The sequence below is a fragment of the Podarcis vaucheri genome (genome assembly GCF_965113315.1).
Source record: "Podarcis vaucheri genome assembly, chromosome: 9".
NCBI lineage: Eukaryota > Metazoa > Chordata > Lepidosauria > Squamata > Lacertidae > Podarcis > Podarcis vaucheri.
In genome coordinates, this window is record NC_138767.1 from 47,179,119 (window position 1) to 48,309,310 (window position 1,130,192).

At 42.3% G+C, this 1,130,192-nt stretch overlaps 6 protein-coding genes, 4 long non-coding RNA genes and 1 pseudogene across 37 annotated transcripts; 6 read left to right on the forward strand and 5 right to left on the reverse strand.

The window, feature by feature from the left end:
* The first annotated feature begins 157,118 nt into the window (after nucleotides 1–157,118).
* On the forward strand, nucleotides 157,119–632,635 carry GALNTL6 (polypeptide N-acetylgalactosaminyltransferase like 6). 4 transcript variants are annotated; one of them, XM_082237231.1, is made up of 13 exons: nucleotides 157,119–157,487; nucleotides 158,714–159,046; nucleotides 356,143–356,251; nucleotides 368,056–368,194; nucleotides 379,428–379,594; nucleotides 540,663–540,848; nucleotides 542,389–542,572; nucleotides 582,132–582,249; nucleotides 597,316–597,423; nucleotides 602,543–602,764; nucleotides 613,324–613,440; nucleotides 621,426–621,575; nucleotides 631,712–632,635. In XM_082237231.1, the coding sequence occupies exons 2-13, from the start codon at nucleotides 158,909–158,911 to the stop codon at nucleotides 631,880–631,882; spliced, it is 1,809 nt and encodes a 602-aa protein (XP_082093357.1). In that variant the 5' UTR covers nucleotides 157,119–157,487; nucleotides 158,714–158,908; the 3' UTR covers nucleotides 631,883–632,635. The 4 variants fall into 4 exon arrangements, with proteins under 4 accessions (XP_082093357.1, XP_082093359.1, XP_082093360.1 ...); XM_082237233.1 differs by lacking the exon at nucleotides 157,119–157,487 and adding an exon at nucleotides 157,682–157,839; XM_082237234.1 differs by lacking the exon at nucleotides 157,119–157,487 and adding an exon at nucleotides 157,682–157,819.
* LOC309540444 lies at nucleotides 574,940–676,867 on the reverse strand. Of its 9 annotated transcripts, none has more exons than XR_014223280.1 (6): nucleotides 676,714–676,867; nucleotides 671,463–671,501; nucleotides 630,019–630,116; nucleotides 628,324–628,440; nucleotides 627,257–627,426; nucleotides 591,896–592,396 (listed from the first exon to the last, which is right to left on the reverse strand). It is a non-coding gene; the product is annotated as an uncharacterized lncRNA (long non-coding RNA). The 9 variants fall into 9 exon arrangements; XR_014223281.1 differs by having other exon boundaries at nucleotides 591,899–592,396; nucleotides 628,324–628,437; XR_014223285.1 differs by lacking the exons at nucleotides 591,896–592,396; nucleotides 630,019–630,116 and adding exons at nucleotides 615,768–617,293; nucleotides 619,443–619,545 and having other exon boundaries at nucleotides 628,324–628,437.
* An 883-nt stretch (nucleotides 676,868–677,750) lies between these two features.
* On the forward strand, nucleotides 677,751–724,339 carry GALNT7 (polypeptide N-acetylgalactosaminyltransferase 7). Of its 5 annotated transcripts, none has more exons than XR_014223237.1 (13): nucleotides 677,751–677,884; nucleotides 699,571–700,031; nucleotides 706,907–707,073; nucleotides 708,793–708,923; nucleotides 709,170–709,249; nucleotides 711,247–711,429; nucleotides 713,643–713,760; nucleotides 715,501–715,623; nucleotides 716,220–716,438; nucleotides 717,563–717,661; nucleotides 719,862–719,990; nucleotides 721,564–722,552; nucleotides 722,590–724,339. XR_014223237.1 is itself a non-coding variant. In XM_082237227.1 (13 exons), the coding sequence occupies exons 1-13, from the start codon at nucleotides 677,759–677,761 to the stop codon at nucleotides 721,699–721,701; spliced, it is 2,157 nt and encodes a 718-aa protein (XP_082093353.1). In that variant the 5' UTR covers nucleotides 677,751–677,758; the 3' UTR covers nucleotides 721,702–724,339. The 5 variants fall into 5 exon arrangements, 4 of the variants coding, with proteins under 4 accessions (XP_082093353.1, XP_082093351.1, XP_082093350.1 ...); XM_082237227.1 differs by adding an exon at nucleotides 710,911–711,093 and having other exon boundaries at nucleotides 721,564–724,339; XM_082237225.1 differs by lacking the exon at nucleotides 711,247–711,429 and adding an exon at nucleotides 710,911–711,093 and having other exon boundaries at nucleotides 721,564–724,339.
* A 3,155-nt stretch (nucleotides 724,340–727,494) lies between these two features.
* Nucleotides 727,495–729,330, forward strand: LOC309540461. The gene is made up of 2 exons (XR_014223313.1): nucleotides 727,495–728,159; nucleotides 728,407–729,330. It is a non-coding gene; the product is annotated as an uncharacterized lncRNA (long non-coding RNA).
* Nucleotides 728,689–732,808, reverse strand: HMGB2 (high mobility group box 2). 3 transcript variants are annotated; one of them, XM_082237296.1, is made up of 5 exons: nucleotides 732,677–732,808; nucleotides 732,042–732,225; nucleotides 730,597–730,739; nucleotides 730,290–730,464; nucleotides 728,689–729,795 (listed from the first exon to the last, which is right to left on the reverse strand). In XM_082237296.1, the coding sequence occupies exons 2-5, from the start codon at nucleotides 732,189–732,191 to the stop codon at nucleotides 729,628–729,630; spliced, it is 636 nt and encodes a 211-aa protein (XP_082093422.1). In that variant the 5' UTR covers nucleotides 732,192–732,225; nucleotides 732,677–732,808; the 3' UTR covers nucleotides 728,689–729,627. The 3 variants fall into 3 exon arrangements, with proteins under 3 accessions (XP_082093422.1, XP_082093423.1, XP_082093424.1); XM_082237297.1 differs by having other exon boundaries at nucleotides 732,652–732,802; XM_082237298.1 differs by having other exon boundaries at nucleotides 732,754–732,771.
* A 10,772-nt stretch (nucleotides 732,809–743,580) lies between these two features.
* On the forward strand, nucleotides 743,581–750,115 carry SAP30 (Sin3A associated protein 30). Its single transcript, XM_082237301.1, has 4 exons — nucleotides 743,581–744,084; nucleotides 746,268–746,390; nucleotides 748,033–748,131; nucleotides 749,820–750,115. Exons 1-4 carry the CDS (start codon nucleotides 743,746–743,748, stop codon nucleotides 749,940–749,942), a joined length of 684 nt encoding a protein of 227 aa, XP_082093427.1. The 5' UTR covers nucleotides 743,581–743,745; the 3' UTR covers nucleotides 749,943–750,115.
* Nucleotides 750,116–755,976: 5,861 nt separating this feature from the next.
* On the reverse strand, nucleotides 755,977–849,596 carry SCRG1 (stimulator of chondrogenesis 1). 7 transcript variants are annotated; one of them, XM_082237312.1, is made up of 8 exons: nucleotides 849,473–849,596; nucleotides 847,718–847,807; nucleotides 840,778–840,885; nucleotides 812,138–812,207; nucleotides 808,495–808,650; nucleotides 763,651–763,863; nucleotides 760,036–760,306; nucleotides 755,977–756,560 (listed from the first exon to the last, which is right to left on the reverse strand). In XM_082237312.1, exons 7-8 carry the CDS (start codon nucleotides 760,269–760,271, stop codon nucleotides 756,506–756,508), a joined length of 291 nt encoding a protein of 96 aa, XP_082093438.1. In that variant the 5' UTR covers nucleotides 760,272–760,306; nucleotides 763,651–763,863; nucleotides 808,495–808,650; nucleotides 812,138–812,207; nucleotides 840,778–840,885; nucleotides 847,718–847,807; nucleotides 849,473–849,596; the 3' UTR covers nucleotides 755,977–756,505. The 7 variants fall into 7 exon arrangements, 5 of the variants coding, with proteins under 5 accessions (XP_082093438.1, XP_082093440.1, XP_082093439.1 ...); XM_082237314.1 differs by lacking the exon at nucleotides 847,718–847,807; XM_082237313.1 differs by lacking the exon at nucleotides 812,138–812,207.
* A 3,480-nt stretch (nucleotides 849,597–853,076) lies between these two features.
* HAND2 (heart and neural crest derivatives expressed 2) lies at nucleotides 853,077–858,917 on the reverse strand. 2 transcript variants are annotated; one of them, XR_014223623.1, is made up of 3 exons: nucleotides 857,670–858,917; nucleotides 853,558–853,911; nucleotides 853,077–853,458 (listed from the first exon to the last, which is right to left on the reverse strand). XR_014223623.1 is itself a non-coding variant. In XM_082238458.1 (2 exons), exons 1-2 carry the CDS (start codon nucleotides 858,249–858,251, stop codon nucleotides 853,813–853,815), a joined length of 681 nt encoding a protein of 226 aa, XP_082094584.1. In that variant the 5' UTR covers nucleotides 858,252–858,917; the 3' UTR covers nucleotides 853,077–853,812. The 2 variants fall into 2 exon arrangements, 1 of the variants encoding a protein (XP_082094584.1); XM_082238458.1 differs by having other exon boundaries at nucleotides 853,077–853,911.
* Nucleotides 858,918–859,073: 156 nt separating this feature from the next.
* LOC309541040 lies at nucleotides 859,074–866,306 on the forward strand. 2 transcript variants are annotated; one of them, XR_014223624.1, is made up of 4 exons: nucleotides 859,074–859,191; nucleotides 859,992–860,054; nucleotides 863,384–863,538; nucleotides 865,311–866,306. It is a non-coding gene; the product is annotated as an uncharacterized lncRNA (long non-coding RNA). The 2 variants fall into 2 exon arrangements; XR_014223625.1 differs by having other exon boundaries at nucleotides 859,076–859,191; nucleotides 859,989–860,054.
* A 94,370-nt stretch (nucleotides 866,307–960,676) lies between these two features.
* On the reverse strand, nucleotides 960,677–983,666 carry LOC309540454. 2 transcript variants are annotated; one of them, XR_014223305.1, is made up of 4 exons: nucleotides 983,623–983,648; nucleotides 968,045–968,076; nucleotides 966,418–966,553; nucleotides 960,677–960,825 (listed from the first exon to the last, which is right to left on the reverse strand). It is a non-coding gene; the product is annotated as an uncharacterized lncRNA (long non-coding RNA). The 2 variants fall into 2 exon arrangements; XR_014223304.1 differs by lacking the exon at nucleotides 968,045–968,076 and having other exon boundaries at nucleotides 983,623–983,666.
* A 101,574-nt stretch (nucleotides 983,667–1,085,240) lies between these two features.
* LOC309540430 (small ribosomal subunit protein uS12 pseudogene) lies at nucleotides 1,085,241–1,085,765 on the forward strand (annotated as a pseudogene). Its single transcript has one exon. The product of its transcript is annotated as a small ribosomal subunit protein uS12 pseudogene (transcript).
* The last annotated feature ends 44,427 nt before the right edge of the window (nucleotides 1,085,766–1,130,192 follow it).

Consider the following 1,130,192-nt stretch of genomic DNA (forward strand, 5'->3'; position numbering starts at 1 on the left):
TGAAAATTCACACAAAGGAACCAGAACAAGGTCTTGTACCACATGAATTGATTAAGTCAGCAGCAAGCTGCTATTTGTTTAAATTAATAATGAAGGCCAGGGGAAAATGCCTGGTAGTTATATTCTTGGCCTATTTAAAGCAGAAATCTGAGCCTTTGACCTGGTATAATCATTTCCCCCCCTCACACAATCCTTATGTTGCAAGCCACGGAGCTTAACATTTAGCTCATAAATGGATATAATAAAACTTGACTCAGTTCCAACTTTCCTTAAGAAATTTGATGAGTTTATTGATTAATGGGAATTATGATTCTGCTTTTAAAAACTTGGTGTGTATGACCATCACATATGAAGTTTGATGAAAAGTTCCTTTTGCATACAATTGACTTTTCCCCAATCTGTGCAAACTTCAAACTCTTTGATATATTTGACTCATGAGATTATGAGTGAGCACATGCAAAAATGACCTAGACCAGAAATAGGATAATTCATCTATCCCTAATTTCCCCATGAGGCAACAGAAGTTCATTTCAGTAAGAGACTTCCTCCATGATAGTGTAGGGATTTGAATCACCTTTCCTATATCCAAATTTGAAACGCAGAACTGTAGTCACACTGGAAAACTATGGTTAAATGTGTGACAATTCCTCAGGTAGCTATGACTACATTCCAATACACACGTAACAAGGAGAAAATCATATTGAACTCATTGGAGCTTACATAGTGCATAGGATTTCATAGAAAATCAGTCAGAGGAAAATAAAGACAAAAATTCTTGCTTAAAAAAATAAATTAGAACTGAGTCCTGTAGCTTATACTCTTTCTTGTTTAATGTTCCCATGTTACTGTGCTAAGAACCTTAGTTTTAAGCAATATTATATCTGGCAGGCAGGATCTTGATTAAGATGAACTTCAATTAAGAAAAATGAGGGCTGCTGTGTCATCACTTTCACATGATGAGGCTTGCATCCTTGGAATAGTGCTGGAAGTAATGAGGATTTTCAATTTTCTTAGTGAAAGCACAAATTAGATTTGTGCAGGATTGCCTTCCCACCTGGGTTGAAAGTGTATGCACCTATTAGGGAGCACTGAGGCTGCAATTTCATTACAAAGCTCTCTTCTCTGTATAATGGCGTTCTACTACCTTCCAAACAGGTGAGTCAACAGAGTCTATTTCTGAGCAAGCAAGCAAACAAACAAACAAACAAAAACTTATTTACATAAGGTTAACTTTTAAAATATTTACTTTTAAAGTGTCAAAATGAAGACGGGACAACAAATACGTAAGGATGAACTTAATTGCTGCTGATGCAAATAGCTTTCATATCTCTTCATCCCCTACATATGAAATTAGTTGAAAATTGAAGGGGTGCCGTGGGTATTTATAGCATGACTTTCCTCCCAGAGTGACAAAAACATCTTTAAAACATTGCTACTAGTCTCAACGGGACGCAGGTGGCGCTGTGGGTTAAACTACAGAGCCTAGGATTTGCCGACCAGAAGATTGGCGGTTCGAATCCCCGCGACGGGGTGAGCTCCTGTTGCTCTGTCCCAGCTCCTGCCAACCTAGCAGTTCAAAAGCACATCAAAGTGCAAGTAGATCAATAGGTACCGCACGGCGGGAAGGTAAACAGCGTTTCCGTGCGCTGCTCTGGTTCGCCAGAAGCGGCTTAGTCATGCTGGCCACATGACCCGGAAGCTGTACGCCGGCTTCCTCAGCCAATAAAGCAAGATGAGCGCCGCAACCCCAGAGTCGGCCACGACTGGACCTAATGGTCAGGGGTCCCTTTACCTTTACCTTTACCTTTACTAGTCCTAACACCAGTAATCTTATGTCATTCACTACTCCTTGTGGTCAAAGGCCTCAGAAAATGTTGCTTTTGTACATACATTGATGTGGAAATGTGGCAAACTGGACTGAAAACGGGGGGCGGGAAAGCGGGGAATGAGAAACTAAAATGGACAGATTCAGCCATCCCTTAATCGTATTATTGCTTACCTGGGAGTAAGTCCACTGGAACTCAGTTTGGCTAACTTCTGAGTCATCACCACTCACAGGCCTAGAGGCCAGGAAGCTCAGTCAGTAGAGCATGAGACTCTTATTCTCAGGGTTGTGGGTTTGAGACCTGCATTGGGCAAAATGCTTCCTGCATTGCATGATCCTTTCCAACTCTGCAATTCTACGATTTTGCCTCAGGCAAGCCATCTCATCCTTTGCAAACTGGCCCCAAACCTGCATATATTCACCATAGCAGTCACCCTGTTAATCTCATTACAAAATTAATTCTAATTGGCAACTCACAGAATAGTTGATGAGGAGTCTATTTAAGATATAATAAAAAAGATACACTTAATATCCCCCACCATTATTTATAGGAATGAGCTGTTTACTGATGGGTTGTTTCTGTTTTTAACATGACTGCCAACTGCCCTCAAAAATATCTGTGAAATTTGTACTGATGGTGCATTATTCATTGTTTACAATTTATCATTCATGAGCCTTATTTTAAAACTTTCAATCATCTAGTCAGGGTAGAAACAAATAAATCCCATGAGATTGTGGAATTCATTGAAAGCTTTAAAAACCTGAATCCATTTACCAGTTAGAAGCTGGTGTGTCAGTGGTTCATGAAGGGGGGGGGGGAGCACATATTCTTTCAATTATGTACTAATGCCTTCCCAAACAGTACATGTGGCTGCAAGATAAACTGACAAGTATATTCAGATTGGTGTGCCTGCCAACCTGATTATTAACATCCCAGCAGGTCTCCATAAGGAACAATATTCTATTAGTATGGAATTGGGGGCAGGATGCTAACTGACCACCACCTTCTTAATTACAAGGGGTTAACTGTATACGTTTGGCCCTAATCCAGCTCTAGTGGACATGAAAAACATGTCTGAAATGTACAAATAAATGCATATCAGATTGTGCATGCCACTGAAAGCAATGGAGAGCAAAAAGGCAGCATACTGCATTGAAATGCACTTTCTAACATGCATTCCTATGCACATCCAATATATTTTTGAAATTTTTAATACAAAAAATATATGAGTGCAGATGCCTGCTTATCTGCACCAATATCCTTTGCTGGATCAGGATTGGCAATGCCAATTTTAACAGTGTTGTGAGTAAAAATTCCCAATTTTCTCTAGTCTGTGTTTCCTTTGGTTCTAAACCGGCTGTGTCTAGTACACATGATTTCACCCGGCCATCACCACTACCAAGTGATTACTGAGGAGCCCAGTCTATCAAAACAGCTAATGGGTCTGGTTGTAAGAATATGTGTTCTTGTGTAGAATATAGGCGTTTAAGGCCCTTCTTCTGATTCACAATAGCACATTTGGATGTTTGATTAGGAGTGGAAACAGTAAAAAGATTGTGTCATACATCAACGAAAATAATGTTGATGAACTTGGTCAGTTATAACAAAATGGTACCTCATTTAGGAAACTTATAGCCACTAAGAATAAGCTGGAGATCATGAATACAGTCAACATTGATTTCACCTTTGGGGTTGAGGACTGTTGCTATGTACAGGGCATGGGCTTGTTCATGGCCCATAGGAATTTCAGATATAAACAGATAAAGAAGCACACCCACTGAGAGCTGTTGGAGCACAGGTATACGTGAAATCCTGTTAGCTTAATAATGTGTTAGACATGCTCTACAGGATGGATTGAGTCATCTTATCAAAATATTGTTACAGCCTAGTTTGAAGCAAGACCCATTAGTCATTTAAGAGAAAGCACAGTGAATGTCATCTTCCGTACTCTGGTAGCTTTCAAAGCTATCATGAAAGCTATCATAATAACAAGGTTAGGGCAAAATCATCTCCAGGCCATTGTCATTGGGAAATTCCAACACTTTAACAAGCATGATACAAGTCAGCACAAAAAGAGGAGCATTTGAGAGAATTTGATTTCAGTGTTATTAAGAATGTTATAGGAACACAATAAGCCAATAGTAGTGCTAGGACAGGTTATACCAGGTGACCCAACAAGCTGTTGGTTTTTTTTAAAGTTTCTGTGTTTTTTTTAAGTTACCAAGTAGGCTGTTGGGATGTGCAAGGTGTGTGGGTTTGGTAGGTCATAAGCTATACAGGTTTGTGCTTGGCTTCCTGCTTGTTTAAATAGATCTCCCCTCCCTACCCCACCCAAAAAAGAGGGGGCCATATACAGTCTTTTCAAAGGGACATGGAGAGGCATGACTTCCTTACTCATTTGAATATTCTGGGAAAACTAAGCTGTGAAGCAGTGACATACAGATAATACGTACATTATGTCTATGTGCTTACAAAGATACTTGAATACATGAGGCCCATCTGCTACAGCTTCTCAGTGTTTTCCACTTGTGCACATGCAAATCTGTTTTTAAAAATCTGTGTGCCTCACTTTAGTCTTTTTAATGTGCTGGGAATCTTTGCCTTTTCAGAGGTGGCATAATGTTGAATGGAATGGCTCCTTCCAGTACAGAATTTTGTCCATTCACCTTCCCAGCTCATTACCAAGTTCCTGTTCAGCTACATCTTCACTGTACATGGCAGATTCATTTGATGGCCTCAGTAAGGGATGATAGAAGGCAAGTGCCATATGGGTCTGGCTCACTACTGTCTCTCACGGAAGCAATTGACTAAAGTCAGTTCCAGAGTACATCAGTCACCATCACTTTGCAGCTGTGCCACAGGGCCATAACCTTGTTGAAAACAGTGAAAGGAGAAAAGACAGTGATAAGGGAAGCGCCTTAAATAAATGGGCTCCTTTACAATGTTACACACTCATTCAAGAGCAGAATAGCTTTGTTCTGACATTTCAAAGCAGGCAACAAGTTAGTTACAATTCTTCATACATGGGAAGGCTGTATGTGCACCTATAGATTTAGCCTAAAATGTACCACCACCTGAAGTGCTGATAACTTTTCTTTGTGATACTTCTGAGATACATTATGCGGTAGCAAAGACAATGGTGAATTCTGTTCTAGGGCTGATTAATAAAAAGGTTTTGCATAGTATTATAACACTATTATAGTGTCGCCACATTTGGAATGCTGGGTTCAGTAGCAGCCAGCTGGGTGGTCTGCCCACTACCCACCTGACACGGGTTGAACTGCACCATACCGAGAAAGTGTTGGGTTGAGGCAGGGTGGCAGAGAAGATGGTGCTATATGGACAGACCAGCAAGAACATCAGATTGGCTCACTTGGTGTAGCCACATGATCCCAATCTCCGCTCCACCCCAGAACTGTCGAGGTAAACTACAGAAACACCTGTGCCAGGAGGGCCATTCCTCCCTACCACACTGGCAAGAAAGCTCTGGTTGCCCCATGGGGAAAAGGTTATTGCAGAGCTGAAAAATGAGAAAGCCTCTCCTCTTCCAAGAGGGGAGGTGTTGTGGGCGGGATGCCATTTCTGTGTCTCCCAGGGGGCGTTATGCCCCCTGCCCCACTCCCCTGGCTGGCACACCACGCCCACAGGTAAGCGCCCAACCGGGCGGCTTTGAGGGGGCGTGGCTTGCAGTTTAAGTTACTGCTGCGCCAGCCATTCTGCCTCATTTTCTGCCTTCTCATCGCAAGTCACCCACCCTCCACTCCCTTAGAGCTTAGGGCTTAGTTTTCTCTTGACCTTGCTATGGACCTTAGGTTGGTTGCCCAGGTTGTCCAGGGGGCCTGGTAGGAATTTTTCCATCTGGCATTAGGCCTTTTGGTTTTTTTGCCTACCTCTTAGCAATCGTCACAACTTTCTCGGTATTGGCGGGTAGGTTAGGCATTGGAATGTGTTGTTGGTGTGTGGAAGGGCTAAGTGTGGCCATCGCCTACGCCTTCAAATTTGGGTATTCTGTTAAAGGAATCCGGTGGTCGTGGATCCTGTCCGATGCCTGTGTGGCGGGGGCCATGGCACGACCCCGGTGACATCAGGGGAGAGCTTATAGTTGTATTAGCATCAACAGGCTCCACCTTCTGGTGAATAAACCCCCCTTTGGGCTCACCCCTCTCTGAGTGGGTGGAGTCAATCTGTCATGGTCCGATGCCTAAGCCAATACCTTCTCACTTGCTGTAATCAATAAAGTTGTGGCCTTTCCTTGCCCATTAACCTTATACTCTGTGTCCATGTGTCTTCATTCCACAAGCAGGGATCGGGTCCTCGAACCACAACCAAAGTTCTCTATATATTGCTCAATTGCAAATAGAACCTCTAAGGTATTTATTTAACAAGCATTAAAATTGTTAATAAACATAGATGCCTCTTTTCTTTCTTTCTAAATCAAAATATAATTGAAATTAATTGTTAACATGAAGACAGATTAAAACACATGTGACCTCCTACATTATGAGATAGGCTTGCCTAAACAAAAATGTTTTAAACGGGCAACAAAAATTGTTCAGCAAATGTGCTTGCTTGATGTCAACGTGCAAGGAGTTCTGAAGTGTGGGTGCTGCTATGCTAAAAGATGGATTTTTACAAGTGTGGAATGAATATTTCATGGCAAAATTGAAACAGTCAAGTGGGATGCCTCAAGGAAACACGTCCCAATCTGCTAAGGACTTTGTTTCTGGGTTGACTTCAAGGTTTTAGTATTTGTGTCTAAATAGTAAAGCCTTGAACTCAACCCAGTAACGAATGGCAATGAGTGTGGTGTTGGACTACAATTCCCATCAGTCCCAGTCAGGGTTCACAGGTATTTCTATCCAATATCTAGATGACACTACATTTCATTTGGGGCTTAGAAATTTAAAAAAGCACACAAAGTGAAGACATGATTAGATAAATAACACCCAGTTGTTGAAGTATGAACAATGGGTGTGGACTCCTGCCTTCCTACCTAAGTTGTGGGTTTCCTAAAAGTATATGGCTGTTGGAAACAGAATACTGGACTAGAGGGAACTTTGGCCTGATAGACTGGGGCTCTTCATATACGCTTGTATAACACCTGCCTCTTTTTGGTCATGTTTTAACTTCAGGTTTTGAAAATTTGCATTCATGCAAATATTGTATGTCTGAGTTTGAGAAGATACTGCAGTCAGTATGTTTGTCCTCATTTCTCAATATATCTCAGCCTTTTACTTTGATACTATAGTCTTTTGATAGTCAGCCAGATGCCATACAGTCAAATTTCAACATGCACTGAGAGATTGGAACTTAGGGAGCAGGTGAAGAAACCTCTTCACTGGGCAATAAAAGCCTGCACAAAAATGATGGGAATGTATCAACAGTGGCATTAATCAGCCCTCGGGGTCAGTTTATGCTGCTACAGTTATTATTGCAGATGGTGCTCTCAGCGCACTGGGTGGAACATGTTTGAAGCCAGATGTTAGGAACAGCATTTATGAGTATATATGTTTTTTGTGTGTTTTCAACTATAAAATTCCAAAAAAATGCCATTGAATCTGACAAACAGCTAAGAGTTGTGTGGCCCTTTAAAGATTTGCAAACTTATTTACCATAATGTCTGTGATGCATGAAGTATAATCCTAAATTGGCAGGCATATGTACACTTAAGGTATATCCATCCACCAGTACCAATTTAGGATTAGATATCATGCATCTGACAAAGTAAAATATGATCCACAAATCATTACCCCATAAAAAAAAATGATTAGCATTTCAAAAGCCATGGGAGTCTGTTATTTTTTGCTGCAGCTGACTAACATGTCTTCCATTCTGGAAATTGATGTAATGGGAGTTTCGTTGCAAAATGCATTCCAAGAATTAGGTAATTACACAGGTTCCAGAAGTTCTGCTCATCCAACGTCCACACAACATTTGAAGTTCTGAAATACCCAAGCCTTGTTTCCAACATGGAGCCAGCACGTTAGGGATTCTCCTATTTCTGTTTCTTTCTTTCTGAACTTTGTACAGAAAGCTGTGTGCCACCCATTCTTTATTAGTAATACAAATGTGTACGTTCATAAAATGCCATAGTATTAAGAAGACACTACATACGGTGGATTGATTTTTTTTTTTAAGCATCTGACGGCCAATTAGACTTATTTATTTATGGCACTTGTATGCCACCCATAACATAAAGTTATCTTTGTGACTTGCAAAGCAATTTTGATATAAAATAAAACACAGATCCATTAAAAACCAACCAACACCTCCAAAACTGAACAGATATTTAAGAATCAAAAGACTACACTGTTATTTAAAAGGCCTGCATGAACAAAACGGTCTTCACCTCGTTTAGAAAAGACTACAAGAATGGTACCAGGTGAGACTCATTGGGAAACCTCTTCCGTAACTGGGATGCTACTGACCAAAAGGCAGCCTTCCTGGTCCAGGGTCGTCTTATGGTTCAGGTAGGCATATATGAATGAATTTATTTCACATAGCAGGTTTTTTTAAAAGCAAATGCAGGAAGGACTGAATATCAGGATCAAGATCATGTCATATGGGGGAAGGGATTTAACGCTTTCTTCCCATTTCACAGTCCTGATAAAAAATGCTTCCTGCTCAGTCCTACTCAGTCTAGACAAGACTATTCATTATATTTAACATATGGTAAAATGAGGAATTTAAAAATTAGTTAAAGAAGAAATGGAAGGTGCACAAAGGAATTCTTAGAATAGCTTCAGACTTAACCCTGTTACTTAAGCCAGCCAAATCAATCTGTTTTCTGAGAGAAAGATCTCTGAATGCACCCCCCCTTTTTTTACTAAATTTAGACTGGCAGCCAACATTTATGTGAGTTACTGAGTCTGACATCTAATTAACACAGTCTTTACAGGTTTAATGAGCAGAGATAAATTTCTATCCTTTCTTTGGCACATTTTAATTAGTTGTAATTATGAGTGGAGTGACCTGAAAAGATTGTTGTCCCATGGATTCACAATAAATTTGTATAATTTTTATATGTGGGGACAGAGTGAGCTTTTATGGATGGAAAAACTAAAGGTTATTTCAACCATTACACCAGCCATATAATGCCCTTCTGTAAAGCTTGGGTAACCCAAACACTGAACATTAATATTTTATTGCACTGCAGTTGATGCTTCGTAAATTATATTTATTGTTTTCGATCTGAAGAATAAGTAAGCATGGTGATCGTCGTTGGTCAGCATCAGAGTTGCCCAGATCATGTCTGTGGTCATTTGTCTTTAACATGGTTTTTAACTTTCAGAGCAGGGAGGGGGAATGCTGTGTGCGCGTTTTCTTTATTTATTGAAATGCCAAGTAACTCCTAAAATGAAATTGACGAAAATAAGATGAAATGCAGCATCCAAACAGACAAAAATGTATAACCCCTGAGCTAAAAAAAGGGGGGGGTCTTCACAAATAAACTGTAACGTTGCAGTTATTGCATTTAGGTGAAATTCTATACAAATTTACTTGGGAGCAAACTCCATTAAATGGCTAGGGGGCTACAATTCTGAGCACACTTAATAGGGTGTGGATAGCTAACACCTGTCCCAGATGTATGAGACACCCCTAAAGAGCCTACTGATTTGGCAATGGCAGCAAAGAAAAAAAGAAAAGGCACAACACTGGGGTGGGAAGAGAGAGGTTTAAACTGATATGCCCAGCCATCAACCTGATGGTGATGCAAATTGACTCCTCCCCAGTCATCAGATTAGTGGGGATGGGGTGATCCGCATCTCTGCTCCACAGATCTATGTAGATCATCTGATGAGGCAACTGCGTACCTCTGTGTGTGCCTCGTGTGTGTGTGTGTACATGCACATGTGCCACAGTGTGAGATGGTCACATCTGCTTTTGGTCATATCCATATCATAGGGATGCAGGTGGCACTGTGATATAAGCCACTGAGCCTCCTGGGCTTGCCAGTTGGAAGGTCAGTGATTCGAATCCTCGTGACAGGGTGAGCTCATGTTGCTCTGTCCCAGCTCTTGCCAACCTAGCAGTTCAAAAGCACGCCAGTGCAAGTATATAAATAGGTACCGCTGCGGCGGGAAGGTAAACAGCATTTCCGTGCGCTCTGGCTTTCATCACAGTGTCCCGTTGTGCCAGAAGCGGTTTAGTCATGCTGCCCACATGACCTGGAAAGCAGTCTGTGGACAAACGCCAACTCCCTCAGCCTGAAAGTGTGAAGAGCATCGCAGCCCCATAGTCACCTTTGACTGGACTTAACCATCCAGGAGTCCTTTATCTTTTTTACCATATCCATAAGTATCCAGAAAACTGACCAAGGGTGAATGTGGCTTTCAGGCCCAAAAAGGTTAGCCACCCTTTCACTAGAGTTAAATATGGTGGCACTTACTTTTCAGTGTACATATATAATATTGCACTTTTGGAAGGGGAATGCTGTACAAAGAGAGAGCTACACATACCTGGAATTAACTACTCAATATTTCCTTAATTAACTTTTGCACTTTTCTTAAATTACCACCTCCATTCCTTGTAGTATCAGTTACTTTTTAGTGCATGGTGACATTCCACCAGGGTATTATTTGAAATTAGTAATACTGTAATAATAATACACATAGCAAAGTGATGCCATGTGGGTGTGCTTAATCATGACGAGACAAGAAGACGTTGCTAGGTGGGTGGTTTGGGGAGATGCATAAACATTGATTTGAAAACATCCTCCACTGATAAAAATGCCTAAGGTAAATAAAACAGTAATAGTATAGAAAAAAGAAAGAAAATATGAAGGTCTCAATATATGTCTTTTAAAGCCACACTGGCCTTTTAAACACTTGACCTGAGTCACAGTTGTGCTTAATTAAGCAGTACAAAAACTTTTTTGTTTGTTTGCATTTGGCAGCAAAATGCTCCCACCACTACGACGGTGAATAGATTTAGTCAATTTTACTTCTTCCCAATTAGCACTTCCTTGTACACCACTCAGAGTGATAAATGGAACTTGACTATACAGTACTTGCAAAACGCGGTGCCTATTTAACAGAAAACAGAACAGTCACCGTAAAAATTAAACCGCAGTAGTTCAACTTTGCAGTGGAGAAAGGAAGTCCTAATTTAAGAACAGCGCAAAAGGGAAAGAAAGGTCTTTTTAAAAAGGAAACTATGGACTTGATCCATAGTGTACATTCTATGAATGGAAAGCCTCCTTTTGTTCAAGAAAAGGACTGAAATCCAGGGACAGAGAAGAATGTTGCTTGGTCCCTGTTTGCAAGCAAATTAACCAAATTCACACCTCCTGTGATAGGAATATAATTATTGTTTGGATTTTGCACTTCTATGACTTTTGTGATACAGTTCAAAAGCGCATTCCAAAATGCATTTAAATTGTGTATTTTAGAATTAAATGTGTTTAGAAATGGGTATCTTGAGATAAAGTACATATTTAATAGATAAACAGATCAATGAGACTACTGGGCATGTATGAAATTGACATGGACCTATTTGTCCATCCCTATTGAGGAATCAGCAAAGATGGTCTTCCCCACTTTCTCCAGTGAAAATCCCATAAGTGGAATTCCACTCACAGGAATCCAACTCAGTACTGCTATTTTCTAACCATGTATCACTCTACTAACTTGTGGAGGAAGAGGATCTGCATACAATTCAAATGTTATATATTACTAAATATCAGTGGAATTAACAACAACAACGTGGCACTGTATGCTCACTTCCTAACAGAAATGTCCCCATTGAGAGTTCCAGCCTGCCTTTGTCCAAGATAAAATAAGCTCCTTGGGACTCAAGGAAGCCAATTCAATCTCTCCACCACTCATTTTTCAGTTTTTCTTTCCTGACTGATACCTAACATTTCCAGGCTCCTAGTGTCCCACATTGGCTTTTTTTGCAGGGGTGGTGGTATGTTTTGTGTTGAGTTTTTAATTGCATTTCTTCACATTTTGGGCTTCCCTTGGGCATGCTGTTACCTCACTCTTGTGTCTCTGTAGGTGCCTTTTTCTTCCATTTCTGTTGACATGAGAGCCCTGAGTTGGAGGGGTTTTTTCTTACCAGGGGAGAATGGAGAAAAGGGATGTTGGTGTTAGTGGCAGCTCCACTGTTGCTGCATGACCATAAAATATATGTGATTGACTGTCTGCAACTGTGTTTAAAAGCAGCTCTTAGAAAAAGAAAGAAACTCTGCTGGTTTTGTAATATATGAGACGACTTGGAAAAGCTCCTGTGAAATCCACTTTCTCTCACTTAATGCTGATTTAGGTGTTACTTCATTAGCAGGAATAATAGATATGAGACTTTCTCTCCACCAAATCAGTTTTTCTTGTTAAAGGAAAAGGACTAACAAACTTAACTGCATTAAGAAAATACAATTTGCACAACTTTAAGTAGCCTGCATTTTTTTATTTTAATTTTGCATTTTCTTCTTTTTATTATGAGATAATGTACAGCTGGAGAAAAAACCAATGTAGCACTTTGGAATTAAAGGGTAAAAAGTAGAAAACACTATTTAAACCAAGGAAAACGAACCTGTGACCCTCCAAATGGACTCCAGCTCCCCCTAGCCCTAGCCAGCATGACCAGTGATGGGGGCAGGGGTGATGGGAGCTGGAGTCTAACCATATCTGTAGAGACCCAGGCTTCCCACCCCTGATTTAAACCAAGAGCAAACAATTTATGCAGCACATATTGGTATTACAAAAAGGAGCACTGGTATTGCATTTCATAATAGACAGAGCAAATAATAGACAGAGGCAGGGACTGGGAGAAGCGAGACCACAACTTTTTTATCCCTTGGTAATGGTTATAATCAATGTTGGCAGGATATAGGCAGAGACATATATAGGGGTTGGCAAAACTGGCCCCATGGGGGCCCCATGCCCAGGGTGGGATGCTAATATCACCTATCAGACTATGGAGTGTATGGTTTGTATGTGTATGGTGATGTGTCTCCACTATTGTGGTGAGATCAAGCACAGGAGAAACTTCCTATCCTTACACCATGGCACAAATGTGTGTAGTAAAGCGATTTTTTGGGAGGGGGTTGAGGGGTGCCAATAAAGCTCCTTGCCAATGGTGCAATGGACCTTTGGTATGCCTCTGGGTATAGGGCATGGATCACATGATCAAGTAGCTTGTCTGCTAGCTATTACTGGTAACTTGCCAGATGGAGAAACCATTAGGGAGTTAACAGGCATCAAGAGCCCACTCCAGCACAGGCCCTTTAGGTAGGCTCCACCTTCCAACATGGATGGGTAAGAAGTGTCCAGGCCTTTATGGTTATATAGGAGGAGCTCCATAACAGCCATGGCTTCCCCCAGAGAATCTTAGGGACTCTAGTGTCCTTGTACTCTTATCATGCTTCTTGTTTGGCTGGATGGGGGATAGAAAGGGTTGGTGTGTGTGTGTGTGTGTTTAAATCAGTCTACTGTACAAATATATAATTTATATTCATTTCTCCACCCATGTGTGCCTCGGGCTGAAAATGGATCCCTATTCTTGTTATAGCATGATAGCGCAACTACTCAAGTATGGCATGAGGTGTCCAGGAAACTTGGTCATACTGTATGAAGATAAAGTGCCCCACTACTAAAGTTCTGGGATCAATCTATTCCATCTATGTTTTCCACCTAGTAAGCTAATTTCCTCCCTTCTAACACCTTATCTCCTCCCACTCACACTGTACTATAAAATATCTAATACAATTTGTTTCTGGGATAACCAAGCCCAGTGCAATGTCTGTATATATCACATGCACCATGTGGTAAAGGGTAAAATCAATGTTCTCGTTTTGTTTGGATGTCCGTTGCTCAAACTTCCAAGCATAATATTACACTAATATGAATACGGTAATATTATTTCTGGCTCCTTCCAAAAAATATTAGAGTTATGAGAGCTAGAAGCTTTAAAACTGACAACTCCCCCTCCCCCCAAAAAGCCCCCTGACAACTAAAATGGTCAGGATTCTAATTCAAATTCATGGGGTTCAATAAGTTGCCTTGGAGAGAGGAACACATCCTGCCCATGTTGTATAATGATGACAGATATTCCTATGATGTGCTAGCATTCATAATGATACACTTGTGGTGAAGGAGTTCTTATTGCATTGGACAGGTAACCTTCCCTCAGCAAACTGATACAAATGATCTACTAAAGATGTTGATTTTTTTCTGAAAGAAAACTTACTGGGGGGGGGAGTAAATTCTTGATTGCTTTTTAGATTTGTGGTTTCATTTTTTTAAAGGGAGGGAGAAATGAAATGATTGGGTGAAAATATGTACATAGTTCAAATAAGTTAGCACTGATGTTATCTTTTAAAGCTTTTATCTTTTCATTCCTGCAGTTATATTTAATGATGTTGTTTTTTTGAGCCAGTTTCATAACTGTCCTGTTGCAAACCAATATATTCACTGTGATATCATGAAGCCTGTGCAACGTTTCACAGTATCTCACAGACCTCATCAGTTGTCCAAGTGAGCTGTGTGCTGCTATCTGCTAAGGGGTCAGGAAGAAAGAGAAAGGAAATGTCACCCTTTTAATGCCTGTCAGGATTGGTTGTGATCATTTAATTCTAGGTCAAAATGGGCCCTTGTTGTGATAGCTTCAGCCTTCTGAAATATGCCGTGGATTTTCTTCTTATCATTTTCATTACATCTAAGGTTAGAAAAATCACTGGACAGAAGAGTAACTATAGTAATAATAATATAGTACCCAGCTCTCTCAGTATGCAGTATGAGATTACATACCCACCAACTGTCCCATTTTAAGCGGGCAGGCCCAAGGTCTTAATGTTGTAGTTTAATAACATGGCCCCAGTTTTGTTCTATACCTTGTGTCTGACACAATTATAAATGTCTTATATAAACTGGGTGCTGCCTTGGTTTCAGCTGTGGGTTTAGGGATTATTTATTTTCAAACTTGATTCCGCTCCTTGCAAGATGATGGAAAACGATTGTTATCGATCTGTTTATGAAATCTGGATGTCACCAGCAATTAACTTTGGTTTGAAAAGTAAGACTTCTTCTTTTCTAGCAATCTAAATGCCTAGGATGTGGAGCTGGGTGGGTGCGGAATTAAATAACTATCTCCTCTCTGAAAACCATTTATATGAGTAAACAAAGCAAACTCCCTTCACTTTCTTGCCAACCAGCCTCTGGCCAGGAATGTGTTCTACCATAGTCACAGCAAGGTGCTTGGCTATTTTTTAAAAAATGTGTAGTGTTATGTGTGTTTTGCATAAATTCACTGGCACCATACCTACCTAACACTGCAGCAAACGGGTGTAGTAGAAACACATCAGAAGATCCATTGCATTTTGTGCAGGCATAGTTAGCCTGGCACAATTGGTTCTTCATGTCACCATTATATGGGGGCTGTCAGAGAAGCAGGCCTTCCCAGCTTCCCTAAGCTTCTAGGCTGGCAATGGGTAATATCATTGCAAAACCTTGCTTAGAGATATTATAGCTGTGGCACATCCAAAGGATCCCAGCATTAATTACACTGTTTAGCTTCTGGCTTATCCATTGGCACATAGCCCAGACCACGAGACCCCTGGTGCAAGGTGTGAATAATTTAGCAATCACACCTCATGCTGCCTGACTTGGGGCAGACTAAGGATATAAACCCTAAAATTTGACCTAAGGGAAGAGCTTTGACACAGACCTGAAGGCTGGCATAGGTGTTGCGTAACCTATCGGTCAGCTAGGAGCCTCAACTCCACTGCTGTATCTCTGAAGCTCCCAGCAGCTGAACGGAGGTGTTCTCATTTGCTTGCTGGATATGCCGTTATTCTTTTGAATAATTTGCCTGCTGTTTAATACATCTTAGACTTCCTCACCACCTGTGTTTCGTATTTGCTTCTGAGTCTCTGAAGAAGAACTCCCCGGCCTTTGGCAAGACAACAGGCTACTCATACTGTGGGAATAATCTGAAAGTCCTGCCCTGTAGTGAAATTCAACATGATTAACTCTGTACCCTTTCATGCATGTAAAAAAAACCCCCGTCCCTTGCATGGCTATCATCAGGCTCAAACTTGTGCAGAAATCAGCAAATAGGAAGGTACACAACTACAGTTGGCAGTGATTTCTACAGTAGTGACAACAATTTTAATGACCTCTGCAGTCATGGAAACCACTGGCAGTCAGAGCCATGCACCACCCAGGTCACGCAATTAAGGCTGGCTGAGGGATGGACAAATATCCCAGTATCTTATTTTTTGAGCCATTTATGCTGTTTGCCCAATTTCTGCAACAGTTTCTTTTGTGTTTTTAAAAAGGTTCATATGAAATTTCTACATATTTTTGTGTTTCTCACAATATATACATCTTTTTCCCAAGCAATTTCCCTTAATATACTGCATTTTTGTACATCATTTTCAAAAGATAGCTGGGTTTTAGATCATGCATAGTACAAACTAAGTAGGTTCTTATTAAAATGTATGCTGAATGAATTTCCCCTCTAGCCTTAGCTTGATCCAAAATGACAATGGTCATTGCACAGTTGTTTCTCTCAAAGCAAAATGACTTGTTTTGATTTGCCAAAGATTGGCAAAGTGGCAAAATAACTGATGATTTATTGCAAACACCCCTCCCCAAGATGCTGCGTAATACAGCCTGTATTTGAAACCAAAGCCCAAGGTTTAACCCTATGCATTATTCTTTTTGTGAGAAGAAGAAGAAGAGAAGAGTTTGGATTTGATATCCCGCCTTTCACTCCCCTTCAGGAGTCTCAAAGCGGCTAACATTCTCCTTTCCCTTCCTCCCCCACAACAAACACTCTGTGAGGTGAGTGGGGCTGAGAGACTTCACAGAAGTGTGACTGGCCCAAGGTCACCCAGCAGCTGCATGTGGAGGAGCGGAGACACGAACCCGGTTTCCGCTCTTAACCACTACACCACAGGTAGAGGGTGCAAATAAGAAATTAACAGTGAATCCTACTTTCTAATCTGAACTAATCTCCATTCAATTTGGTAGCACTTACTTCCCAGTAAATGAGTTCAAAGACTCAGTGCAACAAATTTAGAGTATTTCACACACACAAAAATCATAAATGTCATTGTCAGTTTTACAATTTTCTGATCAAATCATTGTTTTTTCCCATGACACAGAGTCCCTTCCATCAGCTTCGTCTGGTGGCACAACTACATCCCTATCTGCACAGGGGTAGCCTAACTAATGTTTTCTGTGCTCTGGTAACTTCTAGGATCTATCACTGCTTTGCTTTATATGTAGGGCTGCCTCTGAAGATGGTTTGAAAACTTCAGCTGGTGCAGAATTTGGCAGCCAGATTCATAGCTGTCAACTTTTTCTTTTTCTTGTGAGGAATCCTATTCGGAATAAGGGAATGTCCCCTTTAAAAAGGGAAAAGTTGACAGCTATGGCCAGATTGCTTCCGGGGCACAATGGTTTGAGCATATTACAGCCACGCTTTGGTTTTGGAAGTCGAACGGACTTCCTGAGCTGATTTTGTTCAACTTCCAAGGTATGACTATACACCAATCGTGACCCAACTGCACTGACTACCTTTAGTTTCCAGGCCCAATTCAAAGTGCTGGTTTGGACCTAAAAGCCTAAAATGGCTCAGAACTGCAATACCTCAAGGACCGCTTCTCTCCATATGAACCTATCCAGACCCTGCAATCGTCACCTGAGCTCCTTTTTCATGTGCCTTTCCTACAAGAGGCTTGGAGGGTGGCAACATGGGAAAGGGGCCTTTTCTTTAGTGGCTTTTGTAGAATGCTCTCCCCAGGGGGTTTTGGCTGGCACCTTCATTATATTCCTATAGGCACCAGACAAAGATGTTCCTTTTCAACTGTGCCTTTGGCTGATTAACATCCTATGTCCTTTTAAATGTGTTTGTGGAAGGGGTCACTATTGGTTTGTGAGGGTTTTCTCTTCTTGTTTTAATATGTATTGTCAGGGTTACTTCCAGATCCTAGCTCACAGAGGATCACGCTAGCCAGCGATCGTTAAATAAAAGTCTTTATTGAGTTACAGTCTCCATTCTCGAGCTGCTGCGTGCAACCCTACGTCTTATGCTTAGATCGGCGAAGCTCCGTCTGAGTCTCCGCCCCTTGCGCACCAACTTAATATCCTAGCCCTGCTCCACCTTTTCCGCCTGACAGTTCTCCTCTGGGTCCCTCTGCCCCCCTGGGTCTCTTCCTTCCGGGATTCTTCTGACGCTGACCCCCCTGACTCTCCTGTCTCCTTGCGCCGGGCTTTAGGACCTGGCTCCCTTTCCGGGCTGCCTACTGCGCCACCTTCCTGTGCATTTGAACTTGGCGCGCGCGCCCAACCTTCCACTTTCCGTCTAACCGTCACTTCTCTCCCCGATGAAGGTGTGGCCACTCCTGACTCGTGCCCTCCCTCCTGTTGCGAGCTGCCAGCGCTTGATCCCTGGCGCTCTTCCTCTTTCCTACTCTCTGGCGGTGACGCTGGTCCCGATCTCCAACTGCTCCCCTCTGAGTCCCCTCTGGCTCTATCTTCCTGGGGTGTCCCCCTAGTCTCCCCCCTTGCCCTGGCCACTGGTGCTCCTTTTTGTGAATCTTCTGATTCACTGGAAAGACTCGGAGATCTCGGGTCGTCGTCATCACTCATCCTTTCTTCTGCCTCCTCCCCCTCGCTCTCTGTTTCCTCCCTTGCCCTCGCCTCTGCTCCTGAACCCCTGACATCCACCCCCCCTCGAAGCCCCCTCTTCCCCCCTCCCCTCCTTCCGGTGCGGGAGCTGGGGGCTGCCGTGTCAAGGGGACGAATGTCGGGTACAGTTCGCTTCCCGTGGCGGTTCTCCATCTGAAGTCTTCCGGTTCTTCCTCCCTGCTCTCGTCGACGACGGTCACCTCTGCTTCCATCTCTGTGCCGCCGTGCTCGAGACCCTGGTCGTCCCCGAAAACGTCCATGTCCGTCTCTCCCTCGCTTCCTTCTGTAGGCGTTGCTCGTCCTGGACCCTCCAGCCACTTTCTGCGCCACTGCTCCTCTGGTCGATCATCCCACCAATACGAGGGTTCTGAAGCAGATCCCGAGGGTGACCCCTCCGGGGAACGGGCGTCTCGTGTCGGTTCCTCATCCGAGTCGAACCCTCGGAACGTGCTGGCTGAAAGCGTGGGCGTGAAAAGCCAGTCGTCGAAAAAGTCCGCTGGCATTGGCCTACGGGGGAAGAGGGCATGAAACTCTTCCTTGAGCAGAGGTTCATCTAAAGCGTAGCCCGGCACCCAGCTGTTGGCACTGGCCGGGGTGCCCTCCTTAGCGAGAAGGTATTCTACCCCCTCTTCCCCCCATCTGGAGTCCAAAATCTCTGTGACGTCGTTGAGGCGCACCTCCTGTGCCACTCCCCGTTGCCTGGTTCCCTCTCGGAGCGGACTCGGCGCCGTTCCGGGTTCCTGAAACCTGTGCGGTGCCTTGTAGGGAGTGAGCACCGATCTGTGGAACACCGGATGCATTCTGGAACCCTCCGGAAGCGCCAGCCTGAAAGCCACCGGGTTGACCTGCTCTTCGACTTGGTAGGGCCCCAGTTGCTTATGCCCTAGTTTCTTCTTGGCCAACGACCTGGCCGGCACTGCGTGGGCTGCTAACCAGACCCAGTCCCCCACATGGATCTCTTCGCCAACCCTTCTGTGTTTGTCTGCCTGCACCTTGTATGCGTGTTTGGCCAGCTCCAGGTGCCGCCGCAGCTGATCGTGGACCTCCTGCAACTCCGACGCGAACGCATCTGCTGTCTGCGGCTCCCCCTCCACCAGTCTTTCCAGTCCCGGGAAGGTTCTGGGGTGCCTCCCGTTGTTGGCGAAGAACGGCGTGACCCCCGTGGACACGTGCTTCGTGTTGTTGTAGGCGAACTCGGCGAGAGGCAGGTAATCCACCCACGTCGCAGGCTGTTGATTCGCATAGCATCTCAGGTACTGCTGCATGATGGCATTGACCCGCTCCGCTTGCCCGTTGGTCTGCGGGTGTCTCGCCGACGCCAGGTTGATCTTGACGTTTAGGAAGCCCATCAGCTTCTGCCAGAAATTCGAGATGAACTGCCTCCCGCGGTCGGACAGAATAGACCGTGGCAGACCGTGAACCTTGAACACGTGGTCTATGAACAGTTTGGCGGTTTGTTCCGCCGTGGCCACCTTCGCACACGGGATGAAATGTGCCATCTTGGAGAACAAGTCCACCACCACCAGCACGGCCGTCTTGCCTCTCGAGCTGGGCAGATCCGTGATGAAGTCCAGGGCGACTCTCTCCCATGGTTCGACCAGAGTTTGCAGCGGTTCCAACAGTCCGGCCGGCGGTCTGTGCACTGGTTTGGCCCTCTGGCAGGTGTCGCACCTCGCCACGTAGTCCGCAACCTCCCCTCTCATTCCGGGCCACCAGAAATCCCTGGTGACTAATTCCATCGTCTTCTCCTTGCCAAAGTGCCCTGCAGTGGGCGCGTCGTGCAGCTGATGCAGTACCTTGGCGCGAAGTTCGTCTCCCGGCACGTAGATGGCCCCTTTGCGGATGAGCAATCCATCTCTCAGCTGGAACCCGTCGGTCGCAGCCGTGCCCCTTTGCATCTCTGCCATCTTTGCTTGCACGAAGGAGTCATTCTGCAACGCTCGTCGCACTGCCTCCAGGTCCACTGTCGCCGCAGCGCACGCCCACACTGTTGGTGCGAAGATGTGCATGGCGGCCGCTGGCGTGGCGTCCTCCAGATACTGTGGCTTACGGGAGAGCGCGTCCGCCATGATGTTGGTGTCCCCCGGGACATACTCTATTCGGAAGTCGAAGTTCGCAAAGAACTCAGCCCAACGTATCTGCCTCTGGTTCAGGAACTGTGCCGTGCGCCAGTGCTCCAGATTCTTGTGGTCCATGCAGACCTGCACCGTGTGCTTGGCTCCAATCAGGAAGTGCCGCCATGCTTTGAACGCTGCATGAATAGCCAGCAACTCCCTGTCCCAGATGGTGTAGTTCTGTTCGGACTTGCTGAGCTTCCTGGAGTAAAACGCTCCGGGCCTCCAAACCCCCTGCGGGTCCTTCTGCAGCAGGACTGCTCCGACTGCCCTGTCCGAGGCGTCTGTTTCAACTCTCATCGGCCTGCTGGGGTCGACATGAAGCAGCTGTTCCTCCGACGCGAAAAGACGCTTGAGTGCCTGAAAGGACTGCTCCGCCTGCGCTGTCCAGATGAATTTCTTTTTCTTGGAACTGAGCGTGTCCGTGATGGCCGCTGTCTGCATAGCGAAGCCTTTGATGAACTTGCGATAGAAGTTCGCGAAGCCAACAAACCGTTGGACCTCCTTCCGGTTGCGTGGGCTTTTCCAATCCAACACCGCTCGAACCTTGGCGCTGTCCATGGCGAGCCCCTTGTCAGACAACTTGTAGCCCAGGAAATCCACCTCCGTCACGTCGAACTGGCACTTCTCCAGCTTGGCGTAAAGCCTATGTTGCTGTAGCCTGCTCAGCACTTCCCTGACGTGTCTGTCATGCTCCTGCTGCGATTCCGAAAAGATCAGGATGTCATCCAAGAAACAGACGCACGTTTTGTAGAGGAGCCCCGCCAACACGTGATGCATGAAAGCTTGAAAAACGTGGGAGCCATTTTGCAATCCAAAAGGCATAACCCTATATTCGTAGGTGCCCAGGGGCGTGAACATGGCTGTCTTCCACTCATCTCCTTCCCGCATGCGAATGAGGTTGTACGCCCCTCGCAGGTCCAACTTGGTGAACACGCTGCCTTTGCGTACTTTTGCGAGGAGGTCGTCGATTCGGGGCATGGGGAAGTCCGATGGCTTGGTCACACTGTTCAAAATGCGGTAGTCCACTACGAGTCTTTTTTGGGGCGTGTCTCGCTTCTTCACAAAGAATACAGGACTGCCCCCCGCTGCCTGGGACTCTCGGATGAAACCGCGCTCCAAATTATGATCTATGAACTCTTTGAGTTCCTGCAGTTCGTCTTCAGACATGGAATACAGCTTCCCTTTGGGCAGCGCCGCCCCCGGCAGCAGGTCAATTTTGCAGTCATATGGTCTGTGGGGGGGTAGCTTGTCTGCCTCCTTCTCGCAGAAAACCTCCAAAAATTCTGCGTACTTGTGGGGAATCGCTTGCAGCGTGCCTAGCAGCAGCTGTGACTCCTCTTGCTCCCCTTCCTGCTGGGGCATGATGCAGTGTTCAGCACAAAAGGAAGAGCCGAAGGTCAGCTGCCTCTGGTACCAAGCCAGCGTCGGGCTGTGCTTGTCCAGCCAACTCATGCCCAATACAATAGGCGTGTCCGACAGTTGAGTGACGTTGAAGCTGATGATTTCCCTGTGATTTCCAAGCCGCAGCACCATAGGTGGCGTCTGCTTCACCACTTGCCCCCCTAACAGCTCCCTGCCATCCACCGTGACAACCTGCAGGGGCAGCGTGGCAGGCAGCAACTGTATAGCGTGCCGGTCGACAAAGTCCTGCCCTATGAAGTCTGCATTGCTTCCCGAGTCGACGGTGATTGGCACGTCCATGGTGATTCCATTGGGTAGCTGGAGCGATGCGGTGAGCCTCACTACTGGCTTGGGCGGGAGGGGGTCCATGGGCGGTAAAATCTCTGGGGACTGCTTCACTGACACGTCTGGCTGGGCCCCAGTGCCTCTTCCTCCAGCCAGACATCGTCGTTTCCCTGCTGTGGTTCTCCGTGCTGCGTTGCTGCAGTCACCATTGCTGAGGCTGCAGTGTGCTTGTGGAGCCTCCGGGGACACTCTTTCGCCATATGCCCTGGATCCTCGCAGATATAACACTTCCTGTTCCCTCTAGGAGGCTTCGCTTTCACTGCTGCCGGTGCTAGGGCTCTGGCTGCTGACTGAGCCCTTGCACTCCCAACCTCCATCGGTTCCACCCCTCCCCCTGTTGGAGGCGTGGATTGCGCACGCGCTGCTTCTCTGGGAAGGAAGGAGGAGCCCCTGGCTGGTTCGCGCCCGCTGTGCCCTTCGTCCCTGCTCCACGGACGTTCTTCCAGCCGCACCCCCACCGCCAGCGCCCTCTGAACGATCTCCTGCGTGGTCCGGGGTCTCTCCCCCCTCGCAATCTCATCTTTAACCGAGTTGTGCAAGCCCTCCCAAAAAAGGTCTCTGACAGGAGCCGAATCTCTGTCCCATTCCAAGGCACTGACCAAAGCGAAAAAGCGGGCATGATACTGCCTTACGCTGGCCCTCCCTTGCCTTAGTCCATGCACCTCCTTTCGGGCAAGATCCACGTCAATGCTTGATAAAAAACAGCCATCCATCGCTTTAATAAAGGCGTCCGCATTTTGGAGCGCAGGATCCTTATCTCTCCACAAATTGCGCAGCCATGCTTTTGCGTCTCCATGCAAATGGGACATGATGAACCCCACTTTCTCTTGTTCATCTCTAAAGTCTTTGTGCAGTAGTTGCAGTGCACACATTACGTCTGCTCTAAAGTTGGGGTACTGTTGCAAATTCCCATCGAAGTGAGAGACCAGACCGCCTGTGCGTCTCCCCAACCCAATCCCCTCTGATTTGGGTGTCTGTTGCCCTTGCTTCGTAAGCACGTCCAACCTGACCTGGAGATCCCTGTAGGCGGCAGCTGCTTCCTCCTCTCTCTTCCTGGACGCCAGCGCCTCGGCATTCAGTCGTGAAACTGCTTCTCTGAGTTCCGTTATTTGCTGTTCGGCCGTCATATTGTCTGCCGTTCGTGAGCTCTCTTGTAGGCACCCGCTTTCTCTCCTCTCCGCGAGGCCGTGGATGCCCACAATTTGAAGAGACGGAGCTTACTGTCAGGGTTACTTCCAGATCCTAGCTCACAGAGGATCACGCTAGCCAGCGATCGTTAAATAAAAGTCTTTATTGAGTTACAGTCTCCATTCTCGAGCTGCTGCGTGCAACCCTACGTCTTATGCTTAGATCGGCGAAGCTCCGTCTGAGTCTCCGCCCCTTGCGCACCAACTTAATATCCTAGCCCTGCTCCACCTTTTCCGCCTGACAGTTCTCCTCTGGGTCCCTCTGCCCCCCTGGGTCTCTTCCTTCCGGGATTCTTCTGACGCTGACCCCCCTGACTCTCCTGTCTCCTTGCGCCGGGCTTTAGGACCTGGCTCCCTTTCCGGGCTGCCTACTGCGCCACCTTCCTGTGCATTTGAACTTGGCGCGCGCGCCCAACCTTCCACTTTCCGTCTAACCGTCACTTCTCTCCCCGATGAAGGTGTGGCCACTCCTGACTCGTGCCCTCCCTCCTGTTGCGAGCTGCCAGCGCTTGATCCCTGGCGCTCTTCCTCTTTCCTACTCTCTGGCGGTGACGCTGGTCCCGATCTCCAACTGCTCCCCTCTGAGTCCCCTCTGGCTCTATCTTCCTGGGGTGTCCCCCTAGTCTCCCCCCTTGCCCTGGCCACTGGTGCTCCTTTTTGTGAATCTTCTGATTCACTGGAAAGACTCGGAGATCTCGGGTCGTCGTCATCACTCATCCTTTCTTCTGCCTCCTCCCCCTCGCTCTCTGTTTCCTCCCTTGCCCTCGCCTCTGCTCCTGAACCCCTGACATGTATTTTGTGTTTTTATCTTGTATTTTTATGTTGTGAACTGCCCGAGATCTATGGATGAAGGGCAGTATACAAATTTAATAAAAATAAATAAAATAAAACTAGGTTATTACCTGGTTCAAGAACAAGTACATCAGTTAAAATGGCTCCTGACTACTGTTGCTGTCTGAAATAGGAGAGGGCATAAAAGAATTATAAGCAAATAGTTATTATTTTAGTCCACAGAAAGACAGAGATTGGGGAAAGGCACTAAAATATGCAGAGATTTTCGCAGCTCTTTATTTAGTGTATATTTAGCTTTTTATAAGATAATTTTTTCAGCTCAAATTAATTTCATTACTTCCCATTTTCATGAAAAGTTGTTGTTAAACTGCACTTCTTTCTTCAATTGCTCTTCACCAAGACAATGGAAAGCAAACTTATCAAGTCTGCAATGTTCTGTAATATTAGAATATACATGTAATTGAGATTGTCATTTCATATTCCATTCCATTATATTTTCAAGTGTGCAATTAATTTTTTTTTATTATGTGCTTCGATAACATATTTTCCCCCGATTCTGCCTATTACACTACTCATTTCACTCAGAACATAAATGTGTGTGTATGCGGGGGACGGGGAGGAATCTATTCCCTTCCCACAAGTTTGTGCAATGAAAGTACAAAAAGAGTTTTATTAAGGAGATCTACCCATCCATATTTTTGCCAAAACTTAAAGGGTTAGATCCATTTAGACAAGGGACTGAGAACGAATAGAGACTTCCACTGGAGTAGGAGGGCTTTCGATCCGCTCAGCTGACTAAAAGCAAAACTCTTTGTTCCTCCTTCCTCCAAGTGAGTTTCTCATGAGCAGGGCTATTTTTCAGCCAGAACTTGCAGGAACTCAGTTCTGGCACCTCTCAGATGAGCACCATCACCATTTTAAGGGAACAATGGAGGTTTCTCTAGAAAAATAGCAATGCTCATGAAAGAAGCTCTACACTGAGGATCTAACCCAGTGTTTCCCAACCAGGGGCCATATGGCCCCCTGGGAGGCCCCAGGATATTCAAGTGGGCCCCAGGTGAAATTTGTGTGAATGGAGGGGGGCAATGGGTAGGGCTGGGCAAGCCGGAGCTGCTTGTTGTTTCCACCAATGCTGGACCCGGCAGCAACCTGGACCTGATTCTGCAGAGTGCAATCCATCCCAGCACCTAGTGGATCAGGGCCTATGGATGTTGCCAAAGGGGCGTAGGACCTGTTGACAGCAGCAGCCTGGCTCTTCAAGGTGTGGGGTGAAATCCACCCCAGCGCCTAGCTGAGCAGGGTCGTCTGGTGCTGCTGACTTGCATCTAGTAAATAACTAAGTGTCTACACAGAAGAAAGCCGCACTGAGTTCAGTGGGTCTTACTCCCGGGTAAGGGGGGCTATAGTGTTTTATCTAGGCAGCCAGGGCTCCTCCATATGACAAGATCTTTTTGTACCAGGTCAGTGAGGACCAGTTGCTTTTTAAAATGGTCCCATATATACAGAACTCCCTGTTCACCTTCTGGACTGTATCTGTAGGTTTCCTCCTCTGGAGTGAAATAAGTGTTGTTTACTTTTTATAATACGTGGAAGATGGATCTCCCTGGGGAGGTTCTGGACTCTCCTTCCTTGGAGGTTTCTAAGCAGAGGTTGGATGGCCGTCTGTCATGAATGCTTTAGCTGAGTTTCCTCCATTGCAGGGGGTAGCACTAGAATGATGACCCTCGGGGTCCCTTCCAGCTCTGTGCTTCTATGTTTTTTCTGCTTCAACAATATTTCATTAAGCTCCTATCATTTTATACAATGGTATTTTGTATACCATTGTATACCAAGCTGAAGCTGAAGCTCCAATACTTTGGCAACCTCATGAGAAGAGAAGACTCCCTGGAAAAGACCCTGATGTTGGGAAAGATGGAGGCACAAGGAGAAGGGGACAACAGAGGACAAGATGGTTGGACAGTGTTCTCGAAGCTACCAGCATGAGTTTGACCAGACTGCGGGAGGCAGTGGAAGACAGAAGTGTCTGGCGTGTTCTGGTCCATGGGGGTCGCGAGGAGTCGGACACGACTAAACAACTAAACAAATTTTGTATACATTATATTTTTTTAAAAAATAGAACATGTTCTATTTACAAACAAAATATTTAAATAGCTATCTTTCTACCAGTACGATGGGGAGGGGGGCATGGGTGTAGCCAGGATTTTTGTTAGGGGGCAAGCTTTTGTTAGTGGGGCAGAACCTCAAATATGTATTGATTTGTATTGATTTTTACTTATGGGCAGCAGCTGCCTCCCCACCCCACCTTGACTATGCCCATGGGGGGGGGGGGAGAAGCACAGGAAGGAAACAAGGTTGGAAGGGGACTATGGTTGGTAAAAGGTTGGGAAACACTGATCTAACCCACCCCTTTTCTGGACTCAAGTTCTTTCTTTTAATGAGAGAGAGAAACAGTCATGGGGGGATCTTTGTACTTAGGTCTCACTCAAACCGGTACAAGCAGTTAGTCATAAACAACTTAAGTTCACTTTACTTTAATGAGAACTAAATGTAACTACCATATGTACTCAAATCTAATGCTCACCTTTTTTGGCCAAACTAGCTTGCCAAAATTAAGGTGCACATTAGATTTGATGGCACATTTGCATTCGCCAGCAAATACTTTTTTTTGTTTCAAGGTTCTGAAAATTGAGGTGTGCATTAGATTCGATGGCACATTAGACTCGATTAAATACGGCAATGTGGTCTGCATCCAACCAAGCTGGGCAATCAATTGCCAAACTGAACCATCAGTTGTCAGTTATTTGACAATATTTGACTGTAGTCAAATGTTCCATGAAGTTTAGAATTCTTGGTGCAGAGATGATAGTCTAACATTTTAACTGATTTATGTTGTCATCTGATAGCAAAGGTCCAATAGGCATCTGACTCCTCAGCCCAATGTGGATCTTGAGAAAACATGTAAGCACACTTTTTCCCATGGGCAAACAATGCCTGTCCTGCACTTTGATTGCACCCTGATTTTGAAACTAATTTTTTGTTCCTATGCATATTGCATTTCTTTGATTTGATTTTTAAGAGAACCCGTATCTACCTGGGATTGTCTCCAGGTTTCTGAGAGAAGAGGAAATAATTGTCCAGTCTCTTAAATATGTTACATATATGTATTATTGTAACATTGTTTCACAGGGTTTCATAATTTGTTTCAGTTCTGCATAAATCAAAGCTTTGGATACTTAATTATTTGAAACCAGTTGAAACATCTGGCTGATCAAATGAACCCTTGTGGTGCCACTAAATTGTTCTTGTGGCATCTTACATTCATTCATAAACTTTGTTGCACTAGCCAAAGGCCAAGGCATCGTTCACAGGGGGAACAAAAGGGAAAACAGCAATAACCATAAAAACATTTTTTAAAAAAACATTTAGCACTACTGGTGCAATAAACCACGGTCAAGTCTCCTAGAGATTATTTGTTGCATAAACTGAAACACCAGGGAAATCTCGGGTAAAATATGCCAGTTTAAATGTCTGAAGCCCCTTTGCAGTTGACCACTGCTTCATCTAGCTCTTTTCTCCTGATCTTCTTAGCTGCCAGTGCATATAATGCTACTTTATAAGTTAGTAACTTACATAATAACTTGCATGTTGAATACATATTCTCTGCTTAGATGTGAAATCTTGTCATTTATGTGACAATTGCATTATTATCTCTCCTTTCTCATAGAAGTATTTCTCTTATAGGAGATTTCCAGGAAATCAAGCACAGAGATGAAGGTGAGAGGAGATCCCTCCCTGACAACTATCAACTTTCTCTAGAATCATTTGGTGTGTTCAGTCTTGTGCCAGAAACTACTTAAAAGATAGAGCTCTATTGTGTATCTCGTTGTTTCTGACATTTTATTCTTGTTCAGAAGAAAATTACTTTTATATCTTTATTTCTGCAAGCCCTTAGGAACATAAAAAGTAGTTCTTTTGATATAACTTTATTGCTAACTATGTTGTTGTTTCATTATCTTTTAATATTCATTATCTTTAATATTCTTTTTAAAAAAATATTGTGGTGTAGTGATTATCTTGGACCCACAAGTGAAGGAAAGGTGGAGCACAGAAAATATATATTTTTTTTAAATCATCATCTACCTTTCAGTAAATAAAGAATGTCCAGATACATATGTGGAATAAAAGTAACACTGATTTGTTTTAATTTCCATTAATAAATGTGTCAGCTGCAAGAGAAATAATCCTTGTTTGATTCATATAAAAGGAATCAGATAATCACAGGAAACATATACCCTTGAGAGACCAAAATTAACAAATAATTATAATGGAATTAGAGTCCAGAGAGGCCTCTTGAAGTGTGGGGAAAGGACTGCTTAATTCATTTGCCATTTGAGTGACAGATGCCAGCATGGCAGCATTCTATGAATCGTCATAAATTCAGAGAATTACAGATGTACCACCAAAGGTTATGACTGAATAATTGATGGCCCTAATGATACTGGGGAGTGATTAAGAGTTGCTCCTTTGGAATAATTTGAATAGAGATGATTAAATGCCACCTATTGCTTGGCATTTGCCGGCATTCAGAAGGACTTAAAAGAGCAAAGCTGCTTGGCAAAGGCACAGCTTCTGCTTAATAAGCACATATGAAATTACAAACAGTTGTTGTCATCACTGCTCATGTACCATCTTGTATTAGCCTAATATGTTCCTAATACTGAATTGTACCATATGGCAATCCTTCAGACATATTTTAATTATGCCACTCACCCAACCATAGAATCCCAACTAAAATTCTCTCTCTCTCGTCAAGTTGCAATAATTGTGGCCCGACCTGTTTACCATAACCCACTGTGGCGATCACACAGGGCCCCCGGACGTTTGATGGTCTCTTGACCCCGTGCCACCACTGTAATTGCTTTATTTGCTGCCATCAACCTGTTTCTCCTCACGGGTAATCAGAGAGTCCAGACAGTTGTTAACATTAACAAATAATCAAGTTTATTTTATAGGCATGAACAAGCTTATGGTTACAGTTAATTTTTTTTTGGCAATTTCTTAATCTTAGGTCCTTAACTGTCCTATTCGTTCCTAACAACTTCAAACTGATTATCCCGACTAACTATCTGACTCCACCTAATAATTCCTCTCACTCTCTTACCACACAACTCGACCAACCCACAAACTTATATCCTCCCTCTTCCTTCACCAACTCCCAACTCTCAACTGAATTTCACACCACTCCCCCTCTAACCCTAACTCCTCCTATCAGCTTCCACTGGCCAACCACATCACACTCATTTTAACCTTTTCCTTATGACCCACCTAGGAGGCAAACGCCACACCCACTCTCCCCAGGGGTGCAGTTCTCAGAGAGACTGCATGTCTCCTTCCACCTGGCAGGTCGAGAGAGGAGAATTGTGCCCCAGTCTTTGAGTGATGCAAGCTTGCATCACATTGCGTAATCATTTGGCAGTATATCTGGAGAAAGCTGCACCTTTCCCTATTTGATGTCTCCTGCTCTTCTTGGGAGAGGGGGGTCCCTTTGTATGTATTTTTTTTAAAAAAGACAAAAAATATATAAAATTGGAAAAAATAATAATCTGTACTAATGTCCAGGTTTTCTCGGACCTCTCCATGCCACCTTTTGATTTCAACATATGATTTTGCTAGCAAAATAAATATTAATTCTACCCCACCAGAAAAAAAAACACGAAAGCAATTTTGTTGGTTTGTTAGCTCGTTTATCTGCAGCAGAAATACTTGTCTTCCAAGCTGTTCAAAGATATCTCTAAACAGCAGCTATTTCATTACAACCATATGTAGCTCCATAAGCTCAGCTTGCTCTACTTTGCTACCTACTAAAAGTAGCTTTCTTGTTGCAGAACAGATGGCCCATAAAACACACATCAGATATGTTTACATTTAATTCTCATGGCTGAATCTTACATTACTGGGCAAGGGGTGTAGGTGGAGAGGGAGAAGAGGGATCAAGATATTTTGAAATAGCTTGAAAAGCTGATAGGAAGCCAATAGGTATTGTAAACAAGACTTTTTAAAATAAATATATGATGATGCCAGTTAAATATACATAGGGAGTGTGTTTCATGATTTGGTCGCCACCGCAGAAAAGGCCTTTTCTGTAGCAACCACCAACCTAAAATCTGAATAGAGAGATCAAGATTTCAGCTTACAGACTTGTTTGTATGGAAATTCACAACAGAAAGGGCTGCCTTTCTGGTGGCAGCCCTGAATTATTTGTAACATATAGTTTTAACTAGTCAAATGCCACTGCCTCTTCAATGCAAGTCCTTACTCATTTAATGCATCTTAAGTGAATGCATTCATGAAGTGAGCTAGGGCTAAATTATATTCATGTTGGATGAGGCTCTAGGAGTTTTCTCCATGAAGCAATTCAAAAGGGGAACAAATAATTAATATTTTCATACATTCTTAATGTTCCCCTCACATATTATCTGCTGTACGTCCTCATTATCAATGGACCAGTACATTGTAAAATATAACATTTAGTTGTGAGGGCTTTCTTCCTCTTAGAAACCAGTGATATATAGGACCATTTGTTTTTACTGGCTCCTCAAGTCATTGGCTAGCCTTACATATATTATTGTCACTTTAATCTCTGTTGCTCATCAATTACGTCAGGCATAATGATAAAGTCCATTGTGGGATAGATTTCCTTGATTGAAATCTCAGCCTTTCCATTCTACGTGCTCCTTTTGTATATAATCATCTAAAACAGAATCTTAATTATAGAGTTACCACAGTTCAAATATGGTAGTGTTATTGTTATCCAAAGTAATGGGTAGCTTAATTGCAATGAATATGAAAAAAGATCATACATATTAATGAAACATTTAACACTGTTTTCTCGCACAGTGGGGTTTCATTGACATAAGAATATTAAATTTGAAACAGTGTATCTGAAAAATGCAAAGGTTCTGCTACAAACCATAAATGCTTGTAATTTAAAAGAAAGACACATTAGAAATCATTAATTTATGCTGTTGAACAGTAGGATACATTTACCTGAAAAGGGAATAGGTATCATCCCTTGGAATGTAACAGCCTCTCTCTTCCTCATTGACACAACAAACTATTTGGGGAAGAAGCAAAAGAATATTAAAAGTTTCAGCGACTTGCTAGTTTATTATTCAGTAATAATCTTTTTATGAAAACACAAAGTTTAACAATTATTTGACACCCTGGGGATGGAGAAGGAGATTTCTTTTTTTCATTTAATAATGCACATGAATGTGAACAGGTTTTGGAATAACAGCTACAGATTTGTTTTCAGTCCAGTTCACTGATCCAGTTATTGAGCTTATTATTCAACAGTTAGTCATGAATACTCCATGATATCATAACATCTCTGACAATCATGCTGGTAGATAGGATGGGTAGATGTGATTGTAACAGATGACTTAAAGGGAGAATTATTATTATTATGTACATATATGATCTATTAAATTGTTTCCAGTAACTGTCTCTAACAGCAGAGGCAGAGCTTAACCATCATGGCTAGTAGCCATTAGCCTCATCTTCCATTAATCCAAGCTGGCGGCCATTCACTGCCATCATTGTCTTTACCATCGCACAAAACTGCAGAAAGCATGTATTGTTTGCCTTACCTTGTTTTTGACAATAATTTCATTTCTAAGACAAAGGGAAGAATGCAGGCTGACAAAATATTTTCTTTTTATGCCAGTTGCCACTCAGCTGGCATCTTTCAAACTTCCTATCCTAATCTTGATGAAACTCAATAGAAACAAGTGTCCTTTGACTGACTGACTGACTGACTGATTATCTGAATTAGAATAAAGAGGAAATACAGTTTTACTGAACAATGTAAAATTGTTTATAGATAGATGGAGGATCAAATTATGCATATTTAAATATTCGGAATAAGTGTGGTCCATGTACGAGTATATTTATATTGCCACAACAATAAGACAGTGCACATGATTTTACTTAGAAAGATTATTATGCATTATAAAAAGTTCAATTACATGGAGGAAGGTTGTATACTAGTAATAATCAATGAATTGGATTCCAGGACATTTGGCTCTTTACTAGTCTGTCCATTCATACTTAACCAAAAAAGAAAGAAAAAACTAACTGTATTATATTTCATTATTATTTTTTAATGTTTAAAATCAGTAAATAAACTAATTCAAATTTTCAAAGAGATTGTATAGGGAAACCAGTGAATATGCCCAATCAGAGAAATTGTGGATAGTTTTCTAGGGAACTCGCTTTCAACAAGAAGGTGGTAGACAGAGCAGTGTGAAACCTTACCCCTAACACATGGCGTAACACCTCTCTATCATGGTAGTTAATGACATGCTTATTAAGACAGCAGCACCAGCAAATATGTAAATCAGACCCCATGTTAGTTTACAATAAAGGGATTTCTGCACTGGAAGCTCAGTTTTCGGATGCTAAGCAGCAGCATTTTTAATATAAGGTCAAATGGCTTCCATTACAGCCACATATAATCTGGCAGCAACAAAGCAGCTTTTATTCTACTCTGTCTTCGAAAACAGAATCAGCTCTGCAGCTTTGTTGAAGAAGCATTGGATAATGTAATATTACAACAGAATGGAACAAGAGCTGAACAATGAGTTCTATAGAAACGGCTGCACACAAAAATTGGGGAGACAAGCAAACCAACAGGGAGACGTAAAGATTGGCAAACACTGTATGGCGATGGTTTCGTTGTTTCTCAAATAACGGAGAAGTTTGGATTAATTCTGTAGGTGATAATAGTTTTGGGTGTTTATGAGCAAGCCAATCCACAATTCTAACCAGTAGCAAGAATAATAATTTCAGACAGATTGCTCTCAAATTTTGAATGGGACCTGGAGGCAACTAGTTAGGGAAATGCAGAAGCCTGCTTCTTTTCAGAGAGTGCTATTCTACAGTCACACAACCATATACCACCTCAGGCCTATACACTTCCCTGGAAATACTGATTCTAAAAGAGTGAAGGACTACTTGCACACAGATCCTGGTGAAGCAATGTAGAACATAAAATATATAAATATTGAATGTATTTCAAAATCTGAAATACATTGTTCACTGTTGCAAGTCTTAAGATTAACAATGTTTTCTAGGAGAACTGCTTCAGCACTGAGCTACCAGGCATAAAAAGAATGTTGACCTCCATGACCAACACTACATACCTGAATAATAATAAAAATGAAACTATTGAGAGTTCCTTCAATCTCTAATAGACAGAAAATCCAATATTCTGTACGACAAGAATGATGATGCCTATACTCTCCACTGGGAGTCAATGGAAATTTGAAAATTGGTATAATATTCATATACAGTACCTTTGACATTGAGAGAGAAGAGGAGCAGCTAAATTTTTGACCATCTGGGAATAAGGCAGTGAAGTGAAGCAGGTCACCTTGAATTAAATCTGATATATTAGACTCTGAGCTCCTGTGGCTGAGCAGAACGACATGTAAGCCATACCTTTTACTGGCAGTCCCAGGGTTCTCTTAATGAATGGGATGCTCTAGTAAAATAGTGTTTTATTTTCACTGATATCAAATATTCAGGAAGATAATAATCTATTCAGTGATTGAACAAAGTTAAATCTGCTTAGTCTCTCATGAACGTTTTCACATTACAAACAATGTCTCCCTTTCCTGTGATTTTTAAGCATGCTTTGTGAAAATATTCACTCATTAATTCATATATCCCTCACTCTCATTTGCCCTCAGTGACATCATTGCAGAGCCAAATATGACAGAAAATGCAATATTGTTACATGATCCCATTTGCTTCATGGTCTGTGGCTAGTTGGAATCATTCAAGCTGTTGTTCCAGGTTCACGGAAGGAATAGTCACCTGGGAAAAATATGATATTAAAGAAGAAGCCAGAGAAAACAATGGTTTTATTAGCATTCTTAATTCTTTTATTAAGAAAATAGTGCCAAAAATAATTACAAAAGATGCCAAAGAAACTAGAAGAGAACTGTAACAACTTAAACAAATAATACACAACATTATGAATATCTAAAAATGCCACTAGCGTGAAACAAAACAAAAAATCACCCCCCAAAAAGAACTTACAGTTACTATCCAACGGTATATATAATGGGACTGTCACACACTATCAAATGCCTGGGAACAGAAGGAGGGCTTAACCTGGCAGCATAATTTTCTGATGATATGCACTAAATCAAAATTGCTATTTTCAACTTGGCATGGGTGACTATTCAGTACAGTGTTACATGATAAGGGTAAGAGGAATCTATCCTCCCCATGTTATTTGTTTGTGAGAAAGAGTTGAACTTCATAAAAGACTAGAGATTGGTGAGCTCCCCAAAGCTCTCCTCAGATTGGTTCAGATTCTTTTGTGAGTGTATGTGTGCGGACCAGGAAACCTTAGTGGGAAATCCCAAGCCAATCCTAGGCTTCTGAAGAATGACACCCACCCTGCTAGTCTAGTGCTCCTAAATGCATTTTCCCTTTTCCACTCCTTAAATTAGAGCGGGGGGCAAGGAGGGGAGATTTTTCAGCTTGAAGTCTGCATTCTTTCCTGCATAACCTTTGGAGGAACACATGCTGGTGGTAGTTTGGGCCAGAGGCAAAAATGGGTGGAGCAATTAATATATATTATACTTACGTGAGTAGGCTAGTTTGTACACAGATACAAGCTCTCCTTTCTCTCCTCCAGCCAGACAAGCAAACGTCAATACCTGAGTTCAAGGACATATCCCAACCAGGCAAAACAACAACAAGTCCAAACCTTCAGGTCACACAAAGAGACAGAGAGGCCTTGGAAGGTTCGAGGTTCCTGAAACTTGCCTTAAATGGTGGAAGGGTGGTAGCTATGTGAGATTGTAGGATTATATCTCCCTTTATCTCCTCCACCACAGCATCTTGCTCAGCTGGTGCAATAAGGCAACAGAAAAGAGAAAGAAGAGAAATCTGCCACATGGTTTTACTGTGCCACTATTCATCTTTGAAACGAACTGTATTGAGGCCCTGAAGGTCTGTTTTGAGAGCCTGCTCCAGGGGGCTCTGCAAGCATTTCTGTTGCAGAACATGAAAACAAAGAGAGGATATCATGGGATGAGACTGCAGCTCAGTGCTAGGGCACATGCATTGTTTGCAAAAGGTCCTGGGTCCATTCCTTAGCATCTTAAGGGAGGGCTGAGAAAGACTCTTGTCTGGAGCTCCAGAGTGCTTCTGCCAGATAGTGTAATCAATTCTGTGTTAAATGGACCATTGGTCTGAATTGCTATAAGGCAGCTTCTCAGGAGCCCGTCATGTAACTTTGAGCAATGCCTACTGTGTTACTTTCTTTGGCAAGCCAATCTACAACACAGTCAAAAATATCACATAGTGCGGTCATCTTCAGATGGGAAATGGTATGACTGAAGTTCCATGACACTAACATACAAGCAACCCTGCACATAGTGTGGTGCTTAATTTATGTTTTACCTGCAGAAATTAATTGACCATTACTAAGTTAAAGCCATTGAGAGCAATAGGTCTTCTTTGAGTTGAACTTGAGTTGAATATTACCCACAAAAAATTACCCACATTACAATATTCTCCCTCATTGGCTAGCTTTCTATAAAGTAATAATATTATTAAGATGGGTGAGCATTCAGTCATGCAGATTGCACCGGAATATTAATCTCTATCTCTCAGTCTTCTTGCTCTACTAATAATTTTATTATTGAAAACTTGAATATTAAGACAGCAGTCTACACAAGTTGAAAAAAGGAGATTCCGACTAAACATTGAGAAAAAAACTTTCTGACAGTAAGAGCAGTGGAGCAGGCTCCCATGACCGGTGGTGGACTCTACTTTCTTAAAGGTTTTTTAGGCAGAGGTTGGATGGTCATCTGTCATGGGTGCTTTAGCTGAGATTCCTGCATTGCAGGGGGTTGGACTAGATGACCCTTGGGTTCCTTCCAACTCTATACTGACTTATTTGAGAGTAGGTTCCATTGAACTCAATGGGGTTACCTATGAGTAGACATGCACAGGATTACACCACATGTCTCTCATCAAATTTTAGGGAAATAGATAGATTTCAGTAGAGCAACTTACATTCTTAAATAGTTTGTTAAAATCACTGAATAGTTTCCGGTGTCATCTGCATATTCTTATTGCTCAGTGACTCACTATCAAAGCACAGTCTGCTTTCATTTTAGAAAAACAGTTGCTTTTGATCTCACCTCTGAAAACAGAATTGATTCTCTTATTGACAAATTAATGATGTCTTGAAACTTTATTCTTACTGAACTTTATAAAAAAATTCATCCAAGAAACAACATAAAGCCCAGGATTTCAAAACCTACTTTAAGGCATGCCCAAGGGTTTGGTGCAATTTCTAACACACACACACACACACACACACACACACACCTTGGCCTTCACATCATACCATAAACTTTTAGAAATTCCATTTAATTTCAAAGAAAGGTTGCTATGTATAATTAGAAATGTGTGGGGAAAGACTCCTCCTTGCTTTGAAATCTACCTGGGTTTTGTGAGCATGCCCTGTGAATACACTCCTGACAAATACCTCCCCCAGCAACAAAACAAAACCTAAGGAAGATTGCAAGTACTTATAAGGAATGCTCAGATGAATACTGCCAGAGTAGGCCAAATTATAGACATAGGAATTTGTATTTTACCAAGGCAGATGATTGGTCTACATAGCTCAGGGCAGCCAACATGGTTCCAACTAGGTATTGATGGACTCCCATCAGCCCCAGCCAATACAGTATGGTCAAAGGTTAGGGATGATGGAAGTTATACAGTCCAACAACATCTGTAGGGCAGCGCATTAGCTATCTTTGATCTAGCTCATTATTGCCTATTGAATGGCAGTGACTCTTCAGAGTTTGAGGCAGAAGTCTTCCCAGGTATATCTGAAGATTGTGACTGAACCTGGAATCTTCTGTAAAGCATGAGTTCCGCTACTGAACTACATACAGGTCTTGCATGCTAGGATGCTCACAAGCAGTCTGGCCATTCACTTGAAAATTGCACATACTTTGAAATTTGCACTTCTCTGAATTTTGCAATGCACTTCTATGAATTTTGCAAGAAATGTGTTCAAAAATAAATTTCCTTCAGGCTACCCGCAACTCTGTTTTCACCTGAGCTCTCAAAACACAGCATTCCCATTTGGGTGAGGATTAAAAGTGATCTAGCTGAATAGATGAAGATTCACCCTTTAGAGATTCTGGCTAAGTTCATGAAGTTTAGACATGGAACAGATAGGGATGTCATACTATCATGCATGGACCCTTTCTACTCCCTCCCCCCATTCTTAGGTGGCCATCCAAAACATAGAAACCCTAGATCTCAAAAGTCTGCAGAGAATATGCACTGCAAATTGTTCCTTTCCACAGAGCATTCTGCAGGGAGGAGGGATCTTGGAGGGCTCAGAAAGCAACAAGACATGAAATCTGTCCAATCTGCAGCACAAAGCAATGGGAACTTTAGAGGATGTCATTCACCGTGGTTAAATTGCATCTAAAATTGGACCTTTTTGTCAATCTGTCTAAAACTTGTCAGGTCAGATGCTTTTTGGTTAGCAGTAGAACGCCTGTAAATTGCATGTCATTTGGATGGAAACTGTCAAGGTTATAAAGCAGGAGAATACAGAAAGGGTCTCCATTGAAAGCAATGGGAAGCATATGGGATCTTATCCCTTGGGAATTACGCAGATAAGACAGACCCTTTGTTTTTCTGCTTGAAACAGCGCCCATTACTTTCATGCCATTTTGATGCAAAATCCAGAATTTTATGGGCAGCAGAAGGCCTGGGGTGTGTGTGTCCTCCACTGTAATCAGTAGGACTCAGAGGAAATAAGAAACTTGAAAAAGAAAGTCAACAAAAAAAAAGAAAGAAACTATGAGCCTATAATGAAAATGAAATTCATGGGTGGGTCTGCTAGAAATAATAAAACATAAAATACCTATTTTCTTTAAAGGAAAAAAATATATTTGTGGTGGGCAGGGAGGGTGCTTTCTATTTACATCTATTGATGCTTAAGGAAGTATTTAGATGGAGACCCCTTGAACAGAAGGAATGAAGTGCACATATGTGACTGCACAAGAAATAAAGGTTGTGCACATGTCTGAGTGTTCTCTAGTTTCCAGTTCCCTTGTTCTTTTTCACAGCGCACCTTTCTGTCACCCTGACCATCTTTTTTCTCCCCTAGCTTAAGATAGTTTTCATTTCCATGTCATCCTCCTGTTCTTCCTGCAAACCCATTCTCTGTCTATCTTCTGCCAACATTATTTCCCCCCCTGTTATTATTTGATTCTTACAGTAGGCCATTCCCATATCTCCTGCATATAGCCTGTTTCCACATGATCATCCCCACATGTGTACAAGAGACACCCGGAATGTGCTCATTTTCTCTCCCCCCCCCTTTTTTATTTGTCCTGTGATTTTTTTATACTGCAAATGTTCCAGGCCCCTCGAGATGACAATAATGTGGTATCACTGGGGAAGCATCTCAGAATGGTGGAATGCTCCATAGACGGTCCAGGATAAATCCACCACTAATCCACTATTATTGCATCATAGAGTCCCCAAAACACAACAGTCTGAAGGTGCCCTGCAGCAAAGAAATGGAAGTCTTTCTCATGGGAGAAGACGAGTTTTCAGAAATTGGAGGATAGATTTTGGCACAACACTGTTGCACTTTTATAATTGCCATTAGGTTTCTTCTGCGGTCATTGGACAGTTGCTTGTATCACTGATGTAACTTGAGTACAAAAACTAAAAAGCAATATTGACTTGCATTGATAGATGAGCAACCAGCATTTCATCTGAGCCTTTAATGTTTAGTCAATAGTCTCCCATCAGCTGCACTTTTATCTTGTTTATTAATCTCCCTTTCTTTCACTTTCCTCTTATGCAAAGTGTGCCATATTTACTTCTAATGCTTTATTATCGGCCACAGGGTCAAAAGTGAGATAAACAAGCACTCCTAAGCAGTTTTCGGCATGAATGATTTTTCCCTCTTACCTTCATCTTACAATAAGCTATGGATCCCCAAGAGAGCTTTCAATAAATAGTGTATTTAGATGCAGTACAGCTGGAAGCCACAGTTCTCAGTGCAGAATGTCAGATTATTTGCTTGTGGGTGTTTGCCCCTCCAACAATAACCACAACTGGTGACAAATAAAACATAGTATAATTAGTACATTGTTAGACTTTCATGAACAAAGGTCCGTATAGTTAAAGCTATGGTTTTCCCAGTAGTGATGTATGGAAGTAAGAGCTGGACCATAAAGAAGGCTGATCGCCGAAGAATTGATGCTTTTGAATTATGGTGCTGGAGGAGGCTCTTGAGAGTCCCATGGACTGCAAGAAGATCAAACCTATCACTTCTTAAGGAAATCAGCTCTGAGTGCTCGCTGGAAGGACAGATCCTGAAGCTTAGGCTCCAATACTTTGGCCACATCTTGAGAAGAGAAGACTCCCTGGAAAAGACCCTGATGTTGGGAAAGATGGAGGGCACACGAGGAACAGGGGACGACAGAAGACGAGATGGATGGATAGTGTTCTCGGAGCTACCAGCATGAGATTGACCAAACTGCGGGAGGCAGTGGAAGACAAGTGCCTGGCGTGCTCTGGTCCATGGGGTCATGAAGCGTCCATGGGGTCACAATACTTTCATCATTTCCCATTGATTTACAAAGAATTTACCCACTTTGTATAAATCAAATCAAAACTATCTACTATTGCATTTCTATTCCACCTTTCTTCCAAGGAACTCAAGGCAGCCTATGTATTGGCCTCCCTCTACCCCTTATCCTCAGAACAATACTGTGAGGTAGGTTAGGGCTGAGAGTTGGTGACTACCAAAGGTTAGTTAATCTCCGGCACCCCTCCAGCAGAGCGCCATCGCCGCCCCTCCCCCAGCCCAAAATGCACAGGGTCGGGCTGCATGCCTCCTGCCCTCCCTCCCGAGCAAAAGCTCCACCCAATTTCCTACGGAGCTGATTAATAGGAGCAGCACGCTCTCCCCTATTCGCTCATGAGGAGGCGGCGCCACTTTATTTGCATATTCATGAGCTTATTTATTATTCATGAGCTTTCCCGCCCCCCCAATATTTTTTATAAGTCCGTGTCCCTGCCTAAAACTCACTAATTACACTATCCTTTGAAAAATCGCAATATTTTGGGGGGTTTCTTCAGATTCCTGGGAAGTGCCAGGCACTTCCCACTAGTGAAGAATATAGTGTGAAATAATCCCTTTGAAGGGTGTAAATTTCTTATGTAACTTGGTTGAGGTTCCTGCATTGCAGGGATTTGAACTAGATGACCCTGGGGGGGGGGAGGTGGCGTTCCAACTCATTCTGTGATCCTGGTTATGACTTAAGATGCTTTTTGTATCATTGTAATTAAGCTGACAAACGAATAAAATTATTATCAGGTTGGTTGGTTTTTTTAATTTCCCTGCTTAATTTATACAAATTTTGTCAAACTAAGACCTTGACTAAATGGGAAAGAGATTTCTCTGTTCAGGGATAGCTTCTTGTGCCCCTTGAGGACATTCGTGGCAACAGCAGGACTGGGGAAGAAGTGAAGCAGGTGAGATTTTTGCTCTCTGCACCAGCATCCTTGCTTAGTAACATCGAACCATAGTTTGGCATAGCCCTGCATGCAAACCAGGTCATAGTATCTTACTGTGGTGCATTTGTCTCCCAGCTCTTTTAAGGATCCCTCTGAAGTAATATTGGGCACTATTCAGCCAAAATGAAGCATAGTAGTTGATTTCAGTTGCAAAGTTGTTTTGATTAAAACCTCTCCCACTGAATTGGGTGAAATTAACTTTGAATGCCCCTTCATGGATCACTGCCTTGCCGTGGCGAAGGGGCTTGAAGAACTCAGAGAAGCTATGAACTACGCCGAGCAGGGCACCCAAGATGAACAGGTCATAGTGGAGAGTTTTGACTAAACGTGATCCACCTGGAGGAGGAACCGGCAAGCCACTCCAGTATCCCTGCCAAGAAAACTCCATGGACAAAGACAACAGGCATATAAAAGTTATGACGCTGGAAGATGAGCCCCTCAGGTCGGAAGGTGTCCAACATGCTACTGGGGAAGAGCGGAGGACAAGTACAAGTAGATCCAGAGCTGATGAAGCGGCTGGGCCAAAGCCGAAAGGACGCTCAGTTGTGGATATGCATGGAAGCGAAAGGAAAGTCCAATGCTGTAAAGAAAAATATTGCATAGGAACCTGGAATGTAAGAACCATGAACCTGGGTAAGTTGGATGTGGTCAAAAATGAGATGGCAAGAATAAATATTGACATCCTGGGCATCAGTGAGCTAAAATGGATGGGAATGGGCAAATTCAGTTCGGATGACTATCATATCTACTACTGTGGGCAAGAAACCCGTAAGAGAAATGGAGTGGCCCTCATAGTCAACAAAAGAGTGGCGAAAGCTGTACTGGGATGCAGTCTCAAAAATGATAGAATGATCTCGATATGAATCCAAGGCAGACCTTTTAACATCACAGTAATCCAAGTTTATGCACCAACTACTGGTGCTGAAGAAACTGAAATTGACCAATTCTATGAAGACTTACAAGACCTTATAGAAGTGACACCAAAGAAGGATGTTCTGCTCATTATAGGGGATTGGAATGCTAAAGTAGGGAATCAAGAGATAAAAGGAACAACTGGCAAGTTTGGCCTTGGAGATCAAAACGAAGCAGGGCAAAGGCTAATAGAGTTCTGTCAAGAGAACAAGCTGGTCATCACAAACACGCTTTTCCAACAACACAAGAGACGACTCTACACATGGACATCCCCAGATGGGCAACATCGAAATCAGATTGATTATATTCTCTGCAGCCAAAGATGGAGAAGCTCTATACAGTCAGCAAAAACAAGACCTGGAGCTGACTGTGGCTCAGATCATCAGCTCCTTATAGCAAAATTCAAGCTTAAACTGAAGAAAGTAGGAAAAACCACTGGACAGGTAAGATACAATCTAAACCAAATCCCTTATGAATACACAGTGGAAGTGAGGAATAGGTTTAAGGATTTAGATTTGCTGGACAGAGTGCCTGAAGAACTATGGGTGGAGGCTCGCAACATTATACAGGAGGCAGCAACTAAAACCATCCCAATGAAAAAGAAATGCAAGAAAGCAAAGTGGCTGTCCAACGAGGCCTTACAAATAGCGGGGGAGAGAAGGCAAGCAAAATGCGAGGGAGATAGTGAAAGATACAGGAAATTGAATGCAGATTTCCAAAGAATAGCAAGGAGAGACAAGAAGGCCTTCTTAAACGAGCAATGCAAAGAAATAGAGGAAAGCAACAGAATGGGAAGAACCAGAGATCTGTTCAAGAAAATCGGAAATATGAAAGGAACATTTCGTACAAAGATTACCATAATAAAGGACAAAAGTGGTAAAGATCTAACTGAAACAGAAGACATAAAGAAGAGGTGGCAAGAACACACAGAGGAATTATACCAGAAAGATATGGATGTCTCGTACACCCCAGGTAGTGTGGTTGCTGACCTTGAGCCAGACATCCTGGAGAGTGAAGTCAAATGGGCCTTAGAAAGCACTGCAAATAACAAGGCCAGTGGAAGTGATGGTATTCCAGCTGAACTGTTTAAAATTTTAAAAAGATGATGCTGTTAAGGTGCTACACTCAATATGCCAGCAAGTTTGGAAAACTCAGCAGTGGCCAGAGGATTGGAGAAGATCAGTCTACATCCCAATCCCAAAGAAAGGCAGTGCCAAAGAATGCTCCAACTACCGCACAATTTCACTCATTTCACATGCTAGCAAGGTTATGCTTAAAATTCTACAAGGCAGGCTTAAGCAGTATGTGGACCGAGAACTCCCAGAAGTGCAAGCTGGATTTAGAAGAGGCAGAGGAACCAGAGACCAAATTGCAAACATGCGCTGGATTATGGAGAAAGCTAGAGAGTTCCAGAAAGACATCTACTTCTGCTTCATTGACTATGCAAAAGCCTTTGACTGTGTTGACCACAGCAAACTATGGCAAGTTCTTAAAGAAATGGGAGTGCCTGATCACCTCATCTGCCTCCTGCGAAATCTCTATGTGGGACAAGAAGCTACAGTTAGAACTGGATATGGAACAACTGATTGGTTCCAAATTGGGAAAGGAGTACGGCAAGGCTGTATATTGTCTCCCTGCTTATTTAACTTATATGCAGAATTCATCATGCGAAAGGCTGGGCTGGATGAATCCCAATCCGGAATTAAGATTGCCGGAAGAAACATCAACAACCTCAGATATGCAGATGACACAACCTTGATGGCAGAAAGTGAAGAGGAATTAAAGAACCTTTTAATGAGGGTGAAAGAGGAGAGCGCAAAATATGGTCTGAAGCTCAACATCAAAAAAACGAAGATCATGGCCACTGGGCCCATCACCTCCTGGCAAATAGATGGGGAAGAAATGGAGGCAGTGAGAGATTTTACTTTCTTGGGCTCCATGATCAGTGCAGATGGTGACAGCAGTCACGAAATTAAAAGACGCCTGCTCCTTGGGAGAAAGGCGATGGCAAACCTAGACAACATCTTAAAAAGCAGAGACATCACCTTGCCAACAAAGGTCCGTATAGTAAAAGCCATGGTTTTCCCAGTAGTGATGTATGGAAGTGAGAGCTGGACCATAAAGAAGGCTGATCGCCGAAGAATTGATGCTTTTGAATTATGGTGCTGGAGGAGACTCTTGAGAGTCCCATGGACTGCAAGAAGATCAAACCTCTCCATTCTGAAGGAAATCAGCCCTGAGCTCTCACTGGAAGGACAGATCGTGAAGCTGAGGCTCCAATACTTTGGCCACCTCATGAGAAGAGAAGACTCCCTGGAAAAGACCCTGATGTTGGGAAAGATGGAGGGCACAAGGAGAAGGGGACGACAGAGAATGAGATGGTTGGATGGTGTTCTTGAAGCTACTAGCATGAGTTTGATCAAACTGCGGGAGGCAGTGGAGGACAGAAGTGCCTGGCGTGCTCTGGTCCATGGGGTCACGAAGAGTCGGACACGACTAAACAACAACAACAACAAAGGTTAGCAGCCAGTGATCTTCATGGTCATGGAAGGATTTGAATCCTAATCTCCCAGGTCCTAGACTGCCGCTCAAACTAGTACACTGCACTGCACTAGTGCCGGCTGTCTTCTGAAAAGAATTCCATTGAATGGTCTGCGGGCCAAATTAGATGTCAAGTGGGAATTCCAAATTATAATTCCACATAGCCTGGGGAGGGGGAGGTGCCTAGGACTCGGTTTCCCAATGCGCACACACATTCCACATGCAGAAAGAAGCCATGTGGACTGGCAGCTCAATCTTACCTCAACACAGGCAATGAGATAGCCTCCGCCAAGCCTGTCAGTATCTACCAAACCTGACAGCAACAGGATAGCTTAGGTCTTGATGAGAACACTATGTGCTACACACAGCTTTGTCCTCCAACACCACACTACTGCTCCCTCTCTCCTGGGATCATTTGTCCTCTGCTCCTAGCCCATCTGCCTATTGGTAGGGCTGGCCCTGCCCACCCATTTGGATGGGATCTGTGGAGCAATTGTGGAGCATCTAACTCTTTGCGTCTGCACTGACCCATTGACTTAAATCAAACCAATCTTCTTCATAAGTATGTTGGAGGCGGGGAAGAGGGTAGTGCCCTAAACTTTGTGTTTGGGATGCTAAGCTTATTCTTGTAATGCCAAACTATGGCTGAGTCAGCCCACCATCTCTAACGGCTCTCATTTTGTAGAATCAATGTAGCTACTACACCACATTGATTCTGAAGGGTCCATCCCATTGATTTTGTGGGATCAATGGAGCTATTCTACTATTGGAGTAGGTCATTTTACAAAATGTTTCTCTATATATTCCATACTAATGTGATTGTTATTTAATCCATGATGCGTGCTCCAAAATTTTTCACTGCATAATTTATATTTCTTCTAATTTTAATATCAATTTAATATCAAACTAAATATAAAGGCTGGGAAGCTGTACGTGACAGGCTTGTTAACACGCTATGCTTCTTTCCCATAAACGAGTGTGCTCCTTTAATAGTACCGCAAAACACAGAGAGGGATCTTCTAATTATTTACCTGCCTATTTTAAGAGAGAGCAAACAACGCTCCACTGGGCATGTCAACTTCCCATGGATTTCAAGTGATTTAAAATACTCTCTTATGTAAATTGGAACATACTGTACTATAATTCAAATGCACCTCTTCTGTAAGGTTACCCAAAAAGCTGTTAATAAAAAAAGTAATTTCACCACCACCTGGGGGTAAATCCAGAATAGTGGTCATTCATATTAAATTTATATCAACTTTATGAGATTTTTGTCATCATGACACTTTTATGGAGCTGTTAAATTTTTGCTGCCTGGGGGATATAATGTACTTGACGTGACCCCAACAAACGAAGTCACGACCAAATGAGTTATACTTATTGAATGACATTCAGAATAAAGCAAGAGCCGATGTTGTTGGCTTTGGGTAATTTACATGGGTGCAGTTCAGAAAGGTATCAGTAACTGCACTGAATAGGCTTTCATTTTTTTAAAAAAACCCACCTGCACTTAACTAACCTGTTGCCTTTTTTCATCTGTGATATTGCTCGTGGGGGAAGAGTCACATTCAACACATCTTGCAGTGACCCAAATATGCTATATTAGATGCAGTTATGAATTAGAGAGCATGATCATATTTGCCTCTTAATTTTTACAATGAGTGCCAGTGCAGATAATTCACATTTGTAACATAGTCGCCCAGCACCATGTTACAAGTCACCTTTGAGTCCATCATTTCTTCAAATCCCTTGATACAAAACTGGGCAAGATGAAAATATGCCCCTGGAAACACTGCTGATTTGAAAACTATCCCATCTCATCCCTTGCAATTTCCATGTTGCTCCTGCAGTCCTACTTACTGCTTCAAGTCAAAGGTCTTTGCAAACTGTACACTGCAAATAGTTTGATACCTATCTAAGCATAACCTTTTGAGGGTTACACCAAGGAGGCCTCCACCTTTTGTGGTTGTTTTCATCTTTATAGGTACTGTGTAGGATGGAGAGATGGCTGTGGGTGCTCTCTGGTGAGAGAAGGAAGCTGCGGAGTTGGGGAGTGTGCAGGTTTTCCCCACCTTTGGGTGTGAGTTTAAGTTGGGGAAATAAAAGCGGAAGTGAGACTGCTATTGTCTCTGCTTTATTTTGGATCTGCTAGTAGTTATTATGGTCCCTACATACTAGCTGCTCATGTTAGAGAGGATACTTTTTTCAGATGTCTTGTGCTGCTCTACAAATTATGAAATTCTTGGGTTTTTTAATTTGCATTTTTTAAAAAGCTATTGTAAATCACTACTAGAATTATTTAAAATATGAAAGTGGTATATAAATTGCTTGAACTAAGTAATGAATGGCATTTTCCTTTTGGCTGAAAGTCTCTTAGTTCCATAAAAATCATAAAATGCAGATTGAAAAATGGCCTCACTACTTCTGGTTATCAACAGTCAGTACTGTAAAAAAAAGTTAGCAGCTACCCCTGCTTTTCTTAATTTTGCATTCACATCTTCCTTTCCCTTTTTTAAAAGTTGCAATAGCAAAGGGCTGCAAAGAGGCAGCCAAACACAGGTGAAAACGAAACTGCAGGCTCTTGCTTCAGAAACCAACAACCTGTTTTGTTACCCTGCAAATGAAGTTAGTTGGAGTTTGATTTATATGTAAAAAGGGGTTCATGCAAAACCTAGCATTGCTGACACCCAAAAGCGCCTGATGTGGACAAAGTATGTGCCCTAGAAGTTCAGTTTCAAATTTTCTCCAGCAGATATTTTGTGCAGCAGAAAGAGTTCCCTGAAGCTATCAAGTTTGAAAAACACTTGATTAACCATTTTTCCATAATAGCATTTTTGTTCCCTTTGGCTGAAAGTCTCTTTTAGCCCTATGTAATGTTTTGTTTTGGGTTTTGTTTTGAGTTTTGTTTGCATGCACATTTGAACACATCTGAAGTTCAAATCCCTGTAACTGTTCAGTGAACTCACCGCATTTCTGATGCCTGTTTTTTTTTAATAAAAAAGTATGCATGTTTGTTCAAGCGAGGCTTTTTAATTAATCATTTTAAACAGAGAAATACAGCTTTCATTTTAGCATTGGTTAATGTCTAAAGAGGAGAAAACTGGCACCATTTATGTGGAAAATATAACCCATACCAACTAATATAATTATTAATTAATCTGAAGCCTGTTTCTGTTTCAGATGGCAAATTAGAGGGTTATCATGTTCTCTTATGGCACTTAAATCTAAGAAGAGAGATTATGGGATGCAGAAGATGGGCTCCCAATGAAACATCTCCTTTCATTATTTCCCCTTTCTTCTCAGCCTACGATCACATCACCATTCATCAGCAAACTACTTGGACAAGATGAAAATTTTGAGACGAGTAGATAAACTTTTTCATTACATCTTTTATTACAGAGGTGGAAAAATGTTTTTCTCCCAAAATTAAAACTGTCAAAATATTCCAAAACAGTAAAACAAATTATTGAAGAGAGCCTGCTGTGAAAATTACATAAACCAAAGTATTTAGCTCGTTCATTCAGCTGGGTAAAAGTAGAAATGCTGGAGTTTGCTTTTGGATTCTAAGCATGCCTCTGTATCTGCTTCATTCATTTTGTGGAGGTTAAAATATGCATAATTATGAATATTCCATATTCTGCCATTCATTTCCTTTGAGAAAGTCTACACCTCATGTATCAACTCAAAGTTAGTGTCCAAATTATTTGATAGTTTGTCAAACATGTCTGCCTTCTATATATTAGAATTTTGTTTGTCTGTAAAGTTCACTGCATTTCTGGTTTCCAAAATGATATGCAATACAGATGCTACAAGGGATAAATCTTTTCCTCTTCAAGTCTTTCCCATTCCTCTCAGTCATTCCTGCAGTCATTCCCACAGTCAGCATCTACTAGCCGCTCTATGTTGCACACCAATGGAACCATTGGTGCACCAGGACTGTCAGGTAGCAGCCCGTCACTCCTATTTACCACTTCCGTCTTGAGAGAAGGCTATTTCCCTTGAAACTTTTCCTTCAGATTCATATCCTGCAGCCATTCATCCTGCTTTGGTGACCTAAGCTGGCCACGTGACAAAGAGGACAGACCATGCTGCATCTTCAGTAGTTTAATAGGGACTGTCATGGGCTGGCCTCTGCCCTCAGATGGGTCTCCAAGTCTTGGTGATTCTTCTGAAAGTAAGCCTTCCTGAGATCAACGTCTCATACTTCAACCCAGGTGCTTAAAGCGGATAGTCAAAAAGAGCAACCGACTTCTCTAACACCCCATTTGGTTCTGCAGTCCTCTTCCTACCCCAAAGGCAAGACTGCTGGGAAACAGGAAAAGTCTGGCTCACATTTGCAGCCTCTAGAATGGGGCTGAGGAATCTGTGGCCTTCCGGACTCCAACTCCCAGGAGCCCCAGTCAGCATAGCTGAGGAAAATTATAGGCCAACATCTGGATGGATCCAGATTCTTCTCCATGCTCTCCAAAAAAACAAAAACAAAACAGTTAAAAATAGCCACACATGAGAAAATATTTTATCTCAAAAAAAAAAGGGAAAAGGAAAAACCACACCAGGAAAAGAAATAAAAAAGGCTGTTTTCACACTTTCTCAACAGGCAGGCCTTTGTGTAATGAGCATGCACTGCTTTGAAAATTATTTCCCTAAGTATGTCTGTGCTTTTCTGTTAGCCTAACACCAGTAAAAGATTAAACACTGTGACTTCAAGACAATAACTAGGTAGGTTGGGCGAACCCTTTATAAAAACCCAAGTAGGCCTCCTTCTTCAAATTCCACTTCAGTTGCGGGAAAGAAGAAATTTCAGTAGGTGCATCTTATCTGATGTGATGAAGAAGAGCTGTCTCTGGCTTCTCTCTGAAGAGCCAGGGGCTGCAGTGGTTCCATGAGTACCTAAGGGTATTGTTGCCACAAGCCTTAACTACTGCAATATGCTTGACAGAATAGGAGGGCACAGGAAGGTGTCTCATACCGAAATGAACCATTGGTTCAAACTAGCTCAGTATTGTCTATGCTGACTGGCCATAGCTCTCCAGGGTTTCAGACAGAGGTTCTTTTCCAGTCCTGACTGGAAATGCCAGGGATTAAACATAGGGCCTTCTACATGCAAAACAGATGCTCTGCTACTGACCTATGGCTCTTCACCTAAAAGAAGTTCTGTGGAAGCAAGAACAGGCAGTGGTGTTGATCGATCATGTACAGGAGAGGCAGGCCAAGATTGAGGGAAAACAAGGTCTTCTTAGGCCTAGGAAGACCCTCATTATTTAGGAAGGAAGGGGATATTCCAGCTCCCAGAGATGCAGTGTGGCTGGCAGTTGTGTGAAGCGAAGATTATAAAACACAATAATGAAAAACAAGCTTTGCATCATCTATGTTAACGTCTTGGTTTAATATCAGCTGCCAACAAAATAATGAACGAACTATTGTGGTAGATTTTGCAGTTGCTAAGCAAGGGAATGTCTTAATCACTTTTATATGGAGCAATACAAGTTAGCACAGGAAACATGAGGATGGGACTTTATCCTTTGAATATTACCAAATCAATAAAATAGCTAATAAAGATTAATGGAAAAGAAAAAGACCATCTTCTGCTTTACTGTATAAACATCCCACAGAGCATACAGATCAAGCCTAGGAGAACTTTAAAACTTCATCTTCTGATTTAGATTTGATGCCATCAAATAAACAGTTTGGGTAATTTGGGCCGCAAACCAAGCATTGCAAGCAGCACAGTAGTTGCTTGACTTGCAGTTCTCCAATGCAATATACTAGACTGAGCTCATAATTTTTATCAAGTTTTCCCCCCCTCTTGCAAGTTTAATACTCTGAATTTATACACAGGTGCCTTGACTTCAGAGTCAGTGGCAGGTCCTTTATCTTTCTGTGGTGGGGGAGAGGGGTGTACTATGTAGCTACTAATATTATGCAAAATTTCAGAGGGTGAAGATTCCTGTGTACAAGCCATGGGACAGAGAGAACTGGGTAACAAAGTGCAGGTGCCACTGAAGTATACAGGCATGGGCATCTTTGCAAGGATGGGGAAAATCTGTCCATTTCAGTTTCTCACTTTCTCACAATTCTCTACATTTTTGCATCAGTCTGTGATTATTATTTTTAAATTCCTCATCAGCATTTTAGTGCAAATTTCTCCTACTATACACAAGTTTGTATGTAGCTTTGTTTAATGTGATTTTTGCAAAGCAGTTGCCTCTAGTAGAATGCATTTGGAATGTTGTTTTCATGAATCCGCTCTTTCTTATGCACACTTTACCCTAGTATATGCATCTTTGTACACATTACTTGGCTGCAGTGCATTGCAAACTTTGGAAAAGTGTAAATTTCAAAGGATGTGTGTATTTCAGTCTACGTATTGTTTCAGAAGTGCAAATTAAGGTGGTTCACCTTTAAACATGACCATCATTTCATACTGATTATTGCAGAATAGTGTACAGCCATACCATGATGACTGTTCTATTATTTATTTATTCAATTTATATCCTACCCTTCCTCACAAGATAGAAGTTCAGTATGGGGATTCTCCTCTGAAATCTCTGTTGAATAAAGATGGATATGGGTTTATAAAAGAGGCCCTTTCTTAAAGGGTTATATCCAGAACAAGCAGCTAAGGCAGAGGCACTAAGTGAGAATGTGCAGAATGAAAAGGTAGCACACACTTGCTCTCACAGTATGGACCAGGGCGAGAGTGAGAAAGGAAGAATCACACTAAGACAGAAGAAAGGGTTAAAATGGCCACAATATTATTGGTTACAGTGGCAATGCCAAAGCCTTGGCCAGGACCTAAATTTATAGCCCAGGATTGGACCAGAGCGCAGATCAATCAGCTGACTGGTCTGGCACTCATGACAGGTGACAGCAATATATTTCTTAGCTCTCCCCTAGAAGGTAGACATCCATAGCTTACAGAAAATTCAATTGCTCTCATTGCAGATCTTGTTAAATAATAAAGTTATTTTCCTTTCCTTTCCTTTTCTAATATTTTTTTCCAGGGTGAGGGGCCAAAGGTATTTACTACTTCCACTTAATGATGTATTTTAATTTTACATACAGATAGTATACATTTTTCCTAATTATAATTATGGTAATTTCAGGATTGGGGGAGAAATATTTTTTTTGTCCTTATTTGGAAACATTGAAAACAAATGTAGACATTTCTGTGTTTCTCCAGAGTGGCTAATGCAGTATATAAATAACATAAATTTTATATTAGTTTATCACTATTTAATGTATTCTATAAAGTATTAATATATTTGAAATGCAAATGTAATATATTTCTATGTTGTCTTTTTACAAGCCTCGGATGGGGTTTTCTTCTTCATGTTACTGTTCCAGACATCAGAGTAATAAAATTGCTGTGCCCTTATCTGATAAGCCCAGAATGGAAACTTAGAAACAAATAGCTCAAAGCAAAATAAAAAGGATTTGCAGAATTAGTGTCTTGGGAAATGGGTAGGGAAGTTTATTTTCCTTGCTAAATTTATAATGTATGTTTGATTTTAAACCATAATTAATGAACATATTCTCATCATACTCCTAAACTTGATTTTCCTGATCAGCACCCCAGTAACTGTTAAAACAAAGCTTGGCTTTAAAATACATGCAGGAATTGTGTCTTTTACTGTGCAAATTGTCCTGTTCAGTGTCTTGCTCATGAGTTCTACACAGGCAAAAGTGTCAAGCCCAGAACTTTTATGAATTGCTTTTCTGCCCTTCAAACATTAACCTGGAGGTTTTGAGCTCCTTTCAGATTTTCTGCTGCAAAAAGCTATTTGTCATGTTTCAATAAATACTTAAGGAACAGCAGATGCCATCTCTGACACTAAACAATGAATGTTTCCTTCTGAAAGCAAGTAGGTTCTATCTGTTATTTTTATACTTTGTGGTAAAGTCACAGATTTTGGTGTTGCAACTGGCATTAAATAAATTGGAATTTAGGGATTTATCCCACAGTATTAGTTTAATTGGCCGGCTCCCTCAGCCAATAAAGTGAGATGAGCGCCGCAACCCCAGAGTCACCCACGACTGGACCTAATGGTCAGGGGTCCCTTTACCTTTATTAGTGTAAGGACACAGGTGGCACTGTGGTCTAAACCACTGAGCCTCTTGGGCTTGCCGATCAGAAGGTCGGCAGTTTGATTCCACTATGGGGTGAGCTCCCATTGCTCTGTCCCAGCTCCTACCAACCTAGCAGTTTGAAAGCACACCAGTGCAAATAGATAAATAGGTACCACTGTGGCAGGAAGGTAAACAGCATTTCCGTGCGCTCTGACTTCCGTCACGTTGTTCTGTTGTGGCAGAAGTGGTTTAGTCATGCTGGCCACATGGCTCAGAAAGCTGTCTGGACAAACGCTGGCTCCCTTGGCCTGAAAGCAAAATGAGTGCCACACCCCATAGTCGCCTTTGACTGGACTTAACCATCCAGGGGTCCTTTACCTTTATCTTACCTTTATTAGTGTAAATGATAATTTGACTTTAATCAAATGGGAAAGACATGGGCAAAATAAGACTACGATCAGGGCATTTTCAAGAGAGGATTATAGCAGGGGTGGGGAACCTCAGGCCCAGGGGGCAAATGTGAACCTCCAAACCTCTATATCTGGCTTTCCACTCTCCTCATGGCATACCCCATCCACAGCCACCACCCCTTTTCAAAGGCCATGGCCCTCACCCACTCTCCTTTCTAACTTCCTTAGTATGTGTACATGAGTGGAATGTATCCCTGAACTGTGAAAAGGCTGCTTGCTTAACTTGGTGGAAGACTGAGAGAGGCGTGTGAGTGTGTGTAGAAAGAAGCCTACTATACAAAGTATATACTCATTCCTTTGTCCTCTGGCTTTTTCCTCTGGCTCCAGTCACCCATGGCATGTTGTCCCCAGGAGGGACCTCAGAAGAGCAATCCAAGTGTCATGAACTAGTTGGACGCAAAGGAATGGTGGAAAGAACCAGCTGGGCAACCACCAAGAGAAGAAGGCTCAGAGACCAAGGAGTGGTGGTGGGACAACGATGAATGGCCAGAGGGAGAAAAGGGAGAAGATTGGGAAGAGGGGGTGTCAGAAGCTAAAGGGGTAATGGGGCTTAGTGAGCTGGGAGAGTCTGAGACAGAGAGAAGTCCAAAATCAGAGGCAGAAGCTGAAGCAGGAGGGTGGGAGGAGGAAAGCCAAGAGGCAGAAATTAGTCAGGCAGGGGAAGAGCCATGGGTGCTTCCGCCCTCAGCTCCCAGAACCAGAAGAGGCATGAAGCAGGGAGAGAAAAGACAGGCATACAGGTGCAGTCTCCGATTGCTTGGAAACAACCCTGGAAAGGAAGAAACATAGAAGATGTGTGGAGGCAGGGACCTTTATTTTTGGCAACTGATCCATATGGCAAGAACTACCAGGGATGAGTTCCTGTGCTCATAAGGCCTGTGCCGACCCTGTTCTTGCTAATAAAGAGTTAGCTCCAATGAGCCACTGCTCCACGGCTTCCCTTCCTTTCTCCATCATCACCTGTGTCTCTGGAAGACTCCCTTGGAAGGTCGTGAACTGTTCTTAATTGGCGGTTGGATGGCCACCTGTCACGGATATTTTAGTTGAGATTCTTGCATTGCAGGGGGTTGGACTAGATGACGCTCAAGATGCTTTCTGACCCTACAATTCTATGATTCTGTGATATGCAGTGGAGCAAAGTAGCAAAGTGAAAAGGCAACAGAGAGGATTCCATCCATGCTATAAGGTGCCAAAGTAGGTGTCTTTGGGTCCACTTTGGAGTCTTGCATTGGGCCAAATGAGAGAGAGAGAGAGAGAGAGAGAGAGAGAGAGAGATCCTTTTGTTTGGTCTTATATCTAAGTCAACATGATTGTTCAATACTTTTCTTTGAATTCTTTCCAGTTTGTCCAGATCATCTTAAAATGTATTGACCACTGCAACACTCAGGCTGGAGCCACATCATTACTGTGAAGTAGCAGTAGTAAGTCATATGAAAGTATTATTACTTTCTTGCTATCCCTTTTGCTACATTGACTATTTTATAACCATTCAAGCCAGGATATAAAAACTGAGAGGCACTTGTCCCATGGTCTTAAGCTTTCCAAATCGTGGGAGAAATTGCAGCGTTTTGGCCAGCTTTTAATATTTCTTTTTGATTTCTTAGATGAAAGAAGATAGGGTGGTAGAGCAATTTCATCAGGTGTTCATCGCTTTCAGGCACTCATTATAGGTTGTTTAAGAAATTGTGCTATTAGTGATTACATGGAAACCCAGGGTCAGAAATCTTCTATCATATAGAGCTTAGCAGCCTTCACATGGATTACTGTAACTGAGTAAAGACTCAGAGTTCTTACATGGAAATCAGATTGGTATCCATACACATTTATATGAGGCTGAAATTAGTCATACCATTTTATAGTAATTTCTACCTGGTGTTTAATTCCTGTTGAGAATATAAGCCCAAGTATACATTAGAAAAATGTTATTTTGCCTTTGAGCAGAAGTGGAGGCAATTTTAATCAGAACACCTAGAACTGTGACAGAACTCCCATTTCACGTCCCCTTTATAATTATTGCTAGCAATTACACATATTTAATTCTGGGTTAATTATTGACCCTTTTCTTTCAAAATCAGCTTTTCCTGGTGGCTGTTTCTGGGAACAAGGCCCCATACTGGCTAATTTGCCATTAACCTCATATAATCTGTTATTTATTATTAAGGTTAAATATCCCACCCTTCAATCAAATTATCAACATGGTTTATAATATAATATTTTAAAACACAATAAAATAGCATGAACAGAAACGTTAGCTAAAAGCAGAAAATAAGAGCATCACTATATAATACAAGGCAGAATAAAACAGACCACCAAAAGTTAAAAAGCATAATAAATAAAATAAAACTTCGCACCAGAAAGACATCAAATATATCTCTGAAGAGGACCACCACTGAAAATGGCTTCTGCTGAAGGTTTTAGAAGATTATTTTGGGTTGAAACCAACACTGCACACTTCCCCTTCCTCAACTCCAGAAGGTCCCCAAACACTCTAAAGCAGGTTTTGAAGGTGTATGGGAGTCTGTAGGAGACAGAAGAGGAGGAGAAAGTTCCATTACACCAGAAATCTGTTGTGTGAGCAGAATGGCAACACTGAACAGAACCCTAGATAACTGACTGTACACAAACACAACAAAACTTCATTTACTACTGCTGAATATTATCTGCTTACTAAAACAATCCTGCAGCCAAATTTTCCCACTACAATCTCAACATTCAGTGAAATTTAGACAAGGCCATTTGGGCCCAAGTGTAGTAAAATCCCAGCTACTGTTTGGCTTAAATCATTTTGTTTTCTCTCAGCCTTACTTATCTAATTTGGAATGGTCTGCTGCCTGCTTCACACCTATTGGTAGGATTATAATAATTGTGCAATAAATTAAAGTTAATTGCCTTGTTACATCCACCTTGAATACCTTGTTTGGTAGAAAGATGAGGGGGGGTATTTTTTAAAAATGAAAATTAATAAAATACTGAATATATGGAGATGAATATACAATATGGTGGGGAACCTTTTATTTAAACACAAATATCTTTGGCAATCAGGGCAAAGTGGTAGAACCAGCTACCGGTAAGTAATTTATGCTAATATTACAGATAACTGGAAGCTTTTGCCAGACTCTGGAGCTCATGGGACGGGTCTAAATGATATCTTCTAACAAAAAAATGTCCCAAAGTTTGGCCTCCATACCAGATGATTGGAAAGCAGCCAACACAACACCAAGGAGATCCAGGAAATTACAGACAGATAGCTTAGCATCTGTTCTGGGTAAATTGGTTGGAAGTACTATTAACAATAAAATTACCAAGCATAGAGAAGAGCAAGTTTTCCTGAAGAGGTATCAGCAAGCTATTGCCTCCAGGACCCTGACCAAAGACAATATTCCTAACTGCAATTTCCTGGGAGGAAGCCCAATGTAATTCAGTGGAGCTTACTTCTGATTAAACCTGAATAGAATTGCCACCTTAGTGGGAGAGTAAGTAGAAATTGAAGTTGCCTATGAAGATCCCCAAAACCACCCCCAAATGAAGACACAATAGACACAGATTTTAGTTTAAGGTTTTCGGCATTAAATTTTGCCACAACTTTATTGATTACAGCATGTGAGTGGTTGCTTAGGCATCGGTTCCAGACTACCTGAACCTGCACACTGGCAGGAACAGGACTGACACTGGGCACCACCATAAGTCAGTAAGGGAAAGCATCCTGGGGGATTGAGAACTCCTTCTATCTCACAGCTCACCCCATATGCTCTCAGGGGCTCTGGCGTGGCCCTAGCCCCTTGACAGGGTTCAGACAAAAGCAAGGCAAGCTCCCTGGATTCCTTTAACAGAATTCTCTAGCAGCAGCAATGGAGGGGCAGGCAGAGCCAACCACGTCCCCTCCCCAAAACACTGAACCAAATCCCTAACTGCCAACCTTATAAAGTTGTGACAATTTGCTACATGGTACGCAAAAACCAAGTGGCACCAGCCAATCAGCCAAATGGCAAAATTCCTACCGGGCCCCTGCTCCAAAACAGACGACCCCTAGACAGGCATTGCAAGGCCATAAGAGCAACCTTAAATTTAGGGAGAGGAGGGCGAGTGCTCTGCTGCACGTCACAAGAAAGTGAAACTCTCCAGCGACGTGCAGCAGCTTAAGTAGCCCTCAGCAGCCAACCCAATTGACCAAATTTTTGCCCCAGAAACAGAGGGGCAACCAATGGGGTGTTGTGGCCATCCAAATGGTCCCACCCCACAACAGGGAGGCAGTTTCTGGTGATCTCACCACAACACGTGCCCTCCATGATGGAGGACCCGACTAACCCAAGAATATGTATGTGGACCAGTGCTTTTAAAATGTGTCCATCAACGATCTGGAGTTACGGGTGAGCACAACATAGCCAAGGCTGCTGGTGACACTACTTTTTTCAATGTGGTAAGAATAAAGAGATTTTTTTTAAGAGCTCCGAAAGGATTTCTACCAGATTTGATGAATTGGCGGAAAGAAAAGGAAAGAAAAAGAAAAAGGCAAATGCAGGTCAGTTAGGTAAATATAAATTGTGGCATGCAGGGACAAAAAAAAATCCTAAAACATCACATATGATGGGTGGTTTGAGATGGCGATGACTAGCCAGGAAGGAGATTTTATGGATTGTGCTGGCAAGCTCAATGGAAAAAAAGTAGCAGCTGCAAAAAAGGCAAATCCCATGCTAGGAAAAGAAAGAAGCACAGCTGTTGGAAAAGCCCTAGTTTTGTCGTAGAAACAGATTAATGCATCCACAGATATCATGCTCTAAGCTGCATGGAAAATATACTTAGATGAATGGATTGAAAAGGTCATTACTGGAAGGAAAATAATATTAGTATTGGTGATGTGAGATTAAACTAAAGAGGAAAAATCATGTACAATCGCTAGTTCTTGCTTCTGACAGTAAACACGAGCCTGCAGGCTTATAGGATTGTAAAAGGCAACGTGGAGCAGCTGCCTTGATTTGAATAGCCTGAAGAACACAGGAGAGCAATCAAAACACACCCCAGCAAAGAGCAATCATTTCAGTACTTTAGGTGACTTGGAATCCAATAACAAGTTAGACCCTGAAGACTGTGAGACGGGATGCTGCGACATGGAATGGTTAACTGCTTTAGAGGAAAGGCATTTAGAAAAGAAAAGGACTGAAAATGTACACAGCAGCCAAAGACAGCTGCAGGAGGTAGTTTCTACAAGAAATGCTGCAGAAATTCAGGCTCAGTGTTGCCAGTTATTTTCTGTTGCAGAGGTTTTAGCAGCAGCCCGACATTGTGATGCCAAGAGAAAAGGACCCCCGTACATCTATTATTTTTGTAGACGTTGTGTGCTGTTTTGGCCAACACAGTTTGAAATTGTGGATCTACTGAAGCTCCCTTTCAGAGGAAGCTTCCTTTAAAATAGGGCACATTTTCGGCTGAATTATGCCACTAAAATGATGAGCTCTTTGCCAGGTTAACATGAAATGTGATCCCAGGTATAATTTGGATGGCAGAAAAGAAAGCGGGTGAAGCTCACCTGGTAGAGTGGGGCCACCGCAATAACTTCCCAGCACCAAAGTTGCTTACCAGGAAGGGGTGGAGGAAGGTTGCAGTGAGGTTAGGGCTGCATGGATCAGGCATAGGCAAACTGGACCCTCCAGATGTTTTGGGACTACAACTCCCATCATCCCTGACTACTGGTCCTGTTAGCTAGGGATGATGGGAGCTGTAGTCCCAAAACATCTGGAGGGCCGAGTTTGCCTATGCCTGGTGGTTCCTGGGTTGTTTTTTTTACCCCTGTCTTCTATTAAAGATTCAAGAGCCCAGTCCTCTTGTCATCATCCGATATCATTTGGATGAAAAAGAGTGTTGAGGGGCTCACCAGGTGGTCTCCGAAAGTAAGAGACCACCTGGAGTTGTAAATACCCTTGGGGTTGGAGCAATACTAATAGTCAATTCCTGCATTCTATATAGAAAAAAGATAGGCATAATTATTCATGATACGCATAGCCTACATGGCTGGAGAAACGATGCGTTTCATGCTAGACCATTGCAGGCATCATTTCTCATGCTTTTCTGTTAGCATTAGAACAGCAGTCTTCCTGCTAATTTTAGACGAAGTGTCAGCAAAAAACAAAATGAAAAATTCAAACTATTTTCCCCCAAGAAAACAGGCAAAACACCTCTAGCTCTTCCCAAAAGTACAAGCTACTGCTTCATTAATTCCAACATGCATATGCTATGAGCAAATGCCTTGAGCACTACATTGGCTTCCAATGGCAAGTAATGCAAATATATTAGTTATTATACATCATTATATTTTCATAAGTCAGCCCAACTACCCTGGTGTTTTGAAGCGTGCTAAAGCTGTTACAATTCCATTCTGGAAACTTCAGGTGCTCATCAGTTTTGCGCTTGACAAACAGTTAGCTTTCCTGTCCATATAAGGAACAGATTCCTGTGAGTTGTTTTTTTGTGGGCAAATAAATCAGTCATATTAAAGCTGAGCTGCAATTTCTCAAACTCCACCCCTTCAAAGGTGAGAATTTTGTAGAATTTGTTCCAAATATTCTCCACCATTTTTGTGATGTCTTTCATCCCCCTCCACACACACACACACACACACTCCAATTCACCATGCATGAAAAAAATAGTGATCAGGCTGCCAACACAATTGCTGCTGTCATTTGCAACAACAGGATAAGGAAAAAGTTATATTGGGGGCTGGGAAGAAAAGAGCTGTGCAACTGGCACTGCTAATGTTGACCCCCACACCTGAGGAAGTGTTGAAAAAAAATTCTTATTTCTGAAGAAATTATGAATCAGCCTCACCACCCTCCAACAATATGCTTCCTTGTTTTTCCAATGCAACGCCACTGAGAAGTCAGAATGGATCTCATCACTTTTTTCAATGATCACTGGAACTGCTGAAAGTATGGCAGAGTATTTTTCGCTACTGACAAGAATATTGACATAAATAACACTCCTTTTAGCTATGGTGGTAGACATAATGGCTGCAGCCCTAACCTCATTTACCATTGAATTCTGTAGGACTTACTTCTCAATAGACATGGTTGGCATTGCACTAGATGTTATGGGTTGTTGTAATAATGACAAGAAGATAAAACCTGAGCAGAAGCATTATGGTTATATTTTCCAGTACAGCTTGGCAAATTCTAGTGAGAAATTAGTGGTCACTAGCTTTACCTTTTCCCTTTACTATTTTGCTTCTATCATCTATCTATCTATCTATCATCTATCTATCTATCATCTATCACTTAATAGCAATTACAGATAGGTAGCCGTGTTGGTCTGCCATAGTCAAAATAAAAAAAATCCTTCCAGTAGCACCTTAAAGACCAACTAAGTTAGTTCTTGGTATGAGCTTTCATGTGCATGCACACTTCTTCAGATACACTGAAACAGAAGTTGCCAGATCCTTCTATATAGTGAGAAGGTGGGGAGGGGTATTACTCAGAAGGGTGGTGGGAATGGGAGATTGGCAGATAGCTGAGATGAGCCTGTTGACGACTCTTAACGACTGCAATAGGTCTTACAGGAAAAGGCAAGGGGTGAGAAGGTGAAAAATGGCTTAGTCATGTATAATGAGATAAGAATCCAATGTCTTTGTTCAGACCAGGTCTCTCCATGGTTTTAAGTTTGGTAATGAGTTGCAATTCAGCAGCTTCTCTTTCCAGTCTATTTCTGAAATTCCTTTGTAGTAAAACAGCTACTTTGAGATCTTGTATAGAATGTCCTGGGAGATTGAAGGGTTCTCCTACTGGTTTCTCTGTTTTGTGATTCTTGATGTCAGATTTATGTCCGTTTATTCTTTGGCGTAAGGTTTGGCCTGTTTGTCCAATATAGAGAGCTGAAGGACACTGTTGGCATTTGATGGCATACACAATGTTAGACGATGAGCAATTAAATAGTCCCGAGATGGTATGTGTGATGTTGTTGGGGCCAGTAATGGTGTTGTCCGTGTGTATGTAGCAGCAAAGTTGGCATCTGGGTTTAATAGCAATGTATAAAACCTGAGCAGAAGCATTATGGTTATATTTTCCAGTACAGCTTGGCAAATTCTGGTGAGAAATCAGTGGTCACTAGCTTTACCTTTTCCCTTTACTATTTTGCTACTGGCTATCTATCTATCTATCTATCTATCTATCTATCTATCTATCTATGACCTTAATAGCAATTACAGATAGGTAGCCGTGTTGGTCTGCCATAGTCAAAATAAAAAAAAAATTCCTTCCAGTAGCACCTTAAAGACCAACTAAGTTAGTTCTTGGTATGAGCTTTCATGTGCATGCACACTTCTTCAGATACACTGAAACAGAAGTTGCCAGATCCTTCTATATAGTGTGAAGGTGGGGGTAGCAATGTTTGAAAAACCAATGAACAAAATGGAAACAGAGGCCTTCTCCACCTGACAGCTAGCGCCCTTCCATAAAATCAATATGAAGTCCTATTTATTTAACTTATTTTCTTAGAAAATATGTAGGCTCTGAAAACCATTATTGCCCAAAGTTTATTAGACCGTGATTTATTGATTCTTAAGAGGTTACTTTAGACCTGAACAATGCTGATAACAAAATAGCACCAAGGTCAGCACAATACAGTAGAGGCAAATAAATCTTGATATTCACTTATATAATCTGATGCAGCACATGAACTGGGAACTGTATATAAATGCTATTTTTTTAAAAAAAAAAATCTCTCCCCCCCCCGCCTGCCCCAACCTCTTCACATTTTGTCTCTTATTGTGTTGCTTAAATCGGTAGCTATTCCATTTTTAAAGCCACTGGAAATAACCAATGCAAAGTAATTTCTAATCACTTGATGATTTCAAATGCCTTTCGTGGTTGGATATTAGTATTTGCTGTAAAGAAAAGTTCTCATATATCCTAACCAGGTACACTCAATGAATAGATATATGAGAACTTTACTCCTCCTCCTCTTTTCCTTTCTCTTCTCACCACAACCAGCGTATTGTAGTGGTTAGACTGTCAGACTGTCAGACTAGGACCTGGGTGACCAGCATCAAAATCCCACCTGGCTATGATGCTCACTGGGTGACCATGGACCAGTCACTGCCTCCCAGTCTAACTGCTTCACAGGGTTGTTGAGCAGCAAGGAAAGAACCATGCACACCTTGAGCTCCTTGGAGAAATACATGAAATATACAGGGAGTTCATCAATCAAACATCACCAACTTGTTTCCGACTCTACTTGACTTCCTCCTCACATTGTATGCTGCTCTTTTCATTCACTCCATATAACACAGGGTGACATTCTTCAGCTAAGTTTAACTCAGAATAAACCACTGACATTAATGGACCTAGCTTAGTCATGTTCATTTATTTGAGTGGGTTGAATACCACTCATACCTTAGTTGAATACAAGCCATAATATTTCCTCTCCCCCCCCCCTTCAACTCAGCTGGCTCCTCATTATTTACTGAAATTTATACTTCTTTCTTTACCACACAAGGCAGGTGTTAGTCAATATACAAAAAGTGAAGATTTGTCTTTGAACGGCTTAATCCATTTTTCCAAATAAAATTAAAACAAACGTTAGGGAAGGGGATTCAGCTGCCTAGCCCCTTCCTGCAGCATTGTTCGGGTTGCAGGAGTTTGCTCTTATTGCTTTCTCTATTTGCAGCCCACTAGTAAAGAGCTGCGCTTAGAAGAGACTTAACAGTCCGCTACATGTACCAAAAGGGGGGGCAATTTCAGCACCCCACTTCCTTATCACACTCCCTTTCAGAATGTACTATGAAAGCTCAGGAGGGCTGAAGCCACCGGACCCCACTTAAATATAGTTTGCAACAGCATGCAAAATATCCCACTTCATGGGGTGACAAATGCTTTGTGTGGCTAGGTTGCTTAAAGCTGAGAGCTGGTGGGAAAGCAACATTGAAATGGCTCCTGCGTGCCCTATAATCATCAGTGTGTTCGTTGGACCAGAAACCCTGTACCAAACACCAGCTTACAATTGCAACTGTTCTGGATCTATTCATTCCCTAAACAGGAAAGGCATTTTCTTACATTGCAAAGCCCTTCTAAATGATCCACTCGGACGTAGCTATTGCTCCAGTGGAAAATATTCACCGACAGAGCAATTGTGTGAATGTCTACTCAGAAGTAACTTACATTGAATTCAATGGGACTTATTCCCCGTAAGTGTGTACGTGATTGCAGCGTGAATCAGGTTAAACTAATTTGCTGAATTTGGCTTGGCTTGGCTTGAATTTTTAAATTTTTAAAATTTATTTTAGGAAATTTAATACATTGATGTTGATGCTTAGACTGTATCAGACACTTTATATCAGACTTTAACTGGTAGCCTATAATTCTCATCACTCTGAGTTTTAAATCTATTTTTATCAACCTGAAGATCTCATCTGTCAATATTTGATTAGAGGTCCTTGCTGCCTGGAACAGCTTTTCTCAGTTTGATAGATAATCTCCAAGCTCCAAGATCATCGATTGAAGCTTCATCCCAGAAAAAAAAGGGGGGGGAGATCATTTTTGATTAGACTTCAACCCATGACTTCTCCTGCCTTGAGCCTCAGTGGAAAGACTGTATCTTCCCCCCTTATCACTGCAAAGACAGACTACCCCTGTATTGATTTAGACAGAGCAGTTCAAATGCATTCCACCTTGACTATTTTTTCATACCATTTCATCTAAGGTTAAAGAAAACTATCCTGAGCGTTTCCTTTTTCATCCTCAGCTTTATTTTATATACAATTGGGGGTAGATGCCACATAAATCAGGGTGAAAACACTGCACCAAAAATTCCTTAATAGGAAATCAAAGAAAAACACTCTCATCTGAACCCTGTCGGTCCTCATCATAGGCATAGAAACATGTGTGTAGGTGTGCAGAGCTGCTCCTAAAGGGGAACTTTCTAATTTATTTTAATGGAGGAAAACATTTTTGATGTTCCATTTGCAATTTCCCACTTCTCTGTTTACCAAAGTTGAGTGGCACCTGCCACTGGGAAGCAGCAAACTTCCTTTTCCTCCTGGCACATCCTCTTCACTTATGCCAGTCTCCTCAGCATATTCTTGTCTTTTTTTCTAGCCCTTTGAAGATGGAACTGGCACTACTCAGTGGGAGAAAGAGGAGGTTCTGTTCCCAGTTCTTATTTCTTCTTCTGGCCTTCAGAAACACTGACCATGTTCAGACTAGGGATGCTTGAGAAATTTAGTGGAACAACCTTCAAACTCGATCCATACTTCCCGGATTGGTGCGTGGATAACAATATATTCTTCTATGGAATCCACACTCCAAAGAGGAGGTCCAAGGGCTGCCTTTAAAACATTTTTGAAACACAGAATAGCCACTAGGGGCTACAACTGCCATCGGAAGCAATGGGGTATGATGATATGCGCTCAAGGACGTTGTGCAGGAAATATGTGGCTTCTCCAGAGGGAAGGGGAAGTTTGCTACTTAGATTCTCCCAATGGCAATTCCAACAACACAGGCAAATGAGGAAGTGGGAGACTCAAAATGTGACATTGCAAAAGTCTATTTAAATAATAATAAAAGTGCCAAGGCAGATCACCTCTTAGAGTTAGACATGTATGATTTTATATATATATATATATAGAGAGAGAGAGAGTAGTTTTTTAAAGTTGCACATTAATGTGCAAATGGGATAGAATGGATTTGAAAATAAGGAAGCAAAATAGGCACAAATTTAGATGAATCTATTAATTCCTAGTTCATACAAAAGGCTATCGCTCCAATGAATGAATATTCATTGGAAGAGAGCCCATACACTCCCTACACACCTCCCCCCTCCTTTCTTTCTTATATCTAAATGCAAAAATTTCAGGGTTTATTAATTCACAGTGTGCTGTTACATACAAATCTGGAAACTCTAGTTCAGTCTCTGACTTCAAGTGGAAAGGCAAACTGCAATTTGATCCTGGTTTGCAAGCCAAAATTACTGGGCTTTTTTGGGCTTGGACATAACAGAAAATAGTGGTTTAACCTATTGTGTTAAGGTATGTTAGAGAAAAGAAAGGAGCAGAGTGAATGTGCTTCTTGATCTGATAAACCACAGATTATCATTACCTCTGGGGCATAATGTTTTCCCAACTGAGCAGCAGTTTGGTGCTAGCAAGACTAGGAAAGGCTCTGGTGTGACCATTGAGTGTTTGGTAGATATGCATCTTAGCATACCCAGAATACAAAAGGCTTTCATGCTAGCAGCTTAATCTCCCCCTTGGTCATAATGTAGCAGCTCACTGTGTAGCCACATGAGAATCGTAAGAAAAAGTAAGATTGTACATATCACTGATTGTTCTTAGGCAAATGCCTCCTGTTACTTTCAGTTAATCCCCCCCCCCCAAAAAAAATAATAATAATTGGGGAATGAGTTTCTTTTAAATAATCAAGGTGAGAGTAATCAGCACAATTATCCATTCACAAGACAAAACAAAGCAAAAGTGAGAATGTTTGTGTTACACAGAACGATATAGTCTGGCTGCAGCAGGTCTGATCCATGGAATGATTTAAGTCAATAGGCACAGATAACATCCCCAATTCATAATCAATTAACTGATTAATCCAGTGCCTCTTTGGACTGTTTTAAGTCCACTCCTAGTAGTAAAAGGATCATCAATATTCTGTTAAGGCATTTAGATTATTCATAACTATTCCTTTCCTTAAGAAACAAAGAAACATTAATGCTGCTGAAACATTATTCCTATATGCAGAGGTTATGGTCCAGACAGCCTAAGGCTGGCTTCTTCAACCTCGGCCCGCCAGATGTTTTGAGACTACAATTCCCATCATCCCTGACCACTGGTCCTGCTAGCTAGGCATCATGGGATTTGTAGGCTAAAAACATCTGGAAGGCCGAGGTTGAGGAAGCCTGGCCTAAGGGCTCCCACTTCCTATGAAAAAGGGAGGACTCCATGTCTTTCTTTGCTCCTAATCAATTGAAAATGAAATCTTGCTATAAACTGTTTGGTGTTTTGTTTTTGTTTTGTTTTGTTTTTTCAAAAGCTGCAGGCAATTTATAGTTTATAGACTCTACAAGGCACATATTGACAATTTTTACTAAGGAGTTGAAGGTCTATTTTTTTATCTTAACTTGATTCATAACATTTGCAACTGACAGTTCTGCCAAAGAGTTCTATGCAACAGTGTCTATATGTGTTGTATTTCACTCTGTGAGGTTGGCTAAACTATGTGACTTGCCTAAGGCAGCCCACTGAGTTTTATAGATAAAGAATTTGAATGAGGTTCTTAAACAAACAAACAAACAAACAACTTTCGTATGGAATGCCCTGGTAAGAGCAGGACTAGAGAAATTAGTTTCAACAAAATACAGTGGATGCAAGAGAACTAGTTTTAATCCTGTGTATCTTGCTGTTGATTCAATGCCTTGAGAAGCCAATAAAAGTAGCCTATTCACCACACTCCATGAGTAGGTCTGGCTCTTCGTGCCAAAATAGCAAGGAAAAGCAGCAGCAATCAAATATGAGTGAAGAGTTTGTAAGGTTAAACAAATATTCCAGATATATGGAAGATAGAGGGCCTGAGAACACAATAAGACACTTCTGATTACATTTTATGAAAAGCAATCTGAGGTAAAAGTTAAGCAATAAATCAGTTTGAGGAGAGACTTTAAAAGTACGCCATACTATTGCAAATCAATTCAAATACAATCAATTAATTACCTACAGGAAATAAAATATTTTAAACAGCAATGTGAACCTTTTGCATATTTAACCTTTAAACACCCATAATTATTTCACTGAGGGAGAATGGGGATTTTGTATTTAGAATGATTAACATACCAGTGTCTTGAAAAATGACTGTTCGGCTGGTCATTAAACATCCATTTTGTGGCATCAGTAGCAAGCCATACCTTAAGGCATATTTCTGTTTTCTCTGCTTAATTGACTGTACATAATGCTGTATTAATAATCCATTTTAACGTTACTTTACATGAATTAGACTTTTAACATTTAAAATAGGTCGCAATACAACTATGGAAGAAAATGTTTGATATTATTACGAGAGGGCACAAGACATCAAAAAAATGTACCATGGAAGAGAAATTATGCACACACTTAGCTCTAGTGGGACTAAGAGATCACTACTCCATACGAGTATTGCATTTTTTTGCTTCAAAGAGTCCAAGATCCACACTGTGACGTCTTCCTAACCCAGTAAGAACAAAAATCACCGTTGTTTCACTTGACTTATATCAGCAACTCAGTATTGCTAATAGTTTCATTATAAAGCGACTTGTTTGTTTGTTTCTCCTACGGCCCTCTGTGACCATCAATCAGTTCTTTAAATGAGTTCACCTAAGACGGCTGGAGCAATTATTCCAGGCAAAGGCCTCAGCAGTGACTGATCACCACCTAGGTTCATATGGACCCCATCTGGCAAATGACAAGCCCTTATTTTATTTATTTGTAACTTAGATTAGTTCAGTCAAGGTCTCTCTGTATGGCTCTGGATCAGAATATATGCCCCTCAAGCAAACATGTGCTCTTTCTGACATTTTTATTGCACAGAGTTCAAGAAGACAACTGGCACCATTTAGCAGCTGGCGTTCTGCCAACCAGCCCCTGAGAAGCCATCAGCATTCCCCACATCTTCCCGTCCTGACAACCGCAAATAGTAAGAAGAATAAAAAGAGTATTTCGCTTTGTTCGCCGGTTTTCCTTTACTGAGACCCCCTCCAGTGACTTTAGATTTTGAATGAGGAAGAGAGACCTATGTGGAGCTGGGTGATAATACTACTAAATACTACCCTCAAAAGTGGTGGCATTAAGATGCTGCACTAGGAATGACCTTGGGACACTCATGTAGGAATGAGGTAGTCCAGGAACTAACTTTGCAATTTCTTTTAAATGCCTCACAAACATTAATAAGCATTTTAGTGTGCATTTATCCTAATAATCACAAATTTGTAGGCAATTTCCCCTAATAATAATGTGTTTTGTATGTTATACTAACTAACAGATGCACTTTTATGCACACTTCTGCCCAATATATGCTGTTTTTAAAACAACTGCTGGCTGAGCATGAGGGAAGTTCTGGAGCATAACACATGAAGGCTGCGCTAAGCGATAAAAGCCTGGATTCTGATTTTGATTTTTTTTTACTACTACTACAACAACAACCACAACAAATTCCGTGTATGGCTTCATTTTCCATTACTACTCACAGCTAGGAATACTTGCAGAGTTCATTCTTTGTAATTTTCTTTGTAATTTTCTATGTGAACTGGCCAAACATGCATCTACCAGCCTTGGCTTCTATGACAGAAGAAAGCTAGGGTATAAATGGAAGGCAATAGAAAATAATGTGCAAATAAAAAAGTTATTCTTCAGACTTTGTCCTACTGAACTTTGCAGTGCAGTTTTTGATTCAAAATGCGTGTAAGAATGTATTTTTTTGGGGGGGTGTAAATTAGCATACTTTAAAAGAAAATACAGTTAGAAATTAGGTTTGAAAATATGTTCAAAATATGTATTTAAGTGCGCATTTTAAATAAAAAAAATACAGATTAATGCATAAATATTTTAGACTAGATTTATGAAATCATAGACCAATCATAGCACATAGCACATGTTTTCTATCAGACATGGTTTTTGCTGTATATTGAAGCAGTGAATTAGCAATATATGCCATTACATATGATAATCTATGTATGGATTGTACATTGTTTTTCACCAGAGAGGTAGGCACTTTGTAACATGGAAAGTAGCCCTTAGATGTACACAGATTATTAAGCCTAATAGGGTTTTTCCAAGGGACGCGGGTGGTGCCGTGGTCTAAACCACTGAGCCTCTTGGGCTTGCCAATCAGAAGGTCAGTGATTTGAATCCCTGTGACAGGGTGAGCTCCCATTGCTCTGTCCCAGCTCCTGCTAACCTAGCAGCTCAAAAGCATACTAGTGTAAGTAGATAAATAGGTAACACTGCAGCGGGAAGGTAAACGGCGTTTCTGTGCACTGCTCTGGTTTCGGTGTTCTGTTGCACCAGAAGCGGCTTAGTCATGCTGGCCACATGACCCAGAAAAACTGTCTGCGGACAAATGCCTGCTCCCTCGGCCTGTAAAGCTAGATGAGTGCGCAACCCCAGAGTCGTCCACAACTGGACCTAACAGTCAGGGGTCCTTTACCTTTACCTTTAGGGTTTCTCCAAATACTGTAATAAAAATGACATTTAAACACACACACACTTCTGGACTGAATAATTACTGTTACAAACTAAAAGACCATCGATCAGTACATGAGTCCAGTTGTATTTGTCCATCAGATGCAAGTACTTTGTTCAATTTGTCCATGACATTAACTCCTATACCTTTGTGTACTGCTGAAAAGGCATAAGCGGATTCCTGCTTTTCCATTTCTGAACACTTTCTAAACATGCTACCAACAGGGGCAGAGGAAGGAGGTGTGGTGGGTGTGGGTCACCCCAGGTGTCACCACTGAAGGGGGTGACAAAATGCCAGGCAGCACTCACCGCAGGGCCTGCAGCGTGCCCAAGCCATGTGTCTCTCCGCCGCTGCCTACCAACAAAGCAAAACAGTCAAATCTTTACAATACAATTCACTAATGAGACCACCTAAAATTCCAAGTAAGGTTAACTTAGGGTTTGGGTTTAGTTTGTTAGGTTGTTTTTTTCCAGATTTGAGAAGCAATGCCCTTTGACCAAGAAAAGACTTGAATAAATTGTTTGTAAAGAAGGCTCAATTTTAGCTGTCACTAACAGTCCAGGTATCATTTTTAAAAGGGTGTATGGAAGGCTATCCTGTCTCTAGCTTCTGACTTTATAAATGGCAAACTGCCTTTTCATGTCTGGATGCTTGATTTATAAAGATTTACAGCACTGTATTAAATGCTAACTAGGATGTTCAGCTTGTTCATTTGTCATCCAGTCAATTTCTGGTACACGTGTTAATGTGTCCTCTACTTCAATATGTAGATATATACCAAAATGCTCCTAGTAAAAAAATCTTTTTCAGTAAATCTGCTGTTCAGCATCTTGATGATGAATTATTTTGATCTTTATTGGGAAAGTCAGAGTAGCGTATAGATTCAGCGCCAAAAAATCAACACCCTCTTCTACAGGTTTAACCAGCGATTCAGTGACAGTGATGCTGTTTATGATTCTATATAACTTTCATATATACATTTTTTATGAATTATCATCATTTTCACCCCTCCGAGAAAACAATATATGTAGCATGGTCTATATACACAAAAAATATAAACATTAAGAACAATTTATATAGTTATTTATTTATTTATTTATTCATTCATTTATTTGCTATATTTGTATAAGCTGCCCAATAATATACGTTTTCTGGGATGGTTCAAAAAATAAAATGCAATGCAAGAGGAAATAAAGACAGTCTGAGCCACAGTGAGATACAGCCATTTTAACACCACAGATATACAGTTAATTACGCATTGAGTATTCAGAGTTCAGATTCGAAGATCACTTCACTTGAGCAGGCAGAAACATCTAAAGGAAAAGTTTGGAATGGAACAGAATGCCAAGGAATGCAGTGCAAACTTAATGATCAAGGAGCAAAGCTTGTGGAGCATTAGCAGTCAGAATCTGCCTTTGGTGAAACCAGGGAATAGATGCCACTCAGTCATGTGAACTGAATATCTATGATCAAATCTGCCCTTCAAAAAATAAGAACCTAAGGGGAGTTTTGAATGACTTCTTCAGCTGATTTTTTCCTCTCTTTTTTGCTGTACAAAACTTGCCCTTGTCAGATAGGGCAAATGAACACAAATTAAAGCGATGGATGATATTTCGTAGCTGGTATAGAAAGTGAGCAAGGTTACACCAATGGAATGAGAATGGAATAAAAAAGGATTTTTTTATTGTACCCTCTGCTCCACCATGTTGAAAAGCAAACACAGCTACATTTGTATATCTGTGGTCATCTGAAATTTATTTATTTATGCATGCATGCATGCCTACATACATACATACATACATACATACATTAAATATATCATATATATTATATGGAATCAGACAACTCATTGGTCGAACCTAGTCATCTTTTCTCTGACAGCACGTTTCTCTGCTCTTGTGCAGAGATCTTTCCCAGCTGTGCTGTGCTGGAGCTTATTAAACTGGTCTTATTTTGCATACTGCACTGATATCTAATTCATGGATGATAGTTGATAAACAAACAAATAAATAAGTAAATGTAGACCAAGCTAAGGGGAAATCAAGAAAGTTCTGTATGAAAAGTATGAGCTCTGGGTTGTATCCAGTGCCAGATTTATGTATAAGCTAAACAAGCTATAGCTTGGGGCCTGCTCTCTTGCCCCCCCCCCAAAAAAAAACTAAAGAAAAAAGAAACCCTGGATGTACATTTCCAAAACATAACATAAAAACCAAATAAAATAAAACCTACATACAGCAACAGTATTTTGTGTTGTGTAGGCTCTTATCAGTTAAGTAATGGGCCCCGCCTGCTAGCCTACTCCCTAAAAAAACCACTGGTTTGCTCATTTCTATATCAATTACTTTGATAAAATACATATTTTGTTATGTGCAAATGGCTTTAGATACCTATTAGTTCCATAAATTACCATATAGCATATATTCAACACAAAAAAGTGAATATAAAAAGTGAAAATTTGTTGTTGACAAAGGACAGCTGGGTATATAAAGGGCCCCATTACCTTCAAACCTAAATCTGGCGCTGGATGTATCCAATGAACTTCAACTTGTGCTGTAGAACTTCCCTGTCCTCCTCTCCCTCCATATATCCCCAGATCTGTTCTGTTGACCTCCCAACTTTCTGGAGCAGATTTTTTTGGGGGAGGAGCAGTTCTGCTGTGCAAATGGAAGTCCTTGTGTGCATAGAACACCTTTGTTGGGTCATGCAACCCTCTGTCGCTGATCATAAGCCCTTCCCTGGTCTACATACAAGAGACTATCGGATGTGTTGTCATCAGTGCATCTGGAGATGTTTATTCCACTGCTCCACATTTGCTCATTTCCCGGACTCATGTTGATGAAGGACAATGACTGGCTCTGACTGCTACAAAAATGGCTACATGCAAATCTGGAGCTATAGCAGAAAGATATATGGCTACATACTGTATCTCCTGCCCTGCTGTTCCAATGGGGGTTTTGTCCATTTTTAAAAAAATCTGGAATTTAAAGAATAGGTTTAATATTTAATGTATTTTGCTTATAAATTTTGAACGGATTCCAGATGGTGCCCTTTGCACTCATGGAAGGGCTTTTAATCTTCTTTTGAGCCAACTGAGGCCTCTGCTAATTTAACGTGAATAAGTGATTTGATTTTTGCTGTTGTTGTTGCAACCTCCATCATCCCTCAAAAATCATGTCCAGAAAGCTGGATGTTTTCCAGAATAGTGGGTGGTGGTCTGGGGACCTGCAGGGAGAAGGACAATATCCCCACCCCTTCCATTAGTAGAGATGCCCAACTGTATCAAAAGCCCTTCCCAAAGGAACATAAGAAGAATCTGCCAGGTTCTGCTCTCACAGCGACCAACTAGATGAGCCAAAGCGAGACCCACAAGCAAGACCCAAGCTTATGATCACTCTCCTCCCTGCAGTTTCCTGCAACTGATATTTAGCATTACTCCCTGTAACCAAATAGGTAGAGCCATAGCTGTCAACTTTTCCCTTTTCTTGCGAGGAATCCTATTCGGAATAAGGGAATTTCCCTTTAAAAAAGGGAACAGTTGACAGCTATGGGTAGATCATAGCCATCATGGCTGGTAGCCATCATTAGTGTCATCTTCCATGAATTGCACCCTTTGAAAGATAGCAATATGCATTTTTAAAGTGATAGTGAATGCATGGTTAAATAAGGAAATTTGGTAGCAGCAGTGGGCAAAACAGCCTTGTCTTGATCTGTATCATCACCATAAACTGCTGGCCCAGAGGCTTGCACTAATTTAAAGGCTTCTTGCTTTACAATTACAAGATTTCTGGATAAGCATAGAAACTTAAAAAAGAATATTACCATTAAGAAGCTTAATCTCCAAAGTTATTTAAAGACTAAACCTCAAACTCTCAAAATCCACTCAAGTCTGAGGAAATTAGTGAATATTGCTAACAGCTGGATTTGTTCTTAAAGAGCTAGATAGAAACAATCAAGGAGGACATTAAAAAAACATACTTAGGAATACTTAGGAAGACTAGTTAAAGATGAGCTGTGATTTGAAAAAAAAAAGAATGAAGTGAGATTCTGCCTGCAGTCTGCACTGGGAATGACATGTAGCTCATTAATTAAAAATATGTCTGACTTATGGTATCTAATAATTTGCTGTGTTTCCTTGAATTCTTTTGCCAATTGAAATGTGAGCACACTTCTCCCAACTCTAATTATCCGCTGCAATCTAACTGTAAAGGCGGCACATGTTGTGCACTTTTATCTTACAGCCAAGAAATGCCTCCAAGGAATGTGCCATTAGATGCCAATCAAGAAACAGAGCACTGAAAAAAGCTTTCCATCCAAACACAATCCACTCTCACAGATGATGCATTGTTTGCATTAGGCAACTGCACATGACTGAGTGCACCACCACCTAGAAGGTCATAAAACTGTAGAATGACTCTACCATAATAGCGCATGTGTACAACCTATGATACATGCATTAAAGGTAAATCCAGTCGTGGCTGACTCTGGGGTTGCGGCACTCAACTGCGGCACTCAACTTTATTGGCCGAGGGAGCTGGCATACAGCTTCCAGGTCAGGTGGCCAGCATGACTAAGCCGCTTCTGGCGAACCAGAGCAGTGCACAGAAACACTGTTTACCTTCCTGCCACAGCAGTACCTATTTATCTACTTGCACTTTGACGTGCTTTTGAACTGCTAGGTTGGCAGGAGCAGGGACCGAGCAATGGGAGCTCACCCCGTCATAGGGATTCGAACCACCGACCTTCTGATTGGCAAGTCCTAGGCTCTGTGGTTTAACCCACAGAGCCACCCGTGTCCCTTCGATGCATTCATTAGGAAAGGTTAAATCATGCAGATCTATTCAATGGGGTAGAAATCAATATGTGGAAGGAGACTTGAGATCATAGCAGCAGGCTCATCTTCTGATGTCAATGCATAGATTTGTCTGGTGCGCCCAGAGCTTACATGTGCACAAACTGTACTCATGTGGGCTCTGTGTTTTTCAGAGTCACCAATCACACACAGAGAGCTGCCATGCATCAGGTTGTATATGCATAGTCTGTGCACACAGATCTGATCAATACTTGCTCCCTCGATATTTTCTCAACACAGTAATTCTCCCCATTTAGAACTTCCTAATAGGGCTTCTTTTCTTAATGATCTATTCTGAGATTCAAGAGGGCCAAACTATATATATAAAACAGATCTATTGTATCTGTTGTAACAGGGAGGTGAGGGTCATTTTAACAACAAAATGGGTGTATGGGTGTCGAGTGCAGAATCCTTTCCATCCTCAGTTTACCTCCCTACAGGCTGCCTACCAGGTGCTTTTCTCATTGACTGATGTTCTGTGCTGGAAGCATGCTTGATGGAGACAAAAGCATTGGGTGAAAGGGGCTACTGGGACATAAGAAGTAGTCATGGAGAAAGGTCTTAATTCCTTACCCATGTGGCCCATCTGCTGTTGAAACAGACCACCACCACCCACTTCCTACATGACTGGTTAGGTCCATATTTGAACATATGGGTTTAAATACCACTGTTACCATCATTGGTCCCCCAAGTGCTCTCCAATGCCCACATGGCTCCTGCAGCCAATTGTAAGCTGTGGAAGCCCTGTTGACGTTTGGCTTTCAAAAGAACGTTCGAAAACTGGAACACTCACTTCTGGTTTTCGATTGTTCAGTAGCTGGAACATTCGACTCCCAAGGCATTCGGGAGCCAAGGTATGACTGTACAAGGAAACATAAATGGGCGACAACTAGATTTGTCCCTTGGCCCAGTCAAGATGAAGGGAAATAAGGGCCACAATTTAGCTTGGGCCTTCCCTTGCAGCAGTTTGTACTTCAATAAGGAAGCCCTCCTCACCTTTTGACATTTGTAGGCCTATGACCATTAAACTAGTTTGGATCCCTTTCAGCAGTGCCTGTGGCAGGAGCTAATATCTTCTCCTGCAGGTTCAATATAATGCTAACCAAGTTCTGACCAGAATATTTCTTTGATTATTAACTCAGATGCTGATATTCACAGGAAGTTAACAAATCAGCAGCAAGAACAGCAAGAAGCTACAAACCTTAATGAGGGATGTGTTTCTTTCTATTCATTACTTTATTTACAGCTTGGCTGTTTATTTAATCAATTTGTCTGGAGGAACCAGAAGAAAATTGCTCTATACTGAAATTACATGGCATTTCACAACACAGTGGAGAAAGTGTGGGTGGAGTTTTAATTTCTTTTGTCAACAGGGAAAAAATAATGATCTTCCTAGTTAGTGTTATTAAATAAAATATTGGTTAAACAGAAGATTTATAAACAGAGCTTCCATTTACCTGTATGACTTTCAGACTGCTTATCTCCCACACTGACGATGATACTTTTCCCTGTGAAGAGGGTGTGATTAGCTTAGTCACCAGACAATAAATTGATCACAATGGAGAATTACCACCAGCAGCATTATTTTACTGGCCTTTGGCATTAATTGTAACTTCCAAAGTCAAGACTCTTCTAAGTATCTCCCTGGAATGCTCCCACTTTTAGTGACATTAAGCCAACTGCTTGGTCCTTTTTCATGGAACCAGTCCTTGCAGAGTGTCATCTGAGTGGTCAAGGAAGCAAATGATCGGCCCTCTCCCATGTCACTGGTTTGCTTGTATAATCAGGGCCATCTTTACCCAGGGGTGCAAGGGGTAAGGGGCACCCGGGCGCCAAATTCTCGGGGGCACCAGGCACCCACTGCTGAAGCCGCATAAGCTCTTAACTATCTGCCTATTATGAAATAATAAATAATTTTGATAAAGCTAGAAAAACAAAATACATATATACCTAGGTATTACCGAAATGTATACCTACTGTTTCACTAAAGGATTTTTGACTTTGTGCGCTCATTTACCAAAGACACGCTGCGCCAGCAGTGGTGCTTGTCATTCACAACGGTGCCGTGCACTCAAAATTAACTCTTACATCAAAATATTATGTTACGTATTGTATTGAGCTGCTATGTGGCAGCGGAGTCAGCAACACCTTTGACACAACTGATGTTTCTCTTAAGTAAGTGCCTAAACAATACTTATAAACATAAGTGTTGTATACTTAAGTGTAAGTGTAATGTACATAAATAAGCAAATAAAAAGTTTGTTTCTTTTTCCTCCCTTCTTTCGTAATCAAGATATAAGGCGTAAGCATGGTGTCTGACATAAGCATAATAAAAGTTAATTTGGGGGCTAAACTACATTTGAGGCACTGGGCGGATCTTTGCATCCCAGCAGCGCATATGCTAAAGACAGCGCTGTGTATAATATCCCAGTGGCATGACAGCTGTTTCAGGAAACGTGGTTCCTACACAACTAGGATAATGTCTGAAAAGCCCCAGTAATTTGCCATGATGATTATAATAAACTTCCTGTGTTTTCAGGAGGTGTTTATTTCTGGGCAAGCTTGAGGCCTGGCGCTTACTGATTTTGAAAATAACAGCTGTTATACAGGCAACATATATTATAAATGTTCTGCAATCTACAAACAATGTACATCTAGCCTATTGGATTACTATGTTTCTGGAGACTTAAACTTTGTGGCCCAGGAAAACTATTTTTGCCTTTCACTTTAACAAAGTGATGTCTGTAGCAGGAAATCGTTTGCTCACCATACATGCCATACATTTATTCCTTTTGCTCTTTTGCATGCACGTGAATAGTTCCTTGGGGGTATGAAAGAGAGGAAAAGAGAGCTCTGTTAAACGGATGGGGGATATTCTCAACATCTTTCAGGGGATCATGGACCGGACCATTCCCTTATAATTTATATAGCATTTTATGTATGTGCTCAATGCACATTTGCTCAAATTCTACAGTGTTACTTTATTCACATAAAAGAAGTGGGGGGGGGATACCTACCAACTCTCTTCTCCATCTCTGACCTCCTGTGTCAACTTTCAACACCACTTCCAAGGGTATCCCAATCCAGGAGCAGATTTTCAGGGGGCACACAGTGACGCAGAGGAAAAATGAAGGTGGGGCAAGCTTTGCTCATGGAAATAAATTTAAGATTCTTCTAATTCTCTCTGTAATTGTGATGCGCTGTTTTAAGCTGCTTTTAATGCTGTATTGCAAGCTGCTGTTACCCCCCTTGGGGCCATCAGGTGGAGAGGTAGCCTAATAAATCTATCCATCATCACCATCATCCTTAACTATATCATGTGTTATTTCTACTTCTCATGGATGGAGGACTGAAACTGAGAAGTAGAAGAAGAAGAGTTTGGATTTGATATCCCGCTTTATCACTACCCTAAGGAGTCTCAAAGCGCCTAACATTCTCCTTTCCCTTCCTCCCCCACAACAAACACTCTGTGAGGTGAGTGGGGCTGAGAGACTCCAAAGAAGTGTGACTAGCTCAAGGTAACCCAGCAGCTGCATGTGGAGGAGCAGAGACGCGAACCCGGTTCCCCAGATTACGAGTCTACTGCTCTTAACCACTGCACCACACAGTGGCAGGCCGCAGAGGTGATGGAGGCAGTGGGGTAGTGAGTAAGGTAAGACTTTCCGGTAAATTCAAGCTAAACTACAGCTTGAATTGTGGGCTTCTGGCTACATCAGCCATTCTCGTGTCCGCTGTGCAATACCACATTGTCCCAAGTGCAGGTTCACCTTCTTTCAAGCCAAAAGAGGAAAGCAAATTCTTCATCACAAAGTAGGCCAGCCTGCCCATGAGGCACAGTGAGGAAGTCACCTCAGGTAGCAGGTCTAGCCTTCGATGAATGTGCCGCTTGCCACATTCTGCACTTGTTGGCTCCCGCTGCTTTTGCCGCCTACCCCTCTCCAGCCTCCTTTTATCCCCCTGCTGCCTTCAGTGTGCTGGTGTCAGGCACTGGCAGAATGTTGATGTGTGTGCATTGGGAGAGGAGGGCAGTGATTGTGAGGAATTGTACTGGCTAGGAGACAAGAGTTGGAGGCAAGAGAAACTTCAGGGCTAGAGGGTGGAGCATGGGATGGGTCAGAAGAGGAGAAGGAAGACGCAGGTCCGGCGTGTGAAGGGCTGGATGCTTTCCCACCCTTTCCTGCACCACTGTCTCTCAGAACCAGGAGGAGATTGAAGAGGGAAGAGTAAAGACAGCTTCTATGCAGGCGCACAGCTGTTGGGAGAAGGTACATAAATTGGTGGCAGGGGAATGGCCCTCTATTGCTGCAACAGCTGCACAGAGTGCAGGCATGGTAATAGCTGCCTAGATACTAGACTGGTGTGCAGGGGTACATATTTGGAGCAGTAGAAACGACTGTGCCAGCTTTGGCCACGAATTAACTATCTGCCGTGTGCATTCCTTTGGCTAAGGAGCACCCTTAACAGTTGATTTCCCCAAGTTGCCCCATGCTACTTCAGATGGTGGCTGTGGAGAAGGAAGTGGTTGCAGCAGGGGCAGTGGCTGTGGAGGAACAGGAGGCAGTGGCAGGCTGCAGAGGTGATGGAGGTAGTGAGGAAGCACACAAGGAGGTGGCATTTTCTGTTTTGCCTCAGGCAGCACTATTAGGTTTGTCAAAACCAAGCATCTAGTCTTAGAGTTTCTAACGCTTGGTGCTACAAGGAAATCTCTGTTCACATTTACCCTTTCCCCCCATGCTTATTTATAATCTGTTTAAAAAGCAATAACATTTCAGGGTGAATCATGCCTTAGTGGACAACAGGCAGTGTTATCTATTAACATGTCAATCAACATGGCTGCACTCCTCTAAAATTATAGGTTTGCTCTGAATAAGATAGTGATTCATAGTCCTGAACTGCACCAGAGCACAATCCTTATCCTAAGTCAGTGAAGGAGGAAAATGTTTGGTAATAAGAGGGGCTGTGAGCCTATTCAGATCTAATAGTCTTTGTCATGTATACAGCCAAATACCCTTCTTTCAACATAGAAACAGAATTGTAAGATCACAAAATGAAAAGGCTGCAGAGGGGGAGAGGCTGCTGAGCTACAGAATTTCTCAGCCAGTATCCAATTGTTGCACGAAACACAAAAGAAGCCATATTGGTATGTTTAGTGTTAGCTTCTTCTAGCAATTATCTTTCAAACACCTTCTCTGTCTATTACATTGAAAAGAAAATCTGAACAAAGCTAAAGAAAGGAAATTGTGTAGGTAACTATTGCAGCTAGATTGAATTAATCTACAAAGTTTCTGTTGTTTGCTTAACTTTTCCAAATATATCTAATTTAAAATTGTCTGTTCCTTCTTCAGAAACCCTCTGGGTGTCTGCTGTTTCTTATTTTATTTATAAAAGTAGCTATGTAGCACAGTCTGTATCTAAATATAATAAAAACAGCTTCCAGGTGCCGTAGGGACCGGGTGGCGCTGTGGGTTAAACCACAGAGCCTAGGACTTGCCGATCAGAAGGTCGGTGGTTCGAATCCCCGCGATGGGGTGAGCTCCCATTGTTCGGTCCCTGCTCCTGCCAACCTAGCAGTTCGAAAGCACATCAAAGTGCAAGTAGAAAAATAGGTACCGCTCCGGCGGAAAGGTAAATGGCATTTCCATGCGCTGCTCTGATTCGCCAGAAGTGTCTTAGTCATGCTGGACACATGACCTGGAAGCTGTACGCCGACTCCCTCGGCCAATAAAGCGAGATGAGCACCGCAATCCCAGAGTCGTTCATGACTGGACCTAATGGTCAGGGGTCCCTTTACTTTACCAAACCCTGATAAGCTCTGGTCAGCAGGGTCAATAATGATGATGGGAATTGAAATCTGTTGGACTTTACACTGAAAGAGCTGGGGCAGTTACTGCTGCCCAGTGGATGGGAACATTTTGTGTATGCATATGGCTCCCTCATACTAAATATAACTGGATAGTTAGATGGTGCAGTAAGAGAGGAGAATCAAAGATATGGCTTGTATCCAAAGTTTCTTGTTCCATTAGTTCAAGGATTTACCCTTGTGTAATGCAGCTTTCCCCACTTGCCTTTCTCTGCACCCTGTCAAATTTGTTCTGGGGTTCTCTCAACTCTCCAGAGTACAACTGGGGAGGGTGTGTGGCAAATGCAGGTGGATGTGCAGAGAGCAAGTTCTGCTACACACCATAAATCCTTACGCTAATGGAATGAGGGCACCGGATATTGCCTGAGAAGACATACTCCTTTTTGTACTAAGAATGTGAATTTATACTACAGGTGCAAAGCTCATAGGCACCGACTCCATGGGGCCTGAGGGGGCCCGAGCCCCCTCAAAAATTCGTTTGGGGGGGCTCTGCCCCCCCAATAATTTAAGAAAATTATTAGTTATAGAGTGGTGTGAATCATGATAGTGTTCTCGGGCGCCCCTCCAGCAGAGCGCCGCCGCCTAGCGCACGAGAGTCGGCTCCTCCTCGGAGCCTGCAGCTCCGGCTGCTGCCCCCGGCTCGTCTGTGCAGCGGAATCAAGGGTGGCGGGGAAGTCAGCCCTCTGCCCAGGCCTGGCCCCCTCGTGCCCTGCCGGGAATCGGATTACAGGGCCGGCCTCCCTCCCCGGGATTTATTTGGGGCCCTCGGCACCTCAGAGATTTAGCTGGAGAGCAGCCGGGGGCGGGAGCAAGCAGCTGCTTAATCCAGGCCGGAGGGGAGTGGGGCCGAGCTGGAGGCAGAGGAGGGAGGAGGCTTCCCGCAGAGCCCCGCCGAAGCATGTCTACTCGGGAGTAAGTGGCGCGGAGGATGGGGAGATGCCCAGGCAGGGAGACAGAGCTAAGCCGGCAGCCGCCGCCGCGCCCACAGCCAAGCGTGTTTCGTCTCGCCGCGTTTTCCCGCCCCAGAAAAGGTTTTGCTTCTGCTGCTGCTGCTGTTTGGCCACGTTGGTGCCCAAGAGAAAAAGCCCTCGCTTGCTGCTCTGTTGTATCTCAAACCCCCACCCACCCCCGCTGGCTTGTGGTGTAGGCTAGCCTGAAATTAATTCTGGGAACTGTAGTTTACCCCTCTCGAGGGCTACAATTCCCAGAATCCTAACAAACTGCGGTTCCCAGGATTCTTTTTAGGGTGGTGGGAGGCAGCCCCTGTGAGTTTCATGGGTGGGGGGGTGCTTGTGCAGCCCCTGTGAGTTTCATGGGTGGGGGGTGGCGGCTTGAACCTGGACCCCGCCTCCTCCCCACCTGCTCCCTCGCCAGCCAGCCAGCCGCGCGCCCTAGCCGGAGAGCCCCGGCCGTCTCCGTCGCGCAATCGGCTGGATCTCCCTTTAGCAGGCCGTGCTCACAACTCGGCCCAGGGACCCCCCAGCAGCGGATCTCCGGCCCAGCTGAAGAATCCGGCAACAAGCCCCCTCCTCCCCAATCGCTCCGGCTCCGCCGAAATACGCTCCAAAACCCCCCTGAGCGAGGGTCTCTCCCCAACACCGCCACCTCGAACTGCGTTCTCCCGGCTACCCGAGCGAACCAGCGGCAGGACCCCGGTATGGGCCCCCCCAATATTTTTTATAAGTCGGCGCCCCTGGCAAAGCTGTACCTTAACTGGAGCCCACGTGAGCCATTTTCTCTTATCATTACCTCCTAGGTCAGAAACCTATGGCTCTCCAGATGTTATTGAACTCTCAGTTCCATCAGCCCCAGCCTGCATGACCAATAATCAGGGATGGAAGCTGTAGCCCAACATCTGGAAGAACACAGGTTTCCTATCCCTGATTTCCACAATGGTTACAAATGATCAATATCTCATTTGACCCATGTTAGGATGGTAGAGCTGCACGCCAAACCATCTGAGACAGCACTAAGAGGTCATGAGTAACTCCCATCAATGACATGTGAGACAGTGTTAGAAACATATTCACATAAAATAACAATGAAAAGGATGGTACACCTCAAAAGGTACTATAACGTAGTTATTCTCTCAATTTGTAATGAAACAATTGTAATACAATTTTTAAAAAGAAGAGGAAAAAGCTGAAGACTCCTATTTTCCATATTGTAAAATTACTTCATTTAAGCTGGTGGTTAATAAATCTATACAGCACTGTTGTAAATCATATATTCTAATTTGCTCCTATAAGCACATTTCTGAGAGCTGTTATTATTTACAGTAACTTTGAATTATAGCTTTGGGTTTCTTTTTTCCTCACATTCACAATCTAGACTCTACAAAGCATTCATATTGCAGGGCTCTTTTAGTAGTGAAGAAGCTTCTGGCATGAATTCAATGTTCAAAATGCATAAATCTTACTAAATGTATTACATATTCCGAATTAGATAAAAACACAGAAAAATGCAATTATCTACATTGATTGTCCATTTGCTTACAGTTTTAAACGTCTATTACATAATTTATCGCTGCAGGAAACAGCACCCTGATGTCTATCCCATCATTTTGGGAGCGAGCAGGGGGAATTCTTCCACATTTTGCCTTTGAGCTAACTAAATGTTGGCTCAGGTTTTTGCATCAAACTCAGGGCTAAGCATAATGTATGAAGAGCAGAGGGTGTGGGGCTCATTTCCTTGGCAGAACAAACTACAGGACAGTGTCCCTTCAAGCCTGACCTAGTTGGAAGGTCTTACCTCAAATGTAATTATATGGCTAATGTCTGTGTATAACTGTGAGCATAAGAGTCTGAATGTGGTACTTAAATGGTCTGTTTTTAAAGTTAATTGTGGAAAATAAAAGAGAATCATTTTATTATTATTATTTTTCACTCCTGGCTGCTTGCTCATAAGTCTCCCATGCTGTTAGAAGGGACAAGAAGCAGCAGAAATTAAAACTTGAAAAAGTACAAGTGCCAGGTCCAGATCCTGAGAAGGTTCTTGCCACAGCTCAGACCACATGGTTCCTACAAGCCACTTTTGAGTTCCTATACCAATAATTTAGGAACTTTCACCACTTTAACTAAGCCAGGTTTTACAGCCTATGCAACTTTTTCTGAATGCTGCATGGGAAAGAACATGAATCTGAACTTTGGAGAGCTTGTAAGTAAACCAGTTTTAAATTACCACACGTTGTCTTTTCCATGTTGGGGAAGAGGGAAACTTTGGAAGGAACTCACAAGGGCATATTTTAAAGGCCTAACAGCCTATATTTTCACACTTTGTTTCATATTTTGTGTTTTTAAATCACTGCTGGAGTTCTCTTGCCCCAAACCTGGATCTTGGCATCCAGGAACCCTCTATTTATACATTCCCTACATGGCAACAACTCTTTGGAGTTCCACCACCCTCAGAGGTTCAAGAAGTGGAAGCCAAAAATAGGGCATTCTCTGTGGTAGCCTCTAAGTTGTGGGATTTCCTCCCCACAGGGGTGCCCAAAGGTACCACTCTTAAGTAGGTTCCACAATTGTTTGCTCTTTACCCTGGCCTCTGACATCTGAGACAGATATATTTTAGGACCCACCCTATTCTTTTAACTGGAATTAGTTTTAAACTGTTTTAATACTGTATTTTTAAATTGCTACAACCTTGGGCCTTCTGGCGCAGGGCAGGTAGGAAATCAAATAAACAACAATATTAAATAATAATGATATCCACTATTAGTTATACGCAGAGAGTTCTGGATTAGGCTTAAGCTAAACCATAAGTCAGTGTGGGATAATACCTTTGTATTAAATACTTCACTTCTATAAGCTCTAATAATGGAGAAAGATATGATTACGAGTGACACATATGAATCATTTGTTGGACTTTTCAAACAGGGGGGAAAAATAGTCACAAAAGTGAAGGGAACCTTAATGGGCTTTCTGCTGACAAGAAAATATATATATAATGGGCCGGAACAAGGTTTAATGCTAGAGAAGATGATTGGAGTCAGGTGTTGCTAAGAAATGCTTTATTATTTTATGCATGCATTATGACAACCACCAGAGCAGAGATAACAAATGTTCAACGTTAAACTGGAACCATTTAAGACTTATTTGCACACACTGCCAGGGGAATCCTAACTCTACTCTCTGCTGGAGGTATATTACACACAGGTGGTATGTGTGTGGTTTTTTTAAGAATAATAGAAAGAGAAAAGAACAGCAGGAACATTCAATTAAAATTCAAGGAGGGGGGTGCCCTCCTTCATCAGCTGAAGGATCCTTAATTGTTATGGGACTCCCTGGAAAGAGGGGGAGGACTGTATCCTATTAAGCTTTTATCAATCACTCGGGGGAAATATTTGTTGTGTCATTTCTTCAGAACGGACCAAGTAGCTACAAACAAAAAATCCAATTACAATGAAGTGAAAAATGAAGCTGGGTGGGCTTTTTGTTTTGTATCTCCTGGCGCCAATGCAACCCACAAGGAAAACTGCTAGGAAGTAGTGAAAAGTTATTTGTGGGCTGCAAAGGGACTCTCGCCCATCCTTGCTCAAGTGGGGCAACAAATGAAGAATTTTATAGGGCACAGATCCTTCTCCCTGCCCCCTCCCCAGAAGTGTATAATATAATAAGGATGAAATAAAATTATATTCTAGGGATAGACCTATTTTTGGTTTTAATGGCAGAAATAATAATACATTCCACAGAGTTCCCATCTAGATAGTTGTTTCTGTTTTGTTTTGTTTTGTTTTACAATCATGCATTCTATAAATTTAAGTAATCAATCAATAGAACTAGGTCTCAGACTGTGCTGCATATATATTGGTAATGGACTGGATGAGAGCCAATAAACTGAAGCTCAACCCAGAAAAGACTTGGACAGTCTTAGTGAATGGTTCCCTAGCTTGGATGAATGGGAGCTTGCCTGTTCTTGATGGAGTTACTCTTCCTCTGAAGGAGTGGGTATGCAGCTTGGGGTTCCTCGGGATCCATTGTTGTTGCTTGAGGCCCAGGTGGCCTTGATGGCGTAGAGTGCCATCACCTTCAGCTTCACCCCTATTTGGACAGGGATAGCCTAAGTTCTGTCATCTGTGCTCTGGTAACCTTTAGGTTAGTTTACTGCAACACATTACATATGGCGCCTCCTCTGAAGACAGTTTGGAAACTTCAGCTGGTGCAGCATTCAGCAGCCAGGTTGTTCACCAGGGCAAGACAGTTTGAGCATATTAAACCAATCCTGGGCTGACTGCACTGAGTGCCAATTAGTTTCCTGGCCCAATTCAAAGTGCTGGCTTTGACCTATAAAGCCTTAAACGGCTTAGGACTGCAATACCTCAAGCAATTCCTCTCCCCACATGAACTGACTCAGACCCTGCAATCATCATCTGAGGCCGTTCTTTGTGTGTCTCCTCCATGAGAGTTCTGGAGGGCGGCAACATGGGAATGGGCCTTTTCTGCAGTGGCTCTCCATTTGTGGAATGCTCTCCCCAGAGAAGCTTGCTTGTCACCTTTGTTACATATATTTAAGTGCCAGGTGAAAACATTCCTCTTCTCCCAAGTCTTTGACTAATTATACAATCTATGGCCTTTTAAATTGTGGAGAGAAGGGTACTGTTTTTGTTTGTTACTGCAGCACATGTTTTTGTGTTTTATATTGTAAACCACCATCTGATTCTTGGATGAAGGACAGTATGGAAATATAGGAAATAATAAATGATAGATAGATAGATGATAGATGATAGATAGATGATGGATAGATAGATGATGGAGAGATAGATGATAGATATAGATAGATGTACACACATACACCATAGCTGTCAACGTTTCCCTTTTTTTTTAAGGGAAATTCCCTTATACTGAATAGGATTCATCGCAAGAAAAGGGAAAAGTTGACAGCTATGACATACACTGACAACAATCCCACTGGACAGAAATAGTCTAGCCACAGTTATCCATGGCTTCATAGATTCTAGATTGGATTATTGCAGGGTGTTTTACATGGAATCACCATTAAAGACAGTTCAGAAACTACAGCTAAACTCCTTCTAACCCAGAACTATTGATACTGGTTGGAAGTGATTATTCAAAGGATTCAGACTGAAGTCTTCCTAAGTTGTACCTAGTGATACTCATTGGTACGAAGTGCCATCACTTTTTTTGGGCAGCCATTTTGTGCTAGCACCTGTTGCACTTTTATCAAGATAGAAGAACCAGCACATAACTTTTTACCCTCCAAATAAGTGCTTGGCTAAATCTCTTTCTTTAAATACAATTTCATTTTTGGAGATTTCAGCAGAAGTGTAGTCTTTCTTACCCTTTTATCTGGAATAGAAAACTGGTAATTAAAGAACAAAAACTGAAATTTGCAACATTTTAGATTACAGATATCAGAGTTGACAGCATTAGTGAAATATGCTGTCTGACTCCAACCTACACCTAATCATAAAGTAATTCATTAAATGAATGTAAACAAAGCAAGTCCTTTATAACTCAAAGTAATCAATGCACTAAATAGAGCATTGCATTTAATGAGCATACACCCGCAGGAATGCTTAAGTTCAGAACCAATTTAGGAAGCTTCCGAAGGAAAATTAAACTAAATTGGGGTCATTCTACAAAGAAGGATGTAAACACTAAATAAGAGATATTTCTGAGTGTGCTCAATCAAACAGGTAAAAATGAAAGCTAACTGAACCCCAGGGATGACAATGTAGCATTCAGAGTTACAGGTTAACTCATAGCCAGTTTAGCTCAATGTGTGAAGCAACTGGGCCAAATCACTTGACTTATGTGGAAATGAAATAAAAGAATAGCATCCAACAAAATGTTGCTGTAATTTTGTGCAACCAGTACATAAGGTTTGGGTGTGTGATGATGTCATGAAGTCAAGTCAGAGTGTGGGCAGTACCTTTACACCTCACTCTGAATGGACAATTGATTTCTGTTTCACAAACACACCTCATCACAGAAACAGTACATATTTCAGGGGATGAAATTATCCACAAACACCCCTAGTTATGCTTGAGCCTTAGGAGCACCTTATGCTAAAGATGCAGACATCTGAACCAACATTGTTACACATTCAAAATGATGAAGAATACATACTGTATGCATTTCCCCCTTCAAATTTAGTAGTATAAACACTGTTCTCAGAAAGGAGCATCAGCACTAGTTTTACCTAAATAAACATGGCTCTTCAATAAGATAATAAGCAATAGTTTGACCTGAAAAATGAAGGATTACATTCAACTGAATTAGCAAGAGGAGCTTGTGCAAAGCATAGTTGATGTTGACAAGTGAACCATGGAGTCTGTCTTTTATTGAGTTTTGTTCAGTTCAATAATGTATGAAAATGACAGCAGGAAATGTATTATACTTATACATATGGATGGAATAGTCATGCATGAACATCCTGGACATGAAAAACTACTTAATCATTGACTCAGACAATGCTATCTTACATTGTTCTCAAAATAGTTTTAAACACCAACAGTCAATGTGACCGTCGCACTGGGATCCAGTTCCAGAGGTATCCTTTAAAAGCATCATGAATATGCATTCCAGTACCTCCTGCCACTGGACTAATTATCAATGATTGTCAAAGCTCATGTAGCGTGACCACAGCGCTTGGTAATCAATTCAGAAACCTATTATGCATAACAACTTGTGGCAGGGTGGGAGGGAGAGCAAAGAACTATATTGCTCAATGTTTATTGTTACAAGAAAATGTAATTTCATTTAGTCATAATGGGTGCCATTGGGTAGCAATTATATTTTTGCAAATTATAATCATAGCAAATGTATTTATAAAAACCAGACCTTTATGTGATTCTTTTTTTAAAAAAATGGGTACGTTGGATTTCACTTTTACGTGCTCTGTTATATCACCCTTTTAAATAAATGGCTTCAGATGACCAGTGTACCTGAACGTATGCGTCCCTGAACAATACGTTTGGATCTTTAATGAAAAGCCACAGTGCCCCAGAGCAAAAACCGAGCTGTCTCTAATGGGGAAATTACCAAGATAACAAAGCAAACTTTAGAGCAATTGGATATGACTTGGGAAGAAGGGCAGAGTGAAAATTGTAACAAAGACATGTGGTTTCGTACAGAAATTGATAGTTTAATGACAAGAGTCAAGAGTCAGTTTGGATTCTTTAGTTGGTTAAAGAATGAGGTAAAAAAATGGGGTAAGATAGAACAGCATATGTGATGCTGTCATGAACCCAACACTGGGACCACACAGGGCATGGAGAAAGATTCAGAAGAAGGGAAGCTTCATGGTGCCATCCCAAAGTAGGACCTTTCTGAATGTTCCTTTGACTCCTCCAAGCAGGAAGATGTAGAATTCCCTTCATCTTCAGGCTCAGAGGACAAGCTGTCAGTCAACTCCTTAGCTTCACAGAAGCTTAAGAATACCAAGTCAAGTCTCTTTTGAGTACAGCCAGCAATTTCCAGAGGGCAGATCCTATGACAGAAAATGTATTGTCTGCTTTTTAAGGCCTTAGATTTCTCCAGCTCCCTGCTGTCTATGGAAGTTCTTGCAAACTGTTAAGACTTTTTGAATGACTGTAATACCAATGCAGACTGCTGAAAGAAGTGCAAACGACAACCTGTTCCCTTGACCTCTGTTCATCTTGGCTTCCTATAACTAGCTAGGAATGGCTGGGTGGGTTCAGGGAGTGAGCAATGACTTAGTGGACGATGGGAGGTAGCACCCACCTTGAAGGAACTTTTTTGAAAGGGCCTCCCTGGACTCAGAAGTGTTAACTATCCCCCAGTGGAAAATATCTTCTTTAGGGGCAAGGTGCTTAAGAGGATGGTGGCTCAGTCTCAAGCAAGTCTGGAGGAAACTGGTGATCTGGATCCAGGCCCAGTCATGGCACTGAAACCACATCAATTGCCATGGTACTGCTGCATCCAACACTGTCACTGGTGGCATCAGGTGGCATCAGTGGTTTGGAGTGCCAATTTCCAGCTCCACTGAGTTCACCAGCTGTAGCCCCATTTGTACAAATTCACTCTATATGCAGCTGCCCTTGAAGAACATTTGGAAACTTAAACTGCTCCAAAATCCAACAGCCAGATTACTGGCTGGGGTTCTGTTTAGAACTCTCATAACTACAGTATTTTTTAATGTGCTGCATTTCCAGGCCCAATTTAAGACACGCACACGAGTATTTAAAGCAACATAGGCCCCTGTGTAGGTCTCTGAAATACTACATCCTTTCCTACAAACCTCCTTGGCTTCTAAGATCAGCAGAGGGTAGTTCCATTGTCCTCAGAAGTAGGAAGTAGGAATGTGGCAGCCTGGGAAAAGGCATTGTTTGTGGAGGTCTTTAAGCTCTGGAATTCCCTACACAGAGAGGTGTGTCACCTTGCAACTTCATTGTTTAGTTTTTATCATATGCTTTTTTTTGTAACTACTCTGGGACAAGAAGAAGTAGAAGACGCTCCACCAAGACCACATTTTCTAAGGTTTTTTCTTCTTTCCCTAATTAAACATTAGCTCCACCTTCAAACTAATGCAGTACTGGATATAAAAGGGGGCAGATGACCGCTAGGTAAATAATAATAATAATAATAATAATAATAATAATAATAATAATAATAACAACAACAACAACAACACCCTGCCCATCTGGCTGGGTTTCCCCAGCCACTCTAGGCGGCTTCCAACAGAATATTAAAAATACGATAAAACATCAACCAGTAAAAACTTCCCTAAATAGAGCTGCCTTCAGATGTCTTCCAAAAGTCAGATAGTTGTTTATTTTCTTGGCATCTGATGGGAGGGTGTTCCACAAGGCAGGTGCCACTACCGCGAAGGACCTGCCTGGTTGGCTCATGGCAGGTCAGCCTGACTGAGGGCCCCCGGACTGGAGCCAAAGGGAACAGGCCTGTTCACAGTTTGTCCAAGGCCCAGGGCAGGAATCTTGTTAGAATAAACTTATAAACTTATAATCTTCTTAATCTTCTTCTTCTTTCCCTCTGTTTGGCAGATCCCATAGTTTCTGCCAAATGACTCCTGCCAGTGCTTTGCCTTAGTAACTGAGCAGGCTGCCTATGCCAGTTCTGATGTTTCCTTGTCTGGTTCACATTAATTTCTTGGGTTCTACAGCTGGGATTTTAACAAACACTCAGAAGAATGGCAATTGTGGGGAACGGTAGAAGGAAAATAGTATCCATTTATTATATGTTGGTTGATTAAAACTCACTGTCTTCTCTCTGAAACCTTGAAGGAAGAGCACTTTGGGTATAGCTGTCACAATATCTGCCAAGCTACAGTGATATTACATGCTATAGGGGATAGTCATTTTTAAATTTCCACAACAAATTATACAACTGTGTGAGATGAATTCCCTCCTCTCTCCATCCCTGGATGCTGCCAAATCATCCTTGCCAGTGACAATTTACCCAGTCTGCTCCTTTGAAGAACAAACTTTTGGCTTTGAAAGGATCCAAATAGTCCTTTCCCTAAATCCTACAAGTTATGTTAGATATATGGTTTTGAGAGAGTGGAGCACAGAGTAAATAAAATCCAAATCTATTGACACCTGACTTATAAACATTTCCTCATTTGCCTGGGAGAAACTCTACTCCCAACAACAGCAGACTGGTGGGTGAGATTCAAGAAAGGAGAGGGGGATAATTGCAATGTCCCCCAGCCTCTCTGCCTGACTCTTGGGACTCTCCACAGGCCAAAGACCCTCCAAAGTCTCACCCTCACCAGCCCTGCTTTACACCCTCCCCCAAGTGATTTTGCCAAACTAGAATTTGTCCTTGAATGCTGATAATGTTTTTTGCTTACTGAATGGAGGATAGAGATGGATGTGTGAGTGCAATGAAAGTCCATCATCTAAATTTGGGAAATTTACACCTAACAATGTGATTGGTGGGCTGTGTAGGGACAAAATCTACAGTAAGTTGCTGGTGTCCTGGTCTACTGGAGGCCTCCACTAATGGAAGAGGCAAGGCGACAGTTCCCCGTTCCCCCGCAGCTCTCTCAAATCTGAAAACCCCTTCCCTCCTGTTCTCTTATAAGAGGCCTCCACTAGATCAAAGAATCTCCCACAAATTAAAGAGCTCCCTCCATTCTATTAATGATTCATGACTAAACAAAAAATCTACAAAAAGCAACAAATGATATGTAAAAGTAAAAACTAGGAAGATTTAGGGAATCCAGATTGCCTGAGTTAAATATATCAAAAACAAATCTCATTAATTCCATCTGTATTTCATATCTATAGATCGTACTGAGATACAAGATATTCAAGGAAGAGAAACATAAGTTGGGTAGAATGGACTTCTCAACCTACTTTAGACATGAATGAATCTAGGAAACCAAAATTATTTGTCAGAATGCTGTAAAAATAAACAGAGACAAAAACTTTTACTAGCTTTGGGCTGCAATCCTAAACACACTAAGTAGGGAGTAAACCCTACAGAAAACAGAGGACATCCATATTTGCACCAAATCCACAGGATTGTACTGCAGAAAATATTCATTTACATTTATCATTTGTTTAGGTTTTGGGGGTTCTTTTCCTTGTAATTTTTTAATGCAAAGAGGATAAGTTATTAACATTTGAAAATAATCCTCTGCAATCTCTATCATAATATATCCATATTGACATTTTAACAGCTTCCTCCTGTGATAAATCCTTATGACCATCTGCCGAGGATCATTGTCAGCTATAAAACACAGCAATATACATTTTCAAATGACTATATTAATCTTCCTATGATAGACTGGCCCAATATCTCAGCTCTTATATCTTCCCATGAAATTGTTCTTTATCTAACCTCAGCTCTCTTCTGACTAATACATCAAGAAATAAATAAAAACAACACTGGCAGCCATTTCCTGCAAACATGGGCATCCAAAGAGGTTCATGATTGGCTTCCAGATGCCATTTAACTACAGTGATTTAATTCACTGGGCCTGTCAGGCAGGTGATCCCCCACACCCACCCATCGCTGACTGCAAAGAAACTTCTAATGTGGATAATTCATAAATACAACCCTATAAATATATTCTGAAGCCTTATATCACAATCCTAATTAGCTTCATGTGCTCTTGATAGCTGTGCAGCTTCTTTGTTCTGTATGTTGTCCTCTCTCTGTCCTTTCTCTGTTCCCTTCTGTTTATGGGCTGTGGTCAGACATATGGCGCCGCTGGATCACATCAGTGCATGGAAATGTTGCGGGGAGCCATTGCATTATCATTTAATCATTTTTAATTGGCTACTGTTCCATCCCAAGGACCTCAGAGCAACATAAGTTCATCCTATTTCATTCTGACTTAAAAACTCATGAGGTCACCATACCTCATCATGACCCATTAGGTAACTGTGAGGTTAAAATTGAATAACAGCATACAACAGACCTTAAAGCATGGATAGGGAGTCCATGGTCCTCCAGATGTTGTTAGTGTTGGATTATACCACCACCCCCCATCATCCCTGACCATTGGCTGTGCCAACTGGGAATGAGAGGAGCTTGATAGACTCATCAATAGCTGGGGGTCCAGAGATGTCCCATCCCTGTCTTGAAGCAAAGGTTGGGTACAAAGGCAATAGATGGTGATTCATGGCCATCCCTGTGCTTACCCTGACTAAATTGTTCCAAGCATGTGCATGCAAACGACTTGTGTGTGTTACTGTATGTGTATACATACACTGCAAGAGCTTGTTACTGCCTTCACCGCTGCTGTCTCTTTCCCACCAAACTTACCCAGTGCATTAGAGGCAGCAAAGGCAGTGACACCTGCTCCTCAGCAAAGAATCTTTTCCTGCGGCATCCCCAGTGACAACATAATGCCGTTCACATAGCTATCCACTGGGAGCTCTGAGTCTTGTGTCCCAGGCTCCATCCTTGGTAAGAAAGGACACATCACGGAGGAGCTCAAGCACCAACCATTGCCTTTACCATGCTACCTCCCCACTTCTCAGGCCTCAGGCGAGCCTGGTGGACCCTTGAGAAGGCAGGGAAAGGTAGGCATTGGCAACAAGAGCTCAGTCAATGTTTGATGTGTGGATCAAGCAAGCCCCACTCACTTTGAGAAGAGCCCCTATTTGATGTGCCATGATGTCCCTAATGAATACATCTATGTTACGCTCAGGCATTTTTTCAGCCGGAACTCAGTTCTGGCACCTCTCAGGTGGGCTCCATTGCCATTATAAAGGAACAAGGGAGCCATTTGTGGTGAGTTCTGTCACCTCTTTTTCTAGAAAAATAGTACTGATTAGGCTTGTGTGCCACCCTTCCTCCAAGGAACTCAAGGAGATATACAGTGGTACCTTGGTTTACGAACTTAATCCATTCCGGAAGTCCATTCTTAAACCAAAGCGTTCTTAAACTAAGGTGTGCTTTCCCATAGCAGCGGGCGACTCAATTTACAAATGGAACACGCGAAACATGTTCTGCTTCCAAGGCGAAGTTCACAAACCAAAACACCTACTTCCAGGTTTGCAGCATTCTTAATCCAAGTTGTTTATAAACTTAGCTGTTCTTAAACCACAGTAGATGGTTCCTGACTCCCTAATTAATCTGCTCCAAAACCTTGGGTAAATTCGGCTGAGAGACAGGTCACACAGTGAGCTTCATGTCCAACTGGGCATTTGAACTCTGGTCTGTCAGGGCCACTTCTCTTACCACTACACCACACTGGCTCTACACCACAGATTAATGCCTCCATGCAGAATAACCCTAGCAGAACTTGCATAGGATAGTGGATATGAGGAGGCAAAAGCATGCTTCAAAAATATTTACCACTCCAAGGCAGATGAGGCAAACAGAATGGCTCAGAAGAACATTTTCTCTAGGGGAGCATTTGGGGAAAGAGTGTTCCCCCTCCTTTCTCTCTCTCTGCACATATCTTTTGCCAGATGCTGATAAACAAGATGCAGAAAGCACAGACATAGCTCCTGGGATCTCTGTGAAAATGTAGCTTTCATTTCAGTATAAGCTGTAAATATTTCATGAAGGACATATAAGTTAATAGAACTACTCCAGATTGAGACCTATGCAACTTAGATCCGCATCTGGCCTATTACTCTTATTATCAGCGGTGGTAGCAAATGTGCGCGTTGGTGTGTGCGTATCTGAGGGCAAGAACTATGCCTGAATGGGAGTACAACTGTTCAGAATGTTGTAAGCCCAAGGCTTGAAATAAAGACAGAGTAAAACAACAGCGAAGCAGTCCTCTGAGCCATATAAACTGGCAAATGGAAAGAAAGAGCAACATTTTCGTCTTCTTTTTTCCTGACAGCACATGAATTATACACCGTACCGCCAAGTCACACCTCTGGTGACGTGTTTCCCATGGACAGTTTTTAGCAGTGTCTCGGCTACACTCCAGTTTTGCTTACAGCTCTAGTTTTTTCCCTCTTCTTACTTCCAGTTTCTAGCACAATCAGCACTTTGTATGTATTCAAGCTCCACCCTTATGAAATGTTTCTTTAGTTTTCAAATCATTTTCAAGCAGGCTTTTGTTAACCACTGTAGACAGCGACGTTTCAACAACCTGTCGTTCGCACTTACATTTCGGAAATCTAATTACCTGAGTAAAATCAAGGTTAATGTTCACGGGACTGCCTTCCGTATGCCATTTAGTGACAGTGATTGTTTAATTCACTGGGTCTGTCAGACAAAGGATTGATTAGTTGCTCAGTCAGTTTTTCTGGACTATGGGAAAGAAACGTCCATTTTCAGCACATTAAGGATGCAATTTTCTTAGGGATAGGGAAGAAATTCAATTCAGCTCACATTTAAAGGTGAACTTAAGCAATTCCTGTTTAAAGGTGAACCTAAGTAATTCCTATTTTCCAAAGTCATCATTTCAAATCTGTGCTTCTCTGAAGTTTGTAGTGCAGTTCTCCAGCTAAGTAATGCATACAAAAATGCAAATACTAGGGTCAAATATGCAAAAATAAAAGCAGCTGTGACTGAAAATTATATACAAAAGTGCATTATATTAGGGGAATTTGCTTTGCAAAAATGTGTATTAGGCAATGTTGTCTACAAAAATGTGTATGTTAGGATAAATTTGCACTAGAAAGCTGAAGAATTATAAGGACTTTTTAAAAAATCATACGTTGATGTGAAAATGTGGAAAACTGGACTGAAGACTGGAATAATGAGAAACTAAAATTGCTAGATTCAGGCATCCCTAAATCCTATAATTGCTTACCCGGAGTAAGTCCACTGGTGCTCGGTTTGCCTAATTTCTGAGTGGTCACCACTCACAGGCCTGTTAACATAAGAACTAGTTGTTAGTGTAAAAACGGTATGACACAGAAATTATTCTTGAACTCATATATGTCACACCACATGATGATGATGATGATGTATTACATTTATTAGTCACTTTTGTTTTTTACAAACAGCAACCCAAAACGACATAAAAACATTAAAACTGAATATAAAAACCAAAATGAAATAAAAGCTTAAAAATGTATCCATGGCATATACAAAAAGGTATGTGTAATACCAATCCACTTCGAAAAGGAAAGGATCCGAGTCTACACAGTACCCTCCAAATGAAGCCCTCCAAAATCTAGATAAAAAGAAAAGAGCAGATGAAGATGGTGCCAGGTGTGCCCCCCTGATGACAGCAGTCTGCAAGTGGGGAGCCACCACTGTAAAGGACAATTCTCACATTGCCACCATATTTACCTCCATCTGAAGGGGTGCATAGTAAAAGGCCTCAGTTGACAAATTCAGGATCTGGGTTGGCTCATGGCGGGGGGGGGGATGTTCAAGAGGCTGTGGTCCATCGTGTTTCACCACCAGAGGTGAAATGAGATGGTACCACCTGCCTAGCTTGCTGTCCTCACCAAAGCCTTGCTCACTGGTGGTATGTGGCTGCAACTTCCAGGTTCCAGTTCAATCTCATGAGAGCCTGGGGAGATCTCATGGAAGCCTCAGTGAGATCTTGCTGGAACTTGGAAGCCATCAGAGCCGCTGATGGGACACAGGTAGGGGCATCTATGGATACGTCCCTTGAATTTTGGCCACCTGAGGTACCTGCCTCAGACTAGCTGAATGCATACAATACACACATGCATTCATATTTACATACACACATGAAGTCTACATGGAGAGGCCATACTTAGACTTCACACTTGCTATCAGCTCAGCTGTGTGTGAAATATCCTCCAAGAGATTGCAAAAAAGCCCTGCCTAGCATTACAAGTCCAAAAATTTAGAGAGGCAGGTTTCTTAGCCTGCTATGCTTTAGAAATCAAACCTTGTGGGGACCCTAAATAAAACATGGATTTGTCTAATAAATGAGTGATGTGGAAGTCACCACAAATGTGTGATAGGTGTTGCTTGCAACCTTTATTTATTTACAAGCATATTTAAAGATTGCCCCTTTTTTTTGCATAGCCCGTTCAAGGTGTCTTAGATATCACAAAGGACACAATTGCAAGAAGAAGAAAAACCTACATAATTTAAATGGCAGCAGAAGAAAATGTAACAAGATAGGCCATTGAAGAATAAAGCAGTAGTTATAGATCCAGTGGTTTAAAGACGTTATACATTGTAAAATTGCTCTCTAATTTAAGCTTATATATTGAATTCTCTAAAGTACTATTGCTTACAGGGTTTTTTTATTTTTGACATGATGTAGGAAAGAAGAGAATCTGTTATTTTTTTAAAAAAGAAAAGGAATTGGAAAACACTTGCAAATGAGAATATCATGTCTTTCTGGCTTGTGGCACAATCTGTCCCTGATAAATTCTAATCTTCTTGATATTCAACTATGGAGGATTGTAGCTAATGGCACTTCCATAACCATTGGGCACAACAACCCCACAGAGCAGGGAGAGGAAACATCTCAGATGTGATGGGATAAAAGTAGTTCCATTTTAGTCTGTCAACAGCCTCTTCTCAAAGGAACAAAAAGAGTTTCCCATCCAGGAGAAAACCACCACCAGTCACAGAATGAGAAAGTGAAATATCGATCTTTTAAAATATCCCTACCTGTGTGGTCCTGAAGCCACATCATAGCGATTCTGATAAGGGGAGAGAGGGATGTCTTAAAAGTCATGAGGTCGAGCATTTTTCTCCATATACGAGACATTATTGAAATATGAGGTGTACAATTTGCAAGGGAATAACAATTTTAACGGTATTACATGTTTAACACCCCAGCTGAATATAATGTAACTTTAGTACCTCATTTCTCCTGAGGCATCAACACCATTCATCATTGCTATTGCCATGTGGCATATCTGAACTATCATGATAGGGATTTTATGGGGAAATGAAAGTATTCAATACAATCTCTCTTCCCTAATGCTCTAAGGTCAGTGACAATGTTGCTAGCAGCGGTGAGCATGCATTTTTAACACACACTTGAGAAACATCTATTTGGCATATTTTATCATTTTTTCTGGGTTAAAGCCTAGCCAAGCAGTTCTTTATTGGTGCTGACCTGGTATGGGGGCATTCTCAGTAATAGTTTTCCTGACGGGTGCAAAAGTTTTTCGAGCACATCGTTGATTGATGATACCATAAGACCAGTTGAGTGGCTTTGTTTCGCAAGGGTGTCGATGTGTCTCCAGGAATATTGACATATTCTCCACCTCCTTCCAACAAGGAGAAGGACAATCCCAATTCAGCCTACGTTGCTTCCAAAGTGCCTATCGCTGGATGGGTTGAGAGATGAGCGAACTCTCGAGATGTGATGCTCTCTAGCAGTTACAATTCTGCCCTGCTCTCCAGGGAACATATGCATGTGTACATGCATAATACACATGAAGCAAAGGGAGGCTATCAGGGTATTTGAAAGAACTCATGACTACATGATAGTCAAGTATTGGATTCGTGTTCAGGTCTCCAGAGTTCAACACACATTTGATGTTTCTCCTGATCTCTTTAGTTCTCACCTTGCCAGTTCGCTTTTTAAACTCACATCATTATGCCCCCCCTTTTTAGCTCAGCGATAAATAAGATGAAATACGCTGATACTTATCAAAGCTTATAAATGATCCAGGATAAATAAGTTAAGGTAAGGTTACACAGTTGGTCCTAATACAGTATTAGTGCTCAGCCCTGAAAAGAGATACTTAGGAGTGTTCAGATCACTTCATATACATTATTTCAATCATTACAGCCCTGTAAGTTAGGTGAATATTATTATCTCCATATTGCACTATGGAACTGGAGGCTGAGAATGCAAGACTGTGGAGAGGTTTGACCCAAGGACTTCCTGGCTCACACTCTAAGGCCCCTTTCAGATATTCAATGGGTTGGAAGTAAAGCAGCAATGCTTGGGAAGGAGTTCTACAAGTAAAGTGCTTGGAAGATTACCCCAGACATTGAGAGAGTTCATACAAGAAGAGGCGCTCTCTTAAACATTTTGTATCAAGCATCTTTACATCTGTGAAGATGGATGGTTCTGTGGGATTTGGGAATGCTCAGAAGTCAGCAGGGTCATGAAGAGCCTAAAAAGACTACTCTTTATGGAGAGTGTTGTATTGCTTAATGCATTATAGTTACATGCAAACTAAATTGCGTGTGTAGGTCCCCAGGCCACCCCTCAAATAACTTCACACATAACACGTAATTTTAGTTTTGGTTTTTGGGCACTATTTTGGCCACAACTTTATTAAAATACAAAATCAGTGAGTGGTTGTTTAGACATTGGTTATGACTATCTGTCCCCCCGCCTGGGACAGAACTGACATCCCGAGGTCCGATCGGTAGCCAGTAGAAGAGAAAGTCAAACCTGGGGGTCATTTGAGCTAAGAGTCGGACCCACGCCGCTCACCCCAGCAGCTCCCCGAAAGCTTGCCTGCCCGGTCCTATAACAAGGATTCCCATAACAGGGATTGGGCGGCCCTGGTCCCATAACAGGGATTGGACGAAATCATGGCAAGCCCCAGGATTCCTTTAACGGAATTCCCTTCAGCGCAATAGGAGGGGCAGGCCCAGCCTGACCCCTCCACCACCAGCATATTATAACCAATGCCTAACCACAGCCTTACAAGTTGTGACGAATTGCTGAGTAGTAGGCAAAAACCAAATGGCACAGCCAATCACCAAATGGCAAAATTCCTACCAGGCCCCTGCTCCAAAGCAGACGACCCCATGACAGGCAAAGCAAGGTCAACCGGAAAGAGGGCAGGCGGGCGGGTGATCCGATGCACTCTGCAAAGAGAAAGAGAAACCAGAGTGCACCAATATTTAAAGACTATGGTCCCACCCACCCAATTTGCAACATACAATTAGCCCCAGCAACCCGGTTAACCAATCATGATGCCAGGCAACAACTATTAACCTGCCTGGCAACAAGAGGCCTTGCCTGGTGGCCCACACCGCAACACGTGCTCTCATTTATTGGAGAACACGCTTTCTCAGAATCATAGACTTGAAGAGGCTGCACACTAATGAAAATAAAACAACAGTAAGCAGTGGACTCTTTTAATTCTGCTGGTTAACATCTTGGCACAAAGACAATTAAATAAGCCCGGCAACAATTATCAGCAGCCTTTGTGCCTAGTACTATACATGCTCCAGCTACATGAAATTAAATCAAACAAATATGACAGGACATTAACTTTTATCTGACCTCATCCTGTGGCATACCCTACCATTTGTTATCAATGATGTTGCAGGCAATGTCTCATGGTAGGGTTGCATACAGCTTTTGTATCAGCAAGTGTATCTGTCGGGATAAATTAAACGGACCCAAATAATCATCAGCATGCATATGCAGGAAAATATTTATTGTCCCTTGAGATTCAGTTCTTTCAATAAGGTGGGCATAGGGATGTAGTACAAACGTAGGACCATCACCACTGTATGTATACACACAGACTGCCCTCCTTGCTAATTGTTATTCTCATATTCCAGAAATATGCCTTGGTCTTTATCAAGCTACTTAGTTAGCTTTCACTAAATCCCTTAGGCTGAAACCCTCTACATATTTACATGTGAGTAAGCTCCAGTGGCACCATGGGACTTGATTGCTGTGGAGATATGTAACAGTAATGTAGTGGCAAATTCAGAAGAGTCTCCACGAGACTCAAAACCGCGTCCATTCACAGCCACGCAACTTCTAAGATTATACAATAACTTTATAATTATATAATACTAGCAATGATCAATGCAGATCTCCATGTGTTGCCTTTCAGCTAGATATACTATTTCTGTGCATGGGCAAATGATCTTTCAGAGTAACTTAAGCCATCTTGGCTATGAGTCCTGGAATAGCTGCTCCCTGTCTTGCTTGCCACATGCCCTGGGAGAGCAGGGCCTTGACTGACTCCAGCTACAAAAGCTGAGGCTGCTGAACACAATCTTGGGGTATTGCTTGTTGGTGTAATTTTTGATGTGTTTGTGACTAGTGTTTATAATTAGTTATGTCTGTAATTATGTAAATCGTTTTCATGTTGTAAGCCACCTTGAGCATGGTTTTAGCTATAGAAGGTGGCATTCAAATAAAATGATGATGTTTTCCAAATTCCTTTGTATTTAACAGTGCCTTCTCTTGAAACTCAAACACTTGGTGTTTTCAGTATGTATTCCTAAATTCTTTGTTCTGGTGCATACAGAACAACTCCTTCTTGGTATTATTCCACATACCTTCTCCAGAGTGACCCTAGGAGCCCATTCGCAGTGACCGACTCACCTCATTTCACTCTAATTGGCTCCAATGAGCAGAAAGAGTGACAAGACTTCTCAATGGATAAAAAGCTCCCCTTTTGTTCTTTCAGAGTGGCTCTAGTACACTGGGACCCTGCTGCTGAAATAGTAACAGATCTTCAATCTCTCCACCCCTCACCGACTCCAGACCACTACACCTCTAGATATGCATCGGGCTGTTAGTAGTGCATTCAAAAGACTGGCTGAATCTACAGATAGAATTCGGCATAGTTATCCTCAATGGTGATTTACATAATAGGATTTCCCATTATAAAATCTGTTGCTTCTAGCTTAAGAGGCACTCAGGCTGACCGAATGGAAAAGGAACATGAGGATAGCAGTGGCAGCAGTCAGTGGGAGCAATGGGTAGCTTCATGCATGGGAAAAGGTATATTGACATGGACATTAATAACACACAAATGAAGCATACGAGGCATCGGTCAAGGGTCAATGTGATAATGTTCATGCAACAGATCCTCTAAGTAGACATATATGCATACAACATTCTACGCTGGAAGAGACCTCTTTGAAATAACTTGACTCCAGAAAAGTGTGTGAAGACTGTCAACATGAAAATGAGATGGACAAGTTTGCCCCATAATAATAATAGATAGTAAACTTTGGTTTTTTCATCTCTCCTCCTTTTGAATTTCCTTCATTTTTGTGTGCACATTTTCAAAGTTTAACTTGAAAAAAATATATTAAAGGACAGGACAATCAAAGACAGAAAAGTAAATGACAAATGGGATGTAATGCAGTATAGGTTCACACAAGGTAGAGCTGCAAGATTAATCAGATAACTTTGAAGATAACACGTTTTTCAGCCAAAAGAATTGAAGGTGGCCTAATGTATTGGGATTTCAGCAAAGCAGATGCATATGCGTCATATGGGGAAAGAGTCAATAAAAAAAAATCACGGCATTCATGAAATTTAGGAAAAAGACAGGATTATGTTGAAAGGAAACCTTCATGTTAAAGACAAGAATGTCATGAGACCTATGTTGTTTGATGTTCTTTTAGTGATCTGAGATATTAAAGTAGAGAGTCAGGAAATGTAGGAAAGGAGGAAGGACTGTTAAATATTATTAAGGAATTCAATTTCAAGCAGAATGTAAAGATAAATAACAAGATATTTTAAAAGTTATGAAAGATAAATAATTGGTCTTAAAGTCGAGAACTCAGCTTGGTGAGCGCAAAGGAACTCTAACACTAAAGCATCACAAACACAAACACAGTGGTAAAGTATTAAGGTAAGAGGTGAGGGAAGCACCTGCGTGAGTTCAGCTGCAGGGTAGGGAGGCTAAGTTCAGCAAAGTCCCTTGTCCACTACAGCAAGCTTACAAACCAAGTCTGTAACTTTCAAAATGAAAATGTGAATGTTTTTGAAATACAAAACCTTTAGAGACAAAGCTAGCATGTTTACAGTGCGCACACACATTGGTACTTATTAATAGGAAAAGTGACATATAAACATTTAAATAAATAAGTAAAAACAGCCCCCCTGAATGCTTCAGACTCTCCTCATAGGATTCATTTTAGTTTCCACTTTCTGTGCCTTTCACAGCTCCTTTCCCCTTCATATCATTTCCCAAGATGCAGTGACCAGATCAGTACACATTCTCAGTGCAACCGCATTATAGATTTATATAGCGTCATAAATTATACTGGACCATTTTAAATTTTAACTCCTTTTTCTAGTTATCCCTAAATGGAATTTGCCCTTTCCATTATTGCTGCTCACCACATTGATGTGGTCATTCAGCTATTCACCATGAATCAAAGACTTTTCCTTCGTTTCTAACTATCTGTTCTGCAGGCCAAGGACCCCCACAGGACATATTCTTAGTTCTCTCTTATTTAACCATGATCAGTAACCATAGGACAACCATCAGTAACCATAGGACCTTGCCAGTATGGGCTCCTCTGAGAGGAAGGGTGGGACATAAATTGAATAAATAATCGATAGTAGTGTACAGCTTGTAGTTAAGGAGAAGAGGCCTTAATCCAGATTTTGGGTTCAGACAACAGGCTAACCCCAATCCTTGGCTTAGCTGCTGAACTAACTAAGGACTAGGGAGGTGCAAGGATGATGAAGAAGAAGAGTTTGGATTTGATATCCCGCTTGAAGAGGAGTGAAAGGCGGGATATCAAATCCAAACTACTACTACTACTACTACTACTACTATTCTTCTTCTTCTTCTTCTTCTTCTTCTTCTTCTTCTTTATCACTACCCGAAGGAGTCTCAAAGCAGCTAACATTCTCCTTTCCCTTCCTCCCCCACAACAAACACTCTGTGAGCTGAGTGGGGCTGAGAGACTTCAGAGAAGTGTGACTGGCCCAAGGTCACCCAGCAGCTGCATGTGGAGGAGCAGAGACGCGAACCCGGTTCACCAGATTACGAGTCCACCACTCTTAACCACTACACCACACTGGCTGGTGCAAGGATGGTGCAAGGTTTTCTCCAGAAGCCAGCACACTCACATAATTCTGGTAAGCCACAGCTTGCCTTACTGTGATGTGCATACAAGGTCAAAGAATGGACTTTCTTTTTGTTGTACCTATGCAAAGGAGTTGTGGCTCAGTTTTCATCATTTCTGCAATCCTGCTGAGATTTGGGCGATTCTGAAATGCTCCGCTCCTTTCTTTCATAAGCACAACCCATCGTTCACTTCCAGCTGGCTACACTCTGGCTGTCCCTTGTTGAGTCGTTGAGTCTGAATAATATTATCCCAAACAATTAAACACGGAAAGGCTTAATTGTAGCAGAAACCCATACAAGTTTACAGTAATGGAGAGGTAACACCAGCAATCCTATGGGACCTTTTAAACTGTTCTGAAAACCAAAATAATTGCCTGCACTTCAAAGAGGAAAAAAGGACTGAACATAAATGGTTAGCTTAATAGAAAGCAATACTGCACATTTAAAAATGCAACTAAAGAAAAATTCAAGTATATCCCTAAAGCAGTCATTTATTTATTTACGGGATTTAATGCGACCAATCAAAACATTCAAGGCTGTAACCCTAAACACATTTTCTAAGGAGTAAGCCCCACTGACCATACTGGGAGTTACTTCTGTGCCAAGATGTATAGGATTGCACCCTAAGCTAGAGTACAGAAAGCTATCTAATACATTAGCATTACCAGAGATAAGAATAAAATGTCACAATAAAATCAGCATACAACAGATATAAACATAAAGACCACAGACTCAATAATAATCACAGACTAAAATACATATTGTTCAAAAAACATATTTTTACTTTCATACTGTAGTAAGATATGGCAGTGCAATCCTAGAAGTAAGCTGTGGAAGGTCACCTCCAGACATTTAGGAAAATAAGGAATCCAGTGCATACAAAAATTTTAGGTTTGTGAAATTAAGGCGACTTGAAGTTTTCTGTCACCCTACGGCAGGTATGGGGAAACTCTGGCCCTCCAGATGTTACTGAACTGCAACTCCCATCTTCTCTGAATATTGGCCTTGTTTGCTTGGGCTGATGGGAGTTGTAGTTCAGCCACATCTGGAGAGCCAAAATGCTCCACACCTGCCCTAGAGCAACAAATGCACTTTTTTAAAAAAAATGACTTTTTGCAGCTAGGATATTGACAGGGAAATACTCTGAAAAGTGTGGGCTGAACAAACAGTTAATGGAAACATCTATAAACATTCCACAAGAAAATCAGGATGAATGCATATTGTTGTATGACCGCCTCACTAAAAAATTAGAATAAATGCTCAAGAAAGATCGGCCATAATCTAACCTCTGCATAAGCTTTGTGGAAGCAAATCAGGATGAATGTTCAATAAATAGGTTGCCTGGAGCAGTCGGAAGTACATGGTTGGTTTAAAGGCTGGTTTCTCCTTTGAGATGCACTCTTCACATTTCTGAAGCTTGTAAATCTAATACACCTATCAATCAAGACTCTCCTTATATTCTCCATGCACCATTTCTTTTGAACAACCAGGCTAATGATAGTTGAGACCAATATAGCCTGTGCAGTCTTTATAGTTAGGTTTGTGGTGCACTGTTGTGAGGAAAGGCGAGATATATTCAGTTTCTGTTGGGAATCACACTCACTAGGGAACAGAGATGAGTTGCAGTTGCGTGTCGAGGTCCCCAAGCCACCCCTCAAATAACTCACAACACACACATAAATTTTGTTTAAGGTTTTTGGCATAATTTTGGCCACAACTTTATTGAAATACATAAATGTGAGTGGTTGTTTACGCATTGGTTAAGACTATCTGTCCCCCCGCCTGGGGACAGAACTGACTTCCGGGCACCACTGAAAGCCAATAAGGGAAAACAATATTGGGGAGAAATGGAGCTGAGGCACAGACCCTCACCTCTCCCCGCATGCTCCCCAGGGCTTGCCGGCCCTAGCCCCTTTCCAGGGATTCGGACAAAAAGATGGCAATCCCCTGGATTCCTTTAACAGAATTCCCTTTCCGCAGCAACCTTGGAGGGGCAGGCCCAGCCAATCCTAACCCCTCCTCCAATCAAATGATAACCAATGCCTAACCACAACCTTAGAAGTTGTGACGATTTGCTACGCAGTAGGCAAAAACCAAATGGCCCAGCCAATCAGCCAGATGGACAAAATTCCTACCAGGTCCCTGCCCCAATGGCAGACGACCCTATGACAGGCATAGCAAGGTCAACGCAAAACCCCTAAAATTAGGGCGGGTGGGCAGGTGATCTGTTGCACTCAGCAAAAGAGAAAGCTCCAAGCTGCGTTCACAGGATTTAAAACATCTGATCCCTCCCACCAAATTGCAACATAGGATTTACCCCAGCAACCCAGCCATCCAATCGTTGCCACAGGCTTCCTTAGTAATCCTGCCTGGCAACAGAGGGGTGGCCTGGTGGACCCCACCGCAACACATGCTCTTCATGAGGGAGAACGCGCTTTCCAGTTCATAGCCTCAGGTGGACATTACTAAAGAACTGTCTGTTCTTCGGTGAACCCTTTACACCAGGGTTTCCTAAACTTGAGTCTCCAGCTGTTGTTGGACTACAACTCCCATCATCCTTAGCTAGCAGGACCAGTGGTCAGGGATGGTGGGAATTGAAGCCCCAGAACAGCTGGAGACCCAAGTTTGGGAAACCCTGCTTTACACCCCTTAAGAACTAACTGGTGCTTGTTTCTAGCCTTATCATTGCAGCAGATTAAAAACATGGTAGCAGTGAGAACCAGGGCCTTTATGACAGTGGTTCCTACAATGTAAATAAAAACAAAAATCAGTGTGCTTCCTGGGATTAAGAGGGAGGCACGACAGAAATAGAGATGCTCAAATTTAATAATGGTTCCATGCTTTGTATTGCATTCTGAATTCCAAGAAAGCAGTTAATAATTTAGATAGAAGTATGTACAGTAATAAGTGCATATATAAAAGTATGCTTCAGAACTGACCTGCACATGTTTTCATTGAGTTGTCCACTTATCCTGAACTTCCTCCCCTTACCTGCTGCAGTGAAAGACGATGTGCTAATTGCATAATCAACACCTCTCACTCCTAATCAGGTCTTCCCTTTATGCCTTTTCCACACTTCGCACCCAAAGAAGGGGCATAGATATGTCTGGAATAGATCAATTTACAGCACACCGGAGATGTTTACAAGCATATTGACAGTATGAAACAAAAGCGTATATTCAAAAGACCTCAACAAGAGAAAGAGACATTATTACCAGCTATTGAGGGAGGAAGATTTCAGTATTCATCCCCTTTTCCCAACTCAAGAAAAGAAGAAGTTGATAAACAAACAGCAATTGGAAGTGCATAATTATTGTCAAGCAGAGCAAATTAACAAGCAGAATTGATCAAAACAGACAATTATGTGTATTTAAATAAAAATAAAAGGCATCATTTCTCCCCTCCCCCAGGAGTACATTTCTGTTTTGGAGTTTGCAGCTTACTGTATTTTGTGTCTCAAATTAATGCATACATCTCATAATCAATCTAGTAGCTAAGGAGTTGAAATACAGTGTATTGAGGAGCAGAGTGTGGGCGAGAGCTGATCAGCTGTTCCTATGGAAATAGAACTGTCCAATTTTCAGTTCTTTCTGCAGCGTCTCATTTGTTATTTCACATATTACGCCCCTCTTCCTTGAAAGCTGCTAAATCAAGAAAGAAGCAAGAGGGACGTGCACATCACAGAGATATATAACAGCTACGTGGCACCAAAATAGATATTTCACCCAGAGAATGTTTCCACATACTCCAACAGTCTGTCACAAGTGTAATACATTATCGATCAGGCGTGGACTGGCCCGTATCACAATGTGAGATGAAACGAAAAGTGTCGTAGTCCCACACCAAGACTTGCTGACTGGGGTTGCATGGTGGCGGCAGCTTCAGCAACATCTTATGAGAGTTCCATGAGATCTTGCCAGGAGCCACCACCATATCTCTTTGCTTCTCTGGCAGTGGTGGCAGGGGTGGGTGGGGCATCTGCAGAGGTTCAGTCCCATGGGATTCCATCACCCGATGCAGCTGCCTCAGTCCACCTCATGGGCCGGCCAGCCCTGTTACCAATATAGGCAGACATTCATCAAGGAGGTCTCGATGGCTTTCCCAGATCCACACAAGGGTAAGTCTCTTTGTTGGAAGTCTTGAAGCTTACCAAATGGTTACACACACGCAGGTAATAGGAGATGTTCAGCCAATCAGGCTGTGACATGGCACAGCTTTTTATACGTGAGCATGCTTTTGCATTTCTTGTTTTATGGTTCCTACAATTAATAATGGCATAAAATGTTGCCCTTTCTATGAATACAGAAACCTCCCTTTATAAAAGTCATTCCTTTAAAATGGATTGGGATTTATTCTAGGGAGTTTTTACATGTATGTCTTGGTGGTGATTTCATACCATAAGACTGCATTAGAGTAACGCTGATAGAAGTTGAACATGAGTGATTTTTGCACAATTGAGCTGAGAAATTAACCAAGGAAAAGCAAGCACTTGTTTCACAGCAAAGCAGCAGCCAATTAACAGCACAACCCTATGAAAGTCTACTTGGAAGTAAGCCCCATTGACTTACTCCTAGGTAAATGTGTAAGAAAGAATACCTTCCTCACTTCTACTTGTGACTGGCATTCTCTTGCGTGATTCTCCTCTTTCTAAATGGTGCACAGTTAAGACAAATTTACAATAAAGCACACCCACAAAACAGAACAAAACCTAACTATGTATTCAAATAAATGGTGTGTGCTAATTATATCATATGGCAATTAATTAAAGAGTCCTGAATATTTCTAATTTCAGAGTCATTTGTTTCACCGAGTCTTCAGACGATGCCGAGCTGCTCCTGGCATCTAGTGCTCAGGCAATTTATTCAGGCTTTCAATATAGTCTGAAAATGTCGAAGTTAATGAAAGTTCTTGAATAAGTTCCAAACAGCCAGCATATATAAACAGCAGAATAGCAAAAACAACCCTGCATACATTTGCATCTTTGAGTCACAGCATTCATGCATAAAAATAGACCAGAAGCAAATGGACAATACAGATTCCAAATAATCTGAATAACGTATTTAGGATTTGAACAGGCTGTCAGGCATAACACAGCAATGCTTTGCAGATGAATTTACTTGATGATGATATCTTCATCATGGTCATCATTTTTTTACCTAGGTGGCCATTGTTATCCCTTTATATATTCTGAATCTTTCTTTATTCTCTGATTGAGTCATAATGTTCAATCAGAGCCAGGGAAAATTTAATCTGTGGAAGATGTGGCTGATAATACAAATTAATACAAGTCATGCTAATGATCCGAGGAACATTTTGCCTTAACAGTAATATATTCAAAAGACGAAACTGAAACAATGGAAAGAGACACCCTTCACCTCTCTCACTTACACCAAGTATCTCTCACACCCACCCACACCCCATTTATTTATACTGGAAATAATCCACAGACTTGCAAGGCTGCTAGCCAAATTCATAGCAAGCAAGTGGCTAACATGGGGATTTTCTTCACCCAAAGGTGATGACTGCTGCTATTAAAATCCTTAAAACTTGCAAAACACGTTTCATTTAAAACAATAATTTAGTTCAAGGTGTTTATGTTTACTGTTCTGTTGCACTTGACTTTTATAGAGCCTGCATAAACTCATCCACCCAAAAATCTGTCCCTTAAGGAAGGTATTTATTGTTACATTTCCATGGGGCCAGGTTTGTGGGGGCTCAGGACAAAGTGTCCTTAGGTGCCCCTGCATTGGTCTGTCAGTGCGTCTTGATAAGTTTACCAGGATTTAATAGCAGTTCTGTAAGCACCACTGGCTGGGTCTAGCCATGCAGTCACTTTTCTGCAATGTCCCATAGTGACCCTAGTGCTATTTGCTGTGTTGGGCCAGAAAACAAATTTGGGGTACTGGGCTAAGCATGGGTGAATCTGTCATTTTCAGTTTATCTCTCCAGTTTTTATAGTTCTGAGATCAGTTCTCCGCATTTTTGTGTCAATTTGCAATTTTTAAAAAATCCTCCTTTAAAATTGTTAATTTGTTAGTATTTTCATGTGCATTACTCCTAAAATGAACTTTCTGCAAAGCAATTTCACCTACTATAACACATGTTATTTTTACTAATAGTCTGTGCATTTTTTGTACAATTTACTTGGCTAGAGGACTGCATTGCAAAATCCAGAGAAGAATAAATGCCATAGAATGGCTGCATTTTGGTTCACAAATGGTTTTAGAAAGTGCTGATTCAGTAGATTTGTCCTGAACACAAACTACAGTAAACTGCTTAATTTCCTAATCCCTAGACAGGGCAGGTATCCTCAGATGGGGCCCTGACAGTTTCCCATGTAGCTGCCCGAAATAGCTCTTGACCCCAGCGCAGATGCTGGTGCAATGAACAGTGGTGTTGTCAAGGCAAGATGTCAGGGCAATCAACAGACTGAGTAGCAGACCCCCATCCACAGCAGGGCTTATGGTACTTACCACGTTTGGAATTAAGGGAATTAAAGCACAGTAAAGGTAAAGGTAAATGGACCCATGACCATTAGGTCCACTTGTGACCAGCTCTGGGGTTGCAGTGCTCATCTTGCTTTATTGGCTGAGGGAGCCGGCGCACAGCTTCCGGGTCATGTGGCCAGCGTGACTAAGCCACTTCTGGCGAACCAGAGCAGTGCACAGAAACGCCGTTTACCTTCCCGCCAGAGCGGTACCTATTTATCTACTTGCACTTTGACGTGCTTTCAAACTGCTAGGTTGGCGGGAGCAGGGACCGAGCAACGGGAGCTCATCCCATTGCGGGAATTCGAACCGCCGACCTTCTGATCGGCAAGTTCTAGGCTCTGTGGTTTAACCCACAGCGCCACCCGCATCCCTCTGCTAAAGCACAGTACAGAGCCTCAAATTACCAAACTGTACCACTGCAAATGACCACAGCAGTTTGAATTGTGCATTATACTGCCTGGGTGCACACCATCAGTATACATGGGAAACAGGCGATGTGGCATTCAAACATGCCCAGTGCCACATGTAATGACCTTGCATGCTTATGTACAATCAATTTGCTAGGTGTGCATAAGAGAAGAATGACAGCACTTGTCCACTCAGAAATAGACCCTATCAAATTAAGTAGAACTTACCTCCTTGGGAAATGTATATAGGACTGCAGCCTTAATGGTTATGTTGACTACAATAATATAGTATCTGAATTTGGTTTGACTTAGATGAGAAGAATGGCAGTATATGCAAAGGGGTGAGTATGTATTTTCTTGTGATCCTAATTCTAGGAACTAGCCAGAGGCAGTTCTGCACCCAAAGCATGACATTACAATATTATGCAGTTTGACACTTTACCTCATGTTAAAAATATATTTTGGTCTCCTTTTCCCCATTGCTCAAAATCCCACTAATGTTATTTTAATAGTAAAATATGCCACAATGAAACATGCTGTTTTGTCTTCTGCTTTTCTTTCTCATTTCTTTTATTATTCAAAATCCCTTCAGAATAGTTTGTATGTGGAAGGAAGCCTCACATAACAACAAAAATAACTTAAGCCCCTTTATCCTTTTTAAATGTATAGTTGCCATAACAACTTGAATCTTCTCTCTAATCTTGTAATTTCATTATAAAATGCTAGGTGCCATTAAAAAAAAATAGCACTACATTCACACACAAATATGTTTCCCAGCAATGGATTTGAGAGACTGTACGGAAAAGCAGATCATGTGTAATTTTTCATTAAGGCAGGCCTAGCATCAGCAGGAATCACAAACTGTCAAGGACACGTTCCAGTAAGGCAAAAAACACTCAAGAAGGATGCAAAATAGAGCCAATAGGGGATGTGGCTGGGGACTGCATGTGGATGGGACGGTGTCCCAAAAGCTGGCTAGAGCAGCTACATTTGGGCTCCAGGGCTGAGGCTCCCATCCCTGCATTAGAGCACCATTGGGAAATCTGATATGCAGACCTCGGCTGTACAGGACAGATGGATATATGGCTGTTTCTTAAGCTCTGATTCTGCTCCAATACACTACTACTAGGGTATTTTTAAAATTGAAAAAAGACACATTAAAAGTCATTCTTAGCACTAATATGTCAATTGTCAGAATGTGCAGTAGCAGGAGTAGCACTGAGGCATCAGATCAAGGCCTGCATTTTAAAATGAGCTTAAAAAATATATTTGCAAATGTTTGTATGTTTCATGCCAGAGATAAAGCAGCTGGCTGAGTACTTTGGCAGATGTTTATCTCCTTGGACAGTCCCCCCCCCAATTTATAACAGGAGACACGTTTCTTAAAGTTGTAAAAGGAAATTACAGGCTGGGAGCAAAAGGTCATATTGACCATACAAATTACAGAATACAATCAAGCTGCAAAAACACTAATTAAGAGTTGGTAAATAGTGAAATTTATTGTTTAACAGAAAATAATCCCATGTGCCTCCCATTAGACTTGAGCCACATCTTCCTAAGGTTAAAGGGCAAGAGCTAATAGAAACAGCAGCTGGCTTGAAAGGGGGGTGTAAATTTAAGGGGTTGCTTTTGGAAACTGTTTTTACTAAGTTCCTTTTCTTCTAAAAATCTATCTATGTTATGTATGAAATATATTGGCTTAAATGTAATTATGCAAAGGATTTAGAAAGTAAGAGATGTTAGATTCTTATGTTAGATTCTTATTTCAGTGATGGTGTGTGAGAAGGTGAACCCAAGATCTCTGTTTAAGATAAAAATTAAAACCATTAGCCATCTGTTTTGGAGTGAATAGGGCAATAGGGCAAAGATGATCTGATAATTAAGGTGCCTGGTCGAGGCAAATGTAAGATATATGGCTACATGTCTGCCATTTATGGATAGAAGGAAATATAGCTCTTTGTCTCCCATAAAAGGTAATAGGAAATGGGTGTATCTTTTATGATTGGCTCTAGCAAACAGCCAATAGGAATTTCAACCAGGCTGATTGGACAGAGGCAGCCAAAGGAGGAGTAAGGGGGCTGGGCTGAGGAAATAGAAGTGCTGGCCATCAGGGCTGGAAGGAGCAGAGCTTTGGTAACCATATACCACTGTGTCTCTCATTTATTTGTCTGACAAATAAATTATTATTTTAATTTCTCTATTGCTGCGTTGAATATTTCATTCCAGCTAAGCGTTAACCACAAGCAGGGTGCTACAGCACCATAGATATAAAATGTATTGGAATGCTTTTATATAACCATATTCAAAGAACAGAATGCTGCAGATGGGTTCAAAACCGGCATTGTGTTAATTCATTTGCAGCTTGCATCTTTCTTGCCTTTCCATGCTTTTTCAAGAATAATTGTGTGATTTTGATCTACTTTCTTCCCCATTCTGAAATATGTGATATGGAGATAAAGGATTACTTTATCTCTTTTTAATCAAAATCTGCACTAGTAGCTGTCAAGGTCATCATTACCAATTATCCACATACTACTTTCTTTCTGCACCCCTCCCCTTGTAAAACAAATATTGAAAACGTCCAACTAATTATTTCCTTGGAAGTATTACAGAGGTTCTGCTGACAAGCACATTTGAAAAGACGTGCATTTATAGTAATGAAAGCCCAGCTTGTCGGCAGTTCAATTAATTTCCTTTAACCAATTAAAAGTCCTGGGAGAGCTGCTGAAGTAATCATTAAGAGAAGGGATTCTGAGCTGGGGAATACCTGGATCAAATCCCACTTCAGGCACGAATTCACTAGGCAAGCTTAGGGAAGCTCAACAATAACCTCTGTCAACCTGCAATTTTTCTGCTGCCGCGTGAGTAACCACACCTTCAGGGCTATATTGCTTAAATTAAGGAAACTTTGCAGGAGAAAAGTTTAATCTCCTTGCAAATCAAAGCCCTGATCTGAATGGAGCCAGGCAGCTCCAGTTCCACAACAGTGGCCCTCCCAAAACTTTGGTTCTCAAGAAAGAGCAAGAAGTCAGAGGTCAGCCTTTTAAAATTTTGACTAGAGTTGACTCTGCCCATAGGCTCATAGGGCAGGTCAGAGAGAGTTAAGGTGGCAAATACCACCCAAACACCCCCCAAAATCACTTTGCCCCAGGACTTATTCCCTATTTGTATCCAAGGTGGAGGATGGGGAAGCTGCAATCTTCATTTCCTCTTTCCCTCCTCCCATATTCAATTCTTCAGATTGTTGGAACAGTTCTAGATAACCTGTCACTCAACAGAGGGAAGGATAATGGCTCAGTGGCAGAGCAGTAGGTATGCAAAAGTTCCCACATTGATCTGCAATAAATAGGGATGGTTTGAATCTGAAACCCTGGAGAGTCAGTGCTAGTCAGCGTAGGCAATACATGGACCAATGCTCTGTCTCAGCATCCTCCTGGAGAAAGGGCTGTATTTAGTGGTAGACCTCATGCTTTGCAGACAGAAGGTCTATGTTCAATGCCCAGCATCTCCCATGTAGGGCTGCAAAAGATTCCTGATGGAAACCTTGACAGGATAGGCATTTCTGAGTTAGAGAGACCATAAGTCTGACTCAGAATACGACATATTTATTGAGAAGGGAGTTTCAAAGATGGCATGTGGCTAAGTCATTTCACTACGTAAATTTCTTTGATGCATGGGAGATATGATTATTACAAAGAATTACTCACTGGAAACAACATATCATACATAGGATAGCAATATGTTTGCGGACTTGGAGCAAATTGGTAACAGAAAACAAGAAGCTGATTATGTTTGAAGCCCCAAAATGGGATCCTCTTCAAGGAGGGTCCTGCTTGCACACTGGACCTTGGGACCCACTAACATCCAGGGGCTGGGTGTAGCCCGGGTCTCTCTGGGATGGCCCTGGGATTGCGCCAGTCCCAACAGCCAATCGGGCAGGCTGGCGCGAGCGTGGGGGGTATAAAAACGGCAGCACGACAAGTCAGAGGCACTTCCTTCGTGCTGCCGAACTCCTGCCCACCCTCCCTCTTTTGGTGTCTGTGCTTTGGCCTTGCTTGGGACTTTGGTTGGTCACCTGACTTGTGGCAGGGGCCTGGTAGGAATTTTTTCCACTTGGCAGATTGGCACAGGCCATTTGGTATTCCGTTAAAGGAATCTGGGGGTCCTAGATCTTGTCCGAAGTCTGCTTGAGGGGCTAGGGCCATGCCAGGACCATGGGAACACCGGGGTGAGCTTTAGTCGATTTGCATCGATGGAGCTCCCTCATTTGGTTTCCCACTCTAGACTCCCTGCTGAGAGGGCAGGAGTCAGTTATAGTTTGTCAATGCCTAAGCCAATACCGCTCACATTGTGTAATTAATAAAGTTGTGGCCTAAATTATTTGCCCATCAACCTTAAACTAAAATATGTATCTGTGTGAATTTATTTAGGGGGGCGGGTCCTGGGGTCTTTGAAGCACAAGCGATAGTTACGGACAATAAGAACTTCTCTGTTGCTGTATTCCATTGTTATATACATAGTATATTCCATAGCCATACAGTTTTTGCATCTACTGATGTGACTGTAAACAATGGTGACAACGAATAGCAGTTTGAGGTACTTCTCAAATGTAAACATTGCATGGGATCATACCTTTCTTCTCTGGTAATTAACTTGCAAAATGCCTATCTCTCCATGTGAATATACTGTAGTAAAGGTTGAAGTGTCAGTTAAATCCTGTCACTTTTTGTTTATGTTGCAAACTTTCTAACACCAATTAAAGAACCATCTGGGTCTCATTTTTTTCACTTCACCATGCCGATCATACCACTTTACCTTATGGTGATCATGAATAACTCAATTATTAACATGTTTGCATGATTAACTATGGACTGTGTGCATTTAAGTGCAAAGAAAGCATTTGGTGGGGGCTGTAAGGATGTTTGAGATAATTATAAAATTATAAAAAAAAAAATTCCCCAAATCATTCCAATGTCATATGGAAAATTTGGAAACTAAAATAAACAACACCTGAAAACTTTATTGAAGGACAGTGTCTCCATCACAGAATCCATAGTTTCAAGACTACTAATATATATTCTATATAGACAGCTGTAATATATTCTGTTGCTACCAGCTCTGCATAAGTGATTATCAAAAGCAGAGTTTGGTGCTGCTGTCAGGAGCAAAATAGTAGAGAGAAAGAAGATACATGGCCTTCACCTTCCTGTCACATCTACCCTCAATATCTGCTGCTTTCCCACTTTTGGGGAGCGAGCGGTGGGGGGGGGGACTGCTTTATTGGTATATCGAGGGAGAGAAATTTGATTAACTTCGCATTTAAAAGTGAACCACTCTAATTCACACTTTTCAAAACATATATATTGCTGAGCATTTTAGGATGTTTTTACTCTTGCTTTTAAACATAACATACAAATAACAAAAAAAATGCATCAGGGGATAGGTCTTTGCAAAAAATAAATAAATGTATATTTGGCAAAATTGCTCACAAAAAACTACATATTCTGGGAAATTTGCACCAAAATGTTGTTGAGAACTTTAAAAAAGAAAAGCAAGCTGAAGTGGAAATGTGGAGAAGTGAGCTCAAGGTATGAAAAATGAGAGATGGAGAGAACCAAAACCTGACAAATTTATCCATCCCTATTTAACAGCTATGAGTCATTCCCTTATTTCAATGGCCAAGGTGGGAGATTCTAACAAGGCTTGACCCCCTGTTTTTAATCATTAAATGCATAATGTAAGAATTTGTTCTGTGACTCATGTGACTCATTATTACCAGCGTTATCACCCAAATGAACAATTGATCTTTCTGTGTAACTGTGTGATTAATCACCAAAATAACAGGCGATACATTGCTGGCTCTTAATATCTTTCCCCTCTAATGTTGTCTCCTACACACACACACACACACATACATACATTTGAGACTCATGCAGTGTGACCTTCCTCTCACTAAAGGACAAATTATTGGTAAGTGAATAGATCATATTTAACACCAATGATTTGTTACAAATAAAGTACTGTAATAAGCAATAAGATATAGCATCCATCAGTTTTAAGAACATTGCTGCAATCTAATCAGAACCATTGCCCCTCTTGCTGCCACACTTCTGCTGAAAGTGAGAATAATTACCAAAAACTGACCAAACTAGGAGGGAGGGACACCCACAATGGTGCATAACATCAGCACATCTATTTTCTCATGGAGGCAAATATTTTGAAGGATACTTGGGTGTCATTGCTCAAAACTGTAATCCTAAACACACTTACAAGGGAATACACTGCTTGATCTCACTGGATTGTAATTAAAAAGAAGAAGTTATAATTCATTTGAATAATGAAACATTAATTTAAGAATTAAAATAAAATTTTATATCCATTCTGGCATTGTCTGACGGCTAAAGCTCTTTATGGATGTTCAAAGAACATGTGAAGGATGCCCCACATCTGATGTCCACCATGCATGCTGGCCCTGCTAGCTCCACATTCGATCTTCCATGTTGAATGGGAAGGTCTGAAGGGGGATTCTTCAGAGTGTTTCTGCTGCGGACTGCAGGGAAGAGTCTAAGCACATTCCACCAATGTGCAAAGAATACCCCTTCAGACAGTCTCTCATGAAGGTCTAAGAATGCCATTGGTGGGTATGGGGAAATTGAGGGGGCAGGGCTAGCAAGCCCTGCCTCCCTTGTCCCGCTTTCACAACCCCCGCCCCCAAAATAAGTCTTAAAAGAATAAAATAGACCAGGCATGTCCAACTCCTAAGAGATTGCAATCTAATCTCACATTTAAAAAATGACAGTGATCTACCCACTGGATTCACCAGAGTTGTTGAGCTTTTTTGGGGGGGGGCCTCAATCAGGATCCCATGATCGACCGGTAGATTGCGATCGACTGGTTGGACATGCCTGAAACAGACATTCGTAAGCCACTTCCACTTGCACCTTTTTTCAACTTCCACATATTGCCAAATGGAGGCATTAATGGGCACTAACTACTTTAAACGTAGTTTGACAGCAACCTGTGATTTCTACCCAATAAAATAGTTTTAGTCCTATAGCCCTGTACATGTCTATTCAGAAGGAAGTCCCACTGAGTATAATTAGGCTTCCACAAGTAAGTAGCTATCATAGTGGCTCGCTGCTGTTGGATTGCAGCCTAAGGCTGAAATCCTAAGCAACATTTTGCCACTTTGCTTTTGCTTACAACATTTACATCCTGCCTTTCAAGGAGCTGAAGTGATCGTACGTGGCTCTTCTCATGTATCTCTGTTTTAACTCCACAACAACCCTGTGGGGAAGGTTAGGCTGGCAGATAGTGATTGGCCCAAGGTCACCTAGTGAGCTCTGTGGCCGAGATGGAATTTGGCCTCCCCATGTCACCACATCCTGCCTCTACATACAGTTTGCTGTGATTCCAGTACTGCAGTAACATAGCTCAGCAGCTCAAGACACAGCAGTTCTCAATATCCATTCAAATAAGTGTGTCTCATAGTAAACCTCTAACTGCATCCAGGATTTGCAGACGAAGGTATGAAATCTTCTGGAACTCACGGCACACAGTTCATGAAGGTTTCCCAAAACACTGTCGCCATATACACAGAGGCTGCTTTTCTAATCTTTTAAATACAGTAAAGATAAAAGAGTGTGAATATAATTTTAAAAAAATAAATCATCAGGGCTTGTATTTTCTCTGGCAAAAGAGGACCACTGGGAGTCCCTTCAAGTATAACTGCGGCTTGTGTGGGATGTATCATGGAAAAACTGTAAATCAACCCAAGTTGGTATTTCACTCACATGCTGTATAAACTGCTTTATCCTAAGACTGCGGCACAAACCCCATTTGATTTGATTACTAATATTAGTCCACCCTTCATCCAAGGGTCCTAGAATGTGTGTGTTCCCAAAGTTGACAATATACACAAAAATGACCTGCATCCACACCATCAATAAATGGTTTAGCAGTAAAATTCACAGTAAATCAGCAACAAAATCAGAAAGCAGTAGCAGCAGCAATGAAGCATAAGCACCCTCAATACCCACTGCACCTTTCACTTTTACAAAGAGATGTATCATCACCTGCTGATGAAAACAGAACCAGGTTGCATCATGAAACACCTGAGAGAGGATGTCATTTCACAGGTATGAAGCCACCACATCGAAAATCCTTGTTAGGGGAGGGAGCCACCAAAGGGCTTCTTTTAATACAACATGCAAGATGGCATGGAAGGGTGTTTCTTTCAAATAATAAAATCCTTCTAATGAATAAATATTCTAATGGTACAATGGAGCCTAGTGGCTGTTCTCCCAGGATAAAATTAGGTTGGGGACAGGTTGATCTTCCTTGCTGAATTCATGCTTGGTTAGAAGTGCTGAACCTTACCCAGCAGTCTTCTGGCCAGAGGCAAAGATGTCTCAAGGCAGTAGAAGCAGAATTCTTACATGCACTCAGAAAGTTAGAACTACTACTAATAACTATTAAACAGTACCTAACGTTTTTAACACTGGTATGTTTTTAGAAGTTTCTGAGCAATGGTATGTAGAAACCGCAGGTGTAGTCTACGGTTATATGTACTACTAAGGTCACATTTAAATCTAACAATGCAAGTCTAACCATGTCTACTTAGAAGTACATCCAAGTAAAATCAGTGATGCTTGTTTGCAAGTAAATGGTCTTAAGTCTGCAGCCTAAGTCTCCAAACATTTCACCTTTGGTTTTCATGCTGTTGCTAAACTTAAACCAGCAAGGGAATTCCAGGTATCCTCAAATGAAACAAGTTATCTGAAAGGCCCACAGATCTCTCACAACTACATAAATTTTGCAAACAGGATCAAATCCTTGTACCCAGCAACAATGAAAAGGGGATATTTGCAGGCTCCAGTCCAGGCTGCAGTAAATAATCTACATGCAATCTAGGGCAGTGTTCACATCAGTGCATATTATTGATCAAGCTATATCATTATGCTCAGTTGTGTCATTATGCTGAGCATTGTTAACATTTATTTTCATTTAATAATGCAGAAGTTTACGCAGAATAGAGCATACCTTGTTAAACAGCAAAGATGGATAAAGCATGAGAGAGATAATACATTCAATTTATAGGGAAGATGCCTGGCTCTGCAATCCTAAATCTCACTAAGCTGAGATAATTGCCTGTATCACCAGGGAGTTCTAGAATACATTGTGTGATATGGTCCAAATCATTTAAAGTCTTTGAACCACAGGCACATCTGCTCACCTGAGCTTTCTTTTGGATGGTTTTGTTTATTTACAGCACAATGTTTGACTTTTCTTCCCGCATCTTAGATCAAAAGGAACAGAAAAGAAGGAAGTGATTATGATATCCAGGGAATAGGAGATGGGAGCAGGCAAGGGAGTCTAAAGAGAAACTGGAGCATTAACGATTGGCACTTAAAAAGTAATGGAGCCTGTAATGTCTCACATGACAATAAGCTCTGGCTAAAGCACCAGATTCATAGTAATATGTAGCTGTTTGTGACCAGGAGATGGTAATAAATTATAAAATTATTACTGAGGATAATATACAAAGCCGCACACTTCTTATTTAATCACAGCATATTTCAAAGCAGGCTGGATTCAAAGGGTAGCAAGGTGAGACATTTGCCCCAAACCAACCAATACTGGAAAACAGTGTCACCATTTATTCTTGGCAAAGTGTCACCAATCTTGTACAAATGGTGTCACAAGTTAGTCTCACTTTTCATGGAGTATCCAAAAGGCTTGTGTATAGCATGCAAAAATTGACAGTTTGCACACTCAATCCTCGCCCTGCCCATTTTCTGTTTGATCTGGCTCTAATGCTAAGGAACACAACAAAATTATGAACTGGAAAGTGTATATGTTGAATATAGTTGTGGAGTATTTAATTTGACATAACCCCACCCTAAATCATAGTAGTAGTAATAATAATAATAATAATTTATTTTTATACCCCGCGCATCCAACTGGGTTTCCCCAGCCACTCTGGGTGGCTACCAACAGATTAAAAACAGAATAAAACATCCAACATTAAAAACTTCTGTAAACAGGGCTGCCTTCAGATGTCTTCTAAAATAGCACTTTAAATTATCATCAAAAGCAGGCGTAGGCAAACATCTGGGGACTACAACTCCCATCATCCCTAGCTAACAGGACCAGTGGTCAGGGATGATGGGAATTGTAGTCTCAAAACATCTGGAGGGCCGAGTTTGCCTATGCCTGATCTACAGCCAAAGAAGGAAGCTGCCTCAACTTCCACAGTATTTGTATTAAAGGGGGGCCCCTAAAATTAATGAAAATTGTTGTTGTTGTTTAGTTGAAGAGTCGTGTCCGACTCTTCGTGACCCCATGGACCAGAGCACACCAGGCACTCCTGTCTTCCACTGCATCCTAATGAAAATTACTTAATGAAAATTATTTCTGATGAATTAGTTAAAAGTTTCTGATGCTTAGATAGTTCTAAACTGAAAATGCTATGTTGTTGCTTGTAAAGGTATGATAGATTTGGAAAGGCCCTACCTCAAAATGAATTTTCAGCACACACCTTAGGCATTGTTTCTTCACAAAAGGAAGAAGGAATGGCTCTCCTGGTCACCATTATAATCTTTCCATTATTTGATTTGTCCGCGTGGAGCACATTGGATAGTACTCTTTGTTTGTCAGTCCCCACCAATCAATGGGGGTGGGGAGTGAATCTTGAATCTGCCAAGATTTAATTGACTATTTATAGTGGACCTCTAGAAGATTTAAGCTGCAACCTTGAAGACACTTGGAATCCTTTAAAGATCTGGACTGCATTGCTAAACACATTTGCCAATGAATAAGCCCCGTTAAACACTGTGGAACTTACTTTTGAGTAGAATCGTTCTGTAAAAGAACTCTGTTGCAGTTTGGTGGTCTTGTACAAAACACGTTTTGTTATTATCTGAAGAACATTTGATATTTAATCTTCTATATACCCTGCAATATTTACTCCTACATGGTGTCAAAGTTGATTTACCTTGATGCTTAGGAAAATGCTTGAATATGACTTGCTAAAATTGACCTTTTGCTACACAATGTGACATTTAGACTTCAATATTATGATAAAACAGCCTGCTGTTTCAAAGGTATTACTCACCCTGACCTTTCTTGCACTAGAATGTTGTCCCCAACTTGGGTAAACAGCAGTGGGCACCAGACCTTACCTATTTCATGGACCACGAGCAAGAGAATTTCCCAGTGTAACTACATTTATAAAGAACAGGCAGGTATCAGGTACTATTAGTTCACAGAGTTATTGGAGGCTATAGTATTCTAGAGAGTGAATTCTCCACCTGAATATTTTTGAGTTCTTAATTATTTCATCTTGATTGTCGAATGGCCTGTCAAATGCACTTTGCTGCCTGAGTCAGAACAGGAAATAGTGCCCCCTATGTTAATTCTGCCTGATGATAAGGTCCAGGAATGGCAAATGTTTAAGGGCAGGGGTTCATCATGACAGTTCCCAAAAACATGTTTCCAGGGGAGAGACCAAAAATGGAGGCAGTTGTGTCAATTCCCCACATCCCACACACATCTAACAATAGTAGTTGATAGTATAATATCCAATTTATTAGGCTCATATATAGTTTCCTGAGTATAAGCTTCATTGAACATAGTGTTGCTTACTTCTGGCTGCTTGGATTCAGCTTTCAAAATACATTGAGCTTGATCTTTAGCTATGTGGAATGAAACCTTTAGCACTTAATTTGGAAACACTAACAAATCTTGCAAAGCAGTTTTATCATTTAAGCCACAAGGATAAAGTAGGAACTCCGGCAAACAAAATATAAGAACCATCCAGCCTCAGCTTTATTATTTTACCCATTCTCTTACTTTCTCTATACTAATTTGTCACAAACTTGAGAGCCTCATTATCACCCCGCATCACTTGAGAGCCTCATTATCATCTCACTCCTTGCCAGAGCAAGGAAAGTTCATCAGTTCCCCTGCACTCTATCAGATGGTTCTTTTGCTCCTGTTCTGGACAAAGACCAGGACCTGCAGCCTCCTGTGTCCCCTCCCCCCCCCTGCTACACAACGGGTGATAGAGCCAACCTACATAGCCCTCAGAATCTATTTCTTCACTTTTATTCTAAGAACAAACAAACAAAAAACCCTTCAAAGCAGTCTAATTGCCAGACTTCATGGAGTTTGCCACAACTCTAATTTCCCTTCCTGTCATTCTCATCAGTTTCTTTTCTGCAGGCATTTGAATAAGTGCACCTGAACAACCACTTACCTGAATTTATGGAACACTGCACAAAAGGGAATCATGGCTGACTTATCTGGCGGTATGTGGTGTTTTCATCAATGATCACTTGTGGCCACTGGTAAGGTGGTGCAGCTGTGTGAGCCGATAAGGCCAAATGGAAAGAAATGAAAACCACTGCAGATTGCATCTGTGCCAGTTCCAGAATTCCTGTTAGAAATTGGACGTGTCGAACTGGAAGAATTCTGGATTAAGCACTGGCTGGTCAAGCAAACACACAGAACCAGGGAATTGCCCAAACTCGGCAGTATTCCTCATCTATCAGAGTAAAAAAAGGAAGGGCGCAACCCCATTCAAAAAATAAATAAATTAGGGGATACTGTGCCTTTCTAAATCAGGAGTGAGGGACTATTCCCAGCTTGCATTTCCTTGAAGGTGTGGGGTCAGAGGCAAGACAGGGCTGGGCCAAAGAATGTGCAGTATTGGCTACAACCCAGTCACACAAAAGTCATCATATCCGACACCCATACCCATCTTTCTATCCTTCAACCAAGGAAACCAGGGACATTATCAGAGTTAAGGGCATATTCCAGTCAGGTGAAAGCATTTGAAGGGGGGGCAGCTGCTCTGAGAGCCTGTTGCCTAGGAAGAGTCCCAGGGGGGCAGACAGAGATGCCTGGTATGTAGAATTCTGTCCCTGGGCCCCATTCTAGAGGATTGTTTTAATTTTAATTTTTCTGCTGCAGGGAAACAGGTTTCTACTGCCCCTGAGTATTTTAATTTCAATTTTCACACTGCAGGAAAACAGATTGGGAACCAGTGTAGGTCAGCAGAAATTACGTTTGTTGTGCCAGTTTGTTCTGGCTTTAGTGCGAAAGTTGGATACAAAACAATAAAGTTTGCCAACTCAAATGACTTCTGTCTGGAGATGACTGCTTAGCTCACTGCTTTCCTCGTACCCCCACTCCACCCCCCCACCCAACCCCTCCCAATCGGAGAAGATAGCTTAATTGCTCTATAAACTTTTAAGGACTTAAAACGAAGAAAAATCTGCAATAAAATTAAATGAGATTTCAAAAGAAAAACGCTAAACACTTGTGTCAGTTGATTACTCCATTTTTGTTTTTGTTGGAGTGGAAAATGGGGTCAAGATCATTAAAACTGTGCTGGCCAAAATAAAAGTGGAGGCAGCAATTTGCCAAGTTTTACAGATGTACGAATGCAGCAGAAACTAAATAAGGAAATCAGAATTTGGTACTGTATTGGCTCAAGGAGACCTCTGAGACTTTCCAGTGTGGTGGGATGATGTCAGAGGTCAGTATTATTGGACAACAACCCATGCAGAAGAGCTGGCTTCCAGAGTCCCCTGGCCCTGCTGTGCCTACTTCCTTGCTGTTGGTCTTAACCAAATAGCAATGCAACCCAGTCTTCTTACTTGATAAAACGTAGTCCAAGAGCTATTCTCTGAGGAAGTGATCCATATGAGCAAGCTGCTCCTGCAACACCACACGCTGGTAGCTTCTTCTCCTGCCAAGAGATGACTCATTTCAACAAAGACTCCTCCATGTCCTTCCAGCATCAGTGGCACATACACCTCTGAAAGAAAAACAGATTCCTTCAAATACAACATTTAATGCACATTAAACTCACATCTTTAGCATTCCTCTCAAACAGCTACAGTTCCCAGAGTTGTTTAGCAGTCAATCCCTCTTCATAGGGAACTCTGGGAATCATAGCTCTGAGAGGAAGAGTGGTTTCCTAACAACTCTCAGTACCCTTAACAAACTATAGCCCCCAGAATTTTTTGGATGAAGCCATGACTGTTTGGCGTGGTATCCTACAACATTTAAAGGCCACAGGTTCCCAACCCCTGGCCTGGAGCTAATAATATTAAGTAGTCAGGCTATGATAGGGTTGAGACACTTACAGTACAATCTTAAACATTTCTACTGAGAAGTAAGTTCCATGGACTTTCCCACCCAGCTTAATGGATATAGCACTGCAGCCTTAAAGGTGAAAGAAAATAATTCTTCATTATGTTGGGTGACAGTAGGACAATAAGCAGTTTTTCTACTGCAGTACAGGCTCAATATTAAGAAATTGTCTCTCACAGTCTAGGAGCAGTTCAGTTCCAAATTCTTCATATTTTATGTTTACTTAAAGAAGCCATAGTGATTTGGAAGTGAGTTGAAATATATGAAGAAGTGTTCTGTGCAGGGGGAAAGCTATCATTTCATTTTCATTTTTATATTTTAATTTCTGAAATGCTGAACTCATTTATTTTCACTGGTGATAGTCCAAGATGGGCTTTTAAAGAAAAACACAGGGGGGAATTTTGCTGATTACCCTAACACTTTAGTGCATTTTCATTCTCAGTTTCACATTCTCTGCACAGGCTGAGGAGGTGCAATTTTTTACAGCAAAAGAGCTAATTGTAAGTGGTACTTAAATAAAATGCTGCCACTGGAGAAAAACCTTTAAAAGTTTCAGCATTGTGCAGATTAAGATAATACCCATCTGCAGAGTCATCTACATGTGCAGTTTTGTTAAGCGCTGCCATTATGGGGTTCAGTTGCTGGTTTTATTTTAAAGATTCCCACCCATTTGGGGTTAATTTTTATTGTATTACATGCTGAATCACTAGTCTACATATTGTCTCATCAGATGCCAGGGACAGTTCCTACATTCTGATATATCAAGGCCCCTATTTAGGAGGATACCTTTTTAAAAAATTGTACTGAAAATGGCTAGAGTCCATTCTCTTGCTTCCTCCTCCAGAAGTTATGCTTTCCATATCCCTGACTATCTTCATTTCATCATCTGGACATATTCCAATTTGTCTGTCACCTTCTTAAAGAACTAGACACCGTACTCCAGTTGAGTTCAGACTACTTTTCCGTAAACTGGAAACTACTGCTCAGAATAAAACGGAACGACTGCTTCACATGACTTGGAGACAATGTTCCTATTATTGTAGCTTAAAATTGCATTAGCCTTTCTTGCAGCTGCACCACAGGGATGACTCAAGGCTGTTCATCTTGTGACTGACTGCAGCTCTGGGGCTCTTTTCATATGTATTGCTACCAAGCCAAGCATTTCCCTATCCTACAACTGTATGTTCTATTTTTTGTTCCCCTCCCCCCCATGCAGAAATTTGCATTTTTAGTTTCCAATTTTTTGCTTTCCAATTTCATTTTAATCATATCAGACCAGTTTTCCATTCTATCATGACAGTGTTAGCTATTCCTCCCAGCTGTGTGTAGTCGGACACTTAAAAATAACTAAAAAAATAAATAACTAAAACTACAGAGTCCTGGACTAGGCCCCATTGGGTTAGATGGAGCTTTCCCCAGATAAGTGTTTATAGGATTATACTCTTATCATTATTCTTGGGGCACATGGACTGTTCCCCAAATTTCAGTAGTACCGAGTCAATTTTAACAGTCAAGGCCACATTTTTTTGACCTACCACAATTCCTTCATCCGCTATTCTCTCTTACCCGTGTAAGGTGCAAGCTAAATGGTATTGACTTATCCATAACCACTCATTATCCACTGCCTTTTCAAACTGAAGCCTTTACATTAAGCACAAGCCCTTTAAAGTCACAAATAAAGTGAAAGTGATCTAAATTAGAATAAATGCAGTCAAAATGGAGCTACCTTGAACTGCATGTTCTCGAGGGTGATTAATTCAACAGCCCACTATATTTCAACTAAGGAGTTGCTCAATTGGTTGACTGCCCATTGAATTAATCAACATTAAACCACTACTAGAGAGTCTGAAAGTGGCCCTCTGCATTCCTTTAACGTAATATATACACAGATTTCTCAACAATATATCTATACCAGCCCTAACGTAAACTCTTGGGGTGCTAATGATCAGGAGTTAATCAGAGTTCCGATCTATTCTTCATTTCAAGGGAACAATCACTAGCCTAAAATGACTTTTTGATTGTGATTAAATGCCTTCTGATGAAGAACGTAGTCAGAATTCAAGTGAACCTGACCTTTAACCAACTGTTAAGTACAGACGTATCTATGACCCAGTTTCCAGATTCTGTCATCTGGCCATGATCTAGTGTGACCAAGAGATGCAACCCAGGAATTATTTTTGGAAAGCTGAACTGGAGGCTATTTAGAAACTGGATCCCAGTCACTTTCTCCCCCTTAGACTTTCTAGCTGGACAGAGCTATAAGAATACAGCTTCATATTTACTGAAATGAATGAACATGAGTAAATTAGGTCCATTACTTTCAGTAGGTCTACTCTGAGTAAAACTTTGCAACTCAATTGATATAAATTAAGCAGAAATGCAATGCATTTTACTACGTCAAGAAGTGTTGTTGTCCTCACGCCTTGCTCTTTTAAGTTTTCCAAAGGCATTTGGCTGTCTACTACTAGAGAGTCCTGGACTTAGCAGGAAAGACCACAAACTGAGTACAAAGCAGAGGATAGGTCTGTATCCAAAATATCAGTCCAAATATTCAACCTGCACATTTGCTACTGCAACAAACACATTTGCTATTGGGGTCTATAGCCTAAAGATCCTTATGAGGAATGGATTTTGCCAAACATATAAGACTAATTGGACTTTCTACTCAAACAGCTCTTCAAATACCAGATTGGCCTGTGTGAACAAGGGCCCCTTACAAGCACCATTGGAGGAGGGGACCAGCAAGAACCTGGGATCCAGGCCTGTCTTAAGGCCAGATTGGCTGTCATGTAAATCCTACATGCAAGCAGGCAAAACATGGATTGGTTTGCCCCTGCACTGCTATCCCCACCGTCCTCCATGAGCTGGAGGTTGAAGACCCTGCAAAACTCTAGTATTTATGGCAAATGCATTCTCTAAATAAGGATCTTCAATCCAAAAATATCCCAATGAGACCTGAGCATGCTTAGTTACCCCAAAACAATGTGGTGAGAAGTAAGGAAAACATTTAATGGGCTGTCTTGAAAAAAATGGTATGGCTGTAAGATACCCAGAACCACAGCTTAATTCCCTCAATTCCCAGTGCATTAGTGATGGAAGTACATCACACTGACTTCATCTGTTACCAGAAGGTGCTTTTCTTGCTCTTCCAGTTTGAGCTGGCCAGGAGACAGCTGGGAAGGACACTTTTTTCTGCAACCTCTCCAACTGGGTTTCTTGTGTCCAGGGCCACACCACTGCACATTCGCCTTTAGTGGAATCATAGACAAGCATACTGCCACACCCATGGCCCAAGGTAAGGCCCAGCTACCACTTCTTGATCAGTCTCAACAATGGTGGTTGGGACCCATTGAGTACAACACAACACACCACACCACATTGTGTGTCCACCCTGCCAGTGACTGCTTAGTTCCATCACTCACCAACTTAACCTTCCGGATTTTTGCTTTTATTCCATTTCCCTTTCTTTTCTTTTTTTGGTTCGTTATTTGGCTCACATGTCACATTGCTCCAGGTGCACTTTGTCTTAATGCCAGGATGTCTGATTGCAGCAGGGACTATACCTGAAGGAGCATCTCCACCCCCGTTGTTCAGCCTGGACACTGAGGTCCAGCTCCGAGCGCATTCTGGCGGTTCCCTCAATGTGATAAGTGAAGCTACAGGGAACCAGGCAGAGGGCCTTCTCAGTAGTGGTGCCCGCCCTGTGGAACGCCCTCCCATCAGATGTCAAGGAAATGAACAACTATCTGACTTTTAGAAGACATCTGAAGGCAGCCTTGTTTAGGGAAGTTTTTAATGTTTTATTGCTTTATTATTAATAATAATAATAACAATAATAATAATAATATTCTGTTGGGAGCCATCCAGAGTGGCAGGGGAAACCCAGCCAAATGGGCGGGGTAATAATAATAATAATCATAATTGGTGATGCACTGCTGCAGTCCCTCACCCAATTTAAAGGATGGGGAGGGCTTCCTGGCTTACACCACCCCATTCCGGGAGAAAACACAACTACTGATTGGCTCTGAATTTGCTGAGACATGATGCACACAGCTGGGTAAGGAGGCATCAGAGGTCCCTCCCGCCATTAATATGCAGGGTGTACAACCCCTCCCCACCAAACACACACTTAAGAAAGGGAATGAGTACTTAAGAGAAAGCTGATATTTTTGTCCTACAGCTTTGGCAAAGTGAAACCCATTATAAAAGTTTGTGTGTGTGTTGTCTTCCAGATATCAGTAGTGACCTTCAACAAAATATTTAGGAAAATATGCAGAAGTAGATATCCTGTGGGCTGCATAATGGAGTGAAAAGTAAGGATGCCGCTACAGGAGTTCATCAATATTCAACAAAGTAAGAAGATAAAGCAACTGTGAGCAAATGCTCTATCAGGACAATGTTCAGAATTCTGTCAGATGAAGAACAGAGAGCACAAAGATGCAATTATTTTCTTGAAAGGCTGCAGTCACTATTGCATGGTCATATTTGACTGCAGTATATTTTTAAGCATATCATTTCTAATTCAGGTATTCATAAGAATATTTTCTTTCTTTTTTTCCTTCATCAATTGTATACTACTATAAAATAACCCCAGCATAATGTGCTACTAGGAAAAAAACCAGGAACGGGGGGGGGGGGGGAGGATTGCAAATTCCTGCAGGAACAGGAAACCCAATGCAACTTCTATCAACACCAGCCCACATGGCCAGTGGCCAGGGATGATGGGAGTTATGGTCCAACATCTGACTGCCTGAGGCCTTGAATCCCACCCCATTCACTCGGATAGCACCCCTCTAGATTATCTCAGTGAATGGGCTAGGATACAAGGGCTCAGGCAGTCAGATGTTGGGCCACAACTCCTGTCATCCCCATTGGCCCTGTGGGCTGGTGTTGATAGAGTTCAATGGTTGGTTGTCCCCTGTGTTGCAGAGCCCCAAGTGGTTGTATCCACACATAAGGCACTTTGTGTAGCCGGTCCTATGCTATGGAACACTACGGATGGACGTGTTTGTAAATAAATAAACAATTGGGGGAGCGAGATCAAAATCTGATGCCCTCCTAGCTCTCTTGCTGACTTTCCAAAGCCAGGTAAGTGAGGTGCTAGGCTTTGGGAAGGAGGTGTGAGGCTGTGACAGGGTCCTAAAACTCTTCCACCTCCTTCCTAAAGTTGGGAAAGCACTATCTAGGCTTTAGGAAGGAGGAAGGAGGACTCTGGGACCCTGTCAGAGCCCTCATGCCTCCTTCTCAAAGCCAGGCTTTGGGAAGGCAATGCAAGGGTTGCGGGTAAGGGTGTCACATGTTACTGATGGCCACAATAAAGGCATTGAGGTCCACATCCAGCCGTCAGGCCATGTGTTGAACTGCCCTACACTAAATAAACAAAAACATGTCAACATAAAACTGATATAATGTCAACATAGAACTGATATAAACTTTATATCAAGTAGTATAAAGTCCATATCAAAAGACAGGACTTCTGATAAAAGGGTTGGGACTTTTGGCAAGGAGAGAGGGCATTTGTCTCTTTTAGTTAGAAAAATAAAGGGACTACTATTTGGCAATCGCGTTCAAAGAGACTCTCTCCTAGGTAAGTAGGAGAATGCAGATTGTATTACTGCTTAGAGAGGGATTGAATAATGTCTTGGGGGGGGGGAACCAGTAGCTAAATCTGAATAGGTTGCACAGTGATGATTCCTTCCAGGAGATGTAGCTGCTTGCTTTGTTTTGTAATGATAGTCAGTTTATTTCATTTTTTGCTTGCATATTTCACAAGATTGTAGACATAGCATGCCTAGTCTGTGAAGTTGAAAGACTTCATTGTGAAAGATTAATGTGGTTATCAACACATTTGAAGGTGGGAAGATTGCAGAAACTTCATTAAAAGGAAACACCACAGTGTCCTATCAGCTGAGGATCCAGCATGAGCACAAGTCACACCAAGGAATGATGTTCAGAAGAGAAAGACTTCTCAAGATCAGCCCATGTTAGTGCTTGAACATCACTGTAGTTGTTCTATAATCTACATCAAAGAAAGGAGATTTCTCTGCTCCTGCTATTTTAATGCTACTGCATAATGAGACACAATCAAGAGCATAAAACTACATGGCGAGGATCCAAACATACTAATAAAGTACGCTGTTTTGAAGGCTCAATGAGCTTCACCGAATGCATAATTCTCATGTCTGTTGCATTCATGCCCTTAGGCACTGTCTTTTTCTGGCGATTGCATCTTGTTAGCAAAAAGCAGACCCCCAGCAGCAAGAAAAAGCTCAGGCACTGCTGCCTAACTGCCCATGAATTGCAGTTTCCTTAGAATTCTGCCTAACAAGATACATGATTACTAATTTGATTTGTAGAAGAGTAAAACTCTGGCAAATTAAAAGCAGCAAACACTCCCAGCTGATTTACGGCAAAGCAGAACAAATTAATTGTTTGTTTTAATGTATGATGTTCAGTTCATCTAACATAGAATATTGCCACAAGCATCTTTCACATTAGTCTCTCAAAGCGTGCCTTGTTATAAGTTCTGGAGGCGTAGTGGGGTAAGCTTGCATAATTTTTATTACTGAAGACCAAGGTTCAAGTAGTAACTGCTATAGAACCTGCTGATACTGTATAAGAAATCCAGACACTTTGAAATCCATAGATAGAATCTCATTCATCAGATGGCTTTGATCAGTTTACCCCACTTCAGCTTCAAACACACGTTTACACCCAGATTTCTATTTAAATTTGGGTTTTGGAATGCACAGCGTTTGAAACCCTGGAGCATCTGAGTATCATTTAATTTTAAATGTGGCCTGAGATCCTTCCAAATCATTACTGGAGTTCTCTAACCACCTGGCACTGTTTCAGAATTTATAATAGGCACTCTCACCCTGACCAGAAATTTATAATTGTGGAAACCTTTCACAGACACTCACTGCAACCAGGGCCATGTCCATGACCCTCATTCCCAACTTCTACCTGTTCATGTGAAGGTCTGAGCAGAGTCGGTGACTTCCACCCACCCAAATGTTCAGCAGGCAGGAGGTCAGTGCTGACAGAATGATGCTTGTGTACCTCTGTCAGTGGTATGAGGCCAGCTTAGGTGGCAGAGCTAAGTGGAGGTGCATCTCTGCACAATTCAACCAGCAGCACCACAGCAGTGCAAGAGGGGTTTGGATTGCTCTCCCAGTTGGTAACTGGGCAAATGGAGCTTGGCTTCCTTGATATGGGAAAGCACTCTCTGAACCTAAAGCTGGAAGTACAGTAGTACCTCGGTTTTCGAACGTAATCTGTTCCAGAAGACTGTTTGAGCTCCAAAGCGTTCAAAAATGGAAGCCTCAGTACAGAAGCCTCAAAATGGAAAACTCAATATGGAAGCTACGTTTCATGTTCAACTTCATGTTCGAAAACCAAAGCATTTACTTCCGGGTTTACGGCATTCAAAAACCGAAATGTTCATCAATGGAGACGTTCGAAAACCGAGGTACCGCTGTACTCTAAAAGAGAACTTTGGGACAAACTATGGGACAATTTTAGGGGCCAAGATTATTCACTCCATTTTGTCTTACTTTGCTACCTGTATTGCATGGTGTATGCAGTAGCACCAGTAGCATCCCTCTAAGTGTCTGTCAGCAAGTGGCTGCCATTTTTTCCCCTCTCAGAAGTTCCCCTGCAAAGCTCTGTGTCAATGCAGAGAGGTGGCTTTGGATTGGTGGGGGAAATGGCAGCTACTAGTGACAGCCACATTGCTGCTGCTCTCCCTGAGGTAAATTCTGTCTCTCACTTCAGTGGCGTAGCGTGGGTTGTCAGCACCCGGGGCAAGGCAAGTAATTTGCGCCCCCTAACCTGTGGATTTTAGCAGGAGGCAGAGAGCTGTGAGTGCGAGCACCCCCCCCCCAGACGTTGCGCTCAGTGCAGCCGGGCCCCCCTGCACCCCCACGCTATGCCACTGTCTCACTTTCATTTACAAGCCATGAAAAAAGGCACCCAAAGTCTGCTCCCCATATTGACTGTCTGAGTATGAGGCAGCCATTTTGGTTCAGACCTTGACTTCTGTCAGAATATTTGTATCTGAGGAATACAAAGTCCAGCCTTTTTGCAGCAGTCTAAACAATGCCTTCCAGGTCTTTGGGTGGTTTCAACTGGGTCTGTGGCATTTGTTCATTCAATGGCTTTTTGACAGGCAGTGGAGAATAAGTGGCTTAAACAGCCTTTTATTGCCTAACCATATTTTATCTTAGGCAGCCTTTTATCCTACAACTTGCTAACAACAATTAAGTTTCCTGTATGTAAGCACATAGTTTCCACTAACAGAGGTTTAAGTCTAGGAGGAATCATTTTTATGAAATGCTGAATATATATGGTTACTTAGGAAATGTTGTTGACTGGACTAGGATTTAGCCACTTTTTTAGCCTTGGCTAGCAGCTAAAATAACCAAACAATAAAATATAAGCCATCTTCTTAACCAAACACTAAATAATTATATTGCTACCCATCTTAGTTGTGTTTAAGGGAACAATGCTAAATAATTAACAATGTTATTGCAGTGGTTTTCCTGCTGACACAATTTGGATGCATTTTAAATCCCCACTATCAATAATATAAGCGACACCGCACAAAGAATATGAAAAAGTGCACCAAGTAGGTAAAAGGGGCCTAGAGAAAATTAGAAAATTTGAGGTTTTCTGGTTTGAATGTAAAACTGGGATTTAGATTTCGGTTTTTCCAACTGCCCTGCAATGAGGCCTCACACAAGTAACTTCTCTCTTAGGAAACTGGTGAGGAGTTCCTTACTGAGTTGGAGAATTGTGTTCATTTCACATTCTTAAGAGAAACAGCCTAATTTGCATTTTTTAAGACTAATACATGGATTTTGATGCAATTACCTTTTGGATTTTGCAGTCAATTCCATTTTTTTTTTTGCAATACAAGTTTCAGGGTTTTTGTTTTGTTTTGTTTAACTATGCCAGACTGTATTACAACGTGCATATTTTAGAATATTAGTGTGCACTCACCCCTAGAATCACCCCTTGGTGAAGGAACATATTCAGTGACAGAGCAGCTGCTTTGTACCCAGAAGATTCCATTGCAATCCCTGGCATCCCTTCCTGAAACTTTGGATGGACACAGTCAATCTGTGAAGACAATACTGAGCCAGATGGAGCAATGATCTGTGCCAGTGTAAGGCAAGTTTTTTGGGTTCCTATAGCTACTCTGCAACAGAGCAGACGTTCCTATCCCTGTCATATAGGATAGCAAATGAGATGGTAAGCTGTTGTGGATGAAATGGGTTGGCCATGGGCTCCATCTTGAAGCTTCATTTCACGTCATTGCAACTGGTATTGTTAATCTTAGTATCACTGAGATCCAGCACCGAGGGCCTTCTGGCGGTTCCCTCATTGCGAGAAGCGAGGTTACAGGGAACCAGACAGAGAGTGTAGTGGTGCCCACCCTGTGGAACGCCCTCCCTTCAGATGTGAAGGAAATAAGCAGCTATCTTCTCTTTAAAAGACACCTGAAGGCAGCCCTATTTAGGGAAGTTTTAAATATTTAATGCTGTGTTGTTTTTAACACTTGATTGGAAGCTGCCTAGAGTGGCTGGGGAAACTCAGCCAGATGGGTGGGGTATAAATAATAAATTATTATTATTACTACTACTATAACATACCAGTAGTTGTCCATGAAGGCTACAACATGCTGGGTTTTGATACGGGAAGAGCAGGCTCAGCTCCTTGCTCAGCCATGAAGCTCACGGACTTAACCTGGCCTATCTTTCAGGAGGTTCTTCTTGGGAATGTTACTTCAATGGCTCCACAGAGGAAGAATAATGGGCTCTCCATTGCTAGAGACCTTTAAGCAGAGGTTGGATAGCCATTTGTCAGGGATAATGTGCTTGCATTATATTTTACCTACTGCACTGAGAAGGGGGTTAGACTAGATGATGACAAAGATCCCTTCCAACTCCCAAGTTCTATGATAATTTACCTGCCACTGTTTCCATCTAAAATTTGATTTAACTTTTAGAAATGGAAGCAACTTGCTGGATTATCAAAGGCTGCTTCGAGTTCTTTTTTCTTTAAAAAACCCAAAGCAAGACAAATCAAACAACCACCCTTATTTTTTTTTACTTTCAGTCTAAAAATTGAGAGAATTGAAAGCTTCTCATTTCAAGAGCAAATGTATTAAAGAAATATAAGCTGGCTTTGTAAAGTGGTGCACTCTGTCCTTTATACAATTTTACTTGCTGCTACACATCAGCAGACATTTTTTAATCCTAGAATTCATGCAAAAACCTAATGTAAATGGCTCTCTGCCAGCGCAAGAGGAAAGTTCTTAAGGTGCAATATTAATGGAAATGACTTCTGTTAGGAAGCGGTCTAAAGTTTCCTCTAAAGCCACAGGTCTTTGCCAGCTTTTTACTTGAGGTGCTCCCCTGAGTTCATTAATGAAGTAGGAAACAGAAATGTAGATTGCAGGGTAACCCTGCATACATTTACTAGAGAGTAAGCCCTACTGATTACAGTGGAATTTTCTGTGAGTAAAAATGCATACAGTTGCACTGTTAAGAGCTAAAGTAGTCCTGTAAATATAAAAGTAAAATGGAAAACTGTCTCCCTCAGATAACCTAAGTGAATTAGGGACCTTTCTTTTCTCATTTCAAATTAACATATGAAATGAAAGGACCATCATTTTTTCCATTTAGCACAAGAAATATTCTGGGTTGTAGCTTTAGTTATATATTAGACCATTTAATATTAGAAAAAATATACAATAAAAAGCATGAAATTACTAAAGGAATCATAAAAGCATTAAGAAGAAAACACAACCTGACGAAAATAAAAATCTATGTGCATCATTCAAGAACTGGAGTTCTTACATACAGTATTGGTGCTGCCTGTTTCATTGGGATTTAGTGCAGAAACGAAGGGGTTATTGAGATTGAGATGCAATAGAATTTGTATCCTTAGCACGTTATATTGTCCTTACTCCAATTTGTTTAATAGGAAATGAGACAGGAATGTTTGTTCCAGGTTGGTAACTGGTCTTTTGCTTATACGTAAGTGACCTTCTAGGGACGTGGGTGTCGCTGTGGGTTAAAACACAGAGCCTAGGGCTTGCCAATCAGAAGTTTGGCAGTTCGAATCCCCGCGCTCCCGTTGCTCAGTCCCAGCTCCTGCCAACCTAGCAGTTTGAAAGCACATCAAAGTGCAAGTAGATAAATAGGTACCGTTCCGGTGGGAAGGTAAACAGCATTTCCATGCGCTGCTCTGGTTTTGCCAGAAGCGGCTTAGTCACCTGGAAGGTGTCTGCGGACAAATGCCGGCTCCCTCGGCCTATAGAGCGAGATGAGCGCCACAACCCCAGAGTCGTCCGTGACTGGACCTAACTGTCAGGGGTCCCTTTAACTTTTAAATGACCTTCTATTATGCTTGTAGGGCATTATAACTTCACTTGATATTCAGGTGATGCATATTTTAAGATTAGATTAGAAAAAATTGAGAAGAGTTAAAATCATGACTGAGGAAGGGGTTTTAACTCAGGTCTGGTGGATCAATGCACTTCAAGTACAGATGAGAAAATAATTAGGTGTGACCATATCAACTGACATTTTAACCAATTATGTAATGTACATCCATTCCATCAAACTGTGTACTTCAGAGGGTGAATCCAGTTACTTCTGCACGTGCAGATTTCAAAATGGAGGTAGTGCTTTTATGTATTTTGTAGTTGGATACCTGCTACCCGATAATAGTGTAGGGATGAGGGAGAAATTTGATTGAGGTCGCATTTTAACACAAACCTACCTAATTTGTATTTTCTGAAATAATATGCAAACCAAAACTCAAAGGCCCTTCAAGATTCACTCCCCTCCAAATTTTGTGACGCAGTTCTTCTACCAAAAATCTTTATTAAAATACATCTGTTGGGGAAAGTGTGCATAAAAATGCATTTTGTATGCATTAAAACAAAATACATTAAAATATTTCAGAGTTCAGTCAACATGCAACCACTTCCACACATTTTAGCACATGTCTTCACACTGTCTTCACACAGTGGAGGTGTGTTTTCCAGAAATTGAAGTTATATTTAGGAGGACAGCAAACTTACCAAGTATGCTGTGCTAATTTTATGTACTGTATAAATTTCTCCAAAGGTTTTATCACTAGCCAAAAGAAGCTGAAGCAGAATCTTTGACCACTGGGCGGATTGGATCAAGAAACCACATTTAACCTGCAATCCTATGCAGTTACCTATGATTAAGCTTCATGGACATAGCGTGACTGACTTTTGAGCAAATATACATGGGAATGCACTGTTAGCATGAATTACATGTTATAGTCGAACAAATTCAAAGCTCTAAAATTTACTAAGTTTAGCATGCAGAAAGAGCCGTTCAGATAAATATGTGTGTTTTTAGGGATAGTCAACCTTGATATTGGGTTTGACTAGTATTGGATCCATTCCAGTTGACCAATTTGGCTTGTATTGCATTTTGTTGCTAATTCATTTTATGAACAATGCATTGCGAGAGGAGAGAGAGAACATTTTCCATAGAGTGGGTGGAATTGGCTCCACAACAACATGTGACCCCCACATCTGCATCTTACTCTAATTATATAGAAGCAGAATGTCAAAACACATACTTACAGCTGTGTAACATAGTGAAGAGCAGGTAAGTAAACATGAGCATCAAATGCAAATTGTCAAATCCATTCAGTTCAATGGGTTCCCCCATCTCACTTAGAAAAAGCTGTGCACATCTAATGCGGTATCTGTGGTGCACACCAAATGGAAAACTGCATCTTGCTACAAACACATTATTTGTTTTACATCAGACAAGTTCTCAACATGAGGTCTCAGAAATTACTATGCTAGATTGTAGAAAGATAAGAAAGGAAATATACACAGACAGACAGAATGGAGCATGACTAATGATGTTGAAATATCACTGAAACCCTCAGTATGATGGAACTGAAGTAGTTATGTTGACCTATGGGAAAATAATCTGGAAATTATTCCTAAATAGGCAATACTAAGAGATTATGGAGGGGGGGCAGAGTTTAAAGCCCTCATTTAGAACAGCATGGAAATTTAGATTTTCTTCTTTTGAATATCTGCTTAAATGATTTTCTTCTTGTCACGGGAGGCAATGTTAGAGAAATGTACTGATTCTCAGCAGAATTAAAAAATTTCCATTTACAACCATAGTACAGAACCTTTTTCCTGATAGCCAAGTTCCTTCCTGGGTAGTTTTTCAGGGACTGCATATCAGCAATAGGTTGACCAGAGGCAAAAAAGTAGGTAGTTCCAGAGGTAAAAGTGGCCAGAACAACTGATTGACTATTACCTTTATATAGGGCTGCCATACATTACTGGGATTTCAAAGGCAGAACTGACGTAAGAAGGAATTTCTGAAGGATGGTGGTTTGTCCTGGATCTTAGGCAAGTCAATCGAAAAATCATGTTCTTTGGGCGCTTTTGTAAAAAAAAAAAAAAAAAAGACAGAAAGCTGAACAACTTTTGGGTTTTCTTAAAAATAAAAAAGACCCCAATTTTGGGGTTTTCCTAAAAATGCTCAACAGCTTTCAGGATCTCCTGGTTTTTATTTTTTGAAATATGACAACACTACATTTGTACAACAGGTTTAGTCATTGACTGTTGATGAACGGGAGATCAAAGAAGTCTGAGTTTATAGTCTCCATAACCTTTAGTTTCGAGTCAAACATTATTTGGTAAACTAATTTTTTGTCATTTTTTTGTTATGTCATATGGAAGGTACAAGTCTCTCTAGGTTAGATACCCCTAAGGCTTCTGTGAGTCTTCATGGAATAGATTATCTGCAGCCATGAAGGGATCACTCAGAAGTGTAACAGTTCATCTTTTTGAGGAGGAATTTATTCTGAGTTGGCATCCCAGACAACTATGTTGCCCACTCCGGAGCAGTTTGATTCCTTGACCATAGAAAGTCCAGTTGAATGGGATATCTAGTCATCTGTGAAGTGGATGGCTAATAAATGCCTGTCTTTTCTTTCTATCCATGGGTTCCCTGATCAGATCCTCTTCTCCTTCCAGTGACACAGCAGCTCTGAGGGTATCCTGAGTGAAATTCTGAGTTGTCCTCTGCTCAGAAACAGCTGCCATTCCTCTGTCTAGGCAAGGAAGAGACATCATCACAGTTCAAAGCCACATTCCAGACAGACAAAAGCACTCAAAGAAGGCATGGAGTAAGAATAGTGAAGAGGGGTCAGGGGTCAGGCCTGGGGAGGGGTCAGGTGTGGCCTGAAGAGATTCCCAAGGGCTGGGAAGAGAAGCCTGAAAGGTCATAGTTTACCACCCTCATGAGTGGTTCCTCATCCATATTTCGATGGAAGTGAGCCATATTTATTTATTACATTTTTATCCCATCTTTTCTCCAGGAAGCATTTTTTCCCTTCACATTTTATCCTCACCACAATCTTGTCAGGCTGAGAGACAATGATTGGCCCAAGGTCAATTTTAGGATGTGTGAAAAAATTCTGAGAAATTTTGCTTGTCTTCTCAAATTTCTTCCCTCGTTTCCTCAGACAGTGACCTAAGAAAGAACCCCCAAATTCAGATTTTGCTTTAGAAGGTATTTCCTTTGCTATTCAAGAGAAGCTACGTGTGAGCAATTCCCACTGAAAATAGTTTCAGTTATAGAAATGGGTTGAATATCACCAACCAAAAAGCAAGAAAATTTGGCTCATCTCCAAACTGTCTGAACATACCAAATTCAGTCATGACTGACAGAAGAAGAGAAGTTTTACTGGGAAAAGAAAACTCCTGTGAAACTTTTCTGTCCTAAAAGAAAATGAAATCTTTATTCGCTGGTGTAGGTTAAGGGAGAAAAGGAACTGCAAGAAACCAGGAACTATTGCTTGAAGGACTTTCTAAAAAACCTCCAGGGAAAACTTTAGCAAAGTCTTGAAAGGAAGCAAAGGCTCAAACTCTCCCCACAACATGTACTCCCCAAACACATGATATTTAAGAGGACAGCAAAGAGACCACAGATTCATAAAATATTAAATAAAATATCTCCTTTTGAGACAGAACAGGGGGAAAATTGAGATGCATAGAAAGTATAAGGAAGGCATAAAAGAAAACTGAAGTTCAGGGACTCTGAGAACATTGAATAAATAAAACCCTCTCAGGGAACTGAACCCAAAAAAGCAGGTTGAAGTTGAGCCATTGCATATACCTCAGAATGAGAACCAAGAATCAAAATGGTTCCAGAAGTCTTGAAAGGCCAAACTAGACACAATGAAAAGAAGTGAAGTATTCCTAAGCCTTGATTTCTTCGCACAATACTAATAACAGGGCTAAATGAGTCAATTGCAGAGAACAGGCAGGTGGTGGAAAGACCTTAACCCTTCTCCCTCTCATCAGGTTTCCCCAGTGAATGAAGCATCTGGAAATTAATTTTTATTCCCAAGGAGGATCCAAAATCAGATATGAACTTACCTGTGGGATGGGGAACCTGTAGTCCTTGAAATGACCACTGGTCACCTGTGCTGGGTCAGATTGGAATTGGAATTCACCAACATCTGAACTGGTGTTGGCTAGATTGAAGAAAATCAGCCTGGGGACATTTGTAACTATGAAACTGTGAACACAGTAAAATTAGGGTCACTTCCACTTATGTTTCCCTGTAAATGCCACACACATGCATGTGCCATTTTCATTATCTTTGCAAATGGGAACCATACCTTTGTTAGCATCATGCCTTGGAAAATGGCTACAGCTCACTGGGAGACATTATAACTTGCATGTAGAAGGTACTAGGCTCAATCTGTGGTATCTGCTGGGAGAGAACATGGGGTGTTATCCAGCCACCCATTGGAGTTGACCCACTGAAAGTAATGCACCTAACTTAGTCATGTCCATGAATTTCAATGGATCTGCTGTGAGTAAAACATGGTTGAATACCATTCCTTGTTTGATATTCTGGAGAACTGCTGTCAATCAATACTGATGTAGATCGATCAATGGCCTAATTATAAGGCAGCTTCCTATGTCTATCTTGCCCCAAATCCACCACTAACATTATGAGAGAATCGATGCACAAATATTAAGATTGTTTTGCTGACAGACTCTGAGCCAAGACTCTCTAGATAGTGGCTTAACCAACCATTTAATGTCTTGGTGGGTTTCTCCCCTCGCTTTGTTGATTTACTATGTTGATTTCTCAATAGAGTTCACTGCTGAAGTCTCAATTTTATGGACTGATCATATAGTTTAGGAGCTTCACAGTTACTGGAAGTGCGTTAGGCTCCAATCCTATACACCTAGCCTTCCTTATGTTTTGAACAACAGTTCATATCATCTTCTACCATTGACCATGCTAGCTGGGGCTGATGGGATTTGGAATACAAAATGTCTGGAGGGCACCGGGTTGAGGGAGGCTGCTATGCACATTAATCTGGGTGTAGCCTGCCCTGAACTCATGAATCCTAGGATTCTAACAGTGTGCACTGTTAGAAAAACAGGCTACACACATAAAAGCAGTCATTTAAGGCCAACCAAGTTTTCTCCATTGGGTTGTTCTCATGGGAATAAAAATATATTCCAAAAGTTGACCTTCTTCCCCTCTATTCACTATATTTGCAACCCTGATTGACTGTTAAGCGTTTCAGCATATTTTTCTAGCACACTGATATTGTCACATAGGCTAAATAAAGAGGTTGCAGCAGGTGAACTAAGCTAATTGAGAATGAGGTTAATATCTTTTTAGAAAGCATTGCCTTTGCTCTGACATACCTTTTTGGTTCTCGGTGACATCTGACTGGCTATGTGGAAAATAATCACTCTTACTAGGAAGAAGGCAATTTGAAGGGAGAGAAATGATTTTGAAGTTGCAGTCAATTAGGGTCTCACAATGGGCTGCTGCTATCACAAACTAAAGGGCACTCTCGTTTTCTGCCTTGGCTGATGGCACCAGGTGCCCAAACATGCACCTGCACCTTCTTTCTACAACACTCCTTATATCATTCTATTCCATTTGGAGCAGTTTTATTTTATTTTATTTTAAGCTGAGCTTTGACCCTAGGAAGACATAGGCATTGCGAATTAGTAGTTTCAATGCCCAGGAGACTGGCTAGTTGCATTCCCTCTGCAAGAACAGGTTCTGAGTTTGGGGGTGCTCCTGGACCCACCTTTGTTGCTGGAGGTTCAGGTAGTCTCAGTAATTTTTACTGGCTATGGCTGGTGCACCAGCTATCTCATTACTTGGACAGAGATAGTCTGGCTATGGTGGTAACCACACTACTTGATTATTGCAATGTGCTCTACCTGGGGCTACCCTTGGGCCTATCTGAGGCCTCTAGTTAGTGAAGAACACTGCAGTCAACAGGGGCAGACAAATAATTTCTATACAGTGGTACCTCGGGTTACATACGCTTCAGGCTACATACGCTTCAGGTTACAGACTCCGCTAACCCAGAAATAGTACCTTGGGTTAAGAACTTTGCTTCAGGATGAGAACAGAAATCGTGCTCCGGCAGCATGGCAGCAGCAGGAGGCCCCATTAGCTAAAGTGGTGCTTCAGGTTAAGAACAGTTTCAGGTTAAGTACGGACCTCTGGAACGAATTAAGTACTTAATCCGAAGTACCACTGTACTCAATAGCTTGCACTGCCTGCCCATATGCTACCAGGCCAGGTTCATGGTTCTTGTATTATTCTACAAGGCTGTTAAGAACTTGGATCCAGGATAGCTCAGGGACCACCTGCTTCCTTATATCCCTGTCAAATCACTGATGATTTTGGAGGAATCACTGTTCGTGCTCCTTCTCATTGGCTCAGATGCCTAGCTCATATCTACCAAAAGCCATGCATTCAATTATGTGGCTCCAATTTTATGACCTCTTCAAGTTGAGGCGAGACACAGGCCCCCATCCTTTTCAACTTATGGGACATAAGGAAAGCTTTACAAAAAATAAATAAATCAGCAGGCTTTTTAATTGATTTCTGATGTTATGGTTTTAACTCATTTTTTTTAGTCTGGTTGTGTCTCCTGTACACCACTTAGGAGACAACTGTAATTAAGTGGTATACAGATTGTCAAATGAATCAGTAAACACCTGCAATTGTTTTAGTTGTTTTTATAATTGTATATTCTATTGTTGTACTCTGCCCTGGCTGTCACGGTCCAGTCTACGGGTGATCGAAGCCCTGGCTAAGCACGTCGGGACCAGGGGCAAGATGGCAGGGTGGGAGCAGGAACGAGAGTCCAGAAGCCAGGAGGTCCGAGGGTCAGAAAGCAAGGAGTCGAGAAGTCAAGGGTCCAAGGGTTGAGAAGCAAGGAGTCACAAAGTCGAGGGTCCGAGGATCAAGAAGCAGGGAGTCAGGAAGCTGAGGTCCGAGGATCAGGAAGCAAGAAGCCAAATGCAGCAAGGGAGGAAGCGTGTTGCTGTGGCAAAGAGCTGACGGGAAATGCTGACCTTATATCCCTTCCTGGCTCTTGCCACCAGGTGCAGTGAGTTACCAAGTGGCCTCACCTGTGCGGCTGCGCCTTGCTTCTCCAGAACAAACTTAGGAAGGCCCCAGTCCTGCAAACACCTACTGGTCACAGGGCCTGGCTCCTGCACGCACTCCTGACACTGGCACCCAATGGTGAAGGTAGGAAAAGAAGAAGAGTTTGGATTTGATATCCCACTTTATCACTACCCAAAGGAGTCTCGAAGCGGCTAACATTCTCCTTTCCCTTCCTCTCCCACAACAAACACTCTGTGAGGTGAGTGGGGCTGAGAGACTTCAAAGAAGTGTGACTGGCCCAAGGTCACCCAGCAGTTGCATGTGGAGGAGCAGAGACGCGAACCCGGTTCCCCAGATTACGAATCTACCGCTCTTAACCACTACACCACACTGGCGCACGCGCTCTCTCTCTCTCTCCATATATATATATATATATATATTCCTTGCAAATATATAAAGTACCCTGGGCATTTTCACTGTAGGAAGAATTTTTTTGGGTTTTTTTAAAAAATCACTTTGGTTCATTAAAATAAATGGAGTTTTAAAATGCTTTAGTAATTACATACAATGGCTTCCAGTTGGTTGTCATTCTAATTTCTGCTTAAGCTATTATTTTATTTACCCTGATTATCACATTCCCTGGCTGTAATTTCATAAACCTTCTTTAAACAACAATGGAGTTCCTTTCAATTGCATGTTTTCACAGGAACACAAAGCTCAATAATAATGTGTTATTGTCATCAGTCAACAGAAGTCCATCAGCAGGGACAGCAATTGTAAAAGCCTGAATGAACTAAAACTGTTTTGCATCTCTCTTAATAAAAGATCCACACAATTTTTTTGAATTTCTAAGACATCATTCAAGAATAAGGATAGCAACAGCTCAGAGGAAAATGTGAAATACTCTTCCAGTGTTCTTCCCCCAGACTCAGGTGGGAATAATATAGCCAGGTGAAAAAGAGGATAGAATGCCTACACATTTAATAGTTTATGTATTTGTTTGTGCACTAAATTTATATCCTGTCCTTCATTCCAAAGGAGCCATGGGTGACAAGTGATCAAACAAAGAAACAAACAAACATAAATATTTAGAACAATTCTAATACAGATGCAAACTGGTTATGTAAAAGAAGGAATAGTTTTTCAAGAGAGAATGCAAAGGGGTATAACATGCTTGACAAACTATACCTCATGAGATTCAGTCTTCTACATGACCATGGAAGGTGCAGGAATCTTGCCACCACTCCCAACCTGGGAACTTTGTGCACATTACTGGGCTGGAGAACTGCATTGCAAAATTTGGAGAAGTGCAAATTTTGTAAAATGGCTGTATTTTGGTTGATGCATTGCTTCAGCAAGTGAGAGGTAGGTAAGTTTGCCTTTAAATGCAAAGTGAATTGACCATTTCCCCTCCTTTCCTAGCTGAATGTGAATCATAAGCAGGGGCGTAGGGTACCTGGCTGGAGAGGGGCAACTCTGCCTCTCCAATGTTTTGCCAGGCTTGACCCATGACCCAGGAGAGGAGCAGTGGCAGGGCAGCACACGCACAGCCCAGCTGAGGAAAGATGCGGCAACGGTGCTGTCACTCTCCGCTCCACAAAGCCCTGGTCATGCCCCCTCCCCAAAATGTGCCTGGGGTTGTGGCCTCCTCAGCCTCCCCCCCCCCCCACTACACCACTTGGCTAAAATGGAAAAGATTGACTTTGAGCCAAATCATTCAAATAGTACTTGATCAAGGATGCAAGATAGTAGGACCCATTGCATTTCGAAGACCCCTTAGTATCTCTAGTTAAAGAATCTCCAGGGAGAGCTAGACATCCTCTTGGACAATGAACAGGACCAAACTATTCTTTGTTGAGATGACAGGGTGGTAGTGGACCACTGAGAAGAAAGGAAAGAAAGAGCCACTCAACTCACCCCAGGCCCATTGGTTTTCCTTTGCTAATTTTCTCCAAGCCAGATTTCCTTCAGCTAGGATTACTGGATAAAACCAAATAATTAAAAACAGCCTAAAAGAACAGTGGCAAGAGAAAATCAGCAGGCAGGAAAATGGATTGTGTAATGTCTAGTTCCACTCTCAGGCTAGCAGTGTCGGGAAAGACCTCAATCTGAGATTTTAAGACAGCTGATGTCAGTGAGAGCACACTTGTACTGAGCTAGATGGAGAGAAGCCTATCTCAGTCAACAGAAGCATCAGAGTGTGTGTGTTTATATATATATATATATATATGCAGGTTTTGGTGTCTTCGGGTGTCTTCCCGTGTAAGAGTCGGGGTGTCTGTGCGACGTTTCGACGAGGTCTCACTCGTCATCTTCAGGCTGGTGCTTTCGGCTTCTTGTTACTGGAACAGAGCAGAGTCTGGTGTTTGAGTTCCTATAAATACTGTTGAGGGGTGTGGTGTATAGCCTCCAACGTTCTGGGCAGAGAGGAAGTTCCTAGATTAGTGTGCCTTTTCTTCTTTTGTTCCTTAATTACTTGAGGGATATCTTGGGTGATTTCATGAGTGATATTCTGAATATCACTGGGTGGGTCATTAAGTGTAGATTAGTTGCTAAAGCTTTCGTGTCTTGACCTCTTGAGCTTGTGAAGAGTTTTTCTGAGAAGATGGCTGTGCTGCATTTAGTTGTGCTCTGGCTTGGCTTCGTGTATAGGGGCGAGCTATGGTTTTGTGCCTTGTGCCAGCCAGATCTGTGTAGGGATTGCAGGGGGGTGCAGCATCCGGAGGTGCCACTATAGTTTGGCTACTGGATGGAGTCTGTAATATGTCTGTGGAGAGGGTCTGGGTTTGGGTCTGGTGTGGTTGATTGGTGACGGCGTTCTGTGTGCCTCTGGTTCTGGTGTCGGTTTTTGTGGGGAGGGCTAATTTCCAGATGTCTGGCAGGCGGGACGTGTCGTCACGCTTGTTCATGTTGTGAGGGTGTTTCTCTATCTCGATGGCTTCCATGATTATTCTCTTGTGGTGATGTTCCATGTTAAAGAGCAATTTGGAATCTGCAAAATTAATTTCATGTCCTGTTTCTTTCATGTGTTGGAAAAGAGAGGAAGTTTTTTCTTCTTTTTTGACGGCATTCTTGTGTTCTGCGATACGTGCATTTATTCGTCTGTTTGTTTGTCCAATTAGCCCTCCCAAGAAGCTGGCATAAAGCAAGCTAGTACCATATTTTTTGCTCAATAAGACTCACTTTTCCCCTCCTAAAAAGTAAGGGGAAATGTGTGTGCGTCTTATGGAGCAAATGCAGGCTGCATAGCTATCCCAGAAGCCAGAACAGCAAGAGGGATTGCTGCTTTCACTGCACAGCGATCCCTCTTGCTGTTCCGGCTTTTGAGATTCAGATTTTTTTTTTCTTGCTTTCCTCCTCCAAAAACTAGGTGTGTCTTGTGGTCTGGTGCATCTTATAGAGCGAAAAATACTAAGTTAAATCAGCATAAAATTACACCAGATCTGAACACCATTTAGCAGTGGGACTCCTGCTTCTGTGTCTAAGTCTGGAAGAGGGAAAACAAGTCTTCAAAATAATGTTTTATGCTGGATTTCCAGGTCACATGACTGAGCTGTATAGGCTTAGTATCCAGCTGTCCTACCCCAGGCCCCCACAGCGCCCCTCCAGCCTCAACCATGCCAAGAGGAGCAAGTTATGCCAGCATATATTTGCCTGAGCCAGGGTTGGGGACTAGCCACCGAGGACACCTGTGCCTGCAGTGACACAGCTGGATCTAGGAGCACCCCTAGACTACACACCTGCTCCTTCAGGAAGTGTGCAACCCCATCCAGGGCAGGCAACTGACCAACTTCCTGGACCCAGGAGCAACTCACTAACAGCATGTCTGCTTTGCCAGGATTCAAATTCAGTTTGTTAACCCTCATCCAGCCCACTTCTGCACCCAGGTACTGGCCCAAGACCTGCCCAGGCACTCTCCATTCAGACGTTGCAGTTGCAGTATATAGATAAAATTTGTATTGATATATAACTTTAACTGGGATACATGTGAAAATCTCACATTTATATATTTGCCAATTTATAAACTGCTTCAGAACCAAAAGTTACTAAAGTGATGTACAATAAAACAAAAAAAAGGTAAAATGCAAAACATTAGAAACTCAGTAAACTGAAAGGAATTAATCCATTTCTACAACTGTATAATTGTCAGATACTGATCCCCAACGCAGAGCATATGTTTGGTTGTTTTCATTTTAAATTGTTTGATGTAAAAAAAAACAAAAAACAGCAAGGGCATTTATAAAATTAAACCAATACAATAAAATATATGAGCAAAGTTCAGTGGAGGCAGTACTATGGATAAGTTTTTACCAACCAGTGGAACACCTTTATTGTGGCTTCTCAAATCTCTGAGGGGAGGTTGTTCCACAATGTGGGGGCCACCACAGAAAAGCTCTTCCTGTAGGTTGTCATGGGATGTGTTTTGAGGGACGCAATACAGCTAGAAGAGCCTCCAGTTATGACAGCAGTGAATGGGCTGGCCTATGTGAAAGAAGAAATTTTCAGATAGGTTAGTTCCAAGATATCTGGAGCTTTGTAACTCAACAACAAAACCTTAAAGCTGGCTCTGAAGCAAATAGGCAGCCAGTGCAATCCCTTTAGCACAGGTGCAACAAGTGCTTGCTCCACTAAGCATCCTAGCTGCTTCGTTTTGCACAAGCTGCAGCTTCCAGACCGACATAGAACATCATGCAATACAGAAGGATGCAGCTTTGATGTGTGAGCCAAGCCCTCCCTGGCCTGCTTGCTTCAATGAAGGCATCAGTTCCAGATGGAAATAACTGGTCATTGGGAATCTTGATTTGACAGGTGCTCTGTTATGCGTGAGGAGAAACATGGCATGCCAGCTTTCTATCAGGGAATTTTTTTTTTGAAAATAACTATCCCTTTCTTTTTTTAATGAAATACATGGGTCACCATGAAAATGATTTGGCAATCAATATTGCCTCTTTGCTAGCTTTACAGAGGTAAACTTTTTAATTAAAAAAATAGCTAGCTTTATTTTCAAGAGCCTTTTTTAAAAAAAGTCTTGCATATTTGTATTATTTCCTTTACGTATTCATTTAAAAATAAAACAACAACTTTAAGGAATGCAAGACATGGTCAATATTAATCTAAAAGTGCGTGAATTCCCCCCACCACATGAACTTTCCTATTTAGATACTCTCTTTATATCTTTTTAAAAGCTGATCAATTATAATTAATTATTGTAGTATTATTTCAGCTGCAAAAAGAAAATAAGGCGGGGTGTGTGTGTGTTACTTTTAGGCATCTTTACATAACAGATCCAGTAATTTATCTGTATATTTCCTAACAGAATAACTGCATATTATCAGAATATTGTTTGGTGGGTTTGGTTGGGGGTTTATTTGAGAAACAATCGTAAAGAGATACCTTTGGCTCCACCATGGAGCTGGCTTGTGTAACTGCAGCTGAAATTCTCATCAAATAGCATTAATGTTATTTACAGCAACTGATGTGTTTTGAACTAAAAATGTTCCTTCCGCCCCACCCACCTCAAAAAACCTATTTGTATCACAGAGAAAACTGTGATACACAGCCATTCAGTATTTTTAAAGCACACAAAAGTTATATGCACAAACAAACTGGAAACTGTGCTTCTATAATCAAAGGGCTACAAATGTCATTTGAAAATGAATATGGTTTTGATGTCTTAATTTGAAGACCCTAATCGAATGAAGAACAAACAAACATACATACCTACATACATACAGGTACTTGAGAATTTAAGTGAAGTTGTGGTCTGAAGAGCAGACTTCTTACTTCTGTTTGTCCAAAGGACACCTCTAATTTTTAGATAGCACCCCCTGCCCCCATTTGAGCATATTGTGGACTTATCACGATGGAGAGATTGATTATACTTTCCAGAATGTAACTTAATTCATCCAAATAATTTTTACCAGCATCTTTTCAGAAAGCAGCTTTCAGCATCTATAATCATTTGTCACAAGCATTTATCCTCAGTGTGTTTCACACTTGGCATCTCTTGGCATCTGTTTTCCAACAAGACAGACGAAGCTTCAGATGAGACATCTTCAACACTATCCCCAAACACATGCCGCCCTCACATGTCATCATAATTTATTATTTAGTGGCAAAATGCCTATCATCATTACAGGTTTGTGTGGAGGGAGGGCTTGTATATTGCAAAGGCCTCTGGAGGTACAGCGGATATTCATGCCCTTCAAGAATCCTTGGGCTATCTGCAGGATTACGGGCAGAAAAGACCACCTAGTTTTACAAGTGGAGTGGAAACTTTGCACCAAGCACCTAAGTGTGTCCCGCGAGTGAACGGCTACCACTTACCTGCTTATATTTCAGGCAAAGTAAAGGGATGTGCTTAAGGTCACAACTAAATGTGTGGGACTAAATGTGTTCTCATGCTTCAGTAATGGGAGGGGTATAAATAATAATCATAATAATAATGGTCATCATCATAATAACAATCATTATCATTATCATTATACCTGCAACTATTGAGAATCCAGCCTGCTTCTATCGCACTCTGCATTCTGTTTTCTGGTCACCCAGGAGCAGGCGGTAAAGACAGGGATCTCTCTTGGTCATAAAGGTAAAGTTAAAGAGACCCCTGACCATTAGGTCCAGTCGTGGCCGACTCTGGGGTTGCGGTGCTCATCTCGCTTTATTGGCCAAGGGAGCCGGCGTACAGCTTCCGGGTCATGTGGCCAGCATGACTAAGCCGCTTCTGGCGAACCAGAGCAGCACACGGAAACACCATTTACCTTCCTGCCAGAGAGGTACCTATTTATCTACTTGCACTTTGACATGCTTTTGAACTGCTAGGTTGGCAGGAGCAGGGACCGAGCAACAGGAGCTCACCCCATCACAGGGATTCGAACCGCCGACCTTCTGATCAGCAAGTCCTAGGCTCTGTGGTTTAAACCCACAGCGCCACCCACGTCCCTCTCTTGGCCATACTTGGAGGTTAAACCTGGGACCTTCTGCTTGAAAAGTATGTGCTCTACCACTGACTTATGGCTCCTTCGTATGAACTCTTGCCTGCAAGAAATTGTTTATTAGTTAAAAATGTCCAACATTCAACCACAGAAGTAATATTTTAAAGGGGGGGGAGGAATCCACTCTTTCCCTAAAAGCCAGCATTTATTTTTATTTTTTTGCCTTTTCTACTGCTGTTCCTGACAGCTAGGTCCAGCTTTGTTCACCTCTGAAGGAGCAACTATTTCAAGCATCTTGTTTTCCATTTATTCACCGGAATGCCTTCCACGTATATTCATCTAATTGGTTCCACAACCTACACAGCAACCCAAGATCTCTGCAAACATACATAGTAACAAACACAAGCACCCACAGTACTGCAATCTGGACGCAAAGCTCACAGTTCCTCGACTTCTTTGCAGTAAGTAACACAACACCTAACATCTACCAGGTGCTATTATTGTACAATAATTAAAAGTAATAACAAGGCCCTGCCTGTGGGCTTTTAATACAATTAAGGACATGAAGCATCGCAGGGAAGGTAGAGGTTAAGTATCTGAACACTGGGTACGACGGAGAAATTCAGAAAGAAAAAGAGAAAAGGCTGAAAGGGAGAACATCTCATTCCAGCAGGTAACTAGGCATCAGTCTGTCCAGCCATTAGTGTCTGTAAAGCTTTTAGCGAGGTCAAACTGTTCGTTGGTTTTTTCATTCTTCCATCATTTATCCTTTGACCTCCCCCCCCCCCACTCCACAAAGGCAACACTTTTGAATTTTAGTGAAATTGTTACAGGGAGGAGAGGTTATTCCTGAACAGTGATAAATCTGAAAATGGTACAGTATTACCATCTGCTGCCCTTCAGATGATTTCCTTCATTTATGCTTACAGGGTGTTTCTTCACAATAGCGAAGCCACAGACAGGGAAATGGAATAATACACACTGATTTCTTTTAAAAGTAAGAGAGTGAGCAGCCAACTGAAGCCCTGCAGACATCCTCCCTGGCTTCTAACGTTTACAAGAAAACCCGGCCAAGGACATCATGGGGGTTTTCAGGAAGGGAAGGCAGCCGGGAAGACTGCAGAATGCAGATCACCCGATGACAGATTATTTGTCAAATGTAAGAAAAGACACTTTCCAAACAACTCAAAAGTAGGGCACAGCAACAAAACAACAACAAAACCCTGCACCCCACCCATGGAAATTTTCACCAAAATTTTCCCTCCTCTTAGAAAATAAATTCTTTTCTCATTAATTGACAAAGAATGGTTGAAAAGGCACAGAACAAGCATAGAACTAGATTTCTTTTTTTAAGGTAGAAGATTTCTCCTGATAGATGAAACACCCTTGTATTGTGGAACAAGCATGATTGCCGTTGTGTATTCAGCAAGAGTGACAACTTCTGTGTGGAACCAGTCGTAAGGAGTTGTGTGATGAGAGGAATCGTATCTGGATGGCAGGAAAGCTTGTTTTCTATGGCAACTGTGTTCACAATCCACACTGCCTTCTGCACAACTACTTTGCTGTTAGATTCCACACCTTATACGTCACACCACTCTTTTCACCACCTCTACAGATGGTGCAAAAAGAAATAACGGCACTTGGATGTAAACCAAGAATAAAGCATCATAGCAAGATCAGATAAATAATGAACAATTGCAGGTTACCTTAAAAAATTTTTAATCACACAAACATACACACACAGCGAGAGAGAGAGAGAACTAGCTGTGAAATCTTACCAGAGAATATTAAGTAGAACACATATATTGTGAGTGCGCAGAAATGAGTCTCAGTATAGATCATGAGATCTGCTATGATAGCAAAGCATGCCACTCTCCAACACTTGAATACATCAAGAAGACACAGAAGAGCTTCTGAAACTGGCAGTCAAATAACGAAAAGTACCAAATAGGCGTGATACTACCATAAACATCTGGTTTGAATTCTTAAGGCTCCCAATTTCCCTCCCTTGACCTCCATTTCTGGCTAGCCTTACCTTTCTTTTCCTGTTCTCTACTTCCTCTGTTTCTCCATTTGTCTTGCTACCCTTCTCTTTTTCTGCATTAGGAAGGAGGAACCTGTGGCCAGTTTTCAGGGGAAACATTCTAGTAGGGGCAGGATGATGATTCCCCTTCACTCTCCTCTGCTTCAACACACCCATTCCTACAGATGCAAAGGAGAAGAGGGCATCAAGGCTTCATTACAGGTGACTGCTGAGTTATACACACTGCACTTACCCGTTAAAAGGATTCACAAAGCACTTCACAACAAATGTTTCCAAACTGATGTACAATGCAAATATGAAAGGAACAACATGTGTAGCAACAATTAAGTATGCATACATGACAGCCTTGACAACACACAACTGCAAGATTCCATATACTATGCAATATAAAATGGCAGAGTCACTGTTTGATAGGAAGCTGATTCCACAGAGTTGGGAGCTGTAACACTAAAAGCCCAGCTTCTAGTTGATGTCAGGCATACAGTACTTCTGGGACATATGGGACTCTTAACAACACTCCAACAGAGAAATGCAATTACTGGGCAGGGACACATGGGGCAAGGCAGTCCCTCACATAACCTTGGTTGTCAAACATGCTTAGTAAATAGACAAAAAACCTGGTTACATTCATGCATAGGGAACCTTTCACCTTTTTCCTTCTAGCCAAGGGATTTCTTGTGCATGTTAAGTAAACCACAGCTTCTTTGTAGCTTCATCATATGCTGTATGGTAGATCAGGGGTGCAGAACCTCAGACTATTTCTCCTGGATTGGAAGAAGCTTGTGAAGCTGAGGCACCTGTGTGTTCTAAGCTGCCATGCTCCATGGTCAGGAATGAGGGCTGCTAACTGCACATGAGGATGCATGAGCCAAGGCACTGACTAGAAGATTCCACCCAAGTAATATTCCAATTAGTTAATAGCCACCAATCCTGGTTGCTATGCTTTCTAGTATAAAGCTAGCCTTATTCCCAGTTTTCAGACACATCCTCCTACAACCACATGGTGTGTGATATCTCTGTAACATCTTGAGTTTACCTCTTCTGTGTTCAATGTTTTGTTTGTGGGTGGTTGGGCATTAGAGCTTGGATAGGTTAGCTTTGCTGATTTATTCTAGTTTATAACTCCCAATTGTATTATTCAATTGCAATTTTTATATGGTGTTGCTTAGTTGTATTTGGGTTCTCTTTGTTATTTTTTACTTGTTCAATACATCTTTTTCCTTTATCATTCAGTCTATGTCTTCCTGGGTAAAACCTTGATACTGAATCCAGTTCTTGCTTCCTGGTTACTGGCCCTGTACAATTTTGTTAGCTACCAGCTCAGGAAACATGATCCCCCCCCCAGCTCTTTTTTCTCTGGGCTCTTAGTGGTGTTTGGTAAGGTCTGGAGGTCTCCTCACCCAGGCTGGTTAGACAGAGGGAGCAGCAGCAGAGTCCCATGCAGGAGGTGTTGGACCCTGTGTATTTGGCAACTGCTGAGTCACCAAGGATGGGATCCTGGGTCTGGGGAGCAAGTTCTTGACAGCCTTGAATCATACCTTCGTTGAGCGCCTTCCCTGTGGTAAAGGGTAAATGACACACAGGGCAAATGATCTGTGAGCCCAGGAAGATACTGAGGAATGTTCTATGAATTAGGTGCTGGATAAAAAGAGAGTAAGTTGCAAATTACAGGTTGATGGGAGTTACAGTCCAGTATTTGGAGGGCATAGGTTAGCCCCCCTCGATTAAGAGGCATCTGCTACAAAGTGTTGGACTAGCACAACCTTCCCCAACCTTGTTTTCTGCAGATGACTGGAACAGCCCCAGCCAGTATATTCAGTAGTCAGGGATGATAGGAATACACTCCAAGTCAACCAGATTGGGGAATAGGACTACACTGTCCCTTTGTCCAATTCATCAAGGTAATTCCTTTTCTATTAACACTGTCACAGAATAGCTTTTATTTTGCTACTTTAGTATTATTTCAGTTGATTCTCTTTTGAAAATCATGAATAGTTTAGTAATTGCCCAAAGCCTAACTTGTATATTTGCACGTTGTCTAGACAACCACTTTGAACAGTAGCCATCCATCACTCGTTGTTCAACCCAGTAATGATTAAAACTCTTGTAGAGTAGACTGTCATTATACCTCATACACCTCCTTTATAGAATTGCAGAGTTGGAAGGGACCACAAGAGTCATCTAGTCCAACTCCCTGCAGTGCAGGAATCTTTTACCCAATGTGGGGCTCGAACCCAAAGCCCTGAGATTAAGAGTCTCATGCTCTACCGACTGAGCTATCCCAGGTCATAGTAGGGAGAATTGACTTGTTGAATGTCATTTATACCTTTTTTTAAAATTAGTATTTTCCATAACTTTTATAAAGCCATTAATAAAGCAATTATCATTGATATCAGACAGCTGAACCACAAGTATGGTGACATAACATTCCACTACGTAGCTGCAATGTCCCCAACAGTTTATTCTGTATTTATTCCATAATGACATAACAAACACACTAGGATTGGTGACGGATGTTTCCCTTCACATGAAAGGCACGAGAGGCCCATGTTGATCAAAATGACTCACACTGACTAAACCTGAATGCTCTGTACTGATTAACAGGATCAAAAGCTTCCTGCATGTTGTCTCAGGACCTTAGCATATGCTTGCTGCTTTCTCTCCTAGCTGGAAAGCTGTTGACACCAGATTTTTGCCACAGAGGAGAAATGTGTCTGTATTGAAATGAAGTCCATCTGGGTCCAGTCACACAGTATAAAAGTGTGTAATTAATACACACATACAAACTTGCTATTCCGTCCATTGACATCCAAGAATGAAGACACCATTTTGGTTTTAGGCTGCACACACACACTACATTTAGAGCACACACACCACACCTCCAAAAAAAGAATTCCAGAAAGTTTAGTCTACTCTTCACAGAGCTGCAATTCGAAACACCCTTTGGATTGGGTGTGTGTATGTGTGCACACACACTCTTTAAATGTATGGTGTTTACACAGCCTACATCTTTTCCAGTAGAGAAAACTTCTGTTACTTTCAGCGTAAGGAAGCAGGTAGCATGGGAAACTGCTTGTGTGAAGTCAGATAATAAGTCCATTGTCTAGAGAAGCTCTCCATGGGCAGGAGTCTTCCCCAGCTCTAGCTAGAGATGTTGGTGACTGAATTGAGGAACTTCTGCATTCAAAGCATGTGCTCTACAACTCAGCCTTCCCCTTCACTGCAGCATATTTGGCGACATGTGTAAATCAGAGGATCTACAGCCAGTGTCATGATCAGTACCCCCCTCCCCGACCCGGCTTCTTTCAGATGTCCTTTAGGCAGGAATTTGCTAAATTCATTCTGCACAGTTCAAGTAACATAATTGATTTTGTTCTATCATTGTTCCATTATCTTTTTAAATGGGGATAGTGTTGCGGAGGATTGACAACAGAGATATTTTCATTTGCAGGATGGAGAATGCTTGCTCTACATTCTTATACATGTTGCTTTATACAAGGAAAGAGAAAAGGAAACAAAACAGCAGAAATAGCCACATGGTATGCTGATTCAACATGGCATATGCCACCATCACAGAAGACATAAGGCTCCCATAAAGACACCTTAATAGCAGCTAAAAAGGACACATGGGGCTTCTGCATTAAGTTATTCTACTATGGCAGGAATGTATTTTACATTCCTCAGCTAATCTGAAAAAGATTTCATATACTGTACCTGTTTAGGGTTTTTTTGTGTGTTTGTTCCATCAGTCCCTGTAATCTCTCATGTTTCTGACCAGCTTTAAGGTACATTTCAATATAATCCTGAATGAATGAGGTTTTTGTCCAGGGAACTTGGTAGTAGGAATCAGAAAGTACAGTAGAGATCTAATTACTACCAACTGTAATCATTGCCAAACACAACATATGTAATTAAGGAAAACACATGGAAAACTCACCAGCACTAACAAAACTCAAAAGCACACAAGCATTCTTCATTGAGGAAAAGATTTGTTAAGTGGGATGGTGATCCCAGAGGTGCAGGGTAGTTCCAGGTGCAACAAAGATCCATGTTGATTTCACTCTTGAGGTGTTACACATGAGTAGTCATTGTTATGTCCATTTCATCTCTGAAGAGCTTCCTTCCAATTCCTCTATGTCTGGGGGTCATGAACATGCTGTTAAGATAATGCACAGTGGACCTTATTTCTCATAGTTGTTGTGAGGGTAAGTTGTGAAAGGGATAAATAACGAGTCTCTATTCCATCATAACCACTGGATAGATGAAAGCACAGAGGCTCACATTGGTTGTGTTTACATGCCACAGGAAATGGTTTACTTTGAATGAGTAGTGTTTATTTTTGGATTGCAATTGTGTTATCAGTTGTGGTTTGTTTGGAAGAAACAAGTTCACATGTTATGGTAAGCCAAAGCTTGTGGCTGTTGTATTTGGCTACAGGGCAGAAGGAGTGGAATGAGAGGGCATTATGGTTTACTACAACATGCAAATGTGATGGGAGTCAGATCTTGCAAATATTACTAGTGGTGAAGAGAATGAGATCTTGCAAATATGACTACCAAGACAAGAATTGCTCCCCACAGGCAAACCATCTGCAGCAGCTTCCCCATGGTGACTACAATCTGTTCCCAGATCCATAGTGGCTTTTGAAGTCCAACCTTGCAGTCCAGGAATCCAACCACCATACCCAAATTTTCCCAACATACATGTCTAACCTCTTAGAATATTCCATAACCTCCCCGAACAACCTGATTCATTACTGGTCTGCTTTTCTACAGATCTGATTTTTGAATGGCATAGCAACTGTATTTTGTCCATGTTCCATTTTTTGCCATTAGAAGGGCACTGTGCAAAGACCCAAATGCAACTGGAGTTGGAGCAGTGCCAAACACACTAGTGGCTGCATTTCTTCTGTTGCCCCCATCCGCTTTGACCTCAACTCTTTAGTAAAGCCAATAATTATACTGCCATACAATCTCCAGCTCAGGAGCTGCCTCTTGGACTGTGCCAGTGGCGGTTTACATGATGGAATTCTTCCCATTTGGGAACATACATAGGGGCAGAAACTGTTCTATATTTGGAGCTCATCCTTTCTCCCAGGGGCTCTGGGTGCCACCCACCCATCACTCCTGCCCATTTCATTGCCCCCAACAATCCTGCAAGGTAGAGCAGGCTGAGAGACCACACCAAGGTCACAGAAAGGTGGACTGGAACCCAGATCTCCGTGCTCCTGGCCCAGCAGCGAAACCCATACACCACACTGGCTTTTAAAGATATTGCCTTTCTTGGCTTCTTCTAGCCTTTGTTTCTCGCGTGGACAGTTGTAGCGCGTCAACCCCTCGCCTTAAGTGGTACAGTCCAGGCACAGGCTTAAGTCGCTTACCACCCTCACCTGAAACTAGGCCTTCGCCCAAGTGATTCTGAGCGGGGGCCGGCGGAAGCCTCTTTCTTCGTGAAAAGAAACGGATCATCGGCCGGGTCCTCGCTGGCCTCTTAGCCCAACTTTTATTTGGGGCACTCTTCAGCTGCGCACGGTCCCCTCAGACCCGGGTCGCGTCGCCTCCGTCGGCTTATCCTCAGCGCCAACTTGCCCGGGGCCATGACGCACCACCAGGCCCCCCTCGGGCGGAGAGCTCCCCGTTCACCTGGCGGAGGCGGCTGCGAGAGAGAGCGCGCGGAGGAGCGCGGCCGCCGGGGAGACTCCGCGCAGGAAGCCGCCCTGCCTCTCCGCCGGCAACGGGCTCCGCCACCGTCGCCTCTTCCTCCGCCGCCTCTGTCGCGCCCCCGCCCCCTTTCTGCGCGCCTCGTCGGAGAAGCCAGCTTGCTGCTGCTGCCGCCGCTGCCGCCAGCGCTCAACTGATCATGAAGGAACCAGAGGAGGCGAAGAAGGAGGAGGAGGAGGAGGAGACCAGCAGCACCGGAGGAAAGCGCTGCTCCTGCTCAGCCGCGGCTGCTCCTGCTCTGGGGTGGGCAGCTCTGGACAGGGGGGTCAGGTGAGAGGCGGCTGCTGCGGGGCGCGCCGGCTCTCCAGGGAGGGAGGCTCCGAAGGGCGGGCGGGCCACCCTCGCCACCCGCGAGCCCAAGCCCCAATTCCGGGAATTAGGATCTCCCGCACGTGTGAGCCGCCCGCTGTCGGATGGGAGGCAAGGGGAAGAGGCGGCTGGGCCAATAGGGGAGGGGGTCTTTCTTGCCCACCTTCCGCCCACTTTTCCACATCGCCTTGGATCCCGATGTGGGGGGCTGCCGCATCAGCCGGGCGCGTTGTGGTCTCCTCGTCTCCCAGCTTCAAGACGATGCTCTAAAAATGTTCCGCTGCTGAAGAATGGTAACCTGATGAGTGCAATGGTGTGATTTGTTTTTATTTTGCCCTGGATGCTTCTCTTGCTTCTCTCTCTCTCTCTCTCTCTCTCTCTCTCCCCCTCCCTCTCTCTCTCTCTCTCTCTCTCACACACACACACACACACTCCTCACTCAGCAATAGTCTGCACACCCCATTAGCCCTGCCTAGGAATGGATGGGGAGGGATAGTCTCCGAGCCAGACCGTCTGAGGGGGTGTGTGTGTGTGTTTGCGTGTTTGCGCGCGCTCTGTCTGTGTGTGTGTGTGTGAAGTCATGCCAACTGGAGTCTGCCGAAGCGCTTTCCCTTCTGCCAGCGAGGTTGCTGGGGAGGGAAGAAGAAAAGAGGGGCTGGTCTTTCCGGAGGAGGGATGGTGTGTGTGAGAGAGCAAGGGAGTTGGAAGATGTCTTTTCCAACTGCGAGTCCCCGTTGCGCGAGGTCCCAGGTAAGGCTGAACCTTGTGACCCATTTCATTGGTGGGAAAGGCGCGCACACCGCGAACCGAGTTCCGGGAGCCCCTTGCCACTCGGGGAGAAATCTCTGCTCTGGCAGGAAAGAAGATCTTGCCAAGTGCTCCTCCCCCGCCTCGTCTCCTTAAATTCTGCCACTGGCGATGGAAGAATGGGTCACCCCCGAGTTGGGTGACTCAACTGCCCTCCCTACTTCCCCACCCCATTTGCTCTCTGTAACTTCTGGGCTTCGGCAGCGGCAGCTCTGCAGCCAATCGTATCGACTCTATTGGTTGCGGGGGGGGGGGGTAAGGGGAAGGTACAGATCCATAGGCTTTTAGGATCTTTTCGGGGCGATGGGGCAGGGCTGTGGCTGACAGGCTGTGTCAGAGAATAGCAGGAGTAACTCCTTGTCTTTTCCTTGGATCCTTAGATTACAGACTCCCCCCGTGAAGGGGTGACCAAGCTGGAGGCAGAGTTGAAGTTTCTGCTCACAGTTTGGGGGTGAATCGGTGAGACTGAGGAGCGCAAGAGGGAAGTCAAAGGGAGCTCTGGACCACGGAAGGAAAAAGCAGAGAGAAGGATACCCATCACCTTATTTCTTCTCTGGCATCCGTTGCCACTGGCCATGAAGAGGAAACAGAAAAGATTTCTGCAAATGACGTTGTTGTTCGTGGTGACTCTGATTTTCCTGCCCAACATCGGACTCTGGTCTCTGTACAGGGAAAGACACCTGGTGAAATCCACCATGCTGGGAGAGCAGCAGGTAAGCAGAAAGCAAAAGATCCGGAGCAGCCCGGAGCATAGAGAGTTTTCTTTTGTGTGTGTGTGTCTGTTAAGTGGAGAGTTAAAGCATCTGTTTAGTCGCCATAAAAAGCTGAATGGCTCTTAATTGTGATGCATCCTTTTAACTTGAGGCTCTTCCTCCGTGAATGCTGAACACAATCTAAAGACCCAATGAGGAAGAGGAGGATTTGGTACTAAGGTTTTCTGGAAGAAGGACAACTGTATTGTGAAGGGAGAAAGTTGGGAGAGGCTAATTTGTTGGATTTCCAAGAACAGTAATTGACTCTAGCCTGGGTGTGAGAGATGAAATTGAAGCCCACATCCCCTTCCCCAGCAGTGATCATAGCCCATGATCTGTAGTGAGACTAAATTTGAACCACAAAGTTTGGGCATGGGTGTGCCTAGGTGTGTGCATAAGAAGTTTTCTCCTGATCAGAATTTTGCTATCAATTGTAAGGTCTAGAATGCAGTTGTGCCTAAGCAGTGTAATGTGGAATGAAAAAAATGCCATGATATGGTTTTAGAAATAGGTATACATGCCTCAGTATGGTCACATGATGATCATCAGCACTAATTTCATTTTTCATTGAACAAAATGTCTTATGGTTCTTATCTTTCAAACAATCCAATGAATAGATTAAGCTGAGAGATTAGCCTTCTGGGGACTTGCAAAAGGCCATCTAGTAAAGTTCACAGTTTGTCTTGCAGGCAAACTTAGCATCCTATTTGATCAGTGCAGTGCTCTTCCTGCTAGAACCTGTTTCTCTCCCCACCCCACCCCCCAGTTTCCTACTGTTCCACTAACACTTCAAAGTGTCCAGGTTCCTTCTTTCACCAAATGTTGTTCTAGTAGTCAGACTCTATAGACAAAAGTATGCACACATACTCTCTGTTCGTGGACTGTTCTATCTGCTTGATGTCATAATGTGCTCCTAAGTATCTCTAGTTTATAGTGTTCGTCATCTGAGATTAACAGCAATTAATCTAACCTATATTTTTTGTCATAATTTTCAACTCATTAAGTTTATGTATGGCTCATAAACCAAAATAAGACTTGCATTAAATTAAGTGCCTTTGAGAGAGTTGCTTTAATGCAAAACTTTAAATCATTGCTGCTGATAAATTAGGAATGGCAATATTTCACTTGCAAATATTGCTGTGGGCCTAACTGCAAATTGTTCCATATAGATTTCAAACATTTCACACATGCATAAGGGTGAGAGATGCATGAAATAAAATAGAAATAGAAATATATGCTGTAGCTTGTTTATCACTTATAATGCACTGGGCAACAGCCATATATATTAACTGTTACTTTAATGTCCTTAATTTCAAGGGCCATCAATCAAAGTGTATTATATCTTTTCAACAGAGTGAATGTTTATAAATTAGTTTGATCAATGGAAGACACACTAATGCACATTCAATTGTTGATTGATAGCCTGCTGTTGACATTTGCTGTACACAGTTTCTATATGTTAGGCTATGAAGTGCTCTGAATCAAGGCAAAGCTTTACACTTATAAAGCATCACTCTTTTTTAGAAGACTGCTCCTTCATAAAATGATTGTAAGGTTTAACAGACTTTCACAGCACAATCCTCATGCTTACTTGGAAGCAACTCTCAGTCTGTTCAGTAGGGCTTACTCCCTGGTAAGTATGCCTAGTATTGCTGCTACAGAGCATACTATTCTTCTAAGCCTCAGTGTGCTTAACCATATTAAACTATAAATGACTTTTTAAAAAAAGTATAAGTAACTGTTTTTTAGCAGTTTGGTTGAAGGGATTTTGAGGTGAGAAATGCACATCTGAATGGCTGATGCCCACTTTTGTGTTCTAGTTAACTGTCAGCCCAATCTTAGCCCTGTTTACGCAGAAGTAAGTCCTGCTATGGTCAATGGAGCTTACCCCTTGCTAAGTGTGCACAAAATTGCGGCTTAACACATTACCTTGAGTGGAAGGAAGAGTTATGCCACAACCCTAAGTGTGTTTGATCAGAAGTTGAGCCTCATCAAGCTCAATGGGGCATACTAAAGAGTACATATGGAAAAGTGGGCTCAGAATTGGAACAGCAGATGAAGAGCAAAACAACAACAAGCAATAAAAACTTCCCTCTTAAAAATCAATGCATGGACAATGAGGAGATGAGCTCTGGAGTTCTAGGAGATCACTTGCTGGAACATGTAGGGTGAAATTAGCACTAATAAGGTCTTTAGAAATCACCCTGCTTGAGTAACTCTGTTCTTGGCTGTGCTGGAGAAGCAGTATTACCTCCCCATTAGTAAAACAAGACTTTTAACAAAATGTTTTGAGCGGGCCTTCACATCACACAAAATAGTATCTATACAGGCCTGTGATTCAGGTTTCGAATAAGTGTGCAAATAAATGTATTTATTGTAATAAGAGGGAACAGAATATCAAGTTGATGCTTGGTAGTGTGCATTTTGTGTGCAAGAGATGTGCTTTCCTGTGTTAATTATTAGTTCTACATCTCCTGCTTTTCAGCCAGATGTGCAAGAAATAGGGTGCAAGAAATTTGGGTTCTAAGACTACATATTTACATGGCATCATTTATAGTTCAATCTCAGGAATATGTGCTTCAAGAAGTGGTGCCAACATTTCTTGAATAGTTTCTCCACCTCCCATTATACTGGTATTGTACTAAGAAGCTGTCTGGCTTTCACATTTAAATTCATTTGATCAAGTTCTAATCTGAATGGACCTGAGTCTGAGTGCAGCAAAACAGACCTTTTTTTCCAGCTTTTGATATTCCAAATTTTTATATTTCAGATGGGTCTCTCACTAAAAGAAAAAGTATACCACATTTCAGTTATTTTTATTACCGTGATTGCTATTTAAGATCAATAATATCCCTGGATTGGTTGGATTGGGAGTCACTTGTTTGGAGGGCCAAAACAAGTGTCTGTTATACATTGGCACTGCTTGCTCTAGGATTAACCTCCCCACACTATTTAATTCTATTACAGACAATGTAGTTCTGTAGAGCCATCAGTCATTCTGCATATTACACCCTAGTGTGGCTTCTTGACACATTGACTGAAAACTTTATAAATATTTCCCTTTGTGAATGCTTTTTAATACACAGAGGTCTTCAAATTGTTTTTGTTTAAAGTTTGTAATGTACACATACCATAGTTTGTTAGGTCTGCAATCCTATATCCACTTACTTGGGAGTGAGATCTGTTGAATCCACTGGAATTTACTTCTGAGTAGAGGTGCATCTGAGACGCGGGTGGCGCTGTGGGTAAAACCTCAGCGCCTAGGACTTGCCGATCCTATGGTCGGCGGTTCGAATCCCCGCGGCGGGGTGCGCTCCCATCGTTTGGTCCCAGCGCCTGCCAACCTAGCAGTTTGAAAGCACCCTCGGGTGCAAGTAGATAAATAGGGACCGCTTACCAGCGGGAAGGTAAACGACGTTCCGTTTGCTGCGCTGGCTCACCAGATGCAGCTTGTCACACTGGCCACGTGACCCGGAAGTGTCTGCGGACAGCGCTGGCTCCTGGCCTATAGAGTGAGATGAGTGCACAACCCTAGAGTCTGGCAAGACTGGCCCGTACGGGCAGGGGTACCTTTACCTTTACCTTAGAGGTGCATCTGTGCAGATAAAACAGTGAAACTTGAAAGGTTCATGGTCTAGACTGTATGGACTCGCATAGCATTCCCACCTGAAAGGAACTGGCATTGTGTACTATCAGTGATTTTTTTTTTATTTAGGTTCGTTTGTAATTGGTATATACTGTATTCCTTCCGCTGCATGAAATATACATGGGAAATGATAGGTGGCTGATTGAGCCATTGACTGGCAAAAATAGCAGTAGCTGGTGTCAAAATGCATCACAATCACTGGCAGATCTGTTCCTTAAATAATCAGAGACAGGAAACCAGCCTCTGAGGATCCATGAGACAACAAAGGTGTGCAAGGATAGTTGAAGGAGAGTAGTGAAACTAGAGAGAAATGTTGGACAGATCCCCATGTCTGAACGATGCCCAGAAGGCATCTGAAGAGCTAAGGCAAATAGAAGTGACAAGATATGACATCCTAGGGCTAACTGACAAATTAAAGGCTAACCAGTGTCCAGGTGGGAATAGTATCCACCCAAGAATTCTTAAAGAGCTCAAATGTGAAATCATTGATCGACAACACTGGCATCCTAAGCAGAGGACTGGAAAATAGCCAACATAGCTCTGGGTTGTTTTTATCAAGGGTCTAAGGAGAGCCAAGAAATTAGAGGCCTATTAACCTAACTTCTGTCTTGGGGGCATAGCTCAATGCTTTGAGTTCAATCCCTGACATCTCCAGGTTGGGTTGTGAGTACTACATTGTCTGGAATACTAGAGAACCGCTGCTAGTAAATGTGGTGGTTGGACCCATGGCCTCGCTTGATCTCCAGGAGGGGTGGAGCTGCTGTGCTAGTTTCCCTGTAGGCAGGTCACTGTTACTTACTAGGAAGGTGAGCATGAGGTGGCAGGGAAGCCTGCATAGTGAAAAGATGCAGAGCAGCTGTACCTGCTGAGTCACCTCTGGCAGCTTCCGATATTCTTATGCTTTGCTCTGGAAGAATGAGCATGGCTCCTGCATAATGCCTACAATGACTCACCAGCCTTTTGGTGACCTTTGAGAGCATAGACAAGCATGAATCTAGGAGTGAATTGGTAGGCTTTGATGGTGTAAAAGTTTCTGACAGACTCTCATCTCAAAAGGCTCCTGAATAAACTTAGTGGGCCTTGGGATAAAATCAACAGCTGGTCAAGCCTGCAATCCTATACTAGCATATGGGGAATTCTGACCCATTGAACATGACAGGGCTTACTTCTGAGTAGACATGCATAGGATTACATTGTCAATTAAGTATGCATCAGTAGCTAGTTAAATAACAGGAAGTAGATGTAGCAGTGAATAGATGGGTTTTCAGTAAAGGGAGATAATTAGTCCCCTAGAACTTGTATTTGAACCAGCACTGTGCAGGTTACTCAGAAATGATGTGGAGTCAGGAGAGATCAACAAGGTAGACACATTTGTGGGTGACATAAAAATATTAAGGATGCTGAAAATCCAACCCAAACTGGGAAGGGCCCTGAAACGATATCTCAAAACTGGGTGATTAGTCAATAAAATTGTATTAATTAATTAATTTGTATACTACCCTTCACCCAAAGATCCGAAGGCGGTTCACAACAGTGACATACAAAATGAGAATACCTAATAAAACAAAAATGAAACCAAACCAATACCCCATCCCCCTTTCTTGGTAAATGTGGTTCACTGTAGGTAAGTGTTAAGTGCTGCACACTGGGCAATAAAAACCCATTGACTTTCATGTGTACACATGGAGTCTAAGTTGGCAGTGATTCACCACGACAGAAACCTTAGCAATTGTAGTGGATAATAAACATGTCATTTCTTAGAACATTGGCTATGATATAGGCAAATTCCATACTGGGAATTAAAGATAACATTGCCAGTAGCGCAGTGCTACTGTGGTCTTTGAGAAAGGCACTTTTCACCATGCCACATGTGTCTATGCTCCACTTTGCGACCACATAGAGCAAGTCTTTCAACACCACTGCTCTCATTTTGTGAAATTCCCTCTGTCTGGGCATCCATCAAGCATCTGCAGTGCTGTGCTTTAGACCAGGAATGGGATGCCTTTTTCAGCCTGAGGACTGCCTTTCCTTCAGAGCAATTGTCCAGAGCCTATGTGCCAGTGATGGGCATGGCCAGAGGCAAAGGTGGGTGGAGTTGTGGTTGCAAAATTTACCTTTGCAAAGTAGGAAAGTTTCTACATGCACTCAACCTCCCCCCGACTTCCTGGTGTTCTCTATCCAGGCAAGCAAGATGCATTATAAGAGTTCACGGCCATATTCTATCCAGACAAAGACACACAAGCAGGGTGTGAAGTTGAGTAGGGTGGTCTGAGGTTGCGAGACCTAGAGAGCCGCATTAAATCCTTGGGCTTGAGGTTTCCCACCCTCGCTTAAACCTTCCCTATTTATGAAGGCTTTCCATGTAGTGCTACTTGGTTGTGTGGTCTCTGCTACTGAAGATGCTTTAATGCTTTATTTCATTTTGTATATGCTCTCAAGTCTTAAAATGTACACCATTCAAGTATTTCATGTGTTTAGTAAGGAAATTCCTACTAAACAATGTGCAGTCTTGACAACCCTTTCTCAGAAAAGGTTATCATGGAGCTGAGAAAATGTGAATAAACAAACAAAACAGAGGTTGGTTGTGAGAACTTCGTAGTTCTAAAAAAACAGATGACAGGTAACAGGGGAGAATAAATATTTTCTAGTGGAGAGAAATTATTTTTCTTTATACCCCCTGATGCTAGTGCTTTATTTTGATTTGGGGAACTTAAGTATTTCTTATATTCAGATCTTTAAGTGGTTTACAACAAAGGTTAAAGCATCTTAAATAAAAGACAAACATACAAAACACAGTTAACAAGTAAACAGAGCATCCTTTTTAGCATCAAAATAAACACTGCACATAAAACCCCGCTACAAAAATACAAGTGGCTGGCTGCTGAAATTGATTTACAGTTTTGATTCAGACAAAAAACCCCCCCCCCACCACCACTTCCCCCAATTATGGAATTTGCTGGCACAGCATGTGATTATGGCCACTGGCTTAAATGATTTTTAAAAGGTTATTAGACAAATCAATGGAGGGCAGGCCTATTAATTGCTCTTAACCATGTTAAGTCAATGGAAACTTGACCAGAGGCAACATGCCCCTGAATGCCAATTGAGGGGGACCAAATAGCAGGGGAGCGTAGTGACCTTTATGCCCAGAATATGTTGTTGTTGTTTTTGGAATTATATGGCTGGCCACCATAGGAAACAGGATCAGGTGAACCTTCAGTATGATCCAGCAGTGTTCTTTTTTATGTAGAAGGGAAGAGCCGGCTTGGTGTCCTCAGGATGCTGCTGGCTACAACTCCCATCAGTCTTTGCCAGCATTGCCAATATAGTAAAGGGTGACATGCTCAGGTGGACATGATACATTGAGTTATATCGGGTAGACCAGCCCACTCATGAGGCAAGGTGAGGCGATGACATCAGGTGGCAGGTTCCACAGGGCAGCAGATCTGGCCTCTGTGGAATGCATCGCCTGCTGCCGCTGCTGCCTTGGTTGCATCTGCCTCCTCCACAGCAGCCTGTCCCCAGCGCCGCCTCTGCAGCAGCCCCTTGGCAAATAGGGTGCCCTGCTGGATTCATCCCACCCTTGTCCCTCTTGTAGAACTGCAACCACCCCTTCTTCCCTAGTGGGGTAGAGGACACCATTTTGGGTTCACCTCAGCTGCTGAAATGTCTTGGTCTGGCCCTGGGTGTAATAACTGTCTGATATACGATATGAAACTGTGCTGTCCATGTTGCTTAGAACATAGGATTAGATCAAGTGATGGGAAATGGGCAGCTGTTCCTTTGCTGTAGCATAAAGCTTTGTTCACACCCCATTCCTCAAAATGGGGAACCACTAGCAGCGGGGGCGGAGTGGTGTTACTGGTGGCACTGTGGCGGCAGGAGGAAGGCGAACAAAATGTTGTGTGTTTGCTGATGGCTCCCTGAAGCCTGGCATCAGCCCTGGTTCCTGAGATTGCAGCCAGAAGATTTCCCAACGTTAGAAACATGCTGGAGTTTGCCAGTGGCATAAGCTGTCCTTTGAGGATAATAGCATTACACTAAGCAAATGTCTAGTATTTTCAAACTCGCCTGTATCTTCTATGTCTCTGTTGGTAAACAGTAGCAGGGTTGCATTGAGTCATATTCAAAGCAGACTCATTGGAAATCAACAGGACTTTAGTTCCCGGGACGCGGGTGGTGCTGTGGGTAAAACCTCAGTGCCTAGGACTTGCTGATTGTATGGTCGGCAGTTCGAATCCCCACGGTGGGGTAAGCTCCCATCGTTCAGTCCCAGCTCCTGCCCACCTAGCAGTTCGAAAGCACTCTTAAGTGCAAGTAGATAAATAGGTACCGCTTTCTAGTGGGAAGGTAAACGACGTCTCCGTGTGAAGCTCTGGCTCGCCAGAGCAGCTTCGTCACGCTGGCCTCGTGACCCGCAAGTGTCTTCGGACAGCGCCGGCTCCCGGCCTCTAGAGTGAGATGAGCGCACAACCCTAGAGTCGGTCACGACTGGCCCGTATGGGCAGGGGTACCTTTACCTTTACCTATCTTAATTCCCATTGATGCCAGTGTGGTTTTTTTATAAATAAGTCTGGGTTAGACCCATATTCTTTTTATTTTATGGAATGTGCTATGAATCACATTGATATGTAGGCCATATTAATTACTTTTAAAACATCATTAAAATACGTTGATCTGAAGTGCAGTAGATGACATAACCATAACAGCTCAATTTTTCATTTCATGTCATTGTGTTTTTCCAGTTCTTCTCATTCTCTCTTGTTCAGGTGATGGCATACATTATCAGTGTACTTACATTTCATATTTTGTTTCAGCATGAAATTTAAAACAAGATTCAAGAGCAAAGTAGTCCCTGATTAAGGATTTTCATGTGGCATACAATAAGATTGGTTTTAAAAAACAGCAAGAACAAGAACAACCAGAGGCTCATTAAAAATGTTGTTTGGAAGTGAAGTGAGAACCCCAAGTAATAAATATAAAGCTTCAGATTCAGAATGAACTCGCCTCCTATTCTCTATAAATCAGTCACTCTTGTTATACCATGAAAACCCAAGAAACTTAACAGAGGATGGTTTACTGTCATTTTTTTTACAGCCTTGTAAATTCCAATTGGTGCATTTGAGTTCTGTTTACAATTTTTATGGTTTATTTTAGTCTTTTTCTGACTCTTTCTTCTCTGTCATATTGTTTCTTACTGAAACACTCATATAAAAGCATGTAAATGCCTTAGCACATCTTTGCCTGGCAAATTCCCAAGACAGGGACTTGGGATGTTAAGTGATTTTTCATAACAGCATCCCTCTTTTTCTCTTGTTTTAGCACTCTTTCTTTCTCATTCTATTTCTTTTGCCTAATCTGGCAGTCACTCTTAATAATGGATAGGTAACCTTGACAGTATTCTTCCAGTGCATCTCTAATGAGTTTTTCTATATTTATTCCATCCAGCTCTTTAGCAGCATACAAAAGATATTCCTCATGACATAACAGAATGTAATTTCACCTCCGGTGCCTTTCGTGTGCTAACTATCCCAGAGGCAGGTGGGTGGTGAAATGTTCTTGTGATTGAATTCTTTGACGAGAAATTGGATGAAGAGGCAGAAGTATATTAACGATATTCCTCTCAATGCCTATTTTCTATGAGCTTATTTTCTTACCCTTGGTTACTCAATTTGTGTGTGTGTGAAATTATTCACTATTGCTATTGGCTGATACCCAGCATTAGTCATATTCATATCAATTGGTCTCTGAGTTGGATATCACTCATTGTTTCCTGTGTTCTTATCCTAACCTCTATTTGGTCATTTGGGGCAGTTCCATTTTTCTTCCTTTTTTTAGCATCAAGCCAAGCAGAGTGCTAAATGCAACCTCAGCAACCATGTTAGGTATAAGAAACCACTACCACCTTAATCAGAATTGCCACCAGGACTATACTATGCAGGAAGAATAGATGCTACCATTTCCTTCCCCTATCATTCCCAGTGAAAATCTCACCCCATGGTACCAGTGGGTGGGGTGGGGGATTTTCTTTGGGACTGTGGTGGGAGATGAAAAAATTAATTTGAGAGCCAGTGTGGTGTAGTGGTTAAGAGCGGTAGTCTCGTAATCTGGGGAACCGGGTTTGTGTCTCTGCTCCTCCACATGCAGCTGCTGGGTGACCTTGGGCTAGTCACACTTCTTTGAAGTCTCTCAGCCCCACTCACCTCACAGAGTGTTTGTTGTGGGGGAGGAAGGGAAAGGAGAATGTTAGCCGCTTTGAGACTCCTTAAAGGGAGTGAAAGGCGGGATATCAAATCCAAAACTCTCTCTCTCTCTAATATCTCCTCATCCACTCTTTGAGCTGTTGTCCTGAGGAAAATTGGGAAGACCCTTCCCAAACCTGCTGGAGAGAGAGAAAAGGATAATTGCTAATGATGTTTTTAGCATCCTCTCTAGTTTGACCCTCACTTTTCTTCCTGGGATCAAATCACTGTTGACAGAGTCATTATCTTTCCAGATGCCCCTAGTCTTTGTCTCATTATTCCAAGAATTATGGAAAAGAACATCCGTAATTCTTACATCTTTAAGCATCTAGCTCTCACCACAGAGAAACCAATTTTCTCTTCAAGCTAAGTACTAGGGAGACGTAAGGGGTCGTATTCTACTAAATTTTACTTGGGGCAGACTCACTGAAATTAATGTTCATGACTGGTTAATTTCACTGGGTCTGCTCTGGGTAACACTTAGTTGAATACCACCCGGGGGAAATAGCTTTTAGGTACAGCTGTCAATCAAAGGGCCTATCGAAAACTCCAGCTCAACATGGATGAGAATTTTCATTTAAAAGTATTCAGGTGCTCCAGATATGTTGTCATAAAAGTGGCAGGATTGGAAAACTGGCCTTCCAGTGTTGGGCTGAAAAGATTCCAAGTGAGAGACGAATGTGTGCCACGATGGAGCCGATATTTATTCATAGCTTTCATTTCCAATAAATCTTTGATGCAGCAGGAGGATGATTCTAATGCTGAATATTGGCTATGGACTAAAGATGAGTGAGCACTTCTTCTTTTTTGGAGTAATTTGGAAAGGATCTGAGAGCCCCTACTTCTCTTTAAACTGTCGTTCCATACCATTTTAAAAGCAAGAGGCACCAGGGACAAAAAGGGAGACTTGGAGCAGAAAGACCATCCCTGACAGATGACCCACAGACCATCTTTGCCTCCCCTTCCCATAGCTGGCAGCGGAACAGGCTGCTTTGGCTGCTGGGAATTACATGCAGCAACAGCCCATGTAATCTCCGTCAGTAAAACCAGCTAAGTTCAGCCTTGCAGACTCCTGCAGGGAACCACTGAGGTTGGATTACATGCTTGCCAAGGAGAACTCTCTCTCCTGGTTGAAAGCATTTGTTAGTGGCAAAGACGAGTAGGTCTTCCACAGCTTAGATTTGAATTTGGGGGCTTGTAAAGCTCGCTCCTTCTTTGAGTTGGCTTTAACAAGCCCCTGGAGGTTATTTTCCAGGCTTGACTTGGGGGAGGGGTGAATGCTGGCATCCCTGCCAAAGGCATTTTATCACATTTTTTCATGGAATGTTTCCAGGACTATTAATAGAAATAAATGACCTTCTTTTATATTGTTGTGTCTCAAGTTGGGTGCAGGGAGAGAAAGAGAAGCCCTATTTAGATGCTCTAAGTCTAAGGCATGAGTAAGCAAACTAAGGCCTGGGGCCCGGCTCCGGCCCAATTGCCTTCTAAATCCAGCCCACGGACGGTCTGGGAATCAGCGTGTTTTTACATGAGTAGAATGTGTTCTTTTATTTAAAATGCATCCCTGGGTTATTTGTGGGGCATAGGACCTCATTCATTTCCTCTCCCCCCCTTCAAAATATAGTCCGGCCCCACACAAGGTCTGAGGGACAATGGACCGGCCCGCTGCTGAAAATGTTTGCTGACCCCTGCTCTAAGAGAGCTGTTGCTTGAGCAGTGAATATAAGCAGCATATAAGCTCATAGTGGAAGCTTAAAAATGTGCTGGAGACTCCACCCCTTCTCGGCTCTCAACCAGGGGGTACTGTAGATGCTTGCAGCTAGCTAGGCAGTTTACTGTTGTCTCTGAAGCTCCTGAAGCTTGCCACCTCCTCTGCTCCTTCAGCCCAACGGGTGAGAGTATGTGAGGGAAGAAGTCCCAAGTTGTGATGTCTAGATCAAATGGTTCCTCTGGATCTTTGGAAATATAGATGGCTGGGAGAAGAGTCCTGCTTTGCCATCTTCCTTTGAAGAGATCTCAGATTCTATGTCTGGGCTCCACTGAACCCTGATAGACTTCCCTTTTGACATGCTGATTTTATTTGTTAGACATGTTCTCTTTTGTTTTTGGGCAGTGGAAAACGCCACTATGTGAATGGAAGCCTGTATTCTGAAGTGATGAGAGTCCAGGCACAGGTTCACTCACTTCAAGTGCTGTTTATAAGAACTAGGTCTGCCATGTGGAACCCAAATGTGTGCAGGCTTTGTTGAGACATCAGAAATCTCCCATACAGTGCAGAAAGTTAAACAAAATATGCACTTGTGTGACTGTACCACAGAGTAGCCTGAACAAGCAACTTTTGAGGCATTAGAGCCTTTATTATTAAGCCTCAAGAGCACAAATTATTGTTTTTATTCATTAACAAGGTATTTCTGTTGTGCTCAGTTTGCTGGAGGGAGCCCTCCTGTGGCTAATTTAATACTTACTAATTTGCAGGGATAGTATCAAACAGAGCATATTTGGGAAGCTAAAAATGACGCTGGTGCTTCAGCCCTGTTTGCATTCCCTTCTATTTACAGCATCAGCACGTTAATGTTTAAAATGGGTTTTATATTTCCTCAGTGTAAGCATGAAACATAGTGTATAGTCAGCGTTTGAAACTCCCATTGTTCTAGGGGTGTTTTGCGACAAAGCATTTCATTAGCGCGAGCAGTTTCTGAGGTCTGGGCACAGTCAGATTAAAACTGCAGAGTAGAAGGAAAGGAAGACCTTATTCTGCTTCCCCACTTCCAGCCACTCTCTGAAGACTGGAGAAGAGACCATCTTAAGAATACTAGGTGGGCGAGCAGGGGAGGCGTAACTTTGTTTTTTCGCAGTCTTCAGATGAGGACTAGACAATGTAAAAAATGAATATAAGATTTTAGCTGCAGTTCATTCATTTTCAGCTTTGTATTCTTGTTATAAAAAAGTGCACCTAGACATTCCATTGTTGCACCCATAACCTAGGTTTAAGGTTCCATTTAGCTCCTAGTTTTCATATCTCAGTTGTGGCTACAATGTTCCTTTCTCAGTCCTGCTGCTGTTATGCTACCCAGGGGTAAGCCAAGTAAACAAAAAACCAATCTTGGTTGTGGCTTGTCTGGAATGAAACAAACCGTGAGCCCAGGTTCTGATGTAACCCTGAACCAGTCGTTTAGCTCTGGATAACAGGGCAGCAGCATGACTGAGAATGGAGTGCTATAGCTGTAATCTGAGAACCTGCACTTTTGCTTGTTTGTGCTAAGCCACGGTTTAGTTTGAGTTACGTGCCAACTGGGTAAGTATGTGTAAGCCTTTTCCCTATAAGAGAAATGATTTTATAAATCCTCCAGTGTAATTTAGGGAAATGGATGGACTGTGCAGCATCTCATTTTAATCAAGTTTCCTCTCATTATGGATGAGCTCAGGGAATCTTAACTGAAAATCGCATGAACTTACTTTTGTGCAAATTGCCCACCTTTTAATTAAAATGATTTCTTGAAGTGGGATTTTATCTTTACGGAAATGTGACCACTGAAACACCATCTAGGTCCCGCCGCAACCTGACAAGAGTATTTCATGTCATTTGGGCTACTTGTGTGCCTCACAGAGCCCTTCAGTCCATACATAAAATATTCCTGGACTCTCAGTTGAATCTCACTTAAACCCTGGGGATGGTGAAGCATCCTCTACTTCACCTGAAGGTAGCAACCTTAGGAAGCAGAAAGCGGGCTGTGTGGCACAGCTCCAGCATGTCATCGCTGGAGCAGGTAGCAGCTACTCTGACTAATGATAGGGCTGGTCCTTTGTACCACACAGACTGCTGTGTGTGCAACCCCTTGCCTCCTTCATTTACATCATTTTGCTGTGCCTCCTTCTGCCAGCTGATTCATTGGTAGATTCATCACAGTTATAGCCCACATTTTCTTCAAAATGCTGAAGGCTGTATATATGAGGCTATCCCATTTTATACTGGCCTGGAAAGTGGTCTGAAGGTTATATGTTAACAGTTCTGCTAAGAAATCTGAGAAGGTCTGGCTCTTCAAGTTGCCCAGAGTTTTGAGAAATTATCAAAGAGTCATTTGTAAGCTCCTCCAAGCTTTTCAGAAGAAGGGTGTATATAAAAGTATTAAGTCCTATCCAGAATTGAAATATAGACAGCTTGCATCATGCACGGGTGTTTGGTTCTAAGGTTTACGTGTATAAGCAAAAATTGCATGCAGTCAAAATTGCCTTCAGAGCTGCCACCTAGTGCATGCCTAGTCCTCTTCCAAGGGAGAAAAAGATAGCCGTCCTACAACTAGCCAGCTTGACTTCTCTGTAGTAGCAAGGGAAGGGAAGGATCAGAGGTGGGAGGAAGCTGGAAGCCCCAAGCAGACCTGGCGCCAAAAGAGCTTTTAAGCTCTGAGTCTTTCTGGCTCTGAAAGTGGTGGGGATTGTTTTGTGAGTTCTTGCAAGAGCATCCCTACCATTCCCAGAGCCATCACAGCCAAAGGCTCCCTGTTCACAGAACACACAGAATGAGACATGTAGGTTTGTGAACTGTCAGAAGAGAGGACAAATAGAGGCATGCAGAGAGAGACGAAATTGAGCACGTGTGGTTGAAATAGTGTATGTTAAACAATGTGTAAAATGCAGGTTTACCGTAAATAGATCTACACCGAGTATGACCTAGTTGGATAGTACCCATAATAAATAATCCTCATATTGATAGGTTAACGTGATAGTGCCTTTTCTATTGAGCTTTGTGGCAGAGTTGAGATTTGAATCCAAGTTGTGCAGTCCAACCACAATGCACCACATTGGTGGAGATCTGCCAACATTACTGGAGGGTTACATATTTTAGCATCTTCTATGCTACTAAGGACAAAGGTCCGTATAGTTAAAGCTATGGTTTTCCCAGTAGTGATGTATGGGAGTGAGAGCTGGACATAAAGAAGGCTGATTGCTGAAGAATTGATGCTTTTGAATTATGGTGCTGGAGGAGATTCTTGAGAGTCCCATGGGCTGCAAGAAGATCAAACCTCTCCATTCTTAAGGAAATCAGCCCTGAGTGGAAGGACAGATCCTGAAGCTGAAGCTCCAATACTTTGGTCACCTCATGAGAAGAGAAGACTCCCTGGAAAAGACCCTGATGTTGGGAAAGATGGAGGGCACAAGGAGAAGGGGACGACAGAGGACGAGATAGTTGGACAGTGTTCTCAAAGCTACCAGCATGAGTTTGACCAAACTGTGGGAGGCAGTGGAAGACAGGAGTGCCTGGCATGCTCTGGGGTCACGAAGAGTCAGACACGACTAAACGACTAAAGAACTACATGCTACTAAGGCAGAGATGGAGAACATATCTTCTAGATGTTGTTGGACTTCAACTCTTGTTAACCCAAGATAGCAAGTCAGGGATGGTAAGAGCTGCAGTGCAACAACAACTGGAGGGCCACAGTTCCCAATCCTCCTCCTAAGGTAATGCTAGACAAAGTCTTGGTGTAGTTTAAGGGCACCAATAGTTACAACATCTGCATTAAAGTGGTGTTATATGCTCTGAGAATACATCTCTCTTTGACTTGTAGATGTTTATGCTGGCCATTACCACCAACATACAAATATTATTCCTGGCACTGTTTACAGGAGAGAAATTTTAAATATTTAAAAAGATAGTTTGTCTTAACAAATACTACTACAACATTTTGAAAGGAGGTAACATAGAAAAAAGAAGCTGACTGGCCTGTCTGCATATCACATGCTTCTACTCCAAGTTAATCCAACATAGCTAAGACTTACTGGGTTCATATTTGCAATTATCTAATAAGAGTATAATTCCCATTTCACCCATAATCCTGCATTAATAGTTGGGCAAAAAAATAACTCCATCACACATGAGCCACTTTGTGGGTGCAATTAGATGATTAAAAGAGCATTATGAAGTAACTACCATATTTTTCGCTCTATAAGACGCACCAGACCATAAGACACACCTAGTTTTTGGAGGAGGAAAACAAGAAAAAACATATTCTGAATCTCAGAAGCCAGAACAACAAGAGGGATCACTGCGCAGCGAAAGCAGTGATACCTCTTGCTGTTCTGGCTTTTGGGATAGTTGCGCAGCCTGCATTCGCTCCATAAGACGCACACACATTTCCCCTCACTTTTTAGGAGGGAAAAAGTGAGTCTTATAGAGCAAAAAATATGGTAATCTGCATTACATAATCTTTAATATCAACCATTTTTTGCTATCATTACATGTATAAAATTTCAAATTTCAAAAATGCTCTTAAATATTATTTCTGCACTTACTCATTTGGCAATAATTTTTTGTGAAAAAGCCATGCGATTTGTTGGGAAACCATTCCACCTTTCTATTGCTAGCATAACACAAATCATTTCTGAAAATGAATTCATCTCATTTTACTAATTGTTTATTGAGTATTCATTTGACAGCATTAATTTGATAGTATTGGATTTTTTTTTTAAGCTTCAAACTTTTTGATTGCCTTTTACTAGGAATGTGGGTTGCTCATTATCATGAAGTGTGCATGAACAACACACATTAATTCCACAATGGAAAAAGTGTATTGCTATTTTCCAGTCTCTGATGAATGTCTACAATTTAAGTTCCCTTTGATACATACACAAAATGAATGACAAGCTTGAATGGATGTTAGTTTGCAGAATGCTTGCAAACACACTAAAGTGACAATCAAACCATTCATGAAATTTTAATATTCTAGCAAAATATAAAACTAGAACTCAGAGAACCATTAAACAAAGTAAAGGATGTTTTATATAAAAATAATAACGGCAAAGCACACAGGAGAATGAAAAGAGTGGCTCAAAGTCATCTGATGCACCTGAAAACTGACATGGAAACCATCATAACAACGTATGATCAAAGTTTCATTAACTTGTACAGCATACCAAATAGCAGTCTGCATAATGGGAAGATTTCGTTGCTGCTCTAAAGTCAGGCCAACATCATTTCCCAACCGTTTGTGATGTACAGTGGTACCTCGGGTTACATATGCTTCAGGTTACAGACTCCGCTAACCCAGAAATATTACCTCAGGTTAAGAACTTTGCTTCAGGATGAGAACAGAAATCGTGCTCTGGCGGCGCGGCAGCAGCAGGAGGCCCCATTAGCTAAAGTGGTGCTTCAGGTTAAGAACAGTTTCAGGTTAAGAACAGACCTCCGGAACAAATTAAGTACTTAACCTGAGGTACCACTGTATAGGGGAATAATTTATTTGAACACTTTATGGTGTTGCAGCCTACACTTCAACTTTGGGTCCCCAGATGTTAGTCTACAACTCCCATCATCCCTGGCCAGTGGCTAAATTGATGGGATTATGGGAGATGTAATCCAACATAATCTGGCGACCTAGGAAGGAAGAACACTGGCCTACTTGGATCAAGGAAACCTAGCTTTACTTTTTCAGATGAAGACCTGCCTACATTCTTTGATCCAAAAGGGCACTTCTGCTCACGGAAGAGACTTGCATTAGCACAGCAGAATGTCTGCATTTCCTTCCATTTAGGCAAAGTTGATTCTCATGCTGCATCACAAACTGTGCTGAAATCCTCCGTTTCAAAAGCTGTTCAACGTGCTGCATGGGGAGCTGCTGTTTTGGTAGTACTTTGGAACCTGGCTTAGTTTGGCGAAAATAACGCATTGCCAGAAATATGACAGGCAGCACTGTTCACAAAGAGTGGCTTTGGCTGTCTGTCTGGCTGTTGTCCCTCTGGCATCTTGCCCCAATGCTTTTTAACATCTACTTTGAAGCCGTTAGGAGAAGTCGTTAGGCAATTCAGAGCAAATTGTCTCCAGCATGCTGATGACAGTCAGCTCTACTTCTTTGCAATACAGTCATACCTCGGGTTACAGCTGCTTCAGGTTACGCATTTTCAGGTTACGAACGCGCCAAAACTCAGAAGTACCAGAATGGATTACTTCCAGGTTTCGGTGCTCGCACATGTGCAGAAGCGCTAAATCGTGCTTTGCGCATATGCAGAAGCGCCAAATTGCAACCTGTGTGTGCACAGGCGCTGCGGGTTGCGGACGCACGTTCACAACCTGAGCGTCCACTGTATCTAAATTGGGTGAGGCTGTGGAACTCCTAGACCAGTATCTGGAGCTGGTGTTGGGCTGGGTGAGGGCTAATAAATGGAAGCTGAAACCTGGCGAGACAGAAGTGAGTGGTTCCCAACTTTGAGAAATTGGCAGGTTCCCTTTTCTTGACATGATTGCACTTGCCCTGAAGGAGCAGCTTGGAAGTATTCTTAGGGACAGATGTCCTCAGTGACTAAGAGCGTTCCCCCCCCCCTCTTCTTTAGTTGGTATGCTGGTCACAGCCATTTATGGATAGGGATAATTTGGTCACAGTGGTGTTGGCATTGGTAACCTCTGGACTGGACTATGGCACTTCACTCTATGAGGGGCTACCTTTGAGGTTGGTTCAGGCCAAAAGAGTTCTGTATTACTGTGGTGCTGAAAGCTTTGTACTAGTATTATTGTACAATGCCCTAAATGGCCTAGGGCAGGCATAGGGAAACTTGGCCCTCCAGATGTTTTGGGACTACAACTCCCATCATCCCTAGCTAACAGGACCAGTGGTCAGGGATGATGGGAGTTGTAGTCCCAAAACATCTGGAGGGCCGAGTTTGCCTATGCCTGCCCTAGGGCCAGTATACCTGAAGGACTCACTTGCCAATTTACACTGGTGAGATCACTGTGCTCAGCTGGAGAAGCTCTCCTGACTCTCCCACAGTTATCTCATGTTCACTTAGTTTCCACACATAATGGCACCAGTAATTTGGAACACTGTTCCTATTGAAAGCAGACAGGTACCTACAATACTGATATTTCATTGCAAAACATTTGTTTTGCCAATGTTTTGTAAGAGAATTAATATGATTCAGTATTGATCATTTCTGTATTTTATGATGTTCTAGTTTTATGATGTTTTCATGATTTTATTGTACATTGCCTTGATATTTTTTATGAGTTGTCAGTTTATGAATATTAGAATGAATGAATGAGTGATAAATATTGTTAGAAAATGCAGGTATCTTTTCACCCAAGAAACATCTTCATTTTGCCAGTTTCTAAAAATAAAAATAAAAAGTGTATTTGAGAATATTAGATGTCAAACAAATAAACAACTCCACAACTTTCCAAAGACATCTGAATGCAACACTGTATTGGGAAGTTTTAATGTTTGATGTTTTGCTGTGTTTTTATTATTTTGGAAGCCACCCATAGTGGCTAGGACAGATGGACAGAACAATTATTATTATTATTATTATTATTATTATTATTATTATTATTATTATTATTATTATTTATTATCATCATTACTACTACTACTATTACTATTATTATTGCAGGTTTTCACATGCTTTGACTACTGTTTTTAGGATGAAGTAGCAAAATAGATTTATTAGAAGTCGCTTATGCACACATAACTGAAAAACGGAAGCTATTGCTTTATTTAAATATATTATAACCTGATTGTGACAACACTGAAAACTGTTTTTTGAAAATGGTTATATGAATGTTTTTATATCACCCCATGGATTTATTTATTTTTTGCCCAATTCTGTCAACATGGCTTTGGCTTTCTGGGCAGTTCTCTAAATTATGGTTCTTTTTTCTTCTTCCCCAAGATGGTTGAGCTATTGAATAACCTTAAGAAGCTTCGCTGGTCATATAATTTTTGTATCATCATTCTGTTACATTTTTCCTATCATGAAATCTGTGCAAAATGTAGATTCTGTTTACTGTATTTGCTTATCATGTTCAATGTTCAATGATGAACACAAAAAACCCTGCCCTTATTATTAGAACCAAGACCCTTTGATTTCAAATGAAGTTGTGTGTGCATACAACTGCATCTGTTGCAGCCAATCACACATTCCATTCATCAGTCCAGGATGTGGACATCCTTATTTCCTTATTTAAATAGAAGCTTCTTTTGTGCTGAGCATTCCACTGCAGAACTTTCCATCGCAATGAGCAGAGAATAGCTTAGACTTACCGTATACAGAAATGTTCTTGAGAGTTTGCATGACAATCAGCTTCTAGAATAGGTGCACTAACTCTTCCATTAGATTCACATCCTTTGGGGGAAAATGTTTACTCCAGTGACTTTTCCCATGATTTTACCATTCTCTTGTGAAAGGCAAGATGGTCCTTTAAGTGCTTGAACTAATTCATTTGGGGGACTAGGAATATGACAGAGCAGCTGAAGCAGCAAAGAAAGAAAAACAGAACTCTCAAGAATACAAGGCATATAACTTGCATTTTTCTTGATTTCGTTTTTGGTTTTTAGAAGGTGTCTCTACTATTACATATAATTTGCGCTCACTTTGACTTTTCGTAGTGGCGCCTTTGTATGACTTTAAGCCACCATTCGTTTTCTAATGTAATTTCTTAGTAAAGTTTTCATGAAATAGCATGAATTAGATTAGATTAGAAATTAATTGAAACTGCTTAGAAAGAACCCTGAAATGGGTCAAATAGTGCCATAAAATAATATTTTATATTGTATTTAACTGTTATTATTATATTTTTATAATATTTAACTGTTATTTTTAAGGTATATTGCTTGCACTAAATCATTTTGGTGGGACTTGTGTATTATTTGCTGTTGCAGACCTTGTAAAAAGATGTAAAAAGCATGAAACAAACTTCATTCCATGCTGTGCTGATCCCAAGTGCTGTGCAGAACTGCTTCCTAGAAGTACTCATTCATCTACCCACCTGGTTTTATTATTTCACTTTTGGGAGAACTTCCCTAAGTATTGTGTAGCTTTCAAATGCTGCAGAGAATACAAAAGGTATGAATGTTAAGCCTGGATAATACTATTTTGTAGCAGGAGGTAGAAACATTGGCTTGCACTGGAAAGCCAGAGTTCAAACCAGCAAGTGAGACTCATCCCATTTCTTGAAAAGTGTATTTCTTCCTATGGAACCAATTCAGTTAGCTGAACAAGCTTTTCTGAGCATCTTCTGATTGAAAGGTCAAAGCCTACAGGGGCACAGATGCTCTTCTGGCCAGTTAGGCAAGACCACATCTTGTCTTTCTGCTTCTCTAGTCCCTAGGCTTTTGATATCTCAGAGCTTTGGGCAAAATCCTAAAATAGAACTAACAGAATCCACTTTTTTTCCTCATAGCTAGTAGGGTACATCTGTGAGGTGTGTGTGTGTTCCAATGCCCCCTGCTCCTTTTTAAGGCCTGTGGTTTTCGTAGCCTGAGGAAAATCTCAGGTTCTTTGTATATTTATAATATGATCCTGGCTATACCATGCATATTGCAGTCAAAACCAGCCTGGAGGCAAAACAGGTTTTGGATTTTGATTCTCTTCTTACATACAGGGCTATTCAAATGTCGAAAGGAGCCAAATGCCACAATGAACATGTGTGTGCACTCAAAGTAACAGGGCAGCTGTTTATAAGGGTCAGGAAAACACCAGGAACAGCAGAGCTATTGTTTATTGTGCTCCACCAGACACACAAGCCTCTTCCAAATGTTTGCATAAATTAATGTGTGCAGAGGTAGGGAGTGAGATCCTAGTAGTAGGCTCCTACCCTACCTATGGGCATTCATTAAAACTACTCACCCTAACCTGGTGCCCTTCGGATGTTTTGGACTACAATTATAGTCATTCCTGACTGTTGGTCATGCTAGCTGTGGCTGATGGGAGTTGTAGTCCAAAACACCCAGAAGGCACTAGGTTGGGTAAGGTATCCAAACATCTCACAAGAGCTATTGCATGTTTTGTTGTATGCATGGAGGGCTCTCTCTGCATGATCAGGCATTCTGCAAAGGTTCACATGTACATCTATATGTACAGTGGCTCTTTATCATTGTTAGGAATGTCTGTAGGTAGGTAGCAGTCTGGTTCCATGATGTGGTCTGTTTCTTTGCCCTGCACATTCATTTAAGTCTAAGGATGTCTGAAAAGGGCTACAGCCTTTGCGTACCAAACAAGCTTCTAGTTGCTGAAGCAGGACCATTATGACTTCTGCAAGGGTAAGTCCTATCTCTCTAGTCTTTTAGATTGCTTTAGGCATGTCAACAAGCATTTAGACAGAGATGATCCATTTGACATTGTGGCAGCGTGCCTCGGCATACCAGTTTCTGGGAATCGCAAGTGAGAAGATAGATGTTGTACTGGAGTCCTGCTTTTGGGCATTTTTTTGAGTGACCAGTATGAGAACAGGATGCTATACTACATGGGCCTTTGTCCTGATCCAATAGGATTCTTCAAACATTCATTGATTTCTGCATTTAGGACAAATGCAGCCCCTGTAGGTATTGCACCTTAGTTTCATGATTTCTCTTGAGTTCAATTGCAGACAAATTTAATTAATAATAATAATAATAATTTATTATTTGTACCCCACCCATCTGGCTGGGCTTCCCCAGCCACTCTGGGCAGCTTCCAAATATATATATATATATTTATAATTAAAGCTTTACTGGCCCACACAAACATGAGCAAACGTGCTGCTGTATCAGCCGGTAGAGCTGATGAAGATAGTTTTCCTCTCTCTCTCCAACAAGGATATGAGAGATTCCCATTCAAGGCTATTAATTGAGTTCATATACTTCAGAAATGAGGACGGAGAAGAAAGAGAAGAAAACATAGCCTTGACTGAGATGCAAGCCATTAAATGATGCAATCTGCTTCCATTAAAGTCAACAAGTTTGCCACAAACCCAAATGAGGTATACATTGGCCACCAAATGAGCGTATTATTCAATTTCATCTGCATGTTAAGAATTGTTTCAGCTTTCCTGTTTTCTAGCTTTATAACTAACGTAAGTGGTCATTGGAGGTCAGTGGCAGTATATGTCTTTCCCCAACAAACGCCAAACAAGCTTTGGCCTCCAGCCAAAGGGTCAGTTATAACTTTATAGCCTCCTACAAGGGTCTACTATAACTTTATGTGACTTCGCACATTTCTAAGGTTATGAGGAAACACACTATGGGTACCTCTCTAACTTAACCATCTCCACGTTTTCAGCTTTGCCCGTCACCAGCTTTTATCTGCTTGTGATAGGTCTTCTGACACTTGATATCTCCCTAGCTGTCTGCACTTGCTTCTTACAAGCTCTTGCATGCACCAGTGTGTGTGGATGATTGTATCCATCTGTTACATTTTTACCTCCCTCTTCCATCATTGCTTCCCCCAAAGTCTGTCTTTGTTTCTCCTTCAGTCTAGATTGCAAACTTTTTGGGCAGTGACCTGCCTTCTGTCTAACCTGAGGAGTGCTATGTATGATTCTGATCATCACCACCATTGTCATCATCATGGTCACTATAACTTGACCAGCTAGGATCTACAAAGATGCAGACTTTACTGATGTGTCTTATTGCCTTGCAACACTGTTCTCTATATCATGAAATAAGAGAGATGTGTCCCTACAATTCTGAACACTTAATAAAGAAGTTAGGTCAGTTTCTTCTCTATTCGTGTTCCATCAGCATCTGAAGATGTTTCATCTCAAACAAGCTTTCAGATTCTGTTGTTGCTTGATTTATTTAAATGTGTTTATTGTTATAGTTTTCTGGGTGTTTAAAAACATTGTTTTTAATGCTGTTGACTCAGGTGGGGTTTGGTTAGTTGTGTTTTTATGATGGACTTGTTTTTTGTTTTTATTGTGTTGTTAGTCACTTTAAAGTAACTCCTTCAGGAGTGGAAAAGAAGAGTATACAGTTTTAATGTAAACATATAAGAGCCATGTTTGCTGCCATCTCTGAATCAGGACGGATTTTAGCATTTTGTTGTAGTGATGTGCATGGAAGCTACTGGCTTTCAAGGCAACCTGAATGCAAGTCTATAGACCACAGAGAGCAACAACTGGCAATACTTTGGAAGCCAGCAGGAAATTTAGGAGTCATCCTGGGAACCCAGCCAGCTGAGCAGAGATGAATAAACAACAAAGGAAGGGAGAAGCTCAAGGACCACCAGGGGAATGACTTACTGCAGTCTTTGGTTTACAAGCCCCCATACCTGTGCCTGCCACCCCCTTCGGGTACTCAGTTATTACAATAATGTGTGCATAGAAGCACCTGGATAAATAAATTTATCAATCGGAAACGGAACACAAACAAAGGAGTCAAATGGGAACAGTCAAGGCCAGGAAAAGAGGATGACATTTTAGCTGAGACACTGGCGGGGTTTTAAGTCATTCTGTATAGGCTTGACTGTCAAATGCTTCAAAGTTTCACTATATCTGCAGTACTGGCTTTTTTATACATACAGGGTGTAAAGGGGGGGCAACCACACCTGCACATGCAGATATGATAATTGACTATTATTTCTGCGGGATGAATAGTTCTATAGCATTTTGTCTTCACTCCAAAATTTTGTTTGGCATCGAAGCTGGGTTGCTTCCCCCCCCTATGTTTCTGCAAACCAAATCTCTCCATCGAGGCCTGTGCAGCTGAACTGGGGTAGGGATGCAAGGAACAATCTCTTTCCCTAAATACAGGTTACTTACTGGAATACCTGCTCATTAGCATTCTATCAAATGTGCTTGCCAGAGATATGCCAGGTGCTTACCAGAATACTACTTAGAAGCTGCTGACAGCATCTCACGAAAGATAAAAAGCTGACATTTTGTCAGAAGGTAGCATGGCGTGCGGTTGCCAATGTAGAAATAGTCCATTGAAACAGTGACAAAGCTGCCCCACTTTTTTGAGGGGGCAGGAATTGATTTTAATTGCATATTACTAAAGTGTTCACTTTGGGCATTAGAGCCAACGGATGTGCTTAAGCTATGGGGATATAAGTCTTGTTAGCCGGAGCACTATGTTTCTCTTTGCCCGCCTTCCTGCAATGTCTACCAGTACATCTAAAAAGAATGGGAGACATGCTTCTTTAGGGCAAGGGTTCCCAAACTGTGGGCCACAGACCACCAGTGGCCCATGAGCTTCATTCACATGTTTCACAGCAGCTGGCACCCCTCTCTGGGCTTATGCTCCGAGCTGGACTGTTGGAGCAATGGGTGGCCATGCCTCCACCCCAAATGAAAGTGCCGTAATCTGGCCACACCATCAGACACCGAAGTTGTTGAGTTGTCACTGTGCCTGCCTCTTCAAGCCCCTCCTGGTCTTGGGGGACAGCAGGGGAGCAGACAGAGGGGATTCTGCCACACCCACCATTCAGGAGCCATCTCCTCCTGCTCCTGGCACATTCTGTCCTTCCTCCAGCACCAGCTCCTTGCCCATCTCTGACTGCTTAGATCTCTCCCCACTTTCTAGTTCTGACTCCTGCCTCATGGGAGGTACAAAATCCCATAAATTGCCCCTCACTCCCCCTGGGCCCCTTCTTCGAAATTCTTAATCTCATCAACCTATTTTCTTAGTGTGGTTTGGTGTCTTTATTTACTCATCCCTACCTCTGTATTTAAGGGACGCGGGTGGCACTGTGGTCTAAACCACAGAGCCTAGGGCTTGCTGATTAGAAGGTCGGTGGTTCAAATCCCTGCAATGGGGTGAGCTCCTGCCAACTTACAGTTCGAAAACACATCAAAGTGCAAGCAGATAAATAGGTACCGCTCCAGCGGGAAGGTAAACGCCATTTTTGTACACAGCTCTGGTTCACCAGAAGCAGCTTAGTCATGCTGGCCACATGACCCGGAAGCTGTACGCCGGTTCCCTCAGCCAGTATAGCGAGATGAGCACTGCAACCCCAGAGTCGTTTGCGATGGCACTTAATTGTCAGGGGTCCCTTTACCTTTACCTCTGTATTTACTGAGGGAGCAATCCTAAACATTAACGTGGAAACTGCTTCCTCTAAACAGAGTGCTCCAAAAGAAAGACAATCAAACTAAGGCTTTTCTCATAAACTCCACACTAAGTTTATATCCTGAAATTAGAATACAAAACCTACATTGGCTACAGCGGCGTAGCGTGAGTTGTCAGCACCCGGGGCAACGCAAGTAATTTGCGCCCCCTAACCCGGGGCAAGGCAAGTAATTTGCGCCCCCCCAACCCCTAACCTGTGAGTTGCCGCTGGCGCTGCCGCCCAAACGACGCTGCTTGCCCGGAGGAGGAGGGGGGCAGAGAGGCGAGGAAAATGCAACTGCCCAGCAGCTGCAGCAGCACCGGCGGAGGCGGGGCTGTGAGGAGGGGCTGCCTGGCGCGTCCTCCGCGGCGAGCGCTGAGAGCCGCTGCCTGCCGGGCGCCTTCAGCCCGGATGCGCGCACAGCTCGTCGGTTCCGCGAGACATGCGGCTCCGCTACAGCCTGCGCCCGAGGCTCTTCGGCGACTCTGGAGGCAGCGAGCGCCCCCCCCCCCAGATGTTGCGCCCGGTGCGGCCGGCACCCCTGGCACCCCCCACGCTACGCCACTGATTGGCTATAATATACATTCAGTTTAAAATGGATTCAATCTCTCAATAGTATATTTTTTAACATAACAACATTTTAATCCCAGCTCCCTTGTAGCAATGTGCAGAGGGTTCACAAGCAGCCACCCATCTGGCCACAGATCAGACCCAAGTAGTGGCTGCATCATGCACTGGCCTTGCCTTGAAGTATAATAATATTCATAAGGGCTACATTCAATACAGAAGTCAGCATCCCTTTCGGAAATTCTTCAGAGAGTTACATACAAGGCTGTGTGTTTAAGATATAGGTAAGTTTAGGTTTGAGATTTGGGTGGCTTTAAGAGCTTGCTCTTCAGGAACTGACTTTAAGTGGCACAATTTCACCCTTTCCCCCAAATAAACTCTCTCTGCCAGCAAGCCTAGTGAGAAATTGTTCTTGCACTTTGGTAGCAAAGCGAAGCATTTTCAATTTTAAGATAATTTCCTTCCCACCCCACATAAAAATGCATCTTCGGCTGGCAGAAAATTAGCATTTTTCACATGCATCTGTATGTGAAGGGAAAGACACTAATTTCCTTCGACTTTCTAAAACCAAAGAGACTGTCCATAGACTGTATTAGTACTTAGAGGGTACACTATGCACCACAGTCAATGTGATTTCCTCCTCTCAGTGGTTTCCGTGGAAATATGATCACAACTGGTATTAGCTCTCAGAATCCATCCCTATCAAGTCAACTTTCAACAGCTTCAGAATGGGTCTGCAGTTCACTGGCTGTCTTTTCATAAGGAAGCATGGTAGCCCTGTGAGCCCTCGCTATTCTTCACTCACATTATGGCACATCTTTCTCTTGCCTGATTCAGGTTCTCAGTTTAGGACTAAAAATAAGCAGATGGATTTGTTATTTTCTCCATGTCCCAAAATATATTGGGGATGAGTAAGAAATTTGATTGGTTTGCTCTTTGCAATGGACCAGCCAGATCCAACTTGTGGGTTGGAATGTAGCTCTTATTTTGATTGATTGAATGAAGGAAATAATATCTGTGCATGCTCATAAGTACTTACTATCATTCCAAAGTGTTCCATTACTGAAACTTCATACATTGTGCTGCAGGGCCCTGGCTCAAATTAAGCCTGTTTGTGAAGAGAGAAGGTGAGATGGCCATGCCATAGAAGCCTGAACATCCTCAGCTGAACACACTTGCAGATCTGAATCACAGAAATGTGATGAATAGCTGCCCTTTTGTTAACTAAGCAGAGGCCACTCGGAGCCCATTGGAATCAGCAGATTCAAAACATTGCATTGATAAAGTTGTCCTTTGAACAACTGCTTGTCGCTATGGAGCTCATAGAAAGCAGAGGGCTCTCTCTGACGGCAGTTCAGTAACTGCAGTTGCAAAGTGCAAGAGAAGGGTAAGTGTGTAGCTATAAAGCAGTGCTCAGTCCCAGACCCCCTCTTTCCACAGACCCATTTCCCCCACTGCTCAGTGGTTTCTGCCAATCAGCTAAGTAGCAGGGGGCAGAATGTGGGGAGGGGAGGTAGAAACCTCACCTGAGGTTGATGTAGGAGCTGTTGGACAGTGGAATAGACTACATTGGAAGGTTGGGTAGCAATCTGATAGGGATTCTTTAGTTGTGATTCTTGTACTGCAGAGGGCTGGAGGAGATTACCCTTGTGGTCCCTTCCAGCTATACAGTTCTATGATCCCCCCCATTTATCCCTGTGTTGCTCAGCTGATTAGCAGGAAACAGCTGATCAGCAGAGAAGAGAGAGAATGACTAGAGTCCCACTACCTGTGAAGGGTCCCCAATGGTCAGGGATGATGAGGATGTTTGTCCAGCAACATCTTGGCACACAAAGATGGTGAAGGCTGTTTGAAACACCACACTATGCTATATCAGTTTGGAGTGTTCCAGGTTAAGAAAAGCAATGGCCCCGTTGTGTCAGAATAGATCCCCAGTACGTTCAAACTGGTATGTTGCCAGCAGCTGTTTTCAGTCCACCCATTCAGATGTCTGTTTCAATGACTGTAAAATAAACTTGAGGGTGCAGGGGTGGAGAGATTCTTCTACATTTGCTTGATCCCTGCTGTAAACACAGCTTCTCTTTCCAGCTGTAGATACCATCAAATCCTGTGTGCCTCAAAGGCCCTGTGTCACAGTTTATTTACTGTAATGCATCAGTTTGTGCCAGACCAATGTCTGGTTGCTTTTATGAAGAATGCTTCATAATGGGCTGATACGGACTTCTGCTAATTGGGACAATTGCCTTTCATATTACGTTTACTGATGTTATATGTGTGATGCAACAAAGGGGATTATTAAAACAAATGTAACTTTCCCCACAATTAGAAATCTCAAAGACTGGCCACCAATTGCCACTTTGGAGCATTTAGTATGTGGAACTGTGATGACTGCTTCAATAAAACACAGGCGATCAACCTACTTGATATTCCCATGTGCAAACTGACTCCGAGGAGGTGATTTGCAAGCAACTGAGCACAGCTTTTATTTTTGTATTCTAGCGTACATACGGATTAATGAAAAATAAGTGAATTTTGAAATCCAAAATTAGCCTTTCCAAGTTCTACTGATTGCATAAGGCTCCCTATGTTTTCACAGCTTCTATCACTCTGCTGTTCCTAATGAATGTGATAATTCAAAGAGGTCATATTTAATTTGGGGCATAAATGAATTCAGAAATTTTGAAGGTTTAGCATCTGAATGGAAAGATGAATCTCAAATGGAAAAATGATATCATATTTAAAACCTTTTTTCATAAAGAATTATGGACATAGCCTGTAAAGCAGATTCAAATATTGCTTTTGTTGTTTTGCAACATGGACCTATGTAACATCTGTGGGGTGTGTTTTTTCATTCTGGGATTTATTTATTTTTCATTCGGGGGAACTGACTTAATATTCTTGTATGCCAGAATGCAGTCAGTGCATACCATATGGGGCTTACTCCATAAATATCAGATACAAAGTATTTCACATTTGCCAGAGAGATGGAAATGGGCTATTATCCATTAGCTTATGCCATACAAAATGAATCTGCACGAATGCATCTGTCTGTATGAAAGATAAATTTAAAAATCAAAAGACTGATTTGTTTGGAGGACTGATACTTACTGTTTGTGCATGTTCAGATTTGGTAAGTGACCTTACAACAGGGCCATATGAGCAGCTGCATCAGTTGAAGATAGCAATGAGATCTGAGCCTGGACACAACTGATGGGGATCTTCCCAAAGCAGAATCCAGAGCACTGCTTCTTTTCTCTGCAATGGGTTCTTTTTGCCCCCCTGCAAAGTTGACATGTCTGTAGAAACAGGATTCAAAGTGGTACTTTAAGGTTAAGTTTGCACATCCATGCTCATTCTTTATGAAGCACCAAAAGATGGATTGTATATGGGAAATGAGGCATCGCAGATGGAACAAGAACTTTTCATAGCCTAGCAAAGAACTTTCCCAACTTTTCATACTGGTGACACACTTTTTATACATGCATCATTTTGTAACACTGTCAGTCAGTTTTACTGGCAAACTGGAGGTAAAACTAACCCATTTCCAAACCCAGGAGGATCATGGGGAGTGTCCGCGTGACACAGCTGCACACTGCAGCCAACACGCTAGCGTGTTGCGACACACAGTTTGGAAAGCTCTGGCCTAGCATGTGGTTTGCATGCAGAAGCTCCTAAATTCAATTCCTTACATCTCAGTTGGTGTTTTTTTTTTTAAAGGGTCAGGTAGCAGGTGATGTGAAAGACAACCCCTGCCTGAGATCCTGGAAAGCTGCCACCAATCAGTCTAGACAATAGATGGACAAATAATCTAATTGGTATAAGCTGATCCAATTCACATTGCAGGAAAAAATACTACTTTGGAATGGAGTCAGTTAATTAGTATATGTGACTGAGTAAATAAATGATGACAAATCAAGTGTTTCATTTGTACAACACCTAGAGGATTTATTTTATGAGGAGTCTTGTGAAAAAGTTCATATTTTGTGCACTGGTCCTAAGCTAATTATTTGGGAAGAAGATATAGTGAAATCAGTTCCAGCAAGTAAATGTGCTGAGTGTCAGAATGCCAGTGAGGAAGCTGCAGGTTGCATGCAACAAAACTTACTGTCTTATCACACTTTAGAAAACTTGTAATAATATGGTTATAAAGACTATGTCTAGCATTTTCTAGTTTTCAAAACATTTTTGCCTGCTTCTTCTAGTTGTAATTCAACCATGTGTGATAGGTTAGTAGTATTATTATATTATTGTGTATCAGGTCACCCAGTGTGTTCATAGCAGAAGTGAAATTCAGTCTTGAGACTGTCTGTTTCATCCTTGCTAGCCACTCTGCTACTGATTTTCAGAAATATTCAGTTGTGAAGTAAGTTGCCCTTTGGGAAAGCTTCTCTACTAAGTGCCTAACAACCTGAAGCATGAAGGGTTCTAGTCCATATATCGTCCATCCAAACAAGTGCATGCAGGGTGCTTTATTTCAGCTGACAACAAATATTTTTATTTCTGGCTTCCAACATGAGTATGCTTCTATCCCTTATTGTTCAACACTTTGGCAGGATCAGTCAGGAGAGCATCATTCTCAAGGAAAGCTGTGACTGATTGCTTTACAAATAAATGATACTCTGAATCAAGAGAGAAGGAGGTTCATTAAAACTCTTTCTGAAGAACTCCCATCACTCTTTTCCCTTTGGATTTGACGCTGCCTGAGAGACAGTTACATATTATGTTTATTTTTAGAGTCTATTGTTCTCTTCAAGCTGAGTCTGTAGATGAAAAAAGTAGAAATACTTGGAGATGGAACTTAATTTAAGAGAGTGAGATACTCTGCATTTCTTTCTTCTCTTTTATTCTTATGGGAATTATCTTCTCAAGTAGCACCTTTCTTAAAAAATAAAAAACAACAGCACCATATCTGGCTTTGAGACAATGGGGGGAAACTTAGGAAGAATTAGTGGCTGCTTCAAGAGACCTAGATAAACCTCTGCAGCTTTTTATTAAGTGTTTAATGACATTTATGAGCCAGTACTAGAGTGTCACTTGCTCTGGTTTTTAATCATAAGCTTTGAAGTACTTAAAAGGAAAAGCACTTTAATTTAATTTCAGGGGTGTGGGGTGTTTAATCAGATTGACCTACTCTGCTGCTCCATTTCCTGCACAAAGTTCTGAGAAATCGGACTACTTCTGTTGGAACACGCTTGAAAAAGACCAACATGTGCCTTTTCAAAGGTAAAATATGTAAAGGACCAAGTCTATTAATTGGCATCTTTGATCCTTATTAATAAAAGTTAACAGAGAAAATGATGCTGCACACTGTTTTTCCTCTGTAATCAGAGGCAAGCTATAAATGCTCCTTCTGTGGTCACAGATGAAGGCGATGTGTTTGTGTGGCTTGCTTCCACAGAGAATGTGAGGAGGGAGTGCGGGGAGAGAAGAGAAATTGCCAGCTGTTTAAGGCATAGCAGTACATTGGGAACATCTAAGCAGATGTTAGCTGGAGAGTGTAAAACTGAAGAGCACTGCACTGAGATGCTCCAATTAGATTCAGAAAGTGACATCTGCTATTTCTGTTTGGCTGAATTGTCATCTTCTGTATGGCAGCTTTCAGGACTTTGCATTGCCATGATGTGCTTTCTCCTTATTCACGTCCTGTTGGATTATTGGGGTCTTGTTTTTCTTTTGCATTGTGTGACAAAACATAAGTGCTAGTAAGGAAGGCTGAATCCAAGGAGCGTTGCCATTTTCAACATTCCTCTAAATAATAATTGTGTGGAAACCCAACCAATACAACAGCATGACTTAGAAGATGCTGTTATTTCAGGTATAATTGGCTGTGATGGGTGGAGCAAATATATCAACTGCTTACTTGCATTTCAGTCAGGATTCTGCTGTTCAGAAAGCACATGGAGCATTTGTCCCAGTTACTAGATCTTCTGGAGACTCTTTAGAATGCAGACACCTTGTTTTCCTGGAAATTTCACTGCTCCCAGGTACCACCCAGTAGCTTCTCTGGAAATTACAACTCTAAAGTCTTAACTGCCACCTGACTGTGATGCTGCATCCATGATAATGGGAGAAAAGGCGAAGAAGAGGTCCAATTAGATATTCTAGTTGCAGAATATCTCATTATATCTTAGGGCCTTATATTTAAAGACCAGAGTTTTGATTTGTTTCCAGATAAAGTCTTTCTTTGGAGTAAAACAATATGAAAGTTTATGCCTCTTGGTTCCAACATGGTCTTGCTTTCTGGTCCCTCATTGAATTATTGTATCTAGCCTAGACAAAGTCATTTCATAAAGGAGACATTAATTTAATGTCAATTATTGTAAATACAAAGTTTTTGAAAATAAAAAGTTGGAAATTGTTGACCTGTATAAATGTCTTCATTGTTTGCAGTCCCAAAACATTTGCAAGTGCTGCTCTGTTATACACAATAGCACAGCTGGAACCTCAAACAATACACTGATTCTGGTGATAGGTTATCTGTAAAAGAAGTCCTTTTTTTACTTTTTGCCAATACATATATCATCTTTTCTGGAATGTGCAGGAGGAAAGGAAGTGATTCTCGGTATAAAATGATAGTTTCAAATCCATGTCACAATTCAGGTTCACCCTGAAGAGCCATTAAAGCACCTGAACATCTGCCAGCAGTACTTCAGGGTAGTGTGTGTAGCTGTTCTGCACATACAGCATGTGCTCTGTGTGCTCCAGATGTTTCAGACTACAACTCCCATGGGAGTTGTAGTCTGAAATACCTAGGTGCTGTTAGGGTGGTGAAAGGTGAACAATATGGTATGATGAACAAAGTTTTTCTTCCCTTTGGTTCAAATAAGGTGAAGCACTTGTTAATTTATTTCTCAACTCATGTACCTGTACACGTTTAGTACAGTCCCTATTTTGTATTCCAGATATGTTCAATCTTTTCTTGTTATCTTCTGTTGATAATTTATTAACTCAACAAAAGCTCCCTCTCTCTTCAAGCATCCCTACCTGATCGCAAGATTTTTGAGTTCTTATTTCTCCAACTCTGTTCTTTAGATGCAAGAGTATCTATAATGGCTTAAGCCACAGGAATAGTACTAGCAAGTGATCGTATACATATAGTTTTTTCTTAGTGACTTGGCGTGAAGCTCTTCATGAACATGTGTATTTAGGGTTTCTGACATTATCCAAAGGAAATGGAATGCTGTGGTTTGTGAGTGAGGGAGGACAGGGAAGAGATTGTAGCGAAAAGGCACAGAAAATAACTTCAAGTCTGAAATGACAGTGAAGCAACAGGTGTGGTCAAATTTTGTAAGAGAGGGCCATCTAGAAATAAGTGAAGTGACTAGAAAGCAAAATGTGCCTATTGGCATGGGACAGTCTTCCAAGTGAGTGAATGGAAAATGAGTGCATTGATGTGTTGTCACAATTTAAATAAAAAGTAAGATGGCACCGATTACGAAGTCATAAATTTTCTACCCCAGGCATCGAGCTTTTTGCCCTTTAGATATTGTGGAATACAACTTCCAGGGATGATGGATTTTGTAGTCCATAGCATCTGGAAAACACTATGTTAGCTACTCCATTCTCTTGAAGTGTGATATCCTTCCATATGAATGGCTCTATGGAAGCTGATGTTACAAAACTAGAACTTACCTCATTGTGAATATTTTTATGAAATCTGGGAAGAGCAAGGGATGCCAAGAAACCCCAATTTCCCTATGTTTTCAATGGCATGCCAAGTCATTCTGGTGGCCAGCTTCTTGCCAAATAAATCACTGGGTGACTGTTTTTCATGCTAACTGCTATATTGAACTGGCTTTCTGAATGAACTATTTTGTTGAATTCATCTGGAGCAGTGGGTGAGTTTGTACTGAACAAGCATTAAGGCAAACCTCTGTTGACTGTTGATTCTGCCATTAGTTTGGCAACACTCCAAACACTTGTCAAACTGACTTTTGAAAGTGTGCTCTGTGGAAACCTTAGCAGTTGCCACTGCCTAGGCTCATTGTGTCAACTCTCAGTTTTCTGTTGCTGAAATTTATTTTGTCAGATTTCTTTAGTCTAATCCATTAAGAAAACGTGCTTGTCAAAGCTTCTCAACATAGCTTGAGACAGAGAGAGAATAAAATGAGTAATTACTAAGTTTCTATAAGAAGAGCAGACATTCTCCATCTTGTCGCCTGCATTCTGTTAGCTAAGTAGTATATATCCAAAATAGGCCAAATTAGGCCCTCATGAAATCTTTGTAATCCCACAGAATAGGGTTGTATTGTTGTAACTCTCGAGAGGAAGATTTGACATACTATAAATACAAAATGGCTTAACTGCAGGGAGCAATTGAGTAAAAACCTTAGCAAAATAGGAAATGATGCAGCCATAAATGGATTATGATGTGAAACGACCACTGGGTTGCTATGTCATGACACCCAATAAATGCAATGGAATCAAAGGATCATCTGCATACAGTGATTTTGAGGCTACTTACTTTAGACCCTCAAGTTTTTGATAAAGCCACTACTAAGAACTGGGGGAATCTTCAGAATGGTTGTGTGAATCAAGCTGACTTCCAAAGCAAACAGAAATGCAACCATTAGTCCTGCATCAGATTCCCAAAGAGGAAAATAAATTTTAAGTGATTCTGCCTCTCTGCCTTGGCTTCTCTATGCCTAAATTCAACATGCATCTCCTGTTTCTCTGTCCCTAGTAGCTACAACATCTTGACCTGAACCAACATACCACAGAGACAAACTTCAGTTGTAATCTAGGATGAAGTGGGGAAGAAACCCTCAGAAACCATTTGCAGAATTTCAGGATGCTCCTTACATCTTCCCTATGGCTCCCAGAAGAGCACACAAAGGTAATGGAGCATCACTCAGTTTGTCTTAGCTGGCACTGAGGAACCTGTGCTCCTCCAGTTGATGTTGGACATCTGCCCGAACTAGTATGGTCCAATGGTCAGGGTTGCTGGGTACTGGAGTCCTGCAGCATCCAAGTAGTCATAGGTCCCCCACCTAATGGCCTAAGACATTGGTAGATGCTCCTTACTTTGTTGGGAGCTGCTAACCCTGCCAGAAGGTAGAGAGTGTACCTGCATTGCTGAGGCAAAGCAGAGAAGGTTTTCTTCCCTCATCTCCCATGCCCACTGGGCAAAACTAATTATGTGGAGAGGCCGTGGTTCCATGGTAGCACACGTTTTTTTCATGCCAAGTGCCTAGGTCCAAATTCTTATCATACTCAGGATTAGGGAGCAGTAAAGTGAAAGGCCTGCCTGAGACCCCTGAGAGCTGCTTCCAGGCAGATGAGACAAGTCTATGGACAAATAGTCCAACCTGGTATTAGGCAACTTCCTATGTTCTGGGATTCATGTGTGTTCCCAGCCCACCTCTCTCCCCCAGCAGCAGCTCTCCAACTTGATAGAAGGGAAAGTCCAACTTCACAACTTGTGAAAAGGGCTATGGAGTTGGAGCTGATGTTTCAATACACCCCTAGTGACATCCCAAAGGCTGGAGAGAGATTTCTCCCCATAAAGCAACAGTATAGGCTTTCGTTAGACCTATCGCCTATCAAGTGCTGTGCTAAGGAGGCAAAGCCATGTTTACAGGCCCATTCACAATAATCAAGACAGTTGAATTTGTAACCTTTTTATCAGTTGTGAATGTGGAGAGTGATAGAATATTGGACAGTTCGGTTGTTATTTGCCCCCAAATGGAGAACAAAGTACCAGAGAAGGAGAAATGGAATATGAAGATGTTGGAATATGCAGAGTTAGCAGGTCCGACCAGCAGAATAAGAGCTCAAGATGATAGAATTTATAATGAAGATTGGGAAATATTTGTGGATTATTTTAAAAGTCAGTGTAAACAGGTAAATATGTTAGCAGGATTAGAGTAGATTCGGCAGTGAAAGGTAAATTGAGGTAAAAAGAAGGGGGTGGGAAGGTATAGAATATTAAGAATATGTGGAGTAGATGGGAAACTGAACAAACCATGGAAGGGACGTTGAGACTATTAAATTGTTTGGATGGTTATTGTATATATGTGAAATATGTAACAGAAAAGCAAATAAAATTTTATATATATAAAAAGAGAATGACAGAATAATGAGGCCTTGAAGATTTTCTGGAGATTCCCCCCACCCCTACTATAATTTGGGAGTTTCAGAAAAACCTAATGGTTGATTCCCTGCCAAGCCATAATACTAATTGCACATAAGGAACACTTTCTAAAGCCATACTGCAGTTCTGTATACAACACAAATGCTTGAAGTTTCCAAAATAACGTGGTATATTGGAGCATAAAAATATCTGGTTGTTAGAGGCACAGTAAAAAGCTGAGCTGTGATGTTAAATCACTGGTTGCAACTACTTATAGTACAAGATTAAAATAGGATTTCCGCTTTTTCACAGACATTTCAGCACTATAAGAGCAAACTCCCTCCCTCCCTAAAGGCCTACATCTAACATGCATCTATATTGAAGGAAACATCTATGGAAGAGAAATAAGCTGCACTTTTCACTGCCAGGAGGGAGTCTGACAATGAAAATTGATGGCAGTATTCCTTAGATATTAAAGTTTCTTGTGCTATCCTACAAGTATATTACATTAGGTAGAGGAGAATGATAAAATGGAATGACTGCAGATGGTACCCACTGAGAAGCAGTCAATACTATTGGAAAGGTATACAACCATTTCATTCAGGATATATGTATATCCACTGCTACTGTTTCCTGTTTTAACAGCTGTAACTTTGGAGTTTGGAACATTGCAAGAATGCAGTTTCCCACATGCATAAGATCACACTTCCATATATTTAATATTTTCTTAAACTTAATTTAATTCTTCCCTTCTAAGTCCACGAGCATTAAGTGACTATCCAAGTAAACATTAAAAAGCATCTGTTAAACATCACTTCAGGTGGAGTACACAATACAATTATGCTTGATTTCACATTCTGAATGATAAGCCTTTATTTGTTTCAATATTCAAGTGAAAAACATAATTAAATAAATGATTTAAATAGCATTTTTTTAAAAAAACAAAGCTCTGCACCAGTCTATGGTTTTTACAATCTTAAAAAAACAAATGTGCAGCTTCTTGACTCATCTCACAATGAATATCTCACTGAGCAACCAGTGCCACCTGTTGAGAAGGGCAGCTGACGCTTTCCTAAAAAGTACTTCAGTATACCAAAGTTCTACGTGGTTCTTGAGGTCTCACCTTAAATCACATCTTCTCTACCAATATTTGAAGATGGCTATCATATCTCCTCTCAGTCTCCTCTTTTCAAAGCTAAGCATACCCAGTTCCTTCAACCATTCCTCGTAAGGCTTGGTTTCCAGATCTTTGATCATCTTGGCTGCCCTCCTCAGCTTGTTAACATCCTTCTTAAATTGTGGTGCCCAGAACCGGACATAGTATTCCAGATGTGGTCTGAACAAGGCAGAATAGAGTTAGTTTGGGCCCAGATCACCAATCTGGTCATTTTGAATTCTGATTTTGTCTTCTGTAGCATTAGCTCCCTCTCCGAGGTTGGTGTCATCTGCAAATTGATGAGCGTCCCCCCACATCCTTTGTCTGAATCATTATAAGGACAATGAACAACAACAGGCCCAGAACAGAACCCTGCGGCACCCCACTTGTAACTTTTTTCCAGGATGACAAGGAACCATTAATGAATGCTCTTTGGGATTGGTCAGACACCAGTTACAAATCCACTTAACAGTTACCAGAAAACCACATTTTACCAGCTTCCCTGCAAGAATATCACGAGGAACTTTGTCAAAAGCCTTACTGAAGTCAAGATACACTATGTTCACAGCACCTCCCTGATCCACGAAGCTTATAACACCATCAAAAAAGAAATAAGATTTATCCAGCATTGAGAAACCCATGCTGGGTTTTAGTAATCACAGCATCCTGTTTTAAGTGCTCACAGACCAACTGTTGAATTATCTGTTCTAGGGCCTTTCCTGGTATCGATGTCAAACTCGCTGGTCGGTAGTTACCATATTGACTTAGGCAGTATCTTATGGCAGATGGTGTAATCTTGGTGTAAATAAATACAAAAGAAGTGTTCAGGGCTTCAGCCATTGCTGATGAAATAATGAAAGGTACATGGTGTTTGTGGGGTTTTTTTAAAGGAGTACTGACTGGCATGATTCCTATCTTTGTATAATTATTTTTCAGTACTTAACAGTACCTTAGAGAACAGGCTTCAACAACTGTCATTAAAATTTATACGTGCTGAAATATAATCAATTCAGCGGATGTTCTGACTGGAAAGTTAATTGTGGTATCCTGTCTTGTTGGTTGTTTTATTAATTTCACCTAACAGGCAGCAAGCATAACTTCGTTTGTGGAGTATCGGGTGAACAAGTGGAATATTCTGCAGCAAACTGCGCTTGCTTTTACACTAAAGGTCAATTCTCAAAATACCTGTTCTGTACATACAATCGGTCCATGACAGCTGGAGTCCATGTGATGGGCTGGCCTGGTGGGTTTATAGGTATGTTTCCCCTGTTCATGTATAAAGAGGAGGTAGGAGATGTCTGTTTGTATACACAAAAAGAATGAACCTTTCCTTTCCTTGCACTACACTCCATTGTTTCAAGCCTGGCTCAGATAGAGCCTGGGGACAGCTTCAAGCAATGGACCTCAGCAAGATAAAGGGAACACTCCTTTCCATGCAGAAAATACCTCCCACCTACACACTTTATATGTGAATGGGGCAGACAGGTACATAGGCACACATGGCTTGCCCTAATCTGGTCCAGTTTGGCCCTGAGTATTTGTACAAATGGAATGTACAAGCCAAGTCTTGATAGGGATGGGAGAATCCATCAGTTTCCGTTTCTTTCCATTTCTCATTTTTTCCCATCTTAAGCTTAGTACGCCACATCTCTACCACAGTTTCTAAGTCATTTTTAAAGATCTTAGGGGGGAAACGGTGAGCAATTTTGTGTGCATTTCTCCTATTATATGCAGCTGAGTTTCAGTTAATGTATTTTGAGGGGAAGTGCAAATTAGGTTCATATCAAAATGTGAGCCAAGCATAATTTCTACTGTATCCCTGAATACCTATAATCTTGGAAACACCTGGCTATGTTAAAGACAACAACACGTCCATAAAACCTACATTTCTACACACCCTTCGGCACAGATTCAAAGCACATTAAGGTGTCGCAATGAATCTTTGCCACAGGATGCACATCAAATCCCTTTTACTTCTGTACACAGAGGGAAACGCACAGGGATGGGAGTACCCTGTTGCTTTTGGTAAATAACATGAGAAGGGTTGAGTTTTCGTAATGGCACTTGCTGCATGCTGTTGGTGGACAGAGAAGAGCGGGATTAGAAAATGCAGACACGATCACAGTGTACTTTCACAGCATGCTCACTCCTTTCTCTTCCGCTGAAGGAGATTTTTCTTAAAACCTCTTGTCAGGGAACTGCCATCAGAGGAAAGGGAGGTGGAAGGGCTCACAGAGGCTGGCCGGGAGTCAGCAGCGAAAGCAGGGACCAGCAGGGGGAGAGAGGGGTCTCTGGAGGAGGGTCTCATGAATGCGGAGAGAGACGCAGCAGCAAAAGCAGGAACTAGCAGGGAAGAGGGAGGGATCAGGGACACGTCCAGCGAGAACAGCGGGGAGGTGTCAGAAGCTCCTATAGGGAGACCCATGCTTCGCAGGAAGCTGCCACGTCGTGAGTCCAGAAGACGTGTTTCCGTTAAGGAGCTTCTTTGCTGGAAGCGCTTCCGCAGACAGCCACTGTCGGAATCTACGAGTGACTAGGGCAGACATGTTTGAGGAGCTCTGTCACACACAGAGGTTTGTGGAGTGGCACAAACTCTGAGGGAGCACGATTTTACGCACAAGCAGCTAATCATCCCATCACAGCATTCCGACAGTCTCTGTACGCTGCCTGTGCAGGAGAAGGCATCATGAGCGACCCAGCCGGAACCGAAGGAGCAGGGGTTGGAGCTGGTCCAAGCTTGGAAGAAAGATACCGAGCGTTGGAAATCCAACTTGCGCTGCAGACGGCGAGGCTTGAGGAGAGAAGGGCTCAGGATGCAGACAAGAAGGGGAGAGCCACCCAGTTCACCAGAAAGGTACCAGGATTGGTGCAGAAGTTTGGGGGGGATCCCAAGGACTACCATGCCTTTAGGACAGAGATGCAATATGCCCTTAATGTGCAGTTTGATGAGTTCCCTGATGAGGAATCGCGAGTTGCTTTCGTGATTGGGCATCTTGAGAGGGGGGCGAGGGACTGGGTTAGACCCCTGATGGCAACGCACAATGACATCCTAAAGGACACTATGAAGTTCTTTCGTGCAATGGATATCATGTTTTCCAGTGATATTGAGGAGGGAGTGGTGCGCAGACAGCTAATGGCTTGCAAGCAGGGAAGCCGATCTGTCCGTGAGTACTGGACTGAGTTTACCATGCTGGTTCACAGATTGGGGTGGGACTTATCGGCGGCACCCATTCAGATGCTATTTGAAGAAGGTCTTTCTTCGGCTGTGAAAGACGAACTGTCCAGGAGCCCCAGGGCGGTGTCTATGGATCAGCTGACCAAATCTGCGCTGACCATAGGAGCGCGCCAGGAGGCAAGAGCTTTGGAGAGGCGGGAAGGTAAAGGGGAACGTTGGAAGGAGTTCCGCATTCCAGACATTCCTGAGCCAGCTTTCCCGCCGGCAGAGCCGATGGAAATCGGAACAGCGCGCGCGCGCGCGCAGTTTCAAAGCCCAGTGAGGGGGCTAAGAAGGAGGGAAAGGGCGCACGGAAATGCTATCTCTGCCAACAGCCAGGCCACTTTGCCAGAGTCTGCCCCCAGAGGAAGGAATGGCAAGGGATGGTGGGAGCTGTTGAGGGAAGAGAGCAGGGAGAAACGGAGCAGGTAAAAGCCAACGCCTGGTTGCCACAGTTGGGGCACAGCAGCCAGGCCAAAGAGCAGTGAAAGTGCCCGTGCCAGAAGCTCCTCAACCTGCTCTAGTGATTGAAGTGTCGCTAGAGCTGCAAAATGGACACCCCCTAAAAATAAAGGCGCTGTTGGACTCAGGCAGCTCCTGCAATTTTATGAGCAAGGAGTTTGCTGCTGAACACCAGATACAGACGATCCCTTTAAGCAACCCCCTGCAGGTGACCACGATCGATGGCAGGGAGTTGTTGGGAGGAGGGGTCAGCTTGCAGACCGTCCCAATGATAATGAGGGTGGCAAGGCACACAGAACTGATAGCGTTTAATGTGGCCACCTTGGGAGGCGCTCCCATTATTTTGGGAATGAGCTGGCTAGCGCTACATGATCCGCTGGTGGGCTGGCATCAGAGAGTGGTTTCCTTTGGTTCAGCACATTGCTTAGAACACTGCAAAGGGGAAAAGGGTTCAGCAGGGGCCCAAGCCACCCTAGCAGGGACTGAAGTAATGGAGAAGGTGAAGGTACCACCACAATATGCAGATCTCAGCGACGTGTTCAGCGAGAAGGAAGCCGACCAACTACCCCCGCATAGGCCCTTTGACTGTCAGATCAATTTACTCCCTGGAGCACAGCTTCCTGTAGGCAAGTTGTATGCCATGTCAGACAGAGAAATGCAGGAGCTGCGAGAGTTCATTGACAAGAACCTGAAGAGAGGCTTCATCAGAGAGTCCAAAGCAGCGGGGGGTAGCCCAGTGTTTTTTGTGGATAAAAAGAACACGGACAAGCCGAGACTTGTGTGTGATTTCAGGGGGTTAAATGCAGTGACAGAACCAGTGGCTTTCCCTATGCCCAGGATTGATGACATTTTGACCAGGGTGCGGAAGGGAAAGATTTTTACAAAGCTGGATCTAAGGGGGGCGTACAACCTGATACGTATAAGGAAAGGGGATGAATGGAAAACCACCATGTTCACCCCTTTGGGGGCATTTGAATATCTCGTTATGCCATTTGGATTACAGGCAGGCTCCGCATGCTTTCAATCGTTTATGAACCACGTACTGGGGCCTTTGCTCTACAAGAATTGCGTGGCCTTCCTAGATGATGTGTTGGTGTATTCGGAGAATGAGGAGCAGCATGTGAGAGACGTCAGAGAAGTGTTGAGCAGGCTGCAAGCCAACAGGCTGTGGGTGAAACTGGAGAAGTGTCAGTTTCATACCAAGGAGGTGGAATTCCTGGGGTACCGCCTGTCAGACAAGGGATTGGCCATGGATCCCGGCAAGGTCCAGGCAGTGCTGGAATGGAAAACACCCAAAACCAAGAAGGATGTGCAGAGGTTCCTAGGGTTTGGAAACTTTTATCGTAAGTTCATCCGAAACTTTGCACACCTGACGGCGCCCATTACGGACTGTCTCAGCAGTAAGAAGAAATTTGTTTGGACTGCGGAGGCGGAGCGAGCGTTTGAGGAACTGAAAAGGGCCTTCGCCTCTGAAGGACAACTTCTGCATGTGGATTTACAAAAAAAGCTGAGGGTCGAAACAGACGCATCGGACAGAGCCATAGGGGCGGTGCTTCTTCTTCTGCAGCCAGGGAAGGAGGAGTCAGAGTGGAGACCATGTGCCTTCTTTTCGCGAAAGCTGAACAAATCCGAGAGGAACTACACGGTGTACGACCGGGAACTTCTTGCTATTCATGAGGCTTTCCGGAGATGGAGGCACCTGCTAATTGGTGCACAACATAAGGTGCAAGTGTGCACGGACCATAAGAACCTAGAGTATTGGAGAACTGCGCGAGTGCTCAACCAACGGCAGTTGAGATGGGCCCAGGAGTTTTCCAAATTTAACTTTGAGATTTGTTACGTGCCAGGCCCAGAGAACGTTAGGGCGGACGCTCTCTCACGCAAACCTGAATATTTGGAGGGGGAGGGAGCACCCGAAGAAACCCATGTCATTCCAGAGGACCGCTGGGTGTGTGGGGCGGCATTGGTGGGGCAAAGGGAACTGGTAGAGGGAACGGTGCATGATGAATACGCCCAGGACAAACTCAGGGGTCTCAGGAGGGAGGGAGACAAACCCGGGGGTTTTGAGGAGAGAAACGGGGCGTTGTATTACAAGGGAGCGTTATATATACCTGAAGGTGAATTGAGGGAGAAGGTACTCAAGCAACTGCACGATAGCCCCACAGCAGGGCATTTTGGGCAACACAAAACCATGTGGCTGGTTACCAGGGAATTTTGGTGGCCCAAGGTCAGGGAAGATGTGCGGGAGTATGTGAGAGGGTGTGACCAATGCCAACGAGCCAAGGGGGAGAGGCGGGCACCGGCAGGGTTATTAGAACCACTACCCACACCTGAAAGACCATGGGAAACAGTGGCAATAGATTTCATGACTGATCTGCCAAGGTCCAGAGGGAAAACAGCCATCATGGTTGTGGTAGACCTGTTAACCAAAATGGCCCACTTTATAGCCTGCTCACATGCGGTCACGGCAGAAGAAACCGCTAAATTGTTTGTAGAAAATGTGTTTAGGTTGCATGGCGCCCCCTTGAGGGTGGTTTCAGACCGAGGGAAACAATTTACTTCCAGGTTCTGGAGGAAGCTCATGAGCTTACTGCATGTAGAGGTTAATTTCTCAACTGCCCGGCATCCTGAAACCAACGGGCAGGCGGAAAGAGCTAATGGCGTCCTCCAGCAATATTTGAGGTGTTATGTGAATGACAGAGAGAATGATTGGGTGGAGAAGCTGGCGTTGGCAGAATTTGCCTACAACAATGCAGAGAACGTGTCCACGGGGATGAGCCCCTTTTTGGCTAATTACGGGTGCCATCCCCGAGCCTTCCCAGGGGGGGAAGGGGAGAACTGGAGCGTTCCAGCTGCAGAACAGTTCGTAGAAGAAATGGAAGCGATCCATCGCCAGCTCCAACTTAACTTAAACAGGGCTAAGGAGGAATATAAGAGGCAGGCAGACAAAAACAGAAGAGAAGGGGAAAGCATTAGGGTGGGGGACCAGGTGTGGCTGTCAACCCAAGAGTTACCATTCAAAGGGGGTTGTAAGAAGTTAAGACCCAAAAGGCTGGGCCCATTTGAAGTCACGCAGCAGGTCAACCCAGTGGCTTTCAGACTCCGGTTACCGAACCACATGAAGCTGCACCCAGTTTTCCACAGGTCGTTGCTGTCACCGTATAAAGGGGACAGAGAAGGGCGGGTCAATAGGGGACCAGCAATGGAGGAGAAGGAACACAGCTACCATGTAGCGGAGATTCTCGATTCCAGGTGGAAGGGAGATCAAGTAGAGTATTTGGTAATGTGGGAAGGGGAGCCGGAGTCGGAAAACACCTGGGTTATGGCAGAGGATGTAGATGACGAGGTTTTAATAGAAACTTTTCATCAGAGGTTCCCACGTAAACCTCAGCCAGTGGCGAGGTTCCGGAGGGAATACTTTGCCACCACCGACGAAGAAGAAGAGTTGGAGGGGTTCCCTGATTCCGAGGAGGAGGAGGATTCAGCGAGCCGGAACGAAGACCGATGGAGGGAAATGTTCGAGACGTCGGAAGATGAACAGGATTCTTTTCGGGGTTTTATCTCCTCACCGCCCAGAGGAGAGAGAATGGGCGGGGGGGAAGGGGGCCCTGGAGGGGAGGTGGATGTCAGGGAACTGCCATCAGAGGAAAGGGAGGTGGAAGGGCTCACAGAGGCTGGCCGGGAGTCAGCAGCGAAAGCAGGGACCAGCAGGGGGAGAGAGGGGTCTCTGGAGGAGGGTCTCATGAATGCGGAGAGAGACGCAGCAGCAAAAGCAGGAACTAGCAGGGAAGAGGGAGGGATCAGGGACACGTCCAGCGAGAACAGCGGGGAGGTGTCAGAAGCTCCTATAGGGAGACCCATGCTTCGCAGGAAGCTGCCACGTCGTGAGTCCAGAAGACGCGTTTCCGTTAAGGAGCTTCTTTGCTGGAAGCGCTTCCGCAGACAGCCACTGTCGGAATCTACGAGTGACTAGGGCAGACATGTTTGAGGAGCTCTGTCACACACAGAGGTTTGTGGAGTGGCACAAACTCTGAGGGAGCACGATTTTACGCACAAGCAGCTAATCATCCCATCACACCTCTGTTAATAGAATCGTAGAACTGTAGAGTTGGAAAGAGACCCCAAGAACCGTCCAGTCCAGTCCTCTGCAATGCAAGCCATGAGGTTAGCAGGCCAGAAGGTTTCTAACCCCTGCATTTTTGAGAGACACATGAACATCACCAACCCACATTGACCCAATAATATGTAGCTGAAATGATGAAATTGTGTTCGAAGTGACATCATTTAGTCAGTGCCTCAACACTAAAAACTATATCCTGGAATGGTTTTCCTGATGCGAATAAAATTTGGCCTCAGTAGTAGTGCTTCCTTGCTGGACAGCTCCCCCATCTTGCTTCTAAGCCTGTGATCATATTGGCAAGGCTTGGAAGACAGACATATCTAGGCCAAATTGATTATAGCGTAGTGGGCACTTTTACCGGTATCTTCAGGGCCAAAATCCCAAAGGGTGATTGTACAGTGGAGTAGCCATTGTATTCCAGGCATCAATCAGCTACTTCAAAGTTATCTGCACTGGGCTGAATAGAAAAGCAAAAGATAATCTGGGTGGAATTCGGAAATAATCAAGAAATGCCCCTTCAGTGCAATTCAGGATAGTTCAAAATGAACACAAATAATAAAAGAAGTACCTTTTCCCATGAAGTACCTCCCCCCCACCACCACCACCACAATCTTGCAGCTCTCCCTGAAATATTATTAACTCTAGGGGAATATTATTTATATTGCAGAATGCTTTTGCATAAAATTTGCACACCGATTTGCACACAGTTATCTTAGGGAAGTCCACTCAGCTGAATGTAAACAGTGCAAGAGCAAGAAAGTTTTAGTCAGCTTCCATTTGTTTTTGCTGGGATTGCCCTCAGGATTTTCCATGTGACCAGTATGTCATCTCTGTCATTGTCTTTCCTCTTAGCTTTCCTCCCTTGGTTATCACAGTGGGACTGAAGTTGTGGAAAGAGAGCATGTGTCTGAAGCAATTTCTTCCCAGATATCTCTGTTTTTTCTCATGTCACATCTGCCCTATAAATTACAACTTCCCTTTCCATTTCATTTTGAGCTCCAAGTTTCTCCTTCCTTCCTCCTTCTTTCCTTCCTTCCTTCCTTCCTTCCTTCCTTGGCGTGTATTCATGTTATTGTTGCACACCGTTATCCATTTTAATCCACTCTGCATTTTGCTGATCCAACTGTTGTCCTGCTCTTGTTTAAGACAGACAATAAAGTTCTTGCCTAGCTTCTTTGCCGGTGTGCTCTTTAAGCCTTCTATGGAACTGCAGACCTCAATTTACCAGCTCCCACTGGGCTGCCTGGGTTTGATAAATCCCATTTTAGCTACTTTGATTCATTGTTTCTGTCTGAGCCTTATCACCCTTTCCCTACAAGCAAATATGAGTCAGCAAGACTGTTCTTTGTTCTACCTATGCCTGTTCCTCTGTCTCTGTTTTCAGTTTTAATACAAAAGAAAATCACTTCTCCTCATGGTTGCTCCAGAGCTTTTTTGAGGTTTTGGAACTCATGTTAATTCGTTTATTCTGTTCTTGCACAACACTGCTGCAAATCATCACTTGATTTCCCCTTCTTTTTCAGGGGTGTGAGCAAAATAAAAATGAGCTACATCAAATATAAGCTTACAAATGTTAAAAGCAGAAGAAAGCTAACATACCCTTTTATGTGTTCTGCTTATTCCTTCATTCTTCTAAATATGTGTTCTGCCTGTTCCTCTCAAACAATTCCTTCACTCTGTAAACAAGCTTTTTTGTTGCCATAGGTGATGAACAGTTTGTCTTGGGGGCATATTACTGTTCTGATGGCATCTTGGCCGATGAGGGAAGTAATAATGGAATGGAAGGAATTGCCTGGCTCTCCTACAACACCCTGGCGAAGGGGGTCACAGGGTCATATCCAGTCAACAAAAGGTTTCTGCATAGCCTTCAGGGGCTGCTGCTTGGAAATCCAGAAATGAAAAGATGTAGAAGGAGTGGCATATGTGCTAACAGGATATGTGGGTGCAAAGAAGAGCCAGATGCAGAGTTATGGATTTAAAATCAGCCACAACCTTTATTGAAATACGCTGCAACTTGCAGAATCCAATAAAACTTTTAAAGACATGCAAATATTGCAATAGCAAAATGTGACTGGTGGTGGCAAAGAGCCCTGCGCTCTTTGGGCCAGGGGCCATCTCAGTTCTGAGCTGATGACATATTTCTTTGAAGTTTGGAGATCAGATTTTGTACAAATAAATGAATAGAAACCCGTATTTTATGGCCAGATGTGCACAGCAATTCATTTTTTTTTGGGGGGGGGGCAATGCATTAAAAGGCACAGAAAAATGTGGGGGTGGGATGATGTATATGAAATGTATAAAAATATTGAACATTTACATGTATGTTTATGCTGGGTTGTTTTTTTTAAAAAAAGGTTTGTGTGGGAGAATGACAGAACAGATCTGTGACTAAGAGAATACAGAAGTAACACCGGACAAAAATAGGCTGATCTGTCCGTTCCTGCACCGGATGTGCAGTGAGCCCATATCCCAGAATGGTCTTCACTTGGTTCTGTGCCATGCAGGTGCAGCCTCAAAGTCACCTTATGGTGAGATACAGGTTTTGTGAGCCTGTAATCCTTTGAATTAAGCCTCATCCAAGTGATAATGTGCTGTTAGCTTACACAATGACGTATCATTGCAAATGACACTTTTGGAGGTGTGTGTCATACATACAGATGTAATTGATCCTCCCTTCGACACAAAGGTTTTAAAAAGAAATCATTCTTTCTCAGGAGCTTTTCTGGCACTGAATGAAAAAGGAAGGAAACGGGGGGGGGGGACCCTGAATGTGAACAGCTGTATGTAATGTGACCTTCCTTGATTACATGCATGGCATCTCATTCTAAGATGCTTGTTCTCGCTGCCTAAGGATGTGTGTGTGTGTGTGTGTGTGTGTGTGTGTGTGTATTTTATGTAGAATTATATTGTTGTTTGAATCTCTTGTCATGAGGAAAGATTCGTAGTTTGCCTCTTTCAAAGAGTCATTTTTCACATAGACAGAGATATCCAAATGCTTTTACAGTCAATACTATAAATCACGTTGCTTTCAGCTGAGATAGGATTACACCCTCTGCATCACAGACGCTGCTGAATTCCAATTTGTTAAAAATGTCTGGCTGGATTCTGGGTGTCTGGCAAAAAGTAACATATTTGCAAACAACTTCACCCTCCAAAAACCATGCCTGTTTTTATATTGATCATTTTTGGGAGTAGAGGACTCCAAATGGAAAACATGTTCACACCCACACACATGCAGATCTGTGCTTCCTGACAGTTGTCCCTACCTAGCAGAAGTTTCTCCCAAAAGAAAGACAATCTCTCTCTCCAGTATCATTTGGTGGTAGCATTCCTACCCCCAATTCCCAAAGAGCCATTGTAGATGCAACATTATGGGAATTATGGTGCCTGTTTTTTTTCTTACATAAATAACAGCCTGAGTGGAAAAAGCCTGAGTAGATGTGAAGCCATTGGGAGTGGTCCCCTGCCCCATCAAAAATCCCCTCTCCAAATCTTCAGTTTGCATTTCAATGGAAGTCTTCTAAAGAACTAGTGTGGTGTAGTGGCTAGGGTGCTGAACTTGGACCTGTGAGAACCGGGTTCAAATCGCCATCCAGTTATGAATCTCCCTGGGTGACCTTGGTACAGTCACTGATTCACAACCTAACCTACCTCCAAGGTAAAGGTAAAGGGACCCCTGACCATTAGGTCCAGTCGCGACCGACTCATCTCGCTTTATTGGCTGAGGGAGCCGGAGTACAGCTTCCGGGTCATGTGGCCAGCATGACTAAGCCGCTTCTGGCGAACCAGAGCAGCGCACGGAAATGCTGTTTACCTTCCCACTGGAGCAGTAACTATTTATCTACTTGCACTTTGATATGCTTTTGAACTGCTAGGTTGGCAGGAGCAGGGACTGAGCAATGGGAGCTCACCCCGTCGCAGGGATTCGAACCACCAACCTTCTGATCAGCAAGCCCTAGGCTCTATGGTTTAATCCACAGCACCACCCACGTCCCTACCTCCAAGGTAGGGAGGATAAAATTGGGGGGGGGACTATTTATGCCATCTTGAGCACTTTGGATGATATGAATGCAAGAAAGAATAAAGAAATATAGTAATAATAATAATAATAATAATAATAATAATAATAATAATAATAATAGGCATCAATGGATGCCAATGAGATCAAATGGATTTAAGGCAATTCCTTTGCTTTGCATTTCTTTCATTTGGCCTCATAGCCAAATACCTTTATTATCTCATTGCCAAATCTACTTGCTGCATGAAAATATTACACCAGTGCAGCAGCCCAATCATCTTGTGAAAAGACATGGAAGATGTATGTTTTGTGGGGAGGTTCTGACCTAGAAAGCTGCCTTATATCAGGTCAGAGTATTTATGATTCTATAATCCTATAGCCTAAGGTCGTCATCTCTGACTAGCACTGGCTTTCCATAGTTGAAGGTAAAGATGGTTTTCCCCACCACTTCTCCCTGTTCCTCCCTGTTGCTAGAAACTGAATGTGTGATGGTCTGCTTTTTTTGTTCAGGGGATGTTTCTCTCTCCTAAATAAGCCCAAATTCACTACTGTTGAATGTTTTGGGACTATTGCCCACACAGAGAATGATGAAGGAAGAGGAGTAGGACAAATCTGTCCAAGAAGAGCAGCAGGAGACAGCTGTCCCCAGTCGTCGCAGAAACCTTCATACTCCCATGACAAGAGAGCCTTAAATTAGATCAGTAAACAGTGGTACTTTCAGAACTGTCCTGAGATCAGAGCCCCACACTGTAATCTGACATGAAAGTTAACAGTAGCAACTTGCATTCGAAAGAAAAGGTTGATGCCAGCAGGTGCAATTTGATGATGACCTTTACTTATTACTTTAGTCAGTGCACAAATATCAGAAGAGAATGACTCAAACTAGACTGGCCAGGGTTATTCGCACACAGGTAGCATCCTGTTTGGACTGCAGTAATGCATTCTTTGTGGGGCACTTGGATAGGATAGGTTGATTGCTTCCCTCCCCAGCCATGGTCCACTATAAAACTGGCCCTCCTGCATATTAAAATTTCCTTCCTCTCCATGTGTGACACAGTCTTAATGAAGTTCAGGTAAAGAAAAAAATGAGACATAGCTACCCACTGTACATTATACACTTTGTGTAGTTTGACCCTGAATCCAAGTATAAAATATCCAGCATTCAAAGATATCCTGTTAAAATCTGCTTTACGTTGTTTATATCCTACATAGAGGAACGTAGATGGAGCGGGGGCCAAAAATTTCTTAATCTCCTAGCATGTTTGTTTACATTCTACAATGCCCTAAAAAGAGAACAACAACAACAACAAAACCCATCATACTGTCTTGGGTACTTAAAGTTGAAACACCCGTGATTTCAATAAGAAGCCATAAAAATATTAGTTTAAAGCATATCTGAAAAGACAGAACACCTGGCAGACTTGCACATTATCTGAGAATGAGCACTCAGACCCTATATTTCAATTTCAGTAGTATTCCTCTGAACAATCCTATTCATCTTTGCTGTGTCCTTATGGCAAGCTTATTCCATAATGATTTCTGAGGAAGATAAGGAAAGTTTCTCTCAATGCAATATTAAATATGTACTTGTAGAAATATCTGCCGAGAACCTTGAAGTTTAAAAACTGATTTTTTATTGAAGGTGTTCATTGTAATGTTAATGGGGTTGCTCCTATACTGGCTAAACGGAATGTTACAATCAGAAAACTCCGGAGCCTAACCTTGAGCTGAAGAGACAGGTAACTGAGATTGAGAAGAATATTCAACCACCATGAGCTATCAAATGGTAGAAATGGCACACGGGTTGACTGATTCCATCTTGGACAGAATTCCCCTTCTATTAAGAGCTGTATAACATAGGCAAGAGATTCTGATTACTTTTCTAAGGGATGGTGGGGTGAGGTGGGGTGATGAATCATTGTCACCCTCATCATATGCCTCTTAAAAATCTCAATCCCAGTTTGATGATGTTGCTGTTGTTCAGCCTTTTTTCCTTGGTGCAAAAATATTCTGATGTAGTATTAAGGCTGCCATGAGGAATTGTTAATGCATAATTTATAGTCGCAATTAAAAAGCATTTTTAACCAAGTGTCACAACACGGTGACAAGTAAATTAGACTGTGATTTACAGTAACAGTGCCTTGCAACTTGATTTAGTGTCACTCTGGAGAAACTGACAAACAGCCCCCATAGAGCAAGACAGTGGCTTCAGTAAAGAATGAATTCATTTCCCAAGCGCTAGCAGGTTTGAAAGATAGTTTGCGTGTGCCGGTGGAGTAATGATTAATAATTTGGTTTTATAAAATGCCAAGTGAAAGAATAGCTGCACTTTTTTTAATCACCCAGGAATATTCAGGTGAAGCGCAGCAGTGATGGATAACTCTTAGTGTTGTAGAAAGGAGGGCTGCTTTGAGTTTGCAAAACGAGAAGAAAAGAAGTGCATGTCTGACTTACTATCTGACTTATGTCCAAAAGCTATGATTAAGAGGCTGAAAAGGTCAAAGTATGGAAACAGAGATGGCATTAGAAGAAAGGTTGTTCAAACTGATTTGTCAAGAATATGGGAAATTTTACCCAGAGATGGTGGCAAGGTGGCTTCATAGTGACACCAATAGTATACCGACCAGAAGGAATAAGAGCTTGTTCTGTGTCAGTTTTACAAGACATTGCCTTTTTGTTGCCCTTTCTCTAGGGCCATAATGGTATTAGAGAACATTGTTAAAATGTCTTAAAGCATCCCTTTTGAAAGGTTCTGTGTTGCTGGTCCCTTTACTTTCTCCCCAATACAAAAAGATCCTCAGACATAGATAGCAGTGACGAAGGTCAGAATCATTATGTTTCTGGTTACATTGCACTCTGATCATATTACATTTATTTATACAGACATAGACCCACTATAAAATACAACTGGAGTAACAGAACCCAAACAGCATGGACTGTTCATATGGCATGCAATACATTGCACTTTATATCCATCCAAAACTCACTCTGGGGGTCATCCAAAAAGCCGACTCTTCTTGCTAGACCTTTCCTTTCATACAAAATTCTAATGTGACACTCATTGGTCTACCAGCTACATGCTTTTCACTCATTTGTTGATTCAAAGAAGATGAAAGAGTTAGGATGGGTAATGGAGTCACAATTCTGCTATAGTCTGTATTACTACCAATATTAGGGAGTAATTGAGCGTTTCTACAGAACACGGCAGGCCAGGGAATTTCCAGTCCTCTTTCTATCCCAAATGAAATTCCCTCCTTAATTTCTCTTCTGATGTGTGCATGCATGTACAAAATGCTAATTAAAATACAGTGGAACCTCAGTTCCCGAACACCTCCACTGTCATATGTTTCGGTTCTCGAATGCGGAAAACCCGGAAGTAAATGCTTTCGTTTTCTAACATTTTTCAGAACCTGAATGTGTGGCATGGCTTCCGCTGAGTGCAAGAAGTTCTTGCAACGAACGGGAAGCCATCCCTCAGTTTTCTAATGTTTTGGAAGCCAAACTGGCTTCCAGAACAGATTTTGTTCAAGAAGCCGAGGTACCACTGTATATGCTTTCTTGTACATAGAAGTAAATGTAAGAGTTTCTTGGAATGTAAACATTACACTTTTTGTCATCCTATTTCACTATTTTTTTGCATTCTCGTAAGCCCCTCTGCACATATAAAGAATGCCTTCTTTTAGAATGACACACAAATATTTGCGTGTGCGCCTTTCAGTGGCTTTCTGAATTCATAGTCTCTCATTCACAAATAAGTCCTTTTGTCCAATGCTAGTCCTGAAGACAAGGACTTCTACCTCTTATTCATCTTCTCCTTCTCCCTCATCACTATGAAGAATTAGAAAAGACTCCCAAATCCACTGCACTTTGGTTCTTCTCAGTGGTCATGCTTTTCCTGGCTCGTTATTGCTTCTTCATGTTTAACTTTAGAACGTGAAAGCAGCACTTAGATACTATGAGTATAATAGTGTTTGGAGACTGCTGTCTGTTATAATATTGCCCCAGGCAGTCAATGGTTTACACCACTGAATTATGACATGATTTCATCATCCTTGAATGTGCCTGAGCTTTACCAACTGTAGGAAGACATGTGGCTGTTAGGTAGACATTCCCAGTTTCAGCAAGAAACCCTGTCTAGTATTCAGAATATGCAGGTGTAGCCTATGCTGTATGTGTTATGTTTTCCGTATTATGTTGTGTAATCCAAGCCACTCTGTATCGGCAACTTGCCATGTCAGTAGTCAAGGTTTCATTTTGGTCAATGTATCCTGTCTTAAATACTTGCTGGGCCAGAGTCTTCCAATTTATCAAAATGAAGCTATGCATAAAAACGTTGAATGAGAACCTCTGAAATTGTGCCTAATTACTTTTCTCTTTGACATCCAGATTCATTTTATTTGCCATACAACATTGATTTGGTTGGCAGCAGGAATATGGTCGATCAAAAAAGAATGCCATAGATTAACAGTAATTGGATACCACCTGGTTATCATTAAATACCAGTGTGTCTGCTTAAGAGTATTAATCCAGTGTTTTAATTCAGAGGCAGGCATGTTGCTTACTCTCATTTTAAATATTGCTTTTATCATTGGAGTCAAGTCCTGTCTCATTAAAAAATCTCTTGTCACCATTCTTGGAAATAAACAAAACAGATTTTGTTTTGAAAATGTTGACCACACACACACAGCAGGAAAGTGCCTCCTAGCAAATGAACACAAGGTTCATTTATAGTTAAAGAGGGAGAAATAAATCAGCAGAATCTACAGCTATCTTGACTTACTGTACATTTGTTGCAGGGAGCCATGCATTTACAATGTTGCATTTCACTGAGTGGAGGAGTCATTTCAGTAGGGCTTGGCTTGGGCAAATCTGTCTGCTTTTGGTTTGTGTCAGTTTCACCTGTGTAAACCTATAAATATGTTCTGTCTCATATCCGTATCAATCTGCACGCACACACTAACTGCACAAAAATACAGAGTGTTTTTATTGTATTTTTAACAAAGCATGCATTTTTGTATGATTCATGCCTAAAATATTTGTTTTTGTATGCATGTTAACCCAAACCTAGAATCCCCTACTAGGCTGCAATCCTATTTTCACTTACCTGGGATAAGGCCCCCTAAACTGAGTTGACCTTACATGTGCTTAGAACTGTGATGTAAAGTTGGATCCATGAGTTCTTACAGTATGCTAGTTTGCATTTGCTTTTTCAAAAATCACATTTTGTTTCTCACAACCCAGCAGTACAATTTTTCAAGGTTATTTTGAATTTTAATCTTCTCCTGTATATTTTTAGGTATGAAATATTCATATTACCCTAATTTGTTTTGAACATTTACCTTATTGCAAATGTGAAAATGTTGCTGCATGACAGTTTTGGTTTTTATTTAATTGTTTAATGAGAAAAAAGCTTTCAGCAAGTCTTGAAATTCTGTTGGAAGTGCCTTGTTTCCACTTTCCATTAATCTCTACATCTAGTGATGTGAGGAATGAATGAAGTCTGGCTCAGAATTTGGATGTGGATGCTGAAACTTCCAATGAAGAATTCTGGCTAGGATAGTGTCAGGGAACTGCCATCGGAGCCAAGAGTGGAGGTAAGGCTCTCCGACGATGCGGGAGAAGGGACCAGCAGAGGGAGAGAAAACACTTCCCTTGGGGAAGGAAATCAGCGTGACACCTGGGAGGAAGGGGAGCAGGGAAGGACTTCGGAGAGAGGGCTCCAGGACTCTTCCACAGAGACCAGCGGGGAGAGTCCAGGACCTCCGCTGGCCATGCCCACTCTGCGCAGAAGACTTCGGCGCAGGGAGTCTAGGCGGAGACTTGGTGTCAAGGAGTTTTTATGTTGGAAGAAGTTCAGGAAACGCCCACTGACGGATTCTGCCAGTGACTGACACAGCCACGGAGTAAAGACTGTCCAGCCAGGGAAAGGTTTAGCCAGGGAATGTTGCCTAGAGCATCCGCACCCTCTACGCACAAGCAACCCCCAATTCCCTTTACAGATAGTATTCTCCAAGCATAAGTATTGTTGGCTGAATAGCTGAAGTTTGCCTGTTCCATGGGAAAGTTCCCACTGATGCTTCATGATACTAAGACTGTTTTTTTTGCTAACTGCAAGTGCTTTGTTTTGTTTATAAAAGTTTAAACTTATAAAAGTTTATATAAGAACCAGTCCATCTGACTGCTCAGATGGGATGAAGTCCATCCTGTCCTGTTTCTGGTTGTTTTTAAATGGAAACTCCTTTTAAAATCTGCCTGGGGAAAAACACACCTTTTGAAAATATATACTTAAGAGGTGGTCGAAGGGTTATGCACTGCTTTTATTTGCCTGCCCTATTCCCCCCCTCCCACTTTCAAACTTCTAAAATAGGGTATCCAGCTGCCTACAACCTGAGGACCAAGCATAGGAGTCTCCTTCCCACCACATGCTTTGAATGCTCATAGAGCAAGTCCCACTGGGAACCCTCAATGACGTTCTGTCATCCCAGGGCAGGGGCAGGGGCGGAGGAAGGGGGTGCAGTGGGTGCGGGTCAGCTCGGGTGTCACCACTGAGGGGGGTGACAAAATACTGAGTGGCACTCACTGTGGGGCCTGCAGCGTGCCCGAGTCCCACGTCTCTCTTGGGAGAGACACAGTGGCTTGGGCGCGCGCACGCTCCGCACTGCCCAAACGGTCCACCCACTGCCTCCCCCCAGCTGTAGTATGGCTGAGTGGGAGGAGGCAGGCAGACTCTGGAGGCCCTGCGGTGCACCCTGCCCCTATGGGTGGTTTGCACTGCCCTGGCCCCCCTGGACAGTTTGCCCTGCCCCTGGGCATGTCGCCCCAGTTGCCTGAGCGGCTTCCTCTGCCACTGCCCAGAGTGAGTTGTATAGAAAAAGGTCAGAAATGAACAAATATAATTCCATTATTCCAAGACCATTAGAAGCTGAGCACAATCCTTCTCCAGTTTCTCTGTCTCTGTGACTGGGCACAAGCCATCACATTTCCCAGTTTCTCCCCCCCCCCCTCTTTCACATTTTCTCAAATTTAGCAGGCCAGGTTCTGGGCAAGCAGAAGGTTATTCAAAACGATTCCATGTTGATTATGCTACAGTAACCCATCCTGGGACCTTTCAAAGAAGGTCAGGTAATAATCATAGCAGAAGTCTGGAAAATGTAGGATTGTTTTTAAAATTTCTTCTGACCCCCTTGACTAGGAGGAGTAACAAGCTATATCTGACTTGAGTTAAAATGAGGAGTCAATACTTCTGGCGTTTATTCGGAGCCTACTTTGATGCCCCTTGGAAGTGTCTAACTCCCAGATTTTGGGAATCTGAACATAGAGAGAAAACCTCATTTCAGAATGTTAGAAACATAGGTAGGCTTTTAAGGTGCATTCTGATGTGGGGAATATTGTGTTAGTTTTCTTGATTGATAGGTCTTTCCCATTTTCTCATGTTCCTTTCACTCTGCAGTACCCTTTGAAATGTGGCTTTTTTACTGATACATTGGCATGTTGCGCTAAATGTCATTGTGACACAACAACAAACAACATTAAGCAATGTTCCAACTCCCCCACACTTTCTGCACATGTGTGTGTCTGTTCTCCCATGATTCCCCCTGTGAAAATAACAGAAAAGAGTTGTATGTCTGTTGCACCAAATTTTGTCACTTTACTTCCACAATTTTCAGGTTTAAAGGGGGCTGAATGTGGATTCCCCCCCCCCTGAAATGAGATAACATGGAAATGAGCACTAAATATACAATCTATTCTATTAGTTTCCCAGAAACTGTGTGAAAGATCAGTTATAGTCTGGAAAGTAACTATCAGGGTAACACTGTGGAAATGATATAAACTGCCGTGTGAATACAGCCTTAGTTTTATATGGTCGGAAAGTGGGAAAGAAATGGCCCTGGCAGATAATAAGAGTGTTAACACTGGAGATTCCTTCCAAATTCTGGAGAGTTCTTGGAGAAAGGCTGAGATAGTTTCATAGAATCTTCCAAAAAGCTGAAGTTCCATTCCATTTCAAACTGGGATGGATGTGGTTTGCCCATCTCTATGTTTATAAACTGGTGTAGTTTTGATTTTAGCCACTAATATTTAGAGATATTTTTGATGGGTGGTTACATACTGGAATATTGTTTTTCATTGCATATAGTCCTTCATAAACAGTCCCTCATAAACAGTACACAAAATATGTATTCCTATGGTTTGACAAACATGTCCAGTTCTTTGTTGAATCTTTCCAAAAATCTGGTCTCTTCCAATATGATTTCCGCAATCCACTGCACTGTGTATGGAAATGTAATTTTCTTTTTATCAGTTCTTCATTTCCCTTCCCCTCCCCCTGTTGTGGTCTGCCTTCTCAACGCCATTCATTATTTGATATAGTTTTGATCACATTCTCATCTCTTTTCTAAAATAAACAACTCCAATCTTTTCAATCTCTCCTTAGGAACAAATCTGTACTGCTTTTGACTTGCAGACTTTGCAATCTTAGGGAAATGAAAGGGTCTTTAAAAAAATACTCCCATCACATTCATAAAAGGACTTTAGCTTTGATTGCTCTATAATTGCTTATTTACAGATTTTTCTCACACCAAGGAAGCAGAGAATCAACTCCCCATTTCTGTAAAGCACAGGCACAAAATCACAAAACAAATAAAAGAAGGAAGGTGTCAGCCTGGAGTAGGCAGGAACGTCTGCATTCCACACATAGTGGGCCACAAATTAAACCAAGATAGAGAAGGTGGTCTCAGTGGTTTTATTACTAATATCATTTTCTAAGTACTAGTATGCTAATAACAAATATTCAGCCTGACCATCATCTTTCTGCACCAGCTATTTTACACATAAAAACAAGTAGAAGCGAAAAGGAAACAAAATGCAAATGTTGATAAAAATATGCAAGACATTGATCGTGTATGGCTTTGGTGCTGCTCCTTCATAAGAACTAACCTGATGGTGTTTCAAGGGTACATCTAAGCAGGCAAGTCCAATTTCATTTTCCATTAGGCCTCCCTTGAATACAATTGTGCTTGTCCAGTCTACCCACCCCAATAATTTGATGCTGTAAGACAGAAGAAGAGTGTACCTTGCAACAACACCGTGAAATAATTAGATTCAGTCTCTGCAATAATAAAAATTACATAGCAGACCATATTAGAAAGATTTCTATGGTGAAATTCATCAGAGAAAATGCTTTTATTATGAGGGATGATAAAGTAGGAAGGTAATGAACTACGAGTGTAGGCTGCATTCAGATGGCACTTTATTCCATCTTCCCGGCATTTCCTTACCTGTTGATTTTCATGTTTTATGTGATGTTTCACATGATATAAAATCACTTCTGGATATCTAGTGGAATCTGGCACACATTTATTACTAATTTCTGTGTTAATTGTTTCCAGAAAAAATACACTGCAACTCTGTTAGCTCAGAAAATGGGAGGAGTTTGGTGGTGTAATTTTATGTGATGAAATGTGGGGCAGTATCCCAGCCTCACGTTCTTTCCCACTATTTAAAATTTAGCATGCAATGGTGGTGTATCGATCAAAAACTTACAGTTCCATAACACAGCAGGTACTGCAGTGTAAAACGAATGTTAGAAATGGGAACAGTAGCACTGGCTTTATAAACAATAAAACTAATGCAGCCCAAGTTTGACATGTTCTTATGGTGCATTAGGGATTATTACATTAGTTTTCCTGATTATAATGTTAGCACTTCTATCCTGGATTCTAAGTTCCTTTTACTCGTGTCATCATGTCCTGTTAAAAAATTTAACAGTGGGAAAGAACTTGATGCTGGAATGCCACTTGAAATTTCATCATGCGAAATTGCAACGCAATACTTCTGCAATTTTCTAGGTTAATGGGGTTGCGAATGCATTGTTTCCTGGAAGCAAATAAACACAGAAATGAGTGCTAAACAGCTGCTAGATACTTCTACTTTTCCAGAAATGGCTTCTACATTGTGTGAAAGATCACATGAAATGTGGCAATTATTATGTAAGGAAACATAAAAACAGAATAAAGTGTTGTCTGAATGCAGTCTTAGACTGACAATCCTGTTTCTTTTTTAGAAAGCTTGACTCCATTTGGGAGTCAACCTAAGGCTTCTGTATATTGCTTATGTATCATAACGACAAGAAGAAACTTTCCCTTTTCTTCACCTTTCTGTCTAGATAGTTGTTATCTATCAGTTCTGAGTATGCTACAAATGTTATGCTATTGTACACAGTGGAGTTTCAAGTGACCACTATAGCCCTAGCCAGGAATTTATGGGAATTGAATGCATGAAGAGCCCTAAGAGTACACATGGACTAACCCCACCCTTAATGATCACATACCTGCCAGCCTGCTCCTAACCAGCACATGGTCAGCTAAGCCTGAAGACACCTATTTTTTTGCACGTAGAGTTTCCAACATAGCTATGAGCATGGTGATTTGCTGTGCATGCATGCATAGAAGAGGTTCCTCTTCAGTCAAACACTAAACATGCATTGGCCGAGGATTCAGGATTTAGGGAGTGGAGCTAGCCCCCCACACCCTCAGGACCCTTCACACCTTTGGAACCAAAAGGATTTGCTTTGGAACTGGGAATTGCCAAAGGGCACAAGGTGAGGAGGTTAATACAAGTTCCTGTTTGGCCCTGGGTTTCCTTTGGAGACAATGGCTGTGGAACGGCTTTAGACCTCCACATCCAGACCAGTAAAAGCAAGATCTCATTACTTCTGTAATGAGAGAGAACATTTGGCATGGTGAATATTCACTCAAAGCTGAAGCACTTAAGGAGGCACAGGGGGTGGTAGTGCAGCGCAGTTCGGCTTTCAGGGGATGCCCATACCAATAACGCACTAGGGATGGGAGTTTCAACTTTTTAATGCACCGTATTCAATTAACACAAAGCATCACTTGTGTTCTTACATAGTCTTATGTCTCTGCTGCTACTAGTGATGCGGTTGCATGAGGCATTTGTTTTCCTGCAGAACAAAATAAAAGCTGTCCACAGCGGATAACTGGCATGGCTTCAGGTAGGCACAGCAGGTTTTGATTACAATGAAGAAAAGGTCAATTTCAGCCTGCCCTATAAACCGGTGGCAAACAGTTTCATTTAAGAGGAACTCAGACTTTCCGCCACTGGTAATTTTATCATGACTCTTATGCTAGAGGTTTTATACAGCCTTGATTTGAGAGACTTACTGTAATAATAATAATAAAATGTGAATCTCTGAATTTTTAGTGGATGAGAAAGTATGTTTGCAATGTGCTCAAAGACTCCCTACATATGTATGTAAATAAGTAAATATTTGAAAAATAAATAAAACTGTTTCAGCATTTCATAACATGATATACAAATCTTGGTCATTAGATACAGCATATTCTTGGGGGCCAGTGTGAATCTTTACTGAAATTTTCCTGAGTTTCAGAGAGTCTGCATGGTGTATGGTAAGGATAGCTGACCAGAACTCTGATGGGCACACAGTTGTGGTGTTCTCATTGTAAAATGGAAGGACCAGGCTGGGGTTTTGATTAAGAGGATTTAGAGCCATCAAAACATGAAGAAACTATATGTTCATAACTGAATTATTATTATTTCTTTAGAAGAGAATGTTCGTGAGAAAGAGAGGGAGAGGGATAGACCCACTGAAATAAATGCATATGGCAACTTAAGTTCATTTAGTACATCTGAGGATGACTTACTGAGCAATCCTAACTGTGGCATGGCAACAGCAGAGCATGATGGTGTGGTGTAACTTTTGCTGCATCTGCAGCCTGCATCCCCACTCATAGCTGCTGGGGCAGAAGGAGGAAGCTGGTGGAGCAATCAGACCTAGTTCAAGCATGATATTTTCAAATGATGGGGAAATTCAGGATCAAGGGGATCTAGGTGGTTCAGCCTCTCCTTATCCCCTAAAATCCCCATTTGGGGGCTCCACATGGGCTTCTGCTGGTAGGAATTCCATTGGTGGATGGAACACAGAGCAGAGACTAGTAAAGCTGCTTTGAACTGAGTGAAGAAAGATCTCCACCCTATCCACACAAACCTAGGATCAGGGGTTTAGATTGCAGCATTATTTTATTATTTTATTTATCATCCAGCGATCACAGGGTGGTTCACAACACACAAGTACAAAATGAGAACACAAAATATATAAAAATAAAATGAAAACAAACCAATGACCAATGATTTTCTTAAAGAAAAAAAGGTGTTGGTGCTGTGTACCCTTGAGTACCCTCAGAAAAAAGCACTGCCAATAACCAAATACCAAAGACCTGGTATTTTATTTTATTTTATTAAAACTTCTTAAATTGTATTTATTAACCTTTATTTTTTAAAAAATGATATTTATTGAAAAAAGAATTTTTTAAAAAATTACAAGGGAAAAAGACAGAAAAAGAAAAAGTAAAAGTAAAACCATCATTTTCAAATTCTCCACTTTCATTACCTTCTTTCCATGACCTCCTCCTCCTCCCATCTCTTGTATCTTAATTAATAATTATCACAGCAAATCCTTTCCATAATTCATAATATTCTGTCATTACATTACCTTACTCTATTTTCATCTTATTTTATAAAGAACCTTAAAATTTAAGACTTAAATCTTATTTTTACCAACTTCTCATAACCACTACCTTTTTACCTAATTCTTTAAACATTTTTTCCAAGAGCCAGGTAATTTCATTTCAACATTTTTCCAACGCTCATCAATTTTTTAAAACATTCCTAATGATAGAAAAAAGAAATAAAAACAATCCAATCTTCTTCCAGCGTCCCCTCCCCCCGGTCCCGGGATTGTCAGTCCTTTTTATCCCATTAGTCTGGCACATTAACCTGGTGATCTTATATCCAAGGCCTTCAAATCTCTTCCATGTCCCTTCCGCAGCTCTTCTTCATATTTTCCTTTCACTCGTGGGAACTCCAGCTTGGTAGTGTTTTTGACCCTTTTCAACAAATCAGCCCCTTTCCCATAGTCCGGACTAGACTCCATGTGGTATTTTTTCAAATTCCCTCCAAAACTGGAAGCCCCAACAACTCCAATTGTTGTTCCTCTGACGGCCCATTACCAGACTCGGAAAGTCCAAACATCCCTGCATAGGGGCGTCAGTCCAACCCCCCATTTCCAAATCAATCCAAACTTTGTCTTTCCAAATCTGGTTTTTTCCAAGTTCATTTGTCAAATCCAAAAGCTCATTTTCCTGCTGGGCCAAAAGTCCCTCCATCTCTGGCGCCCAAGATTCTGCAACATCCTCTTCTCTCATCTGCTCTGTCAGGACACACTCCTGTTTAAGTTCCTGGGTGGGCTCCAAATTGTTTCCCATTACCTGTTCAAATGTTCTGGCCGCATTAGTCATCAAATCCGTCTTCTGACTTAACTGATCTAATAGGGCATTTATTTTACAGAAAGCACCCAACAGTGCTTCTGAAAACATTGTCCTGCAAGGTCACAAGTGCTTTCCCACGGTTGTAATCTGTGGCAGCTGTAAGCTCCCTAGAACTTGTTACAGTTTCACAGTCCCCCTCTAGAGGGAAAACTTCTGGTTGTTCTTTCTTTTAAGGACAATAGCAACACAGTTTCTTTTTAGATATTTTGTCAATATTTGTTCCTTTAAAATGCAAAAGGAAACAGTGGAATCACAATGTTACTCTTCTTTTAACTATCTGTCAAAAACATTTGTCTCTGGTCAATGAGCTTCAAAATGTCAATTCTGACACCCCGCTCCAGGGTCAGGACGGTGGAAAGTTACTTTACTTTAAACTCACTTCTGCAGGTTTAAACAGTCCAAAAAAGATCCCCCTTCTTCTCCTGCTACTGAAGGGGGGTTCAACGATTTTAAATGGTGAAAACCGATCCTTTAAAAGTGATTTTCTAAGCTCTAGTGTACGTTATCTTTGCTTTCTTCTGACTACAAGGAAATGGAAGGCTGACTTCCTGTTTAGACCTTCCCGTTTCAGTACCAAATTAAGGTGAATTTTTAAGTCCAATTCCTTTCTAATCGCCAGTTCTTATTTGAAGTCCAATTGTTCAATGTTTAAGTACTCACGGGTGATTATTTTAGATGCCAAATTGTCCCAGGAAAAAGGCAGCGCTCTCTGGCAACGGCTATGCGGCTTCGCTCCACGGAAAAAGCAGTTGACTCACAGCACCGCACCACTTCCCCCTCTTCACTTCGGAGCCCATTAGTGGGTTCCTTTGTGGGTTGGGGGGGGCGCTAAGGGTGCCCGCCGAGTCCCACGGTCACAGGCTTCATCCGCCTGTGATTTATAAAAGGGTCCCCGCTTCGCCGCAGCGGAAAGGACCCGTTTCACGCTGAGCTGGTCCCTCCTGTTCAGAGGGAGTCCGCCATTGCCGATGGCGCCACCCCGGAAGTCCTGTATTTATTAACCTTTAGATTTGATCTGTCTAAACTTTAGACAGATAACAACCACTGGCTTCCCATGGCAGCTTACAACACATACAAAAGCATATTGAAAATTCAAACAATGCACAGATAAAAATGGCAGCACTATAAAAACAAAACACTTCTAATCCAATCCAAGCCAGCCCCATAAAAACAGCACACCTTTAAGAGCAGTCTTGGGTTTTCAGAACCCACTTAAACATTCACATGGTAGGTGAAGTGGAGCATGGGGCAGAGCCAACCCATCCACTCTTTCATAATTGTTATGTTGATCATTTGTATCAAGATCTGAATTACAAGCTGGGGTTATATTGGAGTGCCGATTCAACTTAGGGCAGTTGCTTGTCCTCAGCTGCATAAAGATAGCAGCTTTCATTTTTCAGTCAATAACAGTCTAATAAAATCTGAAGTAATTATAAACAAACATTGATCCTATCCATCAAATGTTAAATGAAACAAAGCTAGAAACATGCCAAGACAATTTATTGGAAAAGCTACTTGACAGAATGGCCCTAAATGGATGAAAGTGGAGCTGGCAGTCATATGCTCCTGAGCATTGCTTGTAGTTCTGCCATTGATCACTCGCTTGGCACTGGAATCCAATTTTGAAATCAGCTTAACTCTGCCATTAAGGCTTTAGGGGGATGCATGGCCTGTTTTCCTGGTTGCGCCCCTGTTTCTGCCTCGGAGATGTAACCAAGACCAAGCTGTCAAAATGTAGACAACTTAATACACAGGGGGATATGTGTATATTAAATTTCAAATTGTGCCTGTCAGTGAAATTTGCTTGACAGCATGGAACCAAAGGGGAAGTATAGCAGGGAGGATGGGAAGAGCAGGACCAAGCTGACATCTTCATAGAGAGCATGATATTTATAAATTAAGACCCGTGGCACTCTTAAATCCTAATCTGGCTCTAATATTAATAAGATACATGATGGATTAGAGGGAAATGGCAAAGTACTTCTTTCAGTAGATTTATTAAATACTATGAGAGAGAATGGAAGCCAAGCCTGATGCTGTCAGGTTTTAAAAATAAATAAATAAATGAGAAAGTCAGCCAAACATTCGGATTTTCTGGGCTTAATTTAAGGAGATAACATTGCTTTGTTCATCTGCCTTTGTGTTTCTCTTGATTCTTTAACCTGGCCTCACCTTGCTTTTTTGCTGGGGAGGGGCAGAGGCAGTTCCTCTTCATTGCTGTGCATGGCAGAACACAAAATCATTGGACAGTTGGGACATATGTCATATGCCAAGTTTATCCATTCCATGGATTGTACTGGATTATTCGGGGAATGTTTAATGCCTCTTTTTCTCTGAGGCTAAAAATAACCAATTCCCCAAGTTGTGTCTTTCTTTTTTAAGGTTTGGATATTTCACAATCTTGTAATTATCCTCCCTCTCTCTTTTCTTTGTACACTGTCCACAGATTACTATTATTATTTAAAGTGAAGGGAGATATTTAAATGTTTTGAATACATGAATAAAAATACTATGTTATGTGCATTTGTACAGTAATTAGACTGTGTAAAGGTTATAGGATATACCATGGCCCTTCCCTATATATTTCATTCAGCAGGTTAACATTTTACACACACCTCAAAAAGCTATCTATTCAGAAATATGAAAAATAATTTGAAAAGCTTTCTTTGGCTATGTTCGAAGCAAGCGGAAGAACAAGCAAGTAGTAAGTCCTCTGTGTGGAGAAGATGGAGAAATGCTATTCGGTCAACATCAACTCTGCCTCTGTAAAGTAAAGTAAGTAGTGCCTAACTTGGTCATAGCAGAATAATTGGTACAAGGTAGGAGCTGCAACCCAAGAGGTGGTAAGGTAGCACCTAGCTATTTTAAATAAATTCAGGTCTCTAGGGCCTGATGAGCTGCAGATGTAAAGGGGAGGTAGAACTATGTGTCACCAGTATATTGCATATCTTAAGTAGGGACCAAAGGCATGAGCAAATTTCCAAAATATACAGCTGATTTTTGATTGGCTACATCTTGCACTGTTTTGTAGCAGCCTCCCCTCACCCCGTATTTATTTATCTACTTATATAATTCCATGTAACACATAAAGGAGTTATACTACCACAACTCAGATTTTTTGCCCTACTTTTGGCGGGGAGGGAAGAGATTCAAGTGGAGGTATTAGACTGAGAGAAAACGATATACACACAAGGCAGCTGATCAGTACACTGGAGTTTGCCCAAGTAGTGGCAAATATAAATCTGCGCCAGGCAGCATGAAAAGAGAGCCCCACCAGTTAAAGATGCATTGTCCCCAAAGCAAAGAGCTCCCAAAGTTTGCCGTTAGCATTATTTGGAATATGTCTTTTATTAGAGAAGAAGCCACAAAAAAAGGTCTGGGAACTTGATGTGAAGAAGGTGGGAGGCAAGTTGATAAAGGGGAGCCAAGATTTCAAGCATGTGAAGACATGAAAAGGGGTTTGTGAACAAAAAGCTACGAGAGCACAAGGAGGAGAAAAAAAAATCTTAATAGATCCACAAGGGACTTTGGTAAAGACATAATGAAACCTGCAAAGGCTTTGAGGTTTTGGAAGACCTGGTGGCTAACACAGACCAAAACTATAAAAGAACCGCTGCGGGATGTAATAAAGTTGTGCATTTAGAGTACAGCAGAGAAGGTAAAGTATCAGGAAGACAAATGCATCCTATCTTGTATTCACTGAGGAGGAGAAAGGACCCCATGAAAGGAAGTGATGCACACAGTGACAAAGAATCGAGGGTGGCTGCTGCGTGGGTATTTTTATTATTATTATTTTTAAATCCTTGGGTTTCCAGATTATAGGAGCCTTTGAAATCTGGGGAAAGCCTGACACTGTCAGTATAATGGGGAAAGTTGTATTAACCCAGTGAGAAGAAACAAACTGAAGAATTGACTCTGCAGTACTGGGGGGAAATAAAATAAAATAATGGCACAGCCTTTTGGAGAGCTGTGCACTCTTATATTACTGTAACAGTCATGCCTCCCCCTCCCAAAGAATCATGGGAACTGTAGTTCGTTCAGCGTGTGAACCTTGCAGACCTACAATTCCCACACGCTGAACAAACTATGTTTTCCAGGGTTTCCCATGACTGTTGAAGTGGTATAATAGTGCTTTAAATGTACAGTGCAGACATAGCAAAGTGTTGGAGAACAGAGTTGTATGCGCTGCACTGCCTGCCCCATGCCCCAAATTAGCCTGCTGTCCTTGGCCACGGTTGAGGACTCTGTGCCAGTGTCAAAGTAAGATACAATTGCCAGTCTAGTCAGATTCTGAACATGGAATTGTGTGGGGGAGTTACGGAAGGCCATATTGTCTTTTGCCTCAATAGCAAACTGTTATTGAAGCCGGCCTTGCAGACAAAGTACAATATATATGGATTTTCGAATAGCTTATTCCCACAGATGTGTTGTTTTAAAATGGCACATGAATTATGGCTAATTTGATTATGGTATCAATCATTCTGGAAATCCATTCCAAGGTGCTGAAATACAGACTGATTGAATTTATTTCTTCATTCTGTAGTTATGCCACTATTAAAAGCTGAAGTGTCAACAGCATCACTATCTACACTATCTACAAGAAGTGGAAGCCCCTTCTTATAAAAGCCACACAGTCCTTCTTGTAGTACTAATGGACATTACAAACACAGGAAGTTCCCTTATTCCCAGTCAGACCTTTGGTCCATCTAGCTAAGTATAGTCCACACTAAGTGCCAACTGCTCCCCAGGGTCTCAGACAGAATTCTCTTCCAGCCTACCTGGATATTTTGGGGACTGAACCTTCTGCATGCAAAGCAGCTGTTCTACCACTGAGCTATGGTGCTTCTCCAAGACCACCTCTGCATTTCCACTGTGGGTCAGCCATGACTCTTATGAAACATATAAGGGTGCTAACCTATCTGAAAATCAGGGCTAGTAACTGATTAAAGAAATTTGACTCAACCATATAGATTTTACAGTGCGGTCCTATACACATCTACTGAGAAATAAGCCCTACTGAATCCAATGGGACTTGCTTCCAGGTGAGTGTGTGTGGGATGTCAGCTGTAGCCATTTAATCATTTCAGTGACTACATGTGCATGAGCTAAAACAATAGTACTGAAACAAACAAACAAGGTTCCAGAGGTCTTCAGATTGATGTAGGTGGGAGCTCCCCACATTCCTCTCGGTTCTGGAAAGGGGTTAGTTTAACCTCCGGTTTGCTAGTAAAACTAAATTACAGTGTCACAAAATGATGCATGTCGTTAAAGTGTGTCAACAACATGAAAAGTTTGGAAAGCTCTGATGTAGGCCTATTCTCCAGTGTAGTTATTCATTTATGAAGTTTCATTTTTTAAAGAAAAAGGAGGAAAATGCTGGGAATTGTATAAGAAATTTTTGTCTTGGAGAACACTGGGTTTGCCTACTTTGAATCAATTTTGCCTTAGTTTTTCTGTTTGAATTACACAAAATCTAATGATTGTCAATCTGATATCTAATGAAAGAAGAGAAGCTTAAAATTACAAAGGATAAATTATATTCAATACATTGGGTAAAAATATTAACACTTTACCCTGAAGGGCCATTGCTAATAAATGGCTTTGGGCACAATGAGTAATTTTTATTTTAATGTCTACTATTTTATAGGTATTCAGAGAGAATGAGCTGAAAGATAATAGCACCATGATTTTAATAACATTAGAGATATAACCTTCAGGTTTGGAGGGAGGGAGAAAACCCTGAAAATTTTAATCTGTATCCCAATGGAGTTTTGCATGCAGCATTTTCATTCCAATGCAGTATCATTACCAAAAATCTCTGGCAGTAATAAAAATTCATTCCACATTTTGCCTTATCTAATTTTGTTAATTAAATACCACATGTTATATTCAAAAAGGTATGCGTTCTCTGCATTGAAAGACTAATGATGCGTCACATTGCATATCTTGTAATCATCAGCCATTTTTGCCTGACCAAATTGTAATGGAGACTTGCAGTCCGTCTTGAATAATTTAAAGGCAAGATTAAAAATAATATGAGCTGTAACGTGCAACAGTTCAAATGCTGTTTGAAAGATAGGAGGATGAAACCCCATGTCTGCCGTTAGAAAGGTTTTTTAATGTACCCCTGAATATATGAGGATGAAAATGCTCAAAGTTTTTTTTTTAAATTAAGAATTGCTATCTTAATGCATCCCTTCTGACACTAGACACAATTTACTAAACCCAACACAAGCCCCTGAATTCCAGTGACGTTTATGTGAAGCCGTGCTAATGGATAATATCAAGAGTCCATAGAAGTCCTCTATTTGAGAGGTCCTAATCTATGTATTAAGCCAAAGCCATATGCAAGACTGGACTAGTCATTTTAGGTTGTATATGTCAAGACAGAACTAGCTCCAGATTCTGCACAAACACACCTCCCACCTTTCATAACCCATTTCCCTGGGCTGAAGGGCTAGTTCACAGTGATCTTAAGCGGATCATGGAAACTTAACTTCATCTGAATTGTACAGATTGTCCTTTTGATCCTTTTTGATACACCCTCTGTGTTATAAGCTGATGTTGGTGAAATGGCCCATTTTGTCAACACTACTTTCAGAGATAAGCATAAGGAACTCTATCATGATTCTTTGGGATGGGTAGTTTCATGTGTGCGCACTTCGCTGTAATTCTGCTTAGTTCATGTTTCCAAACTTAAAATAGCATATTAAGCTCCAAAAATATACAAGGCAAAGTACATCTCCAAAATCGATATTGTATGGGTTAAAAAATATCATCACCATATAAATACTATTCTAGATAAAACCGCAGTAATTTGCAGCCTGAACAACCCCAAGCTATGAATTTCATCAGCTGATTGCCAATTATTGCTAAAATGATTCTTTATTGCTAATTATTCCTTATGATTCTAATTTTCTCAAATTGATGTGCTCTCACAATAAATTTCACAGGAGTTTTAAAGATTGCTTGGAGCAGATGTTACCCTTCAGGATACAGTCTCTGTTTCTTCTAAATTTTTATTCCTTTTCTTTCAGGTTTGTTTATGGCCTATGTTTATTCGCTTTAAAAAAGGATGTTGTTGTTGTTGTTTAGTCGTTTAGTCGTGTCCGACTCTTCGTGACCCCATGGACCAGAGCACGCCAGGCACTTCTGTCCTCCACTGCCTCCCGCAGTTTGATCAAACTCATGCTAGTAGCTTCAAGAACACCATCCAACCATCTCATTCTCTGTCGTCCCCTTCTCCTTGTGCCCTCCATCTTTCCCAACATCAGGGTCTTTTCCAGGGAGTCCTCTCTTCTCACGAGGTGGCCAAAGTATTGGAGCCTCAGCTTCACGATCTGTCCTTCCAGTGAGCACTCAGGGCTGATTTCCTTCAGAATGGAGAGGTTTGATCTTCTTGCAGTCCATGGGACTCTCAAGAGTCTCCTCCAGCACCATAATTCAAAAGCATCAATTCTTCGGCGATCAGCCTTCTTTATGGTCCAGCTCTCACTTCCATACATCACTACTGGGAAAACCATGGCTTTTACTATACGGACCTTTGTTGGCAAGGTGATGTCTCTGCTTTTTAAGATGTTGTCTAGGTTTGCCATCGCCTTTCTCCCAAGGAGCAGGCGTCTTTTAATTTCGTGACTGCTGTCACCATCTGCACTGATCATGGAGCCCAAGAAAGTAAAATCTCTCACTGCCTCCATTTCTTCCCCATCTATTTGCCAGGAGGTGATGGGCCCAGTGGCCATGATCTTCGTTTTTTTGATGTTGAGCTTCAGACCATATTTTGCGCTCTCCTCTTTCACCCTCATTAAAAGGTTCTTTAATTCCTCTTCACTTTCTGCCATCAAGGTTGTGTCATCTGCATATCTGAGGTTGTTGATATTTCTTCCGGCAATCTTAATTCCGGCTTGGGATTCATCCAGCCCAGCCTTTTGCATGATGAATTCTGCATATAAGTTAAATAAGCAGGGAGACAATATACAGCCTTGCCGTACTCCTTTCCCAATTTGGAACCAATCAGTTGTTCCATATCCAGTTCTAACTGTAGCTTCTTGTCCCACATAGAGATTTCGCAGGAGACAGATGAGGTGATCAGGCACTCCCATTTCTTTAAGAACTTGCCATAGTTTGCTGTGGTCAACACAGTCAAAGGCTTTTGCATAGTCAATGAAGCAGAAGTAGATGTCTTTCTGGAACTCTCTGGCTTTCTCCATAATCCAGCGCATGTTTGCAATTTGGTCTCTGGTTCCTCTGCCTCTTCTAAATCCAGCTTGCACTTCTGGGAGTTCTCGGTCCACATACTGCTTGAGCCTTCCTTGTAGAATTTTAAGCATAACCTTGCTAGCATGTGAAATGAGTGAAATTGTGCGGTAGTTGGAGCATTCTTTGGCACTGCCTTTCTTTGGGATTGGAATGTAGACTGATCTTCTCCAATCCTCTGGCCACTGCTGAGTTTTCCAAACTTGCTGGCATATTGAGTGTAGCACCTTAACAGCATCATCTTTTAAAATTTTAAACAGTTCAGCTGGAATACCATCACTTCCACTGGCCTTGTTATTTGCAGTGCTTTCTAAGGCCCATTTGACTTCACTCTCCAGGATGTCTGGCTCAAGGTCAGCAACCACACTACCTGGGGTGTATGAGACATCCATATCTTTCTGGTATAATTCCTCTGTGTATTCTTGCCACCTCTTCTTGATGTCTTCTGCTTCAGTTAGATCTTTACCACTTTTGTCCTTTATTATGGTAATCTTTGTACGAAATGTTCCTTTCATATTTCCGATTTTCTTGAACAGATCTCTGGTTCTTCCCATTCTGTTGCTTTCCTCTATTTCTTTGCATTGCTCGTTTAAGAAGGCCTTCTTGTCTCTCCTTGCTATTCTTTGGAAATCTGCATTCAATTTCCTGTATCTTTCACTATCTCCCTCGCATTTTGCTTGCCTTCTCTCCCCCGCTATTTGTAAGGCCTCGTTGGACAGCCACTTTGCTTTCTTGCATTTCTTTTTCATTGGGATGGTTTTAGTTGCTGCCTCCTGTATAATGTTGCGAGCCTCCACCCATAGTTCTTCAGGCACTCTGTCCAGCAAATCTAAATCCTTAAACCTGTTCCTCACTTCCACTGTGTATTCATAAGGGATTTGGTTTAGATTGTATCTTACCTGTCCAGTGGTTTTTCCTACTTTCTTCAGTTTAAGCTTGAATTTTGCTATAAGGAGCTGATGATCTGAGCCACAGTCAGCTCCAGGTCTTGTTTTTGCTGACTGTATAGAGCTTCTCCATCTTTGGCTGCAGAGAATATAATCAATCTGATTTCGATGTTGCCCATCTGGGGATGTCCATGTGTAGAGTCGTCTCTTGTGTTGTTGGAAAAGCGTGTTTGTGATGACCAGCTTGTTTATGGCCTATGTTTATTCGCTTTAAAAAAGGATGGTGAACTCAATTATTTTTTCTACTGGGGATTTTCCAAATATCCACATTTGCTAAGAAACTGGTGATGAAACAATGTCTCATTCATTGATCCCTGCATTTGTTATTTCTCACTTTAATCTCTGTTTGAATTTTAGGTGGGTTATATATTTACATTCACTTTTTTCTTGCCTTCCACCAAACTTTGATATAGGACAATATCCTTTCCTACCCACTAGTATAGTCAATAGCTCTTTTCTGCTGATACTAAATCTCTGCTCCTGTTTCACTTCCTCTACTGTCCTATCTTTCGATAGATACTCGATCGACTACATAGATCTTTTTTGTTTGTCATGTGGGATGCACTGTTTTATGGTTTCAATATCAGTCCCATATTTTCTCCCATCGCAAGCAGCTGGAAAGCAGTTGGTTTATTTAAAATATTTTGGGCCACCTTTCAATGATTCTCAAGGTAGCCTGCAACATTAATTAAAACAACACACCATGCAAAGGGAATCAAGTAATAAAAGATACCATGAAATGTAAGCAACAGCACATGGTCTGATTTGGATGCCATGTTGCTTTCAGTACAAATATGGGATTTTTCCAGAAATTCATCTAGTTGCTAAATCTTATGCAAATGTCAGTAATTGTTGTCTGAGGATGCTGACAGATTACACCATTCCATGTAACCTGCAACCTGTATGTTTGGTCCTTCCCCGTTTACACTTATAAAAGTTTTCTGGGAAGAATGATTGACTGGGGCCAGGAAAACATTAATGATTAACTAAAATATACCATGATTCCAGTCAATCTATTCTGGGCTCCAAAACAGCCTTGAGCAACTTCCCCAGCATTCACATTATTACATCCAGTAAAACTCCAGAACTGTACTGAGAATTGGGCTAAATACTGGTACGTTGAGATTTTGGTGAAGAGCTGTTTGAAATAGCGAATAAAAATTCAGCACATCATTTAGCATCATCTCTTTGTAGGATTCATGTAGAATAATCTGTGTACAGGGTACCTGGGGTACACATCTGCAATGTGCTTGCAGCAGGATTCTGGATTAGATACACTAGTTGGACTTCAAGTGAAGAAGAAATATGCATGCAGGGACCATAATAATTGCTTGTCTCTTCTGAACATATCCAAGTGGAAAATCTAATCAACATATATGGTTTAGATGGAACAGACAAACAAAGGATATAAAGAAGCTGCCTGTGTCCTTAAAGAGAGGCAAATACTTATTGTCTGATCACTGACTTCAGCGTGCCAAAATCAGATTAAGGTTGCAATTCTGTACAAACCTACCTGGTGTAAATTCAACTGAACTCAATGGAGCTTAATTCTGAGTAGATATGAATAGGATTCTCGTGTCAATCTGTATTTGGGTGTTTTTTTAACAAAAACAAAACACAAGTAATCTTGTCTCTGAATGATAACAAGGAATGTGCATCGTTGGACTTTTAGGGTAAAACAACATTCTGCAGCTCTCTGTTAGTTGACAATCATATGGGGATGTAGTAAAGTGTGAATAGGAGTGTATGAGTTGATGAAACTACTTTGTCACATTCCCAGCTCAGCTCACTGATTCATGTGACTTCAGGCAAGTCTGTGTTCTTCAGTTTGTCCTTTTCTGTAATGAGCACTGTAAGACATGTGAAGAAATTTGAATAATTATAAATCAAGTGCTGTGGGAATCTCAGATGAAAGGCATTTTAGAAAAGCAAGATATTCCTACTTGTCTCCATACTGCAGAAATGAAATGGCACTCTTCAGCTTTTGAGTCCCTACTCTCTCATTACATCATAGCTGAATTGTACTCTTGGGTTTCGTTGCTTACTTGGGAAGTTAACTTCTCTGGCGCAGCAGTAGGGCCTATGCAGCTCATATCGATCCAGGTATTAGAAGACCTCCAAGTGAATATCATTCCTCTGATAGGATAACATACCTACTTCAAAAATTTAACTACTTCATAATTGAAGTTAACTCTAGAAAACACATTCTTCGGGAAATGATGAAATATTGCAGAATATTGTGCTTGGAAATGGGGAAATGACTTTTTTAAAAAAAAACACAATCCTATACACAGCGTAAATTTTGTTTCTGATCACTTCTGCATCAGTTTAACATTGAGGGTGAACTTAATATCTATTAAAACAAGGAAGCTGCATCAGTTTATTGATACATCTACCAGAGCTGGCAACTCTGCCAATAGGTCTGGAGTTAACTCAATACAGAATGCATCTGTCAAAGATACTGCTTTTACAATTGTTGCTAAACATTTACCAAGCAAGGAAAGTTCTTGCATCTAGTCTCCTGTGACATTTTTGGTAAATATCTTTCAAAACAGGCTGCACGAAATGATATGGAAGCGATGCCCTAAACAGATGGAACAGATTTAATAGGGAAGCTTGGGATAGCTTGTCAATCTGCATATCACTTTCATAAGTTCTTTTATGTGTGTTTTTAAAGCTTGCAAGTTTGACTGTGAGAGCCCACGCAGGAAATATATTCATTTTTGAGTTGTCATGCCAATGAATTCCCTTACGTGTTTTCAGGATTTCTCCTTCTTCTCCTTCATATCTAGGAACCTTTTGAAATGAGTTGTCTGTTCTTTCCCTTTTATATATCATATGGGGGGGGGACCTTCAAATACCTCCTTGCTGAAAAGAATATTAACACCTCTCCTAAAGCAGTTGCAGAAAGACAGCCCATCATCGGCTGATGGCCCATTTGATAAAAGTGTGACATTGCTTGGCTTAATTTTAATAATCAGATGTTAATTGCTGGAAAAGGGAAATCATGTAGAGTCAAATAAACACAGGGTTTGATTGGGACTAGATATATAGTACAGCAGTCCAAAGGCTACAATACAGTACATGCTTACTAGGCAATAAGCCCCACTAAATACAATGGTGTTACTACCACACAGTGATGTATAGGGGAGGGGTAGTATCTCTGGTGGGGGATATGTGTTCCTTCTGGGGTGGTTTGTCCACATTTGGCCTCCATCCTGCGCTCAACTCTTACCTTTGGCTCCAAGAAGCTGTCAGTGTGCGACAGCAACCACCCCCGAGACCAACTTGAAATGGCCAGCTAAACCAGTTGAGTGTAGCTGATGGGTCTCAAATCTTCAGGGTGCTAGGGACTTCCACAGCATGCGAAGACAGTCTCTGGCAGATTGAGTATGTCTAACATTCAGGAAGGTGCTGTAAAGGGAAGTGAGAGGCAACTGGGGCTCATCAACCTGGGAAGGTAGCCCATCTAGGAGAAGTAAAACTCTGATCCTAAACCTCAGCTGCCTTGTGGGACATCTTTGGGAGAAGAAAAGGGTAAGGAGTAAACCCTACTCCCTATACAAATCTGGAGTGGAGTCCCTAAGGCAGTTGGGTGGCGGCTTGAACACATCCTTCAAGCAACTCCTGCAGCTAAGCTTGTGCCAAACGTATTGCTCTGCTTTCCTTTGGACCATATCAGTGAGGCTGAGGTGTGTGTGTGTGTGTGTGTGTGTATGTGTGTGTGTGTGTGTGTGTGTGTGTGTGTGTCTTATTGTCTGGAAATCCCAGGACTTCCATACACACTGCCCAGGCTTGCGTTTCAGGGAAGTCACTTCAGTGCTGCTAATGCAGCAGTTTGACTTTACCCCCAAGGGGCACTCCTGTGTCTCTCGAGACAGACAGATGCCAACATCTTCCAGTAAGTAAACATGTATGGGGTTACGCAGTTAATCTATTAAGGTCCGGATAATTTCTCTCAAGGCTACTAAAAGTAAACCCTGACCAAACTATGGTTGAAATCAGAATGTCAGTCTGCAATCACAGCTACTCCTACAACACATCGTCTGTGATTCATGTAGGAATTAAGGAAATATTTATTCAGTGGTGAACTTACCTAATTTCACTTTCTGAAACAAGAGGTGAACTGAAATACAGCCGTACTTTGAAATGTGTACTTCTCTGACATTTTGCAGCCAAGTAATGTTTGCAAATATGCATTTATTAGTATAACCTGTGCATATAAATACATTAGTTTAAAAACATACAAAAATGAATTAGATATGGGGGAAATTGTTTGAAAAATGTGTATATTGGGGGGACTGCCAACAAAAATGTGTATCTTAGTCAAACAACTGCATATAAAAATGTTTATTAGATATTCATAGTAAATTGCCAAATAATTTTAAGGCGTATTTTTTAAAAAAATGCAACTTGCTATGGAAATGCTGGGGTGGCATTTTAAGATGTGGAAAAATGAGAAATGTAAAGAACTGAAATCAACAGATTTGTCCATCTATAGATTCATGTTTGGGATTGAGCTTGTCCCTCCCCACCCCCCATAAGAAAGACTATATGACTCCAATTTTATGCACTAAAGTGGTACCTCTAGTTACGAACTTAATTCATTCCGGAGGTCCGTTCTTAACCTGAAACTGTTCCTAACTAGAGGCGTGCTTTTGCTAATGGGGCCTCTTGCTGCCACTGCGTCGCCGGCATACGATTTCCGTTCTCATCCTGGGGCAAAGTTCTCAACTCGAGGTAACTCTTCCAGGTTAGCATAGTTTGTAACCTGAGGCATTTGTAACTCAAGGTACTACTGCATTATCAGGGAGTAAACCACACTAACAATGGATGTATGAGGAATATATATGGTATACTATTCCCTACAGTGAAATGACTTTCTTACATTCAGAAAAAAACTCAGTAGCTATCACATTCCTGATAGGTAATGGAACCAAGACCCCAAATGCTGATTCTTAGGATTCTTTTGTCCTCCACTTAAGCCGAGCATAGCTTGTGGACATTGGCTTCAGTCTGTGCTAAAACTATTCATGGGTAGGGATTTGCTGTTCACTGCTTGGAATGGCAGCACACTATGCTTGCAGGAAGATTCTTGCCTGTTCAGAATCTTTCTATAGCCCACATAAGACTGCTTCCATATGAGCCCCACTATTTTTGACTCCCAATAGGATCACCACCATTATTGGTATATTCCTTGTTTATCTTGCTTTTTCTTTTGGCTATCTACATGCATGCCACCTCAACATGCTTTCAGTTTTTTCTCTGTGCTAAAAATAATTGACCATGTCCTCTCGTTCCAGAACAGAGTTCAATAGGGCAGCCAGACATGACTAACAGTGAAAGTAGCTGTTTTATCCACTCCCAATTACGTCCTCCCCCTTCAAATGACTATGACATACTGTGCCCACTTATCATTCAGTGCACAGAAGAAAAATAATTGAGCCTAAAATCCCCTTTTTAGTGAATGCAGTTGAAATATTTAATGTGATAGAAGTGTTAAGAAAAATCAATCATATATCATTATTTTGCCTTATGTATGTGCTTCTAAATTGTGCAACATAATAATTTACAGTTTCAGTGTATCAGTAACCAGCATCATCATTACAGAAAAATGGATAATTGTGCAGGAGAATATTTTCCCTGAAGACTGAATAAGATTAGCATAAGATCTATTGTTAGACGCTGCATTGTGCACACACGTTAAATTAGTTCTTAAATTATTCTTTGCAATAATTAATACTCTTCAAAGAAAATAGGCAAAAATATGTCTTTGGTAGTCACCTTGTCATGTTCGACATGGCTGCAGTGAAGGCGTCATGGGATATAGTCATGACTCATTATGGAGAAAGGGAGGTTAACATCAAACCTAAATGGGGTGAAAATTGCAGCTGTAGTATACTCATAAAGGGTGTACAAGTTAAAGAAAGTTAAGTGCATGCCATTCCTTTTAAAGCCAATGGTTCTCCCCACCCCCACCCTTGGGTTTTCAAGCATATACATTCATACCTCCGGTTACCTCTCTGGTTATGTAAACTTCGGGATGTGTGCACCGCAAATCCGGAAGTATTTTACCAGGATTCGCCCCGCACGCATGTGCAGAAGCGGTCTGCCCATGCACAGAAGTGGTCCTCAGGTTGCGGAAACCTTGGGACCCAACCGGACCTCCGGAATGGATCCCATCCGCACCCGGAGGTACCACTGTATCTGGTTCCCTGTGCCAGTGGGAAATTAAGCTTAGAGGAGGCATACTACAGGGCACATCTTCTCTGATGCAGATCCCCCCTTGAAATTGTCAGAAGCCAGTGTGCCTCAGCTTATAGAGTTGCTAGGGGGATAGAAATTCAGCTTGGAGAATCCCTGCCTAATTGCTAGATTTTCTGTGCCTAATGGCTAGATTTTAGACCCCAGGCTAAAAGGAATCAAGTGGCTGACTGCTAGTTTGACTGCTAGGCTTGGCGGCCTAGGACCCTCATACCTGCGGGAACGCCTCTCCTGGTATGCCCCATGGAGGACCTTAAGGTCCATAAATAACAACATTTTGGAGGTTCCAAGCCTCAAGAAGGTTAGATTGGTTTTAACTAGGTCCAGGGCCTTTTCAGCACTGGCCCCGACGTGGTGGAACGCTCTGTCACAAGAGACTAGGGCCCTGCAGGATTTGACATCTTTCCGCAGGGCCTGCAGGACGGAGCTGTTCTGCCTGGGCTTTGGCTTAGACTCACTCTGACCCCTTATATGGGATTTTGTATATAAATTTTCTCTTGGCTTTTTTGCTGGCCCATGTAGCACTAGAATGAATAGTTGGCTCGGGTGAATATCTGATGTTTCCTCCTTTTATGGTCTTGATTTATGGGCTGCTACTAAAATGAGGCTGCATTTTAATCTGTGTTTTAAGCTGTATTTGAATTGTTTGTTTGTTGTTGTATGTTTCTATCATGTTTTATTGTAATTCATAGTTGGTGTTAGCTGCCCTGAGCCCGGCCCTAGCCAGGGAGGGCAGGGTATAAATAAAAATGTATTTATTATTATTATTATTATTATTATTATTATTATTATTATTATTATTAGATGAGAGTTCATGAATGGAAACTGGTCTTGGCAGTCCACATCGCTTGGCAACAGGGACGTTCAACTCCTGGTGGGTCTGGAGGTTGTGTTCTCCCAAGCAGATCTTCCAGTGTATTTCAGGGTGCCTGCCATCTGTAGGGACACACTTCATCCCTGTCCCTTTCTCCCCATTTTGCCATCAAGAGTGTCAGCACATGACACACACACCCCATTTGAAAATATCAGTAGGGTGGCAGATACAAATAGCACTCCATTCGAGTTGAATGAGCCTACTGCAAGGGCAGCTTCTCGCAATGGACAAAATCTGCCTTAGATAAGAAAAGTTGGTTTTCATAATGGGACAATCATATTAGGGTATTATAACCCTTGTAAACTGCTTTGTTGCTGTTTTTAATGAAAATGAGGTCTATACATATTGTTCGGAATGGTTCTGTAATTTTTCATATTGGAGGGCTTTAAAAGAGGCTTGGACAAATTAACAGAGAAGGCTATCAGTGGCTACTAGCCAAGATCACTATGTTCTGCCCCTACAGCATGTTTCTGAATATCAGTGGCTGGAAACCACAGGAGGGCAGAGTGCTATTGTGCTCACATCCTGCATGTGGGTTTCCCCACAGGCATCTGAGCAGTAACTGTGAAAACAGAATGCTAGACTAGTGCTTTTTATTTCCTTTTGAGAGTATGTAGCACTGATGGTCTGGTAACATGTTATTTTCCAAAGGCCAAGTTTCTTTGCTCTGGCAATTTCATTGTTAGGTGGATTTATGGCTGGTTGACTGGCCGAAGCCAAAGAGTGCTCATTAATGGTTCCTTGTTTTCTCCTTCTCTGGAGGCTAAGACCCAAAGCAATGGATTCAAGGTACAAGAAAGGAGATTCTGATTAAACATCAGGAAGAACCTTCTGGCAGTAAAGTCTGTTCAACAGTGGAACAGACTCCCTTGAGAAATGGACTCTCATTCATTTTAATGCAGAGGTTGGGTCTTGAATGATCTAGCTGAGATTCCTCCATTGTTGTCGTTTAGTCGTGTCCGACTCTTCATGACCCCATGGACCAGGACCAGAGCACACCAGGCACCCCTGCCTTGGACCAGAGCACGCCAGGCTCTCCTGCCTTGCAATTCCTGCCTTGCAGGGGGTTTAACCAGATGACTCAAGGTTCCTTCAGCCCCCATATAAAATATTTGAGGGGGCCACCCCCCAAAATAGTTGGTGAGCATTGCCATTCAAATGGTGTGTGTGCCTAGTGATATTCTCGAGAATATTTTCGATTAATGAGAACAGAGAATTTTCATTTAAAATAGGAAAATATTCATTTTAATGCATTGAAAATGATATAATTAGTTAATATACATGTTTATTCATGGGTAAACTTGTTCAGATGGCAACCAAAAACTGTACAGATACTCTTATTCAGAGGGGCAATGCAGTGAATTCACATTGATTTTTTTTGCACCAAACTTGAAATTGAAAATTCAGCATGAATGACTCACGTTAATCACTAAGCCTGCCACTAACCATATATTTACCATCAACCTCAAATTCTAAATATGTTGTGTATGTATGAAATGTAGCTTTTAAAGTAAATGAATATTTTTTAAAAAAAGAGGTCCGCTACATGCAGCTGTCATTGGTGGCATATTTAAAGTGTCCATAGCCACTCTGCTAAGCTTTGAACCAAAGCATGTTCCCTTCCACCAAACCACTGCATCCACTTTTCAACCAACTTCAATACATATGACTTGCTTAAAAAATCTTCCTTAGCACGATATGCTGCCAGCTCTGCCAAAATATCTTGAATAGCAAAATGAATACCTTTTAAAAAAATGTTTTCTGTAGCTCATATTTCAGAACTGCCAATGGTGAATGACACAATGCCCAGTAATGTAACTGGATTAAAAAAAAACATTATTCATTACTTACACTGACAATATCGCAGTTTGGCTTTTTATTTACTAGATTTTTTTAAAATGTGGGTTGTAAAACTGATTCTTACATTTACAGTTTGTGGAGAATATTCTCTGGAGAATTTTTAGCAGATAATTTTCTCTAGAATATTCTCATTCTCGAGAATATTCTCACCTCACCTCACTATGTGTGCCTCATTATGTGATTGATTATATGGGACAGTGTTTATCTGCCCCCAATATTTTATTCAAGTTGGCCTTCCTGCTTCTCACTGTGCCTGTGTCCCTATCTATATTTGAGGTGGAGCACTGCTGCTGTTTTTTCTAGAGATGGCCATAGCCAGTTCTAAGCATATTATTATTATTATTATTATTATTATTATTATTATTATTATTATTATAGCTTCTGTTATTGTTCATTCTGGAAAGCAGAGGGTTAAAGAACCCATTTGCCCTTGTCTTGCCTTAAGGGCAAGTGAGTTAATGGACAAAGGCAATGTTGCTGCCCCTGCAGATGTCACTCCATGGAAAATTAGTTGCTGATCAGGGAAATACACCCAGGGCATGATTTATTTATTTTTAAAGTTTGGAATGTAGATTTATTTGGCTTTCTTCTGAATCCTTTTAATACTCCTTTTTTTGTTGTTGCAAGTCCTCACTATAAGGCACTATACTTCACGGCAGGAAAGAAGCCCTCCAGGAAGCAGATTTCAGAAAATAATGTTTTAATGATTTCTTATTGATTAAGCAATCAATACGTAGCTCTCTTCTCTCGCGACATGCAGTATTCTTGAAGTTTTATGATTTCATTGACTTTCCACCTACAATTTTTATTTTCAGAAGGCACAGGGTCATCTTCTCAAAAGCTTGTTTAATGCCACATACTTAGAATTCTACAAAGGATACTTCTAAAGCTCTCTGTTCAGAATGCCTCTGGAAAAATGGTTGTGAATTCTTGAAAATTAGGATCAGGCACTAAAGGATGCAGAGTGTTATGTACACCTAAGGGAGCCTTGAGCTTAGATTTTCAAAGAGCATCCCCTGTACTGCTAGAGTTGCCAGGTGGATGAGTCTGCCTTGTCTGTCTCAATTTCACACACGCTCATTCATATTATAAGTTCCTTCTGCCCCATTTCTGCATTAATCTGTCACCAACCTTTTTAAAATAACAACTCTCAGCACCTTTAACAAATTAAATCCCCCAAAATTCTTGGGGCATGTAATTGTGGAGATATAGTTTATTGAGGTTTCTGGTTACTTGTACCCCTAGGTATCTGAATGTGGTGCAGCAGAGCTTTATCTTTCTGATGTTGGTGAATTCCTTTTAGATATGAGGGGGTTGTTGAAGCCCATAGCCTCAGATTTGCAAAGTTTACTTGTCAGCACGGCACCATTATGAATGTGTTGAGTTCTTTAGTTAGGGTGCTTGCTGTGTTTATGGGGTCTGGTTTCATGACCATCAGGTCGTCTGCGAAGAGCCTTAGTTTGTAGGTTTTACCTTGTATTTCCACGCCCTTTATATCTGGGGCTTCCATAACACATACACATTGAGGTGGGTTTTTTTGTATGTGTATCTGGTCTCAGTCCTATAGCTGCAGATGATTCAGAGATGTCCACAGAGCAAAACAGAAAATGGCAGACCCCTGTCTCTGCCTCCTGTACCCCATCTTCCACCGCCACCACTGTCTCTACCGCCTGAGGCAACTGGAGTTGGCTCAGGGAAGCCCCTGCATGCTGAAAGTTATTGTGGGGTGGGAAGGCCAGAGAGGAGCAAGCAGTGGTGGGGAAGGGCAGATGAGGATGAAGTCATAGTGGCATGTTCCTTGGGGGCCCAGATCTGCTGTGTCTCCCAGCTGTTCCCAGCCTGTCACCTCAGATGACTGCCTCACTGAGCCTCATGGGCTTGCCTTTAAGGAAACCCAAAACCGTCTGTACCAGATAAGACTGTTGAGTAACTTTTGCACAGCTTTCCCCCCTCCATCGCTGAGAAAATAATGTTGTGTATAAAACCACTAACCTGATTTACATATTTATACAGTTCGTGCTTATGAGCCTAAACATTATGCATGTAATAGCTTTATGCATTTGGAGCAAACTAGGAAGAAATCTTTCAGACTTCTAAAGGAACAAACACTGTCATTTTGGGATGCTTGTTTGCTTCCTAAAGAGTCTGTAAGTCGAACGATAAAAATAATGCAAATCTATGGAGAAAGTCTAACAGCTAATGACCCCTCGCTGCATTACCGAAAACTACTTTGACCCATATCTGCCAGTCTATCAATTTTGCAAGGAACATTTATGTTTTGTCCTGGGAATTAGATGCTGCTCCAGGAAATGTCTCTTCTAGTTTTCATCAGCTGAAGTAAAGCGGACTGCATGCAACTGATTGCGGTTTCTTTTCTTTTTGAAGGAAAAGCCCTTTCTTCATCTTTTTGTAAAAATTGTCATCTGTAAGCCTGCATCCATAAGGAGAAGCTGACAAACCACATCTGGAGCCTTCAGTTTTGTAAAAACGCCTGCTCAAAGACAAGCACTAGGAAACACGGAACCAGTGCTAATGTGGGAGGGGAAAGGAAGTGGCATGGATCATTTAAATGGAATTAAATCCATTGATAAGGTGGAATGATGCTAAGTCCACCAGAAAGGAGATAGAATAGTATTCCACTCCACCCCACCCCACTTCAAGAACTCTGTGGATCTCAAAGTAATTATCTTTTCCTATAGTCTGGAAATAATTTGATGGAAATAATTTGATGGAGTTGCATGTCAGATGCAAATGACCATCCCTTGGCAAAACATTAATCTTCCTTTCTCTTAATGACTCCCCATCTCTTTGATGTGATAAACCCTGAAAGTCTAATCTCTTTCCCCTCCACCCTCTTATAAGGAACTACAGTTGAAGAAACTTGTTAGCATCTTCAGTGAAATCAGGCTTCGTAGGAAGTACTATTGATGGCTGTGGGAGTCTTGTTCACATTGTCTGATCCTAAATTAGCATCCTAAACACATTCAGTCCCTACAAAGCTGATTAAGCCAGCACCCCAGAAGTCAAGTCCCTCCTTCTCTAGGGGTTATTTGACAAAAGGTTTGATGCCTGTGGAAAAGATGGCAGATTCCTACCTGTTCTTGTGAAATCACAGCCCAGCCCATTAGTGAGATATGAATATGTTAATTCTACTGCAGGAACTTTCTAAGTTTTAGAACAATGTCAGTATAGTACCACTCATGTAGATCTAGCAGAAATGTTAGAAGTATCTTTCACCTTTTGCTTGTTAGAAAGTTGCATTTCCCATGTCTCTATGTTTCAAAACCAGTGCAGTACTACAGATTTTTATCCATTCTCTCTCTCTCTCTCTCTCTCTCTCACACACACACACACACACCCCTATTTGGTAACATTTCTGTTTGGATAAGAGTAGCTGTAGGAATGGTTTGGGCAACCCCTGTGCCAGAGAGATTTAAGGGGTCAGAGACCTTGTCCAAGGATATACCTCCTTATTCACCTGTTCATTGTTTTCTTCTAACTGGGAGCAGATTGACATGATATAAAAGAGCTAGAGGCATATTGAAATACATTTTGTTGTGTTTGGGGGGAGGTTGTAGCTCAGTTGTATAGCATCTACTTTCCACATAGAAGCTCCTGGGTCCTAAATATCCAAGGAAAGGTTGGGAGAGATCCCAGTCTGAAATTCTAGAAAGCTACTGAGAGTCAGTATGGACGATGCTGAGCTAGATGTGCATATGGTCTGACTCAGTATAAGGCTGTACCTCATTTTCATCCTCATGTGACTAGTGGGGATACAGGGGAGAACATGAGAAGAATTTGCTGGATTAAGCCAGTAGTTCATCTATTACAGAATCCTGTTCTTATGGTGGCCAACCAGATGCCAACAGGAAGCCTACAAGTAAGTGGAGATACAACATGGGAACATGGCTCTGGGCACCAGGATAATTGATGTATCTTCTTTCTGGCAAATGAATGAGGTCATGATGAGGCTTTGTGACATATTTACACATAAGTCAGAGAATGAGGGTGGGAGCAGAGACTGGATACTTCTTTCTCTTTTGGTGGGGTTCTACTTCATGCTAACATTAACACCTCTTTGCAAGATGATTTGCATTGCTAATTAAAGTCTAAAGTTTGCTTTTCAGTTGGCTGAAGATAATTTCTTAAAGCTCAATGCAGTAAGCACCACTAAATTCCATGGTGCTTACTCCCAGGAAATTATGCATAGGATTGCAGCCATACTAATCCTAATAAGGTGGATATAATGTTACATATTGCTTCTCTTTTGTGTGTGTGTAATAATGAATCTACTTCTGATTAGCTGCTTGTGTTCAATGTTCAGCACCACACCACTGCTGGTGAGGGGTTTCTGTGATATTCTTCAACTAGCTTGACACGTTTAAATGAAGAAAGTGATCTGCACTTCCTCTGCCCTCATTTGAGGTGTAAGGTCTTAAAAAGAACCTGACAGGGTGAGATGCATAATTACAAGATGTGAGAACACCTCTCATGTCCTCCACTTGCAAGTTTCTTTTTGTACATCACACTGGAGGTACAGTAAAAGGAAGCACCACTGATTTGTGCTTCTTGTTCCCCACTCCATTGTAAAGTATTAAGTTACCTTTTTTTCGGCTCCTTGTCATATTTTAATCATACTCGTCTTTGGAAATTTGCAGAGAACATAATATGAAGAGTGTTCTCTGTTTGCTCCATTCATGGTTGTGTCTCTGTTTCCAGGTCATTTTTGTTATACTCTATGACACAATTGTTGACAATATCAGGTTTGGCTTCAGGTGTTGGTGAACTCTTGGACAAGACACCGTCTGTGGCAGGTGTGAGGAACCTTTGGTCCTCTAGATGTTTAGGAATTACAACTCCCATCAGCCTCAGAAAGCTCCCCCAGTGAGTCTATCTTCTTGCTGTCATTGTGAGCAGCTGCTGCTGCTCCACTTCACATTTGATCATCATTGCTCCTATCTGTTTGCTTTCCAGACAGAGAGCCAATGAGCAAATAGGCAGTGGCATCTCCTCCTCTTCCTTATAACCACCGCTGTTTATTGGGCCAGAGTGAGAGGCAGACAAGCAAGCAAGCTGCTTGCAGTGGTGAAGAAGAATGGGTCCAGGAGCTCTTATCAGTGGGCATCCTTCTGGGATGTGGGCCTTTGGCAGATGTCTCACTGTGCCAGTTCTTGGTGCCAGTCCTGGACAATACAAAACATTCCCTCAAAATATAGGTCTAAATTTAGCAATTACCTATTCCAACAGTTCTCGAGCACTTTGACTTGGATGTTATGGTTGGTCCAGATGTCTTCAAGGGGAGAAAAGAAGAGCTCTGAACCAAACGTAATTGAAATCTGAGGCCAGTGGCATCAAAAACAAAACATCATCTGTGTGACAGAAGTGCATCCTTACATTATTGGTGTTATATACTAATGTAAGTTGACTTTCTGCTGCCCAAGCTATGAATATCATTGCAGAATGAAAAAGTGAGGTCTTTGTTTATTCTGAAGGGCATACAAGGATATCCAGGTTAAAAATAAGATTAAAAGTTCTTTGAAAAATAAAATAAAATAAATCAAAGTGACTAGGATGGAGATTTTGGTTTTCCCTGTGAACTAGGAGGAGTCACAAACAAAAAGAGCACTGCTCTGAGTTAGCCTGTGGTACTTGTCGCAAGGAATAAAAAGGCTTTTGGAGAGGTTTGATCAGCTCTGACACTGTGGGAGCCTTCAATTTTAAGCTGTAATGAGGAGCATATATAGTAATTTGTTAGTGCCAGTGGCTTTGCTGCTGAAAATAAATTTGTAATGTGAGTTCAAAAACATTTTGTAGTGTGTTTAACAGTGGTTAAGCTCTGAAATAAGCTTGGAGTGTGAACCTTGTTGTTCCTAAGATGCCATCAAGGACAAAATTAATGGTCGTATGTATTCTTGGTGAGCTTTGCAAAATGCTAGCCTTATGTTTGAGAATAAAATTGTGACTCCAGTCTAGTCAGGTTCTATATAAAGGACTCTTTCCTTCAACAGACTCCTTCTTTGAGTTGTATCTAACACTGTCAAAGTGAATGTATGCTCCCGCAATATAGAAGTTGTATGTATTTTTCATATGCATGACAGTGACCCATCAGACCATGCCTAAAAACTGGAAGGGATTTGGAGCATGTATGGTAGAAGAGTGGAATGAGAGATTGCAGCCTATTGCTCTTATGGAGAAATCTGAAGGTCCAGATGAGGTAAAAAAACACACCAAACAAACACTTTTAGTGAAGACTGGTTTTGCATCATTGCTTGTATTAACAACACTGATTTACTGCATTCAGAACCAAATACGCACAGAGTATTAATGCAAGATCTTATCCCCTGAAAATGAATGGCATTAGAATAGTATTCCATAATTTTGTTTGTTGTGCAGTTCTTGGGGAGGGTGAGAAATTCATTTGTTGTTTTGTAGTTATGTGTTCCAAAAATAAAAAATAAACATATATAAAGGAAGTCATGTATCTCTCAAAAGGGCTTCTTAGACCTTTCTGGATGCCTGGCATCCCTTCACTGACATCTCTCTAGACACCTGACACATCTGGACTGTGTGATTGAAATATTCAGAGCATAAGCAAATCCTTTACCCTGACTCTGGACGCTGAACAGTATTTGTGATTTGAGATTTAACAGGTTTAATTGACTAGCCCTGCCTGGGTTTTGCATGTGACATGGAACAAATGCAGGAATAGTAAGTTGTGCATCTTCTTTCCAGCATCTTGGGGAGAAACTATAATTCATACTTAATATGTAGCCTGTAGTGATGTCTCTTTCTTTCGTTAATTACTTTTATTATTTACAGATCTGAGGTGAGGCGGGAATTGTTTTGGGGATTGAAATAGCCATTTCCTTCACATGTACTATGATTCTGATGACAATCCTCTCCTTATAACTATAATTAATGAACAACAACAAAGCAGGCGAGATGGCTGCACATTAAGTGTAACATGTAGTTTGGCCCTTAGAGGAAAAGCTTACAGTCTCATGACTCAAATGTGGAACCTTTCCCTTCTAGTGAGCCACTAAGAGTCAGAACTCACTTGTCACCACCTCCATCTCATGCACAAAGTTTTAAGGCGCTTGCTTAGCGCACACACACACACACACACACACACACACACACACCACCTGGAATCTCACACCTCCTCAGATATGCAGGACAACACGGCAGCTCCTAACTGGCATGAATAAAAAGGTTAACCTAAGTGTGTATTTTCATATTGATTGATTTATTTTTTTGTATCTTTGTAGAAACTGGAAATCAAGATCTATTTCTTTACTAGAATATATTCAGCTACAAGATGTGTGCTCTTTGATCTGATATTGTTGGGGTCCTCACCAGTGCTGATCCATATCTATTGATTTTGTTTTCATATCTATGGAGGCTTTCTAAAAGGGGGGGAGGGAACCCACAAATCAATTGCTTGCAGAGCTTTTTCAAAGTTAGTAAAAACTTTGTTTAGAACGTAGCAAAAAGGACAAAATAAAATAGGCTGAAGTTGAGAGGTACCATCTTTTTTTCTTTTCTGGTTTAGATTCCCATCCCAAAAGCTTTGGATAGATAACAGTACTTCCAAACAGTGTGTGTGTGTGTGTGTGTGTGTGTGCGCACACAAACACAGTTCTTCTGTCAGTGCAGCTTTCTGCAATATTTCTTTCATCACTGCATTTTCTGCTGGGCAAGATTATAATAAATGCCTTGTTGGATCATATCAAAGCTGTACCTCCTGAAGCAGTGCCCAATCAGATGCCTAGAGGAACACAGGATGCTGCCTTTTACCAAGTCAGACTACCGGTCCACCAACTTAGTATTCATTATGCTGACAGGAAGAAGCTCTCCAGAATTTTAGACAGAGGTCTCTCCTGGAGATGCTGGGGATTACACCTGGGTCTTTCTACCTGTAAAGCAGATGCTCTGCCATGGAGCAGCAGTCCACCCCACACCCCCTGCTCCCCACTGCCACCACCCAGCCCCTGTGAAACTTCAAATCAGAGCATTACAATGGTGGCTGCTGAATGTTGATTTTCAAGGCACCTCATAACTTGAGGTATTCAGTCTTCTGAATATGGACTCTCCATATATTTACCCAGGCTTCAATCCTAGGCACACTCACCTGGGAATAAATCTCATTGTACATAAGAACATAAAAAGAGCCTGTGGAATAAGGCCAGTTCTCACAGTGGCCAACCAAATGCCTGTGTGAAGCCTGAAAGCAGGACTTGAGCACAACAGCACTCTCCACTTTTGCAGTTTCCAGCAACTGGTATTCAAAAGCATACTGCCTCTGCAATGGAGGAAGAGCATAGTCATCATGACTAGTAGCCACTGATGGCCTCGTCCTCCATGAACTTATGTATAAGAACTTCATTGGACTTCTGAGTGCACAAAAATTGTTGACATTTTTATTGTTGGTTTTTTAATTTAAAAAATAAATAAATCTGAATCAGTGGTCATCTCTGCAATTCTATCATTATGTGTTGCATGAAGAAATACTTTATTTGCTGTGTCCCATACCTCTTGCCGGAGGCGGGTGGCACTGTGGGTTAAACCACAGAGCCTAGGACTTGCTGATCAGAAAGTCGGCGGTTCGAATCCCCGCGATGCAGTGAGCTCCCGTTGCTCAGTCCCTGCTCCTGCCAACCTAGCAGTTCGAAAGCATGTCAAAGTGCAAGAAGATAAATAGGTACCGCTCTGGCGGGAAGGTAAACGGTGTTTACGTGCGCTGCTCCGGTTCACCAGAAGTGGCTTAGTCACGCTGGCCACATGACCTGGAAGGTGTACGCCGGCTCCCTCGGCCAATAAAGGGAGATGAGCGCCGCAACCCCAGAGTCGTCCACGACTGGACCTAATGGTCAGGGGTAGCTTTACCCTTACCTTTATACCTCTTGCCAATCAGTTTGGCTGAATTATCCCTGCAACATTTCATTATGTGATTGTTCTATACCAGGCTCTCTTGAGCTAAAAATATTTTGACACATAAATTAAGTGCCATTTAAAAGGTTACATGGTAATAATATTTGTTGTTCCTTTCTGTGCTCCATGTGCTCTCACAGAACATTCACACATTTCCCCTCCTGGTGCATGAAGCAACTATAAATCAGTCTCATTATTGGTAGGTCCTGTCATCCAGACCTCACTCAGCGACTACCTTAAGCAAAGGGTTGTCAGGCTATCCAAAGTGATCTACAGCCTCCAGATTTATACCACTGATGAAAATGTGGTAAAAATGATCCTCTCCACAGTCAGGTTAATCAGCAGCACCATTGCTGTGGCTGAAATCAATCACGGTTTCAGATTACTGACAATTCAGGTGGCCTCACCCATTTCCCTGGGCTTGATGTGGTCTTCAAACTGGAAACAATAATGGATTGGAGTCATTAGTATTTTACAGAAATACTCTTATCCAGAATAACATTAAGGATGTAAAGTACCAGAAAACCTAGGGGTCTTACCCAAGTGTTAATAGATTCCTTATTTCTACCTTTGAACATCCTTGTTTCTTTTATAGTTCCACTTTCTTTTACAGAAACATAACGATAAGACATAATATTTTAGCAAAATATCAGACTCTGATTGAAAACTAGTATTACTTGGAAGCAATTTCCACTGAAGGCAGTGGGACTTACTTTCAGGTGAAAGGCTAGGCTACAGAGCTCAACAGTTTGAGCAAGGAGTTTTGCCTAGAGAGCCTTTTCCAGATGTAGAGGAGCATTCCTTCACATGTGGAACAATACAACTCAGCCTTCTTCAACCTGGCCCCATCCAGATGTTGTTGGCTACACCTTTCCATCCTTGGTATTGGTCATACTGGCTGAAGCTGATGAGAGCTAGAGCCCAACAACAGCAGGTTGGGGAGGGTGCTAGGGTTGGGGAAGGCTGGTGATTACTATTATTATTTGCTCTTCATAGTGTGGGCTGTTGACCCAAAGCTGACACAGTATCGCTAAGCAAACTCCAGTTCTTAGGATTATGTGAGGGAGGCTATGATGGTTAAACTGGCATAGCACCAGTATAGGTTTGTGGTGGCAGATAAGTCATTAGATTTTAGAAACAAGTGTCAGAGAACTCCATGTTAAAGAACAAGTTGGTCTGAGTGTATGCTTGTGAGGAAATGTGTGTAGCTCTGTACTGCTGAGTTTAATAATAAACACACAAAAAAGAACATCAGGTAGTAAATAGAAAAGAGCAGTTCACTGGTTAGCTCTCTCAATCTATACTGTATATAAGAACATAGGAACATAAGAAGAGATTGTTGGATCAGGACAATGCATTACCCAGTCTGGCATTTTGTGCTCAGAGTGACCAACCATATATTTATAGGAAATCTGCAAACAGGACCTGAGCACAACAGCACCCCGTCCCCACCTGTGATTTCCAGCAACTGTTGAAAGCAGAAGTGGGAGTTGCACTGTGTCTTCTGGCTCTTCCTCCTCCCAGCCATTGGCATTGCGTTGTGCCTGCTGGCTTTGTCCTCCAATGTCTCTGTATTCAGCATAATACTGTAAAGGAGATGGGCTTCTCTCCTGATAGGGAACATCGCAAAGTCTGGGTCCACTAGCATTGTTCACACCTTCCTTTCAGTGAACTGTACACTTGTATGATCATCTACACGCAATGTTCAGTTAATGTAATGTCTGTGTGCCTGGGTTGTGCTGAGCTGTAGTTGAGCTGTGTAGATCCACAAGTGTACACTTTTTCATACAAGGGTTAGAGACAGCTTGCACCTGTGTTTTGTGTAACGTGTGAACAAGTCTACAGAAGTGCACACATCACTGGATGGAGCCAGGGTGGGTGAGGTGGGTGTAGTCTCACTCTCCTTGCTATGCTAGATACATGACGTAAGTTGAGGGCTAATGAATGAATGACACTTTGTCTTCTAAGAACAACCCATACCTCACTTCAGCCTTCTATAGCCTATTTAGATAGAAGCGGTCTCGCTTGGAGAGGCTGGTCTGACACAACAGGGTGAGGGAGTCAAAAGAACAGGGATAAACACAACCGTGGAACCTGCTCAAAAGAACCTGCTACATGAAAAGCATGAGGAAAAGAGGATTAGTGTGTGATAGGGTTTGCTTGCGTTTTCTGCCAGCCGAACTGGTACAAGATAAAACTGAATAGAAACCATTTGCTGGCTGAACAACAAGTGAAAGGGAATAAGGAGATCTAAAGGCACACAACAACTACCTTTGCCAAGTATGGTGTTTTTGTCAGTACATAATGGAGGTATGAGAAGGAAGAATTATCTCCCCAAACAATCCAGTAAGTCACTTGAAATATAAGGCATATTTACAGTAATAACCAGGGCAGCATGAAAGAAGTGTAAGGGAACATATGCTTCAGCCATAATCTGCTTCAGGGCAGCTGAAAAGCCTCTAAGTATGAGTAGTAATCCATCGGTGGTAGTTCAGCAGTGCTCTAAATATATGACAACAGCCGTCTCGCCATTCCTGTTTAGATTTCTTCTTGCGTTATCAAGCTTTGCTAGAGTTTTCTTGGGCAATCCCTTTTCTGTAAGATGCATTTCAGTTTGATAAATGGCATCCAGCTCATCTGAAACTGTAAACCCTGAAGAATAAATAAGTTCGACCCAACTTCATTCACTAGCATCCTGCAGAATTATATCCCCTATTCACCACTGTTAGAACATGCCAATACAATCACTTTGTTGACATTGTGGCATTCAATTAAATATTTGTTGACTGTAGTTCATAACTCTACATATGCAGCTGTCTAAAAGATGAAGAACAGATTTCCATGGGGATGCTGGTGTTGGAACTATTTCCACCTGTCCATCACATGCATTAGGACCTATGTCCACCTGGGTTAGGACCATCCCACTCTGAGTTTCCATACTCCCCTTTGTGTCCAGTGTCCCTTACAACCTTGTGTAACTCCCTGATGTAGGAGTTGTCTTTGACAGGGAGGGCTCCAACAGAAGCCTCCACTGAAACCATACAGTCACAATCAGACCTGTTGCTACTGGGTTTGTAGCTGATGAGCTTGGCAAAGGGAGAGGGTGGCAGGACAGGATTTAGGGACTGCTGGAAGGTTGAGGAACTTGCTGGGGGATTTGGGGTATACAGTCCAGACCCTCTTGCATTGTCAAAGACATCGGGAGCATTATAGGGTCCAAAACTGGGGGAGGGACCGAGAGGTTGCAGGGTTGCAGCCAGTGATCTAGTGAGCAGATTGCAGCTTGAGCAAGTGGTGTTTATTTTATGTTCCAAGCCCTTAAGCACACACACCTTCAAAAAGAAAATCATCTCCTGAGAAATGGAAGCTGTGTTTCATGAGGCTGCAGTCACAAGAGGTATTAGGGTAGCCAGACCGGTTCAGCTGCGCTGGGTGCTACACTGCAGGGGGCGCCACAACAATGCTGTAGAACAGAATATAGATGTGACGGGGGGGGGCATTTTTATTATTTATTATTTTTGCATTCCACAGAACAGCACTGAAATTTGAGAGCCCAAAGTCCACCACTGCTGCAGTGGGAGGGAGGAATAGCTCAAAATCTGCTGAAGTGATTTTGCATCAGTGGAGGTCCTGAATGGAGCAAAGTTCCTCCACCATTTTGAGGGTAAAAATGTCCGATCCCCTGGTATAAGCTGAATAGAAAGGTGTATAACTGGAAGGGATGAAGCAGTGCAGAAGAGAGAGCTTAAAAAAGAAAGAGGAAAAACCAAATCATAGAAAGCAAGCAGTACCCTTAAGCTAAATAGCTTAAAGCTGAATGTGAAGCAAAATCAAATACACTTGTCAGTAATTGAATTAATTGCCAGCAGATGTCCTGTGTCATATAGTCTGGCAGCTTTCAAAAATTGTTGTAAGTGTTGTGACTTGTGGGGCTTTTTTGTATAAAACCTTTGATTTGTGAAATTTAAATGATATATCTAATCTAGTAATAGATTTGTTTCCTGACATGGGTTTTGCATGTAATTTAGTGTGAATATCTTTATTTCTATGACAGAGAAGACAGAGTGCATTGCGACACATGGTGTCAGGCTTTTGTATTGTGGGCTTTTATAGACAGCAGCCTACTTCGTCTGATTCCTCTATCTATCACTTAACATTGATGGGGTCATGGCTCTCCCTCTGCTTGTTGTGATGGATTAACATGGATACGCTTATTGAACTACTCTGTAGGATCAATTTGGTACCCATTGTACTAAGGAATCTCAGGCTTATCAAAAAAGCAACATGTCCAGAGCCCATGTTTTTGTGAGCAGGAATGAAGAGATAAACCCACTCAGCTACATTCAGCTCCTGATCCATAGAGAAGCAAGATTAGTGATGGATAGAGTGGTCTTAATCTGGTTCATGTCCTTGCACATTAGTAGAGCAATAAGTTTCATCACCATCTCTTTATTTGCTGTTTACGCACCATTTAAACTTTTATGACAGTTTGTATTACAATTGACAATAGCATTAATAAAAATACACCAGTAAGTATTTTCTTCCAAATGATCATGTGGCTTGTTAAGGCAAAATAAAAAAATAAAAAACCCACCCCTTAAACCCAGGTACAGTGGTACCTCCAGTTACGAACTTAATTCATTCTGGAGGTCCGTTCTTAAGCCGAAACCATTCATAACATGAGGCACACTTTCGCTAATGGCGCCACCCGCTGCTGCCGCGCTGCCGGCGCACAACTTCCACTCGCATCCTGGGGCAAAGTTCGCAACCAGGAGCATCTACTTCCAGGTTAGTGGAGCTCATAACCCGAAGCGTTTGCAAGGCGGACGGTACTTAACATGAGGTTCCACTGTATAGTAATATCCTTACTGTTAGCATTAGCTGCTACTGCAGGAGTAGCAGGATAGTAGCAACAACATACCGTAACTGCATGGCTGATTGCATCATACAAACACACTGTTTTGTTTGGAAGCATTTTGTGAAATTTGTTTGCCTATAACCATCTTTCATTTTAAACCAGGGCCGATCTCTAAAGCTTTTGCTAATACCTGATCCACAACACTGCCAGCAGGCAGGATGCTATCATGTTGTGACATTTCATCCAGTACTCTCCCTTGACCTCTGCCAGCTGCTGAACATGAGCAGCATGATACAAGATGCACTGAATCTCACTTGATTAGTGATTTGAAAGCCTGGTCCTTTCTTCAGAATGTTCGTCCGGCTGCCAGAAAGCTGTGTTGCCAGTCTGCAAGTTGGAGGCCACGGCTCATTGAGAGAGGCAGTTTATTTGCTTAGTGAAGGGGAAACTTCACTCTTGTTGGGAGTGACTCAGGTTGTTTGCAGGGTTCCAAAGCAGATTGCAGCTGGATTTTGTTTGGACTCTGTTTCCTGACACTGATATGCTTGTCAATCCTGCCCCAGTGCAAATGGAGATGCTGCTTCTGACTACCTGGCGATTGAATCAGATCAAAGAGGCATATTGTGCTTGCTTTACATTGCAAGGCAGAAGCAAATTTGGCTTGTTGTCTGCCCACACCAAAATGCACATGCATGTCCTGTATTTTGAGGATTCTGCTAGAAATCTGTTGTTCTGTGGCAAGGATAAGGTGGGCAGAAAATCAGAGTAGAGCACAAACCTTTGCAGAGGATCACACACAGATACAGGGAAGCTAAGAAGGTATCCTTCTGAATGGTACCAGATGACTGCATTTTTAGATTTCTCAACAATACCCCAGAGCAATGTCACAATCTATGTTCTGCAGGCACTGTAAAATTTCTTTTAAATTGCAGCTTACATACCTGGCAGGGTGGGGTGCAGTTCTGAATAGTTGCTAGGGGGTTGTGGCAGGAAGCTCAGGTCCAAGCAGTTTCTCAGGGATGCCAGGCGCTACTGCTGTCCCTGGTCATGTGTGAAGGCTTGAGTAAGTGAAAATGGGCACACTAGGTAAAAGAGCATCAGTGATGGACTGTGGGTCTCAGTAATGGATTGTGGGAAATTCTGATTAGAACTGCATTATGATTGAAACAAGGGGGTGATTTGAGAGGGGCATTAAAAAAATCTGAGATTATTTTTGAAAGCAGGGTAGTAAAATCAGATTGTGCTACAACAACAGCATAATAAGTAATGAAATATAAAAGTATTGTGGGTTTAAAAAACAACAACATGGCATGGAGCCTGATAAACTTTTAATGATAGAACCATTTTGCTGTGACATGTATTAATAAGATTAAACCTCTGCAAAATATTGGAAATTAAGCAAAGGGGAAAGTCATTCTATAATTACTTTATAATGAGGCATTACTGTAATTTCCTAAATATAAAGACATCAGTGTTTTTGTATCAATGCTCCATTGGTTCTGGAGCATCTATACTTGCCAGAACAAAAGTCCTCAGCTCTGCGTATGCTATCTAGTTTTTGTGTTTTCTTACATTTATTTGCTTCATTTTCCGATTGCCACTGGTGTCCATAAACTTGATTTCAGGACGTTGTGCCAAAAGCTCTCTCAACCAAGGGGTTGTTGAATCGGTGCCATCCACAGCTATTAGTGATGGCTAGCCCGCCAGCACAGCTAAAGCAGTACATTCATCTCCCTACACCTCATTTGTGTCTCTTATTAATGCTGACATCTGTTCAAGTCTTAATTACCACATTACCAAAACGAGTCCCTTGTCAAATCTAACCAAATATAAGATAGCTCAACAACAAAGGTGCCAAAGGCTCTATAAAGTAATACAGCGATAGCTGATTAATAGAATAAGTGGGTGGGGGGAAGAATGCTGCCTGCTGTCAGAACCTGTGACGACCCAAGCTGTGCATACAATGAAGTTTTCTGGTGACAACTTTATAGCAGCATAGGAAGCTGCTGTATACTGAGTCAGCTCCTTGGTTCATCTAACTCAGGGGTTGCCAAATTGTGTTCCACGGACTACCGATGGCCTGTGAGCTTCATTCAAGTGGTGTATAGTGAGTTTGGGAAGAACACCCGAAATTTGAATTCAGTGGAATTCTGTGGCATTGAAATTGTAATACAGTAAAATACAATATACAAGAAGCAATAAAATTACAATTGACAGCAATTCTTTAGTAGTTCATTGAATGACCTTATTGCAAGGTTTACAGACAAGTGTGTCTTGTTGTTGGGGCTTTATAAAAGAGAAATTTAGAACTGCCTAGTGGTATGTGATTATGATTTGTGTGCAAGGCATGTGCTGCTGCAATGCACCTGTGCATTCACAGATGTCACATTCCATGACATTTAGAAGCCTTCATAGAGAGAACTGGGAATTTGATAACACTAATGCAGACGAATGTTACAGCCCAGCTTCACACCAGAGGCATCATGATCTCCAACAGGTGATGTTACTGTCAGGCACCAATGATTCATGTTGCTTTTCCCCAATAAGGTTTCTGTTAAGAATGTGATACTGGATATTTTTGGCAGCTTCACATGACTTGTCAGGAGAGGGTTCTCCGTGATCTAGAATTATTTCTGTCAAGTTATTCTGTGGAGAGTAGCCTTGGAATCTGTGTCGAAAGGGAGGGTCTAGGAATACTAAATTTACTTTTCAGACTTGTCAAGTGTTCCTTTTCTTGGGCTCCTAGGTGTGCCTGGTTATCTCTTGTTAGCAAAGACACCTGAGTTGCCTTTTACATTTACAAGCTAGAGGCTTTTCTCACCACAGGACATTCCCTGCTAAGAAGACTACATACTCTTATTATGTGGCCCTCCACTGAGACAGACTGGCCAGATTACCCTTTGCTGAACCAAACTTCCCCTTTGGGGACTCTTATATTATCACTCCTGCTGTGTTTTCCTGCCGCCTTTTGAAATTTATTCTGTCTCCCGTAAGTTCCTTGCAACTGTCAGTTGTCTTTTTAACTGTTCTCCAATCGTTTTTTGTTGCAATCTCTCCGGGTGGCGCTGTGGGCTAAAGCCTCAGCGCCTAGGGCTTGCCGATCGAAAGGTCGGCGGTTCGAATCCCCGCGGCGGGGTGCGCTCCCGCTGCTCGGTCCCAGCGCCTGCCCACCTAGCAGTTCGAAAGCACCCCCGGGTGCAAGTAGATAAATAGGTACCGCTTACCAGCGGGAAGATAAACGGCGTTCCGTGTGCGGCTCTGACTCGCCAGAGCAGCGTTGTCACGCTGGCCACGTGACCCGGAAGTGTCTTCGGACAGCGCTGGCCCCCGGCCAATAGATGTGAGATGGGCGCACAAACCCCAGAGTCTGTCAAGACTGGCCCGTTCGGGCAGGGGTACCTTTACCTTTACCTCCCAAATACACACACACACACTTTCTATCTTCTTCTCTGCCTGCTATGTCCTTATTTCTCTTCCATTCCTACCTCCACACATATAGGTACCACTTTTCTCACTTTGCATCTCCATCTCTGCTCTCTGTGTTGTTCGCTCAGCTTTTGCTTGCTATCTCTCCCTCCACTTCCCACTATTAGCTCTCCTTCTGGGTGTACCCTGGGACTCACTCCAACAGATGCACCCACACTGCTTTTATCTTTCTCTGGCTCAAGAACACCTGCGGCTTCATTGTCCTCCCCCCATCATTCAATTTCCTTGCAACTTCTGGGCTGATTGCCAGTGCTGGCGTATGGCAACATGTCTGCTGCTGCTCCTCCTTACAATTATGTTAACCAACATAATAATAATTTATAATAACAATTTTATTATTATTTATTCCCCGCCCATCTAACTGGGTTTCCCCAATCACTCTTGGCTACTTAACAGCTCATATAAAAACATAGTAAAACATCAAGCATAAGCAACTTTTGCATGACTTGTATTTTTGAACTGCCCATTTTAAGTCTGGCTGCCCATGATTGTTAGAGAAATACCCAGAACAGAAAAGTTATGAAAGTGTGCATTTGTGTGGTGATGTAATATGAAAACCAAGATAAAGTTTTGGGGATCTTTGATCATCTACACCTTAAAAAGGTAGGAGTCTCTTTCCTTTTTAAAACTATACTCCCACCAAGATGTAGATGCATAAGAGCACATGGTCTCCTGACATCAGTTAAGGGGTCATATGTTCAAACATTGTCCCATGTCTAAAAGGAATGTCCCATACATCAATAATAATTGATAGTATTTTAGCTAAACCTTCTCCGTGAGACTTTTAATATGAAGTTGTTGGAGTATTTTTTAACAGGGGAGCATTCAAGCATGCATTCTTCTAACATCAGATGGAAGTACATATTATTATTATTATTATTATTATTATTATTATTATTATTATTATTATTACTTTCTTCCACCCTGCTTCCTAGTGTTTGAAAGACAATAGTTAACAGCTGTGTCTGGGTTGTGGGCTTTTTGAAACAACAAACACCAAGATCATTATCATTGGGACGGCAGTATGTGTGAATGAAGGCTGCTCCCTCTCCAGCCCTGATGCTGATGGAGATCACCATCCCCACCCCAATATGGCAATCAGCGTTGGGGGGGGGGATGCATTGGCACCAAAAAGCTCATTGCGTGGTGCCTAGTAGTGTCTAGGTTGGTCCTGAGTTTTCCTGGAGAGAAAATTGCAGCATTGCTACAGAGCAACAAGAAAGAATGTATGTCTAAGTGCACAGTTTACTGTATTACCTTAGGTAGTATATTCTGCTCTCAACCAGAAATATGAGTTACACTAGTGGTTGCCAATCATATTTTGGCCCATGGACACATATTGTATGCACCACACACACACCACAACTATGTGCTGCAACCAGGCATGTGCACACATACTGCAGCCATGTATACATGCCAACAGAAAGCTTATTTGAAGTGGAATTGTGTTGCGGTGGCCATTTTTCATGAGGGAGTCACAGCTAAGAAAGGGAGAGTTAACTCTTTGCAATCAGACTTCAAAACAGCTTTCTGCTTCATGGAAGGCTTGTTTAAAGCCTGATTTCAGCTATGGGAAGCAGTGAGGTGAATAGGACCCCGTGGGCACCAAGGAAGGCCAGTGTGGGTGCAGGTGCACCCTTAGGTGCTGCTTGGGCAGTTCATGAGTTGCAGCGTTTTTCTTCCTATCTCTTTATGTCTTTATTTGATTCATGAATCCCAAAAAGACAAAAAAACAAAACCCAAGATAGTGTTTGTATTGGAGGTTAGTCAGCATGCTCTTTTCTGAGTGCATGGTCAATGAGGAGATGCACTTTTCATGGTGTATGCATATCTCCCTGAAATACATAATTGATCTGTGTAGTCTCTCTATCCACATATGATAGGCTTGAAGTGGAGCAAAAAAAAGAGCAGAGTCATATAAAATTTAAGCTGCACATGTTGTTTTCTTCTGATATTCTACCAAGCATAAACAGACCACATGTGTTCATTTGTCTGGACTGTAAGTATGACAGGTTTAAATTACATTTAAATGAGGGGTAATGTGCTAAGCGCTAGATATTACTCACTAACACTCCTGCTTGACTTGCTTCTGCAGCAGATGAAAAAGTATCTGACCCAAAGTTCATGCATAAGGGGGGGGGGCCAGTTTAGTATAAAAGGATGTTGCAGCCTGCTTTGCTGTCATTTAATCTTTATTTTGTTTGGGTAAATTTGCATCCCTTTTTGTCCCATTTTACCTGGGACAGATGGGAGGCCATGGTGGGGGGAAAGGAGATTATCCATTTGTACAGATTACTGTCTTCTACCATTCCTTCAGGTCCCGGAGTGCTGCTGTGCCAGAAACAGGCATCAGTAGCCCTGGGAAATGTAGTTTTCCCACGTCTATTGATGCCCTTAGGATGTTCTGTGGAAACTACCTCTATCTCATCTGAAATGTCAGAAGATGGTCTGTTAATGCAAACTGATTGCATCCTATGAAGGTAGTGCTCTGAAAACACAGAGGCACTTAAAAAACCCTATTATTTCCTCTCCCTCCCCCCACCCCCGGTCTTGTATAAGGCTTCAAGCCCCACAAAAACGTTAAGAAGAAAGAAGCTTTTTAGTAGAGCTGCATCATTATTTCCTCACAAATAGCTACTTTCTCACCTCCATAGGACATCATGACAAGTCTGCTATTAAAGCCAGGCTGTGCTATCCACCTTGTTTCTTATGAAATGGTAATATAAATCGGCAGCGCTACAGATAGCTGAAGGCTTGTGCGCTTAACACAGAAGCAATTCTTGGCCATGATTTATGATGAGTTATTGCCAAGCACTTTGGCCAGTGGGTTACTAGCTTTGAATTTGCACTTCTTCCACTCTTTTTCATGTTTCAGCACTTTGTCAAAAGTTTGGAGGCTGTTCAGGTTTTTTTGGTTTTGGTTTTATTTCTTTTCTTTTTACAATGTGCAGATGACACTCAGCAATTTTAGATGCTTTAAAAGAGATATAAGAAAATGTAGCACTCTCTCTCCTTCCTCAAATGCCAGTGTCAGCATGTACTTTGGTGTTGAATGCTTGCTTTACCGCATATCAGACTATTTGGGCTTTCTAGTGTGCCAATTGCATACTGACAATGCATAAGGCAGGGGATGGGGGAAAGGTAGGTCAGGACTCTATCGGCAGATCTGTGACATCAACAAAATTACCCCCACCCCCAATTATCCTGCTGAAATGAAGGAAGCAGGTCTGGCATGTAATCTGCGAGTAAAAACTCAGTGCAGTTCTGCTTCCCAAAATCAAATTAGTGGACTCTCTTAAATTAGTGAATTCTTTAATTTTAAGTGTTTATCTTTTGCACCTGGCTCCAATTGGATCTCAAATTCTAGGGGGAAAGGGAATAGATCCCACAAGACCCACAGCATACCGAATGCTATTAACTTTGCTGCCTTATTATTTGAAGCCCTTTTTTAGCTTTAGCATGGCTTGACAAGATGGAGTTTCTTTGGTTTAGGTGGTTCCCAAGTCTGGGATGTGGTACAACAACCTGCTCTGGAAGGGTAGCGCTCCAGTAGATATCCCAGCTTCCAAGCACAGTGTGCCACTGGTGCTTACAAGAGGGAAAGGGCATGGGGCAAGGCCCAGGGAGCTTGGTACTGTGCAGTGCAGTGCAATGGAGCAGTTTTGCCATTATGTGCCTGTATAAAGCTGAGCTCCCTATGCCTCACCTGTGTCCTTCTGCCTCTGGTCGGTACCAGCAACATGCTGTATTTGGAAGCCAGGACAACTGTACCACCCTGCCTCTGCCACCCCACCAGCTACTACTGTGACACTTCCCTTGGAGGAGCAGGTTTGTAGTTGGTTTCTAGAACCACCATTGTCACTTGAACCCGGAGTGACTTTAACTGCTAGAGATGCCTACACCTGGCTTTGGTTTGGTTGCTTTTTCTGCCCTTGAAGCTGAGCCAGAGGTTGCAACTAGTGCAGAATGCAGCAGCCAAGGTGTTGATGGGAACAATGGGCCAGTTGCCTGTAACCACAATACTCTAACAACTGTACTGATTTCCCCAAATATCCTAGTCACAAAAGGTATATTTCTCTTGTCTGGATAAGAATATATATATATATATATATATATATATATATATGCAGGTTTTGGTGTCTTCGGGTGTCTTCCCGTGTAAGAGTCGGGGTGTCTGTGCGACGTTTCGACGAGGTCTCACTCGTCATCTTCAGGCTGGTGCTTTCGGCTTCTTGTTACTGGAACAGAGCAGAGTCTGGTGTTTGAGTTCCTATAAATACTGTTGAGGGGTGTGGTGTATAGCCTCCAACGTTCTGGGCAGAGAGGAAGTTCCTAGATTAGTGTGCCTTTTCTTCTTTTGTTCCTTAATTACTTGAGGGATATCTTGAGTGATTTCATGAGTGATATTCTGAATACCACTGGGTGGGTCGTTAAGTGTAGATTAGTTGCTAAAGCTTTCGTGTCTTGACCTCTTGAGCTTGTGAAGAGTTTTTCTGAGAAGATGGCTGTGCTGCATTTAGTTGTGCTCTGGCTTGGCTTCGTGTATAGGGGCGAGCTGTGGTTTTGTGCCTTGTGCCAGCCAGATCTGTGTAGGGATTGCAGGGGGGTGCAGCATCCGGAGGTGCCACTATAGTTTGGCTACTGGATGGAGTCTGTAATATGTCTGTGGAGAGGGTCTGGGTTTGGGTCTGGTGTGGTTGATTGGTGACGGCGTTCTGTGTGCCTCTGGTTCTGGTGTCGGTTTTTGTGGGGAGGGCTAATTTCCAGATGTCTGGCAGGCGGGACGTGTCGTCACGCTTGTTCATGTTGTGAGGGTGTTTCTCTATCTCGATGGCTTCCATGATTATTCTCTTGTGGTGATGTTCCATGTTAAAGAGCAATTTGGAATCTGCAAAATTAATTTCGTGTCCTGTTTCTTTCATGTGTTGGAAAAGAGAGGAAGTTTTTTCTTCTTTTTTGACGGCATTCTTGTGTTCTGCGATACGTGCATTTATTCGTCTGTTTGTTTGTCCAATGTACGTGGCTGGGCAGACTTTGCAGGGTATTTCATAGACCCCTTGGTTTTCCAGCTGGATTTTGTCTTTTGGGTTTCTGAGGATATTGGCTATTTTTTGGTTGGTGCAGAAGGCTGTTTTGATATTGTGTTTATGGAGGATTTTGCTGATTTTGTCTGTAGTGCCCTTGATATAAGGAAGGAGGGCCATGCCATTGTTTTCTTCTGTGTCTTGGTTTTTGGGGGGTGTTTCTTTTTGGATTAGCTTCGTAACCCTGTTTTTCTGGTATCCATTGGCGATTAACACATTTGAGAGATTCTGTAACTCAGTTGTCAAGTGGTCTTTGTCAGCCAGGCGTTTGGTTCTGGAGATGAGAGTCTTGGCTACGGAGTTTATTTGTGCAGGGTGGTGGTGTGATTGTGCATGTAAGTAGCGGTTGGTGTGTGTTTTTTTCCGGTAGATAGTGTGTCCTAGGGAGCCATCAGGTTTTTTGTAGATTAGGACGTCAAGAAAGGGGAGTTGGTTGTTGTCTTCTATTTCCATAGTGAATTGTATTGTATAATTGTATATATGAGGGACCAGGGGGAGAGGTAGGGAAAGGGTTATATTGCCAGTAGCAACCTCCCAATCTTATTTCAGCCTCATTACTGTAAAAGGTCTAATGTCAGCAGAATGGTCAATTCAGCTAAGAGCTTTAATGAAAATCAGGTTACATATGCTTTCTACCTGCAGAACACAAATTAGTAAGTAGATTGATCCCTACAAACCAGCAAAATAGTTTACAAATAGTAAAATATTAATTCACTGATATGGGTGATTTTTGTAAATAACCAGTGGAGATACACACACACACACACACACACACACACACACACACCTGTTAAGCAGTATAAGAGCAGTAATTGGACACATTGTGCCAGATTAGTAATAATTCTTTTCTAAATGTCATCTCAGTTTCATCTCCAATAAAACCACTGTGTTGAAGAAACCATTTACTTAATTTCAAATAAGCAAAATGAATTATTCGTCAGGCAGGCTTAGCTGATCTGAGTGGATTACAGTAATATCTGACTCCTGTCAAATGTGTTTTATCTGTTGGGTTCTCACCCAATTAAATAAATTGTGCTTGATTGATTGTATGAGTTTTAGCCATACTATGACAAAGGAAAGTCTGGTTCAAATGCCTGTCTTGTCATAAAGCTCACTGGGTAAACTTACACCAGTTTTGCTCTCCCTCTTTCTTTTAGCTTAACTTAATTTACAGGGTTGTCCTGAGGGAAGATGATGGGGGGAAGTGTTCTCTGCTTTTCCAGGATTCTAAAATGTTTGAGGAGTCCTTGAATACAGAAGGCTCCCTCCATGAACTGGGAAGCCATGGGAATGACATGGAGGGCAGAGCTAGAATGCTTAAACCCACATTCCACTCTGCAAGTGCTTTCTTCACACTTAAAGGTAACACCTGAAGAGGTTCCTGTGCCTCGTGATAAATCAGCGATAAAACGACAACACTTTTCTTTAGGGTTTTTCCAGTTTGTCAGTTTATTCTATTTTAATAATAATTATATCAGAAGAACGACCCTGCCTTTGTGTCAGCTCTGCCTGAAGCAGAAGGAAGCCTAAGTCCCATGATGCTTTTACCTCCCACCATACCCCTGGGAGTTGTCCAATAAAGCAAAGCCCCGTGAGGTCGCTTAAATCAATAGTCCAGCTCAGGTTATGAATTCCAATATCTCTTATGAATTCAGCTGAATGAGAACACTCCATTAAATGAGCTGCGTTCTCACAAAGTATCCAGCATACCTGTTTTGATTAATGAAGACATTTGTGAAAAATGTGATGTGTTTGTGGATAAATTTGAAGAGAAAGAAATGATAAATGTGACAGATAAATTGCTTGTGATGAATAATTTGCCCGTCTGAAATAATAAATAGGAAACAGGCTCATAAAAGTGAGGTTATAATGGGTTCAACACTGTCATGACTAAGAGCATGGATCTTATATCAAACCAAATTCATTTTATAAAAGGGAATCCTTTGGGGTGTAATTATCCTGCTGTACACGTTCTTTTAATGAATGGAGATGCAAAATAAAAAATAAAACAGGTGTGGCCCTCCAGACTTTCCTATCAGTCCAGACAGAATGGCCATCTGGCAGGGGAGACGGGATTTGCAGTCCAGCAACATCTAGACTAGAGAACCACAGGTTAATCATCCTTGCTGTAGAAGATGGCAATATGCTTCTGTGTCATCTTTTGCAATTGCAAGAATCCTTTGGAAAACTATATCTCCCATAGGCACCTGTGCCCTATCACATAGAGCATGTTGCCATGTGTGACCCGGCAATGGGACGAGAAGCAAAGAAAAACCTATTCTCCACTCTCTTCCTCACCTGCCCTTGTTGCTTCTCCCACATCCAATGGAAGGGGAAGGGGAGTAAGTTGGGAGGGACAGCATAGATGAACAGGAGGTGATAGGCTGGTGAGGGTCACCATCTTTTCAACTTCTCAGATTGCATTGATATTTGGAGGGTTCCTCCACCTCCTAGGGAAACAGATCCAAAGTGAATTTAAGGAGAGCCTTGGAGGGTCTCCACCCAACACGGATTATTGCAAGTAAAAGTATTTTTGAGAAGCTCCTTGTATTCTTCCCCATAGTATGTTATATGGGAGTATTATGAATCAACCACAGAGCAGTGTCAGCAATGCCACTTAAGGGAGCAGAAGAATTGTCCCTAACAGAACCTTTGTAGAAAGGCTTAGCTGAAACTGAGGGTTTCAGAGAATACCAATGAAAGAAAGCAGAAATTGCTGCAGTTTGTGTGTTTGACTGTGCTCAGGAATGGAAATCAGACAAGCGAATAGAATTGGTATTCATTCACAACAAATAATGCAGCATTTGGTGGAAAACGAACTGCTGAAGAATGGAAACAGCGTTGATTATGCCAAACACAATTCAGAATGGAAATCGCTGCCCTCTTACATCCCTTGTTGAAACTGACTTTTTTGTTTGTTTCTTTTCACTGAGCTGAGCATTCAGGATTGTGGGCCCTATGGTGCAGAACTCCTAGTTGAGATCAGGTGGCAGCAGCTCCCCCAATTGAATTTCTGACACCAAGTGAAAACGTTTGTATTCCAGCAGATATTTAATTGAAGTATGATTTTATAGTTTTAACCATTTTTTACCTGTTATGTTTCTTGCACACTGGTTAGAGACAACTGTATTTAAGCGGCATATAAATTGTTTAAATAAATTAGATAAATGAAAATGAGCCTTGCCCTAAGCCCTGACCTGATTCAGACTTAATGAATCATGGCTTATTAAGTTGAGATATGCACAAGATGTCTGCCAACTTGCACTTAGCCTTTACTTGTAATTTCTTGGCATGCTGCGATTGAAGATTTATTCAGTTCTATAACCCAGGTTTCCCATTAAATTTGAACCAGATTACTGCAGTTACTGGGTCTAGGGTGGGGAGGGAGGCAGGATCTGAAACTACATGAAGCAACTACTTAGAAGTGAGGACCGATGGGGTTGTGCCCAGTCATGTCTCAGTTTAAACCAAAATCTGAAGAATCAGACTTGCCTTTGGGATGTGGGAGGAGCTCAGGGGCTGCACTGCTTTCATGTGGGTGGGTGTTGTGCAACTCTCTCTGAACTGTGAATAGTGTCCAGGACTCCTATGAAAAGAAAAGAAAAGACATACAGTGGTACCTTGGGTTAAGAACTTAATTCGTTCCGGAGGTCCGTTCTTAACCTGAAACCATTCTTAACCTGAGATACCACTTTAGCTAATGGGGCCTCCCGCTGCCGACGTGCCGACGGCACATGATTTCTGTTCTCATCCTGAGGTAAAGTTCTTAACCCAAGGTACTACTTCCGGGTTGGCGGAGTCTGTAACTTGAAGTGTTTGTAACCCGAAGCATTTGTAACCCGAGGTACCACTGTACTTTTGATTTCTGTGTGATATGTTTACCTGTTTGACAAGAGGTTTTTCATCTCCAAACATGCAAATTTGGACACCAAGAAACTAAAGCATATACAAATTCAGCTCAGCTCTGTTTTTTGTTTTTGTTTCTTTGGCAAACTGACAGTTTTGCATTCGGCACCATTTATTTGTTTTCTCCACAGAAAGATGTCAAAATATGTAAATATTATGAGGCATAAGGCAAAAAATAAAATAAAATTGCATGCTTCCAAGTTTAACACTCTCCAAGTAATGTGGATAGCTAAGGGTTTTTAAAACACACACACACATACACACAACAAATCAATCACAAATATATTCTTTAGAGGTCTTCATTTTCCTCAAGTAAACAAGCTTGTTCCTGAGTGCTGATATTTACCTGCATTCACTGTTATACTGATTATTTTCAGTCAAACTATTTTTCATTTTTCCTAATTATTTAATAATTATTTAAGGCTGGAAGACTAGTTGTTGTAATAATCATGCTGTCAGTACAGTGCAAGAGAAACCGGAATAGCAGGAAGATACATGCTTTATTTCCTTTTGATAAATAACTGCGGCATTCCCGGTGGTTAAAAATGTCAGTGGAATAACTAAATCTACTAGGGAGCAAATGGCAGCTTCGACATGATTATTCTGAATCGGTGACTAATCAAGAATTATAAGAAAATATTTATCTCCTTTAAACAAGGCAGTGTAGTTGCAACTTTAGCTTTTCTGGTTAGAGCTGTTTAGATAAGATGCTACTAGCTCTAAAAGCAATTCTCATTACAATTCATATAAAGATGGCTATCTAATAGAAGGCTATGAAATGGCTGCCAATTAAGTTTCTGCTGCTTCAATTTTATATGAGGATCTAGGAATAATCCCTGTGTGCTAACTTCAACTATGCTTTGTTAAACAAAACAGATTTCAGACAGTAGCTATTCTTTTCCTTTATTTTCAGTCCATGACAGAGCACACTTCTGGATTAATTATAATTAAAAACTCTAGGCAGGAGCTACCATATTTTGATGAAAGACCTTCAGCTAGAGTGGGAAAGGGTCATTGTTGCAAAGTTCCAAACAATCACTGACCTCAAATACTTTGTGTATCTCAAGGATTGGGACCCTGCATTCATCCAGATGTTGTTGGACCTCAACTCCTATTAGCCCCAGGCAGCAGGGCCAGGAACAGCAAGAGCTGTAGTCCAATAATGTCTGAAGGACCTCAGGTTCACCATCCCTGATCTATCTTGTACTTCTAGTTCATGCTCAGGGTGCACTGAATAATAAAACAATTAATTTCAGTTGGTGCATATCAATGTACACACATTTCTGTCTGTACCAAAGTCTAGTTCATTGGAATGACATTGTTCCAATATCATACTAATTCAGACCACTGGTGTTGGGTCACAAACTCTGTAGTTGCGACACTAGATATTGTGCAGAAGAGCTCTAGCCTACCTTCTCCTTGATACAGACTGAAAGCACGACCCTATCAAATCTATTCAGATTTTGGTCCCATTCTTAGCTGTCAACTTACAGATTTGAAAATAAGGGACCAGCAGCCTTGAAAATAAGGGATCAGCAGCCAAAATAAGGGATTTTCTGGGCACAGGTATGTTCAACTTCTGAGCCCTTCCAAGCCAAAGGCAGAAAGCCCAGCCAGCAACCAAACGAAGCCTCAAGCCTCAAGGAAAACCACCGTCATCTCTCCTCTGGGAAGCGCTGAGCAAAGGCGAGTCCCCAGGCAACACAGCGAATTGATCGGCACAAGGCATGCAAGCTCTAACCCCCCCCCCCCGTCGTTCTTAGACTTCTTATTGGGTGAGCAACGCAGCCAAGCAACACAGTTGGAGCCTCCCTCTTCTCTGGCCGGCAGGGAGGGAGGGACGGGAGCTGCTTCCTTTGAAACCCGGGAAATTTAAGGGACATCATCAATAAGGGACAGTAGCGGGACATGGCGCTGGGATAAGGGACTGTCCCACCAAATAAGGGACGCTTGACAGCTATGGTCCCATTCAGTTCAGCTCACTTTACAATATTGACCCCCAAACTTGCCTTCAGTGAGCATGTTGCTATTAGACCTCTGGGAAGAACAGTGTGGGAAACCTGGAGTGACTTAAAAGGGTGAAACGTAAAAGGGTGTAAATTTATTATTGTTATGGCTTTGAGCTACCATACACAATCAGTAGTTAAACAGTATAATATGAATGAGAGCATGCCAAGTAGCAAAGGAACACGAGCACTGTTTCAGTCTTGGAGGCTGAAATGGAAAGGGAATGGCAGGATTTTGTTTTTCACTCTGTGTGTGTGTGCGCGCGTGCGCACACGCGCGTGTGTGCATGCATGCATGTATGTATGTGTGCATGTATGCATGAGAGAGAGAGAGAATTTTAAATAAGATTCTTTTTCATAATAAAGAATCATTGAACAGATTAAATCCTTGAGATGGAGGCAAGAGGGTCTTTCTTCTGCATTTGAATGTAATGGAATCTCAAGTTAACTACAGTGGTACCTCAGGTTAAGTACTTAATTCGTTCCGGAGGTCCGTTCTTAACCTGAAACTGTTCTTAACCTGAAGCACCACTTTAGCTAACGGGGCCTCTTCCTGCTGCCGCGCCGCCGGAGCACGATTTCTGTTCTCATCCTGAAGCAAAGTTCTTAACCCGAGGTACTATTTCTGGGTTAGCAGAGTCTGTAACCTGAAGCGTATGTAACCTGAGGTACCACTGTAATACAGTAGGATTCCCTAAACAGCAAAACTTATCTGTTTAAGCAAAGTAAAACAAATAAATTTGTCATTATTCCTTTGATAGCTGTTGGTAGGTAGCCTGAGAATACTGTTGATAGTTATCATCCTGCTTTTCTTTTACCTCCATACTGAGTTGTGACACATGATCAAATACAGGTTGTGGCACTTCCTAGATTTGTTTACCAACAGCTGGCAGCAGCATCCCTTAGTTCTGCACCACTGACTCCTCCAGACATAAGATTTCCATTTCTTCTCTGAAGGACCTTTGGGAACATTATTTCTAAAGTGGTAGGGTTTTAAAAAATAAATAAATAATTAAAAACTATACAGGTTTTCACTTTGATGCCTGAATGATCTGTCAGTTACCCATACCTTTGCAAAAGGGTACAACTTTTGGGCACTATTCTGCTTTTTTAATTACATAAACTGGAAATAAGGTCCAGGTGTTTTTTTAAAGACAAATGCCATATGTTGACTATAGAATTTAGTATGGAAGTAGAAGACATGGAAAAACATGGAAGTAGAAGACAGTTTCTTTTTTTATATTCCTTTTTAATTATTTTTAAATATAGCTTTTTTGGTTATATTATAAACTTTTTATAAATATGAAATGAAAGTGTATATGAGAACAGTGAAGGCCTGTTCTTTAATGCTCTAAGTCCTTTTAGTTCCCCACAAGCATCTAATATTTTACTGTTGTCCACACATATCCAAGTCTATGTTCAAAACTATAAAAGCTTTTAAAAAAAATATTGCTGCTTTTTTAAAAAAATAGAAACCTGGAAAAATTGGAAAGCTGGAGTTAGCAACATAAACCTGGTTTTGTACTGGCACACTGTGATAATCAAATCACATTAAATGTCTTTCTGTCAGCAATTTTTTATTTCCAGTCCACCCCGCCCCCCAACTCCCATGGAAATATATACTTGGTGCAAGGGTAAAGCCAGCGTACCCTTAGTGCCTTGATTATTATGAAGGCTGGAAAACCCTAAGCCAATCCACAATAACTGGCATCCAAGGGTAAACAGAGATTTGCTCAAAATAGCAGTGTCAATGTGCACAACCCCAAAGAATTCCCACCAACAAATTTGTGTTGACAAATTTCTTTCTCTTGTTTAAATCCTGCCATCCTTCTGGTTCAGAGCTTTATTTTGCCTTATGTCTGCTCATATATCTTGTCCCTAACTACAGCTAGCTATTAAGATGGATGGTCTCTATGAGCAGGCAGTGTTTGCGAGGTGTAGCTTTTTGTTTTGCTTGCTTCATAAGTGTGTAGAAAGTAGGTAGTGGTTTCCACACTGTCTCTCTCTCTCTCTTACACACACACTCTTTAGAAACAGGAAAGATTGATCACCTCCAGGGATGACAACACCGTTTCGTTTTAGATTAACCCCAGGGTAAAAGTACATCAAAGTGATATAGACTCTGGAACATGAACATGTATTAGTCAACGAAGGCTCTTTTCTGTAGGGATTTTGTTAACCTTTCAGATCCCTGATTTAATAAGGTGGCGCTGTGGGTTAAACCAAGAGCCTAGGGCTTGCCGATCAGAAAGTCGGCAGTTCGAATCCCCGCAATGGGGTGAGCTCCCATTGCTCAGTCCCTGCTCCTGCCAACCTAGCAGTTTGAAAGCACAAAGTGCAAGTAGATAAATAGGTACTGCTGTGGCAGGAAGGTAAAAGGTGTTTTCGTGTGCTGCTCTGGTTCTCCAGAAGCGGTTTAGTCATGCTGGCCACATGTATACCAGCTCCCTAGACCAGTAAAGCGAGATGAGCGCCACAACCCCAGAGTCGTCTGTGACTGGACCTAATGGTCAGGGGTCTCTTTACCGTTACCTATTTTCCCTAGGAAGAAATGCTATCTTTGGCTATCTTTTCAGGATGTACAGAGACAAATGTTTGAAAAATAGGAGCCAGGAATGCCTTGGCAGCCTCAGACGGTTCTTTGTAAGAATGTTTGGACATTGCAAATTACCGTATTTTTCACCCCATAGGGCGCACCAGCCCATAGGGCACACCTAGGTTTTTTTTGGGGGGGAATAAAGGGGAAAAAATTATTTCGCCACCAGGCCCGAGCTTCCCCCGACCCCAGCCCCCAGAACAGGCTGCTCTCCACAAGCCGTGGGAGCCTGGCAGGAACTCCCCCGGGCTTGCAAGGCTTGCGGATAGCTTCCTGAAGCCTGGAGAGCGAGAGGGGTCGGTGCGCACAGACCCCCCTCGCTCTCCAGGCTTCAGCGAAAGCCTGCATTCACCCCATAGGACGCACACACATTTCCCCTTCATTTTTGGAGGGGGAAAAGTGCGTCCTATAGGGCGAAAAATACGGTATCAACCCCAATTACACCAGATGATCCTGAGCTGCCTTCTGCCCACTACTGAAATACAGGGTGAGCTTTCTAAAGATGAGAAGGTAAGATATTGGGGCCAGACCTGAAGCTTAATTAATACACAAGGACTGTGGCTTGATTTTGGACTGTTGCATTTGTTTAATCTTGTGCGTACTGTACTTTCATTTGCAGCGGAGTCTTTGACTCTGTTGTCTGCTACTTATATGTGTACTTGCCGTCTGGCTGAATTAATTCTGTGAAGTGTTTTGGCATTTCGTTTTTTACAAACGACACCGTCAGCTGAGCAGCTACTATACTTCCTTAGACTGCCTACTCTTGAACACATTTGTAGTGTATGGCTTATTTATAATATTGTTACTGAAATGTGATTGTCCCTGGGGGGTGGGAGGGAGAATACATGAAGAAACACTCATGTTGCTGATTTTTCTTTCATGCTAAACTGCAGAGGATACAGTTTGTCAGTGATTTGAATGGTGTGCTAGAGATGGTTACTTTAGGAAAGCTAAGAATAAAGCATTTGCCATCAAAGGTGATCCAGCTTTTATTTAAGCTGTTTGAAAAGCAATTGTAGAAAATAAGGCATTCTTTCGAACAGCTCCCAATTCTTCACAGTTTGATTTTTATTAGCATCTCAGTTTCCAGACTACTTCCAACTGCAGTTATATGCATTTTACTAGCCTTTGAGGCTTACATTTGATTTGGGAATTCATTTGAAAACTGCATCTTGCCTTATATCTAGGGGGAATGTGCCTTTCAGTTGCTTCTACTTTTAAAAAAAATCGATGTATTTCTTGGTAAATCTAAAGCATGCTGCTGACTCTTTTGAAGCATAGTGTCTATAAGGCAACAAATATGACACCTCCTATAAGCCTAGGCAATGTGCTATGGCTCTTCAGCATGAAACCAACTTCCAGAAAGGAATTACGACCTTGAAAATTCCCAGGGCTCATGTGCCATTGATACACAAGAGATGATTGCTTCTTTCCTAGACAATAGACCATTCCTTCTGACGCGAGTTGTAAGACTGTGCCTCCAGCTACTGCTGGCTTTTCAAAGTGAATTATTAAAAGATACAGATATCTGAAAAGCCTTTCATACCAATCATTTTATTATGCTAGAAGGGTGGGAGTCCCTTCATCCAGACTTGTGTTCATATGGCTGCTTTTCAAAAACTGCATTTGTAGATGGTTCGTAACACTGCACTTTCCAGAGTGCATTTCAAATATATATAGTGTTCTGCCAAAATCAACGGGTTGCTAAATATTGGTAGCATGCTTCACAGAAACTTTTTGCAGTCAATTCAGCAAAATTTATGCAAGGTTATAAAGCTCTACGCAAGGTCTGTTTTATGTTCTTGTATCTGATCATTTGTAGGCGCACTAAGGTATTACCCAGTCTGAAGAAGAATATCTATTAGATAAGGAAACAAATATTTAGTAGCCTGTTTATCTTAATTAAATCCTTCCTGCTTAAATCGTTTATTGATGTGTACCTAATGCACATTCTGCTACTAACCTATAATGAAAACATTAAGAGAATTTGGCCTCAAATGAACTGGCTGAAGAATTTGGTACTTTAAAGTGCTAGCCTTCTCAGGGATCCATTATCTATAAAAAGAAAAGCACCCAGTGTTTTCTGGTTATTCTAGCTAACTGGTGCTAATGTGGTAAATGTGAAGGTTCATGATGCCTCTTAGCCAATCAACTTTAATTATGTAACCTCCCAAAGCTGTGTTAGCTATAGTGGTTGGTGAGGTGGCACTGATCACCTGTCTTCCCATCACTGCCCAAGAAAGGGAGATTGGCAAGTGGCTGGTAATTACTTAGATTTTCTGAATCCATGGAGAGTCTTACTACTGCCTCCAAGCAGGCAGGAACCACTCCCTTTCACAAGGAGGCATTAATCAGATGATTGGCGCAGCCAGCTGTCCCCTTCCTACTAGTTTTTATCAGCCAAGAAGGGCAAGGGTCCAGAGTGCAGGTGATTACCCTGACCAATCCAACCACCTTGTCCCTGTACTATTACATCTACAGCTAAAAGGTATTATGGCAGGGAGCACCAGTCTCTATAAATTATTGAAAAGGGATATAGTTGAACATTGTATACAATTAAAAACATCCTTTATAGCTTTACATTTGAGCAATACAGGAAATGTTTTAATTAACTGAAAATCTCCTATAGCCATCTGGTCTAGTATAAAAATACCAGAAAGGCTAATATACTGAATAAATGCTCATATTTATATATCCTATAATTAGTGCTGATGTAAACACAATACTTAGCATTTACTTCAGAAGCAGGCAGCAGATTCTATCTGATGTTCATTTGAGATTGTTCAGAACAGGCCTGTGCATTTTGACAGAAGCATCAGAAACGGCACCATGGAAGATAAAGATCAAAACAAAGGGAACTGAGAATATATTAGATCAAGACAGCTGATGTGAGAAGAGCTGCAGCTCAGTGGTAGAGCATCAGTGTCACATGCAGAGGGTCCAAAGTTCAACCCTCGGCTTCTGAAGATAGGTTCTGGAAGAGACCCCTGTCTGAAACCATGGAGATCAGTGTAGACGATTCTGAGCTACATAGACCAGTGGCACAAGTTAGCTTTCTAAGTTGCTAATAAAAGTATAGGGTTCTGTATCCAACATTGCACAAGCAGAAATAAGCTCTTGCAATTCATCTCCCCTCTTCCTGCCTTCAGCCCCTTGCGACCACCGAGGAGCTTCACCAGAGTGTTGGTGGGCCTTACTTACATTGTGGCTGAATCCTACAGGGCTGCAGAACTACACAAATTGCACACCTACACCAAATGGAGCCATGCAGAATTCTACTACACTTCCCACTGGAGCCGTGTTAGACACAGCCTGCAGTGTTGAGTAAGTTCCCCCCAAAACCCTCTGTGGAGGCATCCAGGGAGCTGCAGAAATGAGGTATGGGAAGGTTGCAGGAGCTGCCTTTCTCTCTAGCAACGTGGGATGCAGCCCAAGGGAGATAAATAAATGGCATTAGATGTTTTCCATAACTAAAATCACTGATATGTAATAAGTGTAAAAAATAAATAGTGCCATGGGAAAAATAAGCCACAGGAATAACAGAAATAAATAAAGCCGAAGGAATAACAGACAAGTCTGTTCCAATCAGTAGGGATTGTCTGATGATAGAAGTTGACTCAAATGAGGAAAAACTAATTATGGCCTCAGAGACACTTTGTGGCTTGCTGCTGTTCCTTAAGAATTTATATTCTCATTGTAAAATAGAAAAAGAAGAACTTACGTATATTCTTTGCAGCAAGGTGCACATACACAAATAGGTATGCTTTGAAATTTCATGTGTAAAGGGATAGATAGGAATTTCATTTTCTGAGACCAGTTTGCACCTGACCTTGCAAAAGTTTAAGTTAATGTTTCTCAAACTTGGTTCTCCAGCTCTTGTTGGACTACAACTCCCCTCCCCCCTCCCCAGTGATCCTGCTAGTTAGGGATGATGGGAGTTGTAGTTCAACAACAGCTAGAGGCTCAAGTTTGAGAAACGATGGTTTAAGCTAACCCGGTGCTTTCCAGATGTTTTGGATGGCAACTCCCATGAACCTTGAGCTACCATGGTTTTAATCCAAAAGATCTGGAAGACACCATGTTGGTAAAAACTGGTTTGAAGCTATGAAGAGTAATTATTCATACAGGATTGGGTGGGGACAGAAATTCACCTTAAGGAACATGTGAGGCAGTTATTCTCACAGTTTAATATATCTTATTTGAGGTGAAAATTAAATTTGTAATATGTAACCTCCTCCCCTCAGGTTCAAGTGCATCCATTACCCATGTGACTGATATAGGTAATGAATAATAAGCATCTTTATAACTCAAGGATGGGGAACTTCAGGCCCAATGACTCAAAGCTGCTCTGTCTTGTCCCTTGGGACTCTTCCAAGACCACACACCCTCCTCAGTCACACCTTGTCTCCCCAGGGGACACCCATCACCACTTCTGCTCCACATCCTCCTTGACTGTTTCTACCTGGCTGGAATACGTCCTTGCAATCTCCTAATGCCCCTTGCTTACCTGGATGGAGTGTAGAGAGGGGGATGAAAGTTTGTGTAGAAACAAGCTTACCATACAAAAGTAAAATTTACATAACTTCAAGAGGTATATTCCATAGCTGAATATCCTAAAATTTACCAGATCATTGCAGACAGATGCTTGTTAACGGGCCAACTGTTTAAACTGTGTCTTGGAAATATGCTTTCACCTTGTATGAAAAGGTGCAGTCAAAGGATAAAATCTATCCATTTCATTTCTCACATTCATACTCCGTCTGGTTGCATGTAGTCCTAAACGTGACGCTACAATCAACAAACCTTTATCTGTGACTCCTGGGTAATAAATTCATTTATTCTCAGAGTTATTTAGCGTTCTTTGAATGCAATTTCCACTGCCAGCTACTAATCCATGCTCCTTCCTTTTTCAGGCACAGTCCTGTCTCCCTTTCAACGCAAACGAAAACTGTCATACAAGTATAAAAGAGTGGGGTTACATCTGTTTCTTTGTAGCTGTAGTGTAGAATTGTCACATTCCTGACCTTTGAATGGGCAATCCCATGCACTCAAAAATAGCTTTTTGATTTTCGCTTCCAGTCAATACAGTATGATGTATTGCTCACTAAAAATGTTAACATTGCCAGTTCGATTACAAGGCCCTTTCATCATGCACTCTGCCAAAATTGGAAATGTTGACATTGATTTGGGCATTCAAAATCCAAATTTTAAAAGTTCACCAGATTCTGAATGCTGGCAATATCTTGTTTCAGAGCTATTATTTAGAAATACTATAAAATGACAAAAATCAATGGTCTCACATCTGTACCATTTTGTAAATCTAATATCAAATAAAAGTTAACTTGAAATCATTCAACAACAACAACAACAACAACAACAATTTATTATTTCTACCCCGCGCATCTGGCTGGTTTTCCCCAGCCACTCTGGGCGGCTTCCAACAAAAATTAAAATACATTAAAACATCAGTCATCAAAAACTTCCCTAAACAGGGCTGCCTTCAGATATCTTCTAAATGTCAGTTAGTTGTTTATTTCCTTGACATCTGATGGGAGGGCATTCCACAGGGCGGGCGCCACTACCGAGAAGGCCCTCTGCCTGGTTTCCTGTAACTTCACTTCTCACAGTGAGGGAACCTCCAGAAGGCCCTTGGCGCTGGACCTCAGTGTCTGGGCTGAACGATGGGGGTGGAGATGCTCCTTCAGGTATACTGAAGCATTGTCAGTATTTTTGTAAATTTTAAGTCAAGTAAGTAAGTAAGTAATCCTGAAAAATGTATTGGTATAGTTTCTTTTGGCAAAACACATCTATTTTATTGTCCCAACATGAATTTCTTTGGGAAACTTATGTTTGGAGGTATTCAAGCTGATTATAAGTATGTGCGTGCACAGACAAGTAGAGGTCCAGTAACCAAGGAATTATCTCTGCAGCCACAGAAACCTTCACAGCTGTCCCCCACCATTGGCATGTCAACAGCAGGCAGGGTAAATAAGAAGCATTTGTAGAGGGGAAGGTTGGGGGCAGTTCAGGGGAGGCTCTTCCATGCCCCTGACACCTCCCAGAATGGGCGTAAAGAATGGGATCAAATGGGTGTGTCCCCCCACAATTGTTTTTGATTTGGCAGTTCATTCTCCTTTGGTGCTTTCTTCTCTTGCACCCCACCTGCTTTTGAATTTGTCTGCTCAATGACCAGTCCGTTGTTGGTTTGTATATTGAGAATTATCTGAGTTGAAGAGCAGAAAGATGCTTGAAGCAACTGACTGCCATTTGGAGGCCTGACTGCCACTTTATGGGGGACATCTTGGCTTTAGAAAGTTCCTTATAGCAGATGATTTGATTGCATTGCAAAAAAAGAAAAAAGTGCACTCAGTTTTGGAACTCACCCACATCTATCATTATTAAAAGAAATTCCACACACTGACTATAACACTAGCCTTTGAGATCCTCATATCGGGAAGGCAAATGTAGACCAACGGTAATGCTTTCAAAGCAAAGTAATGCAGCTGATTGAAAATACAGTAGGGCACTCTGAGCAGATGAAGGTGTGAATTTGTCCATATATCATCTTAATGGAAACATTTGCTACAAGGCGACATGGAGCAGTCCTTTCATATTTCATGAGTTCTATTTTCCTGGCTTCAAAATGCTAAATGTGCCACAGAACAGTACTTGAATATTCATGGGTTCCTTAGACATCTAGTTGACAGTTGTCAACTAGAGAAATAGCTTCATCAGCATGGAACCTGACCTGTGATTTCCAGCACTCAGTCGTCCATGTATAGAAGCATGATTTCGTCCTGACAATCCCTTTCTCACACTCCTTCTTCCCCCTTTGGCCTCCATTAAATTATTTTAACACCCCTATCAGCCATACATGACTGCTAGTGCTGGTGTGTGGTGTGTGTGTCATACACTATGACACATTAATGTTTGAAAAGTAAGTGTTGCTTCTTCTAATACAGGGGCTACCCTTCTTCTCCTCCCCCAATCTTTCCCCCATTTATCTAAATAGTAAATCTGTAAGTAGTTACCTTGTACGCACCTAAACACATCTGAGCCTGATTTAAGCTTATGCCTTAGTATGGCCAACAACTGAAGAGGCTGGTTCTGATCTTTTCCATTTTGGGGAACAAAACGTACATAATTTTTCTGGACAGATAAAGGGTATATGGAAATGAAAACCTCACATTCTAAAAGTGAATTCATTCTCTTAAGTGCTGATCCCTATGTAGCCAAAATGGCATAGCTTATTTTTAAAACATTAAGGTATTGCACTGTAAGGGACATACACGTACAGTCAAACCTCAGCTCTTGAATGGCTCTTTTTCCGAACGTTTTGGCTCCCGAACACCAAAAACCTGGAAGTAAATGCTGCAGTTTTTGAATGTTTTTGGGAAGTCGAATGTCCGACGTGGCTTCCACTTGCGTGCAGGAAGCTCTTGCAAACAATCAGAAGCTGTGCCTCGGTTGTCGAATGTTTCAGAAGCAAAACAGGCTTCTGGAAAGGATTATGTTCGACAACCGAGGTTTGACTGTATAGCATTAGAAGTCAAGTAAGGCTTTTCTGGGGCCACATTTCCTCCAGAGGAAGGAAGGAGCTCTTCTGTGAACAGCATCTAGGACTGACTACTGCATTTTGCTGCCTTTGAAAACAACAGCTAGGTTGGTGGGGACATACAAGGCTGGTAAAAACATATTTGTCTGGCCAGAGTGGTGCATGCTCTAGTTATCTCCCTCTTGGACTACTGCAATGCGCTCTACGTGGGGCTACCTTTGAAGGTGACTCGGAAACTACAGCTAATCCAGAATGCGGCAGCTAGACTGGTGACTGGGGACGGCCGCCGAGACCACATAACACCGGTCTTGAAAGACCTACATTGGCTCCCAGTACGTTTCCGAGCACAATTCAAAGTGCTGGTGTTGACCTTTAAAGCCCTAAACAGCTTCGGCCCAGTATACCTGAAGGAGCGTCTCCACCCCCATCGTTCTGCCCGGACACTGAGGTCCAGCGCCGAGGGCCTTCTGGCGGTTCCCTCATTGCAAGAAGCAAAGCTACAGGGAACCAGGCAGAGGGCCTTTTCGGTGGTGGCGCCCACCCTGTGGAATGCCCTCCCATCGGATGTCAAGGTGATGGACAACTACCTGACATTCAGAAGACATCTTAAGGCGGCCCTATTCAGGGAAGCTTTTAATGTATGATATTTTAGTGTTTTTTGGTTTCTGTGGAAGCCGCCCAGAGTGGCTGGGGAAACCCAGCCAGATGGGCGGAGTACAAATAATAAATTATTATTATTATTATTATTATTATTATTATTATTATTATTATTATATTTTGCTGATACTGAAAGAACCATGCTGCCTTCTGATGCATTCCTAGATGCAACTCAATGTATGGGTGCTTACCTTCAGAGCTGTACATAGCTTAGTCCCTGAAAGAAGACCTGTTCCTATACCAATGTGTCTGTGTATTGAGGTCATCTTCAGAAGCTTTCATCCAGGTGCCCCAAGGTGGGGTGACTGGAAGCAAAGAAGGAGCATTCTCAGTGATGAGACTCTATATGTGAACTTTTCTGACAAGAAACACTTAAGTGATATGAACATTGTTGTCCCTTTGGCATCAGGCAAAAGCTTTTTTATTATTATTCTCCAAGCTTTTTTAACATACTATAATTTGCTGTACTTTATTTCAGATTTTGTTTCTTGGTTTTGTAAACCAATCTCAAAGCTTTGCTGAAGGGCAGAATAAATATTAGATTACTATATATAATAATACATTATTATGCTAAAGATGAATAAATGCTGATAGAAAAGAAGCTTTAGGCCTTGATATGATAAGCACATTTGATGCCTAAAAATAGCCCTAGTCATCCTAAATTAACCTGTAATCTGGGTTTGGAAAAACATTTAAAAATATATATAAAGGAGCATAAGCCTTTCTTATACAGTCTTTTCACATACCATATCTGTGAAAGCTATGATATAGTACTGTTTTCCCATCATTTGCCCAAGGCTGAAATAAGTTCTCATCTATCTGTGCACAGGTGTTTTAACATGCTGCCAGTATAACACTAGAACTAACCTTCCTTCATAAGTCACTATTTTTTTTTTCATTCTTTGATTAAACGTCTGATAAGTTCACCTCTCCACAGATGAACTTCCAGGGACACTTCGAGTAGGCTGTCAGGCTGTTACTTAGCAATGAGTCATTCTGGCCTTGGACTCCTTCATTCTCACCCTGTCTTCATTGCACTCTGTCTCTTTTTCCCATTCCCATCTCTTATGGTATCATCCCCCTTGGCCTCACCTTGTCACTCCCCCGATCTTCCCATCTTAATTTGTTCAGCCTGACTCACTTTTAAAAATAATGTCTGCATTTGACACTGCTTCTGCTGTAACCCCCCTGAGTCAGCTTTCCCGAATTTCTGCAAAGATTCCAATGAAGCAGTGGAGGCTGGGCTATTTGGGAGAAGTAGCAGTAGCAGCTGGCAGTGGGAGGCAGGTCTTTTTTATGCTGTCCATCACTGTTGGTTACTGAGAGGCGGAAGAGAAAGGGGAAAGCTGTGGGTGACTAACTCAGTACAGTGCAGGCATCATGGAGAGAGCATTGGATTGGCTCTGACACTGTGCCCACGCTGAGCTCTCTGCCGCTAGGGCCCTCCCTCTTGGTACCGCAGCTGATAGCAACATGCAGCATTGGAAGGCCAGATCAACAAAACTGCCCTACCCTGCCACCCACAACTGGTGACTGGGTGTCAAGGACTGGCTAGACGAGGAGGAAGAGTGGGAGGCTACAGCTAGGGAGTCCCTCCGAGAAGCATCAGAGTGGGAAGGTTCCAAGAAAGGAGAATGATGGTAGCATACAAAAGACATGTCAGAGGAAGAAGTGGGGGTAGTCAGGTTGGGGGCTAAGCAAGCAAAAGTTTAAGTGAGAGTGAGGCAGCTGAGGAGGAGGTGAAGGCTGTTACAGTGGTACCTTGGTTTTTGAACATAATCCGTTCCAGAAGACTGTTCGAGTTCTAAGACCTTTCGAGTTCTGAAACTTTCAAAAACCGAAAACTCAATAGCTGATAGCTAGGCCTCAGGATCTTGCACTCAGTGGCAGCCACGTGACATGTTCGACTTCCAAGGCATGTTTGAAAACCGAAGCATTTACTTCCGGGTTCACAGCGTTCAAAAACTGAAATGTTTGTTAACGGAGACATTCAGAAACCGAGTTCCACTGTATGTGGAACTTTTTAAAAGAAATAAATGAATGAACTGATTATAAGAGAGAGGCTAAGCGATGAGAAAAGGGAATCATACAGTAAGATAACTTAAATGACTTTTTTGTTTTATGAAAAATAAGATGGATTCTCCCTCCTCAAAGGCAGTAAGATTTCATATTGGTAATCAATAAGTCATTAATCATAGGAGCAGTTATACGAGCTGCTTAGCATTGTATGTTATAAGTAATCAAGCTGAGCTTCTTCTTTGCCAATGGCAATTTCTGACCTTTTTTATGTAGTCTTATTACTGCAGAGATTGTTAATGTCACATGGATGCAAGAATACAGATTGGGAGAGGAGGTAATTTCATTGTGTATTGTAGATGTCCATATAGTCCGTGGAGACAGCAGGCAAGCAAACGTTAAAACCATTTAAAAGGTTAAAATCCCTGAGGTTAGGAAGCAAAGGGCAAGGCACACAAATTATTTGGGTATGAATCTGAAGCAGTTGCTTTTTAGCATAAATGTTGAGTTTCATAAAAGAGCTATGACATATAATCAGGAGTTGCCGTGGTTAGTTTGAAAACATAATTTGAAGAAGGCAGCTTTCGAATGCACCAAGACAGACTAGGATCTAGCTCTAAACATTCTTCCCATGAAGTGGCCTAAAAAAGACAGAGATGAGAATCAAGCTTGCTAATAAGTTGTATGAAAGAATTATTGTGGTCCTTTTTTGCCTTTGATTCAAAAGACGACAAGAAGCCACACACAAAGACATTTCCTGTGATTCTTACCAGTTTCATTTTGAAAAAAAGGGGGAAGATTCAAAATGTGCTTTAAGTATGATTTTGTCACACTATAGTCCAGATCATAAAATCAATTCCTTTGAAGGGATGACAACAAGAAAGCCTGCCAGACCTGGCACCAGTGCCTAGTATCAGGCCCCAGGTCCTGGCCCTCCATTCCTGCCCCCCCCCCGCCTGTCCTGGTACTTCAAGCGATGCCAGATGCTGGATCTAGCCAATCTTTTCTGCCACAGTTACCCTTGCATAGTGTCACTTGGGAGCTTTATGGGAAATTAAAAGAGCAATGTGACGGGGGAGGAGATAGTGACTGAGACAGTGTGGCCCACTGCCAGCTGGCTGGAACTCAGCCCAAGTGGACTAGATGAGGACAGGGGTTGGAAATCAGGATGAGCAGGAGTGTCCACTTTCCCTTTGTAAGCAGCAGAGGACAAGGAGGGAGGGAGGGAGGAGAAGGACAGGACAAAAAGACTTTTCAGGGGAGTACATTTAGGAGAAACAGCACCAGAGGAAAAGGGAAACGCTGGTAATGGTTGGTTGATCTGCAAGAGAGAGGAATGGGCATGCCCTCTACCCTCCTCTAGGATGAGCTGGGGCAAGGTCCCCAGTCACATGGAGAGAGCCATATTACAAGTAAAATGTGTGCAGGCTATGTACACAGTTACATGTTTTGGTTGGACATATGGAGGTTGGAGGGCGAGACGTGCTGCTGTCTCCTGCTCTCTGTTCAGCATACCTGTTTGTAAGTCAGTGGTGTAGTAAGTTATTGTGTGTGGTATATCCAAATTGCCAAGGACTGCCTAGAGCAGTGATGGCCAAACTTGGCCCACCAGCTGTTTTGGGACTACAACTCCCACCATCTCTAGCTAACAGGACCAGTGGTCAGGGATGATAGGAACTGTAGTCCCAAAACAGCTGGAGGGCCAAGTCTGGCCATCACTGGCCTAGAGCAATACAGGCGGAGGCGGAAGGAACTTGTGTGCCACAAATAGAAATTGTTTCATCCTGCCGCCTCCCAAATTTGAAAAACTGTAATCTGTATACAGCTACATACTGGTGAACAACATACTTTTTATCCCTGTCTACCTACCTATGTTGATTATTTAATTTATTTTTCTGTTTCTTCTTAAGGTGAATATGTTGCTTTAATTCATTTGTAATTTCCACTTGTAAATATAATGTGTGTGCTTTGGGCGGGGGGGGGGAGAGACAACTTAGAATCAAAATGCTCTTTAGTCTACCTTTATGCATTGCTATACAGATGTTCTGCAGAGGCCTAGTAGTTGTGTTGCTCCAGCAGAATGGAATCTGCAGCGATGTTCATCCCCATCCCCATCATTAAGTTTATGAGTCACCGCATGCTAAAGCAACTTATTATTATTATTTGTATACTGCCCTATACCCGCAGGTCTCAGTGTGGTTACAATGTAATTAATTCACACATACAATATAAACAATATTATGTACTTAATAAAAATTGTATACTTCCTAACTGTAAAAACAAAACACTGCTAAGTAATTTTCAACAATGTAAACGAAACATTAAAATGGTTGATTAAAAACCAGTTAAAACAGGCATTAAAATATTCAAAATATGACTGTGAACCTAGTTTCCCAAGGTTTGTCAGTACTGTCTCCTCCTAAACTGTCTAGAGCAGGAATAAGGACCCTCAGGCCCAGAGATCAAATGCAGCCCTGCAGGCCTCTCTCTCTGACCCTAATGACTCTCCCCTGGCCACACCCTCCCCAGCCCTGCTTTGCATCCTCCTTGACCATTTTTACCTGTGTCCTTGAAGTCTGGCAATGCCATTTGCTCACCTGGATGGAGGACAGAGAGGAGGGTGTGTGTGGAAATTAGACTACTGTACAAAGGTAGAGTTTGCAGTCATTGCTTCTCTCACTTTTGCCTCTGTCCCCATGCAAAACTGGCCTGCGGCACCCAGAGATTTGTGCAGAAAAGTATGTTTCCCTGCCCTGACCTAGGGCTTCTCACGCGACCTGGGCAGTGAAGAAAGGTGTGGTGCTGAGACAGCTCCCTATATAACAAGTGACTTTGCTAGCCTGTTTTCATGAGGAATTTCAGCCTTCTCTGAGTCAGAGAATACAATACTTAGCAAAGCTTCTGTCACGCCTTGAATTAAGTCTTTTAATCAAGGGCTGCTTCTCAATTCTGCAGCTAGAGCAACTAAGAAGGAATCAAGTGTTTCCCATATATCATTATACCGAGTTTGACATCTAAAAGAAGTCCCTATCAGTGCCGCCACTTTAATTGACTGACCCAGCAGTTGCCACTCTTCACTTGCCACGTTCCCTGCAGCTCTCTATTGATGCTCTGCAAAAGCTTCATTGAGACGGCTGCACTCGAATTTAATTTTTTCCCCATTCAAATTTCTTCTCAGCTACTTTAAATAGACAACTCTGTGATGCTGCCTTGGCACAGGAATGTTCCACAGAAGTATATTAACAATTGCAGTAGCCTGGAGCATTCATTAAACCTGCAATACAGTATACATTTATTATCAGAATAGCAGAATGTGCACCATTGGCCAAACAACAAATGTGTCAAAATGATGCATTAGTTGAATTTTGCTTTGGTGGGGTTTTTTTTTTGTTTTTTTGTTTATTTGTATCTTTGTTTCAGTTTTGACTTTGCTGTCCTTTATTTGAGAGCATGTGGTATCTAGAAAAAAAATTGTATAAGCTATGGAGCAAATGATTTCTGGAGCAATCTATAGATCTGATAAGAGAAGATCTTCTGAAAATGTCTCATGTATTGATTTCTAAGGGGGGAAACAACAATTGCATTATCAGCAGAAAGATCTGGTAAAGTGCTGACACTGGAGAAAGTCTGAAGTGCAGGAACCTATACAAGTGACTTTTTAAACCTCTTCAGTCCAGTGCTCTGAAGGCGATGGGAGAGGAAAAAAAGGTGGTTGGAGAAGAGCAGGCAGTGACAGTGGCTGACAAGTGCAAGAGGAGGCAAACAGCATTTTCCTCAGGGTCCCGGATCTGCCGCCCCTCCCAGTTGTACCCAGCCTGCTGCCTGAGGCAACTGCCTCGCCAAGGCTAATGAGTGGGCCAGCCCTGCTCCTGCCCCCAGAACCATTTCTTAAAAGAGAGAGAGAGAGACAAAGTCTGAGGGCAGCTGAGGGTAGGGTGACAACTGATTCCGATCAAGGAAGCAGAATGTAATAAATGTATTGTGAAGAAAATTAATGCAGTTTCCAAGCACAAGTCTGCTTCAATCTCATCTCTGCTATGAATCTTTTAAGAATGCTTGCAGACGTCTCCCAAGTGACTAAAATAAAGAACTGAAAAGAAATCCCGAGAGTGCTAGTGTGGCTTAACTAAGCACCTTTTGACACACTGGGGCAAACTTCTTTTTAAATCCTAGCGATGAGCGACGCCCCTCATCCCTGCCTCTGGTTTCCTTGGGCTGAGTCAAATGTACCTGTAAGCTCCCTTTCCGATTACATAGTCACCCACAAGCCACTCCCCAGCCTTCAGCTTCAAGGTAAGCACTGAAACAAACTATATTTTCCAGCACTCCTAGTGCATGGCTTATTGTGATAGAAGTACTAGTGCTAGTCAAAGAGAAACATACCTTCTCCCTACTGACAACCGTCAATGTTCAATTCAAAACTCAGCACTGATTACCAATTGCTGGGGTCCCCGAGTTGCAGAATATACCCAAAATTTCTGGTTCCAAGTATGGTCCTGAACAAAACTTGAACCAGCTTGAACAAAATATTGGATGGGAGGCACCCTACGCCCGCACTTCTTTCCCCACCCATGCCCCCACATTTATGTGGAGTGCACCTTCCTCCTCCATGTTCAACTGGGCATAGGCCTCCCTTACCCCTCTTCCGCTCACCTGGTCACCTCTCCTACCAGCCTGCCTACCTGTCTGCTTATCCCCAGCTGCCCCAGTTGAGACACACTTAGAAATGGTGCCAAAATCTGGAAGGTAAGTGTCAGGGAACTGCCATCAGTGCCGGAGGGAGAGAGCAAGCGCCAGAGGGATCCCAGAGAGCGTCCTGGGATCGGGAGAGGCAGCCCATCTTCTGGGGAAGGGAATCAGCTTAGCTCCAGTGGAGAAGGGGGGCAGATGGGGGAATCAGAGAGGCGGTCACATGACTCCTTCCCGGGGACCAGCGGGGAGAGGAAGGGTCCTCCGCTGCCTACGCCCTCCTTGCGCAGAAGGCTTCCGCGCAGGGAGAGTAGGAGGAGACTGGGCGTCAAAGAACTTCTTTGCTGGAAGAAGTTCAAGAAATGCCCACTGACGGATTCTGCCAGCAATTGAGACAGCCACGGGTGAGTGGCTGTCCGGACAGGAAAGGTTCACTCAGGCAACCCCGCCAGGTGTTGGCACAGGCTTACGCACGAGCAACCCCTAGAACCATTACAGTAAGCTAGGAAAAAGAGAGTGATGCGCAGCTGGTGGAGAGGTGTCTGCCCAAGGGAGGAAGGGAGAGAAGGGTCAGCTTGCAGAAGATAATGGGCGTGGCCCCCTAAATATTTTATTGAGGGGGGTGGCAAAGAGACCAGGGAGCCATAGAGTTGGTGCCTATGGTCCTGAGAGTAGGTTGGCTTCTCAGTAAATGAATTGTGAGAACGGTGCCTTCTGTAAAGCCTGTATCAGAGGATGATAGTGATTCTTTTAAGACTTCATTTTTCTGAGTTTGCTGACTATCAAGCTAACAATGTAAAAAACAAAACAGGAAGCGACATGGATACTCTTTGTATCACTTTTGCCCAGATAATCATTTTCATCTTCAAATTCATCAAACCTGTTCCTTCATAAAGAGAAAATTATATAGCAACTATAGCCTGCCAGTGTATGGAGTATTGCAAATGCCCGACCTGAAGCCTGGGAAGCAAGAAAGGGAGTTCTAATTCTTACAACAGGCTTTTCAGTCTTTCAGGTGCACCAGAGTTCTTCCACGGCACACAGAACAAATTACTAGTTTGGAGATGAGCACTGTGGTTCGTTTCTTGCAGTTCTGTTGCTTGGAGAATAACAAGGAGTTTTGTTGCTCTTAACCTTTTTCTATGCTTGTGTGAACACACCAAAATCATTTATATGAGATCACTATCCTAATTAACACTTGTATATAGCCCCAATTATTTCAGGGGTCTATGCTTTGTAGAATTGCAAGCTATTTGGATTATAGCAATTGAGAAATGCTTTTGTTTGCTTGCTTTTAAACCAGAACCTGAGAGCTTCAGAACTTCAAACGCCTTACATGTTGCTAATGGCGCTGTCATAATAGGGGGATGATTCTGTCGCACTGTTATTTAACTTCTGAAACCAAAATATTTTGTTGACAAAATCTGTTCAGAGGCATCTGTGAAGAACAGATGCATGATAAGGAGAAAATAAATCAAATGAACCTGCTGATTGCTTCTTCAAAATGAAAAATATAAGTGAAAAATATTGTTCTAATAATATTTATTCCAACAATCTCCAGCCCAAGCATTGGGCAAAGGGAGGCAGCTGCTCCAGGCAGCAGGTGCTGAGGGACAGAGAGTGGACAGGGCTGTTTGAGCCACATAGCCTGCCTTGTTTCTCCTAAACTAGTCTGCTGCCACCTGTAGGTGGAGAACTCTATCCCATCACCAGAATTGAAATAGTCTGGCTGTTTTTGTACATGTTACGGAAGAAATACCCTCTTCTTCTTTGCCTTGTGCAGCTAAATGTATTGGGCTGGCCTTAGACTAGCTCTGCCTTTTCTTCTTGAGAAGTTGAGAAATGGTAGGATAGGGTTATTGTACAGGGCCCAGAACTGCCAGAATTTGTGAAGGAGAAGACCCAACCACTGCAGTCTTCAAGGTGAAATGTGGAAAAACATTCAAAGGAGAGGACAGCAGTGCAAGGCCAGTCAGGAGGGGGTAGGTTTCAATACAACCAAGTAGGCGAAAGTTAGTGGAAGATCATGGGGTGGGGGAGATCACAGCAGATGACTGCTTTCTAAGAGAAGAGATGACAGTTCCAGAAAAGGTAAAAGAAGGGAATGGTAGTTAATGAGGATGAGATTGGGAGACAGAGAGCCAGTGGGTCCATGATATTGAAACATGGTTAACAAGTTCCATAGTTAACTTAGATGCTTCCTGGGATGATTTTACTGGCACATCCAATTATTTATGTCGCCTGCTGGTGTATTGATTTGGTTTCAGTCAAATGCATCTTATCATTTATCTAAAGTCATGGTTTAGTGCTCGTAAATTGGCTACTGACAATAAACTTCCCTTCTCTCTCCATTTGATAATTCTTTGGGCAGTTTTCATTTTGCTCTTCATTTCCTCCAACGTTGTATATTATCCCAGCGGGGGTGCCAACTTGTATAAAATATTGGAGTGGCCCAGGCAAGCCTCACCCGACATATTTGATCATGTGACATGACACACACACGGCATTTGAGTGGCAATGTTCATGAACTCTGGGGAGGCACGACCCCCTCAAACATTTCTTGGAGGGGAGCTAATGGGACCTTGGCCCCTAGTAGTTGGCTCCTGTGTCCCAGGGTGTAAAATCTCTTGCCCAAGCCTAGTTAGAGGTCATATGTGCATAGAAGCCAAGCTAACTGCATATTGCTAGCTAAATGGCAAATCATGGGTGCAAAAGGGTGCTATTCCTCTGTGTACCTCTATAGAGTTTGGCCTCCATCTGTTGTTTGGGAGAAGGAGCAGGGACTGACTTAGTCTTCCGTACCAAATAGCCGACCAGCACAATAGCAAGCATTTTATTTGACTGCAATACACACACACACACACACACACACACACACACACACACTGAACTGGAGTCTCTGTGTATGTTTCTTCAGCTGAGACTACTAACAGGCCAGAAACATTAACTTACCCATTAAACAAGCGCCCCAAAACACAGGCTTAGGGGCATGTCCACTCACTATGTTCAGCATGCTTTGAATATATTAATCCAGTATACATGAAAAACTGAATTGTGGGAGGAAATGAAACTTGGATGAAGCTTCGATTTCTGATTTTGAAAATGAAATTTGTCCTTGAGATTTGACATTCAGATTCTTATTTCAAGATCTTATTTTGAAAGACAGATACTCATTGGTTTAATGAATAAAACTGGCACAGGAAAGAAAATGTCCTCACTTAATGTCAGGTGGCAGCTGTCAGATGCCAACAAATGTTGATTCTTGTTGTATTGTCAGCTGTCACTGTCAAATACTGAAGTTTTCTTATATCAATTATTTCCAAATGCTGACTCCTCACTGCATGGGCCAGTTCACACTATTCAGTTTTTCTGTGTAATCACATCTGAAGTCAGTGTAAATCATGCAGGCCATACACATGGCAAGCTGGCAGATATCTCTCTTCCTTGACCAGAAGTGCAATCATGAAAATGACTACCAGGTCACTGTGTAGGCAGTCGCGTTCACACTGACTTTTCACCATGCAGTTGTATGTCATCACATAGAGAAACTCAGTAGCATTTGTAAAACCGACTAGAGTCGCACATAAAAAAACTTAATATGATTGAGAGAACAATGTATGCATATAGAAAAAAAGCAGTGTGTATCTTCTTATCTTCATTTGATTAAAATTTCATTCTACACAAAAATGCCCTGATGCAGAATCAATATGCTTGACACAATTTGGGATTTAGTCTTTGCTAATATGTTATTCCATGGTCATTTGTGAGCTTCCCTGTTTCCCTACCTCGTAATGATCAACATGTAAAGGGTAGCCGCTTTTATGTTTACAGATTGTACAGTCCACAAATGCATATTGCTTGATGGTAAAATTTCCTTACCAGCACTCGATGGAAGGAGAATTCAGCTTGTGATGTAGAACCCCCTACCGCCCACCTAGAATCCTGAAATACCCACTACTAGTAGGTGGTAGGGACCAGGATGACAAGCCCTGGTCTATAGGATGTGGTGCATATACTTTATAACCCATTTCTTAAAGTGTTGCATGTAGTGCATTTATTACCTGATGATACGTCAGTTAACGGCACAGCTATTGTATTGTAGGAAAGCCTTTTTAAAAAATGCAGCCAACTTTGCTTGACATTCAAATATAAATGAATGTAAAGCTTTGCTTGTTTTAATGAGTTTGTGGGTTTTGGTTTTGCGTTTTATCATGTAAGATTTTTTAAATACACATCGCACTGAAAGTGTGCTATTAGCACATCAGTATTATAGAAGCAGTGGAGGACAGAAGTGCCTGGCGTGCTCTGGTCCATGGGGTCACGAAGAGTCGGACACGACTAAACGACTAAACAACAACATTATAGAAGTTGGCACATGAAATGGTAGCAAAAGTGCAACGTCTCAAGCCTCCTGATGTGTGAGATGCAGAAGGGTTTTGTTTTGTTTTGTTGCTAATTATGCAGATTCCTTGAATGGTGATGGGTGGGAAATCCAAATTTAATTGGCTTTAACTATCTCTAATGCTTTCAGTAAAAACTAGTCACATCTAAACAAACAAAAAGTGATACATCCTGATGCTAACTGACCCTGAAAAGATACAGGATAAAACCAGGATCGAAAGAAGTACACAAATAATTGCACACACCCAAAACAGTTCTGGGCTTTTATTTCTTAAACAACAGCTTCTCATAAATGATTTTGAAATGGATAGTGGCAGAGTTTGTGATACAACATGAAGATCTGCTGTTCAAGTGTGTGGTGGGGAGATGTGGATTTCTCTTTTGCTTTCTTTTTACCAAACTTAAATATGTTACTAAGGGAAGGAAATATTCTGTTTTGTTTTCCGTTATAGCCTGTTTGCATCAAAGGTAAAATCATTAATCTCTTTCTTGGCCTTCTTGACCGAATGAATTGTCCCAGAAGATTTAATGAGGCAATAATTTGTTAACCTTGGTAACTGGGTATTTTCATTAGCATATATATAATTGCGAGAGAGAGAGAAAGGAAAACAAGTTTAGGTTAACGTATATTTCCTAAAATAGATTTAGCACAGAACAAGTAATCTTTAAATGCAATATATGGAATGCACTTAAATTCATGGATTTGGATGAATGAATGGCCACTTCCTTTTAAGAATATATACCATTGTATGTTTCCTTAATGCCATTTAAATTTATCATAGTGATACTTCACTCCTATACTTACATATCTGAACCCAGTCTTAATGAGAATTACTTCTTACTTCTGAATAGAGATGTATAGGATTGTTCAGTGGTACTTGTGCCTGAGTAGACATGCATAGAATTGTGCTGGGGGAAAATCAAACCTGTAAAGCAGCAAAAGAGAGTTAAACTTTCCAAAGCATAGCCCCAAACACTCCTTATCTCATATTATAAAATGTTCTAGATAAAAATAAATTACTGACCAAAAATGGAATCAGATGTACCTTTTAGGAGGTTAAAAGCTATACTAGCTACCTGTCAAATTCATTCAGAAACATTGCAGAAAATATTCTTTACTTAGTCTATGTGTAGCAGGTTTTCTGTACGTTTAAGTCAGATATGCCCATGGCTATTTGTGCTGCGCATTGGAGGTGTGGAGATGCATATGCCACATACTGGTCACTCTTGCATGTTACTAATCACATGCAACATGTTCACCTGGTACCACTATAGCTTGATCAGAGCCATTGTAAGTTTAAGCAGCTATACCTGATCAGCGGCTACACCTGATAAATTTGTTTCTGATCTGCAGCTATTCAAGCTGCTGATGGGATATTGAAATCTGAATACAATATGTCCTACACAACCAAAATACAGTGATACCTCTGGTTACAATTTTAATTCTTTCCGGAGGTCCGTTCTTAACCTGAAACCATTCTTAACCTGAGGTACCACTTTAGCTAATGGGGCTTCTTGCTGCTGCCGTGCCGCTGGCACACGATTTCTGTTCTCATCCTGAGGTAAAGTTCTTAACCCTACTTCCAGGTTAGAGGAGTCTGTAACCCGAAGTGTTTGTAACCCGAGGTACAACTGTAGTATGTCAGGGTAACCCTTCTAGGCTAGCCATCTCCCAAGCTGCAGAGAATTTTTTTATTATTTTTTTTACAGAAGGAAGCATTTAAGCATTTCAGACCTAGAGACTGAAACAACCACAGGAACATTAGATCTAACTTAAATGGAAATGCAAAGAACTAGCAGCTGTATGCTGACCCTTACTCAGGAATTCCAAGAAACAAAAAGAAGTGCAGTTTTGAAAATCAGTGGGTAAAATCACTGATGCAAAACTGCATCCACTTGTATTATATTGTATTATTTATTTACTTACTGCATTTATAGCCCACCTCTTCTCCAAGAATCTCAAGGTGGTATACATGGTGTACATTTAATCCCCACAACAACCCTGTGAGGTCGTATGGGAGGAAATGACGCCAAGCATAAGAGATCAAAGGACCCAGTCGTGCAATATTTGGATACAATAACTTAAGAGGTATCCAAATGCAGAGTGAACAGAGAAACAACTTTCCAAAATACATTGCAGATATGAAACATGCAAAGTTGTGCTAGATTGTGCCGCCTTTTTAAAGAAAAAATAATGTTGGTTCCTTGTGTCAAATTATTTTAGTTCAGTAATATGATTTTTTAGTATTTCTGACAGGGCTGCTCTTGTCAGCTTTGACAATTAATAATGTAATAGAGCTGTCTAGCGTGTCTCATGCAGTACTCTAACAATCTGTTACGGCGATATAATATTTAGACTAGGTTTTTGAAGAGAGAATTCTAAGGTGAATTTAGGCCTTTTTGAGATGCTTTTGAAAGCTGCCAAGAATGCATTTGCTTATTTATTTAAATTGCATTTATTCTGTGCCGATTCACCACATTCTCTAGGCGACACAAAACACTAGGCAAAACTATTGGATTTAGACTCCATGTAGAAAATGGTACAGTGGTACCTCGGGTTACAGATGCTTCAGGTTACAGATGCTTCAGGTTACAGACTCCGCTAACCCAGAAATAGTACCTCGGGTTAAGAACTTTACTTCAGGATGAGAACAGAAATCACATGGTGGCAGCGCGATGGCAGCGGGAGGCCCCATTAGCTAAAGTGGTACCTGAGGTTAAGAACGGACCTCCGGAACGAATTAAGTTCTTAACCTGAGGTACCACTGTATTGCCATTTGTTAAGACAAATTGAGGATGGACAAAATTTCTCTGTGATATGGTGTTACACCCATAAATGTTTCAGTTCCAGGCAGATTATGGGCCAGTAGTGCCACTATATAGGCAGTGTGGGAGCCACCTCAGCACTGATCCTACAGCAGTAACATGACAACCTCCAGAGAACATAGGAGCTCCTTCCACATTAGTCCCCCTTCCTCCTGTTCAGTTCACCATGCTTGCCCACTTCACGTGAGTAATGCTCAAGGAGGGTTCATCTGTGGCCCAGGTCTTCTCACGTTACCAGATCATGGTGGATACGATCAGGGTTCCCATGGCAGCCACACCACCAGGATAACCTGCTCCCTGGACCTGTATATGGTGTTTTGAATACTAGAAGCCAGCTGTTAGTTCTGCAATGTGTTTGTCCCCTCCAGCTGTGGGTCCAAGGATTATTGCTGAGTAGTGGCTGTCGGGAGACGCAGTGCATTGCACCCTTCATCGCAGTCTGATCGTAGGAATTATCCCAAAACTACAGAAGAGCTTTAGGATGACAGCATTCAATAAGCAGTTGTCTGGACAGTGACTAAGCCTGTGCCTTTCACAAGAATGTGTCAAGAAAGTGCTAGACTGCAAGTTAAAAAAAAAATGTACTAAGATGCTGTCACCCATTAATGTTACAATAATGGCTATTGTTCTGTTTTCATAGTGTTTCAGAAAGTGAGAATTAGGTAGATTCACCTTTAAAGGTGACCCAAAGGGTTAGAGCAGGCATAGGCAAACTCGGCCCTCCAGATGTTTTGGGACTACAACTCCCATCATCCCTGACCACTGGTCCTGTTAGCTAGGGATCATGAGAGCTGTAATCCCGAAACATCTGGAGGGCCGAGTTTGCCTATGTCTGGGTTAGAGTGCGTGCTGATAATGCCAGGGTTCAATCCCCATAAGGGACAGCTGCATATTCCTGCACTGCAGGGGGTTGGACTAGATGATCCTCAGGGTCTCTTCCAACTCTACAGTTCTATGATTCTTTGAAAAAGGATTTCTCTCCCATCCCTAGGAAGGAGTTAAATCTCAGATTAAGGGCCAGGAGAGCTGTTGTTTCAGGGACACCAGACCTAGCTATATCAAGGGGAGGAATTGTAGGGGGAAAGGCTGTTCCGGGCTCCACATTTGAATTTTCAGTTTAGGAAGTCACTGGTCTTTTTCGTTGCAGAGATTTAAGGGGAAATGTACATTCTTCAGTAAAAAGCGAATGTGCTTCAGATTAAATGTAAAGGTACCCCTGACCGATAGGTCCAGTCACGGACAACTCTGGGGTTGTGCACTCATCTCGCTTTATAGGCCGAGGGAGCCGGTGTTTCTCTGCAGACATGGCCAGCATGACTAAGCCGCTTCTGGTGAACCAGAACAGTGCACGGAAATGCTGTTTACCTTCCTGCCAGAGCAGTACCTATTTATCTACTTGCACTTAATGTGCTTTCAAACTGCTAGGAGCTAGGACCAAGCAATGGGATCTCACCCTGTTGCAGGGATTCGAACCGCCGACCTTCCAATTGGCAAGCCCTAGGCTCTGTGGTTTAGACCACAGTGCCACCCTTGTCCCTTGTCCTTCAGATTGGTGGGTACTAATTTTGTTGTTTTTACTGAAATATTATTCTGTTTGTACCTGAACATTTAGATCACTTTGTATCTGGAATTTTTGCTCCTTCATATTGATTTTTGGGACTGTTGCCGGAAGCTGACATTTGACTCTCCCATGTACCTGCGCAGACACTGAGATTCCTCTTCCACCTGAAACGAGGCACCTGACAGGGCCCAGACATGGGGCCTTTTCAGTCCCTCGCACCTTGGGAGGTTCACTCAGCACTATCTTTCTTTTTCCTCTCCTGGCATTGAGAAGGAAACAAACTTATATTTGTCCAGGCCCTTTTAGTTGTTTTTATTTCTGTGCTAAAATTTTACATGCTCTGTAGCGATTTGTTTTATTGTTGATATTTATTGTGAGTGATTGTTTTATCTTTGCCAGCCACGCTGAGAGCTTTGGCTGAAGAGGGGCCAATAAATAATTTAAATAAATACATAAATGGCAGAATGTGGATGTCCCTTCCCAGTCCGCTCTGAGCTCCCTCTCTCAACATTTCTGGCTAAGGACCTGCCTTGACAGGTTCTCCTTCAACCTGTTTCCAGGCATGCGTTGGGATTTCAGCAGTCAGTAGAGAAGAGAAATAAGAACCTCTGTTGGCCTCAAGCTACAGCAAGTGTATAAGGGAATATGACATACCACCTTCTAGATTTCTATTTTACTTCTCAGGAAGGAAACTTTCATTCTGAACTGTTGCTGTAGAAAATGCACAGGTTTTGTTTGTTTTCAAACCAACCACATATTTTAAGCACTTTTATAATGCTTAAACGGGACGTGGTTGGCGCTGTGGGTTAAACCACAGAGCCTAGGACTTGCTGATCAGAAGGTCGGTGGTTCGAATCCCCGCGACGAGGTGAGCTCCTATTGCTCGATCCCTGCTCCTGCCCACCTAGCAGTTCGAAAGCACATCAAAGTGCAAGTAGATAAATAGGTATCGCTGCAGCGGGAAGGTAAACGGTGTTTCCGTGCGCTGCTCTGGTTCGCCATGCTTAGTCATGCTGGCACATGACCTGGAAGCTGTACGCCAGCTCCCTTGGCCAATAAAGCGAGATGAGCGCCGCAACCCCAGAGTTGTCCACGACTGGACCTAATGGTCAGGGTCCCTTTATCTTTACCTTTATAATGCTTAAAACAGTCACGACTTCCCCCAAAGTATCCTAGGAACTGTAGTTTGCTAGGAACTGGTGATGAGAGTTGTTAAAAGACCCTTCACAGAGCTACAATTCTCCGCAGCCGTAACAAACTATAGTTCCCAGAATTCTTTGAGTGAAGCTATGACCATTAAAATGATACAAGAGTACTTTAAATGTATGGAGTGGATGTGACTGGAGCCTCATTATTTGCTTAAAATTTCACTCCATTATAGTGTGTGCACCAAGGTATCATTTTAATGCATGAAAGGCATAAAAGCAATCACACATTCCAGGTAACTCTCTTGCTGAAAGAAAAGGGGAGGACATATCAAAACATTTGCACAAACATATTGTCAATTGCTGTAATGTCTTCACGTAGGAGCTGCTATTCGAGAGCTAAATTGGCATGAACACAGACGGTTCTAAATAATTAAAAATGTCTCAGAATAATTTCTTAATTCTTGCTATGAATAGGTTTTGAAGTGCATTTATTCAAGTGCCTTCAAGTGAGGCATTGTTTTTAAGCTTTAAATCAATATTTACATCCTCTTTCTAAGATACCCTACTGTGAAGAGAAAGACGCAGGCAAACCAGCAGGTGACTAGCTGCTGCAGGTGGTCTCTGCAGGCTTGCGTGGAAGAGATTGTTTTCATGATGGGAGCTCCCAGCCATCACCGTGTCCTCCTTCCAGCCTGCCCATCTTTGCATTCAGACAAGCAGCAATGATGGACATGGCAATATTTGGCAGCACCCGACGTGAGAACTGTCTCACCCCTGCAAGCCTGCAGGGAACACCTGAGACAGACAAGAGACACCCACTGGTCTGCCTGTGTCTTCAGAGGACAGTTGCCATTCAGAATGTAAACTCTTCCCCCAGTGAAAATAATTTGAGCATCAATGCAGAAAGGGTCTAGAATACTTAGGGTAACTTAGGGCTAGAGTCACTTAACGTACAATGGTACCTCGGGTTACATATGCTTCAGGTTACATATGATTCAGGTTACAGACTCCGCTAACCCAGAAATAGTGCTTCAGGTTAAGAACTTTGCTTCAGGATGAGAACAGAAATTGTGCTCTGGCAGTGCAGCAGCAGTGGGAGGCCCCATTAGCTAAAGTGGTGCTTCAGGTTAAGAACAGTTTCAGGTTAAGAACGGACCTCCGGAACGAATTAAGTACTTAACCCAAGGTACCACTGTATTTGAAACGCAAATGGTATGTTCCCAAGAGCTGTACGTGCATGTTTAAAGTGTTCTGTTGCCTTCAAGAACTGCAAAAGCCACTGCTATGCAGGATATTTCCAAAGCATCTTGTTAACAAAAACCATTTTAATTATAGCAATAATACTCCAGATTTAGAACTTGAGAATTAAAGCCAACCCCCCCCAAAACCCCACAGTTTTTCCTATTGCGTTCATGTGAGCAGTGTTTTCATTTCAGTGAAAGTTTGACTTTCAGAAACTCTAAGCTGAAGGATTAAAATTCTTCCTCTACAACTTGAATAATGCACATTTTATAATGGGTACTGGAGGGGAGCTCTAACAGTAGCGCTAGTTACTTGTGCTTGGGTTTTTTTTTTAAATTAGTCTTGATGGCTGAGGGTAACAATATGTTTGAACAGAGAACATGCTATATAGATAAAACTATTTTAGGATATGATTTCCTAATATAAATGTAAATTGGGCTCCACCAAGGCAATACTTTGAAGTTAATGGCAAATCAGAAAAAAATGCTGAGTTTGGAGGATACCTCCAGAGACAGTAGCCGAATGCCTCTGAATACTACCAGTCACTGGGGAGCAACAGCAGGAGAAGGCTCTTCCCCTCATGTCCTGTTTGGGGGCTCCCCATAGGCATGTGGTTAGTCACTATGAGGGAGAGGAAGCTGGATTAGACAGGCCCCTGGTCTGATCCAGCTAGACACTTGTGTCCTTATGATGCAAAAATTCAGTATGTGTACAAACTGTGGATATGTGGGAGAATAGGGTTGCCAACAGACCAGAAAAAAGTCTGAGTTCACGTTTTTTGCTATCTTTTTTTTTTAAAAAAAGCAAATCCTTTCTGCTAGTTGCTAAAATATATTGCGTGAAAACCAGAAGTGTCTGCTGATTGCCAGCTTAAAACACACCCACCCTAAAACGGGATTCTTTTTCCAGTAACGATCAGCACCTGCATCTTCATGTATGGTGCATCCTTGAACTGTATAACCCATGTACACAAATTAAGGTACTAGGATGTTAAAGTCAGGTATGGCACCTCTCTCTCTCTCTCTCTCTCTCTCTCACACACACACACACACACACACACACACTCCTTCAAGTGTAGGCTCAGTTCACAATCTTTTCCAGCATCAGCCAGAAGCATCAGCATCAGTCAGAGACAGACTCTGCTACTGGCCTTGCCTTCTGATCAAATAACAATACAGCAGTCTCCTGATCCTGCCCAGGTACCAGATTTTAAAAATCAAATGTTGGCATCTTTTGAGTACTTGGGGAAAGTAAGCTTTTAGGTAAGTGTCCCTATAGCTGGGTGGCATATCCCAGAGCCCCTAGGGATGCCCTTTGAGAAGAGCAAAGAGCAAAATCTGGAAAGTTCTTTGGGAAAGGACTCTATGGAGGCAGCATTGGGTCGTCGTCGTCGTCCGTCCCCCCCCCCTGCAGTGTTTGGGCAGAGTGTAGTCTCTTCTGAAGTGACTCTTTAATTTTCTTTGGGGAGAGGAGACATACATTCACTGGTCCATGGGAGTCACAGCTTCCTGCAGAAGGTGACAACAAACAAAGAGCAGGGAAGAGGTTTCACCTGTTAGATGTCTTCCTTGTCAGAACATTGCATCACACAATTGTTTCTAAGAGGGTGTTGTGGGAGACTTCATTTTGTCTGTAGAGTGTGGCCGCTTTGTGCCTCTTGTGGAGATCCTTGTATGTTTGATAAGAAACTTGTTAACTGCATTTTTCCTCTTGAAAATCAATGTGCACATTTATTGAATCAATAAAATGAAAATAGTGTGTAGTGCAAGCCAATACATGTCTACTCAGAGGTAAGCACACATGAAGTCACTGGGACTTACTCTCAAGTAGGTAAGTATAGGATTTCAACCTAAATAATTTATAAAATGAGTTTTAACCCATTTGTATTAATAAAGCAATTTCAATAAAGTTTGCATTATTTTCCATCTTTGAACTCCCAGTTCAATGGCTAGTTAAATACAGAATTATTATAAGATGGTTTCCTACAGCCAATGTTGTACTCTAAATACCATAATAATCCTTTCATAAATGGATACATAGAATTTTATTTATTTATTCAATTAATTCATTATTGTATACATACTGTACTCAATTTCTTAAAAACAACAACCATGAGATTGTATAAGGTTCATAAATGTGAAGAATGTTTTTGTGAGATGACTATACTTCCTGATAGTTTGTAAATATTGTATGGGACTTTTCAGTTTGTTTCCAAAGCTAAACACTTAAGAAAAAATATGAGAAAGCTGTACGAAATTTACATTAGCAAATGGAGATGCTCTGTCTCTGCCAGAGGCTAAGTGTCAAAAAGAGCCAAAATCAAAACTTTCCATTTTGGAGAAAATGCTAAGTTAGGTTTTCACCTGCTCCAGACCCACTTCTGCATTTTGATGTAGCATCTTCCAATTTTTCCATGTGAGTTAACTTATCAAAACAGCTTGCCACATGAAAATGGTAGATTAACTTCATCATACAAGGATGTAACCATGCACTTAATAACATGTGAATTGTTACTAAAGTTAAGAATTTCATCCTGTGCATTTCTACTCAGAAGTAAGGCTCAGTGAATTTAATCAGACTGGCTCCCAGGTAAATGTGCATTTCAACAGTATAGCCTATTTTATTTTTAGTCACCCCAGTGTAAGCTGACAGATATTTCACCTCAGAAAACTACAGAGGCAATAAAAAACAAAACCCTTCTCCTATACACAAGCTCGCATACAAAAGGATAATTCCCCTAAGATTAGTGCTGGGCTCTGGGGTGAATCAGTCAGTCAGAACAGCCCCACCATAGCAGTTTAACTAGGTAGGTGTGAAAGAATAAATTACTTGCTTCCAAATACTGCTAAGTAATTCTTGAATCAATATGATGCAATGATCATTGATTTCCTTTCTGTCTTAAAATACCCTTCTAGCCTGGCTAGAATGCCTATCCTTAGCACAACACTGTCTCCAGCATAATGAGGACTGAATTTATGTTAAGGCTGATTTTAAAAAAAATTAAAAATACAAGCTTTGGTCCAGTCACACTCTTTTTAGCTTTACTGGAATGCAACATAAACAACAAACTACTGTGTTGTAAGCCTGTGTTGTAGGCTCAGCAACATAGTGCATAGGTTCAAAGCTTTCAAGAATATGTTGTGTAAGGTTGCACATCCTATTCTTTACTTTAGAAATAAAACATGTATGCCATCTACTGGTCCACAGTACTTATCATCTATCTATCTATCTATCATCTATCTATCTATCTATCTATCTATCTTCGATAACTTTTTCCCAGTCTTGTCCATCAAACTATGAGATGCTTTTGACTTCTGTTAATACATCATTTAACCCTCTCCCCAGCTCTTTAAAATAGTTTGTTTTAAAGTAAAATGTCAGCGGTAGTCACAAGTTCAGTGTTTTGGATCCATGGCACACTTTCATAAAAGTCTTAATACTGAAGGCACACTGTGGGTTCTAAACCCTAGAACACTTTTAACAGGGCTATTTAATTCAAGTCTCTGGTGATTACACAAATCATTAATGTCACTTTTCATGGTGTGTAGATTGAGCAGCATGCTTTCATAGCAGCGCGGACCTATAATTTGCAGCTGTCTGCAAATCTATATTTTCGTTTCCCTTATATATTTCATAGGTGTGTTGTTGCTGAAAGAAGGATTATGCTGTTGAATTGTTATGACAGAACTAGCAGCGCATGGGAAAGAAAAAGAGAGAACAGCTTCTATTCCTTCCTCAATGCACTCCTCCCTGCACCCTCCAAAAGGTTTTCCTGGGGATCATTTTGAAAATACTAAGGTTTTCCTCTCCCACCCACCATAGCTGTCAACTTACAGATTTGAAAATAAGGGACCAGCAGCCAAAGTAAGGGACCTGCAGCCTCACCTGTTCCAGGCACTCCAGTCTTCCTGTCCTCGTGCAGTCTGGTCAAACTCATGCTGGTAGCTTCAAGAACACTGTCCAACCAACTTTGTAACCAGAGGTTCAACTGAATGGAATCTGAATCACATGCACCACAAGGCCTATGCAGCCTCAACTTAAGATGGCTCCCTGGCCTGGCTTTGCACTGCAAAGTTTGCAGCAGCACGTGCAACAAAATGGCGTCCAGCATTAAAAAAACCCCTCAGCTTGCATTAACTAGCCGCACACAAGGCATGCAAGCTCCACCCCCCAGTCGTTCTTAGACTTCTTATTGGGTGAGCAACACAGCCAAGCAACACAGTTGGAGCCTCCCTCCTCCCTGGCCGGCAGGGAGGGAGGGAGAGGAGCTGCTTCCTTTGAAATTTAAGGGACATCATTTAAGGGACATTTAAGGGACATCCATCAATAAGGGACAGCAGCGGGACATGGCACTGGAATAAGGGACTGTCCCTTCAAATAAGGGACACTTGACAGCTATGCCACCCACCCCTCCCCATCATGGTTGTCACTCAGCCCTTTCAGAGATTACATAGAAGTTAGCATGACGATTCACTACTTGTTGATGGAATATCACATTCTGATATGGGCAACACTGTTTTCATTAGAGGCACCAAATAGGGACAATGTTAATAGAAATGATAGCATAAAAGGGAGAATTATTATAGATATCATCATTATGTGTCTGCTTATGATTGCTTTTGTTCCTGTTACTACCAGCATTCACACTTCATGCATGCAGAAAAGTCGGGAGGCAAGCCAAGAGGTATGGGAAAAAGCTTCAAATCATAGTTCCCAGTATCTGATTTCTATAAGCAACCACAGCTTAAATACAGTACCACCGTATATCCCTAGCTACTCAGGCAATGCTAATGTGAACCTATATTCCAGCTTATTTGAAAAATAAATTAGATATTTTGAAATGGACTTTAAGTGTAGTAATAGCAAATGAACCCCTGTTCATTTCCGAAGTGTAGTTGTATGTCAGACACTAATTTGGTTTAGTCTCCAGCTGCTCAACCATATCTGTCACTTTCCAAATTGCTATAATGAAGGCTATTTGTGTGTTCTTTGTTAGTGCTCAGTTTATTGTTGGGAGTTGGGGAGCCCCTAATGAAATTTGCAAATTTCACCGTCTGGCAGTCCTCAATCTTGGCCTGATCAGAGCTCCTCTACAGCTTTCTGAAAAATAAAAGGTAAGGTTTCCACAAAAAGTATAAGGAAGCTGATTACCCCCTGCCACTGTTTAGTTTAAGCACTATTCTTTGCGATTCCAGCCTTTCATACAGTTTCCCTTAAAGCCCCATATAGGAAGTTGACTGACTGATACTGTGATTAGAATTTTAAGGTCTTAGATATATAATAAATGTTCATAAATGTACCAAGAAAACATGTACATAAATATATAAACCACATGTCTGAAGCAGCACAGGAGGACAGTCCTGAAACCATTTTGACTCCTAAGCTGACCAAATGTTTCTCTGCAAGGAGGGAGGAGGTGAAAAAACCTTCATTGTTACAGGAATTTAGTAATCACCATTTCAAAGGGTGACAGACTACCAGGAAAGGCAATCAGATAAGGCATTATCAGATAACCTGGCAGACAGGAAAAACAACAACATTCAAATTTCTGTTGTAGACCACCATTTCTGTGATGTAGGTATGATGTTTGTGGGGGGTGGTCTTGAGCTCCAGGACAGGGAATTTAAAATGTCTATATAAGGGCAGGCATACCTTTGTTCTGGGTCCTCCTCTATTCCTGCATGTGAGGTGAGCACCATAGCTGTCAAGTGTCCCTTATTTGAAGGGACAGTCCCTTATTCCAGCGCTCTCCCGGTAGGAGAGGTGACACAGGGCTGTAGAGGTTCCTGCCATAGCCGCGCGTCACCTCTCCAGCCGGGAGAGGGTCACAGGGCTATGGCGTCTTCGCTCCATAGGACGCACACACATTTCCCCTTCATTTTTGAAGGGGGAAAAGTGTGTCCTATAGAGCGAAAAATACGGTATATTGCGCGATCACAGCTTTATGCACTTGGTGTTTGGCCGGGTAATATTGGGCAAATTAAATGCACACAAGGTTGGGAGTTTTAAAATCCTTTTTGCACTGGGAAAACTTTGTGCAAAAAGAGCTTTTAAGTCTTGCTTACTGGTCTGTGGGAAACTCTTGCAGGCTCTGGATACCTTCACGATAATTTGCTCATGACTTGCCTCTGGAAGGTAACATTGCTTGCAAGGAGGCCATTTCAGGGGGTTGTTTTAACTACATGTGATTTTGGCTTTATACACCCCCACCCCGAATGCGCAAGACGTGATCTTACTGTAATTGGATTTCAACAGCTGGACTGGTAACAGAAATGCTCTGCCTTCTTTATTATGCTGACTGCTGTGTCGGAGTAATCATGCCCAACATAATGACTTACAGTTCCCATATTTTACACCCAATCATACAACCAGTTATTGAGGATAATCTTACTCTCAGGAATGCAATTGACAGGACACGTATGCTTGTATGTAGACTATGCCCTGATTTTAAATGACTACATCTTCATTTGATTTGGAACTAGAAACTAGACCTTGCAATGTACCTAAATGTGAAATGTGCCCCTTAATTAATAGCAATAGTATAATATTGTATAAACGTTAGCTAGGTTTGAAGAAAAAATGTAGAGTTGAGCAAAAGAGGGAACAGCGCTTTCATCAATATTCTACGTCTCTGAATTGCACTCTCTCAGGGGACTTAAATGAGGGAGGGGTAAACATATTTGCAGCATAGCAGGAAATTGGGGTGTGATCCTCCTTCTCCTCACCCCACCATTTCAAAATAAGGCCATGCTGCATAATACAGAAAGCACTGCCCTCAAACTGAATTAGCTTTGTGAGGTTGCCATGGAACCACATTTGCCTGGCTAGGTGATGGTACAATGTCCTCATGCTTATGACATGGGATCACTATTCCTAGGAGAAATATATATCTTCAGCTGTCTGAAGGGTTGTCACATAGAAGATGAAGCAAGCTTATTTTCTGCTGCTCCAGAGGGTAGGACCAAAACTAGTGGATTCAAATTACAAGAAAGGAGATTCCAACTAAACATGAGGAAGAATTTTCTGACAGTAAGATCTGCTCAATTACCTTGGAAGGTGGTGGACTCTTCTTCATTGGAGGTTTTTAAACAGAGGTTGGATGAACATCAGGGATTCTTTAGCTGAGATTCCTCCATTGTAGGGTTAGATCCCTCCCAGCCATACAACTCTACGATTCTATGCAGCTGGACTGTGGTAGGGTTGCACCAAAGCAGCTGCTGATTGGAGCAGCGGACAGACATGGGTATCCTGTGTGTGTGTGTGTGTGTGTGTGTGTGGACAACAATGAGTAGGGGTGTGGGTTTGTGAAGACTTCTTTTTTGAAACAATGCCCATGTGCAAACATTCGATGCAGCAATAATAAAAAGCAGTCCCTGGAGAGATTAAATGTGCACACTTAAAAAGTAAATAAATGTTTCCCGATAAGAAAACTGATTAGTTCCACCACTTTCCCTATAAACTGGCACCATCTAGTAAATATGTGCAATGAAACTGGAGAGGAATTATATGTTGTGATTCTGTTATCCTGCACACATGGATAACTGTGTGCAACACTACTGTGCCTTTGTTCTTTTGTTGCCAAAGAGCAACCTTTCTAGCAGATGGCCATACTCAATAGACCTTAGATTGCCAGTTATAAATGAAGCTCTCCATAACCTGTGGCAACAAAGTACTGTACTGACTACTGTGTGTAGTAGTTCATGAAGGTAGTTTGTCTGGCGATTTATAACATTCTGGAATTTTGTTTACATAGATTTTTAGCAAGAGAGTAATGCCTTCTCTGCAAATCAGTAAGTATTTACCTTTCTAATGCAGCTGCTTTCAAGTCACACCTATTCTTCATACTTTTTAAAAACTGCCATTAGTTAGTATCTCCTCCCCTCCCTCTAGCCTAAAGCACATGATTTATACAACAGCCCTTTGTCATTATAAATACTGGCAGATAGAAAGCTTTCCCAAATGTCCACTTCTTTAACTATTCATAATAGATGCTTTTTATACTGCCTGTTAACCATCTTCCCAAGGTTGCAGTACATAAAAATAATAAAAGCAATTAAAATGTGTATTCACAAAGCAATAAAATAAGCTAAACACCACAACATTTAAACGTAACATAAGACAGTTGCCAAGATTAAAACAGCATTTTTAAAAAAAACTCTGGGTTTTTAAAGGCCTTTGCCTGGTACTGAAATGACAAGGCAAACCTATTGGGGCACAGTTTTGCAACCAGGAGGCCTCGCAAGAGAAGGAACTCTCCCTGGTAGGGCCCAGTGGTGCTTGGTGCCCACTGGGACGGGAAGGGCAGAAGGCATGAAGATCAACAATAGGTGGAGCCAGTGCCAATGACAGGTGGAGCCAAGTAATTTTAGTTTTGTCCTCATCCTCTTCCCTGCTAAGATCTACAAGGGCAACACTAAGGAGAAGCCTGGCAGGGAGTGCCAGTCCCTGAATATCTTGTAGATAAGAAGGCATGCCAGGGGTTGAGTGGAGGAGTTGGTTGATGCCACACTGAGGTTGGCAGGGTTTTTGCCAATGGACCAACCTCCACTGGGATAGACAGAGCAGCATAATTCCATACCAGATGTCTTTTCTTCCTCCTCTACTCTTTGGTAGCCATCTATCTCACCTCTGATGGTGGTAACGCATGGAGCAGACTGTCCATTTCAGTTCTTCACATATGTCCATTTTCTGCCTATAGGAATCAATTATAGTGACTCATAAGTATATTGTGGCTATCTGAACACAGCACCTCAATCTCTGGGCAATGAGATTCCAGGGATTCCTGGCACTTACCCGGGGTTCTGTTTTCTTGGGATGGTCAGTGGAGACTGTGGAGACCATGGTATATTATTTTATGTACAACCTGAGCATAAGATGGAGGGGCTGACAGCATTAAGGAAGATCTTCTTTCTCCATTGTCATAACCTTGGATTCAATACAAAGCAAGCATGTCTGTCTCTCCAGCTTCCAGCCAGCTTGTTCCTTGGCTCGCGCGCTCTCTCTCTCTCTCTCTCTCTCTCACACACACACACACACACACACACACACTATTGTTCTAACACCTACAAGTTAGGTGCAGGGAAGGCCCAACCATTTGGCTGGAGGGCAGCATCATTTAGCTGGAGATTTGCAGCCTAGGTTATTCTTTTGGGATGCTGATGAGGACTCTTACGTGGACAGCTCAAGGTCATTGTCTTACAAAGAAACTCATCCGACTAGTTCAACAACCTGCCCTGTCAGAGTCTTACCCTCACTGGGTACTGGACCCCGAGAATTGGAAGGGACTCAGGGCATCATCCTGACTGCCCCCCCCAAAAAAACCCCCACAACAGGGGTATATAAATAGTTCCTTTCCACACTAATCTGAAGCTTTGGACATCACTAAAATCAGTGTCGTCCAATACTCGGACAAGATATACTATTTGCTGCCTTTAGTAATCAGGTGACAAACTTTTTCCTCTTGTCTTTAGTTTTTTTCTTTCATGCAGTGGACTCTATGAAGTGTGCAGTTTTTAATTATGCCACAGCAGGGGACATGAGTGATAATGGAATAGGTTTAAAAATGTAAATTGTCAGGAGGGTGGAATGGTGATGAGGCAAGCATCAGAGAAAATGAGGAAATGGACAAACTTTTTTAAGCAATAACATTAAAATGTATTAATTGGTCAGGTATGCACATGGATTTTTTTCGCCTTGAAATTGGGCTCATGCTGTTGCAAAAAAGTTTTTGATCTTTTCTTCTCCAAATTGACTTTTAATTGTTGTAATTTATTGACCCAGAATATTCTTTATAATTAGAACAGTTGGAGATGCCTGGATCTAGTTTAGCATTACAAATTTTCCAGTGTTTTATAGGCTCCAAAGCAGTTTTAATATATGTGCTTCTTTTCTCCTTTTCTGTAATTACTATCACTTCTCCTGACACTTTAAATGCTCTTCTTTCAACCAAGTAAACTAAAATGCACCATCCTCATAATCCTTTTATTATAATTTATTAAATTTATATACTGTCATTCATCTGAATATCTCAGAGTGGTTCACAATATCCCACTCTCCCACATCAATCCCAGGACCTTGCAAGTTCCTATATGATAAAAGTCAATGACTGCCCTATTATTTTACATCTAAGGGCCAAATTTCGCATTATCGTGGTGATCAATGATTTGGATGCCTATTTGGAAATCATGGAAGCAGTGCTCTGAAAGTTAGTTTCTCTCATACACTATCCTCATGTGATCCTCTATCCTAAGCAGATATTCAGTTTGCTGTCTCTGACTTTTCCTCTCACAGCGCTAATAGCAGTTTTGGGGAACTTTTCCGCTGAGGAACAGGCATTGGGGTAAAAGGTTAAACCCCCTCTCCTAGGTCATTGCTTTGCTGATCTTCAAAATAGTAAGAAAAGGTTTCTAATTATTAAAAAGGAAAGAGAGAGGTTCTAATTGTGCTTTGTCACATCTAGTTTGGCCCTAATAAGCTCATATCCACTTTGTCTAGCTGACTCTGGATGTATAGAAACTGTTCTTACTGTGGCTTCAGACCATGATGTGCAGTGGAAGATTCTGATGCAGGGCTTGTTGGAATTTCTTCACTGTTGCACATGGAAAGAACTATTTGCTAACCTTGCTTTCACCTAGACAAACACTGCAGCTGAACAACAAAAATGAACAGTCTCTGTCCAGTCAGCAACCCACCCACCGCCACCATCCTTCCTTAAGGAAGGCTGAGTTGAAAGAATGATTTGCATCGTAAAGCAGGGATGCGGAACTCAAACATTGAGCTGGATAAGGACAAAAATGATTCCACGTAATATGGAAAAAAAATCCATTTGAACATTTTTATGTTTGATTAATGTTGTATTAAGGGCATACATAAAACGACAGAAATGCAGTTGTAAATGGACTCATCTTTCTAGGTCAATGCATGATCAACAAACTAATGTGACAATTAATGAATGAATTATGCCCAAGACCAAATGCACTTTAACCCTGTGGGCCTTTTTTGGTTGTCAGAAGATTTATAACATACAACATGTCACAGAAAATTTAGCTGTGTTGCTCGTCTATCTAGCGCAGTGAGCTAATCTGTGATAAAAAGAATGCAAAATACGGATTCCTTACAAAGCTGTAAACCTTGATATAATAAAGATAAATACTCATGACTCATAACCATGAAATATATATGCATGAGTGGTAATCTTGATAGTGCATGAGCTAGTATTAAAAATTTATATCCTTAATACATTTTAACATTCTTATCTGGGATTAAAGTCACATTTTATTTTTTCCTACTATTTAAGAGTACTTGGTATCACTTTTTGTCCTCACCCAACTCAGCATTTGAGTTCAGTTTTGGAGGCTGGGGTCAGTAGAGTGATACCTCGGGTTAAGTACTTAATTCGTTCTGGAGGTCTGTACTTAACCTGAAACTGTTCTTAACCTAAAGCACCACTTTACTGCTGCCGCTGCGTCACCAGAGCACAATTTCTGTTCTCATCCTGAAGCAAAGTTCTTAACCTGAAGCACTATTTCTGGGTTAGCGGAGTCTGTAACCTGAAGCATATGTAACCTGAAGCGTATGTAACCTGAGTATGTAATACTGTATATCCTATTTGTGTGTTTCTTGCTGATAAAGTAGGGATGCGGAAGATGTTGCTCTCCAGATGTTGATCATAATCTGCAGCCAGCATGGCCACTGCTCAGGTATGATGGGAGCTTGAAGGCCACAGCTTCCCCATCCCTGTTATGAAGCTATCTAGGGAACTTTCTAGCTGAGTAGCGACTGTCAGCACTACACCAGCTTTCTAATCTTATATGTAAACTGTGTCTATAGACCTGTGTCCAGAGAATATTTTCATACTACGGGGCTGTCAACGTGCCATGCTGAGAAGGAAAAAAATGCTAACAAATATTCATGCTCCCTCCTCTATCAAATTGACTGTGGCTTTATTATTTGCGTCCACTGCACTATGTTAGATTGTAATATCAATATCATATAGACATTGCTTTTGTTTAGTATCTGACTCTCAGGTAAAAATCTATCATTTAAATTATGATTACACTCAGTCGATGTTACTGCCTTTAATTATTTCCCTCCATGTATCGCATACAAAAAAAGTAGTCTCACTTGTCATTGCTGAAGCAAATAATATTCCTCATATGTTCCAGTATGTACGTGTTTTAGCAAGTAGCACACAAAGTAGTATTCCTTTCTACGGCGGCAGGTTAATGCTTATAGCATTTGTTCTCAGGTACATTAATTTAATTGAGCACATTATGGCCTTTGCTGTATGATGTTTTCCCTTGTAAATGATTCATGTCGAGTCCAGACCTGGATGAACAATGAAGTTTCATCAGAAACAGATTGAAAAAATGCTCTAGGCCATTCCTAGCTAACTCAGGTACTCCAAGAGAAATCTGACAATCACAGGAAATTGACCTCCATCTGTTGGCCAAATTCCATTCACCTCAGGCTTTAGATCTCTAGAGGAAATGTTTTACAAATAACAAGAACAGATGGGCCCTTACATATAATACTCTGGAGTACGTTGGCTTATTCACTGGCCTATAAATTGCAAAAGTCCTCATTCTGAATACTGACACCCCTTGGCAATTATTTCTTGCATGCATTTTAAAGATGTATTGAACGCATCCTTCTAGAGTGGAGGAATATTAAAAAATTCGAATTCCAGGGACCCCTTAGCTTATTGAAATTTGGAACTGAGGGGCCAGACACAATACTCACATATACACAATTCCAAGAACCAAACTAAACAAGATGAAAAATATGTAGATTCATTTATGTTTCTGTTCTTTTAGACTCTTATGACAGCAACAACAATAGCAACAACAACTACAAGAAGTTCCCCATTCCAAAATGCATTTTTGAAATAGGGGGTTGACATTTAGCTCTTTTTCCCCTGTACCATTTTCCAAAAGAAAATGCCCCTCCAAGCTGCTATTTTCTTCGGAAGGAGCACCATATGGGCATCAAAATTGCACAGCATGAAGTAATAGGATACACAAAAGCTGACTTCTTTTTGGAATAAAAATTGGCCAGACCTGAATCTGGCATTGCTGTTTTACCACACAGCCACAGGGGAAGACATGCATGTTCCCTGACAGCCATGCCACTGAATTGGCCCCAGGTGGTCCACACCACATTGTGCCTACAAATCATCTCTCCCCAAGAGTTTCAGATGAGCAGCCAATATCACTTGAAAACAAAATTTCAAGTTAAAACTGTGATGTTTTGTTCAAACATTCCAGGATCAAACCATGGTTTATAATCCTGGATTATTAAACAAAAAACAAACAAAAAACCTAATTTATAAAGATTAACTAACCAAAGTTCAATTATGGGGAACTCTAGCTGGTTAAAGAGAAGGTGCAGATGTGCCCATCCTATTTACTTCTTCTCTACATTGAATCAAGAAATGGTTCTGCTCCTCCAGTGGCAGAAGTGCAGAGGGGGGCATCTTCTTTACCTGGAACAATAGAACTCTCATTATTATTCTATTTAACTGATTTCAATATCTTGAGAACTGGATCTTAATGCTCAGTTTAGATAAATCATTGGTTGACAATCGATCTTCTGTTTTTACCCATTGATAAAAAGATATTTGATAGAACATTTTTGTGTTTTCATTTTACAATTAATCAGGTTTCCTCAGCAGGAATCCATTTTGTTCCTTTTGCTCCTTTGCACCAGCTGCAAAAGCTTACTAATAAATCTAGCCCCATTATCTTTCAGCTTAATGGTACCATCCCATAAGTGGATGTCTTGATGTGCTACATCTACATTATAGTTAGTTGCTGCGGGATTGAATGAAACTACAGTCATTTGAAAGGCTGGACTGAATTTCAGTAGAGCACTGGCAGTAATAATCTTCCATAAAAGAGATATTAACAATAGATGAAGGCTTCCATCATGTCATAAAATATATTTATGATCATTATAGATCATAATATCAACTATACAGTGAATGTATGGTTCCCCTCCAAGCACCCCCAAGTTCAGAAGTGCTGACAAGAGACCACCAGGGTCTTCTCAGTTATAGCAACCCACCTTTGGAATACTGTTCCTGGATAAATTCAGTTAGCACTAGCTGTGGCTTTGGGTGTGAGCAGCGAAGGCCTCTTCTAGAAAAGCCTTGTTTCCACTTGCATGGTAGGGCTTCTCTTCCAAAGGGTTCCATGTCAACAGCATTTCCCACACTGATCTTGTGATTCTATGCACCTTTGGTCATATGATCAATATAGAAAGTGCTGTGAGGAATGCTTTTAAAGCCATGGAAAAAAACCCAACATTTAGCCGCCTCTGGTTTTTTGTTGCCCCCCCCCCCCAGCTTTATTAATTTTATTCTGTATTACATCACAGTGCAAATATACCAAAGCCATCACCACATCATCCCCACCCCACCTATATTTATCATTTAAATCCTCAATCAATCGTAATATTCTTTTGTCCCTCCCCCCACTTCCCTCTGCCCCCACTCAATTTCCTCTACATTCTGAGATTACATTTATCTTTGCATTCTACAGACTTCTCAATTCATCTATGTATTCTTATTGCCCTTCCTTACTAACTTACATTCCCTCAAATACTTTACATTTTAATCTAGGCATATTAGCATATCTTTTTTTGAGCAATACTTTTCCATATATTCATCAAAACATTTCCACTCCTTTTTTAGTTTTTGATTTGATTGATTTCTTATAATAGCTGTTAGTTTGGCCAAAGTTAAGTATTCATTGAATTTACAAATCCATTCCTCCTTTGAAGGTAGTTTGTTATTTCCATTTAGCAGCAATTACTACTCTAGCTGCTGTACTTGCATATAAGAAGATCCCCCCCCCCGGTGGTATCTCTTCCCCTATCAATCCAAGGATATATTTCTGGTTTTTAAATTATTGATATTTTCAGCATCTTCTTTCATTCTTCATGTATTACTGTGCAGAATTTCTTAATTTCCTCACACCATGAATTGCAGTAAGCCACTCCTTCTGCAGCTGATTTCACAGAAGTAATCCCTCTCAGAGTTCAATCCAAAGCTATCATAAAAGCTTGATTCTGACCCAGAAGGGAGAGGAGTTTCACTTTTGTTTTTTGAACAGCAGAATCAAATCAAGCAGGCAGTTCTAGTGATAATTTATAAAAACTTCGCAAAAATAAGAAGTCTACAATTTGGTGCTGGTGGTAGTTTCAATTTGTATGTAACATTCAGCGGATGGTCAAAAATTAGGGCAAGTTGCCTACCAGAGGCACACAGGAAAGGACAATGAAAAAAGAAAAAAGAAAAAGCAATTAATAGATGTAGATAAGATAAATACAACCTTTATCCTCTTATATTAACTGAATGTTCACTGTTAATTAGCTTCCAACTATGTGCATCTCACCTTTCACCATATCTTGAGGATTCTGTGAATGACAAAGAGTGGCAGGTTAAGCTGTGAAATCACTGTCATTGGGACAAGCTAAACATTTTAATGTGGGACAATACAACATTGCAGTCATTTTAGATGCAGATACCAGCATCATTATTGCATCCTTCTGCAGTGCAGGTTGCACAGCTTGTTTGCACAGGCAATGTAGCGCCAGCTTGCTGCCATGAACATACGAAACCCAGAATGCCGCATTCATTTTTTGACATGGCAAAGTAGCAAGTGGATTCTGAAATTGTTGCCAAGAGAGCACTACTTACGAATATACCTGACTGAATGAATAGTAAGTATGTATTAAGAGGCTAGTTGTGCCCTTCAGTATCATAAAACTTCTGCAGATCTCATATCTTGCATGTTGGAGAGTAAAGAAAATAAAAATGCTCACCACATTAAAATGATAGATGCACCACTCTGAAGTTCATGTAGATGTTGCAATTTTCAGCTGTTTTAGTCATGTATTTATGTCTTCCAGAGAATAACTGTTATTGGGAGGACTGATAAATAGAATGAATTACTTAACAATGAAAAATAAATAATATATCTATTATAAGTAGGTACAGTAACACTGGTTTGGGGAACTCAGACAACAGTTAAGGTTTCTTTTGAGGCACCAAACCAGGCGCCTGATTGGAGACTGAGCTATTGAAGACCTAGCCTACACATTCAGAAAAATGCCCCTGACCTGGAATTTGTACTGTACTGAAAACAACAGTAGCAAAACTCTCCCCCAAAGAAATAAAAGTTGACACATGATCTCCAGAAGGCTATGCAAGGGTCCTTCAACACATGAGTCCTCTTCAGGCATTGCACTTAGGTTAAAGAAAGCATGATTATGACTGATAGCTCAGTCAGTAAAGTATGAGGCTCTTAATCTCAGAGTTGTGGGTTCGAGCCCCATGCTGGGCAAAAGATTCCTGTATTACAGGGGGGTTTAGGCTAGATGATCCTCATGCTGCCTTCTAACTCTAAAATTCTATGATTTTATGTATAATTGAGAATTCTATGACTCTATGTGAGGGATGGCAGTGGGGATGAGACCACTAGCTTTCCTTGCCCTCAGTCACCTTGTAGAAGTCAAAGATCAGACACAAGGAGCTTCCTGCAACTGCAGAAGTTCCCAACTCTTTTAGAACCCTGATTTTCCAGGAGCCCCTTCCCCGAGTACTAAAGTACCCCCGACATTAGACCTTTGACTTTTGTGAGTTGGAAATCTGTGGGGAGGATTATTTGGACAGAGCTAGTGTGCTCCTCCCCATTGGCCCTCACATGTTTACTAGCGTAATTGTAACACCTGGAAAAGGCTAGGGGGTTCTGAAACTGGTGTTCCCTACCTGCACTCACATGTTTCCATCTATCCTTTCATTTAATCAGTGCTGAAACTGGAGGAGGGCAAGAGGAGGCTTCTCCCTTACTATGTGTGATAGTCCCCTACTGTTTTAGAAGGTTATAGAGAGGACACAAATTTGCTAGAATTTGGATAAATCATAGGATGGGCCTTTGTGATTTCTCTAAAGCCTAGGGTGGAAGCAAGCAGCAGGCCAGCCAACACAGTTGGAGTCTGCATGCATGTGAGTGCATCCCTCATGATTCGCTCAACACATGTAGTAGCTAGATTTGGGTATTACTATTGCAGCATGAAACAACAAGGCAGAAGCAGCATCTGTGGCAAAGCTATACATAGGGACAAGGGCTCAACTACAAGGGCTCAACTGCAAGATGTCCGTGTGAATGCAAGGAAAGAGAGAAGTTGCAGTAGAATATTGCACCTGAAAACTTTTCCTCATTTGATTCTTCCTCCTAAATACACACGCCAAGTGGCAAACAGATTTAAGAAGTGGTTTAGAATGGCCATGTATATAAACCTGATCCCTAATACATTTTGAAAAAGTAGTGCTCGTGACATTCCCCACTGCCCTGAAATGGCACATACATTTTCATTATATTACGTCTCTTTATTTCACATTTGAACCGCTTGTGGGAAGGTGCTTTTGATCTATCATCTACTACTTTAATCACAGTTGTATTGCCGCCTTACCCTTTTCTGTGCTTCGGCTTTATGGCAATTCTGTGGCTGCGCGTTTTATTAGCTTCTCTCATGCACTCTCTCCCTCCAGCATGTGCTAACTCACATCAGCCTGATGCTTTATTTTAATATCTTTTAAACCTGAGCCCTCATTAATGTTTAATATCTCCTAATGAAAAAAACCCTATGCTTTCTGAGTTATGACAGTTTAATCTTCATGTTCCCCAGAACCAATACATTTTAAAAAGTTCAGCTTGATGAATTTAGGGGGAAAGAGGCTAATAATATTAAACTTCAGCACTTTTAAGTGGTTCCCGAGTAAAAAGACAGCATTTGGAAAACATCTATTATGCAGCAGATCTCCAGAAAGCAGTTTTTCTCTGTGGCAGATACTGGCAATACAAGGCTTTCTTGACACCTTGCATTTCATGGGATGCAAAGTTCAATAGTATTCACAGATGCAGATCAGAATCACAGGCATTCACTGTAGCATAAGAATATGGATGGACATCAGATAACAGTTTCACCATTAATGCCTCTTGAAACTAACCTAGCAAACACTTAAAAACAAACAAAGACCAGGTAGCATGAGCATATAATTGTTAAGAAATCTAGGGGTCTGTAGTTTGGGGGAGACAGAAGGCAGTGGTGGGAGAGGGCTTGCAAATGCTCACCTTTGTTGCATGTGCCCTGGATCATGAACTGGGTCAGAAGTTCTCAGTACTATGAATATTTAAGAAATCAGTCCTCAACAGAATCCCACTTAGATGCCTCTGAGAGCCTTTTGAAGAGTCCTTTTATGCTAGTGCAGCAATTAACAAGTGTGTTTAATTAATATGTATGGGGAAGAGGTGCTGTATCTCTTCCTCCACCTGCACATCATCACAGACTGCTTGAACAGAGTCCCCATGTAAAATGGCAAATGCAACTAAGTGTGAAGTGATGTGTATTGCGGCAAAAAAATAAAAACAAATCTTAACCTGACGTATACGCTCATGGGGTCTGAACTGGTGATGACTGACCTTGAGGTTGTAGTTGATGAAGATGTGGACCCACTGTGTGGCAGCTGTTGAAAAGGTAAATTCCATGCTAGGGGTCACTAGGAAAGGATTGGAAAGAAAACTGCTGACAACATGATGCTGTTGTATATGTCTGGGGTGCACAATAGGGGCAAGTGTTCTGCTTAGGTCCTGCTTGTGGTCTTTCCAGGGATATCTGGTTGGCCACTCTGAGAACAGAATGCTGGACTAGATGAACCATTGGTCTGATTGAGCACTGCTCTTATATTCTTTAAGCTGCATATGCAGAGGGATTTATCCACATGATTGCGAACCCTGACTAATCTCATCTTCTACAAACATTTAATTCAACGTGAATGGCTAATCGGGACTTAGTAGCTTACAAATGAAGAGGCCACACATTAACACCCAGTTTGCCACTCTGAGTAAGAAGACCAGGTGCATTTTATTTTGCATCTTTTTCTGGAGGCAAAAAGGGGAATTATATTGTGAATTTTGCAAAGTTATCAGTTTTAGCTAAAAACCTTATTATTACTGCACTGTTTGGGGGCAATCACTGTTCCTATTGCACCGATCATAACTGAAAGCAATCTAAACTCTTCAATTAGGTGTTTGTAATAGCCCACAGCAAACTATGGCAAGTTCTTAAAGAAATGAGAGTGCCTGATCACCTCATCTGTCTCCTGAGAAATCTCTATGTGGGACAAGAAGCTACAGTTAGAACTGGATATGGAACAACTGATTGGTTCAACATTGGGAAGGGAGTACGACAAGGCTGCATATTGTCTCCCTGCTTATTTAACTTATATACGGAATTCATCATGCGAAAGGCTGGGCTGGATGAATCCCTAGCCAGAATTAAGATTGCCGGAAGAAATATCAATAACCTCAGATATGCAGATGACACAACCTTGATGGCAGAAAGTGAGGAGGAATTAAAGAACCTTTTATTGAGGGTGAAAGAGGAGAGCGCAAAATATGGTCTGAAGCTCAACATCAAAAACCCTAAGATCATGGCCACTGGGCCCATCACCTCCTGGCAAATAGAAGGGGAAGAAATGGAGGCAGTGAGAGATTTTACTTTCTTGGGCTCCATGATCACTGCAGATGGTGACAGCAGCCACGAAATTAAAAGACGCCTGCTCCTTGGGAGAAAGGCGATGGCAAACCTAGACAGCGTCTTAAAAAGCAGAGACATCACCTTACCAACAAAGGTCCGTATAGTAAAAGCCATGGTTTTCCCAGTAGTGATGTATGGAAGTGAGAGCTGGACCATAAAGAAGGCTGATCGCCGAAGAATTGATGCTTTTGAATTATGGTGCTGGAAGAGACTCTTGAGAGTCCCATGGACTGCAAGAAGATCAAACCTCTCCATTCTGAAGGAAATCAGCCCTGAGTGCTCACTGGAAGGACAGATCCTGAAGCTGAGGCTCCAATACTTTGGCCACCTCATGAGAAGAGAAGACTCCCTGGAAAAGACCCTGATGTTGTGAAAGATGAAGGGCACAAGGAGAAGGGGACGACAGAGGACGAGATGGTTGGACAGTGTTGTCGAAGCTACCAGCATGAGTTTGACTAAACTGCGGGAGACAGTGGAAACAGAAGTGCCTGGCGTGCTCTGGTCCATGGGGTCAAGAAGAGTCGGACACGACTAAACGACTAAACAACAACAAAATAGATGGGAGAAAAGACAACTGGGTGCTGGAGGTCACAAGCTTTAAAACTTTATTAGTTACAGCATGGGTGGGGAACCCAAGCACCACGTTTCCTCCTGGGCAGCCTTATGTGGTCCATAAGCCAGATGCAAGTAGGACAGAGACAAAGTGAGTAGAACAATGAATGTGGTTCTTTCCTTTGTACAGTAATTGACCTTCAGAGGTTTCTACACTCACTTTCATACAACCGCTCCATTCTTCATGCAGACAACAAAAGACAGTTAAATGACACATTCCAGCCAGGCAGAAACAGTTGAGGATGCAGAGAAATGTTGGAGGGTGTGTGCAGCCTAGAGAGAGACCCAATGGCTGGATCATGGAAGGCCACATTTGGCTCCCCAATCCTGAGATTCCCCACTCCAAATTGCTGTAACTTAGACTTTTCCTTGAGATCTACATTTCAGCTCCCAGGGAAAGCTAATGAGATGAAATATAAATGAAAACACAAGAGTATCAATCAGAACTATTTCCATCCCCATTTTGTGTGCCATTTAATCTGTCTTATATAATTATATTTAATTTAGTCCTCTGTTTAGTAAGGTATGTTATTATTAGTTTTATCAGTTTGAAAATACCAGTATACACTTCAATGGAAATTGAAAGGGAGTTATGATGTTGGGGGGGAATATCTAATCATTTTATCTTAGCATCGTTTCCAAAATTACTTTTCTATCAGATAGGAGGGCTGACAGGTCTGGCACAAAACCAGTTAATAAGATCACTGGCTGAGATCCAGAGATAAGTTAGTACAGTTTTGAACTGCCTGCAGACTGATGCCTGTATCTTCCAGCATCTTCAAACAGGTGATCTAGGCAGTCAAGCTTGAAGTCAGGAACTACTTTCAAAGCACAGGGTTCTGATCCAGGCATTGGAACGGTGTCTGTAGCCCTAGTTAGGGCTTGCAGTTCTTGATCCAGCGGGGGATACATGAATGGCACATAGATACTCCTGTCCTTGAACTGGCCAGTGGTCAAATCCTGACTACTGCTATGTAAAGAAGCTGTAGGACTGACAACTTGCCTTTAAATTGCTGTTTCGCCCAAACATGGGAGCATTTTGGGGGTGTTGTCATTTATTTTTAAAAGCACTTTTAAAAAAACTGTTGTGGAGAAAACAACAGGCAGTCAAAAACATCCCTCATCTTGCTAGAGGGCTTTTGGAAAGACACTAGCCAACCTGACTAATCAAAACCCATTTCAACTCCCTCCCTGAATAGTCAGACTCTCCTCCACCAGACAAAAAAACCCACCTGCAAATAGGGTGGTGGGTAGCCTGAACAAGTCCCAAAAGAAAGCTCCACCAGGATTTTAATAAATATTGAGCTGGGTCAGATTATTAATAAGGGGTATCATACTCAAAAGCTCCTTAATGCAGAAAGCAGAGATGGGGGAATTTGGTGTTTTGCATAGAATGTCAAATGCCCCCTTTTTATTGCTGAGAGCTGAACTTTACAGCTATTTCCAAGAAGATGCATGGTTAAATCCATGTATGTCTGCTCAACAATAAGTCCCATTGAGTTCAATAGGCCAGCTCTCAGGTAGGTACATAGGACTGTAGCCAAAATGTCCTGGCTTTTGAGGGATTGTTCCATGAAACCATTTTCTAGCCTGAGTTGGAATGAGGCAGAACAACAGTGTAAATCTGACAATTATTTTATGTTCTTCATTCAACAGCCAATGGTCTTTAAATGAAAGTCTGTTAAACAAGGGAGATTACAGCCTGCTGAAGATGTTCAGACTGAATTTAGACACTGGAAATGACGCATAAATTTTAAGTATTAGGTAGCGTTGGATTTTGCAGTTTAAGAAGTAACCATTTGATTTTAAGAAGAGCCATCATTGAATACTTTTATTTTCTGAAGAAGAGCCATTAGCTTTAATTTTTTACCTATAAAATTGTTTTGTTACCTTCATTTCAATATAGTGTGAAATTCAGTGTTAATATACATAATAAATTGGTGACTGGTAGTACATTCCAGTGTCTAGGGCATGTTTTCATAGAATGAAGAGATGTTTACGGCAGCCCAAACAAGATGCTAGAAGCAAGCCCATGCTTTCCACTGAGGTTTAGACTATGAACAGGAACCAGGGTTCTTCATCAGAGTTCAAGAGCAAGAGTTCCATGACCACTGTCAGGTTGCCTTACTACTGACTTGTTGCAACTGCCACCCTTTTAGCTGCATGAGCCTGCTAGTTAAAGGGCCAGTGTCCTTGATACAGCTGTTGGGTTCTTCTCAATGGTGGAGCAGTGGAGACTTGGTCAAGTGATGCTATAGCAGGGTTTTCTTGATCCTCATGGGAGTAAGAGTCCATGTATGCTATTTTGGGATCTTAGCATGATCGGCCCTTGTCCATACTACTGCATTTTTTTAAGCTGGGCCCCATCATTTCCCCATATCAATGGATTTGTTGGTTGGGAAATTAAGTTGAATATATATACTGGCATTAATCTGCTCGATCCAAGAGTGATGGTATAAGAGAGGTATAATTTTGCTGATAACTTCTATCACTCTTAGACAACTGGCACAGTAATACCAATGTGAATTGGTCCCTCTCAACCAAGAAGTTTGGTTGGAGTGGAGAAAGTGGTTACTTCAGTACCTGCTTTTGAGTTTGAGATCAGTTGTGCTAAGTAACTAAATCTCAGAGCAAGTTAGTCAAGAAACAATATTCTAGCTCTCAGTACGTGTCTTATATATCTAAGCACATTCATACATATACATGTACGCATGCATATAAATATATGTGTCTCCATAAACACATTAGTTTTGATGGCTGTTATTCAGTTAATAGCGTAATAGCTATTTCTGCAATTTCTCATTTGAAAAATAGAGTAACTCCTCTGGAACAACTGCAGTTTCAAAGATAATATAAAACATTGCCTGAAGTTATTTGTGGATTCCCGCCCCCGTCCCCGTCCCCGTACTATATATCAAAGGGTACCAAAGCTAAGCATTTTTCTTGAAACAATTTGACACAGTAACAAAGCTTTCTTCAAGATGTTGATCCCCCTCGGTGCGTTGCTACCAAGTGTAGCCAAAATATACAGCACTGCTCTTCAGTCGCATGCAGGTTGCCTTTAATCCAAGCATAATGAGTGCAAAGGTATGTTGCTGCCAGCAATTCCATCTCATCGTACCTAGGCAGCATTGCTTAATGATTGATATGAGTGACTAGAGTCTATTATACAAATGCACCCACCAGAAACTTGAACACAAGATTCCTAAGACAACAGCCTCCTGTGCCAGACTAGAAAGTTTTTTTAAAAAACAACGCTAAAATATTTATATATTTTGTGCATTCTCTATTGTTTTGCAATATATATATATAGAGAGAGAGAGAGTGCGCAAAATACAGGAAACATTTGATGAATATACCCTCCTAAATCTGCTCCAGAGGGTTGGGGAAATCCCTTTAACAGATTTAGGGGATGCATAAGGGAAGGGAGAATATATCATTGCATAAGCATAAATCCTTGCACTGATGGAATGAGTTGGTTGAAAACTAAAAGCTCAAAACATCTTAAACCTTGGCAGTGATGATGCAGTGTGGCACCAGGCATTGTGGGATCTTAAAATAGGAAACCTGGGTACTGAATGCCATGGCTAATGGCATGCAGTAAGTTCATAGCTGAACTGCGATGCGAACCTAGAGACTTGGAGTCCATGGCTTTGTGTTTAACCACTGAATTATACCTGCTCTATAAATGTTAAAGTCTTTAAAAATAGGGGGAATGCACTTGTGTCATTATATTCATATGGCTGGAACAGGAAACTGTAGGTCTGTCACATCTGAACCTTATAATTTTAAATGTTGGCTCTCTGAATTTGTTACCAAGCTTGGCCTCTGCAAACTCACCTATCCACCCATTTCCTAGAATCATAGAATTGTAGAGTTGGAAGGGTCTCCGAGGGTCATCTAGTCCAACCCCCAGCAATGTGTCCTTGGCGTTGTCAGCACCATACTCTAACCAACTGCGCTAACTGTGCTCCTTTGTGTTAGTGTCTTAAACATAGTAGTGGTACAGAGGCAACAGGTTTAGATAATCAGAAAAAGGAAAGAATGCAAACAATATGAATCAAAGGAAAATTAGCGGATTGATAAATGAAATAGTTGTGGAACATGTATAGAGAGTGAAGGAAGGGAAAAGATACAGTGTATTTAAATTTAGGCTTTTTTTCTTTAAATGTGGGTCAACTTTTCTAAAGAGTGTGTAATTGTATTGCTTCACAATACATAACAGGTTAATTTGTAACAAGGATCCAGTGATATTTACTACTCTGTTGTTTCAAAAGGTGGAAAGTAGTTTTCATCTTCCTTGAAATGTGTTTAGTGGTGTTGACATGGTAGTAATTACAACACATCTTCCATGGCAAACACTCAAGTCCAGGCTGGAAAACAGTATAAACTGCAATAGCTGCTGATTTGTAAACTTGTGGTGAAATAATAATAATAATAATAATAATAATAATAATTATTATTATTATTATTATTATTATTATTATTATTATTATTGCTATCCCGCTCTCCCCAGCCAAAGCCAGGCTCAGAGTGGCTAACATCATATAAATAAGACAATATGCATAATACAATATACAATATGCAAATAAAATAACATTCAACATTCATTAAAACAATATAGAATAATATTAAATATCAGCATTTCAAAATTAAACGGAAAACCACTCAACAGTTACAATAAGTAATTTCTAAACTCCAATCAATAAGACAACAGCAAACCACAGTGCACAACATAATACAATACAAAATGAGAAGCAGAGACTGGAGGGTGGAGCAAGGCAGGTGAAAGGGAAAGCTTTTGCAGTTTATACTGTTTTCCAGCCTGGACTTGAGTGTTTGCCATGAAAGATTGGCAGTCAGGAAAGTGACTGCAAAATGCACTGGAAGTGTGGAACAACACTTGCTTTGACACAATCAGGTAAAGGTAAAGGGACCCCTGACCATTAGGTCCAGTCTTGACTGACTCTGGGGTTGCGACGCTCATCTCGCTTTATTGGCCGAGGGAGCCGGCGTACAGCTTCCGGGTCATGTGGCCAGCGTGACTAAGCTGCTTCTGGCGAACCGGAGCAGTGCACGGAAACGCCGTTTGCCTTCCTGCCGGAGCGGTACCTATTTATCTACTTGCACTTTGACCTGCTTTCGAACTGCTAGGTTGGCAGGAGCAGGGACCGAGCAATGGGAGCTCACCCCGTTGCGGGGATTCGAACCTCCAACCTTCTGATCAGCAAGTCCTAGGCTCTGTGGTTTAAACCACAGCGCCACCCGCGTCCCATTTGACACAATAAACATTGGTAATTAAAGAGCCAGCGTTGTCTAATCCCCCTGCAAATGAGCAAGGATAAATGCTCCATAAACAGGTCATCTGGACATGCCCTGACTCATATCCTCCAGTACCAGGGGGCTTTTTGGGCTACTGAATAGAAAGAGGGGGTGGGTGAGTGGGGGTGTCTTGCTCTGAAGTGAGTTTCAGCCACATTTGTTGGTTCTCACAGCAACATGAAGATCCTGTTTTGTAATTTGCTGGCATCTGTCTGCCTCAAGGAGTGTGCTCCAGGGGGTGACCTCCCCAGAGTGCAAGCCTGGCCAGTGTGCATGGAGCCCCTGGGCTGCCCAGACATCAGCCTTGCTGATGTGGTCCAAAGGAAAGTAGAGCAATATGTTTGGCACCAGCTTGGCTCCAGGAGTTGCTGGAGTTGCTTTATCAAGAAGGTGAATAAATTAGCAATGACCTTGCTAAGAAAAAAAACATGCTTCCTGATAATGATCTTTGCTGTCCCACAAATGCACTTTTCTAGGCTTGCCCACAGAGTGGAAGTCTGCTTTTTTGCATCTCTTTAGCATTGCATCTTAGCAAGAAGTACTCAGCTAGACTGATCTTTTGACTGTACATAAACTCTTCCACTTCTGTCAAGTTTATCATTTCAGGTTGCATTATTGTTTTTCTCGTTTTTAAGTGTAACAACAAGAGCATGGTTGCGTTGACAGGGTGCAATTGAAGTGCTGTCCATGATACAAAAATTAACCATGGGAGCCACAGGTTGGCAGAGCTTCAAAAATTAAATAACATTGAGTCATTTAGTTGTCACTGTATAAATCAAATACTGCCCTTTTTTAATGTGCTGAGTTAATTATTTCTACTAATGTAAATGCCAGGTCAAGGAACAGTAAGCTAAACACTAATAAATCAGAATAAATAAATGGTACAGAAAATTTCAGAGGAAGCAAACAAATGCTTCATAGCTTCTGCTTACCAAAAGTTATTTGCCAAGTATGTGGATACCTGCAACTCAGAAAACTGGCTGTGAGTACTTTGTCTTATAGTCAATACAGCCCATGACTCCTTTTGGAAGTTTCTTAAGCTACCACAGTGATTGTCTACACGTTTACCACCAAGGAACAATTTCCACATTGCAAAAGCCCTTGCAATGCATTGCAAAGTGTCTGGAGCATGTTTCAGGGAGCACACTCAATTCAGGTGGAGCATTTGGTCTGCTGGGTTTCACTTGAAATGGGTGCCCCTTAGAATATACTGAACCCTCTTCTGGGACTCCACAATACAGAGTAAAGTTATAATGATGGGCAAACTGTCTTTCAGGGGAAAGTGGCTTCTAAGGAACCCCTGGGTCTCCCACTAAGCTTGTGTGTGTGTGTGTGTGTGTGTGTGTGTGTGTGTGTGTGAAAATTTGAAGAGATTGTACTGAATAGCAATGTTTAAAAACCTGAACAGGAAATCATTTTCCCTTGCTAGGTCTCAGGGAGGGGAGAATATATATATTCCTACATACAGAGTAAGGAAAGGGTCTATTAATTTGGGGCTGAAACAGATTGTTCTTTAAGAAACCTTAAAACTTTCATTTTTATGAAACGGTTGTATAATTGTTTAACAGATAGTACTGATGTGCTGAAAGTTTATTGCCTTCCTAACCCATGATGATTTTTGGTAGCAGTGCAAGGGGAATAGTATGGAAAAATTACAACTTGGAAACTGGAAAGTAAATGCAAGAGTGAGTGATCCCATTAGCTAAAAATGTTGTTGGGTCCTCAGCTTGCTTCTTGAAATGTCTGAATGTCTGTGGGCTCTGGCAATGGGATTCCAGTGTAACTTTACTTAGAGAAGATCATTGCAACATGAATGAAGGTGCAAGCATACTCAGTATTTCTTTTCATAAAATGATAACATGATTGGTGAGTGAATATGAACACGCTGTTTGCAGTTTGAGTCTCTTTTTGCATTCAAGAATAGATTCACAAGAAAACTTACATAAATGTCTTTATGCTTTTTAAAAATTGAATTTCCATGATGCATTAGCCTCTTTAGCTGAAGATGTGCCTTCAAATATATATCTTCATGGAGTGAAATTAAAACGAATTAATTACTCAATGAAACACAGCTGTTACTAAACTTCATCACTCAATGTCATAGGCAAAGGGGCCATGTTCTGTTACTCTGAGGAATCTAATAAAAATCTGTGAGTGAGTCTCTTTGATAATCATGCGCCTTTTTGGCTCATCATATTTCTCTGTAATTGAACCAGATGTTAAATCTTCTCCAGAGGAGATGGATCTTCTGAATCTATGTAGTACTTTATTAGACTGGCATCCCATAGGGTTTGCGGGTTAATGTAAAAATCAAATGGTGAGACAGACGTTGCATGTAATGCTGCTGTGTTGGTAATCCCTGCTGGCCCGAACCACTTAAAAACGTGCCGGCTGCAGATGTCTACCAGGTGTAACAAGTGGCTGGAGGATATGCTATTCCGGGATTTTTGAGAACCACTTAAAAATAAGATATTTGCATGCACAGCAATGTTTCATTCTTACAAGAACTATAATAACCAGGAACTCTGCCTTCCCAGCCAGTGCTTACATGGTAAACGATCTGTAATATGAGACACTTGAGCCTCAACTACAGACTGTGTCGGCTTACAAATTTATGCACATTTCATCTAAATTCTATACATAATCCACATGTTCACGACCATAGCTGACATCCCAGCTAAGCTGGGTCACTTCATCAGTATCATCAGATGATCTCTTTGTCTCTTTGTTGTTGTTTCTAAGGAAAGAGGTGAAAGATGGGGGGAAATGAAAGAGGAAGATAAGAAAGAAGCATTGCTTCAACCCCGATCTGGCCCAAGATGTTGACAGGAGCAAGTATCCATAGCTTCTCCCTGTCTATGTGGCACACCACCCCCATATCCTATCTCCCTACCTGTATGCACTGAGCTAAATATACCAACCATTGACTGTGCTCGTTTTTGAGTTCCTTCAATGTATGAGGGATATAAACTGAATGAATTAATGAGATTGTCTGATACTGATACTCCCCTCTTTCGGAAATGTAAGCAGTGGCACTGGGCATAAGAAATAAACAGAAGTATGATATGTTCTGTTTATTTGTCGTCCCCCCCAATTTTCTTTTCATATATATCTAAACAAAGAGAAATGTTTTAATTTTAGTCACATGCAAAATAAACGTGAAATAAATATAATCAGGGATGTGGACACATGGTATTCACAGAACTGTTTGACCCCTCTGCCCTTTGGAAGTGAAGGACATGAGGCAGGAGTTGATAATGCAGGTGAGCTGTGCACAAGTGAGCTGCAAGCAAGCTGCCGGCCAGCTCTGTAGAGGCTCCTTTTATTGACACAATATGCAAACCCAGGCAGATACATTTTGGGCTGTGACCTTTACATCTTCCAGTCCCGGGATCGTGGGGTGGTACAAAGTTATTTTGGCACCTGTTTCCACCACATCATTTTCCCCTTGCACAGTGTATGACGAAAGAGACAAAGGTCTCAGAGACAAAGGTCACAGACAGAACACCGCAGACTACTGAGATCGCAAAAGGTTAGACAGAGGGCAAGATGTTCAGGCAGCTGTGGCTATGTCTGTGAGGGGGATTGTGCCCTCACCCCAAGGTCACGTGTGCAGGCAGCTGAGGCTGCCTGCGGGCGGGGAGTGTGCTCCGCACCCAGTGATCATCCCTACACCTTTAAATGCATTATAGATTTTGTGTGGATTTGCATTTCCTTACACATTTTGTATAATTTAAAGAGAATTTGACATTTTCAGGAGGGTCTAGAGATACACGTTTGTAGCACAGAGGTCAAAACTATGCACGAGTAGCATTGCCTATCGCTCATAGGTGTTTGAACAGAGGCAAATGGTACCTGCACCTTTCCGCACTTTACTAGAGAATGGCAGCTAGAAACTGTAAAAAGCAAAGTGAAGGTTTTGTCTGCACTGCCTTTGCACTTCTATAGTCATGTGGGATACATAAGAACTTAACAAAAAAGAGGGAAACTGTGTCATAGATGGGGTTCTTTATTAGAATTTTAATACAACTTAACTTGCTCTGTTGCTTCCTATTTGTCACAAGCATCTAGCAATCTGAACTATACTGCCTTGAAACTTTGGCAGACCTAGTCTTCATGAGTTTACTCTTAAGAAAAAGAGCCATCTAAATTTCAGCTGATATGTTTAGGTGGACATGTGGAGCAGTCCTCCATATAATTGTACTTTTAAAGTTACAGATGGACATGTCGGATGTTCTATCTCCTTGGATGTAGAAATACATCAAATATTAATACAGTGGTTGCCAACCTTTGTGATGGTACACCTGGAATTTTGAGCTAGCTTAAGCCAGGAATTTTGAATTACTGCTACCAGCCAAGCACATGCAGAGTTGCATACTTAATGCTGACAAGTCTATCTGTCTATCTGCCTATCTTTACTGTCTTTGTGGAACAGAAAAGAAATGCAAGGAAAATGCACAGAAAATACACTTTTGTCTGCCCTAAACATACCGACTTAAATGTGTTGGCTGTTTCCCAGTTCAACTTTTTGGGGAAAGAAACCAGCCCGTTCACACAGCAAATGACTTGATCACTGTGTATCATGTTATCAGTCACATATGTGTTTGTGAGTAGGGTTTGTTTACACATCATACTAAATGTGCTTAGTGGGGAGGATTTCTGATCCCTGCAAGCAGTGTCCCTCTATGCTATGCTATGGTTGTCTCCCATGCTAGCTGTTTAGGCATCAATATTAAGATTCTTTTGTTTTCTCAAGCATGTAGAAATGATTGGTGTAGGTTGCTGCTGGAATTTTCTTCTTCTGACACTTTGATCTTTTGATCCTTCTTTTATACATGCTGTTGCTTTTAAGGTTTTCTTGTATTGATGTGTGCCTTGACCAAATGGAAACGCGTTGTGTTGACTTGAAAGTAATATAGTATTGAACTTCATTGTACATTGGGTTAAAAGGAAATTTGCAGCTGATGAGTAGCTGCCAAGGCCTGTTGGGTGTGCTGTTAGAAATCTTACATGATATATGAGAGGCCTCCAAAGGGGAAAGAAAACTGACCTCAGTTCACAATAGAGTGAGACAAAATACAAAAGAAAGCAGTTCTAAAATGGAGATTGTGAGATTCCATAGCACAGAAACTGCTATTTCCTAAGCTTTGCTGGTGCACAGTGGCCAAGATGAAAGATCTGTGTTCATATCTGTATTTATTTCCATGTTTATTTTCCCCTGTAAGGCCTTTTAACTTTTATTTTGTGACATTTTGCCCTTTCTGGGGTGTGTCAGATGAATAAAGGGCCTTTGGATCTACCCTGATCCACCACAACATGTCCCTTTGCCCTTCTACCATAATCAGATCACTGCCGACTGTACATTTATGCTGGTGGACATTTCCACCAAGGTAGCAGGGGCTCTTTCAGGGGCATAAATGCTGTTCTAACAGTGGAGATCCCCTCTGTCAGTTGGAGCGCCACCTTTATAAGATACTAAAAACAGCCTTTTAGATATAGTATTTCTTACGTAAAAGGGACGCAGGTGGTGCTGAGGTCTAAACCACTGAGCCTCTTGGTCTTGGTCTTGGCAATCAGAAGGTCAGTGGTTCGAATCCACATGATGGTGGTGCGCTCCTGTTGCTCTGTCCCAGCTTCTGCCAACCTAGCAGTTCGAAAGCACACCAGTGCAAGTAGATAAATAGGTACCATTGTGGCAGGAAGGTAGAGGGAGTTTCCATACGCTCTGGCACTCATCCAGTTGCATCAGAAGCAGTTTAATCATGCTGGCCACATGACCCAGAAAGCTGTCTGTGGACAAATGCCCGGCTCCCTTGGCCTGAAGCGAGATTAGTGCCGCACCCCATAGTCACCTTTGACTGGACTTAACCATCCAGGGGTCCTTTACCTTTTCTTATGTAAACTAGAGCTGCACAAATGGTAACCTTCAAACCCAGTGCATCCCACCAGCCCACATATAACCTCCTGTTTTTGTAGTCTGCCTTTGATTGCAGTACAAGGGTGCCAAGCACTGGTAAGCCACAATACATGGCTGATGGACAATATCTGTCATGGCTGTTATAAATTGTTCAAACCTGGATGTCAGGGAACTGACATCAGAGGAAAGGGAGGTGGTAGGGCTCCCAGAGACTGGGAGAGAGTCAGCAGCTAAAGCAGGGACAAGGAGGGGGAGCGAGGGGTCTCTGGAGGAGGATCTCAGTAATGCTGAGAGAGACGCAGCAGCCCAGGCAGGAAACAGCAGGGGAGAGAAAGGGGTGAGAGACACTTCCAGCGAAAATAGCGGGGAGGTGTCAGAAGCAACTGCAGGGAGACCCATGCTTCGCCGGAAGCTGCCACGTCGTGAGTCCAGGAGACACGTTTCCGTTAAGGAACTTCTTTGCTGGAAGCGCTTCCGCAGGCAGCCACTGTCAGACTCTACTAGTGACTAGAGCAGACATGTCTGAGGAGCTCTGTCACACACAGAGGTTTGTGGGGCCGCACAAACTCTGAAGGGGCACAATTTTAAGCACAAGCAGCTAATCATCCCCTGACAGCAGTCTGACAGTCTCTGTACGCTGCCTGTGCAGGAGAAAGCATCATGAGCAACCCAGCCGGAACCGGAGAGGCAGGGGTTGGAGCTGGTCCAAGCTTGGAAGAAAGGTATCAAGCTCTGGAGGTCCAACTTGCGCTGCAGACGGCGAGGCTCGAGGAGAGAAGGGCTCAGGATGCTGACAAAAAGGGGAGAACCACTCAGTTCCCCAGAAAGGTACCAGGATTGGTGCAGAAGTTTGGGGGGGACCCCAAGGATTACCATGCCTTTAGGACTGAGATGCAATATGCCCTGAATGTGCAGTTTGATGAGTTCCCTGATGAGGAATCGCGAGTTGCTTTCGTAATTGGGCATCTTGAGAAGGGGGCGCGGGACTGGGTTCGACCCCTGATGGCAACGCACAACGATATCCTAAAGGACACTATGAAATTCTTTCGTGCAATGGATATCATGTTTTCCAGCGATATTGAGGAAGGGGTGGTGCGCAGACAGCTAATGGCTTGCAAGCAGGGAAGCAGATCTGTCCGTGAGTACTGGACTGAATTTACCATGCTGATTCACAGATTGGGGTGGGATTTATCGGCAGCACCCATTCAGATGCTATTTGAAGAAGGTCTTTCTTCAGCTGTGAAAGACGAGCTGGCCAGGAGCCCCAGGGCGGTGTCTATGGATCAGCTGACCAAATCTGCGCTGACCATTGGAGCGCGCCAGGAGGCAAGAGCCTTGGAGAGGCGGGAAGGGAGAGGGGAACGTTGGAAGGAGTTACGCATTCCAGACATTCCTGAGCCAGCTTTCCCGCCGGCAGAGCCGATGGAAATCGGAACAGCCCGCGCGCGCGCAGTTTCAAAGCCCAGTGAGGGGGCAAAGAAGGAGGGAAAGGGAGCCCGGAAATGCTATCTCTGCCAACAGCCAGGCCACTTTGCCAGAGTCTGCCCCCAGAGGAAGGAATGGCAAGGGATGGTGGGAGCAGTTGAGGGGGAAGAGCAGGGAGAAACGGAGCAGGTAAAAGCCAACGCCTGGTTGCCAACGTCAGGGCACTGCAGCCAGGCCAAAGAGCAGTGAAAGTGCCCGTGCCAGAAGCTCCTCGACCTGCTCTAGTGATTGAAGTGTCGCTAGAGCTGCAAAATGGACACCCCCTAAAAATAAAGGCGCTGTTGGACTCAGGCAGCTCCTGCAATTTTATGAGCAAGGAGTTTGCTGCTGAACATCAGATACAGACTATCCCTTTAAGCAACCCCCTGCAGGTGACCACGATCGATGGCAGGGAACTGTTGGGAGGAGGAGTTAGCTTGCAGACCGTCCCAATGATAATGAGGGTGGCAAGGCACACAGAACTGATAGCGTTTAATGTGGCCACCTTGGGAGGCGCTCCCATTATTTTGGGAATGAGCTGGCTAGCCTTACATGATCCGCTGGTGGGCTGGCATCAAAGAGTGGTTTCCTTCGGTTCAGCACATTGCTTAGAACACTGCAGGGGGGAAAAGGGGTCAGCAGGGGCCCAAGCCACCCTAGCAGGGACTGAAGTAATGGGGAAGGGGAAGGTGCCACCACAGTATGCTGATCTCAGCGACGTGTTCAGCGAGAAGGAAGCTGACCAACTACCCCCGCATAGGCCCTTTGATTGCCAGATCAATTTACTCCCTGGAGCACAGCTTCCTGTAGGCAAGTTGTATGCCATGTCAGACAGGGAAATGCAGGAGTTGCGAGCGTTCATTGACAAGAACCTGAAGAGAGGCTTCATCAGAGAGTCCAAGGCAGCGGGGGGTAGCCCAGTGTTTTTTGTGGATAAAAAAAACACGGACAAGCCGAGGCTGGTATGTGACTTTCGGCGCCTAAATGCAGTGACAGAGCCGGCGGCTTTTCCTATGCCCAGGATTGATGATATTTTGACCAGGGTGCGAAAAGGAAAGATTTTTACAAAGCTGGACCTAAGGGGGGCGTACAACCTGATACGTATAAGGAAAGGGGATGAATGGAAGACCACCATGTTCACCCCTTTGGGGGCATTTGAATACCTCGTTATGCCTTTTGGATTACAAACAGGCTCCGCGTGTTTTCAAGCCTTCATGAACCACGTACTGGGGCCTTTGCTCTACAAGAATTGCGTGGCCTTCTTAGATGACGTGTTGGTGTATTCGGAGAATGAGGAGCAACATGTGAGAGACGTCAGAGAAGTGTTGAGCAGGCTGCAAGCCAACAGACTGTGGGTGAAACTGGAGAAGTGTCAGTTTCATACCAAGGAGGTGGAATTCCTGGGGTACCGCTTGTCAGACAAGGGGTTGGCCATGGACCCCGGCAAGGTTCAAGCGGTGCTGGAATGGAAAACACCCAAGACCAAGAAGGATGTGCAGAGGTTCCTAGGGTTTGGAAACTTTTATCGTAAGTTCATCCGAAACTTCGCCCACCTGACGGCGCCCATCACGGACTGTCTCAGCAGTAAAAAGAAGTTTGTTTGGACGGGGGAGGCGGAGCGAGCGTTTGAGGAACTGAAAAGGGCCTTCGCCTCTGATGAACAACTTCTACATGTGGATTTACAAAAAAAGCTGAGGGTCGAAACAGACGCTTCTGACAGAGCCATAGGGGCGGTGCTTCTTCTGCAGCCGGGGAAGGAGGGGTCAGAGTGGCGACCGTGTGCCTTCTTTTCGCGAAAGCTGAACAAATCTGAGAGGAACTACACGGTGTACGACCGGGAACTTCTTGCGATTCATGAGGCCTTCCGGAGATGGAGGCACCTGCTAATTGGTGCACAACAGAAGGTGCAAGTGTGCACGGACCATAAGAATCTAGAGTATTGGAGAACTGCGCGAGTGCTCAACCAACGGCAGTTGAGATGGGCCCAGGAGTTCTCCAAATTTAACTTTGAGATTTGTTACGTACCAGGCCCGGAGAACGTTAGGGCGGACGCTCTCTCACGCAAACCTGAATATTTGGAGGGAGAGGGTGCACCCGAAGAGACCCATGTCATTCCCGAGGACCGCTGGGTGTGTGGGGCGGCATTGGTGGGGCAAAGGGAACTGGTAGAGGGAACGGTGCAGGATGAATACGCCCAGGACAAACTCAGGGGTCTCAGGAGGGAGGGAGACAAACCCGGGGGTTTTGAGGAGAGAGATGGGGCGTTGTACTACAAGGGAGCGTTATACATACCTGAAGGGGAATTGAGGGAAAAGGTACTCAAGCAACTGCACGATAGCCCCACAGCAGGGCATTTTGGGCAACACAAAACCATGTGGCTGGTTACCAGGGAATTCTGGTGGCCCAAGGTCAGGGAAGATGTGCGGGAATATGTGAGAGGGTGTGACCGATGCCAACGAGCCAAGGGGGAGAGGCGGGCACCGGCAGGTTTATTAGAACCACTACCCACGCCGGAAAGGCCATGGGAGGCAGTGGCAATAGATTTCATGACTGATCTGCCCAGGTCCAAAGGGAAAACAGCCATCATGGTTGTGGTAGACCTGTTAACCAAGATGGCCCACTTTATAGCCTGCTCACATGCGGTCACAGCGGAAGAAACCGCTAAATTGTTTGTGGAAAATGTGTTTAGGCTGCATGGCGCCCCCTTGAGGGTGGTTTCTGACCGAGGGAAACAATTTACTTCCAGGTTCTGGAGGAAGCTCATGAGCTTATTGCATGTAGAGGTGAATTTCTCTACTGCCCGTCATCCAGAAACCAACGGGCAGGCGGAAAGAGCTAATGGTGTCCTCCAGCAATATTTGAGGTGTTATGTGAATGACAGAGAGAATGATTGGGTGGAGAAGCTGGCGTTGGCAGAATTTGCCTACAACAATGCAGAGAACGTGTCCACGGGGATGAGCCCTTTTTTGTCTTATCACGGGTGTCATCCCCGAGCCTTCCCAGGGGGGGAAGGGGAGAACTGGAGCGTTCCAGCCGCAGAACAGTTCGTTGAAGAAATGGAAGCGATCCATCGCCAGCTCCAACTTAATTTAAACAGGGCGAAGGAGGAATATAAGAGGCAGGCAGACAAAACCAGAAGGGAAGGGGAAAGCATTAGGGTGGGGGACCAGGTGTGGCTGTCCACCCAAGGGTTACCATTTAAAGGAGGTTGTAAGAAGTTAAGACCCAAAAGACTGGGCCCATTTGAAGTCACGCAACAGGTCAACCCAGTGGCTTTCAGACTCCGGTTACCGAACCACATGAAGTTGCACCCAGTGTTCCACAGGTCGTTGCTGTCACCGTATATAGGGGACAGAGAGGGGAGGGTCAATAGGGGACCAGCTATGGAGGAAAAAGAACACAGCTACCATGTAGCGGAGATTCTCGATTCCAGGTGGAAGGGAGAGCAAGTAGAGTATTTGGTAATGTGGGAAGGGGAGCCGGAGTCGGAAAACACCTGGGTCAGGGCAGAGGATGTAGATGACGAGGTTTTGATTGAAACTTTTCATCAGAGATTCCCTCGTAAACCCCAGCCAGTGGCGAGGTTCCGGAGGGAATATTTCGCCACCACCGACGAAGAAGAAGAGTTGGAGGGGTTCTCTGATTCCGAGGTGGAGGAGGATTCAGCGAGTCGGAACGAAGACCGATGGAGGGAAATGTTCGAGACGTCTGAAGATGAAGAGGATTCTTTTCGGGGTTTCAGCTCCTCACCGCCCAGAGGAGAGAGTAGGGGCGGGGGAGAAGGGGGCCCTGGAGGGGAGGTGGATGTCAGGGAACTGACATCAGAGGAAAGGGAGGTGGTAGGGCTCCCAGAGACTGGGAGAGAGTCAGCAGCTAAAGCAGGGACAAGGAGGGGGAGCGAGGGGTCTCTGGAGGAGGATCTCAGTAATGCTGAGAGAGACGCAGCAGCCCAGGCAGGAAACAGCAGGGGAGAGAAAGGGGTGAGAGACACTTCCAGCGAAAATAGCGGGGAGGTGTCAGAAGCAACTGCAGGGAGACCCATGCTTCGCCGGAAGCTGCCACGTCGTGAGTCCAGGAGACACGTTTCCGTTAAGGAACTTCTTTGCTGGAAGCGCTTCCGCAGGCAGCCACTGTCAGACTCTACTAGTGACTAGAGCAGACATGTCTGAGGAGCTCTGTCACACACAGAGGTTTGTGGGGCCGCACAAACTCTGAAGGGGCACAATTTTAAGCACAAGCAGCTAATCATCCCCTGACACTGGATTAAATGTGGAACTATTGCCATTGCTTATTCAGTTGCAAATGCTTAACCTGATATAATAGATCCTGCAATAATTCTGCAGTTACTAACAGAAGCAAAAATATAATAATACTGCTGGCAGTACTGAACATGTATTTTCCAGTTATTGAAAAATATTTGTCTTTATTGCAGCATGAAAATATAATCCACAAATAAAAGCATCATTAGATTTCACAAAATATATGTTGGCAAATAACTGAGCTGAATTAAACATAATTCATTTGGCATTCACAAGCTATATTCTACCCTCAGTTTGGGCACATTTATTATTTCTTAAAGTGTTACTTTGATGCATTTTCTGAAATTAATATTTGGTTAAGAAAGGTCATAAGCACAATATTTGTTCAAATGCAGTTCATAAACTCAGACACAAGCATCCTCATGCACATTTTTATTGTTTTTCCCCTTTTATGTTTGGCCAAAGTACTTCAAAGAACACAATTGTGAAGACTTGAATAAAATTACTTTTTCTAAGGCAATCCACTGAGAAAAGCAATTGGAAAGTGCTGTAATATAATACTACCCATTTTATTTCTAGAGTTGCTGTTGAATGCTGGCTTAAAACAGACTTCACAATCCAGCTAGGTCGGCTTTCTGAAGGGGTCTACTCACTTACCAAATCTGCCATGGGGATACAGTTGATTCCTACACACAAGCTTTGCTAGGCAACAGCTACATTCAGCTATAAGGAGCAAAGCAGGTTGAATGAACAAACTGTTGCCTATGTTAATTAATCTTACATTAATTACACTACATTAGATTACTGCAGCATGTTATACCTGGGCCTGCCTCTGAAGACAGTTCAGAAAATTCATCTGGTGCAGAATTCCGCAGACAGATTGCTCACTGGGGCAGGACAATTGGAGCCTATAATATCAGTTCTGGCCCAACTGCACTGGCTGCCAATTAGTTTCCAGGCCCAATTTAAAGTGCTGAATTTCATCTATAAAGCCTTAAATGGCTCAAGACCTCAAGGACTGCCTCTCCCCATATGAACTGACCTTCTTCATGTGCCTTGTCTGCAAGAGATCCAGAAGGTGAAAACATGAGAATGGGCCGTTACTGCTGTGGTTCCCCATTTGTGGAATGCTCTTTCCAAAGAGGCTCACCCGGTGCCTTCATTACATGTCTTTAGGTGCCAGGCAAAAACGTTTCTCTATAACCAGGCCTTTGGCCTTTACTATCTATGCCCTTTTAGAAGTGGGTAGAATGTTTTCAACTACACACACACACATTAATCAGCAGCTGGGATACTACACCCATGTGCAAATTAATTGAAACAAAGCATGTTTTCTATGCCAAATCAATCAGTCTGTCAAGCATCCACAAAAGAAGATGTTTGGGGGATGCTTCAGTTATTATCGTGTCAAAAGCCTGCAGCCAGTAGGAATGATGTGCTTGCCACAATATATTGAGGTTCTACGAAAAAGAGTTATTCCCAAACTGGAAAAGAAGTATCCTGACGGTACTGGGATATTGCAGCAGGACCTAGCCCCCTGTCACACATCAAAAGTGCTGAAGAAATTCATGACAGAGTAGCAAATACAGTTACTTGATTGGCCAGGGACTTCCCCAGACATAAATCCCATTCAGAATTTGTGGGCTGTATGCGAAACAAACAATGAATTTAGTACAGTAGTTTATTGTACAAAACTCACATATACGTACATTAGTAATGGATACGACCTCCGCTATTTTTAAGCAGCATTTGAACGCGGTTTGGCATGGAGTCTACTAGTTTTGAACAGTCACTTGATTTTTGGATCCCTGTACCACACTTGAATCAGCACCTGAATGAGCTGGTCCATAGTTGTACAGTCTACAGTACGGAGGCGACTTTGGCATATACCCCACAAATTCTTAACACCATAATAATTGAATCATCCCCAAAACATCTTCTTTTGTGGGTGCTTGACAGACTGATCGATATGGCATAGAATACATGCTTTGTTTCAATTAATTTGCACAAGGGTGTACATGCTACAAGCAAGCATTATATTAGCATGAAGAAACATGAGTTAGGAGACATACTGTACTTAATTTGGGTTGTGATCTTACAGTCCCTGGGCTATAGGTTCCTTTGTATCTCTCTTTCTGAGAATGAGGATACATTTGCCCTCAGAGGCTGGATAGCACTTCCACAACATTGTCAAAAGGTCTGCAACTGGTTATTCTCCAATGTCAGAGAAGAGTTGAAGGAGACCTGTTCTAGGGCCATGTCCTTGGTGCGCTGTGCAGGATCTATAGCCTCTCATTCCAACAACACACCTCTGCAGCAAAATAACCCAGCTTAATTTCTATGCCACTTTTTCACAGTAAAGTGTTTCCAAAGCAGCTCTCAGTAAAAAACAGCTTATTATCGAAATACAGCATCACATCCAAATTCAAATAATACAAAACAAGCTAACTAACACAGCATAAGATAAATTCATCGCAATGAAATGATCTGAAGTTAATACATAGTAAATGCAAAGCCCCATCAAAACAAACAGGATTTAAAACAAAAACAATGCAACCCTCACTATTAGCTCTAGCCTTGCTTTACCCCAGGGGGTCAGTTCAGAGCTCTTGGAAGCAGAGTCCTCTTACCAGGCTTGGCTCTGGCTCCCTCATCCATCCTCCAAAAGAAGGTGTCAGCAGCAGAAAGGAAGTGCTGTGAAGTGGCAATGATGAGAAGTCCTCTTTCCCCACCTCCTAGATGTTCTGACTGCTAGTGTTGGCCTTACTGCAGCAGAGGACAAGGCCTGCTATAGCAATTAGTGCTCATCCAAAAATGGCCCCCAAATTTACCACTCCGTTTAGTGATTGAAAGGAATTTGGGATCCGTGAGGTGGGGGGGGGGTCTTTGGTGGTGTCAGAACAGAGGTGGTTTTTATTTCATAAAAAAAATAAAATCCTTTTAGACATTTCTTTTTCCCCATGCTGTGTGGAATCGTTGAAGCGCCTCTTCTTCTCCAACTCCCTTCTCTCCCAATGCTCCCTGGGATAGCCATATCACTGTTCCACTAAGATTTCTGGGAAGGGGAAATGTTGGCCCTTTATGGTAGTCATTTCAGCTCAGCTCACCTCCAAAACCCTATCAGAGCCATGTTACATCATTACAAAACATTGTCCAAGGAGCCTTGTTGGAGCGTCAGAGTGGTGGCTGCCAGGAGAAGATTTGCCCACCTTGTGGTACACAGAAGTGGCAAAATAATTGTTTAAAGGAAGGGGGCAAAAATTTAGGAATAATGGACGGATGGCTCAAATTACAAAGGCATTGCTGCAAATGCTTCATTGGACTTTATTCATATGATCTGATTATATTTGTGCATGTGGTATTATTTAATTTGGCTTCTTCATTTTTTAAATGCAATACTGAATAGAAGTCACTGTTGATGTTATAAGACTTCCAGCCACAGAAATAGCACTCCAATAACTGAGTTTCTCGAATGGAAATTCCTCTGGCCTTAGGCATCACCAAGTCAAGGAAACTATTTTCTGAAACACTTTAAAATAATCTTGTTAAGCCATAGAACAACATCAAAAGGAAAGGCTTCCTAGATGTTCAGCTGCTGACAAGGGAAATCAGCAGCTTAGGAATTGCAGACAGCTTCACACCCCATTAATTTAAATTCCTTGCTTGCCTGGTGGAACATGAAGTTTTAGGAAATTCCTAAAAATCCGCTTCAGGCTCCACGAGTAAGTGGGGTAGGGGTGGAATCTCCTACTGTTTGCATATGGAGAAAATTTCATTAAATGTAATTCCTCAGGGCTTACTAATATTCACTTCCCCCCAATAGGGCTCATTAGGAGAAATTAGTATGTCTGAATTCTGCTCTTCAGAAAGGACTTCCTGGGTCATCGTACTCTATAAAATTAGGGGATAAAGCTCAAGTTCCCAAAGTTACTGTGGTGCTGATTTTCTCCTCCCACCTCTCCTTTACTGCGCTTTCTGTGGGGAATGAAAAAGGGGCAAACCTCTACACATTGTTGTGCAAGGTGAATTTATGGTGGATACTGTGGAAGCGCTATGTAAAGTGCTACTAGGGGATTGTCTGTCATTTTGACAGGCAGGGGAAGGGGAAGGGGAGGGGGGAGGATGGAAGGACACATGAGAAATTTGTTCTTGGCAAATAGAACCTGACCTGGCCCTTGCCTTCTAGGCTAATGCGTTTGCTGAGAACAGTTGCAAAATTCAGAGAAATGTGAAATCTGAAGGATAATTATATTCCAATCTGCACAATAGGCAGGGAGGTGTGGAATCAGAGGCAATAAGTCGCCAAGGAAGGCAGTGATTAGCATCACATCCATTGCAATCTTTAATGTATACCATTCCAGAAAATATATTATTTCTACATAAAAGCTATTTGGGGAGGCAGGTAACATGCACCATCAGTATATCTGAGCACTTACAGTCGTCCTGATTCATACAAGTATGGGCTAAGTTGGAGGAATTCCTCCAGTCATAAACATACACAGTATTTTTTTTTAAAAAAAAAAAACCTTTATTGTAATTCAGCATTTAAAAAACATCCATACCTCAAATATAAAGAAAAAATTAAAATACAAAACCAATTTTGAGTTCCTTACTACTTAAGTACACAAACCTTATACAAATCCATTACATTATTGACTTCCCACCACCACGTCAAGAGCCATAACTCAGCAATATATTCAGCAGTGTCTTCATCTAGTCGTTGTTCAGACCTCGCGGTTTTTATATCATACCAACTGTAATTTTTACATTTCCCGAAGTCAACTCCATATATGAGAGAAATTTATTCCAGTCGTTAGTAAATTTATTATTTCTCTGTTGCCTGATCTTTTGAGTCATCATTGCTATGTCCATGTGTTCAATTAATTTGTTCTGCCAATCGCTGATCGTTGGGATACTAGATACTTTCCAGTTCTGTGCTAACAGTATCCTTGCGGATACTGTTGCATATTGAAAAAAGGTTTGATCGTCTTTTTTAATTTCTTCTCCTATCATTCCTAAAAGGAATGTCTCGGGCTTTTTAGGGAATGTATACCTTAATATCTTTTTTAACTCATCATACACCATCCTCCAAAACCTTTTAACTTCTTCACAGGACCACCACATATGAAAGAAATCTCCCTCTTTCTTCTTACACTTCCAGCACGTCTTGTCCCCGGTTTTATACATTTTGGCTAGTTTTTTTGGTGTGATGTACCACCTGTACATCATCTTTCCCATGTTTTCTCAGAGTCTGACGCAGGCTGAAAACTTCATATCTTTAGTCCATAATTTTGTCCATCTTTCGTGTTCAATGGGGTGTCCTAAGTCTATGGCCCATTTAATCATAACATCTTTGATTTCCTCATCCATTGTATCCCAATCTAGTATTTTTAAGCAACTGATCTGGTATTTTAACTCACCATTTCTGTCAGAATAAAGGCAATACAGTATTACCTCAAGTTAAGAACTTAATTCGTTCTGGAGGTCCATTCTTAACCAGAAACTGTTCTTAACCTGAGGTACCACTTTAACTAATGGGGCCTCCCGCTGCCACCGCGCCACCGCTGCGTGATTTCTGTTCTCATTCTGAAGCAAAGTTCTTAAGCCAAGGTACTATTTCTGGGTTAGCGGAGTCTGTAACCTGAAGTGTCTGTAACCTGAAGCGTCTGCAACCCAAGGTACCACTTTACAGTGGTACCTCGGGTTAAGAACTTAATCCGTTCTGAAGGTCTGTTCTTAACCTAAAACTGTTCTTAACCTGAGGTACCACTTTAGCTAATGGGGTCTCCCGCTGCCACTAAGCGATTTCTGTTCTCATCCTGAAGCAAAGTTATTAACCCAAGGTACTATTTCTGAGTTAGCAGAGTCTGTAACTGGAAGCGTCTGTAACCCAAGGTACCATTGTATGTGCAAAAACATATTAACAGTACATAAATTCCTAAATGTAAACTTGATGAAAAAATCTTTGACTGCTTCTTGTTAATGAAGATTTCCATTTCTTGCTTAAATCAGGCTTTTGGGCTTATTAATATTGGACAGTTGAAATTGCTGTATTATCCAGGGAAATTTGAAATACTTCAGGGAATCCGCTGAGTAGTTAAACTAAAGTTTTCTGCCATTTGGGGGAGAAGCTATTTCAAGTGATCAAGGGAAAGCAAATAAGCATGACTGACAACCCTAGAGCTGACTTGTAGAATACTGGTCTATTTAACGTACAGCTAAAGCAATAAAAACAAAAGAAAAAAAGAAAATGAATTCAGCTGTGCTGTTTCCCCTTTGGTCTTACAGCATTTAATAAGTGTTTTGTTATTTCTCGTCATACTCTCAAAACATGTGCAAGATAATCTCTTTTGGAAGAAACAACAATTGTCAACTTAATTGACATGTGAGAGGATGGAATTCTGTGTTAATTCATTTCCTGTGCTGTAAAAGTTGTCTGAGTCTGTTAATTTCTCTTTACACAATATACAGCTTTGGAACAGAGATTCCTTTTTCATATCACAGCATTTCTTTTCTGATTATACAAACTGCATATGTGACTGCATTTGGAACACTGTGTACCGGGCCAGTTGCCTCGCCTCAAAAAAGATGTTTCATTTTTCACAGATATTTGCATTTGAAGCACACTTTACTGCAGTGTATGGACGTGGGTGGCACTGTGGGTTAAACCACAGAGCCTAGGGCTTGCCGATCAGAAGGTTGGCAGTTCGAATCCCTGCGACGGGGTGAGCTCCCGTTGCTCAGTCCCTGCTCCTGCCAACCTAGCAGTTGAAAAGCACATCAAAGTGCAAGTAGATAAATAGGTACCACTCTGGCAGGAAGGTAAACGGTGTTCCCGTGTGCTGCTCTGGTTCGCCAGAAGCAGCTTAGTCATGCTGGCCACATGACCCAGAAGCTGTACGCCGGCTCCCTCGGCCAATAAAGCGAGATGAGCGCCGCAACCCCAGAGTCGGTCACAACTGGACCTAATGATCTGTTGGAATTCTGCCTGGGTCAGAGGAATGTGCCACTGCGTAGGCACCGGCAGATATTCCTGTCGACCTCCCCGCGTCTCCACTCTGCTGATAAGCAGGCGAGGTCCCGGCGATTCATCTCAGATGTGTGAGAGGAACACACCGTTCTTCGTCTCTCCCCTTTGGTGTCCCCCAAGGAGGGGAAAGAAGCAGACAGAAAACTATTTACATCCTTTATTTCTGTCTCTCATATCAGTACAGAGAAACATGTCTGCACTCGACAACAGCAAGAAGAAACTCCACCCATGTACTTCCAGTACAGGTCATATGACACACACACTGAGCTAACATCCGGTGCTCAGTACAGAATGGACTGCCCCTTTGTTTCCATGGCAACAGTCACAAACATCCTGTTTGGCTTTCCAGCCACAAGCAGCTGACTGAGCTGCTGGAGCCTTTGCTTGCTGCAGCATTGGTGCTTTATGGTAACATACTACCCCTAAAGTATCAATGCGTGCTGCGAGCAAAGCGTCATCCAGAGAAGAAAACAAACAGTTGTTATACTTATAACATTCCCCTGTTGTTTCAGTTCCACCCTTGGAACTACCCGCCACTGGTTTTACCAATGTACCTCTCTGGTTGTGTGACTTCACATTTCCTTGGTTAACAACTCTCTGTTGTGCCTTTGTCTCTGACTCAGACACAGCTTCAATCTGTCCTTGGTCGTTTACAACAGCAACATATGCAAGGTTAGCAAACTCCTTTGAATACCTCTTGGGTGGTACACCCTTCGTTGCTCTCTCAGACCTACGTAAGAGCTGCTGCTCTTCTCTGCTTTCTGGTTCAGCCTCTGAACTCTCTGGAGAACCAGTAGTAAGCTTAATCAGTGGTTCATCCTCCTTTTCTGAGGGTCTAGTCATTATTTGAGATTTCCTCTCAATGACTGTGACAACTGAGCTGTCTGAGCTATCAGTGTCATCATCATCAGTACCACTGAACTCAATGAGATCAAACTCATCATCATCATCATCAGAATCATCTGTGGAAAAAGTGTTAACTATTACTCTCTCTCGTTCAGGAGCACTTTCTAGAAATTTTGTGAGAATCACCTGACCAGATTCAGACAAAATTACTCTGTAGAGACCTTTTTCATAACCCACAAAGATGCCTCTGGCATTCTTTACCCCACTTGGAGCTTCTGTTCTCACATGAGATCCGAAAACCTTAAAATAGGCAACAGAAGGTTTTCTATGAAACAGCTTCTCAAAAGGAGAACATCCCAACTCTGTTGAGACTTTTCTCAACCACACATGAAGATAGGATGCTAGCGATTCGGCCCAATAATCATGTGGTAAATGTGAACTCAGCAATTGCGCATGCATCCCCTTTTGCAATTCTTTGTTCACCCTAACACAGACACATTTCTTCCATGCTTCTTCGGAAGTAGCAAGTTTGTGTCTTATCCCTTTCTCATCCAGGAACCTCTGGAAATCCTGTAAAAGAAAAACTGGCTTGTCATCTGTGAAAAGACAATCAATGTTAGCATCATGCATACTTTTAACCTTGTCACAAAACTCCTGAAACTTTTCTAAAGTTTCTTGCGGTTTCTTGATCATATAAACCCAAGAATAATTAGTGTAACAATCAACACACACAAGGTAATTGTCAGGGGTTCAGAAGCAGAGACGCAGAGAAGGGTGGAAACAGAGAGCGAGGGGGAGGAAGCCGAAGGGAGAATGAGTGATGATGACGACCCGAGATCTCCAAGCCTAAGCAGTGAGTCAGAGGACTCCCAAAAGGGAGCCCCAGTGAGCAGAGCAAGGGGGGGATCCGGGGGGACACCCCAGGAGGAAGGGAACAGAGGAGATTCAGAGAGCAGCAGCTGGAAGTCGGGACCCACGCTCAAGACTGAGAGCAGCAGGGAGGAAGGCAGCCAGGCATCGGGTTCCGGAGGCCGTCAGCAGGAGGGAGGGCACGAGTCAGGGGTGGTCACGCCCTCCTCAGAGAGCGAGGCAACGGTCAAGAGGAAAGTAGAGAGTTGGGCGCGCGCGCCAAGTTCAAATGCAGCGGAAGCTGGAGCAGTAAGCAGCCCGGAGAGTGAGCCAGGTCCCAAAGCCCGCCGAAAGGAAGCGGAAGGATCAGGGGGGTCAGCGTCAGAGGAGAGTAGAAGGGAGGAGTCCAAGGGGGGCAGAAGGACCCAGAGACGTAGGGAGAGGCGAAGGAGGTGGAGCAAGGCTAGGGTATTAAGCTGGTGTGCAAGAGGCGGGGACTCAGATGGGTCTTCGCCGACCTAGGGCAGAAGGTGTAGAGCTGCACGCTGCAGTTCGGAAATGAAACCTGTAACTCAATAAAGACTCTTTTAAAGTGGACGCTGTGTGGCGTGGTCCTATGTGAGCTGGGACCTGGTAGCAGCTCTGACAGTAAGACCCATCTCCTCAAAGCTTCAGAAACCTGAAACCTCGCAGCGGGAGCAGAAGCCGCTAGGGGAGGAAGAGGGGTGTCTGTAAGCAAGCTCACAAAGGTTAGCAAGATGACGGAAGAACAGAGGATCTCCGCGCTGCAAGAGGCAGTGACCCAGTTGTCCTCAGAGGTATTGGCTTCCAAGAAACGGGAGGAGGAGACTACAGCCGCCTACAGAGACCTACACGCCAGGTTTGAAATGCTTGTTAAGCAAGGGCAACCGGGACCCAGACCGGAGGGCGTGGGATTGGCACGGAGAGCAGGAGGGCTTGTGGCTCACTTCGATGGGACTTTGCAACAGTACCCTAATTTTAGAGCAGACGTAATGTGCGCACTGCAACTGCTGGCAAAAGACTTTAGAGATGAGGAAGAGAAGGTGGGGTTCATATTGTCCCATTTGCATGGGGATGCCAAAGCCTGGCTGCGCAATTTGTGGAGGGATAAAGATCCGGCGCTTCAGAATGCAGATGCCTTTATCAAAGCGATGGATGCGTGTTTTTTGTCTACTATTGATGTGGATCTTGCCAGACGGGAGATTCATGGACTAAAACAAGGGAGGGCGAGCGTCCGGCAGTATCACGCCCGATTTTTTGCGCTGGTCAGTGCTTTAGAATGGGATCGGGATTCGCCCCCTGTCAGAGACCTCTTCTGGGAGGGTCTAAGTTCTGCGGTTAAGGATGAAATTGCAAGGGGGGAGAGGCCCCGAAGCACGCAGGAGGTGGTCCAAAGGGCGCTGACTGTGGGGGTGAGGCTGGAAGAACGTCCATGGTGCAGAGATGAAGGACGTGGAGGGCGCGAAGCAGCGAGAAGTTTCTCTTTCGTTCCGAGGGAAGCAGCGCGTGCGCAATCCACACCTCCGCCAGGAGGGGGAGGGGAACCGATGGAGGTTGGAGGTGCAAGGGCTCAGTCAGCAGCCAGAGCCCTAGCACCGGCAGCAGTGAAAGCGAAGCCTCCTAGAGGGAACAGGAAGTGTTACATCTGCGAGGATCCAGGCCATTTGGCGAAGGAGTGTCCCCGGAGGCTCCACAAGCACACTGCAGCCTCAGCAATGGTGACTGCAGCAACGCAGCAAGGGGAACCACAGCAGGGAAACGACGATGTCTGGCTGGAGACGGAGGCACTGGGGCCCAGCCAGACGCATCTGTGAAGCAGCCCCCAGCGATATTGCAACCCACGGATCCCCTCCCACCCAAACCAGTGGTGCAGCTCACAGCGTCTCTCCAGCTACCCAACGGCGTCACTATCGAAGTGCCGCTTTCTGTGGATTCTGGAAGCAACGCAGACTTTATAGCGCAGAGCTTTGTGGAGCAGCACGCTATACAGCTATTGCCTGCCACTCTGCCCCTGCAAGTCGTCACAGTGGATGGCAGAGAGTTGCTAGGGGGGCAGGTGGTGAAGCAGACGCCACCAATGGTGATGCGCCTTGGCAACCACAGGGAAGTCATCAGTTTTAATGTCACCCAACTGTCGGACACGCCCATTGTGTTGGGCATGAGTTGGCTGGACAGGCACAGTCCGACACTGGCTTGGTACCAGAGACGACTGATCTTCGGCTCCTCTTATTGCGCAGAACACTGCATCCTGCCCCGACGGGAGGGAGAGGAGGAGGAATCACAACTGCAGTTGGGAACGTTGCAAGCGGTCCCCCACAAATACGCGAACTTTTTGGAGGTCTTCTGCGAGAAGGAGGCGGACAAGCTACCCCCTCACCGGCCATATGACTGCAAGATTGACCTCCTACCGGGGGCGACGCTGCCGAAGGGGCGGCTATACTCCATGTCTGAAGATGAAATGCAGGAACTCAAACAGTTCATCAAGCATAACCTGGAGCGTGGCTTCATCAGAGAGTCCAAGGCAGTGGGGGGCAGTCCCGTTTTCTTCGTGAAAAAGAAAGACACGCCCCAAAAAAGACTCGTTGTGGACTACCGCCTTTTGAACCAGATGACCAAACCGTCTGATTACCCCATGCCCAGGATTGACGACCTCCTCGCGACGGTGCGCAAGGGACGCGTGTTCACCAAGTTGGACCTACGAGGGGCGTACAATCTCATCCGCATGCGGGAGGGCGATGAGTGGAAGACGGCCATGTTCACACCGCTGGGCACCTACGAGTACAGGGTTATGCCCTTTGGATTACAAAATGGCTCTCACTGTTTTCAAGCTTTTATGCATCACGTGTTGGAGGGACTCCTCTACAAGACATGCGTCTGCTTCCTGGATGACATCCTGATTTTCTCGGACTCGCAGCAAGCTCACGACCGAGACGTGAGGGAGGTGCTCAGCAGGTTGCAACAACATAGACTGTACGCCAAGCTGGAGAAGTGCCAGTTCGACACGAAGGAGGTGGATTTCCTGGGATACAAGTTGTCGGACAAGGGGATAGCCATGGACAGCACCAAGGTTCGTGCGGTTTTGGATTGGAAGAGCCCGCGCAACCGGAAGGAGGTCCAGCGGTTTGTCGGCTTCGCCAACTTCTATCGCAAGTTTATCAAGGGGTTCGCGATGCAGACGGCAGCAATTACGGACACGCTCAGCTCCAAAAAAAAGAAATTCATCTGGACGGAGCAGGCGGAGCAGTCCTTTCAAGCGCTCAAGCGTCTCTTCGCATCGGAGAAGCAACTGCTGCATATCGACCCCAGTAAACCGTTGAGGGTAGAGACAGACGCGTCAGACAGAGCCGTGGGAGCTGTTCTGCTGCAGCGAGACCCGCAGGGGGTGTGGCGGCCGGGAGCGTTCTACTCCAGAAAGCTCAGCAAGTCGGAGCAGAACTACACCATCTGGGACAGGGAGTTGCTAGCCATTCATGCAGCTTTCAAGGCGTGGAGGCACTTCCTAATCGGCGCCAAGCACACGGTGCAGGTCTGCACGGACCACAAGAATCTGGAGCACTGGCGCACGGCTCAGTTCCTGAACCAGAGGCAGATACGTTGGGCGGAGTTCTTTGCTGACTTCAATTTCCGAATAGAGTACGTCCCAGGCGACACCAACATCATGGCGGATGCACTGTCCCGAAAACCGCAATACCTAGAAGAGGTGACGCCAGCGGCGGCCATGCACATCTTCGCACCGACGGCGTGGGCGTGTGCCTCAGCTACAGTAGACCTGGATGCGGTGCGACGTGCATTGCGGGACGACTCATTCGCACAAGACAAGATGGCGGAACTGCTCAGAGGCACGGCTACCACGGACGAGTTCCAGGTGCGGGACGGCTTGCTCCTACGCAAAGGGGCTGTCTATGTACCAGGAGACGACCTTCGCGCCAAGGTACTGCAACAGTTGCACGACGCACCCACGGCCGGTCACTTTGGCACAGAGAAAACGATGGAATTAGTCGCGAGAGACTTCTGGTGGCCCAGGCTGAGAGGGGAGGTCGCGGACTACGTCGCGAGGTGCGACACCTGCCAGAGGGCCAAGCCGGTACACAGACCACCGGCGGGACTGTTAGAACCGCTGCAAACGCCGTTTGAACCGTGGGAGAGGGTGGCCCTGGACTTTGTGACGGATTTACCCAGCTCGAGAGGCAAGACAGCTGTGCTAGTGGTGGTGGACTTGTTCACCAAGATGGCACATTTCATTCCGTGTGCGAAGGTGGCCACGGCGGAACAAACCGCCAAACTGTTCATAGATCACGTGTTCAAAGTGCATGGCCTGCCACGGTCTATCCTGTCCGACCGCGGACGCCAGTTCGTCTCGTCTTTCTGGCAGAAGCTGATGGGTTTTCTAAATGTCAAGGTCAATCTGGCATCAGCAAGACACCCGCAGACCAACGGGCAAGCAGAGAGGGTCAATGCCATCATGCAGCAGTACCTGAGATGCTATGCCAATCAACAGCCTGCGACGTGGGTGGATTACCTGCCGCTAGCCGAGTTCGCTTACAACAACACGAAGCACGTGTCCACAGGAGTGACGCCGTTCTTTGCCAACAATGGGAGGCATCCCAGAACCTTCCCGGGACTGGAGAGAGTGGGGGAAGGAGAACCACAGACGGCGGACGCGTTCGCGTCAGAGCTGCAGGCGGTCCACGATCAACTCAGACGGCAGCTGGAGCTAGCTAAGCACGCCTACAAGGTGCAAGCTGACAAGCACAGGCGGGTTGGCGAAGTGATCCAAGTGGGAGACTGGGTCTGGTTGGCAGCCCACGCAGTGCCGACCAGGTCACTTGCCAAGAAGAAGTTGGGGCACAAGCAGATCGGTCCGTACCAAGTCGAAGCGCAGATCAACCCGGTAGCCTTCCGACTGGCGCTGCCGGAGGGTTCCAGAATGCATCCGGTGTTCCACAGGTCGGTGCTCACTCCCTACAAGGCACCTCACAGGTTCCAGGAGCCAGGGACGGCGCCAAGTCCGCTCCGGGAACGGACGGAGATGCGGGGGGTGAAGCACCAGGACCACATCAACGAGGTCACGGAGATTTTGGACTCCAGATGGGGGGAGGAGGGAGTCGAATACCTCTTAGCCAGAGAGGGCACCCGGGCCAGCGCCAATAGCTGGGTACCAGACTACGCTTTGGAGGAACCCCTGCTCAAGGACGAGTTTCATGCCCTCTTCCCACACAAACCCATGCCAGCGAGCTTCTTCGACGACTGGTTGTTCACACCCACACTTTCTTCCAGCACGTTCCATGGATTCGACTCAGAAGGGGAACCCGCACGGAGCACCCGTTCCCCAGAAGGTTCACCGGCAGGTTCGGCATCAGGCAACTCGTATTGGTGGGACGATCGACCAGAGGAGCAATGGCGCAGGAAGTGGCTGGAGATGCCAGGTCGAGCGACCGACGCAGAGACTGACATGGACGTGTTCGGGGAGGACCTCGGGTTCGAGCACGGCGGTACAGAGATGGAAGAGCAACAAGTCAACGTCGACGACCGCGAGGGGGAAGACTCGGAGGTTTTCAGTTGGCGGCCACCCACGGGGAGCGACCTGTATCCAGCATTCCCTCCCATGATGATGGAGCACCCAGCACCCACACCTGACAGCGGGGAGGGGGGAAGGGGGGGCTTCGAGGGGGGGATGGATGTCAGGGGTTCAGAAGCAGAGACGCAGAGAAGGGTGGAAACAGAGAGCGAGGGGGAGGAAGCCGAAGGGAGAATGAGTGATGATGACGACCCGAGATCTCCAAGCCTAAGCAGTGAGTCAGAGGACTCCCAAAAGGGAGCCCCAGTGAGCAGAGCAAGGGGGGGATCCGGGGGGACACCCCAGGAGGAAGGGAACAGAGGAGATTCAGAGAGCAGCAGCTGGAAGTCGGGACCCACGCTCAAGACTGAGAGCAGCAGGGAGGAAGGCAGCCAGGCATCGGGTTCCGGAGGCCGTCAGCAGGAGGGAGGGCACGAGTCAGGGGTGGTCACGCCCTCCTCAGAGAGCGAGGCAACGGTCAAGAGGAAAGTAGAGAGTTGGGCGCGCGCGCCAAGTTCAAATGCAGCGGAAGCTGGAGCAGTAAGCAGCCCGGAGAGTGAGCCAGGTCCCAAAGCCCGCCGAAAGGAAGCGGAAGGATCAGGGGGGTCAGCGTCAGAGGAGAGTAGAAGGGAGGAGTCCCAGGGGGGCAGAAGGACCCAGAGACGTAGGGAGAGGCGAAGGAGGTGGAGCAAGGCTAGGGTATTAAGCTGGTGTGCAAGAGGCGGGGACTCAGATGGGTCTTCGCCGACCTAGGGCAGAAGGTGTAGAGCTGCACGCTGCAGTTCGGAAATGAAACCTGTAACTCAATAAAGACTCTTTTAAAGTGGACGCTGTGTGGCGTGGTCCTATGTGAGCTGGGACCTGGTAGCAGCTCTGACAGTAATATTTTGCACCGCCTCTAGATGGTTCTAGTGGACCAATCACATCAGCATACACCCGCTGAAAAGCTCTGTGGACCTTCTTGGCCACCTTCTTGGTGTTCACACTGGTCACACCTGCAAGAGAAATTTCGTTAGAATCAGAAGTATTACATTTCATGTAATCACTTTGATCAAAAGTCAACAAATATAGTCCATCTTTCTCTTTGGCAGTAAGAAACAGTTCTCCATCTTTGTAGATCTTGCATCTTTTAGCATCATAGTACAGTTTTAGTCCCTTCTTTGCAATCTGCGAAGCACTCAGCAGACTAAATTTCAGTTCTGGAACCAGGTAAACATCGCTTATAGTCAAGTTCAGACTCTCAAGATACACAGTTCCAATTCCGGTCGCTTCCAGTTCTTGACCGTTGGCTTGTTTCACTGTGAAGCTTTGCTTCTTCAACATCGAAAACAGTTCTCTGTGTGGGCAGAGATGCTTCGTGGCGCCCGTATCGATTATGAATGCGTTCCCAACATCTGGCGTGGTTCCTTTCGCCATCATAGCCTTTGCAGGTTTCATCTGGCACTTGGTATGGCTTTTGCTTGACGCCTCAGGCTTCGTAGAGCTGTTCTTGGCTCCTTTTGACTGTCGCGGCTTCTTACAGTTACGCTGTAGATGCCCAGTCTGTCCACAATTATAGCATCGGACGGCACTCAATGCTATGGCATGCTCTCCAGTAGATTCAGCAGTGGGAAGATTTGAACTCTGTTCTTGCCTCCCTCTGTCTTTCACTTCCAGTGCAGCAAGTCTGTCGTGTTCGTTCAGGACGACGGCACACACTCTTTCCGCGGTTAGCTGCTGAGCAGGTAGCGAACCAAGCTGACTGGCAACAACCTTGTAGGTGCGGTTAAGGCTGTTTATCATCATGAAGCAAAACACTTCCTCCTGTAGACGGAAATTGCGTTCCACCATCTGTTGACACAGAAACTTCATCTCTGTCAGGTGCGCTTGAACATCTCCATCAGGCGCTAATCTCAGATTGGTCAACTTCTCAAAATACAGCAACGCTGAAGAACCAGCATCTCTCTGATGCGTTGTACGCAGCGTGTTCCAAACCTCTTGCGCAAATTCCAAATGCTGTATATGCACAAGCTGCTCATCTGAGACACACAGAATTATAGCAGTCCTAGCCTTCACATTCTGTGACTCCCAAGCATGTGTTGGTGCTGCTGGGATGGGATTCTCAATCACCCCAAACAGTCTCTGATTCTGCAGCAGGGCCTTCATCTTTACAGACCAAGATGAATAATTGTCATTGGTCAGGAGGGGTGGAGAAGGCAAACCTCCCCCCTTCTTGGCATCCATTTTGAGTCCTTGCATTGACTCTGAAACACAAGCCTCTAAAATCCAATAGCTGGCTTGTTGACACTCTTGACACCTGGCAACTCTGACACTGGCTGCGTTGGAAAGTCACTTCCAGCAGTTCGTGAGGACCTAGTCATAACAAACTTTGTTTTCGCCTCTCTGAAGCATAGTCTGACTGTCCAGCCCTCTCGAGTAACTTTCCATTCTCCTCTCTGAGGCACAGCCTTCACTGAAGGACGTTGCCTAGCAACAGCGCATTCCTTTCCTCGGACAGGAAACCACAAAAATGCCTGGTATGCAGGCCTCTTCTTAGTTGGAGCTGCTTTCCCACACACGCTCTCCGTGAAGCAGAGAATGAACCATTCTGCATTCACGCTTTTAAGCCCTTAGAAGTCTCATACCTTGAGCATCGGCTTGGCTGTCAGCTTCTTCTGGTCAGCTTCTGGCTGCAGAGAATCAGCCTCTCCAATCAGGCCTCCATGGAAGCAGAGGAGGACAATTCACCAGCCTCTCATCCAGATGTCCGATGGACAGCAACCATCCGAAGGCTGCCACTGTTGGAATTCTGCCTGGGTCAGAGGAATGTGCCACTGCGTAGGCACCGGCAGATATTCCTGTCGACCTCCCCGCGTCTCCACTCTGCTGATAAGCAGGCGAGGTCCCGGCGATTCATCTCAGATGTGTGAGAGGAACACACCGTTCTTCGTCTCTCCCCTTTGGTGTCCCCCAAGGAGGGGAAAGAAGCAGACAGAAAACTATTTACATCCTTTATTTCTGTCTCTCATATCAGTACAGAGAAACATGTCTGCACTCGACAACAGCAAGAAGAAACTCCACCCATGTACTTCCAGTACAGGTCATATGACACACACACTGAGCTAACATCCGGTGCTCAGTACAGAATGGACTGCCCCTTTGTTTCCATGGCAACAGTCACAAACATCCTGTCTGGCTTTCCAGCCACAAGCAGCTGACTGAGCTGCTGGAGCCTTTGCTTGCTGCAGCATTGGTGCTTTATGGTAACATCAGGGGTCCCTTTACCTTTACCTTATTGCAGTGTATGCATTTTTGTACACACTATTCGGCTACAGAACTGAATGGCAAAATTCAGAGAAGTGCTAATGTTGAAAGATGGCTATGTTTCAGTTTGTGTATTGTTTTGGGGAGTGTGGATTTTGTCGGTTCCTCAACTGAATCATACTTATTTACCATGCTTACCTGTGGCCCTCCACAACTGTCTTCATCCCTGACCATTGACCATGCTGGCTGGGGCCAATGGGAATTGTAGTCTAACACAGTGTTTCCCAACCTTTTTTGGGCAAAGGCACACTTGTTTCATGAAAAAAATCTCGAGGCACACCACCATGCCAGATGGGGAAAGGTCACTTTTTACTTATGTAAAAAAAAATAAAAAATAGTAACAGCATAGAAGGTAATGGTTAGGCTAGCATCCCTTTTCCAAATATGCTAGGTTTTTATTTGCAGGGACTGTTCTACATGGGAAAGCATTCAGCACTGTCATTCTCCCATCTGCCTTCTGAATTGGTACTATTCTGGGTCAACTTACTCTGCTGCATGTGTAGATGAGGCCTTATTAACATTTAAGCTGAGAAAAGTATGACGTTTCAGTAGACAGTCTGCAAAATGGCACCAAGTGTGGGGGAGGGGGCAGAACAGGTTTCAGATACAGGATATTAAGCATACACGTACCTCAGATTGAACTGGTTGCTTGCTTTGCAAGTTTTCATTTCCCAAATGACTGCCTTGGCAAGCGCAATACCTGCCAGGCTCAACGCCGGTCTCGCGCTGCCGCTTCCCGCGCTCTCAAGGCCCCGGGAGGAGGAAGGCGTGAAGGGAATCTCGAAGGCGCGAAAACCTCGCACATGCGCAGGCCTTCCGCCTGCGACAGCCCAGTAGGCCGGCCTAGCCTAGCCATGCGGCAAGAGCGGCAAGAGCAGTCAAGAGCTAGCGTGCGGCAGAGCGGCGATGGGATGTGGGAGGGAGCTCGCTCCTCGCCGCCGCCGCCCCGCCTCTCGCCGCCCGACTCGCCCGCCTCCCTCCCACGGCACACCAGGCAACATCTCACGGCACACTAGTGTGCCGTGGAACACCGGTTGGGAAACACTGGTCTAACAACATCTGGAAAGCCACAGGATTAATAATCCCTGCTTTAAAGTTTAAGATATGGGTATCTGTACATGGTCACAATTGGTTGAGGTTGGTAAAATGAGTACCTAAGCCTCAGAGTATAAGTACAATTGTACAGTTAAGCAAATTTAGAATTAATATCCCTACAGCGCCCCCCACCCCTATTTAGATTGCAATGTATATTACTTTACTCACTGCTGTGTCTGGGGCCCCCCTACTCTTTTGGCTGAAGAGGGTCCTTGACTTCTGCCCCAAAGTGCTGCCTTGACAAACTATGCAAGTATGACTACATACACTCAAAAATGTATTGTCAAAGTTTGTCAGAAATGCATTACAAAGTTAATGAGGTCGGAGCTACCTGCTGGTCTGTTGGTAAACTATAAGAGATGGGCGTTTGCCACAAACACACAAAAACACAATTATGGTGGTGGCAGGGCAGAGTGCAGAATGCTATACTGAGCACAGAGACCATCTTTCTGGGGGAATTTAGAAAACAACATTTCTAGTCCTTAGAGTAGGTATTTGGATTCATTCCAAGAATGGTCATGCTACCTTCTCAGGCTAAAGCCTCATGGACCTATCTGGTGATGGGGGTTTGGAGGAGTAGGGATATCAAGGGCCATTCCTCTGAAAAATTACACCTGAAGTCTTTTCCCCTGAAGATGGAGGATTGGGGCCCTGGCTCACGAGACTGAGCTTCTGTGGCTGCCAATTCAACAGGGGGATTCTGTAGGTTCAGGGCTTCTTCTGCCTCATGGCAGCCATATTTCCAGGTTAGAAACACAGGTCACAGCAGTCTCTCCAAATCTCAACAAATTACAGAAAGTGGGGGGAGGGGAGGAATAAAGGAAAATATGAAAACGTGAATAAAAGTTGAGAACAAATTAGTAGGCAATGCAATATACATTGATTTGACCTTTTAATGCTGGAATTGTTTTAAGATCAGTTTGAGTACTGATGCTTTCGAGAGATTTCTTACTAACAGTCCATAGCGGGACAGTAGTATAGGAATTATAAAATTTGGCAATTTTTATCTCAAACGCACCAGGGAGAAGGATGGGGCCATTCACCTTGTCAATTTCAAGAATATGTTGTTTAGTATTTGAAATAAATATAGTGGTTCCTCAGGTTACAGGCGCTTCAGGTTACAGACGCTTCAGGTTACAGACTCCGCTAACCCAGAAATAGTACCTCAGGTTAAGAACTTTGCTTCAAGATGAGAACAGAAATCGTGTGGCGGCGGCAGCGGGAGGCCACATTAGCGAAAGTGGTACCTCAGGTTAAGAACAGTTTCAGTTTAAGAACGGACCTCCAGAACGAATTAATTTCTTAACCCAAGGTACCACTGCACTCAAAATAAAATAAACAAAATAAATAAAATAAACAAAATAAAAAATAAACAAAATAAAATAAATAAAATAAATAAAATGGCTGGATTTCTTTGCACCAGTCTTATTTGTTTCGATTTAAATAATTTAATACACTTCAACAGTATTTCAGTCAATTGTGGGAAGTGTGCAGATGTTTTTACAGGCTGGAATGCAATCTTCTCCTGCCCTAGTTCAGTCATAACTGCTTGATGCAGGAGCTTCCACACTTACACAATCAGGCTTGGCGCCATGTTTGAGACGGCCCTCAACAAGGTGCCGTGTGGTGTGCCCCCCCATACTGTCCTAGGTGGGTGCCCCAAAGCTTATCAGAGGGCACAGTAAAGAATTGGGGATGGGTGGCAATGTGGAAAGCAGTGTCACTGTATCTGCCCAGTACTCCCTCACCCCAGCACTGTGAAGAGAAACACCTGGTGAGGCAGCTGCGAACACGCCCATTTTCATTATCTCCAGTGTCTCACTCTCAGCATAGGTCACAATCACACCATACTTTCAAAGCACAATGATGCCGTTTTGAACAGTCATGGTTCACACACACAATTCTGAGTGGTGTAAGAATTGTGGCTCTGTGAGGGGTCTACACCTCAACTACCCCAATTAAATCAGGACATCCTGTTTTGGGCTGCCGTGCTCTCAGCATGGCACCTAAAAATGCGCATTTTGGGGGGAAATGTGAGACCACGCATGTCATGTGACTTGTGCATGAGCGCAGTTGGGGGAAAACACATCCTGGTTTTTAATCTCAACATGTTGGAGGGTATGGACTGGAGGGCCTGAGCATCCTTAACAGAATTCTGCTTAAAGCCATGACTGCTTAAAGTGGTATAATAGTGCATTAAATGTATGGCGTGAATGTGGCCATATTGTAGGTAGGGCCCCAAGGCACTGGAGATAATGAAGATGGTAAAAGCTGCAGTCACCTTACTCAGCACTTCCCTTTAAAACATGGGACACAAAAATGGGGGGGGGGTTGTTTGATTTTTTAAAAGGGAAGCCAGTCACAGTCATGGTAGACCCTGGCATTTGCTCTGCTTTTCTGGGTGCTGATTCCAGGCCTCCACATATACTGAACCCACAAATGATACTTACTGATACTTACCTGCCTGAAATGAGTTTCTTGTTTAGTTCCCTGGAAATATGTATCTGTTTGTCATCTTTTACTTTCCTCCAAGGGCCTTAGAGTAGAGTACATTGGACTCTCTTATTTATTTGTACAATATTCCTGTGAGGTACCTCAGGCTAAGACTTAGTGATTTGCCAGAGACCAGTGCTTAAACTACAAAGGACCATAGGTCATTCTCCCTACTTTTTGTGATGGGTCCCTTAGCCACACTTTTTAGAAGACCACACTGTAGGTGGGGGGGGGGGATGATTTGACTAAAATTGGGGAAATCCTTCAGTGGGGCCTCCTTTCTCATATCATTTGAACACCTTGTCATCAAAGCATCACAACACTATAGCCATTTGATTTGAATCTTGATTTCTCCAACACACAACACAGTCTAGCCACTGTCCTAAACTAGCTTTTAAAGTGTAAATTCACCTGCCCTCTCTGTTTTGGTTTAGTTTAAAAAAGTGAAACATCACAGAAAAAGACAACATAAAAAAATCATTATATGGAATACGAAAAATGGCAACAATTTAAACACAGGTAACAGCACAATACTATAAAAACAAAGAGGGGAAACAGTGAATAGCTGATCTTAAGATAAATTACTAAGCAGCTGATTGTTCTTAAAGCTTGCTAGACTAATAAGATATTTACTAAGCAGCTAAAGATAAGTAGAGGAAGCCTAGCAAATCTCTACCTGGATGAAGTCCCACTTTCTCAGGGCAACCCTTAAAGTGAATGTGAAAGTCATCCTGCATATGCATGAGTCCCATATGTATGTTGCAGAGCCATACAGGGAACCTGACTGCTATCTGCCTTTGCCTATGAATGAGTTTGGGTTTCAGTAGAGAAGGTAACATTTAATTATACCTTTTCCCCCCTGTTTCTACAGACATTCCCAATGGGGCTTGGAGATGGACAGCTCTATACCTGGACAGATGGCTTGAAAAGAAAGGACTGGCATGACTATGAAAGTATTCAAAAAGATGCCATGCGTTCAGGTGGGATGTTTAGAGTAAATTAGTATTTAACTTCCTCCTTTACACACTGGGATACCTTCCTTTTTCTTATTCTTTTGCATTAGGCCTGGCAAAGCAATATCTGCAGGAATCTCTTTGGAATTTATATATACATATATACATATACATATACATACACACACACACACACACACACAAATATCACATTACTATGATATGTAGAATCAGAATCACATGAAGAATTAAGATCACTTAGAAATAGCCACTTGAATTGCCAAAATAAAATCTGTATCAATTGCATTATTTAGCAGCTGATTTATTTTTTATTATAGTGTTGTAAGTCGTAAAAGCTTTAACAAGATCCACTTCTCCACATTATTATCAATTACTTTGAGGGTCTTTTTCCAGCTGCTTTGATTTCTTCATTCACTTGGATCCCACTCCAAAATACTTAGGGTGGCGCACATGTGAGGAAGATGAGGTTTTGGAAGAGTGACTTGCCAAAGATCTCTTGGGGAATTTGAAGCTGGATCTCCATAGTCATGGTCCAGCATTAGCCACACCATTCTAGAACTGGTACATCTATATCCCCTCCCCTCCCCCCCCCCGCCAAAGGGTTTACTCTGCCAGTTGTGTGAGATCTGGCTCCTGGCAAGTTGTGGCCAGATCACCATCTCTCAGCCTAAAATATCCCACAGTGAGGATGTTGGGGGTGGGGAGATTCTTGGTAGAAGGATAGCTTAAAATGTAATTTACAGTTGCTGTTCTAGCAAGACCAGAAATACAATTGAAGAGAATACTTTGCAAGATCACTTACATTTTCTTTTTTAAAAAAACAAAAACTCCAAACATCATCTGTTTGATTAGCTACATTTAAATTTTTTCTAAAGTCTTGCTCCTAATTTTGTCATCTTCTAACCAAAGTTGTTTGTTGCAGTAAACAAAAGTCAATCATTTTAGTGCAGCTGGGGCATCACAGCTTCATTCTAATGAGAAATCAGTATTAACCTAAAAATAATCCTTACTTGTATCCCCTAAGGATCAGAATTAACAAGAGGAATTACATCTCTTGATTGGGGATTAGGAATTTATACTTTTCTCTCTTTTTTTAAACATGCAAAATCATGTCATGCTGACAACCACTTCACAAACACAGTTCTGAAAACACAACTTTGGGCATCAACGTCAGTAGTTAGATTTTGTGTGTCTGTTTCCCTGCGAAGGGCCTTTCCCCAAAATTTTAGAGCCCTGAGTTTAATCCAATGCTCTTTGGTGGTTATGTGATTCCTTGTGGTGCACATGCAAAGAAATTAATTCCTAGGCAATGCAGTAAGTGGCAATGTTACTTCTAGTTAGCCAGAGCAGTCACAGTGGCTCCCAACCAAAACATGGTACCATGGGTTTCTGGCTTCTGGCAGCTATTGTGACTGCTCTCCTAAGTGATACTGTGTTGGCATCTGTTGAACAGTGTAGGGGATGCCTGAAGTCTTCTGGAACAATGGTGGTTGGGGCACTGTCAGTTCGCAACAAGGAGTATATCACACTCAGAATGTTATTACACATTTTTTTGCATGCAGTCTTCCCCTAATTTTGTGCTAATCTTTGGTGGGCATTGAATTTTCCTTACATAATACTGGGGGCAAATAGAAACAATATGATACCTCAACATACCTGTTTCTGTTACACTTAGTGTAAACCATGCAGGAGACTTTTTGAGAAGTAGTACAGAAATGTTGCAAACATACACAGGACAAGTAGTGCCTGTGACAAAATGTTGCATTGTAGAGTGCTCCTATTCATGGTCCACGCCAGCCAACCATGCTCCTTTTTCAGGATATTCCAGGCTTCCTCAAACTTGGCCCTCCAGATGTTTTCGCCCTACAACACCCATGATCCCTAGCTAGCAGGACCAGTGGTCAGGGATGATGAGAATTGTAGCCTCAAAACATCTGGAGGAGCGAGTTTAAGGAAGCCTGGGATACTCCATTCCATTTCCATCCCCTACAGTTTTAAGGGGTGGTTTCTTGACAAATATTCAGCATTCCTTGGTCACTGAATATGCTCAGACCTCGGTGTGTTCTTTGCAGGGTGGGCTCAGATGTTTCCCCCTTAATACTGTTGGTACTTTTACAAACCTTGGGTTGCCTCTGATAGTTTGCTCAGTAGGCCTGATTTGGTTGTCAGAGTTTACTATTATAGTGCTACGTTTGTTTATTTGCTGATTCCATGATTGCAAACTATGCAAAGCAAAGGAGAAGTGGTCAGTAAAAAGCAACATGGATCATCACAGCATCACTCTCCTTCCCACATACTTCTCATCCATTTCCAAAACCAAGCATACTGAAGGCAGTACGTATACTGCTAGAGCCGATATGGTGTTGTGCAAAGTACTGTGCCTATTACAGAATGTCTTTTTGGTGGGAGGGAGCTCTTTAGTTGTTGTGGGCTGTAGACACTCATGACTCATGAACATGAAATTTATTACGGTGAGAGACCAGCTTGTGAAACACAAATGGAACTACAATCCCAATAGTAAAACAAACATTTAAAACAATATACAGTACAACAATTGATTTTAAGTTTTAAAATGTTATAGGCATATAAACACATAAAAACTTCAAGATAGACAACCTTAGAGAAATGATCCAAAGTCGCCTGTGGATCTGAGTTTGGGAATTTTCTTAACAAACAAGATTGAATAACACTATTCAAGAGTGGCAGGAGAATGCTAACACACCTTGAAATTGCTATATTTTAACTTTTTTGATTATAAATCATATTAACACTTGCAGTCCACTTCACACACGCGCACACACACACACACACACACACACACACCATTTTAATCATGGATGGCACTTCTGTATAATTGTAGTAAAATGGCCACATCCATAGTCGTAGAATCATAGAATTGTAGAGTTGGAAAAGACCACAAGGGTCGGCTAGTCCAACCCTCTGCAATGCAGGAATCTTTTGCACAATGTGGGGCTTGAACCCACAACCCTCAGATTAAGAGTTGTGAGCTATCCCAACTGAGCTACCCCAACAGTGAAGGAAGATTAACAGCTAAAAATTGATGATGATGATGCAAATCAACTGATTTGGTATGAAACCACACATTGAGAATATGCATGCATACATAACCACTATAAGCATAGATAAAAATGGTACAATTTAGCAGCCACTAGTGTGTAATCCTTACAGGGCATGAATAGCTAACTGCTGAAGTAACTGCTGCTCCAAGCTAGCATTACAGTGTATAAAGGATTAATCTTACTGCAAGGCCGGTACAATATTCTTGAAGCCAGTCCGATGCCAGTGGGCAGACAGCAGTTCTTTTGATGGCAGCCTCCGTTGCTTTGAGGCAAGGCTGACGCTTATCTAGTCAGCTGTGCTGCCAGGTAAGTGTTCCAGCATCAATTAGAAATCCATTTCAAGCATCTGATTTCCTCCAGCCAATCCCAAGGCAGATGGCAAGCAGCCAGCTCCAAATGCTAAGCTTCTTCCATTCCCAGAATGCCAGTCTCGATCCAGTGCCTTATTGGCTAATCTTAACATATGTTTTCTCATGATGCTTAACATATGTTTTTCTCATGAAGTATCATTTTCAGTGTAAAGAGTCTAATATCATATAATACAGAGCTGGTGTGCTTCCGAGTAGAAGTGGGAATTTCAACAGTTGCAGCTTTGTATGGCAAGTTGTCCTGACCAAAATCCCCTCCTATGTACAATTGTTACTGGTACACCAATTCAGCAGGACATGTTGTACCTTCAAGCTCATCCTCATGTATGGAATACTGTTTCCAAATGGAGACATTAAAGACCTTGCAGCAGTCACATGAAGTCCACCAAAAAGCATTTATACATGGTGGTGGCACTGTATGAGGCAGGTGCAGAAGTTCAAACGTCTTACTAAGCACATTGCCTCAATGCAGCAATAATGCTCAATCCATACATGCCTACCAGTGATTCATCCTAGCACAAAGCCACCGTGTGTGATTGACTTTATGCATCTATCGTAAGGGGCAGAAGTGCTTTTTGGCACCTTTCAGAAAGTTTAAATATATTTTATGTTAGTAATTGAAAGAACTATTGCCAATGTAAGATACATTGTGATGGTACTTTGCTAAGAACTGGATATTTGTCTGTGGTTGAGTAAGTACGTCTGCAGAAGAAAGAGAAATAACAATATAAGCATGCCTATACTGTTGTTGTTGTTGTTGTTGTTGTTGTTGTTGTTGTTGTTGTTATATACCACACTTCAAAGATCACAGGGCAGTTCACAACATACAAATTCAAAATGAGAACACAAAATACATAGTAAAAATAAAAATTTTAAAAAATGCCCTTCCCACAAACACATTTAAAAGGCCATTTATTGTTAATCAGCCAAAGACCTGGTTATAGAAGAACATTTTTGGCTAAAGAGATGTAACAAAGGTGCCAGGTGAGTTGACTGGGGAGAACATTCCACAAACAGGAAGCCACTGCAGAAAAGGCCCATTCTCATATTGACATCATCCAGACCTCTCATAGAGGAGGCACATGAAAAAGGGCTTCAGATTATGATCATAGGGTTGATTCATACAGGGAGACGGAATCCTTGTTTAAGGCTTTATGGGTCAAAAACAGAACTTTGAATTGGGCCTGGAAACTAATCAGCAACCAGTACAGTTAGGCCAGGGTTGGTATTATGTGCTCAAACCATCCTACCCCAGTGATCAACCTGGCCGCAGATTTCTTCACCAGCTGTAGTTTCCAAATCATCTTCAGAGGCAGCTGCATGTATAACATGTTGCAGTAATTAGAGGTTACCAGAGCATAGACAACTGAGCAGAGCCTCACCCCACCTCATAAAAGGGTGAGAAGGTAATTTTCACAAGTTCTCCCTCCCTATCTATAGCTGTGCAGAATGATCCATTTTTAAATTATTGAAAATGGTTCTAATGCATGATTTGAGAACATATTGTTAAATACATTATTTAAATGGACTGATTATTTTCTTAGCCACCAGCTATAATTTTCAAATGGTAGATCAAGGCAACTTTTGCCACAAATTAGTACTATATTAGCAATTTAAGGTTGGATCTAGAGTTCCTTTGAACAGAACTTTGGATGGTACTATAGGATGCTTCAGTATAAAATGATAACTCCTGCTAGAGGAATGAAGGTAGGTGAGGGTTTTTTCCCCCAATTCCTGCTTCCTTTCCTGCCAAAGCACTCTGTATCTCCCAAAAAACATGCTTCTGATAGTTGGCAAACCCTCTGGAACAGAATGGGAGATGCCCGATAGGGATACAGAGGGAGGGAGAACTGGTGAAAATTACCTTCCCACCCTTTTATAAAGGCTCCACTGGATTCCAATCCCCTCTGTCAATGGTAAGAGCCTTCCAATTCAGAGAAGGGCAAGTCTAGATCCTACCTGCTTCACAGGATGGACTCTGTTGCTGCTCATGGTTGCTATCACCAAGAGAGTATTGTCTGGAAGCCCAAGGGAGGGGGAATTTATTATTTGTAGCAGGGTAACAGATCACTAATTGTGCAAACCTAAATTTCAGGTATTTGCTTGAATCTTTCCCTCATAATACTAATAGTCCTGAGGTAACTTAAGTTCAAAGTGACTGTAGGGACCGCGACTTATGTTTCTCTCAAGTTGTAGTCTTGCAGCTTTAAATATTACTTCTTTTACTCAGTGCCAGCCATGGTTTAGTTCACCTTATCCAGTTTGGTTTTGCAGCACCTATTTAATTACTGCAGATGTAATAAAAAAATTAAGGTCTTATATATATAATAAATGTTCATAAATGTACCAACCAAGCACAAACATAGAGATGTGGACCACATGTCTGGAGCACTACAGGAAGACCGTCCTGAAACCATTTTGACTCCCAAACTGACCAAATGTTTTCTCTGCAAGGAGGGAGGGGTTGAGGGAACCTGCACATTGTCTCAGGAATTGGGTAATCACCATCTCAAAGGAATGGCCAGACTACCAGAAAAGGCAATTAGATAAAGCATTATCAGATAACCTGGCAGACGGGAAAAACAGCAACATTCAAATTTCTGTTGTAGACCGCCTTTTCTGTGATGTAGGTATGATGTTTGTGGGGGTGGTCTTGGGTTACACATCCTTTTGTGATGTATGTATGATGTATGGAGGTGTGGTCTTGAGCTCCAGGGTAGGGAATTTAAAATGTCTATATAAGGGCAGGCACATCTTTGTTCTGGGTCCTCCTCCATCCTCCTGCATGTGAGGGGAGCACCCTGTTGCAACAGCTTTAATAAAGATCAGGATTACTAGCTGCTTTGCTTCTCAATATTCTCTGGTTGGCCTCTGTTATCTTCTCCTACCGATAGAGAACCCACTTAAGGACTCTATATGGGCTCTTGGATACCCCATAAGGGAAGAAGAGCAGATTTTGTTTACAGCACAGACATTCTGCTACAACACATACCTTTCCTAGAATGTCATTTGGTTTGTTTAAACCCTGCAGCCTCCTTCCTTGTAAAGCTGAATTCCTTCAAATTATCTGGGCATGCACTGGATTCCTTTTATCTATGCAGGTCAGCCTGTGATTGAATCAAAGCGCAAATGCTTTTAATGTTGAGATAAGTTGTGTTTTTCACAAGCTGGCTGGTTTGCTGTCTACAAGGCTTGGCTCTAGGAAGCAACCTGCTGCCAGTCTGTTCTTATGTTAAATCGGAGAAAAGGCATTCTAGCAGTTGTGGCATTTGGTGATAAGTAGCTGGGCTAAATAGAAGATATACTGCACATCCCCTGGCTACAAAGCTGTGATTAGTTTCAGCTGGCTGCAGAAAACACAGTCTTTTTGGAACGGCGATAGTGCTGTGTAACTTAAATCAGAACATGGAGGAATCCTTATCTCCCATCGCACACTCTGGCATTCCAAACACACTGGACACACTTGACTGCCAGTGTTTATTTCTATTCCAATCTAACATTACAATATGTTGGTATTAGGGACTATATCAAACCTTTCTTGTTCTCAAAAATGTACTTGTACGTCCCATTGTAGCAGCCAAAGTGTGGTGTTTCAAAGCAAGGGTTTGTTTGTTTAGGGAGCAGCAGGGTTTAAACAAGGATTTAGAGATGTGTTCATCACCAGCTTTGCACCCTCTTGTATTCCCCCTGTGAACAGAAAATAAAGCAGTGGTATAGCAGGGCAGATAATTCATGCTGTGCATTTGCAAAATATATTGAAAGCAACAGCGGGGGCCCTATCCCCCACTCAAGACATATAAATCTGTCAGTTTTAGTTTCTCTCTGCTTCTCAATCTTTTTTCCAATTTTAGGCTCAGTTTGCTACATATCCACATCAGTTTGCAATCAGTTGGCAAGTCCTAACAAAACACCTTCAGAATTTTAGTGGGAATTTCTCCTAATAAACATGTTTTATAAGTAATTTTACCTATTGTTGTTGTTTACAATCATGCAATAAAAACAACTAAAATTGGTTTTAAAACAATACCCTCCCCCCAAAAGTCAGTTTTAAAACCAATAGAAATAAACACCCAAGTCGGAGACCTAAAACATGCCTCCCCTTAATCTAGCTAGAAAAGCTTGTTGTGTTTCGGGGGTGGGGCACTGTCTCTATTTGTTTCTGGAAAGCATAAGGATAGTGTTCCAAAGAACAGAGGTAGCCACACTGAAAGCCCTGCTCTGAATTGCTGTGGAGAAGCTTCTGCTGTTTTAGATTTTCCTGCAGAATTCAGTGACCTGCTGTGTATGCATGGGTAAGGCGCTCTCTCATATAACCTCAAGGTATTAAGGGCCTTTTAGGTAAAGGGGACCCCTGACCATTAGGTCCAGTCGAGGACTCTGGGGTTGCGGCGCTCATCCCGCTTTACTGGTCGAGGGAGCCAGCATACATGTGGCCAGCATGACTAAGCCGCTTCTGGCGAACCAGAGCAGCGCACAGAAACGCTGTTTACCTTCCCACTGGAGCAGTACCTATTTATCTACTTGCACTTTGATGTCCTTTCGAACTGCCAGGTTGGCAGGAGCTGGGACCGAGCAATGGGAGCTCACCCCGTTGTGGGGATTTGAACCGCCAACCTTCTGATCAACAAGCCCTAGGCTCTGTGGTTTAACCCACAGCGCCGCCCGCGTCACTCTTTTATGATAGTGCAAAAACCTTGAACTTGGCATGGTAACAGATTGGCAAACAGGGCTGGTTCTGCAGATAAGATATTATATGCAGATAGTAGTTTTCTCCACAACCATCCTAGCCAAAGCCTCCAGACCAACCTCAAGGGAAGTCGCACATAGTGCATCGCAGTAATCTATCCCTGTCAACGCACGGACAACTGTGGTCAAAATATCCAAGTGGACGACTGCCCATAGCTCTTACAAAGTTGGTGAAAAGCACCCCTGGCCATCAAGCTCACCACTTCGTCCTCACAGTGTGTCTCAGTGCCTTCTGATGGTAAATCTCGATGCTGACCACTTCCTAAGATGGCTAGTTAAGCCATAGTGTCTAATCAAACAGGCTTAATTGACTTTTTTATTATTTTGAATAAGGGACCATCTCTTATATTCAGAGACGTCGGGTTCCACCCAACATTGGGGGGGGGGCTCGTCACATGTACATGATGTCACACATGCAACACACATATGTGATTGGGCTTATCATGTGCATTGGGATAAGGCCTACTGCCACTGCAGGGAGGCCCAGCGAGGCTCACCACTGCTCTGAGGAGGTCCGGCAAGGCCCAGCCGCTCAAGATTGGGGGCCTCAGCCATGTTCCCACATACTGGGGGGGAGGGCTGAAGTGTCCTCGCATAGAGTTGGTGCCTGTGCTTATATTGTATGTTTCTTACATTTAACTGCTGCATATGAAAGCCACAACAAATTCAATCCTATTGTTTACTCACTAAATTCTGGAACACCTGCCATGAAAAATTTATTTTTTGTGTTCTGTGGTGCATCTGAATTTGGGGTGCCAATATGTAATTGCTAAGGTATGATTACAAAAGACGGGCTTGTTTTTGAATAGGGAAGAGAGGTCCTTTGGAGTTTCCGGAGCATAATAACTGGCTGAAATTCTGAGGGAAAGATTAATTGGTAGCCTCATAGAAACTGGTAAATTCCAACTGCCGTCGGATTCCAGAATATTTGACTGTAAATAACCATTTGGGGGTAGCAGCTGTACCATTCAAGAAAATTTCATTCCAGCTGTCCTAGTCTGCATGTTTGCCTGAACAGTTGCATTGTGTCAGCTAGCTAGGATATCACAAATGATTTCCACAATCTTATTAGTTTTAAAATGTGCCTCAAATCTCAAGTTACTTCCACACCAAATATTCATAGCACGGTTATACCATTTTTGTAGTCATGAATAATCATGGGAACTGTAGTTTGCTGAGGATGCAAAGCTTCAGTTCCCAGCACCCCTAACAAACTACAGTTCCCAGGATTACCCCAATAAATAAATAAATAAATAAATAAATAAATAGAGCAAGAGTGCATTTAAGGCTTAGTGTAGATGTGATCTGAGAGAAGCTGACTTGGCAAACATGCATTAGTTCCTGGTTAACAAGTAACAATTGCTGTCACAAACAGTGGTTGCTGTTTTTTGTGAAGGTTTACATGAGTAGTGTCACAGTCCGGTTCACGGGTGATCAAAGTCCCGGCTGGGGACGTCGGGATGGGGGGCAAGATGGTGGGGTGGGTTAGGAGCAGGAACAGGAGTCCAGAAGCCAGTAGTCAGAAAGCCAAGAGTCTGAGGGTCAGAGAGCCGGGAGTCAATAAGCCAAGGGTCCGAGGGTCAGGTAGCAAGGAGTCACGAAGTCAAGGGTCCGAGGATCAAGAAGCAAGGAGTCACAAAGTCAGGAGTCCAAGGATCAAGAAGCAAAGGGTCATGAAATTAGGGGTCTGAGGATCAAGAAGCAAGGGGTCATGAAATTAGGGGTCTGAGGATCAAGAAGCAAGGAGTCAAACACAGCAATGCAGGGAACGTGTTACTGTAGCAAAGAGCAGAAGGGAAATGCTGAGCTTATATCCCTTCCCAGCTCTTGGCACCAGGTGCTGTGAGTTACCAATCAGCCTCACCTGTGAGGCCACGCCTTGCCTCTTCAGAACAAACGTAGGACGGCCTCAGTCCTGCAGAGTCCTATTGGTCACCGGGCCTGGCTCCTGCACACACACCTCACAAGTAGGAAGAAATATGCTCTGAATAATTTCAGAATGTAAAAGGATTTTTTATTTTTATTTTGGTATTCCTACAAAACAAAGTAGGGTGACTTCTTTTTTAAACAACAACAACAACACATATCCAAATGTTTCCTTTTCTACTCTGAGCTTAAGTGAGGATAATTACTGTAGAGTGAATATATATATATATATATATATATATATATATATGTGTGTGTGTGTGTGTGTGTGTGTGTGTGTGTGTGTGTGTGTGTTTAATGCTCTATAGTGTTGTATTTTGACCCAATTTATTCTATTCTCTATTATTGAGAATCTTAATAATTAACATACCTGGCTTTGACTGATTGAGTGCCATTTTTATGCTGTTGTGTTCTGTTCCTATTTAAGAGAATAATGCTCCTTTTCTTCTCTCACTAATCTTTTTTAATTTCTGGAATCAAGTGGAAAAAAACTGTCTCTCCCTAATGATCCCCCAAAATGTCTTTCTTCTGGGCAAAATGTTGCTGTGGTCTAGGCCCCTTCCAGTTGTCAAGATCTTCTGTACTATCCAGAAGTGCCTGATAATTAGGATGAAGAAAATGCTGGTTGATAAAATATTGCACACCATGCCTATTACAATTCAATTAACCAGGTTGACATATTTCCTTCAACTCTGTGGATATGAAGCCATTTGAGGCAAGATAGATTTAAAAAGATGAACCTCCTAGCCTTGCTGTGAAATGTTAAAAGAGCTACTGCAGAATGGAGACTAGATCAAACTATTCCAAATGTCAATATTCTATTACTTTGTCATTTATCTGTATCAATAGCCCTTTTCAGGTGTTTGGTAGGTATTGAATAGGTGATTAGTCAACTGGGAATGCACGCAGCTAGTCCTATCCCTCAGAGGTTTGGCCCACACTGGCCACACCCTTTGGCTGATGAATGATTGGTATCAGTTTGAAGGATGTTTCATTGATACCCTTCCCCAATGGAAACAGAACCTTGGTCAATCAGGGTCAATGTTCCATTGTATGAAACCTTATGGCGGATTAGGGTTTATAGGTGTTATGTACTGAAGTTCTCACCCTGGGCCAGCAGGGGGATACTGTAGATAGTTATGCAAATAAGGGATCGAAAGTGACATTCAGTGATTGGATAGTTTTAGAAAGGTGTTACAGTAACGTTTTACTGGAGCTCTCTATAAGCAGGCTGGCTGAAACCTTCAGTTCAGTTCTGCCTTGGCCTGTGAATAAACAAGAACTGTTTGAAGAATCGCTGTGTCGTCTGATATGTTCACCCACAACTTAACAATATCAGTTCTCTTTCAAAGGCCCATAGAGCTGGTTGTTTGACCTATCAACTACATTGGTAGACAGCCACATGCAGAAGGTTCTATTGTACATTTAAAGCAGAAGGGCCTATAGACATTCTTGTCTATATCACTTACAGTTTTCTGTCCCTCTGGTCTATTGGATCAGAGGGAAAATCTCAATGCACAGAGGAACTGCATGGATACTGTAATGTGCATTGGAGTGCCACTATTTCATACTTCAGGCATTACTTGCAGTTTGCTTGTTAAAACAGTTTCCATCACAGAACATCACAGCATTCTGGACACTCAAGCACCAATGATGGTAACTATATTTTGGTTTTTTTGTTCCATTTCAGGGAAAGGTGAACAGGGAAAGCCTTACCCTCTCACAGAAGAAGACAATGATGATTCTGCATATCGGGAAAATGGTTTCAATATTTTTGTGAGCAACAACATAGCCTTGGAGCGATCCCTGCCAGACATTCGACATCCTAAGTAGGTACACTAAATCTGATTGATTGTTGCAGGGCATGCCTTCACTTAGTTTACCTTGTTTTGCAGAAGCTTCCTGATTTAGCTGAAGATTAGAAAAGGTGTGAAGCTGCCGTGGCTAATTATCCTCTATCACTTCCAGCTGCTTGCAGTGAGGAGCAAAAGAAGATATTGGGCTCCACTGTAGGTGTTTGTAGGGAAATGTGAGCTTTCTGCTGGTAGGTGTTTGTAGCAGGAGGCATGGAAAGAGTCGTAAGCAATATTGCTAAATGCTTCTCTGGGGATGCCAGATACAAGAAACTACTCTAAAGGTGACAAACAGAAATAATCTGAAATAATCAGGTACATTGTTCCACTTTGGGAGTGGTTTTTATACTGGTTACAGTTCTATTTGTCTTAATGTAACATAATTTGTGACACTCTTGCATTTTGCAAGAGAGGCTGCATTAATGAGGAAGTTAACAATGCAACACTGTTACTGGCCTAGACTGGAGGCATGTGACATGGGGAGGCTTTTCAAGTTAAAGTGTTGGTCAAGATTGTGAACAGATTATATTGAATATCAGACAGGTGGGCACATGTCCAATGGCTTTGGAAGTGTGTATATATCAATTATTTTGACTGTCCAATTGGCTCTGCGGCAGCTCCTATGCTGTGGAACAAACTCCCTACAGAGGTAAGTCTGGCTTCTTCATCATACAGTTTCTGGCAAATGCTGAAGATACACCTCTTTACCCTGGCTTTTGACACTTGAGGTGTATAATTTTAGTATACACCTTATTTCTATGTTTGCAGATTATTTTAACCTGCTTTTAATTGTGTGTTTTAATGTTGTAACCTGCTCTGGGACCTTAGGACAAAGAGTAGGTAATAAAATATAACAACATTAAACCATCGCTTACCATCATGTTCTTCAGCCTTCTCTTCCCTTCCCTTATCTTTTACAATATTCAGGACAGGCCCTTCTTAAAATCTCATCCTGCGAAAGGAATGCTAGGGCCATTTCATTGATGGCTTTGAAATTCCCCTGCAAGGAACCATGTCTTGCCATAAGCCTGTAATAATGTTAGGCACCAAGCGGAGAATGTGCAGAGAGGTTTCTGATTACTTTTCACAAAAGCTGTGTGTTTACAGAATATTGGGGGAGGGTGAGATTTTCATTTGTTACGGGAGCACCACTGATAAAATAAAATCTTGACTATAATAGTTAGGATCTATCTGGAACAGCTTATTTGGAAAAACAGGTGAAGATGTCAGTGAGTCTAATTCACTTGGCTGTTTTCATGAAGAAGTCACATTGAAATGAAAGGAAGTTGCACAGGGACAGTGTCATTTTCTTATGGTACTCCGATTCACTTCAGTGGGTCTTGCACAGGAAACATTTCCAGTAGATTATGTCCTCTGTTGATCACTTAATATAGCATATATTTATTTATTTATTTATCTACTATTTATTGTGGGGGACGGGGAGGGTTGACACAATGCTAATTTCATTTTTAAAAGAAACATATTAAAAGTTAATTTGAGAAAAGCTAAACATGCCCTTGGAAATCCCTATATTAATCTCTATAACCAAGGGTTGATTTGCATATGATTAATGCTGAGAACTAACTCGGTTTTATCTAATCGGTTTCAAATATTTTGTCTTTGACTTTTGGCTGGGAAAACCATCCACAGGTCACCTGAAATTATCTTCAGCAATTCCCCCTGGCCAAGTATCTTTCCAGTTAGATGGGATTTTAATACATAATTACAGAGCATTAAAGTTGCATTGTTGACATGATAAATATGCACCACACAACAGCTTCTGTTCCAAAAGGATATCCTGATTTCTATTGGTGTTCAAAACAGTGCCACTGGAAACAATGCAGAAAATCATTAGGGGAAAAATGAGGCTGAACTGCCACTTTTCCCTGTTGTGTTTGTCAATATATCTGCCACTAATTTGTTTTTCACTCACTGCTAGCCACATGGGCCATGGCATTTCTTAGGGCATCCCCAGAGGCAGGGCATTGTCAACACTGTCGCATTGGGAGCAAATCAGCACTATGGTGTTTGTTCTTTCCTTGTAAACAGCTTTCCTACCATGAACGGCACTGTTCTTTTGTAACTTGCCAAGAGCACTATAATACTCATATAAGTCCTGAATACAGTGGGCAACATTTGCATGGAATAAAACCCACAATTCATGGTTATAGATTTCCAAGCATTCCAGGCCTATTTATACAACCAGTCACAGTATAGCCCTGATAGCCATGCTTTATTTGACTCTTTGGTACAGAATCAGTGTACGCAGACTGTTGGCCTAATCAGGAATCCAGCTTTTTTGCGGGGTTGTAGATTGCATGGACAGAACCTCTGCAATTCACACATACAATTTGCACATGTATAGGCTCTGGGCAGAAGAGCCAATTAAATGCCCGGAGTTTTACTCCCTGCCTTCACACATTCAGCTTATTGGTAAAACCTATTTGGAGTTTCAGAACTTTCTGACTAGTTGCAGGACCTTAGCCAGACCTAGCAGAGTACACACAGAATCCACAGAAACAATTGGCAACTTGGCACTAACCAATGATCCACTAACCAATTCACTTCAGTTCTGTGTATGCCTACTTGGAAGTAAACTGCACTGAGATTAATGAAATTTATTCCCAGGTAAGTGTATATAGGATTGCAGCCTAAGTTGTGGCATTTGAAACTGATCGAAGAACCAGTTCAGTCTAGTTTCTCTGGCACAACCAGTGACTTTTAGGCTTTATATTCACATTTCAACATCCTGCCTGATTCAAATGTATTCAGTAATGTTTATCCCTGCTGAAAACTCTGAAGTTTTGAGCCACCATCGTCACTGGAAATTATTTTCCTTTCCCTCCTCTCCCCACCTCCAAGCTAATTTTACAGACCTGTCAAACGGTTGTGGAAATTACTGGTTATCACTGCTTTATCAAGTTCAGCTGACAAGTCTAGATTGGAATAGGAATGCAGTATGACTGAAGCTAGCCGCTGTAAATTGAATACTTCGACACACTGAGACAATTACTATGTAAATCTTTGCTTGAAAACGTTTTAGGCTGGTGTTTTTCGGTTGCATGCTTGTCACTAGTTTGATGTCAGGTAGGTATTGTAGTCCCCTTGATAAAGAGAGAGAAAAGGTCAGTTATTTTTTCTTCTTTTTAAATTCTCCGCTAAGAATGGAAAACTCAGTGGAAAACTGAAACTTGCACTTTTCCCTTTTGTTCTGATTTTGTGTGGCATGCTCTTTTGTAAGATTTTTTTAAGTGAGAAGGGGGGGGTGTCTGCTTTTATCATCTTTGAGCTCCTGCACAGTCTTCTCTCTCTCTTTTTCTTGCTTCTGCAGACAACCTGCACTGCATTTCACTTCTTCTGTGACATCTATCAGGAACAGCAGTTTACAAGCCTGTTGATATGTCTAGAAGGCATAAAATCTGGTGGCTGGCCAAGGTTCTGCCACTGGACTCCCGTAATGTGCATAAAATATTATTGCTATAACCATGGGGTCAAACAAATTGCAGCTTTTATGAATTGGCTTTTTCTATAAACTGACTGAAATGGTGCCAACATTCCCCTCCTTTCTCATAATTTAAAAAGCTCAGGCTGTTTCAAAATGTTCTCCTGCAGACTTTTGTACAAAGGGCTGCTAAAGGTTGTCATTTTGAAACTGCACATCAGAAAGGGACATTGTTTACCATGAAGCTACAGTGGTAATGATTAAATTTCTATTTAGGTTGATATTTTGAACACAAACCATTTTCTCTTTTAATAGTAATACATGTACACTGTAGGGAAATGTAAAGGTACAGAAAACACGTTTTACATCCTAAAGCACAGTTGCTCCATGGAAGCTATTTTAACTGGCTTTTGCATCCTGAACTATATAAATGGTTGTTGCAGAACTTGTTAAGTGCTACCTGTTCAGAATGCAACCCAAAGATATCTTGGAATGGGGGCCACAGTAGGGTCAGAGCACCAACATGGCTTTGCACTGCCATAGTGAGGAATAACTCAAGAAATCATTGTTGCCATAATGTATGTTATTTATGTATTAATTACCCTGCTCATTATGCAGCAAGCCTCCCAGAGTGCCTTACGGGCAGTCAATAAAAACAATGACACATCATTAAAAGTGGTTGGGTAGCAAAGTGCATAGCTTTTTGAAAGAAGTGATGATATTTCCACTTGCTGCCTGCCACTACTTCTCCTCCTAGCGCCCCCACCCCCATATTCCAGATTGTGGAGGATGTGTGGAACAGGGGTTTTATTGCCACAGCCCTTGGCGAGTCATTGTGCACAGTGACAACCACATGTATCTATAGGAAGCCTGGCTCTTAGGCCACTTCTGGCATTGCTATTTTTTTGGCATTGTTATTTTTTTAATGAACAGGAAAACCTGCAGTAAAGATTTCAAAGTCCTACCTGAGAGCCACATATATGCCACTTTGGATTCCATGATGGAAAAAAGGCAGGAGGTTGTTAAAGGGAACAGGTATTGCAAAACCCACTTTTCATCTCTTAAGGGGTTTATGTTTTTGAAAACTAAGGAATGCTTCATAGTATAGGAATAGATTAGATGTCTAGATCTGATTGTATTTACCGTATTTATTTATTTATAGAATAGCGGGGAAGCGAAACACACTCAGCAACATGTAATGTCTGGATATGCGGTGATAAAGAGATAGAAATGAAACTGGTACAATTCAGGGCACATGTACTCACCATAACATTTTTAAAAAGCATCCCCAGAACCACTTTTATAAAAAGGGGGGAGCAATGGAAGGAACAGTGATATAGGAAGGGGCATTATGAGCAGAGAAATGGATTGATGCTTCATCGTCTCTCTGCCAGTTGTCCCCTTCCATACTTCCCCCAACTTTCAGGTTTGCAGACATTTGCAAGGGTAAAGATATCTGAAGACCCAGGAGGAAAAGCATCTGATGTGATTTGGAACACCCAAAAAAGGCTGGTGGGGTTTTGTTTAAATTGCCATTGGGCTTCAGTGCACTAAGAATTTGCTTTAGAAGAAAACAAGCTAGTTGATAGCTACTACTTAATGAGGACACTAGGGCAAAGCACTCACAAAATTTATGTAATTGTGCATTTGTTTCGAAAGATGGGTGTATCACACAGCCTACTAAATCCTGGTGCTACTCTGCACCGACAGTTGTAGTGCTTTCTAATGTTCACCTTCAGCCCATTTAGTGGATATACAACTGCCTAATGATTGCATAGTTAAGAATTCCAACTCATGTGACTTGTTTTCTCAAGAGTTGTGTCAGAAAGCATTTAATTGTGTTGTTGACCAAAGTTTAGTTAATTCAAGCCTGGCTGTTCCTTGGCTAAATCATATTATGGTCCCAAACGGACAGGATGCTATTTTGCTGCCCAATGAAGTATAGAACGTAGGCGCAGAATCCTTTAGCTGCTTGACCAGGCATTATTTTTACATCTTATATTAAATAGCAGCCTACTTATCTATTGAGCATAAGTGGGGAATTTAAAGGTCCAGTGGAAACTCTGAATATTTTCAGATGTATAACAGTTGGCGATGCCCATACTAACTGACCTTCTTCATTCACTGTGGAAACTTGCAGCGCTCAATAGCCCTAAAAATTTCTCATTTCTTGCTTGAGGTAGAATGATCTCCCACATGGAAAAAAAAATATTAATCACATGTTTATCGTACTAGAAGCAATAACAACCACTGCAGCAAAGGAAAAGTTATGAATTTTATACTAACTCTTTCTATTGAAATCACTCATAGTAACTTTCTCAAAGTTTTACCTGGAAAGTTGAAATACATTAAAGTTGGTCTGTGCCTGAAGGTTAATATGGTGTTTTTGATAAAACTGTTGTGGGGGGCGGACAATCCTAGGCTTACTAGGCCTGGGCGATATATCAATATATTGCCCTGGACCCAGTATGAGGAGCAGACAGCAATGTCAGCTTCACTCAGCGGTTATCGCTGGTGAATCTGCCACAACTCCTGAGTCCCTCTGCTAGGGACTTCCTCCAGTGAGCGTTGCTAGCAGAGGGACTGAGGAGCAGTGGCAGTTTCACCAGCGATATATCACTGAGTGAAACTGCCATCCCACTCTGCCTTCATACTGCACAGAGGGACAAAAAAGCTGCATCGACAAGGCGCTGATACAGCTTGTTCCTCCCTCTGCATCTTTAAACTGCTCATCCGAGGAGTGTGTGGTTGCTGAGCAGTTAAAGGATCCTCCAGCCCAGTGCTGACTCCTGCACAAGCAGGGCAAGCACCGTGGATGGCTCTGCTGGGGGCGGGGAGGGCTCCTGATCCCCAGCAGAGCACAGCAAAGGAGCCCCGATGCTCACGCCCCATTCCGCTCAACCACAAGGAGGGGAACACCAGGGTTGGTTCTGCTGGGGATCAGAAGCCCTCCTGATCCCCAGGACAGCCACACAAAGAAGCCCCGATGCTCTCCCTACTTGTCCACGAGCAGGGGGAGCACCACGGCCGGCTCAGCTGGGGATCGGGAGCCCTCCTACTCCCCAGCTGAGTCATACAAACCAGCTGTGGCAATTTCACCTGGTGCCTTGCAGGCTGAGGCTAATGCCGCTTTTTTTTTCAATATCATAGTACATTGCGATGTTTGGCTGGTGATATACCACATATACCACAATGTTGAAAAGCTGATATTGCCCAGCCCTAAGGCCTACTAGCTAACATGATTTTATCTACAAAATTTTGACCTCGCTAAGCAATCCCTGCGTTTGTTCAGGTAGCATTGTTCATAATATTGCTGACTCCTGAACTTAGTCACACCTTCCCCAATGTCTGCATGGTTTTCTCCCGTTACCTAAAGAAGGAAAAATAGTAGCAAGTGAAAAGATTTTGGTTTGCATGTGCTCGTACACAGAAATCAGGGTGAGGGCAGATGATAGGGGCACAGAATAATGTCCATTGTTTTAGTTGAAGTGGAAAAAAGACAGTAGGGAAAGGGTGTGTGAATAAGAGGTTTATAAAGTTATGCACAGCATGGAGAACGGGGATAGAGTCCCATCAAAAAAATACTATAACTTGGGATAATCTAATGATAATGCTTTATCAAGAGATTCAGAACAAACTATGCACTGTGTGAGAAACTAAGGCTTGAATTGGCGACAAGAATTGGTGATGGTCACTAGCTTAAATGGCTTTATAAGGGGATTAGAGGAATTCATTGAGAATCCATTTATCCATGACCGCTAGTCATTGTGGCTGTATGCAACACATCGAAGTTCAGAAGAAACAATATGACCATGAGTGCCAACTGCTTGGGGAACAACAAAGGACAACAAAGAGCTATTGCTGTAATGCCTTGCTTGTGGTCTTCCTGGAGGCATCTTCTTTGGCCACTGTGAGAAGCAACATGTAGACTAGGTGGTCTTTTGGTGTGAGCCAGCAGGAGTACTGTATTTTTGTGCTTTTGTTACTTCATTGCAAACCTTTCCACACTGAGTTGCTAGATCTGTTTTTGTTAAATATTGTGAACCTGGTGAGACAGGTAAGAGCAATGTGGACTAAACCAGTGCAGTATAGTGGTTAATGTGTTAGACTACGATTGGGATGTACCTGGATTAACATCCCTACTCGACCATGAAGCTCATGTAGTAGTCCTTGGGTCCATCACTATTTCTTAGCCTGATCTTCACAAGTTCATTGTGAGGGTAAAGTAGGAGAACCATGTACCCTGTCCAGAGCTCCTTGCAGGAAAGGCAGGATAAAAATATAATAATGCAAACCAGCTTTCCAACCCAAACAGAAGTTGGTGCTGTTTAATATATCCAACAGACCCCATGTCATTGGATGATGGACTCCGTGTACAATTCCTCATCCAGCTAGACATTAACATTATTTGTCTCTTAATTGCAGAATGCTGCATTTGGTTGAAAAATATTAAAAGTGATCATCAGAATAAAAATCCTATCTATTTTTATCTCCTTAATTAGTGTGGGGTTTACCATAATTACTGAGGTGGTTTTTAAAAAAGAAAAAGAAAAATGAAATATATATTTGGATTTGCATAATGTTTCTCTTTATTCACACAGAATAAATATCACACCTTTTCTATAGAGAGAAGTCAGCTTAAATTCATAAAATGTATGAGCTGCCAGTTATCTGACACCTTTTGACTGACGTGCCATGCTCCATGGAATGAAAGATCACAACTGACAATTTTTCACAAGCTTCTTTGCTAATAATATTTGCTTTGCTCATCCCTACTAAATGCTCTTTTTTATATTATTTAATTCTTAATTAGATAGACCTGTATGTCATGATATATTTTTAATACCAATTATGGTCTAGCTTTCTAGTGATAATCAGCTTAGTAACTTTTTGCAGACAGTTAAAAGAAAAACCTTCCTGTTCTTCTACATTCTCATATTAGCAAGCTGTTGCAATGAGAGTGTAAACCAGTTGTTTTCCTGTATAGCTGGGACTGGAAGCAAGCACTGAGGGAAGCTCAAGGTTAGCAGCCTAACCCTAACCTTTGTGCTTGCGGATTCTAGCGATCTAACAACAGATGCTTTGATAAAGTTGATTAAACAGGAAGGTGTGCAGTCACCCATGCTGTGACTCATAAAAACTGGATTCAAAATGTATTGTCAACTATTTAATAATCTTTCTGTGGTTGTCAGTTCAACCATGAGCCTCCCTAGGTTCAAACCCTTCTTTTTTCAAGGTATTTCAAAGACAGTCAGTTTATGTAGCAATAGTTTCAGGGTTATGACTACCTTTGTTTTTGACTGACTAGTAAGTATCTACCCAGTTTTTCTGCTTTTCCTTCCTTTTAACTTTTTTTCTTTATCCAAGTCAGAATCAGTTCACAGAAGGGGCTGCTGGGAAATGTAGTCCCTAGATTTAGTCTTCGAATACACTACAGTGGTACCTCGGGTTACAGACGCTTCAGGTTATGCAATTTTGGGTTGCACACCACGCTGAACCCGGAAGTACCGGAACGGGTTATGTCCAGGTTTTGGTGCTCGCGCATGCACAGAAATGCTAAATCACATGCACAGAAGCACTGAATCACGACCCACACGTGCTCAGACGTGGCGCTGTGGGTTGCGGACGGTGCCGGTTGCAAACGTGCCTCCCGCATGGAACACGTTCGCAACCCAAGGTTCCACTGTATTTAATCCTGCCCATTGTATTAACTGTTGTGCAGTTGGGTGTATCAGAATTTAATGTGTGCTTAAGAAGTTTGCTTGTGTGGCATGGAATTTGTCAAATCAGGCCATGGATTCCCACAGAAATTGGAAGAATTCCTTCAAAGCTCAAATGGAAGGCACAGTTTTACCACACTACCAGTTGCCTTGAAATTCTTACTAGGCCTCCAAAATCTCAAATAATTTATATTCTGGTTTCATTGGCTTGGAGAGTAGTATTGAAAACTGGCCCGGACAGTAGTATTGGGACCAAGTAATGGTGGGAGTCTATTGGACCCAGGTCTAATTTGTTCGATAGGTACTTCCATGAAGTTCCTGGTGCCTGATCATTTTGGAACACAATATGCCGAGGCACCTTAACTGCAAGATATTCATCAGATGCAGCTAAACTTCCTGGCTGCAAGTTAGGCAGAAACAATGAAAGAGTACCATTTTCTTTCTTTCTCTACATTAACATAGGTTACTAAAAGTAAATCAGTTGTTGTGCGGCTATTGAATTCTCATTCATATTAGTGGTGTACACTGGAAATAGTTAAAAACACAAAAACAGAAAATACATTTAAAACAGAACTGAAAGTGCACAGTGTAGACACTCGTGATAAAGACCCACTTAACCAGCTGGGAAAGCTGTCTGGACAAAAATGTATTTCAGAAAGTGCAGATGGTGGGTACCTGTTGTATCTCAACAGGAATGCTATTCCGCAGAAGAGAGGCAGCCACACGAAAAAACCTTCTCTGAATTATTGCGGAGTGGGCTTCTGAAATCTTTTGAAATTTCAGGAGAAACTGTCCAGCAGTCCATAGCAATCTACTGAATGTCAGTGTTTGAGCAGCTGACCTGTATGCGATTAATTTTGTAGCCCATTACAAATAATGAATAGGCACTCTTTGATCATTGCTTAGTTCCATAGTTGATGCACTACTGAAGTCTTTGTATGTTATTTTTTGTAAAATGATGAACTTTTAAGTGTGTAATTTTGTAGCTGGCATTATATAAATGCAGTTGGTGTCTAATTAAGAAGTTCATGAAATACCTTTATGTCTTTCCATTTCCATTTGAATGTTCACTTGCACTTGCCTGCTGATAGAAGCTTTTCTCTCCAGAGGCATATTTGCAGTTACACTTTACATTTAATGGTGCTGATTATCCTGAGTGTTTAGCTGCATTGCTTGAGTTGCATTAGCTCTCTCTATGCTTTTGAATATGAATGAACTAAAAGAGGAACTGAGGAGATATTTGAAGACAAACAGTAGATGTTGGCTTTGATTCATGAAATCCAGGGGAAAAAATGTGTTCTAAACCTCTTCCTTCCTGTTGAATAATTCTGATAATAAGAATGCAGCCATAAATCCAGTGTTCCTTATTTCTGATATTCACATCTATCATTTCAGATAAATATATTGACGCCAGTACTTCCCAGCTGCCCATAACCTAGCAATCACTGTACTAATCCATTCCTTTGTTGGTTATTCATGGGTATTTGTATCCTATTCTTACATAAAGGACTGGTTTATCTGCCATTTTAAAATAGATATAAAATGCAAAGTAAAGAGATACTAAATAAAATATATGGCCTGTTCAACAATCAGTTTTGGAATTTAATTAACTAGTGAGAAATGGAACTCTGCAATTTTAGTATGGTCCACAATATGACACTACTTTGGTCATTCTTAATTCACACACATTCTGATTCCCTATTAAACTCAATAGGACATACTTTCCAGTAAGCATGCATAGAATTCGGTGGGGGTTTTTTCTTTACTGTGTGAAATATAAAGCATTCCTTTAAAAGAGGGAATTTCTCTTAAAATGTCATCTGACGATTATATCAAAAGACTTGATCTGCTTTCCAGTACGAAGTGTATGCCACGATATTGATGGCCAAGGCAGACAGATTGATGTTGGAGGGTACCCACAGTAAAAGGCATTTGAACTGTTTGAACATTTGCTCTCCCGATTTCTTTTATAAGAAATGATATTTGAAAGGTGCCAAGCCTGTCTTTATCATATTCTTACATGGTCTTTTTTCTTTCCTGTCCTCAGCTGTAAGCACAAGGTATACTTGGAGAAGCTTCCAAACACTAGCATAATCATCCCATTTCATAATGAAGGCTGGACTTCACTCTTGCGAACCATACACAGCATTATCAACAGGACTCCAAGTAGCCTAATAGCAGAAATCATTCTCGTGGATGACTTCAGTGACAGAGGTAAGACAAATACCTTCACCACTTGCACAGTATAGTTCTCTCATATAAATCAGAACAAAATCACTCTTTTCTATGGGGGAAAAATCATATTACTATGATTTGCTTGAGAACTATGTATTCAATTAGGTGTCCTTGGTAAGATTGCTCTGTTCATTTGTTTTTATCCAATGTCTGATATATTTTATACCAAGGGCAAAAGAAGGTTTAGGAGTCTCCTATGTCCTTTTCCTAAAATAGCATGGCTGATTTGGTGCATTGTTTCTGTAGTTTGCCAGATAACTAATGCTGAAAACATCTTTTTTGCTCAGTGTTATTCTTCTGAGTAAAAACCCATTAACTTTGACCTTTTGGGGAAGCTGTTTATCAGATTTCCCACTTTGTATTTTATTGCATGAGACAGCTTGATTTAACTGTAATGCCACAACAACATAGCAGTACATTACAATGACGGTATTATAATTCAGTATGTTGGGAGCTGGAAAGCAAAGCTTGCTTCAAGATATGGGTTCCCCTAGATTAACTGGGCACAATCCAGGCAGAGTCAGATGCACCTCCATTTGCTTAACTTTGTACTTTATGTCACAATCCTATGCATGTTTACTCATAAAAATTCACACTGAATTCAGTGGGTCTCAGTACTTCCTTTTAAGTAGAGAGCAAGTGTGATATGGTGGCTACAGCATCAGAGTGGGGTTAGGAAGCCCCAAGGTTCAAATCACTACTTAGCTATCAAGTTCACAGAATGACCTTGAGCCTCATTGTCTCTCAGCTCAGCCTATAAGACAGGGTTGTTGGAAGAATATAGTTGAAGGAAGTGAACCGTCTATACTGCCTTGAGCTCCTTGTTGGCAGCCATGTGTCCACTCCATCCACCCTCGGTGGGAAAAAAATTAATCTCTAAACAGGCCCGTGAGGGCAGAGCATGCTCAGGCAGCGTGGATTGGTAGCTTTGAGAGCAGAAAGAAAAAGGAAGAGAATTTAAAATAGGCTGGGGTGAAATGGAGCAGCATTCCACACTAACATTTTATTGTTTTGCTACAGGGTCATCTGTAAATATATAATTACAGTGCTTAGAATTGCAGGCCAGAATTGCAGTGTTAGGCATGCCAACCTAGGAGAAAGTCCCACTGAAGATAGTGATACTTACTTCAAAGTAAATATGCATAACATTCTGCAGTACATTCCATTAATTCACTGGTATTTTGGCTACAATATTAAGTCTACGTACTAGGAAATATTTCCAGTTTAACCCAGTTGTTCCTGCTTTCCAGTAGGCATTCTTTGGAATAGGATGGGAGATGATTCCATGTACCTAATTAATCTGGCAGGAGCCCACTTAAAGTGAGACAAAATGTGATTTGTGAAAAGTCTTTAACTGTGTGTGTGTTCTTAAACCATTTTTGTCTGTGTCATTAATTTGTAAGCTGAATAGACATACCTTTGTTCTCTTATCAGAGTAAACATAAACATAAATGAAACTACTCTCTGCTCTGCACATTAATCAAATTAACTGATGGTACAAGCCAACTGTTACTGTTTCATGGTTTAACATTGTGAAAATCAAATAGCTTTCTTTCCATGACAAATGTGTGTTCATTGTTGGATTTGATCTAAGGTGTTCTGCACTGGATTTTTATTGTTCATGGCTGTACATGTTTATTAGAGGGATTGTGGCGCATGTGAACAACCTTTTTCTGGTACTTGTTTGGAACTTTTGACCCAGGCAAAATGGATTGTTGTGACATTTATATGACATTGGTAAGAGCAGTGGAAGACAAATGGGATTCTTGAATCAGAGCTTCTTGGATGGGAAGCCCTGTTGCTAAGGCAGTTCTCAGACGTCTTAGTGAATCAACATTGTGATGGAGTGTGTCTCGGAAAGAATTTCATTTTACAGTTTTGAAGCTAAAACCGAGGTGCGGCATATGCATCTCTCTGTCTTTCATATCACTGTCAGCCTCCTTGCAATGTGAATTTTGATGGACTGTCTCGCTTCGCATTAGGTAGCTTAGCTGCAATCATATAATACAGATGATGCACATTTGAAAGCATCTATTCAGTGACCAAAGGCTTTAGGGAACTAGATAAATATAAGATAGCATTGTGTAATTTCAGTGAACTTTCAAGAGAATGAGAAAATTGTGGGTCATGTGTAAATATATGTAAGGTTCAACAGTATTTTAAAACTTCCTTGCACACAGAAAACTATCATATTGTGGTGAAGTGTTCAGCCTAGTCTTCTTAACCCAGACACTATTTTCCATGTGCAAGGAATTTTCTAGTGGGGAAGCATTTTGATATGTGATGTTCCACCTGCAGGCTGAAGTGGTCCTTTGCAAGGAAACCTTTACCACTTTATCCTGAAAGTTAAAAAGGGTAAAGTGGTAAAGGTTCCCTTGCCATTTATACAATAAACTGGGCCTGAGAGTATCAACATTTCTCCATTGACACCAAATTGGCTGTCCTTAACAATATGCCATCTCAAGTGTCCAGGTGAAACGTTTGTGTTGTTGTAAAGCATTTGTTGGTCCAGCTGCTCTTCTTTTCTCTACACAGTAGCCCCCACTACAAAAGTTGACACATATGTCACTTCATATTACCAGAGTGACTCCCTTTCTACTTCACCATACCACATTAGCATAAAAGTGACCACTTTCCCCCCTTAGAATTGTATGCTTATGCATGTTACTATGGTAACACATGGCAATACACTTTGCATATGTGCTTAACAGCTATGGCTTGTTAAATGCAGGTGTGAAAGCTCTTTCTGGTTCTTCTATGTTATACTAAGGAGATGAGCTTTCTCCCCATAATGCTGTGTTGCTTTGGAGTCTTTTGTGCTTTAGGGAAAGGAGCTAGGGGCTTTTATGGCCATTCACACCCCTTAAAATGTTTTCAAAATATGATTTGGAGTTAATCATTGTCTCATAAGACCCTTTATTGCAAAAACTTTTCTGCAAAAGTCTGCTGAGAAGAAATTGCCAAGAGACAAACAAACTTGTCAGAACTGCAGTTATTTAGCAAGGTGGTAAATGTTTAGCACCTTGAAAGGACTGTAAAAATAGATGAAGGGAATGGTTGTGCATTTCCAACTTTATATTCTTATCTAATGCTAATACTGAAGTAAAATAAAGGGCCTCCAGTGAAAGACAAGAAAAATATTTTACTGCATAGCATACCACTGAGGATTCTGCCAGACTACCTCTGAAAAGTTGTTTTGTACTACTTTATTTTTTACACATTTTTTTCCTGACCCAAAATCTTTGGGTTGTTTGTGCATAACTAAGCAATAAATTCTGGCATTTAGATAATGGGAAACCAGAAGGACTGGAACACTTTTAAATCTTGGTAGGTCTCAAATGAGAGGGCTAGTGTTGGAAAGTAGAAAGACGGGAGCTGAAATGATAGTCTATTTGACAATATTTCCATTAAGAATTATGTGTCAGTTGACTGTGTGAGAGTTACGCTACACCCCAGCCATACTACATTGCAATACTACATTGCAACTCCTTACCCTACATATGGGATGGTATTGCTGTGCTGATATTAAGGTTAGATTGTATCGCATTACATTTTTGCAAAGATTGCCTTTAGTATCTCTTAGTATGTTCTTCCATTTATGAGCTGTCTAATCTGTGGCAGCCATTTTTGTTTTGCATCTAATTGACATAAGACAGACCTTCTGACATAATTGGTTTAGCTTGCTTTTAGAGGGATTAAATCTGTTCTACTGCAGTCACAAGGATAGTCGGAAACACAGCCTTTGATGATATGCTAATAATGACCTTTGCAAGTCAGCCTTTTGTTTTTTTTCTTAATGTCTGCATTAGCACTGCCAATCCTGTCAGCAGTTAACAGTGGATGCCTAGTGAGTAATCTTGAAAATCCCCATTTGTCAAGCAGCTATGTCTTTCAATACTTCTGGTTCTCTGCAGCAGTTTTTCAACTAAGACATGTTGTTAATTGGATGAAAAAGCATTCTTAACTGCTGAATTCTTTTCAATAGTATCAAAAGTTTTTTGGTTTTTTAAATTTCACCCTGCGCCATTGATTAGCATGAAAAGGTGTGTTGACCTGATATTCCACTCTTTAACCTTTCAGATCAACACATACTGTACCTGATAAATAGATGTGCATGTTGCCCTTCTGCTAGCTGGGCTATCCAATATGGCACCTTCCAGGTATTTTAGATTCCAGTTCCCATCAGCCCAAGCTAACATTGGTCAGAGATGATGGGTGCTGGGGACCACAACATCTGGACGGCATCATGCTGACGAGCCTTATGCAAGTGGAGCATGCAGCCTACCAGGACTGGCCCAAAACATTTTCCTACCTGAGGCAAGTCAACAGTGGGAGGCAAACCCGTCACCCAGCTCTGGGTGGGACGACTCTGGGGACTGGCATAGCTAAGCTGGAGTAGGGGGTTGGCTGGGTGGGGCCTACACATCCTGCCACTGCTGCCTCCTCCACCCCATGGTGGCTTCTTCAGGGAAGCAGCCAGGCTTGGAGCCCTGCCCAGGTGGGAGGCAAGATCCTTGCACTGCTGAATCTGCAGCAGAAGTGGCAAAGGTGCATGAGGACATTGCTCTATTTTGTTATTACTTAGTTGTTATTTCTGTTTAAGAATTTCTTGCCTCACTGCTTTTGTCATCTGGTGCCATCAGCTTGTATGTGATTTTATCCTTTACTTTTTGCCTGTGGCATCTCCAGACTCTCCTTCCCCACTCATGTGCAAAAGAAGTATACCCTGTTTTGATCTGTAAAAGCTCTATTGAGTCCACATCCTGTTTCCACAGTGGCCAGTCATATGTTTATGGGAAGCTATTAGGATGCACTAGCTTTTACACATTTCAAAACTGAAGTTTTATGGATTTCATAAGGCAGGGTAAACCCTCTACCACCACCTTTGGAAGTTTAGCAGAACACCAGTTTTAATTTGGCATGTCCAAATTTGTGAAATATTCTCATTAGAACAATGAAATGATTTGGGCAGTGAGGAAGAGCCAAAGATGCTGGTTAAAAGTCAGAAACAAACTCTCTTCCCTAGCAATTAGTTGCATGGCTTATTTTATTGCAAATGAAATCTCCTCTATTTTGCTTTCAGACAGCTACTTTGATCAATATACCATTGATGTGACACATGTTTCTAGATGGTTGGCTTCAGGTCTTGGGCAAGCATATTGGCTTCTGATGTGATGAAAACTTCTACAATAATTCATTATGTTATAGCAGGCCTCTGTTGCAGAAAGTGCTCCACTCCTATTATGGGAGATTCCTTGATCCCTTTCCATTGTTGCAAATCTATCTTCTCTTGCACATTTTTTTTTTAAAGTCTGCAATATTGTATTATACTGCTAGTATTGCCAGGAGCAACTTCTGGTTCATTCTTTTTCTTTCTCAGCTGACAAAAGAGGTATGTAGAATAGCATGATTTAGTTCTGCAACTGCTATAGTATGGCAGGGCTGGCAGAACACCTCACCACTGCTCATTCTCTGCTCTGCCTGCTGCAACAAATTTGGCAGTACATTGGTAGTGCCAGTGCACATCATGGTCTAACTGCATCTCTGTCCCCTGACTGAGTCAGGGGTTTTCCCCAAGTGGTGCAGTCTATAACACCCTGGGAAAAGGTGACTAGCAGTCATTCTACACCAGCAACAAGCAAGGGCCCTTTTAGAAGGAGCTTTGATCCCCTTTGCCATGAGATGGATTCAAGATTGCTACCTGGGTTGTCTCCATCGTAGTTCTGATCCTGATTTGACTGACACATCACTTTTGACACATTAATGGGTACAGATTTGGCAAAGTAGTTAGTAGCAGTAGTGGTAATAATAATAATAATAATGCAGAACATATCATTAGCACTTCTGAGTGTTCAAAGCACTTCCCATACATATTAGATATTAATCAATTTCAAGAATTTTGCTTCCCAGGACAGGTGTTAAATTGCCATACCTAAGTTACAAAAATTCTCTCATCACCAGTTACTGCTACCAGGCATGATCACCTTGGCAATTCTGTATACTTTTGAGATCCCCTTGGTAATGTCACAAACCTGCTTTATCTCTTCAATTTTCTGGCCTTTTGGCACTTCTAGATGTTTCTGACAACTAATGATAGCATTTCATGTATCTGTTAAAGTGGGCCACAGCCCACAAAAGCTTCAGTAGTCTTTAAATTTGATAGATGCCACACAACTCATTGTTACTATTGCAATGGACCACCGTGGCCACAATGGATTCTTGTAACTCTTATAACAACCTTGTAAGTTATGTAGGTCAGTAATGGTATCTCCACAGTGGGGTTAGTGGCTGAGGATAAAAGAAAGAAGCTTGTCCAAGGCTATCTGGTGATTTCATGACAAATGAGATGTTTGAACCATAGACTTCTAGGTTCATAGCTCAATCTCAGTCACTGCACTAGATGACTAATAGCACAATCCTGTGCCTACTCAGACGTAAGCTTCATTGACTTCAGTGGGGTTAATCCTAGGTAAGTGTGTACCGTATTTTTTGCCCTATAGGACACACTTTTTCCCCTCCAAAAATGAAGGGGAAATCTGGGTGCGTCCTATGGGGCGAATGCAGGCTTTTGCGTGTTGAGTCCCACAGTGGCACCCCCAAAAATAATTCACACTGCACACTTCAATTTTTGTTTAAGTTTTTGGCATAATTTTGGCCACAACTTTATTCAAATACAAAAAATGTGAGTGGTTGCTTAGGCATTGGTTATGACTATCTGTCCTTGCCCCCCAAGGACAGAGCTGGTCCCTTCCGGACACCACCGGAAGCCAGCGTGGGAAACAAGTATTGGGGAGAAATGAAGCTGGGAATCAGTCCAACACTTCTCACCCTCATGTTCCGGTGGGGCTTGCACGGCCCAAGTCCGGCTCCACGGACAAGGACGAAAGAATGGCAAGCCCCTGGATTCCTTTAACGGAATTCCCTTTCCGCATCATTTGGAGGGATAGGCACTTACCCCTCCAAGCACCAATTTAACCAATGCCTAACCGCCAACCTTACAAGTTGTGACAATTTGCTACGTAGTAGGCAAAAACCCAATGGCACCAGCCAATCAGCCAGATGGCAAAATTCCTACCAGGCCCCCGCTCCAAGGCGAACGACCCCATGACAGGCATAGCAAGGTCAAGCAAGCAAAACAAAAAACCACCCTATAAAAGGGAGGGAGGGAGGGTGATCCGGTGCAAAACAGCCAAGAGGACGTCCCATCGCCTGGCCTCTGTATTTAAAGCCTCTGACCCCTCCTCCGAATTGGCAACAATCAAAATTCCCCAGCAACCCAATTAACCTCTTAAAGGCTGGGTTCCACCAAATTTGCCTAGTCATGACAGGGTGGCCTGTTCCCCCAACCGCAACACGTGCTCTCTATTAGGGAGAACACGCTTTGCTGAAGCTTGGAGAGCGAGAGGGGTTGGTGCGCACCGACCCCTCTCGCTCTCCAGGCTTCAGGAAGACATCCACAGCGTGGGGAACCTTGCAGGAGTTCCCCGCAAGGCTCCCCATGCTGGGGATAGCAGCCTGCTGCCCAGCGCGAGGGGCGCTCTGAAGAAGAGCGCCCCCCCCCCGCCCCAGGCAGACATCCGCAGCGTGGGGAGCCTTGCAGGAGTTCCCCGCAGGGCTCCCCACGCTGCGGATAGCAGCCTGCTGCCCAGCGCGAGGGGCGCCCTGATGCAGAGCGCCCCTCGCGCGGGGCAGACATCGGCCAGCCCCACAAGATCGGGGGACAGCAGGGAGGCGCAGCGCCGCCATCCCGCTGTTCCTCGACCTGGTTCTGTTTCCCTGACCTGCTTTTGGGGGGGGGGAAATAAAGGGAATTTTTTTTTCTTTATTTCCCCCCCAAAAAAACTAGGTGCGTCCTATGGGACGAAAAATACGGTATATGCTCACTTATGTAGGAACAAGTCCTATTGAACTCACTTCCAAGTAAATATAAATAGGGCTGCCATATTTCAAAAAGTGAAAAGTAGTTTTTGAGCTAGGAAATTCACCAAAATCTACACTTCCGACTGTATAAGTGGACTTAATAAACAATAACTAGTACATGTACAAATATGTTTGCACCAGTAGTCTTGTATAGTATAGTGGTACCTCGGGTTACAGACGCTTCAGGTTACAGACTCAGCTAACCCAGAAATAGTACCTTGGGTTAAGAACTTTGCTTCAGGATGAGAACAGAAATCGTGTGGCGGCAGCACAGCAGCAGCGGGAGGTCCCATTAGCTAAAGTGGTACCTCAGGTTAAAAACAGTTTCAGGTTAAGAATGGACCTCCAGAACGAATTAAGTTCTTAATCCGAGGTACCACTGTATCGGAAGCAATGTTCCTACCTAGAAAATAGTTTGGTGACATTTTTAACCCACAACCATGTATTTTAGCAATTGGCCATTACGTTACTTTAAGATCCGCTTGAGCTTTATCTTTTCATGATCTGCTGCTAGGTGCATAGTTGTCTACTGCTGTTTAGATTATCTAATCTAATTTACTCTGTCAAGGATTCCAAGAAAGCATGAGTTGCCAGCATGGGCTTTGTGTAAGTGTGGAATTTTATTTTGAAGCCACAGCTCTGGGAGAGTGGGTAAACCCCCTCACTGTAGGTTTCATGCACCAGTAAAAAGTTTCCCTAATTTTACCAAGAATAGCTGCCTGAGAACAACTTTTTGCAATCTAGAAGGGATCATCAGTCATCCATCCCACTTGAGAGCTGTGAGCCACTCCATCAACTTTTTTAATTTCAAAAGACAGTAACACAATTAGATGTGCATTTAAAACTGTCAAGGTTAATCAATTATCCTCTGTGTTAAGTTTACCAATAAAAACAAGTTGTCCCTTCTGAATAATATATACATGATTAAATTTACAAAGGTGAAAATGCCTGAGGCTGACATTTTTTAAATCTTCTACCAATGTTCCTGTGCAATCTGCTAGTCACCCAAAGGAGACCTATTACAGTCTCTCAACTTGCATACAGTAGTAAAAGATGAAGCAAAAGTTAAGCTTATCTGAATAAGCTTTTTTTGTTGAAAATTGTAAGCATAAATTACTATGTAATTCCAAAATCACTTTGTCCAATGTACCAAAATAAATAATTAGACTGTGCACAGAAAAAGAAAATCATTTATGCCTGTGTATTTAAATTAGTTTAATGTCAGTTAATGAGACTGAGCTATCCTATTCATCGTTACTGCTACTGATTTTTAATATGCATGTACTTGGAAGAACAGGACTTACTGGAATATACTTATTGAAAAACAACAGTTGACATGATTCAGTCTGTGCCTACAGCAACCTAAATTCAGTGGACAAGAAGGGATAGGAATGCATGGGAAAATGGAGTAGGGAAAGGCAGTTGTAATGAAATCCCAAAACTCTGTTTCCTTTTTTCTGCCCGGGACACTGTTCAGCTGTAGACACCAAAGCAAACAACAATAATAATATAACCAGCATTTTGCATGATTCTATGTAGCGTTTGAGAGGAAACGAAGAGACATGTCTCCTCAAACTTGAGCCATTTCAGTATGCTACGTGCCAAACCCCCATGCATGGCCAGTCCTACCATGAGACAGAGTAAGGCTGCTGAGGGGTGGGGAATGGACTGGGCTAGGTGTTCCCTGCACCTTTCCCTGCATTCTCCAAGCTAGCCTGCTGCACTCTGCTGCAGTGGAAGGTGCTGTTCCTTCAAAAAGCTGAAGCTACAAATCTGGGCAGCTTCTGTATCTGGAATAGAGGAAAGCACCATCTTGTCCTTCACCTCAAGCAGCAGAATGTCTTGAACCGGCCCTGCAGCTTCTGCATACTTGCAGTATCTAACACAAAATCCTATCAGATTGTATCCTTGAGTTCTCCTCACCAAAGCTTTATCAAAATGGCTAGATTTTGAACATTTTTTCCTCTGTCTCCATTTGCTGCTCATGCCCAGGAACCAAAGTTCTCCCTCATCATCTATAAAACTCAGTGTAAGGTAGACAATTTCACTTTCTTATTTTTAACGTAACCTATCCTTTCTCACTCACTTTTATTCTTGGAGCTGAGTCACCAGGCTTCACTCAGAGGAACTTACTCCTGCGACTATTCTGTCTGATTAAACCTAGCCAATAATTTTACAGGGATTTGCATAGCAGGTTGCAAGGTATAGTTTTCCTTACATTAGGAGTTTGACAGCAAAGCGAAGTACACCCATTTAAGTGGTATGCTAATCTCATTACTACCATTGAACACAGGAGGAATTGCTACTGTGTAAACATGTGCAGGATTGTAGTGTCAAGCATGCCTAAAAGACAAGGAATATATAGATATAGATATTCTATGTAGGTGATTGCTTCTTATTCGTTGTTTCTAGTAACTGTCTTCAGTTTATGTAAAAAAAAAAAAGAAGAAGAATATATTATTTGGGGTTTGTTTTGGAAGTTTCTTTAGTATGTTCTGTCTTGAAACAATGTTTGCCCTCCATCAGAAATCCCGAGAGCAACTTGTTAACAACAGAAAAGAGAGTGTGGGGGCACAGCAAAGGGCATGTTACTAGAACTGCCCTGATAAGACTTGGCATTTGTATTGGTTTTTCTATAGCTGCTCAATTTCGCAATATCTAAATTGACTAGAATTGCTTTATCTACCTGGCCTTGGTGGGCAGGCCCTTGACTGACTCCAGCTACAAAAGCTAAGGCTACTAAAAAGACTCATGAGCTAGAGTATTGTGTGTGTGTGTGTGTGTTTTGGGGGGTTGCTGTTATTTATATTAATTTTTGTATCTTTATTTTAGAACTTAATATGATTTATGTGGAAACAATTTAATTTGTACGTTCAGTGTTTTATTTATTCTTTATAACTACTTTTGTTAGGTTTGTAATTATGTATTTTTTTCATGTTGTTAGCTGCCTTGAGCATAGTTTGAATTACGGAAAGGTGGCATACAAAGTAATTTATGTGTGTATCTATTAAAGTGGCAGAGATATGGTAAGTTAGGGAGCTGTTTAGTTTAGAAGGTAACAAATTTACAAATTAATTGTCAGGCTGAAAGTGGAATGCTAGGGCTATGAATTTGCTGAACCAACTTTTAATAGGGATACAAGAATGGGGGATGTGAGGAAGTCAGGAAAATATGTGAATTTAAGATATAAAATTAAGAAAGAGGGAATTTTTGTGTTTTTCCTATATGTGTTTTTTCTTTTTTATTATTAGTTTTTTAATGTATGCATTTTTGTATTTTTGTGCTTAATGTTTGTATTGTTGTATTTTGTAGTATGTATTTTGTATTTTTTGTTCTTGTATGTTTTGTTTTCTTTTGTTCTTGTCTCTGTATTTCTTCTTTTATACTGTGCATTGTTAAAACTTAATAAAAAAAAATTACAAAAAAAAAATGAAAGTGGAATGCTAGGCCTAAGGCCATCAGTTTCTGCGCTGTTTGGAGTCAAAGCCCTCGGGTTTTCTCATCCTTACCATAAAGAAAAAGCATCCATCAGTGTGAAGGTAGCTGGCCTTGAAAATTACATCATGCTTCCCATGTTAATCACCTCATAAATGAATTAATCTGAACGTCCTCTTAAATCTAGCTAAAATCCAGTCATCACAAACTTAGACACAGGATCACCATATCCGGTTCACTTGGAAGTAAAAATAGAAATGAAATAGGCTTATGTCTGCCTACCGTCATTCTTAGGGATCAGTGCCAGAACCTTTTGCCTCTTAGTGGTTATGCTTCTCATGACTGTAGTCAAAGATCCATTTTTACTCTCCTGGTTCTGGGAATACCCTCAAAACCATTAAAAAAGGGCTCTGGAATATTTGAGTGTAGCTTTATGCAGAACAAAGCTGTATGTGTTTAGAGGATAGATGCATGATAGAATATTCCCTCCTAAGATCTACTTGCTATCTAGATAGATGTTTTTATACCATTTTACTAATGAATACATATTTATTAAATCTGCATTGACAGTTGTATGAAAGCTATTGATTTTACATTTAAAAAGTGCTGTCTACAGGGTTAGTTCAGGATGTAAGACACATTTTGAGCACAATGTTTTAAAATTCAATGTTTTAAAATTCATTGTTCCCCATTTTTCTTGGCATGTGGCAATGCGACAACATAACTGTAATATTTATATACATTGTTGGAAGTCATGTGGCCAAAAAGATTTTGAGCACACTATGCAGGACCGGATTTAGGTTTGATGAGGCTCTAAGCTACTGAAGGTAATGGGGCCCTTTATATGTCCAGCTGTCCTTTGTCAACAACTAATCATCGTTGGGTTTTTTGTGTTGAATATCTGCTATATGGTAATTTATGGACCTAATAGGCATCTAAAGCCATTTGCACATAACAAAATACATATTTTATAAAAGTAATTGTTAAACTGAAATACAATTAAGAAGAAGTATATTAATAGTGGGGGGGAATTGGGGGGGGAGAGTGGGGCCCTAAGCTATAGCTTGTTCAGTTTATACGTAAATCCGGCACTGACACTATGCTGTGTTCCATTAACTTCAGTATGATTACTCTCACAGTGTGTGAAACTTTATTGCAAAAACTACATGTGAAAGATTTCAGATAAAAAAGTGAAGCTGTGTATAATTTCTGTACTCTCATTGCATTGGAAAAAAAATATTGTGGATTGTATAGCATATTTGACTTGCGCAGGGGGAAGGTGCATTTAGAGAGTTCACAGCTTGAGCAAGAATGAAATTCTACCTTACCTAAACAGCGTGTTCTATACCTGGGTACAGCAGCAGCTGCTGTTTCACCAACTAGAAGGACACTGCAAGTGATTCTTAAGTTTAAACATATTCATAAGATTGTGAAAGAACTTAAACTTTCCAAGAAGCCCTTTAGAAACACAGCTTTGTCCTTGTCACAAGGTCAATGTAAAGTGAACAAGAAAGTTTGAAACAAAACAAAATACTGCACACTGCACTGTGCTCATCTGTTTGAATTTACTTGTATGTTTCCCAGTTCCACTGCAGGAGCTTAGCTCCCTGTACAGAGATGAATTGGCCAAGACTCAGCACTATGTCAACCAATATACAGTGGTGCCTCGCAAGACGAAATTAATTCATTCCGCAAGTTTTTTCTTCTTGCGAGTTTTTCGTCTTGTGAAGCACGGTTTCCCATAGGAATGCATTGAAAATCAATTAATGCGTTCCTATGGAAACCGCTTGCCAGGCTGGCGGTGCGGAGAAGGGCTTTTCTCCCCACCTCAAGCCTTCAGGACAGGTACGGGAACAGAGGGGAAGGGGCGCAGCGCTTCTCCTCTGTTCCCGGGGCTTGCGGTGGGAGGAGGGTTTTTCCTCCCCACCGCCAACATTCAGAACAGCATTCTGAATGTTGGCGGTGGGAAGGAAAACCCTCCCACCGCAAGTCTTCAGGACAGCCATCCGAAGGCTGGCGCGGGGAGAAGGTCTCTCCGCCCCACCGCCAGCCTTCGGAGGAGCCTTCCGAAGGCTGGTGGTGGGGCGGAGAGACCTCCTCCCGCCGCCAGCGTTCGGAGCAGCCTTCCGAAGCCTGGCGGTGGGGCGGAGAGACCTCCTCCCGCCGCCAGGCTTCGGAGCAGCCTTCCGAAGGCTGGCGGCGGGAGGATGTCTCTCCGCCCCACCGCCAGCCTTCGGAGGAGGTCCGAGGACAGTGGGGAAGACGCGCTGCGCTTCCCCGCTGTCTCGGAGATTTCCCTATGGGCTTTCGTCTTGCGAAGGAAGCCCATAGGGAAATTCGTTTTGCGAAGTGCCTCCAAAACGGAAAACCCTTTCGTCTAGTGGGTTTTCCGTCTTGCGAGGCATTCGTCTTGCGGGGCACCACTGTAATCAACATCATAGAATAGTTTTGAGTGGGTTGTATCAAATCGTTGTGAGAGTGGAAGGCAACTTGTGCAACCAATCTTCCTTTTCCTTTCAACCTGCTATAGCCCAAAGAAAATCCCCGTCACATTACTGGTGGGGGAATTATTCAGTGTTGTTTATATTTTAATGAGAAAGTACCTATAATTTGAACTTTTTGAATCAATATGCAAACCAAATTCCTTCAAAATTTGCATGTCACTAAATTTTGTGATTCAGTTCCCCGACCTTAAATGTGTGTGTGTGTTTTTTTGGGGGGCACCAGGACGAAGTGTGCTTAAAATGCATACATTAGTAAAATAAAAAAATTAAATAATAGCACAGAAAAAATTATTGCGTTAGGGAAAATAGCTTTCAAAAAGTGCACACAAAACATAGTTTCTTCTATGTTAGGAGAAAGGTGCAGTAAAATGGTGTTGAATTTTCATCAGCATTTTTTAAAAAAATCACAAATTACTGTGGAAAAGCAGGGAACTGAATTTTAAAAATGAGAAACTGTAAGAAGCCACAGTTGGCAGATTCATCCCTACAATCCACTATCCAATAGTGTCCAGGGCGGTACTGAACAGTGGGACTGTAGACTGGCCGCTGGAGACCCTGGGTTGAGAGTCTTCTTTGGCACCCTGTTGCCTCTTTGTCATAGGTATACATTTCTACCTGTTTCTACATCTTACGAGTTGTGAACCTGTGGCCCAAAGGCTACACAGAGCCCTCTGCCTAATTCCATGCAGGTGCGGGGAGTCCGTAGAGAGAAAAGGTGGGCAGGAAGAGGAGAAATAGATGAAAAAAACAAAGCAGGTGGAGTGATGGAAGATGTAGTATACAGAAGCCTTCAGCAAATGATCAGATAGCTGGGAATCAGCACTGTACTTCCTGCAGAAGATGATGTGTTGGGGGAGAAAGGGTAACAGGGTGGCTGAACAAGAAGTGGATCGCAGAAAAAGAGAAATCAGGGGAGCAGAGAGAGAAAAGGGACAGAGGCAGAGAGAGCAAGGGGTGCCCCACCCACTTTGGGCTCTATGCTTATCTGCCACTGGCTTCAGTCCTGCTCATTATCAGCTTACCCTTAAATGAATGTGCCCCTCAACAGAATAAAGGTCCCATTACATTCACTTATCTAAGTATTGCTATTGATTTTAGAGTTAATTTCTATACTGCCTTTTAGCCAAAGGGAGCCCACCCCCCAACCTGAAGGCACCTCACAAATATATTCTTCTTAGTGTGTGGAGATGTATTTTCCAGCCACTTGCAATATGTCATGTGGCCAGCATGACTAAGCCACTTCTGGCGAACCAGAGCAGCGCACAGAAACACCATATATAGTTGTACTTAAAGGCAGTATAGAGTGGTACTATTACTTCCCTTGATCTGGACACTATACTTCTGTTGATGCAGCCTAGAATAGGATTAGCTTTTTTGCTGCTTCATCACACTGTTGACTCATGTTAAGCTTCTTGTCCATCAAGACCCCTAGATCCTTTTCACATGTACTGCTAGTAAGCCAGGTATCCCCCGTCCTGTATTTGTGTATCTGGTTCTTCCTGCCTAAGTGCAGAACCTTACATTTGTCCCTACTGAAATTCATTTTGTTAGCTTATGCCCAGTTCACCAATCTGTTAAGGTCATTTTGAATTCTTCTTCTGTCTTCTGTGGCATTAGCTACCCCTCCCAGTTTGGTGTCATCTGCAAATTTGATGAGCATCCCCTCAATTCCTTCATCCAAGTCATTTATTAAAACATTGAACAGCGGGCCCAGGACAGAACCCTGTGGCACCCCACTTTATCCGACATTTTTTCCATGCTTGAAACCTTTTTGCCACAGAAGGCAAGAAAGGTTTTAATTACATGACAAGGGGCAAAATGGTCTGAAGTTTATGCACTGAGCCTTGGATCAGTACATTTCATGAGCTGCTTCCCCTTCCCAGTCTTTTGAAATGCCTAGAGCACAAATCATGTTATTGGCTGCAAGCTGTGCTTCTACCAAATGTAAACATAAAACTGAGTGTGTACAAAGAGCTGCTAACAAGTTCTTGAAAGGAGTGCATATAATTAGGGTGGATGGTGCTAATTCATGGTCATAAACTCTCTTGTACTTTGAGATGCAAAACAGTGCAGATGTTTTTACTGGAACACTCTACAGAATGATGAACAGTTCCACCATGATATGTTCCAGACCACATGTCATTATGCCTAAATTTTGGTCCAGCTACTCACAGGTCCTACACCATGAAGGGCTATTTTAAATTAATGGTCTCTGCATGGTAGGTATGCATGGCCTCAATCCATTTTCTTCACCAACAACAAATGGTGCCTTTTTGTTGAGGACTGATAACATTGCTATAGTTTTTATGAAGTATAAAAAGACGGAAAATAGGCACAACACAAGCTTTTAAAATGCCATGCTTTTTCACTTTTTAATTTGGCTGTAACTAAAAGCGGGCTTTAGGTTCTTGCTGAATCTTAATAAAATTTCTTGTGTCCTTCTGAATCTGGAATGGTGTTGCTGGATAGGGTCCAAATGTATTGCCCGAAATAAACTGTTTGCAGAACATATTCATTATACTGAGCAAATTCTGCTTAAAACTAATACTCATTTCATATTTCTTTTACATGTATATGGATAGATCATGATGTTAAACATACTCATTACAATGTAGAGTAGCTTACAATAAATTTAAACAATAAAGTATCAGATGATAAAGAAAAACACAACAAAATAAATTTATTGACAGCACACAGTTCGGTCTGGGATTGTTGTTTTTTAAAAAAATCACCATGGTTTGTTCTTACTGTGATGATTAGCTATGGCTGGATAAAAGGAAGCCAATTAAAGATGAAACCAGAAAACACTGATCTAACACTGATGGTTAGAACAAGGTATGGTGTCTCAGGTTTACATACTTGTTGAACTTCTGCATCTAAAACTTATAGACGCCTAGGTAATGGTAATAGCAAGATGTGCTTTTCAAAAGCTCTATCCTGTGAAAAGACTGTGATCCTCTCCATCACAACCATTTTCATTGGGGGGTGGGAGACACTTGGCTAGGGGTCAGCAAACTTTTTCAGCAGGGGGCTGGTCCACTGTCCCTCAGACCTTGTGGCGTGTCGGACTATATTTTTTTTGGGGGGGTGAATGAATTCCTATGCCCCACAAATAGCCCAGAGATGCATTTTAAATAAAAGCACACATTCTACTCATGTAAAAACATGCTGTTCCTGGGCCGGATTTAGAAGGCGATTGGGTCAGATCCAGCCCCCAGGCCTTAGCTTGCCTACCCATGCTCTTGGCCATTTTATAATTAATGGTTAGCCCACCCATATGAAAGTTCTGAAAATTAATTTATCACCTGAAAGTCACAAATATTTATCCCCTCTTTGTCTTGGCCTTGATTAAAACAAGCAGACACAGATCAAGGTTGTATCCTGAAGAGTGTAGTACAGGGTATTTCTCCACAAATTTTACTATTTCAGAAACACCAGGCCCCAATATATTCTTAGGTCATTACTTTCATAGAAAATAGTGTTGTTATGTATAACATATGAGTGTGAATTTGAACATTGCTCATTTCATTTTGTTTCTGGCAGACCCATTTCATTTCATTTTCCATTCATTATTGTCTCATTCACTTTTCATTTTTTAACCATTTTGTTGACTACAATGCAGACCCAAGGACCCCCAGCCCATGTTCTGATGCCTATAATTTTTCATCCAAATGCCATTACACCTTTAGGTGTTGTACAACTTTCCTATGTTTCAGTTTAAAATGCCCCAATCATATAAGCATAATTTAAAAAGATGACACCCAGTCTTAAGCTTTCCATTGCTTTATTATTATTATTATTATTATTATTATTATTATTATTATTATTAATAATTGAATTTATATACTGCCCTATACCTGGGGGTTTCAGGGCAGTTCACAGAATAAAAGCAAGATATAAAACCACAAAATACTAATAAAAACAAAAAAAACACCCCAATAACGTCCACCCCCCACAAAAAAACACATTTTAAAAGGGCATAGGATGTCAATCAAATCAACCAAAGGCCTGGTTAAAAAGGAACATTTTTGCCTGGCACCTAAAGGTGTATAATGAAGGCGCCAGGTGAACTTCTCTGGGGACAGGAAGCCACTGCAGAGAAGGCACGTTCTCATGTTGCCACCCTCCGAACCTCTTGAGGAGGGGGCACATGAAGGAAGGCCTCAGAAGATAATCTCAGGGTCCAGGTAGGCTCACATGGAATGAGGCGGTCCTTGAGGTATTGGCACTTTCAGAGCACTCTGGGATCTATCCTCCTTACAGAATATTCTCTGGCAGGAACAATATGTTTTGATGTACTAAGCAGTAGGGTGAAATTTGTCTTGTCATTTTGAGGAATCCCTGCTATAAGAAATAAATGAGAAAATGAGAAAATAAATGAGAAAAAGAATGTTCATTTGTGTGTGTTTGTCATAGAAACAAATTAGTAATGAATTGAGTGCATTTGTTTACTTGTAGAGATGAATATGTACCCATAGTAGTTTATGGGAAGGCTATAATACATACATTGTGTGTGTAATTACCTGTGAGACCAGGGTTCAAATCCCCACTCAGCCATGAAGCTCACTGGGTGATCTTGGGCCAGTCACCATCTCTTAGCCCACCTTGAGCTCCTTAGCAGAAAAAGCTGATATATAAATGCAGTATATAAATAAAATATTAAATCCGTTTAGGATAATTATTGAATACATGAGCAGCAGTGGGGAACCTTGGGCACTCCAGTTGTTACCGAACTACAACTTCCATCAGCCCCAGCAAGCATGGCCAATGGCCAGGGATGGTGAGAGTTGGATATCAACAACATCTGGAGGGCCAAAGGTACCCCTCACCTGCATTGTCCTGGTCTTGCCAGATATCCAAGGTAAGCTTAATGTCTTACTATGGTGGTGAGGGAGGGGGCCATAATTTATCTACATTCATTTGTTGATGCTGCCTTCTGGAGAGTGCTGCCGTAGTTAATTTGACAGCATTTCCTTTTAGATTGCTCTTCCCTAATTAAGGGGAGACAATACCACCATATTTCTTTCCTTATAAAAATAAAGGTCATAGTTAAACCTTTTATGTTTTCCCTTTACTGTATGCAAATAAATTTTTCCACTCCTGCGCAGAAAGACAAAAACAAAGAATTTATGTGCCTTTTTATTGCTGAAGTAGAAACACTAATGATGTGTGATACCCTATTTACACATCTGCTCAAATAACGGTGATTATCATTTTGATAGGATTCTGCAAATGGAAAAGAATACTCTTCAGTATTCTCAGGGCTTTGTTATGAAGTCTTTATCTACATATTTGTATGTTGGTTCCCCCATCGCCTGCAAAACATTCTGCCCCATTGTATTTTTGCCATGCAGAGAGAAAATACAGGTAGCTTATGAATATGAATATGATTTAACAGGTTCTCTGTTCATTTGCTCTGAAGATTTTATAGATCTTTATACAAAAAGTTTCCAGATTTTAGTATTGCAGAAAGTTCACAAGCAGCTGAAAAGTCTTGGGGACGGAAGGTGAAATAATAGCAAGCAAAGATTAAATTACTATTCAGTATATGGTATGGACATGTGATTAAGATCTCTTTGCATTTATTTTCTTTAAATAATAATAAACTACACATTCATAGAAAATAAAACAAGGCAGTGTACACTATGAAATCCTGATACCACAACATCGTAAAAACATAAACAACTTTTCAGTAAAACTGATTGGTATGAAAATTCAGGTTCCAAAGTCCTGCCTAAACAGTACAGTTTTTAAAAGATGTCTAATAGAAAGCAACCTAGCAGTTCGAAAGCACGTCAAAGTGCAAGTAGGCGGGAAGGTACATGGTGTTTCCGTGCACTGCTCTGGTTTGTCAGAAGCGGCTTAGTCATGCTGGCCACATGATCCGGAAGGTGTACGCCGGCTCCCTCGGCCCATAGAGCGAGATGAGCGCCGCAATCCCAGAGTCGGTCACGATTGGACCTAATGGTCAGGAGTACCTTTACCTTTAATAGAAATGGTCAGGGGTACCTTTACCTTTAATAGAAAGTGAAGGATGAGTCCAGCAAGATGTCCCATAAATAAGGGCCTGGCACTTTAAAAGCTCTGTCCCTCTGTCCCTCCCAAACTCTAGGTGTATGGGGCATGCCCATCAAAAGATATCAGCAACTGAAGAGGACCATAAGGAATCTGGCAGTCCTTAAGTTCCAGCACTTCTGATACAGCCCATCCCGTACAGCCCAGCACCTCCAATGCATGTAACCATTACAAAGGCTGTTTTACATACCACTCAATTCATTGAGTCACACACCACTCAATTCATTGACATAGCACTGATCAAAAAGACAGAGCGAATGATGTATAAGCATCACCTGCTTCTGCCTGATTGTTCACTTACAAATGTGTGAACCTACTCCACTGAAGAGCTTTGCTTATGATGAGTTCTGTGTGTGGTATTAGATCTGTTATTGCTCATTTACACATGAAAACCATCACTTAATTATCCATGTCTTCAAGAAGCAAGCATGAAGTTATTACTCACAGTGGAATGTTTGATTGACCTCTGCTGAAAGGTATTTGAGGGGAGATGAAAGCACTATCTCTGGTGATACAGATCATCATGAGGGCAGCAGCCAGAGCTTTTTTTCTTGGGCTACTCAAGGGTATGCAGTACAAGCACCCTATTTCTAGAAAAAAGCACTCCCCTCCTCCAGTTAGGCTATAGCATTTTGAGAAGTACACAGTTAATCGTATGAGTACATTTGACAGGCTGGAGAATGCAAACCTTAGACGCAGGGGACAGCAAACTTTATTAGCAGGGGGCTAGTCCACTGTCCCTCAGACCTCGTGGGGGGGCAGACTATATTCTGGGGGGGGAAATGAATTAATTCCTATGCCCCACAAATAACCCAGAAATGCATTTTAAATAAAAGCACACATTCTACTCATGTAAAAACACACTGATTCCCAAACCATACGTGGGCCAGATTTAGAAGGTGATCGGGCTGGATCCAGCCCCCGGGCCTTAGTTTGCCTACCCATGCTTTAGAGTGTAACCCAGCCTTCCTAAAAATCAAATGAAGTTTTTTATTGAATGCAGTTTGTGCCCCAAATCACTTGGAAAGGAAAATAATATTTTTAGAACCCAATAAATTATCATGTGAGAGGCATCTGCTTTAGTCCACTTCCGTTTCCTCACTTTTAATTTTCACCCTTGACTTGCTTCAGACATTTTGCTTTCTCTGCTTTGATGCATTTAGAATCCATGTATAAAGTCTATTAGGAGGAATGTGCTTGTCCTAGTAATAAAACAATTATGTTGACTGGAAAAATCTATGAAGAATTGGCTTGTATCTCATGTAGGACATCTAATTAATTTTACACACACCTGATTGGGTTTGTGAGACCTGCTTTGGAGGGGGGAGGAAATCAATCCCATATTGCTTAAATGGCATTCAAGGGTGGTGTCACTCTTAACGTAACAAGTATCACAAGCCCATCCTTGAGACACTATTTATTCTATACCTTTATTATAATGAGGTTAATCTGTTTGTAAACTGTGAGTGCCTGTATGAAAGATCAACTACATACTGGTTTTGTGATGTGCTGGTGCTATTAGCATGTCCAATAGTATCTTATTGCCTATGTGATTGCTACTCATTTGGGTCATTGGTCTTGATTACACTGTTTTGTATTCTCTCAGTCTATGTGATTCCTTAAATGAAATGCCTCTTTCAATTATTGGTCACAACCATCTTCCTCCACAGGTCTAGTCTGGAGCTCAAGACCTTATAGGGCATATCTTGCAGTAGTATTTCATAAAATCTTGCTCTGTTCCAGTTGGTTGTTCTCAACCTAAAGAATGCAGTGGCAGCTCTTTATCTGTTTGGATATGCTCATGAGGTTTTCCTTGCAAAAAATGTGGTCTCAGTCTTTGCCTCCAAAATGCCGATTGTGCCACACATTGCAACCCACTGTCAGGCATTTCATGGAATGCTTCAGCAATGTGTGGAAGACTAGATATTTAATGCCTCTTCTGGTGTCAGGGGGTCTATTTCCTAGATATTTTTTAGAGTAGATGAATTGGCAGTTTGCCCCTAAAACGAGCTGCATCCAGCACTGCATGCATAGATTTTCACTTGCACAGTGGGACTTCCCTTTCATCTCCTCTCTCTGCGCCACCCTCAAAATCTACTCCAGAAGGTTCTCCAATCACCTGGTGCAGATTTTTGCAGGTGCATGATGTTCCTGGAGAGGGGAGCAAAGTTCCACTGTGCAAGCAGTTGTCTGCTGCACTAGCATTGAATATTACCCTATGTATATTGTGCATACCTATAATGTGAGATATATATATTTTCATTGGAAGCCAGCTTAAGAAACCATGATAAGGTAGTGGTGGTATAGGGCACCTAAGCTTCTCACTTTACAAGCTACAGTTACCATTATTATTTTAAGATTTGCAGACGATATTAAGTCTTATGCACAGTTTCTGAATATGAGATTTAAAAGTGGCCAGGTAGATAATTGAGTGAAGTGGCAATAAAGGTCTTCACAAAACAGCCTGTCTTTAAAATTAGAAAAGATGTTCTTTATCACTATCTGGTGTGCCTTTACTCCAGCCATGTATCTCTGATATTTGTCCCTTTCATGACATTTAATTTCCTGGGAGACTGGAAAGTATGACAAGGTTTTTTTTTTTCTCATCAGATGAGATTTTCTGTCACCTTGGGTAACCATTAGCCTTGTTTTTCTTGTGTATGCTCTTTTATCTTTTCATACATAGCCTGTCCTATTCATGCATCATATTGAGCTAGTACTGGTATCTGTTTAAATTATGTTAAGTATATTAAATTTATAAAACTGAAATATTACTAAAACTGCAATAAATAAAATAGTGCGAACCATTCCATTTTATATGTTTAATAAATTGAATAGTTGTAAGTGTCAGAAGGCTCTCAGATCATTCTTGCAAATTCTGTCTCTTGGCTAACTGGAATAACTAAGAGTCAAAAGAAGTAGATGTCATGATAATTGTATGGTCTTAATTAACATGCCTAGTTCCCCCCCCCTAATTCGGGGAGATCAGAACCATGGTGTGTGGGTTTCCTCCCAGCACTGTGGTTCTGATTAAAAAGCTGATGTTTATCTCAGGAGGAAAACTTACATAGGTACCAACGTAAGCTGCTTTCTCAGAGCAGCTTTGGACCAGCTGGAATTTCATTAGGAGCGTGGTGCAGGGGAATAGGCTTGTGTGCTGCAATCCCAGTCCTGATTCCCTCCATTCTTCCTCCATGGCTGCTATTTTAGTTTTGAAAAGCTAGACACATCATTGCAATAATGTCTCATTTGGGTGTAAATCTGACACAGGATGATGCTTAAGATGATGCTTGCCCTTAAGAAGTTATAGGACTCCAACTCCCATCATTCCTGGCGATTGGCCTTGTTGGCTGGGGCTGATGGAAGTTGGAGTCCAACAACATCTGGAGTGTCACTGACTCTAAACTTTTGAGCAGCCATTTTAGAGTTCACGATGATAATCAAATAATTGATGTTACAAAGCATGTTCTCCTTCAGGGAGAGCATGTGTTGCGTTGGGGTCTACTGAGCCACCCCCTTTGTTGCTGGGTAAGTTCTCCAAGATGGCCAGGGGGCAGTGATTGGATTGCTGAGTTGCTGGGGGAAAAGTTATGTTGCAATTTTGGTGGGAGGGGTAAAAGGTTTAAATACTCTGCACGCAGCCTTGTACTTTCTCTTTTGCTGCGTGCAACGGATCACCCGCCCTAGAGTAAGGGGTTGTTGCGTTGACCTTGCTATGCCTGTCATGGGGTCGTCTGCCTTTGAGCAGGGGCCTGGTAGGAATTTTTCCACCTGGCAAATTGGCTGCCAACTGCGTAGCAAATCGTCACAACTTGTAAGGTTGTGGTTAGGCATTGGTTATAAATCTGGTGGAGGAGGGGTTAGGATAGGCTGGGCCTGCCCCTCCATGGTTGCTGCGGAGAGGGAATTCCGTTAAAGGAATCCTGGGGCTTGCCATATTTTCGTCCAATCCCTGGAATGGGACTAGGGCCGGCAAGCCTTCGGGGAGCAGGCGGGTGAGAATTGAGGGTCTGTGACTCAGCTCCATTTCTCCCCGACTTGCTTTCCCCCGCACTGTCTTTTTTTGTGGTGCCCGGAAGTCAGTTCTGTCCCCAGGCGGGGGGACAGATAGTCTTAACCAATGCCTAAACAACCACTCGCGGTTTGTATTTTAATAAAGTTGTGGCCAAAATCATGCCAAAAATCTTAAACAAAAAATTACGTGTCCATTGTGAGTTATTTTGGGGGTGGATTGGGGACCTCGACACACAAAGCAGGAAGTACTGCTTTTTCAGCTTTTTCAGCTTTTCTAATAATGAGCTAATATTACAAACTCTGAAATAAATATTTTAAAAAGCTAAATTTTGTACCTTTTAAGGATTTGTATTTGTTTCTCGTAATTTAAGCCTTGACTTTCACCCACATGGTCCCATAACCCCATGACATACATTCCAATTGTATTTACAAGGCTTTGTTCATTGGCATGTAGATCTGGTCAAATACTCTATTTATTTAATCCCTACTTTTGCTTTCAGTGAAGATGTTGGGTAGGTCTCTGATATGCACTAGAACCCTTTGAGTTTCAGCCCTATACATGTCTACTCAGAAATAAATCCTGTTAAGGTCAATAGGACTTACTCCCAGGTAACTGCGTATAGGAGTCTAGCTTAAATCTTTGTTGTTCACTTTCATCAGGTAAGGATCAGGTAAATATCAAGCTTCATTTCCTACCCCATACTACCCTGATAACTGCCTGTCTGTGTAGTTTAACATATAGCTGGTGGAAAAGATTCTTCAGCAATGTGGAAGGACAATGTTCCTTAGACTCAGAACAGGAACGTGTCCATATCACAAGAACGTTACTAATTTTGGGAAACTTTTGTTTTAGTGACACACTCCTGTTCTGTAAAATGCTTTGTGTATATGCTAGACATGCAGCAAAAGTTTCTCTGCCTGGTGTTCTCTCTGTGTGTCTACTCTTCCCCCAACATGTTGAACAGATGAGCATGTTGGCTCTGAGCAATTGGTGCTCGGTGCAGCTCACCTCTCCTTTTAGCGGCATCTATCTGTCTAGTGGTGTGGGTGGATGTGGCATGTAATTCCCATATACATCCCATTGGTGCTTGTTGTTGTTGTTGTTTAGTCGTTTAGTCGTGTCCGACTCTTCGTGACCCCATGGACCAGAGCACGCCAGGCACTTCTGTCCTCCACTGCCTCCCGCAGTTTGATCAAACTCATGCTGGTAGCTTCAAGAACACCATCCAACCATCTCATTCTCTGTCGTCCCCTTCTCCTTGTGCCCTCCATCTTTCCCAACATCAGGGTCTTTTCCAGGGAGTCTTCTCTTCTCATGAGGTGGCCAAAGTATTGGAGCCTCAGCTTCACGATCTGTCCTTCCAGTGAGCGCTCAGGGCTGATTTCCTTCAGAATGGAGAGGTTTGATCTTCTTGCAGTCCATGGGACTCTCAAGAGTCTCCTCCAGCACCATAATTCAAAAGCATCAATTCTTCGGCGATCAGCCTTCTTTATGGTCCAGCTCTCACTTCCATACATCACTACTGGGAAAACCATGGCTTTTACTATACGGACCTTTGTTGGCAAGGTGATGTCTCTGCTTTTTAAGATGTTGTCTAGGTTTGCCATCGCCTTTCTCCCAAGGAGCAGGCGTCTTTTAATTTCGTGGCTGCTGTCACCATCTGCACTGATCATGGAGCCCAAGAAAGTAAAATCTCTCACTGCCTCCATTTCTTCCCCTTCTATTTGCCAGGAGGTGATGGGCCCAGTGGCCATGATCTTCGTTTTTTTGATGTTGAGCTTCAGACCATATTTTGCGCTCTCCTCTTTCACCCTCATTAAAAGGTTCTTTAATTCCTCTTCACTTTCTGCCATCAAGGTTGTGTCATCTGCATATCTGAGGTTGTTGATATTTCTTCCGGCAATCTTAATTCCGGCTTGGGATTCATCCAGCCCAGCCTTTCGCATGATGAATTCTGCATATAAGTTAAATAAGCAGGGAGACAATATACAGCCTTGCCGTACTCCTTTCCCAATTTGGAACCAATCAGTTGTTCCATATCCAGTTCTAACTGTAGCTTCTTGTCCCACATAGAGATTTCTCAGGAGACAGATGAGGTGATCAGGCACTCCCATTTCTTTAAGAACTTGTCATAGTTTGCTGTGGTCGACACAGTCAAAGGCTTTTGCATAGTCAATGAAGCAGAAGTAGATGTCTTTCTGGAACTCTCTAGCTTTCTCCATTATCCAGCGCATGTTTGCAATTTGGTCTCTGGTTCCTCTGCCTCTTCTAAATCCAGCTTGCACTTCTGGGAGTTCTCGGTCCACATACTGCTTGAGCCTTCCTTGTAGAATTTTAAGCATAACCTTGCTAGCGTGTGAAATGAGTGCAATTGTGCGGTAGTTGGAGCATTCTTTGGCACTGCCTTTCTTTGGGATTGGGATGTAGACTGATCTTCTCCAATCCTCTGGCCACTGCTGAGTTTTCCAAACTTGCTGGCATATTGAGTGTAGCACCTTAACAGCATCATCTTTTAAAATTTTAAACAGTTCAGCTGGAATACCATCACTTCCACTGGCCTTGTTATTTGCAGTGCCCATTTGACTTCACTCTCCAGGATGTCTGGCTCAAGGTCAGCAACCACACTACCTGGGGTGTATGAGACATATAATTCCTCTGTGTATTCTTGCCACCTCTTCTTGATGTCTTCTGCTTCAGTTAGGTCTTTACCACTTTTGTCCTTTATTATGGTAATCTTTGTACGAAATGTTCCTTTCATATTTCCGATTTTCTTGAACAGATCTCTGGTTCTTCCCATTCTGTTGCTTTCCTCTATTTCTTTGCATTGCTCGTTTAAGAAGGCCTTCTTGTCTCTCCTTGCTATTCTTTGGAAATCTGCATTCAATTTCTTGTATCTTTCATTATCTCCCTCGCATTTTGCTTGCCTTCTCTCCTCCGCTATTTGTAAGGCCTCGTTGGACAGCCACTTTGCTTTCTTGCATTGGTGCTAGCTGCTGTTAATTCCATCCCACCCCAATCATAAGCAGAGAAACTGTGTTCCCTCACAGCACCAGTTCTACCATTAGGTAGAGTGACACAGCTGCCTCAGGCAACTGGTTTTGAGTATCATGAAAGTGCAGCATTTTTTTGAGTTAATTTATTACTATTGTTATAAGTATTGTTATTATTATCATCATAATCATATTTTTTACTACCAGAGGCGCTTGTGGGATTTTCTGGCTTGGATGCCAAAATAACATAACCAGCCTTTGGTGCTATGTAAAGGTAAAGGTAAAGGACCCCTGGATGGTTAAGTCCAGTGAAAGGCAACTATGGGGTTGCGGCGCTCATCTCACTTTTAGGCCAAGGGAGCCGCCTTTTGTCCACAGACAGCTTTTCGGGTCATGTGGCCAGCATGACTAAACTGCTTCTGGCACAATGGGACACCATTACAGAAACCAGAGCAGCGCACAGAAATGCTGCTTACCTTCCCGCCGGAGTGGTACCTATTTTTCTACTTGCACTGGTGTGCTTTCGAACTGCTAGGTTGGGAGCAAGCAACGGGAGCTCACCTTGTTGCGGGGATTCAAACCACCGACCTTCTGATTGGCAAGCCAAGGCTGAGTGGTTTAGACCACAGCGCCACCTGCATCCTATGTACCTTGATGACTGTGTGAGTGTGTTGGGGAAGGAGCAGCTTTCATGTGATGCTTCATCAATGTGCCAGCCCTGGTGAATATGTTTCATCTTGCTTTATCTCATGAGTCCATGGAGAAGGCTGTTGAAAAAGAGCTTTATGTTAGGTTAAATAGAAGTAAACCCAGTCAGAGCTAGAGTCAATGTGCCTAAATGGCCTTCATTAAGTGCAAAACTCCCATGTTTGCCTCAAACCTGATGTTTTATGAAAAAATAAGGTATATATTAAGGTTGATTCCTCAACCTTAACAAGCTAGAGCTTATCACAACTTCACAGGGAAGCATTCATTGCTAGATTTCAATGCAGAACTAGCTCAAATATAGGTTATTTTAAACTTTCATGAATATTGCAAGTGCTTTAATAGGCAGAGGAAAATGAATTAGCATAGCTAATAATGATGACCTGCATATCTGAATCTCTGGCTGTGTTAGAGTTGGGAAAGTGCAGGGGCTAATTAAAATACTTAAGTTGTGCCACAATAAATCAAAGAGATTCAAAACTGATCATTTCTGTGTGTCTGATACAGAAGTTTCAGGGAGATAAAAAAGAGAGATTTTTTTTATTCCCACCCCAGCCTGCTTTGCATTGCTTCTGGGGACTCGTAGTTGTCGAGAAGAATTGCAGCAGAGTGATTGATGGGCAAGGTAAAAAGTCAGTGATGTAATCTTCATCCCAGAAGGCACCTTGTTTCTTGGTATTTTGGCTGTTTTACAAGGAAAGGCTTAAAGGAGATTGATGATGTATGAGGTAGAGCTCGAAGAATTAACCAGGAGAATATAGTATTCATCTAGACACTTTCCTTTATAAAGTGGGCCAAAAATCTATAGCAGTGATAATAATGAAATCCAGGCAACCTTAGGGCAAGTTATAAATGAGAGATTTATTGCATGGGAGAAAACAAGGAATGAAATGATCTCAGTTTTCATGTTATAACCTCCAATTTTCATTGAATGCTGAAGCATTCAAAATTGGGAGCCAGCAGTGCATTTTCTTCTTTTCCTGTCTTTGTCCATCTAGAATGGTGGTAATAGTTTTGATAGCTCCTGTGAGCTTGTTCTGGCAGCATTACACCAATCTAACACATGCTGGATTTACACGTGCAAACAGGCTTCTAGAGGCACATGGGCACCTAGACTATTCTATACAATCATCTGAGTCCTATTGAACTGACAGTCTGTCTCTCTTGATGCCAATGGCGCCATCTGCAGTTGTAACAAATCACTGGTTTTCTGCAGTGACAATTGGATGAGAGGCACGTGTTAAAATGTGTGCAAAGACTAAACAATGGGGATAAGATTTTTTTAAAAGTTTAGAAACATCTAGAACCCACGAAAAGCAGTGGTGGTAGGAAAATTCTTACCCCTCCCCCTTATTCTGTGTTATTTCCCCAGGAAGTACATTCATTTTACTTCAGATTCCAAATAGGTTTCTTTTGGAACATTTGGGAAGTTTAGGAGCCATTAAAGCATGAATAGGCTATCAAGTGTTGGCAGTCCCAAACATCAGTCCAGAACATTTTTGGGTTGCAGTAGAGGAAATGGAAGTTTCCACCAAGAAGTGGTGAAAGTAAATTCTTTTTAAGAGGCTTTCTTTTTTGAGAGATGACTACAGAGGGGGGAGAAAAAGAAAAATCTGACATTTTTTATTTTTTAATATTCTGAGAATTTTTGTCTCAGCTCTAATATTTTACACTGTTCGTTTTGCTACTTTAATATTATGCTTCTGGTTGTGAATCTTTTCCAGTTTTGTTGAGTTTTCTGGTCCCAAGAATTAAGTAAAAGGTATGAAAGTTAAAGCCCCCAAATGCTTAAGCTGGCTGGGTGAAAGAATCTGTCTATTGAGGTCTTGCCTCAGAAGGCCACCCAAATCAGTTTTGGGTGTCTTAGTTTCCAAGCGCCCTTCAGGAAATTTTGTAGAGAACTTGTAGCCTGAGATCTGTGGAGCTGTTGGTTACCTAAATCCACTGCAAAACCAGTGCCCAGGTGGTTCAGTGAAAATCACTTTCTGAGCACATTTTTCCTCAATAGTCTATAATGACTTCAGAAAAGAGTCTGTTTAGTGGTATGCAGCATCTGTGCCAGATGTACCAACACTTTCCCACTCCTACTGTGCTTGTAGATTTATCTCCTATAGACACATTTACGTTTCTGGAAGTTCATCTTTGAATCTTAGGAATGGTGCGTCATACTGTGTAAAAATCTTGCAAAAAGAGCATGATATGAAGGCTATATTTCACATGATTCGTGATGAGTTTACCCTAGAGCAAAGCTCCGAACAAATTGTTCATGGCTGAAAAATAATGGATAGCAAAGTTAGTTATCGCAAAACATGCTGGTCCATCCTCTCCCCCACCCCTTGATAGTGGTATGGAAATCCAAATGCCAAAATACACACAGTTTCAGTTGCGAAGGCATCACTGGAACTGAAGAAAGGTCAGAATCCTGCTTCCATATATTTTAAAAGGGCAAGCAGCAAATAGTACCCATGTGAATTCTTGAGAACTACTCTGGCGTGCTTGCAATTCATATATGTACAGTATGTACTAAGGCTGTACTAAGATACAAAATACTACATTTGAAACCACTATAGACAAGATTTGATTATATATTTTTCAGTTACAATATGATACCGAAGCTCAAATTGCATACAACGGCTCTTGGATAGGAAGCAAACGCAAGTGTGTGCTTCACCACACAATATATACAAACACTGATCAGGAAAGGGTCAAGACATTGCTTGTGTGAATTTCATAGAGTTAAGCAGTTACAAGATATGCAAGTATACTTTGCTGATTGCTGGTATTATATCAGAGTATGAAAAATAAACTCTAAAACGCTCCTTAAATCATACAATTATTGGACATAGAATTATACCAGGGACACAACAATATTTCTTAGGCATTGTCTCCCAAAATATGGTGCTGCTTTAGGGCATTCCAAGTTGAATATTCAACCATTGTTTTAAATAGAAAGCAAAGAGCCACTATTGAATGTTTATACAGTATTGGTTTGTTTTATGTAAGTGGTTTTTAAATTGTGCATTTTCTGGTGGTGGTGGTGGTTTGTTTTTCTTACACCCTTCACCAGAATACAACAAACACAAAGACAACGAAAGCAGTAAGAACAAACCCCACCGATAACTCGAGAAATCCACACCACACATTACACTGAAGACACCCAAATCAGTTCTTCAGTTTTGACAGGCCAGGGTAAAGAGGTTTTCAGCAGCTGATGGAAACTGTAATGGGATGGTGCCAGATGCACTTCTATGAGGAGTTCCACACTTTGGGTCCTACTAATGAAAAGGCCTTCTCACAAACCAGTGTCCCACAAACCCCAGAGAGTGGTAGAACCATCTGGCGGCTGTCCTCCGCTGATCTTAATCCCTGAGCTAGTCTATAGGGAACCATAGAACCATAGAATTGTAGAGTTGGAAGGGACCCTGAGGGTGATCTAGTCCACCCCTTCAGTGCAGGAATATGCAGCTGTCCCAAAGGGGATCAAACCTGCAACCTTGAAAGATATGCTTTCAGATATTTGGGGACCCGATCATTTATGGCTTTCAACACTAACATGTGCACCTTTAATTGGACCCAGGAGCTAATACACAATCAATGTAGCTGCCTTAGAAGAGATGTTTTATGTGATCTCACAGCCCTCTCTGCCAATATCCTGTCTGCTACATTTTCTGACCTGTTTTTAGGGCAGCTCATTGTCAGGAGCGAGCCAGCAATAAATCACACCAAGTAAGTCAAGTTACCTCTTATTAGAAGAAACAGGATCTTCTCAAGAGTGCTGGACCTAATGAGCACAGCACCTCTTCTTCAGTAGGTTTTGCCCCCATGAGGCAGTTATGGAGACTGAAGGTCCCTGCCTTCCAAGAGCTGCCCAAGTCTGCTAATCTCCTGGGTCCTTCCCAAGCATTCTGAGACTGTCATGCCTTCCTTTGCTTCTCCTGCTTCATGCCTCTCCTGGTCCTAGGAGACCTGGGGAAGGGGAGCTTGCCACAGCTGGGAGTGGAGACACCCTTGCTTCTTCACCAGGTTGACTCATCTCTGTCTCTGGGCTTCCCTCATCCCACTCTCCAGCTTCTGCTTCAGGACGTTTCTCTGCCATAGACTCTCCCCTTCTCACTAAGCCCTGTTACCTCTTCAGATTCCAACACCACCTCATCTCAGTCTTCTCCTCCTTATCCCTCTTGACTACTCAGCTGGTAATAAGACTGACTGGTGAGTAGGGATAAATGGATCATTTATAAATGGATCATTTTATTTCCATGTTCATTCATAAATCCATTCTGAACCATTTCCAAATTTTCTGTTTTGAAAACTTGGATTGTATTTGGACACATTTTATTCCTAAAAAATGAAATTTTGATTTGCATTTTTACTATAAAACAGTTTTTTAAACCTAAAACCAGAGAGCTACATTGAGAAAAAAATGGAGACGTGCAAAAACTAAAGAATAACTGAGTTATGTGCAGTGTATTAGACCAGGAACTGTGAATTTAGCTGCTTCGCTTGCAAATACAGACTGAACAAAATCCTTGAGTATCTGTCCTGGGGGCACCTTTGAAGTCCCTGAATATAAACTGTGTGATATTTAATAAACGATTTCTGACTCAAGACATGGATTCTTTAACATCATTCATCTTTGGACATCATGTATTTTGCTCATCTCAAACACTATGATTGATTGTACAGTGGTACCTCGGGTTACAGATGCTTCAGGTTACAGACTCCGCTAACCCAGAAATAGTACCTCGGGTTAAGAACTTTGCTTCAGAACAGAAATCGCGTGGCAGCAGCGGGAAGCCCCATTAGCTAAAGTGGTACCTCAGGTTAAGAACAGTTTCAGGTTAAGAACGGACCTCCGGAATGAATTAAGTTCTTAACCCAAGATACCACTGTATGAGACATTGTTCATAGTTCAACTTTATTAGATTTTCCACACAGGAAACAAATTTGATACTCAACTAATGGACCAGAATTTTAGCCTGTCTCAACTGCAGAATCTAGTTCAATTACAATTACAGCATACCCCATTATAAGAAGGCAGAATATCTGTTTCATTGGATTGACTCAGATTATCTTGCTGGCTAGAGTATTCTGCATCCAGTTGATAAGATTGTGCACTTGAGAAGCCTCATCCTGAATAGATTGTGCTGTTGCTTTACACAAGATATTCTAAAGACTCTGGAGACTATCTGATTGTTAACATAACATGAGTAGAATAGTAGGAAAATCTCTGTGGAGAGGCCCTTAGTTTGGCCGCAAGATTAACATACTTTGATGCTTGTTCTACATTTTCAACTTCTGCACTATTTTCTTGACTCCATAATAAGATCTTTTGACTTCCCAGCAGATTATTATTCAGCACTTGAAACGATTCTGGTTACTTTGTCTCATAGCCCATTATAATAGCTCGACATTTCAGCAGTGAAGCAAATATATGTAAGTAGCAGATGGTGGACTCTGGTCCATAATAAATGTGCTAGTCTTTAACATGCCACAAGACTCCTTATTGTTTTTAATATAAACAAGGTGCCTTGAAACCACCAAAGCACTGGATAAATAGTGAATAATGAGCACTTCATCTCTTACTCAGATATAGCATGTGTTAATGTTAATAATATAGTACTCCTACTGGATAGTCATATTGGTGTTTCCAAATGCCTTGATCTTGCTATGTATAGACAGACAATTATGGAAGTATCATCCCCATTAGTACTGTGGCAACACTAACTCCAATCTTACTTGATTCTTGATGTACCAGTATAATAAAGCAGAAAGTGTTAAAGGCAATTAGACTTCTAGCTGGGGCAAATAGTCCATTCCCCTTTTACCTAAGTAAATATGGTAGTTTTTGTGCCAGAGAGAAGGAATAAGGTAAAGGTAAAGGTACCCCTGCCGGATGCGCCCATCTCACATCTATAGGCCGGGGGCCAGCGCTGTCCGGAGACACTTCCGGGTCACGTGGCCAGCGTGACAAAGCTGCATCTGGCGAGCCAGCGCAGCACACGGAACGCCGTTTACCTTCCCGCTGGTAAGCGGTCCCTATTTATCTACTTGCACCCGAGGGTGCTTTCGAACTGCTAGGTTGGCAGGCGCTGGGACCGAGCAGCGGGAGCGCACCCCGCCGCGGGGATTCGAACCGCCGACCTTTCGATCGGCAAGCCCTAGGCGCTGAGGCTTTTACCCACAGCGCCACCCGCTGTAATACCCAAAGGAAAATGGAAGTTGGGTCTTTGCTTTGAGTAAGCAAGTGACATTGCACCAGGTTCCCTCTCTTTTTAGAGCTGTATATGGTGATAAGCCTCAGTGTTTACAGTTCTTTTTTTATCCACATTTAAAACAGTTCTTAAACTGCTCCAATAATAGAATAGAAGTGTGTGACTTATCATGGGAACAGTGATATTCTTAGAATATCACAGTGCCCATATAGTAAAGAAGGAACTGGGGTTCCTTGCTCATAAGAGTAAGTGCCCCTCTTCGATTACTTGCAAGTAAGTGCAAATCGAGTAGTCCCAGCCTTACAACCTGCACAGCTTATAGGATTAGCAATGATGCTGTAGGCATGTCTGTCAGTATGTATAGCGGTGCTGAATTTGGTGTTTCAACAGTTGTTTTAATGTTGCTACTGCTGCTGCAAGTGCTTAAGAGTTTGGCCTAAGCCCTAACCAGGTGTAATATGAATGCACATGGTAGTAGAGGGGGAATGGTACCTGATCTCCAGTGTTCATTATGCAATCTGAAAGAGCTCCCCTACACAGTAACTCTGCTCTTTCACATCAAGTACACAGTGCCCCTCCCACACATCTTCATCTAGCATCTAAAAGGGGCTTATGCAATGCTAGCAAAACTAGGTGCTGGAGGGTGGGGGCAACAGCAGCCTCCTCAGCCACACTCTTGACCAACCTGTGCTATCAGAGTGTGCTGTCCTCAGGTGTGGAGCAAGCTGCTGTCCCATGACTAATATCAGAATGAAATGCAGCTGCCATTCAAAACGGCTTCTCTTGATGGAATGGAAGGAATATGCTTCCATTCTGAACCAAAAACAATAAAATGTCCTGGGCCAGTCCTGCTACTGCTATCCCCGGTGCAGTGTTTACCCAGAGTAGGAAATAGGGATGAGGCAGAAATCCAACACACTTGAATTTAAAGGCCATCTTACCTAACTCTCACTTTCTGAAACAATGTGCAAACTGAAACGCACCCATTCTTCAAAATTCACATGTCTCTGACTGTTGCAGTGCAGTTCTCTAGCCAAGTAATGTATGCAAACCGGCATATGCTAGGGTAAAGCCTGCCTAGAAATGCATATATTAGTCAAGATAACATTTTAAAAATGCATTATACTAAATGTGGATTGGAAAAATGAGAAACTGAGAGAAATGCCAAAGTGATTTGCCCATTCATAGCAGCGGAACCATAGCATTGCCCTGTATGCTACATCACCCAATTGCACTTTAGTGAGCTTCATTCTCAATATTCTCTTGTCATTACTTGAGGACTGCATTGCCCTCAAGCCATGCTTAAACCTGTTGCTTTGAGAGAGCTTAAATGCTGTGGTCTGTCTTCAGAATTTCAGCCATTGTATTAAGCAGCCTGATTCTAATATTTTTACCTATATTGTACCTATATGCATTTCTAGTCCCCATGGAACTTTAACTTCTCTTTCCTTTACCACCCCCAAGACCTTCTTTGACTTTCTGGACACTAAGTGATGGCTTGGTCCAGGAAAACCTTGTGAAAATCGACTGTGTGACCTTTTTTTTGATACATAATAGATGCAAAGTGGTCCCTTGGTGCTGATAAATAGTCTGAGTATTTTCAGGTCTTTTAATTAGTGTTTTTATAGCTCTCACTAGCTTGATCTGGTGGGGAGGGGGATTCACACTTGACTTATAGGTCACGAACATGCTTGCAGACTGTGAACAAAGAAATCAAAGACATTGAAACTTTAAAACTCTACAAAAGGAACTGTAAGACTAATCTGATGCAACTTCCACTTCTAGATTCTGTATTTTCATCCACTTAGAAGTTGGTTACCTTTATACAGTGGACCCTCAGGTTATGTTACCTTCGGGTAACGTAACTTTCGGGTTGTGAACGGGGCAAACCCGGAAGTGTATTATTCTGGGTTTCACTGCATGTGCATACGCAGAAGCGCTCTATCACGCCGTGAGCGTGCGCAAAAGCGGCGCTTCAACTTGTGGATTTTTTGGGGTATGTACGGACCCCTGGAACGAATTACACTCGTATCCAGAGAGTCCACTGTACTTGGAACTTGTGTGTGTGTGTGTATACACACACACACACACACACACACACACACCAGTAAAAAGCAAGCTTCTGATAAATTCTGCAAAGAGATGAGAACTATATTTTTCTCTCTAACACTAGTTTGTTATTGGAGTTTCTCCCCACTCCCCCATCTCTCTACTCTTGACAAATTATAGAGTTTAGTCTTTTTCTTGTATGGGTTTACAGTTTACCAAAAATCGGTAATGTGCAGTGGCAATTGTGGGGATCTCGTTATTATATTTGAGTTAGATTATTATATGAGAGAAAGAGTTAGCAAGATCATGTACTCCTACCTCCCAGCCTGTCCTTTCTGGGTTACAAATCCTCCTCTTCCTCCTCCTCCCATTAAGCATGATGTCAGTGCACACATTGGCCACTTTTGAATTATATCTTGGCTTAAGAAGCCATCATATGAACAGTTCTGTTGTCTGTATATTCAGACCTATTTGTATGAACCATAATTTTTTTGTCTTTTCCAAACTAGGAATCCAACTAAGGTATTCAACAGCTGTTGAATATCTCAGTTGGATTCCTAGTTTGGAAAAGACAGAAAAATCAAGGTTCATACAAATCATTGGCTTGTTTCAAAGTTGGTAGCTTCTCAGTTTGAACAAAATGGAAAACTATAGCTTTTTAAGAGGTTTCCAGGTTTAACTGCTGTATGTGCAGGCAAAATACTTGTTCATCTTTCATCTTATTAAACCAAGATATGATGACCCAAATGTGGTCAGTAAATGTGGTTAATGCTAACTTAGATTTAAAGCTGGTTTCAAACCATGATTAAAATGTAATTATGTCTTGCCTTAAATGTGTGGGTGCGCACACATATGTTGTGCGGTAGGCGGGAGAAGTCAATGGCTAGCAGCACTTTTGCTTCGAAACCATTTTGCTATTTTCGAAACCAGCTCAGATATTTGGTTCTTTCCCCAAACCGCATTAAACATCCTTGCTGTGTAAACATTGCAGGTTTGCATTTCTTATCTTGGAAGAAAATTACTTTCCCCTTGGAGAATTACCGCCAGTCTTCAATTCATTCTGCTTCTGGATCTTTATTCAAAGTATGGACTTGCCATCCAGGACAGATAGTTGAAGGCAGCAGCTTATCTCACGGTCTTGTCCTTTCCTAGAAAGCTGTACCTCTCTAAAATTAGGCAATTTTGATTACTTGTCTCAATGTATAGTGTGGTTTTGTCTCTGCAAGCCAATTATTTGTTTGTGTGGATTCTGCCACCTAGCTTCCCTGTTTGGTATTTTCTCATGTGATAGGGATCAGATTGTTGCTTTACAAAACACGCTTTCCACACAGCCACCTGTTTTGCCACCACTTATCTTTATTTTTCAGATATAATTTACTTAAACAAATAAAAAAGGGTATTTCAAGATAAACAAACAACCCCGAACAGCAATGCTTAGCTGCACGCCAGGGAGCATCTCTGCACATTCAAGCATGTGGATGGCAGTATCTGACTTTACAAAGCATTTGCAGGCAAACTCATCTCATTCTCCTGCTGCACACCATAAAAGGCATCAATAATAAAGGGAAGGGAATAGCTGGGCTTTCATACAGCAGCATGCTTTTCTATCTCTTGACACATGGGGGGAAGCTTTTGGTTTGCACTTGGGATATGATAGAAACACTAAACTATTCAACAAATACTGTCCACCCAAAATTTTATTTTTGTTACATTTGCATTGTGTTACGCTTAGTGTTAGGAAAGGGGTGAAATTTTTTGGGTCAGTCTAACCACTACAAATGATTGTCCAGTGTGTTTTAGTGAAACTAGCAGAAGCTATAGCCCTCATCAGTCTGGTAGTCCTCTCCCCAACCCCCAACCCCAATCCATTGGTTTTTATGTGTTAGGCAAGGAACCTCTGTAATTGGGAGCCTCCTCTACTTCTGTAGGCTATCCATAATAATGGGTAGGCAAACCAAGGCCCGGGGGCTGGATGCGGCCCAATTGCCATCTAAATCCGGCCCGCGGACATTCCGGGAATCAGCGTGTTTTTACATGAGTAGAATGTGTGCTTTTATTTAAAATGCATCTCTCAGTTATTTGTGGGGCATAGGAATTCATTCAGTATTTTTCCCCAAAATATTTTTCCTAACCATATTCAGAAAGTTGATTTTAATAAAGTCCTAATCCAATTCAGCTTTGCCCTGTGCTGGTATTAATATTAACATTAATATTAGAATACCACAACAATAGAGACATATTTCAAGTATTCTTTCTTTAACACACTTCAGAAATGTGATACATTATTACCGTACTTAAGTTTTGTTGAAAATGTTCCAAATATTAACAAATGAAGTCCAACATAAAACATATATCCTAACAGTGATGACTGCTCTTCTGTGCTTTTTCTAAACCATGCTACCTGAGTGAGATATAATTCCATACTGTATCTACCCTGCCTTCAATTTGAGGACTTCAAACATTTTTCTGTTTCTGTGCTCTAGCAATCTGAGCTGTAATAATTAGATTATTGTGGGTTTGCAGTAGGAGGCAATAATCAATAGACCTCAGAACTCATTGAACTCAAATGAAAATATTTATTTCTCTGCAACTGGTTTTGATCCAGAATTGTTCTTTGCAATTGGAAAAGCTCTATTTGTTCTTAGAAGGAGCTGATATCCAGCACAGACTTCTGCTGGAGAAAGTGTGAAGGAGACATTTGCCCATTCCTTCTGCAGTCCCCAGGCCCACCTCTCATGTTGTCAAGAAAGATTCTTCAGCCATTAGGACCAACTTTCCAGGGAGTTCAGGGCATCAGGGGAAAGAAGGAATCACCCAAAAACCCACACATACCTTCTTCCAGTAGCATTGTCCCGTGAGTGGAGTTCCATTCACAAGAACACTAGATCCAAGTGTCCCAGTAAAACATTTTACAATGCATATAAGGAATTGTAGTTTTAATTTCTATTTTATTCTTGCAGCGTGGGTGTTTTTAAAATGGTGCCTTATTATGACAATAATGCTAAAAACAACGTAACTGATTGACAAGATTGTGTTCATCTTTCTCCACCAATAGCACAATTTCCAATGCTCAATTTCCAGATGGGTAGTACACACTGGGAGAAAACCCAACATGTTTCTCCTCCCCAACCTATACCCCCTCTTTTCCACCACCCCCTTTTTTTTACACATATCACTCAGGTTCAGAGGGGATGAGATTCTAAATTATGCAGAATGCCTTAAGCATAAATCTTGACTTCTTCTTTAAATGCAACGCACTGTGACCTCTATGGAACCCACCTAGCAATTTCAATAGTATATGCTGTATTTTAATTAGGATTCTGTTATTTAAACGCTAAAGGCTGCAACTGGCTTGCAATTGCCGGAGTGGTAATAGTAGGTAATACAGCCAATTGCAAACAGCAGCCTAATTTGTTGATTTCAAGTGAGGTGTAATTATATTGCTTCATTTGCTGAGCAAATCATAAGAGAGTTTTTCCTAAATCAGCCTGATTGTGTAATGAAGAGCTAATTACAAACAGCAGTGCTCTTGCAGTAAATGTATTGTAACTGCTAATGCCAGGTTGGCGGCAGTGTTACAATGCCTCATTACTGCATTAACAAAGGCAACAATGGAACGCTGCCCAGTGCCAGCCTAGCATCCTTGCGGCTTTGAGATGGCTGCATTTATTACATGTTCGAACATATAATTGCTGAGAAAATGGTGTTTGATTTTTGTTCTTTTAATGTTTTTTTTAAAAAAATGGATATCACTGTGACATTTTTAGAATGGCATCCATGAGAAGTAGAATAGGCTGACAAGCCCTCCTGCTGGTCTTCCATGGCTCCATTTCAATATCAGGCATAGCTTTTTTTGGATATGTATTTGGCCTGGAAGCTGTATCAAATGACTAATTATTGGCAAGCACTGAATTTTGTCATTTTACTATTGGTGTGAAATCTCTTCCTTTTTTGCCAATTTCCTTCCATTGTCTGGGTGTTTGGGCCTATTCACACAGCCACTCTGGCACATCACGTGTAGATAGCAGCACTCACCAGCTACAGCTTTTGTAATGGACCCATTGAAGTTTGTAAAATAACATTTTAGAACTGAATCCTATTTGTGACAGTTCAAAATCTTGACGTCCAGAAGATAAAGATGGTTACAAAAGATGCATTTAAAATCACATGGCAAAGGTGTTTAGATTTAAACTGCCTTCATCCTTCGCATCCAATTGATGGGCTCAGATAATTTTTATTTTAAAAATACAATAAAAATGAGATTTGAAACACATAATAATAATGATGATAATAATAATAATAATAATAATAATAATAATAATTTATTATTTATACCCCGCCCATCTGGCTGGGCCTCCCCAGCCACTCTGGGCGGCTTCCATAAAAACCAAAAATACAATAAAATATCACACGTTAAAAACTTCCCTGAACAGGGCTGCCTTAAGATGTCTCCTGAATGTCAGGTAGTTGTTTATCGCTTTGACATCTGCTGGAAGGGCGTTCCACAGGGCGGGCGCCACTACCGAGAAGGCCCTCTGCCTGGTTCCCTGTAGCTTTGCTTCTCGCAATGAGGGAACCGCCAGAAGGCCCTCGGCGCTGGACCTCAGCGTCCAGGCAGAATGATGGGGGTGGAGACGCTCCTTCAGGTATACTGGACCGAGGCCGTTTAGGGCTTTAAAGGTCAGCACCAACACTTTGAATTGTGCTCGGAAACGTACTGGGAGCCAATTCAGGTCTTTCAAGACCGGTGTTATATGGTCTCGGCGGCCGCTCCCAGTCACCAGTCTAGCTGCCGCATTCTGGATTAGTTGTAGTTTCCGAGTCACCTTCAAAGGTAGCCCCACGTAGAGTGCATTGCAGTAGTCCAAGCGGGAGATAACCAGAGCATGCACCACTCTGGCGAGACAGTCCGCAGGCAGATAGGGTCTCAGCCTACGTACCAGATGGAGCTGGTAAACAGCCGCCCTGGACACAGATTTGACCTGTGCCTCCATGGACAGCTGTGAGTCCAAAATGACTCCCAGGCTGCGCACCTGGTCCTTCAGGGGCACAGTTACCCCATTCAGGACCAGGGAATCCTCCACACCTGCCCGCCTCCTGTCCCCCAAAAACAGTACTTCTGTCTTGTCAGGATTCAACCTCAATCTGTTAGCCGCCATCCATCCTCCAACCGCCTCCAGACACTCACACAGGACCTTCACTGCCTTCACTGGTTCTGATTTAAAAGAGAGGTAGAGCTGGGTATCATCCGCATACTGATGAACACCCAGCCCAAACCTCCTGATGATCTCTCCCAGCGGCCGCATGTAGATGTTGAAAAGCATGGGGGAGAGGACAGAACCCTGAGGCACCCCACAAGTGAGAGCCCAGGGGTCTGAACACTCATCCCCCACCACCACTTTCTGAACACGGCCCAGGAGGAAGGAGCGGAACCACTGTATAACAGTGCCCCCAGCTCCCAGCCCCTCAAGACGGTCCAGAAGGATGCTATGGTCGATGGTATCGAACGCCACTGAGAGATCCAGCAGAACTAGGAAACAGCTCTCACCTTTGTCCCTAGCCCGCCGGAGATCATCAACCAGTGCGACCAAGGCAGTTTCAGTCCCATGATGAGGCCTGAATCCCGACTGGAAGGGATCCAAATGGTCCGCTTCTTCCAGGCGTGCCTGGAGTTGTTCGGCAACCGCTCGCTCAATCACCTTGCCCAGGAATGGAAGATTTGAGACTGGGCGATAGTTGGCCATCGTGGCCGCATCTAAAGATGGTTTTTTAAGAAGCGGTTTAATAACCGCCTCTTCCAGCGGGTCTGGGAAGGCTCCCTCACGGAGGGAAGCATTCACCACCCCATGAAGCCCATCGCCCAGTCCTTCCCGGCTAGCTTTTATAAGCCAGGATGGGCAAGGATCCAGGAGACAGGTGGTTGGTTTCACTCGTCCAAGCAGCCTGTCCACATCCTCGGAGGTAACAGATTGGAATTGATCCCACTCAACTTGACTAGACAGAACTCTAGCACTCTCCCGCCCCGGCCCTGCTCCCACGGTGGAGTCTACTTCTTCCCAAATCTGAGCGATTTTATCTGCAAAAAACTTTGCAAAATCATTGCAGGAGAACATGTGGCCCGTACTGGGCCCTGATGTTGCAGGTGGTTCCGCTAAATTGTGAACCACCTGAAAAAGTCTCCTGCTGCTGTTTTCTGCAGATGCAATAGAGGCGGTGAAGAAATTCTTCTTCGCCGTCGCTATCGCCACTTGGTAGGCTCGACGTTGAGCTCTAACCTGTGTCCGGTCAGATTCGGAATGAGTTATCCGCCACCGGCGCTCTAGCCGTCTCAACAATTGTTTCATTGCCCTCAGATCCGTGGAAAACCACGGGGCTGTCCGGGCTCCATGCAATCGGAGAGGGCTGTCCGGGCTCCATGCAATCGGATGATTACATCATTTGTAATCATCTTTCATCTTCTGTTCTTAAAGATTTTGGGGTATCATGGCTTTGTATTCCATTGTTGTGGTATAACTAGCATTTTAAAATTCATATTTAGTCAGCACAGCCAGTTGTTTTAGAACTTATTTATGTGATATCACACACTGTGTTTGCATTGCAATATTGTAAAGGTTTTTGGTTATTATTGTACATTCTATTGGTTACTAGCCATGGACCTATTGTTCACATGCCCATTACATCTTCGAACACGTAATTGCTCATTTAAACTTTCATTCCATTGTAGCCAGCATCAGCACGATATTGAACTTCTTCCTGCACAGCAAATGAACATAGGAAAGGGTGGCTTGATTTCTGCTCCATGACACTTTTCCATCCTTTCACCCATAATTTTGTTCCAGTCCATGTTAATCAGCAATTTAAAAGCAAATACAATTCACATTTAAATATGCATTTTAACATGTAATTAAATGTGTATTATTATTATTAAAAAGGTACTTAAGGCTGCAGTCCTAAACATGCTTACCAGTGGGTAAGTTCCACTCATCTTAAAGAAACTTTTCTTTGGGTAAATAAGCTTAGGATTTCACTGTACACAGGAGGTTTTTTTCCTATCAATATAACATATCTAAATTGCCCAGAAATGCATCATGACTAGGGATTGGCAACTGTGTCAGTTTTTGTTTCTAATTTTTCCAATCTGAAGTTCAGTTCTCAACATTTCCACATCAGTCTGCAGTTACCCCCACCCCCACCCCCAACAAGTACTCAAGAACATTCATCAGCATTTTAGTGTGACTTTATCATAATATGTACCATTTTGTATACAATATTGCCTAACATACAAAATTTTGCAAAGCAATTTCTCCTAACATAATGCATTTTGTATGTTATGCATGCTTTTATATGCACACTCTATCCAAGTATATGTATTTTTAAACCATTACTTGGCTGGGGGAGAGCAATGAAAGTTCAGAGAAGTGCAAATTTCAAAGAATGGTTGGCATATAGTTCTGGAAAGTGTAGATCAGATAGGTTCACCTTTAAATGGAAACTGGATCCATTTTCTCCTTCATCCCTAATTCTGACATTTTCAGTAGTACAAAAAATATTTAGTGGTTAACCAAGTCTTCAGATTCATCTGTGAAATAAAGAGCAGGATGTTTCATATAGAAGTTTAAAAGGATCTATTACTTCAAGCATCTTAAATATGCATCTATGTAAACACGTCCTTAGCTTGCACTGTGCGCCAGAAAAGACCAAGAAACTGGTACATCTAGTGTCGATTTTAAAGGCTTTTGACTTAACTTTTCTTGAACTGCAAAGGAAGAGGATTTAGTCTGAAAGACCAAGTAAGAGTGCATGCATGGAGGGTAAAGTGTAATTGTTAAGTGAGCACATTATTTGAGTCTGTGTGTTTATTGCTTACGTGACATAGAAGTTAAGGCTAGGTGCCCTGACTTGCCATTTCCATGCTTTTTGCCACATGAGTAAATCTTTAAGTACTTTATTTTCTTTAAATGGAAGGGATTTGCTCCCCAAATATCCTTTTTAAAAAACATCTTGCAAACAGTGCATAGAGGTTAGATGAGAAGGCCTGGTAATCTAATAGCAATTTATACTTTATTATGATCATTTATTACTGAAAAGGCCTTTGTGGAATTTTGTCTTACTTACCAGGTGCAGTGTTGAAACACCACTTCTAGGTCTGCACGCATCATGCTACACACTTTTAGCATGATTCATTTGTACTATATTTCCATCACTTTCAACTGTTTATAACCTTTTAATTTCAGTCTTCTGATTTCCGTGCTTATGATTACATCTATTGTGAACTTTATCAAATCAATGCCGTAATTTCAACTTTCTGATTTCCATGCTTATGATTACATCTAGTGTGAACTTTTAAAAATCAATACCACATGCTCAGCTTGCAGCTGGAAAAGAGAGAGAGAACAACAACAGAGCATGAGTGATTAATCCTGGGTCTGTGTATCAAGCACCAGTTATTCTAAAGTGCTATTACCCCAGTGTTATGCTTAAGGATACACGGTTATTTGAACACTTAGCATGTTCGGTGCCTATAAAGAGTCCTATTTTTATATGTTTTGTACATGTGGAGCTTCTTTTAGAGACATACTTGTAATGTCATACTTCAACACTTTCCCAGATAAACTATAAAAACAGGCTCCAGTAGCTATCAGCCTTACTTTTGAGCTGAATGAATGGTTTCTTTCAAAAAAGAAACACTGTGTGGTATGAAGGTTCATATTTGGGACTAGTCAATATGGAGCTCTTTGGGATTTTCATGCTGGGGGAGTAACTGGGTAAAATTTCCATGACTAGCATAGTAGATCTATTCTTCCCCCCAGAAATGATTACAGTGGTACCTTGGGTTAAATACTTAATTCGTTCCAGAGATCCGTTCTTAACCTGAAACTGTTCTTAACCTGAAGCACCACTTTAGCTAATGGGGCCTCCTGCTGCCGCCGCGCTGCCGGAACCCGATTTCTGTTCTTATCCTGCAGCAAAGTTCTTAACCTGAAGCACTATTTCTGGGTTAGCGGAGTGTGTAACCTGAAGAGTATGTAACCTGAAGCGTATGTAACCCGAGGTACCACTGTATAAGAATTCTCTTTGGGTTGTGCAGATGAACATTTTTACAGGCTAATAACAAAAAAAGTAAAATTTAAATATTGTATACCACTTTTGAGGGTTTTTATTTGTTAACAATCAAGTGACATGTGCATTTTATTAAATATTAATTAATTAATTAATTAATAATAAAATAAAATACAGGTAAGTGGGTCCCTACAAGAAAATGTTACAAGGTTGGTGTGTGAGTGTTGCATGAGCTGGAGCTGTCATCTTGGAATTAGGGGATAATTGTCAGTTTGTGGCAGTGGGGTTTCTGAGGACCTCTCATGAATGGAAAAGTACCGTGTTTTTCTCTCTATAACACTCACATTTTTTCTCCTAAAAAGTAAAGGGAAATGTCTGTGCATGTTATTGAGCGAATGTGTGGTCCCTGGAGCCGACTGACCCAAGTACAGGGGCAAAAATCAGATCGCGGAGGAGGGAAGGCTAAAAAAAGGAGGTTGCTGCTTTTCTGCATTCTGCCTCAGGGTCTTACTGCCCACTGTTTTCGCTAGGAGTGCAGCCGACAGCCACCACCTCCTCCTCTCCGTGCTCCGCTGCTGCTGCTGCTGCTGCTGCATCCAGCATCGCAGGCAGCCGGAAAATGCAGGTGGGAGAGAGAGAGAAAGAGAGAGAGAGGGCTGGCTTGGGTGGGTGGGGGAAAACTTTTGCCTTCCTTTCCTCCCTCCCGTTAAACCCCTCTCCTGCATTGTTAGCCAGCTGCTTCTCTGCATGCAGGAGAAACATGCAGGTGGGATAGAGAGAGAGAGAGAGGGCTGGCTTGGGGGGGGGACTTTTGCCTTCCTCTCCTCCCTCCCGTTAAACCCCTCTCCTCTCCTGCCTTGTTAGCCAGCTGCTTCTCCGCACACCCCTCTCATGCTCCTTGTCCCTTCTGTGTTTTTCCTTCCCTCCCCACTTAAAACATGGTTACAAAGCATGGATCCACATGGATCCTCAGGATCTTTGCATTGGGTCACCCCAAATTCACCATCAGATCACATTACATGTCCATGGCTACAGCCTGCACCAAAAAAGATCACGCACCCACTGTTGCCTGGGGCCACAATGGTGCAAAAACGTGGTTACAAAGCACAGATCCACATGGATTCTCAGGATTTTTGCATTGGGCTACCCCAAACTCACCGTCAAATCACATGTCTGTGGCCACAGCATGAAGCACAAAAACGAAACATCCACTGCTTCATTCAGAAATTTTTTTTATTGTTTTCCTCCTCTAAAAACTATGTGCGTGTTATGGTCAGGTGCGTGTTATCGAGCAAAAAATACGGTATGTCACAGAGTCATATAATTGTAGAGTTGAAAGGGACTCTGAGAGTCTTTTGGTCCAATGCAGGAATCTCAACAGGCTGCAGTTCTAGTTCCTGTTAGGAGTTATGATGCTCCTCTCACACCAAGAAACAGCACGCCAACAGGTTTACAGTTTCTTGGATTTATTGGGTAATTGCACAGTAGCTCAATCCGAACCCTCACAGTCATTCATCCTCAGAAGAGTCAGATAGCCCCAATGGTTGGGCCCTCCCTTTCCAACAGAATAACTTCCGACCCGGACCCCACCTCCTGCAGGGCTGACGTCGGTCCTGGAGTTTGCTCATGCATCGACTGCAAGGGGATTCTGGGAGGGCTTGCTCCTCCACTTCTCCTTCCCCCTCTCGAGCCAATTCCAACTCATACTCAGCCTGCTTCATGCTATCTCTAGAATCAGCAGCTGGCATTCCTGAGGAGGGAGGGTCACTCTCCCTGACCCTGTTCTCCCTCTGTGGTTTCATTGGCACTTGGAGAAGGTGTGCTCCTGACAGTTCCCACTGGAGATCTATTGGCCCACTTGTTGTTTCCCTATCTCCTCTGATTCTCATTGAGCCTTTTCCCTCTTTTCTACTTCTCCTGTTGACTCCCACTTTCTCCCTCTCTCAGCTTTTTTCAAGAGCCCGGGGTGAAACACAAAACATTTAAAAAATACAATTAAAAAGAAAAAAGCCAATAGCATACCCTCACAGCCAATAATATTGAGATTGTCAAGAGCAGTGTCTTTCAGCTATCCAGTGCCTGGCTAACCCAGAATGCTTAATATTAATAATGAGAGAGACAGAAGGACCTGACCAGGAAGGGCATTCTGCAAATTGGGAGCCACCATGAAGAAGACCCTGTCATGGGTCAAGCCAGCTGGTTAGCAGCGGCTCAGTGCCAGTGGTAAGACCTGATATAGCTGATATCAGGATAGGTGCTGTTTTAGATTATTGGGTCCCAAACTGTTTAGGTTGTGTAATTCATATTTTAGTGGTCATATATTATTCTTTAGCCCTCCACGCAAATAGAACTTGCTGGCTAACTACCTATGTGAGAGAAATCACATTCCCTGAGTGCCTCCTTGCTTTGTAGCAGCCATAGCAGCATATTGGTTTTCGAGCCATGTGGTTTTCTTTGCAATGCAAAATTTGCCAGTAGTCTGAATTTTCACACAAGTAGTTTTTAAAACCCAAACCTAAAACAGATCCAAAATGAATATATCAAAATTCAGCATATTAGCTGGTTTTGAAGTGTCTTCATTTCTTCCCTGCTGGTCAACAAGTGCTAGAAACATCAAAGTAAACTAAATAGAGGGGGATAGAGGGTTCAGGAATTCTGTGAAAAGAGGGGTGAGAATGAAGCGCCTTTGGAGGCCCACTGTTGAGTGCTGAAGTATTGATTAGAAATGATCTATACTGGAGGGAGCTTCCATGCAGAGTTTTGTTTTTCAGGGATCTTCCCCCACTGCCCCCTGCTTTGGTGAGTTCTGCTTGATTGCCAGTTCCTCTGTGATTGAAAATCTAAGTATTCATTCAGTGATTAAAAGTTTCTCAAATCCTACCTATGTTTCACTTGCTTAAACTCCACTTACCACAATCTAAATGTATCCCCATTAAACTGAATTTATGCTAATAGTGTCCTGATTAAACAACTGTTATTGCCATTTGCTATCATTAGCTAAATCAGTTTCCTGGGAGACGTCTCAGTAACATATCTGTCCCCATTCAAAGTATCCTTAATTAAAGAGATTTTTGTAATAGTATTACACAGCATTTATTACCCAGCACAAAGCACATTGCATTTATTTATTCAGAGCATCAGGTTTCTGTGCTAGAAAGTTAACATTTCACTAGCACAAAAACTGCATGTTATGGAGAAGATGTGCTTAATACTAATAGCTGAACTCAGAATAATAGGATTTTAATCTTGCAATCAGTTTAATTTTATTTTATTTTATTGCTTTTGAGTGTAGAGCATAAGGGTGGATAAATCAATCTATTTCTTGTTGCATCGCTTTTGCATGTATTAATCCATAAGCCTGTTCCATTCAATTTCTGCATTCATCTGTGTCTTGAAAACAACGCTGAGTGTGCAGAGATCATGCATGTAACAGGGTTTCCTCTCCCCATATAACCCTCAAAATCTGCTTGGGATGGTTCCTCCGAAGTAGGTTTCGTGCGGGCATGGGGTGGCTGCATGGAATAGGTGACAAAGGGAAATTTCAGTAATAGCTAATCTTTTGCACCAGGAGAACAGTAGTATTGGATCCAAAATGATCATCAAATTTTGAATTTAAATACACAGTTCTCAATGTATTTTCTCTCAAGACAATCACTGCAAAATTTTTGTGTACTTTTTGTGTGTGTGTTAACAATTGAATCAGAACTTTCAGGAAGTGTGAAAACCAATGAATAACCAGTTTGTACTTAACCTGGAAGATGTAGATCAGGTCCATTTCTATCAGTATCTGCAAATAATTAGTTTCTTAAGGATCCCTAACTTAACAGCAGGAGCTAAGAGGTGGAAGCCCATTGTTTGTATATTGGCTCAACCATCAGCTGGCCTTAGCCAAGCCACTGTCTCTCATGCCCCCTTCAGATGTTATATTTCTGTACACAGGAGCAAGAAGTGGGGCCATACCAAGTAGCGCCACCCTGACATTCTGCACTTCATCCAGACCTTCCCCTAACATCTATGCATACAGTGCAAATGCCTGTAAGGCGGAGGCCTTCGTGAGCTTCATGTGTGAAGGTTTCCATAGAATTGGGTGCCAGTTCTTCAGGATCCAGAATCCAGGAAGCCTGATGTATGAAACACTCCTTGTGCAGATGTTGGGAGAAGGTGTGAATGGAGTATGCAATGTCAGAGTGGAGCTACTCAGCGTGGCCCTATTCCTTGCTCCATGTACAGCAACTAAAGAGTTGATTAGATCTAATGGGGGGCTTGTCCATCTACCATGTATTTAGGTATACTACTGGCCCATGTGAGTTATTGTGGGCATACACAAGCCAAAGGACACTTTGAATCTGGTGACTGTTATATGTGTGAACCAGCCCAAACTGTTAATGCATCCTTACAACTTCAGTGCTGTTTTGTACTGGTGAATAAAGATGCACATGTATAAACATCTTGCACCTTAATTAAAGCAATCAGTTGACATCGTTTAAAAATGCCAGCACAAATAAAACTTACCATAAATGCAATTTTTCAGACAGGGCCGTCTTTACCTGGGGGGTGCAAGGGGTGCACCCGGGTGCCAAATTCTGGGGGATGGAGTTATTGCTGCCACTTTTTATTTTTTCAAGTTAGCAGTTTTTGCTTGACTTGACCTCAACAACTTTGACCCCCCCCCCAAAAAAATGGGGGTGCTGGGCGGATCTCTGCATATGCTAAAGACGGACCTGTTTTCGGATGTAGTTGAGGTTTAGTTGTTGCATTGTCCTCTGCTCATTCATTTTAGGTTTCTGTTCTTTCCCCCACTTATTCAAAATATTATTCACCTCTCTGTAGAATGTATTTCCCTTAGTGGAAGTTAGTTGCTCATAGGTAGATCTGTTGTGTCATATCCAACCCTGACAGCATGTGGATAACTGTACCTTTCACCACAGTTAGTTATATTATATGATGATTTGGTGGTGAGCACTCAAGTCCTGCTGTGGTTATGGCACAAAGCTCACTTGCCATCAGTACTAAAATACTGATGTATAAATTTATGCAATGCTGCAGGTAGTATTTCTGCTACAGGAAGCCAATCTATTCTGACAGTGTTACCAAGCATATCTTTTCTCTTCTTAATATCAGTTGAAGTTTACCTGCCAGAAAAAAAGAATTCTTAAGACAAAGAGAAAAAGGAACCACCTGTAGCTACCTACAAGGCATGATATATGAGTCACCTTGGAGAATATAATGACAAATTAATTCACAGTGGCAGTCCAATGATCCCCTGGGACAAAGTGGGAACAGCGGGGCTAAGGAGGTGGTTTTAAATTCCTTTCCATCAAGTTATTGACCTTGCATAAAGTTTCTTTAAAATTTACAAAATCTTTTTGGTGCACAAGTTATGGCTTAACATAGATTGTGTGAATTCTGTGTTTATGCCTATTTTATAATTGCCCAGTCTGCACATCATTAGTTAAGCATTTGTTGTGCGCCTGCAGCAATCTTTGCAGAGATTTTTCTATATATATAAAAGAATCCATCAGCTTTTTTAGTGTGAATTTCTCCTAATAAACACATTTTATATGCAGTGTTAACTAATATACACTTTTTTGGAAGCAATAGCCCCTAACATAATGCATTGGTGTGTATCATTTTCAGCAGTATATTTATTTTTATATACATTTCCCCCTAATTTATACATTTTTGTAAACATTGAGTGGTTGGCAAACTGCATAGTAAAATTCGGAGAAGTCCAAATTTCGAAGGTTAGCTGTGTTTCGGTTCACATATTGTTTTGGAAAGTGTAATTGGGTAGACTCAGCTTTAAATGAGACATGAATTGAATTTCTCCCCCATTCCTATATAGTTTAATCTCTATATTGTATCGAAATTGCTTGGTTCCCCTGCCCTCCCAACTGTGACTTCCTTGCCATTATGAAGAGTCCCTTAATCATCAGAAGCTATTTGGGGGAGGTCACTTTGAAATGGAGAAGGAAGGACCTTTTTCATGATCAAAATGCCACTTGCTTTTCTTGCCTCCAAGCCACATTTTTTAGAGGAATAACTTGGCAGAAGTTGTGTATGGTATGCACTACAGTAGAGTTTGGACGTGTATTTGAAGCAGGCAGGTACTGCAAAAAGAAATGATGTTTTGTTTGTTTAAGTTATCCATTATTGATCAAATATCAGAGACAGTATTTTAGGATACAGAGGTACAACGCATGCTGTGCATACAAAAGGACCCGCATTCAGTCTCTGGCATCTTCATGCAGGCCTCCTGTCTGACATCCTTAGAGAGCCAATCATTATAAACAATACTGTGCTAGGTGGACCCGAGGTCTGATTTGTATGAGGTAGTTTCCTATGTTTGGAATTGCCTTGAAACAAGCACAAATTACACTTAACCCAAAATAAAATACTTTTCAACAGAAGCTGTTAATCTCTGCAGCTGTGACTCATCAAGCATTGCAGTATATTGGCTGTAATATCATCCACACCGACGTGGGTTAAGTCCCATTGAATTAAATGAGAGTTCCGAGTAAATGGGACTATAGAACCAAATTGTGACTGGTACAGTGGAGAACTTTGGGCTTTAACATTTCAGTGGCACCCTGCGCAATGGCAAATTTGGCTCCCCTCCACCTCTTGCCCTCTGTTCTTTGTCATTGTTGCAGCACTCCCTGTGGCTCCCTCAGCAGGTGATCAGCGCCCAGTGCAGGTGAACTGATCCTGCTACCCTACATCTGCCTCTGGCTGGTTTATGTCACTTACCTCTCATTCTAATGAGCTTGACTGACCCTAAAATATAATTAGGCATCCATTCTTTAGATTTGAGATACATATTTGATTCAATGGCTTGCAGACTTCACTGAACCGTCCCAAGATATCTGCAGAATCCTTCCAGGGAGAGGAGATTTCATAACCCTCATATATTGGAAAATCTTAATTAAATTCTAATCCTAGCTTTAATTAAACCCAAGGTTTTGCTCCATATATATCACTTCATTGAAACTGTATTGAACAATTTGATTTCAGTAGACTGATTTCTGTATGGAAGATGATCCTTGTTAGTTTAGGAACTTGATCTGCTTCCGCCATCTTAAGAAAAGCAGATGCTTTCATAGTTGCAAAGCTTGACAACACAGGCATGCATCATGGAGACACACACCCCTGTCCATCCCTCGCAAACTGTTCCTGGCTGGTTTGGGTAAATAAGTGGCCATTCTGTTGAAAGAAAGAAATAGCAACATATATCCAAATTAGAAAACTGACTAATAAAAAGTATTAAAATGGCTTAATTAAAATCCTACTAGCTTACATTTCCAACAAGATAGAATACAAAAATCTGATTAAGGTTCCTCTGTGTTTTAGGATGAAAAATAGAAATGCAGTAAGAGTTCTAGCATGATTAAATATTATCAGCTAATGAAATGCCCTTCTGCATATTCATGGCATGAATAGAAGAGCTAAGGGCATTGAGTTAACATTCCAGAATATGTATGCTCTGACAACACGGTTGAGCTGAGGTTGTGACAGTTCTGTTTGCAGGATTGAAAAGATTTGTATTAGCATTGTGAGATCCATTCTGTTTATCCAGCAAGATCAATGGGCCCCGAGGGAATACAAGGTCACTTCTAGAGAGCAACTTATTTAATGATGGAGTGCAAAGACAGGAATTGCTTTGGGAAGTACTTTAGGGAGATTGAGGCACTTCCTAGAGTAGGAACTGTACAGTCTCTGACTAGGTGTTTACCATCACTACTGCCAACATTGATACTGAGTGTCCAGTCATATTGAGACATATTGTGATGCTTATTCCATGAGCGTTAATTTTCAAAAGTACACCAGATATGTGTCTTATCTGCTCTTGACTGTGCTCATTTGAGCATTTTGACTGCTGGTGTATACGGTACACACTGCAGTGAACAGGCAAGAAAATATTGTTGCAGAGTGATGCAGCTATGTAGGGAAGGACAGAGGCTCTGCTTTTCCTGGATAAGGTCCCTGATTCAATACCTGGCATCTCCAGGCAGGGCTGAGAATGTTCCCTGTCTGAAACCCTGGAGAACTGCTGCCAATCAGTGTAGACCAGCCTTTTTCAACCTGTGGGTCCCCAGATGTTATTGAACTACAACTCCCATCACCCCTAGCTAGCAAGGCCAGAGCTCAGGGATGGTGGGAGTTGTAGTCCAACAACATCTGGGGACCCACAGGTTGAGAACCGCTGGTGTAGACAGTGCTTAAGCTAGATGGACTAGTGGTCTGACTCTGTATAAGGCAAGTTCCTATGTCCCTGTGTTAGGCAATTTTAGACCCTGGAATTAATGGTCAGTAATTTATCTTTTTAAACCAGTGGGAAACATTTACCTGAAAATTTAATGAACAATGAAATGTAAGCTACAAACCTGATTTAAAAAAATTCCAGCATCCTGTATTTTAGCATCTCCTCTCCAAAAAATATATCCTCTCCAAAACATTTGTGGGATTCCACACATGGTTTTTGTAGATCAAAGGTGAAAAGATGGCTACCACCATGACAAAATCTCCTTGCATATGGAAAGATTACAAAGGTGGGGCAGGACTAGACTAAAAGCAATGCAGATGTGTATTGGATATAGGACAGTATCATGAAGTTGAGGTGTTGCTCTGGTGCTGCGGAATATTCAGGATGTTGCTTCCACACCACCAGGAAATGAATGTCAAATGCTCTTTGTTGCCACACGACCATTAGAAGATGGGGGTTAAAATGGACCCCGTTTACGTTGTTGGTCCTTCTTTTGAAGCATGCAGTACACGCATAAGAACCTAAGAAGAGTCTGCAGGTTCAGGCCAGTGGTCCATATCTTTTGTTGGAAGCCAGCCAGATGGGTGGGTTAGATATATTATTATTATTATTATTATTATTATTATTATTATTATTATTTCAGCATCCTGCTCTCACAGTGGGCAACCAGATGTCCTTTCCTCTCCCATAGTTTCTAGCAACTCTGTACTGAGAAGCATTGCTTCATCAAATTGCAGAGACAGAGCATAGCCATCAAGGCTAGCAGCCATTGTTAGTCCCCTCCTCCATGCCTTCTCCACTCTGAGCCTTTGCTAGCTGTTGAGAACATATGGGGTTCATACATGGACACACATCTTCACTTCCCACTTGATGCATCAGGATAAACAAGCACTTGCCCAGAGAAGCCCACACTGCAACAAAGTAGTTCATATTTAAAAAGCCACATGGCTTTTTGTCATCTTTCCTGCAATTTGAGTATCTTTCCAGACTACATTGACCCCGACACTGCTTTTGCACTGTGCTTCTTGAGATGTTATTTAAATGATGGCCTATCCCTTAATTTCAATAAGTAATTTCCACAAGGTTAAAAGGTTTTTGAGTATAACTAGGACTATGACGCAAAGTTGCATTTTATGAAGTTTCCTATTGGAATAGATCTTCAAAGGTTAGTTGCTTGATGGTAAAAGTAATCTGCAGCAAGATTTTTCATATACTCTAAACTTTTTTCAAAAAGTCAAATGTCAATTTCCTTCATGGAGCATAAATACCAGGTCTCGCTGAATTTGATTGCACCATCAAGCCTGTAGTTCAAAGTTGTAACATTCTAGGTACTGTAAAATCAATCCCTTGGGTACAATGGAACAATATACAAGATAATTTTAAGGGAATAGTTAAGTCCATGGTTTTTAATGCTAAAAATATTCTAAAATATGTTATAAATGCATATTAAATGAAAACACTTTCAGTGTGCAGTGTTGTCTTGTTCTGCATGTTGCATTTATTAAATCTAAAGCTAGCTTTGGAACTAAAGTGGCTGATGAGTGGACTCCTAAAAAAAGCAGATGTTTTCTTGAGAGCTTTTCTTCTGATTCTGACATCTGCTTCATGAACATTCTATTGACAAAAGCATTTGCCAAGATGCTTACTTTTAAAAAACAAATAGATCTATTCCGCCAAGCATATAAACAAACGTGGGGAAGTATTTCAGACAAGAGCCAAGAGCATGCAATGCACTTCAGCTAAGCCAATACTGACACTGCAGTAGAATGAATCCTGAGGTTTGATGAAATGTAATATCTAGTCTATGATAATATATAAAAAATAGCTGTAGTTGTGTGTATGTGTGTGTTTTAAGGGTGTTGGGAATTGGAGCTGTGTGAAGGGTAAATGACAGTTCCCAATATTCCTTGGGGAAGCAATATGCTTCAAGTGCACACCTAGCTGCAGATCCTTTCTCAACAAATGAAACGAAAATCAGACCGAAATGGTCATAAGGAGGGTTTGGAATAATTTGTTTGCACCTGTGAAACAAGAGCTCTTATGTTGACATATTACTGTACCATCTCTGCTTCTTCTCTTTAGTATCCTGTGCATTTGTCATTGCAATGCATCCCGAAAGAAGACAAACAATAAATAATAAAATAGATCACAGTGTCACTTTTTCATTAAAATCTATGCTGAAGGAGCAAGTGCTGCAATATATAACTTTGCAGAAATTGTTCATACTTTAGGCCAGCCTTTCCCAATGGATGCTTCCCAGATATTTAAGAATACAATTTCCGTCAGCCACAGACAGCATGGCCAATGGTCATGAGCAATGGGGGTTGCAGTCCAAAATATCAGCAGGTCACCAGGTTGGGGAATACTGTTTTTCTAAAATATTTATTCCTACTGAAATCTTTCTATAGATTATTAAGTTAAAGTAGAAGGTCTTATTACCTTTAAATTTATAGATTGATTAGTTTATTAATCCCTCCCACCTCAGTTTTCAGAATTGATTACATGCTTGGTATATTTCGCTTTACTTTTTGGTACCAGTAGTTGACTAAAAATATTGGTTAGACCATTTGCATTTGTCATAGAATTGTGGCCCTTCATTTGATAGAAACATCACTCCACTCGCCAAAAAAACAACAACCGTACTGTAACAGTTTTAACTGGCTTTGTCAACAACTTGAGTTTATAATTGGATATAAGTTTGCATTCTGTTTCATATTGCAAGGGCATGCAACCTCATTGTAAATGTATATATGAAAATAAAATTACATTTATTTCAGTGGGATCTGTTTATTTTATTTACAACATTATTGGCCAACCTATAACAACGTCTTCCAGGCAGCTTACAACATTAAAGTAAAACTTAATTGCATATAATTTTGCTTAGCATTGCAACTATAGTCCTCCTTCAACATTCACTTTATAAAAATTAAAGTCATGTCATTGAGGATACACATACCACTTTTTATTCTAAGAGCATAATAATTACGCTGTTCCTTTGTTTGTGGGAAGGAAGGAAGGCGAGAGGGAGGTTTATTAGTTTGTGGTATTTGTTCTTGTTTTTTGATTTTGTGCTTGTCGCCATGTATTTTGTCTTTTTATATTGTATTTGATGTTGTGAACTGCCCTGAGTTCTACAGAAAAAGGGTAGTATACTATCTCTCTATCTCTCTGTCTGTGTGTGTGTGTGGTAAGATTTTATATCCATTGCAAACATGCACACACCAGAAAAACAGTATTTTAAAAAAGGTAAATCAACATTACAATGACAGATAGGTAGCCGTGTTGGTCTGCCATAGTCAAAATAAAAAAATTCCTTCCAGTAGCACCTTAAAGACCAACTAAGTTAGTTCTTTGTATGAGAGAAGTGTGCATGCACACGAAAGCTCATACCAAGAACTAACTTAGTTGGTCTTTAAGGTGCTACTGGAAAGAATTTTTTTGTTTCAACATTACAATGGTTCACTACACTACTATGGGAGCAATCCAGTGCTCAAGAAGCTGACCTAAAGCAAGCCAGTGGAAGTTAAGCCCCTGTAAAGTTACACCAAATACAAACTCTGTTCAGTAGCACGGTTGCTTCTTCCTGTTTTCTGCCTAAGCCTGGCCGAGGGAAAATAAGCCATTAAAATAGTGCTATTGGCCAGGTGGCCAGGTCACATGACCTAACTGAACAGCCTTAGCATCCATCCCAAGTCCCCCACCCTCTGATCCTGATCCTGCCACACCCACTGAATGCCTTATTTCTGAGACTTACACCTGCCTCAGCTCCGCCAGCTCAGCTGGGATGAGCAAGTTATGCCAGCTGAGCTGGGGTTGGGTACTTAATGCCAGCTGAGCCAGGAATCAGCCAGCTGAGCCAGAAGTCTGTTGCATGCTAAGCTGCTTAGCCTGGTGGATCTTGACACAGGATTGTCCCCGATCTCACTCACCCACATTGTTTTCAAACTGCAGCTTCTTTTACCTATGATAGAAAAAGTGTTAAGTTATGCCACTTCTCTCCTTTGGATGGTAAAAATATATGAAAGTAAGCTTCAAAAGGAAGTCTTGGTCAGCTTCAAAGTGAAGAATACAACTTCAAAGTTTATTGCTTTAGCATGTAATGAGCAGAGCTCTTACCTCGTAACAGTAATACCAATTTGGAGGCTTATCACATTTTGGCAGGATCCTAGGAAATAATGTTAGAGAGCTGCTACAGGCAGATTCTTTACAGTGTATTACTTAAGTGTGCATCATTTAGGATCTGGATGGCTTCAATTACTGGAGAATCATTGGATTCAAAATCAGCAGTGCAGCCAATTTATCAGAAGTGAAAAGATAAAAGCTTTTACCATTCTGCGTTTGGGATAATGCAGAAGATTTGTCTGACTGCCTTTTCAATAGGAAACTAGCCCATCCAAGAGATGCATGTGCGGTATTTAAATAGGCCAGAATTTCCATCAGCAGTTTCCATGGCATTGCTCCTGCACGACTTTCAAGTGGGACATGCTTTTTTTCTGGTGGAGTGATAAGACTGAAGTATTCCTGTACTGCAGGTTAGGGACACAGCTGGATTTTGAGCTTTTGCAGCAGCTAAAATGTTCAGTGGGAAAGTAAGCATCTCCTTTTCCAGTTCCGGAGCTGAACCCATAAATTTCAAGAGTTCTGTCCCACCCTTCTCAGTGCCTACTCAGAGATGGTTACCACAATTTAAAAACCTAATGGCATAAAATGCAATAAAAAACATAACAATCAAAGTGTGTTAAAGAATTTTACATTAAAAATACAGCCAAGGCAGAGGCCACAGATAAAACATGACCTTTGCAGCAAATATTTAGCAGACAAAAGCTTGCCGGAATAAAATGTCATTACCAACCTATGAAAGACAGCCAGAGACATCTGTATTTCATGGGGCAAAGAGAGGAGATTATTGGTTTGTTTTTCTTCTTATTTTTATATTGGATTTTGTGTTTTTTATATTGTAATTTTATGTCATAAACCACCCTTAGATCTAAGATGAAACACAGTATACAAATTTAATAATAATAATAATTCTGCAATATTGGTTCAGCCTTTACCTGCACATCTCCTAAAGTGCTGTATTAGTCACTTGATTAACTGTGTCCAACAACTAGAAGGGCTACAACTAGGGCAAGCCAAGAGCAAATATTTTTTTTCCCTTTTTTAATTCAAATGAAAGCATTAAAGCAGCATTCCAGAATGGGTCAAAGGATGAGGTGGGATTGCTTCTTGAAAAACCAAAATGCAATTTCAGTTTACATTTCATGGCTGAGGATTACTGATGCAGTCAGTGAATATCCTGTTGAAGGCAATGGGAAGATCCCCATGAGCTTAATAGACCTGCATGGACAAAAGCTTCTGGAGAAGTTGGTAATCATGTGTATGCACAACAAGGTTGATTCCTTTTTCTATTACTCAAATACAGTGCAAAAAGTCATGGTGTGGAACAGTGTTTCCCAACCTTTTTCCAACCACTGCTCCCTTCTGACCTTGTTTCCTTCCTGTGCGTAGCCAGGGGGGAGGGGCAGCTGCCCCCAATAAGTAAAAATCAGTAAAAAGCTATACAAATCTGAGGTTCTGCCCCCCCCCCAACAATAGCCTGCCCCTAAACAAAAATCCTGGCTATGCCCCCCCCATCCAACTGTTAGAAAGATAGCTATTTAAATGCTTTGTTTGTAAATTGAAAATGTTTTATTTTAAAAAATTACAATGTATACAAAATACAATTACATTAAATGATAGGAACATAATGAAATATTGTTGAAGCAGAGAAAAACATAGAAGCATGGAGCTGGAAGGGACCCCGAGGGTCATCTGTCTAGTGCAACCCCCTGCAATGTAGGAAACTCAGCTAAAGCATCCATGACAGATGGCCATCTAACCTCTGCTTAGAAACCTCCAAGGAGAGTCCAGAACCTCCCGAGGAAGATCCATCTTCTCCATGTATTAAAAAAAGTAAACAACACTTATCTGACCCCAGTTATTTGACACAGAGGGGGAAACCTACAGAGATAGTCCAAAAGGTACACAGGGAGTTTTGTATATATGGGAGACTTTTAAAAGCAACTGGTCCTCACTGACCTGGTGCAAAAAGATCTTGTCATATGGAGGAGCCCTGGCTGCCTAGATAAAACATTATAGCCCCACACACCCTTAGCTGGGAGTAAGGCCCACTGAACTCAGTGCGGCTTTCTTCTGAGTAGACACTTAGTTATTTACTAGATGCGAGTCAGCAGCACCAGATGACCCTGCTCAGCTAGGCGCTGGGGTGGATTTCACCCCACACCTTGAAGAGCCAGGCTGCTGCCGCCGCTGGGTCCTACGCCCCTTGGCAACATCCGAAGGCCCTGATCCACTAGGCGCTCGGGTGGATTGCACCCTGCACATTGCAGAATCAGGCCCAGGCCACCACCGGGCCCAGCACTGGTGGCAGCAACCAGCAGCTCTGGCTTGCCCAGCCCTACCCATTGCCACCCCACTGCTGCACTTACCTGACCTGGGGGTTCTGGACCGCGGGCTCAACTGCTCAAAATGGGAGCCTTAGCAATTGCCTTCTCCCACAAAAACCAAACCAGGACTGCTCCAAGAAAACCCACATGGCAAAAAGGAGTACTCGGCCCTTACCTGCTTGCGATTGGCTAAGCGGATAGCCAGTCAATCAGGATTTTTTTTATTTTAAAAAATGATTCCCCCCCCCCTTCACTTCTCACTTCCCTCTTTGGCCCTCTAGCCTCGTGCTGTGGCCCCCTATTTACACAATTTTCACCTGTGGCCACCTTGGAATATTCTGGGGGCCCCCCAGGGAGCCATACGGCCCTGGTTGGGAAACACTAGTATAGAATATTATTATTCAAGCACTACATGCAAACCAAGCTGACCATCTTTATTTACCAGCTCATCGGGGTCTTGCTTGGTTGTTAAAGGCACACATATGATAGGAGATTGGCCGTGTGAATGTGCCTTGTACAGTAAACCAACAGCTTGATGTTATTCATGTTTGCATTTTCCTGCACAGATAAGATACATGTTTCTCTGCAGTTAGTCTCATCCAGTCACTTGCATCCCTTTGAATCTCAAGACTTTTGTAGAAAGTGTATGATAAGCATGATTGGCTGTAAGTGCCAGAATGTAAGCTGCTGCCATCTGCTACAGGAAGGTAATGGGGAAATTACAATAACTTCAAGTGAGTAATCATGCATAGCTAGGTACATTTTCCCTTGCTGTACTTTATATCCATACCTGTTTTATTTATATTCCACAGTTTAACGCCTGCAGCATGTGGAAGCAAAAATGACAAAACTAGATTCAACTGGAAAGATGTAGAAGAATACATACATATCTTTACCCTGGTTTAAGATGTTCCCCCTTCCACCCACCTACCCGGCTATCGGATGATAAAATTACACCTGGTTTCTAACTGTGTCAATTGCAGAAGAAGAAAGGGATGCATGATTTTAGAACAAGTGTCATCAATTTTGCACCTGCAAGTGATTGTTGTGATGAACGATCATACTTATCCGCTAAGCTGCCTGATTGGATCTAATCCCATCGTTTGTGCTTGATACTCATTGTGGGTACATTTAACGGGAGGAATTAAATAATGCCAGGAAAATTGTGCCTGAGGTTGTGACCTTTAAAAAACTGTTTTGTTGTTGAGTTGCACACTTACCCAAGTACTCACTACACATGACTAAAGGCTTACATTATTGCATCTAGGTGTCCGTTTCACTATTCAGCTTCTTTTTCAGTGTGTGTTAAACTAACATGTTTTAATCCCTGGAGCTCAAATTAGAATTACTGTAGGTGCTCATCAGGAATGCTCAGTCTTAAATCACTGGAGTAATTTCATTTATTTAATCACATTGTTATCCCACAATTTTTCAAGGCAGTGTACATAGTGTCCCCGCTTTTTATCTTCAGAACCACTCTATGAAGTATGTTAGGCTGAGAAATAGTGACTGGCCCAAGGTGAGCCAGGTAGCTTCATGGCAGACCAAGAGTTCAAACTTGTGTCTTCTGAGTGTCTTCCTAGCAGTTTAACCATCACACAGCCTAACTAAATAGCACTGTTACTGGGCAGCATTCAAATACTATATGTAAATAATAAAATTGTATTTCGTCTCTTAAGGCACCTTAAAGTGGTTATAATTTGTTTCTGGCATATCTTTTAATTCCTTTATACACAATTCAGAAGTCAAGTGGGAAGATCATGATATAATTCTTCATTCTATGCTTAGCTAAAGTAATACTATCACAGTCTGACTCAAGCAGTTACATCCAATCTAATTATTCCAGTGACAAACGAGCACTCATTATTTATAAAGCTTCCCCATTAAAAAATGTTGCTGGTGCTCAACAAAATGATGCCTATATTTTCAAACTGAAGTCACAGACTTCTTGAATTAGCCATAATAATTTTGCAATTCAAACAATAGATAATAGCTTTTGATTACTCTGCATCCAATAAGTATCATTTTGACTATAGAAAGGGTGGAAATATCTATTTCTTTCTAATTATTAACTTAAAGTTGACAGCTATTGAATGTATACAGCGATGTAATAGAATTTTAACTATCTTGATTAGTCACAGTGAAATAAAATGGGATTAAATTACTCATTTAAATTTGTAATGTGAACATTATAAAAAAAAAACCCAGACTGTAATAAACAATGCATCTCAATAACTCAAGGAGATACTTTCCCCTTTTAGCTTTTGGTATATTGTGCTGATGTCTTTGTGTAGTTAAAGTAAAGAGCGAGAGCGAGAGCGAGAGAGGGCTATCTTAATGATGATGGAATAATTAGTAATAATAATAGCAACCTGTCACCAAAGGTTTTTCTTTTACATTTCTGAAGTCATTCTTCAGCTCACAATGCTGGGCTTGGATGCCTACTGTCCTTTGCAGCATAATATACTTCTGCTGGTCTGTTTTTGTAAACGATTTTGATGTTTTATCTGTGGCCAAGCAGTATATAAATTTCATAAAATAATAAAATAAAATTTATGTACAGCAGGGGTGGAAAAGCCCTATCCCATCCTGCGGCTTCCAGCAGCTGGCATACAGCATTCAGTAGTGAAGGCAGACCATAGCCTTTATCATGGCTGATATATAAACCCTGGTTAATTTGATTCATGTCAATAAATATGGAAGACCACACAACCATTAACTGTCACTGAGTTTGGGATCCAAAGGGTCTAACCCAGCTGGGATTCTACCAGACATGGCACCTGGAAAGGTGAGACTCAGAGAGACACTAGTAGCCTCCCAAAACCTGGACTACAGCTCCCATCAGCCCAAACTAGCTAATGGTCAAGGATTAGGGAAGTTGTAGCCCCAAATATCTTGAGGGTACCTTGCCACATAAGACTTAACTACAATAACCGTATATTACTGAGAGATTCTCCCTCTTTCAGCTCATCCTGGCAGGTTCCTGTAATATAAGAACAGGCCAAAATCAATTCAACTTTATTGTTACATTTTAGAGTAGACTGAAGCTGGCATCACATATCTAAGCAACTTCCACCTCCATATTTCCATGCTAAGAAGCACTGAAACCTTCCTCCCATAATCTCTCATGTAATCACCAAGATTTGTGACTGATCTTACAGTGAAGCAGCAGGAGCAGTTCATTTATTATACTGCTATACAGACTGAAGCTTTCATAGTCTTCTCCCTGGTACATCTGCCACCATTTCATGTAACTGTATGATAGTCTTTACTCATAAGACAATCAAATCATAAATAACGGTTCTGTGTATTGGATGGAATCACGTTATAGACCAGAGCTTTCCAAACTCTGTGTCGTGACACGTTAGTGTGTCAGCTGCAGTGTGTAGGTATGTCGTGGAAATGCTCCCCACACTCCTCCAGGGGCTGGAAAGGGGCTAGTTTAACCTCTGGTTTGCTAGTAAAACTGAATTACTGTGTCACGAAATGATGCAAAACTGAATTACTGTGTCACAAAATGATGCATGTCTAAAATGTGTGTCACCAACATGAAAAGTTTGGAAAGCTCTGTTATAGACCAGCTGGGTCTGTGCCATTTCTGATTGTGCGCAGGATCTTAGAAATCCCTGCCTATGGAAAATTAGCCAGCCAGCCAGAAGGTCGTACTGGAATCTTTATCCTTGAAACATGCTAGGAAAATTGAAAATTTAATGTTGATATGATGCAAAAATTTAACTGGAAAAGAAAAATAGGTACAAACATGTTTGCTAGCAACAGCATGCTTTGTAGTTTTTAGTTCAGCAGTGCAGATATATGTTCAGTGCAATGTAAATTACAAGTTGTACATTATTAATCTTGCTTTCTTATGCCGTAATTTACATGACATTTGTGTTTTGTATATTATGCATACATCTTTGATTCCATATCACTTAGAAGAATCATAATTATAACTCCTTATTGCATATTTTATTGAGTTTACGATACTCATCTTACAGATCTCTCTCCCTTTTTCTCTTTCTCCTGGATACACTATTCTGGTAGCCTTACAGTCAGACTAATCAAGGCATATCAAGTGGCCTTTTGCCCCAAGTCTGTTGTCTAAAAGATTCCGTGTGTTGCAGCACCCCAAAGCTCTGTAGAAGGTCTCCTAATCAGTTTCCATCAAGGTCCGGGTTAATACATTTTACCCTCGGGAAACATTAGCAGACTCTGGTCTGGGCAAACATAGGGACAGACCAGATTTAGACTCTCACTCTGAGAAGGTTTGGCATAAGGATGCTCAGTCTTCTCACATGTGAAATTGATAGGTCCCTGCCAACTTTAGTTAACAGAGGCCTTTGCTGAGGACATACTTGCACAGCTAGACCTGTGTGCACTTCCTACCATCCATCCGTCTCACTCTATTTATGCTCATGTGCTCTGGGTTTCTGTTTATCCGACCAAACTGATGCTACCAGGGCTTTAGCCCACTGGCTGCATATGCATGTCTAGCTATTCAGCCACTTACAGCCAAGGTTGAAAAAGGTTTTAATTTAGTTTATCTTTTTAAAATTCCATTTCATATTGAAAGGTCTGAGATGTTTCCAGACACACTGCTTGAAGAATATAAGGATTTGAAAGAGCATAATTATTAGAATTAACAGTGGATTGCATGAAGGTCTCCCATTGTCAAAATTGTCAACCTGGAGAACTCTTGGGTTCTCGTGCCAAATCTGCTAATAAGATGACCATAAGAGGGGAGTGAGTATACTGGAAATGTATTTATTTGCTGAATACCTTTGAGTGTCACTTTGCCAGTGGCAGTTAGTTTGTCTGCACCAACAGAAATGCTGGTGCGTGAAAAGTTTTCTCATTCCTTGGAGTTTGCAGAATTCGGGCTGATAGTAAAATTTGGCTTTTTAGCATAGCCAATATTGATTCAGTGCATGATCTAAAACAAATAGCTTTTATCCAGTTGAGTAGGTTAAATTCTAGCAGAAATACAAAGGCTTTTTCCATCAGGGCATCATGACCCTACCAAGCAAATACACAATGAGGTATATAAATGATTCTCCCCTCTCTTATATCTACTATAGCCTTGCCACTGTATATGAAACTATGGCGCACCTATGCAGGAAATATATATTGATTTTTTGGTGAAAGGAGGGGGGAGATGTAAATGGTCATCAAGAAGTATGTTACTAAAGTTATATGTACCATTTTGAACATATCAAATCATCTAATTCCACTATGCTGTGATAAGGAACAACAAGAAGGATGTAAAACAGGAGTTTTAAATGTGTTTTTTTAAAAAATAAATATAAATATAAAAATTGTCTTTAGTCAAGAGCCCACATTCTCATCAACTATGCTTCTAATGAAGATTTTTAGTTCAGCTCCAACTATCTTCTTCATTTCTTTGAAATGAAAGAACATGATGTTTTCCATATTAAACTGAAGTACCACTTCACCTATAAGGACTGCTCCCTCTTCCCAAAGCTTGAGAGCCCATCTATTAAACAGTGAATTGTGGCAAAGAATGAAGGATCTATTTTCTCCTTTTTCCTACCCTTTCTGTGCAGCTGTAAGTGAAGTAGTAGTGTAGCATTCCTATCTGAAGAATTGCATGCAGATGCTATTTGCCTGTTACGTCACTGAAGACTGATGGGTATCCAATGCAGAATCCTATTCTTTAACCTTGAAATGGGATTGACTCGGGGCACATCCTGGCATGAACTGTTTAAGGCATTTCCCCCAGAACTCATGGTGGATTCTAAAGAGCAACTAATATTAACAAGATACTGCAAATGCATTTGTGTAGATCAATATTAATAGCATAAATGTCACACGGAAAGTAACAGGCAGCTAGTTTTCTGGCAATGCTGCCTTTCCAGAAGGGTGTTGTTTTTGCCATAAATTGTACAGCTGTGAAGCAAGCAACATACTTAGATGTGCTTTCTAGTTGTATTAGTAAAACAGGATTACTGTAATACTTGGGTCTTGAATATGTATGGCCATGCTCTCTCCCTGTTGAAACCTTCTTGAAATGAATAGCCTTGTGCTACTAAGCAGTTTTGGCAATCACAGCTGGTAAGTGCCTGCGTGTCTGTATATCGATGTACTCTCAGACAGACTTCCAGATCTGGTACATGGCACAGTTATATTACTCCGTGTGTATGTTTCTAAAACACATTAATATATTAATATTTCTAAGTGCCAGATAAATGGTTACTGAAAATATGAATACCTCTTACAGTAGCAGGACTCTTTTCCTGAGTTGAAAATATAATGCCATTGAAAATAAGACTGCTTTTCTGATTTTTTTTTAATCCTCCTTCAGAAAGGTCATTGTAAACAACTGTAGCTATGTTGCTATTTCCGGATTGTCTTCAGAAAAGCAGGCAGCAAGTGCATGGCTTAAGAATCTAATCTATTATTCATTTATTATTATTATTATTATTATTATTATTATTATTTATTGAATTTGTTGTAGCTTTGTCTTGCCCAGCGCAACCCAAAGCGACTTACCAACAACCAGCCAAACAGATGGACCAAAAAAACCAAAAACCCACATAGATACATTAAAGCCAAGAGGAAAAAAGAAACTAAAAGCACCCAGCCTATTTCTAAAAGGCCACAGGTAGCTTATGCCAAAGGCCTTATTTTACAGGAAAAATTTCGCCTGATGCCTAAAGATATATAACAATGGCGCCAAACAAGCCTCCATGGGGACAGCGTTCCACAAATGGGGATCCACTGCAGATAAGACCTGCTCTTGTGTTGCCACTCTGGAACTCTTGTGGAGAAGGCACATGAAGAAGGGCCTTAGATGCTTATCACAGGGTCCAGGTTGGTTCATATGGGGAGAGGCAGTCCATGAGGTATTGCGGTCCTGAGCTGTTTAAGGCAGATTATATTGTGGGTTGAAAAGTAGAGTTATGTGGACTGGAATGCACTTTGGAATTCTAAGCTGTACAAATCAATATCTGCACTTGTGAGAGAATGTTCCCTAAAAATTCTACACCAATGGCAACATAACACCTGTTTCACCATCTCACCTTATTTCCAATTCATCTCCGAACTGGTGGCGAGGTTGTGGGAGCAAATAAATTTTCTTCCATCTCTAGTAGCATTTATTCTGGAATCAAATTTATCAGGAGATATCAAAGATTATCAAAACACATATTCAAATTTCTCCCCAATTATCTATTAAATAGTGGGTGGACATAGCAGACAACACAGAGATTTCTCCAAGTAGTTCTTTATAAGTAAGATGGAACTGAACTGAAGTGAATAGCAAACAGCTCAGCCGGCCTGCTTTTATAGGCAGCCGGCTATCAACATTGTAACAACAACAACCCAGAGTTTCCTGCCTAAATTAACTGATGTGGACCTGAGTGAAAACTATATACACGATACCCCTGGTGGCCAGGGTGAGAACTTCAATACATAACAGTATCCCCTCTAAATATGTGGACTGATACTATGAAGACATTTTGGCAAATGGAACTTTTGACATGGATGCTGGCAGCTGCCAGGATCTCTATACAGTGGTGCCTCGCAAGACGAAATTAATTCGTTCCGTGAGTTTTGTCGTCTTGCGATTTTTTTCGTCTTGCGAAGCACGTTGTCAGAAAAGTTTTGGAAAAGCTTCAAAAATCACCAAAGTCTTCAAAAACCTCAAAAAAGTCTATGAGTTGCTCCCCGAAGTCAAGTCGCAACTGTATTAACAGTGTTAAGAAAAAGGAAACAAACTTGCAAGATGTTTCCGTCTTGCAAAGCAAGCCCATAGGGAAAATCGTCTTGCCAAGCAGCTCAAAAAACAAAAAAAACTTTCATTTTGTGAGTTTTCCATCTTGCGACACTGTATAGCAATACAGTGGAAATAGGATTTTTTTTAAAAAAAAATCTATATCCTTATGATATAAAAATCACTGGAGTTTAATGGTTGCGGAGAGAATGACACATAAGTTACAGGAGTCTAAGGGATGTTATTTCATATAGTTTAGTTTCAGATTTGCAAGTACGTCTGTACCTTCACCATCTAGAAAAAATATGTTTGTCGTGATTTTAGTTTGAGTGCTATTATTTAATATGTTTAGATTTTTTATGCCTTTAGTTGAATATGTTATTGAATTTTTGTTGTTTATCTGTCTTTGTGACTCCAAAATAATTTGAAAACGTATTTTATTTTATTTTATTAAGTTACCAAGAAAACTTAGGAAATTGTGAAGGATCAGCACAAGGAATTTTATTTAGTTGTCTAGGACTACAACATACTTTTCCACTCTCTAACATAAAGGTAATGTTTCATTCCCAAGTCTTTAGAAGTTGGTGGTGGCTTTTTTTCAATGTTAGCTTGGTGTCTGTGAAACTATTTACAAATGTACGAATTGAGGAAGAACGATAAGAGAGAAACAGCCAGTTCAGACAGTGTTAGTCCCAAAGCAATATCTGTTCATGTTCCAGACCTAGCCAACTTAAGAGCAAAGCCAGAATCCAATTTTTATTTCTCATCACCTCCTTTTCGGAAACTTAGTACCTGACTTCTTCTGAGCCTTTGTGAATAGAATGGGTACCACTTCCTATCAATCAATAGGATTCCCATCCATTTCCCAGGATTTTATAGTATGATTGTCAATCAAAGCATCACTAAAAGTGCCCATTTTTACTGCATTTTGGCTGTGACACATCTCTCCTTGAAGTGTGTTCATTTCCTGCCTGTTGCATATTTTTAATTCAAAGTGAGAAGCCAAAGAGCACAGCATTTGTCACAAATGCTCTGAAGTCTGTTAACCTATAATAGTTTTAAAAGGCTCTGAGAGCAGATAAACCACAATTTCATAAAGTAATGCACATGGCTGGATGTGGAAGGATCTGTCAGCAATTTTTACCCAGAGCTCCATCAGCCTAAATGTGATTCTGGGTCATCACATGTGAACACCCTACAGCTAATGGGTTCTACCAAGCCACAGTTCAATAGTTGGTAATGGGTTCTTTTTAGCTAATTGAAATGATATCAGCAAAACTAAAAATGAGAATTGGTTTACTTCAAACATCACAAATTTGTTTCTGATCTCAGGCTGTGTGGAGCTGGCTTCAAGAGGCCCCCCCAAAAAAAGAAAATCTGTGGTGGAGATGTGTAAATATGCTACATTTTTTTAAAAAAAATCTTCCTTGTGCATAATGGAGCTTCCTTTCCCTCTCCTGTTCCTTCCAGCCCCTGTGTGTCCTCAAAAACAGCCCCAGATGCTTTGGGATCTCTGGAGAAGATCTTGAGGGCATGCCGGGGAAGGAAAGGAAAGGAAAGGAAGATGAAGTAGTGTTGGATACAACTATATTATCAACTCATCAAGCAGTTCAGAGACCACTTCTTGCTGTTCTTTAGCTTCAGTGAAATCTCCCAGTTAAGCCTTTTCATAAATACAGTGGTACCTCGGGTTAAGTACTTAATTCGTTCTGGAGGTCCGTTCTTAACCTGAAACTGTTCTTAACCTGAAGCACCACTTTAGCTAATGGGGCCTCCCGCTGCCGCCGCAGTGCCAGAGCATGATTTCTGTTCTCATCCTGAAGCAAGGTTCTTAACCCAAGGTACTATTTCTGGGTTAGCGGAGTTTGTAACCTGAAGCGTCTGTAACCCGAGGTACCACTGTACTTTAGTGCAAGGGTGGCATAATTCTAACCATATTAAATATATTCAGCTGAGGCTAGTAAATGTAAATGATAATTTTATGAAGTCCTTGGAAGTATACAAAATGCTTTTATGACTAATAATTGGAATGCAAGAATAATGGTTCAGTGCATTGTGTCATCCTGAGTTCAAGAGGCCATTATGTAAGTAGTTATATAGATTTTTCAAGATTAAAGGTATGGAAAAGAACACACTGCTTAATGTGGGTCAGAGTATAACCTCCATGCAAAGTGCACCCTCAAATTTATCATCATGTAATAACTGCAATTACGGAATTATAAAAGTCCATTAACAGGAAAGAAGATATTTCATTCAGTGCAGTGACATGTTTTTCTATGCGAGTGACTGATGGGATTCAACTTCAGTTTTAAAGTGTTGAAGTAAATCTTCGAGGAATATAGACAATATTAACTAATTACACAACTTTATTGGGCAACATTATATTCCAATTTAGAATTCTGACTTTCAGAAAGTGAAAGATTAGCTATTAATGCTTAATTGACTCATCTCTTGTACAAAGCAACTGTGCACTGAACTGAATGAATGAATGGCTCTGTGGAGAGCCATAGATTTACCAGCTCTGACCTAAAACCTTTGGCACCAGTGGTGAGCCTACATTTATGGGGCCATGAAGCTTGAACTGTCATGCGGACCCCTTCGCAATCAGCAAGGAGGTCTGGGTAACCATTGTTATCTTCTTCAAAGGGGTTGTTCCACAACACATCACCAAACCTTTACAACATCTGTGCTACTGACTGTCAAGTTTTGGGATTGTTGAAATATTTATAACATATATATATTTGAGCTGTACTACTCAGATTGGGTCTACTAGACCCAACATTTTAAAGCAATATGAATTTAAGTTGCTTCAGGGCTCCTCCAAGATTAGGGGACCTGAAGCTTAAGCTTCATTAGTTTTATAGTAGATCTGCCCCTGTTTGGAACCCTTACCTGAGATTTTAGTGCAATCTGTTATTAGTTGAAAAGTATCCATTCTAGTGGGGATTACAGGGCCATATCCAATGCTGCAACTCTGCTGGCACAATGGACTTCCATGTGTGCATCAGAACTTTGTCTTCTTCTCCTTTCCCCTCCAGCTTCCTGTACAGCCTCTGCACAGAAGAGTCTCACATGGAATAGAAAAATCTGGTTGAAGATCTATACCACTGCTGCTTGATTTTTATTTCAAGACTTTGCTCTCCTATATCCACCAGGGTCTTGTTATTCAACTGATTTCAATTAAAGGGTGAAATCAATTAGTATTCAGCTCATGGAAATGGTATAGATTTTTAATTAGATTAAAAAGCTTGTTGTGTAATTAAAACCCTTGTCTGTGTACATGTTCAACTGCTTAAGACCCTTTCTGTTGTTGTTTTCAGACGATGTTCTCACTAATCACCATACTAATACCAGAAATAAAATGCTGTATTGCAAGCTATTGCATTCATGGAATAGCACGTGTGTGAGTGAATTTGGTTAAGAAGGGTCGTTCATTTGAAAATGCCTTGACAACTGCTGTATACATTGAGGCAAACTGCCCCTTTTTCCAATTGTATGCCTCTAAAACTGCCTTATGTTGATGGGAGAGTTTGTTGGCCAGGGTGAGAATATACTTGGATATCCTTCAATGACCTCTAAACTCTGCACACAACCCTTGATATGGTAGCCACATGCTATATTTAAATGCATGGAGAGAGTGTAAGTCAGGCTGGATCTGACACACTACAGATCAGTCTAATGGCTTTCCAGTGGTAGCTTGTCAGAAGCCCATGTAAAGTTCATGCAAACAGGTGGAAACAACCTCGACTGATGCTTGCCCTAGCAGTCAAATGTATCCAATTGGTAAATATTGCTATTAATAGAAATTTCCTGCATTTATTGGTCACTTCCTTTAAAAAGCCATCTAAGCTGCATTTCATAGTTATTTGCTTATTAATTTATTATCTTAGAGACATTTCTATACTGACCTTCCACAGAAGTTTACAGATTGGTTTGCATTGAAAATGTGTAGAATATATAGAATTATTTTCTGTAAAATATATATAATAGAAATTAATTGAGATTCATTATGAATTGTGTGAAGAAGTGCAGTCTTTAACTTAACTTTCAAACAGTTTCACTGACTGTCTGGAGCAGTTTGATACGGAACATCTGACTTCATTGAAATGTCCACCTACGTTGTATTCCAACACAGTAACTAGCAAATTCACTTTGATAGCCTACTGCATATTTCTTTCATAAGTTCTTCCTGTGCTTCTTGTGAGTCTGCCCCAGGCCCCTTCAATAAAGCAGCAGCTTCATGTTGGAGATCAACTGCCAACTTGATCAGTCCCCTCTCAGCTGCTTAGTTCAGTAGCTTCAAGGATGCCTGGAGCTAAGACAGAGGTTTCTGGTGAAAGGATCCATTTTTCAGCATGACAAAAACAAGTAATTTCCCCCTTTTGCTTTTTTTCCCCAGCCATGCTAAACATATGGGTTGGTATTCCATTCTAGTCCTACTCAGAGTAGACTCGTTGAAGTTAATGGACATGACTAACGTAGGTTCATTAATTACAGTGGGTCTACTCTGAGTAAGACTTCGTTGCCAACTCATAGTGTACTATTTTTTTAAAAGAGCCCATTAGTTTCTTCCTGCCTTTCTGTGTGTTGTGGTACCAGAAAGAGGGTGATCTTGCCAGCTGCAATTTTAACTTTACTGTTTGCCAGAGACTTGAAAGAATATTCAGAGATATTGAGACAGTACAGAAATTTGAAGAAATTACTGTTTTTTAAATGTATGTTCTGGTAGCTGGTCACTTTGGTTTTCAACGGGGCACTTTGTATAGTTGAGATAATCATAGCTAAATCATTATAAGTACAGAAATCACAACTGCAGCAAAAAGAAAGAAAAACAAAAGGAAATGGATGTATATAGAAACCACACCAAACTATGGTTAGCACTAACCAGAGTTCGGAACCCAGACCATGGCTTGAACTTCTAAATATCCAGCTGCCAACCATGGTATCCAAACAGAAACCTACTTCTACCTGCGAATCTATATGTGGTTCAGTGCAACTATGTTTAAAAGATGCATTTGAAATTATTTGAATTCAGTCAATGGCACAACTCCAATATCTAGAAGAAAGACAGCTATTAATAAAGATATTGACAGGCATACTTTCTTGAGGAATGCCCTATGCAAGTGAAAGTGGAGAATAGGGAACTTTTATTGTCAAAATTTGCTGCAGCCTGTGCATGTTAATGCATCTAATGAATGTAGAGTAAAAAATATGTTTCAAAACTACAGCTCCTGTATTAATTATATTGTGAATTTTTAATGTAGACATACTTGAAAACCTGTGTTTTAATCAACACTAGAATAATTACTATTTGGCAACCATGTGGCAGGAAATTGGTATTGTTGTGACCACATACTATAGTTAATTAACATTTATTGCCCCTTCTTCCAGTCCTGTCCTTAATGAGATGACCATTTAGGGTTAACATTCATCAGTGTCCTGATCCACAGCCCCAAAGGAGGAGTTGTGTGAGTGGTTTAATGCAGGGCTACCAAAAAAGGATGTCAAAAATTCCAGAATAGTCCATTCTAGAGCTTTATTAGAAGGAAGTGTAGAATACAACACAGCCTGAAAAGCCTTGCTGCCATTACCGGCTCCAGGCAAACACTGAAGCAGCAAGCAGTTGTCATGACTGCTCTGAGAGGTGCTGACAGGTTAAGCATTACTTATAGAAAAAGCAGCATGCGTCCATTTGGCCAGAACCTCCCATCGGTGCACTTTGCTGCTGAAGGCATAGGTGACTGGCACTCAAAACATATGGATAGCTCCTTTCTGAAGGCCAATAGCCAAATGTCCCAAGCCCACAAATAGTATCAAAGAAGCCAATTAGCTTAGAACTTAGAATTAGTCCCAGGGTTATATTGACTATCAAGATGGCATTTACAAGCCTTCGAGAACATTTTCACCATTTGGGGCTACACAATCAAGAAGACTTCTACAATTAAGCCTATTACAGCCCCCACTTAGTTCAGTCTTCTACCCAGAATATGCTCAGCTTCATATAGCCCTTTGGTTATTGCACCCTTTGGTTATTGCACCCACTTCATCTTTCTTTGAGCCTGCCCCTAACCCATGGATGCCTTCTTGAACTTAGCTAGATCCACCTTCCTTTTCCTATCTCCTTACTTCTCAGTGGTGTTCGTGGGTTTTCTCCTGTACCTGCTTCTCCCCACCCTTTTAGCTGCACGAAAGCTTCATGAAGTAGAGTAGACTGAGAGACACTGGCGTATCACCCAGTCAGCTTCATGGATGACTTGGGGATTAAACCCTGGTGTCCCAGTACTAATCCAGCACTCTAACCAGTACACCATACCGGCTGCTGTGTTCAGCTGCAGGGAATGCTGCCCATTTACAGAATATACTCTGTTACTGAATCAACTGGGGCAAGCCATGCATGTGCCTACAGAGCTCTTTGTGCACATCACATTAAAAATGCTGTTGTCTCCTGTAGTGTGTGAAGCCTTCCTAATATGCACTGCCTGCTAAGCGCTATTAGGAGTGAAGGAGTCCCGCTGTGCCAACAACTGCAAACTATGAATCTCAATTGTGTGTTAAGGAAATATGGCAGCAGTAAAATTTCCTCTTTAGTTTTAAATGAATATGACAAGGAGACATTTGTCTTTATTCTATATACACTGAACAACTTGATACTGAGAATAAGGATAAACTTGCCCCATTTGGCAAATATAAAAAAGAATCCCTGGTCATCCTACTCATTGAAGAGGAGCTGAGATTATGACACTTGCTTTTTAGGGGACAATTTTCAAAATTAAGTTAAAAAAGGAGATGTGATAACATGAGTGGCATATTTTAAAACACACTTGAATCACATTTAAAGCACATGGCTTCCCCCAAAGAATTCTGGAAACTATAGTTTACCCCCACACACACACAAACACAGAGAGAAAGATATAATTCCCATCATATAATTCCATAATTTACCCCCACAGAGCTATAATTCCCAGTAGTTTGTTAAAACTACAGTTCCCAGGATTCTTGGGGGGGGGGAGGCAGAGTTATGGAATTTATCTCTGCTTTGAATGTATTGTGTGCTTGCAGCCTTTTATTTTGAAGGAAGCCTCTATCTGATGGGCTGTCTGTTTCAAATCCAGATTAAATATTTAAAAAAATCACAAGAAGGTAGTGCAGGGGCCTTGAACTTGTCCACCAACAGTTAGCATCTGGACAGCAGACTGATCAGACAACTGGGTAACATGGAGACAGTTTGCCTGGCCTGTGTCCTCTCCCTTTTAACATGTGTAAAAATGATTTTTGTTCCAGAAAGCTTTTTTTTTACTTGCTTGGATAGATTATTGCTGTTCAGTTTTACTTTTCTGAATGTTATTAATCTGTGTGTGTGTGTGTGTGTGTGTGTGTGTGTGTGTGTGTGTTTAAAGTTTTTTTTATTCCCCTCCCCCTTGTGATTTGTATTTATTTGTGCTGATTTTATTATTTTCCATCTCAGTAGCTTTTGCTGAGAGTCAACCTCTTTAAGTTTAAGAAACAAATATGTGCATGCATTTCTAAAGTGCTTTTGCATGCTCAAACACTGTCTATATTGTGCTTAAATATTCTACAGCAGTTGTGAGATGTTAATGAGGTGCTCAGCTTTGGCAGGCTGGTGCTGATGCATTGCTCTTTGCTGCCTTGGTGTTAAAGGATTGGAAAGGAGCCACAAGCCGCCTCCCAACACCCCTTACTAAATCCGGTATAATTCTCCACTTTGGCCTAAGACAACATCTGCTTTAACCATGGTAATCAACTTCTGATTTTAGGTAACAGTGAATCTGGTTAAGAACATGCACCTTATCCATAGCTAAGTCCAACAGGGAGAAGCTAGTGGGAATTTGTTTTGATGTATTCTGCAGCCCTGTGTCCCAAATTCTGATCTCTTAATCGTTGATACAGGATCAGACAGGTTACAATGACACCATGCATGGCAATTTAGGGGTTGATTTCCAGATTTTCCCATTATTCAGCTAATCTGAGTTAGTCTCTTTCATCCCCTATTGGGTTTTTGTTTGTTTGTTTTTGTTTTAAACCTAGCAGTTGTGTCAGTATATCTATTGACATGCTTTTCATTGACTGAACTTGTGGTGCCATGACTTTGGATCTATATCATATCTTCTCTACTTGTTTACTTGTTATCTTCAAAAGCTATTGCTGAAACTTCCTTCCTTGGCAATCCAAAACAACTTGCAACCAAGCAACCAAACAGACAGACGAAGAACCCCACATAGATGCATTAAAACCAAGAGGAAAAAGAAATGCATTAAAAACATCCCACCAACTTCTAAAAGGCATAGTTATAGAGGGAAGATTTTGCCTTGTGCCAGGATAAATTAAGGTAATTTAGTTCATATTACAATGATGAGACCTTCAGCTAGATTGTAGCCAGGGAACCTTAATTACAAAATGTTGTTTATCTCATCATCATGGAAAAATAAAGGGCTGTTACAAACCCAACATCTGATACATGGGCAAGGGTCAAGTGAGGCACACAGCTGGCTGCATGTCTTCAGCAGGTATTTAAACAGTAATAACTGGACAAAATTAAAAAGAACAATGCAATCCTACAATAGTCACCATGTGTACATTTGGCCTAGGGTTCTGCTTCAATATTGGCATGCAATATTTAAGATGTATGTGGTTTTATAATGCACCTATGATTTTGCATAATGAGTCTCTGAAGGTTTTGTGAATATATTAATGTATTAATCTATATTTGACAAGCCTTGTAACTATTTTTAATGTGCACAGATGGCTAGATAGATATTTATTTGCAGCCAACAGCCAATGCAATTAGTGCACAAAATACATACGTATGTAACCACAACTGTGCAGCTATTTTTAATGTAAATAATTATGAAGGGAATGACCGAGAAGGATGAATGGATCTTTGTGAGTTTGCCAATGTGAGTTTACCAAAGAGGAAAACGGCTGCTGACAGCTAACTTGAATAAGCAGGACTTAAAATATAACACATGAAATGCTGAAAAAATATTACTTGGGTGGGGATCATATTTCAGGACTGGTTGCATGCTTGTGCTACTAGACTGTAGGGCTGGGCGATGTTGGGTTTTCAACATTGCGGTGTGTCGCCAGATGAACATCGCAATTTGGCGATATACCATGATGTTGAAAAAAAACTGGATTGGCCCCAGCCGGCAAGATACCGGGTGAAACTGCCACAGTTCTCATCATGGGAGCTGAGGCACTTTCAACACAGAGCCTCACAGGCTGTGGCCAATACAGCTGGCCCCAGCCTGCTCCTCAGCTGGGGGGCGGAAAGGCTCTTGCCCCCAGCTAAGCGAGTCCCAATGCCCCTGGGCCAGGCTCTGTCCTCAGCGAAGCCAGCCCCAAGTCCCATGCCACTCACGCTGGAGCTGCAAGGACCTTGGGGCTCCCTCTGCCTTGATGGCATGGTGAGCGGGTGAGCTACCTTGCCTGCTTGCCCCCCACTCCCCGAGAATGGAGCAAGCGGCAGTAGCCAAGTGCATGGAACCTGTCAGGATCTGTGCATTTGACTGCCTTTGCCATGTGGGTGCACTGTCTCTTTCCTCCGGGGGGAGGTGTCGTTCACCCCAGGAGCAATGATGCAGCCCACCCTCCCAGGGCGAAATCCGCAAGGCAAAGCCACCCTATCTGCACCTTGCGGAGAGTGGCTGCTGGAAGCTGTTGGCGAGCACTGGGCCTGCCAGTAGCATCAAAGACCCCCTGCACCACCTGGCTGCCTTCCACCGGGAGGGTGGGCTCCATCTTTCTGGGAGGATAGGCGCATCACACCCTCCCAGAGAAGCTAGCCAACCAGGGTCAGAGCTGGGGCTCTCTCAGCTGGGAAGGGCAGGCTTCCCACTTCCCAGCTGAGCAGCCCCAATCCCGTTCCTACTCACATGTAAGCAGAAACAGGGGTAAGGCTCTCTCAGCTGGGGAGAGAGACCTCACAGATTCAGCTTTATACTCTCTCTGCCGGGGCAGAGTGCGATGGCGGTTTCACCAGTGGTATATCACTGGTGAAACTGCCACTTGAGTCCCTCTGCCTCCAGCACCCAGCTAATTTGGTTCTCCCTCAGTGTGCTGGGCGCTGGAGGCAGAGGGACTCAAGAACGGTGATGGTTTCCCCAACAATATACCACTGACTAAAACTGTCATCACGGTCTGCCACCACATACTGGTCCTGGGCAATATAACAATATATCGCCCAGGCCTATTAGACTGCCCAACTAGACTGCTGCCATTATTCTTAGGCCCTAGAGCTGCAGATTTCCCCCATGCCTTGAAATGGCATCATGTAGCTCGCTACTACTTTTTAAAATAAGAGGAGTAGAATAGATCTGAAAGTACAAAGCACTGGACACTAATCCCTCTTTGGTGTTCTATGTGGCTAATGAAACTGGATGTTAATATCAGTCTTAATTAGCAGTGTGCTAATGTTTTACAGTTCTTGTCTGCTCTTTACTTGATGAAAATGATTTCTGTAAGTAATTACAGTAATGGGACTATTGGTAAAAGGAAGCACAATCAAAGGAGAATTAATGAGAAACCATTGATTGCAGGAGCTAATTGAATATGTAGCCATACCATTGTAAAACTTGTTGATTATTGTAAAATGATTTTTAATAGGCGACCAGGTAAGTGTTATTGATGAGGGGCTAAATGTAGTGGCGGTGAATCCAATTCTGGATGGCAAAAGAGTTCTACATTTGATCCAAATGTATATAGCAAGTCTCCCCCCCCCCCCCGCCCTCATCCAGAGACAGTTCATAGCAGAGTGGTTAATCCAGTGCTAGAAAGGCAGAGAAGCACATGTATGTTTTAGGAAATGTGTGTATTGAACTAGAAATATCTCTTAGGATGAGTCAATACAGTCCAGTAGCTAAAATATTTGGTTTGTATATTGAAATCTTAAGTTCAAATCTCCAGTCAACCCCAAAGCTATAGATCACATTCAGAATTAGAAGCAAACCAAATGTAGAGCTATCTGTTGCAATCCGTTACTGAGTGAGAATGCCTCCCCCACTTCTCCCATAGCCCTTTTCATGCCCCACTTAAACTGGAGGCAGCAATTCCTTGTTTCCTAAAATGTCACTGTGTCAGCATCCTCATCGCCAGGGACCCTGGAAAATGTGGTTTCTCAAAGGCAGGTTCCAAGTGACAGGGACAGAGGAAGGCCTCATCCTGTGTCTCATCCAAGATGCTGAAGAATGGGACAGGTGAGGAAACAAGTTAGGCAGCTAGGCATTAACAATGAGTTGAGTTCCCCTTATGAGCTACGTAACTACTCATTTCAACACCATCACTAACCCAAAGCTTCCTTCCATTGATATGTCTCAGTTGCTTCTGGAGACAACCTACAAATGGAAAAGTTCATATATGACTCTTGCTCCCTTATATAGAGATGCAGGTTCCTGGCAGTACTTCTTTTCTTTTTCCATAATCATAGTAGCTCATTTTGTACAGCCTGGTTCACATCCAGTCCTTTCTTATAATGTACTGTTGACAAATGGCATGAAGGAAAACAGCAGCCCTAGTTCTTAGCCTCATTCACTTCCAGAGGGCATGCTAAGCTAAACTGCTGTTCTGAGCATCTTGCAGGAAGGTTAAGATAACTTTACCCCCCCCCCTCTTCTACTGTTCGTTGTGGCACAGTGTAAGCCACATGACAAGGATGCTTTCCTTTTTCACATGGCCAATCAGCCTTCCTTTCTTCCATGCAGTGTGTTGCAGGTGAAGGTCATGTTTTCCCATCCAACAGTTTTATTATTTCCTAATATTTGCTTCCATTTTGTTTTGAGTATTTACTCCTGCAATTCTGCAAGGAAAACTTAATTGTTTGCCAATAGGCATCAGGAAGCAAACATTTAAGAAGTGTTATCCTTCCTGCTTTATAGTTTGACAGTGTTGTAGATCAGGCATGTCCAACTTGAAGTAGCCTGTGATCTACGATCCAATATAAAAACTGGCAGTGATCTACCACCCAGGGATGGGTGGGTGGGCGCATGCTACCGGCTGCTTCTCCCGAGGGGGCAGCAATAGATGCAGGAAGGGTGGCAAGGATGAGGGCAGGGTGGGCAGCAGGAATGGGTACAGGGTGGATGGGTTTGTGCTGGCTGCTTCCCCTGAGGGGGCAGGCGCTATCTGCTTCCCCCAAAGGAGCTGGGATGGGTGCAGGATGGGAGACAAGGATGGGTGTAAGGTGGGTGGGTGCTTGCCGCCCACCTCCTCTGGCACCGCCCACTTCCCCATGGCTGGGGGGTGTGGGGTGAGTGAGCTCATGCCAACAGGGCAGGCGTGGGTGCGCGAACAGTGTCAAAACAGCTCCTCCCGCGAGAGGAGTTCAGGACAAGATGGTGGCTGCTCAGCCACGTTTCCAGCAGAGGGGGCTGTTGCGATTGACCAGAATTCATCCCAGGATCGACTGGTCGATCGCAATCGACGCCTTGGACATCTCTGTTGTAGATGAATCTGACTGCTTTTGGCTCAGTTTTCTATTACTGTGTTATTAAAGAGATATAATCGTAGCACATCTTGCCTCCTTGGCTGATTTTCTATTCAAATCAGCTCAGATCTGTATTCCCTCAGCCACATAAATCTTTCCTCTAATGGCGGCCTCCTGCTTCCTTGTCAAATTTTGCATTGGCTGCATCCTTTCAAAAATGAAAGACAGTAAGTTTAGTCTCTGTTTTCAGAGGGGAACATTTTTTAACAAAACATAACAAAATTAGGGAGTCTGCATGTTTTATTTCCTTTAAATTCATGAAAAAGATAGGGAGCTCACTAATGCAATAAAGAAAATGTAATATTTGTGCTCCAATTATTTGGCTAAAATTTAAATATCTTCCCACTTTAAGATATTCCAAAGTTTGGCTTCCTGCAATGGAGTGGTGGGGAATCTGTGATCCTCCAGATGTTGATAGACTGCAACTGCCATCACCCGTGATCATTGGCCTTGCTTTCTAGGGTGGATAGAAGCAACATCTGGAGCCACAAGTTCCCTATCTCTGTCATAACAGAAACAACAAATGCCTTGTCCCTCAGACAGAAAGGTGTCTCTATACTGAAAATAGTGCACAATCTGGTCCTGGGGGTGCATAGATTTTCCCCATTGCATTTGGAAGCCTTCCAGTTCTTCATAGACAATTTCAATGTTGTCCCTTTCATTTGGAGGGATATCAGCTGATTTGCAGGTGCTGATGGTTTGGGAGCTATGGGAGAAATCCATCCCCCTGGTAGGCCAAGCCCATGCTCTAGGAAACTTTGTATTGCTCTGATCCACAGAGCAGTTTCTGGAGCTGGAAGGGTCCAGCCCACTTCCGCTACAGTTAATTGATCAGTCAATCTCAGTTAAGTGGCAGGGATGGTTTCTGCTCTTCGTTTGCCTTTTTGCTTTTCTTTCAAGACCAGTGTTATATGGTCTCGGCGGCCGCCCCCAGTCACCAGTCTAGCTGCCGCATTCTGGATTAGTTGTAGTTTCCGAGTCACCTTCAAAGGTAGCCCCACGTAGAGCGCATTGCAGTAGTCCAAGCGGGAGATAACCAGAGCATGCACCACTCTGGCGAGACAGTCCGCAGGCAGATAGGGTCTCAGCCTACGTACCAGATGGAGCTGGTAAACAGCTGCCCTGGACACAGATTTGACCTGTGCCTCCATGGACAGCTGTGAGTCCAAAATGACTCCCAGGCTGCGCACCTGGTCCTTCAGGGGCACAGTTACCCCATTCAAGACCAGGGAATCCTCCACACCTGCCCGCCTCCTGTCCCCCAAAAACAGTACTTCTGTCTTGTCAGGATTCAACCTCAATCTGTTAGCCGCCATCCATCCTCCAACCGCCTCCAGACACTCACGCAGGACCTTCACCGCCTTCACTGGTTCTGATTTAAAAGAGAGGTAGAGCTGGGTATCATCCGCATACTGATGAACACCCAGCCCAAACCTCCTGATGATCTCCCCAGCGGCTGCATGTAAATGTTGAAAAGCATGGGGGAGAGGACAGAACCCTGAGGCACCCCACAAGTGAGAGCCCAGGGGTCTGAACACTTATCTCCCACCACCACTTTCTGAACACGGCCCAGGAGGAAGGAGCGGAACCACTGTATAACAGTGCCCCCAGCTCCCAGCCCCTCAAGACGGTCCAGAAGGATGCTATGGTCGATGGTATCAAACGCCGCTGAGAGATCCAGAAGAACTAGGAAACAGCTCTCACCTTTGTCCCTAGCCCGCCGGAGATCATCAACCAGTGCGACCAAGGCAGTTTCAGTCCCATGAGGAGGCCTGAATCCCGACTGGAAGGGATCCAAATGGTCCGCTTCTTCCAGGCGTGCCTGGAGTTGTTCGGCAACCGCTCACTCAATCACCTTGCCCAGGAATGGAAGATTTGAGACTGGGTGATAGTTGGCCATCGTGGCCTCATCTAAAGATGGTTTTTTAAGAAGCGGTTTAATAACCGCCTCTTTCAGCGGGTCTGGGAAGGCTCCCTAACAGGAATGCCTTCCCCATTTTGCTTTGTGAGCTGCCTTCCTGCTGTTTCTTATATTTTGATATATGGTGGGGAAGAGAGCGGCAAAGGGGTTGCCTTCTCCCGTTGCCTCAAGGCTTCCCACATTGCCTTTTCCTGCCCTGGAGGTTGTTTTATTTAGGGCTTTGTGGACTGTGTGTCAGCTGCATCATGTACCTATTTAAAGCAGCCCACAGACAGCAACAGTAGGTGAGTCACAGTGAGTGCACTTTGCTAGCCTTGTTTGGCAGAAGAATATTTGATTTCCCTTTCCGTCCCTTACCTTTCCAATTATTTTGCTAGATTTTTCTTTGTATTTAGATTCCTCTCCCACTTTAAATTTCAGTAGCACCAAATGGAATGCAACTTGTATCCTGGGTCCAATGTATGACCCCTGTCCCCTTTGTTCCTCTGCTGGGTCTTTTGGTAGATCGGGTTCCTCAAACTCACCTCTATTTTGCTGCCTGCAATATGTTTCATGTCAACGGGTCACACACACAGGGGCTAGGGGAAGGAAAGTAAAACATTTGCCTCTCTGATGAAAAGTGTCTGTATATTCAACTCATTTGGATGTTGTTGACACTCTTTTCTTACTGTGGCAGGTTCAGGTGCTATTTAATAGTTAATAAGATCCAAACCACACAGCACTGAAAGCAAACAACATCTTGTGGAGGTGGGGATGTAGGTGTCTGTCTTAATCAGGTTGGGTCCTGTTAGTTGTAGATGATCATTGTGCATGTATCCTAAGAAACAGAAACACTACTTAGTGGAGAATCAGCAGCCCAGGAAGAACAGCTTCAGAAGGATGACCCACTGTGTAAGTGGCAGGGAGTGGCAGGGCTTTGTCGAGTGTACGATGGAGGCAGGAGAACTGGATGCTGACCAAAGAGAGGAGGTCAGCGATTTATGGGGTTTTGTGCTACCTGCGAGGCAGGAGGCAGGGCAGGAGGAAGTGAAAGACTCCCCTTCAGGATGTGTTGGAAGTGGGAAAAGAGCTTGTTCTAGCAACAAGCAGGCCAGCCAAGTCCCCACCATCTCCTGCCCCACCACCTCCTAGAACCAGGAGGGGCTAGAGGAGGCAAGTGTAGCAGTAACTTCCATGTAGGAGTCTTTGCCAGTTGCTTGCATGCACTCTGTCAGACAAGGGTACTTAAACCCAGGTATGTGTGGTCCTACTGTTGCTCCAACTATATAGCCGGCGCACAAGCCTGAGAAAGTTATTGCCAGCTGTGTAGTAACCCAAAGTGTATGTGTGTGTGTGCATGTGCATGCTGTGCAACTTAGGAACTTCTGTAAGTGCTTGTTTTTGTCAATAAAGAATTAAACTACCAGTGGAGTAGCACTTGCTCTCACAGAATTGGGGCATTATATGGCAGCTGCTGTTGTCATTATTAATGCATGTTATAACAATAATATCATCCATGCAGTGCAAGGTGACATTGTATCCTCAGAACAATGCTACAAAATAGATTAGGCTGAAAGACAGTAACCTGCCCCAAATCTCCCACTGAACTTCACAACTGGGTGGGAATTTGAATTCTAGTCTCCCAGGCCAGTCAATCAGTTGATGCTTTATTATATAGCAATACCAGTATTCCCAATTTTGAGTCAAGACACACCCTCAGGGCAGCCATTTTGTGTCAAATCATGCCCCTTCATGGTAGCCATTTTGTGACTGGTGCCCACAACATTCTTTCAGTATGCAAATATGATCCGTGACCCAAAAGATTGGCAGCCACTAATCTAAACCAGCCTTAAGGTTGCATGAGCAATCGTATGCACTCAGATACCACACTATTGTTGGAGCATGCTCAGGTATGCTTGTCTCAATGTCGCTTTGTAGCTGCCATTCACGTTTATAGCTCATGTCATGCACATGATCCCATCAATATTCTTTTCTTTTCTTTTTTCTGTCTGTCCCCATTTTCCCAAGTCATTTACTTGTGGAGTGGCTTGTCACACATAGTAACTAGAGCCTGGATGGGCATGTACATTTCCATGAAAGAACAAAGATTTTCAGGGTAGAGGGAGAGATGATTAGTTCCAGGTATATAATTAGGATTTATTAACAAGGGTTCACTAACTCTTCAAGCACCAGGAGGCCCCAGTGACAAAGCATAATTGGAAAGAGACCAGTAACAGCTATACTTTTGTATTTCTCCATTCAGATCAATGCACTAAAAGGGATGTTTGGAAATGGGTCTTTTAAATTTTCTGTGTCCTGATGCTGTTTTCTGTTGCTGGTTTTAAATCTGGATTTATCCTGTTGTTGGTTTTAGATTTTATGATTAGTCATGTTCATATTCATATTTTTTTACTTTTACTTTTTAATTTTTTTGTCAGTGTATACTACCCAGAGAACCTCTGTGATTGGTCAGTATATAAATAGTGTGTGTCAGTAAACAAACAAATAAAATTGCTCTACAGAAATCTGTTCTCTGTCCCCTTCCTATCGTGCATGGTTTGAGGTCAGTCAATTTAGCAATTGCATAGCACCATAGTACAATGTCCCTCCTCCATTTTGAGTTATCGTACCAGGCTTCTTAGTCTTGTGCTAGGCTTCTTTTTCTCCCATAGACATTCCGAAATTAGCTTTTGCTGTTAATCCAGGCTGCATAGTGCAACATGCAGTGGAATTGTGTAGGACTCAGGCCATGTAGTCATACCAGGAAATCCTTGGTTTTTACCATAGTTTAAACTCCTTAGGGTCTCCCCACCCACCCCAATCATAATACATTTTGGAGGGCCCAAACATTTTAGGTGGCATTTAACTAAGCTTTCCTCAGAGTAGATCCATTGAAATTAATGAACTAAATTATGTTTATTAATCTCAATGCATCTATACTGTGTAAAACTTGGTTGAATGCTACCTTTTGAGTCTACTGAAAAAGGGCACAAGATGGACTGGGGAACAAAGGGATCCATGTCCTCAGGTTTAAGAAAAAGGCTGAATGGATGGGAAAGGGTTCTTTGTTGGTGGGTTTAAGTTCACTAGTGAAGAATTCATGAGGGCTACAGAATTTCTCCACTATTTTGAAAAATGCCCAGCTTGACCTAACATACCTCATAGGGTTGTTGTAAGAAAAAAGAGAGGAAGAAAGAACCATGTACAGTGGTACCTCTAGATGCGAATGGGATCCGTTCCAGAGCCCTGTTCACATCTAGAAGCAAACGTAACCAGCAATGGCACGTCTGCGCACGCACGCGTCACTTTTTGCCACTTCTGAGCATGCGAGTGTCATAATTTTGAGCATCTGCACATGTGCAAGTGCTGAAACCCGGCAGTAATGCACTCCGTTACTTCCGGGTTGCCGCGGAGTGCAACTCGAACGCGCTCATCCCGAAGCGCATTCAACCCGAGGTATGACTGTACCTCACATTGAGCTTTTGAGAGGTTTGTTGTTGTTGTTGTTGTTTAGTCGTTTAGTCATGTCCGACTCTTCGTGACCCCATGGACCAGAGCATGCCAGGCACTTCTGTCTTCCACTGCCTCCCGCAGTTTGGTCAAACTCATGCTGGTAGCCTCGAGAACACTATCCAACCATCTCGTCCTCTGTTGTCCCCTTCCCCTTGTGCCCTCCATCTTTCCCAACATCAGGGTCTTTTCCAGGGAGTCTTCTCTTCTCATGAGGTGGCCAAAGTATTGGAGCCTCAGCTTCAGGATCTGTCCTTCCAGTGAGCACTCAGGGCTGATTTCCTTAAGAATGGAGAGGTTTGATCTTCTTGCAGTCCATGGGACTCTCCAGAGTCTCCTCCAGCACCATAATTCAAAAGCATCATTTATTTGGCGATCAGCCTTCTTTATGGTCCAGCTCTCACTTCCATACATCATTCCTGGGAAAACCATAGCTTTTACTATACAGACCTTTGTTGGCAAGGTGATGTCTCTACTTTTTAAGATGCTGTCTAGGTTTGTCGTTGCTTTTCTCCCAAGAAGCAGGCATCTTTTAATTTCGTGGCTGCTGTCACCATTGGCAATGATCATGGAGCCCAAGAAAGTAAAATCTCTCACTGCCTCCATTTCTTCCCCTTCTATTTGCCAGGAGGTAATGGGACCAGTGGCCATGATCTTCATTTTTTTGATGTTGAGCTTCAGACCATATTTTGTGCTCTCCTCTTTCACCCTCAATAAAAGGTTCTTTAATTCCTCCCCACTTTCTGCCATCAAGGTTGTGTCATCTGCATATCCGAGGTTGTTGATATTTATTCCAGCAATCTTAATTCCGGCTTGGGATTCATCCAGCCCAGCCTTTCGCATGATGAATTCTGCATATAAGTTAAATAAGCAGGCAGACAATATACAGCCTTGTCGTACTCCTTTCCCAATTTTGAACCAATCAGTTGTTCCATATCCAGTTCTAACTGTAGCTTCTTGTTCCACATAGAGATTTCTCAGGAGACAGATGAGGTGATCAGGCACTCCCATTTCTTTAAGAACTTGTCATAGTTTGCTGTGGTCGACACAGTCAAAGGCTTTTGCATAGTCAATGAAGCAGAAGTAGATGTCTTTCTGGAACTCTCTAGCTTTCTCCATAATCCAGCGCATGTTTGCAATTTGGTCTCTGGTTCCTCTGCCTCTGAGAGGTAGATTGTAGTAAAGAAAGTGATGTGTTTACTCCCTCGTTAAGCTCCAATTCCCAGCCCTGTTAACAAACCGCAGTTCCCAGGATTTTGGGGGAGGGCACTTTAAAAGTTATTTAACTGTATGGTGTGTATGCAGCAATAGAGTTATGTGATGAGATCTGAGCAAGGGAATCTCCTTCCTTTCTAAACTGTGCCCCTGAAGAGTTACCCATGTTAGTTTATTTTTGACAACAGTGTCTCAGTTATTTTGTTGCCGAGTGCTCAAAGTTGGAACATATGAATGCTTGAAAGTATCAAACAAAGTAAGGGAGAATACAGCTTTGGTCTGTGAAACACATTAGTGACACTTGGAGGCATTTTGATTCATTAACATCCTTGAGTTACAATACGATTTGGTGCATATTCTATCGAATAGGTGCAGGTGTTAGGTGTATTCTTTAATTTGTGCATGCTACTAAGTGCTTTAATAAATCAGGCCCTGAGAGCAAATATTTACAAATCCTTTACTGTAAAGGTAAGGTGCCCTTTGTGTGAACGTCTTACAAATGCACCTGCGACATTAAATTTTCTTGCAACCGCACTTAGTCTGAAACCAAGGAAGACACCTGACCAGTTTATGACTAATATATACTGATTTTGTGGCTGGAGTGTTTTTAAATGGATTCTTAAATAATGCAGCAATTATCTCGTTTGTTCGCTGTGTGGTGGCTGCTGTGTTATTCTACCTTAAATTGCAGGGCACCACATGTAAGAGATGGAATAATTAAATTCTGGTGGAAAGGTGTTTAAAAAAGTTGGGGAAACAAGCTGCTGACACTGCTGTGGGTTTCAACATATGCAACTTGCTGAACAGATGGAATTGTTTCCCCATGATATTTAAGGGACTTCTAGAGCATGGCGCTTTTCTAACATCTGGAGACCAATTTCTGAAAAAGAATCCATTGGGTTCCTACCTCAGGTTTTTTAGGTAAATGAATAATAGATACGCCCTATGGCTTCCTGCTGAGATTTCCCATTCTCATTCAAAATGAAATAAGCAGTTTGGAGGTTGGCTGGGGGAAGAGAACTACATTGTTGAATCCCATTGCTTATATTTGTGGTAGGTGAAGTTATCTTTGTAAAATCCTTCAGTCTTTTATTTTACACACACAAACACACCAGTATATCAAAAGACTTGTTCAATTAATCCTGGGTGTGGAGTCCATCTTAGACATGACAAAACATATATGGGAAAGGCAATTCCATCCAGGAAGCAGCAGGTATGTGCAGTGTCACATTTAACAGTGCATGCCGTGTGTGTGTGTGTGTGTGTGTGTGTGTGTGTGTTGGGAAGCTGTGGCTGTTACTAATTTCCCAGTGGCATTCATGTACTTGTGATCATTAGGCATGGTAATCAATTCACTGTTTACCTGCTGCTTTGTACAAAGGCCTATCTGTGTATAAATTCAAGTGAAGCAGCTCTGTGAAGCCATTTATATATACCGTATATGCAGTGCTGTCTGCTATTAGTCCATGGCTTGTGCTTTTTTAATGGAGTTGTCCTTTCTGAGATGAAAGGGCCATAGCCTTTGCATCCCTGCATCTTAAAAGTAAGCCATAATTGACTGTACAGTTCTAAATCTTGTACCATTTAGCAGGTCTAGTCCTGCAGTGCCACAAGATGAAGCGACCCACTCCAGGTGGCACCAGTTGAGAGTGGCAGTGTTGTACCCTGGCACCGCCTCTGTGTTTGCCCTCATGACCGGTGGTGAACCACAAGGAATAAAGAGCAGCAGTAGATGCTGTTCAAACCTCCCTGTCATCCCCTTCAGTGAGGAGGTGGAGACACCTGAGATGGTAACCAGTCTTGGCAGAAGGAAGGAGGAGCTAGACCAGGCATCCCCAACCTTCTGCCCTCCAGATGTTTTGGACTACAATTCCCATCGTCCCTGACCACTGGTCCTGTTAGCCAGGGATCATGGGACTTGTAGGCCAAAACATCTGGAGGGCTGCAGCTTAGGGGTGCCTGAGCTAGTCAGTGAGAACCTGTGGCATACTTTGGCAGGAAACCACCTGGTGGGGACGGCAAAGGGGGGGGGGAGGAATGCAGCACAGGCCTAGGCAGAAATTCGGTGGGATTTACTCAGTGGGACTGTGCAGAGGAGAGCAACTTTACAAAATTGTAAGTAGGGGATAGTTGAAGTCAGAAACTGGTGTCTGATTAAAAAAAGAAATAGTGTTGGCCCTGGCATGCACCATTTGAGCTCCACTTCAGGAAGCAAAGGGCCTTGGGCCAGCACAATCATTCAGTATATAAAACAGCGTGTCACACATTTCTCTTTGCTTTCTAGTTCACTGTTTCTGTACCCAAAAGTAAAGTGCATTCTAATTGGAAATAAACGGCTCTAATGGAGACCTTAAAATCTTTTTCTCCCCTGAAATGTGTGTTTTATTTAACAGAAATGCTCACCCCAGCCCAGAGCACTTAGACAGTTAAATGTGGATTCTTCCGTTTGAATACTTTGGACCCATTAGTTGGAGAATGCTATTCATGAGAAATAAAGCAGAAAGGCGAGGGGTGTTTGGTAGAGTGCCAATTACAGATTGCTTTTTCAAGATGTGCTTCTCTGTCATAGAGGTTTTGGCCTCGTTAGCTTTTGGTTTTAGTTCGCTGTTCTTCTGCTGTTTCATGCTCACAAATGCAAGTGTTTGTTTGGAGTTTTAGTTCACTGGTGCCTTAGAAAGACACACTTCTCCAAGCAAAGTGATATGACTCATGTTATCTGTGGCTTCTCACTTAAGGGGTTTCGGTGATTCAGGAAAGGGCATAAGGTATATTGGATGCTGGTTTTGATATGCACATTGAAAGTGGAAAGAGAGAGATTGGAATGGAATGGAAGAAAGATGCAAATGGCATGAATTCAGACATGAATTCTGGGCTAAGGATATAAATCTGACACTTGTAAAAATCAAGCATTGCTTGCTTACCATGGAAACAGAACGCAAAACTTGTTAAATGTTTTTTTGGGTTGATTCCCCTCCCCTTAATTTACTTATCAATACAGTACTATAGTTCTGAGATCTGTAATACCAGGCCATGTTCAAGGCCCTGAGCAACCTGGGTACAGGATGCCTTAAGGACCACCTGAGCCCTTATATACCAGTTCGATCACTGACCTCATCTGGAGGAGTTCTGCTAGTTTCAGAGTCCCAACTGGCCTCAACCAGAAGTCAGGCACTTAGAATCACAAATTCCATAATGTAGAACACTCTTCCAATAGAGATTTGACAGGTATCCTTGCTTTTGAATTTCAGGCATTTTTATTCCAACCAGGCCTATGAAACTTATTAGATTTTTTAATCAGCCCACCATTTTAACAATGATTTTGTAACATGTTTATGGCAATTATATTTTATTGTATATGTTGCCCTACACTACCATGTTATATATTATATAAATTGGTACCTCACAAATTACTCATTTTAGAGGGTGAGTGCATTAATTCAGTTTGAAACACATGGGGGAAAACAATGAATTCAACCCATGAACTGAGGTGTTGAATCTCCTCAGATATGGAGGAGACAGACTGACATTTAATCGTACACAATACTTGGAACGAACTACTGCTGCAATTCTCAGAAAAGCTGGCAGTGAAGAGGAACAATTTTCTGAAGTATGAATATTAGAACAGTGTAGCAGAAGTCAACAGTGTTGGGTCTATTCCCCTTTTCTCATTCCATCTAAAGATTTGGGGAAAACGGGACATGCAAATCTCTAGCGAGAAAGAAAGGAAATATAGGGTGAATACTAGGGTCAAAATGAAGTGTTTTTTTGTCCCCCATTTATTTCCATCAGAAAAAATCTGGGCATTTGCAATCATTTCCTCTATTAGAGTTTCCTGCAGAATTAAGACTGAGGCTATCAAATAGCTAGATCAGCTGGTTGTGTCTATTACCTTTGTGATGTCCATTGTGTTTCAAATAATAGCCCTATACCTGCTTTTACTCATATGAAAGACATCCACATGTAGCAGCAGGAGAGGGACTGCAATTCTAGCCCCCTTCCATATTGTGGTCCCCATTGCTGCACCACACCTGACTGCCACAAGTTTGGCACAGAGTTGTAAAAAGGGAACCATTTACACAAACAGCTGTTTGCATACAGGGGCTCCACATGAGCACACTACCCATGGGTGTGCTGCTTGTGTGAAGTATATATACACAAGAAGCTGTTCATGCAAAAGATTCCCTCTTCAGATCTCTGCACTCAATGTACAAAGGTCAGAGGCAGCACAGCAGTAGGGATGGGCCAACTCCAGTTGCTACATGTGAATGCTTTATTTCCAAGTAAACATGAACAAGGTTGTTGTATTGAGTGTTTCACCATTGTTCATTTAATGCAGTGCAGTCAGGTATATTCTCTGTGAATATGTCATATTGACAGGAGAAATTGTCTTTCTTTGAATAAGGAATAGAATGTTGAAGCTGAAACATGTTGGAACCTCTAAAAAACAGCCTTAATATCAAGGCACTCATGTACCTATATCACAATAATACTTGATATTTGTACCATATCTTTAAGAGTCCACAGATGATTTTCACTAAACCAGTAAGGGGAAATCACTGCAATATCCTTGTATTAGTGAGATGAATTCTAAACTGCCAAGAAAAGGAAAATTAAGGTATGCTGGGTATGCACACAAGAATAGGAACAAACACAGGGTAACTTTGCCTGAAAACATTAAATTGCCATATTTCATCCATCTACTCATTAATATATTCTGATACTTGGCAATATTGTATTTTTCAGCAGTTGGGTTTTGGGCTGATTGATATAGATAGACACACAAATCAATACTGTGTGTGTGTGTGTGTGTGTGTGTGTGTGTGTGTGTGTGTGTAAAACAAATGTGCATTATGCAGCTGAGGTCCATGAAATTGCTGGGTAAGGCTCAAGGATGAAGAGAATCAGTCATTAGGAGAATGTGGCAAGCAAGAAAAAGCAGTTGGTCAGAGACATGGTCTTGCAGGATCTAAGAGACCTCCCTAGTCAACACAGACGTTGCTGTGATAATCAAAATTTAAATCAGAGATGGGGCACCTTTTCCCTTCAGATGTTGTTGCACTCCAATTGCCACCAGCCTTAGCCAACATGGCCAATGGACAGGGGGTGGGGGTGGGAGCAGTGGCGTAGCGTGGGGGGTGCCAGGGGTGCTGGCCGCACCGGGCGCAACATCTGGGGGGCGCGCTCGCTGCCTCCGGAGTCGCCGAAGAGCCTCGGGCGCAGGCTGTAGCGGAGCCGCATGTCTCGCGGAACCGCCGAGCTGTGCGCGCGTCCGGGCTGAAGGCGCCCGGCAGGCAGCGGCTCTCAGCGCTCGCCGCGGAGGACGCGCCAGGCAGCCCCTCTTCACAGCCCCGCCTCCGCCGGTGCTGCTGCAGCTGCTGGGCAGTTGCATTTTCCTCGCCTCTCTGCCCCCCTCCTCCTCCGGGCAAGCGGCGTCGTTTGGGCGGCAGCGCCAGCGGCAACTCGCGGGTTAGGGGGGCGCGAATTACTTGCCTTGCCCCGGGTTAGGGGGCGCAAATTACTTGCGTTGCCCCGGGTGCTGAGAACTCACGCTACGCCGCTGGGTGGGAGCTGTATTCTAGCAATGAGTGGCTACTAGCCTTGATGGCTGTGCTTTACCTCCACTGTCAGAGACATTATGCCTCTGAATGCCATTTGTTGGAAATCACAATTGTGGAGTGCTGATACAGTCATGTCCTGCTTGCAGACTTCACATAGGCATCTGGCTGGCCACTGTTCAAAGAGGATGCTGGACCAGATGGGCCTTTAGCCTGATCTAACTAGCCTCTTGTATATTCTTGCCTGCCTTTAACTCCTCCTGGAGTAGGCCAACTTACTGACAAACTCTAACTTGAAGCCTTGCCCTGCCATACTGCTGAGGGGCTACAGGTTCCAATTTCTAGCTTCTTAGGCAGGAGCCTATGTGTGAGTCACATACCTTGTGTGTCTGGTGCATTGGTGAAGAGAGTTTGGGATCCTAATTTGGTCATCTCAGCTCAGTGGCTTTGGGGAGCACAGTCAGATGTTGAAATCTCCTCAAGGTTGCCTTCATTTTCACAACTGGGTTGTGCCATGAGTATTTGTGAGCAGTCAGGGCCTGACTGCTCCTCATCTGCATCAGGTCCATTTCCTCCTTGGCAGCACCAAGTCTAAAAACAGTAGTAGATCACAGGATTAGTCATTTTAAGTTTTACATTTGAATTACAAATGAGAGAGGGAGATGGGGGGGGGGGAAGAAATATATACAAACCAGTATAAATATCCCTCAGGAAAATTGCCTTAGGAAAAGGCTGTTCGTCTGAGTCTCCGGAATCAAGTTGTCAATAACAGTCTAAACTACTAAATAAATAATGCGCATACAGACAGGGAAGTACCACAGCTGTGTTTTTTAAGACATTGTTTCTTGCGAATTTGCAGTAGTTTGTAAAGCAAGCACTGCTCACCTCCTGTGGAGCACTTGACAGATCTGTTTTGGAAATTACTCTAATAACAAACAATTAGGTTCTCTATTGATTTATGTGTGTTCTCTTTCAAAATTAATGTAGCTAAATGTCAATCTACAAGCAACAATGCATTATATATTACATCGCTTCCTTCTAAAAACGTGATAGATTATATCAGCCAGCATCCCAGCAGAAACCAACATAGCATGCTGGCACTCTTAATTAGACAGGTAAGGGTCTATGTAATGGAAAAGCTGTTATTATTTGCAACCATCACCCATTTTTTGCTTTAGATTATCCTTCCTCTACTCAACTTGAGAGGGAAATGTGGAGCCCCAATGGGGGAAAATAGGACAATGGCTTCCTTTTTTTTAATAAAAAAAACCACAATCCTGTGCCATTTCTAGTCCTTTTCTTAATAGTGACGTGTTTCTAAGCCTGGAGTATTTTCAGTGCTTGGCAAATTCTCTCTAAATTTAGAATTCGGAACAAAACCTGTTAGCACAAACAGAATGTTGGCAGTTTTAACACATCCGTAACAGCTGTTATAATTTGCTATGATTTTTTATGCTACATCATAAAGAAAAGGTCATAACTCTGATCTCCTAATGCAATGGGCATATTCTTTCTTTTCCTGCTGTGGACTGCCAATTAAAAAGAATGAGTAATGAGGGAGTATACTCTTTGGAGCAGCCAATTCTCAGAACCATCCATTTTCTTTTATCCTCCAACCTAATTCCAGGAATGTACAAGACAAGAATAAGACATATCTTGTCATTTCAGGATAATATCATGTAATTTTAGCATTATAAAGCATTTTTCTCCCTTTTTTGATAGGGACAGAATATATCTGATATGGAAAAGTGCCATTTCTTTCTCTTCTGAGGGTTTTATCACTTCAGATGTGACCTTGTATAATTAAATATATTTCAAATATAAAGAGAAATGGCACTGGTGCAGGTAATAGAATCCTTTATTTTATGTTAAATGGTTCTGAAATGAAATTATACAGAGCAGGCAGTGGAATATGGAGAAGGGTGATGGATACCACTTATTGTTTCCTCTAGAATTCATTCTATTTGATTTTATTTAGCACAATCATAGGAGGAAACAATTATGGTTTGTACTACATTACTGGGATTTCAGCCTAGCCCTTAATTGCCTTAACTAAAAAGAAAGAAAAGTAACAGGAATTGAAGCAGACACTAATTGCTTATTACTTTATTTTTTAAAAAGAAAATTATTATATTGTACATAGAGCCACAAGCAGATTGCCATGCTAGTGTTTCATTTTTCTCCTGCAAAATAAATTCAGGTATGGCCAGTGATAGTAATAAGGCTACTCCAAAGCCTTGCTTACTAAAGCAATAATAAATGAATTTGAAAGAAATCCTCATGCCACTTTAATAAAAATCCTTATTCTTCCCTTAAACTCATTTCTTCTAAGCCATAAATATGTGCAGCCAAGATTTCCTCTGAATCCATATCGCATCCCAGTAGACTTGCCTGATTATACTAGATACAGTTCAGCTAAGCTCTTTTAATTAAGTTGTATGTGAGAAGGGCACGACTGTGTTTTCTTGTGCCAAAAATCCAATACTTGAGTGAAATATTGGGCCCTCACCACTACAGTTCCAAGCATGGGTGAAAGTTGCAGAAGACGGGGTTTGCTAAGACATGCTAGCAATAGAAAATAGCCTGAGAAGTAACTATAAAAGTAATAGTAAGAATAGGAGAAAAAGTAAAAAAAGAAAGTAAGTTGATGGGCTTTAACTTTTCAACCTGCACTTTGTATACTGAATGTGACTTCTTATATTAGTTCTATTTTGAGTTTAACAGCTTTATATTAATCTAAAGAACCAGCAGCAGCTCTTCATCATTTCATTGTTCTTGGAAGGCAAGCACATTGGTTCCAGATTTATAAGTACTCTTTTCGCCTCAAATTACAGTTTTGGCACGGAATACCATCACCGTGTGAAATATGGCCTCGCAGATTTGTTCTCCCTCAGTCATGGTGCTAGCATTCATAATTTAATCTCCAGAACTATTATTTCACTATGCTGTTATCTTGAAAGTAATACAGTGACATTGCTAGATTAAAAAGTGGCTTTTTATCCAAAAGTGGCTATTTATTTTGTTGTAGCAGCCAGAAGTGCAGCACCCTCGTTTCCATGTATTATTCAGTGAATACAGAAGTGTATGTTTCCAGTAGCCAGAAAGAGATAGAGAGTCCAGCATACTAAACACTTGCCATGGAAGCAGTAAATGAGGCAGCCAGGATAGTGCAGTGGTTAGAGTGTTGGACCAGAGAGACCAGGGTTTGAACCACCACTCGGCCACCAAGCTCACCCGGTGCCTTTGGGCCACTCACTGTCTCTCAGACTAACCTATCTCAGAGGGTTGCTGTGAGGCTAAAAGGAGGAGCGGGGAACCACGTACACCACCTTGAGCTCCATGTAGGAATACTGTGGTATATAAATGTAATAAACAATAATAAACAGCTTGTTTTGGGATCAAATGTAAATATTATGATTTCCAAATAAAGGCCGCTGAAAAGCATTCACATGTATTAGAACTTTGCTCATTGAGCTCTTACATCCACTGGGGTGAGAGCTCAGTTATCCAGTGAATATAGCAGGATATTGGAATAAACATTCATAGGATGTTTCTATTGCACTGTTACTACATGTGCCCTATATACTCCAGTGTTGGCTTTTGTAGGTGCAATGGTGTCTTGCCATGACTATGCACCTGAGATCCTCAGACTCCCTTCCTGAGAACGTTAGTTCAGGAGCAAGGATCTGCCCTACATCTTCCACAGTGAAGGCGAATGCAAATAATTCACACCACTAAGCCTCATTATTCAAAGATACAACCACTTACCTAGTTGCTTTTCTGCTTCTGATGTATTTAAAGGCGGGGTTGGTTGGTTGGTTGGTTGGTTGGTTGGTTGGTTGGTTGGTCTTTTTGTTTTCAATGAATCCTCGAATTCTTTTTTGCATCCTGCTTAGTTCGCTCGCATTTTTCTTTTTGAATTTGAGGCTGCATAAAATACAGTCAGGGTCAACGCCTGTGTTTTAGTCAATACAAAACTCCCTCTCTGTATATGAAGTATTAAGACACATCACACCCACAGATATAGCCCACAATTCTTCCTTACAAATTCTTCCCACTGAGCTATTTTCAACCTCCCCCCAGCCCCAGAATCACTTTTGAGACTATGACAGTTAACTTTTTGAGAACAGGGGTTTCACCTTCAGATTACCTAAACTAACTCAGTTGTGAGAACATATGTTTGCCACAATTATGTATAATCCCACCCTATTAGCTATATATATTTTTCTTTTTGAATGAAGAAATGTTCTGGGTATAGAGAGGAGGCTGCTAGTACGATAATCTGGAAAAAGTTTTCTTTGTGTTGCCACAGAAAAGTTTTTTTGAAATACTTTATGTTGGACTCCTCCTGCTTTCTGTTCTGTCCAATATTTTTTCTTTTATTTTTATTGGAATCAAGTACCCCCCCACACACACACACACTGATGGTCTTCTAATTTTCCTTGGTGGCCCTCCTTTTTTACATTCTTGCACATATTGTTACCAAAATACACTGCTGTAAAGAAAGAGGAAGCATAATCTTTTCCATTTTATATATCTTATTCTGGAACACACACAAAATGTTCTGTATCCTATCATTTTGCTGTAATTGGTATTCACTACTATTCAGCCATTCTTCTTTTCTTAAGTATAAAAAATATATTGAGAGGGGAGCTACATTCATATATTATATCTCAGTTGCTAAATTATTCACTTTTGTTATTTATACTAGCTTTCACATTTCAACTGATATAATTAGTTTACGGTATGGTAAACTGTTTAAAGTGCTGATAGTCACAGAGGATATGTAAATGAATTACACAAACTCCTATTCAACACAACACACACACAAAATTCCAATGGAAGCTTATTAAGTTCAATCAGTGCCATTTAAGGTTGTGCAACAAAGGAATACATTCCTAATGCCACATAAAAATAGCAGAACCGAAATTTCCATACGCTTTTATTTCAGCAATGCCACCAATGTTTTAGGTAGCAGTAATGTCACAAATAGTAGGTCAGTGACAGCCTACATCATGACTCTGAGGAGCCAATTCCAAGGTGCCTACAGCATTGCCAATGCCCTGTAAATGCTTCCCTTTTAGTAATTCTCCCTCCAGCAATTTCTCTCATTCATGTTCATTTATTATAATATCTTTATATCCCTTTAACATAACGACTAATTCAATGTGGTTTCAAATTGCAAAATATGCCAATTTTGTTTATAAAGAGCAACGTGGCAGACAGGTGCCAGAACTGCTGATAGAACAACTGCCTCTGATGTGCACAGTGATAGAGGACCAGGGGGATTTATTCAGTTTGCATTTTAATGCAAACCTTCTGAATGTGGCTGCTGGTTGTAGATGTTGCTGCAAAAGATGCCTGCAAAGCTTGCCTAGGCTCAAAAACAAGTTTGGGGGACACATTCTCGCCTTAAAAGAAGAGGTGAGCATTGCAAGGCCCCTGAACTATTCTCTGGTTTGGATTAAATTATAGAGTTGTGAAACTGACATCTTCACCAGTCTGTCCCCCAAACCCCTCTCCCGTTTCCAAAGGGCACTGTCAGATCTCCCTCTTCCCTGTAGCTAGAGCACTTTGTTGTTGTTGTTTAGTCGTTTAGTCGTGTCCGACTCTTCGTGACCCCATGGACCAGAGCACACCAGGCACTCCTGTCTTCCACTGCCTCCCGCAGTTTGGTCAAATTCATGCTGCTAGCTTCAAGAACACTGTCCATCTCGTCCTCTGTCGTCCCCTTCCCCTTGTGCCCTCAATCTTTCCCAACATCAGGGTCTTTTCCAGGGAGTCTTCTCTTCTCATGAGGTGGCCAAAGTATTGGAGCCTCAGCTTCAGGATCTGTCCTTGAAGACTCTGCTTTCATTCCACAGTGAGCAATCAGGGCTGATTTCCTTAAGAATGGATAGGTTTGATCTTCTTGCAGTCATGGGACTCTCAAGAGTCTCCTCCAGCACCATAATTCAAAAGCATCAATTCTTCGGCAATCAGCTGGAACACTACTTCCTCTTTATAGGGGATTTGTGTTGCTTAAAGGGAAGAGAAGGGGCGGGGAACTTGAAGGCTGAGCAAAATCTGAAGCTGGATTGGCTTGGGCCATAATCATGAGTGCAGGAAGTGAAGTTGCCCATCACTGGGTACCAATGCAATGTGGAGCTCCAGCCACCCAGAAGCAACAGGCACGCAGAAATGTACAGATCTGAAGTAAGTGAGTTGGTGTTAACCATCTCAAGAAAATTCGTTTCATCACTTTGCTTTTTGAGTAGTCAAATCTGATTCTTTATTTACAGCATTTGTTTTTAAAGGATGAGAACCAGTGCCTATTTTAACAACACAATAGTAGACATCTTCAGCCATGGTAGACTCTCACTCGAATGGGCTTATTTCAGTGGCTTATTTTCTTATTTACTTGTTTTCAGTTACTTTTGCTCAGATTTTTTTATACATTGCTTTTACAAAAAATAATGACTATTGAATGGAAGACTCTGCTTTCATTCCACAGCAGAGATGTAAAAGGTTAATCTATCCCAGATGCTCTCCTATGCAGTACTGCAAATGTTGACACCTTGCTGAGTGCAGCTGGCTGGGAATGTCTTTGTTAGCTTGTTTTTCACTTAAGATAATCCTGGAGGGATTGTGTGACTGGCTGACATTTTGGCAGCCCCTTCTATGACCTTATAATTACACAAGGAATCCTTCAGTGGTGTTTTGGTTTATACTCGTAAGGCAGAGCCGACGTGATCTATGAATTACTTTGCTCACTTAAGCAGCACTGTTTGCACATAAAAGGCTCTCTGAAAGTTGCATCCATTGAGGCTTTCCTTTTCCCTCCAGGTTGATAATTTTTTTCCCCAGTACATAGACTGGACTACCAGTGCCCTATCAGTGTATTAGCTTAGGTGAAATTATTTTTGGATACTTTCTGTGTCATAAAAATGTAATGGACACCAGGGTAGGACTTTTGAAAAGCTGCAGACTTCTGATCTTGAGAAGGTTTTGCATCTCGTTTCAATTTCGTTTTGCATAGCTTGTCAATATGCTCCTTCTAATGTACATCAGTGGTACAGATGATGAGGGAGCACAGTGGCTGAGGGTGCAGGCAATCTCCATGGTCCTCAACCTTCTCCAAGGATTTTTATGGTGCATGGAAAGATTTGTGTGAACCCACTTTGCCAAAAACTGCATTTATCTGACAACGATGTGGACTAGATTTTACATTTAAAGGAGGATGAACGATGGATGGCAATTCTGGAGAAATGAAAGCTGCAGTAAAGCGTAGCCACAGCTTAAAGTATATTTGGAGAGAGGTCTTTGCCAAGGCCTCTGTTGATTTTCTTTTCTGGTTTAGAGTAGGTTGAATAACTCCTTGTTTGGGTTATTGCCCTTGCAAGTGTCCATCTTTGAGCAAAGTCATTGTTGAAATTTTTATTTACTAACAAGAGGCTTATGTGTTTTATTTTTTGCTTCTCTGTGCACAGCGCTGATCTCTGACCCTCCCTCTTTTTAGTGCTGGTGGAACTTGAAAGGAAGCATGCTGAAGAGAGAATAGGAGCCAATTTGTAAACCTTGTTTAAAATATAGACAGTAGTTTGGTGACAGCAGTAAGAGGCAAAGTTATCATCTCTGTGCAGACAGAAAGGGCTTCAGTGTTTTGATTGGCTGCCCCAATTTAGTCTGTGGTGTATCTGTTTCTTAGGAAAGCGGCTTATTGTGGCTAATTTATTTCTCATACATCAAGGCTGTGTCTGGTTTAAAATAGGTGGTCAGGCAGAAGAAAATGAAAGGGCTTCTCACATGCACTGTCTCAATGGACTCTCCAAGGCTTATTTGGAACAATAAATCAGATATTTAGTAATGGTACAAAGAGCAAAACAACCGCTACATGTTCTTTGGGGATTTTTAGAATCCAGGATTACAAAGGATGAAAGAAAAAGCTGTACCATTTTCTCCTGATGGTCTTCTATGCTGATTACTGTAGATGGAAAACTGCTACACACAATGTTTTTACTGCTAGTAATGTGGGTGCAAACCCCTTAAATAATTTGATGAGGATGCCTCAGATGCCCACAGAATTTCCAGCTGCTAAGGCAAAATCTGATACCAAGGGTGGGAAAAGGTTGTGGATGATGTTGCATTGAATTCTCAATTATAGTTGAGAATTGACATAAAGAAGGAAAAAAGTAGAGACAGCAATAGGGTGGGAAACCACAGTACGCTGATGGGGATGCAAATCACACCCCTCCTTGGACATCATACGGATCATTTAATGAGCAGAGTGGGGATGATAACCCTACCAACTGCTCCTCAGGTGAGAGGAGGGAGGAACTGTGTTCCTGTGTCTATGTGTGTCCCTGGGTGCATATGTGTGCATGTGAGACTGTACATGGAAGTGAGTGAGTGAGTGGTGGCACCCATTTTTGGCCACACTCATCACTGGCATGAAACCCCAGAGAGTTAGCCAAGATGAATGCACCCCACAAACCAAAACAGGTTAGCCATTCCTAAATAAATAAAAGTATAGTTCAGAAAAATTAGAGTTGTCACTTTTCTATTATGGAAAAGGATACACTTGGACTTCACATTATTCTATGTTTTATCACCCTAATTTTGGATGAAATGTTTGGTCAAGGCATGTGTTTCTTGCTCCTCCTTTAAATATTGTAAGGGAGACAAAGAAATCTAAATAAAGACCATTATTTGTGGTGTGTCATCCCTTTTGCTTGTATTTATTTGTGCTTCAGGGACGCGGGTGGCGCTGTGGGCTAAAGCCTCAGCGCCTAGGGCTTGCCGATCGAAAGGTCGGCGGTTCGAATCCCCGCGGCGGGGTGCGCTCCCGCTGCTCGGTCCCAGCGCCTGCCCACCTAGCAGTTCGAAAGCACCCCCGGGGGCAAGTAGATAAATAGGTACCGCTTACCAGCGGGAAGGTAAACGGCGTTCCGTGTGCGGCTCTGGCTCGCCAGAGCAGCGTTGTCACGCTGGCCATGTGACCCGGAAGTGTCTTCGGACAGCGCTGGCCCCCGGCCAATAGATGTGAGATGGGCGCACAAACCCCAGAGTCTGTCAAGACTGGCCCGTTCGGGCAGGGGTACCTTTACCTTTATTTGTGCTTCAGATTTGTCATAGCCAATGGCTAGTACAATAAAGTTATTTGGATTGGAATATTGTGAAGTTCCACTAGTTTGCTTTGATTTCATATGTTACATTGAAATGAATGGTTGCATTGCTTTGGACCAAGCCTAGCTTTTGGTACCACATGTAGAGAATTCTGAAGTGTTCATCTGCATGACACTAGCTATGTCTCTATTTCCTCTTTTCTCTTTTGTCATGGCCTATCATAAACACAGAGCTGTGATTCATTCCATAATTTAATTGTAGCTAATCACCTATTAGATGCAGTAGGAAGATTATAATGTTGTCATGGGTCATAAACCTGCTTTTCCCGAAACATGCAGGTTTGACATATTTCTTCTAAATTATTTGCATTCCATGACTGCTCAATGACTTGTGTCTTAACTAATTGGTTTTGAGAGTGACACACAGAATTCTAAAAACATTAGATTAGCTGAAAAGCCAGTAATCTCATCCTATTTTCTTTCATCTGTTCGTTCTTTCTTCTCTTTCTATTTTACTTGCACCTGTTTCAGCATTATAACATGATGAATTGTAAGAGAAAGTGGTACACACCAAAACTGTTGTTATTATTATTACATTAGTATCTTACTTTTCCTCCAAAAAACTTAAAGTGGTATATGTGGGTCTCCCCATCATTTTTTTCCTCACAACAGCCCTGAGAAATAGATTAGGCTGAGAGGCTTTGACTGCCCTAAGAGCTTCATGGCTAAGTGGGAAAATAACCCCTTGTTTCCCAGGCCCTAGTCCACCACACTGGTTCTCTCATTTTAAAGCAGTTGGAGCCACAAATCAGTGGATGTACATGTGTTAAACTCCTGTCAGCTCCAGTAAAACAAGAGATAAGGAACTTGTGTGACACACACACACACACACAGAGAGAGAGAGAGAGAGAGAGAGAGAGAGAGAGAGAGAGACCGCCCCAGATATTCCATCTGGCTTGCAGAACGAAGTTGAGATGGAAGTACCAAGGGTAACCATGTACCCATCTCCTCCCTGCTCTCAGTGTGCTGGCGGACACCAGAGAAGGAGCGAGAGGAAAGACTCCGGGCAAAAGGGGTGCCTGTCATGCTAGCTGGAGGCAGGGCGGTGGTACAACCTAGGGAACCCCCCAGGGGAAGAAGGCTCAGAGCCAGGGGATTGGTAGTGGGACAATAATGAGGGGAAAGAGGGAGAAGACTGAGAGGAGGAGGTGTCGGAAACTGAAGAGGTAACAGGATTTAGTGAGCAGAGAGCAGTCCAGAGGCTGGAGAGGAAGAGGGCCAAGAGGCAGAGATCAAGCAAGCTACTGAAGAGTCCAGGGAGTCTCCCCCTCCTGCTATAACCATCTCCCCTCCCCCCTGGAGCAAAGAGAGAGATGATAAAGGAGCCTCAGGTTCATTAGGCAGGACCTAGAAAAGGAGGAGACTTAGGGAACTGTGAGAAGGCAAGGACCTTTTGTCCTTGCCATCTATATCATGGGGGCAAGGTCCACTGGGAAGAGTTGCTATGTTATATCTACTTTCATTTGAGGAATACTGGAAGATATGTGAACCACCCTGAGACCTGCGGATATAGGGCGGAATAATAATAATAATAATAATAATAATAATAATAATAATAATAATAAATTATGTAGAAAGCCACCATAGTTGGTGGAATTGGTGTAATTGTGTGTGCTGCCTTGTGTGAGTGGAAGTGTTTTCTGGTAGTGCAAAGTCATCATTAGATGCAAGCAGAAGTGACTTGCTAAGTGAGGCAGAACCACTACACTAGTTTCCTGGCTGAGATGGCAGGAGGTCAACATCATGCAAAATCATCTGTGTAAGCAGCAAGTTGGCTCAACCTGTGTGTTTGCATGGTGCCAAGCTCCACACCGCTGCATCCCTCTTTCGCCCAGTAAACAACAGCGACCCACCTGCTAGCATAGTGGCTCTGCCCCACCCAGTGAGATGCTTCTGGATATAACCTAGTCCAGACTGATTTACAGAATTCAAGTTCCCTAGACTATTACAAAATATATCTGTCACTTATGAAGTTTAGCATACTCAGTGCCTAATCTTTTCTCTGCAGTGCCAAAACATGTTTTCTTATTAGGTAGAAACTGTTCCCCTGGCCTTCCATATTTCAAACAAATATCAGAGATGCTTCCAAAAGAGTGATAAACCCTTCTTACTGCATAGATTAGATAGGTTCATAAAGAAATGCTCTCATTCCAAGTACATGATCTGTATTAAATACCTAATTACTATATATCCAAAGCAACCCCAAAACTACTTACTCTCATGTAATTGTGTTAGCATTAATGGGACCACTCTGAATTATTCTGATTTTGAATTTTTACTATTGCCTCTTAAGCAAGTGCATTGTATTTTATTTCTACTATGCTTTCATGCAGTTACCCTTTTATATACCTTTAAAGCAGCTTGGTTATTAGTATATATAGGTGGACTTCACTCATTTAGAAGGCAATAATGGGGAACTTCAGCTACCCTGAAGAAGGAGACTATACATGGGCATTACTTTGCTTCTAATCCCTAGTAAGAGATCAGGAGTGGTCCAAGGAATAAACTAGATAATGTATTGGAAATCAATGCTCAAACTATTACCTCTTTTAATTTCTTTTAAAAGTAGCCTTGGGGCCTCAGATTTGATTGTGATTCTGATGCTGCACACACATGCCACTTTCCCAATTTAAATTTCCCCTAATCGTCCCATTAGGGAAAGCATATACATATTGATATATTTCCCCTAAAATATGCCCCACCCAATTTCAGTGAGGAAAATAAGAACACAAAAACAGCAACCCTCCTCCTCCCTCACACAATTCCAGTCCAGAAGGCCTTTGGCTTTTAAAATAGATAAATGAAAAGGAAGGAGATCTGGTCATGATTCTCCAGTGTCTCAGCTATTTTCCCTCTCTCCCAAGCTCTCCCTGGAAGACACTCTAAACTACTATATAAAAATAATATTTTTAATGTGCCTCACATCCAACTGGTAAAGCTGTATTTTTGTACAGTAAATAAAAAAATCAACGACAAGCAAATTTAGTGCCTAATTATTGTTGCTGGCATCTAAACAATATTTCCCTCAATGCTTATATATTCCATTTCATGTAGGAGGCATGAATCGAAACTGGAATTACCCTCCCTCCAAAAAAAGAACAAGTTGTCTGTGAGTGTGTAATATGCAGTCCATTGAAGCTGACTGGACAAAAACAGAACTCGGACTGTGAGCCAATCTGATAAAGACTAATTGTGTGTATGATCCATGATAGTTTACTGACGGGAAACCGTCTCTTAATGGAAGGCAAATGCAGGGAGAGTTGGACGTCTGAGATAAAGCGAGTAGAATGATTAAGCAATCTGTGGATATAATTAAGCTGTAGCTATATTCACAAAAATATGGAGGTTTGGGCAAAGCAGAGGTTTTTGAGATAACTGCATTACAGACTCTGAGAGCACAAAGCGGTAGTATTAAGATCTTGCTATGTACCACATGCAAGTAGCAAATAATGATTTGCTACCTTATGGCCACATAATTCCAGCTCTGTTGACAAGCATGAGGACAAAATATGTCAGAAGGAACTATATAATGGTTAGTAGGGGACAGCTGACCTCCAGGATAGTGATTAGGTTCTTCATTTTTAACGTTATGCTCCCTTGACAGGAATTTTTCATTGGATTACCAGATTCACCTAAAAAAACCCCACAACAACCCTTGAGAGTTGGCTGCTTCCCCTCACACTTTTATTTCTTATAGACTGTTTATTCTATTGGGAACGCTGATGCATTGTTTAATAAAAGTAATTAAAAATGCAAAGACTGCATACTCTGTAAATATAAATTTAAGGAAGCTGCATACAAAATGGGATTTATTTCATTTATTTTTACATCAGCATTTTATGTTGCTTTCCTGTTGCACATACAGCTTTACTACCAATGTGAATTAACAAAATAAAATCAGTAGGCAACGTAGTCAAGTGAATTAATGAATTAACATTACAAACTTTCATTATAAGAGCAATATTTAATACCATCAGAGTCAAAGCAGAACATTAAAAGCTCACATAATAAAAAAATCACAGCCTTTCAATAATGAAGAGAGAAAATTGGGCTCCTGGAGAAGAGATTTCCACAGCTTATGCTCCACCCTTTAGACTGCCTTGTTCTGTATACAAACCTAAACCTGATCTTGCTAACTGTAGTGGTGATTACTTTTTTTTTTAATGAGGAAAAAAATCACAAAGTATAATGCATTGAAGTATTTTCCAAGACACACAAATACCCAAGGCACCCATGTTGGCCCGCAAGAAAAAAATTAAAACCTATATTACTTTTGCTTGGTCCCAAAACTGCCACAATGGCATGTGTAAGCTTTTCAGTTCTCCACTTGGGCTAGAAATAAGGCAGGGAACCTCAGGTTTAGGTGCCAAATATGGGGTTCCAGGCTTCTCAATTTGGCCATTGGGACATTCTCCAGGGCACATCCATTCCCCAGGCCAAACTTTCCTCAAGTGCTGTGTTCCAGCTGAAATGTGTCCAGCTGTGATAATGTTTCTTGCTTGTCTGGAAGATGGAGAAATGTGTGCAGTTTCTGGAAACCACTGGATTTTGCATTTTGGAATGTAACCCACTGCACAAAGTCATACCATCACTCTGCCAAGTTTTTCATCTGGCCCCATCTACCACTGATATGTGGTTCCCCAAAAGGTATTCTATAAGGAAATGTGGGCCTTGTGCTGAACGTGTTTCCCCACCTCTGTGCCACAAGGTAAACCAAGAAAAAATTCTGACTAAGATCTTTTAGGAATGTAAAAGCACATGAACACGAACAAATAATTATAATTCATCTGTCAGATACTATGAACTAAGAGTCGCTTGAACTCATTGCCTGTGCTAGACATCAGAGTATATTAGCATTCTAGGCCTTGATCCAGGAATAGTAAGGGAATAGCACATCTCCTAAATCAGGCATAGGCAAACTCGTCCCTCCAGATGTTTTGGGACTACAACTCCCATCATTCCTAGCTAACAGGACCAGTGGTCAGGGTTGATGGGAATTGTAATCTCAAAACATCTGGAGGGCCGAGTTTGCCTATGCCTGCCCTAAATCTATTCCAGCTATTTTTCACAAAGCAGAGAACAATCCAAGAATGCAATTAATTTTGGATTCTGGTGGTACCTCTAACTTGATTGTACACGTGTGAATAGTCTTCTAGCCAATGTAGAGAAAGGTAGGGCAGATGTTTTTAGCACAGTTAACTAAAACCTAGTTAGCACAACTACAGTGCGGGGGGGGGAATAGAAGCACTACTATTTCATTGGGTTGACTGTGAACCCATGATAATTAATATCATTTAGCAACAATGAGCATTTTGACTTTTTCCAGTTTTTGCAAATGTGAAAATTGCACATTTCTGTTTCAGGGGGAAAATAATGAAAGCATGAAGCAGAAGCACTTTCCCACATTCATGAGGGCTATAATTTATCTTGGTGTATGGATTTAATGGCAGATGAAAACCATGAATTATAATGGCTTGTTTCTCCCCACCTGTGAGACATGAAGTTTTGTAACTGATTCCTGCCAAAACTAATGTGCAAGTAAGAAAAATGGAATAGATCACAGATTTGAAAATGTTCATAAGCTGTCAGCATACCATTTTGAGAGATAATAGGAAGAGTATAAATGCTGATTTCAACTAAAAATTATTCAGCAGGAAAATACATGAAGAGTTAGAATACACAGGTTTAAGAAATTCATGTGAATAGGTAATTCTTTGCTTGTAATTGGAGAACTGCTTCTATCATGCTATGGTAGACAGCAAATGTGGATTTTCATGTTGAAATGTTAAAATAATAAAACTTAAGTGTCAGATGTGACACTTGAAAGCTACCAAGTCTTTTGTGAGAGGTTACAAAGTAAAAAGTAAAACAAGAAACTTTAATAACCAGTAATCCTTAATTTATGTGAGAATGGAATAGCTTGGATTTCAATTTTCACCTTAGTATTCTAAATGCAGAAGTTTACTAATTGGTCCCTTGTTCTTTAATATCACAATCTATTTGTTATTCTCTCTGATAATACTAATATTCCCATGTGCTTTACTGTGCATCATTAAGCTTTATTTTCTCCCATTAGACTATCCTATACATCAGCCCTCTAAGGTTTTAAAAGATTAATTGTATTTCTGCTCCTGCGATACTCAACACTTGTATGTGCTAATTAAACACATCTCTACTGCTAATCTGGACAGGTAATTAATAATAATGTTAAGGGATAAAGAATGTAGAGTCTCATCTGTTGCATCCAGAAGCAAAATAACAAAGCTGAGATGCAGGGGGGAGGAAGGATATTGGGTAGTGACAACCATCTGCTTTTCAAGTTCTTCCTTCCAGCTAATACGAAAAAAGAAAAAAGAAATTTGTTTTTGTTAGCATTACTTTACAAAGGAATAATTTGTCCCTCTTGTCCATTTCCAACTGGAGTCCAGCATCACATAGAACGAAAAGCATCCAAAGCAACATTTGTAACTACAATCTGCATTTGAACAAGTTGATTTATGGAGTAGAAGCGGGGAAAGCATATGTAAAGAGAAAGCCTTATCTTTCTTGGCCAATTTCTTCTACTCACAGTACAAGTCCTCCCTGGCAGGTCTCTGGAAGCTGTTTCTATGGAACAGGCTTTCATGCAAGATGAACAGTCACATTGTTTTCTCCATTCCCCTAACCAGCACTGCTTAAACCAGAAAATTACTTCAGTTTAAGGGTGCCGTTGTAAAAACTGTCTCCATAAACTCACAGGCATACAATTTATTGCAAATTAACACCCTAACTTCCATGTGCAGACACACTCATACACTCTTGTACACATGCGGTTAGCATCACACACTCTTTCACACAATCATGGGTGCATACATACACAGAGAATGGAAGAAGGGGTAGGATAACAGAAGAAATGAGGGAGTCTCCTTCCTTCTCTTTGCCCTCCCATTCTCTCACCTGTAGCATCCATCTGTATGCATGGGCACCTGTAGCAGGGAGGCAAGGCAAAAATCACTCCTCTAATTAATGTGTAAGTTAAATTTCACCTGGGACAGAAAACAGGCTAAACATTTGGCAGCAGGCATCTCTCTGTGGGGTTCAACAAGAAACATAATCACTGGGGGGGAAACCTTTCCCCAGTCACCACTTGCCTTCCCTTGGAGAAAGGCTTCTGAAAATCTGTTCAATACTGACTACAGATCCATAGCGAAGTATGTAACAAGGAACTAGTATTTAAGTTATATATAATTGCAGTATATTCTGCTGCTAATTCTGTTTTTCATAAAATTCTGGTAGAACACACATCTACTTTCTGAAGCTCTTGCTTTTTTAGTCTTTATGAGCTTGTTTTCCTTTCACACTGGTGTAATGGTGTATTTCCAACAAGAAATGTAAACTTGGTCTGTTCTTTCTTACATGTCTAAGACATTAATTAGTGCTATAATTATGCTGAAAATGTTTATACAGCTAGATTATGTGTCAAATTTCTCCGGCTGAGGAAGTGGCTCTTTACACAGCCAATTCATCAAGCATCAATAATAAAAAAGCACAATTAAAATTTGAATTTCCATGCTAATGTGGCCTTTTCCTTATTGTGCATGAATGCACATTCATCACATCCATAAACCTTGTTGTTGACAGTATACCATTGAAATAACCAAGACATAGTAATGTTCTCATTGTTTCGTGAGTCAGCAAGATCAAGATTAATGTATGCTTCAGAAAAATTGAAAAAAGGTCAGAAGCACCTCACTTTTCAGTTGATGCCAGCCACAAGCAAAGACCATATTTGTGAAACCTGGTACAAACATTGGTCTGGACATACAAAGACTCTTCTTTCATGTCATCACTGTTTTACGGCAACATTGCACCCATAAAATAAACAATGCCATTTTAATATTGCCTATTAAGATAAATAAAGTAAAAGAGCTCTGCTTGATGTACAGGTGCTTATCAAAAGTACTATAAAGTACTTCTTTATATACTCTGTTAATTTTGTGATTTTAATCTGAATATAAATTTGCAATTAAGTGATGGCATGGATAGAAAAGATGGAAAAATCTGGTCCAGTCCTTGATCAACATAAAAAGGATGCTCAGAGTTACTTGCATACACATGCATGGACACACACAATATCTTACATATCTTTCCATACCCTCACGCAGCTAGAGACAATAGGATCCTTTGATCATCTGCACTGGATGCTGGAAAGTAGACATTCATTTTGGGTGGGCTGGTGGCAGAAATAGACTACATCTTCAGGTAAAGTAGGAAACAGCAAAGCTAAGACGCTGATTCAAAGAACTCCGATTTATTGCTTTGTCAATACAGTTAGTTTCAGTAGCAATTCAGTAGTTTCCAAACTTTTTTTCACATGAAAACTGGTGAGAGTTTGCAGACACTTTGTAGTTTTTCTGCCTCTTGTAGCAATTGTAATGTGCCCTGCTAATTGCTGTATGATTTTAATTGTATTTTTATTGCTACTTTTATCTCCTATATATTGTATTTTATTGAATTACCGTTTGGATTCCATAGAATTACAGCAGAAGAAATAAAAGAAGCAATAAAAATATAATTAATGATCAGCATGACTATTTAATGTGATGGATTTGCTGCTTCTCACCTTCAGCCACAAATACACAGAGATATTGTGGACCACCTGGATGAAGCTCATAGACCACACTTTGGGAACCACTTCTATATTTTAGTACAGTGGTACCTCGGGTTAAGAACTTAATTCGTTCTGGAGGTCCGTTCTTAACCTGAAACTGTTCTTAATCTGAAGTACCACTTTAGCTAATGGGGCCTCCCGCTGCTGCCACGCCACCCCTGCGCTATTTCTGTTCTCTTTTTTATTTTTTTTATTAAATTACAACAAAACATACATAGTAATTTCACATCCAGTTTTCACAAAATGCTTCTTTTCTGGACTTCCTTCAGCTTTTCCGTAAATCATCCATAGTCATTATTTTAATTACGCATTTCCTAGTTTATATTGTCATTGTTTATACCCTTCGTTTCCTTTCTCTTTAGACAATACTTCTCCATTTTTCACAGTGCTTTTTTAAACCCCTCTAGCGTTATCTGTCCCTCACTTATACTTTCCAGATACTCCGCAAATTTCCCCCAGCCGCGCCATTTCTGTTCTCATCCTGAGGTAAAGTTCTTAACCCGAGGTACTACTTCTGGGTTAGCGGAGTCTGTAACCTGAAGTGTTTGTAACCCAAGGTGTTTGTAATCTGAGGAACCACTGTATATTATTGTGCTACATTTTTTATTTTGAGATGCAAATGTTTTTCCTCCCCAGGGTTCATGTTTTCCTCTGTGAAGGTAATGTAATTCTCTGAATGAAGTATTGTGTATCAGTTAGGGATAGGGGAGAAATTCAACTCAGTTCAAAATTAAAGGTAACTCTACCTAATTGTACTTTCTGAAACAATTCACAAACCAAAACGCAGCCATATTTCAAATTTGCAGCTGTGTGAATTTTGCAGTGCAGTTGTCTGGCCAAGTAATGTGCACAAAAATGTATATGCTTGAGCAAACTGTGCATAAAAATGCATGCATATTAGTGAAAATAGCATACAAAAATATATTATTTATCTGAAAATTGCTTTGCAAAAAAATGTTTATGTTACCCAAAATCACATACAAGCATGTGCTTGTTAGGAGGATTTCACACTAAAATGTTGCTGCATTTTCATGAAAACTTATGGGGGGGGGAATAGGAGCTGAAATTGGCACAAGATGGTAATTGAAATAAATCAATAGGCTTATTGATATTAGGGTAAATCTGTCAAAGGAAAAAAGTAAAGGTAGCCCTATTGGCCCATAAGTATCCAAAATCAGCATTAGAGCAATGCTTTTTATTAGACTAACCAAAATGTCACAAAACAACATGCAAGCTTTAGGGTTCTCCCTTAGGCTATTTAGTAAACAATTTCTGCATCTGGTGAGAGTCTTAAATCTGAGAACAGTAGTTGCAGACATCCCCCTTCCTCTTCCCCATGCACCCTCAAAATCTGTTCCAGAAGCTTGAGGTTGACCTTCTGGAGCAGATTTGGGGGGTACCTAAAGGGAGAGAAGGGGAAGTCCTCTTGTGCAACTAGAACACTGATCAATGCAGTGTGGATCCAACCTGAATTTCAGTGCTGAAAAGCATCATATGGGCTTATTTCCCTCTTTCCCTCCATTGCAGTTGGTAATATCTGTGCCGTAAATCCTCTTCAAGCCAAACGATCTTTCACTTACCCACTTGTACAGGTTCTTCTCTCTCTCCCTCCCCCTTTTAAAAAGGGAGAACAAAATATGCACTGGTAGGCATCTTTAAAGAAGGATCATTAATCAAAAAAGGTATGGCAAAGACACCAGTGCATGTCTGAGCTCATGCCCATCTCCTGATGGGAGGACTGCATGAAAAATGAATGGATTCTGCAATGCACACTGTGGGCTAAAGACTGCTTTTACTCATGCAGAGCTGAAACTAGTATTAGGTATTAAACTTGATATATTCTAAGATGTCTTTGAAAGCTGTCCTATCATGGCATTAAGACAAGGGATGAGGTTTTTAAACACTTTCTGCTCAGCTTTATAAACACAGCTTTTGACACTCCGTAGCAACATGCATATGGAAGGGTGGTGTATTGTCAAATTTCCAGTGCATTTTCCAAAATTGGTTTGCTAGTGTTCATTAAACCGTGCAGTACTCTTAACTTTCCATCACAAATGACTTGATTTAGATTTTTCTAAATCTGCTGAAACAAGTGTACACTGTTATGTACATATCTATTTTAAAGCAAGGTAGTGTGTGTGTGTGTGTGTGTGTGTGTGTGTGAACCAACCAGGGAAGTATTCAGTGGAGAACAATTCAGTGGACAACGTCACCGTGTAGTTGGATAGGGAAAGCATTCTATTCAAATTATTCATTGTCCAACAGAAACAAAGAATCAATGGAAAGTGTATAAACAGATTGAAGAACATCAGAGAAATGACAGGAGTAAAGGCTGTTTGTGATTATAGCAGTGGCATGCAGGGGTGTAATTATATGTCTCCAGCAATTTTTTGTTTGGGAGGTGGAATCTGTAGAAGTTTTCTATTTAAAAGTATAATGCATCCCTCTTCTATAATTACTTTAAATCAGCAGTCTAAAATTATAACAAAAGATGATGAAGATACTGTATTAACCTGTTGTTCTGTGCTTAATTATGTTTATAACTAGGCTGTAACAGCTACAGTGAATAGACATTTTATTTATCATTCGTGTTATTCCATGCTTCCCAATTGTGAAGAAACTGCCTATAGGAAGCACACACAAAGAATCTATGTGCATGTTGAGCTGAACATGCATATGAGGCCAGGAGCAAGGACAGGGTACCTAACCTACCTGCCTCCCAATGTGTTTAGAGTAAGGTGTGAACTTTTTAAAAAGTCTGAATCACAACTGATGCTCTGGGAAGTCTCATTACTGAATGAAATCCTCTGTTAAGTTCGCTCGTCATTTCATGCACCAAAATGTGTGGTACTGTTATGTGTTTTGTTGTGCTGTTAATCAAATGTTCTTCTCAACTTTAACATGGCTTAGTCACTCTTGATGAATGCTGTTTAATGGGGGATTGAGCACCCAGTCACCTAGGGCTTTTGGATGGTCAGGTCACACTCAGCGGCGGCCAGGGCCTCCTCCCACTCAGCCTCCGTACAGCTGGGGGAGAGGCAACGGGTGGACCCCTTTGGGCAGCGTGGAGCCCGCATGCCCAAGCCAGGTGTCCCAGGAGAGACACGCATGGCTTGGGCATGCTGCAGGCCCCACAGTGAGTACCGCCCGGCATTTTGTCACCCCCTCTCAGTGGTGACACCCAGGATGGACCGCATCCCCAGCACACACACCCCTTCCTCTGCCCCTGGTCACACTCACCCATAAAGAGCTTTGCCCAATGTAAAAGAAAGGTATGAGCTATGAGTCAGTTTCTCTCACACACACATACACACTCAGCTCGGGGGGGGGGGAGAAAGTTAAACTGGGGCACAACAAGATGGAGGCTTTATGGAGGTATTGTACATCAGCTTGAACCATACCATATGATAGTTCCAGCTTTCCTCTAAAGAACTGGGCATTTAGCTTACCTACCTTTCCCTTTGAGTTCATGAAGACCTCGGCTCCATCAGAAGGTCTTCAATGATTAGAAGAACAGCATTAGCTAAAACCAATTGTTGCATTAAAAAAAAGTTGCAAATTACTTGTACTTCCAAAAAAAAGAGTGTATTTTCATATTATAATCAACTTTACAGTCAAGAGGTGAAGGTTATTATTAATAGTTGCTATTCCACATCATGGCTTCAGTGTCTGTAATGATGCTTAGAGTGAAGCTGAAGGTGGGGGAAAGATAAATATTTTTCTGCTCTTTTCATAAACTCTACACAATAAAAATGAAAAAGGGAGACTGAGTACCAATCCTTTTTCTATCAGTTGTGTCAGCAAACTGAGCTGTCAGGGCATGCATTTCTGAATTGGAGCTCTGCAAACGTTCTGAGAATCCAGTAGCTGGTTTTCTTGCCTGTGCTCCTTCTGTTTTCCCTATCTTTCTATGCATTTCCAGATTAATTGATGTTACCGCTTCAACAAGGCAGAACCTGTACATTTTCTTTTATGTGCATCGCGCATCACTGCATCCCACATTGTGTGTGGACTTCTTAGATTAGACCAAAGCTGCAATTTCTCTTCTTTATCAAAATAGTTCTGACTTTTTCCCAAGCAGAATTAAGTCTTGTAGTTTATCATTCACATAGCTGAGACCTCATTTCTTAACATTTTCTGTAGGTAAGTAAACATTTTAAATATTAAAATCATATTTGGTGTGGATGAACACTTTTTAACATCCCCCCGCCTTGTTGCTTAATCTTTGACTGTGAAATTGAAAAGCAAATTGAATATTCTCTGTGGCAAAGATCATCCAACATTTTGTTCTCACTAAAGTGAGCCTTAAGAATCAGGGCTTCTAAAGAAGGTGGGAAAGACTGGGCACCAGGTCCACAAACCAGTGGAATACTACTGCTGCACCCATTACTTGAAAGTAACCCTAATTCTGAGTAAACATTCATAGGATTATATTATTATGGTTGCCTTCCTATCAGGACATGCATGGCTTAATATGTAGTCACAACTGCAATATATTTCACATATTGCTCACATGTTTTTTTACCCATCTTTAAAAGTTATTTATTGTTGAGTAACATCAAGACCTTGAACTAAACCAGATTGCTGATGGCAAATCATTTGAAACATGTGGCAGAGCTGAGCATTGTTTCATGTGCTACTTTTGCCCAAGTCGAGATGAATCTTCCTTATGGAAAAAATAAAGTTGCCTAAGTCTTTGAATTTGATTGAAAGTTGCTTTACTTTGCAGAGTAAAACAGTGGAAAAGCACAAGTAATTGGGTTGTGGCTTGTGGGGGGAAAGAGAGAGATAGGTAGTTTATTAATAACACGGAAGATTCAGCTCTTTAAAAGTTTGCTTAATGACCCTTTTTTATATCATCTTCCATTAAAGGGGGAAAACTATGAAAGATTATCTTCAATTAACTCAGCCAGAGAGTTTCATAATTTAAGCCTATTCTCTAATTAGGCTTTGTTACTTCATTAATGATTTGATGCTCATTAGGAAAAGGAGGGTTTGAAAACTTTAGCAAGGTTGAAAGCAGCCCAAAGCACTAACACGCAGTCAGGATTTTTGGTTCTGTTTTCCACCTCCACCCCCTTCTCATTATTAAGTGTCATGGAAATTTAACTAATTCCTTAGATGTTTTAAGGAAGAACTTCCTCCCACCACTACTTTGGCCCTAGGTGGAGTTTCCAAAATAAATTGCTAGCAGAACTTTATTGTTTAATAATATAAGTGTGAATATTAACTCTATAAACATTACTACGCATAATTAATGTCTCACGCATCCCATTAGCATGCCTTCCCATGAGCTCTTTTCTGAAACCTAATGGATGTGCTACCACGGGACATTAATTGGGCATGACATGGTTTCTGTTCTGTGCAGAACTCTCTTCTGTTGCCTTTATTGTAACTTGATTACTTTCCATTTGTTTCCAGAAACTGCTTTATATCAAATTATTCTCCTTGCACACTGGAATACAGTTCTCTAATTAAAATGCTTGTTATTTTTGCACTTGGGTTAATGTAGATTGTTAATCTTGTTATATCATACTGTAAGGCCCCAAGAACTGCTTCTAGAATCACTGACAACCACAACAGCATTTAGGCTGCAATCCAATCCATGCTTACCTAGAAGCAGTGCCGTTTTTTGGGGGGGAGGTGCCGGGACGCACCATGAAGTTGTTACAGTAAGTGCCACAGTTTTAACATTTGAGGGGAAAAGGTGCCATTGAGTACCTCCCCCCCAAAAAAAAAACCACCACCCACTGTCTGGGAGTAAATCCCAGTAAACTCAGTGGGACTTGCTTCTGGGTAGATATGCCTATGATCGCACAATTAGTCTCTTTAAATAACAATACTGTATTTCTTGCCTGCAATACAACAAGAGATCATGGTAAAAAAACAACACCAACCCCAGCAAATTGTATTCAACACTGCCTCATTGCAAAAGCAGAACAGTTTTCTATTTGTTCAATGGGACTTCCCCTTCCTTTCCTTTCCACTGCAGCTTCCTGCATACCCTCAAAACCTACTTCAGGCGGTTGTGGGACCATTCAGAGCAGAGTTTGGTGGTACATGGGATGGGGGCTGCAAGCAGGGAGGAGAGAAAGGGGAAACCCCACCTCATTTGCAGAAGCCTGTTTTGCTCAGCCCAATTTCCACAATAGTGAATCCCACGGAATCAACCCAACTTCTGAGCAGGAGTGCATAGGATTACATCCTGAAATATTTTAAATGTATTCCAGACAGTTTGAGCATTTACAATTGACCCTGAAGTAGCGTTACCGTTTTATAGATGATGGGCTTCCGCTAACTTCAAGCAATTTCAGAGACAATGAGGTATAAACTGGGATTTTTAGCTCAGTGAAGTCAACAAGGTAATCAGTAACTGTAAACTGATGCAGATCCAGTCGCAGAGGAGTCACCTGCCCTTGTAGCATTTCTTCATCCATCCCTGCTTCAGGCATTTTGTGGAACAAGTGACTAAAGCCATCAAATAGCTTATTCAGCTATCTTGAGGACCCAGACTCAAAGCCACCCACCTGTCAGGTTAGATTCCCCTTAAGCAAATAATGTTTTAACATTCAGTGTGGTCTGCAATGCCCAAAGTATGAAAGAGATACATCTGGAAGTTGTCAAGGAGTGGTTTGTGTTACTTTCGTTATCTTAATTGTAGCTGCTCTGCATCACTTGTAATGCAAGTAAAGATGTCAACTGCATAATTTCTTCCTTGAGGAACTGCACTTTGCATCACTAATTGCCTATTGCAGCACAGCCAACATTTTAAACAATGGCTTTAGAAATGTTTTCTTTTAATGTGCCCTTTTTGCTTTTAGATTTGTGTTGCATTTTATTTGAAAACAGTAACAGATTTGTGGGTTTGGTTTTGTTTGTTTGTTTGTTTGTTGTCTAAAGAAACATAAGTTTGCAGAATAGTGTGTTGATTAGAGTGGTTTTCCTGTTTCCTTAATGCCACGCTGATTTGCATGGCTGACATTTCTGAACCAAGCCACCGGTAGTGTGAAGTCATGGAATGTTTCTGAACGGTCTTGCCTACACAACCCAATGCGCTGAAGGCAGGAATTAGTCACACCATTTAGATCTTTTGTGCTACTAGGTGTTTTTCTAGCAGATAATTTCCTACTCATCTTCCAGTTCACTGACTGATGAGTTTTTGAAATGTATGAAGGACTGAGTATGAAGGATATTAAAGCTTCCATTGTTTGTCAGTTGTACTGAAGTTCAAGCTCCTTTGCTCAAATAGCACAGCTCAGTTTTCACTGCTGATTTGGGATGAGACATTTCCTCCCACTTTTTGTATATTGCAAATATGAAATAATAGTGTACATTGTATAAATGTTAGCATTATTTCTCTTATATGCAGATTATAAGAGTTCTTTTTTAAAGGTAATTTACATAAAACTTAAGTCACCTACAGTTATGGGAAAGATATAGGATCAAACCACATATTACATTAAGCCTGTGTTTTTAAAACTGTTTTTACCAATCAGTTAGTATTGGGAGTGCAATATGCAGGGAGAGTTTTCCCATATGTTTACCCCACTGCATTAGCAAAAGTCTGTTCTGTTCAGCCCAATTCTTTTTGTTATTCATGAGAACGCTAAAAGAGTAAACTGTACGTAGTGTGGATCAACATGAAATACAAAAAAAAATGGACTGCAGAAGTTTCCTTCAGAAAAGGAAAAGAAAAAGAAATCTGCTTTTAGAATAATTTTGTTCAATATGGAACCATAGAGTTGGAAGGTAAAGGTAAAGCTCATCTAATGTAACCCTTGCCAAATGCAGAACCTGATGTACAGAACACATTTATAGAATCCCTAGCAGATAGACCTTTCTTAAAGAGCCAGTGTGGTGTAGTGGTTGAGAGCAGTAGACTCGTAATCTGGGAACCGGGTTCGCGACTCCGCTCCTCCACATGCAGCTGCTGGGTGACCTTGGGCCAGTCACACTTCTCTAAAGTCTCTCAGCCTCACTCACCTCACAGAGTGTTTGTTGGGGGGGGGGAGGCAAAGGAGATTGTTAGCCGCTTTGAGATTCCTTAAAGGGAGTGAAAGGTGGAATATCAAATCCAAACTCTTCTTCTTCTTCTAAATGTCACCAACAAAGGACAGCCCACTACCTACTGAGGTAGTCTATTTCACTGTCAAAAGAACTCTTTGCGTGTCGAGGTCCCCAAGCCACCACCCCCCAAATAACTCACAATGCACACTTAATTTTTGTTTAAGGTTTTTGGCATAATTTTGGCCACAACTTTATTTAAATACAAAACCGTGAGTGGTTGTTTAGGCATCGGTTAAGACTATCTGTCCCCCCGCCTGGGGACAGAACTGACTTCCGGGCACCACCGAAAGATAGTGCGGGGGAAAGCAAGTTGGGGAGAAATGGAGCTGAGTCACAGGCCCTCACTTCTCATCCACATGCTCCCCGAAGGCTTGCCGGCCCTAGTCCCATTCCAGGGATTGGACGAAAAGATGGCAAGCCCCAGGATTCCGTTAACGGAATTCCCTTTCCTCAGCAACAATTGAGGGGCAGGCCCAGCCTATCCTAACCCCTCCTTCACCAATTTATAACCCAATGCCTAACCGCAACCTTACAAGTTGTGACGATTTGCTATGCAGTAGGCAAAAACCAAATGGCCCAGCCAATCAGCCAGGTGGACAAAATTCCTACCAGGCCCCCGCCCCAACGGCAGATGACCCCATGACAGGCATAGCAAGGTCAATGCAACAACCCCTTACTCAAGGGTGGGTGGGCGGGTGATCCATTGCACGCAGCAAAGAGAAAGCTCCAGGCTGCGTGCACAGTATTTAAACATTTTACCTCTCCCACCAAAATTGCAACATAACTTTTACCCCAGCAAGCCAGTGAACCAATCACTGCCCCAGAGACCCTGCCTGGTAACAGAGAGGTGGCTCAGCAGACCCCACCGCAACACGTGCCCTCCATGAAGGAGAACACGCTTTGTCATTAGGATGTTTCTACTAATATTGAGCCAAAATCTGTTTTCCTGCTATTTCCACATATTAGTTCTAGTCCTGCTCTCTAGAGCAACAAAGAACAAACCTGCTCCATCTTCTGCAGGTCATCTCTTCTGATAATGGCTATCAAGTCTCCCCCTTGATCTTCTCTTTGCTAAGCATACCCAGCTCCTTCAACCATTCCTCATGGAACTTGGTTTCCAGACCCCTTGCCATCCTGTTGGCCGCCTCTGGACACACTCCAGTTTGTCAAAGTCTTCCTTTAAAATGTAGCAACCAGAATTAGTACTCCAGATGCAGCCCGACCAGTGCAAAATAGCTATATATTGTTTTGTATGAAATGTGAAAGTTATCCCACAGTTCACTGGGAATTCGTTCATCTAACCAGATGGTCCACATCTGAAGTAGGGTATAGGAAGCATTGACTGCATAGAGACCTAACAATATAGGTGCCGAGGATCAATTTGTGCTGTCCTTGACTTTCTTCTTCTATTAGAATTCTGAAAGATCATTAGCTGCCTCTGGGATATATTTGATTAATGGGTTTTGTTAAACAAAAGAGGTGAGGTCAAGCGTGAGTGGAAATTATGAGCAATGTGTGTGTTCCAGGGAGATTTTCTACTTTCCAAATTGCAAGTATATGGAAGTTCTTTCTCTTGATTATAAATGGCAGAACAATGTTTTGCATCATTGGCCATCAGTTACACCATGTAGCTGGCCTATAAGGCAACTTTCAAGCTATGCTGTGTTGCATGTTTAGGAAATGCTATATACATTATGTAATGGGTTTTGATTACTTAGTAGCATATGGAAAAAGAATAGGATACATCTTGAATCAGTGAATAGTAGTAGTTTACATTTTTTTTGTATAGTAAATAAATATAAGATGAGGGACATCTGACTTGTCAGTATTACATGTGAAAAGGATCTAGAGCAGTGGTTTTCAACCAGTGTGCCTGGGGTGCCTTGAATGGTGGTCAGCGGTGTTGTGGGCAACACTGGCCTCAGTCCCTCTTTCCTTTACTCCCTCCTCTGATGCCCTCTCACATTTCTGCCTCCCAAAGGCTTCCACAGCTGTTTGTTGCAGCAGCCCTGGCTACAAGCTCCTCAGGCGAATGATGCCTCTGGGGCTGGCCAGGGGGTGCTTCCCAGGCCCCTGTGGGGCATTGTGAGGAGGCACCTCTCTTTGGGGCAGGGGGGCAGCTCTGAGATCAGGGGTAGCAGCTGTGGCTGCCCAGAGGACTCCCAAGGAAAGGGGAGAAGAGAGGAGTACTGTAGAGTATGTATGTAGAATGTAACTTCTGATATAGAATCAGTTTAACCCTGATTTATTTCTTAAAAATAAAATTGTGGCTGCAGAAATAACCTTGAAATCCTGTAAGTGTTGACTTGTAAATATCAATAGCTAAAAGGGTACTAAGACTTTGAGAGATCAGATCACTGGACTTAGAATCATAGAATCATAGAATCATAGAGTTGGAAGAGACCACAAGGGCCATCGAGTCCAACCCCCTGCCAAGCAGGAAACACCATCAGAGCACTCCTGACATATGGTCGTCAAGCCTCTGCTTAAAGACCTCCAAAGTAGGAGACTCCACCACACTCCTTGGCAGCAAATTCCACTGTCGAACAGCTCTTACTGTCAGGAAGTTCTTCCTAATGTTTAGGTGGAATCTTCTTTCTTGTAGTTTGGATCCATTGCTCCGTGTCCGCTTCTCTGGAGCAGCAGAAAACAACCTTTCTCCCTCCTCTATGTGACATCCTTTTATATATTTGAACATGGCTATCATATCACCCCTTAACCTCCTCTTCTCCAGGCTAAACATGCCCAGCTCCCTTAGCCGTTCCTCATAAGGCATCGTTTCCAGGCCTTTGACCATTTTGGTTGCCCTCCTCTGGACACGTTCCAGTTTGTCAGTGTCCTTCTTGAATTGTGGTGCCCAGAACTGGACACAGTACTCCAGGTGTGGTCTGACCAGAGCAGAATACAGTGGCACTATTACTTCCCTTGATCTAGATGCTATACTTCTATTGATGCAGCCCAGAATTGCATTGGCTTTTTTGGCTGCCGCGTCACACTGTTGGCTCATGTCAAGTATGTGGTCAACCAAGACTCCTAGATCCTTTTCACATGTACTGCTCTCAAGCCAGGTGTCACCCATCTTGTATTTGTGCCTCTCATTTTTTTTGCCCAAGTGCAATACTTTACATTTCTCCCTGTTAAAATTCATCTTGTTTGTTTTTGCCCAGTTCTCTAATCTGTCAAGGTCGTTTTGAAGTGTGATCCTGTCCTCTGGGGTGTTAGCCACCCCTCCCAGTTTGGTGTCATCTGCAAATTTGATCAGGATGCCCTTGAGTCCATCATCCAAGTCGTTGATAAAGATGTTGAATAAGACCGGGCCCAAGACAGAACCCTGTGGCACCCCACTAGTCACTCTTCTCCAGGATGAAGAGGAACCATTGATGAGCACCCTTTGGGTTCGGTCAGTCAGCCAGTTACAAATCCACTGAGTGGTAGCATAGTCAAGACCGCATTTTACCAGCTTCTTTACAAGAATATCATGGGGCACCTTGTCAAATGCCTTGCTGAAATCAAGGTAGGCTACATCCACTGCGTTCCCTTCATCTACCAGGCTTGTAATTCTGTCAAAAAATGAGATCAGGTTAGTCTGACATGACTTATTTTTCAGAAATCCATGCTGACTATTAGTGATCACAGCATTCCTTTCTAGGTGCTCACAGACTGTTTGCTTAATGATCTGCTCCAGAATCTTCCCTGCTATTGATGTCAGACTGACTGGGCGGTAATTATTTGGGTCCTCTCTTTTCCCCTTTTTGAAAATAGGGACAACATTTGCCCTCCTCCAGTCTACCGGGACTTCGCCTGTTCTCCAGGAATTCTCTGAGATCACATCTGCCAGTTCTTTTAATACTCTTGGATGCAGTTCATCTGGCCCTGGAGACTTGAATACATCTAAACTAGCCAAATATTCTTGTACTATCTCCTTAGTTATTCTGGGCTGTGTTTCCTTTGCTGAATCATTTGCTCCAAATTCTTCAGGTCGGGCATTGTTTTCTTTATCAGAGAAGACTGAGACAAAGAAGGCATTGAGGAGTTCAGCCCTTTCTGTGTCCCCTCTTTGCATTTCACCATCTTCTCCTCTGAGTGACCCCACTGTTTCTTTGTTCCTCCTTTTGCTACGAACATACCCATAAAAGCCTTTTTTGTTGCTTTTAACCTCTCTAGCAAGCCTGAGTTCATTCTGTGCTTTAGCTTTTCTGACTTTGTGTCTACACGTGCTGGCTATTTGTTTGAATTCCTCTTTGGTGGTTTCCCCCCTTTTCCATTTTTTGTACACATCCTTTTTTAATCTTAATTCAGTTAAAAGTTCTTTAGATAACCACCCTGGCTTCTTTAGGCCCCTTCCATGTTTCCGTCTCATTGGTATTGCCTGACGTTGTGCTTTTACTATCTCCCTCTTAACAAACTCCCAGCCATCATGAACTCCCTTTCCTTTTAGTATTGCTGTCCATGGGATCTCACCCAGCACTTCCCTAAGTTTTATGAAGTCGGCTTTCTTAAAGTCAAGAAATTGAGTCCTAGTATGCTTGGCTGCTCCTTTCCGCTGTATAGTAAACTTCAGAAGAGCATGATCACTCGCGCCTAATGATCCTTCCACTTCTACCCCACTAACCAGGTCATCAACATTGGTTAGGACCAGATCTAAAATGGCTGTTCCTCTTGTTGCTTCTCCCACTTTCTGGACAATGAAGTTGTCTGCAAGGCCAGTGAGGAATCTGTTTGACCTTATGCTCTTGGCTGAGTTTGACGTCCAACAAATATCCGGGTAATTGAAGTCCCCCATTACTACTATCTCCCTTCCTTTTGCATGCTTGGCCATCTGTTCCAGGAAGGCATCATCTATCTCCTCCGTTTGGCTTGGGGATCTATAGTAAACTCCCACAATGAGGTCTCTGTTATTCTTCTCTCCCTTAATTTTGACCCAAATGCTCTCACTTTGGCTTTGAGGTTCTAAATCTTGGATCTCTTCACAGGTATACACATCCCTGACATATAACGCCACTCCTCCTCCTTTCTTGTCTGGTCTGTTTCTCTGAAATAGATTGTATCCCCCCATTATTACATTCCAATCGTGGGACTTATCCCACCAGGTTTCAGTGATGCCTATTATGTCATATTTAGTTTGCTGTACCAAGAGCTCAAGCTCATCTTGTTTATTTCCCATGCTTTGCGCATTAGTGTACAGACATTGAAGTCCATTAATCATTCCCCCGTGTCTCTTATTTAAGGATTTTTTCCTCCCACCACTAGGTCCGCGTGCTGTTTGCTCCATTTGGTCTATGACATTTGGATGATCATCTTCATTAATTGATAGACTGCTACCTTCAGGAGCACTGTCTCCCTCCCCCACATTAGTCAGTTTAAAGCCCTCCTGATGAGGTTTCTGAGATTTTTGGCAAAAACATTTCTCCCAACTGTTGTGAGGTGCAGCCCATCACTTGCCAGAAGTCCATCTTCAAGAAACTGCAGTCCGTGATCTAAGAATCCAAACCGTTCCTGTTTACACCATTTGCGAAGCCAGCTGTTCACTTCCACTATTTTCCCCTCTCTCCCTGGGCCACGTCGTTCAACTGGGAGGACAGACGAGATGACAATTTGTGCATTTAGTTGCTTCAATTTCCTGCCGAGAGCCTCGTAGTCTCTTTTGATCTTCTGGAGGCTATTGCTTGCAGTGTCATTGGTTCCCACATGAACCAAGAGGAAGGGGTATTTGTCAGTGAGTTTTATGATTCCTTGCAGTCGTTCAGTTACATCTTGGATCTTAGCCCCGGGGAGACAGCACACTTCCCGAGACATCTTGTCAGGCCCACAGATCACTGCTTCTGTTCCCCTCAGTAGGGAATCCCCTATCACCACTACACGCCTCCTCTTGGGTTTGGTCGGGGTTCTTCCGTGAGCTGTCCGTTCCAAGGTCGCCTGCACATTCCCTGAGGACTGACTTTGCTGCTCGTCTTCATATACCTGATTGACTGTAATGAGGGAGAGATCCTCAAATGGAGTCTGCTCTTCGTCTTCCATGCTAGGGGAGAGGACCTCAAAGCGATTGTGTATTTCTAAACAATCAGAGTGAACCCTGGGCCTCCTACTTCTTTGAGTCACATTTCTCCATATATCTGGCTCCTGTGTTGGTGAACTAGCCTCCTTCTCAGGGGAGTCCCCTGTCTCCTCCTTGGTGGGGACGGTGTGCTCTGTTGCTTCCAAGAAGAGCTCCAGCTCTCTAATTCTTTGGAGCGTAGCTACACGTTCCTCCAGTTGCTGGACTTTGTCTTTTAAAAGGGCAATCAACATGCAATTGCTGCAGGTAAAGCTGCCTGCAACCTTTGGCAAGATGGCAAACATTGCGCAGGAATCGCAGGCGACTGCAGCTGTTCCCTCCCCTTCCATCATGAGATCGTGTCGTTGGGGGAGGCTACAGCGGTCCTCCATCATAAAAAGCTTGAAGACAGGACAAATAACTTCCCCCACAAAAAAAAAACCTAGGTCTTCCCCAACAAACGTTTGAGACTAGCTCCCCTAAATCTAAAAGATGAGTATAACTGCGCGCACCGCTAGGCGCGCGCCGCTGCCCTACAAACTCTGATAAGCTCCTCCCACAGCTAATCCCCTGCCTCAACAGAAACCCTGCCCCCTCTGACCTTTACACAGGGAAAACAGCTAATCAGCCACAAAGAAACACACACACACAAGAAAACCCTTTTTGCTCCTTCTTCAACTGCTGCCCTACAAACTCTTTGATGCTCTTTGTGGCTCCTTGCAGCTTTCCATTGCTGGAACAAGCAACTGTTTTAGTTTATATAATCTGAAATTAGCACTAGGGTAATTTGGGTGCAGAATACATTGTTTTTCATTGTTTTTCTTTTGTTAAAGATGATGGATATTTTGCCAATGTGTCTAGATTCAGGTAGGTAGCCAAGTTGGTCTGACACAGTCAAAATAAAAAAAATTAATAGTCCAGTAGACAATGTAGGAGTGTGCCTTTGGGGTGAAGTCAAATTATTAGATGGTTACAGCGCCAGCTGTGGTTGTAGATACCAATATGGGAGAGACATGTTTTGTTGCAGCTGGGGCAGGTGAAGGTGTCCAGTTGTGCTGCTGTTGTGCTGTCCTTAGGCTGAATAAGCAGTCACTTACAGATGTGTAGAGGCCCTTTAAGAGTTTTATCATTTAAAGTCACAAGAAAATACAAACAGCAAGGTCAGGTTCGAGTTTCACTACTCTGATATTTATATTGTATCTTTTCCTTGTACTTAACTGAAGTGAAATCTGCCTTCTGCAATTTTTATCCACTTTTTTATCCACTTAACCTGTAAGTGAATGTCAAATCACAGCCTGAGGATTAATATCATGGTTATTTTGTGGTGCTAATTATAACATTTATCCATGCCCTAAGCCCTACATTTATCTTCTGTTCTGAACAGGCCTGAGGTTTGCTTCTTGTATATAATTAATCATAATTAACGAAGGGCAGCCTAAAACTAGAAATATATATATATTGCTCAGAGACTATGAAAACAAAAGTAGAGACATATTATTCTCCAGAATGGAAGAACATTTTCATACAAAACTCTGGCTATGGAGACATATGGGAAGGGAGTTGTACTGCATTTCTCAAAAGGCTGGCACAGATTGTGTTCTCCACTGTGTATGCAATGTGTGGCAGAGAAGGTAGCTAAGAAAAATGATTCTGTACCTCACAGTCCCTTCCATAGGGCTAGATGCTAATATCAGAATGTAGCCTTTTTCTTTTCTTTTCTTTTCTTTTCTTTTCTTTAAAAGTTGGGTTCTACTTAAAATAATTGCATCTTAAATAACTTGACCAAACTTGGGACCAGGTCTCTGTTGTGATACTATATTTTTATAACACTGCTCAAGGGCAGATTTGTGGCTGTGACCCTCCCTGTTGCTCCAAATATCGGTGTCACATAACTGCGAGAGTAGTTCGTAGTTCGGTTGGATAACCTGGCAATTATCTGGCAGAGAACACTGCTTTAAAGACTTGTTTTCCCTCTGGTGGGTCCCAAATTCCTAATGCCTCCTGTATGCAACAGACCTGACCTTCCCTTCCCCATGGGATCAGCTTGCTCTGACAAGGATGTAAGGGTGCAGGCAAAGAAAGCTGCTAGCAAGGGCTCTGTGCATGGCAGCAGGGAGCTTGTGTGTGGCCCTGCTCTCTTGCCTTTTCTCTCATATCAGACTAATGCCGTTTGTAAATATCCCTGTAAATTCCCACTCCAGCGTGCTGCTTCTTGCTCAATAAATATTTGATTACAAGCACTCTTTTATTCAGAGGTCTGTTGACGCGATAGTGTTATCAGTGCGGCCAGCCTTCAAGTAAACTACACAGTTACATTATTCTGTTGCACACGGATCTTTTCAGCTAGTTCATCTTTTTATGACAGATTCTTTAAAGGCTACTCCCAGGTGCTTGTAGCTGTTTCCTTCCAGCAGCTCGGCACCCTTTTCTCAGTTAATTGGCAATGCCGGCTGACTTCCTCTTAGCATCACCGTAACACTGCACTGGTACAGTGAGCATTTTAATTTTGATTTCTAAATTAAACACTAAAAGCATGGCACCTTCAAGCACAAACATTTTATGAGGTAGGGTTAAACTTCCATACTGTGGTTTATTACTACTACTACTATTTAATTAATGCATAATGCTTATTTATAACATTTAATAATGTAAATTGTTCTCATTGCTATTTTCTACCTTTATTACTTCAAAGAATTCTCAGTCATATATTTATATATATACACAGCACGATTTCTGTTCTCATCGTGAAGCATATGTAACCCGAGGTACCACTGTAGGGACGTCCCATTCTATAATGATAATTTTACTATTTATACCCCACATATCTTACTAGGTTGCCCCAGCCACTCTGGGCAGCTTCCAACATACATAAAAAAATTAAACATTTTTTTAAAAAAAACCTCCCCTATACAGGATTGCTTTTAGACAGCTCAGGAGTCGAATAACTCCATACCCTCCAACATTTCTCCAACGAAAATAGGGACGCCCTAAGGAAAATCAGGACATTCCAGGATCAAAGCAGAAACCAGGATGGCTTCTCTAAATCATGAATGTCCCTGGAAAATAGGGACACTTAGTCTGAAATGAATGCTGCAGATGTGCCCACTAAGAGGGTGACGTTTTGCTTGTGGGGAAAAGAAAGCTCAACGCACAATGAATCCTTACAGCAAAGGGAAAAGGATTCAAAGGCCAAAGCATGCAAAGCTGTAAATTGCAATGTGCTTTAATAATGGGTGAAGTAGATCAAAAGGGAACCAAACCTGTTGCTACCCAGGAAACTCTAATCTGCTTGAATGATAAATGTGGCTTCTTCAGTTGCGAGATATGGGAAACAAGGGAAAATGTTGTGGCGTAGAAAACGTTTCCTCTGAGTAAGGGCAGTAGAGCGCCACCTGCATAAGTTGTGCCACAATTGCCACCTTTGCCTCAATTAGCCGCCTGTAAGAGACACAGCAAAAACATGACTAGGGCAAAAGAAGGCCTAAATGTAGCATTGAGGGGAGATTATGCTGGGAGGAAAAGATGTTTTTCTCCTTTTGCCCTTGAAGATGTTTTTCCCCTACTCCTTAAATACAAAAAAGAAAGGACAGCGTGCATTGAAGTCAAGAGGTTCTTGAGAGAGAACAGCTTTAAGTGTGCTGTCTGCATCCAGTAGCACAAGGGTTCAGGAAGGTGACACGGTATGTGGGTTCCACAGACTGGAGAAATGTAAGCCTTGAATTATTTTTAAGTAAGACATCAGCTCAGACCATGATTAAGCTTGTCACACTAAAACATGCTCAATTGTAACAGCATTGTCTATAAAAAAAAAAGAGCAAGTGTCGTATTATTTAGCCTACTTTGGTTTCAAGCCACAAGTCGCTTTTTCCAGAGTCTGCTCAAATGTGGTTTTTCGTGAAGATGGGTTGAACTATAAGGGACTATAAATAGGATTCTTGTTCTTTCTCATTTAGATGGGCATAATTGTTACATTTTACCGAATAGGGCCAGGCTTTGGATAAGTACAAATATAATGAAGTTAAAAAATGCAACTCTAATTTTCTGTGCAGATGTGAAAAGTGCAGTCCTGCTTCATTAATGGTGAAGTACAACTCCATTAAAAACTGCAAGAGCTGACCATGAGGTTCACTTCCAAAGCCACACAATATGTTCATTAACAAATAACATACATCTGTATCAGCTGATGGGACTGCAGATCAGTTTGTGAATAGAAGAAAGTGCCTTATACTGGGGTAGGCAACCTAAGGCCCATGTGCCCAATCACCTTCTCAATCTGGCTCATGGTCTGTCCAGGAATCAGCATGTTTTTACATGAGTAGAATGTGTCCTTTTATTTAAAATGCATCTCTGGGTTATTTGTGGTGCATAGGAATTCGCGTGTGTGTACACACACACACACACAGAGAGAGAGAGAGAGAGAGAGAGAGAGAGAGAGAGAGAGAATTTTAAAGTACAGGCATCGCTCAACTTACATGGGGGTTGTGCTCCAGGGATAACATCTGAAACCAAAATTGTGTGTAGTCAAAACACATTGGATTCAGTGGTGGTTGAAATTGCCTTTCTTCTTTCCTAGACACACATTCCTAGACACACACTCCCTTTCTGTCCCCTTGCTATTTTATTTTATTTTATTTTTGCCAAGTGAATAAATCTGAATGTGCACAAGTTAAATATGTGTGAGTTACGAGTTACCTGTATCCAGTACTTTTCTATGGGGGGATGCAGGGGTACTCCTAAACATTCCGTGAATCTAACAGGAGAAGAAAAATTAAAAATAGTTTCTTCTCTAGCACAGTGAATTGTCAGTTCCGTTGCTGACAAGGCCCACGATGGTGGCCTTATTCCTTCCTTTCCCGGTGTTTCCTGAGTATCAGACGGAAGCGAGCATTTAATGTGTGAAGTAGGAGTTGGAATCTAGCACAGTGATTGGTCAGTTTCATGGTTACCACCTCCAATGGCAGCTTCATTTCCTTTCCCAGTGATTTTCTTGAGTCAAAATGAGAGTACCCTGTCAGAACCATTACATACCCCTAAACATTTTTTTAAAGAAAAAAAAGCACTGCCAATATCCTTTAGCAGTAGATCAGGTGGCACAATGTAATAATACTATAAGAAATCATTCTCATTGAATTCAGTAGGTCTTGCTTTTGGGAAATCATAATTAGGATTGGTCCATAAAGTAACTACTACTGATGACACCACCCCCAATCTAAAATAGCTCTCATCTTAACAACCCTGCAATTAGTTCAGACAATGCTCAATCTTTGTAGACATGGGAGGAGAAAGAATTCTGTTCTGATCATTAGGCAATTATTTCACACCTTGGAGTATGAGATTTGATTACCCTTATTATCCTAGCTTGCACAGTTATACAATGTCATACAATTATCCTTTTGGGGTTTTTTCTGAAGGGAAAAAATCCAGCTACAGCAATTGTCTGCCTGATCTCTTGCAGCAATCACAAGCTCCTGCAGCGCTAATGCTATGCTTTGTTCTTCATGTAGTTAACTGTAGGCTTCATAAAGGAATGGTGTATATTGCCAGGGATGTCAGTCTTCAGATATGTGACTCTCCTCATGGATTAATATTGAATCACTAGATTTTCAGGGCTGTGAAAAAGAGTCACACATCACTGTTTCGCTTGCATTTAGAAGCACAGGAGAGGGGAGAAAGTCCATTGATGTTTGTTCCCTTTTGTGAAGCAGTCTGGAAAGCAACCACAAATCATCCGAATATCTCACTTTGTGCTCTCTGTGTGGGTAGCTGATAGGTATTAAGACAAACTAGAACAAAACAGAGTTGTCACAAAGTTCTGCCGAGCTGGGCTCAGAAAAGAACTGTGGGGTGAATAAAAGACCATTTCAAGCGAGAAGTGAGTTTTTAAAGCACTTGGATTCACCTACAGCTACATTTCTCATGGGCTCCTAGTTTCACACTACTAATATAATATACCAGGAGATACTTTATCTAGCAAAAGTGACCCATGCTTTGGTAACTATTGCAGTCTACGTAGGGCTGCCCTTTAATTTTGGTTCAGAAACAAAAACAATAGCTAGATTACTTTGTAGAGACCCCATATGTGTAATACTTGTGCTAAAGTGATCAATCACATGGGTTGTCTGTTTGTGGCAGAGCCAAGTTTAAGGTCTTGCTACGGACTTAGAAGGTCTTGAACAACTTGAGAACAACAGGCTCCCCAAGTGAACTGTTCACTGCCCTGTACATTCACTGCCCTGCCCATTCACTAACATCATTAGTTCTGTGAACCGCCCTGAGACCTCCGGGTATAGGGCGGTATAGATATTTAATAAATCATCATCATCATCAGACGTCCTGCTAGTCATACCACATCCACTGTAAATCCATATGACAGTAACTTAGAAGAGGGCCTTCCCTGCAGTGACACCCATTTTAGCAATGATCTTCCTTCAGAGGTGTGGCAGGTGCCCTCCCTGCTGGTGTTCCACTGCTTGTTGAAATTGTGGTATGTGAAACACAGAAGCAGTCAATTACAACATTCCTAGAGTGTACATGTTTAGACATAGGGAGGGATGTTTGTCCAGCCAGCAGGTAAACTTCCTGTTTCCCTCTGGGCTGGGACAGACTTCCTCCGCATGTGACTAGAGGTGGGTGTGGCCTCACCTGTGCAGGTAATGACAAAAGCACAGGGCAGGGGCAGCCATCTCTCTCTCTCTTCTCTTCATCTTTGAACAAGCAACATCTCTCCTGAGTGAAAGATGCCCTCTTGGCTCCCAGCCAAGAGAGGACAAAGGGACTATCTTCTTACAAGATAGAATCCAAATGTATATTACTTCACTAAGCTTTAAGTCTGCCTTCTGCGATCTGATGTGAACAGAATGTGAGTAAACTCTTTTTATGCTTTTGTAAAGGACTGTCTCGTGTCTTGTATTTTAAGAGGGAATAAAGGGGAAATTACCAGAGTGATTATTATAGAGGTTCTAGCGAAGCTGAGCAAACGCTACCATTGCAAACTTTAGATAAAGGGGAATGTTTTACTCTGCTGATATTTTGGAAACTTGTTAACACAAGTTGGATAAGGATATAATCAGTCAATATATCCTCTCCTGCATCCCTGAACATTCCCACAGAAATCACACCTGTTTACCTGTTGATTCTTAGTGCCAGCTTTTAATGAACCTCTGGATAACTTATTTTACTGCTGTGGTTAGGTTGTTTTGTACTGTTATTTTGTAGCCCAGCCTAGTATCCTCCAGATATTGGACTACAACTCCCGGCATCGCTGACCATTGGCCATGCTGTCTGGGGCAGATAGGATGTTGAGTCCAGCAAGTTCTGGAGGGCACCACGTTGGCCACTGCTGTTGTAAACCATCTTGAAATCATTTTGGTAAATGGTACTATATAAGGGATTTAAAATACATAAACAGGCAAGAAGGGAAGAAATGGTTTATCCTCTTTTCTCTTTCCCTCCCCTCTGTGTGTTACCACTATCGCTGCCATCACCACTTGCCAAGAAAGGGCAGGGAAGGGGAGGAATATTTTGGGGGTGGGGGCAAAGAGGGGTGGGGAGAGCCAGCAGGGACAGAAAAGTGTCATTTCCCCAAACTTCAGATAATCCAAATTCTTCCAATTTCTTTCCAAGGTGATCTCGAAATACTTTTTCTGTCTCATAAGACCTGTATGGTTGTATTGACTAACATGGAACATAAAGGAGGTGTATAAAAAAAAAAATGTTGTCGTGTGGAGAAAGTGACTAGAGAGGATTTTTCTCTCTTTCTCATACCTACAAGAACTCGGTTTGCCAGGACATTTAGGGCAGACAAAAGAAAGTTAATGTATAGAATTCAGTACCACAAGATGTGACATCCGCTTGATTAGATGACTCTACAGAGAGAGTAGACAGAACTGATGGAGGATAAGCCTGTCAGTATCTATTGATCATAATGGGGAGATACAGTAGTCATGAATGTGTTTTTCCTGGGATGAGACTCCAGGTGCACTGACTACTGGGATACCCCAAATGCAGAAAACATGATGATATATATTATGCGAGATCATAATGGGGTGTTTCTGGGCAGCAGCAACAGGGACGGCCAGTTGCCTTCATGTCTTCCTTGTGGGCTTTCCAGAGATGTGGTCAGCCATTGTGAGAAGCAGGATACTGGACAAGGTGGGCCTTTGGGTCTGCTCCAGAAGGGCTCTTCTTAAGTTCTTAGGATAGGACATCAGGTTCTGCTACTCACAGTCGAAAGAAAAATTGCTGCTGTAGCTTGGGTGGCATTGCTGGAGCCATATAGTTCCAAGTGCATGATGTCTATAGTTGATGTGCTCCAAGATCAAACTGGGTTCTCTAACTTTATACTCCTTTCATGAGTTGTTGTTTGCCCTCAACTTTGCATGCTGGCAACTGGCTTCTCAAAGTGACAAAAACTGTCAGTGATTATAGCCAGTAATTATGCTGATGCCAGAAGGTGATCCATCATGGTGTATTTTGCGTATGGCTGCAGATAATTAATCATGAGTAGCAGCGACCATTCAGCAGCAAAGAAATACATGCTCCAAAGGGCAAGACAGAGTTGGAGCAAAGGATATAATGAGGTTAGAGCTGGCAAGTTTTTCTCAGCTTCTTTCCAGTTTTGAAATTCTACAGAAAGCCTTTGAAATCATTGAAGAATGAGAGCCCACAAGAAGAAATACTGTGGTTCAAGTGTGAAATCATTTAACCATTAGGACATCTTTCTTCTTTCCCTTTCTCCACTAGAGGAAATAGCTAAATTTGTCACAGGTTGTGTGAGAGGTGGGGCAGTCAGGTAGTTTTAGACTCTGGCCTTAGTGGCATTATGGGAACCATCTTCTTAAGCTCAGTAGTAGGTCATCCGCTTTGCATTAAGAAGGTCCCATGTTCAATCCCAAAAATACAGGTAGGGCTCAGAGAAACCCCCTTCTAAAATCCTAGACAACTGTTGCCAGTCACGGTAAACAGTGCTAAGCTAGGTTTTCCAGTGGTCTGACTAATGGTATAAATCAGCTTCCAGTTTTCTATGTGTGTGATCTTGTACTTCTTATAAAGAAGTTTTACTAATTTGCCCTGTCAGAGGCAGTTGGAGAACAGTCTTTACCAAAGGTGTCATGGATTTTGAAGACACTCGAACTCAGAACGCAAGGGAGAAATGAGCTAAGAGGAAGGCACGCTTGGCAAATCCACACCATGATCAACTCCCGCCCGGGTACCAATATCCCCACTGTGGAGGGACGTGTGGGTCCAGAATTGGCCTCCACAGTCACTTACAGACTCATTGTTAAAACCGTGTTTATGGAAGACAGTCTTACTTGGCTACAAGTGATCGCCAAAGAAGAAGAAAGAAGAAGAGATAGATTTCTTCTGCAGACAGTATCATCTGCTTGCTTTGCTTACCTACCCCCCCCCCCCAACAAAGCTGGAGCCGATCTCCCTTGCATGTTTTTAAAGTGACTGCTATAAGGTTTGCAAACCATTTCCACAAGTTAAAGGTGCTCTATAGCTGATCAGCCACAGAGTCCTTAATTAAATACTAGCTGAAATTTCAAGGGCCATGAAGAAACCTTGAACTTGCATTAGGAACACTTAGAGCAGGCATCACCCTTTATAGAAGTTATGAGTTTTACTCCAGCCTAGATCATTTTAGTTCTAATCAGTGAGTTGTTCTATGAATTAGCTTCAAAATCTATTCTTTCCCCACTCAACCATAAAAACCTTTCTCTCTCTTTAGGATTCTCCATTTCTTTCTGTCTCTTGAGTGCTTTTGAAATTCTCTTGACTATTAGCATAGCTGCAGGAGCAAAATAGGCTTGCCTCTTGAAGGCTACTTTTCTGTCCTTCATCTGCCGATACTGAAGGGAGCTACTGCAAGACTTGTTGCTGAACCTGAACCACTGAGATGACAGCAATGAAGTAGCAATGTGGCAGCTGCATTAAGAATGGGGAAGACCCTGACCTGCTGAATCCTGAATTAATTGGAATTTCTGTACTGTAGTCCATCAGACAGAATGACACTAATTAAGTCTGGAGATTTAAAATGCATGGATCAGCAGAGCCATGTTTTTAAATTATAGATAACATTTATGCAAAAATATTTTTAAGCCGGAAAATAGTTGTTCTCACAACTATTTCAGTATGAAATTCATAATGTAGAAAGCAATTGATAAATGCACAAAAAGATTTTGCCGGAGCAAATGATTGCATCAAAGTTTGCAAGGTCTGAGCCAGCTGATGAACACAAAGATTATCAACATCCAGATGATAGTATCCCGCAGTGCCAGAGCAAAGCATTATTGTTTAACAGTGTAGAGCCTATTTAAAAGATGAAGGACTCTGTGTCTTAGAAAATTTATTTCAGATTTGCTGAGTTGCAAATCCACCCCACTGAGTGGGTACAGGTCAAAGTCTTAATCTTGTGGGAGGGGAAGGTTAAGTTTCCAGGAGTATTTTTATACCACTTTTTGAAATGGAAAGATGCTGTCCTTTGTATGAAGAGCCACTATCATAATGCTTCTGTGCTCTACTTTTAATTGTGCAAAGGTATATATTTAAATCTATGAAGGATGAGATAACAACCCTATGAGATGGACTACTGTTGTTCCCATTTTAGAGGCAAGCATCTTTTTCTCTTTTGTGCAAGTACAGATGATGGCCATGCAACAAAACCCTACTGTATGTTTGGAGGGTGGGGGTGTTTCTTGTGGTGTCTCCTAAAATCAAATATCTTTTCTAAGTCACAGAATGGAATAGAGTATCTTGAATAGGAGCAATCCATACTGCAATATTTTGTTGCAGTTCCCACCTGTTATTTCCTCTATTACCACATCTGCGCTGTACATGGTGCCTCGCAGAGTTGTATAGACAGCAGAGCTTTGTGTCCAAGTAGCTTACAATCATGAACAAGGAGTGAGGAAATTGTGGAGGGAGAGAGACAGTGAAATGCCATTACCTATACTTAAAAGTCTAGATACATAAGGATGAATGTGTGTCATATGAGGTAGAATGCAGAGAAGAAGTTGATTGTACATGTCTAGACAATAGACATTTTACATTAACATTACAAAATGTTTTAGGCACAAACTTATTTAAGCTTCACGTGTGAAAATTACCCCAAGAATGCCAATAAATGCAGTGCATAATGCCACAAATCTCCTCTGATAAACAGATTTATTCTGTTTAAAATGAAACAGCCCAAAGGCAAAATGCGTTAGACTATTTATAATTTTAAGTAGTCTCTAAGTACTGAAGTGTGTACCTCGTGACCCAGAAGTTAGTTTAATTAGCCTCAGCTTGGAGGTTCATTTTCAACTCAAATTATGCCATGGTCTGATGCTTTTAAATTAAACTTTAACTACTTATCCATGTAAGTGTATTTTATTTTTAAAAGGCCTTTATAATCAAATAATTAATGGAAGATTCCCAAGGACCAGGCTGAAGTGGGACGGGTGCAGGAGGAACAAAGACAAGTGCCATCCTAGCGACCGTAATCGCTGCTCTCAGAATGTTTTTATGAAAACTTCATTAGCCGAATGCAAACTGGATGGGCTCATGTCAGATTTCCCTGCACGATTCCTTAGCAAAAGGTTTTTTAGTGTCTCGCCTAGATTCACAAAGCGTTCTGTGAAGGATACTGGCAGCAAATATTTAGCCACTATACATCAGTGGTGAAAGTGCAGGAAAATACATGACTGCTCTCCTAAATGTAAAGAGACATCAGTAATCTTGTACATTTTCTTTCATCTAACCTAAATCACTCAGCAGCAAGAGTTACTGAAACCAATTGTACGTTGAACTGAGGCAATCTGAGATGAACCAAGGACTGATTGCATTCTGTTCACTGCCCTACCATGAACCTCTTTGAAAACAGAGAATCTGGGATTCATGCCTCTTTCATCTCTTTTTCTTTATTTCTGTATTTCACTAGGCAAAGCCCTGTCTTCTCTCCTGGATCTCAAGGTCTTTCTTTTTCTAGAAAAATAAGTGCCAGAACTCACCATGAATGCATGCCTTGTTTTCTTACAATGTCAATGGTGCCCACCCAAGAGGTGTGGGAAATAAAAAGCCCTGGTTGCAGTCATTCATTGTAATGGATCCAACAGGAGAGTCAATGGAAAGTACTTCTTCGCAGAGTGCATTATGAACAGCACAACCCCTGTACCTTTACTCAGAATTAATCCCACCGTGTCCAGTGGGGTCTACTCATTAGGACACGAGTCTTCAGCTGTTGGGTTTGGACCAACTAGTGGGTCATGGCCTGATCCAAGATGAGTTGTAACAATGTCAACATGTAATTTATTTTTTTTTAAATGGATTCCTAAGTGCATATTTGGGCCAAAAGTGGGTCCTGCATCTGAATAAGTTGAAGTTGCCAGCCATGGGAAGTGTGTTTATGAATCACTGCACAATATATTGGGGACAAACACTGGGGACAAACACTTTAAATATTGGGGACTTTAAAATAGGCTGGAAAAAAGTCAAAGAGTACAGTGGTACCTCGGGTTACATACACTTCAGGTTACATACGCTTCAGGTTACAGACTCCGCTAACCCAGAAATAGTACCTCGGGTTAAGAACTTTGCTTCAGGATGAGAACAGAAATCTTGCTCTGGTGGCACGGCAGCAGTGGGAGGCCCCATTAGCTAAAGTGGTGCTTCAAGTTAAGAACAGTTTCAGGTTAAGAACAACCTCTGGAACGAATTAAGTACTTAACCCGAGGTACCACTGTATCGTTCTATCGGTGACTATTAGCCATTATCAGAGGGACCTACAACAATAAAGTTGTGATGTAGAGTACTTCTGTCCTAGACAACCATGCACTTTTCCATAATAATCTTATTCTCCCTGCGTCCCCCCCCCCCAAGTATGTGAGCATTCTGTGCCCAGTGAGCATTCTAATGAGCATGGGTATTTCCCCCTACTTTTTGTTACTTCTGCAAACCTTGGGGTTCACCAAGTCTCTGACTTGTGTGTTGATGATATCTGTGTTGCCCACATAAAGATAGGCATGTGGAGAATGAATGGGTTCATTTCTTTACTTCTAATTTTATTGTATTATGAACAAAAATAACAAGTGGGTTCACTATTTTAGGCATTATAGTTTAATGGAATCTCCACATGCAGAGATGGTTTGTGCACCAGTTGCTGCCTGGGAAAAGCTATTGCCTTTCTGCCCTTCTTACAGACTTCCTGGAAGCATATCTATTAGTTACAGTATAAAACAGGATGCTGAATTAGATGTGTCTGTTAGAAAGCGTTGTTGTGTTCAGAATCACTGGTTGCACATATGAACAAACATAAATACATTAGCTCTAATAGAAGTCACAAGATGGAAAGGCTTGTAGACAGATTCAGAGTTCACAAGGACAGACATGCTTGTTGAACTTCTCACATTCCGTTTCCATGCACAGTCAATATAACTTGCCAGAGTACACCTGTGTTTTGGAAAACAGTAGGTACCTTTCAGGTGAGAGGTGCTAGTGTGTTTCTGTGTGATTCATTTTGACTGGAGAGCTGCTTCACTTGTTTCAATGCCTCCTTTTTTAGAGCTAAAGTGTGTCCCTCATCATGTATGGATGATAGCATACACTAGGGTCCATGCAAAAATAAGCAGAGTGACAAAGGTAGCACCTTGCAAAGCACTTACTTGTTTTGGTAGGGTTGCCATATGTCTGGAATTTCCTGGACATAGACGGCATTCAGCCCCTGTAAACAGTGTGGAAATCGCTGAAATGTCTGGGGAAATTCAGGAAAATTTCATTAAAAATAGCTTTAAAACTCTTCTTCTTCTTTTGAGATTTCACAAAGAAATCTCAACAACTTTGATGAAAAGAAAGAAAGAAAAGCTCAAAAAAAATTGGGTCTGGATTTTCATTTTTTGAAATATGGCATGCCTAGTTTTTGCCACATTTATCCTAGCTATCTTTAGGCTAGTAATGGGTGCAAAAGGTATCTTAGTTGGCAACAGCTATTTCTTCCCAGCTTGTGAGAGGACCATGGGAAAGTTGTTGTTGTTGTTGTTTAGTCGTTTAGTCGTGTCCGACTCTTTGTGACCCCACGAACCAGAACATGCCAGGCACTTCTGTCTTCCACTGCCTCCCGCAGTTTAGTCAAACTCATGCTGGTAGCTTCGAGAACACTATCCAACCTTCTCGAAAGGCACTATCGAAAAGGCCCACACACCTGGGTTACCGAGTCTTGGGCAAAGCCAGCTTTTTTTATTTTTTACATAAAATAAAATGACTAGTTTATTACTAGATATAATTATCTTTCCAATGCAGTGATTTAAAACACTTAAAAAATAAATCACAATTTTAAAAAAGAGCCATGTAACTATTGCATTCTGAGTCAACCCCATCCTGAAATGTAATAAAATAAATACATTTTCCTAACTAAAAGTAGGCTGATATCAGGACCAGTAGTGGCCTGCTGGGTGGAATGGTGCTGCTTATCAGGCTTCCTAACATGGAAGTCACTGCCAGAAGGCAAGGGGGAAGACATGAGGGAGGTTGGTGATGTGTGGGTGCAGCAGTGGAATCATCTGATCTCCCGCTGTTGTGCTCATACTGCGCCGACCTCTGCACTGCACCACTCTCCAGCAGAGACCGCCATGTTGGCAATCCAAGCAAGCAATGCTCCCCTGTTTCACCCTGCGGGCCACTGCTTTTCAGAGTCCACCTAAAAGTCAACAGGGAATGATATAACCTTACTTCTTGGAGGAGGGAATTCTAGACATAAGGGCCACCACTGAATAGGCCCTCTCTCTAGTGGCTGCCACCCTAATGATATGTGCTGGTGGGCATGTATGAAGAGCCTTTGTAGGCTGATCTTAGTCCTCCTGCAGGTTGATAAGAGTGCAGGCAGATCTTCAAGAAGCTCAGTCCCAAGTTCTAGAGTTGTCAGCAGTGAAATTGCAATGAAAGCATCCTATCTTACAGTCTCCTTTAAATTCTTTGTATGTTTGTAAACTAACAGCATAACATGAACTACTTTCCCCTTGAATAATCTCTAAACTGAAAGATGCAGTAATAACCTAGAATGGTTCCTACAAATGGCATGTGTGTTGTTGCGGTGAACCCTTGTTTATAACGAAGCACTCGATATTGAAATTTTGGTTCAGGAAATAAGGATGATGTAGAAATGCCCTGCAGGTGTTGCTATCTTTTCCTTGCTGTACACACAGGGTCATTTACTTGAGGATAAGACTTGAATATCTTACATAACAAATGATCATTTAAGTCAAAGCATACTAGATATAGATAGATTGCAGAACACAATAGGTTATTGTTTATGTTTATGTATTTATATCTCTTGTATAGGCTGGTTTAAATTAGAATGTAGATTAATATGCGCCTGTGCAGTGAGTGAGTTCTGTAAGGGCTTCAGACATTTTTCTGATAGACTTGTTGAGCTTTTAATTCTGCAGATTCTCCTTCAGGCGGTACAAACTGTTTTGAGAGAGTGGGAAAGCTGAGATAACCTCTCTTTTTTTCCCTTTTTGTTTTTGCAGGAGGTTTTTTTGCTTTTCTTTTTTTGCACTGGAACAGTTGCCAAATAGCAGAGAATATCACATTTCTTTCCTTTCCTTAAGGCTGTGTGAAGGCACTTGAGGACAAGAATGATCTGTGATATTCACTGCTTCATAAATATTAAAAACTCCTTGATTTCCCCCCTCTCTCTCCTGAACACCACTGTGTGTTTTCAGACCTGTAAATAGAGCCACAAGCACACTCAGCGTGAGCTTTTACTCAATTGCCTTCCTTAGCTCAGAGCAGCCAAAAGAAACAGAGGGAGGAGAGGGAGATAAATAAGTCAAAACTTGGCATTGAGGCTGGTAATTAAAGTATTGTGTTTACATGTAATGAGAAGTGTTTATATGTAGGGGGAAATGTAATAAAAGTTCTACTAGAAGCAGATATCCTTTCTGTATAACCATGTATATCTGGGCTACTAGCCACAATGGCGACATTCTGCCTCCACTGTCTGAGGTTGTATGCCTCTGTATTCCTGTTGCTGGACATTGCCAGAATGCTGTTGCTTTCAGGTCGTGCTTCTGGGTCTCCAAAACCATCTGGTTGGCCACTGTGAGAACAGGATGCTAGACTAGATGAAGAAGTGTTTGGATTTGATATCCCGCTTTATCACTACCTGAAGGAGTCTCAAAGCTGCTAACATTCTCCTTTCCCTTCCTCCCCCACAACAAACACTCTGTGAGGTGAGTGGGGCTGAGAGACTTCACAGAAGTGTGACTATCCCAAGGTCACCCAGCAGCTGCATGTGGAGGAGTGGAGACATGAGCCCGGTTCACCAGATTATGAGTCTACCGCTCTTAACCACTACACCACACTGGCTTTTGTAGGGCCTTTGTAGGGCTTTTCTTGTGGCCTTATGAAGAGAAGTGGAAAGCTAGGTATGCCTTTTGGCATAGCTATCTTCAAGACTCTATTCTTAAGCTATAGTACAGGCTTCCTCAACCTTGGCCCTCCAGATGTTTTTGGCCTATAACTCCCATGATCCCTAGCAGGACCAGTGGTCAGGGATGGTGGGAATTGTAGTCTCAAAAATTTGGAGGGCCGAGGTTGAGGAAGCCTGCTATAGTAGCAGACATGTTTTACTGCTTTCTGGTGGTTTTCCATCATGTACTAGTGAAGAAACGCTTTCTTCATGGCTTTTCTGGATCAGGTTTTTCCAGTGTCAGCAGCTGGTTGCAAAGGCCACCTGTGCACCTTCCCTGGCCCTGCACTCCAGGGAGTAGGGTCTACAGTCCTCCATTTTAATTCATATAAGATGCTTTGGAGTAACACTACATTAAGTGGGAATATTATGAGAAATTAAAATGGCAGTAGCCAGCAGCTCCTCAGAGTGGAGCTGTCCAGTAAGCTTGGGCCCATCAGCAGGAGAGGAGGTCATATACTTTGCCCTCCTCAAACCTGGAGCTAACTTTGCTTCAGTGTCAGGAACTTATTTTAGTGACACCAGCAACCCAAGGTCTTCCTCTCTACACTTACATGAATTCTAGAGTCTGTCTTTCTTTTTTACTATAATATGTGGGTCTAGGTAATTCTATTACTTTCCAAGTTTCTAAAGACATTTTATATATATATGTAATAACCAAAGACTAGCTTTGCCATCTTATTGGAAGTGTCGCTTGACTAGACATAGAATTATTTGAGTTTTGAAGACAGAGTAAGAGAGAGAGCTCTTCTTAAGCCTTGTGTGTCACTGGCTTTGAAGTTTCTCCTTTCCACTCTGTTGGATTATGTCAGTCTGAGCTATACATCTTTTAATACTTGTCTCTTGAAAAGGCAATAAATGGCCTGGAGCACTATACAGATGGTCAAAAAGTTGAGCTAATTAAGTACAGCTCTTCCCAGACATGTAAGGTTGCAGAAGCAACTGAGAACTCTACAGTGAGCAGGCTATTATAATTTATTTATTTTTAATCACGTGTTTCAGAAATGGCATGCTGGCATTAATAATTGTGCACAATCTTCCTCAGAAATGTTTCTGATCTTATCCATATTCTTTTGCCTTCTGCCTAAATCCCTTGAGTGCTTTTGGCCCAAGGAAGAATTTTCACATGTATTCAAATTTCACTGTTGGCAAAATCCAATGATAATCTATAGAGAGAGTGTGTATAATACTCTGAGCTAGTGGAAAGTGGACCAGGTGGGGCATCTAGGAGGTCATGTGGCTAGCACCCCATCCTAACAGTAGACACTGAAGCAGTACAGTTGTACAAGTATTTAGCACCTAAACATCTTACCTTGCTTCTGAAGGAGTCTCAGTGGTTGCTTCTCTGCTAGAAGAAATGTTCTGTGGCCCTGTTCTGGTTCTCTCCCTAGCCTTCTTTGTAAAGAAATAGTGGACACATAAACATTGCAGTATTGTTAATACTTAGCATTTACGTGTCTTACCTTGGTTCAGAAATCACCCATGCTGTGACTTTCCTTAGAGTAAGGTACAATGACACAATGGGACTTAGTTTTGAGTAAACATGGATAGGGTTGTTCTTGTTACAGGCTTCTCTTATGAGTTCCTACTCATAAATTAGATTTGGCCATGCTTTGTTGCTTCCAATTTCCCACTGAATCCAGTGGGAGTTACTTCCAGATAAACATTCTATGGCATCCAGTTTTTCTTCCCTTCCTTTTTTAAAACTAAGAATCCTCAGTACCTCTTCCTTTTATCTGTTCACAAGACTTTCCACTCTTCCTGGGAGGCTTTATGACCAATATTTGACTATATCTAAACCTCTGATATGGAATTATACCTTAGGTTTGATAAACAATACGTGACAGGAATAAAAACAAAGGCTTTCAAATATTTATGACTTGCATTTTTCCCTAGTTATGATCGTTAGTAATCCCATCTTCATGGTATATTGCCATAACAAGTGTCTGTTCAGTGACATTGTTGGATATGCTATTTTTGCACATTGATAAAGAAAACAATTGTAAAACTCAAATAATGTTCAGGCTACCAAGGGCCAAACTAGATGAGGCACCATTTATGCAATTAGCAATTCAGTGAATGCCTCATTTAAAAGTAAATAGCAAACATAGGAGCCCCAATTTAGATTGCAATCCTGGCATGAGGCATAGCAGGATTTAATCCTTTGCCCCTCCATTGTTGTTCTGATCTGCCACACCTCCTATGTACTTTTTAAAAAGCAATTAATGCAAGGGTGTGTTGCATGGATGGCAACTCTTCTGGTTTGGTCCTAAAATTCACAAAACTACCTGGAAACATATTAGGATATGATTATATAGTTCTATCCAGGATATGTAAAAAAGGTAAAGGGTAAAGGGAACCCTGATCATTAGGTCCAGTCGTGACCGACTCTGGGGTTGCGCACTCATCTCGCTCTATAGGCCGAGGGAGCCGGCGTTTGTCAGCCGACAGCTTCCGGGTCATGTAGCCAGCATGACTAAGCCGCTTCCGACAAAGCAGAGCAGCGCACGTAACGCCGTTTACCTTCCCGCTGGAGCGGTACCTATTTATCTACTTGCACTTTGTTGTGCTTTCAAACTGCTAGGTTGGCAGGAGCAGGGACTGAGCAACGGGAGCTCACCCCGTCACGGGGATTCGAACTGCTGACCTTCTGATCGGCAAGCCCTAGGCTCTGTGGTTTAACCCACAGCACCACCTGCGTCCCTTCCAGGATATGTAAAGGACTGTTTAGATCCTTGATAACCATATGTGGGAGAAAATGGTGTCACGCAGCAGTGGTAGTCTACCAGCGAAGTATCACATACTATAGAAAATGAAGTAATACACTAATATTGATGTAGAGTTGATTATGTTGACATTTGGCAAAATCATGTGGACCTCTTTTCAAATACGTGTATTTTTATGTATCGTTTCTTCCAATGTTGTTTATCCTTGCAGTGTTCGCAGTTCAAATGAAAAGGGTTTCATACAAGAATATTGATGAGTGCTTATATTTCTAGATACTCAGTGTCAAGGCTCTTTGCCTCCCTTTGAACCTTGGCCAGAGTATGGCTGAGTATAGTGAGTCAGAGATGGGTGCCTGAGGGAGTGAGGGTGTAGGAGCGTGACATGAAATGCACTTTTAAATTGCTTTGGCATAGCAACTTCTGTGGTTCGGTGGGTAGAGCTTGGGCTCAGTTCTGAAATAATGGATTAAAAACAGTTTGACCTCTAACACACTTGCACTGCAATTCTAGCCATGTCTATTAAGAATTATTTGGTCTACATGGTCTAAGGAGGTCCAAAGCCAGTGAGCTATTTTGAAGTGTAAGATTCACATAAATTGGGCCATCCTTTGCCTGAACTAATGTGTAGAGTGTGCACATGACACATTGCTCTAGGTTCATTGGGAGGGGTTTGTACCAATCTCTAGTACATAATGGTTTATTGTAGCTGTACAGCTCAATGCTATAACTAGTCTTTGACTATCATAAACCATGGCCTAAATCCAACATAGACTTAAGTTTCCTTAAGCGCACTGCAGTTGCTGGGTGTAAGGATGCCTAAATCTTGTGCTGAATTTAGGCCCCTCTGTTGTTGTTTTTTCAGACAGAAGGAATGCTGCCTGTTGAAAACTGAGGTGATTATTTGTTTTTCTCCATGTGCCTTGCTGAAAAAGTCACTGTTTATCTCTGCAGTTGTAGACAAATATATCTTTACATGTTAAATTCAACCTTCAATAATATCACTGCCGAAGTGCCTTCCTATCTAAAGTTAAATGTCAGCACACTTCTTTCGAGGTCATGTTAATAGCTTTAGGAATTCAGTCTCCTCTGCTTGGGAAATATCCTTTTAGCCATCAGAAGCATTTATCAGAAAGCCTGAGATTTCCACAAAAGGGTAGTTTAAAACTAATGGAAGTTTATTTTTAACTTTTATTATCTTTGTACACTCTCCAACCAGATAAAGGCAGCTGTGGATTATTAAATATATTAGCTAGGCGGAAAAGATTGGACACCACATTTGAGAACATACTAGGGGAGACAAATGTGTTTAAAGTACTTTGGATTACAAGGAATTTTAGAAGCTTATAAAAGTATGTACCTGTGGGGAAATTACTTATTATACAAAGGGCATCTTTAAATGGTGTGCTTTGTTTTTTGTTTTGTTTTGTTTTTTTTACTGAAAAATAGCTGTTCTCACAACTATTTCAAAATGGGGATAGACCAAAAATGGGTAACGTATTAAGCAGTTAGGATTCTACTAAGAACATGACATGATCTACAGATGCCACCAACAAATGCAATCGTTCAGTGGCAAATCATAATAAAGAGATCATTTGTGGATGCTACCAAGCACAGGACGAAATTATCTCTGCAGAGCCGTTGCTCCTTCTGTTGTATCTAGTTAAAGTGTTGGGGACGCCCACTACAATCTCAAGTCAATGTGTAAAGACTCTGTACCCCCTTGCTGTGATCCTGACCTGGATCAGCTTCCCCTTCCTTCCTAACTTCCTTCCTAACAATTGAAATGTACAGTAGCAGAGGCTGGGGCTCTGTTGCTCTCCTGGCTTTCTAACATGGTGGGTCGCTGGTGCTTACTGAGAAGGGAAGGGAAGAGTTGAGGCATGTGGAGCTCAGTGCATGGTGGCAGGAGCGTCAGGTTGGCTTTTCCACCCTGTGTGGACACATTATGTTGGGAAGCTGGGAGAGCAAGAGCGGTCCACCCATACCGTCTCATTGGCTGCTGTTGGAAGTGCATAGGAGGTTTTTTACAGTGCCAATTGCAAGCACTGAGGACCTTATTGGGATTCTGCCTCCTCCCCCAGCAATTTGTAAAGAAAAATCTTGCACATAAGGTCAGACTACATGGTTAATGTCACATATAGTTTGAATTGTTTACCCTTTTGTCATATATTCATATTATATTTGATATTATTTAAAGTTTAAATAATATTATCATATGAGTAAATTGCAAAGGGATATCAGTTCAGATCTACACTTCTGCTAATACTTTTGTGTAGCATCCTATGAGCTTTTTCATCCAGGATCCACAAAGACTGGAATAAATCCCATGTGCTAGTGGGATTTTGTGTGGTCTGTGTCAGCAGTAACAAAAAGCAAGGTAAAGAGAAGTAGAATTCCCAATAGTAAAGATCTTCTCAGGGCTGTCTGTCCTGAGAACAATTCATTTAAAACAGTATTATTCCATTTTAAACAGCCATGGCTTCCTCCAAAGAATCATGGAAAATGTAGCTTGTTAAGGGTTTTGAGAGGGCTAAAAGGTAAAGGGACCCCTGACCATTAGGTCCAGTCGTGACCGACTCTGGGGTTGCGCGCTCATCTCGCTCTATAGGCCGAGGGAGCCGGCGTTTGTCTGCAAACAGCTTCCGGGTCATGTGGCCAGCATGACTAAGCCACTTCTGGTGAACCAGAGTAGCACACGGAAACGCTGTTTACCTTCCCACTGGAGCGGTACCTATTTATCTACTTGCACTCTGATGTGCTTTCGAACTGCTAGGTTGGCAGGATTGAGAGTGTTAGAAATACCCTATTCCCTTCACAGAGTGTCAGTTCCCTCAGAGGCTTGACAATCAATCTCTCTTCCCATGGAATTCTGGGAACTGTAGTTCTGTGAAGGTGATAGGGGTCTTCTAACGACTCTCAGCACCCTTAAACTACAGTTCCCATAATTCTTTGAGGCAAGCCATGGCTGTTTAAAGTGGGATGATACCGCTTTAAATGTGCAGTTCAAATGCGGCCTGCATTTAACTGCAGGGGTTCAAACTGCTATCTGCGCTGTGGCATCTTAAGCTCTTTCAGAGGATCGGAGCGCCATTTAAACTCAGGCAAATTTACAAAGGTTTATTCTCCCTAGCCGGCCTCTATGCTTAAATAGGCTTATTTTTGAACAGTTTGCAACTCCCTGCCTGACACAGAATAAAGAGTGGGAGGAATGGTTTTTGAATAGTTAATACATTTTGTGATTTGATTCCCCCCGCCCTTTTCTTTCTCTTATCACTGCAAGTCATCGGGGCATTTTTCTTCTTCGAATGCTACGCTGTGTCTTTTCTCCTTTAACGATGCATACAACAAAGAATGTATAGCAACAACTGCTCCCCCTCCAAAAAGGGGGGGGGGCAGTATATAGCATTGTTCTGGCAAGGTTTCAGAAGCCCAAGCAGCTTATGCTTTGCTTTTGATGTTCTTGTTTTCGCTGGGAGTTGCGATACCAGACGACAGGGTTCTCAAATCACAAATGAAGAAGCTGTGCAACAATGAGCTGTCTTAGAGCCAGATTGAGAATAAAACTGTGGCATAACAGAAAGCGCCAGGAGACACAAGCGTCTGAGAATACTCTTTCCTAATCAAAATGACTTTCCTCTTTAAAGGCCTTCTCAATATTAATAGGGGTCAAGAAGCCACTGAAATAATTCTGTGGGCACATATTTGTTTCTTCGTAATAGTTAGGCAGCATTTATGCAATTCATCACCATCATTTCTCTGCTGTGTTCTGTGACTCCTTCCTGTTTAATCTCAGATTGCAGTACAAGAATGGCACTCGAATGGTACAAAATATCTGCATTAAAGGTATAGGATTGTGTGAGGGGTAATGGACCACAGCCATCTGTCATCCAGTCATCATCTTATCATCATACAGACATGTTTTAGCCAAAAAATATCCACAGCATGGAAGTCATTCTGACGTGCCTTGCGTTGGACTGAATTTCAGGCATGCAGCAGGATACTCAGTGAGTTGTTTAATTAAAGCTATATCAAAAAAGTCTTATTTGAGTATTTATTACAAAACCCTCCTGAAAAATAATGGGGGCAAGGAGGAATTTCTCTGAAATTCTTTTAGAGGAACTAGCTACTTATCTCCCTTAGCCTTACGAAGTGGACCAAATTTTTCTGTTTTTGCCCCTTCTTCTTTTTCTTTCTTTTTAAAAAAAAGATTAAGCCCCACATCTTCCTCCAGTTTCCTGTTGGCTGCACTGGATAGAATGCCTTAGGAGCATTGCATGTCATTTCACATCACTTTGCTCCCAAAGTATCCTGGGAAGTGAGGGCAGTGGAAAGCCATGCAAGACTGTCTCCACAGCTTCCTGCCCCCTGCACTTCATGCAGAGACCCAGTAAGTGTAATGTACCTCAATCTAACCATTTATAATTGCAATGACAAGTGGTCTTTTAGCAAATAAATTTAACTGAACAGCAGTAAGGTTAGTGACAGCCTGAGCTTAGATAAAACAGGTTGCAGAATGGCTGTTTGTTGTGGAGAATGGCTGTTTGTTATTGTTTCATTTTAAGGCCAAGCTAAACATTTGCTGGATGCATGGTGTCCAGCTATGTTTTTATGCATGTTTTCCTCCTCAATGACAGGTGCATGGAGGAGCAATCCATGCCAGGATAATGGCATCCAGAGAGAGGAAGCATATCTTCTTCCTCTTCAGCATAAAAAGAAGCAATGGCCCCTCCCTGTATGGATGCAATTCCAGAAGATGCGCATACAGGTTGCTGTGGTTCATCAAAAAAGCTGTTTAAAAAGAGTTGATGTATCTGGCAAAATGTGGCGAAAGCAGTAGTTGTTTAGGATAAATACCAGTAAGAGAGAAAGGCAGAGCAGTCACTTAGGATGGGGTGGTTAGACTGTGGCTCTCCAGTTTCTGCTGAACCACAACTTACATCGTTGCTGGCCATTGATTGGGCTGATAGGAGTTGTAGTTCAGCAGCATCTCAACCATAGGTTATTTACCCCAGAACTCAGTGCCCAAATGCATCTCTGTATCTAATGTGTTGCTTGCTTTTTAAAAATGCAAATTGCATCAGTTGAAAGAGGCTAACTATTAATGGAATCAGAACAGTGGTCAACACACTGTGGAGGAGCAATTTAACCCTTTCTACCCCAGCTATGATCCTGAGGAACAGCCTTTCTCTGAATATACCAATGAGTGCCGATTACTATCTTGAGAACATAAATTTTCCCTAGCTCTGCAGCAAGGAAGGGAAGGCTTAAATTGCTCTTCCACACAAGCTCTGATTCTATGAATTATAAGCTCCTCCTAGCTGATGCAATTTGTATTTTAAAAAATATGAACATTAGATGGAGATGCACATGGCACATCCCTTATAGATTGACTCTTTTGAACTGGAAGCAATTGTTTTAAAGCAATGGGTTCTCCAAAATTGTCCATGTTTTCTCAAAAACAAGGCCCACCATGCTCAATGAGACTTATTCCCACATAAGTGTGTTTAGGATCGCGCTGTTAAATGTCTTACAAGGGAATTAAAGGGACGTCTGATATTCTGGTAAGCCCTTTGTTATAATGAAAGGATTGAGTTCATGTCAAACTATCAGCTCTATAATTCGAAGGAAATTGAGGCCATCTTAAAAGGGGGAAGAGTCAATATCAACAAATCAAATGTTATATTTAATTGTTCAGCCAGCATCACAAATAGCATCACAGATTCTACATTCCTGATTCATACAACTGTCTCCAATGCTTCTAGTTTAGAATACTTGGTGTAACTATTACATAGTGATGCTGGGACCTACAGCCAGCACTCCGGCGTGCCAACAATTTAATCATTCAAGAGGTGTGGATGAGCTAATGGAACTGCAATCCCTAGTGGACTGCATTAATAAGAAAACAGTCTGAGTGATACAAGATGAATTTTCAGGTCAAAGAGCTGAGATTTGTGGGTGAGATACTGAACAATTGCGTATAAATGTTGCAGATGACTGTTGCCTTCAGGGAGATGCTAGTGTTGGACAGCAATCATAGATACTGTGTATGTCTACTGAAACAAATAAGCCAAATCAGTGGGTGGGTAATACAGTGGCTATTCTTGCAGCTCTCGCTCTCTCATTGATTGACATGTTTAGACATTGTGTTACAGAGAGTGGGAAGGAAGAGCTGCTGACTCTCAGAGTCTTGATTAAATCACTGGTAATATTTAAGACTAGCGAATTGCACATAATTACGAGGGACAGTAAATGTGTATAGAGTACGGCCTCCTTGGATCTATGCATAGATGTCTACTTCCCTCTTGGTGAAGGGAGACGCATCCAGCGACAGGAGTGGTAGGCAAGCTTTCTGTCCTATGCAATGTCACCCCCAAATGCAGTACTTGAATATTTACTCCCTGGGAAGTGAATGGCATGCTGTTATTTTTTGGAGAAGGGTAAAGAGTTGTATTCTGGTCCAATCTGCCACTGTTATCCAAGGCAGGGACCATGTTATCCCCTGCACACATGTCATGACCCCAGCCCAATAATACTTGAATCTGCAGTCCTCATACAACAGTAGCCCCAATAAGGAAATAGATCCACTCCCCAGTCTTTCCCATATGGCTCCACTGTCATTTGAGCTAACGTATTGTCTGCTGAGCCTTGAAAAGACACCTGTACCTCCAGATTCTATGGAAACAACTGTTGACTCCTTGATGAATCAGGAGCTTCCCCCCAGTTTGAGATCCTGCTGCCAAAGGTTACAGAAAAAGGCAACAGCCCTTTAACTGGAGCACCAGGCAGGTAGAACATCAGTCTTAATCTTTAAAGGTTGAATTAAAAGCCAAATATTTTTGTTCCCATCCAAAATATTTCTTAAGGAATGCTCAAATGAATCCCTCCACATATTCAATGAACATGGTAGGAGTTAGCGATAAAGCACCCACTGATCACACCTCTTCCGTACCATATGCCACTGATACGTTGAAGCATATTGATGCATGTGTTTGTGTCATGTTGCTATGTGCTTCTGAATATTTTGTGCTACTGCTTGTGGCAAAGACCTTCAGTCACTGGAAGCATAAGATGAATAATCAAGCCAAGCTTCTTCTAACTATATAATTTCTAAGACATCTAGCTAACACCATCCATTTCTTCGCATGCCCAGGCAGAGACTCCCCATCCCCAAGAGCCTACCCAGAAGAAATGAATGACTCATGACAACATGCTATGGGATTAAATTGGCCACAACTTTTATTTAAACTTTCAGATATAGGAAGACCTTGGCTAGGCATTGGGCATCCCGCCCAGACAGTCCCCAGCTGGGGATCTGGGGCACATCAGGGTTAGTCAGATCTGTCTGGGGAGAGGGCTGGCTCTGGAAGATGTTTGTTTACACAGAGAGCCCCGCCCCAATTTCACCACAATGCTGACAACCTTTCAGTGCACTGACAACCTTTCAGTGTATGGCCAGTGACTCCCCTCCAACCCAGCCCCTTTAACGGGGAACGCTTGGATCGCCGCCACGGGGCGTGCATGTCACCACTGCACGTGCTCTCCCCCCTAGGGAAAACAGACTAAAGGATTTTGCCCAAGGCCTAAAACCACCAAAGTTGTGACAATTTGCTACAGGGAAGGCGAAACCTGCCAACGCAGGGGAAATCTTCCCGGTCCTTTAACAGCAACCATCATAGGACCGTAGCAGCACCCATATACCTGTAAGGAAAAAGTTAACCAATAATGATGATGATGATGATGATGATGATGATGATGATGATGACATTAAATAAAGGGAGGGTGGGGTGGGTGAAGCTCTGGAGCTAGCTGCGTGCTCACAGGTTGTTATACTCGAAGAGCGGACTAAGTGAAAACTGCTCACTTTTGGTCCACTCCACTGGCTCTGCCTCCCCGCACCACAAATAGGTTTATTTGAACTGAGGTTTGGTGGGAACCTCAAAAGGCAGTGACGTGGGGAGGCAGACCAGTAACTTTGCCAGAGAGTCTCAAGGGACCAGGGGTACTGCGCGCGGCCATGCAAAGGACACCCTCCAGTTGATGGGAGAGCGGTTATTTTGGTAGTTCCTGAGATACCCTTTGTCCCCTTTGTTATTACTGCATAGTGATTGTTTTGGTGGTATACCACTGATTCCTAGACGATTTTGTAAATAAATGGTAATATGCCATTGGTTCCACTCCTCTGACATTTTAATACAGAGAATCATTGCCATAGTAGGAGATCCTTAGAATCTCATTTAAAGGGGTTCTTTGATCTTTGTATTTAATAATGGGAGAATATAAAGTACATCTAATTAATCATCTTGGAAATCATGTTTTAATAACTAAGTTGTCTTTGTGCTTTGAACAAGACAAGGGATTAAAACAGTGATTTAACTTTAGTACCCTCTTCATCATAGTTTTTCATGCCACAGAATTATTTTTCAATCAGCCTAAAACACATGTTCTTTGTATGTTTCGTGATGTATAAAATCAATGAATGAATCTGTTTTGCAGTTTGCAGGTGATTGGGCTGAGTAATGGAGGGGAAGGAACTAGGTATGCTAAGCTGAGCTAGGCTGAGATGCTTGGAGAAAACATGGGATATAAATGTAATAAAATAAAGAAATTAATGTTATATGTATTTTTAAGGAACTGAGAAATAAAGCTAAGAAAGGGTTAAAAAAAACATAACAAGAGTATATGTTTGCATCAAAGCAGATGGTTCTGTCATATCCAAAATGCCTATAGGTGGGGCATTATCTGATGCTGTCTTGTGCAAAAGTCACATGTATCACCCCAGCTATGTCCCAGAAAATGATGGTTGGGGTCAGCATCCTCATTCCAAGCCACTTGGATGCACTGGCTTTTTGGGATTTATCACAGTGCTTCAGTGTGATCCACTGTAGTAGTTTCATAGGTCTGAGACTTGAAGCAGATAAAAAAAGGGGGGAAAGTAAACACAAATTGAAATATATTGTGTTTCTGCAGTGTTGTGATTTCTAAGCCTCCTTCCTGAGATTTGAAGGCGTAACTTAAGGTGTTTCTCTTCATCTATTCAGAAAGGAATATAAAGCTTATAGATTAAATGTAACACACCCACTAGGGTGGCTTGGCGTTCTCCCTGAACATGAAAAAGATTGAAATATACAAATCAGCTGCCATTCTCCTTTCCATCCTTCCCCAGCTCATGATTAATTCCCAGTGTTCCTTGCTTCTGAGCAAGCTGCCTGTTTCTGTATTACCTGATGAAAAGGAACCTAATAAAATGTGAAATTAATCAAAACGAGGGTGTAGCAAACTGGTAACTGCAATCTTCAAAACGCTTTCAGTGAAATATTTAGAAGACTATCACAGATAGTACAGCCAGTTAAAGGCTGATCATGCCATTCAGTCTAATGAGGTTTTTGCACAGCTGTTTCATACTGATGATGTCTTATCTATTTTGGAATAGCTGCCATTATCAGCAACTGCAGAACTAAAAGAGCATCGCAGGCTCATTCGATGAATGTTGTTCCTTTTTCACTTTCACTTCCTCCAACAAGCTACACTCATCAGCTTATGGAGGCTGAACTATTTCTTTATAACATAAATCCAACACTGACATGTTATAGCTGACAGGGTATTGTTTTCAGATTGATGGCAGCCATATATATATTTTCCAATTTTGAAAGCTTTCATTTAATTGTTTTCTAATATTAATTTGAAATGTGCTTCTGTTGCAAATACTTGCATCAGGCAGATGTTTGTGACAGCACTGCATATCTACACAACATTCCAATAAACTCTCTATTCCTATCATATATTTAGCAATTATCTTTTAACTTCCTTCCCACTTGGCATGCATCAGAAACTTAAGTATAGATGGATTGTGACTCTATGCAGGGAAGGCAAATTTTATTAGCCTTGTTGTGAATTGCAGTGTGTAGCACAGAGGGACCCAGCACAATGTTGACTTCCTTCCAAACTAATTCATACTACACTACAGTATGTAGTATCAGTATTCAAAGATTTTTTAATAACAAAAGCTACTGGGTGATCTGGTAAAATCCATGAAGTAATACTAGCCCTCTCATATTTTATTGACTTCTTATGGCCAGGCCAAAAGCAGACTGGAAAGGGCTGGGGAAAGTTTGCATCCTGCAAGCAATGCTCAACCACTTTGCCGGAAAGGAAGAGTGAGCTGGTCCTTAATAACTATCGCCTCCATTCAGTGTTGTTGTTTAAAAGGGCTTAGCACTGCCTTATTTAAAAAGCCAGTAAGTCTCCTCTCCCAAAGTGAAGGATTAGCTCCTTTAAAAGAAATAAAAAGTCCAAAGGAGTCCAAAAAGAAGTCTACAGCAGATTGCCTTGATAACAAGATTCTGAATCAAGTCTCCAGGTAGATCACTGCCTAATAAACGAAATGTTTTGTTGTTCCGAGGCTGCAGAGCTTTGAAAAAGTTTGGGTAACATTGAAATTGTTGGAACAGATGGAATATGGACTTACTGACGTTGTTGTTTTCATAATATTCTGCAGTGCAGGAAAGCTAAAAAGTCCCTGTGAAGAGTTATTGGAATAAGCAGTTTTGAAAACTGAAAAGCTGCACATTCAAAGAGAACCGCAATGGATCGAAAAGTTGTATTGTGTTGCCTGCAGCTTCCCCAAATATGCTGAGGTTCTTCAAAGGCAGTTGAACAACAGTGCTCCTGTCTGAAGAATTTCATCTTACCAAAACTCAAATTTATCTGAATGTGAAGCTTTAAACTGATATGTTGACTTGGCATAGTTCTATCCTAATCCTTGTTCTTAGGAGCAAATATCACTTTCCATGGGAAATTCAACCTCTTACACAGATGTAGCACCCCATTAACTTCAGCTGGAGCTCAGTTGTTTAACTGCCAGTTTAGGGTAAAACATTAGTATTTCCTGCAAGTAAACAATGTATTTTCCATGTCATTCCATCCTAATATCAGTCAATCCCAATAATTGCTGATGTATTTTCATGAGGACATTTTTTTCCACACACACAAAACTTTCAGGGAAATTTTATTTTGTTTATTAGATTTATATAACTCCCTTCAACATAAGATCTAAGGGTGGTTCACAGAATAAAACATAGAGAACAGAACTCAAAATTGGGGAAAGGAGATACTGAGACATATTCATTCATTTCTAAATGAAAGGTAGTTGATTTGTAAAGATCTATAGATGGCCGAGATACGTGCATCCATTTTATACTATGATATATGTTAAAAAATGTGTATATTACCACATCAGTGGACAGTGAAATTTAAGAAAGATTTGTGCAAAAGAAACCAATTGCAGCAGAACAGAAAATAGCAGCTCAAAATGTCAGAATTTATTGAAGCACATTTATACATCTCTCCTTCTAGAACTTTCTATTGAATGAGGGGACATAGATTATTTTAATGCTTCTTGAGCAGAATATATGTGTGCATGCTTAATAGGAAAGAAGCTCTAGAGAAGGGGTGGCTATCCTGTGTCCCTCCAGATGCTGTTGAACTACAAGTCCTGTCATCCCTGACCATTATCCACACTAGCTGAGGCTGATGGGAGATGGAGTCCAACAATGTCTGCATAACCACAGCTTAATCTACAGTATTCATTTTCATCAGAAGACTGATGGTTCAGAAGATGGTGCAGAGGAACAAGCATCCTGAACTCTGAAGCTTGAAAGTTTTAATCCCCATTGCAATGTCACACTTAATGGGATCCTCATTGGTAGCTGCAATAAAAACAAAGCAATGAAACAAACTATCTGTGGAGAATGACCTGCTGCTGTGTGTTTCTTTGATTCAACCCAACATAAAGTAATTAACTGATACCAAAAAAAAATGCAAGTGTCTCATTAAAGAACTCTGTTAAAAGTGAACTTTGTTTTATAATTAAAACGTATTTATAGTTTGTGTCTGTTTAAAAATAAAACTTCAGTCTGGGACACAAATGTATTTTCTTGTGAAACTTTCCTCTTAGTCATATCACATCAACTAACCACAAGTTAAGAACCACACATATAGCTGATGAGGGTGTCCTTGAGCTGACAAAACTACAGAAAAGGGCCACTGAGGCTGTAATTCTATGGACACTTAACCTGCAAGAAAGCCCCATTAAACACAGTGAGCCTCATTTCTGAGTAAATATTAATAGGCTTACTCTAAGTAAGGACACATAGGATTGCACAAATATATTAATGGCACAGAAAGCTTGAAGAAGATTAATTATTACATTTGCCCAGGTCTTCCTCTAATTTCCCAGATAGAAGCTTTTGTCCTCAGAAGCAGCCCTGTGAGGAGGTTAGGCTTAGACCAGGGTAGTCCAGCTTTCCATACCAAGTGGGCCGCAAAAGTACACAGGACTGGGGGAGCAAGGCCAAAATTGGATGTTTCTCCCCAGCCCTTTCTCTGCCTTCCCAAAGCTGGCTAATCAACTGTGGGAAGGAGGCACAAAGCTCTAGCAGCGTCCTTGATCTTCTGATCATCTCTACATGTGACATTGGAAACAGGGCATCTCCGCTGCCCGCCACACCATTAAATCGCAACCTTATCTCTTTTCTGACAGAAGTTTGTTATTTTTTGTAGAGTTGTGGAAATTTGTGGTACATTGGGACCATTTGGGGTGAGTGGTGCAGGTATTAGGAATGATTTTCCACAATGCCAGGAGTAGCTTAAGGTATGTTTTAAAGAGATTTTTAAAAAATAAAAATAAAATAGAAGTATGTCAGAGAGGGTTTCAGGCAAAGCAAAGCAAATGTCAGCAAAATGACAGGTTGCAAAATTGGAGTGACTTCACAATCTCATAAATATGTAAACCTTGGCTTAGTTGACAAGTTATTGTCAAGAGCAATTTGAAATTGTTACCATTAATTATGTCATATGGGTGTCATTTAGACATTGGTGTGTTAACAATGATCGGATAATGTACGTACGACATTCACAAAGTATTTATTTCTATCACAAAAATCATGCCTCCTCTGTTTCTCAGGCCACAAAATCGCTTAGCTCATTTAACATTCCAAGACATCTTACCACTTGAACTCCTTGGGAAAGAGTTACTATATAAATTTTACCTGTATAATGAGTACGTTGGTTTAAACACATACATACTTCAGAAACAGAGGAGAAATTATGAGGCTGCTTATGCTATATAGTCTTCCTCAGATGGAGATATTTATGAGGCCAGTCACAGATCTTATTTCTTAACATGTCCTCAATTGTGTTCTTATTTACAAAATAGTAGCTTTGAGGTAGGAAATATATTCTGTTCAGGCCACATTCAATTCCTGAAGCACTTTCTTTGACACTGGGTCTGAGTACAAAACTTCAGCTTCACATATTTTAAAAAGAAAACAGTTAGGGTGTGTTCACACCATGACTTCAGTCACATTTCATTTGTGTGTCTTCCTCGCTTCCTCTGAAATAATCTTTAATATTTAGGGCTGGTGCAGAATAGTGACTAAGAGAGGAAAACATGGATCAGGAAGTTCCTGGTTCAAATCTCATGTCCGCAATCAACTCACTAGGTGGTCTTAGGCAAGCCATTCTTTCTCAGCCTTAGTCCTCCCAGCTATGTTATGGGGGATCGTCATACTGACTTACCTTACAGCAGGCATCCCCAAACTCGGCCCTCCAGATGTTTTGGGACTACAACACCCATCATCCCTCGCTAACAGGACCAGTGGTCAGGGATGATGGGAATTGTAGTCCCAAAACATCTGGAGGGCCAAGGTGGGGGATGCCTGCCTTACAGTGTTGTTGTAGTAGGGATTACAACCAGAAGAGGGGCCACCAACCTTTCCAGAACAGGGTGCACATTTGCAATTTTTAGAAAGTTCAGTGCACCCCCCGGCAAACAAAATTCACTGTAGTCAACTGAATACAACCAATCATGCCCTAGGGGACCCCCAACCTCTGATCCTGGCATCCAGCTAAAGTGTGGGCATGTTTTACGGGGGCATGTTGAGTGTAGGAGAGAATGAGCCAATGTAAACCTGAACTGGGCAATGCCAGGGATGGTTGTGGGCAGGATTCCTGTTTTGCACTAGATGACCCCCGGGGTCCCTTCCAACTCTACAGTTCTACGTTCTGCTGCTTGATTTCCTCTCTGCATCTGTCCATGCCCTTCACTCCTTGTTTCTTCCAGTCCAGCTCTTAAAGGAGCATTGCTCTCACATCTCCCTTTATCTGATAATCAAATGGATAGCACCTGTCCATTGTATCCAATAATATGTTCCAAGAAAAAAACAGCAGTATGAATGTGAAAGAAAACAAAAATCATCCCCACTCCCCCTCACACACAAATGAATATATTGTGGTCCTTTGGGTTGTCTTGTAGGTCTTCTTAGGAGTTTTCTGCCCAGGGTAGGATATTTCTGGCTTTTGCTGCAGTATACCATCACATTGTTGAGAATCTGCTTTCTCAGCATGTCATGGTGCCCTGGGTTCAAGTTCCTCAGCGTTCCCTTCTACAAGTTGAAGATGCCATCTGTTCATCCTGTACGATTCACCACCCAATGTCAAGACCCTCTCACCCCACCCATCTGGAGCTTGATAAACCATATGGATGTTTTTTGTTCCATAGCAGGAGTGCAGAGCAGGGACTGGCAAGGCACATGTTGAGCACCCCCCTCCCTGTCAGTTGATGCATTTTGCACTGGTGATTGACTGGAATTGTTTCACTGGTTATTTCAGTCTTGGATGTTTATAGTTTAATGTTTTAATGGGGTTGTTTTATTGCTCGTTTTAATTATGGTATATTTTTAATTATTCTGTATTGGTTTTTATGTTTTGTAAAATGCTTAGAAGCCACCTGGGTATTAAGCAGTGTGTGTGTGTGTGTGTGTGTGAGAGAGAGAGAGAGAGAGAGAGAGAGAGAGAGAGAAGGAGAAGAAGAAGAAGAAAGAAGAAATGTGTAGGCGTCATTCATACCCTATTTGCCTCAATTCAGATAAATTATTAGAGGAGGAGAAACATCAAATACAGTGGTACCTCGGGTTACATATGCTTCAGGTTACATACGCTTCAGGTTACAGACTCCGCTAACCCAGAAATAGTGCTTCAGGTTAAGAACTTTGCTTCAGGATGAGAACAGAAATCGTGCTCCGGCGGTGCGGCGGCAGCAGGAGGCCTCATTAGCTAAAGAGGTGCTTCAGGTTAAGAACAGACCTCCGGAATGAATTAAGTACTTAGCCCGAGGTACCACTGCAGTGTTACCACTGATTTTCTGGGCAATGCCTTTGCATCTTTAACAACTGCATGACAGGCAGAAAATCAAACTCTGTAACTTCATGCTGCACTGTTTTAATTTCTTGTGACCACATAGCTACTTTAGGGCCAGGCCGTGTCAGTGGGGCAGGCGCAATTCTAACATACGAGCAGGAAGGTTGGCAACCTTGATTTAAGTGCATCTCAGGGAGCTGAACCAAGCATTTGAGCATTCTGCTTGGGCACACTTAATTACCAGGAGAAAAAAAGCAACTGTCTTGCTGCTATTCTTTCTATAAACTCATGTCTGCATTAAATGAAGATAAAGATGGCCACACACACACACCTACAACGGAGAATTTGTTTATAGGCTATCAGTAAAGGGGCCATAATGCTGCCCTTCATCATAGCTTGTCATACCACTGACAACCTATAAAACTTCTGCTTCTGCATAACTCTTGATTTGTCTGTTCCTGTGCCAGCTTAGACCCTGGCAGGTGCCTGGCATGTATCAGCAGTATGATTTATTACCTCATTTAATAAACAATGTGAAGAAAAGAATGAGATATTTTCTTTTAAAATTACAAATTAGGAGCCTCCTCTCTCTGTTTAATGACAAGAGCCCTGGCTTCGTCTCTATTTGAGGTGCTCCATTTATTGCCCGGGCGGTGGGGATGCTGCCTGTTGTTGTTGTTGTTGTCGCTCTCCAGCCTGTCCCTGGAAGTGAAATTTATGCAATACCCCAGCATACAAATGAAAGCATCCTAGCTGAATATTATTATTGACATGGCAAGCTTTCCTGAATGGATTCCACTGACAATAAATAGCCTGGATGTCTTGTCTCCCCAAGATTTAATGACCATTTCATTTCAGTTGGATTTCTCTTTTCCACGTAACAATATCATTCTACAGAAAAATTGCCCGGACATTTCCCTCCCCACTCCACACCCTCGCTTCTACTCTTGACACTGAGTATGTAGGTTTATGTAAATGCTAGACTTTGCCAGCTTTGAGCAGACTTCCCAACTTTCCATGCAACCACTTCATGCTCTGAACAAACCAGTTGGACAGTCATGTTCTCTTTCCAGAGAAACCTGGCAACTGTCATTCTGTGAAGAATATGTAAACAAGGAGCATGTTAGTGTCACTAACCCCCACTACCTTCTGAAAATATGCAGCCAATAGTCAGAGTAAGTTTTGGACTTTTTGTGAGGTTTTTCCCACCTGGTGCCTGCCTCTTCTTCTTGTTGGATGCCCCACTCTCTTACAAGTACAGATTGCTCTGTGATCCATGGCTGTCAGTATCCAGCTCATTTGATGCCCAAGCCCCTCTGAATCTGCCCCTCTTGGCTCAGGACTCAGACAAATCCAGTGCACAACCCTACTATTTACACAACAAACCATGCACACATGCTTGCATCACATTCACACAGTTAATTGCATTCATGGCTAGCTTAGCCCATGATGGTAGGAATAGGTGAACTTTTCCATTTCAACTTCTGTTCCTTTTGCATTTTTCAAATCTTATGTTCAGTTCTCTGCGTTTCCACACAAGTTTGCATTTTAAAAAGAAGGCATTGTGAAAATTATTTAGCATGTTGGTGTGAATTTCTCCACACTATTTTGCCTAAATGCACATCTTTGCACTTTTTTGTGTTATTTTCACTAATATATGCATTTTATGCACTTTATCCTAATATGTGCATTTTGTTACACATTACTTGGCTAGAGAATTGCATTGCAAACTTTGGAAAGTGTGGATTTTAAAGGGTGGGTGTGCTTTGGTTCACTTATTGTTTTGGAAAGAGTTGATTAGGTAGATTCACTTTAAATGACTACTGAGTCAATTTGGGGGGGCTGGGGGGCATTCTTAACAACTGTAGATACATATGGTTTGATCTGTTCAAAGAAAGAAATGAATTGGATAGGGTGAGGTGCTTCATGCAGTGTTGTTGTTTTTGTTATGAATGTACTCAATAAAGTTGTTTTTTGAAAGGGCAAAACTGCAGGCGGTGATGCAATTCTGTTGTTTACGTTGAATTAGAAGGCAAAAAGAGAAAGGGAAAACTCCCAAAGGCACCGTCTCCTGATGCAAACACAGAAAGATTGAATAAGACAAAATACTGCTTGCTTTTATTAGCAAAGTCTTTGCAACTGTTCACTTGCTACAAGCTGTTGTCCAATTGCTGAGGTTGCTCTAAAGTTGATTCCGTCTTGGCCTTACCCGTCAAAGCCTGTCAGTTATCCTGACTTCACAGCCCAATGTTAATTTTTTTTTCTGTGTCTTTTTGCATAATTAATAGGACTAGCAAGCCCACTTGGAAAGGGCATCATTTACAAAACCATATGCCAGAATGTTCATCTGGCCTTAGGCAGAAGGCACTGGAGGGTCAATGAACACCCTGCAGACATTTTGGCTGTGATTATATGGTAGATGGAAGTTTGCCAACAGTGAATGTGCTGTGAAAAGGTCTAAAATGTCACTGGCTTCCTCTGTGTGTTTAAACGAAGAACATTTGCAATTTATGAAGCATTTCAGAATGGGTTCTACAAATAATAAGGAACTCTGAATGAGCTAGAAAGGAAAGCTATTGAGTTCTGTGTTGGTAAATATTATGTGGTGTCCAGTGTCATATGTTCTCAGCTCAACTGTTCATAGGTAATGTTTTCATGTTCTCCTCCATGTCTTTGCAGAACACTTGAGAGAAAAGCTGGAGGAATATATGGCACGTTTTGTCAAAGTGAGAATTGTACGCACCAAAAAACGGGAAGGGCTCATTCGCACCAGACTACTTGGAGCCTCAATAGCTAAAGGAGAAGTCTTGACCTTCCTCGACTCCCATTGTGAAGTCAACGTGAACTGGCTGCCTCCTTTACTTAGTAAGTTATACTGGAACTTACAACATTAGGGTTTTCATGGTACTGAAACATATACTTTATCTCATGAATACATTCAGGATGCACAATGTGGCTACCAACATTTTATTTAGTACAACCAGCCAACAGCATCTATAACTCAGCTGTATATTTGGACCTGGAAGTGAAACTTCCTAGACTATAATGCAAAATAGGATTAGCAGAAGAAACATGATTAGAATTAAAATGTTTAGGATGGAACTCTTATTCATTTGGGCTGAATTCAGCACTGGCAGCTTTGAGTCGCCCACTAGTGGATCTTGAGGAGGCATGTTTTGAAGCAGCCTTCCCCAATCTGGTGTCACCCAGATGTTTTGGACCACAACTCTCATCAGCCCCAGCCAGCACAACTGTTGTATTCTGAAACATTTGGAAAGCACCATGTTGGGGGACAGTTGTTTTAGAACATCTGCCCACATACTGTGCCTTTTATATAATTATTTGTTTATGTTGTCCAACCTAGTGAAGCTGGATGAGCAACAATGGAATACACAGCACTTGAACCAGGAGGACAACATGTCCACTTGGATGATTCTGACACATCTGCCTGGAAAATAATTCAGAACTGTTATATTTGGGGGTTATTTCACTGGAACTTTGGAAATCTGAGCCTGTTGACCATTTGCCATCTTAACCAATGGCCATTTACCATCTTCATCAGTGGCTCCCACCAAGAGAAGCTATCATAGCTATGCATCTAATATGTTCTACGGGCTCTCTGTTTTGTTTCGTTGGTGCTGGTCATTGGCCGCAACAGAAAAGATTTGATTTGATTTGACCTAAGCTCCAGATTTTGCATTTTTCATGAATGTTGTAATACAGCTCTCAGCAACTTAACTATACATCAAAATATACATGCTGAGAGAAAATATACTTTTTAAATATTTGAGATGGGTATGTTGCTCAGATTAAAACATCAACAGAACAGAATTCTGTGTCAAAGTGACAAAAGCGAGAATTAAATAGATATGCTCCTCCCTTGCATCTGCCCTCAGCTGCTATCAGAGAAGAAGCTGAGTTGCAGAAGTCTGATGTTCATATTTTTGGAGCCAGAATGAGCAGCATTTTCTCAGTGCATTCTTGCTGTACACACTCAAAGCTAAAATGACAATTCTTTTGCTTTCTGGTTTTTATTTTTTATTTTTTGCTTGCTCGCTGACTCCTTAGGTGACAGATTGGGGACAGCTTAGAGCAGCAAAGTGACAGAGATATAGATGACTTGACTTCTGTGGGTCTCGCTGGGATGTGACTCTCTTTGAAGAACTATAATGGCTTCTAATAACAGGCCGAGTGCGTCAAGCCCGTTGCAGATAGAGGCCGGATGCAGATTTGAAAACTGAAATGATTTTAGGGCCATGGGGAGATGCTGAGGCAATTTTCAAAACTTTGAGGGGCGGGGGAAGAGGAGAAGTAAAAGCCTAAGGGATTTACTTTGCGGTAAATGTGATAGATGGCTTGGCTAGACGTACCCTCTTTTTTGTATTTTTATGCTTTCGTCTTTCAGATCAGATTGCGCTAAACCATAAGACCATTGTGTGTCCCATGATCGATGTCATTGACCACAATCACTTTGGGTACGAGGCGCAAGCGGGAGATGCCATGCGTGGAGCCTTCGACTGGGAGATGTACTACAAAAGAATACCAATTCCGCCAGAGCTCCTCAGGGCTGATCCCAGTGACCCTTTTGAGTAAGTAGCAGTGATACCAAGCATTAAAATGAGACATCACTGGCAGCAGTTGCAAGAACTGTGGCTGCAGCAATAGAGGCAGGGCCTTCTGGGCAAATTAACCTCAAATGAAAGATGGCAGGTGGGAAGCAACAACAAGCAAGAGAATGGTGGGAAAGGTCAGGATGTGGAATCACAAAAAGGGGCAGATCACTCTCTAGAGTTCCACTGGCCCTGCTGCTCTCATTTGAGCAAGGAAGAATCCAGCTAGCAAAAGATTCCTGTTCTTTACTGTTAGCAGGGGGGAATATTGGGAGTGATTGGGGAATAAATGCATCTGTGCTGATTTTCTTTACTATTCCATGGAGTAGCCTTTGAAGAGACATTAGTTTATTATTTCTTTGCTAGGGATTGATGCAACAGATGAATCAAAAGTAAGCTTGTTTTCAGCTAGCAAAGCCCCTATGTATGATTGATGGTGTTGCTACCATATACATCCTGCTATAATTTAAACACAGGGGTATAAGGCAGCTGACTTGTGAATAATCTCAGATAAGCCATCGTCTTATCCCTGGTATTGGGTGGATGAGATAATTCACAGTAACAATCTCCCAAGGCGCCACAAAGTTGAGTCCATTTTTGCTTTGATTTTATTTTTGCCTGTCATGCAAAGGGGGATTTATCCTCATCAGCCAAGAAAGTGAGAGGAGAGGGCACCAAGGGAGAGGAAGTGGAGTTATGGCCGGCGATCAAAACCACAAGCCAGTTAAACTGAAGTGCTTAGTATTCAGAAGCTGATTCAGTTCTTTTCACATTAGAGGGACTAAATCAGGAGACGTTCAAGATGCTGCACTTAAATGGAGTCCCATGTATGCAACCAAATGACACTAACGTCATCAAACACCATTATTTTGTGCATAGATGCTGGTTACTCTTATCAAAGTACCAGGTAGCATTCAGACATGATAGCTGCCTACTTTCCTAGTTCCATTCCATTTTACGACTATGAACAGGCAAGAAAGGGTATATGATTACTGTGGTCAAGCCCTCTTGGACAGTGGATTTGCATTCCTGAAATAACCACAGCAAGAAGACTAAGGCTGTGGGAAAGCAGGGAATCCCTAGCCCAATGACCCATTGACCCACACCAGCTTGACAAAGCACAGGTCGGAACAAGAGAGAACATGGTAAGATAAAGCTGAATGTAAGGCAAATCAGGACAATCTGGGAGCTTATTGGTCCAGCAAATGCCTGGAGCCAGCTGTGATGTTAAGTAGATTTATGGCAAAGACAGTGTCCCAGTCTCTTCCTCCTTGTAGGAACACTGTGGGTTTAAAGGAACAGTATTTTATTCTGAAGGTTTGTACTGAAGCCTTCTGCTGCTTCTGGTCATTGCATGGCAGTAGAGGAATAGCCTTCCCAGCTGCATGTGCTCCTGGAATTCAGTCCGGAGTCACAGGTTTGAGGTTTGAGGTTTGCCTAACTTCCAGGCGCCAGGGATGGAGGGATTGTCTTCCCCTACATAGAAATTTGAATCAGCCTATCCCAGGTCCTAATCCAAACAGTCTCTAGCCATTACGCTACTCTGCTGAAGTTCAGTTCCAGGACATCAACAAAATTTCACCACCAGTATTGAAGCTTTACACTTTTCCAAAAAGTGTGCTCAATTGCTTTAAGCACAATTGATCAGCCCATTTGTTTGGGATTATCAAGGCTTGCTCTTTTCTTAGAGGAAGCAACGCAAACTGGTTTCAGATTTACATTATGTTCCTAAAGTTTGGTAGTACATAACTCCCAGCGGAGGGACATGTGCAACTTTAAAGGGAGATTAAAATCTGTTTGTTCTGTTTAAAAGTCTAAGAACTATTAATGCCTCCCCTGGTACTTCTAGCTTTTAACTGCATTTCACTCCTCAATAAATCTACCTGCTGCAATAAAATAGGGAGCACACGACTGCAGGCCATGTAAACAGCACCAACAGGCCATACCTAGAGGTTTGCATATCCATTTGCTTTACAAAAAGTCATAGAGCTGAATGGAACCTCAGGGATCATCCAGCTCAACCTCCAGGGCAATAAAGCAAAGTAAACTTCACTCTTCCAAAAATGATCAAGTGATAGTTCTGTCTTAAAATGACTTCCTTTGCTTTGGTTAAATGCACCAGTGAAATTATATGCAGCTTCAGCATGCAACATGCCCCCTTCTCCCTATACGCATAACTCCCTTTTTATTGAAAATAAAAAAATGTGACAATCTGATGTGTAAATGTGGAGAAGTGAATGGAATAATGAGAAACTGAGGGAAACCAACAACTTTGCCCATCCCTAGACTGGATGCAAAACAAGGCTCTGACAGTCTGGCTGGATTCAAGGCAGGCCAAGCAGCTTCAAGCTAGAGGTAAGGCAGGGCTTTGGTTGGATGCAAGGCAACTTCCATGTTATCTCAACTCTGGGTTCTGAAATGGCATTTTAGGCCTGTCCTTGTAATCAATCAAATGGTAAACTAAAAAACTTAAGACTTCACTGGACAAAGTTATTACGGAAAACAATGCAGAGGAAATAAGTTGAGGATTGCTGGGGTGGGGAGGGGAGAGATACTTTGGGCTGGCCCTGTGTGTCCTGCTGTTTTAAAACAATATATCAGCAACAGTCCCTTGTTTAATATCAGCATCAGCCATCTTTACCTCACAAGAGGGCGGAGGGCAGTTGCTTGTGAAGCAAACAAATCACTGGGGTCAAGGAGACGCAAGACACTTGACAAGAGGATGTGGAGGATAAACTGGGGCGGGGTGAGGTAATAGGTCTTGCCCTCTTTTATGTATTTGGAGAGTGCAGGCAAGATGATAGTAAGCCAGTTCCCATAGTCTTTTGAGACAGAATGCTGAATTCCAAACAGCTGAAAGAAAACACCCGCTCATGGATTTGAGGGAAAGTGTGTGAAGTGAGGACCATTTCCTTAACTTTCCATGTGCTTTGGGATAGAGGAGTCCAGAAACAGCACGCTAGGTGGGGAGGAACCAGTGCACTAGCTTCCTGGCAGGTGGATCGCCTGCACTTACTGGGAAGACAGGGAAAAAGAGGGGAAATTGGTGCGCTGCAAATGCACTAGTGGAGCCAATCTGGTGCTCCTGCCATTGTGTCTGCACTACACCAACCTTCCCATCACCTTGCCCTCTTACTCATCAGAAGCAACAGCAACCCCACCTGCTGAGAAGGTAGCATAGCAGCTCCGCCCCACTGTCTGAGCCACTTCCAATTGTTCTGCATTTCCTTGCCTGCTGAATCCTGAAACACCAGACTTGACTCTGAAATGAAGCTCTCAGAACAAAACCTGCCACCACAAACTATTCTACCCTGTCCTTATTACTGACATAAAACACAGGAAGTAATTAGCTGGTATAGAGTGAAAGTCACTGTTTTGTACGTTTAATTTGATTTTATGCTAAAGACTGCATTTGGTTCTATTTAATTAAAACTCCTTTGGTTAATAAGTTTCCTATGGATTCAAGGATTTCAAACGGTTGCCCCTACCTTTTGAGAAAATGCTTGAAGATGCTAATGAGGTTAGTATAAGTAGGGTATAAAAAGAATAAACAAGGGGGGGCAGATACTGCCTAATGACTGCACACACTTTTTTAAATTGAATTTTGTTCTTAAAAAAAAAAGAGAGAGGCTTCAGCTTGCAAAGGTAATCTATAAAAGTATCCAAAAGTAAAATGGAGCAGGTTAGAAAACAGTTATCGGCTTTAAAGATAAAGAGAAAAGGCATATAGCTCTAGGCTCAGTTAAGCAGAAAATGAACATCTGATGCCTTTCTTAGTGTTGCCCCTCTATGAGTGGTCTGGTGGGTGGCAACCCAAGAACAGGGTTTTTCTGTGGTGACTTCCTGTTTATGGAATGCTCTCCCCACGGAGGCTCGCTTGGCACCTTCACTACATATCATAATAAGAACAAAAACCCCACAAATACATTTAAAAGGCCATAGATTGTTTACTCAGTGCCTCAAGATTTTGATGGCAATATTACTGGGCACTGGAAAAAACTGCACTCATGAAAAGTGCTACATCTACAATAAATTGCCAAGTACAGTGGTACCTCAGGTTAAGTACTTAATTCGTTCCGGAGGTCCGTTCTTAACCTGAAACTGTTCTTAACCTGAAGCACCACTTTAGCTAATGGGGCCTCCTGCTGCTGCTGCGCCGCCGGAGCCCGATTTGTATTCTTATCCTGAAGCAAAGTTCTTAACCTGAAGCACTATTTCTGGGTTAGCGGAGTGTGTAACCTGAAGCGTATGTAACCCGAGGTACCACTGTAGAGGAACACTGATATGGTTTCCTTGGTTCTAATAACCATATTATCTTACTATGGTTCAAACCAAGTGAAAACCTAGCCTTTGGAGAGGCAGGTGGAATAGTGCTGGTTATGTCATGTTTTTAAAATAGAAACTAAAGGCAATGCATTCCTCAACACAATAAGAAGGTCACACCATCTGCTTCAGATGTGTCACGCATCTGAAAAGAAACAACAATCAGTGTCTAGTCACTTTAAAAAAAGAAAAAAGATAACTGTCTGCCCAACTATTACGGCAGAGGATGCAAGCAGAGAAAATTGTATGACTATGTCTTGCCCCTACACAGACAATCAAAGCTATTCTGCCAGATAAACTTTTGCTGTGACAGTGCTGGGCAGCTTGCTGAACAACCATCGGCAGCCTTAGCAGGTAACATTTGGAATTAAATTACCTCTTTTGACCATCATCTTGTTTTGCAGAGGGAGCAGAGGCTTCCTACAGGACACTTTATTGCTGTGCAGCAATGCTTGATTGTGGAGAATGGGGACACTCTTACACCCTTGAAATACGAATTGTTAGTTTATATTGCACCTACATCCACATTGTCGCTCACATAGCAGATTGCTTCCTGATTACAAAGCAAACAAGAGCCCAGCTGCAGAAAATGCAATCTTTGTTTTGGTCCTGGGATTTTTTTATCCATCTTTTTTGTTTTTTAATAATAGTAATAATAATCATTAAGTCCTTGTTCCATGCACATGCAATTATAGAGAAGATAAAAGAAGAATTTTGTCTGAATATTTGTAGTCCAAGTTATGTGGTCTCCCATTCCAGAATGTATGATTCTGCATTCAGCTCATGGTCGGAGGCAGATGATGCATAGAAAACTTTATGCAGCACACTTGGAGACACAACCAGAGTCTTCTTGGGGCTGCTAGGCCACAGTTGCCCAGACAAACCAAAAGGGAATCAGGCACCCCTCTACAAAGTCTACCTTAGGCCTAAGAAGTTACGTTTGAGCTATTTCCCCTGTCATTTCCTCTGCTTACTGTGCCTTGTATAGGTTGTGCTCTATATTGCAATAAGTCAATCAACAATTCTGAGTATGCAGCTTTATGATCACTTTTCGAAGACTATGCAATGTTATGCTTTTGGGGCATAGCAGGACAGCATGCTATGCCTTTTGGTTTGCTGCAGTATTTTTTCTTCCGCAGTGGGCATACCAGTTACTGGTGTGCATCAAAGTTGTAGGGCAGCATTCCCCAACCTGGTGCCATCCGGATGTTGTTGGAACACCAGTCCTGATGGGAGTCACAGTCCAACAACATCTAGATGAACCAGGTTGCTGAAGGCTGTTGTAGGGGATGCTGGGACATCTGGGACACATGCACCTCAATATCAGTTTCCTCACCAGTGTGCTAAATTGCAGGGGGGAGAGTGTTGCTTTTCAGAATGCAATTCTATACCAATAAACCTGGGAAGGTGCCTCATTAAAGCCAGTGGGGCTTTTTCAGATTAGGCATGTAGTACTGGAGTGCCTTGCTGCTGAGTAAGTTTGGAGAGTCTGGACATAACGTTTGATGGGATATAGTTTGATAAGTTATATAACAAATATATATATGTTTCCTAGGCAAGAGGGAAATGTACACTCTGAAGCTAAGGTTTCCAAAATTCTGCACTGGTAGCATGCCCTTTGGATAAAAAGTTGATGGTTTGGGGAAAAGCACTGAAGTTTCCCTGGTTTCTGCTCTCCATGGTTCCATGGCTCTGCTTTCTCTCTCCCTTTCTAAGTAAAAATAAATTGCTTCTTTCCAGAGCTGTCAATTTCCCGCTACATTCCATTAACTTGAAAGGATATTTGGGGGTGCTTTCATATGTCATGCAATTGGTATCGAATCAGGTCAGCACATGCGCTCCAGTGGCCAATTTCGGTGCGTGTCAAAGCAGTAAAGTGGCTGCTGTGCTGCATGCGGTGGCTCCCGTGATAAGCATTGTGTTTGTTTGGCTAGCAATGTGACTCCAATGTGCCCTGCATTAGCTCCCTCTGCCCTGAGAGATAGAAACCACTGAGAGCCTAGCCAGCAGCACTGCATATTAGTGGGCAGTTGCTCCACTGAATTTTGAAACTTGGTTGTCAAGGGACAAAGTTTCAGTCGGTGTCGGACTCACCTGTATCAAGGCCCCACATCACAAGATTTGCCTCATACGGAAATTGACTTTCCTTATGTCATTGTGGTTCCTAAACCTTGCCTCATAAATTGAAGTAGCCCAAGGTTCGTTTTCCTAAACTGTCACGAATGCCTTTAAAATTGAAGAATCCCAGGGTAATTACTGGAGCCAAACACATCAGTAGGAGGAGGACAGGTGACCTGTTGCCCTGGGCAAACTGCTTGAGTCTGACAATAACATTTGCAATCTCCTTAAGAAGAAAGGTAAAGTATACTGCTTTGAAAAAATAATAATAATAACTCTATTGAAAACCTTGGTCCAGAGCATGGGCCAAATTTGGGGCTAAATTAACAGTTTGCAAAGTGGCATGGATTAGAAGCTTTTCCCTACATAAAATTAGTTAAATTCACAGCAGGGGAGTTTTCCATCCCTAAGTAGCCACCTGTGATGCCCTGGGAGAAGAAGGGGCAGGAAAGTTTCCTTCCATGAACTTCCTTAGGTTGCCTAAGGATACAGGCCATTACTACTAACTAAATACTGAACAGCAGTCTAAGTCAAGTTTAGCTTTTTCCTGCTGTGCAAGCATTCAGGTGTGACTCATCTAGTGGGGCAGAGCTACAGCAATAGTGTCCCAGCCACAGTAGTGCTGTCACTTTCTGGGAGGGGAAACAGCAAGTTTGTGTGGGCAAATACATCAGATTGGCTCTATGCAGATCTTACCTCCTTGTCACCCCTCCCAGGAAGTGACAGCAACACCATTGCTAGATGCTGCTGTTGATGCTGATGGTAAAGGAGGCCCAAGACCCATTTTTAAATAATCCTGGCTGTGTAGCAGGCACTCAAAAAGCAAACCATGCAAGCCACCGATGGCTAATTTTGTGGGATGCAGTACTCTCGGCAACTTTATCCACACCAGCAAAGTCTCCCAGAAAAGGTGTTTAAGAAGCCACCATACAAACACTGAGAACATACTCTGTGCTCTTGGAAGCAGCTTTGGGTGGTACTCAGTGTCATTCCTCCTAAGAGAAGACCCATTGAGGTTAATAGGCATGGCTAATGTAGGTTCCTCAATTTCAACTGGTTTCCAGCAAAAGGTGAGAACCAAACTTCTTCAGCCTCCCTGCTGGAAGAGCAGATTTCTGTTTATCCATGGACAAAGGAAAGGGTGGAGGTCTAAGCACGAAATTGTCAATTGTGCCAACCACATGATAACTGAAATGGCAAGAATAATCTTAATAAGAAAAGGTACTGAAACTGGTCAGTATAGTGAATTGCTGTCGGTCATGGCATTTCATGAAAATTCTCTGAAACGTGAATATAATAAGAAGCAATTGGTAGCGTGGTGGGTGACATTATCATCTGGAATTGAAAGACAGAAACTTACTTAGGCACCCGCCACTGCAATTACCAGTTTGAACTTGTGAAGACTGTCTTCTGTCTCTTCCCTTTTCATGAAAATATGCTTAACTATTTCTTCAAATTCATGGCTCAGAATCTGAGGGTAAAATGTCACCTTGAAGTGAGAACTTGTAAATTGGTCAAGCCCTGTTGACTCTTATACATGCATCCAAACCCTACATGATGAAAGGGAGAGACAATCATGATAAGGGAGGAACGCAATAAAAACATTTCATTTGGCTATAGATACATTTTGCCTTTTATAAGAACAAATTTATACACAGACCATGATGTCATGGTGGCAAAAATTGACCATGCGTATTCATCTCAGATATCAAATTCCTAAAAGTACTAACTTACTTATTTACTTAATACACTCCTGCTCTAGGTTTTAGGGCAAACCCGCCCAAGGTGACTAACTGTAATGTCTGCAATTGTATAAACTTCATTTCTATTGAGCTCTTAAGGCATGACATCCCAATACACTGGTGCCGTATCATGTTACAGTACTTCATTGCTTCTGCCCGAATGGAACTCCCTGACCTAGATCTCTCCCTATCCTGCTGTAAACCATAGCAGTACATTGTGCAGCATAGTGGCTCAGAGACTGAGCAGTGATTCAGGAACTCTTCCACTCATGAACTTTCTAGGTGCTTTCTCTCAGCCTCGGCTCCACCCCACAACTACAATCCTGGGAAATGATACCACAGACTTAGCTTAGCATTCCGGAGGCCTGGATGTAGAGCCCAACACCAGTCTGTAATAATCACACTTAAGTATTCCAAAATAGAAGCATTGCAAATTGCAGTGGGGAACCTGCGACTTGGCAGGCATTCTTGGAGTGCATCAGTCTGGAGGGCTGCTGATTCTCCACTCCAACCTTCTAGGGCTGCTTAAGGATTGTAACTAGGCAATGTTTGAAATCAGGCATAGGCAAACTCGGCGCTCCAGATGTTTGGGGACTACAATTCCCATCATCCCTGACCACTGGTCCTGTTAGCTAGGGATCATGGGAGTTGTAGTCTCAAAACATCTGGAGGGCCGAGTTTGTCTATGCTTGTTTGAAATCTTGAAACACTCTGGAAATGGTAAGACGATGATTGGGAGAGGCTCATCCATTAGCTTGATGCTACAGCAATAGGTAAAAGGTAAAGGATCCCTGGATGGTTAAGTCCAGTCAAAGGCAACTATGGCACTCATCTCGCTTTAGGCCAAGGGAGCTGGCATTTATGCACAGACAGCTTTTCCGGGTCATGTGGCCAGCATGACTAAACCACTTCTGGTGCAATGGGACACCGTGACAAGCGCCAGAGAGCACGTAAACATTGCTTACCTTCCCGTTGCAATGGTACCTATTTATCTACTTGCACTGGTGTGCTTTCGAAATGCTAGGTTGGCAGAAGCTGGGACAGAGCAACAGGAGCTCACCACCATTGAGCAGATTCAAACCATTGACCTTCCACTTGGCAAACCCAAGAGGCTCAGTGGGTTAGACCACAGTGCCACCTGTGTACCCACAGCAATAGCCTCCCAGCAGAAGCATGCTGCTATTTTGCTGTAAAGGTGAGGGTGAAGTGGCAGCAATTCTGGGGCTGCACAGACACGCTGGCAGAGCCAACCCAGCATTCCCGCCTGCAGCCCCAACCTCACTGCTGCCTCGCCCTCCTCCTTCCTCCCAACAAGCGGTAGTGATGCTTCTCCGGGAAGCTTTTGCTCCTCCTCTGCCACAGAGGATGAGCCTCTCCTGATGATGAGGAGGATGATTAATGCAGCTTAGAGCTCTTTCTTCTGTGTCTGCAACTTTCTCATCCTCACTCTCCTTTGTTCCTTTTCTTTGTAGTGTGCTGTGATTGCATTTCAAAAAATCCACAATTTACTGTGAGGCGAACAAAAAGCTTGAGGCTCAGCACCTTTGGGTTGTCTCCATTGTCTCTTAATTTTTGTGTTTGTGTATTCACATTCTTCCTAGCATTTGAAGCTATTGTTTACTTTTAATTACCCATTGGTTCAGTTAGCCACCCAGAGAGCACATTCCTCTCCAGGTAATGAGAGGAAAAGCTCATTGCCCACATTGGGGGTTTTGCTTTTTGCTTTTCCTGCTTGCACACAGAAAAGGGGGGGGGAGAAAGATTGGCTGATTCTGCAGAACTGCTCAAGTTTTTTTGGTGGGGGTTTTTGTGAACGCCATAAAGGGTTTTGTGTTCCCTTGAGCGTTTACACGTGGCCGAGCTTTGATTTGGAAGGGTGGGGAGGAAGTGCTCCAGAAACACAGAGAATGTGCTAGTTGATATTTTATATTTTCTAAGCAACTATGCAGAACATTTGGAAAGATGCACAGATAACATAACAATGGTGAACAATACCAGGATATATTTTCTTAAGGGAATTTCATTAAAATTAAGAGACATAGGGGTTGTTCCTCTCCGCACCAGGCCAAAAAATAATATTATTTGTACAGAGCTCTCTGCTATTTCTGCCTGCCTGCTATTTCTGTGTTTCCAGTGCTCAGCTGGCTGACCAAGGATGAAATGGAGCTCTTTCTTTCAGGTTTAACTCTGCAGTTGTTACTGTCTCCTGAAAGGGAGTGAGGAAAGCCAATGTCAACAATGCCCCTCACATCAACTGCTTCTCCTGAGTGTTTCTTTCCCTTAGGTTGTCATGTATGTATCAATACTGTTGCTAGCCAATCATTTTCATTTTGTGAAGAATTTCACTATGGAAATTAGACTTGAAAAATTCATAGAATCATAGAGTTGGAATAGACCACAAGGGCCATCGAGTCCAACCCCCTGCCAAGCAGGAAACAATTCAGGTTCATGTGTTATTTACGGGCTGCATCCATTCCTTTACTAGCTGGGTAAATGCCCTAAGAGGCATTTGAGTTTGGTTAGACCTGGCTGGAAGGCAGTGAGACAGGGGAAATTCTGATGCTGGAGTGGGAATGTGGGCATCAGTTACTACTAACGTGGGTGAGGCTTGAGGCTTGCAGCATACATCAAAACTTCGGCATTGGGGGATTCAGAGACTGGCTTGTCTGCAGCAGCAAAGCCCATTTTTGGATCTGCAGATCCAATGCACTATAGAAGGGTACAATTGCATGTCTGGCCCATGATATTTTGGAGATGGAGAAATGAAATGGTCCCCACCGCAAATCAAGGTGAATCAAACTCATATTATGGCACCTGAGGCAGAAAAGCCCTAAAGCACCTCTCACTCTCGCTGGCATAAAAATGAAATAATCAATTAAATAACTTATTTGCTGCCTTTTCATGACACCTAAGGCAGCTGCCTAACTCTGCCTAATGGTAGGGCCAACCCTAAGGCCTTTTCCAAGCTTGTGGAGCTGACATAGGCAAACTCGACCCTCCATATGTTTTGAGACTACAATTCCCATCATCCCCGACCACTGGTCATGTTAGCGAGGGATGATGGGAGTTGTAGTCCCAAAACATATGGAGGGCCAAGTTTGCCTATGCCTGTATGGAGTAATTTGTTGATGACCAGGATGAGCCATTTCAACTAGCTTGCCTGGTTCTTAGACAACACCCCTTTTATTTCAAGATGACACTAAACTTGTTTTGCCACGTGTAAGGTCACTGAATTGCCTGTAACACCTGACCAAAAGCTAACAGCTTAGCATCTGACTTCGTTAAAATTAGCTTATTTGATGTTATTCCTCCCCGAGTCAGAACAGTTACCTTAAATTGGAAAAGTGAGGCTCAATGATGTGTCAGAATATTTGCCACGCATGATGCAAATGCTCAAATTGTAGGCGAAGCTCACCTTCCTCATCTATTTATTGTAAGGAAAGCTGAACTCAATTATTTTTCACATGTCCAATTGTGGACACAAGACTGCCAGCGCGCCAGACAGCTGGAGAATGGCAGATTACGGGCTTCTACCCCCACCTACTGGCAAAGAAAGGTAAACTTTACTTTAATAGTCTTCCAAAGGTCGGTCTGTTATTTAATATCACAAAACTAACCTGAGAGTGCAGATCTCATTCAGAAAAGGTAGTCAGTGGCCTGTTGCTGTAATATATTCAGACACATTTTCTAATAGGCTTGTGAAGTGAAGCACAGATCTGCTTCCTCCACACTAAAATGCCTCATGCAGAGAAACTCTGAGGCCACAGGTACATGGAGAAGTGATGCAGGAGCCACTGGAACTACTCTGAGCAGTTAGGGAAGGGATTTACCTGACAGATGGATGCCAACAAAAAAAAAGGGCCTGGCAATTGAGAAACTCCAGGGCCCAACTACTCATGGCATTAGGCACATGTTTAAACAAGCACATTTAGCCAGTCGGCTTCTATTTTGGAGAGGAGAAAATGCACCCATGGATCCCCAATCTTAAATGTGCAGCTGATCTGGATTGGTGTCCCACTATTTTTCTGCTGGAATTCACTTCCCTTGTGGCTAATTTTTACCCCTGGGTGTTTTAATAAATTTTATTTACAATTTCCATAACCACATAAACAAAATGTGTTTTACGGTAAATAAGCACTTTCAAGAGCAAATAACAGGCAAACACCTGAATAAAATCCTGTAGAGCCCTAATGATGATGATGATGATGATGATGATGATTTATTTGTACCCCGCCCATCTGGCTGGGCCTCCCCAGCCACTCTGGGCGGCTTCCAACAAAAGATTAAAAATACATTAAAACATCAATCATAATAAACTTCCCTAAACAGGGCTGCCTTCCATGTTGAATGATTAAAGAATGTTTGGCCATATGAATGGTCTAAGTAAGTTATACTCAAAAGAGTATACCCACTGAAATCAATGGTCTTGAATAACTCCAAAGTCCATTGGTTTCAATGGATTTATCCTGAGCATGGCTTAAAAGCCCCACTCAACGTTTCTTCTTCTATGACTGTCTTCATGTCCATTTAACAAATATAGCTAACCAACAGTTGCAATCTGCATGCAGAACCAAGTGAATCAGATATAAAGAGCCAAATTGTTATACAAGGAAAAACCAAGCTGCATCTTGTGACAATCAGATGCTTATGGAATTCCATTCATCTCCCTTTCAAGTGAGGATTTCAGATCACTGTGGCATATCCAGCATGTACAGTGGTACCTCAGGTTACATACGCTTCAGGTTACATAGACTCCGCTAACCCAGAAATATTACCTCAGGTTAAGAACTTTGCTTCAGGATGAGAACAGAAATCGCACAGCAGCGGTGCGGCAGCAGTGGGAGGCCCCATTAGCTAAAGTGGTCTTCAGGTTAAGAACAGTTTCAAGTTAAGAACGGACCTCCGGAACGAATTAAGCTCTTAACCAGAGGTACCACTGTACATAGATCCCAGAATGAATGAAATAGCATTATCCAGAAGGGTTAAAATCAGTGAGGGGTTTCTCAGTGACTTCAAGGTGTGTGTAATTAGTCCAGTAGATTTTCCCCTTGCTAATATATCTAATGAAGTTTGGGATTAGCATATTTCCACCTAGTTCTTTGCAACAGATTACTGAAAATGTCATCAGAGCTGGATGAATTGCATTTAGCTTTGCAATTCATAAGAATAGGTTGCATTCTGTGATGGGTTCCAGACATTCAATTTTTTTAAAAAAAGGATTTATATAATTTTTTCTATGCATTGGATTAGCATTTTTTTTTAAGTATAGCACTTATTTTTTCATGTTAAACCCCTTTGACTTATTGGCTGTATTTTTAGACCACTTTTTTTAAAAAAAAAACCCTATCTCAAGTTAGCATTGTACAGTTATTTGAAGAAAGAATTATGGCCATTCATCTTGCTGAAGGCTCTAAAGGTGGTGAAAACTTTAACACATTACACCGATGGCTCAGTGAAGATATTATCTTGCCAGCTGGAAATGTGCAAGGGAGCATACTATTAGACGAGAGCGGTTTTGATAATGAAACATGCAATAAGACTCTGGCGCTCTTTGTACATTTTCCATGCGCTCGAGTCAAGTGGGGTGTTAACCAGAAGGTCATGATATTTCTTTACTCACCGGAATTATTTTCCATTTGCCTGAGTCTGCACATAGGAGGAAGTCAGCACAGAATCGACCAAACTAGAGGAGATCCTGCCATGAGTCTGAGTTGTTTTGAAATCAGCAAATATTAAGCCAGACAGCGTATCAGTCAGATGAAGGGCTAGGGCCTAATCCTGTGAGCTATTTTTAAGTTATGTGGTGATAATCAATGTAAGCCATACTCACAGTAGACCCCTGAAATTGATGAACCTAAGTTTCTTGGGCCCTTAAATTTCAATGGGTCTGCTCTAAATATGAATAGGACCAACACTGTTTATCACCCAGTGGTGCTCTTTCCACAAACAGGAGAAGTCCTTTCATTTGCAGAAGAACCTTTCACCTTGTAAGGGCCTCTGCTAATGGAAAAAGAAGGAAGGTGATTTTTATGGATTTCTCCCAATGCCACATTTTACTCTGTCCTGGAGATTCTCAAATCCAGATGAGCAAAAATCATTGTCGTTTTCTTCAGTTACCAGAGGCCTCCAGTGTATCAAACGCTCTTCCTGAACAGAAGGGTGCCACTGAATTCAGCCCTGTGGCTTTGAGCAGTACAAACAGTAACATGAACCCCCTTGATTAAAGTGTGATCCAGCATTGTACAGTACAGGGAACCCTGGCCCCAACCAACAGCAAAGCAAAACTTCGTATCAGCAGGGTCAAACTACAGAATTAATTACATGGCGTATCCTTCTTGCATGCTTGCTTCTTGTTTCTGTTAAGTTGTGGGTGAACATATCGGACGACACATCGATTCTTCAAACAGCTCTTGTTTATTCACAGGCCAGAACAGAACTGAACTGAAGGGTTCAGCCAGCCTGCTTATATAGAGCTCCACTAGAACACAACAGTAACCATTTTCTATAACTATCCAATCGCTGAACGTCACTTTCGATCCCTTATTTGCATATGTGGACCTGAACTATCTACAGTATCCCCCTGCTGGCCCAGGGTGAGAACTTCAGTACATAACAGTTTCCTTTTACTAAATAACAGTTGTGGGGAAGAGGAAGCATCTGGTTAGGGACCACAGTCTAGCAGGGGGCAGAGCTGAACTTTAACTCTTTGCCCCTGCGCAGTCCTGATTTGAATATGTCTTCTCCCACTCCCGCAAAAAACACACACGCTGCTCTTTGCCCTGGGAGCATAAGTACCGGCTCCTAGGGGCTGGTGCAGTTTTGCACCCCCAATGTCTTTCTTTAAGGGGCTGGTCACCCTCAATGTTCAGAGGGTGTTTGGTTCTGTCCCCTGACTCGCCATGCGGGACATTGCATCAGGCATCCTCATTCAACTTGAGAAGATGGCACCTCTGCTTGGGAGGGAAGTTGCCATTCATTCTGTTGCTTATTGGAAATGTAGTGTCTGTAGCTTTCCTTGCCCAGGACAGAATAGCAAATGGATCTCATGGCATCTTGCCTTTTCATAGTCTAATGCCCTTCTGCATTGAAATAATTTAGTGCTGCGATTGCTTCAAATACAAAGAACCTCCCACGGTGATGGGAACTAGAAATCAGTAAAACTACAGAAGGCGATGCCCAGTTCTCTTTGTGAATGAATGTGCTTACTAAATCAGCTGTGTATTGATTTAAACATTTGTGGCACTACTGTTGAGCAATAGATAATCCAGGATTGCTAAAAACGCAAGTCGGCTCTTGAGAGTCTGGGAATGAAACCTTCAACTGAATCATTGGACTGGCTCTACAATGGTGTTAACAAGATGTGGAATGGGCTGTCCAGTCTCCACAATGCTACTTCTGACTTGCTTGGCACAAATCCACTCCATTAAAGATTCACTCCTTTAAAATTCTGGCATGCAGCACAGGATATGCAGTCAGTCAAGAGAAGAAAGTGCTCTCAGGAGAGTCGTCTGGCATTTTTAAGGAAATCGTTATTCTGTCTTTAAGGCTGTGGACTTGTGTTGCTTTTCTTCCTGAGATTTCAAAGAGAACTACTTGTTAGGGAAGCTCTTTGGCTTATTAGCTCCATACATGTTTGTATGCCTTTCAGTTTGACCTGTCAGAGGAGGTCTTCAAGGGCAGCCTTATTTGATCCGTCGGTTTTCCTTCAGTGCACCTGACAGTAGCTGAACACAGTCACAACATACCATTCAAAGTGAGGAAATATAACTAAGACAGATTCGCAAATATTCAAAGCATAGGGTGTACATAGGGTAATGTGGTGCTGAAGGATCAGTTTAGCTACAGTACATGAGTCCAGTAGAAATACTTCAAATTTTAGATTTTCTGTGACTTTTGATACCAGTTCACCTGATCTGCACCTCCACACCAATATACAAATCAGAATATAGTTAATTCTTCTGATTTTGTACTTCTGGTGCAGGTTTTGGCTGAAAATATGTGTCACTTCCATGAAAGTGGAGGACAGAAGTGCCTGGCGTGCTCTGGTCCATGGGGTCACGAAGAGTCGGACACAACTAAACGACTAAGCAACAACAACAACAACAATGTGTCACTTCTGATATAAAATACATTTAGAAATGCATTTTTTTGCAGGAAAATATGACAAAACTATGTACTGTGTTTACTCGAATCTAATACTCAGCTTTTCGGCCAAATTACATTGCAAAAATTAAGGTGAGCGTTAGATTCGATCACACATTTACATTCACCAGCAAATACTTTTTTTGGTTTCAAGGTTCTGAAAATTGAGGTGCGCATTAGATTTGATGGTGCATTAGACTCGAGTAAATACGGTAATTAATGCCATAGTTTCTTTTTAAGTACAGATAAGGAAAACAGATCACTTTTTTCCTAATGATCATTATAGCATCTTATTATCATACACAACTTTTTAAATATTATTCAGAGTGGGTATGGTGTACAAACTAGTATCACTATGCAATTCTATGAAGACTCAGCCTTTTAATTTTTATTTTGAAAGCAGACTTTCTATATTCCTTTGCTACCTCCAGAAATCCCCTACCCCCAGTGCCAGCATTTTGATAGTGAAGGCAGCATGGCTTAAAGTTTATTTGGATTTTTAAAATGAGTGTGTTAAAGTTTATTCTGCCTTTCCCAAATGTATGGGCAAGGGGTGTCCATAGTTTCTTTCTTATTCGTTATGGATTAGACTTTCTGACCCCTTTTTTCATCTTGGGTGTATTCCCCTTTATGATTGAGGGTGGCCACTGAGACAGCACTGTCTACTGTGTGGGAAGCTCTTGCAAGCATTTGCTTATTATCATTTGTCATGGCTATTATAACAACTGGGCAGTAGGCTATTGTGGAAGAGCTGGCCCATCACACATGGTCTTAAAGATGTTCTCTACTGCAGAGGCTTTGTTAGTGTTCTAAGAGGGATGTGAAAGAACTTTAAAAAGGATGCCTGGGGCTAGGAATCCAGGAGCTCTCTGCCGAGAAAGGATAAAAAAAACTGTCAGTAGACGGTGAGCCTTTTTTAAAGATAGGAAGAAAACAACCATCTTTGCTCTGATAACGTCTCATTAGAAGACTACAGAGCGGAGAGATCAACCTGCTTGGTTCCTGCTGGTGCTGGGAACCATCCGATCACACTCTCTAAGCACTGTGTTACAGCTGTAATTTTCCCTAATGCTTGGGCACTCCCACAATGCACTTCAGTGCAGCTGAAAGTTGTACTGTTCAATGGCTACTAGTTCTAATGAATATGTATTCCTTCCAGTTATCAGGGGCCTACTGCCTCTGAATACCAGTTTATGGGGGGTATGAGCAGGAGACCCACTGCACCCATGTTCTTGTGGGTTTCTCATAGTCATAGGTTTCTAGTTGGTGACTGTGGGAGTAGAATGTTTTTGGGCAAAAACCCTACAACCAGCCAGTAGCTGAGAGATTATGGGAGCTGTAGTTAAACAGCATCTGTGGACCAAAGTTCAGGAAGGCTGACACAAAGGCATGTACAGCTTAGTTCCCCAAAGAGAGAAGCCTTTTAGATAGGGGTTATCTTGTTTACATCTGCATAATCAAGGCATTAAGGAGAGTATTAGCAGAAGGCTAGTGGTGGAAATTTAACAATTTTTCATTTATTTGACTCTTGCAATTCAGTTGTTTGAAAACAACACGGGGGGGATAACATCTGATGTGTTTTAAATGTGTTGTGGAAGGGGGGATTATTGATTTTGTGTTTTTCATATTTTAATTTTATGTTGTGAACCGTCCTGAGAGCTACTCTGATGAGGAATGGTGGGGGTCTTCCCCTCCCCCTGCTCCTGACCAGGATCCTGAAGCTGCCAGGAGCAGTGGAACAGTATAATTTTGGAGCAATGGTTTGCAGAGGGACATAGTTTGGAAGACTATTAGAAAACCTCTAATTTCTCTGAGGTGGGCATTCCATATGTGTGGTGTCACCACTGAGAAGGCCCCTCCCTAGTCACTACCTGCCAGAGTTCTGAAGGCTTAAGGAACACTGAGAAGAACGTTTACTGCAGACCTTGGCGTCTGGGCAGATTTGTATGGGGAAAAGCACTCCTTCAAATACCCATTTTTAGGTCTCTAAAGGTTAAAACCAGCACTTCAAATTGTCCCTGGAAAGTGAGGAGCTTTTAAAATGGTGAGAAATGATCAGATTAGCCAGCTGATGTGTAGTTGGCATTTCCTGGCAGTCTTCAAAGGCATCCCCATGTGCTGCACATTAGAGGAATCTAACCTTGATGTCCTTAATGCATGGATTATGTTAGACACAGAAAAGCCATTTAACTATTGCCTAAAGAAATAAAGTAGGGAGCACTTTGAATGAGGGAAAATAGAGGTGAACATAGGTAAGCAAGGTGAGTAACTTTCTGAAAGCTCCTTCACCTCCAAGCCTTACGTGATAACCATTTTTATAAGACAATAGTAGTATCTACAGGATCATTTTGCAGAGTTGATTGAGGCATGGGCATAGCCAAGGAGGGGCAGGGGGGCAGCTGCCCCCCCCAATCAAGTAAAACAATAGAAATACATAACTAACTGACTAATCACATCGGTTCTTAAAAAAAAACCCAACAAAAATTCTGGCTACGCCCATGGATTGAGGGCAATTCTTCCACTTCAAAAATGAATCAGCCCTCCCAAGTTCAGATATAAAGCATTTCAAAACAGGATGCTGTTCACATAAGAGGCTTCAAGTAAAGCGCTTTAACCTCAGATGCTATTGGCATAATGTGAATTCTAAAATGGGTTTAAAAGGGCACTTGCAAAAGGCAAGCCATCCCAGAATGCCTTCAGGCTAAATGAACAAGGGTGCCTAGCAGCAGAATAGAAGTCTGGTGCTAGATAGAATCTCAGAAAAGCTAGTTGTGTTTTGTTTTTTTAAGTACATGCTTAAAATCATAAAAATAAAAATCCCTTCATTGCCAATGAAGCCTCAAGAAGAATTTATGGCTGATGATGGTGGTGCTGGTGATAATAATTAATAATAATAGCGTCTTGAAATCTTTTCAGCCAAATGACTTCTTTTACTGTACACATAGCAAAACAGAACATGTGTGAATGAATCATTATTAATTTTCCCATTACAGTGAGACCCACTAGCCTACCTCTTCCATGAACTACAGTTTTCCTGCTTATGTGGAATGTAGGGTGAAGTAGCATTTTCTCCAGAACCAATGAATGAGACTGATCCCATCTCAGCTGTAAGTGGCACACTGAAAATCATTATAGGCCTGTTTTCTGTCCTTCCAGCCGACATACTGATATATAAACTTCACATATGTCATAAAATAGTTGGATAGAAATTATGGACAGGTGAAACCAGCCCATTTGTGGTCCATTAAGACAGGGGTGGAGGATCTTGGCCAAAACCCAGCTTTTTCAGCTCAAAATCAACATAAATTCTGTCCCTCTCTGTTTCCAGCTTTGCTTGCATCTTGGGCAACACCCAGAGGGATCTGTGTCTGCTCGCAAAGCCAGGGTGCCAACTTGAATAAAATATTGGGGGAGCCCAGGTAAGCCCTGCCCCACATAATCGATCCCAAGATGTGGCACTCTCACACCATTTGAATGGCAGTGTCCATCAACTTTGGCGGGGCCCGGCCCCTTCTAATATTTTATTGGAGGGGCAAAGGACCTCAGCCCCTAGGAGTTGGCTCCTATGTTGCAAAGCAACTTGTGACTCCGAGTGGTGTGGGCTGCTTCATGAACATAAGTAGACATTCTGAAATTCTGTCCAAAGACCAGTGTCTCAGTCACAAAAGCTAGCCCACCCTATCTTTGCCATGGAAAAAATACAAGCCATCATTTGTTCATGCATTTTTCGCAATACAGTACAATTGCAATTATACACCATTTTATTTAATATTAAATAACTTCAATGAGATTGTGAAGATATATGTATGATATCTATTGTCCTATTTTAAAACTTGTAAAACAGTAGTGATAAGCTCCCTTATGCACTGCTTGGAACTTTAGTGCATTACTGGACCTTTAGTTTATGAAAGGGGGAAGTCGATGTTAATGCTAAAAGGACATCTCCAGTAGTCCTCTTCTCCATTACTTCCAGTCCTGTCATCCTCAACCCTGGAAGCCTAAAAACTACCAGTGAGTAGAAAGAATAGCATGCATATATGATTGGGAAGTCAGGCAAATATCTAGCAAGAAGCCCAACTCTATGCATTGGCCTACTAAAACAGGCTATTTATACCCATTCATAATTATGGTCAGGGCTGTCTTAAGCATATCCGGTGCTGTGGTGCAAAGATCCCTCCCCCGTTTCCCAGAGTTGTTGACCTTTTTTAAGGAGGGGACCCCAAAATTGGTGACTTTCTTAGGAAAGGTTCCCCAGAGTTGTTGACCTTTTTTAAGGGAGTAAGGGAGCTGACACCATGTTACACAGCTTGGGAAAAGAAATCAGGGAACATAAAGAAACGTTTTTTAGTTGCTCATTTATTAACAATGCACTTATATATACAACACCACGTTTTGTTTTTTTCTTGTTTTTTGCAGATTTAAGACAGATTACCTTATTATGTAACACCTTGTTCTTAACAATGTTGATTTCTTTTTAAATTCAGATCTTTTTTAATAATAAAAAAAATCTAAATGACTGCAAAGCCAGTCCAACAGTTCTTTTTTCATAAAAACAATCCAAGAGGCTCAGAGCAAAGCCAGAAATTATAATTAAAGCCTAAATCTGGCAACAGACAGGAAGGGGTTGTTTTTTTTCTTAACCTGGTGTGTGTGTTCATGTATGCATGTGTAAAAGAGAAAGAAATCTATAAGCAAGTGATGCTATGCAGCAAGAACTAGATAATGTGATCTGCACAGAAACAACAGAATTAGGAAGCATCATTGTTTTAAACAGAAGCAAAAGATCCAGAAGGAATTGTCAGCTGGTATAGCAGTGCAACACTTCAGGCCATTTTTTGGCACAAAGAGGACAGATCAGTGTGATTTTTCATTCTAAGCACTAGCAGGGCTTTTGTTGCACTGCCCACTGTGATCCAAGCCAATTCTGCTTGTGTTCCTTTTACCCACAATAATTCTTAAGTACACACTCAATATCAGATTGCAGAAGTAGCTGGAACATATCCAAGGGAAAGCATATTATTGTTCAGAGGTGCTTTCCTTTCACAAGAGATTAAAGGAAAATAAACACAGGAAAAAAGATCATCTTACATAAATTATATGAAATAGTTCTCTGCTAAAGCACCAGATAGGATATACTAGTAGTGGCTTATGGAACACAGGAAGCTGAATTTATTGTCCACCGTGACTGGCAGTGGTGAGGGTTTCAGACAGGGAGCATTCCCAGCTCTACCTGAAGATATTGGAAGATTGAACCTGGGATCGATCTACTGCATGCAAAGCAGCAGCTCTACCACTACATAGGAATATATATATGGGGTTCAAGACAACATACGGGCCATGTTCTGTAGTCTCAGATGCATGTGGGCCAGCCAAAATCTGACAAGTCACTCCTGGTCTTAAATTGTCCAAGCAAAATGGCATAGCTTAAAATGAGAAGAAAATGCTGAACTTAGATATACCTCAGTCAGTAAAGCATGAGACTCCTAATCTCAGGGTTGTGGTTTCAAGCCCCATGTTGGGCAAAAGATTCCTGCATTGCAGGGGGTTGGTCTAGATGACCCTGGTGGTTCCCTTCCAACTCTGTGAATGATTCTGTTATTCTGTTGTATCTGAAGGGCTGTTCACGGGGAAGATGGAGCAAACTTGTTTAGTAAGAGATGCTTGTGCTGTGATTCCTGCACTGGAGGGGGTTGGTCTAGAGGACCCTCAGGGGTCCCTTCCAACCGTCTAGTTCTGTGATCCTATGATTAAAATACTCCAAGAAATAGATAAATGGGCTTCTCTGTGGCAGTCACTGGAAAGGGCTCCAGGGGTGACCATCCCATAGAAAGTTTGGTATGTGCCCTGCCAAACCACCCACTAGCCCAAGCCCCCTTCACCAGGCGAGACCCGGTCAGCTGAAGGAGCGCTCTGCAGTGGCAACAGGGCTGCCCAGGAGAGCAAAAAGCAAGAAACCATCAACATAAAAAGACCAACAGCAAATAAAGTCCACCTCAATATTTAAGCTCCATAGGTCTACCCTTTGAGTAGTGTTTAAAAAAAAAAGAAACAGAAGACACAACATATACATGCAGTTTATTCTATCTCATTTTCTGAACCACTGCTATCATTTTCTTTTTCTCTTCCTTTTCCTTTTTGTCATTTTTCTCATGGACTGCCTTGGGGGGAAATGGGGGGAACCTGTTTTTCCTCCAATTTTTCCAGGTTTCTTCCAGGCCTTCATATATGCACTGTTCTAAGAGCTGCATTTTATAGTACTCACCTTATAGGACTCACTTTAGTGTTTTAAGCCCTAAATAACTTAGGCCTCACATAACTGAAAGACCTCACAGGTGCAGAACCTAACAGGTGTTAAGATCAGTAGAAGGGAAGCTCTTGGGAGTTTCACAGCCCTCGGAATATTGGGGGGGTGGCGGCCCAGAAGATTGTGTTCTCTGTGGAATCCCCTAAATTGTGGAATTCCCTCCTCACAGTTATGTGGCTTCTTCTCTATTCAGCTTTTGGCAAAAGATGAAGAAGATGAACCACTCCACCTTTGAGATGTGTGTTTTCAGGGCCCACTCTATTCTTTTGATTGTTAACTGTTTTAACTGTTTTAAATTTTAAATTTAGAATTGTAACCCAGTCTGGGACAGCTAGGAGCTCCCATCCCTCTCTCCACCCCCCCAACTGAGAGCCAAATAGGAGCACCCATCCATATCTCTCTCTCTCTCTCTCTCTCTCTCTTTCTCTCTCTCTCTCTCTCCTAGCTGGCTCCCAGTGGCTCAAAGGGACTGGGACTGGGTGGGAATCCCTCTGTCGAGTCACTGCTCCCGCTTCCCTCCAGCTACTCACTCAGGACGCCGGCAAACCTTCCAAGAATGCTGTGAGAGTCAGGGGGCAGAGTCTTGGGGGGACAAAGGAGCAAGCAATCAGGCATCTGGGAATGGCTCTACACCCAATGACCCCCAATTGCACCCGCCAGGCGCCCAGGCAGCCCCTGCGGGAGGGGATCCAAAGGGGCTTCCCTGAGCCAGAGACAGCATGCTCCAATGGGCGGCTGAGAGGAGAGGAGAGGGCTGCCCCAGAGCGGAGAAGGGAGCGCGCCCCGACTCTCCTTCCTGGACACTCAGCCTGTGGCACCCTCCAAAATCCTGGTGCCCTACGTCACTAATGTCTATGGGCAAGATGCCCCTGATTATGGTTGACACTGTACAGTTGGACCACATTAAGACATGGAGGCAAAATAAGATTCGGTGTGCTGAAGTGATGATCAACCCTGACATCGTGTAGGTGGTGTTTGAAAAATGTTCCCTGAAGGGTGGATATTTCTAATGTCATTAATTCACCCCGGACTGCCACGCATTTCACTAAGAAAGCAACCTTTTTTTCCCCTTAATAAAGAACAGCCTTCAGTGATTTGTTAAGCTATTTAACACAGTCGAGGAACATAATTTAGAATAGATTTGTGTGAATGGAGCTTTCAGAAATCACTAAAACAGTTTATTAAAGGAGGATGTATCCAAGGGGGAGGCAGCCCAGTATAGCAATTAGACCTTCTGAGTTGTAGCCACCCTACCGAGCTGGCCTCTCCACAAAAGCTTTTATTTCACAACGTGTTATTTTTAAGATTAATAATCGAAATACCAATCTGAAGTGCCCAGTAAGCATATGGATAATTTTAGCATGTGTGGGTGGTACCATTTCAATTGCCTTGCTAGTCTAGCAATAGGCCTCTTCCAATGTATGATTTCTTTGATCATATTTATCTAAATAGTGCTGCAATAAGCAGGGTGATAATGATTTTTTAATTTAGAAAAACATAAGAGGCCCTATTCATCTTCAGAAACAATGTGCATTGTGTATTGCACAGACACTGTTGTCTGCACTTGAAAAAACTCCAAAGATGAATTATCCAAGTAGAAATGGAAAGTTCCTGGGAAGAAATTGACATTTTTTTTTACACCTTGGGAAACAAATGGAATGTCTGACAGATCGTTAGTGCATTATATAATATGCTGCAACTGCCTATGTTTTCATTTTCAGCTACCCAGATTGATAAGATCCATTCTTCCATAAAAACCTGGGTTAAATCCCTCTCAGATAAGAACCTGGGGGGTTTGAGTCATCAATTTCACATGCGTGCATTAATAAGTATGTGTTTGCGAATAAGTATCTTTTTCATATTAATTCGCTTTTTAAAAATCTGTATTTTACATATTTAATCACAAAATACATATTTCTTCTCAATTTATCCATTCCTAAAAGTATTTTATCCTAAAGTACAGATTTTAACTTACCTTGGTACTTGTTTTTGAGCTAAGAACTTTATTGTAAAAGTGCTGAATCCAGTGGATAATTTCCCTTCTGATCTACACACTAATCCCCAAGGTGCGGATCAGATCATTCCCCATCAGTGTTCACAGAAATCAAATTCTTCAAGCATCTCTAGCCACTTTAAATGCAACCACATAGAAACTGTTCCATGCAATTAGATTTTCTTATGCAGTGGCTTGTGACAATCAAACTGGCACATTTCCACAGTGTAAACACTTGTGGGTGGCTTGTGGTAGGCATGCATTAGCTGCCCAATTCATATGGTGAGCCACTGCATGCAAATGTGGGAGAGCTATGTGGTTGGCTTTAAAGTATCCACTATGGCATTGCCTGTTGTCATGAATGATACATTAGCCTCACCGCTTGAAAGTGGTGGGGGCGCACCTTCATGTGATCGGATGCCTATTTCATTCTGTGAAAGGCCCTTGCCTCTTCTCAGTGTGGTGTAGTGGTTAAGAGCGGTGGACTCGTAATCTGGTGAACTGGGTTCAATTCCCCGCTCCTCCACATGCAGCTGCTGGGTGACCTTGGGCTAGTCACACTTCTCTGAAGTCTCTCAGCCTCCACTCACCTCACAGAGTGTTTGTTGTGGGGGAGGAAGGGAAAGGAGAATGTTAGCCGCTTTGAGATTCCTTCGGATAGTGATAAAGCGGGATATCAAATCCAAACTCTTCTTCTTCTTCACTATTTTATAGCTTGCCTAGAAATGTTTAGTTCTGCCTAGAACCCTCGCCATAGAGCTCATCTCACGGGCATTTGTCTCCCTCAACCCATTCCTTGTCTCACTTTCTGCCACTTTTCTCATTCTCAAATCAACGGCCCTCAAACTGATACTTTAGCTGATTTGACTTTGGCATTCAGCTCATCTATATTGACTTCCATTACCATTACAGAAGGCGTGCTTGTGTATGTAAGAGAATACAAGTACAGAGAGGGGGGATTTTTAATCAGATAAGTTGGGGGGCGGGGAATGGCAGTCACACTCTTCTCCCCCTCCTCACACAAATACACTGTCAGGCTCTTGGAGAAGGGGTCTCTGGATTTCAGCCAGTGTAGTGGACTCTCAACCTCTGAGTTTCAGCACTTCAGAGCTCTGGTGGAAACCCAGGGGAAGCAAATGAAGCATAGCACTCTAGAGATCTGGGTCTTCTGTGTTTCACAAGCAAGCTCCATCTGCAGAGTTGGATTTCATTGGCCAGCTCTTGCAGGAAACAGTATAAGAGTCACAAATATGAATAGGAACCTTGCCAAATCACCATCAGTTCTCATCTGAAGGCAGACCAGCCCTTTCTCTCTGCACCTGGCTCCTGGCTTAGTTATATAAAAAAAATACATGTGTGATTGTGGATTGGGCTGGGCTGGGCTGGCATCTGATCTTTTGGCTCAGCCCTCATAGTAACTCAGACCTACAGCTCTACCTCTGAACTTCTGGCTTGAACTTTTGATCATTTTTGGTCATTCATTCTGATATTGTGGCTTGACCCTTTGGTCAGACAAAATCATGGAGAATAAAGCTATCAATGGCTACTAGCTGTGATGGCTCTATTCTTCTGCCCCTGTCAGAGGTAGCCTGCCTGTGAATCACAGGCTGGGAATCACAAGCAGGAAGTGTGCTGGTATGTTCCTGTCCTGCTTGCCGACTTCTCAGAGGCATTTGGCTGACCGCTGTGAAATGAGGGTGCTGGTCTAGATGGGTCACTGGCCTCATGCAGCAGGGCTGATCTGTTTCATACTTCCTACCTACTTCTGTCCCAGATGCTGACCACACTTTGCTGCTGCCCATGGCCCAGTGTCACACACCTTCCCAGATACAATGAATGTTACCTTTCTGAACTCGTTTGCTTTGGAAGGTCTTGCTACTGGGTCATGTATGGAATCTTCCTAGCTGGTGCTCTATGGCTACAGGGTATCTACATTATTAATTCTCTTGACTCAATAGAAAAACAGTGGGTCTGTTGCTGTTGCTTGCTGCTTCTTATCATTTTTCTCTTGTTTCACAACAGGCCATCTAGTAGCTTTCAGATGCCACCTGAAGTGTAGACTCAGATTACAGAAGATGGCACTGAATGAGCTTTCGCTGTTTCCTTTTACTTATGCTTTCCGTGTTCATCACGTTTACCAGAATTTGATCCCTAGGTATTCTCATCTGAGCTCTAAAATGGAACCTAAAGCAGGGGAGACTACTGAATCCCCACGGTTCTGCTTGCTAATCTTGCCAGTGCAGCAGGATGTTGAAATCAAGCCTCAAGATGAATTTCTCAGCAGAGGCACAGGGAGAAGGGGAGACTCGTTCATTTTAGATTTCTACGCAGGGAGCTCTTAACTGTGCAGAGTTGTCACCTTGGGAAATGCAAGTTTATGTGCCACTCCCAGAATGATAAGGAGGGAAGGGTATCCAAAGGGTATTGGTGCTGACAGGGTGATGTACGAGGGTAGAAAAATCACTAAAATGGAGCACGCTATGTCAGATATGCTTGTAGTTGTTGTCTCTTTCCTGGGAACAGAACAGACAGAGACAGAATGCTGACTTCTGCAAGACTCATTTTTCTCCAGCGAAATGCAGTCAATCTCTTTCCGTCTATTGCTCTTTGCTGAAGCACTGCGTCTTCCAACTAACGAAGGTCTTGCCCTTCCAGGACTGCTGTAGTCATAAAAGATGGAAAGAGCTTGTCGAGAGTCCACTTTAATTGACCCCCAAAGACAACTTAGTTTCGACTGCATTGCTTTTGTCGAGGCTTGAGTCCTAGTGGAGAGTGTTTTGCATTGGAACTCCTTAATCCCATTCATAATTTTTTTAAAAAAATATTTTACTCCATTCTTGCGTTGTATCCATGCAATTTAAAAAAAACATTAATAGAGATGTTTGTGTTTACAGCCTAATATATCTTGAGAAAAACCAACAGAGCAGTATCTTGTGTTATTTCAGCCTTCCCCCACTTGGTACCAAGCTGCACTGACCGGGTTTGGTGGGGGGTTGTGGTTCCAAACATCTGAAGGCTACCAGGTTGAAGAAGTGTGCTTTTTGTTTCTTAAAATGCTGGCCTCTGCACCATGATCTTAAAGGCTTTTGTATGGTGCCTTTCTTAAATGCTTTTTCAAAAAAAGTTACAGACTTTTGACAAATTCACCTAGCTTTTAGCTTGGGATGGGGAATGATCTTCCTCAAACTTGAAACTTCCAGATGTTGTTGGATTTCAGCTCCAATAAGCCCAACCAGGGATGATGGGAGCTGAAGTCCAACATCTAGAAGGTACGTTGGGTTTTAATGTATTTCTTTTTTAAAAAAAAATCATTTTTATAATAATAATAATAATAATAATAATAATAATAATAATAATAATAATTTATTATTTATACCCCGCCCATCTGGCTGGGCCTCCCCAGCCACTCTGGGTGGCTTCCATAAAAACCAAAAATACAATAAAATATCACACATTAAAAACTTCCCTGAACAGGGCTGCCTTAAGATGTCTCCTGAATGTCAGGTAGTTGTTTATCGCCTTGACATCTGCTGGAAGGGTGTTCCACAGGGCGGGCGCCACTACCGAGAAGGCCCTCTGCCTGGTTCCCTGTAGCTTTGCTTCTCGCAATGAGGGAACCGCCAGAAGGCCCTCGGCGCTGGACCTCAGCGTCCGGGCAGAATGATGGGGGTGGAGACGCTCCTTCAGGTATACTGGACCGAGGCCGTTTAGGGCTTTAAAGGTCAGCACCAACACTTTGAATTGTGCTCGGAAACGTACTGGGAGCCAATGCAGGTCTTTCAAGACCGGTGTTATATGGTCTCGGCGGCCGCTCCCAGTCACCAGTCTAGCTGCCGCATTCTGGATTAGTTGTAGTTTCCGAGTCACCTTCAAAGGTAGCCCCACGTAGAGTGCATTGCAGTAGTCCAAGCGGGAGATAACCAGAGCATGCACCACTCTGGCGAGACAGTCCGCAGGCAGATAGGGTCTCAGCCTACGTACCAGATGGAGCTGGTAAACAGCTGCCCTGGACACAGATTTGACCTGTGCCTCCATGGACAGCTGTGAGTCCAAAATGACTCCCAGGCTGCGCACCTGGTCCTTCAGGGGCACAGTTACCCCATTCAGGACCAGGGAATCCTCCACACCTGCCCGCCTCCTGTCCCCCAAAAACAGTACTTCTGTCTTGTCAGGATTCAACCTCAATCCGTTAGCCGCAATCCATCCTCCAACCGCCTCCAGACACTCACACAGGACCTTCACCGCCTTCACTGGTTCTGATTTAAAAGAGAGGTAGAGCTGGGTATCATCCGCATACTGATGAACACCCAGCCCAAACCTCCTGATGATCTCTCCCAGCGGCTGCATGTAGATGTTGAAAAGCATGGGGGAGAGGACAGAACCCTGAGGCACCCCACAAGTGAGAGCCCAGGGGTCTGAACACTCATCCCCCCCCCACCACTTTCTGAACACAGCCCAGGAGGAAGGAGCGGAACCACTGTATAACAGTGCCCCCAGCTCCCAGCCCCTCAAGAAAATCATTTTTATTGATTTTCCAATAAGAAACATCCAATTAATCTATCCAAGTCAAGTCAAGTTTATTGCGGCCAAAGCCAGTGACACTAAACACCACAAGATCAGACAACAAGAAATCAGCAACAACCTCAGAAAAGAAAAAAGGTTACACAAGGGAACTTCACAGTGTGAATCTATCCAATCATAATACTTCAAATAAAAAAACTAAAATAAAAAAGACCAAATTATAATCCAAATTATATTTATTAATTTTTTGGACCTCCCCACTGTCTGGATCTCTGAAGCAAATCTCCACATCTTAGTCCTGCTTCTCCTCGTTGTTTCCATATTTTCCACATCTCGATTATAACGCTCCACGGTTTAAATGTATTTCTACTGCTTTTATGTGAGATGCCTGGCTGGCTTTTTTTAGGGTTGAAAGACAGCATATAAATAATTTTAGAATATCTATTCCTGCATATCATGACCAATGTGAGATAATCCTTTGAACACTCAATTAAATCAACAATATTCGACCATGAACAAGTTTATGCATAAGTCCAATAAGTCCATACTGAAGAGCCAAACTGGGTTATTCCATGTGAGTTGTTGTCTTCAAAGGCTGATCTGATTCCATTATTGCTGAGAAAACATAAATGTGGGAATCATATATTCAGCCTTAAGATTCTTCCTTTGGAATGGCACCATTTTATATTCTTATCAGAAAATGAAATGTGGACTAGAGGAAATGATCATAAACTTGAGAAGAACTGGTGTCACCCTTCAATCTTGCCCTTAAACGCCTAAACATTTCTTGGTCCCATTCCACTGGTAGGCATGATGAGTGAATGCAGGCACCATCCCAGCCTGTGTGCAATCAGTTGAATGTCTGCCTAATGATACTTACATGAATACATCTCACTGTGAACTCCAGCAAAACAGTTCCTGGTCATAGAGATAATGTATTTTTCATATGCGGTTGTATATGCGTAAGGTCTATGCAGACTTTCAGCTGGACATGAATCTCAGTCCCATCATGTTTCTCCATTCACCCTGGATAGGACATCTGATCTGGGCTTTCCTCTCTTTTTTCTTTTTTTAAAAATGATATTTATTGAGAATTTAAAATTACAGAGAAAAAAAGGAAAAGGAAAAAAGATAGACAAAAAAGGAATTAAACAATATAAGTCAATAAAAAAACAAAAAACAAAACACAAAATACATAATACATAATACATCCAAACCAAAAACAAAAGCAAACAAAAAATTTAAAAACAAATCCAATATTCCCAAATCTTTATCTTTCGTTAACTTGTTTCATTGACCTCCTCACACCTCCCTTTTTTGTATTCTAGTTATTAATTATCTCAGCAAATCCTTTCCATCTTTCACTATATTCTGTCATTAAATTACCTTAATTTATTTTAACCTTATCTTACCATAAAAAGCCCTAAAGCTTAAAACTTAAAACTTATTTATACATAATTCCTTTTAGCATTTCTACTAAAGCCAAATAGTTTCATACCAACATTTTTTCTAACACTCATTAATTTTACAATAATTCTCTAAATGAATTTTTAAACTTTCTTCCAATCTTCATCCATCGTCTCTTCTTCCTGTTCTCGGGTTTTGTCAGTCCTTTCTATCCCTTCCATCTAGTCCATCAACCTGGTGACCTTCTATCCGAGGCTCTTAAGTCTTTTCCATGTCCCTTCTGCAGGTCTTCTTCCTGTTTATACCTGCTGATCTTATTCTTAATTTCCTTCCTTTCTCACTGAGGGGTAGATCTCGGGGAGACTCCAACTTGACACTGTCTTTATCCCTTCTCGACCGGTCAGCCCATTCTCCATAGTCAGCACTGAAATCCAAAAAATATTTGAAGCCATGTTTCAAAGTCCCTCCAAGGTTAAGGGCCCCCACAACTCCAAACTCCCCCTGGCCCGAAACCAGATCCCAAATGTCAAAACATCCCTGCATAGGGGGATCCATCCAACTTCCCATCTCCAAACTAAACAGTACTCCATCTCTCCAAATCTGGCTTTCTCCAGGTTCAGTCGTCAGAAACAACAACTTATGTTCCTGCAAGGCCGCGGCTCTCTCCATTTCTATTACTTGAGGTTCAGCAACAACCTCCTCCTTTGTCTTCTGCACAACTTGCCCTGTCAAAGCAAATTCCTGGGTTGGTTCCTGAGTGGTTTCTATATAGGTATTCACTGTTTGTCCAAAATTGCTAACTGCAACAGTCATCAAATCCATCTTCTCATGTAGCTGTTCCAGTAAAGCGCTTGTCTTGCAAAAAGCAAGCACTGAGGCTTCTTCTGGGCACATTCTTGTTCAAGGTCAATGTCTGGTTCTCACGATCTTAATCTCTACAGCTATAGAATTCCCCAGATCAACTCCAGCAACAGTTTCACAAGCTCCCTCTAGAGGAAACAATTTCTGTTTGTATCCGTCTTTTTAAAAGCAGATCCAGCAAAAAAAATTCCTTTCGTTTTTCAGATATTTTGTTCCTTTTAAATGCAAAAGGAAACATTGGAGTCAATATGTTTCTCTTTTTTAACTATCTGTCAAAGAACGTTTTATTCACAGTCAATGAACTTCCCCAAAGTGTCTGTCTCTGACACCCCGTTCCCAGGTTCAAGACGGTGGGAATTTGTCTTTCTTTACTCTCTCTTCAGGTTTAAACAGTCTAAAATTTTTCCCCTCTTCTCCTGCTTCCAAGGGGGGATTGGTAGTTTTAGCTGATGGAAATTTAGTCATTTACAAACGACTTTCCAGACTTTAGCTTGCAATGTCTTTGCTTCAATCTATTTACAAAAGCAGAAGGCGGACTTCCTGTTTAGACCTTCCTGCTTCGGTGCCAAATTAAGATGTTTCATAATCCAATTTTCCGTTCTACTCACGGGTAGTTGTTTAAAGTCCAATTGTCCACAGGAAAAAGTCAGTGCTCTCCGGCAACAGCAATGCGGCTTCGCTTCATGAAAAGAGCAGCCGATTCGAAGCACCGCGCCGCTCACCCCACGTCGCTCCGGATCCCCGAAACCAGGTTTCCCCGCAAGTAGGGGAGGCGCAAAAGGTGCCAGCTGAATCCCACGTCCACAGGCTTCTCCCGCCTGTGGTTTTTGGTGGGTCTCCGCCTTGCCATGGCGGTCCAGACCCTAATTCCCACGAAGCGGATTCCTCCCGATCAGAGGAAATCCGCCATTGCCAGAGGCACTAACCCGGAAGTCCTGGGCTTTCCTCTCAACTTTATTCATAATTTTAAAGATTCAGTTGTCTTGAATCCACCACAAATATTTACACCACAGAATGGTTTCAGAAATCAGCTCTTGTTGCTAGGAAACAGAAAAATTGTTTGGTTAAGAAGGGTACATTTGTCCACACCTCACACACAAACACATTTCGGATTTCCCTTTAACTAGAATTCAAGGATACTGAGATACATCAGGTATCAAGCTGTTGATGTCACTGCTGTGTCTTCATTTTGTGATGCCAGCATTAGTAAAGGATCACAACTTGATCTGAGGTTTACCAGATGCAATTAAGCCAGGGAGAGAATGGGATTGGGTGGGCGTTGTTCCATTCACAATGCAAATCTGGCCAATTCATATCTCTTGAATCAATCCACAAACTGAAACAAGGCTATTCTTCAAAATTCACACTTGCCTGAATTTTGCAATGCAGTTCTACAGTAAATTTAAAAACCCCTGGATAGATAGATAGATGATAGATAGATATAGCTATAGATATAGATGATATAGATATAGATATAGATTAAATATAGATTAGATATAGATGTCAGAAGAAAGTGTGCAGAAAAATGCGTAGAGCAGTGTAAGTAATGTGGAAAGTAAAATTGCTTGTAAACGTGAATAGCTATTAGAAGAAATGCAGACACAAATATGATGAATTTTCATGAGGATTTATTTTCAAAGTTTGCAAACCGATGTGGGAATGGGATAAACTTGAAAAAAACAGAAACTGGAATGGACAGATTGACCTGTCCCTACTAGGGATTGCTGTGCCTTACATTTCGTATGCCTGCTTACCCTTCCCTTGGAGGGATCTGTTTGTGTAATGCCCCTTGTAGGTGCAAAGCCATACTGATAGATGCTTCTGCCTTGTCATCTGGGAGCAGAGCCACCTCCCAGGACCAACCAAGAAACGGCCAGTGCTGGTAGTCCAGTACCTGACTGGTTTCTCTACTGCTGCTATGCAACAAATTTTGGGTCAGGCTGTTCTGTACAAATCATAGAAAGTACTAATGGAAATAGTACTTCAGCAGTATCACCAAACCCCGGATCTTATTATTCAGAGGGATTCACATGCCAGGTATCATAGTGTTGATCCTGTGCCACCCTTCCTTGCTCTCTCTCATAACGCATGCTCTTAGAAAGGCTCATTTCCATCTCATTCCACATCCCGCCAAATGAGGCTGTGTAAATATAGAGAGACGACTTTCATTTCATTTTTATTACTAAACCGAACCCCCCCTTTTATTTTTTATTATTTAGTGGGAATGTGGAAACAATCTCTCTTTGTGGAGTGATAAAAGAGGAAGGTTCATTTCCTTGGGTGTCGAGAGCACTGCCTGCCCATCTTTGTCGTGACTTTGGGTGAAGAGCGGGAGCTAACGCGAGACAATAAAGTGCTCAACCTCATCAGCTTTCAGCTCCTTCATCCTCTGCCAGGAAGTGGGTGCCAGTGTTTTTTCTGTCACTTCCATTTTTAAAAACTGCTTTCACGGCTTTTACAAGAAAATGTCATTGTGCCTCTGGTGCAAAGGAGGAGGAATCTAATTTCATTACAGTTAAGTGCCTGCCTCCCCATTACCTTCCATAAGAGCATAACGGTATATTATAGAGCGCTAATAAAATAGGAAGGATGGAGGTAAGAGCACATGTCAGGAAGCCAAATTACTTTGGGCCACCTAGTTGCCTTCTCATTTCACCCGGGCGGCTGCCTTTCCCACAACCTAATTACAGCATTTTCTGGGACTTTGCTACCCAGCGATAACCGGCTGGCAATGCTTTTGTGTAGCTGAGACATGGCGCAGCGTGAGCTTTGGTCTTCATCCTTGCCACCAAATAATTGCTTCTGACGGCTGTATTAATCTCCAGAGACTTCGGAGTAAATGAAATATGAACATTTATCTTTTATTCCCATGTGCCACCGGCGTGGACTGGGGCAAATAAGTGGGAAAGGAGTGCCTTTGCAGTCCCTGACTGTATTACTGATCAAAGGGACAATATTCACCCAGTTTCTCTGCTCCGTGGCAGATCACAGGCCAGATCATTAACTGTGTGTCTCATCCACTTAGCAAAGTGTGAGGCCCTTGTCAGCTTGAATCAGTGTCACCGTGTGCAGGTTCGAGAGTGTCTGGAGAAAAGGCAGGCTGGCTCTGTGTGAGAGTGTGTGCTGTACTGTGGAATTCCTCTGATAAAAAAGAGTGGGTTGATCAAGCTTTAGTTTATTTGAGTAAGAAGTAGTCTTTGGGACTGGGATTAACCCTTTTGCATCCTTCTAGTTGCAGTTAACTTTGTTACAAGATCAAAGCAGGAAATCTGCTAATATGTGCAGTGTCAGGTAACTTGAGCGCTGCAGCTGATATTCAGAAAAGAGCAACCAAAAATGATCAAAGAGAGACTATGAAGAAAATTTGCAGCATATGGGACTTTTTAGTTTCAAGAAAAGGCGAGTAAGAGGTGGCTTAATAGTTTAGAAAAGTATGCACGGCATACCCTCCAACATTTCTCAGATGAAAATGGGGACGTCCCATTCCATAATGATAATTTTACTATTTATAAATATAAATCTTACTGGGTTGCCCCAGCCACTCTGGGCAGCTTCCAACATATATAAAAACATAATAAAACATTTTTAAAAAAATTAAAAAAACCGTCCCTATACAGGATTGCCTTCAAACAGCTTGGGGGTCAGGTAACTCCATACCTTTCAACATTGCTCCAATGAAAATAGGGACCTCCTAAGGAAAGGTGGGATACTGGGATCAAATCAGAAACTAGGACAGCTTCTCTAAATCAGGGACGTCCCTGGAAAATAGGGTCTACCATGGCATGGAGAAAATAGAGAAAATGTTTCCTTCCTTTCTCATAACACCAGATTCAGGACAAATAAAAGAAAGTAGTTCCTAACACTGCACATAGCTAAACTATGGAACTCGCTCCCACAGGAGCCAGTCATAGCTTCAAAAGAGGATTAGACAAATAACTGGAAGAGAAGGCTGTCATTCCTCTGACTGCCAGTTACAGGGAAGCTCCTGGTGATGAAAAATCAGGGCAGAGGGGCTCCTCCCCACAGCTTTGCTCTGTCACTGGCAGTTTTGCCGCTGGCAGGGGTGGGACGCTTCAAACTCAAAGACCAAATATTGCCCTCTAGGCTTCTCTGTCTGGCCCCAAGACCACACCCCTCACTGGGCCACGCCTCTCCATGGCCCTGCTCCATGCCTTCCTGAAATATGCTCATAAACTGTGATCATGTCTGTTGGTTGCATGGATGGAAAAATGTGGGTGGGTGTCAGAAACGCCTGACTAGAGTCTGATTTTTTAAATTTAAAAATGCTGTACAACAGTAAGACTCACTTCTCCTGCTCCACCCACTTTTGCACCGAATTCCACCCGCTATTGGCATGTGCCCATGTTGTCCAAACTGAATGTGGATCTTGGACTGAAAAGGATTCCCCACCACTGGCCTAGGGAACCATCACTGTCAATAAAGCAGTGTAGGTTCCTTGAACAGCCATTGTCAAATTCCTAAGAGCCCAGGTCAGTTTAGTAGGTGATTCTCTCAAGCACCCATCATTCCTGACTGCTTAGATATGAGGTTTGGTCATCAGATGTTCTTTTGCTTTTAGAACACTATAGGGACTTGTAAATGACTTGTTTTAGAATAATTCTACTCCTTAGAACAAGAAACCTCCTGTGTAAGGTATTGTACCACATCTCCACGGTGTTCCTTTGAAATCTGGACGTGAGTTGCCCTTACAACGTTCACATATAAACTTTATATAAATATAAACTGTAAGAGGTCTCATCAGGTATCACGCCTTTCTCACTTTGTGTTTGACTCATGATTCAGAACTTCTTGCTTGTGTTGATTAGATGCATATCAGAAACTTGAACATTTTCAGAGGCAGAAGGTAAAGCAAACATGGATCCCATGTGGAAATTATAGAAATTTAACAGGTGTGTGTATGTGTGTTTACTTTATCTGTGCTTGAATTACTTTCAAAGAGCGTTCTTATGGGAGAAGAAGGATAAGATATCTGGGTATTGATCTACCTGCAGGGATCCATTTTCAGCAAAGGCTATCAAAGACTTTCTGCATCTTTAAGAATTGCTCATGAAATTGTAATGAGCCATCTATAATCCTAAACGAAGCAAAAGAAAACCCCTGGGCAGGGCAGATAGTCCTTTGAAAGAGTTGCTTGTCCTCTGGAGTGAGGGGTAGAGATTGTTATAACTGGGTATTAAGCCTCCTCTACCTGTCTTCTGAGTTAATTTTCTTTAAAATGTTGGTAGGATTTGCTTAGTTATGATCATCTTTCTTTCTTTTTTAAAGGCCTGTAATGCAGTAAGGCAGCGGGGGTGGCATCCTGCAACTAAAGATTGATCGCCTGGCCAGAATATTGCTGGCCTTGCTTGTATTTGGCAGTGGAACTTTAATCTTAAGGGGATGTCGGGATGATGAAAAATCACTCCCAGGCTCTCTCGTTAACTAGTAGCTTTTATGTTTGTTCCTTTTCAAACATTAAATGTAACTGACTGTTGTACTTTGGCATTGTATTATCATTCCAGCCTGATCTTTCATGACACCCAAGGGCAACAGACAATGAAGACGGGGCCCCTTTTCTTTTCGTCCTCCTGCCACAAATTCCTGTACGCTTCCAGAGGCAAAACGTTCATTTGGCTCTTTCTAGTCCACCTGAACTATGGAAGCCTTTCCCATAATCTTAACTAATTGGAATTTCCCTACAGGACCAGAGGCAGCTATTTCCACATACCTGTGAAATTTGATGGCCACACGGTATATGTGTGCGCACTATTTGTTTATTTTGCTTTTTATTCAACCTTTTCTCCAAGGAGTTCACTGCGGCACAGGCGTTCCTTTCTATCTCCATCACCTCCCTGCAACATAGGTCAGACCAGAGCTGGAGCTTGGGCTAGGATCACTCAGGGAGTTTCATGGCTGAATGAGGATTTGAACCCAGGTCTCCCCACTCCTAGCTCTGTCCACTGTACCATGTGTCACACCTACAAATGTCTACATGCACACACTTTATGTAAGGCTCAGTTTTCTGTGGTTTGTGACATGTTCCAGATAAATACTAGGCAGTTCCAGAGAGTAGCACTGAGGGGATGCCCTGTGGTTTTGGTGATGTCAATACTACATTACTGAAATATGCTCTATGTAGGGTTTCTTTAGGGCTTAACCCAAAAGCTGCAGCTAGTATAGGATGCAATAGCTAAGTTGTTTACCAGGGGGGTGGTATACCATGGACACCATATAATACTTCTGCCGAAGGAGCTGTAGTGACTGCAAATGGGCTACTGGATGCAGTTTCTTGTTTTATTTGTTTGGTTTGGTTTGGTTTGCTGTTAGCATTTAAAGCCCTAAACAGGGAACCAGGTTACCTAAAAGAGCCCCTTGCCCCATAAAGCAACTGTGTTCCTCAGGTGGGACACTGCTGAGAGTACCGCATGCCCCAGAGATGAGCTTACTTTTTATTACAACTGGGCTTTTAGCGTTGCAGCTCCAGCCCTCTGAAATCATACTGATGTTTAGGCACCTACTGTTTATTTTAAAAGTTGTGGCCCAGCCATTTATGAAACACTTGTTATACATCTATAAAAATGCTTTTATTGGGATGGATCCAACTCATCTACTCCACTAGTGGAAATCAGAGTTAGGACTCTAATGCAACAGGGCTGCCCCACTCTTCCCACTGTGTGCCCTCCACGACTCCTCAAAATCCCTTCTGAAGGATCAAGAAAGCACCCAGAACAGCATGCAGGGGAGAATAGGGGAGATTGTTCTGCCAAGCAAGCAGAAATGTTTTCAATGAAAGAAAAATCTACTCTGAATTCCACCCTACGTTTGTTGTGGACTTCGTAGGAATGGTTTTTATTGTTTTAGAGCTTGTAGAAATGGTTCTTATTGTTTTTTAGAATAATTCTTATACTTTATCTCATTTTATCATGTTGTATACCACTTCAACGACCTCTGTCTATGAAGCAGTTTATAAATCTGTAAAACAAATAAAGTAAAATAAATAGTGTTCTGAACATGGGCACGTCTTGAGTTGAAACTAATTGAAGTGAGTAATCAATTCAGGATGCAATTTTGCGGGGATTCCATTATTTATTGTGTTTCATAGCCATTGTTGAAAGTAGATGGAAAGGAATGAATGACGCCGCTGAAAAGGGGTAACCAACACACTGACCCCAATCCAGCTAAAGTTCAGTATAACTAAATGCCGCTGGAAGCAATGAGCCTTGAATTGCTGGCAAGCCACTTTCCCCGTTGGTTTCAAGTGAGAACCTTAGCTGGATTGAGGGCATTATTAGCAATCAGTTGTAAACTGGGAAGGAATATGTGATTGTTTCAGTCGCACATACTTTGGGTTAGCTACAGGCTGAGTTTCCATCAAGCATGAGAACTAGGGGTTGTACTGAAGGCTACAAGCTCATCTGCGTACAAAACAGGCACAATAATTGTGTTTATTATGTTGAGGCTCAAGGGCATTGTTTTAACAAAAAATACAACTTGCTTACTTTAGCTAGAGTTGGGAATGCAAGGTCAAAATCTCAGTGAAACCATTCACTAAAATGCCACTCAATGTGTTCATATATTTGGAAACATCAATACTGTAAAGGTGAAACCCCGTTCATATTCCATGGACAATATGACATGAGACCATTAAACACTCTATGTTTGGCTGCAAGAGCTTTGTCTGAATCGGCTTTGCATACTATGGGTAATAGGCAGCTAAATCATACCCAGACTAGATACTTGTGCATTGATTTCAGTGGGTTTACAACTGCGTACAACTAACATTGTCACTCCATGTGTTTTTGCTTGGAGAAACATTGTGTTCTCTTTCATGGTTGAGATTCCCATTCCCCAGTTTTATGCTCATGAGAACCACACCATGTACCAAGGACAGCCAGCGTGGTGCCCTCCAAATCCTTTTGGACTCCAGTTCCCATCAGCCCCAGCTAGAGTGGTCAAGGATGGTGCAAACTGGAATCCAGCAGCATCTGAAGGGCACCCTTGTCACATAACATGCTGGTAACTCCCACAGTATCTGTCTCCATCAAGCACATTTTGCCAGTCATTTCAGCTTTTCAAGCATGCCATGATGATGCCTGCCATTGACAGTTTGTTATATTCCTTCGTCAGATCCCCTGTTATGGCTGGAGGTCTGTTCGCTGTTAACAGAAAGTGGTTTTGGGATCTCGGTGGCTACGATCCAGGTTTAGAAATCTGGGGAGGGGAGCAGTATGAAATTTCCTTCAAGGTAAGCAGTCAAAATGTTTCTTCATGGTACACGCTGCTTTTGTATGGTACGAGGCATGCACTATATCTCTAAAACTCAAACGAAATGAGATGTAGTCAAGTATCTTTGTATACTGACTTCCCCCCCTCCTTCAACCAAAAGTAGTCACAGGAGGCTGGAAGTTTTAGCGGAAGAGTAGAGGAGCAGAGTGCTGCTTAGCCCTTTACCCTCCAGGAGTTTTTCTGTTCACAATGATCCCTTCCAAGCTGCTTTCCCATATGAGAAGACACACATACAGTAGTACCTTCTGGACATTGTTGGACTACAGCTCCCACCATCCCTGATCATTGGCCATCTTGGCAGGGGCTGATGGGAGTTGTAGTCCTTCAGGACGCTGTGTTGGCTGCCCCAGGGTTAGCATGTCAGAGCGGGCCTGGAGTGACCCAGATCCAAAGTCCCACTCAGCCATGAACTTTTAGAATGACCTTGAGCATTGCCTACCTTTTAGCCTAACATATCTTACAGGATTGCTGTGAGTATAACCTGGGGAAGGCTGGGGGCAGACTGACCTTGAGCTTCTTGAAAGTAATTGCCTTAAATTACTTGGAAGAAACACTGGGTAATAACTTTGGAGTAGTTGTAGTAGCAGCAGCATCTGTTAATAGCTATCCACCCCATTCGCCTCTGTTGCTTTGCTCAAACTAACAACCTCTCAAGGCTTTTTGGGTGGTTGTTTATTGTTTTGTTTTTAAGTTGGGCCACATCTAGTTTTGGGCGTGTGATAAGCCTTTTGGCCCCTGGGATATTCCTTCTAAGTATTGCTCTGTAACATAAACTCCATTTTGAGCACACTAAAAACCAAAATGACAACATTTACAATGTAATCACTACAATGTGACTCCTCTCTACCAAGCCACATTTTGAAAAATTACACAATTGCCTCCATATAATTTCCATTGCCCAGATACGTTGTGCATGTAGGCAATATGGGCAACTTACCTATGTGCAGTCATAGCTAGAAATGGCTGGACCCAAGGAAGAGTTGCAGAATTGCCAAAGCTGCTAAAGGAAAACCTAGCCTGGAGGGGAGATCTCCATTCTGATCTCAGCAGGGCAGTAAGAAACCCTTCCAGCTGCCTATACCATAATTATTTGGCTCCCCCACACCTGGAATTACATAAGGAAAACCAAGACACATAGATGCTTGCTAGGAATTTAAGTACACATCTGTTTAGGCCATGCGAGTGAATAAAACTGTGTATGATGGACGAATAGTATAATCTAGTATAAGGCAGCCTTTTGTGTTTTACAGCAGTACATTTCAGTCTTTCTGACATTCATTTATGTCACAATTTCTATTCTGCCTTTCTGCGCCCAGTGAATCCAAGACAGCTCACAAGGCAACTAAAGCACCACAGACACAACCAAACAATAAAATATATTTGAAAATTATATTTAGGTTCCAGGTTCAATCCCTGGCATCTCAAGACAGGGCTGGGAAAGATTCCCAGAGACCCACTGCCAATCGGTGTCAACAATACTGAGCAAAATGGACCTTTCTTCTGAGCTATAGCCCTTGACTTGTGCATGCTGATTTACACTTAAGCATGTACACTTAAGCATCCTTTGAGTCTCTCGTAAGGCAGAAAGTTGCCAAGGCAAAAGAATGTGACTGTTCTATTAAGCAAGCTAGATGCATTTGGAAAGTGTACAAGGTCAGTTCAGTTGTTTCACATTTGAAAGTGTCATATAGAATTACAGCGGAACCTCGGTTGTCAAACATAATCTGTTATGGAAGACCGTTCGACTTCCAAAACATTTGACAACTGAGGCGCAATTGCCGGCTGGCAAATTGCTTTTCAAAAATGGAGAAACACACCTCAGAAGTCATTCGACTTCCGAGGTGCATTTGAAAATGGAAGCATTCACTTCCGGGTTGTCAGCGTTTGGATTCCGAATTGTTCGGGTTCCGAAGCGTTCAACAACCAAGGTTCCACTGTGCTTTGTTAATTATGTAGTAGGCATTGTGCTTGATGTTGTTACTGTCTTCCTGCGCCCCTCGAAAAGTTCAGGTCTTGATGGTGCTCACACCTGGCCTTCTTGTACTGTAAGATGTTGTTACTACAACTTTTTTCTGAAAGTAGCACTTGCATTTAGCTCCAAGTCATTGCCTAGTCTGATTTAATCCTCCATGATGCCTGCTCTGTGTTTACCACTGAATAAATTTAATGTGTCAGTCATTGATTGGCTTTGTTGCAAAACTCCTTATTCTCTTCAAGCATCAAAGGGGCCTTAAAGAAGACTTTCCTTTACAAACATGTTGCGTGCACACACTGAATTCAAGCATGTGCACTGAATGAATTGCACAGAAGCTGTTGGGGATGCCTCTTCTCCAGATTGCCCAAGTGGATTTGAGGGTGTTTTCAGCAGAATCAAAGTGACCCATGTGAACTGAACTGGTGTCACATAATTTCGAATCAATTCCATACTTAGAGAAAACAAAAGCTGAAAGACAAGAGGAGCCTACAAGCTAAACCAATGGACATTTTGTTTAGAGTACATCAGTTTGCACTCTCTGTTGTTAGGGTGTTTCAGAGATAAATGAATGCTGCCTCTTGCATCTCACAGTTCTGACAGGAGGCCTAAAGATTGTATTATCCCATTTCCTATTCCCCTGTTATTTGTCATTGGAAGGAATATAATTGCAAGGCAGGCCATTGCTCTCTGTGCAGAAACCATGGCAACCATACTGGAAGCTCGGATACTAAATAGTCCCAACCTGTTTTGTTCAAGTGACAGATTCTTTGGAGAGGGCTGTGTTATGCTGGGCCCTCATTTCAGCCATATCTCTTCATTCATCTCATTACCATGACTTGACCTAAGGGTCCACATCCTTCTGCATGAATATATTTTGAACAAGATGTCAACAGCCTTTTGTAGCATTTGCCTTGAAGAAATAGGAACTTACTCTGAGGTGTGTGTGTGTGTGTGTGTGTGTGTGTGTGAATGTAGGGAGGAGCTCTGTAGAAAGTGCATGCAGAAAAAAAGCATTTGAGGTGGGGATGCTATTGATGGGGCAAAGTAATGGGGTGTGGAAGTGAAATAAAATGGAGCCATGACTTAGCATCATCTCATGAGTTCCCAGAGATGGCAGCTACAGTGCTGCACCTGTGGTCCTGCTGCTGCACCACCACTGAGAGCTCAGCCAAGACAACGTAGTGTGTGCACACTCAGAGGATGACCTCCAAACCATCCTAAATATCTCTGCAGAAGCTTATGAAAAGCTTGGCCTATCGCTCAACATCCAAAAAACCAAAGTGCTGCACCAACAAGCACAAAACAACCCCTCTGCAGCACCACAAATCCAACTCAATGATGTAACGTTGGAAAATGTCGATCACTTCTCCTACCTGAGCAGTTATGTTTCCACAAGGGCCGACATTGATGCCTAAGACCAGCATCGCTTGAGCTCTGCAAGTGTGGCTTTCTCCCGATTGAAGTGCAGAGTGTTTGAGGACCAGGACATTCACAGGGAAACCCAAATGCTTGTTTACAAAGCTATTGTACTACCAGTCTTGCTGTATGCTTGAAAAACATGGACCACTTATAAACGCCATCTCCAATTCCTCAAAAGATTCCATCAACGGTGTCTCCGGAAAAAATTACACATCACTTGGGAACTAATCACAGGCGAACTAATGCCAGTGTATTGGAAGAAGCAAATATCACCAGTGTCAAAGCAATGATTCTTCAACATCAACTTTGTTGGACTGGTCATGTTGTGCAGATGCCTGATTATCGTCTTCCAAAGCAACTACTCTATCCTGAACTTAAAAATGGAAAGCGTAATGCTGGTGGTCAACAAAAGAGGTTGAAAGACTGTCTCAAGGCAAATCTAAAAAAATGTAGTATAAACACTGACAACTGTAAAACACTGGCCTGAAAGCGCTCCAATTGGAGAACAGCCTTTACCAAAGGCGTCATAGGCTTTGAAGACTCTTGAACTCAGGACGAAATGGAGAAACGTGATAAGAGGAAGGCACGCTTGGCAAACCCTCACCGTGATCAACTCCCATCGGGAAACCTATGTCCCCACCATGGAAGGACGTGTGGATCCAGAATTGGCCTCCACAGTCACTTACGGACTCACTGTTAAAACTGTGTTTATGGAAGACAATCTTACTTGGCTACGAGTGATCGCCAAAGAAGAAGAAATGTTGTCCCTATTTTCAAAAAGGGGAAAAGAGAGGACCCAAATAATTACCGCCCAGTCAGTCTGACATCAATAGCAGGGAAGATTCTGGAGCAGATCATTAAGCAAACAGTCTGTGAGCACCTAGAAAGGAATGCTGTGATCACCAATAGTCAGCATGGATTTCTGAAAAATAAGTCATGTCAGACTAACCTGATCTCGTTTTTTGACAGAATTACAAGCCTGGTAGATGAAGGGAACGCAGTGGATGTAGCCTACCTTGATTTCAGCAAGGCATTTGACAAGGTGCCCCATGATATTCTTGTAAAGAAGCTGGTAAAATGCGGTCTTGACTATGCTACCACTCAGTGGATTTGTAACTGGCTGACTGACCGAACCCAAAGGGTGCTCATCAATGGTTCCTCTTCATCCTGGAGAAGAGTGACTAGTGGGGTGCCACAGGGTTCTGTCTTGGGCCCGGTCTTATTCAACATCTTTATCAACGACTTGGATGATGGACTCAAGGGCATCCTGATCAAATTTGCAGATGACACCAAACTGGGAGGGGTGGCTAACACCCCAGAGGACAGGATCACACTTCAAAACGACCTTGACAGATTAGAGAACTGGGCAAAAATAAACAAGATGAATTTTAACAGGGAGAAATGTAAAGTATTGCACTTGGGCAAAACAAATGAGAGGCACAAATACAAGATGGGTGACACCTGGCTTGAGAGCAGTACATGTGAAAAGGATCTAGGAGTCTTGGTTGACCACAAACTTGACATGAGCCAACAGTGTGACGCGGCAGCTAAAAAAGCCAATGCAATTCTGGGCTGCATCAATAGGAGTACAGCATCTAGATCAAGGGAAGTAATAGTGCCACTGTATTCTGCTCTGGTCAGACCACACCTGGAGTACTGTGTCCATTTCTGGGCACCACAATTCAAGAAGGACACTGACAAACTGGAACGTGTCCAGAGGAGGGCAACCAAAATGGTCAAAGGCCTGGAAACGATGCCTTATGAGGAACGGCTAAGGGAGCTGGGCATGTTTAGCCTGGAGAAGAGGAGGTTAAGGGGTGATATGATAGCCATGTTCAAATATATAAAAGGATGTCACATAGAGGAGGGAGAAAGGTTGTTTTCTGCTGCTCCGGAGAAGCGGACACGGAGCAATGGATCCAAACTACAAGAAAGAAGATTCCACCTAAACATTAGGAAGAACTTCCTGACAGTAAGAGCTGTTCGACAGTGGAATTTGCTGCCAAGGAGTGTGGTGGAGTCTCCTACTTTGGAGGTCTTTAAGCAGAGGCTTGACAACCATATGTCAGGAGTGCTCTGATGGTGTTTCCTGCTTGGCAGGGGGTTGGACTCGATGGCCCTTGTGGTCTCTTCCAACTCTATGATTCTATGATTCTATGATTCTAAGAAGGTTTGTCTTAAGTGTGCTGTCCAACCTGAGCTCATGGTTTGTCTACTCCAGACAAACCACAGCCTGAGCTCATGGTTTGTCTACTCCAGACAAACCACAAGCTGTAAACCCAGGAACAACCCTTGGGTACAGCATGAGGTTTGTCTGGAGTGAAACAAACCACAAGCCTGGGCCATCATGCTAAGCCAAACCATGGCTTAGCTGCTCACAGCAGTGGAGCAGGAGCAAAGCAGCTGTGATCACTTCTGTGGGAAGCCTCGTGCATCTGTGCTAAGTCATGGTTTGGTTTAGTGTTGTGTGCAAACCATCTTTTTCTGTAGACTGCTCAGGGGTGGAGTAGAAGAAAACAGAGTCTAGTGACCAGAGCCTTCTGTATAGGTAAAAAGGGATAGTAATGTTTAGCATTTATATTGCACTTATTGAACCAGCTACTGAGCCTTTGGGATCCTGGCCCCCTCATATCAGGTGGGTGGTTCTGACAGTCACCATTCTAATTTCCCCAGTGCCCTGGATTGACACAAGGTCATGCACTTTGGGGCATTGTGGGGATTTAAAATGGCAGCTCACAGATGCTTTGGGAGTGCTGCCGTCGCTACAGCTCACCAGAGGGCACGTTGCCCACTGCCCCTTCAAACATTGAATCTTCCAAGTCTCTATCCTAACAACAGCCTTGCAAGGTGGGCCAGCATAATTTCCATATTGTAAATTAGAGATTGAAAGACAATGACTTGTTTTTAGGGTATTGCACATGCAATTTCAGTTGGGGACTTTCTGGCTCACTGCTCACATCCTTACAGTTTTGGGTCAGATCAGACTTCATGCATGTTCATTATCTGCACGTAATATGGCCATCAAACTTAGAAAGTAAGTTTGGACTGTGTTGAGCTATGGACAAAAACATGCTTTGAACAGGGCTTTTTTTTCCAGCTGGAACTCAGTTCTGGCACCTCTCAGATGGGTGCCACTGCCATTCTAAGAGAATGAGGGAGGTGTTCATGGTGAGTTCTGATACCTCTTTTTCTAGAAAAAATAGCACTGGCTTTGAAGAACACAAACTGAAAAGGAATTACAACTTTCCCATTTTGGGATGGAAAAGTGTTTGCAGAGTAGATTAACAAAAACAAAAAAAGTACATGACTTCAGTGGCCTGCCTGTCAAAATGGCCTGTGGAGAGTAGACCACTTCTGAATCCAGTCCAACACTGCATCCACTTCACCACCCCTGGAGTGCATTTTGCAGTGACTAATTGCAAGATTACAAACTACACTCTACTTTTATCAGTGGCCAAATGCATCTTTTTCAGCTAAGTAAAATCTTCCTAAAAGTCTCTTCCTGAAATAATCTTGCTTAAAGGCTGATTGAAACATCCAGGCTAAATATGTTTGCGGTACAGCTTTAAAGTAACAACAGCAGGAAGCTGCTGCTGAAGACCAACTTTTTTACATATGTAAGAGAAGCAGAGGTTTGATATGCTAATTCCACAGTGTGCAAAGATAAGGCAGAAGTACTAAAAGACTCCTTGAGCTATTAATATGCATGCTAACCATACCAAATAAGTTTTTTTTAGCAAACTTCTCTGTTTTTGTTTGGAGAGAAGCTCAGAACACACTTTTGAAAAGGGATAGAGAGGGTGAAGATTTGCAATTAAGTAAACAACTTAATTCTGTGGCTGGCCTAAGAGGATTTATTAATGGGAGCCTTGGGTGGGGTGGTAGAGGAGCTATATTAGACACAGATGCATGTAACAAGGTAGTGACAATGTTTATGAAGAAGCCTAAGGACTCAGGGTGCTGAGATGCTGTGTCTCAAAACAGACGAGAAGAGAAGGTTAAGTGAGTGCTTAACCCTGTCCCCCATTCTCTGTTTTTCAAAATGGACAACCAACTGTTCCCCACTCCCTTGGTCCTTCATATGGAACAGCCTGTCTTACAGATCTCCATTGTCTCACCTAATCTGGCATTCAGCTAATGCATGAAGATTTAAAGGACAATGAAATACTAAAAATAAATAAATGAAATGAGATACAGTCAGCCTGCAACTTATTTGGGGGTTACGTTCCAGGGATAGAGCCTAAAGCTAAAATCGTGTATAGTCAAAACACATTGTGTTCAATGACAGGCGAGATTGCCGTAGCCTTTTTCCCTGGAACCCCTCCCTCTTTCTGCCACTTAAATATAATTTTGCCAAGCGCATAAATCTGAATGTACACAAGTTAAATGTGCACAAGTTGCAGGCTTGCTGTTATGTTAAAGTGTGTTGTAGGCATGACCATCTCTTCCTTCAAACAATACCAATAAAGATGCATAATTGAATAGATGGATAAAGCTTGGATTCAGTCCCAGAATTTAGCCAGTCTGAAACTTTGAGAAGAAACCTAAACATTATAATTTACCGTTTGTCTGCAGTCAACCATTTTAGCTGCAAGTGAGCCTTAATTTTGTGCTACCACTGTAGGCATGTCTCTTAGTTTTGTCTGTTACATTTGACTGGTGTTGTTATTATCCACTGTGCCCTGATATATATGAAGCTTTGATTGGACACTGCAAGACAGATAATCTTCTACTGAACTCCCTGTTCCCTTGCCGTTTGAGAACCAAGAACAGCAACAAAGGTGGTGCTTTAGAGATCTAATTATCTCCTTCAGGCAGTATATGTGTGTAATATTCTTATCAGATGTCACTTCATTGTCACTTGTGCACTGCTTAGGTGTGCACCATCAAAGAAAGCAACCATATATATTTTGAAACTACGTCAAACGGACGTGTATACTGTATTGTAATTCACAGCAAAGGTAACTGCTGGTTTATTAAGTTCAAATCAAATATAGCACATGGGCGGATCATTCAGCATAAATGTTGGTGGAGCAAAATACACCCCTCCGGTGCTCTTTTGTGATACTGACAGGCTTACAGGTATTCACGAATTGAAAAACCAGTTTTTGCTGAGGGCAGCAGCACTGATACCATAGGCATTTATTTATTTTTCATATCTTCTGGTGTCGTCCCAAATACAGTTCAGGCTGACATCTGTGAGCCCTCAAGTTACGATGAAATGGTGGCGAGAAATAAAATGGTGTGCATGTGAACATATGGGAAAGAGTCTCAAACCGTACAACTGAGTTGTAGCCATGCTGACACCTTCCACCATTGGTGGGAAGGCAGTTCTTGGCTGTAAATTCTCCCTGACTTCTTCTCCTTTTTGCCTTCTCTCTTCTGGCCTGTAAAGCTCAACTAAGAATTCAGATCAGGTTACCAGGAAAAACAGAGCCTCGTGTCACTATTGTGCATTTTGTTGTGTGGACAGAATGGCAGGGTCCATGCTGGCTCAGCTTATGGTCCTTTCAGTGCACAAACACCATTTCTCAGTATACATTATATAGGCAACCCATTGCCATCTCTTCTGTTCTTTGTCTTTTTTTTACAATTGGATTTATTAGTGCAGTTTCGTTTTTTTGGGTTCCCTTTGTTTAAGCTCCTCACATTCACAGCTGCCTGATCTGTAATTATAACCAGACATGGCAGTAGGTGTCTTAATTATGCATGGGTGACAAGTGCCTTTTTAGACACTGTTCCCTGTGCTTGAGATCTAGCGTCAGTTCATCAGTGCACTCCGGAGAGCAGAGGCCCTGCTCGTATACCCGTATATGACCCGAAGCCTGCCAATCCAAGCAGCAGCAATGGCTCCTGCCGCCCCTGGGATCTCAACATCCCTTATTTTTATGGTTCTTCCACTTGCTTTCTGCTTCACCCCTTGTCATCTCTTTCATCCTCTTCACAGGAAAAGCTGGTGGGAAATAAGGAGCTCTGACAGTAGTGGCTGGTGCCCATTGGGATTGGTAGGGCAGAAGGCAGGAAGGCCTGCAGTAGGGAAGGGCAGAAAGGCTGTGCCAGCAACTCACTGTTCAGAATAGGAATGGAAAATATCAATGTTGAGCTTACCTACGCAGGTTTTTTTTCTTTCCCCATGTTGATTCTTGATCTTGCCAAGAGGCAAGGTGTTGTTTTTTAGAGTTCTGGTAAAAATACAAACAATTCTCATATCATATATGCTTTATTATACGTATATTAGATGGATATTATACACATACACGGTAAAGCTTTCGTAAAGTGACCAGCACACAGAGATGCAGACAGCAATGCGTATAAATGTATAAAAATACTTACATATCAATGCTTACAAAGTTATGCTGCAGAAACATAGTACTGCATGAGACTATTTGTTGCATATTGTCTGTATAAAATATGTATTTTTGTCATACATTTTTGGACATAATTAGAGAGGCTTTTTTCTTTCTTTAAGCCACTCATATATAAGTGGGCACTCAAAGAGGTGATATGAAGGGAGCGCTAAATCTGGTCAGACCCACCATATTTCACATATAAACCTTTTAAAAAACAGTTTCCTCCTCCACCCGTACTTCAGAACAAGCAATATTCAGCAAATCTTATCAGACACCAAAAATATCTGTTGTTTGGTTGTTGTTATTTATTAGATGTGTTAGGACGCTTGCTACCCAAAGGTCTCTGAGCATCTTACAACACACTGAAAAACATAAACACAAATGCATTGTTCCATTAACAGAATTCATACAAAACACCTGGGACTCAGCTACACAGCTGCAAATAAAACATTTTAAGTGAGTTTTAAGTGCAATGTACAATGTGACAGTAGATGACGATGGTGAGCCTTGTGGAAAATTCAATGTATTTTCAGAACGGTTTTATGTGTGTAGATTCCACCCTGCAGTTCATTAATACAACAACAATCCCTTCCCCTTAACAGCCACAGGATGTTTGCACCAATGTTGTCAAGCATGATTTTTTCCCTCTTGAAACTGGGCTTATAGCCCATGCTTAGACATCCTGGATTTCAGGTCCACAGTGAAGTATACCTGTTAGTTACATTTATATCCCACCTTTCCTCCAAGAGTTCAAGGTGATATACATGACTTTCCCCCACTCCTGTTTCTCTCCCCCATGCTTGGGCTCTAATTCTACTTATATCACAGGCAGGCGAGAGCTCAGCATATCGTTTGCAGGGAATGGTGTCTCCTGTAGAAGATCAGCTTGCACAAGGCTGCAACAACTTTTCTCATGTTATGTGCCAAAGTGCCCACCCCCTCTCTCTCCCCTTATCAGTCCTACCTCAGCACTGCCATTTAGCAGAAGCCAATTATAAAGGCAATGAAATGTCGGCATATATTTTCATTAGCATAATACAGCAAACAGCATAAAAATGCTAATTCTGCATCCCAACAGTTTAAGACTTTAGGAAATTGCTATGCAAATAATTATTAAGAGGGGTGTGTTAGGTTCCTCCCACCCCCCTTGCCAAGAACATACAGTGAGAGCAGCTAACTCAGAGGGGATATATCATTATTATTGCTGCAAGGTGTACACTTGCAGTGAAATACTGCTTTTGTTGGTGGAAAACCAATGAAGGCAGCACCCATTAATCACAAGGAGCAGGTTGGTGCATGCAGGTCAGCTCAGGGCAGAGAGCCCAGTCGCAGTTTTGGGTGAAAGCTCCTGCGTCAAAAGTGAGCAATGTCTTTTTCTTCCTGCAGACATCCTCAGTGGTGCACTTTGGTAATATTGGATTCTGGACTTTAATGGTCTCAGGGGTGTAAGTATTCCTTTGAAGTGGGATAAGTGACCCCTGCTGCTTTGGGGGACCCTCTTGGTCGTTCTGCTGAGTGGGGAACCAAAGCCCTGCTCTGACAGCACCACTTAACTCCAACTGTGTTCTTTTATGTACAGTGTGTATGCAGACTATGCTAAGAAAAAAGAGTGGTGGTTTTCTATTCCTGAGCCAAAGTATCTGCCCAGCCCAATTCCTTAAGGATCAGGTCCATAGCTTTGGAGAGTTTTTGAATGCATCCCTCCGTATGGGATCCACACCTGGCAGTTGGTGTTTTAGCTTTGCTCACTCTTGGAAAAGGGAAGAGCTTGCCAGAATTTTTCGTGAATCTGCAACATCCAGGTTGGGTTACTGCAATGCATTATTATGCATGGAGCAGCCTTCAGAAGGCACTTAAGAACCTCAATTGGTTCAGAATACAGGGTCCAAGGTGGTAGCATTGGCAGGTGGGGTGGGCAGTAGCTGGTTCCTTCCCCACCCATAGGTGCCAACTCCCAGGGGCCCAGGTCCCTTCCCCCCCCATTACTGTTAAGTTGTGGGTGAACATGTCAAGACGACACAGCGATTCTTCAAACAGCACTTGTTTATTCACAGGCCAGAACAGAACTGAACTGAAGGGTTCAGCCAGTCTGCTTATATAGAGCCCCACTACAACACAACAGTAACAACTTTCTGTAACTATCCAATCAATGAACATCACTTTCAATTCCTTATTTGCATATGTGGACCTGAGTGAAAACTATCTACAGTATCCTCCTGCTGGCCCAGGGTGAGAACCTCTCTACATAACAATTACATTTAAGGGAGGCACCACCACCACCCCTGCAAAGTTGATGGGCAATGCTTCCTTCCTTTCTTTTCCATGTTTGGACTTGGGTTTCCCAACAACCCCTGTAAGCGAACTTATAAACGGGCTGCTGGATGGCAAGAGAGCTGGGATCAAGATGTGGGGTGAGGCAGGGGAATAAACCTTCACCAGCACTAGGTACCTCCGTTGTTAAAATCGGCGGTGGGTGGGGATGACCTGCCCACCACCACCAATATTTTATTCATGTTGGCACCCCTGTCCTCACCCTACATGCAGGAGCTTCCTACGTGTGGTTTAGAGAGCACACACAGGTCAGAAATAGTGTTTCTGCCACAATGCCTCAAACCTCCCCCCATGCCCAACATTTGAAAAGGGATGCCATTTATGACAGATCTAGAACACAGAACCTGAATTTGGATCCAGTTCCTCTCTTGAAAGCCTTCTTTTGTTTCCCTGGCTCCTTTGCAGTATTTGTTTTGTTTTAGGCAGCAATCCCCCCCAAAAAACCTTATGTGGGGCTGTTGGGAGGAGCGGGGTTGAACCGAACAGACATCCCTCCTCCCACTTCTGCTGGCTCAAGTAGCCTGATGTCACACTGCCAGCACGGACTTCCTCTCCTGATGCCCATCAAACATGCAGACAACTGTTAAGCCCACCAGCAGTATTCCTGGCAACAAAGCCTGGTGGATCCTGAACTGCTTTCACATCCAGCACTGGCCAGAACTAATCTGCCTGGTCCCCTTAACCTTCCACTGCTTCTGCCATGAGGGTGGTAGCTCCATCCAGAGTCACTGCAGCAAGTTCAGATTGCTGTGCCTGTAAAGAAAAGGGTAATAACCTGTGGCATAGTTCTGTGGTCTACAAAGGAGAATGTTTTTATACTAAGTTGGGTTTCAGGAAAATACTTTTCATTCTTGTTTATATTGGCTGCTGGCTCCTTGCTATAAAAGACAAGTGTTTCAGTTTTACAGCTTGCTCATTAAACACCATCAACATTTTCAGGCATTAGCAGAAGTCCCCTTTGGGTCTGTTAAATTTAGTGGTGTGTGTGTGTGTGTGTGTAAATTCAGGCTGCTTCTCTATTTTAGCACAGTCCAGATGATATTAAAAATCCATTTTTAAGGAGTATTGATCAGGTGATGTGTAGGGAGAAAGGATGAATGTATTTTGAAATGATAGTTGGAAAGGTTATTTTATTGGGAGCAGCAATGGTTGGAGGAAAATAGAGTGGGCATCTGGGGGTGGGAAGTCAGCTTTTAAATTTGTATTGAATTTGTATTAATTTAGTGACAATTTGTTAAAAATTGTGGAAAATCATAAAAATAATTAGCAAAAAAAAAAAAAAAAAGGGGGGGGAGCGCTGATCTTCCAGAAGAAATAAACCTTTGGAATCATACCGAAACTGATGAACGAACAGAAACAGCTGCTAAATGTCCTACAAGCCAGCCTGAGATTCATTCCAATTACTCCATAAAATGTACCTCCGATGTGCGCTGCAATTTGGTTTTTTTGTTTTATGCCTGCTGCATGTGCCAAATGTTATTTCCTCTTGGTTTTTACCTCCATATCTCCAAGACCCTTCTAATTATTCCTATACACTAATAGCAAATTCATTCTCCCAATATCCTTATGGAGCCCAAATAGTGCCAGTCATGTACAACCCTAAAAAGGGGAAACCCCTAAAATAGCCCAACAAGGTGTTAGCATGCTCACAAAATTCTGACTGTTGGAAGAGGGATGGAAAACCTGGGGGAGGGGAATGGAATGGAGTATTGCGGAATTGGGCATGGCTGGCTGAAACCAGGAGCACTTAATGCTGCAATGTTTCATTGCAGATCCCACTTGTTTTCAGATTCATTATAAAAGCTGGTGAGAGAAAATAATGGGTGAGAAAATCTTATTGGAACACTTTCGGATGTTGCTGGCCATTGTGTGTCTTCTGACTGAAGCTCAGTCAGACTGTTCATTAAAACTGTTAGTGTTTAGCATTGCTCATTGAACCCATCTTCTTAATCTACAATGCTTGTTTAGTTATAACATTTCCACCTAAACAAAAAATGTTTCTGTTTATTTTGAACCGTAATTACTTTTTCTTCCCTAGGTGAATCAGACTTCTTAATGAGATTGCAAATAACCTTAATATGAGTGCTTTGCTAACTTTCCAAAAGCTAATGTAATCAGTAATGTATATTGTCCTTTGGACACTGTTCCCTGTCTTTTCAGTTTTCCATTATCTTGCTTCTGAAAGGTTTAATTATACGTTGCCTTTTAGCTTCACTGCCTCAGTCATCTACACACAGTCATCTACATACATAGCCTCAGTCATCTATACACATAGCATTTTTGAAGTTTACGAAGTCCAGAAGGTGCTTCAATAATTTGCAGAAATTGCAAGTGCTCAGTCAGGAGGTTGCCTTTGATACTTTCCAATTTCAAAATCCCATAAGATCACATATTTATGCTGCATTAACTATTACCTAGTGTGTCCTTTATAGTTCTTAAAAAAAAAAACCCAACTTAGATGCAAAATACATTTTTTTCCTCCAAGCAATGACCTTCCCCACCATCATAATAAGAGCAATAAGCACAGTAATATTGATATCATCAATATACTTAGTATTCTTAATATTCTCTGTATTTCTAACACTTCTAGTATTTCTAATACTTTCTTTATAATGTTTTGATTTCCATCCTTATGTTAATAAGACTAGATTACACTTATGGTTATTTGGTAGTTTCCTCTTATTTCTTTGAACTTGTACTTAATTTGTGCTTAACGCATGTCTCTATGTCCTCTTCAGTTTGCTTGTTTGGGTTTTGTTTTTTGTTTTGTTTTTTGTATATTTTTTCATTCGAAAATTAATAATTTAAAAGAGCTATGAGCATAGAATGGTGTGGGGTTTTTTTTGCATACACTTGTAAGTTTTTCAAACCCTGACTTTTCTCTTTCAGCTGTTGCCAAGCACATCCTCACCTTCTAGACATTCACTCTCTTGTTTTGTTCCTCTCTCAGGTCTGGATGTGTGGAGGAGGGATGTTTGACGTTCCGTGTTCCAGAGTGGGGCACATCTACAGGAAATATGTCCCTTACAAAGTCCCATCTGGCACCAGCCTAGCAAGAGTAAGTAACTTATGTTGTGAGGTTTGTTCAGCTGTGAGACTTGACCGTATAAAATGCTGTCCAGGAAACCTGTAACCCAAAACAGAGGCTCCCTTCAAACATCGCATTCCTCATCTACCAAACCTTAGTTAGGAGCATCAGGAACAAGTGATGGTCTCAAGAACTCCTTCCATTCCTTCCTTCCCTCTCACATGCAGTTCCAAAGACAATTTCCTAATTTCCCGAAACCACACTTTGCTATGGCATCCAAACAAGCAAACTATGTGGTGAGTGATCTATTACACTAGAAAAGCGAGGGGAATCCACAAACTCCACGTGGTTGGCCACTGTGGGGAAAAGGATGCTGGATTAGGTGGGCTTTTTAGTCTGGTGGATCAGGGGACTTCATATTTTTGCCCATGATCACCAACTCATAGCTGTCCTGTAGCCTTCTAAAAATAAAAGCTAAGAAGACAAGGACCTCTGCTTTTCTTCCCCGTAATTCAAGCACTGGAACAATCTATCCAAATCAGGATTGCAAAACCACAGAGGGATCACTCAACACCCCGTTTGCCAGTTGAACAACTTGGTAAATTGTGGTTTGAGGAAACCAGGTCATCTACTAAGCCACAAACAAAGTAGGAGGACAGATCTCTTGTGCTTGTTACACTTTCACAATCCTACAAGGCATGATTTGGAGGATTAGGAATGAATGTTGCCACTGTCTCCATTTTTTTTGGAGTAGCTAATAAAAAATGGTATTCTGCTTTTGCAGAGGAAGATGCCTATTTTGGACAAAAATGGATTGCTGCAAGATCTGATAACGTAGGCCAAATTTGCCATAAGTACCTTGGAAGGACAAACAACTTCCAGTAAGCAGGAGAGGAAACACTCCATTTACTGCTTGGAAGCTCCTCAGACATAATTCTGAGGAGAGTTCAGCTTCAGCAGAGGACCCACAAAGCAAGTCTGGCAAAGTGGTTCTCTTAGGAGAAATATTGTTGCAGGTATCTGCCTGGCCCTTCAACTTCAGGCTTGATAGAAGCATCCGTGGGACTCTAAGCTTAAGGGCCGATTTTAACATTACTCTTGCCACTGACAGGAAATCAGTCAGTGAAATCAATTCCAGTTGGAAATAACAACCCTGGCACAGGTTGCTGCAATATATGAAGGGTAACTTGGAAATCGCCCTGAGTCAGCAAGCCTCATTTTGCTCTGATGCTCCCTTTGGTTTCAGTTCAAGAGGCAAAAGCTCAGCTGATTGCCCAATCAGTTCCCACATGCTCCATTTCCTGAGCCAACTGCCAAACAAAGGAGGCTCAGTTAACATGAAGTGATCTCATAAGGTCGTTTTATGGAGTCAATGAATTGCAAGCTTACCAATTGATGCGTTTTCAAGAGCTCATGTAGAAAAGGAAAAAGGAATCTTTTGTGGAAAGATTGCAGAAGGAGGTACCTTTGTGAGCCCATTTGGACCTTAAATGCTGACAACTGACAGGATAAGGAGGGGCAGAAGAGGTTAGGGAGGTGGCAAAACAGCATTGGGGGGAGGAGAAACAGAGGAAAGTGGTGCGCCATGGCTGTGGCCCATGTTTGGTGACTCTTTACATTCTGACTGAATTCCATATATTAGTAGATGTGGGCAATAACATAAAGGAGGAGGTGGATGGCCATATAAGGTCCCACCTTCCTGCCTACCCCAGGAAGAGGAACATGAGAAGCTGCTGTGGCCAGCCCAGTAGCAGGACGATGGTGGTCAAGATAAGAAAGAGGTTCTCCCCTTTGTATCCTGCTGCCGCCGCCAGTTCACATAGGGCACAAGGAGGGAAACCACTGGTGCTGTCAGGGGGCTTCAGTGAAGACTTTTGTCTCCCAGGGCAAAATCTGTAGAGCTGGAACTGGTAGCTGATGCTGGACGTTGTCTCCAGTCACTCACACCGTTGACAGAACAGGAGTGAGGCAACAAGTCCCCTTGAGCTCAATGGGCATGCTTCTGAGAACACATGTACAGGTTCGCCCTGCATACAACTACTACTACTACAACAACAACAACATCTTCTTGATCATTAAACTCTATCACATCTTCTGCTTCTGACACCTCCTCCTCCCAATCTGCTCCTTCTCCCTCCAACCACTCACCGTCATTCTACCACCAATCCCCTGGCTCTAAGCCTTCTTCCCCTGTGGGTTCCCTAGGGGGCTCCCCAGCAGGGGTCTCCCACCATTCCTCAGCATCCAGCCAGTCTATGACATTTGTGTTCTTCCAAGTCAGTGCACATGCCTGCATCTTCGGGGCAGGTGCAAGGACAACCTGCTCCACCCTTGCCCTGTCCCATTATGCTGCAGCAATGCTGCTGCCGGGAGGCCAAGTCTATGACTCCTCTCTGCCAGCCACACCTTCCTTTCCTGAGAGCGCCACAAAACCTAACACCGACACTGATGGGCTCAGCCCTTTTTAATCAATGAACCCAATTCTCTCCTCCTCTTCAGATCTCACTTCTTCAGCAATGCTTTCCCTAACTTTCTTCGGCCCCTCCTCAAGTATACAATGCCACCTCCTCCAGATTCAACTTGGCTTCCCCAGCCCCCTTTGGGTATTTTGCCACTTTAGCATAGATGATTGGCTTTCTAGAGAAGACCGCCTTCATTCACGGGTTCTGCGCCTAATGCTGGTGTGTTAAATAACTGGTAAATGGTAGCTGTGTCTATCCTTAAGTACCTAAGCTAGGAGCGACTGGCAAAGTGCTAAATAATACAGCACATAGTATAATTTTATAAATGTGCTCAAGAGGGGGCAAACTTCTGCAAGGGTATCTCTGCAGTGGCATCCTCATGAGGTTTGAAGAATTCTGCATTTCAGTGGTCCAGAAGAGATGTGCAGCTGGGGGAGGGGTGCCATGCGCTTTCTAGTTTCTGTCCCATTTGCCCTTACTGTCAGAATATGATGGCTCAGAAATTTCTCAGAAGGATGAACTTGTATTGTTTCTCATAAACAAACAAACAAACAAACAAAAACTCCTGCCATTTAAGAACAAGGACTCCCGAGCTATCATCTCCTAAACAGCTCTAATTTCACATACCCAGTTCCTGCTGGCATAAATGTTTTTCTTTCTGTTGTGGAGACAAAGCAGGTGGTAACCTATCTTGCTGTGCCAGCTGAAATGTGCTCCATTTGTTCTCTATCTCGCTCCCTTTGTATTCAGATAAGTCTTATTGGTTCTGAGACATCTAGCTTTGTTCAGACGCTCGAAGCACAGCAGATTAATCAAATTCAAGAGAGGTGCTTCTAAATGAATGTCGGAAGCAAATCACAATGGGAGAAGTCATTCTAAGCAGAAACATTATCTTACGCCACAGATTATGAGATGAGTATTGCTCTTCATCTTCTCACAGAAGATACCCTTCAGTGCTCTATGACTAGTACTCTATTAAACAGCTAGCGTCGCCGAGGTTGCAAGTTCTGCTTTTGAAGTGGGGTTGTATGTGACACGTCCACTCTCAAAATATCCTCTCAATGAAACCTTGATTCGGGAGTCTGATCAAAGAGAAAAATAAAATATGAAAATGTACTTCCATCTAGTGGGGAGAAAACAAAGGAAACAACAATACAGTGGTGCCTCGCAAGACGAAAAGAATCCGTTCTGTGATTCTCTTCGTCTAGCGGTTTTTTCGTCTTGACGGATTAGCGCTATTAGTGGCTTTTAGCGGCTTATCGGATCAGCTGATAAGCGGCTTAGCGATTTAGAAAAGGGGGGAGGGGGAAAAACCCGCAGGAACTCGCAAGACATTTTCGTCTTGCGAAGCAAGCCCATAGGAAATTCGTTTTGCGAAGCACCTCCAAAACGGAAAACTCTTTCGTCTAGCGAGTTTTCCGTCTTGCGAGGCATTCGTCTTGCGGGGCACCACTGTACTAGATTAACACTTGCAACCTCCTGTTTTTAGAACATGTGGGTGCTTCTTCAGATTAGAGGTGAACTGCAGGTAATTCAGTAAATGACACAACGAATCATATAATTGAAAAGTTGGAAGGGGCCACAGGGATTATCTAGTCCAACCACCTGCTATGCAGGAATCCTTTGCCCAACGTGGGGCTCAAACCCACAACCCTGAGATTAAGAGTCTCATGCTCTACATACTGAGCTACCCCAGTTTTTGTAGAGCCCTTCCTAGACTGGAGATAAAATAATATGGAGCCTGCTGGAAAAGAGAGCATGGTTCAGGAGCCCTGAATAGGAGCAATCCACACTGCAACATTTTATTTCAGCTCCCACTTATAGCAACAAGCAGAGGCGGTGGAAGGGGGGACGCGGTGGGTGCGGGCCGCCCCGGTTGTCACCACTGAGGGGGTGACACAATGGCACTCACCACAGGGCCTGCAGCGCTCCCGAGCCACGCGTCTCTCCTGAGAGAGATGCAGTGGCTTGGGCACGCACAGGCTCCAAGCTGCCCAAACGGTCCGCCTGCTGCCTCCCCCCCCCCCCCAGCTGTAGGGCGGCTGAGTGGGAGGAGGCAGGCATACTCTAGAGGCCCTGTGGTGCGTCCCACCCCTATGGGTGGCTTGCCCCGCCCCTCGGCACGCTGCTTTCAGGCGCCCAAGCAGCTTCTTCCGCCGCTGACAAGTTAGCAATGTGTTGGTGAGGCAAAACAGAAGTTTGTCTCCAGATATTAGTTTTGCAAGCCCAGGAATATATTGGGCTTTTAAGGGGGAATGTTAGGACATTGGATTATACTCAGTATTATCTCTTTAGAAAGAATTTCAAACTCCTACATATTTCCAAATGGAAATGATGTGGAAAATCAACCCAGGCAATCAAGCAACAAGCAAGAGAGATATCTGCAGTAAGATTCCATGGAAATAATTAAGTGAGCCTTTACTGTATCTCGTTAATTAAATCCCTTTCAGTAATTGCACTGAAGTTTCTGCGGGGGTTTTTGTTGTTTTTTTAAAGGAAGAGAGAAGCCATCAGTCTGACTTTTATCAGGCTCCTAATAGCAATTGAATGCAAAAGGCTTCCATTTGCTTAATGCACAACCATCCAAAGCTAGATAAGGGAATGGCGTATTGTAATTGTGTGTGTGTGTTATCAGCGCTAATACTTAAGCGGGAAGAGATGACTGACTCTTGCTTTCTGCTGCTCAGAACCTGAAGCGCGTGGCAGAAACGTGGATGGATGAATTCGCAGAGTACGTTTACCAGAGGCGGCCCGAGTACAGACACCTCTCCACCGGCGATATCTCAGCCCAGAAAGAGCTTCGCAAGCACCTGAAGTGCAAGGACTTCAAGTGGTTCATGGCTGCGGTGGCTTGGGACGTCCCTAAATATTTCCCTCCGGTGGAGCCACCACCTGCTTCCTGGGGAGAGGTGAGGAACATTATCGAATATGAGCCAGTTGCTTCAGGTGCTGTCGGATGCAACACTACATTCCCTGCGAAGTGGCTGCTATGGTGACAAAGCATTCACAAAATTAGTTCCAACTTCCGTGGCCAAAGAGGTCAGTAAGAGAGCGGGTAGCAGTTGGAACCACCACAGTAGCCGTGGTTGAAGTAAGAAACCTTTTGCCTGTGACCCTTTATAATTATCTAAGCAGTGTCTAGCAGCACCGCACTGTGGACGCACATGCGAAAAGGTTTTCAAAATGCAAAGATCCTTGTTGCCATGCTAATAATAATAATAATAATAATAATAATAATAATAATAATAATAATAATAATAAGCTGCCTATCTGACCGAGTTGGAGCTCTGGGTGGAGCTGCAGAGCTATCCTCTATTGGAGTGTAATTACTATTTCACAATTGTCTTTTATGCTTTTAAGCATTTTGTGTTGTTTTAATTTCTGTAAACCGCCTTCAGTCCTGGTCTGGAGAAAAGGCAGGCTATTCGTATTATTAATAATAGTAATAATAATCTTGACACTGCTGCTTATCCAGGCCGGGCCGGGGCAAATGCACTGGCAAGAATGCCAGATTGGTGGCATACTTCCCACCTGCACACTCATCCTGCCCCAGTCTTGCCATGACTCCATCCTGTCCAGATAACCAGCAGTGACACCAGTATCAGGAGTGCAGCTCTACCTCCCCATTCCTGACACGCGCTGCTACTGATGGATTGGTGACTGCTGTATGTATTGTTGCACTGAGTTCTGTGCCACTTTTGACATTTGAACCATACAATATTTGTGTGTGTGACAGTGTGTGTGTGCAAATGGCAGCTTGGCTTCCCAGTTTTCCTATCCCGTTTTCTCACATTTACACACAACAGCAACACACACACACACATTTTGCCTTTCTCCTTGCAAAACTCTGTCTGCTGCAAATGAGTGATTGATTGGCAGCATGTGTTCTTGCAAAGGCTAAACGTGAATTTTGAACATCACCAAGTGTACCCTTGAAGCAACCTGCTATTTTGGGTTTCTTTGTGCCTTCAGCCATGCAGTGCTGGAAGGGAATGTGGTGCATCTGGCCTTCTGTTTTGTCTTTTCATCACTCGAAGCAAATGCGGAAAGTCAGATGGATTTGCAGAGGGGTGCAATGTGAAAGAAAGTCACTGCTTGGTGAATTCATTGCTAGCTATTTTACACTTGGGCCTGTGTTCTGGCTGTGATTCTGTGGCCACAGAATTTGGATTCCTCAAAATCTCACTAAAAAAAACCAAGGACACTATCCACCTTTGCATGGATGCAACCTCTCACATCTGGAGGGTTGGCCCAGAGCTCACCAGAGTCCCCTTCACTGTCTCCCCTTTTGCTGGCCATTTTATAGGCTTTTGGTGCTCATCCAACTGTTGGTCTTCTTCATCTAGCTCTTGGGGCTTCTCCAGATGGCCTATATATTGTGCATTCATCCCGGTTTGCTGACAAAAAGCTTATGTGAAGTTTAGACTGTGTTCAGAATACTTTCCAGTTTGTTTGCAGGGCACTTAGATGACTAAGCAGTCATCCTTTTATTCAGGTGTTGGTTGTGGTGGGCCATTGTGCATCTTCCCATTAGACATTCACACATCTCACACTTTTCAATGTGTTTCCCCATCACTTTCCTAACCGCAAAACGTCTGCTTCTCTTTTAAAGTGGATTAGTTGTACTAGGGCAGGCATGTCCAACAGGTAGGTCACGATCTACTGATATATCACGGGGTGTTCCTGGTTGATCTCTGGCCCCTCAGCGATCTCCTTAAAAAAAAAGCAAAAAACTAACAAACCCCAACTTTGGCTTCCTAAAAAAAGCTCCACAACTTTGGATAGATCACTGCCAGCCTTTTTATGACAATGGGTAGATCACTGCCAGTTTTTTTATACTGTGAGTAGGTCGCAGACTATTGGGAGTTGGATGTCCCTGTACTAGGGCAACAAAGCGTTCTTTGAGCCACTTGAACTCTGCAGACCTACATTTATGATATGTGCTTGAATGCGTTCTGCAAAACAAGGGCAGTCAAGACACACCTTTACTCTTCCTCAAGCTCAGGCTATTCTCCCCATCTGAATACAGATGCTCACTCGGCCTCCTTCGGACCTAATAGCTAACCTAACAGCCCTATTGAGGGCCAATAGTGCCAAGTAACAAAATGCAGCTAGGATTGTTTTGGGGCCTTTTCATTCTCTGGACCTTACCCTGTTTCCTTTTCTCTTCTCCTGCCATCAGTGATTCCCAAACTCATTGTGATGGATAAGCAAACCCACTTCCTGGCTTCTCCAAACTTGCCTAAATCTGAATAAAAGCAAAGCACGCTGCTTTAGTCTCATCTTTGCAGACAACTTAACTCATGAATCTCATGAGGGGCGTTTGGGGAAGAGGGTTGTACCACAGTGACATGAAGGTCCAAAAGGGAGAACTCTGAGATTGGACCTAGCAACAAATGAAGGAAAGAATCAAAGTATTAGAACTGACAAAGCTCCTTTGCTATGACATTAGTTTCAGAGTCGACACCGTGGCTTTAATGACCCCATCTCAGCCCATCGGCTTGCTGCATTTATGGTGGCATAAAGGCAACGGTTAAAAAGGAATCTCATCTGGAATGCTGCACCCTCTCTTTGCCTGTCAAATTCTAATGTCCTTCTGAATTCCAGAGACATTGTTTTATCTGTGCCTGAGCTTCTGTTCCCAACCCTTTTCATCTTCTTCTTTTTATGGCTTCTTTTTTTTTACGGCTTGCACAAAAGAATCTGTGTGTGCGTGTGTCTGCTTTAAAAAGTTACTAGATATCAGTTGGCTTAAAAGGCAGCTTATTGCTAGGCATTGAGCCTGTAGGTGCTGGTTTGTGAAGTATGCACTGCTCTCTTTCTCTGTCTCGCTAATCACAGTAGCTATGTCTGTTCAAGCGATATGTGCGCTGCTTTAAATTTAAATGCACAGGGCAGCCTTCCTTCTTTTGTATTCTGCACCCTTGAAAATCTTTCAAACGCTCTCCAGTTGCAACACAGCCACTCGAGCATTCAAGTCACTGGGGCTTTGCTATGCGAAAGGCATTTGGTAAATTTGTGGGGCTTGGAAGCCTTTTATGATGCTGTATTGAACTGTGGCGACCCTAACAAGCGAGTCAAGGCACCGACTTTGATAGTCAAGGACAATACACTATTTGAACAGAACATTCAATTGAAAAGCATTTCTGACTTGATTTGCTCTGTGTTCCAGACACTAGAGATTGCTTCATTTAGAAGCTTCAGCCCTTTGCTACATCCAGCATCTGTCATTGTTAAATGCTGCTAGACTGCTGCCCTGTATTTTTCTAATACCATGTAAACTTGGTTTTCAATTAATCTTATCAGGGTGGAAAACAGTCATGGACCTGTCAGTTTGATTGACCAATTCATGGCTAGATCATTGCTTGAAAATGGAGCTTGAGTTGATTGCAACTAGCCGTCCCAGTTTTCAGATTACTACTGCTAGGATTTATCACATGAATATACCACACTTTCCCCAAGGAGACTATTTCTCATGATGATCTTGGGAGGTGGGCTTGACTGAGAGATGATGAGAGGTTCCTCAGGTCTCCAGTTTTGTCAAATGGATGGATTTCTCTGCCCTCTTGCTGCAGTTTCTAAGAGCTGCATTAAGTGGACAAATGTGATCTCCTTTTCATGAAACGGATTGAAATTCTCTTCTAGTTACTGAACAAGAAGTATCATTTACCCTCTCATGTTATGAAAGGTTTTACATGCAAAGGGCAATTCCTCTTAAGTGTGTGTGTGCGCGCGCATGCGCACGCACGCATGCGCAGTGGTACCTCGGGTTAAGAACTTAATTTGTTCTGGAGGTCCATTCTTAACCTGAAACTGTTCTTAACCTGAGGTACCATTTTAGATAATGGGGCCTCCCGCTGTCACCGCTGCACGATTTCTGTTCTCATCCTGAAGCAAAGTTCTTAACCCGAGGTAATATTTCTGGGTTAGCAGAGTCTGTAACCTGAAGCGTCTCTAACCTGAAGCGTCTGTAACCCGAGGTACTACTGTATATGGATCATATGGATGTCCAGATTGACCCTGGGAATAGCTATGCATATAACAATCTTGTATTCATCACAGGATGGCCAGATGCAAAAAATAACAGGATCCTTTCACCTTTAATAGTTGTGCAGAAGAGAGAACTTCAGCAGGTGTAGCTTGTATGGCAAACTATACCTGCTGAAAGTCTTTCTTCTGCACATCTATTAAAGGTACAGAAGCCCCATCCTCTTTGATAGGAATTCATTGATAGGAAGTGACTCTTGAGAGTGGGATTGAGCCTTTAAAATATAACATGAGAAGTACACGTAGCCATGACTCATTCTGCCACATGTATTTTAATCGCGAACCTTGAAAGCTTTTTTTGCTGCAGCGACACAGTTCATAAGATCCAGAAGCAGCTGGATGATTTTAGTATTTAAAAGTGCTGGGCTATAAGGATAATTCATTCATATTTCCATCTCATCGAAGTGAAGCCTTTCACTGCTGCTGCCACCGGTAGCCTGACACTTCTGTTTTTCTTTCCCAGATCTTTTTCATTTTAAATTAAAGCAAATTTGCTTAATTAGGACTGTAGTTGGGGTGCCAATAACAGATGAAAGGGCGTGTGGCTCTCACTGTGTGATTAGCGGGCTGATGTTGTGGGTCATTATTTTTAAATGTAGAACACTCATTTATAGTTATTGCATTCCATTCCCCACCCCCGAAGAGTTAATGAGAGAGATTTAAAATAATTAAGGCGTTTAGAGAGACACGTTGAGAGGTTTTCAGGTCATCTGGAGGGGGATAAGCCTGCCCTCTAATAATAAGGCTATGCTTAAAGGCTGTGCTCCTATACACATTTACCTGAGAGTAAGTGCCACTGTGACTTTCTTCCAAGTAGACACGTATAGGATTGCATTGGAATGCCATATACAGGATGGGAAGGCAGGTGTAAGATTGTTCTGGCGCCACCCACTAATCTTCCCTTTTGGAGTTTTTACTTGGAAGGATGCAGTTCACCTGCCTGGTGGCTTCTATACTCTGGTTGTGGCAGAGGCCAGAATCTCTTTTCCCCACACTTCTGCAGTCTCATGACAATCCAGCACTCAGGGTAGTGTTCTTTCTGGCTGTGAAGTGGGGAGCAAGCTCTGTGCAGCTGCTCCTTCTCTGACTGATGGCTGGGGCCAGGCGAGTCTTCCTCTTGCTAGAGTCTTTTTGTGGCTCTTTTCCTCTGAGCAATGGCAGAGGCCAGAGTGGTCTTCCCCCTGCTTCTGAAGTCCCAGGGCAAGGAGATTAGGTGTCTTCTTGGGTTCCTTCCATTTTTACAAATGGATTTCTGCTAAGGATTCGGTTTGCATTTAAAGGGGAATCTACGTAATTTATGCAATTCTGAAACAATACGCAAACCTGTTGAAATTTGCACTTCTTCAAATTTTGCAGGGCAACTCTATGGCTGTAGCTATTTAACAACCTGCATGTTGAGCATTCTCAGAGGTTTGTAGCCATGCTAATCTCATTCAATGAGTGTCTGGGTGCTCTTGGCCTTAATTTTAAATCCAAATATTGCTGCTGATGACACTAACAGTATGCCTGCCAATTTCCTAAATGTCATGATTGTAGGGAAATAACACCACCCATATATTGGCCTCTCATCTATGTTAGATCTTATCTTTGCTCACAGTACGTTGTGAGCTGGATGACCTTGGGAGGTTTCCATTAGGCATGGGAGGGGCATGCAGCCCAGCAGATGTTGATGGAGATAGGAGTCCAACAAGATCTGCAGAGTCCCCCACTCCTGCTATTAAGAATATTTGGATATGGAGCCTTTCCTTTATTCATGTGCTGGATCAGTTTCCATCCATCCATCCTCTGCAAATCTGTGATTCCTCCATTCTTGTTCTGTGCAGCTGGTACTCTGTGCTAATCAACATTGACAAAAATGAACGAGAGAGTCTATGCTTGTACAGTATTTATTTATTTTTTTAGTTGGCTCTCTGTTTTCATGGACGTGCAGCATCTTAAATGAATGTCCTCCCATCTCCTTAATGCTGGCTGACAACAGGACATGCTTACACGGTTTTCCACTCAGCATTACAGAGCGGCAATCCTTCATCTCTCGCCAGCCATATGTCTTGCAAAAGTAGTCCCCAAGGTGGTGCCAAAGAGTTTGCATTTCCTGCGCATATCCTTGCAAGCTGTTGTCGCAACTTGGGCCACTTCAACTTTGCCTTGGCCTGGAATACTGTCAAACTGCCATTCCTGACCTGGGTCTTAGGAGGTTTCCACTGAGATAGTGGCAAAACCCAATGAAGTCCATGCGTGTAACTGCAGAACCAACCTGTCCCCAGCTGCTCTTGCCACTCGACCACAATATGCTTCCGAGCCTCAGATACGGTGAGTCTGCAAGTTATCAGGCTAATTAAGCACCCAACAGTGCACAATAATATTGTGCAATATTTACATATTATAGCAGGGATGAGGAAGGTTGTTTTTTTTTCAGCCAGAGGGCTGCCTTCCCTTCTGGGCAATCTCTCAAGGGCCATAGGCCAGTGGTAGGTGGGGTCAGAGGCAGAAGTGAGTGGAACAAGTAATGCAAATGTTACCTCTGGACAGTAGGCTACTTTCTACACACTCACATGCCACACTGTATCCTCCAGCCAAGCAAGCAAGAGGCACTTGAGATCAAGGGCATCTTCCAGCCACGCAAAAAGACTCAAGAGTGTGACGCAGGGCCAATGAATTGGGTGGCCTGGGGAGCATTCACAGGGCCAGATACAGAGGCCGGGGTATGGGCCGCATTCAGCCCCTGGATCTGAGGCTTCCCAACCCAGCAGCAACACTTGGTGTTCAGAAGGCAGGCGAGCAATGCCACCTTACCTGCGCTGTCCCAGCAACCACTACTGACCCTGGTAAGAGTGGCATCTACCCACTTTTTGTTTCTGGTCACACCCACCACTGTTGTGCAGCCCCCGGAAGATTCCACACAATGGCATGCAGGCCTTGGGGTGGGTAAAGTTATCCACCCCATCATGCCCAGGCGGTATGATAGCTTCCATCTTCCTTTTAGTACCGGCAAGAGATAATTCACCTCCTGCAAAGCAAAGCAGGGGGGAATCCAAGGAGCAGTTGCTGGCATTCTCTAGGATGACATAGGAGCAAAGCATCCAGCAGTGCTAAGCAGATTTGTTCCTAAGTAAATGATAGACATTGAGAGAGTGCAACTTATGTGGTGACTTCAGAAGCTCAGCTATCGAGATCTAAGTAGCGCTGGTTCACTGTTTATACTGCATTTTTTTTAGATTTGCCTAGAGACAGTCTTTAAACCTCTTTTGTTGACCACCAGCATTATGCTTTCCATTTTTAAGTTCGGAATAGAGTAGTTGCTTTGGGAGACGATGATCAGGCATCCGCACATGAAACCAATGTCCCCACTGTGGAAGGACGTGTGGATCCAGAACTGGCCTCCACATTCACTTACGGACTCATTGTTGAAACCGTGTTTATGGAAGACAATCTTACTCGGCTACGAGTGATGGCCAAAAAAGAAGTACAGTGGTACCTCGGGTTACATACACTTCAGGTTAAATACGCTTCAGGTTACAGACTCTGCTAACCCAGAAATAGTGCTTCAGGTTAAGAACTTTGCTTCAGGATGAGAACAGAAATCGTGCTACGGCGGTGCGGCAGCAGGAGGCCCCATTAGCTAAAGTGGTGCTTCAGGTTAAGAACAGTTTCAGGTTAAGTACGGACCTCCGGAATGAATTAAGTACTTAACCTGAGGTACCACTGTAGTGCTGGTTCAAGTGACCATTGCAGCTCAAAGGCCAGTGTATATTTTCAAGTTTTTTAAAATCCAGTAGCACCGGATAAGTCAGAATAGAAGGGGATGAATCAGCCATGGATGCACCAGGTGAGAAAGGCCAATGAGACTAGCAACCGAATTCAAACCATCCAAGCAGGAAGAAGCTTCTTTTTGCCCAAAGGGAGGCAAGACGCCCTGAGGCTCAGCCAGCCACTGTAGCTCCGATTCCCTCCCCCATCCAGTTGTCTGCTACGGGGAAGCAGGCTTTGACAAGCCTCATTCCCATCACTCATTCACAGCCACTTGAGGCCCTGGGAAGATTCAGTCCAAAGCCTCGCCTGCTGAAAAGCAGGATGTATTCTTTCGCTGCTAAACCTCCACAATCTTCCTCCACCAGCCCTCAGGCCCTTTCTCAAGTCTTTTATCTGGAGCCATCTGACAAGCCTGGGTCCAAAGACATCTTCATTACCTATCTGCTGACTGCTCTGTAAGCTTCCACACGTATTCATGGCTGTAGCCAGCCAAATCTGCAGGGGATTTCATGCCGAAATAAGGATAAGTGCTGGGCTTCGGCTTAAGAACTTCTCTGATCTGTGATTGGTTCAGAAAGGAGTTCTTCTGACTATACTTTTCCCAGACATGTCTGGTTGCTAATGGGAAGCATAGGGGAGGCTTGTCCATTAGGGCCAGTGGAGCATTGCCCCACCAAGCTCAATCCAGCCTCAGCCTACTTACAACTGGTCAAGGTTTCCACCGACTATCAGCTGACACTTCCTTAGCCTCAGGGGTGATTTCATAGAATTCAGCAGGGAGGAACAGCAGTGTAGCTAGCCGCTCAGGCACCTGGAACTCCCGGGGGGCAGGGCGAGCAAGGTGGGCCTGGCAGAGCACTCTGGGCGGAGTCTGCCCGCCGCTTGCCTCTCGGCCGCCCTCCAGCTGAGGGGGAGGCGGTAGGCTAATGCGAGCCCCAAGCCACCTGAAAAGGCAGTGTGGTGGCTACAGGTGCCCAAGCCACTGCATCATTCCCAGGAGAGAATGTCGCCCTCTGGGTGAGTGGCACCCAGTGCCCCCTGTCCCCTTCCTAGCAATGCTGCTGGGGAGGAAGTCAGAATTAGTTGGCACCAGCTATTTTTAGCTCCAGCTCTGCCTGCTGTTTGGTTCTGACCTACTGTTGGCCTCCTTGCCTTCCGCCCAATGGGAATGGTCTCCACTGGGGAAGTCTGATGGGCAAGCTGAACTTTGATCTTCCCATGTGCTCCTCATTCAAGTCGATAAGATTGTAGAACTGCTTATTCCTACACCAGTACAGCAGTTGGTCATTTTGGTTGGCCAGAGTATTACATATGTCAAGGATGGAAAACTTCAGGCCTGGGGGCCAAATGCAGTCCACCATTCCTCTCTGTCGGGTTCTTCCTAGGCCAGGCTCCACCCCAGGCCAATCCTGCTCCAAGCCTTCCTGCAAGAGGCAGAAGAGAGAGAGGCTCATGCTCATTTTGGTCCTTCCGAGTCTCTGCGAACAAGAGGAAGGGATCTGCCTCCTCTTACTTGGTTATTTAAAGTGCCATCACTGGGAGAAGCAAAGCTCTGAACTCTCTCCAGGCAGAAGCCATGGAGGGTGAAAGGGCAGAGGACCAAGCAGCTCAAAGATAGTCTGAACAACTCAAAGCCCAAAAGGCACAAGCATCCTCCCCCTACTCTCACTTTCTCCCAAAACCTCTCATTAACACCCTTCCCCCTCTGCACAAAAGTGCACCAAGCATTCACTTTTTCCATTCTTGGGAGTAAATCCCCCTGTATCTGAGAAGATGTATAGAATAGCGGCTGCAGATGGTAGCCCCCACAAAGGTGATTTCCAAGGGTGTGGAGCTGGGGGACAAAAGCTTCACCAGTGAGAGCTGGGAGTGGCTAGAGGGGCATGGAAACCAACTAGGCAATTTGCATCTGGCAAAGACATCCCTACCCTCTCTCTGCCCTCTGGTGTGGACAGACAGCAGGCTGAACGGAAACACATTGAAGTGCAATGCCGCATACAATGCTGTACACATTCAAATTGAAATGCAACAAAACAAAAGCAACCTCACTGTGTTTTAAGCCAATAATGGGTACAAAGCCTCTGATCCATTCACATTCCTTGAAATGTTGATGATATTGACTAGGCAAGGTACTAAATTCTGATGATGCTGTTAATTCATGCTGAACAATGTGAATTTGTATAACTGCCAGTGTTTATGCATAATGACCAGTCTATATAGCAGCAGGACCAGCTTAAGACATTTGGTGCCTGAGAAAGAGCAGCAAATGGTGTTCCCCTCCTGCCTCCCACTTAAAGTTAAGATGCATAGGACCCAAGGCTAGCCAAATGGCAGCTGGAACAGTAAATCCCATAAGCACCTCTTCGCCAAGGTGCTTCCCCGAGCAAAAAATACATTCATTCGCTGAAATAAATAGAAACAAATTGAAAACTAACCTTTTTCGTGACCCCCCAAAATCTGCTACCTGAGGCAGTTGTCTCACAGTGCCGAATGGTAGGGCCAGCCCAGACTTACAGTAATTCTAACAGAGGTATCGGAGAACGGTGGTGTCTGCATCAAACTGATTTAGACTGTGCACAAGACACACGCATCACAGAAGTAAATTATTCTTTTCCTTTTCAGGTTTCCAAGCTGCATTTCAGTTCATAATGGTGGTTGCTTAATTTTCCAGATTCGAAATGTGGCAGCAAACCTGTGTGTGGACAGTAAGCATGGAGGAACAGGCACGGAGCTGAGGCTGGACATCTGTGTAAAAGATGGCTCTGAACGGACCTGGTCACATGAGCAGGTATTTGGACTATCACATGGCTTTTCCTCTATTCCAAGATTATAAAGGGTTTTCTCAGGCTAGTCCCTCTGGCTGACACACCCCTTCCTAACACATTCATCATCTCCGTCTAGAATAGCACATGTACTCCCTCTTGCGCAGAGTCCTGAGCACAAGAGTTGTGATTTGTTATGAATAAGCTGAGGAGTCCAAAGGTCTCCTGAAACAGAAATGCTTCTTACATTGCTGCCAATGTGAATAGATTCCATACAAGTGTATGTGCTTAATGTGTGGTCTGCTGGATAAATATCTGACGCAAAATGATGGACTGTAGCAGAAGGTAGAGCACAGCAGACTTTGAACATTTGACAAATCCTTTCCTTTTATGTTTTGTTGAAATGAAATAGTACCACGTGCAAGCTGCAGTTATTTGTAAAAGCAGCAACGTCCCTTTGTTGTCAGCACTGACTTGGTATTTGCAGCCTCTGTTGGCTAGTGGGTGGTTGAAATACCCAAAAGCAGGGGTCGGCAACCTAAGGCCCATGAGCCACAAGCGGCCCATGGGGGTCATATTACCGGACCATGAACTAAAAGCGCATCTGCGCAGACGCCGGAAATCATGGACGTGCGCCATCACGTGCACATGCGATCCAGCCCATGGAGGGAGCCCCTGCCCAAAAACAACAGCAGCTTAATATTATTTTTATTTGTTGTTGTTGTTGTTGTTTGGGAACTGGCCAATAACCCTTAGAGATCAGAGCATGTTTGGCCTGGAATCCATACTTTGAAGGGTGTCTTGGGACTTTTAAGCCTTGCTCCAAGTGACAGTTCTAAGAATCCAGGGACCAAAGCTGTCTCTTGGGGAACCTCTAGCATCGGTCTCTCTCCCCCTTCGTCATTCTTCCTCCTCCATACTGCGTTTGATGGTGCAGTAGATTCAATCCAACAAAAGCCATGGGATGTGTTTTTTCAAGAGCTTTTGGCTCATGAGAAAACAACCCGGGGAAGGGTTGTGAATCAGTGGCAGAAGCACAAGCTAGGCATGCAACACACTCCAGGTTCAGACCCTGCCATCTTCAGGGAGGCCTGGAAGACCCTGTCTGAAACCCTGGGAGGGTAGAGCCTCTGCCAATCTATGCAGAGAATACTAAGCTACATAAACCAATAAAAGGATACCTTATAAGGCATCTTCCTGTGTTCTGTTCACTGTGTTTTGTTCTTTTCTTTTCTTTTGCTTCTATTTAGCAACTGTGTCCAACTGGCCAATTATTTCGATAATTGTTACATTGCAAGGTATTGTATTGCTCATCCGAAAAACATGCTTCATGCTCCTAATCAGGCTAAATCAGAAGTAGGTCCTCCCGAATTCAGTAAGCAGGAGCAGCTCACCTGAAATAGCCTTCCTGTATGGGCATCACTACCACTTACCAGGAGAGACCAAGTGGTGGTGAGGTCAGGGCTATGTGGGTAGGAGAACCAGATTAGCCCTGCCAGTATGGTCACACAGCCCTGACCTCACCACTATCCCCACTTCCCCATAAGCTGCAGCATCACCCCTGCTAGGAGGCTATTGCTGCTATTCCACCTCTTCAGGAAAACTGCTATGGCTCGCAGGTAAGCAGGGTTAGGATTGTAGCATGCCTAGCTTGTGCTCTGCCTTAGTTTTCTTAGGGAGGTATACTGGCATTCCTGTGTCTGCCCCCGTTTTGGCAACCCCAGATCGCTCCAGGTGAACCCAATGCAACCCAGGGCTGCCTCAATCCGAATCAGTCTAATTCAGCCACTGCACAGCCCTAGTTTTTACCTTTTAGCAGATAAAAATCCCTGGCATTTCATCGGTTGTGGCAGAACTCCCATCAGTAGCAGAAAAGGCTAGGAAGCAGCTGTTCAATAGAGCATCTGCTCACCTGGGAGACTTCCCTCGTGGAGGTTATTATGGGTTGCTGCTATCAGTTTGTTTTGTGTTGCATTGGTATTTTGTTCCTTTATGTAGCAACTGTAATCAGTTGCTGAAAATTTTTGATTCTGGTCTTTGTGTAATATTAAGGTGACTGTCTTTGTAGAACCAACTAAAATGTCACAAAGTAATGAACAAGATTTCAAGTCTTCCAGAAATTTCTTCAAGCTAGATGTTCAGGTTTTGTTTTGTTTTTAAAAGGGAGGATTAGCAAGAAGAGATAATGTTGTTTCAGGGCAAACTGAAAAAGCCTCCAAACTGCAGGCTGGGCCTTTTTCTGTCCACACATGCCCTCCCTATTTATTGCTTTGCTTTTGTTTTACATCTAGCTTAAAGAAGCGTTATGAAGAACTCAAAAGATTGCTCACCAGTTTGTGACATTTTAGTTGGATTTTTCCCCCCTAATAGAGCTGTAAAGCCACCTGCAATTTTTATTTGATGCATGTAGTTCCTAGGACTTATCAGCAGAGGGCACTGCTGGACAAGCAGAGTTCCATGCTGAAGATGGAAAAGTTGATGGTCGTTTTGTTTTTGTTTTTAATTGTTGAAGATTTTCGATAGAGAGCTTATCCATATTCAAGCAGACTGGGAAATGGCTTATACTGAGTCCATCTAGCTCAGTATTTTCAACTGTGATTAGCAGTGGCTCTCCAGTGCATCTTATGAAAGTCTTTTCCCAGCCCTGCTAGGAGATTCCTGGCATTGAACCTGGGATTTTTTGCATGCTAAATGCATGCAAAATGTGTGCTCTGCCACTGATGTGGCCCTTCCCAAGCCATATAGGATTTTAAAAGTTAGAACTAGCCAATCATATCCAGAAACAACTGGTAGACCCCCCCCAAAAAAAGTTTGAAAACTACTGTCACAATTATAAGTTCTGCAGCAGAATTCCAGACACATTGAAGTAAGCTGTCAAAGGCAGCTCACACAACGCAGGAGTGTGAGTTTTAGGTCACCGTAACATGACTAAAAGTGACCAGAACAGGTGACCTGCGTAACCAATGGATTCCATAGAAATATAAACAGTTGGTGCAGGCTTGGTCTTTCAGTCTGAGAAACTGATCTAACTGAATAACCATGCAGGCTCCCGTGTCAATGGACCTAGAACCTGGTCATCAGCTCATCGACCATTGTGGACTTCTGCCCATGACAGACTGGACCCTCAGATGCAACCTGTCCTGGAGCTTGGCCATGTGTCCGGCAGAATTTAGGAAAACGGAATTATCCAAGCCAGCCTGGTGCCCTCTAGATGTTTTTGGACTACAGTGTCCATCAGCCACAGCCAGCATGGCCATGACCTTGCTCACTGGGTATGATGGGTGTTGTAGTCCCAAAAAACTGGAGGCTATCAAACTGGGAAAGGTGACTCAGAACGTGTATGGCATGTTCTCCGAGTTGAAGGTTCTCGGGCGCTTGGTTCTAGAAGATTTTATCAGGTCCGAAGTTGATCATCTTTAGATGAAGGTCTACCAGGCTTGCGTGTTGAGCATGCTGCTTTGTGGAAGTGAGTCATGGGCAACTGGCATGTGCCAGGAACGACGCCTCGACACCTTCCACATGCTCTGCATCAGGAAGATTTGGGGCATCATAGGGCAGGACAGAGTCTCAAGCAAAGATGTGTTCTCTCAAGGCCACATTCCCAGCATGTTTGCACTCCTGTCTCAGCAACTTCTACGCTGGCTTGGCCACGTACACAGAATGGAAGATTGAAGGATCCCCAGAGATGTGCTTCATGGGGAGCTGGCTTCAGGCACCAGGCAAACTGGCAGACCAACTCTATGTTACAAAGATGTCTGCAAATGTGACATGAAGGCTGGCAACATCAACCTTGCCATGGGAATCCCTTGAAGACGACTGCAGCCCCTGGAGACAGTCAGTCAGGTGCTGTATCCCCAGCAATGGCCAGAGGAGGAATGACTGCTGGGAGGAGGAGAACAGAGAGAAGAAAAACCATGGTGCACCTTCATCAGCACAACCGGACACCTTCATCTGCCCCAGCTGCAATGAAACATGTATCTCCTGTATTGGTCTCTACAGCCACAGCAGGTGCTGTGACTCTTCAATGGTTTGACTTGACACTCAAAGGGCCACTCTTCAATTGTCTCCTGAGACAGACGGATGCCGACCAATTTCATCCATTGCATATTTCATGTGCGAACACCTACATGTCCTCATATAACTGTAGCATGTGCTGACAGCCTGTACGTATTTGCCGATCAATGTACTGAAAGTTTCACACACCGGGGAGGCAATGCTGATCAGAGAGATCCTGGTCGCTTTGTAATGTGCAAAACAACCCTTATTTTATCAGTAGAGTTAGTCCTAAGCCCCTTAAAAAAAAAACCAGGAGGGATCTGTAAGGAAATACCACACAAGAATCCCTGAGTAACCTGTGACCCTCCAGATAGTGTTGGATAATAATAAATAAATAATGATAAATATCAATATGCTGTCCATCTAACTGGGTTGCCGCAGCCACTCTGGGCAGATTCCAGCTTCCCTCAGCCCTATAACAGGCATGGCTAATGGCCAGGGAGTTGCAGTTCAACTACATCTGGAAGGCCATAGGTTCCCCATAAAGTGGATCTGGAAGGATAGATTTTTACGGCTCTGTAGAGTTGGAAGGCCCCAAGCTGGTCACAGCCAACTGAGGAAAAATACACAGCCTTGTAATTGGGGTCTTCAATCAAGAAGCCAGTTGTGGGTCATGTCCCCAAACAACCCTTGTTTTAAGTTAAGGGACCACTGGAACCTGCACCTAGAAGTAGAAAACTTACTGTTCTTATGTTTTTTAAAAAGCACCTGATTATAACTGGGACAAGTGCAGTCCATCAGGCAATACATAGGATCTTTGTTGCATCCTGGGAAATAATTCACCCCAGCCGCCCCACACAGTGCATTCTGGGTATTCATCCCCTTCTATAGCCATTTGGCACCAGCAACAGCCTTTCTGAGGGATTTGTCTTTGTTCTACCTCTGCACTGTGTCACATCCTTCGGCTATCTGCCATCCCCAATGCTGCCAGCTAAATGTAGCTTTATTTTATCTTCAGTGCTGGAGACATTTGTGCAAGAACTAAACGGGAACAAGAAAAAGCCATCCTGCTGTCTTCAGGTTCATATACTGCTGCTCTCTCTGCTGCAGACATGATAAACAACCTCAGCAGGTTCATTATCTGACTTTTCAGATGCCAGCAGAAGAAATGAGAAAATAGTCACAGTATTCACAAAGTGAGGATCGGCTCAAGATAAAATTAAGCCTGGCTTTCACAGTGTGGCGCAGCATAATAACAAGCATGTTATCCGGGCAAATCCTGTCCATACAGATCAGCCCTTTGCCAGCCATTGGGGGTAGGATGATATCATTTTGTTTTGGCCACATCAGTGATATTGTTTCATTCAGTTCAGTTTATTAGGTTTTGTAGAAGCATTCTTTTTCAGAAGAAAAAGACTTAGTGTGTCTTTGCAGCAACTGAAATGTACAGACAGGCAATGTAGTGTGATGATCAGAGTGTCGGATTAGGACCTGGGAGACCGGCTTCAAATGTTCTTCCTTGCCTGTAAACCCCTGTGATCATTCAACCAGCCACCTGAAAGGCTCTAACGAGTTGTAATGGAGTCAGTTGCTACAGAAGAGGGTATTCTAAATGAGCTTTACAGCTGTGGTTCGGAGAGGGAAGTGACAAAAGAGAGAAATTAAACTGACAATACGTAGCCTTGAAGGATCCCAGCACAATTTAGACAAGAAGGTTGAATGGAACTCAGCAATGTGCAGCACCTTCGGAATAAGGGAACTGCAGGTTACATGTGGAAGCTTATCTCTCTCATGGAAGGAGAAGGCATGGGGAGGGCAGCAAACAATCACCAGACTATTTAAGGTGGACTAATTAGCTCTTAACGTGCATTAGTTGATTTTATGCACCAGCTCTAGCACACCATCAGGGATGGCTGAGTTTATAAAATGTCGGTGTTGGAGTTTTGCACTTTTCCAAAGCGCAGTTCAGCTTTAAATTATAAATAGTGAAGTGTAAATAATGCATGTCAGCATTTTTAAAAAGAACACTCACGTTTAATTTATCTTGAAGAAAGGCAAGTTCAGATATTCTATGATTCTGTGTAGGGGCTTAACTTCTGTGGCAGCATCCACCATAGATCAAACGCCAGGCGAACCTTAAAAATATATCGTGGAAGTGATGGTGATTATCATCATCACCACCACTGACTGTGAGTCATCAACTGAAAAGCAGAGATTGCAAATTCGAAACGGCTTCTTCCTGGTGGCTGCCTGCCGCCGCCGCCACTGCAGTCATAACATCATTCTCAGCACCAGCCAATCATTCATAGCACCTGCTACAGGGAATTTCCATACTAATCTTAGCCACTGGTGCTGAAACATTTTATGTCAAGTTCCAGAATGATGCATTGGCCTAGTTCCTATGTACTGATACCATACAGGTAAACTATAGTTTGTACTGCTAACAACATAGAAATCTGCCTTATGCAGTGTCAGACCACCAGTCCATCTTGCTCCTTATTGCCCACACTGACTGGCAGTGGTTTTCTAGTGTTTCAGGCACAACTCGTAGAGGACAGTCCTGTTGAATGGTCACTTTAAAATGTGAAGGTTCATTATTGTTTCACAAGTTGTGTATGTCTTTAAGGGCCAGGACCAGGACAAATAACGAGACCCAGCCTTACAGCTGTGAAACATAGCAGGTGCTGCCGAGTTGTGTTAATCAAGCTGTGTCAGCAATTGAGTATAGTATATAAGGAGCAGCACCTAGCTCTCCCATTACCCTGGGGGATGGGTTGGTGGTTGGGTCTGGTTTGTTGTTGATGTATTTAGTGTATAAGGAGTTTTTGTTTGTTATTAAAACCTTGTTTAAGTTATTTTGGGTCCCTTTTTAATGCTTGGTCTCCCCAGCAAGCACTCTGCAGAGCTACTAAACTGCAAATAGCCAACAAGCCCTACCTGAAGAGGCCAGTGATTGAATCTAGAACTTTATGAATGCAAAGCATTGCACTGCAGGGCTGGCCCAGGACGTTTTGCTGCTTCAGGCAAAACAGAAAATGATGTCCCCTTTTCCACCGCAACTGCTTCCTCTGCATACATACACGTTACCTCCTCCTCCATGCCTGAACACTTTCTTGGTGGGCAGCCATGGAGGTGGTGGCCATGGGCACATGTGTGTGGAGGAGGCAGCCAGGAATGGACAACAAAACAACAAGGAGCAGTGGCAAAGGAGGCCAGTTCTGCTGTCTGAAGCGACTGCTTCACCTTGCCTCATGGACAGGCCGGCCCTGATTTGTTCTACCACTGATCCATCGCCCTTGAACAAGCTGAGGCCTAGTCCTTGCTGAGGTGGCAAATCTCTGTCTGGGCTGCACCACTTCAGACAGCAAATACATTCTCTTGTAACTTAATGCTTCCCTGTATCAAATAAAATGAAAATGAAATTTTAAAATCTGCTGTCCAAGGCTAGGCTAGAGCCCTGATATCTAGTTTCCTACATGAAGGATATTGGTTGCATGGAAGACTAATAAATTATACAAGCACTCCTGAACAAGTATAGCCAAATTTGTATAGATTTACTACCTCAGTGAGAACTAGGCCTCAATTCTTCCTGTGAGGCTTCATCTCCAAGCTCTTTCACTGCCCTTAGGGCTCATTTCCCAGCTTCATCACCCATTATCTTGACAGTCTTTTGATTAGTTCTATAGAACGGTGGTTGTTTCTAATTTCCCCTTCAGCAGGATAAGCGTTTTCTTGGTGTTCCTTGTGTACCTTTTCATACTGAGGGTTTCTTTTCCTTTTAATTATTGCGATTCCTTGCCAAAAACCTAGCCATTACTCCTTAGGGTTGCTCTGGGCTGTTATTAATTATTACACTGAAGCCAAATACCTTTGGTTTAATGGTTGGTTGGAGTCTACTGTCTAGTTATGCACAAGTAAAGCCAACCCAGAAGTTTCCTACTATCTGATCTCCCAGTCAAACGCCAAGTTAGAACACAGTGTCACATGAATGCTTCCCCCCACCTCACCCCCTTAGCTCTTCACCTTTGGTTGGAGAGAAGACATCCGTCCAGGAGAACCTCTTCACACCAGAAAATTCTGCTTTGATGCCGTTTCGCACAGCAGCCCCGTCACACTTTACGACTGCCATGGTATGAAGGGAAACCAGCACTGGAGCTACAGGAAGGTCAGTATTGCTTTGGATTGTTTCAAAGTCTTTCAGCTACTGGGTTTTGGGCAGGGGTGGCCAGCTGTGAGGGGTGGTGCTGTGAACCTGGCCTCCTGGTACCACTGATGCTGATGCTGCTTACAGGGCAGTGTGTGGTTAGCAGTGGTGGGCCTCCCTTTTTGAGGCCATGAAGCCTTTTTGCAACCAGCAATGACATCTGGGTAACCACAGTTACCTTCTTCAGTGGGGTTGTTTACAGCAACCTTTACAACATCTGTACTACAGACTTTAAAACACTGGGATTGTTGAAACACATAAAACAAAACAAAAAAATCCATTTGAGTTGTGTGACTCAAAATGTGTCTACTAAATCCTTTTTTTTAAAAAAAAAAGGAATGTGGACTCCCTGGAATTGGGGCCCCCTAAGCTTCATTGGTTTCATAGTAGATCGGACCCTAGTGGTTAGGGCAGCAGTGGCACAAGCGAAGTGGTCCAGTAGTGGTCCAGTAGTGCAGCCACACCTCTCTGCCCTCACACTGTTCGCTCTGTGTCCCACTGCTGTGATGCTGGTACCCGGAAGTCAGAGTTACAAATACTCCCCATCCTCGCTGGCCACTCCTGGTTTTGGGTAACAGAGACTGCAATGTTTGTTCCATCAGAATAATTCATTTTACACACTGCCTTGGTTCAGTTAAAAACAAAAAACACTTGAAATGTGAAATAGCACTGTTTCTTGAAGGTCTGCCATTATATAGGTCAAACTTAACATTAATATGGATTTCACCCAGCACAAAATGAAGAGCACATCCCCTGAAAGATGCTTTGCCATTTTGGCACTTCAAGACATGTGAGTCATTTTAACAAAGGCAGCCCTGAAAATGTTTTTATTCCATGTGACAGGCACAAGAAAAGCTCCTAATGAATTAAATACAATATAATCTTTCTTTACTTTAAAGATTACAATTGGCAGATGTACAAAATGCTGGAAAGAGCAGCCCTGTATATCTAATGAAACAAAATGGTTTACAATTCAAGGGTCATCGGTCTAGGATGCCGACTGCATTTCAAACCATTTTAAATAGCACTAGAAGCAGGTTGGCTGTGACAGAAATCGTGCATGACTTTTTCTTCTTCACATTTTACTAGTTACCATAACAATGCTTTGGAGTGACATGATTGATTGCTTTTGAAATGGGTACCAAGGACGTGACCTTGTTTAACCTTCTCAGTGCAGGCCTTGGTGGAACTGCATGAGATGACTGTTATTCTGGTGCTCTGTTTCACCTATCCATCACCATCCCACAGCACAACTTCATTGGCATTCAGTATCTTCAAATTACTAAAACTGCAATCGTATGCACACCATTGGACACAGTGGGGCTTGCTTTTGAGTAAACATGCAAAGGCTTGCATTGCATGGATATGACACACTCCTCCATACACAGTGCCTTCACGTAAATGCTTCTTAAGGGGCTTAACAGAGTTCTGCCCCCAACCCCATACACTGGTGTTTCCCCCTCCTATGCCCCCTGACATGTGCACACAAGCTCAGACATTCACAGCCCACTGAACCATTACAGAGCATGGAAGGTCTGTGTCACCTTCCTTATCCCTCCCACCCTGCCTAGCCCTCCTTATTGTCATACAGGGACAGAGCCCTGGATGTGGATATATGAGCACATGGTATCACTAGGCACGGGTGCTTCTTTTATTGCCTTGGAACAGGACAGCCCTTTATTGAGCTGTACAGGAATCCTTTGTACATGGGTGCTGTTTCTTCAATGAGGCTGGATCATACCCAAAGCTGCAGAGAGACAAAAGTTATTTTGGCCTTCATCACCCTAATATTTTCTAGTTTACCAAAGCATTCATGAATTTGGAAATAGATTAAAGGCGTCTAGACCTACGCTACACACTTCAGGCTTTTTGAGAGTCATTATCTCCTTCCAGGGAACCAAGAGAACCATAGATAATGTGTGCTGTGGGTGGGTGGCAGCAAGGAAATTTGAGCCAAAATTATCAGCACTTCACCAGACTATGGCAGTTAAAGTGGTTGTAAGACTATTATATGCTAGATGAAGGGATAGGATAACCAATGAGGAAGTTTAGTCATCAGGAGAGCAGGCAGAGAGGTTTAGAATCAGTGCAGAGATGGGGAATTCCCAGAGGAGGGAAACAACAGATGGCGACTCTGCCAGGGCTTATATTGTCTGAAACTGGGGGGGGGGGGATATCTTGAGGGGGTTTTTGTCTGAAAATGTGTATCCATGAAAACTTTTGTGTGGGTTACATGGAGGGGACTCTATTGCCATTCAATCCATGACTTTGGTTGATCAATTTCGTTTAGTATTTACACTTTAGCCAGAGAAGGATCAGACTTTGTAGGGTGAATTGAATTCTCATTCCTAGTAGAGGTGCCATTTGAAAGGTGTGAGCTGGATCTTCAAATTATACGAGATGGCACAACGCCCTCAAAGTCAGAGGAGAAAGCTCCATTTATGTCAGATAAGGATCTGACTTTGTACAACTGCAGCCTCTTGCTCAAACACCAAAGTCAATTTATTTCCTGGCTTGCCCAAGCTGCTGAAAAGAAGCTTGATGTCTTGAAACACTTCATTGGTGCCTAATGTACCAGGGGTGTGTGGGTATGTGGCAGCACAGAGCAGGCACAATTCTTGCATTGTCCTCCCTCTGCTTCTGGCCCATCGTATTTTTAATCTGGACCTCGGTGGATGATCACAGTGAAATAACAGCCCTTTAAACAACCATGTGACATATGCCATTGGCCAATTGATAAAACACTGTCCTTTTTGCTGATTTATTTTTACTACTTGTGGGAATGAGGCAGTACATGGGAGTTTCTTGTTCCAAGGCAAAATCTATATTTCTGAGTGAGAAATTCTTCAAAAAGCGTTTTTATAAAGGAAGTGCTGGCCAAGCTGGAGCTATGTAACACTGATCTGGTAGCCATCAGTCCTCTCAGACAATATAGTGAGGCATACACTTATGGTTGGCTATAAATTGCTCAGACAAGGAGCCACAACCATTGTAAAAATAATGCCTAAATCAATTAAGTTTATCTTTGATCTAAGATGTATCTGCTTTCTGTTCACCTCAGTCTTTAAAAAAAAAAACCTTTTACATAATATAAGTTAATTAATGATAATGTGTCATATTTACACAGAACTTTCTTAGCATCCATAAAATTCTCAGCAAACAACTCTTTCAGGTAGGTCATTATTTTCTACATGCTACAGACAAACCTGAGAGGTAATTGCTACTTGAAACCAATATTGTGGCCTTGAGTATGTGCTTGGGCTGAGAGATGAGCTGGGAATGTTTACTACAGAGACAATGTGCAGCTATTTATGTACACACAAAGCCAGCTGTGTACAAGCAGATCCACATACAGAAGCAAAAGGTGCTGTAGAATGCTGTCCTGCAGGTGTAAGTTTAGAGATGGAGATTCTGTGCCTAAGAAAAGATGCTATACTTCACTATACTTGAAAGACAGATTGCTTATGAGCAACACTTTCCCTTATGAATGCTTAGTCATATGTGTAGATTATATTCATTCATTCATTTCATTTTTATCATCCCCATTCTCCAAAGGTCTAGTCACTACATCATGGGACTCTTTCTACAACCAGGAGTCCTGATTCTTCAGACTTCCCCATTTCACATTATACACAGCATAGCCTCTACCTACGTAGCCATTCACCCAGGAGCTCAGGAGTTCCAACAATGCATGCAGTGCTGATTCCACAACCGACACATTTGAATATCAATTAAATAACATGGTATTCAAAATGTATTTGGATACATTTGTAAGAGTCTAGGAATCTATTCTGCTAAAGGTCCTGAAATCGCTGTATTGAACCTGAAATGGACGATAAAAATGAGACACTCTTATTACATTCAGTTCTCAAAGGGGAACCTACTGTAATACTGGTAAAGTATGTGAGTCTCAGAGTTGAACGGGAGTTGAATGGGAAACAAAACAAAAGCTTACACTGCTTGGGACACCAATACCCTTAGTTCAGAGAGTGGTGTCAGCTTTTCAACATCAAGATGCATCACCAGTGAAAAATTGTGATCTGGTGATATACTGCAATGTTGAAACAGAGGGAGGAACAAGCTGCATTGTCCAGGCACTGAGGCCAATGCAGCCTGTTGCTCCCACCAAGTGAAGGTAGCCAAGCGGACTGAGCCTGTCAGGCTCCGTTTGCAAGGCTGCCTCCTCCCCAGTGCCAGCATCAGGCAACCTCTGCACCGTTCCGCAAGGCGCTGGGTGCAAGCCACCCCATCAATGCCTTGCAGAGTGGGGCTGCCTGATGCTGCTGGCGAGCGCTGGACCCGGCATCAGGCAACCTCTGCACTGCCTGTCTGCCTTCGCCTGGGAGGGTGGGCTCCATCTTTCCTCCTGGGGTGAACGACTACCCTGGGGGGGAAAGTTGTAGCCCTCCCTCCCTGGCGATGGCAGTGCCCTCCCTGGAGAAAGAGGTAGCCCCCACCTCACCCCCTGTGCCAAGGCAGCAATGTGTGAGGCAAGCGTGTCTGATGTAACCTGCCCACCCCCTGTGCCAAAGTGGCTCCCTTTTTCTTCTGTTGGCTACCATCACCTGACTGCCTTCGCTTGGGAGAGCAGGCCACGTCTTTCCTCATAGAGTAGTTGTTCAGCCCAGGAGGAAAGGCAGAGCCCTCTCTCCCTGGTAAAGGCAGCCAGGCAGTGCTACGTCCGCACCCCTCAGCGAAGAGGTCTAAGGAAGCCCCCATCTCCGGCTTGCACAACCAGGAGGCAAAGTGGGGGATCCATTAGAGAAGAATTAGGGCTCCCTCAGCTGTGGAGCAGGAGCATGTTAATGGAGCCCACACCCCACCGCTGGCTTGTGTGACCCACTGGCAGGTCAGGGGTCCTTGGCTGAGGCAAGGGCAGCCTCACGCTCCTCAGCCAAGCAGTTTATAGAAGCGGAGGGAGGAACATGCTGCCCTGCCGATGCAGTTTGTTTCTCCCTCTGCGTCGGTATGAGGGCAGAGTGGGATGGAAGTTTAACTCAGCGGGATATCGCTGGTGAAACAGCCACCACTCCTGAGCCCTCTGCCTCCACTGCAGATTGTCTCTCCCTCAGCACCCGCTGGGCACTGGTAGTAGAGAGACTCAGGAGTGGCGGCGGTTTCACCCACAATATACGTACCACTGAGTGAAGCCGCCATCGCGGTCTGCCCCTCATACCAGTCCTGGGCGATATATTAATAAATCACCCAGGCCTAGTGGTTGCAAGGGAAAGGAGCTTTTCAGTAGTGGTGCCCCAGAGAGAATCTCCTGGCACCCACTATGGCATCATACACCAAGCAAAACCTTTTCTATATAGCATGGCATTTGACTGCTGCTTTTTGGGCTGGAGTCAGTTTTAAAGATTAACTATGTAGTGATCATGCCTGTGGAGGTTTAGGAGAACTGTAGTATGTTTAACTGATGTGTTCACTGGTACAGAATATTTTACATTTTGCACTTTATGAGTTTCGCATTGTAATGTGTCGTTTTTATTTTTTTACCTTGCCTTGAGGTGACTCATCTAAGGTGATTAATAAAGCTAATAAATTAATCATTATCATTATCATCACTGTTCCAAATCACTGGATTTATTCATTAATCACGTATTTGGATTTTTTAAATACAAACTAAATTTAGATCCTACCTGATGTCTTTGGAAGAGTTTGCAGTTCAAATGTCATTCTTTTCAGACATGATCTGTTTACAGCATTTTAGTTAATGGCACCAGTCATCCCACACAGCAGTTTGTGTACACATGGAGATCTTCATACAGCTGCTCATCAAAGATGAACAATGTTCTCAGTCTTGCCAATCCTAATAACCCATTGAGAGAGAGGCAGAAGCTATGTTAGATTCAGTCCTTGCACTACCCCCAAGCATATCCTCAGTGCCCTCCAATCTTACCACACCAAATATATTTTAGGATTATGTGCAGAACCAGTGAAGCAAGGATTACTGAACATGCAGCCTTGGATTTTTATCTCACAACTGGGGCCTATGCCAAGAGACTGAGACATATGTCTTTAATATGATTTTCCATAGGATGGCCCATGACATATTCTTTCCACATGATTTCGTATCCAATGTAGTTCTGCTTTGACTGCAACAACAAGTTGTGGGAGAGACGTAAGAGTTGGAATTCAGGCATTCACTCGTTTATCGGGGCTATTGGACTTTATGCTACTCCTGAGAGAGCTGCAGAGGCGACATCTACTAGTAATTCAGACCTGGCACAAAAGACTCTTAAACTGCAATCCCATCAAGCATTGTCCTCCATCTTTATCCCCATTAAATCAAGCTCTTTGGTAACAAATGGAGAAGGAAGCATAGCAGCAGGCCCTGGTGGATCGCACCTTGACTTTGCTGCTGAAAAGCTCACAGTGTGAATATCAGTTCTAATGGTATGTTTTATCATGTGGACATTTGGTCTTATTGGGCCTATGCTGAGACTACCAACTCATTTCACAGAAATGACTGCAGCCGTCAGACAATAATGACTCTCACTGACTACTGACCTTGGCCATAGTTAAAGCAATGACCTAGAAGGAAGGAAAGGAACCTTGTCTCATTACCAATTACCTGAACTGCCCAGGCCTGCCTGCAAGTCCATTATCTTATGGAAAGGGTGTCACTCTGAAATAATATGCCTTCACTGCAAAAAGAAAGGGGAGAAAGAGTTTTTTGCCCTTCCCAGAAGTAACTGAAACTTACCAAGAGGAAATGTTTGCAGTCTCTTCTTGGTTTTCATTCCCCAAGTGCATTGGCTGCAGTGTGCTGCTCATCTTAACGGACCTGGTTCTGCTTCTGATAAAGTCAGCCGAACTTCTGCTAACAAGTGGAGATAGATTGTCAAAAGCAAGCACCGTGTAACAGCCTGGATTTATTTTTAAATAATTTCCTGAAAAAAAGCACTCACTAGTATAAAACACACACACACAGCTTCCTTTTTTGTTCAGATTCTTTCTTAATGACTGAGAATGGCTATTTCAAAAGTGATACTAGTTTAAACACATGGAACCTTTTTTAAAAAAAGAAAAGACTGTAATAAGGCCCTCCTGGATCAGGGCAACAGCCTACCTAGTCCAGCATCTTGCTCCCACAGTGACTAACCAAATGCCCATGGGAAGCCTAAAATGTTGTCATAGATTTTAGGCATAGAAGAAAACTCGGCCCTCCAGATGTTTTGGGACTACAACTACCATCATCCCTGACCTGTTAGCTAGGGATGATGGGAGTTGTAGTCCCAAAACATCTGGAGGGCCGAGTTTGCCTGTGCCTGTCATAGAGCCTCACCTCCAAGGTGTTCCTTGTCAAGATGCCAGCCAGCCATTCCCTCCAAGCAAAGCATTCCCAAATTAGTAAGTGGAAACAAATGAGTGGACTTAACAAAAGCTTTTCAACCTTGGGCATAGTCCAGGCTGGGTTGAGGGCCACAGGCAGTAAATCAGGAACCAGTAAATGGGAATCAGGCAAAAAAGCCATCTAATTCAGAGGTCAAGCCAGAAGATAGGGCTGATAGTACAAGCTAAGCATCAGAACTTAACAGCAACACCAGAAACACAACACATGCTAGAGCTCAAAGCACCACTGAGACAGGAAGTCCTCTTATACTTCTTCCTGCTCAGAAGGAGCCAAGGCTAGCCTGGGCTGAATCCTTCTCTGAGAAGCTGTAGTGACACATCTTGCCACATAGGACAGTGGTCCTCAGTTCCTGACACAGTTACAATGGCTGCCGACTGGGCTCATCAGAATACTGGGGAAGTGCAGTGATGCCAATAGCAACAGGCCCTTGAGGATGCCACCCCTGACATGAGTCTGAGGGACCATATATTTTTTTTTTTTATGTCTGTTTTAGAGGAAACAAGAGAATGAGTTGGAAATGGGGGTATCACACCTTCTGTGACTACAGTAGTGGCTTAAGCATGTGGCGTTCAAAAAGTGAACACAGACCACTGGGTACCAAAATGTATGGGGATAAGCCCTACTAGAAAAATTAACCAACCAACTCAAATTAGTACGGGGACAAGCTAACCCCAGTGTGATTCCCCTTTATCACATACAAAGCACAACATGACAGTGACCTATTCCTACCAACAACATACAAATCAACACGGCTAACCTGACCCAACGACCCAACCCCTACACCACAATGTAACCACCTGAACACAATCAGCCAAACTTTGGACTCCTAACATCTCACAATGTCTACACACACACACACACACACACACACACACAGCCTATCAACATGATGCTGACACAAACCCCTAAACTAACACTATGCAACAGAACATTCTCCCCCCAATTGTACTATTCTTTGCTTATTCGTCTCTTTTGTAATACAATAAAATCTTTTTACAACTATTTTTTTTAAAAAACAAAATTGAATGCACAATTGATTCTGACCTTGAGGAATGGTGATTAGAACAATGCCAACATGAGATCTTGCTGGATCAGGCCAGCATCCTGTTTTCACAGTGGCAAACCAGATACCTATAGGAAACCTGAAAAAGGGAACTTCATAAGAAAAACAAGAAAATTTTCAGAGTACATTGGGAAGAAAAGTTTTTAAATGCACAAGCAATTAATAATAAATAGGGCATGGTTTACTGGACAGGATTCAGGATAACACCCCAACGGACCAGGGTTCCTGTCCCCAGTGGACCCTTGACTCACATCCTCTTCTTTGTTTACTTGCCGTCATCCTCGTGCTTTCCAAACTAGTTTAGAAATCAAATAAATGATGCATAATGGGCGAATCTAAACCTTGTTTAGGACATGTAGAATCAGTTGCATGATTTCTGTGAAATTAATTGGGTGTTCTGTGAAGAATGCAACACTGCTTAATTTCCTCAGCAGAAAAACTGTGGGGGTTGAGCATCTTATGTAAGACAACATGGAAATGACTGCTCTTTAGTAATTTATTGCAGAACAGCAAAGTAAATCCCCAGTCCACAGCAACAGGTCTTTGATGACCAATGCAACAAATATTGGAGCTGGTGGCTCACTGGGTCAAAAGAGCCACCAGAGATCAAACATCACAAACAGAATGTTCATACCTGCTTCTTTTTGTAGCAGGGATTTTGATTTCATTGCCTGCTGCTTCACCTTTCCCCCCTTGCTGGTAGTCAGAGTTGCTTCAGTTTGGGCGCTTGAACAGAAGCCCCTTTGCTACCCTCTGCCAAATTAGGATCACTGCTTTTGCTGGGCTTTGGGGGTGGAGATACAGTCCTTTTGAGCTCTCTTCCCATTGGGGCTGCTTCATAGCGCAGGAGAAAAGAAATCAGTTCCCTTTGTGTTGCACTGCAATAGTGAAGCTAGGGCTGAGAGCACCAATAAGAGGCTTCGGAATGAAGCTACTTGCCCTGATAGCCTGGGCTACTTTGCAGATCCCATGATGCTAGCCTACAGACACAACTTCTGCCAAGATTGCATCTCTAGATGCTGGAAGAATAATCTAAATGAGGCAAAATGAGGAGGTGGAAGTGGAACATAGTAGCTATCAAACCAAACCGTGCATCTGAAAACCCACCTTGCACTAAGTCAGACGAATGGTCCATCTAGCTGAGCATTTTCTACACTGATTGTCAGCATCTCTCTCTGATTTCAGACCATCCTAGCCCTTCCTGGAGACGTGAAGGATTGAACATGGGACCTTTTGTATGAAAAGCAGGTGCTCTACCCCTGCACTACTTCCCTTCCACGGTGGTGTTGGTGAATGATTCAGACAACCAATTGCCACAGAAGTTGTGCAGGAGTAAAGCTAACCAGCTCAGTGATCAAGCATGTTGGCACAGAGTTGCAGTTATGGGAAATGAGGGAGCAGATCCTCTGCAAGTCATCCAGGCTTGTCTTAAATATCAGGGCCTTCATTCATAACTGTTAAATATTTTACTCTAGACAGCCACCTACGTACAATACACTGGAAATAGTCTGGAAGCATTCTACACCATCACTCTGTTTTATTCTGGGCAGAAGAGCTGTCCAAATCTTAAAGAAGCTTGTCTTGACTTTTATAAAACCTCTGTTCCCCAAAACATGGCCATTTTTAATCAGCTGGCATTTGCTTCTTAATGCATTTTTGTTCTCATCCCCACAGGACAAAACTTTGTTCCATCCGGTGAGCAGCAGCTGCATTGATTGCAATCCAGCAGAGAAGAAGATTTTCATGAACAGATGTGATCCTTTATCTGAAACTCAACAGTGGATTTTTGAGCATATTAATATGACTGTTTTAGAGAAATTTAACAGCAAAAAAAACAGCTCTTAGGGAGAAAAAAAACAGACTGTTCTGTACAGATTGCAAACAAGATTTTGGCCAGCATCTGGGTCAAAGGAGTCAGAAATTAAGTTTCCTAGTGCCAGGAAATCTGTTCTGAAGATTAAGTAAATGCCAGGGCAGAAGCCAACGTGCTGTCATTGCGGGTGGACAATATCTGAAGAACTTGGCTGAGAACCTCACCAGCTGCTGCTGGAGGCCTCCTGGCTGACAATTTCCCTTGCTGGTCAAGGGAAAACTTTATTTTAAAAAAATGTTTCCAAACACTCCATGTTAATAAAGTTAAACAGAGTTTTAGAGTTTCTCAGGTCAAACCCTACTATAGTGAGTAGCTATGAATAGTTGCTGTTACTTATGGGGGATACTATGGAGTGCATGAGTGCTATGTGGGAATCTTGAGATGCCACCAGTAGAGAAGTAGAAACATCAATGGATACTGTCAGTGTCTCAGAACTGTAAAACAAGATGGATGTTCTAGCGCCATTCCTTTCCCTTGGTGGAAGTCAGGTTTAAGAGGGTTATTTAAATAAGGTGTTATAACAGATAATGTTAAGAACCTCCCTATTACATTCCTTTCACTGTTGAAATGGGAATGGCTGAAAAGCAATGTAAGAGTAATTTTAGAGTTGCATTTTGAATGAAGCATGAAAATGACTGTAAGGTGTCAAATGACCATTTCTCTTCTGCAGTTGAAGAAAGAATAATTTCCATCACAGCAATTAAATAAAATTTCCATCCATTTTACATGGTGTTGCTGAACAATCATCTGCAATCATTCATACTTATCAAGTCACCATTGATGGGATGAGCCAAAAGTGACCACATCCTCCTTCATCTTTAAAAAGTAGACATGTTATTTATAATAGCAACACAATGGAAGGTTTTCAGAAAGGATTTCTGCTTGGAACACTGCATTTCTTTCCTGGCACTTTTTATTAAAAGATGCATAAGTGGATTTAGATCAATACAATCACCAGGAGAAGAAGCATAATGAGTCTGACAAGGCAGGTTTGTGGCCAAATACACTCCCTGGAGCTAAAGGTTGTCGGATTCTACCAGTATTAACTCAGTGCTGCAGGAATGGCTATAGGAGGCTATAGGCAGTTGTGGAGTTTCTATTAAAGTAGAATAGCATTATGTAGAATAGCAGCTGAAACTGCAGGCAACTGCCAACTGTTTCAGTTAATGCCATTGCAGGAGCTTAACAAAATCTACTGTATCATGTTATGCAGCTTTTCTGTAGCTGCACACTGTGAACATCCTAAGAATATGTTTCCAAACTTTTTTGGGGAACCGTTTAAAGCAACCTGCTTTTGAGAACCAAATTTCACAATCAGCAGAATCAGATGCTGCGCTCATTGCTGGACACCAGTGCAGCCCACAGGTGGGGATCATTATGCTTCAATGTTTCCCCATACAGTGGTACCTCGGGTTACATACGCTTCAGGTTACATACGCTTCAGGTTACAGACTCCACTAACCCAGAAATAGTGCTTCAGGTTAAGAACTTTGCTTCAAGATGAGAACAGAAATTGTGCTCCAGCGGCGCGGCGGCAGCAGGAGGCCCCATTAGCTAATGTGGTACTTCAGGTTAAGAACAGTTTCACGTTAAGAACAGACCTCCGGAACAAATTAAGTACTTAACCCGAGGTACCACTGTATATATATTTTTAAATATAACTACCTGTGTAAAGTTAACACGTGAGAACAACTGACCCCTAAACTTGATGTTATTGCCCCTGCCCCCCATGTGTGGGGAGAATTTTATATGGGTGAGCATTCATATATGCCACGTCAAATGATACTGAAGAGTTACATCACATAATTTTGCTGATTATGCGCCCTGGCTCTTGGCTGGCAAATATGGGTGAGCATTCAAATCTGCAAACTAGATAAGGAGAAGTTACGCCGTGTAGTTTTGTCTATTGTGGGTGCACGTTTTCTTTATGTATGATGTTAACAAGAGATGTTACCTTTGAGCTTATATAGAAAGTATGGATTATAGCACAGTAAATGCACATTGGAAGCTACCGCCTTCAGATTCAGGCAAAATGAGAAGCTGGAAGTGAAAAATGGTAGTTATCAAACCAAACTGTGCATCTGAAAAGTAATTTCAGCTTTCAGTTACTCCAATTCAAGTCAGAATTGTCTTGTTCTTTGTTTCAAATCTTCACATAAAGCCTTCATATTTTATCATGTGAGAAGCAGCAGCTTAAAATTTGTTTTGCTATATCATTCTCCTTCCTTGACAGAGATGAAGGAGCAGACAACTTTCAGGTTCCTAATATTAAGAGGAGGGCAGCCATCTTTCAGTTGTACTTAAATTCCAAAACTGAATGTTGAAGGAACCAAGGATGCAGATATTTCAGTTTTCATGATTTGACGTAAGTGGAGTAAAATACCACTTTCATTTATATCATGTGTCAAATTTGTTCTGAACATCTATTTATGTTCCTTAGTTTGGTGATGTATTAAGGTGGAATGTTTGTTCCTTAGTCGTCTACATGTATGGCAATGGCTTTATCTGTAGAGCAGCAGTGCTGGTCAAATTTATGCATGCATTGTAGAATGGATGAATTTCTAGATTGCAGGGATTGGTACATGCAAGCCCATCTGTTCACAATGCTTGCCTTCTTCCTTCTCTACCCCTAGCCGCTAATCTGATTCATCTGCCATCAACAGGACATACAGTTTTGTACACTATGATTCCAACCCACACAGAAAAGGTTTGCAATAGCTAGATTCTGCTTGTGGCAAATGAATTGGACAACTACTTTTCTGTGAGCAGGTGGTGACCAAGGAGAAGGCATAGATTCTAGGTCGCCAGGACATGCTAAGTGGGCCTATGCTATCTATAGCATTCAGATGCATATGCTAGAATATCAAAATGTCCCATGTTAAAGTGAGATAGATTATTTCATATAGCTCTATTTCAAATCGTCATGAGATATATTTATCAAGTCAGGGTGCAATCCTGCATGCAGGGTGCTTAAGTGACTGGGAGAGAAGCAGGATTGTGTGCAGGATTGATAAACCCTGCATAAATCTTAGCCAGTTGTGACATTAAATTGTGGTAAGCCTTACTGAAGGACATCAAAAGAGAGCTAGTTTTTCAAAGCAACATAGAAACCCCCAACAATGAAAACTCCCAGCAGTGAACAGAAATATCTCAAACAGTGGCTATATATTCAGGTAGGTAGCCGTGTTGGTCTGACAGTCGAAATAAATAAATAAAATTAAAAAAAAATTCCAGTAGCACCTTAGAAACCAACTAAGTTTGTTCTGGGTATGGTAGCCGTGTTGGTCTGACGCAGTTGAAATAAAAAACAAAAAAAATTGTCCAGTACAAAAATTACCCAAAGCAAACTTAGTTGATCTCTAAGGTGCTAGTGGCTATAGAGATACAGTGGTACCTCGGGTTAAGTACTTAATTCGTTCCGGAGGTCCGTTCTTAACCTGAAACTGTTCTTAAGCTGAAGCACCACTTTGGCTAATGCGGCCTCCTGCTGCTGCCGTGCCGCCGGAACACGATTTCTGTTCTCATCCTGAAGCAAAGTTCTTAACCCAAGGTACTATTTCTGGGTTAGCGGAGTCTGTAACCTGAAGCATATGTAACCTGAAGCATATGTAACCCGAGGTACCGCTGTATTTCTGAAAGTTGTTTTGACACTGATAGAATCAAAAAGTTGAAAACGGCCTTGCAGGTCATCTAGTCAAATACCTGGCTTGATGCAGTAATTCTCTTCTCAAAGATAAATTGCAATGAAAATGAAACATGCACACCCAGTATCGGACAGCACAAACTAGGCTGAAAGATAGTACAAACTAGGCAGAGTTTAGGGGGGGGGGGAATCAAAGCCGTAAAAAAAAGAAATATGTCATCTGAAATACTAATGAACTGTTGTACTTGGAAACAAAATATGCGTAATCGCTCATCTGTATTCACTTTACAATAATTGAGTTTAACCACTGTACACACTGGCACACAGCACAAATCCACCACAGTGTTTGACTTGCTTTAGGGCTACTGAGGTCAGTGGACTTCAGTCATCTTAGCATGAGCCATGTTGGACCACAGCCACTCTTCTGAATTCTGCCATTTTTAATGAAAATGCTGGATACTGTTACCATTAATGGTGTCCTGGTACTTACGCAGCATTGTAACATTTATTTCATATATTTCTATCAGCTCCTCAAATGTGTTTTGTCATGTCAATATGATGTGTGGCATCCAACCTGATTATTGCTGAAGTCCTAAGGTAACCCAAATGCAGTCCCTTAGCAGCCCAAACTTGAAGCTGTGAACCACTTAAGAAATGGAAGTTTCCTTTTGTTGAAAAGACCCTATCCTGAAAACAAAATAAAGTACTAGAAATATTTTCAGTTAGGCAATATTAGCAGCTCTTTCATCTGTGCAAGATATTGACACGGCAAAGGTAGCTATCTCGCTCCACAGGTCATGACATGGTAACAAGGTCTCCATTCTTATTAGTGAAGATTTGATTGTAGAAAAGCTGGAGCAGTGTGTTAAAACACACTCTGTTCAGCACTGATATCAAGTGTCATGCTTGGATGCCTGAATTGTGAATTGCAATTCACACATCAATGCTCCGAGTATAGATGAAACGCTCTTAAAGAAATGAGTGTTTACTCTTCAGAATTGTTCTTGGGGATAAAAATGGCTTCTCTTAAAATAGATAGGGACTGATAAAATTGCCATTGATTTCTCTGACAAGTTGACACCTTAACAACGGTTGTATACTAGCTCAGTGAAATGAATATGGTGTTATTAGTCTATTATACAGTGGACAGATATCCCTTGCAATAAGCACCAACCAGGTTGCTTTCCATTTACTGGCAGTCTTATCATCAGCACCTGAGGTCTAATAAACAGGAGAAATAATGCACACCTGTTTACTGTGAGTAGCCAGGTTTAGGAGACAACCTGTCACAGAGCATGGTGGGGTATGCAGTTCTTTGGCTTGCACACTTCATGATGTCCCCCTTAAGTACCTATTTAAGGAGAAATGAGAAATTTCTGCTGGCACAGTAACCCTGCTGTATCTGTAGGCCCAGCAAGCAATAAGAGGTAAGAAAACCTTGCTTGCCTAGTGGCTGCCCAAGTATGTTTTACTTCTACTTGTACAATAAGCACAACACCTGGATAGAATCATAGAGTTGGAAGGGACCCTGAGGATCATCTAGTCCAACCCCTTGCAAGGCAGGAATACGCAGCTGTCCCATATCGGGAACAAACCTGCTACCTTGGCATTATCAGCACCACGCTCTAACCAACTGAGCTATCCAGGCCCATACCCACCCAGAAAGAATTACAAATGCTTCAAACGGGGGGACATTCTCCTCTCGCCCAAGTTAGGCTAAAGTGTTTGAACGTTACATACTATAGTCCCATTCACTTTGTGGGGAGTAAAGCCATGTGAAATCCAAGTACTCTGGCTTAACTGGGTGGCGAACGGAACTGTCAAAAAGGTGGACTATATTAATAAGGGTGATAGCAGAAACTACCAATAGTGATGTTGGGTAATATCCACACTATACATTTAAAAGCATATGACTCCCCACCCACACAAATAAGAATAATCCTAGGAAATGTGGTTTACCCATCACAGCTACAATTTTCAACACCCGTAACAAACTACAGTTCTCAGGATTCTTTGGGAAAGCCACATGCTTTAAATGTAAGGCTTGGGTGTGTTTACCAATAAATTTATGACTGCTGGTTTCTACGGTAGGCCCATCATGTACACCAAGCATTAGTTCTATGAAGTCTTCCCAAGGAAGAACATCAGTGCTCTTCTGTGTGTGGAATATGCCTTCTGCTTATTGAAGGGCTGCTTTTACACCTCACACTTGAGTACTGCATGAGAAAAGTGATCCTAAATCCAAAGACGGCTTGGCCAACCTATTGTCCAAAAAGAAGCTTGAGAACTACTATGGAACCCCCCTGTGATTGTACTGCATGAATTACCATGCCAAGGTCAAAAACAAGCATTTATGGAACACTAGCAGCCATTTTCTTTTCCATGAATCATGGCTATATGGTTGCTTCCAGACAACCTGTTTAATTAGCATTCAGCCTGATTTGTTTGTGGAGAGATTGGAGGATATTGGCTATTTAATTAGCATTCATCCTGATTTGTTTGTAGGGAGGCTAGATGGTGCTGCATCAAAGCAAGTGTTGTGCCACACTTTTCAGTGCATTTTCATGTCACTTTTGTTATCAGGAAAATGCCTGATCTTTTAAGGAAGTGGATTTGTTTCATGAGAGCTTCAAATCAGCTTTAACTGCACAGCGTGAATTTGTTGGGATGGGACTGAATCCCACCCCAAAATAGGGAGTCTGGAAGCTCCTTGTGGTACTTTGGATACAGCCATGTTTCTACATAAGTAATGGCTGCAATAGTTTAATGTTCCTAAATCTCACTAACATCCAAAGATTAAGGCTGCAATGCTACAGTATAATAATAATAGTAATAATAATTTATATGCCCTACCCTGGAAGAAAGTCCCATTGATGCTGTAGATATGCATAGGATTGTGCAGACAAGCACATAGACTGGGATACAAACAGCTACGTTAAATGCACCCATACTACTTCAAATGCCCAATGGGATTTTTGAACCTTTATTCTGAATATGATCCCCTGTGCACATCACAAATTGCTTTTGAAATCTTCATTTCAAAAGAGGTTTTCCACGCAGCTTAGTGTACTACTGTTCAAGAAACGTGAGTCCAGATCTCCCACACATGCTTTCTTGGGTCTGTGCCATGAAATCTTTTTCTGGATTACTGAACTTTTTGGGGGACGGGCTGGTGGTGTTATATGAATTGTACATTGCATCTATATCAAAGTATGGTAGAACTTTTGCAGATGGTATAAACCATCATGTTTCGTAGTCAACCTTCTTCCAAACATTTGTGAAATAACTAAATTTTGTGATTTTGTATTGCAGCCCTTTACAGTATGCAAGCCATAGAATGATAACTTAGAAAGAACAGCAAATGGACTGGTTTGCATGGAAGACCAAACTACAGTTTAGTGTTAGATTCTGACAGTTAAAAAACTAAGTAAGATTCATGCATTTGCCTCTTCATCCAGCAAAACCATGAGGTGGTTTTAAGAAGCTTTATATTCCTTTTTAATCACAGGTTTGCCACGCCATCTAGGTTTGCCATGTTCATTTTAATTATGGTTTGTTTAGGCCTCAGATGACAGTTTAAGAAGCTGGCTTGTTTCAACAAACCATAGTTAAAATTAACCACAGTTTAGAATGCAAACATAATGATAAACTGTGATTAATCAAAAACAAAGGGGCTTATCATCTCCTCATCATGCCCATGTTGGAGGAGAAGAGAGGTGGTACTTGCAAGCCCAAGCCTCCCGTTGGGTTTTCCTAGGAAGGCTAAAACATGGTTTAACATTATGTCTGAATCCTCCTACTAGCATACCAGAAATCTTTGCCCAGAGACAAGCCCAGATATCCCAGGTGCTTCCAAACCTCCATGTCGAGACAGCAGTATCAAAGGAACATATTTCACTACTACATTATGATCTCCAGCTATTGGGAACATCCATGTTTTCTGCATTAACAGTAAAAGTAATATCCATTTTCTTGAAGTCTCTCTCAAATACTTTGGATTAGCATGTGTCTCAGTACACAGAATCAACTTAACCGAAGCAGATAATACAAAAAAAAAGTTAACTGATTTTGTTTTCACAAATCAAAATTAAATTAACCTCAGTTTACAGTTTGGACATAACACTAAACTATGGCTAACTGAAACCAATCAAAAACTTCTGCTAGCCTCACAGCCATTTAAGGGAAGAGGAGATGATGGCGACCACACACAAGCGCAAGGCTCAGGCACATTAAACTAAGCCATTGTTTAGTGCTATATATTGAAACCAGGCCAAATACTGTATGTTTATCAAGTTAGGATGCAATCCCCACACCCCAAATTCTACTGCTAATTGGCATTCTCCATTCATTTCAAGGGATCCTGCACATATGAGTCCTATTGAAATGAAGGCAGTGTGCAACAAGCAGTTAAGCAGATTGCACTTTTACTCCTGATGATACAATGAGCTCAGGTTCACATAGGTGCAAAATAGCAGTGGGTATGTTTGACATCACTGGCAGGTCTCATGTAGAGAGCTGCCTTCCTAGGTATGGGTGTCTTTATCACAGATGTGTTTCAAGTGGCAAACCACTGCTGTATGCACAGGTGCAATTTTGTATTGGTGGGTCTTTAGGGGACATTAGCTGAATGAAAAGCAAAGTCTGAAGAAAATTGATTAGACAGCAATTAGTGTCATAGGAAAAATAAGGACGACCATCATGAGCAGACCCTAAAAGTGTAACGGGAGCACTTGGCAGAGCAATACTCATCCACTCCAGCCTTCATAATGTTACTTCCTTAGAACCAAGATGTGTGTTTTTTCATTTACTTATTTTTTAAATCTGAATTTTTCTCCAATGAGTGGAAATTTTTATATTTTTGGACCTATGATTTCTCTGAATGGTTCCATATAATAAATATGAAACAATAACTTTACTGGGAAGTGTGATTCAGTGTTATTAAAAACAATAACGCAAGTTCACTTATATCCAACAGCACCCAAGCAAAAGTGCCTGGGGGTTAGCAATTAAGCCTCGGCAGGGTCGCCCTTTATCCCCTTATGTCTGTGTATCATTGCTGCTGGATAGACTATTGCCACAACACCACTAAAGACGAAGTTTCTTCCAATTGCTTTCAGGACTATGGGTATATACCCAGATTCAGTGTTCTGTAACCGAGACTGAAACCTTTATTAAATGTAGGTGGTGATAATTGCGACTTTCTAAATGGCATAGAAAACCAGGCAGCCAAGACCCCATGAGCTGATGAAAAGAATACGTTTCCTAGAGTTTAACGACTGGAAACTTGAATTATTTGTCCTAGAAAGCTTTTGTGTTTAGTCCATTAATAATATGAGGGGAGATGCCAGTAGCCATACATGCAGCAGGCTTCTTTGAGAAAGGAAAATGACTGCACAGTTACAGTTTAAGATAAAATACAATCTTATCATATAATTGGAAATCAAGCCCTCCTGGAGGTTTTACTTTGCTTTCCAGAAAAACTGCAAAACAAAATAAATCAATAACTCTTTGTCAAATTAAGGTGAAAGGGTTCAGTCTGAAAGCTTTGCACATGCAATGATTCCTAATTAGTCTCTATGTGACTAATTGAAGTGATCTCACCCACACACATGGGCAACCACCAGTAAGTATGACCTCACCAAACGAGGCCTCCATGCGTTGGTCTGTGGGCCTACTTCGGGCCTCTGGGCCTCGCCATTTGGCCAGTGAGGTGGTTTTGGTCAAAAACATGTATCAAAAACAGCATGGAAATAGGATGAGGCTACAGTTCAGTGGGAAAACAGGTGCCTTATATATTGCCAAAAGTCCCAGGTTCAATCGCTGGAATCTCCCATTAGAAATAATCCCAGGGAGAAGAGTTAGGGAATATCTCCTCTGGAAAACCACCACCAGCTTGAATAGGCAGCACTCAACAAGAGGGACATCAGTCTGCCTCAGTATAAAGAAGCTTCAGACATTGAAATTGAGAGTTAACAGCACGATCCTATGCATGCCTGCTTAGAAGCAAGTCCTCAATGGGACTTAGGGCTTGTCCACATTTGAGCATTATGTAGCTGTTGATCCATTTCCCACCATTCAAATTAGATTGGAGTAGCAATTTGAATCTGACTTTGCTTATGTGGTGCAACATTGATCTTTCCCTTTCATACCAATAGGTTTCCCTTTTCTGTTGGTCCACAGCTTCTAATTAGTTGATTTTATTATGCTGATCAAGTCCTAACAGGGCATGCTAGCAGACAGCTGCACACACTTGCATTTTTTTACAAAATTATCCCCATCTAGGAGGTGCGCAAAAGCACTGTTAGGCAACTGCAAATTCCCTGCACAAAATTATTTATGTGGCTTGCTTGTGCAGTTTTCCAGTTTTCTGCAAATCTGAGGGATCAAAAGAAATATGTACACGTATACAGTAAGGGACGCGGGTGGCGCTGTGGGCTAAAGCCTCAACGCCTAGGGCTTGCCGATCGAAAGGTCGGCGGTTCGAATCCCCGCGGCGGGGTGCGCTCCCGCTGTTCGGTCCCAGCGCCTGCCCACCTAGCAGTTCGAAAGCACCCCCGGGTGCAAGTAGATAAATAGGTACCGCTTACCAGCGGGAAGGTAAACGGCGTTCCGTGTGCGGCTCTGGCTCGCCAGAGCTGCGATGTCACGCTGGCCACGTGACCCGGAAGTGTCCCCGGACAGCGCTGGCCCCCGGCCAATAAATGTGAGATGGGCGCACAAACCCCACAGTCTGTCAAGACTGGCCCGTTCGGGCAGGGGTACCTTTACCTTTATACAGTGGTACCTCGGGTTACATACGCTTCAGATTACATACGTTTCAGGTTACAGACTCCGCTAACCCAGAAATAGTGCTTCAGGTTAAGAACTTTGCTGCAGGACGAGAATAGAAATCGTGCTCCAGCAGCGCGGCGACAGCAGGAGGCCCCATTAGCTAAAGTGGTGATTCAGGTTAAGAACAGTTTCAGGTTAAGAACGGACCTCCAGAACGAATTAAGCACTTAACCTGAGGTACCACTGTAATGCTATGCTCCTCTGTTCAGGAGCATGCTAGTTAGGAGCACGGCTAGAAAAGAAATCAAAGCACTAAGGAAATAGTGGGCATGGAAAAGGAAGTAGCAGGAAGTGGCAACTGATCCACCTAGTAAGAAATACCAAAACAAACCCTGAGTAAGGTGGTTGGGAGCCCAATTTCCCCAAACTTATTGGACTACCCCCCTATTGGGTATAGCTGAATATATGAGTTTCAGTGGGAAGTTGGTGTTGTTTAACATCATGAAGACAACAGAAATTAAATAGAAACACAAACAGCTGCAAACACACAGTAAACTCCAGTGTGGACAAGCCCTTCCGCTCTGATAAATTTCTACAGGATTGTCCCCTAAATCAGATCTCTCTAGGTTGCTTCACTTCTTTCCCTGGATTGATGCCCTTAAGGAAAGCAAACTGGTCCATTGCAAGTCAAAATCAGTCAAGTACATTGAAAAAAAATATGAAATTGTTGCTAGTATGCATCTGTCTCGGGAAACAATGCCATTTTATAATATTGGGAGGGATCTTATTTTTCATGACTATATATGTTAAAGGCAATTGAATGTTTAATATCCAGTTACACAGATCTTTTGATGCTAAACACGAAAGCATACCCAACTGGGGCTGGCTGATGAGCCGGCTTAGATGTAGTACAAATAACGGATGTAGAAACACTGATCAATGATGAATGGTTGCCTCAAAATAACATTTTAATGACAGGCTTAAAGGATTAAGCAAGAGCACATGCCTGTATTAGATGTTTACCGAACATCCTGACTTGGAATGAAAACTCTGCCCCTCTTGTTTTTGTTTTGTACTTCAATGTATTAAGACAATGGGGAAATGAGTAAAAAACATTTCAGAACATTTTGCAAGATTTGCTCTGAATTAATAAATACCTCTCTAAAATTAGTGTATTTATTCTTTTCAGCTTGAATATTTTCCAGAGCGATGTGATAACAGTTCAGATTCAGAACTTTTTACCACGGTTATACAAGATTTCATTGCCACTCCTATTCTTGCATACCTCATTTGCCTAATCTCTATTCTTGATACAATTTTGCTCAGAAGGCACTTCTGTCCTGCATGTTGGGTGCTGAAACTCCCAGGTGGCCAAGCTACATGTGTGTCTTAAATACATACAATGGTGATCCCTGGCAATCTATCCAGCCGACAAATATGAAGGCATATTTACATTAGGCCGCCTGATAGCAAAAGACTGAAACTCATTTCTTCGCTCCAAGCACATTGTGTTCCTTACAAAGTGTTCATAATATATTTATAATCAATTTGCTTGCATCCTCCTTCCACACTATGTTTACAATTCCCTAAAATGCATAAAATGGCAAATAAATATATAAATGCAAAACAATAAAAACATCAGCAATGGAACAGAGGACAAGAATGCAATATCAGAATCTATGGCAGGTATGCACGGCTTAAAAGCTTGTAATCCAATTGCTGTTCACTCTCAAATAATTGGGTCACCTCATATTCGGGGGGGGGGGCGAGATTCCAAGGCTCATTGGCTGTGGCTCTTTCCCAACTTTCTGTGTGCAATCAACATGTGATTGGGCAGTTCCCACAAATAACCGCAGGTGTTTGTAGCAGACAAGAAAGGTCAACACAGGCGGAAAAGCAACTGTTGCACAAAGCACCACAGCTAGTGCCACAGATGCCAGAGCAACCTTCTCCAACCTAATGCCCTCTAGATGTTGTTGGACTATGGCTCCCATGAAACATCTGGATAGCGGCAGGCTGGAGGGGAGGGCTATGCTAGAATTCCTGAATCCAGAGGTGCTTTTGCCCTTCCCCTTTACGAGGTGGGCAGGACAGTAGTGCCCTTTACTATTGACTTCAGCTAGACTTCAAAGACTGATTTAGCATTGTTTTAGCCAGTGCTTATTTATAGAAGCATTTTTTTTCTGAAGCCTCAATTAAGCAAGCATTGATTATCAATACCTTTAAATATATTGATAGCTAGGAACTCCCATTAAGATAACACATTGATGCTTTTCTAGGGAGCCGTGAAGGAGCCTGTAATCAAACACTAACTAAAAATATCAGCAAGTCATGAAGGATAACTATCAAGTCGACAGCCATTTTAATCACTCCAATTACTCAATTGTCTGCGCCTAATTCGTTATAGGCAGTTCAATTGTGTTTGCCTTGATTGATATCGCAGTGGTTGCCTTAAAAAAACAATGACATTTTGTGAATAACAAAGTCAGCACAAAAATATGCACCAGATCCCAAAGGAAGCTGGAGGAATTATGATTGCTCAGTTCCCCTTTGCAAATGAATAAGTAGGAAGAAAGATCAGTTATGAAAATAATAACAATCTAGTTTAGAATCAGATCCATCTAAAGCAGTTCTCCATCAATTGTAAGAGAATAGCAAAGCTTGAAGCAGACCATATTAGGATAACGAAGGCATTTTCCTTCTGTGTTGTTTGGAATTCATAGCCTAGATAAACTGATTGTGGAAAATGCATCGAGAAAAACTAAAATTCTAATTAATTCCTTAGGTAAGAAAAGCAAACTTCCAGGGAAAGCCTAGGAAGATGATTTTATAGTTTGAAGGAAATGTGGGGGGTTTTAGGGTGGGGGGTAGAACTTGAGAACAGGGCGCATTCCAAACCTGTTTTATATTATTATGTCTTACATATGTATTCCACCTTCCCTCAAAGGACTACAGGATGGTGCACATGCTATTTTTCCTCACAACAATTCTCAGAGGTAAGTTAGGCTGAGAAAAGATGACTGGCTCAAGGTCACCCTACAAGCAGAAAACCCAATTGTTATTTGTTCTGATTCAGTGATAAACAGTGGGGTTTCCTGCAGAAAGTTGTGGGACAAAAGAAAAATACTTGGAGATGGATTTGTGCCTGGAAAGCACGACACAAAAGGAAATCTGGATGAGTCCTTAATGTGCTTAGAATTGAAACCCTGTTCTTTTTCCACAGCATCACATTGCCTCTTAAACCTGCCTCCTTGCATACTATCGATAAACCCAATCTGGATGTCAACAGTAAGAGTAGTTAATCCAGCTCTTGATCAGTACCTAGAATTTAGCAAACCTCACAATGGAAAATTAATTAAGTAGCTAGAATCAGGGCAATTGTCCAGCTGACTGGAAATACTGCTCAAAAAAGGAAGTAAAACAGCATTCTTGGAAATCAAGCAGGACTATCAGCAGTACCTTTGTGACCAAGGCAGTTGACCAGAGACCAAATTCTGGGAAGAGGACTTTTCATATTGCCTTCCTTGACTATGGGGGCCATTCCTTTTGTAGCATGGGAAGGTTATAGGCAGGCAGAGGGAAAACAGGAATAAATCTATTTGCCACCTAGTTGAAAATGCACACTGTAGTGTTCCAGCATGCTAAATGCAGGTGATCTTTTAAACAAAACGTAGCTCCAGGTGAAAGCAAACTGCAGCTACAGTGGTACCTCGGATTAAGAACAGTCCTGTTTACGAACGATCCGGTTTATGAACTCCACAAAACTGGAAGTAGTGTCCCGGTTTGCGAACTTTATCTCAGTCTAAGAACGGAATCCGAACAGTGGAAGGGCACCACCAGCATGAGGCCTCATTAGGGAAAGCGCACTTCAGTTTAAGAACAGTTTCGGTTTAAGAACAGACTTCCAGAACGGATTAAGTTCGTAATCTGAGGTACCACTGTACAATCCTTTTTACAGATTTTGGAGAATTATAGGCCAAAATGTTGCTCAGGAACAAGGAAGTCTCAGTTTCTTTGTGCTTGGCAGCGTGCCAGGAGATGTGAAGAAAGAAGCTGAGATCCACTTGCTTGCGCACCCTGCCTCCTTTTTAATTGAATTCGTTTTATCAGGTTTTTAAAGCTTGGATAAGTAGCGTCAATGCCCTTTTTATCTTGCTCTTGTTTTTCTTACGCATAAACTCACAATGGAAACTTTTCCACTATCAGCCAACGCTGGCGTGTACATAGAACTTGGAAACAGGGCCCTTGAAGGCCATTCTCCAGCTATCGCACATAGGCAGGAACCCTCCCAGCATTCACACACCTCCCCTTTATGGATAATGATCTGTAGCTGTTGAGTGCAGTCAGCATTGTGTCTAAAATCCTGTCCCTGGATTACTTCATGCTAAAGTTCTTGTGCATTTTTTCCTGTAAAACTGGCAACCTCATTACAGATGTCTTCATCTTTCTGGGAGAGAGCTTGTGTTTAACCTGAACAAACATCCTGGAACTCCAACCCACCCAGCTACTGTTCCATCCTTCCAAGTTTCTGGGGGTGGGATATCTCAGTGCAAAACATTCCCTTCCCACCTCTCATAAGCATCCATTAACTAGGGTCATTGAACGCGCACAAAATGTGAGTTGCCTGTACTACTTTAGCAGTAATTGCTTCAACCAAATAATCCTGGGAATGGTAGTTTGTTAAAGGTCTCTTTAATAACTGAATTGCAGGGGGTTGGTCTAGATGATCCTCAGGGTCCCTTCCAACTCTAAAATTCTATGACTCTACAAACCCTCAGCACCCTTTAAAAAAACTACATCTCCCAGGATTCTTTGGGAGAAGCTATTACTGTTGAAGTGGCATAGGAGTGCTTTAAAAGTATTGTGCAGGTGTGACCAATCACCTGTTCCATGTTTTTCCATGCACATTGGAAATATAATATCAACGTAGTCCTGTTGTTGTTTTTTAATATATCAGTGGTGGTCATAACACCAATATAATTACTGTTGTATATTAGCATACCCTAGTGTTGGACCAGGATCAGAAACATGCAGGTCTGAATCCCCACTTAGCTATGGCCCTTGCTGGGTTACCTTGGGATAGTCACTCTATCTTAGCCTAGCTTACCTCACAGGGTTATTGTGTGGATAAAATCAGATGGCGGGGTGACAAACATCACCTTGATCTCCTTAGAGGAAAGGAGGGATATAAACGAAAGAAAGAAAAGTAGTGTGCAAAAACTAATTGAAAGGTCAGCCTCAGAGAGTAGCAGCCAAGGAAACCATTCAGAGGAACAGTTGAGTAACTCTGGAATAACTCAGTTGGGCTAACAGAGATACAAGAAAAATGCTTAGCTGTACACACCTGGGAAGGGACAAAAGGGAAAAGGCAATGAAAACACAACACTGAACAAAAGGCAATTGGAGAACCTTGCAATGCAGGCACAGCCAAAGCTGTTCATCAGCTGCCATAAGTTTCGATTGTGGCCAGCTATTCGGGTTGAAATTGGAGGAGATCCATTCAGTGGAATGAATTTTATTGATTGCCTTGATGTGTTCCTGAGTGATCTTCAAACAGAGGGGATTATATTGATTGGAGAGACCAGTGGCAGTGCCAAAAAGGATGCTGCCACTATCTTAAAGGAAGTTAATTCTGGCCTGAATGCCAAGCCACTAGTTTCAGTCATAGCTGGTTTGACTGCTCCTCCAAGCAGGATAATGAGTCATGCTGCGACAATCATTGATGTTGGAAAAGGTCAAGCTAAAGAGAAAATAACTGCTCTTCTAAGTGTCAGAGCAGTCATCAGGGTGATTCTTACTCACCTGGACAGTGTCAGGTACAGTGAATTACAGCAGTGGAAAACATTTAGAACAGTAAGAATTCCCCCCATCTCCAAAATGTGAGTAACGCTCTTTCCGATGTTCAGGCTGTGAGGGCTATTGCTTCTGGAAACACTGAAACATGAAGGAGGCTGTAAGAGGAGCTTGGGGAATACAATCTTGTGCGAATACAATCTTGTGCAAATTCAGAGAATGATGCTATTAAAGTTATGGTACTCTCTCTCTGGAAAAAGACTGGGGGGAAATGAAAATAGAAGGCCCTAGAGGAGATTGGAATACTATCGTAAACCCAACAGGAAACGGAAAAACAGGAAATGGAATTAAACATACTGGCCCAATGTGTGATCACAGTGGAGAGACTTTTAGATGGAGATTGATGGAAGGTTTTATTAGCATTCAGTTTGGAGTTATGGTAGTGGGAATTAATGAAGGTAAAGGAAAAATTATGGTTGACATTTATCAATAATAACAATTAAGGAACCCATCTTGGACTTTTTGTGGGGAAAAGAAATGAATGATTCTGAGACACCCTGACTTAGAATAAATATTGTTTAACAGAAAACGAAGATGGATGTTAGCATAGACTGAGTGTTTTAAATAAACATATTTTCTTTTTTAATATAACCAGCAGGTGGCAAATCAGAACATTTCATTTTGTATCTTTTTTCTAATGTTTCTTTTTCTTTTGTCTTTTTCACTATATTTTCTCTCTCTTTCCTTCCCTATCTCTTTTCTTTCTTTTTACTGTCCCTTACTGTTTTTCTTCTTTCTCTTCTTTCTTTGGAGTCCTCTGTTTGGGGCCTTCATTAAGGTCCAGAGATTATATATTCAGATGGAAGATGGTTGATGGAGGACCCTGGGTGAGCGACAAGGAAAGTTCAGTCTCTTAGAGAGGGAGGGCTGGGAGAAAAAAGGAATGATGTCAGGTGAGAGATGGGAGGAGCTTCTGTGCTCAGTGGGTGGTGAAGGCTAATAATTACTTTTAAGTAGGACTCCATATTCTACCTATTCAATGTGTATTTTCTGTAGTTTTACTGTATTATGAAAGAAATTCAATTAAAGAAATTAAACGAAATAGAAGCAGAATTTGCCTACCTTGTTTTTGTTACTGCTGGAATCGAGTGCTAGACTCTATGTAAGTAAACACTATTTTGTATGCTTTACTTTACAGTCTGTGTACTTCTTTTATTAGGAGAGAATAGGAAAAGTCCAGTCTGCTACTGGAGGCTGGAGAAATAAAAACTAAGGCTACACAGCCTAGTCCCAAAGTTTGCACTTTAATGCTGCAAGGGATGGTGTTTTAAGTCTTCTAAGCGTATTAAGTCTAAACGCTAAACTGATTTACTTTAAACATTCTGCTCACACACGTGAGTAATAGGGAAGATAAATTATACAAGAATACACACATTCTTTATAAAAGAATATATACTAGTCTACCTACAAAATCCATCCAACACTGGGGAGATAGAAAACTGGGGAGGGTGAAATCGAGTAGCGTGTCTGGAATCCTGAGCAGCAACACTCCACACTGAAACATTTTGAGGCAATCTCCATAAAGCACTTTCTTTTTTACTGGGGGAAAAAACATGTTTTCACTTGCCTGAGCATTAGTGACATGCAGCATTTGAATTCAGTTGTGAAGCCATCAAAGTATTTCCACAAAAAAGACAGAAGGCAGACCTGCCTATTCTATCTTCCTATTTTCGAACTTGCCAGGCTGTGTGCTGAAGTCATTACCAGGGACAGTCACAGAGTTGGTTTAGGGTAGGGTTGTCAGAGAATTCTGACAGAAAAAGAAATGGGAGTGGAAATTGCCAGCGTTTGCTTATTCACTCCCGTGTTCAAAACGGAAATCAATCCAGAGAATACAAGTGGCATTCACTGTTCTTGTTTTCAGTCTGCAAACAGTATGTAATGGATGACTTTCCCCACTTTCTGCATTGTCCTTCCTTTGCACTGAAATGTATAGCCTTTACAGTGAAATGAATGGTGTGGAGCTATGCAATTATAACCTGATTAACTACATAAATTCTGCCACAGCAGATAGCAGAACTCATAACACCTTTTTGCTATAAGTTGAACTGCAGCAGAACAGAAGCTGGCTGGAAAGAAAATCAATGTATTCCTACATCCACAGCTTAGGGTTTAAATGAACTACAGACATGCAAAAAAAACCACAACCCTGTTGGATTAGTATTACTTGTCCACACTATTCCCAGCCCACAAAGCGGATGTTTTTTGAAGAACAGGTTTTTAAGAACAGGTTTACTTTAAGGGGAAGAAGACAAAGCAAGTGATTTTATAACCCAAGATCACAAGATTCTGCAAAACACGCACAAAAAACTCTCCCTCCTTTAATGACCCAATCCTATGCCACGCTGGCATCTGGAAGTGCTGAAGAGCTTCCTTGTTTATACCTTCTACCCTTAATCTCTTGTCTAAGAAAGAAAGAAAGAAAGGGCTGACAGAAAGGGAGAGGGCAAGCGAGAAGGCATGACAAAGAGAAAAGGGGAGGCTTCAGATGCAGTCCCTAGCAGATTGCACCTGGTGGAATGTGGTCTTTGGCAGAAAATAGAGTCATTTCGCCTCTGCCCTATAACAAGGAATTGTAGGGAGTTGTCTTTACAGAGGGACCGTGATCCTCACTTAATGCAGGAACACAGGAGCAGCAATTAGAAAAGATATGCACAGACAGACATGGTAATGTTGAATGCTCCGTGTGATGGCACATTAAATTTTTCGTGCACCTTTCGGGGGAAAGAAATTTGGGAGGACAGCTTTTTATTATGTAGCTATGTGCAGGAGCAATTTTCACTATCTTGTTCACTGTGTTTAGCAGAGAAAAAAACATAAGCCTTTTTCTTCTCTGCGTAAGATGCTAAAGGGAGTACAAAGGTTAAAGCAAGTGCATGTTTTATCCACAGAACACACCTTTGCTTGCTGAACTCCAACACGGAAGTGTCAACAGGAACTAGGACCCACTCCCTTTTCCAAGGCACCTTATGTTGTATCAGATAACTGCTGGTCATGTGCAATAAATTATTGTGGTCTACAAGGAATAGTTACAGGCTGCTTAAACAGCTCCCAGGATTCAGCGTCAATTTCCAGGGCCAGGGATCTCAAACGTCCCCTTGTGTTTTTCCCATTTATCCCATCCAAGGGCAAGAACAGCAATACTCATCCATACTTGTATGACTTGAAGCCACATCAGGATTTAAAACAAACCAACAAACTCAGATTTCCATTGGACATACGGGGAAGTTTTACCCTTCCCATTCTCCAGCCATGATCCTGATAGGAATATTCCCTACTGGAAAAGAACATGGAAACCAGGAGATTCCCCACCCCCCCACCCCATCACCAGCTGTGGAACAGGGGCAATTTCTATGGGATCCCGGCTGCAGAGTGAAGAGGCGAAACTCACCTGCCTGCACGCTGCAGTCTGGGGAACACCTAGGGTTATTTCTTTTAACCCCCTGCGTTGGCTGCAAGTCACACAATTAATACCATGCACAGTTAGGTCTGCAGTTGTATTAGGCTAGGAGTAGGGAAGCTCAGAGCTAGGGACCAAATGCATTTCTCCTGGCCTACCTGGCCTCAAGACTCTCCCTAGGCTGTAGATTCCCCTTCTCTTCCCAGGCCATCACCTTCAGCATACCTGCTTTGCAACTTCCTTGAATGTTTTTGCCTGACACAAATTTGCCCTCAAACTCTGCTGATGCCGCTTGCTTATCTGGATAGAGGGAAAAGAGGGTGGACGTATTAGCGTATTGTATGAAGATAAAATGTACATGCATTCATGGGCGTAGCCGGGGGGGCAGAGAGGGGCGGCTGCCCCCCAATCAATAAAAATACATAGCAAACCGAGGTTCTGCCCCCCAACAAAAGGCCTGCCCCCCTAATAAAAGGCCTGCCCTCCCCGAACAAAAATCCTGGCTACACCCATGCATGCGTTGCTCCTTTTTTCTCTGGCCTAACCTACTGCTGGCATGTGGCCTCCTGAAAGCTGACCAGAAGAGAATATGGTGCTCAGTTGGAAAAAGCTTTCCCACCCTGTGCTAGAGGCAGAACTGGGGGGCATGAATGGCCACTTTGGTAAACCCAATAAGACTGGCCCCTAGCTTAAATGGCTTCAAATGAGAATTCGATTTATGGTGGGAAGTCCTGACGATGGCTACTAGTCATAATGACTTTATGGATCCTGCCTATTCAGAAGCAGTCTACCAGTTGCCTGGGAGCAACCCTGAAGACAGCTGCCAGGGGTAAACAACCTTCCAGATGCTTTGGACTGCAACTCCCATCAACCCAAGCTAGCATGGTCAACAGTCTGAGCTGATGGGCAATGTAAGTCAACCACATTTAGAGGGACCACATTGGCTACCCCTGCTGTATACTCTGCTTCAAGACTTCTTGGAAGCATCCAATTGTGAAAAACAATGCATTAGCTTGCATCCTTGGTCTGATCCAGCAAGCTTTCTTATTTTCTTCTAACCAAGATCCCAGAGAAATATACTGTGTCAGATTCAGGGCTATTAAGACAGTTTCACTGTGAGCTTAATGAGCTTAAGGAACGTGTTGTGGGAAGGATGATAGCATGAGGGGCACAGCCAGTGGCCGTGCTTAGTTTAGCTGCAGAGCAGCAGGAAACCTCAGGTTGCTCAGTGCAGCTAAAGCAAATTCTCAGCTTCACAAACTTAATTTCCCAGGCTGATAGGTTACTGGGAATCTGAGCATCCATCAGTGAATTTGCTGATGATTTCTAGTGAAAATTAAGGTGGAAGTATTATGGGGAAGAGATAGGGACAGGTAAAAAGGGGGAAGGGAGTGTGTCTCTTTTATGTGCCAAATATCCAAGGTTCTATCCCCAGCCACCCCAGGTAGGGCTGGGGTGGGGGGGAGACCCCCTGTCTGAAACCCTAGACAGCCACTGCCAGTCAAGGTAGGCAATATTGAGCTAGCTAAATGGTTGGTTTGGATTGGTTTAAGGCAGCTTCCTGCATCTGCCACAATTCATTTTAGCCCTCAGACAAAAAAATCTTAAAGGTATTTTGAAAAGATCACCAAGCTACTGTTGCTGTTTAACAATAAAAGGTCACAACTGTCACAGGTTCAGAGTGGGAAGGAAGAAAATAAAGGAAATGGGCCACAGCTACCCAAGCTGCCTTAAATCAACCCTCACTGAGGCTTCCATTTCTGTCTTCTCTTCTTGTTTTGTTCCTTTCTCCTTTGTGGAGGCTTATTTTTGGATGAAGAGCGTTCTGCAAAGATTCCATGACATCTGCAGAAAGGTGATTGTGCTGCCGCAGTCATTGTCCCATCATTATCCTCTCATTTCTAGCTATAGTCTTTGTTCATCAGAAGGCCAATAAATCTGCAGTCGGTTCGGGGAGAAGGCATTCTGCTTGCACAGCTTGTGGGTGTCGAATTAGGAACCTGTGCAAAGCAGCTTTTGATGGGAGAATAATGGAAGTTGCATACTTTGAACACACAAAATGTACTGTGCAAATGTAATAATAATAATAATACTAATTTTAATCATCACAACAATGGGTTCCAGACCTTAAACAGACTTCTCCCATGTTTGAGACTCAAATCCTGGGGCATAAGGGGGAAGAAAATCCTCTAATGCCAGCCAGGTGCCTACATTCTTGCTTGTACTTTTTAAAAGCCGGCAAAAGAGCTGGCATCTCATCCACAGCAATCCAGGAGCCCAGACAAAGTGTGTAGTACATAGCACTTTCCCCCTTAAGTGACCAAAGTGCTTCACTTACATTATGTCTTTAATCTTTACAACAACCTTATTAAGTAGATCAGTGTTCATAGTACACATGTGGATATAGCCAGCATGGGAATCTGCCTTACACTAAGTCAGACCATTGAGCCCATCTAGCTTTGCATGGTCTGTACAGACTTGGCAACGGCTCTCCAGGGGTTTCAGAAAACAGTCTTTTCCTGGTTCCATTCCTAGGGACTGAACCTTGGCTCTTCTGCATGCAAAGCACATTATGTATAATTGTTGAGCTACGGCCTCAAACCAATCCTTACTCATTTGTCACCTGAACCCCCTCCCCAACAGGGTGCCCTCATTAACCGACTTTTCTTTGTAGAACAAAAGAGCTACACGAGTTATATATTTTCCAAACATTTCAACAGCTTGATAAGAGTCTCTCTCATACACACACACACACACACACACACACAATGACAGCCTCAGGAGGGCTGCTCTTAGAAACTTGGAAAAAAACATATAGTTACAATATCAGAAAACACACAAAAGGTAAGTACTTCCTTTATTCCTGTTGTCTCTCCCTCTTTCTGAAAAACGGGATGTGCAAGGCCTCCCTTGCCCCCAATTTGAACATCTCTCGCTTTGCGGATTTGTAGAAACAAGTGTCTGCCTGCAAATCACAGGCTTGAGATGACTCCTGAAACCCTGCTGTTAAAACATCCTAACAAAGCGTCAGCCAGCCACCTACCTACCTGTCCTTTCTTGAAAAATGAGAGCATTTTCACATGGTGTTGTCTTCACTAAGGAGTGGTGTTTTAAAGCAGCCAGTGAATCCCTTCTCAAACAAAGGAATCTTGAAGATCATGTGGAGGACTGCAAAGACCTTCTTAAAGCCTTGCTCAATGGAGTCTGTACCATTGTCTAAGGGCACTTCCAGACAGTCATTGTTTTCAGGCAGGATTCAATCACATACTGCAAAATTCAGGTCAACCAAAACAGGTCGATTTGGAGCTCTTGAGCAACAAACCTGCTTCCTTTCAAAATTGGACTTTATACGGTAAGTGAAGAGGAAATGCATTGGAAAGTGTAATACCGTATAGCATTTGCTTGATGCAGTGTGGTCTAACCTCCCTGCAAACAAATTAGAATGAATGTTCAATAAGCAACACTACCTTAGGCTGCATTAACGTGAACAGGGATTAAGGAGGAGGAGGAGGAGGAGGAGGAGGAGGAGGAGGAGGAGGAGGAGGAGGAGGAGAAGAAGAAGAAGAAGAAGAAGAAGAAGAAGAAGAAGAAGAGGAGGAGGAGGAGTTTGGATTTGATATCCCGCTTTATCACTCCCTGAAGGAGTCTCAAAGCGGCTAACATTCTCCTTTCCCTTCCTCCCCCCCTCCCAACAAACACTCTGAGGTGAGTGAGGCTGAGAGACTTCAGAGAAGTGTGACTGGCCCAAGGTCACCCAGCAGCTGCATGTGGAGGAGTGGAGATGCGAAGCCGGTTCCCCAGATTACAAGACTACCGCTCTTAACCACTACACCACACTGGCTTATACAAAAACCACTGGTTCATCCTGCTCAGTAATGTTTACACTGGCTGACAGCAGCTTTCCAGGATTTCAGGAAAGGGTCTAACCCTGCCTGGAGATGCCAGGGTTTGAACTTGGGACCTTCTTCATGCAAAGCAGATGCTCTACCACTGAGCTACAACCCTTCCCCAATACCACAGAGGCACTGGGTTTGCATCCACCTTCTTCACCGCCAGCTGCCTATCCAGGAATGTTGATATTCAACATGCAGAGAGATCCGAATGTCGGGTCAACTATTTCAAAGCTGACAATTTTATGCGGGGATAATATTGCTCAAGCCTGAGTTGTATTTTCAATCAGCAACAAGCTCCACTGGAAATTTACTGCTCTAGTGGTAAATCTATGTGCTGCAGTAAGCTGCAGATGGTCACACTGGAGAGAGTTAATAAAGACCACTCAACTGCCGAATCACCAGCTGGCAGAATCAGCAACACAACAGAGCGATCTTTGGTGTCTCAGCCAGCCAGTCCTTCTGGGTGAAATAAGCACACCCACAGTGGTGCAGATAAATAAGAAGTCAACAACTAATAAAGTAAACAAATGGAAGGGTGCAGGAAAATCAGCACTATGTACACACAAAGAACTCAGCTTAAACAGCAGCTTTGCAACTTTACGCTCATCACTTGTGTCGGCAACAATGGCTTATTGAGCCCACAGATTACTCACTATGAGCCATAAGAAGGATGTTTTGTGGCTACACCATCACAAGATATGAGCCAAAAAGGAAGGGGAGAAGTAATGGATGAGTATCTGGTTAAATGTGGAAAATACATCTTAGCCAGGTTAGGAGGAGGAGAGAGGTGTGGGTTTTCCTACTATCTTGCACATAGATTATTGAGAAGATATTAACTGAGTCCTTTCATAGGTGCCTTAGGAGGTGTTAGCGGACACACTGGTACCCACAGAGACTGCGGCTAGCAAACTCTGCTATAAGGCAGTCTGTTCCCAAACACCACAGGCTCAATCACACGTTATTCCAATTAACATCACTGTATTATTATTATTATTATTATTATTATTATTATTATTATTATTATTTTTTTTTTTTAAAAAAAACTCTACTGCTCGACTCATAGTAAGGCTTCACTCAACTGAGGAACCACTGCAAAGGAACTGATTTCTTGGGGAAGTTTTTCAAAGCAATCTTCAAAGCAATGTATGGAAGCCTTGTATGCAAATCGTGTTATTTGAAAAAGCAGCTTAAGCCCTCCAAGTCAACATACCAAAGAACAGTCAGGGGCATGATATCAAAGGCCTACAAGCATTTCAAGCCATTAGTTAATTTTCTTTTTTAAAGGCAAAAAGGATTTGGGAGGATTTGCCAAGAAAGAATTATAGAAGTTTAAGATGTTAAGAAGAAAATTGAAAGGGATTGACAGGGTACCGCAGGAAGCAGCAGTGATTTAAGGCTGCAATCTTATGCACACTGGGAGTCAGCCTCAATTAGACAAAGTGTCACTTGTGTTTGCATAAACATGCATAGGATAAACAGGAAGATAAGCCCCCCCACCACCAAATGAGGTGCGATTGGCAGCTACCAGAAAGATGGCCTTTTCAGTGGTGGCACCCTGGCTGCAGAATGTTCTCCCCAGAGACCCTTCCTTGGTGCCCACATTGTGGTCTTTTCAGATCCAGGTGCAGATTTTTTTTTACTTTCCAAATCTTTCCAGGTTTTTAAACATTTGTTAAAGGCAAAATGGCACATGAACCTAAACTCAAGTTCAGATACACTAATTACTTAGGCAAAATATTGTAATGTTTTTGTAGTGAGATTGCTCTCACTTTTCCACAGTGCTCCTGACATTTGACAGGTAAAGAAATGCAGCCATGAAATCTGAATATTTTAATCGCTTCCCCTGTCTCTAAGTAGTCTGTAAAACAATCTGCATCCCATTTACATTTGTAATATTTTTCCATTCAAAAAGCCAACGGCTGAAGCTATTTAAAGGGTTTTTCCCTCTCTGACAACTGACTTGCTTAACATGCAACAAAAACCTTTGATTAAAAATAACTCTCGAGATTTCCCTGATATATCTCAAAACAGAAGGTGCCACGGAAATATAAAAATCACACATGCTACAAAAATGTTTGGGTTGTTATTATTTTGATCCATAATTAATAGACATTAAAAACAGGTGCTTTTTCATACTTACAGGAAAAGATGAACATTTCTAAATAAAATGCTTTCATAAATCAATGTTTTTTTAAAAATATATAAAAAGGTTCATGAAGTAATCAGGGTTACCTTCTGGCTGCTTTTAGTTAACCTGGTTAAAATGACAAAAAGGACCAGATTATCTCCCCACCCCAGCCCCTCCACCCCACCCACCACTTAGCTCAAAATCAAGAACTATTTTAAATGTGCACATATCATTTATATGAAAATGGAGGGGCAGCTTTTTTTTTACACGTTGAGAAGTAGGGCAATCTTAGTGCCCTCTCATGCTCTACTACCAGTTAAATGATGGTGTGATTACCTATACAAAGCATGGTTTTCTCAAAAACAAGTAACAAATCTTAAAGGTAAAGGGACCCCTGACCATTAGGTCCAGTCGTGACTGACTCTGGGGTTGCAGCGCTCATCTCGCTTTACTGGCCGAGGGAGCCGGCGTACAGCTTCTGGGTCATGTGGCCAGCATGACTAAGCCGCTTCTGGCGAACCAGAGCAGCGCACGGAAACGCCGTTTACCTTCCCGTCGGAGCGGTACCTATTTATCTACTTGCACTTTAACGTGCTTTTGAACTGCTAGGTTGGCAGGAGCAGGGACCGAGCAACGGGAGCTCACCCCATCACGGGGATTCGAACTGCCGACCTTCAGATTGGCAAGTCCTAGGCTCTGTGGTTTAACCGACAGCGCCACCCGTCAGTCAACAGTGTGATACAGCAGGGGCGAAAACACTAACGCTATTCTAGGCTGCATCAACAGAAGTACAGTGTCCTGATTAAGGGAAGTAATAGTCTCGCCCTACTCTACCTTGATGAGACCATACCTGGAGTACTTTGTCCGTTTCTGGGCACTACAATTTAAGAGGCTATTGACAAGCTGGAACATGTGCAGAGGAGGGAAACCAAGATGATCAAGGGTCTGGAAGCCAAGCCTTATGAGGAACAGTTGAGGGAACTGGGTATGCTTAGCCTGGTAAAGGGGAGACTGAGAGGAGATATGACAGCCATCTTCAAATATCTAATGGGCTATCACATGGAGGATGAGTCAAACTTGTTCTATCCTGCTAGGACTCAAATCAATGGATTCAAATTACAAGAGAGTCCAATTAAACATCTAGGAGAACTTTCTGGCAGCAACTTGCCAGTGGAGCAGATTCCCACAGGAGCTTGTGCTTTCTTCCTCTTTGGAGGTTTTGAGGCAGAGGTTGGATGGCAACCTGTCATGTATGATCTAGTTGAGAGTCCTGCATTGCAGTGGGTAGACTAGACCATTTTGGGGGTCCCTTCAAACTCTACAATTCCATGATTCTATGAAAGTGCAGTGTAGCCTCAACAAGCCCATATCAAGCACAAAGAAGCAGTCTGGGTCCAAAACAAGATTCAGAAACGAGGTCAGGAAACAGCTCAAAGTCACAGGGAATTCAACAAGGCGGGGGAAGTTGACACAGGAACCAGAGTTGGGTTGTTTCCAGCAGCAAGTGTAAGGCCCAAGAGGGAGACCTTATCTTCTACTCTGCCCTTCTAAAACCACACCCTAACCACAACCACAGTCAACAGACAAGTCTCGGGAATTTGTTACTCAGCAGTAGACCTACTCCTCTGGGTCTGTAGAGGTATATTGTGTCATTGCTCTTTGGCCTGGGCCCAAAGTTTTGGAGCTGGCACTCTCGAGGACTGGGTATGTGTGGCTCCACCTCTTCTTCCGACAGTTTCAGAGGTTCTTCATAAATTATCAACCCAGAGGATCCCTCAAGGGGATCCTCGCATTGGCTCTGCCTGTTCCTTAAGGTCATTGACCTGTGATATTTCTGGCTCACCTTCTGAGGACTCAGAACAAAGTCAGGGCTAGGCATGATAAGAATTTTGTATTTATTGACTTATTGTGTTTATATCCAATCTTTCCTCTAAGATCTCTACCCCGTCCCTGGTGCCATTTTGTCTTTGTAGCAGTCCTGTAGTTGTGGTCAAGCCAGGGAGAGATGTTCTGGCCACTACATGACACTGGCACCTTGTTAGGTTGCTTTCAGGCCCAAGGACCAAATAAGTGAAGATTGAGGGGTCTGTAGTGATATTTTTATTTAAACAATTTATGTGCCACTTAACTACAACCATGTCTAAGTTGTGTATAGAAAATGACATTCAGAAAAACTAAATTTCATTAAAACTATAACATTAAACTACAGTTAAAATGCCTGCTGGAAGGGGAGGAGTCTGTAATAAGTGCTGGAAGTTCTACAGGGAAGGGGCCAGTCTGATCTCAACTGGAAGTTCCACAAAATTGGGCCCACAATCCTGAATGTTCGGCCCTTGGTGGATATGATCCATGCATCTGAGCCAGGGAGGCACTAACTGTGACTCCAAGGGATATAAGGGATTAGGCCCTTCCTTGGGGTATCCTGAACCTAAATTGTTAAAGGTCTTGTAAATGAATACAAGAACCTTGAACCTGGTAGCATATCGCCAGCCAGTGTAAGCTTTTGAGCACCAGTGGGATAGTCTGTCCCCCCTTATTCTAGTAGCTACAGGATTTTGCAACATCTGGATTAGGTCCAAGGATAGAGCATTGCAATAATGCAAATGGATGCCCATTTGGTTTTGCAGAAGCAAGTCTTGGTTTCATTCCCAGCCATCTTCCTTTGGGATTGGGTTACCAGAACAAGAATGAGTTCATCATGAGAACAGGGATAATTGTAAGCTTCCAGACAGATTCTTGCAGAACCCATCCACACAACTGCACAAATGGAAGCAGCTGGAATTCTAGACACCGTTTATCACCTGGAGCTAGGATCCTACACTTTAGTTCAAGGATGGGGAACCTTTTTGAGGCTGAGGGCCACATTCCCTTATGCTCAACCTTCCAAGGGCCACCTACCAGTGGTGGGCAGGTCCAGATTCAAAAGTGGACAGAGCAATGGATGTGACTCGTACCTTTGTACAAGAGGTTACACTATAGCCATGCAAAATTGAAAGGTTTCTATAACTCATATATCCCCATTCTTTTTCAGCAACCAAAGGGCATTGTCACAGTTCAATTTTAGCTGGGCAAAAGCATTTAAGGAGAGTGTGGCCTGGGGGCCAAATAAAGAAGCCTAGAGGGTGACATTTGGCCCCCAGATCCAAGGCTCCCAACCTCCACTTTAGCCTATTGAGACACCTTTACAAGCCTCCTTCCCTCTCTACTGTTTACCTGAGTTGAGCCAGGACATGAATTTCAATCATTCTGCTTGTCTGTGATGTGCCAGTCCATTCAACACAGAGAGACACACCAAAAACAAACAACTCTGCAGTGGCTTCACTATCCCAGTAATTGTTAAAGGAGGGTCACCTGCAAGTTGGAGGAGGCTTTTAGTCACTCCATGGAGCATCTATCACCATGTCATTCATGTGTCTCTTCAGCAGCTTCGTAACAAGAAAATGCAGGCAGGTTTCTACTTCATGGAGAAGAGAGCCATGGGGATTACTGAGCTCCTTCTAACTTTTCAACATAAATGAGATTTTCCTGCTAGTGAATACATGCATGAATCCTCTCTTTTTTTAAAAAAAAAAACCCCAACAACTATGTTTTAGTCGAGACGTGCTGGTGAAGTACTGTGGCTTCACAGGAAGCAGACATAAGCAAATGCTCTGATTTAGCACAACATCAATTTGTGGATGTCAAGCTTTTTTATGAAGGCAAAAAAGGGCAGCTACTATAATTTGACTGACTGCTTGAACTGAATGTGCTGGCTGCTCAGAAATGATGCCACCAAAGTTATCTAAGCATTTGTTCTATATCAATGTTTGGGGAGGTCTGGAGTCGTGCCCTTTTGTGCCCTATGAAGACTTTCCTGGAAGTAAGCACCATACATCAATTGCACAGGGGCAAGGGGTCCAGTACCATGATACATAGGCTGCCTTCACATGGCAGTTTATTCTGTTTTTCTGACATTTCGCATGGTGCAAAAGCCACTTCCAGGAATATAGCGGGATATAGTTCAAATTTCATGCTCCTTCCTTGTTATTTGCAAACTTTTTTTTTTCCTGAGAGCAAGTAACACATTCTGCAATATTTCCAGATGTGGATTTTACACCTTGTGTAAGCTCAAATATAAAGCAAAAATTAACAGTTAGGAAAACATCAGGAAAACAGAATAAATTGCTGTGTGAATGCAGCCATAGTGGGACATACTTTTGTGTAAACATGGACAGGATTGCAAAGTAAGATTACTATCCTATGCAGTGTTTCCCATGAGTACCGTATTTTTCGCCCTATAGGATGCACTTTTTCCCCTCCAAAAATGAAGGGCGAATGCAGGCTTTCGCTGAAGCCTGGAGAGCGAGAGGCATCAGTGCGCACCGACCCCTCTCGCTCTCCAGGCTTCAGGAAGCTATCCGCAAGCCTTGCGAGCCCGGGGGAGCTCCCTCCGGAGGACACCCCGTGCTTCGGGAAGGTGTCCGCCAGCCTCCCGCTCCCGGTGGGATGTCCCGCCGGGCGTGCGAGGCTTGGGGCGGCAGCCTGCATCCCAAAGCACGGGGCGACCTCCGGAGGACGCCCCATGCTTCGGGAAGGTGTCCGCAAGCCTTGCAGGCAGCAGCCTGTTCTGGGGGCTGCAGTCGCGGGAAGCTCGGGCTTCCCCCGTGCCAGCCCCGTGACTGGGGGGCAAATAATTTTTTTCCCTTTATTTCCCCCCCCAAAAAAAACACTAGGTGCGTCCTATGGGGCGGTGCGTCCTATGGGGTGAAAAATACGGTAATTCAGAACCAAGTGGCACTTACTTATGAGTAGGGATAGGGCAGAAATTTGACTTAGTCTGCATTTAAAGGCAAACTTTACCTCATTTGCATTTTCTGAAACAATATGTTAATCAAAACACAGCCATTCTTCAAAATTCACACTTCTCCAAATTTTGCAGTGCAGTTCTTCAGCCATGTATGAAAATGTATAGACTATGGTAATGTAGGGGGGGAAATGCACATATTACTGAAAATAATATTAAAATGCATTATATTTGGGGGAATTGCTTTGCAAAAAATGTGTATATTGGACAAAACTGCATACAGAAGTAGGTCCATCAGGAGAAATTTGCACAAAAAATCACAAATAGATGTGGAAATGTGGAGAACTGAATTTAAGATTGGGAAAATGAGGAACAGAGAGGAACTGAAACTAACAGATTCACCCACCAGTGAAACTAGATCAGACTCACTTTGCTAGCCATAGTTTTTGACGTCCACAAGAAGCATAGATCTTTTTCTGTTTCCGAATTGTAATTCAGGAAAGCATATAAGGTTGCATTTATGTTTGAATCTGCATGGAATAGCACCATGTCACACCAAGTGGCCACTCAGCCTTCTCATCACGTCTCTCTGGCAATGGAGAGCATTAGAAATCAGAGGGTGGATGTGATGTCATTCATTCCCATCAAGCATTGTCTTAAATATCTTGCCTGATATGCCCTCTAGTTCTTTTTATCTAAGTACAGCCATATAACAGCTCCCTGTTCACCTTTTACGCACAATTCATGGCTGTATTTATTTCTCTGAAATCCTTTTCTCAGCAATCTCTTTGATGAAAAGACCTTATGGCACATGGGCAAGCACTGTACTAAATCAAGGTTCCTTTGGAACTGGAATCTGAAGACTGAAATAAAACCTGCTAAAAGTCCCTTTTAAAAGAGAATGGAGGCCGTCATAAACCTCTATACATAATGCATTCGGGTCTCTTATTTACAATTCAGCTTTGAAAAGAAGTGCTATCTTGCAGACAATGAAATATTGATTTTGATGCAATGAACTCCAAAAATGGGTTGGGGAGAGGTTTGCCTCTGGATTTTAGGTTCTACCTTCTGCTCCATTGTGGATTGGACCCCAAACTCTTCAAGCCCACTCCAGTTTGGATCTGTAATTGCCAGAATTCCTGCCTTATCTTTCCATCAAGACCCCTCACCATCCCTATTGGAGGCTGACCAAAGAACATGAAAATCGGAGGCAGGCAGGGCTTCAGTAGAATGGAGCACACCAATCAAATAAATTAAAAGACGTTATATAGCTGCACACTATGCATTAAGTGTAGCATGTAGTTTGACCCTGATTTGACCATGCTTCTTGTATAATTTCTTATTCTACCTTGCTTCTCCAGGTCTCCACCCTGGCTTGTGCGTCAAGCAGGCATGTGTATTGATGCCTTTGAAACATTCCCCTTTGGGATGAGAGATGGGACCCTGAGTCACATCTCTTTGTTCCAGCTTCTCATAACCTACAAGCCCAAACATAGCACATATGACTATGTGTGTGTTGTTTTCCCCCTGCCTCATTCACATAATTTACTGACACATGAGGATCAGGCACTGCAGGCTGGTTAGGATGCTGCAGCAGTTGAAGCAAAACATGCCACTCCTATTGTTGCCAATCTGTAGGGCTATATAGACCCATTGCAATCCCAAGCATACTTTGTAGTTTCCACTGGGATCAAAGGAACAAATATCTGAGTAAGCCTGGTTAGGATACATCTGTCAATGCCATGGTGCATTGTAAGGAAGGAAAAGGAGAGATAAGCATGAAGAATACTTTTGTTATTTGCTCCAAACCTCAGCTTTAAAACAGATTTAGATTTTTCATTCTCTCCTTCAATACCAGCAGCCTATCCCTACTGATATTTACTTGCTGACAGCCTCATAGGTAATCTGCCCGTTAGATCTATGAGCCACATATTATATTATCCTGACTATGAGACAGAACAACAAAGCACTTGCAATACTAGCTTGTCTTTGAAACACAGGAAAAAGAGGCTGCAATCTTAGGCACACACTGTGCCAGTTCATACATTATAGAAATTAGATATTAAGAACAGAAAACAATCCCTGCTGAGTCAGACCAAAGCTCATGAAGTCCAGCATTCTGTTCTCACAGTGGTCAAGCAAAATGCCTATAGTGTTGGTATAGCCACCGTTTTGGGGCCTGGGGGCACATTTGAAATTTAGAGATGCTGAGGGCACTAGTCACAAGGCAAGAGGAGCGCCAGGTTCATTCATTTCAAATAAATTGCTTAGAGTGCTATCTGCACATTTCATTTTGTAATGATCTTTCTAGGAGGGCTAGAGACTTATTTTATATATACGACAGCTCTAAGTCTGGCGGCCCTGCCATTGGACACTGTGGGTTGTATGGGGCCTTTGCATGTTAGGTTGGCAACTCCTGGCCTATGGGAAGATCACAAGCAGTACCTGAGTGTAATGGCACTCTCTCTTTGTGCTTCCAAACAACTGGTATCTAGAGGCATACTGCCTTTGATATTGGACAGAGAACATTGTGGATAGTAGCCACTGATAGCTTTACACGTCATTAATTTGTCTAAACCAAGCTGGTGACCATCACTGCCTCTTATGGGAGAGAATTCCAAAGTTTAACTATTTGTTTTCTTTCGTCCGTCCTGAAGCTTCCAGCATCCATTTTCATTGGCTGAACCTGTATGCCTGTTCATACAATGTACATGTGTTTTCTTTAAAAAAAGATGAACAGTGTATGCCCAATTTCTGTAACACATACAGTGTCAGATATAAGGAAGTTCTAGAAACCAATGAGACCTTCTTACAAGTAATGAATGGGTGCCCATCCATATCTGAAATCTTAAGCAGGAAGAAATTTAGTTGAAATGAGAACCATTGATTACAAAATCAACTCTTTAGGAAAAGCCCGATGAACTCTAGGACTGTAATACAAAGTCCATTTACTTGGAAATATGCTCTACTGAATCAATCAGACTTTCATCCAGGCTAATTTAGAATCCAAGTGCCAGTATAAAGTAATGGCAGGCTAAGGTCATGCTGATGGAGCTTAGAACACATCCACCCAGTAAATGTTTGGGTGGAAGCTCAAAAATTGAATGTTCTGTCTAAATGGAAAACATGATGAAAAATTAATGTGACGACAGGAAAACAGGGGTGTGTGTTTACTGACTCATCCAAAAAATGACACTCCTTCAGAGTAAGAATGGCTGTGAGTACAGAGAAACAGGGAGATGTATTAGTAACATCCCAAAACACGACACTTGGTTAAACAAATTCTATGGTTGAATCGTGGCCACGCCTATACCTGAGCTTAAGCTGGAGTAGGAACATGCTGCTCTCTCTCCCACCAGCAACATCAAATACACAGTAACAGCAGTGGGAGAAATGACATGACACAGCAGCAGTAACAGGGACTCTCACAGCATCCTTACAACTCTTTTGCAATCATGACATAACTCCAGCAGAAGCCTCCCAACAGCCATGCACAGAAGGCATCGATCAACGTGTGGTTGAATGTGGGAAGGCTCAGGGGATGGTGCATAAATTATTCCAGACACATTCCCACAAAGTGGATGAGTGCAGTCAGGAAGGGCCCACAGCTCAGCTAAAACCACAGGCTAGTAAACAGGGGAACAACAGCCCATGCCGTCACAAGTTCCAGGGTTCCCTGGCAGACCCATTACAGATAGCAGCTAGTAACCACCCTGTTGCCAGGGAAAAGGCAAGGACCATTTGGGAAGTATGTGCAGTTGCACTCCAATGCAACCAGGCGGTCATTAGGAAGTATCACATCAAACCTGTAAGCCACAGCTCCTCCCAGAAGAAGGGCTCAAGTCCTGTAACGTTACAAACACTTCCACGCTGAATATACTGCATGCACCATTTCTGTACTGGTGTCTGTGTGGTAGAACAAGCACCAGGTTATGACTTTGGGGTTCGCTTAGACATTTGAAAGGCATTGCATTAGTTGGTGGCTGCTTTTTGGCTTTGGTTGTTGTTTCTTTAATTTCCACCTTCATGGGATAGATTATTATGTTTTGGTTTATATGGCATTTTGTTGTCGTTGTACACCAAGCTGGGATCCATCCGGATGAAGAGCGGTTTAGACATTTAAATAAATAAACAAGAACAATCCACATTCATACTATATATTTAAATGGTTTTACAGTGGTACCTCGGGTTAAGAACTTAATTCGTTCTGGAGGTCCGTTCATAACCTGAAACTGTTCTTAACCTGAGGTATCACTTTAGCTACTGGGGCCTTCCTCTGCCGCCGCTGCACAATTTCTATTCTCATCCTGAAGCAAAGTTCTTAACCCGAGGTACTATTTCTGGGTTAGCAGAGTCTGTAACCTGAAACGTCTGTAACCCGAGGTACCACTGTATAGCTGATGGCTTCCTCAAAGAATCCTGAGAACTGTAATTTAGCCCCTAACAGAGCTACGATTCCCAGGACTTTTAAATTACTATAGTTCCCAGGATGCTGTAGGGGAAGTCATGTGCTTTTAAATGTATGGTGTGGCTGTGATGGCCAAAGGAGCTTCCTACAGAAGGCCAAATGCACCCTTCAACACCAAGCTTACAGGAGGTAGCACCACGACCCAGGTTGGGAACCTCATTAGGAAGGAGAAAAACAATGGGAAACCATTATTGTGGATCTGAGTGGTACCCCTGCAGGATTCACAACCTTGCTACAGAAGGCAAGCCCAACTTTTGACCCCTCTAAAGTTTAGCAGTAAATCATCTGCTTTTCATGCAGAACGTCCCAAGTCCAATCCCAGACATCTCCAGGTAGGAATGGGAGAGGCTTCCGTCTGAAATCTTGGGTAGCCACTGCCAACTGGTGTAGACAATACTGAGCCAAATGGACCAATAGTCTGATCCAGAATTAGGCTGGTTTGCTATGTTCCTGTGGCAGACTAGAACTGTCCGCAGAGCAACACACGAACCAGTCACAGAAGCAGATGAAAAGGAAACTCATGGTGGGAATACCACATCCACTTTTAGTTGCAGTAAGTCCTGTTCACTGAGATTTTTCAAGTAAGCATGGATTACTGGGGGGGGGGAGAGGGTTTGCCAACCTTTTGGGGTCCATGGGCAGCTTTGGACACCACACACACACACACACACACACTGCAACCAAGCACACAGCACAGCCTAGTCTATTGGCTAGTATAGAATGCTTATTTCAAACCGAATTTCAGCAGTGGAAGGAGCAGGGGGCGGTGACTCTGTGGATGCTCGGGAAGGCCTCTATGGGCATCATGTTGGTTCTGAAGCAGCAGTTTCAGCTTTAAAAGGGCGAAAAAAATATTGCTATAAATTATATCTATTCTAATAACTCTTTCAGAACTCCCATGAAGTTTCTGTGCTTTACTTGACAATATAGTGGTACCTCGGGTTACAGACACTTCAGGTTACATACGCTTCAGATTACAGACTCCGCTAACCCAGAAATAGTACCTTGGGTTAAGAACTTTGCTTTAGGATGAGAACAGAAATTGTGCGGCAGCAGTACAGTGGCAGCAGGAGGCCCCATTAGCTGAAGTGGTGCTTCAGGTTAAGAACAGTTTCACGTTAAAAATGGACCTCCGGAACGAATTAAGTACTTAACCCGAGGTACCACTGTATATACCAACGCAACCCTGCATTTACACGCAGTCCTCAGCAATATGCAATTAACCGTAGTTTTATGCAGTAGTGGATAAAGTGCAAAATATTTAGTATGAGGTCCTAGTGATTATTGTATATTACTTATCATGTTGGTTACACCTCTATTCAGGGGTAAAAATGAATGCTCTGTTCAATTTAAAGTGTAAGTCAGCAAATAACATAGTACCGCTTTCTCTAAAAATCAGGATACTAATTACAAAAATTATAGTGATGCTAAGCATCAGTGCTTAACATTAAGCAAAGGACAGCAATCCAATGAATTAAAAGAAATTAAAAATGAAATTGGAGAACATTTCCTTCTATTTCATTCCCGCCACTCCTAAAAAAAGTCTTAACAACAGCACAGTATTGTGGGAAAAAAGCACATCATAAGATTGGCAGCCTGCAGTCTACAGAGAGCCAAGAGTGAAGAAATACATATTGCTTTTAACAGACAGTGAAATGTGGGGTGAGCTAGAGGTGATGTTGCAGGAGGGGAATTCAGAAAGAGAAAAGGTATGAGTCATGAAAGAATTTAGTGGGCTAGACTTCATGACAAGAATGTCAACATGGAAGAACATGGAAGAAAAAACGGAGGCCAAAAAAAGAAAGTGAGCATATGTCAAGATATATTAGGAGGCAAGTAAAGGAATCACAGTGGCTCCTTTTGGCAGGCAGAGGAAAGCAAAAGTCTCTCCAGTACAAAAATCAGGGCAAGCCTCTGCTGTGTTTTTTTAATGGAAATGTATCAAATGTCTATCTGAGACCCAAAATCTACACATTTAGGAGCAGGAGATAGAAGAGTCAACAGGGATAAACTAAGACCACATGCTCTAGGAATGCAAAGAACAGCCCAGGAACAGGTAAGAGAGACCTCAGAAATGAAACAGGAAGAAATGACAACATGCTGACATTTTCTTCTCTCTAAACCCCGCTGTACCTATACTTGCCAACTGAAGACAACATTCCATGGATCTAATGAAGTGAGCATGGGCACACAAAAGCCTGTGCCGCAATAAATTTGCTAGTATAATGTCTTTAGCATGCCACAAGATCCTTTGTAGGTTTTACTGGTTTTATTTATAAAAATACTTGTGCGCCACAATCTCATACAAAATGTCAACCATTATATATACAAAATACACAACCACAAAATATATACTGAAGCAGATCACCACCTAGTATTACAGAAAGTGTTTTTTTTTTATCTTAACTGTCTTCATAAGCAAGGATGCAAGGAAAGGTCTTCAGTGAATGTTTAAAGGTCAATATAGAAGACACCTGCTGAATCTCTATTGGAATAGTGTTCCACAGAGCTGGGGCGACGGCACTAAAGCCTCCATTTAATGTTGAACCAGCAACATGTTTTTCTTAAAAAAAATATCTTATTTTCTTTGCATTGATCCTCTGCCATGCCTAACCTGCAGTCCCACTCTCAGATTCTGCATTGTATAGAGACAAAGGCTGCAGTGATCTGTTCTATGTGTATAGAGCATTCATTTCATTTCACTTCATTTGAGGGAGGCAAAATGCTCCCGTTCCTTGGTGCATGAGGACTGCCTCTTTCCGTTGAGATAAATGGGATCCTCAACATGTGCTCTTTATGTACACCAGTCACCCGAGCATGCAGGGAACTCAAGATTCGGTTTGCAATCTATTTCTCCTCTAGCCTAAAGAACAGATGTGTGTTGTGCATCTCTCAATCAGCTGCCGCACACAGCTCTTCTCCTTATTCCTTAAGTCTTTCAATTTGCAACAAGGAAAGGCAGGAAGCCTGAATTAGTGAAATGTGCTGATTGTTCACGTTCAGTTGCTTTGGTGCAGGTGGAAGGCTGAACCCCCAAGAGTCGACATGTTCATAACAGCCTAAGGCTAAGTGCAGAAAAGGGAGTACATATGATGTAACTGATGCTTGGGAAGGAAAGACTTTAATATTCTAACCTTATTTCTGTGTCATAGACTTTCTGTACCTGGACAGTTTACTGTGCATCAGTAATTTTCCTCTCTGTAAAATGAGGACAATAATATTTTACTCTCCTGAGACTGAATTTATTAATACTTGCAGAACTATTTGAGCTCCACAAAAGGGAGGCTGTATTGAAGTGCAAATTAAAATATTATCTTAACAAAAGAAGCCATCATTAGAATCAATGGAAGTTAAAATGAAACTAGACAAACTTCCCAATCATTTATTAGCATGTTGAAATGATTATAATCCCCATGTCAAGACAGGGGAAACAATAATAAATAATGAAGAAAAAAGGCACTAATTGGTAAACAGAATACTGAAATCAGCTGAAATCAGCTGCTTAGAAAAACAAGTCTGAATCTAGCTGTTGGCAATTGCTTTCTTGTGTTATATGAAAAAGAATCAAATTCAATGTAAAGCAATCACATCACATATTTGTTAGCAAAATTAGCAAACAATGGAAAAGGGGGAAAGAAAGGCAGACAGTTGTGTTTCTTTAGCTTCATAATCTTTCTAAATCTTGCCCTAAGTATTCCAATAGCCACACCAAAATTATCCATCCTTTTATCAATGCACCACCTGTTCATCCTGGCCTTTCTAACAAGACTGTTGTCACATCTGCAATCATTGTGATACCTGCACTTCCAGATCATTTAGACATTTTTGTGCCAACACAGCTGTATCTTAACAAGTTAACCCTTTAATGCCAAGCCAGTTCCTGCAATCTCACCAGCCCTTACCAGGTATAGCTTTGAGTGAAACAGACATGCTGTTCTTAAGACCACAAATCCTATAGTTTATTATCCCCTCAAGCAAAATAATGCATGAAAGCCTCTTGAGCCTAATTTCAGTGAATCAAACAACTGGCAATATTGACAGAAGAGGAGAGCGAACTAAATAGGCTGAAATTTGAACAGGCAAATTAACTTTCTACAGAAAGCAAGAACCAACCACCCTCCCTGGTTGGATCAGAGTTGAAAACTGAATTGGAGAACAGTATTTTCTTTTCCAGGTCTTGTAGATTATAGCACCCCATATCACTGTTACTGAAACTGAGGCACATGTGTTGGGATGAGAAATTGGTTTCAGTCATTGCTGTACCAAACCAAATCCCTTTATCTAGTTAATCAGAAAACAAACAAATATGCAGTCATATTTGGCACCAGGCTAGCAAAAGGTGCACTAAGGTATGTATTATATACAGGCTGTGTTTGGCCACTAAAAATGGATGTGTTTGAAGCAGTAAGAGCCTGGTGAAGCGTCAGCATCCTCAAGGACACTACTACCTGAAAGCAACCACAAGCCCTGAAATTAATTACTCCATATGAAGTTAATTTAATTGCATTGCTAGGGCAGATTAATTTTCTCTTTATTAACCAAAAGACAAAGAGGAAGGAGAAATTGTTAAATATATTCTTTGACATGCAAGGAAACATACTGAATCTCCCTACCTCGGCTTCTCAGTGTCGCCAGTGGACTTGACACATCACCTGCAAAAAATAAAATAGTACATTACATTACTTTATTTTTATTTAATTCATAAAATGAACATGATTGATTGTAAAAACAAACAAACAAAACTTCCCATTGGTCCTCCCAAGATGCTCAGGGTAGTTAGTCTCCCTCTTTATTTTATCCTGAAAGTAACACTGTGAAGCAGATGAGACTGAGGTATGGGGACTAACAGAATGTCACCCAATGAACTTCATGGCAAAATTAGGATTTGAAACCTGATCTTCTCGGTCCTAGTTTGGATCTAACCACTACATGACTCGGCTGGCTTTCAAGCATGTCAACATCAATGACGTCTTTTTCAAGAAGTTCAGAATATTTGTTCGGAAAAAGTTTGTGTGGCAGCCCCTAGTTTATAAAAAGGCTTATAAATGTATTCACTGAACTTCTTGCTGAGGGAGGCCGTACCAAGACACAAAGAAATAGAAAACGCTTGCACCACTGCCTCCCAAAGTTCCATGGAAGAACAAGGGCTGCACTGACAGCAGGCACCCAATGTTACATTGGTGAATTGTTCTGTTCTTAAGACACTCTGAACTACTGTCATTTATCTTCTTTCTAATTTCCTAAGTACAGTATTTAAAGTCTGTAAGCAGACCCTCCCCTATTTCCTCACAGTGCAATCCAAAGTGTGTTTATTCAGAAGTAAGTCCAACTGGGTTCAATGGTACTTGCTCTCAGGAAAGTATTATAGGATTGTAACATTAATCTTCTTTTTTGGGGGGGGGAGTGGGGTTAAATGGATCTGTTCAGCCTGTGTTCATAGGGTTTGCTTTGTAAAATTCTTCAGTATCTTTGCAACTCTCCTCAGATGCCCAGAACTAAAAATAGGCAGCTAAATGAGGTCATACCAGTGCTGAGTAGATCTGTACAATAATTTATTGAGTCTTAGAAAACAGTGTTCCAGTTGAATCCACCAAAGATGTCAGTGGCCTTTTAAGCTATAGCATCACATCTACAGTGAGATCCAGTTCACTGTTTGCAAAGCTAGAGAGCCTGTGTTCCTGCAGCCCTGGTAGAGATACAAGCCCTAAATCTTCTACAGAAAAGTGACCTAAATGGCTTATGAGATTCGTAATGGGATATGCCACCTTCAGGTTACAATAGTTCAACAGTTCAGCTAAGGCACCAGTGTGCTATTACAGTACCATTTAAAAATGATTCAGTAGCAAATATAAACAAAAAACACCCCACCTACATTAGTTTGTAACTGAGTTTCTACATTTGGCAATTCTTCATACTAATGTTTACAGAACATTTAGTAGATTGGTAACCAATGGATTGCTTCCCAAATATATCATAAATTGAAAACAATACCAAGTTAGGGTTTGGACAGTTAGCCTAGATAGCTAGTTTAAGGCTGCAGTCCTAAACCTGCTTCTTTGTGACTAAGCCCAACCATGTAGCATTACAACGTTAAGGACAAACCAGGCCTGTGATCAACACATGGCATCCCTGTCTGGGGCTTTGTGCCATAGCAAGGCCCATGACTTGCTGAAGCCAGCCCTTTGGTCCACTTTCAAACCATTTCCTCCCCAGTGGTCAGTGGCAGAGTCAGGAGCCCCAAATTTAATTTCCCCAATGCAGTGTTCTCTACTATACCAAGGGCATCATGGGAAATTTATATGGCAGCCGCTGAACTGCCACTAGCAGGGGTCTGCAACCCGCGGCTCCGGAGCCGCATGTGGCTCTTTTACACCTTTGCCGCGGCTCCGGGGTGGATACTAGCGAGGGGAGGAGGCGCATTGTGCGCCCCGACACTCCCCACTGTGGCAGGCGCTGTACTGGCTGTGACGTCGCTTGGGGGCGGTGCATGCGTTAGTCACGCACCGTCCCGACGTCACCTTCCCACTCGCCCGCCCGCTACATTGTAAGTGGCATGTACGCTGGTCACTGCATTGAAAGGGGGCATGTATGCTGGTCACTGTTTTGAAGGGGAGTGAAGAATACACACACAATTGTTAATTTAACGTTTATTTCTATGAGGAGGAGTAATTCTGAGGGGTCAAACAAAGAAATAATAAAAAAGTGAGAAAAAAGTTATTTTTATAATGACGAGTTTTGCGGCTCCCAGTTTTTTCCCCCTTTGGAAACGGGTCCAAGTGGCTCTTTTTGTCTTAAAGGTTGCAGACCCCTGCACTAGGGATACCCAACGCTGACAAGAATAATGTTGTCTACGGCTGCAACTAGGTTAACCTGTTGGATCATTTGCCTCTGGGGTCAAACTAAGCTGAGCAGTCTTGGATAGCATGCACCTTGACTTGAGCAAGTTGGGGAAGCACCAGTTCCTGCTCCATCTTAGGCAACAAAAGATATTGGGCCAAGCCTTTACATAATGTTAAACAGCTACTGATGCCAAACCTGAAATTTTTTAAGCTATACAACAGAGGCTGAGGGTAACACACAACTCTGGATATGGCAAAGGCAGATAATCTCCCATTAACAAGTGGGACCTACAGCAAAATATTGCAATGTAATCTCACCTCCTAATAGGAGTGGTCCTGTTTAAGATTTTATATATATAGAATACATATTGGGTTGAGATGACAATGTATCTTAGCACAGCATTATCTATTGAATAGATAGATAGATTTTCAATAGATAATGCTGTGCTAAGATACATTGTCATGGACTGCTGAGTAAAATTACAGTGTGAGAAACTGAATCAGGAATAATTTGATGTGCACTGCAATATAATCATATCTACTTGAAAACAAGTCCCATTATACTCTTTCGGGCTTACTCACTAGTAAGTGTGTTTATTAAGACTGCAGCCTTAGCCAAGTATTGTCTTTAGACGAAGCCTGTGAAAATTTATACTTTTATTATCTATCTCAATATTCAATAATCTGTACTCTCAATAAAATCATGTAAAGATGATCACCTGAAATATCTGGGGTATTTGTGCTCTGTGGAGAACTTTACAGCAGCTTAAACCTTTTACGGAGAGATACACAGCATTTTTTACAGACAGCAGAAATAGCTCCCATTGCTGGCAGAGCTCAGCCAGATTTGGAAAACAAATTAAGACTTTGCTTTTCAGGTGTGTCAAGCTGAACCTCTTAGCATTATTGAATAAATCTTAAACTTCTTTTGCAGGCCATATTGTTCTTCACACAAAACTTACTCTGGTTTTAAAATAAAATATAATCTGGAAGGGATTTTCAGGTGTATCAGATACCACAGATTTCTGCAAGGTGCATAGGATTTAAAAGTACAGCACATATTCTACCCCTCTACTAATGCAAGCTAAATATATTACTCCAAAAAACACAGAAGCAACAGAGCAATAATAATAAGTTGGCATAGCTACATTTCTGAAAATAGATTTTTCTAAAATACTGCCTATGAATTATTGGGGAGATTGCTACCAAAATGCCAAGAATAAGTATCAGGTTAATCTACAAAAGAAAAAAGTAGTCTTTAATAAAAGAAGTGAGCAATGGTTTAATTTTGCTTCAGCCTGAGCTTGCTGAGTTTTGACGCCACGCTGCTGTATTGTAAAGACTGTAAATATTACTGTAAATTAATGGGGGAGGGATTACCGGTAGTTGGATCCCCAGGACCATCACAGCAGGAAACTGAAGAGTTGTAAGGTTCAATAATATACAGCACAATCCTATACAGAAATAAAACACAGTGATATCCGTAAGGTTTAATCCCAGGTCAAAGTGCTTGCAGCTGGAACCTGTAAAATTTGTTAACTCCATGGCACAGAACCACAATGCTGACCTTGATGCCATAAAAACACTTTCACACTGGCCAGATCCATCTGTAATGCAAGTTGTATCCAATATACAATTACATCATGGGCAGGGCTGGATTTAGGTTTGATAAGGCCCTAAGCTACTGAAGGTAATGGGGCCCTTTATATGTCCAGCTGTCCTTTGTCAACAACAAATTGTCACTGTTTTTTGTGTTGAATATATGCTATATGGTAATTTATGGACCTAAAAGGTATCTAAAGCCATTTGCACATAACAAAATATGTATTTTATCAAAGTAATGGTTGAACTGAAATACAATTAAGAAGTATATTAATAGTGAAATAATTATTAAGCTCTAACTGTATGTAGGCTTTATTTTATTTGTTTATCATCTTATATTTTGGAAAATGTACACCCAGTGGTTTTTTTTCTTTAAATTTTTTTGGGGGGCCCAAGAGAGTGGGGCCCTAAGCTATAGCTTGTTTAGCTAATATGTAAATCCAGCACTGATCATGGGACCTGGGTAACTGTTCCTTAGCACAACTCTAACATATACAAATCCAACCCGCCCATTTGCATTACTACAGCACAGATATTTCAAGCACCAAAACAATTTATTGGCAAATTGTTGCCACCTCACTCAGCAGTTTACAGGTATTTGACCACGGAATTGTCTAGGATGCAAGTCACACACATAAAAAAGGGACATGGATGGAAACAGAGGGAGGAACCCACAGTAGTTTTGAATGTTATTCTTTATTATGATGGGCTGCCTTCCTATGAACATGGAATCTTAGAATTATAGAGTTGGAAGGGACCCTGAGGATCATCTAGTCCAACCACCTGCAATGCAGAAATATGCAGCTGTCCCGTATCGGGAGGAAACCTGCTACCTTGGTGTTACCATTCTAACCAACTGATGCTGTCAATTTATATCCATGATCAGTATTGGGATGACGGCTTGTGGATGTTTAAAGAACAGAAGTAGAGCACAAGGCCAGATGAAATTTACCACCTGCAAATGTCCTAATATATTATTTGTTCTGGACTTGCATATAAAGCTCGCCCTTCTGAGCTGAAAGGCAGCCTGTGTAGGAGAATCCTTACTCCCCATTGCAATATGTATAACCTGTTGGTTTCCAACCTACCCTTAATGGTTTACACCAGTTCAAGGTGAGTAAAGATCCATTTTGGGCAGCTGCCTTTTTACTATATACGGTAAGCCCACAACTTACATGCACATTCAGCTTTACATGCTTGGCAAATTTAAAAAAAAAGAAAAAGTAGCAAACACCTGAGAAGAAAGACTTTGGCAATACCACCAGCGATTGAACCCAATGTGTTTTGACTATACGAGATTTTGGCTTTATTCACGATTGTGGGCTTACTGTATTCTCCCATAGGTGTTGCTGTGTGACAAAAATAGGTATACATTCGGGAGGCAGATCAAACGCATTATGAGCTAATTTTAAGGTGACTTTACCTTCTTCCTTTGAGACAGAGGCATGAATGCATGCATTCATTCATTCATACATGCAAGCACACCACAGAGATCTTGGGCTTTCTGTGACCGCCATCGCCGTTGTGCGAAGGGTATCACGGGGCATTGCTACTCTTTCCCACGTTGCAATTCTTGATCACACCTTTTACCGTTGGATTTGCTCCTGTGCCAGTCCAAAGACGAGCAGAGAGAGAGAGAGAACAAGCAAACCCACACTGATCCTCGTTTCCACCTTGCCAAAGCCAGGAGCAAGCAAGCAAGCTTCGTATTTGCATAGCTTCTGCTGGGTTTGCTCTTCGAAATCTACCTCCGGATGGGGACGAATCAAAATTAATCTCTCTCTCTCTTACACACACACACGAAAAGCCGCCTCTAAAGTCAACCTGAAGCAACCCTTCGGGCTGTAAAGCAGCCACGTGGAGCCTTTGCTTCTGGGGGTGGCGGCGGCCGCGGCGACTTCCTGCTTCATTTTAGCAAGCTGGGCTGAACATTAGCAAGGAAGAAGAGAGCGGTGGGGAAAAAGCGGGGGGGGGGGGAGTAAAGACTCAACACGGGGGATACAAAGAGAACAGGAAAAACCAGAAAGCGGGGCGTGTTGGAGGGGGAGAGGAAAAAGAGGTTCTTTTAAAAAGAAAAAGTTTTTTGGGGTTTGCAAGGAGAGAGCAGAGCGAGCAGCAGGAGTCGACGAAGGAGAGGAGGAGGCGGCGGCAGCAGCAGCTCGAAAAAGGCTGAGGGGAGGAGTGAGGAGGAGAAGCGAAGCTGCAGGGAGGGAGCGCGAGTACGAGCGAGGCTCGGCGCCAGGCGCCTGCTGCCTCGGAGAGAGAAAGAGAGAAGGAGAAAGGCGGCAGTACAGTAGTGAAAGAGGGAGGAGGAGGAGGAGGGGAGCGAGGGAAGCCACGCAGAGCGCGGCTCGGCACAAGTCAGGAGCAACAACAGCAGTCGCCGGGAGGGGGGTGGGAACGGCAGCGAGGAGCCCGGCGGCTTCGGCGGCGGCTTCGGGGAGCTCGTCGGGGGGCTGGCGCTGAGGATGCGGCTGAAGCTGGGCTTCCTCTTGCGCGCGGTGCTGCTGCTCGGCTCCTTCCTGGGGCTGCTGCTGCTCTGGTCGTCGCTCTCGCCCCGCGCCGAAGACCCCAGCCCGGGGGACAGGATCCGGGTGAGTCGCTCCTTCCCGGCCGAGGGGGCGGGCGGGCGGGCGAACCCCCAACCCCCAGCGGCCCTTCTTCCCTCGCTGCCTGCCGCCCGGGCCGAAGCCCCCTTTCTCGCTGCCTGTGTGCCTTCCTCTTCAGCCTGGGCCGGGAGGGGGCGGCGGCGGTGGCGGCTGTCTCTGCCCAGGCTGAGGCCTGTGGCGTTGGCGAGGCCTGAGAACGGGGGACTCGGGCGGCTTCGGACAGGGGGTCTGCCGTAAGCCGCGGGCGCCCCCTCGCCGCCTGCTGGTAGGGGAAGAGCTGCCTGGCGCCGGCTCCCCAAGCAGGTGGGCAGGCGGCGGCACACGCCGTAAGTTAGTCCCGGCTCCTTCAGGTGCGCTGCCGCTTCACCCCAGACCTTTGACCTCTCAATTGCGCTTAATTGCGCCCTCCTGTGTGAGCTGGCTGTGGGGAGGCGAACGGGGAACTCTGGCCGGGACTGGCCCCCTAACTGCTTCACCCACTCGCAGTAGAAGGTGGCTGGGGCGAGATGTGGGCATTTCTATAGGTCTGGGAGTGTGTACTGTTTGCCCATGGAGTAGGGTGGTGGTGGAAGTCCGGCTTTCACATTAATGTCTACTTTATATTCTGTTTTCTCTGTGTTTATTTTACTCCCCAAAAGATGCATACTCCCGATAACTACCGCGGATTAGCGGCTCCACTATAACTACTGCAAGGATAGTTGAAAGTTCTTGGACTAACTGTGGTGTGAGGCCCTGTGTAAATGCCATACCTGGCAGATAAGAGGAACAGAACATGGAATGCATCAGTAGCTCATTTAAACCAGGTCATCTCACCTGCTTGTGTACTTGCAGCATGTTGGGAATTTGAACTCAGCAGGTGTTATGTTGGCACCAAACACTGCCAGCTGGCAGTCCAGTCCTGTGCACTTGTTCAGAAGTCTACATGAGTTCAAGGGGACTTTAAGTGCTTGTGTGCAGTTGTAGTGGTTGAGAGCCTGGTCCAAATGAGACACGGCAGGTGTGCAAAGCTTCACAGCTAAGTGCTTCTCGTGTGGTGTCACGTTTAAACTGAGCCTGCGTAAGCAGGCCTGGTGGTGTTAAGTAGCAGTGAATATAAATTTTGTAATGCCAACACTGCAGAGTTGCTACTCATTTTACAAGTCCTGCATCTGTTCCTTTTATTGCTGCCGAAATCAGGGGGGGGGGGGGAATAGCTAGTGAAGCTTATTGCAATGTGTTTTTCAAAGTCAGAAAAAGTTCCACGGTTGATTTTCTGTGTGTTGGGTTGCTGTTAAAGACATACAGTAAGGGCCATAAAACAAGATAGTAACCATGTTTAAGTTTGGGTAATGTTGTAGATGCAGGTCTCTCCTTACATTGTGACTTTGCATGATAGGGTTGAAGAAAATGTTCCTTCTTGAATCAAGTAATAGAAGCAGTGCACTTCCTTAACTGTGCTTGGTTATTTCCACATCAGCTAGATTTAGCCTTCTTCACATTAGTTACTAGGTGGCAGTGTGTGTTTATTTTTAAACTTAATGGCAAGGCGCTGACTCAAGTATATGCAGTCAACATAATTAACACAACATTTAACTGCTAATGGTATACACTCTCATACATCAGCCCCAGGGTTGCTTTCCAGCACCTCTAGAATATGCTCCCCCTGGAAATGTATATAAGTGCCCAAGTGTAGAAGGGTTCTGTAAATCATCACTTTCTCTTGTCTGGCCTTTTTCCGATTGACTCCTTAATGATTTAACTTGCTTTGTTTTCAGATTAGTGTATAATGTCGCAGTGAAGACTTATATTTAACTGTATCATAAACCTAGAGCAGAAATACAGATTTAATAACACACGCACCTTAGTAGCACATCATTTATGAGAATATAGGAGCAACCATACATGTGCAGTGCTCTGATGCCACATGAGCCACAATGCTTTTGACCTTGTATTGTGAGGCATTTCATTTTCAATAAACAGTTCTTCCTTAAGTGCCAGCTGTGGAGAGTTTCCTTCCACCAACAAAATATTCTAGTTCAGGGATAACCAAAGTAGTGCCCTCCTGATGATGATGGATTTGAAATTGCTTTGCTAGTGGGGAGAGGAAATTCAGTAACAGGTCTTTCTCTGGCATTGGAGCTGCTCAAGGGACCATAGGACTGCAGGGCCCATCTTTTTATTTGCTCTTTCACTTATAGTGGATGAATTTTCAAGCTTTTGACTAATGAGATCTGCAAACTTACCTGAAAACTCAGAGTCATAGGATTCTAAAGACTAAAGTTCCATAGGCCACATTTGTTTGAGCAGTGACTTTAGTTTTACAAACTCCTGTACTGTTTTTGCTGGCAGAAGAATAATAGTGAGCAGGTACTTCCATTGCCTCATTATTCAGACTGAAGGTGCTAAGGGACAGAAGAAAAACCTAAGGCTTTCTGCATATGCTCTTGCTCTCATATTTGGCCTCACTGCCTGTTAGTCCCGAAAGAAGTACTTAGTGGTGTTTAGTTTTGTTTGCTTGAGTGAACCCAGCCGGATATTGCTGCAAATGACAGTGCTGCATTTACAGCATAGAACAGTTAAAGTGAGGTCACACTTAATGAGCTCTAGGGCTGAAGTAAGTATGGAAATCAGTTTCTAGAGAAGATTGCATGCAAAAATTTATAGATGCCATTGTTTATCATATACTGTTCCTTAATGCAACAATTTGGACTTTAAATGTAATTTTCACAACCCTTAACATCATACATAGATCAGTGGAATTTTAAAAAAATTGGGCATGGGTCCTCAATATAAACATGTTCTTGCTTTTAAAGCCAGTAAATGTTCTGACTTTCTGTTTTCAAAATGTTAAAGGCTCCTTTTAACCATTGCAAAAACCATGATCTTTATAAAGTTCTGCCTTTATAATACTGAAAGACCCATAGGGTAGAGAGCAAGGGCATGAATTGCCAGGCTTCTGTCTTCTTTGCTCTGTGCCAAACTGTACTGTGGTACCTCGGAAGTCGAATGGAATCCGTTCCAGAGGCCGTTCGACTTCCAAAATGTTCAGAAGCCGCATTGGACATTTGGGTTCCAAATAAGGTTCGCAAACGGAACACTCACTTCCGGGTTTGCAGCATTCGGGAGCCAAAACGTTCAACTCTCAAAGTGTTCAGGATCCAAGGTGTGACTGTATAAAGTGTAGCAGGACAGATAGGAACATAGGAAGCTGCCTTATATTGAGTCAGGCCAAGTAGTCCATCTACCTCAGTATTTTCTGCACAGACTGGCAGCAGCTGTCCAGGGTTTCAGACTGCTGTATTTTCTCTAACCCTACCTGGAGATGCCAAGGATTGAATCTGTGACCCTCTGTATGTATGAATGTTACAAAAACTATACTTTGAACATTCTGCAGAGAATCTTCCTTTTATTGTTGTTGATTGTAGTTGCAATCCCACACAATAGGGTTTTAGCTGAATACTGGACTGTAGTCTGTGCTGGACTATAGGCTTTGTGTAAAGAAGCATTCAGTGCTACAAGACTATTTTCTAAAAAATAATTGTTTAGCAGTGAACTGTCTGCTTTTGGGGCAGTGTGCCATGAAATTGGTTTACATGTAGTTCACTGAAAAAATAACATCCTCACCAATGTGTTATACATATGGACGGAGCACAGATTGTTAAAGTGAGAGGTGCAATTCCAGCTGTATATGGAAAATATTGCTGATAGAATATGAAAAAATGGAAGGAAGAACAAGCCTCAAACAGGGCCATAAATCACAGCTTTCTGACACTTGTATGGCTTGTGAAATCCTGGACAGCTGAATACCTTGGTTGCAGAATTTCCTCTTAAACATGTGTTGCCAGTAGCTTGTAAAAAATAGTATTCTGTGAGGCCAGGCCAAAGAAACAGATTTGCAGGTTCAACAACTCTGTGAACTTTTATAGAGAATCTCTGTAGTTTAGAATCTATATTAAACTAAGCCAGTTCATTCTAAGCAAGAAATGAGCTATTTCACCATAGTGACTGGATGTTGTAGGCACTGCCTCAGGTAAGTTAGGGTTCAGAGTAGAAAATGTCTTTTAAAATAAAATTGCAAGTTGTGAGAACACGGAAAGGAAGAATAATAAAGCAGCTGCAACATTAAAAGGTTGATGCTGTTGATCCCCCTAATCGTGCTGTTAAGGGGGATTGTGGAAGGGCTGCTGAAGGGGGAGAAGGTTTGGCATAAGGAAACTCCAGCATGTTTTGTGCATGAATTCATGTTTCAAACCCTAGGGGATCTTGCTTTATCTCTGTTCCCCTCAGTGTGAAGATCTGTTCCTGTAAACTCATGACATTTCCATTTAAAGTAGCTGAAATCTGTTTCTATAATAGGGCTTATTAAAAGTGTTAGTAAGTTGTACTGTGTGGGGGAAAAAGAAATTATGATCTCTGCCAATGATATTAAGTAGGTGTAATGTCTTCTGAGTAAAAAGTGTTTCTCTGAAAGTAAGCTTATGACTAGTGCTCAGGGCAAAGTGAATGTTACCATGGGAATTTCATATTTGGAGTTCCCCACAGATTTTTCCCTTAAAAAAAATCAAAAAGATGCAGAGAAGTAAAGGGTAATTTCATCTCTGTGTGTTAACCCTTTGCCCCCATAGTGATTCTTTGACTTAATTCCCCTTCTACTCTGAAGCTGCATAAAATCTAGGTTGGCTCCTGCCTCCTTTATGGGTGACTAGCAAAAATTGCTTCTTTAGGATCAGTCAGAGAAATTTTTGCAAACTGAAAAAAAAGAATTGGCGCTATTTTTCTTGAAGGTAGATCATGTGCCATGAAAGGTGTATCATAGATATATGTGGGCAGACAAGGTCTAAGCATTTTTACGGAATTATTTGCAAGTTTAGAATGAGGTTTATTAGAGGTGTAAGGTAATATATGCTAATTTATGTCCATACACTACACATTATAGAGAAGAAAGTACAGGATTGTAGTATTTTCATAAGTGCAATATTTGCTTTAATGGCCTTCAGTATTCATGGCATTTTCTCTGTAAAAGTGATCTGTCAGCTAAAAATCGAGTGGTGAGGGGTTGTATACTTTGGGCGATGATAACACTGATTATGAAACACCGAAAAGTCTTTTTAACTTCAGCATCAAGGCTGTAATAAATTTGAGTGCCAGGCAGAAAAGCAGCAGGGTTACTGATGTGTTTCCTTGAATGCACATTTTCAGCTTCATTCAAGCAGTGAAAGCCATATCAGGTCATTTGTAAGAAGTCTCGTGTGACAACTACTCATAGCTGAGATTTCTTTTTTCTTACAAAACCTGTAAGAACAGGTCGTAAATGAGAAGCAGTCCTTATGCATTTTTTCCTGGTTACTTATAGGGCGTATACATCATTGCCTTCTGGTCACTTGAATAATTTGATTTAGCCATAGGCTGAAAAACTTTCTTCATTTCTTAGAAGGGTGGTAGCATTGGATTGTCCACACCAAATTCTCAAATTACTTGGCTTGATTTATTTCCTGGTTATGGATAGCCATGGTTGGCAACTAGTTTTCAGGAGGTCAAGCTGCCCCTTTGACACATGTCTGTCCTTTCTCTCAGCCTCCTTGGAAGTGAATCTGGACATGGGAGGAAAAGGAAAGACAAAGAATGTTATGTCATAAAACTAAATTCCAGAGTGGATTAAAATATTTTCTTTAAAAAAAAAGTAACGATGAGATTGCCTCTGAATAATCTGGTTAATACTATATAATATTGATATAAGCATGTTAGCCCTGCAGTTCATCTCTACACTGGCTCATTGCTTCTCCCAGATACATTGAGGGTGTTGAGCAATCCTAACTTTAGCCCCAGACAGGTGGTAGGCTTCCTGATTTTTTTTCCAGTAATCTGGTTCCAGTCTGGTATGGCTGAGAGGCCCAAGGATCAGACCTCTTGGGGGATTCATGGGGCTTTAGATCCAGCCAGTCCAAAGCACCTGACACCCATCCATCAACACCCCATTTAGGGACTTTCTGCTGCGTACTTCCAGCAGAAGAAATGCTGGTGGTAGCTTGCCACCTGCATGGGCAAACTAGGCCTCCTCTGTGGTCTTCCTGCCTCTCTGCCAGTGGTAGTCAGCAGAGAGCAGACTACACAGTATCCAAACCCCCCAGTCATCGACACTGGGTGTTCATAGGTAAGGATTGCATAGCTAAAGGTTTTTCTACGCAAAGGAATCAATTTGAGCACTTCTCAAATGTAAGTATATTTACTTTTCCTACCAAACACAGGCATTACATTTCACCTGATGAAAATAAAGTGAGTGCTCTAGTCTGGCCAGCAGCTGTCAGACTTGGCTGTGACCTTGTCAGTCACAATCATTTCGTTTTTGTTTGCCTCTTATTTTGGGGAGGGTGGGGCTAGACCAAGGCAGAATTGCACAGAAAGGAGCCATGCTACGTAAAACAAAAAGAGGAAATTCTCCAGTGCACAAGTTTATGGTCGTCGTCCCCCATACTTAACCTCACAAACTGTCATGTGTAAGAAAAACAATAAACGAATGTTTTAGACATTCCATTTATAGGTCTAAAGAAAGAGCAAGTTGGAAACTGTAAACAGTGCAACAAAGCGATGCAAGGGTTGGTTATAAGAATGAAACAACAGTATAGATCATACACTGTTTAGTTGTACAGTAAAGTAACATTGTGGTTAATTTGTGCCATTGTTTAGGAAAATGTGAAGTATCTGTGGGAAACTTCAGTTAAATCACAGCTTTAATTTAGTGGGTTTTTTCATTGCACATTAAAAACATTCTTTATGCCTTAATCCACCCACCCTAATAAATGCACTGGGTGTTAGTGGAATAGAATTCTGAGATCTGTATGCAAATCTCCAACCTGTCCGCCATGGCCTAACCTTGGGCTAGTCACAATCCCTCCAAATAACCTACAGGCGGCAAATATTTTGCACGGGAGTTCCGTTCCTGACCCCTCCACATGGTTTGGGCCACTTGCTCCATGTTTGGGCCACTTCTGGGTCAGCAGCGATAAGTGTGTGCATGATTGCACATCAATTGGACGTGTGTAAAATGGTTGCTGCCTGTATTTTACATGTTGTTGTGATAATAACTTCGGGGGAATAAGGAAATCTAGTATCCAGTTTCCAAAAGTTCCATGGAGGGATACAAATTGGCTTTTGATATTTTAGGAGCACCTGCATATGACCTAATTACATTAGATGTTACTCAAGAAGCCTTGTTCCTGAGAATACTGAAGTTTCTTAATTTTACAAATAATCCAGAAAAATACCTTTGAGGTATTTGAATAGTCAGTCCAATTATTACTGCTCTTGTTTATTTTGGACTATATAGCAAAACATCATTTGTGATCTTTACAAAATCAGTAAAAGTGAATCTTCATTGTGTCAGATATCACTTGGACTATTGAAGAAATGTCTGGTACTCCTGGAACTGCATGCATGCCATTTCCATCACATCATAATACATTGGAGCAAAGTTTGCAAAAATACAAATAACACTTTTAAATAAGCCCCCATAAGAAGGAACACACCCGCAAAAAGCCTAATGTGTCAGTGCTGGAGCTCCAGAAGCTGTGAGCTGTTGCATGTCAGATTGAAAAGTAAAACCAAGGTTGGGGGAGTTGGCTTGCTAGAATATCTAGTAGCTTATAGGGTTCCAGAGGATGGCATGACTGTATGGCTTGAACCTTGAACAAGTGCAGGCGTGGTTGTGAGTTAAGGATATACCTCATTACAGGCAGCGACCATTTTAGGCACATCCAGTTCACACATGATTCCCAACATGTTGCTGAACAACTCCAGGCACGCCTGGAAGAAGCGGACCATTTGGATCCCTTCCAGTCGGGATTCAGGCCTCATCATGGGACTGAAACTGCCTTGGTCGCACTGGTTGATGATCTCTGGCGGGCTAGGGACAAAGGTGAGAGCTGTTTCCTAGTTCTGCTGGATCTCTCAGCGGCGTTTGATACCATCGACCATAACATCCTTCTGGACCGTCTTGAGGGGCTGGGAGCTGGGGGCACTGTCATACAGTGGTTCCGCTCCTTCCTCCTGGGCCGTGTTCAGAAAGTGGTGGTGGGGGATGAGTGTTCATACCCCTGGGCTCTCACTTGTGGGGTGCCTCAGGGTTCTGTCCTCTCCCCCATGCTTTTAAACATTTACATGCAGCTGCTGGGAGAGATCATCAGGAGGTTTGGGCTGGGTGTTCATCAGTATGCGGATGATACTCAGCTCTACCTCTCTTTTAAATCAGAACCAGTGAAGGCAGTGAAGGTCCTATGTGAGTGTCTGGAGGCGGTTGGAGGATGGATGACAGCTAACAGATTGAGGTTGAATCCTGACAAGACAGAAGTACTGTTTTGGGGGGACAGGAGGCGGGCAGGTGTGGAGGATTCCCTGGTCCTGAATGGGGTAACTGCGCCCCTGAAGGACCAGGTGCGCAGCCTGGGAGCCATTTTGGACTGACTCACAGCTGTCCATGGAGGCACAGGTCAAATCTGTGTCCAGGGCAGCTGTTTACCAGCTCCATCTGGTACATAGGCTGAGACCCTATCTGCCTGCAGACTGTCTCGCCAGAGTGGTGCATGCTCTGGTTATCTCCCGCTTGGACTACTGCAATGCACTCTACGTGGGGCTACCTTTGAAGGTGACTCGGAAACTACAACTAATCCAGAATGTGGCAGCTAGACTGGTGACTGGGGGCGGCCGCCGAGACCATATAACACCGGTCTTGAAAGACCTACATTGGCTCCCAGTACGTTTCCGAGCACAATTCAAAGTGTTGGTGCTGACCTTTAAAGCCCTAAACGGCCTCGGTCCAGTATACCTGAAGGAGCGTCTCCACCCCCATCGTTCTGCCCGGACGCTGAGGTCCAGCGCCGAGGGCCTTCTGGCGGTTCCCTCATTACGAGAAGCAAAGCTACAGGGAACCAGGCAGAGGGCCTTCTCGGTAGTGGCGCCCACCCTGTGGAACGCCCTCCCATCAGATGTCAAAACAATAAACAACTACCTGACATTCAGAAGACATCTTAAGGCAGCCCTGTTCAGGGAAGTTTTTAGCGTGTGATATTTTACTGTATTTTTGGTTTCTATGGAAGCCGCCCAAGTGTGGCTGGGGAGGCCCAGCCAGATGGGCGGGGTATAAATAATATATTATTATTATCATTATTATTATTATTATTATCCCTCTCTCTGAGAGTAGCAGTCCCTATAGATCAAACTATTGTATTGACATTATAAAGTTTGTTAGACACACAAAATGTGAATTATATTAAGTTTCACAACATTATAAATAAGTTAAAGGTAATATTTTCAAAGGACATTGAGAGCATTTGGAAGAAACAGCAACCTTCTTTTCACTGGATGCTGAGAAAGGTTAAGGAATCCACAGGCACCTTTCTGTTCTTCTGATGTTGCTGCCAAGTGTCCATTTATAAGCTCTTTAGCACTGTGTTTTAAAATGTCAGAGCAGAGAATGATGAAACTCCCCCTAGAAAGCTTTTCATTTGCTTTTGTGAGATTTGTTTATATGCCCTGTTTCACAATCAGTGAAGAATTCTTATTAAACTTAAAATATTGGTTTGGATATTTTAAAAAAAAACAAAACATTTTGCCTTTTAGAAACAATTGAATGCTAGATAATGCAGAAAGGCAATTCTTTTTTACAGTGAGATTTGAGTAATGCTATGTGGAACATAATGTGTTTTATTTATGCTGTTGCATTACTAGCTTTTTAATACAGTTTCTGAACAATTCTGCAGCCCCGTCTTTGTATCTGTCTGACTCTGTAGGTATTTCAGTTAGCTGTTGTATATGACCTTGGGCTGTTAATATTGCGTTGTTGGCACCTGTCTCTCTCGAGAGAAAATGAAGTGGGCCTTTGGGGGTGAAGTTAAAACTGCTACGTTAGCAGCACCAAAGTGACCTCCCCAGGGCGCAAGCCTGGCCAGTGTGTATGGAGGTCCTGGGCTGCCCAGACAATACTGCCCTCTCGGCCTCTTGGATGTGGTCCAAAGGAAAGCAGAGCAATATGTTTGGCACCAGCTTGGCTGCAGGACTTGCCGGAAGGAGGCATACAAGGCACCATCCAACCATCTTAGAGACTCCACTCCAGATTTGTGTAGGGTTTACTTCTTAGGCAAGGCAGCGAGTACGGCTTTTTCCTTGGAGTTTTCTCCCAAAGCCTTTCTCACGGATGAGTATAGCCACAAGGCAGCGGAGATTTAGGACCAGAGTTTTCCTTCTGCTAGATGTGCTGTCTTCCCAGGTTGATGAGCCCCATCTGCCCCTTACTTCCCTTTGCACCTTCCTGACTGTTGGACCCACTGTTGGTCTCGTTCACTTAGTCCACCAGAGCCTGTGTTTGCATGCAGGGGAAATCCCAAACTCACTGAGGGTTTGAGACCCCTCACCTGGTTTATCCAGACAGTCAAAGCTCTTCCTGGTAGACACTGTTGCATGCTGGCAGTTTCTAGGAACCATAGGTGAGAGCTGAATGCAGGGTGGGAACCAAAGCTGGACAAACTACCCCAGAAGGAGTATGACATGTCCCCCCCCCCACCAGAGGCAATGCCCTCTCCTATACACCTTAGTTAATACTCGGTATAAGAGAATTCCATTCTGTCCTGAAATCCCTGCCTTTGGTGTAGAATGATGAGATATGCTTAATATTTTTTATGTGAGGCAAATAAGTGATCATCAACGTTCTTCAGCCTGATGCCTTTCAGAAGATTCAGACTGCTGCAGCTTTTCTAGAAAGAGCTGATGGGAGCTAGTCCAAAATGGTTTGGAGCACATCAGGTTGAGAGTGTTGTATAAAAGAGGAAACATTGTGAGGATTTGAGGCTGCAATCCTAAACACAGCATTATGTTGCTCTGTGTTTCTCCTCCGCCCCCACTCAGTCCTTTGACCCTGTTGTAAGATTCAACCATTTAGCCTGGTCAGGTTTTGTACATGGAATGGGGGAGGTGTCGCCATGACTTCCATCTTAGGCAATCGTAGTAATAGTCATTGGTAGACGTGTCCTCTGTAAATGCGAGTGGTTTTCCTCACATCCTCTTTGCAGCGAATTCTGTATATTAAATATGTGCTGTTTGACAGGCTGTTTTCTTTTGTCTGTCTTCAGTCTAATATCTGATATTGGGTGACCTTGAACTGCTGTATTCTATCCGCTTTCTCCACCCAATGCATAACTTTATCTATTTTCACTAATTAGGTCTGCCAGGTCCCCAAGTCTGAGCATCTAAACTTGCACTAAACAAATTACTTGCTGATTATGCATATCATTAATTGTGCATTTTATACCAACATATTTTTTTCTTCCCCCAGCAAGTACCACATAAAGTTGGGAAAGGAGCAATGGAATGATCTTCTTACCAGCCCATTCACGCATAGGACCAGGAAACAGGGGGTGTATCTTTCTTTCCTTGATTCTGCTGCCCCACTAGCTTGTAAATAGCATTAGCTTTTCTCCTCAGTTAATATGGGAAGTTGACGTTTCAAATATTAGAAGGAACTGCTTGTGTTAATCTTGAACCTCCCTTGTAGCTGAGTAAAATCTTATAGTAAAACTTTGATTTTAGTAGTAGAGTTAGAATGACATGTGCACATAGTTTGCGGAAATGAGTCCTAAAAATAAAAATGCTGCTTGAAAGTAAGTCCTGTTGATTTCAACAAGGTTTCATTAATTTCTGAATATGTAAAACATATGCTAAAGATCAGTAAATGGAAGATAATCCAAAGAATCGAAAGATCTTTCTGAGCCCAGTGCACAGTTCAACTCCAGCCTCATCAACCTCAGTAGTTTTGAGTAAGACTCAGCTTGACACCTGTAAAATGGAAATAATGGACACCGCACAGTTTTGTTATGATGCTGTAATAAATATGATGAATCCTGGTAAAATGCACGGCTTAGTTTAAAACTGAGCACTACAAATCATAATATGTGTACATATGATTGTACCCAAAAGTAGAGTCAGTCATGCAGAGCATTGAAACAAAACAAAAAACTGCACTGGAAAGAACCCAGTTTATTAACATCCAGGAGAATGGGATTTGACTCTTATCTGTATACTTCGACAACTGTAAATGTTACCACTTTTGAGATAAATGGGCGCTGTAATTTTCAAGCCTGATGTATTTTTAAATAGTCTGAACACTTTGCATTCCCAGGATTGGGAGAAAGAACAGAAATTTCAAAAACTAGAGCAAAAGGCAAATCTAAAATTCAAATACGTGTATAAATAAGAAACCAGAAATGATGCATGCATGCAGGCTGCAGAATATGTGTTAGTGGAATCAGACCTGGTTTGCAATCTGTTGGAAGGGATTACTCAAATTCCAGCTTGCTGGTTCAAATGTCATAGCAAACTGGTTTGACAAACCAGATTTTTTTCCCCTATTAAATTGGAAATCTAAATTTCCTATTAAATTGGATGCATGAGAGTGGAGTGGGCATGTTTTCTGGTTCTACAGTACAGACAAGAATGTAAAACTTTCAGTCATGTATTTCTTTTAGAAGGCATAAATCTAGGTCAAACTGCATGTGAAGTGTATTAACGTAGAAATTGATTATTTCTTCTGCAATCCTTGAGCATGACTGCACACAGTGTTCTCAGTTGCTTGTTGTCTAGTCTACCATTCTAACTTTTCATGAAGTTACATAAAGTAGGTTGATTGACTGATTTGAAATCTGAATTCTGTTGTGGGGGGGGGTGGAGTCCCTTTTTTGCCCTTATCAACATTGCCTTAATTAACTGACTGTTCTCCAGCTCACCACCTCCAAACCCAATGGTGTAGAGTTATCAAAACATCTTATCACACACGGAAGATTGTAGAAGGGGTGGTGTATTTTCAGGAGGAGACTGAAACCTGTGCAAGTATTTCTCGCACAAGTAGATATTTTAAGTTATGTATTTAAAAACAGGCAGAAAACACATTACTTAATAATAAATTAATCTCCACTGATGGGCCCAAGAAACATATGTAGGCTGCACTGAGTTCTGTAGAAGAAAGGCAAGATATAAATTTACCTACATAATTATGATGCTTCATATATAGCCATTAGTAGTCATCAAAAGTATTCATAGAATCATAAGAGTTAGGGAGAACCTCCTAGGCCATCTCTAATTTAACCCTCTGCTGGATGCAAGAAATTAAGTTGAGTATACTCAAGAGATGGCTGTGCAGCCACTGCTTCAAGATCTCCAGTAAAGAAGAGAGAGCCCATCCCCAAGTAATTCAGTCATGAAGACTTCCATGTGGTATGAAATATTTCTGTAAGGATTGGAGAATTTAATACTTATCCAGAAGACCATAAATGTATTTCTGGAAGACGATTTGGGAATTTGATCTGATTCTAATATAGCTGCATTCTATTGTAACCTTATGATTTCACAGACACTTTCTTCTTTCTCTCACCCTTTTCTATTCAAGGTTATCTGTGACCTGTACTGTAAATAATACGCAGGATAAGTAGATCACTTTTGTTACATCATATTTCATATGGGTTGCTATTGCTATCTCAATCTATTCCTTTATGGTACTAAAGTCTGCGAAGCTACGTTAGAGTTGGTAGCTGCCTGTGATGTGCAAAACTAGTGGCTTGCAGTTTTATGTCTAAGGTGTCAGGATTCTACTCTGCTCTAAAATCACATGAATTAATTAGTTGAAGGGTAAGCCTTTTGAGCATGTACAACTTTGAAATCTCGCACAACTTGCTTTAGTCTTTGGATGACAAATGGATTGTTGTAGGTCACATTCATTAAATATGTGCTCTATGTTCCCCATAATGTTTTCAATAGTACTGCCGAAAGGAAAGCTTAAGATGCAAATTCTAGCAGCTGCCTTAAGAGAGCGGCTGAAAAATGAGCAAAAATAATGTCAGGGCAGTCTTTTGGAGAGATGAGACACAAAATCATACGCCTTTTTTTTTCTTTTTTTGACAGGCAAGTGCTGAAGAGTTGAGTAATAAGCCTCTTCCTTGTAGGCAAATAGATAGTAGCAAGCAATGATATGTTTGACTTATTGGCACCAACCAACTCTCCCAAGGCTAGAATCTACAAAACCTCATGAAGTAAGACAGGAAAAGAACAAAGCTTAAGGCTGCAGTCCTGAATACACTTACAAGGGAGCAAGCACAGAGGAACTTATATTGAGTAAACTGCACTGTTTGAGGGGTTTTTAAAAATCTCCTCTACAAATTAATTTGCATGTTCTGTTGGATTATTTGTTAAAGTGTTGTGCAGAGGGTTCCTAGTTTGCTTTCCAGCAAATATGTTTCCCAAGCTTCAGCTTGAAAAAATATACAGCCTGCAAACAACAGGGAACAGACAAGCCTCAACATTTAAATAAAATACCTGCAAATATATTTCTGAGGCGTATGTAAAAAGGAACAGCAATTTGTTTGGGGAGGGAGAGCTTGATGCAAAGGAAAGCCTGAATATGAATGAGTGTTTATATTTTGTTAATGCTAGTTTTGCCAACTCAGCATGATGAAAGTGGCTTATTTGTGGAAGGACTGGGATTTTCTGATTCCTGCCTTCAGTTCTGCAATAATATGTCTAACACAGTAAAAAAGTCTCTTCCCACCATTCAGTATAAGCCATTTTGAAGCAGAGAAAGATCTTAAAAACAGCTAAAGCCGTGAAATGCACCAAATAGTCAGTTCCAGGTGGTTATTATTATTATTATTATTATTATTATTATTATTATTATTATTATTTAGTTAAACCCCGCCCATCTGGCTGGGTCTCCTCAGCCACTCTGGATGGCTTCCAACAAAATGTATTAAATTTCATAAAATTTATTTCATAAAATTTTTACACCACTTGATTATTTAAAAAAACCATAAAACCAAGAAAAATCCACAACTATACTACCGTATTTTTCGCCCTATAGGACGCACCGGCCCATAGGACGCACCTATTTTTTGAGGGGGGAAATCAAAGGAAAAAATTTGATTTCCCCCCAGGTTTGCGCAGCCATCCCCAAGCAAGAAGAGGGAGACGGAGCACTTCGTCTCCCTCTTCTGCCTTCAGGGACAGCCTCCCAAGCCTCTGTGGGGCAGCGCACTGCGCTGCCCAGCAGAGGCTTTGCGCAACCATCCCAAGCTAGAAGAGGGAGATGGAGTACTCCATCTCCCTCTTCTGCCTTCAGGGACAGCTTGGCCCGCTATCCCCCGAGCTTGTGGGGCTGGCGGGGGGAGAAGCAGGCTTTCTTCTCTCCCCCCCCCCAGCCTCCAGATCAGGTGGGGGAATAGCGGGATGGCAGCACTTCGCCATCCCCCTATCCCGCGAGCTTGTGGGGCTGGGGGGGGGAGAAGCAGGCTTGCTTCTCTCTCCCCCCCCCCCCAGCCTCCAGATCAGGTCGGGGAATAGCGGGATGGCAGCGCTTCGCCATCCCCCTATCCCGCGAGCTTGTGGGGCTGGGGGGGGGAGAAGCAGGCTTGCTTCTCCCCCCGCCAGCCTCCCGATCAGGTCGGGGAATAGCGGGGTGGCGGCTCTGCGCCTCCCCGCTGTCCCCAGCTTTTGGGTGCAGGCTGCTGCCCACAAGCCTTGCGAGCCCGCAGGACATCCCGCCGGGCTTGCAAGACTTGGGATAGCTTCCTGAAGCCTGGAGAGCGAGAGGGGTTGGTGCGCACGGACCCCTCTCGCTCTCCAGGCTTCAGCGAAAGCCTGCATTCGCCCCATAGGACGCACCCAGATTTCCCCTTCATTTTTGGAGGGGAAAAAGTGCGTCTTATAGGGCGAAAAATACGGTATGCAACATGCAAAAGTTATAACTCTAAAACAGATTAAAATTGCCTCAACTTTCTAAGCATCTGGGTAGGCTTATCTAAGCAAGAATGTTTTTAGCACTGAAAAGAGTACAGTGAAGGCGCCTGCTAGATCTCAACAGTCCGGGAGTTCCAAAGTGTAGGCGCTGTTCTGTTCTTATATGCTGTTATATTCTGACAAGGCCTCACTCCTGTCAGCAGACGTGCTTCCAAATCAAGCACAGGGGAAGCCCCACATAGAGCACATTGCAGCAATCCAATCTTGAAGTAACCAACACATGAACTACTGTGGCAAGGCTTTCCCCGTTAAAGAATGACTGTACAGTGGTGCCTCGCAAGACGAAATTAATTCGTTCCGCAAGTCTCTTCGTCTTGCGGTTTTTTCGTCTTGCGATGCACGGTTTCCCATAGGAATGCATTGAAAATCAATTAATGCGTTCCTAGGGAAACCTCCTTCAGACCAGTTTGTCCCCGGACCTCTTCTGAAGGCTGGGGGGGGGGACAAGGGCTTTTCTTCCCACCCCCAGCATTTTAAAAAACCCCAGGACAGCGGAGGACTTCTCCGCTGTCCGGGCGATCTTAAAATGCTGGCAGGCGGCATTTTAAAATCGCCCCGGACAGCGGAGGACTTCTCCGCTGTCCGGGGCGATTTAAAAGCCCCTGGGAAGGCAGGCAGGGGGGACAAAAACTTTTGCCCCCCGCCAGCCTTCAGAAGAGGTCCTGGACCTCTTCTGAAGGCGGGCGGGGGGCGAAAGTCTTTGCTCCCCCCGCCTGCCTTCAAAAGGTGTCCCCGCGGCGGCGGGAGGTGTCCCCTGCCCCCCGCCCGGCTTTGGAGCACCGGGAGAAGCGATCTCCCCGCAGCCCCTTGCTTCAAAAGAGGTCCGAGGGCAGCGGGAAGTGAAGCGCTTCTTCCCCGCTGCCCCCGGACGTCTTTTGCAGCAAGGGGCTGCAGGGAGATCGCTATCTCCGCGCAGCCCCTTGCTGCAAAAGACGTCCGGGGGCAGCGGGGAAGAAGCGCTTCGCTTCCCGCTGCGCCCGGACCTCTTTTGAAGCAAGGGGCTGCGCGGAGATAGCGATCTCCCCGCAGCCCCTTGCTGCAAAAGAGAAGACCGCTGTCCCCGGTGCAAGCTTCGTTTAGCGAAGCAAGCCCATAGGGAAATTCGTCTTGCGAGGCAACTCGAAAACGAAAAAACCTTTCGTTTTGCGAGTTTTTCGTCTCGCGAGGCGTTCGTCTTGCGGGGTACCACTGTATCTGTCCACCAGTTGCAGTTAGTAAAAGGCACTTCTAGCTACTGACCCTCCAGTGACAACCTCCTTGATTTATGTGAGTGACCCAGTATAACTGGTAATATATCTACACTGGCACAATGATCTTTCTACCCATTTAATTGCTGGCAATGCAGATATTACAATCAACTTGGTTAAAATCTGTTTTCCTAATCTCGCATGGTAGTTACTTCTGCCCAGTAAAATAGCTTGCTGGCCAGTGCCTCCCATATTCAGAGCCTTTATTTCAGAACGAATGCTTTGATGTGCATGTCTAAAGATGTTTCCTTTACATCTTTATGTGTTAGATTATTCAAAATGGCTCTGCGTATTTTAATTACTTACTGTATGCTCTACCATGTTGCTGTCTGTATATCAAACAGCAACAGCTCTTGTGAAGAAACTAATACTCATCCATTAAGATTTATGATGATTCTATTTTTTTCCTGTATTGCTACTTCAGAAGTGTAACAGAGAGGCTTCTGTGAAGCACTTCCCTCAGTCGAGATAAGAATGAAATACATTACATGAAGTGATTTTCTTTTACAAAGTTGTAAGAACTCAGTTCTCACTCGGACAGTCTTGGGAATCATCATAAGCCTGGGAATCAAACTAGTCAAACAAACAAGTGATTTATGATTCATTGTTCTTCCTGATGAGTGTGCTAATGTTAATGTAAAATTATTCCAGCCCAAGTTATTAAATACTGTAGCTCAGTATCATATCAAATAAAAGTGAAATTGTACTCTTATAAATTAAAAATCTTAACAGGAACATCAAAGGTATAAAAGCTTTTCCTATGATCACAAGGGAATGTATAGATGGTTTTTGTATTTCTAATTCATAGGATCCATTCAGCTGTGCCTATGATTTCCACACAAGACTTTACTGGGAGATTTGGCTGGTTTGTGTGGAGGATGGCAAAATATACTGGCTTGTCTACATTGCTGCCTGCCCCAATTTTAATTTTGTCATTTTGCATTCATATTTTATCCAGGCATTGTATTTGGGAATGTTTTACCATTCATATTTTAAGTCTGTGATAATTCAGCTTGGCCATTCCTTTATTTAAAAATTTACACCCTGCTTTAAAAAAACAACTCCAAAACAGCTTTAGAAAAAACTGTGAAATGCATAAAATAGCAGGGTGCCCCAAGGAATATGGATTATGCAGAACTCATTCTCCCCAGCAAAGAAGTAAAATGTTGGGGCAGATCAGGGGATGCTTTGGATCTGCTGGATCCCAAGCCCTCCTGTTCTTTTGGCATGCCTCCAGCATTGAAGGATTTTCCTTCTTCCCATTGGAACAGGGGGGAATTATTATTATCATTAATATTTTAAGAAAAGGAAATGCAGTCCCCCTTCCCCCATATTGACAGTTCATCTGAAGTGGCCTCTCCTGACATGATAGGATTGCTCTGTACATTAAATGCTATGAAAGTTTTATGCTATAAGTGAAATTCCCACTATTGCAGTTGTGTGTGCTGAGTAGATTCTCGTATATATCTGTTGATTATGATCATATTGTTCCACATTCTTGCCATACTTGGGTGTCTCTTATTTTTATGTTTTTGATGAGTTGAGAGGTATATCATAACCTCTGGAGTTGTCATGAAGTTCAGCAGCTAACTATGTAAGGAGCAGTAACATTATGTTCTTAGCTTTAATACACCTAGTGAAAATTATTGTTATTAATTGATTGATTAGTTAGTATACAGCAGGCATAGGCAAACTCAGCCCTCCAGATGTTTTGGGACTACAACACCCATCATCCCTGACCACTGGTCCTGTTAGCTAGGGATAATGGGAGTTGTAGTCCCAAAACTTCTGGAGGGCCGAGTTTGCCTATGTCTGGTATACTGCCTTCCATCTGTAGATCTCAGGGCAATTCACAACATAAAAATGCAAGATAAAAAAGCACAAAATACAGAATAAAAACAAACCAATAATCCCCTCCAAATTCCTTTTGTTGAATAGATAAACATTCCCAGATACAATCTAGACACCTTTGTTTATGTTACCACACTGTTTGTGCTGCAGTTAATGAAATCTGAAAGTACAAACTGGCCCACATATTATCGGTATCTTTATTATCCATCACTGATTGAAATGCAGATTGTAATATGCTTTGGGAATGAAAAAAAGACAACTGCTATCTTTTCAGTTTGGGGTGGTAAAAAAACCAAGAATGCCCATGGGCCAACATTCTAGTCTGTATTTTATTGTGGTTTGAAAGGTTTGGTTTAGGAAGAAGTAACTTGATCAGTATTCAATTGTATGCTAGCTTGCATAGCATAGCATGTTAGAATATGGCATCTTTCTTGCATGTTCATGGATGATAGGCTGCATTTCGTCTCTTGTATTCAAGGCAATATACCTCTGAACACCATTTGCTGAAAATCACAAGTAGGGAGAGTGCAATTGCCATCAGGTGTTGCTTGCAGGCTTACCATAGGCATATATGGTTGACCACTATGAAAACAAGATACTAGATTAGACTGGCCCTTTGTCTGATCTATCAAAGCTTTGTTCAGTTCTTTTAATCTAAAGTATCTAACACATTGATCCTCACAATTCCTACCATAGAGGTTGCCCAGCTAAACAGGTGTCAAAGGGCATCAAAAGATTGGATGTGATGTGACATTTATTCTGTGATTGAAGGGATATAGCTAAAAACAGTGAGATGGAGGGAAAAGGGAAGGATGATGGAGTTTTCTGTTAAGTTTTTTTACTGTGTTCTGAACTTTTGATATAAGTCATTTTTAATTATGAAGGTGCTAGAGCAAACAATAATAACTCTTCGGGGCTCACCATTTTGGGGTTTTGAACAGAGTGCGCCATGAATCCTCTCGATATGGCATGCTTTATTTCCTCTATTCAGGAAATAATACTGAGAGCCAGTGTGGTGTAGTGGTTAAGAGCAGTAGACTCGTAATCTGGGGAACGGGGTTCGTGTCTCCGCTCCTCCACATGCAGCTGCTGGGTGACCTTGGGCTAGTCACACTTCTTTGAAGTCTCTCAGCCCCACTCACCTCACAGAGTGTTTGTTGTGGGGGAGGAAGGGAAAGGAGAATGTTAGCAGCTATGGGTAGTGATAAAGCGGGATATCAAATCCAAACTCTTCTTCTTTATCTAGTACACAATAGCTTCATGTAGGCTGGTCTCTCCGAAGCCACTCAAAGGTGCAGATTCTGTTAATCTTAGTTCTGTTCTTCATGCTCACTTCCATTGTGTTGTGGAAATGTCTCATACTGAGTGAGTTTTAAAATACCTTCCCTCAATGGTTTCAGTGCTTTACCTCAGTCCTCAGACAGTTCTTTTTTAATTAGAGCAACTAAAGCTGCTGTGTCAAATGAAGTTTGTGGCCTCTCTGTTGTTTTTCACTGCATTGAGCCCTGGCAGCCATTTTGGAAATGGCTCTGGCCTGCTTGGGATTCCCTGGTGATCTGAGCCAGAAGTGAAAATCAGTCATCCAGAGTGCTGCTTTGTGATTCTCTAATTCTGCAGCTCACAGCCCACTTGGAACTGTTAAAAGTTTGAACAAGACTTCATTTTGGAGAAAGCTTAGCTATTTTTGATTTTGGGAAGGAAGGAGCAGCAGATGAGAACACCATATTGCCTCGGTGATGTTGCCACCCCCTTGACTGTTTGAATTTTAGTTGCAGAGATTGCATTGGCAGTGTAGATCATTTTAATCGGGTCGGTGAGACCCACTTCACCAATTGCAGTTTTCTATTTTCAAGTGACATGGCCGAAATGATTAGCAAACAGTAGCGATCTCTTCGTTCTTAGTAATGCCTTAACCTCCCTTGAAAACTAACTGCAGTTTCTCCTTCTCAGCTGTTCATCAGACACTGCCTTGCGTGTTATTTTTCATTTTCAGTAGTAGTTCTGGCTTGTGAGAAAGTGTGATAATTCAGCATCATGTGTTGCTGCCCCCCAATGTTCAAAATCATTAGCTAGACATTCAAGTTTGAGACACTTTAGTTTTCATAACTTCCAGTTTAAGAACTTTTGTCTTTGATTCAGAACCAAAAATCTTTTTTAAAGGCATCTGCTTATGTATGTATTTTTTTTTTTCTTTTAAGGAAATAGAGCTTTTCAGGGCTCCAGATCGTATTTGGCTTCATAAGTCTTAAATTTTCCATCTGCTACTGGTGCTATATGACGTCCTCCTGATGCCTCTCTTGTTCACAGACATGTCGTAAAATTTGTGTGTGTTGATGATGTGTGTGGACTTTGTTTATCACAAAAGTTGCAAATCATAATCTTCAAACAGTTAATTTATGGAATTTGGTGCCCACCTTTTGTAGGGTGCCTTTTTTTGATGTGTAATATTTAATTATGTTGTTTTTATGTATTTTTATAAATCAGAAATGCAACCTTTTTATATGTAAATACTAGCCAGCAAGACTCAAATGTAACAGTATTAAGCAGCTGCACAGGTGGGTTTCAAATATTGACATTTGTTTTTAACCTTACATTTACAGATAAATTTATTAAATGTTTCAAGTTGCCTAAAGAATACATTGACTTGAACAAATTCCACAGAGATTAGAGTTACACAATTGTTAGTAAAAGGGGCATAGAAAGCTGAAGTTGGGCCAGCAGCTCTTCCAGTTTCTTTGTTTTATAATTTTATCTCTCCCTCTTATGTAGGATAACAAGGAAAACAGCAATCTTTTGCCAAACAATGGGGACCATGGCCTGGTTCCTGGAAATGACAAATTCAAGCCTGTGTTACCCTGGCCTCACGTCGAAGGTGTGGAAGTAGACTTGGAATCAATTCGGCGGAGGAATAAGGCCAAAAATGAAGGGAATCCTCTTGGTGGCAATAATGATCAGCAGAACATCATGCAGCGACAGTATCTCACATTTAAGCCACAGACACTGATCTACCGTGATCCCGTATTACGACCTGGAATTCTTGGTAATTTTGAACCCAAAGAACCTGAGCCTCATGGAGTTGTCGGTGGTCCTGGTGAGGAAGCCAAGCCATATGTTTTAGGACCAGAGTATAAAGAATCTGTTCAAAGCAGCATTAAGGAGTTTGGGTTTAACATGGTAGCAAGTGATATGATCTCACTAGATCGAAGCATTAATGACTTGCGTCAAGAAGAGTAAGTACCTGATCTGCCTCTTCTTTCCCCTCTTTTAATTGTGTTTTTGTTATGCGATCTGTACACTGTGACAATCATCTTATATGAATATATATTAGCGATAGTAAAGGAAAACAATTCAGCACTTCTTTTTAAAATGAGCTTTCCTTTTTCTTTTTAGCAGAGATGTAATCATGTGCATAACACTCCTACTGAAATTAGCAGAACTTAAAAAATGCATAACTATAGCTTGGTTAGTTCCCAGAAGTATTCTAGCAGGCATTCAGATAATGAGTAATAAATTACAGTTGCTTAAACCTTGATCACATTTGATAAGAAATCATTTTTCTGTGGTGGGTAGATAGGATTTAGCCTGATATTCAAAAGGCTTATGCAATTTTCCTACCCCCTTTGATCTGCTGGGTCTTTGATATATGACCCTTAACTCTCCAATAAGGCATGATGCCAGGTTCAGATGACCATATTGCCTTCATCTGAACCAGTGTGTTAGCTGTTGCAAGTGAGCTGTTTGTCTGAGGCAGGCTTTCCACTATGTGATCTGTGAACAGAACTCACCAGCTTGTACTTCTGCTTGTTTTTGTTCTTTGCATTTACTGTCTGTTACAGAATGTGTTCTTTCTGAGTGAATTCAGGGGAGAACAGTACAATGGCTCCTTTTAACAGTTATGAAAAACATTCTTCCCTCCATGTTTCTGTGGTAACTACTAAAATGTAATTGTGTTGTGCAAAGATTTTGTACAGAGTTCTCATTTTGTGTTCTCTGTGTGCGAGTGTTTGATGTAAACCATCAGGTTTCCCCCACTTTCTCTTACCATCAGTAACTTAAGAGCCTTAGAACTGGAGTTTTTTGCTTCTCTACCCTTAAAATGCATAAAACCTAAGAGAGACAGGGGTTTGTTGACAAGGGGAGAAAACCCTATCCTCAGAAGATGTGATTTCCATATCACTTTTACTGTGCATAATTCTCTATGAGAATTCTATGCCCTCTATATCTTATTTCCGTCATTACTTTAGAACTTTTTGGAAGTAATAAGATTGAAGGATCAGTACATTTTCATGATCAGTTTCTTTGACTACATAAAAGGTGCTTATGATGTTGGCATTAATGTGATTTGATTGTGGTATCAATAAGGTTTTCTTTTCCTGTAGATAGCAAGATCTTGGCTTTACATCTAGATGGGTTGATTAAAGCAACCTTTGTTGCCTCTGCCGAAATATCTTACAATACCCTTGTACTCTATTCTCAGTCAATTTGATTTCCAGGTACAATCCTTTTCAGCAGTGTGTTTTGTATATCTATGAAGCACAGGTGGTGAATATTATTTATTCCATATCAGAACTGTCCCACTGCTTCTAATTCTAACAATGCTGCAGACCCTGAAGCACATTTGATGATTAAATAAGCAAGCAAGACCATGGCAGCTGTTCCTGAAATATTTGGCTGATTTCCCAAGCATATGGACTTTTCCCCCTTTGAAATAACATGGCAAACATTTTATGGAGCTCAGGTAACATGAGAAACATGGTTTGCTGAGGAAAGCAGTCCTTTAATGCTAGAAGAAGTTGAGAACCCTTTCATTTCTTGCAAAGTCCATTTTGAGAAACCTGTTAGAAACAGCCGACTTGATCCAGTTAGCACATGGTTCCAACTAGCCTAGTGTAAAAGGGAAAGGGAAAGGTACCCCTGACCATTAGGTCCAGTCGTGGATGACTCTGGGGTTGCAGCGCTCATCTCGCTCTATAGGCCGAGGGAGCCAGCATTTGTCTGCAGATAGCTTCCGGGTCATGTGGCCAGCAGGACTAAGCCACTTCTGGCGAACCAGAGCAGCACACGGAAATGCCGTTTACCTTCCCGCCAGAGCGGTACCCATTTATCTACTTGCACTTGACGTGCTTTCAAACTGCTAGGTGGGCAGGAGCTGGGGCCAAACAACAGGAGCTCACCCCGTTACAGGGATTTGAACCGCTGACCTTCTGATCGGCAAGCCCTAGGCTTTGTGGTTTAGACCACAGCGCCACCTGCGTCACCCTAGCCTAGTGTAGCTTTCTATACTTAGGAGCAGCTCTCAGGTAGAGAGAGACGTATTGTAGCTCTGCTACCTAAGGTACTAATAAACTTGAGATGACTGAATTAAAGCTGACACCTTATATACACACACTTCATGTGTTCTGACACATATCATTGACACTTCCCCATCAAAATATTAGAATAATAGTGAATGCTGTATAGAGGACCACATGCTCAGATGTGTGTGACTTGATCTACTTCAGGATTATATGCAAACGTGGTGTCCTCTCACTTTTGGGGGCAGGTTAAACTGGTTAATTGAGGGTAATGCTTTCGATGGGCTCAGTGATAAAGTACATACTTTGCAAATGAAGTTCCTGTTTCAATCCCAGTTATCTCCGTCTAGGACTGGAAAAGACTCTCTAGCTAAGGCTGAAAGCCTAGATGGTCATTGTCAAGTGTATAGACCAGGTGTGGGGGAATCTCAGGCTCAAGCACACTTCATATGTTCTGCATATGAACATATGCAGAACAGCCCACCAGAACTTTCTTTCTTGCCCTCAGGACTCTTCCCAGGCCACATGCCCCCTCTTCAGTCCTAATCTACACCCTTCTGAAGTACTTTTACATTATTGGAATGTGTCCTTGTACTGTGATGTCTCTTGGTTGCCTTTAGGGAAAATGAAGAGATGTGTGCTTTGCACATGTGTACGTAGAAACCTCTGAATTTTGTGTGGCTGGATACTGCCTGCAGAAGTAGTCACATCCATTGTCCCACTTTTGCCTCTGACCATGTCCCCCCTGACCCCATCATATGGCCCCCAGTAGTTGCTTATGAGGGAAAGTGATTGTCAGGCTGAAAAACGTTTCCCATTTCTAATGCTAGATAGCCTAATTGTCTGAATCCGCACAAGACAACTTCCTATACTTACAAACTTAATTTTGACATATCAAAAATGTTTTGTTGGGTGCACTATTTTGTATTGGTGGGGCAGCGAAGGGTTCCAGGCTACAGGTCTTATTCAACTAAGCTTTAGGACTATTTAAATCATGATTAAGTTAATTTCAGTGGCTCTACTGTGAGTAAAACTAGTTGAAAACCATCCAATGCTAGCTGCAGTTTTAGAGGGTTGCTAGGCTAGGATCAGCTATGATTCGTACCATTATATGTGTGGTGAGAGACTGTGATTGAAGCTTTCTTTACTATGGTATCTTAACATGACCTGTATAACAAAATGAAAGAGGTATCTGGTGTGCAGATGTTCTCATCTTCCCAGAGTTGCAAAACAGCAACAACAACAACACAGATGCTGTATGGAGACAGGAATATCTGATAATGTCTTTGCTCTGGCAGCTATAAAGATAAGAGCTAAAGTGCTGCTAGATCGGCAGCTTTGCGATATCAAGTAGAAGTACAAAAAAAATCAAGTAGAAGCACTAGGTGGCAGGATGCATTTAGCTTTAAATCAAAACCCAGTTTTAAAATGTATCTTATATATATATGAAGGCTTCCTTGTTTGCAGTTAGAATCACTGTCCTCTTCATACAACTTAAATAATTATTAATACTGTACAAGATATATTGGAAGTGCTTTGAGAATTTTCACTACTGACCAATAACGTTTAATATCTTTTCTGAAGCATGAACCCAATCCAAAACACAAAATGGGGTCCATCTTCAGAAAAGCTTTTCTGAGTCCTTTAGTACCTGGCAGTAAATAATAGTAAATAGCATCCACATCTTAAAATTCTGCTGTAACACTGCTCACAAGGGCAGAGATTGTCTGCACTTGGTAGCTCAGTGTTGTTCCCAATTTCAGACAAGGTGCTCTATAAAGTGTACTACCCTTGTTCCCACTGCCCAGTGTGGATTTTTTTAAAAGCAAGGGAGAGAGTGGCAGCCCTGGAAAACATAATTTATCATCATTTTTAATACTGAAATTGTTCAGTCTGAAACATAATTGAGCTTCCAGCATCTTATTTTGCAGTCTTAAACTCTACCTTATTTAGAATAAGGTATATTAAATGATGGCTAACAATTACCTTATTTCTATATCTTTAGTGGACTAGTTGCTGATGTAACTTTATAGTACAGTGCTTAGTTTATAGTTGATGTTTAATATTTGCTTGCTGGTGTTAGTTAGCAAACCACTGGATGTCACTATTGTTCTTTGCAATAGCACTTGGTGTTTTATCTGGTAGTTCTGTATCTGCTTGGGAACCTATTTTGGAACAACAGTAGGTCATAGCAATTACTGTTGGCTAACTACTGTTAAAGGTATATTTATACTCCATGTTGAAGGAGAATCAAACTTGAATAACATGTCTCGTAGAAGACTTGTATTATTATTTTTTAAGATGAACAAATAGAGCATTGAAATTATGGATTTTCTGAAAATTCTGAAAAGCTTGAACTTTGCATTTGAGTTTAAAGTGCAAGCTCTTAAGGTGGTGAACAAAAGGTTGTTGAGCTTTGTTAAAACAGATAATAGATGGCACCCTTGATAAAAGTGGGTTGTGGTGGTGATAAAAAAATGCACACTGAATTTAGGCATGTTGATATTACAACTGCAGGTCTCTTGTTAAGACTGAGAGCCTGGGAGCTGAAGGTTCATTCCTTATTGCACCAAGATTCAGTGCCGCTTTTTACTAACTCGGTGGCTTTCATACAGGATATAAAAGTTTTAAAATTTGTTCAGTGGAATGATTTCCTATTTAGGAAGTTAGTGGGTTTGCTTGTTCATTGTGATTTCTACCTTGGAAGAAACGGGTAAAATATGCTGGCTCAGAGGCTAAATTAACAGACATTGGTAGCTATTAGCCAATAACAATTCAAACTGAATCTTGAGTCTGCTGATTAGGATTAAAGGGAGTTGTAGTGCTAAATATCTAGAGCAGTGTTTCCCAACCTTTTTTGGGCAAAGGCACACTTGTTTGATGAAAAAAATCTCGAGGCACACCACCATTACAGCCCCGTGACGTCAGCGCACAGCGTCACGCCGGGAGGGACGCACGAAAGTGTATGTTTCAATTTTTTTCCCTCCCCCTTGCCGGGGAACCTCCAAGCTTTGGGGGTGGGGGGGGAGGAGGCAGCAAAGCGAGGCAGGAAGGAGAGCGCGGCTTGGCTGGGTGAGCTTTGGCAGGGGCAGGGAATGAGAGCCGCGAGGCGGGCGCTGCGGACGGAGGCGCTGCCCGCCGAGCTCGCAGGCAGCCAGGCAGGCAGACGGCGAGAGCCCCGCGCTGGGTGGCCTCTCCTCGCTGCCACCGCCCCGCCTCTCGTCGCCCGACTCGCCCGCCTCCCTCCAGGCAACATCTCGCGGCACACCAGGCAACATCTCGCGGCACACTAGTGTGCCGCGGAACAGTGGTTGGGAAACACTGATCTAGAGGACACTCATTATGTGTAGGCAAAGGGAATTCAACCTTTCCTCCCCAAAAAGAAAAAGGGCTGGTGTAACTGTGTTTCAGCTGAATTTTTCTTTGCTAATGGAACACTTGTGTATTCCCTAATATACTTCTCTTCATTATTTATCCTTGCCCCAAAAGAGATGCATTAGATTTATGGAGATTCATCAGATAAATGCACAGTTGTTACTAATTTATTGCATGAGATTCAGACTCCTTTTTGGGTAGTACTTTTATTGCAGGTAACTCAGGGGAGAAAGCCACGTATATATCTTTAGCATCCCAGAGGGTTTACAACAACCTTGTTTATATTTTAAGTGTAAGTGTGTGTACTACACCTACACACACAAACTAACCAAACATGGTTTCTCCTTTAATGTATGTGTGTGCACAGCTTGTAAGTGATGGGATCTTGAAGCTTGAAGCATCGAGTTGGAAGGGACCCACAAGGATCATCTACTTTAATGCCCTGCAATGCAGGAATCTTTCACCCAATTATGTGGGGCTCAAACCCATAACCCTGAGGTTAAGAGTCTCATGCTCCAGCTACTGAGCTGTCTCTTAGGGCAAGTGTACTGAATGATAATGTACTGAAAAGCAATAAAACAGGAAATGCCACCAAAACTTTTCTTAGTGGGTGGTGTACAGAAAGCTAAGACTAGCTGATGCGACAGAAGCACCTGGTACTGCAGGTTGGCAGAAAATCGTATCGGCCATGGGCTGAAAGAGTCATGCAAATTGGCCCCAATTCTACAAGCAAACTCAGAAAGCAGTTAGGAGCAGAATGGGTATCATAATGTGATTGCAGGTTATTGAGAGGGTGTTGCAACAGAGGGGAGGCTTATGACAATTCAGAAGAGTGAACATTCTGACAAATCATAGTTTTCTCTGTTGTGATTATAACAACCACGTGATAACCTTTCCTTCTGAAAAACTACATGAAGGAGAAGGTTGCAGAGATTGCTGGCTAGATGATGTGAAAACATTGGGATTGGTTTTTTCCTTAGAAGGTACAATGTAACATCAAAATGTTTAAATTACATACAACTTTCATGTTTGTCCTTGTGGACTTAGGTTTTGTTTTTTCATGGAACAAAAGAAGGTCTTAAACATGGTTTTCATTCTGAAAACTGCTTCAAGATCCTACAAAAAGTAAGAAGCAGCAATCATTACTGTCCAATCATTACTGTAGGCTTAGCTTCTAAACTAGATTCATAATCATGCTCTATCCTGAGTACTGTGTATATTTTAAGTCCTCTCTTGGTTGTGGGGAGCACTTTGATTAACTAGGTGGTACGAAAGGGGTATTATAAGAGAATTTTCTCCAAATGGTCTTATTTATTGAGCCGTAACTAGTGCTCTAGTTAATTCTGTTTTTTCACTGATAGTGGTTCTGATAACAACCATGTTCTGATTGTAAATATTTCAAAAATGTTAAAATATAACACACATATCTGTTGCAGGTGCAAGTACTGGCATTATGATGAAAACCTGCTCACCTCCAGCGTTATCATTGTCTTCCATAATGAGGGGTGGTCCACACTCATGAGGACAGTTCACAGTGTAATTAAAAGAACTCCAAGGAAATACCTGGCTGAAATTGTATTAATTGATGACTTTAGTAATAAAGGTAAATGCATTTAATATCAATATTAAACCCAGTAAGAGCTGAATCTGTCATTCTACAGGGAAGTTGAACCAACATAAAGAAATACTGTGCTGATAATTCAGTGGTTTCTGCTCTTAATAAGAAACCAGCCTGCAGATTTAAGAATATTGATCTGTGGATAGAGTCGGTAGCATGGTTTTCATTATAGATCAGTTTTAAAAAAGAAAAAAAAAATAGCTTTAGTGAATTAATGTAGTTTGTTCTAGCCTATTGAATGAAGAAGCGTAAGTGCTATCACATTCAGCAAATATCTGTCTTTCTGTTTCTTTCAATGGAGACTTTGCAGAAAAATTCAATCCTTCTCAAAGAGTAATCATGACTCAAATCTTCATTCAAGGCTACATCAGTTCAGAGATAATGCAAGGGTTCCCTTGAACAGGAATCAACTCTCTCCTTTCCAACATATGGATTTATTTGACTGAAAGGTTTGTCAAAATGGATAGTGTAGGAAGCTTCACCTTTGCCTCTGTAGGTACTTCAACTGTCAACCTTGGATTTTCATTGCATTAAATGCTTATTACAGTAGCAGAAACTTTTAGATATGGTGTGAAATCTGTCCCCCTGCACACGCAAATTGTTCCACACACTTACTGAAAGTTTGAGATGATGAAGTGCTTAAGCTGAAATATGGGTAGGGGGTTGGATTCCTAACAGATAAAGTTAATGTAGATACAAATGAAGGAGCAGATAATCAGGGTAATATGTAATGCAAATGAACCAATGTTCCTTCTATTCTGTGCTATCTTCCCCTTTATTTCTGATGTATAGAGAGAGAATGCTACTGTCCCTTATTTTCCTTTACAGCACCTATGGCAGAATGTAATAGAATTGCAGATGAGCATCTTAAACATGTGTGTGTGTGTGTTGCATAGTCCTAAAATAGCATAATGCTGAGAAAATGCTATAATCCACAGCAGTGTTTTCCTGCCACATTTGACTGTGGTAGCCTTAAATGTTAATAAAAGTCATGAGTGTTTTCTTGAAGGTATTTCATAATCTTTTTTTGCATCCACATCTGTCTTCAAATTCAGACATTACTAATATTTATTGTGGAGAGTGAATGCTACATCTCCTGCACCACCTCCTGGATTTTGTTGCCTATAAATGTTGACATTTTATTATGTGAGTTTAAAGACTTGATTATATTCATTTTTGGCATGTCAGAGAAGAGCTGTGAATGTGCCACTCACCCACAGTTAGTAAAGCAATAAGGAATACACAGGGAAAAACTGGAACACTTACGACACCAGGACAGCTTCCATTGTTACATTGCCTTACTCATGTTATAAAACTATGGGGGGAAGTGAGTGGAAAAATTGCTGGAGGTTTGTGCCTTTCTGTTGTCAAGAGTCTATAGTATGAGTTCTGAACTTTTCCAGAGTTCAGACATCACTTTCTTAGGTCTGACCTTTCCAACATTAGAAGGGCACACATCTTTTCTACTTCCCTACATGTATTTTAAAAATCCAAGTCTTGTTGGTAGTAGTTTTTAAGTGAGGTTACAGTTGTTATCAGCAAATATGCCAGGCAGTGATTTATGTAATAGCCTTAACTTCTGAGTATTTAGATATTAAGTCAATTATATTCAGTTTGTTTTTAATATAGATTTAGTTTGTGTTGTAAGCTCTAAGCTAAATATTTTATAACAAATATGGAAACTTCTTTTTTATTATTTGATAGCACACTTAAAAGAAAGACTAGAGGATTATATTAAGCAGTGGAATGGCCTTGTAAAGATTTTTCGAAATGAAAGGAGAGAAGGTTTAATTCAAGCTAGAAGCATTGGAGCCCAGAAGGCTAAACTTGGACAGGTAGAAAACCATTTGCTAAATAAAACCCTTCTTTCCCTACAGTCTGAATTTTGCTTTTAACAGATCTTAAACCACTTGATTATTTCAAGTATAGTTCTTAATTGCAAAATGGCATATGTAGTCTTTTAAAAGATAGCTATAAACTGATGTCAACGTACAATGCAAAAAGCTCAATTAAATCAATGTGTGTTTCGTGTAAGGAAATCTCAAAATGAGTTGAAATCTCCTTTCCTCTTTGTTTTAAAGGTTTTAATTTACCTTGATGCCCACTGTGAGGTGGCAGTAAACTGGTATGCAGCACTAATTGCTCCTATAGCTAAAGACAGGTAATAATAATCTGCTTATTTTTATACCTCAGAAAGCCTTTAACAGTAGCCTTAACAATTAGTAATTCACCCAGGGCAAGCAGCAGCTCTTTCTGGGTGAGTAACTTTATAGCTCAGGGTGGTCCAACATTCAGTCTGAGGGTCACACATGGCCCTTGAGGTCTTTTTTGGTGACCCCCAGCCCACATGCTGCCTTCCCAAAGCCGGGTAAGTGAGACACTAGTTAGCCTAGTTAGTACTTTCTCAGCTTTGGGAAGGAGGTGGGAGGGCTCTAGGATCCTGCCAGAGCTTTGCTCTTCCTTCCCAAAGCTTTGCTTAGCTGGCTTTGGACAGGCAGTGCAAGGGCTAGAGGGGTCAAATTTTGGCATTGCTCTCCCCCCTCTTCCACAACAAGTCAATTGCGGCCTACAGGGTCCATGTCAAAGTACTCTTGTGGCCCACTTGGTATGAAAAGTTGGGCCACATCGTTCTAGCTCATTCTCCAGGCTGCCTGAATAGGCATGATAAAAACTTGCCTGCAGTGCTGTTCCTAGTGAGTAAAAGAACTGCATTAAGAAACTTGATTTGTTTTTTAAGCAGTAAAACCAGTGTAAACATCTGCCAAGGTTTGAAAACACTAAATGCACAGCAGATTACACTTACTATGCAAAGTTTTTAATCAGAAAAGTTTTAGGGGATTTGGTCAACTTGGTAAATTGAAAAGGAACAAAGGCTGGAACAGTATACTTTGGGGTTCCCCCCTCCCTTATGGCTTTAAGGTGTTGTGGATTGTTAATGTGACCAAAAATACTTAAAACAAGGTATAAAATAATAAACGTCTGTTATGATAAATGTCTGCATATGAGGATTTCCTCTCAAACGTACAAACCAGAACAGTATTTAAAAAGTAAAATTCTAGCATATGATGTTCTAACATACTCTTGGTTCTATTCCCCCCCCCCTTCCCTTTTTTAAATAATAGAGAACTGTAGTTCAGGTCCTACAGTAGGAGAGCTGATTCTAGCTTTGCCACCTTGCAAGCAAGAAAAGCAGACATCTTCATTTGTGAAATGTTGAAACACATGCAAAATTCAAATGGTTTATTGCCTGGTTTTAAATCATACCTGACCTTTCAAAAACTCTTTCCAGTGGGTTTAAACCAGTGATGGCCAAACTAGGCCCTCCAGATGTTTTGGGACTATAACCCCCAACATCCCTAGCTATAACAGGACCAGTAGTCAGGGATGATGGGAATTGTAGTCCCAAAACAGCTGGAGGGCCAAGTTTGGCCATCACTGGTTTAAAACAAGCCTTCTGTAAACAAGACGACAGCCCTCCTTACTCTCAAAGCTTAAGAGAGACAAATATATTCATATTTGCAAAAAGTGAAACACATAGCTTCCATCATTCACCTTGATATTTTGTTATCAGAAATCTGTGAAGGAAGAGGTAGATTGGTGTGTTGATGTTTCTGCTTTCAGCATTAATGTATTCTTAAATAAATTTGACCTCATCCTACTCATTCATAATCCCCACACCCCTACTTTCCTTCTGCAAGAAGAGCACTGTATGTATATGCTATATTTATTGAAGTTATATTGGAATAAAGTGTAAGAGATAGCAGATGACTTATTGGATTAGACAGCTTAATCTTCTCTCTTCCCCTTCCATAAATGTTTCAGAACTACATGCACTGTGCCTCTAATAGATTACATAGATGGGAATGACTATTCCATTGAACCACAGCAAGGTGGGGATGAAGATGGCTTTGCCAGAGGGGCCTGGGACTGGAGCTTGCTATGGAAGCGTATTCCATTAAGCCACAAGGAAAAGGCAAAAAGAAAATATAAAACTGAGCCATATCGGTAAAAAATGCTGTTTCATTCTATTGATCTTTATAACTCATGCTTATCTAAATCCTTTCATTTTTCCCCTTTCTTTTCCATGAACCATGTGATTCGTTTAAATGTGCCATGTACCTGCTTTCATCCTCACCGCCACCATCCATAATCCTGCAGAACCACATGCACTGTGCCGCTTATAGATGTCATAGATGGCAACACTTATAACATTGTACCCCAAGGGGGTGGTGACGAAGATGGGTTTGCTAGAGGAGCATGGGATTGGAGTATGCTCTGGAAGAGGGTGCCCTTGACCAAACGTGAGAAGGAAATGAGAAAGACAAAAACTGAGCCGTATCGGTAATCACTAAACCACTTACACATTTCTCCTTTTCCTAAGGATGTACTGAACTATTAAATATTTGCATGAACTCTCCAGACCTTTAAAGCAAAGCTAACAAAAGCAGATGCTCTGTGGAGATACATCGTTCTTTTCACTAATCTGTGGTCAAGCTCTTCTAACATAGCCTTACTAACTCCTTTTGCTCTTCTGTGTCTTGTACTTATATACTCAGTTCTTTCAGCAAAATGTAGGGCAGCTGCTAATTGGATTGTTCAAACGAAATCTGTGGTCTGCCATTATACCTTGATTGTGTTAGAAATTGCTTAGTATCCTTATCAGGTGCTGTTTTGCCCTGCCCGGACAGGTGAACTGACATATGGAACTAATTGATAGATATTTACAGAAAGAAAATGCATCGTCCATGTGTCTTTTGTCTAAATAACCTGTTATTTTAATGGCAAAGGGAAATGTTATGTTTCTCTGAATTTTTGCCTTTACCTATAAAATGATTTGTTCAAAAACAAAATTTGGCCAGAAAGGACTGAAAATGTTCTAATATACCTACTTCTTCCCCTAAACTAACTAGGCTGCGATTCTGCTTTGGTTCACTTACACTTCACTAATCCTGCAACTAGAATCCTTTTCATTTCAAAATTTCTTTTTTCCTGTAACCAAAGTAAATGTATTTTTGTATTATTTGAATATGCAATAATGCCATTTTAAGAATTCTGCTACTTTCATTTTACTCTCACTTTATTGTATTTTTGGAACTAATATTCCAAATCATTTTCAAGAAATTATGAAGCTTTGGACGACACGCACACATTTTTGCTCCCAAACATAAAAAGTTGTAGGCCCTCTCACAGAAATGAGCATATTTTTTTGCATTTATACACCGTTAATAAAACAGTTCTAGGAAGGAGGAATCAAATAATTTAAAGTTAAGAGCACAACAGAAATTCATCACTGTACATTTATACTTCCATTATATTTACATTTTCATATTTTTATTAGAATATTGACACTGGCTAATGCATGTTAGGGACGCGGGTGGCGCTGTGGGCTAAAGCCTCAACGCCTAGGGCTTGCCGATCGAAAGGTCGGCGGTTCGAATCCCCGCGGCGGGGTGCGCTCCCGCTGTTCGGTCCCAGCGCCTGCCCACCTAGCAGTTCGAAAGCACCCCCGGGTGCAAGTAGATAAATAGGTACCGCTTACCAGCGGGAAGGTAAACGGCGTTCCGTGTGCGGCTCTGGCTCGCCAGAGCAGCGATGTCACGCTGGCCACGTGACCCGGAAGTGTCCCCGGACAGCGCTGGCCCCCGGCCAATAAATGTGAGATGGGCACACAAACCCCACAGTCTGTCAAGACTGGCCCGTTCGGGCAGGGGTACCTTTACCTTTACCTAATGCATGTTATGCAGGTTTTCACATTGGCATCTGGAGAGAAACCTAGAAACCTCCAATACCACTTTTTAAGAACATAATCTCTAGTCCTTATGATTGTAGAGAGAAAAAATTGGTTTGGTTGATAATGGCCAACTGAACCAGAACATGCTGAATGTTTTAAAGACCTAAAATGGTACATAAAGAAAAATTGTCATTTGTATCCCATCTTTCCTCTGTCTTATAGTATACATGGGTATGGGTTAATCTAAATATTTTTAATAATGAATTGAATTTTGTTTATACTGAAAGAAAATATAGCCCACCATCTTAACACTTTGTTCTGAGACATTGGTTAACTGCTTACAGTTCTGATAATGTCCATTTGGTTTGGTTTTGACCTTTCAGCTGTTCTGAACTTGACACAAATTCTTGGCATATTATGAACCATTTCTCTACAACTGCAAAAAGACTAGGAGTGTTTTTATGACTGTTTTATGACATTTAAAGGCAAGCAGGTCATGGAGAAAGCAAGCCTCCAGCCCAGTCCCCCCCCCCATTCTGGATCACAGCCTCTGTGACTGCTTATACATTAAAAACAACAAGTGTTGGGACTAAATCATACCAACATTTAGTCTGTACCTTACCTGGTACCTTGGATTCCAAAATGATTTAGCCTGTTATCTGAACTTTGGAGTTCAAACAATTGCTATAAACTTTTTATTGAACACCATTAAAGCTTTATAATTTCTACCTATCAAAAAAAATTGTCAGTTGATTCCTACATATAAAAGGGATTCCTTCTGGTCCATGGCATACAAACTGTTAGTTCCTCTTCTTGTTCCTAGGTCACCTGCAATGGCTGGTGGATTATTTGCCATCGAACGTGATTTCTTTTTTGAGCTGGGTCTCTATGATCCAGGTCTACAAATCTGGGGTGGTGAAAACTTTGAAATATCTTACAAGGTAAGCAACCATACCAAGAGTTGATAACTATCATATTTCAAGTAAATATGTGACCATCAGTCAGCTCAGTTCTTACAAGTTTTTTTGTTTTTTTGTTTGGCCCAGGGACAGCAATACTTTCCTTGTTTTCCATCAGCCAACTCCTGATTAGTGCCATACAGACAACTGTCTTACTGCATTTATTATGTTTATTGCTTTTGAAACTGTTGGGCCTACACCTTGTTTTCTGTGGGGCTCTTCATTCTCAGATGTACCTTTATCAGCAAGGCCATAATGATGCCAAATTCTTGCCTCCTCTGAACCAGAGACTCAAAATTACTAGAGGACACATCTGCCTCACATTTTGGCACATTATCTGTTGACTTAGTGGTTGCTAAAGTAAAGTCTGAGTCCTGATTTTATAGATCAATAAGGGTGTAGGTTTTAGTCACTGGCACCTTTTTCATGTAGCCCAGTTTTGCTTGTAATTCTGAGTCTAGAGCAAAATTGGGTTGAATTATTTTGTAGCATGGATAGCCTCTGAAGATTACCCGTATTTTTCGCTCTATAAGACGCACAAGACCATAAGATGCACCTAGTTTTTGGAGGAGGAAAACAAGAAAAAAAAATATTCTGAATCCCAGAAGCCAGAACAGCAAGAGGGATCGCTGCACAGTGAAAGCAGCAATCCCTCTTGCTGTTCTGGCTTCTGGGATAGCTGCGCAGCCTGAATTCGCTCCATAAGACGCACACACATTTCCCCTTACTTTTTAGGAGGGAAAAAGTGAGTCTTATAGAGCAAAAAATACGGTAGATAAGAGAGCTTCAGGTTTAGACATGCTACATTTCAGCTTTGTTGAAATGACATTGATACTATAACACAATTCCTAGGGACTAAGCACCACTGTACATAGTTGGACCTGCTTCTGAGCAAACATGCATAGAAGGAAGATCTTAAGAAATATATTGGAAATCTTAGACCTGTGCCCCAGATGTGGCTTACTGGGTGGGGTAGAGCAGCTACTACTAGCTTCTTGGTAGATGGGTCATTGTTGTTTACTGGAAGGGAGAGGGGCCAGGTGGCAGGGAGATTGGCCAACCTCCCTGCCGTCTCATTTCTCCCTCCCAGAAAGCAGTTCACCTGCTGGGAAGCCAGCATAGGAGCTCTGCCCCATCGGCCAAACTGCTTGTGTTCTGCTTTGTTAAATGATCCAGAATAATATGAAGTTCTATGCAGCAAAGCAAAATGTTTTGTTTAATGCCTCCTAAGAGAGAAAGAAGGTTTGAAATCATACAAACGATAGCTGAGCTTACTGCAGTTTAAGGGATTTACAAATACCACCAGCAAATTCTGAAAAAGTGGTTAAAATTGCTCACAGTGTTGAAGTGAGTTATTTAATATTTCGATTTAAAACTTAATGGGCACCCTAAAATGACATGTAATATTAAATGAAATTAGTTCCTAATATTATCTGCGGATATAACTTCTAAACTGAATGCAATCCAGTTAAGAAATTAGGCAATTTTCAGTGGTGTGCACTAATTATTTGACATTTTTTTCTTTCAAATGATATGTAAGGGCTCCTAATACTAAAGGACGGTGGTGGTGGTTATTGACATCTTGCAATGATGCTGAAAGCTTTGAAAAATAATAATAGCTAGTACTATAATTTAATGTTTACAAGTGTTTTATGAGATTTTGAAATTTGTGAATGTGTAATTCTCCCGTTCTCATCTCTTTCAATATATAAAAACCTGCAGATTTGGCAATGTGGAGGGAGGCTTCTGTTTGTGCCTTGTTCTCGTGTTGGACACATTTATCGTCTCCAGGGATGGCAAGGGAATCCACCTCCAGCATATGTTGGATCATCTCCTACTTTAAAGGTGAAGTTTTATGTCTTTAGCATTTGATTGCTAAATTAAAAATCTTAGACACATTCAAATCTATCTCTTTTTCTCTTCCCTAGATGATGAGTTTTATTCTAACTGAATGAAAACATGTAATTTGATTAAAAAACACACACACCTAAGTTAGTTGTGTGTGCGTGCGCGCATTTGTGTATCTGTAGAGCCACTCACTAATCCTATGGTTTCATAACTGGATAACCATGTTGAGGGCTGCTTAGTGTTCTTCACCTCCTAACCAAAAAGAGCAACATTTTATTTTATTACTAAATTTGGGAGCTTTTAAATTATACCTGTATTCCTGAAGGTGTCTTTATTTTTTAAATATAGAAAAGCACACATGTAATACCAGCATTTTGTTCAATTAAAGTTGATACAAATATGAAAGCTGTATAAGAATTTTCCTTTAACGTTCTGGGAAATGAAACTACAGTGTGTTATCAAAAGATTTACCCACAAATGAAGTGTGTGCGCACATAAAGTGATAAAGAGAAAGCCTAGCCACAATTACCCATGCTCTGGTAAACTCTTGTTTGGGTTATTGTAAAATGAATTCGGTATATTTTTTCCCACAGAACTACGTCCGAGTTGTGGAGGTCTGGTGGGATGAATACAAAGATTACTTCTATGCTAGTCGTCCTGAGACAAAAGCACTAGCATACGGTGATATATCTGACCTGAAGAAATTTCGTGAAGATCACAAGTGCAAAAGTTTTAAGTGGTTTATGGAAGAAATAGCTTATGATATAACTTCTCACTATCCTTTACCACCTAAAAATCTGGAGTGGGGAGAGGTAACTACAGTGTTTTTGCAGATCCATTCCTTGATACAAGTCATTATTTCAGGTGTCCTGAGCTACAGCAGCCACAAAGAGTCCTATTCCCCTTGTTCTTCCAGTCCAGAATTAATTATAGGAAGGACTAGTATGTGCTGGAAAAACAAGGGGGATAGGAATCTCTTTGTGGCAATATTCAGGGAAGGAACCAGCACATTCAAATTCTAAAACTGTTTAGTTTAGATCTGCATGAATTACTTAAGAGTCCCAGGGCTTATGAACAAAACAATAAGTTGATGTGAAATCAGTCCAGATTTCAATATAGGAATTGGCAAAAAAAAAATATTAGTACATATGTACATTTAACTCGAAGTTGACTGGGTTAAATGTGAACAGTGGGCACAGAGAAGATAAAAAGTTGCAAGAGTGCAAAAAAAAAGTGACACTGTTTAAGTTGCTAGCATGAAGATGGAAAAAGAAAGAAGAATCCAGCTCCTACTTGATTATTTTTCTCAGTGTCGTAACTTCCTGTGTGCTAATCTGCTACTGACTCACTTGAAAGATTCGTTATCTCCTCATTCAGCAGAGCAGGCAGAACTCATCTTCCTTGCTCTGGCATGTGTGCAAGCTTCTAGCGCTGCTGATTTTTTTCCCTTCTCTGCCCCCCGCCTGGTGCGCACACTGCACCATACCCAAATCTGCTCCAAAGATTGGGTGAAACTCCCGTAACAATGTTAGGGAATATGCAGTGGGGGGAGAGGTACCGCCATACAAGGAAAACACCTTGAAGAGACAACTGAAAGATTTAGCTTTGTGTGGAATACAATCCACTGAACTCTCCTTGCTAACTATATTTACTTATAGGGAGGCTATGTACCCCAAGCTCCAGTTCTGCTGTACCTTTTTGTATAGTATACCAAAAGGGTGCCCATGACATCCATTGGTATAGTGGATTTTTTCCCCTTCTAATAGTTATCAGTATTCTGACTCCAGCACATTATGTTGAGGTCTTCGGTGAGCTGTGTGTGTCATTTCAGAAATCTCTGTACAACTACATAATACTTTTTTCATAAGCAAGTTATTAGCTTCCTAATTTTATTTTGAAATGTTTAGCTACAATATTAATTATACATGTGTTTCAGATCAGAGGCTTTGAATCTGCTTACTGCATAGACAGCATGGGGCATTCCAATGGGGGCTTTGTGGAACTTGGACCATGTCACAGAATGGGAGGAAATCAAGTAAGTAGTCTCAAAACAAGATCTTTGGAATTACGAGGAATGCCAAAAGATTAAACTTTTTGCCTGTGGATTTTCCTGTGAGCCAGTGTGGTGTAGTGGTTAAGAGCAGTAGACTCATAACCTGGTGAACCGGGTTCATGTCTCCACTCCTCCACATGCAGCTGCTGGGTGACCTTGGGCTAGTCACACTTCTCTGAAGTCTCTCAGCCCCACTCACCTCACAGAGTGTTTGTTGTGGGGGAGGAAGGGAAAGGAGATTGTGAGCCGTTTTGAGACTCCTTAGGGTAGTGGTAAAGCGGAATATCAAATCCAAACTCCAACTCCTCCTCCTCTTCTTCTTCTCCTTCTTCTTCTTCCATCGCTGTAAACAGTACTAAATTAGTTGAAGCACAACTTTACACACACACACAGAGAGAGAGAGAGAGAGAGAGAGAGAGAGAGATAGAGAGCGCACTGGGAGCTGTCGTGTGTGAAGGCCACTACTGCATTATCACAATAAAATTATAAATCATATTACTGAACCACCCTAGGTTCCTTAGAGAGGAAGGACAGGATATAAATTAAATAATAACCATTATTTTTAATTGTTTTACATAGGGAACTCTTGTGGATCACAAATGCATTGTTGATGGCTCAAATTTAGATACTATTTGTGCTTATTTCTACGTTTCCTCTGCAGCCCCTTGTACCTTCTGAAAATCTGCTTGGGGGATTAGGGGTTCCTATGGAGCAATTTGGGGCAGCTTTAGGGAGAAAGGAGAATCACCAAAAAATTCTGCCTCCTCCCCTCCACCAAATGGATCAAAAGCTTTCTGTAGATGGAAGGAAAAGGAACCTTTCTGTTCATGGATCTAATCCAAGTTGTTATATTTTGGGTATATATCGTGTGTTGTTCTAAACTACTCTGAGTGCAATGTTTACCCAAAAAAAGTGGTATACAAATAAAGTGACTATGACTACTATAAATTTTAGGATAAAACAATATATAAAAACCTAAAAACACATATATGCTAGGGGAAGTCCAAATCTATATTCATAACATTTATTCATTTTATTTAAAAGCATTTCTAGACAGCTTAATGTTAAAATCCCCAAGGGGTATACAAATATGAGAGTCTAGCGTAACTGTATTTCCAATCAGTGTCACCCAGCTAGCAGTGAAAAGTTTCCATTGGCAGAATGAGAATGGAAGCATTTTTTCAGCATTTCCCCCTGCAGCCTCCTTGTGACTTCTCTAAATCTGCTCCAGAGAGACCTCCAACTCTCTGGAGCCAATTTAGCAGGGTGCTGCTTTGGGAAGAGAGAATTGCTGAAAATTGCTTCCTCCCCTTTCCAGCTCATGGAAGCCTCCTATCAGCTAAGCATGAATACATCCCCATAGTCAGCCTTTCATGATGGGAGTTTCAGCAACATACAACTCCTTTCTTCTCCTTCTACCATCACTTCATACCATAGCTGATGAGTGCTGTTGGGATTCAGACCAGTAGCCCTGACTTCTGTGATTCATTCAACTCATTACTGGTATTGAAGGCCAGTGTTTGGAATGCTGATGTTTAAATCAGAAGACATGTGAGCTGGCTTCTGATGAACAATGCCATTTTCCCCTTTTGACCCTAACATTTGCTCACAGTTCATGTTGTCTGACCAATCCAAAACGCATTGTAAACCGCTAAGAGGCTTTATTGTAAACCACTAAGAGGTTTTATTACAAGGGAAATGTTGTTGTTTAGTCGTGTCCGACTCTTCGTGACCCCATGGACCAGAGCATGCCATATATTAGTTTTGTTAAATACAGATAAAATGTTACGATTATTGGTGCTCAGCAAATTTTAGCTCCTTCCAGTTGCAGAGCTTACTGTTTCCAAATCAAGAAAGCAATATTGGACCCACTTACCTGCAGATGTAAGCAATACCTCAATCACTGTTAAGCATGACCACATGACAGAGCATTGTGATGGACCTTGTGTATCCTTAGGTCACTTCTTAGGGCTCACTTCTGAGCAGACAATGTACTGTGCTTGTCTGTAAAAGTCTCTTGCCTTCAGTATACTTCTAAAAAGCAAAACACAAGTATATTGAATAATTGTAATATTGCTTCTGAGCAGTATCATTTTTAACATGTCAGTTATTACTTTAGCATTTCAGCAGTTACTGGTATAAAATATATAGTGGTTTTTAATGTTATATTTTTTCCTATTAGTTGTTCAGAATTAATGAAGCCAACCAGCTCATGCAGTATGACCAGTGCTTGAGTAAAGGACCCGATGGCACCAAAGTTATGATTACACACTGCAATCTAAATGAATACAAGGAGTGGCAGTACTTCAAGGTATCTAATCAGTGATATGAATTTTCATCTTCTCTTGTGAGCGATCTGTGTACTGGAGAATCTTATAATTACTTTTGTTGCTTTCAATGATGGAGAAATAAGATTTGGGGATATCTGGAAAAGTTTTTCTTTCAAAAGTATCCAGCTCAAGCAACAGTGCAAAATTTATTTTATTGTAAACATAGGAGCCATATTGGAGGACACAAAAGATGGAAACTTAAGTGCACAGATGAGATAATATATCTTACCTCTTTGTTGGCACTTTCTCATCTTCTCTTCTACCAGAAAACAAATACATTGGGATAGACTAGCCAGGGAGTATATACAGAACTTAATTGACCTCTAGCAATTAATGAACAGAATCTCTCTGAGCACGATCAGGTGGATTTCCTTCCCAGCTGAATGAAAACAGCTCTTCCACCCTCACCTCAGGTTGGGAGTCAAGATTCACACTATCTCAGCTATGAATATAATTTCCAGAGAGACTTGAGCCTTAACATATAGAAGGATGGGGATAAGGGAAAGCATGTCAATAGGGTCTGGGCAGGGGGAGAACGAAGGGGCACAAGAAGAAGAAAAATTGCTAAACTGGAATACAGAGGGGGTGTTAAAATGATATTAGGTAAGAGTGGTTGATATATTGTCTGAGACATGACTGGGGCAGGGGAGCAAAGAAGGGTACAGGAAAGAATATTGGAGTAACTGATGGCCTACAGCACATAGGGGAAAGGTGACCAGGAAAAGAGAATGTTCATGTTCTCTCCCCACCACCACCACCTTCCCTTTGTAAATACATTTCGTAACATCTAATAAGAGGTAAAGGGACCCCTGACCATTAGGTCCAGTCGCGGACGACTCTGGGGTTGCGGCACTCATCTCACTTTACTGGCCGAGGGAGCCAGCGTACAGCTTCCGGGTCATGTGGCCAGCATGACTAAGCCACTTCTGGCAAACCAGAGCAGTGCACGGAAACGGCGTTTACCTTCCCGCCGGAATGGTACCTATTTATCTACTTGCACTTCGTGCTTTCAAACTGCTAGGTGGGCAGAAGCAGGGACCGAACAACGGGAGCTCACCCCATCTCGGGGATTCAAACTGCCAACCTTCTAATTGGCAAGCCCTAGGCTCTGTGGTCGAATTATGTGGAATCTGAGGGGATGGGAGAGATCACCAGCCCATGCCTTTTGAGCAGTTGATTGTGGTGACCTATCCCAGACACTGTGGCTTCAGAAACTGTTGTGTCCCTCCCTCTCTCCCCCTCACACCCCCTGCTCAGAAATTTAAACCCTTAGTTATATATGAGCAAGGTTACCACAGATACCCTAATCATCTAATGAGTTGATATCTGAAATATCTGAAACCCTTTATATAAAGGGTTTCAGATAATACAGATATCAACACATTAGATGATTAGGGTATCTGGTAAGTAACTTTGTTCATATATAAATAAATAAAATGTATTAATCATTTTCAAGGCAAACCATATAGCAACTGATAAGAACGGTAGTTTCAGTAGGACTTGGCAGATTGTTCTTGGGAAGTAACAGCTTTTTGCTTGCTTCTTGTTTTGCAGAATCTACATAGATTTACCCATATCCCTTCAGGAAAATGTTTGGACCGTTCAGAGGTTCTACACCAAGTGTTTATTTCAGAGTGCGACTCAAATAAAGCAACACAAAAATGGGAAATGAACAATATCCTTAATGTGTAGACAAAATAAGCCCAGACCTACCTATGACAAGTTGAATTCATATAGGACTGAAGATAGCCTGAAAACTGCTGCAACTATTAACTTCATACAGCTGCGAGCCTGGAACCTCTTGATCTAGATGAAGGACGTAGATGGACAGTGATAGATTTATCAACTTGCAGTTGATGTTTACAAAAACTGCTCTTACCTTAAACTTTAATAGATGTTTACATCTCTCTCTTTTTTGTTTCGTTTTTAGGATGTTTTTGTTTTATGGTGCGTTAGTTAATAACTGAATGTGCTTTTGACTTTGTTTCTCTTTTACTAGGAGCAAAGCTAAAAGCACCAACTTGGATCTGTAGTGGGAAGTTGTTTGCAGTCATACAAAGGGTGCTTTTCTGCACCATCTTCTGGTGACAGCCTCCACCCCAAAAGCCCCTCCTGATGGCTGGAGGAACTTCTGGAATGGCTTTTTGAGTGGCATAAAGGGCTGTGAATTGGCAGCTTCCCATGTGTGCATAAGTGCCATCCACTTGCGCACAGGCAGGGGAATTGGATCCAAGCATGTTGTTGTCTTCTTTGGGATTACACTCAGGGGTCTGCAGGCAGTTTTTATTTTTTTAAACACTCACACTTGAAAAAGGTTGGAGTAACCAGACTTTGCTATAACGTGGTGATTATCAACCTGTTGTACGTTGTTTTGATTTTACATCTTACCAAGCACTGCCACAGGTTTTTTAGCCAGGGTGGCCTTCTTTCACAGTCATGCTGCTTTTTTGAAAGGTGGATTTTCAATGTATTTAGTGCCTCTTTAATTTTTCCTCTGTAGTTCACAAGAAGAAGAAAAATCATCATAGAACAAGTTAGTCAAAGTGTCTCCTTTTTTAAAATAGGGATGAGTTGGTAAAGCTCTTGTGGTTTAAGATATTGCCAAATTTACAATAACACTCCTTATTTCATATGGTTAAGGGCAACAAATTGAGACACAAGTCATAACAGGGATACTGTGAGAGGAACCTGAAATAGTGATGCTAAAGCTTCACTGGAACCTTTGGAAAGAAGGTTGTAGTTAGTATATACTTAGTAGCACTTAAATCCATGAGCCACTTGTGTAAAATAGCATTGAAGTAGCTTACATCTTCTGTGTTACAGTATATAGCTGAAACTGAAATTTAGCACTAAGTGATGCATTCAGTGGAAGTGAGCACTCCAAATTGCAACTAAAAAAATTTCAAGCACTAACTTCCCTGCTGTATCATGCCTTACGAAACTTCTGTATATGTCAAAATTGAAATATGTGTACATCTGCACAATGTAGAACAGTAAAATTGATCCAATTCACTTTCCTTGTGATAAATGGGAATCTCAGAAGAACTGGATTAAAAAAAAGAAATCAAAATTATTTTACAAGCACTCTGCATGTAAAGGGATATTGTCAACTAGCTAAAGATCCATACGTATATAGATTAGAAATGAGCAAATGGGAATTGAAGGTGAATTCAAAGGCTCTCTTCCTTCCTCCAAAGAATTAGAGTGTTTAAACTTCAGGATTGTGTTATGACTACAAATTATATAATGACACCATGGCATGAACAGAAAATGGAAAATAAAGATACTGAAAAGATAAAAACTAAGGGAAAGTTTCTTAAAACATTTGTGCTGAATATTACCCTAAACATGGCGGGGGAGGGGGGAGATAATAAATGATACCTGCTTCAATATTTAATCCAATTCAAAGGCAGAGATACTAAGAGGTTTGGTATTAGTTTCTGGCCCCTGCTGTACAGTTAGGCACACCTGAATTCTACTGAAATCAGCTAGGTTCATATGCATGTGACTCTGCAGGATTTTTAGCTCAAAATTAAACTTGATGATTTGATTAAATTCCCATAGTATTAACTCCTTGATCTTCACTCAAGCAACTCCTAAAAGTGAGCAATGGAGATGCTTCAGTTATAAGGCCAAATTTTAGTTTAGGTATAGCTTAGTGTTCTGTTACAACATTTAGTAAACCCAAAATTCTGGCCTTAATAAAGGCCTGCTACATATAGTTTGGAATCTTTAATTATTTCTTTGGTGTTGATCTTTTGGGCCTCCTCTGAAAGGTGTGAATAATTAAATTAGAAAATGGAGGAAGAAATAAAAAGGATAATAAGGGTGTGGGTACATTTTATTGTTTGTATGTATGTATGAAAACAGATTTTCATTTTCTTTGTTGGACAGAGGTTAATTTAATCACATTACTATGCATAAATGAAAGATTGCACATCGATTGTGCAGGCGCGTGTGTGTATCAAATGGGTATTGTGTGCAATTACATTAAAATCCAATACTGTATGTGAATATGGATCTGTATTTTTAAACTCCAAATCTTACAAAACAACATAAACTGTTACTCCTAATGACTTTTCCTACTGTAACCTGCTTTTTGAAAAGTAGATTCCATATCCTTGCTTTGTAAGTTGATCACTATGCATTTCTACACATTTTATAAATTTGATTTATGCAGATTTTGATACACTGTATGTTTCTGTAAAGACTGTATAAATCTTCAAAAGTTTTAATAGGGATGAAACTTGGGTATCTTGTGTATATCTTAATTCTGGGTTGCTTGTTTTTTAGGTGAAGAAAATAAATTTTAACTTGTGGGTTTATTATATATTTGCACCAAAAACTTCTTTTTCTAATCACGTTCCTATTGAATCAAAACGCCTTTAGAGAGTGTACGTATGTAGTGCATACGTAATTGTTAAATAGAATCCTTTCATTGTTCTTGCTTGTTCCCTAACATAAGTAAGCAATCCTTACTCTCAGCTAGAATAGCAGTGAGACTAAACAGAGCCAGAACCACAGCAGCACCTGCAGGTCTGCTTCTTGTGCTTAGTGTGGCAGGTTGGGAAGTAATAAAAAGGTGGGTTCCTGTGTGCCAGCTTCAGCAGAGCAATCCTGATAGGCCCTACCTGAATCAGATTATCATCCAGTGGTTCCTTGAATGGTCCAATTCCATACACAAAATGCCCCATTCCAGGGCTTTCCACTGGTGGGAATACCATTGTTAGTAGCTTCTACCCACCCGTCTTTGATAGGTGCAGTGGTGGCCTCAAAGCCCAGATGAGCTCAACAGAATTAGGCAGTGAGATACTACTGCCACTTTCTAACCCCTTATGCTACTACAGATCAGGGGTTAGGATTGCTTATCTTGTAGGCAATAGATAATAAATACCGCATATTGGTCCACCTTATAGGCTCAAGTAGTTAGCTGCATGAGGAAATTCCTGGAAAAAAGGATGCTGCAATGATGTTCACCTACAAAAGCATATAGCATTTCTCTTAAGTGATATGGCAAGGTTTACGATGCCATTCTTCTGCCAACCTAGCAGTTCAAAAGCATACCAGTTCAAGTAGATAAATAGGTACTGCTACTGCGGGAAGGTTGACAGTGTTTCCATGTGCTCTGGCACTCGTCAGTCCTCCGCGTGCCAGCAGTGATTTAGTCATGTTGGCCACATGACCCAGAAAGCTGTCTGTGGATAAATGCCGGCTCCTTCAACCTGAAAAGCAAGATGAGCGCTGCACCCCAGTCACCTTTGACTGGACTTAACCATCCAGGGGTCCTTTACCTTTACCTATTCCGCCTTTATGGCAGTTTTAGGAAAGTGTTAAAGCCTTGAGGATTCTACTTCCAGATTCATCTTTTCTGAAGCTCAGGATAAAAGGAAAATTTGTTCCTAGCAGAGTTCAAGGAAGATACGCCATGCAAATGCTGCTTTCCTTCTTTTAAAAACTGATTTTTCTTAGTTTCCATATTTTGAGTGTGTAAACAAGTCTAGAAGCAGAGTATTTTAGGCCAACCGATGCTTATATTGCTGTAGCAACCAATACTTATTCCAGTGTCATGAGGCAACTTGCCAACTTTTAGGATGCACTCTTCCTCTTCCAAAATTTAAGGTATGAAGACACAGTAACACTGCCAAGTCCAGCAGGTCAGATCAGATACCCTTGAGCAGCTATGCTGTGCACAAGATTTGATGCAAGTTGTAAAATCCTGCAGTAGAATGACTGATTTAAATTGTATGTGGGGATCACATTTTTTAGTGCTCTAGTTGACACATCACTCTCAACAAGTAGTAGCTAGCAGAGCAGGAAACTAGTTCTTTTGTTCTGAACTTTCAATAAAGCATCGAAGTATGGCACACCTTCACCTATAATCTCAAATTCAATCTTACCACCTCATACAGCTTTGTGCACAGAGCAATCTTATGTTAAGAGTGTATGCTGAAGATCACTTAAATGCTATGGCATAGCTATTCTGAAACCATTGAAGTGGCATGTAGAACAGCCATACCAGTAGCATGACCCAAGGCCTAGAGATAATATTGCCAGCACTATTCACTGCCAGAACCTTTAATTGATGCTTTGTATCTACTGTGTCAATGCAGTAAAGAGGGTTAAAAGTAGGATTTTCTGTGTCAGCCCAGGCTCTGTATTGAGGACCTACAGAATAAAAGATCTAGCTACTACAAAGCACCTAGAAAGGAATGCTGTGATCACCAATAGTCAGCATGGATTTCTGAAAAATAAGTCATGTCAGACTAACCTGATCTCGTTTTTTGACAGAATTACAAGCCTGGTAGATGAAGGGAACGCAGTGGATGTAGCCTACCTTGATTTCAGCAAGGCATTTGACAAGGTGCCCCATGATATTCTTGTAAAGAAGCTGGTAAAATGCGGTCTTGACTATGCTACCACTCAGTGGATTTGTAACTGGCTGACTGACCGAACCCAAAGGGTGCTCATCAATGGTTCCTCTTCATCCTGGAGAAGAGTGACTAGTGGGGTGCCACAGGGTTCTGTCTTGGGCCCGGTCTTATTCAACATCTTTATCAACGACTTGGATGATGGACTCAAGGGCATCCTGATCAAATTTGCAATGACACCAAACTGGGAGGGGTGGCTAACACCCCAGAGGACAGGATCACACTTCAAAACGACCTTGACAGATTAGAGAACTGGGCAAAAACAAACAAGATGAATTTTAACAGGGAGAAATGTAAAGTATTGCACTTGGGCAAAAAAAATGAGAGGCACAAATACAAGATGGGTGACACCTGGCTTGAGAGCAGTACATGTGAAAAGGATCTAGGAGTCTTGGTTGACCACAAACTTGACATGAGCCAACAGTGTGACGCGGCAGCTAAAAAAGCCAATGCAATTCTGGGCTGCATCAATAGGAGTATAGCATCTAGATCAAGGGAAGTAATAGTGCCACTGTATTCTGCTCTGGTCAGACCTCACCTGGAGTACTGTGTCCAGTTCTGGGCACCACAATTCAAGAAGGACACTGACAAACTGGAACGTGTCCAGAGGAGGGCAACCAAAATGGTCAAAGGCCTGGATACGATGCCTTATGAGGAACGGCTAAGGGAGCTGGGCATGTTTAGCCTGGAGAAGAGGAGGTTAAGGGGTGATATGATAGCCATGTTCAAATATATAAAAGGATGTCACATAGAGGAGGGAGAAAGGTTGTTTTCTGCTGCTCTGGAGAAGCAGACACGGAGCAATGGATCCAAACTACAAGAAAGAAGATTCCACCTAAACATTAGGAAGAACTTCCTGACAGTAAGAGCTGTTCGACAGTGCCAAGGAGTGTGGTGGAGTCTCCTACTTTGGAGGTCTTTAAGCAGAGGCTTGACAACCATATGTCAGGAGTGCTCTGATGGTGTTTCCTGCTTGGCAGGGGGTTGGACTCGATGGCCCTTGTGGTCTCTTCCAATTCTATGATTCTATATTCTTAAGTTAAAACTAGGAAGTTTCCAAGACATGAACCAGCAGCTTTGCATCATTAGCAAGCTATGGAAATGTATTAATGTAGCAGTCTTGAAGGCAATAAATCAGCCAAATAGTTACATTTTCCATTTAAAAGATCTGATGTAAACATCAGTGCCAACTAGTCTTGCACAGGGACAGGAAACCTTTTCAACTGTGTTCCATCCCTTTTGTAGGCAACCTGCATGTTTGGCTGGAGGAAAGTGAGTTTTGTACAGAAACTACCATACTTCCCAGCCACAAGAGTGTCTCCAAGCAAACTAAGTATTACTGCAGTTCAGTATCTCTGTTCACTGACTCGATTCCAGTCATGCAGAAGCACTCAAGGAGGGCATGGAGCAGATAACGAAGCAGCATGACTTGGAATCTGGAGGCCATTTAAATCCCAGGCCTGAAGTTCCCCAATCCTAGTCTAGAATCATCTTTACACCACTACCTATGAAAGCTTGTCTACAAGCAAGAATGCAGTAATGGCTCCTGTACTGCACTATATTGAGGAGTCCCCTAGCTACAATGAGCCAGTTTTAATCTCCCAACATCCCCCAAAAGCTTCTGGTAAAAAAATAATTTTTGGAAGACTAATCATGCAATACAGTATTTCTGGACAACTTTGTCAAAAGAAAGGCCATGTATCTGATTTATAGAAATTAAGTGTTTCCTTATACAGTGGTGCCCCGCAAGACGAATGCCTCGCAAGACGAAAAACTCGCTAGATGAAAGCGTTTTCCGTTGCTTCGCTAGACAAATTTCCCTATGGGCTTGCTTTGCAAGACGAAAACGTCTTGCGCTTTTTTCATAAAGCCGCTTGAAGAGGCGCAGTTGCAACGGACCATGTTTCGCAAGACGAAAAACATCGCAAGACGAAAAGACTCGCGGAACGAATTATTTTCGTCTTGCGAGGCACCACTGTACAACTATGGACCTGACACACAAGCAATATTTGTAACTTAAAATGGGAAGCCGCCAACACAGAACTCAGTGCAGCATATTTAAAGCACATTTTCAAAAAGGTGCACTTCATACTACAGCTTTAATGGGGGCTAGCATTAAGGGAGAACCTTAGGGAGTTAAGTGGCTATTCCTTACCTTCTACATGTGCCACACTAATCTCAAATCAAGCAACATCCAAAACCAACCCATGGCTGTATCATGCCATTGTTGCACAATAAATCAACTCATCGCTAATGTGGCCAAATTTGACATTTTAATTTTCTCCTACAGACTTTTTAGTTCTGATCTTACACAAGATTTTTCATACTACAAGCCCCACTTCAGAGTACCACTTTAAGAGGCATGTGATACACAGTCCTAGTTATGCAGAGGAACATTTGTAATGCTGTACAACTGGGAGCGGGGAACCTCTGGCCCTCCACATGTTCCTGAATAACTACCATCAGCAGAGTCAGGGAAGGGAATTGCTGTTCAACATATGAAGGGCCACAGGTTGCCCACTTCTGCTTTATGTGAAAGTTGCTTGTAATTACTCGTCTCAAAAGTTGCAACATGAAATAAGTCTAACATGGCTTCTCTAAGTCAGCCTTCTCCAACCTCATGCCTTATTAATATTCTGCACAAATGTCCTTAAATCCAGAAAGAGTAAACTGTCAAGGAAAAGGAGTTGCAGCTCAAATATTTTTGAGCGTACCAATTGAGAGAAGGCTGCTTTAAGGTTACCTTACCCTTCATGACGTTACCACAGGCATATACTATAATTTCCAACTGTTTAAGCAAATTAACACTACAGTATAGTAACAAGAATAATGTACATCATTTTATTACAAAATTGTTAAAAAAGTAATACAATGCAATAGTATGCAAGACAAGGTTGACTACCAATTTTACTACCATTTTTTTTAACTCTGCTCAAAATCAAGCTGTCACTGAATCCAAAGAACCATTAAATATGCCTGAACATTTGACAATATCAGCTTTTAAAAATCTAACAGTAGTGGCATTCAGCTACTACTTACATTAGAATACAGGTCTCCCTACAATCACATTACCTATACACAATTCTGTACAGTTTTTATACTGAAGCTAACAATGAGCTGCACTCGACTTCACATTCTTAGCAAAATCATTGACTTTTGAGCACAAAATCTTTACAGCAGCTTTATAACTTCACTCTTCGTCTTCATCTTCCTCCTCCTCCTCATCTTCCTCCTCTTCTTCGTCTTCTTCCTCGTCATCATCTTCTTCAGGTTCTACTTTCTTCTTGGAGCCTGCTGGCCTACCTGGACCTTTCTTTCCTGCATCACCCTTCCCCTTGGCACGATATGCTGCAACATCCTGCAACAGCAATGCAAAATTTAGTTTGAAAAAGCACATCTTCAGAAAGATAAATTGGGATTTCTTCCCATTTGTTCTTTGGGTTGCTTCCCGACACTTTCAAAACATGCTCACAGCATCTATCACTCTCCCCATGGCAATCATCCTTGCTGCCATGTCCCTTAACAACAACATATAATGTAAGACTATGAACCTTAAAAACAGCAAGCGATGCTACTGGAAGACTTTTGCTTTTTTACTGAAACCAGTTACTTTTGCATAGTTTTCCGCCAAGAGAGCTGTTCTTTAGGTGGTCTTCTAGTAGTGTTCTCAGGGCCGGTACCATTTAGACTCAACAGTAGAAACTGTACCCTCAGGCTATTTTCTAGGTCATTACTGTACCAACATTAACTTTTGCCAAATAATCAACACTAATTTTCAGTTGGCAATTCATGGTCCCAAATAGTAAAACCATAATGCACATGATTAACAGAAAACTAAAAGGAACACATTACCTTCTCATACTTCTCCTTTAGTTTTGCTGCCTTCTGCTCAAAGGGCTGTTTGTCTTTTGCTGTTTGCTCAGACCACATTTCGCCTAGTTTCTTTGCTGTATCACCAATAGACAAACCTGGGTGGTCGCTTTTTATCTTTGGGCGATGCTCAGAACAAAACAGGAAGAAAGCAGATCTACAGGATGAACAAAGACACCGTGTCAGACAACTTGGCATGATTTCAGATTAAGGGGATGATAGAAATGTTCCACTCATTTTGAAATTAACTTACATGCAGACCAAAAAATCATATCTTTGATAAACTTACGGTGGTCTTTTGGGGGCGTTGGGGTCCTTCTTCTTCTTCTTCTCCCCTTTAGGAGGAATATAACTTTTCATCTCCCTATCATAGCGAACTTTATCACCCTTTGCCATGTCTTCAAACTTGCCCTTTTCTTTTGCTGACATTGTCTGTAGGGAGGGGGAAAATGGGTGTTAAAACCACATATATTTAAGGTTTGGGGGCCTTGGCAACAACCAACCACTAAATACAGAGAGCAACATCTCCACATATTATATACGTTAAGAAAAACTGCAACAATATACTGGAAGTGAACGATAAGGCAGGCACCATATCCAAACAAGCCAATTTGTTTTTTCCACTATGCTACTTCCTATTTTTCCAGATTTGCTTTAAAGCCTTTTGTTTAGCTACAGACACTAGAAAGGGAAAAAATGAATTCCTGCCAAACAATGGTTGTAAGAATGAGTTGGGACTTACAGAATTCTCTTACAACCGATGAGTACAAGCATTTATTACAAGTCCAAGAATGGGCAAAATAATATTCTGTTCCTCCCACAGACCATACAGAAGACATTCCTTTTCCAATATCCCAGAAACTGCCTGGAACAAATATATACATATCTAACATTTATTAATATTTCTTGCTGATTTAAAGTGGGGAAGGCTTAAGTAATACTACACTGCCAAACCTACAGTTGGTATGTGAACCTCCTCATAACATATTCCAGTTCCTTTTAATTGTAGTTTAATGAGAATGTGAAGGAGGCACGGGCAAGAAGGTGCAAACGTTAAGACATCCAGTAGGTGGCCATTTTCAATCTGCTTAACTTTAGCAAATTTGCTTTTGTAAGGGATCCTGGCAATCTGCAAGTTTGCCCCGAAGAGCTGAGGAGTTCAAAGAGTATTATGGAAATACTCAGAACATCCAATAGTTTTCTGTAATGTACTGTAATGAAAAGTGAAGCATTTTAACGTGGGGAGTAGGAGACACAATTTGGCAAACGCGGTTTGGAAGTAGCCTAAAAATGCACAGCAGCCTTTATTGTTGCAACATTTCAAAGAACTCTCCTTACAAATTTACGGGCGGGGTTTCACCATGCCTTTTTAAAAACATGCTAACAGCCTAGTAAACTTTGAACTTGCTCTATTACTTCCATCCCCGCTTACAAAACCCAGCCGCTCCTGCAACTTCGCACTGTTAGAAACTGCGGCCGCCGAAAAAAGCTCGGCAAGGGGGTGGAGGAGGAAGGGAAGCTGTTTATCAGGCGGGCCCGCTGGCAGGCCCGACTCCAGCTCCGTTCCCGCCTTTTAAGTCCTTGGGCGGGCGCGAGCAACTGCAACGCGCGCCAACGCCGCTGGGAGGGGGAGGGGGGAGCTTGCTGGGAGGCGGCGCCTAGCCGAGCAACGCCAGGCGAGGCAGGCGGGCGGGCGGGCCCTAGCTGGGCCTGGCCGAGCCGCTTCTTGCTTACCCGCCATTTCTCGGAGCATTTCTTGGAGAAGTCGGAAAAGTTGACCGAAGTGTCCGGGTGCTTCTTCTTATGCTCCTCGCGGCACGTTTGCACGAAATAAGCGTACGAGGACATCTTGCCCCGGGGCTTGTTCGGGTCGCCTTTGCCCATGGCTGCGGCAACGGTCCCTGATCGGTGGGGAAAGCTGGGTGGGTTGGGGGGGGGGAGGAAAAAAAAGAGGGAGGGAAAATTAACGAGTAAGCAACGCGGAAAAGAGGCAGCGGTCGCTTACAATGAGGTTCGCATTCCGGGCCTTTATCCCCTGGCGGCCCCCCCCCCACGGCCTGTGGCGACACTTTCCCGCCCAAACTACTTCGCCCCCCCCCTCCTCCGCGCCTCACCACCAACCGCTCTTTCGAGGCTTCTTCACGGGCCTCGGAGAGGCTAGAAATTCATTCCTCCCCTCGCGCAAACTCTTTCCTGCCCGAAAAACCCCCGACGCCTTCGCCCCCTCAGCCTGCTCCCGGGTCGCGTCAGCCCCACACAGCCCAGTCACCGTTTCTCAGCCGCGCCCCAGAGCTCAAGCCGCCCCAGCCCCGCTTTTCTAAGAAAGGGTGGGGGTAAAAATTACACGTTTGTGGTACTTAGCCCCTCGCCTGGTGGAGCTGAGGAAGAGAAGCAGCGGCTGTTGGCGACGTCGAGAGAGGGGGGTCAAGGAAAACGCACAGATCACCTTCCTTCGCCGCAGTCGAATGGGTCGTTTCCAACGCACTTGATAGCCTCTTGTTTTCCACAGCCCTACCCGCCACAGCAACTTTACCCGCAAAGCTCGCGGCGGGGCCCACCCCATAAGCTCTCCGATTGGCTGCCCGGCTGGTTTGAACCTCGTCAAGCCTCGCCCCCGCGCCTTTTGGAGCAGGCGATTGGCTGAGGGCTCATTCGACGCCGCCAGCAGAAGTTGCTGTGTTCGGTCGAGAAAGGGGGCGGGAAGAAAAGAGGGCGGGGGGGTGATTGCTTGCGCTTCATACCCGTTGAAACCGGTTAGGGAGTGTGGAGAGAGTGGGATTAAGAGCGCGCCTCCGATTGGAGGGCTGGTAGGGCTGGAGGGAAAAACCCGCAGAAACCCCTGTCATTGGCCAATGCATAAACCAGGAGTTGCTATTGGTCCGAGGAAGGTGAAATCGCGTGGTTTAAAAATACAAAGGAGGAGGGGGAAGGGAAAAGAAGTGAGAAAAACAAGAAGAGCTCCAGAGAAATAGGGGGGAGGGGGGAAACATCTGCGGGTGGCAACAGTTTTATTGTGTTTGAGAGGGAAGGAAAGCAGCTCGGGCGGGAGCGTATATGAGTTTGTGCTTTGCTCCTTGTTGTAAAGCTGTTGGAAGCTGCACTAGCCTCTGGCTTTAAAGAGAGGGCTGCACAACATTTGCCCTTTAAAAGCGGGCGGGTTGGGGGCGGGGAGAGAGGTCTTGTCCTCAGTTGTCCATTCAGTCCGACTTCGAGGGACCTTGGACGCCCAAGTAACCGTGCCCAGGCTCGCCGGCCGCCTTTATCTATCGCATGTTTACTCAGAAATCACTTTTGTCTTCTGCAAACCTCGCTCTGGCTGGAGTGAGGAAGCGGCTGCAAATCATCCGTGTAGATGATTTGCTGCCTTTTGAGGAAGTACCTCACACCCCTCTTCGCCATTCTTGCTATAGCAGATGTAACACGGGTGCACGCCTTGCTTCTTTCCCGTGTTCCTGCCGAGCCTTCCCTCCTTTACTTGCTTGAGGCAACTCCTTGAAAGTTCTCGCATTGCCGTCGCCACCTGTTGCTGCTTCTCTTCGCTGCTTCCACGCCGTCTGCCTCATGGTCGCTTAGCCAGCTGTCCTTTACTGTAAAAGGCTGTTGTCCCATAGTCTGGCCAGCGGTGGCTGTCCCTCATCGATCCTCGTTAGCCCGCAAGCGGGGGGGGGGGAGGAATATGTTTTTTGAACAACTCAAAAGCAGAACAGCCCCTCGTCGTAACTTTCAGGGCTGTTCTTGTGTATGGGGTGAGGAGGCAAGTACCTTCCCCACTGAACCATAATTGCCAGAATTCATTACTATTATTATTTAAAAGGATTAAGTTTCTACTGATTGTAGAGCCTGAGATAATAGGCAAAATCTACAGGCACCTTTCCCCGCCCCCCCGCCCCAGAATACCCTAATCCCACCTTTCAGTGTTTTACTTTGCTCCTCCTCCTTGAAAATTTTCTACAGGTGCCCATGATTGACAGACTCCCTTAAACATAAAGAAGAGGCCTTTGGTACGCACACTTACCTACTTGTTAGTTTTCATTTATTTAATGGACATGGAAAAGATCAAATATTGCCAGTCCTCTGTTACGTTTCAGAATGGATAAAATGTAGGTTTATGTTCTGGGTGTATGTGCAGTATTTTTTTCCATCGTGTTTAAGAATCACATTTAGTTATATTGATCTGCTGTTTGATTTGATGGGCCTAAGGGGCAGCATCCAAAAACACTGGGAATACTCCAAAGGCACCTGTAATAACAACACAACTACACGTTCCCCATCCTCTGATGAGATGCCTGATAAAGCATTTAAAAAAAAAGTCTAGTGTATGTGTTTGATTACAGGTTCCAATATAATTCCCCATATTTACTGTGTGGTGATCTTAAGGGAATAACTCCTCCGAACTGTGTAGAATGTGAATGTGCCGCTTTCATTTGGTACAGTATTGGGTCCCTCCAGAAACAAAATGGTTAGATTGTGCTCAAGTGAGTCACAAACAAAGGAATGAGTATAGCATACATAGCATATATTCCTCAAGAAACCCATGATCATGGATATAATGTGCTACGCCCCTAAGACAACCTCACTGCTTGTGTTAATCTTGTGTTATAAGACTATAAATTCTAGCAGTAAGGAAGAGCAACTAATGTTGCAACAAGTTCTGATTTTGCTGAAACACAGAAATCAAGCCTGCTTAATTTTTTATTTATGGTAGCACTTAAAGGCACAGCACCTGGGTTGGAAGGGGGTGGAGGAGAGGAAGCAGAATTTTTAAAACTGTTAGTTGGTAGTTTAAAATTTTAATGGCTGATCTATTAGAGTACAGTACATATCTAAGTGGCTTTTAAAAGGGGGTAGCAACCAGACAATTTCTCTCATCCATTACATACAAAAACAAACTATGCTACTGTGGTAGGACTGGGGCTTGTACTGATGCTGGTTGCACAGAAAGGCCTTACTAAGGTGCATAAGGTGAGAAAGGGTTTTACTACTATGTCTTACCCTCACACAGGTGCTAGCATGGCTCAGTTGGTAGAGCATGAGACTCTTAATCTCAGGGTTGTGGGTTTGAGCCCCATGTTGCATTGCAGGGGGTTGGACTAGATGACCCTGGGGGTCCCTTCCAACTCTACAATTCAATGATCACATGGCTACTATCCTCTTTCCGTACACAATATACAGTGGCACCTCAGGTTACATACGCTTCAGGTTACAGACTCCGCTAACCCAGAAATATTACCTCGGGTTAAGAACTTTGCTTCAGCATGAGAACAGAAATCGTGCTCCGGTGGCGCAGTGGCAGCAGGAGGCCCCATTAGCTAAAGTGGTACTTCAGGTTAAGAATGGGCCTCCAGAACGAATTAAGTACTTAACCCGAGGTACCACTGTACCTTCAAAGCACATCCTTTCCCTCAAGGAATTTGGGGCAAGGTAGTTTGTTAAGGGTTGCTGGGAACTGTAGCTTTGTAAGCTACAGTGTCCAGAATTCCCTGAGGAGGGAAATAATGTACTTTTAAAGTATGGTGTGTACACATTAAGTCTCAAGGGGATTCCCCACCGTGACATATTTTTAAATCACTTAATGTTCTTTTATAGAATATGAGACAGCGGAGCAAGGGAAACTACCATATTTTTCGCCCCATAGGATGCACCGCCCCATAGGACACACCTAGATTTTTTTGGAGGGAAATAAAGGGGAAAAAATTATTCCCCCCCCCCAGGCGCGGGGCTGGCGCGGTGGTAGCCGCCGGGCGCGCGAGGCTTGCGGATAGCTTCCTGAAGCCTGGAGAGTGAGAGGGGTCGGTGTGCACCGACCCCTCTCGCTCTCCAGGCTTCAGCGAAAGTCTGCATTCGCCCCATAAGACGCACACACATTTCCCCTTCATTTTTGGAGGGGGGAAAGTGCGTCCTATGGGGCGAAAAATACGGTAATTCAACAAGTAACCATGATTTGTGTTCCCCGAGTGGGAAATGATCCACGAATGCAACACTTCCTAGCAACAACTTTTTAGACCACAACCCTTTAAGGTTTCTAGGTTAGGCCCATGCATTTTCATTTGCTGCCTCTTCCTCAACTCACTGAAAACTGCTAAAACAACGATGCATTGTTGTTCATTCCCAAATGGGAAATTGTTGTTTAATATCAGTTCACTAACTAAGATCTTAAACCATGTATGTTATTTAAGACTCTGGTTAGAAAACTGACCTTAAAGGAGCATTCCGTATTTTGGAGTATTGTCATTTAAGTTAACCAGGATTGGTGGGCTGCTTGAAAGAGGCAAGGGGGAGCACATGTTTCTGACTATTGTTTTCAGCTTCTGTGATCACACTCCCATTAACTGTGCACTCACTGCATTTCCAGTGCCAGGTGTTTAATCTGTGTTCACAGATGTTATCCAAAATGTGTATGTATCCTGCACTTTATTATAAAGTACAGCCTCCCCCGCCCTCAATCAAGTCCAGCTGAGCAATTAGCCTCTCCTAGAAGCAGCTGGGAAGGGAGAAGAGGCGTTCAGGGATTATTTTAAAAAAATAATTATAAAAGTTGTGTGTGTTTCATATTAATTAAACTCCCCCCAGTATACTAGTGTACTTGCTTTTAAAAAAAAAAAATCAAAGGTCATTTTTTTTGGTAGCATATGCATTTTCATATAAATTGATATAATTATGCACTGCACGGGTATTTTGCAAAGAAACTAACATACTCTACATCAAATTAACCAAATAGGTTTTGTCAAGGTATTTGCCACTGGCGTAAAGAAAAACATGCTAAGGTTGCAATGCTTTATATATATAATTGGCATATCTCCAATTAAACACAAGTGGGTCTTAACATGCCTAGGATACATAATGAAATGAGTTTGATTTTTTAAATATACCGTAATATCTATTAGTATAAGCATTTAAATTTCCTATAGTCCTCAAGTCCTTCACTAGTAAATTTTAAAAGTAATATTTAATAGACCTTTCCACTAGGCATTTAAAGGCTATGTGTGAAGAAAACTTTTTGAAGTCCCATCAGATCTTCTTTTTTAGAAGTATTCTACTTTGCTGTACTTCAAAACAGCAGCCCTGGAGCTGTGATTAAAGAAACAGGCTTGCCCTTTATATCCTGGCACTGGGATTAAGCCAGATAGTTTCTTAAGGGAAATAGTTTCATTCTGCCTTTATATTGTGGTTTCCTTCCCTGCAGAGTTGAAGCCATCACTGAAAGATTAGAGTAACAATAAGACAGTAAACTATTCAGAAAGAATCTGTCTTTTGCAGCAGAAAGTGCTAGCCAACATTTGGCACAGTAGCTTTTGGAAGAAGAGTTATATGGGAAGTGAATATAGAAGAATTAATCTTCATGTAACAGAATGATCTGCTTCAGGGCACAAGTTGCTAAAGAATGTTCCTCTTTCAGATGGTTGGGGTAGAAAACAGGGAAAGCAAAATAAACAAGGGATGAACATAAGCAAATGCTGTTACACATACTTAGGCTTCATCTCAGCCAGGAATGGGGGTTTTAGCACTTACAAAGTATAGCCATGAAATGAGGTAAGAAATGAGATTCTGAATTTAACTTCCAGTTTGGAACTCTGATCCTAAATGTGACTTTCTAAACTTATTTGCTTCAGTGGAATCTACTTTCAATTTTATTTGTATTTCCAACCTTATTGCTACAACTTTTAGAGTTAACCACCCCACCCCAAACACTCAATGAGTTTAATTCTTACATGGGTAAATGCATGATTTAAAAGTCTAGTCTGTAAAATTAGTATTCCTAATGCAAAGTAACATTTGAGTGACATCCAGCAAGTTTTTATTTTCCTACCAGCACATTGCATTACTAACAACCCTTTAAAATTGTTCAGATATAGCAGCTGGTTAAGAAAATATTTGCATTCCTCCTGACAACAGTAAACTCTTGGAAGCATGTGTTCCAAGATGTATACTGACTCTTGTTGACTTTCAGATCCAATGCAGACATTGGTTTGGAGTTTCCAGGGAAACATTTGTGCCAATTCTAAAAGGCCCTACTGTATACCTCCAACATGGGTTGCTTGTGTTGCAACCAGATGCTATGGATGTAACTTGGGCAGTCTACACCCATCCTTCAAATTCTTACTGAGTTGCCATTGCTCCCCTGCTGGGCACATGCCTCTCTCCCTTTGCTTGGCTTGAAGGAGAGGTAGGTTGACACTGCTGCCAGACTGCTTCCAACCTACAGCCAGGCCACAAAACTAACTTGGCATAGCTGTAGTCATTACATTGCCTGGCCATCTGTGCTTCAGATGCAGAGAAAGAAGGAGGAGCTCAGGTGCTGAGAAGGCCAGTATTAAGCATATCCAGTGCCTTCGGCACCCCCCCCCCTTTCCCAGAGTTGACCTTTTTGTTTAGGGCTGGAGGAGGCAAGCAGTGGCTGGAGGGTGGCTCCTCCGGCAGGGAAGAGGCGGAGGCTGGATGCAGCGCCACCTGGCTCAGCTGGCCGCTTCGTGCCATGGTGGCCACGGCAGGCAGCACACCGAGCGAGCGAAGGCGTGTGCGCTGCTCCCACCAAGCATCTGCTCGGTTTTCCCCCTTTTAGCCTTCTGGTGCCCTACAGAATTTGGCGCCTGCAGGCTAAAAGGGAAAAAAACCGAGCCGATGCTCTGCAGGAGCGGCGCATGCACCTTTGCTCACTCAGCGTGCTTGTTCGGTGTTCCCCGAACTCTCGTCTGGTGCCCTCCAGAACTTGGCGCCCCGCGCCACTAGCCTCAGTGGGTAAGATGGGCCTGAGGCCAGTGCACAGAAGAAAAAGGAGTTAAACTACAATCCTGACTCCTCACAGTGAATAAGCCCCATTGAATTCAGCAGAGCTTTCTTCTGAGTAGACATGGTTAGGATTGTTCTGTTAGTTCATTAATGAACTATATGGCACCGTCAAATGAGTATGGGGAGGTAGGTATTGATATATTCTTAGTGATTGTTCCTTGAGTTTGGCATTTATTCCACATACCCTGGGGAGCCCTGATGAAGTATAGGAATTTCCTGGAAGTGAATTTGTAGGTTTTACAAGTAGGCTTTCAATGGCATATAAATATATGGTATCTATGTCTTTAATCCAATGTGCACATAGCAGGACTTCTGAGTAAACATACGTAAGATTGTGCTTAAGTCTGAAGTGTGTGACGTCTCCAGGTTTGAGGGTAAGGAAGTTCATTATGTTTTCTCTCTCTTTCATAAATATGAGTAATTAGAATTTATAGAAACTGTTTGAAGTCAAGCTCAGGTAGTTTTGTGTCCACAGGATTCCAGGAGCAGGATTGCTTTGGTAGAGTCAGTCAATATATTTTTATGGTGTGGATTGGGCCAAGTGAGCAAACTGAAACTTAGTCCAGACAAGACAGAGGTGCTCTTGGTCATTTGGAAGATGGAACAGGGAATAGGGGTTCAGCCTGTGCTGGATGAGGTCACACTCCCCCCTGAAGACACAAGTTTACAGTTTGGGCATACTCCTGGACTCAGCCCTGAGTATGGATGCCCAAGTCTCTGCAGTGTCCAGGAGTGCATTTGCACAGTTAAAGCTCATGCGTCAGCTACGCCCATTTCTTCAGATGTTTGATTTGGTCACAGTGATGCTTGCCTTAGTTACATCCTGCTTGGATTACTGTATTGCACTCTACGTGGGGCTGCCTTTGAAAAGTGCTCAGAAACGTCAACTGGCTCAAAAGCTGCAGCCAGATCATTGAGCGGAGCTGGTTATAGGAAGTACCGGTATACAACTCGCTCCACTGGCTACTGGTCTCTTTCCTGGAACAACTCAAAGTGCTGGTTATCAGCTATAAAGCCCTATACAGCTTAGGTCCAAGCTATCCAAAAGACCATATTCCCTTATATAAACCTGCCCAGGTTTTGAGATCTTTAGGTGAGGCCCTTCTTTTGGTCCTGCGTCCTCACAGTCATGCTTGGGAGGGATGCAAGAGAGGGCCTTCTTGGTGGCTGCTTTGGAACTCCCTCCCTAAAGAAGCAGGATTGGCTCCCTCCTTGTTGTGCTTCTGCTGGCAGATGAAGAGTTTCTTGTTCCAATAGACTTTTGGGAACCAACTGGTTTTAAATAAGGGCTGGTGCTGTGCTCTTTTTATTGTAATTATTTGTTTGGTTTTAATAGATGTTATATATGTATATAGCTCTACTTATTTCAAGGTTAAATTACTTTTTAAAAAATTATTTTTATTAAATTTTTCCAACAAAATATACCATAATCAATACTAAATAAAAAACACACCCACACACACAAATTGCATTTTACATTACAAGTGTCTTAATCAAATCCTGCAAGTGAGTTCATTTCAGTACATTGTTTCTGTATATACCGTACATCATAACAGGTTTAATTACTTTTTAATGATAGCTCTTTCTATTCTTATTATTTTTAGCAGTTCTAATTTTTATATATAAGCTGCCTTGAGTCCCTGTCAGGGGAAAAAAGCAAAGTATAAATAAATATATTATAGTAATGCTTTTTTCTTATTGAATGGGATAGGCAGAGCATGAAAATTCAAGGCTCTGCATGTTATCACCAGAGTATCCTTGAAGAGAGGTGTTATCTGGACAGAAAGTGAACTAGCCAGTTTTCAGCTGTTCTGTCTTTTATACAGAGAAAATCAACAAAGCACATTATGCAATGCCAACAGATAAAAGCAGAGACATATAATAAGTATGTAATGCTTGCAGAATATTGGGATGCAGCTGCTCTGTCCTTAGATATTGCTTTGCCTACATTTTAACTGAACTTTCTGCTTTTGACATGGAAATTATATACATTAGGTATGTGGGGTGTTGTTGTCATTTATGCATGTTACCCCTCATTTCTCTTTCATGTCCTTCTGAAGGTCTCCAGGCAACTGCCAGTGTAAACATTGCTGCTGCTGCTGCTGCTGCTGCTGCTGCTGCTGTTGTATTGGACAGTGTACATAATTCTTCCTTCAGTCAAATAAAACCTTATTCCAAGTACTAAGAACTGCATCCTTTGAAAGTACTTTCAGTTGCTTTTTGCGCAGCGAAAAGATTGAGCAGGGATGACCATCTTCAACACCTTATTATTTATTCATTGCAGTTATTAATTACTGTACTTTTCAGGGCTCACCTCCAGCAAAGCAACCTACCAAGAGAAATAAAAATATTAGAAACTCAGAGAATAAGGCATTGAGTTGAATCAGATGCAGACTCATAAGAATGGGTAACACCATCAAGTTTCTCTTAAAGAAAAGAAATGGTAAATGATAAGTTTTCAAGGCCTTTTTTGCAATTGCCAACCCTAAGGGATAGCTCAGTTGCTAGAGCATGAAACTCTTATAATCTCAGGGCTGTGGGTTCAAGTCGCATGTTGGGTGAAAGGTTCCTGCATTTAAAAAAGCAATTGTACATTATATTTTCTTTTTTCAGGACATAGTATAAAGCACTATGAATCCCAGTGCTCTGCGTGTGTTGCTGCTGCTGTTGGTGGTGGTTGTTTTTTGAAGAGCGAGTGAGTGAGAGAAACCGTGGTGCCTGAACATCTGAGTGAGTCCACTGATCGAAGTAGCAAATGCAGTATGTACAGAAGCGGGGCTTTGCTTCTCATTTTAAATTGAAACATTGTTGGGGGTACCATTGTATCATGAGTCACCCTCTTTTGGTCCTGATACGTATAAGGGTTTTCTACTTCTTTTTGTGAAGCCTCTTCAGTCATTCCACTTGAGTACACACAAATATTTTTTACAAAGAGGATTTTGTAGAATCGCGGCCGCTTAAAATCTCCCTGGTTTCAAGTGTAACTCTCCTCAGTGCTTTTACCCAAGGCCTACTTCTCTCCCCCTCGAAATGACGACGATCTCGGAGGCAGCGTCATTTTAACTGCCGGGAGATTATCTGCCCGAGTTTTGTATTTAACTCCGGACACGTGACAACACAAAAGGAGTTTCTCTCCGAGGCGAGAGCGTTGTGACCAAGGCGTCTGCCCTAATGGATGTCTATGAGGTGGGGAGGGAAATTCCTAAAATTGAGCCCCAGCCCCAAGTCTAAAGGCTCGCTCCCCCAACACGGTTCTGAATGTGCTTTTGCAAACATGCAGCAGGCCCCAAGGAGCTGTTGGTAACGATCACAAAAGGTGTCCGTGGAGAGGAGGGGGCGGGCGCGCGGCGTTGCTCGGCTTTGCACTGTCACCGGAAGGCAGCAGCTGTAAATTCGGCTGCGCCGGGGCTTCCATGGACACAAATGAGAGAGGTTGCTGCGGCTTGAGCTGCAGCAGCACGAGGCAAGCTGCTCCATTTTCAACTTTTCCGAAGCATATCCGTTTCAAATGCGCTAACGGCCGCGAGGGGCTTACTGAAAGCGCCGCCTCTTGTGTAACTAATGCGCCCCTCACGTCCGCGGCTGTGGAAGGAGGAACGCGGTGCTTGCTGCATATACGTACTTGGACTGCGTCTTTCTTCCTTTATTTTTGCAGCCAAGCTAACAAACGCATTAACTCTTCCCCGTTGCACACATCCTCTAAGAGAAGGCGGAGCTGGGGGAAGGCGAGCGGAAAGACCTTTCTGGTGCGTGGTTTGCAAGCATCTACCTCGCTACGAGCCAGTAAAATGGCCTGTTGTGTTGGTGCGCGCGCGCCCAGGCGAGGCGGCGCTTGCAAATTCGTCTGCTCGCTCCCTCGCTCGCTTTGGTAAATATACTTAACCCCGGCGGAGGGGGCTTTGCGCAGCGGTGCATTTCGGGATCTGTAGTCTCTGGCCCCGTCCGCGACCTGAGCCAAAGCGGTGCCGAAAAACTACAACCCCCATGAGCGCCTGTGGAAGGCGGGGGTAAAAAGAGAAGGAGCAGGAATGGGGAGGGGGCGGAGAACACCCCAAGCGCACACAGTAGGGCAGGTTGCTGCTGCTGCAGTAGCAACAGGGAAACCGCTGAAAAGTCCGCCGCACATGACATGAGAGGGAAGGAAGCGGAGTTGCTCTGCCCGTAGCCTGGAGGAGAAGGGAGGCCACCAATTTGATTGCTCGGAGAGGGCGGGCGGCTGCGCGCAGTGCAGGACCCGCTGCTCGAAGGGAAGCGATCCCTCGTCCTGTCCAGTCTCTCCACACACAGGGAGGAGAGGGTGTTTGTGCCTTTCCTCCCTCCCTCCCTCCCGGTGTCCAACAGAGGACGGCAGCGGAGCGGACGTTTTCTGCTTGCCGCCCCCTCTCCAAAGAGTTGCAGCTGCGGGGTTCAAGCCCCCTACTCTTCCCTCCCCGCTACCCCGAGGGGCTCGGCGCAGGCGGCTGCAACGAGAGGATCTGGTGCTGCTGCTTTCCCTCCCCTCCGCTCCTTGACAAAAGGAGCGACGGAGGCGGCGTCTGAGCGTCCGCGGTGGGGCGGGGGGCAGCAGCAACACCGCCTCGTTGAGTTTTACTTTACTTTCGAGGCATCGGCTGACGGCGGAGAAAGCCCGCAGCCCGGGCGGAGGTAGGCGATGAACGGCTTCGGCCCCGACGAAGTGACCCGCGGCGGGGGAGAAGCTGCCGCCGTCCCGGCCGTGGTGGCCAACGCCGCCGCCGCCGTGGAAGTCCTGCCGCCGCCGCCGCCCCTCCCGCAGCCGCCGGCCGGGCTAGGAGCTGCTTCGTCCGCCGCTGCGGCTACGGCGGCGGGCTCGGCCGGACCTCCGGGCGCAGCGGGCCCCGGCGCGGGACAGCTGTGCTGCCTGCGGGAGGAAGGCGAGCGGTGTAGCCGAGCCGCGGGCAACGCCAGCTTCAGCAAGCGCATCCAGAAGAGTATCTCGCAGAAGAAGGTGAAGATCGAGCTGGACAAGAGCGTAAGTGCCGGCTCAGGTCACTCGCTTTCCATTGCCGGGATGGCTTTGTCGCCTCCTGCCTGAACCCACCCGAAGGCGTCGCAGTTCGACGACGCCTGCTCTCCCTCATTTCATTTCGCTCTCCCCCAGCCCCACTGCAAGCACAGTAAACATCAGTAGCCCCCAGATCTCCCTGCTTAACATTGCACGCTGCGATGGAGGAGGAGGAAACAAAAGCGAGCCGAGGAGGGGGGAAATGAATGGGCGAGATGGTCTTCCTTGGGAAGCCCAGTGTTAGGCGGCATTCCTTGCCTTGTTGCCTCTTTGTAACTGGGCGACCTGGCTGGCGTTCAGCCCCCGGGAAATGCCCTGGAAGGGGGAGCCCAGCTAATAGCCATCGATCTCCTTGCCCATTCCCCTTGCAGCTCATCCATTCCCTGCCCTGGGTGAGTTAACAAGAAAGAAGGAAATCAATGAAAGGTGTTTGCGTGGATAGGCTGTTATACCACCCCCGCTCTCTTTACGCGGAGTACGGAGGCAGTAAAAGGCAGTTGGATTTGTTTTTTGCTCTGCTTTCTTCCCCCCGCCTCCCGTCATTGTGGGTTTCTCCCTGTTTCTGTTGTGTGTGCCCTTGCTGTATAGTTGGCTGCGTGGCTGACGTTGCAAAAGCTGGGCTACTGGTCTTTGTAAGTGCGGGTGGAAGTGGCTGCTCTCTCCTCTCCCCACCCCCCTTCGGTTTTGCTTTTGCTTCTTCCCCAACCCCCTTTTACAAATCGTAGTGATCGTGTGTGCACGTCTCTTCGTAAGAAATCCCGGTTCTCTTTCGCTTTCTCTCAGGACCAGCCGTGTGTGTGTGTACGTGTGTGCTTCATGGAGTGTTTCTGTTTCTCTAGAGAGGGCAGTACTTGGCTGCTCCGCCTCGTGCTGCAGTGTTGCACGTCCTACTTTTGCCACTGTGTCGTCTTCCCCTTGGCAGCCATCAGGCTCTCTCGTTATAATCCTTTCTCTTTCGGCGAAACACCCGCAATCGTAGGAAACCCTGAAGGCTGGTCGTCCGACTTGTCTTCCTCATTCTTCCCCCACCCTCACTCCCTCCATCATGTTTAAAGGAAAGGCGGAGAGAGAGAAAACCATTTAGTACAACAGACATTCCTCAAGTCGGAGCACGTTAACCTGCGGAGTAAATGTCTGCCGGCTCATGGCTCCCTAATGCATGGCTAACACTGTGCTTGCGCTTTTTAACTGGAACGAACAAGTACTGTATTTTGAATCTCTTTATTTTACTGACTCAGTTAACAGTGCATTGTTGATGCCTGGCAGCAAATAAAGGCTGCTAATAACATACTGCAAATATAATACCAGGAGGTAACTTGAAGGGTTGGTGGGGGAGGTGTTCCTCAATTTGCATTATGAAAGCGATATTTCCAAGTAGTTCCTAGCAGATTTTCAGTCAATCCTGCAGGGTTTTTACTGTAAATCTATTGATAGTTCTGTGAGGATTTACTCCCCACTGAGTATATTTAAGATTGCAGCTTTAGGATGCTGTTTCAACACACTTTCTAGGTAGTGAACCCAAGTGGAAGCAATGGCCTTAAGTAAATATGTTTGAGATGTATGCTGTTAAGTGTCTTCAGGTTGGCATTTACACTCTCGAGTTTGTTTGTTTTTTTTAAAGACAGTTTTTGTGTACAGATGTATTAAATTAAAAAGACCCCTTTGGCCCTGAATCTTGGCAGCTGCTAACTCAGTTACAGCATCCTAAATTTTGGATTTCCAATCCAAAGAAACATAAGTTTGTATAGCGAATCTACTCTTGAAAGGTGGAAATAGTGTTTACATCCATTAACATACTAAATCTTATTAGAAGTAACAAAAAAGATGTGACTTTTGTCACTTTCCTATCCTTGCATTCTGCCCACTTTTGTGAAAAGGCTTTACTGAGTTTCTGATAACTGTATTTTTACTTAGCCAATGGAAATAAAATAGTGGTAAAAGGCATTTCCTGAGCCAAGCTGGTAACACTGCAGTAGCTTGTTAACGTAACAAGATTCCTCTGGCAGCTTTTGGTACCCTTGAATGTGTTTGTGGCAACCTGACCCTTTTACTGAAAATCACTGGTGTGCTTTAGTTTGTGAGTTGTGAAGTTTGAGAATGTTGTTGCTGCCCAATGTTAACCTGTTGTTTTTTATTTTAAAAACTTTCAGGCAAGGCATCTTTATATTTGTGATTTCCACAAAAATTTAATTCAAAGTGTCCGAAACAGAAGAAAGAGAAAAGGCAGCGATGATGATGGTGACTCACCAGTGCAAGATGTTGACGCTCCAGAGGTAGATTAATATTCCTGGTATTATCTCCATGTAGGCAAATGTTTTGTGGAGGCCATACAAAATAATATTGTTGGGGTTGTTTTTTTAAGTGCTAGGTGATGGACATTATTTTTTATTACTGAATCCTACATGCTTTTGTATGTTTACTTTATTGTGTCTTGATTGTATTGACATTTAAGCTCATCCTTTCTAAAAAAAAATGAGAAGCTGGGAGCATGAAGGTACAGACCAGTCTTCTCCAGTCTGCTGTTCTCCAGAAATGTTAGACTGCAGCTTCCATCTTCCCTGACCGTTGGTTGTACTGTGTGGGGTTGATGGGACTTAGTCCAAAACAACTAAAGTGGGCATCAGGTTGAGGAAGCTAGTGCACTAGATGGCCCCAGTGTACGATCTGTACAAAATACTTGTCGTAGAGTTGTCTATTTGAAGTTCCGTTTCATTTGCTGTGAAGCTCCTTACTAGGCCTGCTTCACAATGTCTCTCTGCATTTTCCCACCGCCTCAACGTGCAGTGTGGATCATTGCATAGGCAGCTGCTGAATACTGCATAATGGCTATTAGTCCATCTAGTTCATAATTTTGACAACATCCATCCAATGTTCGAAGCAGGCTTTTCCCAGCACCTACTACTTTAGCTGAGGTACTTTAGCTGGAGTTTCTGGGGATTGAAACATGGGCTTTATACTACTACTACTCCTACTACTACTAAAGGGACACGGGTGGTGCTGTGGGTTAAACCACAGAGCCTAGGACTTGCCGATCAGAAGGTCGGCGGTTCGAATCACCATGACGGGGTGAGCTCCCGTTGCTGTGTCCCTGCTCCTGCCAACCTAGCAGTTCGAAAGCACATCAAGGTGCAAGTAGATAAATAGGTACTGCTCTGGCGGGAAGGTAAACGGCGTTTCCGTGCACTGCTCTGGTTCGCCAGAAGCGGCTTAGTCATACTGGCCACATGACCCTGAAAAACTGTCTGCAGACAAACGCTGGCTCCCTCGGCCTGTAAAGTGAGATGAGCGCCACAATCCCAGTCGGTCCTGATTAGACCTCATGGTCAGGGGTCTCTTTACCTTTCTCTTACTACAATTAATAATAATAATTTATTTCTACCCCGCCCATCTGGCTGGGTTCCCCAGCCACTCTGGGTGGCTTTCAACAGAACATTAAAAACAGAATAAAACTTCAAACATTAAAAGCTTTCCTAAACAGGGCAGCCTTCAGGTGTCTTCTAAAATTAGGATAGTTGTTTATTTCTTTGACATATGATGGGAGAGCATTCCTCAGGGTGGGCACCACTACTGAGAAGGCCCTCTGCCTGGATCACTGTAACTTCACTTCTTGCAGTGATGGGACCACCAGAAGGCCCTTGATGCTGGACCTCAGTGTCCAGGTTGAACGATGGGGGTGGAGATGCTCCTTCAGATATACATGCAAAACATGTAATCTACCATGTTTAGAATTTAGGACTTCTGACACTGCCTGTTCCAGGTGGTGGCTGTTGCTGGCATAGATGCTTCATGTAATGCAATATACGTAAGAGGGCAAGGGAAAGCACATTGCCCAGAAATTTCTGTGCAGCATGCACACTATAAAATAACTTGTTGACATAGCCCTTGAGTTAACAGAATCTTGTAATTCCCTTGCAGGTTGATCTGTTTCAGTTGCAAGTAAACACACTAAGAAGATACAAAAGGCACTTCAAATTACAGACCAGACCGGGACTTAACAAAGCACAGCTTGTTGAAGTACGTGCAATTTCACTTATTTATACTTTAGTAAAAAGAAAGAAACAATGTGCTAGATTATGTGGCTCTTTTGAACTAGAGTTCTCAAATCCTTGCATTCTGACGACTTTCTTCTTTCTTTTTTTGCTGACTATTGCTTCCTTGGTACACTTTCATACTGATGATTATGCAGCTTTCTGACAGAGTTAGGCTGTAATCCTATGAACATTTTAAACGGGAATAAATCTTGTGGGTTTTGCTTCTAAGTAGGCATGCATAGGACTGTGCACATGAGATGTAACCAAGATTGCACATGAAACAAAATCATGTGGGATGCTAAAGCCCTAAGCAGGTAGTGTAGGACCCTCAAGGATACCTGCAAGTTGGATGGCTGGGCAACATAATGATGATATTTGGTATCACTGCAAAGAGCCTGAGATAAGAGAGCACCAATTCACATAAATGCTGGTGGAGGTCTGAATTGACTTTAACCAGCTAAGAAAGAGATCCTGGAGACACAGTGGAAAACTAATCAAAAATGTCAGCTGAGTATGCTGCAACAGTGGAACAGTGTATGATAATGATTCTTTCAAGCTTGTTGCATTGTGTGGGTCATCTTAGATTCTACAAAGCTAGAGGAAGCCTTCATCTTAAGGCAGACAGGTAGTTCTTTATGCAACAACTTCTGGAATTCACTGCTTACCAGATGATTACTGGATTTTGTAATGTAGACAAAGCAATGGAAGGTGGCTATTAAGGCAAACACTGTTTTTGAGATTCTTAGGCGTGTTTCAGAAGTTTGGAGATCCTTTTGGAATGTTTCATTTGGTTTAGCATTCTCAGTATTTTGGTATCATCTACAGACCTGGCTACTTCACTGTCTGTTTTTATTCTAGGTTGTTTTTGAATAATTAAATACCCAGTCCCAGTACTACTTTTTTTGTAGCCCATTGTTCTTCCACACTTCAAAATGTTGAACTCTTGAACAAGTTTTCAATAACAACCGTTACCTTTTTGTATGGACTATTTTGTCTGGCTTGGTAGAACTATATCTCTCTCCCTGTTTAGGGACCAGACAATGTTGGATCCAGTGAGTTGGAGCTATGCTCCTTCCAATTGCTTTGTGCTGAAATGGACAAATGGAAATAGTTCCCAGTGGCTCCAGAGTTTACAGTTACCACCACTGCCTTGGCCTCTGTATTTGGACAGTTGAGGACAGACTTCACCACTCTGGTGCCCTCCATATATTTTGGTCTACAACTTACACCAGTAACTGTTCTGGTCAGGGCCAATGGAAGTTGTAGTCCAAAACATATGGAGGGCAGCAGGTTGTTAACTGATTTAGAACATCTCATGGGTTGACTAGTTAAGTGCTTATGTGATATGTTTTTGCATTTGATGAGTGTAAGAAGAACATTCTGTATTCCTTGGAAAATAGGGTAGAATGCTTTATCACTGATATTCCTAAACTTTTCTGGGAGTTTTTTCCACAGGGAAAGTGAGACAACAATTCTTTAAATCAGTATAAAATAAATGTAAATGTGCTAATACAATACTGGTGTCTTGTTCCTTGTGTGCCAATTGGCACCACCTATTAAGTTCTGATGTTCAAGTTCTAAGAACTTGTGTTCGAAGGCCAGGCTAGATTCTGCTGTTTTCTTCATAAATAATACCTACTTATGTTCAAGGATATATACTTTTTCTTGCAGATAATTGGGTGTCATTTTCGGACGATTCCGGTGAATGAAAAAGACACTGTGGCCTATTTCATCTACTCTGTGAAGAACGATAAGAACAAATCTGATCTAAAAATGGACAGTGGTGTTCACTAAATAAGCAAACTTGAAACTCTGCAGGTGTAAAGACTGTTTTGGATTTGCTGAAGATTTCTTTGTAACTGGTATTCAGATGGAGAATTCTGATATTTTTCTTGGGAAAAATACTGCTCATAAATGATATTTCCATGGTAAAAATATTTTAAATAAATACTATTGGTGTTGCTGCACCTTCATGTGTATGGTGTCTGGCAAGTGTATAAGGCTATTACTGTATATTGCTTTTCAGTTTGTAAAAATAAGCTGAAATGTGGAATGCCCTCCAAAAATATCTCCTATAAATCTCTCCTGGGCTGGGAGGGAGACAGCTAATGGTGTCAAGGTCGTGCTTCATGATGAATTAATTTGTGCTTCAGTTGCAAAGATGAGTGGTTATATTTGAATAATACGTTAAGAGACCTTTGTGTAACACAGCTCTTAACATACTTTCTGAAGCTTTTTCCTTCTCAAGTATCATCTTTTGTTTGGTTAAAAAATCATGCCAAGCCATGGTTCAGAAATATTTCTTAGGGGCTGATATGATGTCTGAATTGGCAGACCATGACATATGCTTAGGGTGGCAAACCAGACACAGAAACCATGGTTTGAAATGAGTTTTAAAGCAATAATTTGTGCTTTTTGATGGTTTTAACACAGTGCCTGAACATACTATGGGTATGGTTGTTGCTCTACTGCCCAAGGTTGCTTTGCCATAAAAGAGGGGAATAAACTTGTAAGTGCTGAGAACAGAAAAATTGAAAGCAGACAACTGACTATAAGGCAAGGTTTGTCTATGTGTATGTTTAGAAGCTCCAACTATGGTTTGGGTTCTAAACTGTGGTAACATAATCCACAGTTTAGCAGGATGTTCAAAATGAATCTTAATATTTGCTGTTGAGTCTTGCATACTTCCGAAAGAAGGTTTGGTTGCAGTTCCATATTAACTACCACAGTTATAAACAACAAAATTGTTTATTGTCTAGCGCAGAGCTTTCCAAACTCTGTGTCATGTTAGCGTATCATGCGAATGCTCCCAGGGCTGGAAAGGGGTTAGTTTAACCTCCAGTTTGCTAGCAAAACTGAATTACTATGTCGCGAAATGATACATCTCTAAAAAGTGTGTCACCAACATGAAAAGTTTTGAAAGCTCTGGTATAGTGCTTCTCCTATTGGGGGGGGGGTTATAGTTGACAAACCATTGATGGTGTATTACTCCCACAAATTCTAGTAGCTTTAAAAAAAGAGGACTCAGTGGCTTGTAGCCAGTATAGTATTCCCTCTGGGGAATAGTGTTTTGTATTGCTTTCTTAAGTAATGTATTTTGCACTGTTTGACTTCTGCACTTCAGTAGTAGAAAAGAAAAACCACTCCTTTTGCCTTACTAAATATAACAGCTGTGATGTGAAAAGTGACTGTTATCTGCTGTTTGTAATATTGTGCACTATCAGAAGGTGGTCCAGCAGTTTTTAGCACTATAGGTGGACTGTCACATGGGTCCAACGAGCAATTTCCAAGTTGATCTGCTTTTCTGTTTAGGATGAGGGGGTGAATATACAGCATCTGGGTTGCAGATGCTCCAGTTGCCAGTTAAAATAGCTGGGATCAAGCTTCTTCTAGATAGAGCCATGACAGGTGATTGGTGTCCTAGAAACTAACTGTGATAATTGGATACACAGTAGAAGTGGGTCTTTGTAAACGCAGCTTCAAGTGTGCAGCCCAATGTACTCTCTTGTTTCCTGGTCTTGGGCCCTGCTGTGTAGCATATTCTTTTCCTATCTTCTGTGCCAGTGCACAATATGAGTAAGCCCAACCCTACATGCTATCTTCAAACCACCTGCTGTTCTCAAGGCCATCACCTGTACTGAAAGTCACATTTGATGTTTTGTCACTCCCAGTTCAGACAAGATGCAGCCTGCAAAAGGTAAGTGATACCTAAAGATCCTGTTTTATTTGAAACCCCAACCAGTGTTTGACAATTTGAGAACTTGGGTTTGAAATTGTGACTAGAAAAGCAACCGAAATCTATATTTTAAATGCAGCACAAATCTACGCGTGTTTACTCCGTAATATGTTCCACTGTGTTAAGTAGGGCTTGTTTCCAGGAAAGTACAGTTGTACCTTGGAAGTCGGATGGAATCCATTCCGGAAGTCCGTTCGACTTCCAAAACGTTTGGAAACCAAAGTGTGGCTTCTGTTTGGCCACAGGAAGCTCCTGCAGCCAATCGGAAGCCTCGTTGGACATTCAACTTCCAAAAATAGTTCGTCAACCAGAACAGTCACTTCCAGGTTTGTGGTGTTCGGAAGCCAAAACGTTCAAGAACTAAGCTGTTCGAAAACCAAGGTACGACTGTATGCATAGGATTGCTGTGAGGCTGAAGTTCTAACACTGTCATCTTCTACCGTCTGATTGTGAGTATAAAGCTTGTTTTTTGAAATTAAAGCCAGCAGTTAATGGCCAAGAGTTTCTCCAACATTGTGCTGTTACGTAACATTTTCTTAGAATTTAGGAATGGATCCCACTGACAGAAAAGGCAAAGCTGTAGAAAGTTAGAAACCCTGGTTGAATTGCATGTAGTTATAAAAAAAGTTGTACTGTAGTGTTCGCCGTCATGTGAAATCTTTGCCTTACGGCTGAATACCAATTGCAGCAACCCACATAGAGGCACCTGGAAGATAAAAACCTATAAGCCTTTTCCTGCCCTTTTGCATGCTTTTGGATCAGAAGCAGAATAGTGCGGAAACATTGCCAAAAGGAATAGATTACCAAAGTTAGGCTGCAATCCTATACACACGCTTGGAGCAAGTCCCCTTGAATTTACAGGGACTGGCTTATGAGTGAACATGTAGCGTAACCATAACTTTTTGGTGGGGTGACTTCCTATAATAGCCTTCCAGCCCCCCATGTGAGAAACCTAAATATAGCTGATTACTATACAGGTGTGTTTGTTCCTATGGCCTCTGACTCTATGCATACCTAAATAATCTCTTCAATAAGAACTGCTCGATTCAGCTGCAAAAAAGCAATACAGTTAATAAGATCCTTTGGACAAGTATGTGATGGTGGTATTAAACTTTCTCAAGGAGAGATACTAGTGTCCTTACACTGTACTGTTCAATGTCATGATTAGACAGAAGACTGTAGATAATACAAAATTCAGAGCAATCACAGACATAATAGGCACAGCATTCAATATGACCTCAGACTGCAGAGATGGACTGGTGCCAAAAGTCTCGTTCGAGAAGGACAAATGAGCATTTAGGGGGAAAAGGACTATATGAGTGCTCAAAGTGATATTTAAATCAGTCTTGGTATGTAGGCAAGCATTACCTTCTTTTTGAACTGACCATACACAAATCATTATTACAAATGGGGGAAAAGGAGCTGCCTATAAATAAATTTTAAGGTATTTACTGCATAGGCAGTATTTGTTTTGTGAAATACTTCAATATGTAGTGGTGGTACCAGAGGATAATACTCTTGTGTTGCTAGAAACAGAGTTGGCTTAACACTTACGAAGTTAATCCTTCCTTGTTTAACAGTAGCGTTAGCCTTTGTTGAGAGTACTTTGATTGGCTCTTGAGATTGAAAAATGTAAGATGAATGCAAAACACAATTATCATATTGAGCTAGGTGTGCACACTGTTGAATGAATGGCTTAAATCCCCGCCCCTCGCTGCTCTAAGAAAGCTGCCTATCTAGCTTCTAATTAAATACTGCAAAAGATAAGCCACAACAGCCACAGGCAGCTTATTTATTTGCTTCCCTTAAACGTTTGGACAGTTTCGCAGTGTTTTATCATTAATTTTCTGGTAGCTGAAACATTTTTCTTGCTCCTATCTCAGGAGTAGGATTGAGCAATTTTTCTTCTACCCAAGAGCCTTTTAAATATTTGGAAATTGCATTTCTGTGCTTTTCCACCCCAAGCTTTTATTTCTCCATAGTAAACATACCCATTTTTTTTCAACCTTTCTTCCCAATTAGACCAGTGTTTTTCAACCACTGTTCCGCGGCACACTAGTGTGCCACGAGATGTTGCCTGTTGTGCCATGGGAAAAATTGAAAAATTCGAAAGATTAAAAAAAAAAGTCAAATTTTCGCCCACTAGGCGGACGCCGGACTGTGTACACCCTATTTTCCATCCATCCTGGGTGGGGATCAGATCGGATGGGATCGGACGAGAGCGGACCGCCTGTCCGCTCTCATCCAATTCCCCATAGAGAGCAGCGGGGCTCTGACATCTCCCTCTCTGCACACAGTAGTGGTGTGCCTCGTGATTTTTTTCATGAAACAAGTGTGCCTTTGCCCAAAAAAGGTTGAAAAACACTGAATTAGACAACAAATCATGGCTGGCGCTAAGGAGATAACAATCAGCTCAGACTGTCACAAGTTGTGCAGGCATGCCCCACTAACAGTGAAATGTAAAATGCAATTCTATGTATACTCTGAAGTATGGCCCTCTCTGTTCAGTGCGGCTTACTGACTCATTCTTAAGCAGTGTCAAAATTGTTGGATTGTCCCCTGGTACATACGGTAAGTATCAAATAATTTTACTAATGGGCTACCTAGAACAATGAAAACTAAAAATTTAAGAGCTGAAGATGGTAAGATTAGTCTCCTCTCATTGTACTTACTATGCAAAAATAAAACACATGCCAGCAGCATTTAAATACCTTAATGGGCAGAATCCATAACAGATTATGAGTTATTCAATGTGCCTTTAGTGCAGGCTAGCCCTGTTAATAGTTTATATTGTATTTCCTGGCAGTTTTTAGGTGAAACAGATTTGGAAGCTTCAGGAGTTTTCATAGATCAATGAAAAATATTTTATGCTTCCTGTTGTCAAATGTATCTGTTGCTTTTCCTTTTCCTTTTTTTTCCTCTCCAGGCACTTTTTATCGACCCTTTTATCATTTCCACAAAGAAGGCTTTGTGTTTGTTAGTGCTTCCACAGTAGCACAGAATTTCTTCTCTTTTATCCTGTACTTGGAATGCGAATTGCTGATAAAGCAGAAGAGGTCTGCCCATGCCCTGTTCTACATATCCAAATACTTCTGTCGCTGGCTGGGTGTTGATGGCCAATGTCATGCAAAATGCACACTGCAAAGAGTTGCGAGCAGTAAATCTAATTGGCTTTACATGCAAATAAATGCATGTAATGGAACACTGGTGCCATTTTTCTGAAAAGAAAAGCAGTTTCGGGCGGGGGGGGGATGGAGTGTTGGGAAGGAAAGAAATGCTTAACCCCTGTCGCAGTCATACACACACCCCGCCCCCCCCATCCTGTAATAAACACTGAACACTTACCCAAAATCCCCCTGCAGGAAGGAACATTAAATGGGACTTAAACTGAAAAAGAAAAACACGTTGCCCTATTTTATTTTGCTTAAAAATGAATTTGCATATCTGCACTCATTTCTCTGTATGCTCCTTTAAAGATGAGAAGCATTTAAAGTTATTAATGTCATGTATTTTTCCCAGACGTGGCCTGGTCTAAACCAGCTGAAGTTGTCTTGCGTTCATGGAGCTTTGATTCAAGACCATGCGTGATCAGCTGCTGTTCGATTGTAAGTCTGTTTTTATAGCAGCTGTGTCTCCTTAACCACATAAAAGCGTAAAGGTGTCTTTAGAATTTTATAACTGAAATGTATGGAGAAGCTTGTAAAGTCCCACTAGTCGCAACAGCCCCATCTTCAGAGAGATGGCAAGAGACAGGGAGAGAGGGCATGGGGAAACCAAAATGTAAAGAATTGCCATCAAAGGGCTACAGGGCAGATAACATAATCATAATTGTAGAGCTGGAAGAGACCCCCTGAGGGTCACCCAGTCATTCCCCTGCAATGCAGGCATCTCAACACGCGGTCCCCCATCCAATTTGAAACCATGTAAGACCCTGCTTAGCTTAGCAAATGTGCCTACAGTTTCTGTGAAGTGTGCAGTAGCTGTTTCAATGGAAACTACATCACTTTAAATGACCATTAAACGCCTTAAAAAGTAGTATGATGGGATTAAATATGCTTGTAGTTCAGTGGCTTAGTCTATTAAATGAGAGAATTGAGAATTAAATCTTGCTTTAATTGTGTAACAACTGATGCTTCAAGTTGCATACAAATAGTTAAAACACCAAGAATTAAAGAAAACGGTCATATGAAACACTTTAGATAAGTCTTAGTTAATTTAGTCTTTGTAATTAAGACAATCCCACTCAAGCAGCCCTGAGAAGAAGTGTATCTTCTATGGTATGTTACTAAGGTGAGGTGAACGAACACCAACATCACCACCAAATTAGATTTGAGAGCTCTGCTACATATGGGGTTTTATTAACTTTAATTTTACAATCCCTACTTCCTTCCTTCCAAGTCTACTTCCTTGGAGGTAATACTCATTCAATGAATGGTAAACATGGTGGGGCTGTTAGTCTTGTTTAAACAAAACATTGAATGCCTAAAACATGGTGGCTATAGTAGCTTCCGTATTGCATTCAAAGTCCATCTTCTTTAGACCTGATGACCACATAAGCTTTATTCCAGTCTTCATGAACAAAGTCCTGCATTTGCCGTCCTTTCTCAAACACAATATTTCTTCATGGCTTGTTGCAGGGAATCACAAATGATATTTTTGGCCCAAAAAAGATACCCCTGAAAGAAATTGGCAGAAATTCAAAACGGGAAGTATATTATAGGTATTATACTTTAATTCTTCTTGTGTTTCTTAAATATGCAAAGTGGCTTGCAAGAATTATGAAAACACAATAAATGAAAGACAGACCAAACAACCATAAAAGCAGGCACTTTATAAAGCCAGCAATCAAATTAGAAACAGGCAACTAAATGTAAAAACGAAGCTGGAAATAATAATAATAAAAATTCTCAGCAACTGTCTGAAGACTAAAAGGGAAGGGGCTTGGTAGGTCTCCATAGGGAGTGTATTTCCACAATTCAGTGATGATTCCGTTTAGAAAGCTCTGTCTTGAGTTCCTCCTACTAGTCTAATTCCATGTAAAGAAGGAATGAGCTTCTGATTCTGGCCTTAACTTCTGGCCAGACTCATGTGGGAGTAGGTAACCCGACTTTAAGCCATTTAGGGATTTAAAGGTTAGAATCCATACTTGAGTCAGGAAATGAGTAAGAAAGCAATGCAGATCTTAGAAGAGAGAGGTGACATAATAATCAGGCAGCCACATTTTGGACCAATTGAAGTTTCCAGGTGGTCTTTCAATTTCCCTACTGAAACGAGGCAAATCATTTCATTAAATGCAAATCTACCCAGGCTTCTACCTGAACTTTAGGTTAAAAGGCTCAGGACCACATGTGAGGTTTTAATAATATATGGCTCCTAAAATATACTTACTTAAAACTGCCCCGTTAAAAGCAGTGGTGCTTCAGAATAAGCTCCATTAGTATTCAAACAATTGTTTCATTAAAAGAACAATGCTAAGTTCTTTTTTCCTTTTTTATTGCAAACCATTTTTTGTTCTTTGTTTGTATACCAATTATGCTTAGTTATATTGGCCACTCTCTCTCTATGGCCTATGAATTACACCGAGATGTAAAAATTGTGGCCCCCCAGATTTTGCAGGATAGCAATTCCCATCATACTTATTAATTGACCATGCTGGCAGGTGGCTGATGAGGGTTGTAGTCCAACAACAGCTGGACAGCCACAGGCTCCACATCCCTGAATTGGATAGAGCTTAAAGAGCTCAGTTTATCTGAATTCCTAATGTCTCTGGAAATGAGGGTTATTGACCAATTTCTAAATATCAAGCCCATTTACTTTCCTCCCCAACAGCACAGTGTTCTGCATGGTTATGTTGGGCTTTCTGCCAGATAAACAGAATAGGGTTGAAAGGAACTACTGGAGAAGGGAAAATGTGAAGCATCTAGCTCCTGAACCTAAGGTAAAGGTAAAGGGACCCCCGACCATTAGGCCCAGTCGTGACTGACTCTGGGGTTGCGGCGCTCATCTCGCTTTACTGGCCGAGGGAGCCTGCGTACAGTTTCCGGGTCATGTGGCCAGAATGACTAAGCCGCTTCTGGCGAACCAGAGCAGCGCACAGAAACGCCGTTTACCTTCCCGCCAGAGCGGTACCTATTTATCTACTTGCACTTGACCTACCTGTTGCTTATTCCAAATAACCTGATTTCATGGTTGTGTGTTCCAGTTACCATACTGCCACCACATCAGTACACACACTGCTACCTCCAAAATACCACCCCTCCCTTTGTCCCTCTTGTCTATGCTGCTCATCTTTGAAATTAGCAGCAACAGAGGTGCTCTTGTAATAACCAGTGCTGTCCTCAGAATGACCGTTTCTACCTCAGATTCCGCAATGAACAAGTGGACACACCTATTGGATCAGTGGCCCTATGTCCTATAGTTTGTGTTACACCAAAGACTTAAGTGGGCTTACATATTGTTAGCTAGCCTTAGGTCCAAAATATCTGAATGTTTATTAGGTAAGGAAAAAGAGTGGTGGTGTCTTAAACAGAAGTCAGAATCCACCCTGGGATCTTACGACGAAGTGCGGTATATAAATCTAATAAATAAAAATAAAATTAAGAATGACCCACCATGAAACTTGACATACCAAGTCAGACCATTGGTCCATCTACTTCCATATTGTCTACACAGACTGGCAATGTCTCTGGTTTCAGGCAGGGAATATTCCCAGCCCTACCTGAAGTCACTGAGCATTGACCTGGGGACCTTTTGCATGCAAAGCAGATGCTTGACCACTGAGCTACAGTGCCTCCCTCAGACAGTGTGCATCCAGGTTCTGACCAATGTTGCTTAGTATCGGCAAGATCCCTGTGCATTGCCTTCGGACCATTGCACTCCTATGTCATATTTTGGTACTGAAGCTTTGAAACGGGCTCATTTGTCTTGTTATCATTTGGGATGTTAGGTAATAATAGATGGAGGGTTTTTCTGCTTTTGATTTCAGTGAAGCTGCAGCAGCGTTTGGATTTGATATCCCGCTTTATCACTACCTGAAGGAGTCTCAAAGCGGCTAACATCATCCTTTTCCTTCCTCCCCCACAACAAACACTCTGTGAGGTGAGTGGGGCTGAGAGACTTCAGAGAAGTGTGACTAGCCCAAGGTCACCCAGCAGCTGCATGTGGAGGAGCGGGGAATCAAACCTGGTTCACCAGATTACGAGTCTACTGCTCTTAACCACTACACCACGCTGGCTCTCTATGCAATCCTATGCATATCAAGTCACAAGTAAGACCCATTGAGTTCAGTGGGACTTGGTGCACATCATTAAACGTGTATAACTATACACTTTAGTTTTGTTTGACTGCCTCACCAGAGTGGTGCATGCTTTAGTTATCTCTCGCTTGGAGTACTACAGTGTGCTCTATGTGGGGCTACCTTTGAAGGTGACCCGGAAACTACAACTAATCCAGAATGTGGCAGCTAGAATGGTGACTTGGGAGCAGCCGCTGAGACCACATAACACCGGTCTTGAAAGACCTACATTTGCTCCCAGTACGTTTCTAAGCACAATTCAAAATGTGGGTGCTGACCTTTAAAGCCCTAAACGGCCTCAGTCCTGTATACCTGAAGGAGCGTCTCAACCCCCATCGTTCAGCCCGGACACTGAGGTCCAGCGCTGAGGGCCTAATGGCGGTTCCCTCCCTGCAAGAAGCCAAGTTACAGGGAAGAAGAGGAAGAAGAGTTTGGATTTTATATCCTGCTTTATCACTACCCAAAGGAGTCTGAAAGCGGCTAACATTCTCCTTTCCCTTCCTCCCCCACAACAAACATTCTGTGAGGTGAGTGGGGCTGAGAGACTTCAAAGAAGTGTGACTAGCCCAAGGTCACCCAGCAGAGGGCCTTCTTGGTAGTGGCACCGGCCCTGTGGAATGCCCTCCCACCAGATGTCAAAGAGAACAACAACTACTAGACTTTAAGAAGACATTTGAAGGCAGCCCTGTTTAGGGAGGCTTTTAATGTTTGACGGACAACTGTATTTTTATATTTTGTTGAAAGCCGCCCAGAGTGGCTGGGGATACCCAGCCAGATGGGTGGGGTATAAATAATAAATTATTATTATTAGTATCTCTCCTTGCAAAGAAAAGAAAGCAAGAGTCAAAGTTACTTACTTTGGGCAGCAGAGCAATTCATTAAAATTACAATAGCAGACCATCTCACAGCCCTTTCCCTCCCAGAAGTGATCTTGAAGAAGACCATCAATTGGTCGAAGACTGGCCACTCCCTCTGGGACTCTGTGACAGTTGTGGTCTTTTAATATTTTCCTGTAACAGGAGAGGCGGCCAGATGGTGCTGGGTTGGTCCCAAGCAGAAAGCTCAGAAACAGAAGAATGGAGAGCATCGTCATTTTTGTACTATCTTGGCAAGAGTTTGCGAATAGTGCTAGCGAGAGAAAAGAAAAGGCGCTTAGCTGGGTGCCGACATAAAATCAGTCTATTTATCAAATTCATCCCTTTAGCCCTGTTTTTCCACTATCCATGGATAGGAGAAGTTTGATTCCATTTGCATTTAAAGCCAAATCTTACCAAATTGTCGCTTTCTAAAAGAATATGAGAACTGAAGCACAGTCATCCTACGAAATTCACACTTTCCCAAAGTTCGCAACGCAGTTCCCTAAGCAATGTTCGCAAATAGGCATATGCTAGGGGAATGTGTGCATACGAATGCATATATTAGTGAAAATAACATACAGAAATGCATACTAGGGAAAATTGCTCGCAGAAATGGGCGCATTTGTGAAAATGGCATACAAAAACTAGGAGAAATTCACATTTAAATGCTGGTTAATTTTCTGCAAAAATGTAAAGAACTGAATTTAAGATTGGAAACACAAAGAGAACTGAAGTGGGTGGACCTTTCTTCCTAGAAGTATCTCATCCAGAGTCCTGGAATTAGCAATTCCACAATGTTGTTATGGTCTTTGCAAGGTGTTTGGTAGAACCACACACACGCCCTCCTGTAGATTAAGTCTAGCAGGAAAAAAAAGTGAAATTATGTGAACATGTTAAATTGAAGTGACATTTTCAGCAGGTTGTTTCAGGAAATGTTCTGAGACTTGCACAAACAGATGATGAAATTGGAAAATGTGTTGCTAAGGCACAAATCATTGCTAGAGCATTCCAGGTTCTCATTCTGACCCAGATTGTCACATCTGCCAGAAGCAAAGGGTGTTTTAAAAAATAACTTTAACCATAGCAATGGGATTTAACAGAGCTATGCAGGCCACTGTGTTGTGCAGAGGCCAATATTCCTGAGCTGCTAGTCAGCCCTCCTGTTTCCAGGTTGATCCCCAGCACAGGATTTGAACCAGATAGAAACTTTTAAAGCCATTGTAGCTATCCCCAATGGTATAGATGTACCTCAGGGTCTCTCCAGCACTTTGATCCCTCAGTCAACACGATAAGTAAATCTTGTCTATGTTCCAAGTGTATTTATTTTTGTATCGTTTACAGTATTTAAGATGGTGATGGCATGGTGTTGCCAGTTTTAAAAAACAGTAAATCCTAAAATGTGTCCTCAGCTATTGTGTGGATTAGAACTAAGGAGGCTTTTTGATGTACTTAGAGTAAAGTCCAAATAATGTACCAAATAAGGTCCCAAATAAGATATTGAAGTGTTTACTGCTGACCTTACCTTTTGGTATCCCAGCATATTTTCTGAGGCCTGAGGTGAAAGTGTTTGTGCAGAGGACCTATTGTTTTTATGCTCTAAACCAGGCATCCCCAAACTTGGCCCTTCAGATATTTTTGGGACTACAACTCCCATCATCTCTAGCTAACAGGACCAGTGGTCAGGGATGATGGGAATTGTAGTCCCAAAACTTCTGGAGGGCCGAGTTTGGCGATGCCTGCTGTAAACAATATGATATGGTTTGTACTATAAATTTATTAAGGGAGCATTAATTGACACCACATTGGTACCTCAGAAGTCGAACAGAATCCGTTCCGGAAGTCTGTTCAACTTCCACAATGTTCGGAAACCAAGGCACTGCTTCCAGTTGGCTGCAGGATGCTCCTTCAGCCAAGCGGAAGCTGCTTTGGATGTTTGGGTTCCAAAGAACATTCGCAAACTGGAACACTCACTCCCGGGTTTGTGGCATTCAGAAGCCAAAACGTTTGACTTGCAAGGCTTTCATCAACCAAGGTACAACACTACTGCTTTAAATTGCTGAGTGTGATGGATGATACACTACCCAAATGATGTCTTCAAAAACATACTCCCTGTGCAGTGTTTTCAAGGCTCCTTTCTGTTCAAGGTTAGACTCTATCTGTTAGAAGAATTTGATCCTGTACAAAAGCAACCTAATTTCTCATATCAGATGTGCACATAATCTAAGATAGGCAGTCTTAACAGATTTTGCCCTTTGTTACACATTCTCAGCATTTTAAATGTTTCAAAAGAGAGATCTGAATATATGCTTTGAGTTAACACATTTATTAATGTATTTAAATATGTAGTTTTAGGAAATATTTTTTTAAATCTCAAGATTAATGTGCAAATGGATTGTGGTGATAGATAAAAGCATGAGAAACAGACATGGAGAATGACCCTGATAAGAAATGGCTGCAAAGTAACAGAAGAACAAGAAAAAGTTTTAGGAGAAGAATCCAACTTACCTGTAAATTCCTTAATTGTGTGAATTTGGACAATGGAAAACTGCCCTCTATTTTTCCAGTGTATTTTGCCTCCCATCTTACTGCCCAAGCTCCCTTGTCTCCCTCTGCTGGAGTACTGGTCTGTGTTCAGAGGTGTATTTTATATCCTGAGTTTTAACTGTTTCATGTCAAAAAGGTTCTATTTCCCAGTAATAAAGGCGCCTTGGACTGTGTGGACCAAATAACCATGTTCTAGCTACTATGGAAGTCCATTGACAATGCTGAAGTGCACATCTTGTCACTTGTGTCTTATTTTCAGGCTTCTCTAGTAAGTGAGGTGTTGTGAATTACACCCATCTGTTTTCTTGGAATCAGAAAGGTGTGCTAATCATTTTTGGTACTGCTGTGGTTCAAGCAGGCAAGCTGTCTCTCTCTCTCCCCCTCTCCCTCCCCCCCTCCCGTCTAATACAGGGTATGCAATACTACAGAGCAGTGCTGGAAATTATTATTCTGGAGCGAAGAATGGGTATGAAGATGACAAATATGAATATCCATGTACATTCTGGTTTCTTTGGAGAAATTAAATGGGGGTTTAATGTAAAACAACAACAACAACCCTAGTGCCTCTAAAGAATCATGGAATTGATGGTCTGTCTTCACAAAGAGTCAATTCATGGAATCCCTTCTTGGTGGATTCTCTGCTCTGCTCACCATCACACAGTGGTACTGTCTGTCTTGGCAAACTGGAAGGAAGGGCGATACATATAATTTTCAGATATTCTAGTTCAATGAATGCATTTGTTGCTGACATTCACTATATTAAACACATCAAAATTTAATTTTTCCAGCACTGCTCTGTAGTATTGGATACCCTGTATTTTTAAGATCTCTCTCTTGGATTCATAACAAAGAAAAGAGATTGCCTTTCCTCAGCTACTTAGTCAAGGCTGTTAAGCAAATTAATACCTCTTCATATCCACCACCTTCTGAGGTGCAGGTCACCTCCACCTTCTCGGGCTGTTTTCCGCTTGCCTGGGTTCAACGCACGTGGCTTTAGTTTTAGCTCTTAGAACCAACCCAGAGAAAACTAATTAATTAGGATCATTTGCATGGGGCAGGGAAGAGACATACCTTATTTGTTTGCTTCTTTTTCTTGCCTCCTTGCCTGTTGTGTCTTTTCAAATGTTGAAGCAAGCTAAAGGGAGATGCTGCGGGGAAGGAGGGCTGGAAGAAAATCCCGGATAAATGCTCCTTTGTTTGTCTTGACTCTGATTTCCCAGTGGTAGACTGTCGCTAAGGAGAGAACGGCAAGGAAGCTGGCAAAAGAGAAACGAAGAGCTCTCCCTTTCCAACAGAAAGCAATTGGTCTACAGATAATAATAAAAAAAAGATTACCAAAGACAGGAAGGGAAAATATATTGCAATGTGAAAGCAAATAAATGGCAAAGTGTGTGCATCAGAGTTGGGCAGCATGAGCTGAGGTATGTTTACTCACAAGTAAGTCCACTGAGAGCCAATGTGCCCTTTAAGCAATCTTAGGCTACTTCGTGCAATCATCTGTCAATGTGAGCAGACCACAGTGCCCTTGTGGGGCATATTGGGTGATATTCAGCTAAGTTTTACTCAAGAGTAGACTTACAAAGGGGACACGGGTGGCGCTGTGGGTTAAACCACAGAGCCTAGGGCTTGCCAATCAGAAGGTTGGCGGTTTGAATCCCTGCGACGGGGTGAGCTCCCGTTGCTCGGTCCCTGCTTCTGCCAACCTAGCAGTTCGAAAGCACGTCAAAGTGCAAGTAGATAAATAGGTACCACTCCGGTGGGAAGGTAAACGGTGTTTCCGTGCACTGCTCTGGTTCGCCAGAAGCGGCTTAGTCATGCTGGCCACATGACCCGGAAGCTGTATGCCGGCTCCCTCGGTCAATAAAGCGAGATGAGTGCCGCAACTCCAGAGTCGGCCAAGACTAGACCTAATGGTCAGGGGCCCCTTTACCTAGACTTACTAAGATTAGCCATGCCCATTAATTAGCCATGAGTACAGCTTAATTGAATCCCACCCATTACTTATGTTACTTGGCAAGATTTATATACAGTAAGGAAGCCTCGTGATGCAATAGGTCATTGCAACTGGTGGTTTTCCAGAAGGTTGGTGGTTTGAGCCCACCCAGGAATGGCTGTGGGCAGGATTCCCTTCCAGGTGCCTTCCAACTCTGATTCTAACTTAAGTGCATTTAACTTGGTGCACATTCAGCTTTGTGGGTGTGGCAAAAATGTATTTACGGTATTTAAAATGTAAAGGGGGTGGGGCTCCAGGAAAAATGGCTTTGGCCATCCCACCCACCACTGAACCAAATACACAAATTTTACTTTTGGTGCAAGCTCCAGAATGTAACCTCCTGTAAATTACAGGCTTACCGTACTACTACTTCAGTAAAAAATATAGTAAGTCACTGATTTTCAACTTGTGGGTCAGTAGCCACTCTGCTGGGTCATTTGCCTGATCTGAAGCTGTTCACAACAGCAACACTGCTACCATACAAATACGGGGGAGGGTGTGTTAAGAAATGGGTCTCCAGATGTGCATCTAGGTCTCAAAAGGTTGAAGACTACTGCTCTACCAAGTGGTTAACATAAAGCAATCTAAAATACTCATTCAAAAAAACTGGTAGTACCAATCATTAAAAATAAAGTAATGTAATAAATATGAATATAACACAAATAATCCTAATAAAATTATATGTTAAAATTACAGATTATATGTGCTCACATGCTCATAGGTAATCATGTGAACTCGGCATTTATAGATCCAGTCAGGAAGAAATGACACTGTTGTGGTCTCTGGAGAAAGCTGTCATGTTTGTCGTCGTCCCCCCCCCCCCCACCTGTCCATTTATTTTTATTTATTGCTTTTCAACTTTGATTCCAGCTGGTTACAAGGTTCCCATCTCCCCAAAATGTACAAATCCATAAAATTGCAAACAGACTATGAGTTGGCGGATGAAAGAGCAGTCAAGAATACTTAAAGGTACATCAAAAGCTGCCTGAGCTATTTATGAAGTATTGAAAGTAAAACAAATGAGAATATTTTCATCTAGCACCAAAATGAAAGTGCCATCAGGCAAGCGGCTTGGAGCAAGTCCCTTGGTAGCTGAGTTCAAAATGGCTCTTCTCTACGGAGGCACTTGAAGAAGGCCATCAACAATAATAATAATAATAATTTATTATTTATACCCCGCCCATCTGGCTGGGCCTCCCCAGCCACTGGGGAGATGAACTATGAGCACAGAGAGGTGGTCATGGAAGGTGGAGCTCCTTCAGGTGCTGTTGCTATTTATTTGATTTCTTACCTGTCCTTCACCAGGAGGTCCCTGAGCAGAATACACCAGCATAAAAGTAATTGGTTAAAACAATTTACAAACCAAAGAAGAAGGTGGTCCTAAAATATATACTATCTCGGGAGTCAAAGGCCGTAGTAAAAAGGTACTTGTTTCCAGTGGGGTTTAGAGCTTTAAAAGTGTGCATCAGTCCTTTGAATTGGTTCTTTTAAAACTGCCAAGAAGGAATCCAAACTAACATGACCAACTGTGTATGCCTGTTTCAAGTATGTTTATCTCACCCTTCACCAAATTGTCCTGGGACAGGACTGCATACGCATTAAAACCATAATTTGTGATGTTTTAAAAGCTTAAAGAAATAATGAATTACCATAACAAATCTCAGTGGAAATCTACATGGCAGCAGGAAGGGAATAAAACAAAGAAGGCGAGTCTTCACTCATCAATGCCACACACATCAATGAAATGACACGCCTCAGTGGAGAGGTTATTCCATAAGTGAGGGGCTCCCACTGAGAAGACCCTTCAGGGCACCTAGGTACCACAGATCTCACTTGAGGCAGGCCCGTAAGCAGGGTTCCTCTGCTGATCTAAATGTATGGGCAGGTTGGTAAAGGAAGAGGCTTTCTTTCAGATATTTGAGGCCCAACTCATTTCTAATTTGGTCCAGAAGGTACTTGAATCGGGTCCAGAACAAAACTGGCAACCAGTTAACAAAGCATGGATAATTGTGACCAGGCTATCCCCGTCTAGGAAAAGTCATAGTTGTGAATAGATATTTTAGTCACTGAAGCAACATGGGCCTGAGGTTTCCTCCCCCTTGCTAGCAACCCTGTCCTGTGTCTGTTGCACTTTCAAACAAAAGGGCAGAATAGCTACAGGATTTGATTCCAAATCTCTAATCAGGATGCCATGCTTGGACTAGAGTGCACAACCCCATCAGAAAGAAAACAGAGAGTGGAAAATATGCAGGAAGTGAGACTATAAGCATGTTGCAATGAGTTTCTCCAGCTCCAATCTTGTGCTATTCGCCTTTCATAAGGCCTGTAAAGTAAAGAAGGGAGATGTTTGACCTGCTGTCTTAGAGTATTTCTTTATTAGAAGGATTTCTAGCCCGCCCTTCATCGAGTGAGCAATGCCAAGGTTAGCCTACATTAAAACAGAAGACAATGCATTTGTAGGTAAAACAACATCAGCAGGGCAGGTTAAACAATGAGTCAGAGCAGCAGACTGATGGGTATTAGTAAGAAGATATATGAATTATATTTGATCTTCTACAGACCCACATGTGTGGGTTAACACAAAAGAAAAACGGCTTGTGCCTGTTTTTAAAGCACAGGGTTTGCACATAGAGGGCCCCAGCAGAAGAGTTTAAATCCCATTGTTAGGCAGATTTAATAAATGCATAGGAACAGGTTTTTAAACCACCTTTATAATATCCCTGTCCAGGAAACACTGAAGCTGAATAACCAGTTGAAGATGGTGAAAGGAACACTTAGCTACGCAAGCCCCCTGGGCCTCCAGTGACAATGAAGGAATCAGTAGCATTCCCATATTATGGGCCTCCTCCTTCAAGAGGAATGCAACCCCATCCAGAACAGGCCGCCTACCTAAGTTCCACACCAAGGCACGGTCTCTCCTTTGCCAGGTGTCAGTTTATTGGCCCTCATCCAGCTTCACCCAACATGGTTCACATTCTGCACAGCCTCATTTGATTCAGATGTCAAAGAGAAACAGAGCTAGGTATCGCCAACATATTAATGGCACCCAACTCCAAACTACAGTGGTACCTAGGGTTACAGACGCTTCAGGTTGCAGACTCCGCTAACCCATAAATAGTACCTTGAGTTAAGAACTTTGCTTCAGGATGAGAATAGAAATTGTGCAGTGGCAGCGCAGTGGCAGGAGGCCCCATTAGCTAAAGTGGTACCTCCGGTTAAGAACAGTTTCAGGTTAAGAACAGACCTCCAGAACGAATTAAGTTCTTAACCCAAGGTACCACTGTACTGACAGTCTCACCTGTGACTTCATATAGATGTTCAGTAGCACAGGGCACAAGATTAAACCCTCCAGTACCTTATAGCACAAGCACCACAAACCTGAACAACACTATTCTACCATCTGATCATGAAGTTAGGAGTGGAACCATCATATCAGAGTCATAGCTGTCAACTTTTCCCTTTTCTTGCGAGGAATCCTATTTGGAATAAGGGAATTTCCCTTTAAAAAAGGGAAACGTTGACAGCTATGATCAGAGTGCCGCCAGTTCCCAAACTACAGAGCTGGTCCAGTAGGTGCTTCATACCTTGCCCCCAAAATATGGAAAACAGCAAAAAAAACCAAAAACTTTAGAACCATCTTTATATGTGCAACTACGGCGGCTAGAATTTTAGTAGCAAAAAACTGGAAATGTGACTCAATTCCCACAAAGCTTAGAATCATAGAGTTGGAAGAGACCACAAGGGCCATCGAGTCCAACCCCCTGCCAAGCAGGAAACACCATCAGAGCACTCCTGACATATGGCTGTCAAGCCTCTGCTTAAAGACCTCCAAAGTAGGAGACTCCACCACACTCCTTGGCAGCAAATTCCACTGTTGAACAGCTCTTACTGTCAGGAAGTTCTTCCTAATGTTTAGGTGGAATCTTCTTTCTTGTAGTTTGGATCCATTGCTCCGTGTCCGCTTCTCTGGAGCAGCAGAAAATAACCTTTCTCCCTCCTCTATATGACATCCTTTTATATATTTGAACATGACTATCATATCACCCCTTAACCTCCTCTTCTCCAGGCTAAACATGCCCAGCTCCCTTAGCCGTTCCTCATAAGGCATCGTTTCCAGGCCTTTGACCATTTTGGTTGCCCTCCTCTGGACACGTTCCAGTTTGTCAGTGTCCTTCTTGAACTGTGGTGCCCAGAACTGGACACAATACTCCAGGTGAGGTCTGACCAGAGCAGAATACAGTGGCACTATTACTTCCCTTGATCTAGATGCTATACTCCTATTGATGCAGCCCAGAATTGCATTGGCTTTTTTAGCGGCCGCGTCACACTGTTGGTTCATGTCAAGTTTGTGGTCAACCAAGACTCCTAGATCCTTTTCACATGTACTGCTCTCAAGCCAGGTGTCACCCATCTTGTATTTGTGCCTCCAATTTTTTTTGCCCAAGTGCAATACGTTACATTTCTCCCTGTTAAAAATCATCTTGTTTGTTTTTGCCCAGTTCTCTAATCTGTCAAGGTCGTTTTGAAGTGTGATCCTGTCCTCTGGGGTGTTATCCACCCCTCCCAGTTTGGTGTCATCTGCAAATTTGATCAGGATGCCCTTGAGTCCATCATCCAAGTCGTTGATAAAGATGTTGAATAAGACCGGGCCCAAGACAGAACTCTGTGGCACCCCACTAGTCACTCTTCTTCAGGATGAAGAGGAACCATTGATGAGCACCCTTTGGGTTCGGTCAGTCAGCCAGTTACAAATCCACTGAGTGGTAGCATAGTCAAGACCGCATTTTACCAGCTTCTTTACAAGAATATCATGGGGCACCTTGTCAAATGCCTTGCTGAAATCAAGGTAGGCTACATCCACTGCGTTGCCTTCATCTACCAGGCTTGTAATTCTGTCAAAAAACGAGATCAGGTTAGTCTGACATGACTTATTTTTCAGAAATCCATGCTGACTATTGGTGATCACAGCATTCCTTTCTAGGTGCTCACAGACTGTTTGCTTAATGATCTGCTCCAGAATCTTCCCTGGTATTGATGTCAGACTGACTGGGCGATAATTATTTGGGTCCTCGCTTTCCCCCTTTTTGAAAATAGGGACAACATTTGCCCTCCTCCAGTCTGCCGGGACTTCGCCTGTTCTCCAGGAATTCTCAAAGATGATTGCCAGTGGTTCTGAGATCACATCTGCCAGTTCTTTTAATACTCTTGGATGCAGTTCATCTGGCCCTGGAGACTTGAATACATCTAAACTAGCCAAGTATTCATGTACTATCTCCTTAGTTATTCTCTGCTGTGTTTCCTCTGCTGAATCATTTGCTCCAAATTCTTCAGGTCGGGCATTGTTTTCTTTATCGGAGAAGACTGAGGCAAAGAAGGCATTGAGGAGTTCAGCCCTCTCTGTGTCCCCTGTTTGCATTTCACCATCTTCTCCTCTGAGTGACCCCACTATTTCTTTGTTCTTCCTTTTGCTACGGACATACCCATAAAAGCCTTTTTTTGTTGCTTTTAACCTCTCTAGCAAGCCTGAGTTCATTTTGTGCTTTAGCTTTTCTGACTTTGTGTCTACATGTGCTGGCTATTTGTGTGAATTCCTCTTTGGTAGTTTCCCCCCTTTTCCATTTTTTGTACACATCCTTTTAAAATCTTAACTCAGTTAAAAGTTCTTTAGATAGCCACTCTGGCTTCTTTAGGCACCTTCCATGTTTCTGTCTCATTGGTATTGCCTGACGTTGTGCTTTTACTATCTCCCTCTTAACAAACTCCCAGCCATCATGAACTCCCTTTCCTTTTAGTATTACTGTCCATGGGATCTCACTCAGCACTCGCCTAAGTTTTATGAAGTCGGCTTTCTTAAAGTCAAGAAACTGAGTCCTAGTATGCTTGGCTGCTCCTTTCCGCTGTATAGTAAACTTCAGAAGAGCATGATCACTCGCGCCTAATGATCCTTCCACTTCTACCCCACTAACCAGGTCATCAACATTGGTTAGGACCAGATCTAAAATGGCTGTTCCTCTTGTTGCTTCTCCCACTTTCTGGACAATGAAGTTGTCTGCAAGGCCAGTGAGGAATCTGTTTGAACTTATGCTCTTGGCTGAGTTTGACATCCAACAAATATCCGGGTAATTGAAGTCCCCCATTACTACTATCTCCCTTCCTTTTGCATGCTTGGCCATCTGTTCCAGGAAGGCATCATCTATGTCCTCCGTTTGGCTTGGGGATCTATAGTAAACTCCCACAATGAGGTCTCTGTTATTCTTCTCTCCCTTAATTTTGACCCAAATGCTCTCACTTTGGCTTTGAGGTTCTAAATCTTGGATCTCTTCACAGGTATACACATCCCTGACATATAACGCCACTCCTCCTCCTTTCTTGTCTGGTCTGTTTCTCTGAAATAGATTGTATCCCTCCATTATTACATTCCAATCATGGGACTTATCCCACCAGGTTTCAATGATGCCTATTATGTCATATTTAGTTTGCTGTACCAAGAGCTCAAGCTCATCTTGTTTATTTCCCATGCTTTGCGCATTAGTGTACAGACATTGAAGTCCATTAATCATTCCCCCGTGTATCTTATTTAAGGATTTTTTCCTCCCACCACTAGGTCTGCGTGCTGTATGCTCCATTTGGTCTATGACATTTGGATGATCATCTTCATCAATTGATAGACTCCTACCTTCAGGAGCACTGTCTCCCTCCCCCACATTAGTTAGTTAAAAGCCCTCCTGATGAGGTTTCTGAGATTTTTGGCAAAAACATTCCTCCCAACCGTTGTGAGGTGCAGCCCATTGCTTGCCAGAAGTCCATCTTCAAGAAACTGCAGTCCGTGATCTAAGAATCCAAACTGTTCCTGTTTACACATTTGCGAAGCCAGCTGTTCACTTCCACTATTTTTCCCTCTCTCCCTGGGCCACGTCGTTCAACTGGGAGGACAGATAAGATGACAATTTGTGCATTTAATTGCTTCAATTTCCTGCCCAGAGCCTCGTAGTCTCTTTTGATCTTCTGGAGGCTATTGCTTGCAGTGTCATTGGTTCCCACATAAACCAAGAGGAAGGGGTATTTGTCAGTGGGTTTCATGATTCCTTGCAGTCGTTCAGTTACATCTTGGATCTTAGCCCCGGGGAGACAGCACACCTTCCGAGACATCTTGTCAGGCCCACAGATCACTGCTTGACTGGCAGGTGAAGATGGTAGAATATTTGGAACTTGTGAAAATGACTGGGAGAATAAGAGGAAACTCAAACCAGAAAGTGTGTAAAGAATGTATAACATTTAAAGAATATCTAAAACAATACTTTAAAAATGCAAATCTGACAGGTCTAGATTGAATCTTGAATATTAAGGAAAACTATAAATGTAGAAAATTTTCTGGATATGTAATAGATATAACAGGAAATGCGTAAAGGTTAAGAATATGTAGAAAGCACAATGAGGTGAATTGGAAGTCAAAGGTGTGTGTGGTGTTAGACGATGTGTTGTTAGTTAATGTTTAGTTGTCACTGAGGTATTGTCTTGGTTTGTCTGTGTTGTTATATGTAAATTGTTTTGCAATAAAGTTTTTTTAAGAAAAAATATATGGAAAACAGCATTTTTGTAGGGAAAATTAATTTTGTTAGCTGCAATGAGCAAATGTAAAGGTAGGATATAGGTTGGATGGATGAAGACATGCACTTAAGAATTATTTTACAACGTTGCCTGTAGCATTGTAAAAGGTCCTTGGGTGACTTTTAAGTCACCAGGAGCTGCAAAAAGTTTTAGATCACCACTAGCACAGGCAGAAGAGAAGAGGAATTGCCTGATTTACTCTTAGTACGTATTGCCGCTTGAAGCTCACAATTTCAGGTTACCTGGCGCCACCTGGTGCTATAATGGAGCATAGATTGTGTGTTTTTAAATCGTTTGCACATCTTTTGACTCCGTCAGGAATTAACGCTTGTGTGAATTTGCTTGTAGCAGCTAAAGCAGGTGGGACACTTCTGCCAGCAGAATCACAAGCATGCCATTTGCTACAGGGCTCTGTTGCCACATATTTTAATTTGATTTATGTGTGTTTCAGCTTCAGGGTAGCATGTAACAAGGGACACAACAAACTTACAAAATGTATCAGCAAGGATCTTAGCTTCAGTATTTCCAAATAAACTTTTTAGGCTTGTGTCATCAAAGATCTCCATTAAAGCATCATATATGCTACCAAGATAATATCTCAGTGGTTTCAAAGCATTCCTCTGAATCTTTCAGTCAGTGGCTTAATGTTTATGCCTAAGTCTGATACATGGATAGTTAGAATTTGCCAATGCAATAATTCTTTGCCTGTTGATGCAGGTAAATAATTATAGGTCTGTTGAATCGAAATGAAGAGACTAGTTGCTTCCAGACAACACTTTTAATGTATGAATGACTTTAAAAAATGATAAAATTATTCAAAATAGAAAATAAAATTTAAATATTATGAGAGTTGTGTAATATATAAGAAATACTACTCTGTATGAAACTGTGACCCTCAAATGTCAGTCCTGCACCCCTCTGAAGTCTGCACACTTGCTGGCCTTGTGATAGTCCTGGTTCTGCCTGGGAGTCCTGATGACTTCATAGATATCGCAGAAGGGGACAATTATTTACTAATTCTAGTCCCATATGATCTGATATTGGCATCTTCCTTTGATGCTGTCATGCTACATTTTTGTTCCTTGGTCTTGTCAGTTCAGTTCTGCCACACCAGGTCTCTTCTGCCGCACTGAAGGTGGAGGAAGCCGGCGTCTGCTATCATCTAGCTGTGCGGTATCTGATGCTCCTTTTGCGGATGAGTGGGGTGTGTGTGCAGTGGTTGCAATGTTCAACTGGGAAAATCTGGGTTCAAATTCTAACTTAGCCACTGAAGCTCACTGGGTGAACTAGGGCCAGTCATGGGCTCTTAGCCTAACCTACTTCATAGGGTTGTTGTGAGAATATATCAGGGAAGAATGGGAGAACCATGCAGGAAAGGTGGGTTATATGCTGGAGATGCCTTGATTCAAGTTCATTGGGTGACCTTGGTCCCAGGCACTTTTGGTCTAATCTTGTTCACAGAGCCTGTTGTCAGGATAAACACTGTCTTGGGCAACTTGAGAGAAAGGTGAAATATATCACTGTACGTATCATTCTGTGCCGAGGCCATAAGAGTTGGCTTGGACAGGTCTGTAGCCATTAGAATTAGTAGAAACTATTTTTGTTTCCTAATCATTGAGGAAGAGACAAGTGGGATCACACAATATAAGATACAACCACTGTCACTCCGGCTTAATCTGTTGTTCTCGGAGATCAAGGTATTAACGTCCACAAGAATCACGCCAGACAATTTGGGCTTCTTCTTTTTAAAGAAACATCCCTTGCCATTCACTCACATAGCCAGAAGAGGTCACTAATGAACTCTCTAAATACCACTGTAATTGTCCCCCCCCCCCCACCACAATAAATATATGCACTTGGAATCACTTTGAAAATGACCTGAAAATCGCTGCTGTACAAACCAATGGAACCTCTTACAACAGAACCAGCACCACACACACACACACACACACAAATTCCACACACAGAGACTCACAAATGCAACACAAACTGTCACCTTTCTCGGTTTTGTCTTACTTGATGCAGCTATTTTTTGATTTACAGAATGCCCACTGAATAACAATACCACAATGATGGAGATTATTCCGACCCTTTTTCAAGGAGTTCAGGGGATGTGCTTGTATATGGGAGAATACCTACAAACTTCAGAATGTGGGTTTAGGAGAAGCCACATTAGTACATGCTGGTTAGTCACCCAGGATGCAAAATATCAAATACCAGTTGGCACCCGTGGCAGCTTTATTCAATAGTGAAGGAAGTGTTGAACCCCCTTTCCCCATGCACTGTGGTTCTGGTGAAAATGGGAAACCCCGCCTCTATTATTAATTACAAAAATTGCAATGGTGCAATTTTTAGTTGAATCTGGGTTTTCCAAATACAAAAATGTTATCCCTACGATTTGGACTTTGTCTATGACTTCTGAGCACTGAAACAATTCTACAAACTGGTTCTCAGTTTAATGTTGGCAGGAAGGAGAAGGGGGGCATGAATCACAGTAAGCAGTTACAGTATGAGCTCCAAATGATTTCCAGAAGTGTGTACCTGGGGGTTTCAATGCTTTGAAATTTCATTCTTAAATTAGTGCCCTCCACCATACCTTAATGTATGACACAACTTATGTGCCCCCCCTTGCATACTGTTTCTGCACTCTTAAAGTAGAACAGACTTATGTATAACTCCTTGAAGGTGTAGCAGTAAATGTGTTAGGAGGCCATTAAGCAAATCTTTGTTCCTTAAGATACTCAAGGTGTGTATTAACAGCCCTGTAAAACATGCCATTTTGTGCACAAATACAACAGCCTCATGTCCCTTGGGTCTCAGGTTTTATCGTTTGGCCAAATAAAATGGGTAACTTTAAGACAAAAAGGCAAGGCTCTGAAAAAAACATTCAAAGGGGACGTTTTCCCATGTTTTTGTCAGTATAATTAAAATAACAATAATAATAAGAGACGAGATTATGGAAGAAAGTCCAACAACTCTCCCAGCTCCCAGAGATCTCCTTCCTCTGTTCTTTATGGAACCACACAGTTGGAAGGGGCCTCAGAAACCATCAAGTCCAAGCTGCTACTTCATGCAGGAAACTGAAATCTGGGTGACATTTGCACCATACGTTTAAAGCATGATGAGACCACTTTAAATAGTTGTGGCTTCCCCCAAAGAATTCTGGTAGCTGTAGTTTCTTAAGAGGTGCTGAGAGTTGTTAGGAGGCCCTCTGCCCCCTCATAGATCTAGAATTCTCAGAGTTCCCTGTGAAGAGGAATTGATTGTTAAGCCGCTCTGGGAATTATAGTGGTGTGGAGGTTGGGACAGTGCAAACACAGTGGTGGAGCCAATCCAGTGCCCCTGCTGGCATGTTTGCACCACGACAACTTCACAGTCATCACCCAGCTGCCTGTTTCTGTACCAGTATGCTTCAGCAACTCAGCTGGATGGAGGTTAGGTGAGTAGCATTCACTGCTGGATGGGAAGCTGTTATGTACTCAATACTTTACACGTGGATTCATCTGACCTTTAAAAAAAGCACCCAAGGTGGGGCATCGAGTGAAGACAAGTGACTACAGTTCTCACTTGTGTGATAACCTCCCTCCCCATCTCTCTCTCTCTCTCTCTCTCTCTCTCTCTCTCTCACACACACACACACACACACACACACACCATCCAACCTCTTTTCAAGCCCAGGTTCTCATATCCCCTCATGGCAAGTGCTGGATTTAAGAGAAGAACAGGCTAACCTGGCTCCCACAGTACCATTGGCACAAATTGACAGAGGCCTTGGCTACTACTTCATGAAGTTTATTTCATGGGGGATACTAAAGTAGATGACATCATTCTAAAGACAGCAGCAGTAAAAAAGAACTAATGGAACTGGATTGTAACACTGAGCATTCGGTGTGTCTCCCTGAGGGGGAAGGCTCAAAAACAGGGAAATGCTGGCTTGCCATTGAAGTCAATGGCAAAAACACTCATGGACTTAGATTAATGCAGGGCCTTTTGCAAACTCGGCTTGTAGGCCCCAATCCAGAAAAGCACTTAGGTGTTTGCTTAATTTTTGGCAGCTGACTAATATTATGAATCAATGGAATAATCAGAATGCATCTCCTGCTAAGAAATATATATTCTGATTTAACATGCTTTTGCATCATGCAGCACCCCACCTGGTATCATTGCTCAGAGGAAGGTAAGACAGAAATATCCAAACCACCGCCCTTGTCCTCCACATTGCCCTAGAGCACCACCATATCAGGCACTGAAAGGACTCACTCCTGCTAACAGAGCATGTGTCTGGTCAGATGGAGGAAAGAGAGTCACATGTCTGCCCTCCATCAAACTTATTCCTCACAGTTTTGTACTGTGGCTGCAGCCAGACCCAAAGGGCTCCATGCTGAGGTCAGCAGCTTTGTGCATCATTGTTTTTTTATATACACGGGCAGTTATAAAAAAAAGTGGCAAGAGAGAATGGTACGATGTCCACTCCCGTAAGCTCAGCACCTGTGAATGTAAGCAAGCAAGCAAGAAAACTTAAGATAAGCTTGTTAGAGCTGCTTAGTAGGCAGTGTATAAATTTAATAAAGGTAAAGGTAAAGGTACCCCTGCCCAAACGGGCCAGTCTTGCCAGACTCTGGGGTTTGTGCGCCCATCTCACATTTATTGGCCGGGGGCCAGCGCTGTCCGGAGACACTTCCGGGTCACGTGGCCAGCGTGACAACGCTGCTCTGGCGAGCCAGAGCCGCACACGGAACGCCGTTTACCTTCCCGCTGGTAAGCGGTACCTATTTATCTACTTGCCCCCGGGGGTGCTTTCGAACTGCTAGGTTGGCAGGCGCTGGGACCGAGCAGCGGGAGCGCACCCCGCCGCGGGGATTCGAACCGCCGACCTTTCGGTCGGCAAGCCCTAGGCGCTGAGGCTTTAGCCCACAGCGCCACCCGCGTCCCCTATAAATTTAATAGTTAATAGTAAATTAGTAGTAGTAGTTCTAAATTTGTTGGGCTGTATTCAGTGGTGGCTTTGCATTAGTAGAAACCACTTCTGCTCACCCAAGTTGGGGCAACTGGTTTTTGGTGATTTCCACCCTAAAAAGCTGCTCCGGATTATTAGGGAGCCTTCCAGAAGAGATGGAGATATGGCACAGAAGTAAAGGGGATCAGTGAAAACTGGATGTCGTGACTTGCATGGGGGCAAGGGCTTTCCACAAAGGCAAGGCTAGCATTTGGATGCTTGCAATTATTATTATTTTCTTAAATTAAAAACATAAGCAAAATAGAATTACCTTATAAGTATCTCTAAATTAGCTTGCATATAAAGTTCACTGAGAGTTGGAGAACAAAACAGCAGCTCTTTACCACTGGACCTATGAAACACTGGAAACCTTATTATCTGCCTTAATAACACACACATTTTCTCCATATCAAAGGAGTTGCAACGTTTTTGGAACCCAATCTAAGACTGAATCGTGGCTTCTGGAAGGAAACAAGAAAAGTGAAAGTAGTATGGAAAATGTGAGAAGAATCTGAAACAGAATAGCAGGGGATTATATGGACAAGAACATACAATTCCCCCAACCCACAAAAGCTCATCAGCCGCAAAGCAGCCAAACCAAATTTAAATCAAGCATGGTAAGAATTATGTCCATAGTTTCAGCCAAATGGAAAAGAGAGGGATGTTTTTATTAAGAGAGATATTTGCAAAGCTTCATCTGTATGTCCTAGTGGATAATAATGAGATGCAGACAGACATGTGTATATTGGAGAGATAGCTATAGCTATGTATATGATAAGGTGCAAGATATGCAATACTTACTGTCCATTATTTCAGGCATCAGCATCGTAATATTTCTGAATAAATAGTCTGACCATATTTCTTATTCCGATAATAGACAGACTTACTGCTAGAATTGCTCATTTCTCCTTGTCTATCTCATATTGTATTTCATTTTGCTGTATCATTCCTGTTATTTACTGAAGTTCTCACCCTGGGCCAGCATGGAGATACTGTAGATAGTTATGCAAATGAAGGATCGAAAGTGACGTTCAGTGATTGGATAGTTTTAGAAAGTTGCTACAGTAACGTTGTACTGGAGCTCTCTATAAACAGGCTGACTGAGCCCTTCAGTTCAGTTCTGTTCTGGCCTCTGAATAAAGAAGAGCTGTTTGAAGAATCGCTGTGTTGTCTGATATGTTCACCCACAACTTAACAATTCCTTCTAGTTCCAAGGTTTAGAGATGAGTGCCAGTGGATATGTAGCCAAAATACATGAAAGGGAGGTCTCAGAAGGCCCCGGAAAACCCAAAGGTCTCCTTTGTACAAGTACAAGCAAATAAAAAAACTTGTTGACCAACTGGATAGCTCAGTTGGTTAGAGTGTTGATAATGCCAAGGTTGCAGGTGTGTTCCCCAAATGGGACAGCTGCATATCCCTGCATTGCAGGGGGTTCCACTAGATGATCCTTGGGGTCCCTGCCAACACTACCATTCTATTATTGTAGTGAAAGGCAACGGGGAGAGGATCCCAAAACAGCCCATCCTCCCTAGACCTTTTACATTCATTTCTTTCCCAGTTCTTGTGCGATTATTTTTTAATTATAAAATATGAACCTTTTATCTCACTTTCTAATTTTCTCCAACACCTTCTCTTGTCCCCAGTGTCCTAGCACTAGGCTGTTTTTAAAAAATGCATAGAGATTTAGCCACGGTGAAACGGGGTCTATATTCCCAATGTCATTGTTACGTAAATTTCTTGTGTATAGAAAAAACAACCACCCAGGTATGTGTTCCAGCATAAATGGCCAGACACCAAGTTTGTTATATTTGATTCTGCATTTTTAAAAGCAGTCTAGTGCTTGGACAATGGGGTCCTAATTATTTTTAAATTATTTTTGCCAAATACATTTCTCAGGGACTCCTCATTTGGAGACAAGCCTTTTATACTTCTCTTCCTCCTCCTCCTAGTCAAAATAGACTTCTAAACAGCTTACAAAACATTTTATTTCTTTGTTGGGTGTTATTCTCTCCCTTGTTTAGTGTCAAGCTGTTAAACTAGGTTAACTGTTATTGTTTTATAGAATGTTTTGTGGATTTAGTATGTTGCTGTGAGCCACTTTGGGAGCAACTGTGGAGAAGTGGCATGGAAATAAATCAAAGAGAATGATGAAGAAAACCAGTTGCACTACAATGTTCAAATAATTACAGCATAATTAAAAAATGTGCCACAATTAAAGCACACAATAAATTAATCCCAAATTGATACATTAAAATATAAAGGTCTGTAATTATAATATGCAAAAAACCCGACAACAACAACCCAATCCCATGGGGGTCATGTTTGTGTGGGGCCTACCCATCCTTGTGAGAACCATCCTAGGCTTTCCCACAACAGGTTCAACATGGCTGCCATCAGACTGGCAGAGGTTGGGCTACCTCCTTTGGTTCTAAAACGCAGAAGTTGTTGATGCCCTCAAAGCTGCTTCATGATGTGCCCTCCTTGCCCTGCCTGTGTCACTGTCCTCCTCTCCTGTTTTGCCCAGGACCTGTGTCTTAAAGCAGAACAAGTGAGCGTGACAGCTTGTAACTTTTCAAACAGCTAATCGTTGGTTGCATAAAAGAGATAATTTCACTCGCTTGACATCTCCCCGAAGACAGATTAAGAGGTTGCTGCGAGCACGAGCTTTCGTTTCATGAGGCACCAGCCCTCTGCATTCTCCCCGAGTTGGATTCTATTGCAGGGCATTTCTGCCAAGCTTTAATTAGCAGCTGATTTCCAAAGCATCTTAAACTTTAATCAGATTATATAGTTCCCATTGAATTTAGGGGATATAGATGTCTGCTTCCCTGACAGTTCAGCTGGATCCCTGCCTGTTTCTATTTATAGGGCATTTTTATGTGGAGCTGCTTTATTTCTATGACTGTGCCCTTGTCGTGTTTCGACAAGAGGGAGCGCTTTCGACAGCAGGATTTTGTGCTGTATTTCCTCTCCTGGTATTGCATAGTACAGCAATAGGAAGAGAGTAAGTTGCCTTATGGGATGCGGGTGGCGCTGTGGGTTAAACCACAGAGCCTAGGACTTGCCAATCAGAAGGTTGGTGGTTCGAATCCCTGCGATGGGGTGAGATCCCATTGCTTGGTCCCAGCTCCTGCCCACCTAGCAGTTCAAAAGCACATCAAGGTGCAAGTAGATAAATAGGTACCGCTCTGGCGGGAAGGTAAACGGCATTTCCATGCACTGCTCTGGTTCGCCAGAAGTGGCGAAGTCATGCTGGCCACATGACCCGGAAGCTGTACGCCGGCTCCCTCGGCCAGTAAAGCGAGATGAGCGTCGCAACCCCAGAGTCGGGGTACATTGGTGGTGGATTTATACTGAACCGTCCACATATCATTCTGTTTGGATTTTTTGCTCTGCAATGCTTACTCAGTCTTACGACATTATCGCCATCTGGAGGGGCGCTCTTGCACTATAGCACAACAAAAGCAGGACAACTGCCCGCCCTGCAACATTTGTGCTATAAAAAGCGACAGGATTTCAGTTGCAAGTGACAGGTTATGCAGCAATTGGGAATGAAACAGTTTAGCTGCCCCCCCAATATATTTGCAGGTACAAACACTATTGAAAACAGGATCACGTATCACCATCCCAATACCATCATGAGCACAAACCATCATGTGCAATACAACTGGTCATCTGAAGGGGTTGCCATTTCTTTCTCTATAGAGAAATTGGCAACTGTGCTTCCAATCTCTGGACTAATGATGAGTACAAAAGCTGGATAGGAAGGACAATTTATTTCAGAAGATGACATTTTGTTTTGTTCATAGTGTCCAAAATGATGAAACTTCTTAAGGACCTTGATTTCAGGTTTTGCTACGTCTTTCTCTTGTAACTATATCTATGCCCTTTGCAAAAATGCAAAATGCTTGGCCAGCAACTTACAAAGTGCATGGCCAGTAACACACCAAGTGCCCCTTCCCCTTGTTGAATTCTATTTCCCTTTCTCCCTTCCTACGTGCCCTCGTTTTTGTTGATTGAAAGGCCTAATGAAATTGAGCTTGGTGGCAGGGAACCTAATTGTGTTGTGATAGGTGCACTAATGGGGGGGATGTGTTTGATCAAGAACACCTCTCCTTTATGAATGAGTATATTTCCCTGGCCGCCCCCTTCATGGGTTGACAATCTATTAAAAAGGAAGTTGAGAAGACTCTGGGCCAGGGAGACCTTTCATTGCATGTTAGTCCTACCACGATTGCCGTTGTTGATTCCGGTTTGCAGTAAATCATCTTTCAGTTCATTATTCACTTTTCCCATACCACCCACTCTGTTTCAGGTCAGGCTCCATTTTCTTTTACCTATTGTTCTGTATCTTTCCTAAGCCTGCTCTGTTAACTGCAGAACTCTACCGCCGGCAGGGAGGGTGAGGAAATGGCTCCCTCAAGAGCAATTTATCATGGTCATAAATGTTGTACATTTTACTAGGAGGCCATCAAAGGTCACCAACAAGTGGAAACAAACCAAACATTCCCTGTATTTGGTATTGCTACATCATATATTGTGTGTACACACACACACACACACACACACTGACAAACACAGCAGAGAGTGAGATTCCTGCAGGAAGAACCAGAAATACTTTTGATTCTTCTGTGCAAATCAAAATGTGTAACTACTTGTACTATTGGTTTCTCCTTCTTTTAATGCAGTGGCTCTGTTTTCTACTTTTCTTCCTGTGATGTATTAGTTTTAGTCACTTGGTTAGGGCAGATGTCCACAAAACTGGTGCCAGCCAAATACCAAAAGCTGCTCAGCCTCACATGCTGCCTTTTCTCAGCTGCCTGTCACGTTCCTGTTTATACCTAGCAGGAACAACTGCAGCTCCTCTAATTCATCCCAGAGACTTTGGGTTTCAGGAATGGTCCGTGCCTAGCAGTGCTTTGGTCCAGTGAAGTTCACAAAGCATGTGCTGGATGGTACAACGCCCTGTAGTTCTTTCCAGTTCTTGCTCCATCCCAGGACATTTCCCTGGTGTCATAAATTCTAGAGGAACTTCTGGCTGTTTGAAACACCCCAGATGACCAAAGAGAGCCAGACACAACTTTTTACATTATCTACTATCCATGCAACTTTCATTTCATATAGCATTCAGTAAGACATGGATCTCATTCATTCCCAATATTTATATTCACCACACTCACACACTCACACTACTGGTGAGTACAAATATTTGGAGAGTCTTAGATTAAAAGATCTAGAGAACCTTTCAGACAACCCTTTTTGGAGAAAGACTGGGAGACCACTGTATACACACCTCTGGGGGCGAGCGATGGTTCTGAAATAATGCAATGGCATCCTTTTCTGATATACATTCCTTGCTTATCACCTCTTCTTCCTTATTTGGAATTCTAATTCATTCTCACACTTCACCTTATGACCAACGCCATGCTGACCTTTAGGACTAGCCAAATTAGTGTGCTGTTTTGAAGTTGGAATCAGAATCCTCCAACATTTGGAGGCGGGGGAAAGTTCCTAGTCTTGTTTCTACAGCTGTGCTCTAGATACACAGGAGAATTCAGATCCCTCTCCCTTTTAGAAACATTGCTTGCTCCAGCTTTTGAGGGCTGCGTGCCCAGTGCTTTTTCCTAGAGGACACTCAAGGGTATGCAATACCGGCACCTCTTTTTTGTTGTTAAAAAGTGTGATGCTTACTGTAACAACTTCATCATGAGTACCGGCACCCGTTTTTCTGGGGGGGGGAGACACTGTGCATGCCTTATTATATTCCATTCACATCATACCAGTTGCTGGAAACTGCAGGAGGGGAGAATGGTCTTGTGTTCAAATCCTGCCTGCTTTCCCACAGGCAACTGGTTGGCCACTGTGGGAAGAGGATGCTGGCTGAGATGGGTCATTGGGCTGACCCAGCAAGCTCTTATGTTCTTATTGTAACACCAACTGAGGCTTTTCAAGGCAACTTGATCTGCTCAATAAATTCTGGCATTGCGTTTTGTTTTGTTTTTCAGCTGGAACCTCCATTGATACCAAAACGGAGGGAGCTCAGACCAGAACTGAATCCCAAGAATTTCCAAACAGGAGCTCAGGATATATGGCAAATTAGCACCAGGTTTCTTGGGTTTTTGGAAGGGGGCTGGCGGGAATGTGCTTTAAGCATACGGTGTGTATGCAGCATTGGTTCCTTTGAAAGTGCTGTAGCTAGACTTGGACCTTGGTGCTGAGGTCCAGGTCACCATTGCCTAGGGACTCTCACATGGCTACCCAAAGAGATGCAGATTATGAAGGCAGTGGCAAACAGGACCCCCCCCCATCAGCACCTAGACTGGCATGGGCATGATGTGTGACACAGGGCCTGGCTCTTGCTGCTACGGGATCCTTTCTTTCTTCGTATTTTCAAGAATACTTTATAGTCAGGCAGAATACACACACACACACACACACACACACACACACACACACAGCTTCTCCACAACAAAGTGATACTTGCCAAGTAAAATGTGTTTAGTGTCAGGATAGCAGCAGTGCTATGGTTTAAGTGAGTGTAAAATGCAAAACTGCACATGCTCAGAGTATTTCTTTCTTTTTCTTATTGGGGTGGTTAACTGTTTTTTGTTTGTTGCTCTAATATAGCAAGAATGTAGAAGCAGTTGTAAAGCACGGAAGTGTAGTGGGGGAGAGGGAAAAGGTTAACTGTGTGCTTTGGAACTGAATTAATACATAATACACATGGTCATCTAAAACCCACCCACCCCACGGCAAGGCCAGTAAGTCCAGGGTCTAAAATTAACTAGCTGCACCATTGCCAGTTAAACTAATGGGACAAGCTAGCCATGACTAATTTAGCCTGGATTCAATCCACTGAAGATTCCCTCCCCCCAGATAATTAACTGTCTGGTTTCTAACCTATTTAGCTAATTAACTCACTTATTACCTTTTTGAAAAAATGTGCATATTGCAAAACCACTCTGAAGGTCTGTCTTTGAGGCTCCTGAAGGAATACGCAAGATAATTTCATAACCAGAAACTGCCATTCACTGCTAGAAGGAAAAGTCATCTTTAATCATTCATTTTTCATAATACTTGGAAAGATGGACTGTTGCCAATAATAGCAACATACCAAAATGGCTATAATAGCAACATACCAAACCAAATGATTCTGAACGTTCAAATTAAAGGGTTACCAAAACTCTGCATCTACTGTATTTTCACAGATTGGGGGGGGGGATTCTTACTGGTGCTCTTTGGGACTGGTAAAGCAGAAGAGAACCAGTGTGGTTTAGTGGTTAGAGTGTTGGACTTGGACCCGGGAGCCCAGGGTTCAAATCTTCACTTGGCCATGAAAATGTCCTCAAGAAGTCCTCAAGAAGGAAAGCACATTGCCTGCACTTGGGGTGTGTGTGACTTTCTAAGCTTTGCTGTTAGCTTTTGTTTGAACAGGCCAGGGGACCACGTAGTCCAGCATCCTGTTCCCACACTGGCCACGTGTGCAGAAAGACGGGTCGGGAGGACGCGGCAGCTAAAAAAGCCAATGCAATTCTGGGCTGCATCAATAGGAGTATAGCATCTAGATCAAGGGAAGTAATAGTGCCACTGTATTCTGCTCTGGTCAGACCTCACCTGGAGTACTGTGTCCAGTTCTGGGCACCACAGTTCAAGAAGGACACTGACAAACTGGAACGTGTCCAGAGGAGGGCAACCAAAATGGTCAAAGGCCTGGAAACGATGCCTTATGAGGAACGGCTAAGGGAGCTGGGCATGTTTAGCCTGGAGAAGAAGAGGTTAAGGGGTGATATGATAGCCATGTTCAAATATATAAAAGGATGTCATATAGAGGAGGGAGAAAGGTTGTTTTCTGCTGCTCCAGAGAAGCGGACACGGAGCAATGGATCCAAACTACAAGAAAGAAGATTCCACCTAAACATTAGGAAGAACTTCCTGACAGTAAGAGCTGTTCGACAGTGGAATTTGCTGCCAAGGAGTGTGGTGGAGTCTCCTACTTTGGAGGTCTTTAAGCAGAGGCTTGACAACCATATGTCAGGAGTGCTCTGATGGTGTTTCCTGCTTGGCAGGGGGTTGGACTCGATGGCCCTTGTGGTCTCTTCCAACTCTATGATTCTATGATTCTATAATTCTATGAAGCACCATGAGAATAGAAACAAAGAGGAGGAAAAGGTCCAGTGCTTACAGGTTCAAGACAAGACTCCTCCTGCAGGAGCTTCAAGATTGAAAGGCCTCTACATTAGGGTTACCAGATGTCCCCGGTTCCTGGGGACAGTCCTCAGATTTGCATATCTGTCCCTGGACAAATTCTGTCCCCGGAATGTCCCCATATTTGCAAATCTGTCCCCAGGAAACGTGGCAACGGTACCTTTGGCCCTGGCTGGCTTCAGGAGCTGCTCGCTGCCATGGCACCCACCATTTTTTCCTCTCCGGAAGTCCCCATATGATGTGTCTTGTGTGCGGTTTTTCTGCCAGGCAAGGTGCAAAGCAGTTATTTTACACCCTGTGAAACATAAATGTGCAGTTTTTTAAAAACTAGGCTACGGCGCGCTGCTCGCCTGCGACTCCCAAGCCTCCCCCAATCTCCTGCCCCCTTCCCCCTTTGTTTGGACAAATCAGGGGAGGCTCGAGAGTCATGGGCGGCCGGCCATTGCCTAGTTTTTAAAAAACTCACAGGGTGCGAAAAAAGGGCTTTGCACCTTGCCTAGCAGAGAAACCGTGTGCCTTGGGCCCCTTCTGGGCAATGGCCACCCGCCCACGACTCCCGAGCCTCCCCCAATCTGTCAAAACAAGGGGGGAGGCTCGGGAGTCACGGGTGGGCGGCAAGCTGTTGCCCAGTTTTTAAAAAACTCTGAGCATTTATGTTTCACAGGGTGCGAAAGAAGGGCTTTGCACCTTTATACAGTATGCATGTGTGCTTGGGCCCAGGGTCTTTTGCCTCACCATCTCCACTACTGACTCCCTGTTGCTACTCAGCTTTAAAATAATAATAATAAAAAATAGTGTCCCCGGATTCATTCAAAAAAAAATCTGGTAACCATACTCTACATTCAGAAACAACAGATCTGGGGGGATGGGACCCACCTTTAAACAAGTTTATAAGGCACATTTTTATTCTCCCCACATCTCTGCTGGATCTCCATTTGTGGCCAACCAGGTCCTCCTGGCATTGGCTGATCCTCCTGAGATTGAACAAGAGCAAGGACCGCATCTCCCTCCCACCTAATTTCACTGAAGGTGGAAGGAGTTGTTCTGTGCGTACCAGTGAAGTAGCAAGTTTCTGTTTCATTCATTGCCACTTACTTGGGGGTGTGCATGCAGGTATATCTAGGAGGGCAGATTCCTTGGGCTTAGGGATTGGCACATTCACCCACCCGTTAAGGATTCTCTTTTTTCCCCAATCTTAAATCAGTTCTCCACATTTCTACATCGCTTTGTGGTGGTGGTCATGTTTTTTGTGTTTTTTTAAAAAATGAAAATTCATATACACATTGTATGCAATGCTTAATATACACATTTCAAAGCAAATTTTCCTAATATAACACATTTGACATGCTGTTTTAATGAATATATTCATTTTTATGCTCACTGTACCCTGGTATATGCATGGTTGGACTTGTACACATTATTTGGCTGGAGGAAATTCGGAAAAGCATGAATTTCCAAGGAAGGCTGCATTGTTTCAGAAGGTGCAAATTAGGTAGGTTGCCTTTAAATGCAAGCTATGGTATTTTGAATTTATTCCCCATCTTCACTGGTGAGAGGAGAATCTCTGCATTCCTTGCTGCACAGTAATTGGCTGGGTGTGGGTGTGTTGTTTTGCTTAACTCGCTGTCCTTCTTACTTGGGCAGTTTATTTTCTGCGTGTGAACAGAGGCGAGTGGCAGATTGGGGAGAATCTGGATTCCAATTCTCCCTGATTTATGTAGAAGAGCAAACTGTTGAGGCAGGGGCAATTATGTAATTTATTTACTTTTTAAATAGATACACAAAATATCTTTTTCTGTTTGTTAATACAAGTTGGTTTCAAAGTGGTGGGAGAGAAATCCTTTTTCAGCCCTAATGTTTTGGTTCCACTTCCCTGGAGATCTGAAGTTGTCAGTAATGTTATAGAAAGCCATTGGAATTTGACTATTAAAATGTGCAGGGTCTGTAACAAACTTGGCTGGCTGGAGGTTTAGAACAGTGTTTCCCAAACGTTTTTGGGCAACGGCACACCTGTTTACTGAAAAAAAATCTCGCGGCACACCACCATTAAAGCCCCGCCCCGTGAAAGTTTTTTCCCTCCCCCTTGCCGGGGAACCTCCAAGCTTTGGGCAGGCAGGCAGGCAGAGCTGGGAAGGGGGTTTCCAGGGGACACGGCAGCTCCTCGAAAGGCTTCTCTCAGCTGCGCTCAATCCTCCTCGGAGAGGATTTCCCCTCCGGTCCCATGCCTTCGTTTGGGGCATCGCTCCGGCTGCTCCCTCTCCCGCCGCGCAGGAGCGATGCCTCTCTCTGGCTCTCCCTCCGCGCAGGCTGAGGGAGGGAGGGAGGTGCGCGTGTGACCCGTCTCTGCTGGGAGACCAAACCCAGCGAGGCAGAGTCGCGCGGAGGCGCCCAGGCAGCGCTGCCGGCTGCGAGGAGGAACGCCAGGCAGCAGCAGGAGGCGCGGCCTCTCCTCGCCGCCGCCGCCCCGCCTCTCGCCGCCCGACTCGCCCGCCTCCCTCCAGGCATCTCGCGGCACACGAGGCAACGTCTCACGGCACACTCGTGTGCCGCGGAACACCGGTTGGGAAACACTGGTTTAGAAGAAGCCTCCGGAAAAGTGTGCCTCCTGGTGGACTTGCATGGTAACAGACGCTAGAAAAAGTCTATACAGAGTCATTGCTTGTTGCTGGATTGCAGGGAAGATAGATGTTAATCTCTGGTGAAAGCTTCAATTCAGGAATAGGGAACCTCTGACCCTCCAGATATCCCCACTATCTCTCACCATTGCACATGTGCACCACCTTGCCCCCGTGATTGAGGGGACCCGAGGCCATGTGATTTCAGTGCACCATACATGACGTGTGTGCATGATGTCAGTGCGCCCCGCCTCATTAGGAATTTGGGGGGAGCCTTGGCCCCCACAGCCCCCCCATACTTATTGTCCATGCCATTAAGTGGCTGGGGCTGAGGGGTTTGATTCTAACAACAGCTGGAGAGCTACAAGTTCATCACCCCATCTTAGTTCCATCCTCATTGTTAACTTTATTCCTCAGCCTTATGGGTTGAATCCAATGTTAGTCCGACTCAGAGAAGACTGATTGAAATTAATAGGTATGGCCAACTTAAGTTTATTAATATCCGTGGGTCGACTGTGAACAGGACGTAGCTGAATACAATCCTGTATGTTTCAGTTTGGAAGTAAGTTTTGTGGAGTTCAACAGAGCTTGCTCGCAGTAAGTGGGTATAGGATTGTTGCCTAATTCTCTCTCTCTCTCTCTCTCTCTCTCTCTCTCTCTCTCTCTCTCTCTCACACACACACACACACACACATCATAATTGCATACAAGTAAAGGACTGTATTTCTATTATAGGGGCAACTTGCAAATGTGAGGCCAAGAACTTGTAAAAGGGGAGAAAATGACAAACATTCAGCTGTTTTTGGTTTGCTTTAGAGGTGATGGAAAGTGGCTTAGGGAGTGAAAATGTGTAATGTGCTTTTTGAAACAAAACAAAGCTGATATCGTAGTTACACTGAAGCCATTTAAACACACCCCTATTTGGCACTCTACTCTACAAGACTGATTAACTCATATTATCCAGAGAAGAATTAGATACGAATGAATTGAGACGAAATAGTGGAAGACATTGAGTGGCTGTGAATCTATAGCAGAGCTGGTAAGCCAGTTTCATGTTCACTATCAGCACCAGAAAGGAAATGTTTTAAAAACAAGGCTACTCCCTGCAAAGATTTTGAAAACACTAAAAACACGAGATGAAAACTTTTTATTATGATTAAAGAAACACTAATCCCCTCGCCATTTCAATATTACAGCTAGCTTTACATACAATTTATTTTATTTGCATTTATATATGCACAGAAATGTCATTCATGTCTTAGACACATTAATTTTCTCTCTCTCTCTGTAACGCTCTTAATTGGAAGAAAGTATGTTGCTCCTGATTTATGAACTTCAGTAGTGCCAGGGATCATTTTAAATGTACACAGCTGCTCAGCAGTAGTTTAACTTGGCAAGATAGTATTAAACCATGGAATTGTGTCATTTATTTGTATATGCATACAATGCATTCCTTGTGCAGGTTCTTCAGCAAGAGTTGCACTGCAGATTCGGAAATGTGGCCTAGAAACAAGCTCAGAGCATGATTCATGGTTTGGCTGATTGTTTCCAACGAGAACATCAAATATGAAGAATGAGACACTTCTAGACCTTGCTGACAACTGTCCCAAAGCAAAATCATCAGAAAAGGACAGGAGAATTGGCCAGGAAGGGGATAGGGGAAAGAAGATACAAAATAGGAACGGTCCTCACTTTCAGAAGTCTGATCCCTTCATTCACTGGACAAACTGAAGAGCATTGCACATGTTATCTTTGGCCTGGCTCAAATGTGCACAGCTCAGTTTATTAAGTCAAGATTTGCTTGCGCCTATGTGCTCCATCCTTGTGCCACACCTTCCTGCCTTCCTTCTTCCAGTGCTGTGAGAGTCAAAACTATGAGTTAATTCACCATAGTTTCCTATTACATCTGAACCAGGAAACTGTGGTTTCCAGGATTAGAACAAGTCAGATTTTTAAACCAACATCCAATGTTTCATTTAGATCCTGGCCTGTTCCAGTCCTGGTACCCACAGTTGACCAGATTGGACACCTCTAATGTAGAAAGTGTTTAGTTGTGGCATACTGAGAAAGGACAGGAGAAAAAGAGTGGATGGAGATGGACCATGCTTAGGGTTCATGCATATTTTGGTTTTGAAAGTTGGAGTGTGTATGTCTGAATTCTGTAAATTCAGTTCTCTTGCACTGGAGCCAGGGATTTTGCTAGCAGCCTTGTAGCATTTCCAGCAAGCAGAATTTGTATGACACTTTCCTAACAATCTAAACTGTTAGCCAGATGGAAGCTGGAGGTTGCCAGAGTTGTAATAATTCATCTCCTGGGTACAGATGGTGGAATGGTATAGAATATGTATGATGAAAATATTAGTGCAACACTACCCTGGGGAGCCTTACAGCGATGGCCAATGTCTGAGTCATGCTGGAAAACTGTCCAGTCTGAACAGATACTCCATCCAGTTTTGAAATTCATTTTCTTGCCTGTTGGCTTTGTTTAGTTCAAAATCAGGCTTGCAAAACTTGAGCTGCTAGATGGAACTTTCTTAGGGCCCTCTTTAAGCTATACTTTGCTCAACCTGAGCCACTAATCACCTCAGATCTAAGGTCAGATCTTGCAAAGAATCCTTCCAACAGTAAGCCAAACAGTGTTGCATAAGAAAGATTGAAATCTACTGTTCAGTCTTAAAAGTTTGATTATTAGAACCATCTTAATATCCTCCCCAAGCACCATCTTTCTTTCTTTCTTTTAACATTTCACAAATTGAGATACATGTTGAGGTAATTTGCACTGTCATAGACTGAACTGTGGATCAGCAGATAAAACATTTGCCGTCGCAAATGCTGTGTGAATTATCTTGGGAACAAATAAGTCCTCCGTTATATGAGAGAGGGAGAGAATCTCAGCAATGAAATATTTGATTAATGATTGGGTCAACATACTTAACAATATGACCAATAACCTGCACAAGTGCAATCTTTTTAATTATGACTGTAAAGTAGCCATGAAGGCCATCGTAGGCACCCTATTGTTCCATGTAGTTTTAGAATTTGCTGGAAGCCGGCCCGAGTGGCTGGGGCAGCCGAGTTGTTGTTGTTGTTGTTATTATTATTATTATTATTATTATTATTATTATTATTGCTAATGGATTTGGAAACTAGAAAGCCCCTTCCTTTCTCTCCATCCCTTGGTGCTAACAATATAATAAAAGTATCCCAAAGGGGTTTCAATTAATTCTCACTCAGGGAAAACTGTGACTTACAGTTGTGAATAATGTATATTTTACTCCTTGGAACACAGCAACTCAGAAGGGGGCATTTTGAGCAGAAAAAAATAGCAGAAGGGAAGAGGTTAAGCAGCCCCTCTTATGCCCCCGCTGGAGCCTCTATTGAAACTTCCCTCATCCAAAGGCCACTTATAATTTTTTAAAAAGAAAACATCCCCTATAAAAGATGCACACGGCTGAGTGTAATGTGTTGCTTAGCCCTTGGAGATCTTTACTGGCTGATTTAAGGACTGATTGATAGACATCGCCTCCTGATTATCATAGCAGAATGTCTGAGGCTGATGATTGCAAGTACAGGCCTTCTCTAAGGCTGAATTTATACCTTGGATGTTGGCAGCAGTAGTCTACTTTTGCTGTTATTTCTCTCTCTCCAAATAGATCTCTGCTGCTTGACAGAGAACTCAGGTTCTGAGCCAAGAGGGAAACTAGAGGTCTGAAGACTGAGGAGACAGTGCTCAAATACAGGGGAATCCGCATTAAGGAAAATGAGGACATAAACAAATAAACCAAGCCCAAAAGTATAATTCTCATACAGTTAAATATATATCCTGCAGTAGGTATAGTCAAAATATAAAAGCACTGCAGAAACTAAAGATCAAGTACACATGTTCCACTTTGAGTGTTTTCACCTACTGTTGGGTGAAACAATGAAATACAGATTTTAATGTTCCTGTAATAGGTTTTTAAATAGACTGGTGACCATGTAGGAAGGCGGGTTGCTAATTTCTTGTCTTATTTCAACCCTGCTCTGCTTTTGCATCTCATATGAACAGACGTGTTCTGTATGAAGCACAGTGTTGTCGTCTGCATGTTCCTCAAGTTGGGCCTTTTTCATATTGTTTTGTGTTTGGGGGTCAATCTGGATGATACCCTAGGCAAGTTCCCTTCTGATCATTGGAATTCCATATCTATGAGGGTAGAATGTATGAGAGGAAGCTTGCCAAACCAGTTTATTTGTCAAGGGTAATGGCTTTGTCTGGCAAGTTAAGTACCACAATTTAGCATATCCAAAAAAGTTGTTCAAAGGGCACCTCACCTGGCTGGTACTTGGTAGAACAATACAGAGTTGTTGTGCGTGAGAGAGCTGGAAGCTGGAGGACATAGAGACATGTATTGTACTGTGCTGGACTTTGGGACTCCCTTGGAAACCTCTAGAACTGCTAATGCTGTGAAGGCCTCCATCCTATGCTTGGGTTATATATATGTGTGTGTAAATAAAACCATAAATACTAACAACACCACAGTCTCCATTGACCTTCATTCTAAGGAAATTGCACCCTGGGAAAGAGCTTGGAACCCCTGTCATGTCTCACTACTTGGAGATTAGGGTGTACCATAACAATACTTTCACTCCTTTTCCTTTGTAGATTTGTGAGTTTTGCTGGCAGGGAAACTTACCCTTCTCTCTCTTCTCTCACACATCTTCCTTCCCTGCACTCCAAATCATTTTTATATATAATCTATATTTATGCATTTTCAGTTGTAAATACAGATAATCTGTCTAATTCAAAAGAACCCCTTACCTTCTCCCAGTTCATTCCATGTGCCTATATCATTCACGTGGAGGTAAAGTTATTTAACAAACCATGTGTAAATAATGAGATCAATTATTGGCATTAAATAATGTCACGTTCATTGTCTCAGCAGAATACTTCAGAGATTGCCTGGGGTCGACAGTGGAGTCTTTGTCCTGTTGCTGTTTCTGATGTGTTAAATAAAAATGTACAATGTTTCTGCAAAATCCTCTTCGTTTGGTGTATTTTTTAGAGCCTTAAGTTGCAGAAATAGTTTTTCTGTGAGCACAATGTTCCAGATCTTCTTGTACCATGCCTCCGGAGTCATATTAGCAGCTGTCTGGCAGCCACCATAAAAGGATTAATAATTCTTTAAACAGTAAGTCCTTTAAATCTTCCTGCTCTCCAAAACTGACAAAATACTGGACAAGCTTCACCTGGCCATCTCTCTTCCAAGCTTATCTTGCTGCTGTTGCTCTGCAGAGCAGAGGAATAATTTTTGTTTTTGATTTTTCTTTAAAAGAAAAGGGACTACAATTGGTGTACTCAGTACTGCTTAAATAAGAGTGGAAGTCAACCAGTGAAACTGATGATATGTTCCCATAGCCGTATCAGCTTCACTGGAGATATGGATATGGTGGCAAAGGAACTGGGGGTTGGGTGGGGGCTAGGAGGATACCTGAGGGATGCACCTGAGACTAATAATCATGTAAGTCAGGTAAAGGGGAGTCTTTCTCCCACATTAACTGGAAGGCTTGTGGCAACATTTAAAATGACAAAGATGTAAGATAAGACACATATGATAAAACCAGGGTCATTATATTATGCAGGTGGTGAAAATATATCCTTGCCTATTACTAATACTATTCATGTAGACATGGAGGATAGGAAATAGTATGGTAGGAGAGGTCTGGGCCAGAGAGGACATGGTCATCATTCAAAGTGCTTCGTGGAAGCAGGTTCTACAAACTCTTTAAGGAGTTAAAGACACAGCATGCATGTGTCTTGCACCTGCAGGAAGGCTCCAGGTTCAGTCTCTGGCATCTCCAGGGATAGCTGGAAATGGCCAGTCCCTGAAGCCCTGGAAAGCCACTGATCATCAGTGTAGACAGTATTGAACGAGATGGACTAATGATCTGATTTGGTCTACTGATACTATCTGTGTTCTTAAAGTCCATGTGCAGACTAGGAGATTAACCGACATAGGAAGGGGAAAGAGAGGGCAAACCATCCACTCTTTGCCCTATATCTCCCCACCAATTGCAAGTTCCTTGTAGGCCCCCATGACTTGAACGTTTTCATTTATATGGCCCTGTTGCCATGGCAATTTTTCTTTTCTTTTTTTGCTGGAGGCAGATAGCAAAAGTGTTCGTGATTAGAATCTGCTTTTACTTAACTTGACAAGGAGCAAAAGGAGCAGCCTTTAATGTCTACAGCAGATGTTCCTGAGCCCATCATGTTAGTAGACATATTCATTTATTATTCAGGATTTCTGTAACTGGATTTTGACAATCCTTAACCTTAAGATTTTATTCAACACCTCCTGAAAGTACTCCCTTTCCATGACTGCATCTTCTTGATTGACTATGTTTATTTATTAAAATACAGGGGTTTAGTGGAAATTTTGAAAATGACAAATTCCAGCTGTGTTAGTCTGTTGTAGCAAACACAAAAGAAGAATCTTGTGACACCTTAAAGATTAACAGATTTATTATGACATAAGCTTTCACAGACTAGAGCTATCTCCATCTGATGCAGTGGGCTCTAGTCCAGAAAAACTTATGCCATAATACATCTGTTAGGCTGCAGTCCTAAGGTGGAAGGAACAAAAACCAAAGGCACTTCAGCCCCTATATCCAATGCCCTGTTCGGCTCTAGCCGGCAGGGGAGATGTGAGCACATTTCTTTATTGGCTTTCTGGTTTAAATTTCTAAGAACTTTTTTCTACCACTGGAAATAATGAGAAGGAAATGGGAGAGAGAAATCTAGATACCCTCAGGTTGGGTGTTTGTGTGTGTCAGGGGTCCATGGCTGTGAACACACTCCCATTTTATTCTGCATCCAGTCCACCCCCACCATTGGTTTGTGAAGCCATGTGCAAACAACATTAGCCCCAAGTCACACCTATCCTGTAGTTTCTTACGAAATACTGCATTTTGATGCATTCGCCTCCCACCCATCTTCAAAACAAATTGAATACGTAAGTTATATGAAAAACCTCCATGTTCCCTCTCTTCCCACAGGTGTGAACAGAGAACAGGCAACTTAAGAGACACATTCAGCTGTACTGTACTGGTGGGTACAGCAACACACAAAATGCAAATTGAAATGCAGCATTAAAAAATCAGTCTTGCTGCATTTTAAGCTGGTAATGTGTTACAAAGCCTAAGATAGCTCTGAATCCTTTGAATCCAAGCTATTCCCTGCTCCTGCCCCAGCACACTCACCTTTTGACCTTACTGATGTTGAAGCTCTGGTGTCAGTTGGGACAGGGTGTTGACGGATTCAGTAGCAGTGGGAAGGGGGAATCTAACATCAGATCTCCCTCTCTGGCATGAGAGCTATTTCTCTAAAATTGGAGAGGAATAGCCAGCAATGACTGGCATTCCCTGCAAAGACCGTGCCACAATATTCTGTTTTACATTTTCAGAAATGAATGAGAGTTGTGTGCTAGAGCATCAGACTAAGCCCGGGAAGATATAAGTTCAAATCACCACTCAGCCATGAGGTTCACTAAGTGACCTTGGGAGAGACTGTCTTGACTCTTTGCTGTGCTGTGAAGATAAAAATGTGGAGAAAACTTGCCTGCAATCCTGGATTTCCTTAAAGGGAGGGATAAATGATAATAAATAGATGGCACCATACGTCTTTCCCCCTTTTCCTTTTATACAATGTGTGATAGTATAATGTAATTTTTTAAATTACTGGTGAGAGTTTTGAATCTAATTAGAAAAGCAATACTTTGTATATAAATGTCTCATTGCATAGCTGGTGATCTCCTCTGCTGACATCCTCTTTTTCATGAATAAAAATGTTACACAAGAGAATGAAATCATTCAGCTGTGGCCTGCCATCGCCTCTAAAGTAGAACAGATCTGAGGCTCTGTCTTTTGGATGCCAACTTTACAGTGTGGTAATAATCTTCTTGCAGTCAGCTAGTTGGAAATGACACTTCCCTGCTGCAGGCGTTCAGTATCCCAAAATGTGCAATGAAAAAGGCAGGTGTGAGTAATTGATTTAACTGTTATGCTGTTCGTTCCCAAAATAGGTCTTCAGCCCCAATGGGGAAATGCTATGGCTTCATTGTTTGGAATTTTGCAGTGTAAGAAGTGTGCCCATCGTGCTTCCTCCATTTTGAAGCCCTAAGGGACAGATCAGTTGGTGGAGCATGTGACTCTTCTTTTAATATTAATTTTTATTTGTTTTATTCGAGCATGTGACTCTTAATCTCAGCGTCATGAATTCAAGCCCCAGGCCGGGTGAAATATTCCGGCACTGCAGGGGGATGGACTGGATGATCCTTGTGGTCCCTCCCAACCCTACAATTCCATGATTCTGTGATTCAGCAAGGGAGATCTGCAGGTAAATACAGGCTTTTTCAATCAAATTCCTTTTCTGGGCCTGGAAACATCCATGGAGATGGGATGTGAACATATATTTACAGTGCAGTACCATTCTGGATGCAGAACATCAAATGTGATCTCTATCTGCATTGTAAGCATGAGTGGAGATGTGATTCCAATTGGCTTGCACTGCAGAAGTGCAGGGGCCTTCAGACTGAGAACCCTCTAGTCCTGTCCTGAGCTCCTAGACCTGCACAACAGAATGGCCATGCATGGTTAACTCTGAGCTGGGGCTGCTTTGTTTCAAAGTTCCCTGGAGCTCTGTAGCACAGCACCTACATCAGAAGCACTTCCATGGTATGTACCCCTCACTCACACTGTGAAATACAGATTAGCCATGTGTGTGCATGAGAGTGTACTTGTATGTGCATATGATTAGGGGAGTTTTTTAATGACTGATGTTTTAATGTATTTTTAAACTCCTGTTGGAAGAGTGGCTGGGGAATAATAATAATAATAATAATAATAATAATAATAATAATAATAATTGAAATGTAACACATAAAATGATCTTCAGAATGTCCTGGTCATTCCAATATTTGCATTAACCAGAGAGGCAAAGGAAAACACTGTGCCTGTGCTTGCATATCTCTCTGCTCACCTTTTGTCAGGGAACTGCCATCGGAGGAACAGGTGGGGAAAGGGCTCACAGAGGCTGGGAGGGACTCAGCAGCTGAAGCAGGGACCAGCAGGGGGAGAGGTGGGTCTCTGGTGGAAAGTCTCAGGGAGGCTGAGAGAGACTCAGCAGCTAAAGCAGGAACCAGCAGGGAAAGAGGTGGATCTCTGAGGGAAAGCGAGCAAGAGGGAGGGCTCAGGGACACGTCCAGCAAGAACAGTGGGGAGGTGTCTGAAGCTCCCATAGGGAGACCCATTCTTCGCCAGAAGCTGTCACGCCGCGAGTCCAGAAGACGTGTTTCCGTTAAGGAGCTTTTATGCTGGAAACGATTCCGAAAGCAACCACTGTCGGAATCTGCAAGTGACTAGAGCAGACATGTCTGAGGAGCTCCGTCACAGACAGAGGGTTGTGGATTTGCACAAACTCTGAGGGACTACGATTTTATGCACAAGCAGCTCATCATCCCATCACACCTTTACATATGGATTTCAGCAGATGAGGAGCTGCAGTTAATGTCTTTGATACAAAGACTCACCCTTTGGCACAGAGTCAACAAGTTCTTTAATCTGACCACATCCAAACTGGATCAGACCGATACATTAGTCTCCATAGGAGCATAGGATCTGTGTAGTCATGTGTTCCAAGGAATTTGTTGCAAGCTCCACACTTCAAGCAGAGTAAACAGAAAAAGTGGAGTAAAATTTTGCATCCCCAATGTGACTTGAATGACCAGGAGTGCCATCTTTCTTAACCTGGAGCCCCAGGCAAGCCATTTCCAACCTTGGGTGCTCAGATGTTAGACTACAATCCCCATCATCCCCAGCCAACATGGCTAAGGTTCATGGATGGGTTAGGGTTGTGGTTCAAGAACACACTGGGAATGTCAACACAGATCGTTTTAGGACAGAGCAGGCAGGCAGGCAGGCAGGCTCAGAACAATATTCGACAGCTGGTGAGCCCTTTTTGAACTTTGGCTGCTACTTGGCATCTGGCCCTGCCACTAGAGTATGCCTTGACAGGGAGTTATGGCATATTCTATGTTTGTACCCATATGATTCATGTACTTGCAACTGTGCATTCATATGTCACCTTTGGGGGGGCACATAAAATATTTTACATGTCACGTACTTGTGCAGTGCACTTCTACACATGTGTGCTTGGAAGTAACTCCCATCTAGTCCAGTGGAGTTTACACCCAAGTCAGAGTGTACAGGGCTGCAGCCCAAATGTGCAAAGCAGCCCTTACAGATGGAAGGAAAGCGAAAAGTGGTTTAAGCTTATGAAAACAGTCTTTATAGTCAAGGCCTGGTAGCCTCAAGACTTCGATGGAATCCATCCAGCTGAGGTATTTGACATTGTTCTGTTGAGGGAAAGAGTCATAAACGTGGTTTACTGTGGATGGCGAAGGCAGTTTATGGTGACTTAGTGTTCCCAGAATAAAGCAGAGAAACAAGAACACTGGGCCATTTAATGAGGCCTTTTCTTGGAGCAGAGAGAAGGATTTTCATTTATCCAAAGCCAAAAAAATGAAAGTATTGCTCTATAGGTTGGGATGGGGGGTGGAATCAAATTATTGGCAGTAATAGGTACAGTAGAATATTCAGCTGCTTCACATGCTTAAGCTTTGAGTACTGTTAGTTTAATATTAATGTGGAATTTTGATTGCCAACAGCCTGTTTCCCACCTGCTCTGAATCCTAAAGAGGTGCCTGTGTTCCGATGGTTGGATCCCAACTAGCGAAACCATCTAATTTGAGCTGGAAGTTGTTGGGGAGGGATAATTGGAAGCCACTTTGAAGAGAAAACTGCTTTTTAATTGGAAAAGTGTGATTCCCTCCCCACCTTGCCCTGAGTAGAATGATGGGGGCATAAGCCCAAGCTTTACAGGGACTGTGTCATGCGCAAATGTTTGCAGAATGATGTCAGGGTATTAGCAAGCGGCTCAGGCTTTCATAAGCAGAAAGTGAACATTTTGGATCTCCCAAAAATGTATTTGCACCCCACTTAAAAAGAAATCTTCCCAGGGTTTCTTATACCACATCATTATTTACTTCTTTATTTGCTTAACAGAGTACTCTCCTGCCCTTCTAATGTCTATGTGCTACTTAGGGTGGCTTAAAACAATTTAAAATAGAAAAAGACAAGAAAAAAACATAAAAAGCAATTAAAATTAAAATACATTAAATATTAATTTATTGTTTTTAACAAATTGGTTTTTGTAGCAGATGAACTGGCAAAGAGACTATAGAGAAAGGATGACCATTATGGCTGATAGCAAACAAGCCTGGTGGAATAATCATGTTTTCACCAATTAGTGACAGACAGCCAAAGAGGAGCATCCATTCTCCACAGAGCAAGGTGTTCTGCAATAATGACAGGTGCAGCCATTGAAAAGTCCCTGTCTCTTGTTACTCTCCACCCTTTGTGGGACACAGAGAATGGTCTCTCCTTCTGAGCTTGGAATCAGACAGCATGGGATGGTAGGAGGGGATCCTTCAAGTATTTTGGAACCAAGACACATCACCAAGATTTTACAATCATATTCTTTGTTAATTAATCCAGAACAAAGAGCATGTCTCCTTTTGTTCACATGGATATTAACTAGTGCAGATTAGAACCACTGCTTGCTGCATAAGCATATTTATTTATGAAATCCTCGAAAGATTCCATCAATGATGTCTCTGAATTTTTTTACATATCACTTGGGAAGACAGGCAAACTAATGTCACCAGTGTCAAAGTAATGATTCTTCAACATCAACTTCATTGGACTGGTCATGTTGTTCGGATGCCTGATTGCCATCTTTCAAAGCAGCTCCTCTATTCCAAACTTAAGAATGGAGAGTGAAATGCTGGTGGACAACAAAAGAGGTTTAAAGACATTCTCAAGGCAAATCTAACAAGATGCAGTATAAGCATGGATAATTTGGAAACACTGGCCTATGAGTGCTCCAACAGGAGAATGGCCTCTACCAAAGGCACAATGGACTTTGAAGAAGCACGAACTCAGGGCGAAAAGGAGAAACAAGCTAAGAGGAAGGCACATTTGGCAAATCCTCACTGTGATCAAACTCTACCCGGAAGCCTATGTCCCCACTATGGAAGGACGTGTGGATCCAGAATTGGTCCCCACAATCACTTAGAGACACACTGTTAAGACCATATTCATGGAAGACAATCTTACTCAACTACAAGTGATCGCCAAAGAAGAATATTTATTTATTTTATCCTTTTCCTCCATTACATCCTGTCTTTCCAGTAATAACAAATTCTCCAAATGGCTTACAATTAATAGAAATAAAAAAATGAAACCACTCTTGAGAATTTCAGCTCTGTGAGGGGAAGCCATGGCTGCTTAAAGTGGTATGAGACAGCTTTAAATGTCTAGTGCAGATGGGGCCAGTGTTTGTCTTTGTCACTAGACTTACCGGTATTTGTCCTTCTGGACTGCAATCCTGCACCCACTCACTTGGAACTTAGACCCATTGTACTTAGTAAAAACAGCACTGGCTAACATGTGGTCTTCCAGATGATATTCCACCAGCTCCAGCTAGCATAGCCAATGATCAGTGATGATGGGAGTTGGAGTCCAGCTATATCTGGAAGGTCATGTGTTCCCCACCCCTGAAGTAAACAATTCTGACTGGTCTGTGAATGTCTGCACTGAAACTATGTGGAGGGCACTTTCCCACTGCAGGATTGCTTGATCCCTGAGTTTTGATGCCATGGAAACTAGAAAAAATTCCTGCAGATACCTACTACTCTGGCTATACACCAAGGTTAAGGCCCTGATCTACGATTTTCACTACAGTATTCCAAAAATCTACAGAGGCAGAGCGTTTTGCTTTCCAACTCACTTCATAACCTATTAGGTCTACTTGAATGGTTCCCAGATGTGTTGCAGTGTCGAAAAAGGTAAATTGAGTTTTATGAGATTATCTGCTATACTTGGATTCTCTTCATGTGAGGGGCTGGGGCAGGGGATAAAGGAAAGTTGGGGCCAAGTCATTTTATGCATTTATCTTTTATTTATTACATATATAATAAATTACAAACCTCAAAACAAACATATTAAAAGCCATATGAAATATCAAATCATAGCATTTTTTTAACCAAAAAAATCTGACAAAAGCTAAAGGCAAAACTTAGTATGAGAGATGTGTGGCTAGAAACTGTGGGTATTGCTTTGAAAAAAGGAAAAAAGTCACATGGAGGAGGGTTAAACCTGGATTGGTACCTTTTCATGTGGGAATTGGAATTTAATCCTTCCATCTGTGCCTCAAGCATTTAAGAACATAAGAGCAGCCCTGCTGGATCAGACCAAAGTCCCATTTAGTCTAGCATCCTCTTTTCACAGTGGCCAGCCAGATACCTATAGAAAGCCCCTAACCAGGAGATAACTGCAACAATACTCTCCCCACCTGTGAATCTCAGAAACTATCTCTGACACTGTAAGGAAGCACATAGTAAGAGTGGGCACCAGCCCTGATATTCAGCTTCTATCTATACCAATGCTTTTCTTTTAAAAATCCAATCTGCTTGTAAGTCACTCTGTGCTCTGGCAACTTCATTTTGTGAATCAGGTTTTAAGCTGCTCTGCATAAAACAAAGCTCTGTATTCCCCATTTACTCTTATGGGGAATCTAAGGGTGGCTATACATTGCCCCAGTGGCGTAGCGTGGGGGGTGCCAGGGGTGCCAGCCGCACCGGGCACAACATCTGGGGGGGGGGCGCGAGTCCAGAGGGAAGGGACAAGTTCCTTCCTCCGCCGGGCTCCCCACCGCCACCGCCAGCCTTGCGCCCTAGCGCGCGCGCCCCCCGCCGTCGCTGTGGCTGCGCTGCGCTCACTGCTCACAGGAGGAGCAGCCGCTGCAGCAGCGCCGACGCCGCCACCGACGCCTGGCCGGGCACGGGCAGCCTCTGCACCCTGCCGCCGCCGCCATCCCCTCGGCCCAGCCACAGGCGGCGGCTGCTTCTGCCTCCATCCTCCTCCGGGCAAGCAGCGTTGTTTGCGCGGCAGCGCCAGCGGCAACTCGCAGGTTAGGGGTTGGGGGAACGCAAATTACTTGCCTTGCCCCGGGTTAGGGGGCGCAAATTACTTGCGTTGCCCCGGGTGCTGACAACTCACGCTACGCCGCTGCATTGCCCCCCCTTTTTTGGCAAAAGCGGATGAAATTTCCAGGCACAGGAACCCCTCCAGAGTGAATTGAGCCTACTAAATGGCAGACAAATTGGTTCAGGGGCTTTTGTGGGGGAAGCAAACGGATTTCACTTTCATCCATATTAGGGCAATACTTTTATTACACCAAATAAAAGTCCAAATTTTATTACACCAACTAAAAGTCCAAACTTCATATTGGTTTCATATTTTTGAAGTGGGAAGTGTTTGTTTCTTGCTCTTTCTTACCTTAAAATTAGGTGGCTGAGTGTGGTGTCTTCTTGATTGTACATTTTCAAACACATTTGCAGCTTCACAATGGCCAGCCTAACTTTCTGGTACTTGTTTGTGTTTGGAGAGAAGGCACATCTTCCAAAAGGCATTGCAAACTGAAGCTGTGCAGAATGCTACCCATGGAGTGCTGAAGAGCTCCAGAGGATTTTATTTTCTACCATAGAAATGCATGGTTTTTTAAAAAGTGAAACCATCCACACCTCTTCAGAGCTCTGAAGGCAGCATTCTGGACAACCTCACTTTATGCAAAGTCCATGGATCTATAGAAACATAGGAAAACATAGAGATATAGTATCAGGAGAGGAGAGAGTACAGAAAAACAGCGACTGACCAACACAAGCCTTTCTGGGGGCCCTGATCTGACTTGGAGTGCTTTGTTCACATTGCAGAAGTAGCATTCACACCTTAAGGCAGAGCCTTCCAAACTTTTCATGTTGGTGACACGCTTTTTAGACATGCATCATTTCATGACACAGTAATTCAATTTTACTAGCAAACTGGAGGTTAAACCAACCCCTTTTCAGCCCTGGGAGAAGCGTGGGAAGCGTTCACAAAACACATGTACACACTGCAGCCGACAAACTAATGTGTTGCAACACAAAGTTTTTCATCTGATCTGCATGCTAATCTTGACATTTATTTGCTCACTTGGCAACCCAAGAGCACATATCAACACAGGATCCTTGATGTTTCTGTGGCTGTACTAGCTCAGCAGACCCTTTCAGAAGTGACACAAAGGGCACTGCTATAGGGATCCATCTCTTGTGAAGATCGTAAATATGATAGAGCAGCCTTGCCAACCTGGTGGCTTGCAAATGTTTTGGAGTTGCAGTCCAAAAACATCTGGATGGCATCAGGTAGGAGGAGACAGTGATACAGAGAGGGGTAAAAACTAAAACCATTTAAAAATAAAATGTGCATTCTGTCCAAGGAAGGTTTTTTCTTTCACCACAAAAGCAGCCATAGTGTGTCCCCCAGTCTTACTGTTTGCAGTTTCCCCTCTTCATTCCTAGGTCTAAATTGAACTGGGGCAGGGGGGTGGGCAAACAGCTAAACAATGCTGAAATGTGGGCAACCCCCTAGAATGTGTTCCTAATTTCATTTGCATATCCATCAGTAACCACATGAATGCTTGTGCTGTTCTTCATCAAATATCCCACATGTTGTGCCGAGGCATGGGAAGTCTCTGCTTTCAAATGTCGAGAAATGTTGGTTTCTCCTCAATCTCTCTGAATCTGCTTTATCCCTTTCTGATTGAACTGTGGAGGTTGCATCATTGCATTCTTTCTTGAAACAACTAGCGTTCTTCACATGGCTTAAAAAGCCCTTTCCCTGTAGAGTCCAAATTACGTGTTACATTGTGGGCATCTGTCTGTCTCAAGAGACAATGGAGCACGCCTCTGGGGGTGAAGTCAAACCACTGTGTTAGCAGCATTGAAGTGACTTCACTGGGGTGCAAGCCTGGGCAGTTGTGTATGGCGGTCCTGGGTTCACTAGCGATTAGAACATATTACGTTAGTAACATTTTTATTTTAAATGTGTTCTTCACATTGCAATTTTTTCCTTTTAAAAAAATAAAAAAACATTACACACACACACACACACACAGGTTCAGGATGCAAAAACAAATTATAAACAATAAAATAAAATTAACAACTGCTTTACAATATAATCAATATTTCAGAAAATGGCACTTTATCCTGGATATTATTGTTGCTACACAAAACAAAAATGTTTTGAGAAAGCTTCTATCTCCTTGTCTCCCATCTCTGACCCTAATAAAGTCAGTGAGTTTTAATATAAACACAAGATCCAAAACTCTCAGCAATTATACAAACCTTCTTAATCTTTTGGGATGCCTCTAGACATCCATTTGATTTAGCGGTTATATACAATCACAGTTTCAATACCATTGCACAAGTCCTGGCTTACGCTGCTTCATTTGCAAAAAGTCCATGACCTGTACTTTCCTGGAAAAAAAGACTGTAACTTTTCATACCATAAATGTTCCAGGAAGCTTTCTTTTTTGTCCTGCTTTTACTGCACTGTATAAACAACCGTGTAGTGGCAAATTCAGAAGTGCAAGGGTCCCTTCTTGAGAGTGACAGCTACTGTATATCCTCTCATAGCCATGCCCCCTTCTATGTTCTAAGATTATTATTATTATATAGTTATAGCTCCCACAATTCTTTGGGGCAGTCATGGCTGTTTAAAGTTGTATAACAGTGCATTAAATGTATGGTGTCCATGTGGCCTCAGACTTCTCAAATGACTGTGAGCTCTTATTGTATAATATGACTTGCCTCGCAGATCGTGAAATCCTCCTTCCATCATGCTATTTAGTGCACATGTTCCAAATAATCTTTTTCTTTTTTCTTTTAGTTGCTACAAAGCATCTACTTGGGGTTTCCTTCAATTCATAGTGTATTTTTGAAATGTTTCCTCATTGGTTTCTTACACACACACACACACACACACACACACTTTTCTGAAATTTAATTATTGTATCTTTGCTCTGCTGTCAGAGGTGATGGTGACACTCCCATATGGTGCATGGACTTAACAAAAAACAAAGCCTCCAAACCCATATGTTTACTTCAACAGCTATTAATACAAGTGACTTTAAAGGCTTCTCAACATATGTTATCCATCTTTACCATCTAGCATAATATAGGAAGAGTGTGTATGTTGTGAGCCTCAGATGTCATTGGGAACCACTGTTGAGCATTCATGTCACGTTGACAAATGTCTCTCCTTTTGCTCCTCTTCCCTCCGTTGCCTCCTCTGCTCTCGAAATGGAGAGTGTAAGCTCCTTGAGGAAGAAGCCCTTTCTTCCACGCTGCTGCATGCCAACCCAATCTCCAAGAGGTGTGAGATTCCAGGGGTTTCAGATGCTTACCTAGGGACCATGTTTCCTTTGGAATTAGATATAGCAGAGACTGTGGTGTCTTTATGATATATGGTTTATGTACACACATATACAGCCTAAGCCCACGATGGAGGGGTTCACCGCATTAATACCCCATGAGGGTCTTGCTTCACTCATAGCACAGCCTTGGATCCAAATAGAGATTAGGCATCGATCTTCTCCACAGGTTTCAGCCTGCTTATTCTCCAGCTTCTAGCTTACACACTCCTACTCTCTGCTCTCAACTCTGCCTTTCCCCTTCCATCTACCCACAAGTTGAGGGAGGGGGTGCCACACAGAGCCCCTTCCTTTGTTCCCATTAATGGCCCATCACCCAGACTAGCACCTCCCTAAAAAACTAGCCTGGTTATTCCAAGAATTAGGGTCCAGGCATTCAGCCTAACCATCACTCCACATCCACACCATCAAACTCATGCTACTTTGTAAAGTGCTAAGTTCTTTCTTTCTTTCTTTCTTTCTTTCTTTCTTTCTTTCTTTCTTTCCTGCATTTTTGTAAAAATATAAGGTGGTGTGTACCATATACAAGAATTATAATATTAAAACATCAATAAGGCATCAGGAAAAATATCAGGCCAACTCACTATAAATAAAAGAAAATTCACATTTCCAAGGCTTGTATAATTTTTAGGCAATGTCTAAAAGAAGGCAGGAATAGCTTCTTCCAAACCTCTACTGGCCGGGAGTTCCACAGGGCAGGGTCTGCCACACTAAAAGCTTGGTCCCTAGTAAAGGCTGATTAAACCTCAGGGGTGTGAGGAACCATAGGAGTGTCCCATCAGAGGATTTCAGTGACTGAGGTAGAGCATTGATGGCACTAGTGTGTATGTCTGGCTACTGATCACATTGTTGTGTATGTATGTATAAATGCATCATCATCATTTTATTATTAATATGACTTTGCTTCCACCCTGCCTTCTGAAGAGTCTTGGGCAACCATGCAACATCCTAATTAAAACATTCTAATTAAAACAATTTCAAAAGTTTAAAACAACCAAAAGACCATTTCAAAACATGTACAGCAATTTCCATCTGCTTAAAACCTACCCACTGTTCACATACTAAATGCCTTAGTGGACAAAAATGTTTTCAGTTTGTGTTTAACTGATGGTAATATAGAGGGACAAGCAGACTTCCATAGGGAGGGTGCTTCATAATCAGGGCACATGCTCATTGATGACACTGTGAGCAAGGCCCCCCCTGCTGCTCTTAAGGCTCAGGTTGGTTGAAATGGGAGAGGGATGTTTTAGGTATTTGTGCCCCAAGCTGCCTTCTACCACCAGATTGACTTTGACCCACCACCTCAGAGGCTGCCAATGCATTGCTTCTAGGACCAGCAACACATGGCATTACCTCACTGCTCAGCTCAGCAGTCTGGCTGTCGCATTTTGCACCAGCTGCTGTTTCTAGATTGTCGTCAAGGGTAGCCTCATGTAGAGCACACAGCAGTAGTCCAAATGGGAGGAGAAGTAATTAATTCATTGGCTGAAAATATCCCTGGTTTGGGCCCAGAAGCTGACATCCTGGAATTTGATGATCTTGTCTCAAATGCCTTTATTTGTTGAAGATATTTATATCCCACCTCTTTTGCATCATGGAAATCAAGGCAGTGCAATGTACACAAAATCCCCAGGCAATCTTCTGTCCAGATCCAAATGCACTTAGCTGCAAGTGCAAAGTGGCTACCAAATGTCAGATAACTAGTTGCAGGCGAGATCTGGAGCGAACTCAGGTTTCCTCAGCATGTCATACCCCAACCTGGAATCAACTTCTCCAACTTCTGCATGACAGCAGGGCAGCTGTCACTTTTTAAAGTGTGCAAGTATGTGAATGAGGTCTATCATGCGAGTCTTTCCTCTAGAATAGTACTCATGTTCTTGGTGGTGATAGTGGTGGGTAGTGCCTATTCTGAAGGAAAGATCCTGACCCTAGGCCCCGCCCATGTGGTTGCAGGCTTTTAAGTATGGCAGCAACACTGTTGGGCGAATTCATAGAAAAGCAGCTCCCATGATAGGCTGGAATATGTAGACAGCACCTAAGGGATCATCTCTGGCTAAGTGATTCTAGTGTGCCTGCAGAAAGGGAGATCCATCTGATCAAGACATTTCTCTCTGTGTGTATGTGGATTTCCTTTAGGAGCAAGGGTTTTTCACTTAGTGGAAGCAAAGACTTTGCTAAATGGAAGAGACAGCAAAAGGGTGCCTGTCTATGAACCCATCCTTTCTACTGAACCCCAGAAGAGGAGACGCCCATTCATGTAGGAACCTCATAGATGCATGGAGCACTGTGCCAGCATCTGAATGTTGTTTTCCTTGGCTTTTTTTTTATTAAATCCATATATCAGCTGCATCATGTATACTACAGCTGGTTCTGCGATAAATAAATAAATGCATATGGAATGATATGTTGAATAAAACATAAATCTGAGTGATATGAATAGAATTTTAATAAAATTAAAAATATTGGCTTATAATTTTAATCATTTCAAAAGTTTTGGGCACTGACATCAAAACATTCTGGATCTGGATCTCACTGCTTCCCCACCAAGATGTAGTCAAGATAATTTTTTATTATTGACATATTCCCTTTGCCAGTTTATAAATTGGGTGTAGAGGCATTCAGAACATGACATTTGTATTGGAAAAATACTATAATGTGGTTTATTCTCTCTCTCCCCCCCCCCGCCGCATGCTGAATATTCAAACAAATAAACAAAACATGACATTTTTATTAAAATTCACCAGGTCCCTTGGAATGTCCTTTTGCTCTCCACAAGCCCTGATTTAAAAGAGAAATGTGTGTTGTTTGAAAAATATTTCATTCTGATTACAACATGTTCATATTAGTGAAATGCTTGAAAAGTTGCTTTTCAGCATCTATTTAGTCTCCAGGCCCTGAGGAATATCTCCATCCTCTAAGAGTTTAGAAGTCCTTAGGACCCAGCAGGAGAGATCAGTTATAACTATGGAGGAACAAGCTCATCTCTAAGTTGACTTAGTTGGTGTATTTAAAATGTTTTCATGTATAGCAGGTCATTTATATAGTAGGCATGAAATTAAAATGTCAAAGAAAGAAAGAAAGAATTGACACTGACCTTGGTTGTCTTGTACTTCTTATCCATGCATGAACGAAGACTGGTGCCTCTCTCGCCCCACTGAGTGGCATCCTAGAGGCACTCCAGGTCTCTCAATCTTGACAGATATTTTTTTTTTGGGGGGGGGGTGGACCCACCTCTTCTGTTTTGTTTAACCTACATTGGAATTGTTTTACTTATCTTTCCAATTGAATGAGCTTTTTCAAATTTCATAATAAGTTTGTTGTAACCCACCCTGTGGCAAAGGACAGGTAAGAAATCTTACAAATGAATGCAATCAGTACAGTGGTACCTCAGGTTACGAACTTAATTCGTTCCGGAGGTCTGTTCTTAACCTGAAACTGTTCTTAACTAGAGGTACCACTTTAGCTAATGGGGCCTCCCATTGCTGCCAAGCCACCGCTGCTCTATTTCTGTTCTCATCCTGGGGCAAAGTTCTTAACCCGAGGTACTACTTCCAGGTTAGCAGAGTTTCTAACCTGAAGTGTATGTAACCCGAGGTGTTTGTAACCCGAGGTACTACAATATCTGTTATTTGGAGTCTTTTCTCAGCCATGCGCCTCTACTTGTGCCACACCATTCATCATCCCTGCTTTACATTGTCCTTGAATAATATTTGCCTAGCTGGAATGTGCCCTTGAACTCTTATCATGCTTCTTGCTTGCCTGGATGGACAACAGTGAGAGGGGTGTGTAGAAAACAGCCTGGCAAACAAAGGTACAAGTGTGACCTTCGAAAAGCTGGCAAGAATCGAATGCAACCATCTGGCTGGGAAAGTTCATCCCCCTCCAGCTACCAGCTGCTGAACCAGCTGCTGTGGGCCCTCCAGATGTTGTTGCTACGCAACCCTCATCAGCCTCAGTCAGCATAGACAAAGGTCAGGGAAGAAGGGAGTTGGAGCTCAGTATCTTTCAGTGAACCACAGATTCCCCAATCCTACCACAGACTGAAGGGACAGAGGCAAAAAGGTAAAGGTAAAGGGACCCCTGACCGTTAGGTCCAGTCGTGATTGACTCTGGGGTTGCGGTGCTCATCTTGCTTTATTGGCCGAGGGAGCCGGCGTACAGCTGGTCATGTGGCCAGCAAGACTAAGTCACTTCTGGCGAACCAGAGCAGCACACGGAAATGCCGTTTACCTTCCAGCTGGCGCAGTACCTATTTACCTACTTGCACTTTGACTTGCTTTCAAACTGCTAGGTTGGCAGGAGCAGGGACCGAGCAACGGGAGCTCACCCTGCCGCGGGGATTCAAACCGCTGACCTTCTGATCTGCAAGTTCTATGCTCTGTGGTTTAACCCACAGCGCCATCTGCGTCCCAGGGACAGAGGTAAAGGCTGGCAATTTGGACAGCTAATTCTACATCTCTCTCCAGGAATAGAACTGTGTTTGGCAAGATGTGTTGCTACTTGTGTATTAAGCCAATCCCTAGGATCAGGTTCGCCAGAAGATATTAGGACAGTCCACTCCAACCTGCTGGCCTCCAGGTGTTTTGAACTACAACATCCATCAGCACCAGCCATCACAGCCCTTCTGTCCGAGATTGGTAGGAGTTGCAATCCAAAACATCTGCAGGCCACCAAGTTGGCAAAAGCTGCACTCAAAGTTTTCAAACAACAGATTACTATTTACCTGCAATATCTCCTCTATTGTAGAGTGATCTTCCCTTTTGCTTTTGCTGCTTCTGGCCCCTGATCTGAATGGAGATAGACCGCCTTGGTTATATACTCAAGTTCTTTGGGTTTGTTGGGCTGCAGCTGAAGACTGATCCCAAAACTCACCACAGGATGGGACCGGCTGGTACAGCAATCTTGTTGTACAAACATTGCTATGTGTCATTGCAAAGGTCCAGGAGCAGGGTGTGTAGCCTTCCCCCTGCCCACCCCCAGCCTGTTCTGATTGAATTCCTTTTCACCTCCACCCTTGTTGAAGCGCCAACATTAGTATAGAAGCCAAGGTCCCTTCACCCCCTATAAAATATTTGAGGAGGCTGCCCACCCAAGCTGATGGGCATTGCCATTCAAATGGTGTGTGTTTGTGCTGTGTCTTGTGATCAATTATGTGAGGTGAGGCTTGCCTGGCACTCCCCTCCCCCTCATATTTTACTCAAGTTGGCATCCCTGAACATTACTGGGGTTAGAACTGCAGAGGCTTCCATGGTATTGGGATGGGAACCAATGAGGTCAGGTCTCCAGTACTGTACTGCTGTGGGGAACAAGCCTTACTTGAGATGGCCACGCTGTAAGATCTGGACTCCTTCCATCTAAATTCAGGTGTCAATTTATGAATAAATCATATTTCTTAAAGCTATGACAGCCTCCACCACATATTGATTCTCAAAGGAACACAGAGCCTTGGTGAGCACCTGGAACCGACTGAAATCTTGACACAGCTCAGCAGAGATTGGGGGTGACAATCCAAGCCTTGTAACCATGTTTTCCCCTTATATTGCCACAAATTAAAGGTGGGGGGCGGGGCGCGGAGGTTGAACATGAAGGGAGAGACATAGACTATCCCCGTGGCGACTCTGCCTTTGACTACAGCCCTTTCAAATTGCTGCCTGTCCTGTAGAAATAAAGTTAAATGGCTACAGTAGTTTCCGTACGTGTTTTTAAACAGAACTGAGCAGAACTATATCTGTAAGATATCTGTCACTATCGGGCTCTGTTACATAGACTGTGAATTTAATCAAAACATCTCTCCCTCTCTTTTCAAAACATCACACCCTAAAAATAAGTGGTACATGTACATATTTTGATGTTTATTCCTACCGGATCGTGAACAAAATGGATCTGACAACTTTTCCCGAGTGCCTCTTCAATAGTCACTTAATGGAAACGTTGGAACGGAGAAGTCTGTTTAGAGTTCTTTCCTTCACTTGCCTCTGAACAAAACCTTAATGGTGTGTTTACGGCCTTGAGCTATGCTGCCTGTGAAGAAATGAAATTGTGGGTGGGTGGGTGGGTGGGGTGAAGGGAGAAGCTGGAAAACTCTAGGAAACACGTTTCTGCCGGTGAGGCCTCTGGAGTTGCCCATGTGCATCCCACATTGTGCCTTGCCCACGCTTTGATGTTTCTCTCCCCCCCATCCCCACACGTAAAACATACCTCATGGCCATCTTCCTCCCAAATAGGTGATCTGAAAACTCCCACTGATTTCGGGGGATGGGGGCAGCAGGATTGCCTCTGAATACGCTATACAGCAGAGATGTGTGTATGTACTTTTAAATCCGGCATGCTTATTCAGAAACAAGTTCCGCTGCCTTCCGTGGGGCTTCTGTTTAGGATTATTGCTGCTTCAGTGTACACAGTGGTACCTCAGGTTAAATACTTAATTCGTTCTGGAGGTCCCTTCTCAACCTGAAACTAATCTTAACCTGAAGCACCATTTTAGCTAATGGGGCCTCCTGCTGCCGCCGCACCGTCAGAGCACGATTTCTGTTCTCATCCTGAAGCAAAGTTCTTAACCTGAAGCACTATTTCTGGGTTAGCGGAGTCTGTAACCTGAAGCGTATGTAACCTGAGGTACCACTGTATTCAGACTCTTTTCTTCATTGCCAAATATCTCTTAAGATGCTGCCACCATGTGAGCTAAGAAGAGTCGGTTTTGATTGTCCATTAATGAATTAATCGCATTTCTATCTCACCTTTTTCTCCAAGGATCTCAAGGTAGTGTGCATGGTTCTTCCCACTCCTTATGTAATCTCCACAACAACCCTGTGAGATAAGTCAGATTGAAGGTTACCCAGTGAGTTTCATGGCCAAGCGGGGATTTGAACCCTCGTCTTCTAGGTCCTAGTCTGTCATCACACCACACCACTTCCTGAAGGAGTGTCTCCACCCCCGTTGTTCAGCCCGGACACTGCTCCGAGGGCCTTCTGGTGGTTCCCTCGCTGCAAGAAGTGAGGTTACAGGAAACCAGGCAGAGGGCCTTCTCAGTAGTGGTGCCCACCCTGTGGAATGCCCTCCCATCAGATGTCAAGGAAATAAACAACTATCTGACTTTTAGAAGACATCTGAAGACAACCATGTTTAGGAAAATTTTTAGTGTTTGATGTTTTATCGTGTTTTTTTTATATTCTGTTGGGGGCTGATGGGCGGGGTATAAATATACTATTATTATTAGTCATCATCCTAATTTCTATAGGTAAGGATTGCAGCCTTAATCCTTACTTTTCCCATTCCCCTTGGAAGGAAATATGGAGAACAGGAAGGGAACAACCAAAATGCATAAGAGAGAACTGTAGAAAATAGGAACATCGAAAGCTGCCTTCTACCGAGTGAGACCTCCAGGCTATCTAGCTCACTACTGTCTACACTAACCAGCAGCAGCTCTTCAGAGTTTCAGGCAAGTGCATTCCCAACCCTATTTGGAGATGCTGGGGATTGAACCTGGGACTTTTTGCATGCAAAGCAAAAATCCTACTGACCCATATCCATCCGGCAGCTTCTTGAGAAATATTGCTGCTTGATGTGTTTCCCTTCCAACAAGCTTCCCTTTGAAAACTTAAACCACTGAGGTCTGTACATGAGTGATGTGCACAGATGTCATCATATGTGCAGATGGCAGTTTCATGAATAGGAGTTCGGGGAGGGATTGCAGGTGTGGGGAAACCAGACAGGTGATATGCATTGGGTGAGGACATCTCCATCATCTCCATCATCTCTCTAGTGTGTACAGAAGTGTGCAATGCAACTTGAAATGTGAGGGGGCGGTGGAAATCAACCTCATTGCATTTTAAGCTGTTAATGTCTACATTAGTAGACAGCGCAGTGGTCTAAACCACTGAGCCTCTTCGGCTTGCTGATCAGAAGGTCGGCGGTTCAAATCCCCACAATGGGGTGAGCTCCCATTGCTCTGTCCCAGCTCCTGCCAACCTAGCAGTTCGAAAGCATGCCAAAAGTGCAAGTACATAAATAGGTACCGCTCTGGTGGGAAGGTACCGTATTTTTCACTCTATAAGACGCACCAGACCATAAGACACACCTAGTTTTTGGAGGAGGAAAAAAATAATAAAAAATCTGAATCTCAGAAGCCAGAGCAGCAAGAGGGATTGCTGCGCAGCGAAAGCAGCGATCCCTCTTCCTGTTTTGGCTTCTGGGATAGCTGCGCAGCCTGCATTCGCTACATAAGACGCACACACATTTCCCCTTACTTTTTAGGAGGGAAAAAGTGAGTCTTATAGAGCAAAAAATACGGTAAATGGCATTTCCGTGCACTGCTCTGGTTTCACCAGAAGTGGCTTAGTCATGCTGGCCACATGACCCAGAAAAACTGTCTGCAGACAAACACCGGCTCCCTCTGCCTGTAAAGTGAGATGAGCGCCACAACCCCAGAGTCATATGTGATTAGACTTAAGTGTCAGGGATCTTTCACCTTTCAATGTCTACATAGCCTAGCCGAGTAGTCTTCTGCCCTTCCTTTTATCCTGCCATCTCAAACACGGCAAGGCGCAAGGCTAAGAGCTTTCTTCCTATTCTCTACTTCCCTTGGATTTGCAGCCTTAATTGTCTGCATTTTCCCCAAAATCAATGTGTTCTTTTGAAAGAATATAAATTAATCAAAAGAATCGCACACATATTGTATGCACATTAAAATAAATATGCAACCCTGTACAAAAAGGAAGATGCACACTCAGACACATGTACACCTATGTGTGTGTGTGTGTGTGTGTGTGTGTGTGTGTGTGTGTGTGTAAAATACAGAGTCTGCTTTTGCCCATTTATAGTCATTCTCAGTCATATTGGGATTTCTGGCTCAGGCCTGCAGTTAAATAAGACACAACATTCGAAATGTGATCCTCTGTGGGACTACTGTGGAATTATGAACAGGCTGTTCTCATTGCTATCTTTCCCTAATGAAGGGCAAGGGACCCCAGTGGTATCTGGCTATCCGGTATAGATTTCTCTTTGGGATACAACACTTGATGGCTTCCTGGAAAGCTTGTGCATAGCAAACACATTCCTCATTAGTTCACAGAGTTCTACAAATTCCAAAAATACAGTTTGTGTACTGATGACACTGCCACCCTTTCTCTAATAAGTGTAGAAACTCATCAGGCTTCTGGGAGGTGAGTGTTTGAGACAATTACGTTACATAATAAGAATGAATTGGTAGATAACAAAAGTTGATTGACAGCAAGTACTGAGTTAGGAGCCTTCTGTCAGTCTTCAGGGAACCTGTTAGAAAATATTTATTATTCTACCAATTCTCCTACTACTAAATACTTCTTGAATTCCAATGAGATGCTACGTCAGGGCAGATGGTGTTGTTTGTATGGTAGTTGTGCTACCCTGCAATATTTAGCATTTATATAACACTTTCAAATGTCCACAGCATTTCACATGATTTCTCTTGTTGTGATACTTACAACACCCCTGCAAAGTAGATCAATGTTCTTATCCCCATATTGCAGATGGTAGACTGGGGTAGATAGAGAACGGGCCATCTCTTTTTCAGTGCCTATCCTACCTTACTGCTGTCATGGAATGCAAGGGTTCTGAAGTGGCTTTCCATTCATGCACACTGACTAGGCCCATGCCATATCTTACTAGGTTCTACAAGGACAACACAGAGACTAAGTAGAGTTTGGATTTGATATCCTGCTTTATCACTACCCAAAGGAGTCTCAAAGTGGCTAACATTCTCCTTTCCCTTCCTCTCCCACAACAAACACTCTGTGAGGTGAGTGGGGCTGAGAGACTTCAAAGAAGTGTGACTGGCCCAAGGTCACCCAGCAGCTGCATGTGGAGGAGCGGAGACACGAACCCGGTTCCCCAGATTACAAGTCCACTGCTCTTAACCACTACACCACACTGGCTCTGGAAAGAGCGAGCTGACAGGCAGTGCCACCCACTGGATGAGGTGTAAGAAGGGAGACTGCTGGGGGTGGTGGAAGGAAAACTGAGATTGGTGGGGCAGTGCTCCCTCTGTCCTAATGGACCAGATTCCACAGCCACCAACCCTGACTGCAGCCCTTTGCACCTCCTGAAAGCCTCTCTCAAAGTCTCCAAGCATCTGGAGGGGGTTTTCAGGGCAGGAGGGAGCTGCTTCCAGGACATGGTAGCACAAATGCCCCATTCCATAAGCAAAATTAACTCCATGCTGCTTTAAATCCAAGTCCATCCTTCTATCCAGCTGTTCTCAACGGTGATCATAGCATTTTGCCCATTATATTCTCCCACCAACCCTATGAGGTGGAGAAACCATGCTGTTTGCAAATGAGCAAATGTAGGCAAAGCTGTAAGAGATACCAATCCAATATTCTATGGTAAGAAAAAGGTATCCCCAAACTATTTGAGCAGTGTGCATTTATGAAAGGTGTGTGATTTCTAGAAGGATATGATGTAATAGCTCAGCTGGTTAGAGCATAGTGCTGACAATGCCAAGGTTGCAAGTTTGATTCCTGTATGGGACAGCAGCTTATTCTTCCATTGCAGGAGGTGGACTAGAAGGTCCTCAGAGTCCCTTGCAATTCTACAATTCTATGATTCTACAAAATATTGTTCTTTCCTTTCAAAATAATAATAATAAAATTACCCTGTCTTTAGAGTGCACTCATAGTTTACACAGAAGTAAGTCTCACTGGTTTGGATTCAAGAGACTGGGGAGCGGGGCGGGGCAGAGAGGAACCAAAGGAAGGAAAAACTTGCCATGCACTCCACTCCCATCTGATTTTTGGGAGTATTAAGTGATAGAAAGCTGTGATCTCATGCCCAAGCTGGCCAGATGATAAACAGAGAGAGAGGATGGAAGACCATGCAGGCTGAAGCAGCCAACTGTCTTTATGGACTTCCTACAGAATATCCCTGCCTAATTTATGACATGCCTTTTCAAGCTGACACTGCCACCAAGTGCTCATCTGCAGGATGAAAGGGGAAAAAATAGAAATAAAAGAAACCACTTACAGTCAGAGTCTACTTTGCCACGTGCTTCATAGCTGGGCAGAGGGTTGGCAAAGACTTCAAGGTCACATACAAGTCCTTCTTACATTGAGAAAAGTGCTTTTTCGGATCCTACCTGATAGCCAAGTCCCGTGTGTCACGGTCTTACTGCGTTAAACGTGCCATGTTGTTGTAGGTATTGGATGGGGCTCAAATCATTTAAGTGTGGTTTTTCCAGAGGATGCTAATCCATTGAAGTGAATGGGTAGTTTCCCCACCCCCATCTCCCTCCCTTCTTACTTACAAGCCCAAGGGTGGCACTACCTCCCAGCTTCCTCCTCCTTAGTCATAGCATTGTCCTTGTAGAACTTGGTGGGAAGTGGGGAGCAAGAGAGAGAAAACTTGAGTGAGTATGTATATATGTATGTCTGTAACATTGGCTCTGACTCCACCTACTGTTGGCCTCCCAACCTTCCACCCTACCAGCATGAAGTGCACCAGCCACCACTGAGGTTTTCTGGCGCCTACACAGGAGGTAGGAATGATAAAAACAAATTCACAGTAAAATGCATGCAGTTTTAGAATTGGCAATCTCCTAAACTAGAGGCTCCCAGACGGTGGTCCCCGAGCTTCATTCAGGCAGTCTGCAATGTGTCTGTGGATTTGTGGCTGGACATGGGAGGTGTCATATGCATCACCTTAAATATTGCTTGACTCTTGGAGCTTAAGGGATTGAATCGAGACCGTCTACATGCAAGGAAGATGCTCTACCACTAAGCAATAGAGGAAGAAAGTCACAACAACGGTTGACTTCGCTTTGAACTCTCCAATGTAGCCTTTTCATGGAGTTTTACTTTCAGGGTTTGAACCTTGAACATTGCACCAATTCAGCTTAGGGTGGTCATGTGATAGCATCTGAGTCAGCCGGAAGAGGGAGTTCTCTGAAACCGAACAGCTGGCACACTCCTATGGCAACTTTAATTAGGGTAACCAGATGTCCCTGGTTGCCAGGGACAATCCCCGGATTTGCAAATCTGTCCCTGGACAAATTCCATCCCCAGAATGTCCCCAGATTTGCAAATCTGTCCCCGGGAAATGTGGCAGTGGCAGTCTGAGCAGCCAACCTGGTAGCACTATTGGCTCTGGCTGGCTTCAGGAGTTGCTCGCAGCAGGGACGTCCAGCGGTACAGATCTCCTGCCCCCTTCCCCCTTTGTTTTGACAGATTGGGGGAGGCTCGGGAGTCATGGGTGGGTGGCTGTTGCCCAGGAGGGGCACAAGGTGCACGGTTTCTCTGCTAGGCAAAGTGCAAAGCCCTTCTGTTGCACCCTGTGAAACATAAATGTGCAGTGTTTTTTTTTTTAAACTGGGCAACAGCCACCTGCCCGTGACTCCCATGACCCCCAATCAGTCAAAACAAAGGAGGAAGGGGGCAGGAGATCGGGGGAGGCTCAGCAGTCACGGGCGGGCAGAGGCGCCGTTGCCCAGTTTTTTAAAAACTCTGCGCATTTATGTTTCACAGGGTGCGGAAGAAGGGCTTTGCACCTTTATACAATATGCATGTGTGCTTGGACCCAGGGTCTTTTGCCTCACCATCCCCACTACTGACTCCCTGTTGCCACTCAGCTTCCAAAAAAAAAAAAAAAAAAGGAGTGTCCCCGGATTCATTGAAAAAAAATCTGGTAACCATAACTTAAATGAGTTCAAGATCTGCTTTAGGGATGCCCAACTGGCTATGATTCTATGTTGCCCTTTAAAGCCATATGCAAACAGTGAAACATTGGGTGGAAGGCACTTGGATGCTATGGGTTCCAAATTACCGGTAAATCTGTCAGGGAAGAGGAATCCCATCCCACAGCAACCCAATGAGGGTTGAATATGGACATAGAATGCAGACTGGCTGTTGAGGGAGGTCAGGAGCAGAAAATCAGAGAGAAGGAGGGAGGGAGGAGTGGATGGATGGATGGAATTGTTGAAACTCTGAACAGAAGCACTCCACACTGAATTACAATATTACAGAGGTCCACTTGTTCCTTCAAGTTCCAAAGTTCAGGGTATCAGTGATGCTGCTTATGAAGCCAACACAACACCACCAAGACAGGAGGGGGGTACTGTCTGGATTTGGGGAACCCCAAGATTTGGAGAAGAATAAAAAATCAGGGGAAACTCCCAATTGGGAGGGGTGGATAGGGAGGATCTTTCAGTTCTGTGGGTCTGCAGCCCAAACACAACTTTGTCAGCTCATCAAGAGCAGGGCCTTATTTACAGCCAATCCTGCACCGAGTTTGGCCTCCCTTTATAAGCCTCTGCTGATTGGGAGGGGTTTATACAGGAGCCGAACTTTTGACAGGATTGGGCTCAGAGTCAGACCTATCTCGTTCCTCCTGCCTTTCCCAGCAGCGACGCTCTTTCGCTTGGCTTCCGCATAAGAAGATCCACCCCCATCTCTCCCCCCCCCCGCCCCAATTCCCAACCGAACCGTGTCTTCTGGTATTTGGAGCAATTATGCGGTGTGTGTTTCCCCCCTTCCTATTGGGACGATCTGTCAACAGCTTCTGGAAGCAGCTTATTCATCTTCATTAGGGCTCCAGCGATATGTCATTCCGGAGAGGAGGGGAAGACGACGAAGCCAATTTGGCTGGGACGATCAGGGAGCGAGGTCACGCTGCGCACCGAGGACTCGGTGGGTGCGAGCAAGGCTGGAGCGTGGGCCCGGCCGGGGGAGTCACTGGGGTGTCAAAGGACCCGCCGCTCCCCCGGGGAATCGACGACCCCTCACCCCGGGCCCTTCACATCCTCGTTAGCCATCGCGATCAGAGGCCGGCTGTGTGAAGGGCTGGCCCAGGACTCTTTGCAGAGGGAGTTTTAGGCTGCATTCCGAAGCAGGAAGAAATCCCGCTGGAATGAATGGGACGCATTCCAAGGAAATGCGCGCAAGACGGAGAGGAAGGGAGAAGCAGGATTCAGAGGGAAGGCAGAGCCAGGGCCGAAGGAGAGCCTCGACGGGACTGTGGAGGGGGGCGTGCAAGGGTATCGACGTCGGATTTCATGGGAAGCTCTTCGCCCCCCGCCCCAAACACCCCCCGGAACCCATACCAGTAGACTGGCTTCTGTTAAGATGGGTTCAGCACCTGGCAGAGAGCGAGACACCACAATTCTCTGCGTACATATTGTCAGCAAACAATTTTTTTTAAAGAAAGCCATGGTAGGAGCCCCAGTGGCACAATGCGTCTGGCTGTTAACCAGAAGGTTGGTGGTTCGAGCTCAGCCAGGGACGGCTTGTGGGCAGGATTCTTGGGGTTGGACTAGATGACCCTCGGAGTCTCTTCTACAATTCTGTGATTCTAAGTACACACAGAGAGTTCTTTGGCACTTTGCAAGATTAACATGTTTACTGTGGCACCAGCTTATCTTGCCCGAAAAAGACAGAGAAACACACACACCCCGAGTGAAAACCGGGATATGAAAAGAGATTGCTACAAGCATAAACCAGTGATGAGGAATTTTTGGCCCTCCAGATGTTCCTGAACTATGCCTCCCATCGTCCCTGACCATTGGCCATGCTTGCTGGGGTTCATGGGAGTTGTAGTTCAGCAGCATCTGGATGCCAAAGGTTCCCCAACCCTGCGGTCAAGAGAAGAACTCCCAACTGCAACTTTTTACTGCAGTGTCCCAGTTGCTCCATAAGTTCCCGATCCATTCCTGATGAGGGTCCTCTAGGCCAAGACACCGCTTGCCACAATCACCTGCCCTTTTGGCAGTCCTAAACTCATTTTCCCGGGTAAACGCCCTTCCATTTGAGGGCGTGTAAAGGGTGCCACGATACATCGGCTACCCTTTAAGGGGCCGCATAGCACATCTTGAAATAGTATATCACGCTGTTAATTGAGGGCAAAGCCACAAGCATGGATTTGGGATTCTTAAATCATTTCTCGTGTTATATGTTATATACCGCATAGATCACGGCGAAGACACACGTTCCTAACTCAGTAAGGTTGTGAGTCCAAGGACATTTTCTGAGTTCACTCAATGTGCCTTCCTTCTAGGAAAGGTCTTCCAAAAACACAGGATTTATTTAAGTGTCCATTATGTCCTGTTCACCTTATAGACCATTATCCTCTTCTTAAATCTCTCCCTCGCTCCGTTTTGGAAATTTCCATTCACTTTTGTCGGTTATTTATACCTCCATCTTAAGTCATAGTACTGATGCCAGAATTTGGCAAACCGCAGCTTCGCCATTAACACCTTTTTGCCGAGTCTTTCCCACTGATATTTGCCGACAGGGCGTTTCGAAGTGATTATTGCAGTCCATCCGATGTATTTCCCATTCAAATCGCTCTCTGGAGAGCCCCTAAGAACTCTGGAGTTGGCAAACTCGGCCCGGTTGGAGCCCAGCCCTGAACGGTGCCAAAAGTATGTTCTGCGCGCTCTTCTTGCTTTTCCAAAAGAAAGCGGTGGGTGGCGCTCGAGTTCCCTCGTATTATTTACCCGAAGGATGCTGTGCGCCGCGGGCTGACTCAGGGCTGGCTGGCACACGTCTCGAGGAGAGACCGAGGCAGAGAAATGGGCAGCTGAAATGTTTTTAGAATAACTTTTTTATTTTTTAAAAAATGACTGCTATTTAAAATGGTTAAAATGTCTCCCTAGACAGAATTAGGGATTCTAGGAAAGGCTATTTTTGGTCAACCAAAAAATGCTTATATTCCCAAACCGTTTGAAGAATCCCCGCATAAAGGATTGGATTAGATCACATAAAACATTCAAAGAATGGAGATTTCCCCTGATTTAGCAAGAGAAAGAAAGATCAAATCTGTTATGCTTCTCAAACCAATTGCTTTTTTGTTTGTTTTTTAATCACATTCATAAACAGTCATTTTAGCAGAATAAGATTGTGGGCGGACACATAAACCAGGGGATCATATCTTTTATTGTTTCTTAAAAATATCGACCTATAGTAGAAAAGGCTGAGCTGAACTCTCTCACCCTGTATGGCAGATTGCAAGACTCAAGCCTAAGGCATCTGCTACCCCAGCAACAGAAAGAATGGGAAATGAGGTGGTTGCATAACAATGTCACTTCTGACAACAGATGAGGGACATTTAAAAACAAAACAAAACACTGCTGTGTAAATATATCCCTGCAGGTAGAATAGTAGTGCATCAGGGAGTGCTTTGGATCAGAGAATGTTGCACTAGCCAGTGCAACAAGACAAGCCAGCCAGACAAGGCTCCTGACCAAATATTCATTTACCAAGGAATCATATCCATACACTTATATACTCAGGCTCCCGTTCCTTATATTGCGCTTGTGCACGTCTGTAAAGGTGAAGAAGAAGAAGAAGAAGAAGAAGAAGAAGAAGAAGAGTTTGGATTTGATATCCCGCCTTTCCCTCCCCTTCAGGAGTCTCAAAGCGGCTAACATTCTCCTTTCCCTCCCTCCCCCACAACAAACACTCTGTGAGGTGAGTGGGGCTGAGAGACTTCAGAGAAGTGTGACTGGCCCAAGGTCACCCAGCAGCTGCATGTGGAGGAGAGGAGACACGAACCCGGTTCCCCAGATTACGAGATTACCGCTCTTAACCACTACACCACACTGGCTCTCGTGCCCCCCTCTTTCAAAGTCAAGGACGACCAAATTGATTTTCGGAGACAGTCAAATACAATTATCCCCGTGCTATGGGACACAAGGCAACGCTGCGCTGGAATTAACCTCCTTTCAAGATTCTCTAACGATCACACGATTCATTTGCTCCCTTAATCCTAATAACCTTCCCAGCATCAGTTTCAATAACAGATTCCATTGAATAAGCCAACATCTGAATACATTTATGAGCTTGCCGAGATAACATTGCTCGGCCCCTTGTACTGTCCATTACAGACAGCCTGCGAAAGTGTTCAGACGGAGTAGGAGACAGAAACGGAAAGCGCCATTCCACACGGGCTGATAGAACACCGGGAGAGTGACAAAAAAGCGACACCCTGGTCCATTTCTCCCGTCTTTGCTAGTAGAATTGGGTATCCGTCCTTTGCGCTGGTCCAGTTCGCTTCTCCACGTCGGATCTGAGCAAAGGCCCAGGCCGTGCAAGAAATGGGATGGATTCCAAACCCTTTCTTGGGCAACGTTCACGGCCAGGTTTCTCTTTGCTAAGTTACCACCAACCAATCAGAGACTCAAAACCGAAAGGCACCGAGGATAGAAGGGGAGGAAGGAAACTTGTTTCACGCCAACGTGAACTTCGGAGACTCTTTTTCTTCGACTATTCGGGACTAGTCTAAAAGAGGACGGGAAACTGTGGAGCCAAGCCCCGCGATCAGACTAAACTGGGGCAGGATAGAGTCCAGAGGCCAATGGCATCTTTCCCCATTTTATCACGGATAATGCACGTCCCGAGGCTGAGTCCTAGATCAAATCGAGCTCTGAGGATATTAAGGCACGCCTTGGGTGGAGGACAATCCTTAAGCCGAAGAACAAACAGCACTAGACACCCCCCCTTTTTTTGAAAATATTAGTCAGGGACAATACTGTCCCCCCAACTCAAGTAAATAAATAGAAATAAAGTACTTAACTAACTGACCAATTGCTTCACAGATAACGAGGTTCTGCCACCTCCCAACATAAAGCCTGCCCCCCCAATAAATCCTGGCTTCGCCCATTGTATTAGTCCTCTTGGACAAAAGGGTCCACGTTTAGAGCGGTGGTGGCCTGTCCCCACTCTGACCACAGCTCCATTAATAAGCCCAGCTCTTTCCTTTCATCCATGATGTTTTGGGAGTACACTGATTTCAAACAAGCGGTGTATAAGATCGAAATGTCAAACTGTCCAGAGTTAGCCACCGTGGTGGCTTTCAGATATGGCTAGACTGCAGTTTCCATTAGCCCCAACCAACGTAGCCATTGATCATCAGGGATGAAAGGAGCTGTAGTCCACATTGACTGCGGGTGCGGCTAATGTGAATTATGGGTTCAGCCCCATCTGGAGGCCACCGTTGGCTACCCTGATCTAGCACAACATTGCTTTTTCAGTCTTCTCCAAACTGGTGCCGGGCAGATGTTTTGGGCTACAACTCTTTATCAAGCCCCAGCTTGATGGGTCTATATTCTGACTAGTCTCCCGAGTCTGCTACTTGATCTTTTTTAACCCTAAATATGCCACTAAGGGAACTTGGACATGTTTGCCCATTGAGCTAAAGGCCCGCTTCTTCCACCTGAATATTCCCGTGGTGATTGACTGGGCAATAGTCGGTGCTGCAAGCGAATAACCTCATGGTAGGAACTGACCAAGGCCACCCATGGAAACCTGTGGCAGAGAGGCAGGAGGCCTGCGCTCCAGATGTCCTGCGATATCAGACACATTCCAGAAACCGACACCACCCATAGCCTCCCTCAGCTTGGAGCACACAACAAACAGCTGCTGTTTGCACGTTGTAAGCCACCGTTTCCTTACAGGCAATGTATACAGTTTTCTGTAATACACCCTCCCCTTTTTATCAGTGAGATATTGCAGGGATGGCTCGCAGCTCCTCCAGACGTCTCTCTCTTTCTGCACTTACAGTCAATTAAAATAAAGAGAGCAACCCAGGCCAGGATGGATTAGATCCAAGGCTGAACAAAATCTCTGGTCTTAACCAACTGTCTCTCATATATTTGCAAAGAATATATTTGCAATGAAACAACAACAACAACGCTGCTCAATAATTAAAATACAGGCACGTTTACTCAGAAGTTTCATTGAGTCCCATTAGCTGCTCCAAGGACCACTTTAAAAATCACAAAACGGTAAACTCACTTTCCAGTATTACAGGAATCTTCTCCAAGTTCTATGTTAAACAACACGAAGTTGAGGGGAAAGAAGAAAAGAGTCGAAAAAAATATGCGTTAGTTAAGGCGACGTAGCGGAAGCTCCATCTCTTGCTTGTTAAGCTGGCGTCATAACGGCGATTTCTGTCCATCGCAAATCAATGTTTGTCCCAAAGCAAAGCATCCTGGCCGTGAAGCATTCTGGGAGCAGGGAAGGCAGTGGCCTCTCTCTCCCTCTGAAAACATCAACGCCAGCAGTTATTGGAATCGGTCTTTGGTAGTAATCGGAAGTCTCAAGTAGCTTGAAAGTCAGAATATGGGAGGGTGGGTGGAACCAGAATGAGAAAGAAATATCAGAATGCAGTGTGTGTGTCAGAATGAAACACACAAACACACATACACGAGGAAACGGTGGCAGTTTTAGATGAAGCAGAACGCATCAAAGCCAAATTCGGTAGTATTGCCTAGTGCTCGGGAAAGGCCTTCAGACGCCTTCAGACGCCCTACGCCTTCAGACACAGCGCAAGCCCTAGCTTGGTAGATAGTATAGTACTGGCCTTTAGGATTCGGCTCCTGCACAGCTAAACTCTGGGTATCCTCAAAAACGCAGACCGGTTGTTAATGTCAGAAAGAAGAAAAATAATTTCCATTTGCTTTGGTGCAGTGATCTTCTGCACTGGGAAGAAACAAAACTAATCGGCCTGCTAAGAATGTCGTTGAATCACCCAGACTATCGTGCGCTGCAGAAGCGGCTTCTATCATGACCCCCTAGGAGTAACCATTAGAAAAAATTTACTTAAGCCACCCCCTGCCCCAGTTTTGTGTAACAGACAAAGTGAGAGTCTTCCGCAGGATAGCTTTATTTTACTGTTGCAAGAGGATCTCGTGGCACCTTAAAGACAGAGAATGAGGCAAAGTTTTGCGAAAGGTAGCTACAGTATTCTCACACTTATCCTGTTCGGTACTGTTGTTGTTTTTAACCGACTAAGGTCCACCCAGCCCTTTTGCATTTTTATTTTGCATCTCTCTTTTTTTGCTTTCCCCAGATCAGAGGACGCTCCGTCCTGCGCATAGCCGATCCAATTCATCTCAACTGCATTCCTCGGATTGAATAGGATTCTCGGTCCTGCTGCAAATCCACACACAACCCCCCTGAGTTGCAATTGCACAGCCAGAACTTTAAACCCATCGACCGAAGCCAATGACTGGAGTAGCAGGCAAGCCTAAGGCGCCTTCTTTGGAGCTACGTCCAACTGAAATGAAGGAAAATGTGTTGAGAATTCCAGCGATGCCCACATGATGCCAATCCCATGTGTGGGCAGTAGTTTAACAGGGTTACCGAATGGGCCTCGGTTGGTCCTGATTCTGAGTTGTTGCATTATATTTTAAGTGCAATCCTATGCATGCCTGCTCGGAAGTAAGTCTCAGAGTGTCGAATGGAACACATACACATAAAGTGAACATGTGGAGGACTGGTGCCTTAATAGTGGTCACTTTTTAAATATATATATATATATATATATATATATATATATATATATATATATGCATGCTTCTATGTCGTATTGAGAAGGCAAAAACAAAGAAACAAGAAGCTCAGAAAATGCAGTTTAGGCTGCAATTGTATACCCATTTACTTGGCTGGAAGTAAGCCCCATTGAACTCAATGGGAGTTACATCTGAGCACAGAGGAATGTGTTGCTGACGTGTAAGGCCACAGTCCGAAACAGGCTTCCTGGGAACGTACTCCCTTGACTTTTCTGGTGGTTTCTTCAGAGTAATCCTATTCGGAAATGGACTGTGTTGCCATTGATAACAAGAAAGCTATTTCCCAGACTTGAATGAAATCTTTAAAGTCTTGAAGGAGTCCCATTTATTTCTGAGCAAACGCCTTGAGGATCACTGCATCCCTGTCTTCGGATATATAATGGCATACTTCTTGAATATGGCAATCTGGTTTAGCTGATGGACCAGTCAATCATTTATCTTACTAACAATTGTGTGGGGGTGTCTACGCGCCAGCGATATAACTAAAATCCGTGGACTATTACGGAGGCACTCTTTGGAAACTGTCAGTGTCTCCATTATAAAATGCTTCCTTTGAAGAGTTTTATAACACATAAAAATTTGCTCTGGGCAGAACATTAACATATCAAGCCTCACGCCAAGAGTGAATTTTATGGATATGATTATTTATTTACATTTAGGGGAGGAGGGAGTTTGCCCTCACTCTTTCAATCCTTTCTCAATGTTATTCATACTTTTATCTACTTTTTAAAATTTTCTTTTAAAATAAATAATTCTTATCATTCTTCTGCATTCATTTCAACCCACAACAAACCCTGGCCTTTAACACCTGAGAGATTTATTTTAGGATACACACAATTCTCTTATAGCCTGTTTTAACTGTTTATAATAATGCATTTTAAAATTATTGGAATTCCTCCTCGCTTCTTACCTGGGGGAGGTAAGAAATCTAATTATTAATTTTATTAAGAATAACTATCCTTCATCTTTCAGCGTGCTGCATAAAACGCATCTCTAATTTTGTTATTATCAAAGGGTGGTGTAAATTTTATTTTAAAAATCATTTTGTAATAATTTGTTATGAATGAAAATAAAACGGTAGTATGTCTGCCGCTGAATAGTTCTTCCCTTCTACATACCTGACGATTCCTTTGTATTAAGTCTTCCCACTAAAAACAGGATGTGACGGGACTTCCAAAACCCCAGACTAACAGGGCTCCAGCGCCTATGCAGAAGATCTATGTTGTATATTCAGACATTTCAGAATCTTAACTGGACACAGGGGCAAAAAAACCACGAAGAATTAGAAGAAAAGAGAAAAGGGGTGATGTTATAGTCAATGAGGACTGCACTGGATATTTAAAATGTGTCATTAGGCCTTTTTAATGTATTTTAAATGGTTACGAAAGTAATTAGGTTACATAGGCTGTGCATTAGCGGTCGCTGATAGTGGTGAACTTGAGAAACAGCTTAGACCACACCACAAAACAGGGATGAATACCTGAGCCATACATAGGTCATCATTCATCATAAATCCCGAGTGCCCGAAATGCATGGCAAGTGGTTTTTACATTGAATCTTAAACAGGATTTAGCGAAAGAGTATAACTCATAGACATAAGCACAAAAACAGAAAGATTGAATCGGGATCCCAACCACCTCTTAAAAAAAGAAAAAATCACGAGAAACAATCGTCTCCATGGCAGCTCAGTCTAGAATATAATATTAGTATTATTGCGTCCTATTTCCCAGGATTTGTGTTTTCGAATTGCCATTATCGTTTCCTCCAACAAGCTTGAACGAACAGTTGATTAAAGAATTAACTTTTTTTTTCAACCAGCTGCCAGCTATTTTATTAAAAACAAGCCAACAAACAAAAACTCCCATCGATTCACTGAACTAGAGGGCAAAAGGGGGCTGGCATTGAATTGAAAATGCTTTGTCCTAAATGAACGGTTTCAAATACTGTACGTGGGAAATTTTTTTTTTATGTTGTCCGGAGTCTTTCCTGCATCCCTCACATCCGGTAAGAATAAAGCCCCCGCCCAGAGAATCGGAGCTAGAGGATTCATCTGTCTGCTGCTGGCTGCAACTCCCAAGTTACTGGGAAGCAAAAATCTCATTGGATCCACATCGGTGCTTCGGGTGCTCTGCACGCAGTAAAGATCATCCGGAGCGGCCCAGTTAAGTTTTACAACACTTTAACCACGAAAAGGTGGATTTCTTCTCCATTATTACATTTCAGGTTTATGGGAGGCAGGAGCAGGTATGCTACACGCCTTTTAAAACCAAGATGGCAAAACATAAAAGTCTCCAGCCTCCGGGACTGGGCAAAGCCTTCGAAGGAAGAGCCGGAGAATCCTCGAAACGAGGGAGTTATGAGCCAGCCGCGAGTAGGAAGCCATGCTGTGATACCTTAAAAGAAGACGTCATCTGCTCCAATGCAGTCCACGGAAGATCAGGTTATAATACAGCAATAGGTCTGCAGTAATGCAGTAGGGATGGACATGGATGGACTGCAGGACTATTTTAAAGTGGTGTCAGCTTGCCTACTTGGGAGTCTCAGTTCTGTTAACCTAACACAGGCATGTGTTAGGTTAATAGGAAACAATGGGGATGTTGGGGGGGGGACAATAAGCTGGATATTTTAAAATGTTTTTTGCTTTAAGCAATAAACTTCCACACACCGTTAAACAGGCTGCAGCACAACTCCTCAGATATATACCGGAAGAATACGTATAGCTCACCTCATGGCCTGGGTGCTTAACACAGATTAAGTGCCCAGGAGGAGCCACAATGTGACCGCGGTTTCTACCTTCTTCTTGAGTTAGATTGCCGCGGTGGTGGGACAGAGTTGTAAGAATCCTGTTGTTGGCTTTTGTCTGCTGACTTTACCATTAGGCAGTTAAATAATTAACTCTTATTTAAGTCAATATTATAGTCTTAGCGCGGGGTAGCATTCTGATTTCCTGCCTCGGGCAGAAAAGACATCTTGATCCTTTTCTGGTTGTTGATTACTGAAATGTTTGGCGTTGGCAGCATCCGGTGAAGTTTAATTCCATTCCTCGGGTTTGTCTGTTGACTGAGGCGGCCTCCATTTCCTGAACTTGAAAGCAGTGCTTTGAAAAGCAGCGATCTTATGCATGCTTCTTTGAAAGCAAACGCCGCTGAACAAAGTGAAACTTGCTTTCAAGCAAACGTATTTGGAATTGGCCTGAATCATTACCCTTGTGTTGGGTCCTATGCTATGATTGTGCCAGGGAGGGAGAGGGAAAATGAAGAAGCATCTGAATGACATTGCTAATGAGTTTTTCCTTGAAGGGTTCGATAATCTGCCATAAACGAGGCGGGGAAAGGGAAGTGGGTATAGTACAATGGGGGTGGGGAGAGAACCCACCCACCCATCAACAAAACTGAATTATTACAATGATAGCAATGCGCCAGTGAAAGAAAACAATTAAGGAGTTTTTGCAGATTTTCGATCGTGCTCTTCTGGAAAACAGGGTGCGTGTGGATCGCCCGATCCGAATCAAGTGGCAGTCGATTCCACAGGAACTAGCAACCCCCTCTGCATCCTCTTCGCTTCAAAGCTTGGCCCATGAGTTGAGTGATTGCGGATCGCAGTTATGAAACGGACGAGAGGCCATTCTGAAGGAGAATAACTCCGGTAGCCCGAGCAGACCTCTTCAGACCTCGCCTCTGCGTCGCGAGCGTTTCCCATAGAAGTTCTTCATATTTCACAAGTTTCTGACATTCCTAACTCCAGTGGAAATGCTTTCAAGAGTACTTCCAGGAGGGGCGGAAGGAGAGCGGGGGTAGTTGGGGAGAGATGTCTGTAAATGCGCAGCCCCTTGAACTACATAGCATTTTATGGGCACTGAAAACCATCGAAATTGCCCATAAGGCTCCTCGATTTGTCTGTATACAGTCATGATATAGAATAACGACGCATTTAATGTTTCAAATCGCCGGCGGAGTAAACCAATTCTCAGGTGTAAACGATTACAAAACGCCTTAATAGCCGTCGCCGTTACATGCAATTTACCGCACTCCCCTCACTCCACCCTCTTTGTTCCTTGTTCGCATAGTTGTGATTTACAGACCCGCTCGAGCGCTAGGGTGGTGGCGCTTTGATTCCAGCATTAAGACTGAGCCAGTAATTCCCTAACTAGCCTAGACAAGGAGAGGGAGAGGATCTGGCTGGGAAACGATTGCAACAACGAGTCCCCAAACCTAGAGGTTCGTCTCAAGGAACTGCTGCAATTTCTGGTTTCGAAAGAAAGAAGATTCAGTCCTTGACTCGGTAGTTGCTCTTTTTATTTTCTGGGGCATTGCTACAGACGAAGTACAGCAACCAAAAATAGAAACCCGGCGCGCTTAAACAGAAGTGCCTGCGTTCTAGCAGACTTCCAAATAACAGCTGAATTCTGCACACGTCTCTTGAAAAATGACAATGCAATCCTAACCAACAATAGCGGTTTTCTGGACGGATTATTCGGAGCAAGATGTTTCCAAGGAAGTTTCCTTAGGATCCACTTGCAAAACCTTTCTAATCAATGGGATTTATTCCCAAATTTGTGAGGTGCAATGCTAGTTCAGCTTACTTCAACATTGGGGGACGGGGGGACGGGCATGAATCCTTGTCCTTCGGCTTCACAGGACTGTGGATCGGTTGTTTACTAAGAGCAAATTAGCGGTCAGATGTTTGTACTGCTATTCAGATCTCCATACTTAGCTCTCCTTAATTCTACAAAGCCCATTGTAGAATTTATTCCAGACTCTGTATTTCAAATGGAATAGAATTCCTATAGTGCATTTACTTGGAGGTGCCGCCGGGATCTACTTTCAAGTCAGTCTGTTTGTCTCAGCCTTAGTGACTTTAAAAATTGCACTTGCGTTTCTAGTGGAAATTTCGTTTCAACTCAAATGAGGAACTTTGTATGGTCGCATGACAGTCCCAAAGACCCCCAGCCTTGATTTGGGCTCTGGTTAGGCCTATTATAATCAATGAAAAGTTTTTAGTGATTCATTTCCTCTCTCTCTATTTTTTTTTAAAAGCAAGCTAAAGGAACATCCATTTCAAACAAAACTAGGGATGAATTTGAGGGCCACTTTAAGAGGCCATGTTAATAAATTTGTATCAACTGAACTGTTAGAGGGTTTTGCTCCACTAGCTGCCATGTCTTTAACTGATCAATAGACTAATCAACCACTTCACATTAAATTTTTCTCAGTCTTTAAGTGCCGTTCTGAGGATAGGGCAATCTGAACAGTAGATGATTGGAACTGAAGCTGACTTTGTAGTTGCTACAAATAGTAACCTGCTTGCTTATAAGTAATTTAAATTTAAATAAATTAACCTTCACTTGGAAGAAAAGAGTGTTTCTTTACGGAAAAAATCGGCATGTGAGCACCATTAAATGATGGGTCACCTTTTTTCAACTGAAATCCATTCGATTTGGCTACAATGGGGGTACTTGGGAGAAAATCTCATTGAACTTGGCAGGACCGTTTTTTTTAAATGAAAATCTTTCTCTGGCACACAATTTGGGAGTCAGTCCATCTGAAATCATCCCGAATAGCAAAGAGTAGCTTGTGCCCACTTAAAGGCCAACGGATTTATTGTGGGATGAACTTTCGTAGACTAGAACCCACCTCACTTGGTAATATGCAAGGTGCGTTGTACATACACACACTTGTATGGGGGGTTGGGATGGTGAAGAGTGGGGCCAACGAAATCTAAGACGTATAGCAGATCTGTGTACAGGACAAGAACAAAACTTCTCATTCATAAAATCCACTCTATTCTGTTGGGTACCCATCAAAACCTGAGGCAGCAAACCTTACCCTGTCCCAGCCTCGGTTGATTGGAAAGACCCAAGGCGGCTCCAGAGTAACTAAACAGCGTAAGCACAGCTAAAGGATGATTTCTGCAATCTTTCCATTGGAAGGATATTGGTACTAACCTTAATAACCATCGCCGGCTCCTGGGCTAAATGCCTTTCGTTTTGACTGAGCTGGGAGTCCTAGGTGATTTCACATGGCCTTACTTGCAAGTAAACGAGTTTTGGATCTCAACCTGCCGAATCTGTACTCTCAGATTCTATTTATTATTACTACTACAGTACTTCAATTTACACAACACTTTCAAGCAAGCCAATCCACGTGAAGTCTCTATATCTATATCTATATCTATATCTATAATCTCCATCTCCATCTCCATCTCCATCTCCATCTCCATCTCCATCTCCATCTCCATCTCCATCTCCATCTCCATCTCCATCTATATCTATATCTATATCTATATCTATATCTATATCTATATCTATATCATCTATATCTATATCTATATCTATATCTATATCTATCTGCATTCATTTTAAAGGCAATTTGGTCTCAGTGCCAGCAATGCTTACTCAGAAATAAGTCCAAGTGCTTTCCAAAGCGCTTTCCCTCAAGTACAGAAATGGGAGAAAACTGTGCACGCAGGATTGTAGCCTCACAGCATATAGATGTTTCCTCAGAACAAAGTATGGTAATCCTACGCACATTAATTTTGGAGTAGGTCCCATTGAACAGAATGGAAAGTTTCGTCTGAGCAACCCTAATCAATTCTGGGCAACGATGGGCACTTAAGATTCCCCACCGCCAATTTGGTAATCACCACTATCAGGGATGCAATTTGAATGAAATATTGGGGGGGGGCAGGTAAGCCCCGCTTCGCGTAACGGATCATGCATGCACACTATTTGAATGGCAATGCCAACCAACATTTTGGGGGCGGGGCGGTAGCCTCCTCAAATATTTTGTGGGGGGAGGGGACCTCGGTCCCTAGGATACTGTTGGCTCTTACACCCACTATAATCCCCTTCCTATATGAAAAAGAAGCGTATCGGCTAACAACAACGAGGACGACAGCAACAACTTTTTCCTTCGCGCGCACGATAAATTATAGTCACCTTGTCAAACCAGTGGGAACTCTAAATCACTCCATATTCTCAAAAAGTTACAGAGTGGTGGGAGAAACGATTTAAGATATTAGATCTCTCTGGAAATGGGAGATCGCTCAGGCGAGCTGGTTTCTGTGTATGTGTGTGTATTCGCGCTCGTTGTGGTGTGGATTGGGGAGGGAGTGGCGGGAGCGGGCCTGGCGATTGTTTACTGTTCTCCTCGCCGCCTCCTCCGAGCGCGCCCTGCAGGCTCCTCGGTCCCGGAGACTTTGATGGGAGCGCGACTGGACGATGAGCAGAGTCTCCCTTTCTCTGGCACGCCGGCCGGAGCCACTTGGGAGGTCCTGCCCAACTAAGGCAGCCACCGCTAACAACTCCCAACAGGGGACATCGTGGACCAGCCCAGGGTCACAATTAAAAACAAGCGCTTAAAAGAAAAGAAAAGAGACCTATCAAAGGCTGTGGGGGCAAGGGGAGCGAGCAGTCTGGAAAGAAAAAGCCACTTCCATTCATCAGAGGCCAGGAAGGCCGGAGCCCTCTCCCCCCCCCCTGTCCCACCCCGGTTTAGCTGGAGCCTTTGCCAAGGCTGTTTGTTTGTTTGTTTGTACCAAGGGCGTCTTCAAGCTGGGGCCATTTAAGCCGAAGACTAGCTTGAGAGCAAGTCCTCCTGAATCCCGCGAGGCTGCAGGCGAAGAGGGTGGGTCAGTTGCGATGGGAAGAAACTCTCCAGAATTCGGGAGTGTGGCGAGGACTGTCAAAACACATTCGCAGGAGGAAGAGAGAGGCATTGCAGAGGCAGCCTCAGCCTCACCCCAGGGACCCGCTAATGGGAGTGGGCGAAGGGTTGTCTGAAGCACCCACCGGCTTCTCTGCCTGAGTACAAAACCCTTTTTGTTATTTTCCAAAATTCCCTCTGGAACTTGCTTGCAAATAAGGCGCCAGTCCTCTTGCTTCGTAGAAAGTCCTGTTGAACTTAATGGGGCTGACTTTTGACGAGCCATCTATGACCGATAGATTTGCGCTGCAAGTGTTGTGTCACCACAAAACCATACAAAACTAAGCCATGATCAATCACCGGTTCTTACTCTCTTACTGCCTTATACTAAAAGTCAAGGATTCCCCTTTAATTGGTGGGATTGCCTTGCACATAACAGGAGCTTCTAAGGAAACTTACTGATAATAATAAAAATAATGATAATTTTACTGTTTATATCCTGCCCATCTGGCTGGGGGTTGCCCCAGCCACTCTGGGCGGCTTCCAACAAATATAACAACACAATAAAAAATCAAACATAGAAAAACAAAGAATATATATCTTGTGCCTTGCAGCTGTGCAAACCCGATACGAAACACCGGGAAGGCTAAGAATCCTATATAGACTTATTTTTTATTAAGTCCCATTCAGCTCAATACGACTTAACTTCCGTGTTAACATGCACAGGCGGATAAGGATGATAATAATAATTAATTTTTAATTCCTCGCCCATCTGGCAGGATTCCAGCCTAATCCTTTGTACTTTTACTCAGAAGTAAGCCTCGTTTCCAGGTTACTGTGCACGTGATTACTAGATGCTTCAAGACCCACCAGCTTTCGGGTCTAGCCAGATAAACTGCGTTGTGGATCTCCTGCACAGTCCACAATCTAGGGGAATCAATGGGATCCTGCTTGGAGCTGAGCTGAATTCAGTCCCCATTAAAGCCACGAACCTGATCGAAGAACACCTCACTGGGCTGTTATTATATGTAATGATTGTAGATTTCAGGTAGTTAGCCGTGTTGGTCTGACGCATTCGGAAAAAAATAAAAAAAATAAAAAATAAAAAAATTGTCCAGTAGCACCTTATACACCAACTAAGTGGTATCTGAAGAAGTGTGCATGCACACGAAAGCTTATACCAAGAACTAACTTAGTTGGTCTTTAAGGTGCTACAGGAAGAAATTTTTTTATTTTGACTATGGCAGACCAACACGGCTACCCATCTGTAACCAACTAAGTTTGTTCTGGTATAAGCTTTCCTGTGCATGTATCTGAAGAAGTGTGCATGCACATGAAAGATACCAGAACAAACTTAGTTGGTCTATGAGGTGCTACTGGACAATTTTCTATTTTTTATTTTTATATGTAATAATATTACACACGGTTTTATGAACTAAAGGAGGCGTTTGTTGTGGCGTCCTTGGTGGTATTTTACCTACAGGAACAATGACAAGTGATAAAACAAGCCACATCTTTTTGAAGATTGGATCCCTTCCGTCGCTAAAATCAAGCCATGACACCGGCCGGTGATTTGCACTGGACTATTCCGATTTATTTTGTTTCACGATCATAGAGAAGAAACAAAGCGGCGCATCTGTCCATCGGGACCTCGCCGTGCTTGGCTCAGTCCTCGTGTGAAGGAGCAAAGACGCTTTGTTTCCAGATCACTCCCGTTTAAGAGCCGAGGGACCAAGTGGTGGCGACCGCTCCCTCGAAAGAGAGCACGAACGAAAACGCCTGGGCGACCCTGCAGTGTAAACCCCAAGAAGCTTCCTCACCGCCTCTTTCCATTTTCCCCACATTAAAAAGATATAGGAACCAGGAATTAGAAAGCTCCCGTACTGGAACGGTAAGAGACTGGTAACAACTCCCCACCAAAGATGCGATTACTAGGGTGATCCTGAAATTACCCACAAGTAAGTCGCACTGGCTAGACCTTTCTGCTTAGAGTGGTGGGGACGGGACAAATCCAGGCTCAAATAAGCCTCATTGAACATAGTGGGAACTAACGCGATACAAAAGGGTGACGTTGCAGGGAACCAGGAACCAAGGAATGCCCATTCATTGGATTTTCCCTCCAGACAAAATGTTCCGAGGATCAGGGTGCAAGCATATATATATAAAATCGCCACTTACTTGGAAAGAGTGGCAAAACCTACATTCATTTTAGTGGAGCTGGATTGCAACCCATACTGCTAAGGGCATTTCTTAAATAAATAAATGGAACTTTTTCTTTTTCTTTTACTTATTCCAAGCAACAATAAAGTGCCAGCTTTAAAACTGAAGATATCCTGGGAGACTGGCACCTCTATTTAAAAGGAAGAAAAGTTCAATAGCGTTTCATTAGTAAAATCTGTTTCCCAGTAAAATCAACAGCAAAACCTTTGTCACTCTGAATGAATCTGATTGCTCACCAGAATTATAACCCTAGCCCTTTACTTTCTCAAGGCAAGGATGGACTCTTCCAAAACACTGTCTTCGAAGTAGACATGTATGATCTGGGTATCAATATATGGCGTGTATATGACACACAGGGTTGTGTGAACACACGAACACTGCAGTTTTCTGATCCCAAACCCGGTTTAAGCGCCTCTCATTGGCGTTGATTGCTCAGAAAACCTAAGCATGCCAATTTAGAAGACAATCCCGTTTAAATCAGTGGGATTTACTTGAGAGTAATCAACCATAGCCAGGATCCTCCCACTTTAAAAGCCTGACTCTCCACACTCACCGTCTGCATCTTCAAGTGGTCCTTGAACCACGCGAGTAAACCCTAACATCCTGAGGACTACATCCTTGGGCCAGTTTAGCAATCCAAGCAGAAAACAATTTACAACCCGGTCACTAACTTTTGCTAACTTGGAAGTGAAGCTGCGTGGCCCTGGAACGCACTAAGGGCTGCAACCCTATGAATACTTTACTTGGGAGCAAGCCTCAGTGCAGGCAGCAGGACTTCTGAATAAACATAGGATTGTGCTAGACAGCGATTTAAGACGCTTTTTAAATTGGAAGGCGGATCCTGTCGCAAAACAAAACCGAGTCATAACTAAATATTCGGCTTAATTATTTTTGGAGCTCGTTGAGGGCGCAACAGCAGGGGCGGAGAAACCGACTTATCCGGACTGCTGGTGCCGACTCCTCAGTTTTTCAGGGTGTGGAATGAGGGATCGGGCCCCGCATTCAATCCAGATTACCAGCTCTACTGCCTGCCTATCTCAAGAACCTGCAGGTTAAAGAGTAGTGTATGTGTTTGTTTGTTTGTTTGTTTGTTTGTTTGTTTGTGTGTGTGTGTGTGTGTGTGTCCGGGTCCGCGCGCGCGCCTTCCCTGAGATAACTGTGTCTCCTAACCACCCGCCCCCTCTCCTAGCCTTGTGCGGGAAGAGGCCCTAGCTCCGGAGCAGGAGATCACAGAGAAACGCCGAGCCCCAGGGACTACTCCCTTTCTTGGCTGCCAAATATGCTCAAGGCCAGGCCCTTTCGGCCTCTCCAGGGCTCGGTGGCGCTGCGGGAGGGGGCTGCGCAGAGCTCCAGAGGGGCCGAGGGAGGGAGTCAAGTGCCTGGTCTGGTCCTAGTGGTCTGCCGACACCGCTTTCGTGTAAACGCGTGCCAACAGGACGAGGGCTCCCCCCCCTTCCCCGCGTCTCCCCAAGGGCCCAGTTGCTAGTTACCTGAATTCCCTTCCCGGTGCGTTTCAGCGGCGTCGATCTCTCGGCGTCGTTTGGGGAAGTAGGCTGAGACGAGGAAGGAGAACTGAGACAGCGGGTTGTTCTGGGGGAGCGGAGAGGTTAGGAGGGCGGGGAGAAAGTCCCTAAACTGGAGCCCTGAAAGACGGCCTGGACTTTCCCCGCCGGAGCTGACGAAGTGGGGCTGCAGCAGCAGGATCTGGGGAAGGTTTCTCCCTGGTTGGGGAGAACGTCGGTGGAAGAAGGGAGGGCGGAGGGCGGAAGGACGGGAGGTTTCGCCTGAGAAACTTAATCTGCCCTACAGTAGCGCCGGAGTCTGGGATGTGTCACCGCTGACAGCAGCCTCGACGGGGCGGGGGGGCGCGCTCGCTCCCGTGCGCGCGCGCGCACACGGAGGCAAGTTGGTCAGTCAGGCGAGCAGCAGCACCGCCACCCCACCTCCCGGTTCCTCCAAAAGAGGGGAAGGGGCTGTGTGTGGGAGGGGGCGATCTATGACTTTTTTTTTGCGGGGGGGAAGATTAAGAAGAGAGGGCGGCAGAGAGCCCTCCGACGCTAGCTGTTGAAGGGCAATGTCATGTTTCAAGGCCACCAAAGGCCATAAACTTCAAGCGGGGCTTTGCTGGGGCTCCTCGGAATGACTTTAATGAATAATTTCGGAGACAGTTACGGCTTTGAGGTAATTGCTGCCGCGGCTCTATGAAAGCCAGACGTGGCGGCTGGCTCGGGAGAGGGGAGCTCTTCCAGCCGGGCCACTCGCCTGGCTCCCGGCAGAAGCCGCTGGTTCAGCTTGAAGAGAAGAGCTGCCTGGCAACCCGCCCCGTCGGACCTGGAAATCCTTGAAGCACCGGCGGGGAGGAAGGGAAAGGCCTTTCTGCGCACGCGCGATCTGGGAAGCTGTCCTCGACCCGCTCTTCCAACTCTTAACAGTGCAACTCAGAAGTAAGCTCTGTGTGGAGTTCAATGGGCCTACCCCCAGGAAAGTACAGTACTTGCAGGATTGCAGCCCAACAGTCAGTGGAGGTCGATCCATTAGGGCGCTGTCCCACCCATCTCAATTTTTCTTCAGCCAGTCAACAGCGTAATCCCATCCATGTATATTTAAATGGCAATGCCCCGGGGCGGGATTTAGGTTTGATGAGCCCCTAAGCTACTGAAGGTATTGGGGCCCTTTATATGTCCAGATGTCCTTTGTCAACAACAAATTGTTGCTGTTTTTTGTGTTGAATATATGCTATATGGTAATTTATGGACCTAATAGGTATCTAAAGCCATTTGCACATGTTGCCATGCAACCAGTCCAGGCAAAATGTAGGCACCCTATATATAGAAATGAGCAAACCAGTCATATTTTAGGGAGCAGGCTAGCAGGGGGGGCCCATTACTAACATCACAGTAGCCAGCACAAGAAAAAACACTGTTGCTGTATGTAGGTTTTATTTTATTTGTTTTTTATCTTATATTTTAGAAATGTACATCCAGTTTTTCCCCCTTTAAATTTTTTTTGGGTCCCCAAGAGAGTGGGGCCCTAAGTTATAGCTTGTTTAGCTTATACGTAAATCTGGCACCGGCAATGCCCATCAACTTTGGGAGGGTTGGCCCCCTCAAATATTTTATTTATCAGCCCCTAGAAGTTGGCTCCTTTGGTGGGATCTGTCTGCAAGGCAATGAAATTAAGTTCCTGGTCTTCAGTTGTGTTCATGGTAGGTTGCACCATGTCCATGAGATGGATGGTGAATGCTCCACCAGCCTTGGGTCAAAGACCCTTTATAGACATGAGAAGGGAGAGCCAGCATGGTGTAGTGGTTAAGAGCAGTGGACTCGTAATCTGGTGAACCGGTTCGTGTCCTGGCTCCTCCACATGCAGCTGCTGGGTGACCCTGGGCTAGTCACACTTCTCTGAAGTCTCTCAGCCTCACTCACCTCACAGAGTGTTTGTTGTGGGGGAGGAAGAGAAGGAGATTGTTAGCAGCTTTGATAACACAGACCCTAGGGCTTGCTGATAAAAAGGTCGGCAGTTCAAATCCCCATGACAGGGTCAGTTCCCATTGCTCGGTCCCAGCTTCTGCCAACCTAGCAGTTTGAAAGCATGAAATGCAAGTAGATAAATAGGTACTGCTCCGGCGGGAAGGTAAATGGCGTTTCCGTGCGCTGCTCTGGTTCACCAGAAATGGCTTAGTCATGCTGGCCACATGAGCTGGAAGCTGTACGCCGGCTCCCTCAGCCAATAAAGTGAGATGAGCGCAGCAACCCCAGAGTCGTTCGCGACTGGACCTAATGGTCAGGGGTCCCGTTACCTTAAGGGATATCAAATCCAAACTCCTCCTCCTCTTCTTCTTCAACTCTTGTTCTAAGGCAAGGTTTGCAGGGACCCTTGTGGTATGTTGGAGTCCACTATCTGCCCCAGCCAGCATAGCCAATGGCCAAGGGTTATGTGACTTCTACTCCAGCAACATCTGAAAGGCCCCATATTCCCAAACCTTCCTCTGAAGGCAATGTGTACAAGCTGCAATCCACTGCCCCGCTAATGTCCGTAGGCTCAGCCAACACTGATTTGGGAAGCAAGCTAAATCCAGCACAGAAGACAAAGGCGCATTGGCTTTACAGAAGATCTTCTATCTATGCTGCCTAAAGCTGGGGGGTGGGGAAATAACATTCTTCCCTCTGCATATTACATCTGATGCTGTATGCTTTGTTCTAAGGGTGGGCCGGGCAGAAATGCGTTTCATCTTACAACAGAATGTTGCTTTCATTTCCCATGGACACCCTCGGCAAAGCTAGCCTGGGTTAGAAGCTTCCGGCTCCAGCTGTTTTAAGGTACAGACAACAGAAAGACAGAGAGATCTGGGAGCAACAGCGCCCTCTTGTCTGACAACCACGTGTTTCTTCAGTGAGCGGATCCTGTGACGTGAATGGGTCTTTGGTCTCCACTTTCAAAGTGTGGCCTAGGCGTGAGCCGGATCCCGTGGCCACACAACCGGATCTGGTTCTACCCGTCAAGGGTACGCCCTATTATAACAATTTCGCGTGGAGGAGAGGTGGGGCGCTGTTTGTGGCTTCTTCTTATCTTTATTGCCACTGTTATTACCACAAATAACTAGTTTATTCAGGACTTCCATCATTTTCTGGGACGCAGCAGCATCCCCTCTTTGCTCCCTTCTATATAGTTCTCTCACATTTTTCTTTCACATTCTGTCTTTTTCACACGTTCCGATATAAAACTGCCGTGCTTTGGGAAAGTAAGTTCGCGATCCTCTACACCGTTACTTTTTAAAAATGTCCCACTTAAAGTAGGATCGGCTCACCAAGGAGTTTCGTCTCAGTTTAAGAATAGTTACTCGGGGGCGGGGGGGGGGGACGGGACACGACAACTTTTGTGGGGGTTCAGTGAGGTAATTGCAAAGGAAGTAGGCTCAGCAAGCTTAATGACTAGGGATTGATTCCTCATTGAACGGGCAGCGTCCGAATCACCTTTACTCAGAAGTCCCACAGTGCGCAATGGACTTGCTCCCGGGAGAGTATGCGACTAGTACTGCAGCCTGATTTAGAACTTACTTCTGAGTAAAATACTTAGAATGAAATCCAACTGAGTCATAGTACCATAGAAATCGATGGATTTGCGTGAAGCTACTCTTGAGTATGACTTGCACACTCTTGCACGCCGGCTTAACTGGACATAATTCAGAGGGACTTACATCCGGTGAACAGGATATTCTTTTTCTGATTGCAGTCCTGAAAGGAAGTGTATTCTTCATTGCTAAATGCAGTTCTCCAATGCTCTTTCTGTAGTTTTTGTGGGATATCTAAAATAAGGAAGTCAAAACCAACAACTTCTGATTGCTGAAAAGGCACACACACACACAGAGGAAGTTGGATCTCACAAGGTCTACTCTACAGGAAATCCTCCAGGTCAGAGCCTCTGCCAATTGTGTCCAGACAGGTAAAGGGGCACAACATATATAAGCTGCTCACAGCCCAGCGGCCTGCTCTCTCTGATCCCTGCTATCTGATCTCTTCTCTTTGATGCTTCATCAATGACTAGGGACGCAGGACATGTGCTGAGTCGCAGCTCAGGCTCCAATTCTAATCTAAACTATAGTATATGTCTGTTACTACATTTTAAGCCTGCCTCAAGACAGCTACTGTGAAACTGAGTGAGTCTAATTTTACTTATAAGAAGACCGTTTTAAGGGATTATTATTTTAGGGGGGAGGGGGAAATACCAGGAAATTCAGTCTGTAGCAAAGCACCCTGGATAAAAATGAAAAGGCTAAAGCTATTTTATCAACGGTTTCCTTATTTTTGCTGACAAAGGGATGCTCTCTGCTGAACTCACAAACGTAAGGAAAGATAATATCTAAGAAATATATCCTCTCCTACTTTCTATGCACATTCCCGAAGTTTTCGCTTCAGACACCGGATTCCTCCAAGTGCAAATTATTTGTGTCGTGTTTTGAGGAAACCTGCGCTCCTCATCTAGTCTCCTCAAAGCATAAACGCAGAGGTGCCTGACGTCTTCATTTTGATCAGGGTATCAATTGCACCAGCCATTTAAGTATAAGACTCGGAGCACAATCATGTCTGCTCAGAAGCAAGTCCTATTGAATTCAATGGGGCTTCCTCCCAGGGAGCCTTCCACCCATTCCTAAATCCATGTAGTTGCTTGCAGCGCTTCTCTCTGGCGTTTAGGGTGCGATGCCAACTTTGAAAGACAAAATATTTTTAGTTCCTGAGAAACGATTGCCGTTTTAATACTGCCTATTTAGAAGTACACTCGTTGACACCAATTAAGATTTATTTACGAATTAATTTGTTTTAGGGTCTGGGTATAGTTACCACGTCTGCTTTCTCGCTTTATTTCAGTACTTGGAAATAAGTGTTGCTATTTCGTCGTCGTCGTCCCCCGCCCCGTCAAAGCGCAAACGCCCCATGTTTTCCTTTCGGATGTGGTTGGACCAGAATCCGAAGCCTCAGCTCCGCATCCCCCTTGGCTTAACGAGGAATTGTGGCTTTCCTTTTGCAGACAGTGAAACTTGGCCGTGTCATTGGCTGCAGCAACGAAAGCCTCTCGTCTCTCAGGCCAATCAAAGCTCGGCCCCTGGCCAGCCTTCGGCGTCTTCCCTTAATCCGGCGCACAAATAAACCCAAGGTTCTCTCTCTGTCTCCTCTGCTGAATATATTATCAGTCGCCCCGCCTCGCTTTCCCGGTCCCACCATTTTAGGGCGACTCGAAAGATTCGCTTGCTGCACAATCTGGTTGAGGGATATTCTTACTCGAGAAGGATCCCCACAGTTCTCATAGAGCAAGTTTCACAGGCTGCTTTCCTGGGGGAGGGGAAATAGATTTTGGATCAGGAGCCTGAGGAGCGAAAGAGGGCTTGATATGAGACAGAGTTCCCCCCAGGACCGGCTCTTAGATGTGTAAAGCAGGATTGTTGCACTTTAAACATCTATGGCATCCCCGCAATAATCCCGGGTCGGAACTGTAGTTTGTGAAGGGCCCTGAGAACTGTTAGGAGACTCCTCTTCCCCTCACAATTCTCAGAGTCAATTGCTCTTCCTAGGGAGTTCTGGAAATTGTAGTTCTGTATCAGGAACAGGGGCTCTCCTAGCAGATCTCAGCACCCTTAACAAACTACAGTTCCCAGGATTCTTTGGGAGGCAGTATGCCATGACTACTTGAAGTGGCATGATACTGCTTTAAATGTATAGTGTGGATGGGGCAGAGCTGAGAACTGGAACCCTGGATGGAAAGAAATAATGTACAGTATATAATAGAATGCATTTAGATTTAGTGCAGGAGGGGTGAGAGGTGCAGAGCTACATTTAGCCACAGGGGCCTGAGGTTACCAATCCCTGGACTAGAGTTTCCAGGGAATGGTGCAGCTTCTAGGCAAACCTTTCTTCAGATACTTCTGGTGCAGAGTGGAAGAGTGGTACACAGCAAAACAAGAAAGTGGCTCATCTGTGTTCAGCAGTGTTGTGCTATATAATCTATCAATAGGTCTGTCTACTCTGTTATCCTCTCAACAGTTTGTCCTCTCTAGCAGTTAGTATTTGTGCAAGACCATTTAAATTTAAGGGGGAAAGCATCCCATTCACTCTGGATTCATAGAACTGCACAGTTAGAAGGTATCCTGAGGATCATCTATTTCAGCTCCCTACAATGCAGGAATATTCAGCTGTGCCATACGGGGACTGACTCTGCAACCTTGGCATTATCAGCAACATGCTCCACCAACTGAGCTACCCGGGGTGGGTAGATTACATCTATTGAAATGGGGAAAAATTGAAATGAAGGGGGTTTCAGATCACTGTAGGCTTCAGTTATGTTCCTCCTCTTACCTGGGCAGCAGATCAGCTTTCTTCAACAGAGGAGAAAGGAAAAAAGATGGGTGTAAAAGAGGCACTCTGCCCATGCTTTGACCAAGTTGATTGCGGCGTATGTATGTCTCTAGATTTGTATTGTGCAAATCTATTGAAATATTTCTATCTCACTCTCTAATGCAACATATTTGAAAATGAAGATATTTCACTGTGTAAACTGGAAGCCTTTATAACACACAAAAGATCTCAGGATGTTTTTATTTCTAAGGGATTGTTTGTTTCAAAAGAATACCAGCAAACCCATCTCCCAATAGCAGGTTCTGGGGAGAAAATATGAACTCCTCTGTACCCTCCCCAGCCTATACCTTTGTAAATTTTGTGTTCAGGATCAGTAAGTGCAGGAAATGCCCAGCAGACTATGAGATATGGCAAAGTACTGTGCTGTAAATATCGAAGTTTGTGCTACATTGTGAAACCTGGGCCAGCCCTACCATTATGCGATTTGAGGAAGCTGCTTTGGGCAAGCAGATTTTGGGTATCATGAAAGGGCAGCAAGTTGCTTGCTGCTTAATTTATTGCATTTTCCCCAATGTCAGCAATGGGGAAGAGAGGGGGGTGCGCTTCTGCCTTAGACACCAAAATAATTCGATGGGACTTCAGTAGTATGCACCATATGCCAGCCCTGTTTTGAAACCTGGTGGACCCCTGAGGTGGCAGGCCAGCCAACCCAAGTCTTCCTCTGGTTCTGTCCATTGCAGATCCCTGGCATCTATGTCGATTCTGGAGCAGAGTTCCAAGCTGAAGATGACCCAAATTTTGAGAAGAGCATTGCCACCATTGTATCCAACCAACTTCTCCTCGGAGTAGAACCACTGGATGGAATGGACATAAATTAATCACGTCTATCAATTTCAATGTGTCTACTTCGAGTCGAAGTAACTTTCGATACAGCCCATTGTTGAGGGTTAAGAAGACAGACATTCCCAGGGCCTTGGAAATATTTTCCAGTGCTTCCATTATCTGGTCATCAGGTCCCCCCCCCCCTTCCAAGATATTTGCAGCAAAGCGAAATGAATCCAGCATGCAAAACCTCAATAAGACAAAAAGGATTCAGAAAACGAGAGGTTTTCTTGGATGAAAAGACAGAATTAGGAGAGAAGAAAGAAAAGAGAGCAAAGAAAGGCTTCCTCTATATCCCCTCGCATTCCAGCTGGTGGCCTGGAACTTCAGCTGGTGTTTGGAAAGCGGCTTGGTGATTACACCCAAGTCTTGAGCAGGATGGCTCCTCGCCGTCTGATCTGACGTCAGGGTGTCCATAGAGGCTCTCATTGCAAGGCAGGAGGGAGGGAGGGAGGGAGAGAGGAGAGTTCTAATCACTGCCAGATGTCCTTAATAGCAAATATCAAGACTTATATGGTGCCTAAGAATAAATTTGTAATCAGGGCTCCGCGCGAGCCCATCATCAAAGCAGTGGCATTGCTGAAGGAATAGGAGGGGGGGGGGGAGAGACGCTCAGCTTGAATGGCTACCTTTGGGGGTGAAGGAGAGAGAAGAGAGGACAGGCCCTCAAGAGAGTTCCCTGAAAGGAACAGGTCTCTAACCTCGCCCCGCCCCGTTCTCGAGGCTCTCCAGAATTTATGTGAATATATAATTCAGATAAGCATTGCGCTTTAATCTCCATTAAAGGCGGGGGGGGGGAGGTTTAAACAGCTGAACCGTAATCGGCCAATTAGAAATGGAAAAGATTTGAAGGTGCTGGGGTGGGGAGTGTACATATTTCATAGACTGGAAAGTAAAAAGAAGAGCGTGAGAGAATGATAAGTCTGAGTTATAACTGCAGAAGGGGTTACAACAGCGGCAGGAACGTGGCCATCCGTTTATTTTCCACTGTCAAGGGCAGCTCCATTCCCAGGAAAGAGACACAGTCCAGTTAAAAAAGGTCCCAGTTTTCAAGTCCAAAAGCACTTCCACCGCCCATGGTAGGGCTGGACTGCAACCTTACTTGGAAGTCATTCGCTTTATTTCAACGGAATCTCCTTCCACGCATCTGGGATAGCAGTTTAATGTTGCAAATCTTCTCGACTTAATGGCAAGCGTCAAAGACAGGCGTAAAAATCAATGATACGCGCGTTTTAAACGGCTGCCTGGCTGGAGGGTGTAAGGAAATCCGAATAGTTTGACAGTGTAGTAGGGTCTTGCAAACGCGACCCCCCTGTCTGTGCTCACTCAGAAGAGAATCCATTGAAGTTCCATGGGGCTTACACATATAGGGATCCCCAAGTGACATGCGGATCGCAGCCAAAGGAGGCCAGCGAGACGCTCCGCGCGTCATTCTGACGCCAACTTTGACGGAGAGGCTCGCCATCGTTATCTGGCTCGAAGGAAAAACCGCTGTAAATTTCAGGAACCGGGTTGGGGTGGTAGAGTGAGCAATTCTACGGAACATGTGACAAATCCACAACACAGAGAAAGCTCACGGAAGAACGGAAGAACTACAAACGGAAGAACTACAAACAAGGACGATCGATCCCAGTGCTCGAAATACAATCTAATAATTCCTAACACGTTTTCTTTCCAGTTCCTACTACTAACGCCATCTGCTGTTTTTGGAATAAGTATCGAAGAAAAAAGGAATGAATGAAAGGAACGAAAAGTCTTCTTTTTCAAGCCTGACCTCTTTACCTAATCATCTAACAAAAGTAAGATTATAGGAATCCTGGAATACATCCATACACCCCATTCCATAAAGTATAATCTTTAAGACTGGGGAATTTTCATGGATTATCAACTCAGTCCGATAGACGTCTTCTAAGCAGCGATGGCTTTGAGTTCAGTAGGGTTTACGCCCAAGTAATCGAACTGAACACAAGGGTTGTTTACAACAGCATTGAAATTCCTTTAACAGATGTGTGTCCGCGAGTGTCTGGTGCTGATGGGTGTGGGAGTTGTTCTCATGAACTATGATTAGGGGAACTTCATCTTGTAATCGATGGGTGTGTTGCGTAGATTAGGCTGCAGTCCTCTCGTCCGGGATTAGGAACCTGCAGATCTCCATTTGTGGTTGGACTCCAACTCCCATCAACCTCAGCCAGCGTGGGTGATAGTCAGTATGATAAGCCAAATTAATGGTGGGTCACATATTTTCTACCCCTCGGCTATAGGACTTCAGCCAAGTCCTCGCAGCTCCTCTGTTACAATTGAAGGTACCCTATAGTTCATGAGAACTGTCCCTCATCACCGTCAAACATGCACAGGCGTAAGTCTGTTAAAGAGGTTTCAGTGCTGGTGTAAACAGTCCCTGGTTCAATGCAGACAAGATAATTTTCAACAAGGGAAATACTGATTTCAGAGAATTTGCTCTGTAATTAAATAGATCCCAACCCATCACTTGCACTGAGGAGCTTCAATGTGAGTTTGGTAATGGTAGGCCCTGCTCCGACTAGTGGAGACTGATTTCCATGCAAATGTAAATCAGTAGTAAAATAACAAGTGTCTACTAAACTAGTACTACTAAAACAAGCTATTCTGAAATATGTGGATAGGAGGAAACTATCTGTAGTAAACATGCAAGCAAATCAATATCATCTTGCATTCCTAGGGTATTTGAAGCGCCCTCTTGAGCACAAAATATATATTTGGAAGCATTTCAAATTTGAAACGAATGGTACCTCTTCCAAGCAGATGTATTTGGAGCAGCAGTTGTAAGAAGAAATATGTGGAAAGGATAGTGGTATCCCAAATTGGACATGCTCGCTTTTAAGTTACTTTTGGAAATCTAAGATGTGGGTTGTACATTGAATGAAATCCAGGTACTTTATTCCAGCTGTGAAAGCGGAAGGCCACGGAGAGGGAATATATTGTGTGGATTGAAATAGCAAACGGTCCACACATTTATATCTACATATTAAATCTAAGACTGGGCAAGTTGAATGGGAGAGACACATAGTACAATTCTAATATGTGTTGATTCGGAAGGAAGACCCACTCTGCTGAGTAGGGTTTCCTCTCTGGTAAAAAAAAAAAATTAAAAATATTGTGAACCGCCCTGAGATCTTCTGATGAAGGGCGGTATAAAAATTTAATAAAGAATAAAGTAAATGAATGAATGTGCCTGTAATAATTCGGACTTTCGCCAGGTCGTGGACAATAACCCCGGAGCGCCAGGACCTCAGCAGTTATCCTGAGCTGCATCTTGTCCACAAACGTAGCTGAAAGGTTAATGTTAAAGTAAGATATATTTAAATAACTTTGCATGTTGATTGAGAGAGAGACGAAAAGTTGGCCACAAACAAAAACAACAAAACATACTGGGTGGTAGGCCTTGGATGGCAGATTCTGAAATCCGATTCACCCAGCTGAATCAGGGCCTTTTTCTAGTGTGCAGCTTTTAAACAGAATCTAAAGGGATATGAAGTCAGCACGTTAATATTGTGGCTAGTTATTCTTTTCACTTCTTCAGGCTGTGATGCACTGCGGCTTAAGCCTCCCCGCAGGAAAATGAAAAGCAAATAGCGCATTCTCGGCAGCTCCCAACAAGGGCCGACCTCCTAAAACTTTGCATTTTCCACCTATTTCAATGCAATCCACTTCCAAACAAGCAAACCTTCAGATTCCCAACCTACAGTTTACCCCTACACAAATAAACGATTTTCGCGGGCTCTTAAAATAAATCACCGCAGCACGGCTGAAGCTGTAGAGAGAGCAACACCCCATACTGAAGACATTATAGATAAGTGAAGTCCCATTGAAATCAAAGGGAGCTAATTCCAAGCAAATGTGTTTAGGATCGGAGCGCCTCCCTGCAATCTGGAAGCCAGCTACTCTCGCGAAGCTCCAGTTGCCTATTTAAAACAAGTGACGGGAAGGAACAGAGTCCAAAAGGCGCATTCCTGTCCCACATTCACATATGTGAGATGCTCACCCGACTGAAGTCAGAGGGGCTTCATTCTCTCAATAAGAGAATTTGCACGCTTTTCAGGGCCGCCTTGTTAAAGAAGTCAAACAGTAGATTCCACGGCCCCAATCCTGCGCGCTTTAACTCTGCAGGCCCCACTGAAGCCCGCGAGGCTGGAGCTCAAGAAAGCGTGCAGAGTACTGCAGCCTTAAAACCATTCCAAATAATCCTTTCAAAACAAAACAGGGAAAGTAAGTAAAGATAATTCACATTAATAAGGAAGAAGTTTTATATGCCTTCCAAACACGATTCTTTCCTTATGCTAGTAAGGGAAAGGAGAGGCAAAATGCTAATTTTGAAGGCCATGATGGAGAATTAAACACACTTGTGAGCTATACTGTATCTGAAAATCATTAAACACCATGGCATATGCTACTATCACTTTTTTTAAAAAAAAGTATATTCCATTCTCGCAAAACTGTTGCCCACAAGCAGAATACATTTGCATGGAAGCGAGTCCCTAGGGAGTTAATGCTGCACGCCAATGCTAGTGGATGGGGTGCAACCCAGTTTCGCACGTGTTTACCCCCAAGTAAGTGATCATAGGACTGGGCAGGGTTACAGGGCGATCCGCAGCCGATAAAAACCATCCAGGGATTTCAATTAGAATGTGGGCTGTTTCCTGGTCCCATTGCCCTGGGCCAGAAAACCAAATCTATTTCGAGGCAATTTGCCTCCCGAAAAATGTACTGTATTCGGGATCATGAGGCTAATGACCGCAGCCTGGCGTGGCGTCTCATCCTGGGAAGATTTGCTGGGAAGCAAAAGTCCCACGGATCAGAGCAGAATTCCCTGTCTTGTTCACTGTAGAAAGTCGCCCTCGCCACAACCCTCCAGATTTCTGCGTCAACATGCAGGGGGATGGCTCTGCGAGGGTGATCTGACGGAGGCTACCAACCCGATCCTATGCATGTTTACTCTCAAGTGAACAAACGCGCCTAACAGAGAGGGGAGTGGGGTCTCCTTGAGGATTAAAGAAACTTCAGTGAAACACCCGCCTTGCATCCAGGCGCTTCGTCCTCTCTGCGATGCGCGTTTCCAAACCAGCTGCAGAAGATTCTCTCCTTGGCTGTGGCTCATTCATTAATTTCCCCTCTCGGATTACCTACCAAATAGTTGCTGCGGCCTCTTAAGCCATTATTGCCAGCCAGGAGGCGACGCAAGAGAAAAGGATCCTGATCTTTTTCTCAGGCCTCTCTATCTCTTCCCTCCCTGTGGCGCTAGTTGCGCAGCGGTTATCATCCCAGGGAAGGGAGTGGGGGGTGGACAAGGCGACGGAGAAGTTCAGGCCTGACCTTAGCGAGAACTTTACAGATAGAGAGGGAGAGAGAGACGTTGCCAGGCTCGTCCCCAGTTCCCAGCGAGTCGCTGCCCGAAAGGACCACGTCCCAAGAAGCGAGAGAGGGCCTTATCAGGCTCGCAGCTCCCGCGCAGCGATCTGGGGCCAGGGCTCCTGACATCCCAATCGACCATCAATTTACCTTCCACCGCCCCGCTTCCCCATTTAGCTTTTAACGTCAAAAGCTACATTTTTGTCGGCTCCGGCCTGTCTAGGGCTCTTGCGATTTAGCTCCAGGAATGATTGCTCCTGAGAAAATAGCAACAGCCCCATTACCGAGCAATTAAAAAGGATCTCTCCCCCCCACCCTTTCCCTCTCCCCCTCTTTCCCCTCTTAACCCTCGCCCGCCCACCCGCCATCACCTTTCAGTGGGTCCGATGGCCCCACTCGTTTAGACAAAGAGAGGGAGGAGGAGGAGGACTGGAAGCCAAAAGTCCTATTGATCATCTGGTGGAAAGGGGGAAAAATGCGGGTCAGTCAACCTGGTCTGTTTCTATGGTTGAGATCCTCCGCGCACACTTAGAAATACCTCTTCACGGAAGTCAGAGGATTTCTTGGGTTTGGGGGGGGGGCTTGTTGTCTGAGAGCTTAGATCGCTAGCGATCGGTACACACATTTAAGGCCTGGCCCGGCAGACACTGTTATTATTCTCGTGCTGGACTCTTATTTCTAGCACCAGGGGTCGAAAATGGTGCAACCGAGCTAGTATCTATGATTACTTGGAAGTCAGCGCCGCGGATTTCAGTTTATCAAGTAAACGTGGGTAGGATTGCAGTCTCAAAGCTCTTGACTTTGGGTGGGATCCTGACGATTCTGTAGCATCTTTCGATTCTAGGGTGGGGGAAGCTTTAAAGTAATGCATAAGCATGTTCACACGGAGTTAACAGTCTCTCTCTCTCTCTCATACCACCTAAGCGACTGGATGATCGACTATTTCGACAATACGACGGGCTTTATTCCCCAGAAAGAGTGGCATTGGTGACCGTGTGAGCTCGTGCGTACACGTGTGTGAGAGAAAGCCTAGCTCGCTCAAGTATGCTCTCTACTGCAAACAAACAAGTGCAGGTTTTCCTTTTCTGCTGCTTGGGAAGGAAGGGTTGAGAAGTTTGAATGAGGAATAATTTATTCATTAAATTGGGGGGTTCCTAAAAGAAGAGGTGGTGGTGAAGAATCAACCCTTAAGCACTCGCTGCAGCCTCGGGACATAGACCCGCTTCTTCTAAAATCCTAGTTCAAAAGCACTGCGTGGATGTAACAGTGAAAACGTAACATAGAAAGACTTGCCAGTCGATATTCTGGGCCAGAAATCTACAAACACGCGAGGACGGGCGGCATGTGGGAGTGGGAAGTTTGCGCGATCCTGGAACCAGTTGTTTCTCTTTTCTATCCAGAACTTTGGATAGCGTTGAGCAAGATCTACGAAAAATCGTACTGGGTTGGAAAGGAGAGATTGGATCCAGCTACAACAGCAGCTGGAGTTAACTTTTTTGAAAAGAAAAGTGTGAGGTGGGGTTGGGGGGGGGGAGAGAGGGAATGTTCCTTCCCAGGCAAGTGTCTGTAAACACAGCTCTTCCCAGCCTCAGCTACCTGACCCCGGGACTGGAAGAGGGCACACCACGTTGGCCTCGTTGTTGTAACCTCGCAACCTTCCTGTTGTCAAGGCGGCCTGGCCAGCGGTGTAAAAGGCCCCTGCTTATCTTTTTATGGGCAGCTGGAAATCTACCTTCTCTCATCGTCAGAGCACGGCCAGGGCGAGCCATTTAAAAGAAAAGAAAAAAAGGGGGGGTTTCAAAAAACAACAGCCACGCACATCAGAGACATCTGGGGCAGAGCCAGCCAGCCTGCGCGGATGTCTTGTTCCATTCACGCCGGGAGCCCGGGGGCTACAGATCTATAAAAGTGAGCTCGAGAGAAAGAATGAAAAATCCTCTCGCTTAACCTTGAAAGCCCGATTAAGACCCAAGCAAGCTTCCTCAGGGGACAAGCTTAAACCCCACGCAAAACGACGGACGCCATTCGGTTCCTAAGTCCTCAACTTAAACTCCGTTAGCGCCGCTTATGTTTTCAGGCCGGTCAAGAAAAGGCTGAAAAGAAAACTCAGGACTGAGCAGCAGTATTGGGAAATTTTGGGCAATGCTGTTGCGAAGAGGGAGCGTGGTCCTTTAAAAAGGGACGAGAATGGCGGGGCTTTCCTATTTCGCGACACCAGCGTTTCTTCGGGTTGTTAGAAGCCAGCGTCGCCTTATGGGGGCGGTTTCTAGCCCTGGTCAGTTTCAAGGAGGTTCAAGGCTGTTTGCCCGGCCTGGTGGCGTTTCCACCCCAAGAGAAGTTTCGGTAGCACAAGCCCATTTTATTCTCTTCCTCGCTCCCCTTAAGAACATTACAGAGCCCAATTCGGAAGCCCTTGCCAGAGTAGGATTACACTTACACACACACACACACACTTTAAATAAATGAACTCGCTGCAGTCAATTGGAAGGAAAAGTGCAACCCAGGAGAGTTTTAGGGAACCACAAAGTTAATATCCAGGTCACCGTATCTCACTGTAAATCTTGCATTTCTCCCCTTTCCGAAATCCCTAGCCTTGCTCCCTGTTTCATACTTGACATAAAGCTCCAAGTTACATAATCACTTATACGGTATACCGAGGTTTCCTAAACCATCTTTGGCCTGGCCCCAGCCAAAGCCAAACCCTACAACGCCCTAGCGGTTGTCACCTCTGAAAGCAATACGCCGAGAAAAACAGCTCGCTCCGATAAGCACGAAATAAATATCCAGATTAGCTCCCGTCCGCAGTATCCTCCCCCATTCGCAAGCAAACACCTTTAGAAATCACTAAATTATTACAGCTTCAGTAAAACTAAACAACCTCTCTCACTCCTCAGAGAAAACAAAGCAAAATTTGTTTCTGACTTGATCTAGTGCTCTACTACGGCCCATATAAAGTACTATAAAAATATCAACCTGAGAAATAGTATTTGGCCCAGTGTAAATGCTTCCCTGCCCCCTGAACATGGGTGGAATTTACTTCCGCGGAAACGTGGTCAGGATCGCAGCCAAAGTCTCGAAAAAAATATATATCTCCCGCCTTTGATATTTCTCTTTTACCCTTTCACCGGGGTCAAAACAAAAGGCATAAGCTTACTACCCCATTCCTATGCCGCGCGTTTACTCGGAAGTAAATGTCACCGCTTTCAACGAGGCTTTCGCAGGCAACAGCAGCCCACAGGATCTCAACTTGATATGTCATCCTGGCCATTTACTTCCAAACCTTAGCTATTGTCTAGCTAACGTTTGGAAGTAAATGGCCAGGATGACAATAGCAAAACTCAGGAAGGAAAGGGGTTAAAAAATCATTTCAAGGCATCGAACATTTTCGTTTTAGAAAACACACACACAGTGGTTTATTGAATACGTACAGCGTTTACACCTTTGCGTTATTAAATTCAGCTCCACGGACGATTCGTTTTTACTTTTATTTTAATTTTTAACGTTCGGTTCGCTTCCTTAAGGACCGAAGTACACTTGGACAAAAGAGCTGTCGCAAAATCTCTCCCAGCTCTTTGAGCGACCACAATGGGGAAAAGGACAAACCTGGGAAGCCCCGGACTCGGCCCAAGACGCAGAAATTGTGGGCTCCTGCTTTGAGATCGCCATCAACACGTTGACCCAACGGGGCAAGTATTAAACACATACACTTCACATGCCACCCTAATGCCTGCGAGATTTCTTTCTTTCTTTTTGTCCCGTGTGTTCTATACAAATAAAGCAAAAATAACATTCAATGAAGGGGAGAGAGGAGGAAGGGGGGGGGACAAAACAAGAAACTATGGAGACGCCATTATCCCCCTTACCACGCCGGAGTTTTCTTCTTCATATATTCAAATATGGAATGCTTTTCTTCCAAGATCCGCGGGTTTCTTTTTGGGTTTTTTTTTAAAGGCGAGACTAGGGGAGGGAAATTGCACATAAATAAACCAGACGATTCCAAAACAACAGCAACAACGAGTCCTCAGCTCGGCAGCGGCTCTCTCGAAGGCGCAGAGAGTCCCCCTGCAAGACGAGGCTTCTTCGGGCGCTCCTTCCCTGCAGTCCTGCGAGCGCCTCCCTCATTGCTTGAGCTCCAGAGCCCACACGTGCTGCGGCCAGCCGGTCCTGCCTTTCGTCTTCTTGTCGTTGCTGCTCACTGTACTTTTCAGGATCTCGTTCTGTTCCGGGAGAGGAGACGGAGAAGAGAAACAAAGAGATTATCTCCCTGCGTTTTATCTGGGTTAACCTCCTCCCGCCCGCACCTCTTTGGCAGGAGGGAGGCGTAGAAGGAGCCTCGGTCCGTTTGCTGAGAGGCCTCGGAGCAAGCGGAGCAAGCTCTTCTTCTGAAACGGGCTTTCTCGCAAAACGTGGAGGGATCAGATCCACACACTTAACACAACCCAGCTAGGGCTGCGGAGTTGGTGCAATGGAGTACGCTTCCCTGAGCCTTCTGAGCAGCCGCTGTGTGTATAGGATCGCCTGAGGAGCCGGATGCAGAGCAAAAGCGCAACCCTTGGGAAGGAAAGCGGCTCCCACGGCGACCCAACACGCGTCTACTCAGTTGAAGGCCTGGGAGTTTACACCCAAGCGAAGCTTGCACAGAATTGTAGCCTCATCTATAATATAGTATTTGTTGTGGCCTGCTTAGTTTTCCTGCTTACCGATTTTCTGAATCGGCTCGCTCTCCAAACGCGAGCGAACAGTGCTTCTCCAAATATAGGATGAACTTTATTTTAGCTATAAAAGACTGTCATATGTGCAGGCGTTGGACACACACTTTAAAGCGAAGCAAAAATAAAAATAAAAAATAGTCCTTCGGCTCACTGAACAGCCCAATAGTGTATAAGCTACCCAGAATCTCAGGTTGCTGGACAAAAGGCCTGTGAGGTTGTGGGATATGTGTCTAAGTAAACACTGAACCTACAAAATAAATCAGCCCCCCCAAACGACTTTGCATCTACTCATTCATCATTCTTCCCCCCACTTCTCAATACTGTCTACACAATAACTCTCTCTCTCTCTCTCTCTTCAACTGAATGGAAAACGAATAGATTTAAAATTCCCCTATACACACACGTGTTGCATATGTTTACTGGTTATAAATGGCCAAGTCACAAGGAGGGATAAGACCCAGGGATTCCTCTTGGAGACGACAGTCACCAGAGCCTGCTTGTAGCCTTCCTGTATTTCCAATAAAGTCCCTTCCAAGGCAATGAATGCCCTCATCCCGGTATCCCAAGTTAAGGAATTAATGTGTAAGATGTGCTGTATAGCTTCGCCTCCCCCCCCCCCCCATGTTAACTTAGACCCTGAGCAGACCTGGAAGCACCGACCGCGGGTTTTCTTGTGAAACAGACATGCTTAGGATCTGAGAGTACTGGTCTGCTGAGTATTGTAATATGGGCAATATCCGAGTCCCAAAATACTTGGAAATATCTTCCCACCACCACCCCCTGGGGGATCGTCTCTTTCGAATATTGTGCACTCAAACCTTTTTTTAAAAAAATGCCAGTTCAGAGTGCTAAATGCAATTATTTGGATATCCCACCTATTTCAATGGAAGATGTTTCCTAGAGCTTTAGGATAACACAGCAAATGTATGGAGTCTACTTTGGATTTTTATTTTATTTTATTTAAAAATGCATCCCAAGTGTTTTTGTTCAGGATTGTTTGTAACCTTAACCATTCTAATCCGGGTTGAGATTCAATTTCCAGCTCTTGGTCCCTTAGCAACTGCTGTTTTTTTTGTTTTTTTTTTTTTAAAAAAAACATCCTTCCCTATTATATTTAAAGAAAAACAGAAAACTTGTGATTGTAACCGGTTTCCTCTTCCCGCTCGCGATTAACTAGGCGTATTCTATAGGTTAAATTCTTGGAGGAAAGGAAGAAGGCATGATATTTTGAATTATTGGTGGAAGGCGGAGCTCGCCCCGCAATACATTTGTCTGATAAGTTCAAAGTAAATAGAACCTTCCTGGCTTACTGTGTGATCAACGCGTAGCTCAGGAACTCCAGTTAAAGGGTTCAGTATTACTATGTGTCCTGCAGATTGCAGCCTTATGAGGAAGTGGGTTCCAAACACACACAACCCTCCGCTGGACTGAAGCCTGGAACAGAACATCTGAAACCCCACTGATCTCTCTCTCTCTCTGTGTGTGTGTGTGTCCCCTACTCTTTCCCTAAAGGGATCTGTCTTTGTCGACGTTTCTTTAAACCGCAGGCTCTCTCAAGAGATTTGCTGGCTGGGGCCTCAATCCACAACTCATCAGTTCCAATCCACAACTCACTAATTTAAAGACAATCCCGTTTGCTTTAAGGGAGAGTCCCTTGAAATCAGCGACTTGTCGATTAGGAGAGCAAGCCGATTAGAGTTTAGCTCAGAAAGCGGAGCCGGGACATTTCCACTCGGATCCGCAACTGAGGGCGAAAGCGAAAGGCTGGCATTGAAACTGACTAGAAACTTGTCCCTGGCATCGAGGGAGTCTCTTGTGACATTTTGGTTACCTTAAGAAAGGCATTGCCCTAACGTGGATTTTGGACTTTGTTTCCAAATGGATACGTTTGAAAATGGTCCCTTCGGTTTTCACGGCGGCTTTCCTTTCGAAGGGAGTCTGCGTTTAGGGTCAAGGGTTTAAGGATGGCCTCTGAAACAGCTTCAGTCCAAAGCCTACCAGTTTAACCGGTTTGCGGAGCTTTTGCCAATGCTGCAGAAATTAAAATCACTCAAGAGGCTGGTTCAGGTGAAACGAATGGGGTTTACGGGCATCCCCCCCCAATAAAGGCTGAGGTCCTTAAATTTAGAGCTTCAGAACACTGCTCCAGCGAAGTCAATAGGAAACACCCCATTCCTTATGTTTTGAAGGGCCAAGAAGGATTACTATGGGATAGCGAAGAACAATCTCTCTAAACCAGTTTGTGTCTCCCCTCGCCCCGCGATGCTGCTGAACTACAAAGCCTTGGCCCTGCTGGCTGAGGCGGCCGGGAGCTGTGGCCCCCCATGCCTGCCCTAAGGCCTCTCAAGTCGGGGAAGGAAAGTGATGGAGTGGCTCCCGCCTGCGCGTTCCCTTCCTGGAATCTTCCACGTATTTACGGATTCACAGCCTTCCTATCAAATAAAGAACGTGTGTGCGAGAGGAGCCTGTAAACGAGCCGGGTCCTACCTACTGTGATCCTATCTGGAAGAGGATAGGTAAGTATTTCACGTGTTCAACACGTTGGTTTCCCACAGCCCAGAGAGCAACCTTCGCAGGCTGCGATCTTCCGTGGGTACGAATGGACTTGGAGCCCAAGCCAACGTTTTAGCAGAGGCTGCCCTCAGAATACTTCCTTGGAAATTAAATCCCATGGAAAGCAAGGACACGGGACGCTCCTTTCCCCCACAATAAGGTGGAGGCAACCCTTCCACAAGTTAACGGGATTTTCCCCAAAGCAACTAGCTGCGCTCTTAGGTACACCCTACTGGTTTCAATGGAGCGTTGCTCCCCTTCGAGAAGCTTAGATCTCCCTTTCCATTCCATTCTCTCGGGACGTAGCCTTACAACCCGATCCTAGACGTGTTTGCACTTCACTGGGCTATGCTTTTCAGGGGCTCCACGAAGTCCTCTTTGGACACACTTTCCCTAAAGCACTGGGGCGGGAAACCTGTGGTCCTCCACGGTTTGATGGGCTACACCTCTCATTCCCAACACCCTTGACCATTGGCTATGGGGCCGAGGAAAACTGCATTCCAACAGTCGCTGGAATAGGAGGAGGAGGCCGCCTCCTCTTCTTGACTGCTAAGGAAGCAGACTTGGAGAGCAGCTACTTCTGGGGGAAAGAAGGCCCGGCTCCCCACTCAGGAGGAGAGCGTCCTCCTTCGGACTGGGCTTGGGGGTGTGTGTGGTTGTGCTCCAGCGCTCCCTCCCCACTCCCTCCCTCCCTCCGGGGCCGTACTGACCAGCTCCTTCTTCCTCTTGTCCTCCTTGACGTCGGTCTTCTTGATCTCGGCCTTGAAGGCCTCGGCCTCGCCGTTGGCGTCGTCCTTCGCCAGGAGGTCCATGAGGTAGGCGATGTAGCTGGTGGCCAGGCGCAGCGTCTTGATCTTGGACAGCTTGGTGTCGGCGGGCACGTTGGGGATGCACTCGCGCAGCTCGGCGAAGGCGCTGTTGATGCTCTGAGTCCTGCGCCTCTCCTTGCGGTTGGCCGTGCCGCGCCGCTTGACCGGCCGCGGGCCGCCCCCTAAACCCGGCGGCCCGCCGCCGCTGCCCGGGGGGGCCACGCCGCCCACGTAGTGCGCGGGGGGCTCCAGGCCCGGCGCGCCGTTGGCGTACTCGGGGCTGTAGGAGAGCGCCATGCCGTAGTCGGGAGGAGACATCTCCGAAGGGTGGCTGCTGATCAGCCAGCCGTGGAAGTAGGGGTTCTCCTCGTGGCTGCAGCGGCTGGCGGCGGCGGCTGCGGCGGCGGCTGCAGCGGCGGCGGCGAAGGGGTAGCCCTCATGGTGGACCACGGGGTGGTGCGGGAAGCCCCCGACCAGACTCATCGCCGGGGCCCCGGGAGCCCCGCGCCCCCGATCTGGTCCCTGGATCTGCGCTGCCGAGAAGAGCGTCTTAACAGAGGCTGGTGGCCATCGGAGGAGAGCTGCAAAGCCCCCCGAGCCCCCTGGAGGCAGCAGGATCAGGGCCTCCCGCGGCACTCATGCGGCCCGGGAGGTTGGGGCTGAAGGGGCGAAGGAAGACAAGAAAGGGGAGCAGGGTCCCCCCTGAAAAGAGGGACCCCTCCCGTCTCCAAGAGGTGAGTTTCCCTCGCTGTCTTTTTTCCTGTGGCGTCTTCTTAGAGGGATTTTAAATATATATATGAATACAACTTGGGGGGGGGGGGATGTTTACTTACACCTGCATTTTCCTCCGACAGCCTCCCCTTGGCTGGAATGTCCCCCCCAGCTTGCCCAGTGGGTCCAGTTCCTTCTCCTCCCTGGACGGGAAGCGACTCCTGCGGTTAAATCTGACCGGCTCCCATCCACTTTGCTGGCTGCTTCGCAGCTTCCCCACCAGGGAAATCCGCAGCTCTTCCTCGCCGCGATGGAGAAGCTGAGGAAGAGGACGAGAATGAAGAAGATGGTGGTGCTGGCGACGATGGAGGGGGAAAAAAATCAAGGCTCAAAAAAGGCTTCCCGGTGTCGGCGCTGCGCAGGGCACTGGTCGAATTTCCCAGCCGATCTCCATGTACAGCTACATGTTTAGGGCAGCTCGGGTTAATATATGTCGTCAGAGGCTCTCCGGGCCAATCCGGGCAGCCGGGAGGCGGGGCCTCCCTCTGCGGGCCATAAAACTTTTTTTGATCTTCGCGCTGCTAATTGTTCGGCTTCTCTTTTAGGATTGGCTGCGGTTCCTATCCATAATATAATTAAAACAAACGAGGCAAAGGGTCCCCCCCTCCAAGCATCAACAGAGGTTAACGCGAGGGTTTAACAACGTTTCGCTGTAAGTATGCGGGCGTGCATGCATTTATTTGGGTTGATGATATGGAGAGCCAGATGGAGGAATAGATAGACAGGCTGATAGATGTAAGGACTAAAATAGCTGATTATCTCAATTAAGGTGTTCTATGGTTCCAAGGTTTGGCATATACTCTGCATGGAATATAATTATGTTACAGTATTATAATTATAATGCACCCGTATGTGAGTATATTTTCTATCACTGTATGCTTGTTTATGATCTTGCAATAGGGACTGTGTTACTCACAGAGTAGTGACAGCAGTAGCGGTGATGTGATGGATTACGAAGTTACAAATGTTTGTTGGGACTTTTTTCAGGATTTTTTTTTTAGGGTAGTGTGGGACAATCAGAATATTTCCCCCCTAATGAATGCCACAATATGCTATCACTTGGAGGTACCCCCCCTCAAAAAAATAAATGAGATCCATTTCTACCTACAATGTAATCGGAATCGGTGTAACAAGGAGAAATTCTATGACAGTGCAAAATGCAATTGCAGTGGACCTTGTTAATGAGTTTCCTCCTGCAATTCACTTTACAGCAGACTTCTGGTTTGCTTAGGATTTATCCGGAGTTGTCAATAGCACTATACACGTGGCAAAAATTATACAAGCAAAAACTAGATCGAATCAGTTGTAAAGCGGGGGGATTTGTTTCCTGTCTGTACAAAACAGTCCGTTGCCCAAAGGCCAAGCACGGGGGTCGGGTGCAAGAGAGATTTTAAGGAATAAATTACTTTTCAAAAGAAAGCAATGTGAACCCGATTCAATTTATTTCAGCAGTTTGGGCGTTCACACAATCCCTGCCTGAACTCAGCTTCCCCTTGACTTAGCCAGCCCAACTGGGTAAGTAACCAAATCTTTTTAACAGCACGTTGTGACCTTATATTCTCCTTTCACCAAAATTTAAAGATCTGCCTGTCTTCCTCTTGTTTCACCAATAATCATAATACTGAATATATTATATATCTATCTATATCGAAATGCCTAGGCAAACTTAAAGGGGTTTCACTTATGAGCAGGGAGTTGTTAAAGAGATGTTTAATAGGCAGGCCCGGCACAACGCCAACAGATAGAGGGATAGATTTTTGTGCTTGGGAGATGTCGAACACATTGTAACAGGAAAAAGGATCCCCAACTGCATTTCACAGAGAAACTGGTAGCTCGGAGAAAGGAATCTGAGTACATTCCCTGTCTCCTTCCTCCAAGAAGACTCAATGGCTGGGCAAAAGAATCTTTCCAGTCTTGGCAAGAGAACTGGTAGGATTTGGAGCAGATTAGGACGCGGTTCCAAAATCGGAGTTCAACAAATCACCGATCCAGGAGAATCTTTGGAAGGAAATACGATTTCTTTATTTGTGGTCGCTTCCATGGGCTCAAATCCGAGCACATCGGCTTAACTGTTTGCACATCGCAGGCTTTTGCAAGGCCCACAGAGGAGGAAAATGTTCTTGGGTTCCTGATATTTTGAGAGAAGGAAGGGCAGATTAAACTGGAGATGCGGATCCATTCCAAGGTCGCTTCTCTTGTCTTCCAGTTTATTGGTTACAGTCTAATCTGAACGGCAAAAGTGAAGGGAAAATATTAAATCTGCGGTCCCGTGCGCCCTTACTTGAATTACCCTCATTGCAACCCTGCGGAGCTTACTCTCGAGTAAGCATGCTAGCACCGGGTCGAAAGGCTTATAGGTTCTCCCTGCCACGTATCCTCACAGCGACAGCGGTACTGAACTTAATTCAGCTGGTGCATTGCAGTGCATAGCACACCTTAGACCGGAGCGCGCCCTCGGCTTTAATATGAATGGAAATTGAATGAAAGGGCGTGGTTGCTGTTTTGCAGCTTTGCTGTTTGCTTAGGGTAAAAAAAAGAGAAAAGTATAAGTCTTATACTCTGATCCTGTTCTATTCAAATGGGAGTGCAATCTGGTTTACAATTGGATTATGACTAGGATTGTGAACTTTTAACATGAGAGTATCAGGAACCGTCTGCCGCCGGCGATGATCCTAACACCAGGGAGATCCTACATAATTTTAAAACCATTCCTCTCGTTTGCCCCGAACAGAATACTGTGCGTCTAAAATAAACCTAAGTGCACGGTATATCCCGGTGGCGTGGGTGTAGCTCAGTGCGGGAGTGGAGAGCTGAATTAAATATGCAGAGCAAATAGCGGTAGTATAATGGAAACAAACAGAAATATAAGCCACATGAATGTTATAATGGAACGTGCAGATCTGTTTTCAGTATATTGCGGCGTGTTCCTGTCTCAATCCAGGGCGCTCTCGTGGTTGGCTATTATTCTTTCGAAACCGTGATGTACAACGCAGGGAAGAACACCGAGTGCAATCCTAACCATTCAGTCACACGAGAATTGGGCCATGGCTTTCGGTGGGACTTGGGTCGCGCCCACTTACAGTGAAGTATGGCTGTCAGCAGAGCAGCGAGGATGCGAAAATCCGAGTCCTCACCCGGACCACGGTTGCATCCAAGCGTTTGGCCCGATTCAGATTTTCAGGTCCAGGCATATGTTGGTGGCAATCCTATGCCCACAGTTATTCTGGGAGCAAGGCCCTTGGAATTCAGTGTGACTCGCTCCCGAGCAGACATGCAAGGCATTGAACTGTAAGACGATTAACACCCAGATCTCCAAGCAATGTGAATCCAAATCCCGCATTTGGCCTCAATTGATTTGTTTGCAAGGAATATGCTTCGTTATGTGTTCTGACGCAGCAATCTTGTGCACACGTACTGGGAAATAAGATCCCTTGAACATAGGCAGCGGGACTCATTTCCTCCTAGAACAAAATCCTTTTAGATTAGGATCTGAGTTGTTTGGACCACAATCCAGTTTTGAGTTTGCGGATCCGGCTGTTCACCAAAGTTTAGCAAGAGTTCATTGCTCCCCAAAAAGCTATGAGGGGATTTGAATAATAGTTGGATGCGTTGTGGTTGGATGCATGCGTGTGCGTGCGTGCGTTAATTAATCAGTGCAGAAATGTGGGCTTTGCAGAGGCTGAATGGACCTATTTGTTTGCAGACAATTTCGAGTGCAAATAAATGGTGTGCCATCTCTCAGGCGTGCCCCCAACGCAAGTCTGAAAAACTTAAGAGCGGCTGTGGTGAACCGCTGCAGCTGGTTCCCTAATAACTCCAGGGATAAAAAGCTTTGGCAAGCAAGCGGCAGAGCGAAATGCGACCAGAGCCACCTGAGATACTGATCAGAAGAGCAGCCCGCAAACCGTTTAAGGAATGCCATTTGGGGTGGGAGGGGGCGGCTTCCCTTATCTAGACGCCCAAACCGCGGCCTTTAAAGCGCCACTTCTTGATTTGCAAAGCGCGCCAATAGGATGCAGCGTCCTGCGGTTCTCAGAAGTTGTGGCTTTATTTATTTACCCCAACCGCCAGGCCGACGCAGCCTGCGCAGGATCACTTATTTTCCTTTCCCATAGTCTCCTTTGAAATCTTCTCCACACACCGGCATGCACACTGTCCATGCTTCACACAGATACCCTACGAATAATACTAATAAAAATTGTATGCGCTTTCTTTTCCACTCAAATCCTAAAGGCGTGACTTCGTAGAAATGCGCACTGAACTCCACTACAATGCAGCACTGATTTCTTTTTCTTCGAGAGGTTTATGATTATTTCCAAATATTGGTGCTGCTTAAAAAGTGTAAAACAGACAGGAGCTCACGTTCGGTGATAGTAGTATATATTATTAGCTCAGACTGAAAATCTGCACATTTATAGGTTGCTTAAGTAAATGATGGTTTGCAGGAGAGCGGTTGTGGGATTCAGTCGAATTAGACCAGGATTCTAAGCGCTTTATTGCGGATTAGACGTGTTTAGGAGGATGGATCCCAACCGGTTTCAGTTCCAATATTTCTGCTTCCTGGGATGCAGGATAAATAAATAAACGGAGACACAGATGGAGGATGTTCAGAGTTATGGATTGCGAAGCAGGAGGGGGAGAAAAGGAAAGGTGGACGAGCAAAGGAATAAAGGGAAGAGAAAATTATAAACTAGGAGGATGGCTGCGAGGAAATGCGCGTATGCTGGTCTGGAGGATAAAGAGGAGAGAAGGAAAAGAAGAAGAAGAAAGAAATGAGGTTGCTCGCTTTGCCGGATTCTAGTCCCAGCAATACATTCATAACTGCTTCTTTGTTGCCTTTCAAGGGAGCTTCGTTGTCCTTCTGGCCTGAGCCTTCCCAAACTGGTGTGGAAAAGTAAAAGCAGCCTGGGCGGAACTGGAGAACCGTGGAGTGGATATTCTGCAAGTCCGAGGGAGGGCGCAGTTCAGCAAAGTGTGTGTCACCGAATCGCAGGTCAAGGTATGTCCCGGAGAGGGTCCTGAACTACGAGTGCCGGGAGGGCTCCGCCTTGTGGACGTGGACAAGAGTCCCCCGTGCGCAAGGCGCTGGACAGGTGACATAGGCGGGACCGGCTAGATGGCTGCGTTGGGACCCTTTCGGTCCACGTGCTTTCAAGCCACACATTTATTTCTTGGGAGCCAAATTATTTCCCCTGCCTTCTAACTTCCCCTTTTGCTTTCAAAAATGAACCCAAGTAGGGGAAAATATGTGCTTATATTATGCTCGTCTGTATCAGAGGAGGGGGGGGGGAGAGGTGTACTCTTTTGCAGGCATTTGTTTTCGCTTGCAAAACTCATACCAAAGGAGCCTTAAAGACTAACTGAAGGGAATCGAAAACAAAACGCTTTTTGTGTTTTAAGAGTTAGTTTTTATTCGTCCCCCTCCCAACTTATTAACAATGAAGGAGCCGGCACACGGCTTTTAAATTGCCACTTAAAAATGAGTTCTAAAGTCACGTAGCCAAGCGAATGGAGGAAAACAGGGACATAATGTAAAACAAAACACCCCTCTGCAAGCACGGGGATCTGATTCATACTGACTCGGAAGCAAATTCTGAGATTTACTTCTGTGCCAGTTTTTGTTCCCCCGTATTGGCTCCTCCGCCTCTAAAGCCGCTCCCAAATACAATCAAATAACAACAGGATGAATGGGACTTGCTCCAAAATATAAGCGTCCGTAGGACTGCAGTCACTGACTTGTACTACTAAACAGCTTCTTTGGGCTCCCAGTGAAAACAGCAGATACACCAGGCGACAGGACGGTCCCCAATAAGAATTGCAACCTCTCCAAACCAGGCATCGTGTGGCCCTCGTTCTAATCTACACACTTCGGCACGTGGTGTTGTCCTGCTCTTTCTTTCTTTCTTTCTTTCTTTCTTTCTTTCTTTCTTTCTTTCTTTCTTTCTTTCTTTCTTTCTTTCTTTCTTTCTTTCTTTCTTTCTTTCTTTCTTTCTTTCTTTCTTTCTTTCTTTCTTTCTTTCTTTCTCCCAATCTTCCCAGCGGAAACGACCGCCTGCATTTATAACCTGAATAACGCGCGGATGTTAAACAGTTTTCTTTAGAAGACAATCGCCACTTTCTCTCCCGCCTCCCTCTCGTTCGTTCCTACCCAAATTGGGATTCTAAACCGTAGTGACTTTTCGTATCCCAATCAAAACCTGTGCTTAGGATCCGGCTGCCCTGTGCTCTTTACAGCCTAACCCCGAACAGGTTGGTTCACCTGGAAGTAAATCGCAGTGAAATGAAATCCAGTCCTGGGTGTATTAATCGCCTTTGAAACCAGTTGCTCCTCCTTACATTAGCTGGTGGGTCTTGCGTTCTGCCAAAGTTTCAACTCAGCGTTAGCTCAGCCATAGTAAGGCCAAGGAGTAGTAAATATTTGCAAGGTGGCACCTGAGGTCGGGCGCCCTTCCTCTTTCACCCCCCCACCAGCTGTCATCACATGATGTGTTGTTTGTTTGTTTGCATGTTTTCAACCCCGCCCTTGTATTGCAATAGCAATTCTTTCTCGTTCCCTTTCCTGGGAGCTGCACCCCACGATTTTCAATGGAGGCAAATCATTGCCTTTACCTCCTTCATCAGAATTCGCCATGTTCATGGAGAGAGAGAGAGACAGACAGACAGACAGACAGACAGACAGACAGACAGACAGACATAGAATCCTTATAGGGAAAGATCATAATGCTGACATCTTTCTTATAGCTGCATATTTATATCCCGCTCTTCTCTCAGATGCGCTCCATTCGTGTCACGCCCAGCTTCTTTGGATTCCCTTTTACTGCAGACGGACTTCGAGTCATTCGGCGGTCGGGGCAGCGAGAATGGCAACGGAACAGTCTGCTTCCCAGCTCGATCGGCGGGGCTGGATGGATTTAAAGGCTGTCCTGTGACTCCAGCGGGTTTGTGGTTTGCATCTCCTCCTATTAAACCGATTAGAGGCAAGCCAGGAGAAACGGTTGGCTTAAAAACGCCACAGAAACAAGTTTCACTGAAGTCACGAGGAAACACTGGCAAGCAAGCTTGATTGTGTTTTAGGGGGGTCAGGCTACAGCTTGACAGGTTTATTCGCAGAGGCCTGTATCATCTTTCCGCCAAACCTTCTTTTTCTTCAGATTATTAATTTATGCAGAAATCCGGGAGTCTTGAAGGCCAGCTGACATCTGGCGGGCTGCATCTCCCCCTCCTCTTCCCTCCCGCCCCCACCCCAGCAGTTCCAGTTACACAAATCGACTAGGGGAGTAGAAAATACTTGTTTGTGGGTGGGTGGTATCAATAAAGTGTAAGGGCTGGCTTGTTCGACGCGCCATCGAGGCTCTGGAGCGCTTCTAGGTTCTTAAGCCATTTCCCAATGTTATTATTCGACAAGCTAGAGAACTATTTGAATGTATGAAGGAGTGCCCAAGCTCGCCGAAGATTTACGGTGCGAGGGACCCAACTCCGATCTCAAGTCCTGTTTGAAATGCACTATGGTACTTAAATCCTATGGGCAGAAATTTCTGCCCTGCTGAAGAATCTCTAAGAGAAGTCTTGCTAGGGTGACTTTCGCTTTTATCTCTCTCTCTTCCTGCCCCCCTATATACAACAAATATGGACACTATATTTAAACAGTTGTTATTTGCATGGTTTCTTTCTCATCTCTACTGTAATGTCGTCGCCCCCCCCCGCACATTTTATAATTTGTCTTGGGCATATTTAAAGGTAAAGATAAAAATAAACATCTCTCTGTGATCTTCGTTCCATGTTGTTTTCTTTTTGCGTGTAAGAGTCTACAGACCCATGGCACAAAGTCTCTAGAATTAAGCAGAGTAAATTACATGCGATTTTGTTGCTATTCCGTGTCGTCTTTTTCTTTCAGTAATCAAATTTTAGCTGAAGGTGATAGCCTTGGAAGTAAGGCTGTCAACATTGACAATGTTTACTTGGAAGAAACTGCCCGAGCTTCATCATTTGGCGGGCGTGATTCATGGACGTCTTCCTATACAGTAGTTGCGTACAGCAAATATTAGTTGAAATCAAAGTGAGTTGTAAGCAATGTTAGTCCTACTCAGAGTTGGCCCATTGGAATCAATGTGCCTAAGTTAGTCACATCCGTTCATTTCAATGGCTCGTCTCTGAGTAGGAGTAAGGTTGGACACAGCCTAATGGATCTTGCAACATGATGCGGAGATCCTAAACACGTTTACTAGGAAGTAACCTCTTCTGAACAGAGTGGGACTTACTTCTGAGTAAACATGCAAAGGATTGCACAGTAAGACTGCTCACTCAATAGGATCAATATAAGATTATTGTTCTAGTCAAAGGCCATGACAAACTCACAGCAACAGTACCAATAAAACAATGAAGATCATACAGCCATAATATGTGCCAACATCCATGAGGTCCAGAGACTCAAACAAAATCCAATTTTATTTCAAATTAAATCTCCAAATCACTACAACAATTTAGGGATTTTATCTAACCCCCTTTTCCGGATTTTTAAATTCTGTTTTATTTTTTGCAGCCACTGCATAGAGGGCCACTCTGGGTGTTACCAAGCTAATATTGTTACTCAAAAGAAACCGGACCATTTCTGCCACAGTGTACCTGTTTGCTTGTGTGAACGAAGGTTTCAGAGTGCTCACTCAAAATAAAAAGGGGGCTGGCTGGTATCTCCATTTCAGATTCCCTAAGGATTATTCTGGCATTACAGTGAACATATGTATTATGTACAAACGATCCTGGAATCTTTTGATGAAGGGGTGGCTAAGAAATATTTCAAATAAATGAATGAGTGAATTCTGCCCCAACTGCAAAATGGGGCTTGTATCACTCACTGATGACAATATATGGATCACGTCTAAGGTTGCAATACAAGCGTTTGTGTGAAGAGGATACACTTGTGGATTTTTGCAGCTCAAGCCATTGTGACTGGAGGCACACAGATTGTACACTATATGAAATGTGTGAAGACCCTTGTATTCATACATGCCTGATTGTTGATGTTTTTGCTGTTAATCGTCTTGGGATGTTTTATGAGAGGGAAGTTAGAAATATTATTTATTTCATTATTATTTATCTTCGATAATTAAGGACTTCAGCCTTAATTAATTGGGAATTACTTCCAAGCAAAAGTATATAGGATGAGTGAGGCTCGATGACTTCCATTGGGAGAAAACCACTTTACAGATTCCTAGAACCTTAACGTAGGCTGGTGGGTCAACCTCTGAGCAATGAACGCCCATTGCTTTCAAGTGCGTTTGCTTCCACGCATGTTGCTTAGTAGGTTTTCTTTTGACCCCAGATCAACCAATGGTATAAAATTAAGCCTATCCCAAGTATTTTGGCTTGGCTGGGTTGTGAACTTGCTTTTGCTATATGCACCCGCCCTTCACGAATATAAATACTGTGTTGCTCTCTTTGGGAGCTGCAGATGAAGCGGAGGAGGAATAACCATTCAACGCAGAAGGAAGAGGAACAAATTAAGACTCAAACTCTAAATATAGTCACCAGGAAGTATATTCCAGAAAGCCAAGGGGAAATACTTCAGAGTAAGCATGCTTAAGGGCGGCCTGCAAGGTTGCTATTCTAAGGATAATCGGCGCTACACTGAGAGAGAGGATGCCTACGAATGCCCAGCTCTCGGATCCATAGCTTCTACAAGATTCCGGGGAAAACTCATTCCCACTTAAGTCCAGGGCAAATGAGCACCATTCTTATGGGGCGATCCTCCTGCAGGCAGCCCGAGCCCAACCCTTTGGGTAAAGTCAACGAGCTGAAGTGCTTGCAGGGTCAGACTAGGGCCGAGGGACACAACTCAGGTCGAATTCTCACTCAGGGCATGGGCGTAGCCAGGATTTTTCTTAGGGGGGGGGCAGACCTTTTGTTGAGGTGGGCGCAGAACCTCAGTTTGCTATGTATTTTTATTGATTTTTATTGCCCTTCCCTGCCCCCCCTTGGCCCATGTCACTGGGTGATTATGGACCAGTCACACTCCTAACCTAACCTGCCTCACAAGGCGTATAAAAATGGTGGCTTGGGAAATTCAACTAGCTCCTCTGAGATCTTTAGTAGAAAGGCCGCAAGGCGGGATTTAAATGTAATAAATAAATTTATCTAGAGGGGTGGATGACTCTCCCACTGCATGGTCTATCAATTTCTGTGGGAGAAATATGAAGTATCTGAAACAAACTGCCTAACCTATCTGTATAATGATCCAAATTTAATTTAATGCTAGAATAAATTGGGGGGGGGAAGCTATTGGGTTGTTTTTATTGATTTTGTTCTGTGAACCGCCCCGAGACCTCCGGCTATAGGGAGATATATATAAAAAGAAAGAAAGAAACAAAGAAAGAAATCGGGCGGGCCGATCACTTTTTTGTTTTTGCGATATGGATATGTAGTCCCCCACTTGATTGACTGAAAACTTTTTTTTAACCTTGCTCTTCAGCAAAAACAAAACAACGGCCACTCCAGAACTAAACAAAGAAACTTGCAGACCAATAAACACAAGACATGTTCTCATATTGGGAGGAGGGGGGGGAGGCAGGAGAAAATAAGTACTATATCGACCAGTTTTTAGTCACAAGTTCTTCTGATGACCAGCTAGGATGGAAACCGATCAAGAGGAGGAGGACGAAGCGAGAATTGCTGGTTTTTCAGCTGCACCAGTGGAGTAGTCCCTGGGCCCCTGCGCCCCTCCTCTTCACCCGCTGCTACAGCCTGATGGAATGGCGTGACAGCGGATGGAAGGCGGAGCCTTGCTTCTCAGCCGTGCGGACGATGGCCTTGCTCCCTTTCTCTCCATCCTCAGAGCCCTGCAATTGTTAACAAATTGAGCGCGCGTTACCTCATCTCCCCTGCCAGGGTTCCTGTGCCTTTAAGGGGCGCTCTGTAGACAAGTTCTGCTTGCCCTGTAACTGAGTGATGGCAAGAAAAAAGTGACAACCCTAGCTGCAGATTTTGAAGTTGACCTCTAGGTAGATCAATATTATGTGCGTAGTGGTAATAGCTAAGAGAAGTAAAACATGGAGAATCGCCGGAGTCAGGCGCCGACCATCTTTTGGAAATACTACAAAACTGTCTTGGGGTGATGGGGACTCCGATTACAGTGGCGGTTAAACTCTTGGGGAGGATTGGCAATCCTACATTTGTTCTGCACTACAATATTTTCTTGCTTTTGGCAAGTTTGTATTCGTGCACGACTTGATGCTTCATAAGAGATCCCTTGCTCTATTTCCCCCTCCCCCCTTGACACATCTCACGACTAGTGGTTAACTGGGCGCCTTTTGACGTTTGCTTTCAGACCTCGTTTTTGGATGAGCGCGGTCTCCTTTGGGTTCACACCATCCTTCTAGAACAGCGGCGACTATGAATCCGAACCTCGGGGCACGTGAATACATTTTTTCGCAGGTAGCGCCCGCTTCTACCTGTGCGATCCCACGGTGCTCAAACCGACGTGCGTTTTTTAGGCTGAGCACGTTGCACTGGCGAAAGTTGCGTGAGGCTCTGCGCTTCCACACTCAGAGAGAGAGAGAGAGAGAGAGAGAGGTGTCGGCGTGCCTATATTTGCGTATCCAACCCTTCCCTCATTCGCCCCCCTTCCTCCGTCTCCCTCTCTCTCTCTCCCCGTATCTAAATGTAATTGATCTGGCTGAGTGAGGCCGTTTTGGTAATTTGGATACACCGAGTCTCCAGATAATGACATATAATCAGACTTCGGGTCACTTGGTCATTCTCTCATGACAAACCCCTCCTGCTCCCTCTGATCTCCTTTCAAACTAAATTTCACACAAACAAATAAAGCAAGACAGGGCAAATTCTTTTTAAAAAATAAAAAATAAAAAAGCGGGCACACCAGGGAATGGCAGGCTGGGCGGGGGGCGGGGAGGGAACTGGGAAGAGGAAGAAATATTAGAAAAAAGTCTGTTAATAAAGAATAGTAAACACGCTCGGAAAAAGGGAAGAGGTGGGGGAATATACCAAGGGGTATGTATATATGTGTGTGTATGGAAAAGGACATACTATCATGAAGCGAGTCACTGTGTACAAAAGGCGAAAGGGGAGAGCAATAGTCTGGCTCATGTTAAAAATGACATAAATTAAAATAAAAAATAATTACAAACAGAAAAATGTCATAACGTAAACACAGAGAGGCTTACTGGAAAAGCGGCGGGGCGCTCTGGGAGTCCTCCCTCCTTCCCTAGCCTGCCTGCGTGCGCTTTCTCCTTTGCAAGGCGCCAGCAGAAGGCGACCCCCTCCCTCCCCCTCAGTTGGAAACCCGGGAGGCTGCGGACCGAGCTGAAGTCTTGCCGGGTGTGGGTTTGTAGAGGGGTTGAATGCTGCTGGTGGCGAAGAGAGAAATCCGGAAACTAATCCCTGCTCCCAAAAGGAAAAAAGTTGGACAGGTAGAGAGAGATAGAGAGAAGGGAAACAACAACAACAACAACAACACTTCCTAGGGGGTCGCTGGGCCTAAACTCAGTAAAAAGCAGTGGCTCTTTCAAGCTGTGTCGGTAGGTGAACTGTGGCTCGCCAGATCTTGTTAGACTGCAACTCCCATCATTCCTGACCATCGGCCATGCTTGGCTGTGGGGCTGATGGGAGCTGGAGTCCAGCAACGTCCAGCAGGCCACAGTTTAGCAGTCCTGCCTTAGCAGTCCGTCCCCCCCCGCATGTACACACTCACACCCACCCACTCACTCAGAAGTTAACCCCATTAAGTTCAATGGGACTGACTCCCTGGCAAGTGGTTGCTTTTTTCTTTTTCTTTCATGATCTTACTGTCTAAATTATGGCAATAAAGGCTGGCTGGCTGGCTGAATGAATAAATGCACGGTTTCCAGCCTTACCAGGTTATGATGGCATCAAGTACTGTAGGAAAGAGACTACACCGTCAGGTTGGACCTTGAAGATACCAGTGGATGGATAGGCGGACATACAGAAGTGGAGAAGGACTGTATTGCAATGATATACTACTACTACTACTACTACTACTACTACTACTACTACTAATATCAATGAAGGCACACTGGCATCAGAAAGAGCCTCCAGCCATGAGTAAACAATTGCCACACGATTTCTTAGCTGCATAGAACAGAATAACCTTTTTGAAGCGTCATGAACGAATATCCCAGTGAAATGGGAACGGCCTTCTTGAATCGTGCTTCATATTTTCATTGTCAAAAAATATAGTTCGGCTCGTGTGTTGTGACCATCCTTTGCAGTTTCAGCTTTCCATTTCTGCTTGTTGGGGAATATCTTCCTGGGATCGAGCCGGCTGGAAGCATTTAGGCAAAACAGGCAGGGCTACTCCCAGGAGATATTCTGAACATACTAGTGGGGAAAGGAAGCCCCATTATTCATAAGTCCTACTTAGGATCGGGATGTTAAATTTCGCGAGAGGAGAGAAGTGAATCAGTGAAATGGCAATAATTCTATGCCCAACAAAAATGGCAATGTACTGGTGACATCCAAGTAAGTCATATTCAGAGCAGACCCACTGAAATCCATATTCTAACGTTGGTGATCACCCACACATAACAAGAAAGAGGCATTTAGATAATTTACTCAGTTCTGATGGTCCAGCCGTAAACAAACTTTATTTGTGAGAAAGTTCAAGCGGATGGAATCTCCACTCTACTGTGAAATCCTGACAAAGCTGCATTGACTGAAACAGATCAGGATAGTTCCCAAATAAAGTAGTCTATACTATCTACCAACCTACCAACCCCTGTCTCTATCTAGTCACTCCAGAAATAGTAACGGTTTGCTCTCAATAAAAAAAATCCGCGTGTCAGGGTAGGAAAAAAGGGAGCAGTAGATAAAAGGCAAGGAAAAGTTTGGAGGAATCTTTTATAAATGCAGGCATTGATACATGCTTTAAATAGTTGCTTTTAACTGTTTTAATTGATCATGTCATTGTTTTATTATTTTTGTAAACCGCTTTAGTTATTTATAAAACAATCAAGCGGTATATAAATTTTAATAAAGATAAATGAATGCAGCTGTTTACTCCTCTGTTTTCATTTTGAACCTGATATGTATGTTTCTATGTATGTATCTAGAGAGAATATCCACTAGAAATAGTAACTCTTTGCGCGAACCAAGTGTGTAAAATCAAACGATAACTTTCGCAGATGAACTACAGTATGGTCGAAATTTATATCTATATGGTCGAGATTTGTATCTTCAGAGACACACAAGAGTTTTTGCTATTCCCTTCCCAGAAAGGATTATACTATTTAATCCCTTTATTCTTTTCTGAACAATTTCAGGAAAGTCAGACTCAGCAAACCTCCTTCCCTAGATCCCGACATCTTGAAGGCTTACTCAGTGGGAATTCTGCATTAAAACCATTGGGAGAGGAAGGCAAATTCATTATGAACTCTACCTCCCCCCAAAAAACAGCAGAAGCAAAAGGTGCGTGGGCAGAGGATGGCGTGGGAGTGGTGGTGGGGGGCTCAGTAACCCACGTAAAGTTCACGGTCCTGAAGGAACAATCCTGATATCAATAATCTTGGACTTGTATCTGCACCGAAACCAAAGGATGGTTCAAGGTTTGAAGACGTTTTCTCCTGCTCCGGAGGGTAGGACCCAAACCAATGGCTTCAAGTTGCAAGAGAAGAGCTGCTGACTAGACACCAGGGGATAACTTTCTGACGGCAAGAGCTGTTGGACAATGGGACGGACTCCGTCGGAAGGTGGCGGACTCTTCTTGGAGGCTTCTTTGGGTCACGGATGCTTAAGATTCCTGAATGGACTAGATGACCCTCGGAGTCCCTTCCAACTCTACCATTCTATGATTCTATGAGTACCAGATGCTTGGGGTTAAGCGCTGGCTACGCCATCGGAGAGCGAAACGCACTCCACGTTCATCTTACTTTATTCAAACAACCACAACAAAGAGTTTTGTGGCATCTGAACAAGGAACAGGTTTCTTACGTCATAACCCCCCCCCCATAGCGTATGCTTCAATAGTTATTCTCAGTTGACAGGGACGTAAAATGGGCATATGAAAGAGACAATATAAACAATGGGGCCAAACTGCCATACAACGCCGAAAGCACAGTCTGTGGTAATTCTGTGAAAAGGGTCACCTAAGTAAACTGACTGCAGAATTAAGCTTTACGATTGAGGCAGACTGTCTTTTTTGTGTGTGTTTCACGGCCATTTGACCCCCACCGCTGATTACAATCGTATGTATTAATTCCCCATACCCATATTTATTCCATGACTTTCCCATATTTATATGGCAGGAGGGTATCACCTGATGCATCTGATGGAGCGGGCTCTGTCTAGTTCGAGGTCTGCTACACTAAATCTGTCAATCTTTAAGATGCCTCAAGCCTTGCTGCTTTTCTTGCAGAAGACTAACGCGGCTGCTCTTACTGTTCACCTATTGAACATGATGGATCCTAATACTTTCCAAACAAATCCGAAGGGTGGTTCAGTTTGAAGCCCCGTTTTTTTTTTTACTCGGCGCAATTATTCCAAGAAATACGACGAAGATGCCCCTAGCGTGCGTAATCTCGCTGAGAAGCGCCTTTGGGGCTGGTGATTCCGAGGACATTCTTGCTCAAGCCCCGCCAACCGCGTCCTCTGAGCCAGGCCCGGGCTCTTCGGCGCCCTCGTGTTATCTAGGCGCGCATGGAATGAAGAGCAGGTCTGTACTTTCGAGGACCTGTTAATCCCTCCAGAAACCTCTTAGAAAGCTGACCTCGCTGGGTGGAGTAGCAGGTTCTGTGGACCGGGAAAAAGTGGGCATGCTCGTCATTTACAGGCATTTTTCACAAATGACACCCACCCGCACGCCTTTTATAGTACTACTCCACGTACTATATAAATGCATGCACTCCAATGTGCACATGTGACATCATGGCTGGCACATGTCTAAATGGGCAACACCACTAAACGACTAAACAACAAACAACTTGAATAGATTCTCACATTTGGTGCTAAGATCAGTGCAAAACCACTTTTAATTTCCCCACCATTCTCGCCAATATTGCAATGCAAATCAATTGATGTAAGAACCTTGCTAGCCTGCTGTGTAAAACTACAGTACTGCCCTTCACTTTCATCTATATTATATCCATTGCAATACCATGTATATTAAATCCATTTTATGCAGAAAATGGGGAAAAACCGATTTAGGTATTCATCGTGAAATCAGTCATATGTTTGAAATGCAAAACTCAGCCTTAAGCTTTTTTTGTCACAATGAACTAAAGCAGGGTCTTAAGAATGTGAGGTTGCAATCCGAAACAGATTTACTAGACCACAGCGCCACCCGCACTGTCCACATTGTGGGGATTTGAACCTTCTGATCAGCAAGCCCAAGAGGCTCAGTGGTTTAGACCACAGGGCCACCTGCATCCCTACTAGGGGGTAAAGCACACTGAATACTGTACAGTCATATCTTGGGTTACAGCTGCTTCAAGTTGCATTTTTTTGGGTTATGCACCCACCGAAACCTGGAAGTACTGGAATGGGTTACTTCTGGGTTTCTGCAGTCGTGCATGCGCAGAAGCACTAAATCACACTTTGCGCATGCGCAGAAGCGCCAAATTGCAACCCTCACATGCGCAGATGTGCCACTGTGGGTTGCGAATGTGCATCCCGCATGGATCACATTCGCAACCCGAGCATCCACTGTTCTTGTTTAGGGTTGTACTGCAAGACAAGGGTTGCAACACTATGCCCACTTGCCTATTGAACTCAATCATCCTGTTAAAAACTAATGGTGTTTAATTGGTAGCTGTTTTCATCATACAGATTTAATCGATTGCATTGGCAATACCTTATTTTGCTAGTATACTTTGAGCACATTCAATGTTCTTTATAACACAGTTCCTGGATGGAGATACTGAGCTCTATAGAAGTATATTTGAATTCTGATTGGTTTCAGCAGGATTACTTCTATGTACATTTATTTAGAACTGGAAGCTTTAATTTAGGTGAATCCTAGGATTGCTTGCTCCTCCACACTCTATTTTAACTGCTTACGTTATAAAACCAAGCAGCAGTGTGAGATGCTCTGGGTTTGAACTGAGATGCCAAAGAGAAAGAAATCTTTGTCAATGAGAAAAAGAAGAAGGCAGAACAGAATAATAATAATAATAATAATAATAATAATAATAATAATAATAAATTTTATTTATATCCCGCCCTCCCCAGCCAAAGCCGGGCTCAGGGCGGCTAACAACAATCAAATAATCAGTCAAATAATCACACAATCTAAAAATATTTCATTATAAAATTAATTAAATCAAATTGATGGCAACCAATTATGCAGAATTATGTGCAGGTTGCCAGAGGAGGGAGTCAGGCTGCGCCCTGACCAAAGGCCTGGCGGAACAACAGCCCTGCGGAAAGATGTCAGGTCCCGCAGGGCCCTAGTCTCTTTTGACAGAGCATTCCACCAGTTTGGAGCTGCAGCCGAGAAGGCCCTGGCTCTAGTTGAGGCCAGCCTAACCTCTCTGAGGCCTGGGACCTTGAGGATGTTATTATTTGCAGACCGTAGGTTTCTCTGTGGGGCATACCAGGAGAGGCGGTCCCGTAGGTACGAGGGTCCTAGGCCGTATAGGGCTTTAAAGGTTAAAACCAGCACCTTAAACCTGATCCTGTACTCCACTGGGAGCCAGTGCAGCTGGTATAATACCGGATGAATGTGCTCTCGCAGCGAAGACCCCATAAGGAGTCTCGCCGCGGCATTCTGCACCCGCTGGAGTTTCTGGGTCAGTCTCAAGGGCAGCCCCACGTAGAGCGAGTTACAATAATCCAGTCTGGAGGTGACCGTCGCATGGATCACAGTGGCTAGGTCAGGACGAGAGAGATAAGGGGCCAACTGCTTAGCTTGGCGGAGATGAAAAAATGCCGCCTTTGTTATAGCTGTAATCTGCGACTCCATAGAGAGGGAGGTATCGAAGATTACACCCAAACTCTTAACGGACGGTGCTGGCACTAATTGCACCCCCGCAAGAGATGGGAGTTGCCCCCCTGATCCCATATCTTCCCGCCCCAGCCAGAGGACCTCTGTCTTCGAAGGATTTAACTTCAACCGGCTCCCACGTAACCATCCAGCCACAGCTTCCAGACATCTGGTCAGTGTGTCTGGGGCCGAGTCAGGATGGCCATCCATCAACAGATAGAGTTGGGTGTCATCAGCATACTGATGGCAACCCAGCCCAAAACTCCGGACAAGCTGGGCGAGGGGGCGCATAAAGATGTTAAAAAGCATCGGGGAGAGAATTGCACCCTGAGGCACTCCACACACCAAGGAGTGGCGTGATGACAATTCCCCCCCAAGCGCCACCCTCTGTCCCCGACCAGAGAGAAACGAGCGCAGCCATTGAAGGACTGTGCCCTGGATCCCCACGTCGGCAAGGCGGTGGTCCAGGAGTTCGTGATCGACCATGTCAAAGGCTGCTGACAGATCTAGAAGAATCAGCAGCCCTGACCCGCCTCGATCCAGCTGCCTGCAGAGATCATCTGTTAGGGCGACCAGAGCCGTCTCGGTCCCATGACCAGCGCGGAAGCCGGACTGGAATGGGTCCAGAGCAGATGTTTCATCCAGAAACCTACCAAGCTGTTCAGCAACCGCTCTCTCAATCACCTTACCCAGGAATGGAAGATTCGAGACCGGGCGGTAATTGGATAGATCTGAGGGATCTAATGATGTTTTCTTTAAGAGCGGACGCACCACCGCCTCCTTCAGTTCCCCTGGGAATATCCCGGTGCCAAGGGACAAATTGATGATTTCCCCCAGGGGGGCCCCGCACCTCGTCTGGACACGCTCTAATCAGCCATGACGGGCACGGGTCAAGAGGACAGGTGGTGGGCTTTCCAGCTTGGAGGAATCTGTCCACATCGGCTGGAGATATCCGGTCAAAGTGGTCCAATACTGGACCCGAGGACAGTCGAGGGGCCTCCAGTTCCTTTATTGTATCCAAATTGGCAGGGAGGTCATGGCGGAGCAACAGGACCTTCTCCGCAAAAAAGCTCGCAAATGCCTCACAGCTGTGTGTCAGATTGTTATTTAAATTTGGCTGTCCTTCAAGGGACGTTAAAGACCGAATTATACTAAATAATTGCGCCGGGCGAGAGCTAGCGGATGCAATGGAGGCCGAGAAGTAAGACTTCTTAGCAGCCTTCACTGCCATCTCATAGGTTTTCATAAAAACCCTATAAGATGTTCTTGAGGCTCCGTCACGGGCACCCCGCCATACTCGCTCTAGCCGTCTGAGGTCCCGCTTCATTTTCCGAAGCTCCTCGGTAAACCAGGGAGCCCGGTTTCTGCGGGGTCGCAGAGGGCGCTTAGGTGCGATCTCATCGATGGCTGCCAGGAGCTGGGTATTCCAGCCCTCAACAAGCTCAGTCAATGAGTCGCCAGGGGGAGCAAGGTCCCGCAAGGCTTGACGGAATCTATCCGGGTCCATCAGCCTCCGCGGGCGAGCCCAAATCGGCTCGCCACCTAAGCAGGGTGGGGGTGGAAAGTCAATCCTGGCTTTCAGAGCGTAGTGATCAGACCATGGCACCTTCATCGAAGGAGACATGATCACATCTATACCGGCGCCAAAGATCAAATCCAGCGTGTGGCCTGCTTGATGTGTGGGGCCCGAAACAAACTGGGAGAGCCCTAGTGTCGCCATGGAAGACACCAGGTCCAGAGCCTATGAGGAGGGAGTGGCATCAGCATGGAAGTTGAAGTCTCCCAATACCAATAGGTTAGGGAACTCCAAGGCCCAGCCGGCCACCGCCTCCAGCAGGCCTGACAGGGTGGCTGCTGGTGCGCTAGGTGGCCGGTACACCAGCCAGACAGCCAAGCTCTCCTCGGAGCCCCACACTAGGCCAACACATTCAATGCCGGGGATCGATGGCGATGGTAGAGCCCTGAAAGAACAATCTTCCCGGATTAATACTGCCACCCCTCCCCCCCGGCCCACAGTCCGTGACTGGTGGAGGACGGAGAAACCCGGGGGCGCCATCTCTCGTAAGGTAACAGTTACCCCTTCGCGCACCCAGGTCTCCGTCACACAAGCCAGGTCAACTCCCTGCGAGATAAAGAAATCTCGCAGGGTAGCAGTTTTGTTGCCTATAGACCTGGCATTGCACAACACCAGTGAAGGAGGTGAGTAATCCTTGCTCACCCTACCCTCGTCTCTCGGGATGGGGCGCAGATTGGAAGGGGTACAAGCATATCCATATCTCGATCCCCTTCGCCTATAACATCTGCCCCCACCGCCATACCTCCCTCGCCCCTCCACGGTCGCAATCCCAAGCCTCATACTAACCTCCATTTACAAATAGAAAACAAAACAACCAAAACAATTATGTCCAAACAAAACCAATCCCCGCCCCACTCAGTGTCCAACCCCAAAAACAAAACAAAATGGAACAAACAAAAATACATAAATAAAAACCACCATTCACGGTGGTACAACAAAGTAAACAATAAAAGCACCTTTAAAACACCTTAAAATATATATAAGCAAGAAGCAAGAAAATGGAGATTCAACGACAGTGAGAGAAAAATAAAGATAAATGAGTGTGTTGATGAAGGAGAGAAAGGAGAAAATAAGATACTGTAGCTGTCATTTGTCAGAGGAGATATTGGTGGCGTCTTTGCAGTAAAGCTGGGGAAAAGGAAAGAAAGAGTATAGGAAACTGATACCATTGAAAATAAAGATGGAAAGGAAGAGTGATGGAAAAAAGGGAGAGGCACCTATTTCTGAGATGAGATGCTCTATGTACGCGTTATACTTTTAAGGCAAATGTGAAGCACATTTTCCTGTTCAAAGAATTCTGGACACTGTAGTTTATCTGTCACAGAGTTAGCATTCCCAGCAACCCTTAACATACTACTGTGCCCAGAATTCTTTGAGAGGCAGAATGTGCCTCAAATACTCTTTAAAGATATAGTGTGCACAAAACCTACAAACAGGATGGATCATAGGAGCTAACTCCTAGGGGCTGAGTTCCCTTCAGCGCCCCTCAATAAAATATTTGAGGGGGCCCACCCCCCCAAGCTGATAGGCATTGCCATTCAAATGGTGTGTGCGCGCCGTGTCTTGTGAGCAGTTATGTGGGGTGGGACTTACCTGCCCCCCAATATTTTATTCAAGTTGGCAGTGACACCCTTGGGATGGATTAAAAAGAGATTAAATAGCAGATACTTCTTTTTCTTCTTGGTAGATTGTGTATTCCAAACTACATTAGTGATAGTTAGGGGGGGGGAATCCAACTGGTTTGCATTCCCCCCCATGTGAATCAATTCTGGTTCAGAGAGTGTTCTTGCATTTGGGGTAGAAGATAATAAATGGCATCAGCTGGATGTGAAGCATCACAAAGCCCACCCCCAACAATAGTAAAACTGAGCTGTGAATATGTCTAGGTGCTGCTGTGATTAAACATTTTGGGATATTTCCCCATATTCTGTATATCATTCCTTTAACTTAGTGTGTGAAAACCTTTCTTCCAGGAAAGGGTTAAGTCTCCTTCCCCACCCCCTTGCACTACTCCATTATTTCTGACCCCCCTGCACACCATTGCTTTCCTCTAGAGGTCTCATTAGGGAAGCCCTAACTGCTATTTTCAACATTTCCTCAATCAAGTGCCAGTTAAATATAGCTACACAAACAAATGGGCGGCAAAGAAAAAGCGAGAATCTTGTCACTGGCAGGACCAATCTAATATTTCACCTCTTGTTTCCTTTGTAATTACTGCTTGCCTGGTGGCTACCTTGCCCTCCTGGCTATAGTTGCACATGGCAATCAATGTTGAGCACACTCTTTTCAAGGGTTCTAGTGGCAGACTTTCCTGAGAGTAAGGCCCATTGTGCATAGTGGAACTTACTTTTGAGTAAACATGCATAGGATTGTGCAGTGAGTAAATATTCCATGCAAATATATGTACATAACCTAGGTGTAAGAGTCTCTCATCCCCAACCTCAGCTTAATTTCTAAAATGAAATAGATTATGACACTTGAGATGCCATCCTGCTTGAAATCTTTATCCGGAGTGCCTAAGGGATGGTTGTTTCACACCCTGGCTGTCAAAAACACATTTTGCACTTTCTCAAAGACACTGTTTTGGACAGTTTTGGTCCACATCAGGGTGGAAGAACTTTCTCTTTTTCTTTGCGCAGTGTGTATGCACAAAAGAGTACACCTGAGATATGCTAGCAAAAAGCATGCACTGATTCAGCGCGTAGGCCATTTTGCTGATCAAGAAGCTGAGCAGTGTTGCATTATGTTATGTAATTTAGCTAGAAAAGAGTTGAGCTGCGGGACTTCCGGGTTAGCGCCTCCGGTAATGGCGGATTTCCTCTGATCGGGAGGAATCCGCTTCGTGGAAATTAGGGTCTGGACCGCCACGGCGAGGCGGAGACCCACTAAAAACCACAGGCGGGAGAAGCCTGTGGATGTGGGATTCGGCTGGCACCTTGTGCGCCTCCCCTACTTGCGGGGAAACCCAGTTTTGGGGATCCGGAGCGACGTGGGGCGAGCGGTGCGGTGCTTCAAATGACTGCTCTTTTCACGGAGCAAAGCTGCATTGCTGTTGCCAGAGAGCGCTGACTTTTTTCCTGTGGACAATTGGACTTTAAACAACTACCCGTGAGTAGAACAGAAAATTGGACTATGAAACATCTTAATTTGGCACTGAAGCGGGAAGGCTCTAAACAGGAAGTCCGCCTTCCGCTTTTGTAAATAGATTGAAGCAAAGACATTGCAAGCTAAAGTCTGAAAAGTCTCTTGTAAAGGACTAAATCTCCATCGGCTAGAACTACTAAACCCCCCTTGGAAGCAGGAGAAGAGGAGGGAAATTTTAGATTGTTCAAGCCTGCAGGAGAGAGAGTAAAGAAAGATAAATTTCCAACGTCTTGAACCTTGGAACGAGGTGTCAGAGACAGACGTTTTGGGAAAGTTCATTGACTGTGAATAAAACGTTTTTTGACAGATAGTTAAAAAAGAGAAACATATTGATTCCAATGTTTCCTTTTGCATTTAAAAGGAACAAAATATCTGAAAAACGAAAGTAATTTTGTTGCTGGATCTGCTTTCAAAAGGATGGATACAAATAGAAATTGTCTCCCCTAGAGGGAGCTTGTGAAACTGTTGCTGGGGTCGAGCTGGGGAATTCTACAGCTGTAGAGATTAAAGATCGTGAGAACCAGACATTGACCTTGAACAAGAATGTGCCCAGAAGAAGCCTTAGTGCTTGCTTTTTGTAAGACAAGCACTTAACTGGAACAGCTACATGAGAAGATGGATTTGATGACTGTCGCAGTTAATAATTTTGGACAAACAGTGAATACCTATATAGAAACTACTCAGGAACCGACCCAGGAATCTGCTTTGACAGGGCAAGTTGTGCAAAAGACAAAGGAGGAAGTTGCTGTTGAACCTCAAGTAATACAAGTGGAGAGAGCCGCAGCCTTGCAGGAACATAAGCTGTTGTTTGTGATGACTGAATCTGGAGAAAGTCAGATTTGGAGAGATGGAGTCTCGTCTGGTTTGGAGATGGGAAGTTGGATAGATCCCCCTATGCAGGGATGCTTTGGCTTCTGGGATCTGGTTTTGGGCCAGAGGGAGTCTGGAGCTGTGGGGGCCTTTAACTTTGGAGGGGCTTTGAAACATGCCTTCAATTACCTTTTGGATCTTAGTGCTGACTATGGAGAATGGACTGACCTGTCGAGAAGGGACAAAGACATGGTTAGGTTGGAGTCTCCCCGAGACCTACTCCTCAGCGATAAAGGAAGGAAATTAAGAACAAGATCAGCAGAAGACAAAGTAAAGTGCAGGTATAAATATGAAGAAGATCTGCAGAAGGGACATGGAAGAGAGTTAAGAGCCTTGGACAGAAGGTCACCAGGTTGATGGACTATATGGAATGGATAGAAAGGACTGACAGAACCCGAAACCAGGAAGAAGAGATGGTGGATGAAGATTGGAAGAAAGTTTAAAAATTCATTTAGAGAATTAGTGTAAAATTAATGAGTGTTAGAAAAAATGTTGGAATGAAACTATATGGCTTTAGTAGAAATGCTATAAGGAGTTATGTACAAATAAGTTTTAAGTTTTAGGGTTTTTTATGGTAAGATAAGGTTAAAATAAATTAAGACAATTTAATGACAGAAAATAGTGAAAGATGGAAAGGATTTGCCGAGATAATTAATAACTAGAATACAAAAAAGGGAGGTGCAAGGAGGTCGATGAAAAAAGTTAATGAAAGATAAGGATTTGGGAATATTGGATTTGTTTTTAATTTTTTGTTCGTTTTTGTTTTTTGGTTTTGATGTATTGTGTGTTTTGTTCTCTTTTTTCTTTTTATTGACTTGTATTGTTTAATTCCTTTTTTGTTTTTCTTTTTTGTTTTTCTTTTTTCTCTCTGTAATTTTAAATTCTCAACAAATATCATTAAAAAAAGAAAGAAAAAGAAAAGAGTTGAGCTGTGTTTTGTCCTGATCTTCCAGGTTCAGCTCTTGAATAGCTACCGGTAAGCTGCCAGAAGTGTTGCTTGGGAAGCCAACCTTTGTGAACCTGATCAGAACAAAGGCGAAATGCAGGGATCAGATTTCAAAGTGAAAAAAGGGAAAGGGGGTTAGCCCTAAAATTGAACACCTCCCATTCAGCAGGGCAGAGGTATCCAAGCTAATGTCAAGTTCCAAGAAAGACACTACTTATAAATTGTGCGTATGCCACAGCCATTACCACAAGTTTCCTCTCCTCTTGCCTCTTCTGTTGAGCACTTCCGGTCAGGTTCATGTCTAGATAACCTGCATCCAAAGCATCCTACGACTCGTCTGTTGTTCTGCTTCTAGGCTTTGTCCATCGCACTGGCTATGCCCTGCTGTGTACCTTTCATCTGCCAGGGAGCTACACTCACCATTTTTAATTAGATCCTTGTGTAAGCATCTTAGCGGTAAGAGTATGGACAGAAATAACGTGAGTGGAAACATGTGGAGAGCAGTTGGAGAATCTAAAAAAGTTCCCTGGCATTTTTAGGACATGTTCTTTCCAGGAATGGGTGTAGGCAGTGAAAGTGTGGGCCCAGATGCGTACATTGCAGAAGACTAATGGATTGGGGGGTAGACTAAGATTTTGGAGTGGTCCCCCCCCTTAAGAAGGTGATAATGTTTTCAGCAGATACAAGTTTGCAGCTCAACTGATGCTCAATAAAGCCAGATACAAGTCCACATAAAGAGAAAACAATATCACTGCAGCCTCAAAGCTATTTACTAATACAGTTATCCTACTAGAGTCTGTGCTTTCTCTGCAGCAAGAAGGTTTTGGACAGAAGGAATATAAAAAAGAACTATTCAAAAAGGAAATATATATGTATATCAGACTCATTCTATTAAATGGTCTGGTTCCAGAGTTGAGTGCAAGCAACACATACACAGCTTTCCCTTGTAATTTTTTTTTGGGAACAGAATGTTTATTGCAGAGCTGGACTCTAAAACAAATTGAAAATACATATTCAGTTTAATTTCTCTTCATTGACCAACTCTTCATTGACCAAGTTATGGTTGAGAGGGAGGGTAAGGCAATTTTGCAAATGACAATAAGCCCAATTGATTCCAGTGGGACATTCTTCTGAATAGAAATGTGAAGCAGGGCTTTGTCGTTCAACTGAGAAACAGCCTGATCCCAAAGTCCCTGAAACCAGAGTACATCGATGCAATACATTTGGTGCTTTGGCACTTAATGGCTAAAATTCAATAATCTGTTTTAACTGAGATCTTCATCAAGCTCAAAATGGCCTGATTCACAATTGCAGTATTTGCTGTTTAAGCAGTTTTGAACAATATTGTTTAGACCCCTGGAACTGCCCTGAGATCCCTGGATATAGGTGGTGGCATCATCATCATCCAGTAGGGCTGACTCTCATAAGAACCTGTAGTACATGGTAGCCAACTGAAATGTCTGTGCATATTTGGATTGCTGCAATGCTGCTGGTGGCAATCTTCACAGTTGTGATTAGCACCATGCACAATAGAAACTTTTGCGCAAATGGGCAGTCACTCCACTCCAAACCCATGAAGCTGCAGTGGTACATCTCAGCTGAATTCTGCTGTGAGGACTAGTTAAACATGACAATAGGCATGGAGCCTATATGTTCACACACCCCTCGTAAAATGTAACAGACATGAATGGCTATCCCAAAGTAATAAAATTAAAACCTCCTATAGCCATTTGGTACTGGATATTCATTTCTGCAAACATACCTTATTTTGGCAATGTAAGTGTACTTTTAGATCCAAAGAAGGAGATAACATCCACAATTAAGATCAGTGTTTTACAAAGCAAAGTTAAACTCGAAACAGGCACTGGGTTTCTTTCAAACAGTAGCAAGGGGAATGATGCAGCCCTCTAATGGTTTAGTTGTCCAAACAACAACTGGAATTGGATAAATGCTTTCAGCTGGGATCACTTTCCTAATACCTTTGTAGGTAATGGGATTCCCAGAGAGGGCTGCTGTGTGAACACCAGACAATATGCACTGGGCAGGAAGTTCCTCTTCTAGATCAGACAATATCAAAACAACATTTATTACAATATAAGATTTACGTTTTATAAATCACTTATTTGCTGGGGCATTTATATGACAATAGTAGTGTAGAAGAACTGTGGTGGATTTCTAAAATACATATTTCCTGATGTTTTGCTTTGTTCAAATATAAATAAAAAGATCTAAAATGCTAGCAGCTACCAGCAACCAAACCATGCATTTCATTTGTAGGATGGAATTGTAGCCTCAGTTGCACAAATTGCTTCAGCTGTATAGACTTCATGTGTCTATGCCAGTGAATGGAAAAATGTGAGTCTTTGGTCCACCACTCTGAAATTAACAGCCATTCAGCTCTATGATAGTGATAAAGCTGGAACTAACCACAGGATAATAACAATTGCTTATCCAATATTGCCTAAATAGCATGTCTGTTAAGGCTGTGGCCCTTAACAGCTGTAATTTCTGGGCATTTTGGAGCTTGAGTGAATACAGAGGGCCCTTTACACAACACGTGAAACCGATTTTTTTTTTTTAAAGATTGAGTCAGTACAGCAGATAAGTTTGTTACTGTTCTGGAAAACAAAGCAATTCATTTTCTGCTTTAATGTGCTACACACACACAAACACACAAACACACACACACACACACACACACACACACACACTGCAGAAGCCTCCCAATTCATTCTCATAAAGCTGGAGAAAATATAATTTCTCCCAAGTCAAGCTAGGAAAAAGTAAAAACAAAAAACACACAAAAGCATCAATTATTATTATTATTATTATTATTATTATTATTATTATTATTAGTATTAATACTGCCCTGGTTGTTCTGAAACCACATAGACTTGTTTGAAGGTACATAGAAAGGGTGGGGAGATATACTTTATTAAGCATAAAAAGTGATGAAGAAATGATCAGGGATGATGGATCTTTGATGGGATAGAGGAATGGAGTAGACAGGAGGCATCAGAGGCTGTATAAAATGAGATGTGAGCCCCGGGCTGCAGGGATGGCCACCTATTGTTTATTGCATGTTGATTTAATAGTCCTACCCCCCCCATTAAACAAATGCTAAGAGTTTGCTTCCTAATAGTCTATTTAATGTACAGTAATCAACGTGCTGCGCTATAACAGAACTCTGTGTTGATTTGGTATAGCAATTTTGGCATACAAGTATACTTATTTGAGAATGGGAACTATAATGTTGATTTAAGGTTTCACTGAGCTAGGATGCCAAATTTCATTTTTTAAATTTAAATCAAATAATTTTTTAATTTTGCTTCTCTTGCTTTACATTTACTGGATGTATATGCTACAATTCTTCCCCACAACAAAGCTTCCAATGCATCCCAGAGAATATCATTTGGTTTTGTTTTCATTTGAGTCACATCTCATCTAAAGGCAATACAACAATTTTTTACGATGGCCAATGCACAGTGTGTGGTATTGATAGGATCAATTACGTATGTCACAGTAGTCACATTAGATTGTAGAAACTGGCTAGTTAAAAATAAAATGAAATGGAATCTAAAGCTGATCTAACTTGCTAGTGAAAAAATTAAAATTAAAATCAGTTAAGAGGAGAAATAAAAGTTTAACTTCACCTTTTCAAGGTGTAATCAACTTCAGATACCATATGCATTTAGTCTTCCATGTATCCTAAAATTGCCTCTCTAATTTTAGCAGATTACTTCTCGAGAGACAATTAGGTACCTCCTTAAAGTCTCCTCTAGTAATCACAAGATGTGCCCCTTCCCTAGTCAGTTGCAGCATAAAAAACTATGGAAAATGTCCAGAGAGTATATATTAGGGGCATAAATATTCTATCATATCATTGGTTGACATTCAATTGATATTTTTAATGGGTGGTATTCAACTAAGTTTCACTCAAAGTTGACCTATTATTATTTATTCAATTTATGTACCACCCTTCATCTGAAGATCACAGGGCAGTTTACAACATAATTGAAATAATGGCCAAAACCTAGTCATGTTCATTAGTTCCAGTGGATTTACTCTGAGTAAAACTTAATTGAGTGTCATCCAAAATTTAGAAGTTTCCTCCTGTACCAGCTTCATAATCTAATTTCTGATAATATTCCACGTTCCACGTTCTTGGTAAATTCCCATGATCTTGAACTATACGAATCTATCTGCTTTCTAATATGGATGGCTGTACTCTTGCTGTGTGAGGTCTTGCTAAAATATAACAGCACCCCAGTTATTAAATTCTGCTAGAGGCTGCAGATGCTTGCTGGGACCACTGATATATCTGATATTCCACAAAACATACTTGCCTGTAGTCATGACATAGCTGAAGAAGATGTGCTTGCATCACAGACATTACAAAGCACGAGTGATTCCCTATACTTTGTATGACAAGAATTTTCTTTCAAAGTCTTAATCTTCTTAGCAAGAAAAAAATAAAGAAAAAAATGGAATATCAGGAAGTGGGGAGGTGTGAGGGAAGAAATAACTAAAAGTTAAGAAAAATATTGTTTTAGAAAACATTTAGAATAAAATGGCATACAGTTCTTATATAGATGTTGATTTAGGATTATTGCAGCACTTCCAAAAGTAACAAAGAAGAATTCAAATGTTTGCATTCAGTAGCAATTTAAAACAAAAACATCACCAAATCAATCCCCTATGTCTTCACTGTTCTAGCCCTCCATAATAACAAACAGTAATTCATTCTGTCTAAAGATGTATTTGGGAGGGAGGGACAACCCCCCCCCAAAAAAAAAAACAGTGCCAGGTGTCTTGAGAGAGATTGTAGATAAGTTAGACCCACTCTCTAAAGTTTTATAGTGTGGGAGTTCGACTTGAAAAGCAAAGAAAGATTAGACTGTAAATAAACAGTAAAACAATGTGGAAGAACTTGAAGAAGATTGCAGAGTTGTGGATGGCTGTTCCCGGGAGCTGTCAGTTTGAGCATCCTCCCCTTCAGCCAAGTAACATGTTTCTAGGTGCTTTATTAACATTCTCTGAAGTTGGAAGATTGTGTTCTGAGGGGTCTTGCTCACCATTATCACTGGATTGCATCCAACTAAGTTCAACTCAGAGCAAACCCATTGAAATTAATGGGGCCAAGTTAGTCATGCCCAGTAATTTCAATGGACCTACTCTGAATAGGACTAGCCTTGGACACAACCCATTATACTTATAAATCCCCACTTTTCTGCAAGAAAACAAACATTTAAAAGTGACTACATCTGGTGATGCTAGTAATAAACAGACCCATAATATTTGCATGTGCCCATTGTTTGTTCCAAATGTTTCATGGCTATGGAAATAGTCAGTTCCTGAGGTTTCCAAGAACTATCCTGAGTAGTTGTCCATTCTTAGCCTCTCCCCAAAAGAGGAGGGGAGGAGGAGGAGGAGGAGGCAGGAAATAAAGACAAAGCAGTCTAACTCCCTTTGTCATGTAAGTTCACAGACCTTTCAAAAAAGACCCCTCTCTCCTTGTCAACTACTTCATTGGCCAGGTTTTGAAAGATGGTGTCATAGGGTGGTATTCAACTAGTTTTACTTAGAGCAGACCCACTGAAATCAACAAATATCACTAAGTTAGGTCTATTAATTTCAATGTATTCTAAGTAGAACAACATCCATGTCCTGTGAGTGGGGGCCCATGGGGTGCAATAGAGACACAAGGGTGGTTTATTCAGACTCCATCAGGACCACGGACAGCTCCAAAGAGAACACTCCCATGACAACTGAGGCATTTTATCTCCATTTGCTTTATCTCCTTCCTTGCTTTGCCCCATTCCTCTCTTTGCCAGTAGTACACAAAAGAGAAGAAATTGTCAAAAACAAACCAAGTGGAGTCATCACAATCAGAGGAACATATTCCAGGACGTATCCTTTTATTGAACTAGGTGAAAAGATCTTTTGGAAAATGATACATAATTTGCCTGTGAGTTAGTTAAACTTTTAAACCACCCTTCATCGCAGAGCATCCCAGGGTGGTTTCCAAAGAATTTTTTTTTAAATATAAAAAATACATGTTATAAGGTCAGCACTAAAATATTTTAAAGCGACAAGAACCAAGATTAAAACCAACAGCAGACAGCAATTCCCGTACTCTAGAGTTTAGCCAACTTCACCAAATGCTTGAGTGAACAAATATATTTTAATCTGGCATCAGAAGCCAAAGTTGAGGCCATCTGCACTTCTAGGGGGTGGAGTGGATTCCACAAAAGGGGTGCTATTACAGAGAAGGCCCTATTCCTCATCAACATGCAGCAAGCTATTTTTATCAGGGAGAACAATGAGAACATTGCAATTAAAACTGTGATTATGCCAGTACAAACAATTCAGGAAAATGATCAGCGATCCCTGCTCTGCCTCTCTGCTCTTTTGAGCTCAACGCGCCCAGTACTGTTTATCCAAGGATTATCTTGTTTATCTTATGGTTATTGCTCTTCATAGACTCTAATCATACTTCATTTTATAATGACGAAACGTGGCTGTGTTTGTTGTACAGCATTCCTGAGCTTGAGATAGTGTGATGTTTAATAAAGTGTTTATAAGAGAAGATTAAGATAGTTTATCAGATCTTGGAATAATCTCATAATAATAAAACGTCTCTGAACCTGAACGCCAAGGAGTGCAATTTGTAATTTTACAAAGCAATGTTTCCAGAGTTATTAGACATGGGCAGGCTGCCTGCTAAGACAATAAGACTCTAAAACCTAAAAATTGCCTCTAAAATATTGGAGGTTTAATGGTTTTGTACACACAGTCATGTATGTATTTCAGTCCCCGGATCAGTTACTAGTTTTATAGGAGTGCTGCAGTGAGAAACGGATGAAGGATGCTGCACCAGTCTCTTCCCCAATTTCTCCAGTTCACCCCATTTTGACAGACACAATTTTCTCTTCTCCCCTTTCATGCATCTGGGCTAGGAGCTATGGGTGAGCAGGGTACACATGCGTGCTGAGCCAAGGGGACAGCATCTCAAAGCCTGGCAAGTGACAGGGTCCTAGAGTATCCCTACCTCCTTCCCAAAGCCTAGTTGGTGGTTTCCCAGCTTTGGGAAGGCAGGCTGTAGAACCCTGCCAGAGCCCTTGCACCTTCTTCTCAAAGCCGCGTGCCTTTGGGAACAACATGATGGCTGGGACAGAGTTGTGTGCCAAATTTTGGCCTAACCCAGACCGTCATAGTACCTGAACCCGCCATTGTTTGCACTTGCAGATTTTTATGGTCATCTGCCCCCTCCACATAATCTAATCATGCATTAGAAGACTTTGCTGAAACCTATCCTTGCATTCTATTTCAGTGGAGCATTTACAGCTATCTCAAAGGGATTGTTCATTTGTTATGGGATCCTGATTCCATGGGAGGCCTTGATCCGGCTACAGTCTGATGCAGCTCACTGAAAGTGTTGTTTTTGAGACCAGATTGCCTGAAGGACTGCCATCATCAATACAATCTTGCCCAAGAACGAGGTCTTCTAAAGAGGCACTTTTCTCTCTCTGTCCCTTTAGGTATTTGTAAGAAGCAACACATGACAGAGCCTTTTCTGTGGCAGCCCCACTCCTGAGATCCTTCACTGATAGTGTTTAAGAGGGCAGTCAAAACTTTTCTTTTAAATTGGGCTCAGGAGGCCTAGATATTTCATCTACTTTGAGTTTAGTTGTTTGCTGCTTCCTCTTTACATTCTTTTCATTTTTTTAAAAGCAGGTACTACTCTGTTCACCTCAGGGAGTAAAGACAGGAAACAAATTATAATCAAGAAAGCCTATTGCTTGCAATGGGATCTAGTAAGGATTAACTTTAGCTGGGGCAACTGGATTTTTACTTTGTGATGATAGCCCGTCTGCATTTCTCCTCTTTCATCAGCTAGCATTGGCTAGATTACAACCTCCCCATGCTTCAGGGGAAATATCTACCACCATACCTATTCAAACCCCTAAACCAATTAGCAATAAAGGTGACTAGGCATGAGGGGTCATTTATATAACTAGATTATTAATTTTGACTTGCTATCTACTATTGTTAATCCTTAAAAAATAACCTGTCTATATAAACATGAAATTCTAAGAATTTTAGCCACATCTTATCTCTTGACTGTTTGAGAATTATGAACATCCATTGCAATCATATGTCCACTAGAATCCTATATCGTGAAATGAAAGAGTGGTAAATTAATGTATTGCCAAGTTCCTTAACCTTATTTCAGCATGCTTGGAATAAATAAGTTCCCTTTGAACCTGCAAACTAATCGAAAGTGCATTTTCAGTGGGGATGGAGTAACCAATATGGTGCCCTCCAAATGCTGTTGGACTCCAAATCCCATCAGCCCCAGCTAGCATAGTCAAAGGTTGGAGATGATGGGAGTTGGAGTCCAACATTTGGAGGACACCATGTCGGTCTCCTATGCTTTAGGAGTTGTGATCATGAAACAAATGATCAAGTTTAAAAGGTCTCAACTGAGTCTTACAATAGTTTGTTGACAGACTGAGCATGTGTCACAGGGTAATGTCACATATTCACAACAATATTAATCTCAAAGCAAGGGCAGCATCATATAGCTTCTGTCAGTGAACTCCAAAACCTTTGCACTGATTTTTATCTCTTCCAACCATTGCTTCAAGCTTTCTTTGGCACATTTTAGTTCTCATCCTGGCAAAAGGATATCTTCCATAAATTCATCACAATATATTCTGGGACCAGGAACCTGTGTCCTTCCAAATGTTGCATCTCCCATTATCCCCCTGATCACTGGCTAGGCTTTCTGGGGCTGATGGGAGTTGAAATCCTACAACATTTGAAAGGTCACAGGCTCACTGCTGCTTGACTAGGCAGGTACTTGTTGTTCATCAGTTTTGGTACATGGCCAATTTGAATTACCAATTAGTTACTCAACCCACAAGCTTGAGATATAGGGCTCCCTCATTTAGAGGGTATAATATCTGAACTGCCCAATAATTAGAGTTGTACCTATAATTATTGGGCAGTTTGTATATTATACCCTCTAAATGAGGGAGCCCTATATCTCAAGCTTGTGGGTGGAATGAAGAGAGAATAGTAAACATGAATATAGAACACCTTTTCAAACAGCACTCAAGGCTCCTCAAACTTAGAACCATTCCGTTTTCCCCCTTCATCCCTAGGTATAATGGAACTCAAGCTCTACATTTCAATAGGCACACGAAGAAAAACCTTTATCCCCTACGCAGAAGGGTAAAAATATGATCAGGCTAAAAGTTAAGCTGTGCTTTGTGAGGTTGAATTAAGGTCAGTGGTGGTGAGGGGAATCAACTGCAACTTTTGAGATGAAAACATTATCAAAGCTAAAGGAAGCGTTTCAAAGTGGGGTTTAATAGCAGCTATCATATTGCCTTCAGTTCCTTGACCATTTCTTATGCAGCTGTTTTATTTTAGAAAGATCCAACCCCCACCACACATGTACCGTTCTACACGCTGACCTGAGTACACACATCCAAGCACTTTGGTCACTCACGATAACTATAAACCCTTCAGTGAACTACTAGAAAGCTAGTTCAAATGGAAAGGGTGTAATTCAATCTAGCGTTTAACTTGGTCATTGATGAAGGGTTAAGCCAAAGGAACAGTCAGTAAGGAAGGCAAAGGGGGCAAGAGACAAATATGTCAATTAATTGATGCCTGGATGTCAGCTAGATGACAGGGGTGTTTTTTTAAAAAAATAAAGAAAACAAGAAAAATGTAATCATAGCAACATTTCCATTTGAATATGGGAAATGCACAAAGTAAGAGAGAGAGAGAGAAATGTTTCAAGCCTTATCTGGGCAAAATAAATTTGATTTCCAAATTGCTTGAAGATGGCCTTGCATTTTTAAATTTGAGTTTAGGTTTCACAAAATTGAAAATGCAATTGCATCAGAGCAATTGAAACAAAGCCTAGGTATGTGCTTTCTCATATTTTATTCATACATTCATAGTTAGTAGATGTCTCTTTCCTTCCTTCCTTCCCCCTTCTTCTGTCCTCTCTTTTAAATTTATATGATCAGTACTTTTGGCCAGGGGACTGTCTTTCCTGTGCTCATAATTTTATTAAATTTCATTCCTTGCTTATGTCCCACTGCTACCACAAACAACTTGGTTAACATAAAATACCAGAATAAAGGTTGGTTTATTTAAAAATTAAAAACAAAGTATATATCAAAAAAACCCCACAAAAAACCCCCAGGTCAAAACCAAATTTGTGTCAAGACAGTATAAACAATACAATAAATCCATAAGAATCAATTCAACAGCAAGGGTCCTCCCTCTGGCCTTCATTTCTTCACCACAGGCTTTGTTTATGAGGAATATAAATGAAATCATTTCAGGATGATGTCATATCTTTGTGTCCTTCAATCTTTTATCATACCTGCTTTTGTACATTTTCAAAAAAACTAAAAATGCAGTTGGAGTGCCAGCCTGTCAAATGCGGAAAGACAAAATGTCCTTGAGGTTTTCAAGGCTTCTGTGTCTTTAATTAAATGTTTCCTGCTTGCCTGTTTTGCCCATTTTATTGCTTCCTCTTGAGTGTCAGTGAAATTAGCAATAAACTGTTAATAACAGTCTTTCTTCATTTCTCATTAATATTCATTCTTGTTTCTCTGGGTGTGTTAATCATTGATTTCCTCCCACTCATTCCTTTTCACTTTCATATCTCAAAATAGCCATAAATTGGTAATACCTCTTCCACACTCAACAGGAAACAATAATATTGATAAGTCTGGTTAATATTATAAGAGACTTCTGCTGAATGAGTACATGATAAACCTAGCTCCTACTTCATATCCAGTTCAGCCCTACTCATAGTTGGAGAACATATAATCTGTTTGCGATTGTGAGTGAAAGTCCTAAAGAATTCTATAGTATGCAGTTTCTTGCAAATGTTGCTGCAGGCCTGCTTTTCTATTCTGTTAAGTAAAATGGTCCTGCATCCATTTTCTTGGGGGCATGGGAAAAAGGCACAGTTAAAGTGTAAAGTGAGCTCAGTTTGGCCAGAGAAACTGGCTGGGAAGAGGTTATGAAGACATTTCTTGATTCCAGTACTTTCTTCCGTCTGAAGGAAAGTGACCTGTTATGCTGCTTTCAGATTTTCATTCCAGTGACAGCACAACCCCCAGCTGTTTTTCCTCTAGATGTTGTGGTATAGAAAGCATCTTTTAATAAACACTTTAAACAGTATCTTTGTGGTTTTTCACGTGAATAATAAATTTCGCTTGCGCAGCGTTGATAGCGATCTGTGTTCTTAAATATGTAAGTATACATACTGGGCTACATTTATCAAAAAGGCACGAGAGAGATGACATAGATTGGAATGTTTTGAATAAGATCAAAGAACAGAATAATGATACAGGAAACAACAGCTAAAAAGGAAAACATTGGAGGCCAAAGAACTCATTTATTAATTTCAAGACTCCCTTACTGCCACCTGGTCCTCCCCACATGACCAATCAGCATTTTACAGGGTTCCTTTGTTTCAGTGATGAGAATCTCTATCTTAAATAAATTACATGGAAGAGCCAAATCCCATAGGAGCTTTTTTTTTGTGTTTTTTTTGGGGGGGGGAGAATCACTGAAAGCCTGTTTTTGTACACACAGTCAAAAATAGAGTGACTCTCTTCCACTGTGTGTGCTAACTGTCCCTTATTTGGCGAGAAAGTCCCTTATCCCAGTGCTGTGTCCCATTGCTGTCCCTTATTGATGATGTCCCTTAAATTTCCTGGGTTTCAAAGGAAGCAGCTCCTCTCCCTCCCTGCCTGCTGGCCAGGGAGGAGGGAGGCTCCAACTGTGTTGCTTGGCTGTGTTGCTCAACCAATAAGGATTCTAAGAATGACTTGGGGGTGGAGCCTGCATGCCTTGTGCCGATCAAATCGGCCGCATTGCCTGGGGACTCTGCTTTGCTCAGCGCTTCCCAGCGGAGAGGTGATGGTGGTTTTCCTTGCTGCATCCCCTTTGCCGGGTTGCTGCACTGTGAGAACCACCGCTTGAGGCTTCGTTTGGTTGCTGGCTGGGTTTTCTGCCTTTGGCTTGGAGGGGCTCAGAAGTTGAACATACCTGTGCTGGGAAAATCCCTTATTTTGGCTGCTGGTCCCTTATTTTTGAGGCTGCTGGTCCCTTATTTTCAAATCTGTAAGTTGACAGCTATGCCTAGAAAGTGAGCTGGCGCTGCCACTTTACAACACATACACACATTTGGGGATGTATGCTGAATTCTAGGATAGATTCACCTAGTGCCACAGCTACATTGGCCCATCTGCCAAGCGTTGACAAAGAATGGTAAGCATACACAAATGCATTGATACACCCAGAGACAGTCTAGCTCCCACCTACTTTATTCTTATCTTCTGCACTGCAGAGCTTTGTCTGCTCCTGCTGCTGGCTGCTTCATAAATGTTTTCTATCTGCATTCCTATGTAAAAATGGGTGCTGCTTGCAGTCAGCCTCTGTGCTATGAGTTGCAGGACTTTTCGGGACACTCAGAGCAGAAACAAGGTGGTCATAGTTTCTTCACTGAGACGTTCTCTAATATTTGGATTACAGCACTGTCCTAGGCTGCTTTCAGGTCAGGACGTAATTTGCATGAATGCCACTGAAGTCTTACTGATGGGCTATTGGCAGCATGTTCTTTTTACTTACTGTGTTTTCTCCAGAAAGGGTACATCTAGATCAAAAGGGAGGGTGGGAACAGTCTGTGGTGGTGTAATGGTTAGCATGTCGGACATGAAGCTCACTGGGTAACCTTGGGCCAGTCACTATTCCTCTCAGCCTAACTCACCTCACAATGTTGTTGCGGGGATTAAATGAGTTGGGAGGAAACCATGTACACCCCCTGGAGAAAAAAATGGTGGGATAAAAAGGAAATAAATAAGTAAATAAATCAGGAGGAATGTTCACTAGGATAAGGTTGTCTGGAAGTGACATAAGCCAATGCTGTTTTCTCATGCAAAATGTAAACAAACTGTGAAAGACTAAAAATAAAAAATGGAGATGTTATATGTGTTAGATGTATACCAGCTGCACTGGCTCCCGGTGGAGTATAGGATCAGGTTTAAGGTGCTGGTTTTAACCTTCAAAGCCCTATACGGCTTTGGACCCTCGTACCTACGGGACCGCCTCTCCTAGTATGTCCCAAAGAGGAACTTACGGTCTTCAAACAAAAACATCTTGGAGGTCCCAGGCCACAGAGAGGTTAGGCTGGCCTCAACCAGAGCCAGGGCTTTTTCGGCTGTAGCTCCGATCTGGTGGAATGCTCTGTCACAAGAGACTAGGGCCCTGCGGGTCTTGACATCTTTCCGCAGGGCCTGCAAGACAGAGCTGTTCCACCAGGCCTTTGGCCAGAGCACAGCCTGATTCCCTCCTTTGGCAATCCTCACAGAATTTCTAGCCCAAATGGTTGCCATTAATTTGATTAGAATTAATTTTATAATGAAATGATTTTAGAATGTTTTATCATTTTACTGTTGTTAGCCGCTCTGAGCCTGGCTTTGGCTGGGGAGGGCGGGATATAAATAAAATTTATTATTATTATTATTATTATTATTATTATTATTATTATTATTTAGTTCCGTTCCACCTTAAAAGGATACAGGCATGACTGTGTGTCACATGCCTGTTTACTTCCAGCAGCACAGTCTGCTGGGAAATTCTGTTGTATGTTGCTTTTGCTATACTGCTGTTTTTGCTGGACATGAAGGCAAGCAGACATGTTTTCCTTTGCTCCTGAGCTATGCTGAATAAAATGCTGTAAATATGCTTGCACATCTCTCTCTGTCCGCCTCTTCTGCTGTGAGGTGATTTACACACTCTGCTGACAGAGCATGCACGGGTCTCTAAACGCATCTGAGGCTCGTGTCGCTGACTGACTGATGCTGTTCCATGGGAGACCAGTGATCGTCCGGAGCCTGCTGGGGGCCTGCCTGATGCCCCTGACTCCCCGGAAGTATCCCAACAATATGTACTTTCCCTTATTTATTTGTTTGTTTTGCACCACAAGAAAATCTCTAAGAAAACTATTTTTATTTTTTAAAAAAAGGAAGGGTGGGGTACCAGCCAGCATTTTGATGCAACAATGTTGTTTGGAATCTGCAAAAAAAAAAAAAAAAAAAAGCACACCCAAGGAACACAGATCCAGCTATAAACACTTGTCGGGAAGTGTTCTCAGCTCATAGACCAAAGTCAAGCAGCCTGTAGCCCTCTAGATGCTGTTGGACTGAAGCGCCCACCATCTCTGATCATGCTGGTTGGGGATGGTGGAAGTTGGAGGCCAACAACACCTAGAAGGCCACAATTTAGCCATCCTCACCAAAGCTTATTTAACAACCTTGTTAATTCCTCCTTGCCGATTACATTGGCCTGGGTATAAAAAGATACAGCTTGGTCATCAGCCTAAATCCCCCTTTAATTTTTAGCTACAATGTTTTCCATGTCAGTGTGCTTAGGATTATGACCTAAAACTTTATGGGGAATGGTTGTTTATGTTCATTTCCTTTCAGATTCTTGGCACAAGTACTGGGCAGAATTCAAGCATCTGATGAGAGTTTCGGATTCTAGTTTCGATAAGTCCAGTTTCCCAGAGTTCTGTATTTGACAAGGGAAGATTTATTCTGCTTTGATTTGCAGAGAGTAATTGCTTTATTTTAAAAAAGGTCAGAATATTTGCTACAAGAAGAACACATGTCTTCAGCTTTATAGTCATTCTTTGTCCCTTTATGCCTAGATGCATGCCTACCATGTAAATGTCTGCCAGAGAACACTGCTAACACCGTGCCGTTTGAAGGTTTGGAACTCACAAGACATTGTTTCAAAAGAAATGAAGGACCCTAAACTAACCTGCAGATGAAAAGAGGCTCACAGAGATCTTTAATTAGATTGTGCTCTTGGAAGACAATAGTATGATAAAGAAGATTTAGTAAAGCATTTTGTCATTTTATTACTTTAATTTCAAGCAAGATGCTTAACTTCAAAGGAGAGCCAAGCTACTCTCCCTCTAACCAATGAATAACTCCCCAAGGAAGAAGAAGAAAAAATGTTCTCATAGCTTGGCTGATGCTGTTGAGATCAATTGTAGTCTTTCTTCTTGTAAGGACGGGCATAATCCACATGGACGTTTTGCACAAGCGCTCTCTCTTTCTCTCTTCTTTTTAAAAAACATTTTTATTGATTTTCCAGATCATTACAGATCAAACCAAATTAGTTTAATTTAATACAATTTATTAAAATCAGGTTTCCTGCTCTCGTTGCAATCATATGTCCAAGATTCCCCCCGTAGCTGTTTCATTTCTTATTTAGTCTCCAGTTGACATCCTTCACTTACCATCAAACCATTCTTCAAGCCGTCCGCTTTTTCACCTTACCAAACAGCACCTCAGTTTCATCTTGTAAATACGGTACTGTCTTACCTCACTTTGCTTTGTACCATACTCTCAATTTCATGTACATTAGGTAAAGGTAAAGGTACCCCTGCCCGAACGGGCCAGTCTTGACAGACTGTGGGGTTTGTGCGCCCATCTCACATCTATTGGCCGGGGGCCAGCGCTGTCCGGAGACACTTCCGGGTCACGTGGCCAGCGTGACAACGCTGCTCTGGCGAGCCAGAGCCGCACACGGAACGCCGTTTACCTTCCCGCTGGTAAGCGGTACCTATTTATCTACTTGCCCCCGGGGGTGCTTTCGAACTGCTAGGTGGGCAGGCGCTGGGACCGAGCAGCGGGAGCGCACCCCGCCGCGGGGATTCGAACCGCCGACCTTTCGATCGGCAAGCCCTAGGCGTTGAGGCTTTAGCCCACAGCGCCACCCGCGTCATGTACATTACATTTGCCATAAAGTTGCAGAGCTTGTTCCACACAGGAGAGCTATTTATTATCACATTAGATTGGCTGCCAGGTGGTTTTTACCAACTTTGTCCAACTTCATCTAAGACTGGGTGTTGTTCCCCCTGCACTTTGGTATATCCGCTGCTTAAGCTGAAGCATAATTTGTGACCAACCTTAAACTGAGGTTTATTTTATTTTAGTAGCTCTTTCGTGACTAATTTGAACTTACGTTGGAGTTTAGAGAAATATTTACACAGAAATAACCTGAGATTGTGTGGTGTAAACGCAGTGCCATTCAGCTATGTAAATAGCTGCAACAATGTTTAATTGAATATATAACACTAGTAAAATGGAAATGCCATTCTCGTTCCACTTTGGTCTAGGCCCCAGCTTTGATAGCACACATGAACAGGGCTAATTGATAGTGGAAGTTATAGTTTTAAACAGGGGCCCATAACTCTGCTATATGTCTGGAAATCTTTATTGTTACAGCCTTTGCCTTTTGTCGAAGTCTTTTGGCCGGCTTCAAGCATCAGTAACCTGTTGCATCCAAGTTATTTGTTCATCATTCATAAACAGATTGTTCCTAAGTTCGCTTTTACCAGCAGATTTATCTACAGCCGGGCTTTCTCGCTGTGGTTTTCACCGATGCCATCTGGTGATCAAACGTGGCTTTTCCTCTCAAGTAGACTTGGAATTGTCATTCAGATATTTACAACCTCCTCTCGTCTTTTCTTTATATCAAGCTTTTCATTGGTCAGTTCCAGATGACTTATTTATTGTCCATCCAGATTGATTTGCAGAGAGGCAAATTTGCAGTTGCTGTAATTCACAGAAAGGCAGAGTGCTCTTGCGCTTTGGTTGTGTTTGGGGGTTTCCATGGGCATCTGGTTGGCGACTATGAGGACAAGATGCTGGACTAGATGGTCTGTTGGTTTCCACTTGCAAAACACTGCACACAAGGCTATGCATGGTCTTTGCAGATGCCCTCAATCAGCTGAATGTCAGCACTTGCATAATTCTGTGCACAGGGCTTTGCAGATGCTACCAATCAGCTGATCAGTCATACCTGTAAACACCCTTTATCTCCAGCCATGTCTTTTTTCCTGTAGGGCAGGTGTGGATAGTTTGAACACAACTGTGGACCTGATTAAGCCCAGATGCTGGAGGTTCCTCACTGCTGCTCCTGTTCTTTAGGCCTCTCTTGAATTTGGAGACAGCAGTGAAGGGGACAGAAGAGATTCTAATGGCCAATTTTCTCTGGCACTGTCTCTTCTAACTCTGAGCCTTCCTGTAACTCTACCCCCGCCAAAAAGCAGTTCATCTAGATAGAGCTTTATGAAGTGACTGATGGACCTGACACTTAGGCTAGGACAGACCCTCCAAGTGTCCCTATTTTCCAGGGACAGTTCCAGACATACAGAAGATGTCCTGGATTCTGATTTGATCCCAGAATGTCCCACTTTTCCTTAGGACATCCCTATTTTTCATCGGAGTAATGTTGGAGGGTATGGTTATGTGACCCTGAGGCAAAGAGATAAGTAACTATACAACCTTTAGAAGACATCTGAAGGCAGCCCAGTATAGGGAAGGTTTTTAATGGTTAATGTTTTATTATGTTTTTATATATGTTGGAAGCTGCCCAGAGTGGCTGGGGCAATCCAGTCAAATGTGCGGAGTAAAAATAAAATAATAATAATTAATATTAAATATGATGTCCCTATTTTCATCAGAGAAATGTTGGAGAAATTCTATTGGATGGAGTTATGGGCACATGCAAAAATATCCTAGTTATAAACATACTTTAGAAGGCACATACTTTGGGCAGCAGAATCAATTGTTGACCTTGAGGTTGTTTTAGGTAGTCACCCAGCCCTTCCACAAGTCTCCATATCTTCTCCATGGAGGCAAGTATCAAATTAGACCTTCCTACATTTGAAGGCTTTCCAACAGGAGAGAATGAAATAGTTTAAATATTTACTTCCAGGGTGGTTAATACCAAGTCTCTATGCAGTTTGACCAGCGCTTCCTGTTTCCTGTTGAGAGTGGCCATTTGAGTGTGGCCACCAATGCTGGTCAAAGAAAACATTGCCATACAGGTGAGCATGTATAGAGCAGTTTCCCGTGCCTGAATCATGACCTTGCCACCCAAGTGGTGGCTCTCAAATAAAACCTTGAAACCAAGGGCTGCATGTTGCTTTTGCTTCCTTTCCCCTCCTGCTATCTCTATGGTTTGTCTGCATTTTAATGGCAGACAAGTTTTAAGTTGACTGTCCTTTGAGATGCCAGTTCACAAGATCCTTCCTGGGATTTTTTTAAAAAAACCTATGGTTCAAGGGAGTGTATTTCTTTCAGTCCTTTGGCTTGGAATTCTCACCATCCCATCTAAAAGAAAGTAATTGAGCATGGAGAGACAACACATTTTTATATGGTGCTAAACTGAAAAAGACTTTCCTTTTCAGTCTCAAAGTGCCCAGACGGTGTTAAGAACTAAGCAACTGAAAGTTTCTCAAAGTTTTGTTGAACACAAAGAAGTATTTTTTAAAGTGTCAGGAATATGTAAATGTTGCCATTTGGCTAATGCCCAAAGTGTTGGCTGCTACTTGGCATTAATATAAATTAGTATAAATTGCTGTTTAAGTTCTGCTTTTTACGCCTCAGAGAGTATAAACATTGTAAATTACAGTACAGTGTTGTGGATCTATATGACTCTCTTTAAAGCTTAAGCCAATTTTTCCTGGGGATTGGTGGGGCAGCATAGGACCAACCCTTTAGAAGTAAATTTTGGGGTTTTTTTTTACTCAACCGATTTCCCAATCACTATATTATTTTTATGATAGGACCACATGTTTGACTTTAAGCTGCTCTCCCTTTTGGCTGCAAGTCTTACACTATTCACTACGGACTTGGCCAATTGAACTAAAAGGAACACAGGATGCTGTCTTGTACTGAGTCAAACCAACTGGTCTATTGAGCTGAATAATATCTACACTGACTGGCAGAGACTTTTAGACTGGGGACTCTGCCAGACCTAGTTGGAGATGCCAGGGATTGAACCTGGGACCTTCTGCATGCAAAACAGATGCTCTACCACTGAGCTATGGCCCTCCCCCATTTTTGGAATGCTCTTTCAGAATAAAGCAGTGGAGGATGACTCTATCGTGCACATTAATGACTGGGCTACAAAGGCCATTGGAGTTTGAGAGTTGCACAAAAGCTGCTCCCATCAAAGTATATGCTCTGTCTAATGCAATGAAGTCAATTCTAAGACTGTGGCTTACTAGGTGAAGGTTATGTGTGTGTGCATGTGAGTGTGTGTGTTCGGTATGCATAAAAAGGAGTCACTGTAGCTTGGAAGTGAAATCCTTTCTAGATACAGGTACTACATCCTCGTTCTTAGTCAGTGCATGTCCCACAACTTCTGCTGCATTTCTGTACCCTTTTGAACCTCAAATGTTCTGAATTGTGTTTCTTTGGCCCATTTTTGTGATGCTTTAGTGCAAGAGTGTCCCTCCAGATCGCAATCGGGCAATAACATGGGGAAAGCATTGCAGAACGGCTAATAAGAACATAAGAAGAGCCTGTTGGGTCAGGTCAATGGCCCATCTAGTCTAGCGTCCTGTTCTCACAGCAGCCAACCAGATACCTGTGGGAAACCCGCAATCAGGACTTGAGCAGAATACCACTTTGCCCTCCAGCAGTTTCCAGTTTTCAGAAGCATTACTGCCTGCGGCTGTGGAGGTGGAGCATAGCCATCATAGCTAGTAGTTGGCATCGTTCTCCTCCATGAATTTGCCTAATGCTCCTTTAAAGCCATCTAAGTTGGTGATTTCTTAAGGAAATCAGCCCTAAGTGCTCACTGGAAGGACAGATCCTGAAGCCGAGACTCCAATACTTTGGCCACCTCATGAGAAGAGAAGACTCCCTGGAAAAACACATGTGATGATGCTCATAGACAAGCAGTCAAACCCAGCAGCCAGCAGACTGTTCCAATGGGGAATTGATGGCTTAACCACAAGAGTCAGGGCTGTGTAACCCATTTCTGGATTGGACTGCTAATGAAACCAAGTATTCTAAATCACCAAAGGAAAAATGAAAAGGTGACATCGTCCAAATGACACAATTCTAGAAAATGTTAAGAGGTATATTTATGATCTATTTTGGACCATTTTACATTCCTGTTCATGAAACTGTGCATACTATTGTAAAATTTTCTGTGGAGGGGTGTTAAAAGACTGAACCGAAAGAATAGCAAATAGTAAATCTACTGAATCATGTGGTCCTTCTTTGAAATATTTTTCTGAAGGAGTTTTGCCTACACATTCTTCATTCGTAGTGTTTAGCCTAGAGATGTATTTGTCAGGGAGCCTTGCTCCTTCACTGAAGGCTTAAAAGCCACTAAAATCAATGCAGTATGTTTGCACTGGAAATATATAGTTGCAGCTCAAACACACAATGATATGTTTGTACAGCTTTAATCAAACGGGCTCTCACACAGTTACCAACGTGATTAAGAACATTTTGAGAAACCTGCCACTTCACACAGTAAAGACTGAATGTGACCTTTAAAGGGTAAATTAGTGTGCCCAATAAACAGACTGGCTTTTTAACGCTCTGTGCAGATGTTTCATGTTTACAATTTTATCTTTACTACATTTTAAATATTCTTAAATGCATGCTCTTTTCAGTTCTGACAACTCTTTATATAGCAGGATGATGCTTGAAATGTTTTAAACACGATCGCAAGGGACCCTGGGGAGATCTGATCCTTAGCTTCATGTTATTGAATGTATGGAATTTGCCAGCAAGATGGCTTGGTACATTCTGATCCTAAGCATATTGATTTGAAAATAATTTCCATTTGCTCCTGACTTCAAGAAAATGTGTGAATAGCCTTGCAGCTTTCCCTATCCATGCTTATCCACAAGATGTCCCACTGAGTTCTAGAAAGCAATTATATTTACTATTAGGATTTAGCCATTTCACACAGCCCTAGAATTTGGAAGTAGGTCACAATTAAATGCATAAAGGTTGGGACTGAGCAAAAAGGGCACCCCCAAATTATCCACAATGTTTTTGGACAGTGAACTTGAGGTAGAGTTGGGCAGGTGGCATATCGCTGAATATTTTCCAGGGGATGACTGAAATTCTACAGATGTTCAAGAGGATTTTTTTAAGAAGAAAAATTTAAAAGAACTGTTGGAGGGTCAGGGGGAATCTGAGAAATTATATATCATTTATAGTAATGTAATGAGAAAGAAGTACCTTTTCTGCTACAACATGTATCTAAGACTGGATGCAGAGAGCCAGCCTGGGGAAACCAAATGATCATGCAAAGCATGGTATTTGTTTCTTCCCCTGTGCCATGAGATCCCATGTGAAATACTGCATTCCAGAAGGCACAGCAATAGATAGGTCTGTTTCTGTGTGTCTGGGGTGGGAGGAATCCACAAATGGGGGGTTTGCTATGGAGCTGAGATCAGAAGAATAGATGCAGATTCATTCGTTGCTCAGTGTACACTGAAATGGTGTAATTTCAATTTAAGTGCTTATTTTTTCGTGAATGATGAAGGTCATTCATTCTAAACTAACCTAAAGACCCTCTAGAAGACAAGTGCATTCAAAGCTAAGATGCTTCTATTCCCCCAAGTTTTGTCCTGTTGGATTTTGAAGTGGAAGGTCATGGGCAATGTATGTGATGACAACCAAATGGTACATTTCTCAGTGACATAGATGGATTGGTAGCATTTGTGTGTTATAGTCAGTGAGAGTGCATAAAGTAACAGTAGCATTGGTAATGACCGCAGGTGTCTGGACATGCATTGCAAATCAATAGTGACAGAAGCTGTATAAAAACACCCCAGGAACCACAGACCTCATGGGACCCACATTTCAAACCATAACTTAATCACAACTGTTTATCGGCAGCATTTACCTAATGGATGAAGTGTCAAAAAGTATCTTTGACATTATGCTTCATACTGTCCTCTGATTTATGTATTTATGCAGGCTACACATACAAAGAATGACTAATTTTTTTCTGTGTGTTTGAAAGGTGATTGGAAATATTTGCTACAACTTTACATCCATATAATTCACACTGTGCAAAAGACTCCCTCTTGTACGTGCAAGCGTATTACCTGAAAAAGAGAAGAATTTGCATTGCCATTGAGTAGAAGGAAAATTATTGGAGGGAAATGGGTTAATACTGAAAATAATATTTCTATTAATTGTAAAAAGGTTTATAGCTACTGCTGCTGCACTTGTGCGTTAGTGTTTGCATCTGCTCAATGTGAAAGGTATTGCATTGTGTACTTCTACAATTCAAGCTCTTTGCTGGCAGAAGGCAGAGCACAAAGACTCCTGCTAGTGCATTGACATTTCTTCCTCACTCCATTCGTGCCTCCCCTGAATCACTCTGGAGGGTCAAGAGAAACCCAGAACATCACACAAAGGAAGGAATGGGGAGATTGTTCTCTTGGGAAAGCAGAACACATTGTACTGGAGAAATGATCTTCTCAGTGCTACATTGAATTCCACCCAATGTCTGGACACATTTTACAGTTCACATAAAAATAACAGGGAGAGGAGAAAGGCAGACAAACAATGACAGTTATGCTGTATGGCATGGGTAGGCAAACTGAGGCCCGGGAGCTGGATGCGGCCCAATCGCCTTCTAAATCCAGCCTGCTAAATTAGTATGTTTTTACATGAGTAGAATGTGTCCTTTTATTTAAAATGCATCTCTGGGTTATTTGTGGGGCATAGGAATTGGTCCACCCCCTTAATATAGTCCAGCCCTCCACAAGATCTGAGGGACAGTGGACCGGCCCCCTGCTGAAAAAGTTTGCTGACCCCTGCTGTACGCACATTTGTGTATAGAAGTAAACCTGTCCAATCACAAGTTCTAATACAGACTGGGGAACCTGTAGCCCTCCAGAGGTTGTTGGAGTACAGCTCCTATCATCCCTGACCATTTGGCATACTGTCTGAGGCTAATGAGAGGTAGAGATCAAATGTTGTCTGGAGGTTACAGGTTCCCCACCCCTGTCCTATTAGATCCTCCAATTCCAAAACAGTGTTTCATTTGGTTTTTTGGGAGGCTCATCAAATGTTGCTGTAGAAAATATCTTTGAAGACTACAGGCATGGATATTATAATCCTTGGAGCCTTGCTTTATCATACAAGTATCTTAGAAAGAAGCAACTAAAAGATACTACATGACTTAGCTAGGATGTATATCACAGGAAAAGGGACGCGATGTGGGTAAAACCTCACCGTCTAGGACTTGCTGATCGCATGGTCGGCGGTTCGAATCCCCGCGGTGGGGTGCGCTCCCGTCATTCGGTCCCAGCGCCTGCCAACCTAGCAGTTCGAAAGCACCCCCGGGTGCAAGTAGATAAATAGGGACCGCTTACCAGCGGGAAGGTAAACAGTGTTCCGTGTGCTGCGCTGGCTCGCCAGATGCAGCTTGTCTCGCTGGCCACGTGACCCGGAAGTGTCTGCGGACAGCGCTGGCTCCCGGCCTCTAGAGTGAGATGAGCGCACAACCCTAGAGTCTGGCAAGACTGGCCCGTATGGGCAGGGGTACTTTTACCTTTACCTATATCACAGGAAAGTCAATGGAATATAAGAACATAATGAAAGTCTGTTGGATCAGGCTAATGGTCCACCTATTCCAGCATCCTGCTCTAACATTCGCCAACCAGATGCCTGTGGGAAACTCAAAAGTCTACCATAGATTACAGTAGCTAGAGAAAGCTGCCCCTGTTACTCACTAATATTCTATAAATTACAATCTGGGAGCTAAAATGCAGAACACTTAAACCCTTAAAGGATTGGCCCACATATCTGAGAGCTAAAGAAGGTTGTATGATGGAATATTGGAGAAGGAACTTCTGCTTCCAGAGCACTTGTGCTGGTGGTGGGGCTTTAAAAAAAACAAATGTCAAATTTCTCATCAGCAGGACTTGACATATACACTTTTGCAGTAAAGCTTGTTAGCCAAACCTTTCATGTCCATCCAGTGGGCAAGTAGTTCTACCATGCCTGGTTTTGGTACATGTTAAAATGGATTTGAAAAGAAAGAGCAAGATTAGCAATTATGAGAAATACCAGCTGAACTGTACTGGCAAAGTGGAATATTTTCCTTGAACTTTGATGACTCACGTATTGTCTAAGGACAATTTTGCTTCACTATGTAATCCCCACATCTATTCCCCCCCCCCAATATACTGAAGACCATCTTTATCCTGCCCTTCCACTGTAGTCATATTGCTCAGATCCACTAACAACAATTTAAAAGCTACAAAATAAGGACAAATATAAGAAAACACAACAAAACGGAGAAAGGATCAGTGGATAAAAACAGTTTTAAAAAAGCAAGGAGCCATTCCACTGAAACGCGGGTGACTGGGATGTGGGTGGCACTGTGGGTAAAACCTCAGTGCCTAGGGCTTGCCGATCGTATGGTCGGTGGTTCGAATCCCTGCGGCGGGGTGAGCTCCCGTCTTTCGGTCCCAGCTCCTGCCCACCTAGCAGTTCAAAAGCAAGTAGATAAGTGCAAGTAGATAAATAGGTACTGCTTTATAGCGGGAAGGTAAACGGCGTTTCCGTGTGCTGCGCTGGTGCTGGCTTGCCAGAGCAGCTTCGTCACACTGGCCACGTGACCCGGAAGTGTCTCCGGACAGCACTGGCCCCCGGCCTCTTAAGTGGGATGGGCGCACAACCCTAGAGTCGGACACGACTGGCCCATACGGGCAGGGGTACCTTTACCTTTTTATTCCACTGAAACACCTTAATTCAGGAGATCAAATGCTTGCATCAAAGCAAGTGTTACTCTATAATTTCTAGGGCATTTTCTTATCACCTTGTTTATCACAAATGTCCAGTCTTTTAAGGAAGCAGGTTTGTTGTGCAAAACCTCCCAATCAACCTGAATTTGCTGGCATGTGATTGAATCCCACCCCAAAATAATGGCAATCTGAAAGTGCCCGGTCTAGGTGCAGCCACAGAAAATCCTTCTCATATCCCAGCTAGTCATGCCTCAGTTACCACTGGGATGAGAAGCAGTGTGTAAACAAGCTGGTTTAGGAGGAGAGGAAATCTAGGGAAATCTAGTTCCCACATTCCTTTTTTCCTACGCTATGTTCATGGCTTCCCTTCCCTAAGGATCTTAGTTTGATGAGAGCACTAAAAATCTTGGTTTGAGGTCCCAAATCCATCAAAGCACTATAATGCTCAGTGATCTTTGGTTGGAAGACATGGGCAGTTACACAGATTAGGAACAAGTTTAAATCCATAGTTTATCATATGTTCAAAGCATAATGTCTTAGCCTAAAGCTGATAGAGCTTGGAGAAGGTGGACCAGAGAAAGAGACTCATAATGCTTCAGTTCACCTCTGGAATTTGTTGGACCAAGTTGCTAATTCTGAGTAATCGATGGTATTGCAACCATTGGTCTGCATGGCAGTATGGATACCAGGTACAGATAGGGAACCATAACAGGGAACTTAGAAATGGCCATGACTTTCTCACCTTTGTACATAAGTGGATAAAATTTGCAGGCAAATTATCTCCTGGAGACTGAATTAATCCAATCAAATTTCAGGGTTTTTATTGACCAGATACCTTCTGAAATCTTTCCCTCCATCCCAGCATGGATGCAAATTGTAGGCATAGTAACTTCTGGTGCGGCAGTTCTCCCAAAGAGGCATGACTGATGGGAAAATAGAAATCATATTACCATCAATAGCTTTTTTGGGGGGGGGCAATCAGTTTGAAAACTGGGGGCATGAGAGACAGAATGGATTTGGGGGTGGTTGTATAAAAAGGGAGTGTCTGAGAGAAGCAAGTGGTGGTTTTATAAGCAAGGTTGAGCCTTTGATGGCACCTTGAGAGTGTTTCCTTTCCCCTTCTTCCTTAACAGAACCTTTTCCCCCAAAGAAACATTGGAGTTGCAGTTAATTAATCATAAAGTTATGATTCTCAGCACCCTTAACAAACCACAGTTCCCAAGAATTATTTTTTTTGGGGGGGTGTCACTTAAATATATGGTATGTACACAACCTTTCAGGCACCATCTGCTGCTGTTGTTTACTTATCATTTTTAATGTTGCCTGATGTAATGTTGGGCTTTCCCCCGCTAATCTGAAAGCTCTGCTGCTATCTTTTTTGGCAGCAGGACAGCTTAGGGAGAGAACCCATTACATGGAAAGTCTGGCATTGATTGCTTACTTGCAGATTAACACAAGGAAGGCATCACATGCATGGACTGCAATAATGCAGCCTAAAAGGCAGATGAGGACCCTTCAGTATCCTTTGAGGTTACTTGCAAAATCCAAGCTATAAAAGTCATATGATAGTTCTTTAGATGATACTGTTGCAAGAGCTTTACTATTATCTGCCATGTGTGTTCATTAGTGATTGTAGTGTGTGCATATGTTGAGGGGAGAAGGAAAGAGCAACATCTCCCTGGACTTTGATGCTACCCACTGTTAAATGGGGGGAAATGTGGTTGATGTGCATTGCACATCCACTCAGAAATAAGTCCCATTGAATTACATGGGACCTTCTGCCAGGTAAGTATACAGCAGGGACAGGGAACACATGGCCTTCTAGATGTAGACTACAACTCCATCATCCTGATCATTATCTTCAGAACTGCCCTGAGACCTGCAGGTATATAGGCGGTATACAAATTTAATAAATAATAAAAATAAAATTATTGATTGTTCTGTGAGTGGTTGATGAGAGTCCAACAGTATCTGAAAGACCACATTTTCCCTGGTGTGCAGGATTGCTGCAATCCTATTTACTTTGGAGCAATGCCAGTGAAATCAACAATGCTTACGTTGGGCAAGACATGCCTAGGAGAATGAACAAACAAACAAACAAACAAACAAACCCTATACATGCCTACTCAGAAGTAAGTCCCAGTAATTTCAATGTGGCTCATTCCCAGGTAAGTGTGTGTAGGATTGGTTTATTTTAGCATGTGTTTCGCTGGGACACAATAAACAGGGTTAGTCACTAATGTGCAAATGTGTCTTTCTATCATAATAAAATTTTGATCTACTAGAGGATATTCTCCAGTTACAATACTGAAGGCTGATATACAGATTTTGTTCCTCAAATGCTCAAAATGTGCAGGGCACATACAAAACCCCAAAGCCCCGGCGAAGGACCTGTGATCTCACTGCTAAAGCCTAATAAGCTGCTCCCCTGGAAGACGAAAGCTCAAAGAGAGAAGCATCTTTGGCAACAGCTCTCCAGTTCTGATACTGTATTTCCGTCTCCTGAAGGTCTGCCAAAGTTCAAGCCTGACCATCTTTCAGGGATATAAGACAGTTTTTTTTAATAAAAAAGAAACAAAAACAAAAAATTGACATTTAATGACTATGAATAAGCATAGGCTTATTTTAGCTACCTATTCATCTTCTGAAGCTATTTTTGAAGAATGTTCATTGTGCTCTGTATTGAAGGGTTAGCATGGCATATGAATATGAGTAAGGACCAAACTCTAGTATATGGTTTGAGGCAGTCATATGTGTTTTATTTAGGATTCTGCCATGTTCCCCTACAAAGCAGGGAAAAGAAGTACTGTAAGTAGGTTTGTAAACAAAAATCCTTTATTTTAATTGAATTGTTATCAAAAATAAATGTCCTACTAAGATCTCATTATCCAATGCATATTTTATAACTGCACCCTTAGTCATATTAGATCAGCAGGTTTTTAACATGAAATGGACTATGAGGGTGAGGGAAACTAAACACTCTCTCACCCCTCCCTCTTTTGCTGTGATCTGATGCTTCAAGAAATTTTCTGTCTAGCCCAGCTCACTTCTCTTATTGGGCTGGAAGAAATTTGCTTTAAGCAACAGAGTACAATGAGGTAGAGTTGGAAATGGGGGAAAGGTTTGACTCCCCTCACTTGCATCCTTTTAATCAGGCTTCCTCAACCTCAGGGCTCCAGATGTTTTTGGCCTACAACTCCCATGTTCCCCAGCTAGCAGGACCAGTGGTCAGGGATGATGGGAATTGTAGTCTCAAAACATCTGGAGGGCCAAGGTTGAGGAAGCCTGCTCTTAATTGTATGTCTCTCTCTCTCTGTGTGTGTTTTAAAAAGTACTCACCACCTAGTTGGGGGCTCCAAATGAATGACAGGAATATAAATCAGTAACTTGCTTCTAAGGTAAAGCAAAGTTTTTCATGTAAGAGTATGGTGATATGTCAGGTTCTGTGAAAATTTGCCTCTGGCATTTGATCTGCAACGTCTCATTCACACAAACAGTTCATCATTTGATGCTGCCCCACCTCACCCAAGTATAAGCACACACTAATCACCCCTAAGAAAGGAACAAATAGCCGTGTTCTGTGAAGTGACACACAAATGGCTAAACAGTGAGGTCTGCCTGATGGATAAATAGATACGCTTGCAAACTCGTGTACAAATGCTTCCAGACTTGACAATGAAACTGTAAATGCAAGGAACAAGCCTTGCTCTGCTTGGAATGTATTCAGATAGCTGGCCATTTTCCAGGCAGGGCTGAAGGGGGTAAGGTGCAGTGATGTGATCTAAATCCACTGGTTACATGCAGAGGGGATTAACATCTGCTAAAAGTATTACGGACATCATGCAGGTGTTTCAATATTTGTATTTAGTATGTGCTGCAGCAACAGTCTCTGAGAAAGCGTTCAGGCTGCAATCTGGTCATTTTATTGTCTGAATCTGTCAGGACAGTCATTTTGTTCCGCAAACTTTGTGATCCCCTCGCAAGTTGTAAACTATTTAATGAAGTGAGTATATGGAGAAAGATGACAGACTTTCTAACTTTTGGAAGAGGGTATTACATCAGAGACATTCGTTTTTACCCTGGGGAGAATGTCTTAATACATATATAACGAAAAAGCTGAATTAGATTGAACGTTTCCAGAATTCCAGTAAATTCCTGTGGGCTGGTCTATATTTGACATAGCTTTCATTATGTCAATAAACAACACACTTTGGTTCCAATATTAGCAAGATATAAACAAATGTTTTGGTGAATTACCAAACTGAAAGTGTAATTATAGCAGACTTTGAAGAGCTTTGTCCCTTGTGTCTGTTAAGATTTTATTGCCCTTTGAGAAAACTCGCACATTGTGTAGCTTGCAAACATAAGTTGTTTGCAGAGGTTAGCTTTTTGAAAAGGGATGTTGGAACTCAGCGCTGCATAGAAACTCTAGCCTCTGACGAGGACTCTCCATTCCAAATAAGTAAGGGTTGCTCATGAAGCCCTCTCCACGTGTTTAGAGACATTGGCAAAGGTGATCATCAGACATTCACGTCCACAGTTTGAACAGAATCTAAGTGTATACATATGTATGTGTGTAGGCTCCAATAAGCTCTATTTGGTATCTTAGAAAATTGAGTGTTCCCAGTGCATGTTTCAGTTTGCATAGGTAGGGTCTATGCAAAATAATATTTGGAGGCAGGCCAGCATGCAGAACCCCAGCCACCTCTTTCCACACGTTCGTTGGTAGCAAAAGAATTGTCTGCAGGGATGTTAATCCCTTATATGAAGATGGAGAGAGGGAACCAGAGCACTAGCTCTGCCCCCGCCCCAATGCAGTTTGGAAAACCAATCTTCCAAGATTCTAAATCATATGGGGGAAGCTTCAAAAGAAGAACAGTCCCCATGTTGCAGATGTTCAGCCCTAAACAGGGTGTGAAAGCAGTGATGGTGACATGAGGGAGGGGCCAGGGACATGTTGCCTTCCTCCCCTCACACTGTGGTAGTCACAATTGAGAAAATGTTTGAAGAGTGCAAATGAACATTTTTCTAAAGGGCTACAGCCATCACTTGCATTCTAAGGTTGGATCCTGGCATTCAACAAATACTATAAATGGGGAAGGGACATAGCTCAGTGCTAGAGCATTTGCATTGCCTGTGGAAGGTCCAAGGTTCAGTTCCTGACATCTTCAGTAGGTCTGGAAGAGAATCCTGCCAGAAACCCTGGATAGCTGCTGCAAGTTGTTGCAGAGAGTACTGAGCTATTAGCATAAGGCAGCTTCCCACATTCCTTTGTAAACTGTATTCCCAGACTGGACCCAAAATGAGCTGATTCACATTACATCCTAGTTATTCTCCATTCAGCTAACTAAAAACCCATTAAACTATCAAGTAAATATTGCATCTTCTGGTGAGCTGAAGGCAACAGCATCAGAATAAAAGGCTTAGGAAGCTCTGCTGGTCTATAACAAAAACAAATTCCAAAATCCGTAGTTTGGCAATACTTTTATTAGGACCAACAAGAATGCCACAAAATAGTGAGCCAAAACCTGGCTTGATGTTCAAGTCATAAAGTCTGCATTTAGCCAGATTCTTCAAGATGGAATATCAGCTAAGGAATAGCTGTGAAGCGAAAAAAATGAAAAAGTAAAAAAAGGCCACAATATTTTGCAAACATATCCTCAGTAAAGATATGCTCACTGATTTCTGAGGTTTCAGATTAGGCCCAAGAGAACAAATTTCCTCCCTGGTTCACATCTGTTCAAATCCATTGTTTTAGGGTTAAAATAAAGCTAAGACGTCTCCATAGTGTAGATCGTTTTCTGTTCCAAAGAGGTTACAGAACAAATTAACATCAGGCATATGTGCACATATGATGTATTTCTCTTCTAAATATTTGAATATGTTTGTGCAGCATCAAAAAGTCCAGAATACATTCTTAACAATAATATCCCATAAAAGAAAAAAGATAAAGAAAAAAATCACCACAGAACAGTCACAATTTTCAGCTGTTTCTTCAGAAGTGTGTATAGTTTAAGAAAAGGCATAAAAAAAATCTCAGAATCACATAAATTGAAACTTTAAGGGAATATGTATATATATTCAGTGGGTTGGGCTCACATGCTTGAAATTAATTTTATTAGGGAGACATCACGTAAATCTGGCCTCCCGTGTGAAATGACACCTGAATGGTTTCCTGTTTAAGCAGCAGATCACGTCAAAGTGCAAGTAGTTATATTGGTACCACTCTGGCAGGAAGGTAAACGGTGTTTCCGTGCGCTGCTCTGGTTCACCAGAAGCAGCTTAGTCATGCTGGCCACATGACCCGGAAGCTGTACGTCGGCTTCCTCAGCCAATAAAGCGAGATGAGCGCCGCAACCCCAGAGTCATTCGCGACTGGACCTAACGGTCAGGGGTCCCTTTACCTTTACTTCTCAAAGTGATCATGTGAACCAGGCATTAGCACTAGAACACTGAGAAATAGCACAGCTCTGTGCAGTAAGTGAAAGGTGAATTTATATGTACAGTAATGCAAACTTCACCCAGGGCCAAGGGACAGGAGGGGCTTTGTGTTCTTAGTGTGATGGAGGGGAAGGCTAGGTTGTGCAAGGGAACTCCAGCATCTGAGGAATTATGGATTAGACAGAAAAAACAGATAATGGCAATGCGATTAGGAAGTAAGGAATTTCATGTACACTTTTGAACTAACTAGCAAAATCTTTTGCTGTATAGGTCTTGTCAATTCAGATTTCTAGAAACAATCTGAAAACACGACATTTCAAAATATGTGCGTAAATTTGGCTTACACCGTCCCCTTCATATCTCTCTCTCTCTCTCTCTCTCTCTCTCTCTAATATCATTTTGTTTGATTTTACAAATATAAATTTATAACAATACCAAATAAATATCCATATAAAGAGATTTCTCTGCATCTTGAGACTTGCCCCCCATCCCCTCCATGGGTCCTAATGTCAACATTTTCAACTGCATATTATTTCATAATCTATATTTTATATCTATCCATATTGTCCATAGCATTTGTTACATTACAAGTGTGATTAAAATCTAGCTAATGTTGGGGGCCACTAGGGGCGCATTGGAAGGGGGCCGACAATAACATCTCTCCGGCCCACACGAGGTAATTAAGAGGCTGTTATGGGAGTATGCAGCCTCCCTTGTTGCCCCAAGGGAATAGAGAACACTGCCCTTGCCTGCTGTGCCCATAAATCACCCCTGGACTCGAAATAAGGGGTGAGGGCACTAGGCAGAATGCCCTTGTGTGGGCTCCGGCTCTCCTGGACGCTGTCTCTGATCGCGCACTAGCTGCAGCAAATTGAAAATAAACAATTAGAAAGAAGCAAATGCACATATTTCAAGTGAAGAACGGGAGTGAAGACTGCTAATTGAAGGGACCTCTGTGAAAGAAGAGCAACGGGTTGGATTAACAGGAATATATCATGAAGAATACATCAAATACATATGTCGGCATGGGGAGGGGAAACTTTTTTTTTATTTTCTTCTATGTGATTACCAATAACTCCTCCTCAAGATAGAACCGTTGCCTAACTGATCCAAGCAGGATGATTAAAAACTGTGTGGAAATGAATTCTAACCAAAAGTTTGCTTTACGGAGATTGAGAAAAGAACAAGAGCTTTTGGAATGACGCAGCAATAAAAAACAGAGTCGCCATTTTGGCTGGTTTTGTCGAAAGATTTACGACCAGGAGGAGGAATGGACTTGTTTTCATACTGGATTCCTAGCGAACCTCCTCAAAGGACTGAGAAGGGAGTGACAGACCAGTGAAGGTTAACGACGGTAAGAGTGTTTTTATTTATGGAAGCGATGATATACGGAAGCCGTCTGATATGGCTCTTGGATGAACGGAAAAACCCCACACAGGATTACAATGTGTCTTAACCCGCTTGTGGAGAACATCAGAGGTCACAAAAAGAACAGAAAAATATATGAAAAACAAGAAGAGATGTGGAAAACAATAAGAAAGGATTGGATAGAACTGTGAACATTATTTGGACAGATTTGTGGATTTGCAAGCAGCAGCAAGAAGATGATTGGATCCCCTTCGGAACTTGAAATATGGGTACCCCCAACAAAAATTTAAAATTCGGCTTTGTAATTTGGAATTTATGTGATTTGATTTGATTTGATTTGATTGGTCGGTTAATAATAATTATTTTAAAAAATAAAAATAAAATCTAGCTAATGTTTTCATCTGCTTACAGTGGTCTCCTAAATAAATTATAAATTTTTCCCATTCCCTCTTGAAGTTTTTCTCTTCTTGGTCCCTGAGCTTTCTGGTCAGTTTTGCCATTTCGGCGTAGTCTGATAGCTTTGTTTGCCATTACTATCTGTTATGGACTCTTTCTTCTTTCCATCTCTGGGCTAGTAGCATCTGTGCTGCTGTTGTCGCATACATCGTCTCCTTCATATCTCACTTCTACTTCAGGAGGAAGAGAAGCTGGATGACCTTAGTGTCCTTGATACTAATCTCTGCCTCAGCAGGGAGAATCTTTGAAGATGAGATGAGGATGGTGTTTGTGTGTATACAGTATAAGAAAATGTGTGGTCCCTGAGCATCCACCTAAGGCTGCATGTAGTCCTCAGGGGAAGGCAGGTTGCCTACCCCCTGTTTTACACATGAAAATCACAAGTGTGCTAATTATTAACTTCTAAAGCAATTTCAAAGTGCTTTTCAACATGTGCCTCTTGCTTTAGCAGCCATCAGATGAACACGAGGCATTTCTTTCTTTCGTTTGCAACATCTTATGCTTTATTTAGATCTTCCGAATAAGTAACATCTGTTCCTGCTGATGGAAAATATCCTTTTGGTCACAGAGGGATCGCAGTCACATGTTACCCCGGGAAAAGCCTGTGTGTGAATCAACAGTCAGATAGACTCATCACTCTGCACCTAATAGATATATACCGAAATGAAGCCAAGGCATTCCTGTCCAAAGTGGGAGGTAACAACTTGCTCTCCAGTGGATGACAGAATCAGACAGCTTGCGGGGGGAGTGGGGGAGGAAGAAAAGAAAAGCCTCCATAACTTCTTAAAGCCAGGACTCTTCCCCCTCCCCACTCCACATGCAAACATTGTTTATTGTTAGCTTAGATTCATCACTGCTTTATTATATATTACAGCTTTACAAATGATGACTAAAACAGGAGGCCCATCCCAAATGTGTGGGACAGTTTTAGGCACTTACGGGCTAGATTTAAAACAGAGCTGAGTTTATTTATTAGATGCATCATTGGATGAGCTTTTAATCTGAAGCATCAGTAGCTTCCTACAAAGAGCAGATGGGGAGTTTTACTCTTAGTTTTCAGAGTTGTTTGTTTTTATTCTCCTCTAGTGTGTTAGACAGGATGGGCCAAAAAAAGAAAGAGGCAAACTACAATGGGTGGGTAGGTCTGTTGCTATAGGAAATTTTATTTCAGGGGTGCAACTGAAATCTTGCCTCTAAAAAAGAAGGGTTCCACACCGAGAAAGTAATAACTAAGCTAAAATCAGAACACCTTTAGGTAGCACTTTTGTGTCTGTGTTTGCATTAACCAGCTTATCATATTTTTTTCTGCTACAGATGCTGGTGCAATTTGTATCCACTCCATGACTATGAAAAGGCAGATGTTTGCCACAGGCCACACTTAATCATTCAGTGGTGCAGGTGGCTAAACAATATGCCATGCAGCAAATAAAAGACAACCCATGGCAATGCACCAGATCTCTTTCTCCAAAGGCAGAAGAGCTCTGGGGAAGAGCTCTGGGGAAGGACCTGAGGAAGCCTTAGGCTCAAAGGATCCAGTGTTTTCCCAGTTCCCTGACATCCCCACAAACTCTGGAGTTGGCATATTTGTCTCCCATTGTTTCCAATAGGAGGGGAATTTTGTTGTTGTTGTTGTTTAGTTGTTTAGTTGTGTCCGACTCTTCGTGACCCCATGGACCAGAGCATGCCAGGCACTCCTGTCTTCCACTGCCTCCCGCAGTTTGGTCAAACTCATGTTCACAGCTTCAAGAACACTGTCCAACCATCTCGTCCTCTGTCGTCCCCTTCTCCTTGTGCCCTCAATATTTTCCAACATCAGGGTCTTCTCTTCTCATGAGGTGGCCAAAGTATTGGACCCTCAGCTTCAGGACCTGTCCTTCCAGTGAGCACTCAGGGCTGATTTCCTTCAGAATGGTTAGGTTTGATCTTCTTGCAGTCCATGGGACTCTCAAGAGTCTCCTCCAGCACCATAATTCAAAAGCATCAATTCTTTGGCGATCAGCCTTCTTTATGGTCCAGCTTTCACTTCCATACAAAACTACTGGGAAAAACATAGCTTAATTTAAAATTCTGCCCTCACTTCTGTTCTGCTGGGAAGTGTAGCTGAAACCACTTTAAAATATCCTCCAGTTCCCCAAAGCCTTAAGATGTAGGTTTTCATGTATTTGATCCCATTGCTTGAGCAGCAGTACAACATTCCATGAACCTTCGGAATTCACTTTCCTTAGAATGAGACCAATGAGACTGAACACCTTCAGCCAGGCAGTGCTTTGGCTCAGTGTGCTGACCATGTCGTGAATCTTAACAGCAAAGCTCTGCAGGCTGTACCTTTGTATTAACAAGCTATATTGATTTTATATATGGCAACTAGGAGCTGATGCTCCTGCTCCTGTTGCTTGCCTACCCTGCACCCCATTGCCAACTCACCCCATCCTTTTACACCTCACCCAACCCCGCCCGTTCCCCTCACAGTTCCTTCACACCCCTCATCCCCTACTGATGGCAACACAATCTGTAGATTACCATTCAAAAGGCTGCCTCTACAATGACAAAACAATAAAGGATTGAACTACATCAGTGCCATTTGAGATTTGCTCCCTTCTCAATTCCTTATCAGTGTACTTTGCCAATGTGCTTTCTCTGCCTTCACGTGGTGCCCTTCTGATCTGACCTCCTAATAATGTGTTTGCTATTAAAGGTGACCTGCTCCAAGCTTTCTAGAGGAAGAGCAGAATAGAATAGTCCTCGTAAGTGTAATAACAACAGCACATTTAAAGTGTTCAAGGAGCTTCACATACACATTTTTAGAAATCCTGGCATGCATGTGATAATTCAAACTGGACATTGCTAGATTGAGCAATGTTCTTGCGATAGTGCTATAAAAGAAAATGTGTAATATGTCCTACAAATTATGAGTGGCTACCACTGGAAGGGGTACAACGTATCAGGGTCACACATGTTTCAACTGACACAAAAGTATAAAGCAACCTTTTTCAACCTTGGTTCCCCAGGTGTTGTTGGACTACAGCTCCCATCAACCTTGACCACTGGTCCTGGTAGTTAGGGATGTAGCCTGTCTTCTGCCAGGGTTAGAATTAGAATGTCAAATCTACATTGGCTACGTGTCTAACAAACGTTTCACCTCCTCTGTCTTTCACTTTCACAGAAACCTAAACATCACATAAGAGGATCCAAGATTATTTTAGCCTCCTGTGCGGCAATGCTTTGCAAGGTGCTTAAAGAACCGAGGCAGAGACGCACAACATAAAATCTGCATAAAATCTACATATGCTAATTTATATGCATAAATGTCCTTGGGAAATTAAGATAATGGGTACCCTAGAAGCAATCTCTCGCTCTTTCTAAACACACACACACACACACACACACACACACAGGGGCAGAAAATCTAGAAGCTGCCACAAAACTCCAGAGGTTCCCTCCTGCCTTCTGCCTCTTGGAATGCTTTGCAGTCATGTAGGGTCAGATTTGTTGTTGTCCTTTTATTGTTTCCTTCCTCTACAGTCCCAGTAAAATATATGCCTTGCATTGCCACATATCTCTTGAAGTTCTTGCCTTGACTAATAAAACAACCAAAAACAAATATATTTTCCCTAGACCTCAGCAAGGTGCCGATCAGTGAAGGCTAAAAGAGAATAAGATAGAAGTCCAAAAAAGTGAGTATGTGCTAATGAGATGGGACTAATAAAAAGGGGATTGTTTAAAGTAGACAGAATGGAGCTGGAAACCAGCTATCAGAGACAGGCTTGACAGCGAGCCATAAAATGGAAATCGTACGTATAGCTTTAGCAGGCATTAATGTAGCAGCCAGACTTTTCTAATGATCTATGAATAACAAAGAAAGATTGTCTTCCTGACATCTGTGAGTTACGGTTACCATTAAAGATGATAGCACAATCGGGAAGGGAAAGTGGCACAGCTCCTCAAATATGGAATACTCATCCATCCCAGCCATTAGCCTCTCACAGAAACGAGATGAATATGAATTAAATGCAGAACCTCAGGTTAACCTCACCAAAGTTCAGGGTTGACACTATCACCAACTTGACAAAAACAAAGCAGAGGAAGAGGTTGCTTTCATTATAAGGTATTTCTGGGAGGAAAGGGGAAACCTTGGCTCATCGGTGCCTAAAACCAGTTCCGTGAAACAATGTTTTCTGCACCCTTTATTGGTCTTAATGCTACTTTAATATCAAACACTATCTTATTCAGCTGGACAGACCAGAGAGGTCACTGCTGTCCCCAGGGCCCATTAGAATGCCACAAGGAAACAAATAATCTCTCTTTACCAGCTTCCTAATATCCTTCTACATGTTTCCTCCTTGCCAACTTCCTTTTGTGTATATAATCACATCACGGCTCCAGTTCTGGCTCCTTTAAAGAGCCTGCTGTGCAGCTGGCAAGCATGATGCCATATGCCACTTTTGCTCAGGGGCCTTCAGATTGCAGTCCTGGGAGTGAGTCCCTCTGAAATCTTGTAGGATAGCTCTGCTACACTTCGGCCAAAGCAGCAGTCGTGCCATCACACCTGAAGTCTGACTGTTTGCGCCAAGCAGAGCACAAGGTGCAGGGAGAGCTTTTCAGGGATTTTTGTCCATGTCACCTCCAGACGTGAGCTAGACAGACTTAATATCAAAGATCCTGTTCCATGGCAGGTCCAGTTCTGTTGCTGCCCCACCTCACCGCATTTTGGGGTATCATTGGTGATAATCTTTTACACTAGTTTCTGTGGCTGCGGTGGAGGCTTCAGCAGCAAAATTCCAAACCCTCCAAGTGTCCCCATTTTCCAGGGTCATCCCAGTTTCTCATTTGATCCTGGAATGTCCCACTTTTCCTATTTTCATTGGAGAAATGTTGGAGGGTGTGGAGTTATCTGACCCCCCAAGCCGTCTGAAGGCAATCCTGTATAGGGAAGTTTAAAAAAAATGTTTAATGTTTTATTATGTTTCTCTAGATCTTGGAAGCTGCCCAGAGTGGCTGGGGCAACCCAGTAAGATCTGTGGGATATAAATAGCAAAATTATCATTATGGAAAGGGATGTCCCTATTTTCATTGGAGAAATGTTGGAGGGTATGGAGTTCCTCCCTGCCAGCTGAGACCAGTGGAAACTAATAGAGGACAGCGGATTGGGGGGGGCGTGTCTGATAAATACGATACAGATCAGAATTGCAGCCTAAGTGGCTCATCCCTAGTATAGATTTTTTTTAAAATCAAAAAATTATGATGATCTCTGCTTTGCTAAGTTTTCTTACATAGAATAGGTGTCAGTAAAGCATATTAATGTCCCTAGTTTTAGCTTCTGTGGATTTTACATATAGGTTTATTATTGTTATTATTAATAACAGTGTGGTGTAGTGGTTAAGAGCGGTAGTCACGTAATCTGGGGAACCGGGTTCGCGTCTCCGCTCCTCCACATGCAGCTGCTGGGTGACCTTGGGCCAGTCACACTTCTGTGAAGTCTCTCAGCCCCACTCACCTCACAGAGTGTTTGTTGTGGGGGAGGAAGGGAAAGGAGAATGTTAGCCGCTTTGAGACTCCTGAAGGGGAGTGAAAGGCGGGATATCAAATCCAAACTCTTCTTCTTCTTCTTCTTATAAAAAGGAAAACTGAACTAATATTCCCCCCCTAGGAATTTTACATCAGTACTCTTTGTTCTTCCTAAGACTTAGCAACATAGTCATACTTCTATATTTTGAATATATATATATATATATATATATATATATATATATATATATATGGAAGATCGTAGTCATTTTGCTTATTTTGAACAAACATATATGAAAAATCAGAATTCATTTCTGCTGATAAACAGAAAGGCATGGAGTGAGCTAACTTGTTTTGAGGTATTCAAACAAGGTGTTGGTTTTTTTTTTTTAAAAAAAGAAGCAGCAGAGATCTCTGTAAAAACCCCAGCTTTTAAAAAGTTTTATAGTTAAATCAGCCATTGTTTTTGGCCAATAAAATGGAAAATGTGTGCTTTTATGGGTTTATAAAAAGGCAAACTATAGTTGCATGAAAAATAACTTTCACCGATTGAGTACAGGTGGAGACTTGTTTAAACTCCTAAGACATAAAGGCTTAGTATGTATGACTGAAAAAGGTAACATGGTACAATAAAAAGTCTTCCTTTCTTCAGTCATCAATCCACCGGGTATTCCATGTCAAATAAACGCTGCAACAATTTACAGTAAAAGTACACAGTGGAAGTGCCAACGTTAACACTTCTTAGGTTTGGAGGGCGTCCAGATTTTTCACGCCAATATTTAAGGCGGACTGCAATGTCTTTTCCATTGGAAGTGTCAGCTGCAACATGCTTTGCTATATTTGGCAACCTGCGTGCGCATGTGGAGCATAGAGTCCAGTGTGCGTGATGTTCATTTTTATTTCAACCATGATAAATTGTGGTTCATTTGTTTAAGTGCACATGGCAGTTTTAGTGTTCCTACTATAAATTTTGGCTAACTTCTATTGACATGCTGTATTAAACTTAAGAAAAACAAATTACACTTCAGCCGTTTTAATTGACTAAATGTGTCAAAAACACAATAAGGATAACATTAGAGGTCAAGGCCTCAGACTGCACTATAATGGGTGTTGTGGCAAGTGTCCAGGTCTCCCCACCCCCCTTTTTTTGTACATTTCATTTTTCACAAACGTTTAGGGGAAAGCCAGGCATTTAACATTCTTGGGCGCTTCAGGTCTGATGCTAGAATTCTCTTGTGGTCTCTAATCAGGTTATTTGAAGTTTTTGTCTTATTTAAAACACTGGTCCTGATGATTATTTATGGCCACCTGTAAATAAACCGTACAAACAGATACTGGCATTTGGAAGAATGAAATAATGATTTATGCTGCACAATGCAATTGAAAGCAGAAACCATGTTTAGAAGATATCTTCCCTTTGCTAAATAGATGAGCAACTCCATGGTTCCGAGCCAGAAAAATCTTGGCAATACCTCACTCCTAGGAGACTTTACTGGAGTCTGTCAGTTTTGACTCATGTCTTTTATATTAAGTGCCTGACACACATGTCTTCCAGAATTTTGAACCTGGTTGGTATAGCCCATCCTTTGCCAGCCGGGTGCTTGCCAGATGTTTTAGACTACAACTCCCAGCACTGGTTTAGACTGATGGGAACTGTAGTCCAAAACAACTGAAAGGATGCAAGATTGGCAAAGGCTAATATATCCTAACAAATGAAAACTAAGACCGATTTTTACAGTGATCTGACATCAGAATTAGATTTTTTAAATTAATTAAATTAAATTAAAAAATCATGTTTACATCGTTCTTCAGCAATCCGAACAACAGCCCTGTTAGGTAGGGCAGTGTTATTGTCCCTGAATTGCAGGTAGGGAAGATACTGATTAAAACCACTCAATGTCTTCCTGGAAGAGAAGAGATTAAACAAGTGACTTATCAGATCACGGCTTAGTTTCTTAGCTACAATTCTACAGTAACTTTTACAGTAATCCTTTAGCTCAGTCAGTCATCAGTCTCATTCATAAAGAGAGATTCATGCCTTCTCATTCTTGTGAATAGTATATCCTGCTGGCATGAACCCAGATCTGTAAAAGATTGCATGGTTTTCTTCTGACTCCTTTGAAGCCAATGGGCTTATTGCCATTCACCTTGACAGAGGCTGGATTTCACCTTGTGCTTATAAAGCATCATGGAGCTTTGTGGAGGCGTGATCAGATCTGAGGAAAATAGTTGTTCAGTTCCATTGAGGTATGCGGTTAAAGGTCACAGTAACCATTGTCTATAGTCTGTCTTCCTATTGACAAGCAGTTCCTGCCAAAGCTTGAGGACTGAATGGGGAAATGCAATGGTCTCAGTAGCAGGTTTCTAGTGATGCTTTGTAAAACCCACCCACTTCTTCTGAGGGGGAAATGGTGAAGGCAAATAGCTTTACTAGAAGGGATTGTTGACTATCTGTGTAACTTAGTAAAGCCTAGTGTACTCCAAAGTGGTGGGAGAGTGGGTATCTCATTTCCTTAAAAGATTTAAAATGCCCTTTTATAAATCTATGGTGTGCTCACATTTAGAACACTGTACAAGTGGAGATGCAACAAGACATTGTGGCATGGGGCGCTGCTATTCAGGATTCCAACCACTCTGTTTTGTATCCCTCCTTCCAGGTTTTCCATTTACATCCTCAGCCCCAACAGCCAGTCAACATTCTGTGACCATGAGCACATTCATTCCCCCCTCTTAGTGTCCCCCAAGTTTTTGTACTTCTGCAAACCTAGGGGTGCTCTCAAGCTTGCTGACACCCCCTCTTGTGTGAGGATGAACATTGTACGGTGGTACCTCGGGTTACAGGCGCTTCAGGTTACATACGCTTCAGGTTACAGACTCCGCTAACCCAGAAATAGTACCTCAGGTTAGGAAATTTGCTTCAGGATGAGAACAGAAATCATGCTTTGGCGGCGCGGCAGCAGCAGGAGACCCCATTTGCTAAAGTGGTGCTTCAGGTTAAGAACAGTTTCAGGTTAAGAACAGACCTCCAGAACAAATTAAGTACTGAACCCGAGGTACCACTGTATATATGATACATTACTGTTTCCCCAAATTCTATCCATGTCTCCTGAAAAGGCTGTGGTTTGAATTCTGACAGCTACTATCTCCTTGCCTTTCTCTCACGCTGGTTGCCCACTTTGTTTTTATTATGATTTTCAAGGAATCCAGCATGATTACCTAATTAAGCATTTCTTATGTCCTTTGCCAAAGTCTTTTTTCCTTCTTTAAACATAAATAAATATTAAAAACTGCTCCAATAAGATGACGGACACAAAGGGGCCAGCCAGTCAGCACTGTGCACAGCCCTGCTATGAGATGGAAAACACACACACACACACACACACACACACACACACACACACAGCTTCATGGCTGACACAAAATCAAGCCAATCAGTGACATACAGAGACTGACAATCCAGGCACCAGCCAATCAGCACTGTGCACAGCCCTGCTCTAAGCAGAGCGGGGGCATAGCTTCATGACTGACATAAATTCAAGCCAATCAGTGTGCAAAACCATCTTCTTCTGAAACAACAGAAAACAGGCTTCCCTGACATGTGTCAAAAATACTGTGAGTGTGCTTCCACAGTAGTCTTGACACTGACATTGCATGTTTGTGTGCACCAATAGAAAATAACAACTAGTATGATTACAAGGTCAGGTCATCTTTGTAAGAAGAAAGGCTTCAGGGGACTGGGGTTTCTATCCAAAAAATTATGCAAACATATGAGGAATGAAGCTCGTCACAGTAAACTGGTGAGCTTTCCAGGAACAGCTGGCTAGTCAGGTTGGAGACAGAATGCTAGATGGAACCAGCCAGCCTGCTCTTATGTCCTTATCTGAAGACGAAAAGATTCCAAAGCTTTCCTGGGAAATTTGTTCCATAGCCCAACTGTTCCTACAGAAAGGATGTGTGTCCTTTTGTGCTGGCGCTGGCTGATAAGCTTTGCATTTAAATGGTAAAATGTTTCCTTTCATCTGTCAGAACAACACATCTGATCCTCTTTCCTTGCCAGAGCACTGCTGCAACAGGTATGAATATTCAAAATCTGCTAACATTTCCTGCTGTTGTTAAATGGGCGTGATGTTCCACTTAAAGGCTCTAAAAATGTGACAGATCAAACCCACCGCTCAACAGTTTATGGTGGACCAATTTGAACTGACAGATTCATTGAACTTCACTGCAGTGTTTGATGCTTGCCTGTGGGGAATACAAGGGCCACCTAGAAGAGCTTTGATTTTTTCTTTTTTTCTGAGTCATGCTGCCTACTTTGTCATTAACTTGGAAGATAAACTGGCTACACTTTCAGTCTGACATGGAGAAAAAATAATATCTGAGCCTTTCCTCATCTTTTTAAAATGTAGCATGTGATAGTTACCATCTCAGATGATGCTCATGGGATAAGTGGGGTTTGAAATCCCAAAGCTATGGAAATGGGCATGGGAGATTATTGTACATATCTGAAATATACTTGGAGTTGAGAGTGGATTTCATGTTCTTTATTCAGCTCATAGTGGTGAGGAGGAATGAATGTTCCCCCAAAGTACTATATACATTATTTACACAATGGCCTGCACGTGATTGGCTAATTCCGGAATTCTCCTGTAGGCCAATCAGGTTGTGGATTCACTTCTATCTGGAGCTGGATTGGGTGGCTCCTGCAGACCAATCATACTGCTGCATTCTGAATCCTATTGTTCTAGGACCAATAGACTGCTGCATTTTGGATCCTATCAGACTGCTCCATTTTGGATCCTATTCAACTCAGTACATAACAATATCCCTTCCAGTTTTATGCTGATTATTCATTACTATTTTATTGCTGCCATTTGTGATAATGAGTTTATGCTGGTGACTTTTTTTTTTTAAATGCTGCTCATCTTTACATTTTGTAATATTGAAAGTTGCACAGAGCAATTCAAAAGGATCAATGGAGAGAGAACAGGAGGCAGAAGAAATGCCATTAACTATACCTTGGTGGGCTCATGTTAGCAGGGCAGAAGCTGGGGAAGCCAATTTTCAATGTTCTCTTTCCTCTTCTTTTTCTTCTTGCTAGGAAGTTTCTCAAAAACCCATTGATTTTAATGCGAGGGCAAGAAACTGCATCAGGAGGTCCGGAGGGTGGCAACATGAGAACCTTTTCAGTGGTGGCTCCATTTCACTTGTGGAATGCTCTCTCCAAGGATGCTCACCTGATGCCATCATTACAAAGCTTTAGGTACCAGGCAAAAACGTTTCTCCCGCCACCCCCCAAGACTTTGGCTCTCAGTTATCTCTGTCCTCAAGTGGGTGGAATGTTTTAATCCTGGCCATTAAAAATAGGATTGTCTTTCAGATTTTTCTTTTATGCTGGTTTCAATGTATGTGTCTGATTGCTTCTATCTTGTAAGTCCCTTTGAGTTACCTTGGCAAAAAAGATCAATAGATTATTATTATTATTATTATTATTATTATTATTATTATTATTATTATTATTATTTTAAAAAATCAACTCCAGGTATGGTGTAATTTGTCCCTCTTTTTACAGGTGTGTCGGGGGAGTGGGAGGGCTGTAGATCTTGCCGATCCTTAGCTCCACCCCCAGCAAACCCCTAGAACGCCTCCTCCTTGCCCTCTCCAATGCAGGAGAAGAACTGGATGCAGGCTTTTTCATAACTTTACAGAGGAAACATCTGGCACCAGATCTGCTTCTCTGAGAGTGGAGCTCTCTCTCCACCTTAACAGAAGGGATCTGATGGATCCTACAGCTCCTGGCAAACCGTCTCGGGCAGTGGCGTAGCGTGGGGGGTGCAGGGGGGCCCGGCTGCACCGGGCGCAACATCTGGGGGTTAGGGTTAGGGGGCACAAATCCACGGGTTAGGGGGTGCAAATCCACAGGTTAGGGGGCGCAAATTACTTGCCTTGCCCCGGGTGCTGACAACCCACGCTACGCCACTGGTCTCGGGGACCACAGAATTGCAACATAAATAAAGTTTTGCTATTGTGGTTTGAATTGTTGTACGATGCCTTGAGAGGACTTTGTTTGGAAAGGTAGCCTAAAACTTCTTAAAGTAAATAAAATAAAAGAAAGAGCAAATGATTCAATTAAGCCGAGACCTGGATCTTTAAATTTTTTTTTTAGCTGAGCCCTGGATCTTTATTTTTTATTACATAGATTTCTATGTCATCCACCCTTTAGTGGTGTTTTTATTTTATTTTAAATATGCATCAATAATAAAAGCATCATGGCATAAAATACATAAAACCCATAAGAAAACAATAGCAAATCTTCAGTTAAAACCGGAATGGGGAACCTGTGGCCTTCCAGGCATTCTTGGATTCCAGAAAACCCAAATCAACATGATGGTGGTTAGGGATGATGGGAGTTGGAGACCAATTAGGCCTGGAGGGCCACAGGTTCCTCATCCCTGAGTCAACTTAAAAGACCTGGATGAATAAAAATGCACTTGTTTGGAGCAAAAAGGGCAACAATGCAGGTATCAAATAGTCTCTCAGGGGCCAAGTATTCCACAGATGGAGCACTTTTGGTGTTTTATTGCAGGTGTATTCCATAACATGTTCTTGAAATAATAATACTTAATTACTGGTGCTTTAGTTTGTTCTGCAATGCTTCCACAATTCTATTACATTATTGCTGTTTGAAGGGGCTCAGTCAAGGCCCATTTTATCTCAGATGAAGATCTTCTGAGGCTCTGGTATGGATACTTTCACTGTAGCCCTATCATGGAAGTGGTTTTGAGATCAAGGATATTGTATGTTTAGCTTGGGACACAGAGATGGTGGTGGTACTGGAAAGATAGCAATCCAGATGTATTAATATTTCCTTGCTACATTTGGCACATGTTCAATGATGGAAATATACGGTATTCTAAAGCTTTTATATCGGTGGCAGGCCAAGACAAATTGCTTCCCTTAAAGCTGGACTTGAATATCAACATTGGTTTTGAAAAGTTCAAGAAGTGCAATTTCACTTTAAACCTATATGAATTTATAAGCTGTTGTAGAATAAGGAAATAATCTCTCGGGAAATGTGCACAAACCTTGACTATTTTTCATTAACAGTCTGTTTTCAACATTGACTTAACAAGCCAAAGTTTCTTTTTTGGAGCCTGATTGCAATTTATTCCTTTTTAAAAAACAAAACGAAATCTTAAGCAGCAGAAGACCAATCTTCACAGTTGATCTGAATTTGTACTTTTAATGTCTGGCACTCCATTGCTACAACTGAATTAAACAATTGACTAAGTGCCATTTCCATTTATAATCTAAAAGAATCCCAGTTACTCATTTGCTTCTTGACTGCTTTGATTCTCATTCTTAGTTAATAATGTGATTATTTCTAATGGACTCACAAAGGAGTGGAAATATGCACAGCATTCTGGGAAGAAGCATTAAAACACAAGCTCAACAGGTGAATCCCGTGGATGTCTACTCAGAAGTAAGGCCTGTTTTATTCAACTTTTCCAGGAAAGTGTGCCAAGGATTGTGGAATTATTCTGCTGATATAGTTCTCTGAACATAGGAGTGATCTACCCAGACTATGTGCAATATTAAGCTAATCAGAAGATTAGAGGAAGTGAAAATTTCAAGATGACCTAAATGTCTATTTTTCTTACCAGAAGACTCTGTTTTTACTAAGAATTATTTTTCATGCCTTTTGTCTGTCTTCTGCCATATGGATCTAAAGCCATACTTTAATATCTTCCTTGGATAGCCTTGTCTAGGTTCCCTCATGGTTTAAAACACAATGCTTAGGTTTTATATTTACCCAGGACAGGGTCTTCTCAACAGTGACCGCAATACTCTTCTGGGAGTAGTTTATTTTGCCCTTTCCTTGCTTTAGAAAAATGTTTTTGGGACTTTGAGTTTGAACAATTTCCTTTCCTGGATGTTTTTATTTGGTTTCTTTTGCTGGTTTTTTTGTGTATGTTTGTATTATTTGATCATTGCTTACCCTTGGTTATTGGTTCATTTTGTGTGTGAATTCTTTCTTAACAGTTGTGCTATTGTGTATTTTATCATCTTATGGTTGTCAGCTGACTTGTAGATCCATTTGGTAATTTCCACCGAAGCCAATGCAAACAATCTAGGCTTCCACTTCCGTGTAGTCACTTACAAAAACGAGGATGATGTGGAAAGGAAGAAATGATTTCCTAGGGAATGTCTTCTACACCAAGAGACAGGAAGTTAAGTACTCCAGTCTAATTTCCTTATCTGAGTTTCCTATATGCAGCTATCACTTTTCCGACATGGCTTTCATTTTGCTGTAAAGAACAATGAAGTGCCTCTCTATCTATGGAATCCTCCCCACACCCACACGCAAAGAACACAAACACATTTATCACATGGAAGATTGGAACCTCTGCTTTCAGCATCTCCCATTTTCTGTGTATGCATAAAAGGATTGCATGTTCTTAAAACAAAAGGTATATCTTCCACTGCTTGCATGATTTAAGGACATGGGACAGAAAGCTGGGATGAGCAAGGATGAGCCACATTAATCATGTGCGCCATCATGTGACATGTCACAAATCTAAAGCCATTCCATTCATGCTGTGTCAGCACTCCTGAGCAGTTTGGGGTTGTTGTTGCCGAATTTCAGATGAAATGCCTAGAACAGGAAATAGCTAGAAATGTTATATTTGGACACAGGAATTAAAATGGTTGCTTGAGTGAAAACTTAAAACGTGTCAGTACTTTCCATTTTTCCAGGTAAGATCTTTTTAAAGTGTAGCATTTTAACTATGCAAAATTCAGCAGACGGGTGGTTTAAAGATGAAGGCCTGGGCAGTGAACATTTTCCACCATCATCCCCTGAAAGCTTTCACCAGGACCTTCTGCTTCTGGGAGCAGCCACAAACTTCAGATATATTTATTTATTGAATTTATATCACAGCCTTCCTCACAAAGGAGCCCAGGGCAGCAAGCACACCATCATAACCACCACAATCACCAACAGCAGCACTGCTAACAACAAAAAAAGCATTATAAAACAGTTAAAACATTCAAAAAGCAGTTGCAATTAAAACATTTTTTCATCTAGCAAACAGGATTCCTCAGCCACCAAATGTCTGGGTATACAGGCATGCCCTAAAATTCCTCCTGAAGGTTCATAATAATGAGGGCGGATGCTTCAAGTCCAAACATAATCAGTTGCTTGTAGGAGTTTAGCTTGCAAAACATGACACAAAAGCCGAACATTACCCTGATCTTAGGCAGTGCTTCTCATACCATTGGTTCAATATCATCATCAATATAGTGTCAGTGGCACCCAGGTATTGGAGCACCTTAAACTTGTTGATGCAGAAAACATGGAAACTTTTCATGAAATTTGTGACTGATTTAGTGTATGAGAATGTTTATCTCTCAGTGGGGAAAAAATAGACAAATGCCATATTAGAGATGTCAAAGGGGAGGTTTAATTGCTATGATTTAATATATGCAGAAGATCTTTTCTCCCGGCTGATTGCTACAGAAGGAGCCAAACCAAAAGCATAAAGTTGACAATATTTTTCCTTATGACCTTATTCACTTCAATTCTTTGATAATTATATTTGTGTAAAAAATACCAAAAACACCCTGTGGGATTACAGTCTTGGAAGTTTCATTGATAAACTAGGTGCTGATCCCACGGCTGGCATAAAATATCTTGTTTAGGTTGTAAAAATATATTAGCCTGTCATGTTATCTTCATAAATTTCTCTGGCACATAAGGCAGGTAAGGTCCCTTGGATCCCAAGACTCATTACCACTTCTGCTCCCTATGACCATTCATCAGCTGCTTTGTCGCATATTGCAGGTCGAGTTTGGAAAGGCTCTGATTCTGGAAGGGTACATATCGAATGAGTTATTAGCTGCAATGGACAAACTTGTTTCCAAGCACTCTCAAGGAGTTCCTCAATGCAGCAAGGCAACAATTGTGAAGGTGTTTTCGGTGTGATGCCAAGAGTGTCACAATGGAACCAGATGGGTATTCCTCTCTCCCCCCACCCCCACAATTCTTCCACTATGTGTTAATTATGAACTTCTGGAACTTTCTGTAAGCTCAGCATATTCAGATCCCACTTCAAAACATTCATGTTTCTCTTAATAGTACAGCATCCTAGTTCCATTTAAGAGAAGAGACCTACACTGTACAGCTGAATTGCTCTGGGTCTTGTGAGAATTTTTACATGGCCAATGTAAAATGGATCAGGGGTGAAGAACTGCAAAGAGGTCTACTTTTCTGCTCTATTCTACAGGTACTGTATGTTTCTGAGCAGGAGTGGCTTCCCTGTGGCCCTTCACATGTTGGATCCCAGCTCTAATGAACCTCAACCAGCATAGACAAGAGTTGGGGATGATGATAGTTGCAGTCTAGCACCATCTGGAGAGCCAAAGACCCACCACTCCTGCCAAGATGCAATCCTATAATATAGCTGGGAAGTGTGGCTATTTATGGAATTTGGTGGCAGGAATCACCTGCTGCCACTGTAGGAGCAATTGAGAAGGGAAGGAAAATTGTGTCCTCAGGGCTGTCCCTACCATTAGGGGAATGAGGCTAATACCTCAGGCAGCAGGTGCTGGGTAACAAGGAGTGACATCAATATGTTGGAGGCAGCAGCCTTCTGCCTTCAGGTGCAATGGAGAACTCCAGAGCTGAACTTGCAGTCTGGCAGGCTTCTGCAAGTGGAATGGATGGTGGAAGGAACCACCTTGTTCTTTGTCGTAGGCAGCTGAGAGGTTAAGTCTGGCCTTGCATGTCCTTACAAAACATGGGGAGGTGGCTGTGCGGCAGGGAACATATCAGTGCCTTAGGCAAGTGGTGGTTTGTTGGTAGAGTATACCCATTTTGTATGCCCAAGAAACCAGATTCAACCATTTCTAAATCTATTTAAAAGCAACTCAGGTGGTAGGTGCTGAGAAACTCTTCTCTTTGAGACTCTGGAAGGCTACCATGAGTCACAGCAGGGAACCTGGGTCGGGGAACCAGAGGCTGCAGGTAGTTGTACTCCAATAGACCCTCTTGTGCCAGCAATTTGAAGTCAACGGGAACTTTTCCCTACACAAGTTTCTGTGGAGGGGACCAAATCCATATTAGAACTTTGCTAGAGGCAAAGTCCACATAATAGAGTATCAATCTAGATTTGTTCTTTCCATACTTGCAATGTGTGTTGTGGGGGAACAAATCCTGCACTTAAGGGAACAGGTACAAAACTAACATATTAGCTTGTTTGGCCTTTGGTTGCCCAGTACTATTCAATGCATTTGAGCACAATATCCTGTATAAAAGAAATAGCTTGTATGGTGTATTCCATTTGTATCAGTGATTTTTGTTGAACAAACTAGGAAAGCAATGAAAACTGTGAGCATTGTAAGTTTAATTGTAGTCATTGTAAAGAATGGCACTAATTTTAAACCAACATTTTATAATTAGAGTGGGGGAGAGCACATTTCTCTTCCTTTCGCTCCTTCCTTCCCCATTGGATTATGTCAAGATCAGCTGTTATTTAAGGAACATTGTACAAAGTTTTCCAAAGGATTTTCTTTGTAAATGATTACCACATGTTTGCTCCATTTAATCAGCTTGCATGTTGGGACATATAAGATTGATTGATGGCATTTGTTCAAGTTCATTTTGTGACTCACTTATTCATTAGGAAGAATTTATTCATGTTATTTATTAAATGACTGGCAAAAGACAACCGATTGATTTTCATTTCAAGTTTCTGGGAAGAAACAATTGTATAACAAATCCACAAAATGTAGTACATGTGTGTAGTAGGCATTTCTATTGTATTGGTACATAAAAGCATCCAATTCTCCTTCCTTCCTTCCTTTCTTGATGGGCTCATATAGCACTTTAGTCCATTTTCCTAAGGGGGGGGGACATTTTTTCCTTAGACATTTCCCACCTACGCATGAACTACTAAATGAAATCAGAATTGTATTGCTGCACTCTCTCTCTCTCTCTGTGTGTGTGTGTGTGTGAGTAAGTGAGTGAGAGAGAGAGAGAAGGGGTGGGGAAGAAATTTGATTCAGTTCATATTTAAAGGTGAACCTACCTAATTCACATATTCTGAAACAATACGAGAAATGAAACACAGAAATTCACATTTCTCTGAATTTTGTAGTGCAATTCTCCACCCAAATTTTGTAGTGCAATTCTCCACTAGTATATGAATGCATGTACTAGTAAAGTAAATGCATATATTTGTGAAGAAAACATACAAAAATACATGCATTAGGCAAAATTACATATACGTGTATAAATTTGGATAAATTCACTCTAAATGCTGATAAAACCAAAATGGGCAGATTTGTCCATTACTAATTAAGGGCTGGTGTAGCAAAGGGTGTCAGAAGTGACCAGACTGTTATGCTCCACTCTTCTGAGAGTGTCACTGGTGTTGGTTATTTGGCCCAGCATGCTTAAAGAGCATGTATATATGTCTTCAAGCTCTTCCATCTTTCAGTACCAAGTGGCATTCCCTTGAACAGTGGGTGGGGTATGTATTCAAACCTTTCCATATCAGTCATCATACTGTGTTGAATCTATCAAATAGGAAGACTTACTTTGTTCCCAACCTGATACCCTTTTTGGAAGCAATGTTGTGGCATTGTAGCTGATTAGCAGTCAGTGGTGTGGTTTGCATGACGTGCTAACTTAAAGCTTAGCAAGACTGCACGAACATGTGGCTTCAGAGAGTAGCTCATGGCTGGTTTGCTCCTCTGCATGTTCATACTGTCTCACTAAGCCAAACTTTGGCTCAGCATTTCATGCAAACCAGACCAGTGTGTTGGATCCAAACATTTCCTTTTGTCAGCGGAAGGAATCTTTCTTCTATGGTCCACCCAGTATTAAAACTTGTGAGCTGCAGTTATCCATTTAGAAACTGTCTCCAACATCTCCTTCATGAGGCTGTTTTTATGGTAGAACTCCAAGGACCACATCACCTTGCATGATGGCTTGGGATGAGACCTGGTTTTGCTGGAAACAAAATTAATAACCTCAGAACTGTGGAAGAATTAGGGAAGGAGAGCATTCAGAAAATGTTGCCACGAATGGCCAAGGAGTAAAAATGGAGAGTGGAACTGATAATGTGATGGCTTGTTTACACTTCTCAGACAGAATTGTGTGATTGTGGAAATTTGGAAATGCCAGTTTGGTAGGTTTCTGAAATGAGGTGATAAAAAATATTTCCAGTGGCTTAACTATGGAAACAGACAAAGGGAAGTGCTATTGGTGGAGATTTGTAACTAGTAAAGTTGTTCCGCACTGCACCATTATAAGAAGCAATAGCACAATAATTCTAACAATGTTTTATGATTTTATCCTGGAAAAATGTTGTTACAGTAGTTATAAGAACAACTTCTGGCACAGTAGAAACATTGGCTTTGTACAGTTTCTAAAGAGAATAGGTTTTGAGATGAATACTCCATAGAATACATCCCAGAAGCCAAACTAGTAAAATAACAACCTTACAATCAGTTAAATAGTAATTCAGAATAAAATATTTATGGATGTTATTGAAGGGAAACAATTTTTAACAATAAAAAATCCATACATTTTGTGGCTTTTTATTTTAATGAATTATTAGAGTCTGATACCTGGCTTGAATACCAGAATTAACAACAATCTAAATACCACAGCATATTAAGGCAAGATATGTTGCTCTTAGATTAATAGATCATGCATGAAGTGCAATTGGTTATATATATATGGATAGAGGTACTTTCAAAAATCCAATAAATTTTACAGTCCAATCTATCTGTAAAATAATCTCCATGCAGCTTACATGTAATGATGCCCAGAATCTAAAAGCGTTTCCCTTCTCATTCCTTATGGTTTTCAAACAACTTCTGATCTTTCTAAATAATAAAAAGTGGGGTTTTTTTTTCCACATATCAAAAACCATCTTCTGGGTGTGGGGTGAATGGAGGTGGAAATGGGAAACATACTAATGTTTAGAGCAGTTTTTAAATATATATATATATATATATATATATATATGCATTCTCTACAAAGTGATCATTTCTGGGCCTGAAAACAAGCAATTCAGAATAAAGAGGAAGTTCACATGCTTGCTATAGAAAATGTGTCCACTCAAAGCAACATATATCTTGTTGTGAAACCAAGCAGACAGAACTATGAATAAAAGTCCATAGATGATGATGAAGACAATAATTAATGCATTGTATTTATAATATAGCAAACCTCGCTTTGGGGAAGGATTGACTGCGCTAGGGCACTCCCAGTCGGCAAATATGCAGTGGAACCAGTCCCTGCAGGGGTTGATCTTGATGCAGATCAGCTGATTGGCACTGACAGCAAGCCTTGCTTGCCAAGGAACAACTGGGAGTGCACACCTAAAATGAACATTTTTGTATGCAATTTTGCCTAAGGCACACATATACTGGAAAAATGTATTCAGAGAATACGTTTTTTAAGGATGGCTGTGTATTGGTTTGCAGAAAGTTGGTAAGTTTGCCTTTAAATTTATTTCCCCCCTCCATCCTTACCCCTAGCTTTTATCCTGCCTTGGTGGAAGTTGTTGTTGTTATTATTAAAATCAACCTTTATTATACAGAAATATTAAAATACATAAAATATAAAACATTACATTTCAGATATTACAAATCATAAATATACAAAAGCATACAGAAGAAGAAGAAGAAAAGAAAAAAGAGAAAAGAAAAAGAAGATGATTTTATTTACAATTAAAAGGTTATTATTATGGGGGGGGGGAATCTCTTCAACTCAGTACTGGCAGACACCATAATGCATCCTTGAGTGTTGGTGAATGGAGGGTAGGGAGAGAGGAAGAAAGAGGATATTAGCCTAAGGGCTAAGAATCTGTAACATTCCAGTTACAATTCCCATGAGCCTGACCAGCATAGCCAATGATTGGGAATGATGGGAGTTGTAGTCCAGCAACATGGGGGGGGCACAGGTTCACCATAGTTTAGACTATTATCCCTTTGCCCTGTAGTCTCCTGTGCCATCTCTTCCAGATAGCCTCCCGATGCTAGAGAAAACCTTTTTAGGGAAGAAAAGGGAGCACATGGGGAAGAAGAAACCGGTAAAAACTACCTCCCCCACTTCCTCCAGCAGGAGAATTCTGCAAGCAGAGCTACATTCATGGCAACTCTGGATCCAACCACTTGAACCTGGAAATTGTCTACTGGGGATCTAAAACCTCTTCCTGAAGGGGGCCAGTTTGCCCTGGCAGCCTTGTCTCCCATTGAAAGCAAGACACAATAAAAATGAAGGAGGGTTAGGAATATGGATGAAAGGCAATGAATGAGGAATGAGTCAAATGTGATTTTAACAAATAGCTGCATGAATGAAATTTTCAACAACGAAAATAAATGAAATTATTTTTTTCTTGTACTCTCTATGGCAGTTTGGGTTGCTGTTTGAGAAATACATGTCAGAAGTTGACCTCAAAGAGCTGTTTGTATGGATCTCTTGGTTTTTCTCTTTCACTCTGAAAACATGGTTTCCTTTTGCATCATGCCAATTGTGGCAGCCAACATGCCAGCTAAGCAATATTTTGTCATCACAAGTCAACTATTAGCCTATTAGCTCTTAAGGAGCTGGACTGAAACACAAATATTGCAAGCCACTTCCAATAAAGAAGTAGTTTGCTTCGTTTATTGAGGAACATTTAAGGACAGAGGAAATGAATGAGCATGAAGTAAAGTTAGGGTATTAAAGAGAAACCTAGAGGACAACAGCCAAATACCCTGAAGCAAGGTGGTTTAATAAAACAAACAGAAAAAAAGCACCAGGATGCTTTCTTTATTGCATTATTACCAATAGGTAGTAAAAGAAATCAGACATGACACATACAAAGCAAACTTAAGTGCTGACCTTGTATTGTTAATATTGTTAATCAGTCGCACTGATGTCCTGCTGTTAAATGCAAATAAACTGGTCGACATCTAGTAACATACAGGAGGCCCATCAAAAAATAAATAAAAAATAGCCGCTGTATATTCCATTGAAGACAACACCTAGGAGGTGGTAATCAGTGTAAACCTATGGGAGGGAAATTAAAGCAATTTCATACAAGCAGGTGGCATGCTATTTGCCCTGATGCTTGCTGCTCTGTGTCAGCTTCTGTGCTAATAACCAGGAGTCTGAATAAACAAACAAAACAGAACACATGGACCATTCTCTCCATCTTATGGAGTATTAGCCACACACCTACCTTGTAGAATATTGCTTTCTGGGATTACTACCTCCTGACCAGGAGGTAATGCTATTGTTTCAAGAGCCACAGGAGATCGGAACGGCATTCATAAATCCTGATTCTTGTCCCTGTGTTGCTAAGTTGTGTTCTCCAACTCTTCTTCCCCTAGAGAAAGCAGGCCTTCAGTTTTAGTCTTGCTTCATAGCAGACAGTGGAGGATGGGAGAAGCATGGACTGTTACAGGGCCAGGATAAGAGTCACTATTCTGCCTCGGCCAGAACTTTATCAGTGCAAAACTTTCTAGGTCCAGAAGCACCCCCAAAATATGCTCTTTCAGGGGGAGTGCGACCCCATGCTGGATGGGCCACTGCTCAGTTTCTGAGACAAGGAAGCTACTCACCCACAGTGACTCTGTCTGGCCAGGATTCAAGCTCATGTTGTTTTTCTTCACCCATTTCACTACTGCATCTAGGCAACGGCCCAGGGACTGTACAGCCTCTCTTGATTCAGGAGTTATGGAGAAATGGAGCTGAGTATTGTTAGCATACTGATGGTACCCCAATCCCAAAACTTCAAATGACTGCTCCCAATGGCTTCATGTAGATATTAAATAGCACCCGGGTTAAGAGAGTCTCTTACGGCACCCTACAGTGTAGCATTTGGTATCAAATGCCAATGAGAGATCAAGAAGAAGGAATCAGATTGCACTCCCCCTGTCCTGCTTTCTACAAAGTTCAACTATCAGGGCAACCAAAGCCAACTCATTTCCATGGCCAGACCTGAACCCAGATTGGAATGGGTCTAAATAATTGGAGGTTTCTTTACATTACCACTCCAACACTATAAATCTGGTCCAAGAGCAATTGTTGATTGTGCTGTAGATTTCAAGGTACATGTTCTAGGACAGGAAAACAATGACACTAGAGTAAAATGCTAAAAGCTACCACTGTCCCAATTCCTTGCTCTTCTCCAAAGTAAAAAGGAAAATACATTTCTGTTTGCAAAAGCTTTGCCAAATTGATTTCATTGATAAATCAAATTCACCTATCATGTGATAAGAATCTCATAATTCAGGGATGTAATGATAGTATTTTATAAAAAGCATAATTGGGCTTGGCAATGGGCATGTAGTCCTTTTGGGAGTTTAAATGGAGTTCATGTAATTTCCACCTCTCCCGGTTGTGAAAATGCTGACAGCTTTACATTTTAGAAACCAAAATGTATGTCTTTGCAAAAATAAAATACCATTAAAATTGGCCAGCATATTCAGAAACATTGAAAATGCATGTGATGAAACTGCTCGGGAAGTACACACGAGTTGTCAGAAGTGTCTGAAATCCTCTTCCCTGTAATAGAATTAGACTTGATCACTAAAGTATCAGATCATATCACATTGAGACCATGGCAGTGAAGTATCTGACACTGATTGGATGAGAGGATGAGAGGGCTTGAAATGTTGAGTCCATCAAGAATTTAAACAGTTTGCAGTCAAGCGAAAGTTCTGTCACCTGAGGCAGCTACCTCACTCTGATTAATGGCAGGACCACCCCTGGGTAAGACTGGATGGAACAGGGAAAGGAACCAATAAAAAGAGAAGGGCATTTTAATGAGGCATGGTTAAACTGGTTTGTGTTTAAATGGCTCTACCATGAAAATGTGAAATCTATTTTTTCCTCTTATACAGAGAGAGACCTGAGAGGCAGGAGCTGCTGATACCATTTGCCCACCAAGGTATATCAGACTCCTTGTCCGAGAAAGAGAAATGAAGACAAACTGTAGTGAAAACTTTAGAGTGAAGATGTTTTATGGCAGAGGCGGGGAATCTGTGACCCTCCAGATGTTGGTGACTGACCATGCTGGCTAGGGCTGATGGGAGATGGAGTCCAGGTTTTCCACCCCTCTTTTGGGGTGTTTTCATTGCTGAATTTTACTAGGTAACTGCTTTGAGAATGTGCTGTTGAAAGGCAGTACTGCAAACAAACTTATAATAAGCAGTATACATTTGAGTTTTTGAAAATTAAACATGCACAATGATAACACAAGTCAAAATGTTATTCCACAGCCAATGACTTGAAATTATGAATGTACGACTTATATCTTACAAGTCAAATCACCCAGATGAAGACTAAAGATGTTAATGGAATGGCATAATTTGATTTTTCTTCCACCTTCTCCCTTGCATTAACAGTATTCATATGTCACACAAATAGCATGAAAGAGACTTGATTGGGCTGGGAGAATCAAGAGTCTGTTACAGTCCAGACATATTAAAAAAAATGTAGCAATTTATTGTGGCCAAAGGTATGCCATTATAGTGTTTTTGTGGCTAGTGCATTGCTTTCATGCCGAAGCTATTAAATATAACAAAGGCCTATTGTGTTCAATGTGTGAAAGCAAATAATTTTTAAAAATGCGATTAATTGTTCAATCATGGACCTTTTAACTACATGTGGCAATCACTTTGCCATGGGAACGGCACTTATGGCTCTCCCAGCATGTGTCTGATGGGGTAAACAAAAAGTTAAAATGCACCCTATAGTCTCTCTGGCGTTCATTAACATAACTCAGAAAGCGGGAACTAACCACATTTTATATAAAAGGGCTTAGAAATCTGTGTCTACTTACATTAACGTTATTCAGTTGGAGGGTGCCAAGTATGCACACAGCATATTTTATTTATAGGTCTATAGTAGTCAAAAACATTGTATTGTAGAAATGTGGTACTCATTAATTCATATTTTTCACCGGTCCTTCCGCTTTGGTTCTTGAATCTATCCAGGTGTTTTTTCAAACACTGAAGGTGATTTAACATGAAGCAGCATTCCTGTTCACTCTAGCTCTTAAATTCAATGAGCATAATAGTCCTTTTCACTGAGAATTTGATGTTTTGTCTATTTACTGTGTATTAGCTCATGCACAACGCAAACTAGAAATGTATTTTTGGAAACCCCATATCCACCAACCGGTGAAATTAGAGATGGGATGAATATTAGAGCTGCTACATGGGGGAACAAGTGAAGCTGACCCTCTCTAAACCCCACTATTTATTTTGCACACAAAAGGACATGTCATTTGTTTTATCTATGCCACAGCAATAAATTTCTGCCATGTACCGGTAATTCATCCCAGTAGGGGAGACTCCCTGGCTTCTTTAGCAGCCTGCCTCCACTCTGCCTCTTGGTCCCACCTCCCACTACTTCTCTGCATCTAGCCAGTCCGTGAAGCAGGTCTACTGCTCAACTCTGATAGCTGTTTCACAGTTAGAAGCTATTGTGTGATAGCTGCAAATAATTTTTATCCTGTGAACTGCCCTGAGACCTGTGGCAGTATGCAAATAATAATAATAATAATAATAATAATAATAATAATAATAATATTTGTTGTGAGTCCTTATGAATTATGGGTAAAATTGGGGATAAAAATGGAGCAAAACATCATTTTCTGGTTCCTCGTATCTCACAGCTGAGTCCAGGGTGGCCAGTTGCACATTGCCAAAAAAACAACAAAACAAAACAAAACAGAAAAGAGGGCACAGATTTGTACAATATGTGCATATGCTAATGTTTATGTACACATGCAAATTTAGAAATAATTACCATCATTTATAAAACACATCTCTTCATCACCATCAGCAAATCTGCTCCATCACCAGGAAATTCTGTGTTCCCACAAGGACACCCCTTTTTCTAATGCTACAGTAGAGAACAACAAACACTACAGCTGACATTAGGAATAGATTTCTTCCTTTCCCGCCCTAGAAGCTTTTACATAAAAATACAGTGGACCTTGGTTCTCGAACTTAATCCGTTCCGGGGGTCTGTTTGACTCCCGAAACTGTTTGAAAACCAAGGTGCGGCTTCCGATTGCTGGAGGAGCTTCCTGCACTCAGCTGGAAACCACGTCGGAGATTCGGCTTCCGAAAAGCATTTGAAAACTGGAACACTTACTTCTGGGTTTTTGGCATTCGGGAGCCAAAACGTATGAGTACCAAGGTGTTTGAGAACCAAGGTACGACTGTATAGCCACTAGAAATCATGAAATGTGACTCAGGTTATAGCATGGCCATATGCTCTGACCCTACTTTACAGAGGACTGTCCAATATTCAAAAGGAGGTCCTGTCCAAGTCCATTTTAAAGGTTAAGGACTGTAAGTTGCTTGGAGTCTTGAAGTTGCTCATCAACACTTCGCACCTCGACAGGAGACTGAACAGGTACACAGCAGGTTAGCTAGTTACAGTCTTCCTGGCCTTGAATGTATTATTTAAATTATAGTAATTCTTTCTAAATTTCCCTATGCACATGTAAATCAGTATATGCAAATGTTGTGAAGAAGAAGAAGAGTTTGGATTTGATATCCCGCCTTTCACTCCCTTTAAGGAGTCTCAAAGCGGCTAACAATCTCCTTTCCCTTCCTCCCCCACAACAAACACTCTGTGAGGTGAGTGGGGCTGAGAGACTTCACAGAAGTGTGACTGGCCCAAGGTCACCCAGCAGCTGCATGTGGAGGAGCGGAGATGCGAACCCGGTTACCCAGATTACGTGACTACTGCTCTTAACCACTACACCACACATTTCCTCTCTCTTTTTTTAATGATGCATGAGCATCTACCATGCTCAGGTATGAAATTAAGTAAAAGATCATACATATATAATGGTGGCTTTGGGCTGTTAACAATAATGTTTGTAACAATAGTTCGTGGTACTTCTTTTCTGGGATATCCCTTTGAGGAAGGGAAAATGTTGAAAGTCTGGGAATGAAACATCATTTCCTACAGGAAGCTTGGAAAGCAAAAGCCACTAGGATGGTCTGTGGTGGTAGCCCAGCTGAACATTAGGAATTTGCTGTGATACTACTGGGACATTGGCAACTTCCAAACAATGTTACCTGTTTAGGGGTGGCTTTTACCTTCCATTCCCTATGTGTAATTAGTACAATTTTTTTCCATAATTATATAAACACAAAAATAAGAAAAAAGCAACAAATTCTTAATATCACCATAACTGATCAACAGATAACTTCCTTAAACCAATGCAAACAAAGAATAAGAATATTAACAAACTTGTCATTAAATCATTAAATTTGCAATTTATTAGCAAATTGATCCTTGTTCTCCCTCCAGTCAGAAGTAGTATGCATCTGAATAAAGGTAAAGGGACCCCTGACCATTAGGTCCAGTCGTAACTGACTCTGGGGTTGCGGCGCTCATCTCACTTTATTGGCCAAGGGAGCCTGCGTACAGCTTCCGGGTCATGTGGCCAGCATGACTAAGCTGCTTCTGGCGAACCAGAGCAGCACACGGAAACGCTGTTTACTTTCCTGCTGGAGCGGTACCTGTTTATCTACTTGCACTTTGACGTGCTTTCGAACTACAAGGTTGGCAGGAGCAGGGACCAAGCAACGGGAGCTCACCCCGTTGCGGGTATTCGAACCACTGACCTTCTGATCGGCAAGTCCTAAGCTCTGTGGTTACTGGCTGTCATATTCCGGTCCTGCTTCTGGGCTTCCCATAGGCAACTGGTTGGCCACTGTGAGAACAGGATTCTGGTTTAGGAGGGCTTTTGGCCTGATCCAGCAGGGTTGTTCTTATGCTCTTCCTACATCAAGTTTTTTCAGACCCAAATATGAACTGTTAATGTTAGGCGGCTGCAAGCAACTCCCATGGCTGGTTGCCTAGGAACGTACAAAGACAAGAAAAAGTTTCTTACCATCAGCTCCCCCCCCCCAGCATTTACAGAGAGAGGCTTTGGAACACAGCCTCTTGGATAATGGCGTTGTCCCGAGTGAATCTCCACCCTCCTTATCTCCCACTTCCTCATTCGTCATCATCATCACCTCTACGGGTACCACTAAGTGCCCTCTGTCTTTGAGCTCTTTGCTTTCCTACTTTTAAGGCTCGCTGGGTTCTGGGAGATGGTGGGTCTGTAATGCTTTCTAGTGACAATGTGTCAGCCAGCTGCTGCTCCAGCTCTGCCTGCTCCTCCTCTCCCATTATTTCCCAACTTTTCCCCTCATCTGCCTCTAAGGTGTGACCTCCCTCAAACCCCTGTTGTAATTCTGAACTGTCTTCTTCTTCTCTGGAAGGTTCAGGCTGGGGAGGCGGTCTCCACCATTCCTCCTCTGCCCAGTCCCTGACAGTTAATTTATACATCACACCTGTATCCCACAACTCATGAAACCACTCTTATAAGGGGGCTGCTACCTTCTTCCAAAACCTTGCAACTGACATTTTTGTACTATGAATAAAATATGAACCATCTTGACATCTATATTATCTATATATTGTCCTTGTACTTATATTTGGGTAGTTAAGCTGAAACTGCCCAGCACTTGAAGAGACAGAGAGAGGAGTGCTTGAGCTTCTATATTTGCTTCTCAAATGTAGTTACTCCACAGTCAACAGAAGTCATCCTGAGGATTCTGCCTGGACAAAATTGTTGTCAAGTTTCATCCTGAAGCATCAAAGTTGATAATTGATCAATAGGACAGAGATGGAAGACTCCTAATTAGGTCCTTCTTTTAATCACTCAAAAACAATTAGGGTTCCCTCTCATAAGTCTCAGAGCTTCTGCAACAGAAGCTATTGGTAGAGATCCTTCAGTGAAGGCTGGTCCATTGTGGAAAATGAAGAAGAGTCACACTACTGTCCGAAATTATTAACAACAGTAATAATGCTTGATACCAATATTGCATTATGATCATTCTAGATGAATAGCCCTTATAATAGTGAAGCACTAGACAAGGTTTCATATACCCTAATATCTTCTTATTAGAAATGCTGAATTATTCCTTATAAAATGACAATCTCTCCTCTCTCTATGCTCTGCCCACACAAGGATGCTGAAGACTGCCCTTGTTCCCTTTCCGATTGTTTACAGTCCCCTGCTGTGCTTTCAATATACTTGAATTGTCCTTAAAACACATAAATTTGCCTTCAAAGGCAGCTTGGGAGGCAGAAGTGTGGCTAGGGAATTTTAAATGGAGGTGACATACAATGTGTACAAAGAAGGCCGGGGTTTTTTTAGTAGTAGGTGTTGCAGTTTGTTCCAATTACAGCACACACTCGAGTGTGAAATGTTCATGCCAATCTAATAAAAAAAAAGTGCACGCAATGCTGAAATTAACACCTTTGTAATTGCAAGCATGTTTCTTTACTGCTATGAAGTAGGCGCAGTTGAAACTGGGTGGGAGCTATGGCTGAGGAATCCCCACGAAAAGAACACTGACTCCCTCTCCATACAACTTGCTAATGTATCTCTGATACATCGGTGACTAATCTGCAACCTAAAAATCATCTATGCTGTTAAGCACATATACTAAAAACCCCTCAACTTACCACTGACACTCCTGTAATCAGTTCTGATCTATTTAATCACTAGTTTCTTGCAATTGAAAGTTTGGAATACAATCTCCCATCTGTAATTAACATCTCAAAACTGTATAACTGGACTTTTCCCATAATTTATAACGCTTTATTATAAGCAAAGACAGTAGCAAGCAGATCTCAGCAACGGAAGGCTTCAAATTCACTATCTTGGATTCATAGCAAAATGAACCTTAGGAGGTCAGAACTTGCAATAGATGCATTCAGAGGAACATCACATTTCACTTGTGTTTCCACTGTAGCGCCATAGAGGCTTTTTGACACATGGCAGTTTAATTTTTCGTTAGAGTAACTTGCCAAACAAATCTTTTCCCACATCATCATGTCATCTTCATCCCCTCCACTCCCTGCTAAACGGATAAGATAATGCCAAGGCTGATAATGTAATGTGTAAAAAAAGAATTGTTCTCCCAGAAGGGCTTTAAACATCTATTTTTAGGTGTGTTTTTTTTGGGGGGGGGGTGAATCTGCATTGTAGTAGTTAGATCTAAATTACAGGAAATCTACAGCACCTGGATTTAAGCCTGTTTAATTCCACTGGCTCAAATCCATGTCTTCTCATTGAAGTGAGGTTAGTCGATCAGGCAGCGTTTTCCCAAACTGAAGTCAAATGAATCAAACATGTGTTTTGAATAGGTCCGTTCACCCCCTTAACGGGCAGGCGGCTTTGCGGCCTCCCTGGTAAACCAGCCTATCACAGGCTGGGTGATCTTCCTGTCACCAAATGGGCCAATGGCGGCAGGAATTAGGAGGTGTTCCTCTGGGCGTGGGACCAAACAACCAATTGCGGCCCTAGGCACCGTGCTCAGAGGAAGTTTAAATGCCTGGCCTGTGGGGCGTTTTGGCCCCTGTCTCACTGGGCCAGTTCTCCCACCCACTCTCCCTCAGATTAGGGTTTTTCCCCCATGGATGGTATGACTTTGCTATGGACAATATCGGTCACCTAAGTTATAGGGGCCTGCTCGGCTAATTGGCATCACCATTTGGGTTTTCGCCTACCTCACAGCAATTGTCACAACTTTGTAAGGCAGATAGGCATTGGGTAAGCCTAGTCTTGGTTGTAGAGGGGGTTGTAGCCTCCGCCTGCCCCTCCATGGGTAAGGGTATCCTGTTAAAAGGATCCGGGAGCAGTGGCTCCTGTCTGATGCCCAGACAGGGGCTAGGGCCATACCACTCCTCCAATGGGGACCGCTTGGGGGATGTTCTGATTTGACATTCCAGCTTCACCCTTAGAAGCACTCTCAACGCATGGGTGGGAGTGACATGTGCTGTTGCTTACCACAATGCCTATGGCCAAACCTCACATCTGTAACCAATAAAGCTGTGGACTTATTTGATCCCAAAACCAATATGCTGTGTGTTGTCTAGTTATTCGCACCTTAGAGGGCAGGGTGGTCACAGGCCTCAATACACAAATAATTTCTATTTCTGCCTGAGCTGAGCTGAGAGAATTCTACACACCGAGCTGTCAATGGCTGTCCCTGGATCACCAATTTATTCTGCAGTCAAAATAAAAAAAATTCCTTCCAGTAGCACCTTAAAGACCAACTAAGTTAGTTCTTGGTATGAGCTTTCGTGTGCATGCACACTGGACACATGCTCCTCACCTTTTCAGTGCTATATTGACCCCCTGTGTTGCCATATGCCTGGCTGACCTCAGGAGAAGAAGAAGAATTCTGATGATCGGGCACAGCTTGAAACCTTCGAGTGTCTAGCTTACTCTGTTTTATTTTGAATTTTCTTCTTAGAGAAACTATTCTCAATCCCACCCCCTCTGTAGAACAGCCACTGCCTGCCACAAATCTGCACACTGGGATTTTCTGGGGGATGTTTGTGGCTTGTGGCCAGTCCCTGATGCATCTCCTACAGTTGCTCCGTCTGTTTTTCTTAATCTGATTTGGCTTCCTTTCCTGGAAGTAGCGTGAGACACTACTTGTTAATTTCCATAGCAGCATTGCTTCAGAGGAGGCTTAATAAAATTTAGCATATTTACTGGAAGTATAAGTAAATTAAAGTGAGGACCAGTTCATGCATGAGGCTGACACGTCCCGTCCCCCCCCATCCTATATGGATATCCTGTACTGCATGCAGTGTTGATCACAATTACAAGGAGGAAGTAATGAACAGGAAGTAATGCATTTGCTGAAATTCCTGAGCTTATGGTGGCTTCAAAAGGGCTGTAACTTTGGCAGTCCACATAAACTTGTACATATACAAACTAGCATGCAATTTACAGTTTCCTTGATACAAGCAGAATCAAAGGAAACCTAAGGATGTTCATGTAATAAGGCTACTGCATTTGTGGATAGACCCTGACAGCTGATTTGTACTGTACAAGGCACAGAATAAAGCAGAGACACATACACTTGCATGTCTGTTTTTCATTCAAATTTGTGATGCAAACAGTAACTTTATAGGCAAATGATTAAGTGTATATCACTGTAATCCTATGTCTGGCAAGAGGGTCTCAGCCAACCGCCTCTGCTCCAGTGGCATAGTGTGGGGGTGCAGGGGGGGCCGGCCGCACCGGGCGCAACATCTGAGGGGGCGCGCTCGCTGTCTCCGGAGTCTCCGAAGAGCCTCGGGCGCAGGCTGTAGCACCAGGGCCGCGGCCAAGAAGCCGAAGCTGAAGAGCCCGCTGAGCGCCGCGCCCAGGCAGAGCGCGCCGGGAGGCACCACCGCCAGGGCTCGGCGGCAGCCGCAGCACCTCGCCACCATTCCGCCGCCAGACTTGCTCGCACAGGCACGGCCGCCCGCCGCCGACGCTGCTGCCTCTGGCGGCGGACACGTGGAGAGAAACAGCGGCAGCCGAGCGGGAGACTCTCCCTTTCTCACTGCAACGCTCCAGGGAGGGGGCGAGGGAGAGAGTCAGGCGGAAACGCGCGTGCGCCCCCCAAGCAGCATCTTCGTGGGGGTTGGGGGGCAAAGCCGCCGGGTATTTGCGCCCCAAATTGGGGCGACCGCAAAAAGCCACCCTGCCAGCAGCAAGCTTCAAGGTCAAAGGCTCCCTTCGAGGAAGCTGCGATCCTCTTTCCTTAAGTCCCCCCACCCCACCCCAGCTCAGTTCAGTGGGAGGTGGATTTCCCGGGTCTCTTGTCCCTTAGAGGGCGCCTCTCATCATCCCGCCATTCTGAGAGCAGGGAGGGTGCCTCTCAGGAGACTTTTCCCCGCATTTGCTTTCCCGCTCAGGAAAGCACGCGCGGCCCCGGCTGGATCTGCAACTCTTCTGGTGAGCGAGGTTTAAACCAGAGGCAGATGCTCCTTCTTGGACGGATGCCTGGAAGAAAAAGACCCCGCGGTCTCTTCCTTTCCTTCCCCTGCAGAGACCAGCCACGTCCCTCAGCCGAGGCCGCCTTGCTTCTCAAAAGAGCCGGTCTACTACAGTTCGTGGCTGCATGGGAGAGCGCTGCTTTCCTTGCAAAAGGCCCCCAGGTTGAGTCGCCGGCAGCTCCAGCTATGAGAGGATGGGAGCAGTGGCGTAGCGTGGGGGGTGCAGGGGGGGTCGGCCGCACCTGGCGCAACATCTGGGGGTTAGGGGGCGCAAATCCATGGGTTAGGGGGCGCAAATTACTTGCCTTGCCCCGGGTGCTGACAACCCACGCTACGCCACTGCTCTGCTCTACTTGTTAGCAGAAGTGTATCCCTAGTTGAGTTTATGCACCAGGTACAAGTTTGTGACAGTAACACCGATGAACTAACAATTGGACTGGTGTGGCAGTTAGAGGGTTGGACTAAGAGGGTTGGACTACAAGACCTGGGTTCAAATCCCCACAGAGTTGTGGTGCTCACTGGGCCAAATCACCTTCTCTCAACCTAACCTACTTTCCAGGGTTGTTGTGAGGATAAGATGGGGAGGAGAAGCATATATGCCACATTGAGCTCCCTGCTGGAAATACAAGAGATCGATGTAATAATAAATGCATGATAGGTGGCATAGCAAGGAGGTAGGAAAAAGTTGTGTGTGTGTGTGTGTGTGTGTGTGTGTGTGTGTGTACTCCATTGCCCCATTCAAAATTAAGTGGTCTGAAGTCCATGAAACAGGCCCCAAGCAAGTACTCATAAATTGTGCATATCTTTTATGCATCTACCAATTGTCCTTGTTACTATAATTAGCCAATGCAAGCATCAGATAGTCAACGCAAAATTCTTCAAGATCCTTATTAGGTTATTGTAGACCTTTAAGAAGGTCAATGTGCCTTTTTGGCATGTTTCACATACCCCGTACGGTGCTTTGGTAGAAAAACAAAATCATTCAACATCCTGCTATGTGCGGGGGGCCTATGAGACAACAGAGCAAGTGCTTGGCATGTGCATACCTCATATTTGTGGTTTGTTCATTTTGCCATACTTAGGCATAGTACTCCCCCACCCCTCCAATCTCTTGTTTTTAAACAAATGACAGCATTGGAAGTAGTTCCTGGATGATTTATAATTCAACTTAAGTGTCCTAACAGAGCAAACAAATCATCTTCATGACATTAAAAAAACCATCAGATTAGTATCATTACAACGCAGTTTATGGAAACAGCTTTTGTTTGCCATGTTTGAAATCCCCTATCTGAGACTTACAGATACCCATTGTCCAGGTATGGGGAACTTGTGATCCCTCTCTCTCCCCCCCCAGATGTTTTTGAACAGCAGCTCCCATCATCCCTGGCCACTGGCCATAATGGCTGGAGATGGTGGGAGTCGAATTCCAACAACATTTGGAGGGTCACAGTTTCCTTGCCCTTGTCATTTCCCTCTGCATGGAAATTGAAGATGCTTAATAAAAGAATGGTGATTATTCTTAATCGGCCCTAAGCTGTTTTGATGACAACTCCTATTATTACTGCAGAGGATGTTATGAGCATTGTTTGAATCATAACCTGAACACTGCTTGTATGCCTCCATTGCAACCTGTATACAATGTGATTCCTGAACATACATAACATCTTGTTTTTATGGCTTTCCCTGAAGTTTCATCCATCATTAGTGTAGCATTAATAATCATATATGTGTTGAATGCTTCTCTGCAAGAGTGCTATTTAATGAAAACTTTAAATCGTTTTGACAACAAAAGCAACAGGAACTATTTTACTGGTAAGCCATTTATTGTACATCTACCTGTTGGACTAGTACAAGTTAATAAATATGTATATGTGAACCTTAGAAACAGAATTATCGCCTCTTATTTTAGCTGCCACGTTGCTGGGCAATTGCAGCATAAAGGTGCTAACAACATGGCAATCTGAGTGAGATGAGTGCAGTGTCATCATTTCCAGTATGTTTACTATGGCACATTTGAATGGATAGGGTGCAAAAAATAAAATTGGTTGGCTTATGTATGGTAGTTTATATATATTTAGCAGAGTAAAAATAGCTCGGAAGCTGGAGCTAACCCACCACCCATTGGCTATCACATTCACACATCACTATCATTGCTAAAAATGTAAAATGAAATTTACAAGAGTCACATTTGTAAAGAAAAAAAAGATTATTACTACACCATGAGAGGCAGTTTCATGGCTTTGTTCTGCAGGAGGAGAGAGCAAGAGCAGGAGAAAGGGGTGGAGCCTAGGTGTTTAGTGGGAAATCACAAAGTGTATTTTCCCTGACTATCTGTTAGTCTCAGCCATTCCCTCTACTGACTGGAGGCTTGCAATGTTGCTTATAAACTTCATTCATTAGCAGTCCATTTCTAGGTTTAGTTAGAATTATACATATAGCCGTGTTGGCTATTTCCAGCATTAGTCTCACTATACCATCCTGCAGAGCTGATATGATGTTCAGGGTTGGTAGACAAGACCTTTGAGACTCCCATCCTTAGCAACAAGACAATGTACGTAGCAGCTCAGGATCTGAAAGAAGTTCACCCAGTGGCCAAGCCAAGTATTAGGGAAATTAAATTATAAATATATATTGTAAATATTAAGACTAGAGAGCAAGGATAGATAAATTGCAGAGTTATCAGCATCCTTTTAAGCACATGAGGAAATAGGCACGTTATTTCCTGGAGATTTTAAAAATGAGAATTATGAAGTGAAGCAAGAAGCATCTTTAATTATCTTGAAAGGCATTTCCTACTGAAGTGCAAGAATATTGGGGGGAGGTGGAAACGAGTATAGAGGTTTATAGGCAAATGGAGAATTGTACGCGGGACCCATTCAGAATTTATCCACCAACTAGCATAAGTTTGAGGGACTGGCATGCTTACTTCTATAATAAATTTATTGTATCCAGTTTTTAACATCATTTATATGCTGGCTTTTCGAGCAAAGCCTACCCAAGACAGCTCACAGCATCACAGAACAACACAATATCAAAGTTAAAAATGGCACACACAGAAAATTGTGTATTTGTTAATCTGTTAAATAATCTCGTACCCATTTATTATTCAATTCAACTTCATGAAGATTTGAAAGAGAGAATTCATTCATTTGGTTAAAATTATTTATAGATCATCTTCCATTGTGAAAAATAGCAAGGCATTTTACAAGATAAAATCAGTACAATAATCTAACAGTAAAGCATGCTGTTCAGTAAAAACAGAGTTCAGTAAAGCTGATGCAAAGGAGCAGTGCCTAGGAATGCCTATGTGAACATGTACTGTATTTACGTGAATCTAATGCGCCATCGAATCTAATGCACATCTCAATTTTCAAAACCTTGAAACCCAAAAAATATTTGTTGGCACCATTAAATCTAACCTGAGCCCTAATTTTCATGACATAATTTGGCCAAAAAAGTGCACATCATATTCAAGTAAGTATGGTAAGTTTTTATCAACTGGCAAAACACCTGCACCATAGGTGTCTGCCATATTCCCCAAGTGGAGGTCATTCTGCAATGTGGGGCCACCACAGAGAAGGCCTTTCCCCAACTCTCTGGAGCATATATGAGGATGGCGTGGGGTGTACACAGAGGGAAGAGTAGGGAAAAGTCCCTGCACTACTAAACCTATTTAGTTGAATACTGCACAGTGCCCTAAGGTGTAAAGTGGTATATAAATTGAAGGAGCAATTCAGAAAACAAATACGCTCAGGTCAACCTATTGATATAAATGGGAGCTACATCACATTAATGGATCTGTATGTATTTCTAAAAAGTTACTTGCTTCCCTAGAACACTAAACCAATTTATATGCAAAGACTAGATCACAATATTAGAATCAAAGGGCACTGAAAGTCCAGAAGAAATGACATGAGATGAGAAGCAGCAAGTCCTTTGGACTAAATATGTAACAGCCTATCTGGTATTCAACTAATGCCTTGTAAAAGGTTTGCATTTTGGCCTCTGTGAAGTCTAGCACAATTAGCTGCCTAAACCATCATACTTGGTTCCCTTTGTAATTAAGTTTCGTATATGTGTGAGTGAAAGTTCAGGCTAATATTGCTGCATTCAGTGGCAAAATGAGCACATGGTAAATAATGTGATTAAAGTTGTTAAAAGCTAAAATAAACACTTATAATTATCTCAGGTTAAAAAACCCCCAAACACCTCTGGGTAATGCAAGGGAGAACTCAATAATGTGAAACTCAGCTTCCGTAATTCCACTTTTCCTGCACAATAGATCATAGTTAAAGATTTGTTAACAGACTACTTGCCTACTAAGCTTATGGTTTGCTTCCCCAAATATTGGCAAAATGTGGATTTATGTGAGAGGTGCAAATTGGATGTTGTCTGCTACTGGAGCCACTGCTAAAACAGGAATCGTACTGTAGGGTTAGCAGCATGAAATACATTGCTTTGAAATGACGCAGCAGGGGACTGCACTAGCTGGTGCAGCTACTTTTAAAGACTTGGGCCTTGTATTGTCTGGCTATGATTAAAATCAAAGTGGAGGGCCCTTTTCTGGCAGCCAATAAACTGGCACAAAACAGAAACAACCTAGATCCTTTACGATTTGAAAAACACAACATGAGCCAAGCAAAGATGGTTTACTTTTAAAAACCATTCTTATTATTCTGTACTAATTATTCCTAAAAGAGGCATGTGCTGTGATATTGCTAGAGTTTAGGGCAAGGATTCTCAGTTACAGTGCAGAGGGGAAACGTGCTGAAGCCTTTGCAGGTTCCAGCGCTGCAAAGCTCTCTGGCATTATGGGCAAAGTTGCAGACTAAGCAAAAGGTTCATGGGGCCCCACAGAGTACCTTTTCCATGCCAAAGGGAAGACCACAGCAAAACAATGATTGGCTCCCATCACCACCAGTCAGCATGTGGTGGAACCTAGAGTCCAGCCATCCAGGTTGTCACTTGAATGTTTACTCTCCCCAAATCTATGTCAGTGCTGAGGACAGCTGCCAGTAAAAACAAAGATGAAGATGGCTTTTGAGTCAGTCCAGGCAATCTTTCTGACTTCCACTGAACAGGTAAGCATTGTACTGTAATAGGTAATGTAGATCTGTTAGGGGACCATTAACCTGAACTGGATTGTTCTTCCTATCTTTTTTACTGGAGCTATGGCATAGTTTAGCGCTAAAGTCATGTGGACCAAGTCCAGGTGCTCTTTCCAGCTTTTCCAGCGAGTGAGTCCCCTAATATAAGGAGAAGAGAAATGGTGCTCAGGTTGAGGCTTATTTTGCATATTTAATGCACATTTGAACCATTTTGGATTATACCATTTTAAACAGCTTACCTCAGCTGTTTAAATCCTGGGAACTGTATTTGTAAATGGTGCTGAGAGTTCTTGAGAGTCCCCTATTTCCCTCACAGACCTGCAGTTCCCAGAGTTTACACAGGAAGAGGTATTAACTGTTAAAATCACTTTGAGAATTATAGTTCTGCAAGGTATATAGAGCGTCTCCTAAGTAATCTCAGCACCTTTAACAAACTACAGTTCCCAGGATTATTTGAAGGGTGCTGTGACTGTTTCTGAAACAGGCTCTGAATCCAGTCTGGATCCCTCTCTTTGAAAAGATGATCTAGCACAGACCCAGCTGTTCACTGCTGCTTATTAGGCAGTTACCACCAGTGCTAAGGGACACAGAAGATGGTAACCCTATCCTTGTTTCCTAACTGAACTAAAAGTGGTCCATGGGGACACTGTGCATCTTCTTAGGGTGAGCAAGGGGTTAACAATGCAAAATAGTGGGGGAATGGTGTCCAGGGTTCCACAGGGATCAGTTCTAGGGCTGTTTTTAATTAAGTATTATATTCACAGTTGGGAAGAAAAAGTAAAGATCACATTAAATAAATTTGCTGATGATGTGGCATTGGAAGAACTTGCAAATACCAGTTGAGAACAGAACAAAAATGCACAGGAACCAGAGTCGTTAGAAGTAAGAGCAGGAAATTAAAAATAAAATTCAACCCGGAGAGCTAACACATCTGGGGGGAAATAATAAAGAAAAAGAAAAGAAAAGGAGGAAGATGCTAGAAGTGTTATGTTGCCGAATTCTTGGAATTATATTGACTCGCAAGCTAGATATACCACAGAGTCAGAGGCCATGAGAGGTCCAGGTGGTCACCAAGCCCAAACTCTTGCTCAAGACTAGAACATCCATATATCAGCTTCCTCCCATCCCCAGAGATTCTCCACCACAACCACACAACAATCAGTGTGCAGAACTACGCATGTAGCTTGCCATAGCCTACCTCACTTGTTGCCATGTGATGTGGATGGTTAGGGAATGGTGATGGATAGAGGCACACACAAAAGCATGGGAGTCAGAAGAAGAAAGCTTCCACCTATCTGCTCAGATTGCTTACCTAAATGTGTCTCTGCTCCTAATTGACTTCACCGTGGCTTGGGGGGGGGCACAAATTGATCCTATGGCCTTTGAAAAATTTCCCAAGAATACTTTACATATTTAACATGATCAGAAAAACACGAATTAATCATTTGATGTGAATGATTAATTATAGTTAGTATTGGTTACAAATGCAGAGGTTGAAGGCTTTCAGACTAGGCTGTTTCTTAACTTCCAAACAAAATAGATTGAGGTCATTCTGTTTCTAAATAAAGCACACTGCTTGTTTAAATTCCAATATGTTCATGCTTTCCCCATGTCTGGTGGTAAAATATGACTTTTGCCAATGAGGAACACCTTTCCCTTGGGTTTCTGAGCAGATTTGACTCCCACATCCTGCCATGCCCAATAACCATGGCCACCAATCAAACAGGAAAAGTGGGAGGCGGGGTGGTGATGGAGGCTTTGCCAAAGAGTTGGTCTCTGGGCAGGAGCTCTGTCTGGATAGTTGCAAGAACCCCCCTCCATGCTGGCCTTGTTCATGCTATTTGTGTTTCTCTTTAAAGTTACAGCCAATTTTAATCTGGAATCATGTGGAGGAATCTCGCTTCTGCAAACTATAGCAAGGCCATGGGACACAGGCAGCCGTATATTTTAATTTGAAAATTGTATGGAGTGGTGTAGTTATGTCCAAGTAAGCAAAATTCAATTTAACTAATGCAAAAAGATTGCCTTCATTTGCAGGTGACTCAGCCTTTAGTTAAGGTTCTAATTTTTAAAAGAGATGGGGAACACAAGTCAGTGCTTGGTGGTTATTCAAACTACTATCTGGAGGTTTGGAAACTACATGTAATATGTAGCATAAACACCGACAACTGGGAAACACTGGCCTGCGAGCACTCCAACTGGAGAACAGCCTTTACCAAAGGTGTCATGGGCTTTGAAGACACTTGAACTCAGGATGAAAGGGAAAAATGAGCTAAGAGGAAGGCACGTTTGGCAAACCCTCACCATGATCAACTCCCACCTGGAAACCAATGTCCCCACTGTGGAAGGACATGTGGATCCAGAATTGGCTTCCACAGTCACTTACGGACTCACTGTTAAAACTGTGTTTATGGAAGGCTATCTTACTCGGCTACAAGTGATCAGCAAAGAAGAAGATGTCATTGCATGTATTACTGAATCTTGTGTGTGGCAGTGGATCCATGCAGTGCTTTGCCTTAGCACTGCATGCAGAAGGTCCCAGGCTCAATCCTCAGCATCTCCAAGTAGTTCTGGAAAAGACTCTAGCCTGAAACCTTGGAGAGCACTGTCATGACTGGCAGTGGGAAACCTCTGGTCTGAGGGCCCACAGTCATGTTTCCCAAGCCATGCTAATATCAGGGGTGAGGGTCAGGTAAACACATGGCTGCTAAAGAACAATAATAGGGCATGCTCCCAATTGTTCTTGTTAAGTGGGATTGCATCTGGCAACAAATGCAAGCTTCCTGTGAGTGGTTTCACCCAGGGGTTCTGATCAGATATCCCAAGTGGAGCAGATCACTACTGAAAGTTTGACCTGTGGCTACTGACAGTTAGTTAACCAGTGGCAACTGTAGTTCCTAGTTCCTTTGCCTGTAGAGTCTGAAATCAAACCACCATGGGCAAAGAAACAGCATTCCTTTGCAGAGCAGCTTGAATTCAAGGTGATGTCATGGTGATGTCTGGTCTTTGACATCTGGCTGGCAGGGTTGGGAGGCAATCAGGATCTTGGCTATCGGGCTAGATCAGGGATGCGAAACCTGCAACAGTAGAGCTTCTTGATACATTTTCAGGCAGGTGGCAGGAAGTGGACCTAAAATTAGGGTGAAAGGGGGTGGCAGAGAGAGTGAAAGTAGAGGTTGAAGAGAGGCAGGCAGGCAGGCAGGCAGGAGAAAACAGACAACTCCACCCAGTGTTGGCTCCAGCTCTGCTCATTGCTGGTATGCTCTTGAAAGGGGAAACCAATGGTTCAACGCAATGTAAGGCCATTTGCTATGTTCAAGTACATTTGCCTCAGTGGTTATGAGCCAAGTGGCTGTGGAAATGTCTCACAGATGCCCTTAGGCAGATATAGGGAATGTCGGGCCCAAGGGCCAAGTGTGGCCTTCTTGATCTTTCTGTAAGGCCCCCAGGAATCTGCCCAGGCCACATACCCCTTCTTCCCAGCCTGTACCCCTCACTGGCCTTGTTCCATGTCCTCCATGAATACTTCTTTTCCGTGGCTGTAATATCACCTTGAACCGTTTCTTACTTGTGTGGAAGAAGAGATGTGTTTATAGAAATGTCTGACTTTTGTGTGGCTGCAGTTCAGCCCATTATACAGTGTTACATCTGTTCTCGATCCTCTTTTGCCCCTGGCTCTGCCCACTGCTGGCAATGAGGCAATGTAGCTCTTGGGCTGACAAATGATTTCCTGCCCCTGCCCTAAAGTATGAATGAAATCTACCTTGCATATGGCCATAGACACTCTTCCAGTGTTGAACCAGGGCTTTGGGAACAAGTTCCAGGGCTACACCTTTCCAAGCTTTGGCTCCAAGTAAGCCCTGGCTAAAAATGAATTTAATAGCCTGCATTTCTGGAAATTGTGATATATTTGATCTGCTGAATCTTTAAATAATTATACATAAAATACAGACAGAATTGCCCTGTGTTTGGTTTTCTTCTTCTTTTTTAAAAAAGCACAACAACCCTGTGCTTAAAATTGTCTGGATAAAATCATTATCACAATCTGGCAAGACTTTAGCAAGGAAAGCCAGGCCACAAAAGCTACTGTGGGACAATTATAGGGATATCTGGAAGCATTAAAATGTCATTTTCAATGTTTGAAAGAAAATGATTCATCTCTTTTTGTGCTGTCATCATTGGTGGAGTTGCACAAAGCTATGAATAGAACAGAATGGTTGACAGTTAAAAAGAAACTTCAGGGTTTTTTTGTCACTGTTGTAAATGTCATGGATCTGATTTTTATTGTATTATTACATTTTTATCTTAACCCTTCTTCTCAAAGACTGCAAAGTGGCATACTTGGTTCCTTAATTGTATTACTACATCCTTACAACATGGGGAAGTAGGTTAGCATGAGTGACTGGTCCCAAGTCTCTCATGAAACTTTATGATGGAGGAGGGCTCCAAACCTGGGTCTCTCCCATCTAGTTCAACTATCTGTGCACCACAGTTCAGTGGATTAAATTTCAATCTGTGACTTGTCAAAATGACTATGAAAGAAAGACCCATATCTGGATAGATTCAGACGAACTGAATTCTCAGCCCGTTCATGGTGTTTTGGCACCCGAAGCAAAAAATCCAAGTGATTCCACAGTAAAAAATATAAGACTCAAATAGCTGGCAATTTGTCAACCTTCTGTGGTGCCCAGAAGCTGCCACCTGAGGAAACTCCCTCGTTAAATCATAGACATACGTTTATTTATATCCTGCATTTTCCACAAATACATCTGAGTTCAAGGCAGTTCATGCAATTGAATTGACAGTGAAAGCAAGGAGGAGCTCCAGGAGTAGCAAGACCAGAAGGACCTGAGGATCAGAGGTTTGGTCCCCTCAAAGGGAGCTTCAGCAGGTATCTGACAATGCTCAACTCTTACATTGGCCCTGCTGTGTACAGACTGTGTGCAGCAACATGCAATTTATTATGCATACCTAATCACACATCATCCTGACTGTGCGGAGAAGAAGAGGGAGAGAGAACTGGAGAATGAAATCAAAGGAGTGATTTGGGAGTTTTAGGAATATATGGAGAAACTGGCACTGTGAGTAGGTTGGGGAGACAAGCACCTGAAACCCAGGGAAGCAGAGTGTTAGACAGGTGGAAGTAACCCATGGAAACCTTGAGAAGTTGCTGGACTCCAACTCCCATCATTCCTGACCCTGGCCCATGCTGTCTGGGGCCAATGGGAGTCCAACCACAGCCTGAAGGGCCACAGGTTTCCCCATCCCTGATGTGGACGGAAGGGAGGGAAGCCGTGTTAGCATGTCTTGCTTTTGAGTCTCCAGAGCATTTAGAGCAGTGGTGGCCAATCTTGGCCCTCCAGCTGTTTTGGGACTACAATTCCCATCATTCCTGACCACTGGTCCTGTTAGCTAGGGATGATGGGAGTGTTGTCCAAGAACAGCTGGAGGGCCAAGTTTGGCCACCACGGATTTGGAGGGATAGGGATAAGACAACCAAGAACCATGGGGATTTGGTATCTGGATTGCAATCCAGGGTGGGCTTCAGAAGCTTAGTATAGGCCATTCCCAGTGACCAGCTCTGGGACATTTAACCCCTCATCTCTCAAAATGCTCTATTAGCTAGACCATGCCCTACCATAATACATCAGCATTATGGGGACAAGCGCTGAGTGTTTCATTGGCTTATGAGAACATTTGTCAAACAAATATATAAGGAAATGACTTAGGCTCTCTGGCCCCCAAATTAATCCTTTAATCCTTTGAACTTTTAAACCAAACTGTTTAGAAAACTCAGATCCTTCTGGAATTAACCTCCTGCCAAGTTTTATGAAGATAAGTTTAAAGGTATAAGGAGTTTTTATCTCCCATTAGTATATGCATGACACAAGCTTCACGTCGCTCTGGGTAATAATCAATATGCGGTTCACCTTGCTGTTGAGCCCCCACTAAGCTGTGAACTCAGTGAGTATTGCTTGGGAGCGGAGCCATATGGCTAAAAATAGTGAGGGGGGAAACGGTTCCAGACTAGACTGGATTTATGTCAGCTCATTAAGAGGCTGCTGTGTTGCTGTTATCTCCTCACACTCTAAAATAAGGAATAAAACGGTATAGGACACCTTCTGATAAACATTCCAAAGACTGGCCTTGGAGGGTGAGGTGATGTGGCTCCCCCAAAATTCATGAGGATGGTGTGACTACATGCAAGTTAGGAATACAACATTGGCAGGGAGGGAGGCAAGCAGGCAACACACTGAGGAGAATTTATGGAGCTCCATTATGTTCTTGTTTTTCATTTGTCCTTTAAAACACAAAGCATGTGTTCTAGGCCTGGCTGTAGGCTTAAACTTAAGGGAAAGGTGAATAAGCTTTTTAGCCTGAAGAACACATTCCAAGAGCCTTATTCCAGTGGTGGTGGCCAGAGGCAAAACTGGATGGGGCAGCAAGTGAAAGCATTGGCTAGTTTCTACACACTCTCACACCCCTCTCTTATCTCTCCATCCCAGGAAGCAAGAGGCATCATCACCATTCAGGAACATATTTCAAGCAGGCAAAAGCACTGAAGGAAGGCATGGAGGAGGACTGCTGAGAGGTGTGGCCTGGGGAGAGTCCCAAAGGATTTGTGGGTTGTATTTGGCCCCCAGTCTGAGGTCTAGGAGATTGCTGCTTGCCACATAGAAGTAGTTGTTTATGCTTATCAAAATCACGTGGGGAGCTGGTGGCCTATATGGCGAGGCAAATGTTATCATGAACTGACAATAAATATGGGTAATTGGATTGTGCATTTTGAAGAGGTGCATACCCTCCAATATGTTTCAGTGGAAAAGCAGTGCCCGTCTTCCAGGGCTGTTCTCCTGGTGAGTCACGTGACCTGTGTGAGTCACATGACCCCCTCCAAAATGGGATGTCCCAATGGATAGTTGAGGGGTATGGGGGTGTTGCGTGGGTGGGTGTGGAATTGACAATTGGTCCTCACTATCTGCTTGCGTTAAGTGTACATGCTGTATATCTGTGTATCATTCACTTAAAATGTAAGTGTATCTATAAGTGTCTTGGTGTATCTGAAGAAGTATGCATGCACATGAAAGCTTATAGCTGGTCTCTAAGGTGCAACTACTGGACAATTTTTAATTTTTTTATTAAAATATAAAGTGATTAAGGGTCTTTTTTATTTTCGTTTGTGTATAACCATTCTATAATTTCTGAGGAGCATCACCAAAACTTGTCTTTCAGTATCTGTTTGTGAATTAGACCTGTGTGTTACAAATTCACAGCATACTTTATATCTATTGATGCAGGTGGTGTGAGGAACTGCCTTACAACTGCAAAAAAGCACAATTAGAAGCTAGCATGGTTCAGTTGCCTGAAGGTGGGAATCTTTGTTATCAATACACTTGAGGTATTGTCCTGTAAAAGAAAAGAGAGTTAAAATCAAAGGATGTTCTTAACACATTAATTGTTATTCATATCAGATTCAGAAACGAGAAAATCTGTATTTCAAGAAATTCTTGAGATGTGTGTATGAAGGTGCAGGGTGGGATTGAATAAAGGGACAGATCCTGCTTCGACAATTCAATTCATCATTGTTTATACAAGGTAAGCAACACTTAAACTCAAATGTGTTTGGGTATATTGTCAGGGGGAAAATTTATGACACACAGCCCATAATGCCACATTTCAATATAACAGGGGTAATAACTGAGCCCTGAACATTGCCACGTCTGTTTGTTCCACTTGCCACTTAATTTTGTGGGATTAATGGTGGTGACACTGGAATTTCAAAGCATAAATCATGCAGCACAGTATTAGCAGCTATTTAGACACAGTCCTTTTGGTCCTGAAACAGATTATCTGCAACTAATAATAAAAAAGGAAGGGAATTAATCCTCTCAAGGTCAGGAGTTACCTGTTAGAACTTCCCCTTTTAAAACTATATGGATTGCAATTTTGTTGATATAGAACAAATAGTATCAATTTGGTGCAGTGTTTGTTTAATAAAGTATTATTCTAGAACAGGTCAATCGGACCAAGGAGGCCTGGGAAGAATTGTTACTTGCAAAAGTAATATTTTTCATTTTTCATGTCTGTTTGTAATTGCTGTCATCTTTGTTTCTCAGGGTACAGCTAGGAAAGGTGACTCTCATATTTATTAGTAGAGGATTTCAATAAACATTGGCGCAATATGGTAGGCCCAGGAATGATTTATTGATAATTTGTCACTTATATTTATGGGAATTTGAGACCCTAGAGCCGTACAACTGGTAAATCAAGTTATGTATTTACACTTTTTTTCTCCCAGGGAGGGGTAATTCTTTGCTGCTTAAAGAGCACTCTGTCTAAATGCAAGCTGCCTTCTGTAGTTGGTAACGATGTACTTGCAAATGCAGAAAGAAAGCGGGGGAGGTATATAATTGAGCATTTATTTTATTTGAGATATGTTTGCAGCAGAATCCAAAGCTACACAAGCAATAGCCTGATAAAATACAATTGCAAGGAAAATTACAGTCTAACAAATGCAAAGATAGTGAAAGTGTGCAAACAAAAGGAGCTCTAAACTGGGCTGAGCTTTCCCACTGTTTATTATTGTACAGTTGTAAAGAACTTCTATACAGTTCCCAGGTGGAAACAGCTGTTTTTCTATTGCTGTCCAGGGAGGGCTGGTACAAATGGCTATTGATCATTACTGAAGACCCTAGTTGAGGACTGGCTGAATCTGAGAAGACACTGGGCTGTATCCGATCCGATGCTGTCAAGGTGTTTGAATTCATTTGCTAATTTTGCCACCTAGTCTATTCCTTTGGAATATTATTATCTGCATAGTGAAGTCAGCTTAAAGACACCAATATAATATTCATACTCAAAGGAGTTTGTTTATAAGAAAGGGCTCGCTATCAGGCTGGCAGCTGCTTCCTCTTGATAAGTGGATGAGTACTTAATAGCATGCCCATCCAATGGTTCCAGTGCCCTTTAAAAATGTGATAAAAAGGCACACCAGATGGCTGCATAAGCAACGTTTCTCTATCTCTAGTCCCGTTTCCAAAGGCTTTGTACACCTAAGTGATTGTAAAAGTGAAATGTGAGATATTGTTCTTGTAAAGGGGATCAAAGAGAAAGGAAGTCAAGGTTAAAGAGACTTTAATTAACACTGTATGTGTGTGTGTGTGTGTGTGTGTGTGTGTGTATGCATGTGTATTCATTTCTTATCTGCATTTACCAGTCATCTCATAACACAGGTTCTGTAGGCAATGTATGACAGTCAGCCAGGAATAGAGATAGTAAGGGCAACAGAGACCAAAATCCGAAGAACCTTCAGAACAGAGAAATCTCTACTGGTGCAACAAGCTGTTGGAAATCCTCCTTGGTCTAATACAGGGTTCCCCAGTTTGCAGCCCTTGAGATATTCTGGACTACAGTTCCCATAATCCCTGACTATTGGGCATGCTAACAATCAGTGATGGGAGTTGTAATCCAAAACATCTGTAGGACATTAGGCTGGGGAAGGCTGTAACTTCCTGGACAACACTTGGCTCTCTAAATATGTGTTAACTTTGCTGACACACTGCTGAACTTTCACCTGTTGACTGGCATCCTATCTTCTAAGACTTCATAGAACTCTTCTAGCTTGGTTGAACTATTCCCCAACCCAGCTGGAAGACTGGGAACAATATAAGAAGACAACATTTTAAAAAGTCATAGGGACAACTAGAAGCCCTGACTGCCTAGGTGATTGGGAGTCTTGCTGTGGGAGCCAATGTGATGTAATGGTTACTTGCTCTGGAGGCATGGAGATGAGACAGAGAAGCCCTTTGAGTCACCCTGAATAAGTCACACCATCTCAAACCTGGCATCCAGGGCTGCCCTGCCCACGAGGAAGGTTGAGGCAGCTGCCTTGGGTGTAGAAGCCCAAAAGTGATGCCCTAATGGGCACCCTACCTACCCTGCCACTTCTGCCACCAGCAGAGAAGTGGAGCCAGCACCACCAGTGGTTTTCAGCAAGATCTCACTGGAACCCCTCGTTGTCACTGCCACTTTTCTGCCACACAACCAAGGTAAGGGAGGCTTTGATTGGGATGGGGCGATGGCTGGGTGGGGTAAAGGTAAAGGGACCCCATAGCATTTGGTCCAGTTGTGACCGACTCTGGGGTTGCTGTGCTCATCTCACTTTATTGGCCGAGGGAGCCGGCGTACAGCTTCTGGGTCATGTAGCCAGCATGACTAAGCCACTTCTGGTGAACCAGAGCAGCACACGGAAACGCCGTTTACCTTCCTGCTGGAGCAGTATCTATATATCTACTTGCACTTTGAACTGCTAGGTTGGCAGGAGCAGGGACCAAACAACGGGAGCTCACCCTGTCGCAGGGATTCAAACCGCCGACCTTCTGATCTGCAAGTCCTAGGCTCTGTGGTTTAACCCACAGCGCCACCCGCGTCCCGGCTGGGTGGAGTAGCACCTTCCCATTTCACCATAGCTTGTGAGGGCAAGAAAATACTGTATCAGATGTAGTAAATGCTGCACAGGTTAAATATATTTATTACTAACAGATGGAGGCCCCAGATGTGAGTGCAGAGCTCTCCTTTCTTCAGCCATTCCCTCTTTCCATGGCATGGGCACAAGGGGGAACAGTCATGTAGCAGTTCAAGGGCCAGCCCAGTTCCAAAAGGAGGAGACATGCCAGTGGCTTGGGTGACAGGAGAAGATGTGTGTGAAAAGTTAGCAGTGGGGGAAGTTGGAGAGGAGACAAGGTGACTGGGGTGGGCATTAATTGAAGGAAGATGTCCAGTTTGATTTTCCCCTCCAAAGAAGTGAGATGATGATTATGATGATTATTATGTGGTATGCAGTGTTTAATAAAATGCTTTATATATTAATTGCATTTTAATCATTTTATTTCTAAATGTTTGTATCTCCTACAGGATTACTAGCAGTAGAAAAAATGACTTAATGAGTTGTATCATAAAAATAAAAAACCTATCATTTCCTCCTTTCATATCTCATTGCATGCTATCTTCATATCTTTTTGCTCATTCATAATTGCATATATGTAGGCCAGTACGTTCTCCCATCATATATTTCCTTAAGCCTACTATCAAAATAAGACATATTTCAGAATTTGGCTTCTCTCATAGCCAAACATGTTTTAAACATCAACTTTCTTGAAAGATTTAAAGCTGTCATACTGAAACAATCTTATTGGTGTGTGTGCGCGCACACACTTCTCTCTCTCTCTCTCTCTCTCTCTCTCTCTCTCTCTCTGTGTGTGTGTGTGTGTGTGTGTGTTTTACAAGTTGTTAAGATAGGCTTTTTACTTACAGTCCAGTCTTAGGAGCAGTACATTTAGGCAGAAACCTTACCGTCAGTCACTGGTTGCTTGTATCCAAACCAGAATAGCTGCTAGTTTGTCTCTAAGGGCTTATTTATATGCGCAGCAGTGACAGGCCATGGTCCTCACATAGAACACAACACTTTTGCCTTCACATCAGTAAGATGCTCTGAGGATGCCTCTATAGGAAAACCATGTTCCAGGTGAAAAACATAGTATGGAATTCAACGTACAAGAGCTAAGGAGATTGCTCTGTCAGTGCATGTATTTCTGCTCGCCTGTTGGAACAACCTCCCATTTTCTTCTCTTGCATGCTGTTCTGGGGGTTCCCCCATCCCCCCAGAGTGAATTTGGGGGAAGTGGTGGGGTGGAGAGGGGAGGAAGCCCATTGTGCTAGCAGTAGTCCTTACGCTGGCTTCTGCTAGTGGAACAGGGTAGCTGAATCTGGCCCATGGGGTTGTATTCAACACATTTTTACTCAGAGAAGTTGCACTGAAATTAATGGACTTAAACTATTAATGGCTATTAATTTCAATGGGCCTACTCTATTTAAAGTTGAATAAACTATGGCACTGAATACCCATACCATGGCAGAAAAAAGGTACTTCTTAAGCCTTCCGTAAAATGCATAACATTTTAAAAAATGCATTTATGACTCTGCCGTGAGCTATTATAACACTGGAAAAGGCTGCTTTTCACCACCTCATATAAGGCTTCTGTAGGAATACATGAGTGGGGAATACATACATATATATATATATCCCTGTTGATGGTTTAGAAGTAGAATTTACCCTTATTAAACAAAACAAAAATACTCATATGTAGCAGTGGTGTCACAGTACATGAATATTAGTAAAAGTATTAGGGTAGATTATTTTTTTTAAAAAAAGAAAAAAATGTCGCTTAAAATCTTATTGATGAGAAGGCTGTTTTGGGGAAAACTGGATATTTGTATAACTATATTTTTTATCAGTTCTCATATATAATTAATACAGGCTGCAACCCATACAGGAAATGCCCTCTGAAAATCAAAGGGCTTTTGCGGGGAGAAATTGCTTACAGGTTTTATTATAATCAAGCTGCATATAAACATTGTATATGAAATAAAATGCTTAGAATTACTGTACTCTGTAATAACAATAACAAAAAGCATAACTTTGAGGTTTGTTTGGGAATTGCAGCTAGTGCAGAAATCGGCAGACCAGCTTTTGGCTAGAGCTACTCCACATGGGCATATGACATTGGTACTGAAAACTGCTCTGCCAGACCATCAGCAACTGAGTTCAAGGTATTCCTGTTGGCATATAAAGCCTTGAATGACCTATGACTGGGTTACCTGAAGGACCACCTTTTCCCTTCTACATCAGCCAGATCATCTGTTTCCCACTTATCGCATCTTTGTTTTGTTTCTATGCAAACTAAGGCCTTTGGCATGGTGGCACCAGTACTTTGAAACAAAGTTCCTGTTAAAATCAGACAGGCAATCACAATTCTGATATTTCACTGGCTGCCCAAAACATTACTGTTCCACCAAGCATTTTTAGATAAATAATTGGATCCGCTGTTAGTCCCTTGCTCTGTATTGTATTATTTTCAAAATAGTTTAATGATTTTATTGTACACTGCCATGTTGAAAGGAAATGCCCTCCCAAAAGTAATTACATTCCAATATACATACCTTAAAACGGACCTTTTGCACCTGAGGTTGGAAGTCTGGAGTTGAGCAACAAGAGGGAACTCCAGGGGAGAGGCAGCAGAAGTAAGGGAAATCTGCCATGTTCTCTGGATCTATAATTCTTGTGGAAAAGGAGAATCTATTAAAAGGAAGCATAAACAGTCATCCTAGTTACATTCATGCAGTGCTGAAAACTGCCTTTAAATCCGCTGTCTACATTTCCAGACAAAATCCAGCAATGTAAGGCCAGATTGGGAGGTTCAGTCAGGCTATGGGTCCTCCGGTGAGATTATGACTTCAAAACTATGCAAAAATTAGCACCACCCAATGTTTAAAATATGGTCCGAGTTTTGCTGAGTTTGGTCACAGTTCCCCATTAATTTGCCTCCCTTGCCTTTCTGACATCTCACATCTCTAAAGTGCTCAATGACAGCCTGTAGAGGTTTCACCGTAATCCACCTTTATCCATTAACAGACACTCAATCACTAAAGTGCTTACTAGACTAAACATATTTATCCAACCAAATCACACTTTACAATGCAAAACTGCCAATCAGACCTTGGCTATTAGCAGGAAACTGCTTTGAGGGGGGGATTTTGGTGTTTGCGCTGTGAAGAGCATGCTTACCTCCAGCAAACCACTAAACCAAATTAACCTAGCTGTATCCTCATAAAAGAAACCAGATATCCTGTTGTGAAAATAGAAAGCTTGGTGAGACAGGCCTTCTTTGATGGCCAACAGTGTTGCAGACGAACAGTTCAGACTGCAAATCTGGTTACCACAGATTCATATCAACCACCCTTCCCCCACCAATTAAGAGTTTTGTTAAGTTTAAAAGCAATTCTTCTCTCTCTCTCTCTCTCTCTCTCTCTCTCTCTTTAAAGTATCATTTGGGTAATTCAAGTAGGCTTTCAGGTTTCCTATGTTACTAGTATAATTGCAATAAGTGCTGTACTTATTGGCCAAGGCTCCTTTAATTCTAATTGCTCTTTTTCGGCGCAATTATGTTGTAAAAGTACTTGCATTAGCCAAATAAAAACTAAAAAAAAAATCCAAGAGACACAAATGTGGTAGTAATAATAATTCTTTTTATTAGCCTGGCAAAGAGGAAGAGAACAAAGCTTTTAAAAAACTTCAAAGTTCTGACCACGGAGGGGGGCGGGAATCCAGAACTGGAGAAACATGCCTACATCTCGATCCTTTTATTAGTCTTATACAAACCAAGTGCCATCACCACAACTCTCCTGACATTTTCTCCCTGGGAAATAGAAAAAGCTACAACATCCGCACAGTGGGGCTAATTTAAAGCCCTCTGTCAGAACGGCATAAAATGGCCCTGTGTGTTTTCACTAAGAAAATCTTAATAGCTTTAGACTTAATGGTATTATGCCTCCCTTAAATACCAATAATTTTAAAGCAAAGCTTGACATTTGCTGGGCTTAGTGTACTCTACCACCAGTGCCTCTGTTTAAAATAGGGGAGGAAAGGGCAAAATCTTACTACGAGGAAGGCAGCTAGAGCAGTACATGGAAATTAATGAGGATTTTGGTCCCCCTGCCTTTTTATGTATAGCTCTTGACTGCTAGTCACATGACTGAAAGGTGTTTTCCAGAGGCTTTGTGAACTTACCAAAAACAACAGGAGAATTTCTCTGCAGCTAGCTGTTGTGGGGAGAATTTTATGAGCAGTTAAAACGAGTCCCACTTTTGGGAAGTAAAACTTCAGCTGGAATCATTTCCAAAACGATGAAAGCCACAACATGTACCATTTCCCCCAAACATCACAGAGCAGACTTTCTCAGTTAGGGTTGGGAACTTATAAAGTACAAATGAAGTTGTCATGTTGCAGAATGGCAGCGATGAGCCAATGACAGAGACTAACCGCTAAAGAAAGCAGAAGGGGGAGGAAGAGAGAATCCAGCTTATCCAAAATAGAAAAGCCTCATCAGCATAATGTGAATGACATGAATTTAAAATGAACCTTCCTTTTATGCACATGTGATTATTAGCATTATTATAAGTCATCTGCAGGCATACATTGAAATGAAACTGTATCAGTTTTGTTTAGATGTGTTCTATTTAGTACTTCAAAGCCATGCCACCCAGAGAAACTGGAATATCCAGCTGACGCTCACATGATTGAAAGTTATTTTAGAGGAAAGAAGGTGAACTAAGGTTGATGATGAATGAATAAATGGGAGACAGGCTGTGCAGAGGCAAGTCGAGGCTGAGGATCCCTGCAGTAGGTGGGCTGATGGAGGGGGTGAGGAAGTGTGTGTGTGTGTGAGAGAGAGGGTGGATCCTCCCCCTTTTTGTCTTGGGGACCCCCTAGCCACTTTCTCCTGAGGAAATGCATCCCTTGATCTTCAAAAAGGTTGTCTATTCCTGCTCTCTCTCTCGCTCTATTTTCGAATCACTGCATGTAGAAGTCAATGTAAGACAGGTTCTACGTGCGTATCAGACATGCTAGTTATTATTTGTGGTGGTTTTGCAGATGTGTTTGCCCATTTGGTGTTCTGGTATTTCAGGAATTGAGTTTAATACACAAAATGGATCTCCAAGTTTTCCCTCAACTCGCTTTACTTGGAATAAAGGACATGTCAACTCCACCAGCTGCTCATAAAGAACTTGTGATGTTCCTCCTCACAGTGGCACGTATGGAAATAGTCATGCGATGGTGCACTGCCTTGGGCTTGAACACTGAAGCATGGTATTCCAGAGCATGGACAATAGCCCTGTCGAGAAAAGCTGATGTGCCAGATTCATACAACCAAAGGGAATTCTAATCCCTATCTTTTCTATAATGTGTGGCAACTGTTTTTGGATTATATGTGTCATGAAGATTGTGTTTATAATCCCCAAGATCTGATGGTAATATGTGAACAGGTTTTCTAGAGTGAATTGTAAGATTTGATATTTTTAAGCAACGTGGTTGATGTGTTGTGAGTTGTGAGCCAGTGTGGTGTAGTGGTTAAGAGTGGTGGACTTGTAATCTGGTGAACTGGGTTCGCTTCCCCATTCCTCCACACGCAGCTGCTGGGTGACCTTGGGCTAGTCACACTTCTCTGAAGTCTCTCAGCCCCACTCACCTCACAGTGTTTGTTGTAGAGGAGGAAGGGAAAGGAGAATGTAAGCCGCTTTGAGACTCCTTCGGGTAGTGATAAAGCGGGATATCAAATCCAAACTCCTCCTCCTCCTCCTCCTCTTCCTCTTCTTCTTCTTCCTTCTAAGTGTGATGTGAAAAAATGAAAATTAAGATATATATATATATATTTTTAAAAAGACATGTTAGCTATCTATGTGCAGGTGACCTTTTTCTACAGAGAAGCATTCAGTAATGTGAGCTCCCACCTTTAGGTATAGTTTCAAAGCAACTTAGACTATTCTTACAGAAAGTACAACACCATTTCCTGGAGTGCTTTTTCACTGACCTTTTCAAACAGCTTAAACATAAAGTAAAAGTTTTCATTAAATTTCCATCTCAGTTGTAAAATTAATAATGGGTTTTACCAAGATATTTTACTGGCTGAGGGAACAGACAAAGGAAGCACCCCTATTTCACATACAGAAACCAATGGAGTGGCAACTGAATCTACATGGAGATTCATGGGGAACCTGGGAGATTCATTGAGCTATACTACACAGCCTCTTCTGTAACCCCTAAGTTAGCCTGTGGTCCCCAGATGAGGTTCTTCCAAGCACACATCTATGTTCCTCTTGTGTGTGGATGATAGCATTTTTTTTTCCTGCATAAGGATAAGCACTCAACCACTGAACATGGCAAATAGAATGAATGATGTTATTGAAATTCTTTACCCTACTGCTTTGTAATAATGTTTTCCAATTTAATGAACAGAGACAACATCAGCTCCAGCCATGAAAATGCCCTTTTGGGATCTTTCTTCTCTGGACTGAAGCACTACTCTATGGAAATTCTAGTTCTCAGTGTTCCAGTCTGTTGATTTTCATGCACCCACCCCTGCAAAAACGACATTTGCTTTTAGACTTACACAATTAGTGAGACAAGGGAACTTTCCTATCACCAGAGGGGTGGCGAGGAAAAGTGAGAGAATATTGTATACTGAATGACATTTTGGAACCATTAATATGGAAATGAAAAACACAACAGCAGTGTGTAAACATTTAATGTTTCTTTTAATCTGCAAACTGGCATGTTATGTAAATTTAAATTGATTTCAGGTACATTGCACAAATGTGGGCAGATTCAAGCATACAGACAGACATACACATACACCATAGACAAAAGCATGTCACATACCAAGTTTTTCTCTGATACAGTCCTTTTCAAGATCACAGGATTTGTGTCAGTGTAGCAGAAAACTATATAATTTGGCCCACATTCCTATTTCCAGTATTCTTTCCCCCCTTCATCCCACAAGTCACATCTAATTGCAGCACTAATTGTACTCACTGTGCAGGCTTGAAAAAGGGAGAGAATCAAATCCTCAGTCTTAGTTTCCATTTGCTTCTTGAAATACATTTCCCCCTCCACAGTATGAGTTGGTCATGCAAACTGTCCGTCTTTCCCACCACTTGGCTAGCAACAGCCAGTTTGTAAGTTCCCAAATAGCAAACAAACTGGCTATTTGGAAAATTAGTGTATCTGGAAAAATTAACATATATTTTACCAAAACACCCTTCCAAGTGTTCAGTTTTCCACTCAAGATAATGTGAGGAGGACCATGTCTGCAATGATTCCACTGCATGAGTTTTTCCTTTTCAAATGCATCTGAAAACACGTTTTCCCAATAACAAAAGAGTCTACTTTCAGTGCTATCCGGATTAAGCATATTCTAATGTTCAGCATCGTTAAGAACTTTGTAAATGTATCACAATGTTTATACCACTAGGCATGGACCATCTCCCCCTTTATGGTCCTTTCCGTCAAACTTTGAACTACAATTACATGACCTAAAAAGAAATTCCACCATCCAGAGTAAAATGTCAATAATAATAATAATAAATTTTATTACTATTATTATTTATTATAAAAAATCTTGTTCAGACTCTGAAGTCACATATTTTTCATATTTGACAATAGTCAACCTTTGCAAAGCAATTCTTAGTATTTACTCAGATGTAAGCCCCATTTGGTTTAGTTGGATTTACTCCCAGAGTCCAAGATAAATGTGCACAGGATTGCAGCCACAGGGTAGAGGCACTGACATCAACGGAATTGCTTCAATATAATTATTTAAGGCAAACTAAAATAAAGATAATACTTTCCTGGAATTATTACAAATACTTTTTTTTAATCTAGAGAAAAACACACAGAAATTGACTATTATATCTTCCTTTGTTTCAGAAAATAAAAATATGTGATTGCTTAATTGTTTTCCTATTTCTAAGAAATGTGTATTTTTCCCTATAAAAAACAAAAAAGGGCAGCATAACTCACACTTTGGGAAGGACATCACAATCTGATTGGAAGATGTGAACTTTTCAAACATTGTGACTGAACAATGTGACTCAGTCCTTCTTCATATATGTTGAGTTCAGTCCAGAGAAAGCAAGTTGTATTTCTGTTCCATTGTGACTTAAACACAATTTACAGTGTAATCCTATACAGGTCTACCCAAAAGTAAGTCCTGTTTAATTTAATGTGGGTAGACATTTCTCTGGATCAGGGCCATTATGTTGTGTACTAAAAATCTTTAGTAAAATGGTCAGTATTGGAATATACCAAAAATACAAGTCAACTTGCTCCAGTAATCCCATCTTCATATTGTGCAAAGTAACTGCAGCACTGGTTTGTAAAGCTGTACAAAATAACACAAAATGTAAGCTTACACAACAGTTTTCAGGAGTTATATTTCCCTGAAAAAAATGCAAACAAATCACGACGTGAAAAAATATATTCTTACCCTTTTCCTTAAACTAAGTTCCTTGTTTGCTTTATACGAAGTTTTAAAGCAAATACATTTTGGGATCAAGTTAAATCAATAACAGTTTAGAATAGAAACAGTTTATTTCCACTAGGGATGAATGAATCTGTCAATTTCAATTTCACTCGGTTTCTCATTTTTTCCAGTATTAAATTTGTTTTCTACGTATCTTCAACAATCTGCACTTCCCTATGGAAATTTGTCAGCATTTTAGTAAGAATTTATTCTAATGAAAACATCTCTCTCTCTCTCTCTCTCTCTCTCTCTCTCTCTCTCCCTAATGCAATGCATTTTGTATGTGTTTTCCACAATTCTTTCCCTCAATATACACATTTTTGTATACATTGGCTGATGAATTGCATTGCAAAATTCAGAAAGGTGCAGATTTGAAAGGATAGATATGCTTTGAGCCAAGAAATGCATATTATGCAGTTTCTCATGAAAATATAAACAAAATTGAGTTTCTCACCCCATGCCTACTTTCATGTGTACATATATACATGGCTGCAGGCTTTCACGGCAGAGTCCATTTTTGCTTTTCACACAATCTGACTTCTAAAGATTCAGTAGAACAAGGTGTGGGCTTGATTTCATATTGTCTATCAAAAGGAGAGAGAAGCTCAAATGAAAACTGAAGGGGAAAGTTTTAAACAGAGGTTTAGGATTGAGATTTTTCTGGACCAATCGGGATTTCCCCCTTGCATGTTGTAAACCCCACATGCATACATTGGCACAGGCATAAAGTTCCCTTTACAAAGCTGTCAAATGCTGGCACATAATGTTGTTGTTAAAGGGCCCCAGCAGGCCAGTACAACTGCACAACCCCTTCACATGTGTTTTCAACATGTGAAAGGGGCCAGGGAACTTCCCTATGGTCAGGAGCATTCGCATGGTCCACTGCACGAGAGATTACACTCAGATGTGGGGAATCACCACTTGGAAGCAAGCTTCCATATAGTTAAAGTTACATGTTTGTTGTTGTTTAGTTGTTTAGTCGTGTCTGACTCTTCGTGACCCCATGGACCAGAGCACGCCAGGCACTTCTGTCTTCCACTGCCTCCCGCAGTTTGGTCAAACTCATGTTGGTAGCTTCGAGAACACTATCCAACCATCTCGTCCTCTGTCATCCCCTTCTCCTTGTGCCCTCCATCTTTCCCAACATCAGGGTCTTTTCCAGGGAGTCTTCTCTTCTCATGAGGGGGCCAAAGTATTGGAGCCTCAGCTTCACGATGTGTCCTTCCAGTGAGCACTCAGGGCTGATTTCCTTAAGAATGGATAGGTTACATGTAGATAGACAAATGGTGAGTTAGATGCAATACCTTTCCACACATACCAAAGAATAATTAGTCCCATGCTAGGAATGCCATTATAGTAGGAATCAAGGTGTTTTGTGCGCACGCATGATATTTTATTTGGATCTGGTTTAATTTCTATTGAGGTTATGTTGTTTTGTTTTATGCAAGGATATGTAGTTCCCTTAAACTCTCATTTTGGGATAGTCTGAATATATGAACCTGAATGACACAACAGCTCGGTAAAATGGAACACGTGAAGGAGGATTTGGGCCAAAACGTTTCTTCATGTGAAGTAGTTAATCATTTTCAGTTCTATGACAAGGGAAAGAAATCTAGATTATATTAATGCATCTGGGGCATATACAAATCCTGGAACTCAAGAGTGAAGGAGAATGTGTGCCTTTCATATGTACCGTTTCATCTGGGTGTACAGAATGCTTCAAATTTATGAATCAAAACTTGATTTTAAAATGGAACTGTACAATGGTGAGTTTTTTAAGCAATTAAAGCAATTGAAAGTGGGCACCAGCAATTAATGGGGAAATGTGTCAAAGTGATACCAACAGCGGCACCACAAAAGGATGAACAGGCTGATGGAAACTGTTGCTTTCAGGAGGCATTTTAAATAGGATGGATGGTGCCCAGAGTCCAGTTTCAAATTGGAATACCAGAGATGATTTTTTTCTTTTTTTCTTTAAAAATAAAAATAAAAATCTTCCTGCATAATTGCAGTTGTGCTCTTGTGGGAGGGCACTGAAAATAAATGAATAGGGGAAGCAATTATATGGGGAATAGAAACCCAGAGAATAGAAACACAGAGAAATGGAATCCAGTGCAGGAACCATTTTGATAGCCACTATGCAAAGCAGGGAATGTTTCTGAGTCCTAGGACTACATTCACTTTTGGCCAACCATTGGAGGGTCACATGCTAGTGGTGGGTGGAGCCAGAGGCCAATGAGTCTAAATGTTACCTTTATACAGTAAGCTAGTTTCTGCCCAGACTGACTCAGCCATCTGTGTCTTCTATCCAGACAAGCATTAGGCATTAACAGAGTTCGATGGCACATTCCAGCCAGGCAAAAATGCCTGTGGTGTAAAGCAAGGCCAGTGAGGGATACAGCCTAGGGATAGTTATGAGGGCAGGCAGAGAGGCTTGGAGGGCCATATTCTGCCTCCAAGCCTGAGGTTCCCCACCACTTACTTAAAGAAGACAAATATAACATGAAATATGCAGGGTATCTGAACATGTAATTATATAAAATTTAGTCAGTCTTTGAAAACATATTGTGCCTCTGTTGATAAGGAGGTTTTTCTGTTCATCTTTCTAAAGATACAAATGAATCCAGTGGGTCTCATCTCATCTTCAATGGCATCTCATCTAGGCAGCCTCTGAACTGCATCTATACCAGGAATTTGCCACAACCCGGCAACCTGTTCTGGTGCGGCAGAGAGCAGCGTCAACTTAGTGCAGTACAGAACTTCTGCATATCATTCTTTAAGGCTGTACTCATAAGTATCCTTCTTCGCAAATATTTTCCATTGAAATCAGTGGGGCACACTTCCAAGTGCACACAACCCTAAGGTTGATGTCAACATGAGAAGTTTAGCATTCTGTTCCACCCCTTTCATGGCTAAGTCACATCCTGTGCAAATGCAAATGCATATATTTCATGAAGTAAGACATAATCCACCCTTCATCTGAGTGTTTTCCAGATTACATTTACATAGCACTCATTCACTTGGATTGCTGTACATATAACAGGGCCCTTGACCATGCAGGCTGTGCAGACACAAGCTTGAAGGGTCAACAACTTTACATGAATAAGCAAAGAAAGTCCATTCATGAATAAAATCTTGGAACACTTTCTAAAACACTCAAGCAAGGGCTGCCTCATTAAAGCTTTCATTTATACTGAGGTAACCACATTTGTTTGTCTTACAACCCAGTAAATGTACTAAATTCATCTGTTTTATAGGGAGGAGGACTATAAATTGACAAGGTTTCCTGGCCAAAGTCTCTTGTTATTTTATTTTAAATCCTTAAGCTTTTCAAGCAACTGAGTCAAGTAATTCAGCAATGTCCTCCAATGACTACTGGTGGCAGGTTAATGTAAACAATATGAAAGCACTGAACACAATTACATCTAAACGAGGTTTTGTGTAATTATGAAAGGGCCTCACAACACTAGCAACCTGGGCATTACAACACAAGATGCCATGTAATATTCATCCTATTTGTTCAAAATTATGAATGAAGGTAAGGTAAAGGTACCCCTGACGACTCTGGGGTTGTGGCACTCATCTCACTCTATAGGCCAAGGAGCTGGTGTTTGTCCAAAGACAGCTTCCAGGTCATATGGCCAGCATGACTAAGCCACTTCTGGTGAAACCAGAGCAGCAACGGAAATGCCGTTTACCTTCCTGCCGGAGTGGTACCTGTTTATCTACTTGCAATTTTATGTGCTTTCAAACTGCTAGGTTGGCAGGAGCAGGGACCAAGCAACGGGAGCTCACCCCATCACGGGGATTCGAACTGCTAACCTTCTGATCGGCAAGCCCTAGGCTCTGTGGTTTAGACCACAGCGCCACCCTTGTCCCTATGAATGAAGGGCAAAGGTAATAAAATAGTTCTAGTGGTGCGTACACAATGGTGGTGTTGCAACTCAACCCACCAAAGACAAAGGCATGCCCTCAGCCCACCAAAGACATAAAGGCAGGGTGTCAGACAAAATTATTAAAGGGGAAACAGAGCATTTGAAAGGGGTGGGGAGGACTCAGGAAATAATATGTCAGTGGTGTAACCACAATTGTCTGTTATCTAAATCTAGTAACCCCACCTGAAATGAAAATGATGTAGTAGAATTGGAAAAGGGAAAAAACACAAAACTCAACAGCAACCATGTTCCACATGTGGAGAAGATAAAAGACGATGACTTTTTTTTTTACATAGGTGTAGGGTGAGGGATATGATAAACCTGCATAAAATCATGAATCATTTGGAATAAGTGAATAGGAAACAGCTGCTTGTCCAGTTTCTTATGGCAATAAATAGGAGTTGCTTGATTAAATTAATACATTGTAAAAGAAATGTTTACAGAAACAGCTGACCAATGCAATTCACTACCGCAGAGCCCCATAGTCTTTTGCAGTTTCTATTATCCTGTTTATTCACTAGTATACTCAAAGGACAGAGTGTGCATCTTCCAAGATCACTGGGTCCCTTCAACATCTTAAACAGCTGGAAGCTACATATGAAAGATATGAAACAGGTCATTCAGCTGGTGCCTTTAGCTTTTCCTCTTATTTGGTCCATATCACTGATGGAATGCTTTGCTGGACACCAAATACCCCTAGGGAGTTTTCATGTGTTTTTATACTTACTAGAAAGAATGAACTTTGAAACATACATAGATGGCATAGGACAAAACCAAGCATTAAAAAAGGTTAAATGTTGAACATATTGTACCAAGGAAAGAAAAGTTTTTATAGTAGTCTGAGTAGAATATTTCTATAGTAGACTGGTAGTTTCTCTATAGGGGTCAGTCTTACCTAATAACTTCTATAAAGCAACAATTCATTTATGAATCCACCTTGGTTCAGTAACTAGCAGGCGCAACACACAAAAGAGTACTTTGAAGATTCACTCTTTATTTCAGGATGCTGCCCAAAGATGAAAGTGAAGAAGAGGAGGTTCTAGTTTTTTTTTTAAAAAAAGATGCTTGATATGATTTGGACAGTTTGTTCTAAGTATTGAAACTGGTGTTTTTTATCCTCATGTAATTTGTGTACATGCTGTTCCTGACATTGAGAAGAAGAAGAAGAAGAGGAAGAGGAGGAGGAGTTTGGATTTGATATCCCGCTTTATCACTACTCTAAGGAGTCTCAAAGTGGCTAACAATCTCCTTTTCCCTTCCTCCCCCACAACAAACACTCTGTGAGGTGAGTGGGGCTGAGAGGCTTCAAAGAAGTGTGACTGGCCCAAGGTCACCCAGCAGCTGCATGTGGAGGAGCGGAGACACGAACCCCGTTCCCCAGATTACGAGTCTACTGTTCTTAACCACTACACCACACTGGCTCTCACATTGCCTTTCATTTAGGTGCTTAGCAGACACATGTACCTAACAAAGCTAATTCTCTTCCCTCCATTCTTCAAACGGCATGTCAGCTTTCCAACTGCACAACATTCCCCCGCCCCCAAAATGCTCATTTCTCCTTCTCCAAATAAACCTTTGTATCTAAGGTAATGGGCAAGATGGTGCCTTCCCATGTACAAAAGCTGGCTTTTTAAGTTTAGACGGGCAGTTGAAACTTACTTCAGTATTAGCAATGAGACAATGCCCTCCATTACATTCACTACCACAAAACTGGCTAGTTTAGAAGCATAGGGCAGGCTGCTTGGCACACACTGCTCTGTTCATTCCCTGCCCCTCAACCTCTAGTGTCTGAGGCAGCCATGTCCTTCTGCAGAATGCTAGGGCCGACCAGCTGATTACATTAGGATAGCTGCAGTCATTTCAGCGATCAAGACTGCATTTTTCAGCCGAGCTACTGCAAACACAGAAACCGTTGGTTTGTGTAAACGACTGGTTTGCACTAAAGTTTCTCCATGTGATTGTGTTCATGATCACACAGAGAAAATAAACATTACTAGAATGTGTGAACAAACCCTCAGATTCAAAAAATGAAGGGAAATGTGGAACACATGCTTTCTATGGGGAACAGCTGAAAAATAAGATGTGCTGTTCCTTCTCACATCACCTTGCCTTTTACCATAGCATTGATCATAATAACCAGAATGCCAGAAGTAGTGTCGTGTTTTTGGCCTGGAAGCATGATTTGGCCTTTATTTAGCCAAAAAAAATTAAAATAAAATAAATCACATGATTAATTCTTCTCTTTCTTACAGCATTTAAAAAATGTCAAGTAAGTCAGCCGTATAGTAAAATTACTTTAAGAGTTTTCTGATGCGGTAAAAATAATTCCAGCTTTTTTGTGCTGGCACAATTAAGAGCTGGTCCAATTATTTCAAACCTCAGACAAAACCAAAACATATTTAGAGTCAAGAAGCATATCCTATCAGTGGGTAACTTTTAAAAAAGTACAGTTCAGTGCTTCTGATTAAATTACCTAAGTATTATTATTTTTTAAACTTTTGATAGTGAAAATCACATGCTGAGCAAATCTACAGATCACGTTTGCTTTTAGGAAGCTTAAAGGCTCCATTTATGTTATATCTTAGGAAGGTTTCTAAACTTCAGCCCCTCCCTTATTTTGAAACAAAAATACATGTAACTTTGGCAAGGTTTCGTACCATTTTCATAGTAAAGTTAGCTCTCACTGTCACAAGGTATGCATAGTTCTGAGGGGCTGCCACATGTGATTTGCACATGTGCATTAAATACAGACACGTCTGCTCTTAAAAAGAGAAGCAATTCTGTGATGCGAGAATCTGAGAGTGAAACAGGCCTGAGAAATGATTCTCCGTGTAATATTTTGCCCACTGATCCAAGTTCCCCATCCAGCATATTTTCCCCCTTACATGAATTTACACTGGGGGTGAAAGAGGCATTATTTTCATTTGCATTAATAGGGAACCCACCTAATTTGCATGCCATGAACCAGCACACAGTTAAAACTCAGCGACTATTCAAAATTTGCTCTCCAACCCAAAAAATGTTTACCTAAAAACATATATGAGGGGAAAGTGTGTACAAACAACTGTGTATTAGTGAGAAAAACATACAAAATGCATTAGGGAAAATTGCTTGAGAAAACTGAGCATCAAAACATGTATTTTGGGAGAAACGCACAAAAATATTCACGCAGACATTAACCCCTTTCCCCAAAAAGTGCTGGGGGAAAGGGGAAAACTGAATTCAGGATTGGAAAAGTATGAAACACAGAGAAACCAAGCTTGTCAGATTCATCCATCCCTCATCTGTCAGCCCCTGAAGGGTTTTCCACAGCTGTTTTAAAACCAAAAGCAGTTCTGTGATTCTGTAAGACTATAATATTCATATCAATGAATGTTTGTTTGCTTCTTCATTCATTCATTCATACTAAAATCTATACTCAACTTTTCTGTGCAAATGCAGACTCATGTGAGTCTGCAATATTTTACATGACAATTCTATGCATTGTTTTTAACTAAGTATGCCCCACATTCTTTATAATAAGCTTGTTATTATAAACAACAACAAACTTGTGAAGTTGGGCCTAATAGCTGAGTGAGGATTTGAATTCTGGTTTACCAGGTCCTAGTCCAATGCTCTGACCACTACTGAAAAATAAGGTGACACTTTCTCCTTTTGGTTGATACTTCAAGGCAGAGCTAGACACTCTCAATTTAATTTTTCACGTTAATGCTGGATCAATGTGCAGGAGAGGTGCATGATAGCAGTGGGGAAAAGTTTCCATCGCCCTGGCTGGTCTGGAAATGACCCAGGCCAGATATGGCCTTTAAGGCTAACAAAAATAACATGGTTTAGCCTAAATGCTTCCCCAAGCAACAATCTGGGTGTGGTTTGCTGGGTGTGACATGTGCTGTTGCATGCGCCTCATACAATGCCCATCAGCACAGCCCTGCACATGGCTGAGCCAAAAAGAGTTTTGAGAGAACTCTTTATGAGAGCATTAGAGAGCAGAGCCAGTCTTTCATGTTATTTATGATCCTGCCTGGCTGTTCTTCAATATTTTCCTCATCTTCACAGGGATTGTGTTTCTCTTCCATGGTTTCTCATGTCCTCTGGGGCCCTTAAACATTCACGCAAGCACTCAACAGGTGAAATTAAAGATACTGTACGTGACCCTGTAGCTGATTGCTGAAGTCCTGTATTACTCTAGAGTCATGAAACTTTGCCATGTCTTTGCATTTTAGTTCTAAAAATAAAAGAGCTCTGATGTTCAATTACAGAACCTGTACACAGGCATCAACATTATTTTTAAGGCTTGCTATAAATACTTATTGTTTATAGCAGGCCTCTCCCAAAATGGTACAATTCATCTGCTGCCACAGATCTGATAAGGTAGTGACTAGGCCCCTGTTCCAATTAATTTCTACATTGAGGGCCAAGTTCTTTATCATTGACAGTTATGGAAAAACAGTTCTTACATTGCTTAAACATTGGTTTTGTTGCGAGGTGGGTTGCATTTTGGTGCCAGGGCACATGCTTTGCATAAGGAAAATCCATCTAGTTCAGTATTGTCTGTGTGGATTGGAAGCAGCTCTTCATAGTCTTTCAGTTCTACCTGGAGATGCCAGGGATTAAACCCAGAGTCTGCCAGTGGTGGCCAGATGGTAGATCAGAATCTATTGTTGAATCACTGGGTAACTTGTAAGGGTTTCTGACTCTCAGCTGGATAACAATAACAATTACTAAAGAGCATTCACTTCCATAAATTAGGCTGCTGAAAGAGAATGCTTAGGAGAAAACCAGCAAGGGCTTCTTGCATGAAAGGACCCATGAGCTTGATCACAAGTTCCTGGGTTGAGTAGGTGTTCAGTTGCATCTTGCTCCTTAATTCCACCTGCTTGAGTCATGATTTCACTTCTGGCTTCAGCTGATGGACCTTGGGTCAGAAAAACGTGGTCAGGTGGGGCAGAGCCACTGTGCTAGCTTCCCAGCAGGTTGTTCACAGTTGCTTACCAGAAGGACTTCAGGATGGCGCAAGCACACTTTGGGTTTTCCACATAATGGGGGGGGCATTCCTTCCGCTGCTCAGCAGAAAACCCCCCAGAAAACCAAACCAAAACAAACAATAAAATGTATGGGAAATTTTGGACATTGACTTTCCCCCCAGGACACCATTTTAGGTGTCAAATTTCCTGGCTTACACTCTCCAAATCTCCCATGGAGGAGCTCATACAGAAGAGCCTAAGGTGATGGCAGGGTCTGAGCTTGTTTATATGAGGAAAGGCATACAGAGAGGTATTGGGGCCATTTATAGGCTTTATAAATCAAAACCAGCATTTTGAATTGAGCCTGGAAACTAACTGGTAGTCAGTGCAATCAGACTAGGTTTGGTGTTATGTGTTCAGACTGCCTAGATGGACCTATGATGTGACTCTAGATAAGGCAGCTTCTCAAGTTTCTAGTTTCTACATTTTCAGGAAGCATAAGGCCTCACCTCAGTTATTGGACTAGATATATCCCTGTCTCACTGCCACCAGGAAATTCTGACAGCAGTAAAAAAATTGTAAGACCATATAACAAATTTTAATAAATGTAGTGATCTTCATGTTCCTATGCAAAATGTATCCATAAATGAAAAGCTTTCTTCTATGGTATTTGTAAGGAGTATTTTGCAACAGTTTCTTGGACTGCCTAATGTATTTCAATGGTTTATCTCTGTACATCGCTTAATGTCTATGTGTGTGATAGCCATTTTGAATCACAATATCCATTTGCAGAGCACATGGTTCACTGTACATGACTGGTGGCTAAGAAGTGCATTTCTCCATTTGGCACACCAAATTATTGTGCACAGAAACATCTTGCAGGCATATAGTATTTCAGTCTTCTAAACTTAAAAAGCCTGACCCTTTTAAAGTCAAAATCATTATGCATTAGTAGTAACAGGGGGAAATTACAGTATCCCACACCATTCTCAAGTTGAAGTGTCACAAAATGTCAATTCATAAAATTATTTGCCAGCATCGGACAGATGAGGAAAGAATTTATCCACTGTAGAATGCAAAGGCACAGGCATATACATAATTTTAATTCATCTAGTCCTGTTATTTTTTTCTTTAGTGTTTTACTGAAAAAAGTTATAGCGGACAAATACAGAGTCGTATTGAATTTGACCAGGTCAGGGCAGTTTCATTCAGAAAACATAAGTCCTAATTTATAAGAACCTAAGTCCTAATTCATAGGCTGCTATAGCAGTGAATGATGCAATCTGGCTGGGTAAGGTAGTTTTGAAGAAGGGAAGGGAAAGTTTTCCACTGTTAAGGAATGGTTGAATATATCATACTGTGGCATTACTGGAAGAGGATGGAGCGGCGAAGCAGAGAAGGTGGGGAGAAAGCACAGAAAGAAGCAGTTGTTCCATTAGAGAGTTCCCATGTGCTAACCAAGGCTGCAATCCTAACCCCATCTAAAATAGAATTCAATGAGATTTACTTCTAAATAGACATGGTTAGGAATGCAACCTAATTGCTTACGAACCGTTAATTGTCATTGTTTATATTGTTGTGAGTTTTTTTGGGGGGGGCTAGAAATTAATAAATGGTAAGATTTTGATTGTTTGGAGTATAGAAGGGAAGATAGCAGGCCACTGGAAAAATACAGGCTAAGTTTCCTTTCCAAGCTAGGGCCTCACCTGGGATAGAGGCATTAACCTGATGAAAGGTGTTGATGGCCCATCTAAGAGGAATCTTGGGCCTGAGCAGACAGAAGGTTGCCAAGGATAACTGGATGTAAGGTGACAGGAAAAGAGAGTCATTGGCAAGCTGGTGCTGGCAAGAAGGAGGAGAACAAAGACTGAGATCCATTTTGGGCAGGCTGCCTGAAGACTGGCTGGGAGAGATGCCTCCAGTGTTGCATTGCTGTGGGGAACAAGCCCTTCTTGAAGTGACCATGCTGTAAGATCTTGACTCCATGCAGACTGAAGGTGCAAATAGGTGAATAAACCATATTTCTTAAAACTATGACAGCCTCCGCCACATCTTCAATTCTCCGAAGAAGCACAAAGTCTTGGTGAATGCCTGGGACCCCCTGGAATCTTGCTACCGCTCGGCAGAGAGTGGAAATGGTGCCTTCTTTTGTAACAATATCTATGGAGGACAAGGCTATCAGCAGTAACTAGCCACAATGGCTATGTTCTACCTTCACTATCAGAAGCAGTATGCCAGTTATTGAAAATCACAGGTGGACAAAGTGCTGTTGTGCTCATATCCCACTTGCAGGCTTTCCATAGGCATCAGGTTGGCCACTGTTAGAACAGGATGCTGAACTAGATGGGCCATTGATCCGATGAGATTAAATCTCATTGGCAGACTTACCTTTTGCCAGAACAAATTTGGATTTCATCTGCCAGCATTTGGGAAGAGAGAGGTTGGTGCGTAAATCTGTTTACATTTCTATAAGCCACATAGAACAATGTTTCTCAAACTGTGGGTAAGAATCCACCGGTGGGTCTTGGGCCACTTTCATCTGGGCCTCTGGGCCACAGCCTGTCCAGGGCTTCCTCATTTGACTGCCTCTTCCCTTAACCATGCCATAGCCTTTTGCATTGACCAATGCCAGCACCAGCAACCCATTGCATGATGAGTAAAAGTGGCTGAGAGGGAGAGATGTTTGGGGGAGGGGGTATAGGAAGGAAGGTAGGCCTTCAAAGGTCCAGAGGAGGGGAAGGGCAATAAGGGAGCCTATTGATCAGTAAATTCTGCCTAAAATGGGGATGCTGCGTCACATTACCACCAGAGCAAACGCATGTACTGGAACTCCTTTTTACAAGGAAAAAAAATTAGCAAGCTCTAAAAATGGATTAGATCTCAGTAGAAAGTCATGTCTGTAATTGCCAGCTGATTATGACAATCTTTGTTTACCTCTGCCACCATTTTTTGACTGGCTTTGCCCTTGCCTGCAGCACCATTTTGTGACTCAGAAATTTTCAGCCCTCTCAAGTAGAACCTGGGAGTTTGAGAACCACTGGGATTAGAAGTCTGTTTTAGCATTAAGTGGTATGTAAATTTAACAACAACGGGATCAGTGATTTGAGATCTAGCTTGTTGCCAACAGAGGCCATCAATACAACTGTTGAGGTTAGATTTGTATGTATGTTAGTAGAATGGATTTCCCCAATAATCATTAATTTATACAGAGAGCATTTCTTTTTCTTTTACTGTTTATAATCTATCACAGATGTATTATCTATCAGAGCCACTTTAAATGAGCTAGAAAGTAACAATGACTATAACATGACTCTCACACTGAGTTGACCCTGCCATTCTGAAGCCCATCTAAATAACAAGATTAGGTTTCTAAAAGATGCTCATGCTCTGGCAAAACTTTAACAAATTTGCAGTGTAATAGGCTGGCTCTTTCTGCATTGTTGTAAATTTCATTTTGCAGAGGTTGATTTATTGAAAATGAAAGTCTTGCTAATTGAGCAAGCACCTGGGGTGATAAAATCTGACTGATACTATTGCTAATCTTCATGCAGGAAAAAGAAAGATCAGCAGTAGAGTCAGGAGCCTTAGTATTTAGGCATTATATGCATGTTGATAAATCCCTTTCCACTCCCACTATTAACTTTTAGATTCCAGCAGTAATGCTAGTAATTTCCTAGCATTTCAGTTTGCCTTTCTTTTCTCTGTGCAAGAATTCTGTATTAGTATGAAAGCACTAAGACACCCTTGCTGTTTTCGCCATATATAACTTCTTTAGACAAAATAACTGCATTAGCTTTCCATGCACAGTGCATGATCTCTTTGGGAGAAAGACGCTCTCAGAACATCTACTGTTGTATGAAATCTATTTCGTCTTGCTTGCCATATACCTTGAGATAACTTCCTAATATATTCCAGCAAAGATATGTACTTGCACTGTCATTATTAATAATCTTTGTACCAAGATTCATGCAGCAAAGACATGTAGAGGGTTTTTGTTAAGGGTCTGTAAATATGAAACTTCCTTTCCCTGGAGACTCACCAAAGTTGGAGTCCTTTTAGGTATGCTCTAGATCCTTTCTGTTCCATGGTCTTTTTGTGGCAACACTGGATTAGGCTGTGCTAAGTGAGTTGTTTTAAATTTGCTTGGCAAATTGGTATAGTTTCAGCACATCTTCCTTTCTCAAACCCTCCTATGTTCTCACTGTATAAATAACACGACCACAGTTTTCCACAGACACATTTCATGAAGGAAAACATACAAAACGGCACAACAAACTGTTTGCAATGGGTGATAAGATAAAGACATTTTTCCTGTGGGTTTGTTTTGGGGAAAGAATAATCTGGTGATAGTGATAGCTTGGTGGGGTTTTCTCGGTCACTTTCCTTCATCTGTGCTTGGCTGCAAGAAAATATTTAGATTTATTATGGAACCTAATTAGCATTCAACTTCTTTGAAATCAGAAACCCAAAGTTGGGGTCATATCAGTTTGACCAACAAAGCATAGGAAATTGTAACTCTTCCTGCTTTGAGGTCCATAATTCTGTATTTTACAAGTCAATTGATCTTTGCAATGGAAAAATGAGATATGGGGAACCAAGATTATTTTTAAATCGACTAAGCCCATGTGTAGAATCCAATGGAGGTAACTGAGCTACATCAGAGTCTTGAGGTAAATGTTAAGGTAGTTTTTGGCTGTCTGTTTCTCTAAACACTTTGCTTTCTTGGAGAGATTTTAAACTAATTTAAATATTCACTAAAAATTATTTACACATAACTTTCTAATTCTATAGAAAATGGGGGGGCCTACTCTATGAAGAAACACTTTTGTGAAAACTCAACATTTTAAAAAGGACTTAGTCAGAGAGAAAGAGACCTTTGTGACCAAAACCTTCTATGTGGAGTGGATGTAGACTCTGTTTACTGTTTTGATTCTAATACCTATGCACTAGGTATGTTTTTACAGCCTGATAAATTAGGAGGAAATGTCTAAGACATTATTTTTAAAACAGACTGAAAAGGTGCTTGTGGCGAACATGGGTTTATGGGTATGCTGGAATTAATATTTGTACCACTATGCAACTATAGCAAAACAATTTGGGCTGAAGGCAGATCTCTCTAGTTTTATTTCACCTGTGACCCAAAAGATAAACAGTTCATCTGACAGACCCAATAATCTGCTGTGGAGTGAAGCTAGGAAATATGTTGTATTAGATATAAGGTATTTCGATGCTGGACATTATTTTAACCAAATGTAGTAGCAAGCTGGTTTTTTATTTGTGTATTTTATTATATTTTCCCCAACCACAGACTACCCAGTATTTCATAAAATGTGTTTATTATATCTACTGATGCCTTTCTGCCTTTCCATGTGTTCAGCCACCAATGTCTGGTAGACAATGACCAATTTTGCACATAACTAAACTATGGTCACACTGGAGGAGGGGAGAGGGAAGCTGGTGAGTCTAAGGCTCATTCACATAATGATAAACCATAGTTTAGTATTACACCTAAACAAAGTCATTGGCCCAAGGGAGAAAGCTGTATTTCTTGTGTTTCCCCCCTGTTCCATGGCTCTTTAACTATGAATAGGGAGTTTAAATCAGTTTGGCAGCTACTTGGCCTCCATGCACAAAGTGTTAAGATAAGCTATGGGAAGAATGATGAAGGGAAACCTGGAATGCAGGCATACCATATTCTTAACATATATTTATATTTGGAAAAAGGTTCTTAAAAATAGTCCAGAAACTTCACTACAATGTTGGTCTTCCTTCATTCTTTTTTTGGAAAAAGACATAAGGCATTAGACATTGTTTTAGAAGATAGTAAGGGTTTTTTTGGTCATGATTTAGACGCAAAGTATTTGACCCCTATTTGTCATTTTAATTTCAAGGTTTTTTTTCATTCTCTTTGTTATGAATAGGATAGTGATGCTACATTTGCCTAGAGTCACATGGAGTTTTGGGTTTTTTTTTAAAGAATCTTCTTCAAAGACCAGGTAGCATTTGACATAAAAAGTAGTTTAAGATCTACTTTGATGTTCACTGAATGTCCAAGGTGGAGCTATTATCAGACCATGCTGCATTCTTGATTGATGAGGTAAGGGTTTTTTTGCTTTTTGACCAGAATCAAAGAAGCTCTTTCCCCCAGAAATGAAATGGTAACACTGTACATTCAGAATTATACTCTAGTCCTTAATTAAATTGCAATTTCAGTGATGCTTAAAAACAAATATTATTTCTTTTTTTACTCCACATATATTTGGCTTTACTGATTCTACCTGAATAATACCTTGTTGAGAGAATAATACCTATGTGCCTTCACATAGTTGTTCTTGTTACTGAAATCCTAAGCCAACCCTTTTATCTAATACATATGTTGGAGATCATGAACATTTGTCATTGATATCTATGACATGCTGTTAATCATTTTAGCCCAGAATAAGTGTTTCTCTGTCGGTGAGAGGGATTAAAATATTACACTGTGTTTTAAGGGTACATAGAAGTTCCAGGGTAAAGGGGGGAGGGACAGAGTGTGCATTTGCTAGACTCTTTCCACACCTCACACTCAAAAAAGAGGGAGTATATAATAACACTCTTGCCATCATTTCAAGAATAACAAAGCTGCTTTTATTTTACACAAAGTTTGGGTAGCTGATTAAACTTAAAAAGCATTCTAAAGCATCACCTACAGAAACAGATCAATCCTTCTTTCCAGACATACTACCTATTTTAAAGAGACCTTCTAATCTCGGAATGCCCCAGTGAGGCAGTTGAGAGGACTTCCCACAGCTCCATAAGCCGTCTTCTCCCTTGGGTCATTCCAAAGCAAGCTGAGACTTCTTTGCCTTGTTGGTCTCTGCTTCACCCTCTTCATACCTCTGTGGGTTCTGGGAGACTGGGGGGGGGGAGCTGACTCCCTGTCTTCTCAAGCAGCCTATCTGATCTCTGCCTCTTGGCCTCCCTCCTCTCCAATCTCTGCTTCTGCCCCTGATTCTGGATTGCTCTCTGCCATAGCCTCTTCCTACTCACTAAACCCCTTTACCTCTTCAGCTTCTGACACCTCCTCCCCACTCTTCTCCCTCTGACCACACTTCATCTTCCCACTACAGATCCCCTGGCTCTGAGCCTTCTTCCCTTGCAGGATCCCCAGCTGGTGCCTCTCACCACTCCTCTGTATCTAGCTAGTCCATGACAATGGTGCTCCAACTCCTATCAGCCCCAGCCAGCATACCCAATGGCTAGGAATACTGGGAGCTGTGGTTGGACAACATTTGAGTGGTCGCCACATCAATTGCTTCTGGTTTACCATGTGTCAACCACCATCATGATCAGTGACTTAAAGAGGCCATTGCTTGGTACAATGTGGTAGACTCTGGGCTTAATGGTCCACCTCATCAAGTGGTAAATTATATTATTTCACAATGTGGTAAGACAGCCCTACTCTGTGTGCATGGATTCCTGCTCATTCTACCTCAAAAACCTGCCCTGAAGGCCCCCCTGAATACTATTCCTCTGGATAAATCCTAGGGATTCTGTCAGAAATTATGACAGATTGTGCAATTTCCACATAACAGGGTTGTGGAACCATTTTCAGCCCTAAGGCTGAATTCCCTAGTAAATGACCTTCTGGGAGCCACATGCCAGAAAGATGAGGCGAAAGGCTAATGTGGGCAGAGCAATGAATGTACATTTTTCCTGGGTATAGCAGACTAGTTTCTTCCTCCATACAGAGAAGGAAGAAACTTTATCAGAGTTCAAAGAAGCATCCCAGCCATGGAAAAGCACTCAAGGAGGGTCAGTCAGGACTACAGCTTGGGAGAGAATGGTGGCAGCTAGGAAGAGTCCTGGCGGCCACATTTGTGGCCCCTTGGGTTTCCTCTTCCTGCTGTACAGCATAATCCAGACCTTTATACAACATGGAGGAAAGAACACTATCCATCCCCCCTCCCCAACAATGTTATAATTTCTTTTTTAAAGAAAGCTTAGTTCTCACATGTACAAGTTTATTTTTGTTAGAAGCACTTTTAGCCAGCAGCATTCCCATTTGTTGGTTTTAGCCTCATCAATAGTAACAGGTTTAACAACTGCTGCAAAACTTTGTGTCCACCAGAGAAACACGCACATGTTTCTCTGTTACATAAAAAGTCTAACTTTAAATGTCAGGCTACGCTATTATCTGCGAATGTGCCTGGCTTTTGATGATACAGACATTTGGTATTTATTACGAGAGCTATTTGTTAACTATTATGGAGCCAAATGCTTCCCTTGGATGAGGAGCTGATACTGGTGCCAACAGGAGCCATACACGCACGTCCAAGGAGTGAGTTGGGCCCTTGGTTTGTAAATAGCACCCTGTTGCTGAAGGCTGAGGCCACTGATAGGATACAAATGATGTAAGTGGGAGCGGAGGATCAAAACAGGCCCATTGCTGATATTTGATTTTTATTGGGTTTAAAGATTCATTTTTAGATTCCATTAATAACTGGCCCTAGTTTTTACAGGAGTTGATCCTTGCTTCCTTTTAGTCATTATGGTTCTGTTTCCCCTATTTTCAGCCAAGCTCGACTCATTTTTTATTCATATGGCAGATTCGGAGAGTGAGCAAATATTTTCTTACTAGGTTGTTGCTTACCATTTACATAGCAGTGTGTTTCCTGATACTAAACACCAAATAAAATGTAAGAGAGTTTAAGTGGATTTAAGCTATATTTGGCTTTTATGTTGCTGAAAGTGAAACATATTGCTTGCCAAAAGTCTGCAGACTACACCAGGGCTGCAGTCCTGCAAGCAGTTACATATACATCAGCCCCATTGATGTTAATAGATAGAGACGAACGAGGACAAATGAGCCATCTCATTTTATTTTTATAGGACCAGAAGATGACTCAAATGCAATAAAGTCCAACCCCAATGCTGAAATAGAAACCTGCAGGCCCAAACGTCCCATACAGATCCGTCCCTCATTTTAAATCCTAAATAAAATGTCTTGTTTTAAATCTGTGTGCAATTCTTAATAATTTTGGGTACATTTAACAACAACAGCAGCAACAACAACAACAATGCAATAGGCAGAAAAATGTCATAGGTTTCTATATCATGAACACTGTTTGTTCTCAGTTGTAGGGAAACTTCTTAAGATGTTCTTCCAAACACACATGCCTGCCTCTTGCCTACATAACTTGTTCAAAACCAGAATAAGACTTGAAAGTGCTTATTGTGTTTGGAATATATCTTTCATCTAGTAGTGAGGAACTCTTCTGTCCTATATACAAACATCAAGCTCAGTTCTGCAACTGCCAGTCTTAATGTATCCAAAATGGCACCACCCATAGCCTTGAAGGATCTATATGGCTAGTAGTAGGACAAACATTATTTAGGAACCCCCAAAGAGCCTATTGAGCATGCTCACTGGCCAGGGAATACTGTTGGTGGTAGTGATGGGGGAGTTGAAAACTGGGAGGAGGAATAGAATGCAATGTCTTGAAAAGGGCATGGCAAGGAATACTACACACTACAACATTTTATTACAGGTCCTATTTATTTTAATATTACTTTTTAGGTCAGATTGACTCTGTGGATATGAAAACAATAGGTAACTTCTTAACCCAAAGAACTAAACCTAGGGCAAAATGTATTTTATGAAGTCTGTTGCTGTGCTTTCGATCAGAACAAAATCGCTTGAGAAAACTGTAGAAAAATTCACACCATTAAGAGATTTGGGGCTGTTTATTTGTAATCAACAAGAAACTGGTGTAAGGACCTAAGATTTATCAAAGCTACCTGGTCCCTTAGTAATAAGCTCGATTGCTAATGTGAAGCAGCTGTGGGAACTTTTTACAAAATACCTCAAGCTGTTGAAAAGCCATTAGGCAGCTGATATATAGAGAATATAAGGACCCATTCAGCTTTTTTTTTTTTTAAAAAAAAAAACATTTCCCAGTATGTAGCACTACGCTGTTTCTTAAAACCATATTCCTAACTTTACACGCCACAGAAAACTATTTATGGCCATGCATTGGAATTTTTGGAAAAGCAGGCTGAATCCCACCACACACCTAAAATTTCCCATGAAAATAAAGTCATAGTTAAGTTTACATGGCTAGCCAGTCCAAGAATCATACCTGACAGAAGTCATGGTTACATAGATATGATATGAACAGCAAGCAGCTCCATGTAAATTTGTTTTAGTCAAAAAAATAAATAAATGATAAGCCCTAATAAGAACAAAGTTTTCCTAGACTTTTTTAAAAAAACAAACTTGTTTGGTGAGCTTTGAGCTACACTTCTGGAACTGGCCCTTATTGGTGGTTTGATTCATTTTCTAATAAGGGATTAGGCAAATAAATGGAGGATCAACTAGCAAACTCTTCAAGTGTTCATATTTTCCAGGGATGTCCCTGATTTAGAGAAGCTATCCTGGTTTCTGACTTGATCCCAGAATGCCCCACTTTTCCTTAGGATGTCCCTATTTTCATTGGAGAAATGTTGGAAGGTATGGAGTTATTCAACCCCCGAACCATCTGAAGGCAATCCTCTTTAGGGAAGTTTTTAAATGTTTTATTATGTTTAGATATATATTGGAAGCTACCCAGAGTGGTTCGGGCAACCCGGTAAGATGTGTGGGGTATAAATAGTAACATTATAATTATGGAATGGGCATCCCTATTTTCATTGGAGAAATGTTGGAGGGTATGAACTAGTCATAATGGCTGTGAACTGAGGATCAGAGGCAGTATACCTCTGAGTACCAGTTGCTGGGGACCACAAGCAGGAAAGTGCTCTTGATCATTCTCAGATTGCCTTTTCTGGGTCCCTTCAACTTCATAGAAGCACCTGGTGATCTGGGACAGGACCCTGTGATGGCACCCCAATTCTGTGTTTGCTCCCCCCAAATAAGACTTTCTCAATGCAAAGTCTGATGCCTTTTTGTTACCAGGTAAAGACCCAGCACTTTTAGTGTGAATGTGCTGCTGCACAGCTGTTTCTTAAATGGTTTTTACTGTTTTCTTTATTATTTTGTGTTAAATTTCCTCATTTGCCATTCTGGGAGTCCCTGTAGGACTAGACAGTAAGGTACCAAATATAATAAATGAACAAATTACTGAATGTTTGCAGCGCTCAATGTGCCGCATACTTCCATGTAGTATTATTATTTCCACTATTGTTACTGTTATCAAGAGATCAATCTATGGCCAACACTGAGAAATGCATTCCTGTGTTGCCAGTGACTACCAGGTGAATGCCAAGACTAGAAATAGAGGGCACATTATCTTTCAGGGAAGATGGTCTGTGTCTATGGCTCCTTCATCAACACAGCTTGCAAATAGCTGGGCTAAATGTACCACAGTATTCCTCTAAAGCTCTCTGTGTACATAAAGTTAGGCTCTGGAAAATGAGAAGGATATAAGAGTAGAAACTGAATCCTACTGACCTTGCACATCCATTTGGCCATCCCATCTCCTCATTGTATTACTAGATTGCATTATACCATTATACTAGATTGCTAGTTAATAATGTGCTAACAATTTTAATTAAATCCCAGTTCATATGTGATGTGACTTAGAAGAATTTCTTTTCACCAGAACATGATCACATTTCCTTGGCGTGGGGGGTGGGGTGGGGGGAATTAAATAAAACAATGGCTGTTCTTCACTTACATTTAGAGATGTATTACATGAGACCCGAGGCATTTATGATGTAGAGGTAAAAATTAATAACGAAAAGGCGTATTATATTTTGTCTAAAAAGACTCATTCACATTTGCTTGCATCTGTTTTGATTTTTCAACTAAGGTTTTATAAAGGTTTTAGGCTACAAATTTCAAAGCAGGTTGTATAATGCCAAAGACTTTTTCTTAAAAAACAACACCACCCCAACATGTAAAGAGCCTTTGTGGGAAGTGAATCACAAACTTCCTGGATGTCTACAGTTAGAATCCTTTATAATATTTGGCGATCCTTCATCGCAGGGGTGGTCTAGCTGCAGCTCACAATAAATAAAGGATAGTGTACAGAAATTAAATTATGATTTGACCCCATATCATTATATGCCACATAACTAATTAAAGCACACATTAACAATGTAGTCTTAATGTGCTTGTCTGTTAAGTCGTATGACTCACTCCCTTTTTAGGAAGAATAAGTGATTTGTATTAGACTTTGAGGGGTTAGGGATGTTTTTCAAGATGACCAATTGCTGTCATTGCTATGTTAAACTGCAGGCCCAAGCCTGGGATAGAAAGACAGGCTTATCGTGAGCCAGGAAAACAGCAGCACTAGGTCTGATAGCTCTGACTTAGGGCCTTGTTTCCAAACGTATGACTCAGTGCAAACAGCCAAGCATCCTTGGCCTTCTCCACTTCACTCCAAAGCAGCCATTAACAGCTCTAATGTTCAGGTTGCGTGCCTCTTTTTGATTATATCCAGGAAACAAGACCACAGCAAGCTTTTTACACACACACACACACACACACACACACACACACACACTCACAACATTCAACTTCCTTTACTGGATGAAAGGATTTCTCAGTGAAAGTGCTATAAATGGTACTTGGAATGGGCATTGCAATAGAGCACTGCAATCAAGAAGAAGCATGTGCTGTGTGCACCACATGGATTCTAATGTGCAAATGGTTCGTGCACAGTGGGTTGCCCCATTGTCCACAACATCAACAGATGCTGAAGGTACACACATTGGACGGACTGCAATATTCGAAGAGAATAGGACATGGCAAATTCCATGCTAGAAATTATTAGGAAAGGGACTAAGAATGAGGCTGCCAGTATCATAATATCAAGGATGTGGTCACGTTTGGAATTAGAGATGGGTGACATCCCCCAGCTCAAGATGGATTGACTTGAAAATAAATTGAGCTATTTCCCCCAGAAACGGAAAATGGCTTATTTCTGCAGCAGTCTGAATTCAATCATCCTGCCCCCAGTTTTCCCATCTTCCACTTAAATGCCCCTTTCCCTTTAAATAAGCAGCAGCACCATGGCCCTGCAAAGATTACATGCAAGGATGAGAAGCCTCAATGAACCGTGGGAAATGTAGTTTTCCTAAAGATGACAATTGGATTCTAAGTGTTGCGAGACCAAGAAAAGAAATAAGGTGAAATAATGTAGCATCTTGGATGGTCTGCTCCCTCTTCTTCCTCTGACCACTTATTGTTGTCCCAAAACCAATCTTCTGGCTCTGAGCCATCTTCCCCTGGAGGTTCACTAACTGGTGCCTCTCCCCACTTCTCTGCATCGATCCAGTCTATGACACAGTCTCACACCTACTGCATCAGAAGACTAGCGTATTTTTCGTCCCATAGGACGCTCCGTCCCATAGGACGCACCTAGTTATTTTGGGTGGAAATAAAAGAAATTTTTTTTCCTCCCCCCCAAAAAAAAGCAGGTCGGGGAAACCGAACCAAGTCGAGGAACAGCGGGATGGCGGCGCTGCGCCTCCCTGCTGTCCCCCGAGCTTGTGGGGCTGGCCGATGTCTGCCTGGCGCGAGGGGCGCTCTGCATCAGGGCGCCCCGACTGCCGGTCGGCAGGATGCTATCCGCAGCGTGGGGAGCCCTGCGGGGAACTCCTGCAAGGCTCCCCACGCTGCGGATGTCTGCCCGGAGCGAGAGGTGCTCTGCTTCAGGGCGCCTTGCCCGCCGGGCGGCAGGCTGCTATCCCCAGCGTGGGGAGCCCTGCGGGGAACTCCTGCAAGGCTCCCCATGGTGCGGATGTCTGCCCGGTGCGAGGGGCACTCTGCTTCAGGGCGCCCCTCGCGCCAGGTGGCAGGCTGCTATCCGCAGCCTAGACAGCCCTGCGGGGAACTCCTGCAGGGCTGCCTAGGCTGCGGATGTCTTCCTGAAGCCTGGAGAGCGAGAGGGGTCGGTGCGCACTGACCCCTCTCGCTCTCCAAGCTTCAGCAAAAGCCTGCATTCACCCCATAGGACGCACCCAGATTTCCCCTTCATTTTTGGAGGGGAAAAGGTTCGTCCTATAGGGCGAAAAATATGGTACCTCATCTCCCACTCTTTAATCCATGCTGCTAGCCACTGATGTCTTCAACAAGCCGGCATAGGTCAACTCACAGGAGTACCCCTTTAGCAATACAGTATGGCTCCAAAGCTTAATAAGGCAAAACTGGACCATGACAATCTCGGCCATCTTTGCTGGTCCCAGGCACTCTATGATACCCACCTGGATTTGGGTCTGAAAAACCAAGAAAAAGTGTGGATGCATAGAAGGCAAGTTGTGAGGAAGCACGATTTGTGTATTGTGCAGCATCACTGCTGATCACAGACATTACGTCTCTTAAGGCATCAACCTCAGCTTCCAAGATCCTGCTTTTGTGAACCTTGAGCCTAGCGTTATCTCCGTTCATAAAGAGGCAGAGTTGTTTAACGAAACAACCACTGAATGAATACTGCAGACCCATAATTTGAGACCCATTAAATGAGACCTTGAACTTTGGGGGCCTTCAGCAATTTGCAAGTCCTTGGAGCTGCAGCGTCCACTCGGAGGCCAACACAAATCTTTCTCCCCTGCAGGTGTTGCTATGGAGTGCAGGGAACTCTGTAGAGCAGTACAGAAATGCAATACATTCATAAACACACATAGTTTTTTGACAGGGTGGATAGGAGGAGTGCCCGATGTATATAACGACCTTCTAATTGCATCTTGGGAAACATTTCTTTGTTTGACATCCTTCACACCACACTCTTAGCTTTTTCTCCAGTCCAGCATACATCTGCATATTAGTCATGCACTTGGTGGTAATGTGAGAAACTCTAAATACTGGCTTTTAAAAATTTACTGGGCTGAGTTTAGAAATGTGTTAAATTAGATGCAGAAATAAACAGACACACCTAAATAAACAAAAGGACGTAGGGGGATAGGAATAATGCTGTGCTGCTAGCAAAAGCAGGCGAAAACGGGAGTTTAAAGGGGCCACTGAGCACTATGAAAATTTCTGTGTCTCAGTAAAAGGAACACCTGGGCCTACTCAGTTTGCAGTGGTGCATCAGAGAGCACAATGCTCAATGGTGTTTCCAAACTTTCAACATAAATTGCAGGGGGAAAAGATAAACAGCTCTTTAAATATTGATATGAGCTTGGGGTGGGGGGAAGTAGGCTGCATGCAGAGACCCTCCTAACCCCTGGATCCAGCAAGTGTTAAAATATAAGCCACACTAGCTTCCCGTTGAGGTGATAGCCTGGGCGATGAGTCATTAAGGAATACAAAGGAAAGCTTTCTGTGTGAGACAGCAAATGGAGCCTTCTCTCAGCTCCAGCTTGTGGTTCGTTTGAAAGACAAAAGTCCGCAGCAGAGACTTGAGTTATCTGAGCCGGAAGCTGGAAGAAAAGCTGCAGAGAGAGCACCATGTTTGATTTCTTTTTGAATCCAAGGCTGCAGTTGTAAGAGAAACAAGACCAGCTTAGGGTATTAATGTTGTGAACCCCTCTATCATAGGCTCAGGTTGTATATATGTGCAAATAAACCATATATCATAAAGACACCACAGTCTCCGCTGTGCCTCATTCCAAAAGGAAACATGAACCCTGGGTCCATAGCCTCCAACATTCCTCATATAAATATAGGGATATTTCTCACTCCCTGCCAAGTGACCCTTCTATCAGGAGAACGGCGAGTGCTACAACCACCACACCAATGGGAGACAGCACACACAGACTCCACCGTCTTGAGAAAACCCCTTAATCCCGATTTGATTTGGTTTTATTCTTTGGTACATTTACAAAAAGAAAAGCACATGCTAATAAACAAGTTTTAGAAAGGGGCAAGATTAGATGCAGATTTACAAAGCATTTTTTTAAAAAAGCAAGACTCCTTGCACCCCACTTTGCTCCCCCTTTCTTCCCACCCAGGGCAGCCCTGCCTTCTACCTGCCCCTCAAAGCTGGCACATCACCTGGGGCTGGGCCTCAGTGGTTGCAGCCTTTCTTCTTCCTCGCCCTCTCTCCAGCAGAGATGCTTTTAAGCAGATGTTGGATACAGTGGTGTGCATGCCCTGCGCCCAGGGGCGGGGCCAGCAGCTTTTGGGGTGGGGCAAGACGGGACAGGACGCTCTGCGGGGCCTTCGATGAGTCTGCCTGCCTCCTCCCACTCAACTGCCCTACAGGTGGACCGTTTGGGGCAGCGCGGAGCATGGAGACGCATGGCTTGGGCGTGCTGCAGGCCCCGGTGAGTGCCGCCCAGCAATTTGTCACCCCCCTCAGTGGTGACACCTGGAGCGACCCGCCCCTACCACACCCCCTTCCTCCGCCTCTGGTTGGATAGTACTCTGTCATGGATGCTTTAGTTGAGATTCTTGTATTACAAGGGGATTGGACTAGATGACTCTCAGGGATCCTTCCTGTTCTACATATCTATGATGCAATGACTTCTCTCTCTCTCTCTCTCTCTCTCTCTGTGTGTGTGTGTGTGTGTGTATGGTAGCTGCATATGTTACTAATAGAGCAAAACAGGCCACATTCTCCATAAGGCAAATACAGAACTGTTTTGTTGTTGTTTTAAAAAAACCACTGCTATTATAAAGACACAGATAAGTTTGCATTTAATTATACTTGAGGGCTGATTGGGACTTGAGAGCCCTGTGATATCCAAGAGCACTTTCCTGTTCATATCAATGTGTTTTTAGATAAAGTCATTACAACGATGCAATCTCTAATTTGAGGAACTGAATCAAATAATAAATTTCCTCCTTTTAAAATAATAAAAATGACATTGAAAACAAGGAGGCATTGAAAGCTTTTTCTTTAATATATTTCTCCTCCCTTTTGCTTCTTGGCAATAATACCTGCTTTTATGAAGAGGTCATATAAACTTTAATAGCACAAACTGTGTGAAGAGGATTTTCATAATGTCAGAAAGGAGATGAATGTTGGTCTCTGCTAGGCATGACTAACAATGTTGCAATAAAGGAGACAAAAGTTCCTGTGGGGTTATATTGAGGCATTTATTTCTTCCAGCTTAGATGTTCTTTCTTAGCAGTGTGTAGTGTGACCCTTAAAACAAACCATACATGTTTATAAAGACTACTTTAGGTAAGAAAATGGCATGGAGAAGACACTATCACTGACTCATGATGTCACAGGGGATATTCCCATAAAGCATAAAACAATAGTCACATCACTGATCCTCTTACATGGCATAAAAACTAGAAGCAGAACTTGGCTATCATTTTAAATGCATTTTGGTTATCACTAAGTTATTTGAAGCAGGACAAATGTATCCATCAGATACACAGCAGTAATCTATACTATGTTGACCTTGTGATGGTGGAGCCTTCGGTGTTATTTGACTGAGCTGAATATTCCAATTGTTTGGGAACAAAGTGATTAGGATGTTTGCAGTCCACTTCCTCTGAAGGGAGGGGAATTGTTCAGTTTGGCTAGGGTTAAGACCTCACCCCAGCACAGGAAGATCTTTGTGAGGCAGGTTGAGGACCGGAAAGAGGCCCCCTTAAGGCAGAAAGCTGAGAGGCAAGGGCTCAATTATTGGTCTCGCTAGATTTAAAAAGAATTGGGTATAGGACATCTCCCTGAGACCCTGGAGAGCTGCTGCCCATCAAAGTAAAAAAAAAAAAGTAAAGTAAAGGACCTCTAGACGGATAAGTCCAGTCAAAGGTGACTATGGGGTTGCAGTGCTCATCTCACTTTCAGGCCAAGGGAGCCAGCGTTTGTCCACAGACAGCTTTCTGGGTCATGTGGCCAGCATGACTAAACCGCTTCTGGTGCAACAGAACACCATGACGGAAACCAGAGTGCACAGAAATGCCGTTTACCTTCCCACTTATAGTGGTACCTATTTATCTACTTGCACTGGTATGCTTTTGAACTGCTAGGTTGGCAGGAGCGGGAACAGAGCAACGGGAGCTTACCCCGTCATGGGAATTCGAACCTCCAACCTTCTGATCGGCAAAGCCTAAGAGGCTCAGTGGTTTAGACAGCGCCACCCGCATCCCTGTCCATCAAAGCAGACAATGTTGGACTATATCAGGCATAGACAAACTATTGCTTTTGGAGGGCAAGGACAGACCTGATGGCTAAAGTGGTATAAAACAATATAGGCTTGCAACGTAGACCAACATGTCACGTGCTGTTCCAGCTATATATAACTGTAGGGCAGAAATATCCTATTACATTAATCTTTTATGTTGCTTCTCTTAAACTTCATGGAGCATGCTCATTTGCTCAGAGCAATTTCTCTCTCTCTCTCTCTCTCTCTCTCTCTCTCTCTCTCTGTGTGTGTGTATGTGTAACTATCCCACCCACCATAAATAAAAGCATCTACATAAATTATATTAGAGGTACCCTATGCAAAAGTTGCATAATTCTGTGCTGTTATGGCTTTCATTAACCTTATTTTCTTATGCACACTTTCATGGAAGGAAGCCCCATTGTACTTAGTGGGACTGATTTTATGCATAGGATTGTGTGGTAAACAAATGCTAAACAAATATATTCAGATGTAAAGTTGATTCTAAAAAGTAAACACTAAAGGAATTTAACAGTTATCTGAAAATCTGAAATGGCAAGCTAGCTTTACTGCCTTTGGGCATATTGGGAAGATTTCCAAAGTTCTTGGCTACAATATGTCAGGAAGATGCATGTTAATCAATCAAATACTAGAAGTGAGTCAATTGGGAAATGGGTTATTAGGAATAAACAGAGTTCTAAAAAAAGGAGAAATGCAGTGACAGGCAGCCTTAACAAAGCAATTTTGTTTCTAAACATAGAAGCGATTTCAAGACCACTCTGAAGGCAGAGGAGACAATTATTGGCTAAACAAATAAACTAGTGTCTTTGAACTCCAGGCACTGACTTGTATGATAGCTTGATACTCTGTGGCTTTAAACAACATTATACTTCAACCTCTTCTTCCATCTGGCATGCTAATATGTCCCACTTTAAGAGATTGATTAGATGACCTGAATAGAATGCATGGGTATATTTTGAACAGTTCTGCTGTCTTACAAAAAGAGAGATTTGGTATTTCTTAGAAAGCAAGGGGACAGAGATATAAATTTCTAACTGCCTATTCACTATGTTAACAGTCAAATACAATTTGGTGATCACTCGTAGCCGAGTAAGATTGTCTTCCATAAACACGGTTTTAACAATGAGTCCGTAAGTGACTGTGGAGGCCAGTTCTGGATCCACACGTCCTTCCACAGTGGGGACATTGGTTTCTGGGTGGGAGTTGATCACAATGTGGATTTGCCAAGCGTGCCTTCCTCTTAGTACGTTTCTCCCCCTGCATCCTGAGTTTGAGTGTCTTCAAAGCCCATGACACCTTTGGTAAAGGCGGTTCTCCAACTGGAGTGCTCGCAGGCCAGTGTTTCCCAGTTGTCAGTCTTTATACTACTTTTTAAAGATTTGCCTTGAGACAGTCCTTCAACCTCTTTTGTCGTCCACCAGCATTACGCTTTTCATTTTTAAGTTCAGAATAGAGTAGTTGCTTTGGAAGATGATCATCAGACATCCGTACAACATGACCAGTCCAACAAAGTTGATTTTGAAGAATCATTGCTTCAATACTGGTGATCTTTGCTTCTTCCAGTACACTGATATTAGTTCGCTACACACTAGAAGAAGGTCAGCATGTTTTGCTTGGGAGAAAATTCTTTCCTATTCTTAAAGGTGGTCCAGCTTTTGAAGATACGTGCAGTCACTGATGCTTCAGATCATATGCTGGTGCTGGGTGGGACCAGATGAAAAGGGGCAAAGCAATGAATGCTACCTTTGTACAGTAGGCCACTTTCTACACACACTGACACAACCCTCTTTATCCTCAGATAAATAAAAGACATTATCAGAAATTATCAGGGACATGTTCAAGCCAGACAAAACATTTACAGTGTGAAGCAGGGGCAGTAAGGAGCATTGATTAAGAAGAGGGTGTGTGGCTTGGGGAGAGTTCCCAGAGCTGGGCAGAGAGGTCTAGGGGGCTGCATTCAGCACCAAGGCTTCAGGTTTCCCACCCTCGAAGTGAGGAAAATATGGGGGACAATGACTCAACCCTTCCATTTCCCAGAAGGTGAAATCTGGGTCTTTCCTAATCATCAAATTATTTCTCTCTGCCTTGATGCTGCTGTAAGCCTTTTTGCTTCGACAGCCAGAATCTCTCAGTTCCAAGAGGTTAATATTTGGTTTGGCGCTCCTTCCAGATTGCATTTGCTCTTGTACTGCTTTGGATTGTCAACTTTCTCATTTTGTATGATCATGGTGATCTTGATCTCTTTCCATATCTCTTCCTCCTTTGGGAAATTTATATCTTGTTCTGGCATCACCTCACATCCTCCTTAGTTAGTTTAATTCCTCACATTATCTATAGTACTTCTCATGTCATTCTGCAGTGATCCTCCTAGTTCATCTCCTAACCTCTTGTCCCTTGCACATTTTTTTAAAAAATGTTCAGTATAATTTACTCAATCCTCTTGTGCAAAATTTCTTTGCTTTAACTTACTGATTTTTAACTTCATTTCATAATCTCCTGAGTTACACTGCTTTCTTGACACATTTTATAGTTCTCATCTACCTCATTCGTGTTCTCCTGGCATATCAGAAAATCTCATGTCCATTTTTGATTAAAACAATGCAATTTAAAAGCCAAAAATATTGGCTAGTACTCTGTGCACTGAAATTTAGATATGATAAATATCTGAAGTAAGCGCTGACTTGGTTTCTAAGCTTCCTTCTATGACCTCACCTGTCAACAGGATTACAGCAAGTCCTTTCTTGAATCTGATAACTATAAAATAAAACTGGTGCTTTTTAATTGCATTTTGGTGCTTCTTAATTGTTAGTGAAACCCCAGCAGAAAAAAACCTACAATATCAGTAAAGCAACAACTATAATTTAATAAACTGAGAATGCATTCAGGTGTTTCCCTAGAAAACCATGGGCCAGTGGCCATCAATTGCAGCCTAGCTTCCTAAATAAACTCAGACTGGCTGTCTGCTCAGGATTTTGTATAGAAATCTATCATGTCAACTCATTAAATACATTAGTTTGCTTTCAAATTTAACTGAAAGGTTCCTTATTTTTACATTATGATGATAAAATACGATTCATGGCAGCTAGCACATTTTTAAAAAGATAAAAATCACAAAATTTAAAAAAAGATTTCTAACAATGAAAAAATCAACAGCTGAAAGTCTGTATAAGTTTGTAAAGTATTCAAAGATAAACTATCAGGTCAACTGGAATAAGGATTTTAAATAAATTTATTTATTTATACAAATATTCATATACTTCTGTATCATAAAAACCACAGCAATTTACAACAATATAAAACAATTTCTAGAGTTTCAGGCAGAGGGTTTCCTCTCCCCTCTTCCATTAGCAAAGAAAAAGACCACACATTTGGTCCCTTAAAAACGGTTTACTTACAGATTCTCCAAAGGCCAGATTCATGTGTTTTCCCATAGAACATTCAGAAAAAGTTGCACATGCAGTAAAACCTGGTTTAGTTACAATGGTTAAAGTTCCTAAATTATTTGGATAGGAACATAAGAATGGCTTGTAAGTGCCATGCAGTCTGAGCTGCAGCAATCAGCTTAGCTTCTTCACAGGTTGTGCTTCTCAGGTAGGCCGGAGGAACAAATTCTTTCCTAAGGTGAGCTAAGCCTGGCAGGACAGCTTATTCTATGGTCTTAACCCCTTCATGTGTTAATTAGACTTCAGCATGTTGGTTATATGAGGCCGGTTATCTCATAGCATCAACACCCCAAGAGGTTGTGTTTCTCCCATAGAGAGAAGCAAGCAGAAATCAAGCATGGCTCTCACTCTCTGGCTTCTGCCAGCTTCTAGTCTAGCTCACACAATTGCCCTGGCCTTTATCTTTCTCACTACCAGACAGGTGCCCTCTGGAACAGAGCAACTTCCACTGTCAGACTAATGACCATACTTAGGTGGTAACTATGGAGGCAGCTGCGGCCTTTATCTTACAAAGGAACTTGCCTAGCTAATTCAACAAATGGTTTCTCCATTAGATTTTAACACTTGCTGGACTCAGGACCCCAGGAGTTGGAAGGGACTTGGGCATCATGCAGGCTACCCCCCCCCAACTCACAACAATATTTTGCCAATTTAGGATGTCTGTCAATCAGCTCTAGCCCACAAACCTTATACTAAAAAAATTGTTAGTTTTTAAGGTACCACAGGACTCTTTGTTGTTTCACCCCAGAATTGCTTCTCTAAAATGCAAGCTCATACAATGCTTACAGCCACATTTGCACATGTGTAAAGGTTTGGCTATACTTTGAAGGAAGATGACCTCACTTTAAAAAAAGGGGGGCGGCAGGGGGGAGGGAGAATGTTATCTATCATTTACAGATCCGCTTTCCTGGTCACCTGATGATGTTGAACTACAGCAACACATGGAATTAATAAACCTGCCCCGTTAATAAATGTTGATGAACAAAGCGAATCTTTACTGCTGGAATTCTAACAGCCTTAGGATAGGCTTACACTCCAATCTTTAAACACATTTACCCAGAAATAAGGGCTAGTTTACACATTATGGCTGTTATGCAGAAGTCACTTTAAATTGCTCCATGTGGAGCCTGTTATCATACAGTGAGCCATTTTCAGTACAATGACTCAAGACACAGGTGAGGACACCTTGAGTTTTGGGAAGATGTGTTGGTAAGGTCATGACTTACCAGGAGGTAGCGATTGCCATGTGGAATGATATAAAGTTGCCTCCATTTCAGCTACAAAGAAAAAAACCCCTACCTGTATAGATTGGAATCGAACCACTTCCAAGCAAGCCTGTTGTGTCTTTCTATATGATTCACATTTAGAACTAATGCCTCTCATTTTTTATTGATAGTAAACAAATAAGTCTCAAAATCTTGTCATTTCCTAAAAACTCTAGCAGAACTGTAGAATTCTGGGCATGAGACAATGGGTGAATAGGCCAGTTTTGGTTCCTCTCAGTTTATAATCTTTCATATCTTAAATTCAGTGCTCCACACTGAAAAGTCATCAACCTTTTAATGCAAATTTCTCCTAATTTGCCCATTATTATCTGCAATTTTGCCACATATACACATTTTTGCAAAGCATGTTTATGTTACTTTCTCTAACATACAGTCACACCTTGGTTGTCAAACACCTTGGTACTCTTCCATTTTGGCTCCTGAACACCACAAACCCAAAAGTGAGTGTTCCGGTTTGCGAACATTTTTTGGAAGCTGAACATCTGATGTGGCTTCCACAGCTTCTGATTGAGTGCAGGAAGCTCCTGCAGCCAATCAGAAGCCATGCCTTGGTTATCAAATGTTTTCAGAAGTCGAACGGACTTCCGGAGTGGATTCCATTCAACAACCAAGGTACAACACTATATGCATTGATGTGCACATTTCCCCTCCCCCCAGTATATATATTTTTGAATGCATTAATTGGCTGGATAACTGCACTGCAAAATTTGGAGAAGTGTGCATTTCTAAGGATGTCATTTTGGAAAGTGTGAAATACAGTGGTACCTCGGGTTACATACGCTTCAGGTTACATACGCTTCAGGATACAGACTCTGCTAACCCAGAAATAGTACCTCGGGTTAGGAACTTTGCTTCAGGATGAGAACAGAAATCGTGCTCTGGCGGTGCGGCAGCAGCGGGGGGCCCCATTAGCTAAAGTGGTGCTTCAGGTTAAGCAGTTTCAGGTTAAGAACGGACCTCCGGAATGAATTAAGTACTTAACCCGAGGTAGCACTGTAGGTATGTTCACCTTTAACTGTTAACTGAATTGAGTTTTTCCCCACTGAAACATTCTGCCGGCAGCATGCACCCTCAGAACAAGTTCACTAGCAGTATAGGGAACTGTCTCTTCTTATTCCTCACTTCCAGTGCTTCAAAATACCTTCTAAGTAACATTTTAACAACACCCAGACCAGCTCCCTGAGGCAGCTACCTCACTCTGCCTAATGGTAGGACTGGCTCCTTTTTTTTGGCAATGTAAAATGATACATAAATTGAATAGGGGTAAAATTGAATGTTTGGAGCAGACACAAGTGAAGAATTCAAATAGTTGCCTTCTGAAGTTGTGCTACATTTAGGAAAAAGAAACATATGTGATAAATCCTAAAAGAGAATGGAGAATAGAAAAAAAGAAAAGAAGAAAAGTGCTGGCCCTGATATGTATCTCAGACTGCGAGTGAGTAGACAATAACATTGTGTTCTCATGAGTTCACAAGGAAAGTTATATATTGCTGCATAATGCTCAAAGAACTTCACTCTCCCCCCAAATGCAGTTCGGAATCTTTACACAGAGATTAGTGATGACATAATCTCATGTCCTGAAAATATGACTCTGCTTTCAAGCAGCATGCAGCTCAGGATTCTTTTTTTTATCTGGATCACCTTCTAGCTCAATCTGTGCAAGGATCTTTACTCTATAGTTATACAAAGCTTCCCCATGTCAATTGGAGGAGACACCCGGGCTTAGTGGGCTCATGTACAGCTTTTATAGGATGTCAGAACAAAATTATTTATTTTTTATTGAGGAAGGGTCAAACAAGTTGTGCTTTTTGTTGTGTCACACGGAACAATATAGGAAAGGTGGGTTTTGCGGTGTTTTTTTAAGAAAAGGGGCGGGGGATCCTACACTGAGGCTCCCCCTAGAAGGCCAAAGCCTTGAGAAGTGATTTAAAGCTACATTATCCTGTTTCTAATTCCTTCCCTTTTGTTCCTGCGGAAATGTAATTGCAAGAGGCTGGGAGAAGGGACTGGGGCACTGGTTTCTATGTCAGCCTTGTAGAAAGTAATAAAGTCTTTTTTTATGGGCTTCTCCTGAGCCTACGTCTACTTTTCCAAATTAGAGGAGACAATATGACAATCTCTGCCAGCCCTGATCTTATATCTTAATTTGCAAACTCAGCAACAATATTAGAGCCCAATTTAAGCAGTTAGGAGAAAACATTCCTGAATTTTAAACCTGCTCCCTCTTGAGCTGCAGGAAAAGGCACTGTGGATAAAAACAGAACAGAACCCGAAACAAACAAAATTGAGCAGATTTCTTAAGGAGGTGAAGGAAAAAGAGCAGTGTAATCATTTTTGATGCCTTAATAAAGCTGAAGCCCATGGATTTCGTGATAAGGTGTAACTTTAGAGGGAAAGATTAGTCCAAGACAGCTCAAGGATTTAGAAACTGGATATAAACTCTGGGAAATCCTCACAGTAAGCTTAACCACACTGAAATGTCATAGATATGAGGTGAAAACCACATCCACAGCAAAGTAAATGTCAAAATTTCTGTTGACATTGAGTAGAAGAAAATGGGACTGCACCCACAGCCATTATGAATACCTTCTGAATGCATCAAATCAGGGCAGAACTAGATGCGATGAGAAACATGGAGTTGCTGTCAAAAACAGCAACTTTTCCACACACCCCCCCCCCACAACATGCAGAAGACACGCAGTGGTGGGCTTTGGTATTCAAATTTTAGCAGCGCCCTGTGTGACTAAAATTTGGCACCCCCTGCCTCTCGCACTCTGTTCTAAAGCATTGGTTTGCCATCCCCCTACAGCGCAGCTGTACTGGTCGTGTCACCCTAAAACCACCTATGAGACAAGGAGGGGGCTTTGAGCAACTGCTGTGATTGCTGCTCTAGATTCTTCAGCCTAATGACAGGCCACACAAACTCTCCAGACAGGCCTGCTCAACAGAGGACTGCAGCTATGTAAGAGAAAGAAAGAAAAAGTGACAGCATAAAGGCAACTCCTTCCTGGCCTTCAAGCTAGAAAAGGGAGCTGTGTGTGCTGTGCAAGACTGGAAAGGGGATACCCACTTGGGTTTGTCTCCCTTCCAGTCTTCGATTTACCAATACTGCAATTTTGATTGTATCTCTCTCTCTCTCTTCCAGACTTAGAGCTCATATACTGGCTCACAGCCTTCAGAATACATCATTTTGCTAAACAGAAGCTTTAGGAAGGAAGGACAAAAGAACAAATCCTCATTCTCAACCTTCAGCTTGAAGACAGTTCATTCGAGGCTGTGAAAGCTGTGTTCTGAAAGACAAAGGCCATTTTTTCTTGCAAGTGGGAGACTTTTGCACAATGATGGGACTCTACTGGACATCTGGCAATTATAACTCTTCCCCAGGCCCAAAAGGCATTTTGCTGTTGGAGGCAAGGGATAACATACCACCACCCACATCCAGGTATAAAAGCCAAGCACGGTTGATAGCACTGAGTCTTCTACCACAATTGAAGAGAGCAAGCTGTGCAGGGCAGCTTGTGTGGCTTCCACAACTCTGACCACTGACCACTTTCCACTACCTGGAATTTTATATTGGCTAGTTCCAGGTAGTAGAGCTTGTTGAGCTGAGTTGATTTAATATTTGTATTCTGCTTTTCCAACAACAAATGTTGATCTCAAAGCGGCTCGCAATAATCCCAATAGCATTAAAAAACAGCAAACTTTACCATCGGTATAACATCAAACACCATAGCATAAAAGCAAATAACAAAAAATTCATCAGAACAATTAATACAATTCTCCAAAGTTATAGTAAAATGGTAAATGACCCCTGGATGGTTAAGTCCAGTCAAAGGCAGTGGGGTTGGGTGCTCATCTTGCTTCAGGCCAAGGGAGTGTCCACAGACAGATTTCCAGGTCATGTGGCCAGCATGATTAAACCACTTCTGCCACTACAGAACACTGTGATGGAAGGCAGAGAGCACAGAAATGTTGTTTACCTTTATCTACTTGCACTGGTGTGCTTTCAAACTGCTAGGTTGGCAGAAGCTGGGACAGAGCAACAGGAGCTCACCCCGTTGTGCAGATTCGAACTGCCAGCCTTCTGATCAGCAAGCCCAAGACGCTCAGTGGTTTAGACTACCCACTACCCACGTCCCATAAGTAAAATAGTAATACAAGTAACATAGTAAAGTCATAGTAACACAGTATTGCCAGGATACTTCCTCATCACATGAAACCTTCCTTCAGAACAACAGCAAATGGATTAGCTGTTGGTTATCAAATGCATTGTTGTCCAACACTGCAATGGATGGAGGCTTCAGCCGCTGTATATGAATTATAGACACTTACACAAAACTATACATTTAAAGACCATTTGGGGTGGATGGAGAAGTTTGCTGAATCAGTGGTGGCTGGTCACGTTCAGATGTGGTTGGAGGAAAATGACTATCTGGACTGATTTCAATCTGGCTTCAGGCCTTGATTCAGAACCATGAATTATTTTGCATTAAAGGCTTGGAAAGAAGGAGAAATCACAGGGGGAAATGTTGATCTTGGTGTTTTGGCCTCTACATTGCTCTCTCTCCCAATCTCTGTCTCTTATTTAATGCAACAATTGAAGAAAGATCATTCTCTCTCTGCCATTAGTGCGCCTCGGTCATGACCTCCAGGGACCACCTAGTTCTGGGGGTGAAAATATAATTCACTGTCCATGCTCACTGATTCTTGAGACCCTCTGTAAAACAACAAAACAGAACGAGCCGTGCAAAACTATCCCAATCTGGTTGGCACTTGGGGCTTAAATTATTTTGAGGGTTGACTTTAAAAGATACAGACTATATTTTTCTTTGCAGACTCCAGCCTGAAACACTACTAGAAAACTTATTTCGGCCAGAATTATTCTCAGATGCATGGTATGCGACTGATCATTTCTGAAGCAAAGCATTAATCGTCTCAATATATAGCCACTGAATATAAACCTATTATCCTTTGCTGCACAGAAACACATACAAAAAGAAACAGCTAATGATAATTAGGGATTACAGTGTTGGAGGAAACATTCCTTGATGTAATAGAAAATGTAAGTGATTTAGCAAATCATAGTTGGACCGCAAACAAGCATCAAATAAAAGGAACAGCGCACTAATTGGAAGCTTGATCATTTAGAATACATTTGTTGGCATGGATTATGGGATTGCTATCTTTAAGCAGCATTAAATCATTGCAAGAGAGCACTGCCAAAAAACCTCTTCATTTCCTTTTAGTGACTTCTTACTGCCCTCAGTTCAAGTTTAATAGAAAAGGAAGGACATGATGTTGTTTTAATGACAGGAAACCAATGCCTTCCAAATGAATAAATTCCATCACTGACTGCCACAAAGTGTGCTAATTATTTCCTTTGATAAATTAAAAGCTATAAAAGCCTCTAAAGCATAGAACATGCAGCTTACAGTCATTGTCTGCCCCACTGCAGTGCTAATCACTGATATATAAACCTAGTGGTTTTTATGTAATAAGACATCATTTTCTTTTAACATTGGTGTCTTCTGTGTAAACCAAATTTTAACATTGGTGTCTTCTGCCCCCAAATCAAGGCAGTCAGTGAATCTAAAAGTTTTTTTTTAATAATGCATCTATTCCGGTTAACAAGTAATATTTATTGAAATCAGGCATTATAAAAATATAGTTTAATGACAGGAATATCTTAACCTTAATATCCGGTCAGAGCATGTAACTTCAATTTATACCAGCTTCACTGGTTTCCTTTTTGCTTCCATGCTGCACCTAGCCTTTAAAATCCTAACACAGGGGTGGGTAAAAGGTGGCCTTAGGAAGCCTTTCTGGACCACAGTTCCCATCATCCCTGACCATTGGCCATACTGGCTGCAGCTGATGGGAGTTTGAGTCCAGCAACATCTGGAGGGCCACAGGTTCCTCAACCCTGCCTAAATGACATAGGGCAAGTTACTATAAGGAACCGTTTGCTGCCAGTCTGGTAATTAAGATCAATGCCAGAGGCTTTAATCTCAGTGCCATCTCAGGAGGTTTGGTGGGTGAGCCGAAGAGACAGGGACTCTCTGTGTTGACGCTGCAATGGGAATGCTCTTCCAATGGAAATTTGTCTGGCTCCCCTCTTTGTGTGTCTTTTACAAGAAATTGGAGACACTTTCATTTACTGCTTTTTAAACATGTACCGCCTAATTTTATAGCTGATGATTTTAATGTAAAGTAAGCCTGCAATTTACACACATTTTGTGCACATTCACTTGGCAAAAATATAAGAAATAAATGAAAAGGGGATGGTCATCTGTGAAAAAAGACTTGGGTGGGCAATCCCACCCGCCATTGAACCCAAAGTGTTTTGACTATATGCAATTTTATGGCAACCCATGTTAGAAGTGTAGCTTTTGGTGAATTCCCTTAAAAATAGCTAAAAAGTGTATTTTGCAAAAAAAGCTGAACAACTTTGGCAAAACTTTAAAAAGTTCAACAACTGTGTTGGGTCCAGATTTTCACTTTTTGAAATATGATAACCCTACATAACCCCCGGGCTTACTGCATAACATTACTGCTAGATATGTGAGTTGCATCCTTTTATGGATTGGTACTGCCTTTAGAAATAGTTGGTTGAATATATCATATGGACATGTGTGTATGTTGCTTTTTAGATTCACACATTTTCCAGGCATAGGTTGTCCTGTGACCTTCATTCCAGTGAAGGGGGCAGGCTTCTGTGTGCCAAAGAACTACGCAAACAGAACAGTTCCCCTTATTAAAATGTTGGGGAGAGCAGTTGCAGTGTGTGGGCAGGAGTGCCACACCTGGAAGAGATCGCTGGATTAAGGTGACAGGCTCGCATTGATGACCTGTGTACACACACAAACATATTTTAAGCTTGCAAATGACTTAAGGCAGCCTATTTGTACTTAAGTTAGTTCAGCTCCATTGAAGTCTCAGGAACTGAACCAAATTTTCTGCATTTATCTAATTTATGAACTGTAGTACTGAAACACTCCGTTTTCCTCACACATTTCAGTGAGGCCAAATTGGCTTAGCACCAAGTGTGCCTGCATTAAATTATTTGGGAGCTGCTCTCCTTGCACTTGTGTGGCTTGCTTGCAGCTGGAGCATGATTCCTCTGCAGGATCCCCGAGTTGTTATTGTTTAGCAGTGCAATTTTAAAAACAGAACTTGTAGAACATTTGCCGACAGCCCTGTTGCAGGAGGTGTGGGGCCATGAATGCCAGCTCCACCCTACTCAATGGATTTGAGGCCTGGGTGGATCTGAGCTGGGCATGCAAGTAACTCATTGTATTGGCAGATGCCTGAGCTTTGAATTGGACTATTGGTTTTCATTGTGCACAAGCTCCAATGTGCACAATGAGGAATCATGAAATTGGAGGGAACCCTGTAGGTCACCTAGTTCAAATTCTTGCTCAGAGGAAGAAATCCAGAGCTAGAGTACTGCCAACCCCAATGGATCACTATGCAGACTCTGCTTGAAGAATAGATGCATGTAATTATAGTATTAGTAAAAGAAGTTTTTGTGATAGCATCTGCTGCAGTCGAGTAACCTGTTCTTAATGAGTATACTGTATAACATGCTTTCAGAACCTGTTGCCTATCAAGCAAGTGAATTGCTGGGTAATGTAATGTTGCAATGTAAAATTTCCCTTTTGTGCTAGGTGTAAAAAAAGAACAGAGTTACATATTGAACGATTCCCTTGAAGTTCTAATTTGAAATCCCATCAGGGCCACTTGTTTACTAGCACTAATAGCTGACTAGCCCACAGCCTTTAAATTACTGCTTATTACAACAGGGCTGTTCACACCATTCTAGTTAAGGACCTGTCAGCATTTTCATTGAAGTAACCCTGTGTTCAGTGGTTTATTAGGGCTTTGTGAAACTATTTGCTTGTAGCCTGGCAAAACTTCTGGCTGGAGGATAAAATTATTCTTCTTACCTGGGACAACCCATTGTGGTGGCTGTTTTAATTTGGCAAAAGAACTGTTGATGGATTTGTATATCCTTCGTTTATCTCTTGTTGTAGTGAAGATATAAAGTCTCCTGTCTGTCAGATTCACCTGCCATTTTCTTTCTTTGGATTTCTTTTAAAAATATATTATTAACATTATTTGTTCTGTTTGGGTGACATACAAGATAAAACAGAAAAGAAAACACAAAGCCAATAAAACATTAATCAATAAAGCAGTTAACAATAACAAGATAACCATTTTGCATGGGGGGTTGCAGCAACAATAGATTAATACAGAAGGCTGAAGGGATGGATTCCACAGTGTTAAACAACCATGCTAAAACCACAGAATAATGCAGTGATTAATTTTGTTTGTTTGTTTAAAGATTAGAAGGTTTTAAGAGGCCTAGGAGAACAAAAAGGGCTTTGCAGCCTTAGCAGTTGCTTTGATTCTAGGCTTAAGAATTAGTTAACAATCAGCTGATGTATCTATAGCTTGCAGCATTCTTAGTTTCTTGCCCTCTTTTGACTTTGCTATGTGAAATTGGCTTTAAAATACAAGTATACTGGCAAGGTTTATTGATCAGCTGATATTGACAAAGAAATAAAGGTGGGTTTTTGTGTGTATTGCATAAAGTTTGCAAAATGCTGGCTCCTCTAGCAGGTAAGCCTGTAAGGAACTACGAAAACATCACAAAAAATGGTACCGATCCATGGCACCCATCAGATGTTCATGTCATTTTTTATTTAGAATATGTTATTAATTTTATGGTAAAATAACATTGATCAATTCCAACAATACCTGTACAGCATTATATGTTTATATCAGTCATGTATAAGAAAGAAACTGAGCAAATAACTATCAAATAACCAAATCACTGAATACATTGCCAAGTTTTCAGCTGTCTATTACATCATCTCTCCATAAGTTAACATTATTTTATTTTTGTATTTTTAAAAGTGCAAAGCAATTTATATGGTAAGTTCTTTATGTCTCTGGCATCTCTTTAATTATCTGTGCTGGAAAAATATTTTTCTTAAGGTGAGGAAGCAAGAAAATTACTTGAATAGGCTGGTTGTAGAAAGTGAGAAATAGTGGACTGGGAACTTTTTGAGTACTAGTACTAGACTGCTGATGTGATGGGCTGGCCATTGTGTCAGCATTTTAAAGGAAGCATTTTGCTGCTGCAGGGCTTTTTTGTAATGATCCCCTTTTTTCAAACATTCAGAAATGAGGACCATTGCTTATGGAACCAAAACAGTACCATTCACACACAAGAGGGATGTATGTATGTATGAATGAATCTTTATTTGCGTCAGCCAGTGGCATAGCGTGGGGGGTGCAGGGGGGGCCGGCCGCACCGGGCGCACCATCTGGGGGTTAGGGTTAGGGGGCGCAAATCCACGGGTTAGGGGGCGCAAATTACTTGCCCCGGGTGCTGACAACCCATGCTACGCCACTGGCGTCAGCCATCGGCCATAGCAATAAAACAACAATATGATATACAAAGGATAGAAATAAAAGGTCAATTATATAAAATACATTTTAGGGTCCCTCATTGGTCTTTCAATACTGTATGCAATTGCAGATGCTCCAAGATGATCATACTGCTTCATTTCCAGTCAGTGCATATCCTGCAACTTCCTACCTAAATCTTATCCCTTTTCATACCAAAAACTATCTGGGTTGCATAACACTGCCCCTCCCCTGCATTTTGCTGAACCAGAGCCCTTCAGGCAGCAATAATGTGGTAGTACTTGCAACTCCCAGTTTAGGCGTGTCTGAATGATGTGTGACTCTACACCTGCACATGACGCTGAACCCGGAAGCAGCCCCTAAACATCATAAAAGATGTCATGAAAAGGTATGGGGGGCTGAGGCGGAGCAGAGTGGGATTACACACAGATCTTGGCAGAAACTGGTGTCACTGATGGTCAGGTGGGTGGTGGAGGTGAGGCAGGCACTGCTACTCAAGGTAGTGCCTCATATTGACTCATCAGTGGACAGGATCTGGTATGGATTAAAAACTCAGCAATGGAAACACATTGAATGCACAGCAAAGAGCATGAACGCAGCCTTTGTTGGACAGTTGCAACTTCCCTGTATGCTGACTAAAGATGGCAGGGGACAGGTAAGCCTGACTAGGGGGGAAGGGAAGACTCCCTCCTTTGAGGGAAAGAATCAGCGGAGGTGTTGAATGAAATAAATTCTTAAAAGAAATTTAAAATTTATTATTTTTAATATTAATAGTGTGAAATAAACTGGGAGCCAAAGGGAAGAGAAGCAAGAGAGAGGAGGAAGGAGAAGAAAGTGAATGCAAAAGAAGCAGGGAGGAGGAATAAATGAAACTGGCAGTCTTTGGGAGATAATGTAAAAGGGAGGAGAAATTACAGAAGATGAATAGAAGTACTTTTGAGAGGTGTATGGAAAAGAGAAGAATCTTGACTAAGAGGTTTTCTTCACTCGGAGCCGGTGGATCAGCAAATTCTGCCTAAAAATGAGGATGCTGAGTGACGGTCCCTCAAGAACTAGGGCCTGTACTTCACTTGAGGGAAACTGAACTATTGAACTCCTTACCACAAGGAAATCACTGTGGCAAAGATTTTAACTATTTCCAAAGAGGAAATAGATATGTTTAGAAAATGTCCATAATTACCATCTGACTATGCCAGACTCCACCTCCAGCTGCCCTGATTATGGCGCTTGCTCCACCATTTTGTGACTGATCGGCCTCAGTAATTTGCATCTTTCCCAAGTGGGCCCTGGCAGTTGGAAGTTTGTTAGCCCTTGCTGTAGGCCATTTAGATGCATGACCTAAAAGAAAAGCTGCTCATTCATGATTCCAGGACAATGAAAATGCAAAAGGTCTTGAGCTTCAAAAGGCTTAGGTGACCCAGAAGAAACAGGAGCAATTGCTAGCCTAAAAAATGTGTCATGATCATGTAAGTCTATTTAGGCAAAAACACATAGAAGTAGAGACTTGTTTCCAAGGACAAATGTGTGTTTATCGCTGGTTGTCAATCAGTATGTGGTTTAGTTCTCAGTAGCTAGTCTTGAAAGACTTGTTTGGAATGAATCCTGCTAAATCATAGCAATATATGCAATTTAAACTCCAGCAATAGACGCAGTTTACATCAGGTCCTGTGCTTATTTGTGCTTTTGAGCAACTCCATTTATTTCAATAGTATCTACACTATAAATGAGTTGCAACTGTTATCTCAATTCACTGAGCTTAGCATGAACATAAGTTACTTTGTTGTTATAGCGGATTTTGGTCTTTTAGACAATGTGCAGCAAAACTGAAAATGATCCAAGCTTGAGCTGCTCAAACACAAAAGCCTTTATAGAGTCAAAAATCCATTCTGTTCATGCAAGAATAAGAGTTGATGAATGCAGATTGTATTGTTCTTTTGCTATAGCCACTTAAAATAAATCCTTCAATAGAACTTTTCTTTAGCTAGGTTTTTCATTATTTCCAGAGGCAAAGCTGGCAAGGCAATTTATAATTCAATTTTTGCTAAATCCACAACACCTAATATATATGTCAGGCATTTCAACAGCAGGGTACTTTGGGGGATAGGTGATAAATTGTGCTGATTATAAGTGCAAGCTGTTCTTCCAAAACATCCCATCAAAAAGAAGGCATAAGTACTAATAAGAAAATGTAACGTATCTTCAGAATGTCCAGAAACATAAGGGATAATCATTTCATGTGACCAGTTTCTTCTTGGAGTTTTATTGCTAAATATTAAGTTCTTACCTTTTCAATAAAGCTTCTCTGGTGTGGAAGGAAAATATCTGATAGGTGCACACAGCCATCCTATGCTAGCTGGTAGTATTTCAGCAGGCACAGGGCAATAATTCATTTCTGTCTTAAGAAAGGGCTTACTGTGGAAGCTGGAACATTGTCTGATTACACAAACTGATATGAAAAATAGAACTGTTATGATATAATCACCCCTGATCTTTGAAACATCTTTTCACAATACCAGTCTGAATTTAAAGGCTTAAATGGCTTGGGACACACATACTTAAAGAGCACCTCTTCCCATACCAGCTTAGATCTTCCATTTATGTCCTTCACCAGTTGCCTTCTATATCATAAGTGTGTTATTAAACCAGAAGGAAGAAGGCTTTTTTCAGTAGTGGTAACGAAGCTTTGGAGCACCTCAGCGGCTTGCCTGGCACCCATATTGCCATATGAGATATATGCCATTCTGGAACCTGAATTGGATGAAGGGCTACATATAAATATTTGAAACAAAAATGAGCAATACAATACATATTTACACAGAACTAAGCACAGTTGGGTTCAATGGCTCTTTTCGAAGGAAAATACACAAAACGGAAGATCTTTCAACTGTTTTTTCTGTCCATGAGTTGAAATAACCGGATGTTACACAGAATAAAGTAGTGCTGTGGTTATGATAGTGAGCTATGAATCTGGAAGTCCCCAGATTGAATCTCCCTTTGACCACCATAAACTTACTAGGTGGCTTTTGACAAGCTATTTACTTTCAAACACTCCACCCCTCAATTTTCAGTAAGAAGGCAATAATACTTGACTGCCTTCCTGTGGTGTTGCAAAGACTATAGCACAGTGTCAATCTTTTATCCCTTTATTCAAGGGATACAGGCTGGATCTAGACACATCAAGAAAGCATTTCAGGAAAACGTGTTCTAAACTTCATAAAGGGAAATCACGCTGGTGAAAGACAGGACTCCACAGTGCCATCTGGTATCACAATGTTATAATGCATATAAAGCGCTTTTTCTTTGCCATTGTAGTTGAGTCAATAGTGAGGGTTTATATGTTCTATTTAGTAATGTGCTTCTGAGGTGGAAATTAAACATTGGAAGCTAAACAGGACAGAAGAAAAATGACAGTAAACTAAGAAAAGGAAAGCAGGAAGAAACATGAAGAGGGCAGAAGCAAATCTAGGAAAGTCAGTGAAATAAAATTGATATGATCTGTTATATAAAACTTCATAAATACATAACAGGAGAAGGAGCAAAGATATGTTAAATCTGTCTACCCCACCCTGGTACAATCACAGATGTGCTTGCTGGGGCTGGTGGGAGTTGTAGTCCAATATGTTTGGAAGGTACCAGGTTGAGGAAGGCTGTTCTAGAGAAAGAATGTAGAGAAAGCCTGGAGCTACTTCATGGGGAAACTAAAGCTCCAATTTCAACTCATAATTTGTTTAGTTCTGCAGATAAAATTATGGAAAGCTTCACAAAGAGACTTCTTTCAGTTGTGATGGCTTCTATTGTATAAACAGGAAACATGTGACTTGACTATATTATTTCTTCAGTAATGTTGAAATGGTGGCTGTTACCAAAGAAGTGGCCTCAAATGTGACAGCTTCAGCAGTAAACAGCAAGTGTGAGTTTCTTGCACATCTTGTTTAATATGGAAGTTACCCTGTTTTACGCTTCTCTTTGTTAAAATAATTTTCTTGAGGAGGCTGTCCATGATGGTACATGATTAATGCTACCTGTAAAATGTTTAATTGGCATGATTTTATGTTGTTGTAGGCTACCCAGTCATTTGTTTGTACATTTTCTCTCACTAATGATAACAAGTGTCTAATTACCATCCGAATGTAGTTCAGTTGATTTAATGACAAGGCTTCTGCAGACTTATTTTGTCATGCAGACAATGGATTCACTTCCTTTCAAGTATGAAATTAAATCAAGCTCCAGTTAAGAGGCATTTAAAATAATACAGAGGAATAAATGAATATTTAGTTATCAAAAATTAAAGATACAGAGCTCTGAGACAGTAGGAATCAGATAACAGAGCTGTCATTGAATTCAGGGTACTAAATAGAAGCAAATGGTGAAATTGGCATTTGGCATCATTATTTGCAGAGATTTTAATTATGTAGAGAAATGTTATGAGAAATATGTTCTCAATAGTGATGATGATTTACGTATTATTATGATTTCTTATAATAATAATTCTGAGTATTTATATGACACTTTCAAATATTCAAAGTACTTTACATACCTTTTCTTATAAACTGTGAAGATTAACTCTTAATTGCAAGGCTGAGAGAGCATGACTTGTCTATGACCATCTTGGACATTCAAGGCAAACACAAGATTCAAACACAAGATTCAAAATGAGAAGAAGTAAATATATATAAATAGACCACTGAAAAGGGAAATCAAAGTTCATATGGGGATAAGAATGAAAAGAAGGGGGGAAAGAAGGAGCGAGTGAAGGTAAGGTGATTTGACTTTCCATAAGCTGCATTGAAAGGACAGAAATAAAACCAAACTAATGTCACACCCACTGTAGTGACTATACTACTGTCTTTCTTTGTGTACTTCAAGCTCAAACTCACAATAACGTCTTCATTTTTAGTTTACAGAGTTATACTGTTTCTGGTGTTCCCATGAGATAGAAAAGAAAAGGGATATTGGGGGTCACTTAGAGTAACAATAGTGTCAACACAGAATAAATTATTATAAAAAGTTTGCTCTGATATAAAAGAAAACAACCCTTGAACTATAGCTAGACTAAAAAGGCCAGGTATTGAAGCATTCCTCAAACAGTAAGAGTACAGATAAATGGTATCAATTAAGCCCTAGCAGTTCAGTTTTATTGGGTGGAACCTGACACGGTGGTCTAGGACTTTGTGAGTGCAACAAACATGTGTGTTTAATTAAATGTATAATTATTTCACATTGGGGTTCTCAGAGGAACAGCCATTTCCAAGGCACATCCACTTTGCTATTTCTAGAAATACCTTGGCGAGAAACAGGTCCTTCTAGTTGTTTTACAAATGTCTGCTGGTAGGCCATTGATAGTATATTCAATATTGCATTTCAGTACCAATCATGGCCCCAATATTATGGGGAAGCTCAGCTGAATCCACCCTTGTAGACCTTTAAAAAAGACACCATAAGGCCGCTTGACTCACCTGCCTTAACATACTACTACTAATAATAATTTATTATTTATACCCCACCCATCTGGCTGGGTTTCCCCAGCCACTCTGGGTAGCTCCCAATAGCATATTAAAAACATCAAACATTAAAAGCTTCCCTAAAGAGGGCTGCCTTCAGATGACTTCTAAAAGTCCGATAGTTGTTTATCTACTTCACATCTGATGGGAGGGTGTTCCACAGGGCAGGCACCACTACCAAGAAGGCCCTCTGTCTGGTTCCCTGTAACCTCACTTCTTGCACTGAAGGAACTGCCAGAAGGCCCTCGGAGTTGGACCTCAGTGTCTGGGCTGAACGGTGTGGGTGGAAGCTGTGGAAGCATCCATGTTGCTTGTTTTTGAGAAAACAGAGTGAAGAACTTGAGAGCATAGCAGGCTGATTTTTAACACTGAAGCTCTGACACCAGATGCAATCCTCTGGCCATCGAATAGGGCAGCTCCACATAGAGTGCATTACAGTAATCCAGACTTGAGGTTACTAACATTTGGGTCACCTTCCAGTGTTTTGACCTATGAATGCAATGGCATAAACTGATGAACACACTATAAAAGCAATATTTAATATAATCAAGTGTGCGGAAGGACTCCATTCCAGTTAAACAGATACAGAAATGCACTGTACCCAGTACTTGAATTTATTTATGCCTGTTCTGCAATGATTTCTATACCTTCTTAGATCCCCCCTCATCCCAAAATCTCTGGTTATGACCTTGACAGTATGCAGTATTGTGTATATGTTGTAGCATCAAAATTTCTTGCTGGGGGCACAAAGCCATTTTTATTTCTTTTTATTTATTGAACACAAAGCATTTAGTGTCTTTTGCTCAAGGCAAAACTTTTTTTTATATTCAAAAGAATAAACTCACAATGCCAAATATAACACCTAGCCAAATGACAAGCACAATTCATTTTTGTCCTTTTGATTTTCACTGCAGCTGAGTTTCACACCAGAATAGAAAGTACAGCTGTGCAGAAAAAATAGGATTGACTGTGCGTGTATAGCATGTGTCACCAAACAAGAAATAACTTCCTCATCTGTACTATTTGGGGTTGTTAATACTAATACTAATAATACTAATACTAATACTAATACTAATACTAAAATGCTACTACTGCTGTTGCTGCTACTACTACTACTAATAACAATAGTATACTGCCCTTCATTCGTATATCTCAGAGCGATTCGCAACATGAAAATGCAAGATAAAAAAATTACAAAATACATAATAAAAACAAAAACAAAGCAAAAACACAAGCACATTTAAAAGGGAAGCACATTTAAAAGGGTTGTTATTGTAGGACTTCCGGGTTGGTGCCATCGCCGAATGGCGGACTCCCTCCGAGCTCCGGAGGGAGTCTGCTCGGCAGGGGCTGGGTCCTACCGCGCCGGCGATGTGGGGACCCTTAAAAACCATGGGCACGGAGCCCGTGGACATGGGTGACTCGGCTGGCACCGCTAGCGCCCTTCCAACTCGTGAAGGAGCCTTTTTAAAGGCTATGGATCGGGTGCCGGGGAGTGGCGTGGTGCTTTGAGTCCTCTGCTTTCCCTGCCGAGCGCAGCCGCATGCCATTCGACGGAGAGCGCTGACTTCTTCCATTGGAAATTCGGACTATTAACAACAACCCGTGAGTAATTGGGAAACCGGGTTCAAAAGGAGAAAAAAAGGAATTTTTTTCGGATTTGGTACGAGCGGGGGTGACCTAAAAAGGAAGTCAGTCCCCCCCCCCTATTGTAAACATTCTAAAACAAGGACTGGGTAACCAAGGTCCAAAGAGAAGTATATTTTTGATAAAAATCATTAATTCCACGATGGGAAATTATAAGAACTGTGCTGGAGGAGAAGAGTGGAGGGGGAGAAGGAAAATGCAACCCCCCCTGGGAACCGGGGCGATTCGCAGAGCCTGGTGAAGAGAGACGGAGACTTTGACAGCTGTCAAAGTAGCTGTCAAAGCTGGAGAATATAAAGAGGACTTTGTTATGAGGACTTTGCTGGTTAATTTTGTTACAATTGGCTACAATATGGACATAAACTGTCGGAAAACAAGGAACAACAATTTGACTTTTGGATTAGAGGATACAAAGTTATTACAATCCCCCTAGAGGGGTTTCGGGACATTACAAGAACGGTCGTAAGTGGAAAAATACTCTTGGATTCGCACAGGACTTGCTATCTTCTGGGAAAGCTGCAAAACTGAAATAGTATTTTGTCTACAGAGGTGTTTACACTAAAGGAGACAATAGAATTTTCTATTGAAGAAAGGAAGGGACTGGACGTAAGTTTTTGTTCCTGAACAACAAACCTCTGTAGAGATACCAGATTTCTGAATTAGAACATTTTAGCAGCTGAACAGGACAAGAAACCTGAGAAAGTGAGGAATAAAAAGAACAAAGGACTGATTACGACACGGAAAGAACAATGGGAGGAGTGGTAAAGACCAAGGAAATCAAAGGCCTCTGTTAGATTGGACGTTTGAAGCTAAACATTATTAAAATAAATGAATTAAAAGAAAACCGGCAAGGTGGAATTGGGGAGAAATTTGGCCATGGACTTGAGACCTCCAGGCTGATAACATACAGACTGATGGACATGGGGAATTCAAACCGGGGAAGGGGGGGGAGATTTGGAATCCAAAGGGTGTGTAACCATATCTTGAATCTTTTTATATCTTTTATCTTCTATTTCTTTATATAACTTTTGTATATCATTGTATTTTGATTGGACGTGTTTAAAAAAAGGGAATTCGTGGAAGGAAACCGGGGTGGATCTTGGGGAAAATCTTTTTTCTTTTTCTGTTAATGATGTGGGATGGTGGTAAGATTGTATAATTTAAATTGGATAATGGGTTAAACAAATTAAGTTTTAAACTGGGAGTGAGAGCTTGTAGAACCAAATTAATGAAAGGGGAACACAGTCGGGAGGGGGAGGGGGGAGTCCCCGAAAGTAGGCAATGAAAGTAAGGTTTTGAGTATATTCTATCCTTTTTTTCTTTTCTGTATTTCTATATTTTTGGAAACTTTAATAAATATGATTTAAAAAATAATAATAAAAGGGTTGTTATTGTAGTTTTTGGAGTGGTTTCTGTAACTAGAGTAAATTCTAAGCAAATATTTACTGCTGTTGTAAAGTGTACTAATTGCATTAAACGTAAATTATTAAGTTTAAATTTTGTGACTCCTGTTGCATGAAATCCTTGCTGACCTTTCTTCTTCTAAATAAGGTTCTCTATCCAGTTAGACACAAGGTACCTTGCCACTTAATATAGCAGGCTCTTTCGGTTCCTTTGTTATTTGATCAATGGGAATCAATGGGTTTGATGAGGTTATCTTTTTCAATTCACCTTGCTGCCCAAGCATCTTTATAAAAAGTACATGATTATTTCCTGCACACAGAGGAACAGTTATTTCAAATATGTGGAAATGTCCCGTGCTTTGAATACCAGGAACTAGCTCCTGACCACCATGACCCAAGAAGTGTAAGACAGCTCAGGCCAAGGTAGCTGCCAAAAAACGAGCAAGTTCTGACGTACAAGCTGCTAATGGATAACATTCATAGCAAAGACAATGGATACAATCTGGAAATACTGGGTGTCAGCCAGAGAAAGCTGGAAGTCTGAAAGTTGCATTGAAACTGATTGGGCTGAAATACCTAACGGTGCCAGATGGAGTCAAAATATTGTACACCTCCAACAAGTAGATGAAGTTTGCTTTGTGTTTTGTTTTGTAACAGATAAGATTTGGAGCCAATTTTCTTACTGATTCCAGGAATATAGAAAGCTATGGCCCCAACAGAGGGAAATTAAGACAAAAAAATAAGTCTCACCAATAACATTGGGATCAAAGTATTCACAACTAACATAAGTCCTGTTAATTCCAAGGGGACTTAAGTGGGACTTTCTCTGGTTTTTTCTCTGGAGTTTTTATGCTCAAATAAATGAAGCAAGCAAGTCCTTCTTTGGTTTTATCACAAAAATCATATTGATGCAACAATAATTTATTTTTGTACAAAATGAGGACTTCTCTGTTTTAATTGACATAAGGGTCCCCACTCTTAATTTGCCACCTTTAATAAGCTATCTGCTAAGACCGCCCCCTCCATCAGTCAATCACCACATCTTCAGCCCACATTAGTATATATATGACACTGGGAAATTTCTTTTGGTCTCAGTATGCCTCACTTTACACTTGCTTGTACTGAATCACATTTGATGTTCTAATGCCCATTTACCCAGTTTAGAGAGATCAATTTGGAATTCCTCACAATCCCTTTCTATTTTGACTACAGTGGAACCTTGTGTTATGTACCGTTCCCCGTACCGTTAGTGGAACTCATAACGCTGCGGGTTATGAGTTCCACTAACCCGGAAGTAGATGCTGCTGGTTGTGACCTTTGTCCCGGGATGTGAGCGGAAGTTGTGCGCCGACAGCACAGCAGCAGCGGGAGGCGCCATTAGCGAAAGTGCGCCTCATGTTACAAGCAGTTTCAGGTTGAGAACGGACCTCTGAAATGGATTAAGTTCCTAACCGGAGGTACCACTGTACTTTGAATAATTTACTATCAACATCAGCAAATTTACTGCTTGTCCTTAAGTCAACTCATTTATGGACAAGTTAAAATGTACAGGTACCAATACCAGTCCTTGGGAGACTTCACTTTCTACATCCTTTCATTGGGAAAACTCTTTATTCCTATCGTGCTTCCTGTCTAGGGCTGCCATATTTCGAAGAGCAAAAAAAAGTGGACACGTTTGCTGACTTCTAACAATGGATCACTATGATGACTTTACCCATGAAAAAGAGGACGTGTCTTGGAAAAAGAGGACATATGGCAACCCTACTAGAGGATCTCTCCTTTTATTCCATGACTGCTAAGCTTACCCAGACATCTGTTATTCCATGACTGCTGGGTTTACTTAGAGCTGACATCTGACTCCAGATCCTCTAGGCTGATGGATCTGGTCTGGCTGGTCCTTCCTAATATGAGTTGGAGCCTAGCCTGGTGCTGCAGGTGGAGGCCCTCCTGACAATAGTTTGCCATGTGGATACAGAGTTGAATAGGAGTCATTTAAACTGGCCTTTATTTTGTAGCCAGTTTTGTGAGCATTATCTCTGACCCAATTTTCGTGTTAATTGTTAGCACGCACTACTCATAATTGGATGGCAAATATCCAACTAGGATGCACCATCACGTGGTGACAGTTGGTTTTTACCATGCGAGATAAACTAAGATCAAGAAATGGGTGTGGTTAGGTAATCTCAGGGTGTTTTTTTATTTAAAAAAATCTTCCAATTTCATCAGATCTAAATCTTAAACTCAGTAATGTACTTAGCATATTTACTTGCCAGATCTGCTTCACCTAGCTATTAGCATATATCCCTGGCATACAGGCCACATTATCTACTAATTCAACAGGATGTAAATCACTGTTGAAGTAATTACGTCTGTTCTACTGATTTATCCCTCGGTGCTGTATGCCTGAGCACTTATTGACCTGCACTTTGCTTGTGACTATTGCTAATTTAAAGAACTGCCTTTGAGAAACTTTCATTATCTTTCTAGATCCAATTAGTGAGGACTATTCTCCAAGGCCATCTTAAAAGAATATGCCAAAGACAAGGAGGGGCATTATCATTTGTGTATCCTTGTCTGTTGACTATTAGTGGTGGTCAAAAATCACCTTTATAATAATCCTTTTAGAAAGGCTTGTGATTATGGTTTTTATTGCTTCACTTAGACTTGAGAGTTTATTAGTGGTGTTTAGCCTCTGGCCAAGAGTGTTTTAATGTCTCCAGATGGTACAATGTCTGGCACTTAACATTTGGGGAGATATCCCCCCCCCCCAAAAAAAAATCATAAGAGCATAAAGTACTTTTTCTATAATGATCTTCATCTGCTATTTTCTAAACAAGGTTGTTGAATTAAATTATCATTTGCTGTTAATATGATTTTTTTTCTTGGCAAGGGGCTGCTTGGTTTTGTTCAAAATTTTAAAAATGCTATTTTGCTTATTGCATAAGTGGTGGAGTTTTATTTAATGTCTCTAGCTTTGGGTACAAAACCTTTGTGGCTAAATGTTCACAGAACTGTGTGTTATCCAAAGTTCAGATTTTACAAATTGGAAAAAAATGAGACATTGCTGTAACCTCATTTGCTCTCCATAAAGCAGACCCACCAAATATCATAATGGTACCATAATCATGTACCATTGCACAGCACTGCTTATATTAAAAACAAAACAAAACATTTAAGAAATGGCATTCACTATTCCCCAAAATGTCCCAGATGCTGTGTCAGTCAAAATAATTTGGGGAAAAGAAAATGATGCTTTATCTGACCATGGAGGAGAGGTGGTTCATTCTAGTCTATGCTTTGCACCCAAAGAGATATTAAAGTAAGCCCCAGTTGAGTCTCCCTTGCATAAACATTCCACAGTTGAAGTGCCACTGCTGAGAATGCGCTCTTCTCAGCCATCACCTGTCCCAACTTGGATGTTGGGGGAATCTGGAAAAGGACTTTTGTTAATGATCAAACTGCATAGGAACATATGGCTGTAGCAGTATGTTCTGCCTAGAATGTGGGAAACAGAGAAGGCTACCCTCACCAGTGCCTATCTATTTTTAAGAAAGCATTGTTACTTTGTTGTCCCAACTTTCCTTTGAGGCTAGTGTCTAATGGTATTAAGGTGTACACGTCTTTATTCTATATTTCTTCATTCTAATTTGTATCAAAAGACTAATAAAAACAAACTTTCTGCCATTGTTGAATGGAAATTGTGGAAAACTTCATTGCTAAACTCTTAGTTTGAGGTCAATAGGGAAACAATAAATTCATAAAAAACTGGGAAATCTCTATTCATTTTGGGTATGTGTAATACACAAACTATTTGTCTGTCTAGCAGAGTGCTGTCTGTGTGGGCTAGCAGTGCCTCCCTAATGTCTCAGTCATTTCATATAATCACTGCTTGCGTCTTTTTAAACTTGAGATGATGGGAATTAAACCTGGGACTTGCAGCAGGAAAACCATGTACTCTGCTACTGAGCTCTACTCCCTCCTCTAACCAAAATCTGTATGCAATAGACATCTTCTTGATGGTTTGTTTGGTCATGATCAGAGGGAGAAAAGATGATCCAGTATTTACTGTGATGCATCAGTAATACTATCTTTCTAGTCAATGCCAGCTATTCATGTTAACTTTCTCCACTTTACTGATATCCTGTCTCCCTTTGCAGTTGAAGTATGGGAGTTCCTCAAGTTCACTTTTGGTGAAATTTATCTCAGAACGCAGTCTTATCATCAAGATCAGCTGTCATCTGCCAAGTAAGATACATAACAATCTTGCTCCACAGTTTTTACTGTTGTTATCAGGAGAAGCCCTCAGGCCTAGTTTTCAGACTCCTTAGGTCCAAATGGATTATTAATGTATCCTGCAAGTTCTCAGATAGTATTATGTGATGGGTATGCTTTTATTTATTGGGGGCATTTACACTTTGAGCATCGAGTTTCATGCCCAATCACAAATCCAGTCACAAATTAAACATACACAGATCAATGGGGCAGCATCTAAAGTGATCAAACTGAATTGTGGCATTGTTACTCTGCTGATCCGGTGACAAAGATTCCATTTAATAAACACAGTTGCCATTTAGCAGTAATTAATCAACCAACTGAAATGTCACACTGAGGTCAAAGAAACCAGAAGACCAAATGAGGGGAACATGAAAACTGAGCTGACATACAAAATGTGAATGCAGTGCCAAGGGAAGTTAGGAGGCATTAGCAGCGGTGAAACATTTAATCCCAACTTCATTTTAACATTTCAGTTCAAAAATAATCACATTCCCTTGGTTCAAATTAAGGTCACTTTTGTAACTTTCAGATGCTATTTCCTCCGAATAGCCTGCAGAGATGCTTAGAAAGGCTGGTGCATTTTACAGATGTGCCTCTGTTCGCTCATGCCGTCTGGTTCCTTTTCCTCTTAATTTTAAAATGACTCCTTGCTTGGCTGATATTGCTTCTAACTTAGTCTGAAAGCAAGAGTAAGCAGCGAAGCAGCACACGTTTTAGAGAGGAGCCACATGGTTATGCAAAGCTGCTTCAAAGAGGCCTTCACCCTTTCTTCTCCCTAAGACGTTTCCTTTCTGTTCCCCAATCCTACCACAACAAACACAGGACTGTGGACATCTTACAGAATGCTATTCCTCCCTTACTTTGTGGAAATGCTATTAAGATGACCCATTCTGCCCTTAAATGCATTGTTACTTTATTTGCTTTCCTTTTGAGATACCAATGATACACTTCCATCAAGGGTACAGTTTAGTGAGATGGATCATGCTTAGGTAACTTGCAGTTCAAGGAAGTCCTACCTTAGGTTGTTTACATGAACATGTTTTAGAACAGCTATTTAGCTTCCATTTATTCCACCCTCCTGCCCAGCTGTAAGTGTGAATGCCGGCAGTGAGTCCATAGGTCGCTGATAAACTGAACCCCCATTTGGCAGGCAGGGAAGTTAGAATGATAAGGCACTTGATTTATGTTTTTCTCTGTCACTAGATTTTCAGTAAAGCTGTGCAGCCAGCCTTAACAGAGTGAGTTTTGCTATCACCTCTGTTGCTTTGGCTTTAAGTGTACCAGATTCTTGAGCTTCTTCCCTTAAGAACAGGAAAGATACATATCTATTAAATGCCACATTCCCCAAATCTCTTATTCTTGGATCTTCTGGGAAGTTTTTCCATGACTGAAACTATACTTTGTTAAACTAATGTGCATTTCATGCTGCTATGAATTAGGGACAGTTTTATACTTCACATGTTTGTATTACTAACCACACTGAATAATAATTGAACCATAGTTAGTTATGAAAGGTGTAACTGGAATATAGCATGGGGAATTACAGTACAACCCTAGGTGTGTATTCTCAGAAGTAAGTCATTTTAAATTCAAGTGGATTTACTCCCAGGTAACTGGAGTTAGGACTGCAACCCTAATTCAGTTTAATTATTTAGTTAACTAAACGAAACAAACATACAAACAAAAACAACAGGACACCAAATACAACATAAAACAGTGACATCTCCTAGTACTGTTTTTCTTCTTAAAAATCATCCTCCATTAACCACCATGAAATGCTGAGCAGCAAATCTGGCTTCCTTAAACATAATAATTTTATTACACTCAGAAACAAGGAACTCACTTTTATCAGTATCATTAACTCCCTTAACCTATATCAACAACTCTTCAAGCTGTTTCTTCCTTGGCAAATTAAAAATTGGAAACCACAATATAATATAATAATGTGTGTGTGTGAAACACACAAAAATGCATTTTATGGGGAAATTGCTTCGCAAAAACCTGAATTTTTGCAGAATTGCACACAAGCATACTTGCATAATTGGAAGACATTTGTGTACATGAAGAGAAATCCTCGCTAAAATTTTGATGATAAAAAAAGCAAACTGATATGGAAATGTGCAGAACTTAACTCAAGACTAGAAAAATGAGAGAAACCAAAACTGTTCATACCTAGTGCTGTGACTGCCCAAAGGAAGAAAATAGTACAGTATCCTCAATTCAAACATATATGTTTCAGTCCCACAAAATGTTTTGATAGAAGGATAAACAGCAAAAACAGATGGGAGCCTACTATATTCCATATATAGAGGGAAGCAATATGGATACATTATTTCTTTGGTATTCTTCTAATTTAGCAAGTTCTTCTAAACCAAAACTCACACACAGACTACGTATGCAGACAACTGTGCCAATCATTCAGGTAATGCATGAAGGAGAATGGAGTCTTACCTACTAGTCATTTCCCCTGGCCCTGGCATGACACTTGACCATGATCCCCAGTGGTTGTGTAGTGTAAAAGGGCACCTATGTGCACACAACCGTACCACACAGTCCCACTCACATGTGTGCATTCAGGGGGTGCATGAGAAAGATGCCTGCATTTGAATGCAGCCAATTATGACTATTCTCACCTCTGTCTATACTCTTTACATCTTCCAAACAACTATTTCACAGACTGCTTTCTGATCTTTTATTAATACATCAATGGATGTAAAATACAATATCCGATGGGCATAAAACCAACTTCTACACGAATACATGACACCAGTGTACAGACTTAACAACTTCCTTTTCAACAATTTCTGTCCTGAGATTGGGGGGGGGGGGTTCAGCCTCGTCCCCACATACTTTGGGGAGGGGATCAACTGTCCTCAGACCCATAGAGTTGACACCTATGCCCAACATAAATACTGTGGAAGAAAAGGCAACAAAACTGGGAATACATTAATCTATATCAACTGTATTTTCACTAACCCCAAAAGCATTTTGCCAGCTACTAGTAGCAAAAAAAATGTGCCCATGTCTCCAATGGCATTGCACATGTGGTGCCCTCTCAAGAAAGCGGCAATTGAATCAGTCTGCCCACTCAGTTTCCTTGACCAGTTTATCAGAAGCATTATAGCTAGATTAGAAAGCTACATTGGGAAAATGAACTGCATTTCCCCCTCCCCACCATGTGTGACTCTTCAGGCAGCTAGGTATATGCATGCAGAAGATTTTGGACACACCAATGTGCATCTGATGAAAAACTGCTCTGATGAAAAACAGAACAGTATCATGCCATTCTGTCTTACTGGCATGTATCCAATGTCAAACAGAGTCACAGTTTAATGCTGGGCATACTGTTGTTTCCCCTATGTCTTAGAACTTTACATACAAGTCATTAATACAGGCCTTTGCTTTGTATTTTGCTGTTAGTATTTTGTGACCACAAAAGTGCTTTGCTTTCTGTGCTTCAGGGTCTTCATCTTTCAGTCACCCTGTTCTTGAATTTAGCCATTATTTTAAAAAGGCAGCTACATTCCATTACCCACTTTTTGCACATCCATAGTTTATCAGTAGGTGGATCCATAACTCCTGCTTCTCATTCCCCGAACAGCTGCTGCCTCTCCGCTTTTGTGGCTTCCTCTTGCCCTATGGTAAGCTATAAAACTGTTTATATTCATTGCCGAAGTATTTTCCCTATGTGTGCTTAGGGACTATAAACCTCAAATATTTCTTCACCACTAATGGGCACAAAAAGAAAATGTTTCTAATCCTTTGTTTACTGGCAGCACACACAGTACCTAGTGTTTTACACTAGTATGTGCCCATGAATCAAATTCTTCCACCAGTCTGCTTAAACCCACTGAGATACAAGAATTTAGCTTTATGCAGATAAAAGAGCAAAGCAAAAAAATGAAGAAACCTGGACTCTTTCCCAATTTTATATGGATTATTTCAAATGGGATTTCTCTAGATTTAACGGATTGAAGATTTTTATTTATTTCGGATTAAATAAAAGTTATATATCTCATTTGTCATCAGATTCTATATCTCGTTTGTCATCAGATGAGTTGGCATCCAAATAACTTTAAAGGGTACCAGTTAAACTGACCATATTGTTATGGATTTGGGGTACCAGAGTTTGGGGGTGCAAAAGTGCCCATAGTTCTGATAAGTTACTGAATGTTAGAAAATTCTAAATGCGTGGAACCGTCCCCTGGGATGGAAGTCATTAAGCATGACAAAGGTGTTGATGGCCCATCAAAGGAAGATCGTTGGGTCTGTGAAATGTAGGTTGCCATGGTAATGTGGGTATGATGTCACACAAGAAAAATGTTGTCCTTCTGAAAAACAGAGGTCTGGAGAAGGGGGTTGAGCAGACAGAAGGTGATGTGTTGCACTTGGCAAGGCATTCTGGGAAGAAGGAGGAGGATGTAGGAGAACTCCATGCAGCCACTGGTGGGATGAGGCTGCACCGAGAGACCGGGGGCCATGACAGACTGCTGTTTTTGAACCAAACTTGCTGAAGCTATGAGAGGAGCAACAATAGACTCTACTCTCTTGGGGTGTAATGTTCTGCACTGCCTGCATTGAAGATTTTAGATGTAAATATATGTAAATTAAATCAGAATGGGGCAGAATGGAGTGGGGCTCAAATGGGCCACAATGGGGGCAAAGTGGACTTATGCATGCTCCACCATCACATGCAATGACCCAGAACATGACCTCTATGCAAATCGGGGGTTGCCTGTACACATAATTGCAAACAACTTTACCCTTCAGCACAGTGCTTTGTAGGATTAGACTGGATTCAAAACATTGTGGCTGGGGAAGTTCAGGTACACCCATTAAGGATTTCATCTTTTGTTTCAGTGAGAAAGTCAATACACACAAAGGAATAGATAGCTGTAGCTTCACCTCCATTACCGTGAATAGCAATACCAATAGCCTTACCAAGTAGCAATAGGGGTGAATGAGAATGCACACAGAGATCAAGATTTATAACCTTGCATTTAGTTTCCTTAAGGCCCTTTCTATGGCAGTTTCTAATGTGTTTGTTGGACATATGCACATGGTATTGCATCCAACATCAACAGCAAGGACATTCTCAATCCAATAAAATCCAAGCTGTTTGTTATTTAGATGCATTGCTAGTTTAATTAGGTTCCTCAAACAGTAGCCACAAAATATTGTCTTCCATGCACTCTGGAAGCCAAGAACATTTTTGTCTCAATCCACTAGTGTTTGGAGAGTAGCCAAAGCTATCTGGAAATGCAAATAGCCATCTTTTATGTTCAGAGGGACCTCAATTTGTACAAACCATTTAGGAACATCTTAGAATATAAATCATGCAGAATAGAAGGCTTTTGTCTCATAACTAGCCCATCCATAGCTTCAGGGGGCAAAAATTACATTTCATTTGAACCCGTAGACTACATATGGCTTAAATTAGTTTCATTTTCATTTTGTGAGTTTTATGACTATTTTAAAAAATAATTTTCCTGTTTCCTGAGCAAATTACACAAGACATCTGCCCTATATTTAATCTAGGAACCTCATAAAGGCAAGAGGCAGACATTTTATGAGATATATTATAAAAATTAGATAATTATCTTGTTTATTTTAGCAGTTTCTACTTAGTGTTTTAACAGTAGTCTCCCGTTAAAGACTTAAACATTCAGTGTTGCAGTAGGCCAATGTAATGCTCAGATATAACACTAAAACTCATAATACTAATACTAAAGCAGCTTAATCTTATGAGCTGCTGGGGCATGCATCCAACTGGTGTGAGTTGGGGCATCACAAGGCTGAAGCAGAACTGAGGGTGGCAAAGTGGTATGTTTAAATCCAGGCCTACCCTAATCACAGAAAAAGCACGGAGGGTGGTGTGCATAGTGATTTCTAAAGCAAAAGGGGTATGCAGGGAGAGTAGGGGGGAGCTGAATTTTCTCCATCTGGAGACAAGAGATCACAGCTTCCTAAAGCCACCCCCCTTAAGTGCTTTCCCCCCAGTTAAACTCTCTTCCTGTATTGGAGCTCAGCTAAGAAGGAAAGTACAGTACCATACACAAAAGACTGCAGGGAGATAAGACCATAGGGGATGGGGCAGTTTATCAAGCCCCTCCATGTTGCATTTGCTGTAAAAATCATACCTCCTTCCCATGTTTTACAGGGTTGCTCTTCCACTAAAACCAACAAAAGCTAAGAAGAGAGGGAAACCACACTTTCATACTTGAGAGGGGAAACCATCAAAAATGTGTGAGTGTGTTACAAGGCAAATTATCTGAAGCACTGAAACACTGAAACACTTTCGCTCCACGAATGACTTACTCCATCGTAGTTAAAGCACAGCCCTGCTTTATATTATGCATTGTGAGTGCTGACATAAGAAGCTGATGATATGAGTAGTTAAATGAGAATTCCACTATTTGTCTAGCTTTAGGTATATGAAAAGAATATTGTGAAAATCCGAGAAGTGTGAAAATCTGAGGGCAGCAGCTTATACATTTGCCGAGTTTCGTTGTGAACCAGCTCATTTTTCAGGCAAGTCATAAAGAGGCTCAAAAACAAGCATTTCACTGTTGGGTGTTTTTCTTTTTTCAAATGAGGTTATTTCCATGTGACTGCTATTCATCTGACATCATTACTGACATACCTTCCATTAGTGTGGTATCTGATTAAGGCTTCCAGCCACATTGGAGCCAGACATAAGTAGTCCAAGTAAGGTGGCTAAGAAAAATTAACATGTCAGTATTATTCAGAGGTGAGAGTGTCTGTCTTGATTTTGGTTTGGTCAAATAGGATTGAAACTATAGGTACTCAGAATAGGAAGCTTTTGAATATCTTTGAGGCTTTGGAAGTAGCTGATATTGTTGCATAGTACCAAACTGGAGCTGAGGATGAAACTAAAAGCAATAAAAGAGCAGTAAATTAGGACTGTAATTCTTTCTTTCTTCTTCCTTTGCACTGTCAGTATGTTCCTCTCATAGCCATCTCATGTCAGGAGGTGACTTGCGATGAAGAGGAGTGTTTGGGTAGATAGAACAGCATTTATATTTGGTACCAAGTTTAAATGATGCATGTTTGTTTTGGATAAGTGAGTTGTTAGTCTTTCTATTTGGCCAATCACAGGGTTGGGTGGGGATGAGCACGCTAGCACCTCTACCTCTTACTGAAGCAAATGTTGGCAGAAGGAAGTCTGCCCTACATAGGCTCCCTGCACAAAACAGACCCATGGAATATTGGGCTTTTAAATTCTGTGGGAAGCCAACACAAGTAGAAAAGAGTACCTGGTTTCCTTTTGCTTTTTGAACACAAAAAGATTGAGAACCCAATCACTCACCATAATTGCTTAGCTTAAGGCAGAGATAGCTAACCTGGTGCCTTCTAGAAGTTGTCCACCAGCCCCATCCATCAAGGCAAATTATGAGGAATAATGGGAACTGGAGTTCAACTACATCTAAAGGGCACCATGCTGCTATCTCTGGTTTAAGGAGATGATATGGAACCTGTGGCTCTCCAGCTGTCATTGAACACCATCATCTTGACTATTGGTTGGCCAGAGCTGATGGGAGTTAGATACCAACAATAGCTGGAGTGCCATAGGTTCCCTATCCCTGGTTCAAGGGAAGAGTTAAGGTGCTCACAAATTTATTCAGCAACTTAAACTTTAATTTCATGTGTGTAGCTTTGTGGATGAGTGTGTAAGCACCTTAAGGGGTTTTGTGCCTAGAATAAGCTGTTAGAATGCAAATGATGTTTGAGGCTCCTTCTGCTGATGTGGAGAAACTACAGCTATTGAGTTCTTCTAAATAAGATTCAGTAACACGTTGCTGAGATGAAATTGTTCTTCAGAAGTTCAGCGAGCTGGGACTGAGTAGTTCAGCTGATAAGGCCCTGGCTCTTCACTTATAGGACAAACAGTTCAAGCCTCTTCCAATTTCATAAGTTAATTTAGTTATGCCAGCTATGCTTACAATGATAATACAATAGACATGCCACACATAGCTGTCCTTGTATGGCTACACCGAACTATAATAATAAAAAAGAACTGAGGGCCTTGACTTGGCTTTATGATGGCATGTGTGGACCTAGTGTAAATGATGCAAATAACGTGGTAAAAATGAGCAACAATTTCAGCCCAAACCTTGGCTGTCATTTGTCTGCACCAGAAAGATGTTACAAATACCTCTTGAGTCCAGCGCTGCAGTAATGGTGTGCCTATTCCAATATGTTCTTCACCTTTCAGTGTCGTTTTGAAGTGCCTCCAATCACGATAACAGAAAAAGACACTGATTCTTGCAGGGGGGGAAAGTGTGTATATGTGTGTGTGTGTGTGAATGTAATAAAATGTTGTAACATTGCAGAAACACTTTACTACAGGGTGTTGCAAGCAATGGTGCCACTTCAGTAGTACAGCATTGAAGTGCCAGTATGTGAATACTAGAAACCCGGATGCACATCCCTCCTTAATCACTCTCTATCATATAGACAGCAGGTTCTTTTAAAAATGCTTCCAGGTACATGGGGGCAGCCATCATTTTACCAGTGAATTCCCCAGGAAGTAACTGTACATAACGATGTACAATCACTTCCTGGAAGCATTTTTTAAAGGATTTTTTAAAAAAGTATGCTGTCATGAACCTGCTTAAGAAGTTAAAGGAAGAAAGAGGCACACCTCGAAACACCTCATAAGTACAGTATGAAGTAATTTTTTTTCTTTAAAAATGTTTAGGGGTACTCTCATTTTCCTACTCCTGTTGAAATACTCCCCCTCAATGAGGCCAAACTTAGATTCACAAAATGTTTAGGGGTATGCGTACCCCTGCGTCCCCCCAGAAAAAAGCACTGACAGTATGAACTCATAAGCGCTTCAGTCTGTTGATTATGTGGTGTAATCTGCAAATCAACATTCTGATCCAACTATGAGTCTGAGGGGGACAAAATGAGAAATGTGGAGTGAACTGGAATCCTCCCCAACTCTGTTCTTGACCCTTGTGTATCCTGGCTAGTTTGTGCAAACTGTGGCGGGTTAACTGGATGGATGCAGGGTGCAAAGAACACTTTGTTGCTTGTTGGTGTGGTACAGTCACTACTGGGAATAAAACCCCACCCTGGACAGGGTTTTATGCCAACTACTGCCCAGTCATCAATATACATTTTTTGGAGCAGGGTGATTGAGGAGCAGGTTCTGGTTCACAGGCAGTTTCTCTTGGATGAAAGTGATTCTCTTGATTCATCCAAGTATCAGTTGAAGACCAAAAGAGAATCAGTCTTGGTCACCCTGGTGGATTACGTTTTTCAGGAGATGGACAAAGGGACATGATCTAGTTTATTTTCCTTGCTCTCTCAGTGGCTTTTTATATTGGTGAATACAGTATCCTCTGCCAGTGGCATAACATGGGGGGCAGGGGGCCCGTGGCCCCAGGCACGTTTTGTGAGGGGGTGCGACCCTGAATCCCACACTGGTTCCCTCATTAGAGCTTGGCTACAAAAAACTCCCTGCTTCTGACCTTCACTTTCCATAAGTTGAAAGGTGATGAAAACAGCAATGCAAGGTGGAGGGAAAAAATCCTTGCTGACCCCCCTCATGTATTGATGTTTCTCTTACTGTAATGCTGGAAAAGGACCTAAAAGATAAACAAACAAATTGGCTGAGACAGCTGAATCACTTACTCCTGTGTAGTCTTACTAACTTTGGTTTGGGTCTGGCATAAATGCTTTGAAGATATGATCTGTGTGCTGTGAATGGGAGACTGCCAATGAAATCTTCCTTTGCTGTGGGGAAAATATAATACATCAAATGACCTTCTTGTGTAATCTAGGTTTGTATCTTGCTGAAATGATTCATATTTTTTGGGTAATAATCCTTCTTTGTTTGCATCACTCTTGTGATGATCAAACTTCCCAGGAATGAAGAACCATGACACATAAGAGTTTATTAAGTTTTCACATTTGTCATGGAGCAAATATTCTGGTGCAAAGCCAAGTCTGCAATTTCCATGGAAGCATATTAAGAAGAGTTCAAATCCCTGGTGTAAACACACTTTGTATGAACTGCTTTGGATGTCTTCAAGGAATATATCAGAGATGCTGGTAGTGTGTGTGTGTGTGTGTGTGTGTGTGTGTGTGTGTGTGTGTGTGTTTATTACTATTATCCATAGCTTAATAGGACTAATGCCGCTTCTGGGCATAAGAATCTCATACATAAGAGACTATCTCCTTTCCCACTTACTGTGCTACCATCTAGGTAGCAAGTTTGGGCTGCCATCATGTACACAGCACCAGCCTAGACACAACACTAAAGAAATATATGATTTACAATGTCATCTGCTTTTATTTTTATTTTTAAAAATTAATAGCAGGCATATAGTGTGGATTTTTATCAAGACTGCAGCATGTGGGCATGGGATGTTTTAACCCATTCCTAACCCCCCCCCCCAGGCTTGCAACCGGCAGAAAGCCTCTGCTGTTACTGGAAGCACTGTTCTTTCCATTCACATGTACTCTTAGGCTTCATTGCTGCCGCCTTCATTTTTGCCCACACCAGTCCAGGCTCATTTAAAAATGCCTGCTCATGTAGTTCAGTGTCACCAGTGTAGAAGCAACTGCAGAGGTTGTAGCAGCCATTCATTTATTCAAAACACTTATATGCTGCTCTTAATCTGAATAAGTCAGGACAGGAAACAAAACCTTCAATAAAATAACCATGTCAGACCAATAAAATCACAGAAAGGCATTAAAAATATACAGAAATACAGCATATCAGATATATCTTAGCTAAGCATCAACAACAATTTCCAAAGGCTTGAGGTGTCTAAATGCCCATTGTAAAAAGATACCATGCTGCCAAAGAAATAAGATACTTATATATTAGATGGCTCTTGAAGCAAAGCTGTCAACCTAATTAGATATCAGTGCCTACAATGGTATTCCAACTGGTAGTCAGGATTGCTGTGTTAAGTAAATTGCTGGTTAGATACTCTACAATGGTTGGCTAATGTTTACTCAATGGGAGCTAAGTGTCAGGTGTTAATCATGCGAAGGGGTCTCCAGGTGAACACAAGCGATGGAGCCATGCTGTTGGCCTTGACCCTGAGGTCATGCATCTCTGTGGTTTCACCTCACAGAGCAGAGACATCTGCAAGAGGGAAGCACGGAGAAGCTTCCAAAGGACTTCAGATTCATAAAGGTCTACACATATAGGCTTCCCTCTTGCAACATGTTGACTTTGAAGGGTGGGTGGGATCAAAAGCCGTGAAATTGCATGAAGGGGCCTTCAGTGATGCACTGAGAGGTAGTGAGAGGTCTGAAGCACTAAAGGGGATGCAGAACATCTTTGAGTATATGAGGTTGGATGGCTGGTCTGCTGCATGGTAGAGAAACACATTATTTGCTAACATTTATGTTATATTTGTATATGGAAATAAAGCAGCAATTAAAACAAGGGACAGTGATGAAGGGGAGGGAGTATGTTTTGATTTTCATAGAATCATAGAATCATAGAATCATAGAATCATAGAGTTGGAAGAGACCACAAGGGCCATCGAGTCCAACCCCCTGCCAAGCAGGAAACACCATCAGAGCACTCCTGACATATGGTTGTCAAGCCTCTGCTTAAAGACCTCCAAAGTAGGAGACTCCACCACACTCCTTGGCAGCAAATTCCACCATCGAACAGCTCTTACTGTCAGGAAGTTCTTCCTAATGTTTAGGTGGAATCTTCTTTCTTGTAGTTTGGATCCATTGCTCCGTGTCCGCTTCTCTGGAGCAGCAGAAAACAACCTTTCTCCCTCCTCTATGTGACATCCTTTTATATATTTGAACATGGCTATCATATCACCCCTTAACCTCCTCTTCTCCAGGCTAAACATGCCCAGCTCCCTTAGCCGTTCCTCATAAGGCATCGTTTCCAGGCCTTTGACCATTTTGGTTGCCCTCCTCTGGACACGTTCCAGTTTGTCAGTGTCCTTCTTGAATTGTGGTGCCCAGAACTGGACACAGTACTCCAGGTGTGGTCTGACCAGAGCAGAATACAGTGGCACTATTACTTCCCTTGATCTAGATGCTATACTCCTATTGATGCAGCCCAGAATTGCATTGGCTTTTTTAGCTGCCGCGTCACACTGTTGGCTCATGTCAAGTTTGTGGTCAACCAAGACTCCTAGATCCTTTTCACATGTACTGCTCTCAAGCCAGGTGTCACCCATCTTGTATTTGTGCTTCTCATTTTTTTTGCCCAAGTGCAATACTTTACATTTCTCCCTGTTAAAATTCATCTTGTTTATTTTTGCCCAGTTCTCTAATCTGTCAAGGTCATTTTGAAGTGTGATCCTGTCCTCTGGGGTGTTAGCCACCCCTCCCAGTTTGGTGTCATCTGCAAATTTGATCAGGATGCCCTTGAGTCCATCATCCAAGTCGTTGATAAAGATGTTGAATAAGACCGGGCCCAAGACAGAACCCTGTGGCACCCCACTAGTCACTCTTCTCCAGGATGAAGAGGAACCATTGATGAGCACCCTTTGGGTTCGGTCAGTCAGCCAGTTACAAATCCACTGAGTGGTAGCATAGTCAAGACCGCATTTTACCAGCTTCTTTACAAGAATATCATGGGGCACCTTGTCAAATGCCTTGCTGAAATCAAGGTAGGCTACATCCACTGCGTTCCCTTCATCTACCAGGCTTGTAATTCTGTCAAAAAACGAGATCAGGTTAGTCTGACATGACTTATTTTTCAGAAATCCATGCTGACTATTGGTGATCACAGCATTCCTTTCTAGGTGCTCACAGACTGTTTGCTTAATGATCTGCTCCAGAATCTTCCCTGCTATTGATGTCAGACTGACTGGGCGGTAATTATTTGGGTCCTCTCTTTTCCCCTTTTTGAAAATAGGGACAACATTTGCCCTCCTCCAGTCTGCCGGGACTTCGCCTGTTCTCCAGGAATTCTCAAAGATGACTGCCAGTGGTTCTGAGATCACATCTGCCAGTTCTTTTAATACTCTTGGATGCAGTTCATCTGGCCCTGGAGACTTGAATACATCTAAACTAGCCAAATATTCTTGTACTATCTCCTTAGTTATTCTGGGCTGTGTTTCCTTTGCTGAATCATTTGCTCCAAATTCTTCAGGTTGGGCACTGTTTTCTTTATCGGAGAAGACTGAGGCAAAGAAGGCATTGAGGAGCTCAGCCCTTTCTGTGTCCCCTGTTTGCATTTCACCATCTTCTCCTCTGAGTGACCCCACTGTTTCTTTGTTCTTCCTTTTGCTACGAACATACCCATAAAAGCCTTTTTTGTTGCTTTTAACCTCTCTAGCAAGCCTGAGTTCATTCTGTGCTTTAGCTTTTCTGACTTTGTGTCTACACGTGCTGGCTATTTGTTTGAATTCCTCTTTGGTGGTTTCCCCCCTTTTCCATTTTTTGTACACATCCTTTTTTAATCTTAATTCAGTTAAAAGTTCTTTAGATAGCCACCCTGGCTTCTTTAGGCACCTTCCATGTTTCCGTCTCATTGGTATTGCCTGACGTTGTGCTTTTAGTATCTCCCTCTTAACAAACTCCCAGCCATCATGAACTCCCTTTCCTTTTAGTATTGTTGTCCATGGGATCTCACCCAGCACTTCCCTAAGTTTTATGAAGTCGGCTTTCTTAAAGTCAAGAAATTGAGTCCTAGTATGCTTGGCTGCTCCTTTCCGCTGTATAGTAAACTTCAGAAGAGCATGATCACTTTTCTTAAGACTCAGTTGTTAAATTGGGCTCCACTCTTCAGCTTCCATGTATTTGGCCACATCCATGCAATATATTTAAAGCACTATTATACCACTTTAAACAGTCCTAGCATCCCTCAAGGAATCCTGAGAAATATGGCTGATTAAGGGAGCTGAGAGTTGTTAGGAAACCCCTATTCCACTCACAGAACTGCAATGTTTACCCCATCAGGAAATGCCAGTAAAAGATAGTGGGAAGGGCCTGCCAAAATGTGCCCCCACTTGACCAAAAGTTCATTGCTTTTTCCACTTATTTCAATACGAGGTCACATAGTCTGAGTTAATGAAAATAACATTCTACACAAAACTCCTGCTGTCTTCTTTGGAGGTTGTAGATAACCAACATAACATAATGCTAGATTGCTAGTTGGCAAGGTTTTTTCTGTTTTTGTTTTTTTTAAAGGCTCTTTCTTTGTATATTTGTGCCGAAACTGCAAATACCTGGCAGGAGTAAAAAGGCAACTAGTATTTTAACAAAGTTTATTTGAGCTGAATCTTTAATGGGTGCTGTCAATGCCAAGAGTCTGTCATAGGAGGAAGAATTGAATCATTTTGGTCTAAACACTAGCATATCAAACACATTTTATCACTGTTTGACAAAGACTAACCTCCATGTCTGGTGAAAAGGAAGATGAAACTCATCTGTCTGCTCTTCCTGGCCCCCAATTTGCTTTTATTCAACCTTATTAAACTTCTATCTTACTTTGTCTTCTTGAAGGCATTTTGGCTGCCTTTGACAATTTGATATATTTCCCCCCCAATATTGCATTTCTTCAGGAAATTCATAGTAACATTCATGATGCTGAAGATTCTAATAATTCCCATAAATCATTTTTAATTGCCATCAGGATTAACCAGGAAATTTGTGTACTGAGCCTGTGTAACAGTGTACTTCCTCTTAATCCCTGCATTTATTTTCTTAAAAGTAATCCCTAGCTTTCCTACCACACAGATACATTGTCAAATACATCGTTGTAACTTTCCTGTTGTTATTAGAGAACCTGTAAGGCAGTTCACACAATGTATGCTTTCATTACAGAAGCAGCCCTGGCTTTCCTCAACCATGTGTTTGCATTGAATAAACATAATGTGTGAACCAAGCAATTTTGGATATGAGTGTATCAACAGCTTTTAATTTCCAGCTGCAGCAGCTTGCAGTAGCTACAACATGTATAGGGATGGTTCCAGGTTTTGGGGTGTCTTCAGCAAGGTGCTCTGAGCGGTCCTGCTCTCTGTGAAACCTCCTCTTCTGCAAGGCATTGCTTCTAGGGATGGGGAAGACATGTGATTCGGTTGACATTTAAAGGCAAATCTGCCTAATTTGCACTTTCCAAAACAATATGGGAAACAAAACATATCCACCCTTTGAAATTCACAAATTTTGGAAATCACTTATCCAGCCAAGTAACGTGTACATAAATGCATAAACTGGAGTAAAGTGTGCATAAAAATGCATCAGTTAATGAAAGTAACATACAAAAATTCATTTTTAGGGCAATATTTGTATATGAGAAAAATCACATTCAAAACTGTATAATGGCACATAAACTAGGAGGAATAATCACTAAAATTCTGATGGATTTGAATAAAGTCTTTAAAAAATGCAAACTGATATGGGAATGTGCCAAACTGATGTTAAGATCTTAAAAAATGAGAAACTGAGAGAGACCAAAATCTACAGATTGGTCCACCCCTAATCACGACACACTCAATTTCCTTTTCACTCTGAGCCCATTCCATACAACCAGCCAGGAGACTGATGCTGCCATAGGACAGAACAGACATATGAATAAACACAGGTGAAATGGATAAATGTGTTTACTGTGATGGGGAGTGGTGAAGCAGAAGGGAAGTTAGCATGGTGCAGGCACATTGGTGGGAACACCAGCTTGGCTCTTCCAGTGCACCCATATCATGCCATCCTTCCTGCCAGTGCACCTCCTAGCCCCCAGAAAGTGGCAGTGGCCCTAGTCATGTGTTCCCAGTCCCTGTGCAAATGCAGCACAGATGGGCCTTGTGTGTCCCAGCTTGGTTCTTAGGTTACCTGGCAGAGTGGAAATCACTGCAGCTCTGGTCCTTCCTGCAGGACCAGATAATGTGAGAACCCCCAGAACATGTAGGAGTAGCCAAGAGCATGGATTATCTCAGGGTGATTTCCCTAGAGACTGGCTACCTTTGCTGTGAGGAAAAGCTGTAGTGTGGAGTCCACCTCCACACCCAAGACCTCACATGTTGCTGGAGGAGTAATGTTGAAGCAGTTCAGTTGCTGTAACCGTCAGTGAAATGCGGATGTGAGGCTCTGTGGAAGTATTTGCTTCGAGGCAGCTCAGTTGCTTCATTGCTAAGATTTAGAAAGGATTTTGAATGATGGTCCTTCTCAGAACACGAAACTGATAAGAGCGTCTTGGGCAAATTTTCTGGAATTGCTTGTGACTCATAAATGATTGCAAAACATTTTGCTGCTGCAATGCATGAACATTTTTGTGTGTGTCCCATGTGAGTTACTGCTGCAATGGTAGTGGATTTAATTGCTTCTTGAGGTTCTATAATGTAACATCTACATTTCTGTTTAGAGACAGTAGTCACTGTGCAAGGAAAGAGAAGAACATGGAAGTTGGGGGTGTATGTGCAGAGAAGGACCAGTATGGGGCATGACCTGGGAAGGGAGAATGGCCTGGGAGCCAGAAAAAGAGGAAAGAGGGATCACATTCAACCCCTGGCTTGAAACTCCCCACCCCTGATCTAAAGAAAGTTACTGTCTCAAAACGTGTGTACACCAATGAATCCTGGTGGTGTAGTTTATCCATCATGGAACTAGAATTCCCAGCACCCTGAACAAACTGCAGTTCCTAGGAAGTGTATGTTCCCTCAGCCTTAACATATCACATAATTATTATTGCTTACCTACCCTTTATCTTAAAGTCCAGCAAGAGTTACAACAATTAAAACAGTTTAAATCAGCATGCAATCACAGAAATAAGATGGGTTCTAAAAATACATATCTCAAGAGTAAAGAGGTGCACAGGCTGTTATGTGAGGATAAATAAGATGATAGCAAAAACAACTTTGTGCACAGTAGTTTTGTCACTCTCTTTTAAAATGTTAAACCTATGGTTCTGTTTGCATTTGTCATCTTTAACTACTGGAAAATTTATCCTGTTCCCAGATAATTGGGAGTAGCTGCCCTTTAAATCATTTTAAATAGTCCTATGACTGAGGAACATGAAGAAGAACAGAAGCTCTTGAGAGTGACAGGAAAGACTGCTTTTGCAGTGGGCATGTGTGTTGCATAAGCTTCATGGTTTCAAGGTAATCTTTCTCATCTTTGCTTATTTTGCCTTCCTGTAAATTCTTCATAGAAAACACCTGCATTTTGCCAAGGGTTTCATGCTCAGGGTGATGGAACTTGGCACTGAAAAGGCACCAAAATAACTTCAATTCTGCGCCAAGGAAAGCCAGTTCTCTGTCCTGAAATGTGGCTGGATCACCAGTTACAAGGACAGTTTCCTGACATCACTGGTCTTCAGCATGCCATCATAGTCCTTAAAAGCTTCTCAGGAAATCGAGAAGGCCTTTCAGAACAATGGAGGATGCCATTGGCTGGTGGAGTAACCACTAAAAAAAATGGGCTTAAGATAACAACATCATGGAAAGAAAGTTTCTCATCCCTTATGTCACCCAGCAGCATCCCAAACCAATCCACATTGTTCAAGCCTCTGGAGATGCTTCAGAGAATAGCAAACATTTCTTCTGTGAAAGAATTTATCTTAGGATCCAAGCTGCTGTAGATAAAGGAAGCTCATGTTTATATAGTTATTGAATCGCCATCATTTAATCTGCTTCTGGTCATCATGGAATCACACAAGAAGACTTTGCACAAGAAGGTAGCAAGGTCACTGCCTCCAAATGTAGGGAGGTCAATGAAAGACTTGTCAGCCCAAACCCAGAAGTATTTGCAACATTTTGAAGTGCCTTTATATTTACTAAGTACTTTTGCATGTTCATTTTTAAAAATAAAAATAAAATTTAAATCTGCAAGTTTTTTTAAAAATGCTTTCTTCCAAGTTATACAAGTTAACATCAAGTTCTGTTTATACCAAGCATAAAATCCATGTATTTATGTCCAGCAAAATGTAGCTGATTTATGAGATACAGCAAATGACGTCTTCTGAATTTCTAAGTTTGCATCATTTGACCCTGAAATTGTAAGCATTTTGTGGGTTTAGATGGGACAGGATTATTTCATGTGAAATCATTATCTGGCTCAGCCGCATGTCAGATGGTGAATAAATGCATATTTTGGGTGGGATGGGGAGAGAGAGACTCTTCCAGACAGGAAGCTCTTAGTATGTCTTTTGTTCCAGATAAGAGTTTCAACTATTTCTCAACACTGAAAATAACACTTGGCTATGACCTGTGGCCCTAATCCACTATACATACTCACAGCAGCCAAGACTGTATTGGGGCATCTATGTGTTTTGGATGATGTGAGTGGATGTCTTTTGCCCATTAAAAATCAAAAACCATTTTAGTGTTTATATGTAATATGATGAGGGCTCCATGGCTGCAAGAGATCTGTGACAAGATCTCCCATGATCTAAAAGTTTGATAACAATATTATCTGTTTAAGAGCAGATCAGATTGGGGCAATGATGCTGAAGGAAAGGGATTTCACCCTTATCTCCATTCTGGTTTTCCAATGAAACATAACAGAGTGCTGCTTAAACAGCCACCATAGTCCCAACAATTTCTGTTTTCAAAGGTTATTTCCATTACTTCTAGTTTGGCACAAGACTGACCACTCATCAATGACAAAATGCTGTCTGAAAAACCCCCTAATAGCAACCTCCATTAAGGGGCAACTGCCTGTGATCCTGGTTAACAAATGCATCTTCCTCTGCCCATACAAACTCTACATGTAGTCTGTACAGTGGCATTGGTCCCTGCTAGCCACAGTGAGGAACCAGCATGCAGAACAGTCACATCCTGTGTGTCCTTCACTTGCGCAATTTCGACATTACATGGTTGAAAGCTGGCCAGTTGAAATCCCACAAATTAATTAATTACATGCAAGATGGGGAGCTTAAAAGTTTCTTTTGCCCTAGGTTTTTCCAGCACAGAAATTGCTTTTAAGCTGCCAGACTTGCATCCTGGGCTCTGGGATGCCCTTCCACAGGCTCTGGGATGCTCTCACAGGAACTTGGACAGCCCAGTGAGATCTCACAAGAGCATCCCAGAGCCTGGTAAGCAAGTCTAAGAGCTCAAGTGCTCTTTCTGTATTTGCATTTTCGTATATTTGTGCTATCCCCAGGATGTAACTCCTGTGCAAGACATGATCGTACTGTGCATATCTTGATTTCTTGGAGTTGGAAGTTTTACATGAGAAGAGCATCCATAGTTTCCAAAATGAGGGCCACTTAGATATACCCAGATATATGTAACTGACATTTTAACAAAATAAATGTTTCCAGTTAGTTGGACTAACGCACAAAACACACTGCACAATTCAAAAATATTCCATGTGACAGATGTGAAGTATTTAGGAATCAGATATACCCCTGTGCATTTTAAGTTGTCCACATAACTGCTTGGTTTTGGTATTTGAGGCCCACTAAATGGGTGAAAAAAATACCTCTAAGATTTCCATCTGCTTGTATTTGAGAACTGACTGGAGAAGAGGAAGAGAGCAGGTAACTACTTTCCCCCCAATATAGCATAGCTAAGATACAAGCATCTGGCTTTAACAAGAATCTGCTCATTTACTAAATGTCCCAGATGGCTACACTGAAGCATAGCATGGTGAAATTTGGATTTTCTCAGAGCAACCAAGCTAATAATTGGCTCAGCTGAAAAGTTTCTTGGTTACTTTCAGGGTTGCAAAAACTGATGATTTTATCAGTTTCGTTCATGAAACCTTTCTCATAATTAATTTATTCCCCTGCCCCTGAAACATAAAAATAAAAACCATGAACAGCTTGCTCCCCATGCAAACCTTGTATAAGTTTACATTCAGAGGCAGACTTTGGTCCAGCACAGATAATCCAGAAGGGAACACGGCCTGAGTTAAGTTACAACTAAAGACCACAATTGGCCCAAGAATTAATTGCATGGCCAAAATCCTGCTTTGTATGGAGCTAATGTATGTGGGTGGGATAATATGTTCCACATGAAAGCCTTCACGTGTCTTAGAGCTCTCTGCACCTCTACACTCCTCCTCTCAGTAAGCAGCAGTGACCCATAGTAAACTGGGGAGCAACAGAGCCTTACCCATGCCACCTCGTGAATTGCTACTGCATCGTAAAAGGAGAGGGTGGGTTTGGTGAGCTGGAATTGATGGTTGCTACTGGGCAAGCTATAAGGGACGAGAGAGATGTGGTGAGCTATAAAAGGTGGGTTGGCAGCTTTGGTGAGCAATGCCAGCAGGAGCACATCTCCTAGTTAATAAGAATATTGTACCATTGAAGTAAGTCCGAACTCTGTTCAGTAGAACTTCCAGATATGCTACAGGTTATTCTTAATTGTGCATAGGATTGCAGCCATGTTATGTTAGATATTTCTTTTGAAAAAGCCAACTCTCTCTCTCTCTCTCTCTCTCTCTCTCTCTCTCTCTCTGTGTGTGTGTGTGTGTACATACATACATGCTTTGTTTTAGGAAATAGAAGTGGAACTTCATTACAATAATTACTCCTGATTCATGAGGTTATTGAAATAACTGCAGCGGTTGCAACATCTCAAGTTCCACTGAGACTAAAATATTGTCAAAAGGCCTAGTCAAACAAATAAAACCCCCACACACAGACACCAGTTGTACGATTTCAAACCATTTTAAGGCAATGCACAGAGTTGAAGGAACACATGAGCTTAAGCAATCCCTTTCTCAAGTGTTCTGGGATAATTACCTTTAAGAGGAGATAATTTCAGTTCATAGGGTTTGCTGTTTTAAGCCTTTCAGGGAAATGTGAATTTTCCATTGACAGCAGTTTGAATGTGTGACACTGGAGCCAGGGTGAATTAGATGGAAGAACTACACAGTCTAAACAAACAGAGGCTCCCATTATCAGAACAGAAGCCTGACCACCAAATAGCACAAACCATGGTTGTAGATCTACACAATGCAAGAACCAGATTTTCAAAAAAGAGTGTTTTGTCTCACAAGATTAAACACATAAGTCGCATTCTACCTTGCTATAAGTAATATATATATATTAAAAGTTGGATATAATTCCAGAATTCCAAGAATCTTTCATAGCAGATATTAATTATTATTATCGTGAGACAGCCCCCTACTCGGTTAATATAGCCTACTTGGGTTCGTGCCATAGCTGGATTAAATTACATCTACTTTTACTCACAGCACTGGGAAATGGTTCTGTACCTTTCTCTTGCTTGCCATTTATTTATATCTAGAATACTCATCAATGATATTTTGAACCCACTACAACCTGGACTTGGTCAAGTTAACTCTTATTCATAACTAGCAGCAGTCTTTAGCTTACTCAACACTTAAATTTTCATCTCAACCAGAAGAGATTGGCCAAGAATGTGAGTATTCCTTTCTCAATGATTTATTTGACTTATTTATGATCTTACACACAGTATATACCCCACCCTTCTTCTGCCATGGAACCCAGTGTGGTGCAGAAGTAGCTTCTATGCATTGAGTAAACTCAGAACTGCTTAGCCTCACCAGGGTGGTGGCCTCATGTTCCTTCACACCATATATATCCTTGCAGATGTCATGAAGTGACCTTTTTCCTTACCATTTTGGTCTGATTCAGGAATTACTTAATGTCATTTGAACGTTCCTCAAGATAAGGAGTATACTTCTAATGGTACATATATTATCAAGATAATGAGAGATAGCTTATTAACCATACACTTAACATTCATACCCTGACATTCCCCTCCACCCCTGCCATTGCTTCAGTAAACCCTTAGCAAACACTTTTAGAAACCGGGATTCATTAAACACTTTGGAGGGACATTTCCATGTTGTTATCTCACTAAGAGGAACAGCTGATGTTGCCAGGTTGATAACATGAGTGTAGAGTTAGTATCTTCTCCATAATGTAGTCAAATCTATTGAAGCCAAAATAATAGTCATTTTTAACACAGTTGCACAGAAGACCAAATAGTCTTTGTTCTAAAACCCAAGCACAACGCTTCCTAAGGAGATGAATGATTCTCATGTATACTGTCATATTAAAATATTAAAATAAAGTCATATTAAATGTCATATTGAAATAATGTCATATTACAATGCATGGAACTACACCAGTGTAATAGCTAGGCTCAATGTACTGATCATTACGAGAATTTCAGGATATAAATGTACAAACTATTCAGTTATCCATCCTAGAAAGCATTAATATTAGTCTGTGAGACAAGAATGATTTAAAATCCATTTTCTGCTCTGATGGTCATATTTTACTTTCTATGTCTGAAGCATAATAACAATCCCTCTTTCATCTTCATGGAATTATACAAGAAGTACTGGAGAAGCAAATGTTAGGCTTGGAATATTTAAAACAAATGTGGACAAATGACTTCAAAAGTCACCTTCTCCTTCTCATGTGGTTTTGCTTTCGGTCTGCTTCACATGAAAATTAGTAGGCGTATACAGCAAATTTCTTTCTTTCTTTTTAACAAGTTTCCTTCCTTCTAGTGTACCTTTATAGTAATGTATGTTGCATTTAAATTGCCCTACACAGAAGACTCCAGTTTATTTCATTGTATCACAACTTTTTTTTTTTTTTTTACTCATTGGTGGATTCTGTTAATGAAAGGTTTGGTACATTAGACAGTGATCACAGTGCAGCAGTTTCAGTATGTAAATATGGAACAGGATGACTATGTTGATGGGGCCACTGTATGCTGGACTCTAGGTTCATAGATCCCACTGAAACATAAATTCCACGGGCTGAAATAAAGTGGGCTCAGGATCAGGCTGGAAGTCATAAATCCTGAATAATAAAGACGCTAGCAATTGGCACCAACACAAATAATGTATCCCCCTGAAGCAAAAGACAAACAGTGGATTCCTAGAATCAGAATCATTGAGTTGGAAGGGACACTGACGATACTCTAGTCTGCCCCCTGCAATGCAGTAATATGCAGCTATTTCATATGGGGATCAAACCTGCAATCTTGGCATTATAAGCACCATGCTCTAACCAACTGAGCTATTTAATTCCCACTCAGAGTAAGCACATTGAAATTAATAAACCTAGTATAGCCTTGTCCTTCAATGAGTCTGTTCTGAGAAGGACAAGAATTGAATACCATCCAGTGATTTTCCAAGGGCTGACAGTCAGGGAAGGGAAAGGACTATCATCCCTGATAAATAATGGGGTCATATGCAAAATACATGGTAATTACTACCTTATGAAATGGCAACATGAATGGACAGGCATGCTCTAAATTTTAACATCACAGCTATGCAAACTAACTGTTATATATAAACACTCTGAACCAGTTACAACCCAATGAGCATTGCCACTTAAAAATGTTCAGAAAACCAGGTTTATATTAGCAGAATGGTTTGCTCCTGATCTGCAATCAGCTGAAAACTTCAGTGCCCTCTGTTGGCTAATGTGATTTTTCTTCCCTGCCATGTGAAGGAACGTTGTTTGAAAAGCTTAAGCATGTTTAAATAAACCAAGCAAGACCCTTCTTGGTGTGTGATATGTTCTGAAAAATAACGGTGGCATGGCAAATTAAAGGCTGTGTGTAGACTGAAATACCTTAAATGGTTGTAAACAACATGTTAACAAATAATGGACAATAACAGGTCATTTTCTAAAAGAATCCATTAAATCATCTGACTGTCATTAAAAATAAACAAAATAAAAATATAAGTGTGGGGCACCATACTCAGCACTAAGAAAAGATTTGGCTGATTCTCTTTGAATATAATAAAAATGGAGGATTTAAAAGTATATTCAGCTTCCATATAATGAAAACGGAGGATTTAAAAGTACATTAAGCTTCCATTTCAGTGACCTTCAAATACACGGGACCTTAAAAGGCCCCAGGTTTAAAGAGGTAAATAATTTCACATGCATTGGCACTTATTGGTATTTATTGGAAAATAGTAATAAGAAAGAGCCAGGAGAATAAGTGGGCAGAATGCTTGCTTGTTTCCAACACATCTCTAGTATATGTGGATGACTGTAGCTCCACAGGAAGCCCCAGCTAAATCTCAGCAGCTGGATTCTGTCATTCCTGCTGGAGGGCAGTCTTGTTAGTGTAGTGTGACCTCTGGAGCACTAACACAGATAATACTGGCACCTCTCTCTCCTCTAATCTACTACCAGTCTGAGCAATTCAGCTGGGGATGGGGGCATTAAGGCCATATTATTCTAAACAAAATTCAGCAATGGTAGCAAAGTATTATGACAGTGCATGATGGATTTCACTAGTCAACTAGGCAGGTCTTCCTTCCCCAAGATTTCTTTTTCCCCCCTTTTAAAGTAGGCTGAAAATAAAAGATTTTATTGAAACCACAGCCTTGAAACAATTTATTCACATTAGCCATAAAGAAGAATAAGCGGTTTAAGGAGTGCATCATTAGGAACCAGCTGTTATATCTGTGAAGCTGAATTTAAATCATGCTGGCTCCACTGAACATAGTGTTTTACTTTATACTAGAGCGTGGCCAAACTTTGATAGACGTTCAACCCTAAATATTGGTGGGATTCCCAACAAAGAAGGAGTTCAAATTGCCTCCTCTCTTTTACATCTTGATGGTATGAGGTGAATTTCGAGGCTCTTACTGTTCCCAGGCATCACATATTGTTATTCCAGGGGCATTTGGTGTGTGTGTGTGTGGAGATTGGCAGCCCTCATTAGCCATGCTCCGTGAGAAATGGGGATTGCATTTCAGTTCAGCCTCATTTTCAACAGAACAGAAACCATTTTGCATGACTGCAATACACATCCCATTGAAGTATTTACATACTGCATTCAAATGAATCATACCTATGTGAAAGTACAGTCTTTAATTTGCCTCTGTGAGCAAGAGGGCACACCCAAATATGACCAGGGGCTGAAATCAGTTTGGAAGGGTTTTGGTGTGTGTGTTTTTTAAACCAGGAAACAGGGGATACGTTTTAGTTTATGAAAGACGTAAGCATAATCCACAAAGAATGCCAAAGGAAAATCAAAAGCACATTATACATAAATTAATCTTAGGCAAGGCAAAATATAAGGAGTTGTTTATGCAGTGGTGAAGGGGAATTAAGATACGATAATTGCAACATGTTGCTTAGTTCTACAGTGAGTGACCTAAATACTGCCAGCCCTCTAGTTAAAAACCTGCTACATTCCTAGCTGTCCTGCCTATATAGCATTTCCATGTACTGTATTCTAGCCCAGAGCTTCACCTACTACAGTATTGGTGTGCAGACACATGTGACTATCCTATATCATATTGAGTAGGAATGGGTCTTTTTGCCATGGAGAGAGTGTTTTCTACACCTTGTAAGGCGATGTCTCAATAACAGTTTTTATGCTGTGAACCACCTTGAAACCTTCAAATGAAGGGTAGTATACAAATTTAATAAATAATTAAAAATAATGACCATCAGCTGCCAAAGGGTTCTGATTTTTTTTTAAAAAAATTGATAACAGTGTTCACATATTCAAGAAATTAAACCTTGTCACTGGTGTATAATAATTTTTCTGCACTGATATAGGCAAAGGCAAAGGACCGCTGGACAGTTAAGTCCAGTCGAATTCAACTATGGGGTACAGTGCTCATCTCCGCCAAGGGATCTGGCGTTTGTCCACAGACAGCTTTTCTGGGTCTTGTGGCCAGCAGGACTAAACCGCTTATGGCACAACGGAACAGCATGAGGAGTGCTAGAGTGCATGGAAACGCAGTTTACTTTCCCGCTGCAGTGGTACTTATTTATCTACTTGCACTGATATGCTTTTGAACTGCTAGGTTGGCAGGAAGTAGGAAAAAGCAACAGGAGCTCACCCTGTTACGCAGATTTGATCTGCCAAGCTTATGTTCAAATATATAAAATGATATCACATAGAGGAGGGAGAAAGGTTGTTTTCTGCTGCTCCAGAGAAGCAGACACGGAGCAATGGATCCAAACTACAAGAAAGAAGATTCCACCTAAACATTAGGAAGAACTTCCTGACAGTAAGAGCTGTTCGACAGTGGACTTTGCTGCCAAGGAGTGTGGTGGAGTCTCCTTCTTTGGAGGTCTTTAAGCAGAGGCTTGACAACCATATGTCAGGAGTGCTCTGATGGTGTTTCCTGCTTGGCAGGGGGTTGGACTCGATGGCCCTTGTGGTCTCTTCCAACTCTATGATTCTATGATTCTATGATTCTAAGTCCAAGAGGCTCAGTGGTTTAGACCACAGCGCCACCGGCATCCCCTTGTTGTAAGGCCAGTTTGGTGGATAAGGCCAATACAGTGGTGCCTCGCAAGAAGAAAAGAATTCGTTCCGCGAGTCTTTTCGTCTTGCGATGTTTTTCATCTTGCAAAGCACGGTCCCTCGCAACTGCGCCTCTTCAAGCGGCTTTAAAAAAAAAGCCAAGATGTTTTCGTCTTGCGAAGCAAGCCCATAGGGAAATTCATCTAGCGAAGTAACGCAAAACCGAAAAACCCTTTCATCTAGCGAGTTTTTCGTCTTGCGAGGCATTCGTCTTGCAGGGCACCACTGTATCTTAGAGTAAAAGTTATTAGTTTTATGAAGATCCTTCTTTGATAAATGTGCCTGAATTAACTTTCCTTTAATTGCTGGGAATTTTACTAATGTTGTACAACAATGGCAAGGAATTAAATGAAAGTTACTCATGTCCTACTAATAATGCCAATGCTTCTCTCTCTCTCTCTCTCTCTCTCTCTCTCTCTCTCTCTCCCTCCCTCCCTCCCTCCCTCCATAAACACCCAGGAAAATCTTGGGTTTGCACTGATGTAAATATTCTGACATTTCATCAGCATAATGGATCAACTGTTAATCTGCAATGTCTTGTAACCACAAGCAATAGTTCACAGGCTCAGTCTTTTGAAGAGTGAGTCATTGTTTTCTCGGAATTGTTTATAACTGCTGTACTTATATTAGTATGACGTATTGCTCATTGGGGATTTTATAGCTCTAGGAAGTACTGTATAAGAATTTGGAGTAATTCAAACTACTGTATATCTTGTGAAGGTTGGGACCATCCAATGGGTTCTCCTGTTTGTGATTCAACCATTTCAGCAAATACACAATGGAAATAAGGGTGCTCCTATTGAGTCTGTTGAGTCAACAAGGGCTGATCTGCACAAGCCAGAGGCACGAGCTTGCAAGGGTGAGGGCGTGGGGGACAACAGTCAGAGATACCCTGATCCTGAAGGTTCAATGTGGATTCTCATGGCTGAGACCCATTGAGAGGTCTCTCTGCCAGGAATTTGTCCAATCCTTTTTATAAGTTATCTATGGTAATGTGTAGATAAAGGTAAATGCATACACTTTGTTAAATTTAGCATTGACTGGACAAGACTGAAGCAAATGAAAACAAATATTTATCGAAAACCATATTACTTTTTTCATGAGCTTTCTACAATGCTCTCTATTCCATCCAAAACAGAAAAGCAGAATAAACTCTGACCCTTGGCTGCCTATTTGACCACCATTTTTAAAAAAGATTATTCATGAGACCTTTGATCTGTAGTAATTTTTACTGAACTTTCACATGCAAGAGAATGCATTTCATAATATATTCCAATAATTAATCTTATTGTGCAAACTCTCTTTCCCAAGAATATCACAGAATGTTCCTCACTTCAGTTTTCCATATTCTACAAAAAGCTATCTTTTGAATGTATTTAATGGTTCTCCCACTCAATCTTTTTTCACATGGACATTCACCTTTGCCCATTCTTGGCTTAAGGAATGTAATGAAAAACTAGAAGCAAGAACTACATGGGAGCCTGAAGCTTTCAGGAGGCAGGTTCAGTAGCTCAAGTCATACCAGGGAGTGAGGGGTTGTACCGAAGATAAGCTTTGCACTAGTGGAAAGGTCTTCCACATATGCAAGGTGGTCCATTTGATTTTCAAAAGCCCCTTCTACTTCTACTTCCTGCACATTATACTCCATTCTGGTCTTGAAGGTCCCCCAAACATTAGAAAGCAATATTCAGGTGCAGAGGGGGCTGCCTTGTGTAGAGCACATCAGCAAAAATCAGGTGTCCAGTCTTGAGCGAGCAGAACTTGGATACAACTCAAGATCTTGTAAAAACCAGAAATTTACCAAAGAATGCAACACATTGTGCAGAAACAGCCTTTGAAGCAACACCACAAGGAAATTTGCCATTGAACATGCTGCTTCTAACCAAACCAGATGGCTGACTTGTTTTAGATCCATATTCTTGGTAGCCAATCCTAAGGCTTCATTTGCTTAATTTTTAGGATTAGGCCATGAAAGGAACTAATGTACTTACACTGTTAGTAATTTTCATGTTCAGTAATTAGAAACGTAAATTGACTGCAAAATCTCCTGTACCGAGGGACTCACTCAGTGTGAAATATCCAGTAAAATCCCTGTTTGTATTCCTTCTCAACTTCTGTTACAAACCTACCTGGTAGATTTATTAGTTGATTTCACTCCAGTAGTCTGACTCCCTATGGTGATCCCCAAATGTCTGCAGACCCTAACAAGTGCTTACTGCTGCAAAAGATTATGACATCATGGAGGTTAGCAAGAGAATGAATGATGTGGCTAGCCATGTATTCAATATTAATAGAAGAGGGGGTTATAGGCAAACATGGCCTTTCTGTCAGGTAGAATGAATGAGATATATAATTTGTTTTGTCCTTCCTTTTAAAGAGCAAGTAGAAGGAGATAATCTATCTTAATAAGGGCATGCTTATAGTCTTAACCAACTAGAATGCAACTTTTTCAAACCATCCATATGTGATCCCATTATTAAATTAGGATGTTGAACCCAATGTAAATTATCAATTTATAAATCAGCCAGTCAGCTAAATTAGCCAGCTTTATACTGATAAATGGGGGCTAACAATGCAATTGCTGCTTTCTGAACCATAAGGCATGAGTTTTCACGTTCTGTCAAATCACTACAATGAATTATAGATTACTGAAGTAATATATGTTTTCCTTTATAAGATTGAACTTCCAGTACTTTGTTATTACAGACAATAAAATCTACGGTTAAGTAGCTTAGCAATGACATAGTAGTAAAGAATGACAAATCAATGGCTAAACTCCAGGGCCTAACCGTGTACATTCCGAATCACACTGAAATCAATGGTTTGAAATCAATCTAGCTCTCTGCTGGATTGTTGCTAGTGTATTCTCCATTAAGAGTGATGCTTCATTCTTAGCTACTAGTCAGCTGCAACAAGCTCAATGGACTGAGCCAGAAATTACCGGTGCTGTGTAACATTAAACAGTGCACTGCATTGATACCACTAGTATCAAAATAAAAGCATGCTTGGATTCTAAAAATGCACTACAAAAATAAATAATATTAATGATTGCTTGAATCCCACTGGACAAAGAGGGGTGCTTCTTTTCCTTTGTTGTAAATTTCTTCTTTTTTTTTCTTGCCCCCCCGGCAACCTGCTAGGGAGGCTTGGGGCCCCCTCTAGAACTGTGGGGATGTGGTGAAGGGGTGGCTACAAGGTGAACAGGGATGTTGCAAAAATAAAAACCACCTCCCTGTTTACTCCACTGGATGCCTTCCACTTGTGGAAGTGATCATCTGGATCCAAGATCATCAGTATCAACATCATACTGTCATGGACTTGGTGGACCTGAAAATTGGGTTTGTTCTTATGTGTTTCTACACTGTTTATTTTGGATTTCTGTGTCACCAGTTTTAATGGCCGAAGCTGGTTAGGCATGATACGCTGGCCTTGCCACTAAATACAGATTTCTGCTCTCATAGGACAGTTGTTGAGCCTGGATGAAGAATGTTAATGGCACATACTAAAAATAACCACAATATTTCTTAATAAGAAAAACTAGACTTAAGTAAAATGCAACCAACTGAAACCCTTATAAAAATGAAAATTATCCTAGTAAAATATTTTTAAAACCTCTTAATAAAGCTCATAAAAAACACATTGCAAGGCCTAATAGACCTAACAGAAAGTATGGAAATGAGGCAGTCTCTTTCAGTCAGTGCTGCAGGAAAACTACTACACTACTTTGCAACACTCTTTTATTTGGGCCCCAAATCAGAAATTAAAGTTATTGGGTGTGTTTATATTGCCAAGGCTAGTGCAATACATTTTGCTGCCTGAGGTAGAAGCTGGAACAGCAGCATCACCCCAACAGCCAAGGTACATTGTATCCAAGACTGGTCAAGTTATTTTGACACCTGAGGCAGAAAATCCCACAAGCACCTCTTTCTGTTCCCAGCAGTAAAAGTGCAATTATAAGTAATTAAATAACAATTTCATGACATCCAAAATCAATTGGCCACCTCACTCTACCTAACGTAGGTTGACCCCAAATATCAGTCTCTTCAATGTTCATAGTCAAATCCATAATGGAGTTTATGTTACCAAAGTTCCCAGTGGGCTGTATCCAGGATCCTTTCTCCTCTAATAAACTTCTTTGCTAATAAAGCAAGACCACGGACTAAAAGCAACCTAGTGTGACTATAGCCTGCACAGTTACATACTAAGTATATTACATGCTTCACTTTTTGTTTCTTGGCAATGAAGTGAGTATATGCAGCTACTCATGTGCACATTTATTGCACAGGTCCCACTTCATATTGACAATTCTTTGCACAATGGGGTGGTGGTGTGAGAGCCCCAGGCTGTCTTCTGCACCCAGCCACATGCCATGACTATGTGTGAACCAGTTCTTAGTAAAACACACTTGAGATGAACAGCCCATTGAAATGTGTGAGGGCTCTAACAGCATAAAGACTGGAGGATATACTGTAATGCTGAACTTACGTATTTCAGGCTACTTCTTCTTTAGCCCATTCTTCAACTGAAAAGGGTCCCAGGCTGCCTTAAAAAAATCAGTAATAAGACAGTCCCTGCCTTGAGACTTGCAAATCTACAAGACAAACCTGTAAGCTGATCTAGGAGGGCTTTCCTTAAGCTCTAACAATTTAGGGTAGTAAATAACTCGTGTCCATTGATTTTAATAGGTCTACTTGGAGCATGACTAATGTTAGATATCACCAATTTTATTCAGGATTGGGGGATTGTTCCTTTGTGCCACCTGCTCTCAGGAAGTTCTGGATTCCATTTTGTTTTGAACTAAGTCATACTTCAAATTCCCTAAATTCTCTCACAGAAAGAGATTAAACGTAATTTCACTTATGTTTGGTTGTATGCTGCTTCTGTTTTTCTGCCCATAGAAGGGCTTTTGTCCCTTAGAAGCCTCTAGTAATGTAAGGATTAAGATTATTCCCACCAATTACCTTCCTCCCTATGACTTCCCCCTATCCCATACCACCTCACCCGCTGTTCTGGAGAACACTATGGGGTGTGTGTGTGTGTGTGTGTGTGTGTGTGTAAATCACTTCTTTTCATTTCCAGTAGCCTCTGCTGGATGAAGCATTGGACATATCCTATTCTTTATTTTGGTTAGTGGGAAACCCTGAAAATGTTGGGTTTCTTATAAATATTCTTGTGGGGATTTCCCCTGCATCAGCCACACTGAAATGAATGAAAGGTGCACAAAAGCAAGGTCACACTCATTTACACAGTGTATACTGGGGGGAGGGGAGATTCTGAGAGGTGGGGGGGGGGAGCTAATGTCAACTTGTACATAGAATTGCCTGCGAAAAAATATCCTTTTTATTAATCCATTTATTGTTGGCATAACATGTGACATTTTGTAATGACTTTAAATTCTGCTATACTGATGGGAGAGAGGACTGCTTAGCATATCCAAGCGTGAATGAAGGCTGGTCAGTAGTGTGGATGGTTTTACAACCTGCCACCCCCTTTGAACAGCATGGGATTGTCCATGGTTTTGGCATGTATCCCAGAAATATTGCCCCAGGAAAGCGGAATTTTCACCTTGTGCAACGAGAGCAGCTGGTGTCAAGAGATGTTGTTCCCTTCAAGAGGTGGCACTTCTGGGAATGATATCATTCTAACTTCATGACCATCAGGAAGACAGAGGAATTGAAGACCATTTCCTTTGATCTGTTGATAGCGGGCAATTAGATTCCACCCTCCTTACATCTGTTTCAGCCTCTAGCTCCTGACGTATTCCCTAGCCATGGAAAAGTTAAGAGAACTGTAAAAGGCATGTTTTGCTGGCAAACAGCAGCAAACTTGCTAGGCTTTCTTCATTAGGGTTAGCTATTTAAACCATCAGCAGCTTTCTGGGAGGACATCGGACATGTGTCTACCAGATGCCTGCAAACAGAGCTCCACTAGGGACCTGACTCAACTTAACAATAATCTGCAGACAGCGGGTGTGAACCTGAGCTGGGCAAACACCTCATCAGGCTGCATGGCTAATTGATTTCAAAATTAGACTTGGTATTTCTGAACAATAATCTTAAAAGGCAGCAATAAAATCCATCAAAATCCTTTGAGCTAGCCAAGCTTTCATCCAAATGGCTTATTATACAGAGCTGGCACACCTGAACTTTGGCATGGACAAATAAATTCCCAACAGCAAATGGAAACCACATTTGGCACTGAAGGTTTTGTCAAGTGAAGTTTGTAGTCATCAGGAAACAAAATCTTGGTTTCTCCTTCCCCCACACCCCCCAACCAAGCCACTGCCCTTAGTGACAGGAAATAATTCATTGAATTAGGGTTGCTGTTACTCTAGTGATCTTTTCAATCAAATATATATGGAGTGATTGTTTGGTAATTTTGGTTTGAGCATCGCCCATGTCCATGATACTAGAACCCTCTCCCTAAATACACCAACAACTACAGATTATCTAGCAGTGATAATTTAGTCACAGAAGCAGATCTATCCCTTTGAACTCTGAAGGTCTGTGTTCTGATATTGCAGTCCAAAAGAATTTAGGTCTCTCTTTTGCCTGGTCATAATAAATTATACCCAACCCCTGAGCAATGTTTGGAATCTTATCTGAAATCCTGGATGGGAGCAAACAATCACTACAGAGTAGAAAAACTTTGAGTACAAACTTTCTGGAGTTAGTATTTCAGACGATGTAAACTGTGCTTGATTTTTAATCTACATATGCATTGCTAGGTAGGGTTGGTCTCTCTCATCCAGATCAATGTGGTATTTAAAAGGAATGTAAGAAACTACAGATGGTTATCAGATCAGGATTGCAATATTTATGTGTGATGAAATACATTCTCAAAGATGAATAATCAAATACAATGATGTTTTAGTGGCTGGTGCAGAAGAATACACTAGGACTTCTTGTCTTTGGGAGATAGTTACTTATTTAGGCGTACTACTTTTGAAATGAAAAATTATCCAAGGTTCTTCTGTTTGGAAGATGCCACTGGCATTTGCAACAATAAGTGCAAGAACAAGAAGTTGTGAGATGAGGCTATAGCTTAAGCCCTGTTTAGTCATTTATTGCACATAGAATGAGCACATATAGTAGAGCATAACAGTAGCAGGTTCAATCCCATACATCTGTGGCTGTTCAGTAGAACATCTGTAGGGAACCCCTATGCATATAGTTGTACAGAATGAAGAGGAATCCAGAATTGCATCCATTCTCTATGGAGTAAAGCATGGATGGGGAACCTGTGGCCTTCCATAAGTTGATGAACTCCAGCTTCCATCTGCCATGGCCAGTATCGCCAATGGCAAGGGATAGTTGGCACTGTAGTCCAACAACAACAACAACATCAACATCAACAATTTATTAGTTATACCTCGCCCATCTGACTGGGTTGCTCCAGCCACTCTGAGCAGCTTACAACAGAATATAAAAACACAGGGAAACATCAAAAGCATCAAAACTTCCCGATACAAGGCAGCCTTCAGATGTCTATGGAAAGTCTTTGACATCTGGTAGGAGGGCATTCCACAGGGCAGGCGCCACTACCAAGAAGACCCTCTGCCTGGCTCCCTGTAGCTTCATATCTCGCAGAACAATAATAAACAGCATTGAGACAGCAAAAGGTTCCTTGTAACAAACAAATGGACAGAACTATATATTCTTGCATTTCCTTGGTGCGCGCTCTCTCTCTCTCTCTCTCTGTGTGTGTGTGTGTGTTTATAAGAGAACCAGACAGATAGAAAGAGCAAAAGAGAGAGATGTTTAGGAATTTTAAAAATAGGACTCCCATTCTGCTACAATTTGTAGTAATAAAATTGTGGAATAAATCCACTATAATATTTAGAATAGGTTTACATTGATATATGAGCTGCTAAGCAATTTCTTACACAGGTTTCTCTTTTCATTTACAGCAATTTAAAACAAATGTGTTCACACTGATTTCCAGAGCTGCTTCTTACTTTCACTGCTGAAAGGTGAACTGAATTCTTGTGGCTCACTAGCCCTCTGCCAACAACTGCACAGCAGGTACACAACTTCTACTTGTGTAGGCTTGGTGTGGAAGGCATAATCTACACGGGGAAAGGGGAAAAATAACTCAGCATGGGGAAAACTCTGTTTTCAGTGGTAGCTCCATGCAGAGCATTATGAGTAAGGATGGGGGATAAATTCAATTCAGTTTGTATTTAAAAGCAAAGCTATCTGTTTTGCAGTTTATAAAACAATATGCAACCTGGATCACATCCATTCTTCAAAATTCACATTTCTATGAATTTTGCAGTGCACTTCTCCAGCCAAGTAATGTGTACAAGAATGTACATAAAAAAGGGTAAAGTGTGCATTAAAATGCATATATTAAGAAAACTATCATACAGAAATGCATTCTATTAGGCGAAATTGCTTTGCAAAAATGTGTATATTAGACAAAATTCTATGAAAAATGTCTCTGATAGCAGGAATTCTCTCTAAAATGCTATGGATTTTCATGTGGACTTTAACAAATAATTATCACAAATGGATTTAGAAAAGTGGAGTGCTACACATAAGATTGAGAAAAAGAAAAAGAAATCAAACTTATTCCATATTTATGGATAGCTTCATCCTGACCACAGTTTAAGTCCTAAGAGTGGTGAGTTGCTATCTAATGCACACAGCCTATGAGAACTGTTCTTATACAGGTTTTCAACTACAGGTGGGGTTTGAATACACCCTCCTTCAAAATCTTTTCTACAAGAATGTCCACCAGGTGTGCCATATCATATTTTGTGATACAGCAGCTCTAATTATTGACACATTCCATCTGAAACCCATATGTCTTGGGCACAGCAGGTTCTAAGACCATGCTAACAGTAAGTTAAATCTATGAACTTATCCATTAATTAACTGGCTTTCCCTGCCCACCCCCCCAAATTCCAGTTTCTGAATACAGGTGCTAATTTATTTAGTTGACGCAGGGGCTTCTTTCAGTTAAATGAAAAATCATTTAAGTCACTTTAAATTCTGCCAAAGATTTAGGTTGTGCAGATAGATTATGCTATCAGCGGTGCCCATGCTTCTATGGGGATAGTAAATGTGCTTGGAATGGTATCTGAAAGTATACATTTTAATGCTGTGATTGCTTAATCTATGGTGTATGCTTGCAGCTGACTGAGAAATTATCTTTCACTTCCAGCCAAGAGTAACATTATAGTTTGATTCAAAGTATGAGCTAAAAAAGTTGACACATAATTTCCACACTCTTAAACTTTAGATTCTCTAATTAGCACCTCTGTCCAAATTTCACCAAATTACTTCTTACAAAACAACATCTGCATATATATTAATTGTAAGCATAGATACAAGACCCATGCCCCAACCGCCACAATAGCATCTAATGTTTTAGGTGTTGATACTCGTCTTTTTGCATGTCTTCAAAAACTACACACCGGCCTAACCAAAATGAAGAGCAGATGTACTAATAAAGACATTACAAGCAAATTCTGACCTAAGTTACAGCTGTGGAACCCCACCGATTTCTGAGGGGCTTGCCTGGGTGTAAATGAGGGCAGATTTTGCTGTATGCTGTCATGGCATCCATCATGATAAGAATGTTTTCATCTGGTTGTGAGGCAGAAGGAGACCTATGCCGTGCTGATAAAGAGTATTACGTGACTGTTCCAAAATTGGCCTTTTATCATTCTCCGCTTACGTTTTATATGTTTGCTACATGTAGGATACATATGCAGGGCACATGAAGGCTTTGAAGTAGTGCAAATAGCCGAGCAAAACCTCCCTAGAAAAATCTTGAGCCAGCTGCTGCTATTTCTTACATGTTTTAGATTAAAGCTTCAAGTCTACTCCTGCTGGACCACCACAGGAGAAAAACTATGGGACACTGAATGTTCTCATGCAGGGTGTTATAGAAACATCTGTGGCAAATTAATCTACCCTTATCCTCTGTGAAAATTCACAGGGTTTAATAGCTTTCTTACCTGTGAAGGGGTGGTCTAGTTATTGGGCTGCTACACACACACACACACACCAAAAAAAGAAAAAAAATCAACAATGCAACAATGACATAGGTTTGTATCATTGGTTTGTTTGCGTTATACCTATCCAAGCCGCAATAAAGTATTTGAATAATGTAAGAGACATACTGTGTGGGACTGATCTTTTCATTTTAGTAGGTGTGCGAACATAGCTCGTAGGCATGAGAGCAGAATTCAGAGAGAATTAGAAAGCTTGAGAGGGATAATTCATGCCATATAAAACTGGCTATTAAATGCCATGGGCTTCCTAATGAGGGTGCACTTTTAGCAGCGGTATACTTTCCAGGGGAAGATGAAAGCAATAGTTTTGGGGTAAAAAGCCTTCTTAAAGAGATTCGCTTTTGCCAGCAGTCTCTGTATTTTCAGTGGCCACTCCTGCCTTCAGACTCTCTGTGTGCAAAGTGACCACCTCACACACAAATGGTCTAGCTCCATAAAATAATATAAAAATTCTACCATTCCACAATAAAAGCTTCAGAAAATGAAAGGGAAAGGGAAAGGGGGAAAGTCCTGTTTGGTTGATTGTTAGAGTGCTATGCTTCTTTAAATGAGAAGGATATCATTAGAGGGCTAGACCTGAGGGTTAGCTATTCCAAACCAATTTTTCATAACAAATTAGCATAAACAATCTAGATTATAATTTATCACAAGCATCGGGAAATGGAAGAGCAGTCCCACGAAGGCAGGGGTTGGAGGGGAGAGTCCATTCTTCCCTTCCTAAGTCCTGCTAGGCCAATGCTGGTCAGGCCCCCCCCCCCCATGATTTCAGTTGGAGGGGAAACAACTCCAGGGCTAGTATCATTTGTCTCCCTTATTGGTGGGTGATGTTGGAGGAACAGGAGTGCTGAAGATTCAAGACTTTCCCCAGTATGTTCCCAAGATGCAGTTCTTCAGTCCTTATCACGGTTGCAGCTCGAATGGTGGAAGAACAACGGTGGCGGAACTTTCTGCTCTTCAGTGAAGATGCTTCTGGAGGCAGACATCCTTGCCACTCGCATACAGGAAGATCTGCAGGATTGTTCCTTCAATTAGTAATAAAATGACATTTTGTGTGAATGTAATACTATAGAACTCACATTTCATCATTAAAATTCTGAAAGCTTGCAGTTTTTTTCTTTTGAAATGCAATTTTTTCTTTTAAAAAATAAGCTACAAGTCTTGCTGATGTATCTTAGAATCACAAGGACTACCAAGAGTAAAATGGAAAGCTGACAGATGAGTGAATAGTCTGACCTGGAATAAGGCAGCACCTTATGTTCTCAGGCTGCACCTTTGCTGCAAGTCCTTTTCTCAAATGCTACTGGCACACTCTGTCTGGTCCTCTAATGGGCTCAGACAAAGACCCAGGGCCCTATCATTTGCGTCAGACTTGGACTTCAGATACTATTGGACTCCCAACTCCCATCATCGCTGACTGTTGGCTATGTTGGCTGGGGGTGATGGGAGTTGGAGTCACCATCTGAAGGGCTGCAGGCTCCCCACCCTTGTTCTATGTGGGTGAGGTGCCATTAGCTGAATTTGAACTGTACAATAAGTGCAGTAAAGACTTTTTCAATAAGTCAAAGACATCATGACTAGTGGACTGTGCAATTAACAGGTTGAGAAATTACTGGGCTCTGTATATTAACTGAAGCTGTAATTTATTGAGGTGTAGCTCAACACATTTTGGGATTTAAAACACAGTGTAATACAGTAGGGCAGTTTTATCAAGCTGTCCCATTTAACAGCCTGTGCAATTTAATGTGCTTCACAGGTGAAAACTAGGATGGTGCAAATTAATCAGGCCGTGTTGTTTATTGGAGCTGTACAAAGGTGTGTGGCTCATGCAACTCTTTGACTTAGTAGAGGCTATGTGTGTTTAGTAGGAGCTGCAATACATGGAGTTCAGGTTACTATTAGACCCGCATGTCAAACGCAATGTGATACTGTAGGAACTGAAAGAGAAGTTGAAGAATGACTACTCAAAGTGGAAAGAAGGAAAAAGCTCCATAAATGTGGACTAAATGTTACCAAAACTTGAACATATTTTTTATGGGTGAAATTAATACTTTTAAACGTGTGAAATTAGAAGAGTGAAATGCTGATCTGTCAGTATTAGACAAACCCCATTCTAGCTGCAAGCATTGAGTCCTAAGCAGTGTTGTCTTTTCTGGGGGGGGGGACGAAGGGGAACGCATAGCCCTAAACATTTTGTGAATCTAAGTTTGGCCTCATTGAGGGGCAGTATTTCAACATGAGAAGGAAAATGAGAGTACCCCTAAACATTTTTTTAGGAAAATAAAAGCACTGGTTAACTCAACTCAGTCTTCCAGAACTTAGCACAAAATCAGATAATTAGGTGAAAAAGCGCTAGCAAGTATTTTGAAGCATACCAATTGCATGACAGGACCTCAGCGCAGCTTTTGAAATTATTTTTTAAAGTTTTTCAAACTGTGCACTTCCATCTTTTCAGGTGACCTTTACTAGCTTCAGTTTGTGATGCTCGTATCTGAGACTGAACTCAAAGAAACCAGAAGAGGGTAGGATCATATGAATTCTAATTGCTTTCCCTGTTGTCCTGGCTTGTAAACCTACAGAACATCATGGGGTGATGATCCGAAAACAGACATTTTCCGCCACTGTCTTTGTACTATGAGATTCCCGTCTTTCTACCATATGTGAAGCAGCAGATGTCTTGTAAAGTCATATCTTTTTGCCCAGGCTTTCCCTGATCCATAAGGCTGGACATTGTTTTTATTTGTCTGAATTCCTGTATTTGCTTTTATAGGCTTTTCTTGATGTCATGTTTTTGTTTTGATCATATTGTTTATTGTTTTAATGGTGCACGCTGCTTAGAGAGTTTGTAAATATTGAACCATCAATTAAGCAATAAATTGAGAAGATTCCTAATGCTGTATACCACAACCCATGGGCACATTGACAGAAGCACCCACCAATTCTCCCTTATTATTTACAGCTCTTCCCTGACCCATTGCTTTTATAAAGGGAAAGATTTTTATGTAATTTGAAATTCAGCCTTCTTCTGAATCTTTTTTGGTTAAAAAAATCATTCAGCATTTGTATGTGTGTGCAGTAGAAATATAGTGGTACCTCGGAACTCAAACAGCTCCATTCTCGAACTTTTCGGCTTCCGAACGCTGAAAACCTAAAAGTAAGTGTTCTGGTTTTCAAACGTTCCTGGGAACATGAACGTCCGACGGGGCTTCCGCTGTGCAAAAACTTAGCTGTCGGCCAATCAGAAGCTACGCCTCAGAACTCAAACTTTTCATAAGTCAAATGGTCTTCCGGAATGGATTACAGTTCGAGTTCTGATGTACCACTGTATGTCTAAAATTTCTGTCCATGGATACAGATAGATAGATATAGATATACACACATATACATATGTGTGTGTGTGTGTGTGTGTGTGTGTGTGTAGATACACACATGAATACATATACTGTGTTTGTCACTACTTGTCCATATTTGAAAAAGCATTATTCCAACATAGAAATGAACAAAGAAACCTTTTGAAACAGATACTGAGAATTCAGAAGTCCTTCATAAGAAAAGTAGGTCCCTTATAATACTAACAAAATTGTTTGTCAATGAATACATTAGATTAACATGAAATATATCAGAACATGCTTTACACTAGGCAGAGATTATTTGAATTATGAGAAAAACAATAAATATTATTATTTTATAGACTAGCCGGGGGGGGGGGGAATGTAATGATCATGATTTCACCCACCAATAAGAAAACATGTTTATGTCTTTAACTTTGTTCAATGAATTAAGTAATGAAGTAATAGCTGGATAGCTCACAAGGTATTCTAAGATGGTATACTCCAAATGATCTCAATCAAAATATAGTAAATATTTTTTTCTAATCTAAAAATAGCAGGCTAAATGATGGCAATAAACAAAGTATGGATGCTCAAGTTACAATGAAGGAAGGAGTCCAAGCAATTAAAAACCTAAAAAGCAATAAAGTGCCTGTGCCTAATGGCTTTATCTTTAACTTTTATAAAAAGATTTTGGAATATTTTAGCAAAGTCTTTGATGAAAGCAATTTATGAAGCCCATGAAAAGGGAATTCTCCTGTAACTGAGCACAGATTAGTTGTACTACTAATTCCTGGAAAATATAACTCAAATCTAGCATCTTATGGATCAATTTCCTTACTAAATCCTTTTACTATCCCATTTTAATTCATCCATTTTTTTAATTAGTTAATTTTGCAAGCTGTGCCTTTCCACTTTGCAAGGTACGGTAGTTTTACAATCCAGGATAAAGCGGTTTACAAATTGAAAAGCCACGTAAATGAAAGGCAGCAATCTAAAAGCACATAGGGTGTATCTGTATTTATCCACAATAAAATAAGCTGAAGCAGCAGCAAGATTACAATAGCAACAGAGACTGTATTATGTTTTTATTCATATGCTCCATAAATGGCCACTGAAACCCTGCTCAATCTCCCAGGATTTTGTGGGCACAACAGAAGAACCACATTTTCCCAAATGGATTTGGTCATTCATTAAGGTTGTAATCTAAAGCACTGCCTCTTTGGGTGGTTGTAGGGTCCCAGTTAGCTTTTAGCCTTTCTATCAAACAAAGGCAGATTACAATTAAGCAAACTATGCAAGTACACACATGTTTTACACATCAGAACATTTAAATGTTCTCAATGCAGATGGAAATGCTCTTTTAGCACACAAAATGCACAGCCCTGATTGAAACTCAACATACACAGGAAGAATATACTGAGTCAGACCATTGGCCCTTCTAGTTCAGTGGTCCCCAGTTACCTAATAACTGTGGACCCCCAGTTCTGCAAAAGCCATGCCATGGACCCCCTACTTTTGAAAATGTTGATATCTCTGTGGTAGTTTTGGTTAGGTGAATGGTGCCACCATATCCTCCAACATGTTCCAGTGCAAAACCGAGATGCTTGTCTTTCGGGTCGGGCTCCTGTGCAAGTCATGTGACCCTCACAAGAGCATGGTGCCCCAAAATGCACATTTTTGGGTGCCATGGCCACAATCTCATGGGGTTCGGGGCATTGTGCTCTCATGTGAAAGCATGGCCAAAATTGGATGTCCTGGACAGTTGATGAGTATGTGGCACAGATCCCCTGGATGGGTTATGCGGACCCCCTGGGATCTGCGGACCCCCAATTGGGAACCACTACCGTATAGTAAAAGCTATGGTTTTCCCAGTAGTGATGTATGGAAGTGAGAGCTGCACCATAAAGAAGGCTGATCGCCGAAGAATTGATGCTTTTGAATTATGGTGCTGGAGGAGACTCTTGAGAGTCCCATGGACTGCAAGAAGATCAAACCTATCCATTCTGAAGGAAATCAGCCCTGAGTGCTCACTGGAAGGACAGATCCTGAAGCTGAGGCTCCAATACTTTGGCCACCTCATGAGAAGAGAAGACTCCCTGGAAAAGACCCTGATGTTGGGAAAGATGGAGGGCACAAGGAGAAGGGGACGACAGAGGACGAGATGGTTGGATAGTGTCTTCGAAGCTACAAACATGAGTCTGACCAAACTGCGGGAGGCAGTGGAAGACAGAAGTGCCTGGCGTGCTCTGGTCCATGGGGTCATGAAGAGTCAGACACGACTAAACAACTAAACAACAACAACAACTCCAGCTCATTATGGCCTATACTGACTTGCAGGAGCTCTCTAGGGTATCAGACAGGTGTCAATCTCAGCCAGAGATTGAAGTCGGAACCATTTCCATGCAAAGCATGTGCTTTCCCTCTCAGCTACAACCCTTCCCCAATACAGTGGTACCTCGGGTTAGGTACTTAATTCGTTCTGGAGGTCCGTTCTTAACCTGCAACTGTTCTTAACCTGAAGCACCACTTTAGCTAATGGGGCCTCCTGCTGCCGCTGCACCGCCGAAGCACGATTTCTATTCTCATCCTGAACAAAGTTCTTAATCCGAGGTACTATTTCTGGGTTAGCGGAGTCTGTAACCTGAAGCATATGTTATCCGAGGTACCACTGTACTATACAGATTACTCTTCTGAAATGCATCCAGTTTTGCTCTGAAACCAGTGATACTTTTTTTGTTTTGTTACCACAACTGTCTTTGGGAGACTATTCCAGGGCTTTACTCATCTTAAATTTTCTTTTGATCACCAGCCAACAACATATTAATGGAGCGCTCATAGCTATTAGATCTTATTCCAAGAGTCCTGTACTTTTCATCCACAACTGTATTAATTCTCCTGAAATTATGGTATCAGTTATCATCACCAACACCACAAGGAATACATGAAATCTACCTAGGCAGGCTATTGATCTATTTAGCCATTTATTGTTTACTATAACTGGTGGTTGCTCATAGGCAGAGATTTTTCCCAGCTGGGGAGACCTAAGATCCTTGATTGAATCTATTTACGTGTAAACTATGAGTTCTACCACTGAGCAATAGTGTCCCCTTTTAAGGAAATCTGTTTTGGGCTGCTGTCTGATTGGGCTTACTTTGGAGTGAACACACAAAACAGGGATGATGTAGCTGTACAATCATCTGCAGTTGTTAGACAGAAATGAAGAACTGTTGGCCTTCAGAGTATCGTATGAATCTGCCGCCCTGGAGATGATGTTGGATTCCCATCAGGGTCAGCTAGCATGTACTTCAAGATCTAGAAGGTTTAACTACATGCTAACTGACCCTAATGGGAGTCCAACCTCATCTTCTGGGCAGCAGATCCATATGATACTCTGTGGGATAAAATGTGCAATAGTACTGTTGTACATACTAATATAATGGGTTAGGTTTGTGCTTTTTGGCCTGACTGGGCTTCTGTAATTTTCTTCCAGTTCTGCTTGCTGGGTGGAGCTTTTCCATCAGTCTAGTTGTGTTGCAATAAAGTAAGGTTTTGTCTGAATACCTGATTACATGGTTGCTTGTTTTTTCTCTGAACCCCATCATAACAAATACCACTGTTTAAAGACTGAACATGTTGACTAACTTAGCTGGTGCTATTTTCACATTTCACTTAAGTGCCCTTTCCACAATTTTATCTCTTTCCTCGACCAGATCAATCCCTGCCATTTCCCCCCATTTAAAACTCTGATGCGTTCCCCTCCCCCGCTTTCTTGGTTATCAGACCAAGCTCAGATCCAATTAATGAGTCATAGTGCCCAAATCCATGCCCCTGGCAAAAAAACCATACCACGCAACCCATTATGGTAAGCGAATTAAAAGACCATCTGAGCAGGTATCTGGTGTGTGTCTCAGTTCATTCTTCCATAATAAACTATGTTCTCCCCCTCATTCATTTGTCAATCATAGGAACTAAAGATTATCATTTGCTGTTTGTACGTGACACCAGCAATTTGCAAAGCCTGTTGGCAAGAAAATAAGGTTAGAATGACAGAGCGAGAAATTAAGCAGAAGTCTGATGCAATTAGGTATAACAATCAGTGCTCTAATTTCTGATTTATTGTTTCCTGTTTTCTTGCTGCGCTCAAGCCATGAATACTGTATGTGCTCCATATAGGTCAAACAATTGCCTTATCATTCCCAGTAAAACCAAGAGGTCACCGTTAACAATATTTATTTAAACATGCAGGATGCTTCCCACTGCAGTTAGGAAATTGCTATTGCTAATAGCTTGTTGGCACTATTTCCTCATTCACACAATTTTTATAAAGACCAAAAGCCCTAGAACCAGCAAGGGGGGGGGTGTCAGATGTCCAGTTATTCCAATGGTATATTAGCTGGGTGTTGTTGTTTTGTTATTGCCAGATTGCCTGTATTTGTATCAGAACAAAGTACATCCCAGTTATTTAAACAAGTCAAAACAAAAGGACTTTTCCAAACATCTGTTTAGAAATGGTGGGCACACAGAGTCCTTTTTGCATTAACACTATGAAACATTGTCAGCTGTGAGCCAAATCTTGATCCTACTGAGATCAGCAAGAGTTTGCCACTGATTTCAATAGGATTAGGACTTGGCTCTTTAACTCTGCTCTGGCTGCCACTTTTGCCTTATGCATAGTTTGAGGTTTTTTGGACAACAGTATCATTCTTGGTAATCCAGAGCCATTCATAAAGTATTATTATATAATCATTACAAATCCACTTGTAATGCAAATAGCTGTTATTTTTAGTGTGACAGTTTTATAGCGACGCAGCACCCAAAGTCTGAAAAGAAATCTGCCCCAGAATATTACTGAATTGGGTTTGTGTGCACTAAAGAAAGGAGGGGGAGGCAGGGCTGGCTGTTAGGTAAAGTAACATATAGGGAAACTGTGCAATACTTGAAAATTAGCTAGCATGTTAAGACACAGCAAATATGGATTGCTCGATTCTGTTCCTCCTTCCACCCAGTTTTCCATTCCCACCATTCTGCTCAACAGCTAGTCAGCATTCCACAGCCACTGAGCATAGTCTTCATTGGACTATCCCCAATCCATTTGTACTTTTGCAAATTTTGGGGTTCCCAAAATTTTGGAGCCAGTGTGGTGTAGTGGTTAAGAGCGGTAGTCTCGTAATCTGGGAAACCGGGTTCGTGTCTCCGCTCCTCCACATGCAGCTGCTGGGTGACCTTGGGCCAGTCACACTTCTGTGAAGTCTCTCAGCCCCACTCACCTCACAGAGTGTTTGTTGTGGGGGAGGAAGGGAAAGGAGAATGTTAGCCGCTTTGAGACTCCTGAAGGGGAGTGAAAGGCGGGATATCAAATCCAAACTCTTCTTCTTCTTCTTCTTACTGATACCTCTTATACCATACATTTTAAGAAGGAAGGTGTGGCTCAGTTAATTGACTGACACCCAAATAAAAAGTGGGCCATTCTGGATTATATAGATGTACAGATTTCACTAGTGTGCCATTCCCTCAAACTCTGGTATATCTAAAGTTAATATGCACACTAAATAACTTTTGCTTCTAACCAGCAATTTCTTATCTGTGTGCAGAAAGATCCTGTCCATTTTTTTCCTCAGAGGTGGCTTAAGTGCATTACAAAATATAACCCCTAATTTTTCTTCAATTACCCCTTGGGCGGAAACGAGAAATTTCATTTTTGCCTCTGGTTTAATAATTTAATACTAATATTCCCTCCATTATTAGTTTTACTGGTAAACCAAGGAGCAAGCTGGCGGAGTCCAGCTGTGACCCCAGGGCAGGAACTTTCTGCCTGCTGTCACCTTCTGACAGTTTATGCTGTTAATTACCTCAGTCAACTGTAGCACAAGTACCTCTCTGTCTGCCAGCTGGCAGGCCTGAACTCGCAGCCTTGAAGATTTAGAACCTGCAACAAAGGGTTGTTAATGTAAACAGTTTACTGAATAATACACCCAGGCAATGGGAGACCCACCTCAGTAATCAAAGGTAGGCTCTTTTACATGGATGTGTTACCTTTAAAAGAAGGGACAAGCCTTGCTTCCATCTCCTTTCTCAGCCATTCTTCTCAGAGGAAGAGGGAGTGTGACATTCAGAGCAGAAAGAGAGCCTGCTTTGTATAAAAAGTCACAGCGATTAAGACAAGGGCTCCGTGTACAGTCTGGGCAAGGATGTCAAATGTATAAGGCCATCTTTCAATTGATTGATTGATTGATGGTTCGAGTTAAGGAGAGGATAACTGGGGTGGGGGGACCCTCTTTGAAGTCGTTTTTAGTACAAAGGTTTGTATTGCAAGTTTCCTGGACTGGCATTTTGAGTTAGCCAATAAAATAAAATTTGGATTCAAGAAACCTGTAATGTTTGTGTCCAATCTGTCTAGCCTTACTGAAATTCATGAAGGATCATGGGTTGCTGAAAAATACCCAACCACCCTGATCGAGAATGCAAAGGGAACTTCTATGTAAGCAAAGGCCATTCTGTGTGGAAGCTCCTTCCCTTCACCACCTTCACTTCAATGGAGAGAGCATGTCATGGTAATCAAAGAAAGGCATGTGTACACAGAACTGACCATTTCTACTGGGCAGGCTTAGAAGTGTGCCATGAGAAAGGCTGAAGATGGGCCAAATTTAGGGGCAGGCAGCCCAAGTGACCAGCTGAGATGCTCAGCTCAGTGAACTCTATCATGGACTATCTACTCAGGGTGGATAGTGAAACACTTGTAAATACTGGCAATACTGGTCTAGTAGTCCAAATTGGATGAACTGTTTGTTTGTTTGTTTGTTTGTGTGCTAGAATGTTTAGAAGTGGATTCAAGAGTCTCATTTGCTCTCCTCACCATGATCTGGTGGGTGAGATGAGCCAAAGGCTTTCTCCAAACCCAGAGCTACAGAAGAAAAGGGATGAACCCTACCCCACTCCCAAAGATTGGCCGAAGCCTTGCAGCTTGGCTCTGTGCTTGTCAAAAGTCACGGTGAATTGATCAGGCTTCTAAGCACTTCACTGCAACAGATCGTAGTTATTGCTCTGGCATAACTTACACAGGCACAAGAGAATGTTTATAATAGTGGTGCTACTGAGTCTCAAGCTTTGGAATTGTTGAAATACTGTATATACAAAATAATAATAATCAATTTGAGTTGGGCCACCCAATTGGGTCTAGTAGACCCAACATTTTTAAGCAATGTAGCCTAATTTTTTTTCTGGGACCCCTCTGGGATTAGGGACCCTGAAGCTTAAGCTTCATTAGTTTCATAGTAGATCTGCCATTGTAGTAGCTTGGATTTGATAACCCGCTTTATCACTACCCTAAGGAGTCTCAAAGTGGCTAACATTCTCCTTTCCCTTCCTCCCCCACAACAAACACTCTGTGAGGTGAGTGGGGCTGAGAGACTTCACAGAAGTGTGACTAGCCCAAGGTCACTCAGCAGCTGCATGTGGAGGAGCGGAGAAGCGAACCCGGTTCACCAGATTACGAGTCTACAGCTCTTAACCACTACACCACACTGGCTCTCCTACATTGATGCCACCTCACGGCTTATCACATGAGTGGAAGCAGCAGGAACCTGTAAAAATGATGGGAAAGTTTTTCCATATTATGGGGGCTGCAAGCAGATTTTTTCCAGAATCAAATAACATAGAAATGAGCATTAAACTTGCACTATATCCACTTGTATCCCATTAGTTTTCTGGAACTGGCTTTTACATCATGTAAAAGCTCAAATATAATGGACGAATTTAGGGAAACGTTGGGGAAATGGAATAAACTGCCGTGTGAATGCAGCTAGAGTTTCATTTTAGATTAGATTAGATTTTCTCAGACATGGGTGGGTGTGTTGTCATTGTTGCACCACATTTCCACACACAATGTGTGTGTGTGTGTGTGTTCTAAAATAAGCTTGGGAAGAAGCTGTTGGAGTAGAAAGCCATCTATGATCCATCTTGGATGAGAAAGCAGTTGTAATTGGCAATGGTTCAAGGCACTTTTTTTGTTTGTATCTTTGTCATTCACAACAGCAGGTGTAAACGTAAATGTAGGTTTTTTTCCAGAGTGGAAGGAAATGTCATGCTTGCCTTTGGCACCAAGATAGGCTTGTGACAGATCAGGTTGCTCCCCTCTGATATTGTCCAACAGATCTTACAATCAAATTTTACAAGCTAACAGAAGTTGTGAATTATAGTTAGATGGCCCTCATAAACAAAAACTAAAACTTATGCATACAAGAGAATATTGAAAAGTTTGCAAAAAGCTGTCAACATGTGATGTGCCAGTGGATTTCTCTTCCTCCCATTTTATTGTGTCTTTTCTCTAGATAGAAGTACGTCTGCCAAATATGTGTGCATGGATTTATGCTTCCAAATGAAACAAAGCTGTGGCATTATTATTCCAAAACCTCTCCTAACATACCTCAATCCATATATATTTACCATAGCTCGACTTGGTTATTCCTTGGGGTTGAGTTTGTTTTTTCTGTGTAAGGCCAAAAGACCAATTTAATGAAAAAACCAGCTCTGCTTAAGTGTTTCTTTGTATTTGACATTATCAGCTATGATACTGCTGGAAGTGGATGCACAGAAAAGGTCACAGATAGCATCATGAGATGAGTGTTTGAATTAAATGGCTGTATCTTACAGTATAATCCATGATGCAGAATCTGAGTGGTCCTCGTGTACTGATCTTCTCTCTCTCTCTCTCTCTCTCTCTCTCTCTCTCTCTCTCTCTCTCACACACACACACACACACACACACAGCATTCCCCATCAAGAGTTGGCAGCAGCCAGTTAAAATTGTCACCACTTTAGTGGAATATCACCTGGCCATCTTCAACATAAATATATGAATCTACTTTAGTTTAAGACAGACTGCTGGTCTATCTAACCCTGTATTGTCTACTCCAACTGGCAATGTTTTCCAAGGTCACAAGCTTTTCCAGCCCACCTACCTGAAATCAGGGGTTAATTTCAGGGTAAAGCCAGATGGGTTGAGCGTACCCCCCACTTTCCCAGGGCAGGCTTTTGCCAGTGTTTCCCCACTCTCATCAACGATGTAAACATTTCAGTGACTCATGAATTCTCCCTTTTTGCTCTGGCAGCCAAAAAGATCAGAAAGAAGACCCTGGACAATATAGCAGTGAACTGTAAGGGAGATGCAGAGATCTAAATAGAGACTATTATTTGTGGCACAGCATCCCTTTATGTGTAACTATTTTTGATTCAGATTTGCAATGGCCAATAGCTAGTACAATAAAGTTATTTGGATTGGATTGTCCATTATGCAATGTTTCCTACAGGTAGTTTTGAAGAGTATAGAAATAACACTCATTTATGCATACATTTTTCTTGGGAACTGTTTGCAGTTTCTTTTTTTCTTTTTCTTTTTGGCCAAACACAAAGTTTCAGTCTGTTTAGAGTTTGCTTCATTATGTTGTAATTATTGATTGTTTTATTACACTATAGAAGTAAGGCTGGTGGTGCTCATACCAAAGATCACATATTTCTGTCTTGATTTCCTATTATAGCAAAAGCAATATATATATATATATCTGTTCCAGTAACAAGAAGCCGAAAGCACCAGCCTGAAGATGACGAGTGAGACCTCGTCGAAACGTCGCACAGACACCCCGACTCTTACACGGGAAGACACCCGAAGACACCAAAACCTGCATTCCTGTACCCGTGAAAATCTACGAAAGCATATATATATATATATATATATATATATATATATATATATATATATTTTAAGTAAAAGCAAAACAGAGGCCACAAAACAATAGATACGCAACCCTATTGCAAATCAGTGGGTGTATGTTCCAGTAACAAGAAGCCGAAAGCACCAGCCTGAAGATGACGAGTGAGACCTCGTCGAAACGTCGCACAGACACCCCGACTCTTACACGGGAAGACACCCGAAGACACCAAAACCTGCATATATATATATATATATATATATATATATATATATATATATATATATATATATATATATATAATCTGTGGTAGCCTGTGGCCTGAGTCACAGATTAGTGATTTGCTGCTACTGTAGTTGTACCAAGAGTGCTTATTATTCACAAGGACGGTTAACACCAATGAAGGACTAATCTAAATTTAAAATGGCATCTTTCCTTTCATGTAACCTTTTAGCTGTTTGCCTAGGTGTTGATTAAATCCTGAGTGCAGTCCATTATTTTGGTCTTGCTTCTCTGTGTTTATTCTTCCACTTACACACACGCACCATAGAGACACATGCACATGCTGTATTGCTACATTCTAGACAAATGAAAATAATCATTATTCCTTGAGAAAACTCTAAACAGCAACAGAGACAGGATTTGCAGAAAGGATGTTGGGTAGGAGGAGAAAAGAGGAGGAGAGAATGTTAATGCATGACAGCAGTGAAATTACACAGATAAATTTCCGAGTTCTTTTATCTTGTAAACATCCTAATTATCAACTTCAAAGGAACAGGGAAAAGACATTCCCTCTTCTTCTGTGCCAAACTGGGAGAACCAAGTCTCCTTTAAATCTCATATGGGAGATATGAGGAGCCTTTGAATGCATCATTGATTTTTATGAGTAGCAATGAGGTGAGAAGTATTCTGGTGTGTGGCACAGGCCTTCATTAAAAAGTGTGAAACGGAATGGCTTATAGTTAAAAGGAGCAATTTGTTCTAACATACTTGCTAAATTGTGTTGTAAGTATGCCAGGTCAATGAAGTACATTTTCCTCCGAAGCATTTGCATGCAATTCTCTGTCCCTGTTGAGGGGCAGTTCCTGCTAATTGCAAACTAACAAGCTGGCGAAACAATATTTATCCTGACATTTGAAAGGGAATTAACAGCAACTCACAAGAGGAGCGGAAGGATCCTGAAATGCCTTCAGTCTGCTGGTGGAGCCTATTAACCTTTTGAGTTAAAAAGCCTTGCAATTATAGTACCAGTACAGTGTACTGTATATGAAAAGCTAGCTTGAGTATTCCTTGAGCCCTTTGTCTTGCTCACATCAGTGATCTATTCACCTGACTGCAGAGGTGTATTTTGGGCAATGCAACCAGTCCACTGCACTGGGTGCTGAGCCTAGTGGGCGCTGCAGCTGTGACATAGTGCACTGAGCATAACAAAAGGTGAGAGGCAGGGGGAGAGCCAAATTTTGGCCTTGCACAGGGCACTGCTAAAATTTGAAAGGCCAAAGTCTGTCCCTGCTGAGTGATACCCCATGAGATCCAGGTGTTTCATCGACCATAAAGCCTACAGATTCCACAACTCCTGATACTCTAAAATGCAGTTTCGAGTATGTAGAAGCTTGGCTTCCAACTGCACATTACATCTGTTCTTGTGAACTGGAAACTCACACAAGCATTTGTGAAAGCAGGCGGAATCATATGGGTACTTGCAGAATGTTGCATCTTTTATTTTCGACACTGTTCACAGTAGATCAAGATGGAAGTTCTACGTAAGCATTTAATCTATCCCAACATACAAGTACTGTAAAATACCCTCCCCCCAAAAAAATGCATTCAACCTGATGTTTATCTATATACTTTCAAGTCTTTCTAAGACATGTTTGTTGCATTTATATCCCAATTTTCTTTTTTGGTGGAACTCAAAAAAGTATACCTAGGGTTCCCTGGTGGCCTGATATCCATTATGTAAGTTACGCTGGCTAAAGCCCTGAATTGTGGTTGGCTGATTGTAGTGGCTTTCTCTCAAATTGTGTTCATTGAATCTTAGCTATGTTTCGTTTTGGGGAGGAGGGGCTGTTACTTTCAGCCCTGCCGAGAAATTTGGCCTGACACCAAAGAACCTGGACTAGATCCTCATACACAAGAGAGCTTTATACTTTCGTTACTTAAACAGCAGCTCTGTAAGCCACATGGCAACTTTCTTTAGAAACTGGGGAGAGGGGAGGTTCAAAAACAGCTTGTAATATGGGTTAGCTGTTCAAAGGAAGGAAGTAAAAAATTCCACTAGGCATGGCCAATCCCTTGGATGCACCTATAGTGACTCTTTGGATCCCTGCCATTAAATATACATTAACTTTAATAATGCAGAGGGGGGAAAGAAAGCAGATTTCTAATGCTGCGATTGCATCCCAAACATATTGACATGGTATGGATTATATGCTTTGATCTAGATGGAAAGGGCTGGTGAAAGTTGGACTTGCCAGTCTTTTCCAACTCTATGGATCTCTAAGTCCCATTAACATCAGTAGGACATGTTCACAGATGTGTTTAGAATCAAAGCTGGGTGCTGGAATTCTCAAGTCACTTGCTGAAATCAGTTGTACTACCCAAAGGTTCACACTTTGAGGATCGTGTCTAGTTTTCATCAATGAGATGATTTGCTGGATGTTAAGTTTTGCTGCCAATTCCCCCCCCCCCGGCACTGTTTTACTGGGTCTGTTTCTTGGGGTTTTGTACTCTCTTTATTGTAATGAACTGTTCTCTCTCTCCCCCACCCTCTTTTCATTTAATGTTATGCTTCATGCTTCTGACCAGCTTAGGGAGGGAAGTGCGATGCTCCAACGAGTCCAAGAGCCCTTCTGCCACCTTTTCAAAACTAACCTGGCTTTGGGAAGGAGGCAGAAGGGCTCCAGCATCCTTTCAGATGCCTGGTGGCTCCTTCCCAAAGCCCAATAAGCTTCTGCCCGACTTAAGGAGGCACGATGCTCATGCGCATGGTGTCAAGATAGCACCCCCACCCAATTGCCCTTGCAAGCTGGTGCCTCCAGCCCTAACTGTTCCCCCATGAAAAACTTCACCGCACACCACTGATCTCAGTCATGATCCTTCCACTGCAATTTAGGAAGAGTAGTAAAACAATTGGTTTAAGGCAATGATATTTCAAAAGGGAATCGTTAAAGTGGTAGTGTTGATTCCTAGACAGGAGACATAGACCAAACAGGTGTAAATGACGAGAGTAACCTAGGAAATGGTTACAGTCATCTATAAAAGCTATAACTGATCAGGGAGCAGCTCAATAGGTCACTGGGGCACATGGGAAGCTAGTGATCTGAATAAATAAAAAGAAAGAAAGAAAACCAGATTTTCTGAGGTCTTGGGGGGGGAAGCATGCTGAACAGGGAAAATGTGAGGGGGTGTGTGTTTTGTCCACCATTTCATGCAACTATCCATGAAAAGTGAACGAAGAAAGCATGGCTATTTTGGACCATCGCGGAAAGAGTGTGAGTCAGCCCAGATAACGATCCATGCAAATAAAGAGAGTGTTGTTTATTTATTATTATTATTAGAAGAAGAGTTTGGATTTGATATCCTCCTTTATCACTACCCGAAGGAGTCTCAAAGTGGCTTACGTTCTCCTTTCCCTTCCTCCCCCATAACAAACACTCTGTGAGGTGAGGGGGGCTGAGAGACTTCAAAGAAGTGTGACTAGCCCAAGGTCACCCAGCAGCTGCATGTGGAGGAGCGGAGACGCGAACCCAGTTCCCCAGATTACGAGTCTATCACTCTTAACCACTACACCACACTGGCTCTCTATTAGTAAATAGCTTTGTACTATATATACTGTTATGGCATTTCATTACCAAGCTGATTATAAATTTGAAATACATAAATCAGCAGGTCAACAAATAGATAAGACATAAGCAATAAATATTTCAGACTTCCAATACTCCTGAAATTACATTAGTCTACATTACATTATCCTATAATCTATCCTCAGCCCCAGAAATTTCCTACTCTTTTCTTATATATTGCACAACCAGTTTCCAATTATTTAATCTGTCCTTATACTCCCTCTCCTTCCTTAATGTTATCACTAGTTTAATAATACCCATCTGTTCCCATGGGCTTCTAATTAATTCCTTCTTTCTGGGCTTGTGGTTGTACTCCTGAATCTCCACAAACACGACCCTTATGTATATATTTATTTAAGAAGGATGATAATATGCAATGCAAAAATATGTAAATATAATTAAAATCTGTCCATAAGAATACTTACAATTCTGTATTAAAAGGCAACAGGTCATGATAAACAAGAATGTCTTTAGCATGCACCAGAATTGTATTGCCACTTGATACATAGGTGGAATATTCTTCACGAGTGATTCTAATTACCACCTCTAATGCTTTATCATTCACAGTTACCCCATCCAGGGGTCCTTTACCTTTACCTTTATTAGGCTGTAGTCCACAGGAGTGGTAATGACTGAATTCTATACACCTGCCACTCTCAGACCTGGCCATCCTGGTCAAGAGTCACCCCCCCACACACACACACAATTAAGTAATGCTGAAACACACATGTCCTAGACACTTGGACTTGGACTACAGACATTTATCCTGATTATGAATAAATTGTTGAGTTTCTATTCATTTCTTTGAAATCCCACATGGAATTGGTACCACCCCTTCAGAAAAGAAGGCTGGGCACTTCTCTGAGCAAGTGATGCTTTGGAAGAAATCTATGGCTTGCTGTCATAGAGGCCACCCGTTTTATGAGGCACAAAATTTCATGCTAAGAACTCAATAGAAACTTTTGACAGACCATAATATGAAGTCTTTAGGCACACACTTTCAAGTTCACTTACTTATTTTTGGACATATATATAAGGACCTCTGGTGCCAAAGTTATGAGGTAAATACCACGTATGTAAGTGTGCTGATCAAGCCATTCTCAGGAAAAGGAGGTATACATTGGAAGCTGTCAGGTCATTGGTCCATCTCGCTCAGGATTTTCTACACTGACAGACCACAGTTGTCCAGGATTCTCCCCAATCTCTCCTTGGAGATGCTAATGCCCTCTACCACTAAGCCATGGTCTTTCAGTACTGGCTTGATAAGTGATAAACTGACCACTGTCAAGGAACCAGAACAAAACCTTAAACAAATGGGATAGTATTAGAAAATACTTATCTGAAGAAAAAGCTCTTTTCAATCTGCCACTCACAACAGGATGAATTGGTTTCCTCAGAAGTTGGAAGGATCTGTAAGTGAGTGAAAATTTGGGCTATGTGGTTGAGAATTAGAGAAAGCTGGGCTCATTATGGGTTTTTCCCCTTCTTTAGTTCTCCTTTTTTATTGATTTTGTTCATATATGAAACAGAAAGTGCTGGCACACATTAGCCTTATTTAGCACAACTGGGAGATATTGCGTGTGCAGCAGGTCTTCTAACATAGCAGCGGCCAAAAAATTGAAAACAGAGCTGCTGCAATGAAAGGTATTTTGCAGCAGAGTATCCAATAAAATGGATGCTTTTGAAAGAGATGACTTTTCCTTAAACATATAAGAGAGCAGAGGAGACAGAGCAGCCCATCACCAAACAAATTTCAGCTGTATAAAGTTATGGCATGATGTAAATAAAAAAACTACCATCTCCTAGGATTGCTAAAGATGCTCTGCTGCAGCATCATGTCCTCTTATTTTTGAAGGTCAGTGTGCATTCTTCTGTAGCCAAAAGAGGACCACTCATACACCAAAGTAAGGTATTGGCATGCCTGAATCCTAAGGTTTGCAAAAAAGCCAGCATCTGCGAAGAAAGCTGAGAGGATGGATGACCCCAAACATAGCCAATGAGGACTGAGAATGCCAGGCAGACACAGGATTAAAAAAAATCAGTGGGATGGGCAAGGCTGACAGACTGGAACATTGAACAGGATCACTGCACTCTACCACATTTTGTAGTTGCAATAATAGACTGCCAGTGATCAGAACCTTTATTCTAGGATGGTAGTCTTCAGACCCAACTTTAGCCCAAACTTGAGCTACAGCACCTTGTTTTTTAATGATATATATTTTCATGACAGTAGTGCAACTTAGGGCAAGTGTTGAAACCCAGGTTGAAGCCCAGTGTTTTAGAATACATCATAGGGCTCTCAGTGCTGTACTCCAAATTACTTTTCATTGCCCATGTGCTCTGGATATAGGGGGTCAAATCTAATGCTACCATTCCACTAGTGCAGCAGAGTTCTGTTTCCACAATGGAACTTTCCCCCTCCTCTCCCCTGCACCCTCAAAATCTGCTCCCGAAGGTGCTCCAATTCCTGGAAGCAGGTTTTGAGGGTGTGCGGGGAGAGGATAGGGAAGCTCTGTTTCTTGAGCAGACCTCCCTGCACACAGCATTGGACACAACCCACAGATTCCTGCTGGTATATCCTCAAATATAATTCCAGCTTTTTGCGCCATGAAATATCTGCAGAATTGTGCAATATGCAGATTATTGTAAGCTATCAGTGGCGACGCCCAACATATGTCAAAAAGTACTTCAAATATATTAATTTTTTAACCACGTCATCTTATTTTGTAAATACTTGAAGGAAATTCAACAGAGGAGAATCCCGACCCTGATTCATATGTCTCTATTTATGTCTTTGAGATGTAGCCCATATGGTACAGAACATTGCAGCCAGCTGCTAATTAGGCACCCGGCATGCTCAGTACTTAAGGTCAGCTCAAACAAATAAGGACAAAGCTGTTGTATTAGTAGGATATATTATCCTGTGGATGGATTCATGCAGGTTCCATTAGCATTAATGAACAAGGCATTGCAAGTATCCAGAAAGGGGGTAGGAAGGCAAATCCTCTGCAAATCATGATTGGCTGGATGCAATTGGTACTGCATGATACAAATGAAAGCACTGGTTGCCTATCCCAAATGCTAAGATTACAAGAATATGCTTCTCGTGTTGTTCGAGCTCATTCAGGAGTCATAAATGTTTCTTCTAATGTCAGTAGTAAGGTAAAAAAGGTAAAGGACCCCTGGATGGTTAAGTTCAGTCAAAGGTGACTATAGGGGTTGCGGCGCTCACCTCGCTTCAGGCCAAGGGAGCGGCGTTTGTCCACAGCTTCTGCCACAATGACACACTGTGACAGAAGCCAGAGCGCACAAAAACACTGTTTACCTTCCCGCTGCAGCGGTGCCAAGTTATCTACTTGCACTGGTATGCTTTTGAACTGCTAGGTTGGCAGAAGCTAGGACAGAGCAACCCCGTTGTGTGGACTCAAGCCACTGGCCTTCCAATCGGCAGGCGCAAGAGGCTCAGTGCTTTAGACCACAGCACCACCCGTGTCCCTAATGCCACTAATATGATATCCATTAAAATGTAAATGGATGCTAAGCAAGGCTTTGAGAATTAGATATTTCCTATAGATAGTATATTCAAGATGACACAACTGGGATTTGTGTTCTCTTTGTATCATTGGGTTATCACTATGATATTGAATATGTCAGGCCCAATCTAACTAAACTGAAGTGCTTTGATGGCCATTGATTTCAACAGAAAAGTTAAAAAGCAATTCTGTACAAACTTACTTGGGAGTAGGTAAAAACACACACATTTGGAATCCAAATCCCCTCTATCTCAAATAATGTTAACAAGCTCCAGCTATGTTGTATGAATGTGGAGAGGGAGATGTGCGATGAGGGAACTATTATAGAACCAAACACAAAGGAAAATTAAATAATTTGTCCGTTGGCATAGATTTCTGAGCTTCCAGAAACCCACCGAGTCATTTTTCTCCAATGACAATAATTAATCTCACTCCCAGACTGCACAGCCAAACATTTTTTTAATGAGCTTGTTAAGTGTGCTTACCTATCCTTGTTAACTCTGGGGTGGGAGAGTTTTATAGAAACTTGGAGCAGATGCTGGCAAGACAGATCTAATGTGTGGTCGTTTAATCAGAAATACCATGCTATGAAATATTAAAGATAAAATATTGGCCTTGGATTTCCCCCTCCTCTGTTTTGGTCGGCGTACACAGAGGCTATTATAGTTACTATTTCCATGCTAATGAAAAGAAAACTTAGATCTTGAATGCCATACAGTGGGTGTAAATTATTACAGTGGTTTCACATTTTCATGTGATTGAGGCAACAGAAGTAAGCTCATAAACAAGATACTACTAATTATACAGAGGAGAAGTCATAAAGTCACCAGTGGATGCATGCCTTATATTCATGGACACATCGTTAAAATGTTCAGACTTGCTATCAAATTCTACATTTAATACTAGACCCAACAGCATTAAACCCTCCCAACAAGAAAATCAGATTGGTTAATGATCCTTTTTTGTCACACAAGTTTTATATGTCTGCTGTTGAAGCAGCTGGGTGATTTTCTGTTTCTGGACAGCTTAATCACTGGATGATTAAAATAATTTTTATCTGTGCTACTTGGTACATATAAAGTCTGAAGATGTTTCAACATCCTGAGTTGCAAGTAGACATATTTAACACATAAGAATTTTTTGTTTTTAAAGTTTTTACACATCTTGTCCTTTTTTAGTTTTTGCTTTGGGGTGTGTGAACTTAGTAGTTTATTTATTTTAAAAAATGTATATATTTCTATTCAGAAAAAAAGGAATCAGAGTGGTTTACAACCACTTGTAGGGTCTGGGTTCTGTTTGCTTTTCTGTTTGTTTTTTAGTCGTCGTCATTTTTTATTTGGAAGTTCCTTCTGTTTGATGGCTTCATAAATAAAATGACCTCGGTGGCACAGAGTGTCTTCCATCCATTTTGGCTCATGGCCCAGCATTGGCCTAATTTAGACAAAGACAGCCTAAGTACTATTGTCTACACTCTGGCTATTTCTAGGCAATACGTTCTGCATGGCATTGCCTTTCTGGGTGGTTTGGAAACTGTAGCGGGTGCAGAATTCAGCAGCCAGGTGGCTCATCAGAGCAAGGCGGTACAAGCACCTAGCACCAATCCTGACCCAACTGCACTGCAAGCAGCAGCACCCTCTCCAGTGCCAACCAGGTATGGGAAAATGTGGCATCAGTTTGCCATTTTTTCCAGTCTTATGTTGTCCTCCACATTTCTATAACAGTTTGTGATTATTTTTTTTGGAACATGGAAAAAGTTATTATGAATATTCATTAGGATCTTAGTGTCAATTTCTCAAAACATGCACAATTTTTGGTATGCAATTTCCCCCAGTAAGCATATTTTTGCAAAGCAATTTCCCCTAACAGAATGCATTTTTGTGTCTTGTATTTTCTTCTTCTAATATATGCATTTATATTCACACTCCCCCCAGTGTATATTTATTTTTGGGCATATAACCTGGCTGAAGAACTGCACTGTGCAATTCGGGGACATGCCAATTTTGAAGAAAGGCTGTTTTGGTTGGTGTATTGCTTTGGAAAGGGCAAAGTAGGTAGGGTCACTTTCAAATGTGAGCTTAATTTAATGTAAGGTAGCCTGGTAACAACAGGTGTCTCATCCTATTTCTCTCTCTCTCTCTGCTTGACACAGCCATGTATGTGTCATCTAGGGCAACAGATGCAGGATTCCCACTGCCTTAAGGGGGTCTTCTCAGAAGTACAAGATCAACAAGTTAATTCTAAGTCTCCTATCTGGCAACTTCCACTCCTGATCCAGGCACTTTAACAACCAGTTGCATACTCTAAACAGTCTACGCAATGTGAGAGGACAACACACCCTTGAGTGTGTTGAGAAACCAGTGTAGCTCAGATATCCAATTCAGGTTCGGATTCCTTCGGGCGAACTGGCAACAGCTGCAGCAGGAGGAAGATGGGCAAGTGCTGTGGGCTTCGGACAGCCAAGAAGCTGGGCAGTCATCGCCGAGACCAGAAATGGCATGACAATACAAGAAGGCACATCTGGGTACTGCTTTGAAAGCCAACCCTTTTGGGGGAGCTTCCCATGCCAAAGGAATTGTCCTGGGGAAAGTTGGTGTTGAAGCTAAGCATCCAAATTCTGCCATCAGGAAGTGTGTCCGAGTTCAGATCATCAAGAATGGAAGGAGAATAACAGCTTTTGTTCCTATTGATGGTTGTCTGAACTTCATTGAGGAGAACGGTGAAGTCCTGCTTGATGGGTATGGTCGGACAGGGCATGCTGTTGGTGACATTCCCAGTGTTCGCTTCAAGGTTGTTAAAGTAGTCAATGTTTCTCTGTTAGCATTGTACAAAGGCAAGAAAGAGAGACCAAGATCATAATATCTGTGATGCTGCATTCAGCTATAATAAAACTGCTCATTTGACAATATGTTTCTGAGGAATCTTTTCATAGTAGTTCAGCTTTTTGTTAGCATGGAAGTAATTTCACAGCAAAATTCTCTCTTGTACAAGTTGGGTTGTTTTAACTTTTACATGGCTTTTCTTACTGGTCCTGTACAAGTGTGGTTTCTCATTGGACTGTATATGATTGCAGCCTCAGTTGCAGAAAAATTTGGTTCCATTCTGAACCACAGAAATGAAAACGGTATAAAGGAATGTGTACATATTAGCGACACTTTAAAATTCATTGAGTCAGTTCTTTAATACTTGTGCAGCTGTGTCACTTTCTTTTAAGTATTGGCATAACTAAATGTTAAATGACAATTTTTTGCTTGATGCTTATGTTGCTGGGCTTGCTTATTTAAAAAAGGAGAAAACTAAAAAGAGAGAGAGAGAGAGAGATCCAATTCAGCAGTAAATTCAAAATTATGGAAGGTAGGAAATGGGGAATGACAGTGAATATGCAGTTCAAAAGGGAAATAAACCCTCATATTTTAATTTATTTTATCACATTTCCTCCAAGTAGCTCAAGGTGGTGCACCCAGCTTCATGGCTGAGTGGAGATTTGAAGCTAGGGTCCTAGGTTCAAGGTTAAACTCAGCCTTTCTCAATGCAGATGGTCTTGAACTGCAATTCCCATCATCCCTAGCCAGCATGGCCATTGGTCAGGGATGATGGGAGTTGTAGCCCAACAACATCTAGGGAAGCAGAGCTGAGAAAGGCTCCTCTAACCTCTGCTGAGTTCAGCCAGTTTCCCAGCCTATCTTACCCCCAAGGGTTCTTGTGAGGGTAACCACCCACACCACTTTGAGCTCCTTGGGGGAATAAATAGATAACAAATAAAAGTTACATCATGTCATGGCTAAAAACATGACCTAAATTCCAAGAATCCCCTGGATAAAATCTCACCTCAGATACAAACACACCAGATTGCCTCACGTTATGTTTTAATCATTCGGCACTATTAGTTAAGTTATCAGCGAGTGAATTTATCCAATTCCTTTTCTTCACCGCTTTTCCTTTCCTGAGTCTCTTTTTTGTGCTTGTACTGTCAAATCATTTACCCTGAAATAGCTCCAGGGCTGAAAAAAATCACAGCCAAAATCTCTTAACTAGAAAGAATATTAATTATATGCATTTTTTCCTCTGCTCACTAGCATTTGTGTATTTTTCACCAAATTATTGACAGATGACAATATCCTATAACAACTGACAATATACATAATAGGGGTTTCAGGCTCTTTCTACTTCTTCATATACATTCTGTGTACGTGTATAAAATCTGCAATTTGCTGCCAACAATTATCTCTGTGTACTGCCCTTATCTACAGACAATAAAGGATTCCTTAGACCCACTTGCGTGCATTCATTGTCTACCAATACTATTACAAGCATATCGTCACCATCCCATATTTGTCATGTAATTTAATGATTCGCATAAGGACCTTCATATAAAGAAAAGAAAAGAAAGAAAACTCAGTCCTTTTCTTGTTACCAAAACATCTGCTCATAGAGGGAAAGAGAGAGAGAGGAGGGGGGAAATCATCTTTGATTTGATTTTATTGCAGGATGCATGCTCAGTCGCTAGCCTGACAAACGCCAAGACGCAGGCGAAACTGTGTGGACCTTGCCCCTTTTTTTGGAGTTAACCAGTGAAAAAGCTGCATCTGTTTATTCTCAGACATTAGAGCTACTAAAAGAATAAGACATCAGAGGCCTGTGAACGAGAAGCTCTTTTAAAACACACAAAGCCTTCGCTCCCGAATCCACCTTAACCAGTTTAGAGAAAGAGCTTTTGGCACCAAGTCTGCCTTCGGTGAAAGACTGATAATGATCACGAAAGACATTCTGTGGGCTCCTGCTCCGCTCACTTCAAAGGCCTTCTCTCTTAATCAACATTAAATCATCATTTTCCCCTTGCACACAGGACAGCTGTACACAATCTATTTGTTTTAAAACAGATTATGGCTAGTTTCCCTGCTAGAATATATGCTGCACTGAATTTTCTTTCCAAAGAGAGAGAGAGAGAGAGAGAGAGAGAGAGAGAGAGAGAGAGGTTTTTAACTGGTTTAGCTAGTATAAACTCCTTCCCATCTGTACAGTCTAAATATCTTTCCAGGATCTGGCCATTATTTTGGCAGTACCACATTATTTTATTGGTATCACAGGGGTGTGCACGATCTTCAAAGCAAGTACAGTGTTGCAACTACGAATAAGGCTCATCCAGACCAGGCTGCCTTGAGCATTAGGCTGCAGGAATTCCATCCTGGGTTTTAAAATGTGGTTTTCATTAGAACGAGGAGTTTTTATTTTTTTTTTAATGCTAGTCTCCCCACCTCAAACATTTGCAGGGATTGTTTCTTCTTTTTCTTTTTTTGCTCCTCTCCAAAATGCCAGTAATTGTATAAATTCCAGATTTTCGGTTGCATAGCCCATTGAACCCAACGTAACTTCACCTCTGATAAGATTTGTACAGAATTGCATTGTGAGCAGGACCTGGTTGACCTGTGGGAGTGCCCACGAATCCTAGGATGACCAGAAGACATTTTATTGCCCAATTAAAGTAAATGTAGATAAAAAAAAGATAACTGTTGACTAATTAGTGTAAGGCCCCTTAAAAAAATCAGCAGATTGCCTTTTCCCAGATCATTTCCAAAGATATATTGCAAAGGGCAGTCCCTTTGTTTAGTGGAAGAAGAAGCACTGTGACCCTACAGTGACCCATCTCTAGGGTTGCTTGGCATTCTGCAGTCTCTTTTCTGTAGTCGGTTACCAGAGTGACAGCATATACCATCGCCAGAACTGAGCAGTAATAGAGCTTTTCCTGGACAATGGAAATGATTTCTTTCCTGACCATACAAGATGGCACAGTTGCACATGCCTTAGTTAAATCAGTAGGATCTCTCCGTGCTGCTGCCTTTGAAAACTAGTTTAGCTACTATAAACTCCAGCTAGTACAGTTTGCAATATGGCCAGGTTTTTTGTGAGGGAGCACACAACTTCTCTTTTACTTCACTTACAATGGCTGCCAATCCATTTCTGGATACAGTTCTAAATGCGGGTTATCACCTGTAAGGTTTTACAAAGTCTTGGGATCAGGAAGGATAAATAAAGGCCTGTTTCCTTCCTTATGCTGAGATTATTTGAATAGGGCTCTTTCTGATGTTTGGTAGGAAGAAACATAGGAAAGGGATTTATCAACCATCCAGGTTTTGGAACTTCTTGTCCTTGGAGGTCCATTTAACCCCCTCCTTGCTGGCTTTCCATCTTAAGTTACTTCTCTGATCATGTAAGGAGGTCGTCTCTCTTCAGCCCCTCCCACCAGTTCCCAACAAGTTCCCAAGCCCCACCCTCCTATTATCAAAGAGCAAATTTTCAGGAGGTGCAGAAGCTGAAGACGGAAGGGAGATATGTGAAAATTCTAAACCATAAACCATGAACTCTGTTCATATTCACAGAAGTAAAGTTAGGATCAAGCAATCTAGGCTTCCCCCCCCCCTTCTTATTTCAGCACAGCTCTGCCTGATGGCCTGATTCTATTTACTCCCTTGTCATTAACTGCTGCTTTTCTTTTGTTGTCTTAGTTATGAAACTGTTCTAGGATTGTGGGCATTTGGAGAACTCATTTTGCTAGCCACCTTAGGTGGATTTTTAACAGAAAGGTGGAATGTATGTTCCATTAGTTAAGCTCTTGTTGAAATCAGTACACTTTTGTAACTCCATAGATTTCAATGGGTTTAATTGGAGTGTGTATTAGATGTCCACCACTGTGGCCTAAACCACTGAGCCTCTTGGGCTTGCAGATCGGAAGGTTAGCTGTTCAAATCCATGTGACAGGGTGAGCTCCTGTTGCTCTGTCCCAGTTTCTAGCAGTTTGAAAGCACCCCAGTGCAGGTATATAGATAGGTACCACTGTGGCGTGAAGGTAAATGGTGTTTGCGTGTACTCTGGCACTCGTCACGGTGTCCTGTTGCACCAGAAGTGGTTTTGTCATGCTGGCCATATGACCTGGAAAGCTGTCTGTGGACAAATGCCAGCTACCTCAGCCTGAAAAGTGAGTTGAGCGCCACACCCCATAGTCGCCTTTGACTGAACTTAATTGTCCAGAGGTCCTTTACAAACTTTACCTTTTACCACCCTGTGTATTTTAATAAATAATGAATAAATAACAATGTTTTTAATTTTAATTTTAATAATAATAAGAATAGACAGCAAGGCCAAAATCCTCAAGACATGGTAGTTTTTTGCTTTTGTTTTGCTGTGCAATAGAGGTCACTCTGAATTGTACTGATGACAGCTGTCTCCACATGCAATCTATTATCGCACATGGATTGGACAACATTCTTCACAGTCATTCAAATCACCCAGTCCATGAACTGTTGCAGATGAGTGGCTTATTGCCCAGAAAGAGAGTTGCCACAGAATGCAGTTTAAGGCAGTCCCCACACTGTGATTGTTCTATTCTGTGAAGCAGCTTCTTAAATTCTTCCAGCTTAACTAAGAAACAAGTTAAAGGCACATCTAACCAGTGAGTGGAATAAACAATGGTACTTGCTTAGTAGCAGCTGAAATGGATTGGAGAGCTGGATCACTTTTCATGACAAAATCGTCTTGGCAAATAATGACAATGTTCACCAGCCTATCTTTGAAAAAGAAAATGAGATAGTATTTTAAAAATGACAAAAACGTTGGTTTTATTTGTGGAGTGTATGTGAAGTGAATCCACAGGCATACCTAGGTGCTCACTGCAAGGAAATTCCAAAGTGACGCGGAGCGAATATTTTACATATGAACGAAATGCGCAAAACAAGTCATACAGTTTGAATCACTCCATCTGTTTCTGTTGTTCAAAGGCAGCTCATCAAACAGATCTGCTCAAGCAATGTCCATTACAGATTCTCACTGTAATATAAATTGTTGTCTTATGTTGCTGGGGGTTTAGGGAGGTGAGTGATGGCCTTAGTCTGAGTGTGCTTATATAGAGATACGTCACTGCCTGATGATGTGTTTCCTCTGTAGACACAGAGTGCGATACTAACTATTTGTCAGAGGGATGCCAAAGCTTTATACATCCAGCGTATGAAAGGATATGAGATCCTTGCCAACTATAACTCTCACTCGTCTCTAAAACATCAGCTCACACTCTAGTGTGGAGACTATTTTGAGAACAAGCATTTTAAACAGTTTCTCTTCCAATATTAACATCTTGTAACTTTCAGAAGTACAAATGTTTCCTGTTTTCCTGAACCAGAAGTAAGAGTCCAGGGGTGCCGGGGGTGGCGTATCTCTTCAAGACATCAGTATCCAAAGCTGCCAATTATGGCCTGTCAAATTCTAGAATGAAAAGTATTTACGTAGTTTTGAGTCCACAGTTGATGAACGTCTCAACAAAATGGTCTTTTATTCCCAGAGAAAATATTTGCTGTTTTGACCTTTACAGTAGCTGTAGTGCTGTCAGGGACATTGTTTGTGCTTGAAAGTGTACATTCAGAGTCAGTAGACATATGGTTTAATGAGGTTGGATTCCTCATATGAATTTTATGGGCCATGATACTCTTGGGACATAAGAGCACCAGAAGAAAAGTCCAGCTGGATAGGACCAAAGTTTCATCTAGCCCAACATCTCATGTCCACAGTAGCCAGTCAGATGTTTGGACAGATCACAGAGGCCCACAATTTGAATGCCTTCTCCTGCTGCTGTTCAAAGGCATCTTTCTGATCCTAGAGATATTTTCTAAGCCATCATGGCAGCTTACCACATTCTGATGCACTTTGTACATTGTTTCGAATTCTGTAAGATACAAGCATTGATCCAAAGAAGAAAAAGGCACTTGAAATGGTTTCATTCTAAACTAACAAGACTTCACCTAAACAAGATTGGCAGCATATATGGTGTCTGGACAGACACAATGTTGATTCTTGCTTCTGTTCCCCACCCCCTCTTTCCTAATACTGGGATGACATACTATTTCTTTGTGCTTATAGGGGTGAGGCTACATCTACTGCTAGCAAAGCTGGGGTGAGATAATAGCTTAAGGGTACTGTCTTTGATAGGGGTAGTGGATAAAATTGATTCAGTTCACATTTACAGGCTTACTTACCTAATCTGTACCTTCCAAAACAGTACTCAAACTGAAACATAGCTACCCTTTGAAATTTTCAGTTCACTGAATTTTGCAATGCAGTTCTACAGTAACATGGTGTGTACAAAAATACTTATACTGGGGTAAATTGTGCATTAAAATGCATATATTAGGGGAAATAACATGCAAAAGTATTTCAGACTATACCTGCCACCACCCTAGCCAGCATGGCATTGACAAAGTCTAAAACATCTGAGACACATCAGTTTGTGGATGGCTGTGCTAAGCACATCTCAATCCAAGCTCTGATGCAGCGGCAACAGCGAACGTCATTCCATCTGCCTCTGGTGCTAGATGAGAACTTCCATTTGGCCCTGGTTTGCAGAATTGATATTTTCAGCTCCCCTAGGCTAGGTTCTGAGTTCACCCACTTTTCAAAGACAGGACAGAATATCTGTGAGATAGAGTCAGGCATATGCCACGCATATAGTTCCATTTTAGCTATGGTTTATTCCACAGTGGCAAAAATGAATGACTAGGATCATTCATGCACCTTTGGTATAGGCAGAAAATACACTATTAAAATACTTTCCATATTTGTAAGAAAGTACACTGATACAAAAATTGCTCAAGCTGAACATGGAAGAGCACAAGGACCGCAAACATATCCTTGAGTAGCCTCATTGATTTCACTTTGGCTACTTCATGGCATGTCAATATGTCTTACTTTGAGTTCCTTTTGCTATTCAGGGGTGAAGCTACTAAATATTATATTATTTCATTTTTAATCCATACCTCTTGGATCCTTTTCCAGTTTCAAGTTGTGGCATCACCCCAATTTCTACTGGAATTGAGTGTCATCATTTCTGTTTATATAGAAAAGGTGTAACAGGAATCCTGTGTGTGTGTGTGTGTGTGTGTGTGTGTGTGTGTGTGTGCCAGAAACCCAGAGTTGAGTGTAAAATACTGGCAATTCTTCAACTAGTGCCACAAACCAGCTGTTCCAACCCGGTTCTCCTTGATCCCATTTTGAGAGAGAAATTTGAAAGATTAGGGATTACCTTTAATTGGCTTTATAATTTTTGCTTAATTTGAAATTTAGGATAACGTGATACAGACATTTTTAAAGTGTGAATTTATAGCCAATTTATATGTGGCTTTGGAAATAAGTTGCATTGATGTCAATGGCAACATTTCCATTGACTCCACTGAGACAAGGTTCCATCAGTATTCTTCGTATGACTCATTAGCTACAAAGCCAGGAACAGGACAGAGGAAAATAGGATGTGTTTGCAAAAGGCATCAATCTTCCTTCTTTGGAGCTGACACCATAGCTGCCCTTTCTAAATGAAAAGGGGAAATGATCTGAAATACATTTTGTTCCTCTGTATTTCCCACAACCGGGACGTGGGTGGTGCTGTGGGCTAAACCACAGAGCCTAGGACTTGCCGATCAGAAGGTCGGCAGTTCGAATCCCTGTGACGGGGTGAGCTCCCGTTGCTCGGTCCCTGCTCCTGCCAACCTAGCAGTTCGAAAGAACATCAAAGTGCAAGTAGATAAATAGGTACCGCTCCGACGGGAAGGTAAACGGTGTTTCCATGCGCTGCTCTGGTTCACCAGAAGCGGCTTAGTCATGCTGGCCACATGACCCAGAAGCTGAACGCCAGCTCCCTCGGCCAATAAAGCGAGATGAGCGCCGCAACCCCAGAGTTGGTCACGACTGGATCTAGTGGTCAGGGGTCCCTTTACCTTCACCTTATTTCCCACAAAAATAATTAGATAGGAAGAGCCATGCTGGATCAGACCACTGGTCCTTCTAGCTCAGCATGCTTTTCGCACAGTGTCTAACCAGATGCCTATGGCAAGCCCATGAGCAGGGCTTCCATCAGAAGCGTACAATCTCAATTGTGGAAGTAAAGATAGCCATCAGGCCAGCCTTTAACCTCCATGAATATGTTCAATCCTCTTTAAGTACAATCCAAGTTTTTAATAGCTGACGTTTCATCGCTTATTATTATTATTATCATTAATTCTGTTGGGAGCCACACAGAGTGGTTGGGGAAACCCAGCCAGATGGGTGGGGTATAAATATATTATATTATTATTATTATTATTATTATTATTATTATTATTATTATTAGGTGGTCATCAGTGCCTCTTGTGTGAGAGAGTTCCATCATGGTGCTATGCAAAGAAGTGCTTTCTTTTGTCTCTCCGGAATCTTCTACCATTCATCTTCAATGACTGTCCATAAGTGGTTTGGGAAGTGGTGTACACATGACATTAGCCACAATCCTTATCTATCCCATCATTTCTTAGAAAATGTTGCATTTTTGATGCACCCCCCCCCAAAAAAAAAGACCCCCAGCTTCAGGTCAAATTGAGAACAAGAACAGCCTAGCTGTGTTTTTAAATTGGTAATGTGAGCACGGCCTAAATCTTTCATCGTTTCTTTTGCAACTTGCAGGCGTAACCTGTGAAATACTCCCTTTGAATTTCTTTGCAAGGAAGTTTCTGAAATGGGCAGATTCTCTTGGATCACACCCACAGCTGTTCTATCCTACGGAGTGGTGTTTATGCCAACGGTGGGGGGGGCAGCAGGGCCAATGGTCAGGGCTGATGGGAGCTGTAGCCTACCAGCATCTAGAGAGCCTCAAGTTCCTCAGGCCTGGTCTATACTGAAGCATTCTGCGCTGAGAACAGGATGTGTTGAATTTTCACCTTGTTAGAAAGGTAGAGCAGTGCCAAGGGCCTATTTCTGCATTGCCTCTTGAGAAATAAAATCTTTATTGGTGACATAATTTCTGAACCATCTAAGAAGAACTTAAGAAAATAATAATAATAACATGGATCTATCTTTCCTGTTCTACCTAGTGACCTTTCTGTGCCTTTAGCCAATGATCACCCTTTAACTCATCCTTTAATACAGGTAGCCTCCAAGTGTTGCTGAACTCCAGTTCCCATAATTCCTGGCCACTGTCTCTTCTTGCTGTGGCTGATGGAAATTGGAGTCCAGAAACATTTGGAGGGCCATAGTTGCCTCACACCTGCCATAATGTAGATTTATCCAGTTCCGGTTTAGGTTGCATCCCCACTACTCACTCCTGCGGCGTGTGTTTTAAATAATGATAACAGAAATACTAATCCTACTGCTAATCACATAAACTTTGCAAAATCAAATGCTATCTCTGGATGGATTTTTTTTTTTAAAAAAAAACATTGCTCAATATGCTAACTCTCCTTGTCTGCTTGCCTTGTCACCACCCCGTAAAATCAAATTTATATGTGTCTATAGAATTCTATTGGTATAGAAAATTTACCATGTTATTTATATATATATATATATATGTAATTTTTATTAGTTTTCAATAATTATTTTAATAATGTTATTTTAAGATTTTGGACAGGTGTGCCAAGATAAGTCTTGACCAGTTGACTTCAGTAGTGAGAGATCATAGAATCATAGATTTGAAGAGTTGAAAGGGACCCTGAGGATCATCTAGTCCAACCTCTGGCAACGCAGGTGTCCCATACAGGGATCGAACCTGCAACCTTGATGTTATCAGCACCATGCTCTAACCCACTAGTCATTTAAGCCATGGACTTATTTTCTGTTGAGTTGACTGTGCTTAACTGCAATCCTATATGTGACTGCTCGGAAGTGAGCTCCATTGAGTTCAATGGGACTTGCAGATAAGTGTGCATAGAACTGCCGCTTAATTCCACTATCCTATGCTCACTTACCTGTGAGTAAGCCCCGTTGAACACAGTGGATCATACTCCCAAGTAAAAATTCATAGAATCAGACTGTAACTTTTGCTTGATTTAAAGTTTCATAGATTTTGTACTGAAGATTCATCTGTGGGTCCCGATTACAATCCTATTTAAGAGGTTTCTACTGCCACCTAGTGGCCATCATTTTCTTTGAACGGCTGCCTTCAAAGAGTTCTTAACGTTGCCAGAAGTTGGCTCCGTGGTAAAACTCATTGCCCACCCCATGCCTGTGACTGTGAGGGCTTCTGCGCTAGCTAAATGGACACCATACACTTACTCAGTTATTCCAGAGATTCTAGACATCATTCCCAAATCACTTCATTTCTGTATTTCTGTTTATCAATTTTCCTGGCGATTTAACTGGTGTGAACTGTGCGATCTTTGGTGTGTAGCACAATTGTCTTGTTTTCTTGCATGGGTAGTGATGCAGCTGATTTGGGTAAATTTTCCTATATCTTTCTGTTAGCATGTTGCATTAACTACCTGCAGCACAAAATGTGAGGACTTTCAGAGGAAATGGGGGGGTTATGTTTGATGTGGAAAATAAAATTGTGGTGAAATGCAGGAAGGAGAAAGGAAAGGAAAACAAGACATTGGAAACAAGTTGAACCTTGTCTTCAGCTTCAGATTCTAATTCCACCCCCACCTCACTTGGGCTATTTGGCTGTGGCTGCCGGCCTTCACTGTTTCATACATAATGGCAGTCTTTCAGGGCTTCTTAGGTAACCGAAGGCAGAAGGTTTGGCCTCCAGAGAATGTCAGAAATCTCCTTTATCCCAAGGGACAAAAGTGAGGCTCTTGCATGTATCTCTTGAAGAACTGTGGCTTAGTTACTTCTAAAGGCATCACATCAGTAGTCTTAACCACCCTTCACTCAAGAGAATTGAATGCAATCTGTGAAAGCAGAAAACAGATACTCAAGACCAATGGCAGGGAACCTATGGCTCTCCAGATGTTGTAGACTCTAACCAGAGTTGGCCCAAGATGTTTTGGCACCTGAGGCAAGCTGTAAAATGGTGCACCCCTCAACAGGGGAGAAGGGGTGAGTGAAGATCTACATCAGAAACAAAGGGGGAGGAAAGATCTGCTTTGGGAACAAGAATGGAAGGAGACCAGCCACAGCTGTACTTGCCACTGCAGCGGCAGTGGGTGATGCATGCCTTGGAGACCATATCTGGTACCCTGTGGATCCTGCCGTCTGAGGCAGGCATCCCACCTTGTTTCATGAATGGGCCGGCCCTGACTCTTAACTCTCATTGGCCGCAGTCAGCATGAACAATGGCAAGAAATGATGGGAGTTGCAGCCCAGCAGCATCCACCACTTTTTTTTTTTGTACAAATACAAAACTTGTCACCCATTATGGTTTCCATTCCATTATATCTACATAGCACTTCTCTAGACATTTATTCCAAAGTTAACTACTGAATATTATTGAATTCTACTCATAAAGTGCAGTCTTATTATCTAGTTCCATAGTTTTTAGCCTTTCCAGACCCCAAACACACCATTAATCCAAATATGCATTTAGGGAAACATTTCTTAATTTGTTCTCATGTATTTGGATGGTTGGTAATGCTGCTGTTGCAACTCATCTTGGATCAGGCTCTGAACTAGTAGTGGCTTGTGACCCACTAATTGAAGACCATTGTCAGATGAGGGTGAATTTAAACAAGCACCTTTTACCTTCACTGGGAGCCAGTGTGGTGTAGTGGTTAAGAGCAGTAGACTCGTAATCTGGTGAACTGGGTTCGATTCCCCGCTCCTCCACATGCAGCTGCTGGGTGACCTTGGGCCAGTCACATTTCTCTGAAGTCTCTCAGCCCCACTCACCTCACAGAGTGTTTGTTGTGAGGGAGGAAGGGAAAGGAGAATGTCAGCTGCTTTGAGACTCCTTCGGGTAGTGATAAAGCAGGATATCAAACCCAAACTTCTTCAGGGCAAATTTCCACAACATTAAGGGCCTGATTTAAGGAAGATGGTAATGGTTCTATTTGGGGCAAGTATAGTAAAGGAAAAGAAAGACTTCCCACTACTTCAGCCTCTCTGTAATATCATCATATCTGAAGCATTTTTCCTGACTGGAGAACAACTCATTTTCACTCCAACTTTGGCAGATGGAAATGTTATTAATTATATTAATAATTGTTGATATTTGTTAGTCATCCCACAACACAAGTTCTCAGGGCAATGTATGATAAACGAGCTAAAACAATGCAAATAATATAAAATGAAGCTAATATAATATTAACAAAAATCCAGTCACAAAATCCAGAACTAGCTTACAGCAAAACAAAATTTCAACCACCATTTATTCACTTTATCACACAGAGAGTTTGAACAACCTGGGTGCAGGAATGGGATAACAAACTCCCATGAGGGAAGTCATTTATGCCTAACACATATACTTTTCTCTCTGTGTGTGTGTATTCATGACCAGAGAAACAGAGGAATTCCACATGTCATATGGACACATGACAACCTCCCCGCCCCTCCGCACTGAAATCCTATCTGTGTAAAAGAATAATCCTATATGAAGTGGCGCTCAAGTTATATTGCAAGGCACTTGAGACAAAGGGCAGGCAAAGTGACCACGCAAGGACCTATAGTTCTACATCAGTCCCCTGCCCAAACCAAAGCCTAGAGAAGGCACTTCCTACTTCAAATACTACAGGAAACAGCAACAACATCGACTTAGTTCAGAGAGAGAGAGAGAGAGAGAGAGAGTCATTCACAATAGCTAATATAAGTTTTCACTATAATGTACTAGTGTGTTCTGAAGCACCTAATAGAAAGTGATAAATATAAACAAGAGGTAGGAAACATTCCACCCCCAAATATATCTCTGTCTCTATCTCTATCATCTCTATCTCTATCTCTATCTCTATCTCTATCTCTATCATCTCTATCTCTATCTCTATCTCTATCTCTATCTCTATCTCTATCTATCTCTATCTCTCTCTATCTCTATCTCTATCTCTATCTCTAGGGTTGCATTCCACTGGAGCAAATATGTCTGGGTGCACATGCCAGTGGTGAGTGGTACCAGAGCCCAAAGGGGTTCCTCTTCCCGCCTCTGTCCCTTTTCTACTCCCATTCTTCCTGTCTCCCTCCAGGCTTCGCTTGCCCATGTGTAATTAGGCTTAGGGCCACTGGTAGCTCTCAGACCTCAGGTTGACCAAAGCTGTTATGAATATTGTCTTGAGTTGCCTCCAGTTCAAGGGCACGATTCTCTCGGGGTCATTTCATGTATTGATGACCAGGGAAGGGTTAATTTTCAGCAACTTTTATTATTATTTTGATTGCTGCTACCCATGGCAAGCTCTTGGGATGAGACCAGCTTGAAAGCATAGAATAAGTACCGTATTTTTCCGTCTATAAGACGCCCCCATGTTTAAGACGCCCCCTATTTTGGGGGACTCAGATTTAAGAAAATGGGAGGGGATGAATCTGTGTATAAGATGCCCCCTAATTTTTGACATTATTTTTAGGAGGAAAACCTAGTCTTATACATGGAAAAATACGGTACATTTATTTTTGTTTTTTTAAAAACCCATGCTTTAAGAAATCAAACATGGAGATAAGCATAATTTAAAGAGCATCTATTTTTACCATTTAAGTTCATGGGAGCCTTACAGCTCATCATTTTACTGAAAATGCTAGATTTTTTTAAAGTGATAGCCTAGAGGAGAAAAAATGTCTGTTCATCAATTTCCTGTTCTTCAAGAGATAACCACTGCATCAGCCGGCTGGTTTATCTTTACCCCCAGGCAGGAAATTTATCATAATTTATTCTAGTGCACGCTAAATTGGCCTTGTTGATTGCTGTTGCATAAACAATGTAGAACATTTGCCTTGGTTAGGGCTGGCACTGATGTGGAGCAGAGATTGGCTGAGGAGTTTCAATTTAGTGAAGTGGTTGTAATATCAGTACAAACACCAGTGTTATCTAGCAAATGCTGAAGAGCTTTAAAAAGACCAGGGAAGGAAATCATCTGGATATTTCCTCTGTGCAGTGCTAATGGGCCACTTACTGAAATATATCTGTTTGGAGAGAGAAATCCAAAATGGCACAAGATTAGGTCCCATTCAAAAGTGGTTTCTGCATGAACATCATGCTACTCTCCCTCATTCAAAGGTTACACTTAAGACATTTCTAAGGGTCAGGATGAAAGGGTTCCACTGAAAAGTCTGTCTGCTCTTGCTGTATACAAACATAAGTCATGCATGAGTATTCTCACAGCTTCATAACAAAGTCAATCCAAATAAAATTTTTAAAGAAGAAACAAAAAAGAAAATCTGACTGAGAGCAGACTTCCGTCAACCAGAGGAGAAAACATTCAGAAAGTTTTAGGATGAACAACAGCTGACCTGGCCCACAAACTAAACAAGACCAAGTGCTAGCGTATAAATCAACCCTTAATACAATCGCCTGTGATTAATCCTGAGAAAGCACATGCTATCGTAATCTTTTTCAATCATGCCAAATTTGCCCGTTCCAGATCTGTGATTGGTCCTGGGTGGAAAAGGAGGTTCCACACCAAAACCATTTTGAGAATCTTGGAATGAACCAACGTGGACACCCATCTGCCAGTAACACGTGGGGCCAGAGACAAAAGTGGAAAGACACAAATGTGAATTGTTATCTTTGTGTCTGCAATTCTATGATTCAATGGAAAGCATCCTGGGTGTGAAGTGGTTCCAGTGAGGGGTATAGCTGAGGGATAGCTCTGGGGGCCAGATAGATAAGCTTGGGGGTGGCACTTGAGTTCCCCAAGTTCCCCAGCCCTGGTGAATAATGGAATGATGTTCACGTAGACACCCTCTGACATATTTCCACATATCCTAAGTCAGGCTGTAGCTCAAGTTAACCGCTCTGAGAGCTTTGGGAGCCCAAAGCAATCTTAGCTCTTATGGTGCTTCTAAGGAAATTGCATTACTTGCATTGCTTCAGAGTCCACCATTATTCTCAGTCATGGTCTGTGGAGGGATTATGTTTAGCTAGTCTGAGTTATTTTCCTAACAAATGTAGTGGAAGTGCAGAGCTTCCCATGTCTGGGAAAATGAAAGCTTCCTAGCTCACGCAGTGGTTCCCTGCGTGTACTTGTCCCACATATGTTTCTGTATTGTCATAATGCGACTTCCACCGAGTCGACGGAGGATTTCCCCCAAGGATGTTAATGGGAGTTGGACCAGTCCCTAAATGAGTAGTGAACATTTTACCTCCCCTCAATTTATGCTTAATTTCCTAGCTCCAGAGGTTCTGTTTCATCCATATTCCTTATATCATTTTTCATTACTTTCCTTGTTATACTAAGGAAGCAATAATATGCAGAGCAGCCAGATGCCTAGATTGTAAAGAACGTAATGTATATTCCCTGTGGTTCCTTGGATTTCCCACATGAAAAGATGGATATATGGAGTATCAGAAACAGTGTTCAAAGTTCATCCAAAATGCATCGCTCACCCATAAGCTTGTGGCCCAAATGTGGCCAAATGTGCATTTCAACGCCGATTTAAGATATTGCTTTTCCTCCATATTGTGAGTGATAACAAATGTCCCCAAATATTTATATGGATGTAGATTTCTGATCACATAATAAGTTCTCTTTCATCACACACACAGAGAAGCACAAATAAATCCAGAAGTTAAGGAAGAAGCTTTGGTTGGCATGTGCTTTTTGTACATTAACTACAGCAGTTGACAAAAGTGTTGTGTTTCCCCATTCTGGACAAAAGCACGAATGGGGAAATTGTGGCTCTCCAGATGTTGCACTTCAGCTCCTGTCAGCCCCAGCCAGCATGGTCAATTGTCATAATGATGGGAATCAGAGTTCGGCAACTTTTTGAGGGCCACAGGATCCCTAGACTTCCTATGAAGGATTCTCCTCTCCCTTGTGATAATGCAGACAGAGGAGGAACAATTTGCAGTGGTCCACAGTGGAGGAGAACAGCCATGAGACCAGAAAGTCAGGCTACCCAAATCTCATGATGATGAAACCTTGCTTGTGATCTGATAAGATTACACATGATCTAAGTTTTGTGCCCTGTACAGGACTGAGCTAGCCCAGTCACTGACTTGCAGTGCTACCATTGTGCCAAGATTAGGCTGGTTTCCACCCCAAGAGGCAATCAGCATCACTAGCCGGCTTTTACAGGACAGGCCTGGAGAGCAGACCAGAGGGAAAACTTGTTCCCTCTGGTTCACTGACACCCTCCCTCCCTATGGTAACAGTGTGTGTATTCATTCAATGTGTATTCATTGCCCCCAAACACCATACCTCACTGCATGTGGTTCAGTCTAGCAGAAATAGTTGCTGATTTGCATAAAAAAATTAAGGAAATGGTTTGCAATAGTTTGAGATAAATAAATTAAATCTAAATCTAAATGTGAGATATTACTTATGTAATACAGTAAAGAAAGTAATACAGTAAAGAAAGATTGTAAGAGAATGAAATGAATAGATAATAATGAAGGTCACTTTGGTTAACAAACACCAGAACCCAAATGTCCACAATTATGCAACACATAATATTGAATACAGCCTGATAGTGCAAAGCTATCTCATAGGTTGCTAGGAGACTAAAAGATTTATTTGTCATGTACATAAATGAATTAAATTGTGTGTGTGTGTGACTCTTTTTTCTAAGCTGATTAAGACATATCATTTACTTCCTAGATCATGAAAATTTATTCTATCCACAACAATTTCTAATTTTGTTTTAAGTACAAAGCATGGAGTTAACTCTGCCCTCATGTAATTTTGCCCTCTTCTTGGACCTTTCATTTAAGATCACATAACACTAGTCATATTAGCTTCCCTTTTTCAGTGTTTCAGATTAGTCATTGTCTATGGATGATATCATTTCTTGGCTTGTTCTTCATTAGTTGTTCTGCCGCAACATTAAAGAATGTAAATTTCATGCACTCAGCCACATCTGCTTGGTATAGTATACGTTCAATTTAATTTTCATCTTTTTAAAGTGTAAATAAAAATATTTTAAGAAAGCTCTTTTATAAGTTAGATTATCTGAAAGGCTCTGCGGTTGCCAAATCATTTATTCCAGAGTAGCTCCACTGACTTCAGTAGGACTGCTTCAGAATGTAGAGTTCTGTGGGAGTGGGGATTATTGGTTTGTTCTTGCTCTTATTCATATTTTGTGTTTTTTTATATTGGAATTTTACATTGTAAACCACCCCAAGATCTACGGATAAAGGGTGCTATACAAATTTATAACAAGAAAAATTCAGCACAGCCAACTAACATGTAGCAGATTGGTAAAATCCTTTAAAAACCAAATGGGATAAAAACAAGTTTAAGAGCAAGTGAGCAAACTGAAGACAGTTCTGAAAGGCATACCTACATTCCAAATTTAGATCCGTTTTCTCTAAAATCTGGGCAGAGCAATCCTAAAGTATGTGTGTTGGGGGGGGGATATCTGGAGCAAAGCCAATAACACTTCTAGAATCTTGCTGGCTCAACCTGGCCAGGGTAAGAACAGAGGAATGCTTTCCCGTTTGTCTCTTGGCAATATTGTTGTTGTTGTTGTTTAGTTGTTTAGTCATTTAGTCATGTCCGACTCTTCGTGACCCCCTGGACCAGAGCATGGCAGGCACTCCTGTCTTCCACTGCCTCCCACAGTTTGGTCAAACTCACGTTGGTAGCTTCGAGAACACTGTCCAACCATCTCGTCCTCTGTTGTCGCCTTCTCCTTGTGCCCTCAATCTTTCCCAACATCAGGGTCTTTTCCAGGGAGTCTTCCCTTCTCATGAGGTGGCCAAAGTATTGGAGCCTCAGCTTCACGATCTGTCCTTCCAGTGAGCACTCAGGGCTGATTTCCTTAAGAATGGATAGGTTTGATCTTCTTGCAGTCCATGGACTCTCAAGAGTCTCCTCCAGCACCATAATTCAAAAGCATCAATTCTTCGGCGATCAGCCTTCTTTATGGTCCAGCTCTCACTTCCATACATCACTACTGGGAAAACCATAGCTTTAACTATATGGACCTTTGTCGGCAAGGTGATGTCACTGCTTTTTAAGATGCTGTCTAGGTTTGTCATCGCTTTTCTCCCAAGAAGCAGGCGTCTTTTAATTTCGTGACTGCTGTCACCATCTGCAGTGATCATGGAGCCCAAGAAAGTAAAATATGCTTATTCTTATTTTCCATCCCATTGAATCCAATGGGAGATGAAATGCCTAATCATCCAGCATAGATTGGGGTCCAGTATATGGCCATGTTGGGAGAACAAGGGGGCTTTGGATCCATTGGACCCAAGGCTATACCCAACATAGCCTAATATGCCCTGTTCCAGCACTTACCCTTGAGATTTCTGTAAGTGTCCCAGGGGCTTCCAGGGCAAATATGCTGCCTTCATCAGTGGATCTAGTCCCTGCCAGCAGAAGGCAACTTCTGCCCCCATCCCAACCCTGCCTCAGTTGACATTTGGTGGAGATTGGGATTGTTCTGTAAAGCTACAATCCTACGCACACTTACCTGTTACAAAACCACAGTATTGAAAAAAGCTGGGATCCAAGAGTGTAGAGAACACTCAGGAATAGCAAGTGGATTAATAGATCCTAAAATAACTGGATAAACAACAGGATGAAATGTTAAGCAGAGCCCTACTGGATCAGACCAAAGGCCCTTCTGGTCTAGCATCCTGTTTTCAAAATGGCCAGCCGTTGGGGTGACCGCAAACGGGACAGAAGTGCAACACCAGAAACTGGAATTCAGAGACATACTGCCCATAACAGAGGAGTTCGTAGTCATCAACAGCTTCCTCCCTCCATGAATTTGTATAATTCTTTTTTAAAGCCATCCAAGTGACCATTATCACTACACCTTGTGGAAGCAAATCTATGTGCTATGTTAAATAGCTCCTGGATAACTCTCACACCATACAACCTGGCCTTTAGTCTTCATGGCTCTCTCTTCCTTGACATTTCTTGTCCAAACAACAACCCATTTAGTCTGAAATTTGTACATTTCATTAAGTTTTTCCTCACCATGGGCTTGAATGTCTTTGATAAAGCCTGCCCTGCAGAAATGTCTAAAAATGTCTAGGCATCAGCTCACAACATAGTCACTATGTTTCAGTAAATTTCATTATAGGAGATTAAAGTTGCAATGCTATATATGCACTTACCCGAGACTAAACCTCACTGAACCCAAAGAGTAGATAGGTAGCCGTGTTGGTCTGCCATAGTCAAAATAAAAAAATTCTTTCCAGTAGCACCTTAAAGACCAACTAAGTTAGTTCTTGGTATGAGCTTTCGTGTGCATGCACACTTCTTCAGATATCTGAAGAAGTGTGCATGCACACGAAAGCTCATACCAAGAACTAACTTAGTTGGTCTTTAAGGTGCTACTGGAAAGAATTTTTTTATTTTGAACCCAAAGAGGTTTCCTTATGAGGAGATGTGCCTAGGATTGGACTGCAATGCAAAGCTCTAATCCTGCGCAGATTCTAATGGGAGTAAGTTCCATTGAAATCCATTGCATTTCCCCCAAGTAAACTTGTATTGGGTGCCAAACACCATTGTATAATCTGCTAAGAATCTAGCTGTAAATTTCTAGACAACCAATCACAAAATTGTATAAAAAATCTACAATATAAGCTATTGCTCAACACAAAATAAATGTTTTTGTTTCATTTGTGTTCAGAGGGGAGGGCTGTTGCTTTTCAGGTGTGATTTTCATGGGGGGGAAATACGTTAAAGTAAAATATTTCAGGGGGGCTTCTCTTATTTTTTTACTACCTAAAGATCAAACAGCTTGACACAGCAAAAATTCTCATGAGTTTGAGAAAAATGCTGATTGGTTTGTTGGCTGATGGCCGGGGAAATGTTATGACCAAGTAATTATGTGTTCTGGACAGATGCATTAACCAGGCTTCGGACTGGAGCCACTGAGTATTATTTTAGTCATATGGCTAAGGGAAAGGCATCATTTTCAAAGACCTGGCTAACCAGCACTGCTTTAGAGATGCCTTACTGAATGACTTCCAAAACTGTGCTTCTGATAGAGTAAACAAAAATGATATTAAAGGTTTATTTGTTTCCATTAAAAAAGGAGAGAATTATACTGATATATTTTCCTGGTTATCAACTGACATAAAAAAACTATCCTTGTTTCAATGTGTTCCTTGAAAATTCTGTAGGAGTAAATAGAAGGTTGCTGAGATTGAAGTTATTTCAAGTTTTGTATAGACCAGGGGTCTGCAACCTGTGGCTCCGGAGCCGCATGTGGCTCTTTTACATCTTTGCTGCGGCTCCAGGGCGGATACTAGCGAGGGGAGGAGGCGCATTGTGCGCCCCGACACTCCTCACTGTGGCGGGCACTGTACTGGCTGTGACGTTGCATGGGGGCGGTGCGTGCGTTAGTCACGCACCGTCCCAACGTCACCTTCCCGCCCGCTGTCAGATCGTGGCTCCAGAGATATATTTGTTTTAAATGTCGCAATGGTTTTGCGGCTCCCAGTTGTTGTTTTTTCTTCGGAAACGGGTCCAAGTGGCTCTTTTTGTCTTAAAGGTTGCAGACCCCTGGTATAGACCATACAAACTTCCTCTGATGACCAACATATTTCATGTCTCCTCAAAAGCAGTGTGGTATTATGGTTGGAGCGTTGGACTAGGCCAGGGGTAGGCAACATAAGGCCTGGGGGCCGGATGTGGCCCAATTGGCTTCTCAATCTGGCCCATGGATGGTCTGGAAATCAGCGTGTTTTTACATGAGTAGAATGTGTCCTTTTATTTAAAATGTATCTCTTGGTTATTTGTGGGGCCTGCCTGGTGTTTTTACATGAGTAGAATGTGTCCTTTTATTTAAAATGCATCTCTGGGTTATTTGTGGGGCATAGGAATTCATTCATTTTTTTTCTTCAAAATGTGGACCAGCCCATAGCTGAAAAAGGTTGCTGACCCCTGGACTAGGCCCTAGAAGACCAGGCTTCAAATCCCAACTCAGCCTTGAAGCTCACTGGGTGACCTCAAGCCAGTCACATTCTCTCAGCCGAACCTACAGGGGTGTTGTGAGGATAAAATGGGCAGGGGGAGAACCATGTAGACCACCCAGAGCTCCATGGAGGAAAGGTGAGATATAGATGTAACAATAGAAATAAATGAGCCCAGGAATCCGACACAGCTTTCCCATGTAACTGGCTTAAACAACCTCTCCCTGTTCTGAGAATCCTTTCAGCCACTCTGATGCTTCACAGGAAGGAGAACTGGACTGGTTTGGGCCTGGCAAGAAGGAAAGAATGGACAAAGAGGACTATAGGATGGCCACTTACATATCAACATAAAAGAAGGAGTGCATCATTCAAAATGAAGCCAAACAGGGGCATTGATCTGCATAAAACTGGCACATGCTAACTGATAACTATAGCAGCAAACCTAGAGATCATTACTATAACTTAAACAGAAATGCATTATATTGCACCACAGTGGTGAACTATGTGATGCATTTGTTTTCTGGGACAGGGGGAGCAAAATGTAAGTGGCCAACCTGTTTCAATGTCTTTGAACCTCACTGGTAGACCTTACTGTACTTCATGGGGATTGCAGCGAGAAAACAAAGTAAGTAATCATAATAGATTTTTTTTCTTTTAGGGTTGGAGATGGAACAACTTTCTCTTTAAAGTATTTAATCGATTTCAGAAAGAAGATTCTAACCACACACTTTTCAGTTTCAGATTATTATTATTATTTGTTTAAATCTCCCCTTGTGTGAAAAAGAAACATAGAAAGCTGGGATCAAGGCATGTGATGTAGCCTTTTCGGATTATATACCAGGAATTTTTTTAACCATCTTTCTTAGCATTTCTTTCTGCAATATGTTTAGAATTTCTCATTTTAACTACAAACTAAAGGAGATGACTGATCCACATAATTGTAATTAACCAATATGCCAACAGGAGTTGTTATAGGGAAAATATGTGGGGACTACTGAGGCAAAGTTGCATCAAACGTTTGATCTGACTCATACATCTCATCCTCACAAAGATTTTCCTTTCAACCCAGAACTACATTGAGAGGTAGAAAGATATACAGCTGATGCTTCGAGCTGAATGACACCACGATAAACTAGGGTTTCTCCAGAAGATAAAATACATCATAAATCGATCCAACACTTACCTCATTTTAAATATTACTGTCTTCTTTTATCAGGTAACACTATATAACCTCCCTTTACCTCCCTCTTTCCCATATTTTATTTGGGATTTTAATTCTGAGCAACGAGCACAACCAGAATTTTTTTAAAATTAAAATAGGATATATAGCTTTTGAGGTTTAGGTTATCTGATTGAAAGGTTTAATTAAAAGCTGTAGGGATGTGCTTTTATTTCCTGAAGAGAACTTCCATTGAATGGAGGGTGTTAATCTTATACCATATTTATAATCCTCTTTTTGAAGTTGAAGAAAATCACTGTGATGCCTATTGCGGCTTCTTATTGAGGATAGACAAATAATTAATCTGTCGTTTTCAAGCACATCAGTGCAAGCAGAGAAGCCATTCTCAGCACAATGGGTTGTTTGTGTCTGTTGCCCTATTAATAGGTCACACATTTTGTAAACACTCTGCTATCGTTACTAATTATTTGCTAAATATGATGATATTATGTCAGTACCCCATCACAGGCCTCCAGTCTGTTTCCAAGCCCAGTTCAAAGTGCTGGGTTTAACCTTCAAGCCCTAAGACCAGGCTACCTGAAGTATCACCATCTCCCATATGTATCCTTCCTGGAGTATTAGATCATTATCAGAGTTCCTTCTCTGGGTTCTCCTACCTAATGGTGGAGCAGGTGGTTACTAGTAGGGACAAGGTCTTTTAGTGGTGACGACCCATTTATAGAATGTTCTCCCCAGAAAGGTTCACCTGGAGCCTCAATTATTGTCATCAGGTATGTTTCTATGTCTGTACACATATGCAGGCAAACATATGTGTTCATGAAGATCTTGAATGGAGGATATTGCTTGCCACCAACCTTCTTGAAATAAACCCTATTACCTCACGTGTACTGGGAAATTGAGCCACAACAAGGAGAGTGTGCTTGCTTCAGGGAATTAGCAATATTCACACTGCTGTCGTATTTATTCACAAAAATCACTTGAAACAGACTAAAAAGGGGTGTTCAGCTTGAGGTGTTGATGCAGAAGTATAGAATAATGGAATGATCAGTGGCTACACATTTCATAGCCTGTTCAACCCATGCTGCCTGGACCATACCCTTAATTACTATTCCAGAGATAGAATGGAGAGCCTATAGACAAGAGAATCATGTTATATAGCAAGTGGAGTCTTGAAGACCAGGGTTGGCTATAGGAAGACAGTCAAACACCAGATGGGGGGCAGGACTTTTCCCCCAGCAGGAACTCACTGCAACTTAGTTCTGGCACCTCTTAGGGTGGGTGTCATTGCCATTCTAGGAGAACAAGGGAGGAGTTCATGGTGAGCACTGAATAGGGGGAAAGCTCACATGCAAAATGCTAGATATTCCAACCTTGCAAAATCAAGATGTAACCAAGACTGGAGGAATATGAAAGGTAGAAAGAAATGCAAAAGTCAAAATGCAGGGAATTTTGGAAATGCACCGGAAGCGGAAAACTTGGTGCACTAGTTGGTAAACTAGAACGAACTAGAGTTTAGACTTTAGCGGGCTAAGGAGTCTTCTGATTTAGATAATCCCTCCTCCTGACAAAATAGTCTTGAAGGGGCAACCAACAAATCAATGCCAGACTTGGACTATATATCATTTCCCCCATGTTCCTTTGAATTCTCTTGATCATGAAATTGGTTACCAGCACTGCCTTGTGTGGAAGCGAATTCCATAAGACAACAATGCACTGTGCCATAAAGTACTTTCTTTTGTCTGTACTGAATCTTCCAACATTCAGCTTCATTGAATGTCTGTGGCTTGTAGTGTTATGAGAGAGGAGAACTACAATTCCCATCATCCCTGACCTTTGGCCATGCTGACTGGGCTGCTGTGAGTTGGAGTCCAATGTTATCTGGAAGGCCACAGGTTCCCTATCCCTGCTCTAGGAGAAATGTGTTATCTAGTAGGAACACCCATTGAGAACACATAGCTCCATGCTGCTAGCTAAGTAGTAGTTGTAGTAATTGTAGTAGTTACAGTGGCTATATTGATCCATCTAGACACCACACATGTCCTCCATTGCTAGCAAGGTTGTACCTGCCACTTACTGGGCAGACAGGCTCAAGAAATGGCACTTTTCAGTGTATTGCCTTCTAGCTATTCTAAGACACTAAGGTACCTCGTGCCAAACAGCGAAGATAAAATGTTCTCAGAGCAAGGTAGACACATGTTTTGGGATCAAATGCATACATCTGGAAACAGGTATAGTGGGAAGATTGTAGTGGCCTGGCAGGAAGCAGGGAGGATGGGATCATAAGGGCAGCCTGCCCTTTTTTATGCAAAAGATGTCCCATTTTGTTCAAGACAGCTGCCTTCAGTTGAGCAATATTAGAAGTGGCTCCAGTTTTGAGTAGAAGATCAGAAATGGTTGTAGTCCTTGTTGATGTCATCACCAACATCTTATGAAGTGTTTGGGAATGCAGGAAATTCTCAAGGTCAGCCCCATATCTAGTGTGAGACATCATCCGTATGATTAAATCAAGGCCTGTTGACTGTAGTTGATCTATAAGCATGAATTACTGAAGGACTGGCTTTGCTCCTTACACTGAAGCAGGAAATCTGGTGGAATTTCACTTGGAATTTCTTTGAACTGAGCAAGTGAATTTTTATGCTATGAACTCTTAAAATGTAGCTTATAAATCATTGCAGGAGCTTTGCTCACTTCAGGAAGCATGAGATCTGTCCATTGCTAACATAACTGCTCTCTAATCCTGTAAAATCATGCTTTGAGGGGCAGCTAATAAAACACTTGACCATAAGCTGCAAATTCTCATGTTGCAGAGCGCCATTGAAATCAACAGTTACTAAGTAGACTGGGGACTGTGTGCCTGAGCTCAGTGGGACATATTTAGGTGTAATTAGGTGCAGAATTATAGCCTTGCTTTCAGGATATTTTTCATATCCACTAATCATTCTTTTGCACATGTAATGAAAGTGACTAAGGATGGACAATTGTTTGGATTTTTATTCATTATTCAATGTATCTAATCTATGTTGCTTAGCCAAAGCACAGAAACATTAAGTATTGGTTATTCTATATTACTTAGTTCAGAATAAATTGTAGTAATGTACATATTTCAGGTCTACATACACCAAACATTTAAAGCACACAACTTTCTCTAAAGAATCCTGGCAACTATAGTTTACTCTTGACAGAGCTGCAATTAGAATCATAGCATCATAGAGTTGGAAGGGAACCAGAGGGTCATTAGCCCAACCCCCGCAGTGCAAGAATCTTGGCCACAGCTGTCCAGCACTCATAGCAAACCTCAGTCCCCAGGATTCTTGGAGGAAAGCCATGTGCTCTAAATGCAGGGTGCATCTATACAGCATTAAAGAGTGCAGTCCACAAATCCTATACACATGTCATATGTCAACTCAGAATTCAATGGGACTTACTCCCAGGTAGGTGTATGTAGAGTTGTGGCTCAGTTAAGGCTGTGATTCCCTGGCACGGCAGCAATGCATTACCTTTACCTTACTAGAAAACATGCATGCTGAAACACAAAGATCATGATGTAAATTTTATCAGTGTCTCATATGAAAACATTGTCTTAGCTTTGACTATGTCCCACAAATGTGATTTGGTAACTGCCTTGCCCAGGTCATTCCCCCCCCTCCCCCCCCCCCGCCTCTCTCTCACACACACACTTCTCAAGGTCTTGCCTTTCTCTGGTCTTTATTCCTTTCCCCTATACAATGCTTCTTCCTTCTGATTTTTATTCCAGTCCATTACTCAGACCTAACTTTATCTCCCACCATTCTTTTACATTGGAAATGATTCTGATAAGAAGAAGAAACTTGTCAAGAAAAAATGGAGAAAAGAAAATAATATAAGAAAGATCTGATTGCCCAAATGTGGTAATGAAAATGATTTTCCTAACCTTAAGTAAGTAAGTAAGTAAGTAAGTAAGTAAATAAGTAAGTAAGTAAGTAAGTAAGTAAGTAAATAAATAAATAAAAAATATGCCTTCACACACACACACACACAGAGTATATGAGATTGTGTTGAGACTGGCAATCGAATCTTTCTTCAGCATGGTCACCATCACTATGTGCAGCAAGCAAGCTGATGGGATGCAGGACAAACCGATTGATGCACACAGCTCCATCCTCCAACATCTCACTGCCACTCCCCAGCACCTGAGCTGGCTGCCTCACTGTGTCTAATAACAGGATCAGCCATAAAGACAGGAAAATGTGGGCTGAACATTCTCATTAAAAGGAGTTTAATTATTTTCCAATTCTGGGTGGTGCAGCAACCGAAGTCCTTGAATTGTGACTTGGCCTGTGACTCTTCTTTGACCCCCAAAAATTATTTTCCTGAAACTTTTTTTCTTGAGTTAAAAATTCCGTAGAGAGGAGGTCCAGTCCCTTGGTTCTTGACTGCTTCTAGTCTAGACAGACATTTTTACATTTTAAAACTTATGTTAATTCCTCTTCCAAGTGTATGTCAGATGCCACCAGGGGAATCTGCTGAGTTTTGTCCAACTGCTGTGCATAAGAGAAAAATCCTAATCATTGCTGCAGATACAGTATATTTATTTGAGAAAGGACCGTAGCTCAGAGGTGGAGCAGCCTTGGCTGGCATATCCTGGCAGAGTTGGGAGATAACGCTGTCGGAAATCCTGGATAGCCATTGCCAGTTAGTGTGGGCTGTACTGAGTTAAATGGACCAGTGATGAGACTCGGTGACCCGGTTCACCCATAACACTCAGCCAAACCATGGCTACATGTGAACAAACAACTGTGTAGCTTCAGTCCTCACAGAGTTCTGCTGCTGCTGGGCTACCCACAACAAAGCCATGGTTTGACTTGGTGATAAGTACAAATATTGATAATTTGATAAATTGTGATGCCCACGCATACAACTTCCAGGGCCACGTCTCCCAGGTAGTGTTACCAATTCATAACCCTGCGTTCAGTATCCCATAGAAGCATCACAACTGAATGAGGTTTCTTTTCAGGTGTGATGCTACCACCTGTGCATACATGGGCATCCTTTTCAAATGCTGTTGTTTTAAAAGCGTAAAACATCTGTCCATTGAAAACATAGCAATTATACGAATTATTGATAGTATATGCACATCAGAGAGCATGTGGATTTTTATTACCGGTAAAAAAAAAATGAATTCTGAAAAGTTGCTGAAGCACACTTCTGTTTTCATGGCCTGCAGAGCGAAACCCCCCTTTTATTGATATTTTGCCAAGAGTTGAATATTGGTTGGGGAGGATGGGCTCGGTTATTTTATTTTATTTTTTAAACCCACTATTTAATACCGGATGCTTTATCATTGATAAATCAACCACATGGAACTCAACTTCTCGCCCTGAAATTGTCCCACTGACCTCAGTGCTGCTGCTCTGGAGTAAATGTAAGGGAATTGCCTCCTAGAAAGGTCTGTTGGAGTTGTTTAATTTTGATAGGGATGATATATAGCTTGGGAAGTAAGTAGAGTCAAACAATTATGCTGCCTTTGACAAGTAAGGTTACTTAAATATAGATTAACCAATGAAACTGAAGTAGTAGCTGTCAAATTATCAGGAAGCAATTAAACAAACAGAAATTCTCCCTTTCTACTGGCTGTTTCTGGAATACATAGGGATTATGAAGAGAGACAAGAAAAATGACAGAGGAGGCTAAGCAGCCCATCAAATGCTCAGTGGATCAGTTTTCCTGCTCCAAAATAGCTAAGAGCCATTCTGCAGAAGTTTGTGGGTGGAAGTCTGAGAGCCCAAGAGTAGATTTGGGATACAATAAAATGAAATATGTATCTCCCCAAAGGATTGTCTCTTGTTCCTTTGGAGTATTTATTTGAACCTGGCCTGGTTGGCTGCCATCTGGCATTCTGCCTTCCATTTCAGGCATAAGATATCCAATTGTTTCTACAGCTGTTGTCAGTGCTATACACCACTCTGCAGACCCAGAACCCTATGATGGTCTTTGATTTGCTCACAAAATCCAGCTAGACCACTGAAACATAGCATAGCAGAGTCCAGATATTGGGCCAGTTCATAACAATCACTGTCGGGGCTCATTTCAGTACTACATACACATGGCGAGTTAGTTCTACGCACCAGCCTGTTCCAGGCACAAGACACTGGTGGGATCCCACACACCTCATTACAGACAGATTTTGTGACCAGGCCAATGCACACAATCAAATACCACATGCCATTCAGTTCAATAAAGTAAGATTACAAAGATTAGAAAAAATATGCTTTAACAGAATTATAGCCTCCTGTAGGAAATACTGTATTTTTCGCCCTATAGGACACACTTTTCCCCCTCCAAAAATGAAGGGGAAATGTGTGTGCGTCCTATGGGGCGAATGCAGGCTTTCGCTGAAGCCTGGAGAGCGAGAGGCGTCAGTGCGCACTGACCCCTCTGGCTCTCCACACTTCAGGAAGCTATCCGCAAGACTTGCGAGTCCGGCGGGAGGTCCCGCCGGGCGCGCAAGGCTTGGGGCGGCAGCCTGCAGCCCAAAGCACGGGGTGCACTGCAGAGCATGCCCTGTGCTTCGGGCAGATGTCCGCAAGCCTTGTGCACCCAGTGGGAGGTCCCACCAGGCGCGCAAGGCTTGGGGCAGCAGCCTGCAGCCTGAAGCAAAGGGCGCCCTCCGGAGGACGCCCCGTGCTTCAGGCACGTGTCCGCAAGCCTTGCGTGAGAAGGACCCTCACCTGGCATCAAAAAGATCACCAATGACTGTAGTTTGGATGTAGGGTATCTGCACTGCATGCAGAAGGTCCCAGGTAAGGCTGAGAATGGCATTATGATATGGGAAGTTTTATTTTCAATTCCTTTCCTAATTATCCCTAGCATGAAATTTGTCTTTTTCACAGCTGCTGCACACTGGGTCAACATCAACAGTTCCCAGGTTTCTTTGGGAGAAGTCAAGTGTTTTAAATGTGTGTTGAATATGCTTTAAATATATAGTGTGGATCTACCCTAAAAGATGAGTTGTACAGGACCTAGGAGAGCTCCCAGATAGCATAGACATTGCTTCTGCAAGAGCCAGAGTTCAGCTAAGACATTTGAGCTCCACAACAGGCCTAATCGGTGTCTGAATGTCTGTAAATACCCTCCAAAATATTTGCTGCTGCCCAACTCACAACAAAAGACAAGCTATAGGTGGATACTAATTGCCCCCACTGAACCCCACTTTGATTGTCTCAAAGCCAGAGTAAATAAATAACCTAGTGCAGTGCACTTTTTGAAATCACCTTTGAACCCTTTAAAATCCAGCTCAGCTCCTAAAATTGTCCATGGATCCCATATTCCCTGGTAGTGGAAAGAAGATGCTAAACTCTCAGTGGCAGGGAAACTGAAAGTGCACTGCCTGGGTATGTCTCTGTGTGTCTCTGTGAATGGACTCATTGTCCTGAGTGCCATGATATAGTTCCACAAAGAACCCCAGTGTCCTATAAACTAGCACTTACATTCTGAGAAAAGAAATTACTGTTCAAACTTGTCCACCGAGGGTAACAAGAACTGAGGGTAACATTAAAAATCAGATCAACTTCCTGACTAGGAAAACAGTCAAGCAGTGGAACTGGCTTCCAAGGAAGTTATGGAATCTCTTTCTCTGGATGTTTTCAAGGAAAAGTTGGGCAAGTGTTTCCAGGGCTATTTTTGGGACCAGATCTTGGGCTAAATGAGAGGTGGGAAACCCTCTGGCTGGGTGAAATTTGATCAGTAAAGTCATTTCCCCAAGTGTTCTACCCTGCCCAAAACCAGACTGCTGGTTGAAGAGATAAAGGCTTATTATTCATGGCAGACAAATCCATTCTTAGTACAGTCGTACCTCTGTTTATATAACCCTCTCATTACGCAAACTTCAGAATGTGCACATGGCAAACCCGGAAGTATTTTACTGGGTTTCGCTGCGCAACATGCACAGAAGCGGACCTCAGGTTGCAAAAACCTCAGGATCTGACCAGACCTCCGGAATGGATCCCGTCCACAATGGAGGTACCACTGTACAAGCTTTGCATGTGGGCAAGATGGAGCCAAGAAGTTAACACTAACATATGCTAACTCATAATGATACTGACTGAACCTGGAGAAAAAGCAGGAAGGAAGTAAAGCCTGAGTGGAAGTGATCTACATTACCAACAAATAGTTACTGGAATAATAGGTTGGCTTTCTGTCTGTTCCCCATCACCATCTGCTTCAGGTAATTTACTGCAAGCCTTGTTGCATTACTCCTAAAAACAGAGGTTTGTGTATACACAAAAAACATATGTTGCTCTTCCCACTTTTTCCTCTGGCCTCACCCACCAGAAAGTTGCCCAGAAGAGAATGTGACCTAGAGCTGAACATTGTTCCTCATTTGTGATCTATACACTATCCATCTAGATCGCCCATACCTGCCCTAGTGAGCATTTCTCAAAAGAGGACCCCTCCCCACAGATACCTCACTCAACCATTGGGAAATCAATCCCGGGCATAACAGTACTGTCTGAACATACCCTCAAATGTCAAAATTTGGAAAAGCGTAAGCCAGCATCAGGATAATTATTCATGGTACCTCAGTCACTGACGGAAATGTTGTTGTGGGTTCTCTCATGACAGTGCTTCAATGTGTGAGGAAAAGCAGGGCTGGTTCCTTCCCTTTGAACAGGCCGAGTCCATCCCAGCTGGCCAAGCCAGCTTTCCAATGCGCCGCCCAGACATCCCATAGCTACACATGTGCCTACGGACCGCCAGTTGTCTCGTGTCATTGGGTTCTGTTTTTCCTCTGTCTGAAGCACTATTTATACAAACAGCTTTCTTCTTCCTTTCAATTAGGTACCGAAGATTTATTTACTTTTGTGGTTCTATCATCCACGCACAGCATTTTAAGCTGCAGCTCATGTCAGTCTGCGGTCATGTTTGTTATTTATTTTTATTTCTGATGAAGCAAGCTTTAAATCAAATGTCAGTGTCAGGACGCAGGGCCGCTCACCCTGCAGCCAAACCAGACAGTGCCAGAAGGGTGTCAGGCTGAACATGTGGAAACTTGGAGGTCCTCTGCAAAGGGGTGAGTCTTTCCTTTTGAACCAAGCAAGCCTCCAATGGCTTTGCAGAAAAGATACATCCTTATAATAGAGTGGCTGGGGAAACCCAGCCAGATGGGCGGGGTATAAATAAATTATTATTATTATTATTATTAGCCATGCTGTTGACTGCTAGAGTTTTTTTTAATCAAATGCTTTCAAAGAGTATTTACAAGTAAATGTCTAATCAGTCATTATACTGCAGTTGCCTAGCAAACATATAAAGATGTTTTGAAAGAACTCTCTAGATCTCTATACTGTGTATTAAGAGTCACATCAGAATGGATGGTTACAATGCACAGATCATCAGTGATCCCATTTACAATCTCTGGTCTCCTAGCCTATCATAAGGTTTAAGTCTACATTCTACCTTACCTGAGAGTAAACCACAAGAAGCTCAGTGGGACTTACTCATCACTAAACAGTATTAGATTGCACTATTCATCCAGGAACTGTGAGCAGGACAGTCCCAAGCTGAGTTTTTCTTTTACCCATGAACTTTCCAAGTGGCCTTTGCACACTCCTGTCTTTCAGCCTCAGTCCCCACCTCCAGCCATCTGCAGCAGGAAAAGATTGATACTGGCCTACCGTACAAGACTGTTGTGTAAGGATCACAGAGAGATATATATGCAGAGCACTTTCATAATTTGCAAAGGCACTATGCCAAGTATTACTATACTAGGCAAATAATTATGTTTATAATAATAAAATTACCTGGGTCAGTCACAATACCTCATGAGTCTGCGAGGATAAAGAGGGGTTATCCCATGTTCACACACGTGGATAAGAGTGAAATGATGATGGTAATACAATGTCAAAGCATGTCATTTGTAAGTATACTGTAGATCTTTAGAGGGAAGTGTTTTATCCTGTAACCCCAACCACTGGTTTTTGTTTTTTTAGAATGGACATCAGCAATTATTATTAATTTTTTAAATAAAAAAATCAAGGATTTTTTCCAAGTACATATTGCTTACAGCCTCAGCTAGTATCTGTGGGTGATGTTCTGGTATCATTCAGTGGTTGAGTTATTTTTTACTTGAAATAGTACAACATATCTGCTGTTTCCAAAAGGTATTAGAAAACTTTCCCTGATTCAAGGAATGTGAAGATTGTGGAGGAAGTGACCTGTTACCTAGACTGACCTGTCCATTCAAAGGGGTCTCTTGGACTAAGAATCTACATAATGTCTGAAACAGGGAAAAATAATTACCTATCAACTGAGACTTTTGGCTATACAGAAAAGTACTCCATTGCTAAAGCATTTTAATGACCTGTATCTTTTGGGCACAGCCTCCTCCCTTTCAAAAATTAAATTAAAGCTCTACCAGTTTAAAATATGTGACCAATCAGCAACTGTATTCCTGATCAGTAACCATATGCTTGATTAGTAAACTTAGCCTATCATGGAAAGTCTAAAATCTCAACCCTTTGGGGGCAAAGGAAAAGCACTTAAAAGCTTAAAAGCACTACTTGTTTCCTTTGTCTACTATGGCATAGAAAAGGTGGCATAACAGATTCAATTTAAGCTAAAGTTACTTGAATTTGTGACTAGATACTATTGAAACAGGCTAACAATCCGTTCTGCAGCCCGGTTCTAGCCTGATGCCTTGGAAAGCAAACGTGGCTTCCTCTCAATAAAAGATACAGATCCTCATTGCCCTGCAGTGCAATCCAGTGGCGTAGCGTGGGGGTGCAGGGGGGCCAGCCGCACCGGGCGCAACATCTGGGGATTAGGCAAATCCACGGGTTAGGGGGCGCAAATTGCTTGCTTGCCCCGGGTGCTGACAACTCACGCTACGCCACTGCAAGGGGGGTCGGCCGCACCGGGCGCAACATCTGGGGGTTAGGGTTAGGGGGCGCAAATCCACGGGTTAGGGGGCGCAAATTACTTGCCTTGCCCCGGGTGCTGACAACCCACGCTACGCCACTGGTGCAATCCGAAGGGTGTAAGCCCCACTGAGTTGGATGGGCTGCAATTCTATACCCAGTTAGAATTACTGAACTCAATGGGCTTTACTTCTCAGTATATCTGTATATGACAGTGCTGTTGGTCACAACTAACTTGAACCAGGTCCTGGCTCCCCCACCCCCTTCTTTTGAGAGGCAAAAGTAATAACCTTAACTTGGTGCAGTCAAGAATCCTAGAATCTCTCGTTTAATCAGAATCAGTTCTTCCCTCGATGAAATGGCTTGCTTGGCGCTTGTTAAAGAGCTGGTTACGGGCCCATTATAGCCCACAGCTTCAGAGAGTTTTTGTTTTTTGTTTTGCAGGCGGTGGGGGCTTGTTCCGCTTGTCTTTTCCTTCTTTTGCCTGACATGTATATTGGGCTGATCCCTTGCGTGAGGTTGCCCTAATCCAAAGCAGCAAAGAGCCCTCTCTCCCGGCTGCAACACCAGCCTTCACATAAACCCAGCTTTAAGTGACTAACAAGGAAAGCATCCGGGTTCCGCAGAGTTGCAACTGGCATGATGTCATGGGGGCAGCCAGTTCCAAACCTGACCGCCGCTTGTTGACGAGCTCGAGTTTTGATCTTCAGAAGGAGGAATGATTGCCAGACTCCGGAGTTGCTTGCGCTGCCGTGTTGATCTTGGCAACACATCCATAGCCACTCTCCCCATCGCTCAATAAAATAAAATAAAATAAAACTAAGGAGGGGGGGGCGGTCAGCGTTCTTCTTCCACCCCATCGTTTCCCACTACCACGCCACAAAACCCCCAAGGTGGCCAGAAGGAAGGCGTAGAAGGAAGAGGGAAGGAGAAGAGAGGCAGTCAAGGAATGGGAGCTAGATCCCCCCCCAAACATCCTTTTGTTTGATCTTGGAGCTTTTGGCAAGTGGACAGGGAGGAAAGGAATCCATTCGTTCGCCCTGACGTTTACAAGCAGGGCTGTTTCTTTGTGCCACGAAGGAAGGCGAAGCTCTAGCCTTGTTAATATAACCACGAGCAGCAACCTGTCCCTCTTGACTGAGCAACAGGGTCTTGAAAGCCAAGAGGGCGTAGACAGCCAGGCTTTCCGCGCGCTCCCCGCTGCGTCCTGGAGACCAGGGAGGGCCACGTTCGAAGCTGACTCTCTCTTGACCTCCCGCCTCTCTTTCGCCAGCCAATGACCCGTTTGTTTGGATTAAGAACTCCAGGCCGGTCCATTTCCTTTCGCCCCACCTGCGATGAGAGCTGGATGGCCACCGATTGGCGCTATGCCAGCCATTATAACTCCATCGAGGCGGTGCCTCTCGAGAGAGAACAGCGCAGCAAAGGAGGCTTGGGCAGAGGTAGCCTGCAGCTGCGCTGCGCGCTGACAACAAATCACTTCCCAGTTAAAGGCGCTCTCAAAGCGGCTTACAAAAATGAATCTAAGTATCGTGGCCTAGTGGTTAGGGTATTGGTCTTCGAGGAGAAGACTCCGGTTCGAATTCCTGCCCGGCAACAAAAATGCACGTGGTGACGACTTTCTTTGTAATTCCGGTCTCCCCGCCTAGACTACTGCTGTAAGTTTTGGCCCTTGCAAAGAGAAAGATGTAGACCGCCCGGAGCGCTTTGGAAAGCGGGGCAGGATAATTTTTTTTTTGGGGGGGGGGATTTGCTCAAGTCAAAAAAAAGAACGCTATATTGTCCTCGTAGAAAGGCACAGAACGCTTTTGGGCAGCGATCCTTTCCACTGAACACGGTGGCACTAAGGTTGCACTTCAGGCGTTTATAATTGGGATGGATAAAACGCAGTGTCCAAGGACGGTTTTTGACGTAAGGAGGTCGGTTTGGAGCCTGAGCGAGTGCTTAACTTGCGCGCAAATGGTCCGCTGGCATTGGCTACTGAATACACCAAGCTTAGCTTTCTTCCTAAATGTCTCCATGGGATAAATGAATAAATGAATGAATGAATGAATGAATGAGTGTTTATTATTACGGCTAAACAGCCAGCATACAAAACCCAAAATTTTTACATAAACATTAAAACGGCCCATGTGGAATTTAACAATCAATACACTAATTAAATAGACTTAGGGTATGTAGTCAATGAAATATAAACATTTTAATGAAATAAACATTTTAATGAAGGAATTTGACTGTGAGCTGTGTCAGTTTATGACTGTCCCCCCTCCCCCTACACCAATGATAAATTTAGCAGAGCAAAAGATTAGCGACAACCCAGTTAACTGCTGTTGTGAATGGTCACTGGCCATATCTGGTACACTTTTGAGCCGAAATGTCACAGACCTTTTTGGCCCCCTCGTTTCCGGTTTTCCCGCTGAAGTTTTGAGTCCAAATTCATCGACCTGCCAACGAAGCTTTACAGCTCATAGAATGGTAAAGGTGGAAGGGATCACCAGGGTCATCTAGTCCAACCCTTGCAATGCGGGAATCGTTTTGCCCAACGTGGGGCTTGAACCACGACCCTGAGATTCAGAGTCTCATGCTCAACCTACTGAGCCATCCTGCAGCAGGCTCAGCTCTGCGAAGGCTGATGCCACAGTTAACAGCCCGACCCCAGGAGTACTAACACGGAGCGCAACTCCGTGTCCGCATACTCAGGAGTCAGTCTTGCTGGGTTCAAAGAGAATCTACCCCCAGGGAAGTGTGGCAAACCTTCCATGTCAAATTCCGGTGCGTTCAATGGGATTTGCTCTCAGGTAATTTTGCATAGGTGGTTTACTAGGTAAAGCTTTTGCTACCTCCATCTAAAACAAGAAGACCTTTTACTGTGTGCTTGCTATCGCAGATTGACAGATTTAGCTCTCTAGCATGTACAAGGTTAAAATAAAAAAAATTCCTTCCAGTAGCACCTTAAAGACCAACTAAGTTAGTTCTTGGTATGAGCTTTCGTGTGCATGCACACTTCTTCAGATACACTGAAACAGAAGTTGCCAGATCCTTCTATATAGTGAGAAGGTGGGGAGGGGTATTACTCAGAAGGGTGGTGGGAATGGGAGATTGGCAGATAGCTGGGATGAGCCTGTTGACGACTCTTAACGACTGCAATAGGTCTTGTGCAATGTACAAGGTTGTGAGCGAAGCTCTTGATATGTCAGGCAATATCTTTCGCCCGCGAGAAATGGGGCCTTTTTTCCCCCCTTATGCTTAAAGGGCATCACTAACAGCGCAATGACATGCATGTCTACTCAGAAAAAAGCCTCACCGAGTTCAACAGAACCGACTCCCAAAAGATGTAGCCTTACTTCTTTTATGAACTGTTGTTGTTGTTTAGTCGTGTCCGACTCTTCGTGACCCACTGGACCAGAGTGCGCCAGGCTGAGGGACCCGCCAATACTCAAAAGAGCAGAAGGAGCTTCTGATCAATTTCCTAAGATTGGGGGTGGGTGAGAACTTGTCTGCAGGCCGGATTCTACGTATATTTACTCCAGAGTAAATTCAATTTTGTTTTAAGACGTTTACTTCTAAATAAGGAGCCTAAATTCCAAACACGCGAATTATTAAATAATGCTCCCTACAGAAACGATACAATTGTAGCCTCCTGTTCAGAAATCAGCTCTGATGAAGATGGAATTAAACCTCGGAAGTTACTCCACGATTTTTTTCGACCAACAGCCTAAAGTTACTTTTTCTCTAACTTGCACAACGTTATTCCGCTTCTTTCTCAGCTCAGTCCACAAACCCATTCATAAGAAATCTTGGAATTAACAGAATCGCGTCAGGGTTTCACCCTTGTCAGTTTCCACTCGAATGCTTCACACGGGTGTCAATCACTGCGGAATTTTATCCCGGGAGTAGTAGGTTATTCCATTCACACGAACGACGAAGCACAGAAGAATTTACCAAGCAAACATAATTCGCTCTTCCCTTTGCCTTTTCACCTAAGAGGTATCAAAACAGATGAAAACAAACAAAAACCCTGCGTTTTAACTTTTGGATATACGGGGGATTTATTTTTAGGGGAAGGTGGTTTGATACTGGAAGTTTGTTTGTTTGTTTGCAAAGCGAGGGTGTAATTTTATTTTGAGACTGCTAAAAGCTCGCACGCACTTTGCACTCTCACGCACAAACTGTCAATGGTTTTCCAGACTTCACATTTATGCTGCCCAAACTATTGCCGTAACGTGACCTTACTGTTTTCAAGGGTGTCTTCCTGTAATCGTTTGTCTCAGAGAACAATGCAGAAAGAGAGGAAAAACTGGAGGGGGGGGAGAGATTTCCCCACAGGCCGTTTATTATTATTTTTAATCCACTATCCCCACCCCTAACTGGAACAAAAAGAGTATGTTCGCTTTCCAACAACAGTAGCTAGCTGTTACCAATCTCTCGTGCAAAGCAGTCCTTATTGTTTAAAAAATGCCTTTAGATTCGAACCGATTTAAAATCAAATTAAAACGCAGATCCCAGGCCCGATCCTAAGGAAATCTCCAGGCCCAGTTATGTGCCTGTTAAGTCCAATTGAACTCTATAGGACTTACTCCCGAGTAACCTGCGTAATCAAGCTGTTTGTTTTATCCGGAGTTTGGCTACGGAGTCAAGCTGTTTCTCATATCTTTGAAGTCTGAGTGATGGGCTGCGGGAATGGTGAAGAGTGGTTTACAGTATGCGTGTTTACTCGGAAGTAAGTCCCACTACAGTCTATATGGGTCTAACTCCCAGTCTTAGCAATGTGGGCATATGATTGTAGCCTGAGATACCATTCCTATGCATGGTTACTTAGGAGTGAGACCCATTGACCCTAGTAGAGTCTGCTTCTGCGTAACGATACAACAGGGTTGCCCTGCGCGGGTAATAGATTTGCCGGGTACCATCCGTTTAACCAAAATTGGCAACAAATTGTTCAGAAGACTTCCAGCTATCTTGTTTCTCTAAGACTGTAAATACATTGCTGCTTCCCCACCCTCGTGTGTCTGCAAAGATACTGATACATTTCAGAGAAAGAGAGAGAAAAGGTCTTGACAACGTATTTGAAATATGGCTAGCTGGAAATTAATAGAACCTCTCTCCCCTTCCCCCAACTGGATGTGTAAATATTTATATCCTTATAATCCAAAATAATTCTTGAAATCCAAACCCTTAGTCAACTTCAAAGCAGTTAAGAATGTAGAATTATTCCTGGACAGGATACCCCCTCTGAAATGAGCATTTAATCTTCTGGTGTTTTGTTTTGAAATACTGAAACAGATCCATTTACTCAAGAGGTTGAAATGCTATAAAAGCTAACATGTTCTGCACACATGAGCTGAAGTTAAAATCAGAGACAGCAGCCTTTGTTTCAGCCACAACAGAATCAGAACTTCCCTCCTAGTGATCATTCTCCATTATTTAATGGGGGTTAATAGGTACAAGAACAGATTCCAATCTACATTACAGTGTTGGTTATATTGTGTGTAGGAGCAGAGAAGTATGGGGAGGGTTTTTGATTATTTGCTTTGGAGTACCATGACTTCAAGTTGACTGCAATTCAACTTGAACACAATTACTTAGGGAGAAAGCACCAGTGAGCAAAATGGGATTTGTATCTGAGTTAATACGAAGGCATCTGTACAGTAAGAGTATGTGGCACAAACCAGCTAACAGCACAATCCTATACATGGCTACTTCAGAAGTAAGTATCATTGAGTTCAGTGGGCTTCCTCCCAAACAAGGGCACAGGGCTAAAGCCTAAATTGCACATACAAACAGGGATGGATCAGGTAGGGGAGTGGAAAATATGTTTTTGACTGCTATGAGGACATCATCCTGACAAAACAAAATTCAGAAGGCTTGATAAAGATACGTATGGCATGGACAGAAGATCCACTCTTCCCTCCTCCTGAATTCAACATCAGTGGCGTAGCGTGGGGGGTGCAGGGGGGCAACATCTGGGGGTTAGGGTTAGGGGGCGCAAATCCACTGGTTAGGGGGCGCAAATCCACGGGTTAGGGGGCGCAAATTACTTGCCTTGCCCCGGGTGCTGACAACCCACGCTACGCCACTGTTCAACATGAATCAAAGTATTTGATTGGCAGTAGGTTAGTGAAAACAAAAGAAAGTATTCTTCCCTCCCCAAATAAGACATAGAATTTGAACTGGATAGCCTGTTTTAGTAAGAATGTAAGAAGAGCCTGATAGATCAAGCCGATGGCTCATCTGGTCCAGCGTCCTGTTCTCACAGATGCCTATGGGAAAGCCAAGAGCACCATTCAAGCACAAAGGCCATCTCCCCTCCTGTAGTTTCTAGCAACTGGTACAGTGGTACCTCAGATTAAGAACTTAATTCGTTCTGGAGGTCCGTTCTTAACCTGAAACTGTTCTTAACCTCAGGTACCCCTTTAGCTAATGGGGTCTTCCGCTGCCGCCGCGCTGCCAGAGCACAATTACTGTTCTCATCCTGAAGCAAAATTCTTAACCCGAGGTACTATTTCTGGGTTGGCGGAGTCTGTAACCTGAAGCGTCTGTAACCCAAGGTACCACTGTATTCAGAAGCACTGATGCCTTCATCTATGGAGGAAGAACATAGCCAAAATAGCTAGTAGCCATCAATAGTCCTTTCCTCCATGGGAAGCCTGTAGTAGCAGGAACAGGAAAGGGTTTAATGGTACCTTAAAGATTTGTGGGTATATCACAGTGTGAGCTTTTGCAGAGTCATTGGCTAGAGCCCACTTCATTAGATGCATGGAATATTATCTCGTTAACACAAATAAGGAGAAAGCAGAGGTGGATTTAGGGGAGCGTGACCAGTTTGGTCACACCAGGTGGGGAGCATCAGGGGTGCTGCTGGGGATGCAACTATTCTATAGACTGGAGCAGAAGAAGCAGGGGTGCTAATTTTGGTGTCACAGAGGGCGCTGCTGGAATTTGTGACCCCAAATTCCACCACTGGAGACAGGGAGGGCCTTGGAGAAGATCTCGCCACAAAATGTCATTCTGGAGCATAAAAGAGCTACAACGTAAGATCCGAGTGGCCAGTCATCATGATAATACTGCCTTTCTAGCAATGTTTTGCTAACATAACATAGCTTTAATGAGACCCACGGTTCTGATTAAATCCAAACTGAATAGAATCAAATTTTGGTCAGCAAATCCGGTTCTACTCAACTTAACAGGAACCCTAGGATTATTTCTCACTACAGATGCTGAATTAATATGGCATAGCCAGAAAAAAAAACAGCATTATCAGCATGATTCCTGATGGGAATGGGTAATCTTGTTACATGGAATTTCGTATTCCAAGATGGTGATGACCACCTGCTCCCACGACATCCAGTCTTTAGAGATTAGCTGCCATTACAAATGGAAACCTGATCACTAAATGGAATTCTCAGGATTATGGTGAGTATACCCAAATACCAAGCATGAGGAGGATTTATTATTATTATTGTGATCTGGCCACTGATGGAGAAAGAATTCTGGACTAGGGAGAACTTGCTCTGAGCCAGTAGGGCAATTCTTAAACAGAAGACTGTTTGTCCCAGTTTCTCAGACAATGCAATAAGACTACAAGCATTCACTTTTTCACAAGGCCACGCATAAATGTGCCTGCTACTATGCCTGCTACGGCACTTCACTCTCCACTGTTGTGTGGTTAACACCTTGAGTACCAAAGTACCCTGTTTAGCAAACCCTGCCTGACGCAACAGAACGTGGATGTCAGAGGCAAAGATTTATATGGAATGCTCTGTCAATAGAGATTCAACAGGTGCCTTCTGTTTTAACCTTTAAACGCCTGCTGAAAACTTTTCTTGGCTGCCAGGCTTATGCAGACAATTAGGAGGACACCTTTCTGTAACAGTTAAGTTGATGATTTCTAAGTTTAAATTTTATGTGGGGTGTGTATGTGGAAATCACTGTAAACTAAACTGTTTTTAAAAAAATAATATAGCGGCATAGATATATTTAAAAAATAAATGATTGCTAATCTGTGGAAATCTAAGGGTGGCTTTAAAGCTGTGTTATACCCTTCTCATAACAGGGAGATTCTTGTAAATAAATGTTAATCAGATCATTATTGCCTATATCATAATATTAAGTAACGCATAAAATCAGCAACACAAAAGGGCTGAATAACTGGTAATTGTTTCTTTTTCAAAAGTAGTTCTCATGAACTGAGACAATGGATGTGAAGTGTTTTGAAACAGTTCCCACCGTCAGAAATGGCAAACCGCCATTCCTAGAAATTGCATGATCAGTGGCAAAACAGCTCCTGCATCTATGCAAAGAAGAGGGAATTTCACAAGGTGCAACTTTTCTTATCACAACTATCACTTTACACAAACAACTGAACTTTACACAATGTCATCTTCTACACTAGAAGTGAGGTAGAAGGTAGATCAAGACCTATTGGTAGATATTTGTGTGATTTGCAATAGATCACCATGGGCTTCTAACTTTAACAACTACTCCCCTCCCCCCCCCGCCAAAAAAAAAAAGTTTGTTGAAAGAGAATGTTTTGTGGGAAACCTGAAGTGGATTTTTGTATCAATGGGTTTATGACCTTGGTTCTGATCCCAAAAATTATGGACTAAATACAAATACAGTGATACCTCGGGTTAAGTACTTAATTCGTTCCAGGGGTCCGTACTTAACCTGAGACTGTTCTTAACCTGAAGCACCACTTTAGCTAATGAGGCCTCCTGCTGCTGCCGTGCCGCCGGAGCACGATTTCTGTTCTCATCCTGAAGCAAAGTTCTTAACCTGAAGAACTATTTCTGGGTTAGCGGAGGCTGTAACCTGAAGCGTATGTAACCCGAGGTACCACTTTACTTCACATGTTAATTAGGATAGAAAGTGGTTCAATGTAAATTCAAGCCAATGAATGCCTCATATCTGAATGACAAGGCAATGTAAATACAAAAACTAATTTAAGGCTGCAGTGCCATCCTTTTAGGAACAAGTCCCACCGAACCTAGTCATGTGACTTCAGGTTTATACCACCTTTTTGCAATTCCTGCACTTGAAAGGAGTAAATGTATTAATGATCTGGCTGTGGCATGGAATGAAAAACCCATCCGATTAGAATAATACACCATTACTTGGGATCCTGGTGATTGCTTGTAATAATTGCATGCATTGGGCTGGTGCCTTCTGTAAATATTATTCTGTGAAGCACTATGTACACTGAAGGCACTATAAATAGTGAACTGAACTTATGCACTTACTACCACTTTCATGTTCTGGAATCTCTTAGCATCTTATGCATTCTTTAAGTGTGGATCCTTATCTAGTCAAGATGGCAAGATGCATGGACAAGAGGGAGAGATATTAGCTGGTCCCAAGGGGGGGGACCCCTAAGGGGAGCATTTGCTCTCCGCTTCTCATTATTTTTCTCTTTGTGCTTCCTGGAACAAGCAAAGTAGCCATGCTACTACCATGGCTCCCTGAAAGTGAACTGAATCTCTCTAAAAAGATATTTTAAAGCCTGTACCTTTCCTAACCCAAATATTGCACAATCCTTTTTGAAAGGAAACCAAGTACTTTTCTTTTTATAAGTCATTTGGAACATTTTTTCATCTTTGTTTTACTGCCAATTGACGGAGACTTGTTTGCTGTAACTTATCAAAACTCAGTGAGTATACTATTCACTTATTTGTGAAGCTAAGAGTGTGTGATTTATTCTAGCTTAAGTATTTTTATGGGGAATGTTTGTTTAAAGGTGGATGGGGGCAGATGCAAGTCAAACTCAGTTTTAATGTGCTTGGAGCAATCTCCATTCTGCTAACCCTGCTACTGGAGAGTAGGGATCTTTTTTCTAACCTTCTCTAACACAGCCCTCTATAATGCAACCTTTTGTTTCAGGACCCACTTAATCTACCACCTGTGTGCAGACTGGTTCATGTATGCCACAGTCTGGGAGCCAATGCACCCAGCTCAGACTTCTTGTGGCTACAAAGTATGTGATGGGTTGTGCGAATAATTCCTAGTTGTGCTTAGGATCAGAATCTTAGGATCAAACTGGGCACTTTCAGACTGCAGCTAAAAAATGAAATGGACCTCTTTACCAGTGAGTTTCTTAAGTGGAAAGGCCCTTCCCAGGCTCAGAGTCTAAGCAAGGACAGGATGATTAATTTTTCCCAGGGCAGAGTTGCAATCCCTGGAGGCTGCTTTGCTTAACCCTGCTTTATAGCAGCTGCTCATGCCCTTGATGCTACTACAGATAACCAGCAGGCGCTCTGCAAAGGGGAAGCAGACAGACCTCTCCCCTTGATTGGAGACGTCAGGGGGAAAGATTTGCTGTAATATCTCCAAATACCTTGCAAGAAGTCAAATGACAAGAGAAAGCGTAAGACAGAGAAAGAGGGGGCCAGAAAGCCAGGGAAAAACCTAGGAAAGATAGTTTAATCACCACCCTCCGGCTAACCTTGGCAGATATGCAGATTTAATAAAATGTCACAGAAAACAGAGCTTTAGAGGTTCTATACCAGAATCGCTCATTTTCCATCGTGGCAAAGCATTTTGGGAGGTGAATAGGTGCATGCACACAAATTCAGGGGAGGGAAGGAACAACACAATTCAAGGAAGAAGGTTCTTTGCTGCCTGTGTAACAAAGAGGATGAAAAGAACAGAGAGCGCAAACCTGAGATGAAACACATAAAAAATACTCTTCTTCATGCATCCAGAATGACTGCAGTTTAACTAAGGCCAAAGGCAGAATTTCTGTTTGAGCATGAACTTAAGCTTAGGTTTTCTTGTATTAATTTGACAAACTTACAATATTGTTTCTATAGTTATGTCTTTCTCGACAGGGTCAGCTGTTGCTAAGTTAATGGGTACAATTGTAACTGCATAATTAACAGTCAATAAAAGGATTAAAAATGTAATTATTTTTGAAGTGGAAAGCTGAAAATATTCTAGATGGCTAAAGGTTTTGTTTTAATATTCTTTGCCTGTAATCCTATACCCACTTGTGATGAAGTCCCATTGTCGTTAGTGAGGCTTACTTTGGAGAAGAATAGAGTTGCAGTTGGAAGGGTCTCGAGAGTCATCTGGTCCAACCCCCTGCTATGCAGGAATCTCAATGCATAGTCCCCCATCCAATTTGAAACCATACTGGATCCTGCTTAGCTTTGCAAATGTGCTAGCTGTTCTATAGCTGCACCACTAAGAGGACAAACACGTATAGGTTTGCACTGGTATTTAAATAAGGCAGTACATACATATGTAGATGCACCTAGCTTAATAGTGTAATCCTCTACAACAGGGATCAGCAACCTTTTTCAGCAGGGGGCTGGTCCATTGTCCCTCAGACCATGTGGTGGGCCAGACTATATTTTTTTTGGGGGGGGGAATGAATTCCCATGCTCCACAAATAACACAGAGATGCATTTTAAATAAAAGCACACATTCTACTCATGTAAAAACACCAGGCAGGCCCCACAGATAACCCAGAGATGCATTTTGAATAAAAGGACACATTCTACTCATGTAAAACATGCTAAT

Excerpts from the sequence above, each read along its gene's own strand:
- GALNTL6 (XM_082237231.1), top strand. The coding sequence starts at position 158,909 with ATGAAGAGGAAACAGAAAAGATTTCTGCAAATGACGTTGTTGTTCGTG. Across the intron at positions 540,849-542,388 it reads CTGGCTGCCTCCTTTACTTA|ATCAGATTGCGCTAAACCAT; the intron begins GTAAGTTATACT and ends TTCGTCTTTCAG. Across the intron at positions 602,765-613,323 it reads CACCTGCTTCCTGGGGAGAG|ATTCGAAATGTGGCAGCAAA; the intron begins GTGAGGAACATT and ends TTAATTTTCCAG.
- GALNT7 (XM_082237227.1), top strand. The coding sequence starts at position 677,759 with ATGCGGCTGAAGCTGGGCTTCCTCTTGCGCGCGGTGCTGCTGCTCGGC. Across the intron at positions 707,074-708,792 it reads TGATGACTTTAGTAATAAAG|CACACTTAAAAGAAAGACTA; the intron begins GTAAATGCATTT and ends ATTATTTGATAG. Across the intron at positions 711,094-711,246 it reads TATAAAACTGAGCCATATCG|AACCACATGCACTGTGCCGC; the intron begins GTAAAAAATGCT and ends ATAATCCTGCAG.
- SAP30 (XM_082237301.1), top strand. The coding sequence starts at position 743,746 with ATGAACGGCTTCGGCCCCGACGAAGTGACCCGCGGCGGGGGAGAAGCT. Across the intron at positions 744,085-746,267 it reads AGATCGAGCTGGACAAGAGC|GCAAGGCATCTTTATATTTG; the intron begins GTAAGTGCCGGC and ends AAAAACTTTCAG. Across the intron at positions 748,132-749,819 it reads ACAAAGCACAGCTTGTTGAA|ATAATTGGGTGTCATTTTCG; the intron begins GTACGTGCAATT and ends TTTTTCTTGCAG.
- SCRG1 (XM_082237314.1), bottom strand. The coding sequence starts at position 760,271 with ATGACGATGCTCTCCATTCTTCTGTTTCTGAGCTTTCTGCTTGGGACC. Across the intron at positions 756,561-760,035 it reads GAATTGCTCTGCTGCCCAAA|GGGTATCTTTTTTGGGCCAA; the intron begins GTAAGTAACTTT and ends AATTTCTTTCAG.
- HAND2 (XM_082238458.1), bottom strand. The coding sequence starts at position 858,251 with ATGAGTCTGGTCGGGGGCTTCCCGCACCACCCCGTGGTCCACCATGAG. Across the intron at positions 853,912-857,669 it reads ACAAGAGGAAGAAGGAGCTG|AACGAGATCCTGAAAAGTAC; the intron begins GTCAGTACGGCC and ends CTCCCGGAACAG.
- HMGB2 (XM_082237296.1), bottom strand. The coding sequence starts at position 732,191 with ATGGGCAAAGGCGACCCGAACAAGCCCCGGGGCAAGATGTCCTCGTAC. Across the intron at positions 730,740-732,041 it reads AATGCTCCGAGAAATGGCGG|ACAATGTCAGCAAAAGAAAA; the intron begins GTAAGCAAGAAG and ends CCCTCCCTACAG. Across the intron at positions 729,796-730,289 it reads TAAAGGAGAAGTATGAGAAG|GATGTTGCAGCATATCGTGC; the intron begins GTAATGTGTTCC and ends TTGCTGTTGCAG.